Raw genomic sequence first — 1,153,433 nt, forward strand, 5'->3', positions numbered from 1 at the left:
CAACTGAGTGCACATTTGATTTATTTAACTTTAACACTGGAGCTAGATGCTGTGTTTCCGGTTTAGGAAACATGGATTTTCTTCTACATTTCCTAAATGAAAACAAAAGAGTATGACTAACTAACTGGAGAGGCACCTTTACATCTTCATTCATTCACCAGGCCCCATTTAGCCTAGTGTTAATGTTAAGTGTAGGCCATACATTGCTCATCTGTTCAAAGAAATTGTCATATTTTTTTCTTTGCGAGTGTATTCAGTTGCTCTGTGTGATATTGGGAAACATAGCTGTGAAAGTGATGTCTCGTGTCTGTCACAGGGAAGTGACAGAAGTCAAAGTTTTAACAGTCAGCAAAACCCTACACTTCATAGGCTTATACCTTCCCTTCCTTCCTCTGTCCTCTAGTTCTCAACCTGGGATATTAGTACCCCTGGGGATACCTGGCCTAACCACAGGGGCTACATGGGAATACTCATAAAGTCGAAGGATCAGTTGCACACGAGGGGGTACTTTGGGCAGAACAAAATGTGATTGGGGGTTCAGATATCAAAAGATGTGGCGAACCACTGCCCATTGAGTGTCCATTTGAAATAGTGCTCACTGAATCCTTCCGTAGACATGCCTATTCTCCCTCACAGTCCAAATACGCCAGCCATGATAGGCATGAGCCAGATTCACTGACATGGCCTTTCCTTTCACCAGACTTTGGGTCATACGGCTCCCAACTAAGCTGGAAAAAAAACATCCGCAGCTTTTCAAAGCTGTTTGCTTAGTGCCCCTCATGCTCTTGTGTGGATGATTGCATCACAATCCAGTCGACAGGATGTGGGAGTTAGAGCAACGGAAAAGCAATACCAGCTGTAGACTCCCCAGGAAATTAGTATTGTCTGAGTGTAACTAAGGAATAATGCACTTTCTCAGGCATATTGTGTCAAAATTAGGCTCTGTATAAAAATATGGCTTTCAAGAGAAAAATGGCTCATAGATACGTGGCTGTGACACATATACAGGAAGTTACTCACAATGTTATTCAGCTGTTATTACGACAATTACTAGTGTACTCATGAGTATATCAAGACCTGGGACTCCCCCTTGTGGCTGAAACATTACACCTCAGACCAACTGGACAGGATATTGAGCAGTAGCCTACTTTGACAAAGACGTAATTGAAAGGAGGCCACTATAGTCACCTGTGCAGTGATCATTTGGTTTGTAATCTCCTCATCCCAAAGCTATTCCACATGAGTTTGGAGGAAGTCTAGTGCAGAAATATTATCACTGACATTCCATCAGTACAGTGCCTTGGCAACATAGACTTCAGTGTTTTCAATTTTTTTCTCATAATGAGTACTTCAACACTAAGTCAATTTGTCAAGACCCAGAAAAGTGATGGTATCAAATTCAGTATGTGTGATCAATAAGTGGTCCCCTTCAGCTATATACAGCATCATTCATTCTATGAAGGACAAAGACGTTTCACAAAGACCATTCATTTCTCAAGTGTTCAAGATCTCTCAGATCTATACTACCATTCAAAAGTTTGGGGTCACTTAGAGATGTCCTTGTTTTTGAAATAAAAGCAAATTCTTTGTCCAAAATACCAAATTGATAAAAAAATACAGTATAGACATTGTTAATGTTGTAAATGACTATTGTAGCTGGAAACGGATGATTTTTAATGGAATATCTACATAGGCGTACAGAGGCCCATTATCAGCAACCATCACTCCTGTGTCCCAATGGCACGTGTTAGCTAGTTTGTCATTTTAAAAGACTAATTGATCATTAGAAAACCCTTTTGCAATTTTGTTAGCACAGCTGAAAACTATCGTTCTGATTAAAGAAGCAATAAAACTGGCTTTCTTTAGACTAGTTGAGTATCTGGAGCGTTTGCATTTGTGGGTTCAATTACAGGCTCAAAATGGCCAGAAACAAAGGCTATTCCATGCGAGAAATTGCAAAGAAACTGAAGATCTCGTACAACGCTGTGTACTACTCCCTTTACAGAAAAGCGCAAACTGTCTCTAACCAGAACAGAAAGAGTGGGAGGCCCCGGTGCACAACTGAGCAAGAGGACAAGTACATTAGTGTCTAGTTTGAGAAACAGACGCCTCACAAGTCCTCAACTGGCAGCTTCATTAAATAGTACCCGCAAAACACCAACGTCAACAGTGAAGAGGCGACTCTGGGATGCTGGCCTTCTAGACAGTTGCAAAGAACTGGCCAATAAAAAGAAAAGATGGGCAAAAGAACAGACACTGGGCAAAAGAACAGACACTGGACAGAGGAACTCTGCCTAGAAGGCCAGCATCCCGGAGTCACCTCTTCACTGTTGACGTTGGTGTTTCGCGGGTACTATTTAATGACGCTGCCAGTTGAGAACTTGTGAGGTGTCTGTTTCTCTGCTGTTCTGTGAAGGGAGTAGTACACAGTGTTGTACGAGATCCTCAATTTCTTTGCAATTTCTCGCATGGAATAGCCTTCATTTCTCAGAACAAGTATAAACTGACAGGTTTCAGAAGAAAGTTTTGTTTCTGGCCATTTTGAGCATGTAATCGAACCCATAAATGCCAATGCTCCAGATACTTAACTAGTATAAAGGAGGACAGTTTTATTGCTTCTTTAAAAATCAGCACAACTGTTTTCAGCTGTGCTAACAAATGCAGAATGATCAATTAGCCTTTTAAATGATAGCTAATCCAAGTTTAACATGCCATTGGAACACAGGAGTGCTGGTTGCTGATAATGGGCCTCAGTACACCTATGTAAGTTTCCCATTACAAATCAGCCGATTACAGTTACAATAGTAATGTACAACATTAACAATGTCTACACTATCTGATCAATATGTTATTTTAAATGGAAAAAACGTGCTTTTCTGTAAAAAAAAACAAAAAACGAGGACATTTCTAAGTGACCCCAAACATTTGAACGGTAGTGTATATTTACTCAGTTGTTCCTGGGACAGGAATTGGACAGAGGACACTACACAAAATGTCACAAATCACTGCATTACAGGCTGGTGAAATTCAACATTTATTTTGTCATTTTAAAAACCGTTGAGGATTCTCAAAATATAAATACATCTCTCCCATACACACAAAATAGGCTGTACACATGCGCTCACACACACACTTTCCCTCAACCCCACACACAACACAGGCCCCTGAATTGGATCTCAAAATGTGCAATCACAACAAAAGAACAATAAACTGCATCATCTGGTCTCCTTAAGTAGTCCTCTCAACGACGGTCAGAGAATCCATCAATCTGGGGTGTATTCACTAGGAACCAAACGAGACAAAACTGGGAGGGACATAAATTGATTAACAAATAAGACTTTCGTTTCAGTTGCAAAAAAGTTCTATAGCAAAACTTTTTGCACTAATGAATACACCCTTGAACACACATAAAAAAAACACATTCATCCTGCCCGGGTATCATATCATAGCAAATAATTATGTAAATGAAGGGTCCATGATTGATCGAAGAGATTCGAAATTAAAGGGATGGGATAAACATGTCCACAACAGTACGTTTAGGGTAGATGAGAATGGCAAAAAGGTATATACTGAACAAAAATAAGCTCAACATGTAAAGTGTTGGTCCCATGTTTCATGAGCTGAAATACAATATCCCAGAAATAAGCACAAAAAGCGTCACTCTCAAATTTAGTTTACATCACTGTTTGTGAGCATTTCTCCTTTGTCAAGATAATCCATCCACTTGACACGTGTGGCATATCAAGAAGCTGATTAAACAGCATGATCATTACACAGGTACAACTTGTGCTGGGGAAAATGAAAGGCCACTCTAAAAATGTGCAGTTTTGTTACATTATACAATACCACAGATCTCTCAAGTTGAGGGAGTGTGCAATTGGTATGCTGACTGCAGGAATGTCCACCAGAGAGGTTGCCAAATAATTTAATGTTCATGTATTAGAGAATTTGGCAGTGCATCCGACCGGCCTCGCAAACCACGTGTAGCCACACCAGCCCAGGACCTCCAGGTGGTGAAGGTAGGAAGGTAGGAAACAACATCTCCACCCTGCTGATCCTCAACACTGAGACCCAGCCACCCAGACAGCTGATGAAACTGTGGGTTTGCACAACCGAAGAATTTCTGCACACTGTCCAAAACCGTCTCAGGGATGCGCATCTGCATGCATGTCATCCTCACCAGGGTCTTGACCTGACTGCAGTTTGGTGTTGTAACTGACTTCAGTGGCCACTGGCACGCTGGAGAAGTGTGCTCTTCATGGATGAATCCCGACTTCAACTATACCGGGCAGGTGGCAGACAGCGTGTATGGCGCTATGTGGGTGAGTCATTTGCTGAGTGCCCCATGGTGGTGGTGGGGTTATGGTATAGGCAGGCATAAGCTACAGACAACACAACTGCATTTTAAAGCTCTGATGAAGACCTTGAGGCTGATACATAAAGCTTAATAAAGAGCAGTGATACTAGCAAGAACAGTGCGTAGGTTTCTTATTTTTTCTCACCGATGGCAAGTTGAATGTCATGACAAGATCCTGAGGTCCATTGTCATGCCATTCATCTCATGCTTCAGCATGATAATGCACAGCCCCATGTCACAAGGATCTGTACACAATTCCTGGATGCTGAACATGTCCCAGTTCTTCCATGGCCTGCACTCAGACATGTCACCTGTTGTGCATGTTTGGGATGCCCTGGATCAACATTTAAGACACCGTGTTCCAGTTCCTGCCAATATCCAGTAACTTTGCATAGCCATTGAAGAGTGAGAATGTTCCAGACTGCAATCAACAGCTTGATCAACTCTATGCGAAGGAGATGTCGCTCTGCATGAGGCAAATGGTGGTCACACCATATACTGACTGGTTTTCTGATCCACGCCCCTACCTTTTTTTAAGGTCTCTGACCAGATGCATATCAGTATTCCCAGTCATGTGAAATCCAGATTAGCGCCTAATGAATTTATTTCTATTAACTTTTTTCCTTATATGTACTGTAACTCAGTACAATCTTTGAAATTGTTCCATGTTGTGTTTATATTTATTACATGTATATGGGAACCAACTGTTAGATATACAATGTGCTAGGACTGGGGATGAATCAAATGTGATCAAAAACATCTGTTAAGTCCCTCTTCTGGCCAGTGAATCGATCTTTCAATCTTTGTATGGATAAGGGATGTAAAAACAAAAAAAACTAATGGGAGACTTAGCGGTCAAATGTCCTTTCCATATTGAGGGAGATTATTCTGATTTTTGATTATTGCCATGTTAGTTAGCGTCAGTTTGTAGTCACTTCCCTTTTACAGATAGGCCCTTCTGGAGGCTGATGAACAGTCTGGTTTGCTCTTGTGCCAAACACTCCACTAAGATGCCTTGCCCAGTTCAATCTTCTTCTGGATGGCTTTTGCCGAGTGGTATATCAATGAATCAATTAGTCCAGCCACTGGAGAAAAAAATACAAGATAAAGCAAATAACATGACTAATCTGACAAATATAGTAGCACCACTGTCCATATGGTTCATTCCAACAAACTGTACTACAATGCCTTGCAAAAGTATTTCACCCCCCTTGGCGTTTTTCCTATTTTGTTGCATTACAACCTGTAATTAAAATGTTTTTTTTTTTATTTAATTTTTTAAAATTTTTATTTCATGTAATGGACGTACACAAAATAGTCCAAATTGGTGAAGTAATTTTTTTATAAAAGAAAAGTGGTGTGTGCATATGTATTCACCCCCTTTGCTATGAAGCCCCTAAATAAGATCTGGTGCAACCAATTACCTTCAGAAGTCACATAATTAATTAAATAAAAATCCACCTGTGTGCAATAAATAAATAAAATTAAAAAACACACATTCTGAAAGGCCCCCCCCCCAGAGTCTGCAACACCACTAAGCAAGGGGCACCACCAAGCAAGCAGCACCATGAAGACCAAGGAGCTCTCCAAACAGGTCAGGGACAAAGTTGAAGTACAGATTGGGGTTGGGTTATAAAAAAAAAAATCTGAATGTTTGAACATCCAACAGAGCACCATTAAATCCATTATTAAAAAATTGAAAGAATACGGCACCACAACAAACCTGCCAAGAGAGGGCCTCCCACCAAAAGTCACGGACCAGGCAAGGACGGCGTTTATCAGAGGCAACAAACAGACCAAAGATATCTCCGCTGTGGAGCTTTGCAGCTCCTTCAGGGTTTGGAGTATCTGTCCATAGGACCACTAAGCCATACACTCCAGAGCTGGGCTTTATAGAAGAGTGGCCTGAAAAAAAACATTGCTAAAAGACAATAAATAAGAAAACACATTTGGTGTTTGCCAAAAGGCGTGTGGGAGACTCCCCAAACATTTGGAAGAAGGTACTCTGGTCAGATGAGACTACAATTGAGCTTTTTGGCCATCAAGGAAAAAGCTGTGTCTGGCGCAAACCCAACACCTCATCACCCCGAGAACACCATCCCCACAGGGAAGCATGGTGGCAGCATCATGCTGTGGGGATGTTTTTCCATCGGCTGGGACTGGGAAACTGGTCAGAATTGAAAGAATGATGGATAGTGCTAAATACAGGGAAATTCTTGAGGGAAACCTGTTTAGTCTTTCAGAGATTTGAGACTGGGAAGGAGGTTCACCTTCCAGCAAGACAATGACCCTAAGCATACTGTTAAAGCAACACTCGAGTGGTTTAAGGGGAAACATTTAAAAGTTGGAATGGCCTAGTCAAAGCCCAGACCTCAATCCAATTGAGAATCTGTGGTATGATTTAAAGATTGCTGTATACCAGCGGAACCCATCCAACTTGTAGGAACTAGAGCAGTTTTGCCTTGAATAATGGGCAAAAATCCCAGTGGCTAGATGTGCCAAGCTTATAGAGAGACATACCCCAAAAGACTTGCAGCTGTAATTGCTACAAAAGGTGGCTCACCCCCCCCCCCCCCCCCCCCCTAAGTGAATACTTGGGGGGGGGGGGGTAGTTATGCATGCCGAAGTTCAGTTTGTCTTATTTGTTTCACAAAAAAAAATATTTTGCATCTTCAAAGTAGTAGGCATGTTGTGTAAATCAAACGACACCCCCCCCTACCCCCCCCCCCCAAAAAAATAATATTTTAACTCCAGGTTATAAGGCAACAAAATAGGAAAAATGCCAAGGGGGGGGGTGAACACATTCGCACAGCACTGTACCTCCAGTACTGCATAGTATACACTACCTTCAAACTAAGATAGCCATCACTAATTAAAAGCAATATTACAATTCTATTAAAGATGTATTGAGTGACATGTTTGCCATGTGTGCTGCATTTGAAATATGGGATTGCAGAGATGCCCACCTGTAAATACACCTCCTACAATGGCACACACTCCTGTAAGAAAATGAGTGAATGACCTGAAAAAAAAGAGCAAAAAACATGTTTGATGTAACACAGCTTACCATTTACATTGGCTACACGGATTTTCCATTAGTGGTCATGCACGACCAAAATTATGTGGACACCAGCTCGATGAACATCTCATTCCAAAATCACAGGCATTAATATGGAGTTGGTCCACCCTTTGCTGCTATAACAGCCTTCTGGGAAGGCTTTCCACTAGGTGTTGGAACATTGATGCGGGGACTTGCTTCCATTCAGCCACAAGACCATTAGTGAGGTCCGCACTGATGTTGGGCGATTAGACCTGGATCGCAGTTGGCATTCCAATCCATCCCAAAGGTGCCCGATGGTGTTGAGGTCAGGCTGCTGTGCAGGCCAGTCAAGTTTTTCCACAATGATCGACAACCCATTTCTGTATGGACCCCACTTTGTGCATTGCCATGCTGAAACAGGAAAGGGCTTTCCCCCAAACTGTTGCCACAAAGTTGGAAGCACAGAATCGTCTAGAATGTCATTGTATGCTGTACAGTTAAGATTTTCCTTCACTGGAACTAAGGGGCCTAGCACGTGAAAAACAGCCCCAGACCATTATTCCTCCTCCACTAAACTTTACAGTTGGCACTATGCAGTCGGGCAGGTAGCGTTCTCCTGGCATCCGCCAAACCCAGAATCGTCGGACTGCCAGGTGGCGAAGTACGATTCATCACTCCAGAAAACGAGTTTCCACTGCTCCAGAGTCCAATGGCGGTGGGCTTTACACCACTCCAGCCAACGCTTGGCATTGCAAATGGTGATCTCAGGCTTGTGTGCGCAGCTGCTCGGCCATGGAAACCCATTTCACGAAGCTCCCGATGAACAGTTCTTCTGCTGACATTCCTTCCAGAGGCTCGGTATTGAGTGTTGCAACCGAAGACAAGACGATTTTTACACGCTACGTGCTTCAGCAATCGGCGGTCCCGTTCTGTGAGCTTGTGTGGCCTACCACTTCGCAGCTGAGCAGTTGTTGCTCCTAGACGTTTCCAGCTCTAGCAGGGCAGACATTTGACAAACTGACTTGTTGGCAAGGTGGCATCCTTTGACAGTGCTACATTGAAAGTCACTGAGCTCTTCAGTAAGGCCATTCTACTGCCAATGTTCGTCTACAGAGATTGTATGGTTGTGTGCTCGATTTTATACACCTGTCAGCAACGGGTGTGGCTGAAATAGCTGAATCCACAAATGTTACGGTGTCCACATACACTATATATACACAAAATAATGTTTGAAGCTACCTACCGCTGTTTCTCTGTGAACTTGACCATCATAGGGGAGAGTTCATATAATACAAACACACCAGGTAGGCCCTGGTCTCCGATCAGCCCATTGGCTACTTTCTCATGTCGCGTTACAGAGAATTGGTTTGTTTTAACCACCTGTAAGACAAGTAATACAACAATGTCCTTGTTTGATGCCCAAGTACATGTAAAAATACAGTCACGCAAAGGGAAATATTAAATTAACTTAATTAAATCTGATAGTGATAAGATTAACTCTGTGAAATACCTACATTTCACTGCTGTCATGTCCAACATATACTCACCTCTCCATCCCATTTCACGTAGATGGTTGGGACAATCTTCACAAAGTACTGATACATCATGGAAGCTGGAATAAAACAAATCGATTTTTCTATCATTTGCTGAGGCCGAGCACATGTAGTCTTGACAAATGCAACATTCCACTCTGCATGAACACAAGCAGGTGCTATAGCTTTAACATCACATAATTAGCTGGCTACACACCCCCTCAGCCAACTGTCGATTTCAAGTAATGGCTGCCTGCTAGAAAAGCATTTCAAGTATCATCGAAAAAGAAAAGGTTGTCTTCAAGTGACTGATACATAGGCACTATGCTGATAAAACCCACATTTCACTATAAACCATGTCAAAGACAATACAACTCTGTGGGTATGTCAAGTATTCTTAGCGTGGTCATTAATATATTAATGACCATGCGTAGACATTTCATTTGGAACAATAAGGCTATTTTGTATAGAAACAAGTCTATTTTAAGAACTGGTTTAATAATCATATCTTGCTGGTGAGTCAACTTTTTAATGCAGAAGGATTGTTACTCAATTATGAGAAGATACAGATATATCAACAACAAAAAATTCTCGTTACAATATCCCTGTTACACTTAGAGTTCGCCATAGTATGATACTATTCCATCTGTAACTCATGTTGTTTAGAGGTGTAACCAGACCTCGCCTTCTTGAGATAACTGGATTAAGCGAGGGTGACTCTACAAAAGTAAACATTTGTTTCTCCTTGCTCCCTCAGAACAACAGATCTATCTTTATTTCAAAGGGATTTTGTATCAATACCTTGTCACAACTTACTGGAATACATTTGTCAATAATATCTGTTGGGAAAAAAAGTCTGGTTATTGCCACACAAATACCTGCTTGTTAAAGTCAGAGGCCTCTCAGAATTATTACCTGAAGAAACTCCAAAAATACATTAACTGTACTTTGTGTTGAACATCCAGAAAGAGTTTAGCATTTATTTTGGCATTGTCTACATGTAAAGAAATTATGGAAAGATATTTATAGTTTTATAATTGTTAATATTCTTGATGACTTTTGTTTGTTATGGGAGAATGTGCTGCTCGGTTTCCTTAACTATAATAAGGAAAAAGAAAAACAATTATACATCTTAAATCTAAATTGTGCTAATGGCAAAATGTAATTCATAAATGTAAATCCACTAATTAATAATAAAAAAATTAAAAACTCTTCCATGTTTTCTCTAAGGAGTTCGAGCAGTACATTAAGACTGTTCTACTTCCCATCAGAAAGCTGTTAAAACAATCAATATTTGTGTCTTACGGGCTTCGTATAATCTGTAATTATGTTATATTAATTAAATATTAATGTTATCATTGTCTGTTTGTATACTTCTTGTATGTATGGCTCAGCGGTCTAAGGCACTGCATCTCAGTGCAAGAGGCCCCTGGTTCGAATCCAGGCTGTATCACATCCGGCCGTGATTGGGAGTCCCATTGGGCAGCGCACAATTGGCCCAGTGTCGTCCGGGTTTGGCAGTCATTTTAAATATGAATTTGTTCTTAAGACCTCCCTAGTTAAATAAAAAAATATATATGTTCCTGCAAAAAAATATACTAAATAAAATAATTGTACACACACACAGGTCTTCAAGGCCAGACCAAGGTGACATGCTAACCAGTTAGCCAGCCAAAACGCAGCTAGCTAGCAGCCGGGTAAACAGAGGCTTGAGATAAAAGGTGGACAAAGTTTTAAAAGTCTGCATGCAGCCATGCACAACAATTCGCAACACATTAGTTAGCTACATATCAAAATCTGTTTTCGGTGTCAGAGGTCTGTATTACTTGTGCAAATAACGTTGCTAGCTAACTCCGCTAGCTTAGTTTGTCGCTTAAACTTGTGTACCATAAAAGCAGATTATTACGATTCACATACCTAGCTGATAATCATGAAGTAAAATGTTTGATTTGTGTATATCTTGTTTCGTCTATTGTTGCCATTGTCCTGGCTGGAAGAAGGTTCAGTAAATGAGGAGGTCAAGCGTGAGGTAATACAGTAGGGGGAGAGAGTGCTTCTCAAATATAGTTATGTATTCTCCACACACTCGTCCTCACAAGAACGTACTCAAGAGAATGCACTCGGAGCATGAGAGTGTGGAGCACGGTAGTATGCATATTGAGAAACACCCATTGACTTCTCAAACCCCAAACCCCAGCCTGGTCTGTTTCGCAAACGTTCCCGGAAGTCTCTCGATGTTGCGCCTCTGGCTTTAGAAACTGTGGCTTTACTGAGACGTTTTAAATGGGATTCATGAAGGGCTTTGCAGTTGGGATGGCAGCTGGTGTCATGTTTGGAACATTTTCCTGTATAAGGTAAGCTAGCTAAGTTAACTACTTACCTTTCACAAGTTGGCCTACACTGAAATGGAAGACATGTCATAAGAATGTCATAGTCTGTACTTGGGCATCACCGATTTCTTTACTATATCAGTTTTGATAAGACTTTGTTGCAGCCATCCAAATTGCATATTGTAGTTTGTTCAATAGAACTCCATAGTGTTATGTGATTTTGTTCAAATGCTGTATTCTTTCTTCCCTCAGGGTTGGCATGAGAGGCAGAGAGCTGATGGGAGGAGTTGGGAAGATGATGCAGAGCGGAGGCACGTTTGGTACATTCATGTCCATTGGGATGGACATCTGCTGCAGAGACCACCTCTACGGCACTTACTTATAATTACACAACGGGACTTTTGTAATAACTTATTCCCATGTCACAATTTCTCCATAGTTCTTGGACAAAGTATGTCAATAACGGCTGTGATTTCAATTGCTGGTAGTAGGTCTAAGTCAAATGTTAGGTGTGGGGAATATGATCAATGGGATAATTACTAACCTTGTGGTGCTGCAACATCGGTGCCATCCAAAGGATTGACGATACCAGGGTAGTCCCTCCCAAAGGATAGATGCTTGATCAAGTGAGTCATGTTGATCTGTAGGACACAAGAAACACAAATAGCCACTTAAAGGGGTATAGATAACGCTGCCTTGGAAAGACACATTTATATAAAAAAAAAACAAAAAAAGTACTTACGTTGTCTAGTCCAAAGCTCTGCAGATCATGAACTGAAATGAAAATGAGACAATATGTCAGTAATGCTGTGATGCTCTGATAGAACATCAGTTACTGTATATGTTATTGTTGAGCACACAGCCCTCAAATGCGATGTGTTCTTGATTACTGCTTGTACCACCTCAATTAAAGATCAAACCAACAATCATATGCTGGTTATTCAAAAGGACAGTTTCAAATCAGTTAGAAGCAGCTTTGGTTGTCTTTAAGTAACCAGGTGAAATCTGACTGACAACCTCTTCAAATACAGGGTTTGATATTTGACTGGACAATTTAGAAGGCAGTGATGTGAGGGGGAAGTGGCCTGAGTGTCAGTCTGTCTGTGCCATCATGCCAATTCCTTGTAACTCATCGGCCATTCCTCATTTGAGCAGAAGTCCATCCTCTCTCCTCCGTGACCCGGAAACTGATGTGGTCGAGGAGTGTCAATTTGTTAGTAGATGAACGGAAGAATAATATGTATCTTACTTGAGTCCTTCGCCTGAAGAGTTTGGATATCTACCACACCCCCTTTGAAGCAGTTATTTTTTCGAAGGAGTAAAGCATGCAAACATTTAAAAACGATATGCTACTCATACCTTTGTACAAATAAAATGTCATGCACAACTAGTTAAATGTTTTATCACTTCACACATTTTGGGATTCAACCCCTGTAAACTTAATTTGCCTGATGACGCGTGAGAGAGTAATTTCATACAAGCTCATTTTTAATCCACGTTCCTTATCGATTTCCTTTGACTTTTTTCAAAAGGAGGCGAGAGAGGACGCAGGAGTTGAGCAAATCCAATTGAGAAAAGGCACAGTCATGCCAAACTTGGTCTTTGGCTGGACAAGGACAGCAATGGAGTAGGCAAGAACACAAAACAATCTGGGACCAGGCTAAGGGGGTGATGTTTACTACAAAAATAAAAGCTACAAAAAGATGGACTTACTTTCCACAGCGTGCACTGCAGAAAGAAGAGAGAAGAGTCACTATATGACGCATGTTGGGCTACACAGAAAAAGCCAGTCCTAAAAGGCAATAAGCCTGTGAAGGGGGTTCATCACATTTGGTATTTCATATATGGCCAAATTCTTATCACAAGGAGATTGTCTGCTTAAAGGCAAAAACCAGACAGAGTTGTACTAGTCTACCGAATAAAATAGAAAATTAAAGCAGCTTTAAGCTGGTGAAGCATTTGCTCCAAGCTTTCGATACACGTTGTTCATAATGACAAAGGACACCTTTCAATGCCTCGAAGCAAGTTGAGAGAGTAGTAATTAGGGTTTACAACTTCATCTGGTTATGTACCATGTTACTTTATCAGCAATTCTTGAGAAATTCTTAAGGTAAATCAAATGAAAACAGTACCTTCCATTTTTCTTCAATCACAAATATATACTTTTAAATGAATTTGGCCTGTATTCACAGTAACAAAGGTTACATCAGTGACATTGTAGTAACTTTTGTCAAGAAGCTCATCAAGATTACACCAATTGAATTTAAAAAATCCATTGGCAAACTGATTGCAAAAAATTAATTGCAAACAAATTTATACATTTCACATTATTTAATTTTCAAATAGAGAGTAAGTGTCAATGCAAAATAAGTATATTGGTGTTTTTAGTAGGCAACATTAATGATAAAGCAAGTGAGTCTATCAATCTACAATCAAAATGTTACATTTATATGTGGGGGAAAAAAATAGCTACTTAGTTTGACACCTTTCTTCACCTGTGCCACAAAGATATAAATGTCAGATGTTTTCATGAAATAAAAAAATAAGATACAATTAATGACTAATGATTGATCCGGAGGAGGAAAGAAGTCAAGAAAATGAAAGGTATTATGAAAGAGAAAAAGACCATTTACCAAATGTTTTACTACAGTGTTTTACTGGAAAGACTAGTAACGGATGCACTAGAAATGTCTTTACTGGTCTAGTGACTGGGGGCAAACTCTACACTACAAAAGGGTCTGTACCTAAATATGGTCTGAGACAGACTGGTCTTGTAGAAAGTATGCAATTTTAGAATTCCAACCCAAATCAGTGAACCTGTCATCTCTAAGCAATTCACAGGATTGACAGAAAGCACAGAACTTCTATTTTCCTTAGGTAGATAATTGATATCAGGTCTTACCATGAACATGGGACTGCTGGAAACTCTTTCCAGGGGCAAAGTGGAAATTTCCTGCCACCTAATAAAAAAAAGACAAATTGAAGAGTTCAGAAAAAAGTCTAACAATTAACATAATATTTGCAGATTGAAAGTGTATGAATGTATTAAAGCACCTCATAAAATATTAAATCACCTCATAAAATATTAAATCTCAGTGGCAGCACATTTCCATCCCTAATTTTATATAACCACATCTAGAATTCTGTTCCCAAAAAGTGATGATTCATTTCAAATCATGTTGTTTTCAACACCGTCTGACCATTTGAAAGCCAGGCAATTGAAAGTCGAAACATTGTCAGCCATTACCGTAAATTCCGGACTATAAGCCGCAACTTTTTCCCCAGCTTTGAACCTTGCGGCTTAAACAATGACGCGGCTAATATATGGATTTTTTCCGCTTTAAAAAAAACACATTCTGTGACGTGCTCAGTTTTTTGGCGGCATGAAGCTTTCATTAGACCAATGAAAATGCCGAACGGGTTAAGGTCAAACAACTTTTTTTGTTTACTGTTTAGATTAAATCGAGCGCTCTCAAACTTCATTCTGATTACGGTAGTCGTTTTGTCACCCTCATGGCAAAGACACGGAGAAATGCATATGATGCAGCTTTCAAGTTGAAGGCGATTGATCTGGCTGTTGGAAAAGGAAATAGAGCTGCTGCACGGGAGCTTGGTTTAATGAGTCGATAAGACGTTGGAAATAGCAGCGTGAGGAATTGACTCAGTGCAAAAAGACAACTAAAGCTTACTGCTAATTTTTCATTACAAGCCGTGTTTCGTTAAAGCCTATTTATTTTTGTTACAAGCCGTGTTTCGTTAAAGCCTGCGTAAAGTTCAGTTGTTTCAATGTACCGGTAGGCACCTGCAGCTTATAGACATGTGCGGCTTATTTATGTTCAAAATAATAGATTTTTTTTAATTCAGTGGGTGCGGCTTATATTCAGGTGCGCTTAGTAGTCCGGAAATTACGGTAAATAAAACGCATTCCTTTTATGAAGTGTTAATCAGTGTGTGAGTACTGACTATCCTTTCTGATTATGAATTTAGCCAAAGCATCAGACTAAGACTAGTTACCTTGTTGACCTCAAGAAAGCCATAGATCTGGCAACCCTCGTTCTTCTGCTCCTGCATCTTCTGGCTGAAGCCCTCCCTCTTGCACTGCTCGATGGTGTCAGGGTTCTTGAAGGCCCAGCCACGCCTGCGATAGGCTTCCCGTACGTCATCGCAGGTGTTACAGCACCTACAAAAAAGCAAAAGCATAAGCAATATGTCAATGTAACACATACTATCGCAATCCCATTTTGGACAAAAGATGAGCTAATGTGGTGATAGCATATGTTCTGTAAAAGAGTTTAGGGCTCAAATAAGTACAAGCTTTCATGGATTCTTTCTAACAAGTCCAATTTCACAGGCAAGGGATTTAAGCTCTGATATTGACAGGGAAACCTCATTGTCTGTCTTTGGTCATGGGAAGTATGATCTGTAAAGCCTGGGAAGGCATTCTGGAGGGCATTCCGGTCATGGGAACTCACTTCAAATCCTCTGTCTCTGCTCCATAGCAGCTTTCACACCGTTCAGGATCTAGCTTACTAGGGTCAAAAATTTCACCTTCCTCTTGTCCCAAATCTACATGAGAGATGACAAAACAATATCCATTACCCAGTGAAACCATGAACTATTCAATACAATTCATATCTTATTTTCCCCAAGAGGGAAAACCTATGCTGCATTCCATGGTGTAGAATGCTCTTCAAGTAATAGAACGGAATTACAAGCAAGCTATTAGCAATATTGTTACCATGCTTCTCTGCCTCTGTAGTGACAGGATTGCCATCCTTGTCAAGCCTTTGCTTGAACAGGTTGTGTTCCACATCCAACTGCTGCTCTCCAGCAACATCCATGGCATCAATGCTGAGATCTGAAGGTCACGGTGATGTTACAAATGTCATATACGTCAACTGTGAAATCACCATATTGCTTCATGCATAACCCCCAAAAAGATTACTTTAGATTTTACGGAGGCATTTTGTCTATTTATGCAACTGTTTTATAATATCACATAAACGAGCACATATAGGGGTTAATTGTGCAGGTGTAAGTTTGTCAAATGTGATGATGCATGCTAGCTTTTATCTGAAGTTACTTACAGGCACATGGCATGTTAGGAAATATCACATTAATGTTGATTTTCAGTTTGTCTCCTCGTGATGTGTCCACAAACAATTCAGGATGGACCTGTGATGGCAGAACAACATTCATATTTTGCAAGTCATAAAACAGTGGCATCCAAAGTGCTTACCAGGCCTCATAGATTAAGTAAACGTTATGATAGATGGCTAAATAATTATAACAGAACATAAAATGATAGTGATGTTCCAATTATCCTCAAACTGGCTAGCCAAAAGGATTCGACTCGTTATTTTCTCTCTCCAGTTGGAAAGGCCCTATGCCGGAATGTGGACAGCCTGAGGCCAGCGCAGTAACGTTAACGTTATATGGCTGGGAAAACATACCTCAAATCCCGAAATGATTAAAGGTGAATCGAGAAGATTGAAATAGTGCTAGTTTTTAAATAAATATCAGTTTTCGTCAGAATGCTAGGCCAGGTAATACTAAAGCAACAAACTGCATTCAACACTTCCGATAGTTACTCAACCAAATGCTAGGTGTACCATTTTAATGGAATCTACTGGGCTTTTATGGCATTAGCTAGCCTAGCATGCTGGCAAATGGGCAATTTAATTCAAATCTGGCAGTATTTCAATCTTCTCCAGTCACCTTTCATCATTTCGGGATGAATATGTACAACGACATATTCCATCCTGGATTGAGGTACATTATCCCAGACCTTTAACACGCTGAGCTCTGACTGTCTACATTCCGGTGTTGTGCCGAAAATGTCCCCCTGCCAGAATCCCCCCGCACACTTAATTCTTCATTCCTGCGACTTGCTTGCTAGTTGGGATTTCTGCTCTTCACTCCGTTGTCAGTTTAGCCTACATTTCACTGATCTTAGTAGCAGAAAGCATGTTTCATTTGTGTCCTTCAAGGCAGCTGTCAATGATCACGTTACGCTGCGTTTCATTTTAATTTTATGGCGGTTTGGTCGTGGGGAAGGCACTAGTAATGTCTGCAGTTTTCGGTTTGGCTATTTGTATCGGGTGTATTAGTCTATAAATAAATATTTGCCAAAATTCGTCATCTCTCCCATGTCTTATTCGATTAGTAGTTGTTCTGAAATGTTTGCCTGCCTGCATTTTACTCCCTCCGTTTAATATAACACACATACATGAATTATTAATTTCGGTTGCCTATCCTGATGAAGTTTGTTCTATAGAAAGTATTTGACTCTAGTGACAAAATTATAGAGGGGGGGGGGGGGGGGGATTTCGGCAAGGCCATTTTCTTGGTAAGTAAGAATAAGTAAGTAAGTAAGCAAGCAAGCAAGCAATAAACATTCCTGGCAGGGGGGAGATTTTCGGCACAACACCGGCATAGCACCAAGAGAAATTAACTTGAGTAGGATCCTTTTGGCTAGTCATTGCATTTCAGCACCATGCCCACCATTGGAATGTTGAGCATTCCCAGTTGCCCTGGTGGCAATTAACTGTACCTTTGACTACAAAAAAAAATTAATTGCAAAGGGATCAGCTGAAAAAGTTTGAATACCACTGTTATAGAGTATACAAACCACAATAATTGTGGCATGCAAAGTTGGCTAGGCTTTGTTGTAGTTCCTTGTTGTCATAGTTCTCCATTAGAATAGCCTTCCGTTTACAAGTGTGATCCTTACAGAGTTAGCTTCTTACCCACGTATTTAACCTACCTCCTTAGTGAGATAATACTGCAACTCTGAGAAGAACAGGATCAACATGATGAGACCACTTATGATGGTGACTTTAAAAAGGGGAAAGAAAAAGTCAGAATATCACCAAATCCCATAGAGTTTTTGCAAACTACATAGTAATATGTTCTGTTCTCTAGTCTGACAGATCTAGAATGCTAGCCCAAACACAGTGATCCTAGTCCTACTAGCTAGCTACTGGGGACAGAATGTGTTCTACAAGTAGCTAAGCGCTATCAAAAGTCCACCCAAAACCACTCACCCGTAGCTCCGCCGCATGTTTTAATTCGGAAATCCTCAAGAGTTTTCGGATAGGCGTCAAATTGTTTTAGTTTATGTAGTGTGTCCATCTTCTTTCACACCGTGGGCTGAAATAATTCCCAATACACATCAGTTCTCAACATTTACTTCCGGTACACAAGGCATACGTATTGAACCAATCATCGCCGACCACGTAACGGCCCGTGTGTACCACCAAAGACGTTCTATAATATTGACAAGATAGTCGAGTGGCCATTCTAACAATAGAGGAGTTGACGTACAACGCCTCCCGGCTGCCATGTTGGAAGACCACCGCATTAATTCTTCGACAACAACAGCAGAGTGGCTACGCCAAACTGCATGGTAACAGTGCCTAAAACTAGTTGATTCATCACCAAGGTCATTTTGAGTATTTGCCTGCTTTAACAAGGCAGGAAAGACAACGAAAAAACATGTTTACAGATTCCCCGCAATCATAAAACACCATTGGTGACACCAAGATAAGACTCAAGAACGTCACAAAAGCAAATAACCATTTTGCCCGTCAAGAGCTTTTTTTTTTAAATCCAGTGGTTATAATATATTCATTTATTCATATGATAACCCAATGATAATTTGTTTAAATTTATTCATAGGAGGAGGGAAAATGTATGGACATTACATAATACGACAAAAGTCTCAATGGGATAGGACAACCTGATGTGTTGACTATTGGTTGTTCAAGACAAACAATATATTCAATATTTATATGACACTAAAACACGTGAATGAATTAAACATAACCAAACAATTAAGAGCCCTGATGGTATAGGTGACCTGAAGCTTTTCACCAGCTGACCTCTATCAAGACACCCATGTCGACTGGATTCCCACTGTGAAGATGAGCAATGCTGCAGCAGCATCAGATTCTGCTTCTACTACTTTTTCCTTTTCGAGATATGAAAGGAGACATCCCTCAATTATACGAGATGCTTGTTATATGTGGTGCTTTGGTCAATCTGAACGATTCTGTTGTGCCATTTGAGTAGAGGACTTTCACCTTGTCGTCATGACAAAAGTGCCCCCTTAAACCATATTAATATATAAAATGCAATTTTGAACGTGTAAAAGACTACTGTTTATGATATTACGAAAAAGGTGAAAATCTTACACACTTGTTCTATAAATGTAAATCTTTGATAGATTTCTGGGAAAACCTTGCAGAATACTTATTTAGCTTTTTGAACCCTACCCATGTTTTTGACATGAAGGATATAATATGTTACTATTGCAATGATAACAAGACCATTGAAATGATTGTGAATGTTTTTATTCTTGTTGCCAAATACTTTAAACACAAACAGAAATTCCAGAATTCTATACCAAAATTACTAATATTTTGGATTGAATTTAATCATCTTGTTAAGACATTATCCATAGTTAATAACAAACAGAATAACATCTTCCTGAATCATTTTAATTAGAAATTTGTTTGTGCACTAAAATGTTGTAATATATATTTTTTGTGTATATTTAGTATTTTCTTATTTATACCTGTGTTTTGTTTTGTTTGACATGTTTGATGTAGGGATATAAGTTGTTGATCGCTGAGTATTTTGTAAAATAAATAAATACAAGTAGGCGAGATTGTGTGGGACCATTCTAGCCAATGAGATGGCAGAAACGCACATTAACAAATCAAATCTTGTCACATGCGCCGATGACAACTGGTATAGACTTTACCGTGAAATGCTTGCTTACCAGCACTTCCTAACAATGCAGCGTTTTAAAATAATAATACAAAATAAAATAGTAACACAAGAGGAATAAAATACACAAGGATGGAGCTATATACAGGGAGTTCCAGATCAATGTGGAGCTATATACAGGGAGTACCAGTACCAGATCAATGTGGAGCTATATACAGGGAGTACCAGATCAATGTGCAGAGGTACGAGGTGTTTGAGGTAGATATGTACATGAAGTTAGGTTAAAGACAGGACAGATAATAATAATACGAGTAAAATAACGAACAAAGTAGCAGCAGCAAGTTATGAGTGTAAAAGTGTGTGTGTGTGTGTGTAATGTGTATGATCTTGGAACAAGATGACGACCGAACAACATAGCTGACGTTTTTCGTTCTCCCAACTAAATGTGCTATTGTTTTTTTGTTGTTGAGTAACTTATTTTTTTACTTATTGTGTACATAATGTTGCTTATGACCGAAAATAACTTATGCACATCAGAAAAGCGATTACTCACCGCGGACCGGATAAAACCTTTTCCTTTAACGAGTCTGACTAGAAGGATATCCTGCTTTCACTGGAACAGGCCCAGATCCACGCCTTTTGTGTGAAGAAAAGATGCCGGAAAAGGGGCTGCAGATCGGGCAGCCTTCTGAGAATCCGTAGGCGAGTGAGTAAACTCCCACGGCCATCTGTTCTTCTTGCTAACGTGCAATATTTGGAAAATAAAATTGATGACCTACGATTAAGAATATCCTACCACGGGACATTAAAAACTGTAACATTTTATGTTTCACTGAGACGTGGCTGACCGCAGATACGGACAATATAGAGCTAGCGGGATTTTCCATGCACTGACAGAACAGAGACGCTACCTCTGGTAAGACGAGGAGTGGGGGTGTGTGTCTTTTTTTCAATAACAGCTGGTGCGCGATGTCTAATATTAAATAAGTCTTGAGGTATTGCTGACCTGGGTAGAGTACCTTATGATAAGCTGTAGACCACACTATCTACCAAGAGAGTTCTCATCTGTATTATTCGGAGCTGTCTTTTTACCACCACAGAACGAAGCAGGCACTAAGACCGCTCTCAACCAACTCTATAAGGCCATAAGCAAAGAAGAAAATGTTCACCCAGAAGCGGCGCTCCTAGTGGCCGGGGACTTTAATGCAGGCAAACTTAAATCAGTTTTACCAAATTTTTACCTGCATGTCACATGTGCAACCAGGCACAAAAAAATCCTAGACCACCTTTACTCCACACAAAGAGATGCATACAAAGCTCTCCCCCGCCCTCCATTTGGAAAATCTGTCCATAATTCTATCCTCCTGATTCCTGCTTACAAGCAAAAACTAAAGCAGGAAGTACCAGTGACTCGCTCAATACGGAAGTGGTCAGATGAAACGGATGCTACACTACAGGACTGTTTTGCTAGCACAGACTGGAATATGTTCCGGGATTCATCAGGAGTACACCACCTCAGTCATCGGCTACATCAATAAGTGCATCGCCGACGTTGTCCCCACAGTGACTGTACGTACATATCCCAACCAGAAGACATAGATTACAGGCAACATCTGCATCGAACTAAAGGCTAGCGCTGCCGCTTTCAAGGAGCGGGAGACTAATCCAGACGCTAATAAGAAATCCCGCTATGCCCTCAGACGAACCATCAAACAAGCCAAGCATCAATACAGGACTAAGATTGAATCCTACTACACCGACTGACGCTCGTCGGATGTGGAAGGGATTGAAAACTATTACGGACTACAAAGGGAAACCCAGACGCGAGCTGCCCAGTGATGCGAGCCTACCAGACGAGCTAAATGTATTTTATGACTGTGTGATAATGCTCTCGGTGGCCGATGTGAACAAAACCTTTAAACAGGTCAACATTCACAAAGCACCTGGGGCAAATGGATTACCGGGACGTGTACTCAAAGCATACGCGGACCAACTGTCAAGAGTCTTCACTGACATTTTCAACCTCTCCCTGACCGAGTTTGTAATACCTACATGTTTCAAGCAGACCACCCATAGTCCCTGTGCCCAAGGAAGTGAAGGTAACCTGCCTAAATGATTACCACCCTGTGGCACTCACGTCGGTAGCCATGAAGTGCTTTGAAAGGCTGGTCATGGCTCACATCAACAGCATCCTCCCGGACACCGTAGACCCACTCCAATTTGCATACCGTCTCAACAGATACACAGATGATGCAATCTCAATCGCACTCCACACTGCCCTTTCCCACCTGGACAAAAGGAACACCTATGTGAGAATGCTGTTCATTGACTACAGCTCAGCGTTCAACACCATAGGGCTCATGAAGCTCATCACTAAGCTAAGGACTCTGAGACTAAACACCTCCCTCTGCAACTGGATCCTGGACTTCCTGACGGGCTGCCCCCAAGTGGTAAGAGTAGGTAACAACACGTCTGCCATGCTGATCCTCAACACTGGGGCCCTTCGGGTGCATGCTCAGTCCCTTCCTGTACTCCCTGTTCACCCACGACTGCGTAGCCAAGCACGACCCCAACACCATCATTAAGTTTGCTGACGACACAACAGTGAAAGGCCCGATCACCGACATGACAGCCTATAGGGAGGAGGTCAGAGACCTGGCAGTGTGGTGCCAGGACAACAACCTCTCTGTCAATGTCAGCAAGACAAAGGAACTGATCGTGGACTATAGGAAAAGGAGGGCTGAACAAGCCCCCATTAACATCGACGGGACTGAAGTGGAGCTGGTCGAGAGTTTCATATTCCTTGGTGTCCACATCACCAACAAACTATCATAGTCCAAACACACCAAGATAGGTGTGAAGAGGGCACGACAACACCTTTCCCCCCTCAGGAGTCTGAAAAAGATTTGTCATGGGTCCCCAAATCCTCAAATAGTTATACAGCTGCACCATTGAGAGCATCCTGACTGGTTGCATCACCGCCTGTTATGGCATCTGACCATAAGGCACTACAGAGGGTAGTGCATACAGCCCAGTAAATCACTGGGGCCTTCCTGACATCCAGGACCTATATACTAGGCGGTGTCAGAAGAAGGCCCAGAAAATTGTTAAAGACTCCAGTCATAGGCTGTTCTCTCTGCTACCACACGGCAAGCGGTACTAGAGCAAAGTCTAGGTCCAAAAGGCTCCTTAACAGCTTCTACCCCCAAGCCATAAGACTGCTTAGCAGCTAAACTAATCAAATGGTCACCCAGACTATTTACATTGACCGCCTCCCACCCCCTTTGTTTTTACACTGCTGCTACTCGCTGTTCATTATCTATGCATAGTCACTTTACAAATGAGCTCGACTAACCTGTGCCCCCGTCCATTGACTTGGTACTGGTACCCCCTGTATATAGCCTTGTTATTGTAATGTACATTTCTTGTGTTACTTTTTGATTGATTTAAAAAACATTTTTGACTTTAGTTTATTTAGTAAATATTTTATTGAACTATTTCTTGAACTGCATTGTTGTTTAAGGGCTTGTAAGTAAACATATCACATAAGGTCTACACCTATTGTATTCGTCGCATGTGACGAACCTCAGAGGTGGAGCAAAGGTACAGGATGGCAGGCAGGCTCAGGAACGGGCAAAGGTCAAGCAGGGACAGGCAAAGGTCAAAAACCAGGAGGACAAGAAAAAGAGCGGCTGGGAAAAGACAGGCGCTGATAGGCCGCACACTAGTAAGCATGACAAACAAGACGAACTGGTGCAGACAGACAGAAAACACAGGTATAAATACCCAGAGGATAAGTGGGGAAGATGGGTGACACCTGGAGGGGGGTGGAGACAAGCACAAGGACAGGTGAAACAGATCAGGGTGTGACAGTACCCCATCCTCTCTAGGGATGCCACCCTGGTTGATCAGCTTTCATGCTCTAGTCATATTTACAAAGTTATTGTGAAGATGGGGAGAGGTGTCTGTTATAAAAACATGTTCTGCGTTTTTGACACAAAGATCAACTGTACTAGTTGTTCAGGCTCTGATCTTGTCCCATCTTGATTACAGTCCAGTAACATGGTCAGGATCAGCAAAGAAAGACCTAACAAAGCTGCAGCTTGCTCAAAAGAAAGCATCAAGCCTTGCTCTTAACTGCACCCACACAGAACTAACATCAACAACACGCATGATAGTCTGTCAGGGTTGTGGAGAAATTACCTCTCTTCTAGTCTTTTTAAGAAACATTTTTGTATTGAATATGCCTAACCACTCGTAGAATCAGTGCTTAATTTGAGCCCAGCACCTCTCAGATTTGACTTTGTTTGTTCTGGTACCTATTTGCCCAGATCCGGTACCTCTCGCGGCATGATTTTTTCATTATTTCACTGTTCGCACCGTAGACCTTCTAATAAAAGCGATCAGTATTAAATGAAGTTGCCTCCTCATTTTTTGCTCAATGTGTACCTCAGAGCCACCCGGATTCCCCCCCCCCCCCCCGGATCCCCCCCCTCACCCTCACTATGTGTTCCGGGACCTCACGATTTACAAATTAAGCACTGCGTATAATCTATTTGCATACACGTCGAACAGACATACTGTACATACCCCACGAGACATGCCACTATGGGTTTCTTCAGAGTACCCAAACCAAAAACAGATTTCATGTGTCGCTCAGTTATGTGTAGAGCCATGTCATCATGGAATGCTCTGCCACCAGAGGTTACTTAGGCAAAAAGCAAGTTTAGCTAAAAGAAAACTGATAAAAAACATATTGTATTACAGCCCCTCTCTTTGTAAAGATCTAACTTAACTGTACTATAAATAAGAATATGAATATATGAAGTGTGTAAATAGTATTTTTGTCGTCTCTTGGTGTCTTTCCTATATACACTGAACAAAAATATAAACGCAACATGTGAAATGTTGGTCCCATGTTTCTTGAGCTGAAATAAAAGATCCCTGAAATTTTCCATAAGCACCAAAAGCTAAATAATCATAACATTTAAAACTATATAAATATAAAAATATATACAAAAATAAGACTCATAAATATCAAAAAGTAACAAAGTCAAATAGAAACAAATTGTAGTATATAAATACAAATAAAAAAGATAATTTAATTATTACACTATTACCCTATTGCTAGTTAAAAAGGTTAAATAAAAAAATATATATTAATAATTACACTATTACCCTACCCTATTGCTAACAAAAAACACATAAATAAAACTAAATTGCACAAATCCTATATCACACAAATACACAAATAGAACCTGATTATTACACTTCAAACAAGAAACACAAACTGTCACACCCTGATCTGTTTCACCTGTCTTTGTGATTGTCTCCACCCCCCTCCAGTTGTCACCCATCTTCCCCATTATCCCCTGTGTATTTATACCTGTGTTCTCTGTTTGTCTGTTGCAAGTTTGTCTTGTTTGTCAAGCCAACCAGCGTTTGTGTGTCTCAGCTCCTGCTTTTCCCAGTCTCTCTTTTTCTCACCCTCCTGGTTTTGACCCATGCCTGTCCTGACTCTGAGCCCGCCTGCCTGACCACTCTGCCTACCCTGAGCCTGCCTGCCGCCCAGTACCGTTACCCCACCTCTGGTTTACTGACCCCCTACCTGCCTTGACCTGTCTTTTTCCTGCCCCTGTTGGATTATTAAACCATTGTTAATTTGACATTGTCTGCATCTGGGTCTTCCCTTCCTACCTGATACAAACTAAATTGCACAACTGCCATCTAAACCCTGACCTTTCTTGCCTTGATGCAAAGTCATCAATTACATCTTAAGAAATCTGCCCAGCAATTGCATGGTTAATACTGACGACAGTAAGGCCACTAAAGTGTTCCTGTGACATGGTGGACCTCAGGTTGGATTTGATGAGCTTCAGCTTTGAAAAGCTCCTCTCTGCTTCAGCTATGGTCACTGGAAGAGTAAGACAAATTCTGAGAGCAGTCCACAAATTTGGATACATTTCTGAGAGCTCCCTTTCATGTAATAATATCAGCAGCTCAAGTAAGGTCATGGTCTTCAATGGCAAGTCAAACAAGTTCTTCAGTTCCTGTGCAAGCTCTCTGCCATCTAAGTCTGAGTGTTATTTATAGTGTAGTGTCATACTAAGGGCCTCACATTGTTCTGTCAGCTCCTCATTGGAGAGACTTTGGAAGGTTGACAGCACTCAACTTCTCTCCCACATTTTTCAATGTGGAAAATCTTTCCTGAGGGGCTGAGGTTGCAGCATCAACAACCTCCAGATTCTTCAGGGCATCACTCAAAGGCTCATCAAATGATTCGTATGAAATATGCCGCTTTGTGGACCTCAATCTTTTTTTGTTGTAGAACGGCCTCTACATTCATATCCTCGCAAATATCCTTGGCTGACGTTTGTGTCGTCATAAAGCCTGTTACCCTGTAGTTGCTGAGACCTCTCTCTGTCTTTCTGCAAAGACTGACTGCAACATCCACATGCATACTGGGAGACGGCATCAGCTTGATCACATGTTGGATCTGGCTCAAGATGTCATACCACACCTGTACAGATGCTGAAGCGGTATGATCCCACCTCTGACAAGGACTGGGCCTCAAACTTTACCACAGGGTCTTTGGTTTGATCCCTCACCTCAATCAGTGCCTCTCTCACCGCTGCTGCCTGATACCTCAGTGGCTCGACACTTAACTTTACTCTCCCACCTTGTCTCAGTCTACATCTTCAAAGTAATGTTCACCTGTTTTTTCAGGATGGCCTATCACTAGGTGGAGGCTGAGAACATGGTGTACAGTTTGTGTAAGATGCCAAAGTAACCTGTAGCATCGACAGAACTTTTGGCAGCATCAGCCACAACCAGGTTCAATGTGTGAGCCCCACATGGCACAAATAGAGCTCTTGGATTCATTTCCAGAAGTCTGGCTTGGACATCTTTGTTTTTAGCCCCATTATCATAAGACTGTCCTCTGCAGTCCTCAAAAGGAATGTTTAGCTCCTCTAGTCTTTTGAGAATCAGGGATGCCAAATGTTGGACTCCATAAAATGTTCCTTTATGTGTGGCTCCTCCTTCAGTGACACAATTATAATCACAACTGACAACTGTTCAGTGTGGCAATCTAGAATGATAGAGAATAATTTTGCCAGCTTGATGTCCCTCACCATTATTGAAATGGTCTTGCTGCTCAACAAATTTGGTGGCCAAAGTAGCTGGTGGTGTGACTCGAGGTCCCTTTTTGGACACGGTTAAAACGCTCTTTGTGCCAGAATGACATGCTAGCTAGCAACAGATCTACTTGTAACTAGCTAGCTACATTACTAAGCTTGCTGTGTCCTAAGTTGGGAGTCATTTTACAGCTTGCGTTAATGGTGTCACGTTTCTATAACTAAATAGTGGATTACAAATAAGACTGATAGCAGTTTGTCAGATGTCACCAGCTGTCTACTACCTTAGATACGGATAACTGAGTGGAGCCGCAGGCTAAGGCATCTCAGTGCAAGAGGCATCACTATAGTCCCTGGTTCGATTCCAGTATGTGTCACATCTGGCTGTGATTGGGAGTCCCATAGGGCGGCGCACAATTGGCCCAGCGTCGTCCGGGTTTGGCCTTCATTGTAAATAAGAATTTGTTCTTAACTGACTTGCCTAGTTAAATAAAATAGTGATCAGCAGAGATTGTACACGTTTTGATTGGTTTACAGTTTAGTACTCTGGCGTTTGCCTGTCCCGCTAGCGACCAATTTTTAAAAAAAAAATGCAATAATTGACATGGCCAACAAACGGAAATGTGTTCAGAAGAAATATAAACCATTTAAAAACCAGCTTCTACCTCGACAGAGATTTATCATCTCAAAAACTAAAGCAGCACCAACATGTAAGTTGTGTAGAAAGTGTATGAACCACAGAAGAAAGCGTAGGTGCATTGCAGAATAACATTGTCACAGGTAGTATCGGATTAAAACATGGTTTATTCAGTACACCAGTGTTTATTAAATATTTACACACCAAAGTGTAGAGAACCTATAACGTGACAGATTCACAACAGCACAAGAAGGTTGCAGGAACATACAATAACTCCGGTTGAGAATCCCCTCAAAAGAACTGGTTAACCATGATTCAAGTGTTTCCCCCCAAAAAATGTGTGCCGTTGGGGTTACTGGAGTTGGGAAACACTAGACCACAACCTGGACACGTTTCTTTCGATTCCAGTACAAAACAAGTTTAGAGGTTGTGTTTACATCCTTCCCTGTTGGCAGAGAATAACTCGTTTTGAGAAGACCCCCATCAAGTGAATTAGGGCAACCGTATCTTAAATGCATGTGCGTTTTTTTTTAAAGATGGACAATTGCAAATCAGAGGGGTCAGAGTTCAAGCCGAGCAGTCACATGGGCAGGCAGAATGCAGCTGTCGAGGTCTTTACTTGGGGGGCCTGTAAGCAATCTTCCTGCTCTTCAGCACAGACCACCTGTGCCTCTTCATGTAATAGACCAGAGGGACCAAGATGGCGGAACCCATGAGCAGCTGGGGGAAGAAAGAGTTTGAGTGAATTGGATCCCTCAAGTCTTTTTAAATTATGTTAGATACAGTGAGGGAAAAAAGTATTTGATCCCCTGCTGATTTTGTACATTTGCCCACTGACAAAGAAATGATCAGTCTATAATTTTAAATGCAAATCAATTTATAACATTTTTGACATGCGTTTTTCTGGATTTTTTTGTTGTTATTCTGTCTCACTGTTCAACTAAACCTACCATTAAAATTATAGACTGATCATTTCTTTGTCAGTGGGCAAACATACAAAATCAGCAGGGGATCAAATACTTTTCCCCCCCCTCACTGCACATATGAAATTAAATGCAATGAATATATGAAAGCACTACTTGTCATGTATTAAAACAGTGGTCACCAACCCGTGATCTTAAAGGCATTCTTAGTCAATCAACAAACATTTCTGTAAAAAAAAACAATGATAAAGGCTTGCACTCCCATTTAGTTTTTTGTTTTTTTTCTCGTCTTGCGCTGTTGGCGGTAGGTGCACTTGATGCAGAAGCCCTACGCACCAGGTAGGCAAAATGTTCCCATTATATTTGTCTGAAGGGACAAACTCCGCCTGCCTGGCAGACCAGGAGAGCTGTGGCTAAATCATGTGTGCCTACTTTGCTGGGCAACTGGACAGCGCAAATCACGACCTAAGAGCAAAGTTTGATACTAGCCTAAGTGAGATTTCATAACCTTAAATTATCACCAGAAAGAATAAAGCAAAGAGCTGCTGTGTTTACGAGTTCATGTTTATTCAGCACTGTCATTATTTTATTAAACACTTTTTCTAAATATGAAAACACGCTTCTCCCTACTTCTACTCGCTCTGCAATTAATTATTTGCAGCTAGTCGTGTCCATTTGAATACACGAATAACATGAATTTGTGCATGAAGCAGCAAAAATAAATGCGTTGCGACTCGAGTTTCACCATCAGGTGGAAGGTGTCCCCTCTCTCTGGCCAGTCTCACATGAGGAAAGGAGAGAGCAAGGATCCTCTGCTGCGCTCTCCCTTCCTCTCTCGGCTGAGACGGACCATCAGATGCAAGTGTACCATCTGTCCAGTAAAATAAAAAAGCGAATTCTTTATGCTCAGCTGTGCCTCGCAAGTGATATTGCAACTGATCTATTTTGTCATCAAAGCTTGAGTTTTGAAATATAATATGGTCTAAGAAGAACAATATTGGCAGGCCAAGCATAAATATTATTTAACAATCTACATTTGACAAACCTGACTCCATTTGATATTATAGTAAAACCATTAAGTTAAAGTATTTACAAGAATTACAAGGCATGCCTCAAGAGTCCCTGGGGTGGAGAAAGCAAGACTCTCTCACCAGCACAGGTCAGGAACAAAGAAAAAAGGAAGACAATGAATCTAAGACCTGTTTATAAGCATCCAAGTTGTTTGGATTCAAAATCTGAATTGTTGACCAATAGGATACTGTAAAAGTCAACTTCCAATCAGATATCAGACTTAGAGGATGTAAAGACAACAGAACCTCTACAACCCAGAGGTATGACAAGAGGGGGTTGGTGAGATAATGCAGCATTCCTAAGACAGCACAAAGGAAATTCTGGCATACAGTGTAAAGCAGTCGTGTCAAACTCATTCCATGTAGGGCGTAGTGTCGGCAGATTTGTGGTATTTCCTTTCAATGAAGACCTGTACAACCAGTTGAGGGGAGTGATTGACTAACTGGTGACCTTAATTCGTCAATGAAGTACAAGGGAGGAATGAAGACCCGAAGACCCTCGGCCCTCCGTGGAATGAGTTTGACACCTGGTGTAAAGAGTCACTTCGGGGGAGGGGCCACCCTACAGCCAATATGCTGTGATAATGTAATGTAATAGACCTACTGCACAAACCTCATTCCTACAGAACTGTTTTTATTAGGTTAATGATGCATAGGCTTACATTTGTCATGTTTAAAACAAAGAAATCTGAGCGGTAGATCTCCGCTTGCTTCTGGTGACCACTATTAAAAACAATTGAAATAAGGCAAATAGCCTCTTTGGATTGCTTGACAGCAAGCAATGCCCCACATAGTCCTACCACTTCTCAAGAGCGCTAAGTGATTTGGTCATAAACAATGGAAAGAAACGTCTCAAATCAGAGGTGTATTTACTAAAAACCAAATGGAGGTAAATGGACCGAAATAAAGAGGGACTACCTGAATTTGAAAATAAACTTGTTTTCATTGCAAAACGTTCTGCTACGGTTTGCACTAATGAATACACCCCAGGTAGAGAATACATTTCTGATGCTAGTTCTATAACGCCAGAGGGCAGCGCCCCCTCCCAGCTTACCTTCAGGCCCATGCGTTTGCGCTGGTCGTGCTCAGGCTCGGCTGCCCACCGGAGGAAGGTGCACACGTCTTTGGCCACCTGGCTCATGGTGGCTGGGGTTCCTGTCACATGAAAATGGAAGGTTTTACTTGCAATGATTGTGATATGTGGTCGTCTTATCTACCTTAGTTGAATGCACTGACTGTAAGTTGCTCTTGTTGAGAGTGTCTGCTAAATGACCAATATGGAAAATGCCACTTTCACTATATCAAATCATTAGTCTAACTCTATACAGACACCAGAACCTAGACATTCAGCCTGTCATGTCAACAGTTAAAATGGAGTCCTAGGAGCACAATGTATAAAAATGACTTTATGAATTGATTTATCCATTATATTATTTCAAGTTAGTGATCTCAAGAAGGGGGAATCCTACTGACCGTCCTCGAATTCCAGGACCTCATTGTAGATAGGGGGAGCCATGCCGATGGCCTGGCCTGGAAAGTAGGGGTTGTAGTAGAGGCCCTCTCTCACCTCCACTCCAGCAGGGGGCTCACAGTAACCCGTCAGCAGGGAGAACACATAGTCTTCACCTCCATGTCTGGAGCAATGGAGAAAAACAACTTAGGACAAGGCACTTGCAAGGCAAGCTAAGGTATGATATCATTGTATGATTAATAGGAGTGGAGTGTCTTGCTGTGGATTCACGAAAGTATATTATCCTGCTCCATACACAGTAAAAGCGTATTTTGGGTAAGAAAAGGTTACAATATATTGTACATTTTTACATTACATTTTAGTCATTTAGCAGACGCTCTTATCCAGAGCGACTTACAGTAGTGAATGCATACATTTCATACATTTTTTTTCTCTGTACTGGTCCCCTGTGGGAATCAAACCCACAACCCTGGCGTTGCAAACACCATGCTCTACCAACTGAGCCACACGGGACCCATGTACCTTAAATCTAACGTTTAGTTTACTGTCGATATGATCCGTCACCAGATACTCTGGCGTTAGCAACAAAGTACCTGGCATTGACGATGTAGCTGAGATCTGGTGGCAAGGCTCCGCCGTTGGCCGCACGGGCAGCCTCTGGGTTGGGGTATGGCTTGGGGAAGTAGTCGGAGAGCTTTCCTGGTCGGGTAAACATCTCTCCCGACTCATCAGGGCCATCCACCACCTCAATCTGAGCGGAGAACACAGACGGTGGTCAGTGACTTGGAGAAGGACCAAGATGTCCCTAGAAACTGATAGGTTTGCATTTCCACTCATAATGGTTAATGTTAGGACAGGGAAAAACTGATCCTGGAACTGTGCCTAAGTGCAAGTTCTAGCCAGAGCAACTGATACATTCATCTATAAGGTCATGATCTAGTTTAATCTAATGGCCAAGGACACAGCCTTACCTCCTCAGCCAAAACCTTAACTTCAGCCTCTGTGTGCGACACTCCAACCAAGTTACGGAAGGCCAGGTACTCCATGCTGTGACACGCTGAACACACTTGCTTGTACACCTGATATCCACGACGGATGCTGCAATATAAAGAAAACAGTTACTATCCATTTCATCCAGTCCTCCTTGTCAGGCAAATATGATCTAGTATGTAATAACAAGATTCTGTAACACTACTTGACACCCAGCATCATAACATGTTATGACACGGTCATTACCATGTCATAACAGCTGACAACTTGTCATAACCGGTTATAATATGGTCCTAACACTGTCAACATATTTCTACCAGTTGTGACATCTTTTTTGTTGTTGTTGACCATATTAAATTATCATCGTAATTGAGCACACATCGATGTCAGACATGTACCAACACAATGCTCTGTTGCTGATGATAGATGAATGCAGGAGTGAATTTCAGGAGCAGGACAAGACACCCTCTTTTTGACTGATGACTGATATAAGGGCATGTACGTGATAGGCCTATCTGGCTTATATGATTATGATGGTCATAATGCTTTTTGACAGTGTCAAAGTTTATTTTCTATGTTACTTAAAATATTATGGGAAAAAAACATGAAATAATTCATTACAACAAAGGATTTAAGGAAAAAAACTTTCAAATGAAAGGAAACTTCTTGGCAGAAAAAAAACGTGGTTATGACACTCTAGTAGGTGTCATAACCAGCCATAAAATAAAACAATGTCACAACAGGTGTAAATATATGGTTCATGACAAGTGTTATGACCATATTATGAAAGGTTATGACAACTTACGCCAGCTGTTATGACATGGTTATGACAGTCATAACGTGTTATGACACTGGGTGTCAAGTATTACAGAACAATTCCTAAGAGAAATCATATTTCCCTAAAATGAACAGAAACAAAGTCTCAAATTAAATGTTTCATTGCAAGCACCGGAAAAAGCATGGGTGATAACATTACTGTTTGATGTTACACGCAATTACACAAGATAAGTAAAAGGTAATTGTGTGTCCTTCTTGGTTATGAGTTAGCTTGTACCTGCCGTGGTCAAGGGCTGACAACATGCCGTTGTGGGTCCAGGGGTAGTTGGGAGGGTGGAGCTCCAGGTCTGAGGCCTTAACAGACTGCTGTAACATCAGAGCAAGCCCGGCCCCACTGGTTGTCAACACACCAAACGCTGTCAGGGCCACCTTCTTTGACCTGGGTAGACTGGCAAACGACATGTTGACCTGTCAAGGAAGAGAGTTGACATAAGATGAATGTAGCTAGCTACCGACACACCGGGGTTGCATAATTTGCCATCCAAAACATCCATGTGAGGTATTCTTCACAATAACTTTTGATGTGACCAAAATTACTTTAATATTGTGGTCAATCTTTGTTGGTTCATGATGATATCACTGAATATGCATCTAATGTCAAGTCAAAGGCATACAGCCAAGTGGTTATGAAACTGCCCTTATACCCTGGGTCTCACAACAGATACCAAAGGAGTGAGACTTCAAGCATCACAAGTAGCAACATATACGCATAACTAGCTAGATAGCAGTGATTGAAGATGCATGCTAGCCATGAAGTCAGAGCGATATCGATGTCATATACTGGCTGGCAACAAATACCCTTCATAAGGCTAACGTTAATGATAACCACAAATGAACAAGTGTTGTCATGTAGTTAGGAAGACGTTTCCCAGTTTAGAGCCTCACCTATAGATAGTAGTGTATCTAGCCAGTCTCAAATCAATCGTTTTTATAAATAAAATCTAGCTAGCTAAGTTACGACTAGCTAGCTATGTCAATTCAAACTACACCTCTGGCACTGTAAACTAACGTTAGCCTGATACAATCACATTGCTGGATAGCTGGCTAACGTTAGCTGGGTTTTGCTTTCCAGCAAGCTTGTTACGAAGCTATCGTTAATGTTGTAATTAAACTGATGATGAAACAGGGCAAGAAAAGCAGACACCTAGCTAACTAGACTGTTAACGGAACCTGACATGGCATTATCCCCCATCAACTGGCGACGATGTATGTTCCAAGGCTAACAAACACACAATCCGATGTTCAATCAGCCATCGCTTCAAAATAGCAAGGGTAACATACTGGGTAGTGCCTTAATAATGTAGCAAGCTAGCTCACATTAACGTTAGCATTGCACGAGTGACCTTGCCTGTTAGCTACAGTACTAGCTAGCTAACGTTACCCGGCTAGCGGTCAGATTGGCTTTGAAAGTGTTCTCTTTCCTACAGAAAAAGCAGACAGAAGTGAACATAATCCCAATACAGCATTGAGAGGATAAACATATCATACCCGAGGAGCCTTGATCGTTTTTGGCGTGCATAGTAGGGCTCTTCCAGTCCCCGATAGCACGACCACTCGTAGCGCCGCCATCTTCCTGCCCTTTCCTGCCTCGAAAGACAGCGGAACGTAAACCTATGTGAAGCCACAATTACGTCAGAGATTCCGCCTGAACCTGATTCTGGGATGTCACTACTTACACACAGGCATGAAGTCATAAACCACGCCTATTTATACAATGTATCTTCTTTACATGTGATTTTAAACCTAACCTTAAATTAAGACCAAAATGTAAATGTATGACTTGGTGGCTATGGTAACTAGTTGAAACGCTGATTCCGTTTATGCCGCGTTCAAGACAACTGGGAACTCTGAAATCTCCGACCTCAGCGCTGTCAAGACACCTGGGAATTGGAAAAAACAAACTCCGAATAGGAAAAATATTTTGAATGGTCATCCAACTCGGAATTCCAAGTAGGAAACTCAAGAGTGCAAATTATACCATGACATTATATATTTTTTCTTCTCTATTTTTCCACGGACCTACTATGTAGGCTTACATTTGTTAATGGGCATAATAGTAAATGTGCATGTTCATCCACTCCAAAACAATTTAACTCGTGCCATTTGATGAATGGAAATAAATAAACATCTGTTACAAAACAGCAAAAAGTGTAATGACATTCGGCAATTGCCATTGGGTCTACACTCGTGTGAATTAAATGATGCGCCTTGCTACCTGAAAAGGGACTGAGATACGGGACCAGACAGAAGAGGAAGCGAGACACCCCACTCGCTGTTTTTCCCCCATTATTTTTGTATAAATCATGAATAATGATGATTGATAAAGTTACAGAGGCATAATTATCATACCCCCCAAAAAAATATATTGTAATGGTGAGAGGTTAGCATGTCTTGGGGGTAGCCTATGATATTTGTCCGTCTGTAACTTTGTCACTCATCATTATTCACAATTCAGTCATGTATCACAACTGTCAGGATATGACCCAGATACAGACACGAGCAGCGGATAGTATAGCTCTCAGATAATTTATTATAAATACGGGTCAAGCAAAGGGCAGGTCGAGGACAGGCAGAGGTTTGTGATGAGGTCAGAGTCAGGCAGGTACAGGAGGGCAGGCAGGCTCGGGGTCAGGGCAGGCAGAATGGTCTGAACCGGGAAAAACAGAACTTGAGCAACAGGAAGACGGGAATGCACGCTGGTAAGACCTGACAAGACAGGGGATAATGGGGCAGAGAGGCGACACCTGGATGGGGGTGGAGGCAAGCACAAAGACAGGTGAAACAGATCAGGGTGTGACATCATGATTATCCGTAATCATGGCTGCATCCACATTTATGTAGAATTCTTTAGAAACATATTTTATTCTTATTTACAATAAAAGTGACTCCAAAATTCCCTTATGATAAATGTCCATGGGATTCCCAATCGAAGTCATGGGATGTCAATGTTAGTTCATGGGACACTAATGAGTCACCATCAGAATTCCATGTAAACTCATGGGGCCACCATGGCAGACCTATGAGATGCTATGGGGTACCTATAGGAGATCATGGGATACACATGGGACCCACAGGAACAGTCATATAGCACCCATGAGCTTTATATATACACATTACCAGTCAAAAGTGAAGTAGCCTTATTCAACCTATTCAGCCCATCAGCAGGACGGTTGCAGCTAGTACTGTATATACAGTACCAGTCAAAAGTTTGGACACATCTACTCATTCCAGGGTTTTAATTTATTTTCACTATTATCTACATTCTATAATAATTGTGAAGACATCATGAAGTAACCAAAAAAGTGTTAATTTGAGATTCTTCAAAGTAGCCACCCTTTGCCTTCATGACAGCTTTGCATACGCGTGGCATTCTCTCAACCAGCTTCATGAGGTAGTTAGTCACCTGGAATGCATTTCAATTAACAGCTGTGCCTTGTTCAAAGGGTATACAGAAGATAGCCCTATTTGGTAAAAGACCAAGTGCATATTATGGCAAGAACAGCTCAAATAAATAAGCAAAGAGAAACGAAAAAGTACATCATTACTTTATGACATGACGGGTCAGTCAATGCAGAAAATGTCAAGAACTTTGAAAGTTTCTTCAAGTGCAGTCGCAAAAACCATCAAGCGCTATGATGAAACTGACTCTCATAAGGGCCGACATAGAAAAGGAAGACCCAGAGTTACCTCTGCTGCAGAGGATAAGTTCAGTAGAGTTAACTGAACCTCAGAAATTTCAGCCCAGAAAGATTCTTCACAGAGTTCAAGTAACAGACACATCTCAACATCAACTGTTCAGAGTAGACTGCGTGAATCAGACCTTCATGGTCGAAGCAAAGAAGAAACCACTACGAAAGGACAGCAAGAAGAAGAAGAAGACACTTGCTTGGGCCAAGAAACACGAGCAATGGACATTCGACCAGTGGAAATCTGTCCTTTGGTCTGGAGTCCAAATAGGAGATTTTTAGTTCCAACCGCCGTGTCTTTGTGAGATGCAGAGTAGGTGAATGGAGGATCTCTGTGTAACAGGGTTGGTTATGTTTCCACTTGCCTCTAAAGAAAGGTGTATTCAATGTTCAAGCATTCTTATTGGTGGTTCAACTCTGATGACAATAAGGCTGTTGTTGTGTTTGGCCCCGCATGCAGATAGGGGGAGATCGCGAACGTCAGGTCTCCCCAGTAGGAAAATGTGATGCAAGGGGTAGGTAACGTTCTGAATACTGTTTTCTATTTTACAATGTGTACAAGTTTGCTGTACATTACTGATTTATACATGTGTGGGTATATGGTACCTGTTAGGGATTAAGGGGCTTTCTGGGATGTGTTTTGGCATATGATTGCTGTAAATAAGTGTGTTAGCTAGCATACACCGATGTAATGGTCACATAAGCCCACTGCTAACACAGTTGTTTTCATGATACAGATTTTACCATTGACAGCCATCAACATCGTTAAGCCCTGCACAACTAACGTGCTGTTTCCTATTTAACATAAATAAATAATGCTCAACTGGAACCACTGGCTGGGGTGATTTATTTGGACAAAACAACGCAAGGAGAGTATGATTTACATCTGTTACATCCGCATGTGTGGTTCCCATCGTGAAGCATGGAGGAGGAGGTGTGATGGTGTGAGGGTACATTGCTGGTGACACTGTTGGTGATTTATTTAGAATTCAAGGCACAGTTAACCATCATGGCTACCACAGCATTCTGCAGCGATACGTCATCCCATCTGGTTTGCGCGTAGTGGGACTATAATTCGTTTTTCAACAGGACCATGACCCAAAACACACCTCTAGGCTTTGTAAAGGCTATTTGACCAAGCAGGAGAGTGATGGAGTGCTGCATCAGATGACCTGGCCTCCACAATCAACCCAATTGAGATGGTTTGGGATGAGTTGGACCGCAGAGTGAAGGAAAAGCAGCCAACAAGTGCTCAGCATATGTGTGAACTCCTTCAAGACTGTTGGTGATTTATTTACAGTTCAAGGCACAGTTAACCAGCATGGCTACCACAGCATTCTGCAGCGATACGCCATCCCATCTGATTTGCGCTTACTGGGACTATCATTTGTTCTCAAGCCCCAACTCAGTCCCACAGACACAGATGAGAGAGTACTCATCATGTCACGCCTGCTCCCACTCCCGCTCCCCCTCTCTGGCGCTCAAGGGCGCCAGGCTGCCCATCATTACGCAGACGTGTCACCATCACTACGCACATCAGCGCTCATTGGACACACCTTGACTCCTTCACTTTGTTGATTGCCCCTTCTATATCGGTCTGTTCCTCAGTTCGTTCCCCGTGTCAGCATTATTGTCATTGTGTTTTCCCCTGTCCAGACGCTGTCCTTGTTTGTTTCTGGTCTGTTGTTTTTTTAAATGTTCCCTCCCTGTACTTGCTTCTCTTCTCCCAGCGTCTGTCCTTACACATCATAGCTATTCAATGCATAAACAGTATTATAACAGGACAATGACAATGACCCAACAAACCTCCAGGCTGTGTAAGGGCTATTTTCCCAAGAAGGAGAGTGATGGAGTGCTGCATCAGATGATCTGGCCTCCACAATCACCCGACCTTGAGAGAATGCCAAGAGTATGCAAAGCTGTTATCAAGGCAAAGGGTGGCTACTTTGAAGAATCTATAATATAAAATATATTTTGATTTATTTAACAGTTTTTTTGGTTACTACATGATTCCATATGTGTTATTTAATAGTTTTGATGTCTTCACTATTATTCTACAATGTAGAAAATAGTGAAAATAAAGAAAAACCCTTGAATGAGTAATTGTGTCCAAACTTTTGACTGGTACTGTATAAACAGTACTAGCTGCAACCGTCCTGCTGACGGGCTAAATAGGCTGAATAAGGCTACTTCAAATTAATTATAAAGGTGTTCAGTTGTCAGGTTCATGTGAGTAACATGCCTGAGATATGAAGGCTTGTGTTATTTAGGTACTGGAATAACTCAAAACTTGTTATAAGTACAAATATCAGGCCTGTGGTTCTATCCATGCTTTTAATGCGCTTTCACCAGATAGACTGAAACATAAAGCTTCCCTCTCTTAACCCATCACAGTAGGCTACTGAGAGGAGGACGGCTCCTAAGAATGGCTGGAACGGAGCATATGGAATGGAAACCATGAGTTTGATGAGTTCGATACCATTCCATGCTGTTCTGTTCCAGCCATTACTATTTATTTTACATGTGACATCTGTGAGTGTCCAAGGGTGGAAACAAAAAATCCCTCTTAAGGATTGGACCCTTTTAAAAAAAATGTTTTGCCTAAAATGACATACCCAAATCTAAATGCCTGTATCTCAGAACCTGATGTAAGGGTATGCATATTCTTGATACCATTTGAAAGGAAACAATTTGAAGTTTGTGGAAATGTGAAATTAAAGTAGGAGAATATAACACATTAGATCTGGTAAAAGATAATACAAAGAAAAAACATGCGCTTTTTTGTATTTTTTGTACAATCATTTTGAAATGCAAGAGAAAGGCCATAATGTATTATTCCAGCCCAGGTGCAATTTCGACTTTGGCCACTAGATGGCAGCAGTGTATGTGCAAAGTTTTAGACTGATCCAATGAACTTCTGCATTCATGTTAAAAATGTTGTATCAAGACTGCCCAAATGTGCCTAATTGGTTTATTAATAACTTTTCAAGTTCATAACTGTGCACTCTCCTCAAACAATGGCATGGTATTATTTCACTGTAATAGCTACTGTAAATTGGACAGTGCAGATAGATTAACAAGAATTTAAGCTTTCTGCCAACATCAGATATGTCTATGTCCTCGGATATGTTCTTGTTACTTACAACCTCATGCTAATCGCATTAGCCAACGTTAGCTCAACCTTCCCGAGGGGGACCCACCAATCCTGTAGAGGTTTTAAAATGTGTTTATTTCACCTTAATTAAAAAATATGCCAAACCTCTTAATTCAAAATAAGGGGCACTTAATTTGCAAACTGGACCCTCTTCTCCTACATGTGATGTTTGTGGGTCATACGCTTGGACAAGGGCTGATAAGGAGTGTTTGATGCCTGGGCATCATTCACCTTAGGTCATAGACTATGTAATTAACTGTTGAAGAATCATGTTTCTGACCAGGTGACATACAATAAAAAGCATCAGGAGAAAGATTGTAAAAAAAGGATTTAACATTTGCAAAATAAAACTCTGGCCATTTGTAAAAATTAGCAATTCGATGAATTGGATCAAACTACGGTCAGTTGTATAGATTTCTCTTATTGTTCACACTTCTAATCAGTTGCCATGTTATTTGGTTGATCACAGCTGTACTTGTATCTAAAACATCGACCATTTACAAAAATACATGTCCTTTAAACATTTGAGGCTTTAAGTGCAACTACGTGGTTGTGTCTTGGAAATTCTTACTAAGTCAATCTTAAATTAATCATTGTTTGTCAGCGCGCTGGAGTGGTTCCAACCAACTCAATGCACCATAGTACACATGTCAATCAGGAGCTCTGCTTGGGCAGTCCCAGCAGTTGTCTTATATACGGCTATACACAGACAAGTTATATTTGTATGATTTAGCATAATTAGTCATTACCGTTTTATTTCATTCATGTGACCGACCAATACTGTTTCATAACAAGTGACAGACCAATAGCTTCTTCTCTAAACTGAGACCTTGAAACTGAGATATCTTTCCTTCTCGTTCGCAAACAAGGTCTGGACGTACCGCCAAATTGCAGCTACTGATAGTGAGGATTCGTTCAGTCAGCCATTTCATGAACACAGACATTACCGTTCTAAAGTTTTGGGTCACTTAGAAATGTCCTTGTTTTTGAAAGAAAAGCAAATGTCTTGTCCATTAAAATACAGTGTAGACATTGTTAATGTTGTAAATGACTATTGTAGCTGGAAACGTCTGATTTTCAATGGAATATCTACATAGGCGTACAGAAGCCCATTATCAGAAACCATCGCTCCTGTGTTCCAATATCACGTTGTGCTAGCTAATCCGATCATTAGAAAGCCTTTTTGCAATCATGTTAGCACACAGAGGTGACTCCGGGATGCTGGCCTTCTAGGCAGAGTTCCTCTGTCCAGTGTCTGTTCTTTTGCCCATCTTAATCTTTTCTTTTTATTGGCCAGTCTGAGATTCGGCTTTTTCTTTGCAACTCTGCCTAGAAGGCCAGCATCCCAGAGTCGCCTCTTCACTGTTGACGTTGAGATTGGTGTTTTGCGGGTACTATTTAATGAAGCTGCCAGTTGAGGACTTGTGAGGCATCTGTTTCTCAAACTAGACACTAATGTACTTGTCCTCTTGCTCAGTTGTGCACCGGGGCCTCCCACTCTTCTTTCTATTCTGGTTAGAGCCAGTTTGCGCTGTTCTGTGAAGGGAGTAGTACACAGCATTGTACGTGATCTTCAGTTTCTTGGCAATTTCTTGCATGGAATATCCGTCATTTCTCAGAACAAGAATATGTAGATATTCCATAAAATATCAGCTGTTTCCAGCTACAATAGTAATTTACAACATTAACAATGTCTACACTGTATTTCTGATCAATTTGATGTTATTTTAATGGATTAAAAAAAGCTTTTCTCTTACAAACAAGGATATTTCAAAGTGACCCCAAACTTTAGAATGGTAGTGTAGCGAGTCTCTGCTTTGGTGTTTGCAGAGAACGACAGGGTGTTGTCCAGGGTCATGTCAAGGTTCTTTACACTCTGTGGCGTACAGCAGGTCAGCCACCAGGGTGAGACTGAGACACAACTCGTAGGGCGACACTGGAGTTGTCAACAGTGATGGAGAGGTCTTTGAGCGGGCAGGCCTTCCCCGGGAAGAAAAATATCTGTCTTGTCGAGGTTGAGCTTGATTTTGTGGGCCGACATCCAAGTTGAGATATCTGCCAGGCACAGAGAGATGCGTGTCGCCAACTGGGTGTCAGAAGGGGAGGAGAAAAGTAGTTGAGTGTCATCCGCAAAGCAATGATAGGAGAACCATGTGTGGATATGACAGAGCCGAGTGTCTTGGTGAAGAGAGGGAAGAGGGCCTAGAACCAAGCCCCGGGGGACACCAGTAGTGAGAGTACGTGGTGCAGACACAGATCCTCTCCACGTCACCTGGTAGGAGCGGCCTGCCAGGTAGGATGAATCCAAGAGTGTGCAGAGCCTGTGACACCCAGCCCTGAGAGGGTAGAGAGGAGGATCTGATGGTTCATGGTGTCGAAGGCAGCAGATGATCTAGGAGGATGAGAACAGAGGAGAAAGTCAGCTTTGGCATGCGGAGAGCCTCAGTGACACAGAAAAGAGCAGTATCGGTTGAGTGACTTGTCTTGAAGCCTGACTGGTTAGAGTCAAGAAGATCATTCTGTGCGAGATGACGAATTAAGTTGATCAGAGACAGCACGCTCAAGTGTTTTGGAAAGAAAATTAAGGAATACAGGTCTATAGTTTTTGACGTCAATTGAGTCGAGTGTTGGTTTCCTGAGAAGGGGAGCAACTCGGGCCATTTTGAAATAAGGGGGGACATAGCCAGTTGTCAGGGATGAGTTGATGAGGGAAGTGAGGTCTCCAGAGATGGTCTGGAGAAGGGACGAGGGGATAGGGTTGAGCGGGCAGGTTGTCGGGCGGCCAGACCTCACTAGTCGCAGGATGTCATCTGGAGAGAGAGGGGAGAGAGGACAAGGCGTAGGGTAGTTCTGTGTGAGTGAGACCAGTAGACTCAATAGGCTGAGAGAATGAGTAGCGTATGTCGTCAACCATTTTTCCCCAAAGTGGTTGACAAAGTCGTCTGCAGAGAGGGAGGTGGGAGGGGTGGAGGATTAAGGAGGTAGAAGGTGGAAAAATAGTTTCCTAGGGTGAGCAGCAGAAGCATTACATTTAGAGTGGTAGAAAGTGGCTTTAGTAGTGGATACAGAGGAAGAGAATGTAGAGGGGAGGGAGTGAAAGGATAATAGGTCCTCCGGAAGTCTAGTTTTCCTCCATTTTAGCTTAGCTGCCCGGAGCCCTGTTCTGTAAGCTCGCAAAGATTCACTCAGCCACAGAGCAGGAGGGGAGGGCCGTGCCAGCGGTGAGGAAAGGGGACAGTGCGAGTCATAGGATGCAAAAGGGAGGAGGGTAGGGTCAACGAGGGAGAACCAGGAGACTGGAGGGAGAAGGATTTAGCAGCAGGGAGAGATAGGATGGAAGAGGAGAGTAGTGAGAGTGAAAGAAAGAAGATTGCGACAGCACATGACCATCTGGGTAAGGGCTGAGTGTTAATATACAGTAGATGATGTCGCCATAGTCTAGGGTCGACTGAATAATCTGCTTTCTACTATTGAGTGAGAGGCAGGATGTCATGACTCCTACCGAAGGTAGCTCCCCTTCCTGCTTGGGTGGTGCTCGGTGGTCGTCGTCACCGGCCTACTAGCTGCCACTGATTCCCTTTTTTCCCCTTTCTGTTTATTGGTTTCACCTGTTTTGTGTTAGGCTGATTACTCGGGTTATTTTAGCCAGTAGGCCCGCCTGCTCTGTGTGCGGGATTGTTTGACCTCATCTTTACTAGATGCTGTTTTTCTACTAATCTCACTGCAACTCCCCTCCAAGTCTCCGACCACTACCTTGTATCCTTTTACCTCTCACTCTCCTCCAACACTACTCACTCTGCCCCTACTCAGATTCTATTGCGCCGTCGCAACCTTCGCTCTCTCTCTCCTGCTACTCTCTCCTCTTCCATCCTATTATCTCTTCCCTCTGCTCAATCCTTCTCCAACCAATCTCCTGATTCTGCCTCCTCAACCCTCCTCTCCTCCCTTTCTGTATCCTTTGACTCTCGATGTCCCCTATCCTCCCGGCCGGCTCGGTCCACCCCTCCTGCTCCGTGGCTTGACGACTCATTGCGAGCTCACAGAACAGGGCTCCGGGCAGCCGAGCGGAAATGGAGGAAAACTAGCCTCCCTGCGGACCTGGCATCTTTTCACTCCCTCCTCTCTACATTTTCTTCCTCTGTTTCTGCTGCTAAAGCCACGTTCTACCACTCTAAATTCCAAGCATCTGCCTCTAACCCTAGGAAGCTCTTTGCCACCTTCTCCTCCCTCCTGAATCCTCCTCCCTCCCCCCCCCCCCCCTCCTCCCTCTCTGCGGATGACTTTGTCAACCATTTTGAAAAGAAGGTTGACGACATCCGATCCTCGTTTGTTAAGTCAAACGACACCGCTGGTCCTGCTCACATTGCCCTACCCTATGCTTTGACCTCTTTCTCCCCTCTCTCTCCAGATGAAATCTTGCGACTTGTGATGGCCGGCCGCCCGAACAACCTGCCCACTTGACCCTATCCCCTCCTCTCTTCTCCAGACCATTTCCGGAGACCTTCTCCCTTACCTCACCTCGCTCAACAACTCATCCTTGACCGCTGGCTACGTCTCTTCCGTCTTCAAGAGAGCGAGAGTTGCACCCCTTCTCAAAAAACCTACACTCGATCCCTCTGATGTCAACAACTACAGACCAGTATCCCTTCTTTCTTTTCTCTCCAAAACTCTTGAGTGTGCCGTCCTTGGCCAGCTCTCTTGCTATCTCTCTCAGAATGACTTTCTTGATCCAAATCAGTCAGCTTTCAAGACTGGTCATTCAACTGAGACTGCTTTTCTCTGTGTAACGGAGGCTCTCCGCACTGCTAAAGCTAACTCTCTCTCCTCTGCTCTCATCCTTCTAGACCTATCTGCTGCCTTTGACACTGTGAACCATCAGATCCTCCTCTCCACCCTCTCCGAGTTGGGCATCTCCGGCGTGGCTCACTCTTGGATTGCGTCCTACCAGACAGGTCGCTCCTACCAGGTGGCGTGGCGAGAATCTGTCTCCGCACCACGTGCTCTCACCACTGGTGTCCCCCAGGGCTCAGTTCTAGGCCCTCTCCTATTCTCGCTATACACCAAGTCACTTGACTCTGTCATATCCTCACATGGCCTCTCCTATCATTGCTACGCAGATGACACACAATTAATCTTCTCCTTTCCCCCTTCTGATAACCAGGTGGCGAATCGCGTCTCTGCATGTCTGGCAGACATATCAGTGTGGATGACGGATCACCACCTCAAGCTGAACCTCGGCAAGACGGAGCTGCTCTTCCTCCCGGGGAAGGACTGCCCATTCCATGATCTCGCCATCACGGTTGACAACTCCATTGTGTCCTCCTCCCAGAGTGCTAAGAGCCTTGGCGTGACCTTGGACAACACCCTGTCATTCTCCGCTAACATCAAGGCGGTGACCGGATCCTGTAGGTTCATGCTCTACAACATTCGCAGAGTACGACCCTGCCTTACACAGGAAGCGGCGCAGGTCCTAATCCAGGCACTTGTCATCTCCCGTCTGGATTACTGCAACTCGCTGTTGGCGGGGCTCCCTGCCTGGGCCATTAAACCCCTACAACTCATCCAGAATGTCGCAGCCCGTCTGGTGTTCAACCTTCCCAAGTTCTCTCACGTCACCTCGCTCCTCCGCACACTCCACTGGCTTCCAGTTGAAGCTCGCATCTGCTACAAGACCATGGTGCTTGCCTACGGAGCTGTGAGGGGAACGGCACCTCCGTACCTTCAGGCTCTGATCAGTCCCTACACCCAAAGAAGGGCACTGCGTTCATCCACCTCTGGCCTGCTCGCCTCCCTACCTCTGCGGAAGCACAGTTCCCGCTCAGCCCAGTCAAAACTGTTCGCTGCTGTGGCACCCCAATGATGGAACAAGCTCCCTCACAACGCCAGGACAGCGGAGTCAATCACCACCTTCCGGAGACACCTGAAACCCCACCTCTTTAAGGAATACCTGGAATAGGATAAAGTAATCCGTCTAACCCCCCGCCCCCCAAAAAAATATATAGATGTACTATTGTAAAGTGGTTGTTCCACTGGATATTATAAGGTGAATGCACCAATTTGTAAGTTGCTCTGGATAAGAGCGTCTGCTAAATGACGTAAATGTAAATGTTTGTGTGTTGCTACTGTGCACGCTTGTGTCTGACGTGTTTTCGGTCGTGGGTTTTCTCTGGACTGTTTCAGTCCCCAGTGTTTGGGGATTTTGTTTTGTGTGCACCCTGTATTTTCGTGGGGTGGCTTATGTTCGCCGTGTGTGCAAATAAAGCACGACCCTGTACTCTCTGCTTCTTGCGCCTGACTTCGCACCCACTACACCCAAAGCCTTACACAGGACCTATTTCTATAGAAGCCCATTTTATATTCTCAGCTGAAAACTATTCATCAATGTTTTTTAAAAGACAGCTTTTCATCTATCCAGATGCCCACATATGCTTAAATCATCAGAGATATTTTAATGTGTTCTAGAGAACAAGATATACTTGGTTAACCTGCATTCAATACAAATTTCAGGTCAATAAAGTTTTTCTGTAATAAAATGAAGGCAGACTGTAGTTCAGATAGAGCCTGGTCAACCTTGGGGGCAATAGCAAACACATCGGCATTCAAGTGCAGGTTACAAATCTTTACAGACAAGTCGATATTCTTAATGTAAACAGTAAAAAGTACCCAGGACCCAGAACCAACCCCACCTTTCGTAATATCCAGGAATCCTGATTTAACACCATCAGTAGATACCCATTGAGTTCTATCTGTCAAGTAATTTTTAAACCAGTTACATGCAGCCTGATCTAGGCCAAATGAGGATAGCCTGTGAATTAGCAGTGAGTGACCAACAGTATCAAAAGGCTTTGACAGCTCAATGTTGCCTTTTATCCATACAGTTAATCACATCATTTATCACTAGGGATAAAGCAGAGATAGTGCTCTGACCTTTGACTGATGTACATTTAAAATACATTTCAAAGATAAGAAAGATGTTAGCTGAGAATTAATCAAGGATTCTAATATCTTAGCTAGGCAAGCAAGTTTAGTAATAGGGAGATAATTATTTAGGTCACAGGGGACGCCTTCCAAACCTTGGGAATAGAACCAGATATAATTGTCAGGTAAAAAAAGATGTATTAATGATTCAAGCATATCAGCCTCAGTGGATTTTTTTTAACATAAACTCTTAAGCAAGGCATCTATCACTTCACAAATGTTAAATTGTTTAAATGAAAACCTGGAGGCTGGCAGAGGGAAGAGCTGTCGATTGACTGACTAGGGTCAATTAAACCACCGTTTCTCTCAAATAAAACGCCTGCCGTGATAAAAGCATCACTTCAAATCAAATCAAAGTGTATTTCTCACATGCTCCGAATACAACAGGTGTAGACATTACAGTGAAATGCTTACTTACAGGCTCTAACCAATAGTGCAAAAAAGCTATTAGGTGAACAATAGGTAAGTGAAGAAATAAAACAACAGTAAAAAGACAGGCTGTAAACAGTAGCGAGGCTATAAGTAGCGAGGCTACATACAGACACCAGTTAGTCAGGTTGATTGAGGTAGAAGGTAGGTAGGTAGAATGTACATGTAGATATGGTTAAAGTGACTATGCATATATGAACAGAGAGTAGCAGTAGCGTAAAAGAGGGGCTGGCGGGTGGTGGGTGGCGGGACACAATGCAGATAGCCCGGTTAGCCAATGTGCGGGAGCACTGGTTGGTCGGCGCAATTGAGGTAGTATGTACATGAATGTATAGTTAGTGACTATGCATATATGATTGACAGAGAGTAGCAGCAGCGTAAAAAGAGGGGTTGGGGGGGCACACAATGCAAATAGTCCACGTAGCCATTTGATTACCTGTTCAGGAGTCTTATGGCTTGGGGGTAAAAATTGTTGAGAAGCCTTTTTGTCATAGACTTGGCACTCCGGTACCACTTGCCATGCGGTAGTAGAGAGAACAGTCTATGACTGGGGTGGCTGGGGTCTTTGACAATTTTTAGGGCCTTCCTCTGACACCACCTGGTGTAGAGGTCCTGGATGGCAGGCAGCTTAACCCCAGTGATGTACTGGACCGTACACACTACCCTCTGTAGTGCCTTGCGGTCAGAGGCCGTGCAATTGCCGTACCAGGCAGCGATGCAACCAGTCAGGATACTCTCGATGTTGCAGCTGTAGAACCTTTTGAGGATCTCAGGACCCATGCCAAATCTTTTTAGTTTCCTGAGAATAGGCTTTGTTGTGCCCTCTTCATGACTGTCTTGGTGTGTTTGGACCATTCTAGTTTGTTGTTGATGTGGACACCAAGGAACTTGAAGCTCTCAACCTGCTCCACTACAGCCCCGTCGATGAGAATGGGGGCGTGATCAGTCCTCCTTTTCTTGTAGTCCACATTCATCTCCTTAGTCTTGGTTACGTTGAGGGATAGGTTTCTATTCTGGCACCACCCGGCCAGGTCTCTGACCTCCTCCCTATAGGCTGTCTTGTCGTTGTCGTTGTCGGTGATCAGGTGTTGTGTTGTCAGCAAACTTAATGATGGTGTTGGAGTCGTGCCTGGCCATGCAGTTGTGGGTGAACAGGGAGTACAGGAGGGGACTGAGCACGCACCCCTGGGGAGCTCCAGTGTTGAGGATCAGTGTGGCAGATGTGTTGCTACCTACCCTCACCACCTGGGGGCGGCCCATCAGGAAGTCCAGGATCCAGTTGCAGAGGGAGGTGTTTAGTCCCGGGATTCTTGGCTTAGTGATGAGCTTTGAGGGTACTATGGTGTTGAACGCTGAGCTGTAGTCAATGAATAGCATTCTCACATAAGTGTTCCTATTGTCCAGGTAGGAAAGGGCAGTGTGGAGTGCAATAGAGATTGCATCATCTGTGAATCTGTTTGGGCGTTATGCAAATTGGAGTGGGTCTACGGTTTCTGGGTAAATGGTGTTGATGTGAGCCATTACCAACCTTTCAAAGCACTTCATGGCTACGGACGTGAGTGCTACGGGTCTGTAGTCATTTAGGCAGGTTGCCTTTGTGTTCTTGGGCACAGGGGCTATGGTGGTCTGCTTGAAACATGTTGGTATGACACACTCAATCAGGGACATGTTGAAAATGTCAGTGAAGACACCTGGCAGTTGGTCTGCACATGCCCGGAGCACACGTCCTGGTAATCCGTCTGGCCCCGCAGCCTTGTGTATGTTGACCTGTTTAAAGGTCTTACTCATGTCGGATACGGATAACGTGATCACAGTCGTCCAGAACAGCTGATGCTCTCATGCATGCCTCAGTGTTGCTTGCCTCGAAGTGAGCATAGAAGTGATTTAGCTCGTCTGGTAGGCTCGTGTCACTGGGAAGCTCACGGCTGTGCTTCCCTTTGTAATCTGTAATAGTTTGCAAGCCCTGCCACATAAGACGAGCGTCAGAGCCGGTGTAGTATGATTCAATCTTAGCCCTGTATTGACGCTTTGCCTGTTTGATGGTTTGTCACAGGGCATAGCAGGATTTCTTGTAAGCTTCCGGGTTAGAGTCCCGCACCTTGAAAGCGGCAGCTCTACCCTTTAGCTCAGTGCAAATGTTGCCTGTAATCCATGGCTTCTGGTTGTACATACAGTCACTGTGGGGACGATGTCCTCGATGCACTTATTGATAAAGCCCCTTATCCCATTCTTCTCAGTTATGATGCCAGAGTCAGACATACCTTGCTTAGGCAGGGAAGAAGAGGAAGTTGTACGCTTCAATGCATTTACTGTTTTCCAAAATTTAGAAGGATCACCAGCAGAGTCAGAGATAGAGCTTAAAAAGTAGCTTGATTTAGCTTTCTTAATCAAGATAGTACATCTGTTTCTCAATTGTCTGAGAGATTGACAGTCTACTACAGAGTCAGTTTTCCTTGATTTGGCCCAGGCCTGATTTATCATTTGAATGAGCTCGGATAGCTCTGAAGAAAACCAGGGGTTAGATCTATCTTTGACTGAAATGTTTAAAAAGGGGTGTGTTTACCTGCCAGAGGAATAAATATCGAGGATAAACATTCTAGAGCCAACTCAGGGTCAGGAATAGAGGAGACTAAATCAGAGTAGAACATGTCATGTAAAAACCCATGAGGAGAAAACTTAAACGAGGATTAGTATTTTGCTGGTTCCTATCTCTAATATATAGTTTGGAACAATTAGATGGCTGCCGTTTTACAAGATGGCTGCCGTTTTACAATCCCCTAACCAATTCTGCATGTTTTTTTCGCATTATTTGTAACTTATTTTGTACATAATGTTTCTGCCACTGTGTCTTATAACCGAAAAGAGCTTCTAGATATCAGGACAGCAATTACTCACCCTGAACTGGAGAAATACTTTTTCTTTAACGAGTTGGACGGGAAGGATTTACTTCAGATGCCCGACAAGGCCCTCATCCCTGTCATTCGCAGGAGAAAGAGACCGAGATATCGGGGACGAAGGTCCGGGTGCCTTGTAAGGATCAGGTGAGCGAGCGGGGAAACTCACCATCGGTCCTATTAGCCAACGTACAATCAATGGAAAATAAAATAGACAAACTACGATCACGTGTATCCTACCAATGGGACTTTAAAAACTGCAATATCTTATGTTTCACCGAGTTGTGGCTGAACGACAACATGAATAACATACAGCTGGCGGGTTAAGCTTTTTTGGCAGGATATAACCGCGGACTCTGATAATACTATGTATATTTGTAAACAGCTGGTGCACGATATCTAAGGAAGTCTGCCTGAGGTAGAGTATCTCATGATAAGCTGTAGACCACACTATTTACCAAGAGAGTTTTCTATATTCTTCGTAACTGTCTATTTAGCACCACAAACTGATGCTGACATTAAGACCGCACGCAATGAGCTGTGTACGGCCATAAGCAAACACGAAAACGCTCATCCAGAGGCGGCGCTCCTAGTGGCCGGGGACTTTAACGCAGGGAAACTTAAATCCGTTTTACCTAATTTCTACCAGCATGATAAAAGTGCAACCAGCGGGAAAACAACTCTAGACCACCTTTACTCCCCACACAGACACGTACAAAGCTCTCCCTCGTCCTCCATTTGGCAAATCTGACCATAATTCTATCCTCCTGATTCCTGCTTACAAGCAAAAACTAAAGCAGGAAGCACCAGTGACTCCGTCAATAAGAAAGTGATCAGATGAAGGAGCAACCCAGGGATGTGTGTGCTTTGGGGACCTTTAACAGAATCATTAAGTTTGCCGATGACTCAACAGTGGTAGGCCTGATAGCCGACAACGACGAGACAGCCTACAGGGAGGAGGTCAGAGACCTGGTCGTGTGGTGCCAGGACAACAACCTCTCCCTCAACGTTATCAAGACAAAGGAGATGATTGTGGACTACAGGAAAAAGGAGGACATAGCATGCCCCCATTCTCATTGACCGGGCTGTAGAGGAGCAGGTTGAGAGCTTCAAGTTCCTTGGTGTCCACATCATCAACAAAGTAACATGGTCCAAGCACACCAAGACAGTTGTGACGAAGGCATGACAAAACCTATTCCCCCTCAGGAGAATGAAAATATTTGGCTTGTGTCCTCAGATCCTCAAAAGGTTTTACAGCTGCACCATCACGAGCATCCTGATTGCATCACTGCCTGGTATGGCAACTTCTCAGCCTCCGACCGCAAGGCACTACAGAGGGTAGTGCGTATGGCCCAGTACATCACTGGGCCAAGCTTCCTGCCATCCAGGACCTCTATACCAGGCGGTGTCAGAGGAAGGCCCTAAAAATACGATTATTCTTCCATTTACTTAGCTATGTCAACTGCAGTTATTCAATTCCCAGTTTCTCTTTGATTTCTACTTCTCAGATGAGGGTGTTGTTTAGGTAAGGGTGATAACTGTACCAAAACAAAATAGGCTCTTTTAAGAGTCACCCATATTGAAAAAATGTAGGACAATTAGACACCCTATAACCCACACATACACACTCGTGTATGAATCTGATTGATGGATTGTGTTGTGCAGTAAACAGGCTCAGGTATATTACTGTGGCTTCTTCCACCTTCAAAGAATAAGAGGACCAACCATGGAGAATAGTAAGACACTTCATTATTTCTATAACTACGCTATATCGTTTTTCCTTGTGTGTCTGTGCATGTTTTTAGTATAAAGTACTCTGCAGCCACTTAGTGTGGACACAATCTCTTTCACTTTATCCCTTTCCCCTGTCGGTGAACCCCTCCCGCATCGGAGCTGGCTACATAGAGGGCACAGCATGATCAGAGGTCACTTGGTCGGGTCAACGGGAAGTATTATTAACCTGTTGGGGGAAGGGGGCAGTATTGACACGGCCGGATAAAAAACGTACCCGATTTAATCTGGTTACTACTCCTGCCCAGTAACTAGAATATGCATATAATTATTGGCTTTGGATAGAAAACACCCTAAAGTTTCTAAAACTGTTTGAATGGTGTCTGTGAGTATAACAGAACTCATATGGCAGGCAAAAACCTGGGAAGATTCCTTACAGGAAGTGCCCTCTCTGACAAGATCTTGTTCTTCTTGTCTCTGTTTATTGAAGACTGAGGATCTTTGCTGTAACGTGACACTTCCTACGGCTCCCATAGGCTCTCAGAGCCTGGGAAAAAGCTGAATGATATCGAGGCAGTCCCAGGCTGAAACACATTTGCGCGTTTGGCAAGTGGCCGATCAGAGGACAATGGGCTTAGGCGCGTGCACGAGTCGACCCCATGCTTTATTTTCTTTCGTCTTTTTACCTAAACGCAGATTCCCGGTCGGAATATTATCGCTTTTTTACGAGAAAAATGGCATAAAAATTGATTTTAAACAGCGGTTGACATGCTTCGAAGTACGGTAATGGAATATTTAGAAATTTTCTGTCACGAAATGCGTCGTGCTCGTCACCCTTCTTTACCCTTTCGGATAGTGTCTTGAACGCACGAACAAAACGCCGCTGTTTAGATATAACTATGGATTATTTGGGACCAAACCAACATTTGTTATTGAAGTAGAAGTCCTGGGAGTGCATTCTGACGAAGAACACCAAAGGTAATAACATTTTTCTTATAGTAAATCTGACATACAGAACTCCTTTATGCAATCGCGGTGTCCGATTTTAAAATAGCTTTTCGGTGAAAGCACATTTTGCAATATTCTGAGTAGATAGCCCGGCCATCATGGCTAGCTATTTTGACACCCACCAAGTTTGGCCCTCATCAAACTCAGATTTACTATAAGAAAAATTGGATTACCTTTGCTGTTCTTCGTCAGAATGCACTCCCAGGACTTCTACTTCAATAACAAATGTTGGTTTGGTTCCAAATAATCCATAGTTATATCCAAATAGCGCAATCCAAGAATGAGCCGCGCCGGAGATACCCAAATCGGAGAGGGTGGAGAGGAGGATCTGATGGTTCACAGTATCAAAGGCAGCAGATAGGTCTAGAAGGATGAGAGCAGAGGAGAGAGAGTTAGCTTTAGCAGTGTGGAGAGCCTCCGTGACACAGAGAAGAGCAGTCTCAGTTGAATGACCAGCCTTGAAACCTGACTGATTTGGATCGAGAAGGTCATTCTGAGAGAGATAGCAGGAGAGCTGGCCAAGGTCGGGAGGATAGGGGACATAGAGAGTCAAAGGATGCAGAAAGGGAGGAGAGGAGGGTTGAGGAGGCAGAATCAGGAGATTGGTTGGAGAAGGATTGAGCAGAGGGAAGAGATGATAGGATGGAAGAGCAGAGAGTAGCAGGAGAGAGAGAGCGAAGGTTGCGACGGCGCAATACCATCTGAGTAGGGGCAGAGTGAGTAGTGTTGGAGGAGAGCGAGAGGGAAAAGGATACAAGGTAGTGATCGGAGACTTGGAGGGGAGTTGCAGTGAGATTAGTAGAAGAACAGCATCTAGTGAAGATGAGGTCAAGCGTATTGCCTGCCTTGTGAGTAGGGGGGGACGGTGAGAGGGTGAGTTCAAAAGAGGAGAGGAGTGGAAAGAAGGAGGCAGAGAGAAATGAGTCAAAGGTAGACGTAGGGAGGTTAAAGTCACCCAGAACTGTGAGGGGTGAGCCATCCTCAGGAAAGGAACTTATCAAGGCGTCAAGCTCATTGATGAACTCTCCAAGGGAACTTGGAGGGCGATAAATGATAAGGATGTTAACTCTTACATCTAGACGTTCCGCTAGCGGAACACCTGCTCCAATATCCAATGATAGGCATGGCGCGAAATACAAACTCCTCGAAAACCCGAAAACTTCCATTTTTCAAACATATGACTATTTTACACCATTTTAAAGACAAGACTCTCCTTTATCTAACCACACTGTCCGATTTCAAAAAGGCTTTACAGCGAAAGCAAAACATTAGATTATGTCAGCAGAGTACCCAGCCAGAAATAATCAGACACCCATTTTTCAAGCTAGCATATAATGTCACAAAAAACAAAACCACAGCTAAATGCAGCACTAACCTTTGATGATCTTCATCAGATGACACTCCTAGGACATTATGTTATACAATACATGCATGTTTTGTTCAATCAAGTTCATATTTATATCAAAAACCAGCTTTTTACATTAGCATGTGACGTTCAGAACTAGCATTCCCACCGAACACTTCCGGTGAAATTACTAAATTACTCACGATAAACGTTCACAAAAAACATAACAATTATTTTAAGAATTATAGATACAGAACTCCTTTATGCAATCGCGGTGTCCGATTTTAAAATAGCTTTTCGGTGAAAGCACATTTTGCAATATTCTGAGTAGATAGCCCGGCCATCATGGCTAGCTATTTTGACACCCACCAAGTTTGGTCCTCACCAAACTCAGATTTACTATAAGAAAAATTGGATTACCTTTGCTGTTCTTCGTCAGAATGCACTCCCAGGACTTCTACTTCAATAACAAATGTTGGTTTGGTTCCAAATAATCCATAGTTATATCCAAATAGCGGCATTTTGTTGTGCGTTCAAGACACTATCCGAAGGGTGACACGCGGACGCGTATCGTGACAAAAAAATTCAAAATATTCCATTACCATACTTTGAAGCATGTCAAACTCTGTTTAAAATCAATTTTTATGTGTTTTTTCTCGTAAAAAAGCAATAATATTCCGACCGGGAGACGTCCTTTCTGTTCAAAGACTCAAAATCTAAAATGGACTCATCACGTGCACACGCGCGCCCGTCTCATTGTTCTCAGATCGACCACTTACAAAATGCGCTACTGTTTATCAGCCATGGGCTGCAAAGTCATCATTCAACGTTCTGGCGCCTTCTGAGAGCCTATGGGAGCCTTAGAAAATGTCACGTTACTGCAGAGATCCTTTGTTTTGGATAGAGATGACAAAGAAGGCCAAGAAATGGTCAGACAGGGTACTTCCTGTACAGAATCTTCTCAGGTTTTGGCCTGCCATTTGAGTTCTGTTATACTCACAGACACCATTCAAACAGTTTTAGAAACTTTGGAGTGTTTTCTATCCAAAGCTACTGATTCTATGCATATTCTAGTTTCTGGGCGGGAGTAATAACCAGATTAAATCGGGTACGTTTTTTATCCGGCCGTGAAAATACTGCCCCCTATCCATAACAGGTTAAGCTTAAATGGGCTAGTGACTGTGACAGCATGGAATTCAAATGAGGAGATAGACAGATGGGTCAGGGGAGAAAGAGAGAATGTCCACTTGGGAGAGATTAGGATTCCAGTGCCACCATCCCGCTGACCAGATGCTCTCGGGATGTGCGAGAACACGTGGTCAGACGAGGAGAGAGCAGTAGGAGTAGCAGTGTTTTCTGTGGTAATCTATGTTTCCGTCAGCGCCAAGAAGTCGAGGGACTGGAGGGTAGCATAGGCTGAGATGAACTCTGCCTTGTTGGCCGCCGACCGGCGGGTCCAGAGGCTGCCAGAGACCTGGAACTCCACGTGGGTCATGCGCGCTGGGACCACCAGGTTAGAGTGGCAGCGGCCACGTGATGTGAAGCGTTTGTATGGCCTGTGCAGAGAGGAGAGAACAGGGATAGACAGACACATAGTTGATAGGCTATAGGAGAGGCTACGCTAATGCAAAGGAGAAAAATTAACTAAACAACTGGGGAAGCGAGAGAGCAGGGCCTCCCTCACTAACGATTCACTGAAACACTAAAACGCTAAAATATAACTTTTCTAGCTACCACTAGAAATTAAAATTGATGTAAACTACAGTGGTTCAATGTTTCCAGGAATATTCTCAAACTTAGTTTATTCCGCTAGATAACTTGGTACAGTATTCTTCCCTGAAAACCCCCCTAGTGCACCGTGTCCTATGACGCCGTAGCTAACTTGCTAACTAGCATGCTAGCATCCTATAACACACGGTTAGCACCAATACTTGGTAACAACAAGCTACCAATGGATCATTCGTGTCCATGTCTAGTTCATAACGCAGAAGTAATTAAACGTTGGCTAGCTAACACAAAGTCAGTCCTGCTAGCTACACAAGTGGACTACACATCTCGAATGTTCAGAAAGTTAAGCTTATGTTGCAAAAATCTTATTGACTAAAAATGATACAGCTAGCTGGTAGGGTTAGCTAGCTAGCAGTGGGCGCGTTGTTGACTATGTTAGAAAATGTAGCTGGCTAGCTAACCTCGATAGTTACTCTGTACTACGCCTTTATCTTGATACAAAGACAACTATGTAGCTAGCTAACATTACGCTAGTCAAATCGTTCCGTTGTAATGTATATAGTTTCTACAGTACTGCTAATTGGTAAAGTTGGCTAGCTAGCTGTGGTGTTATGGTGTTGACGCCGTTTCGAAAATGGCGCGAACAAACGAACAAATACAGCTGGCTAGCTAACCTTGCTAGTTCCTTCTTGTTAGTTCCTCAGAGCTACACCTTTATCCTTGATACAAAGACAGCAGATACAACTATGTAGCTAGCTAACAATACACTAATCAAATCGTTCCAATGTAATGTAATGTAATATTACCCGCGGAGCGAGGTGCAACACGACCACTCACTCCAGCATCCACGACCACTCTATCCAGCATCCGCAACAGCAACAGCAAATATGCCTGTAGCTCAGCACCTGAAGCAGGGATATACATATTCTTGATGCCATTTGAACGGAAACACTTTGCAGTTTGTGGAAATGTTAAATGAATGTCGGAGAATATAACACATTAGATCTGGTAAAAGATAATATAAAGAAAAAGACATACGTTTAAAAAAAAAATTCCATCATCTTTGAAATGCAAGAGGATGAAAGGCCACAACGTATTATTCCAGTTTAGGCGCAATTTCGAATTTGGCCACTAGATGGCAGCAGTGTATGTGCAAAGTTTTTAACTGATCCAATGAACCATTGCATTACTGTTCAAAATGTATCATGTCTGCCCAAATGTGCCTAATTGGTTTATTGATACATTTTCAAGTACATAACTGTGCACACTTCAAACAATAGCATGTTATTATTTTACTGTAATAGCTACTGTAAATTGAACAGTGCAGTTAGATTAACAAGAATTTAAGCTTTATGCCCATATCAGATATGCCTATGTCCTGGGAAATGTTCTTGCTATTTGAAACGTCATGCTAATCACATTAGCGCACGTTAGCTCAACCTTCCCACGGGGACGACACCGATCCTGTAGAGGTTTTAAGGATACTTCAGCAAGCATTGATGTTGGCAATTGAAGATACATGTATGCTGCCATTTGTTATGTTGAAAATTACAATCACAGACTTGTAAAACAGACAGGACATAGTATATGAGGCGTTATACAGTTGAAGTCAAAAGTTTACATACACTTAGGTTGGAGTCATTAAAACTCGTTTTTCAACTACTCCACAAATTTCTTGTTAACAAACTATAGTTTTGGCAAGTCGGTTAGGACATCTATTTTGTGCACGACACATATTTTTCCAACAATTGTTTAGAGACAGATTATTTCTCTTATAATTCACTGTATCAATTCCAGCACAATTCCCGTGGGTCAGAAGTTTATGTACACTAAGTTGACAGCCTGGAAAATTCCAGAAAATTATGTCATGGCTTTTGAAGCTTCTTATAGGTTAATTTACATAATTTGAGTCAATTGGAGGTGTACCTGTGGATGTATTTCAAGGCTGACCTTCAAACTCTGTCTCTTTGCTTGACATCATGGGACAATCAAAAGAAATCTGCCAAGACCTCAGATAAAAAATTGTAGACCTTCACAAGTCTGGTTCATCCTTGGGAGCAATTTCCAAATGCCTGAAGGTACCACGTTCATCTGTACAAACAATAGTATGCAAGTATAAACACCATGGGTCCACGCAGCCGTCATACTGCTCTGGAAGGAGACACGTTCTGTCTCCTAGAGATGAACGTACTTTGGTGCGAAAAGTGCAAATCAATCCCAGAACAACAGCAAAGGACCTTGTGAAGATGCTGGAGGAAACAAGTGCAAAAAATATCTATATCCACAGTAAAACGAGTCCTATATCAACATAACCTGAAAGGCTGCTCAGCAAGGAAGAAGCCACTGCTCCAAAACTGCCATAAAAATACCAGACTACGGTTTGCAACTGCACATGGGGACAAAGATCATACTTTTTGGAGAAATGTCATCATGTCTGATGAAACAAATATAGAACTGTTTGGCCATAAGGATCATCGTTATGTTTGGAGGAAAAAGGGGGATGCTTGCAAGCTGAAGAACACCATCCCAACCATGAAGCACGGGGGTGGCAGCATCATGTTGTGGGGGTGCTTTGCTGCAGGAGGGAATGGTGCACTTCACAACATAGATGGCATCATGAGGAAGAAAATTATATGGATATATTGAAGCAACATCTCAAGACATCAGTCAGGAAGTTCAAGCTTGGTTGCAAATGGGTCTTCCAAATGGACAATGACCCAAAGCATTCTCCCAAAGTTTTGGAAAAATGGCTTAAGGACAACAAAGTCAAGGTATTGGAGTGGCCATCACAAAGCCCTGACCTCAACCCTATAGAAAATTTGTGGGCAGAACTGAAAAAGCGTGTGAGCAAGGAGGTCTACAAACCTGACTCAGTTACACCAGCTCTGTCAGGAGAAATGGGCCAAAATTCACCCAACTTATTGTGGGAAGCTTGTGGAAGGCTACCTGAAACATTTGACCCAAGTTAAACAATGCTACCAAATACTAATTGAGTGTATGTAAACTTCTGACCCACTGGGAATGTGATGAAAGAAATAAAAGCTGAAATAAATTGCTCTACTATTATTCTGACATTTCACATTCTTAAAATAAAGTGGTGATCCTAACTGACCTAAGACAGGGAATTTTTACCAGGATTAAATGTCAGGAATTGTGAAAAACTGAGTTTAAATGTATTTGGCTAAGGTGTATGTAAACTTCCGACTTCAACTGTACGTGTCTATACCTCGATTGTAAAATGTAATATTCAACTAACAACTGATAAGGCAATTTCCGCAATAGAGTGATTGTTGACTTGGTGATGTGAGGTCTTATTTTTCAGGTTCAGCAAAAATGTGGCATGCAACCTTCGGTTGTGATGACAAAGAAACACTTTTCTCAAAGTTACACAGTTGGTTCTAAAATTCATAACTTACCCGGTTGAGTTAAGCAGTTTTATTTCCTTCTGTCTTCTCAGAATGTACTACAGTCAAAAGTTCCATGCAGGAAAATGTTCAATGTCTCACAAATATGAGGTGTGCAAAAATAATAAATTGAACATTAAGCAGATGCTTTTATCCAAAGCAACAGTTTGCATGCATTAATTTTCCGGTTGTGGTCCCGGGATTTCAAACCCACAGTCACAACGTTTTGAGCGTCATTATTTTTTCCATTGACTTTCATGGTCGTTATTTATTTCGCTATTTTAATAGGCTATAGCCTACATCTGTAACATTTGGATAGGCTATTGCAATAATTTAACATGCATGGTTGTAGGCTGCATCACTCCTTCAGCCTAAGTAGCAGATTATAATATAATACAATTATTCTACCTCCTAGACTACAACAACACACTGCAATGAGGAATTCATTATTGGTAGTACACAATTATTGTCTAAGCTGTAAACTACAGTGATTTAGGTTAATTTGAATAACCCTTCAAATGTCCTTTTGTGTTTCATGCCGAAATAAAGCCCTGATTATACAACTATTTGGATCAGTTATGGGTTTATTCTCGACTGTTTACAAGGTCCAGAAAATTACATTGGGCTGTATCAGCGTTTACAGATAGGTCTACCATAGAAAATAGGCTGTAGCCTATGACACTGAGATGTGCTGTCAGTCATGGATCATGTATCCCAAGTCGTCCTATAATTAACATGGCCAGCAACATATGCCTAAAAATCGCTAATGCCCTTATATTAAGCCAGGATTAGCCGAATGACAGAAATTAATAGAATTAGTGTGGGGTTCCCCAAAAAAATCTGTAGTAAAATCAAATTAATTTATAGCATAAATTCTCTAGGATCCTTCTCCATCTAATACCATAATAGGTAGGATTTTTGCTTGCAAATGACCTGGCAAATCTGAGGTGAAATTATTACCTTAATTTGTTTTTTCATTCTTCCATCAACTGCCGAATATAGCCTTACTTCTGAAAAAGTTAATCAGCCCAGATATGATGAAGTGGACTCGGCCCGAGTACCATTAGGCGGAACCCAGAGTAATATGATTATGCTGGACTCAGAAAGAGCTTGGCCCATATGAAGCCCCCCCGCCCGAGTCTGAGACGATGCCGGGTCCCACGAGTCTCAAATTGAATAGGCCCGAACCCACCGTGTTGTCTGGGAAGGGCATCAGTGAAATAACTGTGTGAAAACTGTGGCCTCCTAATGGCTATTAGAAATGTAACAGATGGCCGCCTCCCGAGTGGCACAGCCTGGGGTTCATCCCGGCTGTGACCGGGAGTCCCATAGTGCGGCGCACAATTGGCCTCTAGCAACTTCTTGTGGCGGATGCCTGCAAGCTGATTTCGGTCAATCGTCGAGCAGTGTTTCCTCCGACACATTGGTGCGGCTTGCTTCCGGGCAAAGTGAGCAGGGGAGGTGGGACGAAATTGTCCCACACTATTCAACAGCCAGTGACAAATCAGAGCGCCAAATTTAAAACCACAAAATGTCATAATTCAAAGTTCTCAAACATAGGACTATTTTACACCATTTTATAGATACACTTCTCCTGAATCGAGCCACGTTGTCCGATTTCCAAAAGGCTTTACAGCGAAAGCAAAACATTAGATTATTTTAGGAGAGTACATAGACACAAAAAAACACAGCCATTTCCAAGCAACTAGCATACATCACAAATACCCAAAACACAGCTAAATGCAGCACTAACCTTTGATGATCTTCATCAGATGACACTCATAGGACATTATGTTATACAATACATGCATGTTTTGTTCAATCAAGTTCATATTTATATCAAAAACCAGCTTTTTACATTAGCATGTGATGTTCAGAACTAGCATACCCACCGAAAACGTCCGGTGAATTTACTAAATTACTCATGATAAACGTTGACAAAATACATAACAATTATTTTAAGAATTATAGATACAGAACTCCTTTATGCAATCGCTATGTCCGATTTTAAAATAGCTTTTCGGCGAAAGCACATTTTGCAATATTCTGAGTACATAGCTCGGCCATCACGGCTAGCTAATTTGACACCCACCAAGTTTGGGACAACCTAAACTCAGAATTACTATTAGAAAAATTGGATTACCTTTGCTTTTCTTCGTCAGAATGCACTCCCAGGACTTCTAATTCAACAACAAATGTTGTTTTGGTTCCAAATAATCCATAGTTATATCCAAATGCCGCCGTTTTGTTCGTGCGTTCAGGTCACTATCCGAAGGGTAACGCGCGAGCGCATTTCGTGACAAAAAAATTCAAAATATTCCATTACCGTACTTAGAAGCATGTCAAACGCTGTTTAAAATAAATTTTTATGCTACTTTTCTCGTAAAATAGCAATAATATTCCAACCGGGCGACGTTGTATTCATTGAAAGACTGAAAGAAAAAAATTGAGAAGTCTCATGAACGTGCATCTCCAGTCTCACTGTCCCCAGGCTGACCACTTACAAACTCTGCTGCTGTACTTTGCCCAGAGACAGCAGACACCCCATTCCACTTTCTGGCAACTTTAGAGAGCCAATGGAAGCCTTAGAAAGTGTCACATTACAGCACAGATGCTGTAATGTCGATAGAGATGCAACAGAAGGACAACAAATTGTCAGACAGGGCACTTCCTGCATGGAATCTTCTCAGGTTTTGGCCGATACCACAACAGGTTAAGAAGCATCATGGCTTGGCGGGTAATGTTTCGGAGGACGCATGTCTCAACCTTCGCCTCTCCTGAGCCCGTTGGGGAGTTGCTGCGATGAGACAAGATCGTAACTACCAATTGGGGAGAAAAATTTACTGAATTACCCTGAAACATTAACACAGCTGGGCTTCTGGGGTATGAAATAGCCTCTAAGTAGTTCCCATACTGTTTACATTATACTATACACTGAACACAAATAAGTGCAACAATTTCAATGATTTAACTGATTTACAGTTCATATAAGGAAATCAGTCAATTGAAATACATTATTTAGGCCCCATGGACGCCATCTGCTCGGTACAGTTGAAACCGGGATTAATCCGTGACGAGCACACATCTCCAGCATGCCAGTGACCATCGAAGGTGAGCATTTGCCCACTGAAGTTGGTTACGACACCGAATTGCAGTCAGGTCAAGACCCTGGTGAGGACGATGAGCACGAATATGAGTTTCCCTGAGATGGTTTCTGACAGTTTGTGCAGAGATTCTTCGGTTGTGCAAAGCCACAGTTTCATCAGCTTTCCGGGTGGGTGGTCTCAGACGATCCCACAGGTGAAGAAGCCAGATGTGGAGGTCCTGGGCTGGCGTGGTTACACGTGGTCTGAGGTTGTGAGGCCTGTTGGACGTACTGCTAAATTCTCTGGAGGTGGCTTATTGTAGAGAAATGAACATTGAACAAGAACATTAAATTCTCTGGCAGCAGAGCATGCCAATTGCACGCTCCCTCAAAATTTGAGACATCTGTGGAATTGTGTTGTGTGACAAAACTGTACATTTTAGAGTGGCCTTTTACGGTCCCCAGCACAAGGTGTACCTGTGTAATGATCATGCTGTTTAATCAGTTTCTTGATATTTCACACCTGTCAGGTGGATGGATTATCTTGGAAAAGGAGGAATGCTCACTAAAAAGGGATGTAAACAAATTTGTGCAAAACATTTGAGAGAAATAAGCTTTTGTGCGTATGGAACATTTCTGGGATCTTTCTGGGATAAACACTTTACATGTTGCGTTTATTTTTTGGTTCGGTGTATTAATACCATCAGCGGGACTGCATTCCACATGGTATGCAAACCTGTTGCTAACTGAATGGTTAGAATATGCTGCCATCTGGTGGCACACACTGCAAATTACATTTGTGCAAAGCCAAGCACAAAGTGTTCCAATGTGAAGAATTCTTAAACTTTATTGTCCACATAATATGGAAGTGCCTCAATGCACAGCCAGTCTTGCCCAAGCTGTCCCCCATCTTGTTGCCCACATATTTTTTTTATTTAACCTTTATAACTAGGCAAGTCAGTTAAGCACACATTCTTATTTACAACGACAGCCTACCGGGAAACAGTGGGTTAACTGCCTTGTTCAGGGGCAGAACAACAGATTTTTACCTTGTCAGCTCGGGGATCCAGCAACCTTTCGGTTACTGGCACAATGCTTTAACCGCTAGGCTACCTGCCGTCCTATGATAGCAAGGACCACAATGGAAATAAGTCTGTAGTTGTACTCAATGAATGAGGCAACTTAATATCTATTAATATGTCCAATAAAATACATTATTTCATGAATTAATTAATTCAGTTCTAGTGGCATAGAAACCAGAAAACACAGGTTTGTTAAAACAGTGTAATACAAACGATACAAATTCTGTATATCAACATGGAAAAGAACACACAAGTACATTATAAAAACCTTATAGCCACCTGCATCAAACTGTCCATTCTTACTGCCCACGTGATAACGATGATGATAACTGTTTGGATGGCAATTTTCATAAAATAAACAAACGATCGATCCACAACCTCTCAGAATTTGGTAACAGTGGGGAGGAACGATTTACAGCAAATTCTGACAAAAATAAACTATTCAATTCTCTGAAAATATTGCATCTCGTCTTTTTTCTATTGATCTGTCAGTGTTCTGCTGATTTCAAAATGTTTGCACTGAGACCATGAATGAATGAAGAAAGACCATTTGATTTACATTTACTTTTGAAAAGTAATACAAATTATTAAAGGTTTAAAAGACACAAACCACTGGCATGGAAAAGACTGATGGAGCATTGGTCTTACTGCCTTGTTTAGCAAGTGCTAAGGAACCATAGCAAACCATCTACATTGTATTCTTGCATGACAGACTCATAGGGATGTCTTGAAAAAGACTATCAATGTTGCGCTGCTTTTAATGTATTTGTGATCTAGTTTCGCAACTATTTTTCTGGTTTAAACTCTTTCTGGTTGACATATTAATAGTCTCTTAAGGTGTCTGTTAATATATGGCCTCCACAACTTTACAACAAATAATTCAAAAGAACATTCTAGGCTTTCAGTAGTCTTTTTGTACACCTGTGGAGTAATATCATGGCCATGTTTCAAGCTTGAGGTGGCCACCAAGTGGTTTGTATGTGAAGTGCATGTACTGTACACTGTACATTTCCAGTTTGGTGATTATATAATGTGTCTTCAGGCACTGGCTTGTAATCAAATGCTGCTGAGGCAATAACAGAAGCTCAGGCTATACAAGGCTCCATTTGGGCAAACATGTACAAGAGAAAACATGGATAGCACAAAAATCCTCTGGATGACAAAAATAGTTTCCCCAAAGCTTAATAGCTGACAGTACACTTGGTCTCCACAACTCAGACCCACATCAGTGAGAACATAGCAATGGAATCTAGGTTTGATGGTCAATCTATATGTGAACAACATGAACCAAATTAAGCACTTTACGAGTGATGTGTGGGTCGGGGTTGTCAAGAGAATGAAAATACAACATTAGCTACATAGCTTTCAGGAAACTCACCCCAGATTGGTGAGAATGCAAGTCAATAATAGGCACATGGGTCTAAAAACATACACTACCGTTCAAAGGTTTGGGGCCACACAGAAATGTCCTTGTTTTTGAAAGAAAAGCAAACATTTTTGTCCATTAAAATAACATCAAATTGATCAGAAATACAGTGTAGACATTGTTAATGTTGTAAATGACTATTGTAGCTGGAAACGGCAGACTTTTTATGGAATATCCACATAGGCGTACAGAGGCCCATTATCAGCAACCATCACTCCTGTGTTCCAATGGCACGTTGTGTTAGCTAATCCAAGTTTATCATTTTAAAAGGCTAATTGATCATTAGAAAACCCTTTTGCAATTATTTTAGCACAGCTGAAAACTGTTGTGCTGATAAAAAGAAACAATAAAACTGGCCTTCTTAGACTAGTTGAGTACTGGAGCATTAGCATTTGAGGGTTCGATTACAGGCTCAAAATGGCCAGAAACAAAGAACTTTCTGCTGAAACTCATCAGTCTATTCTTGTTCTGAGAAATGATGGCTATTCCATGCGAGAAATTACCAAGAAACTGAAGATCTCGTACAACGCTGTGTACTACTCCCTTCACAAATGTCACGACTTCCACCGAAGGTGCCTCCTCTCCCTGTTCGGGCGGTGCTCGGCGGTCGTCGTCGCCGGCCTACTAGCTGCCACCGATCACATTTTCCTTTTCGTTTGTGTCTGTCTGTTTTTTCACACCTGTGTTCAGTTAGTTGATTTCGGTCGGTTTACCTACACCCCGCTGCATACTAGGCTTTGTGCGGGATTATTTGTGTGTATTGCATGTTAGGGGTGCGTGCCTGCACCACGGGGTTTCAATTTATTTTCGGTAAATGTTACCGTGTGTTTTCGAGACTTCGTTTTTGGAGTCAAGGTTTCTCCTCCGTGTGTGCGGTTAGTTTCCCTGTGGGTGGCGACTACGTTTGTGCATGTTTTTCCCACTTGTTTGTATTGTGAGTTCGGGACCGCCTTATTAAATGTTTTGTGCCACTGGAACTTCTTTGCTCTCCTGCTCCTGATTCCTACACCCCCCACTAGGAGGCATTGTTACAACAGAACAGCGCAAACTGTCTCTAACCAGAATATAATTTTTTATTTTACTTTTACCTAACTAGGCAAGTCAGTTAAGAACAAATTCTTATTTTCAATGACAAACTAGGAACAGTGGGTTAACTGCCTTGTTCAGAGGCAGAACGACAGATTTTGACCTTGTCAGATCAGGGATTCGATCTTGCAACCTTCACAGTTACTAGTCCAACACTCTAACCACTAGGCTATCTGCCGCCCCAGAAAGAGGAATGGGAGGCCTCGGTGCACAACTGAGCAAGAGGACAAGTACATTAGAGTGTCTAGTTTGAGAAACAGACACCTCACAAGTCCTCAACTGGCAGCTTCATTAAATAGTACCCGCAAAACACCAGTCACAACGTCAACAGTGAAGAGGCGACTCTGGGATGTTGGCCTTCTAGGCAGAGTTCCTCTGTCCAGTGTCTGTGTTCTTTTGCCCATCTAAATATTTTATTTTTATTGGCCAGTCTGAGATGGCTTTTTCTTTGCAACTCTGCTTAGAAGGCTAGCATCCCAGTGTCGCCTCTTCACTGTTGACTGGTGTTTTGCTGATACTAATTAATGAAGCTGTCATATTCAGGTAGCCTAGACAAATAATTAACATCCAATCACATTAACCGTTACTCTCTTCCACTAACGGTCCGTATGTAGCTAAACGTAGCTGCTGCTCATTCCGTTTGCTCGAAAATTGATAAATGGTTAAAAAAATGTAAAGCCCGCGTCCATAGAGAAACATACAAGTTTTACTGGTAGTACTGATACTACACCTGCACTTGTCGACGACACAAGTTGTTCTGCTTCCACGAGCACAACCAATGCTAGCATCAGTAATTCTATATTTGTTGTTAGCCCAGATAGCATGGACACTGACAGTTGTGAATCTGATGCAGCCGAAGAGCTACTGCCCCCTTAACCGGGAAAGCACCGAACAACAGACAGGGACATTGGACCATCGAAGAGGCGCAAATCTGATAAGAACTACATTGATTTGGGGTTCACTTATATGGGGAGTAGTGCCTTTCCTCAGCCACAGTGTGTTATATGTTCAAAAGTACTTTCTCACAACTAAACTAAACGTCCTCTCACTGTCAACTGCATTTATTTGGAGCAAACTTAACATGTGTAAATATTTCTATGAACATAACAAGATTCAACAACTGAGAAATAAACTGAACAAGTTACACAGACATGTGACTAACAGAAATGGAATAATGTGTTCCTGAACAAAGGGGGGGCCCAAAATCAAAAGTAATAGTCAGTATCTGGTGTGGCCACCAGCTGCATTAAGTACTGCAGTGCATCTCCTCCTCATGGACTGCACCAGATTTGCCAGTTCTTGCTGTGAGACGTTACCCCACTCTTACACCAAGGCACCTGCAAGTTCCCATACATTGGCCCTAGCCCCCCCCCCCCCCCCCAGATCCAACAGGTCCCAGATCCGGGCTCTTCGCTGGCCATGGCAGAACACTGACATTCCTGTCTTGCAGCAAATCACGCACAGAACGAGTAGTATGGCTGGTGGCATTGTCATGCTGGAGGGTCATGTCAGGATGAGCCTGCAGGAAGGGTACCACATGAGAGAGGGATGTCTTCCCTGTAATGCACAGCGTTGGGATTGCCTGCAATGACAACAAGCTCAGTCCGATGATGCTGTGACACACTGACCCAGACCATGACGGACCCTCCACCTTCAAATCAATCCCGCTCCAGAGTACAGGCCTTGGTGTAATGCTCATTCCTTCAACGATAAACACGAATACGACCATCACCTCTGGTGAGACAAAACCGCGACTCGTCAGTGAAGAGCACTTTTTGCCAGTCCTGTCTGGTCCAGCAACGGTGGGTTTGTGCCCATAGGCGATGTTGTTGCCGGTGATGTCTGGTGAGGACCTGCCTTACAATAGGCCTACAAGCCCTCAGTCCAGCCTCTCAGCCAATTGCGTACAGTCTGAGCACTGATGGAGAGATTGTGCGTTCCTGTTGTAACTCAGGCAGTTGTTGTTGCCATCCTGTACCTGTCCTGCAGGTGTGATGTTCAGATGTACCGATCCTGTGCAGGTGTTGTCACACGTGGTCTGCCACTGCGAGGACGATCAGTTGTCCGTCCTGTCTCCCTGTAGTGCTGTCTTAGGTGTCTCACAGTTCGGACAATGCAATATATTGCCCTGGCCACATCTGCAGTCCTCATGCCTCCTTGCAGCATGCCTAAGGCACGTTCACACAGGTGAGCAGGGACCCTGGGCATCTTTCTTTTGGTGTTTTTCAGAGTCAGTAGAACGGCCTCTTTAGTGTCCTAAGTTTTCATAACTGTGACCTTAATTGCCTACCGTCTGTAAGCTGTTGTGTCTTAACTTCTAGCGTCCCACCTTGCCAACATCTGGTGAAATTGCAGAGCGCGAAATTCAAAATTCGTAATATAAAAAATTCATGAAAATACAAGTGTCTTACATCATTTAAAAGCTTCACTTCTTGTTAATCAAGCCGCTTTGTCAGCTTTTAAAAAGGCTTTAGGGCGAAAGCATACCATGCGATTATCTGAGGACAGCGCCCCGCGTACAAAAGCATTACAAACATTTTCCAAACAAGCAGAGGCATCACAAAAGTCAGAAATAGCAATAAAATAAATCACTTACCTTTGAAGATCTTCCTCTGTTTGCAATACCAAGGGTCCCAGCTACATAACAAATGGTCGTTTTGTTCGATAAAGTCTTTCTTTATATCCCCAAAAACTCAGTTTAGTTGGCGTGCTTGATTCAGTAATCCACCGGTTTCCCTCGTTCAAAATGCATACAAATGAATCCCAAAAGTTACCAATAAACTTCATCCAAACAAGTCAAACAACGTTTCTAATCAATCCTCAGGTACCCTAATATGTAAATAAACGATAAAATTTAAGACGGAGAATAGTATGTTCAATACCGGAGATGAATAACGAAGTGTGCGCCCTCATCCATGCCCGCCACAATACTACAGCCAAAATGGGAGCCACCTAGAAAAACTACAAATTCTAGCTCATTTTTCAAAAAACAAGCCTTAAACTCTTTCTAAAAACTGTTGACATCTACTGGAAGCCCTAGGAACTGCAATCTGGGAGGTATTCCATTGATATTCCCATAGACAGCCATTTCAATGAGTGGTGAGCTCAAAAAATAAACATTCCGGATAGATTTTCCTCGGGTTTTAGCCTGCTATATCAGTTCTGTTATACTCACAGACATTATTTTAACAGTTTTGGAAACTTTAGTGTTTTCTATCCAATACTACCAATTATATGCATATCCTATATTCTGGGCCTGAGTTGGGGCTAGGGGGCCGTATTTGCACGGCCGGATAAAAAATGTACCCGATTTAATCTGGTTACTACTCCTGCCCAGTAACTAGAATATGCATTTAATTAGTAGATTTGGATAGAAAACACTCTAAAGTTTCTAAAACTGTTTGAATGGTGTCTGTGAGTATAACAGAACTCATATGGCAGGCAAAAACCTGAGAAGATTCCATGCAGGAAGTGGAAATCTGATTTGTGGAATCACCTTCAACACTTTGCCTATGAAACACACCGTGAGTTAGGATTCATTTAGCACTTCCTAAGGCGAGAGGCCTGGAAAGTTGGTCATAGGGGGAGGGCCATTACTACTATGACGCGGGCGCCCGTGGGTACCCTTTCATTCCGAAACGTTTAGTAAGACAATGCAATCGTCCGCCTTGAATATTATTGAAGCTCTGATTGAAAAAGGCCCTAAAGATTTATGTTATTCAACGTTTGACATGTTTGAATGAACGTGAATATATATTTTTTGCACATTCGTGATGACAAGTCCCGCATGCCTCAATACATTATGAGTAGCCTTCAGAACGCGCTAACAAGAAGGAGCTATTGGTACATAAATTATTAACTTTTTCGAACAAAACTACATTTGTTGTGGACCTGGGATTCCTGGAAGTGCCTTCTGATGAAGATAATCAAAGGTAAGGGAATATTTACAATAGTATATTTGATTTTAGATGGTTCCAAGATGGCGCTAACCTGTATCGTCTAGCCTATTTTTCTGAGCATAGCACCTCGTTTATTGCAAAGTGTGATTTCCTAGTAAAGTTATTTTTAAATCTGGCAATGCGGTTGCATTCACGAGATGTTAATCTATAATTCTTTGAATGACAATATTACATTTTAACAATGTTTTCGAATAGTAATTTTGTAAATTGTAGCGCTGATTCACCGGAAGCATTTGAGGGAAAATATTTTCTGAACGTCACGCGCCGATGTAAAATGCTGTTTTTATATATAAATATGAACTTTATCGAACAATCTGATGAAGATTGTCAAAGGTTAGTGCTGCATTTAGCTGTGTTTTGGGTATTTGTGATGCATGCTAGTTGGTTTGAAAATGGCAGTGTGATTTTTTTTGCCAGGGTACTCTCCTAACATAATCTAATGTTTTGCTTTTGCTGTAAAGCCTATTTGAAATCGGACAACGTGGTTCGATTCAGGAGAGGTGTATCTATAAAATGGTGTAAAATAGTCATATGTTTGAGAAATTGAAGTTATAGCATTTATGAGGTATTTGTATTTCGCGCAAAGCGATTCCACTGGCTGTTGACTAGGGTGGGACGCAAACGTCCCAGGTTCCCAGACAGGTTAATGTGTGTGAGCCAATCAGTTGTGTTGTGACAAGGTAGGGGTGGTGTGCAGTCGCAAAAACCATCAAGCACTATTTAGTAAAAGACCAGGGGCATATTATGGTAAAAACAGCTCAAATAAGCAAAGAGATACAACAGTCCATCATTACTTGAAGGTTAGTCAATACGGAACATTTTATGAACTTTGAAAGTTTCTTCAAGTGCAGTCGCAAAAACCATCAAACGCTATGATGAAACTGGCTCTCATGAGGACCGTTACAGGAAAGGAAGACCCAGAGTTACCTCTGCTGCAGAGAAGTTCATTAGAGTTACCAGCCTCAGAAATTGCAGCCCAAATAAATGCTTCACCGAGTTCAAGTAACAGACACATCTCAACATCAACTGTTCAGAGGAGATTGCTTGAATCATGCCTTCATGGTCGATTTGCTGCAAAGAAACACTTCTAAAGGAAACCAATAATAAGAGACTTGCTTGGGCCAAGAAACCCAAGCAATGGACACTAGACCGTTGGAAATCTGTCCTTTGGTCTGATTAGTCCAAATTAGAGATTTATGGCTCTAACCGCTGTGTCATGGTGAGACGTAGAGTAGGTGAACGGATGATCTCCGCATGTGTGAAGCATGGAGGAGGTGGTGTGATGGTGCTTTGCTTTACTGTATATGTATATATACATATACAGTACCAGTCAAAAGTTTGTTCACACTTCCTCATTCAAGGGTTTTTCTTATTTTTTACTATTTTCTTCACATGTGGGAACTCTGTGCAAAGCTGTCATCAAGGCAAAGGGTGGATACTTTAAATAATTTTTTGGTTACTATATGTGTAATTTCATAGTTTTGATGTATTCACTGTTATTCTACAAGGTAGAAAATAGTAAAAACAAACAAAGAAAAACCCTTGAATGAGTAAGTGTGTACAAACTTTTGACTGGTACTGTACATACATGTCACGTCCTGGCCAGTATATAAAGTTAATTGTTTTGTAGTTTGGTCAGGGCGTGGCAGAGGGTATTTGTTTTATGTGGTTCGGGGTGGTGTGTTTGTTAAAAGGGTGTTTGGTTTAGTATTTCCGGGTTTTGGTTTATGTCTAGGTAGTTCTATGTGGAGTCTAGTGAGTGTATGTCTATGTTTGGTTAATTGGGGTTGGGACTCTCAGTTGAAGGCAGGTGTTGTCTATCTGCCTTTGATTGAGAGTCCCATATATTAGGGTGTGTTTGTGTTTGTGATTTGTGGGTGATTGTTCTGTGTTGAGCCTATGCTAGCCAGACTGTTTGTAGTTGTTCGTTCGTTCTTTTTGTTTTGTGATTTTGTACGTTCATTTTTTGAAGTTAATAAATTCTCAAGATGAGCATACACGTACCTGCTGCGTATTGGTCCTCCTTCACCGACGACAACCGTGACAATACATAAACACATATATATATACACATATAAAAGCATACATATAAACATACATACAATTGAAGTCAGAAGTTTACATACACTTAGTCATTAACCTCTTGAGGATACCCTAGGATAGGGGGCGCCACAGCGCATTTTGAAAAAAAATCGTTCCCATTTTCAACGGCCTACTAATCAAACTCAGAAGATAGGGCATGCATATACTTATTATATATGGATAGAAAACACTCTAAAGTTTCTAAAACTGTTTGAATGGTGTCTGTGAGTATAACAGAACTCATTTGGCAGGCAAAACCCTGAGACATTTTCTGACAGGAAGTGGATACCTGATGTGTTGTATTGACTTTAAACCTATCCCATTGAAAAACACAGGGGTTTAGGAATATTTTGGCACTTCCTATTGCTTCCACTAGATGTCGCCAGTCCTTTCACAGTGGTTTGAGCCTTATAGAGTCAAAACTCAGTGAATGACAGGAGTTTGAAATTGGTCACAGGGGATGGGCCATCACCATTATGACGCCGGCGGCCATGTCTGCCCCCACCTTTGGAAACGGTTTTAAAGGCCATGACATCATCCCCCTCGAATCTTATTGGCTCTCTTGGTGTTAGAGGCCCGGAAGATTTATTTTATACAACGTTTGACATGTTTGAACGAACCTACATGCGCGAGGATTGCTTTCATTATGAACTTCAGAGCTGCGCTTGGAGAGAGCCATAGGACGCGCTACCAACATCAGGCTAATGGAACGTGAAGTATGGACTTTTTGACCGAAAATACATCTGTTGTGGACCTGGGATGCTTTCTGATGAAGACAACTAAAGGTAGGCGATTATTGACAATATTATAGAAGATGAGATGGTTCATACTGTTGCGTCCAAGATGGCGCCGAGCACTGTATATTAGCTGATTTTCTGAGTATCGCATCTCCTTTTATCGCAAAGTGTGATTACCCAGTAAAGTTAATTTAAAATCTGGTATGACGGGTGTTCTCAAGAGATATTCATCTATAAATGTTAGATTGACAATATACATTTAAAAAATCGTTATAGTATAGCAATTTATTGAAACGTAGCATTGTTTACCGGGACGCTTTTGAGGGGAAATTAGGTAGTCAACGTCAGACAGAGATGTAAAATGCTGTTTTTATATATAAATATGACCTTTATTGAACAAAAGAATGCATGCATTGTATAACATGATGTCCTAGGGGTGCCATCTGATGAAGTTTGTAAAAGGTTAGTGCTACATTTAGCTGTTTATTGATTATATGTGATGGAAGTGGTTGGTCGGAAAATGGCTATGAAGCTGCTTTTTACGATGGACTCATCTAATATAATCTAATGATTTGCTTTTCCTGTAAAACCTTTTTGAAATCGGACGACGTGGGTCGATTCAGGAGAGGTGTATCTATAAAAAAAAAATATATATATTTTTTATTTTTGTAAAAAATTATGATATTTTTTTAATGCTAATTGGCGATATGATTTTTCGCTGGATTTTGATCCCGCTAACGGGATCAGATGCTCAAGATTAAAACACATTTTTCAACCACACCACAAATTTCTTGTTAACAAACTATAGTTTTGGCAAGTCGGTTAGGACATCTACTTTGTGCATGACACAAGTAATTTTTCCAACAATTGTTTACAGACAGATTATTTCACTTACCACTGTATCACAATTCCAGTGGGTCAGAGGTTTACATACATTAAGTTGACTGTGGCTTTAAACAGCTTGGAAAATTCCAGAAAATTATGTCATAGTGTTAGAAGCTTCTGATAGGCTAATTGACATCATTTGAGTAAATTGGAGGTTTACCTGTGGATGTATTTCAAGGCCTACCTTCAAACTCAGTGCCTCTTTGCTTGACATCATGGAAAAATCAAAAGAATTCAGCCAAGACCTCAGAAAAAAAATTGTAGACCTTCACAAGTCTGGTTCATCCTAGGGAGCAATTTCCAAACGTCTGAAGGTACCACATTCATCTGCACAAACAATAGTATGCAAGTATAAACACCATGGGACCACGCAGCCGTCGTACCGCTCAGGAAGGAGACGTGTTCTGTCTCCTAGAGATGAACGTACTTTGGTGCGAAAAGTGCAAATCAATCCAAGAACAACAGCAAAGGACCTTGTGAAGATGCTGCAGGAAACAGGTACAAAAGTATCTATATCCACAGTAAAACGAGTCCTATATCGACATAACCTGAAAGGCCGCTCAGCAAGGAAGAAGCCACTGCTCCAAAACCGCCATTATAAAAAGACAGACTACGGTTTGCAACTGCACATGGGGACAAAGATCGTACTTTTTGGAGAAATGTCCTCTGGTCTGATGAAACAAAAATAGAACTGTTTGGCCATAATGACCATTGTTATGTTTGGAGGAAAAAGGGGGAGGCTTGCAAGCCAAAGAACATCATCCCAACCATGAAGCACGGGGGTGGCAGCATCATGTTTTGGGGGTGCTTTGCTGCAGGAGGGGTTGGTGTACTTCACAAAATAGATGGCATCATGAGGATGGAAACTTATGTGGATATATTAAAGCAACATCTCAAGACATCAGTCAGGAAGTTTAATCTTGGTCGCAAATGGGTCTTCCAAATGGACAATGACCCCAAGCATACTTCCAAAGTTGTGGCAAAATGGCTTAAGGACAACAAAGTCAAGGTATTGGAGTGGCCATCACAAAGCCCTGACCTCAATCCCATAGAACATTTTTGGGCAGAACTGAAAAAGCATGTGTGAGCAAGGAGGCCTACAAACCTGACTCAGTTACACCAGCTCTGTCAGGAGGAATGGGCCAAAATTCCCCAATTTATTGTGGGAAGCTTGTGGAAGACCCGAAACGTTTGCCACATGTTAAACAAAATAAAGGCAATGCTACCAAATACTAATTGAGTGTATGTAAACTTCTGACCCACTGGGAATGTGATAAAATAAATAAAAGCTGAACTAAATAATTCTCTACTATTATTCTGATATTTCACATTCTTAAAATAGACAGGGAATTTTTAATAAGGTTTAAATATAAGGAATTGTGCAAATCTGAGTTGAAATGTACTTGGCTAAGGTATATGTAAACTTCCGACTTCAACTGTACATATAAACACATATATTTTTTAATATATTTTCCTTTATTACTTTTTAACCCTCCCTCCCTCCCCTAATTGGAGTAAACTAGTGAACAACAACGCTTAGGCTTCTACTTTCAGCTTCTTCATACTATATACATTTCATGGACACAGTGTATTTTACAATAGTTCTATTTTGACTCTTGATGGCCCAACAAACTGCGGACCCAGGTTCCTGCAGGGCAGGCGGAGGGGCAGGTTTCGGGTCGAGAGCCAGACCCGATCCCCTGGTGTGAACACTGGGGCCTCACTGCGGTGGCATTCAGCGCTCATTTTCTGCCGGCCTTCAGCCCGTTTTAGGTGCCCCTGGACGGCTCCCAGGTCTCCCTTGAGCGCTTCACCCAATCCTCCACCACAGGAGCCTTGGTCTGGCTCGGATGCCATGGTACCAGGACCGGCTGATACCCCAACACGCACTGAAAGGGCGAAATGTTCGTTGAGGAGTGGCGAAGCGAGTTCTGGGCCATTTCTGCCCATGGAACGTACCTCACCCACTCCCCTGGCCGGTCCTGGCAATACGACCGCAGAAACCTACCCACATCCTGGTTTACTCTCTCCACCTGCCCATTACTCTCGGGGTGAAAACCAGAGGTCAGGCTGACTGAGACCCATGAACGCCCTCCAAACCAGGGACATGAACTGGGGACCCCGATCAGAAACTATGTCCTCAGGCACCCCGTAGTGCCGGAAGACGTGTGTAAACAGTGCCTCCGCAGTCTGTAGGGCCGTAGGGAGACCGGGCAAAGGGAGGAGACGACAGGACTTAGAAAACCAATCCACAACGACCAGGATTGTGGTGTTCCCCTGGGACGGAGGAAGATCGGTCAGGAAGTCTACCGATAGGTGTGACCAAGGCCGCTGTGGAACGGGGAGGGGTTGCAACTTCCCTCTGGGCAGGTGTCTAGGAGCCTTGTACTGAGCGCACACCGAACAGGAGGAGACGTAAACCCTCACATCCTTAGCTAAAGTGGGCCACCAGTACTTCCGCCTAAGGCTTCGCACCGTCCTATCAATACCCGGATGACCAGAGGAGGGTAACGTGTGCGCCCACCGAATCAATCTATCGCGGACACCAAGCGGGACGTACCTCCGTCCAGCAGGACACTGAGGCGGAGTAGGCTCCAATCGAGATGCGCGCTCGATGTCCGCGTCCACCTCCCACACCACCGGCGCCACCAGACAAGAGGCTGGAAGTATGGGGGACCGCTCCTCTGTATCATACAGACGGGGCAGTGCGTCTGCCTAGGTATTCTGGAACCTGGTCTATACGATATCGTAAATCTGAATCTGGTGAAAAACATGGCCCACCTTGCCTGGCAAGGGTTCAGTCTCCTCGCCGCCCGGATGTACTCCAGATTACGGTGGTCAGTCCAGATGAGGAAAGGATGTAGAGCCCCCTCAAGCCAATGTCTCCACACTTTCAGAGCCTTTACGACAGCCAGCAACTCCCGGTCCCCCACGTCATAGTTTCGCTCCGCCGGGCTGAGCTTCCTCGAAAAGAAAGTGCAGGGGCGGAGCTTCAGTGGCGCACCCGAGAGCACGGCTCCAATCCCAGCCTCGGATGCGTCCACCCCCACTATGAATGCCAAAGAGGGATCCGGATGAGCCAACACGGGAGCCTCGGTAAACAGAGTCTTCAAGCGACCAAAAGCTCTGTCCGCCTCAGCCGACCACCGCAGACGCACCGGCCCCCCCTTCAGCAGTGAGGTAATGGGAGCAGCCACCTGCCCAAAACCCCGGATAAACCTCCGGTAGTAATTGGCAAAACCTAAAAACCGCTGCACCTCCTTTACTGTGGTGGGAGTCGGCCAATTACGCACGGCTGCAATGCGGTCACACTCCATCACCACCCCTGATGTGGAAATGCGATACCCCAGGAAGGAGACGGACTGTTTGAAGAACACGCATTTCTCAGCCTTGACGTATAAGTCATGCTCCAACAGTCGACCAAGTACTCTGCGCACCAGAGACACATGCGCGGCGCGTGTAACGGAATATATCAGAATGTCATCAATATAAGCTACTACACCCTGCCCGTGCAGGTCCCTGAGAATCTCGTCTACCAAGGATTGGAAGACAGCTGGAGCATTCTTTAACCCATACGGCATGACGAGGCACTCATAATGGCCGGATGTGGTACTAAATGCTGTCTTCCACTCATCTCCCTCCTGGATACGCACCAAGTTATACGCGCTCCTGAGATCCAGTTTTGTGAATCAATCACATTTCAATCACATTTATTTTTCAAACCCTTTTTACATCAGCAGACGTCACAAAGTGCTATACAGAAACACAACCTAAAACCCCTAAACAGCAATCAATGCAGCACGATGCCTAAGAAAAACTCCCTAGAAAGGCAGGAACCTAGGAAGAAACCTAGAGAGGAACCAGGCTCTGAGGGGTGGAGATTATAAGAATACATAACAATTGTGATGTTCTTCAATCTGGCCTTTAGCAGACTAAAGATTTCTAAAAAAGGAAATGATAAACAAATAATTATTAAAATTATACATGCACCAACACTACAAACTTGATCAAGATATGTAAAATAAAGAATATCCATAAATATGCATGGAATTCTACTTTACAACAGTGATTTTGGTACCACCCACAGGTGGAAAAATAAATTACAACAAATTAAAAAAAATAAAAATAAATGTGGTTGATAATTACTATTTCTTAATAGGTTACAGTATGAACAAAAAGCTTCTGGTTGGTCTGTTAATTATTATAAAATAGAGAGAGGTTTGTACTTGACAGGTAAAATATACAGGTTACAATCACAGTGAATTGTCAAAAATAATAAGACTAAGAAGAAGCGTGCTCCGTGAAATAACTCAGTCGCCGTAGCGATGAGAGGTAGCGGGTAACTATACCCCACCGTAATCGAATTTAGACCTCTATAGTCAATGCACGGACGCAGACCTCCCTCCTTCTTCTTCACAAAAAATAAACTCGAGGAGGTGGGTGACGTGGAGGGCCGAATGTACCCCTGCCTCAGAGATTCAGAGACATATGTTTCCATAGCCAACGTCTCTTCCTGTGACAGGGGATACACGTGACTCTTGGGAAGTGCGGCATTTACCTGGAGGTTTATCGCACAATCCCCTCGTCGATGAGGTGGTAATTTGTCGCCCTCTTTTTACAGAAGGCGATAGCCAAATCGGTATATTCGGGGGGAATGCGCACAGTGGAGATATGGTCTGGACTCTCCACCGTCGTTTCACCGATGGAAACTCCCACACACCTACCTGAGCACTCCTCTGACCACCCCTTTAGAGCCCTCTGTTGCCACGAAATAGTGGGGTTGTGAAAGGCCAACCAGGGAATCCCCAGCACCACCGGAAACGCAGGAGAATCATTGAGGAAGAAACTAATTCTCTCCTCACGACCCCCCTGCATAACCATTTCCAGTGGAGCCGTGGCCTCCCTGACCACCCCTGACCCTAATGGTTGACTATCTAGGGAGTGCATGGAGAAGGGTGTGTCCATCTGAACCCAGGGAATCGCTAACCTATGCGCGAAACTGTGGTCCATGAAATTCCCTGCTGCGCCTGAATCTACTAGCGCCTTATGCTGGGAATGGGGGAAAAACTCAGGGAAAGAAATGAACACATACATGTGACCAACAGGGGGCTCTGGGTGATTCTGGTGCTGACTCACCTGGGGTGTCCGAACAGTGCTCGGCCTGCCGTCTCGACTCCCAGACGAGCTCATCCAGCACCGGTCGGCAGTGTGCCCTCTCCGACCACATCCAGTGCAGGAGGAGGCTCCTCCTCCAATCGCCCTCGCTGCAGCACCTCCTAACTCCATGGGGGTTGGAGCAGAGGCGCTGGGGGGTGGAACCAACAGGACCCGATCCGGACGCCCGCGCGTAGCGAGCAAGTTGTCCAACCTTATGGACATGTCCACTAGCTGGTCCAGGGTAAGGGTAGCGTCCCTGCATGCTAGCTCCCTGCGGACGTCCTCCCGTAAGCTGCACCTATAGTGGTCAATCAGGGCCCTGTCTTTCCACCCTGCGCCGGCGGCCAAGGTCCTGAACTCCAGAGCGAAGTCTTGGGCGCTCCTCGTCTCCTGTCGTAGATGGAACAGACACTCACCCGCTGCTCACCCCTCAGGGGGATGGTCGAACATGGCCCAGAAGCGGCGGGTGAACTCTGGGTAGTGGTCCCTCGCTGAGTCTGGTCCATCCCAGACCACGTTGGCCCGCTCCAGAGCTTTGCCTGACAGGCAGGAGACGAGGGCGTTCACGCTCTCACCTCCCGAAGGAGCCGGGTGAACGGTTGCCAGGTACAGCTCCAGCTGGAGCAGGAAACCCTTGCACCCGGCAGCCGTCCCATCATACTCCCTCGGGAGTGCGAGCCGAATACCGCTGGGGCCGGATGGCTCCGGAGAAGGTGGTGGTGCAGGTTGGGGTGTGGCTGGTGGAGGGGTAGGCAGGCCGCCTCTCTCCCATCTCTCCATCGTCGCCATCATTTGATCCATGGCGGTCCCGAGATGGTGGAGAACGGTGGTGTGGTGTGTTGTTGCACGCGCTCCTCCATGGAAGTGGAGAGCGCGTCCGCTCCTGCTGATTCCATTTTGTGGGGTGCGGGATTCTGTTACGTACCTCCTAGTAGGAGGGGGGTGCAGGAATCAGGAGCAGGAGAGCAAGGAAGTCCCAGTGGCACAATCGTTTACTCAAGGAGTCCCAAACAAACAACAACATGTGGGAAAACATGCTAAAACGAAGTCACCACACACAGGGAAGAAACGCAACGCAAGGAGGAGAAACTACTACTCCTAGACGAATAAATCAAGACAGTAACATTACCGTGAGCAAAGAATAGCCCGTGGTGCATACACGCACCCCTAACAAAGTAACACTGAGCAATCCCGCACAAAGACTAGCAGGCAGCAGGGTGTAAATAAACCCATCGAAATCAACTAAATGAACACAGGTGTGATAAAACAGACAGACACAAACGAAAAGGAAAAATGGATCGGTGGCAGCTAGTAGGCCGGCGACGACGACCGCCGAGCACCGCCCGAACAGGGAGAGGAGCCACCTTCGGTGAAAGACGTGACAGTTCTGAACCTTTCTATTCTCATTGTTGCTACAGATTGTAAATTGAAAATACTTTTTTTTGCTAAAAGTATTATATTCTTGATCGATTGACTATGACTTTTCAGATAACCCAGTAGTGCTATCTGCAGTTAGCACCAGGTAAATTCCTGGATTGGGACCAAGAACAAGCAGTTATTAGTATGGACATGTTTTGTAGCTTTTGTTTTGTCATGTTTCAGAAGTAAATTAACTTGGCAAGCTTTCACAAGTTGATGTACATTAGAGCCAGAGAGAGAGCTGGCCAAAAGTTGGCTTACATTAGCTATTATTTTTGCATCAATTAAACTAGACCCGAATCAAACGATGAAACCATCGGCCAAACGATTGAAGATTGATATTCTGACGTTTTTTTCAGTGCAATAAGAGTTTCATTTGTCAGTATGTCAATGTAACGTTATTGATCTGTCAGTTTCCCTAGCTAATTCCCAACTTTTCACACTGACACATGATTAAACAGCTCTAATGTTACAGATTTCACCGTCATGGTGCACAGTAGAGGTCTGCTCAGGACCGATGTCTTCATCCCGTTCCTGCCCGCACCCGCTGGCTTTCTGTCCGACTCCCACCCGTTACCGCAAGAACTGGTCCGAAACCCAACCGCAGTCCCGCAATGCTATTTTAGGCGTGACGCAGCTCACTTGCCAGCCATTTGGTGTCAGCAGTTTTGCGCTCTATAGGCAATATCAAATGCGGCAAAATAAATTAAGAAAGAAGTCACGTGGCCCTTATATTGTTTTTTACATTTTTTGGGGGGCCCTTATATTGTATTACTGGGTTATATCAGCCAATAGGCTACGCTAGATGTAGTTTGAAGAGAGCAGAGTTGGTAGCCTACCTTTTAGGAGTGGGAAGTTTTCAGACGGAGAAATATGGGTGATTAATATTTAGGCATATTTCTAGGCAATGTAGTAAACTATAGCCTAATCATAGGAATATTTAGGAAGTACATTTCCTTGAAAAAATAACTGTCCGGTGCTTTTCCGCCCAAGTATACATAGGCTATAGCCTACTCTATTTAATTGAGACCACACGTGCGCCTGATCTCGCAGGTATGGCTACTGAACTGGAGGCAGCAAGAATTATGACAGTGACACTTGCTATGTTTTGCATAGTCCTATAGGATATAGTCTACATTTTAGGAGACCGATTTGCAGGCAGAGACAAATAAATGGGTAATCCATACTTATTTCAAATGAAATGACTGAACGCTTGCTCACCATAGTAGCCTAACCTATGTGCGCATTATGCCTTTTCCGTTTCAATCATGATTACATTTTTGGATTGCACTTCGACTCACGTTGGTTGGGCGTTCTCCACTTCTTTTCATTATCAATATTTATTTACAGACACTGTAGTAAACTACAGTCTAATCATATTTAAGTTCATTTCATATTCAAGTTAACTGCCACGTGATCCGCCCATGTGTCAGTGTTGCCAACTTAGCAACTTTGTCGCTATATTTAACAAGTATTCAGACCTCTCTAGCGACACATTTTCAAAAAAGCGACTAGCGACAAATCTAGCGACTTTTTTTGGTGTTATTGGAGACTTTGGAGACTCTGACGTGAAAGCACGTATCGTTCTTACTCTTCTCAACGAGCAGCGGGTGCTGCCGTGGGCCCCACCCCCGTCCCAAAGCACTCACCGGCAAAAGTGGCCCAAAAGAGACACTGGCAGAGTTACTTATTTTTATTTATTTTTTTGTTTGTTTTTTTGTTTATTTTTTTACATTTACATCCTGCCCTGAATGTAAGCCAAGGCGGGAGGGGTGATGTCCTCGCGCAGAAGTCCCTCCCAGCTGCAGCCAGAGCAGGAGATGTTCACCCCTTCGCGTCCAGACTGCAAATGAATTGCACATGCGGGAAGCTGCTGCTGGCTGATCCCGCCCTGGCTTACATTCAGGGCAGGATGTAAATGTAAAAAACTAAACTAAAAACCTAAAAAATTAAAAAAATATGTAACTCTGCCAGAGTGTCTCTTTTGGGTCACTTTTGCCGGTCCCAAGCCCGGATAAAGGATGAGGGTAGGAATTGTGACATTTAAAAAAACAAGAATTGACAGAAGTTAATTTGTAGTTCTAAAGATATTTAGGGTGTTTTTTACTCACTTTTTGTCTCTCCCACGACAATATTCCTCTCTCCTACAGCGTCCATCACAATTACATGCACATTGCCAATTATGCAAATTAAAATGTTATTGTCTAAAATAAATCACTGCACAACATAAATCATTGCATTTGACTCACACAGCCTCAGTCACTCACCTTGTCCACTGTGTGTGTGCCTCTCTGTGACATAAGCTAAACATCTAGTTGGCTAGCTCATCATGTCTCAGTCTAAACTGTACACTCAAAAATACAGAAAGGAGTGGGAATCAAACCCTGAATTCAAAGGCTGGTTGAAGCCGTTTATTGGAGATGATACACGGGCATATTGCCTGTATTGTAAGGCTGATTTCTACGCCAAACTTAGTGATGTAAAAAAAACACATGACAGCTCAAAAACATACTCAAAGGGCAAAGCCTTATTACAGTTCCATCCAAAACAAGCTGCCATTTATGGTTAAAAAAAATTGACTCTGCAAAAAAGGCTGAGGCCACCATGGCATTAGCTATCGCTGAACACTGTTCCATGCTGGCATGTGATCACATTGGAGAAGCATGTAGAGCTGCTTTATCACTCCACTGCTGCTACCCACTTCAAAATGCACAGGACAAAGTACACGGAAATGATGAATGGTGTTCTAGCACCATACTTTCTGAAAAAGTTGGTCACAGATGTGGGTGACCAGCGTTTCAGCCTCCTCCTCGATCAGTCCACGGATGTAAGTGTTTCTAAGTACCTGGGGGTTGTGATAAGGTACTTTAGTGACACCAAGCAGACAATTGAATCAACATTTCTGGGGCTTGTTGAGTTGGAGGGAGGAGATACCAAATCTATAGCCGTGCTGTTGTGGCTTTCCTCGAGAAGTGTTGTCTTAAAAAAGAGATACTCCTGGGGATAGGGACTGACAATGCCTCTGTTATGATGGGGATTAACAATGGGGTCCATAAAGTGCTGAAGGAGGAGTATGGCCTCAAATATCTGGTTCTTATTCACTGTGTGTGCCACTCTCTGCAGCTTGCTGTAAGTCATGCTTCCAATGACACCATTCCCCGTAGTGTGGAGTACTTGGTACGAGAGACTTATAACTGGTTTTCAGTGTCTCCAAAGCGCAGGAGGCCTACGAGGCCATATATGAGACCATCAACTGTGGGGAGAAACCATTACAGATAACCAAGGTGTGTGCCACATGTTGGCTCTCCATTGAAAATGCGGTTTCACGCATTTTGGACCAGTGGGAGGAGCTTAGGCTGCATTTCACAGTCACCAAGTCCAGTGAACACTGCTATATGGCTGAGGTTTTATACTCCATGTACAGTGATCCTCAAAACATATTGTATCTGACTTTTTTGAAGTCAGTGCTGGGTGAGGTACAGTTGGCCATCAAGGCTTTTGAGGGAGAACAAGTAGATCATCTTAAGCTACTTGACAGCTTGGTTAGCCTGATCAAATCTGTGAGGAGCAAGGTGCTGAATCCACTGGCAAATGTTGATGTACTCAAAGGGCCAATAGATGGATACATCAGTCCCAAACCGTACCTTGGTTACCTTTTTGAGTCAAAGGCAGCTGAGACTGCTGGACAACATCGAAACATTGCAGTACATGTCAGTTTTCAATGTAGAGGAATCTCTAAAGCACAATATGAGCCCTGGAGAAATATAAAAAATAGCCAAGCTCCTTGGCTACTCCCCTGCAGAGATAGACAACATTGTCCAGCAATGGCGTGCCATCCATCTTAGTAAATGGAATGAGACAAAAAACTGGGCTTCTGGAGTGAGATTTGGAAGTTCAGGGACGCAGCTGATATCAACCTGTTTCAAGAACTTGCCATGGCTGCTGTGTCTGTGTTGTCCTTGCCACACTCGAATGCTGAAGTCGAGAGAGTATTCAGCCAGATGAGTGTGGTAAAAAGCAAACTTAGAAATCGGATGTCCTTGCAGACCCTTAACTCTATCGTGTACATTTGATATGGACTGAAGCTGTCTGGTGAGGCTTGCTATGAGCACCAGCTGCCTGATAATGTTTTGCAGCTTTTTGGCACATCAGCTGCTTACTCATTTAAGGCAGCTCCCTCAGTTGCTGAACCTGCCATAGAGAGCCTTGACCATGCACGCGATGACATCATTTAGCGTCTTTTAGGACAGCCTATAGCTACTTTCCTTACTGAGGAGTTGGCAACACTGACTAGGTGCACTTGAACTCTCACACCCAACTAGGTGGAGAAGCCCCTGACTGCTGCGTGCAGTGCAGTCAGAACAAAAGCGAATCTTAATCGAACCTAACCAACATGGATAAAAAATATAAACCATGGAAGTGAGACTGTCATTATGCATAATGTACTTTGTAATATTCATGTTGTACCAGTGCAGTGGTATATTTCTATATAACCAACTACCGCACCAATGTTAGCATAGCGTTAATTAGCACCCGTTTTCATGAGAGCTAGCTAATTAGCAATAGCACTCTTTTGCACTTGAGCTAGCTAATTGCATACAATGAGGGAATCTTATTTGGACAAATGTGCCTACTTGAGCAGTAAGCCTAGGTTTACATGTACTGTTATGTAATCGATTTGGTCATTGATTTTCTGTGTTTCTTCAATGTATGCCTTGTTGTGTTCTGTTGGCTCTAAATGTGTATCGTTGATCCCGATGGCCATTCCCTAAGTTACACATAGCGAGTCTACACAGCCTACACATTGAACAGCCTACACATTGAATATACAATAATGAAATGAAATGCCTATTGCTTATTTTAATGTGTTCTAATTATCATGCCTTTTATGTCTATGCTTATTTCCTTTGATGTTAGTGTGTTATTGTAGGGTGAGAGTCCCAAAATTTAAAAATGCAGCAGCAGTCAACTTCATCACTGCCCTTTCTGCACATATAAGGCAATATATGGTCAACAACCACATCAAAGGTCATGCTTCAGTGAGGCACAAAGGTACTATTTCTTTCTTAGTTTATTGAATATATTTGACGTTCACATTTTTTGATTTGCCCTATTTTTTCAGTTACATCAGTGTATTTAATTACATTTTATAACTTGTTACTTTACTGTTATTCCTCACTTTCAGAGTTAACAATCATAAAGTATGGCTTCAGTTGTAGAAACGCGACACACTTTCATTGTTGCTATTGCATGGCAGCAATAATCAACAGAGCCCAGTTTCTGAAGCACCTGACATACCATCAGCATCCATTGGCCCCTCAAGAGCATCCAGAGGCCCTTAAACAGTGTCCAGTGGCCCCTCAAGAGCACCCAGAGGCCCTTAAACAGCGTCCAGTGGCCCCTTAAGAACACCCAGAGGCCCTTAAACGGTCCCCAGAGGCCCCTCAAGAACACCCAGAGGCCCTTAAACAGTACCCAGGGGCCCCTCAAGTGCACCCTGAGGCCCTTAAACAGTCCCCAGAGGCCCCTCAAGAGCACCCAGAGGCCCTTAAACAGTCCCCAGGGGCCCCTCGAGCACTTTAAAAACTTAGGGGTAGGCGTCCCGTCAACGGGGCAGTTGTAAATCATGCAGCGCCGTGTGTCACGATCGCAGATTTAGAGAAACAACAAATGTCGGTACATATAAGCGTCTTATATCGGCTGAAAGCTTAAATTTGTGTTAATATAACTGCACTGTCCAATTTACAGTAGCTATTACTGCGAAAAAATGCCATGCTGTTGTTTGAGGAGAGCTCCTAACAACAAAACACTTTTTTCATTGCGATAGATTTGATAAATTCACCTCTGAAGGTGAAATGTGTACTTACAGTCTGAAATCTTGCTCTGATTTATCATCCAAAGGGTCCCAGAGATAACACGGAGTGTCGTTTTATTAGATAAAATCCTTTTTGCATATCCTAAAAAGGTCCATATAGCACGGTCGATTTTGTATTTCCACTCGTTCAATTTGCAAAGAAAGGAATCTGTGAAAATCTAACCCTAAACGTTGTTTCAACCAGTCAAATCATGTTCATATTTATTCTTCAGAGATCCTAGAACGTAAGCATACTTCACCATATCATAAGGGGTGTAGTATATCCTATAGGACACCAAATTTGGTCAGAGAGCGACGCCTCATCGCACGCCGATGACGGGGGTGGTCTTCACTTGATTGACTGTAACTTTGTCAAATAAGCACCAATCGGGGTTAAACAAAGCTAGCTAGATAGCCAATGAGCTGGGCTTTACGGGAGTATCGGAAACCCTGTATCTGTCACAAAATGTAGCTGCTAACCTTGTGCGACAATTGACTGTAACTTTGTCAAATAAGCACCAATCGGGGTCCAACAAAGCTAGCTAGATAGCCAATGAGCTGGGCTTTACGGGAGTATCGGAAACCCTGTATCTGTCACAAAATGTAGATGCTAACCTTGTGCGACAAGCCTTTTCCTTTTGGACAAAAATTATAAGAATATGGCGTTATGAAGTTATGAAAACTAGGTGTTTTGCAAATGTTGAACTTATAATATGGCTACTAATACTGGAAAAGCTGAATAAAAGTCCAAGTATACAGATTTGACGATATTCTTGCAGAAAAATGTAATGTGAATGTAAATGTCTGTAACGGCCGTCTGAAAGAGTAGACCAAGGCGCAGCGTGGTGAGTGCTCATCATTTAATACACACTGCTCAAAAAAATAAAGGGAACACTTAAACAACACAATGTAACTCCAAGTCAATCACACTTCTGTGAAATCAAACTGTCCACTTAGGAAGCAACACTGATTGACAATACATTTCACATGCTGTTGTGAAAATGGAATAGACAACAGGTGAAAATTATAGGCAATTAGCAAGACACCCCAATAAAGGAGTGGTTCTGCAGGTGGGGACCACAGACCACTTCTCAGTTCCTATGCTTCCTGGCTGATGTTTTGGTCACTTTTGAATGCTGGCGCTGCTTTCACTCTAGTGGTAGCATGAGACGGAGTCTACAACCCACACAAGTGGCTCAGGTAGTGCAGCTCATCCAGGATGGCACATCAATGCGAGCTGTGGCAAGAAGGTTTGCTGTGTCTGTCAGCGTAGTGTCCAGAGCATGGAGGCGCTACCAGGAGACAGGCCAGTACATCAGGAGACGTGGGGAGGCCGTAGGAGGGCAACAACCCAGCAGCAGGACCGCTACCGCCGCCTCTGTGCAAGGAGGAGCAGGAGGAGCACTGCCAGAGCCCTGCAAAATGACCTCCAGCAGGCCACAAATGTGCATGTGTCTGCTCAAACAGTCAGAAACAGACTCCATGAGGGTGGTATGAGGGCCCGACGTTCACAGGTGGGGGTTGTGCTTACAGCCCAACACCGTGCAGGACGTTTGGCATTTGCCAGAGAACACCAAGATTGGCAAATTCGCCACTGGCGCCCTGTGCTCTTCACAGATGAAAGCAGGTTCACACTGAGCACGTGACAGACGTGACAGAGGCTGGAGACGCCGTGGAGAACGCTCTGCTGCCTGCAACATCCTCCAGCATGACCGGTTTGGCAGTGGGTCAGTCATGGTGTGGGGTGGCATTTCTTTGGGGGGCCGCACAGCCCTCCATGTGCTCGCCAGAGGTAGCCTGACTGCCATTAGGTACCGAGATGAGATCCTCAGACCCCTTGTGAGACCATATGCTGGTGCGGTTGGCCCTGGGTTCCTCCTAATGCAAGACAATGCTAGACCTCCTGTGGCTGGAGTGTGTCAGCAGTTCCTGCAAGAGGAAGGCATTGATGCTATGGACTGGCCTGCCCGTTCCCCAGACCTGAATCCAATTGAGCACATTTGGGACATCATGTCTCGCTCCATCCACCAACGCCACGTTGCACCACAGACTGTCCAGGAGTTGGCGGATGCTTTTGTCCAGGTCTGGGAGGAGATCCCTCAGGAGACCATCCGCCACCTCATCAGAAGCATGCCCAGGCGTTGTAGGGAGGTCATACAGGCACGTGGAGGCCACACACACTACTAAGCCTCATTTTGACTTGTTTTAAGGACATTACATCAAAGTTGGATCAGTCTGTAGTGTGGTTTTCCACTTTAATTTTGAGTGTGACTCCAAATCCAGACCTCCATGGGTTGATAAATTGGATTTCCATTGATTATTTTTGTGTGATTTTGTTGTCATCACATTCAACTATTTAAAGAAAAAAGTATTTCATAAGATTATTTCAGTCATTCAGATCTAGGATGTGTTATTTTAGTGTTCCCTTTATTTTTTTGAGCAGTATATATTCTGAGAACACAATAAACAAAGAGAAAACGACAGCCAAACAGTTCTGTCAGGTCTACAAAACACTAAACAGAAATTAACCACCCACAAAACCCAAAGGAAAACAGGTTACCTAAGTATGGCTCCCAATCAGCGACAACGAAGTACAGCTGTCCCTGATTGAGAGCCATACCGGGCCAAAACAAAGAAATACAAAACATAGAGAAAAAGACATAGAATATATCCCCAAAACCACAAACACACAGAAAAACACCCCCTGCCACGCCCTGACCAAACTACAATAACAAATAACCCCTTTTACTGGTCAGGACGTGACAATATCTCCTTCACGATTTGCCCAAATGTACTTGGGTGACTTCAACCTAAATGTGATGTCGTTTTCTTTTACTTCAAGTTATCCGTCTGAAACTTTGCACATACACTGCTGCCATTTGGGACCTTTCTGTTGCATTTCAAAGATAGAGGTAGAAAAAAAGGTAGGTTTTTTCTTTGTATTTTCTTCTTCCAGATCTATTGTGTTATATTCTCCTACATTCAATTCACATTTCCACAAACGTCAACGTGTTTCCTTCCAAATGGTACCAAGAATATGCATATCCTTGCTTCAGGGCCTGAGCTAAAGGCAGTTTGATTTGGGTATGTCATTTTAGGAGAAAACTGAAAAAAGGGGGCTATCCCTAAGAAGTTTTAATTTTAAACAGTCCCCAGAGGGACTGTGTTATGTGTTATGTTATGTTGTTTAGTAAAGATGACGTAGAAATCACTCGAGTCTCTGATCTCTTTACTGGAGCTGGTATAACTTCATGTACAAAGCACATTCAGCTTGTCAGTATGTCTATATGGTATGGTCTGTCTCTATTCTCATGAGGAAAGTAAACAGCATTATAAATCAGGATAGGTAGTAACTGTATATACATGCTCAATGAAATAATATAATTACAAAGTTATAACATTTATCAACACAATTTTAACAGTACATGACATACATAACAAGTCTGTTGTACACTGCAACAATATCAGTAGCTTGTCTCAAATATAGCATGAAGCAAAAAGTGTTCCAACACGTGCTGGTACCACTTTATATAATATCTCTTACGATCTTCAAAAATGAAATACATTTGTATTCAACATGTGCCTTGCATAAACGTGTGTGTTTGTTTTCAGTATGTGACTGTCAAACCTCAGATGGACAAAAAAAAGTGGGCGGGGTCACACATGGGCGGAGTCAAACGTTTGACTCCGCCTACATTGAGCTCCGAATTGAACACTGCAGTCAGGGCTTCTCGCGACTGCTGGGCGATGACCAATCATATCGAGTGGTTCCCATGACGAATTTGACACTTTGTGACCCAAGGCTGGAGACTTTCTTCAGCAAAGAAAAATAAATATAATTAAAAAATATATATTCAGCAAAGATGGCAGACAAAAATACTAGGATGGAAGCAAATGTAAGTGATTATAATGTCATAACGAATAATGCAAAAAATGTACAGTTGACAGGAATATGTTAGTTAATATAGAGACAAACGATTATGCATATTGTTTTTATCATAAAGTTTATATATGAAAATCACGATTTAGCAAGCTAGCTGGCTAGCTTTATGGGTGTTGTGACATGAGTATGACATTGTAATTCTGGATGTTTAATGTTTTAGGGACTCCTGAAACAACCAACAAACCAGGCTGTCATCTTGTGAAACAGTGGATGTGAACAATCTAGCTAGCTAAAGCATTTACTGCGAATTGAATGTACTATTTTGTAAGCTTGCCTTGCTGATATTTATTAAATACATTTAACACAGAAAAACAAGAAATGCAGAAAACACGACAGGAGACAGTTTCGCAGGCTTTAACTAGCAGTGCAAAAGATAACTACCCACAAAATCCCCAGGTGAAAACAAGTATCTAATATATGACTCCCAATCAGGAACAACGACGTACAGCTGTTCCTGATCAGGAGCCACACAAACCACACAGAAATAGACAGACTAGAAAACCATAGAAAACCAACACTAGAACATATACTCAAACCCCAGACTACATAAACCAAACACCCCTTTAATAACACACACAACCCGAACCATACGAAACAAATAGCCTTCTGCCACGTCCTGACCAAACTACAATACAAATACTCCCTCTACTGGTCAGGACGTGACAATAACGTAGCTAGCTATGTTCTTGCTTATTGTGCAGTGGAGGATAAAAATACCTGTGTAGCTAGCTATATAGCCGATCTGTGTATGGACCCTAAAATGTTTGGTATAAATATTAGTTCAGAACCTAGCAATGAACCTCACCTATCATAGCCGGTTGTATCAACTTCAAAACAGTCTCAATGACATTAATGAAGCCTATGGATTGAGTAGAAAAAAATATAACTTTGTGCCAAGGATGCAAGTCGTATATCCTCTCCAGCGTCTCATCCCGTATGCGGGATCAAAATCCAGCGAAAACTCCTCGCGACATTAGCATAACGAAAATTAATATATATATTTTTTCAAATATAGGACTGTCTCATATCGTTTTATAGATACACCTCTCCTGAATCGACCCACGTCGTCCGATTTCAAAAAGGTTTTACAGGAAAAGCAAATCATTAGATTATGTTAGAGGAGTCCATCATAAAAGCAGCAACATAGCCATTTTCCGACCAACCACATGCATCACAAATAACCAAAAAACAGCTAAATGCAGCACTAACCTTTTACAAACTTCATCAGATGACACACCTAGGACATCATGTTACACAATGCATGCATTCTTTTGTTCAATAAAGTTCATATTTATATATGAAAACAGCATTTTACATCGGCGTCTGACGTTGACTAACTATTTTCCCGTCAAATGCAATCCGGGGAAACAGAGCTACAATTTACTGAATTACATTTACATTTACATTTAAGTCATTTAGCAGACGCTCTTATCCAGAGGGACTTACAAATTGGTGCATTCACCTTATGATATCCAGTGGAACAACCACTTTACAATAGTGCATCTAAATCTTTTAAGGGGGGGGGGGGGTTAGAAGGATTACTTTATCCTATCCTAGGTATTCCTTAAAGAGGTGGGGTTTCAGGTGTCTCCGGAAGGTGGTGATTGACTCCGCTGTCCTGGCGTCGTGAGGGAGCTTGTTCCACCATTGGGGTGCCAGAGCAGCGAACAGTTTTGACTGGGCTGAGCGGGAACTGTGCTTCCTCAGAGGTAGGGGCCAGAGGTGGATGAACGCAGTGCCCTTGTTTGGGTGTAGGGCCTGATCAGAGCCTGAAGGTATGGAGGTGCCGTTCCCTTCACAGCTCCGTAGGCAATCACCATGGTCTTGTAGCGGATGCGAGCTTCAACTGGAAGCCAGTGGAGAGAGCGGAGGAGCGGGGTGACGTGAGAGAACTTGGGAAGGTTGAACACCAGACGGGCTGCGGCGTTCTGGATGAGTTGTAGGGGTTTAATGGCACAGGCAGGGAGCCCAGCCAACAGCGAGTTGCAGTAATCCAGACGGGAGATGACAAGTGCCTGGATTAGGACCTGCGCCGCTTCCTGTGTGAGGCAGGGTCGTATTCTGCGAATGTTGTAGAGCATGAACCTACAGGATCGGGTCACCGCCATGATGTTAGTGGAGAACGACAGGGTGTTGTCCAGGATCAAGCCAAGGTTCTTAGCACTCTGGGAGGAGGACACAAGGGAGTTGTCAACCGTGATGGCGAGATCATGGAACGGGCAGTCCTTCCCCGGGAGGAAGAGCAGCTCCGTCTTGCCGAGGTTCAGCTTGAGGTGGTGATCCGTCATCCACACTGATACGTCTGTGTTATATAATTACTATTCGAAAACATTTTAAAAATGTAATATTGTCATTCTAAGATTTATAGATGAATATCTCTTGAAAGCACCTGTCATACCAGATTTAAAAATAACTTTACTGGGTAATCACACTTAGCGATAAAAGGGATGCGATACTCAGAAAATTAGCTAGTAATTCCAGCTCGGCGCCATCTTGGAACAATCGCATATCACATCTAATCTTGTATAATATTGTCAATAATCGCTTACCTTTAGTTGTCTTCATCAGAAAGCACTTCCAGGAATCCCAGGTCCACAACAGATGTATTTTCGGTCGAAAAAGTCCATCCTTTATGTTCCATTAGCTTGCTGTTGTTAGCGCGTCTGAATGCTGTATCCAAATGCTCTGCCGTGCGCGGGACAGCCGTTTCAAAATATATATTTTTTTTCCCATTTAGGTTCGTTCAAACATGTCAAACGTTGTATAACATAAATCTTCACGGCCTGTTTCAACAAGAGAGCCAATAAGATTCGAGGGGGACGATTGTATTGTGTTTCAAAACGTTTCCAAAGGTGGGGGTAGACAGGGCCGCCGGCGTCATAATGGTGATGGCCCTCCCCCTGTGACCAATTTCCAACGCGTCTCATTCACTGAGTTTCGACAGTAGAAGGCTCAAAACACTTTGTAAAGACTGGGGACATCTTGTGGAAGCAATAGGAAGTGCTCAATGAACGATAGCTCACGGTGTGAATAATAGGCAACGACGTGAAGTTGTGTCCACAATTCAGAATTCCACTTCCTGTTTCAATCGGTCTCGGGGTTTTGACTGCCATATGAGTTCTGTTATACTCACAGACACCATTCAAACAGTTTTAGAAACTTTAGGGTGTTTTCTATCCACAGGTATTAATTATATGCATATCCTAGCTTCTGAGTTTGATTAGTAGGCCGTTGAAAATGGGCACACATTTTTTCCAAAATGCGCTGTGGCGCCCCCTATCCTAGGGTAACGTCAAGAGGATATACATGTAGTTATTACCATGCATGAGATCCTTACATTGTAGCCTGTACATTTAATATGTTCACTGATCATGTACTCTACCTTGGCAAATAAAGGTGCAGTTCAGGTATGAATGTCTGTGAGACATTAGTTTTCAGTCATGTCCAATACCAGGAGTATCAAATTCCAGTCTTTGAATGATGCTGTGTCTGCGATGTATCACAATTATACACTTCAACAGTGTTTACCAATCTTGGTCCTGGGACATCAATGATCACACATTGTAACTATGCAATAGACTAGAAACATGATTTAACTAGTTAAAGGCTGATTTGTAATTCATATATACAGAAATATAATTTAAAAAACAGTACACTACACTTCCTATGCATCATGTAAATACTGAAACCGGTTCATCTCAATATCTAATTTCCTTCATCTGCATGGATCTGATAAACACAGGATAGGTGTAGTATTTCATCAAATGAGAGACTTAATTTCAACCAGTAGAGAATGTGAAACACTTTATTGAAATAAGTTAATTATCCAAGTGTTATAAATACATGCAATATAAATATTATAATTGTAATATTATAAATACAAGTTCAATCTGTAATTCAATGCACATCTGTTGTGCATTATAAAAACAGAGGAAGAACTGGAAGAAAGAGGTGGTGGCGAGAGAGGTGGAAAAGAAAGGGAAAGAGGTAAGAACATAGGTGCAGGGAAGGCAGCATATGATTAATGAATCACAGTGCTACCCTAATATTCTCTCAGTTCATCACAATTACATAATAGTTTCTCTAGTTGTGTCTCCTAACCAGCCTTGGGCTCCCAGTCGGCCTGAAGGTTATCATAAGAGCGGGTGAGGTGGCGATGATGGGACTGGGGGTTGGCATCCTCTCTCACATAAAAACATACCTGCAGATGAGAGACAGATGGAGAGAGAGAGAGATAGCATGTTTAAGCCGTGTGTTTTCTTTTATTCTAACGCTGTCAGTCATCATAATCATCAGGAGGTGAAATGCAAAACTGACCTTGGATCATTAACTCTGGGACTACTACATCTCTGTATTTCAATGTAAAGCATCTCTTTAATAATACTTCATGTTGACCTGCCCAAGTGACCTCTCACCTATGATCATGATGTTCCCTCTGTGTCAGCCAGTACAGATGCGGGAGGGCTTCACCAAAACAGCTGATTTAACCTAGAGGATTTAGGGAGAAGGGGGAGAGAGGGATGAAGTGAAGAAGAGAGACTGTTATTGAGAACGGAAGGTAGTTAAAGAGAGTGTTCAACAGGAATCTGTGTGTGTGGCCTCACCTGGTGTCCACACTAATTGGCTGCAGAGTACTTTATGCTGAAAAACATGAACGGACACACGAGGACAAACAATATAGCGTAGTTATATAAATAATGAAGTGTCTTACTATTCTCCATGGTTGGCCCTCTTGCCTATTCTTTGAAGGTGGAAGGAGCCACAGTTATACACCTAAGCCTGCTTACTGCACAACCCAATCCATCAATCAGATTAATACATGAATGTATAGGTGTGGGTTAAAGGGTGTCTAATTGTTCTACATTTTTTCAATATGGGTGACTTAAAATAGCCTGATTTGTTTTTTTACAGACTTCACACCCTTACCTAAACAACACCCTCACCCAGCTAAGTAAATGGAAGAATACTCTTATTGCAATGTGGATGGCTCTTAACTTGTTATGGATAGGGGGCAGTATTTTCACGGCCGGATAAAAAACGTACGTGATTTAATCTGGTTATTACTCCTGCCCAGAAACTAGAATATGCATATAATTAGTAGCTTTGGATAGAAAACACTCCAAAGTTTCTAAAACTGTTTGAATGGTGTCTGTGAGTATAACAGAACTCAAATGGCAGGCCAAAACCTGAGAAGATTCTGTACAGGAAGTACCCTGTCTGACCATTTCTTGGCCTTCTTTGTCATCTCTATTCAAAACAAAGGATCTCTGCTGTAACGTGACACTTTCTAAGGCTCCCATAGGCTCTCAGAAGGCGCCAGAACGTTGAATGATGACTTTGCAGTTACTGGCTGAAAAACAGTAGCGCATTTGGTAAGTGGTCGATCTGAGAACAATGAGATGGGCGCACACATGCACATGAAGAGTCCATTTTACTTTTTCAGTCTTTGAACGAAAACAACGACTCCCGGTCGGAATATTATCGCTATTTTACGAGAAAAATCGCATAAAAATTGATTTTAAACAGCGTTTGACATGCTTCGAAGTACGGTAATGGAATATTTTGCATTTTTTTGTCACGATACCCGTCCGCGCATCACCCTTCGTTACCCTTCGGATAGTGTCTTGAACGCACGAACAAAACGCCGCTATTTGGATATAACTATGGATTATTTGGAACCAAACCAACATTTGTTGTTGAAGTAGAAGTTCTGGGAGTGCATTCTGACGAAGAACAGCAAAGGTAATCCAATTTTTCTTATAGTAAATCTGAGTTTGGTGAGTACCAAACTTGGTGGGTGTCAAATTAGCTAGCCCGTGATGGCGAGCTATCTACTCAGAATATTGCAAAATGTGCTTTCACCGAAAAGCTATTTTAAAATCGGACACCGCGATTGCATAAAGGAGTTCTGTATCTATAATTCTTAAAATAATTGTTCTGTTTTTTGTGAACGTTTATCGTGAGTAATTTAGTAAATTCACCGGAAGTGTTCGGTGGGAATGCTAGTTCTGAACATCACATGCTAATGTAAAAAGCTGTTTTTTGATATAAATATGTACTTGATTGAACAAAACATGCATGTATTGTATAACATAATGTCCTAGGAGTGTCATCTGATGAAGATCATCAAAGGTTAGTGCTGCATTTAGCTGTGGTTTTGTTTTTTGTGACATTATATGCTAGCTTGAAAAATGGGTGTCTGATTATTTCTGGCTGGGTACTCTCCTGACATAATCTAATGTTTTGCTTTCGTTGTAAAGCCTTTTTGAAATCGGACAGTGTGGTTAGATAAAGGAGAGTCTTGTCTTTAAAATGCTGTAAAATAGTCAAATGTTTGAAAAATGGAAGTTTTCGGATTTTCGAGGAGTTTGTATTTCGCGCCACGCCCAATCATTGGATATTGGAGCGATGTTCCGCTAGCGGAACGTCTAGATGTAAGAGGTTAAAAGAGCCTTTGGTTGTGCATAGTGTAGTCTATGGTGTTGCCAGGGAACAGCACCCTCTTCAAAGAAGTAGAAGGTGAAGATCTCCGACCCCATCCTTGAAACATCCTGCAGAGCACCAGACTTATCCTCTGGCACACGCCGCAAAGCTGCAGATCCCCTCCTGGTCCTCGTGTCCATCCTCATGAAGTTCTGCTGGACACAGGTAGCCTTTCACATGCCTGGAGGCAGTCCCAGATGGCCCCGGTCACCCAACCTTGCAGTGCCCTACACGGTAACTGTAGGCAATAATTTTGTAGGAATCTCCAGTTACATGGTATCTGTAGGAATATGGAAGACAATGTAATTATTAGACTTTTACATCACCAGGTCATTGTGGATTACTAAAGTATAATATCCCTGATAACAAGTCATGATAACATTGGATTGATAGATGCACGGGCACACACGTGCATGTGTAGCATGTGACAATAACAGGATCATAACAAGGATAGTATCACAAATGAATACATAAATACCACTTGAAGCTTGATGATATGTCTTCATCTGTGGACAGACATTCATAGCTCTCTTTATCTGAGGACAGAAAACCTCACAAGAAACAGACTTCATTATACTCAAATTAGACAGCACTGAATATTATGTTACTGTTATCTCCGTCCTCACTTCTAGGGACTGGAACTACACAAAAGTACCTGCCCTATCCAGAATAGCCTACTCTCTCATTGACAGTTGCTATCCTTTCACCCTCCTCCATGGCTGTTAGCTAGCTACCTACAAATGCATCTGGATTTTTTTTTTTACAGTGATAAATACATCAAGATAGCTAGCTAATATGAAGTTAGGTAGCTGGTGATCTTTAATTCACTTAGCCAGCTATCTAAACAGTATGTAGAGTTGACAGCTCATTTGAGTTAGCCTGCACTGTAGCTAGTTAGCTAATAATACATAGTTTTTTACCGAGGTAAAGACATATTCAGGTTGGATATTCAACGGATATTCGCCTGTAGTTTTCCTCACGTCCATCAACAGCAGTTAGGGACCGTCAACATAGTGACAAATCACATTTTTAAATTTCAATAGCTCTTTAACCATTACTCCTAAAACTTTCAAAACTGGTTCTAGCTAACCCATTGGCAAAGACACACATTACACACATTTTTTTGGGGTCGATTTACATCTCGCACTATTTTAAATTATTTATTTAAATGTTTGAATTTCAATAGCTCCTTGGTCATGTGACCTACTGGACTCAAACAAGGTTCAGAATGTACAATAAGTGGGTCTACAAATCAAATGTATTTATAAAGCCCTTCTTACATCAGCTGATATCTCAAAGTGCTGTACAGAAACCCAGCCTAAAACCCCAAACAGCAAGCGATGCAGGTGTAGAAGCACGGTGGCTAGGAAAAACTCCCTAGAAAGGCCAGAACCTAGGAAGAAACCTAGAGAGGAACCAGGCTATGAGGGTTAGCCAGTCCTCTTCTGGCTGTGCCGGGTGGAGATTATAACAGAACATGGCCAAGATGTTCAAATGTTCATAAATGACTAGCTGGGTCAAATAATAATAATCATAGTGGTTGTCGAGGGTGCAACAGGTCAGTACCTCAAGAGTAAATGTCAGTTGGCTTTTCCTAGCCGATCATTCAGAGTATCTCTACCGCTCCTGCTGTCTCTAGATAATTGAAAACAGCAGGTCTGGGACAGGTAGCACGTCCGGTGAACAGGTCAGGGTTCCATAGCCGCAGGCAGAACAGTTGAAACTGGAGCAGCAGCACGGCCAGGTGGACTGGGGACAGCAAAGAGTCAACAGGACACCAGATAAGACAGGAGAAATACTCCAGATATAAGACTGACCCTAGCCCCCCGACACATAAACTACTGCAGCATAAATACTGGAGGCTGGAGATATGCCTCAGGAGGGGTCGGGAGACACTGTGGCCCCATCCGACGATACCCCCAGACAGGGCCAAACAGGCAAGATATAACCCCACCCACTTTGCCAAAGCACAGCCCCCACACCACTAGAGGGATATCTTCAACCACCAACTTACCATCCTGAGACAAGGCCGAGTATAGCCCACAAAGATCTCCGCCACGGCATCAACCCAGACAGGAAGATCACGTCAGTGACTCAACCCACTCAAGTGACGCACCCCTCCTAGGGACGGCATGGAAGGGCACCAGTAAGCCAGTGACTCAGCCCCTGTAATATGGTTAGAGGTAGAGAATCCCAGTGGAGAGAGGGGAACCGGCCAGGCAGAGACAGCAAGGGCGGTTCGTTGCTCCAGTGCCTTTCCATTCACCTTCACACTCCTGGGCCAGACTACACTCAATCATAGGACCTACTGAGAGATGAGTCTTCAATAAAGACTTAAAAGTTGAGACCGAGTCTGCGTCTCTCACATGGGTAGGCAGACCATTCCACATTGCACACCCTTTAGTTTGTCCATTTTCATCTCACACATTTTTACATTAATTTTTCAAACATTCAAATTTCAATAGCTCCTTGGTCCTGTGACCTACTGACTTCAAACAAGGTTCAGAATGTCCACTGACTACCCTTCTATATTGCACACCCTTTAGTTTGTCCATTTTCATCTCACTCGTTTTTACATACATTTTTTAAACTTTCAAATTTCAATAGATCATTCATCATGTGACCTACTGGACTCAAACAAGGTTCAGAATGTCCACTGAATACTGGACTCTGAGGGTGGTGACCCTGGTACAGATATGCTTATTCTGAGCCGGGGCACGGTTCAAAACATGCCCACGTCAGGGGAGATTTAGGCAATCCCTAGCTGCTGGGCTGCTCAGTCCTGGCCCTGGTGGTCTGCTGTACTTTTGTCACTCTAGCCTAAATCTGAGTGGGGTGTATTGGGTTGGGGCACTACAGGGCTAGTATTTAAGGCCCTCCCCCAACAGCCTTAAAGACCCGGCCAGGGTTAGTATTACATGTGGTATCAGTAATGATAAAAATAACCAGTTATTAGATTTTTATAGAGTGTAACAGTGCTTGTTGTCTCTTGTTTGTTTGTTTGTTATTAAAGTCCACTTGGTCGAGCATTTTTGGGGCAGCGATCGGTGCCCCCAGGCAAACTGCAGTCGACGGTGAAGAAGATCTTGGCCCCGAAGTCTGCAGTTCCAAGTAAGTGTCTACACACTGCAGCATTGTAATGAGATCCATTTTTTTTTTACAACCATTTATCTCCATACTCTGTTTTGTGTCGTAAAGGGCTGTCTGCTTCCCGAACAGCTCTGCGATCAGCTCTGCAATCCGCAGAGACTTCACATGCAGAGCTGGTCGTTATGGCCGTAGAAGTTGAAAAGTGTAAGTTAATAACTGCAATACTGATATTTTTAAATCAAGTTTTGGATTATGACGGACATAAACTTTCATGTAATGTAACCTCTTTTTTTTGTCGTTGTAATATTCATCAGACAAAGGAAGGTACATTGGGTAAGGTAGATTTGGGTGAGAAACTCCATATCAATGTATTTGCATGAATGCTTCTTACTGTAGCCGTCACCCATTCATCCTGCGGCTTGGCTGTAGAGTTCCTGCTGTCGTGGTGACGGTATCCCCCCATTAATCCTGCGGCTTGGCTGTAGAGTTCCTGCTGTCGTGCTGCCGGTATCCCCCCCCCCATTCATCCTGCGGCTTGGCTGTAGAGTTCCTGCTGTCGTGCTGCCGGTATCCCCCCCATTCATCCTGCGGCTTGGCTGTAGAGTTCCTGCTGTCGTGCTGCCGGTATCCCCCCTATTCATCCTGCGGCTTGGCTGTAGAGTTCCTGCTGTCGTGCTGCCGGTATCCCCCCCATTCATCCTGCGGCTTGGCTGTAGAATTCCTGCTGTCGTGCTGCCGGTATCCCCCCCATTCATCCTGCGGCTTGGCTGTAGAGTTCCTGCTGTCGTGCTGCCGGTATCCCCCCTATTCATCCTGCGGCTTGGCTGTAGAGTTCCTGCTGTCGTGCTGCCGGTATCCCCCCCATTCATCCTGCGGCTTGGCTGTAGAGTTCCTGCTGTCGTGGTGATGGTATCCCCCCCATTCATCCTGCGGCTTGGCTGTAGAGTTCCTGCTGTCGTGGGGCCGGTATCCCCCCCATTCATCCTGCGGCTTGGCTGTAGAGTTCCTGCTGTCATGGTGACGGTATCCCCCCATTCATCCTGCGGCTTGGCTGTAGAGTTCATTTACATTTAGCAGACGCTCTTATCCAGAGCGACTTACAAATTGGTGCATTCACCTTATGATATCCAGTGGAACAACCAGTTCCTGCTGTCATGGTGACGGTATCCCCCCATTAATCCTGCGGCTTGGCTGTAGAGTTCCTGCTGTCGTGGTGCCGGTATCCCCCCCATTCATCCTGCGGCTTGGCTGTAGAATTCCTGCTGTCATGGTGCCGTTATCTCCCCCATTCATCCTGCGGCTTGGCTGTAGAGTTCATGTCGTGGTGCCGGTATCCCCCCCCCATTCTTGATAACTTAAAAAAAGGCTTTGGACTGTGGCTGTGACCCATTCAGGCTGCCGCTTGGCTGTAGATTTCATGTCATGGTGCTGGTATCCCCCTCCATTATTTTCCAACTTTGAACCTAATATTATTTGTAGTTGGCACTTAGTATTGTCATGATGTTACTCTCACATTGTGAAAAAATATGGCATGTTATTTGTTTCTTCTTCTATAACATAGATTAAATTCCTGGGTCACCCTGCGCATCACTGCCAGTTTCCAGCGTTTCTGACCTACAGGTAAGTGTTGAAATGCATATTTCATTTTTACTGCTGTATTTTATTTTCAGTGTTCATATACGCAATTAGAATGAATTGTAGTAGTTTTTGTTCTTTGTTGTAGTAGTAGTACAGTACAATTGAGTACACTAAATGTCCCTCACCCTTTTCTCACTGCCCCTCTCTCCAGGTGTTCTTGTGACCTGGCGGTTGTGCGCACTTTGGGGAACAGCGTCACTCAGCTATGCACCAAGCTGTCTGAGGGCCACAGCGAAGCCTGGATGCGGTGGTCTAAACAGTACCTCGGCGAGTGCAAGCACTTCCTTGCCTCGTGCACCATCCGGCCACAGTTCCCACCAATACCAGAAATGCCGGTGGTGCCCTCACCCGTCTGGCTGCTGACAGTGTACAGCATGGATGTGCTGTTGTGGCTTGACGAGGTGAAGGCCAGTGTCACCTGTCTTTGGGTCCATCTTAAAGATGGACTCCACGAAGATGGTAACACTTCTCACACCATATTGAAAGTATACCATAATTTCATCCCTCTGCATCCCACTGACGCGGTCTCTCTTTACAGGTGACCAAGAAGCTCGCCCGTTACGCTTCGGACACGGGTGCTTGGGCCACAAATTGTGGGGAATGAACACAGGCATGTCCTCACTGCTGGTGAGGGCGAGGGCCTGCTAGCCATGGTGGCCGGCCTTATGAAGCGGTACCGACTCGCTGGGATACCAGCCCCCCAGCTCATGTACGTGGACCGGGACTGTTGCTCCAAGATGGTTGCCATGTTTGGGCTCCCGAGTGGAGCAGCAGTCTAAGGCACTGCATCTCAGTGCTAGAGGCATCATTACAGACACCCTGATTCGAATCTAGGCTGTATCACAACTGGCCGTAATTGGGAGTCCCATAGGGTGGCACACAATTGGCCCAGCGTCGTCTGGGTTTTGAGTCTCATAGCAAAGGGTCTGGATACTTATGTAAATGTGATATTTCATTTTTATTTTGAATATATTTGCAAAATAAAAAACTGTTTTTGCTTTGTCATTATGGGGTATTGTGTGTAGATTGATGAAAACTATTTAATCAATTTTAGAATAAGGCTGTGACGTAGCAAAATGTTGAAAAAGTCAAGGGGTCTGAATACTTTCCAAATGCACCGTTGTCACGTGTTGCTGACGAAACTGAGGGTGATTTCCAAAGAGTGGCGAGGGGATCAATAAACCCATCAACTTCAGAACCCACTCCTGACTTGAGTGATGCAATTCATGTTCCACTTATAAATAATAAAACGACAATGAAATTCAAATGAACAAATTCCCCATGCCCTTTTATAATTTAAACCTCAGTAACAGTTAAATGTTTTATTTGGGAGGTATTTCATCTGTTATGTGTCAAGTCACGAAATCAGACAAACAAATGCATGTAGAATATAATTAGGCACGCATCTCCATTATTTTGTAAGAAATTGTGCAAATTCAGGATATCCCTTCGCTCTGAAGCCTTGCTGGCTTGGTCTAAGTGGCTGATGGTCTAATTAACCCATAAACCCTTGAGAATTTTCACTCCCTCAGCTTTGGGACACTTGTGCAAATGGCGCAGGTGAGTGTGAAAGCGCAAGTGGAGAGCCAAGGGGCGAGGGGAAGATTTGGATTCAACCATAGACAAACATATTTAAATAAAAGAACAGAGGGTCTGGAACATTTCAGAAGGGAGGGCCTGCAGGGGCTAATGATTGGCCAGAAGGTCAGCTCTTAATTGATCAGCTGAAGTCACAAGGCTACATCTACTGCTATGGATTAAAATGGGTGATCCAGTAGGCTACTCCAGAACCGGAATAGGTTTCCAGTGTGCTACACATACCTACCTGTATGCTTCTAAACAACAACAAAAAACCTGTAATGTAGTCATCATTCATAGCCACTCATGCAGCAAATAGAACATGATCCGTTTTAAAATCACCCTGGTCTTTAATATCATGAAGAAAATAAATTACAGAAACATATCAAAACAACTAAAGTAGTCCTCCATTTAGAAAATTATAGAAGAAAAAAACGTTGAACAAAATTAGTGCTGTCAATTAAATACTGTATATGTACACAAACATGGCATACATGAACATTGCTTGTTGAATGTGATCCATCACGAGAGTTCAGATAGTGAGGAATCCAGATTATATCTCATTTTCACTGGGTACAGGGTTATCAGACTACATTTTTCTCAGATAAGATACTCCAGTAAACAGGCGTCTTATCCCGATATCTTTTTCCTATAGTATTGCAAATAGTGACAATGCAGTAGTTAGGCCCATCAGCTATCCATTGAGAGAAGAGTACCAACGTAGCAACATTTTGTACACAGTTATTGTAGGACAGTGTTAAGTGTATTAGTAAAACACAATATAAAGGGTTTTGTTCATTAGGCACTAAACAGAAGACAACATACTGGAACAGAGGTGGACTACTTGGACAATAAGAAATACACGTTTTAAATAATATTTTTTACACATTTTCAGTTGCACGCCCTAATGAACACGACCCAGATGTGGAGGCTGTTTCTTCCAGGTAACACTAGATTGACTGACAAGCCCCTGTGGTTTATGTTCAACCGACACCCTAAACAGCCTAAATGCAGAACTGTCTGGTTTCTGTGTGCTCCCAAGTACCCAAAGGCTCACATCTGCTCAAGTCATCTGCTTGTTTTCAATGAGTGACAGCAATTCCTAAAAGCATAAGAAAGGAAATCCAGGAAAAAAAAACTATGACCAAATGAAGCAAAAGAAAAGGACAAGCAACACCATCACCTACACCGCCACAACAAGATTTGTCGCCTACTCACTGGAGCGACAGAGCATGGAAAGAGCAAAAGGCACCCATCTTCCATCCCACCCTCTTCAACTCCATGTCTGCTCCATCCTTCATTTCTGTACCAGAAGGTACTTCAGAAACACTAAGGCTTTGGTCTATGGGGGAGCAGGGGGTTGGTTGGTTGGTGGGATGTTTGCTTAAAAGTAAGACCTCAAAGAACTCAAAGGGTGGGGTAATGTTCAGAGTCACTGTCAGTCAGGTATGGGTCTGTCACCCATGTCCCATCCCTGTCTGCGTGCGTGTGTGCGTGCAAGTGTGTGTGTGAGAGTTTGTGTCGTCTACTTGAGAACCAGAGTGGCCTCGCTGCCGTCTTTCCTCTTCAGGTACAAGCCATGGGTCAGGTGGTGCTCTCGCCGCAGGTACGCATAGAAGTAGTCCGACACCAGCAAGATCTGAGAAGAAACAAAGTAATATCCATCTGTGATTAGTTGAAATTCAACAGTTATAGGTACTGTGCTCCCATAAAACTGATTTCACAGCTACAAGCTATATACAGTCGTATGAAAAAGTTTGGGCACCCCTCTGAGGCTGCATAATAATTTACTCTGTCGTCACAGAAAATTATCACAGTGGCTGCCATTCATTTTCTAATAAAAGCTGAGTACTGGGGTATTGTCCAGACAAAGATTTTTAGTGTAGCAATATTAAGCTGTATGAAAGTAAATCAGATGTGAAAAATAGGCTATGCAAAAATTTGGGCACCCTTGTCATTCTGTTGATTTGAATACCTGTAACTACTTAGCACTGATTCATTGGAACACACAATTGGTTTGATGAGCTCATTAAGCCTTGAACTTCATAGACAAGTGCATCCAATCATGAGAAAAGGTATTTAAGGTGGCCAATTGCAAGTTGTTGTTCTCTTTGACTCTCCTCTGAAGAATGGCAACATGGGGGCGTCAAAAAAACTCTCAAATGACCTGAAAACAAAGATTGTTCAACATTATGGTTTAGAGGAAGGCTACAAAAAGCTATCGCAGAGATGTAAGCTGTCAGTGTCCACTGTGAGGAACATAGTGAGGAAATGGAAGACCACAGGCACAGTTCTTGTTAAGGCCAGAAGTGGCAGGCCAAGTAAAATATCGGAGAGGCAAAGGATGGTGAGAATGGTCAAAAACAGCCCACAGACCACCTCCAAAGATGCAGTGACACCATCTTGCTACAGATGGTGTCACTGTGCATCGTTCAACAATTCAGTGCACTTTGCACAAGCTGTATGGGAGAGTGATGCGGAAGAAGCCTTTTCTGCACACACGCCACAAACAGAGTTGCTTGAGGTATGCAAACACACATTTGGACAAGCCAGCTTCATTTTGGAATAAGGTGCTGTGGACTGATGAAACAAAGATTGAGTTATTTGGTCATAACAAGGGACGTTATGCATGGCGGCAAAAGAACACAGCGTTCCAAGAAAAACACTTGCTACCCACAGTAAAATTTGGTGGGGGTTAAATCATGCTGTGGGGCTGTGTGACCAGTGCCGGTACTGGGAATCTTGTTAAAAGTTGAGGGTCGCATGGATTCCACTCAATATCAGCAGATTCTTGGGAATAATGTTGAAGAATCAGTCACAAAGTTGAAGTTATGCCGGGGCTGGATATTTCAACAAGACAACGACCCAAAACACTGCTCAAAATCTACCCGGGCATTTATGCAGAGGAACAAGTACAATGTTCTGGAATGGCCATCCCAGTCCCCAGACCTGAATATCATTGAGAATCTGTGGGATGATTTGAAGCGGGCTGTCCATGCTCGGCAACCATCAAACCTAACTGGAGAAGTTTTGTAAGGAGGAATGGTCCAAAATACCTTCATCCAGACTCTCATTAGAGGCTATTGGAAGCGTCTAGAGGCTGTTATTTTAGCAAAATATTGATGTGATTTTTCTATTGGGGTGCCCAAATTTATGCATCTGTCTAATTTTGTTTTGATGCATATTGCACATTATCTGTTAATCCAATAAACCTCATTTCACTACTGAAATATTACTGTGTCCATCAGGTATTTGATAGATCTAAATGAAATTGCTGATCCAAACACCCAATTATTTATAAATGGAAATCATGGAAATTGTCAGGGGTGCCCAAACTTTTTCATACGACTGTAATATATTACATCTTATATAACCTGTACATTTTAAACATTGCTTCATAAAAATTCTGGGAGCATCTCCAAACCATGTGTGGAATGGTTAGGCCTTCTCCTTCCTTTTGAAATTATGTAATCTCAGGCAAAGTCAACCTGCATACTATCAGAGAAATGGGAAATGTGTCAGCCAAAGTGGTCAGCTAGCAAAACTGACCAGGTTAATCTCAGATTGTTTCTCTCAAAACTGACAGGCAGGTTTACCACAATCTCACACCGGTTATCTAAATACCATTCACAACTACGAAAACAACATATGTTAACAGATCAGTTTTTATAAATAGTCTGCTCAAGTGTATAATTGAGCAGACTGGGAAGTCTCTGAATAGGCTTCATCTGGGAATCCTTCCATAATAGTCCAAATGGCCTCAGTATCAGCTATAATGTATGCTATTATGTGCCCATAGTACTGTGTGAACCTAATAAGTGCCTTGTTTTGTTCGAACCAACACCGTCAAATTATGAATGACTCCCCAAGATGCCATTGTCATTTTCTGCTCTGGAGATGAAAATAGAGTGTTTGTTCAGTCTTTGCGGATCCTGCTTATGTCCTTAGCTGAGAAGACCAGGAAGAAAAGTCTCAATGGACAAAAATGTGCTATTTTATCCCAAAGCGTCTTACACCCAGTTTACCGGCCTCTCCATTAAACAGTGTTAGACAGTGATATCATAGTCATACTCTGACAGGTAACCCAAAACCTTGGTTTCCACGTCACACCATGAATTAGTGAAGGACATGGCCGAGGATAAACATTCCTGCATTCCGGTCCCCTCTGTAGTTAAGTCTTTGCTCTGTACTACGATGATTTCAACTCCAGACAAGGGATTTGTGAGTGTTAACTGACACTGAAGGAAACAGTATCTGCGGTTGTCAAATGCAAAATGGCTGTCGTTTATTTAGAATGTCTATCTGGGGGCTTAACAATGGGAAGGTCCCCGAATAAGTCTAACTTTTTTTACTGACTCCACTACTCATTATTGGTGACATTATAAGCCTCTTTTACATACAAACTTGACAAATTCTGGTCCATATCCAGACTCACTGTATCACTGATGTTGGTGAGATGCCCCAGGGGTGTCATTTGGGTATAGCAGGCTGTGGCAGTTAACATACCCTAGCTCAAGACCAACAATGTTAAATATGATACTACTAGCATTTCAATCCCAAGGAAAAAGACTTGGCCATACCCAAGGACAGGGTCCCCAACTGGTGGCCCGTGCGCCGAATTTGGCCCATGGGTGGTTTTATTTGGCCCCCAAAGATTTGAGCAAAAAAATATATAGTTTTATTGTTGGACATAAGACTTTAAAAACACCAGGAAATATTTTCATTTAAGAAATTTGTTTCCAACTATTCCCACACATAAGAGAGAGACACGTGATTGTATACAAATGTAAGCAAGGTTTGAAATGATTATGTTTTAGTCAAACATATCTGTTTGGGCTCCTTGCGGTCAATTTGCAGTCTACAAATTATTTGTAATTTTGTTTCAGCCCTCCGACCATCCGCTCAAGAAAAAAAATAAATGGCCTGCGGCTGAATCTAGTTGATGATCCCTGCACTAGGATTAGCTGAAAAATACACTGAAGTTGCCTGTTCCCATGCTAGCTTACCCAGCTTTTCTGCCTATGCCAGCCCACTCACCTGTGCCACATTGAAGAGCAGCGTGATGGCGTAGTAGAAGTTGGAGTTGGCGCTGCCAGCGTAGATCCAGAGGTGCCAGAGGACGGGGAACAAGGCGGAGCAAGCCAACAACACAACCGACACCAGAAATATATTTCTCAAGACTGGAAGACACAAGGAAAATAAAGACATCAAATAAATGAATATACACAGTGTACAAAACATTAAGAACACCTTCCTAATATTGAGTTGCACCCCCCCACGCACTCAGAACAGCCTCAAATCATCAGGGCATAGACTCTACAAGGTGTCGAACGTGTTCGACAGGGATGATGGCCCATTATGACACCAATGTTTCTCACAGTTGTGTCAAGTTGGCTGGATTTCCTTTGGGTTGTGAACCATTCTTGAGACACACAGGAAACTGTAGTGTGAAAAACCCAGGAGCTTTGCAGTTCTTGACACAAACTGGTGCACCTGACACCTACCACCATACCCTGTTCAAAGGCACTTAAATATTTTGTCTTGCCCATTCACCCTCTGAATAGCCCACATACACAATCCATGTCTCAATTGTCTCCAGGCTTAAAAAGCCTTCTTTAACCAGTCTCCTCTTCATCTTCACTGATTGAAGTGGATTTAACAAGTGACATCAATAAGGGACCATAGCTTTCACCTGGTCAGTCTCATGGGAAGTGCAGATGTTCTTAATGTTTTGTATACTCAGTGTACTATATTGAATGATGGTGCAATGCATTAGATTCATTAGATTGCATTAGATTCTTGATCAATCAATGTGTTAATGTCTTTATCGTACCAATAAATACATTATTGACATGACTCAGAATGAACTCCAGTTCATAAAAGGGTAAACCTGAAACAGTTAGCATTACTGACTCCTTACTATCAGTAACCACTCTTCACGGAGGCTCTCCGCACTGCCAAAGCTGACTCTCTGTTCTCATCCTCCTAGATCTATCCGCTGCCTTCAACACCGTGAACCATCAGATCTTCCTACCAGGTGGTGTGGAGAGGATCTGTGTTTGCACCATGTGATCTCACTACTGGTGTCCCCCAGGGCTCAGTTCTAGGCCCTTTCCTCTTCTCTTTATACACCAAGTCATTCAGCTCTGTCATATCATCACATGGTCTCTCCTATCATTGCTATGTGGATGACATTCTACTTTTTTCCTTCCCTCCCTTCTGACACCCAGGTGGCGACACGCATCTCTGCGTGCCTGGCTGATATCTCAACTTGGATGTCGGCCCACCACCCCAGCCTACCTCAAGCTTGCCTTGTTAAATAAAGGTTTACAAAAAAAGAAAAAAAAAGCTTAACAAGACAGAACTGCTCTTACTCCCGGGGAAGGCCTGCCCGCTCAAAGACATCTCCATCCCAGTTGACATATCCAGTGTCACCCTCCCAGATTGCAAAGAACCTTGGCATGACCTTGGACAACACCCTGTTGTTCTCTACAAACATCAAAGCAGTGACCCGCTCCTGCAGGCTCATGCTCTACAACATCCTTATAGTACGACTACCTCACACAGGAAGCGGTGCAGGTCCTAATCCAGGCACTTGTCCTCTCCTGTCTCGACTACTGCAACTCACTGTTGGCTGGGCTCTTAGCTTGTGCCATCAAGAGGAACTGCCCCTCCTTACCTTCAGACTATGCTCAAACCCTACACCCCAATCTGAGCATTCCGTTCTGCCACCTCCGGTCTCTTAGCCCTCAGCTACAGTTGAAGTCGGAAGTTTACATACACTTAGGTTGGAGTCATTAAAACTCATTTTTCAACCACCACAAATGTCTTGTTAACAAACTATAGTTTTGGCAAGTCGGTTAGGACATCTACTTTGTGCATGACAAGTAATTTTTCCAACAATTGTTTACAGACAGATTTCACTTATAATTCACAGTATCACAATTCCAGTGGGTCAGAAGTTTACATACAAAGTTGTCTGTGCTTTTAGAAGCTTCTGATAGGCTAATTGACATAATTTGAGTCAATTGGAGGTGTACCTGTGGATGTATTTCAAGGCAAACTCAGTGCCTCTTTGCTTGACATCATGGGAAAATGAAAAGAAATCAGCCAAGACCTCAGAAAACAATTGTAGACCTCCAAAAGTCTGGTTCATCCTTGGGAACAATTTCCAAACGCCTGAAGGTACCACGCTCATCTGTATAAACAATAGTACGCAAGTATAAACACCATGGGACCACGCAGCCGTCATACTGCTCAGGAAGGAGACGCATTCTGTCTTCTATAGATGAACGTACTTTGCTGCGAAAAGTGCAAATCAATCCGAGAATAACAGCAAAGCACCTTGTGAAGATACTGGGGGAAACGTGTACAAAAGTATCTATATCCACAGTAAAACTAGTCCTAATTCGACATAACCTGAAAGGCCACTCAGCAAGGAAGAAGCCACTGCTCCAAAATCGCCATAAAAAAGCCAGACTACAGTTTGCAACTGCACATGGGGACAAAGATGGTACCTTTTGGAGAAATGTCCTCTGGTCTGATGAAACAGAAATATAACAATGGTCATTATGGCCAAAAAGTTATGTTTGGAGGAAAAAGGGGGACGTTTGTAAGCCGAAGAACACCATCCCAACCGTGAAGCACTCGGGTGGCAGCATCATGTTGTGGGAGTGCTTTGCTGCAGGTGGGACTGGTGCACTTCACAAAATAGATGGCTACATGAGGATGGAATATTATATGGATATATTGAAGAAACATCTCAAGACATAAGTCAGGAAGTTAAAGCTTGGTTGTAAATTGGTCTTCCAAATGGACAAGGACCCCAAGCATACTTCCAAAGTTGTGGAAAAATGGCTTAAGGACAACAAAGTCAAGGTATTGGAGTGACCATCACAAAGCCCTGACCTCAATTATATAGAAAATGTGTCTGAAAAAGTGTGTGCGAGCAAGGAGGCGTACAAACCTGACTCAGTTACACCAGCTCTGTCAGGAGGAATTGATGAAGGCTACCCGAAACATTTCACCCAACAATTTAAAGGCAATGCTACCAAATACTAATTGAGTGTATGTAAACTTCTGACCCACTGGGAATGATGAAAGAAATGAAAGCTGAAATAAATCATTCTTGCGACTATTATACTGACATTTCACATTCTTAAAATAAAGCGGTGATCATAACTGACCTAAGACCGAGAATTTTTACTAGGATTAAATGTCAGGAATTGTGAAAACTGAGTTTAAATGCATTTGGCTAAGGTGTGTGTAAACTTCCGACTTCAACTGTACATTGAAGAAAAATGTGCTTTCTATGCCTGTGATATGTGGTCGTCCCACCTAGCCATCTTAAGATGAATGCACTAACTAAGTCGCTCTGGATAAGAGAGTCTGCTAAATGACTAAAATGTAATTTAGTGTTCCAAGAAGATTTAAAAGAAAATGTATTTTTTTTTCCTTTTTACACAATGGTGGTGGTCTAAACAAATTCCCAAAGGAACCCAGTAATTTTTCATCTTAGATACAAGGAGAAATCTGAAGTCTATCTATCCACTGATATAAATATATCCCCTGTCTGAGATCAAATCAAATTGTATTTGTCACATGCACCGAATACAACAGGTGTAGTCCTTACAGTGAAACCTTACTTACAAGCCCTTAAACAACAATGCAGTTAAGAAAAATAAGCGGTAAGTCAAAAAATATATTTTTGTTGTTGAAAAATAATTCATTAACCTCTTGGAGTTCCCCTAGGATAGGGGGCGCTACAGCGATTAAACGGCCTCCTACTCAAACTCAGACGCTAGGATATGCATATAATTAATACTTCTGGATAGAAAACACCCTAAAGTTTCTAAAACAGTTTGAATGGTGTCTGTGAGTATAACAGAACTCATATGGCAGTCAAAACCCCGAGACAGATGGAAACAGGAAGTGGAATTCTGAATTGCGAACTCAACTTCATCACGTTGCCTATTAATCACACCGTGAGCTATGGTTCATTGAGCACTTCCTATTGCTTCCACTAGATGTCCCCAGTCTTCACAAATTGGTTTGAGCCTTCTACTGTTAAAACTGAATGAATGAGACGCTGTGGAACGTGGTCACACGGAGAGGGCCATCACCATTATGACGCCGGCGCCCCTGGTTACCCTCCCCTTTCGAAACGTTTTGAAACACAATGCAATCGTCCCCCTTGAATCTTATTGGCTCTCTTGTTGAAAAACGCCCTGAAGATTTATGTTATACAACGTTTGAACAAACCTAAATGGGAAAAAAAATGCTTTATCTCGAAATGGCTGTCCCGTGGCCGACGAAGCATTTGGATCAGCCTTCAGACGCGCTAACAAGAACAAGCTGTTGGAACATAAAGGAGTCATTTTTTCGAACGAAAATACATTTGTTGTGGACCTGGGATTCCTGGAAGTGCTTTCTGATGAAGACAACCAAAGGTAAGGGATTATTGACAATAGTATACAAGATTAGATGTGATATGCGATTGTTCCAAGATGGAACTCTCCGAGTTGGGCATCTCCGGCGCGGCCCACGCTTGGATTGCGTCCTACCTGACAGGTCGCTCCTACCAGGTGGCGTGGCGAGAATCTGTCTCCGCACCATGCGCTCTCACCACTGGTGTCCCCCAGGGCTCTGTTCTAGGCCCTCTCCTATTCTCGCTATACACCAAGTCACTTGGCTCTGTCATATCCTCACATGGTCTCTCCTATCATTGCTATGCAGACGACACACAATTAATCTTCTCCTTTCCCCCTTCTGATAACCAGGCGGCGAATCGCATCTCTGCATGTCTGTCAGACATATCAGTGTGGATGACGGATCACCAGCTCAAGCTGAACCTCGGCAAGACGGAGCTGCTCTTCCTCCCGGGGAAGGACTGCCCGTTCCATGATCTCGCCATCACGGTTGACAACTCCCTTGTGTCCTCCTCCCAGAGTGCTAAGAACCTTGGCGTGATCCTGGACAACACCCTGTCGTTCTCCACTAACATCAAGGCGGTGACCCGATCCTGTAGGTTCATGCTCTACAACATTCGCAGAGTACGACCCTGCCTCACACAGGAAGCGGCGCAGGTCCTAATCCAGGCACTTGTCATCTCCCGTCTGGATTACTGCAACTCGCTGTTGGCCCTGCCTGTGCCATTAAACCCCTACAACTCATCCAGAACGCCGCAGCCCGTCTGGTGTTCAACCTTCCCAAGTTCTCTCACGTCACCCCGCTCCTCCACTCTCTCCACTGGCTTCCAGTTGAAGCTCGCATCCGCTACAAGACCATGGTGATTGCCTACGGAGCTGTGAAGGGAACGGCACCTCCATACCTTCAGGCTCTGATCAGGCCCTACACCCAAACAAGGGCACTGCGTTCATCCACCACTGGCCTGCTGGCCCCCCTACCTCTGAGGAAGCACAGTTCCCGCTCAGCCCAGTCAAAACTGTTCGCTGCTCTGGCACCCCAATGGTGGAACAAGCTCCCTCACGACGCCAGGACAGCGGAGTCAATCACCACCTTCCGGAGACACCTGAAACCCCACCTCTTTAAGGAATACCTAGGATAGGATAAAGTAATCCTTCTAACCCCCCCCCCCCCCCCCTTAAAAGATTTAGATGCACTATTGTAAAGTGGTTGTTCCACTGGATATCATAAGGTGAATGCACCATTTTGTAAGTCGCTCTGGATAAGAGCGTCTGCTAAATGACTTAAATGTAATGTAATGTAAATGTAATGGTGCTGACCTGTAACGTTAGCCTATTTTTCAGAGCATCGCATCCCCTTTCATCGCAAAGTATGATTACCCAGTAAAGTTAATTTTAAATCTGGCATTACAGGTGCTTTCAAGAGATATTCATCTATAAATCTTAGAATGACAATATTACATTTTAAAAATGTTTTCGAATAGTAATTTAGTAAATTGTAGCTCTGTTTCATCGGATGCATTTGAGGGAAAATAGTTAGTCAACGTTACGCACCGATGTAAAATGCTGTTTTTATATATAAATATGAACTTTATCGAACAAAAGAATGCATGTATTGTGTAACATGATGTCCTAGGTGTGTCATCTGATGAAGATTGTCAAAGGTTAGTGCTGCATTTAGCTGTTTTTTGGTTATTTGTGATGCATGTGGTTGGTCGGAAAATGGCTATGTGGCTACTTTTACGATATACTCCTCTAACATAATCTAATGTTTTTCTTTTGCTGTAAAGCCTTTTTGAAATCTGACAACGTGGTTCGATTCAGGAGAGGTGTATCTATAAAACGATATAATTTGAAGAAAAAAAATGAAAAAAAAAAATGATTACATTTTGTTATGCTAATTGCGATATGATTTTTCGCTGGATGTCGCACAGGGGTTAAAGAGTAGCAGTAAAATAACAGTAGTGAGGCTTTATACGGGGGGGGTGTACTGGTACAGAGTCAATGTGCGGGGGCACAGGTTAGTCGAGGTAATATGTACATATAGGTAAAGTAACTGTGCATAGATAATAAACAGAGAGTAGCAGCAGCAGAAATTAGGGAATGGGGGACAATGCAATGGGCTCCCGAGTGGCGCAGTGGTCTAAGGCGGCACTACAGACCCTGGTTCGATTCCAGGCTGTAAAACAACTGGCCGTGATTGGGAGTCCCATAGGGCGGCGCACAATTGGATCAGCATCGTCCTGTTTAGGGTTTGGCCGGGGTAGGCCGTCATTGTAAAGAAAATTGTTCTTAACCTGTTGGGGCTAGGGGGCAGTATTTAAAATGGTGTAAAATAGTCATATGTTTGAGAAATTGAGGCATTTGTATTTCGCGCCACACGATTCCACTGGCTGTTGACTAGGCAAACGTCCCACCTTGCCCAGGGAGGTTAACTGACTTGCATAGTTAAATAAAGGTTAAATAAAATGTAAATAAATAAAATATGCAAATAGTCCGAGTAGCCATTTGATTAGCTGTTCAGGAGTCTTATGGCTTGGGGGTAGAAGCTGTTAAGAAGCCTTTTGGACCAAGACTTGGCGCTTCGGTACAGGTACTCAATGGTGCAGCTATAGAACTTTCAGGATCTGAGGACCCATGCCAAATCTTTTCAGTCTCCTGAGGGAGAATAGGCTTTGTCGTGCCCTCTTCACAACTGTCTTGGTGTGTTTGGGCCATGAGAGTTTGTTGGTTATGTGGACAACAAGGAACTTGAAGCTCTCAACCTGCTCCACTATAGCCCCGTCACATGACGTCTCTTGACCACTTGAAACCAGTTGTGTCTGGTTTGGGTAGTGAGTCACTGTGACAAAATGGCTGAATGGATTTAAGCCTAACATCTTAAAATTACCAAATCAGGGCTGTTAAGTTATGGAGTTAGTTTTTTTGAATGACACAGACAGGTGAGGAAACTTCAAAACATCTTTTCCCCATTCACTCTTCCTATTATAAACGGTGAGCTAGATCAACGGCGCATGTGGAGGATGCATACAAGTTAATGTGAATGGAGAAGGAAATGCATTGCTTTACAACAACCCTGCATACTAAATGTTTGCACTTTTTGTGACCTACATTGAATACTCTATATGACCATAGGGCAATTTTTTCTTGAGCTGATGGTCAGGAACATAATTAAAAATAATTTGTAGACTGCCGAATTGACCATAAGAAACATTAAAATTGGTTTGATTTCCAAAAAGGACTACCTTTCAAACAATGTCACTTTCTATTTTCTGACAAAACATTTTTTTTGGGGGGGGAGGGGGGTAATCCCCAAACTCAACGACAGAGTTTAAAATGTTAATGGTTTAAGGGTATGTTAGTGCTAAGAGAAAAAAAAGTACAGCCAGAACCAAAATTGGGAAACACTGTCCTAGACCACTTTGGAGGTTTAACGATCTGTAAGAACCAGATAGGTGTAAGCTACAATGGCTAGCTTGCATTCAATGGTCACTCAATTTCTTTCCGTCAGTGAGCCAATTTCAGGTCTACTGAGCGCAAACTTGAATGCTGTGAAAATTCTGTGCAACTTCCAGTGCACATTTACTGTGAACACAGAGGCTGTACCCACTTTAAGTCACAGTTTTAACAGTGGCCAAGTAGGCTACAGTGGCTATTTGACCAAAATGTAGGCCTACCAGAGGGGCCTACCATCAAAAACATAGAAAATGCATCCAATAACATTTTAACATGGAAATAGCTATTCTATCATTTAGCCTACAGTAGCAGCCAATGTGTGGTGCTCAATGTAGGCCCACATCTAATGAGACTTTTGAAAAAAACATGCAGGGCTTGACATTGACCTGTTTATCCACATATCCTCCAGACAAGGAGGTGACTGAAAATGTTTGTGTTGTTTGATACAAGAAATCACTTAATGGAATAAAATGCATTACTTTCACCCAACCATTATTACAGAGAATTAGACAAATTATGCAACACTGACTATTGGCTACTTAGCTTATTCAAGCCGGGTTCAAAATACAACACTGCTCCTTTAAAACAAAAAAAGCTCTTTACCCAACTCACTTTTTCAAAGATGTCTAGAAATGTGCACGTTTTATGCTCTTGTAGGAAACAATCACTCCCCTATTGCTGACTACAAATGATCTATAACTGGGCTAATAACTCACTAACTAGCAAAGGATATGAACAAAATGTGCACACATGGCTACATGCAGCTCTTGCTTTGATCTCAAAACAAGCACATCTAAATCATGACCACAGCTGTAAACACAGTCCAGTTCAAAGTAAATGGCACAGATCCATATATGGCAATGGTCAATTTGCATATAGGCCTACTGCAGCTCTAATTAGTTATGCCGCACCGGTCTGTGTAGAATACGGCCGAGTCATGCCCAATAGACTCATACTCGGATGCGTTCTGCCTACAACAAAATCTCTTGCATAGTTCGCTTTGTTTCGGTATGTGGCATAGAAATTGGCCAATATTGCTTTGATTCAATCACAATTGCCACAGTAAAGGGAAACGTTGATAACAAACTAACAGACAGAAAACTCTAGAAAGTTGAGTGAAGTTCAATCTTGTGCTTCTCTCTGTGGGCTGATATTTCTTCTGCGCTCTGCGTGGCAGTGCCGGAGGAGCTGTGTGGCAGTCTCGGGCTACTGCGATCACACGCTCAGCTTAGAGGGAACATTGCTTGCAATCCAGTTCCTCTACATCAGAAAACAATGAAGGGGTCAGGGCCAAGCGTAGAACCTTCTCTGTACTTGGGTGTGTTGAGTGGAAACTGACTTAGTAAAGTCAACTGATCATCAACATCTTGATTAGATGAATCAGGTGTTACACTGCTCAGCTGGGACAAAACCTGCAGTACTGCGGTTGAGGCTTGAGGATTACTGCACTACAATATTAGGGACTCACAATGTTAACTTCTTTGGGATAGGTGGCAGTATTTTCACGGCCCGGATAAAAAAAACATACCCGATTTAATCTGGTTACTACTCCTGCCCAGAAACTAGAATATGCATATAATTAATAGATTTGGATAGAAAACACTAAAGTTTCTACAACTGTTTGAATGGTGTCTGAGTATAACAGAACTCATATGGCAGGCCAAAACCTGAGAAGATTCCACACAGGAAGTGCCCTGTCTGACAATTTGTTGTCCTTCTGTTGCATCTCTATTGAAAATACAGCGTCTGTGCTGTAACGTGACATTTTCTAAGGCTTCCATTGGCTCTCTAAAGCCTCCAGAAAGTGGAATGGGGTGTCTGCGGTCTCTGGGCGAAGAACAGCAGCAGAATTTGTAAGTGGTCAGCCTGGGGACAGTGAGACTGGAGATGCGCGTGCACGATACTACTCCATTTTTTTCTTTCAGCCTTTGAATGAATACAACGTTGCCCGGTTGGAATATTATCGCTATTTTACTAAAAAAATAGCATAAAAATAGATTTTAAACAGCGTTTGACATGCGTCGAAGTACGGTAATAGAATATTTAAAAAAAAAATGTCACGAAATGCGCTTGTGCGTCACCCTTCGGATAGTGACCTGAACGCACGAACAAAACTGAGCTATTTGAATACAACTATGGATTATTTGGAACCAAAACAACATTTGTTGTTGAAGTAGAAGTCCTGGGAGTGCATTCTGACGAAGAACAGCAAAGGTAATCCAATTTCTCTCATAGTAATTCTGAGTTTAGTGAGCCCCAAACTTGGTGGGTGTCAAAATAGCTAGCCGTGATGGCCGAGCTATGTACTCAGAATATTGCAAAATGTGCATTCGTCGAAAAGCTATTTTAAAATCTGACACCGCGATTGTATAAAGGAGTTCTGTATCTATAATTCTTAAAATAATTGTTATGTATTTTGTGAACGTTTATCATGAGCAATTTAGTAAATTCACAGGAAGTTTTCGGTGGGTATGCTAGTTCTGAACATCACATGCTAATGTCAAAAGCTGGTTTTTGATATAAATATGAACTTGATTGAACAAAACATGCATGTATTGTATAACATAATGTCCTAGGAGTGTCATCTGATGAAGATCAAAGGTTAGTGCTGCATTTAGCTGTGGTTTGGGTTTATGTGACATGTATGCTTGCTTGGAAAATGGCTGTGTGATTATTTGTGTCTATGTACTCTCCTAACATAATCTAATGTTATGCTTTCGCTGTAAAGCCTCTTTGAAATCGGACAATGTGGTTAGATTAACGAGAGTCTTGTCTTTAAAATGGTGTAAAATAGTTGATTGTTTGAGAAAATTGAATTGTGGTAATTTAGTTGGTTTTGTATTTCACGCCGTGCGATGCCATTGGCTGTTGGCTAGGGGTTCCGCAGGCGGAACGGGGTTCCGCTAGCGGAACGTCTGTCCTCAACAGGTTAAGGAGCACACACCATGTCCAACGTCATCTGTCGTGGCTGAACGACGACATGAACATCATACAGCTGGCGGGTTTTACACTGTATTGGCAGGATAGAACAGCAGCCGGAACTCTAACCCGGAAGCTTATAAGAAATCCCGCTATGCCCTCCGACGAACCATCAAACAGGCATAGCGTCAATACAGGACTAAGATCGAATCGTACAACACCGGCTCTGACGCTCGTTGGATGTGGCAGGGCTTGCAAACTATTAGACTACAAAGGGAAGCACAGCCGAGAGCTGCCCAGTGACACGAGCCTACCAGACGAGCTAAATTACTTCTATGCTCGCTTCGAGGCAAGTAAGACTGAAACATGCATGAGAGCATCAGCTGTTCCGGACGACTGTGTGATCACACTCTCCGCAGTCGATGTGAGTAAGACCTTTACACAGGTCAACATTCACAAGGCCACAGGGCCAGATGGATTACCAGGACGTGTACTCCGAGCATGCGCTCACTAACTGGGAAGTGTCTTCACTGACATTTTAACCTCTCCCTGTCAGTCTGTAATACCAACCAGTTTCTTTATTCACCTTTATTTAACCAGGTAGGCCAGTTGAGAACAAGTTCTCATTTACAACTGTGACCTGGCCAAGATAAAGCAAAGCAGTGTGACATAACACAGAGTTACACATGGAATAAACAAACATACAATCAGTAACACAATAGAAAAATCTTTGTACAGTGTGTGCAAATGTAGTAAGATTAGGGAGGTAAGGACATAGTGGCGAAAAAAATTACAATTTAGCATTAACACTGGAGTGAATAGATGTGGAAGTAGAGATACTGGGGTGCAAAAGAGCAACAACAAAAAAATAACATGGGGATGAGTTAATTGGTTGTGCTATTTACAGATTGGCTGTGTACAGGTACAGTGATCGGTAAGCTGCTCTGACAGCTGATGCTTAAAGTTAGTGAGGGAGATATAAGTCTCTAGCTTCAGTGATTTTTGCAATTCGTTCCAGTCATTGGCAGCAGAGAACTGGAAGGAAAGGCGGCCAAAAGAGATGTTGGCTTTGGGGATGACCAGTATACCTGCTGGAGCGCGTGCTACGGGTGAGTGTTGTTATCGTGACCAGTGAGCGGAGATAAGGCGGGGCTTTACCGAGGGTAGTGCGTACGGCCCAGTACATCACTGGGGACAAGCTTCCTGCCATCCAGGAACTCTATACCAGGCGGTGTCAGAGGAAGCCCCTAAAAATTCAAGACTCAAATCAAGGACTCCAGCCACCCTAGTCATAGACTGTTCTCTCTGCTACCACATGGCAAGCGGTACTGGAGCACCAAGTCTAGGTCCACGAGGCTTCTAAACAGCTTCTAACCCCAAGCCATAAGACTCCTGAACATTTAATCAAATGGCTACCCAGACTATTTGCATTGCCCCCCCCCCCCACCCTAGCCACTTTAATAACTCCACCTACATATTACCTCAACTAACCTGTGCCCCCTGTACATAGCCTCGCTATTGTTATTTTACTGCTGCCCTTTAATTATTTGTTACTCTTATTTTTTTTAAGGTCTTTTTTTAATTCTTTAAAAAACTGCATTGTTGGTTAGGGCATGGAAGTAAGCATTTCACTGTAAGGTGTCCACCGGTTGTTATTTGTCACGCCGAATACATTTGATTTGATCTAATAAACATGTTTACAAAACTCTCCTTGAGATCAGTAGGCACAAAACAGAAGAAAGAGCTTTGAAAAGTGGGGAGGTCCTATCTAAACTTGTCCAATAAGTAATGCTTTTGTTCATCTTCTGTTGCAAAACAGTTTGCTACGGTGTGCCCTATCGAACACAACCCAAGGGTCATGGGAAGGAACCATAGAGAATGATAGTGGCCATAGGCCATATTAGCATGGGCAGCTCCATTGAGGGCTTCCACCATTTTAATATAGTCAACTGGGTGGGACTTCCAACTTCATTGGCTGATCCCTCCTGGTGACTCTGTTGGAATCATGTCCAACCAGGTCATCAGGAGGGATCAACCAATCATGAAGAAGAAAATTGACTACTTTAAAATGCAGACGCCTCAATGACGCTGCCCATGCAGTCTCAGATGCTATAATGGCACAGATACAAAAATAAGTACTCTATATATCTCTATGGAAGGAACCTCTCACATCTGTATAGGTGGTTCCATGCGGGCAGGAAGGCCATGTAGAGGGCGATGTCGCCCACGGTGGGGTAGGACTTGAAGATGGAGATGATGGCAATCTGCATGAAGATCAAAAAGACCGGGTGCTCCCTGGGACAGAGAGAGAACAGCTGTTACTACTTTATGGCAGGAATTTTAAGACAAAATCATTTACAGGATGCATAGATGTCACTCGTTTAGATGGGATACATTATATATACACACACAGTACATGTGGTCTGTGTGGCACAGTAGAGCATTTACATTTAAGTCATTTAGCAGACGCTGTTATCCAGAGCGACTTACAAATTGGTGCATTCACCTTATGATATCCAGTGGAACAACCACTTTACAATAGTGCATCTAAATCTTTTAGGGGGGGGGGGGATTAGAAGGATTACTTTATCCTATCCTAGCTATTCCTTAAAGAGGTTGTAACACCAGAGTTGTGGGTTCGATTCCCGCTGGGGCCACCCATACCAAATGTATGCACGCACTACTCTAAGTCGCTTTAGATAACATTTTATGTGCATTAATATACGTTAATACATGATGTTAGGTTCTAAATTCTGGTTCAATAATCCAGACAAATACCAAAGAAAGCTCAGACTAGACCTATTCACCACAACTGGGTTACGCAGCTGCAAGAAAACCATACAAAGTCTCAAGCAACTGTGTTTATAACATCACACTTGGCCCCCCATCCCAACTAGACCCCCTTTTGTGTCTAGGATGAACAATCAATCTCTGTTGCAGGTGGTGCTATCATCCAAGCTTGAGTCCGGAACCTTCATACTCCTCAACGCCTCTCAAGTCTTCTTATCAGTCAGGAAAGGCCTGGAGTTATAGGGGAGTTCACATTCTTGCAGTCTACCGCAGTCCACTAGATAATTACTATACACAAAGAGCTTAAACCTAACACTACTTTCTATCCCTAAGAATAAAGTCAATTCCTATTAGGAGTATATAATGGTATAAAATAGTAATTACGATGTACCAGCTCTAACTCCAGACATATGGCTCCTATTCAACCCTAATGGAATTGTTCTTGCCCTCAGAGATAGGCTCCCTTTGTACTTTCCCTCTACCCAAATACAATGCACAGAGCATTCCATCTAACACATAACACTAGGCTAATTATAAAACAGGTTAAAACGGGCTGAAGTCCGTATCCCACAATAATAATATACATAAGATTCCCGGGAACATCAATGGCAATTATATCCACTGAAATGGAAATTAATGTATACTGAAAAAAATATATAAAACACAACATGTGAAGTGTTGGTCCCATGTTTCATAAGCTGAAAAAAAAAGATTCCAGAAATGTCCCATATGCATAAAAATCCTATTTCTCTAAAATGTTGTGCACAAATTTGTTTACATCCATATTAATGAGCATTTCTCCTTTACCAATATAATCCATCCACCTGACAGGTGTGGCATATCAAGAAGCTGATTAAACAGCATGATCATTACACAGGTGCACCTTGTGCTGGGGACAATAAAAGGCCACTCTAAAAAGTTGAGGGAGTGTGCAATTGGTATGCTGACTGCAGGAGCGTGCTCATCGTCCTCACGAGGGTCTTGACCTGATTGCAGTTTGGCGTCGTAACCGACTTTACTGGAGAAGTGTGCTCTTCATGGATGAATCCCGGTTTCAACTGTACCAGGCAGATGGTAGACAGCGTAGCGTGTACGGCGTCGTGTGGGCGAGCTGTTTGCTGATGTCAACGTTGTGAACAGAGTGCCCCATGGTGGCAGTGGGGTTATGGTATGGACAGACATAAGCTACTGGCAATGAACACAATTGCATTTTATCGATGGCAATTTGAATGCACAGAGATACCTTGACGAGATCCCAAAGCCCATTGTTGTGTCATTCTTCCGCCACCATCACCTCATGTTTCAACATGATAATGCATGGCCCCATGTCGCAGGGATCTGTACACAATTCTTGGAAGCTGAAAGTGTCCCAGTTCTTCCATGGCTTGCATACTCAGCAGACATGTCACCCATTGAGCATGTTTGCAATGTTCTGGATCGACGTGTAGGACAGCGTGTTCCAGTTCCTGCCAATATCCAGCAACTTGGCACAGCCACTGAAGGAACAACATTCCACAGGCCACAATCAACAGCCTGATCAACTCTATGCAAAGGAGATATTGCGGTGCATGAGGCAAATGGTGGTCACATCAGATACTAACTGGTTTTCTGATCCACGCCCCTACTTTTTTTTTTTTTACATTTCTGTGACCAACAGATGCTTATCTGTTTCCCAGTCATGTGAAATCCATATATTAGGGCCTCATTTATTTCAATTGAGTGATTTGCTTATATTAACTGTATAGTAAAATCTTTGAAATTGTTGCATGTTGTGTTTATATTTTAGTTCAGTATATTTTCTAGGTCTGATTTGACTGGTCAGAAATGTTTGGTTTGGTGAATAGAAGTTGTACCTCTGTTCTTACATGACAACAATCCAGGTGCAAGGTGATCACAATGTAGGCAAACATGATTACATAAAACAGCTTGAAGCTTATGCAACTGGAAAGATTTGCAAACAAACCCCAACTGTGTTAATCTTATAATAGGCCTCAAAACAGGTCTAACTGTGTAACCTTACATAACCATTGTAGACTGTGGGGCAGTGTTAGCTCAAATAAACTGTTTGTTAACAAACAGATACATACATTTGACATAAACCTGATTGTGGTCATTGCAATTAATAATTCTAAGTACCTCAATGGGTATCATCAACATTGTGGTTACTAATTCATTAACCTGACTATTAACTACCACACAAGTGGTAGTATAATATCCACTTCATAGAAAGGAGACCAAACACTTGGGTGACATTTTCATCCGTGCAAAAAAATACCATAAACCTAATTGCAATCTGGCCATGTGATTTAATTAAAAACTTTTCTTCAACAATGTGCATTATAAGGGGGCAATTATTTAACTAGTTTATTGAACTGAGCAATGCGCATACATTGAAGAAATCTTTTCAATTAAAATCAGGCTGCCATTTAATGAGGTTTACTGTATTTTCTCCCCACAGATCTGTGCTCTTTTTCACCACGAAAACAAATCCCTTATTCTCACTATAGTGTGAGTTGAAGAGAAGAGGGACTCACTTTAGCTTGATGGAGAGTGGAATGGTGTAGAAGAACACGTTGATCTGAAAGACACAGATGAAGAAGAGGCGGAAGTGCTCAAACATCTCGGCAAAGAAGTACCAGAAGAGGCCTATGTTGGGGGTGAGGTCTGGAACGGAGAGGCTGGGGGGGGATAGAGAGAACAGCATTCACACAGTCAGAGGGGAACACATAATGGCCCTTTCATAACACATTCCGTAGCATAGCGGTCTCTCTTCTTCCAAATATGTCTGCTAGGCGTAAATGCCATCCCCACAAAGAAAGACTAACTTTATTCATTAGGGAGAAAGTTGTAGGTTCTCTCAATCATATTCCGAAGACACCTATTCATAACAGATTTACACCAATTAGTGAATTCTCAATGCACAAATTAACAGCAATTGTATGCTAAGGTCTACAACATCAAGCTGAAAAAAACTCCCTTAGTAAGCGTTTCCATCAGGGTTGGGGTCAATCCCATTTAAATTCTGTCAATTCTTGAATTGAAATGACCCCAACCCTGGTATCACTCACATGAATCCGTAGACGGAAGACAGGAAGTCCCAGGAGCTGAGCAGGAAGAAGGACAGACAGACCATGACACATAGGCTGCCCAGGTACATGAAGGCGTACTGCGTTGTGAAGAGCCAGAAGCTGGATCTTTGCCAGTTCACTGGGATGTACAACCTCTGTGGGAAAGATTAGGGAGAGAATTAATGTTTCAAATGCTTAAAAATCATGGGCAGAATGTATCAAACAGCTCAGAGTAGGAGGGCTGATTTAGGATCAGTTTTTCCCTTTTATTTAGATCAGAATGCCTAAGGTAACATGGACACTGAAGACCTGATCGTAGACTCATGGTCTACTCTCCTTAATTTGCACTGATGTGGAAAAGACTTGAAAGGTGGAAGCTCATTATTAGGCTGCCTGTGACCTGTTCAGTTCTTACAGATCAGTACAATGAAGTAGACGGGATAAGGATAGGACAGATTTTTGTATGTTCACCAGGGGTGCATCTCAGTAGTCCAACTTGGCCTCCACTCTGTGACTCCTTCAAGTGCAATGAACTGAAAGCATAGACATCCACAATATGGGTTCTAGCCTATCAACCAGGACTTGGGCAGGTGAAAGTTTTCATGTCTATGCATATATAGGAAAGGCGACAAGGGGAGGAAGCCACTTTGGACTTTCGAGATTGACCACATATCACTGACCACGTTTCAATCCACAGGTCATAGTGTATTAAAAACAACAGCTGTGATGGAAACAGGAAGACTCGGTATAATTTCAGAAATGTCGACAGAATGTTATTTTTGTGTCGGTACAATTTATTATGCTACAAACTGAGGTGGAAACGATGTATTGAGCAATTGTTGATAGAATAACCTTGCCTGGCTAGCCAAACGGTACGCCACACCCATAGAACAGATTCTAACCGGTCTGACTGGTCCCAGAAAACGATGGGTTGGGCCATAGCCAAAACACCCATGAGTAAAGCAGTGTTTTAAAAATGCATCATTGGTTAGAGATGATCCAATCACTGATGACTTTATTTTGTACAAATCCCCTAATTTTGACGTCACCACAAACAACAAACGATGGCAGTCTCAAAGTGAAGTATGTAGCGAACATAGTGGCAGAAGAATTCAGTTTAGTCGTCAGGCAAAGATTAACCATCACATCGAGGTAAATTTGCAGTCACACGATGCTACACTACATGACCAAAAGTATGTGGACACCTGCTCGTCGAACATCTAATTCCAAAATCATGGGCAATGATACGGAGTTGGTCCCCCCTTTGCTGCTACAACAGCCTCCACTCTTCTGGGAAGGCTTTGCACTAGATGTTGGAACATTGCTGCGGGGACTTGCTTCCATTCAGCCACAAGAGCATTAGTGAGGTCGGCACTGATGTTGGTCGATTAGGCCTGGCTCGTAGTCAGCGTTCCAATTCATCCCAAAGGTGTTCGATGGGGTTGAGGTCAGGGCTCAAGTTATTCCACACCAATCTCAACAAACCATTTCTGTATGGACCTTGCTTTGTGCACGGGGGCATTTGGGGCGGCAGGTAGCCTAGTGGTTAGAGTGTTGGGCCAGTAACCGAAAGGTTGCTAGATCGAATCCCCGAGCTGACAAGTTAAAAAGCTGTTGTTCTGCAAATGAACAAGGCAGTTAACCCACTGTTCCTAGGACGTCATTGTAAATATAAATTTGTTCTTAACTGACTTGCCTAGTTAAATAAGGTTAAATCAACAACAACAAAAAACATTAAAAAATGGTCATGCTGAAACAGGAAAGGGCCTTCCACAAACTGTTGCCACAAAATTGGAAGCACAGAATCGTCCAGAAAGCCATTGTATGCTGTAGCGTTAAGATTTCCCTTCACTGGAACTAAGGAGCCTAGCCCGAACCAAGAAAAAACAGCCCCAGACCATTATTCCTCGTCCACCAAACTTTACAGTGGGGCAGGTATCATTCTCCTGGGGACCACTGATCCCTGTCGCAAATTGGATGGAAACCTTGTGAAAAGTGAGGCCAACTTGAGTCTTTCAGCTGAGTGATACGAACGTACCTGTAGTAGGTATAGCAGTGCTGGGGCAAATAGTGTGAGAGGGTAGATTGACTGGTATGTCGCCAAGGCCAAGAATATCGCACTCATCAAGGAACTTCCTTCAATATCAGAGAATAATTTAGTTATTCACACGACAAGCAAATACATGGTTTGGGTCACACCAAAATATTTTTTATTTTGTCATTTGTTGCTGTTCACATACCTTTTACTGTACAGAGAATGAAGAGTGCGATGACTGCATTGTTAAGCCCGCAGGTTGACTTTGCCACACAGGAGAGGATAGTGAAAGGGTTCAACAAGTAACTGCAGGGCGAGAGAGCGAAAACTAAAGGTCATCATTAAGTTGTAAACACTTTGTTTACCAAAACTGGCAGACACCCATAGGTGTAATTGAATGTTGACAGTGCTGTTCTTTAAGCTGACCATGTTGAGCCAGGTGGAATCGGGTGAAGTTAACCCTGGATTCTGATCTAGTCAGTTGTGTGTTTTCCCCTCTAATGGTTAAGGTTAGGACTGGGGAAAGTAAGCTGATCCTAGATCTGTGCCTTCTCTGGTACTTACAACATGGCCACTTTCAGAGGGATGTAGTACATCTCTTTGGGGGTGCGGATGAGCTCCAGGCAGTCCAGAGGATAGCGCTCAGCCTCCAGGGCGTACTTCTGTTTCCTGAACTGGAGCAGAAACATACACCCCACTAGCCGTGTCACTACACCAAGTCTGTGTTGTTCCTGAACCCATAATGCAACAGCAAAGTCAAAAGTCTCCGGGGTTCTTCAACATTGCAGTTGACTGCCGACTAACTGATCTACAAATCTCTTTGTATGATAAATAACTACTCACTATTATTTGTAGATCAGTCTGAGTCACAATTTACCAAACATGCATCACTGATTTGATGCTCTCGGACACCCAATCCCAGGGTATCTTGAAACATCAAAAAGACGCCACAACAACCACCGTGTTAACACTAGACAATGGCTGTGATGGAATACTCATGCCTCGTCCTATTTTAGTAAGTTTGTTTGATAAGTGAAAATATAATGTTTTGTAGTAGAAGACAAAATATAGCCAGGACGTGATACTCATTTCAGCTTTCCTGTAGTTTGAATTCACTGCACACTTGAGGAAGTGACTCGACTTATCAGACCCCCGTGTTTGTCACAACAGCTGACAACCAGATACGGGGGCGGCTAAACAAACATTTAGCCTATGTTCTAAAATAGAAGGCCTATGTAGCAAATAGGCACAGTAAATACTTTTAGTAAGCAGTATTTATTAGGTCACAAACCAAGGCTTGTTGTTCCTGTACCCATAATGCAAGTGAAATGTCTAACACCAAATCCCAAGGCACCTTGAAGCATATTTTTAAGTCATGCAGACATGCATAATATCCCATGGCACAGTACATCATCATGATCTGCATTATATTTATCTTGGCATTATTTGTCACTTACCACAGTCTTGTTGTAGTCCTTCACTGCTAGGTAGAGTGCCACCGCAGTGAGTGCATCTGCCATCTATGGGGCAGGTTGAGAGAAGAAAGATAACACAATTGATGGATGTATGGATGGATTTGACCTTTGGGAATCAAACTCAAATTATGGTCTCTCTGTAGCATCCATGTATGTTCCAGCTAATTGTCTATGAGCAAAACTAGCAGTCAAATTACATTGGACCCTCAATTTGATACAGGTTTCAAATTGTATAGTGACATAATAGACAGTGTTACTACTGAATAAGTATATTAAAGGTTGCACTCACCATAAACACAATCTCTGCATAATCAATAACAAAGTGAAAGAAGTATATAATGAGGGGAGTCTGAAAGAGATAAGATGACATCATGATTATACCACTTAGTGAATGTATTAATTGATGAAGCAACACATTGTGATACAATGTTACTCGTTTAATGGAATCGAGAGGGGACTAACCTCATGGAACACATCCCCTGCATATGGCGATACTCCCAGGTCCAGGAGAGCCAGGCCTTCCACAACTACAAATAACAAACCATAAAATATCATCAACCTATGGAACCAAAATAATGTATAGCCTGTTGTGTCCACATTGTTCTCAACCATGATAGCTGGGGCTAGTTCTTTTAAGTCCAAAAACTGGTCCTGAACATTTTACATTTTGAGTGCAATATCAAAATGAAAGCCAAATCTATATACGCTATCATAAGGCTTGACTTGCACTAGCTGACTCAACTCCACGACATAACTGTTATAGCTAACCTGCATCTCGTGGAATTGAGTCAACTAGACTTGCACAAGCTAATGTACTGTCTGATTAATAATTAATATACCGCCCTGTCATTCCGTTTCTTTACAGGATATTGAGGTTAAAGTCAATAGGTAGAGGGAACAGCAGCAAATTACACTGTAGCATGTATTAGAAAAATATTGCAAACATGCATGAAATCACTGTTGCAGCAGCTACCCATTCTTGCTTCCTTAGCTTTTTAGCTAGCCTTCCATTGATTGCCATTCCAGAAGGCATCAAAACAAATGTTATTGGCCACATAAACGTGTTTAGCAGATGTTATTGCGGGTGTAGCGAAATGCCTGTAACTGCAAATATCATGCATTGGCAGCTAACTAGCTTTGATTACTCTCTGACTTCCCATGTATATTACTATATTCCTTTGTGGAATCACTAAAACCAGCAATACTAGAACTCTCAATAACACTTTTAGTGGTGCTGTCCAACCACCCATCTAGGTTTGCATAGCAAGCTAGCCGGCCGGCCGACCGGGGTCATCATACTGACAAGCAAGCGCAAGACAGAACAGCAGCAATTCCCTACAAAGATAATCAATTAAGCGCCTACCTCTTTTCCAGGCATTTAGTGGAGATACTACCTCAACTCTTTCTGGTATAAGCTCAGCTAAACTTGATCTAAATAATACTGCTCTTATTGTTACAGCTACAATTAAAAGCAGGGTTAAAGGAGCTGCCATCTTTGTTGGGAGGAAGAAGCCATCAGCGTGTCGTCAGCAACACTAACAAAGTAAGTCCGGGTCACAGTATTTCGAACATTTTCTCAATAAAAGTCCCCCACGTAATAGTAGAAAAATATCAATAAACCTGTATTTATTCATGATATGAAACATAATTGTCTAAACATGAACAATGATTCATATTTAAGTGACATTTGGGTTTTAAAACTATTTTCCAAGGTCAAATAAATACCCCAATGCTGGTTTATAAAGCAAAAACTATTCTTAGATGCTGCAGTAAAAGTATTGTAGGGAATCCTCAGTAGGGTCTGTAATTGTAAACTGACTATACCAAACATTAGGAAGACCTTCCTAATATTGAGTTGAACACTTAATGTTGATTTAGTCGTTGGTGATGATGGTGATGATGAATGAGATGTTTTTCACATAGCTGGTTTCACATGCGCCTTATTTGTGATTGGCCAACATTTGCATATAGTTTACGCATTGTTATTTTACGTGTATTTTTTTTATTTTTTGACACACAAAGACCCAAACGGCGTTCCATAGCCTTTTGCCCTCAGACCAGCCTCAATTCGTCTGGGCATGGACTCTACAAGGCGTCAAAGGCATTCCACAGGGATGCTGGCCCATGTTGACTCCACTGCTTTCCACAGTTGTGTTAAGTTGGCTTGATGTCCTTTGGGTGGTGGACAATATTTTGGCTTTCCCATTCACCCTTTCCCATTCCCCGTCTGAATGGCACACATACACAATCCATGTCTCAATCCATGTCCCACTGATAGAAGTGGATTTAACAAGTGACAAGGGATCATATCTTTCACCTGGATTCACCTGGCCAGTCTGTGTCATGGAAAGAGCAGGTGTTCTTAACGTTTTGTACACTCAGTGTATATAGTTTCATTTCATGGTGCACTGGATAATACAAAGTGTTGCTGGCCTTTTACTCCACCCATTCCATTGGACACAATGTGAATAACTGTATATGGAATACATATTGGCTTATAGTGCAAAAACTATTGTAGGTGCCGCAGTAAAAGTCCCCCCCACGTAATACTCAGTAAGGTCTGTAGAATGTATACATTGCTGTGAATAAGTATGTATTTGGTGTGTTATTTGTTCACTCAGGTTCCCTGTATCTAATGTTAGGTGTTGGTTGAAGATCTGATAACATTCAGTATCAGAAATATGCAAAAATAGAGAAAATCGCAAAGGGGGCAAATATTTTTTCGCGGCACTGTATATGGTGTTATTTCATGGGGCTTTAAATAATATTGAGTGTTGCTGGACTTTTACTCTAACCGTTACATTGGCCACAATGCAAATCATGGGCTTACAGTAGAGTATATAGAAAAAACTATTCTTTGTGCCAATGTAGAAGTGGGGAATACTCAGTAGGGTCTGTAGAATGTATATACGGTGTCATTTCATGAGGCTCTGAATAATACAAAGTGTTGCTGGACTTTTACTGTGGTCAAAAACAGCTTACAGGACAAATGATTCTTTGTGCCGATGTTCAATTCTTAGGTTTTTCTTTCAGTAATTGCAGTGACTTGATTATCAGAATCCCAAAAGTTATTTGTGCGTTGTTCAGATTTTATATTTCTCAACACTGATGCATCTACTCTAACGCCACTCTGTTCTGAACAGCCAAACATCGGCGGTCGGCATTGGCTATTAATTCCCTGTGCACCTTATATGCAGCAGTTTTATGTAATGACAATGCAAGTTGCTCCCTTTCTGGTGTTTTTTTTCCTATCCTTTTCTGAGCGACTGAAAATGTATTACTTCGAAAATGTACTACACAGTAAGGATTGGACTTTTTAATCTTTCCTGCAAATAGGCTTACCCATGAGAACCTTTTGAAATACCTACCACTTCTCTCATGAATGGACCCTCTCCCATTCACCACGAGTCAATATAAACACACCATTACTTGGAGTGTTATGCTTGAACCCTCAAATTTGCCTCATCTGACAAAACACATTTCAGTGTATCCTTGCTTAATTTCATACTGCTTATCTGATTCAGTTTTCATAGAGCATACGATTTCCTGATCTGATATACCTCTACCACAACTTTTTATCTCTAAGTAGTAGTATTCATTCCCAATATCTTGGGTGTCAGATTTGAGCTGCACCACTGACACTTCCTCACGAGAACTCATAGCTACATAAGGATGAAAATCAGAAGCAAGTTCTTTATCCTCAAAAGTTGGTACATTTTGCATATTGTTGCATACTGTTGTTGACATTCCCTCATTTAATAGGTTTTGAACCTGAGCCTCATATACATTCTCTGTTTGTACCATTTTGTTTAATTTTATATTTTTGTCACTAACAATTGAATGTACAAATGTGTCACAGTCATACTGGTACGACAGACCATAATTGTAGCACTCTTAGAAGCAGTTGGCTTCTTAACTAATCTGCTAATAATCTGTATTTGGCAAGGCAAGAGTGCATGAAGGTTGTGTATGGAATGCCGTTTTATTTCACACTAGGGTAAGCAGTTTGTTTTTCTAACTGATATTCAACAAAAATAGTCGATTAATTTATTTTTTTGAAATTAATATAACATGCAGGATGAAATGTAGGCTGCTCGTCTATGAAAAGCCAACTGACATTTACTCCTGAGGTACTGACCGGTTGCACTCTCTACAACCACTGTGATTATTATTTGACCCTGCTGGTCATCTATGAACGTTTGAAGAACAATCTGGCCTTAAATGGCCATGTATTCTTATAATCGCCATCCGGCAGAGACAGAAGAGGACTGGCCACCCCTCAGAACCTGGTTCCTCTTGGTTTCTTCCTAGGTTCCTGCCTTTCTAAGGAGTTTTTCCAAGCCACCGTGCTTCTACGTCTACAATTCTGATCGCTGTACTTATTATATTGTCCTATGTTGTCATCTAGTGGCGAATTTGGGTACTGTAGCTTTTAATTGGCTAACTTTCGGTGCAGAGCTATTTCCTATCAGAACAACCCGAGTGAAAACAGACAGACAGACTATCTCAATTTTATAAGGCTGGTAACTACAATTAACTTACCCTCTGCAGCAGAGGTAACTTCCATTCCTGTGGCGGTCCTCATGAGATCCAGTTTCATCATAGCGCTTGATGGTTTTTGCGACTGCATTTGAAGAAACTTTCAAAGTTCTTGAAGTTTTCCGTATTGACTGACCTTCATGTCCTGAAGTAATGATGGACTGTCATTTCTATTTGCTTGTTTGAGCTGTTCTTGACCTAATATGGACTTTTACCAAATAGGGCTATCTTCTGTATACCACCCCTACCTTGTCACAACACAACTGATTGGCTCAAAAACATTAAGAAGGAAGGAAATTCAACAAATTAACTTTTAACAACTTTTAACAAATACATTCCAGGTGACTACCTCATGAAGCTGATTGAGAGAATGCCAAGAGTGTGCAAAGCTGTCATCAAGGCAAAGGGTGGCTATTTGAAGAATCTAAAATCTAAAATATATTTTGATTTGTTTAAGACCTTTTTTTGATTACTACATGATTCCATATGTGTTATTTCATAGTTGTGATGACTTCACTATTATTCTACAATGTAGAAAATAGTAAAAATACAGTAAAACCCTTTTATGAGTAGGTGTTCTAAAACTTTTGACCGGTAGTGTACTTTAAGTGTTCAGATATTTCTTGTGACAGAGCTAAAGCATAGTTATACACACAATCTAAGTGTACATATATGTTTAGTGGCACATTTCCTGTGATGTAAATTGTAATCATGTCTGCACGGTCATGTTGGCTAGCTAGGCTCGTTTTCTTGTTGCTAACTCAAATCAAAGTTTATTTGTCACATGCGCCGAATACAACAAGTGCAGACCTAACCATGAAATGCTTACTTACAAGCCCCTAACCAACAGTGCAGTTCAAGAAGAGTTAAGAAAATTTTACCAAATAAACGAAAGTAAAAAATGTCAATAAAGTATTATAAAAAGTAACACAATAACATAATAATGAGGCTATATACAGGGGGTACCGGCACCGAGTCAGTATGCGGGGGTACAGGTTAGTTGAGGTAATTTGCACATAGGTAGGGTTGAAGTGATTATGCATAGATAGTAAACAGTGAGTAGAAGCAGTGCATACACAAATGGGGGGGGGGGGTCAATGTAATAGTCCGGTGGCCATTTGAATAATTGATAAGCAGTGTTATGGCTTGGGGGTAGAAGCTGTTAAGGAGCCTTTTGGCCCTAGACTTGGCGCTCCGGTACCGCTTGCCGTGCGGTAGCAGAGAAAACAGTCTATGACTTGGGTGACTGGAGTCTCTGACAATTATTTGGGCTTTCTTCTGACACCGCCTATAATATAGGTCCTGGATGGCAGGAAGCTTGGCCTCAGTGATGTACTGGGCCGTACGCATTACCCTCTGTAGCGCCTTACGGTCAGATGCCATAACAGGCGGTGATGCAACCAGTCAGGATGCTCTCAATGGTGCAGCTGTTGAACAATTTGAGGATCTGGGGACCCATGTGAATCTTTTCAGTCTCCTGAGTGGGGAAAAGGTTTTGTCGTGCCCTCTTCACAACCATATTGATGTGTTTGGACCATGATAGTTTGTTGGTGATGTGGACACCAAGGACCTTGAAACTCTCGACCCGCTCCACTACAGCCCCATTGATGTTAATGGGGGCTTGTTCAGCCCTCCTTTTCCTGTAGTCCACGATCAGCTCCTTTGTCTTGCTCAAATTGAGGGAGAGGTTGCTGTCCTGGCACCACACTGCCAGTTCTCAGACCTCCTCCCTATAGGCTGTCTCATCGTTTTCGGAGTCGTCAGCAAACTTAATGATGGTGTTGGAGTCGTGTTCGGCCATGCAGTCATGGGTGAACAGGGAGTACAGAAGGGTACTCCCAGAAGTGCACACCCCTGAGGGGCCCCAGTGTTGAGGATCATGGCAGAAGGAGGTGTTTAGTCCCAGGGTCCTTAGCTTGGTGATGAGCTTTGTGGGCACTATGGTGTTGAACGCTGAGCTGTAGTCAATGAACAGCATTCACACATAGGTGTCTCTTTTGTCCAGGTGGGAAAGAGCAGTGTGGAGTGCAATTGAGATTGAGTCATCTGTGGATCTGTTGGGGAAGTATGTGAATTGGAGTGGGTTTACGGTATCCAGGAGGATGCTGTTGATGTGAGCCATGACCAGCCTTTCAAAGCACTTCATGGCTACCGATGTGAGTGCTACGGGGCGGTAATCATTTAGGCAGGTTACCTTCGCTTCCTTGGGCACAGGGACTATGGTGGTCTGCTTGAAAAAATGTAGGTATTACCGACTCAGTCAAGGAGAGGTTGAAAATGTCAGTGAAGACACTTGCCAGTTGGTCCGCGCATGAGTACATGTCCTGGTAATCCATCTGGCCCCGCGGCTTTGTGAATGATGACCTGTTTAAAGGTCTTGCCCAAATCAGCTACCGAGAGCGTTATCACACAGTCATCCAGAACAGCTGGTGCTCTCGTGCATGCTTCAATGTTTCTTGCCTCGAAGCAAGCATAAAAGGCATTTAGCTCGTCTGGTAGGCTCGCGTCACTGGGCAGCTCGCGTCTGGGTTTCCTTTTGTAGTCCGTAACAGTTTTCAACCACTGCCACATCCGACGAGCGTCAGAGCTGGTGTAGTGGGATTCAATCTTAATCCTGTATTGACACTTTGCTTGTTTGATGGTTCGTCTGAGGGCATAGTGGGATTTCTTATCAGCATCCGGATTAGTGTCCCACTCCTTGAAAGCGGCAGCTCTAGCCTTTAGCTCGACGCGGATGTTGCCAGTAATCCATGACTTCTGGTTGGGATATGTACGTACAGTCACTGTGGGGACGACGTCGTCAATGCACTTATTGATAAAGCCGATGACTGAGGTGGTATACTCCTCAATGCCCTTGGTTGAATCCCAGAACATATTCCACTCTGTGCTAGCAAAACAGTCCTGTAGCATAGCGTCGGTGTCATCTGACCACTTCCATACTGAGCGAGTCACTAGTACTTCCCGCTTTAACTTTTGCTTGTACGCAGGAAGCAGGAGGATAGAATTATGGTCAGATTTGCCAAATGGAGGGTGGGGGTGAGATTTGTATGCATCTCTGTGTGTGGAGTAAAGGTGGTCTAGAGTTTTTTTTTCTGGTAGCACATGTTACATGCTGGTAAAAATTTGGTACAACTGATTTAAGTTTGCCTGCATTAAAGTCCCCGGCCACTAGGAGCGCCGCTTCTGGATCAGCATTTTCTTGTTATAGAGTTGGTTGAGTGCAGTCTTAGTGCCAGCATCGGTCTGTGGTGGTAAATAGACGGCTACGAATAATATAGATGAGAACTCTTGCTAGATAGTGTGGTCTACAGCTTATCATAAGGTACTCTACCTCAGGTGAGCAATACCTCGAGACTTCTTTAATATTAGACATCACACACCAGCTGTTATTGACAAAAAGACACACACCCCCACTCCTCGTCTTACCAGACGTAGCATCTGTTCTGCATGGATAATCCCGCCAGCTCTATATTATCCGTGTCGTCGTTCAGCCACGACTCGGTGAAACATAAGATATTACAGTTCTTAATGTCCCATTGGTAGGATAATCATAATCGTAGGTCATCAATTTTATTTTCCAAAGATTGCATGTTAGCAAGTACAATGGAAGGCAGTGGGAGTTTACTCGCTCGCCTATGGATTCTCAGTAGTTAGCCCAATCTGCTTCCTCTTTTCCTCCGTCTTTCCTTCACGCAAATGACAGGGATTTCGGCCTGTTCCCGGGAGAGCAGTATATCCTTCTCGTCGGATTCGTTAAAGGAAAAAGCTTATTCCAGTTTGTGGTGAGTAATCGCTGTTCCGATGTCCAGAAGTTATTTTCTGTCATAAGACACAGTAGTAGCAACATTATGTACAAAATACGTTTTTTTTTTTAAAGTTACAAACTACTGAAAAGAAATAACAAAATAGTACAATTGGCCAGGAGCATGTAAAACATCAGCCATCCTTTTTGGCGTCATCTCGTGATAAAAATGCTGTTCTTTATTTGTATCCATTATTTGTATCCATGACCTTTTCTCATACATTTTCTCCTTTCTGTATCTTAGTTTTACATACAAAATATATTCTACTAAAGATTATTAACGGTACCAATACCTCCTGATTCTTTATTGGAAGAGTGTAAGCTGTCTGCCAAGCTTTGTAGCTTACACATTGTGAGGGCAGAAAAGTAAAAAGACTCACTACATGACGGGCCCAGCCACAGGAAGAGTGGATCCCTTCTTCACATTGCTATCCAGCCAGACTCTTCAGCCATCAGACATCACAGGGAGGTAACCCAAGCGCATCATGCAACAACCAAAGGATCAAGGTAACACCCCAGCCTTGCTTCAGCATCCAGATGTAGAGGGCAACACATACAACATGCTAGAGACTAGGTCACGGTGCTCAAGCTCTAGAGACTCTAGACAATCAAACCTGTCATCAGCTAGTGCTGCAGCCACCAAGGCTCATGCTAAAGCAGAGGCAGCACACGCACTGGCTTCATATGCTATATGTGAAGCGGATATCATTAGATAACAAGCCTGTATAGAAGAAGAGCAACAAAGGGTTACAACTGAAGCAGCTGCCCTGGCAGCTAGAAGGAAAGCAGAGGTAAAAGCACACTTGCATGTAGCCTAACCCTAGCTGAGGTTCTGGAAGCAGCTGCCAAAGATGAAAACATGGAGTCACACCATCTGATAGAAACACAGATGACACCTCTCAGCACAGCTCAACACATCAGTGAGTATGTACAATCACACACAACCATGCACACTGCTCCACCTCATCGTGACCCAAGGTCATTGGAATCAAAGGTCCATCCAACAGGAGTCAACATTGATACAGTCAGATACTACAAAACTGAACCAACCTCCGGTTTGACAAACAAAGTGGTCATGAGCACAAAGGTCTACCTGTCAGTCCTTCAGGTAGCCAGAAGAACTGCAACATATCCCCCTCTCTCCAGAACACCAGTAAAAGCTACAGAGAGATCATGTCTGTAGGAGAACAACCCCACAACATTGGGCGGTCCAACCAAGCTCACCTGCCGTCGTCTCAGCCACAACCACGGCCTGCAACTGCCTTCAGAAAAGATCCACCTGATACCATATTTAGTTACATCTGTAGCTTTTGATGTAAGTTGAAGTTTGAAGACCATCTAGAAAACTATTGGGCCTGGAAATCATCCTTTCTTAACATAAATAAAGACCTAAATCTGACAGCCAGAGAAGAGCTGGACCTACTCTCCAAATGGCTTGGACCCGAGTCATCAGAGCAGGCCAAGAGGATCAGTTTGGTGCAGCAGGGCTCACGATGATATGGTAGAAACTTGAAGACTATTACGGTTCACCTGTGATTGAAAACACACTTCTGAAGAAAGTGTAAGATTTTCCGAAGATCACAAACAAAGACAACAAGAAATTAAGAGAGCTTGGAGACATGCTTCTAGACCTGGAGGCAGCTAAAGCTGGTGGACACCTGCCAGGCCTCTTGTATCTGGACACATCCTGCTGTGTCAATACAATCATAGAGAAGCTCCCCTACAGCCTACAAGAAAGATGGGTCTCACAAGCGTCCAAAATACAAGGAAGATCTTCAGGTTGGATTCCCACCGTTCTCCTTCTTTGCCAATCGTATTGTCAACCAAGCAAGGACTCGCAACGACCAAAGCTTCCCCTTCCTAAACACAGGAGGTTCAAGCTCCACAAAGACTGAAAAACCACGAGAGAAGCACAACAGAGAACACAGAACTCCAGTGTCCGTATAGAAGACAGAATTTTCATCTCAGTCTGAAGCTAACCAGGCTCATCCCTCAGGAAAGGCAGTTGAGGACCCAAATAAACAGTGTCCATTACACAACAAGCCTTGCCCTCTGAGAAAAGTCTTACCTCAAGCACAACCACATCTGTTTGAGGCTGTGCTTCAACCAAACATCTCGCAAAAGACAAAGACAGCTGTGCAGTGCAAAGAATGCGACAGTGATAGACATCCATCTGCGTTACATCCAGGGCCAGCCCCATGGAGAACAGAGAACTCCGCAGCCAAGGAAGACCATGGTGGGGAGTAAAGGGAAAGTGCAACACCTGCAGTAACCTCAGAGTGCACTGAGATCTGTGAAGAGGAAATCAGCTCTAGATCATGTTCCAAGATATGCTTAGTCAAAGTGTATCCCGCAGGTCACAGAGAGAAAGTAGTCAGAATGTATGCCGTCTTAGATTAACAGAGCAACAGGTCGTTAGCCAGAACTGACTTCTTCTACCTCTTCCCTGTCAGAGTTTCAGCTCCTTACACTCACCGAAGATTCTGCCATATCCTGCCAACACGCCCACAAGCAAGCCACTCAGGCGGAGAATGACGCGTGGAATAGGCCGAGGAATGAGATGGGAGTAACAATCCAGGCTATTTGCTCTGATAGCGGCATAATAATGTAATGAAACAAGCAGGGAGCAGGTTTCAAACCTCAACATTCTTGCCCGAAGTCCAACACACTATCGACTGTGCCCAAATGTATTAATTGGGGTTGGGGCCGATTGTGGCTAAAAACACTATCAATTGGAATCTTTAACATGTGGAAAGGGGAAAAAGTATTATTATTTGTTTTTTTCACAAGCGTAGAAGGATGGGCTATTAGCTGAACAATAGACTATTCAACCTTTACTAAAGAATTGTCTAATAGCTGAGCTAGGTGTGAACCCCCCCTCCCCAACTTGATTTAGGTGTGAACCCCCCCCCTCCCCATCTTGCAACAAATCATTTGTATCTACCTTTCCACATCTACCGACACAGGTATCTACCTACACACGTTAATGTTCTGAAAAAAACAAATATTTATACATATATTGGTCATGGCTCCCGAGTGGCGCAGCGGTCTAAGGCACTGCATCTCAGTGCAAGAGGCATTAAAACAGCACCTGGTTCGGGGTAGGCAGTCATTGTAAAAAAATATTTGTTCTTACCTACCTTAATAAATAAAGGTTCAATTTAAAAACAACTAGTGGAAACTGCAGCGCAATCAATAGGAGGTGAACAGTGGCTGGTGCTGAAAATATAGCTAACTTGTTATGCAAGTGTTGCACACCAACAGATGGAGAAAACCTACACTAGTCGAGCAATTCATTTCAGCAATAATCTTCATTTTAATTTGACTTTACAAAACAACAAGAGGGCTTAATTGGAGTCAATTTCTTTGGAGCCTAGACCAATATAAAATAACTTAAATGGCTGAGGTAGTCTATGAAGCTTAACAGCCTAATAGAAGTAGGATTTTTTTTATTAGGCCTACTTACAATTGCAACTGGTCAAAAATGTAGCATCCTACATAAAACAATAATTTAAAGAAAAAAGTCTGCACGTTCAAACTAAAACAATGTAACTAATAATGACAGCGCACATTTGTAAATCCCAAACTAAAAGTAATTGGAAAGGTAGATACAAATTATTTGTGACATTGTGGTTACAATAAAGAATGTAAACAAGATGTAAACAAGATGCTGTGTCTTCACAGCTGTAACAGGTGTAGCCCATCATGCAAATGTTTCCTATTAGCAGGACAAAATACTTTCTATTGCCTGGCTACTGTTGTGAAAATCCCTCAACCTGCAATGTATTCAACGCTTAAGTACTCTAAAGTGTTACATTTCTAACTCAAAACAGCGGTACAGTATTTCAACATCTTAATTCGTTCGTTAATAAAATAACGAGAACTAAGACATTCCAATAAAAATGTTTATTTAAACTACATTTTAGTCGCACTTCCAACCAGCTCCACAACCACGGGTAAAACCTTGTTGAGATGATCAATGTATTTATTGCATTGTTGTATCGTCAATTTCTCTAGCCAAAACATCTTGATGGCCTTCACCAGTTCATCTTTGTTTGTTGGCTTGGCTGAGTTACAGATGAATGTTTTCAGTTGATGCCAAAAAAGTTTGATTTAAAATCAGGAGACCTACATGTAGAGATGAAAAAAATATTTTTTAGATATACTGTAGATCTACCGTAGGTGTTGTAGGCCTTTTATTTAATCTTTGTTTTACTACATAAAGGTCTACTTACTCTGCTGGCGTCTTGACCCAGTTTATTCCCTCATTTGCAATGCAAACCCGGGCGGCAGTGTGTTGTGTCATTGTCTGCATTTGGAGAATAAAAAAATACATTTAGCCTATGTCACGTCCTGACCATAGAAAGCTGTTATTTTCTATGGTAGAGTAGGTCAGGGCGTGACAGGGGGTTTTTCTAGTTTAGTTTTTCTATGTTGTTATGTTCTAGTTTTGTATTTCTATGTTGGGTTTTGTTTGAGATGATCTCCAATTAGAGGCAGCTGGTCATCGTTGTCTCTAATTGGAGATCATACTTAAGGTGTTTTTCCCACCTGGGTTTGTGGGAGATTGTTTTTGAGTTAGTGTATGTTTCACCGCTGTGTCACGGTTTGTTGTTTTTGGTTCTTTAGTTTATGTACTGCATAGTTTCACAGTTCAATAAAATATGTGGAACGATAATCACGCTGCATTTTGGTCCGCTTCATCATACGACAACCGTGACAGCCTAACAGCCAACATTAGGTACAATAATAGAAATATACATGTAAATAGGCCTAAACATAACAAAATATTGCTATAATCCTACCTTGAAAGAAATGTGGTCCTACAAACACCTCTCTGACATATGGTCCAGCATATCTCTTGATGATTTCTTCCTCAAAGAAATCTCGAGCCATGATACCTGAAAAAGGAAGCAAGAGTGAATTATTGTGGAACACATAAGTCAGTGTTGTGTAGGCTACAATATTTCATGTACCCTTTGCTTTGTAAATATTCAAATTTACCATCAAAAATAAAATATGGGTTGGTCCCTGGCGAGAAATTGCCAAAAAAATGACTAAATGACTAAATATATATATTCTCAGAACATTAACCGTGTGTTCGCTTGTTTTGTACTGTTCTGTAGTTTCGACACAATGATTCATCTGGCAAAGAATTTTGCGTCCTGCTTGAGCAATTTGCTCAAAGTTGCTACAGAAAAAAAAGGAAGAAGATCAAGCAAGATCAAGTCCTAAGCATCCGCCCAAACTCCATGTGTTGGCAGCAATTTCTCGCCAGGGACCAACCCATATTTTATTTTTGATGGTAAATTTGAATATTTACAAAGCAAAGGGTACATGAAATATTGTAGCCTACACAACACTGACTTATGTGTTCCACAATAATATATACTGCTCAAAAAAATAAAGGGAACACTTAAACAACACATCCTAGACCAGAATGAAAGAAATAATCTTATTAAATACTTTTTTCTTTACATAGTTGAATGTGCTGACAACAAAATCACACAAAAATAATCAATGGAAATCCAATTTATCAACCCATGGAGGTCTGGATTTGGAGTCATACTCAAAATTAAAGTGGAAAACCACACCACAGGCTGATCCAACTTAAATGTAATGTCCTTAAAACAAGTCAAAATGAGGCTCAGTAGTGTGTGTGGCCTCCACGTGCCTGTATGACCTCCCTACAACGCCTGGGCATGCTCCTGATGAGGTGGTGGATGGTCTCCTGAGGGATCTCCTCCCAGACCTGGACTAAAGCATCCGCCAACTCCTGGACAGTCTGTGGTGCAACGTGGCGTTGGTGGATGGAGCGAGACATGATGTCCCAGATGTGCTCAATTGGATTCAGGTCTGGGGAACGGGCGGGCCAGTCCATAGCATCAATGCCTTCCTCTTGCAGGAACTGCTGACACACTCCAGCCACATGAGGTCTAGCATTGTCTTGCATTAGGAGGAACCCAGGGCCAACCGCACCAGCATATGGTCTCACAAGGGGTCTGAGGATCTCATCTCGGTACCTAATGGCAGTCAGGCTACCTCTGGCGAGCACATGGAGGGCTATGCGGCCCCCCAAAGAAATGCCACCCCACACCATGACTGACCCACCGCCAAACCGGTCATGCTGGAGGATGTTGCAGGCAGCAGAACATTCTCCACGGCGTCTCCAGACTCTGTCACGTCTGTCACGTGCTTAGTGTGAACCTGCTTTCATCTGTGAAGAGCACAGGGCGCCAGTGGCGAATTTGCCAATCTTGGTGTTCTCTGGCAAATGCCAAACGTCCTGCACGGTGTTGGGCTGTAAGCACAACCCCCACCTGTGGACGTCGGGCCCTCATACCACCCTCATGGAGTCTGTTTCTGACCGTTTGAGCAGACACATGCACATTTGTAGCCTGCTGGAGGTCATTTTGCAGGGCTCTGGCAGTGCTTCTCCTGCTCCTCCTTGCACAAAGGCGGAGGTAGCGGTCCTGCTGCTGGGTTGTTGCCCTCCTACGGCCTCCTCCACGTCTCCTGATGTACTTGCCTGTCTCCTGGTAGCGCCTCCATGCTCTGGACACTACGCTGACAGACACAGCAAACCTTCTTGCCACAGCTCGCATTGATGTGCCATCCTGGATGAGCTGCACTACCTGAGCCACTTGTGTGGGTTGTAGACTCCATCTCATGCTACCACTAGAGTGAAAGCACCGCCAGCATTCAAAAGTGACCAAAACATCAGCCAGGAAGCATAGGAACTGATAAGTGGTCTGTGGTCCCCACCTGCAGAACCACTCCTTTATTGGGGGTGTCTTGCTAATTGCCTATAATTTCCACCTGTTGTCTATTCCATTTGCACAAAAGCATGTGAAATTTATTGTCAATCAGTGTTGCTTCCTAAGTGGACAGTTTGATTTCACAGAAGTGTGATTGACTTGGTGTTACATTGTGTTGTTTAAGTGTTCCCTTTATTTTTTTGAGCAGTGTATATATATAAAAACATATGTAAAACATTTCCTACCGAGCCTTTCCATAAGTCCACGCAAGTTTCTTCAACTGTCTTCTGACTGATTAGAGCGATGTTGATGTTGTGCCGTGATGCCAGCAGATTACAGACTGCCTTTGCCATTTTCATTCATCTGTGAGTCGATGGCCCAAAACTCCACCCTTAACACAGTTACCATTCAAAAATAAGCTGTTTATCTAAAAAAAAAAAAAAAGACATTGTGACCAAAGAGAACAGACAAAATGGACATCGTTTTCATCAAGCCAGCTTCTTTGTATTGTGCTACCCGTTCCACCAAAACTAAAGGTATTTTGGTTTCAGTGCATTTTAAAAAAAATATAAAAAAGGTGTATAGCCTATCAATGTGTAGGCATACTGTGTAATAAAATCGATAATTACAGTATCTCACAAAAGTGAGTACACCCCTCACATTTTTGTAAATATTTGAGTATATCTTTTCATGTGACAACACTGAAGAAATGACACTTTGCTACAATGTAAAGTAGTCAGTGTACAGCTTGTGTAAATTTGCTGTCCCCTCAAAATAACACAACACACAGCCATTAATGTCTAAACCGCTGGCAACAAAAGTGAGTACACCCCTAAGTGAAAATATCCAAATTGGGCCCAAAGTGTCAATATTTTGTGTGGCCACCATTATTTTCCAGCACTGCCTTAACCCTCTTGGGCATGGAGTTCACCAGAGCTTCACAGGTTGCCACTGGAGTCCTCTTCCACTCCTCCATGATGACATCACGGAGCTGGTGGATGTTAGACATTGCACTCCTCCACCTTCCGTTTGAGGATGCCCCACAGATGCTCAATAGGGTTTAGGTCTGGAGACATGCTTGGCCAGTCCATCACCTTTACCCTCAGCTTCTTTAGCAAGGCAGTGGTCGTCTTGGAGGTGTGTTTGGGGTTGTTATCATGTTGGAATACTGCCCTGCGGCCCAGTCTCTGAAGGAAGGGGATCATGCTCTGCTTCAGTATGTCACAGTACATGTTGGCATTCATGGTTCCCTCAATGAACTGTAGCTCCCCAGTGCCGGCAGCACTCATGCAGCCCCAGACCATGACACTCCCACCACCATGCTTGACTGTAGGCAAGACACACTTGTCTTTGTACTCCTCACCTGGTTGCCGCCACACACGCTTGACACCATCTGAACCAAATAAGTTTATCTTGGTCTCATCAGACCACAGGACATGGTTCCAGTAATCCATGTCCTTAGTCTGCTTGTCTTCAGCAAACTGTTTGCGGGCTTTCTTGTGCATCATCTTTAGAAGAGGCTTCCTTCTGGGACGACAGCCATGCAGACCAATTTGATGCAGTGTGCGGCGTATGGTCTGAGCACTGACAGGCTGACCCTCCACCCCTTCAACCTCTGCAGCAATGCTGGCAGCACTCAAACGTCTATTTCCCAAAGACAACCTCTGGATTTGACGCTGAGCACATGCACTCAACTTCTTTGGTCGACCATGGCGAGGCCTGTTCTGAGTGGAACCTGTCCTGTTAAACCGCTGTATGGTTTTGGCCACCGTGCTGCAGCTCAGTTTCAGGGTCTTGGCAATCTTCTTATAGCCCAGGCCATCTTTATGAAGAGCCACAATTCTTTTTTTCAGATCATCAGAGAGTTCTTTGCCATGAGGTGCCATGTTGAACTTCCAGTGACCAGTCAGTATGAGGGAGTGTGAGAGCGATGACAACAAATTTAACACACCTGCTCCCCATTCACACCTGGGACCTTGTAACACCAACGAGTCACATGACACCGAGGAGGGAAAATGGCTAATTGGGCCCAATTTGGACATTTTCACTTAGGGGTGTACTCACTTTTGTTGCCAGCAGTTTAGACATTAATGGCTGTGTGTTGTGTTATTTTGAGGGGACAGCAAATTTACACTGTTATACAAGCTGTACATTCACTACTTTACATTGTAGCAAAGTGTCATTTCTTCAGTGTTGTCACATGAAAAGATATACTCAAATATTTACAATAATGTGAGGGGGGTACTCACTTTTGAGAGATACTGTATGTACTAAAAATGTGAATGTGTTTTAGCAGAGCTTACAACCATGCCGACAACCATCTGTGGAGATCAGTGGACAAAGGGCTGGACAACGGGCCACACTGGAAAAATGCATGGTTGCCAAGAAAGTGGTTAGTTAAGCTAAATTATATAGTTATATATCGACTTCCTGCTGTGGATGTCTATTTCAGCACTGTTTCACGCTGCTCTGAGACAAGCATGGAGAAACGAAAATGTTCAATTATATTCCATGATATTCTTATGTTGACTGAATATAAGCAAGTGATGTCTGCTAAATAATCAAGTTAGGTTTCTCCAGAAATAAATAATTCTAAATAACAAACTGGCTTTATTTACAAATTACTGGCAATGTCTCTCCCTATGTTCAAGAATTGCCTTTTTCCTCGCTCACTCTAGGTTAAATGAAAACGAAATCTCCAAAATATTGTTGCTTTTTTAACAAAGCGATTATTATTTTTATTATTATTATTAATTAATTAAGAATTATATAAAAGCCCCTTAGACATTCTCAGATATTATCACAGATCCTAACGGAAAATGCCCCTTAGATATTAATTTAGAATCCTCCAATCCTCTAAATGTAACTATTGGTGGAGAGTCACGTCATTGAAAAAAATATTTTTAGATATACTGTAGGCCTACCGTAGACAACATGAGTCTCACTAGTGTTGAGTAATGTGCTGTTAAAAATGGTGTAGGTCTTATTTATTTAAAGAGCAAATTGAAAATAGAAGCAAAAGCCTATAACTATTTTAGCACCGTCTTGCGCTGCTCTGAGACAAGCATGGGGACTCGTCTTGATAAATCAATGAGATTTTTATTTTCACTCAATCGCCGTTTGGGTATTGGTTAGACTAGAATTCGAAAATTAGGGTGCAGAAATGTTATGCTCTTAGTGTAACCTTTATTGAACTCGGCAAGTCAGTTAAGAACAGATTCTTATTTACAAGGACAGCCTACTCCTTCTTCCCGTTGGGGAATTGAACCCCGGTCTCCCGCGTGCCCTGTCTGCACGACACAGGGATTCTTTAGCTAAATCGCCCAGTACTGTACTGCCGACTGTCACGTTGTCGGAAACCCAGAGGGTTTTTCATTTGTCTTGGAATAGAAACACCATAATATTAATCAAATTAATTAAGCAAGTAGCAGTCAAAAGTTTGGACACACCTACTCATTCCAGGATTTTTCTTATTTTTACTATTTTCTACATTGTAGAATAATAGTGAAGACATCACAACTATGAAATAACACATATGGAATCAGTTAAGTACACATTTATTTTATGTACAAGGACAGCCTACTCCTTCCTCCCCATCTGGGGAATCGAACCCCGGTCTCTCGCGCATCAAAATGCAGATGTAGATTTAGTTATTGATCCATAATGAATTACTATGGGAATAAATATCACTGACTTACAGAAATATTGGAACAAAGTTGTCATGACTTCCGCCGAAGTCGGTCCCTCTCCTTGTTCGGGCGGCGTTCGGCAGTCGAAGTCACTGGTCTTCTAGCCATCGCCGGTCCACCTTTCATTTTCCATTTGTTTTGTCTTGTTTTCCCGCACACCTGGTTCACATTCCCTCATCAGACTAAATGTATATTACCCTCTGTTTCCCCCATGTCTGTGTGTGGAGTTGTTCTTTGTGTAGGGTGTTACGCTACAGGCTGGCTTGCGCTAGGTTTGTTTCAAACCTAGGTTTGTTTGTTTTGTTCAATCCGGTTCATGTTACCGTAGTTGTGCTTTGTGCTGCCTCGCCTGTGCCTTTGGGCCATGGTGTATATTAAAGTTCCCCTGTTATCACCCATCTCTGCTCTCCTGCGCCTGACTTCCCGGCAACCAGTCACTCATCCCGTTACAAAAGTTGTCTAATGAAGGCAAACAATTTAGAATCCTCTTATGCTGTAGCCTACTCCCGACCGTCACATTGTACAGCGCCATATTTTTCATTCCATCCTAACGGAAACGCTGATAGGTAATATTAATCAAATGAATTAAGTCAAATTTCTTAAAATCAATCCCATGTACTATATTACAAAAAAGGTTTTAAATTCTCTGGTACTGCCAATAGACTATAAAATGCTTCTCAAAGATGACCTCTGGTGGTCAAACTAGCACTAACTTTCATTAACAGAAAAAATGGCTGACAATTAGATAATGTGCCACAGAATGCTGTAGCAGCCCGCAAGGTGTGCTGCAGTATGACGCAACTTTTAAAAGAGGAACCACTGTACATAGACATGGAATCGCTGGTCACTTTAACCTGTTATGGCTAGGGGGCAGTATTTTCACAGTCGGATAAAAAACGAACCCGATTTAATCTGATTATTACTCCTGCCCAGAAACTAGAATATGCATATAATTATTAGCTTCGGATAGAAAACACTCCAAAGTTTCTAAAACTGTTTGAATGGTGTCTGTGAGTATAACAGAACTCATTTGGCAGGCCAAAACCTGAGAAGATTCCATGCAGGAAGTGGCCTGTCTGACAATTTCTTGCCCTTCTTGATTATCTCTATCCATTACAGAGGATCTCTGCTGTTACGTGACACTTCCTACGGCTCCCATGGGCTCTCAGAAGGCGGCAAAAAGCTGAATCGTGGCTTTGCAGGCTCTGGCTGAAAAAAAGTAGCGCGTTTGGGTAGTGGCTGGTTACAGTACTGTGAGACTCAGGCGCGTGCCCGCGTCGACCCCATGCTATGTTTTCTTTCGTCTGTTTACCTAAACGCAGATTCCCGGTCGGAATATTATTGCTTTTTTACGAGAAAAATGGCATAAAAATTGATTTTACACAGCGGTTGACATGCTTCGAAGTACGGTAATGGAATATTTAGAAATCTTTTTTCATGAATTGCGCCATGCTCGTGACCCTTATTTACACTTCGGATAGTGTCTTGAACGCACGAACAAAACGCTGCTATTTGGATATAACGATGGATTATTTTGGACCAAACTAACATTTGTTATTGAAGTAGCAGTCCTGGGAGTGCATTCTGACGAAGACAACAAAGGTAATTCAACTTTTGTAATAGTAAATCGGAGTTTGGTCAGGGCTAAACTTGGTCGGTGTCTAAATAGCTAGCCGATCTACTGAGAATATTGCAAAATGTGCTTTCACCGAAAAGCTATTTTAAAATCGGACATATCGAGTGCATAGAGTAGTTCTGTATCTATAATTCTTAAAATAATTGTTATGTTTTTTGTGAACGTTTATCGTGAGTAATTTAGTAAATACACCGGATGTTTGCGGGGGGTATGCTAGTTCTGAACGTCACATGCTAATGCAAAAAAGCTGGTTTTTGATATAAATATGAACTTGATTGAACAAAACATGCATGCATTGTATAACATAATGTCCTAGGGTTGTCATCTGATGAAGATCATCAAAGGTTAGTGCTGCATTTAGCTGTGTTTTTTGTTGTTGGTGACATTATATGCTAGCTTGAAAAATGGGTGTCTGATTATTTCTGGTTGGGTACTCTGCTGACAATCTAATGTTTTGCTTTCGCTGTAAAGCCTTTTTGAAATCGGACAGTGTGGTTAGAAAAACGAGAGTCTTGTCTTTAAAATGCTGTAAAATAGTCATATGTTTGAAAAATGGAAGTTTTCGGATTTTAGAGGAGTTTGTATTTCGCGCCACGCCCATCATTGGATATTGGAGCAGGTGTTCCGCTAGCGGAACGTCTAGATGTAAGAGGTTAACCTCTCTGGGCTAGGCGGGACGAATTCGTCCCACCTACGCAACAGCCAGTTGAATCCCATGGCGCGATTTTCAAATACCTTAGAAATGCTATTACTTCAATTTCTCAAACATATGACTATTTTACAGCATTTTAAAGATGAGACTCTCCTTTATCTAACCACACTGTCCGATTTCAAAAAGGCTTTACAGCGAAAGCTAAACATTAGATTATGTCAGGAGAGTACCCAGACAGAAATAATCACACAGCCATTTTCAAAGCAAGCATATATGTCACAAAAACCAAAACCACAGCTAAATGCAGCACTAACCTTTGATGATCTTCATCAGATGACACTCCTAGGACATTATGTTATACAATACATGCATGTTTTGTTCAATCAAGTTCATATTTATATCAAAAACCAGCTTTTTACATTAGCATGTTTTGTTCAGAACTAGCATACCCACCAAAAACTTCCGGTGAATTTACTAAATTACTCACGATAAACGTTCACAAAAAACATAATTATTTTAAGAATGATAGATACAGAACTCCTTTATGCAATCGCGGTGTCCGATTTTAAAATAGCTTTTCGGTGAAAGCACATTTTGCAATATTCTGAGTAGATAGCCCGGCCATCCCGGCTAGCTATTTTGACACCCACCAAGTTTGGCACTCACCAAAGTCAGATTTACTATAAGAAAAATTGGATTACCTTTGCTGTTCTTCGTCAGAATGCACTCCCAGGACTTCTACTTCAACAACCAATGTTGTTTTGGTTACAAATAATCCATAGTTATATCCAAATAGCTCCGTTTTGTTCGTGCGTTCAAGTCACTATCCGAAGGGTGACGCGCCGGCGCATTTCTTGACAAAAAATTTCAAAATATTCCATTACCGTACTTCTTGCGATTTTTCTCGTAAAATAGCGATAATATTCCAACCGGGAGACGTTGTATCCGTTCAAACACTGAAAGTAAAACATGGAGTCCTCACATGCACGCGCGCACCAGTGTCATTGTCGTCAGAAGGGCCACTCACCAAAACCCCTGCTGTTTTTCGCCCAGAGACTGCAGAGCTATCATTCAACGTTCTGGCGCCTTCCTAGAGCCAATGAAAGCCTTAGAAAATGTCACGTTACAGCAGAGATCCTGTATTTTTGATAAAGAGGCTATAGAAGGACAGGGCACTTCCCATATAGCATCTTCTCAGGTTTTGGCCTGCCATATGAGTTCTGTTATACTCACAGACACCATTCAAACAGTTTTAGAAACTTTAGGGTGTTTTCTTGATTTGTATCCATTTGCATGAATGTATATAGTGACTTTTTCCTCATACATTTTCTAATTTCTGTATCTGTCACAGTTTTACAAACAAAATATCTTCTACTAAAGATTCTTAATGGTACCAATGCCTCCTGATTATTTATTGTAAGAGTATAAGCTGTACCAAGCTTTGTAGCTTACACATTGCTTGCTGTTAGGGGTTTTAGGCTGGGTTTCTATATAGCACTTTGTGACATCTGCTGATGTAAAAAGGCCTTTATAAATACATTTGACTGATTGATAGGCATTACAATAAAGTTTATTTGAGAAATATAGTAACGTTTTCTCTTTACCGGTGTGTGGTCTTGCAGTGACAAAATATGAAATCACATTAATGGCGCCGGAGGGGATCAAATCCAAATCAAATCAAATGTATTTATAAAGCCCTTCTTACATCAGCTGATATCTCAAAGTGCTGTACAGAAACCCAGCCTAAAACCCCAAACAGCAATCAATGCAGGTGTAGAAGCACGGTGGCTAGGAAAAACTCTGTAGAAAGGCCAGAACCTAGGAAGAAAGCTGGAGAGGAACCAGGCTATAAGGGGTGGCCAGTCCTCTTCTGGCTGTGCCGGGTGGAGATTATAACAGAACATGGCCAAGATGTTCAAATGTTCAAATGTTCATAGATAATATATTATCTGATATCATAGATAATAATAATCACAGTGGTTGTCGAGGGTGCAACAGGTCAGCACCTCAGGAGTAAATGTCAGTTGGCTTTTCATAGCCGATAATCAGAGTATCTCTACCGCTCCTGCTGACTCTAGAGAGTTGAAAACAACAGGTCTGGAACAGGTAGTACGTCCGGTAAACAGGTCAGGGTTCCATAGCCGCAGGTACAACAGTTGAAACTGGAGCAGCAGCACGGCCAGGTGGACTGGGGACAGCAAGGAGTCATCAGGCCAGGTAGTCCTGAGGCATGGTCCTAGGGCTCAGGTCCTCCGAGAGAGAGAAAGAAAGAAAGAAAGAGAGAAAGAGAGAAAGAAAGAGAGAAAAAGAGCGAAAAGGAGAAAGAGAGAGAGAATACTTAAATTCACACAGGACACCGGATAAGACAAGAGAAATACTCCATATATAACACACTGACCCTAGCCCCCCGACACAAACTACTGCAGCATAAATACTGGAGGCTGAGACGATACCCCCGGACAGGGCCAAACAGGCAGGATATAACCCCACCCACTTTGCCAAGCACAACCCCCACACCATTAGAGGGATATCTTCAATCACCAACTTACCATCCTGAGACAAGGCCGAGTATAGCCCACAAAGATCTCCGCCACGGCACAACCCAAGGTGGGCGCCAACCCAGACAGGAAGATCACGTCAGTGACTCAACCCACTCAAGTGACGCACCTCTCCTAGGGACTTCATGGAAGAGCACCAGTAAGCCAGTGACTCAGACCCTGTAATAGGGCTAGAGGCAGAGAATCCCAGTGGAGAGAGGGGAACCGGCCAGGCAGAGACAGCAAGGGCGGTTCGTTGCTCCAGTGCCTTTCCATTCAACTTCACACTCCTGGGCCAAACTACACTCAATCATATGACCTATTGAAGAGATGAGTCTTCAATAAAGACTTAAAGGTTGAGACCGAGTCTGCGTTTCTCACATAGGTAGGCAGACCATTTGATAAAAATGGAGCTCTATAGGAGAAAGCCCTGCCTCCAGCTGTTTGCTTAGAAATTCTAGTGACAGTTAGGAGGCCTGCGTCTTGTGACCATAGCGTACGTGTAGGTATGTACGGCAGGACCAAATTGGAAATATAGGTAGGAGCAAGCCCATGTAATGCTTTGTAGGTTAGTAGTAAAACCTTGAAATCAGCCCTTGCCTTAAAATATGTTGGGGATAGGGGCCGGATATTTGCACGGCCGGATAAAAAACGTACCCGATTTAATCTGGTTACTACTCCTGCCCAGTAACTAGAATATGCACATAATTGTTTGATTTGGATAGAAAACACCCTAAAGTTTCTAAAACTGTTTGAATGGTGTCTGTGAGTATAACAGAACTCATTTGGCAGGCCAAAACCTGAGAAGATTCCAAACAGGAAGCGCTCTCTCTGACCATTTCATGGCCTTCTTGATCATCTCTAACCAAAACAGGGGATCTCTGGCATAACGTGACATTTTCTAACGCTCCCATAGGCTCTCAGAAGGCTCCAGAAAGATGAATGGTGGCTTTGCAGGCCCTGGCTGAAAAACATTAGCGCATTTTGATAGTGGTCGATCTGAGGACAATGAGACTGGAGGCGCGTGCACGAGCCGACACGATGTTTACTTTCTCTCTCTTTGAACGAAAACAACGACTCCCGGTCGGAATATTATCGCTTTTTTACGAGAAAAATAGCATAAAAATTGATTTTACGGTAATGGAATATTTTGAATTTTTTTGTCACGAAACGCGTCGGGCGTGTCACCCTTCTTTACCCTTCGGATAGTGTCTTGAACGCACGAACAAAACGCCACTATTTGGATATAACTATGGATTATTTGGAACCAAACCAACATTTGTTATTGAAGTAGAAGTCCTGGGAGTGCATTCTGACGAAGAACAGCAAAGGTAATCAAACTTTTCTAATAGTAAATCGGAGTTTGGTGAGTACCACACTTGGTGGGTGTCAAAATAGCTAGCCTGTGATGGCCGGGCTATCTACTCAGAATATTGCAAAATGTGCTTTCACCGAAAAGCTATTTTAAAATCGGACATAGCGAGTGCATAAAGGAGTTCTGTATCTATAATTCTTAAAATAATTGTTATGTTTTTTGTGAACGTTTATCGTGAGTAATTTAGTAAATTCACCGGAAGTGTTCGGTGGGAATGCTAGTCACATGCTAGTCACATGCTAATGTAAAAAGCTGTTTTTTGATATAAATATGAACTTGATTGAACAAAACATGCATGTATTGTATAACATAATGTCCTAGGATTGTCATCTGATGAAGATCATCAAAGGTTAGTGCTGCATTTAGCTGTGGTTTGGGTTTATGTGACATTATATGCTACCTTGAAAAATGGGTGTCTGATTATTTCTGGCTGGGTACTCTGCTGACATAATCTAATGTTTTGCTTTCGTTGTAAAGCCTTTTTGAAATCGGACAGTGTGGTTAGATTAACGAGAGTCTTGTCTTTAAAATGGTGTAAAATAGTCATATGTTTGAGAAATTGAAGTAATAGCATTTCTAAGGTATTTGAATATCGCGCCACGGGATTACACTGGCTGTTGAGTAGGTGGCACCTAGCCCATAGAGGTTAACAGGAAGACAGTGTAGAGAAGCTAGCACTGGAGTAATATGATCACATTTTTTGGTTCTAGTCAAGATTCCAACAGCCGTGTTTAGCACTAACTGAAGTTTATTTAGTGCTTTATCCAGGCAGCCAGAAAGTAAAGCATTGCAGTAGTCTAACCTAGAAGTGACAAAAGCATGGATACATTTTTCTGCATCTTATTTGGACAGAAAGTTTCAGATTTTTGCAATGTTATGTAGATGGAAAAAAGCTGTCCTGATATGTCTTGATATGTCTCGTCAGAAGAGAAATCAGAATCCAGAGTAACACCGAGGGATCCGCGGACGAGTGGAAAATCTGCTCTTGCAATCGGTACTATTGGCCAATGTACAATAGCTGCATAATAAAATGGACGAACTAAAAGCATGCATATCCTACCAACGGGACTTTAAAAACTGTAATATCTTATTTTTCACAGAGTAGTGGTTGAACGACGCCATGAATAACATACAGCTGGCGGGTTATACACTGTAACGGCAGGATAGATCAGCAGCCTCTGGTAAGACAAGGGGTGACGGTAGAGTATCTCATGGTAAGCTGTAGACCACACTATCTACCGAGAGTTTTTATCTACATTCTTCGTAGCTGTCTATTTACCACCACAAACCGCTGCTGGCACTAAGACCGTGAGCTGTATACGGCCATAAGCAAACAGGAAAACACTCCTAGTGGCCGGGGACTTTAATGCAGTGAAACTTAAATCCATTTTACCTAACTTTTACCAGCATGTTAAATGTGCAACTAGAGGGAAAAAAACTGTAGACCACCTTTACTCCACACACAGATACGTGTACAAAGCGCTCCCTTGCCCTCCATTTGGCAAATCTGACCATAATTATACCCTCCTGATTCCTTCTTACATGCAAAAATTAAAGCAGGAAGCACCAGCAACTCCGACAATAAAAAAGTGGTCAGATGAAGCATATGCTAAGCTACAGGAATGTTTTGCTAGCACAGACGGAAATATGTTCCGGGATTCTTCCGATGGCATTGAGGAGTACACCACATCAGTCACTGGCTTCATCAATAAGTGCATCGATGACGTCGTCCCCACAGTGACTGTACGTACATACCCCAACCAGAAGCCATGGATTACTGGCAACATCCACACTGAGCTAAATGGTAGAGCTGCCGCATTCAAAGGAGCGGGACTCTAACCCGGAAGCTTATAAGAATTTCCACTATGCCCTCCGACGAACCATCAAAGTGTCAATACAGGACTAAGATCAAATCGTACTACACCGGCTACCAGGACGTGCACTCAGAGCATGCGCTAACCAACTGGCAAGTGTCTTCACTGACATTTTCAACCTCTCCCTGTTCAAGTCTGTAATACTGACATGCTTAAGCAGACCACCATAGTCCCTCTGCCCAAGAACACTAAGGTAACCTGCCTAAATGACTACCTACCCGTAGCACTCACGTCTGTAGCCATGAAGTGCTTTGAAAGGCTGGTCATGGCTCATATCAACATCATTATCCCAGAAACCCTAGACCCACTTACATTTGCATACCGCCCCAACAGATCCTCAGATGTTGCAATCTCTATTGCACTCCACACTGCCCTTTCACACCTGGACAAAAGGAACACCTATGTGAGAATGTTATTCATTGACTACAGCTCAGCGTTCATCACTATAGTGCCCTCAAAGCTCATCACTAAGCTAAGGACCCTGGGACTAAACACCTCCCTCTGCAACTGGATCCTGGACTTCCTGACAGGCCAGCCTCAGGTGGTGAGGGTAGGTAACAACACATCCGCCACATTGATCCTCAACTCGGGGGCCCCTCAGGGGTGCATGCTCAGTCCCCTCCTGTACTCCCTATTCACTCATGACTGCACGGCCAGGCACGACCGCAACACCATCATTAAGTTTGCCGATGACACAACAGTGGTAGGCCTGATCACTGACAAGACAGCCAATAGGGAGGAGGTCAGAGACCTGACCGTGTGGTGCAAGGACAACAACCTCTCCCTCAACGTGATTAAGACAAACGAGATGATTGTGGACTACAGGAAAAGGAGGACCAGGCACGCCCCCATTCTCATCGACGGGGCTGTAGTGGAGCAGGTTGAGAGCTTCAAGTTCCTTGGTGCCTACATCACCAACAAACTAACATGGTCCAAGCACACCAAGACAGCCATGAAGAGGGCAAAACCTATTCCCCCTCAAGAGACTTAAAAGATTTGGCATGGGTCCTCAGATCCTCAAAAGGTTCTACAGCTGCACCATCGACAGCATCCTGACAGGTTGCATCACTGCCTGGTATGGTAACTGCTCAGCCTCCGACCGCAAGGCACTACGGAGGGTAGTGCGTACAGCCCAGCACATCACTGGGGCCAAGCTTCTTGCCATCCAGGACCTCTATACCTGGCGGTGTCAGAGGAAGGCCCTAAAAACTGTCAAAGACTCCAGCCACCCTAGTCATAGACTATTCTCTCTGCTACCGCAAGGCAAGCGGTACCGGAGCGCAAAGTCTAGGTCCAAGAGGTTTCTAAACAGCTTCTACCCCCAAGCCATAAGACTCGTGAGCATCTAATCAAATAGCTACCCAGACTATTTGCATTGCCCCGTCCCCCCTCTTTTACTCTGCTGCTACTCTCTGTTATTATCTATGCATAGTCACTTTAATTAATAACTCTACCTATGTGTACATATTACCTAAATTACCTCGACTAACCGGTTTCCCCGCACATTGACTCTTGTACCGGTACCCCCTCTATATGGCCTCACTATTGTTCTTTTTCTGCTGCTCTTTAATTATTTCATTTTTTTAGGTATTTTTCTTAAAACTGCATTGTTGGTGAAGGGCTTGTAAGTAAGCATTTCACTGAAAGGTCTACACCTGTGTATTCGGCGCATGTGACAATTAAAATTGAATTTGATTAATATGCTTTTAAGCCACATATTTGCCACATATTTGGAGATTGCAGTGACAACATAACGTTCTACAATAGTATCTGTCCATGGTGCTGATATGTGTCTCTGTTCAAATGTCAACATAAAGCTTCCTTTGACCTAGCTTTTTGTTCAAACTCACTTGTTTAGTATTATAGGGATTCTAGTGAGTAGACTGGACCCTGGTTTTATGGACACACAATCTGACACACAGTGCTATATTTGTACCGTATAGTGTCCAAGCAACCCACTATAAGCTATTTGACCACAGTGAAAGTCCAGTAACACTCCATATTATTCAGACCCCCATAAAATGACCACATATATAGATTCTACAGACCCTTACTGAGTACTTCCCACCCCGCTTTTATATCGGCACAAATAATAGCTTTTTGCTCTATAAGCCAATATGTATTCCATATACAGTGATTTGTATTGTGGCCAATGAAATGGTTAGAGTAAAAGGCCAGCAACACTCTGTATTATTCAGTGTCCCATGAAATGACACCATATATACATTCTACAGACCTTACTGAGTATTCCCCACTTTTACATTGGCACAAATAATTGTTTTTCCTGTACAGTGATATATTTGTACCATATAGTGTGTATGCGCCCCATTTTAAGCTGTTTGACAACAGTAAAAGTCAGCAACACTTCCTATAACCTAGCATTTTGTTAAAACTCATCTGATTTGTATACTAGGGACATTAGGGAGTAGACTGGACCCTGGTTTTATGGACACACGATCAATCGCTTTTCCTGTACAGTGCAATTTGTTTGTGCAATACAACAAAATAGTGACTTTTCTTAAAAATTACATTTTAAAATTGCATCCTTGAACAATAGCACCAACAAATAAACAAGACTATTAAATCCAAAAAATGATTTGTAAAAAAAAAGTATTGTATATTTTTTTTACCAGTAGGCTATTATGTTCTTGACATTAATTTACTTAAGCTCCAACCATTTATCAATGTGCACCACCTTTTAATATTCTATATCTTATAATAATGTAACAGTTCTGTAACGACAGATGCTGGGAGACGAGAAGCAAGTGCAGGGTGTGGATTTAATAATAAGAAATGAAACAAAACAAAACCAGCGTCTGGACACGAGAAACATAACTTCAATGCTGACACGGGAATGAAATCGAGGAAGTGACAGTTATAGGGGAGTTAAAAGTCCAGGTGAGTCCCATAATTAAGGGCAGGTGCGTGTAACGATGGTGGCAGGTGTGTGTAATGATGAGTGAACTGGTGACCTCGAGCACCGGAAAGGGAGAGCGGGAGCAGACCCGACAATTAATTAGTAATTCTCTTTAGTTTAGATTTTTCTGTAGGTAGAATTTTTTTTCAACTATGCAAAACTGCAAAAAATATGTATTTTGTACTATACACACAGCATTTTACAGTTGACTTTTTTTTTAAGCCCTAATGTGGATGGGATCCAGATATGGTTTCTGCCATGACGCTAATGAAGAAGCCCTCTCACCCATTGCACAGATGCATCGTAGAACATGTAGTCATTTGGCATTATATGAATTTCATGAAACTACAAAAGCCACCTGTGACGATATCACTAACAGATTATTTCTTGGAATTTTAAAGTGTTATATTTTAAACAGGTATCAGTGTTTGTCCAGATTTGACAAAATACAAAGGATTGTAAAATTATGCCACTGCAATAATATAATTTGTTTTCAGTTCATTCCATGTGTTTGGAGAGTCAGATGCCCGGAAAACAGTTGAACTAAGCAGCTAAGCTCCTTAAAGCCCAACAGTGGACTTGTCATAATACTCATAAAACCAAACGGTCAAACAGGAAAATGGTTCCCATCGTTTTTCCCATAGGGGATTTTAGAAAAATTAAAATAAGGGCTGCGTTTAATGTAGTCTTACCCTGGCATGAGGTTTTGATAACCATGTAAATCTCTCTCGGAAAAGGTGACTTTTATCAATATATTCAGCTCTATTTACTCTCAGATTCAAAAATGCAAATTAGCATCAAAGTAGACATCATGCAAAACTATAAATCCCTGCAAGCTCCGACACGTCATCTCTAGCTAACACATTTGCTAACAGGTATCGTGTCAATTTAAAACTTGCACAAGACAATACATGGAACTCTCCATTTAAAGAAATGTAACCGATTTATTAATTACTACATTTATCTAACATTAGATGGTAAGAATCTCTGTAATAACTATTACCTCAATTCGATAGCCACATTAGCAGCTAATTAACGTTTCATTATTGGGGGGTAAATACAGGCAAATATATTGATAAATGTCACCTTGTCCTAGATTAACATGGTTATCAAAACGTCACGCCAGGGTAAGCCTACACGAAACACAGCCCTTATTTTAAGTGTTAACTATTTCCCTGTTTGACCGCTAGGTTTTATGGGTATTATGACTCATACTGTGGTACTCCATGCCTGGAAAAGAGGTAGGTGTTTATTGTTTCATTGTAGCAAACTGCTGCTGCTTGTCTCGTGCTTGCTTGCTCAGCATTGTCAGTGATAGCAGTTTTCAGTTTATTCATTGTGTTTTGGATAGTGTCAGATGGGGGTCCAAGTAGTAGGCTATAGCAACATCAACCTTTATCTGTGTACTTGGTCAGATTGAGGTCAAGTCTGAAAGCACCATTGCACTGTTGTGAGTGAACCATCCAACAGATGTAGAACTGAGAACGTCTTGTATACTCCAGCTTGTCAATGTTTTGTAAGGAAAACTCACACAGCAGGTTAGGAGAGGTTAAGGTTATGAAAAGGGTTAGCGAAAATCCTCTCCTAACCTACTACGAAAATCACTTTTTATAGAAGTGGCGTGAAGAGTGTGTCTCACTTCCAGACAGCATGAAACCTGATATTCCTCTTCATGACCAGTAGATGGCAAGATGGTATACAGTTGAAGTCGGAAGTTTACATATACTTAGGTTAGAGTCATTAAAACTCATTTTTCAACCACTCCACAAATATCTTGTTAACAAACTATAGTTTTGGTGAGTCGGTTAGGACATCTACTTTGTGCATGACACAAGTAATTTTTCCAACAATTGTTTACAGACAGATTATTTCACTTATAATTCACTGTATCACAATTCCAGTGGGTCAGAAGTTTACATACACTAAGATGACTGTGCCTTTAAACAGCTTGGAAGATTCCAGAAAATGATGTGGCTTTAGAAGCTTCTAATAGGCTAATTGACATCATTTGAGTCAATTGAGCCAACTGGAGGTGTACCTGTGGATGTATTTCAAGGGCTACCTTCAAACTCAGTGCCTCTTTGCTTGACATCATGGGAAAATCAAAAGAATTCAGCCAAGACCTCAGAAAAGAATTGTAGACCTCCACACTTCTGGTTCAACCTTGGGAGCAATTTCCAAACGCCTGAAGGTGCCACGTTCATCTGTACAAACAATAGTACGCAAGTATAAACACCATGGGACCACGCAGATGTCATACTGCTCAGAAAGGAGACGCGTTCTGTCTCCTAGAGATGAACGTACTTTGCTGCGAAAAGTGAAAATCAATCCCAGAACAACAGCAAAGGACTTTGTGAAGATGATAGAGGAAACAGGTGCAAAAGTATCTATATCGACATAACCTGAAAGGCCGCTCAGCAAGGAAGAAGCCACTGCTCCAAAACCGCCATAAAAAAGCCAGACTACGGTTTGCAACTGCACATGGGGATAAAGATTGTACTTTTTTGGAGAAATGTCCTCTGGTCTGATGAAACAAAAACAGAACTGTTTGGCCATAATGACCATTGTTATGTTTGGAGGAAAAAGGGGGAGGCTTGCAAGCTGAAGAACACCATCCCAACTGAGAAGCACGGGGTGGCAGCATCATGTTGTGGGGGTGCTTTGCTGCAGGAGGGCTGGTGCACTTCACAAAATAGATGGCCTCATGAGGAAGGAAAATTATGTGGATATATTGAAGCAACATCTCAAGACATCAGTCAGGAAGTTAAAGCTTGGTCACAAATGGATCTTCCAAATGGACAATGACCCCAAGCATACTTCCAAAGTTGTGGCAAAATGGCTTAAGGACAACAAAGTCAAGGTATTGGAGTGGCCATCACAAAGCCCTGACCTCAATCCTATCGAACATTTGCGGGCAGAACTGAAAAAGCGTGTGCGAGCAAGGAGGCCTATAAACCTGACTCAGTTACATCAGCTCTGTCAGGAGGAATGGGCCAAAATTCACCCAACTTATTGTGGGAAGCTTGTGGAAGGCTACCTGAAACATTTGACCCAAGTTAAACAATTTAAAGGCAATGCTACCAAATACTAATTGAGTGTATGTAAACTTCTGACTCACTGGGAATGTGATGAAAGAAATAAAATCGAAAATAAATCATTCTCTCTACTATTATTCTGACATTTCACATTCTTATAATAAAGTGGTGATCCTAACTGACCTAAGACAGGGAATTTTTACTAGAATTAAATGTCAGGAATTGTGAAAAACTGAGTTTAAATGTATTTGGCTAAGGTGTATGTAAACATCCAACTTCAACTGTATATATTTTCCATACTCTCCCATACAGATAGTGGCAACAGGTGGATACTTTCAGATCAGGGTTTGAGTCAATTCCTTTTTAATTAAATCAATTCCAATTTTCCTCAATGGTTCTCTATAATGTTTCCATCCACAGTTTTTATGCGAGTAAAGTCATGGCATATAAAACAAATTCACGACAGGTGTAATAAAAACATGATGTGTTGATACAAGTTCATGAATGTCGACAGACAATTCATTCTTTTGACATGGTGAGATCTTTCTGTCTAAAATTAATTATTCAACAATTACAGTGGAAACTATGTGTAAATATTGATATAATAAACCATCATGTTGAAGTAAACTTGGAGTCACGCGATGATATGCTATGTGGTACGACCACTACGATGTGGAAAAGCAATGAGTTTATAGGCAGATTAAATAAATTATGATAAACTTAATGGTGGTTAAGTGATAGACAGTGATCAGCTTGATGATAATTTCCAATACATTTTGAGGGTTTTATTTGAATGCTGGTGACATGATGATTGATGCTTGGCTATAAATTATCGACATCTCATCAAAACCTAGTCTGCCACTTTATCAGTGAACTGTTGTCTAGAGAGCTTGCACCAATACCAGATTGGGCAAGTTTGTGGCAAAACCATCAGTAGAGTTAAAAATGTGATGGATCGCATTGAACTTCTGCTCTTTATTCGGTCCCATGGAAACTAAAGCACAAAAAATATTTGTATGTGCACTACATCATCACTCACAGCATTTTATCGGCAACAAGTCAGTTTGATGGAAAATGGGAGCAACAGTGCCATAATGGCTTTAAAATGAACTAATTTATTTTTACTTTAATTTAAGTGATGCATGACTTCCATCATACATGCATCTTAGGGTGTTGCTTGTGACATAATCCATGTTTTTAACATGTGCAAAGGGTGTCAGTGCAGACAAGTGAGATCATTACATTGATTTGGCATGCAGTAGACACTGGATATTACACATGTAAATATCAAATCAACCAAATAACCAATCAATGATTGGTCTATGTATCTAAATATCTATTCTCTATATCATCCCAGGGATCTTGCAGTTTATTTTCACAATTCTTGTCAGTCCATTTTTGTTGTTTGGTACTCGGGTTACTATACCAACAGATCACAGAATAGGTCAAAATGAACTCAAGAATCTGTAAAAGAGTCATCAATATTAAAATAGGTCTGCTTATCAATGGTGTGAAATGTGTCAGCTCAAAACGTTATTGTAGAGAAAGTTATTGGAGAGAAAGAGAAAGTTACACAAAATAGGAGCCTATATCAAGAATGAGATGAGTAATGTCAGCAGCGATATGAATTTGTTCGGAGGCACCAGCAGGATAGCTTTCTCCTTGAGAGTAAGACATCAGCTAAACAGGCAATATAGTGGGATTACACCTGACACTCCGCTGGTGGGTCCTAATCACTTCCTTGTCTTCTCAGTAAGCAGATTATGAAGTTATTCCTCACTAATCATTTCACTTGTTTCTTTTCCACATATTTGAATGCTGTCCTCAGTGCAATTCCCCTGCACCCTATTGTGAGTGTGACTTAAACTGCACCAAGCTGCTGCATTAACGGTCTTTTACAGTCATTTTCCACATTGTCTTTGCTTTGTTTGGATTGTTATGACAGTGTGAAAGTCCACACCATTATCTAGACAGGAAAGGAAAGTCTGCTTTGCAGCAGGATCCAAATAAGTGCCAACAGCTTAGTATAATTATTAGACAACATTTGTGGGTATTGGAGCTAATATGTTTTCGAAATTAGGCAAGTTAAGAGGTTTTCAATGTGGTGTTGTGTATGATTTTGGTTTTAAGTGACAATCAAGTCCTTACAAATGCAATAGCTTGGGACTATTTAGAATATTTTGAATGTGAGCTTGCAGTTATCAATGGTAGAAAAAGTGTTTGAAGTGAGATTACATCGTCTTATGTACGCAAGTAGGCATCAGTCATGTGCGACAGTCAAATGTCACACTATCTAGCCGTGATGAGACTGGTGATGCAATATGCATTTATTCAAAGTGCACTTATCAGGAGCCAACTGTGTGTATGCATCACTAATTTAGTTACTCTACTCAAATATGTGTTTGATTGAGGCACATTGGGGTGTGAGGAATTAATTCAGCTGACCCATTCAGCAGCTCTGGCAGTTTTAATCAGAGAGGCAGTTCGCCGAACAAAATAAAAAATGAACAAAATTAACTTCTCAAGTAAGTACAACAGATCGGCCCCAGCCAAATCAATTAGCTATTGGCAGGAGTGTTTTGTCCCCTTCTCCCGGAAAGCCCGACAGAGGCACAGCTCCACAAATGGTATTTATATTTTCACTGCAATGTAGACAAATGGGGCACGTCTGTGTCACACTGAACAAAAACAGAGTTGGCGCTGTCAACTAATTACTCTAAATGAATTAGGCCTACTCATCAAAATAAAGTGGCAGAAAAGCTACCCCTTATTTGAAATTTTCTACCTGTATTTATCCATTTCTTATTGTACTATTGTTGTGCTCAGACATGATGCACTGCTTTGCCCATGGATTCTGTAACACGAGCAAGTAATGACTTACATTAATTGTGTGCTTCATTGGTTATCTGTCTCTGGAAAATGTACCACGTTTATAGTTAATTGGGAATCACATGAGGTGCAGACCATCCTTAATGTAGAGGCAAGTACAGGGGACAGAGAGCGTGTAAAGTAGAGCAGAACGTCTGGTCTGGCGACAAAAGTCAACCCAGCAGGTGTTCAAGGTTTGTGGAGAATCGAATCTTGGAAAGGGATGAGGACAGAAGCTGCATCCAAAAATGTGTCCTGACCATCCTTGTGTCCAAAATGTTGTCCGATAGAGATAAAAACTCAATTTGGCTGATGAGGAAAGCTTTGTTCTGGCTATTAGGGAGTATCTATTTCCTGTCAAAGGATTCTGACATTTTTTCTCATTTCTATAGCTCTCATCCTCACCAATAATTTGCATAGAAATTAGTTAGTAAATGAGATCATTCTGCATGATTAGGGGGGTGCATGGGATGTTTGAATATGCAGTATGGCAAACAAACAAACAAGACTGATCTTATAATCAGGTTACAACTAATCTACACTCACTTGCTTGTAGTGAGTGAGACCATGAGAATCTGATAACACAGAAAGAGGGCATTGCAGGACACAGAGACAGATTTTAAATTAACTTTGAGCTGCAGTCCGTTTCAAAAGACAGCACAATTATGAACATGAAACTGAAATTGAATTAAGGGATTAAAGCTTACTGTACTGCTAGATAAAATGAGCCCCTAGGACTGTGAATGATATAAAACCTACTTAATTGTTTCTCTCCAAATGAAATTATTATAAGGTTAATTTAGATTTTGTGCCAGTACAGTAACAACAGAGGACATAATTCCTGTGGAAGATTCTACCTTCTGTCCTCCTCATGTGGCTTATAGCTTATTATTTTGTGGAAATGTGATAATGGAGAGACCAAGAGAAACTGATAAAAAGAGCTCAATTTAAATAGCAGGCTCAAGCAGTCTTCTTGTCTTCTTTAGGCATCTCTGATTCTTTGGAAAAGAGGTGCACAAGTTCAATTCTCTGCACGCAGGCACAGAAAATGATTAAATTGAAAAAAGTTTTCACATTCAAGCTGAACAAGCAATTTGCTAACCACCTCATTGGCCACCAGAACAAATTGCCTTGTATTTGTCAGCCTGCAGTCAAAGGCGTCGAGAACAGCAGGTCGCGTTAGCTGGTATCTGACGCTTGTCTACTCAGACAACATTTTGGCAGATTTGCTGTGGTGGCTGTGCAGTGTTGTACGGCTTGAGGGGAGGGAAAAGCAATCGATAGAAATTGAAAGTCCAAATGAAGAGTTGATCACAAGCCGGGGCGCACCGTGGCTCTTCGTGGAGATTGACATTTCGCCACGGTGCCTGTCAGACAAGCCGAGGCCTGCTAGATTAAAAGCTTGTAACAAATTGACCAGACGCCACCTGTGTAGGAACGGCAAGCCTCTTGGAAATGATATATCAGCGAGGAGGGAGTCAGCTAATCGATAACCCCGCCGAGCCCACAGGTAGCCGCTGCTGTCGGGGTCGTTTTTCAGACCGCCCCACTTGCCACGGCATCTTCTTACTGGCATGCACTCATTGCATTATAGCATCAGCCATCCAAGCACTTTGAGTCTCGGGTTTAGAGCGGGATTAGGCGATAAAGATTCCCCAAATGTCAAGAGTGGGGTGGACGAGGAGAGGCTTTGGGGTGTCGTGGTTCTTGGTGAGGGGGTGTGAAAGTCGCTGACTCGCTCACTTCTGAGGGATTCCTGCTGGGGCTTTAAGCATGAGGAGGCCCCTTACTGGCAGGAGATCAGTCATGAAGCTGGGTCTGATTCAGCATGTAAGACAAACAAACACTTTAAATCCCTATATCTTAGTTTCCCCCCCATCAGTGGTTCAGACTGTCTGATGTGTTGGGCACTGAGAACAACTTACTTTCTTTTTTCATCCTCTTTGACGAGTTCAGCAACTCATAACTTCTCTTATTTTCACCTTTTCTCCATATTGATATTTGCCAAATAATTTAGCTACATCCACTTCTGTTTGCTTAGAAGATGGGACAATGATTTTTGTGTGTTTGTGACACAGACAATTTCAAGCACTTAGTCGGGAAATGCTATCCATGCTCTCACATTCCTCAAACACTTCCTGGTGGCAGATCCTCCATGATTTTTGCTCGCGGTAAGAGGCAGCCACACATTACCAGATGGCATCAAAAAACAGCCAGCAGCACCTAAACGAAAGGAGAGATGATGGGCATGTCCCAAATGGCACCCTGTTCCCTATATAGTGCACTAGGGCCCTGGCCAAAAGTAGTGCACTATGTAGGGAATAGGGTGCTATTTGGGACAGAGCCATGGAGATTGATGTGTTCCCTCAATGAGCCTCCTCCTGGACAGGGGCAGACCCATTTTCTGCTGTTCCTCAGGCCGTGATCTCTGAACCGTGCAGACACGCTAATGTGCTGTTTCACAGCTGTGTGTGTGTGTGTGGTGGGTGGCACTCCAGCTGAGTTTGTTTACCTCAAATGTGTTGATCTATCAGGGATTGAGACCTTTGCAGTCTTGAGCCACATATAGACCAAAACACACACACCCTGTCTAAATGCAGCCTCACCCTAACACTTAAAGACGTCCTCCAGTGATTTTTGAACTTTTCCTGTTGAAAAGCAATATCCCAAGTATAAATACAGTACACACGCTAAAGGGTAAAAAGAAAAATGTTTTGAGCAAAAGTGTTTTTTAGACACTGCAAACTTCAAGGAGTTGGTGTGATTGTAATTTTGTGATGTCATTGGCCTCCCCCATTGCTCAGGGAACAATGGAGGAGCAATTGAGTACCACAGTATGAGTCATAATACCCATAAAATCGTTTTTCCACCATACATTTTTCCATAGGGGATTTTAGAACTACTTCATATAAGGTCTGTTTTGTGTAGGCTTACCCTGACGTGATGTTTTAATAACCGCGCAAAACTCTCTCGGACAAGGTAACTTATACCAATATGTTCGCCTATAATTCCCCCCCAAAAATGACAAGCTAATTAGCCACGAATGTGGCTATCATACAGAACTACACAATCTGTCACAAGCATTGACGTCATAACTCAAGGCGCTGATTGGGAAAACCTCCACATTTCTTAATGCAAACTCGCATCGACAAGTAGCAAGTAGATATTATAGCCTTTTGTTTCTTGTGTAAATAATTGGTATTGTGTATTTCTCTTGTGTATTCTTGTTGAACCTTTTTAATTACTAGAATGTTTTGAATTAACCTAGCCTTCATAGCTAACTAGCTAACCTTAGGTCTCCCCGTCAATCAGAAGCAGGGATGGTTCTGTGCTATGTATTGTATTGTAACCACTACTCCGATAAGTACATGTGCATTTTATAATTTTCTGACCTCTAAGCGAGAGGCATCGCTGGAGCTGTGTGATGAGGTAAACCCTGTTTGCTAGCTGCTAATGTAACAGTGTAGGTTCCGTCCCTTTCTTTGCCCCAACCTGGGCTCGAACCAGGGACCCTTGCACACATTAACAACTGACTCCCCACGAAGCATTGTTACCCATTGCGCCACAAAAGCCACGGCCCTTGCAACGCAAGGGGAAACCCTACTTCAAGTCTCAGAGCGAGTGACGTCACCGATTGAAATGCTATTAGCGCACACCACCGCTAACTAACTAGCCATTTCACATCGTTTACACTCACCCCCCTTTTGACCTTTTCCGCAGCAACCAATGATCTGGGTCACGGCACCAATGTAACAGTGTAGGTTCCGTCCCTCTCTTTACCCCAACCCGGGCTCGAACCAGGGACCCTTGCACACATCAACAACTGACACCCACGAAGCATCGTTACCCATCGTGCCACAAAAGCCATGGCCCTTGCAACGCAAGGGGAAACCCTACTTCAAGTCTCAGAGCGAGTGACGTCACCGATTGAAACGCTATTAGCCATTTCACATCGGTTACACTAACTAACAAGCTTTTTTAGTTAGGTCAAAGATCTGTGGTTAGCTAGATGCTTATGAAAATTAGCTAGATAACCACTGACTGTAGTTGTGTACAACGCACGTTACCTTCCTTACAAGTAAAAATAAAACCAGCATAGGCTAGCATAATGACTTGTGACCTTTTGTTGTTGACAAGTCCTTGTGAGCTAGCCAGCTAGTTAACTCACAGTTTGTGTAGTCATACTTTTTCACGTGGTGACATGGTAGCTAATGTTAGCCCAGCAGGACAGGGATATAGCTAGCTAAATATTGCCTCGTGGGCTAGCTAGTTAGGCAGCTTGGTTGGCTACATTAGCTAGCTAACGTTGCACCGTATCTCACCGTGGTTTAGTCAGACGTTCCCGACAGGCAGTGACATGCTAGCAAATGTGCCTAACGTTAGCGCTAACATTAAATATTCCTGCCCTGGTGAACTAGCTAGAATGTCACCACCCGTGGGGTCTGGGGAAAGTCTGACTACACGAACGATGAGCTAATGTAACTAGCTAAACTTTAGCTGGCTAGCTAGCTCACAAAGGACTTGTTGGCTTAATGTTTTCCCATTAAAAAAAAACGGTTTTGTTCCTCGAGTGCATCTGTTGTACATGACTAATCGAATGACCTGTGAAGTCAGTTACATGTCAGCAGGGATAGAATTTAAGCTAGCATGAGCCTGTGTCTTTTCAGACTGGGCTAGTATACAATGTGCCAAACTAGCCTGACACAGTAGTGAAATGTTGCATTTACAAACATTGCATGCCACAGATTTAGGACCTAGAAGAAATTGTGGTCTGCCGGCCAATGTCCAAAATCCTTATGTTCCATCCCTGCATGTCAGTCCTTTTCAGACGAGCCCCCTATCACTACTGGTATTCTTCAGTGACCTCACGGCTGAGGGTTATAACTTTCCTCTTGAGAATTAAAACCAGAAGTATCGCAATACTTCTTTGTGCAGATAGTACCATAGACAGACTGTTCATCTAGTTGAGCATTCCAGATAAGTCGGCCATCCCAGCAGAAATGTCCCATCCGCATAGGACTTTAGATGTGCAGATTGGGCGTTGATCTGTTTATTTTACCATTACTATAGAGAAGTCTATGGGTTATGGTATTTTATTATAGATGTTACCATTTTAGTCATCAACTTAGCTAGCAAAAGTAACTTTTTCAGATGGGCGGACCGGAAACCCATTGACAATGCAGTTGCTATTTTCCGGATGGAATAATAAATGGTCATGTATTTACCCCCAAAAAAGGTAGCTCAACCACCATGGCAGAAGAGGAAGATCCAGACTGTTGATTGGGAAAAAAAGAACAAACATGAGTGTTGAGGGACCATGTAACGTAGACACATGGCGTTAGTAAGTTTAATAATAACGCCCATTGACCGATACAAACCAAGCACCTTGTCTGACAAGGACACAAACAATACTACCTGATGACTGATAACAAAAGAGTGCTATATAAAGGGTAGGTAATCAAGGGAGAAATGATGTTCAGGTGTGAATGATGATGAGACGCAGGTGTGCATAAAGATGGGCTACCAAGACTGGTAGTTAGTAGACCGGTGACGTCCAGTGTCAGGGGGGTGGGGGGTGGGGGGGATGTGTGACAGACAACTTGTCACATTGTCCAAGGTGTGTTTGTTACGATAAACAATGTGTTTTCTGTCCAGATAAAGATGGTGATACAGCATTGAAAAAGACCTACCACTGACCAAATGTCTCTTTGTTTTCCAGTCCATAGGAGTGCATTCTCGAGACCATCTGGTGCATGGACATACTGTGCCAGTGTGTTCCGAGCATGAACGTAATATTGTGGAGACTACAGCACATCGAGCCAGTATACAAATATACATTATTGTGTAAAACAACCCTTTTCCCAATGTTTTAGACATGAGGCATAACATGCGGAAAATCAGGCTTACGCCATGAGAAGCAGTCCATGATCAACACCACCCTCAGCAAGGAGATTTGCTGTAAGTGTATTCTCTGTATTCTCTGGGAGTAAGACATAATTTAGAAATCCCATATCAATTCCAACAGTGCTCAAGATAAAATGCAATGTGAATTGTGTGGTACTACTGAATGAAACTGTGAGGAGATGCAATCAGACCAGCATTTGTGATTGAACTTAGGTTAACTACATTACTTTAGTTAGCTGCTTTGAGCAAAACTTAAATGTAATATAAACTATTCGAGGAGCCTATTGCTTGTGTATGATCTTTATTCATTGTTCACTTGTTTTTCAACAATGTCAGGTATAGGCAGGGATGACTGGGGCCTACAGCAAGTAAGACACTGGGTAAGAAAGAATTTGAACATCACAGATATACATTCCCACCTTGCCCATGATAACGTTAACTATACTTAACAAAATATAAACGTTTAGCTGAAATAAAATATCTGACATTTTCCATATGCACAAAAAGCTTATTTCTCTGTTAGTGAGCATTTCTCCTTTGCCAAGATAATCCATCCACCTGACAGGTGTGGCATATCAAGAAGCTGATTAAACAGCATGATCATTACACCGGTGCACCTTGTGCTCGTCGTCCTTGCCAGAGTCTTGACCTGACTGTAGTTCGGCGTCGTAAACAACTTCAGTGGGAAAATGCACACCATCGATGGCCGCTGGCATGCTGGAGAAGTGTACTCTTCCCGAATGAATTCCGGTTTCAACTGTACATGGCAGACAGCGTGTATGGCTTCGTGTGGGCGAGCAGTTTTCTGATGTCAACGTTGTGAACAGAGTGCTTCATGGTGGCGGTGGGGTTATGGTATGGGCAGGTATAAGCTACAGACAACGAACACAATTGCATTTTATTGATGGCAATTTGAATGCACAGAGATACTGTGATGAGATCCTGAAGCCCACTGTTTGATTCATCTGCCGCCATCACCTCATGTTTCAGCATGATAATGCTCAGCACGATGTCGCAAGGATCTGTACATAATTCCCGGAAGTTGAAAATGTCCCATTTCTTCCATAGCTTGCATACTCACCAGACATTTCACCCATTGAGCATGTTTGAGATACTCTGCATCGACGTGTAAGACAGTGTGTTCTAGTTCCCGCCAATACCCAGCAACTTCGCACAGCCATTGAAGAGGAGTGGGTCTACATTCCACAGGCCATAATCAACAGCCTGATCAAATCTATGTGAAGGAGATGTGTTGTGCTGCTTGAGGCAAATGGTGATCACACCAGATATGGGTTTTCTGATCCATGCCCCTTTTTTTTAAGGTGTGCTTAGCTGTTTTCCCAGTCATGGGAAATCCATAGATTAGGGCCTAATGAATTCATTTCAATTGATCGATGTCCTTATACTGTATGAACTGTAACTCAGTAAAATCTTTGAAATTGTTGCATGTCGTGTTTATTTATCTTCAGTGTACATTACTTTAGTTGGCTGCTTTGAGCAAAATGTATATGTAATCTATTCTGGGAGCTGTGTGTGTGTGGAATATTTTTGGACCATTGGATTCCCTGAACAGGTACTGTCGAGGAGAAATATCAGTCTGTCAGAGGTCATCACGCTGGATGGGGATGGAGGCTTTGGTGGTCCACACGTTGAATGTAAATAAAGATTACAATAACATCTTACTGTATTCATGTTTTCACTGTGAATGGTAATGCCTGCTGGGGATTTTTTTTGGACCTTTCTGTAAATTAACGAATTTTACTGCCACTGCCAGCTAGCTACCAATTTTGAAATCTTCAAGAGAAGTGAAGGCATGGATTACTTAACGTTCTAGGCTATTTTTACAGTGATCAACAACCTATTAACAAAGGCATCAACGTCCAAGGTATGGATTTTTGCATGCTTTTATGTGAACGTAATGTACTGAATGTGTGCCGCTTGATTAGTCAATGTGAAAATATGCATTAACTTTAGCTGGCTGATGTGAGTGCTGATGCTCCAAATAGAAAATTGCCCGTGCAAGGTTGATCACTCTTTGGAATATAAAGTGAATACAAAACGAAAATAGGATTGCAACAAACCCCCTTCAAATATTGTTTTATTGCCGACACATTTCGAACAAGTTCCTTTGTCAGGACACAGTGACTTGGCAACAGTGGAGTTTTAACCATATTAATGATGATGGTAAAGCACAAAGGTGTGGACTCGAGTCACATGACTTGGACTCGAGTCACAAATATGATGACTTGCAACTCGACTGACTTTAACATCAATGACTTGTGACTTATCTTGGACTTGAGCCTTTTGACTCGAACTGACTTCATACCCTCCCCAAGCCCAAATATTTAAAAAGTGTGCAGCGCATCAACTCTTAATTTAACGGATTACAGTTTGAATCAGACAGAAGCCAATCAAATTATGCCAGCTGATTTTAAAAAGTTGCACGTGGCAGTGCAGAGGAACTTCAGCGAGTGAATTCAGATGGAGCCCTTGGAAAGATGATACCCAAAGTTATTTTTTCAGATATAAAGACTACGCTGTATCAACAAAAAACGGATTGCAACTTGCAAAACATGCGGGAAGAAAATGACAGACGGAGGTGCAACAACTTCCAACTTTGTTCGACATTTGAAGCTGCACAAAGAACGGTAAGTTGTGGCTAATATAGCCGACAGCTATATCATTCATAACTTTGCCAGTGTTTGCATGTTGGCTAAAGTAATGTTAAATCAATGAGCCTCCACACAGTCATTCAGTGCGGGAACGTGATCATTGCACCCAAGATTGAGCTACAACTGGCTAGGCAGTTGGTAGCCTAAATCCTGCCTGATGTTACTGCTGTTCCTAAAGCCATAGATATGTTAGCCTACTGTAACCACACACTGTGTGTGTGTGTTAAGGTTGGGCGATTTGTGTACAAGCCTACATTGCCCGATTGCGATCCTCGATAGTCGATCGCTATTGGGGGGTGGGGGGTTCTTATGGCTACCCATGTATTTCCATGGAAATATGTTTATTTGGAAATTAATAAATATATTTTTAAAAGCATTCATGAATTGCGTAAATGTAATATACTAACTATTACTCTTGTTAAAAATATGAAATGGTATTACATTTGGTGAAGAACACATTATGACTTGTTTAGGACTCAACTCAGTTTAGGACTTGATACTTGTCGATCTTGACTTGAGACTTGACTCAGACCTGCCTGTCTTGACTGGGGACTTGAGTGCTAAGACTTGAGACTTACTTGTGACTTGTAAAACAATGACTTGGTCCCACCTCTGGTAAAGCAGGTTTTGCCCAGTATGTAACTGCACAGCAGACATTTGCTGCACTTTTTAAAAGTGAGTCTGTGAGCAGCATGCTACAACACATACCCAACCCTCAATGGAGAATGATTTTCAGGATGTAAGGGATGGGGAGTTCAGGGGAATTCATTGTTTAAAACTGAGCCATCTTCCGTTGGTCCAATCCAATTGGTTCAGGATTATTTTAATTTTTGAGTTTACCTTACTCTGACAGATATTTTATCAAACAGATCCCCTATAGATAATATTTAGTTTTGTTCTCCTGTGTAGAGAGCAGGTTTATAAATATTTTTGCCTAGACAAAATATTTGACCCTCTCATCAAAGATCTGAAAGTTCTAGAGGAGAGTAGCATTAAGATACCGTAAGTCAGTGGTTTCCAACCGGTCGATCGCGATCAACTGGTCGATCTTCAAGGCATTCTTAGTCGATCACCAAATATTTCTGTAGAAAAGCCAATGAACGATAAAGGCTTGCACTCCTTTTTTTAAATCGTGTTGAGCTATTGCGGGTAGGTGCACTTGATTCAAAAGTCCTGTACACCAGGTAAGCAAAGTGTTCCCATGAGACAAACTCCGGCGGACTGGCAAATCTATGACTAAATCGAGTGCACCTACTGCAATGCCCAATCGGATTGCTCAAATCATGGTGGCTACAGAGCTTCCATGACCCTGGCCACAGCCAAAATTAATAGGCCTATGTAAGATTTAATAACTTTTAAAACCATGACCACAGAGAGACTGTCAACGAATACAACAAAGAGCTGCTGTTTTTATGAGTGAAATTAAGTTTATATTCAGCACTGTCACTGTTTTTATTCAACACTACTACAAAACGCGCTTCTCCGTACTTCTGCTCGGGCTGCAGCTGCAATGATTGACTAGCCAAGAATCGATAGCCCTGCATTTTATTATTATTAGCAGCTCGTCATGTCGAGTTTTAATATTAAGGAATATTTATCTTTCTCTGGTCAATTTGTGCCTGAGGCAGATGTGACTCGAGTTTCGCCATCAGGTGGAAGATGATGTTCCCTCTCTCTGGTCAGTCTCACCGGAGGAAAGGAAGGAGAGAGCAGGGACCGTGAGAAGCGGTTGGGAAAAATAGTTTTGAATGGTCATCCAAGTCGGAATTCCAAGTCGGAAACTAGGGCATCTTTCTAGAACTCCGAGTTTTCGACCTGAAGATCACCGACGTCGTGATTTGACCTCGTTGACCATCAGATGCAGGAACCATCAGTCCAGTAAAATAAAAATGATTTCAGTTCATGCTCCACAGTGCCTCACAAGTGCTAAACCAACTGATCTATTTGTTATTGAAACTTGAGTTTTTAAATATAATATGGTCTGATTAACAATCATATAGCCAATATGCTGTGATAATGTATTAAGCCTACTGCCCAAACCTCATTCCTACAAAAATGTTTGTGTGAGGTTAATGTAAAAAAAAAAAATAATAATAATTCTGAGCAGTAGATCTCAGCTTGCTTTTTGTCTGTGAAAGTGATCTTGACTCAGAAAAGGTTGGTGACCACTTCTGTAAGTGATAGGCGAGTTCTTAAAGGTAGTTTGTGTGCAGTTTCAGGAGACAATTAAGGATCTCATTGCGTTGGGTGGTTTCTGGAACACTTCCAAAATCATACATTTCTGTTGCTACTGTGATATTGATAGAAAAACCTTACAGAACTCACCACACTTGTGTGCCACAGCAAGAACCGTACAGTCATATCAAACCCATTTGCAGGATTTAGACGCACGTGTAACAAATTCGCCTTTCAAGCAGCTAACCTACAACCACGTTTGTCAGCCTGTCCTGCAACCATGTCTAGGGCATAACCTGTTCAAGGGCATTGTTTCCTATGATCTTGCTTTGTTTGTTGCTTGGTTAGTTCAGAAAATGTTTACTTATTTACAGTGCCTTGAAAAAGTATTCATCCCCCTTAGTGTTTTTCCTATTTTGTTGCATTACAACCTGTAATTTGAATATATTTTTATTTGGATTTCATGTAATGGACATACACAAAATAGTCCAAATTGGTGAAGTGACATGAAAAAAATAAATGGAAATGTGATGCGGGCATATGTATTTACCCCCTTTGCTATGAAGCCCCTAAATAAGATCTGGCACAACCAATTACCTTCAGAAGTCACATAATTAGTTAAACAAAGTCCACCTGTGTGCAATCTAAGTGTCACATGATCTATGTGTGTGTGTGTGTGTGTGTGTGTGTGTGTGTGTGTGTATGTATATATGTGTATGTATGTGTGTATGTATGTATATCTTATATCTGTTCTGAAAGGCCCCAGAGTCTGCAACACCACTAAGCGAGGGGCACCACCAAGCAAGCGGCAGCATGAAGACCTAGGAGCTCTCCAAACAGGTCAGGGACAAAGTTGTGGAGAAGTACAGATCAGGGTTGGGTTATAATTTTTTTTTTATCCGAAACATTGAACATCCCACGGAGCACCATTTAAATCCATTATAATTTTTTTTAAAGAATATGGCATCACAACAAACCTGCCAAGAGAGGGCCGCCCACCAAAACTCACAGACCAGTCAAGGAGGGCATTAACCAGAAAGGCAACAAAGAGACCAAAGATGACCCTGAAGGAGCAGCAAAACCCCAATCTCCGCTATGGAGCATCTGTCCATAGGGCCACCTTAAGCCATACACTCCACAGAGCTGGGCTTTATGGAAGAGTGTCATGAAAAAGCCATTGCTTATTCAAAAAAAAAAATTGGTGTTCGCCAAAAGGCATGTGGGAGACTCCCCAAACATATGGAAGAAGGTACTCTGGTCAGATGAGACTACAATTGAGCTTTTTGGCCATCAAGGAAAACACTGGTGGAAGCATCATGCCGTGGGGATGTTTTTCATCGGCAGGGACTGGGAAACTGATCAGAATTGAAGGAATGATGGACAGCGCTAAATACTATGAAATTCTTGAGGGAAACCTGTTCAGTCTTTCAGAGATTTGAGACTGGGAAGGAGGTTCACCTTCCAGCAAGACAATGACTAAGCATACTGCTAAAGCCACACTCGAGTGGTTTAAGGGGAAACATTTAAATGTCTTGGAATGGCCTAGTCAAAGCCCAGACCTCAATCCAATTGAGAATCAGTGGTATGACTTAAATATTGCTGTATACCAGAGGAACCCATCCAACTTGTAGGAGCTGGAGTAGTTTTGCCTTGAATAATGGGATAAAATCCCAGTGACTAGATGTGCCAAGCTTATAGAGACATACCCCAAGAGAATTCCAGCTGTAATAGCTGCAAAAGGTGGCTCTACAAAGTATTGACTTTGGGGTGGTCAATAGTTATGCACGCTCAAGTTCAGTTTTTTTGTCTTATTTCTTGTTGTGTAAATCAAATGATACAACAAGGCAACAAAATAGGGAAAATGCAAAGAGTGTTGAATACTTTCGCAAGCCACGGTACAACTCAACTGATGCAAAAATCAATTCAAATATCAGGGAAACGATGCCAACTGCAGATGACTCGCCTGGTGGTGAAAGGCTCAGTGGACATTCAGTGCAAAATAATTGGGTTCTCAGATTGTCACCTCTCCTGGTGTGGGATGTTTTACTGTTGAGGCAAATACTGGACATTGTCAGTACACCAGGTGTAGGTCAGGTGGCTTATCTCAGCTGTTACTTGTCAATTAGTAGTACATTCCCTGAAACATCACTACCTATGTCACTATCAAGAGCTCATTGCCCCACTTCGGTCCACTTATTTACCTTTGCACTTTAAGGTTTGAGAACAAGCATACTTTCTTCAAGCAATGTGCCAGAAAGTGTTTGATTTATAAAAGGTACTGTAGAGTCCTCTGCTTATTTTGGGGGTTTGTCTCAGTTGTTACAGTCCTTTAATATTTGCTATGTAAAGGAAGTCCGTTATTGGGATTGAGCATGTGATTGTGTTGTGCATAATTGTTTTTTTTTGCGGGGAGGGGGGTGTATATATTAAAAAGATGATCCCTTATCATAATGTTGATCTATTTCAGGAGAGATGTTAATGAAACAGATGCTTCTGATGCTGACAGAACATTTTTCAGCTTTATCGCTTATTTCCTGCAAATCAACATACTGTCATGGTGTGCAGATAACTTTTTGCTGTTTTTTAAAGCTCATTTTATTGCAATTCTATACATTTAACTATGTCTAATGTGTATTCATGTGATATGCACGCCTGAGATTGGAAGGTGGTCAGTTCAATCCCTGGCAGAGTCATACCAAAGACTGGTGGCTGGTGGCCACACCAGATACTGGCTAAGTACTGCAGTGCATCTCCTCCTCATGGATTGCCCCAGATTTGCCAGTTCTTGCTGTGAGATGTTACCCCACTCTTCCACCAAGGCACCTGCAAGTTCCCGGACATTTCTGGGGGGGAATGGCCCAAGCCCTCACCCTCCGATCCAACAGGTCCCAGACGTGCTCAATGGGATTGAGATCCGGGCTCTTCGCTTGCCATGGCAGAACACTGACATTCATGTCTTGCAGGAAATCACGCACAGAACGAGCAGTATGGCTGGTGGCATTGTCATGCTGGAGGGTCATGTCAGGATGAGCCTGCAGGAAGGGTACCACATAAGGGAGGAGGATGTCTTCCCTGTAACGCACAGCGTTGAGATTGCCTGCAATGACAACAAACTCAGTCCGATGATGCTGTGACACACCGCCCCAGACCATGACGGACCCTCCACCTCCAAATTGATCCCACTCCAGAGTACAGGCCTCGGTGTAACGCTCATTCATTTGACGATAAACGCGAATCTGACCATCACCCCTGGTGAGACAAAACCGCGACTCGTCAGTGAAGAGCACTTTTTGGCAGTCCTGTCTGGTCCAGCGACGATGGGTTTGTGCCCATAGGCGACGTTGTTGCCAGTGATGTCTGGTGAGGACCTGCCTTACAACAGGTCTACAAGCCCTCACTCCAGCCTCTCTCAGCCTATTGTGGACAGACTGAGCACTGATGGTGGGATTGTGCATTCCTGGTGTAACTCAGGCAGTTGTTGTTGCCATCCTGTACTTGTCCCGCAGGTGTGATGTTCGGATGTAACGATCCTGTGCAGGTATTGTTACCTGTGGTCTGCCACTGCGAGGACGATCAGCTGTTCATCCTGTCTCCCTGTAGACAGCTGTCTTAGGCGTCTCACAGTACGGACATTGCAATTTATTGCCCTGGCCACATCTGCAGTCCTCATGCCTTATTTAACATCATAGAAAGGGAAAAGAAGGCACATCCATATTCCAGAGAGTCTTAGCTTTCAGGAATGGGATAGTAATAGTTTTATAGCTGAAACCATTTGTAAGAAAGGACCATTTGTAATTTTTTTTAACATGCCACATTGGGTTCAGAAACCGGCAGTAGCTTCTGTTAACCACACTGACTAATTCTATCTGTTCTCCTGGCAAAGTATCAGGATGTTGTCTCTGGTTTTGAGTCTGAATTTAGAGAACTGAATTTGAATGCATCTGAGAAGTTGAATACATGAAACTTTAATCAACTTAAAAGATCATTTTTAAAATTGATACAGGCATTGAATGTATTATCTACCACAGTGGTTCTAAAACGTTTTCTAGTCCTGTACTCCTTCAAATATTCAACCTCCAGCTGCGTTCTCCCTCTAGCACCAGGGTCAGTGGGACGTAGAAGTTCGTCACTGGCCGTGGGCAGAATTTGGTACTTTAACACACATTCATCACTCCTCCCTGCTCCGTTATCAGATAAGTTAACTTATGTGTCGACCCACATTGTTAACTTCTCTATCTTAGTACATGCATTTCACACTTACGTCAGTAACCGGTTATGGTATAAAGAAATAAACAGACAAGTGTTCATATTTAATATAAGCTAATATTTATTATACTTAGATGTTATGGATGAGTGCGTTGTTTGTTTGTTCTGTTCCTCTCTCTCTGTAGTTTACGGGTATGCTGGATAAGGACCCGAGCTAAGGGAATTGGGTAGACTTTGTAGTGCCTGTGCCGAATGGCTCATTAATGTAAATGTGCATATTGAAAGACACTGTCAGTAATGATGTAATTTTGTAAATGTTATATTGTTTCATAAAAAATGTGTTGCAATGTATATACTTTAGTATGTTTAGTTAAATGGAAAATGTAGGTTTGAATAGGTAATTGCTTAATTAATTAGTGTTAATTGTTCTGAGGGGAGGGGCTACCCCTACAAAAGGAGCCTCTCTTTCAGTTCATCGAGAGGCATTTTGGATTGAGCTGTGGATGGGGCAGCATTTTTTATTTTATTTTATTTTTTAAAGCTGTCCCGTAAGGTATACGTTTGATGGCAGTACTGTTGTTTTTGTTCCGGAATCACTATGTAAATAAACACCCTTGCACAGAAGAACTTTTGCGGCTCTGCCATCTTTTTATTTTGATAGAGGTTTTCCAGTAGCCTTCTGGCCTACTCTACGTGACAGTCAGCACACTCTCAAATGTAGTTTTTTTGCCATCATTGTAAGCCTGCCACACACAATATGATACATTTATTAAACATAAGAATGAGTGTGAGTTTGTCACAACTCGGCTCGTGGGAAGTGACAAAGAGCTCTTATAGGACCAGGGCACAAATAATATAGTAATAATACATTTTGCTCTTTATTTAGCCATCTTACATATAAAACCTTATTTGTTCAACATAAATTGTGAATAACCCACCACAGGTTAATGAGAAGGGTGTGTGCTTGAAAGGATGCACATAACTCTGCAATGTTGGGTTGTATTGGAGAGATTCTCACTCTTAAATCATTTTCCACATATTTAGTGTTCATGCTAGTGAGGGCCGAGAATCCACTCTCACATAGGTACGTGGTTGCAAAGGGCATCAGTGTCTTAACAGCGCAATTTGCCAAGGCAGGAAACTCTGAGCGCAGCCCTATCCAGAAATCTGGCAGTGGCTTCTGATTTAAATTCAATTTTCACAGAACCGCTTGTTGCAATTTTGATGAGGCTCTCTTGTTCAGATATCGGTAAGTGGACTGGAGGCAGGGCATGAAAGGGATAATGAATCCAGTTGTTTGTGTCGTCCGTTTCGTGAAAGTACCTGTGTAATTGCGCACCCAACTCACGCAGGCATTTGACATTTTTAGTTCATTTGCACACAAAAAAATCATACAATGATGGAAAGAACTGTGTGTTGTCCTTGTTAATGCAGACAGAAAAGAGCTCCAACTTCTTAATCATAGCCTCAATTTTGTCTCGCACATTGAATATAGTTGCGGAGAGTCTCTGTAATCCTAGATTCAGATCTTTCAGGTGAGAAACAACATCACCAGTCGTGTGAGAAACTCGTCATCATGCAAGCGGTCAGACAAGTGAAAATGATGGTCAGTAAAGAAGACTTTAAGCTCGTCTCTCAATAAAAATAAAAAAACGTGTCAATACTTTGCCAGTTGATAACCAGCGTTACATGGTCTCTGTCCATATCATTGCATCATGCAGAAAATACACAAGAGGTCAGGGGCCTTGCTTTAACGAAGTTAACCATTTTCACTGGAGTGTCCAAAAGGTCTTTCAAGCTGCCAGGCATTCCCTTGGCAGCAAGAGCCTCTCGGTGGATGCTGCAGCCTACCCAAGTGGCATCGGGAGCAACTGCTTGTACGCGTGTTACCTGTCATGGCTTTTGCACCATCAGTGCAGATACCAACACATTTTGACCAAAGTCCATTTGATGTCACAAAGCTGTCCAGTACTTTAAAAAAATATCCTCTCATGTTGTCCTGGTTTCCAGGAGGGGGGGCGGGGGGCAGGAATATCACTCACATGTCACATGAATACACATTAGACACAGTAAAATGAATAGAATTGCAATAAAATGAGCTTTAAAACGGCAAAATCACCCAGTAAAATACTACTTGAGGAAAAGTCTAAAAGTATTTGGTTTTAAATATACTTAAGTGTCACGGCTGCTCCCTCTCCCCCTCTCTAGTGCTCGAGGGCGCCAGGCTGCCCATCGTTATGCACACCTGGATTGACCTGGACTCCTTCACGTTTTTTTGATTGCCTCCCCTATATTTGTCTATTCCTCCGTTTCATCCCTGTGTCAGCATTAATTTAATTTTGTTTCCCCTATCCGTTATGCTGTCCGTGTTCTGCTTCATGTCCGTTTATTTATGCCGTCCGTGTTCTGCTTCATGTACTTGCTTCTCGTCTCCCAGCGTCTGTCCTCACACTTAAGTATAAAAAGTAAATGTAATTGCTCAAATATACTTTATCAAATGTAAAAGTATAAATCATTTCAAATTCCTTATTAAGCAAACCAGAGAGGATGATTTTCTTGTTTTAAAAAAAGCCAGTGGCACACTTCAACACTCAGACATAATTTACAAACAAAGCATTTGTTAGTGAGTCTGCCACATCAGAGGCAGTAGGGATGACCAGGGATGTTTTCTTGATAGGTGCGTTAATTAGACACTTTTCCTGTCCTGCTAAGCATTCAAAATGTAACAAGTACTTTTCTCAGCGGCAGCTGTAAGCGGCGGTCGTGTCAGTAGCGGTTTTGTCGCAAAACTAAGACCGTCGCCGAAACAAAGACGGTTCTGCCGAGTTGTTCTGCAGAGTTATTCGAGGAAGGAAAGAGATGAGGGCTTCACACCACTCTCTCACTTAATCTGTAAATAACTAGGTAAGATACTTATATAAATTTGCTATTTTGTAGCTTCGTCAACTGTGTGTGTTTTCTATACCTGTTCACCTCTCCATGTATGCTTTACAGATGCTCCCCACCCCTTGGCTGCAACCCTTTTAATTTAGTGTACCCTGTACGCACAATCCATGTGGAATTCTGAGTCTCTTGCAGCATTTGGAACTGCCGATGTGCGGTCAAGAACGCTGAGTTCTTCTCAGCCTATGTTACCCATCAGTCCCTTGACTTTTTTGCCTGACGGAGACATGGATCACCCCACAGAACACTGCTACTCCAGCTGCTCTTTCTTCATCTGACTATGTTTTCTCTCATAGTCCGAGAGCATCTGCTTGTCGCGGTGGTGGCACAGGTCTACTCATTTCTCGTAAGTGGAGATGTTCTCTTTTCTCTCTCTCTCTCTCTCTCTCTCTCTCTCTCTCCTGTCCATCTCCTCATTTGAATTCCATGCTGTCAGACCTCCCGACGTCTGCCTCCGATTCATTTCTTTCCAACTTTCTCTTTCCCCTCCGTCCCTCTTGACCTCACCCTTTCCCAATCCCCTCCAACTCACAAGGCAGACTCATTGCGAGCTTATAGAACAGGGTTGCGGGCAGCTGAGCGAAAATGGATGAAAACTAAAAGGACCTATCATCCTTTCACTCCCTCCTCTACCTTCTCTTCAAATCAAATATTATTGGTCACATACACATGGTTAGGAGATGTTAATGCGAGTGTAGCGAAATGCTTGTGCTTCTAGTTCCGACTATGCAGTAAAATCTAACAAGTAATTTAACAAATTCACAACAACTACCTTATACACACAATGTAAAGGGATGAATATGTATATGTAAATATATGGATGAGCAATGGCATGCGGCATAGGCAAGATGCAGTAGATGGTGTAGAATTAAGTATATACATATGAGATGAGTAATGTAGGGTATGCAAACATTATTAAACTGCCGTTGTTTAAAGTGACTAATGATACCTTTATTAAGTCTATTTAAGTGGCCAGAGATTTGAGTCTGTATGTTGGCAGCAGCCTCTCTATGTTAGTGATGGCTGTTTAACAGTCTGATGGCCTTGAGATATAAGCTGTTTTTCAGTCTCTCGGTCCCAGCTTTGATGCATCTGTACAGGCAGTGGCTCAGGTGGTTGTTGTCCTTGGTGATCTTTTGGCCTTCCTTTGACATCGGGTGGTGTAGGTGTCCTGGAGGGCAGGTAGTTTGCCCCCGGTGATGCGTTGTGCAGACCTCACTACCCTCTGGAGAGCCTTGTGGTTGAGGGCGGTGCAATTGCCGTACCAGGCGGTGATACAGCCTGACAGGATGCTCTCGATTGTGCATCTGTAAGAGCTGGTGTGTTTTAGATGACAAGCCAAATTTCTTTAGTCTCCTGAGGTACGACACCAACACAGACACCGCCTGGTACGGCACTGTCTGTGTGGGTGGAACATTTCAGTTTGTCGTTGATGTGTGCGCAGAGGAACTTAAAACTTGCCACCTTCTCCACTACTGTCCCGTCGATGTGGATGGGGTGGGGGTGCTCCCTCTGCTGTTTCCTGAAGTCCACGATCACCTCCTTCGTTTTGTTGACGTTGAGTGAGAGGTTATTTTCCTGACACCACACTCCGAGGGCCGTCTCCTCCTCCCTGTAGGCTCTCTCATCGTTGTTGGTAATCAGGCCTACCACTGTAGTGTCGTCTGCAAACTTGATCATTGAGTTGGAAGCGTGCATGGCCACGCAGTCATGGGTGAACAGGGAGTACAGGAGAGGGCTGAGAATGCACCCTTGTGGGGCCCCAGTGTTGAGGATCAGCGGGGTGGAGATGTTGTTTCCTACCTTCACCACCTTGGGGCGGCCCGTCAAAGTCCAGGACCCAGTCGCACAGGGAGGGGTCGAGACCCAGGGTCTCGAGCTTAATGACGAGTTAGTAGGGTACTATGGTGTTAAATGCTGAGCTGTAGTCAATGAACAGCATTCTTACATAGGTATTCCTCTTGTCCAGATGGGATAGGGCAGTGTGCAGTGAGATAGTGATTGCATCGTCAGTGGACCTATTGCGGTGGTAAGCAAATTGGAGTAGGTCTAGGGTATCAGGTACGATGTATGTGATATGGCCCTTGACTAGTCTCTCAAAGCACTTCATGATGACAGAAGTGAGTGCAATGGGGCGGTAGTCATTTAGTTCAGTTGCCTTAGCTTTCTTGGGAACAGGAACAATCTTGAAGCATGTGGGGACAACAGACTGGGATAGGGATTGGTTGAATATGTCCGTAAACACACCAGCCAGCTGGTCTGCGCATGCTCTGAGGACGCGGCTAGGGATGCCGTTTGGGCCAGCAGCTTTGTGAGGGTTAACACATTTAAATGTTTTACTCACGTTGGCCACGGAGAAGGAGAGCCCACAGGCTTTGGTAGCGGGCCGTGTCAGTGGCACTGTATGTCCTCAAAGCGAGCAAAGAAGTTGTTTAATTTGTCTGGGAGCAAGACGTCGGTGTCTTCTACATTCAACTTTGTCTCTCTACTGACGCTTTGCTTGTGTGATTGCCTTGTGGAGGGAATAGCTGCACTGTTTGTATTCGGTCGTGTTCCCGGTTGCCTTCCCATGATAAAAAGTGGTGGTTAGCGCTTTCAGTTACATGCGAATGCTGCCATCAATCCACGATTTCTGGTTAGGGAAGGTTTTAATGGTCACAGAGGGTACGACATCTCCGATGCACTTGCTAATAAACTCGCTCACCGAGTTACCGTATACATCAATGTTATTGTATGAGGCTATCCGGAACATATCCCAGTCCATGTGATCGACGCAATCTTGAAGCGTGGATTGGTCAGACCAGCATTGTATTGACCTGAGCACGGGCTTTTCTTGTTTTAGTTTCTGTCTATAGGCTGGGAGCAACAAAATGGAGTCATGGTCAAATTTGTCGAAGGCAGGGCGGGGAGTGCTTTGTATGCAATGCAGAAGTTCAAGTAGCAATGATCCAGAAAGCTACCAGCTCTTGTTGTGCATTCGAAATGCTGATAGAATTTAGGAAGTATGGTTCTTAGGTTAGCTTTGTTAAAATCCCCAGGCACAATAAATGCAGCCTCAGGATCTATGGTTTCCAGTTTACATAGAGTCCAGTGAAGTTCTTTCAGGGCCAACGAGGGATCTGCTTGGGGGTGGGGGGTAACACACGGCTGTGACTATAATCGCAGAGAATTGTTTTGGAAGATAATGCGGTCGGCATTTGATTGTAAAGAATTCTAGGTCGGGTGAACAAGAGGACTTTAGTTCCTGTATGTTGTTGTGATTTCTCCACAAGTCGTTAATCATAAGGCATACACCCCCGCCATTCTTACCAGAGAGATGTTTGTTTCTGTCGGCGTGAAGAAACCTGGTGGCTGTACCGACTCTGACAACATATCCCGAGTGAGCCATGTTTCCGTGAAACAGAGAATGTTACAATCTCTGATGTCTCTCTGGAAGGCAACTCGTGCCCTAATTTTGCCTACCTTGTTATCTAGAGATTGGACATTGGCGAGTAATATGCTTGGAAGTGGTGGATGGTGTGCTCACCTTCTGAGCCTCTCCTGCAGCGACCAAGTTGTTTTGGGTCGGCCTCTGGGATAAGGTCGCATGTCCAGGGTGGAGGTCCTAACAAAGGATCCGCTTCGGGAAAGACGTATTCCTGGTCGTAATGATGGTAAGTTGACATCGCTTTTACATCCAGTACTTCTTCCCTGCTGTATGTAATAAAACTTGAGACCTTTCTGGGCTAACAATGTAAGAAATAATACATAGAAAACTATGCAGGGGCCTCCCACTCATCTTTCTATTCTGGTTATGCTCAAAAGTGTCCCTCTCATCTGACACTATGGAAGGAGCGAGGTGAGGGGTGATAAGCTGTCCTCGTGGCCCTTGTTCTTCTCCCCGGGCTAGCCCTGTGCAATTGTCGGGCTGTGAAAGTAGGCTCAGCTGCAACACCTCAGCTCAAACGGGATAATCGGCTAATCGTTTATCTGCTTAGGCACGGAGGTGGCTGCCTGTGTGTGTGATGGGCCCTTAATTAATGAGGATGGAGACTTTTGGCAGCGCAGGGCGACTGCAAGAGGAATTTTGGGCTGCAGGTTTCTCTTGCGCAGCAGCAGTGCCATTCCACCATGGCTGTGACCTTGTTGTATTGTGACACACCGGGTGACAAGTCTGGTGCCACCGCTCGTGTGATGCCATTGGTGTCACTCGGTGAGAACTGTTGGACGCGACAATAGTGGAAATAATATTAAGGTAATGCCTGCTCTTAAAAATGCTATTTGCCCTTCCATGATCTGTGCCTATTCAATGTTGAGCATCAGGGTGAGATGTCAATGCAACTTCATCAAAATCATGTCAAAATAACACCCGACAGTCGATTCAGACACATTCCCATATTCCCATCCCTTCCGGGCTGCGTCCTCCTCACCTTGCAGTCTGTGGGTCAGTGGCATAACCTTGGGCGATAGACAGATGGTGCGGGTGGCGGGCAATGTGCGTTGAGGAGCAAGAGCCTGGAGGTGCCGTGGGGAGAGAAGTGTCGGCATAGGAGGGGATTAGTATTAGAGAAAGGATTAGGCCATGGGTTGCTTCTAAGTGCTTGTTGTGTCCATCCTCAGCCATGGCATCGAAGCACTGTGCCAAGTGATGAAGAACCCTCTCTCTCTCATTGTCTCTCTCTCTCTCAGCAGAAGGTGTCTGAACTGACCAACCTCTTGGCACATGAATGGCTTGACCAAGCCACAAGATTATGTCTTAGGAGTGATGCCAACTCTCCTTTTAAACTCTTGCTCTGTTGTCCAACACCTAACAACCCAGAGCTAACCAGTCAACACAAGTTCCTCCATGTATGGCACTAAGCTGCTGTGATGAGTGTGTCTAGAGGAGATAGTTCAGAGAGCTAGGTTTGTGGGTAAGCACTGGAGACCCCAGAACTAACATCCAGGTTTTAGCTGCAACTGACAACCTGAGATCAAAACCAGGTTGGTTATATTGCCATGGCTGTGTTCACACAGATGAGTAGCTTCAGAGCTTGATGGAGGTTCAGTTGAAAACTCCATCTAAAGTTTCCCAAACAAACAGTTCCAATGAAAACCAAAAAGGGTATATTCTGTAAACCATGTCTTTGTGTACAGCTCAGTTGTAGTATACTATAGAAGATGTTATTGTGAAAATAAATGAGTGAGATCCAATACACTACAAATACAAGCAATGGAACAATCTATTCCATTCACTTCTGGGCTGCAGTAGTACAATAACACACAAAAGATTATCCACAAAATAGATACATGTGAAACAGTTGGAGAGCTGAAAAATGATTACTCAGTAGTTTTTTTCCACCACAAAGTGAAGCAATGAACAGCCCCCCGAATGTTATTACTTCGTATTACTTAAAGTGAAGTCGGGATGAAATCAGATTAAAATGCTATTTATTTTTCATCTTCTCTTTTCATATTGCACAGCCAGGCGTTCCTCTCTCTCTATCTCTGCCTGTGTGTGCGTTCGTTATTCTTTGTGGTAGCTAATGTTGCAGGCATAAAATGCTGACACAGAGGTCCACAAAACCTGTTCAGTGGGATCACACTATCAGATGTGGTTTCAGGTAGAGCAAAAGGATGGCCTAACAACATAGTGGGAGTTCCATAGGAAGTCTGAAGTTGGAGGGCAATGCCATACAAAGTATGTGTGCTCTGGGGTGACGTTTTCCCAGAAACAGATGTAGGATTAGTTTCCCCTCCCCTAAATCTAACCATAACCATTTTTATTAATTTTATTTAAAGATTCCCATTAGCTGACGCCATAATGTCAGCTAATCTTCCTAGGGTCCAACACAGAACTAAAAAGACATTACAAATAATTACATTTTACATTAAGACATTTAACAAGTAGATGTTAGAGAATTAAAATACCTGACAGGTAATACATTTAACATTCAGTGGGATTAGTATGATATAAATGGGATTAGTGTCCAGTCATACGGTTGATTGCATTAATGTTATTTTTATGGTTTTCTTGAAGGTGTATTTATATTTTGCCAGATAAATGTGATTTGGTAAAGAATTCCATTAAGTGTGATGTAGATTTGAGGAGATTCTTGGTCTGAGGGATGACCTGAACTTGCCTGTCTGGTGGAAACGTTTGTTGCCAGTGTGAGGTGGTAGAGACAATACTGTAAGTGTAGCCGATTCTACACCACCCTAGGTTTAACCCTATTCTCAACAGGCTGGTAGAGAATATTTTGACAGTGGATTTATAATCTGATATGAAAAAAATATTCAATTGAACTTGGTCAATTCCCTCAGCCCTTTTTTAATTGTTTTATGTTATTTTTTAAAAATTTATTTAAATTTCCAAGTCAATTATATGTGGAACTGACAGCATTTTAGCAAAATTAAATCTTATTAATATCTGTTCATATACACCCCCAGGAAAAATATGACACCTTTTTCTGACAAGCGAGTTCTTAGATATGGACATTTTCATAAATTCATAGAAAGTTTGGGAATGAAGGCATTTGTGAAAATTCAATAGCAATGAAGAGTGGGAAAGCGGTCATACGTTTGGACAATAAAAGTTGTACTATACAGAAATCGCTCCGCCATTTCCTGGTTGCTAAAACTCTAATAGTTCAGCTAATTTCAGTTTGTGACAAGATAAGCTATTATAGTGTAGATCATCATTGTACTGTGAAATATAATTTCCATAACCAAAAATATTGTTGTTTAAGCTGGTGTACAAAATGTAGATGGTGCCCATAGAACAGATCTACCGTTTCTTAGAATGATAGAGCTATAACTCACATTTCTATGTGAATTTGGTCGGGTTGCCCAAAAAGTTACATATTGCCACTTTAATCGTCACTGCAGTAATAAAACCTAATATAAACATAGTTGAAGTCGGAAGTCAATAAAACTCGTTTTTCAACCACCACAAATTTCTTGTTAACGAACTATAGTTTTGGGAAGTCAGTTAGGACATCTACTTTGTGCATGACACAAGTAATTATTCCAACAATTGTTTACAGACAGATTATTTCACTTATAATTCATGGGATCCCAATTCCAGTGGGTCAGAAGTGTACATACACTAAGTTGACTGTGCCTGTAAACAGCTTGGAAAATTCCAGAAAATGATGTCATGGCTTTAGAAGCTTCTGATAGGCTAATTGACATCATTTAAGTCAATTGGAGGTGGACCTGTGGATGTATTTTAAGGCCAACCTTCAAACTCAGTGACTCTTTGTTTGACATCATGGGAAAATCAAAAGAAATCAGCCAAGACCTCTGAAAAAGAATTGTAGACCTCCACAAGTCTGGTTCATCCTTGGTAGCAATTTCCAAATGATTTGAAGGTACCACATTCATCTGTACAAACAATAGTACACAAGTATAAACACCATGAGACCACGCAGCCGTCATACCGCTCAGGAAGGAAAAGCGTTCTGTCTCCTAGAGATGAACGTACTTTGGTGCAAAAAGTGCAAATCAATCCCAGAACAACAGCAAAAGACCTTGTGAAGATGCTGGAGGAAACGGGTACAAAAGTATCTATATCCATAGTAAAAACGAGTCCTATATCGACAAAACCTGAAAGGCCGCTCAGCAAGAAAGAAGCCACTGCTCCAAAACCGCCATAAAAAAGCCAGACTACGGTTTGCAACTGCACATGGGGACAAAGATCGTACTTTTTGGAGAAATGTCCTCTGGTCTGATGAAATAGAAATGTTTGGCCATAATGACCATCGTTATGTTTGGAGGAAAAAGGGGGAGGCTTGCAAGCCGAAGAACACCATCCCAACCGTGAAGCACGGGGGTGGCAGCATCATGTTGTGGGGGTGCTTTGCTGCAGGTGGGACTGGTGCACTTCACAAAATACATGGCATCCTGAGGAAGGACATTTATGTGGCTATATTGAAGCAACATCTCAAGACATCAGTCAGGAAGTTAAAGCTTGGTCGCAAATGGGTCTTCCAAATGGACAATGACCCCAAGCATGCTTCCGAAGTTTTGGAAAAATGGCTTAAGGACAACAAAGTCAAGGTATTGGAGTGGCCATCACAAAGCCCTGACCTCAATCCTATCGAACATTTGCGGGCAGAACTGAAAAAGCGTGTGCGAGCAAGGAGGCTTACAAACCTGACTCAGTTACACCAGCTCTGTCAGGAGGAATGGGCCAAAATACACCTAACTTATTGTGGGAAGCTTGTGGAAGGCTACCCGAAACGTTTGACACAAGTTAAAGATTTTATAGGCAACGCTACCAAATACTTATTGAGTGTATATAAACTTCTGACCCACTGGGAATGTGATGAAAGAAATAAAAGCTGAAATAAATCCTTCTCTCTATTATTCTGACATTTCACATTCTTAAAATAAAGTGGTGATCCTAACTGACCTAAAACAGGGAATTTTTACTAGGATTAAATGTCAGGAATTGTGAAAAACAGAGTCTAAATGTAGTTGGCTAAGGTGTATGTAAACTTCCGACTTCAACTGTATCTTGTCCAGGACCAGAGTCTACGCAGACAGGTGCGCCATAGCCAATCAGAAGTACATTAGGCCTTAATGCAAATAATCCATTTGCCACATGGCCCTGCCACCATTCACTTTGAACTGGATGGTGTTTTTACAGGCAGTAGCAACAGCACAATTTTAAAGCATTAGAACGCATTCGCCGAAACCCACAAAATACACCTGATTTGAATTTCTGCAAATATGTAAATACCACAGGAGTCCTCCTGAATTTGGTAACATTAGTCCTATTGATCAAACAACCATGAAAAGGTAGGCTCTCTCCTTCAGTTATGTACATCAACAACCACAAGATCTACAACAACAACAACTACTGCTAGCCAGAGCGAGATGGGCTAAAATCTAACGAGGGAACATTAGACAAATCCTCTTTCAGCTAGTTAGGTGTCAAAATTGCACTGATAAACGATGGGGAATAGTAAGTAGCCGGCTCTTCCTTCTGCAACTGGCCTGCCAATGCATGCTTGTCCCAACCCACATTTTGACAACTGAATGGGAACTTGCCTGCCCGTCCATTTGATCAACACCAACAGTTTGACAGAGTGCGCTCTGGGTCGTTAGTAAATTCAGTGTTGTCAAATGTTCTGTTTGTAAATTCAGAGCGTTTCGCTCTCTGAGCGTACACAGCACTATTGACACTAGATGCTCTGGCCGAGGCGTATGGTTGATCTAAGCGTTTCTCACAATTACAGTCAAGCACCCAAGTGAACTGGCTGAAGTTGGCTTTCTTGCTAGTTACTTCCAGACACAAATGCGAGAACACCTCACTGACAATTTTACTCGCCCTTATTCAGATGAGAGTGGTCTGATATCGGAGTAGATGGCCAGAGATAATATATGAAAGCAAGAGATATGCTAACTGTATAACAGTAATTCAAGTTCAGCATAGCTAGCTAGCTAGCAGAGCGATTGACATTTTTTGCTAGCAAACTAAATGAGATTTGCATTTCTAGCTGTAGCCACCAGAAAACGCTATGAGGGGTAAAAAGTCGGTCACTGACCCTCTCCTCCAATGACATGACATCCTCCCAACAGCTAGCTAGCTAGCTCACGTTAGGCTCAGTGTTTTTAGCTTGCTAAATAAATACCTACATAAATAGATACTAGTATAATAGCCATGTTATGACTGACTTGTGATCATTGCCCTAGCTTGTTTGATTGTATTGACATTCCCAGCCTTAGTTACATTCGTATGTTTTTGTCCAGAATATTGAGCCATTGAAACTGAAACCGTACATCCCAAATAGGTGGAGGCAGCAAACAATGCTGCACCGGGCAAGCTGTGATTTACAACCTGATATTAATAATTTATGTACTACCAAGACATGTATTGGTGAATTATATTAATCATGCAGTGAACTGCATCCATCTATTCTGCCAACAATGCCTTACTGTACATCATGGAATTTTGAGTCAAATAGAACCTATTTTTGAAACCTCTTATGAAGTTGGTTTTGTAGCATGAGCTGGGAATTCGATATTTTTCACTGATATTATGTTTGTCTGTTTCATACACTACATGACCAAAAGTATGTGGACACGTGCTCAACAAACATCTCTTTCCAAAATCGTGGGCATTAATATGGAGTCGGTCTCCCCTTTGCTGCTATAATGGTCTCCACTCTTCTGGGAAGGCTTTCCACTAGCTGTTGGACCATTGTTGCAGGGACTTGCTTCCATTCAGCCACAAGAGCATTAGTGAAGTCGGGCACTGATGTTGGGCGATTAGGCCTGGCTCGCATTCAGATTTCATCCCAAATGTGTTCGAAGTGGTTGAGGTAAGGGCTCTGTGCAGACCCAGTCAAGTTCTTCCATACTGATCTCGACCTTGCTTTGTGCACGGGGCATTGTCATGCTGAAACAGGAAAGGGCCTTCCCCAAACTGTTGCCACAAAGTTGGAAGCACATAATCATCTAGAATGTAATTGTATGCTGTAGCATTTAGATTTCCCTTTACTGGAACTAACGGGCCTAGCCCGAACCATGAAAAACAGCCACAGACCATTATTCCTCCTCCACCAAACTTTACAGTTGGCACTATGCATTGGGGCAGGTAGCGTTCTCCTGGCATCCACCAAACCCAGATTCGTTCATCGAACTGCCAGATGGTGAAGCGTGATTCATCACTCCAGAGAACGCGTTTCCACTGCTCCAGAGTCCAATGGTGGCGAGCTTTACAGCATTCCATCCGACACTTGGCATTGAGCATGATGATCTTAGGCTTGTGTGCGGCGGCTCGGCCATGGAAACCCATTTCATAAAGCTCCCGACGAACAGTTCTTGTGCTGACGTTGCTTCCAGAGGCAGTTTGGAACTCGGTAGGGAGTGTTGCAACCGAGGACAGACAATTTTTACGCACTACAAGCTTCAGCACTCGGCGGTCCCATTCTGTGAGCTATTGTTGCCTACCACTTCGCGGCTGGGACGTTGTTGCTCCTAGATGTTTCCACTTCACAATAACAGCACTTACAGTTGACCAGGGCAGAACTAGAAGGGAAGACATTTGACGAACTGACTTGTTGGAAAGCTGGTATCCTATGACGGTGCCACGTTGAAAGTCACTTTTCAGTAAGGCCATTCTACTGCCAATGTGTCTATGGAGATTACATGGCAGTGTGTTCGATTTTATACACCTGTCAGCAACGGGTGTGGCTGAAACAGCTTAATCCACTAGTTTGAAGTGGTGTCCACATACGTTTGTATATATAGTGCATCTGCAAATTAGTTAAAATGCTGTCAGCTCCACTTGAAGAACAAATTCTTATTTACAATGATGGCCTACCAAAAGACAAAATGCCTCTTGCGGGGACAGGAACTGGGCTAAAACATTTTAATGTAGAACAAAACGCACGTCACGACAAGAGACGCCACAACACTACATAAAGAGAAATCAGAAACACATGACAAAATGGCATGGTAGCAACACAACATGACAACAACATGGTAGCAACACAACATGGCAGCAGCACAACATGGTAGCGGCACAAACATGGTACAAACATTTAGGCACAGACAACAGCACGAACGGCAAAAAGGTAGACAACAATACAGTGAGGGGAAAAAAGTATTTGATCCCCTGCTGATTTTGTACGTTTGCCCACTGACAAAGAAATGATCAGTCTATAATTTTAATGGTAGGTTTATTTGAACAGTGAGAGACAGAATAACAACAAAAAAATCCAGAAAAAAACATGTCAAATGTTATAAATTGATTTGCATTTTAATGAGGGAAATAAGTATTTGACCCCTCTGCAAAACATGACTTAGTACTTGGTGGCAAAACCCTTGTTGGCAATCACAGAGGTCAGACGTTTCTTGTAGTTGGCCACCAGGTTTGCACACATCTCAGGAGGGATTTTGTCCCACTCCTCTTTGCAGATCTTCTCCAAGTCATTAAGGTTTCGAGGCTGACGTTTGGCAACTCGAACCTTCAGCTCCCTCCACAGATTTTCTATGGGATTAAGGTCTGGAGACTGGCTAGGCCACTCCAGGACCTTAATGTGCTTCTTCTTGAGCCACTCCTTTGTTGCCTTGGCCATGTGTTTTGGGTCATAGTCATGCTGGAATACCCATCCACGACCCATTTTCAATGCCCTGGCTGAGGGAAGGTGGTTCTCACCCACGATTTGATGGTACATGGCCCCGTCCATCGTCCCTTTGATGCGGTGAAGTTGTCCTGTCCCCTTAGCAGAAAAACACCCCCAAAGCATAATGTTTCCACCTCCATGTTTGACGGTGGGGATGGTGTTCTTGGGGTCATAGGCAGCATTCCTCCTCCTCCAAACACAGCGAGTTGAGTTGATGCCAAAGAGCTCCATTTTGGTCTCATCTGACCACAACACTTTCACCCAGTTGTCCTCTGAATCATTCAGATGTTCATTGGCAAACTTCAGACGGGCATGCATATGTGCTTTCTTGAGCAGGGGGACCTTGCGGGCGCTGCAGGATTTCAGTCCTTCACGGCGTAGTGTGTTAACAATTGTTTTCTTGGTGATTATGGTCCCGGCTGCCTTGAGATCATTGACAAGATCCTCCCATGTAGTTGTGGGCTGATTCCTCACTGTTCTCATGATCATTGCAACTCCACGAGGTGAGATCTTGCATGGAGCCCCAGGCCGAGGGAGATTGACAGTTCTTTTGTGTTTCTCCCATTTGCGAATAATTGCACCAACTGTTGTCACCTTCTCACCAAGCTGCTTGGCGATGGTCTTGTAGCCCATTTCAGCCTTGTGTAGGTCTACAATCTTGTCCCTGACATCCTTGGAGAGCTCTTTGGTCTTGGCCATGGTGGAGAGTTTGGAATCTGATTGATTGCTTCTGTGGACAGGTGTCTTCTATACAGGTAACAAGCTGAGATTAGGAGCACTCCCTTTAAGAGTGTGCTCCTAATCTAAGATCGTTACCTGTATTAAAAAACACCTGGGAGACAGAAATCTTTCTGATTGAGAGGGGGTCAAATACTTATTTCCCTCATTAAAATGCAAATCAATTTATAACATTTTTGACATGCGTTTTTCTGGATTTTTTTGTTGTTATTCTGTCTCTCACTGTTCATATAAACCTACCATTAAAATTATAGACTGATAATTTCTTTGTCAGTGGGCAAACATACAAAATCAGCAGGGGATCAAATACTTTTTTCCCTCACTGTACGTCACACTAAGCAGCCACAAGACAAGTGTCAGTAAGTGTTCATTATTGAGTTGTTGAATGTAGAAAATACAACTGTCCAGTTTGACTGTTTTTTGCAGCTCATTCCAGTCGTTAGCTGCAGCTAACGACTGGGGTGAAAGAGGAGCGATTAGGTAGAGGAAACCAAGTCTAGATTTAACCTTAGCCTGCAGCTTGGATATGTGCTGAGAGAAGGACAGTGTACCGTCTTCTTACCGAACCACATGCCCTTTGTTTTGGAGGTGTTCAGAACAAGGTTGTATTTAGACAGCCTTTCAAAAACAAGTTGTTTCATTATGTTTAGAATTTGATTAGAATTATTTGCTCTCTTTTTAAGCCTAATCAATAATGAATTTAATGTTCCTTATTGATGATGGTATATTGATGGTATATTGATGATATTTTTGTTCTATGGAGGGGTGATGCAAAACAGCTACAGGCGTTCCATGCTTTTCTTAACTCTTGTTCTGAGCATCTGAGATTTACTATGCAATCTGATACACATCAAATCAGTTTTCTTGTGTGAAGATAATGTTCTATACATTGATCTTTACAGGAAACCTACTGATCGTAACAGTTTGATGGCTGATAGTTGTCACCCACTTCCCTTGAAAAACAGTTTGCCTTACATCCAATTCTGTCGAATCAAAAGAATTTGTAAAAAAAACTATCAGATTTCGACAGAAATATGGCTGAGACGCAAAGAAAATTCAAGGAGAGGGGGTACAAAAATGGTCAAATACTGCCATTGAGAAAATTCAAAACAAAACATGACCTTTTTCAAGGTCAGTCTCGCAAAAAGAAGCATTCTTGCGTTCTAACTACCTGCTACTCAAAGTGCTCTTAACAAATTAAGGGAATTGTTCACAAACATTGGCACATTCTAAGATTCGATGATGGTCTGAAAACACATTACCGATACTTTCCCTTGGTCGTATTCTCGCGGGGCAGAAACCTCAGAGATCAATTGGTAAACTCTGATTTACCACCCCAAGATATCCCTGCACAACGTGTATTTGCGCCCCTACTGGATGGAAACTACAAGTGTCATGGCTGTGCTCAATGCAATGGAACTTATAAATGTAGATCCTTCAAACACCCCCAAACAGGGAAACAGATCCCAATCAAAGGTGTTATCACGTGCTCCACTAAGGCAGTTATTTATCTTATAACTTGTCCTTGTGGTAAAAATTATGTGAGTAGAACAAAGCGTGAATTAAAAGTACGTATCTCAGAGCATCGTTGCACCATTAGGTGCAAAAACTTGACTTACCCAGTTGCGGCCCACTTTTTGGAAGCAAACCACTCGATTTCGTCTCTACGTTATATTGGTATCAAACATGTCCCCCTCCCTAGGAGAGGGGGTGACCTCGACAATTTATTGTTAAAACGAGAGGCTGCCTGGATCTTTAATTTAAAGACCCTTGCTCCCTTCGGTCTCAACGTAGACTTTGATCTGAAGCCATTCTTGTGATTATTGTGATTTTGCTATTGTAAATGTTTGTAGGCTTATGTAGCCAAATTGTATCTATGATCGTACGGTATCCATTTATGTTTTTTGTATGCTATTTTAATATATGAGAATTAACCAATGATATCAGGCCAGACCCGGCCATGATTACAGACACCTGTGTGTGTCTTTTGACACTATATAAACGAGTCACCCCGCAGTGTTTGTCATTATATCCTGATGAAGACAGCTTGGCTGTCGAAACGTTGGACATCAATTCTTTTGCATCTGAGCTCCTAGTGTGCTCCTAGTGTGCTCAGATGCAAAATAAAGGAATGGCTTCCTTTATTTTTTTAAGTGTTCCACTCCGCTAGCCAGCACCTCGCCTAAATAGGTGTGCGTTTCTTTTGCCTATGGAAGCATTGGAGTCAACATGGGCCTACATCCCTGTGGAACACTTCCGACACCTTGTAGTGCCCGGACGAATTGAGGCTATTCTGAGGGCAAAATGGCGTGCAACTCAATATTCGGAAGGTTCCTAATATTTTGTATACTCAGTGCATATGTGTATGTGTTTGTTTTCCTTCATTATCAAGACAACAAGGTCTTAACAATTCATCTGAATGTCCTGAAAAGATACGGAAACAATAACTTTTTTGAAAAGTCTGGAATTTGTTCAAATGCTAATTAAAATTGAAGGGTTAGGTTCAGGGTTTTGGGTTAAGGTTAGGGTTTTGATGATTGAGTTGGAGGCATGCGTGGCCATGCAGTCATGGGTGAACACGGAGTACAGGAGGGGGCTGAGCATGCATCCTTGTGGGGCCCCAGTGTTGATGATCAACGAAGTGGAGGTGTTGTTTCCTACCTTCACCACCTGTGGGAGGCCCATCAGTAAGTCCACGATCCTGTTGCACAGAGCGGGGTTCACTTTTGACCCTCTCCAGTAGTCCACAATCAGCTCCTTAATTTTGCTAACGTTGAGGGTGAAGTTATTTTCCCGGGAGGAAGTCTTTGTTGTCAGTAATCAGGTCTACCATTGTTGTGTCATCAGCAACCTTGATGATTGAGTTGGAGACGTGCATAGCAACACAGTCAGGGGTGAACAGCGAGTACAGGAGGGGGCTGAGTATGCATCCCTGTGGGGCCCCTTGTCACGTCCTGACCAGTAAAAGGGGTTATTTGATATTATAGTTTGGTCAGGGTGTGGCAGGGGGTGTTTTTCTGTGTGTTTTGGGGTTATGTTCTTCTATTTCTATGTTTATGCTAGGGTATCTATTTCTATGTTGGATTTGTTTGGGGTTGGTCTCTAATTGGAGGCAGCTGAATCTCATTGTCAAAGGTTAGTGCTGCATTTAGCTGTTTTTTGGTTATTTGTGATGCATGTGGTTGGTCGGAAAATGGCTATGTGGCTACTTTTACGATATACTCCTCTAACATAATCTAATGTTTTGCTTTTGCTGTAAAGCCTTTTTGAAATCGGACAATGTGGTTCGATTCAGGAGAGGTGTATCTATAAAACGATATAACATAGTCCTATATTTGAAAAAAAAATATATAAATTTTTGTTATGCTAATGGCGATAGGATTTTTCGCTGGATGTCCGTCCCGCATATGGGACGGAGCCCGACCAGGGGTTAATCAGGAAAAGGTGACCGGAAACATGACTGAATACAAACAGTGTAGCTATTCCCTCCGCAAGGCAATCAAACAAGCTAAGCGTCAGTATAGAGACAAAGTAGAGTTGCAATTCAATGGCTCAGACACGAGAGGTATGTGGCAGGGTCTACAGTCAATCACGTACTACAAAAGAAAAGCCAGCCCCGTCACGGACCACGATGTCTTGCTCCCAGACAAACTAAACAACTTCTTTGCTCGCTTTGAGTACAATACAGTGCCAATGACACGGCCCGCTACCAAAACCTGTGGGCTCTCCTTCACTGCAGCCAACGTGAGTAAAACATTTAAACGTGTTAACCCTCGCAAGGCTGCAGGCCCAGATGGCATCCCCAGCCGCATCCTCAGAGCATGCGCAGACCAGCTGGCTGGTGCGTTTACGGACATATTCAATTTATCTTTATCCCAGTCTGCTGTTCCCACATGCTTCAAGAGGGCCACCATTGTTCCTGTTCCCAAGAAAGCTAAGGTAACTGAGCTAAATGACCACCGCCCCGTAGCACTCACTTCCATCAACATGAAGTGCTTTGAGAGACTAGTCAAGGACCATATCACCTCCACCCTACCTGACACCCTAGACCCACTCCAATTTGCTTACTGACCCAATAGGTCCAGAGACGACGCAATCACACTGCACACTGCCCTAACCCATCTGGACAAGAGGAATACCTATGTAAGAATGCTGTTCATCGACTACAGCTCAGCATTTAACACCATAGTACCCTCCAAACTCTGTGCGGGCTGGACTTCCTCTGACGGGCTGGACTTCCTGACGGGCTGCCCCCAGGTGGTGAGGGTAGGTAACAACTTCTCCACCACACTGATCCTCAACACTGGGGCCCCACAAGGGTGCGTTCTCAGCCCTCTCCTGTACTCTCTGTTCACCCATGACTGCGTGGCCATGCATGCCTACAACTGTAGTGGAGAGGGTGGAAAGTTTCAAGTTCCTCGGCGTACACATCACGGACAAACTGAAATGGTCCACCCACACAGACAGCGTGGTGAAAAAGGCTGAAAAAATGTGGCTTGTCACCAAAAACACTCAAACTTTTACAGATGTACAATCGAGAGCATCCTGTCCGGCTATATCACCGCCTGGTATGGCAACTGCTCCGCCCACAACCGTAAGGCTCTACAGAGGGTAGTGAGGTTTGCACAACGCATCACCGGGGGCAAACTGCCAGCCCTCCAGGACACCTATACCACCCGATGTCACAGGAAGGCCAAAAAGATCATCAAGGACAACAACCACCCGAGCCACTGCCTGTTCACCCCGCTATCACCTAGAAGGCGAGGTCAGTACAGGTGCATCAAAGCGGGGACCGAGAGACTGAAAAACAGCTTCTATCTCAAGGCCATCAGACTGTTAACCTCTTATGGCTAGGGGGCAGTATTTTCACGGCTGGATAAAAAAACGTACCCGATTTAATCTGGTTACTAATCCTACCCAGTAACTAGAATATGCATATACTTATTATATATGGATAGAAAACACCCTAAAGTTTCTAAAACTGTTTGAATGGTGTCTGTGAGTATAACAGAACTCAAATGGCAGGTCAAAACCTGAGAGATTCCTTTACAGGAAGTGGCCTGTCTGACCATTTCTGGAACTTCTTTGCCATCTCTATCTTTTACTAAGGATCTCTGCTCTAACGTGACACTTCCTACGTCGTCCATAGGCGCTCAGAGCCCAGGAAAAACCTGAATGTCGTCATCCCAGCCCCAGGCTGAAACACATTATCGCCTTTCTCAAGTGGCCGATCAAGGGACTGTGGGCTTAGGCGCGTGACCTGCCCGCCCCCGTCTTTGTGATTTTTTTCCTCTGTTTGCCTTAAAGGGGATTCCCGGTCGGAATATTATCGCTTTTCTACGAGAAAAATGGCATAAAAATTGATTTTAAACAGCGGTTGACATGCTTCGAAGTACGGTAATGGAATATTTAGAATTTTTTTGTCACGAATTGCGCCATGCGCGCGACCCTTCTTTACCATTTCGGATAGTGTCTGGAACGCACGAACAAAACGCCGCTATTCGGATATAACGATGGATTATTTTGGACCAAATCAACATTTGTTATTGAAGTAGCAGTCCTGGGAGTGCATTCTGACGAAGACAACAAAGGTAATGAAACTTTTGTAATAGTAAATCGGAGTTTGATCAGGGCTAAACTTGGTCGGTGTCTAAATGGCTAGCCGTGATGGCTGGGCTATCTACTGAGAATATTGCAAAATGTGCTTTCACCGAAAAGCTATTTTAAAATCGGACATATCGAGTGCATAGAGGAGTTCTGTATCTATAATTCTTAAAATAATTGTTGTTTTTTGTGAACGTTTATCGTGAGTAATTTAGTAAATTCACCGGATGTTTGCGGGGGGTATGCTAGTTCTGAATGTCACATGCTAATGTAAAAAGCTGGTTTTTGATATAAATATGAACTTGATTGAACAAAACATGCATGCATTGTATAACATAATGTCCTAGGGTTGTCATCTGATGAAGATCATTAAAGGTTAGTGCTGCATTTAGCTGTGGTTTTGTTTTTTGTGACATTATATGCTAGCTTGAAAAATGGGTGTCTGATTATTTCTGGCTTGGTACTCTGCTGACATAATCTAATGTTTTGCTTTCGCTGTAAAGCCTTTTTGAAATCGGACAGTGTGGTTAGATAAAGGAGAGTCTTGTCTTTAAAATGCTGTGAAATAGTCCTATGTTTGAAAAATTGAAGTTTTTGTATTTTTGAGGAATTTGTAATTCGCGCCACGCCTATCATTGGATATTGGAGCAGGTGTTCCGCTAGCGGAACGTCTAGATTAAGTTAGTTTAATCACGTAATAATAATTAGATAATTTTTGTTAAATTCAGTTTAATGATGCCAAAGACACGACAAAGGATACGAGAAAGTTGCTTCAAACCTGCTGGTCTATGTAAGGTATGAAAACAACTGAGATACATGAGGACTTTCTCTTTTGTAAATAGTTACCCACACTTTACTGCAGAGGCAATTTTTGACATTCTGAAGTTTCATAGTCTCAAATGGAATTGATTATTCAAAATGTGTGGCTGTGAGCACTGATGGTGCTTCTGCTATGATTGGTCGACACATTGGGGTTTCACACGTGTGAAAGCAGTGGCCCGCAAGCAACATCTGCAATGCATGATGCACAGGGAGGTCTTGGCGGCAAAGAAAATGCCTGCAGGTCTAAAGACTGTGTCTGTTTTTTGCACACCGAAGTACGACGGCTTTCATGGGGAAAGGTACTCACTTGTCTTTTCGAGTTACGATATGAAGTGTGAATCTTTTTCCTTGACTCAGTGTGAACTTTCAGATCCAAACTGGCATACTTGGCCGATTTTATCCTCAGTCACTTAAATGTTCTTAATCTCGGGCTCCAAGGAAAAGCAGTAAATGTTGTGCAGAGCAAGATAGAAGCCACCATTAAGAAATTGGAGATCTGGTCCAGATGACTTGATCAGTCAAGCTAGAACTTGTTTGAAAACCTATCAGAATTTCCAGTAATGGAAGAAATGCAGCTGCCCCCAACACCTTGACCAGCAACATCCGAGAACACCTGCAAGGTTTGAAAACACAGATGCGGGAATACTTTTCCGTACCTGATGTGTAATGCAACTGGATGGAGAACCCCTTCACCAGCCATGAAGATGAAGCCACGAGAAAGCAAGACAGCCTGATGGAACTGTCGTGTGACAGTGCTCCAACAGCTTTTTCCTCTGAACTAACTTTTGGCTTGATGTTGCCTTGGAGTATCCTGAACTGTCCGACAGATCACTGCTGTTTCTGATGCCTTGCCCAACAACCTACCTCTGTGAAACTGTTTTTTGGTGCTTCTGGTATTAAAGACCAAATAAAGGAATAGACTGGATGTTGAACCAGATCTCCGATTGCGACTGTCATGCCTGGAGGCCGACATCCAGCATTTGACAGATGAGAAACAACACCAGCACTCTCATTAGGTAAGTCCATTTTTATATGTTTTTAGTGGGTCTAGTTCTGCAGAAGCTAAAGTGTGATGTGTGTGAGACAAACGTATCACACAAGTCAGTTAAACTTAAACAATCTTTATTAGTGAGAGCTCTGCAATAGCGATGGCTGGTCGACGAACCACCCTCAGATGATTCGTTGAGAGCCCCGACACAAAGGATACAAAGTTATTTTATAGCAAAGATACACACCCGTAGTCTACATGACAAACAGATGTGTGGAATGGGTCACAAGGTGAGACTTGATAAATGAGAAAGGAGTATCACCCAGCCAGATAGCATTTCCTATGAAGACTGTTCTTATGAAGACTGCCCATAAAACAAGGCTCCGATCTCGTCCCTGGTACTTCATATTACAGAAATACCAACTCATTCTATGGCATAAATCAATTGTCAACTCCAGATACCCCTATCTCAAGTAAAACCCATGTCCTTGACCACACACCTAGATGAGCTCACTGAGGGGAGTGAGCCTCTAAGTTATATACTATCCCAGGATGGGTGCAATATCAGAGATGACGTACAAGGGTTCCAGACACTACCCCACACAACCTGTCTCAGACCTTATCTACCCCAAAGCCGAAGGAGGGAGTGACTGGGCACAGACATTGTGGAGACAAGTAATTGGTTCCCCATTAATAATAACTCCATCCCTTAATGTTCCCTCCTGTCCTCTTCTTTCTGATATTCTGCATAATAACAGGGACATGTGATAGACAAGCCTGACTTCTCCCCTCTCTGGACCCCAGGTGACTGAGTCCCATATTTTATTTTATTTTATTGAACCTTTATTTAACCATATGAGGGAGACAGTCTGAAGGGATATATTCTAATAACAAGAGTTCAACAGTTTTAATCATAAGCATATTAAGCAGATAAGACATGTTAATGATCTATGTTACCGAGCTAATTCTGATTCTCCCGCCACAGTGTGTCTGTCTGGTACTGAATGGGAAAGCTCGTCCACCCGTCGTCCGTTTGGCTTTCTTTCTTCTGGCACTTGTCTTTTGTTAGGTATCAATGAAACAGCAGCCTTTTTTCGAGGGGGAAGGTTTTACTTGACTGTCATATGTAGTTGTCTACCTTAGAAAAAATGCACTGACTAAGTCGTATAAAAGTGTATGTTAAATTGCCAAAAATGTAAATAACTACTCACTGTAATAACGCACTGTATGAAATGTAATAATGACGTACTGACAGTTGTTAATTTGACTCCCTGCTATGATTTTATCTAATTGCATGTTTCCAAACGACGTGTGTGTAGTGGTCTGCAAAAGTTATTGATGTTGATCAAGTGGTCCGTGGGATGGAAATGGTTGAGAACCGCATTAGTTTGTGTCCCTTACGATAGGCAGGTAGGCTTTGTTATTTTGTCTAGTCCTCCCTAGAAAATGAGCTGGTATTTTAGGCCAAATATTTGGGTTTGCATTTTTTCTTTACGTTAAATTGTTTGTCTACCTGTTTATTTTGTCCCCAATTCCCCAGGGACATCCACGGCTGGGTGTTCTTATGTGGGAAGTATTTAGTTAGCTTCCACATGCTAATTATTACAGACTGTGAATTGAATGTATCTAAAGTCTGCATGCTATTCTCTTAGAAGTGTTTTACATGCAAGGCATAAGTATTGAATACTTGCTATCAGAACTCAGGATAAGACCCAGATGCAGACAGCTAGAATCACACGTTTATTGACCCAAACAGGAGGCAAAATAACATTCAAAGGCAGGCAAAGGTCTGCAATCCAGGGCAGATTACGGGCAGAGGTTCGTAAATTGGTCAGAGTCGGGCAGGTACAGAACGGCACACATGCTCAGGGTCAGGGCAGGCAGAATGGTCAGTACCGGGGAAACTAGGAAACAGAACAAGAGAACAGGGAGACGGGAAAATACGCTGGTAAGACCTGAAGACAAGACGAACTGGCAACAAATAAACAGAACACAGGTATAAATACACTGGGGATAATGAGGAAGATGGGCAACACCTGGGGATGGTGGAGAGATGGAATTCGCATAGAACCTGTCGGACATGCAGCACATGTTCTTGGGCTGAGTGGGAGAAAACGATGATGTCATCGAGGTAGACGAAAACGAAACGGTTCAACATGTTGCGGAGGAAGTCATTAACCATTTTTACATTTTAGTCATTTAGCAGATGCGCTTATCCAGAGCGACTTACAGTAGTGAATACATACATTTCATTTTCATTTCATGCATTTTGTTTTGTTGTTGTTTTTGTACTGGCCCCCCGTGGGAATTGAACCCACAACCCTGGCGTTGCACACAACATGCTGGCATTGCAAACACCATGCTCTACCAACTGAGCCACAGGGACCAGGGCCTGGAACACAGTAAGGGAATACCCCCCTGAAATGGACAAAAAATAAATGGGATCTTATTGGCACCGTATGAAACATATACACGATGTACAATACCACTCAAATGGACGCCGTTTCATTCAAAACTTATTGCAAATGTCATATGGCAAATGCCAAGTGTCACACAGCAAAAATCCAATAAATGGCGAACGTGCTCCACGGTAAATTGTAATATTGCAAATGCACGTCAAGACCCGAGTCAAATTTTGAACATTTGAAAAAAATTATCTAAAACTAATCACCCCCTTAAAGTGCTTTATGGACCGTTTTTCGAAATTCTTTCAATATTTTGTTGTTGTCAATTATACATGTATAAGAACTGTGTGAACATACTTTTGTCATATTTTGTCTTTTTTTTTTACTTGTCCATGAGGCATATGTTTTGTCCATTTTGCAATATGATTTCATAGGAAGTCAAAAGTCGAAGTCAAAAGTCAGTGAACAATTGCCAAATGCCATAAGAAATGTCCAAATGCAATATGAAAGTATTGAAAGTGCCAAATCAGGATGTTATGTCCATTTGCCATGTACGATCAAAGGGGGTCGGTTTCCAAACCCAAAAGTCAGTGAACCATGTCCAAATGGCATTTATACTGCCCAAATGATATATAGCACTATGTTAAGCCATGAATCAACCTAGATGGTCTATTTGTCATGTATGATGAGGGAGAAGTGGGACTCTGTTTTTTAATGAAATGCAAAATTGACTGGCCCGATGAACTCGGGATGGCCGGGCAGTGCTAGTGGTTCCTCTCCATCACTCGATGGTGACATGAGAGAAGTGGGACTGTTCTTTAACAATTTTTTGAAAAACATCCAAAATGACCAGGGGTACCCCCTATTGGATGGGCACGGGTGAGGGGGTAGGGGGGGGGGGTGCTCCCTACCCAACCGTGGACCCCTTGCACCCCCCTAAAGGCATTCAAAAACATTTTAAAAATGTGCTCCTGGTAAACCGTTCCAATCACCAGGAGCCCGTCTGTCCATTTGCAATATGTTTCAATGGGCATTTACCATCACGGATTTGACATGCTCAAAAAAACTGCAGGAATGGGAAATTGACTGGCCCAATGAACTCGGGATGGCCATTGGTGTTGGTTTCAGAATGTCAATTTTATGGTGTCTAATCACTGTTTAAACATATTGCAAATGGACAAAAGTTAGCCACCAATCACCGTCCATCAGTCAATTAGATATCATTCTGACACCAAACTGATACAAACTGACACCACACCCACTTTTTCCAACTCGTTTAGAAGACAACTATCACATATTTCAGAGCAGGCCTAAAATTCACAGTGCCTTCTGTTTAGAACACCTGCTCCAATATCCAATGATGGGCGTGGCGCGAAATACAAACTCCTCGAAAATCCGAAAACTTCCATTTTTCAAACATATGACTATCTTTGCTGTAACGTGACACTTCCTACGGCTCCCATAGGCTCTCAGAGCCCGGGAAAAAGCTGAATGATATCGAGGCAGCCCCAGGCTGAAACACATTTGCGCTTTTGGCAAGTGGCCGATCAGAGGACAATGGGCTTAGGCGCGTGCACGAGTCAACCCCGTGCTTTATTTTCTTTCGTCTTTTTACCTAAACGCAGATTCCCGGTCGGAATATTATCGCTTTTTTACGAGAAAAATGGCATAAAAATTGATTTTAAACAGCGGTTGACATGCTTCGAAGTACTGTAATGGAATATTTAGAATTTTTTTGTCACGAAATGCGCCGTGCTCGTGACCCTGATTTACCCTTTTGGATAGTGTCTTGAATGCACGAACAAAACGCCGCTGTTTGGATATAACTATGGATTATTTGGGACCAAACCAACATTTGTTATTGAAGTAGAAGTCCTGGGAGTGCATTCTGACGAAGAACACCAAAGGTAATCAAACTTTTCTAATAGTAAATCGGAGTTTGGTGAAGGCTAAACTTGCTGGGTGTCTAAATAGCTAGCCCTGTGATGCCGGGCTATCACAAAAAACATAACAATTATTTTAAGAATTATAGATACAGAACTCCTTTATGCAATCGCTATGTCCGATTTTAAAATAGCTTTTCGGCAAAAGCACATTTTGCAATATTCTGAGTTGATAGCCCAGCCATCACGGGCTAGCTAATTTGACACCCAGCAAGTTTGGCCCTCACCAAACTCAGATTTACTATTAGAAAAATTTGATTACCTTTGCTGTTCTTCATCAGAATGCACTCCCAGGACTTCTACTTCAATAACAAATGTTGTTTTGGTTCAAAATAATCCATAGTTATGTTCAAATATCCTCTGTTTTGTTCGTGCGTTCAAGACACTATCCGAAGGGTGACGCGCCCGACGCGTTTCGTGACAAAATTCTAAATATTTCATTACCGTACTTCGAAGCATGTCAACCACTGTTTAAAATCAATTTTTATGCGATTTTTCTCCGAAAAAGGCGATAATGTTCCGACCGGGAAACCCTGTTTACGTTCAAAGATGGAAAAATAAAAACATGGTGTCGCCTCGTGCATGCGCCTCAGTTTCATTGTTCTCTGATCGACCATTATCCAAATGCGCTACTGTTTTTCAGCCAGGCCTGCAAAGACATCATTCAGCGTTTTTCCGCCTTCTGAGAGCCTATGGGAGCTGTAGGAAGTGTCACGTTACAGCAGAGATCCTCAGTTTTCAATAAAGAGAGTGTAGAAGCTCAAGAAATGGTCAGAGAGGGTGCTTCCTGTAAGGAATCTTCTCAGGTTTTTGCCTGGCATATGAGTTCTGTTATACTCACAGACACCATTCAAACAGTTTTAGAAACTTTAGGGTGTTTTCTATCCAAAGCCAATAATTATATGCATATTCTAGTTTCTGGGCAGTAGTAATAACCAGATTAAATAGGGTACGTTTTTTATCCGGCTGTGCAAATACTGCCCCCTACCCTAGAGAGGTTAAATTACGATAGATAAATGGCTGTTTCTTTTTTCCTGACACCGTAGGTACATGTACTTTGACGTGAAGCGGTCAAATTAGTGCTCTATTTTCATTTTGACCTTTAATCCTAGAAAAATGGCCTTAACTCAAAAAGTGTTTAGGCCTTGACGCCATCTTGTTTCTGAGCTAACTGCCCATTATGCCAAACCTATGCTCAACAAGTTTCATCTTCGAAGTCTTTTCCGTTTAGGAGAAATGGCCATGTCGTGATTGGTGATGTTTTGTACATTTGCAATAAGATTCCATTCGCCATTTGGTGGAATTTACCGGGACAGCGGAAAAATGACCAAAATGTGAACATTTTATAAAACGGAAACCGAATGTCCGAGAGACTTCGTTCGATGACTTCCCGCAAGATCTGGCCCCGGTGCACGGCCCCCGGCCGTCGGCGAATTTTAGAAACATTAGCAGATGTATAGTAAGGGACTGTACATTTGCAATATGGAGTTTCTCATCAATCATACAGCAAATGCCGAAAGTGCCCTTCATGTATGCAAGGAGCCAAATGGCATGACCAGGTTTTCATAGTGGCTGCTGGCCGTGTTGAAGGCAGTCTTCCACTCGCCCCCTTCCCATATCCACACCATATGGTAGGCGTTCCGCAGGTCTAACTTGGCAAAAACGGTGGACCCTTGGCGCGGCACGAAGGCTGAGGCAATGAGTGGTAGCGGTTATTCACCGTGATGTCATTGAGGCCCCAGTTGTCGATGCACGAACACGCAGGCGGAGGAGGCAGAAGGATGGATACACCCTGCAGCTAGGGAGTCCTCAATGTAGGTCTCTATAGCCTTGGTCTCCGGACCCAACAGAAAGTACAGTCATCCCCGGGGCGGTGTGGTGCCTGAGAGAAGGTCGATCTCGCAGTCATAGGGTTGGTGCGGAGGAAGTGAAGTGGCCGGGGCCTTACTGAAAACCTCCCGGATGTCCTGGTACTCCGCGGGAATGGCGGAGAGGTTCGGGGCAACTTCTTAGCCCACAGGAAGATGCCCCGGGGCAGGCTGCGCTGACTTCTGACAATGGCCATGGCCGAATAGGCTCCAGCCCATAATGGCACCAGCAATCCAGTCTATGATGGGATTGTGTCACTGGAGCCAAGAGAATCCCAATACCACAGGAACCTGAGGAGACTTAATAACCTCTCTAGGCTAGGCGGGACGAATTCGTCCCACCTACGTAACAGCCACTGCCAGCCTGTGGCGCGATTTTCAAAACCTTAAAAATCCTATTACTTCAATTTCTCAAACATATGACTATTTTACAGCCATTTAAAGATAAGACTCTCGTTAATCTAACCACACTGTCCGATTTCAAAAAGGCTTTACAACGAAAGCAAAACATTAGATTATGTCAGCAGAGTACCAAGCCAGAAATAATCAGACACCCATTTTTCAAGCCAGCATATAATGTCACCAAAACCCAGAAGACAGCTAAATGCAGCACTCACCTTTGATGATCTTCATCAGATGACAACCCTAGGACATTATGTTATACAATACATGCATGTTTTGTTCAATCAAGTTCATATTTATATCAAAAACCAGCTTTTTACATTAGCATGTGACGTTCAGAACTAGCATACCCCCCGCAAACTTCCGGGGAATTCGCTAACATTTTACTAAATTACTCACGATAAACGTTCACAAAAAGCATAACAATTATTTTAAGAATTATAGATACAGACCTCCTCTATGCACTCGATATGTCCGATTTTAAAATAGCTTTTTGGTGAAAGCACATTTTGCAATATTCTAAGTACATAGCCCAGGCATCACGGGCTCGCTATTTAGACACCCGGCAAGTTTAGCACTCACCATAATCATATTTACTATTATAAAAATGTCATTACCTTTTGTTGTCTTCGTCAGAATACACACCCAGGACAGCTACTTCAATAACAAATGTTGGTTTGGTCCAAAATAATCCATCGTTATATCCGAATAGCGGCGTTTTGTTCGTGCGTTCCAGACACTATCCGAAATAGTAAAGAAGTGTCGCGCGCTTGGCGCAATTCCTGACAATAAAATTCATTACCGTACGTCGAAGCATGTCAACCGCTGTTTAAAATCAATTTTTACGTCATTTTTCTCGTAGAAAAGCGATAATATTCCGACAGGGAATCTCCTTTTCGGCAAACAGAGGAAAAAATCCCAAAGGCGGGGGCGGTCGGGGTCACGCGCATAAGCTAGTGTCTCTTGATGGGCCACTTGAGAAAGGTGATAATGTGTTTCAGCCTGGGGCTGGAATGACGACATTCTGTTTTTTCCCGGGCTCTGAGAGCCTATGGAAGACGTGGGAAGTGTCACGTTAGAGCAGAGATCCTTAGTAAATGATAGAGATGGAAAAGAAGTTCAACAAATGGTCAGACAGGCCACTTCCTGTAAAGGAATCTCTCAGGTTTTGACCTGCCATTTGAGTTCTGTTATACTCACAGACACCATTCAAACAGTTTTAGAAAATTTAGGGTGTTTTCTATCCATATGTAATAAGTATATGCATATTCTAGTTACTGAGTAGGAGTGGTAACCAGATTAAATCGGGTATGTTTTTTATCCAGCCGTGTCAATGCTGCCCCCTAGCCCTAACAGGTTAATCAGCATAAATTGGATTGTCTCGATGTGGTTCCCTGACACTTGTAGGTTGATGGGAGTGGTATTGTGAGTGACCCAGCATATAGAGCACCTGTCCAGGGCTCTAACGTCCATGAAAATGGAGGGGGACTGAGTGGGGATGCCCAGCTCGGATACCAGGGTAGCGTCCAAAAAACTCTCATTGGCTCCAGAGTCAATGAGTAAACGAAGAGATTTCAACTGGTTCCCCCACAGCAAGATGGCATGGAAACGGGTGCGTATAAGGGGAGAGGAAAAGTTATCCATATGGCCCACCAGAGTTCTTGCCCCTTCTTGATGAGCCTGTGTTTTTAATGGGCAGGTAGCTACGAAATGTCCCCTAGCTCCACAATATTGACAGCTCTGCGTGTGGAGTCGGCGTAAGTGCTCAGCCGGAGTAAATTTAGCCCTGCCCAGGTGCATGGACTCCGAGGGAGGTGAGTCGGCAGCCCTCTGTGATTCCCAAGAGAACTCGGGTGACGTCGGGTTCACTCGGACATGTAGACTTCGGGGGTCTCCGGAGAATCATACACCTTCCAAACTTCCTCCAAGAACTCCTACAGACTGAAGCAGACAACGGACTGTTGCTCCTACACCGCCATAGTCCAGGCAACTGCCCTCCCGGACATCAGCATTATGATGTACGCTATCCTCGAGTGGTCCGAGGGGAACGAAGAAGGCTGCAGCTCAAAAATGAGGGGGCACTGGGAGAGAAAAGCCCAGGCAGGTTCCGGAATCTCCAGCGTAACGCTCCGGATGAGGTAAGCGGTTCTCGGGACACTGGGGTAGGCTGGGTGATCATGGGTGTGACCCACTGCCCAGCGGGGAATCCGTGGAATTGCTCCAGCAATGTATCGAACGCCTGGTCATTGCGTTCTGCCAGGGTATGGAGTCCCTCCATAAGACGTTGCAGTAACTCATTGTGTCTTACAATGGAGGCTCCTTGCAGGGACAGCATTGTGGAGCTGGTCTGAGTCTGTTGGGTCAGTCATGGCCAGCTATCAGAACTCAAGATAAGACCCAGATGCAGACAGCTAGAGTCACACATGTTTGACCCAAACAGGGTGCAGGAAAAAGACAGGCTTGGGGTCAGGGCAGACAGAATGGTCAGAACCGGGGAAACTAGGAAACAGAACTTGAGAAGGGAAAACACGCTGGTAAGACCTGACAAGATGACCTGGCAACAGACAAACCAGAGAACACAGGTATAAATACACTGGGGATAATGAGGAAGATGTGTGACACCTGGAGGGGGGTGGAGACGAGCACGAAGACAGTTGAAACTGATCAGTGTGTGACAACTTGCTATTATCTCTTGCCTTGCTGATAATTCATTGTGTGTGTGCCCTCTAAGCCGTAGTTCCAGCCAGTTATTCAAGTTGTGGTGACCTGTTTTATACATTTTATTTATTGCCTCTTATCTGTAATTAACCTTGGCGCTTTGGTACACTCGGTCATTTATTTGACAGACCTGTTTTTTACTTATTCAGAGGACCTTGCCACATGGAACAAAAAGGTGGCGTAGCACAGTTTACGTTCGTTTACAGTTAAATCTTCAGGAACGATAGCATATGCCACAAAGACATGAAACAATTCAAACAATAACTAAATCTAAAAACGTACACTCGCTCCGCTAGTCAAGAACACACACACAATACGCATTCTCCAGGAATTCTACCACCAGCTACTAGTAGGTTACTTCGGAAATTCTTGGACTCATCTTCTTCAATTTAATTTGCCTCAACACACACACAAAGTTTAGACAATCTCACCAGAATCCCTGGAGTCGACGGGCCATGTCGACTCCCGGTGAGTGTTGTGTTGCTCCTTGTGGAGTATACATTACGTGGCTGCCGTCTGCTTCTTTCCATCTCCTTCTATTTGTCTACTTCTCATCCACGCTTGCTTCGTTGCTGCTTCTGTTAGATTGGTAGCTAGCTGGCTGTGGCTGTTGTGCTAACGTAACATTTGGTTTTGGCGTAGCTATACCAGAGCATGGAGCTCTGACTGGTACCGAGTACGGGAGGAGAGAGGGAGAAAGGTGCATCGATCACTCATTAAAAGGGAAGCCAAGCAGGTGTGCCCGTTCAGGCAATTAGAAAACAACGTAACATGCTTTGGGCTCACACACACACACACACACACACACACACAAAGGGGCGGGTTATTGGCATAAGATTGACACATCGTATATGAATAACAACAACCCCCACTTTGCCACATATGACACTAGTATACACTTTTTGTTCTGGAAAAATGTGGTTTCTTGAAAAATATAACATCCCTAAATAAAATCTAAAGACTGGACAATAATTTGCTTTCAACGGGAAGCCATGAGAGATAATGATGCATTCAGTTGACATTCATACGGATAAAGCAATGAAGAGCTAATCTGACAGCTGTGTTTTGAGCAAGTTTTTTTAGATATTTATTTGCTGCAGATGACCATATGACTGCTCTAGGTGTGATAGAACCAAAGCTTGAATCACCTGATTCAGAATGCTAGATATATACTCAGAAAATGTTATTGATATAGTAATGACCTTACCAATTTTATTTACAATGTTATTTATATGTTCAGACAAGGATAAAGCACTCTAGGGGTTAAAGAAAACTTTTTGTTTTCTGGATAGATAGCATTCCATCCAGGATAGAGCAGCAGATACCATTAGTGGGAAAAATGCTAAAACTCACCCAAGATCAGCATCTATGGGCAATTGCACTCTACACCTGTATGTGCAGAGGCCATCAAATCCAGAATGTCTGCTCGTTTCCCTCTCTCTTTGCTAGGCTACTGATCAGTTGCTTTATATTGGCTCGCTAGAGAGTCCACATACCGTGTCTAATCAGCAACGGATTCCAAGTTCCAAATAAGTTGCTGGTAAAAAAGGTAGGAAGGAAACCAGTGGGTATTAATGGACTCATCAGGATCATGGAATCTGGGCTTAGTGACTTAACTCATCCAGTTTAGCAACCATGTAATGTTCAATACCATTGGATTATTTTCGTACCAAAAACTAATGTCAATGGTTGCATCCTAAATGACACTATATTCCCTATATAGTGCACTACTTTTGACCAGATCCATATGAGCCCTGGGCAATGTAGTGCGCACTATATAGGGAAAAGGGTGCCATTTGGGACACATCCAATGTCCCATGTTTAGCATGTCTACAAATAACTGCAAACCAATTTGTCAGGCAACAAAAGCTATTTAAGAGATGATTTGGGCAAGAAATGCCAAAGATGCTAAATGGGGGACAACTGACTTATATTGGGTTTTGGTCCAACGATGCTAATATAAGCAGTTGGTGGCATCGTCTAGTATGGGCTATGTGGGACGTCCCACCCGCGGTACAGCCAGTGAAATAGCAGGGCGGCAAATTCAAAACAACAAAAATCTCATAATTCAAATTTCTCAAACATACAAGTATTATACACCATTTTAAAGATAAGATTCTCCTTAATCTAACCACAGTGTCCGATTTCAAAAAGGCTTTACGGCGAAAGCAAAACATTAGATTATGTATAGGACATCACCTTGACAAGAAAAACCACACAGCCATTTTCCATGCAAGGACAGGCGTCACAAAAACCAGAAATACAGCTAAAATGAATCACTAACCTTTGATCTTCATCAGATGACACTCCCAGGACTCAATGTTACAAAATACATGTATGTTTTGTTCGATAAAGTTCATATTTATATCCATAAACCCCATTTTACATTGGCGCGTGATGTTCAGAAAATGTATTCCCACCAAAACGACCGGTGAATGAGCACATCAATTTACAAAAATACTCATCATAAACCTTGATAAACTTTACAACAGTTATTGAAAGAATTATAGATATACTACTCCTGAATGCAACCGCTGTGTCAGATTTTAAAATAGCTTTTCGGCAAAAGCACATTTTTCAATATTCTGAGTACAGAGCTCAGCCATCAAAGCAAGGTATACAGTTACCCGCCAAGTTCTGGAGTCAGCTAAACTTAGAATTAGTATTATAAATCTTCCCTTACCTTTGCTGATCTTCGTCGGAATGCACTCCCAGGACTCCCACTTCCACAAGAAATGTTCTTTCTGTTCGAAATACTCCATATTTATGTTCAAATACCTCCGTTTTGTTCGCGCGTTCAGGTCACTAATCCAAAGACATAACGCCAGAGCGCAGAACCAGAGACGAAAAGTCAAATAGTTCCATTACCATTCATAGAAACATGTCAGATGATGTTTACAATAAATCTTTAGGGTCTTTTTAACATAAAACGTCGATAATATTCCAACCGGACAATAGCGTATTCATTACAGAGGAAAAAGCAGGAGAGGTGCGCCAATGTGCCTGCGCAGTAAACAACTCACTGGTCCATGGCAGTCCACTGATTGACTGAGCTCCTATTCTCTGCCCAGTAACAGTAGACGGATGAAACAAGTTTCTAAAGGCTGTTGACAGCCAATGGAAGGCTTAGGAAGTGCAAAATGACCCCACAGACACTGTAGTTTGAATAGGGATTAGATAGAAGAACTACAAGTCACTTCCTGTTTTTTTTCTCATGTTTTTGCCTGCCATATGAGTTCTCTTATAATCACAGACATCATTCAAACAGTTCTAGAAACTTCAGAGTGTTTTCTATCCAAATCTACTAATAATATGCATATCCTACGTTCTGAGCCCGAGCAGTAGGCAGTTTAATTTGGGCACGTCATTCATCCGAATTTCCGAATACTGCCCCCTGTCACTAAAAAGATAAACAAAGTGCGGATTGCAGTCTCCTCACTGATGATTTGAAGAAAAGTCTGAAACAGATGCATTACTACTGATACTACAGTGGAAGTGCTGCTTTAACCTGTCTGAGAACCTGGGACGCTTGCGTCCCACCCTAGTCAACAGCCAGTGGAATCGCGTCGCGCGAAATACAAATACCTCATAAATGCTATAACTTCAATTTCTCAAACATATGACTATTTAACACCATTTTATAGATACACCTCTCCTGAATCGAACCACGTTGTCCGATTTCAAAAAGGCTTTACAGCAAAAGCAAAACATTAGATTATGTTAGGAGAGTACCCTGCCAAAAATAATCACACTGCCATTTTCAAAGCAACTAGCATGCATCACAAATACCCAAAACACAGCTAAATGCAGCACTAACCTTTGACAATCTTCATCTGATGACACTCCTAGGACATCATGTTACACAATACATGCATTTTTTTTGTTCGATAAAGTTCATATTTATATATAAAAACAGCATTTTACATCGGCGCGTGACGTTCAGAAAATATTTTCCCTCAAATGCTTCCGGTGAATCAGCGCTAAAATTTACAAAATTACTATTCGAAAACATTGTTAAAATTTAATATTGTCATTCAAAGAATTATAGATTAACATCTCGTGAATTCCAGGAATCCCAGGTCCACAACAAATCTAGTTTTGTTCGAAAAAGTTAATAATTTATGTCCCAATAGCTCCTTCTTGTTAGCGTGTTCCGAAGGCTACTCATAATGTACTGAAGCGCGCGGGACTTGTCGTCACGAATGTGCAAAAAATATATATTTACGTTCGTTCAAACATGTCAAACGTTGTATAACATAAAGCTTTAGGGCCTTTTTCAATCAGAGCTTCAATAATATTCAAGGCGGACGATTGCATTGTCTTACTAAATGTTTCGGAATGAAAGGGTACCCACGGCGCCCGCATCATAGTAGTAATGGCCCTCCCCCTATGACCAACTTTCCAGGCCTCTCGTTCGGTCAGTTTCTACCGGAGAAGACTCAAACCACTTTGTAAAGACTGTTGACATCTAGTGGAAGCCTTAGGAAGTGCTAAATGAATCCTAACTCACGGTGTGTTTCATAGGCAAAGTGTTGAATGTGATTCCACAAATCAGATTTCCACTTCCTGCATGGAATCTTCTCAGGTTTTGGCCTGCCATATCAGTTCTGTTATACTCACAGACACCATTCAAACAGTTTTAGAAACTTTAGAGTGTTTTCTATCCAAATCTACTAATTATATGCATATTCTAGTTACTGGGCAGGACTAGTAACCAGATTAAATCGGGTACGTTTTTTATCCGGCCGTGCAAATACTGCCCCCTAGCCCCAACAGGTTAAATAAATTATACAGATCGGAAACCATAATAGAAAAATCAGATGAATTTACATACGTGTAACAGAGTTCAGATTGTACCGTATACTCACGCCACAGCTTGAAATGTTGGTATCTTTTCTTTTGGCGCAACTGGTTTGTACGTTGTCAAGCAGGGTGGTCACATCTGTTGGCAAGCAGACGATCACTAGTTCGAGCCATGGTACGGACAGGGACAGTGACAATGAAAGATGTGATCCTGTTAGCAGCACAGTGACACCCGTTACATAAGGTCACAATAACAGATAGTGGCAGTGTAAGCTATGGGGGGGTGGGGGGTAATGTGCCAATCACAGCTGTGGATAGGAATCTCATTAGAAGAGAGACTTAGTGCTACTTACAGGATCATTTGGTGGATAGTATTACATGCATTCGAGGACATGGTCATGGAGTGGAGAACTCTGTCAGTCATGCCAATGCTTCACATAAGGCAGTCTTCTACCATATCGTTATTCAACTGCATAGATGATGCGTGAGTTTGAAAATAAAAATCATAATAATCACCATTACGATAAATTATTGCATGCGTCTATCATCATATTTGCATATTTAATGTAAGATGGCATTCTGTTCCTAATTTGATGAGTAGATTGGATAGTCATAAGTTATACAACTGACTCATTGTTTGCAAAAAATACCATTCTGCTTTTCTTCTTTCTTTATACACATCCGAATAAAATGTTATTGGTCACATACACATCGTTAGCAGATGTTATTGCGAGTGTAGCAGCCACAGCTAGAGGGACATTTTTATCCTGTTAGGGCTAGGGGGCAGTATTGACACGGCCGGATAAAAAACGTACCCGATTTAATCTGGTTACTACTCCTGCCCAGTAACGAGAATATGCATATAATTATTGGCTTTGGATAGAAAACACCGTAAAGTTTCTAAAACTGTTTGAATGGTGTCTGTGAGTATAACAGAACTCATATGGCAGGCAAAAACCTGAGAAGATTCCAAACAGGAAGCGCCCTCTCTGACAAGTTGTTGTTCATCTTGGCTCTTTTTATTGAAGACTGAGGATCTTTGCCGTAACGTGACATTTCCTACGGCTCCCATAGGCTCTCAGAACCCGGGAAAAAGCTGAATGATATCGAGGGAGCCTCTGGCTGAAACACATTATCGCGTTTGGATAGTGGCTGGTCAGAGTACTCTGAGACTCACGCTCGTGCACGAGGGCACGAGATGTATTTATTTTCTCTCTCTTTGTACATATACAGGCTTTCCCGGTCGGAATAGTATCACTTTTTTACGAGAAAAATGGCATAAAAATTGATTTGAAACAGCGGTTGACATGCTTCGAAGTACGGTAATGGAATATTTAGAATTTTTTTGTCACGAAATGCGCCATGCTCGCCACCCTTATTTACCCTTTCGGATAGTGTCTTGAACGCACGAACAAAACGCCGCTGTTTGGATATAACAATGGATTATTTGGGACCAAACCAACATTTGTTATTGAAGTAGCAGTCCTGGGAGTGCATTGTGACGAAGAACACCAAAGGTAATCAAACTTTTCTAATAGTAAATCGGACTTTGATGAGTGCTAAACCTGCTGGGTGTCTAAATAGCTAGCCCTGTGATGCCGGGCTATCTACTGAGAATATTGCAAAATGTGCTTTCACCGAAAAGCTATTTTAAAATCGGACATATCGAGTGCATAGAGGAGTTCTGTATCTATAATTCTTAAAATAATTGTTATGCTTTTTGTGAACGTTTATCGTGAGTAATTTAGTAAATTCACCGGCAGTGTTCGGTGGGAATGCTAGTCACATGCTAGTCACATGCTAATGTAAAAAGCTGGTTTTTGATATAAATATGAACTTGATTGAACAAAACATGCATGTATTGTATAACATAATGTCCTAGGGTTGTCATCTGATGAAGATCATCAAAGGTTAGTGCTGCATTTAGCTGTGGTTTTGGTTTATGTGACATTATATGCTAGCTTGAAAAATGGGTGTCTGATTATTTCTGGCTCGGTACTCTGCTGACATAATCTAATGTTTTGCTTTCGTTGTAAAGCCTTTTTGAAATCGGACAGTGTGGTTAGATTAACGAGAGTCTTATCTTTAAAATGGTGTAAAATAGTCATATTTTTTAAAAATTGAAGTAATATATCTAAGGTATTTGAATAACGCGCCACAGGATTCAACTGGCTGTTGAGTAGGTGGGACGCAAGCGTCCCACCTAGCCCATAGAGGTTAATGAATTAAGAAAATGAACACCAACTCTGCTGCATATTGGTCCACCTTTTCAGACGACGATTTCGCTATATCGTCCTCCGACGAAGAATCGGAGTGACAGAATCTCCGACCAAACCAGGACCAAGCAGCAGAGGAAGGAGCAGTGGAATTTTGAGTTGGACTATGGTGAGAGATGGACTTGGGAGGAGATCTTGAAGGGAGAAGGCTCCTACACTTGGGAGGAGATCCAAGCAGGAAAAGATCGCCTTCCATGGGGACAGGTGGTAAGAGAGAGAGAGGAAAGGCGAAAGGCTGGTATGGACCGGGAACGTTTCCGAGGAACACGACTGGCGTTGAAGCACGAGAGGCACCCCCAATAACAAATTTTGGGGGGGGCACACGGGTAGTTTGGCTAGGCATAGGAAGAGCCGGAAGCCAGCTACCCATGGTTATATGGAGGAGCGTATGAGGTGGAGAGCGCCATGTTTCGCTGAGGAGCGCACTCTCACCCATACGCACGCACAGTCCGGTGCGCGTTATTCCAGCCCCTCGCAGGTGCCGTGCTAGAGCGGGCATCCAGCCTGGTAGGAGGATGCCTGCGCAGCGCATCTGGTCGCCGGTACGCCTCCGAGGACCAGGCTACCCAACTCCTGGTCTACGCACGGCTACCATCAGGCCCCTGCACAGCCCGGTCTGCCCTGTACAAGCACCCCGCTCGTACAGGGCTACTAGTTCCATCCAGCCAAGACGGGTTGTGCAGGAGGTAAGATCAAGACCGACTGTGCGCCTCCATAGCCCTGGATTTCCAGCTCCTGTCTCTCGTGCGGACCCGGAAGTGCGTCAACCCAGTCCGACTCGTCCTGTTCCCGCTCCCCGCACTAGCCTGGAGGTGCGTGTTCACAATCTGGTACGTCCAGTACCAGCACCATGCACCAGGCTTCAAGTGCGTAAACCCAGCCTCGCCAGTCAACAGTCACCAGAGCTGCCCGCCAGTCAACAGTCACCGGAGCTGCCCGCCAGTCAACAGTCACCGGAGCTGCCCGCCAGTCAACAGTCACCGGAGCTGCCCGCCAGTCAACAGTCGTCAGAGCTGCCCGCCAGTCAACAGTCGTCAGAGCTGCCCGCCAGTCAACAGTCGTCAGAGCTGTCCGCCAGTCAGCAGTCGTCAGAGCTGCCCGCCAGTCAACAGTCGTCAGAGCTGCCCGCCAGTCAACAGTCGTCAGAGCTGCCCGCCAGTCAACAGTCGTCAGAGCTGCCCGCCAGTCAACAGTCGTCAGAGCTGCCCGCCAGTCAACAGTCGTCAGACCTGCCCGCCAGTCAACAGTCGCCAGAGTGGCCAGACTGCCCTGAACCGCCGGAGTGGCCAGACTGCCCTGAGCCGCCGGAGTGGCCAGACTGCCCTGAGCCACCGGAGTGGCCAGACTGCCCTGAGCCGCCGGAGTGGCCAGACTGCCCTGAGCCGCCGGAGTGGCCAGACTGCCCTGAGCCGCCGGAGTGGCCAGACTGCCCTGAGCCGCCGGAGTGGCCAGACTGCCCTGAGCCGCCGGAGTGGCCAGACTGCCCTGAGCCGCCGGAGTGGCCAGACTGCCCTGAACCGCCGGAGTGGCCAGACTGCCCTGAGCCGCCGGAGTGGCCAGACTGCCCTGAGCCGCCGGAGCTGCCAGACTGCCCTGAGCCGCCGGAGCTGCCAGACTGCCCTGAGCCGCCGGAGCTGCCAGACGGCCCAGACTGTCCCGAGCTGCCAGACTGCCCAGACTGTCCCGAGCTCCCAGACTGTCCCGAGCTGCCAGACTGCCCAGACTGTCCCGAGCTGCCAGACTGCCCAGACTGTCCCGAGCTGCCAGACTGCCCAGACTGCCCCGAACTGCCAGACTGGCCAGACTGCCCCGAGCTGCCAGACTGGCCCGACTGCTTGGAACGGCCAGAACCGGAGCCACCTCCTGACATAGGTGGGTTGGGGAGGGGGGGTGTAGCACAGTGCCGTCGTTGACGGCAGCCACCCTCCCTTCCCTCCCTTTTAGTAGACGGGAATTTTTGTTTTGTTGTTTGGGGTTGTGTTTTTTTTGTAAGTTTTTTTTTAACCTCTATGGGCTAGGTGGGACTATTTTACAGCTATTTAAAGACAAGACTCTCGTTAATCTAACCACACTGTCCGATTTCAAAAAGGCTTTACAACGAAAGCAAAACATTAGATTATGTCAGCAGAGTACCAAGCCAGAAATAATCAGACACCCATTTTTCAAGCCAGCATATAATGTCACCAAAACCCAGAAGACAGCTAAATGCAGCACTCACCTTTGATGATCTTCATCAGATGACAACACTAGGACATTATGTTATACAATACATGCATGTTTTGTTCAATCAAGTTCATATTTATATCAAAAAACAGCTTTTTACATTAGCATGTGACGTTCAGAACTAGCATACCCCCCGCAAACTTCCGGGGAATTCGCTAACATTTTACTAAATCACTCACGATAAACGTTCACAAAAAGCATAACAATTATTTTAAGAATTATAGATACAGACCTCCTCTATGCACTCGATATGTCCGATTTTAAAATAGCTTTTTGGTGAAAGCACATTTTGCAATATTCTAAGTACATAGCCCAGGCATCACGGGCTCGCTATTTAGACACCTGGCAAGTTTAGCACTCACCATAATCATATTTACTATTATAAAAGTTTGATTACCTTTTGTTGTCTTCGTCAGAATGCACACCCAGGACTGCTACTTCAATAACAAATGTTGGTTTGGTCCAAAATAATCCATCGTTATATCCGAATAGTGGCGTTTTGTTCGTGCGTTCCAGACACTATCCGAAATGGTAAAGAAGTGTCGCGCGCATGGCGCAATTTGTGACAATAAAATTCTAAATATTCCATTACCGTACTTCGAAGCATGTCAACCGCTGTTTAAAATCAATTTTTACGACACTTTTCTCGTAGAAAAGCGATAATATTCCGACAGGGAATCTCCTTTTCGGCAAACAGAGGAAAAAATCCCAAAGGCGGGGGCGGTCGGGGTCACGCGCATAAGCCCAGTGTCCCTTGATCGGCCACTTGAGAAAGGCGATAATGTGTTTCAGCCTGGGGCTGGAATGACGACATTCTGTTTTTTCCCGGGCTCTGAGCGCCTATGGACGACGTGGGAAGTGTCACGTTAGAGCAGAGATCCTTAGTAAATGATAGAGATGGAGAAGAAGTTCAACAAATGGTCAGACAGGCCACTTCCTGTAAAGGAATCTCTCAGGTTTTGACCTGCCATTTGAGTTCTGTTATACTCACAGACACCATTCAAACAGTTTTAGAAACTTTAGGGTGTTCTCTATCCATATGTAATAAGTATATGCATATTCTAGTTACTGGGTAGGAGTGGTAACCAGATTAAATCGGGTATGTTTTTTATCCAGCCGTGTCAATACTGCACCCTAGCCCTAACAGGTGTTAAGGTGCTTTCGGGGTTAGCACCTTTAAGGGGGGGGGGGGGGGGTACTGTCACGTCCTGGCCAGTATAAGGGTTAATTGTTATTGTAGTTTGATCAGGACGTGGCAGAGGGTATTTGTTTTATGTGGTTCAGGGTGGTGTGTTAGTTAGGAGGGCGTTTGATTTATTATTTCCGGGTTTTGAGTTATGGTCTATGTTTATGTATTTCTATGTGCAAGTCTAGTGAGTGTGTTTCTATGTTGAGTTAATTGGGGTGGACTTCCAATTGAAGGCAGCTGTTTGGTGTTGCCTTTGATTGGAAGTCCTATATTAGTTGGGTGTATTTGTGGGAGATTGTTTTTGCATTGCGTGTTTTTGTGAGTCTGCAAAACTGTCATTGGTCGTGTTTATTGTTTTCTTGTTTTTTCGTGTTTCACGTTCTTTAATAAATTAAGAAAATGAACACCAACTCTGCTGCATATTGGTCCACCTTTTCAGACGACGATTTCGCTATATCGTCCTCCGACGAAGAAAGCCGTGACAGGTTTACAAAGCACCCTGCCTATCCCCTCAGAGAATGTGTTTTAAACTGTTCCTTGATGAGGAATTTTTGGAAAGTGTGGTGCAGGAAACTAACTGGTTTGTGCATTACCATATTACAGAAAACCCAAGGCTCTCTTCAAATGTATCAAAATTCAGAATGCCTTTAGCCTACTAAATATGTGACCGACTGGCTCAAATCGGTCTTATGTAGCAAAATTTGAAATGGTGTTTTTACATTGGATAAAAGTGGAGACTCAGAGCTACAAAATGGTATATTATACACTAGAGTTGAGGAACAATGGGAAACTCATTCTGCTTTGAAAGTTGATAAACTTGTAAACGCACTTTTGAGAAAATGGTCTTTGAATGTTTTGGTACTTCTATTGGAGAGATCCAAACATTCTGACCTCACAATGGCAGTCAAGCACCCAAGCTAACTGGCTAACATTGGCTAGCTACTTCCAGACACATAATGCAAGAACACCCCACTCTGAACATTTTACTTGCCCTAGCAGAGCTGGTTAGGCTGTTTTCAAGTTATCCAGAGTGTTGGTGACTAACTGTGCTGCTGGAAACAATTTAATTACACTTTTTTGCCAACGTTTACTGTTGAGCGTTTGGAAATTCATCAGTTATTCTGCACTCTGGCACACTAAGCTGAGAGTATTTTGTTAAGACATGTAGCTGTCACACCCTGTTCTGTTTCACCTGTCCTCATTATTGTCTCCACCCCTTCCAGGTGTCACTTGTTTTCCCCAGTGTATTTATCCCTGTGTTTCCTGTCTCTCTGTGCCAGTTCGTCTTGTATGTCCAAACATACTAGCGTTTTACCCGTTTTCCTGCTTTGCCTTTTCTCCTTTTTCTAGTTCTCCCGGTTTTGACCCTTGCCTGTTCTGGACTCTGAACCCGCCTGCCTGTCCTTTCTGCCTGCCTTGACCACGAGCCTGCTTGCCACTCTGTACCTCCTGGACTCTGATCTGGTTATGACCTTTTGCCTGTCCACGAACATTCTCTTGCCTATTCCCTTTGGAATTATGAAACATCTTAAACTCCAACCATCTGCCTCCTGTGTCTGCATTTGGGTCTCGCCTAGTGTCATGATAGTAGCTAGCTAGGTAAACAATGAGCCATAATTCCAACTCATGACGTTACTACCCAGCATGAATCTGCAGGTAACTAACCAACCAGGCTATGAGATTACGAATTATAAGATCATACACGCAACGTTAGTTAGCGAGTCAGCCAGCTAATGTTAGCTAGCTAACAGTACACTAACTTGAAATGAAAATACCTTGTCAAAATTAGAAATGTGTAATATCTGAAAATATAGCTAGCTAGACTACCTTACCTATGGTTTGAAATCGGAGTAGATAGCCAGAGCGAATTTACCAGCTAGTAGGTCTATCAACAGTTGTTGCAGGGACATTCTATTGAAATGGATATTTGCATAGTGGAGTCTTTTGTTAAGACAAGTAGCTAGCTAAACAATGAACCATATCCCAACTCATGATGTTACTACCTTGCATGAATCTAAAGGTAGCTAACCAACCAGGTTCAATGTTAGCTTGCTAACATTAGGCTATAACTAGTCAAGCGAATGTGTCTGAGATACGAAGAATAAGATCATACACATAACGCTAGCTAGTGAGCCAGCCAGCTAGCTCACAGTGCACTAACTTGAAATTAAACCACTTTCTGTCAAAATTTAAAATGTGTAATATCTGAAAATGTAGCTAGCTAGACTATCTTACCTGTACATATCATGGTTGGATGCGTGTCCTTGTCGGATGACATGGTTGCCCTTAGTTTGAAGATGTTAGACAGGATTACCTAGACATACTGACCAACTGAAATAGACAGAAGCCTGCTATATGGCAGACCAATCCAAACTCTTCTCTCGGCATTTCTAGCCCACTCATTATCTTAGCCAATCATGGCTAGCGGGAAGGTTGCTAACTTTTTCTGTGGCTAAACCAACTAGGCTCGTAATTTAAAAATTGTATTTGTATTTACAGATGGCATACACGTTTGTTATTAAGACACATGAAAGTTCACATGTTCGAGAAGGCATTTCTGCAAAAAAATGCATTTTGATCAACAACAAAAAAGTTTACGTTCAAGCGGCTCTCCTGTGAAGTAGTGACCTGCGACATACACCTAGTTTCCTGAAACGGGTCACATATGCATATTTGTTTGCAGGTATGCTCATGAACTGAAAGAGAAGACTACTGTAGAAGGGAAAACGGAAAGCTCTCAAAATAATGTAAACCAATACCATCAGTGAAACGTATACCTTCCTGGTCATGGTCCTGCTGATGGGGCTAGTAAAGAAGTGCTATGTGAGGGACTGCTAGATCATTGACCCCATGCTGCAGACCCCTTTTCCCAACCCTTTTCTCCCAATACTGCTTCCTTGTCTTGCTGAGAGCGCTCCACTTTATCAACAATGCCATTGCCAACCTTGCTGACCCGATTCACACAATTATGAATATCCTGGGCAGCTTGACCAGGGCATTTGGTAGTGTTTGTGCCTCACAAGGACTTGTGCATTGATTAGTCTCTCATGGCTTGGAAAGGGAGGCTTGAATTCCGCCAATACTGTACATCCCATCAAAGCACCACAGATTTGGAGTCAAAGTCTTTGTTTTACGTGAGTGTCTGACAGAATATGTACAGGACCTGATCTTCTACACCGGCACCACCACAGATATAAGGCATGTTGAGGGTCTTGGCATATCTGGGTCAGTGGTGATCATCATGCTGCAGAAGGGGCACACTGTATTTGTAGACAACTGGTAGAGTAGCCCTACCCTTTTCCAGTACCATTTGAGGGAGAACACGGGCCTGTGGCACAAAGAGATCCATCAGGAAGTAGATGACTCTATTCAAAAAGAATAGTTCCAAACGGGCAGATAATGGCAGTGAAATGGCACGACAAACGCGATGTCCATGTTCTGTCCAATGTGTTATAAAAATAAATGTAATAGTAAAATGTATGACTTGTGTCAGCAGAGTAGGCTACCTTCAAATTTTTATCATATTAAAAAAGTTTTGCTAATGTCTCCAGTCATGTAAAGTGTAATAGAATTGCATGAATTGTGTTCATAAAGACCAAGAAACGTATCTGATATAGCCTAGGCCTACTCTACGCCACTACGCGCTCAGCGATTCATTCACAAACAGTGATTGAGTTATATTATTACCATAAATTATGACTATCCAATCTACTCATCACATTAGGAATTGTAGGCTATCTTACATACAGTAAGTCTGCAAATGCGATGATGTGTGGAATGCTTTACTATAAAGGTTAATTGTTATGGTGAAAATTAACTTCCCCAAATTTCTCCCCAAATTCACGTGCTGCCGATGGCTTAAGAAACACCGCCACCCAAACATTACAGTATGGCTGGTGCACACCTGAATTAAATGGTAACTACTCAAAAAAATCTACATTTCTCCGATTTTTCCCAGACATAAAAAAAATGGTCCCCAGATGTATTTTAAGCGTTTTTGTGAATTTACAACATTTAATGTTGTTGTTTTTCAGTAAAGAATGTGTGATGTTGACAGTGAAAATCTGATAAAACTGGGGGATATCACAGTCCTCCTCCCAGTTTTTTTTGCTGTGGTATCATTTTGGTATCAAGTATAGTTTTTTCAAATTCTGCCCTCTAGAGGATTTAGCAGAAAATAACACATGAAATCTGCAATAGACATTTTTCACTTTATTATAACTTCTTATGTATGGTGGCAGTATTGAGTAGCTTGGATGACTGACGTGCCCAGAGTAAACTGCCTGCTACTCACGCCCAGAAACTAAGATATGCGTATTATTAGTAGATTTGGATAGAAAACACTCTGAAGTTTCTAAAACTGTTTGAATGATGTCTGTGAGTATAACAGAACTCATATGGCAGGCAAAAACCTGAGAAAAAATCCAAACAGGAAGTGGTTTGTAGTTTTTCAAATTATTGCCTATCCAAACTACAGTGTCTATGGGGTCATTTTGCACTTCCTAGATGTCAACAGTCTTTAGAATCTTGTTTGAGGCTTCTACCGTGAAGTGGGGATGAATAAGAGCTCATTGAGTGAGAGGACTGCCAGCAGGGCATGAGCCTCAACCATCTGCGCTCACGTGAGAGGTAGCTCAGTTCCATTGCATTTCTGAAGACAAAGGATTTCTCCAGTTGAAACTTTATTGCAGATTTATGATAAAAACATCCTAAAGATTGATTCTATACATCGTTTGAGATGTTTCTACAAACTGTAATGGGATTTTTTGAGTTTTTGTTTGACCTGCGTGTCGTGAATTTGGATTTGTGAACTGAAGGCGCAATCAAAAAGGAGGTATTTGGACATAAAGGATGGACCACTATTGAACAGAACAAACATTTATTGTCGAACTGGGATTCCTGGGAGTGCATTCTGATGAAGATCATCAAAGGTAAGTGAATATTTATAATGCTATTTCTGACTATTGTTGACTCCAACATGGTGGATATATTGTATGGCATGTTTTTGTGTCTGAGCGCCGTACTCAGATTATTGCATGGTGTGCTTTTTCGGTAAAGCTTTTTTGAAATCTGACATAGCGGTTGCATTAAGGAGAAGTGTATCTATAATCCTATGCATAACACTTGTATTGTCATCAACATTTATGATGAGTATTTCTGTAAATTGATGTGGCTCTCTGCAAAATCACCGGATGTTTTGGAGGCAAAACATTACTGACCATAACGCGCCAATGTAAACTGAGATTTTTTTATATATATATGAACTTTATCGAACAAAACATACATGTATTGTGTAACATGAAGTCATATGAGTGTCATCTGATGAAGATCATCAAAGGTTAGTGATTCATTTTATCTCTATTTCTGCTTTTTTGTGACTCCTCGCTTTGGCTGGAAAATGAGTGTTTTTTTGTCTATAGGCGCTGACCTAACATAATCATATGGTTTGCTTTTGCCGTAAAGCCTTTTTGAAATCAGACACTGTGGCTGGATTACAAGAAGTAAAGCTTTAAAATGGTGTATAATACTTGTATGTTCGAGGAATTTTAATTATAAGATTTCTGTTGTTTTAAATGTCTGTCACTGGCTGTTGTCATATCGATCCCGCTAACGGAATTCTAGCCATAAGAAATCAAAGTTTATTTGTTACGTGCTCTGAATACAACCTTACAGTGAAATGCTTACTAACCAATATTGCAAAAAATGTATTAGGTGAACAATAGGTAGGTAAAGAAATAAAACAACAGTAAAAAGACAGGCTATATACAGTAGCGAGGCTATAAAAGTAGCAAGGCTACATACAGACACCGGTTAGTCAGGCTGATTTGAGGTAGTATGTGCATGTAGATATGGTTAAAGTGACTACGCATTTCTTTGCTGTAACAGTAAATCTTGCCAAATCAATGTAAGAACACAAGGGCATTCTAATTTAAAAGATGTCTAGTCATTATTAGCCTGGTTCTGTAAGGAATGCAGGCACATTATGGGAAACAGGCCAGGTAATTATCAATATTTTTTTTTAAGTATAAGAAAATTGGTGTGACCAAATCATGTGCTGGTGCCACCAACTGAAGAAGTTGGTAGCATCAGTGCTACCAAGTTAATGTAGAACCCTGCGATGATATTAAATATTTGCCAGATAATTCTTATTCCTTTCTTGGCCTTTCAATTCCTGTAACTCAACTATAGTCTAATTTTGCTAAATCATCTTTATGGAGTCAGATAAACATTTCAATAGGCAAATTGCTTAGTCTTGTCATGGGTCGCATGTGAGGAATAAATAATCGAAATATGAAATACTACCCCACTACAGTAAATTGTGACCCCAATATAATATATCATTAGGAATGTGTGGATTATATTGATAACTTTAGATGTCTGGTCCGGCGCGGGTGAGTTTGTTTTTTCTAATGTAGAGGATGGACATATCCTTCACTATTGTATACCCATCGGTCTGTAGAAAGTTTTGATTGATAATTCCATTTCATTGGGCAGCAGGTTGCCAAGCGATTAAAGAGCGACTGCCCCTAAAAACCAACTAGTCCCTTTGAAAATGGCGTATGTGGCAGCGATATGAGTCCGAAACATTTATTCTAGTGTCAAAATTGAAATATGAAAGTGCAAATATGATAATTTTGGTAATAAAGTCAGTCTCTAAAACAGAGTTTGGAACCTGAGTGCGAGTAAATTAAGTTTGGGTTCATTGAATGGGACTCCATTGTTTCATCGGCTCCAATGCATTCATAGGCTCATGGCCTGTTTGAGACTGAATCAATCAATCAATCAAATGTATTTATAAAGCCCTTTTTACGTCAGCAGTTGTCACAAAGTGCTTATACAGAAACCGAGCCTAAAACCTCAAAGAGCAAGCAATGCAGATGTAGAAGCATGGTGGCTAAGAGGCCAGATCGTTCTTCAAGATGTTAAAACGTTAATAGATGACCAGCAGGGTCAAATAACAATCACAGTGGTCATAGAGGATGCAACAGGTCAGCACCTCAGGAGTAAATGTCAGTTTGAGAGAGAGTTCACTCAGAACCAAAAAAGCACAACACAACAGCAAGCACCTGACACTAATTGAGGAGTCCATGAACACAGACAACTTTTGGCAAAATTGGAAACCCCCCCAAAAAAATCTAAACAAGAGTAATTAGCGATACAAAATGGTGACATATGGACAACCCATTTCAAACCACCCTACAACACCGTTCAAATTGATGCAAACGCAGAACAATGCCAAATTCACGAGAAGTTGAATGGATTAGAAAAAGCTATGAAGGACAATCAAAATCCACTGGACTCCCCAATTACTGACCAGAAGCTGTATATAAAACTTTAGGCCCTCAAATTTAAAAAAGCATTCGGATCTGATAGCATCCTAAACGAGATGCTCAAATTCACTATTGCAAAATGTCAATTAGCTATATTAAAACTGTTTAATTTTGCCCTCCCGAGTGGCTCAGAGGTCTAAGGCACTGCATCTCAGTGCTAGAGTTGTCAATACAGATCCTGGCTCGATTCCAGGCTGTATCACAACCGGCCGTGATGGGAGTCCCATAGGGCGGCGCACAATTGGCCCAGTGTCGTCCGGGTTTGGTCTGGGTAGGCCGTCATTGTAAATAATAATTTGTTCCTAACTGACTTACCTAGTTAAATAAAGGTTAGATTAAATAAATAATATAATTTGAGTGTACAGTAGGTTATTTCCCTGACATCTGGAATCAAGGACTCATAACACCAACCTTTAAGAATGGAGACAAATTTGACCCTAACAATTACAGAGGTATTTTTGTGAACAGTAACCTGGGGAAGGTTTTCTGTAGTATTATAAATGTAAGAGTTCTAAACTTTCTTAATAAGCACAATGTCTTGAGTAAAAGCCAAATTGGATTTATACCAAAACATTGCACAATCGATCATATTTACACCCTACAATACACACCCTGATAGATAAACATATACCAAAATAATACCAAAATGTACGTGTCACGGATTCCCCTGGTACTGCTGCTCATTCTGTGCACCAGTTCCGGAGGTCTATGTCACCGGCCTCTAGGCGTCACTGAACTGTTTCATTACGCACACCAGGTTCCCATTTCCCCTGATTAGTAATTGTATATATGTGCCCTCTGTTCACCATTGTCATGTCGGTTATTGTTCCTTAAATATTCTCACAGACCAGATTTGCCCTCACGAAAATCGCCCCTTAGATATTAATTTAGAATCCTCTAAATGCAATTATTGGCGGAGAGTCAGGCGGAGAGTGACCTGTTTAAAAAAATATTCAATTTTATTTGGAATGGCAAGCCAGACAAAATGAAAAGGGACTATTGTCTCACCCCATGTTCAAGAATGGCCTTTTTTCCCTTTATTCAGATTACAACAGCTCACTTTCGGTTATTTGAAAATGAAATAATCTCCAAAATATCGTTATTTTTTAAACAAGGACTTGAAAATGACGTTTCCAGTCTGAGAATGGTAAATGACTGTAATTAATAAATTCATTCAATACATTGAAATACAAAAGAAGCCATCCATCCACCCATTATGGGCTATTAGCAGGACAATAGACTATTGCCAAGAAGGAGGGTAGGAGGAGAATTGTATCATCAATTTCTCAAGCCAAAACGTCTTGATGGCCTTCACCAGTTCATCTTTGCTTGTTGGCTTGGCTGAGTTACAGATGAATGTTTTCAGTTGATGCCAAAAAAGTTTGATTTAAATCAGGAGACCTACATGTAGAGATGAAAAAAATATTTTTTAGGTATACTGTAGGCGTTGTACGCCTTTTATTTATTTTTATTTCATCTTTGTTTTACTACGTAAAGGTCTACTTACTCTGCTGGTGTCTTGACCCAGTTTATGCACTCATTTGCAATGCAAACCCAGGCGGCAGTGTGTTTTGGTCCGAGCAGACCCTTTCCCGGCTTACAGACATCGTTTTCATCAAGCCAGCTTTCTTCTATGGTGCTACCCGTTCCAGGCTTAGGACTGTAACCACCAGAGGAGTTGAAAATGAACCGGAGCTGAGAGGATCACCAAAACTAAAAGTATATTGGTTTCAGTGCATTTAAAAAAAAAACAATGTATATAGCCTATCAATGTGTAGGCATACTGTGTAGGCATATCGATAATTGTTTACTAAAAACGTGAATGTGTTTTTGCAGAACATACAACCATGCCGACAACCATCTGTTGAGATCAATGGACAAAGGGTTGGACAACGGGCCGCACCGAAAAAACGCATGGTTCCACAGAATACCAACTAGGATGGATCCCGAGGCAAATGTGGCTTACCATTGAACCTCTGGGTGTTCATCATTAATACTGTGTCTCAGAAGTTTCTGTCCATGACTGATGCAACCCGAAAAAGCATTAAAGACAGCGTTAATGAGTACTTGAGGTCACAGAGAAAGTCTGGTCATGGCCTGCTCTCCCTTATGTAAGGAATTAGGCACTTTACCATGTTTACTACAGTATGTACTGTAGGCTATGTTTACTTGTCACACTGCACAGTAGCCTAATAAACATATGCAGGCGGCTTCTATCTTCAATATGATTTAAATGCTTTATTATCCAAATGTTTAAAGTGTGTGTGGGCGACCTCATGCAACCGCAAAATGTCGGATAAAGCATATACTGTACAGTATTTCTTCATCAACATCTTTATGCTTTCGTTAATAAAATAATGATAAAAATGCTCTTTCAAAATGCAGATGTTTATTTCATTATGGATCCATAACAAATTACTATGGGAATAAATATCACTGAATGACAGGAATATGGAATAAAGTAGGCTAATGAAGGTAAACAAATTGTTGCTTACTGGAACTCCCAAAGTCATCCAATTGTTAAAATACGATATGAAGCAATAGCCTACCCATGTGTGGTTAACTATTTCAGCACCGTTTCACACTGCTCTGAGACCAGCATGGGGACTGGTCTTGATAAATCAATAAGATATATCACTTAGCTAAATAGTTGGGAAGAGATTTTCGATGTACCGATTCCATGGCACATGATTTATGAATTGACACACAATTTTCTGTTCCTCCTGAAAACCCTAATCTGCTCACTTAAATTAATAGAGTCATGGTGCTACAGTATGTTGTTACAGCATGATCAAAGTGATGATGGACTATTAGCAGGACAATAGACTCTTCAACCTTTATAAAAGGATAGCTCGACTAGGTGTAAAAAAACAAAATCCCCCCAATTTGCAATGTATTAAGTACTCTAAAGTTTAAAATTTTACCTCCAAACCTCATGCTACTGCAAAATGTCGGATAAAGCATATACTGTACAGTATTCATTCATCAACATCTTTATGCTTTCGTTAATAAAATAATAATAAAAATACTCTTTCAAAATTAATTGAAGAGGCAAGTGGAAGGGGGAAAAATGTTTTCAAACACTTGTTTTTCACAAGGGCTATTACCAGGACAATAGACACGATGTGGGCTCAAAAACACCTCTCTGACATATGCTGGACCCTATCTCTTGATGATGTCTTTGAATGTCTCGCCAGTTTTGATCCATATCTGGGTATCCAGCACGCAACGGTCTTTGTTTGTCAGACCAATCATTGGGTCGAAACTACAGAACAGTACAAAACAAGAGAACACACATGGTTAATGTTCTGAAAAATATATATATATATTGGTCATACTGGTCATGGCTCCCTAGTGGTGCAGCGGTCTAAGGCACTGCATCTCACTACAGACCCTGGTTTGAATCCAAGCTGTATCACATCTGGCTGTGAATGGGAGTCCCATAGGGCGGCACACAGTTAAATAAAGGTTAAATTAATATATATATATATATCTGTATCGGCTGGGAATGATGGCTTCTATGGTATTACGTAAAGGGTTGTTTATTCTACATTAACCTTTTACTACATTTGAAACTTATCAAAACACTTAGTTTAGAATATCTACATAAATTCAGCAATTGCATCCCATTGGACATGCACTGGTTGAATCAACATTGGAAACAACATGGAATAGACGTTGAATTGACGTTTGTGCCCAGTGGGATTCTTCTCATGTTACTCTGTAGGCTACTGACCCATTCAAAGCTTCCTCCGGCATCTCACCACACATCGTGTTCCGGAACTCCAATTTGAGCAGCAGCAGCTGAAAAATGAGCTCCTACAAATATTGAAATTTACATGGTTTTTAGAGTGAAGTACATCGGAAAAAAGCAAAAGAAAACTGCAAGACTGAATAGGAGAAAAAACAAGCAACAAACAAAGAAGACAGGCTTTTGAAAAATAACTATTTTTCATAAAATTGTAGTTATCTTAGCTAGCTGAATTGTTTACCAGTTGCTAAGCAGTTGCTAGGGACTCTTTTGGAAGAAGCTAGCTAGCTAACGAAGAACAACAAAGAATATCTAGTTAACAGAAGAAAAGAAAGAGAAAATCAGGACAGAAGAAAAAGGATATCAAAGTGAAACAGTTCTCTAAAGACACAGGAGACAATAATACAAGAAACAACACTTCTGTAGCTTGTCAACTATGTGTCTGTCTATCCCTGTTCTCTCCTCTCTGCACAGGCCATACAAACGCTTCACACCGCGTGGCCGCTGCCACTCCAACCTGGTGGTCCCAGCGCGCACGACCCACGTGGAGTTCCAGGTCTCCGGCAGCCTCTGGAACTGCCGGTCTGCAGCCAACAAGGCTGAGTTCATCTCAGCCTATGCTACCCTCCAGTCCCTAGACTTCCTGGCGCTGACGGAAACATGGATTACCACAGATAACACTGCTACTCCTACTGCTCTCTCTTCGTCTGCCCACGTGTTCTCGCATACCCCTAGAGCATCGAGCCAGCGGGGTGGTGGCACTGGAATCCTCATCTCTCCCAAGTGGACATTCTCTCTTTCTCCCCTGACCCATCTGTCTATCTCCTCATTTGAATTCCATGCTGTCACAGTTACCAGCCCTTTCAAGCTTAACATCCTTATCATTTATCGCCCTCCAGGTTCCCTTGGAGAGTTCATCAATGAGCTTGACGCCTTGATAAGTTCCTTTCCTGAGGATGGCTCACCTCTCACAGTTCTGGGTGACTTTAACCTCCCCACATCTACCTTTGACTCATTCCTCTCTGCCTCCTTCTTTCCACTCCTCTCCTCTTTTGACCTCACCCTCTCACCTTCCCCCCCTACTCACAAGGCAGGCAATACGCTTGACCTCATCTTTACTAGATGCTGTTCTTCCACTAATCTCATTGCAACTCCCCTCCAAATCTCCGACCACTACCTTGTATCCTTTTCCCTCTTGCTCTCATCCAACACTTCTCACTCTGCCCCTACTCGGATGGTATTGCGCCGTCCCAACCTTCGCTCTCTCTCTCCCGCTACTCTCTCCTCTTCCATCCTATCATCTCTTCCCTCTGCTCAAACCTTCTCCAACCTATCTCCTGATTCGGCCTCCTCAACCCTCCTCTCCTCCCTTTCTGCATCCTTTGATTTTCTCTGTCCCCTATCCTCCAGGCCGGCTCAGTCCTCCCCTCCTGCTCCGTGGCTCGACGACTCACTACGAGCTCACAGAACAGGGCTCCGGGCAGCCGAGCGGAAATGGAGGAAAACTCGCCTCCCTGCGGACCTGGCATCCTTTCACTCACTCCTCTCTACATTCTCCTCTTCTGTCTCTGCTGCTAAAGCCACTTTCTACCACTCTAAATTCCAAGCATCTGCCTCTAACCCTAGGAAGCTCTTTGCTACCTTCTCCTCCCTCCTGAATCATCCTCCCCCTCCCCCCCCCCCTCCCTCTCTGCGGATGACTTCGTCAACCATTTTGAAAAGAAGGTTGACGATATCCGATCCTCGTTTGCTAAGTCAAACGACACCGCTGGTCCTGCTCACACTGCCCTACCCTGTGCTTTGACCTCTTTCTCCCCTCTCTCTCCAGATGAAATCTCGCGTCTTGTGACGGCCGGCCGCCCAACAACCTGCCCACTTGACCCTATCCCCTCCTCTCTTCTCCAGACCATTTCCGGAGACCTTCTCCCCTTCCTCACCTCGCTCATCAACTCATCCTTGACCGCTGGCTACGTCCCTTCCGTCTTCAAGAGAGCGAGAGTTGCACCCCTTCTGAAAAAACCTACACTCGATCCCTCCGATGTCAACAACTACAGACCAGTATCCCTTCTTTCTTTTCTCTCCAAAACTCTTGAACGTGCCGTCCTTGGCCAGCTCTCCTGCTATCTCTCTCAGAATGACCTTCTTGATCCTAATCAGTCAGGTTTCAAGACTGGGCATTCAACTGAGACTGCTCTTCTCTGTATCACGGAGGCTCTCCGCACTGCTAAAGCTAACTCTCTCTCCTCTGCTCTCATACTTCTAGACCTATCTGCTGCCTTTGATACTGTGAACCATCAGATCCTCCTCTCCACCCTCTCCGAGTTGGGCATCTCCGGCACGGCCCACGCTTGGATTGCGTCCTACCTGACAGGTCGCTCCTACCAGGTGGCGTGGCGAGAATCTGTCTCCGCACCATGCGCTCTCACCACTGGTGTCCCCCAGGGCTCTGTTCTAGGCCCTCTCCTATTCTCGCTATACACCAAGTCACTTGGCTCTGTCATATCCTCACATGGTCTCTCCTATCATTGCTATGCAGACGACACACAATTAATCTTCTCCTTTCCCCCTTCTGATAACCAGGCGGCGAATCGCATCTCTGCATGTCTGTCAGACATATCAGTGTGGATGACGGATCACCAGCTCAAGCTGAACCTCGGCAAGACGGAGCTGCTCTTCCTCCCGGGGAAGGACTGCCCGTTCCATGATCTCGCCATCACGGTTGACAACTCCCTTGTGTCCTCCTCCCAGAGTGCTAAGAACCTTGGCGTGATCCTGGACAACACCCTGTCGTTCTCGACTAACATCAAGGCGGTGACCCGATCCTGTAGGTTCATGCTCTACAACATTCGCAGAGTACGACCCTGCCTCACACAGGAAGCTGCGCAGGTCCTAATCCAGGCACTTGTCATCTCCCGTCTGGATTACTGCAACTCGCTGTTGGCTGGGCTCCCTGCCTGTGCCATTAAACCCCTACAACTCATCCAGAACGCCGCAGCCCGTCTGGTGTTCAACCTTCCCAAGTTCTCTCACGTCACCCCGCTCCTCCGCTCTCTCCACTGGCTTCCAGTTGAAGCTCGCATCCGCTACAAGACCATGGTGATTGCCTACGGAGCTGTGAAGGGAACGGCACCTCCATACCTTCAGGCTCTGATCAGGCCCTACACCCAAACAAGGGCACTGCGTTCATCCACCACTGGCCTGCTGGCCCCCCTACCTCTGAGGAAGCACAGTTCCCGCTCAGCCCAGTCAAAACTGTTCGCTGCTCTGGCACCCCAATGGTGGAACAAGCTCCCTCACGACGCCAGGACAGCGGAGTCAATCACCACCTTCCGGAGACACCTGAAACTCCACCTCTTTAAGGAATACCTAGGATAGGATAAAGTAATCCTTCTAACCCCCCCCCCCCCCCTTAAAATATTTAGATGCACTATTGTAAAGTGGTTGTTCCACTGGATATCATAAGGTGAATGCACCATTTTGTAAGTCGCTCTGGATAAGAGCGTCTGCTAAATGACTTAAATGTAAATGTAAATCTGCCTGGAGTTATTGAACTCAACCTGCAGGAGGTTTGTTTGTTGTGATTGAGTAGGTAAACAGCTGCGGGCAAGGTTCTGACCAATGATTTATATATACATTAGATGACCAACAGGGGACGCTGTTTTGAAGCCACCGCACCTCCATTGTAAAAAATATTTTGGAAGCTATAGAAATGCATTTATAAATGTCTACATTTGTTTTTGCTATATGTATTCTTTTACAGACACCTTAAGGCATACTTTAAAATGATATCATGTGAGCTAAACATAACATTTTATTTACAAACATTTTGCTTAAAGTATAATTTTTTGGAAAGTACTAACGTTACTGTCCCCACAACAACAACAAAAATATTTAAAAACATGTAATTTTGTCCTTGAAACATTTAAATTAAATACTGTAGAATTTAATTAATTCCTGTGGAGGACTACTTTTCTGAGAAGGGCCAATATGGCCGACCGGTGACTTCAAAGCTTCTCATTTGACAATTTATAGCATCAGCGATCCAGGGTTTATATACATCATTGGTTCTGACAGATGGGTGTGTCTTGGTGGTGGCAAGGGGCGGATTCAATTATGCTGAGCTGCGGGGCACCGGTCTATGTCCCGTGATGTGACCAGGCAAAAGAGGTGAGGGAGGAGCGCCCTTCTCAAATTGAGCAGTAATCTGTGCTGCTCGGTCATGTTGTCAACAAGGCAGCGTGGTGCATCCTCCAGAAACATGCAACATTGCTTTTCCATAAAATATATGTTTGAATTTCCAAACTAGTTTTCATTGGGAAGGCAGATAAAGTGTTTTTTCTTATCCAAATCAATCACTTTTGCATGTGAAAACACAGAATCCTTCTCATTACTCATCGTGCTTAATTAAGTAACTTTTGTTCTGAGCCGACTTCGACGTGGGCTTTGAACGGGGCACCTGGTTCACACCTGGGAGGAAGCCCGGTTCCAAAATGGGCACCCAGGATTATCGAATCTCCTCAAGGACACCCAAGAAACACCATGTCAAACCGTACCCCCAAATCACATTTGGCTTATGTCATGGCCATCAGCATTGCAAGCTTATCATGATGTTTACCCTTACTCAGTTACTTGAGTTTGAGTTTATTTTATTTTTACAGGGACAGTGCACATTAATCAACGTTTCAGTAAAAGTGCCCGTTAGCCAGCCGGCTAATTTTCAACCGCAGTCCCTGGGTACTTGTCTTAACCAAACTATGTTTACTCCAATATCTGCATTGTTTTTAAAATGGCATGTAGACAAACAAATTGACACATCTTGAGTTTAGATTTTATTTTCAAATTCCACAAGTAATCCACAAGTAAAACTTACTCTTTTTTTTAAATATACACTACCGTTAAAAAGTTTGGGGTCACTTAGAAATGTCCTTGTTTTTGAAAGAAAAGCACATTTTTTTACCATTAAAATAACATAAATTGATCAGTAATACAGTGTAGACATTATTCATGTTGTAAATTACTGTTTTTAGCTGGAAACGGAAGATTTTTAATGGAATATCTACATAGGTATACAGAGGCCCATTATCAGCAACCATCACTCCTGTGTTCCAATGGCACATTGTGTTAGCTAATCCAAGTTTATCATTTTAACCTCTTGTCGTTCGCCTAGGATAGGGGGCGCTACTGCGATTTTTGAAAAAAAATTGTGCCCATTTTAAATGGCCTCCTACTCAAACTCAGAGGCTAGGATATGCATATAATTAATACTTGTGGATAGAAAACACCCTAAAGTTTCTAAAACTGTTTGAATGGTGTCTGTGAGTATAACAGAACTCATATGGCAGTCAAAACCCCGAGACCGATCGTAACAGGAAGTGGAATTCTGAATTGCGGACTCAACTTCATCAGTTTGCCTGTAAATCACACAGTGAGCAATGGTTCATTGAGCACTTCCTATTGCTTCCACTAGATGTCCCCAGTCTTTACAAAGTGATTTGACCCTTCTACTATGAAAACTGAATGAATGAGACGCAGTGGAACGTGGTCACACGGAGAGGGCCATCACCATTATGACGCCGGCGCCCCTGGCTACCCTCCCCTTTCGAAACATTTTGAAAGACAATGCAATCGTCCCCCTTGAATCTTATTGGAGCTCTGGTTGAAAAAGGCCCTAAAGATTTATGTTATACAACGTTTGACATGTTTGAACGAACCTACATTTTAAAAAAATGCATTTTTTCGAAAGTATTAGTCCCGCGCACGACGGAAGTTTTGGAGCAGCCTTCAGAACGCGCTAACAAGAACAAGCTATTGGAACATAAAGGATTAACTTTTTCGAACGAAAATACATTTGTTGTGGACCTGGGATTCCTAGAAGTGCTTTCTGATGAAGATAATCAAAGGTAAGGGATTATTGACAATAGTATACAAGACTAGATTTGATATGCGATTGTTCCAAGATGGCGCTGACCTGTAACGGTAGCCTATTTTTCTGAGTATCGCATCCCCTTTTATCGCAAAGTGTGATTACCCAGTAAAGTTGTTATTTTGAAATCTGGCATTACAGGTGCTTTCAAGAGATATTCATCTATAAATCTTAGAATGACAATATTACATTTTTAAAATGTTTTCGAGTAGTAATTTAGTAAATTGTAGCGCTGTTTCACCGGATGCATTTGAGGGAAAATAGTTAGTCAACGTTACGCGCCGATGTAAAATGCTGTTTTTATATATAAATATGAACTTTATCGAACAAAAGAATGCATGTATTGTGTAACATGATGTCCTAGGGGTGTCATCTGATGAAGATTGTCAAAGGTTAGTGCTGCATTTAGCTGTTTTTTGGTTATTTGTGATGCATATGGTTGGTCGGAAAATGGCTTTGTGGCTACTTTTACGATATACTCCTCTAACATAATCTAATGTTTTGCTTTTGCTGTAAAGCCTTTTTGAAATCGGACAACGTGGTTCGATTCAGGAGAGGTGTATCTATAAAACGATATAACATAGTCCTATATTTGAATTTTTTTTTAATTAAATTTCGTTATGCTAATGGCGATAGGATTTTTCGCTGGATGTCCGTCCCGCATACGGGACGGAGCCCGACCAAGGGTTAAAAGGCTAATTGATCATTTGAAAACCCTTTTGCAATTATGTTAGCACAGCTGAAAACTGTTGTGATGATTAAAGAAGCAATAAATGGCCTTCTTTAGACTAGTTGAGTATCTGGAGCATTAGCATTTCTGGATTTGATTGCAGGCTCAGAATGGCCAGAAACAAATAACTTTCTTCTGAAACTCGTCAGTCTATTCTTGTTCTGAGAAATGAAGGCTATTCCATGCGAGAAATTGCCAAGAAACTGAAGATCTCGTACAATGCTGTGTACTACTCCTCTCACAGAACAGTGCAAACTGGCGCTAACCAGAATAGAAAGAGGAGTGTGAGGCCCCGGAGCACAACTGAGCAAGGGGACAAGTACATTAGAGTGTCTAGTTTGAGAAACAGACGCCTCACAGCTTTATTAAATAGTACCCGCAAAACAGCAGTCTCAACATCAACAGTGAAGAGGCGATTCCGGGATGCTGGCCTTCTAGGCGGGTCCTGGCACGTCCAGCAGAGGGAGCCACCGGCCAGGACTAATTGGGGTTGATTGAGGCTGGTGAGGAGGAGACGTGGTTCTTTTCTTTTCTTTATTATTTTTAAATAAACACCCTTGAAACTGAAGTATCACACTTGTGTCCATGTCTGATCTGTGTAAATGTTTAGATCAAACCTCCTGTCTGCCAGGAGTTTTGGAGAATGCGGGCATTCTGACAACGTGGTCAGACCATGGTTGGCGTTTACGCAGTATCAGCACAGGGGCGAAAATCTGATATCAACTTTGGAGGGGACAATTACATGAAATTTTCTCAAGAGCAATTCCTGAGGGGGACACCAAAAGTAGTGCTGTAACACATAGCCTACATTGTAACATGGTAAATGTATATTGAGGAACCAAAGAAATAAGGTGTTTGCCATACTCCTAACTACCGGTACCCAAAACTACACAACTAATCACAACAGCAATACCATTGCCTTTAACAAATCTTAGTTCAGTCACCAGTTTAACTTGAGAGTGGGGGTATCCATGGCATTTTCCAATTATGTTCCTATTTTACAAGTAAAAAAAATGTAGAACCTTTCATAATGTTGCCAAACAAAGACTCAACAAACTTACCTGAGACTCCCTGTCTCTGCCAGTCTGTCCCTGCATATCTGTCCCCAACTCTGCTGTCTGTGTGCCATCTGTTGCCTGCTCTGCCTAATGACATCATTGTGAAACATTTCCATTAGAATTTCATTTCTTTCTTATGAACATTTTATCAACTAGTCTTTGAGATATTAGGCTACTAGGGTTCTTACTTTGCGTTTTGGTGTACTGAAAAATACTAATGTCCGTCTTTTATTTTTCTGCCATTTTTCTACCTGGCTGGCTGGCTGGCTGGCTACACACACACAGTGTGTAGGTTATTTACAGTAGGAGACGGGCTTCTATCATCTTATCTTTTATCATTCTATTTGGGCTTCGATATAAAAGGTACCTAGCAAATGTGAAATGGATTAAAATGACAAGAGTTGACTGCTGTATGAGTTCACCATTTACACAACATATGCTGCAACCTTTTGTAATTTTAATAGTTTGTTTCATATTGGCTGGCTTCCAACAATAGCTGAATTTGCAAAGCTAGCGAGCACCAATTCCGTTTCAGTGGTGTTTGCTATATTCTTTGCTACCCGAGTAAAATAAAGGTGAAATAAATAAAAGTTCCCTTGCGACAATTTAGCTTTTGCAACGAGACCATTAAATATATTTAAGACAATGGTAGAAGAGAGTGTAGTTCTGTTCAGTTTGGACTTCAGTTTATCGCTAACCTTATCACAGGGACTTTGAAGCACTAACTTACATCATCTGCATGCTGATCTTGGAATAAATTGACGATAGCAAAGATTCCATCTTTGACGAGGCCACATAAATGGAATAATTACTAGCTAGCTTAATAGTTAATATTTGCCCGCTAGCTCTGCATATTCAGCTAGTGTGTGTGTGCGATTGACTGGATTAACCTCACATCAGTTACGTTCATTGAGCGCCTTTCAGACAGTGGATACCACCCCTCTGTTACCTTGCCAACTAAGGAACAGTCGTCGCAATCTTTTGAAACTTAAAAACGCGCTATTAAGTGTCTATAATCAGCACAATTGCTTTCATTGCGTATTATTAATATTATTTAAATTACAGTTATTTTTCAGTGATATATTGGGGGGACAAATCATATTTTTCCCAGGATGGGGCTGGTCGTGTCCCCCCCGTCCCCCCCGGGATTTCCGCCCCTGTATCAGCATGGACGGGTTGATAGCTCAGTTCGTTCAGGCTCAACAAACGCAACAGGACATTCAGGAATAAAATCTGGAAGAACAGAGTCTACAGAAGGTCCGCCTTCTTGAGGAAGTCAGGAAGCTGCGAGGAGAAAAGCAGACCGAATTGCATCCCAATCAGTTTTTAGTCAAGCCAACAGAGGATGATGACATTGAGATCTACCTCTGCACGTTCGAACAGGCAGCCCTCCGGGAAGGATGGCCCAAGGCAATGTGGGCGAGTCTGCTGGCCCCGTTCCTGTCTGGAGACACACAAAAGGCGTATTATGACCTCAACACCAAACAGGCGGCTAACTACGACTGACTCGAGGGAGGTACTCAGCCGCTACGGGTACAGCCTGGCCCGTCAGGCCCAGCTGGCCCACAACTGGAGGTCCGTGGTCGAAGCTTCCCCCCGAGTCCAGATGAGCGACCTACTGCACATCACCAGAGCATGGCTCCTAACCAACGTAGACACCCTCCCCGTTATCGACAAAGTGGTGACGGATCGCTTCTCACGGGCGCTACCTCACGACATGAAGAGGACCTACATGCACCCCAGACCTTGGAGGACCTCTTAAGAGTGTGGAATCGCTCGTACAAGCGTGCCTGCTGGCCCATCCGACCGACCGTGGTGATGAGAAGTCTGTCTTCTATGTCCACGCAACACCAAGCAGAATTCGACCGGGCAGGCCACTATCGTGATGCCACAAGGGGGCTGTCAAATGGTGGTGGGTGCCGTACCTGAGTGTCCGGTACCCCTCCTCTTGGGACGAGATTGTCCGCTGTTCACGGCACTGTGGAGGCACGAGCTTAGTAAAAGAGTACGTGGCCCAAAAGCAAGCGGTTGGCAAGCCTGTGTCTACGGACCTAAAGTCAGGGTGTGAGGGGGTGCCGGAAACAACTGCACCTGGTGAACAACCGGAGGAGGAGCTCATGCACCCCCCCCCCCCCTCGATTTTGAGGGACCCGTCAAGACACCTGCCCTGAACCCCCTGAGGGACTGTTCTGGACCGCCCAGTGGGAGGATCCAAACTTGAAAGCCGGCTTCTTCCGGGGGTGAGTGACTGGTGATACCCCCAATTCCAAATAAAAAATAACCTTTTGTATCAGGTGTCACACGAACAGGGGGAACTTTGAGAGGTTTCTGCCCCGCCGGTACATTGGAACCGTTCTTCAGCTTGCCCACACTCATTTGTTGGGGGCACAGCTGGGACTGGAAAAGACCTGGGAACAGATCGCCGCCCGGTTCCCCGAGACCTTGCCGAACGACTCTCATTGAACACCACGTCCTCACACGGCCCGGAGAAACGCTACGAAAGAGGCCATACCGGATCCCAGAGGCTGGATAAGAGCGTCTATTAAATTAAAAAAAATTTAAATCTAAATTATTCCCTGATAAATTGTATATAAGCAACATCCTACATGATGGAGAATATGCAAGCATCCAATCTTTCTCATATTAAAACCCTTAAGAGTCTATTGACTCACCTGTGCATCAATCTAAGTAACATAATAAAACAATTCCCATCATAATCTGTCAGTTTAAGCTAGAGATATCGTTTTTTTTTTGCATGGGCTGCGTCTCAATCCACCGCATCAGGCTATTCAAGCCTTCTGCATCTGAGGTGGGAGGTGGCAGAGCTAGAGCAGTATTTGTCAGACCATGAGATGCACAAAAAAATCAGTCTTCTCATGAAAACGTCTTTAGCGTCCAAACTGACGCTGTCAGGCTGTGGGTAACTGGTGCATGGAATCAGGCGCAGGAGAGCAGAGATGAGTGTACAAGGTAATTTATTCCACGAACAGCACCAGTATAAAACAAATACTAAAGGTGCGTGAAATTACCAGTCACTCGTAAATAACGGGCGTAATAATGAACCCGGCAAACAATACCAGCCAACAAGTAACGACCTGAACATTATAAACAAACACACACACAAACATGGGGGAAACAGAGGGTTAAATAATGAACATGTAATTGGGGAATAGAAACCAGGTGTGTAGAAAACAAAGATAAAACAAATGAAAAATGGATCGGCGATGGCTAGAAAGGCGATGACGTTGACTGCCGAACGCCACCCGAACAAGGAGAAGGACCGACTTCGGCGGAAGTCGTGACAGACGCACAGCGAGATTTGTTAGAACATTGCACAAATATGCTCCAAAGTGACTTGTCTGACTTGGATACAGATAGCGGGATGGATGCACAGTCAGTCCTGTTTCAGGAAACTAGGCATTTGTCGCGGGTCACTACTTCAGAGGAGAACCATTTCAATGTAAACTTTTTTTTTGTTGGCAGAAATGCCTTCTCGAACATGTGCACTTTCATGTGCCTTAATAACAAACTTGTATGCCATCTGTAAATACTAATAACATTTTTAAATTACGAGCCTTGTTGGTTTAGCCAAAGAAAAAGTCAGCAACCTTCCAGCTAGCCATTATTGGCTGAGATAATGAGTGGGCTGGACATGCCGAGAGATGAGTTTGGATTGGTCTGCCATATAGCATGCTTCTGTCTATTTGAGCTGGTCAGTATTTCTAGGTAATCCTATTTTTTAAATGTATTGTGTATTAAAACTGCAAAAGTTTTGCTCCACTTTTTGGAGGACTGAGTTTTGAAATCAGTGGAATTCGAGTATGATAGCTAAGGAGATGGAGAAAGAAAACACCTGTCTCCGGATTACATCTTCAATCTAATGGGAACCATGGCATCCGACAGGAGACGCGTCCAACCATGAATGATATAACTTATACGGGTAAGATAGTCTAGCTAGCTACATTTTCAGATATTACACATTTCTAATTTTGACAGAAAGAGCCATTTGCTTGGCTAGCTATAGCCTAATGTTAGCTAGCTAACATTGAACCTGGTTGGTTAGCTACCTGCACATTCATGCAGGGTAGTAACGTCATGATTTGTGATTATGGTTTACCTGTCTAGCTAGCTAACTTTAGCTGGCTGGCTCACTAGCTAACGTTTTGTGTTTGACCTTATTATTCGTATCTCAGAGCTATTTGCTTGGCTAGCTATAGCCTAATGTTAGCTAGCTAACATTGAACCTGGTTGGTTAGCTACCTGCAGATTCATGCAGGGTAGTAACGTCATGAGTTGTCATTATGGTTCATTGTTTACCTAGCTAGCTAGCTAGCTAAAGTTATCTGGTTGGCTCGCTAGTTAACATTATGTGTATGAACATATTATTCATATCTCAGAGCCATTTTCTTAGCTAGCTATAGCCTAATGTTAGCTAGCTAACATTGAACTTGGTTGGTTAGCTACCTGCAGTTTCATGCAGGGTAGTAATGTCATGAGTTGTGATTATGGTTCATTGTTTACCTAGCTAGCTAGTTGTGACTGTTTTTTTTTTTAGCTAGCTAGTTAATGTTAGCTGGCTGTCTTGCTAGCTAATGTTGTGTGTATGATTTTATTATTCATATCTCAGAGTATTTTGCTTAGCTAGCTATACCCTAATGCTAGCTAACTAACGTTGATCCTGGTTGGTTTGCTACCTGCAGATTCATGCAGGGTAGTAACGTCATGAGTTGTGATTATGGTCCATTGTTTACCTAGCTAGCTAGCTACATGTCTTAACAAAAGTCTCCACTATGCAAGTAACCATTTTGGTTGCGTTCGTAAATTCCTTCTGGCCATTTACTCTGATTTCGTCTGCAAAAAGCTACATTTAATTGTTGCCAGCAGCATAGTTACAGTCACCAATGCTCTGGATAACATGAAAACAGTCTAACCAGCTCTGCTTGGGCAAGTAAAATGGTCAGAGTGGGGTGTTCTCTCATTATGTGTCTGGAAGTAGCTAGCAAGCTAGCCAATGTTAGCCAGTTAGCTTGGGAGCTTGACTGCCATTGTGAGGTCAGTACGTTCAGATCCGAAACACTCAGAATTTATGAACAGACAATCTGACAGCACAGTTACAGTCACCAATGCTGTGGATAACATAACAGCCTAACCAACTCTGCTAGGGCGAGTAATGTTCAGTGATCTGTTCTCTCTCACTTAGATGTCTGGAATTAGCTAGCAAGTTAGCTTGGGTGCTTGACTGCTGCTGTTAGTACGTTCAGATGAACCCTTAAAGAGATGGGTGGGGCTAAAGCTTAAGAGGGTGTGAACGATTCTGAATGGGTGTAGACAAAGAAGGGCTCTCCAATGGTGTACCAAAACATTCAAATGCCATTTTCTCAAAAGTGAGTTCACTTTCAAAGCAAAATTACAAAATTACTTTCCCATTGTTCCTCAGCTGTAGTGTGACATACCATTTTGTAGCTCTGAGTCTCTACTTTTATCCAATGTAGAAAACACAATTTCAAATTTTGCTACAAACGACCAATTTGAGCAGGTCAGTCACATATGGTCAGGCACTGTTGGAACGTAGGCAGAGGAAATCCTTCAGCACATTTCAGGCAGCCTGCCGGCCCACAGAGTAGGACCAACTATCCAGTTAGGTTATGCAACTGTTGTCACACAATGCAGAAATGTTGGGATATAGGGAGGGGCCGACATTCTAGTTGCAGCATAGGGCAGATTTGGAGATTTCTCTTAAAATGTGAATGTGTTGTTTTTTAGATATATATATATACAGATTGCTAGACAAAATGTAATGGTCCCTGTTAAGACGCAAATAATATTTTGTTTTCCCATGCATAAGCCCATATGAATTTATAGATATGTGTGTGTGCTATAAAGTCAATGCCTTGCTTCTCACAAAATGGCCTTAGAACTTTCAACATTGGTATGCTAATGTTGGGTGCTGTGAACTGAAATAATACACTTCATTTTCAAACTGCATGTGAAAACAGTTGATTTAAAGTTATTTATTTTATTTAAATTCAAGAATTGTTCCTGATTATTTCAAAATTCTGGTTATTTTCTTTATTTAAAAATGTTCAAGGCAAGTCCGAGTGTGCGGTATACTCCCTTAAAAGACCTTCGCTTGCAAAACTAGAAAAAAGCTTCAATAGTACTGTTTGTCCATTTTTAGATGCCATAGCCAAAATAGTCAGAATTAATCTAAGATAACTCAAGAAATCTGTCATTAATTTTTGCAGAACAGATCTTAGTCGGGCAATTTTACAGCCAACTAAGTTGTTTGGTACAGTATTTTTCTATGAAGAAATGTGCATTAAAACCAGTTGTCTCTCGTTGAATGACAACAAAGACTTTATTGAAGAATCCCAACCGTTGACCAATCCCAGACGAAGGGGCATAGAAAAATGTGTGCCCGAACCGCTGAAAAAACCCTCACCGAAGTCCAAAACGAACAAATAATGTCACAGAATTTAGTCATAATATTTGCACAAACTGCTTCCAGTCGTTACCCAATTAAGGAAGTGGTAGTCTACCACCGGTCGGTCGCCTGTGGTATTGAGCCATTTCATAGTGGAATGATCTGCCACCAGAGGTTACTCAGGCAAAAAGCAAGTTTAGCTTTAAAAAAATGATAAAAAACATATTGTATCATAGCGCCTCTCCTCTTTCTAAATACACTATATACACAAAAGTATGTTGACACCTGTCAGGTCTACTCCCACTCCTCCCCTCTGACTTTCGACATAGCCGGTTTACTAACCACCGGTCCTGGGGAACCATCATTACGCGCACCAGGCTTTCATCATTATACACACCTGCGCTTCATCATTAAGCAAGCCTGGACTCCATTACCTCACTTATTACCTCCCCTTTATTTGTCACTCCCATAGGTTCCTTCCCCAGGCAGTATTGTTTTTGTTTATGTCAACACACTACTCCTACGTTGTATCGCTCCATGTTATTTGTCGTATTAAACTTACCACCTGCTTCTCGACTCCCAGCGTCTACGTCAAATTAGTGGATTCGGCTATTTAAGCCACACCCATTGCTGTCAGGTGTATAAAATTGAGCACACAGCCATGCAATCTCCATAGACAAACATTGGCAGTATAATGGGCCATACTGAAGAGCTGAGTGACTTTCAACGTGGCACCGTCATAGGACGCCACCTTCCGACAAGTCAGTTCGTCAAATTTCTGCACTGTTAGAGCTGCCCTGATCATCTATAAGTGCTGTTATTGCGAAGTGGAAACGTCTTGGAGCAACAATGGCTCAGCTGCGAAGTGGTAGAACACAGAGACTCACAGAATGGGACCGCCGAGTGCTGAAGCAAGAAAAAAATGTGTCTGTCCTCGGTTGCAGCACTCACTACCAAGTTCCAAACTGCCTCTGGAAGAAATGTCAGCACAAGAACAGCTTCATGAAATGCATTTCCGTCACTATGCACAATGCCAAGCGTCCGCTGGAGTGGTGTAAACATCGCAGCCATTGGACTCTGGAGCAGTGAAAACACTTTCTCTTTAGTGATGAATCACGCTTCACCATCTGGCAGTCCGACGGACGAATCTGGGTTTGGTGGATGCCAGGACAACGCTACCTATCCCAACACATATTGCCAACTGTAAAGTTTGGAGGAGGAATAATGGTCTGGGGCTGTTTTTCATGGTTCGGTTTAGTCCCCTTAGTTCCAGTGAAGGGAAATCTTAACCCTACAGCATACAATGACATTCTAGATAATACTAGGTTTCAGCATGACAATGCCTCGTGCACAAAGCGAGGTCTGTACAGAAATGGTTTGTCGAGCTCGGTGTTGAAGAATTTGACTGGTCTGCACAGAGCCCTGACCTAAACCCCATTGAACACCTTCGGGATAAATTGGAACACCGACTGCGGGCCAGGCCTTATCACCCAACATCAGTTTGTGGCTGAATGGAAGCAAGTCCCCGCAGCAATGTTCCATCATCCAATGGAAAGCCTTCCCAGAAGCGTGGAGGCTGTTATTGCAGCAAAGGGGGGACCAACTCCATATTAATGCCCATGATTTTGGAATGAGATGTTCGACAAGCAGGTGTCCACATGCTGTATGTAATTTAACTGTTTTGTATATAATAATATAAATATATGAATAGTGTGTAAATAGTATTTTTGTTGTCTCTTGGTGTCTTTCCTATATATAATTCTGATTTTAGTTCCAGTCTATTACTGTTCTGTACTTTGTCACGTATTTGTACATTTTATGTGGACCCCAGGAAGAGTTTAATGGGGATCTAAAAAACTAAACCTATACTTTTAAACATCAGTTCTGAAGATCAGTAATGGATCCTCAATAAAGGATTTGAAGAATACTCGTTCCAATTTCAGGGACTCGAAAGAGTCCTGTATTGTTATTTTTCATCACTACCTCACCAAATTCATTTGTTGATGTCAACGTTGTGAACAGAGTGCCCCATGGTGGCAACTAATTACTGTCAATTTAAAGGGACAGCGATACTGTGACGAGATCCTGAGGCCCGTTGTCGTGCCATTCATCCACCGCAATCACCTCATGTTTCAGCATGATAATTAATGCACAGCCCCATGTCACAAGGATTTGTACACAATTCCTGGAAGCTGAAAATGTCCCAGTTCTTCCATGGCCTGCACACTCACCAGACATGATACCTATTGAGCATGTTTGGGATGCTCTGGATCGACGTGTACAACAGCGTGTTCCAGTTCCCACCAATATCCAGAAACTTCGCAAAGCCATTGAAGAGGAGTGGAACAACATTCCACAGGCCACAATTAACAACCTGATCAAATCTATGCGAAGGAGATGTGTCGCGCTGCATGAGGCAAATGGTGGTTATACCAGATACTGGCTGGTTTTCTCATCCCCAGCCCTACCTTTTTTTTGGTATCTGTGACCTAAAGATGTACATCTGTATTCCCAAGGATCTGAAATACATAGATTAGGGCCTAATGAATGTATTTCAATTGACTGATGTCCTTATATGAACTGTAACTCAGTAAAATCTTTATTGTTGCATGTTGCATTTATATTTTTGTTCAGTATAGTAGCCGTTTCTCAGGCTCCCTTTCCGGAATCGATTCATGATTCTCTATTATCCATGGTCACCATGGTAAGTACAGAAATTACCATTGAAAGTTAATAGGGCAGACATTCCAATGAGACACCAATGCCACAAAGGGTCACCAAAAGCGGCCGGGGCACTCAAGAGCACCCCGTATTGGTTTTGGGTAAGATGAATGCACATGTCCCCGAAGGTCAGGACTTGTTGGCATATCTTAGCTCTAAAATTGCCACAGTTATCCAAGTAACATTGGAGTGATCAAAGGAAACATAACTGATTTAATGAGCCATTCACAGTTTCACTGTACCGGCCGTGTGTACTGTACTAAGACTTGCATGGCTTAATCTTTGGGACAAGAATACGGCAGGATCAACCAGGTAGAGCACTGGGAACAGTCTCCAAAAGAAGCACGGCTGATGAGGGCCCTCCCAGGGTGGATCACGTTTGCTAATCAGTCAGAAGGAGTGAAACTGGTAGGACAGACAGAGAGGGACCAAGGGGATAGATAGTCTAATGCAGGGAATGAGAACCAGGAGTGGGAGCACCACAGCCAATCCCCAGTATCTGCCTGCACCATCACTAGGGCCAGGTAAAAGAACCAGTACCTCCCCACGTGGAAGAGACAGACCCAGAGGTCGCTGGAGGAATGATCATCTGCAGGGAGTGAGAACCAGGCGTGGGAGAATTAAAAGGATTGCACTCAATCACTTTAAAATATCAAAATTGCAACAGGATACAAATAGTTCTAATGCAAATATGTGTTATTTGATGAAAAATACATCTAAAAAGGTAATTATAGAAGTGTATTAATGGGTTATGTCTCCCGGAGTGACAGCTATTTCCTCTGGTGTGACACTTCACAAAAAAAGCTGTCACTCCATTGAAAACCTCAGGCTGTATGGTCCATTTTGGGCCTTATTGTTAACAGTAAGCCTTCCATATGATTTCACCACAACATCTTTTCATGGCTTTTTATAGTTTAATTATCAAAAAAGTTATTATTTTCATATATACATTCAAAATGCATCTCACCAAAGGACTAAGAAACTCACCCCTTTTATGGTAATGGAGAAAAGTGCAATATTTTTATAAATATTTCAGATAAAGAGTACAATCTGTTCAGGCCATATCCTCCAGCCATGTAGTCTGTACTTCCTCATTGCACGAGAACCCTCCCCAGGGCAATGGTGCCCAAATGTTGGCTCGTTGTTTAACCCCAGAATTGTGTAACACCAAGTGGACATTGCTTTCAGGGACAACAATTTATCAATCAGAACTATTTGGAAATATCATGAATAGAATTGGGGACTATTGTTTTTGGAAATAAACTTCTGTGTTATGACTAAAAGATTAGGTGAAAGGAATTGTATTCATTTTTTCATTAATACATTTTTTTTGTTCAAAGTTCCCCAACCTTATCTGGGGCAGTTACCATTGAACAGTTTGGTTCAACATGGTAAGAAAACAAGTTATACATTGCATGCATTTAGTCATGATCCAAGTTTAAAAAAAACAAAGCTTTTAGTATTATGTCACAATTTCAGCCAATTTAAGTTATATTTGTGTTTCCCATCATGGACAAAAAAAAATGGGTGTCACGTCAACTACCCATGAACTGCTGGTCTGAAGATTGTCTACAGTGACTTGAAACAATCAACACTTTCAAGCAATGTTCCATAACTTGCATGAATTTTGAAATTGCCAGCTGTGGAGTTTATTCTTTACCGTGTACCAAACATCAGGATACAGGACTTTGTTTGAGTTAAATCCAAATTATTTGCTAGAAACCTTTTTTGTATAGTTTTAAAATCATCTTGGAGAGTTGCTTGTATCTGGAAACACTATCGTCAGCGTATAGTGTATTCTGACAAATTAGAGGCAATTAATTTATGAAAATAGAGAATAGAAGGGGGGGCAATACTGAGCCTTTGGGGATACAACTCTATTGAGTCCAAGAATATGTGGTTTGTGTCCTATGAAAACACACTGTTTTCTATTGCTAAGACATGCATGGAAACAGTATAGTGATCTGTTAGTGAAAGCATTGTTTTAAAGTTTTCATTGTAAGATAGAATGGTCAACTAAAGCAAATGCTTTTGGTAAGTCAATAAAAATGGCACCAGCTAGTATGCCTTTGTCAGATGAACAACTTATATCATTAGTAAGCTTCACTAATGCTGTAGTGGTAGAAGGGTTGGGCCTAAAGCCAGATTGAAAGGTTAAAATTAAATGTACATTTCTCAAAGAATTTAGCTATTGAACAGATAACTGATCTAGGTCTATAGTTATTTATTTTTATTTATTTATTTTATTTATTTCACCTTTATTTAACCAGGTAGGCAAGTTGAGAACAAGTTCTCATTTACAATTGCGACCTGGCCAAGATAAAGCAAAGCAGTTCGACAACATACAAAAACACAGAGTTACACATGGAGTAAAACAACATACAATCAATGATGCAGTAGAAGAAAAAAAAATTGGGTCTAAGGAGTGTCCACCTTTACTCTGGAACATTTCCATACTAAAGGTATTTCACCAGTCATTAAAGACATGTAGACTAGATCTGCTAAAGCAAGGGTATTCAACTCTTATCCTACAAGCCTGCTGGTTTTCTACCTCATAATTAATTGCACCCACCTGATTGTCCCAGGTCTAAATCAGACCCTGATTAGAGAGGAACAATGAAAAAAAAACTGTGGAACTGGCTTCAAGGTCCAGAGTTGAGTTTGAGGGTGCTCGAGAATACATTATAACATTAACAGACAACTTCATACATTGCAGATTCCAGTCCATGAAGGCCAGCTCCTTTGTTTTTATTTATTTTGTTGAGGAGAGGCAGTATATCAGTTGGTTTCATCTTTCTAAAGTTAAATGTCTGATTTGGGGTGTTGATCTCTGTCACGACTTCTGCCGAAGTTGGTCCCTCTCCTTGTTCAGGTGGCGTTCGACAGTCGACGTCACCGACCTTCTAGCCATCGCCGATCCATTTTTCATTTTCCATTGGTTTTGTCTTGTCTTCCATCACACCTGGTTCCAATTCCATCAATTCCATGTTGTGTATTTAACCCTCTGTCCCCCCCATGTCCTTGTCCGTAATTGTTTTCTTGTAGTGCTTGTGCACGGTATGCTGGTATTTACCGGGTTTTGTTTGACCCATTTCATGTATTGTTCTGTTGACGGTGTTTTATGGTTATTAAACGACACCGTTGTAAATCAGTTTTCGCTCTCCTGCGCCTGACTTTTCTGCCGCCAGTACGCACCGCATTACAATCTCCTAGTTCCATGTACCGTATGGGTGAAATTTTTATTTGATAAAACACGAGGTAACAAATAAGACATGCTGATTCAAAACATCAGCTATATCTGCTTGCTCTTGAATGACGGTCATTTAGGGCTGTTTGCTGAATAGGTTAATTATTTGACTTATTTAAAAAGGTCATTTGTGTATTTATAGAACTGCTGTGGATTTTTTATATTCTTTGTAAGACTTTCCTTAAAGGAGACTTTCCTTAAAGGTTTTTCCGTTTCCAGTTTGTTTGACTGGCATTTCTTAATTTTCTATAGGATTCCCAATCAGCTGGTTGCTTCTACAGTACTTAGCCCAGGCTCTTCTCTCAACAGATGTATTAAGTCAGAGCTAACCCTGGGCAGGTGATGCCCTTAACTTTCACTGTTCTCCAAGGTGCATGTTTATCACATACCTTTGTGAATTAAGTGAGAATGTAATCCCATGCATTTTGGGCTGTTGAGATTAGTTGGAATCTTTGCCAGTTTATGGATATCAAGTCATCAAATAAATATTATATATTCACATTTACGTTCTTACCTAAATCACCACCCAAACTGATTAATCTATCTTAATTTTCCAAACACAGTAGATGATGGAATGATCACTTAAACAGTCTGGAAGAACACCTGAATTTATAATCCTCTCAAGGGCCAATACAGCAAAGTCCCATTATGAGTTTGTGGATTGACTCTCGTTGGTTCTTTAACTAATTGAGTAAAATACATATTTTCTATAGTTTTTCTATCCTTAGAAGAGGATTTATCTAGCCAATTATTATTAAAGTCACCTAAAATAATCCATTAATTTGACCAATGCATTGAATTAACAGTGGTGATAATATTGTTTAAAGAGTCTACTGGGGCATTGGGTGTTGTGTAAATGTTGCTAATCATCAATGACGTGTTCTCAAGTAGTCATTTTAACAAATAAATCTTCAAAATCTAAAGGGACAATCTCAGGTGAAATCTTCATAGACACTAATTTATCAAGGAAATAGGTGGCCACTCCCCTACCTTGACTATACCTTTCAATTCTATATGATATGTAACCGTGTATTTTTAACTCAGTGTCTGAAAGTTTGCTATTCAAACATGTCTCTGAAATTGTTAATATGTGAGGCTTATGAGTTTCTACCCATGCTCTGAGCATGTCTAGTTAGGGTAGCAGGCTACGAATGTTTACATGTACAGTTGAAGTCGGAAGTTTACATACACTTATGTTGGAGTCATTAAAACTTGTTTTTCAACCACTCTAACAAATTTCTTGTTAACAAGCTATAAATGTGGTAAGTCGGTTAGGACATCTACTTTGTGCATGACAAGTAATTTTTCCAACATTTGTTTACAGACAGATTATTTCACTTATAATTCACTGTATCACAATTCCAGTGGGTCAGAAGTTTACATAAATTAAGTTGACTGTGCCTTTAAACAGCTTGGAAAATTCCAGAAAATTATGTCATGGCTTTAGAAGCTTCTGATAGGCTAATTGACATAATTTGAGTCAATTGGAGGTGTACCTGTGGATGAATTCCAAGGCCTACCTTCAAACTCAGTGCTTCTTTGCTTGACATCATGGGAAAATCAAAAGAAATCAGCCAAGACCTCTGAATGTTTTTTGGACCTCAACAAGTCTAGTTCATCCTTGGGAGCAATTTCCAAATGCCTGAAGGTACCACGTTCATCTGTACAAACAATAGTACGCAAGTATAAACACCATGGGACTACACAGCCGTCATACCGCTCAGGAAGGAGATTAACGTACTTTGGTGCGAAAAGTGCAAATCAATCCCAGAACAACAGCAAAGGACCATGTGAAGATGCAGGAGGAAACAGGTACAAAAGTATCTATATCCACAGTAAAACGAGTCCTATATCGACATAACCAGAAAGGCCGCTCAGCAAGGAAGAAGCCACTGCGGTGTGCAACTGCACATGGGGACAAAGATCGTACTTTTTGGAGAAATGTCCTCTGGTTAGATGAAACAAAAATAGAACTGATAGAAAAATAATGACCATTGTTACTTTTGGAGGAAAAAGGGGGACGCTTGCAAGCCGAAGAACACCATCCCAACCGTGAAGCATGGGGGTGGCAGCATCATGTTGTGGGGGTGATTTGCTGCAGGTGGGACTGGTGCACTTCACAAAATAGATGGCGTCATGAGGAAACAAAATTATGTGGATATATTGAAGCAACATCTCAAGACATCAGTCAGGAAGTTAAAGCTTGGTCACAAATGGGTCTTCCAAATGGACAATGACCCCAAGCATACTTCCAAAGTTGTGGCAAAATGGCTTAAGGACAACAAAGTCAAGGTATTGAAGTGGCCATCACAAAGCCCTGACCTCAATCCTATAGAACATTTGTGGGCAGAACATAAAAAGTGTTTGCAAGCAAGGAGGCCTACAAACCTGACTCAGTTACACCAGCTCTGTCAGGAGGCATGGGCCAAAATTCACACAACCTATTGTGGGAAGCTTGTGGAAGGCTACCCAAAACATTTGCCCCAAGTTAAACAATTTAAAGGCAATGCTACACACAATTAGTATTTGGTATGTAAACTTCTGACCCACTGGAAATGTGATGAAAGAAATAAAAGCTGAAATAAATCCCTCTCTCTATTATTATTCTGACATTTCACATTCTTAAAATAAAGTGGTGATCGTAACTGACCTAAGACAGGGAATTTTTACGAGGATTAAATGTCAGGAATTGTGAAAAACTGAGTTTAAATGTATTTGGCTAAGGTGTATGTAAACTTCTGACTTCAACTGTATCATTTGTATGTCTTCAGAAGTGGAGGCTCCTCATAGGAGGAAGGGGAGGACCATCCTCCTCAGTGAATTTCTTAAAAATAAAAGATAAAACTATACTAAATATATTCATGTCACCAAATAATTGATTAAAACACAGTTTTGCAATGAAGGTCTACAGTAGCCTCAGCAGCACTCTGTAGGGTAGCCGGTGGACAGCTAGCTTCTCACCCCCTTCCATAGACTTACACAGTAATTATGACAACTTCCGGAGGACGTCCTCCAACCTATCAGAGCTCTTGCAGCATGAACTGATGTTTAACTTTAATGTTGTCCACCCAATCAAAGGATCAGAGAATGAATCTAGTACTGAAAGCATAAGCTACAGCAAAAAATAATTCACTTTGAGTTTCACTTACTTAGCCAGCAAATGCAGCTGGCTAGTTTAGTTACTCAAACACCCGGCTCAAACAGAGGGAGCTATGTTAGCTAGCTGACTATGACTATCCAACACAACACTGGAACTCTTCCAAGTCAAGGTAAGCTTTTGGTTTTATTAATTTATTGCCACCGGGGCCCGCCGGTGTAACTGCTTACTGACTATACACTGTACACGGCATGATTGTAGCAGGTTAACTAACACATTAGTTCTATGAGCTATGTTGACTAGGATGTTACTTTAGCTAATATGGGGACAAAGATGTAGGCTGTGTGTAGCGGTTATGACATGGTTTCTCTTGGAGAGTTTTTTTTTCGCCTGGTCACATACAGCTGATGTGTTGTTCATTGAAGTCCACAAACGAAGGGAAAAGGTGAGAGGAGGAGTGCTTAGAGGTGAGAATGAATACAACGTGGCTGCTATGAAGCTGAAGTGCGTTTATGCGTGATCAAGGGTGTATTCATTCCGCCAATTCTGTTGAAAAACATTTCTTAAACGGAAGCAAATGAAACAGGGATAAAAAATACCTGAATTTGTCTAATAGAAACTCTCGTTTGCAACTGTTGGACTAATAATTACATCCTAGATGAGCTAGATGCAGGCAAGAGTGTGCAAAGCGGTATTGAATGTGTCACTGTCTGTCCATTTGTCATTGTCTGTCATCTAAAAATGTTCGCTCGAACTGTATGCACCTACGTTGTAAACTTTCAGTCATAGGCTAGGTTGTAGCAACCTCATGACGGGTATAGGGAAAATTTGAGTATCATGTAATAGCCTAAACCTATCGACATTACATTGAATTGGGTGAAGGGAATTTGAATGTCAGTCATCCAACATGCTGTAATAGAAATGAGACCATGCTCATGAAGAAAAAAAAAAACTCCCTCATCATGAACGGCACTGACCGCCACTGGTCTTCAGTATCTGTTATTCTATCTGGAATAGAATAACAGATAACAATAAAATAAAACAAATGCATCACTTGACTGCAGATGATGTTTAAGAGATCTTATCTGATAAGTTCAGATGCTCCAGGTTTTGCAGGCCTGCGGGTTATCTCAGCATAGCTCTCTGGTTGAGCTCCTGGGATTCGCTCAGTTGACCGTTCTGGAGCTTATAGCTTATGGACATATAGATACATATAAATGGGGTTGTTCAATATATCTAAAATACTGAATGCAAACTATAGCCACTCATTAGCTACTGAAAACCTTGAGAAAATGTCTGATATTACAGTAGTTGGTGTGAGATCATTAGACCAAAGCTACGTGGCCCTGAAGGAATAAGGTTTCACATTTTGACAGTAGAGGATTTTTATTTTTTATGCAGGTGGTATAGGGGTTCTTATTCCTATTCCGAAATTAACGGAACATTTTCTGAATGTCTGAAATAGGAGTATGATTGAAGGTGATGTGCTGCTGTGCTCCCTACATGGTAGATGGCATCAGTGCCTGATTCATATATTTCGGTCAAGGTGTTTGAGACAGACTCGATGCAACCTGTGCTGAACGGAATACGTGTTGTCTCATTTGCATTAAAATAAGTTAATGATGTCTTGCAATGTGATGGGTTTGAACAGTCTGACTTGAACTCTAGGGGGCTACATCCAATGATTCTCAGATACAGGATACCTTTATGACGTCAACCTCCTTGAAATGGGCCAACAACAGAGCCCTATAACCAATGGTCTTTTAGCCTGTATTTACTGTATTAATAGATTGATTCATAATTACATTATTATCTCAGGTCAAAATGTCAGGTCAAGTCCACAGCCCAAGTGGAGAGTGTTATCCCTCAAAAGCATGAAGTAATACTTGAAGCACACAATTCTACAGTAATCCAGACAGTTTAATGATCAATATCTCTCTAAAATCATATTAATTATATCTCAATCAACACACAGGATTAGCCTATACTTTTGTGTCTTGACTAATCAACTGAATGATTAATCTATCCTTCAATAAGTATTTTGAAATCCACAATTTACTGTTTCTGGAGCCAATTGTCTACAGATGTCGATGTCTTCTCATGACTCCCCTTTATTCGGCAATATCTTGTCGAAAAGTCTTTGCAATCACGCATCTTGAAAAAGTATAACTGAAATTGAGGATTGAAGTCAGTAAATAGCCTAGTATAAGCAACAACTCACAGAGAGAGTGAGCCAGGGAGCAATAAATAGGCATATTTGTGCAATATTGAGGCAGTGAATTTTACGTCACAAAGAAATGGTAAATTGAACACAAAATCAATATTTTGCAATAGTCATCTCAGTCTCCGGACTGGAACCCCATTGAAAATGGGGCGGCAGGTAGCCTAGTGTTTAGAGCATTGGGCCAGTAACCGAAAGGTTGCTGGATCGAATCCCTGAGCTGACAAGGTAAAAATATTTCTCTCTGTCCCTGAACAAGGCAGTTTGTTCTTAACTGACTTGCCTAGTTAAATAAAAAATCCCCTGTGAATTGAAGAGGGCAGTCCATAAACGCAGGTGAAGGATATCAACGATCTGGAAAGATAATTTATGAATGGTTTAAGATCTCATAACATTTTTAGTAAAAGGCTCAGTGCTGTTATCCGTGCAAAGTGAGGTTTTGAAAACAGAGGTGCTAATAATTTTGACCCCTATGTTTTTTATATATTTCTTTATTACTTGTTAAACAAAATCTTGTTTTTTTTTCTATTGTATTAGTATAAAGTAATATAATTTCCCCCAAAAATATTAGCATACAATATGTATTTGCATTATTTATTTTATACAATCTTTTTTGCTTATCTTCATCAAGGGTGCCAATAAAATCTCACTTTTGACATAGCTAAAAGGTTATCCAAGTGCGGGAAGCTTTCATTGGGCGCACGACAGGCTGCTCTTTTTTAGGAAGCAGCCGCACTTTCGGCATCAGAAGTGAGTGTCAGCACTGGAGAAAGAATACCTCGCACACTGTCACGTCTTTCTTCTGCCCCAGCACAGCGGAATATAAGACTCCAACGCAGAGATAGAGGTTCAAACGTCGTGTCGGAGCGGCAGGTAGGCTATAGGGAACCGGGGGACATCGGAATCCTCTGCCACTCTCCTCGCTCTTCTCGGTCTGTTCTCAACTCCGCTTGCCATCAGTTACTGATTGAAGTCAAACAATCACGCCGGGATTGCTGTCTACTGCCTTTCAGTAGGTCTACTCCCTCACTGCAATACCAATGCGAGGATACTGTCAGTGTATACAGTCAGAGAGTAAACGGACGGGAGGCGCGCATGTAAAATAGTCACTGACAAAATGGACAAAGGGAACTACATAATTGCTTCGCTTCTTTTTCAACTGCTGGACTTAATATGTGGACAGTTCTTTCCAGGTAAGTGTATTCTTGTTTCTCGGAAGTGCTTAGAAGCCTATAGGCTACTTTCATCTCAGTAGAGTCTGTGCTTTGGATATGGCGATACGCAGGGACTGTGGGCAGGTGCATGCGTAGGAGTTAATGCTGCGTCTCCAACTTTTATTTTCGAATATTGTAGGCTACATACTTGAACCCACACGCACGCACGTACGCTCCCAACACACACACACACACACACACATACACACACACACACACACACACACACACACACGGTATCAAAATGCACGCCCTTCGAGCACTTGTTACTCAGAGAGCAATTTGGGGAGCTTTTGGTCAAGCTTTTTTTCACAAGTAGCCTGGGCTATAAAACATGACATTGACAGTCGAGAATATTGACGTGTATCTGTAATGCAGAATCGTTATCACACAGATAGGCTAAGCTATCCACCACATAACCATTACACAAAGTGGCAGTAATTTCTGAGTAGTTTATAACGTGATAATAAGTAATCTACGCATAACGTTGAATAGGCTATACGTGGACCAACTCGAATAAACTCTGCTTTTATTTTTTTTTTAAACAACATTTCACTATACACTAGGCTAATTCCTATAACCAGTCTAGGCTATGTACGGATTTTATCTACCTCCCATATTCATACTCGCGATTCGAAATGAGGTTTTGATTGGAAATAAGTGACAGACCCATTACTACATTGTGGCAAAAGTTTTCGTGGAAAATATATTTGTGCTGTAACCTATATTTAAACAGTTTAACATGACGGTAGTTGGACGAAATGTTAAAATAACTTGATATCACGGAACAGACTGCTGTCTCAGTCACGTTAGCTTTTTCTTGCTCTCAAACTGTAGTCTAGTTGAATATCTGATAGTAGGCCTAATGAACAAAACCATTAAATAAATGTAGGCCTTCTTCAAATTCACAGTTAATAAACAGAACAACTAATCTAAATAAGAAAATCAAATTAATAATCATGACATTTCTGAACGTGGTTGAAATCCGGAGACTAAAAGGCCGAATTTCAAATTAAAATGTTTGTTATTTGTTTCACCATTTTTATCATACTTTTTCAGTGCGATTGAATTTCTTATCTCGTGTATGAGCAAGGCTACAAAAAGTATTCATCAGAGACGGATGAGAAAGCGAGACACCCCACTGGCTGTTATTTTCTGGGGGGTTTTCTGGTTAAATGAAAGTCAATTAATTAAGTACACCAGAACCTGCTGCTATTGCCTTGGGTGTCTATGGGACACACACACAGTTAAGTTGACGGGAACTGACCATTTAAAAAAATATCAATGACCAGAGTGAATTATCTTCATTTATCCACCATCTTCGGTGTTCATGAGCTCGAAACGGTCTGCCTGCTGAGTTGTTCACCCGTAAGGTGGCGCTCTGGGCACATCATTATATTACGCTCACCCACACCAGAGGATCATGCGCGCAAGTGAACTTTACTAAACAGCCAAGGACAAAGATGGTTGTAAATCCGAGACCCTTGGAATACCCATTCTTCTTTTTTTTTTAAATTAAGGCAGTTTATTACTTACGTTTGTGGTTATCGTAGAAATGGATGATCACACTTTATGGATTGGTGTCCATTTTATTTATTTCCGATGCATAACTCCATATGGATTTTGGTGGTAGACTGATTCTTTTTTTTAAATCAAACTTAATTCTTGGACAAACGCATGGAAACATCTATTTTGTTGTTGGTTATGTGCATTAGTTACACAACTTTAATATATAATGTGCAGTAGGCCCTGCTGTAAATCAGGATATTCTGTGTAGATATTTATTTTATTTTTTATGAATTGATATATCATGCCAGTCAGTCATCTGCATTTCAGCACCACTCTCCCAAATAAGCTGAAGAACAGACAACCAACATTATTCATTTCAATGGGAAATAGTAGTGTTGAATGCAGCCCATGGTGTTTTTTTCACTGGCCATTGCCCCTTTGCCAAGGAAAGAAATCTAGTGAATAAATGTAGCTTCTCTGCATACATTACCAAGGGCTCCCCACTCTTTTGCATACATCATCCTGCAGCACCCTAACACCTGCATTGTAACAGGAGACAGCAGTCACTCTGTATGCTGGAGAGGACACTCGCTAGCCAAGTGCTGCCAGACTAATGGTAATTCCAGGCTGATGCAGTGTCAGTGTTCAAGGCCCCTCTCGCCAGCCCTTCCATTTTAGGGAGCAGGTTCGTGTTTTCGTCATAAATCTTGTTCTGGCAGCAGCTCTGCAAAGTGGTCACTAGCTGGCACAGCCACAAAGTCATCATATCTTAAGATTTTTAAACTAACCCTAACCCTAACATTAGGCATACTGCTAACCCTAATGCCTAACGCTGACCTTAAATTAAGACAAACGCCCATTTTTGTTTTCGTTTAAAAAAAAATATATATATAGCCAATTTTGACTTTGCAGCTGGCCTATCTAAGGGAAAATCACTTTTCTGCCTCCAGGACAAAACTCATGACATAAATGTCAACCTGCTGAAGGACACACACATTGGTGGCTTAGAGTGTGTGTGTGTGTGTGTGTGTGTGTGTGTGTGTGTGTGTGTGTGTGTGTGTGTGTGTGTGTGTGTTTACCATGAACTTCAGTTTGCTCCAGAGTATTTATACAACATTTCTGTTAGGTTTTGTTGATATTCCACTATGGCTGAAGCCAAAAAGGGAGGTATGTTATTTAGGATTGGTTTGACTTGGGATATTATTTACACTGAACACAAATATAAACGCAACGATTTCAAAGATGTTACTGAGTTACAGTTCATATAAGGAAATCAGTGAATTGAAATAAATTAATTAGACCTAATCTAAGGATTTCACATGACTGGGAACACAGATATGCATCTCTTGGTCACAGATACTGTACCTTAAAAAAAAAGTATGGGTGTGGATCAGAAAACCAGTCAGTATCTGGTGTGACCCCCATTTGCATCATGCCGCATGACGCATCTCCTTTGCATAGAGTTGATCAGGCTGTTGATTGTGGCCTGTGGAATGTTGTCCCATTCGTCTTCAATGGTTTTGCCAAATTGCTGGATATTGGCGGGAACTGGAACACATGTCGATCCAGAGCATCTCAAACATGCTCAATGGGTGAAAAAGCCGTATGTGGAGGTCCTGGGCTGGCGTGCTTAAACGGAGTCTGCAGCTGTGAGGTCGGTTAAACATACTGCCAAATTCTCTAAAACAACGTATGGTAGAGAAATGAACATTAAATTCTCTGGCAACAGCTCTGGTGGACATTCCTGCAGTCAGCATGCCAATTGTACACTTCCTCGAGACATCTGTAGCATTGAGTTGTGTGACAAAACTGCACATTTTAGAGTGGCCGTTTACTGTCCCCAGCACAAGGTGCACCTGTGTAACGATCATGCTGTTTAATCAGCTTCTTGATATGCCACACCTGTCAGGTGGCTAGATTATCTTGGCAAAGGAGAAATGCTCACTAACAAGGATGTAAACACATTTGTGCACCCAAGTTGAGAGAAATAAGCTTTTTGTGCGTATGGAACATTTCTGGGATCTTTTATTTCAGCTCATGAAACATGGGACCAACACTTTACATGTTGCGTTTATTTCTTTGTTCAGTTCAGTTATTTTTATTTGAGTACTGCTCTGTCACTATACTTCCATAATGGTGCTTTATTCCACAGGTAGACAAAACATACACTTTAACTTTTAATTTCAGGATGTGATTGAAGTAAAATTAATTTTGAATAACAGTTTCAAAGAGGTCTGAATATTGTAATAGAAGATGGTTAAAGAAACTGGATGTCATCCAAACAAGAAATTGTGGCAAGCAATTCAACTGTGATTTCCCCAGCAAATGTAACTGGGAGTCACTCAAGCACTGATAGGGGAAACGACTACACCTCCAGAACTTCAGAGGGGAAAAATGTACTTCAAGTGGTCGAGAAATGAAACACCTGAGAGCACAAATGGGGTTGGGAGGCTGTCGGAGAGTTAATGAATTTCACACGCATGCCTATCCTTTGGGCCTTTTAGAAAAAAAGGTTGAAAACAGTAAAAAAGGAGAAAAATATATCTGGAACATGATTTTTCCCAATCAGTCCATGAGAACCTGTCAGAAGCCTAATTGTTTCTTTCAACTCCCCGTTATCATCTGGCCCCTTGTGTTGCCGTGGCAGCAGCGGGGCAGCAGAGTGGCAGGAGCACTTTTTGACGAGCTGTCTGTCACTCACCGGTACTGTCTGTTTAGTATGCTCGACACCCGGTCACTTTCTCTCTTTTTTTCCAGAGAAGAGAGCTGCATTTGCTGTGTGAGTGGATGGAGCTGTATTTGCCAGTGGTCTGCTTATCTGCATGACTGTGTCACCCTAATCCACAGCACTTATTCTATTTGCCTGACTAAATGACAGCTTAATACAGGGGCAGGCCTGTGCCACAGGATGCTAAAGTGCAAGCCGCTGGAAGAATGTCTCTCTCTCTCTCGCTCTTTTTCAATGACATACTTAAAAGCTAGATATCATGTCTGAAAACCTTGTTGTGAAGCAGAGGAGGGATGCCTGGTTTTATTGCTGACCGAGGCTCATATTCTTTGAGGTGAAAGCCAGGGCCCATATTTAGAAAGTGTTTTAGAGTAAGAGTGCTGAACTATCTAGGATCAGTTTTGTCCTTTAAATCATAATGAATATTGACGGGGCGACCTGATCCTAGATCAGTTCTCTGAGACTTTTTGTGATACCGGACCTGACATTCTGTAGTTGCTCAAAGTTTAACCTGATATTTCAAGGCACGAAGCACATAATGACTCAGTAGAAAGAGGATGAGAGAGAGAGAGTGAGGGAGAGTGAGGGAGGGAGGATGAGGGAGAGGGGAAGATAGAGGGAGAGAGAAATGGAGAAAAAGAGAGTCGGTGCAGGGGTTTCCTGATAGCAGGGGTTTCCGAGGGTTTAAAAGGTGATACAATTTAATTGTGTTTTTCTCATTGTGCAGCGCTGGATTTACAGGTATTGCCCAATTTTTGAGAGATTCCTGAACGTACGGGGATAAATTGATCCGTTGTACTGTCACCTGGGAATTGACAGAGCAGGTCAAGACATAAACTGTAAGCAAACACCTCTCTCGCCATTGTTTGTGGTGTGAGAAAGGGACAAACAAATGATCATAGCCTGACTGGCGAAGAAGTGACACACAATAGGACTATTATCTAGGAAAAAATCACAAACATTGTTTTCCTCTATTTTCATGTGTTCTATTCCTACGCCATACAGTATGTGGACATTTTCTTATCAATTGATGGCGATTAGTATAGTTCTCACGTTAAAGAAACTGTTGGACTTGTGTTTGGATGTTATCAAGACTACACAGAAATACCAAATCATCCCTAAAAAAAGAACTCTAGTGTTGTAGCTAGCAATTAATCAGCGACATCCATCTCATGCTATCATCTTACACTATATTGTGTCTTGCCGGAATTCTATTCAGAGAGGGAAACTAAAGCTGAGGATTTTGAGACCATACACAGGAGGCCAATCTCCCCACACCTTGGGTGTTTTCCAAATGGCACCCTATTCCTTACATAGTGTACTACTTTTAACCAGAGTGTCTATTGGCTCTCGTCAAAATTAGTGCAACTAAATAGGAAATAGTGTGCTATTTGGGAAGCAGCTCTTCATTACACAGTAGCAGAAACTCTACTACTGAAATCAGAGTGGTGAGCTAAAGGGAGATAGAGAGGGAGGGGGAGAGCGCAGGAGAGTGTGGAGGCAAGATAGGGAGAGGGAAGAGTAAGAGGGGAAGGTTCAGGTTACATTGGAGGAAGAGAGTGTATGAGAGAGAATGGAGAATGAAAGGGATGGATAGACAGAAAGAGAGAGCTCCTCTGTGTAGACTCAAGAGACTGTGCCAGTATAAGGAAGGCCCCCTCGAGGCTGTGGAAGCTCCGCTCACGGTTTGCTCAACAATCCTCCAGCTCTCAAACAGGCGTCTTTCTATGTGATGTTTGCGAAGTGAGCCCTCAATTCTCCCAGGACTCACAGTACAGTAATCCAGCATCTGCCTCCTGTCTCCACTCTGCTCTCCCATCGTCTTTGACTGTTATCTTTCTTTCTCCATTGTCTCTCTTTCTCCTTATTTTTCTCTTTCTCCTTTGCTTTCTCTGTCCCACCCACCCTCACACCAACAAGCCCGCACCAACTAGCCAGATATCTTCATCGATAATGGCATGCACCGTCATTTCTCCATCTCTATTTCTCTCTCGCTCCTCCTCAGTGTGAGATGGATGGAGAAGTACATGCACATTCCCTTCCCCCGACGTAATTGTCAGGATCCATCAAAAATATTACCGTTAATTGGACAGAGAGGAAGAGGGGGTTAACATAAATTCAGACTTGATTAATAGATAATTACTTCTGTCATCAACGGAAATAATTACCGGCAAATTGCTGCTCAGATTGGAAGTCTCAAACAAAAATCTGCTGCACTGCCAGCCGTCTCTGCCTCTCCGTCAAACATTTATTTCAAATTTAGAGGGTAGCCATGGAAAACTGCTCCTCATATTAGATTTTACAGGTACAGTGCACCAAAAAGTTGGTGACCACTGTATTAGTCTACAGTGCATTAGGAAAGTATTCAGACCCCTTGACTTTTTCCATATTTTCTTACATTACAGAATTATTCTATAACGGATTAAATGAAAAATGTTCTTCATCAATCTACACACAATACCCTATAATGACAAAGCGAAAACAGGTTTTTAGGAATGTTTATTAAGTGTATTAAAATAAAAAACAGATACCTTATTTACATAAGTATTCAGACCCTTTGCTATGAGACTCTAAATTGAGCTCAGGTCCATCCTGTTTCTGTTGATAATCCTTGCGATGTTTCAACAACTTGATTGGAGTCCAAGTGTGGTAAATTTGATTGATTGAACATGATTTGGAAAGGAACACACCTGTCTAAAAAGATCCCACAGTTGACAGTGCATGTCAGAGCAAAAACCAAGCCATGAGGTCGAAGGAATCATTCGTACAGCTCCGAGACAGGATTGTGTCGAGGCACAGATCTGGGGAAGGGTACAAAAAAAATTCTGCAGCATTGAAGGTCCCCAAGAACACAGTGGCCTCCATCATTCTTAAATGGAAGAAGTATGGAACCACCAAGACTCTCCCTATAGCTTGCCGCCTGGCCAAACTAAACACTCGGTGGAGAAGGAACTTGGTCAGGGAGGTGACCAAGAACCCAATGGTCACTCTGAAAGAGGTCCAGAATTTATCTGTGGAGATGGGAGAACCATCCAGAAGAACAACCATCTCTGCAGCACTCCACCAATCAGGCCTTTATGGTAGAGTGGCCAGACGGAAGTAACTCCTCAGTAAAAGGCACATGCCAACCCTCTTGGAGTTTTCCAAAAGGCACCTAAAGGACTCAGACCATGAGAAACAAGATTCTCTGATCTGATGAAACAAAGATCGAACTCTTTGGCCTGAATGCAGAGCGTCACGTCTGGAGAAAACCTGGCACCATCACTACGGTGAGCCATGGTGGTGGCAGCATCATGCTGTGGGGATTTTTTTCAGCGGCAGGGACTGGGAGACTAGTCAGGATCGAGGGAAAGATGAATGGAGCAAAGTACAGAGAGATCCTTGATGAAAACCTGCTCCACAGCGCTCAAGACCTCAGACTGGGGCGATGTTTCAACTTCCATCAGGGCAACGACGCTAAGCACACAGCCAAGACAATGCAGGGGTGGCATTGGGACAAGTCTCTGAATGTCCTCGAGTGGCCCAGCCAGAGCCTGGACTTGAACCCATCATACCCAAGAAGACTTGAGGCTGTAATCGCTGCCAAAGGTGCTTCAACAAAATACTGAGTAAAGAGTCTGAATACTTATGTAAATGTGATATTTCCGTTTTTTATTTGTAAAAACTGTGCTAAAATTGATAACCTGTTTTTGCTTTGTCATTATGGGGTATTGTGTGTAGATTGATGAGGGGGAAAAACTATTGAATCCATTTTAGAATATGGCTGTAACGTAACAAAATGTGGAAAAAGTCAAGGGGTCTGAATACTTTCCGAATGCACTGTATATAGACTATGGCCTATTATGTTAACATATTGTTAGGCTTTAATTTCAGTTTCTTTTGATGGTGTTTTAATTTGTAGTGTGTGACCTAATCTACTTTGATTGGCCTCCGTGCCAGCGATTTAAACTAGAAAAGCAGTCTAATAAATACATTTCATATGCTGTTTACAGCAGCGGAATTGGAAATACCCCCAAAAAAACTTGAACGGTGTAGATTGCATTTGATAGCGAGGTTGTCAAAATTGGAAAAGGTGCCATATATATAGAGGTCATTACACTTGATAAGTCCATTCTTCTGCCACAGCCTGAAAGTTGAATCCAGTTTAGCTGGAAGAAAGAGGTGATTATGACATATGACATTGAATAAAGAAATCACAGAATTAAAAATGTTGATGGAGTTGAGTTCAATGTTTAAGAGTACTGTTAACAATTGGATTGGATGTGTAGTATTCCTGAGAGAGGAATACTGGAGGAGACTAAAGCTGGAAAAGATAAACAGGAGTTGGCTTCTGTTGACACTAGTCAGTTTCTGGAGTGTGACGCCAGTAAATAATGTGTTGTATATTTGCTGCTCAGTAATAATATACTGTACAAAGTTAGGAAGGGCTTGTCCTCCGTGTGTTCTATCTCTCTGGAGGAATACTTTACGTATTCTTGGATTCCCTCCACCCCATAAAAAGAAGATACAAGTTTAACCACTGAAATGAGAAAAGACATGGGTAGAAAAAGAGGGAGACATTGTAACATATACAGAAATCGGGGCAATACATTTATCTTGATACAATTCACTTTACCAGCTAAAGTAAGGTGGAGAATATTCCATCTCTGAAAGTCCAGAGATGTTAATAAGGGGAATTAAGTTGTCATCATGGAGGGAAGACAAGGTACAGGTGATATTGAGCCCTAAATATTTAAAGCTAGACATGGACATATGAAATGGAATGATATCCTGTGGAATTTGTAATGCTAATTCATTAATAGTAAAACATTCACTTTTCGAGAATTTCTATTCCTAACCTGAACAAACACACCAAACCTACTCAGTAGATCCACTATATCAGGGATACACACTTCAAGGTTTGATATATAAAAGCAAGTCATCTGCATACAAGGAAACTTTGTGTTCCAGTCCCCATCTGTAAATACCATGTATTGAGGGTGTGACCTTTAGCATAATAGAAAGGGGTTCTATTGCCAGGGCAAATAACAGAAGGGACATTAGACATCCTTGGCGTGTGGCCCTTGACAATGGGAAACACTGTGAACGCAGTTTGTTTATACTGATGCCTTGATTAATGAGTAAAACAATCAGATCCAGGAAATGAAGTTCACTCCAAAGCCACATTTTCCCAGTACAGAGAATAAATAGTCCCATTCTGTCAAATGCCTTCTCTGCATGTAAAGAGATTCATTACTTCAGGAACGTCTGAAGATGCAGGAGTGTATGACATTGAGCAGATACCAATTGTTAGAAAAGGAGTGGCAACCCTAAATAAACCCTGTCTGATCCATTGATATGAGGTCTGTCATAGTAGACTTTAATCGAGGATCGAGCCGCTAACATTTTAACGTCTGCATTCAAAAGCGAGAAAGGTCTTTATGAGCCACACTCATATGCATCTTCGCTGGGTTCTCCATCAGAGATTGTGGTACTCTGGCCCAGGCCATGTTTGAACATTTCAAGAAGGAGTGGTGCCAGTTTGGCAGAAAACTTATTGTAAAATTCGATTGGGTAGCCATCTGGGCCAGGGGATTTCCCTTGCAATTATTAATTTCAATGGGATTAACTGTATGAATATGTGTGGTACTGTACATTTTGGGAATCAGCTGTGAGGCAGATTTGCACTTGAGCTGTTGAGCTAGAAGTCGACTAGCCTTTTCTCCATGCTCATAAACAAAGCCACTTGCGCGGAGTAAATGCTGCTTAGTCTTATCTGTGGATAGTAAATTGTACTGAGTTTGAAGAAAATTAAACAACAAAACAGCTGATTAATGCTATTCTGGAATTAGACCAACAATAAGGCCTTTCTTTGTAACGTTCTGGTGATGGAAAGGAGTATTGTTAGTCTAGTTCCAGAATGGCATTAATTAGTTGTTGTTGCTGTTCAATTTTCTATTGTTTTTTGAGAATAGAGGAATAGGAAATGATTTTTTCCCAAACCGTAGATAGAGATCGAATGTGTTTTATTTATCTCAATAAAGACATCAATTGCATTTCTAAAAACCTGTTTTGATTTGCCATTATGGGGTATTGTGTGTAGATTGATGAGGGAAAAAACAATTTAATCCATTTTTGAATAAGGCTGTAATGAAACAAAATGTGGAAAAAGTGAAGGGTTCTGAATACTTTCCGAATGCACTGTATATTTGAATGAAACAAGCCTCTCTAGAAGTCGATGAAGTGACAATAGCAATCCAGCTCGGAGGACCGAATTGGCCATTATGTTGTCGAAATGGATGTCACAGCGCTCATTGCCTTTGATCCCAGATGGTTCCCAGGGACGGGTCCACCTCCTGGCCTCAGTCACATCCACGAGAGGACATTGTGTCATCGTGAGGGGCACATTCAAAGATGCCCATTTCTAACCTTTCCTGTTACCTCTTGTCATGCCTTGAGAGACTTCATAGCTTAATTTATTGGCTTCTGAGGACTTGACAGTGCCGTGTCAGAAAGAAATGGTCTATTCTGGAAGCTCGTCTCATGCGGCTGCTCCTTTAGCTTAGCCAGGTGGAGCTTTTTAGCCACCAGTGATTTGCACGTTGTGAAGGAGAACGGTGTCCATCCATGCTTTGACTTAGGTATGGTTAAAAGTGCACACTGTAGTTCACGTTGATCAGGGTGGTGTTTTTACTCATGGACTTTCTGGACCATGTCAATCTCCCTTGAACATGTTATCAGGCCCTATAACTGACATACTGTATAACCACCATCTTCAAATAACGGATCTCAATAAGACAACCAGTCAACCTTGTCTATGCGTCAGATCTTTGGCTAACAAAAGGGGATTTGAAAAAAACAGTCTTCTCCCTTTCTGAGGATTAAAGAAAGACAGCGGCAGACAAATAGGAGGGGAAAGTGAAAGTATTAAATTGCATTAAAGTCAATGTTAGCCCGGCAGAATGAAAGCTGGCAGTAATGAACTGGCTGAGCTCCTTCAAGACCTGGGGCTTTGTCAGAGAGATGCGTCTGGAAGGGTAACAAAGACCCCTTGTGCATTCTCTCCCTCCAGAGAGACCATTAACCTTTCCCCAGCATTCACACACACACTTCCCCCAGACACTTCCTCTACCGCCAATGGCCTGCTTTGTTTCTTCGCGGGAAGATTAAATGCCCCTAATTGGTTAGGCTAATGTCAATTTGTCGGAGTGTACTAATGCCTGCCACATTATTTAGTCCCTTGTGAAAAGGTCAGGCTTGGGCGCTTGTGTGCCCTGAGATATACTTCTACACTACACTACAGTAAGTCTCGACCTAGCCCTGTCACTGGGTAGAAAAAAACACACTTGAAGTGAGTGTCTTTGTGAGTTCTGCCAGGACGGTGATAAAGGTGACCAAAGCGTTGTTGTTGACACTGAAGCATGTGCAGGCTTTGGCTGGAGTTTTTTAAATCTTGTTCCATGTCATAAAGCCGTGAACACAAATGGGCGATAAGCGGCATAACTAATCATCGCCCTGTTCCAGGTTGGCGAGGCGTGATTTGCAGACAATTGCACAGTCTTGCATGAACTGGCACATTTTCTGGCTGGCGCTCGCATTGCCTTCATTGTTGTTTTCCTTACAAGTAATAACTTTGGACATGTGTGCGTTCCTATCAAATTAAGTGCCTTATTTTCTGTATATCGTGTTGTCATTTCTACTGTAGCATACAGTATATATGTTTTTATGTATGTATGGAGCATAATGTATTTACAGTTTTATTCACGTTTTCAAGTACTGGTGACAAATAATTATTGCATAGATTGTAAAATAATTTTTTGGAGGTTGTATTGATTATAATGAGCTAATGCTAAGCTATTTGCCAGCTATGTGTGGTGCAATGTATGTTGTACCTAACGTGGGTTTGTTATGGTTTTCTTTGAGCTAAGTTAGCATTAGCTAGCTAGCTAGTCATTCACCTCTCTCAAGACTATGTATTAATGCTACAATCTCAGGGTTTGACTCTGGTTAATTGAATGTTTTCATATGCTTTCTCGCAAGTGTAATGCCTTTAATTGTTTCAGTCTGTGTTTAGATAGGTATAGTTTGATTTAAGTTCTTGGTTGGCCACTGTTGTTGGGATATTTTTGTTGATATTTGGATATTTTTTTCTTTTGGTCGTGTTTGCAGGATCGTTCCCTGCTGTCTTTATTGCAGTCGCGCTTTGGTCGCACTGCACCTGAGTATCAGGTTTTACTCCCTGTAGTTATGCACGTAGATGTGCGGGGACAAGGCATGGAACATGCCCCTAACACAACCCATGGGCACCTGCTCTCCGTCGCTCATTAAGCTAGCTAGCTAACTGACTACCTCCACTGTTTCTTAGCGAGCTAGCACCTCGCCCTGTACAAGTTGATAAAGTTTTATCCTCGTCTCCAAAAAGATGTAGTACCTTGACAAGGAATGCCCACACACATTTCAATATTACTTTCCTTTACTTTCAACCCAATAACTAAAAGGTGTACAGCCTGGTACAAACGGTACAAAAATAGCAGAACTATATAGCCCACTCAACCGGTGGTAGAATCACATTGCACAGATCTGACTCTTAGTGATGACATCATCAAAGGGGAAAGGTCACAGTCAATGCCAATAATAACCATGTAATTATTTATATAGTGTCCACACTATAACACCTTCCTATACCATAACCCCACCGCCACCATGGAGCACTCTGTTCACAACGTTGACATCAGCAAACCGCTCAGCCCGACACCATACACGTGGTCTGCGGTTGTTAAGCCGGTTGGACGTACTGACAAATTCTCTAAGATAAATTAAAATTCTCTGGCAACAGCTTTGTTGGACATTGCTGCAGTCTGTACACTCCCTCAAAACTTGAGATATCTGTGGCATTGTGTTGTGTGACAAAACTTTGCATTTTAGAGTGGCCTTTTATTGTCGCAGCCCGTCTGGTGTTCAACCTTCCCAAGTTCTCTCACGTCACCCCGCTCCTCCGCACACTCCACTGGCTTCCAGTTGAAGCTCGCATCTGCTACAAGACCATGGTGCTTGCCTACGGAGCTGTGAGGGGAACGGCACCTCCATACCTTCAGGCTCTGATCAGTCCCTACACCCAAAGAAGGGCACTGCGTTCATCCACCTCTGGCCTGCTCGCCTCCCGACCACTGCGGAAGCACAGTTCCCGCTCAGCCAAGTCAAAACTGTTCGCTGCTCTGGCACCCCAATGGTGGAACAAGCTCCCTCACGACGCCAGGACAGCAGAGTCAATCACCACCTTCCGGAGACACCTGAAACCCCACCTCTTTAAGGAATACCTGGGATAGGATTAAGTAATCCTTCTAACCCTCCCCCCCAAAAAGATATAGATGTACTATTGTAAAGTGGTTGTTCCACTGGATATCATAAGGTGAATGCACCAATTTGTAAGTCGCTCTGGATAAGAGCGTCTGCTAAATTACGTAAATGTAAATGTAAAATTGTCCCCAGGTTTAATCAGCTTCTTGATATGCCACACCTGTCAGGTGGATGGATTATCTTGGTAAAGGAGAAATGCTCACTAATAGGGGTGTACATTTTTACACAACATTTTAGAGAAATAAGCTTTTTATGTGTAAAGAACATTTCGGTGATCTTTTATTTCAGCTCATGAAACATGGGACCAACACTTTACATGTTACATTTATATTTTTGTTCAGTGTATGTTGGTTGGTGATACGCGTTCGGACACGTCCTTGCACTTTGAAAGCGATACTGTCAAGCTGAGTGAACTAAGTAAACAGCAGATATGTTTGGTGTTTTTGATGTTTGATGCTGTGAAACTTGGGGAATACCTCTCAGATTAGCAAATCCTGTCATGATCACTTGGTTGGTACAGGTGAGCACATCAGCGGTGAAGCAGGAGCTCGAATGATTGCTCTCTGTGTCATGGAAATAGTTGCAGTGTTTTAGCTGTATATAGTCAGTTGGTTGTTTTGTCTTGTTTTAATCCATGTAATTCATATGGAAACGGCCCAAGCTGCTTGCTATAGCTAGCTAGCTAGATAGTCTGTCATGCAAGGAAAGTTGTGTGTGGCTGTAAATTTGGGCTGTGCTTGCAAAGTCTCAACCTCAGCTGTCACTATCACTAGCTGGCTATACTGACAACCAGCTAACTAGCCACCAAAATGGAGATTAGAGTACTTCGTGTTTATCTTAGGTCATGGTTTGTCATGTTTGCTAGGTACATATATTCATAGGCTATACATTGCCTCGTTTTCCTATTATTTGACAGGTTAGCTGTCATGTTAGGGTAGATGCCCGTGCACTGGAGCTTATATGATATTGAGTTGCAGTGATATTTGTTTACATACTGTAGCAGCTAACAAGTTGCTTGTTTTGTCCTGTTTCTACTGATGCAATTCATTTCTACCGCTGAAATTCACCCTACAAGGTGATTATTAGGAAGAGAGTATGTGTATGGTTTAGAAAAAGAGAGGAAGGAAGATGGACAGTGTGAGTGACAGAGAGAGAGATGATGTTCCTGACCACAATTGTATCCTATTTGTTGCTCTGTTCCTCTCTCTCTCTCCTCCTCCCCTCTCCCTCTGTTAGTCTGTTCCTCTAGGTCAGTGAAAGCGAGGGAAGTGATGTGGAGAGTCAGGGCTCAGCAGCAGAAGGCAGGGAGGAAGAGGAGTTAGAGATGATAGGAGGGATAGAGCTGTGGAGCGTGGAGGAAGAGGAGGCAGGATTGGAGCGAGAGGAGAGTGGAGGGAGAGAGGAAGAGGAGAGAGCGGAGACTGGAGGGAGAGGAACATGGACAGGAGGAGGAAGAGGGAGAGGAGGAAGCAGAGGAGGAGGGAGTGGAAGAGGGAGAGCACACCAGAGAGGGGAGCCTACATTTCCATGGAGTGACTCTGCCCCAAGTCCCACCATTCACCCTTGTACAATACAGCCTGGGCCCCTAAAGTGACAGTGACAGGGTTTTGGACTGATTTTTTTCTTCTTTCAGATGTGGTGTTTAATACCAACCTGTCCGCCACCACATCCAATTCACTGAATTGTTTTGAAACACTTTCTGAATATAATTATACTTATTACAAAAAAATTATAATCTAATTGCAAGTGTATTTAACTAACATTGTAAAATGAATGGATTCACATACAAGGTGTATAACTTAAGTTGCAACGCATTAACAAGCATTGCAAGGCATTATTCCAGGCATGATCAGAGAGGCCCTGGGGTGGAGAGACAAAGAAAGAGAGCGTATCTCACCACAGCAGGTCAGGAACAAAGAAGAGAAAGAACAATGAATCTAAGACCTTTCATAACCATTTGTTTAGGTAAAAAAATCTGAGTTGTTGACCAATAGAATACTGTTGAGTTAACCTCCAATCAGATATCAGACCTACAGGGTGTAAAGACAACTGAACGGGGGTTGTCAAGAGCAACACAGAGAAGGCTGAATTCCTGAGAAGACAATACATTTTTTTGCAGACTTTTGAGTCACTTTGGGGGCTTAAGATGACAATTCCAAATAACTACACTATATATACAAAAGTACTTGGACATCCCTTCAAATTAGTGGATTCGGCTATTTCAGTCACACCCGTTGCTGACAGATGTATAAAATCGAGTACACCGCCATGCAATCTCCATAGACAAACATTGGCAGTAGAATGACCCCACTGAAGAGCCCAGTGACCTTCAACGTGGCACCATCACAGGACCCCACCCTTCCAACAAGTCAGCCTGTCAAATTGTCTGAATATTGTCCTCTGGTCACATTTTTGATTCTTTTTTAAATAATATGAGTGAGTAATTTAGTCAAATTTACTACAATTTAAATACTCTAGAGTTTTTTGCGTGTTGAGTGTTAATACTTTTTTGATAATGAGTGACTGTCTTTAGACAATGGAAAACAAAATGAGTGTTATTCCTATTGACATGAATGTGACGTGGTGCTCTTTAAAACTAAGAGTGTGCCTGTTTGTTTGAAATGTGTGAAAAATGTGCTTTATCGTCAACATTTCAATAATCTCCAGCAGCATTCTAGAAATAAATTGGGTTCTGGACCTCATAATAACCCATGTTCGAGTAATTTACATAACTTACATTACAATTAAGCAGCAGACGCAGAGATGAACAGCGCATGGGTGCTGAAACTAGCCTAATTCCAGAAGGCCTAATTCATTTAAACAGTCCATTTTAATTTGACTTTAGGTTCCAGGTTGAATTTATGCATACCAAAGAAAATAAGTGAAAGACACAACAGTACAGATAAAAAAACTGGTAAAAATGGTATGCAGGTGAGGTTGGAAGCCCAAAAGCCCACCACAAATATAAATACAAAAAAATAAAAGTTTGTTCAATCAGTCAAACAAAGCATATTAATTAGAATTGTACATGATACTGTATACTCAGTATACAAGAAAAACCATTAGGCTACTAACAACAAGAGGGATTTGTGTTGGAGCCTATTTCTTCCTATTCAAGCAATAAGAGGTAGGCCAACTTGTTTGACAGACTAAATTATAGTCTGGTATCTATAGATTTTGTCAGCCAATTCCTTCAATCACCATGCACTCCTTAAATACTGTATCTCAGTGTCAGTGAAGAGCTTGGTGTGCTAAGTTAAAACCATGACTCGAATTGAGGGCATATGTGAGGGTATTGTGGATTTTGTTAAAGAAAATGACAAAAAGCAAAGGCCTACCCCTTGTTATGATAGACCTGGTTATATAAAGCGATCTATAAGGATGCGTTAGTCTGCAATACTAGAAACAAGCTGTAAAATTACTGGGAAAGACGTGACTCATATGCATATGGGATATCTTTGGTTTGTCTCTATGACATTCCGAGGCTATAGCCAATTAGAAAAACAATTTGCTACGTTAGACATTTCAACAAGCTATTAAACAACATACTAATTCTTAATCAGAAGGAACGAAAATGTATTCTTTAGGCTATATTATTGTTATTTCAATGCTATAGCCTGCCATTTAAGAAATCAATTGTGAAGCGTTTGACATGCTAAAGGCTGGCACAGCACTTCCTCAACACGCCTATACATTTCACATTTAGGCTGTATGAAATTAAATGTAAAAAAAAGATTGACTTAGAATTAAATAATAATGAAATGAAACATGCCTTATTAGGCTATACAGTCATTGTAAGCCTTTGAATTAGAAATACGAGTTTGGCCACTCTGGTTTGAGGATCATGCAGTGAGATATGCATGCCTAGTTTGTTAATATAACCTGACAGATGCTCTTATATTTCCATGCCATATTCACAGTCAACAGAAATCTATTTTCTGACAACAATATCATAGAATAAATTAGAAAATGATAGTTTCCCAAATTAAAAAAAGTGCATATAGGCCTACCTGATGATATGCGGCTGCTGTGGTAAACAACTAATGCTTTTTCTCGAATTCATTGATGATCAGATACTTCAGTTGAAAGTGATTCTGTTGCTCTCAACTTTTACAGTTGATAGACAACTTTAGCACTGTTACAAACTTAGACTATCCTTTTTTAACAATAGCCTGTATAGAAATCAAAATATTTCCGGTGCTGCAGCATGCGCTTATTCGTTGTCATGCTCTGTTGTTTATTAAAAAAGATTCTGCTTGTCTCCAGTCATGTAAAATGACATAGTATTGCATGAAATGCGTTTATAAAAGGAACATCTGATGATAGCTTTTATTATAATGAATATATTTTCCTCCCTACCCTTGTCAGGGTGGTTTGTGAATCCACAATCCACATTACATGGCTACTTTGCCATGTAATGCTTACAAAATGAAGAACAGTTTCTAAAACTGCATATCTAAAGCTCTGTGGTCTGACCTAAGAGTGAGGGTAAACGATAGGCATGTTCTCTGCTATCCACTATGTTTTAATTATTATTTTGAGTATAGGGGAGTTTTTTTCCCTAAGCATTCAGGGAGGGTTAAGTAAAAATATATTTTACTGAAGGGAGGGCCATCCAGGTCCAATTTTCTCCAGGTATCCCTCATTATAAATAAGGTACTGTCCCTTACTCATTGCTAGTCACCTGTCCTAAGGAACCACTGCACTCACTGGGAGTCAGGGCTACATCATGTTACCTACCCACTCATGCTGCACAGAAGTTAACACACTTGAATAATGCAACACGGCTTGTATAAATGTCGCAACTGTTACTGTTTGCAAAACAATGTCCATTACAGGCTAGAAAACTTTACAATGCAAGAAGATACCGGTAGCTTACAGCTTTGTCGGCTGACTTTCCTTGCTAGTTTATAGCTTAAGCTAACATGAATTCACTACTCTCGTACTTTGTTTGTGATAATACGCAAACCATAACACAAAATATGCTGATTTCAAAGCTGATTGTCACCAAAAACCGTACAGTCATTGCCAAAAACATTATTAATTCACTTCGTCTCCCTCACTTCATGTCTCTCCTGTCTCTTTCACTGTGTGTGTGTGTGTGTTTGTGTGAAAGACGTCACATTAGCTCTTACAGTGTCTTGCGAAAGTATTCACCCCCTTGGCATTTTTCCTATTTTGTTGCCTTACAACCTGGAATTAAAATAGATTTTTGGGGGGTTTGTATAATTTGACTTACACAACATGCCTACCACTTTGAAGATGCAAAATATTTCTTATTGTGAAACAAACAAGAAATAAGACAAAAAAACAGAACTTGAGCGTGCATAACTAGGCACCCCCCCCCCCCTCCTAAAGTCAATACTTTGTAGAACCACCTTTTGCAGCAATTACAGCTGGAAGTCTCTTGGGGTATGTCTCTATAAGCTTGGCACATCTAGACACAGCTTGGATTTTTGCCCATTCTTCAAGGCAAAACTGCTCCAGCTCTTTCAAGTTGGATGGGTTCCACTGGTGTACAGCAATCTTTAAGTCTTACCACAGATTCTCAATTGGATTGAGGTCAGGGCTTTGACTAGGCCATTTCAAGACATTTAAATGTTTCCCCTTAAACCACTCGAGTCTTGCTTTAGCAGTATGCTTAGGGTCATTGTCCTGCTGGAAGGTGATCCTCCGTCCCAGTCTCAAATCTCTGAAAGACTGAAACAGGTTTCCCTCAAGAATTTCCCTGTATTTAGCGCTATCCATCATTCCTTCAATTCTGACTAGTTGCCCAGTCCCAGCCGATGAAAAACATCCCCACAGCATGATGCTGCCACCACCATGCTTCACTGTGGGGATGGTGTTCTCAGGGTGATGAGAGGTGTTGGGTTTGTGCCACACATAGCTTTTTCCTTGATGGCCAAAAAGTTCAATTTGAGTCTCATCTGACCAGAGTACCTTCTTCCATATGTTTGGGAAGTCTCACACATGCCTTTTGGTGAACACCAATTTTTTTCTTTAAGCAATGGCTTTTCCACTCTTCCGTATAGCCCAGCTCTGTGGAGTGTACGGCATAAGGTGGTCCTATGGACAGACACTCCAATCTCTGCCTTGGAGCTTTGCAGCTCCTTCAGGGTTATCTTTGGTCTCTTTGTTGCCGCTCTGATTAATGCCCTCCTTGCCTTGTCCGTGAGTTTTGGTGGGTGGTCCTCTCTTGGCAGGTTTGTAGTGGTGCCATATTCTTTACATTTTTTAATAATGGATTTAATGGTGCTCCGTGGGATGTTGAAAGTTTCTGATATTTTTTATAACCCAACCCTGATCTGTACTTCTCCACAACTTTGTCCCTGACCTGTTTGGAGAGCTCCTTGGTCTTCATGGTGCCGCTTGCTTGGTGGTGCCCCTTGCTTAGTGGTGTTGCAGACTCTGGGGCCTTTCAGAACAGGTGTAGATATACTGAGATCATGTGACACTTAGATTGCACACAGGTGGACTTTATATAACTAATTATGTGACTTCTGAAGGTAATTGGTTGCACCAGATCTTATTTAGGGGCTTCATAGTGAAGGGGGTGAATACATGTACCACTTTTCCGTTTCAATTTTTTTTAAACAAGTTTTTTTTTCATTTCACTTCACCAATTTGGACTATTTTGTGTATGTCCATTACATGAAATCCAAATAGAAATCTATTTAAATTACAGATTGAAATGCAACAAAATAGGAAAAACTCCAAGGGGGGGGGGGGGGCTGTAAATAGACAGCGCACAGTATTTTAAAATAAGATATTTCTTCTTCAATGCACATTCTGTTGATCAGTACAATAAAGTAATTCCCAAATGGAAGGGAACCAGATTATTTTTAATCTGTAGCCTCATGAAATCATCTAAAACAAGCTCAATAACTGCACATCATGCACACGCTCCTATTGAATATGCATTCACCTGTATTGTGATATAGGCCTAGGCTACTGGATTTACCCAGTTAATCAATAGAGATTTACCATTCAAATAAATTATTACCATTATGTTGTTATATACACTGAACAAGAATATAAACGCAACATGTAAAATGTTTGACAATTTTACTGAGTTACAGTTCATAGAGATGGTTGTCCTTCTGGAAGGTTCTCCCATCTCCACAGAGGAACTCTGGAGCTCTGTCAGAGTGACCATCAGTTTCTTGGTCACCTTCCGGACCAAGGCCCTTCTCCCCCGATTGCTCAGTTTGGGCGGGCGGCCAGCTCTATGAAGAGTCTTGGTCGAGCCAAACTTCTTCCATTTAAGAATGATGGAGGCCACTATGTTCTTGGGGACCTTTTAATGCTGCAGAAATTCTCCAGATCTGTGCCTTGACACAATCCTGTCTCGGAGCTCTACGGACAATTCCTTCGACCTCATGGCTTGGTTTTTGTTCTGACATGCGCTGTGGGACCTTATATAGACAGGTGTGTGCATTTCCAAATCATGTTCAATCAATTGAATTTACCACAGGTAGACTCCAATGAAGTTGTAGAAACATCTTAAGGATGATAAATGGAAACAGGATGCACCTGAGCTCTCATAGCAAAGGGTCTGAATACGTATGTAAATAAGATATTTCTAAAAAACAGTTTTCGCTTTGTCATTATGGGGTATATTGATGAGAAAATATATTTTTTATCCATTTTAGAACAAGGCTGTAATGTAACAAAATGTGGAAAAAGTCAAGGGGTCTGAATACTTTCCCGAATGCACTGTATTTGGTCATTTTAGCATGAACAGGTTAATTTCATAAAGTACAGCAATCATTTTTGTCAGCTGCCCATGGTCGCATTCATTCATTGGTCAGAACAGGGAGAAGCTCTTGGTAAAATCCAAACCATTTGTTTTAAGAAGGGTGTAAAATCCAAAGCTACACTAAATTAATTTGCTAAATGCCATGCTGATTTCAGTTTTTAAATAGTACTTGCTCAAAACATGTTTAATCTGCAAAAATTACAAGTGGGTGTAGTTGATTTCAGATAAAAGCATAAATTGCCCCCACCCCTAATATGATAGTGGTGTGGTAGATGTAGTCTGCCCTATAGCTCAGCTCAGGTGGCTATACACACCATTGACATATACAGACACACACACACGCACACACACACACACACACACACACACACACACACACACACACACACACACACACACACACACTAACATAAAGCCTCTCAGATTATAGAAGTCACCTTAGATCCAGCTCAGAGAGGCCCAGCTCCTGAACTCCCATCAGCAGGAGATATTAATTAAAAATGTAAAATGTATGTGTTCCTGCCAAAAAAAACATGCATCAAATCAGACTGAACCTAAAAGCATAAATTCATTCCCCTAATCAAACCGAATTGCACAGATTAGTTTCAAACTAAAACTTTTCGTTCCTATCATATCGAAGCCAATGTATCTAGATGCGTATAGAATTGTTTATGAAAAGAGAGATGCACATCCCTATTAACCTGGTATCGGTATCGAAGTCAAAATTCTGGTATCATGACAACACTTAAGTATTTAAAAAATGACAGATACCTAATGCTATTGTATATTTGATGCATTTTTTGGAAAAATATGAATAACGGTTTGCATATGAAACCGGGCAGGTTTATACACATACTAATGTTTCCGGTTATTTCACATTCTAATGAAGACAGGCCTTCCCATGCTTGATATACTACTTCAAAGTGTACATTTATGTTGAGAAAAGTCTACCTCTGCCACTCAGAAGAGAGTTTTTGATCCTACTGAGATGAGTGACAGCTTCAATTGGACTGTGTTCACCTCCTTTTCATTGTCCATGACTTTTCATACGAGACTGAAGGCTATTAATTATACAAAACCAAAGTGCTGCGGGAGCACTGTCATTTTAAGTCACGCAGGTAAAACTTATTTAGCTTGAAAATTGTCAATTAGCATTTTGAGGTTGGGTTTTTGTGTGCATTTCTAATGAAGTAAATCAATTAATTCCATTGTCAGTCATACGCTAATGCTCAAAAGTAAGAACTCATTCTATACCCATGCCTCATTTAGGAGCAGCATCTGTGTTTTTCAAAGTGTCAGCTAGAGTCACAAATAAAGTTAATTGTCACGATAGCTGTGAAGTGTTTTCTGACATGAGCAAATGTGCCCCCTTCCTGTTACGTATTGTTATCAGTTTATTTTCATTGCTTTGAATTGAGCCTCGAGCAAGCTGCCCAGTATATTATACTGTCAAGCGCACTTCATGCCATAGAATAAACTCAAGACCCCTTTTGAGGTCTAAAAACTGACTGAGGAACTTTGATTTGAGGGGGTTACATTTTGTGGCCATATCATAGTGTTGCTATGTTCCTATTCCCTACACAAGAGCATGTAAAAACTTTCCACTGTATTTTCCCTGAGTCTAATGGTGGTTTGGAGGTGCACCTGCAGACAGGAAAGCAGATGGAGATGTCGGGCTCATTATCTCCCCATCAGAACAAGGATCCTCTTTGATTAATGTTGTTTGGGGGAATTGTCTCCTAAATCCCCTCTCTTTTGCATGGCAAAAACGTTGGCCGCTGGTGTGTCTCTGGGCTGCGTGCGTTTCTGACTGGCAGGGGCTGCCATCATACATCTAGGGAAGAGAACAGAGCATCTTGTAGACTTTAGTTTGACACTGATTCCACAGAGCACACGGCTACATTAAACAAGTTTGAGGACGTGAAGATCTGATAGGTTACGTAGTCAGAGTGAGAACAAAAACGGGAGAAGGAACCCCTGAATGTCATTGTGTGTTTAGTGCCATTGATGGCCTCATCTGTTGTATTCACACAGATGTCAGAAGTGGGATCTGACTTGAAAGCTGATTTGGACAAGCTCCTTTAAGCTATCCAGCTGGAGATCCAGTGGAATACCAAAGGCCTTAGGGTCTTGGCCTCTTGGCCTTTGTTGTATTCAGTTGTCTTGTAGCCTTATGCTAAGAAACCTACCTGTCGACATCAGGACAGGATATCAAAGGCTAGACATATCCTCCCGAGTGGCACAGCGGTATAAGTCACTGCATCGCAGTGCTAGAGGGGTCACTACAGACCCAGGTTTGATCCCGGTCTGTATCACAACTGGCCGTGATCAGGAGTCCCATAGGGCGGCACACAATTGGCCCAGCGTTGTCTGGGTTAGAGGAGGATTTGGCCGGGGGGCTTTGCAAGTAGGCCGTCATTGCAAATAAGAATTTGTTCTTAACTGACTTGCCTAGTTAAATAAATAAAAAAAATATCCTGTGCTAATACTGAACACTATGCAATTTTAAACCACCACAGACGTGGAAGCTGATGAAAACACCATTATGATAATCAAACCAATCAGACCTGTTCGAACAGATCTAATTTGTTTTCCCTTTAAGAACGCCTAATCTGCTTTTAAAGGTTTTATTTTTTATTCTATAAATATTTATGTTCGGCTGGGGTTGGTCTCCCAAGACCCGGCTCAATACAGCTGCCATTATTGCCTTTCCCAACAAACAATTTATTTGATGGAACTCGTTGTGTTATATAGCCCTGCCAGACCCTCCCATAATGAGCACCCTAACTCTACCTGCCATAAACATAGCTTAGCTTTATCTGGGTGAAGGAAGAGAGACCACAGGGGCCGTCTGGGTGTGAGGTGGGTTCCAATGGTACAATACCATTACCTCATCCGTTAACACAGTAAAGTAGCATTTCTAGCATGAACTGTCATGCCTTCCGCCATTCGTCTCCATCCTCTAATGGCTCTGTAATGCTGTTGAAGTGCCTCACATATCTGTCAATGGGACTAATTCTGAAGACACATTGACCAAGCCAACCATTTCTGGTTTTGCATGACTCGCAAGGGGATTCCTGTTGAATAAATGTGTGGTGCTAACATTTGTGATTTGGCGGATATAGGCGTTGTGTGAGTGTTAGGCATGGGGTACAGAATACCCTGACTTTGTGATAGCGTGCAATAAAACAATAACCCAATATTTATCCCCATGTTTTATGCACTGGTGGCTGAAAGTAAAACTGAATAATAAAGGGGAATGGGACGACTTCCCGGACAATAAAGGGGAGGGTTGGAGTGCTTCTGATAGGCTTCACTCCATCCACTGTGTCTGTGTTGGTGGCGTCGGCCATATGTAGCTCCTCTCTGTGCTTTAGAGAAATACCCAGCACAGACAAACTCCGGCAAGCACATACACACATATACAGGCAAATGTGCGCACACACATGCATGCACATACGCATGTAGGCCATCACACACTCACATAAACACACGCGCGCGAACACACAAACGCATACACACACAGCCCATGCCGTCAGTCTCCACACCCTCTCGCTCCCTCTATCCTCATCTCCTACTTAACAGCTCAGCCTTCAAAGTGGCTGCCACCTCTCATCGGCTAAGCCTAATAGGGTATGAATGAGCTTCGGCCCAGTGCAGAGTGACGCCAGTGCAGCGTGGCCCTGACAGATATCATCATCATCATCAGCCCCATCACCATGATCATCACCATAACCCTCCTGCCAATCAGTCATCACCACACCGCCCACAGAGAGAGAGAGAGAGCGAGAGAGCATCCCAGCCCTCCACTGTCACCTCACCTAATCTAAACCCCACTACCCCGCCTCAAGGCACTGAGTCTGTCAGTTTGAAATGGGATGCGTTTGCATAGTGGATCAACGTGGTCTCAAGGCAATTCATATTATTGTGTACACAAATCTGTGGCACTCCATTTAGTATGATATGTTCCGTTACATTATGAATTGAATAGTCGTACGATATCATACGAATTAGAGGACGTATGGTATCATACGTTATACCCGGTCGAACATTAGCATACGACTTGAATTAAGTAATTTAGGATACATCTGGAGGACGTATAGTATTATATGTCTTCTCTGAGACCAGGTTGCTTGTTGCATCATAACAACAAAAGAGAATTATGCTGAGAATTTATGTTGGTGGTTAGGTGAACTACATAGCAAGTTAGGTGAATTGGGTTAAGTTTAGAATAAGGGTTAGCTAAAACGCTACAGTTGACCCCGACGTGATTCGAACACATACCTTTGAATTGCTAGACGGTCGCGGATAACACCTACCCATCCTCCCTTATCAACCTCCCTACTTTTGCTGCCATCAAACCGTGGATTGATGGCAGCATTCGCGCAAAACTGAACGCGCGAACCACTGCTTTTAATCAGGAAAAGGTGACCGGAAACACTCCTTCACTGCAGCCAACGTGAGTAAAACATTTAAACGTGTTAACCCTCGCAAGGCTGCAGGCCCAGACGGCATCCCCAGCCGCATCCTCAGAGCATGCGCAGACCAGCTGGCTGGTGCGTTTACGGACATATTCAATTTATCTTTATCCCAGTCTGTTGTTCCCACATGCTTCAAGAGGGCCACCATTGTTCCTGTTCCCAAGAAAGCTAAGGTAACTGAGCTAAATGACCACCGCCCCGTAGCACTCACTTCCATCAACATGAAGTGCTTTGAGAGACTAGTCAAGGACCATATCACCTCCACCCTACCTGACACCCTAGACCCACTCCAATTTGCTTACTGACCCAATAGGTCCAGAGACGACGCAATCACACTGCACACTGCCCTAACCCATCTGGACAAGAGGAATACCTATGTAAGAATGCTGTTCATTGACTACAGCTCAGCATTTAATACCATAGTACCCTCCAAACTCTGTGCGGGCTGGACTTCCTCTGACGGGCTGGACTTCCTGACGGGCTGCCCCCAGGTGGTGAGGGTAGGTAACAACTTCTCCACCACACTGATCCTCAACACTGGGGCCCCACAAGGGTGCGTTCTCAGCCCTCCCCTGTACTCTCTGTTCACCCATGACTGCGTGGCCATGCATGCCTACAACTGTAGTGGAGAGGGTGGAAAGTTTCAAGTTCCTCGGCGTACACATCACGGACAAACTGAAATGGTCCACCCACACAGACAGCGTGGTGAAAAAGGCTGAAAAAATGTGGCTTGTCACCAAAAACACTCAAACTTTTACAGATGTACAATCGAGAGCATCCTGTCGGGCTGTATCACCGCCTGGTATGGCAACTGCTCCGCCCACAACCGTAAGGCTCTACAGAGGGTAGTGAGGTCTGCACAAAGCATCACCGGGGGCAAACTGCCAGCCCTCCAGGACACCTACACCACCCGATGTCACAGGAAGGCCAAAAAGATCATCAAGGACAACAACCACCCGAGCCACTGCCTGTTCAACCCGCTATCATCCAGAAGGCGAGGTCAGTACAGGTGCATCAAAGCGGGGACCGAGAGACTGAAAAACAGCTTCTATCTCAAGGCCATCAGACTGTTAAACAGCCATCACTAACATTGAGTGTCTGCTGCCAACATACTTACTCAACTCTAGCCACTAATAATTGAAAAAAAATGTAATAAATGTAACACTAGCCACTTTAAACAATGCCACTTTATATAATGTTTACATACCCTACATTACTCATCTCATATGTATATACTGTACTCTATACCATCTACTGTATCTTGCCTATGCCGTTCGGCCATCACTCATTCATATATTTTTATGTACATATTCTTATTCATTCCTTTACACTTGTATGTATAAGGTAGTTGTTGTGAAATTGTTATGTTAGATTACTTGTTAGATATTACTGCATGGTCGGAACTAGAAGCACAAGCATTTCGCTACACTCACATTAACATCTGCTAACCATGTGTATGTGACAAATAAAATTTGATGTGATTTGATAATTGCATTATTGTTTTTAAGTGAGTACAACATTCTACTCTAGGCTGCAGTGACCATGTAATTTGAGTAACTGCGGAAAAGCCCTGTGATTTGTAATGTTTCATTCCATTTGGATCAGTTGTAGGTCTACATTCTCCCAAATCGTCCTATATTAAATAATGTGGCCACATATGCTCCCAGCAGGCCCACTTAGTCAGGAAAGCTTAACGTGTGGTCTGCCTCTCCGACCCAAGCGACTATTCTTCGCGCAACCTAGAACCTAATGGAATAATTTCCCAAACATTGTATGACAAACACTGACCTAAAATGATATATCCCATAAAGGTATTTTTACAGTCAGGCAAACTGTGCAAGTAGGCTAATAGTAGGCTAATAGTAGCATTACTATGGAAATAGTTCAATTAGGATGTCAACTGAGTCAGAAATTCACAGCTCTCAGATTTTGCCCGTTCTTTTCTGGTCACACTATTGCCCATTCTCAAAGTCACTGTCACGCCCTGACCATAGAGAGCCCTCGGGGTTCTCTATGGTGTTTTAGGTTAGGGCGTGACTAGGGGGATTTCTAGTGAGTTTATTTCTATGATGGTGTATGTGCATGGTTCCCAATTAGAGGCAGCTGATAATCGTTACCTCTAATTGGGGATCATACTTAGTGTGTTCTTTTTCCCACCTGCGATGTGGGATATTGTTTTGTGTGAGTGCTTATGTGCGCTACGTTTGCACGATCGTTAGAGCTTTGTTGTTTTTTGAAGTTTCACAAGTAATAAAAGATGTGGAACTCTACTCACGCTGCGCTAGTTATTTAAACGACGATCGTGACAGTCACACTATTTTTATAGAAAACAAACACAATTGGTAATTGTCCAATTAAGTCCACAACAATACTTAAACCAATACTTTATGTAGCACACGAAATGATGTTTGCAAAACAAATGGCCACTGAATTCATGCAAATAATCATGATATCATTCTGCCAGGTAGGAATAGGCTTCTTTGAAGCTAGTTTACATTTAATTGAGAAGGTTTTTGAGAGCCTTTCCATCTACCAGAAGACAGTTAGGCCTATCATTAGCATCGTTATATTTTTCCTGTTCCTTAATTGTTTGAAACGTGGACGTTTTACTTCATATTATGAAGCACATCTTGTTTTATTTCAAAATATTTACTGTCCTGTTCAATTGGTTTTCAAATCAACTTACTTTCATTGTCTAGCAGCCAAAGTCATTATCCTAGTCACATTAGCAATCAATGATAGTTGTTATCTATCTCCCCTCTCTGTCCATGTGCAGTGTAAGTTTTAGAACAGTAAATTGCATTTTGGAACATTTGCATGTAGGCCTACCGCACATTGCTGCTCTAATAATGTGAAATAATAGTTTATCAACATTTTAAACATTCAGATACCTCACTACACTACTTTGATATGCATTGTGGGGATTAAGAAGTGAGAATACGCAATGACCACAAAAAAAGTGGATATACGGCGTATTCCTGTGTATACCCTTCACTACACCACTAAGTCTCATGTAGGCTACCTGTGCACATTCGTCTAAAATATAATTCCGCATCCAACGGTCATTTGATGAATGTTAAGAGACATCTAATACAAAACACCAAAAAGTTTAATGACATTCTGAGATTGTTAAGCCAAGCCTTCGGTTCTGGGTAGGCCTACAAGGTAGGGATGTATTTTTGTTTGTCGAGATTGACATAGTCTATTTGACTATGGTGTAGAAAATTAAAACACAAACCATGATATTGAAGTGCCCGAAGTTGGTATGCTTTGCTTGTTGGTTGTGTGGTGCATTGGCACAGAAACCTGTTGGTGAAAAATATATTGCATATATTTCATAGAATTATACAGTACCAGTCTAAAGTTTGGACACACCTACTCATTCCAAGGTTTTTCTTTATTTGGACTATTTTCTACATTGTAGAATAATAGTGAAGACATCAAAACTATGAAATAACATATATGGAATCATGTAGTAACCAAAACAAATCAAAATATATGTTATATTTGAGATTCTTCAAAGTAGCCACCCTTTGCCTTGATGACAGCTTTGCACACTCTTGGCATTCGCTCAACCAGCTTCATGAGGTCGTCACCTGCATTTAAATTAACAGGTGTGCCTTGTTCAAAGTTAATTTGTTAATGCGTTTGAGCCAATCAGTTGTGTTGTGACATGGTAGGGATGGTATACAGAAGAGAGCCCTATTTGGTAAAATACCAAGTCCATATTATGGCAAGAACAGCTCAAATAAGCAAGGAGAAACGACAGTCCATCATTACTTTAAGACATGAAGGCCAGTCATTCCGGAAAATTTCAAGAACTTTGAATGTCGCAAAAACCATCAAGCACTATGATGAAACTGGCTCATATTAAGACCGCCACAGGAAAGGAAGACACAGAGGATAAGTTCATGAGAGTTTACTGCACCTCAGATTGCAGCCCAAATAAATTATTCAAAGTTCAAGTAACAGACACATCTCAACATCAACTGTTCAGAGGAGACCACGTGAATCAGGCCTTCATGGTCGAATTGCTGCAAAGAAACCACTACTAAAGAACACCAATAAGAAGAGACTTGATTGGGCCAAGAAACATGAGCAATAGACATTAGACTGGTGAAAATCTCTCCTTTGGTCTGATGAGGCAAATTAGAGATTTTTGGTTCCAACCGCTGTGCATTTGTGAGACGCAGAGTAGGTAAACGGATGACGTCCGCATGTGTGGTTCCCACCGTGAAGCATGGAGGAGGAGGTATTATGGTGTGGGGGTGCTTTGCTGGTGACACTGATTTATTTAGAATTCAAAGCACACTAAACCAGCATGGCTACTACAGCATTCTGCAGCGATATACCATCCCATCTGGTTCGCTCTTAGTGGGAGCGAACCATTTGTCATTCAACAGGACAATGACCCAACACACCTCCAGGCTGTGTAAGGGCTATTTGACAAAGAAGGAGAGTGATGGAGTGATGCATCAGATGACCTGGCTTCCACAATCACCCGACCTCAATCCAATTGAGATGGTTTGGGATGAGTTGGTCCGGAGACTGAAGGATAAGCAGCCAACAAGCGCTCAGCATATGTGGGAACACTTTTTTGGTTACTACATGATTCCATATGTGTTATTTCATAGTTTTGATTTCTTCACTATTATTCTACAATGTAGAAAATAGTCAAAATAAAGAAAAAGCCTTGAATGAGTAGGTGTGTCCAAACTTTTGACTGGTGCTGTATGTGTATGTATGGCTAAGATCAGAGTGGGGGCTCTGTCATGCTAATGATGTATCAGGGCGATCACATGGAACACTGTGAAGCTCTAATGGTTTAGCACCACGCTCCCCACTGGCCCCGGTTTCATTTGCCTCTGTCTCACCCAGACCTGATGCATGCATATTCAACTCTGATTGGGCTCTCACTGCCCCCACTGTCGACATTCGACACATGAACGCACACACACACACACAGCTTGGCACTCCCCGCCTGCTTCTCTACAGGGGCTAAAATTTCTCTCTCTGCTATCCGCCCACCACACAAGACTAGACTAGCTCCAAGTAGAGCACCTGTATTATAAACAATAGTTTATGTTGTTGGAAGCATTGTTTGGGAGATAGTGGCTGATGAGGAGCGTTTCAAGGACAGTGGTGTGTTTGTGATAAATTCATTGGACATTTGACTCCTGAGGTGTTTGGTTCAGATCTGTAGTGGGGCTGCAGCCAGGGCAGCTGAGCTGGTTTATACAAGGTCATCTGCTCCCCCTCCGCTTTCAATGTCGAGGCCTCTGTGTGTGTGTGTGTGTGTGTGTGTGTGTGTGTGTGTGTGTGTGTGTATGTGTATGTGCGTGCGTACGTGTGTGATGTGAAAGCGTCTGTCTGTGCCAGTTGTATTTTTTCCTCTTCTAAGAAAAACGGCATGCTGTTCAAATCAGCTCAGTTTGTGTGCGGGCACACTGTCCGCTCTGTGTCTGTACGAGTGACCTGAGGGGAGAAAAGGAGCACAGGTAATACATCACACATCAGGTTGTGATGCTAGAATGCTGAAAGACACAAATTGCTTTGTGAATGTCACAGGGCTCCGGCTCCCAATGCTTTATTTCTTCCGTATGAATGTTGTTTAGCTCATTACTACGCAGAGGCAGTTGTTGTTGTTACTTATTCCCCATTATTAAAACAGAGCTGTTACTAGTGGTTGTACTGAATGATCCTCTAATGACACAAGTTGCTTTAGTTGTTGTTGTTGACATTGTGAATATATTGTTTACATTGTGAACAAAGTCAATGTAGCTAGCTATCTATAGTTTCTTCTAGTTAGTAGGTTCTTGACTTCATAAATCTTAGTACAATAACCAGTGGTGTATAGTCAAGGCTATATGCAACCAAAATCAACTTTATTTCTTAATATTTCAATTCACAAGATAGAATGAACACATGCGTCGGCCATCGAGAATTTAAGCTCTGTAATTCTTTAGCTTGTCATTGGACGTGACGCAACGCGAGCGCAACACAGGAAGTACAGCAGCTTTCATTGATTTCAAAGGAAGCATTTCTCGATGGAGAGAGAGAAAGCAAAAGAGAGAGTGAGAAAAAGCGAGAGAGATGGGGAATGAGGCGCTATTTGCATTCCAAACCTATTTGTTCTCATTACGCCCAGCCCCGCTTGGGAGGCCATCTTTGATTTGTCTGCCTGGCACCCGCAGGGCCCCCGCGCCATAAAACAAGGTCCCCGTCTCGCCTGGGCAATGCGGCTAAGCGCTTTAATTAATAAATTCATTAATAAAGCCTCTTAATGACTGCGAGCCCAACGGGCACGGCAAGGAAACAAAAGGTGGTGACAGATGACTTTGGCTCCCACCGCAGCAGCTCCCCGCTCTCTGGACCTGCTTGCTGTCGACAGGGATTCGCCTCTGCGTAGTGTGTGTGTTCCAGGAGTTTGCCAGAGGGTGTGCGAGTGAACTGTATGCACTCCAGAGGTCTTAGAGAAGGGATCATCAACTAGATTCAGCCGCGGGCAGATTTTTTACAGTCCTTTATGTCCAACAATAAAACATAAAAAAAGGTAATTGCTCAGAAAACTTGGGGGGCCACATAAAATCAGCGCCACTAGTTGGGGAACCCTGTCTTAGAGTGGCTCCTATAGCTGCGGCCTTCAAAGTTTAGAGGACTGGAGCTTCATCTAACCACGTATCTCTGTATGCTACAGTATCAGCCACCTGTGTATCTTTGCGTTTATCCAAGAAACTCTATCTACATTTCTATATATTTTAAGCGTGCATCTTTCATCTGTCTGTCTGTCTACTGGCAATCTTTCTGTCTGTCTTCATTTTTCTTTCCAACTCATTGGCTATTTCTAAGACAGCGCTTACTGAGCAACTCTCTTTACATAGTGAAAGACAGATGAAGCTCCATCTGCTGTAATTTCCACTGTCCACGGGAGAATGACAGTCTTAATTGGAATCTGCAATAAAAATAGATAACAGAGCCTGAAAACAATGCAGGATTACTAAAGCCAGGGCAAGTATCTGGCAGCACTGACTGCACAGGATACCAATGTCCTAAAGATACCTCCTGTTGTTGTTGGTTTGAACAGCAGCGGTGCCACAGTGGGGGGGGAGCACATTAGCAAAGAGACACATTCTCTTTATTCAACCTGTTTTGTATGTATATGAGGGTTGTGGGGGGCCATGTTGTGGGCTTTAGGGTCAAGCCATGTGTAACGGCGTTGGTAATCGTGGTGTTAGGAATGAGGCGCATGAAGCAACGAGCACAGGGAGTGTTGTTTTTTAATAACACTTTGAGAGAAAAAACAAAGTTCCCAAACACAGGGGAATAAATATAAGGTACGACAATGCCAAGCCGACACGAACTAGACAGTCGAATACAACAATTAATCCCGCACGACAAGGAGCGGGCCAGCTAAACTAAATAGCCCCTCTAATGGCTAATTGACCACAGGTGTCTAAAATAAAAAAAAAGGGAAAAGCAAAAAGGGAATCGGTGGCAGCTAATAGGCCAGTGACGACGACCGCCGAGCGCCACCCGAGCAGGAGGGGGCGCCACCGTCTGTGGGAATCGTGACACCATGTGAGATTCCTTCCTCTCTTTTTTTTCGTAAAGGGAGAGTTAGAAAGACTGCAGGCTACATGAACTGATGTCTCTGTCACAGGTCTTTTTTTTTTTTCAAAGTGGACACCAGTGATATAGGTGTCTGATTTGCATCGGATTGATGTTGTGTGTGCTATGGGTTAAGTGAACAAAGATTGTAGTTGGATGCGTTTTGTTTATAACTTACGTCCATCCATGTAATTCAGGCCTAATTCATGATATAACCTGTGAACCGTAGGTTGGCTGGCTCAGTTATGACCTGACTCTTAAATTATAACTATCCTGTAACACCATATCCCTTGTGCGTCTCTGAGCATGTGTAACCCACATTTCTCCAATATTAATTTGTCTACTAGCTATGTCCACTCAGTGAGTGGGTGATTCAGTGTGGTACCTAGGGTAGAGTGTGATGTCATGGTAGTGCTGAGCGATAAGTGCTTTTAAGGTTGTCTCTTTTATTTTGCAAAAAATGCATTGTGGGTTCAGTGCTGTAACGACACAGAATACAACAGTTGATGGTAGTGACAACACGTTACTAATTAGGCTCTAACCATAATTTATTTACATGACTACTTAAAATATTTTGGTTGTGTATTTCACATATTGTTTTTAGTATGAGGACTTTATTGTTTCATGTATAAAACCCCCATAATGGTAGTGATTATATCCTTTATTAATAAGCCATTCTTTATTCACATTGCTTTAATAAAATATTTCAGTTGTGTATAGTATATTTTTGTTGTTTGATGACATGTTATTTTATTCCAAGTCATTGTAATGAATACTCAGGAAGAAACAGGTGTAGATTCATGCGCAGAGCGCGTCAGGTGTTTATTTCGCCTTCACAGAAGGCAGGAATCGTGGTCACAGGCAGGCAATGGTCATACACAGGTAGGCAAACAGGCAGGCGAATCAAAACAAGGACTGAAGGCTCTAACTGGTTCTCACAAACGAGCTAGGAAAAGGCTTAGTAGAGCCAAAACGAACAATACCTCACAAAGGCACAAACAGAATGAACTGAACTAAATAAGGAGCTGATGAGACCAGGTGAGTAACTAACACAGGTGAAATCAATGAACAAAAATGAAAGACAGGGCTACGTTCAAGAACACAAAGAAACAGAACACAAGGTTGACTAAGAAAATAAATACAGACCCTTACAATCATCTCATCTCTGCTCCGGCAGTAGCAGCCATCCAGTTATCTATCTCTGTGCTCCCCAAAGAGTCATCCTAAGTTCAGGCTAAGAGGCTAGCCTCGCTGCCTACTGTCTGACGAAATCACTATTTCAGTAGTTCGTCAAAGTAGATAAGTCATACTTTTAAGACTGCTAAATAACAACTATCAATCAAATAAAATAAAATACAATTTTATTTGTCACATGCGCCGAGTACAAGTGTAGACTTTACCGTCATATGCTTACTTACGAGCCCTTTCCCAACAATGCAGTTAAAAAGTAAGAAAATTAACAAATACTGTAGATAAAAAGAAAACAGTAACACAATAAAATAACAATAGTGAGGCTATATGCAAGGAGTGCAGGTACCGAGTCAGTGTACTGGGATACGAGGTAGTTGGGGTGATTGATTGAGGTAATACAGTACATGACTAAATGTATGTGGACACCTGCTCGTCAAACTTCTCATGGGCATTACTATGGAGTTGGTCCCCCCTTTTCTGCTATAACAGCCTCCACTCTTCTGGAAAGGCTTTCCATTAGATGTTGGAACATTGCTGCGGGAACTTGCTTCCATTCAACCACAAGAGCATTAGTGAGGTCGGGTACTGATGTTGGGCGATTAGGCCTGGCTCGCAGTCTGCGTTCCAATTCATCCCAAAGGTGTTCGATGGGGCTGAGGTCTGTGCAGGCCAGTCAAATTCTTCCACACCGATCTGGACAAGCCAATTCTGTATGGACTTCGCTTTGTGCACGGGGGCTCCCGAGTGGCGCAGTGGTCTAAGGCACTGCATCTCAGTGTAAGAGGTGTCACTACAGTCCCTGGTTTGAATCCAGGCTGTATCACATCTGGCCATGATTTGGAGTCCCATGGGGCGGAGCACAATTGGCCCAGCGTCATCCAGGTTTGGCTGGGGTAGGCCGTCATTGTAAATAAGAATTTGTTTTAACTGTTTTGCCTAGTTAAATAAAAGCTTAAATAACAAAAAAAATTACAAATCCTGAAACAGAAAAGGACCTTCCCCAAACTGTCTCCACAAAGTTGGAAGCACAGAATCATTTAGAATGTCATTGTTTGCTGTAGCGTTAATATTTCCCTTCACTGTAACTAAGGGGCTTAGCCCGAACCATGAAAAACAGCCCCAGACCATTATTCCTCCTCCATCAAACTTTACAGTTGGCACTATGCATTGGAGCAGGTAGCGTTCTCCTGGTAGCCGCCAAACACAGATTAGTCCGTCAGACTGGTTATGGTGAAGCGTGATTCATCACTCCAGAGAACGTATTTCCACTGCTCCAGAGTCCAATAGTGGTGAGCTTTACACCACTCCAGCCGACGCTTGGCATTGCAAATGGTGATCTTAGGCTTGTGTGCAGCTGCCCGGCCATGTAAACCCATTTCATGAAGCTCCCGACGAACAGTTATTGTGCTGACCTTGCTTCTAGAGGCAGTTGGGAACTTGGTAGTGAGTGTTGCAACCGAGGACAGACGATTTTTACGCGCTCTGCGCTTCAGCACTCGGCCCCATTCAGCACTCGGCCCCATTCTGTGAGTTTGTGTGCCCTACCACTTCACACCTGAGCCGTTGTTGCTCCAGGAAATTTCCGCTTCACAATAAAAGCACTTAAAGTTGAACGGGGCAGCGCCAGCAGGGCAGAAATTTGACGAACTGACTTGTTGGAAAGGTGGCATACTATTACTGAGCCACGTTGAAAGTCACTAAGCTCTTCAGTAAGGTCATTCTACTGCCAATGTTTGTCTATGGAGATTACATGGCTGTGTGCTCGATTTTATACACTTGTCAATAGCCAAATCCACTAATTTGAAAGGGTGTCCAAATACTTTTGTATATATAGTGTATGGACAGTACATGTAGGTTTGTTTAGGTGATTGATTGAAGTACTATGTACATGTAGGTAGGGGGTGAAAAGCAGAAAGTCTTGGTAGCCTTCCTCTCCATGTCTGACTGCCAGCCCCACAGGCTTGCCCGGCAAGAACCAATGAGAACAGGCAGCTGTAGGCACAATGGATTCTGGTCATTGTAGTTAATTACCACATTTTCTGCGCTTAAGCATGATGAGTTGGGCAACATGTTCCATAGAGGAATCTCTCTAGAGAAACTGTACAAACGGTGGTTGAGCGCACAGAAGAGAGAAGAAAAAAAAGAGGTCATAGTCAGTCAATTAGTTATTTAAAAAAGCATTTGGTTAAACGTTTAGCACTATGTCATGGTTATTCTGTGTTTCTGATGCTGTCATTCTCAGTCATGCCCCACTCCCTTAGACCTACCCCTCTAAACCTCCCAAATCTCAGCCAGTTCATCAATTGTCTTATCCCTGTCCTTCTGTCTGTCATCATGCTCTCATCTCCTCCTTTTCTTCTTAATTTCTCTATTTTCTGTTCTCTAGCTTATTTTGGCCTCATTCTCCCTCTCCAACTTTCGTCTCCTCACCTATCTGCTCCTCCTCACACCCCTCTAATCTCCCACTGCCCCCCCCCCCCCCCCCCCCTATTCAGTCCCATGTCCTTAAAGGCTAAATATGCCCTTTTCCAGTGAACTGCTAATATTCTAATATTCAATTTCTCTCAATCATCCCTCTGTTCATTCATTCCTCACACTGCTTCCCAACGCTAGCTGAGCTAATTGCCTCAAAGCTCAATTTTAAAAGGGGCCTAGCAGATTGTTAGCAATTGTTAGCTTTGCGGAGCAGCGAAAAGGTTAGGATACATTAGCATTTAAATTAGCTAGAGAGGTGAAGTTAAAAAAAAAGGTTGCGAAACAAAAGTATGTCTGAAACTTTTGGTATGCTCTGATAGTAGAGTACAGTTCCTGCTCTCACCTCTGTGTGTTTGTTTGGTCGGTGTGTGTGTGAGAGAGTGTGTGTCTGTGCGTTCGTATGTGTGCAAGTGTTTTTTCTTTCTCAGCCATCCAGTATCTCTGCATTGAGCAAGTGTGTGCATCTGAACATGCGATAATGTATGCATCTTGCGGTGTCTGTGCTCGTGTGTTTTTGCTCCCGATTGTGTTATGTTGGTTATTGGCAGGACATAAAGCGTTCTATCCCTGCTCAGCTGCTCCAACTGTTCCTCCTCAGCTCTCACTGACTGCGTCCCAAAGGGCACCCTATTCTGGTCCAAAGTAGTACACTATAAAAGGAATATAAAGAGAAAGGCCATGTGAGATGCAGCCTTTATCCTGTGATGGAGGTGTTTGGTGTACACAGGAGGTCTGATCAAAGCAGACATCAGGCCCGTGACAGACCCACTGCCGCTGGGAGAGAACTGACACCCCGCCTCCAGCTACATCCATCATCGTAAAGTGTGGCAGTTGTTTGTCCGTGAGGAGGGAGATTTATATTATTAATCTCAAATCAAATCCTATTTGGCACATGCTTCATAATCAACAGGTGTAGACTAACAGTAAAACGCTTACTTACGGGCCCTTTTCCAACAATGCGGAGGTAAAGATAAAGATAAAAAATACAATTAAAAATAGCAATAGTGAGACGATCAATAAATACACAGTGAATAATAAATAACAATAACGAGTAAAAATAAAATGGCTAGATACTGGGAGTACCAGTACCAAGTGGATTATGCAGGTAGCTACAGTGCCTTCAGAAATTATTCACACCCCTTGACTTTTTCCATATTTTGTTGTGTTACAAGGTGGGATAAAAAAGTATTTAATTGTATTTTTTTGTAAATAATCGAATAAATCTTGATTAGATGAGTATTCAACACCCTTACATGTTAGAATTACCTTTGGCAGCGATTACAGCTGTTAGTTTTTCTGGGTAAATCTCTGAGCTTTGCACACCTGAATTGTACAATATTTGCACATTATTCTTTTAAAACAAATTCAAGCTCTGTCTAATTTGTTGTTGATCATTGCTAGACAGCCATTTTCAAGTCTTGCCATAGATTTTCAAGCCGATTTAAGTCAAAACTGTAACTAGGCCACTCAGGAACATTCAATGTCTTCTTGGTAAGCAACTCCAGTGTATATTTGGAATAGTGTTTTAGGTTATTGTCCTGCTGAAAGGTAAATGTGTCTCCCAGTGTCTGTTGGAAAACAGATTGAACCAAGTTTTCCTCTATGATTTTTGCCTGTGCTTAGCTCTATTCCGATCCTTTTTAGGTCCTTTTTATCAAAAAAAACTCCCTAGTCCTTGCCGATGACAAGCATATGACAAGCAACATGATGCAACCACCACCATGCTTGAAAATATGAAGAGTGGTACTCAGTGATGTGTTGTGTTGGATTTGACCCAAACATAACGTTATGTATTCAGAACATTAAGTAAAAAAAAAAATATTTTACATTTTTTTGAAGAACATTTATCTGCCAATTGTTGGATCCACGTTTTGGAATATTTTAATTCTGTTCAGGCTTCCTTCTTTTCACTTTCTCCTATCACAGCCATTAAACTCTGTAACTGTTTTTATGTCACCATTGGCCTCATGGTGTAATCCCTGAGCGATTTCTTTCCTCTCCGGCAACTGAGTTAGGAAGGACGCCTGTATCTTTTTAGTGACTGGGTATATTGATATACAATCCAAAGTGTAATTAATAACTTCACCATGCTCAAAAAGAGAAATTCAATGTCTGCTTTTTGTTTTACCTGCCTACTAGTAGAGTGCATTCGGAAAGTATTCAGACACGTTCCCTTTTTCACATTTTGTTAAGTTACAGTCTTATTTTAAAATGGATTCAAAACAAAATTCTCATCAATTTACACACAATACCCCATAATGAGAAAGCGAAAACAGGTTTTTAGAAATTTTTATAAAAGTATAAAAATGCATGTCAGAGCAAAAACCAAGCCATGAGGATGAATGAATTGTCCGTAGAGCTCTGATACAGAATTGTATCAAGGCACAGATCTGAAAAGATGTCTATAGGATTGAAGGTCCCCAAGAACACAGTGGCCTCCAACATTCTTAAATGGAAGAAGTTTGGAAACACCAAGAATCTTCCTACAGCTGGCCGCCTATCCAAACTGAGCAATCTGAGGAGAAGGGCCTTGGTCAGGGAGGTGACCAAGAACCCGATGGTCACTCTGACCAAGCTCCAGAGTTCTTTTGTGGAGATGGGAGAACCTTCCAGAAGGACAACCATCTCTGCAGCACTCCACCAATCAGGCCTTTATGGTAGAATGTCCAGACGAAAGCCACTCCTCAGTAAAATGCACATGACAGCCCGCTTGGAATTTGCCAAAAGGCACGTAAAGGACTCTGACCATGAGAAGAAACAAGATTCTCTGGTCTGATGAAACCAAGATTGAAGTCTTTGGCCTGAATGCGAAGCATCACATCTGGAGGAAACCTGGCACCATCCCTACGGTGAAGCATGGTGGTGGCAGCAACATGCTCTGGGGATGTTCAGCGGCAGGGACTGGGAGACTAGTCAGGATCCAGGGAAAGTACAGAGAGATCCTTGATGAAAACCTGCTCCAGAGCAGGTCACCTTCCAACAGAACAACAACCCTAACCACACAGCCAAGACAACACAGGAGTGGCTTGGGGCCAAGTCACTGAATGTCCTTGAATGGCCCAGCCATGGCCCGGACTTGAACCTGATCGAACATCTCTGGAGAGACCTGAAAATAACTGTGCAGTAACACTCCCCATCTAACCTGACAGAGCTTGAGAGGATCTGCAGAGAAGAATGGGAGAATTTCTCCAAATACAGGTGTACTAAGATTATAGCGCAATACTCAAGAAGACGCAAGGCTGTAATCGCTGCCAAAGGCGCTTCAACAAAGTACTGAGTAAAGGGTCAGAATACTAATGTAAATGTGATATTTCCGTTTTTACACATTTGCAAAACATTTCAAAAAACGTTTTGCTTTGTTGTTATGGGGTATTGTGTGCAGATTGATGAAGGAAAAAAATATTTAATCCACTTTAGAATAAGGCTGTAACGTAACAAAATGTGGAAAAAGTCAAGGGGTCTGAATACTTTCCGAATGCACTGTAGGTGCCCTTCTTTGCGAAGTATTGGAAAACCTAGTCTTTGTGGTTGAATCTTTGTTTAAAATTGACTGCTCAACTGAGGAAACCTTACAGATATTTGTATGTGTGGGGTACAGAGATGAGGTTGTCATTCGAAAATCATGTTAAACACCATTATTGCACACAGAGTGAGTTGTGACTTGTTAAGGACATTTTTACCCCATTTAGGCTAGACATAACAAAGAGGTTGAATACTTATTGACTCAAGATATTTCACCTTTTCATTTTAAATTATTTTGTAAAAAGATCTAAAAACATAATTCTACTTTGGCATTATGGTGTACTGTGTGAAGGCCAGTGACACAAAATCTCTATTTAATCCATTTAAAATTCAGGCTGAAAGACAACAAAATGTGGAAAAGGTCAAGGGGTGTGAATACTTTCTGAAGGCACTGCACTGCATGAACAGTTGAAGTCGGAAGTTTACGTACACTTAGGTTGGAGTCATTAAAAACTTGTTTTTCAACTACTCCACACATTTCTTGTTAACAAACTATAGTTTTGGCAAGTCGGTTAGGACATCTACTTTGTGCATGACACAAGTAATTTTTCCAATAATTGTTTACAGGCAGACATCACTTGAGTCAATTAGAGGTGTACCTGTGGATGTATTTCAAAACCTACCTTCAAACTCAGTGCCTCTTTGCTTGACATCATGGGAAAATCAAAAGAAATCAGCCAAGACCTCATAATAAAAATTGTAGACCTCCACAAGTTTGGTTCATCCTTGGGAGCAATTTCCAAAACCCTGAAGGTACCATGCTCATCTGTACAAACAATAGTACGCAAGTATAAACACCATGGCACCACACAGCTGTCATACCGCTCAGGAAGGACACGCGTTCTGTCTCTTAGAGATGAACGTACTTTGGTGCAAAAAGTGAAAATCAATCCCAGAACAACAGCAAAGGACCTTGTGAAGATGCTGGAGGAAACGGGTACAAAAGTATCTATATCCACAGTAAAACAAGTCCTATATCGACATAACCTGAAAGGCCGCTCAGCAAGGAAGAAGCCACTGGTCCAAAACTGCCATAAAAAAGCTAGACTACGGTTTGCAACTGCAAAGTACAAAGATAGTACTTTTTGGAGAAATGTCCTCTGGTCCGATGAAACAAAAATAGAACTGTTTGGTCATAAATACCATTGTTATGTTTGGAGGAAAAAGGGGGATGCTTGCAAGCTGAAGAACACCCTCCCAACCATGAAGCACTGGGGTGGCAGCATCATGTTGTGGGGGTGCTTTGCTGCAGGAGGGTTCTGGTGCACTTCACAAAATAGATGGCATCATGAGAAAGGAAAAGTATCTGGATATATTAAAGCAACATCTCAAGACATCAGTCAGGAAGTTAAAGTTTGGTCACAAATGGGTCTTCCAAATGGACAATCACCCCAAGCATACTTCCAAAGTTGTGGCAAAATGGCTTAAGGTCAACAAAGTCAAGGTGTTGGAGTGGCCAAAATTCACCCAACCTATTGTGGGAAGCTTGTGGAAGGCTACCCGAAACGTTTGACACAAGTTAAACAATTTAAAGGCAATGCTACCAAATACTAATTGAGTGTATGTAAACTTCTGACCCACTGGGCATGTGTTGAAAGAAATAAAAGCTGAAATAAATCATTCTCTCTACTATTATTCTGACATTTCACATTCTTAAAATAAATGGTGATCCTAACTGACCTAAGACAGGGAATTTTTACTAGGATTAAATGTCAGGAATTGTGAAAAACTTTGTTTAAATATATTTGGCTAAGGTTTATGTAAACTTCCAACTTCAACTGTACATATAGGTAGGGGTAAAGTGACTAGGCAACAGGATAGATAATAGACAGTAGCAACAGTGTATGTGGTGAGTGTGAGCGTGTGTGTTGATGTACACGTTTGTGGCGTCAGTATGCATGTATGCGCATGTTATGTGTGTGTGTGTGTGTGGGCTTACGTAGTGTGTGTATGTGTGTGTTGGGGTGTCAGTGTAAGTATTTGTGAGTGTGTGGGTAGAGTCCAGTGTGTGTGCATAGAGTCAGTGCAAGAGAGTTAGCGCAAAAAAGGTTCAATGCAGGTAGTCCGGGTAGCCATTTAGCAGTCTTGTTTATTTAGTCTTGTTGCAGTTTTATGGCTTGGGGGTAGAAGCTGTTCAGTGTCCTGTTGGGTCCAGACTGGTGCATGACTCCTTTTATACCACCTGGTATCACCACCTGGTGATGTACTGGGCTATACTCACCACCCTCTGTAGCGCCTTGTGGTCGGGTGCTGTAACAATCGTCGTCGGGTGATGAGGAGGCGGACCAAAACGCAGCTGGGAGCGAACACATGTTTATTCTTTACACTGAAAATAAACACGTACACAAAACCAAGACAAGGCCGATACGTTACTTGCTCAAACAACTAGCGACAGCTGTCTCTGATTGGGAATCGACAGAACCCAACATAGAAATAACCCACATAGAGCTAACACAAGGCTATAACGCAAACATAGAAAACAAACCAAGGAAAAATACCCAACATGACACACCTTGACCAAAATACCCGAGTTCACCTGGTCAGGGCGTGACAGGTGCCTTGCAGTTGCTGTACGAAGTGGTGATGCAGCCAGTCAAGATGCTCTCAAAGGTGCAGCTGAGGATGTGCCGGCTCATGCCAAATATTTTCAGCCTCTTTAGGGGGAAGAGGCGCTGTTGTGCCATCTTCACAACTGTTTGGGTGTGTGTGGACCATGTTAATTCCTTAGTGATGTGGACACCGAGGTACTTGAAGCTCTCATCCCGCTCCACTATAGACCCATCGATGGGGGCGTGCTCGCCAGTTCATTTCCTGTAGCCCACGATGAGCTCCTTTGTCTTGTTGACGCTGAGGTAGAGGTTGTTGTCCTGGTACCAGACTGCCAGGTCTCTGACCTCCTCCCTATAGTCTGCCTCATCGTTGTCGGTGTTCAGTCCTATCCCTGTGGTGTCGTCAGCAAACTTGATGATGCAGTTGGAGTCATGCGTTCACCCACACAGTCGTGGGTGAACAGGGAGTACAGGAGTGGACTAAGCACACAACCCCGAGGGGCCCCCGTGTTGATGTAGCATGCATGGTACATGTACACGGTCTGTGATGCAATATTTATTAGGATACTTGATGTGTTGGTAACTCAACACCTTGTGTTGAATCTAATATAATACTTAGCAGATGATTTTATCCAAATACAGCGAATGTATATGTTTTTAATATGGGATCACCGCAGGATTTTAACAGACAGCCACACAATTCCAACTGGGCACACACTGGTTGAATCAACGTTGTTTCCACATCAGAATAACTGACGAATTTACGAACGCTCAACACCCGTTGAATATGGCCAGTGTTAGTAAATGTCGGCAAAAAAGCATAATTACATAGTTGCCACCAGCTCTGGATTACAAAAACAGGAGCGGTACATACTGTTGTTGTCAAAGAAGCTCTTGGAACCGGCCACCTTACTATGGAACCGGCCACCTTACTATGGAACCGGCCACCTTACTATCGCACCGGCCACCTTACTATGGAACCAGCCACCTTTTGACGCACGCTCTGTGCCGTAGTTGTAAACGTCAATTTTTTTCTCTAAGGCTTGCTTTGTGGAGCTTCTGCTTCAGAGAGAGGGTCTGCCTCCCAAATGGCACTCTATTCCCTACATAGTGCACTACTTTTGACCAGAGCACTATGGGCCCTGGTCAAATGTACTGCACTATGTAGGGGATATAGGGTGCCATTTGGTACGCAGATAGTAGGTTCAAGTATAGGTTTATACGAGGAGCATAAAGAGGTGAGCTGTATAGAGTACTGCATTGTGAATCATAATACCCATAAAACCTAGCTGTCAAACACAGAAATTGTTCCAATAGTTTTTCCACCATTCATTTTTCCCATAGGGGATTTTAGAAACACTTAAAATAAAGACTGTGTTTTGTGTAGACTTACCCCGTCATGATGTTTTGATAACTCTCTCGGACAAGGTGACTTTTATCAATATATTCTCCTGTATTTACCCCCACAAATTTAAATGATAATTAGCTGCTGATGTGGCTATCATTCATAACTACAAATGCCTGTCTCAAGCTTCACATCACTCAGCAGGGCCATGATGATCTGGACGACTGCCAAATTGAGGCAAAGGTAAGAATATCTGGATTAACTATCTATCTAATGTTAGCAACTTTTTGTAATGAATTAAGTTGTTTAAATGGACAATTCTGTGAACTGTCTTGGGCAAGTTTTACATTTACACAGTACCTGTTATATAGCTAGCAAGCTCATGGTTATCTAGTTGGCAAAATTAGTCTGCCTAAATGACTACATTAGCCATCTATTGTCTAGCCATTTAAATGCATGAAAAATTCATAAAAACTAGATTAGCGTTCTTTGGCTTTTAAATGTAACGAGGTAGCTAACTTAAATGGTGAAGCTAGGGCTAGGCGTTCTTGATAATGTTAGCATGTGTGTGAGGTGTGGGTAGCCTACTTCAAGTACTACTTGAAGCTACACTAGCTAGCTGTATTATTTTTCTTCTGGCTTTTTGAATGGTTTGAAAGATGGACTGATTAGCATCCTCTCTTGAGTCAATAGTGTGCTTACTTTACTGCAGGAAGATATTGATCTGTTTGCTGTTACCCCTTGGACAGCAGATCATTAGTATAGCTAGTAGGCAAGGTAACATTATTTAGTCCTATCTGCAATGGTGGGTTTTAAATGAATTGGTATTCACACAAGTTTGTCTTTTAGGTAGAATTACTATCATATTATTGATGCCAAATTGCAAACCTTATTTGCACCTCTAATCCAGGCCAATGGGTGTGCCTGAGTCTTATCACTAAGCTGTTTCAACCTGGAACACTATTCTCCTGCTTTGGTCTGTGTGTCATTGCAGGAAGTCCTGAAGAGCAGGAGTGTGTGAAAGGTTTTGTCACAGCCTAGCTATTACACTTAACTTTAATAATCAATATAACAATTCCCAGCGATAGGCTATGATTTGTAATCAGGTATGAACTGGGCTGGAACAAACGCTTACACTCCTGACAGATCTGGAGCTGCCCACCCTTTTAGTTATTATTCTATACTATGGATACAACTGGAGCGCATGCTCCACTCTCAAGTTTAAGTTGAATTGTTGACTGATGCCAAGGTGGCGGCTGCTAAGAATAAGGGAGCAGCTGCAAACTGCAGCCAAGGCAATGCTGGACCACACCTGCCCTGTCTGTCAGGTTAGTAATATTGGTTGGTACTGTATGTGGCTTTAGGTTCCTCTCAATGTGTAGGCTATTGTACTGGCCCGTGTGATACAGTCTTTCATATGTGTAGTAGTTTGTTGCTTCGTATTGCTTAGTTTACATTTGTGTCAACTTTGAATTCAGTATTAGCCACAGATTGTTAACTTCCTTTATTATGTACTTGACCTTTATAGACGCAGGCCTGAAGACATTCAAGCAGGACTTTGAGAGCAAGCATCTCAAGAAATACTTTTTTTTTACGAGTTAGAAAATGGTATATAATACACTACAGTTGAGGAACAATAGGAAAGTAATTCTGCCTTGAAAGTTGATAAACTTGTAACCTCACTTTTGAGAAAATTACCCTTGAATGTTTTCGTAAACCTACTGGCAAGCTCTTCTTTGTCTACACCCATTCAGCACAGTTCACACCCTCTTAAGCCTTAGCCCCACTAATGGTTGGTTTATACTACGGGTGTATTCTGGAGTGCCAGAGTGCGCTCTGGGCGTTCGTAAACTCAAGAGCGTTGTCAGGTCGTCCATTCGTAAATTCAGAGTGTTTCACTCTCGGAGTGTTCAGAGTGCACACTGGACGCTCTGGCAGAAGAGTTGAGTTGATCTGAGCATTCTGACCTAACAATAGATGTCAAGCACCCAACGTAACTGGCTAACGTTGGCTAGCTTGCAAGCTATTTCCAGACACAAATGAGAGATCAGCTCACTCTGAACATTTTACTCTCCCTAGCAGAGCTGGTTAGGGTGTTTTTGTAATCCAGAGCTTTGGTGACTGTATCTGTGCTGCTGGCAAAAATTTAATTATGCTTTTTTTGCTGACATTTACTGACACCGGCCATATTCAATGGGTGTTGAGCGTTCGTAAATTTGTCAGTTATTCTGCGCTCTGGCACACTCAAAAGAGAGTGCTCTGAAATTAGAGTAGATAGCCATAGCGAATTTACGATGCTCCCTACATCTATCGACAGTTGTCGCAGTAACATCATGAACATTCTATTGAAATGGTTACTTGCATAGTGGAGTCTTTTGTTTAGACATGTAGCTAGCTAGCTAAACAATGAGCCATAATCCCAACTCATAATGTTACTACCCTTCATGAATCTCCAGGTAGCTAGCCAACCAGGTGCAATGTTAGCTATCTAGCTAACACTCGGCTATAACTAGCAGTGCAAATAGCTCTGAGATAATAATATTAACAAATAATATTACTACACAGATCCTACACGTAATGTTAGCTAGCTAGCGAGCCAGCCAGATAATGTTAGCTAGCTAGCTAACAGTACGCTTTAACTTGAAAACAACTTTCTGACAAAATTAGAAATGTGTAATATCTGAAAATGTAGCTAGCTAGACTATCTTACCCATATACATGGATGGACACTTCTCCCTCTCTGTCACGATGCCATGGTTGCCCTTAGTTTGAAGATGTAATCCGGAGATATTTGCAATAAAACGGCAGAATTTTCTACATCTCCTTACCTATCATACTCTAATACCACCGGGCATTACCTACACATACTGACCAGCTCATGTTCAGACAGAAGTGTGCTACATGGCAGACCAATCAGAACTCATCTCTCGGCATGTCCAGCCCATCCATTACCTCAGCCAATCATGGCTAGTGGGAAGGTTCCTCGCTTTTTCCATGTCCAAACCAACTAGGCTCGTAATCTAACCATTTTATTTGTATGTACAGATGGCATACAAGTTTGTTATTAAAGCACATGAAAGTTCATATATTTCAGAAGGCATTTCTGCCCAAAAATACATTTTTATTAAAAAAAAAGTTCAAATTCAAACGGCTCTCCTGTGAAGTAGAGATGCGTGACATATGGCTAGTTTCCTGAAACGAGTCACAAATGGACTACAGCTGGGGTAAGATTCTTCCATCATTCACACACGGTAGACATAGTGTAAACCACCATGTTGTCAACAAAACGCTATCCTCAATGCTTAAGTTGTGATGTGTGTGGCTCAATTTGTGGAAATGCTATGATCAGTCATCCTCTTTAATGTTGCGATTCACAGACACACCATGACCATGATTTGAATGCTGCAACTGAGACGGAATGTCGTCGAGGGACACACACAGAGACCCCGAGAATGACTGGACATGGGCTGGATATTTGTGACAACGACCTAAAAGGGGAGCAGAAGCACCCAATTTTAAGTGTATTTCATGGCCAACCATCTCTCTAGCTACCCATTATTCCACACTATGCCATTATGCCCTTTGGTCCCTCAATTTCGGACACTTTGGAACTCTCCATCTTATCTCTATAAACCCACCCTACCGTCACCCATTTTCCCTATGCTGCTTCCTCCACTTGTTCTTCTTGATTTGATAACGTCTAGACTCACCTGTGTAATGCTGTCCTCCTGCTTGATCTGGGGTTCAGACTGAATGCAGTGGTAAATGTGCTGCTCACAATTGACAGCAGCAACATGGACCTGTTAAATTGACAAGAAGGGTGTTGATATAGCTGCGTTTAGGCATGGCTTCCTTGTTCTGAGTCTGTTAAGTGTGTTTCTCATTGTGCTGGAGTTGAACTAGTATTTTATACAGGGGCGAAAATCTGACATCAACTTTGGAGGGGACAATTACATTACATTTTCTCAAGTCTTGAGGGGGACACCAAAAGTAGTGCTGTAACACATAGCCTACGTTGTAATATGTTAAATGTATATTGAGGAACCATAATTACTACTACTGGATAATTGATAGGTACAGTAGTTAACAGAAGGGTTGTCCCAACTTGTTCAAATGTTTAAATCATCATAATACTACTACTAATAATAGTTATAGCAGTGTTCCTTATCAGTCCAGTATGTCTGCAGGTATTTGTATTTACAACCAGCAATACCAAGAAAGGCCAGTAGGTGGCAATGGTACTGTACACTGTATGGGTGCAGTTTTCGTAAATACAATGAACATGGTGTGATCTCGTCTAAAATAATCTCCATTGAGTAACATCACAAAGTTGTTCTCCGTATTGAATTGACCTTTTAATTTGACTTTTTCTGATACATTTATAAAGTCATTAAATATGTGCCACTGGCCTGAGTCTACTACAACAGCTTTACAAGAACAAAAAGCTAAAAATAAGTACAGTTCTAAAAGCAAAATAACTACTTCAATGAATAACCCAAATAAATCAACCAAAATATCCTTCAGTCTGTGTCTCAACTCTTCAAACAGCAGCTATGGACAAGTATGTCACACAAAGTATGCAATTTTAAATAAAATAACATGAAATAAATAATTAGTAAGTGTACTGTCATGTACTAAAGCCTCCTGAGGACCTCTGCTGCCTCTCCACTGCTGCTACAGGGGTATTTGTTGTGAAAGAGAGGGATCTGCACTGAAAGAGAATCTATGTTCAGCTCTGGGTACTGATCTAGAGACTCATCCAACTCCCCCGTGAGAAGCGCTCTTTCCAACTTTTGCAGGACGTTTAGACTGTCCTGGTCAGAACGGTCGCCAAACTGAACCTCCACACCATCCAACACTTAAAAAAATTCTGCCCTATAGTGATCCACTGCTTTGCCAGCAAATCGTCTTGAGTGTGTCTCAATGGATTCAATAGAGTCAATCAATGTTGTTGCTTTCTCATACAGTGCAAGGTAGCTTTCGTCATTTCTCTTGCCCCTAAGAGATGACCGCACACACTCGACTGCAGCCTGCATACCAGAGACAGTCTGAGTTTTCTTCTGCAGTGAAATGTTTAGACATTCAAGCTCTCCAAGAACAGCAGAGGCAAGTGTGAGGCCCAACACAGTCTTGCCTTTGCTGAAGTGCTCGAATAAGCCACTGGCAGTTGAAGCTGTCTTGGATGCAGTTTTTGCCATCTCCTCTAGGCTGCTTAGTACCCGCTCATACTGCCCTAGCACAGCTCTAATAGCAGTATTCCGCACAGTCCACCTCGTTGGACATAGGGGTTTCAGGGTGGTCAGATTTGTATCTTTGGACGTGGCAATTGATTCAAACATGCTCTTAAACTTTCCTGACTGGCCATAGAGGACACCTAACTGATGCACCCAAGAAAGGGAATCCCGGATCAGTGGGGAGGCTGTGCAGCCAGCCTGTGTAATCAGATTTACACCGTGTGCTCCACAATGCACATAGAGGGCTAATGGCTGCCGCCTCCTCACAATTGCCTGTGCACCTGTGTATTTTCCTGCCATGTTTAGAGTCACCATCGTAGCTCTGCCCACGTAAGCCAGACATGGGCAAATTGAGCCTCAACAACACATCAGTTGCCACTTTTGCAATGCCCTCGCCTGTTGTCTCCGACACCCTGTATAGCCCAATAAACTCCTCGTGAGGGACAAGGTCATGGTCAACATAACGCAGGCAGACACTCTCCTGTTCAGCACCAGAGACATTTTGAGTACCATCAACAATTACTGAAAATTGTACAATCGGAAGAGACCTAATCTCAGCTGCAATGCCTTGAATGACTGTATTGGCCATGATGTTCAGAATTTCATTCTGTACTCCTAACTACCGGTACCCAAAACTACACAATTAATCAAAACAGCAATACCATTGCCTTAAACAAATCTTAGTTCAGTTTAAGTTGAGAGTGGGGGTATCTATGGCATTTTCCAATTATGTCCCTATTTTACAAGTTTAAAAAAATTAGAACCTTTCATAATGTTGCCAAACAAAGACTCAAACTTACCTGAGACTCCCTGTCTCTGCCAGTCTGTCCCTGCCTATCTGTCCCCAACTCTGCTGTCTGTGTGCCATCTGTTGCCTGCTCTGCCTAATGACATCAATGTGAAACATTTCCATTAGAATTTCATTTCTTTCTTATGAACATTTTATCAACTAGTCTTTGAGATATTAGGCTACTAGGGTTCTTACTTTGAATTTTGGTGTACTGAAAAATACTCTGATGTCCGTCTTTTTTCTTTTTTCTGCCATTTTTCTACCTGGCTGGCTGGCTGGCTACACACACACACAGTGTGTAGGTTATTTACAGTAGGAGATGGGCTTCTATCATCTTATCTTCTATCATTCTATATGGACTTTGATCTAAAAGGTAGCTAGCAAATGTGAAACGGATTAAAATGACAAGAGTTGACAGCTGTATGAGTTCACCATTTACACAACATATGCTGCAACCTTTTGTAATTTTAATCGTTTGTTTCATATTGGCTGGCTTCCAACAATAGCTGAATTTGCAAAGCTAGTGAGCACCAATTCCGTTTCAGTGGTGTTTGCTATAATCTTTGCTACCCGGGTTAAATAAAGTTGAAATAAAATAAATAAAAGTTCCCTTGCGACAATTTAGCTTTTGCAACGAGACCATTAAATATATTTAAGACCATTGTCTTAAATATATTTAATGGTCTCGTTGCAAAAGCTAAATTAGAAGAGAGTGTAGTTCTGTTCAGTTTGGATTTCAGTTTATCGCTAACCTTATCACAGGGACTTTGAAGCACTAACTTACATCATCTGCATGCTGATCTCGGAATAAATTGACGATAGCAAAGATTCCATCTTTGACGAGGCCACATAAATGGAATAGGTACTAGCTAGCTTAATAGTTCATATTTGCGCGCTAGCTCTGCATATTCAGCTAGTGTGTGTGCGCGATTGACTGGATTAACCTCACGTCAGTTACGTGCATTGAGTGCCTTTCAGACAGTAGATACGGCCTCTCTGTTACGGAGCAAGCTAAAAAACTGGCAGTGGATCAAACCATTGTGAGGCAAAGGGTGGGGGTGTCGCAATCTTTTGAAACTTAAAAACGCGCTATTAAGTGTCTATAATCAGCACAATTGCTTTCATTGCGTATTATTAATATTATTTAAATTACATAGTTATGTTTCAGTGATATATTGGGGGGGACAAATCATATTTTTCCCAGGATGGGGGGGGTCGTGTCCCCCCCGTCCCCCCCGGGGATTTCCGCCCCTGATTTTATATTAAACCTACCTTGTTTCTCCATTTGTAACCCACCCACCAAAATCACAATATGCTGCTTTACATGTTGTATTATTTGTGCTGGTCTAATTCCTAAAACGGGAAACATAGAAGAATCTGTTCGCTCTCAGATAGTAATAATAGTTCATATGGTGCTCTTCCATGTCCCAAGTGTGTGGCATTGATGAATAAATCATTTCATGTTTACTTCAAGTCAGATGCTTATATGTTATGCATATGTATGCATTGTTTGCTATTTAGATTTCTTTAAAACAATGAAATTGTTGGAGCTCAGGTGTTTGATGTGATTGATGGGTGACTAGGTGCATTCTTGTCAAACAAATATGCTTATTCATTTATGATTTAACAAGTTAGTTCTGAATTTCTTTAATACAGAAGAGCATTCTGACACCATGAATTGAAATAGAGTTCACTTCGTTCATATAGTTGGTAGAAATTATAAGGGATTAAATATAGACCTAAAGGAGAAGAGGATCTGGTAAAATAAGGGTAGTCACCTTGTCCAAGAGAGATTTACAGGGTTATCAAAAAATCTCAACAGGGAAAGCCTACATGAAACACAGACCTTGTTTGAAGTGGTTCTAAAATCCCCTATTGGAAAAATTATTGGTGAACGATTGGAACCATTTCCATGTTTGAACGCTAGGTTTTATGGATATTATGATGCGTCCATTGTGGGGCTCTATAGATCAGAGCAGACACTGTGTTTGCACAGGAATTACCATCTTCATATGGTCATGCATTATACACTATAAAGCAAATTAACCCATAAACAGGGAAAAGATTTCCGAAACAAACTTGTGCTTAGTATGCAAATAATGTGTGTTACTGTTTACACAACTCATATGTACATTTGTTTATTCTACTGAAGCAATTAGTTGTGTGGTCCCAGCAATGAGTCTGTTTCCAAATAATCTGTGGGACATTAAGATTAAGGGCTCAATTTTCGGCTGGCGTTAAGGCGGCACTAGTTTTAAAAGTATGTTTGTTTGCAATTTTGTCATGTAGAAACTGGCGCACTGGCATTTTGCAGCCCCAACGCCAGGTTTGGCAATTTACCTGTCTAACGCCAGCACACTTGCGCTCAGATGACATGATCCAAAGTGCTAATTTCAGGCAGCGCTGGTAGGGATTATTAAGACCAACGAAAAGCTGGTATTAGTGGTAACGCAGTTGTTTATTTCATTAATTTTGACAGCGGAAACCCACATGATGCACAGTTCCCATATGCGCATGAAACAAGAGTAGCCTAATGTGCTTTTGGTGCCTGTATACTTTGTATTTAAAAACATTAAAAAGTTATGTTTTTTTCCATTCCGTTTTATTTGGTTAAAAACCAAGCATAGCCTCCCCTCCTCTCAATTAAGGCTTTTTTTGTCCTGCCCAATGCAATCGCGAAGTAGTCAATAGTCTCGATAAAGGGTTTGGCTCTTGAGACTGCCTGAAAATAAGTCTTAATCACCAAAGCTTTATTAAAATAGAACATTTGAGAGAAGTAAAAGAGTGAGCTGTTGTTCCCTTTTTATCTATGCATTGTAGGCAGGCCCACATTATTTTATACATGCAGGTCCCATTTTGGACATGCTCTCTCTATGCCCTCTCTATGATGTAGGCTATGTGTCCATGCCCATCATGGAATGTGAGATGGTATAACCAATGAGGAGATGGCACGTGGGTATATGCTTCTAAAAGCCAATGAGGAGATGGGAGAGGCAGGACTTGCATTGCATTCTGCATTACAAATAGAAGCAACTTCTGTTTTAGCGCCTGACAATGCAGAGGCTTGTTGCTGCGCGTGAGCAGTGTGGGTGCAATGATTGAATAACATGTATGTGTACATTTATTTTGCAACGCCCGTGCACACGATGCGACTAGTGTGGTCAGCATGTTAGAATGATTCACCTTCCTGGTTTTATGTTTACAATATCCATGGCGCGCATCTAATGCAACTTCTGGAGATGTGTGAATGTGATGTGATCTGTAAGATGGTTCTGATTATCTTCATAAAACATAGGCCTATTTGGGAGCAGTATAACGGTGAGTGGACATTCTCCCTTTCTATTTATACTGAATCTTTGTCCAGCTACTGTGAAAAGTTTGGATTTGCATACAACCCTCCATAGTCTGCGTTGTTTTAATATTCTATGCCCACGGGGAGGAATGATGGTGCCTGTAAGTGTGATATAGCCTATTTAAAACAAGTTTTTTAAATGTTTTAATTTTAGACCTCAATAATAAATTTAATCTTGCTTATTGACAATGTTTGCCATAATGCAATTTACAGTAGGCTTAGCGCCTATATCAGTGTTAATGCTATTGAAGCCATGCAATTACATAGAATGTGGACTGCAAATGGGTTCAAGTGTCACGACTTCCGCCGAAGTTGGTGCCTCTCCTTGTTCGGGCGGCGTTCGGTGGTCGACGTCACCGTCTTTCTAGCCTCCACCGATCTACATTTCTTTTTCCATTTGTTTTGTCTGTATTGTACACACCTGGTTCCCATTTCATTTTAATTATTTCCCTATTTAACCCTCTGGAGCCATCATGGTTTTGTGCGTGTTTATTGTTGTCAGTTGTCTCGTTTATGTGATTCTGGATTTTCGTTCTCCTTGTTGGAGGATTATTTTTGAGTAAAGTTACTATTATTACTCATCTCTGTGTCCTGCGCCTGACTCCGCCTTACCCACATCACCTAGACTCTGACATCAAGTTATCATATTTACCATAGTTAGGTGTACATTTTATTATTTTGTTTATGTAAGCCATTTAACACACTATAAAGGACTAACATTGGAATTGGAGTTGATTCCAAGGCAATACATAAAATACTGTAAATACACAACTTGAAACAAACACATACAGTGCCTTCAGAAAGTATTCAGACCCCTTAACTTGTCCACATTTTGTTACGTTACAGCCTTTGTTCAAAAATGTATTAAAACACATTATTTCAGCAATCTACACACAATATCCCATAATGACAAAGCCAAAACGGGTTTTTAGAAATGTTAGCAAATTTGTTAAAAATAAAACACAGAAATATCTTATTTACATAAGTATTCAGACCCTTTGCTATGAGACTCGCAATTGCGGTCAGGTGCATCCTTTTTCCATTGATCACCCTTGAGTTGTAGAAACATCTTGATTGGAGTCTACCTGTGGTATATTTAATTGATTGAACATGATTTGAAAAGGCACACACCTGTATATATAAGGTCCCACAGTTGACAATGCATGTCAGAGCAAAAACCAAGCCATAAGATCGAAGGAATTGTCCGTAAAGGTCCGAGACAGGATTGTGTCGAGGCACAGATCTGGGGAACGGTACCAAAACATTTCTGCAGCATTGAAGGTCCCCAAGAACACATTGGCCTCCATCATTCTTAAATGGAAGAAGTATGGAACCACCAAGACCCTTTCTAGAGCTGGCTGCCCGGCCAAACTGAGCAATGGGGGAGAAAGGTCAAGGTGTCTGAATACTTTCCGAAGGCACTGTATTTCGCCATGGAGCACGTTCTGATTGGCCAGTGAGGGGCCAAGCCTCGACACACCTACTACTTGTTTATCCATCAAAACCTAGCCCTTTTACGCCATCGCCAGCAAGTGCGCCGATAATTGTGATAGTGAAAATGGCAAAAATATTTCTTACACACCCCTGAACCTATAGCGCTACCGCCTGCGTTTAGGTTACCATTTCGTTAGGTTTGTGAAAATACAGCCCATCTGACTGACCACTCCCGCCCACAGCATGGAAAATGCAGACCACGACTCTGTCGGAGCCCGCAGGTCCCACGGGAATGCTGCTCTCTATGCCGCTCTCTATGCCATGTATTTGCATTGTGAGCAGTGTGACTGTGGCATATTTCCTTTTCATTGGTTGGTTGGGATGAATTCATCATATTGTGATTGGGCCACCCTAGAATCCAATGCAATACACACCAGGGCTGTGTCCCAAATGGCACCCTATCTATTCCCTACATATTGCATACTATGGGTCCTCGTCAAAAGTAGTGCCACAAACACTGTCTCTCTCTGTTACCCTTCGCTGCCAAAGATGTGTGTGTCATCCATACTGAACATGTGGCCCCCTTACATTTCTCCACACATCCACTCCACAATTACACGTTAATGAGATACTGTTTAATTGCCAATTGTCCATTTACTTACCGTAAATTCCGGACTATAAGCCGCAACTTTTTTCCCAGGCTTTGAACCTCGCGGCTTAAACAATGACGCGGCTAATATATGGATTTTTCCCCCTTTCAATTTTTTTTCTTCCAAAAAAACACATTCTGTGACGTGCTCAGTTTTTTGTCGGCATGAAGCTTTCATTAGACCAATGAAATTGCCAAACGGGTTAAGGTCAAACAACTTTTTTGTTTACTGTTTAGATTAAATCGAGCCCTCTCAAACTTCATCATTCTGATTACGGTAGTCATTTTGTCACCCTCATGGCAAAGACACGGAGAAATGCATATGATGCAGCTTTCAAGTTGAAGGCGATTGATCTGGCTGTTGGAAAAGGAAATAGAGCTGCTGCACGGGAGCTTGGTCTTAATGAGTCGATGATAAGACGTTGGAAACAGCAGCGTGAGGAATTGACTCAGTGCAAAAAGACAACTAAAGCTTACTGCAATTTTTTTTCTTTGTTACAAGCCGTGTTTCGTTAAAGCCAATTTATTTTTGTTACAAGCCGTGTTTCGTGTAAAGTTCATTTGTTTCAATGTACCGGTAGGCACCTGCGGCTTATAGACATGTGCGGCTTATTTATGTTCAAAATATATATATTTTTTTATTCAGGCTTATATTCAGGTGCGCTTAATAGTCCGGAAATTACGGTACATGCCCTCCTTCATTAGAAGATCACAGTGATTGCACAGCGGTGTGCCAGTCACAGAAAGGTTAATTGCAATGAATGGGAACTGATACATCGGACCTGACTTATTGATTCACAACCGTCTGCTGCTGCTCTCTGCTCTCCGAGTTAGTTTTTGCTCTCTGAATATTTAATCCATTTTACTCAAGTTTCTGTTTAAGTTGGTTTAAAAGTTGTTTTACAGTGTAAAAGGTTCACTTTCAAAGGGGAAAAAGAGAGGGAAGGGAAATGTAATTATATATAACAAACTCACAAAGTGCTTATATGTTCTGAATCTCAATACTCACTTCTAAATGGAAACGAACTCTTATATTTTTATTTATTTTTTATTTCACCTTTATTTAACCACGTAGGCCAGTTGAGAACACATTCTCATTTACAACTGCGACCTGGCCAAGATAAAGCAAAGCAGTGTGACAAAAAACAACAACACAGAGTTACACATGGGTAAACAAAAGTACAGTCAATAACACAATAGAAAAATGTATATACAGTGTATGCAAATGAAGTAAGGAGGTAAGGCAATAAATAGGCCATAGTAGCGAAGTAATTACAATTTAGCAAATTAACAATGAAGTGATAGATGTGCAGATGATGATGTGCAAGTAGAAATACTGGTGTGCAAAAGAGCAAAAAAAGTAAATAAAAACAATATGGGGAAGAGGTAGGTAGTTGGATGGGCTATTTACAGATGGGCAGTGTACAGCTGCAGCGATCGGTAAGCTGCTCAGATAGCTGATGCTTAAAGTTAGTGAGGGGGATATGTCTCCAACTTCAGCGATTTTTGCAATTTGTTCCAGTCATTGGCAGCAGAGAACTGGAAGGAAAGGCCAAAGTAGGAGTTGGCTTTGGGGATGACCAGTGAGATATACCTGCTGGAGCGCATGCTACAGGTGGGTGTTGCTATGGTGACCAGTGAGCTGAGATAAGGCGGAACTTTACCTAGCAAAGACTTAGATGGTCTTTGGTCGCAGTGGTGGGTGGTATATGTCTTTGGTGACAAAACAGAGGGCACTGTGATAGACTGCATATAGTTTGCTGAGTAGAGTGTTGGAGGCTATTTTGTAAATGACATCGCCGAAGTTGAGGATCGGTAGGATAGTCCGTTTTACGAGGGTATGTTTGGCAGCATGAGTGAAGCGGGCTTTGTTGCGAAATAGGAAGCTGATTCTAGATTTAATTTTGGATTGGAGATGCTTAATATGAATCTGGAAGGAGAGGTTACAGTCTAGCCAGACACCTAGGTATTTGTAGTTGTCCACATATTCTAAGTCAAAACCGTCCGGAGTAGTGATGCTAGTCAGGTGGGTGGGTGCGGGCAGCGATCGGTTGAAGAGCATGCATTTAGTTTTACTATCATTTAGGAGCAGTTCAGGCCACGGAAGGAGTATTGTATGGCATTGAAGCTCGTTTGGAGGTTTGTTAACACAGTGTTCAAAGAAGGGCCAGATGTATACAGAATGGTGTCGTCTGTGTAGAGGTGGATCAAGGAATCACCTGCAGCAAGAGTGACATTGTTGATATATACAGAGAAAAGAGTCGGCCCGAGAATTGAACCCTGTGGTACCCCCATAGAGACTGGTAGAGGTCCGGACAACAGGCCCTCCGATTTGACACACTGAACTCTATCTGAGAAGTAGTTGGTGAACCAGGCGAGGCAGTCATTTGAGAAACCAAGGCTGTTGAGTCTGCCGATAAGAATACGGTGATTGACAGAGTCGAAAGCCTTGGCCAGGTCGATGAAGACGGCTGCACAGTACTGTGTTTTATCGATGGCGGTTATGATATCGTTTAGTACCTTCAGCGTGGCTGAGGTGCACCTGTGACCAGCTCGGAAACCGGATTGCACAGCGGAGAAGGTACGGTGGGATTCGAAATGGTCATTGATCTGTTTGTTAACTTGGCTTTCGAAGACTTTAGAAAGGCAGGGCAGGATGGATATAGGTCTGTAACAGTTTGGGTCTAGAGTGTCACTCCCTTTGAAGAGGGGGATTACCGTGGCACTTTCCAATCTTTAGGAATCTCGGACGATACGAAAGAGAGGTTGAACAGACTAGCAATAGGGGTTGCAACAATGGCGGCACATCATTTTTGAAAGAGAGGGTCCAGATTGTCTAGCCCAGCTGATTTGAACGGGTCCAGGTTTTGCAGCTCTTTCAGAACATCAGCTATCTAGATTTGAGTGAAGGAGAAGCTGGGGAGGCTTGGGCAAGTAGCTGCGGGGGGTGCGGAGCTGTTGGCCGGCGTTGGGGTAGCCAGTAGGAAAGCATGGCCAACTGTAGAGAAATGCTTATTGAAATGATCATGGATTTATCGGTGGTGACAGTGTTTTCTAGCCTCAGTGCAGTGGGCAGCTGGGGGGAGGTGCTCTTATTCTCCATGGACTTTGCAGTGTCCCTGAACTTTTTGGAGTTAGAGCTACACGATGCACATTTCTATCTGAAAAAGCTAGCCTTTGTTTTCCTAACTGACTGTGTGTATTGGTTCCTGACTTCCCTGAAATGTTGCATATCGCTGGGACTATTCGATGCTAGTGCAGTACGCCACAGGATGTTTTTGTGCTGGTGGAGGGCAGTCAGGTCTGGAGTGAACCAAGTGCTGTATCTGTTCTTAGTTTTACATTTTTTGAAAGGGGCATGCTTATTTAAGATGAGGGAATTACTTTTAAAGAACAACCAGGCATCCTCTACTGACGGGATGAGGTCAATATCCTTCCAGGATACCCGGGCCAGGTCGATTAGAAAGGCCTGCTCGCAGAAGTGTTTTTGGGAGCGTTTGACAGTGATAAGGGGTGGTCGTTTGACCGCGGACCCATTTCGGATGCAGGCAATGAAGCAGTGATTGCTGAGATCCTGATTGAAAACAGCAGAGGTGTTTGTGGAGGGCAGGTTTGTCAGGATAATACCGATGAGGGTGCCCATGTACCTGCTGTGTTCCTTGATAATTTGTGTGAGATTGAGGGCATCTAGCTTAGATTGTAGGACGGCCGGGGTGTTAAGCATATCCCAGTTTAGGTCACCTAACAGAGCGAACTCTGAAGATAGATGGGGGGCAATCAATTCACATATGGTGTCCAGGGCACAGCTGGGAGCTGAGGGGAGTCTTTAACAGGCGGCAACAGTGAGAGACTTGTTTCTGGAGAGGAATTGTTTTAATTAGAAGCTCTAACTGTTTGGGCACAGACCTGTAAAGTATGACAGAACATTGTAGGATATCTCTGCAGTAGATTGCAACTCCTCCCCCTTTGGCAGTTCTATCTTGATGGAAAATGTTGTAGTTGGGGATGGAAATCTCTGAATTTTTGGTGGCCTTCCTAAGCCAGGATTCAGACACGGCTAGGAAATCAGGGTTGGCAGTGTATGCTAAAGCAGTGACTAAAACACACTTAGGGAGGAGGCTTCTGATGTTAACATGCATGAAACCAAAGCTTTTACGGTTACAGAAGTCAACAAATGAGAGTGCTTGGGGACAGACAGGGCCTGGGTTAACCTCTACATCACCAGAGGAACAGAGGAGGAGTAGCATGAGGGTACGGCTAAAGGCTATCAGAATTGGTCGTCTAGTGCGTTGGGAACAGAGAATAAAAGGAGCAGATTTCTGGGAGTGGTAGGATAGATTCAGGGCATAATGTATAGACATGGGTATGGTAGCGTGCGGGTACAGTGGAGGTAAACCTAGGCATTGAGTGACGATAAGAGAGGTTGCATCTCTGGAGGCACTAGTTATGCTAGGTGACGTCACCGCATGTGTGGGAGGTGGGACAAAAGAGCTATCTGACTCGTGCTGAGTGGGACTAGGGGCTCCGCAGTAAAATAAAACAATGATAACTACCCTAAACGACAGTATACAAGGCATATTGACATTAGAGAGAGACATAAAGCGAGGCATAAAGCAATCACAGGTGTTGATTGGGAGAGCTAGCTAAGACAACAACAGCTAATCTGCTAAGACAACAACAGGTAAAATGGCGATGAATGGGCATAGAGGGTCAGTTAACTACACACAGGGCCTGAGTTCGAGGCTGGGGCCGACAGATAAATAAAATAAACAAAATGGAGTACCGTGAATAATGAACAGTCCAGCAGGCATCAGCTATGTAGCCAAGTGATCATAGGTTCTAGTGAACAGCAATAGATGAAACAGGGAAGCCGTGAGGTAGTTGTTACTTCGCTAGGCGAGCGGGAGACACGGTGTTCAATAAGTTAGCAGGTTGGGGCTAGCAGAAGCGTCTTCACCGACGTCCTGCAAAGGCCGGTTGAGGAAACATTGGATGGGATTACGTCGGCAGACCAGTCGTGATGGATCGGCGGGGCTCCGTGTCGACAAAGGGTCCAGGCCAATTAACAAAAGAGGTATTGTAGCTGGAGTAATATCGTTTGCTTGCCGGGAGATGCGCCTGGCTCGAGGCTAACTGGTGCTAGCTTATAGAAAGTGGCCTTGTCCCATACCGGACCCATACCGGGTCCTAAATAGTGGGCAGTTTGAGTACGCAACATTTCGAAAAGCAAGAATGGTTTAAATTCCACAATGTTTTACTCATTTCAGCTCTTCATCTAGTAGAATTTGATGCACACTTTTCCTCAGTGCATTGGAAGAGGTGGGTTGCAAGTAATAGGCCCTAGTTCTCTTCGAGTAGACAAACAACAAAACTAGATTGGGTGTTCTAATGTAAGTTGTTTTTGTTCTCCCCTACATCTTTGAAAACAGAAGTCATAAAATTGATTTCCTTTTTCTTACTGAAAAGTACTTATTGTTCTCTTCATCAGAGCTTTTAAACTACACTGAACAAAAATATGAATGCAATGCAACATGCAATAATTTCAAAGATCTTACTGAGGTACAGTTTATATACAGTACCAGTCAAAAGTTTGAAGATATACAAACTATGAAATAACACATATGGAATGATGTAATAATCAAAAAAGTGTTAAGCGATCAAAATATATTTGAGATTCTTCAAAGTAGCCACCCTTTGCCTTGATGACAGCTTTGCACACTCTTGGCATTCTCTCAACAAGTTTCACCTGGAATGTAACATGTGGACATTCCTACAGGCAGCAAGCCAAATGCACGCTCCCTTAAAACTTGAGACATCCGTGACATTGTGTTGTGTGACAAAAAGCTGCTATGGTGACCAGTGAGCTGAGATAAGGCAGGGCTTTACCTAGCAGAGACTTGTAGATGACCTGGAGCCAGTGGGTTTGGTGACGAGTATGAAGCGATGGCCATCCAACGAGAGCGTACAGGTCGCAGTGGTGGGTAATATATGGAGCTTTGGTGACAAAACGGATGGCACTGTGATAGACTGCATCCAATTTGTTGAGTACATGGATTCTTTTAGTCTTGTAGGCTAGGCTATCTATTTTATTATTTAATTTATGGATCAAGCCTTAACAGTCATTCTGATCAGTGGTTTAGATTATTGTGTTGATTATTGTGTTGCTTTCCAGCGGTTCTGAATTTGCGATGCACCTGACTGTTCACGTTTTTCTATGCAATTTCAACATGTGAAAGTGTTGGTGTGTGTACTAGGCTATTTGATTTAATGTATATATGTTACAGCACTTTGCTTTCATTTATAAATATGTTGTAAGGGTAACAAATGATCTGTTTCTGTCTTCAGACCTTTTTTAATAGGCTAGATGGGCTATATGGTCTACTACGGTACAGGTCGAATGTGAAGGTCTGTCTATAACCAGCCTGAGTAGGCCTGTAACTCAATTCCTATTCTATTCAGAGTATAGAGAAATTAATCAAACTGGAAATTAGCTATTTTCAGGCTTGTTAATGCGATGTTTGTCTGTTGAATTTGGAAAAGTCAATCCACACTCTGCCCCGCCCCACACACTCAGCCAATATGGAGCCGGTACAGAGCCTCCTCCCTAAGTTTGTTTTAGTCGCTGCTTTAGCACACTCAGCCAACCCTGATTTCCTAGCCGTGTCTGAATCCTGGCTTAAGAAGGCCACCAAAAATTCTGAAAATTCCATCCCCAACTACAACATTGTCCGCCAAGATAGAACTGCCAAAGGGGGTGGAGTTGCAATCTACTGCAGAGAGTTATGTCATGCCATCCAGGTCTGTGCCCAAACAGTTCGAGCTTCTACTTTTAAGATCCATCTTTCCAGAAATAAGTCTCTCACTGTTGCTGCTTGTTATAGACCCCCTCAGCCACCAGCTGTGCCCTGGACACAATATGTGAATTAATTTGACCCCCATTTATCGTCAGAGTTCGTTCTGTCAGGTGACCTAATCTGGGATATGCTTAATACCCCGGCAGTCATACAATCTAAGCTAGATGCCCTCAATCTCACACAAATAATCAGGGAACCTACCAGGTACAACCATTAATCCGTAAACACGGGCACTGTCATATATATCATCCTGACCAACCTGCCTTGTAAATACACCTCTGCTGTCTTCAACCAGGATCTCAGCGATCACTGCCTCATTGCCTGTGTCCATAATGGGTCCACGGTCAAACAACCACCCCTCATCACTGTCAAACGCTCTCTAAAACACTTCAGCGAGCAGGCCTTTCTAATCGACCTGGTCCGGGTATCCTGGAAGGATATTGACCTCATTCCGTCAGTAGAGGATGCCTGGTTATTCTTTGAAAGTGCTTTCCTCACCATCTTCATTAAGCATGCCCCATTCAAAAAATGTAGAACTAAAAACAGATACAGCCCTTGGTTCATTCCAGACTTGACTGCCCTTGACCAGCACAAAAACATCCTGTGGCGTACTGCATTAGCATCGAATAGCCCCCGTGATGTACAACTTTTCAGGGAAGTTATGAACCAATATTCACAGGCAGTTGGGAAAGCAAAGGCTAGCTTTTTCAAATAGAAATTTGCATCCTGTAGCACAAACTCAAAAAAGTTCAGGGACACTGTAAAGTCCATGGAGAATAAGAGCACCTCCACCCAGCTGCCCACTGCACTGAGGCTAGGAAACACTGTCACCACCGATAAGTATACGATAATCGAGAATTTCAATAAGCATTTTTCTACGACTGGCCATGCTTTCCACCTGGCTACCCCTACCCCGGTCAACAGCTCTGCACCCCCCACAGCAACTTGCCCAAGCCTCCCCCATTTCTCCATCACCCAAATTCAGATAGCTGATGTTTTGAAAGAGCTGCAAAATCTGGACACCTACAAATCAGCTGGGCTAGACAATCTTGACCCTCTCTTTCTAAAATAATCCGTCGCAATTTTTGCAAGCCCTACTCCTAGCCTGTTCAACGTCTCTTTTGTATCGTCCGAGATCCCTAAAGATCGGAAAGCTGCCGCGGTCATCCCCCTCTTCAAAGTGGGAGACATTGTAGACCCAAATTGTTACAGAGCTATATCTATCCTACCCTGCCTTGCTAAAGTCTATTTCACTGTTCGTCCCCAAAGCCAATTCCTCCTTTGGCTGCCTTTTCTTCCAGTTCTCTGCTGCCAATGACTGGAACAAATTGCAAAAATCACTGAAGCTGGAGTCTTATATCTCCCTCACTAACTTTAAGCATCAGCTGTCAGAGCAGGTTACCGATCATTGCAGCTGTACACAGCCCATCTGTAAATAGCCCACCCAACTACCTCATCCCCATATTGTTCTTAATTTTTTTGCTCCTTTGCACCCCAGTATCTCTACTTGCACATTCATCTTCTGCACATCTATCACTCCAGTGTTTAATTGCTAAATTGTAATTATTTCACCACTATGGCCTATTTATTGCCTTACTTCACTAATCTTTCTACATTTGCACAAACTGTATGTAGAATTTTCTTTTGTGTTATTGACTGTACGTTTGTTTATCCCATGTGTAACTCTGTGTTGGTTGTGTCGCACTGCTTTGCTTTATCTTGGCCAGCTCACAGTTGTAAATGAGAACTTGTTCTCAACTGGCCTACCTGGTTAAATAAAGGTGAAATAAAAAAATATATTAAATCATTTACTGGTAGATATCCTTAATTTGGAACATCTTTCCTACTCTTACCGCTGTAGGTATTCAGTAAACTGCTCCAGCTATTTGAGAGCTGCTCACTCTCTGCCGACAGATTATTTATAGGCTATGCAGTTGAAGTCGGAAGTTTACATACACATAGGTTGGAGTCATTTAAACACATTTTACAACTACTCCACAAATTTCTTGTTAACAAACTATAGTTTTGGCAAGTTGGTTAGGACATGTACATCTGCGTAGATGTCGTAGAAGTAATTTTTCCATACATTTTTTTAAAGATAGATTATTTTACTTATAATTCACTGTGTCACAATTCCAGTTGGTCAGAAGTTTACATACACTAAGTTGACTGTGCCTTTAAACAGCCTGGAAAATTCCAGAAAGCAATGTAATGGCTTTAGAAGCTTCTGATAGGCTAATTGACATAATTTGAGTCAATTGGAGGTGTACCTGTGGATGTATTTCAAGGCCTACCTTCAAACTCAGTGCCTCTTTGCTTGACATCATGGGAAAATCAAAAGAAATCATCCAAGACCTCAGAACGAAAATTGTAGACCTCCACAAGTCTGGTCTATCCTTGGGAGCAATTTACGAATGCCTGAAGGTACCACGTTCATCTGTACAAACAATAGTACACAAGTATAAACACCATGGGACCACACAGCCATCATACCGCTCAGGAAGGAGCTGCGTTCTGTCTCCTAGAGATGAACATATTTTGCTGCGAAAAGTGCAAATCAATCCCAGAACAACAAACAGTAAAGGACCTTGTGAAGATGCTGGAGGAACAGGTACAACAGTATCTATATCCACAGTTAAACGACTCCTAATTCGACATAACCTGAAAGGCCGCTCAGCAAGGAAGAAGCCACTGCTCCAAAACCACCATAAAAAAGCCAGACTACGGTTTGCAACTACACATGGGGACAAAGATAGTACTTTTTGGAGAAATGTCCTCTGATCTGATGAAACAAAAATATAACTATTTGGCCATAATGACCAGCGTTATGTTTGGAGGAAAATGGGGGAGGCTTGCAAGCCGACGAACACCATCCCAACCGTGAAGCACGGGGGTGGCAGCATCATGTTGTGGGGGTGCTTTGCTGCAGCGAGTGACTGGTGCACTTCACAAAATAGATGGCATCATGTGGAAGGAAAAGTATGTGGATATATTGAAGCAACATCTCAAGACATCAGTCAGGAAGTTAAAGCTTGGTCACAAATGGGTCTTCCAAATGGACAATGACCCCAAGCATACTTCCAAAGTTGTGGCAAAATGGCTTAAGGACAAGAGAGTCAAGGTATTGGAGTGGCCATCACAAAGCCCTGACCTCAATCCCATAGAAAATGTGTGGGCAGTTAAATTAAATAGCCTAGTGGGCCACTGACGGAGATGATCGACTGGCCCAGAGGGATTCGAAAACCTCCACAGGCCAGCGGGCAGCCCTGTAAGTCAAGCCCTGCTACCATGTGCCAACTACAAAATAAAGGAAGAGCAAGGTTTGCTTTGGTCAGTAGATTTTTTTTAAGCAGAGAGACAAAGTAGTGACTCCCCCTCACTTCTCAGTGAAGCATATATCCTCAACTGTCAATGTTAACTTGTAACTTGTGGAGTCATTTTCACAACTACAACAGTATCCCTAGCTGAATGGAAAATGCATGCGTTTTCAATTATACACCTTAATAATGTAAGTATGTCATGATGACTTTCAACAAGATAGGGAGAATACCTTTTCAATATGTGAATGGGACACATATTTCAAGGCCTTATTTTATAAGTGCTATCACCAGAGGGAATCAGACACAAAATGTAAAACAAAAGGTAAAGTTAAGATTTTAGAAAGTTAACAACGTAAGAAGACAATATCAAGGTTCAGTAAACAGGAGTAGAGAAATACATTTTTGAGTTTTTTTTCCATGTTGAAATAACAGGTGCAAATGGCACAGGTGCAAACACTTTGTGACAAAGCCTTTCTCTAACAGGGCCATCAAGAGGTATATTTTGTGCTGGGTGAACAAACACTGTTATTGATTTACCCTAGTTTTATAATTCATTACAATCCAGTCTGACATTTGATCCAATAGCATACTGTTATCGCTTAGGTCTTTGTGAGATAAAATCACAACCTCGGAGTTTGAGTTAACAAAACCCATTTGTTCACATAGGCTTAGCATTTTCTTCTTACTGAATTACCATCCTCATCAGGGTTGTCTACAATGCAGAAAAAAACATGTCCAGGATGACCCAAAACAGACCAATAAAAGAGAAAACACAAACAAAATGTCTGACTAAAAGAAACTACATTTCAGAAGGGTGGCGGTTTGATCAGACACAGTTTCACACTGTCTTTGTCTCTAAGAGGCTTATTTAATAATGTGGTTGACATGGAGACCCGCAAGATCTGATGTCAAACATGGATGTGGGGCCTCCACAGAGAAGCGCAGAACTCTTGACATAAATAGTATGTTGCATGTTAATGTGATGGCCCTCCTGATGCGGAGGGTGTAATGACTGTGAAATGCATCTGAAAGCCGGAGCCATTTTGCCTTGCCGCTTGATATAGCAGCTTAATGATACATCCTGACTCGCAGTCAACAAGCGCCGATGGAGGGGGGAGGTCAGGCCACAGCTGCCGAGATCCTCCCTCCCTCACAACCACCCTCACGCCAACTAGCCCCAATGAGATCTCTTTATTGATAATGGCACACACTGCCATCTCCATCTTGCCATATCTATTTTCTTTCACCCGTTATATCTCTCTGTCTCTCTTTCCCTCTCTATACTCCTTCCTATCTCCCGGGCCCAGTTGTCTATATGGATTTCGCTTATCGGATAGGATTAAATGCATAGAAATAAAATGAATAGAAAGGGAGTCCCCATTCAAGTCAATGATTCGTCCGTCATTCCAAAGACTTGAAGGAGATGGATTGGGGCTAAAGCCCTGCGTCAGACTAGCGCCCTGTCCATGGGGTTCACTTGTACATCAACCTGCCTCACGCTAGAGAAACAGGCTCATGCCCCTATGGGCCGTTCTGGCTTGGACAAGGCTTACTTGCCAAGGCCTACTTACTTTACTCAATATGTGGGTACTTTGGCAGAAATGCTGAAATATGTGACTCGTTTCAGGAAACTAGGTATAAGTCGCGGGTCACTACTTCACAAGAGAGACATTTGAACGTAAACAATTGTTTTAATCAAAATGAGTTTTTGGGCCAAAGTGCCTTCTGGAACATGTGAACTTGTATGCCATCTGTAAATACAAATAAAATGGTTAAATTACGAGCCTAGTTGGTTTAGCCACAGAAAAAGTGAGCAACCTTCCCACTAGCCATGATTGGCTGAGATAATGAGTGGGCTGAACATGCCGAGAGATGAGTTCGGATTGGTCTGCCATATAGCATGCTTCTGACTATTTGAGCTGGTCAGTATGTGTAGGTTATCCTGTCTAAAGCGGCTTTAAAAAAAAAGTTTTGCGTAGTAGAACTGCATAAGTGTTGCTCTCCACTTTCTGGGGGAACAAGTTTTGAAATCAGAGGAATTCGAGTATGATAGCTAAGGAGATGGAGAAAACACCTGTCTCCAGATTACATCTTCAAACTAAGGGCAACCATGGCATCGTGACAGAGAGGGAGAAGCGTCCATCCATGTATATGGGTAAGATAGTTTAGCTAGCTACATTTTCAGATATTACACGTTTCTAATTTTGACAGTCATTTTCATTTCAAGTTCAAGTGTACTGTTAGTTAGCTAGCTAACGTTATGTGTATGATCTTATTATTCTTATCTCAGAGCCATTTGCTTTGCTAATTATAGCCTAATGTTAGCTAGCTAACATTGAACCTGGTTGGTTAGCTACCTGCAGATTCATGCAGGGTAGTAACATCATGAGTTGGGATTATGGTTCATTGTTTACCTAGCTAGCTAGGTCCATGTCTTAACAAAAGACTCCACTATGCAAGTAATCATTTCAATAGAATGTTAATCATGTCACTGCGACAACTGTTGATAGATGTAGCTGGTAAATGTGCTCTGGCTATCTACTCTGATTTCAGAGCACTCTCATCTGAGTGTGCCAGAGCGCAGAATAACTGACACATTTACGAACGCTCAACACCCGTTGAATATGGCCGGTGTCAGTAAACATTGGCAAAAAAAGTAAATTGTTGCCAGCAGCACAGTTGCAGTCACCAAAGCTCTGGATAACATAAAAACAGCCTACCCAGCTCTGCTAGAGCGAGTAAAATGGTCAGTGAGCTGTTCTCTCATTTGTGTCTGGAAGTAGCTAGCAAGCTAGCCAACATTAGCCCGGATCAACCCTTAAAGAGATGGTTGCGGCTAAAGCTTAAGAGGGTGTGAACAATGCTGAATGGGTGTAGACAAAGAGGAGCTCTCCAGTAGGTACCAAAACACTCAAAGGCTTTAATCCAATGTAAAAAACACAATTTAAAATCTTTATACAAAAAAAAAAAAATCAAGGTGGTCGGTCACATATTGCAGTGTATACACCTTTGTTAATCTCTTGGAAAGGGATAGTTCAAATGTCAAAATTGCCATGAATATGCTATCAGTGATCCCTGTTTAATCTGGGGAACATTGTTTCTTTTGATTAGAAGAACTGATGCCTTTTTAAAGTATTTTTAAAGACCAGTGCCTAGGATGTAGCAACAGCACTCGACTACACTCAGACACACTTAAGATAAATGTAGGGGAACTTTCAAAATCTTCAAGACTTTGGAAGTTCTTTGCCTGTTATCATCAGAAACCCCAAGGATTTGCATTCCACTCTAATTAACACATTTGAACATCCAAATCTTACTTCCTTATACCGTGTCCGAACCCTTGAATTAAGAATTAGGCAATGAGAGACGTATAGCAAAACTGTCAAAAGAAATTAAAGTCTTTCATTTGAATATTGTGTCTGTTCTGAGAAGACTTTCTTGTTGTTTTCCTGTCTTCGCAAAAGTGTACAGTTTCAATCCTTTCATGTTGTCAGCTTTGACAAATACGGACCAATCTTAGACTTGATGACATAATGGTTCACAATCATTTGTCTGATGAACTTATCTGTCATGAGGTTTATGTTCCATCAAGTAGTTTCATTTCACCCATCACAATCAATACTGTCCATGATAGAAAAGGCCAACAACCACATCAAGTTTATATGGGTGGATGAGACTTCACACCACCTGGAGCAACTGACCATCATCAATACACTGTACTATAAAACAGTGGCACACCTTTCAGAAGGAACAAAATGTAATTCATTGTCTATGGCAAAATACCTTTATTTCAGTAACTGTGTGTCATATTGAGGCCAAGGGCTCTATTTTAACAAACCTAACGTAATGGTAAATCTAAGTGCAGGTGGTAGCGCTATAGGTTCAGGGGTGTGGCAGAACGTACTCACTGGCCAATCAGAATATGCTCCATGGCGAAATATTTGGTTGCTTCAAGTTGTGTATTTATTTTATGTATTGCCTTGCAATCAACTGCAATTCCAGTGTTCTTTGTTTCACGGAAACATGGCTCACTCGAGACTCGCTATCTGAGTCGGTACAGCCACCTGGTTTATTCACGCATCGCGCCGACAGAAACAAGCATCTCTCTGGTAAGAAGAAGTGTGGGGGTGTATGCCTTATGATTAACGAGACGTGCTGTGATCATAACAACATACAGGTACTCAAGTAATTTTGTTCACCTGACTTAGAATTCCTCACTATCAAATGCCGACCGCATTATCTACCAAGAGAATTCTCTTCGATTATAATCACAGCCGTGTATATCCCCCCCAAGCAGACACATTGACGGCCCTGAAATAACTTCATTGGACTCTATGTAAACTGGAAACCACATCTCCTGAGGCTGCATTTATTGTAGCCGGGGATTTTAACAAGGCTAATCTGAAAACAAGGCTCCCCAAATTCTATCAGCATATCGGTTGTGCTACCAGGGCAGGTAAAACCCTGGATCATTGTTATTCTAACTTCCGCGACGCATATAAGGCCCTCCCCCGACCTCCCTTCGGAAAAGCTGACCACGACCCCATTTTGTTGCTTCCAGCCTATAGACAGAAACTAAAACAGGAAGCTCCCGCCCTCAGGTCTGTTCAACGCTGGTCCGACCAATCGGATTCCACGCTTCAAGATTGCTTCGATCACGTGGACTGGGATATGTTCCGCATTGCTGCGAACAACAACATTGACGAATACGCTGACTCGGTGTGCGAGTTCATTAATAAGTGCATCGGTGATGTCGTACCAACAGCGTCTATTAAAACATTCCCCAACCAGAAAACGTGGATTGATGGCAGCATTCGCGCAAAACTGAAGCCGCGAACCACTGCTTTTAATCAGGGCAAAGTGACTGGAAACATGACCGAATACAAACAGTGTAGCTATTCCCTCCGCAAGGCAATCAAACAAGCTAAGCGTCAGTACAGAGACAAAGTGGAGTCGCAATTCAACGGCTCAGACATGAGAGGTATGTGGCAGGGTCTACAGTCAATAGCGGACTACAAAAGAAAAATCAGCCCCGTCGCGGATCACGATGCCTTGCTCCCAGACAGACTAAACAAGTTTTTTGCTCGCTTTGAGGACAATACATTTCCACTGACATGGCCCGCTACCAAAACCTGCTGGCTCTCCTTCACTGCAGCCAACGTGAGTAAAACATTTAAACGTGTTAACCCTCGCAAGGCTGCAGGCCCAGACGGCTCTGGCTGGTGTGTTTACAGACATATTCAATCAATCCTTATCCCAGTCTGCTGTCCCCACATGCTTCAAGAGGGCCACCATTGTTCCTGTTCCCAAGAAAGCTAAGGTAACTGAGCTAAATGACTACCGCCCTGTAGCACTCACTTCCGTCATCATGAAGTGCTTTGAGAGACTAGTCAAGGACCATATCACCTCCACCCTACCTGACCCACTCCAATTTGCTTACCGACCCAATAGGTCCACAGACGACGCAATCGCCATCACACTGCACACTGCCCTAACCCATCTGGACAAGAGGAATACCTATGTAAGAATGCTGTTCATCGATTACAGCTCAGCATTTAACACCATAGTACCCTCCAAACTCGTCATTAAGCTCGAGACCCTGGGTCTCCACCCCGCCCTGTGCAACTGGGTCCTGGACTTCCTGACGGGCCGCCCCCAGGTGGTGAGGGTAGGTAACAACATCTCCACCCCGCTGATCCTCAACACTGGGTCCCCACAAGGGTGCGTTCTCAGTCCTCTTCTGTACTCCCTGTTCACCCACGACTGCGTGGCCATGCACGCATCCAACTGAATCATCAAGTTTGCAGACGACACTACAGTGTTAGGCTTGATTACCAACAACGACGAGATGGCCTACAGGGAGGAGGTGAGGGCCCTCGGAATGTGTTGTCAGGAAAATAACCTCTCACTCAATGTCAACAAAACAAAATAGATGATCGTGGACTTCAGGAAACAGCAGAAGGAGCAGCCCTCTATCTACATTGATGGGACAGTAGTGGAGAGGGTGGAGAGTTTTAAGTTCCTCGGCATACACATCATGGACAAACTGAAATGGTCCACCCACACAGACAGCGTGGTGAAGAAGGCGCAGCTGCGCCTCTTCAACCTCAGGAGCCTGAAGAAATTTGGCTTGTCACCAAAAACACTCACAAACTTTTACAGATGCACAATCGAGAGCATCCTGTCAGGCTGTATCACCGCCTGGTACGGCAGCTGCTCCGCCCATAACCGGAAGGCTCTCCAGAGGGTAGTGCGGTCTGCACAACGCATCACTGGGTGCAAACTACCTGCCCTCCAGGACACCTACACCACCCGATGTCACAGGAAGGTCAAAAAGATCATCAAGGACAGCAACCACCCGAGCCACTGCCTGTTCACCCCGCTAACATCCAGAAGGCGAGGTCAGTACAGGTGCATCAAAGCTGGAACCGAGAGACTGAAAAACAGCTTCTATCTCAAGGCCATCATACTGTTAAACAGCCATCACTAAAATTGAGTGGCTGCTGCCAACATACTGACTCAACTCAAGCCACTTTAAAAATGGGAAAATTGATGTAATCAATTTATCACTTGCCACTTTATATTATTTATATTAGATAATGTTTACATAACCTACATTATTCATCTCATATGTATATACTGTACGCCATACCATCTACTGCATCTTGCCATCTTGATGTAGTTAGATGTATCACTAGCCACTTTAAACAATGCCACTTTATATAATGTTTTCATAACCTACATTACTCATCTCATATGTATATACTGTACTCCATACCATCTACTACATCTGGCCATCCTGATGTAATGTATCACTAGCCACCTTAAACAATGCTGCTTTATATGTTTTCATACCCTACAATACTAATCTCATATGTATATACTGTACTCCATACCATCTACTACATCTTGCCTATGCCGTTCGGCCATCACTCATTTATATATTTTTATGTACATATTCGTATTCATTCCTTTACACTTGTGTGTGCAAGGTAGTTGTTGTGGAATTGGTAGATTACTTGTTAGATATTACTGCATGGTCAGAACTAGAAGCACAAGCATTTCGCTACACTTGCATTAACACCTGCTAACCATGTGTATGTGACAAATACATTTGATTTGATTTGTTAGTTCGCCATAGTTTGTTAAATGGATAACAGCAACGAAATAACAAAATGTAGACTTATCTTTGATAAATATGTTAAATGTAGACCTACCTTTGCTGAGCAAGCACTTTGTGTCGAAGGAAACACCATACACCTGGTGACTGTGTCAGTGTGCATGCACCTAGCCCGCCACAGGAGTCACTTCTTCGCGTTAGGACAAGGACATCCCAGCCGGCCAAACCCTGCCCTACGTAACTTAGATGACGCTGGGCCAATTGTGCATCGCCTCTTGAGTCCCCTGGTCGCGGCTGGCACGGGTCTTGAACCAGCATCTGTAGAAATGCAGTTTTCACTGCGATGCAGTGTCTTAGACCGCTGCGCCACTCGGGAGGTTCCATCCGCAAAGTTTTTAATGCTTATCAATTGCCCTGCACAAAGTATCAAAATACTACACAGGACTCAAAGAATTTCATTTACATGTTAATTGTATTTTTTGATCACAGAAACAATGAGGAAAATATGGAAAAAATAAATAAATAATGAAATGTTAATTATATAAAGCAGCCCGTGTAATTCTGCCAGAGAGTAGCCCCAATCGGCCCGAGCCCCAAGTAATACATTTGGGCCAGATAACTCTCATCGGAATCGGCCCGAGCCCCATGTGATACATTTGGGCCAAAAAACTCACACCAGAATCGTCCCGAGCTCAATACTGCAACCTAGACATAAGTAATACTGCTGAAGGCGGCCCAGACTCGGGCCACATGATGTCGGCCGAGTGTGACGAAATTGCAAACTAACTTGTGTTTGACACAAGTGTCGCCTTAACGCCAGCTGAAAATAGATCCCAAAGTCTATTTTTCAAATGAGCCCTGCACAATACTAACACACAGATCAATACAAAACACAATAACAATACTAAATAACAAGACTTGATCATAAAAAACTAGCACAATCTTCACAGTCTTCCAAATTGCCTAAAGGGTACCAGGCCTTCAAGCCTGAGCCTCCTTTGCAACATATTCCACGTCTTTGGAGCATAAAAGAAGCCACCCTTGGAATACCTCTAGCACTATCCAATCTTGTGCTCTTGCACTGTATTTTATTGTTTTGACCGTTTGTGTGTGTTTGCATCTATCAGTTGCATCTATCAGTCACTCTTGGATCTTAAGTTAATAGTTAATGCAAACAAAACAAAATACATGCTATTTTCTAGTGACCTTGAAATTACTAGCCTGTACAGGACCAGTCAAAAGTTTGGACACACCTACTCATTCCAGGGTTTTTCTTTATTATTACTATTTTCTACATTGTAGAATAATAGTGAAGACATCAAAACTATGAAATAACACACATGGAATCATGTAGTAACCAAAAAATATATTTTAGATTTTAGATTCCTCAAAGTAGCCTCCCTTTGCCTTGATGAAAGCTTTGCACACTCTTGGCATTCTCTCAACCATCTTCATGAGGAATGCCTTTCCAACAGTCTTGAAGGAGTTCCAACATATGCTGAGCACTTGTTGGCTGCTTTTCATTCACTCTGCGGTCCAACTCATCATGAACCATCTCAATTGGATTGAGGTCGGGTGATTGTGGAGGCCAGGTCATCTGATGCAGCACTCCATCACTCTCCTTGGTCAAATAGCCCTTACACAGCCTGTAGTTGTGTTTTGGGACATTGTCCTGTTGAGAAACAAATGATAGTCCCACTAAGCGCAAAACAGATGGGATGGTGTATCGCTGCAAAATGCTGTCGTAGCCATGCTGGTTAAGTGTGCCTCGAATTCTAAGTAAATCACGACAGTGTCACCGTTAAAGCAACCCCACACCATCACACCTCCTCAATGCTTCACGGTGGGAACCACACATGCGGAGATAATCCGTTCACCTACTCTGCATCTCACAAAGACATGGCGGTTGGAACCAAAAACCTCAAATTTGGACTCATCAGACAAAAGGACAGATTTCCACCGGCCTAATGTCCATTGCTCGTGTTTCTTGGCCCAATCAAGTCTCTTCTTATTGGTGTCCTTCAGGAGTGGTTTCTTTGCAGCAATTCGACCATAAAGGCCTGATTCACGTGGTCTCCTCTGAACAGTTGATGTTGAGATGTGTTTGCTACTTGAACTCTTTGAAGAATGTATTTTGGCTGCAATCTGAGGTGCAGTTAACTCTAATGAACTTATCCTTTGCAGCAGAGGTAACTCTGTGTCTTCCTTTCCTGTGGCAGTCCTCCTGAGAGCCAGTTTCATCGTAGCGCTTGATGGTTTTTGTGACTGCACTTTTCCATATTGACTGACCTTCATGTCTTAAAGTAGTGATGTATTGTTATTTCTCTTTGCCTATTTGAGCTGTTCTTGCCATAATATGGACTTGGTATTTTACCAAATAGGGCCATCTTCTGTATACCACCCCTACCTTGTCACAACACAACTGATTGGCTCAAATGAATTACGAAGGAAAGAAATTCCACAAATTAACTTTTAACAAGGCACACCTGCTAATTGAAATGCATTCCAGGTGACTACCTCATGAAGCTGGTTGAGAGAATGTCAAGAGTGTGCAAAGCTGTCACCAAGGCAAATGGTGGCTACTTTGAAGAATCTAAATTGTAAAATATATTATTCTACAATGTAGAAAAGAGTAAAAATAAGAAAAACCCTTAAATGAGTAGGTGTATCTAAACTTTTGACTGGTACTATAGCTGCTCTGTCCTGCGATGCATGAAGAAGCCAGCCAGCTCTATATTATCTGTGTCGTTGTTCAGCCACGTCTCGGTGAAACATCAGATATTACAGTTTTTAATGTCCACTTTGTAGGATAGTCTTAATCGTAGATCGTCCAGTTTGTTTTCCAATGATTGCACGTTAGCCAATAATATGGAGGGTAGTGGGGGTTTACCTACAGTCGTTGCCAAAAGTTTTGAGAATGACGCAAATATTAATTTTCACAAAGTCTGCTGCCTCAGTTTGTATGATGGCAATTTGCATATACTCCAGAATGTTATGAAGAGTGGTCAGATGAATTGCAATTAATTGCAAAGTCCCTCTTTGCCATGCAAATGAACTGAATCCCAAAAAAGCATTTCCACTGCATTTCAGCCCTGCCACAAAAGGACCAGCTGACAACATGTCAATGATTCTCTCGTTAACACAGGTGTGAGTGTTGACGAGGAGAGGGCTGGAGATCACTGTCATGCTGATTGAGTTCGAATAACAGACTGGAAGCTTTAAAAGGAGGGTGGTGCTTGGAATCATTGTTTTTCCTCTGGCAGCCATGGTTACCTGCAAGGAAACACATGCCGTCATCATTGCTTTGCACAAAAAGGGCTTCACAGGCAAGAATATTGCTGCCAGTAAGATTTTACCTAAATCAACCATTTCTCTGATCATCAAGAACTTCAAGGAGAGCGGTTCAATTGTTGTGAAGAAGGCTTCGGGGTGCCCAAGAAAGTCCAGCAAGCACCAGGACCATCTCCTAAAGTTGATTCAGTTGCGGGATCGGGGCACCACCAGTACAGAGCTTGCTCAGGAATGGCAGCAGGCAGGTGTGAGTGCATCTGCACGCACAGTGAGGCGAAGACTTTTGATGGATGGCCTGGTGTCAAGAAGGGCAGCAAAGGAGACACTTCTCTCCAGGAAAAACATCAGGGACAGACTGATATTCTGCAAAAGGTACAGGGATTGGACTGCTGAGGCCTGGGGTAAAGTCATTTTCTCTGATGAATCCCCTTTCCGATTGTTTGGGGCATCTGGAAAAAAGCTTGTCCGGAGAAGACAAGGTGAGCGCTACCATCAGTCCTGTGTCATGCCAACAGTAAAGCATCCTGAGACCATTCATGCGTGGGGTTGCTTCTCAGCCAAGGGAGTGGACTCACTCACAATTTTGTCTAAGAACACAGCCATGAATAAAGAATGGTACCCACACATCCTCCAAGAGCAACTTCTCCCAACCATCCAGGAACAGTTTGGTGACAAACAATGCCTTTTCCAGCATGATGGAGCACCTTGCCATAAGGCAAAAGTGATAACTAAGTGGCTCGGGGAACAAAACATTGATATTTTGGGACCATGGCCAGGAAACTCCCCAGACCTTAATCCCATTGAGAACCTGTGGTCAATCCTCAAGAGGCGGGTGGACAAACAAAAATCCACAAATTCTGACAAACTCCAAGCATTGATTATGCAAGAATGGGCTGCCATCAGTCAGGATGTGGCCCAGAAATGAATTGACAGCATGCCAGGGAGGATGGACGAGGTCTTAAAAAAGAAGGGTCAACACTGCAAATATTGACTCTTTGCATCAACTTCATGTAATTGCCAATAAAAGCCTTTGACATTTATGAAATGCTTGTAATTATACTTCAGTATTTCATAGTAACATCTGACAAAAATATCTAAAGACACTGAAGCAGCAAACTTTGTGGAAATTAATATTTCTGTCATTCTCAAAACTTTTGGCCACGACTGTACTCGTCTGTGAATTCTTACAATTCACCCCACCCCACTCCTTCATTTTCTCTTACTTTTCTTCATGCGGATGACGGGGATTTGGGCCTTGTCTCGAAGAAGAAGTATATCCTTCGTGTCAGACTCATTAAAGAAAAAATCTTTGTTCAGTTTGTGAGTAATTGCAGTTCTGATGTCCAGAAGCTCTTTTCGGTCAAATCAGTTACAAATGATGCGAAAAAAAACGAACAAAATAGCAGTTTGTTAGGAGCCCGTAAACCGCTAGCCATCACCTCCGGCGACATTATATGCTATTATAGTATTGTATTGCTTTGGAATCGTGAAATTTTGTACTTTTGAGGAAAATAAGCACGTTTTTCGACATATACACTGACTTTGAGTAGGGATTGCGTGACGATTATCTTAACAATCGTGTGACGCAACATGACAATGTGAACGCAATTGGTCAACAGTCTGCTGGGTGGGGCGTTATATGTTACTTCATTAATTGTATTCCTATTAGAGGTCGACCAATTATGATTTTTCAACGCCTATACCGATACCGATTATTGGAGGACACAAAAAAGCCGATACCGATTAATCGGCCATTTAAAAAAAAAATGTTTGGTAATAATGACAATTAGAAGAATACTGAATGAACACTTATTTTAACTTGATATAATACATCGATAAAATCAATTTAGCCTCAAATAAATAATGAAACATGTTCAATTTGGTTTAAATAATGCAAAAACAAAGTGTTGGAGAATAAAGTAAAAGTGCAATATGTGCCATGTAAGAAAGCTAACGTTTAAGTGCCTTGCTCAGAACATGGGAACATATGAAAGCTGGTGGTTCCTTTTAACATGAGTCTTCAATATTCCCAGGTAAGAAGTTTTAGGTTGTAGTTATTATAGGAATTATAGGACTATTTCGCTCTATACGATCTGTATTTCATATACCTTTGACTATTGGATGTTCTTATAGGCACTTTAGTATTACCAGTGTAACAGTATAGCTTCCGTCCCTCTCCTCGCTCCTACCTGGGCTCGAACCAGGAACACATCGACAACAGCCACCCTCGAAGCAGCGTTCCCCATGTAGAGCAAGGGGAAAAACTTCTCCAAGTCTCAGAGCGAGTGACATTTGAAATGCTATTAGCGTGCACCCGCTAACTAGCTAGCCATTTCACATCGGTTACACCAGCCTAATCTTGGGAGTTGACAGGCTTGAAGTCATAAACTGCGCAATGCATTGCGAAAGCTGCTGGCAAAACGCAGTAAAGTGCTGTTTGAATGAATGCTTACAAGCCTGCTGGTGGCTACCACCGCTCAGTCAGACTGCTATCAAATCATAGATGTAATTATAATATAATAAACACACAGAAATACGAGCCTTAGGTCATTAATATGGTCGAATCCGGAAACTATCATCTCGAAAACAAAACGCTTTTTTCCTTCAGTAAAATACGGAACCGGTCCGTATTTTATCTAACGGGTGGCATCCTTAAGTCTAAATATTCCTGTTACATTGCACAACCTTCAATGGTATGTCATAATTACGTAAAATTCAGGCAAATTAGTTTGCAACGAGCCAGGCAATGAACGCAAGAGCAGTGACACAATTTCATGTTAGCAGGCAATAGTAACTAAATATGCAGGTTTAAAAATATATACTTGTGTATTGATTTTAAAGAAAGGCATTGATGTTTGGGTACATTGGTGCACCCGTTTGTCGAAGTAGGCTGTGATTCGATGAGAAATTAACAGGCACTGCATCGATTATATGCAACGCAGGACACGCTAGATAAACTAGTAATATCATCAACCATGTGTAGTTAACTAGTGATTATGTTAAGATTGATTGTTTTGACATTTTACATTTATCATTTAGCAGACGCTCTTATCCAGAATGCATACATTTGAAAAAAACTTTTTTTGTAGTGGCCCCCCGTGGGAATCGAACCCACAACCCTGGCATTGCAAACACCATGCTCTACCAACTGAGCTCTACCAACCAACTGAGACATAAGATAAGTTTAATGCTAGCTAGCAACTTACCTTGCCTTCTTGGTGCCCTCGCGTAACAGGTAGTCAGCCATGCAGGCTCCTCGTGGAGTGCAATGTAAGGCAGGTGGTTAGAGCGTTGGACTAGTAACCAGAAGGTTGCAAAAACGAACCCCCTAATCCCTCCTGAACAAGGCAGTTAACCCCCGTTCCTAGGCCGTCATTGAAAATAAGAATGTGTTCTTAATCTGACTTGCCTAGTTAAATAAAGGTGTAAAAAAATTTTTTAACATTTAATTAAAAATGTAATTTAAAAAAATAATAATCGGCAAATCGGTGGCCAAAAATACCGATTACCGATTGTTATGAAAACTTGAAATCGGCCCTAATTAATCGGTCATTCCGATTAATCGGTCGACCTCTAATTCCTATCTCCCTTCTATAATATTTCTGGCAATGGCAGAAATGCAATGCACCCTGGACTAAAGAGGCAGAGAAATAGGAAAAATGTGCTGGACTCTAAATTACACATGTCTCGAGGTAGAAATATTGCAAAAAATTTATCAATAGCTCATTCGAAGACATTCTCCTGAGTTATGACATTGGCCAGTAATGAAATCCAATGGTGGAAAAAGTACCCAATTGTCATACTTGAGTAATAGTAAAGATAACTTAATAGAAAATGACTCAAGTGAAAGTCACCCAGTAAAATCCTACTTGAGTAAAAGTCTAAAAGTATATGGTTTTAAATATACTTAAGTATCAAATGTAAATGCTAAAATATACACAAGTATCAAAAGTAAAAGTAAAAGTTTAAATCATTTCAAATACCTTATATTTGTCTCGCCTTTTGGGTGTCAGGGAAAATGTATAGAGTAAAAAGTGTATCATTTTCTTCAGGAATGTAGTGAAGTAAAAGTAAAAGTTGTCAGAAATATAAATAGTAAAGTACATATACCCCCAAGGACTACTTAAGTAGTACTTTCAAGTATTTTTACTTAAGTACTTTACACCACTGTTGAAAGCGTACATGTATGATAGACGTTTTTGCGATCTAAAAGTCATGTTAACTAACCTCCAGACGAGCTTCAATGCCATACAACTCTCCTTCCGTGGCCTCCAACTGCTCTTAAATGCAAGTAAAACTAAATGCATGCTCTTCAACCGATCACTGTCTGCACCTGCCCGCCCATCCAGCATCACTACTCTGGATGGTTCTGACTTAGAATATGTGGACAACTACAAATACCTAGGTGTCTGGCTAGACTGTAAACTCTCTTTCCAGACTCACATTAAGCATCTTTAATCCAAAGTTAAATCTAGAATCAGCTTCCTATTTCACAACAAAGCATCCTTCACTCATGCTGCCAAACATACCCTCGTAAAACTGACCATCCTACCGATTCTCGATTTCGGCGATGTCATTTACAAAATAGCCTCTAACACTCTACTCAACAAACTGTCATCACAGTGCCATCCGTTTTGTCACCAAAGCCCCATATACTACCCAACACTGCGACCTGTACGCTCTCGTTGGCTGGCCCTCTCTTCATACTCGTCGCCAAACCCCCTGGCTCCAGGTCCTCTACAAGTCTTTGCTCGGTAAAGCCCCGCCTTATCTCAGCTCACTGGTCACCATAGCAGCACCCACCCGTAGCATGCGCTCCAGCAGGTATATTTCACTGGTCACCCCCAAAGCCAATTCCTCCTTTGGCCGCCTTTCCTTCTAGTTCTCTGCTGCCAATGACTGGAACGAACTGCAAAAATCACTGAAGCTGGAGACTCATATATCCCTCATTAACTTTAAACACCAGCTGTCAGACCAGCTCACAGATCACTGCACCTGTACATAGCCCATCTGTAAATAGCCCATCCAACTACCTCATCCCCATACTGTATTTATTTATTTATCTTGCTCCTTTGCACCCCAGTATCTCTATTTGCACATTCATCTTTTGCACATCTATCACTCCAGTGTGGCTCAGTTGGTAGAGCATGGTGTTTGCAACACCAGGGTTGTGGGTTTGATTCCCACAGGGGACCAGTATGGAAAAAAATGTTTTATGAAATGTATGCATTCACTACTGTAAGTCACTCTGGATAAGAGCGTCAGCTAAATGACTAAAATGTAAAATGTATATTGTAATTACTTCGCCACCATGGCCTATTTATTGCCTTAACTCCCTTATCTTACCTCATTTGCACACACTGTATATAGATTTTTCTAATGTACTATTGATTGTATGTTTGTTTATTCCATGTGTAACTCTGTGTTGTTGTATGTGTCGAACTGCTTTGCTTTATCTTCGCCAGGTCGCAGTTGTAAATGAGAACTTGTTCTCAACCAGCCTACCTGGTTAAATAAAGGAGAGAAAAAAAATACAACTATACCTATTAACTTCCAGTGTAGTGAGAGCGAATTTATCAGTGAGCATATTTTTTCCTGCCCGCATTGCAAAAAAATATATATGTTTGCCGGGTTGTGTCCAGTCCGGGGGATGCTTTCACATCTATGGGAGAAAGGACGTCAATATTGCAGAGCAGCTGAAAGCCTTCTAAGTGAAAGCTCCTTGGCCACAATAACACCTGGCTCCAGACAATTAAATCTGTAAAGGAGGAAAGCAGACACAAATTGACAAGACATTAGAACCTTGGATACATTCAATAACATTCAATGAACCCAATAAGATCAAAGTACAAAGAGAAAATACCTGAAGTATTGTTTGTTCGCCATCGATCATCTCCTTGTACTGGTGCCGGAGTTTTTGTTGGAAGACAAATTACATAAAAATAGGTTAAAACATTAATTAATTAACGTCCTATAGCTTGTTATTGTCTGTTGACTGCTACAGCTGTACTAAAATGCCCTGTACACAACCTGCTTTTAGCCCAACAATGGCAATGCAAACACAAGATAACTAGCTAGATATTTATATGTATATATTAAAATGTATATATTCTTATTCCATTCCTTTACTTAGATTTGTGTGTATTAGGTCGTTGTTGTGGAATTGTTAGATATTGCTTCACTGTCTGAACTAGAAGCACAAGCATTTTGCTACACTCGCAAAAACATCTGCTAACCATGTGTATGCGACCAATAACATTTGATTTGATTTATATTTAGCAAACATTTAGCTTCGTAATTACCAGCTGGCTATAGTTAGGTATTCAGATAGCTAGCCAGCTAGTTGAACATGCAAAAAATTACTTTGAAAGTTAGCTAGCTATTCAGATATCATTTCATTGTGGCTAGTAAGCTAGCCAACTTAGCATGTGTCCCTATAACGTAAAATGGGGTTTGATTAACTTGCTAATCAATTAGCATTCACACCTCTATTTTCAGTAGCTAGCATGACAAACTGGCAAACATGAAAAATATTATTGTCATGCATGCCTTAGCACATCAGCAATCAACATTAACAGCAGAATGCAAATGGCCAGCTCAGCAGGCTAGCAGGCTTAATTTTGCTTTGTCCTGCAACGAGCCATCTGTAAATTGCAGCACAAAGCAAGCTATAACCACAGATAGAACAATGAGACAGATATTTCACTGGATGTATGAATGGGAAGCATCCGCTTGGCGTTTCCACTCACTACCAAATATGGTACTGAGAGGAAGCCCAGTGGCTGACAGTGGGAGAAGATGGAAAGAGGATTTTGGCCGACATTCTGCTAATTTTGTCATCAATGAAACATTTTATCTGAATTCAATTTGCTGTTCCCAAAACTAGAATACAGTTAATTCGGAAAGTATTCAGACCCCTTTTCCTTTTCCCCACATTTTGTTACGTTACAACCTTATTCTAAAATGTATTAAATAAAACATTTTACACATCAATCTACACACCATGCCCTATAATGACAATTTGAAAAACGTTTTTTAGAATTTTTGCAAATGTATATAAAAAAACGGAAATAACTTATTTACATAAGTATTCAGACCCTTTGTTATGAGACTCAAAATTGAGCTCAGGTGCGTCCTGTTTCCATCGATCATCTTTGTGATGTTTCTACAACTTGATTGGAGTCCACCTCTGGTAAATTCAATTCATTAGGCATGATTTGGAAAGGCACACACCTGTCTATTTAAGGTCCCACATTTGACAGTGCATATCAGAGCAAAACCCAAGCCATTTGGTCGAAGGAATTGTACGTACATATTTTTGCAAAACATTTCTAAAAACCTGTTTTTGATTTGTCATCATGGTGTATTGTGTGTAGATTGATGAGGAACAAGGCTGTAACGTAGCAAAATGTGGAAAAAGTCAAGGGTTCTGAATACTTTATGTTACGAACATAGTGGTCTAAGTTTTGTAGACTTAACCTTTGCCAAAGTTTTAAAAAATGGTGTTGTTTTAGAAGGAGTGCAAAGGCGAATTGAGTTATTGCACATGCTCAATTCACAGAGTAGACATTCCCTAATGGAAATATGCACATGTACTAGAACACACCAATAGGATCTTGCTAGCTCGTGCTTGTCTCTGACCACCTCCTTGCTTGTTCGGCCCACTATGACTCATTTGTTCCCCTTTATAAACGACGGGCTGTGGTCTTCTTGGTTTAGTTCTAAAAATCTTTGCTATAACGGTACCTGTATGTAACTGTTTAGCTAGCTAGCTTTATAGCTAACATAGCTAGCAATGAAAACAACTTTTTGTTACAGTTGAGAAAATTGGGTATGTACATGTAGCTATCTTGGCATTTTAACTATAGATGCTTAGCGTTTTATGGATTATGATGATTCACAGCAGACGGACCACTTTCAAAATAATCCTTCCCACTTGGCTTTAACCAGTCCAGACTGATTTAGTCACAGAAGACAGCTGTGTCGATACCAGCAGCTGTATTCAGGACAGCGCTGGTATTGAAAGCTGTAGCTACAATGTGCATGTTGTTCATGATGAAAACAAATCCAATGGATCTTTCAATTATCTGGCTAGGCAAGATTCTGTATTTTCTCCGTGTCTAAATAGCTTTGTGATTTCACATATTATTAATATTTACAGATTACAAACAAGTTTTTTTTATCAAGGAACATGAAAGTTCAAGAAGGCATTTCAGAAAAAATATACATTTTGCATCTCCTGTGAAGTAGTGACAGTCCGTCATACACCCAGCTTTCTGTAACGGGTCACATTTGTTTTGGCAGAGAAAGGGAAGTGCCACCTTTCAGAGATTTGACCGTTTTCCAGAACTTAGCTTACAGACTTGGCCTTTCTAATTACTATTACTCATCGTAATAATAGTGATTACTATGAGTTGCCTAAAAGATTGCCAAGGCCTAAGCAGCAGCTCTCTTGTGTATAACTTCAGATAAATCAGAAGTGAACGAAGCATAGAGCCCCACGTTGGAGTTGTCATAAAACCCATAAAACATTTTTTGTATTTCTGGCATTATGAGTTGGGATTATGGTTCATTGTTTAGCTAGCTAGCTACATGTCTAAAGATAAGACTCCACAATGCAAGTAACTAATACAATGGAATGTTTATGATGTCACTGCGACAACTGTTGATAGACTTAGCTGGTAAATTCGCTCTGGCTATCTACTCCGATTTCAGAGCACTCTCGTCTGAGTGTGCCAGAGTGCAGAATAACTGACAAATTTACGAACGCTCAACACCCATTGAATATGGCCGGTGTCACTAAACGTTAGCAAAAAAAGCGTAATTAAATTGTCGACAGCAGCACAGTTGCAGTCACCAACTCTCTGAATAAAATAAAAACAGCCTAACCAGCACTGCTAGTGCATGTAATATAGTCAGTGAACTGTTCTCTCATTTGTGTCTGGAAGTAGCTAGAATGCTAGCCAACGTTAGGCAGTTAGCTTGGGTGCTTAACTGCTGTTGTTAGGCCAGAACGCTCAGATGAACCCTACTTTCCGTCCAGAGTGTCTAGTGTGCGGTCCGAGTGCGAAACGCTCTTAATTTACGAACGGTCAATCTGACAACGCTGTGAATTTACGAACGCCCAGAGCACACTCTGGCACTCCAGATTAAATTCATGAACAAACCCGTAGTATAAACCAGCCTTTAGTCTTGAAATCTTTGGTTGTTTAGTACATGGCCTCACATGTGAATCCTTAAAGAGATGGGCGGGGCTGTGAATGGGTGAACAATGCTGAATGGGTTTAGACAAAGAAGACCTCACCAGAAGGTACAAATAATTCAAGGGCCATTTTCTCAAAAGTGAGATTACTGTCACGGGTGTCGTAGGAATGAGCGGACTAAAGTGCAGCGTGTGTTTCGTTCCACATTTTTATTTATACTGTGAAACTATGCAATATATAAATACACTGAAATGAAGAAAAAAAAAAAACATGAAGCAGAGATGAACACATACACAACTCAAAATTAATCTCCCACAAACCCAGGTGGGACAAACACCAAGTTAAATTTGACCTCCAATTAGAGACAACGATGACCAGCTGCCTCTAATTGGAGATCATCTCAAACAAAGCCCAACATAGAAATACAAAAACTAGAACAACCCAACATAGAAATACAAAACTAGAACTTAACAACATGGAAAAACTAAACTACAAAACCCCCCTGTCACGCCCTGACCTACTCTACCATAGAAAATAACAACTTACTATGGTCAGGACGTGACAGTTACAAGTTTATCAACTTTCAAAGCAGAATTACTTTTGTTCCTCAACTGTAGTGTATAATATACAATTTTCTAGCTCTGAGTCTCTACTTTTATCCAATGTAAAAAATACTAATAGTAATTTTGCTACATAGTACCGAATCAAGCCGCTCGGTCACAAATACATCTCCTGCAGTGCATGAAATGCTCTATTTTTCCTCTGAACAGGGAAGCCTCCATGAGAAGATACATAGTTTATCATTAGCAGCAGTGGGATTGTGGGATGTAGCGTGTGACGGATAGGTTGATATTCACAGTGTGCTTGTCCTCTCCACTCTACAAGCTAAGGTGGATGTGGGCATGCTAAGTTCGGGTGTCAGATAGGTGTCAGGTGCCTCTGTCTGGCGGGACTGGCTGTCCTGTGTGTTGTTGATACTGGTGGGCGTGTGTGTGTGAGCCTGTATGTTCGGTGTGTGTGTGTGTGTGTGTGTGTGTGTGTGTGTGTGTGTGTGTGTGTGTGTGTGTGTGTGTGTGTGTGTGTGTGTGTGTGTGTGTGAGCACGTGTGTATGTGAGTCAGGTAAGCAGCAGTGTGACGAGGCTGCTGCATGCTGTCAGCAGGCCCATGTCAGGCCAACATGCCAGTGATGGCTGTCATAGGGATACGGGGCCGTGGGCAGCCAGCTGAACCGGAGGCCTCTGCTCGGTTCCACTAGAGTGCCTGAGTCTGCAGCCCCGGCCGACCCAGCCATCAATCACTCCCATCCCATCCCACCACACACCACTGAGGCCCTGCTCTTCTGGGTGGGGGGGCATCCTCTCCCAAACAACCTCCCTCAAACAACCACAGGACGATTCCTATTTTTCATCTAGTACTACTGCTGCTCCTATCAGAACCTTTTGTGGGTTCAAAGTAAATTAGACTGTTTCTCTCTCTCTTTCTCGCTTAGCTATGACTCTTTGTCCTCTGCCTTTGAACAGTTCCAACCCTGAGTGCTAAGAGGAGAATTCGAAGACAAGTAGCCTGATTTCTTCCCCATTTTTTTCCCTTCCCAAGTCCAATTTGAAAACTTTTCCTGCAAAGCTCATCTCTTACACCCCACATAACCTCCTGATCAGTCTGGAAGAGCACACCGATTTTCTGGTGTGGAGTGATTACCGCGGCAGATTCTGCCAGATAATACGAAGAGATTAGAGAACATTAAACAGAGATAACAGTGGAGGTAATTCATATTGCCCTCGTGCCCAGTGACGAGAGAGAGGCATCTTCCCAGGTATTCTCTCATCTCTCAATCAAGACAGATATCTACCTGCCTAAGGAGAAAATTGCACATTCTTTCTTTCCCTTTTTGTCCCCCGTGGTGCAACTTCTTCTCCATTGTCTGTTTGTCATAGTTGTTCAACTGAACGTGATAGACTCAGGAGTTGGATATTGATTATATGCAGGCTTGGGCTGGAGAAGTACAAAAATTACCATCTTGAGGTAGATGTATACTAAGATAGTAGTCATAAGTTCAACTAAAAAAGAGGGACACCATTTTTGCCATTATCTATATAACAGGTAATCAACAATATTTTTGTCGGAATGGATGGTCGGAGGGCTGGAACATAATTAAAATAATTTGTAAACTGCAAATTGACCACAACTAAGACCCAAAATAAAATGTATTTGAAAATAACTATCATTTCATACCTTGATTACATTGAGACTAGATGTGGGAATAATTGGGAACAAGATTTCCTAAATTAAACGCATTTTTTGTTTCGTCTTTTTTTTACCCAAAACTAATATCCCAAAAAATCTTGGCCTTTTGCAGACCCCTGATCTATATCATTCATTCTATTAAAACTCAAACTGAGAAAAATTAGTTATCAAGTGCTAGTCTCTCAGAGTAAAGTTCCTTTCATTACGTTCTCTCATAGACAAAACAACAGAGCATCTTGAGAGGTCTGTACATGCACGCACACACACTGCCGAGACCCAGAGGAGGTGTACTAGCCTGCATACTAATCCGCACAGCTGGCCCCCTGTTGAGTCCCTCTCTGTCTCTGATATATCTGGGTATCTTAACTACCGTCCGTCTACTGGCCCTTGTGACAGCCGCATAATATAAATAACCAGCCGTCTGACTTGAGTAATGAGAGACATAATAAATACTTCAGGATCTGGATACAGATGAAAAAACAAGAGCAAGCCAAGTGATAGAGAGTAAAGCAATAACACAATAAAAGTCTATCTGTGAGGAAATAGCGGTTTCAATTTGTTTATTTTAAATGCACTTGAATCAGTCCCCGTGAAGCACATTGATTTGAGGGGAAGGCTGCCACTGTGTTGCGGTCCCAGGGAGACAGGAGATGCACTTCTTCCCCGGCTCCGTTTGGGAGTTGGGATGGACCGCTAATCGCTTACCCACCGTGCGGCTCCTTAGGTGTAGCTGTTAAATGGTTGAAGGAGGCTGACATGCTCTCCAGATATCAGCTACGACACAGAAATATCCAGCCCATTTAAGGCTTGGCTTGTTGTGCGTGAAGAATACGTTTCCTGGCTCTTCCTAGTGCTCTTCCTCCATTCCGAGATGTCACGCTGACTTCCCCAAAGTGGAATTGGAAATGTAGGTGTTAAGGGGAAATGCGAGAAAAATGGGCAAATCCAATAAGTGAATAAAGCACTCACAACATGCACACACATACACACACAAGGAATATAATGTTCCTAAATACAAACACACAAAGTTCTGGAGGTGAATTTTGTTTGAATACTCTGAGATGCATTCAGAGACTTCAAAGGTGAATGTACGGTAATAGATCACTTTTTAAAATGTAAAATTGTTAGATATTGTAGCGACATCAACAACAGATGTGCCAAACCTTTGCGATGTCTACTACAGAACCTACCTTTCATACAGGGGAACACAAACACAAAATGTTCTGGAGGCAATATTGTTTGAAAACCTTTAGATGCATTTAGAGACTACACGTGGGTTTTATGTCTATCTTTACCTAACTTCATCATCAGCAACAACAACAGATGTGTCAGACCTCTGCAATGGATAGTGCCGAAATGGCCTTTCATACATAAGTTCTGTGAGAACTTTCCTATTTCAACAACTTATAAAAGTATATATATATCATATAGTATATATCATATAGAGGTGTTTGTGTCACCTTAGCTCTCTAGATGGCATTGATAACATTAAGTAACTTTCCAGAGGGTTGTTGATTCAAATTGTCATGAATGTATCCTATTCTGCTATTTGCAAATAACTTAAACTGATGTCCATCTAGCTTTCTATTAAAGGAAGCTAGCTAGCTGTATTCACTGTGTAATAGCATGACTTAGTATGAGCGAGAGGAGAGCGATAGAGAGAAAGGGGGAAGAGAGAGAGAGGAGAGGGGGAGAGGGGAGGTAGAGAGAGGAAGTGGTCTGTGGAACAGAAAAGCGAGCGAGAGAGACTGAGACACAGATACAGTGAGAGATAGATAGAAAGAGAGAGACTGGAGTCTGTGAGTGAAGAGTGAAGGCTGGCCTCTGAACATTGAGTCAGCTGTCAGCCAGCGCTATTCCTGATTAGCATCTCCTCCTGAATATTCCATTTATCACCCGCCTTCAAGCCCCCACTAAAGCCTGCATTATGGATGACCATGGAACTGAGACTTAGTCATTCTCTAAGAGCAAGCCTTCGAGCACACCAAACCCCCTCGTCGATATTGTAGTGTCTCCCCCCTCTGTCTTGAGTTGTTTTCTTTTTCAAGCCATGCGTGTACACAAATGTTGCCCTGTCGGGAGTGTCGGCTAGCGTTACCTACAGCTCCAGCTTTGGCAGACCTGAGATGAGGCTTAAGCTCGGGTGTGAGATTAGGCTATTGATTTGTGTAACCTCAAACATAAAAGCTCTCCTTTACAACAACTCCACATTGCATTGTGCATAGGCCCTTAGCAGTTGTATACTGACCATATTTTTTATTTATTTAACTAGGCACGTCAGTTAAGAACAAATTCTTATTTACAATGACGGCCTACCCCGGCCAAACCCAGATGACGCTGGGCCAATTGTGCACCGCCCTATGGGACTCCCAATCACAGCTGGTTGTGAAACAGCCTGTAATCGAACCAGGGTCTGTAGTGATAGCCTCTAGCACTGAAATGCAGTGCCTTAGACTGCTGCACCACTCGGGAGCCCATATACCACACCACCTCAGGCCTTATTGCTTAAATATACAATGAGTGTTGAAAACATTAAGAACACCTACTCTTTCCATGGCATAGACCAGGCCTGGGTAAAGGCCGGCCTGGCGGCCCCGACCTGATTCAGTACAGCCCGCGGTATCATGCTCAGATCACATAAAGGATTTGCGATGGTAAAGTTTAGAAAAACGTATTTGTTATTCAAATTAAAAGCCCAATGAATGCTCGTCATTGTGGAATGATTTAACTCCCACTGTGGGACATTTATTTTGAAGGCACGTATAAGTAACAACTGCACAAGGACAGACAATGATTGACAGGCTGACACACATCACAGTTACAAATAGTAGCTAGCTAGGAAAAAAAATAGTTTTTCAAAGAAAAGTAAAGTAGACAATGAATGTAGGGTGTTCAAGCAAGAATGGACATCAAAATATTTCCCTATTGATGTACCAGGGAAAGCTGTGTGCAACGAGAGCATCACTGTCTTGAAAGACTACAATTTGTCCCGACACTTCCAGACGAAGCATGCAGAGAAATATAGGAATATGTCTTCTGTGCAGAGGGCAAGTGCATCAAAAGAGTTGCATTCTCAGTTGCAAAAGCAGCAAGGACTTTTCACAAAACTGCATTCAGCAAACAACGGAATTGTGAGAGCTACCTACTGTATGTACTGCCCCACAAAATTGTTCATCATAGCAAGCCATTCGCTGAGCGAATTCATTAAAGAATGTTTCATTGACACTGCAGCAATACTTTTCACCGACAAGAAAGAGCTGTTTGAAAATGTCCCTGTCAAGACGAACAGTGACACGGCATGTTGAGGACATCGCAGAGAATATGTAACAACAGTTGAAAGACAAGGTAAAGGATTTCACCTATTTCTCCTTGCCCCTGTATGAGAGCAGTGATGCACGTGACACGGCACAGTTGTTGATATTCTTACTAGGCATAACCCCAGACTTTGAAATTACAGAGGAGCTTGCTTCAGTGTAGTCAATGAGGAGCACAACCACAGGGAAAGATTTATTGGAGGAGGTTAATAAGTGTGTGGCAAAGCTGGGACTGAGTTTTGAAAAGTTATCCAGTGTGACCACCGATGGGTGCCCAAACTTGACAGGAAAAAACGTTGGCCTTTTGAAAAGGATACAAGATCAAGTAGCTGAGCTGAACCCACATCAGAATGTTTTTCCCTGCATTGCATTATTCATCAGGAGGTGCTCTGTAAATGGACCTGAAGTCGGAGATTGCTGAGTTTTTGCAAATGAAAGGAAAATATGTGGATTTCCCTCAACTGCAAGATAAAGAATGGTTGGCTGATTTTGCCTTCACCGTGGACATCATGGCCCTCATGAATGAACTGAATTCAAAAGGCCCTTCTCTTGTAGTTTGGATCATCAGATGTACATCCTTATCAAAGCCTTAAAGGGAAAATTACTCCTCCTGACCCGCCAAGTAGAAACCAACAATCTCACCCACCTTCCAACACTACTAGTCTGTTCCCTATCAGATGACCAGCGGGAGAAGTATACATCGCTGCTGCGTGCTTTGAATGGTAAGTTTTCTTGTCATTTAGAGGATTTCAAAGTGTTTGAAAATGACATGCTGTTGGTCTCCTCTCCTTTCACCTTCAATGTGGATAACACTCCCACTGACCTGCAACTTGAGCTTATCGATCTTCAGTCTGATGCAGTGATTGGAGAACTATTCAAAACAATGTCACTGACGAGGTTCTATGCATCTCTCGATGAACAAAACTTTCCAAAGATTAGGAGTCATGATCAGAAGATGTTTGTATTGTTTTGGTCAGCCTATGTATGTGAACAGACATTTTCAGTGATGAAATATAACAAGTCAAGGCACAGATAATCTCTTACTGACTCTCACCTCTCAGCAATCATGCATATAGCGACATCAGAAACTAAGTTCAGTGCTCTAGTCAATGCCCATCAGAGACTTCACTCCTCACACTGATTGAGTAGTTTAAATGTAATGTTGAGCTCTCTCGCTTGTGTTTTTGTGCATACCCGTTAACAAGAGTTCTGTCCATGGTGCTGAATGCACAGTGTACTTTTCCCTCCGTGTAGTTCATTGCATGTTTAATAATGAAAAGACCTATGAAAAGGAGAACATGGATGTGGTTTATTTCTGTGCATGTTAAAACAGTAAAATAAGTAGCATATCTGGATGTGATTTACAGTAGATATATCTGTCAACACATTATGTATAATTCTGTAATATGATTCTGGCCCGCGATGTCAAAGAAATATATTCTAATGTGGCCCTCCATGGAAAATAATTGCCCATACCTGGCATAGGTCTGGGTGAATCCAGGTAAAAGTTACCAGGTGAATCCAGGTAAAAGCTATGATCCCTTATTGATGTCACTTGTTAATTCCACTTCAATCTGTTTAGATTAAGGGGAGGAGACAATTGAGACATGGATTGTGTATGTGTGCCATTCAGAGGGTGAATGGGCAAGAGAAAAAATGTAAGTGCCTTTGAATGGGGTATGTTAGTTGATACACTGATTTGTCTCAACAACTGCAATGCTGCTGGGTTTTTCATGCTCAACAATTTCCCATGTGTTTCAAGAATGGTCCACCACCCAAAGGACATCCAGCCAATTTAACACAACTGTGGGAAGTCAACATGGGCCAGAATCCCTGTGGAACGTTTTCGACAACTTGCCACCATGCTCTGATGACTTTGTGCTGTTCTGAATGCAACTCAATATTAGGAAGGTGTTCTTCGTGTTTTGTATATTCAGTGTATCTACATGCTAGAATTACCTTTGGCACGATTACAGGTGTGAGTCTTTCTAGGCAAATCTCTAAGGGCTTTGCACACCTGAATTTTTAAATATTTGCACATTATTCTTAAAAAAATTATTCAAGCTCTGTCAAGTTGGTTGTTGATCATTCCTAGACAGACATTTTCCAGTGTTGCAATAGATTTTCAAGCCGATTTAAGTCAAAACTAACTAGGCCACTTGGGAAAATTCAATATTGTCTTGGTAAGCAACTCTTGGTAAGCCGTGTGTTTTAGGTTCTTGTCCTGCTGAAAGGTCATTTGTCTCCCAGTGTCTGGTGGAAAGCAGACTGAACCAGGGTTTTCCTATAGGATTTTGCCTGTGCTTAGCTCTATTGCATTACTTTTTATCCTTAAAATTGTTATTGTCCTCGCTGATGACAAACATACACATAGCGATGGAGCCACCACTATGCTTGAAAATATGATGAGTGGTACCCAGTAATGTGTTGTGTTGGATTTGCCCGTAACATAACGCTTTGTATACAGGACATATAGTTAATTTCTTTGGCACATTTTTTGCTGTTTCACTTTAGTGCCTTATTGCAAATAAGATGCATGCTTTGGAATATTTGTATTTTGTACAGGCTTCCTTTTTTTCACTCTGTCAATTATGTTAGTATTGTGGAGTAACTACACATTTCTTGATCCATCCTTAGGATAAAACTATCACAGCCATTAAACTCTTTAACTGTTTTAAAGGCACCATTGGCATCATGGTTTCCTTCATCTCTGGCAACTGAGTTAGGAATGACGCATGTATCTTTGTAGTGACTGAGTTTATTGATACACCATCCAATGTGTAAATAATAACCACCATGCTTAAAGGGATATTCAATGTATGATTTTTTTTATCTACTAATAGGTGTCATGCTTTGCGAGGCATTGAAAATCCTCACTGGTCTTTGTGATTGAATCTGTGTTTGAAATTCACTGCTCGACTATGTGTGGGGTACAGAAATTAGGTAGCCATTCAAAAATCATGTTGAACTCTATTAGTGCACGCAACTTATTATGTGACTTGTTAAGCACATTTTTACTCCCGAACATATTTAGGCTTGCCATAACAAAGGGGTTAGATACTTATTGACCCAAGACATTTCAGCTTTTCCTTTTTAATTCCACTTTGACATTATGGGATATTGTGTGTAGGCCAGTGACAAAAAAAATCGACATTTAATCAGTTTTAAATTCAGGCTGTAACACAATAACGTGGAAAAATTCAAGGAGTGTGAATACTTTCTGAAGGCCCTGTAGGTCTTATGTAGGTTAATAGGAAACTCTGGAGCCATAGGAGGGGTTGGAACTGACACAAATAAATCAGGGCAGTAATGCATGATTGCTGGGGGAGAGGTGCACCGGTCTAAACCCATAAACACTGGGTCTCATTGGTTCACTGGTGCCCAGAGGAACGCTTGCCCTTGTGTTCTTCTTGTGTTCCAGGCAAAACGCTGACCTGCTTTCACAACGTACTGCAGTCAACAGAATGACCCCAGGTGTGCCTCCCACACACACCTCTCCCCTCCCCCTTCTAACACACACACACACATAGAATCACATATGGACACCTATGCAGACACGGACACACACACACACACACACACACACACACACACACACACACACACACACACACACACACACACGTACACACGCACACACACACACACACACACACACACACACACACACACACACACACACACACACCACACACACACACACACACACACACACACACACACACACACACACACAGCCTGGAATTAATGCAAGTGCCCTTGCTGTCTGTTCAAGTCAGTACAACCTTCCCTGAACCTATTCTGTTCAATTACAGGCAAATCTGTCACTGCTTTTCGTCCCTCTGTCTCCCATACATGTTCTCGCATTAGGGAGGTTTCGTTCATTGCCCCTCTACAATGTTGCAAAGCCTAGGGGAGGCAAGATCTCAAGGGCCAACCCCCTGACAAATGTTCACCTGACGCTCATCTGATGCTTGACTGAGCTGTCCAATAGGACAGCGATCAATCATTGTCAGAGGAAAACTCTGAGGAAAGTGTGCTAGACCGTAGGGACTTGTGTTGCGTTTCCAATTCCGACCCGAGTCAGGGCGAATCGATACCCCAGCTGTGGGAATAGATAGCTAATCTCATTTTGATGAGAAGATAAGTCATGGATTAACTGGACTGTGAGGTTTATCCGCCTCAACAGGTGAGGTTAACCCGGTTCAATCAGGGCTACGAGAGAGTCTCTAGCGTAGATGGTGAAGAAGCATTGTTTTTGCGAAGTGGGCAAGCCAAACAAAAGTCAAGGCCTGGGCTGTGACAATGCTCACTTAGTGCTATGCTACGTTGAAGGAATTTCTTTTTTGTTGTTGTTTCAAAGCATGTACACTACAAGGCATTACATTGATTGACGCTACATTGATATTGGCACCGCTAATAGGCCGTTGTTTGTTTCTGTAACCGATGGAGCCTAATGACGGCCTGTAACCATAAATAACCCAGAACCGACCTGCAGCATCCCTCTCCATCTGTGGAGCTGCTGCTGCTGTTGCATATGAAGGCAAGGCTGTCACATACATGGGAGGAATATCAAGTCAGAGCTGTAGCCCCACGAGGTTCGGTGTACTCTCTACTACTCTCCTCTCTCTCCTCTCTCTCTCTCTCTCTCTCTCTCTCTCTCTCCTCTCTCTCTCTCTCTCTCTCTCTCTCTCTCTCTCTCTCTCGCTCTCCTGCCTTCCCTCTCTCAGTGCTGCATACTTTAGCTGGGGGTGGATGGAAGAGTGGGGGGGGGGAATTGTAACCTGAATTTTCTGTCTTGTTATTCATCGACAGAGTGAATAGAAAGTTAGTGCATTCACCTTAAGTGTGGGACAACCACATATCACAGTCATAGACAGACAGAAGTATACACACACACACACACACACACACACACACACACACACACACACACACACTCACACACGTTAAAGTAATGTTCTACTTGTGAATGTTCCAAACAGAACATTATCTGTTTTTTTAGCTAAACACAGTACTTGACTTGGGCAGGAGCTCACCGGAACTGAGTACCGGCACTTCAAATGTTCTCCTGCTTGAGTTCCTGCACCTCCTATAGAATATGTGATTCACCACCTGGATTTGGTCTTATGTAGCAAAATGTTTTTATATTGAATAAAAGTAGAGACTCAGAGCTAGAACATTGTACATCATACACTGCGGTTAAGGAACAATGGGAAAGTAATTCTGCTTTGAAAGTTGAGAAAATTACCCGTTAATATTTTGGTACACCTACTGGAGAGCTGTTCTTTGTCTACACACGTCCAGCATCATTGACACCCTCTTAAGCCTTAGTCCCACCCATCTCTTTAAGGATTCACATGTGAGGCCATCTAAACAGAGGGAATACGGTAGTGTAGTAAACAACTAAAGATTTCAAGACTAAAATGTTTGAATGTAGTAGGCAAAATACACTTTATCTAGTCCTTGGCCTATATCCCAAATCTGACTTTGATGCAGGTGTGACCTTCCTGGTCCCATCCCTCAAGTGAGTAAGTCAACACAGGAAGGAGCAATGGATGGAGAGTTCATTATTTCCAAAGCTGCAATGATGGGACACACACAGTATGGATGAATGGTCAGTAGCCAAAGATGCATTTTCGAATTAGCTAGCTCTCTTTAAAGTTTGGAGCTAACATAAAACCCACATGGACAACTGAGATTAGGCAAATAACATATCAAGAGTGGCTTATTTGATGCCAAACCAACAACAGCAGTTACTAATAACATACATTGCCAATGTACAATGTAAAAGGTGGATTTTATGATGTAATGTCAACTTTATACATTTCTATCCCGGGACCATTCAATTTTCAACTCATCCACAGAATTCTCCATAAATCTGCTGTGGATTACCCAGAATCCCATACCTTTATCACTGAGTGTATTAGACATTGTAAACACACAAATCTACCAGGAGGTGGCATAATACCCATTTTATTCTGGAAATTAACAACTTAATTTCACCGTTACAAAGGTCATGTTGTTCTCCACATTACTGTCTCTAGTAAAAACGCACTATATCAAATAAAATGTTTATTTGTCACATGCACAGGATACAGAAGGCGTAAACAGTACAGTGAAATGGTTACTTGCATAGTGGAGTCTTTTGTTTAGACATGTAGCTAGCTAGCTAAACAATGAATCATAATCCCAACTCATAACACCATGCAGGTATCTGCAGGTAGTTAAAGCTAAACAACTAGGTTCAATGGCAGCTAGCTAGCTAACATTAGGCTATAACTAGCAATGCAAATGGCTTCCTGAGATAAAAAATAATATTACTACACAGATCATGCACATAACGTTGGCTAGCGAGCCAGCCAGCTAACGTTAGCTGGCTGGCTCACTTTATTTTGTAATGAAAACGACTTTTTGACAAAATTAGAAATGTATGTCTGAAAATGTAGCTAGACTCTTACCTGTATACATGGATGAATGCTTCTCCCTCTGTCATGGATGCCATGGTTGCTCTTAGTTTGAAGATGTAATCCAGAGACATGTGTTTTATACAGCAGCCTCCTGTGTTCTCTTTTCGACTCTCACCGCATTTGTAAATAATCTCTCTGCTTCTACCGGGCTTCCCACTAATTTCAAAACTCTCATCTTCTTCTGTGACAACAACACTGTTAATCACCGTTTCTTCTGATGACAGTGAAGGTTGAAGACTCTACAATGTCTGGTTCAATGACAATGTTTTTACCTAAATCAGGGATTTCCTCATCATCTGATTAAGTTTCAGTCAGAGAGAGTCAGCATAGCAGAATCGTCCTCCAGAAAGTAGTCCATCATAACTTTTTCCCACTGATCTTTGTTGATAGCATTATTAACTTCAGGGCAGCAATGCAACACTTTTTCAGTTCTACATGATATCTTTCAAAAAAAGCTGTGGTAGAAAACATTATCCACACATACTGAGCAGCTCATGTTATAGACAGAAATATGCTACATGGCAGACCAATCAAACTCATCTCTCGGCATGTCCAGCCCATCAATTATCTCAGCCATGTAGCATACTTCTGTCTATAACATGAGCTGGGATGCTGGCCCGTGTTGACGCCAATGCTTCTCACAGTTGTGTCAAGTTGGCTGGATGTCCTTTGGGTGATGGACCATTCTTAATACACACAGGAAACTGTTGAGCATTGAAAAACCCAGCAATGTTGCAGTTCTTGAAAGACTCAAACCGGTGCGCCTGGCACCTACTACCATATCCTGTTCCAAGGCTCTTAACTTCTTACGGGCAGGTGGGACGGTAGCATCCCACCTGGCCAACATCCGGTGAAATTGCAGAGCGCGAAATTCAAAAACACTATACATTCGTAATATTAAACATTCATGAAGATACAAGTGTCTTACATCATTTAAAAGCTTAACTTCTTGTTAATCCAGCCACTTTGTCAGATTTCAAAAAGGCTTTACGGCGAAAGCATACCATGCGATTATCTGAGAACAGCGCCCCGCATACAAAAGCATTAAAAACATTTTCCAACCAAGCAGATGCATCGTGAAAGTCAGAAATAGCGATAAAATAAATCCCTTACCTTTGAAGATCTTTATCTTTTTGCAATCCCAAATGTCCCAGTTACACAATTAATTATTGTTTTGTTCGATAAAGTCCTTCTTTATATCCCAAAAATGTCCATTTATTTGGCGCGTTTGATTCAGAAATACACCTGTTCCAACATGCCCAGAAAGGAATCTAAAACGTTACCTGTAAACTTGGTCCAAGCATTTCAAACAACGTTTCTAATCCAACCTCAGGTACCCTAATATATAAATAATCAATCAAATTTAAGACGGAATTAACTGTTAACAATACCGGAGAAAAACAGCGAGGAGCGCACACTCATTCACACGCACCAAAAGACTAGAGTCCTTCAGAGTGAATCTTAGAAAGAATACAAATACTTCTTTATTTAAAAAAAAAAACATCGAACAATTTCTAAAGACTGTTGACATCTAGAGGAAGCTATAGGAACTGCAATCTGGGTCCTAATAATTAGGCATCCCCATAGAAAAGAATTGGAAAGTCCAATGACCTCAACAACAACAAAAATTCCTGGATGGATTGTCCTCGGGGTTTCGCCTGCCAAATCAGTTCTGTTATACTCACAGACATTATTTTAACAGTTTTAGAAACTTTAGAGTGTTTTCTATCCAATACTACCATGCATATGCATATCCTAGCTACTGGGCCTGACTAACAGGCCGTTTACATTGGGCACGTTTGTCATCCAAACTTCAAAATACTGCCCCCTACCCCAGAGGTTAAGTCTTTTGTCTTGCCCATTCACCGTCTGAATGGAACACATACACAATCCATGTCTCAATTGTCTCAAGGCTTAAAATATTTCTTTAACCTGTCTCCTACCCTTTGTCTACTCTGATTTGAAGTGGATTTAACAAGTGACATCAATAAGGTGTCACAGCTTTCACCTGGTTGCACCTGTTAACTTTTACCTGGATTCACCCAGACCTATGCCATGTTTTGTACAGTCAGTGTATATCAATCACTGATTGCATTGATCTAATCAAGGGCTTTAATGACCGTTTCAGTACATTCAGAGACAATTCTAAGGGGGATTTTGATAAAAATGATTAAGCTTACAGCTGATTTGATGGTCAAAAATGAAATCCACAACTGGGATGTGTGCGGTCATTTCCCGAAACATAACACTGACAGCAAGGTTTTGGGGACTTGCTTCTTACACCTACATTGGGGAAAGCAGCCCCCTTTAGGAGCAACTCGGATTTGTAGGCATTATGGAATGAGACATTAGACAGACAACCTATGGAACTCAACGGTCATTTTCAGAACAATTTATACGGGATAATGAAGGGCACAGTTGCCTGTCTGACAGAATCTAACTAATTTGTTCAAATGACAGCGATACATTATGGAATTTCTGTGGAGGATGCAGAACTAACTGTTTTTGTACAGCAGCTTAAACGAAAGGTACAAAATGGTCAGTTGCCCAGACAATCAGGCTAGCTATTTTTTTTTTTTTTGCCAATAATGCGATAGTTGAACCTGATTCAACTGCCCTGCATGCTGCGTAGGTGAAGTGTTGCCATTTTGAACCATTTTAGCTAACACGTTACTTGACACCCAGCCTCACAACACGTTATGACACGGTCATAACTTTGGCATAATGTGTCATAACATTTGATATAACGTGTCATAACTTGTTATAATATGGTCATAACCCTGTAATGACACATACTGTACATTTAGACCTGTTATGACATATTGCGTTATTTTATGACTGGTTATGACAACTACATTTGAGTATAAAACCCACAAAACCTACCACAGTAGTTATTCATGGCTGGTTATGACACCTACATAAGAGTGCCCAAACCTACCACGGTAGTTATTCATGGCTGGTTATGACACCTTCATAAAAGTGTAAAAACCCACAAAACCTACCACAGTAGTTATTCATGACTGGTTATGACACCTACATAAGAGCGCAAAAACCCACAAAACCTACCACAGTAGTTATTCATGACTGGTTATGACACCTACATAAGAGTGCCAAAACCCACAAAACCTACCACAGTAGTTATTCATGGCTGGTTATGACATCTACATAAGAGTGTAAAAACCCACAAAACCTACCACAGTAGTTATTCATAGCTGGTTATGACACCTACATAAGAGTGTAAAAACCCACAAACCTACCACACAAGGCAAAACATTCCATTACACCATAGCCTCCGTGTCAACAGTATGTTTATGTGATATATTTTTTTAATTTACAATATTAAATTAGCATTGTAATTGTGCACACATTGATGTCAGACATGCACCCACCTCAATGCTCTGTTGCTGATGACTGGGATGAATGCAGGAGCAGATTTCAGGAGCAGGACAAGGCACCCTTTTTTGACTGATGACTGATATAAGGGAATGCATGTGATAGGCCTATCTGGCTAATATCAATATGATGGTCATAATGCTTCTTGACAGTGTCATAAAGTGTATTTTCTTAGTCCAGGTAAAGTGACACAGGATGGTCATAATGCTTCTTGACAGTGTCATAAAGCATTTAGCCCATCTGGTAGACTTGCGTCACTGGGTAGCTCGCGGCTGGATTTCCCTTTGTAGTCGGTAATAGTTTGCAAGCCCTGCCCTGCCACATCCGACGATTCAATCTTAGTTCTGTATTGACGCTTTGCCTGTTTGATGGTTCGTCTGAATGTATAGCGGGATTTCTTATTGCGTCCAGATTGGTGTCCCGCTACTTGAAAGCGACAGCTCTAGCCTTTAGCTCGGTGCGGATGTTGCTGTTATCCATGGCTTCTGGTTGGGATATGTAGCATTTTCTTGTTTGCTTAAGGCCTCATAAAGCTTGTTGAGTGTGGTCTTAGTGTCAGCTTCGGTTTGTTGTGGTAAATAGATGGCTACGAAAAATATAGATGAAATCTCTCTAGGTAGATCGTGTGGTCTACAACTTATCATGACGTACTCTACCTCTGGCGAGCGTTACCTCGATACTTCCTTAATATTAGACATTGCTCACCAGCTGTTATTGACAATAGACACACATCACCACCCGTCATCTTGCCGCCGTAGCTGTTCTGTCCTGCCAATGCATGGAAAACCCAGCCAATTGTATATTATCTATGTCGTCGTTCAGCCACAACTCGGTGGAACATAACATATTACAGTTTTTAATGTCCCGTTTGTAGGATACCAGCAAATCTAAGAAGCGGTAGATCTGTTCTATATGTGCTATTTATATGCTTCCAGTTCTTAAGTTTTTTTTTACGTGTTTTACTTTCAGTTTTACACATTAGCTCAAACAGCTGAAACAACAATATTTTTGGTTATGGAAAATATATTTCACTGTGGTTTAGATGGTACAATGATTCTCTTCACTATACTAGCTTATTTTGTCACAAACTAAAATGAGGTGATGTCACGTCCTGACCAATATTTAGGTATTATTTGTATTATATTTTGGTCAGGACGTGGCAGAGGTATATTTGTTTTGTATTTTGGGGTGTTAGTTGTTGGTATAGGTTCTAGGTTTGTTTTTCTATGTATAGTTAATTGGGGTTGGACTCCCAATTGAAGGCAGGTGTGTTGAGTTGCCTTTGATTGGGAGTCCTATATAATAGGGTGTGTTTGTCTTTTTGTTTTGTGGGTAGTTGTCTTTTGCACTGCTAGTATTCATTTAGCCTGTAAAACTGTCCTCTGCCGTTCTTTGTTTTGTTGTTTTTTCGTGGTCTCTTTATTTAATAAATATAAAGATGAGCATCGACATTCCCGCTGCGTATTGGTCCTCCCTTCAACACAATGACAACTGTGACAGGTGAACTATTAAAGTTTTAACAACCAGGAAATGGCGGAGCGATTTCTGCATAGTGCAACTTTTAAGCTAATTTGCTGCAATTCTCCACATTTTGCCATGTCTTGTGTGTTTTCATGTGATATTTGAGTGACTCAAACAAAGACCAATGGGCTAAAAAACATTAGCTGGCATCGGCTAGTTGATCTGGACATTTCTGACAAGTTATAAAGAGCTCTCTAAGGTCTGCAATGGCTGACATAACAAGAGGAAAACAGCAAATACCACCCTGCATCCCACTTGCTGGCTTGCTTCTGAAGCTAAGCAGGGTTGGTCCTGGATGGGAGACCAGATGCTGCTGGAAGTGGTGTTGGAGGGCCAGTAGGAAGCACTCTTTCCTCTGGTCTAAAAAATATCCCAATTCCCCAAGGCAGTGATTGGGGACACTGCCCTGTGTAGGGTGCTGTCTTTCAGATGTGTCACGTTCTGACCAGTAAAGGGGTTATGTGTTATTGTAGTTTGGTCAGGACGTGGCAGGGGGGTATTTGTTTTATGTGGTTCGGGGTTTGTTAGTATATGTGTTTATGTAGAGGGGTGTTTGGTTAGAGTATTCTGGGGTTTTTGGGTTTTGTTTTTTATTTCGTATTTCTATGTTCTGTTTATATTGTGTATTTCTTTGTTGGCCTGGTATGGCTCTCAATCAGGAACAGCTGTACATCGTTGTTGCTGATTGAGAGTCATACTTAGGTAGCCTGTTTTCACCTGTCCCTTTGTGGGAAGTTGTGGTTGCATAGCTGTGTGTTTAGCCTGCAATCCTGTTCGTTCGATCGTTTTCTTGTTTTGTTTGTTACGTGTTCAATAAAGTCACTATGAGCACTCAACCCGCTGCGCCTTGGTCCACTACGTACGACAACCATTACAGAACTTCTCACCACAAATGGACCAAGCAGCGAGGTAAGGAGCAATGGAGGAATTATGTGGACTATGAGGAAACTTGGGCATGGGAGGAGATCCTGGACGGGGCTGGACCATGGCACCAGGCTGGGGAATATCGTCTCCCACCGGAGGAGATAGAGGCAGCCAAGGCGGAGCGGCGCCGGTATGAGGCTCTATACACACGGTTGGCATTTAAGCCTGAGAGGCAGCCCCAATAAAAAAAATTGTGGGGGCACATGGGTGGTTTGGCTGGGCCAGGGTTAAGCCCCAAGCCAACTCCCCGTGCTTATAAGAAGCAGCATGTTACTGGTCAGGCCCCGTGCTATGGGGTGATGCGCACGGTGTCGAGGCCCGAGCATTCACAGGCCGGTGTGCGCGGTGCCAGCGCCCCGCATTTGCCAGGGGGTAGCGGGCCTCCAGCCAGTAAGGGTGGTGCCAGTACTGCGCAGCCAAGGCGGAGCGGTGCCAGTGCGCCTTCATGGCCCAGTGTATCCTGTTCCCGCTCCTCGCACTAGCCCTGAGGTACGTGTTTCCAGTCTGGCACATCCAAAGCCAGCACCACGCACCAGGCCTCCAGTGCGTCAGCCCAGTCCAACTCGTCCTGTTCCTGCTCCTCGCACTAGCCTTGGGGTGCGTGTATCCAGTCTGGCATCTCCAGTACCAGCCCCACGCACCAGGCCTCCAGTGCGTCAGCCCAGTCCACCTCGTCCTGTTCCTGCTCCTCGCACTAGCCTTGGGGTGCGTGTCTCCAGTCTGGTACCTCCACTACCAGCCCCACGCATCAGGCTTTCAGTGCGCAGTCCCCGTCCAGAGCTTCCGACGACAGTACCCCGTCCAGAGCTTCCGACGACAGTGCCCGGCCCAGAGCTTCCGACGACAGTGTCCGGTCCAGAGCTTCCGACGACAGTGCCCCATCCAGAGCTTCTGATGACAGTGCCCCGTCCAGAGTGTTCGGTGACAGTGCCCCGTCTAGAGATGGCCCACAGTCCGGAAACAAGAGAGATGGGCCACAGTCCGGAACCGAGTGAGATGGCCTACAGTCCGGAACCAAGTGAGATGGCCTACAGTCCGGAACCGAGTGAGACGGCCTACAGTCCGGAGCTCCCAGAATCGTCCTTCTGCCCGAGGTCTACAGCGAAGTGCTTCAGCCCGAGGTCTACAGCGACGTGCCTCAGCCAGAGGTATTCAGTGGGGGTGGACAGGTTAGGTGGGGGACTAAAGCCAGAGCCTGAGCCACCTCAACAGTAGGAGGATTGGGGAGGGGGGGTGTAGCACGGGAACCGTCGGTGACGGCAGCCACCCTCCCTTCCCTCCCTTTAGTTTGGGGGGTTTATTTTTGTGTTTATTTTTTGTGTGAGGTGCATCTGGGGTCTGCACCTTTGGGGGGGGGGGGTCATACTTAGGTAGCCTGTTTTCACCTGTCCCTTTGTGGGAAGTTGTGGTTGCATAACTGTGTGTTTAGCCTGCAATCTGTTCGTTCAATCATTTTCTTGTTTTGTTTGTTACGTGCTCAATAAAGTCACTATGAGCACTCAACCCGCTGCGCCTTGGTCCACTACGTACGACGACCGTTACAGATGGGATGTTAAACGGGTGTCCTGACTCTCTGAGGTCATTAAACATCCCATGGTACTTATTGTAAGAGTAGGGGTGTTAACCCTGGTGTCCTGGCTAAATTCCAAAGCTGTCCCTCATACCATCATGGTCAGCTAATCATCCACAGGTTACAATTGGCTCATTCCTCCTCTCCCCTGTAACTAGACCCCTTGACTTTTTCCACATTTTGTTACGTTACAGCCTTATTCTAAAATATAGTTTTTTTATATCCTCTGCAATCTACAAAGATTATCCCATAACAACAAAGCATTGTTTACATTAAAAATAAAAAACAGATACCTTATTTACATAAATATTCAGACCCTTTTCTATGAGACTTGAAATTGAGGTCAGTTGCATCTTGTTTCCATTGATCATCCTTGAGATGTTTCTACGACTTGATTGGAGTCCACCTGTGGTAAATTCAATTGATTGGACATGATTTGGAAGGGCACACACCTGTCTATATAAGGCTCCACAGTAGACAGTGCATATCAGAGCAAAAACCAAGCCACAAGGTCGATGAATTTGTCCGTAGAACTCCGAGACAGGATTGTGTCGAGGCACAGACCTGAGGAAGGGTACCAAAACTTGTCTGCAGCATTGAAGGTCACCAAAAACACTGTGGCCTCCGTCATTCTTAAATGGAAGAAGTTTGTAACCATCAAGATTCTTCCTAGAGCTGGACCCCCGGCCAAACTGAGCTATCCGGGCAGGTGGCCAAGACCCGATGGTCACTCTGACAGCACTCTAGAGTTCCTCTGTGGAGATAGGAGAACCTTCCAGAAGGACAACCATCTCTGCATCACTCCACCAATCAGGCCTTTACGGTAGAGTGGCCAGACAGAAGCCACTCCTCAGTAAAATGCACATGACAGCACGCTTGGAGTTTTCCAAAAGGCACCTTAAGACTCTCAGACCATGAGAAACAAGATTCTCTGGTCTGATGAAACCAAGATTGAACTGTTTGGCCAACCGTCACGTCTGGAGGAAACCCGGCACCATCCCTAAGGTGAAGCATGGTAGTGGCAGCATCATGCTGTGGGGATGTTTTTCAAGGGCAGGGACTGGGAGACTAGTCAGGATCAAGGAAAAGATGAACGGAGCAAAGTACAGAGAGATCCTTGATGAAAACCTGCTCCAGAGCGCTCAGGACCTCAGACTGGGAAGTTTCACCTTCTAACAGGACAATGACCCTAAGCACACAGCCAAGACAATGCAGAAGAGGCATCGGGACAAGTCTCTGAATGTCTTTGACTGGCCCAGCCAGAGCCCGGACTTGAACTCGATCTAAAAATCTCTGTAGAGACATGAAAATAGCTGTCTAGCAACTCTCCCCATCCAACCTGACAGAGCTTGAGAGGATTTGCAGAGAAGTGTGCCAAGCTTGTACCGTCATACCCAAGAAGCCTCTGCTGTAATCACTGGCAAAGGTGTTTCAACAAAGTACTAAGTAAAGGGTCTGAATACTTATGTAAATGTCATATGGTGCATTCTGACATCACATGCATAAAACAACTCACGCTGGGGTGACCGTTAGAGATATTCACACACGTGTGAAAAGGTTGAAATATATTATTTTCCCCTAACCCTACTACCCCTCCCCTTATTGGAGTAAACTAATGGACAACAACACTTAGGCTTCTACTTCCAGCTTATACATACTATATATATTTCATGGACGCAATGTATTTTACAATAGATATAATTTTGTTTTTAATCCCAACCTTCAGCTCCTCTCAACCCCTCCCATCTATCTCTTAACACCATCCATTTTTTATTTCTATTTGCCATATATTTTTCAACTGTGCTGTGGTGTTTCACAAAAGTTCCGACCATTTCTATTCTCATAGTTTCTACAGATTGTAAATTAAAGATAAACATTTTTGCTAAAAGTATTATTATATTATTGATGAATTGACTATGATGTTTCAAATCACCTGGTAGTGCTATCTGCAGGCTTAGCTCCAGGTAAATGTTGCACTTATTCAACCATTCATGAACCTGCAACCAAAAACAAGCTCCATATGGACAGTAGCAAAACAAATGATCTAAAGATTCGGTGTCTTCACGGCAGAATCTGCAGAGCTGGGATTGTTGTATCCCCCATATATACACTGCTCAAAAAAATAAAGGGAACACTTAAACAACACAATGTAACTCCAAGTCAATCACACTTCTGTGAAATCAAACTGTCCACTTAGGAAGCAACACTGATTGACAATACATTTCACATGCTGTTGTGCAAATGGAATAGACAACAGGTGGAAATTATAGGCAATTAGCAAGACACCCCCAATAAAGGAGTGGTTCTGCAGGTGGTGACCACAGACCACTCTCAGTTCCTATGCTTCCTGGCTGATGTTTTGGTCACTTTTGAATGCTGGCGGTGCTTTCACTCTAGTGGTAGCATGAGACGGAGTCTACAACCCACACAAGTGGCTCAGGTAGTGCAGCTCATCCAGGATGGCACATCAATGCGAGCTGTGGCAAGAAGGTTTGTTGTGTCTGTCAGCGTAGTGTCCAGAGCATGGAGGTGCTACCAGGAGACAGGCCAGTACATCATGAGACGTGGATGAGGCCGTAGGAGGGCAACAACCCAGCAGCAGGACCGCTACCTCCGCCTTTGTGCAAGGAGGAGCAGAAGGAGCACTGCCAGAGCCCTGCAAAATGACCTCCAGCAGGCCACAAATGTGCATGTGTCTGCTCAAACGGTCAGAAACAGACTCCATGAGGGTGGTATGAGGGCCCGACGTCCACAGGTGGGGGTTGTGCTTACAGCCCAACACCGTGCATGACATTTGGCATTTGCCAGAGAACACCAAGATTGGCAAATTCGCCACTGGCGCCCTGTGCTCTTCACAGATGAAAGCAGGTTCACACTGAGCACGTGACAGACGTGACAGAGTCTGGAGACGCCGTGGAGAACGTTCTGCTGCCTGCAACATCCTCCAGCATGACCGGTTTGGCAGTGGGTCAGTCATGGTGTGGGGTGGCATTTCTTTGGGGGGCCGCACAGCCCTCCATGTGCTCACCAGAGGTAGCCTGACTGCCATTAGGTACCGAGATGAGATCCTCAGACCCCTTGTGAGACCATATGCTGGTGCGGTTGGCCCTGGGTTCCTCCTAATGCAAGACAATGCTAGACCTCATGTGGCTGGAGTGTGTCAGCAGTTCCTGCAAGAGGAAGGCATTTATGCTATGGACTGACCCGCCCGTTCCCCAGACCTGAATCCAATTGAGCACATCTGGGACATCATGTCTAGCTCCATCCACCAACGCCACGTTGCACCACAGACTGTCCAGGAGTTGGCGGATGCTTTAGTCCAGGTCTGGGAGGAGATCCCTCAGGAGACCATCCACCACCTCATCAGGAGCATGCCCAGGCATTGTCGGGAGGTCATACAGGCACGTGGAGGCCACACGCACTACTGAGCCTCATTTTGACTTGTTTTAAGGACATTACATCAAAGTTGGATCAGCCTGTAGTGTGGTTTTCCACTTTAATTTTGAGTGTGACTCCAAATCCAGACCTCCATGGGTTGATAAATTGGATTTCCATTGATTATTTTTGTGTGATTTTGTTGTCAGCACATTCAACTATATCAAGAAAAAAGTATTTAATATGATTATTTCTTTCATTCAGATTTAGGATGTGTTTAAGTGTTCCCTTTATTTTTTTGAGCAGTATATAACATTCTATTGGTTGCAAGAATTTTGTATTATTTAAATAGAAAAATTCTACGTTTTGAATCAGGCGTTGTTTTGCTATTTAAACTATTTAAAAATCTATATGGCACAGCTGTCATTTTTTTGGTCCTTAATTGAAACTGGTTAGTTCGTTGTAATTTTGGGTAGAGCAGAGATTTCCATATATTTTTGTTAGCTACATGTGTTACATAACTCCACCAGTCCTATTTATTATATCATTTATATAAATAATAATTTTTTTAAACATTTCTTCCAAAAAATATGGTTTGTTATCAATTCGTATTTTTGATTTTAAACACAATAATTGTTGTATTATTTGTTCTGTCTTTTCTGGTGGAGAAACTGACATTGCAGCCAACTTTCTATGGCTTTTTTTAATAATAGAGATTTTTTGGAGATTATTTCATTTTCAAATAACTGAAAGGGAGAGGTTGTAATCTGAATAAAGGGGAAAAGGCCATTCTTGAACATGGGGTGAGACATTCTTACTAATTTGCTAGAGAGCCCGTTTGGATTCAATGTAAGTATAACTTTTGTATGACTGACACCTTTAGTGAGAGGTCTAATAGTTTAATATTGAATCATTTCTGCCCTACGAATTCAAATGCAGTATATAAGTAGGCCTGTTTAATTTTGTCTGTCTGCTGTTCGAAATAAAATGTAATATTATTTGCTCATATAATTTAAAAAAACTGGTCGGTAGGTATAGGCAAGACCATAAGCAAATAGATAATCTGGGATATGACTAAAGAGTTAATCAGGAAGATTTTTCCACAAATATACACGATTTTGCTACCATGGAAACGAAAATATGTATCTAATTTGGCTAACTTTCTTTTAAAATGTATTGTATTGAGATAATTTCTTTCTATCGGGATATGTATACTGAGTATGTCCACATCACCGTCAGACCATTTTATTGGTTAACTACAAGGTAATGTAAAAGTTGTATTTTTTTGTAATCCAACACTTATCGTAATTTGGTTGTAATCCAGAGAGGTTAGAACAAGTATCTAGATCCTCTATGAGGCTGTGGAGGGATCCAAATTGTGGATATAAAAGAAAGCATGACTCATCAGCGTACAATGACACCTTTGTTTTCAATCCCTTGATTTCTAACTCCTTTGCATTATTGTTGGATCTGATTTTAATAGCTAACATTTCGATGGCCACAATAAATTGATATGCCAATAGTGGACAACCTTGTTTTACTCCTCTTGACAGTTTAATGTTTGTAAACTTACCATTAAAAAGTGCCTTAGTAGTTGAGTGTCCATATAGCTGTACCATGATATTTGCATTGCTACAAAGTAAACCTCCGATTGTTCTCCACTATTCCACCCACTAAACGTTTGGCACTCATTTCCCTGCCTGTGTCAATTCCAAGCTGCACTGCTCATCAGATTCTTCTTCATAAACAATTTAACAATTGATAATGTTCTCACCCATCAGACTATTGTCAATTTATTCTTGTCTTTAGGCTAACTCTATTATATGTGTGAAATTAGTATCGATATACTGTAGTTTAGGTGTAGTTTCAATTGGCCATCATCTGCTGTGCAGGCCTGATGGGCATAAAAAAATTAAACATGCCCTCTTAAAACAAATGTAGCCTTTATTGAACTAGGCCAGTCAGTTAAGAACAAATTCTTATTTACAATGACGGCCTACCAGGGAACAGTGGGTTAACTGCCTTGTTCAGGGGCAGAACGACAGATTTTTACCTAGTCAACTCAGGGATTTGATCCAGCAACCTTTCAGGTTACTGGCCCAACGCTCTAACCACTAGGCCCCTAATATTAAGATTCTAACAACGACAGTGTTAGATAGACTTTCGGAAAAGTTAAGGATGTAATTATTGACTTTAAATATGTCAGAGTAATTAAAAAAGTACATTTGTCTTGAGTCAATATGATGCTCTTGGCTCTCCTAGTGTAAAATGGGAGAGCCATTTGTGGCCACCCAGACTACTATCTCCTGGTTGCTGAGCCAGTGATCTGAGAGATTTCCAAGCCTATTGTGAGTATTACTGTCATATCAGGGCAGTAATACACAAATACACAGATTTCTGCCTATGCCACAAACACACACACACACACACACACACTACACTCTGTCACTACAGACACCCTGGTTCAAATCCAGGTTGTATCACAACTGGCCGTGTTTGGGAGTCCCATAGGGCGGCGCACAATTGGCCCAGCGTTGCCTGGGTTTGGCCGGTGTAGGCCGTCATTGTAAATAAGAATTTGTTCTTAACTGACTTGCCTAGTAAAATAATAAAAACACACACACCAATTTGTAGTATACTATGGTTTGAAGAGGTGAGTCAGAGTTCGTACTCTCCCCCTCTCTAAAAGTTGTTACAATGGAGCATATGGAACTTACATTGATGCCTTAGCAGCAGGTTTAATTGCTTTTATCCCAGCCAATGAAATGTAATTTCAGCACAGCTGGGTCAATGGTAAACAGTAAAGCTAAATGCTAAATATCTATTAGCCTGTTCCAGCGAGAGCGAGTGAGTGCTTGTTTATTCCACAGCTACATGACTAACACATGACACATCTGTCTCACGGCGAGATGGGCAACCTGAGTAGTAGGAGGATAATTAAGTGTTTGTAGACACGGTTCTACATGAAGGTCACACACACACAGACATGGAGAGGCATACTCACACACACACACACACACACACACACACACACACACACACACACACACACACACACACACACACACAGACATGCAGCGGCATACTAACACACACACACATACAAACACACACTCTGCCGAGACCCAGGGGAGGTGTACTAGCCTGCATACTAATCGCGCTGCTGGACCCCCATTGAGTCCCTCTCTGACCCTGATATATCTGGGTGTGTTAACTACTGTCCACTGGCCCTTGTGAAAGCCGCATAATATACAGTTGAAGTCGGAAGTTTACATACACCTTAGCCAAATACATTTAAACTCAGTTTTCACAATTCCTGACATTTAATCCTAGTAAAAGATTCCCTGTTTTAGGTCAGTTAGGATCACCACTTTATTTTAAGAATGTTAAATGTCAGAATAATAGTAGAGAATGATTTATTTCAGCTTTTATTTCTTTCATCATTCCCAGTGGGTCAGAAGTTTACATACACTCAATTAGTATTTGGTAGCATTGCCTTTAAATTGTTTAACTTGGGTCAAATGTTTTGTGTAGCCTTCCACAAGCTTCCCACAATAAGTTAGGTGAATTTTGGCCCATTCCTCCTGACAGAGCTGGTGTAACTGAGTCAGGTTTGTAGGCCTCCTTGCTCAAACAAGCTTTTTCAGTTCTGCCCACAAATTTTCTATAGGAATGAGGTCAGGGCTGTGTGATGGCCACTCCAATACCTTGACAATACCTTGACCATTTTGAAACAACTTTGGAAGTATGCTTGGGGTCGTTGTCTATTTGGAAGACCCATTTGCGACCAAGCTTTAACTTCCTGACTGATGTCTTGAGATGTTGCTTCAATATATCCACATAATTGTCCTGCCACATGTTGCCATCTATTTTGTGAAGTGCACCAGTCCCTCCTGCAGCAAAGCACCTGCACAACATGATGCTGCCACCCCCGTGCTTCATGGTTGGGATGGTGTTCTTCGACTTGCACGCCTCCCCCTTTTTTCTCCAAACATAATGATGGTCATTAAGGCCAAACAGTTCTATTTTTGTTTCATCAGACCAGAGGACATTTCTCTAAAAAGTACGATCTTTGTCCCCATGTGCAGTTGCATACCGCAGTCTGGCTTTTTTATGCCGGTTTTGGAGCAGTGGCTTCTTCCTTGCTGAGCGGCCTTTCAGGTTATGTCGAATTAGGACTCGTTTTACTGTGGATATAGATACTTTTGTACCTGTTTCCTCCAGCATCTTCACAAGGTCCTTTGCTGTTGTTCTGGGATTGATTTGCACTTTTCGCACCAAAGTACGTTCATCTCTAGGAGACAGAGCGCGTCTCCTTCCTGAGCGGCATGACGGCTGCATGGTCCCATGGTGTTTATACTTGCGTACTATTGTTTGTACAGTTGAACGTGGTACCTTCAGGTATTTGGAAATTGCTCCCAAGGATGAACCAGACTTGTGGAGGTCTACAATTTTTTTTCTGAGGTCTTGGTTGATTTCTTTAGATTTTCCCATGATGTCAAGCAAAGAGGCACTGAGTTTGAAGGTAGGCCTTGAAATACATTCGTAGGTACACCTCCAATTGACTCAAATGATGTAAATTAGCCTATCAGAAGCTTCTAAAGCCATGACATCATTTTCTGGAATTGTCCAAGCTGTTTAAAGGCACAGTCAATTTAGTGTATGTAAACTTCTGACCCACTGGAATTGTGATACAGTGATTTTTAAGTGAAATAATTTGTCTGTAAACAAATGTTGGAAAAATTACTTGTGTCATGCACAAAGTAGATGTCTTAACCAACTTGCCAAAACTAGTTTGTTAACAAGAAATTTGTGGAGTGGTTGAAAAATGAGTTTTAATGACTCCAACCTAAGTGAATGTAAACTTCCGACTTCAACTGTAAATACCCTATACACATATAAATGTACACACTCACAAACCTGCTTGCATACTATCACATACACATACACACTTTGAGCAGAGTAGCAGTGAGGGCAGAATTTGGAGTCAAGTGACACCAGCTGCCATATTGGAACACAACATCATCTGATTTAAGATTTTACACCAATCTTTTTGGGAGTCTCCCAGTTCATGGTCTTTCAAGCAAGCATTTGCAGAGGGTGACATTGAACATGACTATGAATAAGTGTGTGTGCGTGTGTGTTTGTTTTTGTGTAAGCACTGCTCCTTCCCCACCTGCCGTCGATCGTAGATAATAATTACATGGATCATTGTGCAGTTGCTGCAGAGAGAGGTGAAGGCCAAATTAACTGCTAACCATCTTTAAAGGGATACTTTGGGATTTTGGTAATGAAGCCCTTTATCTACTTTCCCTGAGTCAGATGAACTCATGGATACCAAGTATACTCAGAGCAGAATTTGAGCCAGTTTGCTACAGCAAGAAAATAATCCTGCAGCTACAGGAATTGTGAAATATTATGTGGATTATATTTCATGGGAAAAAAATGTTGCTACATTTTCTGTTCGGGAATATCAAGTCTGACATTTTAAAGGGGAAATTACATACGTTATAAGTCTTTTTAAACCTTGAATACACTACAAGTTTGCATTTCCTGCTGGGCAGGACAATTCTCAGCAACAAAAGAGTGATCAAATTAAAATCCTATATCTGTACAATAGTGTTGTTATGCAGACAGTATTTAAATATTACAAGTGCTCAGACATTGAGGATGAAAAGTGCAGAAAAATAAAAGAGAAGCAGATGAGGAAGTAGAGAAAGAGACTAAGAGTCAAGTAAAATAAAAAAAATCAATAAGGAAAAAAGAGAGGGAGGGAAAGAGAGATATTGACAAAAGAGAGGATACTGAGTAGGAGGGAGCGGAGAAAGATAGCAGGAGACAGATAATCACATTAGACCAGTGGAGAAGAGAGAGATAAAGAAAGACAGTGAGAGAGAAACAGTCCAAGAGGTGGCGAGAGAGAGAGAAAGATAGAGTGTGACAGCCAAGAAAGAATCCCATAGAAGAGGGGGTGTACCTGCTGCCTGCTCTAATGAGGACCTGAGAGCGTGGCCAGTCAAGGCTCTTCACCCTCCTCCCCAAGCCTCAGCTTGCACCGGGGTCAGCCGCCCAGGGCCAGTCCCTGTCAAGATCCTTCCAGCCTCAGCCCCACTACCTCCATCGGACTAGTTCACTTTGACTCTGTTTATTTAATTATTTAGTCCGTATAGAGTCCGTAAGTGGTAGAACGGCTACTTAGAGACCCAATTTTCACCGTAATCCCGCCAATCACAGGACGAATGGGGCATGAGGATCAAAATCAGCATACAGTACAATAACCTATCGTTTTGTGTCCTTATCCCAGTGTTTACCGTTTAGGAGTTGGAGTCTTATTTTTAAAAACAAGGGATTCCCAATTTCTACACCTTTCTAAGAGACACGTTCTGGACAGATTTGGGCTCCCGAGTGGCGAAGTGGTCTAAGGCACTGCATCTCAGTGCTAGAGGTGTCACTACACACCCTGGTTTGATTCCAGGCTGTATCACAACCGGCCGTGATTGGGAGTCCCATAGGGTGGCGCACAATTGGCCCTGCGTCGTCCGGGTTAGGGTTTGGCCTGTGTAGGCCGTCATTGTAAATTTGGACTTGCCTATTTAAATAAATGTAAAAAAAAAATGTTTTAAAAGATGCTAGGCAGTAGTGTCAGAGTAAAATGTGAAGATATTTAATGCTAGGGCTTCTGTGGCGGATGAATAGCATGACAATGGGCCTCAGGATTGCGTCACGATATGTCTGTGCATTCAAATATCTGGAAAACAACAACATAGGACACATGTGAGAACTAGAAATTACTGCTTGTTGTGTTGTGTAAGTTGCTAGCTATGACTACTACCCTGTTGGAAGTTGCTGACTTCAGTGCTGCTAATAGATAGCAACTATAAAATGCTGTGGACTTTTCAGGAGAGGACTCCTGCTTTAGTGCTGTGGAGTAAGATGCTATGCAGTAACTCCATCGCTAAAAGAGATGGATGTTTACATTCAATACCGCAGTGACCACACCAGTGCCATTCGTACCATATTAATCAGAAAACTGCGTCTCAGCGAGGTGATCCATGGCTGTTATTTACTATAACTCTCCTCTCCTGTACACTGAATACTGAATTATTTAGCTAATTGATTAGCAGGCCAACAAAGCTCAATTATTAAGGAGGTTGCTGAAACCAAGTCCTGCTTAGGGGCTGTAGCACCACTGACTGAACCCTAGCTGGACGTGTTCAAATACATACACACACACTAAAGACACACAAAAACACACACACACACACACACATCCTCTACCACCACTGACATTCTCCAGGTCCCTTTTTTATTTTCTCTTTAAGACTAAAGTTTCATCTTGGCAAAGAAAGAGCCATCGCTGCCGGATATTAAGGCGTTCAAATGTACATTAAAGGGGAAATCTGACAGCACGTTCCGAGGCTTAAACATGGCTTTTTTCAGACTGGTCGATCATAGCCACTCATAACTTCTAACTGAGCCATCTCTCTCTCTCTCTCTCTCTCGCTCAGCTAGTCCTTTCTCTCTCTCTCTTTTACTCTCTCTCTCCCTTTGTCCCACTCGCTCTCTCCCTCCCCCTAGTCTTGGTGAGTCTGAAAGGGGATTCGAGGGCCTGTCTTTGGAGACAGCAAGCTGATACGGTGGCAGGTTTTTCCTCCCACTGACACTGTAGAGCTGGAGACAGCTCAGGCAGTTTCAAGCGACCCCGAGACTGTGTGTGTGCTGCCAAGGAGCTGAGCTCTCATTCATATTCATCCGGATAGATCCCCAAGCGACTCTCCCTTTTCAGCTGCCTCCACAACCCCAGAGACGGATGAATGAGAGGGGGAGGGGGTAGCACAGGGGACATAGTGGACTACACTGGGCCGCAGCTTATTCCAGGGGTACCTTGGCTGTGCAGAGACATTTGAGAGTCACGCCTCGTCCTGCTAGAGACAAATAAGAGCTGGGCTATGGTGCTCAAAGAAGTCACCAAAAGGGAACTAGCCAGAAAATAATGAAAAGTTGAGGTAAGTCCTCCAAAAATCATCCACAGAGAAGGTGAAAAATGGATAAAACCTCCAGGGGCTCTCAAAGTTCATGGTAAAGTCAGCATACTTTCTTTAGAAGTTAATGAAACACAAATTCAAATCTAATGCTAATAAGTGGCTCTACTGCAGCGAAGCTGAGGCTGATACATTTTATTTAACCTTTATTTAACTAGGCAAGTCAGTTAAGAACAAATTCTTATTTACAATGACGGCCTACCCCGGCCAAACCCTAACGATGATGGGCCAATTGTGCGGCGTCCTATGGGATGTGATTCAGCCTGGAATCAAACCAGGGTCTGTAGTGATACCCTGAGCACTGAGATGCAATGCCTTAGACTGCTTCGCCACTCGGGAGCCCCTGCCACATTGCCCTAGCATTCAATATATTCACATTAGCGAGGGCCCTGGGTGAGGCAAGGTTAGTCACTCTGCTGTGCCGAAATCTTATTGACTGAGTGTGAGGTCTGTAATGAGCCCAGGGCTAACCCCTTCACCCGCTGGGGCTCTGAGCTCTTAAACAAGGCTTTAGCATCCCTCTGATGCCACCGCGCGTCTTCTTCAAGCTCGTGGGCGACAGGGTGGTGGCAGTGGGTAAAAGGAGGATGTGGGGGTATGGGGGGGTGGTGGTGATGGGGCTGTGAACAGAGTTATTTTTAAGTGGCTGAGGAGATATGGGCAGGCATGGTGTGACAGGCATTTGCTGCAGCTAATTTGCTGAGTGACAGCTCATCTCTGAGGGCGCAGGGTGAAGAGGAGTCAGACGCTAACATTTAGAGTGTGACAGAGACACTGTAGCTCATTACTGTAACAGAAGGTGGGCTTAAAGAATCAACATTGGTGCAATTTTTAAGGACTCATACTTGGAGGAGAAAATTTGGCTGAATAATATTTTTCATAGAATGTGCAAATTGTTGCATGGTGTATGTGTTTGCATAGTAGTGATGCACTACATGACCAAAAGTAAGTGGACACCTGTTCATTGAATATCTCCTTATTAAATCATGGGCATTAATGTGGAGTTGGTCCCAACTTTGCTGCTATAACAGCCTCCACTCTTCTGCGAAGGATTTCCCCTAGATGTTATAACATTGCTGCGGGGACTTGCTTCCATTCAGCCACAAGAGCATTAGTGAGGTCGGTCACTGATGTTGCGCCATTAGCCTGGCTTGCAGTCGGCATTTCAATTCATCCCAAAGGTGTTCGATGGGGTTTAGGTCAGGGCTCTGTGCAGGCCAGTCAAGTTATTCCACACCGATCTCGAAAAAACATTTTTGTAGGGACCTCGCTTTGTGCACGGGGCATTGTCATGCTAAAACAGGAAAGGGCCTTCCCCAAACTGTTGCCACAAATTTGGAAGCACAGAATTGTCTAGAATGTCATTCTATGACTGTAGCATTAAGATTTCCCTTCACTGGAACTAAAGGACCTAGCTTGAACCATGAAAAACAGCCCCTGTCCATTATTCCTCCTCCGAACGTTACAGTTGGCGCTATGCATTGGGGCAGGTAGTCAACTCCTGAAACCCATTTCATGAAGCTCCAGACGAATAGTTATTGTGCTGATGTTGCTTCCAGAGGCAGTTTTACACACGCTACACGCTTCAGCACTCGGTTGTCCTGTTCTGTGAGCTTGTGTGGCCTACCACTACTTTGAGGCTGAGCTGTTGTTGCTCCAAGACGTTTCCACTTCACAATAACAGCACTTACAGTTGACCGGGGCAGTTCTAGCAGGGCAGAAATTTGACGAGCTGACTTGTTGGAAAGATAGCATCCTAGGACAGTGCCACATTGAAAGTCACTGAGCTCTTCACTAAGGCCATTTTACTGCCAATGTTTGTCTATGGAAATTGCATGGCTGTGTGCTCGATTTTATACACCTGTCAGCAATGGGTGTGGCTGAAATAGCCAAATCGACTAAATTGAGGGTTGCCCACATACTGTTGTATTATATAGTGTATGTGTGACTACATTTATTTAAATCTATTACCCAATGAAAGCACAAGAAACAGACTTTTATAGTTACATACTAGAGTGTGCTTTACTACACGTAGGTAATCATTTTTCTAAGAGGAGAAAACGGCATGGGCATGCATTTTGTATAAACTCATTATTTGTATTCGTACATTTTATGATCTGGGGTGCTGTGGTAAAACATCTGTCAATTCTAACCAGCCTGAGCAAGGACAGACAGCCTTTATTGGGGGGGATCATTTCTGTTGAGTCTGACTAAACAGAAAGGAAAAGAGGGATACAAGTGAAAAAGGTGGAAAAGACACTGACAGAGTGAGAGAGTGTAACGGTCGTCGTATATAGTGGACCAAGGCGCAGCGGGTTGAGTGCTCATATTAACTTTTATTAGAACACTTACAAAAAAACAAACCAGGAACGAACAGTATTGCATGCTAACACAGCAGTGCAAAAACAACTTCCCACAAAACCCATTACAAAAACACCCCTCTATATAGGACCTTCAATCAGAGGCAACGAGGAACAGCTGCCTCCAATTGAAGGTCCATCCAATAACCCTAAACATAGAACTAAAAAGACTAGACCAGAACATAGAAATATACTAACATAGAACATAACCAAAAACCCCGGAACACTCTAAACAAACACCCCTCTACCTAAACACATAGCCCAACAAACCCCGAAACACTCTAAACAAATACCCCCTGCCACGTCCTGACCAAACTATAATAACAAATAACCCCTTTACTGGTCAGGACGTGACAGAGACAACATCTGCTTTTCCACATCCTTTAGCCTGTGCTCTGATTGGCTGTGGGTGAGTGACCTAGTGGGAAGCTCTCTGGCCCCTGTGCCTGTTCTTTCTGCTGGCTTGGCTCTATAAAACCCCCACTGTGTTTCGCAGAAGGCCCAATAACGAGCATCCAAGGACACACACTGTTCTTCTCCCCCCTACAAGTACAGCCTGACCCAAGGACAGTGGGGAAGAGTCATACAGGTACACACACAAACACACTATATCCATTTCTGCCTTCACATATTTTCCTTTGCCCGCCTGTGGCCCCGAAACATGGAAATTCATAGAAAAGCATAATACCTGTGCCTAGTGCTATGTAAGGGATTTCTTGTTTGAAAGAATGACGGGTTTCCTTGTTGTGTATTAAAGGCCGAAAGAAGCTTGCTTTTCAGGCAGATTTCTTGTGGTCTTCCGTATCGTCTGTTCTTCCAATCCCTGGAATTAGGGGATCAGGACTGGCCCCCTATGACGACACACCACCTGACTCACACAGGAGAGGAAAAGAGAGTCATTAATGCAAAGCTGCCATTTTAGTCGAGCAATTCTGAAGTGGGATTAGTATGCAAATACTAAAATCAGAGAAGGGATAAAAAAACGACTGACAACCTGCATAAGTCTTGGAGGAAGAGTATTTTTACTGGGCTTGTATGTTCTACACAACTTCTTAAACGGTTAGACATCGTGTAGTGTTTGTTACGTTAGTGAGTTTGGATCCCACTTCTGACACCAGTTGACTTTGTTAGTTGTATGGATGAGGCAGAGAGTCATGCTAACATATTTACTGAGAAGATAGTATCGCAACAGTACAGGTCATACATTCAGATCATTGAACTGGGTCAATACAGGATTAACCCTTTCCAGGATTGTGTTCACTAGCCATGTGGCCTGGAGGCCAGTTAAGCCAGGTTATGGTAAAGAAAGTGACAATTATTTATTGATACACTGTGAACTGAGATGTATCTCCAAAAGAGTATGTTTCATTCATATTAACCGTTATTGTCTTTGAAAAGGGAGTGTTAGAGCCTATTTAGACATATTTGTATAAAAGACAGAACATTCAGAGCTCCATGTATATTTGTGTAAATATGAATGTATATGATGAAATATTAGGTACGTACCTTTATGATTTATATTTACCTGTTTGAGATGTATTCATTTGTTGTTAGTGTAACTTAGTTTTGTCCCCCCCCTCTTGCCCATTCATTGTACTGCAGTAAGTGTGTTAAGATAAAAGCAGGAAGTTGGGCCTTTGGGGGGAGGAGTCCTTGCTAGACGCGGGAGCGGTATAGTTTTTTGACCATACAGACAGGTCATATTGTGTATTTTCCATATCAAGTAACCTATGTTTTAAGTTGATTGGATATTCATTTTCCTGTTAGATATAAGAAGAATAAACATTTTTGTTGCACCATATCCCTGGATCACATTGAATGTTTGGCCTTTTGGAAACCTTGAGTGTGGACTGTATGCGTACCAAACAACCCCGCTTCAGGCTTGGGCAGTGGCTATGGTAAAGAGGAAAGGAAGCCACTACAATCAAGTCAAAAAACTCAGTGAAGGATTGCTATCGGAAGGAAATCTCCGGTTTTGGACACACACTGGATATTATTCTATTTGTAATTGCATTCGTACCATAAGGACAGCTCGCTTGGAAGGACTTGAACTCCTAGAATTCGCCAGCCGTGAGTAACCACTGCGAATGAATGAGCTGCCCTGTTCAATGCGATCGTTTGATCATGCATATTATGGAAGCGCAAATGTGCTTATAATTGGAATGTTTGATAAACTTGGGAATGGAATTCAAAACACAGCGCTGTGAAAACAATTAAGATGTTTAAGTTTGGGAAACACTGAGATCCTATGCACAATGTAACCTAATCATATGTCTAATATTTGGCCTAACGTGGAAATGCAATGCATCCACGCAACGAATGATACTGCGTGTTCAAACTTCATTAAAGGGACAAAACGTATAAAGGGATGAAATGTTTAAAATGCAACTAAAATGCCGAACTTGCACATGTTCAATTCAAAATGGGTCAATATGCTGAAATGGATGACTGTGTTTTAAAGCATTAAAGGAGGTCTAAAGGGGCATTACGTTTAACAATCAAACCAACAACTGTGTCATTGTAAATTGAGTGAACTAAAAGTGAATGATGGAGGATGAAATCCCAAATAAGACTCCACTGGAGAGGGCAGAGGATCATTTAAATTCACTATATGCAGCCCGGAGAGGCAAACTTGGAGCGTGTACACGCAAAATGAATGAAATAAAAGTCCTTCTTGTTGATGGAGGAAACATTGAAACTGTGAATGAGAGTCTTGAAGCATTTGATGCTGTTCTCAATGACTTTAAGAATGCTCATGAATCTGTGCTAGAGCTGGTCACAGAGGAGGAACAAGAACAGGAGAGCATGAACTATTATCAACCAAGAATGAGAAGTTATGAACATTTCCTGAAAGAGGTGGAAATATGGAAAAAAGCTGAAGTTGAGCCACAAACGCTCATTGAACCACACGACAGCATTTCCAATGTGTCAAAAACATCAAGTAAAACAAAGTATTCTAAGACGGCTTCCTCAGTGTCGTCTGCACGCCTAAAAGCTGAGGCAGAACGAGCAGCTCTACTAGCTCGCCAAGCATCATTACAGGACAAGCATGCACTGGAACTGGAAAGAGCTCAACTGAATGTTAGGATGGAGAAAATGGCACTGGAAACGGACATAGCAGCATATAATGCCAAACTGAAGGTCCTGGAGAGTGTTGAGTCAACTTCTCAATCCCATGCTGTGGCAGCCCATTTACTAAGCCAAGAAGATGGAATGAACTCTTATTTTGAGAACCAGGTACCTGAGGTCTATGTGGAACCTGAAACATCACCTGTTGAGTTTGCTGCATTAGGTGCAGTTCCAAATACCCCACTACAAAGGGTTTTACAACAACCGACAACAAAGCCATCAAAACCTATTCAGAAAACAGTCATGAACCACACCCTTCAGCAGCCAACAGCAAGGTCTAGCAATCAACACAGAATCAACACTGCAGGTATCAGCGATAATGCCAGCCATGATAACCTCTCTACTGTCATGCAAAGGCAGAATGAAATTGCTGACCTCCTTGTACTACAGCACAAACAGGCCACACTCCCTGTTAGGAAGATACCTATGTTTGACGGTGATCCTCTAAACTTTAGGCCATTCATGCGTGCATTTGAACATGGTATAGAAGATAAGACGAGCAGTCACCAGGATAGGCTCTATTACCTGGAACAGTACACCACTGGTCAGCCCAAGGATCTGGTACGTAGTTGTCTGCATATGGAAGCCAGAAGAGGCTATGCAGAGGCTAAGAGGTTGTTAAAGGAACACTTTGGCAATGAAATCAAAGTCACCACTGCTTACATGGAAAAAGCTTGGAACTGGACAAACATCAAACCGGATGATGGAAAGGGACTGGGTGGCTATGCACTCTATCTTAGAGGTTGCTGTAATGCTATGCAAGACCTACAGAACATGGAAGAGCTTAATCTTCCCTCCAACATAAAGTTGATCATGTCAAAACTTCCCTACAAACTAAGGGAAAAATGGAGGTCTACGGCATGTGATATTTTAGAGAGAAGACACCTGAGGGCCCAGTTCAGTGACCTTGTGACGTTCATGGAAAAACAGGCCAAAATACTGCAGGATCCGTTGTATGGAGATATTCAAGATCCCCTGTTCAACAAAAAGTTTTTAAAAACCAGAACAGAAGCTGACTTTAAACAGCAGTTCAAGTCCAAGAGTAGGGGAAGCAGCTTTGCCGCTGTAGTGGCAGATTGTGACTCTGAAAAACCTCTAAAAGAACAAACATTAAAAGTAAGGAGACCAGGCACCTATCCTTCTGACGCTCCCAGTACCTCATGCGTATTTTGTGCTGGAGAGCATTTATTGGTCGACTGCCAACAGGTGGAGGCACAGCCACACGAATCCAAGGTTGAGTTTCTGAGATCAAAAGGCCTTTGTTTTGGCTGTTTGATGAGAGGACACTTAAGAAAAGAATGTAAAAGAAGGATGACCTGTCAGAGCTGTCAAAGAAAGCACCCCACTATCCTGCACATTGAAGGAAGAGAGAGATTTAGATCTCAAAAGGCAGATATGAGTGGTGTAGCAGTAAAGCGGGAGGAGACTGTCAGCAGTGCTCTTGTCTCACTGGAAGCTGGTGACGATACCGGGGCCGGTACAGATTGTGCACTTGCAATTGTGCCAGTTCAAGTAAAGGTGGCAAATGGAAGCAAGTCTGTGTTAACCTATGCGTTTCTCGATTCTGGTAGCTCGGCAACATTTTGTACGGAGAGACTCATGAGGCAGCTGAATGCTAAATGCAGTGAGACTGAAATTCTGCTACGCACAATGGGGCAGGAGAGTCCTACCAAGAGCTTTGAGATATCTGGATTAGAGATTGGCAACGTGGAAGGCAACACATTTCTTGCATTACTAAAGGTCTACACCCAAAATAAGATCCCAGTGACAAGAGAGAACATTCCCACTCAGAAAGATCTCAAAAGGTGGCCATACCTGAAAGGGGTTCAGTTGAAGGAAATTGATGCCGACGTCGAACTCCTGATTGGCGTAAATGCTCCAAAGGCAATGGAACCCTGGCAAATCATAAATAGCCAAGGCAACGGACCGTATGCAGTGAAAACCATCTTTGGATGGGTGATGAACGGTCCTCTTAACAATTGTACCATGGCAGAAGAATCTGGATGTCCTACGGTGATGGCCAATCGTATCTCAATGGCCGACCTGGGGGTTCTTCTTGTAAATCAATACAACCATGACTTCCCTGAGAGAGAGTATGAAGAGAAGAGTGAGATGTCAGCTGAGGATCGTAAGTTTATGGAGATAGTATCAAGCTCCATAACCCTCAAAGACCATCACTATTACTTACCGTTGCCCTTTCGCAACAAACAGGTAGTCCTGCCGAACAATCGTGACATGGCAAAGCAGCGGGCTCTAAATATCATAAGGAAGTTTAAGAAGGATGAAGGTTACGCTGCAGAGTACAAAGGCTTCATGGAAGAGATGATAACAAAAGGTTATGCCGAGAAGGTACCACAAGAACAGCTTCTCAGAGAGAAAGGCAAGGTATGGTACATACCACACCATGGCGTTCACCATAAGCGCAAAGGAACAATACGAGTGGTGTTTGACTGTTCATCATCCTATAAAGGTACATCTCTTAACAGTGAACTCCTTCAAGGCCCTGACCTGGCAAACACGCTTATAGGAGTCTTGCTAAGATTTCGGCAAGAGCACATTGCCATGATGGCAGACATCGAAGGAATGTTCCATCAAGTACGTGTCCACGAAGATGACTTGGACTTCCTGCGATTCCTATGGTGGCCGGATGGTGACACTAACAAAAGATTGGAGGAGTACAGAATGACAGTACATCTTTTCGGTGACGCAAGTGAGCAAGGTTATGGCACGGCAAGCTACCTTAGGTTCACAAACGGTATGGGAAAGGTCCACATTGCATTCATACTGGGGAAATCAAGGGTCACTCCACTCAAGCAGATGACGATCCCCAGGCTGGAACTTGCTGCAGCAACATTGGCAGTGAGAGTGGACAGGATGTTAAGGTTGGAGCTCCAGATTGAACTTGAGGAGTCAACTTTCTGGACAGACAGCCAGTCTGTGCTAAAATACATCCGCAACGATACCAAGAGATTCCATACCTTTGTGGCTAATAGGGTTGCTATGATCCGTGACCTATCGAAAGCAAAACAGTGGAGGTATTTGAACTCCAAACACAACCCAGCCGATGATGCTTCAAGAGGATTACATGTTGAAATTTTCCTGAACTCAAAGAGATGGCGCAAAGGACCAGAATTCCTGGAGAAAACAGAAACACAATGGCCAGAAGTCCCCGAGGAGCTTGGCTCCATCCCTTCAGATGATCCAGAGGTGAGAAAAGACGTCATCGTAAACAGTACATGTGTGGAAGAAAAGAGTCCGACCAGCAAACTGATCGAGTACTATTCAGCATGGAACAGCTTGAAGAAAGCAGTTGCCTGGATGCTGAAACTGAAGAGACTTCTTATACAGTTAAGCCAGAAAAGGAAAGTTCTCACACAAACTGATCCAGGTTCAGATCAGACTCTGACAAACTCACTGAAGGAACAAATTGACAAGTTCAAACTGACATTTGGAAAAGAAAGTCTGTCTGTGGATGACCTAGATGAAGCAGAAAAGGCCATCATTCGATTTGAGCAACTACAGCACTATAAACAAGAAATTGCACTAGTTGTGAAAGGAAAACAATGTGCCAAGAGAAATGGCTCAATCTGTAAGCTTCATCCAATTGTTGACAATGGCATTCTGAGAGTGGGAGGAAGGTTAAGCAAAGCTGCTATGCCTACGGAACTAAAGAATCCTATGATCCTACCCAAAGACTCCTACATCTCCAGACTGATCTTACTCCACATCCATGAGCAGGTTGGCCACTCTGGGAGAGGGCACATGCTTTCTAGACTTCGCCAGCGATATTGGATACCCTGTGCCAACTCCTTAGCAAGGAAGATCCTTAACCTGTTAGGGCTAGGGGGCAGCATTTGCACGTCTGGATAAAAAAAATGTACCCGATTTAATCTGGTTACTAATCCTACCCAGTAACTAGAATATGCATATACTTATTATATATGGATAGAAAACACTCTAAAGTTTCTAAAACTGTTTGAATGGTGTCTGTGAGTATAACAGAACTCATTTGGCAGGCAAAACCCTGAGACATTTTCTGACAGGAAGTGGATACCTGATGTGTTGTATTGACTTTAAACCTATCCCATTGAAAAACACAGGGGCTGAGGAATATTTTGGCACTTCCTATTGCTTCCACTAGATGTCACCAGCCTTTACAAAGTGTTTTGAGTCTTCTGGAGGGAGATCTGACCGAACAAGAGCCATGGAACGATGATGTCCCATTAGACACCTGGCGCGCGAGTTCATGTTGGGTACCCTCGTTCCAATACGTTATAAAAGAGTATACATTCGTCCACCTTGAATATTATTCATGTTCTGGTTAAAAAAGGCCCTAATGATTTATGCTATACAACGTTTGACATGTTTGAACGAACGGAAATATATTTTTTCCCCTCGTTCATGACGAGAAGTCCGGCTGGCTTAGATCATGTGCTAACAAGACGGAGATTTTTGGACATAAATGATGAGCTTTTTTGAACAAAACTACATTCGTTATGGACCTGTGATACCTGGAAGTGACATCTGATGAAGAGAATCAAAGGTAATGGATTATTTACATAGTATTTTCGATTTTAGATCTCCCCAACATGACGTCTAGTCTGTATCGCAACGCGTATTTTTCTGGGCGCAGTGCTCAGATTATTGCAAAGTGTGATTTCCCAGTAAGGTTATTTTTAAATCTGGCAAGTTGATTGCGTTCAAGAGATGTAAATCTATAATTCTTTAAATGACAATATAATATTTTACCAATGTTTTCTAATTTTAATTATTTAATTTGTGACGCTGACTTGACTGCCGGTTATTGGAGGGAAACGATTTCCTCAACATCAATGTCATAGTAAAACGCTGTTTTTGGATATAAATATGAACTTGATAGAACTAAAAATGCATGCATTGTCTAACATAATGTCCTAGGAGTGTCATCTGATGGAGATTGTAAAAGGTTAGTGCATCATTTTAGCTGGTTTTATGGTTTTGGTGACCCTGTCTTTGACTTGACAAAACATTACACACAACTCTTGTAAATGTACTGTCCTAACATACTCTAAATTTATGCTTTCGCCGTAAAACCTTTTTGAAATCGTAAAACGTGGTTAGATTAAGGAGATGTTTATCTTTCAAAGGGTGTAAAATAGTTGTATGTTTGAAAAATTTGAATTTTGACATTTATTTGGATTCAAATTTGCCGCTCTTGAAATGCACCTGCTGTTGATGGAGTGCACCACGGGTGGCACGCTAGCGTCCCACCTAGCCCATAGAGGTTAAGAGCTGTGTCTTCTGCAGGCGGATGCAAGCTAGAGCTGGAGAACAGAAGATGGCCGACCTTCCACAAGATCGGGTGTCACCTGATTTGCCGCCTTTCACCCATGTGGGCATAGATTACTTCGGCCCCATAGAGGTGAAGCGAGGCCGCGTTCATGTGAAGCGGTATGGTGTGATCTTTACTTGCCTTGTGAGTCGAGCTGTCCATCTAGAAGTTGCTAGTTATCTGGATACTGATTCCTGCATCAATGCCCTGCGCAGGTTCATCTGTCGAAGGGGCCCAGTCACAAGTATCAGAACAGACAATGGCACCAACTTTGTTGGAACACACAGAGAGCTCGGAGAAGCTCTGAAAGAGCTGGATCACAACAAGATTCAAAATGAATTACTGAAGGAAGGAGTGACATGGTCATTCAAACCTCCCTCTGGAGCCCACCATGGCGGGGTATGGGAGAGGTTGATCAGACTAGTAAAAAATATCCTCTATTCAGTCCTTAAAGAGCAAGTACTGGATGATGAGGCTTTGCAGACAGCCTTGTGTGAAGTTGAGGCAATCATGAACGACAGACCAATCACAACTGTAACAAATGACCCTAATGATCTAGAACCCCTGACTCTGAACCATCTGCTTCATCTGAAAGCAAAGCCAGTCCTGCCACCAGGACTATTCCAGAGAAGCGACCTATACTCACGAAGGAGATGGAAGCAAGTACAATATATTACTGACCTCTTCTGGAAGAGATGGATCAGGGAGTATCTTCCACTTATGCAGGAACGGAACAAGTGGAACAAAACTAAGAGAAACTTCAGTCCTGGTGACCTTGTGGTCATCGTCGACGACACCGCCCCTAGGAACTCTTGGCTAATGGGGCGTGTGGTGGAGGCTTTGCCAGGGGCCAAAGGTCTTGTCCGGAGCGTCTTGGTTAAGACCAAGACCAATATCTTACAGAGACCTATCAATAAACTCTGTCTGCTCCTGGAGGCAGCGTAGTGAGACACACACACACACACACACACACACACACACATACACAGTGCTCCATCTTTGAATCACGTGCACCTCTGATTCGTTGATGTTGTACTCTTACATTCTTTGATGTCGTAGTCATATATTTTTTGGACGTCATACTCTTGACATTTTTGGAAGTTGAACACCTGAACACTTCAACTCAGACTGAGATCTACGGACTATTTTCCTATATGGCACCTTGTATATTTGTATATAGCTATGAACTGTAATAGTGCTCTGGTATAGAATGTTTTGTGTATTGGCTCTACGTTTGAATATTAAGTAATTGTTGTCCATTCAGTGCAGTCAACAATTAGGGGCCGGTATGTTAGAGCCTATTTAGACATATTTGTATAAAAGACAGAACATTCAGAGCTCCATGTATATTTGTGTAAATATGAATGTATATGATGAAATATTAGGTACGTACCTTTATGATTTATATTTACCTGTTTGAGATGTATTCATTTGTTGTTAGTGTAACTTAGTTTTGTCCCCCCCCTCTTGCCCATTCATTGTACTGCAGTAAGTGTGTTAAGATAAAAGCAGGAAGTTGGGCCTTTGGGGGGAGGAGTCCTTGCTAGACGCGGGAGCGGTATAGTTTTTTGACCATACAGACATACAGACATACAGACAGGTCATATTGTGTATTTTCCATATCAAGTAACCTATGTTTTAAGTTGATTGGATATTCATTTTCCTGTTAGATATAAGAAGAATAAACATTTTTGTTGCACCATATCCCTGGATCACATTGAATGTTTGGCCTTTTGGAAACCTTGAGTGTGGACTGTATGCGTACCAAACAACCCCGCTTCAGGCTTGGGCAGTGGCTATGGTAAAGAGGAAAGGAAGCCACTACAGGGAGCCTTTCAAAGCCTGAAGAGAGACGTAAAACCAAGAAGCATTGTCTCATTAACAGTTCATTATGTTCTGTCAATATTGTATGTATGTATCCAGAGATTTACTTACTGTCCCTGAAGCCTGTCACTGACCGCTCATGAACCCAGCATGCTTATTGTAGAGCCGTTGACAGATTCCATTTCCAGGCAACTGTATCCTCTAGCATTTCTTATTGGACAAGTCCAGGTAGTTTCTCCCCATCTTCTTCCGTTTGGTGCATGAACACCGAACATGACCCAGCTCTGACCTGATTGAGCTTGGAGAGCCTCTGTCCGATGCCTGGTACCTATCCTACCTACAGCCTTTTTTTCCCCCTCTCCACAAGGTGATGGATGGGGATAGATTGGCTTGGGGAAATGGATTGTGTGGAGTGAGCTGCCAAGGTTAAAGTGTGTATGGAAAATGTAGAATTAGTAGGGGTTGAGGGGAGCATCTAAATTGAATGAGTCATGTGTGTTATTAGAAGCGCTCTGTGCCTTGTCATCTTTCTTCTCTCGTCTAATTCAGCGCTATTGGCGAAGCTGGATTTATTTCAAATGGGATGTGTGTGTGAGTGAAAGCGAGTCTGCCTATGTGTGTGTACAATATATGTATCTCACGCATTCAATCAGCCTGCTCCCTCTTGTGTTCTCAATCCTGTCCGAACGGATTGAATCCATTGACTTGTGTGTGTGTGTGTTTTCCTGAGCCATTCCAGGTACACAGTGAGAACTAGAGAGGGGCCATTGGCAAGTTGTTTGTTGTTTCCACTCAAGCGGAAAAAAAGACTACAAACATTGGTCCTATTGAGTCATGCATTCTCTAATGAAACTAAGAATATGGCTGCATGGCATTTGTTAGATCACATTTGTCCAAAATTGAGAGACACATTTTACATGACAAAACACTGTCCTGATATTCTGTATCTCAGTTTATTGCTAAATTAATGAAAGATTATATTTGGCTATTATGCATGCTTACTGGTGTGGAAATAATAGCTTTAGCATCTGAGCCGTATATTAGCCTGCCTAGCTTGGAAATGCCGCCAGGGAGGGAAAATACCGAAAAAATGCATATGTTAGTAAACACTGTAATTAAATCTTAGATGATGACAGTAAATTTAATGGGAGCTAACGAAGATCTTGTCTAAGTGAACAGAAAACAGACGCTTTAGCTGAGTTAGCCCCCCATTGGTGTATGACATGGTAGGTCCTGTCAGTTTGGATTACAGTGGTCTTAAATGTAAGGTTATAATGATCCAAAGGGTCCAATTGGGGCTCAGAAATGGATGAAAGACTGGAGTGTTTTAGAATTGGTAGAGGGTCTTGGGCCCTGAATTGGTTGAGTATGATCACAAGATGTATACAGAAAACACTTAACCAAATTAGCCCGGAAGAAAATCTGTCCAAAAAGAGATATGTAAAGGTTACAGTAAGAAATTCAACATTTGATCATCACTCACATTTAAATGTACAGTTGCCTACTTTTCATTTTCTTTACCTTTTCTACCACAAGAACATTTCAAAACAGATATTTCCAAAGACCTCTTTGCTGATCGTGTCATCATAAGCTAGCAACCTCACTACGTAACCTCCCAAAATTGCAAAAATATTCATTTAATTATTTACAGTACAATCGTAATCTGACAGCAATATTAATTGCAGCGCCATGATTCTCAAATCCTGAGGTGCGAACACATCTTTTCAGTCAATTTTTTGGGTGTAAACAATGTCCTCTTTGAATGTAGACTGTGAACACACTCTAACATGCCTCTCTGTTCATTAAAACCTTACTGATGAAAGTGCTACATGTGAAACTCAATTTTATAAACAACATCTCGACAGAGAGCCTAAAGAAACGCAGCTGCTGAAAAACTTTCCCATTACATCTCACTGTCTAATAGCCTTAGAGATGAAAAGCCCCCGTTTTTATGCTAGCTCCTCTCCTAGGAGCAGATGTGGGTGCAGGTTGTAGCAGGAGCTTTAACTGATCATCCAAACTGTTACTTATCTGTTGTGGGCAACTTATCAATAATGTATCAAATTGGTAGGCAACGTTAATTAGAGGAGATGAAGGGCTTGGCTTGTTTTTCTCGCCCCCTCTGTGTCAGAAAATATCAGTACCGAGAGAGACATGATACCGCGAGTGGTTGTTTGACACTTTTGATATGGAGAGTGAAAAGTTATTTGTTTTGTATGGTGTCCATATTAGGACAGCCTCAATCTCAGCAGTGAGACTTGGATTTATTGACCACAAAGAGCTCAATGTTTGGGACCTTCCAGAATGGAACAAAATAAAAAATGTGTCTAACAAAAGGCCACTGACACAAACTCCCCTCTCATTTTAATGGAATATGAACCTTTTTCTTGTGCTCTGATTTTCCCATTCAGTACACAGGCAAGTCATTAGCCGCCAATGAGTGTTTAGTACTTGGCTTATGCAATTTTACAAATTTGATTCAAATCTGAAAGCGAGCTTTGCATCAATCGATCCATGCATTAAAGCAGCTCAAAAACACAAAAAATGTGTGTAATTGACAAAATAGATAATGCACAAAACCCTCAAGAATTCCCTTTGAATCCTCTCATTGCAATTAAACCACGCATCTCAAAGAGTACATTTAATTAGACTGAGTTTTGTCTTGCTTTCTCAATCCATGGCTTCTGGCAAGCATAAAGCCTAATGCGCTGGAAAATAATTATTTAGCGGGGATGAAAAATTATGTGAGTATATGGCTTAATCGTGTTGACATATGCAACCCTACTCTTCTCTCTTCTCGTTGTGTCCTACAGGCAGCTGTTCATTTGAAGACCCCTACAGCAGCTGTGGCTACAGTGTGGCCCTCGGGACCAATGGCTTCGCTTGGGAGCAAGTCAACACTTGGGAGAGGCCCACCATGGACGCAGCTGTTCCCACAGGTACACAACGGGGCTTCCTTCTCTCTTTTTCCCCTATCTCATATCCTTTAGTGCTCTGTCACCCCTGTGTGTGTGGTGTGTGTGTGTGTGTGTGTGTGTGTGTGTGTGTGTGTGTATCGTGTGTGTAAAAATGGTGTATCATTAACTCGCTTTCGTCAGCTCATCTTTCTTTCTTGTTCTCTCACTTTTTACCTGAACGATTATATCTGTCTTTTCCTCTTTCACTCCCTTTCTTTCACTCCCTTTCTTTCACTCTACCCCCCCATCTTGTTCTCTTTCCCCACATATCCGTCGCTCAGCTCATGTCTGAGTAGACCGAGATGCATTGTGACACAATCTCAGCCACTCCAAAGTGATACTGTCAAACACAGATGGCAATCAGGCCGCCTGTCAGTCCGCCTCACTGATCACCTATGGTAGGGATGTCAGTGTCAGCTCCCTGGCTCCACGGGGTGCCAACTAGGGTTACGCCACTGACTGACATTAATCCAGTTAGGAGTTGAACATACTGCGGCTACGTCCCAAATGCCCCCCTATTCCCTACATAGTGCCCTACTTTTGACCCTAGCTGTGTGGTTCTCCCTATGGGCCCTGGTCAAAAGCTGTGCACTATTTAGGGACTAGGGTGCTTTTTGGGACTCAGGCTGCCAGTACTTTAGTAGAAGGTTGTTATATGTATCACTGTAAAGAAAGTATCTTGTTCTGTGCTGACTGCTGAGCAAAGCAAATTGCAGATTGCACACTAAAAGCATTTTTGAGCCTTTGGTGCAAATTCAGGTTGTGTAAAAATCAGAAGTGCAGAGAACAACATGATCAAAGTCTTGTGTTTTCAGCACGGTAAAACAGTAACCTCGTAGATCAGGATAGTTCGTACGAGACTAGCAAAACAGGACACTTCAGATATATATTTTTAAAGGGCGGTATGAATAAATCAACAAACAACAGGAAACGCCATCTGCCTTCTTATCCATGTCCATCAAGATAGGAGCGTCTAATCAAAGGAAATTGGGGCATCACTATGTGTGTGTCTGTGTGTGTGTGTGTGTGTGTGTGTGTGTGTGTCTGTGTGTGTGTGTCTGTGTGTGCATGTTTTCCAGAGGTGTGGACTTGAGTCACATGTCTTGAGACTCAACTTGAAATAAAATAACTTGAGACTTCAGGACTCGGGACTCGACTTGAGACTGATGACTAACTTTAACCTTGGGGTTAGTGTTAAGGTTACGGGTTAGGTTAGCTGAAATAGGATTTTATATGGGAATACATTTTTACTCCCCAAAAAGTCCAGAAAATTCATGAAAACAAAGCTGTGTGTGCGTGCAAGAGTGTGCGTATGTGTGAGTGTGCACGTGTGTTATTGCGTGCCATGTGTCTGTGCCCCTCTCTGTGTGTCAACCACAACAGCTGAGATGCAAGGGGGACAAGCATCTTCACTGATTGTGCATGGTATTTCATATAATGTCCTGTTGAACAATGCCGGACCCAGTGGGCTCTACAAAAAAAGGGAGAGAGAGAGAGCAGAGAGACTCAGAGACTCAGGAGGGGCTCAGGTGGAGTATGGAGGGATGTTAATACTTTCTCACAGGAGGCATAATGAAGGAGGAAAGTCTGCACTCATTCCTTTTTCCCTCCGCCGCTCATTGGTCATCCCCATCAGTGCGAGCCATCCTCCTTGTTACCAAAGCTCTTTCACCGCTTCAAAAGGGGTGCTATTCCGAGGGGATGGGGTTCAGCTGTGGATTTTTGTGTGTTTGTTTTCTTCTCCTTCCTTTTGTAATGTCACGGGGTTCTTCTCATGTTGGGCCCCAGGATATTAACTGGGATGGGAGATCTGTTGGTGGAGTTAAGAAGAGGCTGAGCAGTCACACAAAGTCTCTCAGACTGAACAAACTCCTCGGCATATTTCTTGAAAGCCACGGATGACACGCTGAGTATAAAAGCCTTATCAGGTCTAAGCCCTTCTCCCGTGGTTTTCAACTAAACTTTCCCACTACTACTCCAGCGCTGATGCATTTTATGGTCAGTTCTATTCTTGGAATAGAGGGGACCTGTAAACTCAAGGGGTTTCTGTCTTTTTAACTATTGAAAATGTAAGGGCCAGTTTGCTGTACAGATATTAAGCCTAGTCCTAGACAAAAAGAGCTTTCAATGGAAGTTCTCCATAGAGAATGCTTTTTAGAACTAGGCTTAATCTGTGTCTAGGAAACCAGCCCTATACAGTACAAGTGTCACAGGGGTCGTGGAATGGAGACCAAGGTGCAGCGTGGAATATGTTCATCTTGAGTTTAACTTTTTAAGGTATAGGGGGCAGTATTTTGGATTTCAGATGAAAAGCGTGCCCAGAGTAAACTGCCTAATACTCGGGCCCAGAGTCAAATATTTGCATATTATTAGTATCGGATAGAAAACACTCTGAAGTTTCTAAAACTGTTTGAATGATATCTGTGAGTATAACAGAACTCATATGGCGGGCAAAAACCTGAGAAAAATCCAACCAGGAAGTGGGAAATCTGATGCTTGTAGTCTTTTCAAGTCATTACCTATCTAACTTAGGGTTCATTTTGCACTTCCTAAGGCTTCCACTAGATGTCAACAGTCTTTAGAACCTTGTTTCAGGCTTTTTCAGTGAACAGAGAGCGAACAAGAAGGCCGGGAAGTTGGTGACTCAGAAAATGACATGAGTTCATTGGCGCTCTCTCACGTGATGAGGTAGCTGTGTTCCATAACGTTTTTCAAGACATTGGAATCGTCCGGTTGGAATATTATTGAAGTGTTATGTTAAAAAGGCCCTAAAGATTGATGCTATACAATGTTTGACATGTTTCTACGAACGTAAATATAACTTTTTTTGACTTTTCGTCGTGACATTTTCGGCGCGCTTCCTACATTTGGAGTAGCTTACTGAACGAGCAAACAACAAGGAGGTATTTGGACATAAATTATGGACTTTATCGAACAAAACATTTATTGTGGACTTGGGATTCCTGGAAGTGCCTTCTGATGAAGATCATCAAAGGTAAGTGAATATTTATAATGCTATTTATGATTTTAGATGACTCCAAATTGGCAGGTATTGCCTGATGTATTTTTCTGAGCGCCGTACTCAGATTATTGCAAAGTGTGCTTTCCCCGTGAAGCTTTTTTGAAATCTGTCACAGCGGTTGCATTAAGGAGATGTTTATCTATAATTCTTTGAATAACATTTACATTTCAGTCATTTAGCAGACGCTCTTATCCAGAGCGACTTACAGTAGTGAATGCATACATTTCATTTCATGCATTTATTACTTTTTGTTTTGTTTTGTACTGGCCCCCTGTGGGAATTGAACCCACAACCCTGGCATTGCACACACCATGCTGGAGTTGCAAACACCATGCTGTACCAACTGAGCCACAGGGAAGATTAACAGTTTAATATTTTGGGGGGGCATAATATTTGGTATTTTTGTAAATTGTTGTGCTGATTCACCGGCAGTTTTGGAGGCAAAATATACTGCTCAAAAAAATAAAGGGAACACTTAAACAACACAATGTAACTCCAAGTCAATCACACTTCTGTGAAATCAAACTGTCCACTTAGGAAGCAACACTGATTGACAATACATTTCACATGCTGTTGTGCAAATGGAATAGACAACAGGTGGAAATTATAGGCAATTAGCAAGACACCCCCAATAAAGGAGTGGTTCTGCAGGTGGTAACCACAGACCACTTCTCAGGTCCTATGCTTCCTGGCTGATATTTTGCTCACTTTTGAATGCTGGCGGTGCTTTCCCTCTAGTGGTAGCATGAGTCGGAGTCTACAACCCACACAAGTGGCTCAGGTAGTGCAGCTCATCCAGGATGGCACATCAATGCGAGCTGTGGCAAGAAGGTTTGCTGTGTCTGTCAGCGTAGTGTCCAGAGCATGGAGGCACTATCAGGAGACAGGCCAGTACATCAGGAGACGTGGAGGAGGCCGTAGGAGGGCAACAACCCAGCAGCAGGACCGCTACCTCCGCCTTTGTGCAAGGAGGAGCAGGAGGAGCACTGCCAGAGCCCTGCAAAATGACCTCCAGCAGGCCACAAATGTGCATGTGTCTGCTCAAACGGTCAGAAACAGACTCCATGATGGTGGTATGAGGGCTCGACGTCCACAGGTGGGGGTTGTGCTTACAGCCCAACACCGTGCAGGACGTTTGGCATTTGCCACAGAACACCAAGATTGGCAAATTCGCCACTGGCGCCCTGTGCTCTTCACAGATGAAAGCAGGTTCACACTGAGCACATGTGACAGACGTGACAGTCTGGAGACGCCGTGGAGAACGTTCTGCTGCCTGCAACATCCTCCAGCATGACCGGTTTGGCGGTGGGTCAGTCATGGTGTGGGGTGGCATTTCTTTGGGGGGCCGCACAGCCCTCCATGTGCTCGCCAGAGGTAGCCTGACTGCCATTAGGTACTGAGATGAGATCCTCAGACCCCTTGTGAGACCATATGCTGGTGCGGTTGGCCCTGGGTGTCACGACTGTCTTCGTCTTCTGACGATATTGCGAAATCGTCGTCTGAAAATGTAGACCAATACGCAGCGGATGTCGTGTTCATTTTTTAATTTAATTAATTGCTCACGTGAACACTATACAAAAAATAATAAACAATGACAGTGCAACAGTTTTGCAGGCTATCCTAACGCAGTGCAAAAACAATCTCCCACAACAGACAAACACACCCTCATATATGGAACTCTCAATCAAAGGCAAATAGACAACACCTGCCTTCAATTGAGAGTCCCAACCCCAATGAACCCAAACATAGAAACAGACACACTAGGCTCAACATAGAATTACATAAACATAGATCATAAACCAAATCCCGGAAATACTAAATCAAACGCCCTCTTACCAAAACACCACCCCGAACCACATAAAAGAAATACCCTCTGCCACGTCCTGACCAAACTACAATAACAATTAACCCTTATACTGGCCAGGACGTGACACTGGGTTCCTCCTAATGTAAGACAATGCTAGACTTCATGTGGCTGGAGTGTGTCAGCAGTTCCTGCAAGAGGAAGGCATTGATGCTATGGACTGGCCCACCCGTTCCCCAGACCTGAATCCAATTGAGCACATCTGGGACATCATGTCTCGCTCCATCCACCAATGCCAGGTTGCACCACAGACTGTCCAGGAGTTGGCGGATGCTTTAGTCATCAGGAGCATGCCCAGGCGTTGAAGGAGGTCATACAGGCACGTGGAGGCCACACACACTACTGAGCCTCATTTTGACTTGTTTTAAGGACATTACATCAAAGTTGGATCAGCCTGTAGTGTGGTTTTCCACTTTAATTTTGAGTGTGACTCCAAATCCAGACCTCCATAGTTTGATAAATTGGATTTCCATTGATTATTTTTGTGTGAGTTTGTTGTCAGCACATTCCACTATGTAAAGAAAAAAGTATTTAATAAGATTATTTCATTCATTCAGATCTAGGATGTGTTATTTTAGTGTTCCCTTTATTTTTTGGAGCAGTGTATTTTCTGAACATCACGCACAAATGTAAAATGGGGTTTTTGGATATAAATATGAACTTTATCGAACAAAACATACATGTATTGTGTAACATTGAGTCCTAGGAGTGTCATCTGATGAACATCGTCAAAGGTTAGTGCTTAATTTTAGCTGTATTTCTAGTTTTTGTGACCCCTCTCCTGCTTGGAAAATGGCTGTGTGGTTTTTCTTGTGTTGGCACTGTCCTAACATAATCTAACTTTATGCTTTCGCCGTAAAACCTTTTTGAAATCGGACAATGTGGTTGGATTAAGGAGAGGTGTATCTTTAAAATGGTGTAAAATAGTTGTATGTTTGAGAAATCTGAATTATGACTTTTTGTCGTTTTGAATTTGCCGCCCTGATATTTCACTGGCTGTGTCCCGCAGGTGGCTAGCGTCCCACATAGCCCATAGAAGTTAACCTCTCTAGGGTCGGCGGGACGAAATCGTCCCACCTACTCAACAGCCAGTTGAATCCAGTGGCGCGTTATTCAAATACCTTAGAAATGCTATTACTTCAATTTCTCAAACATATGACTATTTTACAACATTTTAAAGACAAGACTCTCGTTAATCTAACCACACTGTCCGATTTCAAAAAGGCTTTACAACGAAAGCAAAACATTAGATTATGTCAGCAGAGTACCCAGCCAGAAATAATCAGACACCCATTTTTCAAGCTAGCATATAATGTCACATAAACCCAAACCACAGCTAAATGCAGCACTAACCTTTGATGATCTTCATCAGATGACAACCCTAGGACATTATGTTATACAATACATGCATGTTTTGTTCAATCAAGTTCACATTTATATCAAAAAACAGCTTTTTACATTAGCATGTGACGTTCAGAACTAGCATACCCACCGCAAACTTCCGGTGAATTTACTAAATTACTCACGATAAACGTTCACAAAAAACATAACAATTATTTTAAGAATTATAGATACAGAACTCCTCTATGCACTCGCTATGTCCAATTTTAAAATAGCTTTTCGGTGAAAGCACATTTTGCAATATTCTCAGTAGATAGCCCGGCATCACAGGGCTAGCTATTTAGACACCCACCAAGTTTAGCACTCACCAAAGTCCGATTTACTATAAGAAAAATGTTATTACCTTTGCTGTTCTTCGTCAGAATGCACTCCCAGGACGTCTACTTCAATAACAAATGTTGGTTTGGTTCAAAATAATCCATAGTTATGTTCAAATATCCTCTGTTTTGTTCGTGCGTTCAAGACACTATCCGAATGGTAAAGAAGGCTGACGGGCACGATGCATTTCGTGACAAAAAATGTCTAAATATTCCATTACCGTACTTCGAAGCATGTCAACCGCTGTTTAAAATCAATTTTTATGCCATATTTCTCGTAAAAAAGCGATAATATTCCGACCGGGAATCTGTGTTTAGGTTCAAAGACGATAGAAAATAAAAACATGGGGTCGACTCTTGCACGCGCCTCAGCCCATTGTCCTCTGATAGAGCACTTGCCAAAAGCGCTAATGTTTTTCAGCCTGGGGCTGGAATTACATCATTCAGCTTTTTCCCGCCTTCTGAAAGCCTATGGGAACCGTAGGAAGTGTCACGTTACAGCAAAGATCCTCAGTCTTCAATAAACTGAGTCAAGAAGCTCAAGGAATGGTCAGAGAGGGCACTTCCTGTAAGGAATCTTCTCAGGTTTTTGCCTGCCATATGAGTTCTGTTATACTCAAACAGTTTTAGAAACTTTAGGGTGTTTTCTATCCAAAGCCAATGATTATATGCATATTCTAGTTTCTGGGCAGTAGTAATAACCAGATTAAATCGGGTACGTTTTTTATCCGGCCGTGTAAATACTGCCCCCTACCCCCAACAGGTTAATGAAAGAAATGAACACTTTACAAATTAAACAAAAATGACAGCAGACAGTTCCGTCAGGTATTGAAACAACTACCCACAAACCCCAAAGGAAAACAGGCTGCCTAAGTATGGCTTCCAATCAGAGACAACGAAAGACACCTGCCTCTGATTGGAAACCATACCCGGCCAAACATGGAAAAACAACACATAGAAATAGCAAACTAGAACACTCCCACATAGAAACAAAAAAACTAAAACCCACACAAAACAACCCCCTGCCACGCCCTGAACACTTTACTACTTTACTACTTTACTACGGCTCCTGTGCAACACCCAGACCTTCCGCCAATCCTCCAGCTACGGATGTGGCTCCGGCTCCGGGCGTAGCCCCCGTTCTGCCCGCAGATCTCTCTGCTTCTGGAACCCTGACCTGTGGATCGTTACCCGAGGCTCTGCACTGCCGACCACCGCTGAAGGCTCTGGGTTGCAGACCACCGCTGAAGGCTCTGGGTTGCAGACCACCGCTGAAGGCTCTGGGCTGCAGACCACCGCTGAAGGCTCTGGGCTGCAGACCACCACTGACGGCTCTGGGTTGCAGACCACCGCTGAAGGCTCTGAGTTGCAGACCACCGCTGAAGGCTCTGAGTTGCAGACCACCGCTGCAGGCTCTGGGCTGCAGACCACCGCAGAAGGCTCCGGATTGGGAGGGGTCGCCGGAGGCTCCGGACTGAGGAACGTCGCAGAGGCTCCGGGCTGAGAAGCGGAGGGCGCACTGGGGGACAAGTGCACGGAGCCGGCACCGGACGTACTGGGCCATGGAGGCTTACTGGAGGTCTGGTGCTTGCGGCTAGCACAACCCGTCCTGGCTCGATCCTGACGCTAGCCCGGCAAGGGCGGAGCGCCGGCACAGGACGAACTGGGCTGTGCTGGGGAATGCGGGTTACCGTGCGTGGAGCAGGCGTAGGATATACTGGTCCCTAGATTCTCACTGTAGGTCTGACGCTTACCGCTAGCACAACCCGTCCTGGCTCGATGCTGACTCCAGCCCGGCAAGGGCGAAGCGCTGGCACAGGACGAACTGGGCTGTGCTGAGGAATGCGGGGTATCGTGCGTGGAGCAGGCGTAGGATATCCTGGGCCGAGGAGCCACACTGGAGGCCAGATACGTTGAGCTGGCACACTTTTACCCTAGCTGCCGGCTAACTGTCGCACGATATCGTTGAGGAGCCTGTATCGACCGCACCGGGCCGTGAGTGCATATGGGCGACATAGTGCGCATTACTCCATACTGCATTGCTCGCCCCTCTGCGCGCCTGCTCCGTCGTGCCCTTTCCGCCAGTCCCTCTCTCCGGAATCTAGCGTCGTACTCCGCTCTTGATTCCTCTACTGGTTCTGGTTTCCATGGCTCTCTCCGAAATGCCCGGGAAGTTAGGTCAGGGCTCCCCCCTGACCTAGCCAAACTCCCCTTATGACCCCCCAAAATTGTTTTGGGGGCTGCCTCTTCACCTCCTCAATTGGAGGATACAACACCTCATTGTACCGTCTTTTCCTCTTTGCTTCTTCCAGTTCCTCCTTCGGGTGCTGGTACTCCCCAGCCTGGCTCCAGGGTCCCTTTCCATCTAGGATTTCCTCCTACGTCCATGACTCCAGGTACCTCCTCTCACGCTGCTTGGTCCTTTTATGGTGGGTAGTTCTTTCACAGCGGTCGTGGAAAGGAGACCAAGGCACAGCATGTAAAGTGCTCATTCTTTTCTTTAATGAATACCCTTGTCACGTCCTGACCAGCAGATGCAGCTGTTGTAGTAGTTTGGGGGTCAGGACGTGGCAGTCTTGTGTGTGTCTTGTGACTCCTGATCAGGAACAGCTGGGAATCGTTGTTCCTGATTGGGAGTCATATATGTAGGAGTTGTTTGTCACTGGGGTTTGTGGGTGGTTGTTTTTACACTGCATTGATAGCCTGTAAAACTGTCACTGTTGTGTTTATTGTTTTTTCAGTGGATGCTTTACTCCTTTTTTTGAAAATTAAAATATGAGTATCCCTATTCCCGCTGCGCCTTGGTCCTCCTTTCAACAGCACGATGGATTTTGTGACAGAACCACCCACCCCACAAGGACCAAGCAGCGGAAGAAGTTTGGCGAGGACTGGGGAACACGACGGGTAAGGGAGACCGAGAGGCACCCCCAAGATTTTTTTAGGGGGGGGGCACAAGGGCTGGTTGACGGGGCAAGACTGGAGTGCCAGTCAACAGTCACCAGAGCTGCCCGCCAGTCAACAGTCGTCAGAGCTGCCCGCCAGTCAACAGTCGTCAGAGCTGCCCGCCAGTCAACAGTCGTCAGAGCTGCCCGCCAGTCAACAGTCGTCAGAGCTGCCCGCCAGTCAACAGTCGTCGGAACTGCCGGAGTGGCCAGACTGCCCTGAACTGCCGGAGTGGCCAGACTGCCCTGAACTGCCGGAGTGGCCAGACTGCCCTGAACTGCCCAGACTGCCCAGACTGCCCCGAGCTGCCAGACTGCCCCGAGCTGCCAGACTGCCCCGACTGCCCCGAGCTGCCAGAGTGGCCCGACTGCCCGGAACGGCCTGCACCTGAGCCACCTCCAGGATAGGTGGGTTGGGGAGGGAGGGTGTAGCACAGGGCCGTCGTTGACGGCAGCCACCCTCCCTTCCCTCCCTTATTGTTTAGGGTTAGGGTTTATGGGTTTTGTTGGGGATTTTGTTTGTTGGTGGTTTTTTTTGTGGTTAGGTGCATTCCGGGGTCTGCACCTTGAGGGGGGGGGGGGGGGTACTGTCACGTCCTGACCAGCAGATGGAGCTGTTGTAGTAGTTTGGGGGTCAGGACATGGCAGTCTTGTGTGTGTCTTGTGACTCCTGATCAGGAACAGCTGGGAATCGTTGTTCCTGATTGGGAGTCATATATGTAGGAGTTGTTTGTCACTGGGGTTTGTGGGTGGTTGTTTTTACACTGCATTGATAGCCTGTAAAACTGTCACTGTTGTGTTTATTGTTTTTTCAGTGGATGCTTTACTCCTTTTTTTGAAAATTAAAATATGAGTATCCCTATTCCCGCTGCGCCTTGGTCCTGCTTTCAACAGCACGATGGATTTTGTGACAACCCTCAACAAAAAACAACAAACGACCGAGAACTTCTTATGGCTTGAATCCCGTTAGCGGGATCGATATGACGACAGCCAGTGAAAGTGCAGGGCGGCAAATTCAAAACAACAAAAATCTCATCATTAAAATTCTTCAGACATACAAGTATTATACACCATTTTAAAGCTTTACATCTTGTTAATCCAGCCACAGTGTCTGATTTCAAAAAGGCTTTACGGCGAAAAGCAAAACATATGATTATGTTAGGTCAGCGCCTAAACACACAAAAACACAGCCATTTTCCAACCAAAGAGAGGAGTCACAAAAAGCAGAAATAGAGAGAAAATTAATCACTAACCTTTGATGATCTTCATCAGATGACACTCATAGGACTTCATGTTACACAATACATGTATGTTTTGTTCGATAAAGTTCATATTTATATCCAAAAATCTCAGTTTACATTGGCGCGTTATGTTCAATAATCTTTTGCCTCCAAAATATCTGGTGATTTTGCAGAGAGCCACATCAATTTACAGAAATACTCATCATAAATGTTGATGACAATACAAGTGTTATACATGGAACTTTAGATAAACTTCTCCTTAATGCAACCACTGTGTCAGATTTCAAAAAAGCTTTCCTGAAAAAGCAATAATCTGAGTACTGCGCTCAGACACAAGAACATGCCAAGCAATATATCCGCCATGTTGGAGTCAACAATAGTCAGAAATAGCATTATAAATATTCACTTACCTTTGATGATCTTCATCAGAATGCACTCCCAGGAATCCCAGGTCCACAATAAATGTTTGTTTTGTTCGATAAAGTCCATCCTTTATGTCCAAATACCTCCTTTTTGTTCGCGCCTTCAGTTCACAAATCCAAATTCAGGACGCGCAGGTCAGACGAAAACTCAAAAATGTCCATTACAGTTCGTAGAAACATGTCAAACGATGTATAGAATTAATCTTTAGGATGTTTTTATCATAAATCCACAATAAAGTTTCAACCGGAGAAATCCTTTGTCTTCAAAAAATGCTATGGAACTGAGGTACCTCTCACGTGAGCGCGCATGCCTGAGGCTCATGCCCTGCTGGCAGTGTTCTGTCTCCAGTAGCTCTTATTCATTCCCACATCACAGTAGAAGCCTCAAACAAGGTTCTAAAGACTGTTGACATCTAGTGGAAGCCTTAGAAAGTGCAACATGACCCCACAGACACCGTATTTTGAATAGGGAATTAATTGAAGTCCTACAGACCACTTCCTGTTTGGATTTTTTCTCAGGTTTTTGCCTGCCATACGAGTTCTGTTATACTCACAGACATCATTCAAACAGTTTTAGAAACTTCAGAGTGTTTTCTATCCAAATCTACTAATTCTGGGAGTGAGTAGCAGGCTGTTTACTCTGGGCACGTCAGTCATCCAAGCTGCTCAATACTGCCACCATCCATAAGAAGATAACAGTCCCATCAGGTACACAAGACTAAAACAGAAAACAACTACCCACAAACCCCAAAGGAAAACAGGCTGCCTAAGTATGGCTTCCAATCAGAGACAATGAAAGACACCTGCCTCTGATTGGAAACCATACCCGGCCAAACATGGAAAAACAACATATAGAAAAAGCAAACTAGAACACTCCCACAGAAACAAAAAACCCAAAACCCACACAAAACAACCCCCTGCCACGCCCTGACCACTTTACTATGGCAAATGACCTCTTTACCTGGTCAGGACGTGACAACAAGTGCAGATTGAAGTTTGTGATGATTGATTGCTAATGCCTGAATTTCACGTGAACTGATGATTGTTGACTTCAGGGAACAGTCATGTTCTTGAGCTCCGTATGCTCTTCCCATCATTGAGTGTTAATTTTTCCTTAGTTGATGTTTCACAATCTGAACCCTTGAAATGGCGTGTTAAACTGGTGTTAGTGGTGGGATATGTCTCTTGGGGCAATGGGGAAGGTTTCTACTGTTTGCATGGGTGACGCTTCTCAAGAGATAGAGAAACCCGACCCTAGGCAACACAGTGACTAGGGTCTAGGGATGTGACAAATGGACCACTTTACATAACTTTTAAACATCTGTTTTCTGTTAAAATGATAAGAAACATCAATTTACAATGCAGAATAATGGTCCTATTACATATGACCGCTAGGGCCAGGCAATGAAGTTATATCTACCGCAACCCTTTACAGACATAGAACGCAGCTTCAGTAACATTTGACAGTAGAATTCTGCTCCGGTATAAAATGTTATCTATTTTTTCCCTAACAACAATTAACGTTGCTGATTGATGTGCTGCTGCGCAGAAGCTCAAGATTATTTATTGACAGTTCTGGTTGCCTAGTGATGGACGTTAGTCCCGTTTCAGAAACCTCATTCCTTTACAGTAAAATGCCTGTTCATATCTCCAGAGAAGGTTTCCTATCGGCATTTAAAAATCCGTAGTGTAGCCTACCCTAACAAACAAACATGCCGTAGCCAAGGCTCTTTTAAGGGGCCACATTCTTTTATGTCTGAAAAGGGTAATCGAGAAAGGATACCGGTAGCCTACCGTAATTTCATATTATGAGGCAAAAACAAAGAGTAGTACCCTGTGCTCGCAAGACTGGCCATAGATACCTCTGTATCCAGGCAACATCAGTGCCATGAATAGGCTAAGATATTCTCCTTGCAACAGACCGAAGACTGAACAGACAGGGCAGGCAGGCCAGCAAAAGGGAGAGAGAGGAGGGGCAGGCAGACACGTGCTCATATGTTTTGGTAATCTGCATCTCGCAATCTCTTGTCTTGCATGCCTTGCAAATTCACCAAATTAGCTTAAAGTTCTCTTCTTCCTCTGCTGCTATTTTTGAATTACACAACTTTCCCAGTCCTTTATAGCCTATTGACTATAACACAGAAAATAATATGTTTTTTGATAACTGCACTGTGATTTTAATTAAGTGGGGGAAAAAACTAAACAACACTGTTTTTTAGTTTGGAATCCCAACTTCACACCCATACTTTATCCACTTGAATATAATACAAAATAGTAGCTAGCAAGATCGAGATCATGGAGGTTATTTTTAATGAGTGCATTTCGTAAGTGGCTAGTTAGCATCAACTACCTTAACTAAAGTCACTGCAAAGGTTTTGCCTGCAAACTTAGGTTTTGAATCGGGATGTTTCGGCATTTCTGCCTCGTGATTTGTTGGGTGAGACCCCAGAATTTTCTTGTTATCAGCGAAGGCAGTGACCTAGTTCTTCTATGCCAAAATAGTCCTATAGTCACTGTGTTGCCTAGGGTCGTGTTTCCGAGACAACTCAAGGGAGGGGATATACTGTAACCAGTGTATGTGAGCGTTGTACTGCCTCTATCTGCTGGCCATCGCTTTTGGTAGAGTCCAATAGGCTCTCACCTCTGCACCGTAGCAGCTATGGTTAGACTCCTTTTTAAACATCTCTCTCCCTCCCGCTACAAAAGCAGTATCTAGTGTAAAAGGTACAGGTAAACACCACTGTGATGTGACATGCTGTTTTTGTCGCTGTTGTCAGAGATTGACTGTCGAGTGAGAGTGGACAGGGAGTTTCTGAACTGTTGCATTCTCCGCCCCTTTGCGCATCTCTTGGAAATCTGCTCCCAAATCTGTCTCCATTATTACGTCTTCAAATCGAGCTCTGGCTGAAAACAAATCAAAACCAATCACCAGAAGCATGGCTGAGGCCTGTCATTTTGATGTGACATATGTTTACTCCTTGGGGGAAACCGGAGTTTGAAGCCTTCTCTCCAATGCCAAAGGGCCCTGGGATTAGTAATGGACTTTTGAATTATAGGTTGTCAACAGCCCAGTTGCATTAATGCCATGTGTTATTGGTCTGTGCAAGGCTGATGAGGGTAAAGGGGTTAAATGGCTTGTCTATTTTTTTGTTCTTGGTGAAGATTTGAGTGCTCTTGTGTGGCTCGCAGACTTGATTGCATTTCTGATTTGAGCGTGGCAGGCGGGCTTGTGATGGAAGTGGAGAGGGGGCCGCATTGGTAAGAAATTGACAGGGAATGGAGCCCCAGGCACTCTCTCACTTCTCTCTCCTAGACAAAAGTGACCACTCCTTTTAAATGGAGGAAAAATGACTATTCACCTTCACTCACAGGTCTCAACCAGACACAGTAGTAATGCTGATCAGATAGGCAGGACAGTTCACAACTGATCCCTGCTTCTTTAACATAATGGAGGTAGAGTTACAGTCAAAGGTCAAATCGAATGGGTTGTTCATCACCACCAAAGTTGGGAAGCTGCAGATCCACGGGGCCTCATCCCAGCTGGATTAAGTGTCACTCTCCCCAACGAGCACCTTTTTTATGCAGATAAATGGATCATCACCTCCTGAGTAAATCCAGAGGTAGCTGTCATTGTAAGAGAGGGATGTACCTTCTGTCAGTTTCCTAGGCAGAGTCCTGGGATAATTCCCTCCGCCCCGTTTTTCTTTGAATGTCGGGTTTAGGTCACCTACATGAGAGAGCTCACACTCACCAAGCCTTTTGGGGTTTTATGTTTTTTGTTGTTGTCTGAGACCAATACCATTTTTTATTAGACACTGACTTTTGGGGATAAAGCAATGAAAACCATTTTATTTGGACACTGATTGATGACATTAAGACTCGACCTCTGCAAGTAAAAAGGCACAAACAAATTAGACTTGGGTGCCCTGGAACAGCTGATGCCGTTTGGTTTACTAATGAAAAAGAGGATTATAAATAAAAAAATCTTCCCAGGCCAGGTTAAATCCAAAGGTAATCTGATTGTGTAAGGCTTTCTTGGCTGTGACAGGGAAATGTTCTGTTACGCACATCCACACACACGCTGCAAACATGCACACTTTCAAGCATGCACATTGTGCACACACACATGCACGCACCAGTGGCAGTCGGTGCCATTTAAGAGGAGGGAGGACTATTCATTTATTTATGAACATGGCCTTATTTCTATTTACAGCATATTAGGTGACTGTCATTCATATTCCATTCACTCAGCTCAATGTAATATCGATAGGTTTAGGTTACTACGTGATACTAAAATGTTCCCTAAAGGCCTACGCATCATGAGGTTGCTACAACCTAGCCGATGAATTGAAGTTTACAATGTAGGTCCACAGACCGAGATACATGTTTTGGTAATCAAGGTGACGACAGTGACATATTCAATACCGCCTTGCACACTCTTACTTGCATCTAGCTGATCTAGGGTGTAATCATTAGTCCAACAATTGCAAACAATAGTTTCTATTGGACAAATTCAGGTATGTTTATCCCCGTTTAGTTCCGTTTGCATCCTTAAGAAACGTTTTTCAAAAGAATCGGTGGAATAAATACACCCCTGATCACACGCAAACAATCATGCAGTACAGTGTACAGTCAGCAAGCAATTTAGCAGTTACACCGGCTGGCCCCATGGCAATAAATTCATAAAACCAAAAGCTTACCTTGACTTGGAAGAGTTCCAGTGTTGGATAGCCATTTCCAGCTAGCTAACATAGCATCCCTCTCTGTTTGAGCTGGATGTTTGAGTAGGCTAAACTAGCTAGCTGCATTTGCTAGCTAACTAAGTGAAAGTTTAAAAAATGTAACTAAATATGTGATTCACCACCTGGATTCGGTCTTACGGACCAACATTTGAATTTCTGTTTTTACATTGGATAAAAGTAGACTCAGAGCTACACAATGGTATATCATACACTGCATTTGAGGAAACAATGGGAAAGTAATTATGCTTTGAAAGTTGATCAACTTATAAACTCACTTTTGAGAAAACCGTCTTTCAATGTTTTGGCACTACTATTGGAGAGCCCATCTGCATGAATCTGCATGCAGCTAACCACCCAGGGTCTATGGCTATAACTAGTCAAGCAAATGTTTCTGAGATACAAAGAATAAGATCATACACAACGTTAGATAGCGACTCAGCCAGCTAACGTTAGCTAGATAACAGTACACTTTAACTTGACATTAGGTTTATGCAGTTTTACTAGGCGATACATTTAAAAAAAATACTCACCAGCTCCAATAGACAGACGCGTGCTATATGGCTGACCAATACAAGCTCATCTCTCGGCATGTCCAGCCCACTCATTATCTCAGCCAATCATGACTAGCGGGAAGGTTGCTGACTTTTTCTGTGGCTAAACCAACTAGGCTCGCAGTTTAACAGTTTGATTCATATTTACAGATGGCATACAAGTTGATATTAAGTCACATGAAAGTTCACATGTTCGAGAAGGCATTTCTGCCAAGAAACGCATTTTGATAAAAAAATTATTTTTTAAGTTCAAACAACTCTCCTGTGAAGTGGTGACTTGTGACATACGCCTAGTTTCCTGAGTCGGGTCACAAATAGCTAGCTCTCTTTCTCTTTCTCTCTCTTGCTTCTTCTTCATTTTTGAGGAAATGTATTTGTTCAAAACTGTTTAACTATTATCTTTCTCTCTCTTTGAGTCAACTACTCACCACATTTTATGCACTGCTGTGCTATTTAGGTGTAGCTTATGCTTTCACTACTAGATTCGTTCTCTGATCCTTTGATTGGGTGGACAACATCAGTTCATGCTGCAAGAGCTCTGATATATTGGAGGACGTCCTCCGGAAGTTGACATAAGTCTATGGAAGGGGGTGAGAACCATGAGCCTCCTAGATTTTCTACTGAACTCAATGTATCCAGATGAGGACGGAAACTAGCTTCGGCTACAGCATGATGCTACCCTACACAGTGCTGTTGAGGCAACTGTAGACCATTGCAAAACAGTGTGTTTTAATCAATTGTTTGAAGACGTGAATATATTTAGTATAGTTTTATCTAAAAATATATATATTTGTAATATTTCAGTATTTATATTTTTATGAAATTCGACAGTGAGGAGGGAATCATAACATGCATCAGTGTTGTTTACACATTCCCAGGCACTACTAAAGCAAAGTGGGCCCATCCTCAGAGGATGGACTCACTGCCAAGTAGAACCCTGTGGAGAAACCTCTGTTTGCAGCAATCTGCTGCTGGGCTCAGAGCACTCATTTACTTTCCCCTTTCATGTCATCACTCTGGGGACCCCATACCTCAGAGAATCCCCCCTCCCTATAATTTCTCCATCTCTCTCCCCTTCCCTTTTTCCTCTCTCACTCCCGCTCTCTATCGCTTTCCTTCTCTCTCTTTCACTCTACCTCCCTACCCCCTCTCTATCTCTCTTTCTCTCTCTCCCTTCTCCACTCTCCCTTAGTTCATCACACTCGATGCTGACATGTGGTTTTCACTCGAGCATGATCAGTGTGTGACTCCTCAGCTGACGTACTTACTGTACTGTACACTAAGTTGGTTTATTTTACATGGCTTGACTAATGTGTAATTATGAGTGATGGACAACATTGATGTGTTAGCATCAGCTAGATGTCAGTCAATCGTTCCCGTCTCTTGTGGCAACACCTCCATTTCTAATTTAGTGAAGACCCTTTCTCCAGCCACGCGTGAGCTCTTGCCTCACTTCCTGAGGGTGTCAAGACAGAAGACTCAGTTATGAATCGAGAGCATGGGACACTATTCAGCTATATTGAAATGATTGCCTTTTCAATCTCTCCAAGTGGAGAAATGTGATACTTTAGCAACATTTGATGTATTACTTAACATATTACTTACACTTCGTCACAGCAAGCACACCCACAGTTCAGCCTGGTTGGAGGGATCGTGTTGAATATCTTGATCTAACATCTGCTCATAAGCAATCTATCTCTGACAGACTATGGTTATAATATTCAAGATGACAGTAAATACAGGTATCCATTTTTCCACATCATACCCCGGGAGATGAACTAATAGCTTGAACAACCCTCAATGTATTCATTCTGAGTTCCTTATTTCCACTGTCGACTTTGTGTTGTGAAGTGTGACCTGTAGTAGTGATTCAATTCATTGGAATTGCAGAGATGAGTTTCACAACAGATGAATTCCAGATGGATGTTGATGATGAGATTAGATTAAAAAAAATATATAATAATAATTTCCATTGGGTTGAAATACTAGTCAAAATAAGATAATGATAATGATATTTGGTCGATTTTGGGCCCTGTACTTTGTACTATCTCCATAAACAATATTGTTTCTTCTGTAAGAAATTCTAACCTCCACTTATGTTGTGTATTCTGTTGCCCCTTCTGTTAACAAGGCTATTTCAGAACAACAATCAGCATTTTTTTTGCTTTACAGAAAGCCTTTGTTCAACTGAAATTGGTACTTATGCAGGTAAAACTAAGTATATGTTATTTTACATAAAGCTTAAAATGTATCTGACACCGAGACAAGACCGAGACACTAAATATGTGGTCTTGAGTCCGGATTCGAGACCAGGACCGGTATCGGGTTTTACGACACTGATTATTAGCCTAACTTATGACTATTGAATCTACTCATCACAATAGGAATAGTAGGCTATCTTACATCAGTTTGCAAACGCGATGATGGATGCATGCAATACTTTATTATGAAGGTGATTTATTTGATGATTTTATTTTAGCTTCCCCTAACTTGAAACTCATGTGCCGCGTATCTCTAAAGTTGGATGTTTTGGTGTCGCTAGGGCAGTACTGAGGAATGTTTGTTTTTCATGATCGTGTTTTGTAAGTTACTTTTCTTAAATTGCTTGTAAATATTGTATGCTTTTATTGCATTGGAATTGTAAATATTGTGAATGTGTATGATTGTTTGCAAGGCTACCTTGTAAAAGAGGTCTTGGTGTCAGTAAACGCAATTAAACTCTCAAAGTATTTGAAAGCTAAACAAACACTATTTGAACCCATGTCTATCATTCTATGGTTGTAGTTATGGAATCATTGTTAGAAAATATTTCATTAATTAATGTAGGCTCACTTCTGATGTGTGATATTAAGCTGGTGTGGTCAATTGACAAAGCCCTTCTCATGACACAGAGAGATCCTGTCGTTTCCCCATCACCGTCAGCCCATTTTATCAGGCCTATATTAGGCTTTGCAACCACCAGACCCTGAGCACTACTTCAATGAGGGGCTCTAACTCAAAGCATGTCTACTCCCAGAGACGCTTCGGCTCTGCTGGGGACCTTAGGAGCTCACTGCATGACAAGCAATGAGATGCCACCATTAGTATGCACCTCGCTCCGACTGCCCCGCGGCTATATCCCAACATATCTCTTATTTGGCACGAGGCTAAAGAGCCTCGGCAATCTCAAGTTGCCTGGGAAGAATGGGCAGCATAACTTACTCGGCAACCATTGTTAGACTAACAAAACATTTAAAAGGCACCGCATATGGAAGTAATGGGCCACCAGCGAGAGTGTAATATGTTTTACGTTGAGGAAAGAATGTGACCAGACACCCTGAAAAAGCATATACGGATGTTTATCTATATGGGCTATCTAGATAGTGTTCCCCCATTGGTTTATAGAGGTAGAGTACTTGTATATTATACTGATGATATGTTTTCTATTATTAAATAACATAGTATTATGGGGCTATATAAAAAGAGCCATATCTCGAGGATTATTTTCTCCTTGCAGGAAGCCAATGGAAATATGGTTGAAAGAAATGACTCCTGTGGTGTAATGTATTCTGAGTTGTCCATCTCATTGCCTTAGATCGTCTTTCGTTGCTATCTACTTATACATATGTTGCAATAAACATTGAATATTTAGAGTGTCATCATCAGTGGTAGAACCCCAACCAAAGGATATGTGTAAATAGATTTTCTCATGGCCATTAGTTGGCCGCAACAATTGTTTTCATTTGACTTGGAAGCCAATCTGAACCAGCCATAGAGACACAGTCAAAATGGCAAAGCAGATACCCTACTTAGCCATCCCTACTTACATTAATACAAGTGTGTTCCCCATAGCCTGCGCTAACGCTAACCCACTGCATCAGAATAAGTGCCAAACGAGTTAGTAGTAGCAACCCTGAGTGATACAGTGCTAGCGTAAATGCTTGATAGCTCTAATTCTACATAATTACAGTTCTTGACGTTACAGCCCCACATTAAGTAATTAAACAGAAAAGTAATGAATGTTAGTAAGCAGGATTGATTTCTAGTTCTAGTTATGCTGTTATAGACAGATGGCTGTGCCTTAGCTGTCTCCATCACTGGCCTCTATGGAGAGTAGCGACTGTGCCAAATTCTGTGCTGTTCTAAGTAACTGACTGGCCATCTTGCAACGCCCTTGTTTTAAAGAGGTCTGCATCTCCCCCCAGGTGAACAAGCACACAATTGTTTAATTAATTTCAACACTTAATTTCTTAGTGTAGACCTTCAAACATACAGAAGCATGTACACACACACAAACACACACACTCGGCTTGGATTTACAGTATACTTCAGCCACTGTTTTGGGATGAACAGAATATGATTTATAACTGTGCAAATATGACGTTATATACATTCTAGTTGTTATTCACGCATGTCTTTGTTGAATAATATATTGTTATTATTAAACAAGCAATTTCTTTGATATACTGTATGGCGTAGGAAATGTGTCATTTGGTAATGAGAACAAACAGCTCATTGACGTCACTCAAACTGACACGTTGATTATGGATGACAGCGATCTTTTCATGTCATATGTCTCTTTAGAATCATTTATCTCCAACCCGAACCCATTTCACCAGACCACAATAGTACTAAGAAATGTGCTTTCACATTTTTTCCCGAGGTAGTCTCCCACCATGTATTTATTCATTTAATTTCTAGAGTAGAGCAGTAGCAGATGAAAACATATTTCAAGTCATATTTCAAGTGTTTCTCTGAATCAATCCAGGGTAGTGAAATAAATGCACAGTAACGTGTGGGACTTTAAGCGTGCTTAATGAAACAAGTGTTTGTAGCGCAGGCTATCGCTCTCTGCAATAAAGATGACGCTTCGGCACAGAGTTATTGAAGGGAGGTTCTCCGTTCGCTCCAGAAGATTAACATGACGGAGAGGAGGTGGTGGGTGGAGGATTCGGGAATAGTGTTGGGAAGTAGCCTATTTCTGTGAGAGGGAAATATTCCAGGCAATGCTAATGGGCACCAGGAGCTCACCACTTTATGCCTCTCCATGCCTCTCACTTTCAACTGTACCACAGTACTCCCTAAATTGTGCACTGTACCACAGGGACTACTGTTTCATCAGTCATCACCAAGACTCCATTGACACCATTGTGTGCCATCCCTCCATTCCCACAATATATAATTCCCACAATATAGCTGTTGAGCCAGTGGTGTGTTTTGGATGAATAAAGGGAAACCCATCAAAATAAAATGCTTGGCTGGCTCTCTTATGACTAAACATGGATCTAAAGTTCCAAACCTTATGGGCAACAGGACAGGCTTTTTTCTATTAAAATTGTCTAAACATTAATTTTTTAAATATTTAATTACTATAGATGCTCCCAGCTCCAAGATGTTACATAATAGACGAATTATCAGTAGATGCTATACTACATCAATACGTTAAGGGAGCCAACGAGATGCTCAAGTGCTCCTCTCTAATAATAATTGTGTGGCATAACGAAACGGAGGCTCTCAAACTTTTGTTCAGTTGTTTGCCTTTCCGCAGTCCACAGGGACCCGAGCTTATCTGCCGAAATAACATTGTGATTCCACCTGAGTGCTCTTTTGTCTGGCCTGTAATTCAAGCCATCGATGCCCTTTGCTGAATGTTAGCCTCTGTATGCATTTACCTTATGAGCCTTGGGGAACAATGACTAGCAGCTTATCTGAAAGCCCATTTGAGAGTTACCTTTTGCCTCAGATATTCTGTTGTTGGTCTAGGGCTGGAGCTGAGGCTTTGCTCTCTGTGTGGATGATATTGAATATGCCTCATGAAATTCAGTGACCTTTCTTAGCCAGTACACAGAAGGCAAGGTCTGTAGTTTTGGCCCCAATGCTACACCAGAATTCCTTATAATTCATATTTTATGTGTTCCTTGCATATTGAACTCGAGCTGGTGTCAAAACCCGAGTGGCGCAGCAGTCTAAGGCACTGTATCTCAGTGCTAGAGGGGTCACTACAGACCCTGGTTCGATTCCAGACTGTATCATAACCGGCCGTGATTGGGAGTCCCATAGGGCGGCACACAATTGGCCCGGCGTCATCCTGGTTAGGGTTTGGCCGGGGTAGGCCATCAAAGTTTACAAGTTTATCAACTTTCAAAGCAGAATTTCTTCCCCATTGTTCCTCAACTGCAGTGTATGATATACACTGCTCAAAAAAAAGGGAACACTTAAACAACACAATGTAACTCCAAGTCAATCACACTTCTGTGAAATCAAACTGTCAACTTAGGAAGCAACACTGATTGACAATAAATGTCACATGCTGTTGTGCAAATGGAATAGACAACAGGTGGAAATTATAGGCAATTAGCAAGACACCCCCAATAAAGGAGTGGTTCTGCAGGTGGTGACCACAGACTACTTCTCAGTTCCTATGCAACCTGGCTGATGTTTTGGTCACTTTTGAATGCTGGCGGTGCTTTCACTCTAGTGGTAGCATGAGACGGAGTCTACAACCCACACAAGTGTCTCAGGTAGTGCAGCTCATCCAGGATGGCACATCAATGCGAGCTGTGGCAAGAAGGTTTGCTGTGTCTGTCAGCGTAGTGTCCAGAGCATGGAGGCGCAACCAGGAGACAGGCCAGTACATCAGGAGACGTGGAGGAGGCCGTAGGAGGGCAACAACGCAGCAGCAGGACCACTACCTCCGCCTTTGTGCAAGGAGGAGCAGGAGGAGCACTGCCAGAGCCCTGCAAAATGACCTCCAGCAGGCCACAAATGTGCATGTGTCTGCTCAAACGGTCAGAAACAGACTCCATGAGGGTGGTATGAGGGCCTGACGTCCACAGGTGGGGGTTGTGCTTACAGCCCAACACCGTGCAAGACATTTGGCATTTGCCAGAGAACACCAAGATTGGCAAATTCGCCACTGGCGCCCTATGCTCTTCACAGATGAAAGCAGGTTCACACTGAGCACATATGACAGACGTGACAGAGTCTGGAGACGCCGTGGAGAATGTTCTGCTGCCTGCAACATCCTCCAGCATGATCGGTTTGGCGGTGGGTCAGTCATGGTGTGGGGTGGCATTTCTTTGGGGTGCCGCACAGCCCTCCATGTGCTCGCCAGAGGTAGCCTGACTGCCATTAGGTACCGGGATGACATCCTCAGACCCCTTGTGAGACCATATGCTGGTGTGGTTGGCCCTGGGTTCCTCCTAATGCAAGTCAATGCTAGACCTCATTTGGCTGGAGTGTGTCAGCAGTTCCTGCAAGTGGAAGGCATTGATGCTATGGACTGGACCTGAATCCAATTGAGCACATCTGGGACATCATGTCTCGCTCCATCCACCAACGCCATGTTGCACGACAGACTGTCCAGGAGTTGGCAAATGCTTTAGTCCAGGTCTGGGAGGAGATCCCTCAGGAGACCATCCGCCACCTCATCAGGAGCATGCCCAGGCGTTGTAGGGAGGTCATACAGGCACGTGGAGGCCACACACACTACTGAGCCTCATTTTGACTTGTTTTAAGGACATTACATCAAAGTTGGATCAGCCTGTATTGTGTTTTTTTCTTTAATTTTGAGTGACTACAAATCCAGACATCCATGGGTTGATAAATTGGATTTCCATTGATTATTTTTGTGTGATTTTGTTGTCAGCACATTCAACTATGTAAAGAAAAAAGTATTTAATAAGATTATTTCATTCATTCAGATCTAGGATGTGTTATTTTAGTGTTCCCTTTATTTTTTTGAGCAGTGTACTATTTGGTAGCTCTGAGTCTGTACTTTTAACCAATGTACAAAAACCCCATTTAAAATGTTGCTACATAAGACCGAATTGTGGTGGTGGGTCACATATTAGAAGAGATGTCAAACATCCATTAATTTGCACATGCTCAGCTGCTATCTGTTCCTGAATTTGTTTTCATTGCCAGTAAGTGACACATGTAGAGGACTGTTCAAATTGGACCGTTCAAAAAGCCTCTCTTTCCTCTGTTCTCTGCTGTTTGACAGTATGTGAAACACACACGGCGGCAGCGTAGCCTAGTGGTTAGCGTGTTGGACTTGTAACCAAAAGGTTGCAAGTTTGAATCCCCAAGCTGATATTAATGTGTTCATCAGATAAAGTCCAATTAGATATTAAGAAGCACCATTAACCACTGAGAAGTCATTTACATTTAAATGAGTAATACACAAATGTATATATCAGTCATTATATCCATTTTCGAGATAGAAAGTTCATGCTAGATAACGTCCATTATTTCCTACTCCACCTACAGCCCCACTCTGCTCGTACCATTGACAGAACTGAAAAATGAGATAGTTGGGGTTATTAATGCAATCGCAGCTAAATCGGAATGACGTAGGAGCGGCAGGTAGCCTAGTGGTTAGAGCGTTGGGCCAGTAACAGAAAGGTTGCTAGATTGAATCCCCGAGCTGACAAGGTAAAAATCTGTCGTTCTGCCCTTGAACAAGGCAGTTAACCCACTGTTCCTAGGCTGTCACTGTAAATAAGAATTTGTTCTTAACTGACTTGCCTAGTTAATTAAATAAAAAGTTGTGTGTTCTTTGGTTGTCCCCATAGGATAACCCTTTTGGGTTCCATGTAGAACCCTCTGTGGAAAGGGCTCTGAATGGACTTCAAAAGGGCTTTACCTGGAACCAAAAAGGGTTCTTCAAAGGGTTCTTCTATGGAGACAGTCGTATAACACTTTTAGGTTCTAGATAGCACCTTTTTTTCTAAGTGTGTAGACTTTATACTGCAATACCAAGGGATCCAATTCTTCCATCTTCTGACAAGCATGGGGGTAAGAAGCATTGCTGTCCCCTTCCCCTCTCCATCGGTCCAATCTCCCCACCAGCGCTAAAACGTGGGAGCCTGGCAAGGAGGTGCCATATCACTGCTCTGCATTCCAAAGTTAATCTTTGACAAGACAATTTCAGCGGGAGCTCAAGCGTTGCTTCCGGAATGATCCTCAGGACTGCTCAGTGCTTAAGTCCCGGGCTTTATTTTTCAGAATCGCACAGCGGCATGACTTAGGAAATGAGCCTCGAGGAGACAACTCTTCAAATGGTATTGATACGCAAACCCATTAAAAAGCCAATTACCCTGTACTTGTTTTATTACGCAGGGCTGCAGAAAGGGGAGCGTAATCGTAAAGAGTCAATATGAAAACAAAATAGCACCTCAGTTCTATCATTAATCAACGCCTGGCGTGTGTGAAAGCTAATGTTTAATTCACAGCGACATAAATCACCAATGTAAAAACAATATTAAGCTTTGTTATACTTTTATACTGAACAATAATATATACGCAACATGTGAAGTGTTGGTCCCATTTTTCATGAGCTGAAATAAAAGATGCCAGAAATTTTCCATATGCACAAAAAGCTTATTCCTCTAAAATGTTGTGCACAAATTTGTTTACATCCCTTTTAGTGAGAATTTCTAAATTTCCAAAATAATCCATCCACCTGACATGTATGGCATATCTAGAAGCTGATTAAACAGCATGACTATTACACAGGTGCGCCTTGTGCTGGGAAAATATAAGGCCACTAAAATGTGCAGTCATTTTAGAGAACTTGACATCCAGTGGGTGAGGTGGGGGGGGGGGGGGGGTGCTCAGGAGTATTTCTGTCTGTAATAGAGCCCTTTTGTGGGGAAAAACTAGTTCTGATTGGCTGGGCCTGGCTAATTCCAGTGGTTGGACCTGGCTCCCAAATGGGTGTGCCTATGCCTTCCAGGCCCACCCATGGCTGCGCCCCGACCAAGTCATGTGAAATCCATAGATTAGGGCCTAATTGATTTTTTTTTTATTGACTGATTTTCTTCTATGAACTGTAACTTTATAAAATCTTTGAGATTGTTGCATGTTGCGTTCACTATACCTTAATTTTACAGGGAGTGGTGATTGCACACAACACTTTCCATATCCTCACCTCTCCCCTGTGTCTCTGTGGCCCTGCCTTTATGGATATAAAGCATCGGCAAAAACATGTTTACATCGTTAGCCTCTTGTTATTATCTCTGTATATCCAGGAGAGCTGGCAGAGATGGCAACATCGCAACTACCTTTTAGGAAACTTTTGATGTACTATTTTTTACATGATTAGCTCAGGAATTGTTGTGTTATTACATACAGCCAGGAAGAACTAATGGATATTAGAGCGGCGGTAATTCACCAGAACTACCAGCATAACAACCAGGAATATGACTTCCCTGGAGCAGATCCTTTGTTCACTCTCCCCAGAGCAATTTAACTTATTCCAGAGGCCAACCCAAAACATTGCCGGCGAAGGAGAGGCACTCGAGGCAGCCTGCTGGTTCGACTCAGGAGGCGCACACACCACCCACCGCTTCCGAGTATATTACTCACTAATGTTCAGTCTTTGGATAACAAAGTTGATGAGCTTAGAGCAAGGATTTCTTTCCAGATAGACATCGGGGCCTGTAACATACTTTGTTTCACGGAAACATGGCTCTCGGAGTCGGTAAAGTCAGCAGGATTCTCAGTACATCGCACAGACAGGAATAAGTATCTCAGAAGTGCGGAGGGGTGTGTTTCATGATTAACGACTCATGGTGTAATTCTACGAACATAAAGTAACTCAAGTCCTTTTGTTCACCCGATCTAGAATACCTCACAATTAAATGCCGACCATTGTATCTCCCAAGAGATTTCTCCTCCGTCATTGCCACAGCCGTTTACATCCCACGTGAAGCCGATACCTCAACGGCCCTCAAAGAACTTCACTGGACTTTATGAAAACTGGAAACCACATATCCTGAGGCTGCATTTGCTGTAACTGGGAAGTACCCGTCCTTCGAACTATTCAACGCTGGTCTGACTAATCGGAATCCACGCTTCAGGATTGTTTTGATCACGTGGACTGGGATATGTTCTGGGCAACTTGGGAAAATAATCTAGGCGCATACAGAGACTGAGATAAACTGATAGAGATAAACTGGAGTCACAATTCAACGGCTCAGATACAAGACGTACGTGGCAGGGACTACAGATAATCACGGACTACAAAAGGAAAACCAGCCACGTCATCGTGACCGACGTCTTGCTTCTGGACAGGCTAAACACATTATAGCTTTGAGGATAACACAGTGCCACCGACGCGGCCCGCCACCAAGGACTGTGGGCTCTCCTTCTCCGTGGCCGACGTGAGTAAAACATTTAAACGTGTTAACCCTCGCAAGGCTGCCGGCCCAGACGGCATCCCTAGCCGTGTCCTCAGAGCATGCGCAGACCAGCTGGCTGGTGTGTTTCAGGGCATATTCAATCTCTCTCTATCCCAGTCTGCTGTCCCCACATGCTTCAAGAAGGCCACCATTGTTCCTGTACCCAAGAAGGCAAAGGTAACTGAACTTAATGACTATCGCCCCGTAGCACTCACCTCTGTCATCATGAAGTGCTTTGAGAGACTTGTCAAGGATAATATCACCTCTACCTTACCTGCCACCCTAGACCCACTTCAATTTGCTTACCGCCCCAATAGTTCCACAGACGATGCAATCGCCATCACTCTGCACACTGCTCCATCCCATCTGGACAAGACGAATACCTATGTAAGAATTCTGTTTATTCAACACCATAGTACCCTCCAAGCTCATCATTAAGCTCGAGGCCCTGGGACTGAACCCCACCCTGTGCAACTGGGTCCTGGACTTCCTGACGGAGCGCCCCCAGGTGGTGAAGGTAGGAAACATCACCTCCACTCCACTGATCCTCAACATTGGGGCCCCACAAGGGTGCGTGATCAGCCCCCTCCTGTACTCCCTGATCACCCATGGGACCGCAGTGGAGAAGGTGGAAAGCTTCAAGTTCTTTGCTGTACACATCGCTGACAAACTGAAATTAACCACCCACACAGGCAGTGTGGTGAAGAAGGCGCAATAGAGCCTCTTCAACCTCAGGAGTCTGAAGAAATATGGCCTGTCACCTAAAACCCTCACAAACCTTTACAGATGCACAATTGAAAGCAGCCTGTCAGGCTGTATCACCACCTGGTACGGTAACTGCACCGCCCGCAACCGCAAGGCTCTCCATTGAGTGGTGCAGTCTGCCTAACGCATTACCGGGGGCAAACTACCCGCCCTCCAGGACACCTACAGCACCCGATGTCACAGGAAGGTCAAAAAGATCAGCAAGGACATCAACCACCCGAGCCACTGCCTGTTCACCCCGCTTTCATCCAGAAGGCGAGGTCAGTACAGGTGCATCAAAGCTGGGACCGAGAGACTGAAAAACAGCTTCTATCTCAAGGCCGTCAAACTGTTAAACAACGGTCACTAGCACATTAGAGGCTGCTGTCTATAGGCATAGACTAGAAATTACTGGCCACTTTAAGGAATGGAACACTAGTCACTTTAATAATGTTTACATATCTGGCATTACTCATGTCATATGTATAGACTGTTTTATATAATATTCTATTGTATCTTAGTCACTTAATAATGTTTACATATCTTTCATTACTCATCTCATATGTGTACACTATATTCTATAGTATTCTACTGTATCTTAGTCACTTAATGTTTACATATCTGGCATTACTCATGTCATATGTATATATTGTTTTCTATACTATTCTACAGTATCTCATTAACTTAATAATGTTTACATATCTTGCATTACTCATCTCATATGTATACACTGTATTCTATACTATTCTACTGTATCTTAGTCCGTTCCACTCTGACATCGCTCATCCATATGTATATAGTCTTAATTTATTCCTACTTAGATTGGTGTGTATTGGGTATATGTTGTGTAATTTGTTAGATATTACTTGTTAGATATTACTGCACTGTCGGAGCTAGAAGCACAATAATTTTGCTACACCCACAATAACATTTGCTAATCACGTGTATGTGACCAATAAAATTTGATTTGATGAATACAGTATGGAGGTTTGAACTGATATTCTAAAGGTTGTATCAGACTATGGATGTGTCCCAAATGGCACCCTATTCCATATACAGTGCAGTACTTTTGACCAGAGTTCTATGGATCCTGGTCAAAAGTAGTGCACTATACTATACATTTAAAAAATATATACTGTACAAGGAATGGGATGCCATTTGGGACTCATCCTAGTAATGGTTGAGAGGAAAAAGAGATTGAGAGTACTGTAGTTAGTGGATGTGGACAGAGGGGGCCCTGTGTGTTCTGCTATCTGAGACCATCATCATGATGGCTGACCTCTGTGTTGGGATTGGAGCCAATGTCGCGCCACGGGCGTACCGCATCGCTCTTCAGCCATGGACTGGGAGCCACAAAGGTAATTTTCGCCTACCTGCGACTGTAATTCCCACTCCAGATAACAACGTGGAGGAGAATTTGTATTATCCCACTGACTGGGAAAAAGCACCAAGTCCTAAAACAGGATAAATGTATCTCAGCATCCCCTTCTTCCCACCAACTGGGATCGGGGTGATAAATGTTGCATTCAGACAGTATCACAAGATATTTTCATACCCAGTAGTGTTCAATGATAGATTGCTTTTGGCAAACAAATGTAAGGAAGAAACTTCTCAACCATTGTGTAGGTGCCATTGATACTTTGATTGGTCGTTGATCTCCTATAGTTCAAGCCTATTGGGTAAATAACATCGAAGCAGGTGCTATAGCAGGTGCTATTTTATAGGCGTGAGCCTTGGGGAGTTGTAGTCCCAGGCGTGGGTTGGGGATGTCTTTCTCTGTGGCTTAACCAGAAGATTATTGACGCTGCATTGGCTATCTGTCAATGAGGATGAAGTGTGTTCCTCTTGTCCCTACCAATATTGTTGTCAGAGTTTTCAGCCCCTTATTTTGACTGAGACTCAATTTCCTCATTGAGGTGTGACCAATGGATCTTTGTTGATGTTCTGTTTAGTAATGAGACCTGGTAATCATGAGACGGGAAGTCGCTGTCTGCTTCGCAGTGAGACAAAAACAGTAAAAGACTACAGAAACCGATTTCAAGAAACAATGATTTTAATATTTGGAGAATTTTGCATTTTTCAAACACCTGACACAGATTTTTCCTGCAATCTAGAGCCATAATCATTATGCTTAATTCTATGTAAAAAAAAATATATATATACACTACCGTTAAAAAGTTTGGGGTCACTTAGAAATGTCCTTGTTTTTGAAAGAAAAACACTTTTTTGTCTATTAAAATAACATCAAATTGATCAGAAATACAGTGTAGACATTGTTAATGTTGTAAATTACTATTGTAGGTGGAAACAGCTGATTCTTTATGGAATATATACATAGGCCCATTATCATCAACCATCACTCCTGTGTTCCAATGGCACGTTGTGTTAGCTAATCCAAGTTTATCATTTTAAAAGGCTAATTGATCATTAGAAAACCCTTTTGAAATTATGTTAGCACAGCTTTAAACTGTCGTGCTGATTAAAGAAGCAATAAAACTGTCCTTCTTTCGACTAGTTGAGTATCTGGAGCATCAGCATTTGTGGGTTTGATTACAGGCTCAAAATGGCCAGAAACAAAACTTTCTTCTGAAACTCATCAGTCTATTCTTGTTCTGAGAAATGAAGGCTATTCCATGCTAGAAATTGCCAAGAAACTGAAGATCTCGTACAACGCTGTGTACTACTCTCTTCACAGAAGAGCGCAAACTGTCTCTGACCAGAATAGAGCGAGGAGTGGGAGGCCCCGGTGCACAACTGAGCAAGAGGACAAGTACATTAGAGAGTTTAGTTTGAGAAACAGACACCTCACAAGTCTTCAACTGGCAGCTTCATTAAATAGTACCTGCAAAACACCAGTCTCAACGGCAACAGTGAAGAGGCGACTCCGGGATGCTGGCCTTCTAGGCAGAGTTGCAAAAAAAAGCCATATCTCAGACTGGCCAATAAAAAGAAAAGATTAAGATGGGCAAAAGAACACAGACACTGGACAGAGGAACTCTGCTTGGAAGGCCAGCATCCCGGAGTCACCTCTTCACTGTAAATGAGTGTAAATGACAACTTGTTCTCAATTGGCCTACCTATTTAAATAAAGGTGAAATTAAATTAAATTAAAAACATCGTTGTACGAGATCTTGGTTTGGACCACCAGATTGAAGGAAAAGCAGCCAACAAGTGCTCAGCATATGTGGGATCTTCTTCAAGGCTGTTGGAAAAGCATTCCAGGTGAAGCTGTTTGAGAGAATACCAAGAGTCTGCAAAATTGTCATCAAGGCAAAGGGTGACTATTTTGAAGAATCTAAATATATGTTTAACACCTTTTTGGTTACAACATGATTCCATATGTGTTATTTCATAGTGTTGATGTCTTCACTATTACTCTTCCATGTACAAAATAGTAAAAATAAAGAAAAACCCTGGAATGATTAGGTGTGTCCAAACTTCCAAACTACTGTATGTTCATTGTTCTGCATACCTAAGCATACCTCTGTCTGTATCCTCCTGACTGGTAGTTCTGTTTTTTTATGAACTAAATATTCTTCTCTGCAGCCTTGCTAAAATCTGGGTAAAATATTGAAAGGAATGTGAGTCTTATTCAGTACATTTAGTTATTGCTTGCTTCAAAAAATCTTACAACCTTGCCAGACATGTCAGCTTAGATAGTTAGCCAAGCTAACTACTCTAACTTGATTGATAGGCTGAAATGGTTTCTTGCTATCTAGTTATGAGGTTGGGAGATTGGAAACCTACTGTGCATTCGGAAAGTATTCAGACCCATTGACTTTATCCACATTGGGTTATGTTACAGCCTTATTCAAAAATTGATAAAATTGTTATTTTTTCCTCATCAATCTACACACAATACCCCATAAAGACAAAGCGAAAAACAGAAATACCTTATTTACATAATTACTCAGACCCTTTGCTATGAGACTCGAAATTGAGCTCAGGTGCATCCTGCTTCCATTGATCATCCTTGAGATGTTTCTGCAACTTGATTGGAGTCCACCTGTTGTATAATCAATTGATTGGACATGATTTGGAAAGGCACACACCTGTCTATATAATGTCCCACAGTTGCCAGTGCATGTTAGAGCAAAACCAAGCCATGAGGTCAAAGAAATTGTCCATCGAGCTCCAAGACAGGATTGTGTCGAGGCACAAATCTGGGGAAGGGTACCAACAACTGTCTGCAGCATTGAAGGTCCCTAAGAACACAGTGGCCTCCATCATTCTTAAATGGAAGAAGTTTGGAACCACCAAGACTCTTCCTAGTGCTGGCTGCCTGGCCAAACTGAGCAGTCGAGGGAGAAGGACCTTGGTCAGGGAGGTGACCAAAAAGTCAAGGGGTCTGAATAAATTCCAAAGGCACTGTATCTAACTACACACTTATAGGGTGTTCTGAGGCAGTCATTAAATAACAAGTGTTTTCAAGAACAACTTTAATAACAATGGTTTTGGGAAACAGCTCAGAGATTTATCGATGCACCTACGAAGGTTCTAAAAATGAACTTAAGTTCCAAGATGCTTTTGGTGAAACCTGGCTCAGGTCAGCGGAATGGAAACAATGGACAATGCCTCACACTTTTTTATTAATGGGCGAATGAACTCCAGGACGGCAGGATTATAAATTGATTGCATTTCATTGTTGAGACAGCTTTCATGTCAATTGTTAGCAGATGAGCTTTGCTTATAATTTATTTGAGGGTGTTATTAGTTTGCCTCTCCCTTTCACTCATTAGAGGCTGCTATGATCTTCCCTAGGGATTTGGCCGCTTTTAAATAAAAAAAACACACACACCTCTGAGCAGTGCTGTGCAGCAGGTTTGGTTGCGAAGTGTTCAATTTGCAGAAACCTGGCCCTGACTGGAGCAGTTGCCATCGAGGGAGGCCTCACCATCGAAGCGATTAAGGCTGTGCTTTGTTCCTGGAGAAAGAGAAAATAATACAGTCTCGGTGTGGTTTCAGAACCAAGATCTATTTTTCTTTTCTCAAACAGAGTGATAAAAACCTATTTCTATGCCGGCTGATATCAACAGGTAAAAATGTACTTTTTGACAAGCTTTCGCAAGCATTTAAAAAAAATAAACTGACAAGACCTTCTAAAGGAATTCTAGACTTGTATTTTATGAAAAAAATATGAAAAGAACATCAATAGGAATAAGTAACTATTTGAAAATAAACACTCACCCAAATTGAACTTGTGTATTTGCCTTTGTTTTGTGCAAATGTCTAGAAACTAAATTTTCAATGTAACAGAGCTAAGAGTTTAATTACATCTCTTAATGGAATTGGTGTCCATGACCATGCAGATCTAAAATCATTGTTGGAATTATTATCTATTTAAATATCCCATTAATGAAGGTAACCATTAACTGTCAACATTTGACATTAGTTGTAAACAAATACATTAATAGAACACATTGTACACACCTTCCAGAGAAATGTACAAAATATCAATACCCAGGGCCAAACAAAAGACCATGCCCCCCCCTTATTTATAATTAAGTGACTAAATGAATGACCTTTTATGCTTTAAAAGCTTTTCCTGCCAGTTGAACTGGAAGTCAATTCCTCTTTAGTACCAAAGTTGCTGTGTTTACAAGCAATAAATTACTGTATTAATCAAGAGGTATTTGAGGTTTGGAAACAGGCAGAGCTTAACTGCAAGAGGGAGGCACTGGTGTCGGCGACTCGATCAAGCTATTTGCATTCAGGCGCATTGCTGTACCAATTATTGATTTCCCACTTATCAGATTAGCCGAGGACCCCCGGGGTGTTGCTCCTCACCCCTGTCTAACAGCATCATAGTATCCAGCTTCCAATAACAGAAGATCAACGACGCTGGCTGGCGTGATATTGAAAAGGCCAAGTGAAATTCCTACACTAAGCCTATGGGCTTGTTGTCTCGCACCCTTCGTGTTCCTCCTGTTACTATGGGATATGTGTAAAACATAGTGGAGCGATGTCACTTTGATGCCCTATTGCTGTGATGAAGAAAGGAATGTAGTGACGAGCAGTGGGAAACTGTGAACGAACGTGTGTTGGCGTTGCCCCAGATGAAGCTGGATGGCAATAATTAGGGCATGGTGAGGCGAGAGGAAGCGAATCATGCAGGGGCCATTACACATCGAGGACAGGGAACATATGGGGTCCACGCCGCGTGGCTCTGTGGCGTCAGCCCACCACGGCTGCCTTTGCCGTGGAGGCGGAGTGTGAAGGGACCAGGGAATTGGGCATGTTAAATGTGTGAAATGGGCCGAGGCCCATTGGCATGGGCTGGGAATGCACACTCCTTTCCCTGGGACCCTGGACAGGCCCCTGAGTGGGGGTGTAGTCAGGGTGTAGTCGAGTAGTTCTACGGGAGAGTGGTCTGAAATCCTTTAAAACAGAAGTGGAGAAAGAGGAGGAGCTGCACTGTTTCAACCCCAGCTGCTCCACGGCTGGGCTGCTGGGAGGCAGCTGACTGTCCCCACTTGTCTCAGATTTACAGCTTCGCAGTTGAACAATTTTTTCTATGTTTCCAGTGCACTGGCCTTCCGAGGGACACTGCCGATTATTCAACTAATCTAGAACCATGGTAAATAGGAGGCTTTTATTGTCAGGATATTTTGTTGTTGTAATGTCCAGAAAACCAGATTTAACACCATCTGTAAATACACAATGTGTTCTGTCCGTTAAATAATTTTCTAACCAGCTACACGCAGCTGGTTCAGGCCAATTAAATAAATCCTCTGAATTAGTCATGAGTGATCCACAGTGTCAAAAGCCTTAGACAGGTTTCTTCCTATCCATACAATTAATAACATCATTTAAAACCATAGTAGCAGTAGAGGTGGTGCTATGACCATGTCTGAAACGTGAGTAATGATCATTTAGAATACATTTCATAGTTTAAAAAGATCTAAGTTAAGTATTTACCAAGGATTCTAAGATTTTAGCTAGGCAAGAGAGTTTGGAAATGGGGCGATAATTATTTAGGTCACACGGGTCACCACATTTATGAAGGGGATGTACAGTATATGGGCCACCTACCAGAACCTGGGGATGGATCCAGAAACCACCGTCAGGTAATAAATATGTGTTTGAGTTTCCACTATCAGTGGAACAACAAGCTGTAGCAAGAAAGGATCAAGCAAACCTGCCCCAGTGGACTTTTTTCCCCACATCAATCTTAAGAAAGGCATCTAGCACATCACAAATACATGAAAAATAAATATGAAAACAAAGATTCACTAGAAGTTGACTGAGCTTCCATTGAAGCAACTGGGGGGCTTGGAGAGAGAAGAGCAGTCGCCTGACTGACTACGGTCAATCACACCACTCTTTCTTTCAACTAAAAAGCCTGCCAAGATAAAATGTTGATTAAAAGCATAACTTGTAAAAAAAAATATTGATAATGATGCCAGAGTCTGACACAATTTGCTTAAGCAGGGAAGGAGAGGAATTTCCACGCTTCAGTGCATTTACTGTTTTCCAAAATATAGACGGATCAGCAGAGTCTGAGATATAACATAGAATGTAGCTTGATTTTAGCTTTCTTAATTGAGGAAGTGCATCTATTTCTCGATTGCCTAAAAGCTGCCAATCAGTTACCGAATCAGTTTTTCTAGCCTTGGTCCAGGCCTGATTTCTCATCATAATGACATCGGAAAATTTTACAGAGAACCAAGGATTAGTTATATTGTTAGCTCTATGGCGTGTTTGTCTGCCAGAGATATACAAATATCTAGAGCCAATTCAGGGTCAGGCATGCAGCTTATAGAGGAAATCATATCATGAAGGGGCGACTCCTGTGGAGAATAAAAATCAATAAAAATCCTAATTAAATGAGGATCAATGTTTTTCTGTTTTGTATCTCTAATACATGCATTTGGAAAGTGATAACTGATGTCATTAGCCAAAACACCACTCGATTAAGTAATTGTGGGGGCTATTTGTCAAAATTAGAGAGAAGTTTGACGGGTTTCTTACATTAATCTGTGTAGGTTTGGAGATTAGTTTAGCGAGAAGGAGGAGACTCCACCCAAATTGGGGTATATATATATCATCACTATTGGAAATGTGTTTTTGTCATTTCAGCTGTTTGATCCTTTGGGGTGAATAAACTCAGCTTTCATAGAGTCTGTCGACATCTTACTCAGGCTCTAAATATCAAACAGTTTAATCAGGTGTAAATTCGAGACAAATATTATTCAAATGATCAGAGGCTGCGGTAAACCAAACCAGGTTAAAGGTTCTAAATACTCTGAAATAGTATCAACAGCATCCGCCAGTACAGAAGGGGGGTGGTAAATCCCTGCTACAAACAAATGCATGTTTTGGCACAAGGCCACATATACAGTATAACCAAACACTAAAACTTTTTGGGGATAGTGACAGTTAGAGAACATGATTGCCACTCGGCCCACCTATGGCTATTGTCTTACCATCGCCAATTCTTATTCATTGTCTTTATATTGCGGCAAAAGGAGCATGGACATTGAGAAAGAAGCTGTTTAAACAGGCATGATGTTTGGTACTGTATTTCTGGGCTGGTGGTGGTTGTTACTGTAGTTGCTCGAGGGCCTCTCCACTTGCATAACCAGTGTGGAGCTGGTCAGGAGCGATTTTGCTCTTTTTACTCACCGGTTGATTGGCTTTATGGCTGCCCATATTACTATTGATCTGAGTACCCCGCGACCGATAGGCCTTTTATTTTTGCACATTTCTCCACAGTCTTAACAGCACACCTGGGGAATAAATATGTACTTTATTGCACTTATATCAGTGTGTATGGAGTAGGTGGGCCTCAAACCTACTATCAGAAATATATTCTATTATTTACAATAAAGTGAAACGGTTGACCTGATATGGATGAAAATACCCTCAAATTTAAGCTGACAGTCTGCACTTTAACCTCATAGTCATTGTATAATTTCAAATCCAAAGTGCTGGAGTACAGAGCCAAAACAACAACTAAGTTATCACTGTCCCAATACTTTTGGAGCTCACTGTACATGGGGTGCACGGAATAAAAGTCTAAAAGTTCAATTCATTATATTAGATCCAATTTCCATGAAAATCCCATAAAATGTATTTTAAACAATGTTCAGATCCCTGAAACTTGTTTACCTCTGGCCATGGTTTGCTAACATTTTCATGTCAACAAAATATTTCACTTTCATAGATTTTCATGTCTCTCATGTTCATTTTGAAAGTCTCTCCATATGACCCCATGTTTCTTCTACCATGTGAAACTTGTGAGGACCTTTAACACCCCAGTATTTCAGGTAGACACTTCTAGAGGTTAAAAGGTGCCCTGATTTACATTCATCACATTGGCTGTGTGTTGACGTTGGAGGGAGGCTGTGTTTTGTGTGTGTGCGTGTTTGTGTGAGTTTTGTGTTTCAAATTTCAAGTTTTATTAGTCATATGTACGGGATACACATGGTATACAGCGTCCAATGAAATGTTTACTTGCAGGTTCCTTTCACGACAATGCAATAGCAATAAGAAATAATCAAATATATGGACGTATGTGTGTGTACACTTGAGCCAGTGTGTGTGAATCTGTGAGTCAATTTGTGTGTATGTGTGTGTGTGAGTCAGTGTGTTGGCAAGATGGGGTTGGCGAGAGTGCTGATGTAAAACGGCGGTGGCTGAGGCGAATAAGACATTTTATCAGCCAAGATTACGGACCCAAGGTTGGGATGATTGATACTGTATCTCCTCTGTGCATAACCCATTGATGTGCTTCAGATCATTTCGGTGATGAATCGTCTGATTCCGCATGCCATCCTATGGCCCTAGCCACATTAGCAGACGCCATTTATCATTGGTGAGTTAAAAGGTTTCTGACAAAATTTGCCTAGAAAAAGGTTGTCGTTATTTCAACCCTCTCATTTGCTCTCCACTGACACATTTAAGTTCTCATTTGTGTCAGGGAATTCATTATGGTTTCAAGGGGAGCTGCCCTTGCTGCTCGTGTGCTAAAGTTCTAGTAATTATTATTATTATTACTATTATATACATTTTTTACCTTTCTTTAACTAGGCAAGTCAGTTAAGAACAAGTTCTTATTTACAATGACGGCCTACACCGACCAAACACGGACGACGCTGGGCCAATTGTGCGCCACCCTATGGGAGCCCCAATCACGGCCTGTTGTGATACAGCCTGGATTTGAATGGAAGCCAAGGGGCGACCCTTGATAAGTGTATCAGTTAGGATCAGGCAATCATCTGGGTCAAGTATTCAAGATAAATTACATAATTCCTTTCATGGAATGGTCTACCGAGTTAATCTATAGCGATTATGATTTGAAAGTGTCCGGAGACCATTTTTGTAATAACTCAACCTAATCATCTAATTGTCACACTTTGGAAGAAAAGTCTTTATGATTCAGGCCACATGCCTTATGCCAGAACTCTCCGAGCATTTTTTGCCCACTGTAGAATAGCCTACTGCCAAATGTGAGTCAAGCTATAAAACCACAAACGCTCGGTATGTATGTGGGTGTATGTAGTTTTACATCAGAGTAGTGTATATATTGGAAGGCACACAAGCCAGAATATTGCCAGGGTGGACATTTGCCTGGCTTGATGTTCAGTTATCAAAGCAATGTCCCTGAGAATATATGTCACCTCATTACATTCTTTGTTATTCCAGCAGCACGTCTTCTCACACCTATTCATCACTCTTCCTGTCTGAATCTCACCCATTTTACACTACTTTTTATCTCTCTGCTCTCTTGTTTTCTCTTTCTTCTCTCCCTGCAGATTTCAATAATATTTTACAGTGCAAGTACAATAGTTCACTGTAGCAGTAGTTGTTCTGCAGACATTCCTCATACTTCATGGGTCTGGGTTCAAATAGTGAGTTAAAATAGTGTGTGTTTTCTTTCAAATACTTTTGAGCATTTGATTGAGCCTGCCTATAGTGGCAGAGGGGTGGGGCTTTCACTTTGAGCTGCACTCTGTCAAGCGCAGCTCAAGTATTTGAAAGAATACAAATAATATTTGAACCCAGGTCTGGTAGACAACAAATCGGTCTGTTCTAGGCCAGAAATACTCCTCCTCGTCTCAGCTCAGGTCTTGGTTCTTTCTCGTCCCTGATAGGTTCTTTCATGGTGGTGAACGGCTCCGGCCGGGCGTCGGGACAGAAGGCCCACCTGCTCCTGCCTACCCTGAAGGAGAACGACACCCACTGCATCGACTTCCACTACTCTCTATCCAGCCGCGACGGCTCCAGTCCCGGGGCGCTCAATGTCTACATTAAGGTGAACGGCGGTGCCCAGGGAAACCCTGTGTGGAACGCCTCCGCCTCGGTGACCGAGGGCTGGGTCAAGACCGAGCTGGCCATCAGCACCTTCTGGCCCAACTCCTATCAGGTGAGGGGAGAGCTTCAGTGTTCACACATACATCTGTGAGGTGTTCATTAGGGGCCACAAAGGATTTAAAAAAAAATAAAGTCTGTATTCTTCCGTTTGATGTAACGCAATATGTTTAATATGTTCATGACACTGCGATCACACCAACTATAGGCATGCTCAATCCACTGTTCAGAACCAGTGTGTGGTAGGCCTATTGCTGGAAATTTGATTTCTAAATAATATTTTCGTTGTGATTGATATTGCCTGTCTTACCTGTGTGATGAGGTTCGACAACTCAGTTATTTCCTAATGTAACCCAATTAGTTTATTTGCAGTCTTCTTAGTTTGCCAATAGGGTTAAGAAACTGCTTAAACTTGACTATAAATCATTTTTGACTAACAGGAATACTCATGCCCTGCCATCTATTTCTCACCCTGAAAGTCCTCGCGTTCATTACTGCTTATTTGCCGACCTTTTTAAAACAGTTGTTCACTTCATGAACAAGATTGCGTCCCCAATGGCACCTTATTCCTTATTTAGTATACTTTTATATTTATTTAGTCTACTTTTGACCAGGGCCCATGGCATTGGAGACGCAATCCAAGTTTTAAAGGCAAAGCTGAAACATTGCAATGGTAATTAGTTCTCTCTCTAGAATATGAGCAGTATGCTAATTTTCATCTGCTGGAGCTTTACACGTAGAGGCAACCTTTGTGCACTGCAAATTTCATCCAATTTGACTTCATTCTATTTTCAGTCCTCAACTCTCGCTGAAATGGGACGCCAAAAATGACTTCAGTGGGGAGTTTAGTCACCCCAGCAACAATTATCTTGGCAAATCATCTCACTGCAAATGGCCAAGTTAAATAACCTTAGAGGGAAAATTATTTTAGGTCCCCACACACCTCTCTCTCTCTTACACAATCCACTTTCACAAACACTTTCTCTCTCCCTCTATCTCTTTCACTGTCTGACTCTCTCTTACTGTCTCTCTCTATCTCCCCTTCATCTCTTTCTCTTTCTCTGTGCAAATTAAATAAAATGTCAATAGATACATTTTTCAGTTAATGGAATTCAGTACTTTGATGTGGAAAGTAACCTTGTAGTTTTTGAATTTTGTAAGATTTTTGAATGGTCTTCAATGGGCAAAAACGTAGCGCAATGGTCTTCAGTGCAACAACTTAATGAAAGGCCTCTGGCAGAAGTAGAATTCATATCTTATATGACCACGCTTTTCATGAATTTGATGATATAATCATTAAGACCATTCAAAAGACCAGGGAAATGAACAGGGAAGTATGATGTAGGAACACGTCACTTGCACAGGGTATTGCATAACTTATTTACCTTGGTGAGGCGGAAAGACTAATATTGTGAATATTTGGTTTTAGCTATAATTAAATATTGACTTAGTCCGTAGGCTAAGGCAGGGATTTTCAAAGTTGGGTTCGCAGCGAGATACTGCAGGGGGTCCGCAATTAATTAATACAATTTCGGAAAGTACTTATAGGGATATTTTATGTGAATTCTTTTTTTATTTTTATGAACATCGCTAGCTACAACAGAATACCATCATGGATACCATGTTCATGTCTCTGTGTCCAGTATGAAGGAAGTTAGAAATAGTTTCACGAGCCAATGCTAACTAGCATTAGTGCAATGACTGGAAGTCAACAGGAACAGTTTGCATGCTAGCTGTTCCTGTTCATCTGACTCTGGGGAAGTAGATAAATGGCTTCATTGCCAAAAGCTCTAACTGTCCCTTTAATATGGAGAAAATGACAGTCATTCAAGCTAATTACATGATTCTGTCTGTATAGACAATTCTTAGGTGGGCCGTCTGTGGTAGTTTTCAAGATGGAAAAACTGTTTCAGTGTCTACTTAAATCACCAAAGCCAGATAGAAAGCATACAAAAAAGATATTGAACTACAGTATATATACAGTGCATAGAGTTGTAGGAAACTGCCAAGTTGTCTCTCAGCTCCATGCCAAACTGTGTAGAATTGCTGGAAATTACCTTACAAATAAAAAAAAGTTGTATCAATTCAATGGAAAATGTGTAGAATTATTACGTTTACAACAGAAACATGTTCTCTCCGCCGCCAAGATACCGTTCTGACTATTACGCTATGTTAGAGTTTACACTTCCTCTTCCCAATGAACTGTGGGGAGGTCAAAATAATGAAACTGTCTACCAAATCTATTCATTTTGATTAAGTATACCATTATCATTCACCTGATGCTAAGACAAGATGCAACTTATTTTTTTCTATCATATGATGGGGGTCCCTGTGTCGCCGGTTTGCCTGGGTGGGGGTCCCTGGGAAAGAAAAGTTTGAAAACCCCTAGGCTAAAGCACACATTAGGTGTGAAGGTAAATCAAATAACCTTTTCTGCTTTTCATATTTCATGACACTGCTTGAAAGAGTTGACCGTTTGTTCTTAGCTGTTTTAATGAACAGTCTTAAAATGGAGTTCATTGACTTTAATTGATTGCTTGTTAAATATTGGGCTTGGGTATGTCCTTAAGAATCTGACTGTGTGGTTTTAAAGGGACAGCTAAGACCACACTCTGTGTTTGATTAGACAAGTAGGTCCGGCACAAAAGATAAGTGGCACATTTTACACAAATTAATGTTTCCTTTTTGTTTTGCGCTCCCCTGCCCAAGTTATTTGAAGCACGATGGGACATTTAGAAAATTCTGTCTTAGCGTTTTAATAAGGAGGTATTTCAACAAAGCGCTGACAATATAATTGTTTCTATATAAACGTGATACGTAAACACACTGTGTGTGACATTGGAATTTCTCTCTGCATTTCACGCACGTTTTCTAATCCAGAAAATTGCCATCCAAGAAATCAAAAACCTCACTCGTCCTTTGTTCAAAGCCTCTCTGTCTGCTTTCCTCCCTCTAAAGCAGTTGGGGTGGTTGAGAATTCACACCATGTACCACTCCAATTCACACAGTGTGCCAATATGCTCTCCAAACGTTTTGTTTCTGCCACAAAAGAACCAGGCAAAAAATGCAATCATGTCACACGTTTATTTATAGCATTTATAAAATGGTCAGATATATATTTCTAATAATCAAAAATAAGTAAAAATGTACAAATTATCCAACGGATTATGATCATTTTTGGGTGAAAAACTATTTTATTTTAATTTGGTCCATGGCTCAGGCGGCCAAGTGGACGAAAGGCTGTTTGGCTCAGCTCAGTTGTGAACGCGAAGAGGAAGAACTTTGCAGCTGTTTCTGAATAATAAACAATTCCATGCTTGTGGATGGTAAAATTCAAATAAAACCCAGCCCTGAAACGAAGCGTAGGATTTCCCACTTCAAGGCTAAATATATCATACTTTGACAAAAATGATTACCTATTCATGTAAATCATTGTACAACATCATGGGTAAGCTCTGGTGCCCCCGCACATTGACTCTGTACTGGTACCTCGTGTAAATAGCCTCTTAATTGTTATTTTACTGCTGCTCTTTAAATATTTCATACTTTTGAGGTATTTGTCTTGAAACTGCATTGTTGGTTAAGGGCTTGTAAGTAATCATTTCACTGTAAGGTCTACACCGGTTGCATTCGGCGTATGTGACAAATAAAATGTGATGTGATTTGATTGCATTATTTTAGCCACAACTCGCTAAGAAAAGACAAACTAGCAGTTTGCGGGCAGTAAGATACACAAACTAATAGTGTAATTATAGAACGCTGGTGGATTTATATTAAGAAGCTAAGTGGAAGTCAACATTGTTGTCACCAAGTGAACGGCATGGCAAGCAGGAGGAGAGAGAGAGAGAGACCGGTGTTGGCAACTATTTTTCATTTGTCACTAGATTACATTTTGCCCCCTCTCCTGCCACACACCCTCTCCCTGTGTGCTTTTCTGCCTGTGTGTGTGCCGTTGCTTTGACTTCTGTTGCACAGACAACTTCTCCACTCTTGTTTGTGGCTGAATTGAGTGGGGAAAGTCACTAAATGCTATCAAAACCATAGAAACTCTTGCTGTCAAAACTCCCCAAAGCTGAATTTGTCACTAGCCTCTTACCAATAAAAGTCACTTGACGGGTCTGAAAACTTACTAAGTTTAGCGACAAAGTCTCTAAATTGGCAACAAGGAGAGAGATGACTCAAGTAGCAAACGGAGTAAACTATAAAAACAGACATACTTTGTTATTTGGCCATTGGCTCAGTTTTATTGCAAGGAATTCTAATTGGTCAACCACAGGCTAGGGCTGGGTTATTAAACGACATGCTGTCCCTTTGTTCAAAGTGGCGTATCATATTTACCAAACTAAGCAGTTGAAATACCGTTATACTACAAGGTAAAGTTAAAACCCCAACCTTGTCTGTGCATCCATATCGGTATATAGTAAAATACTGTATACCACCTAGCCCTAGTTGGTGGATATAAAGTCTAAGATCTTTTGATAGGCTAATTAAGCAATAAGGCACAAGGGGGAGTGTAGTATATGGCCAATATACAACGGCAAAAGGCTGTTCATATGCACGACCCATTGCTGAGTGCTTGGACACAGCCCTTAGCCGTGGTATATTGGCCATATACCACAAACCCCCGAGGTGCCTTATTGCTATTATAGACTGGTTACCAACGTAATTAGAGCAGTAAAAATAAATGTTCTGTCATACCCGTGGTATACGGTCTGATATACCACGGCTGTCAGCCAATCAGCATTCAGGGTTCAAACCACCCAGTTTATAATGAAGAATTTGTGCCAGGATATAATCAGTGCCACCTGTTGAGTTTAGCATAGGGCTAACGTCATGTTATCTGAAGGGACCAGCTACAATTTAGCGTTCTGTCAAATGCAAGTAAATAAAATATGTTAATTGGCTGATACGTATTTTGTGCCAGAGAACCTGTTTAAATTTAAATGGTTGTTTATGTTCGCAAGTATGGACCCAATGTTTTCACGTGTTGAAAGGAGACAAGACCCTGTCTTTCTGGTAGTAATAACAGCCTCAGCAGAAACCTTTGGATTAGGCTTGTCTGCCGCCCTGAATACATTCCCTTCGAAGCCTCCCATGAATCTAATGAAGAAGAGGCAAGATTACCATCCCTCCGCTTACACTTTTCCCAGTTTTCCACCCCAAATGTTGCTCCTTCCAGCCAGGTAGGGCTTCTCTATGTCAGATACGTCTCCACAATGTTTTTTCCGTGCAGCTGATTACAGTAATAAAGACAGGCTCCAGGCGGTGACACCCGGGCATCACCGTTGTCACCCTCCGTGACACTGTTGCACATGTCTGCTTTCTCTTAAACACTTAGGAGAATTATTAATTTTTTAACCTGAGATTTTGGAGTATAATGAAAATATTTTTAGCAAAGGGGGCATTGAGTTTTAAGTATTGGTTTGGCATATCAGGACATCATCTGCAAGCAAATATGTTTATTTTATATTGAAGTTTACCAATACTGATACCTGTTACATTTGAGGCCTGTCTGCACTGGCAATTGAACCAATTGCACAAAGAATTAAACAGGAGGGGAGAGAGAGGACATCCCTGTCTTGTGCCCCTTTCTAAAGAAATTTAATTAGATTATGTATTATTTGTGTATATTTTTGCTTTAGGATATTTATACAATATTTTTATTAACTGTATTATTGCAGCTAGATAGTTGAAAGCTTCCAAAGTTTTGAATAGAAAATGCCATTCAAGAAGATAAAAAGCCTTTTCGCATCAACAGCCATTATTGATAAATCTGTATCTTGTTTTTTTTGCGTATTGTATTAAATTGAAACATGTTTGTATTTGTTTCTTAGCCCTTTCACGCGTGAGTTCCAAATATCTCTAACGGTTGCCCCAGCATGAGTTTTTTTATATGCACGTGATGTTCGAACGTTCTCTCCATTCCAGAATGTGATTGTTCCATAAACAACAACACTGAATGGCTCAGAGTGGGAGTGAGAGGTTACCGTGATTTGTATCAATAAATCACTATCAGAAAATGTTTTGTGTGGTATTATTGATATATTTAGTATTTTATTCACGTTTTTCAATTACCCGTGATACATCATGCGTTCTGATTTTTGCATAAATTGTAATGGGCGCATAGTATGTGTGTAAAATAATGTTTTGAAGGTTCTACTGATTTTGATGAGCTAAGCTAATTCCAGCTATGTGTATGGAGCCATGTTTGTTGACATACAATGCATTCTGGGTTTCACGTAATCGTCTGTTTGACCAAAGATGTTATAACAAAATGAGGTGAGTAAGAGTTAAGTCATTTTTTGAGGACTTCCGGAAATGAATGGTGGGATGTGAACGACGGTAGATGACACACCCCTTCAACATGCATACATAAACAGACCAAACTCATCTTGTCTTCTCTTATCTTCTCTAGGGCCAGTGGGACGATTTCGTCCCACCTACTTAACAGCCAGTGGAATCCCGTGGCGCGTTATTCAAATACCTTAGAAATGCTATTACTTCAATTTCTCAAACATATGACTATTTTACACCATTTAAAAGACAAGACTCTCGTTAATCTAACCACACTGTCCGATTTCAAAAAGGCTTTTCCCACGAAAGCAAAACATTAGATTATGTCAGCAGAGTACCCAGCCAGAAATAATCAGACACCCATTTTTCAAGCTAGCATATAATGTCACATAAACCCAAACCACAGCTAAATGCAGCACTAACCTTTGATGATCTTCATCAGATGACAATCTTAGGACATTATGTTATACAATACATGCATGTTTTGTTCAATCAAGTTCATATTTATATCAAAAACCAGCTTTTTACATTAGCATGTGACGTTCAGAACTAGCATACCCCCCGCAAACTTCCGGTGAATTTACTAAATTACTCATGATAAACGTTCACAAAAAACATAACAATTATTTTAAAAATTATAGATGCAGAACTCCTCTATGCACTCGCTATGTCCGATTTTAAAATAGCTTTTCGGTGAAAGCACATTTTGCAATATTCTCAGTAGATAGCCCGGCATCACAGGGCTAGCTATTTAGACACCCACCAAGTTTAGCCCTCACCAAAGTCAGATTTATTATAAGAAAAATGTTATTACCTTTGCTGTTCTTCATCAGAATGCACTCCCAGGACTTCTACTTCAATAACAAATGTTGGTTTGGTTCAAAATAATCCATAGTTATTTTCAAATATCCTCTGTTTTGTTTGTGCGTTCAAGACACTATCCGAAGTGTAAAGAAGGGTGACACGCACAACGCGTTTCGTGACAAATAAATTCTAAATATTCCATTACCGTACTTCGAAGCATGTCAACCGCTTTTTAAAATCAATTTTTATGCCATTTTTCTCGTAAAAAAGCGATAATATTCCGACCGGGAAAGCGTGTTTACGTTCAAAGAGAGAGAAAATAAAAACATGGGGTCACCTCGTGCACGCGCCTCAGTCAGATTGTCCTCTGATAGACCACTTACCAAAGGCGCTAATGTTTTTCAGCCAGGGGCTGGAATTACATCATTCAGCTTTTTCCCGGGTTCTGAGAGCCTATGGGAGCCGTAGGAAGTGTCACGTTACAGCAAAGATCCTCAGTTTTCAATAAAGAGAGTCAAGAAGAACAAGAACTTGTCAGACAGGCCACTTCCTGTAAGGAATCTTCTCAGGTTTTTGCCTGCCATATGAGTTCTGTTATACTCACAGACACCATTCAAACAGTTTTAGAAACTTTAGGGTGTTTTCTATCCAAAGCCAATAATTATATGCATATTCTAGTTTCTGGGCAGTAGTAATAACCAGATTAAATCGGGTACGTTTTTTATCCGGCCGTGTAAATACTGCCCCCTAGCCCTAACAGGTTAATATCTTCGGTTTCTGTGAGGAAAAAATGCATGGCTGCGCACTGAAACTAATCGTCAGATAACTTTCGATTTCTAGAAAGTGTTTTACCTAATTATTTCGTTCAATGGTGAGCTCACCCGTGATGTGATTAATTATACATAGTAATTGCTATTAGCTAATTCATATTGTAGTTTACGTCAGCCGAGAGTTAGAAAATATGACTGCTTGTGTTGCGTCAATCTTTCCTCAGTTAGTGCTAGGACAAATGTAGCCTACATTTTTCCGGTTAGGATGATTGTGTTGTGCTATATATACTTCTGTGAATATCTGAACATTGCTTCCAAAAATAAACTGCTCACATTCTGGAGATAACTTTGTAAGGACTGTGTTTGTGTAAATAGTTTCTGAAAAAAGTGTGGCCAGCTCAAAAACTCGAAACTGGCCGTTCTAAATGAATGTTCTAATCACATGGGGTGTGATCGTACGCTTCAGGGACCACTGTAGAACGATCACACCCCGTGTGATGGTACGTGTGAAAGGGTTAGTGTGTATTTTTTATAAACCCTGTTAGATTGATATGTATCAAGTCTGCTAATATTTTTGCCATTCTATTGCTTTCAAGATTTGTTATTATTTTGTCACAATTTATTATACTTATGGATCTATAATCAGCAGGGGACTTTCCAGATTTTCCTGGTTTTAATATAACTTAAATAATGGTTTGAAACATTGAACTAGGAAGTACTGAATTAAGTGACGTGTGTTGTCATTTGTGTCAATAGGGGGGCTACTTTGTCCCAAAATGTTGAATATAATTCTATGGGAAAGCCATCCATTCCTGGTGCTTTTCTAATATTTATTCTTGGGCTATCTCTGTTTTTAATGATTATTTTTGTCTACTGATGGTTGCTTCAGAGTTGTTGAGTCTAAGAAGGCTACTGTTTAATTCAGATTTATATACAATTTCATAGACACTTTTACAATTGTATCTTTATGCTTTTGTATCATCTTTTAAAATTATAACTGGTTTAGCATGTATTTGTTTTGTGAGAGCTGCGAATCTGACAACTTAAAGCCAGAGAATGCTGAAAGGAGCAGACACAGAACTGAAAATGTAATGTCAGAGACTGCAGAAAGGAGCAGAGACAGGACTGAATACCTAATGTCAGAGAACACTGAGAAGGAGAAGAGAATGTGCTGAACACTTTTCTTGAAGGAAGAGAAGGCGGAATTTAAGTGAGTAAGTCATTTGGGGAATTATGACACCTTGAGTGAGAGCCGTGGCCTCCCTCTTACTGTGTGGCACAATGTTCCCCACAGTCACGGGAGCACGGCACTTGTCACAGGGCTAATGACCCCTCTGCACCCAGTGGTCTCCTGGGTCCAAAACTGCTTTTCTCTGGCAGCCAGCCTGGCAGAGGCAACCAGGCCAGACTGACAGAGAAAGAGGTGGAGGCGTGCAGGTCAGTTTGACAGAAGCAGTGGTAGAGGCTGAGGCAGCCAGGCCAGACCAGTGACAGCTGGACAGGTGTAGGAGAGGGAGGAGAGGACGGGGTTTGATAGAGAATGCAGCAGGCTGAGTGACTGATCAAATTACATCTGTAAAGGTCTGGTCATTTAGTTGTGAAGTTAGACATGCTCAGCATGTGAGAAAGAGTCATTATCCTAGGTTTGACTGAGTTGTAAACTCAGCAAAAAAAAATAGAAACGTCCCTTTTTCAGGACCCTGTCTTTCAAAGATAATTCTTAAAAATTCAAATAACTTCACAGATCTTGATTGTAAAGGCTTTAACTTCTTTGGGAGAGGGGGCGGTATTTTGACATCCGGATGAAAAGCGAGCCCAAAGTAAACTGCCTGCTACTCAGGCCCAGAAGCTAGGATATGCATATAAAAACACTTTAAAGTTTCTAAAACTGTTAAAATAATGTCTGTGAGTATAACAGAAGTGAAATGGCAGGCGAAACCCCGAGGACAAACCATAAAAAGAAAACAAATTCTGCATACCACTGATTTCAATGGCTGGCACTTTTATAATAAGGCGAAATCGTCCCGATTGCAGTTCCTAGGGCTTCCACTAGATGTCAACAGTCTTTAGAAAGAGTTTCAGGCTGGTTTTTGTAAAAATTAGGGAGAAGTTGTAGTTTTTCTAAATGGCTCCCATTTTGGCTGTAGTGTTTCCAAGCGCATGACCGAGAAAGCGCGTTCTTTTTGTTTATCTCCGGTAAAGACAATAATGATTCTCCGTCTTAAATGTTATTGTTTATTTGCATATTAGGGTATCTAAGGTTTGATTATAAACGTTGATTGACTTGTTTGGATAAGTTTATTGGTAACGTTTGGGATTCATTTTGTATGCATTTTGAAGGAGGGAAACCAGGTGGATTATTGACTGAAGCTCGCCAGCTAAACTGAGTTTTTATGGATATAAAGAAGAACTTTATCGAACAAAAGGACCATTTGTAATGTAACTGGGACCTTTTGGAGTGCCAACAGAAGAAGATCTTCAAAGGTAAGGCATATATTATATCGCTATTTCTGACTTTCGTGTCGCAACTCCCTGGTTGAAAATGATTTTTTATGCATTTGTGTGCTGGGCGCTGTCAGATAATCGCATGGTTTGCTTTCGCCATAAAGCTTTTTTGAAATCTGACACGGTGGCTGGATTAACAACAAGTTAAGCTTTATTTTGATGTATTGCACTTGTGATTTCATGAAAGTTAAATATTTAAAGAAATGTAATTTGAATTTCGCGCTCTGCAATTTCACCAGATGTTGGCCAGATGGGACGCTAGTGTCCCAATGATCCACAAGAAGTTTTAAGCACTGTTTCCCATGCTTGTTCAATGAACCCTAAACAATTAATGAACATGCACCTGTGGTACGGTCGTTAAGACACTAACAGCTTACAGACGGTAGGCAATTAAGGTCACAGATATGAAAACTTAGGACACTAATGAGGCCTTTCTACTAACTCGGAAAAACACCAAAAGAAAGATGCCCGGCGTTCCTGCTCATCTGCGTGAACATGCCTTAGGCATGCTGCAAGGATGCATGAGGACTGTAGATGTGGCCAGGGCAATAAATTGCAATGTCTGTACTGTGAGACGCCTAAGACAGCGCTACATGATGGACAGCTGATCATCCTCGCAGTGACAGACCACGTGTAACAACACCTGGACAGGATCGGTTCATCCGAACATCACACCTACGAGACAGGTACAGGATGGCAACAACAATTGCCCGAGTTACACCAGGAACGCACAATCCCGCCATCAGTTCTCAGACTGTCCGCAATAGGCTGAGAAAGGCTGGACTGAGGGCTTGTAGGCCTGTTGTAAAGCAGGTCCTCACCAGACATCACTGGCAACAACGTCGCCTATGGGCACAAACTCATCGCCGCTGAACCAGACAGGACTGGCAAAAAGTGCTGTTCACTGACGAGTCGCAGTTTTGTCTCACCAGGGGGCATGGTCGGATTCGTGTTTATCGTGGAAGGAATGAGTGTTACACCGAGGCCTGTACTCGGTACCGTCATGGTCTGGGGCGTTGTCACAGCATCATCGGACTGAGCTTGTTGTCATTGCAGGCAATCTCAACGCTCTGCATTACATCCTCCTCCCTCATTTGGTACCTTTCTTGCAGGCTCATCCTGACATGACCCTCCAGCTTGACAATGCCACCAGCCATACTGCTTGTTCTGTGCGTGATTTCCTGCAAGACAGGAATGTCAGTGTTCTGCCATGGCCAGCGAAGAGACCGTATCTCAATCCCATTGAGCACGTCTGGGACCTGTTGGATCGGAGGGTGAGGGCTAGGGCCATTCCCCCCAGAACTGTCCGGGAACTTGCAGGTGCCTTGGTGGAAGAGTGAGGTAACATCTCACAGCAAGAACTGGCAAATCTGGTGCAGTCCATGAGGAGGAGATGCACTGCAGTACTTAATGCAGCTGGTGGTCACACCAGATACTGACTGTTACTTTTGATTTTGACCTCCCCTTTGTTCAGGGACACATTCTTCCATTTCTGTGGAACTTGTTCAGTTTATTTCTCAGTTGTTGAATCTTGTTGTGTTCATACAAATATTTACACATGGTAAGTTTGCTGAAAATAAATGCAGTTGACAGTGAGGGGACGTTTCTCTGAGTTTAGTTTGACTCTCAGGTGCAATGGAGTGATCAGTCAGGTTTAGGTGTAATGTAGTTATCAGTCAGCTTTGGATGGACAGCTGGAGGCAAATTTGTGTGTTCACAAAAAATATGGCCATAGCCTACCTTCCCCAAGAATCCATCGAACATATCACATCTGTATCATACACGCAACAGATGTCATCGGTGTGCGCAACAGATCAGTGTACTGTCCACACTGTCTGTTGTTTTTATGAATACATTTTTAATCATGTTGACAACAACAAAATATTTAACCACTGGAAGTTCTGATAGCTAAGGGTTCCAGGTACATGTGTGGTGAGTCAGGCTGGCATGAGTCGAAGCACACCTCCTACCCCTGCCCAAGGCAGGCCCGTTCTGTTCCCCCTCTTCCTTCCCCATCGAATTCTATCATGACCACCATCGTCGTGGTCAGCTCGATGGTGAGAGATTTTGGCCTGCCTGCGGCCTGTGGGCAGACCAAGGTCCACTGTCACCCAGGCGCCCGTGTCCAACTCCTCCTGCCCACAGTTTTAGTCAACTACTCTAATATTGACACCATTTTCACTCACGTTGGATTTACCGACATTCATTTACAGGAAATTTGAGGAACTGAAGGAGGGCTACAACATTCGCTTGAACATCCTTGTTTGCACAGGGAAGAGAACAGTCATCCCTGGCCCCCTGCCATGCTATAGAAGGGGTTTGGAACGTTACAGCTGCCTTGCTGCCCTAAACAAGTTCTTGAAGAAACTCTGCAAAGACAGGAATGTCTCCTTTTGTGGCAATTTTGACTTGCTGTGAGAGCAACCAACACTCATTAAAATAGAAGGGATTCACCCTAACCGCAGGGGTTCCAGGATTATCTCCATCAACATACATTTTTTGGCACCCTTCCCCAGATCTGTGCCACGACACAATCCTGTCTCAGAGCTCTACGGACAATTCCTTCGACCTCATGGCTTGGTTTTTGCCCTGACATACACTGTAAACTGTGGGACCTTACATAGACAGGTGTACGCCTTTTCAAATCATGTCTAATCAATTGAATTTAACACAAGTGGACTCCAATAATGTTGTAGAAACATCTCAAGGATGATCAATGGAAACAGAATGCACCTGAGCTCAATTTTGAGTCTCATAGCAAAGGGTCTGAATACTTATGGGGAACAGTGGGTTAACTGCCTTGTTCAGGGGCAGAACAACACATTTTTACCTTGTCAGCTCGGGATTTAATCCAGCAACCTTTCAGTTACTGGCCCAACTCTCTAACCACTAGGCTACCTGCCGATGAGGGGGGGGGGGAAACTATTTAATCAATTTTAGAAAATTGCTGTAACGTAGCAAAAGTCAAGGGGTCTGAATAATTTCCGAAGGCACTGTAATGTGCAGTTTGTCCAGAACAAATCAGCACATATCACACTTAGATGTATACGGAGGGAAAGTGTCAGTATCATGCATGTCACACTCTTCTTGCTCAAAGTTGAGTAGAGATTGACTGCATCATTATTGGTCTTTTGTGTGAAGTATTGATGTGTTGAAGGTACCAAACTGTCTGTTCAAATAGTTTTCACACAGTTTGGACACTCATCTGTACAACACAAGACATGCAAGCAGTGGTCTCTTCACCGTCACCCTTGTCAAGAACAGAGGCTTGGAAATGCACAGTATTAAACAGAGCCATGACTACATGGAACTCTCTGCCACCCCATGTAAGTCAAGCTAGCAATAAAACCAGTTTAAAAAAACAAAAAGAACACCTTACTGCACAAAGGGGACTGTGAAGATACAGCCATTTTATATATTATGTTTAGTATTTTGCACTGTACTATGTACTAGACCAAGATATTGTGTGAATGTACTGATATGTAGGCTATGTGTGATATTTTATATGTCTGTATTTTAGTCCTTGACTAATAATGTTCTTTACTATGTCCAGGGTTGGGTAGGTTACTTTCTAAAATGTAATCCATTACATTTTAATAGTTAATTGTCCAAAATTATAATCAGTGACATAACATTTGGATTACCCAAACTCAGTAACGAAATCTGATTACATTCAGTTACTTTCAGATTACTTTCACCTTAAGAGGCATTAGAATAATACACACATGTATGTTACTAATTGAACAACATCTATTGCAGGATAAATCAATGATAAAGTTTACATAGCTGGCCATATATGGATGTCAAATTTTTCTTTATGGTTTGGTTATATAGGCTTCTACTAACCCATCACTTTCTACTACATATAATAATACGATTAAATTCTATCTTTACATTAAAACCAAAGTCAATCAGAATTTGAGTCATTCCATTAAATGTTATACCCCTTGATCTTCAAGAATAGGATTTGGAAATATGGAAGTATAGATTAGCTAAAACTAAGGACTTATTAGCCAGCCCCACTCTGTTGTTTATGCTTTTGTTGGCATGGAGGACTAATTGGGCTCATTGATTTGAGTTTAAAAATAAATGCTGCGCTCATGGAATGGAAGTGCTATTTACATGTGAAGAATTAATGCCATATGCTGAATTTTCTATAGGCCTATTGTTTACCATTTTGTTGGTGACACTTTGATATCTTGATAATATGCAGCTGTTTAAAAGGCAAATCCACAGATGAAACAATAACAAAACGGTCGCCACGCCTCTGTTTTGGCAAAAAGTTGAGGGATGGGCGTGGAGAAATGTTTCCACTCTTAGATTAATAGACAGCGCTAAGGATATCCATGATATAAAAATATTGTTTTAACCATGTTATGAGGCTATACATTGTTTGTTTACATTTAAGTAAAACAAGCTTATATTTTGGGTTCTCATGGAGTGTGACAGTTGAACTAACCTCATGAGGCATTTATAAGTTATATTCTTCAAGAATCAATGGATATATATATAATTTCAAAAATGGATGTAGTAACTACAGATAGACTTAAAGGGGCAATCAAAAGTGTGAAAGTTTGAGCATGTCCATTAGGACTATTGACTTTTTTGGATCCGCACTATGCAGCTGTTGCAAGAGCACATCTTTCACTGGCTGTCCACTGGTTTCAAAACAATGATTGATAGGCTGCTTAAATTTACTGAATTTAACCATTAGTGGGTTTAGATTTGTAAACAGCCATCCACAAAAACCACAATCCGTAAGGAGCCAATAGCGAAATGAGAACGCAGCAGTGTGGTTCACATCAATGGCCGATGTAGATATCAATAATAAGTGATATCCGTATGGCCGTAGACTACACCACTGCTGGCATCATTACATTTACATTACATTTACGTAATTTAGCAGACGCTTTTATCCAGAGCGACTTACAAATTGGTGCATTCACCTTACGATATCCAGTGGAACAACCACTTTACAATAGTACATCTATATCTTATTTTTTTTTTTTTTTTGGGGGGGGGGGGGGGTAGAAGGATTACTTAATCCTATCCCAGGTATTCCTTAAAGAGGTGGGGGTTCAGGTGTCTCCGGAAGGTGGTGATTGACTCCGCTGTCCTGGCGTCGTGAGGGAGCTGGTGAAAGAGAAAGCATTTCCTTGTTACTAAAGCCTACTTTAATGTATAGTTTCACCAGGTTATCTAACTGCAGGCATTTCAACAGTGGAACACACAGCAACAGGAAGCCAGGGAGTTAACCAAATCCCCTACTTTAATCTTTAAATATAACTAACTTTATTCTCAAAATGTTGACTTGATTCTCGAAATGTAATTGAGATAATTCTCGAAATATTGCCACTTTTTTTAAGTACTATCCATGCAAGAACAGAAACTCGAAGTACCACCACCCATCGACATGTATTTATTATTTCTGTTCACTTGGTGCTAATACTCTTCTGTACAACACCCCATAATGTCAGTGGAATTGGGTTTTTAGAAATTGTAATAAATTAATAGAAGAGTAAAAGCTGAAATGTCTTGATTCAATAAAGTACTTAACCCCTTTGATAGGGAAAGCCTAAAAAACTTCAGGAGTAAAGATTTGCTTAACAAGTCAGACATTAAGTTGCATGGACTAACTCAGTGTGCAATAATGGTGTTTAACACGATTTTTGAATGACTACCGCATCTCTGTACCCCACACATAAAATCATCTGTAAGGTGAAGTAATTAATTACACTTTGGATGGTGTATCAAGACACTCAGTCACTACAAAGATAAAGGTATCCTACCTAACTCAGTTGACGGAGAGGATTTCATCATGAGGCCAATGGGGATTTTAAACCAGTTACAGAGTTAAATGGCCGTGATAGGAGAAAACTGAGGATGGAGCAACAACATTTGAGTTATGCCACAATACTAAGCTAAATGAGTGAAAACAATGCATCCTGTTTGCAATAAGGAACTAAAGTAAAACTGCAAATAAAATGGCAAAGAAATTACTTTTTGGTCCTGAATACTGTACTAAGCATTATGGTTGGGGCAAATCCAACACAACACATCACTGAGTACCACTCTTCATATTTTCAAGCATGGTGGTGTCTGCATCATGTTATGGGTATGCTTGTCATTTGCAAGGACTAAATCATTTTTGGGGGGATAAAATATTAGGAATAGAACTAAGCACAGGCAAAGTCCTAGAGAAAAACCTGGTTCAGTCTGCTTTCCAACAGACACCAATACATCTTTCAGCAAAACAATAACATAAAATACAAGGCAAAATATACACTAGAGTTACTTACCAAGACAACGTGGAATAGTCCTGAGTGGCCTAGTTACAGTTTTGACTTAAATCGTCTTGAAAATATATGGCAAGACTTGAAAATAGCTGTCTAGCAATGATCTGCAACCAACTTGACAGGGCTTGAAGAATTTATTTAAGAATAATAGGCAAATATTGTATAATCCAGGTTTGCAAATCTCTTAGAGACTTACCCAGAAAGACACACAGCTGTAATCGCTGCCAAATGTGATTCTAACATGTATTGACTCAGGGGGTTATCTAATCAAATAATATTAATGTATTATTTTCCATTAATACAAAAATACATATACACTAGCGATCAAAAGTTTGGGGTCACTTAGAAATATCCTTGTTTTTTAAAGAAAAGCACATTTTTGTCCATTAAAATAACATCAAATTGATCATAAATACAGTGTAGACATTGTTAATGTTGTAAATGACTATTGTAGCTGGAAACGGCAGATTTTTTTAATGGAATATCTACATAGGCGTACAGAGGCCCATTATCAGCAACCATCACTCCTGTGTTCCAATGGCATGTTAGCTAATCTAAGTTTATCATTTTAAAAAGCTAATTGATCATTAGAAAACCCTTTTGCAATTATGTTAGCACAGCTGAAAACTGTTGTCCTGATTAAATAAGCAATAAAATGTGCCTTCTTTAGACTAGTTGAGTATCTGTAGCATCAGCATTTGTGGGTTTGATTACAGGCTCAAAATGGCCAGAAACAAAGAATTTCTTCTCAAACTCGTCGGTCTATTCTTGTTCTGAGAAATGAAGGCTATTCCATGCGAGAAATTGACAAGAAACTGAAGATCTCTAACAACACTACTCCCATCACAGAACAGCTCAAACTGGCTCTAACCAGAATAGAAAGAGGAGTGGGAGGCCCTGGTGCACAACTGAGCAAGAGGACAAGTACATTAGAGTGTCTAGTTTGAGAAACAGATGCCTCACAAGTCCTCAACTGGCAGCTTCATTAAATAGTACCCGCAAAACACCAGTCTCAACGGCAACAGTGAAGAGGCGACTCCAGGATGCTGGCCTTCTAGGCAGAGTCCCTCTGTCCAGTGTCTATTGGCCTGTCAGAGATATGGGTTTTCTTTGCAACACTGCCTAGAAGGCCAGCATCCTGGAGTCGCCTCTTCACTGTTGAGGTTGTGACTGGTGTTTAACATTCTGTATAAAAAGCTACCCATTTAGTTATTTCCCCCAAACCTAACTTATTATGAGCAAAGCAACAACCTTGGAGGCTTTTGCTATGACTAAAACACCTGACTATACCTGTGGAAGGAGGCTCCTCTCCGCCTCCAGCCCTCTCTCTTGTCCTTTGATTTGATTTATTTATTTAACCTTTATTTAACTAGGCAAGTAAGTTAAGAACAAATTCTTATTTACAATGACGGCCTAGGAACAGTGGGTTAACTTCCTTGCTCCCTTGTTGGGCAGAACGACAGATTTTTACCTTGTCAGCTCAGCTTGATGAGCGAGCTGAGCCAAGCCAAGCTGTACTGGGCTGGCCTGGTTACACATCAAACATAGTTGTAGGAACGTGCTGGAAAGGACAATATGAAAATAAAATATCAGATTCGGGTTCGGGTTGGCCCTATAATGTGAAATACGTATTTGTCTCTCTCTGCCCACAGAGACCTGAAGGCCTGAGTCACTTTTCCCAGTCTGGCAGCCTTCACCGAGAGCCCTGTGTGAGCCCCACATGTCCCGAGCACATGGCACTGCTCTACTGGCCTGCACATTCTGCCAGGCCCATATGTGAACAGCAGCAGCAATCCGCCTGTATTGTTTGTTAATTATGACGTGAAGATATTGCTGCAGCTGTCCCAATGGAAAGAGCTGCTGTCAATGTGGCGACAAGCTTGCATTTTGAAGGGTGTGTAGTTAGAGATGGAGAATGAGTAGTGTGTTGTTGACAGCATTGTGGATGCCGTTCTTACAGGGTGTCCAGTTGAGTTTTGCAGGGGTAACGAAAAATGCCTGTACAAATTGTGTTTCTCACTCTCTCCTCTCTCTCCCCACTCCCATCTCTCCATCTCTCTTCCTCTCCCCCTCTGCGGTAGGTGATATTCGAGTCTGTATCCGTACAGGGCCATCCAGGGTTCATCGCGGTGGACGAGGTCCGAGTGTTGGCCCACCCATGCCGTAAGTGACACTACCCCATGGAGCATCATCTGGTCTCACACTCCTGGCTAGCAGACTGTGTATGTGTGTTGGTGTGTGTGTGTGTTTGGTGTGTGTATGTGTGTGTATTTGGTGTGTGTGTGTTTGGGAATGGGGGACACACAGACTGAGGGGAATGGGGGGAGGACGAGGTAGATAGCGGAGCACAGAAGAAGGAACAAACTCAGGGCCTTCATCATTCAAAGCTGACAGAACGTCTTTGCCTCACATCTTTGGACTCCTCCAAGGCACTCAGTGTCCTAGATGTGTTCTCTTTCTTTCTTTCTCTTTCTGTACTTAGACTTAGAGCTTTGCCTAGGAATTAGGACAGAGCACTCAGTGCTGAATTCAAATAAGATTAGAAAGTTAAGGTAAATAAATTGCAGAGTAAAAGAATCCAGTCGGTTTTTTTCTTCAATGGGGGAAATTAACGTCAAGATAAATTCACATATTGAAATGATCAGTGAATACACTATTAGGCCTACATTTCTAGGCGCGGTGAAAATGAGATTAGGGGATGCCGTTTCAATGCCGTTTCAATGCCATACAGAGCAGCCTCGGTTAATTTGCTTTTCAGCTGGACATTAGTGTGCACTGAGCAGACCAGGGGAGACAATTCTACGGAAGGGAAGGAAAGGTGACCTGAAATCTTAAGTAACTTTAGATTTTAGAACGAAAAGAAAAAACAGACTGATCTACAAAACACTGTTTTGTTGGCAATTTAATGTTGTGTGTATTTGTTTTCTTTATTCCTCACATAACTCAGCTTTCTCAATTACTCAATGCATGTTAAACAGTTGATACAGTATGTGTTTGTGCTTATGCATGCCTAGTCATTGTATTGAGTGTGTTTCCCGCCCCTTTGCAGGGAAAGCACCTCACTTCCTGCGGCTGCAGAATGTGGAGGTGAATGTGGGCCAAAACGCCACCTTCCAGTGTACCGCCGGGGGGAAGTGGTCACAACACGACCAACTGTGGCTACAGGCGAGTTGCTTCCCTTCGGCCCACTATAGATGTCATCCATCTTATCCCTCTAACCTTAAAGCTGCAATCTTTAATTAGAAAAATAACAGATGGCAGCCGTGCCTGAGGGATGGGGCTGGAGAAGTAACCAATCTCAAATTCATAGATATAGCTGTGGATGCATCCACCTTTAGTGACTAGCTTCTGTAGCTTTTTCAATCATGTAGAGTACACAGGGCATTTTAGTTGATTTCTGTTGCAATGTTATGAACCCACCCTTGTGAATTGACACTTACAGCATGGTCCAGTTCCTTGCTGTACTTGCACAAACACTGTAATAGTATAAACTCTGTGGGGAAATCCATACAATCTGTGCCCTGAGTATAAAGTGTTGTTTTGATATGGACGACTGCCTCTCTATCAGCCACCAATGTACTGCACTAGCATGTTTTCATCTTATAGTAATGGAATTTGCAATGGAGTAGTATCCAGGGCAGAAAAAAGTATCAGGTACATGCTAGAATAAATTACTTTTGGGAGATTGTTATAGTCAAGTTGATATCGTAAGGAAAAAGTGCTGTGAAAAAGTTGCAGTTTCTGACAAACATTAACCATACTGCTGGTTTCTTTGGTTAACAGATTTCAATGTCCATATGTGGAGTTTGTCCTTTTTTTACCATACAAACGTGATAAATACTCTGTGTACAAGTGTTAGTAAGAAAGTGTCTGTCTGTCTCTCTCTCTACAGCAGTGGAATGGTAAAGACACAGCCCTCATGGTGACGCGGGTGGTGAACCACCGGCGTTTCTCTGCCACCGTCAGCGTCGGGGACACGTCTCAGAGAAGCACCAGCCGCTATCGCTGTGTCATCCGCTCCGATGGTGGCTCCGGGGTCTCCAACTACGCAGAGCTAATCGTCAAAGGTACGGCTAACGTACCAACAGGTTACCTGCTAAAAGCTAGCAGGTAAAAGCTAACGGCTAGGCTACCGGCTAGGCTACCCTAATCCCAGGCTATTACCAGTCACTCAGAACTCCGCTGAGTTCCTCCACAGTCATCTGAGCAGCAAACCCCTCATTATTTCAGCCTCCATCAGCAGTGTGCATTCCATTCCACTATTTCCCCCTTCTCCCATTTACTAATGCATACTAACTTCGCCTTGAACAAAAACAAAGAGAACATTTTGGTTAAGGGAGTGGAAAACAAGGGTTGCTTCACAGATAGCGTAGACTGCTGGGTAGTTGTTGGGTATTGTTTCTTCTGAGAAAGAGCTAATTAATTGACAGGGCACTGTAAATAATCTGAAATAGCCTATATATTTGTTCTATCACTTCTCCCCTCAGAAAAGGAGGACTTCTTGGTATATGGCTCAGAAAAACATGCCTTTACATGAGCTGATAAAACTTAGTTGCAAGCTTCTTTCGTAGCACGGTGTTGTAGAACGAGTGTCTCATGAAACACATTCCAGACACTGGTACATCTTGCTATCTTGGCATAACTGTGATGTGACAGAGAAATATCAGCTAGCTAGATAGGCTAGCCAGCTGCAGCTATTACCAAGCTAAGCTAGCTAGCTGCTGTCAGGTTGGTTAAACACAAGGTCAACACAGGCTTTAGCCAACACCTATAAATTAATTAGCAAATAAAGTCCTCCACTTCAAAATGTCTCTCCATAGCAAAGCTAACACTATTCTGTACCAGTACCCCCTGTACCGGTACCCCCTGTATATAGCCTCGTTACTGTTATTTTATTGTTTCTCTTTAATTGTCTTTTCTTTTTTCTATTTTTGCCTTTTTTATATATATAATTTTTTTATTTTCATACATCAGTTTATTTAGTAAATACTTTCTTAACACTTATTTTTCTTAAAACTGCATTGTTGGTTAAGGGCTTGTAAGTAAGCATTTCTCTGTAAGGTCTACCCTGTTTTATTCGGAACGTGACAAATGCCGATTTGATTTGACTTATTCATGATAACGGTTACATGGAGAAAATCGGACCTCTCTGAAATAAAAATGGATGTTCAGAGAAATATATTTCACCTAAACCCCCCATTAATGCACTTCTTTTTAGAAATGGTTCTTCATCCTGTAAGCATTAGCTGTCAACAAAATAATTTTTATAGTGCACAGAGCTGCGGGCCAAAAGGTTGTGGGTTCGCAGACCACCGTGGACAACAGTAGGGGTGGAAAAATGTCCTTTATACAAAAAGCATTGCATGAATCTATCATGGTGTTTGCAAGTCCGATAAAAAATGTGCCTTTTATAAACATTTCATGCAATTCTACGTAATTTTACATATATGCACAATCTTTTTTAATACCACACAGATTACCAAAATGACAGGCTAAGAATGGACAGAGATAGGCCAAGGTGTTTATCTTATCATATTTCTCTATTGCCAAATCAGTGTGTCTTGTTTGCAAAGGAACTGTCCCTGTTAGCAAATAATGAAATCTGAGACGTCATTAGGAATCTGAGCATGGTACTTTCAGAGTAGCCCTACCGACACAGCTTTAACTGCTGGCTACTCTTCTTCTGTTGCTTCACCCAATGAGAGAATGTCACAATTATTTCCCCAAAAGCTGTCTGGCTTTAAAATGTTCTATTGTACAGAAAGTAAATAACTTAATCAACTGATAGTGACAGAATTATTTTACTTATCAAGCAAAGTAAAAAAAAAAATCTCAGATATAGAAGGTTGTAGCTCAGCCTCTGAATGTCAAAGAAACGAAACAATATACACTGAACAAAAATATAAACGCAACATGCAACAATAGTTAATTTAAGGAAATCAGTCAAATGAAATAAATGCATTAGGCCCTAATCTAGGATTTCATATGACTAGGAAAACAGATATGCATCTGTTGGTCACAGATACCTTTAAAAAAAGGTAGGGGCGTGGATAAAAAAAACTGTCAGTATCTGGTGTGACCACCATTTGCCTCATGCAGCGCGACACATCTCCTTCGCAAAGAGTTGATCAGGCTCTTGATTGAGACCTGTGGAATGTTGTCCCACTCCTCTTCAACGGCTGTGTGAAGTTGATGGGTATTGGCAGGAACTGGAACACGCTGTTGTACATGTCGATCCAGAGCATCCCAAACAAGCTCAATGGGTGACATGTTTGGTGAGTATGCAGGCCACGGAAAAACTGGAACATTTTCAGCGCCCAGGAATTATGTACAGATCTTGCAACATGGGGCCGTATATTATCATGCTAAAACATGAGGGGATGGTGGCAGATGAATGGCACAAAAATGGGCCTCAGAATCTTGTCACTGTATCTCTGTGCATTCAAATTGTCATCGATAAAATGCAATTTTGTTTGTTTTCAATAGCTTATTCCTGCCCATACCATAACCAGATTGCCACCATAGGGCACTCTGTTCACCAAAATGCAGTCAGGTCAAAATCCTGGTGAGGACGAGAAGCACACAGATGAGCTTCCCTGAGACGGTTTCTGACAATTTATTCACTTTGGTTGTGCAAACCCACAGTTACATCAGCTGTTCGGGTAGCTGGTCTCAGACAATCCCGCATGTGAAGAAGCCAGATGTGGAGGTCCTGGGCTGGTGTGGTTACACGTGGTCTGTGGTTGTGAGGCCGTTTGGACGTACTGCTAAATTCTCTAAAACAACATTGGAGGTGGCTTATGGTAGAGAAATGAACATTCAATTATCTGGCAACAGCTCTGGTGGATATTCCTGATGTCAGCATGCCAATTTCACGCTCCCTCAATACTTGAGACATCTTTGGTATTGCATTGTGTGACAATACTGCACATTTTAGAATGGCATTTTATGGTGCTCAATACAAGCTGCACCTGTGTAACGATCACATGTTTTAATCAGCTTCTTGATATGCCACACCTGTCAAGTGGATGGATTATCTTGGCAACGGAGGAATTCTCACTAACAGGGATGTAAACAAATTCATGAAGAAAATGTGAGAAAATATTTTTGTGGGTATGGAAAATTTCGAGGATATTTTATTTCAGCTCATGAAACATGGGACCAACACTTTACATGTTGCGTTTATATTTTTGTTCGATGTACAGTACATTCGGAAAGTATTCACACCCCTTGACTTTTTCCACATTTTGTTACATAACAGCCTTATTCTAAAATGGATGAAATAGTTGTTTCCCCCCTCATCAATTTACACACAATAACCCATAATGACAAAGCAAAAACAGGTTTTAATTATTGTTTGCAAATTTATAAAAAATAAAATCCTGAAATATCACATTTACATAAGTATTCAGACCCTTTACTCAGTACTATGTTGAAGCACCTTTGACAACGATTACAGCCTCAAATCTTTTTTGGTTTGACGCTACAAGCTTGCCACACCTGTATTTTGGGAGTTTCTCTGATTCTTCGCTGCAGATCCTCTCAAGCTCTGTCAGGTTGGATGGGGAGTGTCGCTGCACAGCTACTTTCAGGTCTCTCCAGAGATGTTAGATCGGGTTCAAGTCTGGGCTCTGGCTGGGCCACTCAAGGAAATTCAGAGACTTGTCCTCAAGCCACTCCTGCATTAGTTTGTCTGTGTGCTTAGGGTCGTTATCCTGTTGGAAGGTGAACCTTTGCCCCAGTCTGAGGTCCTGAGCACTCTGGAGAAGGTTTTCATCAAGAATCTCTCTGTACTTTGCTCCATTCATCTTTTCCTCGATCCTGACTAGTCTCCCAGTCCCTGCCACTGAAAAACATCCCCACAGCATGATGCTGCCACCACCAGGTTTCCTCCAGATCTGACGCTTGGCATTCAGGCCAAAGAGTTCAATCTTGATTTCTTCAGACCAGAGAATTTTGTTTCTCATTGTCTGAGAGTCCTTTAGGTGCCTTTTGGCAAACTCCAAGCGGGCTGTCATGTGCCTTTTGCTGAGGAGTGGCATCCATCTGGCCACTCTACCATAAAGGCCTGATTGGTGAAGTGCTGTAGAGATGGTTGTCCTTCTGGAAGAGCTCTGTCAGAGTGATCATCGGGTTCTTGGCTCCCTAACCAAGGCCCTTCTCCCACGATTGCTCAGTTTGCCTGTGCGGTCAGCTCTAGGAAGAGTCTTGGTGGTTCCAAACATCTTCCATGTAAGAATGATGGAGGCCACTGTGTTCTTGGGCACCTTCAAAGCTGCAGACATTTGTTGGTGCCCTTCCCCAGATCTGTGCCTCGACACAATTCTGTCTGTGAGCTCTATGGACAATTCCTTCAACCATTGGTTTGGCTTGGTTTTTGCTCTGACATGCTGTGACGGCCCTGAATTTTTCTGAACCGTCTCAGTGCTTCTCCTTCCAATAGGGCACTTTCCCTTTAATTCTCAATTAAATAGTGCTTCTCCTTCCAATAGGGAGCATTCCCTTTATTTCCCAATTAAATAGCCAGCATCAGCTGCGCAAAAGTGGGGTTGTGATGGAGACATGAATGAGGATGTGTTCAACCCTCAGTTCTGAAGCGTCTCTCTTCCGTTTGTTGTGTTGCTTTAAAAGTGTGCTTTGTGTAGCCTAATAGCAAGTTTACCCAGGACCGGATCCACTCTTTGCGTCTGTGGACTACACCTCTCCATTGTTCTTCATGGCCTTTCTCCGCTGGAGATCTGTCGGCAGATTGGCTTGTCTGACTGACCGACTGACTACAACCTTTTTGTATACGGTATTTCATTTGTTTTGGTGTGATGTATATCGTGATGATTTATGTAGTTAGTTGTAGTTGAGGACTTATTAAGATGTGATACGCTTTATAGTTGTGTGGTAAAATATTAGTTATTTTGATTGTATGATTGACTCTGGGTTTACACTACACTGGTATGAACGGACAAACATTGCGTGACTAAGGTCACTTGAGTTCCCTGAACTTGTTTACCGGGCTGGACTCTTTTTTTTTTAGGCCCGAGGTACAGGACATTTCTGGAGGAACCAGAGCTCTTTAAAGCTCATTATTTGTTATATTGTTGTGTGTGTGTGTGATCCTTTATGTTGTTAATACAACCCACACAAAAGAATACAGTTGTTTTTGAAGTTCTTTCCAATGTTTTAAGGGTTTATGAAAAGTGTATTTCCATCCTGACTTTTACATGAGTCCTTTGTATTGGGGTAGACTTGACGGACCAGATGGGACTCATTCCCTCCCAAACCAAAAGGAGAAACCAATATTTTCTCTGGTCGGCACAACCTACCTGGCACCCCTATAAACGATAACCTCAAGTCAAAACCGTTACAATGAACAGTCAACTGTGGGACCTTAAATACCCAGGTGTGTGCCTTTCCAAATCATGTCCAATCAATTGAATTTACCACAGGTGGACTCCAATCAAGTTGTAGAAACATCTCAAGGATGATCAATGGAAACAGGATGTACCTGAGCTAGGGTCTGAATTATGTAAATAAGGTGTTTCTCTATTTTATTTGCAAAAATGTCTATAAACCTGTTTTCGATTTGTCTTTATGAAGTATTGTGTGTAGATTCATTAGGGAAAAATACAATTTAATCCATTTTAGAAAAAGGCTGTAACGTAACAAAATGTGGAAAAAGTCAAGGGGTCTGAATACCTCCAGAGTGCACTGTATATCCCCAAATACATTTGCGTCACATCTTTCCGGGTTATTTTACAGCTTGTTTCTAGCATATACCTTTGCAGACCAAAGCACTGTTATAGATCATTTTATGTAATCAGATCAATTTTATTTTCTTCTAAATCTTAAGCAATTTTAAAAGGTAGGCCAATGGCTTTTATCAGGAATCAAGGTAATACCCAGATTCAGACACGTCGAATTGACAATGATTTAATATTCTAACAGGGACAGGCAAGGGTCAGTAAACCAGAGGTGAGGCAATGGTACCGGACGGCCGGCAGGCTAAGGGTAGGCAGAGGTCAACAATCCAAAGGTGGGGCAAAGGTACAGGTCGGCAGGCAGGCTCAGGGTCAGGGGCAGGCAGCGTGATCAAGCAGGCGGGCTCAGAGTCAGGACAGGCAAGGGTCAAAAGCAGGAGAGAAAAAAAGAGTGGAAAAAGAGAGACTGGGAAAAGCAGGAGCTGAGAACAAAAACGCTGGTTGACTTGACAAACAAGACGAACTGGCCACAGACAAACAGAGAACACAGGTATAAATACACAGGGGATAATGGGGAAGATGGCGACACCTGGAGGGGGTGGGGACAATCACAAGGACAGGTGAAACAGATCAGGCTTTGACAGTTTTAACTTAGCCTACCTCCATGCCAATGATGGGCTGTTACTTAAAGTGTGCATGGTGGGAGGAGGAATTGACTGACAAATCTATGGATATACAGTGCCTTGAGAAAGCATTCATACCCCTTGACTTATTCCACATTTGTGACCAACTGCCTCGATTCGGTCTTATGTAGCGACATTTTAAATTGTGTTTTTCTTACATTGGATAAAAGTAGAGACTCAGAGCTAGAAAATGGTATATCATACACTAAACTTGTAACCCCACTTTTGGGCCCTTGAATGTTTTGGTAAAGCTACTGGAGAGTTCTTCTTTATCAACACCCATTCATCATTCACACCCTCTTAAGCCTTAGCCCCACCCATTTCTTTAAGTCCATTTGGTAAACACATGCTATATCAAATAACATCTATGTTCACAGAAGGTGTAAATGGTACAGTGAACTGGTTACTTGCATAGTAGCAATCTCAAAACAGCAAGTGTCCAGATCAAATTGTTTATAAATATTATATCATTATTAGATGACGCTTACATGACACATTTGTTTAAATTGATGTGTCATGTAAAGGAAACGCTATAACCACCCCCTAGCCACATCTAGCTAAGTGTATCGGTCACTATTGTCTAGACATGTACACATGTTCATGTACATATGTGCACATGTACACGTGCTTCTACACCTGCATTGCTTGCTGTTTGGGGTTTTAGGCTGGGTTTCCTCTCCTGTGAAGTAGTGACGTGCGACATACGCCTAGTTTCCTGAAACGAGCCATATTTTATTGTGTTACAGCCTGAATTGAAAATGGATTAAATATATATATATTTTTTGTCATCCATCTACACACAATACACAAAATTTTGCACATGTATTGAAAATGGAAGACAAATATCTAATTTACATAAGAATTGACACCCCTGAGTCAATACATGTTAGAATCACCTTTGGCAGCGATTAGAGCTAGGTAAGAGGTTTGCACACCTGGATTGTACAATAGTTGAACATCATTCTTTAAAAAATTATTCAAGCTGTGTCAAGTTGGTTGTTGATCATTGCTAGACAGCCATTTTCAAATCTTGCCATAGATTTCCAAGCCAATTTAAGTTAGGTCACTCAGGAACTGTCAATGTGTTCTTGGTGAGCAAATCTAGTGTATATTCTGCCTTGTGTTTTAGGTTATTGTCCTGCTGAAAGGGGAAATGTGTGCTTGAGATTACAAGCCCATATCTGCATTGCTCACTGAGGTAGAAATGGATGTTCATGACCAAAAGTACTCTGGAAAGACGGTGTAGTAAAGCACAAAATGAGCAGCTGGAATATGGAATACTTTACTGTATCTCTGACTCATTTTGGTATCTCACAGATCAATGGTAAAGTACTGCTTTGATTGGAATTTTGATCGCCCAAATAAGATCTGAGTTGTTTTATTCATATCGAAGTCTGATTTAATTAAACCTCTATCTGAAGGGATTGAGATCAAATGCGTTCAGACCCCTATGGGGCGCAATGTAAACCCATCAGACTGAATTAGCTTTAGGGGCTTGGGGAGGTCAGCCAAGGGGGAAATACTGGATGTATGGGAGCCATATGAGATCAGCCAAGGATAGGATTTAGGTTTGGTGGAAGATGCATCTGATGACTGGTAGCAAATCAAGTTCCTCCATGTTACAGTATACAGTAGCTTATCTGTTATTGACTTTGACCTGTTCTGTATGTTCATTAACACAGTACGTAATTTTGTTTATCTGTTGGCCCCAGCTTCATATTCAGGCCCTATGTGTAGCTAACTGACCCTCTCTGCCCATTCATCGCCATTTACCCGTTGTTGTTGTCTCACCCTTTGTTGTCTTAGCTCTCTCAATCAACACCTGTGATTTCTTTATGCCTCTCTCTAATGTCTATATATATACTGCTCCAAAAAATAAAGGGAACACTAAAATAACACATCCTAGATCTGAATTAATGAAATAATCTTATTAAATACTTTTTTGTTTACATAGTTGAATGTGCTGACAACAAAATCACACAAAAATAATCAATGGAAATCCAATTTATCAACCCATAGAGGTCTGGATTTGGAGTCACACTCAAAAAGTGGAAAACCACACTACAGGTTGATCCAACTTTGATGTAATGACCTTAACAAGTCAAAATGAGGCTCAGTAGTGTGTATGGCCTCCACATGCCTGTATTACCTACCTACAATGCCTGGGCATGCTCCTGATGAGGTGGCGGATGGTCTCCTGAGGGATCTCCTCCCAGACCTGGACTAAAGCATCCGCCAACTCCTGGACAGTCTGTGGTGCAATGTGGCATTGGTGGATGGAGCGAGACATGATGTCCCAGATGTGCTCAATTGGATTCAGGTCTGGGGAACGGGCGGGCCAGTCCATAGCATCAATGCCTTCCTCTTGCAGGAATTGCTGACACACTCCAGCCACATGAGGTCTAGCATTGTCTTGCATTAGGAGGAACCCAGGGCCAACCGCACCAGCATATGGTCTCACAAGGGGTCTGAGGATCTCATCTCGGTACCTAATGGCAGTCAGGCTACCTCTGGCGAGCACATGGAGGGCTGTGCGGCACCCCAAAGAAATGCCACCCCACACCATGACTGACCCACCGCCAAACCGGTCATGCTGGAGGATGTTGCAGGCAGCAGAACGTTCTCCACGGTGTCTCCAGACTGTCACGTCTGTCACATGTGCTCAGTGTGAACCTGCTTTCATCTGTGAAGAGCACAGGGCGCCGGTGGCGAATTTGCCAATCTTGGTGTTCTCTGGCAAATGCCAAACGTCCTGCACGGTGTTGGGCTGTAAGCACAACCCCCACCTGTGGATGTCGGGCACTCATACCACCCTCATGGAGTCTGTTTCTGACCGATTGAGCAGACACATGCACATTTGTGGCCTGCTGGAGGTCATTTTGCAGGGCTCTGGCAGTGCTCCTCCTGCTCCTCCTTGCACAAAGGCGGAGGTAGCGGTCCTGCTGCTGGGTTGTTGCCCTCCTACGGCCTCCTCCACGTCTCCTGATGTACTGGCCTGTCTCCTGGTAGCGCCTCCATGCTCTGGACACTACGCTGACAGACACAGCAAACCTTCTTGCCACAGCTCGCATTGATGTGCCATCCTGGATGAGCTGCACTACCTGAGCCACTTGTGTGGGTTGTAGACTCCGTCTCATGCTACCACTAGAGTGAAAGCACCGCCAGCATTCAAAAGTGACCAAAACATCAGCCAGGAAGCATAGGAACTGAGAAGTGGTCTGTGGTCCTCACCTGCAGAACCACTCCTTTATTGGGGTGTCTTGCTAATTGCCTATAATTTCCACCTGTTGTCTATTCCATTTGCACAACAGCATGTGAAATGTATTGTTAATCAGTGTTGCTTCCTAAGTGGACAGTTTGATTTCACAGAAGTGTGATTGACTTGGAGTTACATTGTGTTGTTTAAGTGTTCCCTTTATTTTTTTGAGCAGTGTATGTATATATATATATTGTTCTTAACTGACTTGCCTAGTTAAATAAAGGTAAAACAAATAAATATATATATTTACTTGTTTTACCTTTATTTAACTAGGCAAGTCAGTTAAGAACAAATTCTTATTTTCAATGACGCCCTAGGAACAGTGGGTTAACTGCCTTGTTCAGGGGCAGAACACCAGATTTCACCTTGTCAGATCAGGGATTCGATCTTGCAACCTTTCGGTTACTAGTCCAACGCTCTAACCACTAGTCTACCTGCCGCCCTAAATATGCCTGGTTGATCTTTTATATGTCTTGTATACTGTTGTTTAGGGCAGCTCTCATTGTTTTATTTTACTGCGGAGCCCCTAGTCCTGCTCAACATGCCTTGTCCCATCCCCCACACATGCAGAGACCGCACCTAGCGCCTTTAGTACACTTCGCCAACCCTGATGTCCTAGCCGTGTCTGAATCCTGGCTTAGGAAGGACACCAAAAATTGTGAGATTTCCATCCCCAACTTCAACATTTTCCATCAAGACAGAACTGCTAAAGGGGCGGAATTGCAATCTACTGTAGAGATAGCCTGCAGAGTTCTGTCATACTATACAGGTCTATGCCCAAACAGTTCGAGCTTCTACTTTTAAAGATCCATCTCTCCAGAAATAAGTACCTCACTGTTTCCGCTTGTTATAGACCCCCCGCAGCTCCCAGCTGTGCCCTGGACACCAAATGTGAATTATTGCCCACCATCTATCTTCAGAGCTCGTACTGTTAGGTGACCTAAACTGGGATATGCTTAACACCCCGGCCATCCTACAATCTAAGCTAGATGCCCTCCATCTCACACAAATTATCAAGGAACCTACCAGATACAACCCCAAATCCATAAACACGGGCACCCTCATAGATATCATCCTAACCAACATGCCCTCCAAATACACCTCTGCTGTTTTCAACCAGGATCTCAGCGATCACTGCCTCATTGCCTGCGTCAGTTATGGGTCCATGGTCAAACGACCACCCCTCATCACTGTCAAACGCTCCCTAAAACACTTCTGCGAGCCGACCTTTCTAATCGACCTGGCCCGGGTATCCTGGAAGGATATTGACCTCATCCCGTCAGTAGAGGATGCCTGGTTGTTCTTTAAAAGTGCTTTCCTCACCATCTTAAATAAGCATGCCCCATTCAAAAAATGTAGAACTAAGAACAGATATAGCCCTTGGTTCACTCCAGACTTGACTACCCTTGACCAGCACAACAGCCACCCTGTGGCGTACTGCACTAGCATCGAATAGTCCCCGCGATATGCAACTTTTCAGGGAAGTCAGGAACCAATACACACAGTGAGTTAGGAAAGCAAAGGCTAGCTTTTTCAAACAGAAGTTTGCATCCTGCCGGACTAATTCCAAAAGGTTTTGGGACACTGTAAAGTCCATGGAGAATAAGAGTACCTCCTCCCAGCTGCCCATTGCACTGAGACTAGGAAACACTGTCACCACTGATAAATGTACAATAATCGAGAATTTCAATAAGCATTTCTCTACGGCTGGCCATGCTTTTCACCTGGCTACCCCAACCCCGGCCAACAGCTCAGCAACCCCTGCAGCAACTGGCCCAAGCCCCCCCCGCACCCGCTTCTCCTTCATCCAAATCCAGACAGCTTATGTTCTGAAAAATCTGGATCCCTACAAATTAGCTGGGCTAGACAATCTGGACCCTCTCTTCCTAAAATAATAAAAGACAGTACTCTGCAGCCGTCTTCATCGACCTGGACAAGGCTTTCGACTCTGTCAATCACCATATTCTTATTGGCAGACTCAACAGATTGCTTTCTCTAATGACTGCCTCACCTGGTTCACTAACTACTTCTTAGATAGAGTTCAGTGTGTCAAATCGGAGGGCCTGTTGTCCGGACCTCCAGACCTGTTGTCTTTTACTCTCTATGGGGGTTCAATTCTCGGGCTGACTCTTATCTGTATATATCAATGATTCTTTGATCCACCTCTACGCAGACGATACCATTCTGTATACATCTGGCCCTTCTTTGGACACTGTGATAACAAACCTCCAACCAAGCTTCAACGCCATACAACACTCCTTCCGTGGCCTCCAACTGCTCTTAAATGCTAGTAAAATGAAATGCATGCTCTTCAACCGATCGCGCCCGCACCCGCCCGCCTGACAAGCATCACTACTCTGGACGGTTCTGACTTAGAATATGTGGACAACTACAGTTTAGCCAGAATCCTAGGTATTTGTAAACTCTCCCTCCAGACTCACATTAAGCATCTCCAATCCAAAGTTAAATCTAGTATCGGCTTCCTAATTCGCAGCAAAGCCTCCTTCTCTCATGCTGCCAAATGTACCCTCGTAAAACTGACTATCCTCCCGATCCTTGACTTCGGCGATTGTCATTTACAAAATAGCCTCCAACACTCTACTCAGCAAATTGGATGCAGTCTATCACAGGGCCATCCGTTTTGTCACCAAAGCACCATATACTACCCACCACTGCGACCTGTATGCTCTTGTTGGCTGGTCCTTGCTACATATTCGTCACCAAACCCACTGGCTCCAGGTCATCTATAAGTCTTTGCTAGGTAAAGCTCTGCCTTATCTCAGCTCACTGGTCACCATAGCAACACCCACCCGTAGCACGGGCTCCAGCAGGTATATCTCACTGGTCATCCCCAAAGCCAACACCTCCTTTGGCCGCCTTTCCTTCCAGTTCTCTGCTGCCAATGACTGGAATGAATTGCAAAAATCATTGAAGTTGGAGACTTAAGTCTCCCTCACTAACTTTAAGCATCAGCTGTCAGAGCAGCTTACCGATCGCTGCAGCTGTACACAGCCCATCTGTAAATAGCCCATCCAACCAACTACCTACCTCATCCCCATATTTGTTTTTGTTTTTCTGCTCTTTTGCACACCAGTATTTGTACTTGCACATCCTCATCTGCACATCTATCACTCCTGTGTAAATTGCTAAATTGTAATTACTTCGCCTCTATTGGCCTATTTATTGCCTTACCTCCTTACTTAATTTGCACACACTGAATACATATTTTTCTATTGTTATTGACTGTACGTTTGTTTATCCCATGTGTAACTCTGTTGTTTTTGTCGCACTGCTTTGCTTTATCTTGGCCAGGTCGCAGTTGTAAATGAGAGATTATTCTCAACTGGCCTACCTGGTTAAATAAAGGTATAAAAAAAATATATATAAAAAAAAGTGGGAATATTGAATTCACTCAGAAGTCTTTTTGACTATGTCGTCTGTAAAATGATAAAGGTAGATGGTGAAAGTCAAACTGGGCTCAGTGTTTGGGGTGGTGTTGGCTGTTTTTGATTGGATGTTGAGCTGAGAACAGGAGCCATCGGCACCATCTGTCTCTCCCCAGCATGCACTCCTCCTGGGCCCTTTTGTGCGTTTGTGTGAGTGTGTGTGTGTGCTTGCACGCGTGCATGTGTTTGGGTGCGTGCCAGGGAGTGGGTGTTTCTGTGCTGTCTGTGCTGGCAGCTCAGGTGTTCAATGAAACTGGCATCAGTCAAGGGAATTCTAGGGTGCCAACGCAACGCTGATGTACAACAAGAGAGACCTGCGCGTGTCCAAAAAGCGATGTAGGAGGGGCTGCCACGCAATATGCCGCATCGCTTAATGTGCTAAGTGGAACATGGATTAATTAATATATTGTGCAGCCAGTTGAGACGACAGGAAATCTGGACCTGTTATGATATTGCAAAGCTTTATTAGTCAGCTGTATTAGTTTATGTGTCCTGATTTTAATGATAACATGACAATCATGACACTGTGCTATGAGTCATAGGGTCGGGGCAGTTTGCAGTTTAAGGTAAACTGTTCATACTGTATGTTATTCTGAATTTCTGAGGTGATGAGAATCATTTTACAGCATAGATACATTGATTATGCAGAGTTATAGTGAACATATTAGTGCCTACATTTTATATATATATATATATATATATATATATATATACAGTTGAAGTCGGAAGGTTACATACATGAGGAAGGACACTTATGTGGATATATTGAAGCAACATCTCAAGACATCAGTCGGGACGTTAAAGCTTGGTCGCAAATGGGTCTTCCAAATGGACAATGACCCCAAGCATACTTCCAAAGTTGTGGCAAATTGGCTTAAAGACAACAAAGTCAAGGTATTGGAGTGGCCATCACAAAGCCCTGACCTCAATCCAATAGAACATTTGTGGGCAGAACTGAAAAAGCGTGTGCAAGCAAGGAGGCCTACAAACCTGACCCAGTTACACCAGCTCTGTCAGGAGGAATTAAATGTCAGGAATTGGGAAAAACAGAATTTAAATGTATTTAGCTAAAGTTTATGTAAACATCCGACTCCAACTGTATGTATATATACTGTATCTGTGTGGAAAAGCATTGAAGACCTGTTTATTGACTAATTGGTCGAACTAAAGCTAAGCCCTAGTGGAACTATGACTGAGCGACGAAACAGGGGCCTTTTGGGCAGGTGCCCTAACCTGCAACCTTATATGTTCAACAGTGCAATCTCAATTCCCCATCAACATGTCATTGGCTGGATCTACGTATCACTTAAGGCTGAGGAAAAGCAGGGAATTACCATAGAGATTAAAACAGTGAGGTTTATAAATGGGGCCCTCATTGCCAGAGTCCCGAGCCATTAACCTCTCTCTGTTCTCTCATCTTTTACAACTTTCTCCCATTTTGCCTTCTGTCCCTTTCTCCAATTCCTCCTGTCCCTCCTTCTCTTTCTCCACTTTCACACCCCAGACACTCCTCATAAATGGTAGTACTGTATTGTACACGAGGGGAGACAGAGAGCTGGTTTCAAGCACAGGGCGAAGCATTTGTTTATTGCAAAGGACCACAGGAGTAGGCAGGTAGCTGGGTCCAGGGGCAGGCGGAAGTTCATACACAAGGGTTCAAAAGGACAACAATACAGGCAGGGAAAAGGCTAGTAACGTAGTCCAGGAGATCAGGCAATAGGTAGATAACAGGAAATGCGATAGGCAGGGAATAGGCAAAAGGTGTCGTTAGTGAGGCAGGTAAAAACTATCATACACGGGAGGAGTAAATCACAAGAAACCCAGCCCTCTGAAAGACTTGTGTCACAAAACAAACAATACCTCACAGTGATGGGGTGCAAAGAACTGAACTAAATGGTGTGTGAACAGGTGATTAGAATTCAGGTGATTGGGATCTGGAGAGTGAGCCGCGTTCAGGGAATCTAGGTGTTTGACAGTGTGAGCTGGAAAGTGGGCTTGAAAGTGAGCTGCGTTCAGGGGATCTACGTGTTTGAGGGTGTGAGTTGGAAGCATACGTTACAAGTACATGCTATATAATATATACAATGACAGTTATTTGTCCTTTCACTCACATTTACATTTACATTTACATTTAAGTCATTTAGCAGACGCTCTTATCCAGAGCGACTTACAAATTGGTGCATTCACCTTATGATATCCAGTGGAACAACCACTTTACAATAGTGCATCTAAATCTTTTAAGGGGGGGGGGAGGTTAGAAGGATTACTTTATCCTATCCTAGGTATTCCTTAAAGAGGTGGGGTTTCAGGTGTCTCCGGAAGGTGGTGATTGACTCCGCTGTCCTGGCGTCGTGAGGGAGCTTGTTCCACCATTGGGGTGTCAGAGCAGCGAACAGTTTTGACTGGGCTGAGCGGGAACTGTGCTTCCTCAGAGGTAGGGGGGCCAGCAGGCCAGAGGTGGATGAACGCAGTGCCCTTGTTTGGGTGTAGGGCCTGATCAGAGCCTGAAGGTATGGAGGTGCCGTTCCCTTCACAGCTCTGAAGGCAATCACCATGGTCTTGTAGCGGATGCGAGCTTCAACTGGAAGCCAGTGGAGAGAGCGGAGGAGCGGGGTGACGTGAGAGAACTTGAGAAGGTTGAACACCAGACGGGCTGCGGCGTTCTGGATGAGTTGTAGGGGTTTAATGGCACAGGCAGGGAGCCCAGCCAACAGCGAGTTGCAGTAATCCAGACGGGAGATGACAAGTGCCTGGATTAGGACCTGCGCCGCTTCCTGTGTGAGGCAGGGTCGTACTCTGCGAATGTTGTAGAGCATGAACCTACAGGATCGGGTCACCGCCTTGATGTTAGTGGAGAACGACAGGGTGTTGTCCAGGATCACGCCAAGGTTCTTAGCACTCTGGGAGGAGGACACAAGGGAGTTGTCAACCGTGATGGCGAGATCATGGAACGGGCAGTCCTTCCCCGGGAGGAAGAGCAGCTCCGTCTTGCCGAGGTTCAGCTTGAGCTGGTGATCCGTCATCCACACTGATATGTCTGACAGACATGCAGAGATGCGATTCGCCGCCTGGTTATCAGAAGGGGGAAAGGAGAAGATTAATTGTGTGTCGTCTGCATAGCAATGATAGGAGAGACCATGTGAGGATATGACAGAGCCAAGTGACTTGGTGTATAGCGAGAATAGGAGAGGGCCTAGAACAGAGCCCTGGGGGACACCAGTGGTGAGAGCGCATGGTGCGGAGACAGATTCTCGCCACGCCACCTGGTAGAAGCGACCTGTCAGGTAGGACGCAATCCAAGCGTGGGCCGCGCCGGAGATGCCCAACTCGGAGAGGGTGGAGAGGAGGATCTGATGGTTCACAGTATCAAAGGCAGCAGATAGGTCTAGAAGGATGAGAGCAGAGGAGAGAGAGTTAGCTTTAGCAGTGCGGAGAGCCTCCGTGACACAGAGAAGAGCAGTCTCAGTTGAATGCCCAGTCTTGAAACCTGACTGATTAGGATCAAGAAGGTCATTCTGAGAGAGATAGCAGGAGAGCTGGCCAAGGACGGCACGTTCAAGAGTTTTGGAGAGAAAAGAAAGAAGGGATACTGGTCTGTAGTTGTTGACATCGGAGGGATCGAGTGTAGGTTTTTTCAGAAGGGGTGCAACTCTCGCTCTCTTGAAGACGGAAGGGACGTAGCCAGCGGTCAAGGATGAGTTGATGAGCGAGGTGAGGTAGGGGAGAAGGTCTCCGGAAATTGTCTGGAGAAGAGAGGAGGGGATAGGGTCAAGTGGGCAGGTTGTTGGGCGGCCGGCCGTCACAAGACGCGAGATTTCATCTGGAGAGAGAGGGGAGAAAGAGGTCAAAGCACAGGGTAGGGCAGTGTGAGCAGGACCAGTAGTGTCGTTTGACTTAGCAAACGAGGATCGGATATCGTCAACCTTCTTTTCAAAATGGTTGACGAAGTCATCCGCAGAGAGGGAGGAGGGGGGGGAGGGGGAGGAGGATTCAGGAGGGAGGAGAAGGTAGCAAAGAGCTTCCTAGGGTTAGAGGCAGATGCTTGGAATTTAGAGTGGTAGAAAGTGGCTTTAGCAGCAGAGACAGAAGAGGAGAATGTAGAGAGGAGGGAGTGAAAGGATGCCAGGTCCGCAGGGAGGCGAGTTTTCCTCCATTTCCGCTCGGCTGCCCGGAGCCCTGTTCTGTGAGCTCGTAGTGAGTCGTCGAGCCACGGAGCAGGAGGGGAGGACCGAGTCGGCCTGGAGGATAGGGGACAGAGAAAATCAAAGGATGCAGAAAGGGAGGAGAGGAGGGTTGAGGAGGCAGAATCAGGAGATAGGTTGGAGAAGGTTTGAGCAGAGGGAAGAGATGATAGGATGGAAGAGGAGAGAGTAGCGGGAGAGAGAGAGCAAAGGTTGGGACGGCGCAATACCATCCGAGTAGGGGCAGAGTGAGAAGTGTTGGATGAGAGCAAGAGGGAAAAGGATACAAGGTAGTAGTCGGAGATTTGGAGGGGAGTTGCAATGAGATTAGTGGAAGAACAGCATCTAGTAAAGATGAGGTCAAGCGTATTGCCTGCCTTGTGAGTAGGGGGGTATGTTGAGATGGTGAGGTCAAAAGAGGAGAGGAGTGGAAAGAAGGAGGGTCAGAGAGGAATGAGTCAAAGGTAGACGTGGGGAGGTTAAAGTCACCCAGAACTGTGAGAGGTGAGCCATCTTCAGGAAAGGAACTTATCAAGGCGTCAAGCTCATTGATGAACTCTCCAAGGGAACCTGGAGGGCGATAAATGATAAGGATGTTAAGCTTGAAAGGGCTGGTAACTGTGACAGCATGGAATTCAAATGAGGAGATAGACAGATGGGTCAGGGGAGAAAGAGAGAATGTCCACTTGGGAGAGATGAGGCTTCCAGTGCCACCACCCCGCTGGCTCGATGCTCTAGGGGTATGCGAGAACACGTGGGCAGACGAAGAGAGAGCAGTAGGAGTAGCAGTGTTATCTGTGGTAATCCATGTTTCCGTCAGCGCCAGGAAGTCTAGGGACTGGAGGGTAGCATAGGCTGAGATGAACTCAGCCTTGTTGGCTGCAGACCGGCAGTTCCAGAGGCTGCCGGAGACCTGTAACTCCACGTGGGTCGTGCGCGCTGGGACCACCAGGTTAGAGTGGCAGCGGCCACGCGGTGTGAAGCGTTTGTGTGGCCTGTGCAGAGGGGAGAGAACAGGGATAGACAGACACATAGTTGACAAGCTACAGAAGTGTTGTTTCTTGTATTATTGTCTCTTGTGTCTTTAGAGAACTGTTTCACTTTGATATCCTTTTTCTTCTGTCCTGATTTTCTCTTTCTTTTCTTCTGTTAACTAGATATTCTTTGTTGTTCTTCGTTAGCTAGCTAGCTTCTTCCAAAAGAGTCCCTAGCAACTGCTTAGCATTTGGTAAACAATTCAGCTAGCTAAGATAACTAAAATTTTATGAAAATAGTTATTTTTCAAAAGCCTATCTTCTTTGTTTGTTGCTTGTTTTTTCTCCTCTTCAGTCTTGCAGTTTTCTTTTGCTTTTTTCCGATGTACTTCACTCTAAAAACCATGTAAATTTCAATATTTGTAGGAGCTCATTTTTCAGCTGCTGCTGCTCAAATTGGAGTTCCGGAACATACACATGTTACACATGTAACGCCTTGCTTCTTAACCCACCTTAACCCATACACATTTGTCTCGAGATGGGTTACTGAGGTTTAACGCCCAAACCCACTCCTGTTTCCCAACATAAATAATTGCGAGAAGCCGGTAAATTATTTCTTTGAACAGCATGATGTGATCTGTTAAATGATATGCTATGTCTAATTCTGAGTTCTCTGTGGCCTTCTCTGCTCTGCTATGTGCATCAATCATCAACTCTGTGTTTGTGTGTGCATTGTTTACTTACAGTAGGCTACACAAAGTCACCATGAATTAAAATCGCACACCTTGTTTATCCTGAAACTGTAAACATGACCTTGAAATGCAGTTAGTAGCTACCGGTAGGATAGGCTTATAATTGTATTTATTCAAAAATGAATAAAAGCAGTCCAATTTCATATTGAGCCTTATCCCAAACCCTTCCTTCATGTTGCTTACCCCTGTAGCTTGTAATCACTGACCCCTGACTAGCAATCTACCTCATTTTCTCTACTGTGCTGCACAACTACCCTCTCAGCTTGTACTGGGTGTAGGCCTATGTTTCCTCATTCCCCATCTTCCTCTTCAGCATCAACACCAAGTTTGTGTAGCCAGAAGGCTCAAGTTTATTTTATTTTTTTACGCTGGCTATATTTGGATACGCTGTAGGATAGCCAATGTGTTTTGACTGATTTGTGAAAATCCTGATTTATTCTTGGCCTACTGTATGTCAGGTGTTGATTTATTTATCATAGCCTAGCATTCCTATGAATAGGCCTGCGTTAATAAAGAAGGCCCTACATTTGTTTTATGAAGTGTTTTGTTCATTTGAACCTGTTCTATTTTTCAAATCAAAGTTTATTTGTCAGGTGCGCCGACTACAACAGGACCCATTTCACCTTACAGTGAAATGCTTACTTACAGGCTCTAACCAATAGTGCGAAAAAAAGGTGTGTGTGTAAAGACATAAAACAACAGTAAAAAGACATTTGAAAATAACAGTAGCAAGGCTATATACAGACACCGGTTAGTCAGGCTTATTGAGGTAGTATGTACATGTAGGTATGGTTAAAGTGACTATGCATATATGATGAACAGAGAGTAGTAGTAGCGTAAAAAGAGTGGTTGGCGGGTGGTGGGACACAATTCAGATTGCCCGGTTAGCCAATGTGCCGGAGCACTGGTTGGTCGGGCCAATTGAGGTAGTATGTACATGAATGTATAGTTAAAGTGACTATGCATATATGATAAACAGAGAGTAGCAGCAGTGTAAAAGAGGGGTTGGGGGGACAAACAATGCAAATAGTCTGGGTAACCATTTGGTTACCTGTTCAGGAGTCTTATTGCTTGGGGGTAAAAACTGTTGAGAAGCCTTAATGTCCTAGACTTGGCACTCCGGTACCACTTGCCATGCGGTAGTAGAGAGAACAGTCTATGACTGGGGTGGCTGGGGTCTTTGACAATTTTTAGGGCCTTCCTCTGACACCGCCTGGTGTAGAGGTCCTGGATGGCAGGCAGCTTTGCCCCAGTGATGTACTGGGCCGTACGCACTACCCTCTGAAGTGCCTTGCGATCGGAGGCCGAGCAATTGCCGTACCAGGCAGTGGTGCAACCAGTCAGGATGCTCTCGATGTTGCAGCTGTAGAACCTTTTGAGGATCTCAGGACCCATGCCAAATCTTTTTAGTTTCCCTAGGGGGAATAGGCTTTGTCGTGCCCTCTTCACGACTGTCTTGGTGTGTTTGGACCATTCTAGTTTGTTGTTGATGTGGACACCAAGGAACTTGAAGCTCTCAACCTGCTCCACTACAGCCCCGTCGATGAGAATGGGTGCGTGCTCGGCGCTCCTTTTCCTGTTGTCCACAATCATCTCCTTAGTCTTGGTTACGTTGAGGGATAGGTTGTTATTCTGGCACCACCCGGCCAGGTCTTTGACCTCCTCCCTATAGGCTGTCTCGTCGTTGTCAGTGATCAGGCCTACCACTGTTGTGTCGTCTGCAAACTTAATGATGGTGTTGGAGTCATGCAGTCGTGGGTGAACAGGGAGTACAGGAGGGGACTGAGCATGCACCCCTGGGGAGCACCAGTGTTGAGGATCAGTGTGGCAGATGTGTTGCTACCTACCCTCACCCCCTGGGGGCTGCCCATCAGGATGTCCAGGATCCAGTTGCAGAGGGAGGTGTTTAGTCCCAGGTTCCTTAGCTTAGTGATGAGCTTTGAGGGTACTATGGTGTTGAACGCTGAGCTGTAGTCAATGAATAGCATTCTCACATACGTGTTCCTTTTATCCAAGTGGGAAAGGGCAGTATGGAGTGCAATAGAGATTGCATCATCTGTGGATCTGTTTGTCTGGTATTCAAATTGGAGTGGGTCAAGGGTTTCTGGGATAATGGTGTTGATGTGAGCCATTACCAGCCTTTCAAAGCACTTCATGGCTACAGATGTGAGGGCTACGGGTCTGTAGTCATTTAGGCAGGTTGCCTTTGTGTTCTTGGGCACAGGGACTATGGTGGTCTGCATGAAACATGTTGGTATTACAGACTCAATCAGGGACATGTTGAAAATATCAGTGAAGACACCTGCTAGTTGGTCAGCACATGCCCGGAGCACACGTCATGGTAATCCGTCTGGCCCCGCAGCCTTGTGTATGTTGACCTGTTTAAAGGTCTTACTCATGTCGGCTATAGAGAGCGTGATCACACAGTCGTCCGGAACAGCTGATGCTCTCATGCATGCCTCAGTGTTGCTTGCCTTGAAGCGAGCATAGAAGTGATTTAGCTCGTCTGGTAGGCTCGTGTCACTGGGTAGCTCGTGGCTGTGCTTCCCTTTGTAGTCTGTAATAGTTTGCAAGCCCTGCCACATCCGTCGAGCGTCGGAGCCGGTGTTGTATGATTCAATCTTAGCCCTGTATTGACGCTTTGCCTGTTTGATGGTTCGTCGCAGGGCATAGCGGGATTTCTTGTAAGCTTCCAGGTTAGAGTCCCGCACCTTGAAAGCGGCAGCTCAGTGCGAATGTTGCCTGTAATCCATGGCTTCTCGTTGGGGTATGTACTTACAGTCACTGTGGGGATGATGCACTTATTGATAAAGGCAGTGACTGATGTGGTGTATTCCTCAATGTCATTGGAAGAATCCTGGAACATGTTCCAGTCTGTGATAGCAAAACAGTCCTGTAGGTTAGCATCTGCTTCATCTGATCACTTTTTTATAGACCGAGTCACTGGTGCTTCCTGCTTTAATTTTTGCTTGTAAGCAGGAATCAGCAGGAATCAGGTTTCAAAACCCCAACGTCAAAAATAAACATTTAAAACAAGACCTAGCTTGAGAGATGATCATTGACTTTATTGCTTTAGAATAAGTATAGATTTTTAGGTTAATGAATGATAACGAATGCAATAAGAAATTGAAAGATTTTATATATAATACACCTTAGAACGGCACATGATTCTGTCCGATGGTTTTATATGCTTTAGAATGACCCTTCTGGTTTTTCCAGGAAATACTGGGTTAGCCGGGAGAGAAGTGATTTATTCTCGGATTGGAAAATATTAAACCCCAGTGTGAGTGGGGCAGATCATTTTTATTTTTTAAATTTTGGCGGGTTGGGTTTCCCCCAGTGGTCGGGAACCAATATAGCATATGAAAATGTCATAAGCCATGCATTTAAAAAAATGTATATATGACAGAACATTAGCTTTAAAACTGCCACTTTTTCTCTCAACCTCATGACAAATGTGTATAATAGCAGGGAATTTTTTCCAACGCAGCAACCTTTTCTCTCAGCCTTATGGCAAGCCCTAATATGTTCCGTTTTCATTCAAATGTGTTCGATTGTAACCTGAAAATGCATTTCAAACCAGCTTTTGAACCAGCACATACTTGGTTAAAATATGTTTAAATGACATTGCAACACAATGTAATGCAATACATGCATTTCAAATATTTTTTTTGCAGTATAAGCTACACCTTTCCATGGCTATACATGGAACTGTCACACTAAAAAACATTGTTAACATGTTAAAATATTGTATTTTAAAGTAAAAATGTATCCTCTGGGGCTTTACTATATAAAAGCTATTCAAGAGGGTTGAAAAAATACTTTTTTTTATCAATGGTGCAGCTGCAAGGGCTTTTTATCTGAGTCTTAAGAACCTGTCATCACATAGGAATAACATATTATCAGTCTTGAACTCATATGAACTGACAAACATGAATGACTTCTATGAAGTGTGAGACAGTGGTATCTATGATGCTAACGTTTACTTACTAGTAATGACAGCTACTGAGCCATTCTCTTGACAGATGCTGTCATAATATGGACACTGCAATTATGGGCTGTATGACAACCACTTGAAGTGCCGAGCTATCATCCTCCTCACACCAATCCTCAGCACAATCATAATGACCTGTGTGTGTCTTTGCACATCTGTGTGTGCCGTGTTTGCATGCACATGTGTGTGTATGTGTCGTTCTTTCATATGTGTGCGTGTGTGTGTGTCAGGCACTGTACGTGACACGCTCCACCTGTCTCTCAAACTATGTCCTCTGGGCTCCCCCAAGGCGCTCTCCTGTAGTTGAATATCCATCACCAGGTCAGTCAGTTAAGTCATCTTTCATGTGAAGAGGGCAGTGGAGGCATAAGAGAGAATAATTCAGTGGAGCCATGACTCATTTATTAATAGGTAGTGGGGAAGTCCCTATGGGCCCTCGTCAAAAGCAATGCACTTTAAAGGGAATAGGGTGCCATGTGGGACGCAGACAAGGAGAGGAAGAGAAGGGTTTGTTGCGGACCTTGACAGTTACCTCCCCCATCTGCAGAGAAGTGATGGTAGAGATCTACAGCATGTGATATATGTATAGTAGTATGTCAAGACACTATGACATCATAACCTTTCAGTACTCCAACCATAGAGATCCTATTACTGTACATTACTAATTATTACTATGAGTATTCTAATTCCTAATTCTATGACTCCAACATACTCCTCTTGTACACTAGAGACTTTTCAGGTGCTGCATTCCATAGTAGCTGTAGATATTTGTTTAAAATATGTGACTCACCACCTGCATATGGTCTTATGTAGCAAAATTTGAAATTGTGTTTTTTACATTGGATAAAAGTAGAGACTCAGAGCTACAAAATGGTATATCATACACTGCATTTTTGAGGAACAATGGGAAAGTAATTCTGCTTTGAAAGTTGATCAACTTGTAAAGTCACATTTGCGAAAATGGCCTTTGAATGTTTCGGTATCTAGTGAAGATCTCTTCTTTGTCTACACCCATTCAGCAGCGTTCACACCCTCTTAAAGCTTTAGCCCCACCCATCTCGTTTCGCTCTCGGAGAGTTCAGAGCGCACACCTGACGCTCTGGCCGATGATTTGTTTACCTCTGGATAACATGACAACAGCCTAACCAGCTCTGCTGGCAACAATTTCATTAGCTTTTTTTGCCGACGTTTACTGACTGTACACTTTTGCTTAACCAGGTAGGCCAGTTGGGAACAAGTTCTCATTTACAACTGCGACCTGGCCAAGATAAAGCAAAACAGTGCAACAAAAACAAAAAAGAGTTACACGTGGGATAAACAATCACACAGTCAATAACACAATAGAAACATCTGTATACAGTGTGTGTGCAAATTAAGTAAGGAGGTAAGGCAGTAAATAGATCAATAGTGCCGAAGTAATTACAATTTAGCAATTTACACTGGAGTGATAGATGTGCAGATGAGGATGTGCAAGTAGAAATACTGGTGTGCAAAAGAGAAGAAAAATAAAAACAAATATGGGGATGAGCTAGGTAGTTGGTTGGTTGGATGGGCTATTTACAGATGGACTGTGTACAGCTGCAGCGATCGGTAAGCTGCTCTGACAGCTGACGCCCTCTTACATCTAGACGTTCCGCTAGCGGAACACCTGCTCCAATATCCAATGATAGGCGTGGCGCGAATTACAAATTCCTCAAAAATACAAAAACTTCAATTTTTCAAACATATGACTATTTCACAGCATTTTAAAGACAAGACTCTCCTTTATCTAACCACACTGTCCGATTTCAAAAAGGCTTTACAGCGAAAGCAAAACATTAGATTATATCAGCAGAGTACCCAGCCAGAAATAATCAGACACCCATTTTTCAAGCCAGCATATAATGTCACCAAAACCCAGAAGACAGCTAAATGCAGCACTCACCTTTGATGATCTTCATCGGATGACAACCCTAGGACATTATGTTATACAATACATGCATGTTTTGTTCAATCAAGTTCATATTTATATCAAAAAACAGCTTTTTACATTAGCATGTGACGTTCAGAACTAGCATACCCCCCGCAAACTTCCGGGGAATTCGCTAACATTTTACTAAATTACTCACGATAAACGTTCACAAAAAGCATAACAATTATTTTAAGAATTATAGATACAGACCTCCTCTATGCACTCGATATGTCCGATTTTAAAATAGCTTTTTGGTGAAAGCACATTTTGCAATATTCTAAGTACATAGCCCAGGCATCACGGGCTCGCTATTTAGACACCCGGCAAGTTTAGCACTCACCAATATCAGATTTACTATTATAAAAGTTTGATTACCTTTTGTTGTCTTCGTCAGAATGCACACCCAGGACTGCTACTTCAATAACAAATGTTGGTTTGGTCCAAAATAATCCATCGTTATATCCGAATAGCGGCGTTTTGTTCGTGCGTTCCAGACACTATCCGAAATAGTAAAGAAGTGTCGCGCGCATGGCGCAATTCGTGACAATAAAATTCTAAATATTCCATTACCGTACTTCGAAGCATGTCAACCGCTGTTTAAAATCAATTTTTACGACATTTATCTCGTAAAAAAGCGATAATATTCCGACAGGGAATCTCCTTTTCGGCAAACAGAGGAAAAAATCCCAAAGGCGGGGGCGGTCGGGGTCACGCGCATAAGCCCAGTGTCCCTTGATCGGCCACTTGAGAAAGGCGATAATGTGTTTCAGCCTGGGGCTGGAATGACGACATTCAGGTTTTTCCCGGGCTCTGAGCGCCTATGGACGACGTGGGAAGTGTCACGTTAGAGCAGAGATCCTTAGTAAATGATAGAGATGGAAAAGAAGTTCAAGAAATGGTCAGACAGGCCACTTCCTGTAAAGGAATCTCTCAGGTTTTGACCTGCCATTTGAGTTCTGTTATACTCACAGACACCATTCAAACAGTTTTAGAAAATTTAGGGTGTTTTCTATCCATATGTAATAAGTATATGCATATTCTAGTTACTGGGTAGGAGTGGTAACCAGATTAAATCGGGTATGTTTTTTATCCAGCCGTGTCAATACTGCCCCCTAGCCCTAACAGGTTAACATCATACACGTAACATCATACACGTAACATTAGCTAGGGAGCCAGCCAGCTAACGTTAGCTAGCTAGCTAACAGTACACATTAGCTTAAGACATGTAGCTAACTAGCTAGGTAACAGTGAACCTAGCTAGGTAAACAACGTGTGAGATCACACACGTTACGTAAAGTTAGCTAACGAGCCAGCCTAAACAACAATGAACATAGTGCTAACGTTACCTAGGGAGCCAGCCAGCTAATGTCAGCTAGCTAGCTAACAGTACACTTTAGCTTGAAATGAAACCACTTTCTGTCAAAATTAGAAACGTGTAACATCTGAAAATGTAGCTAGCTAGACTATCTTACCTGTATGCATCATCATGCATGATGGACACATCTCCCTGTCACGGATGCCATGCCACGGTTGCCCTTAGTTTGAAGATGTGATCCGGAGACAGGTGTTTTCTCTCTCTCTTTAGCTATCATAATCTAATCCCACTGATTACAAATCTCGATCCTCCAGAAAGTGGAGAGCAACACTTATGCAGCTCTACTACACAATACTTTTTTTTTTAAAGCCGCGTTCGACAGGATTACCAACACTGACTGACCAGTTCAAATAGACAGAAGCCTTCTATATGGCAGACCAATCCGAACTCCTCTCTCGGCATGTACTGCCCACTCTTTATCTCATGGCTTGTGGGAAGGTTGCTGACTTTTTCTGTGGCTTAAATAACAAGGCTTGTAATTTAACAATTTGATTCGTTTTTTCAGATAGCATACAAGTTTGTTATTAAGGCACATGAAAGTTTACATGTCCCAGAAGGCATTTTGGCCCAAAAACACATTTTGCTTTAAAAAAATTAAACGTTCAAATGGCTCTCCTGTGAAGTTGTGACTTGTGACATACATCTAGTTTCCTGAAACGCATCACATATATCCACATTTCCAAGTATACATCCAAGTATACCATTTTTGAATTATACATCCCGGATACAAATCTTGATTAACCTCCCTGGGCAAGGTGGGACGCTTACACCATTTTAAAGACAAGACTCTCGTTAATCTAACCACATTGTCCGATTTCAGAAAGGCTTTACAGCGAAAGCAAAACATTAGATTATGTCAGGAGAGTACCCTCCCAAAAATAATCACACAGCCATTTTCAAAGCAAGCATATATGTCACAAAAACCAAAACCACAGCTAAATGCAGCACTAACCTTTGATGATCTTCATCAGATGACACTCCTAGGACATTATGTTATACAATACATGCATGTTTTGTTCAATCAAGTTCATATTTATATAAAAAAACAGCTTTTTACATTAGCATGTGATGTTCAGAACTAGCATACCCACTGCAAACTTCTGGTGAATTTACTAAATTACTAACAATTAACAAAATGCATAACAATTATTTTAAGAATTATAGATACAGAACTCCTTCATGCAATCGCGGTGTGTCAGATTTTAAAATAGCTTTTCGCCGAAACAACATTTTGCAATATTCTGATTAGATAGCCCGGCCATCACGGGTAGCTAATTTGACACCCACCAAGTTTGGTCCTCACCAAACTCAGATTTACTATAAGAAATGTTTGATTACCTTTGCTGTTCTTCATCAGAATGCACTCCCAGGACTTCTACTTCAACAACAAATGTTGTTTTGGTTCCAAATAATCCATAGTTATATCCAAATACCGCCATTTTGTTCATGCGTTCAGGTAACTATCCAAACGGTGACGCGCGAGCGCATTTCGTGACAATTTCTTTTTAAATATTCCATTACCGTACTTCGAAGCAGGTCAAACGCTGTTTAAAATAGATTTTTATGCTATTTTTCTCGTAAAATAGCGATAATATTCCAACCGGGCGACGTTGTATTCATTCAAAGGCTGAAAGAAACAATTGAGAATTCTCATGAAAGCGCATCTCCAATGTCACTGTCCCCAGCCTGACCAGTAACAAACAGAGCTGCTGTACTTCTCCCAGAGACTGCAGACACCTCATTCCACTTTCTGGCGCCTTCTGAGAGCCAATGGAAGCCTTAGAAAATGTCACGTTACAGCAGAGATGCTGTATTTTCGATAAAGATGCAACAGAAGGATAACAAATTGTCAGACAGGGCACTTTCTGTATGGAATCTTCTCAGGTTTTGGCCTGCCATATGAGTTCTGTTATACTCACAGACACCATTCAAACAGTTTTAGAAACTTTTGTGTTTTCTATCCAAATCTATTCTCATTTCTGGGCAAGAGTAGTAACCAGTTTAAATCGGGTACGTTATTTATCCGGCCGTGCAAATACTGCCCCCTAGCCCCAACAGGTTAATTATATTTTAATTTCCGTACTTGTTAGAGCAAGTCACAGAGATGATAGGCTGCTGAAACCGTTTATGTTGAGGAAGAGCTTGGTTCTTTCCAGGTAAATGTTGGTGCTCTACTTGTAACTGTAAGTGGTTTGCACATCTCCTTTCCACAAGCCATTTAAAGTTGCTTTAGTTGACTTTCAGCAAATATATAAATGGCATGAACCAAATTCACTTGGAACCTGGCTTGATGGGCGCTCATTTAGCTGACAGTAAGAAGCTCAGTAGATTCTCTATCCATCTCACTCTCTCACTCAGTGTCTCACACTTCCCCCCCCTTCTTGCTTTCTCTCTCTCTCTCTCTCTCTCTCTCCTCTCTCTCCTCTCTCTCTCTCTCTCTCTCTCTCTCTCTCTGACTCTCTCTCTCTCTCTCTCTCTCTCTCTGACTCTCTCTCTCTCTGACTCTCTGCAAGTAAGTACAAAACAGTCACATAGAATTCCTCCCTTGGTTCGTGCACTCAATACCTCCCTGTGAGTCCACAATTGCTTATCTGGTGCAGCTGACCAGATCATCAGTCTGTGAGTATATGGGAGCCCCTACAGAGAAGTAGAAGGCCACTAGAGGTGGGGCCAGAGGTGGTCCCCCACTATAACTGTGATGGTGGGGGGGCTAGGGAAGCGAAAGAGTGAAGCTGTCATGGTGTGATGGCGAAATGGGGAGGCCTACGTTATCTCCAAGGAGACAGCCCAGGAAGACCGCATTACCAGAGGATTTGGGGCTGTGCTGCGGCGCGCTGAGGCAGGAAGCAGCCTGTGAAGAGGCTGAGTTACAGAGATGGATTAGAGAGCCAAAATACTTCAGGGGAGATAAGCAGCCAGCCCAAGAGTTAGCACTTCAAACAGTTTGTGCCAGTTTATTTATTTGTTTGTGTGTGTGTGTGTGTATATATATGTGTGTGTGTGGGGGGGTGGTCTTTTCCCCCTGCAGCAGTACTGACCACACAGTAACTACTTCAAAACAGCTCATATATTTTTCAGCCTGTGCGTTTTCACCCCTGTGCCAAGAGGGAGTGGGTCTGTCTTATTTGTCTTCTGGGAGTAGAGAGTGACTGTGTGTGTGGATGTGTTTGGATGTGTGGACAGAGATGGATTTGGCATGTGTGGGAGTGTGCGTGTGTGTGTGCACGCATGTACCGCACATGAATAAATACTACACTGTAGTGTTTTTGCGGACATTGCTGTAGTATTTTGAGTTTGCTATAGTTTAAATACTGTAGTAAAAAAGTACTATATTCAAATAAAATGTTATTGGTCGCATACACAAATTTAGCAGATGTTATTACTGGTGTAGCGAAATACTTGTGAAAATTAGGAGCCAGGACCAAGCGACCATGTCTATCGGCAAAATCTTGTATTAAAAAGGATTAAAGGATTACATTTATTTTTATCGTCAATTGCACACAAGGTCCAACTGAAACACTTCTGCTTTTAATCCAACCCCTCTGAATCAGAGAGATACGGGGGGCTGCCACATTGGGCACCCGGGGAGCTGCTGTTGTGGGGGGTTAACTGCCATGCTCAAGGGCAGAGTGACAGATGTTTCACCTTGTCAGCTCAGGGATTCGAACTAGCAATCTTTCGGTTACCGGCCCAATGCTCTAACAGTTAGGCTACCTGCCAATAATTACTATACTATAGTAATTACAGTAGTGTTTTTGCGGACTGTAATACATTGTAGTATTCAGTGGAGAATAGTGACTATAGGACCTAGGCCTTTAGCGGGACCAAAAATCTTCCAATACGTTGTATCAAACAAAAAAATCAAGAAAATAACAGAAAACATAGCATCAGTTAATGTGCCCGACATTATATCCTCTGTATTCGGACCATTCTAGTTCTTTTGATGACATGAATGAATCAAACAGGCCTGGCCATGCTTCGGGCTGCCACACACACAGAGACAGAACCGGCATGGATACAACATGACAGACACACAGCATACAATATTGCACCGTTTACACAATTTATGGTAGCCAACACAACTATCACACTATCACCAATAGCAACAACAACAGTGTCACATCAAAGGTGACAGGCTCATGGTGCTGAAAGGACTGTGACTGTAATACCTGTGCACTCCATGGCGCTGAAGGAGAGAGAATTTTGGTCAAACACAGACACGGTTGATAGACAGGCGACAGCAGTCACACACAGCATCAAATAATGTTAAAGAATAAGCAGCACATTCACGCCAGTAGGCTCCATGAAATCATACCAATACAAAAGCACAACCATTTCGTGTCCAAAATGAAATTAACAAACCAGATATTACTTCCTAATGCAAATATACTTTATAATGTTCATCACACAAATCGTTGATCTAAAGTTGAAATGCAACAGTGTTTCACAGTCATTATTTTCAAAGAGATAGCAAAACGCTGCAACAAAAAACAGTGTCACTCACCAGATTATGATCATTTGTAAACAAAGTTTGAAAGTTAATCTTGAAAAGGGTAATGCTAACAAATTAGCAACATCATTCACCTTGAAGTTGAAAACAGCTGCTGCAACCGCCATCGCCATTGTCACATTACCTCAACACACGCTAGCTAACATTGCCACACTACTACAACACACGCTAGCTAACATTGCCACACTACTACAACACAAGCTAGCTAACATTGCTACACTACTACAACACAAGCTAGCTAACATTGCTACACTACTACAACACACGCTAGCTAACATTGCCACACTACTACAACACAAGCTAGCTAACATTGCTACACTACTACAACACACGTTAGCTAACGTTACTAGCGTTCACGTTGAAAACTACTGATTATTTCCTCTTCCGATATCTCTCTTTCTTCTTCTTCAAAGTTTTATGGAAGACTACAACCGATTAGTGTATTGCCACCACCTACTGTATTGGCTGTTTATCAGCTTTGTTATTCTGTGTTATGAATTCATTACCTCTTGCACTCTTCGAGAAGGCCTAGACCCATCACTTTTTTTTTAAATGGTCCCACCCATTGCAAGTCAAAAGGTGATTGGTTCATTCCGCTGTCACTCCAAAATTCTGCTCTAATACAGTTGAATGGCAGAAGCCTTCTGTCCAGCTTCTGAAGACCTAGCCATTGGCTGGCTGAGCTAGCTAGATTTTTCTAGTGGACACATTTTCCATAACCTGTGGGTGGTTAGGACTGGAATCTGAACAGATCCTCTACTGTTTTCTATAACCTGTAGGGAACACAATACTGCATACAGTGTATATTTGGCATGTAGATTTGTCACATGCGCTGAATACAAGTGTAGACCTTACCATGAAATGCTTACTTACAAGACCTTGCTTTAATCAAAAGGCAAGGCAACACGAAGGCCAGGGGGGGAAATATATTTGAGTGAGGTTATACAATGATATCATGAGAGAGGGAGGTAGAGAGACTGAATATTACTAAAGTTAAACTGTAGTGTTTTTGCGAACTGCAGTGTTTATGCAGACATTACAGTAGTATTTACTACAGTGTTTTTTTGTGGATAATACTGTAGTATTCTACAGTATACTACAAAATGTTATAGTAAATACTAAACATGATCAAGGGATACTACAGTGTGAATGTGAATCTGTGCGTGCACACGTGTGTGTTTGTGGAGTTGGGATTGCAGGTCAGGTGTCCACAGCGGTGTGTTTCCTTTGAGCAGTGGGAATGGAGGATTCATTCCCATGGTTCCTGTGGGGGAGACATCCCCCCCTGGGAAACGCATGTCATTGCCTCTTTACCTGGACCTCACTCCTTTTGAATGCACGTGGATGTTTTTTTCTCTACTTTCTCTTGCTCTCTCTCACTATATCATTGTACAACCTCACTCAGATATATTTTTCCACCTGGCCTTTGTGTTGCCTCCCTTTTGATTAAAGCATTCTTTGTGGGCATGCCCTGGAAAGGAACATCACAGGCAACAAATGCATTAGCCGAGGGGAGCATATACTGAATACAATACAATCCGTTCCCCCAAATACATATCCAATCACCTTATAATGCAGATAAGACTCCATGTTTCCTCCACAAAGGTCAAATCATAGCACTACCAATATAAATAACAATGTATATCCTATCTAATGCTGATTCCAGCACATTCAAAAAGTGGGGCTCAAGGTATACTACGATACCAATTCAGAACATGCTGCTATTAGAGAGATATACCAGAGATAGTATAATTCCTGGTGGCGTGTTGTTACACTACCTTAAATTACCCCCTCTCAGATCCTCAAGCTGTTATCAGCTCTCATTAAAGATGGAGGAAGACAGTCCCTGGAAAAATCATGAAATAAATTGATTTAATCAGCAGAGCACTCTGAGGGCCCACTCCTGGGTGGCGAGGCGCTCCCTTCAGTGCGCTGCACATGAAAGCAGTGGGGTCTATCAGTGTGCCTCCACAGAATTCAGAGAGCTGAAAACAGGCTTGTGGTGATAATGATACTGGGAAGCTGGTAGTCTAATGATGTTTCAGGGTGCGTCTCCTCAGTTTTCTTGATCACTCTCTTCTTTTTTTGCAAGTGCAAGGGGAAAAACTGATTTAGGTCATTGTTGTCTCACAGCTACCAATTCCCCTTTTCTGGTATATGTTTTCCTCCCCTTTTACCTCTATCTTCCTTCCTGTGCCAACTGGGGCTTGATCTGATACCGTGAGATTGTTAAAGCTTTACGGAATATCCCCAATTTACCAACTCAGTAACACTTTAACACCCATCGTCATAACACGTTATCTGGCTATGGATATATTATATTATGACAAGTTATAATATGGTGATAACACTGTCATGACACATATATATATATATATATATATATATATATATAGACCTGTTGTGACATAATTGTTTTCTTTTATGGCTGGTTATGACACCTACATAAGAGTGCCAAAACCTACCACAGTAGTTATTCATGGCTGGTTATGACACCTACATAAGAGTGCCAAAACCCACAAAACCTACCACAGTAGTTATTCATGGCTGGTTATGACACCTACATAAGAGTGCCAAAACCCACAAAACCTACCACAGTAGTTATTCATGGCTGGTTATGACATCTACATAAGAGTGCCAAAACCCACAAAACCTACCACAGTAGTTATTCATGGCTGGTTATGACATCTACATAAGAGTGCAAAAACCCACAAAACCTACCACAGTAGTTATTCATGGCTGGTTATGACACCTACATAAGAGTGCCAAAACCCACAAAACCTACCACAGTAGTTATTCATGGCTGGTTATGACATCTACATAAGAGTGCAAAAACCCACAAAACCTACCACAGTAGTTATTCATGGCTGGTTATGACACCTACATAAGAGTGCCAAAACCCACAAAACCTACCACAGTAGTTATTCATGGCTGGTTATGACACCTACATAAGAGTGTAAAAACCTACCACACAAGGCAAAACATTCCATTACACCATAACCTCCGTGTCAACAGTATGTTTATGTAATATACTTTTCATTACAACAAAACAAAGGTTTTAAGAGACAACATTTCAAACAAAAAGGAAACTTCTTGGCGGGGAAAAAACGATGTCATAACCAGCTTTAAAATAATGCAATATATGTCACAACAGGTGTAAATATATGGGTCATGACAGTGTTATGACCGTATTATGACAGGTTATGACAAGTTATGTCAGCTTTTATTATTATGACATGTTTATGACCGTGTTACCAAAAAGTCCCCGCAGAGTGCCAGGTGATAAAGACAAGGGCAAACAGGGCCCTGGTCTCCCCTGCTTTTTCCCCTGAATGCACCCAAAACACACACTGATAGCCGTTGTGGGGTTTGCCCATGCTGCAAAAATATCAAAACCAGAAAATGGAAGTTAAACCCATTTAGCGGAGAGCTTTCAATAAGGGCCACAGTTGGCCGGATACCTCCCAGAGAGGATGCAAGGATGCAACACCGGACAACAGTGGTGGTAGACGACAACAGTCACTTGGCCCTTTCCTCTCTCTTGTCCTCTTAAGTGGGAATTTTTGCCTTTTATTCATGTACCTATCTGGCTACTTTTATCACACCAGATACATTCGCCATGCACAACCAATGCAAAACGACACAGTGTGCAATCTTTGCTCTCACCAACACTGTAAACATTGCATCACCTGTTCCTTGTTAGCACGTGTTCACTACCATTTGTAATGATGACTTACCTGCACATTTTCATAATTGCCCCCTGTGCCAGAAATCACTCAGACTCAAACATCTGTGCATCTCTCTGTTGGGTGGTGCCGCGGCACAGTTCAAATGGCCCCAGCCAATGAGGAGTGGCGGTGAGAACATGCTGCTGATAGGTTGTGCTGACACAGGCCTTTGCACGTTCCAAAATAAATGAAGTAGTGCGCTTTTATTAATGGAAGGGAGGAAAAGCAATGCTTTATGATCATTCTGCACCTTCCCGAGATACCATGTCCCTGAGATGAATAGGAGCCCAATGATAGATGAGGCATTTACTCCCAAGAATGCAAGCACAATGCATATTGTAATGGCCCTCCGAAAAAGTTTGAGAGACAATACTTTGCTTTAGAGAGCAGACCATTATTCTTCCATAAGGAACTGGCAAAGATTGACAAAATACTTTCCCCCAAAACTTTATGATGGATTAGAACAGCAGATTTAAACCCCATGATGATAGCATACTTAGGACGTTTGAATGCTCTCAATGTCACCCTACCGGTGGTATTAACGTTCATTTCATCATTATAACTTGGGCCCAGTTTTCCCCCAGGGTCACATAGTCAGGGCAAAATTCCTGGCCTTTGTTCTAAACCGTTACGTGGACTTTCTTAACCTGCAGTACTACGGTGTCCATATTAGGACAGCCTTAGCAACTCCTTCTGAGACTGGCCTAATATGGACACCATACAAGTCAACTATTACCTAATTTCTCTTTAGTCATAGAGTAAACTCTCCCTGAGTATGACCTCAAGGCATCTGTAGCTTCTTCAGTTTCTGTCTACAGTCTGCAGTCTTTCCAACCATGGAGGAGCTAAATGTGGCCTGGTAATCTGGCTTAGTTGATTACATGGGAACACACACTGAGCAACACCCTCTAATGGGGGACTGGGTCCGCTGCTGCTACGCATGGCTGGGTACCTTCACGGGTGGTCTCCCATGCTCAGACGAGGATTACTACCCACTCCTCTGCTTTACTCCTCTTCTGTCTGTCTGTCTGTCTGTCTGTCTGTCTGTCTGTCTGTCTGTCTGTCTGTCTGTCTGTCTGTCTGTCTGTCTGTCTGTCTGTCTGTCTGTCTGTCTGTCTGTCTGTCTGTCTTTCTTATCTCGTTCCCCTCTGTCGAGAGGAAGGAAGGAGAGATACGGAGCCGTTCAATGCACTGGAAGCCCTGTGCTGTCTCTTGTGGATAATGTCACATGGTATCAAGGCTGCGCTGGTTGAGTGGAGAGCAGGGTAGCATGCAGCGAAGGGGAATATGGGAAAGAGTGAGGCACTTCACCTCATTAGATGCGATGCTCCCGCAGGCATTCAGTTTAGTTACAATACAATTTACCTCTGGCAGAGTGTTACCACTCAAGTCTGCTTGGTTTTGATTTCACTTTGTGAAAGTGAAAGTGTTTGATAACAACTAGTTTACATACATTGTTATGACACAGTTCACATGCTCCATGGCACTCATTCATAACTGTCCAAATCATGCTACCAATTCATGCTCCCTTAAACCACCATTATCTATCACAGGGGTTCCCATAATTGTTCTCACACACAATCCCAAATTAACATCAGGAAATTCCAGTGACTTCAATCATTTAGCCACATACATTTGGGAACCACTGACCTAAGCCTATATTCTAATCTCCATTGTCCTCTCTCTCTCTGCCCCCTCAGCTCCCCCCACACCCATTGCCCCTCCGGAGCTCTTGGCGGTGGGGGCCACCTACCTGTGGATCAAGCCCAACGCCAACTCCATCATCGGGGACGGCCCTATCATCCTGAAGGAGGTGGAGTACCGCACCACCACGGGCAACTGGGCCGAGACCCACATCGTGGACGCCCCCACCTACAAGCTTTGGCATTTGGACCCCGACGTGGAGTACGAGATCAAGGTTCTGCTGACCCGGCCAGGCGAGGGAGGCACGGGACCCCCGGGACCTCCACTCATCACCCGGACCAAGTGTGCTGGTGAGTGGAACAATGTGGTTTCTTTGTCTGTGTTGTGTTTCTGTCGGTGTTCTATTATGTCGATGTGCTCATCTTTATTTAGGTCCCCATTAGCTGGCGCCTTAGCGACTTCCTGGGTTCCTTCTGACTAGAAAATAATTAACAATCTGTAGATAGGCTATACTCCTAGTTTGTGGGATAGTGTGTGGATTTCTACTGCTCATCTTTCAGTGCTGTATACATTGGGCTCCTATTACCAGCTATTTCCACTTTGATGATGGGAGCTATATTCCCATTATCTAAATGAAGGTTATCGAATTCATCACAAGTGAGAACAGTCACTTTTTCCAAAATGTGGAAAACGAGAACCAAATTGATTTTTCCTTGCAACAGTGAATCAATGAGTTCACTGTGCACCACCTGACTCCATAAGGTCCACCCCACCATCTTCTATTGCCCATTTGGCTTCTGAAGTTCACACTTCCTGATTCATCCGAGACTCTCCGTTTGCATCCCAAATGGCACCCTATTCCCTTTATAGTGCACTACTTTTGACCAGGGCGCATAGGGTAGGTGGGAGACATTTTTGTTGTTGTAATTATTGGCCCAGTGGGTAGCGTATGGAGCTTGCAGAAGAAAGACACACTTCATTTAATAAAGTGACTGCTAATCACATCAACCCCGTGCGTGTGTGTGTATGAGAGAGACTGTGTGTGTGTGTGTCTGTGTGTGTCTCTGTGTGTTTGTGTGTGTGCAACTGTGTCTGTATGTGACTGTTTGCTTGTGCATGTGTGTGTGCGTGCAATGGCTCCTGTGGGGCTCTGATGGGGAGTGGTAATTGAGGTGAGCAGATGAGCAGCCGTGGGAAGTCTCTGTTCTCCAGGTGAGAGACATGATGAAGGAGCTGCATGTGGCAGCGCCAACACAGTGGGGAAGCACCAATGATCTGGAGAAAATGAAACACTGTTAGTGTCCCCTCACTCTTTTTCCCTTTTCTTTCTCTTTCTCCTCTCTCTTTTTCCCTTATCTTTCTCTTTCTTCTGTTCTTTCGCTCTTTCTTCTTTTTCTGTTGAATTCTCTCGCCTTCAATTTAGTCTCTATTCCTTTCTGGCAGGTTTTTTTCTCTGTATTTCTATAATCCTTCTCTCTCTCTTATTCTCTTTCTCTACTTTTCTTTGAATTCTCTATCTCTCCATTGAGTCTGTATTTCTTAATCTCTCTCTCTCTCTTATCTATTTCCCCCTGTTTTTTCCCTCTCATTACCTACTGCTTTACTCAACATCTCATTCTTGTTCTCCGTCTGGAAAACTGATTGGATATAAGGGCAGAAGGCAAGACCCAGATGCAGACAAAGGAGGCAGATGGTTAGAGTCTTTGTAGTTTAATATAATCCAAAAGGAGTAGGCAAGAGAATGGTCATGGACAGGCAAAGGTCAAAACCAGATTCTGAGTCCAAGAGGTAAAGAGTGGCAGACAGGCTCGATGTCAGGGCAGGCAGAAGGGTCAGGCAGGCGGGTACCGAGTCCAGAAAAAACAAGCATGCGTCAAAACTGGGAAGACTAGAAAAAGAGAATAGAGAACAGGAGCACGGGAAAAACACGCTGGTTGACTTGAAAACATACAAGACGAACTGGCACAGAGAGATAGGAAACACAGGGATAAATACACTGGGAAAAATAAGTGACACCTGGAGGAGGTGGAGACAATCACAAGGACAGGTGAAACAGATCAGGGTGTGACGTTGGACTTGCAAAAACTCATCAATGTAAGGGAATTTCTTTTTTTTCACACAACGTTTAATCTTTATTCAATGACAGGGTGATATTTTTGGGTTGATTCCACGTTGAATTCCCATTAGTTGACAACTCAACCAAATGTAAATCAAAACTTGATGTTGAACTGACGTCTGTGTCCAGTGGGACAGTTGCTGCCTTCTCAAACCTTTTGAAGTTTATGCAGGGTGAATATGTCTGGGAGTGTGTCTGAAGTGTGAATCTGCCAATGAATGTCTGTCTCCAATCTTCGGCCTTTGTCTTTTTGTATGTTGGTGCTGTGACTGTGTTCAAGCTTGTTTGTGCTACTCTAAGTGCCTCTGTGTGTGTGCGTGTGTGTTTATGTGCTCACATTTGTGTGCACGTGTCTTTGTGTGGTCCGTTGGCAGCCACCATCGCTCTCTGTACCAGTAAACAATTTAGCTAGGTGAAAATGATGTGCTATAGTGGTTCCATGCCACCGGCTCTGCAGGTATCCACCACACCCCCACCGCCCCCCACACACACACACTCCTGGGTCCCCTGCCTCAGAAGCCCCACTCCCTCTCAGCAGGCTTCCACAGCACTTCTTGCCTGATGAAATGCACCCAATTCCAGCTGACAGACACTATCTGATATGCGCCACAGCCAGCCGCAGCCGTTCACATTATGCTAATCCAGTCCCATGTAAAAAGCGCTTTCTCGCTAATGTACAGCTACGGGTGGTGGCATTCACTGTGACATTCATCAGGCATGTGTGGAGAAGACGCTGCACCACACATTATCACTGTCAAAGGCAAAGTCAATGAACAGAGCTCCCCTGGAGGAAACTGTGGAAGATGTCAGCTCCGAATGGAGCCGGAATGGAGGCTGAACGGAACACGCAGGAATCGATACGGTCCGCATGAAGAGGAGTTTGTAATACATCCCCAAACAGGCAAAAAAAACAAGAAGAGGACGTTTCTTGGGTTGTGAGCCGACCGCTCTCGGACCAGTTACAGATTGCCCCGTCACTTTGGATTGGGCTGTGGAAGCTGACCTGAGAACAGTGTTGACAAGGGGTAGATCTTTCTGTACAGTAAGCTACACAGTGCTGTATCTCAACTCGGTTCAGGCTCTGTTATTAATGCAACACAGAATGTGTTCCATCCAGAAGGTGTTGGTCCTCAGCCTAAGTTACATGAATCAGAACAAACCCCGCTTGACATGTTCGAACTACCACACAATTGTGGTGTGTTTCATGTGAGCTGAAGATCGAACACTGTTCGAGATGTCCGAGTGCACGGAGACGAGAGTCAGAACCAATAGAAAATTACGCTGCTTGGGCATTTGCGTTTGTGCACGTGTGTGTGTGTGTGTGTGTGTGTGTGTGTGTGTGTGTATGTGTCTACCTGTGGCCCAGATCGATGTGGAAGAGGCTGCCTGTTTTCATCATATCAGAGGCAACCAGGAGGGAGAGAGAGAGGATGAAGAAGGAAGGGTGAGGAAGGAGGGAGGGGAGACAGCGGGGGCAGAGTGGAGGTGATGTGGAACAAAGGTTCTGCTGGCCGCGGCTCAATAGCTCTGTACTGTAACTCCTCTGTGTACTGGGCTAGCTGGGCTGTGTGAAGTGGCCGCGGCTCAATAGCTCTGTACTGTAACTCCTCTGTGTACTGGGCTAGCTGGGCTGTGTGAAGTGGCCGCGGCTCAATAGCTCTGTACTGTAACTCCTCTGTGTACTGGGCTAGCTGGGCTGTGTGAAGTGGCCGCGGCTCAATAGCTCTGTACTGTAACTCCTCTGTGTACTGGGCTAGCTGGACTGTGTGAAGTGGCCGCGGCTCAATAGCTCTGTACTGTAACTCCTCTGTGTACTGGGCTAGCTGGGCTGTGTGAAGTGGCCGCGGCTCAATAGCTCTGTACTGTAACTCCTCTGTGTACTGGGCTAGCTGGGCTGTGTGAAGTGGCCGCGGCTCAATAGCTCTGTACTGTAACTCCTCTGTGTACTGGGCTAGCTGGGCTGTGTGAAGTGGCCGCGCCTCAGTAGCTCTGTACTGTAACTCCTCTGTGTACTGGGCTAGCTGGGCTGTGTGAAGTGCAGCAGAAAGAAACATATGTTTTCTGAAGTGTCGGCCGCCGTGTTTACCTGTCAGAGATCTCGTGCCGGGGTGGGGGGGTGTAGAGAGGAGAAGGGCCTCAGAAATGGGTCAGAGAAGGGCCTCATAAATGCTCAGGGGCCCGCTCGCTTGTCTGCCTGGCTGATTTGAGTGTTGGCAGCCTGCAGCGCTTGAGTGGGCTCTGTCGTGGCACACCAGGGCCGAGGGGGAAATCCAAAGCACACATTGCTTTTCACATCTACATCCTCCAACACCTGGGTGTATGACCATTACAGTGGATGTACTGTTATCTTATTAAATTCAGGTCAAATTTAAGACCCATTACTATTCTCCGCCAGGCAGTTGCGGAGTAAGTACCACATTTTATGTGTTAATAGAAAATGACTCAAGTAAAAGTGAGTCACCCTGTAAAATATTACTTGAGTAAAAGTAGTCTAAAAGTATTTGGTTTTAAATGCACTTACGTTTTAAAAGTAAATGTAATTTCTAAAATATTTATATACAATATAATTGGATCAGTTTCCTGTCCTGCTGAGCATTCAAAATGTAATGAGTACTTTTTGGTGTCACGAAAATGTATGGAGTAAAAATTACATTATTTTCTTTAGGAATGTAGTGGAGTAAAAGTAAAAGTTGTCCAAAATATAAATAGTAAAGTACAGATAGCCCAAAAAACGACTTAAGGACTTTACACCACTGCCACCAGGTGACAATGAGGGACGTGACATCTTTGGCTCCCAGCATGTCGCTTCATCTCATGTGTCATCCCTCCGACGGGCACACATTCTTCCACCAGGCCCTAACTCCCACAGTGGCGAGGTGCATTCGACTCGTTAGGAGGTGGACTGAAGATGCCTTTAATCCATTTTGCGCTGAGCGTGAATGATCTATAGACCAAACAGGATTTATTGTTATTATCTTTCCCCTCACATTACGATAAATCTCCCCCCTGTGCGTTGGAAGATGAAGGTGATAATGTGCTTGTGAGAGCTGTGGCGGCAAGAGTTCATCCTACTCCTCCTGCAGTCTCTCTCTCCCTCTTTCTCTCTCTCTGTCCTTGGCTGGTTGCCCCGAAAATACCCACCTACACATTTTCCCCCCTCCTGGAAGATAAAATGGACACTCTCCAATATCCTGATTTGCTGTTTTATTAGGTAAATCCCATCCATGAATAAGTTTTGGAAAATGTTCAAATTTACATTGGATAATTTTGAATATTCTGATTAAAAAGGGGCCTTTTTAAAACATCTCATAGCTTCCTAAACTCTAGTGTTAAGTTTGAAGTTTCTGGGTTTCTTAGAGTTCAGGCACATTTAATGATTTATATGGCTCTCTCTTTAGACTGCCATGCTTTAGTGCTTTCTATTACCATTGCCCTTCATCAGCTTTTCATAGATGATGGGCAGTGGACCGTTGTCTAGCCTAGAATTCATGCCAAGCCCAAATGCATGGTTTTAAAGGACAACGCTACTGTTAATTTGTTCGCATTATTTCTGGGCAAGGAGAAGATGGCTTTGTTCGACCTCCATGGCTGGTCTCCTGGGCCAACGTTAATCTCTCCGCTCGCCATGATCTGAGAGGAGGACTTTGCAATATAACATTTATCTCCAACAGTTCTTTCTCTCCAAAGTCGCCGCTGCTACTGCTGCGGAGGGGCTGTCCTGCCACACATGCACAAACAGACATGCGCATGCTCGCACATACACAGACACACTTTCTTCACTCTCACACAGGTCACTCATCTCCCTTCAGGGAGTAGTGAGGAAGACATGGAGGAACGCTCTGATGATCTGGGGGACGCAGCCTCTCCTGGATTGATCACACTTTAAAACACCTTCCCTCCTCTGTTAACTGACTGAATATTTATGAGGCAGGATCTAATGTGTCTCCTGGCTTATGTCCTCACACTATTAAGAGATGGGTATTTGATTTACCAGCAGGATATATGACTTTCCTTTACTTCCTTGCCAACTGCAGCTTTTTGATTTAAAAGACTCCAGCTTTAAAAACAACCTTTTGTACCGGGGAAGGGAAAAAACTATAAAATGTTTGAATCAAAATGAGTTAACATACTGCAATTCCCATCAAATTGTGATGAGGACAAGGGGACAATGTGCTGTTGTAGTGAAAGAAACATGAAATAAAGCTACTCACACAGCATGGAGTCTTTTCACCAATGACATCTTGTTTTATGTCTAACCTAGCACTCAAGATGTGCTTGTGGGCCTTGTCAAGAACTTCAAGACTATCAAAAGCCATTTCAAATATCCTTATAACGCAACAAAGACAATAAGCCAAGTGTCTTCAACGACTCGACCAGGGAGGCCCATTGAGAACAGCTAATCCTTGCTTTTTCTTCTTAACATGGAACGTTAAGGGATTTAAGGCACCATATAAACAACATAGGCTTTTTTTAAAACACTGACGCACCAGTCAACACTGATCGGCCACTCAAACTCGGCCCAAATTAATCAGAAAGGCTCTTCACGTGCTGAAAGACCTCTATTTCTACTCTCACCTTCCCCTCCGCTCTCCCCTCTCTCTCTATGGGGCTTATAATGACAGGCCAGAGGATAAACCCCACTGGTGCAGCTTGGTAATAAAGGCTGTGTTTGTGTGTGTGTGTCTGTACGTGTGTGCGTGTGGTAATGAAGATAGTAAGGGAAAGCTCTTCAGAGAGAGCTGAGGCCTGACAAAGCATGTTTCACATTTCCTTTCACAGCACGTCTCACAGACACACACACAGCACGCCAATATGTTGAAATACGCACAGAGATCATGTATGTAGTGGCACCTTTGGAAAACACACCATTTCCAAGGTGTTTGTGTGTGGTTAATGTGTGCATGTATGCAATGTGTATGTGTGATTGTGATGATGGTACAGGGGGAATTGGGGGATGCTCATGTCTGTATGCATGAGCATGTACAGTACCAGTCAAAAATTTGGACACACCTACTCATTCAAGTTTTTTTTCTTCTACATGGTAGAATAGTAGTAAAGACATCAATACTATGAAATTACACATACGTAATAATGTAGTAACCAAAATAGTGTTAAACAAAATATATTTTATATTTAGATTATTCAAAGTAGCCACCCATTGCCTTGATGACAGATTTGCACACTCTTGGCATTATCTCAACCAGCTTCATGACGTAGTCACCTGGAATGCATTTCAATTAACAGGTGTACCTTATTAAAAGTTCATTTGTGGAATTTCCTTCCTTCTTAACCTGTTGGGGCTAGGGGGCAGTATTTGCACGGCTGGATAAAAAAATGTACCCGATTTAATCTGGTTACTAATCCTACCCAGTAACTAGAATATGCATATACTTATTATATATGGATAGAAAACACCCTAAAGTTTCTAAAACTGTTTGAATGGTGTCTGTGAGTATAACAGAACTCATTTGGCAGGCAAAACCCTGAGACATTTTCTGACAGGAAGTGGATACCTGATGTGTTGTATTACCTTTAAACCTATGCCATTGAAAAACACAGGGGCTGAGGAATATTTTGGCACTTCCTATTGCTTCCACTAGATGTCACCAGCCTTTACAAAGTGTTTTGAGTCTTCTGGAGGGAGATCTGACCGAACAAGAGCCATGGAACGATGATGGCCCATTAGACACCTGGCGCGCGAGTTCATGTTGGGTACCCTCGTTCCAATACGTTATAAAAGAGAATGCATTCGTCCACCTTGAATATTATTCATGTTCTGGTTAAAAAAGGCCCTAATGATTTATGCTATACAACGTTTGACATGTTTGAACGAACGTAAATATATTTTTTCCCCTCGTTCATGAAGTGAAGTCCGGCGGGCTTAGATCATGTGCTAACAAGACGGAGATTTTTGGACATAAATGATGAGCTTTTTTGAACAAAACTACATTCGTTATGGACCTGTGATACCTGGAAGTGACATCTGATGAAGAGAATCAAAGGTAATGGATTATTTACATAGTATTTTCGATTTTAGATCTCCCCAACATGGCGGCTAGTCTGTATCGCAACGCGTATTTTTCTGGGCGCAGTGCTCAGATTATTGCAAAGTGTGATTTCCCAGTAAGGTTATTTTTAAATCTGGCAAGTTGATTGCGTTCAAGAGATGTAAATCTATAATTCTTTAAATGACAATATAATATTTTACCAATGTTTTCTAATTTTAATTATTTAATTTGTGGTGCTGACTTGAATGCCGGTTATTGGAGGGAAACGATTTCCTGAACATCAACGCCACAGTAAAACGCTGTTTTTGGATATAAATATGAACTTGATAGAACTAAAAATGCATGCAATGTCTAACACAATGTCCTAGGAGTGTCATCTGTTGGAGATTGTAAAAGGTTAGTGCATAATTTTAGCTGATTTTATGGTTTTGGTGACGCCTGTCTTTGAATTGGCACAACATTACACACAACTCTTGTAAATGTACTGTCCTAACATACTCTAAATTTACGCAAGCGTCCCCCCTAGCCCATAGAGGTTAACCTCTTACATCTAGACGTTCCGCTAGCGGAACACCTGCTCCAATATCCAATGATAGGCTTGGCGCGAATTACAAATTACTCAAAAATACAAAAACTTCAATTTTTCAAACATATGACTATTTCACAGCATTTTAAAGACAAGACTCTCCTTTATCTAACCACACTGTCCGATTTCAAAAAGGCTTTACAGCGAAAGCAAAACATTAGATTATGTCAGCAGAGTACCAAGCCAGAAATAATCAGACACCCATTTTTCAAGCTAGCATATAATGTCACAAAAACCCAGAAGACAGCTAAATGCAGCACTAACCTTTGATGATCTTCATCAGATGACACACCTAGGACATTATGTTATACAATACATGCATGTTTTGTTCAATCAAGTTCATATTTATATAAAAAAAACAGCTTTTTACATTAGCATGTGACGTTCAGAACTAGCATACCCCCCGCAAACTTCCGGAGGAATTTGCTAACAATTTACTAAATTACTCACGATAAACGTTCACAAAAAGCATAACAATTATTTTAAGAATTATAGATACAGAACTCCTCTATGCACTCGATATGTCCGATTTTAAAATAGCTTTTTAGTGAAAGCACATTTTGCAATATTCTAAGTACATAGCCCAGGCATCACGGGCTAGCTATTTAGACACCCGGCAAGTTTAGCACTCACCAATATCAGATTTACTATTATAAAAGTTTGATTACCTTTTGTTGTCTTCGTCAGAATGCACTCCCAGGACTGCTACTTCAAAAACAAATGTTGGTTTGGTCCAAAATAATCCATCGTTATATCCGAATAGCGGTGTTTTGTTCGTGCGTCCCAGACACTATCCGAATGGTAAAGAAGGGTCGTGCGCATTGCGCAAGTCGAGACAAAAAAAATCTAAAATTCCATTACCGTACTTTGAAGCATGTCAACCGCTGTTTAAAATCCATTTTTATGCCATTTTTCTCGTAAAAAAGCGATAATATTCCGACCGGGAATGTCCATTTAGCTAAACAGAGGAAAGTAAACAAAGCTTTCGGTCGACGCGGGCACGAGCCTGAGTCTCACAGTACTGTAACCAGCCACTACCCAAACGCGCTACTTTTTTTCAGACAGAGCCTGCAAAGCCACGATTCAGCTTTTTACCGCCTTCTGAGACCCTATGGCAGCCGTAGGAAGTGTCACGGGACAGCTAAGATCCTCACTCTTCAATAAACAGTGACAAGAAGAATGACACCTTGTCAGACAGGCCACTTCCTGCATGAAATCTTCTCAGGTTTTTGCCTGCCATATGAGTTCTGTTATACTCACAGACACCATTCAAACAGTTTTAGAAACTTTAGGGTGTTTTCTATCCAAAGCCAATAATTATATGCATATTCTAGTTACTGGGCAGGAGTAGTAACCAGATTAAATCGGGTACGTTTTTTATCCAGCCGTGAAAATACTGCCCCCTAGCCATAACAGGTTAACCCATCTGAACAATACAGTTCCCTTGTGACTGTTGAAATTGTATAGTGCCAAACACTACGCTACTGTTCTGGCCCTGCTACCTTCTCTTTATTTTCAACTCTCCATTTTGCAGCTTTCCTCTTGTTGAAATATACTCCAATATTGTCCTTTTCACCTCATTGGATTGATGTAAACTTTTTCTGCACAAGTTCCCAAAAGCATTTGGCAATTGCGTGTATTTGGCACTTGTAGAGTTAGGCCCTAAAGCTTAGACTTGACATATGCACGAATGCCAGATAAAAAGAATGAAAGAAAAATCTCAAAGTAGCCACTTTAGACACGCACAATAATTATACATTTATACATTTTTTATGTATTGTTTTGTCTTTATTCAACCTGCCCATCACCCTTCATCCACCTAAACCTGATCGCCCTGTGGATATAACCGTGGGGACTGTGGATTATGAGTCAACCTGCGCATCAGTAGCGTACAGTACATACATAACATCCCATTTTTCAGGACCCTGTCTTTCAAAGATAATCCGTAAAAATCCAAATAACTTCACAGATCTTCATTGTAAAGGGTTTGAACACTGTTTCCCATGCAATTAATTAAACATGCACCTGTGGAACGGTCATTAAGACACTAACAGTTTACAGACGGTAGGCAATTAAGGTCACAGTTATGAAAACGTAGGACAATAAAGAGGCCTTTCTGCTGACTCTGAAAAACACCAAAAGAAAGATGCCCAGGGTCCCTGCTCATCTGCATGAACGTGCCTTAGGCATGCTGCAAGGAGGCATGAGGACTGCAGATGTGGCCAGGGCAATAAATTGCAATGTCCTTACTATGAGACGCCTAAGACAGGCAGACAGAACGGACAGCTGATCGTCCTCGCAGTGGCAGACCATGTGTAACAACACCTGCACAGGATTGGTACATCCGGACATCACACCTGCGGGACAGGTACAGGATGGCAACAACAACTACACGAGTTACACCAGGAACGCACAATCCCTCCATCAGTGCTCAGACTGTCCGCAATAGGCTGAGAGAGGCTGGACTGAGGGCTTGTAGGCCTGTTGTAAGGCAGGTCCTCACCAGACATCACCAGCAACAACGTCGCCTATGGGCACAAACCCACCACCGCTGGACCAGACACGATAGGCAAAAAGTACTCTTCACTGACAAGTCGCGGTTTTGTCTCACCAGGGGCGATGGTTGGATTCGCGTTTATCGTGGAAGGAATGAGCTTTACACCAAAGCCTGTACTCTGGAGCAGGATCGATTTGGAGGTGGAGGGTCCATCATGGTCTGGGGCGTTGTCACAGCATCATCGGACTGAGCTTGTTGTCATTGCAGGCAATCTCAACGCTGTGCGTTACAGGGAAGACATCCTCCTCCCTCATGTGATACCCTTTCTGCAGGCATGACATGACCCTCCAGCATGACAATGCCACCAGCCATACTTATCGTGTTCTGCCATGGCCAGCAAAGAGCCCGGATCTCAATCCCATTGAGCACATCTGGGACCTGTTGGATCGGAGGGTGAGGGCTAGGGCCATTTCCCCCCAAAAATGTCTGGGAACTAGCAGGTACCTTGGTGGAAGAGTGGGGTAACATCTCACAGCAAGAACTGGCAAATCTGGTGCAGTCAATGAACTTATCCTTTTCTGCAGTGGTATCTCTGGGTCTTCCTTTCCTGTGGTGGTCCTCATGAAAGCCAGTTTCATCATAGCGCTTGATGGTTTTTGAGACTACACTTGAAGAAACTTTGAAAGTTCTTGAAATTTTCCGGATTGACCGACCTTCTTGTCTTTAACAATGTCTTCACTGTATTTCATGTTATTTTACTGGACAAAAAAAATAGCTTTTCTTTCAAAAACAAGGACATTTATAAGTGACCCCAAACTTTTGAACGGTAGTGTATACTTAATTAAAATGTGTGAAATTTGTTTTGATTTAGACTTCACAATTATCATGCACCTTTCTTGGAACAGGGGCAGAGGGATAAATACTGTACATGTCATCTATGTACTTTAATATTGAATGGAGGACACTTTTCCCGTAGTTAATTTTCATGTCAACCAGATAGGCTATACTTCTGTTGTAAAGCGAAGCAATGTGTTTAATATTAGGAAAGTTGAGAAATAAATATAGTAGGCCTAGTCTATAGAAAGCTGATGGGACCCTCCTCTTTTTAATAGAGGCCATCAAAACTATGTTTTCTCACGCAATTGCATAGCCTATAGAAATGTTGCTCAACATGAGCTCATGGGTTCTCATAAAGTGTTTGATTTGATTTTCGATTACATTTGCATTGATATCTGAGTGATTAGAGGAACAATAGAGTGCTGAGTACCAGGCAGTTAGCAAGTTTGGTAGGCTACTAATGACCATCAGTAGCATCAGAGCTTGGAGAAGCCTAATTACTGTGACTAAACAGTCACGTGGAATTTGACTGCAGTCATGAGTCGTGACTACCAGTTTGGCGGTAATACTGTACCCTAACCAAAATATACAGTATATCCCAATCTCTAATCTCTTTAAAATGTATGTCTTACATCCTGGACATTTTATCTTAGATTTGACATTGGCTGATTGAATTTGATGTCAACAATTGAGACGCAGAGATTAAGTTGATCTGAAACTAAGCTCTTCAGAAGCAGCAAGGGCAGTCACATTTCCTCTATGACACATACGTTTCATTGATTCATTTTGGAAGAATTACAATCATAGCTTGGCACAGTTTTTTTGGCGTTGTCATTGACTCACCCAAATAGAGATGAATGTCATTGAGAATAAGTTTTGAGTGCAATCTGAGACTAAGATAAAGTGCAAAAAGTAATACTCCTATATTTATTCTGAAGACTAATTAAATGTCCAATCAGATGGTCTGTCTGTACAATCCATTTCCTTTGAACGCCTTTTGTATCCTGTTCCTTTTTATTGAACATAAACACCTTTTTCAAATGAATTTATATCTCATGGGGGGTCAATGTTGTAATCTGGGTCTATAGGTTATGCAGTTGTTTTGTGTGCTAACAGGGCTTATAAATCAAACATTATGAATAGAACAAATCAATATGTTAACCACTACAGACAAATCCAAAGCTTTTTAACTGAAATACAACCATCTGTCCCTGTGTAAGAACCTTTATTAAAATGAATAACGCTTAGGATTACAGCTCCTGCAATGCAATTGTCCTTAAAATTGCATTAAAAAGAGGGGCAAATCTCTGTTTTTTAGACCGATTTGCCTCATGATACATGCACACTGAGTGTACAAAACAGGAACACCTGCTTTTTCCATGACATAGACTGACCGGGTGAATCCAGGTGAACGCTATGATCCCTTATTGATGTCACTTGTTAACCCTCCTGCTGTGTTCCGGTCGAATTGGACCGATTTACAAGTTTTCTCTCTAAAAAATGTACTTCATTTAATCTGATTGTCATAAGGTACCTTTGATTTTGTCCACATAGGGCATCTGAACACACAAAATAAATGTTGATGATTTTCATAAAATGTTGTACACTTGTAGTGTTCCCGGTCAAAAATGACCAGTCATTAGAAATGAATGGGTGAGACTATAATTAGTGTATAAAATTGAGTTCAGGCACATCATCAGATGGACACACTTCCTCTCCCAGACCCCCACATGCATGTTTGAGAACACACATACACACACACACACCTCACTCCCCTTCTCGGCTTCCATGGCAACCCCCACGGGAACCTTTCCCCAATAGAATCTTTCCCCCACCTGTTGGCATTCTCACAAACAATCGCTACATTGTTTCAATAATATATAGAACTTTTCTCACATCTCTGGTATATAAATCTTTTTTGAGGCCTTGTTCACAATTCATTCTGTGGCAGCACAATGACCATACGATATACTGTATGTAAGGCTCTTGATCATATCTTTGATCATGACACTGGTGAGGTGGAGAGAGGCCAGGAAACTGACAGTGAAGATGCATTAGAGGAGGAAATGTCAGAAGTTGAAGACAACACAGAATATGATCCAGACCAAGAGACAACCAATGTGGAACAATGCAGTGATGAGGAAGAGGGCCCTGCTGAGGTTGTTGTTACATTCCGGTCAAAGAATGGGAATTTATCCTAGTCTTCATCCCCACCTGAGAGGAGAGGTCAGCTGAAAATGTTATCAGGATGACCCCAGGGCCAACGAGATATGCCATATCCTGGGTTGATGACAAAATCCTGCCACTATTTAAACACTTGAAATGGTTTCAAAACAAATGTCCTTGTTAAAAGTTGACACAAAGTAGTCTGTGATAAATGGCACAATATGTTTAATCTGAGTATTTGTTATAGTCAAAATAATCCATACATTATGCTTTTTGAATGAGTTGAATGAGCTCAGGTCAATGAGGCCTACAGGCCATAAATAGCAAATAGAAGTTCAAAACTTGTAATCTTCACAAGAACCTAAGCTGATAAAAAGATCTAACACAACCTTAGGTGATAATATATGTATTATTATGGATTTATAATCAGCTATAATAGAGCGGTCATTTTGGACCGGGAACACGGAATTAATTAACATGAAACGAACACAACAGGAGGGTTAAATCTACTTCAATCAGTGTATATGAAGGGGAGGAGACATGTAAAAGAAGGATTTTTAAGCCTGTCCTCCGGCTAAACCAGAAAAGAGGTTGTCAATGACGGGAGCAGAAACTAACGTGGGCATTGTTTAATGTGTTTCACAGGCCAAAACATTCCAAGCATTTCAATTTACATAAGCACGGGGGTGTACAGGTGCCCTAACAAGAAAAACTAGAATATCAGTATACTAGAATTTCTGGGAGTGTGGTGCCAGGAAAATAACCTCTCACTCAAGGTCAACAAAACAAAGGAGATGATCGTGGACTTCAGGAAATAGCAGAGGGCGCACCCCCCTATCCACATCAACGGGACCGCAGTGGAGAAGATGGAAAGCTTCAAGTTCCTCGGCGTACCCATCACTAACAAACTGAAATTGTCCACCCACACAGACCGTGTGGCGAAGAAGGTGCAACAGCGCCTCTTCAACCTCAGGAGGATGAAGAAATTTGGCATGGCACCTAAAACCCTCACAAATGTTTACAGATACACACTTGAGAGCATCCTGTTGGGCTGTATCACCACCTGGTATGGCAACTGCACCACTGCAACCACAAAGCTCTGCAGAGGGTGGTGTGGTCTGTCCAACGCATCACCAGGGGGAAACTACCTGCCCTCCAGGACATCTACAGCACCCAATGTCACAGGAATGGACAACAACCACCTGAGCCACTGCCTGTTCACACTGCTATTGTCCAGAAGGCAAGGTCAGTACAAGTGCATCAAAGCTGGGACCGAGAGACTGAAAAACAGCTTCTATCTCAATACCATCAGACTGTTAACCTCTTGACGGTCGCCTAGGATAGGGGGCGCTACAGCGATTTTTGAAAAAAATGTGTGCCCATTTTAAACGGCCTCCTACTCAAATTCAGAAGCTAGGATATGCATATAATAAATACTTGTGGATAGAAAACACCCTAAGGTTTTTAAAACTGTTTGAATGGTGTCTGAGTATAACAGAACTCATATGGCAGTCAAAACCCCGAGACTGATCATAACAAGATGTGGAATTCTGAATTGCGGACTCAACTTCATCACTTTGCCTATAAATCACACAGTGAGCAATGGTTCATTGAGCACTTCCTATTGCTTCCACTAGATGTCCCCAGTCTTTACAAAGTGGTTTAAGTCTCCTACTGTGAAAACTGACTGAATGAGACGCTGTGGAAAGTGGTCACATGAGGAGGGCCATCACCATTATGACACCGGCGCCCCTGGCTACCCTCCGCTTTCGAAATGTTTTGAAAGACAATGCAATCGTCCCCCTTGAATCTTATTGGAGCTCTGGTTGAAAAAGGCCCTAAAGATTTGTTATACAACGTTTGACATGTTTGAACGAATTTACATTTAAAAGATATGCATTTTATTGAAAGAGGAGTCCCGCAGCCGACGGAAGTTTTGGAGCAGCCTTCAGAACGCGCTAACAAGAACAAGCTATTGGGACGTAAAGGATTAACTTTTTCGAAAGAAAATACATTTGTTGTGGACCTGGGATTCCTGGAAGTGCTTTCTGATGAAGATAATCAAAGGTAAGGGATTATTGACAATAGTATACAAGAGTAGATTTGATATGCGATTGTTCCAAGATGGCGCTGACCTGTAACGGTAGCCTATTTTTCTCAGTATCGCATCCCCTTTTATCGCAGTGTGATTACCCAGTAAAGTTGTTATTTTGAAATCTGGCATTACAGGTGCTTTCAAGAGATATTCATCTATAAATCTTCGAATGACAATATTACATTTTAAAAATGTTTTCGAATAGTAATTTAGTAAATTGTAGCGCTGTTTCACCGGATGCATTTGAGGGAAAATAGTTAGTCAACGTCACGCGCCGATGTAAAATGCTGTTTTATATATAAATATGAACTTTATCGAACAAAAGAATGCATGTATTGTGTAACATGATGTCCTAGGAGTGTTATCTGATGAAGATTGTCAAAGGTTAGTGCTGCATTTAGCTGTTTTTTGATTATTTGTGATGAATGTGGTTGGTCGGAAAATGGCTATGTGGCTACTTTTACGATATACTCCTCTAACATAATCTAATGTTTTGCTTTTGCTGTAAAGGCTTTTTGAAATCGGACAACGTGGTTCGATTCAGGAGAGGTGTATCTATAAAACGATATAACATAGTCCTATATTTGAAAAAATATATATTAAATTTCGTTATGCTAATGGCGATAGGATTTTTCGCTGGATGTCGGGACGGAGCCCGACCAGGGGTTAAATAGCCATAAATAGCACATTAGAGGCTGCTGCCTATATACATAGACTTGAATTCACAGGCCACTTTAATAAATGGAACACTAGTCACTTTAATAATGTTTACATATTTTGCATTACTCATCTCATATATATATATATATATATATATATATATATATATATATATATATATATACTGTATTCTATTCTACTGTATCTTAGTCTATGCCGCTCTGACATTGCTCGTCCATATATTTATATATTCTTCATTCCATTCCTTTTCTTAGATTTGTGTGTATTTGGTATATGTTGTGAAATGGTTAGATATTACTTGTTAGATTTTACAGAGCTAGAAACACAAGCATTTTGCTACACCTACAATAATATCTGCTAAACACGTGTATGTGACCAATACAATTTGATTTGACAACATTTTGAGTCAACATGGACCAGCATCCCTGTGGAATATTTTCGACACCTTGTAGAGTCCATGCCCCGACGAATTGAAGCTGTTCTGAAGGCAAAACGGGGTGTATCTCAATATTAGGAAGGTGTAACTAATGGTTTGTACACTCACTGTACTGTACCATGAATGGTCCTCCTAATATTGCGAATCCGTCTGTCTCTTATTTGGCCTGGGCTATTGTTTGCATTCAAGACAAGGTCGTTTTTTTATTGCTCTCAATTTGTTACTGTCAGAGTAGCCACTCATTTTGGTCATTTCTGTGGTATTACAAAATATTCTGTTAATGTCTGCTATCATGTAAATTACGTAGAATTACATGAAATGCGTCTAGAAAAAAAACGATCTAAAAACGCCTCTGCTCATCTGCACAAATGTGATTATAGATGCATGCAAGGCTTTATTATATAGGGGATTTCCCTCTCCTCTTAAGTACTGCATTTGTCTCAACCCTCAACTGTATACACAAGGCGAAGCCTAGTAAGGAGCATCTCTGATAATGATGAAGATACGATGAGAAAGCTTTTACAATGACACAGTGCCAACGGCACCAACAAAGAAATAGGTTTTTATTAGAGAGCATTTTATAAAATGTTGGTCACATATGTCATCCTGCTCTGGTTCTTTGTTCTGAAACTAACAATTTCTAGTTCATTAGAGACCTGAATTGACCAGCGAAGGCACTGTGTTTCGTCTGAGGCTGAGGGCTCGCCATGCTAAATGGTCTCATTTCCCCCTGAAATCAGCAACATCAATAACACAATGTAATAGCTCTTTCCTTTTCTCAGTCCCTTCAACTGAGACATTACGATGCCCCTGTTAGACACAATAGGTAACTCTGCATTGAAAATTCATCATTCACACATATTTGGGCATATCTAAGAAATAGGGAATCCATATTGTGTCTTTCGCATCTGGACACCCTTTTCTTTTTTCCATCACGGACAAGATTAGTGATCTTTTCTCTTTTTTGTTGTGCACTCTACCTTGTTTGATGTCTCTGCGGTCTATCAAAACAAGCTGCTAGTGAATAGGGTCCATCAGAATGAGATCAGTTCTGTATACAAAACAGCGCTAGCACCCAGCAGGGCACTGCTTTAATAAGTTTAATGTAGCCATGGCGCGGCGTTTTGGGCAGTAAGAATTGCCCATCAAACACGGGGGCCCGCATTAACCTCTATGGGCTAGGTGGGACGCTAGCGTGCCACCCGTGGTGCACTCCATCAACAGCAGGTGCATTTCAAGAGCGGCAAATTTGAATCCAAATAAATGTCAAAATTCAAATTTTTCAAACATACAACTATTTTACACCCTTTGAAAGATAAACATCTCCTTAATCTAACCACGTTTTACGATTTCAAAAAGGTTTTACGGCGAAAGCATAAATTTAGAGTATGTTAGGACAGTACATTTACAAGAGTTGTGTGTAATGTTTTGTCAAGTCAAAGACAGGGTCACCAAAACCATAAAACCAGCTAAAATGATGCACTAACCTTTTACAATCTCCATCAGATGACACTCCTAGGACATTATGTTAGACAATGCATGCATTTTTAGTTCTATCAAGTTCATATTTATATCCAAAAACAGCGTTTTACTATGGCATTGATGTTGAGGAAATCGTTTCCCTCCAATAACCGGCAGTCAAGTCAGCGTCACAAATTAAATAATTAAAATTAGAAAACATTGGTAAAATATTATATTGTCATTTAAAGAATTATAGATTTACATCTCTTGAACGCAATCAACTTGCCAGATTTAAAAATAACCTTACTGGGAAATCACACTTTGCAATAATCTGAGCACTGCGCCCAGAAAAATACGCGTTGCGATACAGACTAGACGTCATGTTGGGGAGATCTAAAATCGAAAATACTATGTAAATAATCCATTACCTTTGATTCTCTTCATCAGATGTCACTTTCAGGTATCACAGGTCCATAACGAATGTAGTTTTGTTCAAAAAAGCTCATCATTTATGTCCAAAAATCAAACATGTCAAACGTTGTATAGCATAAATCATTAGGGCCTTTTTTAACCAGAACATGAATAATATTCAAGGTGGACGAATGCATACTCTTTTATAACGTATTGGAACGAGGGTACCCAACATGAACTCGCGCGCCAGGTGTCTAATGGGACATCATCGTTCCATGGCTCTTGTTCGGTCAGATCTCCCTCCAGAAGACTCAAAACACTTTGTAAAGGCTGGTGACATCTAGTGGAAGCAATAGGAAGTGCCAAAATATTCCTCAGCCCCTGTGTTTTTCAATGGGATAGGTTTAAAGGTAATACAACACATCAGGTATCCACTTCCTGTCAGAAAATGTCTCAGGGTTTTGCCTGCCAAATGAGTTCTGTTATACTCACAGACACCATTCAAACAGTTTTAGAAACTTTAGAGTGTTTTCTATCCATATATAATAAGTATATGCATATTCTAGTTACTGGGTAGGATTAGTAACCAGATTAAATCGGGTACATTTTTTTTATCCAGACGTGCAAATGCTGCCCCCTAGCCCTAACAGGTTAAGGCAATAACTTGTACATAATTGCCATATCTCGTAATTGCCCTGGGTGAATTGTTCCTAAGCAACATCCTTTCAACATCATCATCTCAATTTGAGCTCAGAGAGGAGAGAACTTTGACCTAAATGATGGACAGAAAATAAATGGGGTTTGAAAGAAAAGATGAGTGGCGCCTGTCAATCAGAAAATGTCATTCATGAGCTTTTTTTGTTATACTAAAAATATTTAGTTATGATTTTTAGATAAATAAAATTAAATACAATTGCAAAACCGTGTGTTTTAATCAATTATTTGGTGACAAGTGAATATATTTAGGATAGTGTTATTTAACCCTTATTTAACTAGGCAAGCCAGTTAAGAACACATTTTTATTTACAATGACGGCCTACCAAAAGGCAAAAGGCCTCCTGCGGGGTTGGGGGCTGGGATAAAAAAAATGTAGGACAAGACACAAATCACGACAAGAGAGACACCACAACAATACATAAAGATAGACCTAAGACAACAACACAGCATGGCAACAACGCATGACAACACAGCATGGTAGCAACACAACATGACAACAACACGGTTGCAACAAAACATGGCAGCAGCACAAAACATGGTACAAACATTATTGGGCACAGACAACAGCACAAAGGGCAAAAAGGTAGAGACAACAATACATCCCAAGAAGCAGCTACAAGTGTCAGTAAGAGTGTCCATGATTGATTCTTTCAATGAAGATATGGAGATAAAACTGTCCGGTTTTTTTGCAGCTCGTTCCAGTTGCTAGCTGCAGCGAACTGAAAAAAGGAGCGAACCATGGATATGTGTGCTTTGGGGACCATTAACAGAATGTGACTGGCAGAAGGGGTGTTGTATGTGGAGGATGAGGGCTGCAGTAGATATCTCAGATAGGGGGGAGTGTAATGGCTGTCTGAAGAAGTAGACCAAGGCGCAGCGTGTTGAGTGCTCATATTTAATTCTACTCGAGACACTTTCAACAAAACAAGAAAATGACAGCCAAACAGTTCTGTCAGGTATAACAAAACACTAAACAGAAATTAACTACCCACAAACCCCAAAGGAAAACAGGCTGCCTAAGTATGACACCCAATCAGCGACAACGATGTACAGCTGTCCCTGATTGAGCCATACCAGGCCAAAACAAAGAAATACAAAGCATAGAAAAAAAGACATAGAATGCCCACCCAAATCACACCCTGACCAAACCTAAATAGAGACATAAAAAAGGCTCTCTCCGGTCAGGGCGTGACAGGGAGTGAGGCCTAAGAGTTTTTTTCATAAATAATCATAAACCAGTGGTTCTTGCATCGGGTATACAGAGATGACCAGTTTAACCTCTACATAATCGGTGACCCTATACCGGGACAGTTAATGCTAACGTGCGCTAACGTGCGCTATTGTAACTAGAATGATGTTGTAAATAACAACTTTCCAGGACATAGACATGTCTTATATACAGTTGAAGTCGGATACACCCAATTAGTATTTGGTAGCATTGCCTTTAAATTGTTTAACTTGGGTCAAACATTTCGGGTAGCATTCCACAAGCTTCCCACAATAAGTTGGGTGAATTTTGACCCATTCCTCCTGACAGAGCTGGTGTAACTGAGTCAGAGCTGGTGTAACTGCTCGCACACACTTTTTCAGTTCTGCCCACAAATGTTCTATAGGATTGAGGTCAGGGCTTTGTGATGGCCACTCCAATACCTTGACTTTGTTGTCCTTAAGCCATTTTGCCACAACTTTGGAAGTATGCTTGGGGTCATTGTCCATTTGGAAGACCCATTTGCGACCAAGCTTTAACTTCCTGACTGATGTCTTGAGATGTTGCTTCAATATAACCACACAATTTTCCCACCTCATGATGCCATCTATTTTGTGAAGTGCACCAGTCCCTCCTGCAGCAAAGCACCCCCACAACATGATGCTGCCACCCCCGTGCTTCACGGTTGGGATGGTGTTCTTTGGCTTGCAAGCCTCCCCCTTTTTCCTCTAAACATAATGATGGTCGTTATGGCCAAACAGTTCTATTATTGTTTCATCAGACCAGAGGACATTTCTCCAAAAAGTATGATCTTTGTCCCCATGTGCAGTTGCAGACCGTATCCTGGCTTTTTTTATGGCGGTTTTGGAGCAGTGGCTTCTTCCTTGCTGAGCGGCCTTTCAGGTTATGTCAATATAGGACTCGTTTTACTGTGGATATAGATACTTTTGTACCTGTTTCCTCCAGCATCTTCACAAGGTCTTTTGCTGTTGTTCTGAGATTGATTTGCACTTTTCGCACCAGAGTACGTTCATCTCTAGGAGACAGAAGGCATCTCCTTCCTGAGCGGTATGACAGCTGTGTGGTCCCATGGTGTTTATACTTGCGTACTATTGTTTGTACAGATGAACGTGGTACCTTCAGGCGTTCAGAAATGTTTCCAAAGGATGAACCAGACTTGTGGTCTACAATTTTTTTCTCTGAGGTTTTGGCTGATTGCTTTTGATTTTCCCATGATGTCAAGCAAAGAGGCACTGAGTTTGAAGGTAGACCTTGAAATACATCCACAGGTACACCTCCAATTGACTCAAATGATGTCAATTAGCCTATCAGAAGCTTCTAAAGCCATGACATAATTTTCTGGAATTTTTCAAGCTGTTTGAAGGCACAGTAAACTCAGTGTATGTAAACTTCTGACCCACTGGAATTGTGATACAGTGAATTATAAGTAAATCTGTCTGTAAACAATTGTTGGAAAAATTACTTGTGTCATGCACAAAGTAGATGTCCTAACCGACTTGCCAAAACTATAGTTTATTAACAAGAAATTTGTGGAGTGGTTGAAAAACTAGTACAACCTAAGTGTATGTAAACTTCCGACTTCAACTGTAGGCAGAAATCTTACATTCTTGGTCCTATTTACAGTAGCTCTTACACTGAAAAAATACCATGCTATTGTTTGAGGAGAGTGCACAACAACAAAAAACTTTTATCACAGCATCTGGTTTGATACATTCACCTCTGAAGGTAAGTACTTGTATGAAATGCATTCACTACTGTAAGTCACTCTGGATAAGAGCGTCTGCTAAATGACTAAAATGCAAAAAATGCAAATACTTTACTTGCATTCAGTAATCTTCCTCTGATTGTGTCATCCTGAGGACCCCAGAGATAAAATCTAGCATATTTTTGTTTGATTAAATCCATTTTTATATTCAAATGTAGGAACTGGGTTCTACAGTTTGAACCCCTGCTGTCTATGGCTCCACACCCACCCCGCCCGGCCATCTAGATGTGTGGAAGTTAATGTATAAGCTAATGATCCATCATGTATGACATTCCTGGGATTATGTAAACTTAAATGTTACCATATAATTTTTGTATGTTCTCTAAAGTTATGTACTTGAATATGTATCAATTGACCAATTTGGCGCATTTGGGCAGACTTGATGCAAAATACTGTGCTGTATTGCAATGCTGTATTGCAATGCTTCACTGGATCAATCTGAAACTTTGCTGCCATCTAGTGGCCAACATCGAAATTGCGCCTACACTGCAATATTATGTTATGGCCTTTCCCTTGTATTTCAAAGATGATTAATTTTTTCTTTTTGATAACGCATGTTTTTTGTTTTATTATCTTCTACCAGATGTAATGTGTTATATTCTTCTACATTACTATCACATTTCCAAAAACGTCAAAGTGTTTCATTTCAAATGGTATCAATAATATTAATATCCTTGCTTCAGGTCCTGAGCTACATTCAGTTACATTTGGGTATGTCATTTTAAGCGAAATTTGAAAAAAGGGTCCGATCCTTATTAAAGAGGAGTATAGAGTGCAGTGATGTGACTTATTTGTGGCATTGGTGGCACATCTAATGGCCGAATGAAAAATAACATCTAGCTGCTCGAGAGTACCCTTACCTGCCGGTCTATAAATTATGTCTCCGTAATCTAGCTTGGGTAGGATGGTCATCTGAATCAGGGTTCGTTTGGCAGCTACGGTGAAAGAGGAGCAATTACAATAGAGGAAACCAAGTCTAGATTTAACCTTAGACTGCAGCTTGGATATGTGCTGAGAGAAGGACAGCTTTCTTGTAGAGCTTGTAAAACAAAATCCTGGGAGTTGCCAGCTAAGGAGTATTGGTGGCTCTGAGGGGTCTTTGACCTGGTTTTCTAACTATCTCGACTGTATTATCTGCATATTGATGGATGAGAGAGCTTTCTACTTTCTGGGCTATGTTGTTGATGTAAATTGAGAAGAGCGTGGGGCCTAGGATCTAGCCTTGTGTTACTCCCTTGGTGAAAGGCAGTGGCTGAGACAGGAGATGTTCTGACTTTTTGCACTGCATTCTTTGAGCGAGATAGTTAGCAAACCAGGTCAAAGACCCCTCAGAGCCACCAATACTCCTTAGCGGCCCAGAAGAATGGAATGGTCTACTGTAACAAAATCTTTGGCTAAGTCAATAAAAATAGCAACACAACATTGCTTAGCATCAAGGGCAATGGTGACATTATTTAGAACCTTTAAGGTTGCAGAAGATATCCCCGATGTGAGCGGAAACCAGATTGCATACCAGAGAGAATACTATATACATGAAGTAAGCCAGTCAGTTCTTCTAACACTTTTGATAAACAGGGCAAAATAGCAATTGGCCTTTAACATTTAGGATCAGTTTGATCTCCCCCTTTAAATTAAGGACACACTGTGGCTGCCTTCCAAGCAATGGGAACCTCCCCAGAGAGGAGAGACAAGTTATAAATGTTAGAGAAAGGCTTAGCAATGATAGGGGCAGCAACCTTATTAAAGAAGAAAGGATCTAAACCATCTGACCCAGATGTTTTGTTGGGGTCAAGTTTCAGGAGCTCCTTTGGCACCTCAGACTCAGTGACCACCTGCAGGGAGAAACTTTGTAGCGTGCCAGGGGAAAAAGAGGGAGGAGCATTGGGGCTAGTCGCAATAGAATGACTGGGAGATTAGGAAATGTTGGATGGGCAAGGAGGCATGTCTGAGTCAAATAGGAATCCTAAGATCTCAGCCATGCACTCCTTGTCAGTAACAATAACATCATCAACATTAAGGGACATGGGAGCTGTGAGAAGGAGGGTTTATTCTCCAGGTCTTGAACCGTTTTCCAGAACTTCTTGGTGTTAGACACACAGAGCGAGCTGCTCCTTAAAGTAACTAACTTTAATCTTCCGGATAACCTGAGTGCACTTATTATTAATTTGCCTGAACGAGAGCTAGTCAGCCTGAGTATGCGTGTACTGAGTCATTCGCCAAATTGAATACTTGAGTAACTGTGTCAGATCACAGTCGAACCAGGGGATGAACAATTTTTTTTGTCATTTTCTTCATGGGGGTGTGTTTGTTAACAATACCACTGAAAATATCAAAAAAGAAGGTCCAAGAGTCTTCAAAAGAGGGGATTAAGCTGATTCTATACCATTTTACAGTGACCAAACCATGAAGGAAGGCTTGCTCATTAAAGTTTTTAGCAAGCGTCTATGACAAATCAGGACAGGTTGTTAAACTGAGCAGCCATTATGATCACAGGCTGTAAAACAGTGATCACTAAGGGCATTACAGAAAACACCAGGATTATTTGTGAGGATAACATCAAGGAGAGAATCCTTTTCTGGGTGTTTGGAGTCATACCTTGTGGAATTGGTAATAATCTGAAAAAGATTTAGGGAGTCTTTAGGACTTTGTCAGGTGGTTTAAGAATGTCCCAGTTTAGGTCACCTAGCAGGACAATTTCAGACTTAGTGTAAGGGGACAGGAGAAAGCTTAGGGCAGGTAGGGTACAGGCTGGTGCTGGTGGTGGACGATAACACACAGCAACAGTCAACAAATACCTATTTGAAAGCTTATTAATGCTTAAAACCAACAAATACAATTTTTGGAGAAAGACTTGGTGGAGACAACCGAGCACTGAAAGTGTTCCTTGGTAAAGATTGCCACTCCACCACCTTTGGAAGATCTGTCTTGCTGAAAAAGGTTATAACCAGAAAGGTTAACATCAATGTTCAAAACACTCTTTCTTAACCATGTCTCAGTAATGACCAACACATCTGAATTGGAGCTGTGAACCCACGCTTTCAATCGATACATTTTAGGTAATAAGCTTCTAGTGTTAACGTGCAGAAAACCCAGGCTTTTATGAGAGCAGAAATCAGTAAAGCAGAAATCATAGCACAAATCAGAATTGGGGCTAGCAACAGTAGATGGGTCAGGGTGTACATGCACATTTCCAGATCAGCAGTAATTCAATCGGGGAAAAGCAATTTCATCAGGTAACATGAATACAAAGCCGGCGAGAGGTGGTTAGAATAGAATGGGAGGCCAAGAGTATGTGTAACCAATAGAGAGTCAGAGTTTCGAGTGTGGGAACAAACATTGTCTTTCCCATGGTTGGGTGACAAGTAAGTTCACAGTCAACAAAGCACGTACAGTGCCTTGCGAAAGTATTCGGCCCCCTTGAACTTTTTGACCTTTTGCCACATTTCAGGCTTCAAACATAAAGATATAAAACTGTAATTTTTTGTGAAGAATCAACAACAAGTGGACACAATTATGAAGTGGAACGAAATTTATTGGATATTTCAAACTTTTTTAACAAATACAAAACTGATAAATTGGCCGTGCAAAATTATTCAGCCCCTTTACTTTCAGTGCAGCAAACTCTCTCCAGAAGTTCAGTGAGGATCTCTGAATGATCCAATGTTGACCTAAATGACTAATGATGATAAATAGAATCCACCTGTGTGTAATCAAGTCTCCGTATAAATGCACCTGCTCTGTGATAGTCTCAGAGGTCCGTTTAAAGCGCAGAGAGCATCATGAAGAACAAGGAACACACCAGGCAGGTCCGAGATACTGTTGTGGAGAAGTTTAAAGCCGGATTTGGATACAAAAAGATTTCCCAAGCTTTAAACATCCCAAGGAGCACTGTGCAAGCGATAATATTGAAATGGAAGGAGTATCAGACCACTGCAAATCTACGAAGACCCGGCCGTCCCTCTAAACTTTCAGCTCATACAAGGAGAAGACTGATCAGAGATGCAGCCAAGAGGCCCATGATCACTCTGGATGAACTGCAGAGATCTACAGCTGAGGTGGGAGACTCTGTCCATAGGACAACAATCAGTCGTATACTGCACAAATCTGGCCTTTATGGAAGAGTGGCAAGAAGAAAGCCATTTCTTAAAGATATCCATAAAAAGTGTCGTTTAAAGTTTGCCACTAGCCACCTGGGAGACACACCAAACATGCGGAAGAAGGTGCTCTGGTCAGATGAAACCAAAATCAAACTTTTTGGCAACAATGCAAAACGTTATGTTTGGCGTAAAGCAACACAGCTCATCACCCTGAACACACCATCCCCACTGTCAAACATGGTGGTGGCAGCATCATGGTTTGGGCCTGCTTTTCTTCAGCAGGGGCAGGGAAGATGGTTCAAATTGATGGGAAGATGGATGGAGCCAAATACAGGACCATTCTGGAAGAAAACCTGATGGAGTCTGCAAAAGACCTGAGACTGGGACGGAGATTTGTCTTCCAACAAGACAATGATCCAAAACATAAAGCAAAATCTACAATGGAATGGTTCACAAATAAACATATCCAGGTGTTAGAATGGCCAAGTCAAAGTATAGACCTGAATCCAATCGAGAATCTGTGGAAAGAACGGGAAACTGCTGTTCACAAATGCTCTCCATCCAACCTCACTGAGCTCGAGCTGTTTTGCAAGGAGGAATGGGCAAAAATTTCAGTCTCTCGATGTGCAAAACTGATAGAGACATACCCCAAGCGACTTACAGCTGTAATCGCAGCAAAAGGTGGTGCTACAAAGTATTAACTTAAGGGGGCTGAATAATTTTGCACGCCCAATTTTTCAGTTTTTTATTTGTTAAAAAAGTTTGAAATATCCAATAAATTTCGTTCCACTTCATGATTGTCTCCCACTTGTTGTTGATTCTTCACAAAAAATTACAGTTTTATATCTTTATGTTTGAAGCCTGAAATGTGGCAAAAGTTCAAGGGGCCGAATACTTTCGCAAGGCACTGTAGGAGTCATGAGGAAAATAGCATAAAGCCCAGAATGTTTTTTGTGTTATTACGTACAGCCAGAAATAACTTTTGGATATCAGAGTTGTGGTAACTCACAAGCATTATGACCAGGAATACGACTTTCCCGAATTGGATCCTTTGTTTATATCCCCCAGGGCAAAGGAACTTATCCCAGAGGGTGCTCCATGACACCGCCGACGGAGAAAAGGTATTCGGTGTGGACTTCTAGTCCGACTCGGGAGGCATGCACAGCATCCACCGCTTCCGAGTATATTACTGGCTAATGTTCAGTCTCTGGACAATAAAGTAGACGAGCTCAGGGCGAAGATCTCCTTCCAGAGAGACATCAGGGACTGTAACATACTCTGTTTCACGGAATCATGGCTGACTTGAGATATATTGTTCCCGTCCATACAGCCAGCTGGGTTTTCAGTTCATAGCGCAGAAATGAATAAATAACTCTCCGGGAAGAAGAAAGGTGGTGGTGTATGTTTCATGATTAACTACTCATGGTGTGATTGTGATAACATACAGAAACTCAAGTCCTTTTGTTCACCCGACCTAGAATATCTCACAATCAAATGCCGACAGTATTACCTCCCCAGAGAAGCCTCTTTGGTTATAGTCACAGCCGTGTATATTCCCCCTCAAGCCGATACCACGATGGCCCTCAGGGAACTACACTGGACTTTATGCAAACTGGAAACAACATATCCTGAGGCCTTATTTATTGTAGCTGGGGATTTTAGCAAAGCAAATTTGAGGAAAACGCTACCGAAGTTCTATCAACACATTGACTGTAGTACTCGCTCTTGAAAAACACTAGACCACTGCTACTCACCCTTTCAAGATGCCTACAAGGCACACTCCTATTGGCAAATCAGATCACGATTCCAGTTTGCTTCTCCCTTCCTATAGGCAGAAACTCAAACAGGAAGTAGCCATGCTAAGCTCTATTCAACGCTGGTCTGACCAATCGGAATCCATGCTTCAAGATTGTTTTGATCTCGCAGACTGGAATATGTTCCGGGTAGCCTCTGAGAATAACATTGATTTATACATGGACACAGTGACTGAGTTCATCAGGAAGTGTATAGGGGATGTTGTTCCCACTGTGACTATTGAAACCTACCCAAAATGGAAACCGTGGATAGATTGCAGCATTTGCGCAAAACTGAAAACGCGAACCACCACATTTAACCATGGCAAGGTGACAGGGAATATGGTAAAATACAAAGAGTGTAGTTATTCCCTCCGTAAGGCAATCAAACGGATAAAACGTCAGTACAGAGACAAAGTGGAGTCGCATTTCAATGGCTCAGACACGAGACGAATGTGGAAGGGTCTACAGACAATCACGGATTACAAAGGTAAAACCAGCCACATCGCGGACACCAGCATCTTGCTCTCAGACAAGCTAAATACCTTCGCCCGCTTGGAGGATAACACAGTGCCACAGCCGTGACTGCTTGGCCACACTCGCCTTCAACTCAATCATCAAGTTTGCAGATGAGCAGTGCAGCAAGCAACGGGAGTAGGTGTCACACCCGCTTGAGAGAAGCTTTTTTTGGGAGGCTGAGTAGGAGAGTTGGCGTTCACATTTCCAGACAGTTGCTCGGTAGAGCAGATAAAAACGTCTGAGGCGAAAAGCTTGCTGATAAACCGTGATAAAGTTAGCTTGAGTTTTGATATTCACCAGACATCAAACATCAATAGCAATAAGTCTACATTATCCTCAACAGCACTCTGTAGGGTAGCACCATGGTGTAGCTGGAGGACAGCTAGTTTCAGTCCTCCTCTGGGTACAATTACTTCAATACAAAACCTTGGAGGCTCATGGTTCTCACCCCTTTTCATAGACTTACACAGTAATTATGACAGCTTCCGGAGGATGTGCTCCAACCTATCAGAGCTCTTGCAGCATGAACTGACATGTTGTCCACCCAATCAAAGGATCAGAGAATGAAACTAGTACTGAAAGCTACAACTAGCTAGCAGTGCATAAAATGTAGTGAGTAGTTTACTGAAAGAGAGAGAAAGACAATAGTTGAACAGTTTTCAACAACAACAAAAAAATCGCCAAAACTGAAGGAGAAGCTAGAGAGCTAGCAATATTTAATTGTGATTTTTTTTTCACTTTCACCTTCAGTTACTTAGCTAGCAAAAGCAGCTAGCTACTTCAGCCTACTCAGACACCCGGCTCAAACAGAGTGGAATGCCATTTTAGCTAGCTGGCTATGGCTACCCAACACTGGAACTTTTCCAAGTCAACGTAAGTTTTTGGTTTTATTAATTTATTGCCACTGGGGCCTGCCGGTGTAACTGCTAAACTATTTGCTGACTGTAAACTGTACAGCATGATTGTAGCGGGTTTACTAACACCTCAGTTCTATCTACTAGCTATGTTGACTATGACATTAGCAGATATGGTGACAAGAATGTATGCTGTGTTTAGTGGTTAGAGGTTATGATATGAAGATTTGGCTTGGAAAGGTTTTTTTCGCCTGGTCACAGACAGCTGATGTGTTGTGCAATGAAGTCCACAAGGGAACGGAAAAGGTGAGAGGAGGAGAGCGTGTAGATGCGAGAAGGAATTAACGAGCAAAGTGATCATGATGTTTGTATGTGGCTGCTATGAAAGTGAACTGTATTTGCATGTGATTAGGTGTGTATTCATTCCACCGATTCTGTTGAAAACTTTTCTTAAACGGAAGCCGGGGATAAACGAAACGGGGATAAACAAACCTGAATTTGTCCAATATAAACTCTCGTTTGCAGCTGTTGGACAAATAATTACACCCTAGATCAGCTAGATGCAGTCAAGAGTCTGCAAGGTGGTATAGAATGTGTCATTGTCTGTCACCTTAATTACTAAAAATATTATCTCGACCTGTGCACCTACGTTGTAAACTTTTATTCATAGGCTAGGTTGTAGCAACCTCATGATGACACATTTTGAGTATCATGTACTGTAGTAACCTAAACCTATCGATGTTACATTGAGCTGAGTTAATGGAATATGAATGACAGTCATCCAACATGCTGTAATAGAAATAAGGCCATGCTCATTAGAAAAATAACCGTCCTCCCTAATTTTAAACGGCACAGTCCGCCACTGATTTGTACCATATGTTTTACTCATGTAACAATGCCTCTCGATGGAGGGGGGTGTGTGGAATCAGGAGAAGGAGAGCAGATGGGTTCCAGGGAAAATCAACAGTTCATTAGGCGGTTCCGAAGGCGCAACACAGACACAAAGGAAAACCGCACAAATGTCGTATCCACTCACAGGGAGGGAACGATACACACAGAGGAGAAATCTCAACTCCGCTAGCTACAAGCAATATGTCCACGGAAAACACATACCGTACTTAAAACATAACAAAGCCCGTGGTGCAGGCACGCACCCCTTACAAGTACCATACAGCAATAATCCCGCACACAGCCTAACCTGCAGCGGGGAAATATAAACCCACCGAAATCAGAAAAACTAGACACAGGTGTGTAAAACCAGACAGAGCTAAATGAAAAGGAAAATGGGATTGGTGGCAGCTAGTAGGCCGGCGACGACGACCGCCGAGCACCACCCGAACAGGGAGAGGAGCCACCTTCAGTGGATGTCGTGACAACTCATTAATTAGCATATAGCTTGTAGGGAGCTCGATGGAAGTGGCAACAAATCCCAGTCCAGATCCGACAAGTACTGTACTTTATTTTCTCCCGGTAATTTGCATGCGTCAAAGCACAGCCTGTTCTTGACCAATGATGTATATAAACCCTGAACTTCTGGTGCTATGTATTGGCCACTGAGAGGAAGGGTCAGGCATATTTTCACTCCTCACTAGCAGCATTCCTCCATAGGAATTAATGGAATTCTACATTAATTCAATAAAATGTTAAGGACAAAATAACATGTATTTAAGTATTTTGTTGTTGTAGTCGGGACAGTAACATTAGCTCACATAATATGTATAATTAAAAAGTATGGGGACAATGGAGGAGGAGTACCAAGGGTTTATACACAGCACTGTTCTCGACCCATCTAGCCAGCACTCAGAGTAGGCAGCCAGCTACAGCACATGGTCATTGAAAAGCACTTTGAAGCCCAGAATATTTTTTTCCACCAACGGTGTCACTTCTCTCTATTTATGACTCTAAAGTTAAAAGGTTGGTCAGAAATGGCTGACATGTAGATGCCCCTTTCATTGTGTGATCAAAGTCCAATCCAGCGTGCAGTCCATTCCTGACACCTTCCAACGTGTCTCTAGTTCTTGAGAGGAGAACAGACAATAGGGCACTTCTCAACCAAAGCGTAGGATTAGCCTCTCTTGGAATGATGTGACAGACACCTATTGTTGGGTGGAAATATACTTTTCTCCATATCTGACCAATATTTCCTCGAGTTAAAGGTTGGAAAAACATTGGCTACTTGGCGTGTTCCTCCAATGTTATTCACAAAAGGGTGAAATGAAGTGACCTTACCATGTTGACCTGACGCTGCTTGTGCTCCCTCCATCCTCTCGATTTGGGGGCATCCACGAACCCTTCAAACAAGCTCCACATTTTCAACATTGTGGAACTCATTCTAGTATGTGAGGTATTATTTTAAACAACTGAATAATGCTGTTTTTGGATAATTATGTTGCTTCGAGTCCAATTTGTTAGCACTTCCACAAATAACTTTGAAAATAATGGCAGAGATTCGCAGCGGAGGACAAAGTAATGACCGTTGCCATGGCAACGTCAAATGCGGACTACTTTCTGATTAGCACATAATAAGAGACCCTTGGCCTTTGTGTTGAGGTCACTGGGTAAAGAAAGGACTACTGAAATTCTGTGGGGGAGGAATAACAATATGGTAACCTTTGCAGCATTTTATTAAAACGTCAATTAAAATGTATGTTGGTGCCACGCACTGCCAGGAGGCAGCCCCCCCCCCAAAAAAAAAATCATTAAAAGTCATGTCACTCCCCCATACTGTTTTGTCAGCACTTTCCACTGTCCTCCACTCTCAGTTAGACCATCTCATTAGCAGAGAAATGTAAAATTACAATGAACATGATGCAGTCATGGTTTAGAAAGGATACTTTGTCCTGAAATGGTGTTATCCATGATTCTGTGTTGGGGGTTGTGTGATAAACTGCAAGTTATTATAGGTATCTTGACAAGCTTGAGAGTGTGTGGTACTAAATCTCAAACCAAATGTACTTTTTTGTGAAGAGATGAGCCTAATGTAATTGACATGCATGCATGCCTACACCCACACACTAACGGACCCTCACACGCACGCACACGCACACACACACACCAAAATTGCAAGAAATTCCTGTTTAAACCAGAAAAGCTATTTAAAAGCATATAATACCCCTGAAAAAAAAATCTGACACTTTAAATGGAGAAAATAAGCACAAATCTAATGTTTTATTTTTGTGTTTTGCAATTTATTAAACTCAAAGTTCTCAGTCACCACACTATTTTGTTGATGTAGCCTAGTTTTAAGGTAGCCTAGGCCTATGAAACTGGCCGACTGGTAAAATATTAAGAGGTCTAGTGAAAATTTGATTTGTTTTAGCCTACCTTCTACCGGAAGATGTCAGGCAGCTTGTTGGCCCTTTTCTCTCACTTGGCCTAGGTTTGATCAATTGCCAGCAAATCCGACCAGCAGCCCACCGTGCTCTGCTTTTGTTGTTGTAACATCATAAAACAATGTTGCAAATGTCTATTTCCTCGACCGATTTTGTGGACACAGTGTATCAGACATTTTGTGATTAACACAGTTTATATTTGAGCCTCTGTCCGTGCTAAACGTTAGTGGAGATTTGAATGTGAGGTGGACATTGAGATCAGACATTGTCTACGGTAATTGCGTCGAGAGGTTGCGTGTTGTGGCGATAGGTAGCCTAGTGGTCAGAGCGGTCGAATAACCGAGCTGACAAGGTGAAATATCTGTCAGTGTAGGATTGAGTAAGGCACTTAACCCTAATTTGCTCCAGGGGCGCTGTACATACTATGGCTGACCCTGTAAAACAACACATTTCCCTGCACCTATCTGGTGAATGTGGCAATAAAACACATTTTAACTTGCACATATAGTAAGAAATTGCATTTATAGAAGCCATGCATGTAGGCTAAGGGATGTTCTCTATTGGGGACTTTATGTTGAGGAAATATGGTAGGCTGCTAGCGTTGTGTATGGTCTAATGTATGAATAATGCCAAAAAGTTGATATGTCGCACATGCATATTTAGTATTTTTGCATCTCGGTTAATTGACCCTTCTCTTTATCCATTCGCCAGTTGTGATATGTTTGAGGGATGCTTGGGGAGAGTAGGCTATGGCCTTCTTTTAGCGCTGATCTGTATAACCTACATGCCTCTACTTGCTGTTTGCAACGGCATGGTAGGAGAACCCGTCGCATGCAGTGCTTTGAATTTATGACGACTTTGTAACTAGATGTTCTTTATCATTTGGCCATCAGATTTGCCACCAATGCTCCTTATAGGACACATCACTGCACTCTATACTTCTCTGTAAACTGGTCATCTCTGTGTACCCGTCGCAAGATCCACTGGTTTATACTCATTTATAAAATCGTCTTTGGCCTCACTCCCGTCTGAGATACCTACTGCAGCTCCACATACAACACCTGTTCTGCCAGTCACATTCTGTTAAAGGTCCCCAAAGCACACACATCCCTGGGACGCCCATCTTTTGTATTGCTGTCTCAAACTTCTTGTCCTTTGTGATGTTGTCTGTAACCAATAATGTTTGTACCATGTTTTGTGCTGCTACCATGTTGTTGTTATGTTGCTGCCTTGCTATGTTGTTGTCTTAGTTCTCTCTTTATGAAGTGTTGTCTCTCCTGTCATGATGTGTGTTTTGTCCAATATTCATTCATTCATTCATTCATCTCAGCTAGCGACTGGAACGAGCTGCAACAAACACTCAAACTGGACAGTTTTTTCTCAATCTCTTCATTCAAGACTCAATCATGGACACTTACTGACAGTTGTGGCTTCTTCACATTATGTATTGTTGTCTCTACCTTCTTGCCCTTTGTGCTGTTGTCTGTGCCCAATAATGTTTGAACCATGATTTGTGCTGCTACCATGTTGTGCTGCTATGTTGTGTTGCTACCATGTTGTTGTCATGTTGTGTTGCTACCATGCTGTGTTTTCATGTGTTGCTGCCATGTTATGTTGTTGTCTTAGGTCTCTCTTTATGTAGTGTTGTTGTGTCTTGTTGTGATGTGTGTTTTGTCCTATATTTTTACGGGCCTTTTTCCTTCCGGTAGGCCATCATTGTAAATAAGAATTTGTTCTTAACTGTCTTGCCTAGTTAAATAAAGGTTATATAAAAATGTAAAAAAGGCCTATGGTAGGCTACAACAGCACACACATTCACACATACACACTGAGCATTGATGATTGATCATGCAGATAGCAGAGCAGGTCGCAGAGAAACCAGATTTAGACATTGCATATATTTGAACAGTTCCATTTCACGTGACGCTGTTCATAGAAATAATGTATTCTAATTTACAGGTTTCTCAACATTATTTATCCTGGGAAATGAGAATGGGTTTTGGCAGGAAATCTCGGAAACTCGGTTCCCACTATTAAACCCTAATGTGAACACACATATTTGCCTCCAGCTGTCCATCTCCCCCCTCCCCCCACACACTCACACACTGTCTCCTAGTGGTTAGATTAACAGATTCCCTCTGCCATTTGACCGCTTCTCTCTCAGACAACACCTGATGGATTAGAGTCGTAGCATATAGCCTTGACCACCTCATTAGAGAGAGTTACCTAGCCCCTAAATGACAGATCACATAGTCAGTGATTGGCTTGTGTTATGACAAGTAGCAAGATAGAATGGCAGATAAAAGTCAGTCCATATTTTCTCAATTGCCTGTAGTGTGTCTTGTTTGAGCTTTGAAATAAGTTTAGACGAAGGTTCAGATGTAACACAACACAGGCCACGGGTCCGCTCCACAGTGGCGATTTTAGCATGTAAATCTTGGTGGGACAAACTCGCTCCCCCCAAAAAAAGCCACTTCACAACACTAAACAATACATTAATTGCATTATAACGGTGACAATCGGTGCCCATAAACTGTTAAAGCCTACATAAAGCTGTCCCAACGCCAGAGCTTTCTTTTCATCATCATGGAGTGATTATTATTTTTTATTATTATAATTTCTTTACCTTTATATAGCTAGGCAAGTCAGTTAAGAACAAATTCTTATTTTCAACAACAGCCTAGGAACAGTGGGTTAACTGCCTTGTTCAGGGGAAGAACGACAGATTTTTATCTTGTCAGCTCGGGGATTCGATCTTGCAACCTTTCGGTTAGTAGTCCTTACCACCACTACACCTGGCTATCAGTGGAGCCTTGTCTGGCAGCGAAACAGTTATTTCAGCCTTTTAAAAAACATAGCTGAAATGGCTGACTTGCTTAAACAAATGTGGTTTCTACTGACAATTCAGATGTACAAACTATGGAATAAGGGGGCGATGAGCAGATAAGAGGCAATCCGTAATTTTGATTAAGACGTTAATGAGCGAGCTGGGACGGATGTAGTCAATATAACTATTTGTTCAGCACTTTTGAAATGTACAGCGACATAATTCAGAACATGGGTCGTTCTTACAGTATAAGCAGACAGTGAAAGCTCTTACAATATTTGATTATTATATTTCTCTAAAACAGGCAAGTCAGTCGGCTAAACAGTATGCTAAATTAAGATGGGAAAATATACCAAATTATTAAGGTGAGGCACATGGGCTACTAACAGCTTACTACACGACATACACTTAGTATTACTTTCTTAGCTACAGTATACATATCTCCCTGCTATATTACATCATTTATGCAGCAGCATACAATACGTTTTTGGACTTGTTGTGCTGTGCTCACTTGAACAGGAAAGTGGAGCGGTGATCCTCGAGGGCAAATTTTGTCATCAAAGTCTGGCATACTCTGGAAGTATGGTGCTTTCAAGACAGCTGGGAACTCAGAAAAAAAACAATGTAGAATCATGACGTCAGTGATCTTCAGGTCGGAGCTCTAGAAAGAGGCCTGAGTTCCCGACTTGCAATTCCGAGTTGGATGACCATTCAAAATAAAATAAAACATTTAGTTCCCAGTTGTCTTGAACTCACTGAAGTCTGAGATTTCCCAGTTCCGAGTTTCCAGTTGTTCTGAACGTGGAAGCCGTCATGCTGGATTGACTGCATAAATGTTTGTCCTTTTAAGCTTGGAAAAGAGACCCTTAAACCCAGATTTGGACCACACACCCACTCCATTAAATAGCAGGCTAGTGATTGCTTTGCAATGCTTGCAGTTGGCTTCTGATTCCTTCCTAACCACTCATTGTTGAATTTGCAATTTCCAACTTGTTGTGTGATGTTTATGTCCATGAGCACCGATACGTTTTATCTATCATTTTTCTTCATATGTCAAGGATGGAAAAGGATTTGCCAGTAGATTGTTGATGTAATTCATGATGATGACTGCTTGTCTAGCTTGCTAGCTAAGATTATTAAAGTATAATGTTGACATGATTATTCAAATCAAAGCTATGGTAAATATAACGTGATTTGACTTCATTTTATCTATGGCCAATGACCTCGAGCCTTCTTGGATGGGCACTTCTAATGTAACTCTATGGCAGCACCCAAGGAGCTTGAATTTTCAAGATCTCCCCGTAGATTTTGCAGCAACGTAGTGTCCTCATGAGTGACAGAACACTGAGCCAATCATGGCACAACTAGAGAACATTACTAACTCATCCAGAACGCTGCAGCCCGTCTGGTGTTCAACCTTCCCAAGTTTTCTCACGTCACCCCGCTCCTCCGCACACTCCATTGGCTTCCAGTTGAAGCTCGCATCTGCTACAAGACCATTGTGCTTGCCTACGGAGCTGTGAGGGGAACGGCACCTCCATACTTTCAGGCTCTGATCAGTCCCTACACCCAAAGAAGGGCACTGCGTTCATCCACCTCTGGCCTGCTCGCCTCCCTACCTCTGCGGAAGCACAGTTCCCGCTCAGCTCAGTCAAAACTGTTCGCTGCTCTGGCACCCCAATGGTGGAACAAGCTCCCTCACGACGCCAGGACAGTGGAGTCAATCACCACCTTCCGGAGACACCTGAAACCCCACCTCTTTAAGGAATACCTGGGATAGGATAAAGTAATCCTTCTAACCCCCCCCAATACATATGTATTATTGTAAAGTGGTTGTTCCACTGGATATCATAAGGTGATTGCACCAATTTGTAAGTCGCTCTGGATAAGAGCGTCTGCTAAATGACGTTAATGTAAATGTAAATGTAACCCCTACGCTCCCTATTTTCCGCTGGCTTCCCCACCACAGGAAGCATTGAGCTAGACTGAAACACCTGCATTTTGGAGCTGCCTTGCTGCTTTATTAACTACATTTTTTTTAAACTGTATTTGCAAACTGATATGTGACACGTATTAATGCCAACATAACATGCAAAACAGGCACACAAAAAAAAGCTCTGCCCCACCTGCCCTGAATGAGGGGTTGCCGCTAATGCTCCATCTCTTTGAACCAGTGTTTTCACCACATTACCGAAATAAAGACTACTTCTACAGAGCCTCACCATCAAGCACCCAGCATCCACTTCTTCTGATAACATATTAGCTTACAAGAGCCCACAGGGTATACTAATGTACAAACTCTTCCCAGGTTCATACATACAATATACACATTTGTTTGTTCCCCCACACTCTAACTGAGAGAGTAAGGGTACCTGAGAATCTATCTGTGGACATTTGATGTATCATGATCTTCATTGTGAGAAGTCATTACTGGGGGAAGCAGCAAGTGAAGTGTTGTTTTCCTCCAGCAAGGCTAAATTATTGGAAAGAGTGCCAGTTTGATTGATTCTGAGGGGAAGGGGGATTGCTTTCTCAGCTCGCCTACTCTACTGGAGGGAAAGTGTAATAATATCCAGAAGGATCTCTCAATACAGACCCTTTTGGGGAAGGGTTGGGCAGAAGGAAGGCAGCAGCAGTGCTGGTGGAGGTAAGGTGATACAATGCTAGCTGTGTAGTCTCTGTCCCATCAGTCTATACTCTGCTTCCACCCCAATTTAGATTGCCTCTCTCTATCTCCCCCCCACCACCACCATTCTTTTGTTTTCAAGTCATTCATTTTTGAAGAAGAATGCACAACGTTTCAAATTTTTTGTTATATTATCGTCCTCTTCCGCCGTGTTTCGGTTGTCCCCCTGAAAAAAATCCTTGTTTCCACATCTCTCTTTTCTACCAAATGGAGTTGGTGCTGCACACTTGGGCTCTGAGCCCATGAGCTGTATGGATCTGATAAAAAAGAGAGCAATTGAGGGTTATTGAGCAGCCACTGAATAGAGCGGTGCACTTTTAATTATGCGAAACCAACTTTTTTCATTAGGACCTCACAGCTGTTTCTAAACGCTGTAGCAATGCTTAACGGAGAAATCCAGCCCTGAGAATGATATTGCCAATATATGGTATAAAAGGAGCACAAAGAACTTGAATACTATCTAGTCCTCACCTTCAATATTTAATTATCTTGGAATCTCAATAAAACGGCACTTTTGATGTGTGTCAGTCAAATTTTAACAATCTTATCTCTACACAAGTACAGTTCATTTGGAAAGTATTCAGAACCCTTGACTTTTTTGAAATTGTGTTAAGCTACAGCCTTATTCTAAAATTGATTCAATTGTTGTCTTTTTCTTCATAAATCTACACACGATACCCCATAATGACAAAGCAAAAACAGGTTTTTAGACAGTTTTGTAGGTTTATGAACAAAAAAAATGAAATATCACATTTACCTAAATATTCAGACCCTTTACTCAGTACTTTGTTGAAGCACCTTTGGCAACGATTACAGCCTTGAGTCTTCTTGGATATGACACTACAAACTTGGGAGAGAGAGTTCAAGGGAGAGATTTCAAGGGAGATGGGGAGAGAGAGACAGCTGCATGTGAGCTCTCACATTTTTCAATGTGTTTAAAAAAAAGGATACATTTGGAGTTAGATCAACTTGGATTTTTCGGCAGGGACTTATGCAGGATGCTACCCTCCACAGGATGGCCTTCGCTCCAGATCAAAACTTAAAAAACCTACAACATAATTTTGGACAAAATTACTTGGAGGGATTACTGCGACCAAGGACTCCTTTTTCCAAGATATACAGAGGGTGCTCTGGCAAACAAACATCAGAGACCTGAGGACACCATCCAACCTTGAACTAAGTGAGTAGTGTTTGGTCTGATGCTATTTTGAAAGCTAAAAAGAAGAATACAAAATGAAATAAATGAAAAATAAAGTATATTACAATGATGTATTTTGCTGAGTTAAAGGCTGCCAGGCTTGCTAGGACAGACCAGATCCAACTTCAATTAGCACTGAGGTGTGAAGTGAGAGGCATCAAGGCCTTTGGGCCCAACAAGTGGCAGGAGTCTCTCGCAGCCTGCCCCACCCAAATCCAGAGGCCTTTGAAGCCCCCTCCCACTGTTCAGAGACCATCTACTGGCATATTCTACAAGAAATAAAAGCTTCTCCCAAGTGGGTGTGACACCTACTCCCATTGCCTGCTGCACTGCTGCTTGGATTCCACCTGGCGATCTGTTCACCGTCTTCCCTGGCCTGTCTCCCCGTCTGGTACAGGTACCGACCCCACACTCCCCCTTCTCTCCCGAGATTCTCTTGCCTCCAGCACACATGCACTGTTGGGGCGAGTGACTCTGAACTTACAATGGCTAGCCCCAATTTTATTTTTTTCTTGTGCATTTTGCTATTTGCCTCATGACTCTTGCATGCTTTGTTGACAATGAACTTTCTTGTTTACCCAACCGTGGGACAAACTATGTTTGTTCCCACACTCGGGACTCTGACTCTCTATTGGTTACACAGCCTTTTGGCTTCCCATCCTATTCTAACCACCTCTCGACGGCTTTGTATTCATGTTACCTGATGAAATTGCTCTACAATATGATCTTGTTGCCATCTAATGCACATTCAGATGTCATAAATCAACACTGCAGAGCTCTCTCTGTCCTCTGCCGTGCCTTGATTGTATTACTGCTGATGATATCTGGAAATGTGCATGTACATCCTGGCCCATCTACTGTTGCTAGCCCCAAATCTGATTTGTGCTCTGACATCTGCTTCACCGATTTCTACTCTCGTAAAAGCCTGGGTTTTCTGCACGTTAACACTAGAAGCTTATTACCGAAAATGGAGCAATTGAAAGTGTGGGTTCACAGCTCCCATCTAGATGTGTTGTTCATTACTGAGACGTGGTTAAGGAAGAGTGTTTTGAACATTGATGTTAACCTTTCTGGTTATAATCTTTTTCAGCAAGTCAGATCTTCCAAAGGTGGGGGAGTGGCAATCTTTACCAAGGATCACCTACAGTGTTCGGTTGTCTCCACCAAGTATGTCACCAAACAATTTGATTTGCTGGTTTTAAGCATTAACCTTTCAAATAGCTCTTTGTTGACTGTTGCTGGGTGCTATCGTCCTCTATCAACACCGGCCTGTACCCTACCTGCCCTAAGCTCTCTCCTGCCCTCTTACACTGAGTCTGAATTTGTCCCGCTAGGTGACCTAAACTGGGACATTCTTAAACCACCTGACCAAGTCCTAAAGAAATGGGACTCCCTAAATCTTTCTCCGATTACTATCAATCCCACAAGGTATGACTCCAAACACCCAGAAAAGGAATCCTGTTATCCTCACAAATAATCTTGAGAGGTATCAGTCTGGTGTTTTCTGTAATGACCTTAGTCACTTTTATAGCCTGTGTTGGTAATGGCTGCTCAGTGAAACGACATATCCTGATTTGTCATAGACGCTTGCAAAAAACTTAATGAACTGGCCTCTGTAAAATGGTATAGAATCAGCTGAATCCCCTCTGTCGATGGCACTTGGACCTTGTTTTTTTATATCTTCAGTGGTATTGTTAACAAACACGTCCCCATAAAGAAAATGATAATTAAAATCAGGTTCAGCCCCTGGTTCGACTGTGATCTTGCAGAGTTACTCCACCTCAAGAATTGCATTTTGCGAAAGACTCGGCACAAGTATACTCAGGCTGACTGGCTCTCGTTCAGGCAAATGAGAAATAAGTGCACTCAGGCTATCCGGAATGCCAAAGTTAATTACTTTAAGGAAAAGTTATCTCTCTGTGGGTCTAACCCTAAGAAGTTCTGGAAAACGTTTAAAGACCTGGAGAATAAACCCTCCTCACAGCTTCCCATGTCCCTTAATGTTGATGATGTGGTTGTTACTGACAAGAAGCACATGGCTGAGCTCTTTAATCACCACTTCATTAAGTCAGGATTTCTATTTGACTCAGCCATGCCTCCTTGCCCGTCCAACATTTCCTCAACTCCCACCCCTTCTATTGTGACTAGCCCCGATGATCTTCCCTCTTTTTCCCCTGCCCCGCTACAAAGTTTCTCCCTGCAGGCGGACACTGAGTCCAAGGTGCTAAAGGAGCTCCTTAAACTTGACCCCAAAGTAAACATCTGAGTCAGATGGTTTAGACCCTTTCTTCTTTAATAAGGTTGCTGCCCCTATCATCGCCAAGCCTATCTCTGACCATTTTAACCTGTCTCTCCTCTCTTGAGAGGTTCCCATTGCTTGGAAGGCAATTTTCCAAGCAATGGAAAATGTATTTAAAGGGGGAGATCAAGCTGATCGTAACTGTTATTTCTATTTTGCCCAAACAAAAGTGTTGGATAAACTTATCAATAATCAGCTGACTAGCTTACTTAATGTCTATAGTATACAAAATCAGCAGGGGATCAAATACTTTTTTTCCCTCACTGTACTTTTTTTATTTGTTTTTTGACAGACATGTTAGAGTCAAAAATTATTCCTAGGTATTTAAAATGTAACACTTTGTCCCTTAACAGTTACCTCAGGCTCATGGGTCTCACTGCAGACAGTTTTTTAACTGTATTTATGTCTGTGTCACAACCTGGTTCCAAACTAGTCTCACAGCAATGAAGCAACTTCAAAAACTCAATAAGCCAGCTCTGAATGTGCTGGACAAAAAACCAAACACCTATCACCACTGCAATATCATAAAAAAATACAACCTACTGAGCTTTGACAGCTTCTTATACCTTGCTGACATCGCTCCACTGTTTAAGATCACTCATGACCTTGCCACACCACCTCTTAACCTCTATGGGCTAGGTGGGACGCTTGCCAGCCTGTGGCGCGATTTTCAAAACCTTAAAAATCCTATTACTTCAATTTCTCAAACATATGACTATTTTACAGCCATTTAAAGACAAGACTCTCGTTAATCTAACCACACTGTCCGATTTCAAAAAGGCTTTACAACGAAAGCAAAACATTAGATTATGTCAGCAGAGTACCAAGCCAGAAATAATCAGACACCCATTTTTCAAGCCAGCATATAATGTCACCAAAACCCAGAAGACAGCTAAATGCAGCACTCACCTTTGATGATCTTCATCAGATGACAACCCTAGGACATTATGTTATACAATACATGCATGTTTTGTTCAATCAAGTTCATATTTATATCAAAAACCAGATTTTTACATTAGCATGTGACGTTCAGAACTAGCATACCCCCCGCAAACTTCCGGGGAATTCGCTAACATTTTACTAAATTACTCACGATAAACGTTCACAAAAAGCATAACAATTATTTTAAGAATTATAGATACAGACCTCCTCTATGCACTCGATATGTCCGATTTTAAAATAGCTTTTTGGTGAAAGCACATTTTGCAATATTGTAAGTACATAGCCCAGGCATCACGGGCTCGCTATTTAGACACCCGGCAAGTTTAGCACTCACCATAATCATATTTACTATTATAAAAGTTTGATTACCTTTTGTTGTCTTCGTCAGAATGCACACCCAGGACTGCTACTTCAATAACAAATGTTGGTTTGGTCCAAAATAATCCATCGTTATATCCGAATAGCGGCGTTTTGTTCGTGCGTTCCAGACACTATCCGAAATAGTAAAGAAGTGTCGCGCGCATGGCGCAATTCGTGACAATAAAATTCTAAATATTCCATTACCGTACTTCGAAGCATGTCAACCGCTGTTTAAAATCAATTTTTACGACATTTTTCTCGTAGAAAAGCGATAATATTCCGACAGGGAATCTCCTTTTCGGCAAACAGAGGAAAAAATCCCAAAGGCGGGGGCGGTCGGGGTCACGCGCATAAGCCCAGTGTCCCTTGATCGGCCACTTGAGAAAGGCGATAATGTGTTTCAGCCTGGGGCTGGAATGACGACATTCTGTTTTTTCCCGGGCTCTGAGCGCCTATGGACGACGTGGGAAGTGTCACGTTAGAGCAGAGATCCTTAGTAAATGATAGAGATGGAAAAGAAGTTCAAGAAATGGTCAGACAGGCCACTTTCTGTAAAGGAATCTCTCAGGTTTTGACCTGCCATTTGAGTTCTGTTATACTCACAGACACCATTCAAACAGTTTTAGAAACTTTAGGGTGTTTTCTATCCATATGTAATAAGTATATGCATATTCTAGTTACTGGGTAGGAGTGGTAACCAGATTAAATCGGGTATGTTTTTTATCCAGCCGTGTCAATACTGCCCCCTAGCCCTAACAGGTTAAGCAACTTGTTACATATTTCAAGGACAATACCAGGATGACAAGAGCTTTAACAAGAGGGGACCACTCATCTCAGTTTAGAACCACTAAATTTGTCCAGACAGCTTTTTCAATCAGAGCATCTGGATTATGGAACACCCTGCCAGTCAGTGTGAGAGAGTGCAGTACCTTTGCTACCAGTCATGTGAACAATAAGATATTCTAACTCTTAATATGTCAGATATTGTTGGACCAAGGGACATTTAAACTCTGGTGCAATATTATCTTTATATTGTCTGTTGTTTTAGATTTAGATTTTTTTTTATATAGAGATAGATAGAGAGTGTTATATTGTAGCATTGTAATGATGTATTGATGTTGATTGTTTTCTGCACAGGGACTACAGATCAAAATGAGCTATCTAGCTAAATCTGATACAATGCATTTGGACATGGTCTCTGACAAATAAATAAATAAACCGCCAGTTCAGGCAAATTAATCAATGGCTCTATTGATTGGCAGGGCTCTGAAAGGAGTCTGCTGGAGTAGTGAAAGAGTGGCAGGGAGCCACCAGGGTAGAGCCCAGCAGGTAATTAAGGTAAAATGTATGCTCCTCTCCACTACTCTGCCTCCCTAATTGTTCTCTACTCTAAAGGGTGACCTGTGGCCGAGAAATGGACAGTCCAGCCAACACCGTCACTTTAGCAGTCAGGAAGTGCACATAATTTTTTGACAGATGCCCGCCAGCCTCTCCAGCCCTAACAAACCACCAGGAGGTTGTGTGTGTGTGTGTGTGTGTGTGTGTGTGTGTGTGTGTGTGTGTGTGTGTGTGTGTGTGTGTGTGTGCGTGCATGTGTGCGTGCATGTCAGTGTGATGTATGTGTGTGTGTGTGTATGCTTACGCATGTGTGTTTGTTAGAGTTGCACTCATATACTCTCATTAAACTGAGATAGCAAACTTCAAATGATGGGGGTTTAGCATGTGGATGGAGGCTTTTTGCCATGGGGTGGAAGTGCTGGGCTATTGTAATAAAGGTCGAAAAACTAATTTGTGATTCCTCAAATAAGTGGTGCTGGGTTTTTCCTGCATGCTATGTGCACTCATGCATAGACCCACGCAATGCAATATTAGCTTTCCATAAAGGCTTGATGAAAGTGTAGGCTACAGAGATCTATTGAGTTGTTCAGAGCATGTACTGTAGCCTAGTCTATAACGTGAGTCAATGGGACTCAAACAAATGTAGCTTCCATGCTCCACTGGAAAACACAGTGCACTTGTGTGTTCTTGTATTGCACCAAGGTTACAACCCTTGTCAATACCTCTCACTCAACACGACACAAAAACATTGGATTCCATCGGCCGTGTGCTTTCATCGGTCCTTACATGTAAACGCCATTCGACCTTGTCCTGAGTGTATCCTCAGTTATAATTAGCTAGCAGGCATCAATCTCTCGGTTTCTCAAACAAAGATGGACAAAGTCCCACCACCACATACATTTTGTTGTTCGACAATTGGTTTTAAGTGAGGGGGAATTGTTGAACATTGCAGTACCTGCTGGGGTACAATAGCTGTCATGAAGAAATAAAGAGGGGAATTCTCGAGGCATTGAAGGGATGATAGACAGTGAGGGATTCAATGAAATTGTGTCAACATCCTTTTTCACCATTCTATAGACCAGGCACCCCTCGATTACATTTGACATTTTAGTCATTTTAGCAGACACTCTTATCCAGAGCGACTTACAGTAGTGAATGCATACATTTCATGCATTTTTTTTGTACTGGGAATCAAACCCACAACCCTGGCGTTGCACACACCATGCTGGCATTGCAAACACCATGCTCTACCAACTGAGCCACAGGGAAGATATGATGAAGATAGAGGTCATTAATGAACATAACGCCCTATCCAATCACAAAAGAGCAGCAGGTAGTTCTGGGGCTGTGTCAATCTAAACCCATGTTGTGACATTTTGGAAGTTTTCATTCAAACAAATTCCCTTTCTTAAGTTTTGTCCCAAATTGATCCTTAACTTTCTGTATTGACCTCTACTGCAATATCCAACTTTGATGTCCTATATAGGTTAGGTATCAAAACATTTGTGAATCTCTGCATATTCTTTTTCAGTGTGAAGGAAAATGGAGGCAAGTTTCTAGCCTATTACCAGTGTTCCTTTTATAATATCAACATTTGTATGAGTAGAGACCACATTGTCAGCACACCACTTGCTTTAGTCCTCCACTGCCAGAGTCCCACTGTCCACAGTTCAGCGAGAGTGTCTCTCTTCCAGACAGTTTGTCATTGTCCTCCCATTCTCTTACCTCTGCTCGAGGTACTTAACCTATGGGCAACCTCGAGGCCAAGGCTCAATTGTCTCCATTTAACATCACTTTAAACCTCTCCCCGTAAATGGGCATGACAAGAATCGTAAACCGCCCGTCGGTAATTCTATTAATAAAGCTGGTTTTGAATTTTAATCATTTTTTACTCTAGTTCCAAAAGTCCCCACAGATCTAGGCAGCTGAAATGCAGGCGTCGTCGAGTCTCTCACGCATGTATAATGTTGCTAAATTAAAACGTGTAGTTTTCCTTCCAACTTTGGAGTCGCTTTTAAAAAATGGCTGGCAAATTATCAACTACATTCACTGGGGAGTAATTAAAAACCAGTAAAAAAGAATCGCTGGAACATCTGCTTGTAGTCGTGTTAATCCAATTGTTTAAGTCACGTACAGTGCATTCAGAAAGAATTCAGACGACACCTTGACTTTTTCCACATTTTGTTAAATTACAGCCTAAATCTAAAATGGATTAAACACATTTTTAAACACATCAATCTACACACAATACCCCATGATCATGATGCAAATGTTTAAAAAATAAAAAACAGAAATACCTTACGTACATAAGTATTCAGACCCTTTGTAATGAGACTCGAAATTGAGCTCAGGTGCATCCTGTTTCCATTGATCATCATTGAGATGTTTCTACGACTTGATTGGAGTCCACCTGTGGTAAATTCAATTGATTAGACATGATTTGGAAAGGCAAACACCTGTCTATATAAGGTCAAACCGTTGACCGTGCATGTCAGAGCAAAAACCAAGCCATGAGGTCAAAGGAATTGTCTGTAGCGCTCCACGACAGGATTGTGTCGAGGCACAGATCTGGCGAAGGGTACCAACAAATGTCTGCAGCATTTAAAGTCCCCAAGAACACAGTAGGCTCCATCATTTTTAAATTGAAGAAGTTTGGAACCACTAAGACTTTTCCTAGAGCTAACCGCCCGGCCAACCTGAGCAATCGGAGGAGAAGGGCCTTGGTCAGGAACCCGATGGTCAAGCTGACAGATCTCCAGAGTTCCTCTGTGGAGATGGGAGAACCTTCCAGAAGCACAACCATCTGTGCAGCACTTCACCAATCAGGCCTTTATGGTACAGTGGCCAGACTGAAGCCACTCCCCAGTAAAAGACACATGACAGCATGCTTGAAGTTTGCCAAAAGTCACCTAATGGACTCTCAGAACATGAGAAACAAGATTCTCTGGTTTGATGAAACCAAGATTGAACACTTTGGCCTGAATGCTCAGCGTCACGTCTGGAGGAAACCTGGCACCATCCCTACGTTGAAGCATGGTGGTGGCTACATGCTGTGGCGATGTGTTTTAGCGGCAGGGACTGGGAGACTAGTCAGGATTGAGAGAAAGATGAACGGAGCAAAGTATAGAGAGGTCCTTGATGAAAACCTGCTCCAGGGCGCTTCCAGCAGGACAACGGCCCTAAGCACACAGCCAAGACAAAGCAGGAGTGGCTTCAGGACAAGTCTTTGAATGTCCTTGAGTGGTCCAGCCAGAGCCCGCACTTGAATCTCTGGAGAGACCTTAAAATAGCTGTGCAGCGATGCTCCCCATCCAACCTGACAAGATCTGCAGAGAAGAATGGGAGAAACTCCTCCCCCCAAATTTTATTTAACCTTTATTTAACCAAATACAGGTGTGCCAACCTTGTAACGTCATACCCAAGAAGACTCGAGGCTGTAAACGCTGCCAATGCTGCTTCAACAAAGTACTGAGTAAAGGGTCTGAATACTTACAGTTGAAGTCGGAAGTTTACATACAGTTAGGTTGGAGTCATTAAAACTCATTTTTCAACCACTCCACAAATTCCTTGTTAACAAACTTTAGTTTTGGCAAGTCGGTTAGGACATCTACTGTGTGCATGACACAAGTAATTTTTCCAGCAATTGTTTACAGACAGATTATTTCACTTATCTGTATCACAATTCCAGTGGGTCAGAAGTTTAAATACACTAAGTTGACTGTGCCTTTAAACATCTTGGAAAATTCTAGAAAATTATGTAATGGCTTTAGAAGCTTCTAATAGGCTAATTGACATAATTTGAGTCAATTGGAGGTGTACCTGTGGCTGTATTTCAAGGCCTACCTTCAAACTCAGTGCCTCTTTGCTTGACATCATGGGAAAATCAAAAGAAATCAGCCAAGATCTCAGAAAAAAAAGGTAGACCTCCAAAAGTCTGGTTCATTCTTGGGAGCAATTTCCAAACGCCTGAAGGTACCATGTTCATCTGTACAAACAATAGTACGCAAGTATAAACACCATGGGACCACGCAGCTCTCATACCGCTCAGGAAGGAGACACGTTCTGTCTCTTAGAGATGAATGTACTTTGGTGCGAAAAGTGCAAATCAATCCCAGAACAGCAGCAAAGGGCCTTGTGAAGATGCTGGAGGAAACAGGTACAAAAGTATCTATACCCACAGTAAAACAAGTCCTACATCGACATAACCTGAAAGGCCGCTCAGCAAGGAAGAAGCCACTGCTCCAAAACCGCCATAAAAAAAGCCAGACTACGGTTTGCAACTGCACATGGGGACAAAGATCATACTTTTCGGAGAAATGTCCTCTGGTCTGATGAAACAAAAATAGAACTGTTTGGCCATAATGACCGTTGTTATGTTTGGAGGAAAAAGGGGGAGGCCTGCAAGTCGAAGAACACCATCCCAACCGTGAATCACCGTGGTGGCAGCATCATGTTGTGGGGGTGCTTTGCTGCAGGAGGGACTGGTGCACTTCACAAAGTAGATGGCTTCATGAGGAATGTCAATTATGTGGATATATTGAAGCAACATCTCAAGACATCAGTCAGGAGGTTAAAGCTTGGTCGCAAATGGGTCTTCCAAATGGACAATGACCCCAAGCATACTTCCAAAGTTGTGGCAAAATGGCTTAAGGACAACAAAGTCAAGGTATTGGAGTGGCCATCACAAAGCCCTGACCTCAATCCTATGGAAAATGTGTGGACAGAACTAAATAAACATGTGCGAGGAAGGAGGCCTACAAACCTGACTCAGTTACACCAGCTCTGTCAGGAGGAATTGGCCAAAATTCACCCAACTCATTGTGGGAAGCTTGTGGAAGGCTACCCGAAACGTTTGACCCAAGTTAAACAATTTAAAGGCAATGCTACCAAATACTAATTGGGTGTATGTAAACTTCTGACCCACTGGGAATGTGAGGATAAAAAGCTGAAATAAAACATTTGCTCTACTATTATTGTCAGGAATTGTCAGGAATTGTGAAAAACTAAATTTAAATGTACAGTTGAAGTTGGAAGTTTACATACGCCTCAGCCAAATACATTTTAACTCCGTTTTTCATAGTTCCTGACATTTAAATATTCCCTGTCTTAGGTCAGTTAGGATCACCACTTTATTTTAAGAATGTGAAATGTCAGAATAATAGTAGAGAGAATGATCTATTTCAGCTTTTATTTCTTTCATCACATTCCCAGTGAAAAACTAGTTTTAATTACTTCAACCTAAGTGTATGTAAACGTCCGACTTCAACTGTATTTGTCTAAAATGTATGTAAACTTCTGACTTCAACTGTATGTAAATGTGATATTTCAATTTTAAATTGGAATACATTTGCAAACAATTCTAAAAACCTATTTTTGCTTTGTTTTAATGGGGTATTGTGTTTAGATTGATTAGGGGAAAAAACTATTTTATCCATTTTAGAATAAGGCTGTAACGTAACAAATGTAGGGAAAGTCAAGGGGTCTGAATCCTTTCCGAATGCACTGTATCTGTTGGGGGCTGATCTTGTCTTTAGGATGCTTTTGCTACTGAATATTGGGGGCACTGCGGCCATTATGGAGCATTCACATTCCCTTCATAATCATTACGTTAATAATTTAATTCGAGTGCACTGTTATACGTTAGACTGTAGATATTGAATAATCACAATTTTTTTAGTTTTTGGTTCGGGGGCATTTCCGACCGTAAGCTATTTCAAATACAGCGACATCAGATAACATTTCCATCTTCCATTTTTGTCTTGGGGTTGTGATGATTTGTTGTTGATCCAGGGCTGTGGATTAAAAGAGCTACCTCTGCAAAATGACTGTGGTCATAGTGTTAAGGTGGTGGAAAACGGCTTTAGAGTCCAGAAGCACTTTTGGGCCTACTACTTCACTGCTGTGCTTTGTGGGTTGCATTTGACCCTCCAGTCCCTAAGGATAAAAGCCAGTGGTATCCTAGCCAATGACACTGACTTATCATATTTTTATGTTTCTGTCTTTTTTCTCTCCTTGCGCTGTTTAAAATACCCACACATTTGGCTATTGTGGGCACCCATTGATATGTTTATTGTTAGCAATTTCCACTTTGCTCTTTTGAGGAGCGGCCGGATGACGAATGTGGCGGCGTGTCAGCAGGGCGAACCAGGGCCAGCATTAAGATTGATTTCCATCCCCCCCTTTTCTTCTTGACGGAGCTCCCCAACGTCTGCGATTAATAATCCCCCGCTCATCGATCACCGGTGCTGCTACCCTGAGCCCCGCACCCCTATCTGTGGTGGAGTCGGCCCACCCATGGCATAGCAAACCTCCCCGGTGCCCCTTCTCAGTGTGTGCCAACCACTGCGACTGCCATGTACCCTGATTAATGAGATTTGAGTCATGTATAATGCTAGCTGCCTTCTCTCCATCCCTCCCTCCCTCCTTCGCTCAGATTGGGGTAGATAGCTGAGAAGAGCTGGAGGAGGAAGATGGAAGAGAGGGAGGAAGATAATAAATAAAAATGATCCATTACTTGTCAAAATCAAGAGCAACTCAGGAGATGACTTCATTGACTTAATTAACGACAAAAGCAAAGTTATAACTCAGTTATAACTTTGCCGATTTGGGAAGTTCCCCCTATTGGATTTTCCAGTCCGAAATTAGCAATGTTCTTAGAGCTGCTTTCCGAAATGAATCCAGATTAGCCTTAGATTAGCCTTAATCTGGGTTTTTGTTGTTCAGCATTATTCTCTATCACAGGGCTGTCCCTAGCCTTTTGGTGGCCCTAAGCAAGATTTGGTTGGGGGGCCCACCCACCTCGCAGCCCCCCCAAAATTTGGACCCCTTCTTGATGTCAAAGAGAAACGTTTAATTTCCTGCAATTCTGCACATTTTGCCATGGGCCAGAGAGGAAGATTAGCAATTTTATTACACATTTCATGCAATTGTATTAATTTTGCCATGGGACAGAGATAATATTTTTTCTGTTTTACAACTAATTTCCTTTAATTCTACCCATTTTGTCATGGGTAAAGATTTTTTTTTTCTTCAGTTTTAAAGCAAATTTCCTGCAATTCAACACATTTTACCATAACTTATGCCATGTTAATATATCAGAGTGAGAATGACTAATACAATCAATGGGGCTCCCCTGGAGGTCAGGGCCCCTGGGTGAGTTTGATCACTTCAAATTTAGAGAGCTGGTTAGACTAGCTACCAATCTAAAAATTGTTAACTGACATGACTAATTGAGTGACTTCAGTGACTGACATAACAAGAGAAAAACTGCTAATGCACAACCAAATGTCAAAATTGCTTACTCTCGATAGTAAATTGAGACACCCACTTATGCCTGGGGCCGGCCCTGCTCTATCAGTTCCAGAAATTGGGCTATAGCCCATTGTAAATCTACTGTGAGGCCTTGTTATAAGCATGCATAATACTATTTCAAGGGCTTTGTTAGCATGAGAAAGCCGTCTAGTACTGTGTTTTGTTTTTTGAGTTCTGTGTAGAACAGCATTATGTTATGCATGAAAAAGTAAATTTACCGGTAGTTATTTTGATTGCTGTCTTAGTTTACCACAACTGCAATGCATGGAGCCTGTGGTTCTCCTTTCTTCAGACTCCATCAAAAAGTAGGCGTCTTTAAACATTGTATTGGATCACAAAACAATAAGCTGTTGCATAGTTTATGCATAGTTGCTTCTTTGGATGATGCCATTGATAAGATTCAAGGGGTTTTTAACCCTAAGCCCTGTCTAAGCCGGGGGAGGGCGTGTCTACTAAGCTATTTGGAAATGTTTTAAGAAGGTCATACAAAGGACCATTTTTGCTATTTGATTTTGAATTTTAAGACCCCTTCAAGTATCCAAAAAAGAAAAAAATTATAATATTTGATGAATTACTTACTGCTATTAGACCATACAAACGCATTGAATATAGTAGCCCCCCCCAAAAAAAAAATCTAAATGAAGTTTGTTCTGAAGTGTCTGTCCTATATCTGAGTGACATAAGAAAACACATATATCTAGCTTAAACTGACAGATGTTTATTTATTTATTATGCTGATTAGATTTCCACAGGGGCTCTGACATCGATTTGAATGGTTTTTAAACAACCACTTCAAAAGGTTCAAGTGCTCAGCAGCCAAATGCCATTTGTTTGTGCACTTAGCTTTGGCTTGTCCAGATTAAATGACCAGCTTTCATCTTGTAAAATTAAACAAAGCCTTTAAATTTCAACTCCCACCCAGACGCACCGAAACAGAACCCAAATGGAAGGGCAGACTCGTCTCCCACCATCTTATGTGATTTAGCCATTGTTATTAGCCAATCTAGGGGAATTAGACTGACCTTGAGGCTAAAGAGCTTTATCATGCTTTCAGGCATGATGTACAGTATCGACTTAACCATGATACTCGCAACATATGGATGATTCTGCTGTGATAGCCCAACGATCATCCATGGTGGGGGGTTAGTGGTTAGTGGAGATTTACGGAAGGCAGACAACTTGAACAAAGTGTATGTATCTGTTTCTGATCATCGCTGCTAAACAACTAACACTATAATACATCAATAGCAGTTCAAGTTTTTTTCTTCATGTGACTCAATGCTGCCCAACATCGGCTCATCATGTGAAATCCATGTGTCAAGTCTTGAATTTCCTGTTCAATCAGTTACAGGATCCCAAGAATACTAAGACAAATACTAATACCATTACTAAGGCAGTTCCTCTTCATTTGCCAATGGTTGGATTCACAAACTCTAACCCCTGTTCCTCTCTTCTTCTCCCTTCAGACCCAGTCAACGGGCCTCAGAATGTCAATGTGGTGGACATCCGGGCCCGCCAGCTCACCCTGCAGTGGGAGACGTTTGGCTATGCCGTGACACGCTGCCACAGCTACAACCTGACCGTGCAGTACCAGTACGTGTTTAACCAGCAGGAGTTTGCGGCCGAGGAACTGATCCAGACGTCGTCCCACTATACCCTGCGGGGCCTGAGGCCCTTTGTCACCGTTCGCCTTCGCCTGGTCCTTGCCAACCCCGAGGGCAGCAAGGAGAGCGAGGAGATCGTCAAGCAGACGGAGGAGGATGGTGAGTGTCAGTGTTTCTGTCTTTACCGTGGTATTGTCTTGGTTCCACTGTCTTGTCCTGTTCCTAGTTCAAATACATGCATGGGGTGTACTGTAGACATGCTGCCTATACACATAGGGATGGAAATTACACTAGTCTGCTAGCCCAAGGATAGTACTTTTTTGACCAAGCTAGTTAAAAATGTGCCAGGCCACTGAAATCATATCATATTTCACAGATTGTTGACGCAAATGTTACTTGGGCTAGTAGTATAAATTGAGGTCTACTAGCCTGGCTAGCCAGCGCCCAAATTCCATCCCTGCACATGCCAAAAATATGACACTTTTCATTCCAGTAAACTGTCATCCTGTTCTGAGCAAGGCCAAAATGTCAAAATAAATGCATTTTTTAACTAGGCTAGATCATGAGATGGCTTAAAATAGCTGCCATATTGCTGTTGTTCCATACATTTACATGTATTGAAACAGACAATACTTTGCAGTAAAGGCACTAGCCTGATAGATCCGCAAGCTAATGGAAACATAGTAAGACCTTAATTGTTCCACTAATTAATACCACAATTATGATTGGTTACACTTGTAATAACTGTATAATGAGCGCTGATTATAGCCCTGTTATCAAACTATTAAAACAGCATGAATTAATGAGCACAAATGAATACATTGTATGTGTATGACTGGATGTAATGTATAAACTACAAATCAGCAGACCTTGCCATTATCGATGCACTATGATATCCTCATTCCATAAAGACTTTGGTATCTTTTCATTTATCATTGAGGGTGCATTATGTTTTTTAATCAAAACAGCCCCAATCTCCCACGACGTCCCAAACTAGTTAAGAGTAGCAACACTGTGTTCATTGTTTTTTAGCTAATAATATTTAATCTCTGGGTTGTAATTTTTGTTCTTAGCGGTGCTAATTGCACTTCTATGGAAATGACTTTAGTTTTATAGAGCTATGCACCGTCTCACAAATATGACTTCAATTTTAAAAGGCCCAATGCAGCTGTTTTTATCTCAATATCAAATAATTTCTGGGTAACAATTAAGTACCTTACTGTAATTATTTCCACTCAAAATGTTCAAAAATGTTCAAAAATAGCTTCTTAGCAAGAGCAATGTCTCAAGCAAGTATTTTGCTAGGACTGTCTGGGAGTGGTCTGGGTGGGGAGGGGAAAACTGAAAACTAGCTGTTATTGGCAGAGATGGTTTAGATCTCTTTCTTATTGGTCTATCAACATATTTACTGCCTGCTGATGTCACCATCCATTCCAAAACTCCATCCCACCAAAACAGGCTGATATTTCAGGTGTTCTTTTCAAACAGCACTTACACTAAAAGGGCATTATTCTAATTTCCACAGTGTCACAGTATTATTCCAACCTCATAATGTGGAAATATATATACTGAACAAAAATATAAATAGAACAGGTAAAGTGTTGGTCCCATGTTTCAAGAGCTGAAATAAAATATCCCAGAAATTGTCCATGTGCACAAAAAGCTTATTTCTCTCAAATTTAGAGCACACATTTCTTTACAAAATTTGTTAGAAAGCATTAAAAAAAGATAATCCATCCACCTGACAGGTGTGGCATATCAAGAAGCTGATTAAAAAGCAGTATCATTACACAGGTGCACCTTGTGCTGGGGACAATAAAAGTCCACTCTAAAATGTGCCGTTTTGTCACACAACACAATACCACAGATGTCTCAATTTGAGGGAGCGTGCAATTGGCATGCTGACAGCAGGAATGTCCACCAGAGCTATTGGCAGAGAATTTAACGTTCATTGCTCTACCATAAGCCGCCTCCAACGGAGTTTTAGAGAATTTGACAGCATGTCCAACTGGCCTCACAACCGCAGACCATATGTAACCATGCCAGCCCAGGACCTCCGAATTTGGATCTTCATCTGAGGGGGTGCTGAGGTGTATTTCTGTGTGTATTAAAGCCTTTTTTGTGGGGAAAAACTCATTCTGATTGGCTGGGCGGGGCGGGGAGGCCCACCCATGGCTGCACCCTTGCCCGCACCCTTGCCCGCACCCTTGCCCAGTCATGTGACATCCATAGATTAAGGCCTAATACATGTATTTATATTGACTGATTTCCTTATATGAACTCTAACTCAGTCAAATCTTTTAAATTGTTGCATGTTGCGTTTATATTTTTGTTCATTATATAAAACACAGGAAAATCCCGTTCGACTGTACTGGGCCTTTTAAAAGGTTCCTCTTTCCCGTCGCTGATGAAACTGAAGTACACTACATGCCCAAAAGTATGTGGAAACGCCTTCAAATTTGTGGATTCTGCTATTTCAGCCACACCCGTAGATGAGAATGGAGCCGGAGGGGATGGCTGCCGTTCTCTGGGCTCCTAACCAATTGAACTATTTTGTGTGTTTTTTCGCATTGTTTGTAACTTATTTTGTACATAATGTTGATGCTACCGTCTCTTATGACCGAAAAGAGCTTCTGGATATCAGAACAGCGATTACTCACCTCGAACTGGATGAAGATTTTTTCTTTAATGAGTCTGACGCAAAGGATATAATCTTGCTCCCAGACAAGGCCCAAATCCCCATCATTCGCATGAAGAAAAGAAGGAAATACAGGGGGCGCAGCTCAGGGTGCCTTGTGAGAATATGTCGGCGAGTGGGTAACCCGCCTCTACCATCCGTTCTATTGGCCAACGTCAAAATCACTGGCGAATAAACTGGTTGAGCTCCGTTGGAGACTAATCTACCAACGGGACATTAAAAACTGTAAAATCTTACGTTTCACGAGTCATGGCTGAACAACGACACGGATAATAAACAGTTGGCTGGGTTTTCCGTGCAACGGCAGGACAAAACAGCTACGTCCGGTAAGACGGGGGTTGGGAGTCTGTGTCTATTTGTCAATAAAAGCTGGTGCGCAATGTCCTCTTGGGGCTAGGGGGCAGTATTTTCACGGCCGGATGAAAAACGTACCCAAATTAAACAGGTTACTACTCTGGCCCAGAAAATAGAATATGCATAGTATTAGTAGATTTGGATAGAAAACACTCTGAAGTTTCTAAAACTGTTTGAATGGTGTCTGTGTGTATAACAGAACTCATATGGCAGGCAAAAACCTGAGAAAAATTGAATCAGGAAGTGGAAGAAATGAGAAATGTAGTTCTTATTTTGAATCCCTTGAGAAACTACAGTGACATAGGGTTTACGTTGCACCTCCTAAGGCTTCCATTGGCTGTCCACAATCTTTAGAAACTGGTTTCATCCGTCACCTGTTACCGGGCAGACAATTGTGGCTCAAGTCAATCAGTGGCCAGTCTGAGGACAGGTGTCTCGTGACGCGCGTGCACGCGAGTTCGCTGTTCATTATTTTTCTTCTGGGATGAATACCTATTGTCCGGTTGGAAGATGATCGCAATTTTACGTTAAAAAATACCCTAAAGGATTGATTGTAAACATCGTTTGACATGTTTCTACAAACGGTAATGGAACTTTTTAACTTTTCATCTATGGATTTGCGTCCACGCCTCATGGCATTGTAAAGTGTTCTGGATGGGTCAACAAAACGGAGGTATTTGGACATAAATGATGGACTTTGCAGAACAAATGAACATTTCTTGTGGAAGTGGGAGCCCTTCCGAATGCATTCCACCGAAGATCAGCAAAGGTAAGAAAATATTTCAGAGATTTTGTCGACGCCGTGGTTGTAGGCTAACTGTATAGCTTAGCATTGAAGGCTAAGTTCTGTACTCAGAATATTGAACAATATGCTTTCTCCGTAAAGTTATTTTGAAATCTGACAATGCTGTTGCATAAAGGAGTAGATTATCTCTAATTCTTTAAATAATTGTTATACATTTTGTCAATGTTTATGAGTACTTCTGTAAATTGATGTGCACATTCACCGAAGGTTATGGGGAGAAAACATTTTCTGAACGTCACGCGCCAATGTAAAATGGGTTTTTTGGATATAAATATGAACTTGATCGAACAAAAAACGCATGTATTGTCTAACATGATGTCCTAGGATTGTCATCTGATGAAGATTGTCAAAGGTTAGTGCTTCATTTTAGCTGTATATCTGGTTTTGTGACGGCTATCCGTGCTTGGAAAATGGCTGTTATTTATTTTTTTGCTAAGATGCTATCCTAAAATAATCGAATGTTTTGCTTTCACCGTAAAGCCTTTTTGAAATCGGACAATGTGGTTGGATTAAGGAGTAGAGTATCTTTAAAATGCCGTGTAATGCTTGAATTTTAATTTTGAAATTATTCTTTTTAGAATTTTTGGGGAATTTCGCGCCGTGCTATCTCACTGGTTGTTGTCCAACCAATCCCGGTAACGGGATTTTATCTCGAAGGGGTCCTCAAGAGGTTTGGTAGTCTTGAGGAATTGCCACCACAAACGAACACTGGCGCTAAGACTGCACTCAACGAGCTGTATAAGGCCGTAAGCAAACAAGAACATGTTCATCCAGAAGTGGTACGCCTAGTGCCCGGAGACTTTAATGCAGGCAAACTTAAATCCGTTTTACCTCATTTCTACCAGCATGTCAGATGGGAATACAACTCTAGACCACCTTTACTCCACACACAGAGATGTGTATAAGATCTCCCTCACCCTCCATTTGGCAAATCTGACCGTAATTCTATCGTACTGATTCCTGCTTACAAGCAAAAACGAAAGCAGTAAGTACCAGTGACTATAATTCTATCCTACTGATTCCTGCTTACAAGAAAAAGCTAAAGCAGAAAGTACCAGTGACTCGCTCAATACAGAAGTGGTCAGATGAGGCGGATGCTACTGTACAGGACTGTTTTGCTAGCACAGACTGAAATATGTTCCGGGATTCATCCAATGGCATTAATGTACATATCCCGAACGGAAGCCATGGATTACAGGTAACATCCGAACCGAGCTAAAGCTGCCACTTTCAAGGAGCAGGACACTAATGACGATGCTTATAAGAAATCCCGCTATGCCCTCAGACGCACCATCAAACAAACAGGCAAAGCGTCAATTCAGGATTAAGATTGAATCCTACTACACCGGCTCTGACTCTTGTCGGATGTGGCAGGGCTTGCAAACTGTTACGGACTACAAAGGGAAACCCAGTCGCGAGCTGCCCAGTGACACGAGCCTACCAGACGATCTAAAGGCATTTTATGCTCGCTTTGAGGCAAGCAACACTGAAACATGCATGAGAGCACCAGCTGTTCCGGACCACTGTGTGATCACGCTCTCCGTAACCAATGTGAGCAAGACCTTTAAACAGGTCAACATTCACAAGGCCGCAGGGCCAGATGGATTACCTGGGCGTGTACTCAGATCATGCTTGGACCAACTGTCAAGTGTCTTCACTGACATTTTCAACCTCTCCCTGACTGAGTCTGTAATACCTACATGTTTCAAGCAGACCACCATAGTCTCTGTGCCCAAAGAATGACTACCTGCCTAATTGACTCCCGCCCTATAGCACTCATGTCGGTAGCCATGAAGTGCTTTGAAAGGCTGGTTATGGCTCACATCAACACCATCATCCCATAAACTCTAGACCCACGCCACTTCGCATACTGCCCCAACAGATCCACAGATGACGCAATCTCAATCGCACTCCACACTGCCCTTTCTCACCTGGACAAAAGGAGCACCTACGTGAGAATGCGGTTAATTGACTACAGCTCAGCATTCAACACCATAGTGCCCACAAATCTCATCACTAAGCTAAGGACCCTGGGACTAAACACCTCCCTCTGCAACTGGATCCTGGACTTCCTGACGGACCGCCCCCAGGTGGTAAGGGTAGGCAATAACATCTGCCACGCTGATCCTCAACACGGGGGCCCCTCAGGGGTGTGTGCTCCCTATTCACCAACAACTGCATGGCCAAGCATGACTCCAACACCATCATTAAGTTTGCTAATGACACAACGGTGGTAGACCTGATCACCAACAATAATAAGATAGCCTATAGGGAGGAGGTCAGAGACCTGGCAGTGTGGTTCCAGGACAACAACCTCTCCCTCAACGTGAGCAAGACAAAGGAGATGATCATGGACTAAAGGTAAATAGGGCCGAACACAGCCCCATTCACATCGACGGGGCTGTAGTGGAGCGGGTTGAAAGTTTCAAGTTCCTTGGTATCCATATCACTGTCGTGACATTGTTATTGTTAACCTGTTAGGGCTAGGGGGCAGCATTTGCACGTCTGGATAAAAAAAATGTACCCGATTTAATCTGGTTACTAATCCTACCCAGTAACTAGAATATGCATATACTTATTATATATGGATAGAAAACACTCTAAAGTTTCTAAAACTGTTTGAATGGTGTCTGTGAGTATAACAGAACTCATTTGGCAGGCAAAACCCTGAGACATTTTCTGACAGGAAGTGGATACCTGATGTGTTGTATTGACTTTAAACCTATCCCATTGAAAAACACAGGGGTTTAGGAATATTTTGGCACTTCCTATTGCTTCCACTAGATGTCACCAGCCTTTACAAAGTGTTTTGAGTCTTCTGGAGGGAGATCTGACCGAACAAGAGCCATGGAACGATGATGTCCCATTAGACACCTGGCGCGCGAGTTCATGTTGGGTACCCTCGTTCCAATACGTTATAAAAGAGTATGCATTCGTCCACCTTGAATATTATTCATGTTCTGGTTAAAAAAGGCCCTAATGATTTATGCTATACAACGTTTGACATGTTTGAACGAACGGAAATATATTTTTTCCCCTCGTTCATGACGAGAAGTCCGGCTGGCTTAGATCATGTGCTAACAAGACGGAGATTTTTGGACATAAATGATGAGCTTTTTTGAACAAAACTACATTCGTTATGGACCTGTGATACCTGGAAGTGACATCTGATGAAGAGAATCAAAGGTAATGGATTATTTACATAGTATTTTCGATTTTAGATCTCCCCAACATGACGTCTAGTCTGTATCGCAACGCGTATTTTTCTGGGCGCAGTGCTCAGATTATTGCAAAGTGTGATTTCCCAGTAAGGTTATTTTTAAATCTGGCAAGTTGATTGCGTTCAAGAGATGTAAATCTATAATTCTTTAAATGACAATATAATATTTTACCAATGTTTTCTAATTTTAATTATTTAATTTGTGACGCTGACTTGACTGCCGGTTATTGGAGGGAAACGATTTCCTCAACATCAATGCCATAGTAAAACGCTGTTTTTGGATATAAATATGAACTTGATAGAACTAAAAATGCATGCATTGTCTAACATAATGTCCTTGGAGTGTCATCTGATGGAGATTGTAAAAGGTTAGTGCATCATTTTAGCTGGTTTTATGGTTTTGGTGACCCTGTCTTTGACTTGACAAAACATTACACACAACTCTTGTAAATGTACTGTCCTAACATACTCTAAATTTATGCTTTCGCCGTAAAACCTTTTTGAAATCGTAAAACGTGGTTAGATTAAGGAGATGTTTATCTTTCAAAGGGTGTAAAATAGTTGTATGTTTGAAAAATTTAAATTTTGACATTTATTTGGATTCAAATTTGCCGCTCTTGAAATGCACCTGCTGTTGATGGAGTGCACCACGGGTGGCACGCTAGCGTCCCACCTAGCCCATAGAGGTTAATGTGATGACATGCTATTTATCGAATAATTAACTATGTTTATACGTAATTAAATTAATCCTGTAACCATTAACTCAATAACCTGGGGCACCATGGGAAAGTTTGTTTAATGAGTTACCGTTTCCCAAATTCACTCAAATAATATCAGAATATTGATTTCATAGCAGTCACTAATTAATTCATTTCCTCATCAGTCTCATTCTGAATGTCGCATAATTCGTAAATCTTCACTACCCATGTCTCACTAATCATTCCGTACCACACAAAATGAGTTAATTATTTATTTACTAACAAGCTAAATGATAACATAAGATACACATACACAAACATTCTAGGTTACTGGTTAGAACATCATACAATGACAACAGGTCCCTAGCGGACTAACACAATATGACACGTGTTACACAAGATGGAGATTTACAGAGAGAGAGAGAGAGAAAGTACAATAGAGAAATTCAACACTTGGATACATTTGTAAACTACGCCTAGTTTCAGCTCTAACACCTTGCCCCGAACTGCCGCTCTTATGGGTAAAAAGTGTAATGCATGTATTTACGTGTTGAAGGTCTCCGTTGGGTATCTTGTCGTGGGCCGAGTTCTGCTTAGTGGGAAAGGTTTGGCTGACGCCTTGTTCTTTCATCTTCAGGTGTAAGTCTCTGATTGTGACATCGTGTTGACAATGTCCTTTCGCTTAGTTGTATGTTTCCTTGCACTCGTTCTGTGAGTGAGCTTCTGAGTAGGCTAATCAGCCATGTCGATGATCCCAGCATGGGTAGGAGGGCCGTGTAGACAATCGATGACTTGAAAAGATAGGCTGGAGGGTCCTGTTTAAATTCACCTTCCTAGATACAGTACTTAGAAGAGCTACTCAACCATGAACCTGATTGTTCAGAGATTTTCTTTGTCTTCAACCTCGTGTTGCGATTTGGGGTCGTGACAAATTGTGGACCTTGGCTGCAGCGCGGTCCTCTAGTCAAGTATGTAAATTCTTAACTCACATGTTTTATACCCCAGAGTAGAAAGGGTGTTTCCGTCTTTATGACACCCTGGGGCGTAGCTATTTACAAGGCAAGGTATTAGTATTTACTATGATCTCTTATGGACAACTAAAATCACAGTCTTATCGTCATCAAAACATTCTCTTTCATCTGGATATTCTCTAAATCAAAATCAAATCAAATGTATTTATATAGCCCTTCTTACATCAGCTGATATCTCAAAGTGCTGTACAGAAACCCAGCCTAAAACCCCAAACAGCAAGCAATGCAGGTGTAGAAGCAAGGTGGCTCGGAAAAACTCCCTAGAAAGGCCAAAACCTAGGAAGAAACCTAGAGAGGAAACAGGCTATGAGGGGTGGCCAGTCCTCTTCTGGCTGTGCCGGGTGGAGATTATAACAGAACATGGCCAAGATGTTCAAATGTTCATAAATGACCAGCATGGTCAAATAATAGTAATCACAGTGGTTGTCGAGGGTTATTGTCCCCAGCATAAGGTGCACCTGTGTAATGATCATGCTGTTTAATCAGCTTCTTGACATGCCATATCTGTCAGGTGGATGGATTATCTTGGCAAATGAGAAATGCTCACTAACAAGAATGTAAACAAGTGTGTGCTCACCATTTGAGAGAAATACACTTTTTGTGTGTATGGAAAATTTCTGGGATCTTTTATTTCAGCTCATGAAACATGGGACCAATACTTTACATGTTATGTTTATATTTTAGTTCAGTTTATGTTTTGAGGTTGGACTTTATTACGTATAGCTCGTTAGCACTTAGGGCACACCGATTGGTGTCAGCCTTGTAAGGTGTTAATTTCCCTTTTTATCAGGCATTAAAACAGGAAACAATTAATCAGATGGATCTTGTATATTTCAGAGACCCTAGAGGGTAGAATATCCAATTAAAGTTTGCATTCAATCATACCCTGATCTGTAAAAAACCCGATATTTTGTTAGGGTGGACAAGCAATAATGTTAAATTGGATTTAGTTTAACTAAAATACAGCAAATGGGATTTTAAGATTAAAAGGAGATTACTATTTTTGTTATTTTGTTCCAGGGCTTGTTTTTCACTTTATGTTTGTTGTTAACAAAATGTGTCATTTTATGCTTACATTGTGTGTAATCAAAATGTTCAGATGAATTTCTTGACGTGTTTGACCTTGGTTGCCTATTGTTTACAGTAACCCAGTTTTAGCTACCACGGGTAAATTGGAATGCTATTTAAGTCCATTGTAGCAAGTCTACAAACAGAAATCAACAATACCTCAATACCTATTTGTTTGATAGTTATTTTTTTAAGATAGCAGCTATAAAAAAAGACTCAAATTAAAGCTCTCTCTCTAAAGTAAGATAAATCGCAAGTAAAATAATGATTTAATCATGACTGTTTTAAATCTACTCAAGGACCCAATTGATTTTCTAATAATAGATTATTTAACCATCCAGGGTACACGCCAAGACAATATGTCAAATGTGGAAATAATATATTGAGAGCTATCCTCCCTCTTCTGTTTTTGAAGAATTAGAGCTAACAAAGATTTCCAACATGTCAAGAAATTGTACCTGGACAGTATCAGTGTTACGGTAAAAATGTCTCTTTGGTGGAATCACCATGGTTATTTGGTTGTGTGTGGGTTGGGATGCTGACTGGACATGACAAATATCTTTCAGCCAAGTACATTCGATGCATCGTTGACAACACAATACTAAGCCCTGGCGTTGCTTCTGTCTAATCTGGTTAGAAATGGCACGATCAGTGGACAGCAAGTGGACACAAACAGAACCAACCACTGTCACTAATAACCCCCATGCCCCCAAGGTCTAAAGGTCTAACCCGGTGAAGTGTCCTTACTGGCCAAACAAAGAGGTGGATGCTTATGACCCTTACACTATCCATTAACAAAGGGTTAACATGGCAGTCTAGGCAATTATGACTAAATGGAATATTACAAAACAAACTAGTAAGCACTGTATTGCATGAATAATCCTATATTGATCTAAGACTAAGATCAACACCTTGATCATTGTCGACAACAATAGACCAAAAAAACATTACAGTAAAATACATTTGGCTAAGTGTACATGTGTGATCTAAAGTAAATGGAAACAATTAGCATGAACCGGGTGACTCAAATCTTACCACTAAACTCCCAAATCTAATATGCTTCTTGTTAGCAGGGAGTATAAGATAATGAGATTTACTGTTCTTTCTACCTTAAAGCTTGGCAATGTGCAAAAATAGTCCAGTTCCCGTATCTCTCCATCCCTCTATCCCTCCATCTGCCCTGTTGAGGGAGCTAATGCCAATACTATTCAAGAGCAGCTGTAACGTTTGCTTCCAACTCACACTCTCAAACATGTAGATCTCCTGAACGTAGCTTACTTTCCAGCCCACTTTCCAGCTCACACTCTCAAACACATAGATCCCCTGAACGCAGCTCACTCTCCAGATCCCAATCACCTGAATTCTGATCACCTGTTCACACACCTGTATGTCATTATCACACACTATTTAGTTCACTTCTTTGCACCCTATCATTGTGAGGTATTGTTTGTTCTGGGACACACATCTTTCAGAGCAGTTAGCTGCCTATTGCCTGATCTCCCGGATGACGTTACTAGCCTTTTCCCTGCCTGTACTGTTGCCTTTATGGACTCCCTGTGTATGACCTTCTGCCTTCCCCTGGTCCCAGCTATCTGCCTCCTCCTGTGGTCCTTTACAATAAACACCTGCTGCGCCCTGCGCTTGAAACCAGCTCTGTTTCCCATCGTGTACATTACACCTGCCACATTCTTCTCGTCTGCCATGCCAATTATTAAGGAGTGGTAGTGTGAAGTTGGACTAAATGGCCTTTTAACAAAGGTATTATCAGAACTTTCGTCCAATCATCAGACTGCATAAATTAATATCAAATCAAAGAGTCAGGATTGAGCACTGCGGAGGTTTCCCTTGACTTCAGCTGCTCACTCCATCAGCCCTGGGGTTAAGCTACCAGCACTGTCTTCCTACTTCCCCCATTAAGATGAGTTAACACTTTAAAAGTAATTGTAATATATCAAATCAAATTTGTTTATCACATACAAGTGTTTAGCAGATGTTATTGTGGGTGTAGCAAAATGCTTGTGCTTCTAGCTCTGACAGTGCCGTAATATCTAACAAGTAATGTCTAACAGTTTCAAAACATGTACCCAAAATAAATGTAAATCTAAGTAAGGAATGGATTAAGAATATATATACATACTGTATATTTAGTACCGTTCAAACATTTGGGGTCACTTAGAAATGTCCTTGTTTTCCATGAAACATACATGAAATGAGTTGCAAAATTAATAGGAAATATAGTCAAGACGTTGACAAGTTTAGGAATAATGATTTTTAATTTAAATAATAATTGTGTCCTTCAAACTTTGCTTTAGTCAAAGAATCCTCAGTTTGCAGCAATTACAGACTTGTAGACCTTTGGCTTTCTAGTTGTCATTTTGTTGAGGTAATCAGAGATTTCACCCCATGCTTCCTGAAACACCGCCCACAAGTTGGATTGGCTTGATGGGCACTTCTTACGTACCATACGGTCAAGCTGCTCCCACAACAGCTCAATATGGTTGAGATCCGGTGACTGTGCTGGCCACTCCATTATAGACAGAATACCAGCTGACTGCTTCTTCCCTAAATATACTGCTCCAAAAAATAAAGGGAACACTTAAACAACACATCCTAGATCTGAATGAAATAAATAATCTTATTAAATACTTTTTTCTTTACATAGTTGAATTTGCTGACAACAAAATCACACAAAAATAATCAATGGAAATCCAATTTATCAACCCATGGAGGTCTGGATTTGGCGTCACATTCAAAATTAAAGTGGAAAACCACACTACAGGCTGATCCAACTTTGATGTAATGTCCTTAAAACAAGTCAAAATGAGGCTCAGTAGTGTGTGTGGCCTCCACGTGCCTGTATGACCTCCCTACAATGCCTGGGCATGCTCCTGATGAGGTGGCGGATGGTCTCCTGAGGGATCTCCTCCCAGACCTGGACTAAAGCATCCGCCAACTCCTGGACAGTCTGTGGTGCAATGTGGCGTTGGTGGATGGAGCGAGACATGATGTCCCAGATGTGCTCAATTGGATTCAAGTCTGGGGAACGGGCGGGCCAGTCCATAGCATCAATGCCTTCCTCTTGCAGGAACTGCTGACACACTCCGGCCACATGAGGTCTAGCATTGTCTTGCATTTAGGAGGAACCCAGGGCCAACCGCACCAGCATATGGTCTCACAAGGGGTCTGAGGATCTCATCTCGGTACCTAATGGCAGTCAGGCTACCTCTGGCGAGCACATGAAGGGCTGTGCGGCCCCCCAAAGAAATGCCACTCCACACCATGACTGACCCACCGCCAAACCGGTCATGCTGGAGGATGTTGCAGGCAGCAGAACGTTCTCCACGGCGTCTCCAGACTCTGTCATGTCTGTCACGTGCTCAGTGTGAACCTGCTTTCATCTGTGAAGAGCACAGGGCGCCAGTGGCGAATTTGCCAATCTTGGTGTTCTCTGGCAAATGCCAAACGTCCTGCATGGTGTTGGGCTGTAAGCACAACCCCCACCTCATACCACCCTCATGGAGTCTGTTTCTGACCGTTTGAGCAGACACATGCACATTTGTGGCCTGCTGGAGGTCATTTTGCAGGGCTCTGGCAGTGCTCCTTCTGCTCCTCCTTGCACAAAGGCGGAGGTAGCGGTCCTGCTGCTGGGTTGTTGCCCTCCTACGGCCTCCTGCACGTCTCCTGATGTACTGGCCTGTCTCCTGGTAGCGCCTCCATGCTCTGGACACTACGCTGACAGACACAGCAAACCTTCTTGCCACAGCTCGCATTGATGTGCCATCCTGGATGAGCTGCACTACCTGAGCCACTTGTGTGGGTTGTAGACTCCGTCTCATGCTACCACTAGAGTGAAAGCACCGCCAGCATTCAAAAGTGACCAAAACATCAGCCAGGAAGCATAGGAACTGAGAAGTGGTCTGTGGTCCCCACCTGCAGAACCACTCCTTTATTGGGGGTGTCTTGCTAATTGCCTATAATTTCCACCTGCTGTCTATTCCATTTGCACAACAGCATGTGAAATGTATTGTCAATCAGTGTTGCTTCCTAAGTGGACAGTTTGATTTTACAGAATTGTGATTGACTTGGAGTTACATTGTGTTGTTTAAGTGTTCCCTTAATTTTTTTGAGCAGTGTAGTTATTGCAAAGTTTGGAGCTTTGCTTTTGGTCATTGTCCTGTTGTAGGAGGGAATTGTCTCCAATTAAGCGCTGTCCACAGGGTATGGCATGGCGTTGCAAAATGGAGTGATAGCCTTCCTTTTTCAAGATCCCTTTTACCCTGTACAAATCTCCCACTTTACCACCACCAAAGCACCCCGAGACCATCACATTGCCTCCAACATGCTTGACAGATGGCGTCAAGCACTCATCTAGCATCTTTTCATTTTTTCTGCGTCTCATGAATGTTCTTCTTTGTGATCCAAACTCCTCAAATTGAGATTTGTCAGTCCAAAACACTTTTTTCCAATCATCCTCTGTCCAGTGTCTGTTATTTTGCCCATATTAATATTTTCTTTTTATTAGGCCAGTCTGAGATATAGCTTTTTCTTTGCAACTCTGCCTAGAAGGCCAGCATCCCGGACTCGCCTCTTCACTGTTGACGTTGAGACTGGTGTTTTGCGGGTACTATTTAATGAAGCTGCCATTTGAGGACTTGTGAGGCATCTGTTTCTCAAACTAGACACTCTAATGTACTTGTCCTCTTACTCAGTTGTGCACCGGGGCCTCCCACTCCTCTTTCTATTATGGTTAGAGCCAGTTTGTGCTGTTCTGTGAAGGGAGTAGTACACAGCGTTGCATGAGATCTTCAGTTCCTTGGCAGTTTCTCGCATGGAATAGCCTTCATTTCTCAGAACAAGAATAGACTGATGAGTTTCAGAAGAAAGTTATTTGTTTCTGGCCATTTTGAGCCTGTGATCGAACCCACAAATGTTGATGCTCCAGATACTCAACTAGTCTAAAGAAGGCCAGTTGTATTGCTTCTTTAATGAGCACAACGTTTAAAGCTGTGCTAACATTATTGCAAAATAGTTTTCTAATGATCAATTAGCCTTTTAAAATGATAAACTTGGATTAGCTAACACAACGTGCCATTGGAACACAGGAGTGATGGTTGCTTATAATGGGCCTCTGTACGCCCAAGTAGATTCTCCATAAAGAATCTGCCATTTCCAGCTACAATAGTAATTTACAACATTAACAACATCTACACTGTATTTCTGATCAATTTGATGTAATTTTATTGGACAAAATATTTGCTTTTCTTTCAAAAACAAGTGACCTCAAACTTTTGAATGGTTGTTTATTGCAGAGCGGCATTGAACTAAGATAGTGGCATGGCATAGAGTACAGTTTACACATATGAGATGATTAATGCAAGATATGGATACATTATTAAAGTGGCTAGTTTTTCATTTACTTAAAGTGGCCAGTGATTCCTAATCTATGTCTATAGGCAGCAGCCTCTGATGTGCTGGATATGGCTGTTTAACAGTCAGTGGTGTAGTATAGAATACAATACAGTATATACGTACATATGATATAGGTGATGCCTATATGTAAGCACAATTTAAATTTGACTAAGATACCTTAGAATAGTGTGGAGTGCAGTTCATACAAACAGTATGAGATGATACGGAACATTATTAATGTGGCTAGTGATCCATTTCTAAAAGTGGCCAGTGATTCCTAATCTATGTCTGTAGGCAGCCGTCTCTGATGTGGTAATGATGGCTGTTTAGCAGTCTGATGGCCTGAGATAGAAGCTGTTTTTCAGTCTCTCGGTCCCAGCTTTGATGGACCTGTACTGACTTCGCCTTCTGGATGATAGTGGGGTGAACAGGCAGTAGCTTGGATGGTTGATGTGCTTGATGATCTTTTTAGCCTTCCTATGGAATCGGGTGCTGTAGGTTTCCAGGGGGGCGGGAAGTTTGCCCCCAGAATTGCGTTGGGCAGACCGCACCACCCTCTGGAGAGCTTTACGGTTGTGGGCGGTGCAGTTGCCGTACCAGGCGGTGATACAGCCTGACAGGATGCTCTCAATTGTGCATCTGTAAAAGTTTGTGAGGGTTTTAGGTGTTAAGCCAAATTTCTTTAGCCTCCTGAGGTTGAAGAGGCACTGTTGCACCTTCTTCACCACACTGTCTGTCTGTGTGTGTGGACCATTTCAGTTTGTCAGTGATGTGTACGCTTACAGTGAAATGCTTACGAACAGGTACAGGGACAATGGTGGCCATCTTGAAGCATGTGGGGACAACAGACTGGGATAGGGAGAGATTGAATATATCTGTGAACACACCAGCCAGCTGGTCTGTGCATTCTCTGAGGACGCGGCTAGGAATACCATCTGGGCCGGCAGCCTTGTGAGGGTTAACACGCTTAAATGTCTTAATCATGTTGGCCACGGAGAAGGAGAGCCCACAGTCCTTGATATCGGGCTGCGTTGGTGGCACTGTATTATCTTCAAAGCGAGCGAAGAAAGTGTTCAGCCTGTCCGGAAGCAAGACGTCGGTCTCCGCGACGTGGCTGGTTTTCCTTTTATAATCCGTGATTGTCTGTAGACCCAGCCACATACGTCTCGTGTCTGAGTCATTGAACTGGGACTCAACTTTGTCCCTATACCGATGTTTAGCCTGCTTGATTGCTTTGCGGAGGGAATAACTACACTCTTTGTATTCTTCCATATTCCCAGTCACCTTGCCCTGGTTAAATGTGGTGGTTTGCACTTTCAGTATGGCACGAATGCTCCCATCTATCCACGGTTTCTGGTTGGGGTAGGTTTTAATGGTCACAATGGGTACAACATCTCCTATGCACTTCCTGATAAACTCATTCACTGTATCAGTATATGTGTCGATATATGTATAATATGTACAGTTATCATAAGTGTGATTGAGAAGGAACAAAGTGTTGATATTTGCTTTGGATGATGATTTTGAGTGTGCCGTTGTGTGCCGTTGTGTGCTGTAATGTCTCAGATACTACGTTGTTGAATGGTTCAATTGTTCTCAATCAGACTGTGGCGTTGTGAAACTGTACTGGCTAATCAATGTGTGTGTTCTTTAGTGCTCAAACCTGCTTGCATGCTTTTGCTTGAACATGCCGTCACTCCTTTGTGTGTCTTTACATTTCTCCAGTTCCCGGCTCTGTTCCAATGGAGTCCACCCAGACCGGACCATACGAGGAGAAGATCTTCATGCAGTGGAAGGCACCTAACGAGACCAATGGTGTCATCACGCTATACGAGGTGAGTGACATCAACACAGCTGCTAACAGAGTTATTTTCTCACTTCCTCAGCACACAAAAATGAGACTCAACCTTGTGTAGCAAAATTTGAAAAGGTGTTTTTACATTGGATAAAAGTAGCGACTCAGAGCTACAAAATGGTCTATCAGACACTGCATTTGAGGAACAATGTGAAAGTATTTCTGCTTTGAAAGTTGATCAACTTGTAATCTCACTTTTGAGAAAATGGCCTTTGAATGTTTTGGTATCTCGTGAAGAGCTCTTCTTTGTGTACACCCATTCAGCATCGTTCACACCCTCTTAAGCTTTAGCCCCGCTCTCAGGGCGCACACCTGATACTCTGGCCGATGATTTGTTTACCTCTGGATAACATGAAAACAGCCTAACCAGCTCTGCTGGCAACAATTTCAGTACTCTTTTTTGCAGACGTTTACTGACACTGACCATATTCAACGGGTATTGTACACACGTCACGTAATGTTAGCTAACTAGCCAGCCAGCTAATGTTAGCTAGTTAAGCAACAATGAACAAAGTGCCAACAAAGCCATAGTGCTGGGAAATACCCAACCAGGTTCAATGTCAGCTAGCTAACATTAGGCTCTAATTAGAACAGCAAACGGCTGGATCACTAGCTGACGTTGTTATTCGTATCCCAGAGCCTAGCTAGCTAACAGTACACTTCAGCTTAAGGCATATAGCTTGCTAGCTAGGTAAACAATGAACCTAGCTAGGTTAACCTGTTAGGGCTAGGGGGCAGTATTGACACGGCCGGAAAAAATACGTACCCGATTTAATCTGGTTACTACTCCTGCCCAGTAACTAGAATATACATATAATTATTGGCTTTGGATAGAAAACACCCTAAAGTTTCTAAAACTGTTTGAATGGTGTCTGTGAGTATAACAGAACTCATATGGCAGGCCAAAACCTGAGAAGATTCCATGCAGGAAGTGGCCTGTCTGACAAGTTGTTGTTCATCTTGGCTCTTTTTATTGAAGACTGAGGATCTTTGCTATAACGTGACACTTCCTATGGCTCCCATAGGCTCTCAGAGCCCGGGAAAAAGCGGAATGATATCGAGGCAGCCTCTGGCTGAAACACATTATCACGTTTGGCAAGTGGCCGATCAGAGTACTATGGGTTTAGGCGCGTGCCCGAGTCGACCCCATGCTTTATTTTCTTTCGTCTGTTTACCTAAACGCAGATTCCCGGTCGGAATATTATCGCATTTTTACGAGAAAAATGGCATAAAAATTGATTTTAAACAGCAGTTGACATGCTTCGAAGTACGGTAATGGAATATTTCGAATTTTTTTGTCACGAAATGCGCCATGCTCGTCACCCTTATTTACCCTTTCGGATAGTGTCTTGAACGCACGAACAAAACGCCGCTATTTGGATATAACAATGGATTATTTGGGACCAAACCAACATTTGTTATTGAAGTAGAAGTCCTGGGAGTGCATTCTGACGAAGAACAGCAAAGGTAATAACATTTTTCTTATAGTAAATCTGACTTTGGTGAGTGCTAAACTTGCTGGGTGTCTAAATAGCTAGCCCTGTGATGCCGTGCTATCTACTGAGAATATTGCAAAATGTGCTTTCACCGAAAAGCTATTTTAAGACCTTCATAAACACAACCAAATTATTATTTGTTGAGATAATATGTTGATGTCCTAAATAATCGTCACTAGCTCAAAGGCGGTTCCCTCGATGCCATGTGCTTCTAGTGTTAACATCCAATCCTAAAGACGGCATCCTACATCCCTGTGAAATTGGGATCTCCTTAGACCAGTCAAGGCAATGACTTGAAAAAACTACAACCACAGATTTTCCACTTCCTGGTTGGATTCTTCTCAGGTTTTTCCCTGCCATATGAGTTCTGTTATACTCACCGACATCATTCAAACAGTTTTAGAAACTTCAGAGTGTTTTCTATCAAAATCTACTAATAATATGCATATCCTACCTCCAATGCCCGAGTAGGAGGCAGTTTAATTTGGGTACGTTTTTCATCCGGCCGTGAAAATACTGCCCCCTATCCCTAAGAGGCTAGCTAGCTAACGTTAGTAGTTATACATCAAACTTGCCAGTACATTAGCCTATAGTTATCTAACCCCCCAACGTGTATTGACTTGATTATTCTCGTCATTCTTAGTTTAGCTAAATGGTATAGTCATTGTGCTTTCTGAATGGACATTCGGGTGCTTTCGTAAATTCGCTCTGGCTATCTATAGGCTGGACAATAGAACAATTCAAAATTCACCCAAGGCTGAAAAACGGATTAAGAATGTTGGCTAAACCGGAACTAGCGCGAGTCCATAGCAAATGAATGGAATCGAACGTTCGCAGAGCCTGTTTTGACTGGAGTGATGCTCCATGAAAAATGTATCCCTTTTCATTTTACCACTACAATCTGTTCGTCGGACAAAACTGGAAAAAAACAACTTGTGTAGAAAGCACCTCGATGGTGTCAACTGTGCTTAGGTCTGCGTAAGGAAAAAGTAGGGAAAAAATAAAAACTGCTGACTATTTCTGGTCTAGCGATCGATGACAAACAAGCTCACTGCCCAGACTTGCATGATTACAAAGAGGAGATTCTCCTGATTAAAATGGTGCCGTGTAACAGTTTTGCTTCCGTCTCTCTCCTCGCCCCTACCTGGACTCGAACCAGGGACCCTCTGAATGGAAACACCGTAATATTAATCAAATTAATTTTGCCAAATTTCTTACATCTAGACGTTCCGCTAGCGGAACACCTGCTCCAATATCCAATGATAGGGCGTGGCGCGAATTACAAATTCCTCAAAAATACAAAAACTTCCATTTTTCAAACATATGACTATTTCACAGCATTTTAAAGACAAGACTCTCCTTTATCTAACCACACTGTCCGATTTCAAAAAGGCTTTACAGCGAAAGCAAAACATTAGATTATGTCAGCAGAGTATCCAGCCAGAAATAATCAGACACCCATTTTTCAAGCTAGCATATAATGTCACAAAAAACAAAACCACAGCTAAATGCAGCACTAACCTTTGATGATCTTCATCAGATGACACACCTAGGACATTATGTTATACAATACATGCATGTTTTGTTCAATCAAGTTCATATTTATATCAAAAACCAGCTTCTTACATTAGCATGTGACGTTCAGAACTAGCATACCCCCGCAAACCTCCGGTGAATTTACTAAATTACTCACGATAAACGTTCACAAAAAACATAACAATTATTTTAAGAATTATAGATACAGAACTCCTTTTTGCAATCGAGGTGTCCGATTTTAAAATAGCTTTTCGGTGAAAGCACATTTTGCAATATTCTGAGTAGATAGCCCAGCCATCACGGCTAGCTATTTAGACACCCACCAAGTTTAGCCCTGACCAAAGTCAGATTTACTATTAGAAAAGTTTGATTACCTTTGGTGTTCTTCGTCAGAATGCACTCCCAGGACTGCTACTTCAATATCAAATGTTGGTTTGGTTCAAAATAATCCATAGTTATATCCAAACAGCGGCGTTTTGTTCGTGCGTTCAAGACACTATCCAAAGTGTAAATAAGGGTCACGAGCATGGCGCATTTCGTGACAAAAGATTTCTAAATATTCCATTACCGCATGTCAACCGCTGTTTAAAATCAATTTTTATGCCATTTTTCTCGTAAAAAAGCGATAATATTCCGACCGGGAATCTGCGTTTAGGTAAACAGACGAAAGAAAACAAAGCATGGGGTCGACTCGGGCACGCGCCTGAGTCTCACAGTACTGTGACCAGCCACTATCCAAACGCGCTACTTTTTTCAACCAGAGCCTGCAAAGCCACGATTCAGCTTTTTGCCGTCTTCTGAGAGCCCATGGGAGCCGTAGGAAGTGTCACCTAACAGCAGAGATCCCCTGTATTGGGTAGAGATAATCAAGAAGGCCAAGAAATTGTCAGACAGGGCACTTCCTGCATAGAATCTTCTCAGGTTTTGGCCTGCCAAATGAGTTCTGTTATACTCACAGACACCATTCAAACAGTTTTAGAAACTTTGGAGTGTTTTCTATCCAAAGCTAATAATTATATGCATATTCTAGTTTCTGGGCAGGAGTAATAATCAGATTAAATCGGGTACGTTTATTATCCGGCTGTGAAAATACTGCCCCCTAGCCATAACAGGTTCAATTCTCTGGTACTGCCAATCCGGGAATACTATCAAATGCTTCTCAAAGATGCCCTCTGGTGGTCAAACTAACAATAACTTGCACTAACAGAAGAAATGGCTGAGAATTAAATGATGTGCCACAGAAAGCTGCAGCAGCACGCAGGGTGTGCCGCAGTATGACGTAACTTTTAAAGAAGGAACCACTGTATATGGCAGACCAATCCGAACTAATTTCTCGGCATGTCCAGCCCACTCATTATCTCAGCCAATCATGGATTGTGGGAAGGTTGCTCACTTTTTCCAACAAGGCTCGTAATTTAACAGTTTTATTCGTATTTACAGATGGCATAAAACATTGTATTGTGCACAAGAAAGTTCACATGTTTGAGAAGGCATTTCTGCCCAAAAACTCATTTTCATGAACATTTTTTTATATTAAGTTCCAACGGCTATCCTGTGAAGTCGTGACTTGCGACATACACCTAGTTTCCTGAATCGGGTCACAAATACGCTCACAATTCCATCCTCACCCCCCACGACACTATAGGTTTTACTCATATTTCACACTACTTACTTACTCATAGTTGCCAGCTCTCAATTCAATTCATGAATTTCACAAATTCACAGCTAAGTGTAACAAGGGTATTTATAGTCCAACCTTATCTGCAGCATACCACCCTGCATCCAACTGCTGGGTTACATCTGATTCTAAGCAGGGTCGGTCCTGGATTGTAGACCATGCTGCTGGAAGGGGTGTTGAAAGACCAGAAGATGGCACTTCCCAATTTCACAGGGATGTAGGATGCCGTCTTTAGGATTGGATGTTAACACGAAGCACATGGCATCGAGGGAACCACCTTTGAGCCAGTAACGATTATTTTGGACATCAACATGCTATCTCAACAAATAATCATTTGGTTGTGTTTATGAAGGTCTTAAGTAACATTGGAATACAAAAGAAAATGTATTTCAAAGAACAAAATAGCATTTTAAGAATTATAGATACAATTCTCCTTTATGCAACCGCTGTGTCAGATTTTAAAATAGCTTTACAGAGAAAGCACATTTTTCAATATTCTGAGTACATAGCTCGCCATCACAGCGAGCTATACAGACACCCGCCAAGTTTGGGGCAACCTAAACTCAGAATTAGTATTAAAAATATGCTCTTACCTTTGCTGATCTTCGCAGAATGCACTCCCAGGACTGCTACTTCCACAAGAAATTTTGTTTTTGTTCGAAATAATCCATATTTATGTCCACATACCTCCGTTTTGTTCGTGCGTTCAGGTCACTGTCCAAAGGCTAACGCGCGAGCGCAATTCGAGACACAAAAAGTCAAAATGTTCCATTACCGTACTTAGAAGCATGTCAAATGCTGTTTAAAATCAATCTTTATGGTATTTTTTACGTAAAATTGCGATAATATTCCAACCGGACAATAGCGTATTCATTCAAGGAGAAAAAGAAGGAACAGCGTGCTCGCGGGACCGCACATATCCAATCTCTTTGTCCCCAGGCAGTCCACTCAGCAACTGAGCTATACTCTGCCCAGTGACAGGAGAAGGCTCAAACAACTTTCTGAAGGCTTTTGACAGCCAATGGAAGCCTTAGGAAGTGCAACGTGACCCCACAAATACTGTAGTTTCGAAATGGGCTAGAAAGAAGAACTACAATTCTCAGATCCTCCACTTCCTGGTTAAATATTTCTCAGGCTTTTGCCTGCCATATGAGTTCTGTTATACTCACAGACACCATTCAAACAGTTTTAGAAACTTCAGAGAGTTTTCTATCTAAATCTACTAATAATATACATATTCTAGTTTCTGGGAAAGGGTAGTAACCAGTTTATTTTGGGTACGCTTTTTCATCCGGCCATGAAAATACTGCCCCCTATCCTCAACAGGTTAAAATAATTGTTATGTATTTTGTCAACGTTTATGATGAGTATTCTTGTAAATTCACCGGAAGTTTTTGGTGGGAATACATTTTCTGAACATCACTCGCCAATGTAAAATGCTGTTTTTGGATATAAATATGAAATTGATCGAACAAAACACACATGTATTGTGTAACATGATGTCCTAGGAGTGTCATCTGATGAAGATCGTCAAAGGTTAGTGCTTCATTTAGCTGTGTTTTGGGTTTTTGTGACATATCCTTGCTTGGAAAATGGCTGTGTGGTTATTTTGGTCTATGTACTCTCCTAACATAATGTAATGTTTTGCTTTCGCTGTAAAGCCTTTTTGAAATCTGACAATGTGGTTGGATTAAGGAGAAGTGTATCTTTAAAATGGTGTAAAATAGTCCTATGTTTGAAAAATTTAAATTATTGGATTTTTTGAGGTTTTGTATTTCACACCATGCTGTTCTATTGGATATTAGCTAGGCGTTCCTCAACAGGTTTTTAATGTGAGTCTGGAAGGAGAGTTTACAGTCTAAGCAGACACCCAGGTATTGTAGTTGTCCATGTATTCTAAGTCAGAGCCGTCTAGAAAAGTGATGCTGGATGGGCGAGCAGGTGCGGGCAGTGATCGATTGAATAGCATGCATTTAGTTTTACTTGCGTTTAACAGCAGTTGGAGGCCACGGAAGGAGAGTTGTATGGCATTGAAGCTCATCTGGAGGTTAGTTAACACAGTGTCCAAAGAGGGGCCAGAAGTATACAGAATGGTGTCATCTGCGTAGAGGTGGATCAGAGAATCACCAGTAGCAAGAGCAACATCATTGATTAATACAGAGAAGAGAGTAGACCCGAGAATTGAACCCTGTGGCACACCCATAGAGACTGCCAGAGGTCCGGACAACAGGCCCTCCGATTTGACACACTGAACTCTATCAGAGAAGTAGTTGGTAAACCAGGCGAGGCAATCATTTGAGAAACCAAGGCTGTCGAGCCTGCCAATAAGAATGTTGTGATTTACAGAGTCGAAAGCCTTGGCCAGGTCGATGAATACGGCTGCACAGTAATGTCTCTTATCGATGGCGGTTATGATGTAGTTTAGAACCTTGACCGTGGCTGAGGTGCACCCATGACCAGCTCTGAAACCCGATTGCATAGCGGAGAAGGTACGGGGGGATTCAAAATGGTCGGTAATCTGTTTGTTAACTTGGCTTTCGAAGACCTTAGAAAGACAGGGTAGGATAGACATAGGTCTGTAGCAGTTTGGGTCTAGAGTGTCACCCCCTTTGAAGAGGGGGATGACCGCGGCAGCTTTCCAATCTTTGGGAATCTCGGACAATACAAAAGAGGTTGAACAGGCTAGTAATAGGGGCTGCAACAATTTCGGCAGATCATTTTAGAAAGAGAGGGTCCAGATTGTCTAGCCCGGCTGATTTGTATGGGTCCAGATTTTGCAGCTCTTTCAGAACATCAGTTATCTGGATTTGGGTGAAGGAGAAATGGTGGGGGCATTGGCGGGTTGCTGTGGAGGGTGCCGGGCAGTTGACCGGGGTAGGGGTAGCCAGGTGGAAAGCATGGCCAGCCGTAGGGAAATGCTTATTGAAATTCTCAATTATAGTGGATTTATCGGTGGTAACAGTGTTTCCTAGCCTCAGAGCAGTGGGCAGCTGGGAGTAGGTGCTCTTATTCTCCATGGACTTTACAGTGTCCCAGAACTTTTTTGAGTTAGTACTAAAGGATGCAAATTTCTGTTTGAAAAAGCTAGCCTTAGCTTTTCTAACTGCCTGTGAATATTTGTTCCTAACTTCACTGAAAAGTTGCTTATCACGGGGGCTATTCGATGCTAATGTAGAACGCCACAGGATGTTTTTGTGCTGGTCAAGGGCAGACAGGTCTGGAGTGAACCAAGGACTATATCTATTCCTAGTTCTACATTTTTTGAGTGGGGCATGCTTATTTAAGATGGTGAGGAAGGCACTTTTAAAGAATAGCCGGGCATCATCTACTGACGGGATGAGGTCAATGTCTTTCCAGGATACCCTGGCCAGGTCGATTAGAAAGGCCTGCTCGCAGAAGTGTTTTAGGGAGCGTTTGACAGTGATGAGGGGTGGTCATTTGGTCGCAGACCCATTACGGATGCAGGCAATGAGGCAGGGATCGCTGAGATCTTGATTGAAAACAGCAGATGTGTATTTGGAGGGCGAGTTAGTTAGGATGACATCTATGATGGTGCCCGTGTTTACGGATTTGGGGTTGTACCTGGTAGGTTCATTGATAGTTTGTGTGAAATTGCGGGCATCAAGCTTAGATTGTAGGATGGCCTGGGTGTTAAGCATGTCCCAGTTTAGGTCACCTAGTAGCACGAGTTCAGAAGATAGATGGTGGGCAATCAATTCACATATGGTATCGAGGGCACAGCTGGGGGCAGAGGGAGGTCTATAGCAAGGGGCAACAGTGAGAGACTTGTTTCTGGAAAGGTGAATTTTTAGAAGTAGAAGCTTGAATTGTTTGGGTACAGACTTGGATAGTAATACAGAACTCTGCAGGCTATCTTTGCAGTAGATTGCAACACCGCCCCCTTTGGCAGTTCTATCTTGGCGGAAAATGTTATAGTTAGCGATGGAGATTTCAGGGTTTTTGGTGGTTTTCCTAAGCCAGGATTTAGACACGGCTAAGGCATCCGGGTTGGCAGAGTGTGCTAAAGCAGTGAGTAAAACAAACTTAGGGAGTAGGCTTCTAATGTTAACATGCATGAAACCAAGGCTTTTACGGTTACAGAAGTCAACAAATGAGAGCACCTGGGGAGTGGGAGTGGAGCTAGGCACTGCAGGACCTGGATTAACCTCCACATCACCAGAGGAACAGAGGAGAAGTAGGATAAGAGTACGGCTAAAGGCTATACAAACTGGCCATCTAGCATGTTCGGAACAGAGAGTAAAAGGAGGAGGTTTCTGGGCACGATAGCATAGATTCAAGGCATAGTGTACAGACAAAGGTAAGGTAGGATGTGAGTACATTGGAGGTAAACCTAGGTATTGAGTAATGATGAGAGAGATATGGTCTCTAGAGACGTTTAAACCAGGTGATGTCATCGCATATGTAGGAGGTGGAACAACATGGTTGGTTAAGGCATATTCAGCACGGCTAGTGGCTCTACAGTGAAATAAGACAGTAATCACTAACCAGGACAGTAATGGACGAGGCATATTGATATTAGAGAGAGGCATGCATAGCCAAGTGAACATATGGGTCCAGTGAGTGGTTGGGCTGACTGGGGACACGGCAATTCAGACAGTTAGCAGGCCGATGCTAACAGTTAGTTGGCCGGGGCTAAAAAAGCTAGCAGTTTGCAGACCGGGGCTGGCAAGCTAGCAGTTAGCAGACCGGGTTAGCAAGTAAGCAGTTGGCAGACTGGGGCTAGCAGATAGCAGACCGGGGCAGGCAAGCTAGCAGTTAGCAGACCGGGGCAAGCAAGCTAGCAGTTAACAGACCGGGGCTAGCAAGTTAGCCTTTGGGGGACGTCGCGATGGGGCTAAGTCTGTTTTTTCCTCTTCGTGCGGTGACGTCGATAGACCAGTCGTGGAATTAGTAGGGTTCCAAGTAGCTCTAGGTAGCTAGTAGGCCGCGGTTAGCAGAATGGGCCTTCAGTGGACGTCGCACCTGAGGGGCCTGTTGGAATCCTCAGGCAGATTATGTCGGTATTCCAGTCGTTGAGGTTCCGTGCCCTGTATCAGCAGTAGAAGGTGTCCGGATATTGTAGCCCAGGAATGGGCTCCGGTGGTAGCACAGGAGCCCTGGCCGGGCTAGCTTCAGGCTAATTGGTGCTTTCTCTGGGCTGGAAACGCTAGCCAGGAGTAGTCACCCGAGATTGCGGTTAGCTAGTTGCAAAGATCCAGATGAAAATGTTCAGAGTTTGCGGTAGGAATCCGGGGATATGGGGGAAAAATAAATAAATAATAATAATAGGTCCGTTATGCTCTGGTTTGAGTCACGTTGTCCGAACTGGTGAGAGCTTTCCGAGCTAAAGGTTAGCTGATGACCGCTAGCAATGGTTTGCTGACTGATAGCTGGTAGGTAGTTAGCTGGCTAGCTTCAGTTCAGGGATTCCAGATCCGAAGTAAATAGAAATACTTTAGAAAAAAAAACTGATCCACGCCACATTGGGTGAGGCGGGTTGCAGGAGAATATTTAGAAGTTGAGGTTTAGGAAAATATTTTAAAAAGATGTAAAAAGACATATACAAGGGACACGACAGGACAAAGACGTCTGACTGCTACGCCATCTTGGATTCAAGAAAATGCATGTTTGTGTGGGTGAAGCAGAAAAGGACAAACAAAAGGCCCGTTCTACCTTTTATTCAGTGGGTCTGAATTTGGGGCCGACTTTCAATTTACAGGTAGCTTTTGTTACCGAGCCGACATCATTAATATGAAATTAGTCTCTCGCCATCTCATCCATAACAGGATTTATAGAATTTGTTAAACACATTGAGTCTAGTACAATGCGTTCCCATTTGCTGTAATTGCCTATAATTACCCCTATTGATTGGATTAAAAGCCTCCGACGGCATCATCTGGGAGATCTGAGGATCCAGAAGACTCTTCTCTCGCTTTCAGGCCTTGGGCAAATTAGACTAGGGACAATATACTAGAAAATGGGAGAATAGAGAAGCCAGTGAGGGGCGGGGGAGGATGTTGATAGGTGGGCGAGGGGCGGAGGGCGCAGGTGAGGAACCCTTTGGTGATGGTAAACACACTAATATGCATAGAGATGTTACACTGTTCAGAGAGGCCTGTACTGTAGCAGTCTAATATGAACCAACAGACAGGCTTCACACGATTCCGCAACGTTCACGACAACCCAAAGTTCTTAAAGGTTATTATCACAGACAACAGTAACTATACTAAACTGTGCACAAAACAAAAGACTACTCATGGAAGTCCACAATGGTTGGATATTGACATTGATAAAGATGTGAAAAGTACTCAAGACTCACCGACACTGCTCCTGTAAGCCCATGGCCTTCTAATATTGACAGGTAATAAAGACTACTGAAGGGAGGTTTACAGACCTGACACTGATCGTACCCTTGTCAGTCCCTTACTAATTGACTAATAAAACGCATGTCGCTATATCAATCTCCAGCAGTATTAGCCCCGCTCCTTCAAATCACATTTTATTTGTCACATGCGCCGAATACAACAGGTTAACCAACAATGTGGTTTTAAGAAAAAAAGATTTAAGAAAGTATTTACTAAATAAATAAAAAAGAGCAACAATAAAATAACAATAACGAGGCTATATACAGGGAGTACCGGTACCGAGGCAATGTGCAGGGCTACAGGTTAGTCGAGGTAATTGAGGTAATATGTACATTTAGGTAGGGGTAAAGTGACTATGCATACTGTAGATAATAAACAGTGAGTAGCAGCAGTGTAAAAAAGTGTGCGTGGGGGGGTCAATGCAAATAATCCAGGGAGCATTTGATAAACTGTTCAGCAGACCCTTCTGGTCATCAATGAACATTTGAACATCTTGGCCATGTTCTGTTATAATCTCCACCCGGCACAGCCAGAAGAGGACTGGCCACTCCTCATAGCCTGGTTCCTCTCTAGGTTTCTTCCTAGGTTCCGGCCATTCTAGGGAGTTTTTCCTAGCCACCGTGCTTCTACACCTGCATTGCTTGCTGTTTGGGGTTTTAGGCTGGGTTTCTGTACAGCACTTTGTGACATCAGCTTATCCTCTCTAGGGTATGTGGGACGAAATCGTCCCAACTAGTCAACAGCCAGTGGAATCGAGTGGCGCGATATTCAAATACCTTAGAAATGCTATTACTTACATTTCTCAAACATATTACTATTTTACACCATTTTAAAGACAAGACTCTCGTTAATCTAACCACATTGTCCGATTTCAAAAAGGCTTTACAACGAAAGCAAAACATTAGATTATGTCAGGAGAGTACCCAGCCAGAAATAATCACACACCCATTTTTCAAGCTAGCATATAATGTCACAAAAACCAAAACCACAGCTAAATGCAGCACTAACCTTTGATGATCTTCATCAGATGACACTCCTAGGACATTATGTTATACAATACATGCATGTTTTGTTCAATCAAGTTCATATTTATATCAAAAACCAGATTTTTACATTAGCATGTGACGTTCAGAACTAGCAAACATACTGAAAACTTCCGGTGAATTTACTAAATTACTCATGATAAACGTTCACAAAAAACATAACAATTATTTTAAGAATTATAGATACAGAACTCCTTTATGCAATCGCGGTGTCAGATTTTAAAATAGCTTTTCGGCAAAAGCACATTTTGCAATATTCTGAGTAGATAGCTCGCCATCAAGGGCTAGCTAATTTGACACCCACCAAGTTTGGTGGGTGTCAGAATTACTATAAGAAAAATTGGACTACCTTTGCTGTTCTTTGTCAGAATGCACTCCCAGGACTTCTACTTCATCCACAAATGTTGTTTTTTTGTTCAAAATAATCCATTGTTATGTTCAAATATCCTCTGTTTTGTTCTTGCGTTCAAGACACTATCTGAATGGTGAGGCGCGGACACATATCGTGACAAAAAAATTCAAAATATTCCATTATCGTACTTCGAAGCATGTCAAACGCTGATTTTTCTCGTAAAATAGCGATAATATTCCGACCGGGAGACGTCTTTTTCGTTCAAAGACTGACAATGTAAAATGGCCTCTTCACGTGCATGCGCACGCCCGTCTCCTTGTTCTCAGATCGACCACTATCCAAATGCGCTACTGTTTTTCAGGCAGGGGCTGCAAAGTCATCATTCAATGTTCTGGCGCCTTCTGAGAGCCTTTGGGAGCCTTAGAAAGTGTCACGTTACAGCAGAGATCCTCTGTTTTCGATAAAGAGAGTATAGAAGGCCAAGAAATGGTCAGAGAGGGCACTTCCTGTACAGAATCTTCTCAGGTTTTGGCCTGCCATATGAGTTCTGTTATACTCACAGACACCATTCAAACAGTTTTAGAAACTTTAGGGTGTTTTCTATCCAAATCAAACAATGATATGCATATTCTAGTTTCTGGGCAGTAGTAATAACCAGATTAAATCGGGGATGTTTTTTATCCGGATGTGAAAATACTGCCCCCTACCCTAGAGCGGTTTAGTAAGAATGGCTTTATCAATACATTTGATTTATTGATTGATGTTATGTCTTGGGGGTAGAAGCTGTTAAGAAGCCTTTTGAACCTAGAGCTCCGGTATTACTTGCTGTGCGGTAGCAGAGAGAACAGTCTGTGACTAGAGTGTCTGGAGTCTTTGCCAATTTTAAGGGCCTTTCTCTGAAACCTGGATGGCAGGAAGTTAGGCCTCAGTGATTTACTGGGTCGTACGCATCACCATCTGTAGCGCCTTACGGTCGGAGGCAGAGCAGTTGCCGTAACAGGTGGTGATGCAACCAGTCAGCATGCTCTCAATGGTGCAATTGTAGACCTTTTGAGGATCTGAGGACCCATGCCAAATATTTTCAGTCTCCTGAGGGGCAATAGGTGTTGTCATGCCCTCTTCACTACTGTCTTGGTTTGTTTTGGCAATGATAGTTTGTTGGTGATGTGGACACCAATGAACTTGAAGCTCTCAACCTGCTCCACTACAGCCCTGTTGATGAGAATAAGGGTGTGCTCAGCCCTCCTTTTCGTGTAGTCCACAATCAGCTCCTTTGTCTTGATCATGTTGAGGGAGAGGTTGTTTTCCTGGCACCACACTGCCAGGTCTCTGACCTCCTCCCTACAGGCTGTCTCATCGTTGTCGGTCTCACTGTTGTCATTGGCAAACTTAATGATGGTGTTGGAGTTTTGCTTGGCCATGCAGTCATCAGTGAACAGGGAGTACAGGGGGGACTAAGCAAGCACCCCTTGAGGGGCCCCCTGTTGAGGATCAGGGTGGCAGATGTGTTGTTCCCTACCCTTACCACCTAGGAGCGCCGCCTCTGGATGAGCATTTTCTTGTATGCTTATGGCCTTATACAGCTCATTGAGTGCTGTCTTAGTGCTAGCATCGGTTTGTCGTGTTAAATAGACAAATACAAAAAATATAGATGAAAACACTCTTGCTAAATAGTGTGGTCTACAGCTTGTTATGAGATAATCTACCTCAGGCGAGCAAAACCTTGAGACTTCCTTGATATTAGATTTCGCTCACCAGCTGTTATTGACAAATAGACACAGGCCTCCAACCCTTGTCTTACCGGAGGCAGCTGTTCTATCTTGCCGATGCACAAAAAACCCAGCCAACTGTTTATTATCCATGTCGTCGCTCAGCCCCGACTCGGTGAAACATAAGATATTACAGTTTTTAATGTCTCGTTGGTAGGATAGTCTTGAACGGAGCTCATCCAGTTTTTTATCCAATGACTGCACGTTGGCCAATAGGACGGATGGTAGAGGCGGGTTACCCACTCGCCGACAAATTCTCACAAGGCAACCGGACCTGCATCCCCTGTATTGGCGTATTTTCTTCATGATGGGATTTGGGCCTGGTACGGTATGTACAGTAAATCCTTTGCATCCGACTCAATAACATTTATTTTTTCGTCAAGTAAGAGGTGTTCTGATATCCAGAAGCTATATTTGGTCATAAGAGATGTTGGCAGAAACATTATGTACAAAATGCGTTACAAGCAATGTGAAAAAACACACAAAATAGCACAAATGGCAGCCGTCTCCTCCGGCGCCATTGTCTCTTGCTCTGATTCCTGCTCACTAGACATATCTTCTGACCTAATCAAAGCACATCAGCCACACAGAGAGGTCACAACACGTTTATAATCCATACTAGTACCAGGTTTGTGTTCAGTAGGCACAAAACTGGAACAAATGCTATGAAAGTGGGTAAAACAGGGAGGTGCTATCTCAACTCATTCAATTAGCAATGTTTTTTTTTTCTTTTACCCCGTTTGATAACACTTTACTTGATGCCCATGGTCATATGGTCATATGAGCTGACATAACTTGTCATAACCTGCCTTAAAATGGCCATAACACTGTCATGACACATATATTTAGACCTGTTGTGACATACACTTCATGACCAAAAGTATGTGGACACCTGCTCGTCGAACATCTCATTCTAAAATTGGTCCCCCCTTTTCTGCAGTAACAGCCTCCACTCTTCTGGGAAGGTGTTAAACTAGATATTGGAACATTGCTGCAGGAACTTGCTTCCATTCAGTAACACGAGCAATAGTGAGGTCCGGCACTGATGTTGGGCTATTAGGCCTGGCTCACAGTTGGCGATCCAGTTCATCCCAAAGGTGTTCGATGGGTTTGAGGTCAGGGCTCTGTGCAGTCCAGTCAAGTTCTTCCACACCGATCTCGACAAACCATTTCTGTATGAACCTCACTTTGTGCATGGGGGAATTATCATGCTGAAACAGGAAAGGGCCTTCCTCAAACTGTTGCCACAAAGTTGTAAGCACAGAATATCGTTGTATGCTGTAGAGTTAAGATTTCCCTTAACTGGAACTGAGGGGCCTAGCCCGAACCATGAAAAACAGCCCTAGACCATTATTTCTCCTCCACCAAACTTTAGAGTTGGCACTATGCATTCGGTCAGGTAGCATTCTCCTGGCGCTGCCAAATCCAGCGGACTGCCAGATGGTGAAACGTGATTCATCACTCCAGAAAATGTGTTTCCACTGCTCCAGAGTCGAATGGTGTCGAGCTTTACAGCACTCCAAATGTGCTCTAAAGCCTCTTGGCATTTCGCATGCTGATCTTAGGCTTGTGTGTGACTGCTCGTCCATAGAAACCAATTTCCTGAAGCTCCCGTCAAACAGTTATTGTGCTGACGTTACTTCCAGAGGCAGTTTGGAACTCGGTATGGAGTGTTGTAACCGTCAACAGAAAATTTGTATGCGTTTCAGCACTCGCCAGTCCCATTCTGTGAGCTTGTGTGGCCTACCACTTCGCAGCTGAGATGTTTTTCTTCCTAGATATTTGCACTTACAGTTGACTGGGGCAGCTCTATCAGGGCAGAAATCTGACACACTGACTTGTTGGAAATGTGGCATCCTATGACGGTACCATGTTGAAAGTCACTGAGGTCTTCAGTAAAGCCATTCTACTGCCAATGTTTGTCTATGGAGATTGCATGGCTGTGTGCTCAATTTTTTTTTCAGCAACGGGTGTGGCTGATTGTTCAGTTTACAAACACACCGCCTGACTTTTCGCAGCAAGGAGGGATCTATTGTTAGCCAGCTAGCTGACATGCTCACCATGGTTAGTAGTCAAACAGATACAAACAGCACCATGACTAAAACCTCATTAGTTCCTGTGACCTCTGTTGACTTCTAAGCTACGCTAATGGTAGAACAGCAGCGGTGTGACGACGGGTTCAAGCAAAGTGTGATGGCAAGGTTCAAGCTCTGAATTACACACACAAACACACCTGCGCATACGCACACACAGACACACACTCACGTGCATACACGCACACACACACGGACACACACAGATTAATGTGTGAGTATGTAAACACGACCCCCCGCTGAGAGGACCGTCCCCGGATGTCAGGTTGAGGATGTGTTCAGCATGAGGATGCAGCCTTTTGATCTCACACACACACACACACACACACACACACACACACACACACTCACTCACAGGAACAGACTTCTCAATCACAGCTCCTCTCTTGTACTATCGAGTCATCAAGGGTTTTCAGAAATGAATTGCCTTCGCTGACAAAAAAGAGAAAGGGAAGATATGAAAGATGCACTGAGGGGAAACAAAGAAGACGTAATAACTTTGCATTAATCAAGAGTCTGTTTGGGGTGGCTTTCTTTCTGTAGTATACCCCCTTACATTTTCCTAATATTATCTGTATGCAAATGCAGGATTTGTAAATACTTGAGCACTTGAATGCTTTGTGTAAGTCATTGATCTTTGTTTTGTTGAATTTGTAGCACGCACTGTTGAAATGTTTTGATGATACTGTTCCCACTCCTCGTCAGTCTTTTGGGTGTCTGAGGGGATTTGACGAAGCAGAAATCGTTTTTGTGTGAATAGAACTATTTTTCTTACCTTTGACAACCAGGGACCAAAGTTACAGCCTGTATTCAGAGGCAGAGAATGTGGCTTTGCTCTAATGCTTGAAGCCCAAAGTTGTTTTCCCATTCAGATGAATAGGAGAACATACTCTCCCCTCCATATATATTTGGACAGTGAAGCAACATTTTTTAATTTGTCTCTCTACTCCAACATTTTGGATTTGTGGTCAAATGTTTCACCTTTTATTTGAGGGTATGTTCATAGATATCTGTTTTACCATTTAGAAACAAAAGCACTTTATGTATCTAGTCCCCCCCATGTAACGAAGGACAAATTCACTTATAGGGTATTAAAGTAGTCAAAAGTTTAGTATTTAGTCCGATATTCCTTGGTTGCAATGACTACATCAAGCTTATTACTCTAGAAAACTCATTGGATGCATTTGCAGTTTACTTTGGTTGTGTTTTGGGTTAGGTTTTACCCAATAGTAACTGAATGGTGAATGATAACTGAAGAAATTTTCTTTATAAGTGGATAATATGTTTCTGAACACTTATTAAATAATTAATATAAATCCTGAATGATTAATGAATAATGATGAGTGAGAAAGTTAGAGGCTACAACAATACTTGGTAACTTCTCAACATTACTATTAACAGGGGAAGTAAAAAAAAAAAATTGGGGGGGTATGATCTTTGTGCCTCTGTAACCTTCCCATTCATCATTAATTCAGGATTATCAATAATCATGGAAGAATCCACATGAATGTACTGTAGAAGTGTTCAGAAACATTTTGTATTCTTACTTACAATACAAGTGACTCCAAAGTGGCACAACACATTATTCACCATTCAATTCCTATTGTGCAAAACATGATCCAAAACACAATTTTAAAAAAAACGCAATCAGAATAATTATGAGTGATAAGGTTACAGAGTCACAAAGATCATACCCCCCCCCCCCCCCCCCCCCCCCCCCCCAAATGCTAACCTCCCCTGATTTTGTTAGCATGTTTGGTTGTAGCCTCTAACTTTCTCACTAATCATAATTCCGTATTCATTTAGGATATTTCTTAGTCATTGCATTGTCAGTATTATTTTAGAAATGTTCAGAAACATCTTATCTACTCACTTAGAAAGAAAATTACTGCAGTCATTATAATATGAAACATTCTATCTGAAATCTAAAATGCTGGAGTATAAAAACACATTTAAAATGTTAGCTTCACTGTCCAAATACATATGAAGGTGAGTATACCTTTCCATTTCCATGAAAACATACATGAAATGAGTTGCAAAATTAATAGAAAATATAGTCAAGACATTGACAAGGTTATAAATAATGATTTTTAATTGAAATAATAATTGTGTCCTTCAAACTTTGCTTTCGTCAAAAAAATCTTCAATTTGCAGCAATTACAGCCTTGCAGACCTTTGGTATTCTAGTTGTCAATTTGTTGAAGTAATCTGAAGAGATTTCACCCCATGCTTCCTGAAGCACCTCCCACAAGTTGGATTGGCTTGATGGGCACTTCTTACATACCATACAGTCAAGCACAACAGCTCAATAGGGTTGAGATACGGTGACTGTGCTGGCCACTCCATTATAGACAGAATACCAGCTGACTGCTTCTTCCCTAAATAGTTATTGCATAGTTTGGAGCTGTGGTTTGGGTCATTGTCCTGTTGTAGGAGGAAATTGGCTCCAATTAAGCACTGTCCACAGGGTATGGCATGGATTTGCAAAATGGAGTGATAGCCTTCCTTCTTCAAGATTCCATTTACCCTGTACATATCTCCCACTTTACCACCACCAAAGCACCCCCAGACCATCACATTTCCTCCAGCATGCTTGACAGATGGCGTCAAGCACTCCTCCAGCATCTTTTCATTTTTTCTGCGTCTCACGAATGTTCTTCTTTGTGATCCAAACTCCTTAAATTTAGATTTGTCAGTCAATAACAATTTTTTCCAATCTTGCTCTGTCCAGTGTCTGTGTTATTTTGCCCATATTAATCTTTTCTTTTTATTAGGCCAGTCTGAGATATGGCTTTTTCTTTGCAACTCTGCCTAGAAGGCCAGCATCCCTGAGTCGCCTCTTCACTTTTGATGTCGAGACTGGTGTTTTGCGCGTACTATTTAATGAAGCTGCCAGATGAGGACTTGTGAGGCATCTGTTTCTCAAACTAGACACTCTAATGTACTTGTCCTCTTGCTCAGTTGTTCACCGGGGCCTCCCACTCCTCTTTCTATTCTGGTTAGAGTCAGTATGCGCTGTTCTGTGAAGGGAGTAGTACACAGCGTTGTATGAGATTTTCAGTTTCTTGGCAATTTCTTGCATGGAATAGCCTTCATTTCTCAGAACAAGAATAGATTGATGAGTTTCAGAAGAAAGTTATTTGTTTCTGGATATTTTGAGCCTGTAATCGAACCCACAAATGCTGATGCTCCAGATACTTCTTTAATCAGCACAACAGTTTTCAGCTGTGCTAACATAATTGCAAAATCGTTTTCTAATGATCTATTAACCTTTTAAAGTGATAAACTTGGATTAGCTAACACAACGTGCCATTTGAACACAGGAGTAATGGTTGCTGATAATGGGCCTCTGTACACCTTTGTAGATATTCCATAAAAAATCAGCCGTTTCCAGCTACAATAGTAATTTACAACATTAACTATATCTACACTCTATTTCTGATCAATTTGATGTTATTTTAATGGACTAAAATGTGCTTTTCTTTCAAAAACAAGTACATTTCTAAGTGACCCCAAACTTTTGAATGGTAGTGTATATTGGGGTGGAGCACATTTTTACAACAGTACTGTAAATTTACCCCTGGCAAGCCTATATCAGGGGTATTCAAATCTGAGCCTGGAGGTCCAGAGTACTGCTGGTTTTCTGTTCTATTTGATATTGAATTGCACCCACCTTTTTATTCGATTTTTTTTTATTTCACCTTTATTTAACCAGGTAGGCTAGCTGAGAACAAGTTCTCATTTACAACTGCGACCATGCCAAGATAATGCAAAGCAGTGTGACACAGACAACAACACAGAGTTACACATGGAATAAACAATAAACAAGCCAATAACACAATAAACAAGTCACTGACACAGTAGAAAAAAAGAAAGTCTATATACAGTGTGTGCAAAAGGCATGAGGAGGTAAGCAATAAATAGGCCATAGTAGCGAAGAATTACAATTTAGCAGAATAACATTGGAGTGATAAATGACCAGATGATGATGTGCAAGTAGAGATACTGGTGTGCAAAAGACCATAAAAGTAAATAAAAACAGTATGGTGATGAGGTAGGTAGATTGGGTGGGCTATTTACAGATGGACTATGTACAGCTGCAGCGATCGGTTAGCTGCTCAGATAGCTGATGTTTAAAGTTGGTGAGGGATATAAAAGTCTCCAGCTTCAGCGATCTTTGCAATTCGTTCCAGTTACTGGCAGCAGAGAACTGGAAGGAAAGGCAGCCAAATGAGGTGTTGGCTTTGGGGATGATCAGTGAGATATACCTGCTGGAACGTGTGCTACGGGTGGGTGTTGTTATCGTGACCAGTGAACTGAGATAAGGCGGAGCTTTACCTAGCATAGACTTATAGATAACCTGGAGCCAGTGGATCTGGCGACTAATATGTAGCGAGGGCCAGCCAAATAGAGCATACAGGTCGCAGTGGTGGGTGGTACAAGGTGATTTGGTAAAAAAACGGATGGCACTGTGATAGACTGCATCCAGTTTGCTGAGTATTGGAAGCTATTTTGTAGATGACATCGCCGAAGTCGAGGATCGGCAGGATAGTCAGTTTTACTAGGGTAAGTTTGGCGGCGTGAGTGAGTGAGGGAGGCTTTGTTGCGAAATAGAAAGCCGATTCTAGATTTGATTTTGGATTGGAGATGTTTATTATGAGTCTGGAAGGCGAGTTTACAGTCTAGCCAGACACCTAGGTATTTATAGTTATCCACATATTCAAGTTCAGAACCGTCCAGGGTGGTGATGCTAGTCGGGCGGGCGGGTGCGGGCAGCAAACGGTTGAAAAGCATGCATTTGGTTTTACTAGCATTTAAGAGCAGTTGGAGGCCACGGAAGGAGTGTTGTATGGCATTGAAGCTCGTTTGGAGGTTAGTTAGCACAGTGTCCAAGGAAGGGACAGATGTATATAGAATGGTGTTGCCTGCATAGAGGTGGATAAGGGAATCACTTGCTGCAAGAGCGAAATCATTGATATATACAGAGAAAAGAGTCGGCCCGAGAATTGAACCCAGAGGTCCGGACAACATGCCCTCCGATTCGACACACTGAACTCTGTCTGAGAAGTAGTTGGTGAACCAGGCGAGGCAGTCATTAGAGAAACAAAGGCTATTGAGTCTGCCGATAAGAATACGGTGATTGACAGAGTCGAAAGCCTTGGCCAGGTCGATGAAGACGGCTGCACAGTACTGTCTCTTATCGATGGCGGTTATGATAGCGTTTAGTACCTTGAGCGTGGTTGAGGTGCACCCGTGACCTGCTCGTAAACCTGATTGCATAGCGCAGAAGGTACGGTGGGATTCAAAATGGCCAGTGACCTGTTTATTAACTTTGCTTTCGAAGACTTTAGAGAGGCAGGGCAGGATAGATATAGGTCTAGAGCAGTTTGGGTCTAGATTGTCACCCCCTTTGAAGAGGGGGATTACCGCGGCAGCTTTCCAATCTTTAGGGATCTTGGACGATACGAAAGAGAGGTTGAACAGGCTGGTAATAGGGGTTGCAACAATGGCGGCGGATAGTTTTAGAAAGAGAGGGTCCAGATTGTCTAGCCCAGCTGATTTGTACAGGTCCAGGTTTTGCAGCTCTTTCAGAACATCAGCTATCTGGATTTGGGTGAAGGAGAAGCTGGGGAGGCTTGGGTGAGTAGCTGCGGGGGGGCAGAGCTGTTGGCCGGCGTTGGAGTAGCCAGGAGGAAGGCATGGCCAGTTGTAGAGAAATGCTTATTGACATTTTCGATTATCATGGATTTATCGGTGGTGACCGTGTTACCTAGCCTCAGTGCAGTGGGCAGCTGGGAGGAGGTGCTCTTGTTCTCCATGGACTTTACAGTGTCCCAAATCTTTTTGAACTTAGAGCTACAGGATGCAAATTTCTGCTTGAAAAAGCTAGCCTTTGCTTTCCTGACTGACTTCGTGTATTGGTTCCTGACTTCCCTGAACAGATGTATATCGCGGGGACTATTCGATGCTATTGCAGTCCGGCACAGGCTGTTTTTGTGCTGGTCAAGGGCAGACAGGTCTGGAGTGAACCAAGGGCTATATCTGTTCTTAGTTCTGTATTTTTTGAAAGGGGCATGCTTACCTAAGATGGTGAGGAAATTACTTTTAAAGAACGACCAGGCATCCTCGACTGACGGGATGAGGTCAATATTGTTCCAGGATACCCGAGCCAGGTCGATTAGAAAAGCCTGCTCGCAGAAGTGTTTTAGGGAGCGTTTGACAGTGATGCGGGGTGGTCGTTTGACCGCGGATCCATAGTGAATACAGGCAATGAGGCAGTGATTGCTGAGATCCTGATTGAAAAAAGCAGAGGTGTATTTGGAGGGCAAGTTGGTCAGGATAATGTCTATGAAGGTGCCCATGTTTACGAATTTAGGGTTGAACCTGTTGGGTTCCTTGATGAGTTGTGTGAGATTGAGGGCATATAGCTTAGATTGTAGGACTTCCGGTGTGTTAAGCATATCCCGGTTTAGGTCACCTAACAGAACGAACCATTCACCAGATGAACCATTCACATATGGTTTCCAGGGCACAGCTGGGAGCGGAGGGTGGTTGGTAACAGGCGGCAACAGTGAGAGACTTATTTCTGGAGAGATTCATTTTTAAAATTAGAAGTTCGATCTGTTTGGGTATAGACCTGGAAAGTATGACAGAACTTTGCAGGATATCTCTACAGTAGATTGCAACTCCTCCCACTTTGGCAGTTCTATCTTGATGGAAAATGTTGTAGTTGGGAATTTTTGGTGGCCTTCCTAAGCCAGGATTCAGACACGGCAAGGACATCAGGGTTGGCGGAGTGTGCTAAAGCAGTGAGTAAAACAAACTTAGGGAGGAGACTTCTGATGTTAACATGCATGAAACCAAGGGTTTTTCAATCACAGATGTCAACCAATGAGGGTGCCTGAGGATATGCAGGGTGTCGTGGACGAATCAGAATTAGTTGGGTAACATAGATAATTAAGATGTTTTATTAGTATAATATGCTTATTTGAGGTACTTGTCATTAGAAAGTGTCCATTGGACTCTGGTGTCTTTTCAGTTGCACGTCTACCTTAGCTGGGGCTCAGACACTTGGGGCCCAGAGAGGGGAGAGGTCAGATTTGTTGTCATGGGAATGTGTCTTTACTTATTCTTAAACCATGTGAAGGGATGGTGTGATTAATGGGGAACCAATGACTTGTCTCCACAATGTCTGTGAGCAAGTCACTCCCTCCTTTTCTTTATTGTGGGGAGGATTATGGCAGTAAATGGACCCTTGTATGTCCTCTCTTAGATCTCGCACTTATCCTGTGATAATATATGGCCTAGAGGCTCACTCCCCAGTGAGCCTGTCCAGGAGTAGGATCAAGAGGGGGTTTGCTTGAGATGGGAGTATCTAGAGTTGACAATTGATATATGCCATTGGATGAAATTGTGTTTTTGTTCTATACCGTACCAGGGAGGGACGGTTATAAGGAGACCAGATACTGGGCTATTCAATGAACCAGGTTGACATAGCAGTTACTGTCTGCTGTGTTTGATGGATATCTGTCATACTAAACTTAACCTTTGTGAACTGTTACTAAGTATCTGTGGTTTGTAATGTATGTAGAGAGGGGTGGACCATGGGTATAAAAGCTCTTTGTATTGAAGGTGTTGTCACCTTCCTGGTTCATTCGAGATAGTGCATTATTGAAGGTCAAGTGCTTTTGCAAAAGTATTACATTTACATTTACATTTAAGTCATTTAGCAGACGCTCTTATCCAGAGCGACTTACAAATTGGTGCATTCACCTTATAATATCCAGTGGAACAACCACTTTACAATAGTGCATCTAAATCTTTTAAGGGGGGGTTAGAAGGATTACTTTATCCTATCCCAGGTATTCCTTAAAGAGGTGGGGAATACCTGGGATAGGATAAAGTAATCCTTCTAATTAAGTATTAAAGATGTAGTTTTAACTCGGAATGGTGTGTTTGTAACTCTCCTCATTTGGTAATGCAGAAATTAGCCACCACAAGGGCCTGGGTTTACCTCCACATCACCTGAGGAACAGAGGAGGAGTAGGATGAAGGTATGGCTAAAGGCTATCAAAACTGGTCGTCTAGAGCATTGGGGACAAAGAATAAAAGGAGCAGATTTCTGGGCGTGGTAGAATAGATTCAGGGCATAATGTGCAGAGAGGGGTATGGCGGAGGTAAGCCCAGGCACTGAGTGATGATAAGAGATGTTGCATCTCTGGACATTTACATTTTTTTACATTTTAGTAGATACTCTTATCCAGAGCGACTTACAGTAGTGAGTGCATACATTTTATACGTTTCAAGCATTTTTATTTAATTGTAATTTTTTTTGTACTGGCCCCCCGTGGGAATCGAACCCACAACCCTGGCGTTGCACACACCATGCTGGCGTTGCAAATACCATGCTCTACCAACTGAGCCACAGGGAAGACCATGCTGGTTATAATGCGTGAGGTCACCGCATGTGTGGGAGGTGGGACAAAGGAGGTATCAGAGGTATGATGAGTGGGACTAGGGGCTCCATTGTAAACTAAAACAATGATAACTAACCTAAACAATAGTATACAAGGCATATTGACATTTGAGAGAGACATAAAGCAAGGCATAAAGCAATCACAGGTGTTGATTGGGAGAGCTAGCTAAGACCACAACGGGTAAGACAACAACAGCTAATCAGCTAAAACAACAACAGGTAAAATGGCAATGAATGGGCAGAGAGGGTCGGTTAATTACACACAAAGCCTGAGTACCGTGATTAATGGGAAGTCCAGCAGGCATCAGCTATGTAGCCAAGTGATTATAGGGTCCAGGGGACAGCAATAGATGGAACAGGGAAGCCGTGGAGTATTCGCTACTACGCTAGAACGCGGGAGACACGGCGTTTAACGTTAGCAGCCAGGGGCTAGTAGAATCGTCTGCTCTGACGTCCGACGGAGGCCGGTTGAAGGCACAGCGGTTGGAGTATTCGTCGGCAGACCAGTCGTGGTGGTGCGGCGGGGCGCCGTGTCGACAAAGGATCCAAGCCAGATGGCGAAAGATTTATTGTAGTTGTAGTAATTTAGTTTGCTAGCCGGGAGATGCGCCTGGCTCACGGCTATCTGGTGCTAGCTTCGGAGCAGGGGGGTTAGCCACTATAGCCACTCGGTAGCAGCGGTGATCCGGTGCCAAGGTCCAGAGCTTACGGGAAAGGATCAGGTGGAGTGGTGGATTCTATCCGTGTTTGGGTGGAGTCCTGGTGAACAACTGAGTAGGCCGGGAGGTGGGCCTCAGGGATAGCTTCGGTACTGGGTCACTCGGTGGCAGCTAGCTAGCTGTGAAGATCAGGAGTAATGGTCCAGGGTTTATGGCAGGAATCCGGCGTTGTAGTGGAGAAACAGTCCGATACTGGTAGGCTGGCGAGTATTATCCAGGCAAAAAAAAGGGCAGGTATCTGTGCAGAAGGTAAAGGCAGCTAGCAATGGCTAACAATGACTAAATAGCTTATAGCTAATTAGCTGGTTATTTGCTGATGGCTGGGTGTTTCTGGCTATAAGGTCTAAAAAATGCCAAAAATAATAACGGTTCCGTATCACATTGGGTTGAGGCAGGTTACCGGAAGGTATAATTGAATTAAAATGATAAAGAGATTGAAATATATACAAAATAAGGACGAAAAATACAAAAGTACACGAGAGGACGAACATAACACATTTACATTTAGATTTTAGTAATTTAGCAGACGCTCTTATCCAGAGCGACTTACAGTTTCATACATTTCATTTTCATTTCATGCATTTTTTTTTGTACACGTCTGCACTGCTACGCCATCTTGGATTCAAGGTGTCCATGGTCTAAATCCTTCCCTGAATAGAGGGGTAGAATGAAAATCACCAGTGGGAATGGCTTCAATGTCCAGATTAGAATTTTTCTGGTCTTTGTGGTCTTAAAAAAAAAGAAAATGGCACCGACAGAGAGGGCTGCCTCGCTTGTAGTTCTTAGGAAACTTTGCAGTATTTTTTTTTTTAATGTTTTATTTCTTACATTGTTAGCCCAGAAAATGTTATGTGTTATTACATACAGCCAGGAAGAACTATTGCATATCAGAGCGGCGGTAACTCACCGAGACTACCAGCATTACGAGCAGGAATATGACTTTCCCGAAGCGCATCCTTTGTACGCACCACTCAGTGCAATTGAACTTATTCCAGAGGCCGACCCAAAACAACTCCGGTGAAGTAGAGGGATTCTGAGCGGTCTTCAGGTTAGACTTAGAAGGCGCGCACACCAACCACTGCATCCGAGTATATTATTCGCTAATTTTCAGTCCCTTGATAACAAAGTTGGCGAGATCAGGGCAATGGTTTCTTTCCAGAGAGACATCAGGAATTGTAACATACTCTGTTTCACGGAAACATGACTCACTCGGGATATACCTGTCGGAGTCGGGCCAGCCATCTGGATTCTCAGTTCATCGCGCCGACAGGAATAAACATCTCTCCGGGAAGAAGAAGGGTGGGTTGTGTATATTTCATGATTAACGACTCATGGTGTAATTGTAATAACATACAGGAACTCAAGTTCTTTTGTTCACCCGACCTAAAATACCTCACAATCAAATGCCGACCGTATTATCTCCCAAGAGAAGTACAGTGCCTTGCGAAAGTATTCGGCCCCCTTGAACTTTGACCTTTTGCCACATTTCAGGCTTCAAACATAAAGATATAAAACTGTAATTTGTTGTGAAGAATCAACAACAAGTGGGACACAATCATGAAGTGGAACGAAATTTATTGGATATTTCAAACTTTTTTAACAAATAAAAAACTGAAAAATTGGCCGTGCATTTAACCTGTTCATTGACTGTAGCTCAGCATTCAACACCATAGTACCCTCCAAGCTCATCATTAAGCTCGAGGCCCTGGGTCTGAACCCCGCCCTGTGCAATTGGGTCCTGGACTTTCTGGCCGCCCCCAGGTGGTGAAGGTAGGAAACAGCATCTCCACTTCGCTGATCCTGAACACTGGGGCCCCACAAGGGTGCATGCTCAGCCCCCTCCTGTACTCCCTGTTCACCCATCACTGCGTGGCCATGCACGCCTCCAACTCAATCATCAAGTTTGGAGACGACACAACAGTAGTAGGCTTGATTACCAACAACGATGAGACAGCCTACAGGGAGGAGGTGAGGGCTCTGGGAGTGTGGTGTCCGGAAAATAACCTCTCACTCAACATCAACAAAACAAAAGAGATTATCGTGGACTTCAGGAAACAGCAGAGGGAGCACCCCCCTATCTACATCGATGGGACCGCAGTGGAGAAGGTGGATGTTTTAAGTTCCTCGGCGTACACATCACTGACAAATTGAAATGGTTTACCCACACAGACAGTGTGGTGAAGAAGGCGCAACAGCCCTCCAGGACACCTACAGCACCCAATGTCACAGGAAGGCCAAAAAGATCATCAAGGACAACAACCACCCGAGCCACTGCCTGTTCACCCCGCTATGATCCAGAAGGTGAGGTCAGTACAGGTGCATCAAAGCTGGGACCGAGAGACTGAAAAACAGCTTCTATCTCAAGGCCATCATACTGTTAAACATTCATCACTAGCACAGAGAGGCTGCTACCTACTTGAAATCATTGGCCACTTTAATAAATGGAACACTAGTCACATTAACAATGTAACTTTAATAATGTTTACATATCTTGCATTACTCATCTCATATGTATATACTGTATTCTATACTATCTACTGTATCTTAGTTTATGCCGCTCTGACGTTGCTCGTCCATATATTTATATATTCTTAATTCCAATCCTTTACATAGATTTGTGTGTATTAGGTATTTGTCGGGAAATTGTTGGATATTGCTGCACTGTCAGAACTAGAAGCACAAGCATTTCGCTACACACGCAATAACCTCTGCTAAACACGTGTATGTGACCAATAAGATTTGATTTGATTATCGCTGCCATCTCAGTGACATAACCAACGAATAAAACTGTTGATTGTGCATTGCAAGTTCTACCCTTCTATTCTAAGCTAAATGTGTACGTAGCAGTCGTCAAATGACAGCTCTTCTCTTGTCTCTCAATATGCAGCGCTGTACATACAAATAAAATCAATCTGTGTCCAAATCCACACAGAATCTTCCTTTGTCGTCTCGCATCACTTTGTGACAGTTCTCTGGCATCAATACTTTCCCTCCCTTTGCATCTTTCCCTAGACGCACAGTACTGTAAATGTGTGCAAGCTTCCCTAGCCAATCCTGTAAGGACCACAGTTACATCCAAGTCTCTTCCGTAAGACTTTGGAGCTGTATCCAGTTGTACTCTCATGGGATGTCGTTTGTAACATGCTATATGTTATGTAACAGATGCTACAAAATGTAAACATTTTGTGCCTCGTAATTAATCTGTTTCACAACAAATGGCATGCTACAAATGGCACCCCATTTGTCCCTGATTCCCGGGGACAACGGAGAGATGGATGGACAAGCGGAGCAACTTTTCACTTGCTCCACTCAATTACAGGCCTGCCTTTTAACTGTTCGCTAATGGCCTGAGTGGAGTGGATTTGCTACCTTGCCCTGAGCTGGTAGCCATATAGCAGCTGTGTCATCTGCCCCTACTGCAGCCAGGCAGCCACCTCAACTCCAATGATAATGTGCCCAGGCAGACAATGTGGTTCTGCGTGGTTGGTTAGACCATGGTGCTGGTAACGCCAAGGTCGTAGGTTTAATTCCTGCAGGGATCACATACACATCCTAAAAATGTATGCACTCATGTATTGTGAGTCTGGATAAATGTGTCTTTTAAATGGTATATTTTATTATTTGTATATTATAGAGACCTATCATTTCCTCCCCACATTGTAGCCTCTATTTCGCCAAACGCATCAGCATCATTCCCTCTTGATTTGTATCTAGTGTGACACTGAAAAGGCTTCCTATACAAGATAACTGAATGGACATGAATGAATAATGGAGGCCATTGATTGCCTTGTAGCTTTTGAAACTGTCCTCTCCTTTGTCCCCGAGGTGGAAACATTTATTGATTGATATAGCAATTGAGGCCATTGTTACTATGGCATTTTGTAGACTTTTCATTGATTGCGGAGGTTTTGAAGCAAATATATTAATGTCCCAACAATTGAAGCCAATATCCTATTCTTGAATGTCCTTATTTCTAATAAAAAATGTAAAATAATATTTATTTGGTTTAACCCATTTCAATTTGAAGGGCATACTGTATTATATAGATGTTTTATTCAGACCAAACTTGTCACTGACAAAAGTTCAAGTTGAGTAAGGAACTATGAACCAATTGAAAACTCAAACCTCAAAACAACAGCAGTAACTGCAACTTTCCCCGAACTCTCCCCTTAAACAAAAAGACACATTGCCCTGTGTCTGTTGCTTTTATTTATGTGTGCTGCTGTTTGGTACAGCGTCCTTATTTATTGGCATCCATCTCTCGTATCGGCGACAAGTTATTCCACAGACGTAGTCTCTCCATTATCCACAGTGCAGTGCCTTGGTGGGTGTCTGCTGTTTCATAGGGCAGTAAACTACCTCTGCTTTATTACGCCTCCCTGCTGAGTATATCAACCAAGGAGAAGGAGAGCCAGAGGAATACGCATTCACACCCAAACTAAAGAAAAAAATATTTGGGGATAATATTTTACAAGTCTGAGTAAGAGTCTCCATGAATAAATATTGATTTCAGGTATTTATTATGAGCAACGCAATCTCACTGCAGCCCTGGCGGGTATAAAATGGAAGGGTGTTGATGGTAGTAGGACTTCCTGAGTCAATGTGTTGTGTTGCTGCCTACAGAACTGAAATTCCACTATAAATATATCACAAATATACATTTTTCACTGACGTTTGTATCCAATGTAAGGACTGGTGACAGAAGATAGAACCTCGATGGCAATGGGACAGTCTATTGAAGCACAACAACAAGGAAAGATTTATTGCTGCCATGCATTCAATAGTGGATGTTGTCAACTCAAACGGATGCCTTGCGAAGATAAATATTTAAACAATTGGTGAACACAATATTAAAGTGTTGTGAACCAGTTAACCTAAACTTTATTGCATAAATTATAGCTAGGAAAGGAATTAGGAAACCATGTCTACAGGAAGGCTCCATTTGTTTCAGTTTCAGTTCCTTTACGACTCTTTATCGAGCTTGGAAAACCTGCAAGCCATTAGTGGCTTGATGAGGACTTAAACTAATCAGTCTAGATTAGCCAGCAGCCTTTAAAACACCCCCATGATGTCTGACAGCTGCTGAAGTCTGACTCACCCTAGCCCACTGTCTCACACAGCCAAGGACCACCAATCACACACCCAAAGTCTATACGGCTCCAGACCCATATTCATATTACATCATTTTGGCCCAGCTTTGTCTGGAGGTCCACAATGACAGGTTTCAAAAAGGCTTATATAGGACCCAACTCTGGATGACCCCCCACACACACACTCTCCTTATCTTTTGTTTTTTTTCTTTCTGGGTTTGTCTTGCCCCAACTGCTTATTTGCCTGTGGTCAGTGCAATACGGTCTCGGGACAACGCCGGATCGAGCACTTACCATGAAAGCTTTTCAAGCAACGACTGTCCTAGCTGCCAGCAGGCACTGAGCTGTCAATTGGTTTGATTTGAATTTTATAATGGAGTTGTGATCTGTGAAACATCAGTCTAAAATGTTTTTATTGCCCGTAACCCTGTAGACATCAATTTACACAAACATCAATCTCCAACGGTAAAAAAATGAAATACAGGCCATGTGTTTGGATGTTTGTGGTTATGGAAGTGCTGCTTGATTGTTTTGACGCCGTCAATATTTCTGTTGTAATGTATTGCCAGTATTTCATTGCCGTGGCACACAGGACTGTGGAGATGGAAACTCACTGGTAGGACCAATAGAACTGACATTGCCATTATATTCTCCTTCACTATTGGAAAACAATGCATATGCCCAAAAATGACAATATTGTGTGCTGTTGATAGAAATAATTCCTTAAATCACATACTATTTTGGGGATTGGTACCAATTAGGCAACCACCGTGTTTACAACCAACACATCAGTATAGCAATATGTTTACCTTTCTATCCTGCATTTCTGCTCTTCCTTTCTATTTACAGTAGGACAGCTAGTCACTAGGAACTATTAAACCAAATAAGGTAACGATTGCTGTTTGCAATGTTGGTCATCCTGAATGACGGTGTATCAGAAAGCACTGGAAAAAGAGACTTGCAGGCCCACATATGTGACTGACTGGCTCAAATCGGTCTTATGTAGCAAAATTTGAAATTGGGTTTTTTACATTGATAACAAGTAAAGAGCTACAAAATTGTATATCATACACTGCATTTGAGGAACAATGGTAAAGTAATTCTGCTTTGAAAGTTGATAAACTCACTTTTCAGAAAAGGGCCTTTGAATGTTTTGGTACCTACTGGAGAGCTCTTCGTCTACACCCATTCAGCATTGAGATCGTGCGCACTTCCGCATACACCGGCGCTCTGTTCACCACACACTCCCCATAATAAGCACGGGGAGTTGGCTTAGGGCTTACCCTTGGCCCAGCCAAACTACCCGTGTGCCCCCCCCCCCCCCCCAAAGAATTTCTTGGGGGTGCCTCTCTGGCTTCCTTGCCAGCCGTGTTCCCCTGTGGCATCCCGGTCCTCTTCAGCCTCTCTCCATGGTCCCTCTCCGGCTAATATCTCCTCCCAAGTCCAAAACTCCCGATAGTACACCTGCTGCTCCTTTCCCCGCTGCTTGGTCCGTTTGTGGTGGGAAGTTCTGTAATGGTCATCGTAGTAAGTGGACCAAAGCGCAGCGGGTTGAGTGCTCATTATATATTTATTTAGAACACTTAATAAGAAAACAAAACAAGAAAAACATACGAACGACCATGATTACAGGCTATACACAGCTATGCAATCACAACTTCCCACAAAACCCAAACAAAACACACCCCTCTATATAGGACCTTCAATCAGAGGCAATGAGGAACAGCTGCCTCCAATTGAAGGCCAAATCAATAAACTAAACATAGAATTAAAAAGACTAGAATAGAACATAGAAATATACTAACATAGAACATAGCCCAAAAACCCCGGAAAACACTAACCAAACACCCCTCTACATAAACACACACCCCAAACCATATAAAACAAATACCCCCCTGCCACGTCCTGACCAAACTACAATAACAAATAACCCCTTTACTGGTCAGAACGTGACAACTTTCTTAAGCCAGCCCCACCCATCTCTTTAAGGATTCAAAATATTTTATAAATATTAGATGACGCTTACCCAGACACACTTGTCTAAATTGATGGGTCATCTGAAGAAATGCTATAACCCCCAGCCACATCCAGTGATGGAAAAGTACTAATTTGTCATACTTGAGTAAATGTAAAGATACCTTAATAGAACATGACTCAAGTAAAAGTCACCCAGTAAAATACTACTTGAGTAAAAGTCAAAAGGTATTTGGTTTTAAAAATACTTAAGTATCAAAAGTAAATGGAATTGCTGATATGTACTTAACCTCTATGGGCTAGGTGGGACGCTAGCGTGCCACCCGTGGTGCACTCCATCAACAGCAGGTGCATTTCAAGAGCGGCAAATTTGAATCCAAATAAATGTCAAAATTCAAATTTTTCAAACATACAACTATTTTACACCCTTTGAAAGATAAACATCTCCTTAATCTAACCACGTTTTACGATTTCAAAAAGGTTTTACGGCGAAAGCATAAATTTAGAGTATGTTAGGACAGTACATTTACAAGAGTTGTGTGTAATGTTTTGTCAAGTCAAAGACAGGGTCACCAAAACCATAAAACCAGCTAAAATGATGCACTAACCTTTTACAATCTCCATCAGATGACACTCCTAGGACATTATGTTAGACAATGCATGCATTTTTAGTTCTATCAAGTTCATATTTATATCCAAAAACAGCGTTTTACTATGGCATTGATGTTGAGGAAATCGTTTCCCACCAATAACCGGCAGTCAAGTCAGCGTCACAAATTAAATAATTAAAATTAGAAAACATTGGTAAAATATTATATTGTCATTTAAAGAATTATAGATTTACATCTCTTGAACGCAATCAACTTGCCAGATTTAAAAATAACCTTACTGGGAAATCACACTTTGCAATAACCTGAGCACTGCGCCCAGAAAAATACGCGTTGCGATACAGACTAGACGTCATGTTGGGGAGATCTAAAATCGAAAATACTATGTAAATAATCCATTACCTTTGATTCTCTTCATCAGATGTCACTTCCAGGTATCACAGGTCCATAACGAATGTAGTTTTGTTCAAAAAAGCTCATCATTTATGTCCAAAAATCTCCGTCTTGTTAGCACATGATCTAAGCCAGCCGGACTTCTCGTCATGAACGAGGGGAAAAAATATATTTCCGTTCGTTCAAACATGTCAAACGTTGTATAGCATAAATCATTAGGGCCTTTTTTAACCAGAACATGAATAATATTCAAGGTGGACGAATGCATACTCTTTTATAACGTATTGGAACGAGGGTACCCAACATGAACTCGCGCGCCAGGTGTCTAATGGGACATCATCGTTCCATGGCTCTTGTTCGGTCAGATCTCCCTCCAGAAGACTCAAAACACTTTGTAAAGGCTGGTGACATCTAGTGGAAGCAATAGGAAGTGCCAAAATATTCCTCAGCCCCTGTGTTTTTCAATGGGATAGGTTTAAAGTCAATACAACACATCAGGTATCCACTTCCTGTCAGAAAATGTCTCAGGGTTTTGCCTGCCAAATGAGTTCTGTTATACTCACAGACACCATTCAAACAGTTTTAGAAACTTTAGAGTGTTTTCTATCCATATATAATAAGTATATGCATATTCTAGTTACTGGGTAGGATTAGTAACCAGATTAAATCGGGTACATTTTTTTTATCCAGACGTGCAAATGCTGCCCCCTAGCCCTAACAGGTTAAGTATCAAAAGTAAACGTATAAATCATTTCAAATTCCTTATATTAAACCAGACGGACCAATTTTTATTTTTATTTTTTATTGACGAATAGCCAGGGGCACACTCCAACACTCAGACATAATTTAAAAACTAAGCATTTGTGTTTAGTGAGTCTGCCAGATCAAATGTAGTAGGGATGACCAGGGATGTTCTCCTGATAAGTGTGTGAATTTGACAATTTTCCTGTCAAAGTGTAACGAGTACATTTGGGTGTCAGGGAAAACAAATTAAGTAAAAAGTAATTTATTTTCTTTCGGCATGTAGTGAAGTAAAAGTAAACAAAAATATAAATAGTCATGTACAGATACCGATTGTCATTGCTAGCTAAAGTTAACCAAATAGGTTCAATGTTAGCTAGAAAGCCAGCCATCTAACGTCAGCTGGCTAGCTAATAGCAAGCTTTAACTAGCAATTCAAACCGATTGTCATAGCTAGCTAAAGTTAACCAAATATGTTCAATGTTAGCTAGTTAGAATTCTGAGAAAACATCACTAACATTACACACACGTAAGTTAATCTACAATGTCTTCTTAAATGAAAATGTTTTTACCTAAATCAGGGATTTCCTCATCGTCTGATTCATTTTCAGAGTCAGAGAGAGTCATCCTCCAGAAAATAGTCCATCACAACTTTTTCTCACTGACCTTTGTCGATAGTGCCTGATAAATTTGGGGCAGCAATGTTATTGAGGCAGTAGCAACATATTTGCAGTTCTCCATGGCTAACATTATATCTTTTGAAAAAACTGCAGTAGAAAGGATTATCTTATAGCATAACGAGAAGCTCATTTTATAGGCACAAGATGCTACACCGCAGACAAATCTGAAACTCATCTCTCGCTTGTTCAGCCCACTCATTATCTCAGCCAATCATTGCTAGCGGGAAGGTACCTCGCTTTTGCTTTGGCTAAACTAAATAGGCTCGTAATTTAACAATTTGATTCATATTTACAGATGGCATAAAAGTTTGTTATTAAGGCATATGAAAGTTCACATGTTCGAGAAGGCATTTCTGTTCAAAACGTATATCCTGTGAAGTCATGACTTGCGACATACGCCTAGTTTCCTGAATTGTGTAACATTTGTGACCGTCCTCCGCGATTCGGTCTAATGGAGCAAAATCTGAAATTGTGATTTTTATATGGGATAAAAGTAGAGACTCAGAGCTACAAAATGGTATATCATACACCGCTGTTGAGGAACAATGGGAAAGTAATTCTGCTTTAAAAGTTGATAAACTTGTAACCCCACTTTTGAGAAAATAGCCCTTGAATGTTTTTGGTACACCTACTGGAGAGCTCTTGTTTGTCTACACCTATTCAGCATCGTTCACAACCTCTTAAACCTTATCCCCACCCATCTATTTAAGGATTCACATGTCAGGCCATGTGCTAAACAGAGTGAGTAAAGTAGTGTAGTAAACAACCAAAGATTTCAAGACTAAAAGTGGGAGAAGTAATAGCCTACTATATGGAAAAACTGCAGGTAAAAATACACTTAATCTAGTCCTTGGCCAAAATCCTAATCTGACATCGATCTAGGTCATGTTGTTGTTCACTTTATCATCTCTGGTAAAACCACACCATGTCAAATAAAATCTAAGTTTATTTGTCACATGCACATGATACAGAAGGTGTAAACGGTACAGTGAAATGGTTACTTGCATATTTGCATAGTAGCAATATCAAAAATAAGAATGTGTCCAGATAAAAATATTAATGAAATATCTTATAATTATTAGATGATGCTTACCCAGACACACTTGTCTAAAAGTAATGTGAAAGAAATGCTATAGCCACCCCCTAGCCACATTTAGCAAAGTGGATGGGTTACTATTGCTTACAATAGATGGCCATTATCACCCCCAGACACATCTGGCTAACTTGATGGGTCATGTAATCATCTGACAAAGTGGAGTATTTTGTTTAGACATGTAGCTAGCCAGCTAAACAATGAACAATAATCCCAACCCATAGCTACATTACAAACTGATTGTCATGTAGTATGAATATGCAAGTAGCTAAAGCTAACCAATTAGGTTCAATGTTAGCTAGCTAGATCACATTAGGCTATAACTAGCAATGCAAATGGGTTTCTGAGATATGAATAATACTACTACACAAATCATACACATAACGTTAGCTAGCGAGCCAGCAAGCTAATGTTCGCTAGCTAGCGAACAGTAGACTTTAACTTGCAATGAAAATTAATTTGACAAAATTAGAAATATATAATATCTAAACATTTTGCTAGACTCTTACCCATACACATGGGTGAATGCTTCATGGCAGCATGTCTTTTCCATTGTTTGTAGCTACAGCTTGTTTGGCCCGTTGTTTCAAGTCACTCTGGTTCACACTGACCATGTGTATAAAGTAGTCCATCACAACTATTTCACACTGATTCTTGTCAATAGAGCCAGATAAATTCAAGGTAGCAATGTTGTTGAGAACAGTAGCAACACTTTTGTAGTTCTTCATGGCCAAAGTTATATCTTTCAAAAAAGCCACGGTAGCAAGGATTATCTACACATACTGAGCAGCTCATGTTATAGACAAAAGCATGGTACATGGCCGACCAATCTGAACTCATCTCTCGGCATGTCCAGCCCATCCATTATCTCAGCCAATCATGGCTAGCGGGAAGGTTCCTGTTTTTTTCCGTGGCTAAACCAACTAGGCTCGAACTTTAACAATTTTATTCGCATTTACAGATGGAATACAAGTTTGTTATTAAGGCACATGAAAGTTCACATGCTCCAGAAGGCATTTCTGACCAAAAAATGCATTTTGATAAAAAACTATAAACAATAAGTTAAAACGTCTTTCCTTTTTGTGACATGCAACATACGCCTAGCTTCTTGAAACATTTATGTAAAACTAGGGACTTTGGTATGAACCAACTGTGTTTAATGCCTTTGAAGGCTATTATTGCAATGGTCTGTTATTAGTGCTTATAGGATGTTTTATAATGCACTATACTGCATGATAGAATGCAATTTAAATACATGTTGTTCATATGATATAGAGTGGGTTGCACCAACATGGTTTAAATTAATCTAGGATTAGAGCTCATCTAGGTTTTGTAAATGTAAGTTTATAATTAATCAGAGATGTGTTGCACCACTTAATTTTGAATCTGGATCAGTAAATCTATGATTTTCAGTTTTAAACTATGATTAGTGACATGTTACACCAATATATGAGATATTTCATGAGTTGAAATGAAGTAGCTAGCCTACTTGACAAATGAGGCCACAAAGTTGCTGTTCGTTGATAAAATAATAACAATGTAGCACTGCTGCAACTCCATTGTGAAAGGCTCTTATGGGTAGGCTGATTTGAAATAAAAATCTGTTATTTGCCAGTAGTAGACAGAAAACTCGTTCTTTAGCTAACGTTAGCTACTGTAGCTAGCTAGTTTATAAACCAAGCTAGTTAGCATAAAATATCATGTATTATTGTCATTACTTAACCTCTATGGGCTAGGTGGGACGCTTGACCTACTCAACAGCCAGTTGAATCCTGTGGCGCGTTATTCAAATACCTTAGATATGCTATTACTTAAATTTTTCAAAAATATGACTATTTTACACCATTTTAAAGATAAGACTCTCGTTAATCTAACCACACTGTCCGATTTCAAAAAGACTTTACAACGAAAGCAAAACATTAGATTATGTCAGCAGAGTACCCAGCCAGAAATAATCCGACACCCATTTTTCAAGCTAGCATATAATGTCACATAAACCCAAACCACAGCTAAATGTAGCACTAACCTTTGATGATCTTAACAGATGACAACCCTAGGACATTATGTTATACAATACATGCATGTTTTGTTCAATCAAGTTCATATTTATATCAAAAACCAGCTTTTTACATTAGCATGTGACTAGCATGTGACTAGCATTCCCACCGAACACTGCCGGTGAATTTACTAAATTACTCACGATAAACATTCACAAAAAGCATAACAATTATTTTAAGAATTATAGATACAGAACTCCTCTATGCACTCGATATGTCCGATTTTAAAATAGCTTTTCGGTGAAAGCACATTTTGCAATATTCTCAGTAGATAGCCCGGCATCACAGGGCTAGCTATTTAGACACAAAGCAAGTTTAGCACTCATCAACGTCAGATTTACTATAAGAAAAATGTTATTACCTTTGTTGTCTTCGTCAGAATGCACTCCCAGGACTTCTACTTCAATAACAAATGTTGGTTTGGTCCAAAATAATCCATCGTTATATCCAAATAGCGGCGTTTTGTTCGTGCGTTCTAGACACTATCCTAAAGGGTAAGTAAGGGTGGCGAGCATGGCGCAATTCGTGACAAAAAAATTCTAAATATTCCTTTACCGTACTTCGAAGCATGTCAACCGCTGTTTAAAATCAATTTTTATGCCATTTTTCTCATAAAAAAGCGATAATATTCCGACCGGGAATCTGCTCTTAGTTAACCTCTATGGGCTAGGTGGGACGCTAGCGTGCCACCCGTGGTGCACTCCATCAACAGCAGGTGCATTTCAAGAGCGGCAAATTTGAATCCAAATAAATGTCAAAATTCAAATTTTTCAAACATACAACTATTTTACACCCTTTGAAAGATAAACATCTCCTTAATCTAACCACGTTTTACGATTTCAAAAAGGTTTTACGGCGAAAGCATAAATTTAGAGTATGTTAGGACAGTACATTTACAAGAGTTGTGTGTAATGTTTTGTCAATTCAAAGACAGGGTAACCAAAACCATAAAACCAGCTAAAATGATGCACTAACCTTTTACAATCTCCATCAGATGACACTCCTAGGACATTATGTTAGACAATGCATGCATTTTTAGTTCTATCAAGTTCATATTTATATCCAAAAACAGCGTTTTACTATGGCATTGATGTTGAGGAAATCGTTTCCCTCCAATAACCGGCAGTCAAGTCAGCGTCACAAATTAAATAATTAAAATTAGAAAACATTGGTAAAATATTATATTGTCATTTAAAGAATTATAGATTTACATCTCTTGAACGCAATCAACTTGCCAGATTTAAAAATAACCTTACTGGGAAATCACACTTTGCAATAATCTGAGCACTGCGCCCAGAAAAATACGCGTTGCGATACAGACTAGATGTCATGTTGGGGAGATCTAAAATCGAAAATACTATGTAAATAATCCATTACCTTTGATTCTCTTCATCAGATGTCACTTCCAGGTATCACAGGTCCATAACGAATGTAGTTTTGTTCAAAAAAGCTCATCATTTATGTCCAAAAATCTCCGTCTTGTTAGCACATGATCTAAGCCAGCCGGACTTCTCGTCATGAACGAGGGGAAAAAATATATTTACGTTCGTTCAAACATGTCAAACGTTGTATAGCATAAATCATTAGGGCCTTTTTTAACCAGAACATGAATAATATTCAAGGTGGACGAATGCATACTCTTTTATAACGTATTGGAACGAGGGTACCCAACATGAACTCGCCAGCCAGGTGTCTAATGGGACATCATCGTTCCATGGCTCTTGTTCGGTCAGATCTCCCTCCAGAAGACTCAAAACACTTTGTAAAGGCTGGTGACATCTAGTGGAAGCAATAGGAAGTGCCAAAATATTCCTCAGCCCCTGTGTTTTTCAATGGGATAGGTTTAAAGGTAATACAACACATCAGGTATCCACTTCCTGTCAGAAAATGTCTCAGGGTTTTGCCTGCCAAATGAGTTCTGTTATACTCACAGACACCATTCAAACAGTTTTAGAAACTTTAGAGTGTTTTCTATCCATATATAATAAGTATATGCATATTCTAGTTACTGGGTAGGATTAGTAACCAGATTAAATCGGGTACATTTTTTTTATCCAGACGTGCAAATGCTGCCCCCTAGCCCTAACAGGTTAAACAGACAAAGGAAAAGAAAGCATTCGGTCGAAGCGGGCACGCGCCTAAGCCCATAGTACTCTGAGTGGCCACTTGCCAAAAGCGATAAAGTGTTTCAGCCAGAGCCTGCCTCGATATCGTTCAACTTTTTCCCGTGCTCTGAGACCCTATGGAAGCCGTAGGAAGTGTCACGTTATTGCACAGATCCTGAGTCTTCAATAAAAAGAGCCAAGATGAAACACTACTTCTCAGACAGGCCACTTCCTGCTTGAAATCTTCTCAGGTTTTGGCCTTCCATATGAGTTCTGTTATACTCACAGACACCATTCAAACAGTTTTAGAAACTTTAGGGTGTTTTCTATCCAAAGCCAATAATTATATGCATATTCTAGTTACTGGGCAGGAGTAGTAACCAGATTAAATCGGGTACGTTTTTTATCCAGCCGTGTCAATACTGCCCCCTAGCCCTAACAGGTTAACGTTATTTAGCCCTTTATTATTTGTTCGCTAGCCACCTGATCATTGCATGTCGAAGAAGTTCAAATTTTTCTGCTTATGAAAAAAAACTCTTGTCGGAGCTGATGGAGGAATTTACTAAGATAGAGGATAAAAAGACTCAACACGACTGTCAAAAAGAAGGAAGACCCCATGGCCGTATTATGCAACAGATTTAATGGGTTGACACAGATTTAAGAGAAGAGGGACCGAAATCGGATAAAGGAGTGCTGGAAAATGTTCAAAGAGAAAGCCAAAAAGGATGTGGCAGAGGAGAGGTGGGCAGTCTATTGCCCCTAGTACACCTAAGAATCTAGTTCTCCTATAAAATCCAGCAACTGTTTCCTCTGTAGGATTCAACCTTATGTACTGATTCTTCAGACCGGCAATAGCACTGGACACTCTAACTACAATCCTGCAGACGTTTGACTTGTGGAGTCCAAAAAGATCCCCATCCACCATCTGGAAACATCCAGTTGCGTAGAACTGTAGGGCCACCAGGAGCTGAGGTAGTGGGGGTACAGCCACATTCCTATCACGCCAAAGCTTATTGGTTTGTGCAACCATTCTTCCCAGTTGCATTACAGAGTCTTTGGAGAAGTGGTATCTCCTTGAAAACTCATCATTATCATAAAACTTAGGATTCATCCTGTCTCTAATTATTCTGTGAGGAACTGTAGTTTTGGTCTCTCCGCAGTAGATATGCTGCCATCTATCAGTTAAACCACCTCAAATGGCAGTTCAGAATAAACCTCCAATCTAAGTTTATATATATATATATATATATATATATATATATATATATATATATATATATATTAAAAAAAGAGCAACAGGCTTAATTTATCGAGGTTTAAAGTGAAAACTAAACTTAGATTAAAGTATTTTTCTTAAGTACTTTACACCTCTGATTAAATCCATCTTCTAATCTAAATGAAGTGTTTCTTTGGGGTATCTGTACTTTACTATTTATATTTTGGACTACTTTTACTTCACTACAGTACATTCCTGAAGAAAATGATGTGCTTTTTACTCCATACATTTTCCCTGACACCCAAAAGTGCTCGTTACATTTTGCATGCTTAGCAGGACAGAAAATGGTCTAATTCACACACTTAAAGAGAACATCCCTGGTCATCCCTACTGCCTCTGATCTGGAGGACTCACTAAACACAAATGCTTTGTTTTTAAATTGTGTCTGAGTGTTGGAGTGTGACCCTGGCTATCCGTAAAAAAATAAATAATTGTGCCGTCTGGTTTGCTTAATTATTTTTAAATGATTTGTACTTTTACGTTTACTTTTAATACTTTTAGACTTCTTGTCACGTCCTGACCAGTATAAGGGGTTATTGTTTATTGTAGTTTGGTCAGGACGTGGCAGGGGGTATTTGTCAATAAAATTCACTATGAACACTCAACCCGCTGCGCCTTGGTCCACTACGTACGACGACCGTTACACTTCTACTTAAGTAGTATTTTACTGGGTGACTCACTTTTACTTGAATAATTTTCTATTAAGGTATCTTTACTTTTACTCAAGTATGAAAATTGAGTACTTTTTCCGCCACAATTTAATTTAACTAGGATTAATTTAAAACTAGGTTTAACATTTGGTGCAACAATATTAATATAAACCCTTGATTTAACCCAGTTTAAGAGTTAATCCATGTTGCTGGTCCCGTGTGGCTCAGTTGGTAGAGCATGGTGTTTGCAACGCCAGGGTTGTGGGTTCGATTCCCATGGGGGACCAGTATGGAGAATTTTTTTAAATAAATGTATGAAATGTATGAAATCACTACTGTAAGTCGCTCTGGATAAGAGCGTCTGCTAAATGACTAAAATGTAAATGCAAAATGTTGCTGTAACCCACCCATAGTGTTACTTTTTTCTCTCTGCTCTTACAGATCACCTATAAGGCTCTGAGCTCCTTGGACCCCAGTGCAGACCTGACCACCCAGCGCGGCAGGGTGTTCAAGCTACGCAACGAGACCCACCACTTGTTTGTGGGGCTCTACCCGGGCACCACCTACTTCTTCACCCTCAAAGCCAGTACCAACAAAGGTTTTGGACCCCCTGTTACCACCCGCATCGCCACCAAGATAGCAGGTGAGTGAGACTTGTTCAGAGCAGATAGTCTTAATAGTGGTGTTACGTTGGTATCAGAAGTTCACATACATACAACAGCAAGCACTACTGTAACGATGTACGCTGAGAGTCGGGAAGCAAGTTCAGGGAGTGAGTGTTTTAATAAATAAACGCAACTAAATACAAAACAAGAAACACAAACACACAGACATGACACTGGAACAAAAACAGGAACAATGATGACTCAGGAGGAAACAAAAGGGAGTGACATAAAGGGCAGGTAATCAAGGAGGTGATGGAGTCCAGTTGATTGTCATTATGCGCAAATGTGCATAACGTTGGTGACAGGTGTGCGCCATAAACGAACAACCTGGTGACCTAGAGGCCGGAGAGGGAGCACACGTGACAGTACCCTCTCACCGATGTGCGGCTCCAGCTGCAGGACGCCGACCAAGATGACGATCCCAGGGATCAGGAGTGGACCGGTCACCTCTGCTAAGGCATGGGAACCTGTCGATCCGGCTAAGTCGCGGGAGCATGACGACCTAGAGTGCCGGAGAGAGGGCATGCATGACAGTACCCCCTTCCCGGCGTGTTCGGCTCCAGCCGCAGGACGCCAACCACAGGGACGATTCCGGGGATCCGCAGCGGACCGGTCTCCTCCGCTGAGGGGCAGAAACCTGATAAACCGGCTGAGGAGTAAGAGCCTGATGAGCTGGCTGAGACCTCCCCGGTTGCATCGGCTGAGGCACGGGAAACTGTTCATCCAGCTTAGGCATGGGAGCCTATCCAACCCGCTGAGGCCTCCCAGGTAGCTCCGCTCCAACACCCGGACCCGACATCACCCCCAACACAAAAACAAAAAAACTCCCTGATGCTTCCCTTTGCCGAGTCGTCATTCTGTAACGATGTACGCTGAGAGTCGGGAAGTAAGTTCAGGTAGTGAGTGTTTTTAATAAATAAACGCAACTAAATACAAAACAAGAAACACGAACAACGCACAGACATGACACTAGAAGAGGAACAATGACAGCTCGGGAAGGAACAAAAGGGAGTGACATATAAATAGCAGGTAATCAAGGAGGTGATGGAGTCCAGGTGAGTGTCATTATGCACAAATGTGCGTAATGCTGGTGACAGGTGTGCGCCATAAACGAACAGCCTGGTGACCTAGAGGCCGGAGAGGGAGCACAAATGACAACTGACAGAAATTACATGCACCATTGTACCATAGCAGTTTTTTTCTCCTTTTTCCTTTTGTATGTTATATGAAAGTAAAAAACAAACACTGTGACATTGTAAAATGCTAAGTTTTCTAAAAATACCTTTTAGAACAAGGCTCAAACACCTGACTAAGACTTGTAAGGCCAGTATATTATTGTTCATTCTTAAAATTGATTATATATATTTTTTAAATGGACACACCTCAGTAAAACAGTGACCTCTCAAATGTCTATAAAGGGATTACATGCTGGGAATGATTAATGAAGTAGCGTGAGTCTCACTGTAGAAATTAAGCTAGAGTAGAATAATATATTTATACCCTGAGATCAAACAAAGTAGGGGATGAAGAAAATCATGTGACTGGCACGTTATTGGCACCAATTTAATGCTGTTGCTGACAGTCAAAATATCACTGGAATGACAACGTAATCCACATACACTACACAGAATGTAGCAATCAAACATTGTTCATCATTGTGCACCATTCATTTGAACCATGTCATTCCTGACATTCATAGATAGAAATGGTGTAACACAAGCATGAAGGATTTGTCGTCTTATCTCTGAAAGTAAACATTCCCTGTCTCAGTTGTCAGTCATCCAATAGACTAGAGCCTTGATGGCCTGGAGCATCAACACCTTTCTCTTTGATTCCTGAACGAATTGGCATTTCTAATTCCAGCCTTGGTTTATCTAATCAAGGTTGTCCAATGAATGTTTTGGAGATAATGAAGACGTGACATTTTAAAGAGATGGCACTATCGTGACATGCATAGGGCAAGGTTTTCACACCAACATGATTGTGTTAGGATACATCTTTAAAAAGTTCAATCTTTAGCAATGGCTTTATGGACAATACTGACTTAAGCCTATTCCATAGTCTATTTACTGTTACTGTATGCCATACTCCATTCTGGATTAGCTTCAGCAATCACAGGGCTAAATCCATTATTGCCATGATGTGAGGGGACCAAGTGTGTTTTACAGGTAGGAATTCAACAGGGTTTTGTTCATTAAGAAACAAAACTAAAACAGACTCAATCATATTAGTCTTTTGTGGCATAACATTTAAAAAGTGTTCCGTGGCGTGCCCTAATGAACACTTGATCTCATCCCCTCTGAATCTTTCCCCACCAGCCCCATCGATGCCGGAGTACGAGACAGACACGCCCCCTCTGAACGAGACGGACACTACCATCACAGTTCTGCTGAAGCCTGCCCAGTCCAGAGGAGCTCCCGTCAGGTACCACACTATGACATCACTTCCTGTCAAAAGTTACATGTCTCTATTTTGGAAGTGTAAACGTCATTTTAGTCTGCTTCAAATGTGAAAACTCTGGCATAAAGCCTAACTCACACATTTTTTAGCATGGCATTATGGAGGTGTCAGATTCGCAAAATAATGGTGTGTGGAAAGAATTTATATTAAATTATATATATTGATTGTTTTACCTGCTTATCTGCACACTAAGAAATTAATTTGTTCATACACAACACATGACAGTGCAGTTAACGCTTAGGCCTAATTGCACAGGTTTTTACTGAAGTGTTACCTTTTTCTTTCTCAAAAAAGATAAGCACAGCATCCAATTCATATTTATCCCGACCTTGAAATGGTTCACCGAAGTCCACAGAATCTCCTAAATTAAAAACGGAATTATTGTTCTTCCTGTGAGTGTTGAGGTATTAGAAGCATTCATTCATATAGGTGCAATTTGTATGCAAAATACATTAAGGGGATCAAGTTCAATTTGTATTGTAGTTGGCAGAGCAACACAGTTCTTTTAAAAGTTTCATCACATTTAGTTCCAGTTTTGAAAACATAGCCTTGACTAAACAGACACGACATACTCACTTATGCCAATTCAACACTACTGGCCGTTGGCTTGGAACAACAGCTTAACCGCTTTAGGAACATCAATCGCAAGCAGTTTGTTGACATTCATAAAAATATGGATGGTGTGTGCATATTGAAATAGGATTTTTTTGGCTCAAATACTTATTTCCCTCATTAAAATGCAAATCAATTTATAACATTTTTGACATGCGTTTTCCTGGATATTTTTGTTGTTATTCTGTCTCTCACTGTTCAAATAAACCTACCATTAAAATTATAGACTGATCATTTCTTTGTCAGTGGGCAAATGTACAAGATCAGCAGGGGATCAAATACTTTTTTCCCCCACTGTATGAGGTATTTGAGGTAGATATGTACATGAAGGCTGGGTATAGTGACAAGGCATCAGGATAGATAATAATAAGCTATTTGAGGTAGATATGTACATGATGGCAGGTTAAAGTCACTAGGCATCTGGATAGATAATAATAAGGTATTTGAGGTAGATATGTACATGAAGGCTGGGTAAAGTGACTAGGCATCAGGATAGATCATAATACGCTTTTTGAGGTAGATATGTACATGAACGCAGGGTAAAGTGACTCGGCATCAGGATAGATAATAATAAGGTATTTGAGGAAGATATGTACATGAAGGCAGGGTAAAGTGACTTGGCATCAGGATAGATAATAATAAGAGTATGTGTGTGTGTATGTATTGTCTTGTGAGTGTGCAGAGTCAGTGCAAGATAGGGTTAGTGCAGATAGTCTGTTTTATGTTGAAAACAAGTCATTACTTTGTAAATAACGATAGCCTACATTTCACATACTGTACAGATAATGCTTTAAAAAGTATAATGGTCTCTAGAACATAAAAGCTCTGCTTTAATGAAAATGTTTACCAAAAAAGCTCATGGCAAGATCAGCCGGGCTGTTGTTACATCCATCCTGCACATACGGATGCAACCAAGCCATTTTTCCAATGCTCTTGTTTGGTCTCTGAAAGCCATTAGTTTGAAATGTATATTTGCTGTCAGAGAAAAGTGCACGCTCCTTTGGTCATCAGCAATTATCCCATATGAAAGATGCCAAATTAGAGGCTAGGATAATTTGCCCTAGTCCTTCACAGAAACATACATTTCCCTAATTGCATATAATTGTGAAGTGTGTGTTCTTGGCATAGATGGACGTAATTGCGGACAACCACTATAGCGCCCCAGGGCTCAAAAGAAGTCCTTATCCATTCATGAACCCCAGAGCAGAAACAAACCCTCCACTCATTATCTTCCTCTCCATTGACAGGGCCTTTCAAAAAAGGCCAGTTTAAAGACCGCTCCCACTGGCTCCTCACTTCTAATTAGGGGTAGATTTCCCTCTACTGGTCCCTCACAGAAATGACTGCCCAATAGAAGTGCTCCCCCCAGACAAGTCTGTATTTATGTTAGTTTCTATTCTAAATAACATGTGATTTTCCACAGAGTTACCATTATTTTCCAAAAGGTCACCAAACATGATATATTTTTTGGTTAAAAGTCCATCTTCAGCAGGTGATGTAATTCACGCTGGAGATATGAACGTACTAATCGCAAAGCAAATTGAAAGTTCCAAAACAGTCATGTGGTCAATTTGGAGTGGTATGAATAGTTGATTGGAGGTTAAGAGAGAGCAGCAATAAGACTCCTCTCTCTGCTCAGATAAACTTTGTATATAGTTTTAAACTGACCCGACACAGACTACAAACCCATTCTGTATGTAAAACACTATGTATATATTCAGACATTAGGTAGTTCCTTATTAAATTCAATTGTTTTTATTAATTAATTTTTAAATCAATATTTAACCCATTTCTTATGGAACTTGGGGTTGAGTTTAGGGCCGTATGTATCAATCGTCTTAGGGTAGGAGTGCTAACACAGAATCAGGTACCCCATGTCCATGTAGTCTTATTCATTGTGATCTAAAAGACCAAACTGATCCTAGATCACCACTACTACTCTGAGACGCTTCATACAGTGCCTTCAGAAAGTATCCACCACCCTTGACTTTTTCTACATTTTGTTGTGTTACAGTCTGAATTTAAAATGTATTAAATTGAGATTTTGTGTCACACACACACAATACCCTTCAATGTCAAATTGGAATTGTGTTTTTTGTAACTTTTACAAATTAATTAAAAATGAAAAGATTAAATGTCGAGTCAATAAGTATTCAACCCTTTTGTTATTGCGAGCCTTGCTAAGTTGAATGGTGCACTGTGTGCAATAAGTGTTTAAGAAGATGTTTTAATGACTCATCTCTGTACCCCACACATACAATTATCTGTAAGGTCCCGCACTCGAGCAGTGAATTTTAAACACAGATTCAACAACAAAAACCAGGGAGGTTTTCCAATGCCTCACAAAGATAGGTGAAAATGTTAAAAGCAGACATTGAATATCCTTTTGAGCATGGTGAAGTTATTACACTTTGGATGGTGTATCAATACACCCAGTCACTACAAAGCTACAAGCGTCCTTCCTAACTCAGATGCCGGAGAGGAAGGAAACCGCTCAGGGTTTTCACCCTTAATTACACTTTGGATGGTGTATCAATACACCCAGTTACTATAAAGTTACAAGCGTCCTTCCTAACTCAGTTGCTGGAGAGGAAGGAAACCGCTCAGTGTCCTGAATACAAAGTGTTATATTTGGGGCAAATCCAACACCACATATCACTGAGTACAACTCTTCATATTTTCAAGCATGGTTGTGATTGCATCATGTTGGTATGCTCGTCATGGGCAAGGACTCGTTTTTTTTAGGATAAAAAGAAACGGAATAGAGCTAACCATAGGCAAAATCCCAGAAAACCTGGTTCAGTTTGCTTTCCAACAGACACTGGGAGAGAAATTCCCCTTTAAACAGGACAATAACCTGAAACACAAGGCCAAATATACACTGGAGTTGCATACCAAGACGACATTGAATGTTCCTGAGTGGCCTAGTTACAGTTTTGTAAAATTAAATGTCTTGAAAATCCACGGCAATACTTGAAAATGGCTGAATAATGTGCAAATATTGTCCATTCAGGTGTGCAAAGCTCTAATAGACTTCCCCCAAAAAGTCTCACAGCTGTAATCGCTGCCAAAGGTGATTCTAACATGTATTGACTAAAGAGGTTAAATACCTATGTAAACAAGATATTAGTTTTTTTTATTACATTTTTCCAAATGTTAGAATTTCTCTTCCACTGTCACATTAGAGAATTTTGTGTAGATCGTTGTCAAAAAATGACAATTAAATAAATGTTAATCCCACCATGTAACACAACAAAATGTGGAAAAAGTCAAGCGGCGTAAATACTTTCTGAAGGCACTGGTCAGACATCTGATGATGATCCTTGGCCTTTGCCCTATACTTTCTCCCCAGTGTCTACCAGCTGGTGGTGAAAGAGGAACGCAAGCAGAAGGTGCGGCGGGCAGCCGACGCGCAGGAGTGCTTCCCCGTCCCCGTCAGCTTCAAGAATGCCTCCATCTTGGATTCGCCCCACTACTTTGCGGCGGAGCTCCCGCCCACCTACCTGACTGTGGTTCAGCCCTTCACCGTAGGTGACAACAAGACCTACAATGGCTACTGGAACCCCCCGCTCTCTTCGTCCAAGAGCTACAGCATTTACTTCCAAGCCCTGAGCAAAGCCAATGGGGTGAGCTGTCATACCTCCTTTTAAGATCCATCACTGTTCAATGTCCATCGCTGTCGTATGTTGTCTAGATACAGATTACGGTTGTCACGCTACCAGTATCACCATACTCAGAAGTATCATGACAAGCAAACAAAACATGAAGCAGACTTAATTTTGAGAAGAAAACAGTCCTTTTGGAAACAAACAGCCTTACAGTCATTTGGAGTCATTTTCCAAGCTATAAGACATTTATATAAAGCAGGTTTTCAAAAGAGTTTAGTCTGCTTTGTGTTATCCTCTTTGCCATAACAAATTTAGTATTGTAGTATCATGATAATGGTATTGGGACAACCCTAATACAGATGGGATTTTCAATGGAATGTCTTTGTTCAGCCTTTTAGTGAATAATGAAAGACCATATTTTTCCCACGCCACCTTGAATCACATCAGTTTTTGAAGGTGTAATTTACTACGGGGTGCATGCTCCTCTTATTTCTGGTTGGAAGTACAACTAAGTTGATGATCTAGTAATACTTACCTATCAGCCAATTGAATGTACAGTAAAATTGCAAAAGGGATGTGTCACATGCAATGACGCTGGAGAGACGAAGCAGGTACGGGGAGTCAAACATTTAATAAAGAACGGTCATGGAACGAGACAGGAACAGCGTCAAACTAGTAAACACAGACAAAAAAAAAACAATCAATGCAGTAGCAGGGAAGGAGAGCAAGGGAACTGACAAATATAGGGGAGGAAATAAACAGGTGATGAATGAGTTCAGGTGAGTCCAATATCGCTGATGCGTGTGACAAGGGAAGTCAGGTGTGCGTAATAGATGGCAGAAGTGTGTGATGTCTGGCGCCCTCAAGCACCAAGGGGGGGAGCGTGATCAGACGTGACAGCACCCTCCCCTCTAGGGGCACCACGCGGCGTCCCACCTGGGCGAACCGGCCGAGACATGGGCGCTGGGCAAGCCGGTTGGGGGGTGGAAGCACAACGAACCGACAGGACCGTGGGAGCCTGGCGAGCCGGCTAAGGGATGGAAGCCCGACGATCCGGCTGAGGTAAGATGCCCGTTGATCCCGCTGCAGAGAAGGAGCCCGAAGAGTGTGACGTGGAATGGAAACCCACTGAGCCAACTGAGGCGAGGAAACCTCTCGAACCAGCCAGGGTAATGGAAACCCGACGGGCTGGCTTAGGCACCCTCGGTTCCATCGGTGGCGGAATCCACCCCGACGTCACCAACAAAAATAAAAATACATTTAAATCCTGGACCGGCTGGGCGAACAAGAACTGACGATCCAGCTGGGATGGGCGCCATCCGAGCCAACCGGGACAAGGAAACCTCGAGCCAGCTAGGGCGTGGAAGCCCGACGAGCTGACTAGGCACCCCCGGTTCCATCAGCGGCGACCCAGAGCCGATGTCACCACCAACCGGAACACCAGTACTCCCCGATGCTTCGTAGAGTGGTGGCTGCTGCATTCTGTCACATGGAATGACGCTGGAGAGATGAAGCAGGTACGGGGAGTCAAACATTTAATAAAGAACGGACAAGGAACGAGACAGGAACAGTGTGCGTCACGGTGGTCGTAAGGAGAAGCGGACCAAAGTGCGGCGTGTGTGTCATTCCACATTTTATTAACACTGAAACTATGCAATACATAAACCATAAACTGAACTAACAAAAACAACAAACCGCGACACAGAGGTGAAACATACACTACTCAAAAACAATCTCCCACAAACCCAGGTGGAAAAAACACCTATTTAACCTGTCTGGGCCAGTGGGACGCTTGTGTCCCACCCTAATCAACAGCCAGTGGAATCGCGTCGCGCTAAACGCAAAACCTCATAAATGCTATAACTTCAATTTCTCAAACATATGACTATTTTACACCGTTTTATAGATACACCTCTCCTGAATCGAACCGCGTTGTCCGATTTCAAAAAGGCTTTACAGCAAAAGCAAAACATTAGATTATGTCAGCAGAGTACCCAGCCAGAAATAATCACACAGCCATTTTCAAAGCAACTAGCATGCATCACAAATACCCAAAACACAGCTAAATGCAGCACTAACCTGTGACAACCTTCATCAGATGACACTCCTAGGACATCATGTTACACAACACATGCATTTTTTGTTCGATAAAGTTCATATGTATAAAAACAGCATTTTACATCGGCACATAACGTTCAGAAAATCTTTTCCCTCAAATGCTTCCGATGATCAGCGCTACAATTTACAAAATTACTTTTCGAAAACATTGTTAAAATGTAATATTGTCATTCAAAGACATAGATTAACATGTCTTGAATGCCATCTTTGCCAGATTTAAAAATAACTTTACTGGGAAATCACACTTTGCAATAAACGACGTGGTATGCCCAGAAAAGAAGTCTGTTGGAGCCATCTTGGAACGATCAACCATCAAAAATACTATTGTAAATAATCCCTTAGCTTTGATTATCTTTATCAGAAGGCACTTCTAGGAATCCCAGGTCCATAACAAATGTAGTTTTGTTCAAAAAAGTTAATAATTTATGTCCCAATAGTGTTAGCGCGCTCCGAAGGCTAGTAAAAATGTACCGTGTGCGTCTGACTTGTCGCCAGGAATGAGCAAAAAATATATATTTAAGTTCGTTCAAACATGTCAAACGTTGTATAACATAAATCTTTAGGGGCTTTTTCAACCAGGGCTTCAATAATATTCCATTGGGACGGTTGCATTGTCTTTCAAAACGTTTCGAAAATGGAGAGTACCCATGGGCGCCGACGTCACAATGGTAATGGCCCATCCCCTGTGACCAAGGTAAACATCCTCTCTTTCAGTCAATTTTGATGGTAGGAGGCTCAAACCACTTTGTAAAGACTGGGGACATCTAGTGGAAGCCATAGGAAGTGCTAAATGAATTGCAAGCCCCTGTGTGTTTCAATGGCAAATGTTTGAAGTGATATCCACACATCAGATTTCAGTTTCCTGTCAGGATTTGTCTCAGGGTTTTGACTGCCATATGAGTTCTGTTATACACAGACACCATTCAAACAGTTTTAGAAACTTTAGAGTGTTTTCTATCCAAATCAAACAATTATATGCATATTCTAGTTACTGGGCAGGAGTAGTAACCAGATTAAAATCGGGTACGTTTTTTTTATCCGGCTGTGCAAATACTGCCCCCTAGCCCTAACAGGTTATTAAGTATGATCTCCAATTAGAGACAACGAGGACCAGCTACCTCTAATTGGAGATCATCCCAAACAAAACCAACATAGAAATTCAAAAATAGAACATGAACATAGAAATACAAAACATAGAAAAACACCCCCTGTCACACCCTGCCCTGCTCTACCATAGAAAATAACATCTTACTATGGTCAGGACGTGACAGTGTCAGCAAACTAGTAAACACAGACGAAAAACAATCAATGCAGCAGCAGGGAACAGAGCAAGGGAACAGACAAATATAGGGGAGGAAATAAACAGGTGATGATTGAGTCTAGGTGAGTCCAATATCGCTGATGCGCGTGACGAGGGAACGCAGGTGTGCGTAATAGATGGCAGGAGTACGTGATGCAGGGCAGCCTGGCCCCCTCAAGCGCCAGGGAGAGCGGGAGCAGACGTGACAGGATGTCCAATAGCATTTGCCTGTTCTTCTTTGTTTGCCAAATTGTAAACAGCATGCAAATGTATGGCACTCTAGCTCTTCTTATTCGTAAAAGGTTAGACTATAAAATATATTTTTAGAAATTGCTTAAAACCACAGGGTGTTCCATAATTTTCCACCTCTGTAACTTTGTTTGGTGTTGGCACCGGCTGCCGGTATAAGCAGCGCCTTCCCAATGTTCAAGTTTTCCCATGATGTGTGTTACGAATCCCTTTGGCCCAGCAGTCTAGGGGGGATGGCAACGAGACCGTAACATAAATCATGCAAATTATAATAGTGATAAGAAACAGTGAGAACCAATAACCACAGACAACTACAATCTACCGTCAAACTCAAAAGGTTTATTTTAAACACACGGCAATGGGGTGTGAGAAAAGGGGCTGAGCTGGACCCAAGCAAAGAAACAATAATCAAAAACACCCCTAAGCTAGACTAGCCTATTTCCACAACAGCTAGCTAACTAACCAAAAATACAGAGGGTGGTCCGCCCAGTTCTAACTAGGGTACTTAGACACAGTATTCCTACGGGTAATGTATGCCCATGGGCGAATTGTCTTGGTACCCCCTTTTCCCACCAAACAAACAACCAAACAACAAAACAATACTCACAGGATTACCGGACAAATGTGACATGTAGTTGCAAAAACAAAAGAGAGATCAATACAGAAATAGAGCTTGGAACATAGAGCGAGATTGAGAGAGAATGAGCACAAAGATTGATCACAGAGTGAGAATGAGCTAGCGAGAGATTGCAACTGACTGGGGTTTTAAACCAAGGGAAAGGGACTGTGATAGGTTGAGGGAAAAGGAACAGGTGTCTTCTGATTGGGGACTGCTTGATGACTGATTGGGGAGTGATGATTGTCACCTGTGAGAGGAGAAGGAGAGAAAAGAAATACACAGGATACACACTTGTATCCGTAACAATGTGGTTCAGTGTGCCTGAGCGGTGGTCACATCGACTTCATGATTTCATTGGATCTCAGTTAATTCAATCTGAGTTTTAGGCTCAGTGAGAATCTTTTTGATAAAGTTATTGCATAAAATATGGATTTTTCTTGGTAGTTTAGATCTGCCATCAAGAATAAGGCATTTATTTCACCTCTCTCGTTCCTTAATCTGTTTATCTTTCACTTAAATTTTCCCCCATTACATTCAGGTTAGTCTCCTGAAATGTAAATTCAAGTGCGGCTTAACTGTTTCTCCGTGGCTTTAAAGTATGCCAGCCCATCATTATTATTTAATCTAATGGTTTTTCCATTTAGCTATTGTCACATATGTAAATGCTCAGTGTAAACTGCTGCTACTCACTTATACTCCATCTTTCAGTAGACTACATAGTGTACGCACTGACGGTACTGTGCATATTCCCTTACCCGCTACTACAGCATGAAATACCCATGTGATTTGAGTTGTGCATGATGGCAGCACAGCTTGGATCCCTAGTTTGCTCATCAAGTCTCCTTTCACGGGTGGCATCCCTAAGATGCCATTCTTTCATTGTGCCAATTAGAAAGCATGCACATCAAATGAGCCCGAGCAGGCTTTTCCAAAGCTATGCGATGCCACCCAAGCCCCCCGACATAAAAGACAAGAAAATACATTGCCTAGGGGTGGAGAGTTTAAGTCTGGAAAGAGAAATAGGGAGGGGGGGAGAGATAGTGAGAGAAAAGAGTGTCGAGGGAGGCTTTTCCTCCCAATACAGACGAGCTGTCTGCTGATTCCTCAGCCAGGGCGGGTGCCAACTACAGTCGCCAACTCTCCTGGCACTGCCAATTGCGCTCGAAACAACCCCTTCTCTGGCCTCTCAAGTCCCCCAGGCTTCTTTCTTGAGTACAGGCTGCTTGTCCTACACAGTAGTGGCTAGGAGGGCGACAATATTGACTGACTGGTCATATTTGCGTCAGGATTTGCTCCCCCAGGATATGATGTTAAGGCTTGACAATTAAGACACAACACACCCTCTCAATTTCCTGTAGTACCAACCAGACGGGAGCAAATTAACCTCTTGACGGTCGCCTAGGATAGGGGGCGCTACAGCAATTTTAAAAAAAAATGTGTGTCCATTTTAAACGGCCTCCTACTCAAACTCAGAAGCTAGGATATGCATATAAGTAATACTTGTGGATAGAAAACACCCTAAAGTTTCTAAAACTGTTTGAATGGTGTCTGTGAGTATAACAGAACTCATATGGCAGTCAAAACCCTGAGACCGATCGTAACAGGATGTGGAATTCTGAATTGCGGACTCAACTTCATCACTTTGCCTATAAATCACACCGTGAGCAATGGTTCATTGAGCACTTCCTATTGCTTCCACTAGATGTCCCCAGTCTTTAAAGTGGTTTGAGTCTCCTACTGTGAAAACTGACTGAATGAGACGCTGTGGAAAGTGGTCACATGAGGAGGGCCATCACCATTATGACGCCGGCGCCCCTGGCTACCCTCACCTTTCGAAACGTTTTGAAAGACAATGCAATCGTCCCCCTTGAATCTTATTGGAGCTCTGGTTGAAAAAGGCACTAAAGATTTATGTTATACAACGTTTGACATGTTTGAACGAACCTAAATTTAAAAAAAATGAATTTTATTGAAAGAGGAGTCCCGCAGCCGACGGAAGTTTTGGAGCAGCCTTCAGAACGCGCTAACAAGAACAAGTTATTGGGACGTAAAGGATTAACTTTTTCGAACGAAAATACATTTGTTGTGGACCTGGAATTCCTGGAAGTGCTTTCTGATGAAGATAATCAAAGGTAAGGGATTATTGACAATAGTATACAAGAGTAGATTTGATATGCGATTGTTCCAATATGGCGCTGACCTGTAACGGTAGCCTATTTTTCTGAGTATCGCATCCCCTTTTATCACAAAGTATGATTACCCAGTAAAGTTATTTTGAAATCTGGCATTACAGGTGCTTTCAAGAGATATTCATCTATAAATCTTAGAATGATAATGTTACATTTTAAAAATGTTTTCGAATAGTAACTTAGTAAATTGTAGCGCTGTTTCACCGGATGCATTTGAGGGAAAATAGTTAGTCAACGTCACGCGCCGATGTAAAATGCTGTTTTTATATATAAATATGAACTTTATCGAACAAAAGAATGCATGTATTGTGTAACATGATGTCCTAGGAGTGTAATCCGATGAAGATTGTCAAAGGTTAGTGCTGCATTTAGCTGTTTTTTGGTTATATGTGATGCATGTGGTTGGTCGGAAAATGGCTATGTGGCTACTTTTACGATATACTCCTCTAACATAATCTAATGTTTTGCTTTTGCTGTAAACCCTTTTTAAAATCGGACAACGTGGTTCGATTCAGGAGAGGTGTATCTATAAAACGATATAACATAGTCCTATATTTGAAAAAAATGAATATTACATTTTGTTATGCTAATGGCGATAGGATTTTTCGCTGGATTTTTCGCTGAAGCCCGACCAGGGGTTAACCTCTTAGGGCTAGGGGGCAGTATTTACACCGCCGGATAAAAAAACGTACCCGATTTAATCTGGTTACTACTCCTACCCAGTAACTAGAATATGCATATACTTATTAGATATGGATAGAAAACACCCTAAAGTTTCTAAAACTGTTTGAATGGTGTCTGTGAGTATAACAGAACTCATATGGCAGGCAAAAACATGAGAGATTCCTTTACAGGAAGTAGCCTGTCTGACCATTTATTGGCTTTCTTGATTATCTCTACCCAATAGGCTCTCAGAGCCCGGGAAAAAGCTGAATGTCGTCATTCCAGCCCCAGGCTGAAACACATTATCGCCTTTCTCAAGTGGCCGATCAGGGGACAGTGGGCTTAGGCGCGTGCACTGGCCGCCCCCGTCTTTCTGTTTTTTCCTCTGTTTACCGAAACGCAGATTCCCGGTCGGAATATTATCGCTTTTTTACGAGACAAATTGCATAAAAATTTATTTTAAACAGCGGTTGACATGCTTCGAAGTACGGTAATGGAATATTTAGAATTTTTTTGTCACGAATTGCGCCATGCTCGTAACCCTGATTTACCATTTCGGATAGTGTCTAGAACGCACGAACAAAACGCCGCTATTTGGATATAACGATGGATTATTTTGGACCAAACCAACATTTGTTATTGAAGTAGAAGTCCTGGGAGTGCATTCTGACGAAGAACACCAAAGGTAATAACATTTTTGTTATAGTAAATCTGATTTTGGTGAAGGCTAAACTTGCTGGGTGTCTAAATAGCTAGCCCGTGATGGCTGGGCTATGTACTTAGAATATTGCAAAATGTGCTTTCACCAAAAAGCTATTTTAAAATCAGACATATCGAGTGCATAGAGGAGTTCTGTATCTATAATTCTTAAAATAATTGTTATGCTTTTTGTGAACGTTTATCGTGAGTAATTTAGTAAATTGTTAGTAAATTCCCCGGAAGTTTGCGGGGGGTATGCTAGTTCTGAACGTCACATGCTAATGTAAAAAGCAGTTTTTTGATATAAATATGAACTTGATTGAACAAAACATGCATGTATTGTATAACATAATGTCCTAGGGTTGTCATCTGATGAAGATCATCAAAGGTTAGTGCTGCATTTAGCTGTGGTTTGGGTTTATGTGACATTATATGCTAGCTTGAAAAATGGGTGTCTGATTATTTCTGGCTGGGTACTCTGCTGACATAATCTAATGTTTTGCTTTCGTTGTAAAGCCTTTTTGAAATCGGACAGTGTGGTTAGATTAACGAGAGTCTTGTCTTTAAATAGCTGTAAAATAGTCATATGTTTGAGAAATTGAAGTAATAGCATTTCTAAGGTATTTGAAAATCGCGCCACATGATTCAACTGGCTGTTACGTAGGTGGGAGGATTTTGTGCCACCTAGCCCAGAGAGGTTAAGAACATTTTCGTGTGCTTTTGCCCAACATCTAGAATTTTGAACATGGTGAGGTACAGAGAGAAACTAAATGTTTACGCAGCAGTATTCAGGTGCTTTCAAAGTGGCACAAAGCAAAGAGCTGAACCTGAACAGTGACACAGGAAGATGGGAGAGAAATGGAACAAAGCAGGTGGCACTTTGATAAAATGGCCTCCAAATTCAGCCTTCCCCTTGACAGGTAAAAAGGCTCACATCGGCCATGCAGCCTCGAATTAACCACAGTTCACCCAAAGTGGAGGGCAGGAGTTGTTTTTCGTATGACAGTGGGTGTCAATCAGATTTGATTCCCCTGTACTCGGCACACAACGGGAAGAGCATCCAACAGAAGGAGCACTCCCTGTAAAAACCAGAGTGCCTTGTCCCGTGGCAGACAGACAGACTGCGTCTGAGACTACCCAGACTCTCACTCAGTAATGATGTCAATGCTTTGGCCCGTCACCAAAGGTAGTTAGTGAGTCAAAATTAAATGTGCTCATCTCACCTTGCCCCCTCTTTAACACTTACTTATTGGGCTGTTTCAGTTCTGACTGTATCTGAAGATAATCACCTTCAAGCCTATCATAGATCCTGTTACAAATTGTTCGGTCACGTACGGTTCCTTTCAGGTCAGGCACAAGTTGTCTCTTGCTATGTGAACATGTCTGCTTGTTTGTTTATTTATTTAGTAATGAGATATTCTGAGTCATAGCGTTTTGGGGGGATGGAGAAGGCGTTTGCTTTTATTCTGTCTTTTACTTGTTTTTGTTCAGTTTATAAGGGGCATAATTATCATGTCATTTCAGAACAACAAAAGTACCAGATTTTGCTTCGCTGCTTATCTTTTGTGTTAGTTCCTGGAAAGTCACATGACATGTCAGACCACAGTTTAGACTGGTGATGTGAGCGTGTTAGGACTCTGGGGCTGTCTGTGTCTTCTACAGTGGTTCCACCAGCTGCACCACAGGGACTTGGTATTCAGCTCAGGCTAGCGCTGTTAGCCACAAGATGTGTACCAACTGCCAACTAGAGACCGGCATCTGCAACTCAGCCAAGCAGCATTAATAAATCCTCTTAAGGATCGGACCCTTTTTTAACATTTTTGCCTAAAATGACATACCCAAATCTAACTGCCTGTAGCTCAGAACCTGCAGCAAGGATATGCATACTTTTATTTGATTTATTTATTTCACCTTTATTTAACCAGGTAGGCAAGTTGAGAACAAGTTCTCATTTACAATTGCGACCTGGTGTCACGTCCTGGCCAGTATAACCTCTTACATCTAGACGTTCCGCTAGCGGAACACCTGCTCCAATATCCAATGATGGGCGTGGCGCGAAATACAAATTCCTCTAAAATCCGAAAACTTCCATTTTTCAAACATATGACTATTTTACAGCATTTTAAAGACAAGACTCTCGTTAATCTAACCACACTGTCCGATTTCAAAAAGGCTTTACAGCGAAAGCAAAACATTAGATTATGTCAGCAGAGTACCCAGCCAGAAATAATCAGACTACCCATTTTTCAAGCTAGCATATAATGTCACAAAAAACAAAACCACAGCTAAATGCAGCACTAACCTTTGATGATCTTCATCAGATGACAACCCTAGGACATTATGTTATACAATGCATGCATGTTTTGTTCAATCAAGTTCATATTTATATCAAAAACCAGCTTTTTTACATTAGCATGTGACGTTCAGAACTAGCATACCCCCCGCAAACCTCCGGTGAATTTACTAAATTACTCACGATAAACGTTCACAAAAAACACAACAATTATTTTAAGATTTATAGATACAGAACTCCTCTATGCACTCTATGTCCGATTTTAAAATAGCTTTTCGGTGAAAGCACATTTTACAATATTCTCAGTAGATAGCCCAGCCATCACGGCTAGCTATTTAGACACCGACCAAGTTTAGCCCTGACCAAAGTCAGATTTACTTTTACAAAAGTTTCATTACCTTTGTTGTCTTCGTCATTTCATGAGAAAAGATTTCTAAATATTTCATTACCGTACTTCGAAGCATGTCAACCGCTGTTTAAAATCAATTTTTATGCAATTTTTCTCGTAAAAAAGCGATAATATTCCGACCGGGAATCTGAGTTTTGGTAAATAGAGGGAAAAACAGAAAGACAGGGGCGGCCAGTGCACGCGCCTAAGCCCACTGTCCCCTGATCGGCCACTTGACAAACGCGATAATGTGTTTCAGCCAGGGCTTTGAATTACATCATTCAGCTTTTTCCCGGGCTCTGAGAGCCCATTGGAGCCGTGGGAAGTGTCACGTAACAGCAGAGATCCTTTGTAATGGATAGAGATGATAAAGAAGGCCAAGAAATGGTCAGACAGGGTACTTCCTGTACAGAATCTTCTCAGGTTTTGGCCTGCCAAATGAGTTCTGTTATACTCCCAGACACCATTCAAACAGTTTTAGAAACTTTGGAGTGTTTTCTATCCAAAGCTAATAATTATATGCATATTCTAGTTTCTGGGCAGGAGTAATAATCAGATTAAATCGGGTACGTTTCTTATCCAGCCGTGAAAATACTGCCCCCTAGCCATAACAGGTTAATTGTTATTGTAGTTTGGTCAGGACGTGGCAGAGGGTATTTGTTTTATGTGGTTCGGGGTGGTGTGTTTGTTGAAGGGCGTTTGAATTATTATTTCCGGGTTTTGGTTTATGTTCTATGTTTAGGTATTTCTATGTTTAGTCGAGTGAGTTTATTTCTATGTTAGGTTAATGGGGGGGGTTGGGACTCTCAATTGGAGGCAGGTGCTTCCTCGTTGCCTCTGATTGAGAGTCCTATATATGGGTAATTGTTTGGTGTAGGTTTTGTGGGAGATTGTTTCTTGTCTAGCGTGTATGAGCCTGAGAAGACTGTTCATTGATCGTGAGTTCGTTTTGTTATTTTGGTGTCCATTTTGAGTCTAATAAAAGTTCAAGATGAGAAACCACATACCTGCTGCATTTTGGTCCTCCTTTCCCAACGACAACCGTGACACCTGGCCAAGATAAAGCAAGCAGTTTGACACATACAACAACACAGAGTTACACATGGAGTAAAACAAACATACAGTCAATAATATAGTAAAAAAGACAAGTCTATATACAAAGTGAGCAAATGAGGTGATATAAGGGAGGTAAAAGTCAAAAAAGGCCATGGTGGCGAAGTAAATACAATATAGCAAGTAAAACACTGGAATGGTAGATTTGCAGTGGAAGAAGGTGCAAAGTAGAAATAGAAATAATGGGGTGCAAATGAGCTAAATAAATAAATACAGTAGGGGAAGAGGTAGTTGTTTGAGATGTGAAATTAATGTGTGAGAATATAACACATAAAATCTGGTAAAAGATAATACAAACAATAAAACATGCGTTTTCTATTTTGTTTTTGTTTCATAATTTTTTTAATGGAAGAGAAAGGCCATAATATAATATTACAGTTTAGGCGCAATTTAGATGTTGGCCACTATATGGAAACAGTGTGTGTGCAAAGTTTCAGATTGATCCAGTGAAGCATTGCAATACCGGACAATATGTGCCGAATTGGTCAATTGATACATTTTCAAGTACATAACTACAGAGAACATACAAAAATGATATGGTAATACAACATTTCATTTACACACTCCCAGGATTGTCATACAGGATGGATCATTAGCTTATACACTAACTTTCACACATCTAGATGGCCGGGTGGGGTGGGTGTGGAGCCAGAGACCCAGTTCCTACATTTGAATATAAAAATTTATTTTATCAAACAAAACTATGCTGCATTTTATCTCTGGGACCCTCAGGATGACATAATGACATGATTTACCTTCAGAGATGAATGTATCAAACCAGTTGCCGTGAAATGTTTTTTGTTGTTGTGCACTCTCCTCAAACAATAGCATGGTATTTTTTCACTGTAATATCTACTGTAAATTGGACAGTGCAGTTAGATTAACAAGAATTTTAAGCTTTCTGCCTATAGAAGACATGTCTATGTCCTGGAAAGTTTGCTGTTACTTACAACGTCATGCTAATCATATTAGCGCACGTTAGCTCAGCCGTCCCGGTATAGGGACGTAGAGGTTTTAAACAACAATCCATAAATAACTTTCCAGTATCGGAAAGACTATAAATTGACTCTACATTTATTAAGTCTACTGCTCATACTCTTGAGGCTTGCTCATTACCATCTTGTTGTAAAATCTTTTGCAAATGGCCACCTCCTTTCAGGTCGAGCCCATGCATAAGCAGAGTGTTGTGAAACAGATGAGCGGTGGTAAATGGGGAATTCTCTTTGGGCTTTCACAAGTTTTTTCAATGGAATACCAGGTGCTTTGAAGTGGAGGTCATGTGTATCAACAATGAACACAGTTGACATCAGTGATGCTTTGTTTGCATTCGTCAAGCTCCTAGTTATCATGTTCCTTGGCCAACTAGCCCTCTCTCTAGGCAGGTGGTTAATAAAAACTTTTATGAGCACTTATTAGCCACTGTAAATTAGAGAGGGGAAAAAACACAGCAAGAAGATACCAGAATCAATGTAGATGTATATGGAGAGTCATAGTAAAAAGAGAAAAACGTGCCCCGTCTCTCTGTTAAATATTCACTTAGGGTAGGAATAAGTTACAGAAGAAAGAGACAAGCACCTTTCATTTCTTTGAGGATGATAGTGTTCCATAAACACCTGCCAACTTTACTCTATAGACATTACAGTAGTGCCATGACTACTTGCCTCTCGATTGAAGTTAGTCGATCCATATGATCCTTGTTTCCTCCTCTTCCACACCTCCTCAATACTCTCCAATCCCTATTTAAGAAGTTAATCTCACAGGGATTCTTACACAGGCCATATCAGGAGCTCTATCTCAGGATCATCTAAGAGATGCTTTTAGACCCTCAAATCCTAGATTGTTCCAAATGTACTCTCTCTTTCTCTCTGTACCCTCTCCCTCATCACGTACAGGTCATAGAAATGGAACAAGAGTACTAATAACTCAATGATTTAGGCAAGCTCTATTATTATTTCCCCCTATTTTACATGTTTTTATCAGCTCTTGGCCTTTTTTCCATCTCTATCACCTTTATTTTATAAGCTGGCCTGATGCTGAGGTGCAGTTTCAATTCTCCCAAGTTCAGTGGATGTGTCTGGGTTATGATATGCTGGAAGTGTATATGCCTGTGCCTTGTGTGTGGAGTGCGGATCTCTTTGGACCTCAGCAAAGAAAGTCATTATTACACTCAGACGTCTGTCACTGACTAACTTGACTTAGTCCTTTTGGTTTCTTTTGGAGTATAGAGCGTTCACCATAGCTCTTCACCTCACCCTTCTCTGGGCAAGGACTTTTACTCCATTCAATTCTTAGAGTGGACCATCTCCAGTTGGTTTTTTGTCTTCCCTGCTTTCTATTTCGTTGTGAGTTGTAGTCTTTTGCCTGTCTTGTTACGTTAATTGTGTTTTTGAGTGTCCAATTCACCTCCATTTCCTTCTCCTGATCAGTCTGTCACAGTATGTTTTTAGTATTATTTTATAGGCTCAAAATCTAGGGTATTTACAGTAGTTAATTGTGTTTGGCACCAATATTGACCAGTTTCATTCCCTTTATTGACAAGTTTAGCATGTAGTGTATCTGTGTTTAACATCTGTTTCATTCCCTTTATGTGCTCAGATAATACCAGATGTTAGCTCTTTAAACGTTGTAACAGATGGATGGGGGAAAAAAAACTGAGACTTGGCTATCCAACGTATTTTGAATAACCCCTCACTCTGACTGAGGTAATTTTGACCCTAGAGACATATTTCTGATCATAGCCCAAAGGTGGTTCATTCAATTCTTCAAATGTGTCATGACATTGTCAATCAACTTCTCAATACATTTTAATCATTGTTTCGTTTTTCTGTATCAAAATGCACTTTAAAAAAAATTCAAGTTCTTTGAGGTAATATGGATCCCAGCCAAAAACACCTAATTCCACCTAGGGTAATTTAATAAATAGGACCTTTATTTGAATCAAGGTTTCTCTGGAGACATACTAACAAGTTACCAGAGGGTGGAGGGGGACCTGTACCAGTGATTTTGAACAGATAGACAGATCACCTACAGAGATATAGCTCTCCATGTACTCGCCTAAGATTGTACTTTTCTATATCACGTATCGTATGACTATGTACAAAACCAAAATTACCCTATTTTCGTGCATTTTAAAATCTGCCAAGGGTATAAATACTTGATAAAACTGCAATACAGAACTCAGGTATGCACAGAAAGCTGTGTTTGAGTATTCCTCAAAAAAGTAGTTATTCTAGGGAAAATCTAAAAAATGATTTATTTGAATCCAGGTTTCTCTGGAGACATAATATTAATTTAGAGGGTGCAGGGGGAACTGCATTAGATTGACCAGATAGACAGATCAACTTCAGAGAGAGGTATAACTGTGTACAAAATCACCTTACGTACTGTATTTGCTTGGTTGCAGTCAAAACAGCTCATAAGTATGTCAGTGGTATGACCACTTGTGTTACGCACACCTCTTGGTGGAGGGAATACAACACCCCGCTACAACTCAACTCCCTGTGGAGTGAAAGAGGTATGGCATTGTAGGTGCTGGTAAGGATGACAGAGGCAGAGAATTTGACCGTTAACAGGGAATTTATTTCCTTCACACGGTAACGTGGGGAAAAGGGGCAGGACGCAACCATAGCAAAGAAAGTAAAAGTTAGAGACCCCTCTCCTACCTACTCTTAGCGCCACCTGGCATGCTAACCAAAATACAGGGGGTGTAACGCCCAGGTCTTACCTAGTGTGCATAGAGAGGGTACGTACTACGGGTATATGTATGCCCGCAGGCCTCTTGCGTAAGCACTCCCAAGGTGCCTTCCCCTTCCCCCCTGGGAACAAAAACAGTATAATACAAACTTAAAGTGATCAATTTCAATCATCAAAACACAATCCTATTTGCACACACATACCTCAGAAATAGCGGCTACAAAATACTTTACAACAAAACTGTCTCTGAGCAACAACCAACACAGGACATCCAAGAAGCTCTCCCTTCTAACAAAGGAACACTGGCTTTTATCCAGCTGGAGAAGGAGTTTGTAATTGCAGGCAGCTGTATCTCCTGACGAGAGGGCGGGGTCAGAGCTCCAATCTGAAATGGGGCCGACCAATCAGCTGCTTTGGACTTCAGGAAGCCATTTCCTGAAATACACACATTCAAACATACAAACCCATAACACAGAAACTGGGGAACATAACACGCCCACCCCAAAACCTGCAAACTTCCAGTTTTCAATAACAAAAACCATCACGCATCCCCAGTTACTAGACCCGTGATAGAGCGTCGGCAACCACATTCGCCGACCCTTCTAATAGTTCATTTGTACATTGTATCCTTGTACAATCAGAGCCCATCGCATAAATTGGCAGTTCTGATTGTACATCTGCTTTAGAAACACTAAATAATTATGGTCCGTGAAGAACAGTACAGGCAAGGCACTGGAGCCCACACATACCTAAAAAAACTGTAAGGCTACCAATAAAGCCAGCGTCTCTTGTTCAATGGTGGAGTACCTTGACTGACACGAGTTGAACTTACGGGAGAAGAGATTGACAGGCCGATCCACTCCCTCTTCATCTTCCTGCAAAATAACCACACCCACCCCCTCTATACTAGCGTCTACCTCCAACTTAAAAGGGTTTTCAAAGTTGGGGGCGGCAAGCACTGGGGCACTACAAAGTAGCGCTTTGACGGACCCAAAAGTATAGTTACATTCCTATTCCTGGGACCACTTAACCTCTCTTGGGTAGGAGGCAGTATTTTCACGGCCGGATAAAAAACGTACCAAATTAAACTGCCTACTACTCGGGCCCAGAAACTAGAATATGCATATTATTAGTAGATTTGGATAGAAAACACTCTGAAGTTTCTAAAACTGTTTGAATGATGCCTGTGAGTATAACAGAACTCATATGGCAGGCAAAAACCTGAGAAAAATCAAACCAGGAAGTGGGAAATCTGAGGCTGTAGTTTTTTCAAGTGATTGCCTATCTAACACACAGTGACTTAGGGTTCATTTTGCACTTCCTAAGGCTTCCACTAGATGTCAACAGTCTTTAGAAAGTTGTTTGAGGCTTCTATGGTGAATTTTGAGGGAATAACAGCCGGTTCAAGCAGTGGACTGTCTGAGGTCATGTAGTTACTTAATGCGCGTTCACGCATGGCTAGCATTTTTTATTTTACTTCTGTAATGAATACGCTATTGTCCGGTTGGAATATTAACGATTATTTTTGTTAAAAACTCCCTAAGGATTGATTGTAAACATCGTTTGACATGTTTCTACAAACGGTAATGGAACGTTTGAGCTTTTCGTCTATTGATTTGTGCTCCCGCATCGTGCCTTTGGAATAATGGTCTGGACACGCCAACAAAACGGAGGTATTTGGACATAAATGATGGACTTTATCGAACAAATTAACATTTCTTGTGGGAGTCCTGCGAGTGCATTCCGCCGAGGATCAGCAAAGGTAAGGAAAGATTCATAACACTAATTTAGAGTTTTGTCGATGCAAGAACTTGGCGGATAACTGTATAGCTTGCATTGATGGCTGAGCTCTGTACTCAGAATATTGAACAATGTGCTTTCTCCGTAAAGTTATTTTGAAATATGACACAGCGTTTGCATTAAGAACTAGTGTATCTATAATTCTTTAAATAATTGTTATATATTTTGTCAACGTTTATGATGAGTATTTCTATAAATTAATGTGCACATTCACCGGATGTTTTGGGAGGCAAACATTTTCTGAACATCACGCGCCAATGTAAAATGCTGTTTTTGGAAATAAATATGAACTTGATCGAGTGGCCAATGCAGCGCAACAACGGTGTGGAAGCAACTTGAGTTGGCCGATAGTCGTTGCCACATTAGCGCGGAAGCAACTTGAGTTGGCCGTTGGCCGTTGCCACGCGCAAATGTGGCCGTTGCCACGCGCAAATGTTGAAGCAACTTGAGTTGCTCCAACATTTGGTTTGAATTGACTTTGAGGAATTATGCATGCTTTTTGAAGCATCCTGCTATAGGCCCTACCACTCTCACTATTCCACTAGCAGCGATACTAATGCTGGCTTTGGGGTAAGTAAATAAAGAAAACTAAGCCATTTTTTGGGGTCATTGTCTCTCAAGATCAATGGATGAATCACTTTCTGTCAATACAATTAGGTATATTTCACATTTTGGTGTACCGCCCCTTTAAATGGTAGTTATTTTTACCACATAAATATGTTAAAATTTGTATTTACTTAAAAATTCTAAAAACGGCATGCAGGAGTGGCACAGTGGTCTGGAAGGTTCTCCCATTTCCACCTCCCTGACCAAGGCGACTGCTCAGTTTGTCTGGGCGGCCAGCACTGTCAACTGTGGGACCTTTTATAGACAGGTGTGTGCCACAGGTGAACTCCAATCAAGTTGTAGAAATATCTCAAGGATGAGCAATGGAAACAGGATGCACTTAAGCTCAATTTTGAGTCTCATAGCAAAGGGTCTGAATACTTATGTAAAAAAATCCTGTTTTTGCTTTGTCATTATGTGGTATTGTTTGTAGATTGATGAGGAAAACAATTACATGTTTTCCTCATCAATCTACACACAAAAAAATCTGTCGTTCTGCCCCTTGTCAAGGCAGTTAACCCACTGTTCCTAGGCCGTCATTGAAAAAAATAATTTGTTCTTAACTGACATATCTAGTTAAGTAAAGGTTAAAAAAATTGCATGAAGAAAAGACGGAGGTACGGGCCGGAAATCGGGGTAGTAGAATGGTCCCACTTCAGTTCGCTTTTCTAGATACTTTTCTAAGGACAGCTAATCAGCCGTACCAGTGATTGTCCGGGTGAGCTTCTCGTCTTTACCTCGTGTTGAGATTTCAGAATTCAAACCACTTTGGACATGAGCTGTAGCTACACGCCTTTCTGGTCTGATATGTAAATTCTTAACACACCGTTTTATATAGCTCATTCAAAAGGGACAGCTCTCTGACCTCACTCAAGGGGCAGTGACTTCTCACTTGTACAAAGTTATAGAAACAATTTTCTCTTATAGTATCTAAAATCACATGCCTCTCCACAAAATCACTTTCATCATTTCTCATATTTCATACACAACGTAGAGGATGGAGATGTCGTACATGTAGTATACATATTTTTCAAGTTACAGTATTTCCTTTATAACATTTTTAATGACATCACGAAATAACAACCAAAATGACATTATTTAGATCGACTCTAACCATTCCTCATGTACTATGTTAGAAACATTGTTCCAGTATTCGCTTTAGAATGTGTTAGAGTTTTGGCAGGAGAACGTCTGTGAAACAAAGGCACATTCCTGTGTGAATTTAGAGAGGGAGATAGCTGAAAGTTCTAATCTTTGATTTACAACACGTTGTGAACTGTCAAACCCCAACCCTCTGTGGGTGAGAGAGGGTCTGATCCGACCCATCTGGATCCTCACAGGACAGTCTTTACAATGACAAGAGTGTGCAAAGCTGTCATCAAGGCAGATTTTATATATATATATATATATATATATATATATATATATATATATATATATACTGCTCAAAAAAATAAAGGGAACACTTAAACAACACATCCTAGATCTGAATGAAATAAATAATCTTATTAAATACTTTTTTCTTTACATAGTTGAATGTGCTGACAACAAAATCACACAAAAATAATCAATGGAAATCCAATTTATCAACCCATGGAGATCTGGATTTGGAGTCACACTCAAAATTAAAGTGGATAACCACACTACAGGCTGATCCAACTTTGATGTAATGTCCTTAAAACAAGTCAAAATTAGGCCCAGTAGTGTGTGTGGCCTCCACGTGCCTGTATGACCTCCCTACAACGCCTGGGCATGCTCCTGATGAGGTGGCGGATGGTCTCCTGAGGGATCTCCTCCCAGACCTGGAATAAAGCATCCGCCAACTCCTGGACAGTCTGTGGTGCAACGTGGCGTTGGTGGATGGAGCGAGACATGATGTGCTCAAAGTGGATTCAGGTCTGGGGAACGGGCGGGACAGTCCATAGCATCAATGCCTTCTTCTTGCAGGAACTGCTGACACAGTCCAACCACATGAGGTCTAGCATTGTCGTGCATTAGGAGGAACCCAGGGCCAACCGCACCAGCATATGGTCTCACAAGGGGTCTGAGGATCTCATCTCGGTACCTAATGGCAATCAGGCTACCTCTGGCGAGCACATGGAGGGCTGTGCGGCCCCCCCAAAGAAATGCCACCCCACACCATGACTGACCCACCGCCAAACCGGTCATGCTGGAGGATGTTGCAGGCAGCAGAACGTTCTCCACGGCGTCTCCAGACTCTATCACGTCTGTCACGTGCTCAGTGTGAACCTGCTTTCATCTGTAAAGAGCACAGGGCTCCAGTGGCGAATTTGCCAATCTTGGTGTTCTCTGGCAAATGCCAAACGTCTTGCACGGTGTTGGGCTGTAAGCACAACCCCCACCTGTGGAGGTCGGGCCCTCATACCACCCTCATGGAGTCTGTTTCTGACCGTTTGAGCAGACACATGCACATTTGTGGCCTGCTGGAGGTCATTTTGCAGGGCTCTGGCAGTGCTCCTCCTGCTCCTCCTTGCACAAAGTTTGTTTAAGTGTTCCCTTTATTTTTTTTGAGCAGTGTATATTATACTCCGGACTTCGACATTGCTTGTCCTAATATTGCTAAATTTCTTAATTCCATTAATTTACTTTTTGCATTTCTGTGTATTGTTAGATATTACTGCACTGTTGGAGCTAGGAACACAAGCTTTTCACTAGACCCACAATAACAGAGCTGAGAAAATATTTACGAAATAAAATACAATTTAAAATAAAATAACAATAAAATATCAAAACGATAACGAGGCTATATACATGGGGTACTGGTACCGAGTCAATGTGCAGAGGTACAGGTTAGTTGAGATAATTAGTACATGTACAGTAGGTAGAGGTAAAGTGACTTTGCATAGATAATAAATAGCGAGTAGCAGCAGGGAACAAACAAGGGGGGGGGGATCAATGTACAGTGAGGGGAAAAAAGTATTCGATCCCCTGCGGATTTTGTACGTTTGCCCACTGACAAAGAAATGATCAGTCTATAATTTTAATGGTAGGTTTATTTGAACAGTGAGAGACAGAATAACTACAAAAAAAATCAGAAAAACGCATGCCAAAAATGTTATAAATTGATTTGCATTTTAATGAGGGAAATAAGTATTTGACCCCCTCTCAATCAGAAAGATTTCTGGCTCCCAGGTGACTTTTATACAGGTAACGAGCTGAGATTAGGAGCACACTCTTAAAGGGAGTTCTCCTAATCTCAGTTTGTTACCTGTATAAAAGACACCTGTCCACAGAAGCAATCAATCAGATTCCAAACTCTCCACCATGGCCAAGACCAAAGAGCTCTCCAAGGATGTCAGGGACAAGATTGTAGACCTACACAAGGCTGGAATGGGCTACAAGACCATCGCCAAGCAGCTTGGTGAGAAGGTGACAACAGTTGGTGCGATTTTTCGCAAATGGAAGAAACACAAAAGAACTGTCAATCTCCCTCGGCCTGGGGCTCCATGCAAGCTCTCACCTCGTGGAGTTGCAATAATCATGAGAACGGTGAGGAATCAGCCCAGAACTACATGGGAGGATCTTGTCAATGATCTCAAGGCAGCTGGGACCATAGTCACCAAGAAAACAATTGGTAACACACCACGCCGTGAAGGACTGAAATCCTGTAGCGCCCGCAAGGTCCCCCTGCTCAAGAAAGCACATATACATGCCCGTCTGAAGTTTGCCAATGAACATCTGAATGATTCAGAGGACAACTGGGTGAAAGTGTTGTGGTCAGATGAGACCAAAATGGAGCCCTTTGGCATCAACTCAACTCGCTGTGTTTGGAGGAGGCGGAATGCTGCCTATGACCCCAAGAACACCATCCCCACCGTCAAACATGGATGTGGAAACATGCTTTCGGGGTGTTTTTCTGATAAGGGGACAGGACAACTTCACCGCATCAAAGGGACGATGGACAGGGCCATGTACCATCAAATCTTGGGTGAGAACCTCCTTCCCTCAGCCAGGGCATTGAAAATGGGTTGTGGATGGGTATTCCAGCATGACAATGACCCAAAACACACGGCCAAGGCAACAAAGGAGTGGCTCAAGAAGAAGCACATTAAGGTCCTGGAGTGGCCTAGCCAGTCTCCAGACCTTAATCCAATAGAAAATCTGTGGAGGGAGCTGAAGGTTCGAGTTTCCAAAACCTCAGCCATGAAACCTTAATGACTTGGAGAAGATCTGCAAAGAGGAGTGGGACAAAATCCCTCCTGAGATGTGTGCAAACCTGGTGGCCAACTACAAGAAACGTCTGACCTCTGTGATTGCCAACAAGGGTTTTGCCACCAAGTACTAAGTCATGTTTTGCAAAGGGGTCAAAAACGTATTCCCCTCATTATAATGCAAATAATTTTATAACATTTTTGACATGCGTTTTTCTGGATTTTTTGTTGTTGTTATTCTGTCTCTCACTATTCAAATAAACCTACTATTAAAATTATAGACTGATCATTTCTTTGTAAGTGGGCAAACGTACAAAATCAGCAGGGGATCAAATACTTTTTTCCCTCACTGTAAATAGTCCGGGTGGCATTTTGATTAGTTGTTCAGCAGTCTTATGGCTTGGAAGCGTATGACAAAAGGTTTTCCTAATAATTATTTGCCTCCTTTTGAAATGTTACTATGTTTCCAAGCCAAAGCTAAGATGCATTGAGGTAGCCAACTAACGTTAACTAGGTAGCTAGCTAACTTCAGCTAGCCTGCTTCACTAGCATTATAGTGATAATGATTTGCTATCAAAATATACATAACCAGATACATATCCAGCAGTCTCTAGCTATACTCACCACCACTGGTCGCGGGTATGACCGTTGTCAGCCAGCAGAAGTGGTAGCGTCGGATGCCATCTGACCATCTAGCAAGATTGTGGGAACTGCATTGGCAGTTAGCGTCATCTTGGTATGGAAGCACATCTCCACAAGGTTGAAGTTGTGAGACAGCTAACAAAGCTAGCGTTACTTGTGCAGACTCAGGGACCAACAAATTCCAATCACCTATTGCATATGGTAGGGTTCTTGCAAACCATGGATAGCTGTTGGTCCTCGCATGCATTTGTGAACCGAAGGCATGGTCACGGTAACACTGCCAACTACTACTGCTACTACTGCTACTGCTGCTACTACTACTACTACTACTACTATACTACTACTACTATTACTACTACTACTACTACTACACTAACGCCAATAATAATCTAACTCAAATCTAGTGGATACTATGCCACTACTTAAACAATACTGAATACGCTAATTCATGGAAAATCTGAAAAAGGCTATTCGCTCGGTCTCAAAGAGGATGATTTGCACATGGAGCTTGGCCTTTATACCGTGTTTGGGCAAAGATGGTTGACATATTTGTAATTCAAACCCAAACCCAACCTTAATTTACTCATTGTGATGCACTGAGGTACCAAAATGATCATATGTACACTTTAGTCAATTGACACATTAGAATAAATGTTTTCAAAGGGATTAGTAGGTTTGACATACATTTTTATTTAACTGTAATTAACTGTAATTTTGCTAAAATAAGTCTTTCTTTTTTTTCCCGATAACATTATTTAAATGTCTTATGATGTTTTGATGAGAATTAAATTAATATTTTGCTATGATTGTTGCTTTTTCCAATAGTTTTACAATTACCCCAGTTGGTGATCCATGCATGTAAAATATGTTGGTAGTATGAGGGATAACTAAGTCTTTTCAATTCACACATAATTTTATAAATCCTCCAACTCCACATAGCCTTAGCTGACTGATAAAATGTGAAAACAAGATGTAATACTCACAGGATTTTTTTAAATCAATGTGATTATTTGAAAAAGCAAATAGTCTAATGCCTGTCTTATTTGGTTTAATAATTTGTCCTAATCCAGCGGAAGGCTTGTCACTCAAACTCAGTGAATCGGTCAAATAATGGATTGGACTGCCTGGAGTGACATATTTTTTCCTCCTCTGCTAGCCCGGAATCATCCTAAAAAAGTGCTTGACAGTTTGTCACTGCCTTATTGGACTAGAGGGGCAAAAGGCAAAGCTCAGCTGTCACTTTGTTTAAGTGATGTACTCCTGTTATTTAAGCCTTGTCAGCTTGCCTGACAAAGCTTGGAGTATATATATAGCCTTGCACTGGTATATAGCCTTGCACTGGTCACCTCCCCTCTCTTCTGTCTGTCTGCTCATTTATCCAAGACTCTGTTCAATCTGAGTTTTCTTTGCAGCGCAAGAAAATGAGAAAAACAGGTAAAAAATTGAAAATGAGCTGTGGAAGAGTTAGTTCAGTAGTGTTATTGTTATGATTGACAGTCTGACGTTGGGTCTGTCTTGTCCTGGGACACTCAGTCAGTGTCATGATCCCCTGGAGGTTTTGTCTGGTTCCCGGTTTGTCCCAGGGACTCCCCCAAGGACTTCTTTAGGAAGTTAGTTGGACGTTGCGTCATGATCCCCTGAATCTCACCAGATTGTCCCAGGACCCAAACCATTATAAATAAAGTACTGAAATGGTATCGGGGTTTTAAGGTAAGTAGTACACTGTTCAGCTAAAATAGTGTAAAAATCTCTAAACAATGACAATGATATTTGACATGATCACTTAGTACACATTTTTCAACATGACCCCTCCTGGTATTTGAAAGTACAACCTCTGGATTTGAGGTATAATTTCAAATTCCTTATATTAAGTCTTACGGATCAAATTTCTTTCTGCTGTGCCACAAAGTCTGCAGAATTTCAGAAGTCCACTACACATTCATTACCTATAATACATATTTGCACTTAACAAAAGAGTGCCATCTGCACTAAATCTGCAGAAATGATCAGTTAATCTGACTATTCTCTCATTGATTTCATTTACTTATTTCAGCTGTTTGAGTTTGGGTTTTTAGTGTAGTTGTTTAATGTTGGTGGGGCATATTATTCTGTTTTCATGTTACTGCTGAATCACTATGATAAATATAATAGTTATTCCTGAGTGTATTTTTAGCAGAGGTGAGAATTACTTTGAAGTGCCAAGTGTAGGAATAGGCCTACAGGTGAAATCAGTCATTGATACAGAAATGGTGGTGTATCAGGAAAATTGGAATCTCATGAACCAAGAGGTTGTGGGTTCAAATCCCAGAACGTCAGAGGCATAACTTCATGCTGAAACCCTTAAGGGACCTAAATGGAAAGTTGCCGAATGTCCTCAGGACGTCCCGTTTGTTGGGATGATTTCCTCAAAGGTTATTCAACATGGCCATTTGCAGTGAAATATGATTTGCCAATATAATTGTTGCTGGGGTAACTAAACTTCTCACTCTTAAATTAAATAATAATTACTGTATGAATAAAGATATGTCAAATTGTCAGTGGTGGAAAAAATACCCAATTGTCATACTTCAGTAAAAGTGAAATTCACCCAGTCAAATATTGAAAGTAAATTTAATTGCTAAAATATACTTAAGTATCAAAAGTAAAAGTATGAATAATTTCAAATTCCTTATATTAAGTCTTACGGATCAAATCCCTTTAGCGGGATCGATTTGACAACAGCCAGTGAAAGTGCAGGCCGCCAAATTCAAAACAGCAACAATCTCAAAATTAAAATTCCTCAAACATACAAGTATTATACACCATTTTAAAGATAAGATTCTCGTTAATCCAACCACAGTGTCCGATTTCAAAAAGGCTTTAAGGCGAAAGCATAGCATTAGATTATGTTAGGACAGCACCTAGACAAGAAAAACCACACAGCCATTTTCCAAGCAAGGAGAGGCGTCACAAAAAACAGCTAAAATGAATCACTAACCTTTGATGATCTTCATCAGATGGCACTCATAGGACTTCATGTTACACAATACATGTATGTTTTGTTCGATAAAGTTCATATTTATATCCAAAAATCTCAGTTTACATTGGCGCGTTATGTTCAGTAATGTTTTGCCTCCAAAACCCCTGGTGACTTTGCAGAGAGCCACATCAATTTACAGAAATACTTGTCATAAACTTTGATAAAATATACAAGTGTTATGCACAGAATTAAAGATACACTTCTCCTTAATGCAACCGCTGTGTCAGATTTAAAAAAAGCTTCACGGCGAAGCACACTTTGCAATAATCTGAGTACAGCGCTCAGACATCAAAACAAGCCATACAGATACCCGCCATTTTGGAGTCAACAGAAATCAGAAATAACATTATAAATATTCACATACCTTTGATCTTCATCAGAATGCACTCCCAGGAATCCCAGTTCCACAGTAAATGTTTGTTTTGTTCAATAAAGTTCATCTTTATGTCCAAATACCTTAATTTTGTTCGCGTTAGGTTCACTATTCCAAATGCAAGGGGCGCGCTTACTAAGTCCAGACAAAAAGTAAAACAAGTTATACTACAGTTTGTAGAAACATGTCAAACGATGTATATAATCAATCTTTAGGATGTTTTTTTATCATAAATCTTCAATAAAATTCCAACCGGACAATTCCTTTTTCTTTAGGAATGAAGATGAACTCAGCTCGCTCCCAAGGCTGTGCGCGTGACTGAGCTCGTGCCTTTTTTTCAGATACCTAGTTCCATCAGCTCTTATTCTCTCCCCATTCACAGTAGAAGCCTGAAACAATGTTCTAAAGACTGTTGACATCTAGTGGAAGCCTTAGGAAGTGCAATATGACCCCACAGACACTGTATATTGGATATGGAATCACTTGAAAAACTACAAGCCTCAGATTTCCAACTTCCTGGTTGGATTTGTCTCAGGTTTTCGCCTGACATATGAGTTCTGTAATACTCACAGACATCATTCAAGCAGTTTTAGAAACTTTAGGGTGTTTTCTATCCAAATATACTAATAATATGCATATCCTAGCTTCTGGCCCTGAATAGCAGGCAGTTTACTCTGGGCACGCTTTTCATCCTGATGTGAAAATACTGCCCTCTATCCATAATTAATCAAACCAGATGGCACCGTTCATTAAAAAAATTAAAAAAAATAATGGATAGCAGCACTCAGGCATCATTTACAAACGAAGCATGTGTGTTTAGTGAGTCCGCCAGATCAGAGGTAGTAGGGATGACCGGGAATGTTCTCTTGATAAGTATGTGAATTGGATAATTTTCATGTCCTGCTAAGGATTAAAAATGTAATGAGTACTTTTGGGTATCAGGGAAAATGTATGGAGTAAAAAGTACATTATATTCTTTAGGAATGTAGTGAAGTAAAAGTAGTAAAAAATATAAATTGTAAAGTACAGATAACCAAAAAATTACTGAAGTAGTACTTTAAATTATGTTTACTTAAGTGTTTTACACCACTGCAAATTGTGTCAAATATGTAAATTGAAAACATTGTTAAAAGCTCTGCTTGTTTGTGTGGGTGTCCCTACAGTGGTTTGTACTTTAAATGTTGCAGCCTACTGCAGCACAGCTTACGTGGTGCCGCAGGATTCTATGGCACGTTATTTAAGTGCCAACCTCTGGTACCATGCTAGTTAGTGCTGGTTTGACCACAAAAGGGTATCTTTGAGAAGCATTTGATAACCTTCAATAGTGGTTGTACTAGAGAATTTAAAACCTTTTTTTGTAAGAACATAGTATATGGGCTTGATTTTAAGAAATGTTGCTTAATTAATTTGATTAATATTATGGTGTTTCTATTCCATGAAAAACCCTCTGGATTTCGTTCGGTTGGAACGGAAAATATGGCGCTGTACAACATGACGGTCGGGAGTACAGGGTTCAATTCCCCGATGGGGAGGAAGGAGTAGGCTGTCCTTGTAAATGAGAATTTGTTCTTATCTAACTTGCCTAGTTAACCTCTCTAGGGGAGGTGGGACGAAATCGTCCCACACTATTCAACAGCCAGTGAAAAATCAGAGCGCCAAATTTAAAACCACAAAATGTCATAATTCAAAGTTCTCAAACATAGGACTATTTTACACCATTTTATAGATACACTTCTCCTGAATCGAACCACGTTGTCAGATTTCCAAAAGGCTTCACAGCGAAAGCAAAACATTAGATTATATTAGGAGAGTACATAGACACAAATAATCACACAGCCATTTTCTAAGCAACCATATATGTCACATAAACCCAAACCACAGCTAAATGCAGCACTAACCTTTGATCTTCATCAGATGACACTCCTAGGACATTATGTTATACAATACATGCATGTTTTGTTCAATCAAGTTCATATTTATATAAAAAACAGCTTTTTACATTAGCATGTGATGTTCAGAACAAGCATACCCACCGAAAACTTCCGGTGAATTTACTAAATTACTCATGATAAATGTTGACAAAATACATAACAATTATTTTAAGAATTATAGATAGAGAACTCCTTTATGCAATCGCTATGTCCGATTTTAAAATAGCTTTTCGGTGAAAGCACATTTTGCAATATTCTGAGTACATAGCTCGGCCATCACAGCTAGCTATTTTGACATCCGCCAACTTCGGGGTCACCTAAACTCAGAATTACTATTAGAAAAATTGGATTACCTTTGCTATTCTTCGTCAGAATGCACTCCCAGGACTTCTACTTCAACAACAAATGTTGTTTTGGTTCCAAATAATCCATAGTTATATCCAAATACCTCCGTTTTGTTCGTGCGTTCAGGTCACTATCCGAAAGGTAACGTGCTATGCAGTACAACGTGACCAGTCGGGAGTGGGCTACACTACTGCAGTAAGAGCAAAATAATCCTAACAAAATAAAATACAAAAAACCTTAGTGTAGCAACAGTTTTAGTAAGTAATACTGAATTCATGCACAATTATCAGTTTCTATTTAGGTTTATGCTACCCACTTATTGTCAGTTAGAGACACAGTTGGACCCAAAAGCATAATCAGTGCTCTAACTCCCTCTGAGCTGGTCTGGAGCAATGAAGTGTTGATGCAGGGTAACGTACTAAACCACAAAGTACCGCAGCATAATCGCAAAACTTTTAGTGGAGCAACCACTGTACCATTACCAAAAGACAAAGAGCTGTGAATTGATCATTGGTTCACCAATCAGGGCCTTGATGGACCACGTGCCTTGGGGAGAACGTTTCTTTGAGACCATCAGCTGACGTCCCCGGGACAAACTGGGAACTAGACAAAAACTTCCAGGGTCCCCTTGAGATCGTTCCCAGAGGGACCATCACATGACGTCCTGTGAACTAGTAAAATGAAAGTCCTGGAATGTCCTAAAAAGGTCCTGACATGATCCTCAGTGACGTCCTGGGAACTTACAGGGAACTAGACAAGGTCCCCTAGAGAACGTTCCTTTGGGACCGTTATGGGACGTTCTCGGAATGTCAGAGGGATAACGTCATGTGAAAACCCTCAAGGGACCTAATGGGAACGTCGCCGAATGTCCTCAGGACATCCCTGTCTGCTGGGATGGTTTCCTCAAAGTTTATTTAACATGGCCATTTGCGGTGAAAAATTATTTGCCAAGATTATTGTTGCCAGGGTAACTAATCTCCTCACTCTGAGATCCATTTGGGGACCTATTTTAGAGGTGGCCGAGGACTGGAAATAAAGGGATGGGGGGATATTGAGATAGGGGGAATTAAAGAGAGAAAGAGACAGAGGAAGAGAAGCAGAGAGGGTGATGAACGATGGTAGCATCTGTGTGACAGGCCCTGAGCTGCCATGTTGGCTCTGTATAGATCCTTTTACAGACCCTTTCGCTAATAACAGACTGACAGCCAGCCCTGAGCGCAGCACACACAGATATGACAATTATGTCTCTCAATGATAGTTGGCGTTTCAGTGGTTGGTTTAGTGTTTCGCTAATAGCTTTTCTCCACACGAAGTCTGGGACGTCGAGCCATCCACCTAGATATAGGGCTAGGTTTTCCTAACTTCATGTGAAATCCGAGTTTAAAGTTGATGGAGAGAAATAGCTTTATTCAATCAAATGCTATAGTGGTGCTATAAGAACATACAGTAGGACTACTGGTAAAATGCACATGAGGGGGTACTTACAGGGTATGGTAACCAAAAAAGGTTGAGACCCACAACTGATCTTGTGGATGCCATTTGGAGCACAAATGCCCTTACTGCTTTCGGGGTCAGCAGTTTTTAAGTGTACACATTACTATGACTGAAATGTCTGTATTTCTGAACCCTTTCCCCATTCCCATTCTTCTCTTGTGCCATCTTTTTATATTTCAGCCCCAAGTCCAGTGGAACGTGACAAGAGTAATGGACATCACTGTGTTGGGACAATATAATTGAACAACTATGTCTGTCTCTGTCTTCTCAGGAAACCAAAATCAACTGTGTGAGACTGGCTACTAAAGGTATGAGAACTCTTCTTATATTTTCCATGCGTAGGAAGTAAATTACTTGATGCAATGAAATCAGAGATATACATGTTTAACAACGACTTGGCCCAATGAATGCTAATTGTTTTGAGAGTGGTATACGTACACCTGCATAGAGGTAGACTTTCCCTATTTTAAAGGCATACGTGACCACAAGCCCCACAATCTTTTCAGTGTTGAACCTGCATGGTTTCGGTCTATACAGTCCAAGATTCTGTGCAGCTTTTCCTTTACTCTCCATTCCATTCCACTTCTTTTCTTTTTTTTTCTCCGAACCATCTTTATAAAAGAACACATTAATGATCAGTAGAATCGTAGGACAACCTCCATTAATGTGATGGATGGTGACAAAAACTAAAAATGGTTCACCCATTTCATACTATTTAATTATTCTGTTTGATTTCCTCCCATTTTCTTTTTAAGTTGCTGCTTATCTTTTTAGACATACATACATTTGTGCATTGACGATAATCTTCTTATTTAGTTGTTCATTTTCCTGTTTTCTTTTGTCTGTGTCAAACATTTATCCTCATCAGTGGGCTCTTTCCTTTCTTTTCTCTTACCATCCTTATGTTATGAATTTAGCTCTTTACAGTGATTGGAATCTATACTTGTAGACACACTGATTATGTGTCTGCTTTGGAAAATACATGCATTTTAAACCTTGTGACCCTTCATCTGTTCAAGTACAAATGCACGGCTTGATTATTTCAATATGAATGGATTTTATAGTTTTATACTGTATATAATCGAATAATAATAATTGTTAACATGGGATTCTTGAGCTTCTTGTTCGCTAAACCAAGGAAATGTTGCTGAGATTGAGGCTGTCCTAATATGGACACCATAAAAGTTGAGGTCCAATTTTGGATCGAAACTGCCACAAGGTTCAAACATATTTTGTGTTCTTTTCCATTTTTTACTCCATCTCCTTTTATCCTTCTTCCAGTCAGAATCAACGGTTAATACCAATGTTTGCATTCCAATGTCCCATTCACATGCACTGAGAATCAAACCTCTAAAATATTCCTCTGAAGTAGATTTTTAGATCCAAGATGCTATTAGAAGCACTTCTACTACTTGGCCTTTTTCCTTTAATGGAAGCTATCAGACACTTGTTGAAATTAGTACACTGCTCAAAAAAATAAAGGGAACACTTAAACAACACAATGTAACTCCAAGTCAATCACACTTCTGTGAAATCAAACTGTCCACTTAGGAAGCAACACTGATTGACAATACATTTCACATGCTGTTGTGCAAATGGAATAGGTGGAAATTATAGGCAATTAGCAAGACACCCCCAATAAAGGAGTGGTTCTGCAGGTGGGGACCACAGACCACTTCTCAGTTCCTATGCTTCCTGGCTGATGTTTTGGTCACTTTTGAATGCTGGCGGTGCTTTCACTCTAGTGGTAGCATGAGACGGAGTCTACAACCCACACAAGTGGCTCAGGTAGTGCAGCTCATCCAGGATGGCACATCAATGCGAGCTGTGGCAAGAAGGTTTGCTGTGTCTGTCAGCGTAGTGTCCAGAGCATGGAGGCGCTACCAGGAGACAGGCCAGTACATCAGGAGACGTGGAGGAGGCCGTAGGAGGGCAACAACCCAGCAGCAGGACCGCTACCTCCGCCTTTGTGCAAGGAGGAGCAGGAGGAGCACTGCCAGAGCCCTGCAAAATGACCTCCAGCAGGCCACAAATGTGCATGTGTCTGCTCAAACGGTCAGAAACAGACTCCATGAGGGTGGTATGAGGGCCCGACGTCCACAGGTGGGGGTTGTGCTTACAGCCCAACACCGTGCAGGACGTTTGGCATTTGCCAGAGAACACCAAGATTGGCAAATTCGCCACTGGCGCCCTGTGCTCTTCACAGATGAAAGCAGGTTCACACTGAGCACGTGACAGACGTGACAGAGTCTAGAGACGCCGTGGAGAACGTTCTGCTGCCTGCAGCATCCTCCAGCATGACCGGTTTGGCGGTGGGTCAGTCATGGTGTGGGGTGGCATTTCTTTGGGGAGCCGCACAGCCCTCCATGTGCTCGCCAGAGGTAGCCTGACTGCCATTAGGTACCGAGATGAGATCCTCAGACCCCTTGTGAGGCCATATGCTGGTGCGGTTGGCCCTGGGTTCCTCCTAATGCAAGACAATGCTAGACCTCATGTGGCTGGAGTGTGTCAGCAGTTCCTGCAAGAGGAAGGCATTGATGCTATGGACTGGCCCGCCCGTTCCCCAGACCTGAATCCAATTGAGCACATCTGGGACATCATGTCTCGCTCCATCCACCAACGTCACGTTGCACCACAGACTGTCCAGGAGTTGGAGCATCCCCAGGCGTTGTAGGGAGGTCATACAGGCACGTGGAGGCCACACACACTACTGAGCCTCATTTTGACTTGTTTTAAGGACATTACAACAAAGTTGGATCAGCCTGTAGTGTGGTTTTCCACTTTAATTTTGAGTGTGACTCCAAATCCAGACCTCCTTGGGTTGATAAATTGGATTTCCATTGATTATTTTTGTGTGATTTTGTTGTCAGCACATTCAACTATGTAAACAAAAAAGTATTTAATAAGATGATTTCTTTCATTCAGATCTAGGATGTGTTGTTTAAGTGTTCCCTTTATTTTTTGGAGCAGTATATATTCAACCATCTATATATACTGTATAATCATACTGCCCATAGTTTTCTTCAAGGTGTTTTAGCAATAGTACTTGATTTTTTTCCTACTACTGTGCTAAATGTGAAATTGAAACGATGAAGGCAACTTTTTTAGAAACATTTTCTTTGTTTCTTTTTTCTCTCATGCATGCTGACCGGGAATTATAAACCTTTTTCTTAGTGGTAATAGGTAGGGGACAAAATACCACGCCGTACATACTTGTCATCCCCAGTGAAGGTGATTATTGCTCGATAGACAGATTTCTTTCTTCTGTTATTTTATATACATTACTTTGGTTGTTTCCTCCTACTTCTTCTGTTTGTATTTTTATTTTCTCTCTTTCCTCATCTTAATGTATTTGTTTGCATGTCTGGTCCACAAAAGTGTAGCTGGCTGTCATTGATTCCATTGAGACTACTGTAGCTTGGTGCCCTAAGTATGTATGGTTATCATCCCTCTTATTATTGTCATTGTTTGTTTATTTAAAAAACCCTGACATTCGTTTGACCGATAGTTGTCTTGTAGTTTTGCTCATGGACTTATTAATCTTTTAGGCTGTATTGAATATGTATCTATTTTTCCATTATACATTTGGTAGAAAAACAGATATCGACATGGCTTAAACACAAATATCTGACAAATATTTGGTTATTTGCATCTACCACGATCTCTTTATGATTGTCATTTTTCTTTTCTTGAGGCAAGAACATTATTTTGTACTTTTTATCATCCAAGTGCCATATGCAAAAATTGTTCACTATAACTGTAAAGCAAGACCGTAAATTAAGTTATTCAGTTATCATGCCAAATACTGCAATGTCTGAACTTTATTTTCAAATATTTAGGTCTGACTTACAACAAGGAACGCATACAGTGTAATTATTGCGTTACAATAGGGATGAGTCAAGATAAGCTCTAATATGTCTCTGAGCAAAACATCCAAAAGCTTGACACATTATGTCAACCCCCTCCCTTCCTTTCCAAATTGAGTCTGCATTTACTCACCCAAGCATCCTCCATACAACTGTTGTGCAACCTGCCTATGCTCCACCCTCACTGTTTGTCACCGGTGCGCTAACCCACTGAATGGAACATCATACCAGTTAGAGGTGGCTACTCTCCTGTCTGGCTAGATAGAGACCAATGACCTGTGGTTGTAATGTCTATATACCCCATTTCTACACATCTATGCCATATTCCACAAGGAATCATGTTCTAACCTTGTTCATCCATATATTGTCTGTGAATGTCAATTACCATTTAGATGTACCATACAGATTTACACATTTAACATACAGATTGTGTATGTAGAGTTTTTGCTTCTTGTGTCATGCTGTGTTGTGAGGAAATATGAGTTGCTTGCCATGTGTGTGTGCACTTCAAAAGGATGAGGTACAATACCTCCTTCCCCACCTCTCCCCTCTCCATAACTCCAAACCTTATCACAGAGTACAGCTTGCTTGCTCTTGATTCAGAGGAAATGCTGTTTTCTCCAATGGGGCAGGTGCCCATTTATATATGTGTTGCTTTGTGGCACTGTGTTTGGTGTTGCTTTCCTTAGCATTGGAGCTTTGCCTTGGTACATGGAGATCTGACTGCATACACTGCATATAGTGTATGCAGACAGCCCAACCTGGTATCTAGTCGGTATTGTCTTATGTTAAGTTTGCCCTTATACACCTCGATGAATTTCCATCTACCTTGATGTGTAGTGACAAACTGTTCAATGGCCCTGACTTAAATCGGAAAACGGTTGCTGGAAGTCACTTTCTGGTGTCTAGGGAAAAGAACATCTAGGTTAGATGAACAAGTTGACAATAAAGACAATGTGGCGAATGAACAGACAATTTTAATTGTAGAGAATGCATTTTATTGACATCTATTTGGTATTTACCTTTGAGCACACCCAGTAAACAGGGTCATCCTAAGGACATTCGGCAACGTTCTCATTAGGTCCCTTTAAGGGTTTCGGCGAGACGTTATCCCACTGACATTCTAAGAATGTTCTAGGAAAATGACATTATCCTAGGGACCATATCAGTACGTTCAGCACAGGTCCCAGTTGGTTGCAGTATAACATTATAATAAGGTATTTTGATGTCGATTAGGGAATGTTATGAACGATTCCTATTTGGTTCTGATAAGATGTGGGACATCCATGGGACATTCAATGACCACAAGGGACGTTTCATGATGGTCAAGGGGAGGTCGCATGATGCTCCCAAGGGAAAGTTCTCGGAGGACCATTGGCTAGTTCGCTGTAAGTTACCAGGACATCATGTCAGGACCTGTTTAGGACGTTCTCAGGACTTTCATTTTACTAGTCATTAGTATTTTATTAGGATCCCTATTAGCTACTGCTAAAGCAGCAGCTACTCTTCCTGGGGTCCACACAAAACATAAAGCATGACATAATACAGTGCCTTGCGAAAGTATTCAGCCCCCTTGAACTTTTCGACCTTTTGCCACATTTCAGGCTTCAAACATAAAGATATAAAACTGTAATTTTTTGTGAAGAATCAACAACAAGTGGGACACAATTATGGGACACATTTTTAACAAATAAAAAACTGAAAAATTGGCCGTGCAAAATTATTCAGCCCCTTTACTTTCAGTGCAGCAAACTCTCTCCAGAAGTTCAGTGAGGATCTCTGAATGATCCAATGTTGACCTAAATGACTAATGATGATAAATAGAATCCACCTGTGTGTAATCAAGTCTCCGTATAAATGCACCTGCTCTGTGATAGTCTCAGAGGTCCGTTTAAAGCGCAGAGAGCATCATGAAGAACAAGGAACACACCAGGCAGGTCCGAGATACTGTTGTGGAGAAGTTTAAAGCCGGATTTGGATACAAAAAGATTTCCCAAGCTTTAAACATCCCAAGGAGCACTGTGCAAGCGATAATATTGAAATGGAAGGAGTATCAGACCACTGCAAATCTACGAAGACCCGGGCCGTCCCTCTAAACTTTCAGCTCATACAAGGAGAAGACTGATCAGAGATGCTGCCAAGAGGCCCATGATCACTCTGGATGAACAGCAGAGATCTACAGCTGAGGTGGGAGACTCTGTCCATAGGACAACAATCAGTCATATACTGCACAAATCTGGCCTTTATGGAAGAGTGGCAAGAAGAAAGCCATTTCTTAAAGATATCCATAAAAAGTGGCGTTTAAAGTTTGCCACTAGCCACCTGGGAGACACACCAAACATGTGGAAGAAGGTGCTCTGGTCAGATGAAACCAAAATCAAACTTTTTGGCAACAATGCAAAACGTTATGTTTGACGTAAAAGCAACACAGCTCATCACCCTGAACACCATCCCCACTGTCAAACATGGTGGTGGCAGCATCATGGTTTGGGCCTGCTTTTCTTCAGCAGGGGCAGGGAAGATGGTTAAAATTGATGGGAAGATGGATGGAGCCAAATACAGGACCATTCTGGAAGAAAACCTGATGGAGTCTGCAAAAGACCTGAGACTGGGACGGAGATTTGTCTTCCAACAAGACAATGATCCAAAACATAAAGCAAAATCTACAATGGAATGGTTCACAAATAAACATATCCAGGTGTTAGAATGGCCAAGTCAAAGTCCAGACCTGAATCCAATCGAGAATCTGTGGAAAGAACTGAAAACTGCTGTTCACAAACGCTCTCCATCCAACCTCACTGACCTCGAGCTGTTTTGCAAGGAGGAATGGGCAAAAATTTCAGTCTCTCGATGTGCAAAACTGATAGAGACATACCCCAAGCGACTTACAGCTGTAATCGCAGCAAAAGGTGGAGCTACAAAGTATTAACTTAAGGGGGCTGAATAATTTTGCACGCCCAATTTTTCAGTTTTTTATTTGTTAAAAATGTTTGAAATATCCAATAAATTTCGTTCCACTTCATGATTGTGTACCACTTGTTGTTGATTCTTCACAAAAAATTACAGTTTTATATCTTTATGTTTGAAGCCTGAAATGTGGCAAAAGGTCGAAAAGTTCAAGGGGGCCGAATACTTTCGCAAGGCACTGTACATAACATTAATAGACAAGTACAGCACACGGACGTAACTACATACAGTTGAAGTCGGAAGATTACATACAGTTAGGTCGGAGTCATTAAATCTAGTTTTTCAACCACTCCACACATTTCTTGTTAACAAACTATAGTTTTGGCATGTCGGTAAGGACATTTACTTTGTGCATGACACAAGTCATTTTTCCAACAATTATTTATAGACAGATTATTTCACTTATAATTCACAGTAAATTTACATACACTAAGTTGACTGTGCCTTTAAACAGCTTGGAAAATTCCAGAAAATGATGTCATGGCTTTAGAAGATTCTGATAGGCTAATTGACATAATTTGAGTCAATTGGAAGTGTTCCTGTGGATGTATTTCAAGGCCTACCTTCAAACTCAGTGTCTCTTTGCTTGACATCATGGGAAAATCAGAAAAGAAATCAGCCAAGACCTCTGAAAAAATTGTAGACCTCCACAAGTCTGGTTCATCCTTGGGAGCAATTTCTAAACGCCTGACGGTACCACGTTCATCTGTACAAACAATAGTACGCAAGTATAAACACCATGGGACCACGCAGCTGTCATACCGCTCAGGATGGAGACGCGTTCTGTCTCCTAGAGATGAACGTACTTTGGTGCGAACAGTGCAAATCAATCCCAGAACAACAGCAAAGGACCTTGTGAAGATGCTGGTGGAAACAGGTACAAATGTATCTATATCTACAGTAAATCGAGCCCTATATTGACATAAACTGAAAGGCCGCTCAGCAAGGAAGAAGCCACTGCTCCAGAACCGCCATAAAAAAAGACAGACTACAGTTTGCAAAACACATGGGGGAAAAGATCGTACTTTTTGGAGAAATGTCCTCTGGTCTGATGAAACATAAATAGAACTGTTTGGCCATAATGACCATCGTTATGTTTGGAGGAAAAGGGGGAGGCTTGCAAGCCAAAGAACACCATCCCCAACCGTGAATCACAGGGGTGGCAGCATCATGTTGTGGGGGTGCTTTGCTGCAGGAGGGACTGGTAAACTAAACAAAATAGATGGCATCATGAGGCAGGACAATTATGTGGAAATATTGAAGCAACATCTCAAGACATCAGTCAGGAAGTTAAAGCTTGGTTGCAAATGGGTCTTCCAAAAGGACAATGACCCCAAGCATACTTACAAAGTTGTTTCAAAATGGCTTAAGGAGAACAAAGTCAAGGTATTGGAGTGGCCATCACAAAGTCCTGACCTCAATCCTATAGAAAATTTGTGATCAGAACTGAAAAAGCGTGTGCGAGCAAGGCGGCCTACAAACCTGAATCAGTTACACCAGCTCTGTCAGGAGGAATGGGCCAAAATTCACCCAATTTATTGTGGGGATCTTGTGGAAGGCTACCTGAAATGTTTGACCCAAGTTAAACAAATGCTAATTGAGTGTATGTAAAATTCTGACCCACTGGGAATGTGATGAAATAAATAAAAGCTGAAATAAATCATTCTCTCTTCTATTATTCTGACATTTCAAATTCTTAAAATAAAGTGGTGATCCTAAATGACCTAAGACAGGGAATTCTTACTAGGATTAAATGTCAGGATTGTGAAAAACTGAGTTTAAATGTATTTGGCTAAGGTGTATGTAAACTTCCGACTTCAACTGTAAATGTAAAATAAGAATACACACTTTAAAACATTTATGACTACGCCTTCCATGCATCATGTACTCAGCGTAATGTCAATACTGCAGACATTCATTTTACCATATATTTCATCCTTTGCTCTACTGTTACAATTGCTTTGTCTAAGGAGGTACTGATATCCTAATCTCATAGCAACCATGAATTCAAAGATCCAATATTAGGATCAGTTGATCCCAAGGGTACGATCTCTGGGGGAGCTATGTGAAATAAAATAAAATGTTACTTGTCACATGCTTCATATACAACAGGTGTAGATTTACAGTGAAATAATACAGAGAAAAATAATAGATACAAATAATAACAGGACGAATAAATACACAATGAGTAAAGATAACTAGGCTATATACAGTGGGGGAAAAAAGTATTTGATCCCCTGCTGATTTTCTACGTTTGCCCACTTACAAAGAAATGATCAGTCTATCATTTTAATGGTAGTTTTATTTGAACAGTGAGAGACAGAATAACAACAAAAAAGTCCAGAAAAACACATGTCAAAAATGTTATAAAATGATTTGCATTTTGATGAGGGAAATAAGTATTTGACCCCTCTGCAAAACATGACTTGGTACTTGGTGGCAAAACCCTTGTTGGCAATCAGAGGTCAGACGTTTCTTGTAGTTGGCCACCAGGTTTGCACACATCTCAGGAGGGATTTTGTCCCACTCCTCTTTGCAGATCTTCTCCAAGTCATTAAGGTTTCGAGGCTGACGTTTGGCAACTCGAACCTTGAGCTCCCTCAACATATTTTCTATGGGATTAAGGTCTGGAGACTGGCTAGGCCACTCCAGGACCTTAATGTGCTTCTTCTTGAGCCACTCCTTTGTTGCCTTGGCCGTGTGTTTTGGGTCACTGTCATGCTGGAATACCCATCCACGACCCATTTTCAATGCCCTGGCTGAGGGAAGGAGGTTCTCACCCAAATGATGCGGAGGTTCTCACCCAAATGATGCGGAGGTTCTCACCTAAATGATGCGGTGAAGTTGTCCTGTCCCCTTAGCAGAAAAACACCCCCAAAGCATAATGCTTCCACCTCCATGTTTGACAGTGTTCTTGGGGTCATAGGCAGCATTCCTTCTCCTCCAAACACGGCGAGTTGAGTTGATGCCAAAGAGCTCCATTTTGGTCTTATCTGACCACAACACTTTCACCCAGTTGTCCTCTGAGTCATTCAGATGTTCATTGGCAAACTTCAGACGGGCATGTATATGTATTCTTGAGCAGGGGGACCTTGCGGGCGCTGCAGGATTTCAGTCCTTCACGGCGTAGTGTGTTACCAATTATTTTCTTGGTGACTATGGTCCCAGCTGCCTTGAGATCATTGTGTTTCTTCCATTTGCGAATAATCGCACCAACTGTTGTCACCTTCTCACCAAGCTGCTTGGCGATGGTCTTGTAGCCCATTCCAGCCTTGTGTAGATCTACAGTCTTGTCCCTGACATCCTTGGAGAGCTCTTTGGTTTTGGCCATGGTGGAGAGTTTGGAATCTGATTGATTGATTGCTTCTGTGGACAGGTGTCTTTTTTTTACAGGTAACAAGCTGCGGTCAGCTCGTTACCTGTATAAAATACACCTGGGAGCCAGAAATCTTTCTGATTGAGAGGGGGTCAAATACTTATTTCCCTCATCAAAATGCAAATCAATTTATAACATTTTTGACATGCGTTTTTCTCAATATTTTTGTTGTTATTCTGTCTCTCACTGTTCAAATAAACCTACCATTAAAATTATAGACTGATCCTTTCTTTATCAGTGGGCAAATGTACAAAATCAGCAGGGGATCAAATACTTTTTTCCCCCACTGTACACTGGATACCAGTTGATGTGCAGGGGTACGAGGTAATTGAGGTAGATATGTACATATAGGTGTAGGGGTGAATTGACTAGGCAACTTTGTGAACGAATCAAAATTCTAACCAAATTGTATTTGTTTTGTAAACATTAAGTGTAGCCTAACAGTGAAATGCTTACAGTACTTACAGGCTCTTTCCGATAATGTAAAGAAAAATAATAAATAAACAATAATAAATTCATATATGTATACATTATCAGTCCAAAGTTTAGACACACGTTCTCATTCAAGGGTTTTTCTTTATTTTTACTGTTTTCTACATTGTAGAATAATAGGGAAGACATCAAAACTACGAGAAAACACATATGGAGTCATGTAGTAACAAAAAAAGTGTTAAACAAATCGAAATATATTTCTTTAAAGTAGCCACACTTTGCCTTGATGACAGCTTTGCACACTCTTGGCATTCTCTCAACCAGCTCCCCTTGGAATGCTTGAAGGAGTTCCCACATATGCTGAGCATTTTTTTGGCTGCTTTTCCGTCATTGCGGTCCAACTCATTCTAAACCATCTCAATTGGGTTGAGGTCGGGTGATTGTGGAGGCCAGGTCATCTAATGCAGCACTCCATCACTCTCCTTCTTGATCAAATAGCCCTTACACAGCCTGGAGGTGTGTTGGGACATTGTCCTGTTGAAAACAAATTATAGTCCCACTAAGCGCAAACCAGATGGGATGGCGTATCGCTGCAGATTGCTGTGGTAGCCATATTGGTTAAGTGTGCATTGAATTCTAAATAAATCACAGACAGTGTCACCAGCAAAGCACCCCCACACCATAACACTTCTTCCTCCATGCTTTACGGTGGGAAATACACATGCGGAGATCATCCGTTAACCCACACAGCGTCTCACAAAGACACGGCAGTTGGAACCAAAAATGTCAAATTTGGAACCAGACCAAAGGACAAATTTCCACTGGTCTAATGTCCATTGCTCGTGTTTCTTGGCCCAAGCAAGTCTCTTATTATTATTAGTGTCCTTTAGTATTGGTTTCTTTGCAGCGACTTGATCATTAGCATAGCAGGTAGCCTAGTGGTTAGATCGGTGGGCCAGTAACAGGAAGGTTGCTGGATCAAATCCCTGAGCTGACAAGGTAAAAAAAAAAAATCGACCCCTGAACAAGGCATTTAACACTGTTTGCTGGTAGGCCGTCATTGTAAATAAGAATTTTTGTTCTTAACTGACTTGCTTTGTTAAATAAAGGTTAAATAAATAAAAAATGAAGGCATGATTCACAGTCTCCGCTAAACAGGAGATGTGTTTGTCACTTTAACTCTGTATAATTTATTTGGGCTGCAATTTTTGTGGCTGGTAACTGTAATGAACTTATCCTCTGCAGCAGAGGTAACTCTGGGTCTTCCATTCCTGTGGCGGACCTCATGAGAGCCAGTTTCATCATAGTGCTTGATGGTTTTAGTTCTTGAAATGTTTCATATTGACTGGCCTTCATGTCTTAAAGTAATGATGGAATATTGTTTCTCTGCTTATTTGAGCTGTTCTTGCCATAATATGGACTTCTTTTTTTAAACAAATCTTTTGTATACCTTGTCACAACACTGATTGGCTCAAACGCATTAACCTGTTATGGCTAGGGGGCAGTATTTTCACGGCCGGATAAAAAACGTACCCGATTTAATCTGATTATTACTCCTGCCCAGAAACTAGAATATGCATATAATTATTAGCTTTGGATAGAAAACATTCCAAAGTTTCTAAAACTGTTTGAATGGTGTCTGTGAGTATAACAGAACTCATTTGGCAGGCCAAAACCTGAGAAGATTCCATGCAGGAAGTGCCCTGTCTGACAATTTCTTGGCCTTCTTGATTATCTCTATCCATTACAGGGGATCTCTGCTGTTACGTGACACTTCCTACGGCTCCCATGGGCTCTCAGAAGGCGGCAAAAAGCTGAATCGTGGCTTTGCAGGCTCTGGCTGAAAAAAAGTAGCGCGTTTGGATAGTGGCTGGTCACAGTATTGTGAGACTCAGGCTCGTGCCCGAGTCGACCCCATGCTTTATTTTCTTTCGTCTTTTTACCTAAACGCAGATTCCCGGTCGGAATATTATCGCTTTTTTACGAGAAAAATGGCATAAAAATTTATTTTAAACAGCGGTTGACGTGCTTCGAAGTACGGTAATGGAATATTTAGAAATCTTTTGTCACGAAATGCACCATGCTCGTGACCCTTATTTACACTTCGGATAGTGTCTTGAACGCACGAACAAAACGCCGCTATTTGGATATAACAATGGATTATTTTGAACCAAACCAACATTTGTTATTGAAGTAGCAGTCCTGGGAGTGCATTCTGATGAAGAACACCAAAGGTAATCAAACTTTTCTAATAGTAAATCGGAGTTTGGTCAGGGCTAAACTTGGTGGGTGTCTAAATAGCTAGCCGTGATGGCTGGGCTATCTACTCAGAATATTGCAAAATGTGCTTTCACCGAAAAGCTATTTTAAAATCGGACACCTCGATTGCACAAAGGAGTTCTGTATCTATAATTCTTACAATAATTGTTATGTTTTTTGTGAACGTTTATCGTGAGTAATTTAGTAAATTCACCGAGGTTTGTGGGGGGTATGCTAGTTCTGAACGTCACATGCTAATGTAAAAAGCTGGTTTTTGATATAAATATGAACTTGATTGAACAAAACATGCATGCATTGTATAACATAATGTCCTAGGGTTGTCATCTGATGAAGATCATTAAAGGTTAGTGCTGCATTTAGCTGTGGTTTTGTTTTTTGTGACATTATATGCTAGCTTGAAAAATGGGTGTCTGATTATTTCTGGCTGGGTACTCTGCTGACATAATCTAATGTTTTGCTTTCGCTGTGAAATCGGACAGTGTGGTTAGATAAAGGAGAGTCTTGTCTTTAAAATGCTGTGAAATAGTCATATGTTTGAAAAATTGAAGTTTTTGTATTTTTGAGGAATTTGTAATTCGCGCCACGCCTATCATTGGATATTGGAGCAGGTGTTCCGCTAGCGGAACGTCTAGATGTAAGAGGTTAAGGAGGCCAGGAGGCCGCATTAAGAAATTACACAAATTTACTTTTAAGAAGGCACTCCTATTAATTGAAACGCATTCCAGGTGATTACCTCATGAAGCTGGTTGAGAGAATACCAAGAGTGTGCAAAGCTGTCATCAGGGCAAAGAGTGGCTATTTGAAGAATCTCAAATATACCATTTTTATTTGTTTAACATTTTTCATAGTTTTGATGTCTTCACCATAATTCTACAATGTAGAAAATAGTAAAAATAAAGATAAACCCTTGAATGAGTGGGTGTTCTAAAACTTTTGACCGGTACTGTGTGTATATATTTATATATATATAAAAGAAAATGTGAATCACATTTCTATTTGGCGTACCCCCGACGGCATCCCCAGTTTGGGAATACCTGTTCTAGAAGGACAACCATCTTTGCAGCACTCCACCAATCAGGCCTTTATGGTAGAGTGGTTGCAGCATCATGCTGTGGGGATGCTTTTCAGCGGCGGGGACTGGGAGACTAGTGAGGATCGGGGGAAAGATGAACAGAGCAAATTACAGAGAGAACCTTGATGAAAACCTTCAAACTGGACAACAACCCTAAGCACACAAGACAACGAAGGAGTGGCTTCGTGACAAGTCTCTGAATGTCCTTGCGTGGCCCAGCCAGAGCCCTTGACTTGAACCCGATCCAACATCTCTGAAGAGACCTGAAAATAGCTGTGCAGCGACGCCCCCATCCAACCTGACAGAGCTTGAGAGGATCTGCAGAGAAAAATGGGAAGAACTCCCCAAATACAGGTGTCATACCCAAGAAGACTCAAGGGTGTAATCGCTGCCAAAGGTGCTTCAACAAAGTACTGAGTGAAAGGTCTTAATAAAAATAATAATAGATTGTAAACAGTAGCAGTAGCAATGTGATGCAGCCAGTCAAGATGTTCTCAATGGTGCAGCTGTAGAACCTTTTTGAGGATCTGATAGCCTATGCCTGTTACAATAATGCTAGTTCAAACTCAGACTCAGGTGCAGAGAAACACAGAAAAAACAAAGCAATAGCACATGAGCACACTAATCAAAACATTAGACCTTAGCAAAGATCCCTGCCCACAGAGGAACCTAAATAGCCAGGCAACAGGTGAACCGAGAGGGCAATCAACCACAAGTGAACCCAATAATAACAATCAGGAGATCCTGGACACTAAAACCAAAGTACAAACCTAAGGGAGCACACTCAAAAATGAAACATAACTGTGACAAGACCCCCCCCCCCCCCATGGAATGGCTCCTGACGTTCCACCAGGGGTGGCTGAACATCGTATGTAAGTCCCGAATGGGTCCGAGGTACAGATTGTCTCGAGCCGGATCATTCCTCAGGACCGTAACCCTCCCAGTCCACGAGATACTGAGTCCCACGCTGGAACTGACGACCTGAGAGGATGCGTCGTACCGTGTAGGCTGGCCGATATCATGTGAGGCGGAGGTGGAGGCCGAGTGGCCGGAACCAGAGGACTGAATACCACAGGCTTGAGTCTGGAGATGTGGAAGGTGGGATAAACCCTCATGGACCGGGGAAGACGATAGTCCACTGGATTGATCCGCCTTAGCCAACTTCCTAGATTCCACGCGTAGAGGCAGATCCCTTGTAGACAACCAGACCATCTGGCCTGGATGCAGGAGGAGACTCGCGCAGCAATGACGGTTGGCCTGTCATTGAACCCGAGCTGAGGACCTCAGGAGCGCTGACCAAGCCAGGTCCGGCTGCAATGAGAGATGGTGTTGAGTGGAAGGGACCGCCACTTCAATCTCCTGATCTGGAAACAGGGGGGAGCTGATAACCGTACAACACCTGGAATGGTGACAGGCCGGTGGAGGAACACTGGAGAGTGTTGTGTGCGTACTCCACCCAGGGAAGATGCTGACTCCAAGTGGCGGAGTTGGCGGACACACAGCACCGTAAGGCGGTCTCCAGATCCTGGTTCACCCGCTCCATTTGACCGTTGGACTGAGGGTGATATCCCAAGGACAGACTGGCTGATGACCCCAGAAAGAGTACAGAATGCCCTCCAGAATCTGGAGGCAAACTGGGGGTCCCGGTCGGAGACTATGTCCAGAGGAAGTCCGTGAAGGCGGAAAACATGCTGAATGACTAGCTGAGCAGTCTCACGAGCAGATGGAAGCTTAGGCAGTGTAATGAAATGTGCCGCCTTGGAAAAGCGGTCCACAACGACCAGGATAACCATGTGGTCCTCTGAGGATGGAAGGCCCATGATGAAAGCCGTAGAGAGATGAGACCAGGTTCAAGAAGGTGTTGGCAGCGGATGAAGAAGCCCCAGAGGCTGCTGACGAGGAGTCTTGTTCCGGGCACAGGTCAGACAAGCAGCCACGAAGGTCCAAGTGTCCGCCTCTGCCAAGGGCCACCAAAACCTCCTCCTCAAAAACTCTAGCGTTCGCTGCCCTCCCGGATGAGAGGTGAGAAGTGACGAGTGAGCCCACTGAAGTACCGTGCCCCAATAGGGACAAAAAGTATGTTAGGTGGACAGCTGTCTGGAACTGTCTCCCTACCATGCGCCTCCCTCACTACAATCTCTATACCCCAGGACACCGGCGTGAGGATGAGCGACCTGGGCATGATGGATTCAAGTGGCCGATCCTCACTGGAGCTGGGATACTGGCGAGAGAGGGCATCCGGCTTCACGTTCACGGACGGTAAGATAACGTGGATCTGAACCGAGTGAAGAAGAGAGCCCAACGAGCCTGCTGGGTACTGAGGTGTTTAGACTCCTGGATGTAGGCTAGGTTCTTGTGGTCAGTCCAAACCGTAAAGGGGTGTTCCGAACCCTCCAACCAGTGCAGCCACTCCTCCAAAGGCAATTTGACCGCAAGAAGCTCCCGATTTCCGATATCATAGTTCCTCTCCGCTGGAAAGAGACGCCTGGAGAAGAAGGCACATGGATGAAGCTTTTGGTCTTTAGCTGAGCGCTGAGACATAACCGCCCCCACACCAACGTCAGAGGCATCCACCTCTACCACGAAGGGAAGAGAAGAATCCGCATGAAAAAGAATGGGTGCAGAAGAAAACCAACGTTTTAGGTCCTGGAACGCCTTCTCAGCAGCAGAGGTCCAGCATACATGCCCAGCCAAGCCCTTGGTGAGCCGCAGTCAATGACAGTGCTGGGCCGCGACCAGTTGACCACCGCTTCTACCTTTTGGGAGTCCATCCTTACACATCCTTGAGACACGATGTACCTCCGGAAAGATATCTGAGGAACGTGAAACTCATACTAAGTGTTGAGAGAGGAGTCTTTGAAGGACCTGGCGAACATGTTGGACGTGTTTAACAACGGACCTGGAGAAGATGAGGATGTCATCCAGGTACACAAACACGAACTGGTGAAGGAAGTCACACAGCACATCATTAACCTCTATGGGACCGGCGGGACGAATTCGTCCCACCTACGTAACAGCCACTTGCAGCCTGTGGCGCGATTTTCAAAATCTTAAAAATCCTATTACTTCAATTTCTCAAACATATGACTATTTTACAGCCATTTAAAGATAAGACTCTCGTTAATCTAACCACACTGTCCGATTTCAAAAAGGCTTTACAACGAAAGCAAAACATTAGATTATGTCAGCAGAGTACCAAGCCAGAAATAATCAGACACCCATTTTTCAAGCCAGCATATAATGTCACCAAAACCCAGAAGACAGCTAAATGCAGCACTCACCTTTGATGATCTTCATCAGATGACAACCCTAGGACATTATGTTATACAATACATGCATGTTTTGTTCAATCAAGTTCATATTTATATCAAAAACCAGCTTTTTACATTAGCATGTGACGTTCAGAACTAGCATACCCCTGGCGCTGCAAACTTCCGGGGAATTCGCTAACATTTTACTAAATTACTCACGATAAACGTTCACAAAAAGCATAACAATTATTTTAAGAATTATAGATACAGACCTCCTCTATGCACTCGATATGTCCGATTTTAAAATAGCTTTTTGGTGAAAGCACATTTTGCAATATTCTAAGTACATAGCCCAGGCATCACGGCTCGCTATTTAGACACCCGGCAAGTTTAGCACTCACCATAATCATATTTACTATTATAAAAATGTCATTACCTTTTGTTGTCTTCGTCAGAATGCACACCCAGGACAGCTACTTCAATAACAAATGTTGGTTTGGTCCAAAATAATCCATCGTTATATCCGAATAGCGGCGTTTTGTTCGTGCGTTCCAGACACTATCCGAAATAGTAAAGAAGTGTCGCGCGCTTGGCGCAATTCCTGACAATAAAATTCAAAGTATTCCATTGCCGTACGTCGAAGCATGTCAACCGCTGTTTAAAATCAATTTTTACGTCATTTTTCTCGTAGAAAAGCGATAATATTCCGACAGGGAATCTCCTTTTCGGCAAACAGAGGAAAAAATCCCAAAGGCGGGGGCGGTCGGGGTCACGCGCATAAGCTAGTGTCTCTTGATGGGCCACTTGAGAAAGGCGATAATGTGTTTCAGCCTGGGGCTGGAATGACGACATTCTGTTTTTTCCCGGGCTATGAGAGCCTATGGAAGACGTGAGAAGTGTCACGTTAGAGCAGAGATCCTTAGTAAATGATAGAGATGGCAAAGAAGTTCCAGAAATGGTCAGACAGGCCACTTCCTGTAAAGGAATCTCTCAGGTTTTGACCTGCCATTTGAGTTCTGTTATACTCACAGACACCATTCAAACAGTTTTAGAAAATTTAGGGTGTTTTCTATCCATATGTAATAAGTATATGCATATTCTAGTTACTGGGTAGGAGTGGTAACCAGATTAAATCGGGTATGTTTTTTATCCAGCCGTGTCAATACTGCCCCCTAGCCCTAACAGGTTAAGATAATGGTTCATGGCTGCAGTCTCTGGACCTGAGAGAGAAGGTTGATGGCACAATCGTAGAGCCTGTGAGGAGGCAGTTCGCTGGCCCTTTGTTTGCTGAAGACCTGACCCAAATCCCAGTAATCCCGAGGTACACAAGAAAGATCAGGCTTGTCATCCCCAGTCGGAGGAACAGGAGAGTCCGACGCCTCCAGATGAGCAGGGCCGGAAAGGGGTGGAGAGTTGCTGGCAGGTGAACTGGCATGAAGGATTCCATCCCAGAACTCTTCCCGAGGGGATTCCACCAGATGTAACTAGTTAAGCTCCACATGGTAATCCAGAACTCATGGCTGAATAGGCATGGTGAATTGCTTCACCTTCCCAGACCCTAGGGGTTGACCATTGTTAAAGGAATTCCTGCTTGAGTGTAAATTATTAAATAATTCTACCCTGAATTTAGGGATATGGTCTATATAGCCTTTAGAATAAGTAACTAAAGGGTTGAGCATAAGTCTCATGAGATTGACTAGGATAGGAGAGGAATGGGTGTCTGTGTGTTTAAGTAAACATCAAGAACTGTTAAACTGTGGTTGACCTGACCTAGCTTGAACCCTCTAGGTTTCCCTAATCTCAGAGATATGAAACTGTCGGCTGGGTAAGAATTTACGGTGTGAGAGTTCTGGGGAAGAACAATTAAATTCCCTTAGTGTTAGTGTGTAATGTGTGTGTGTAAATGAGGAGCCTGGTATATAATAGATGTTTTGTGTATGAACTGTAAAGCGCTCTCCTGAATAAACAATTCTGATTCTTGTAAGCTGGTCCTCTGTCTGTGTTATTAAATCAGAATCTTACACATTCTGGATGGCAGACTGAGTATTTTAATTGAAGTTAACATTGAGAACATAATTCTCTTACCACCATCCAGCGCAGTGACCAACAATGGAATGTCCAGCTTAGTGAGAGGCAGCCCCTGTTGGCGAGCTAATGTGCAATCTAGAAAACAGCCAGTAGCCCCAGAGTCTATGAAAGCAGGTATGTCCAACTGCCCATTGTCCCACCACAGGTTGGCCGGAAGCAAGGTGCGTACCACGTCGGCAGCTGGAGACTGTATCTGACTCGCCAGTATTCTCCCATCTACTGATGAATCACCCCGTTTCCCGTCAGCTCGGGACAGGAGGCACAGAAATGTTCAGACTGTCCACAGTAAAGACAAATTTTCTCGTTAATCCTGCGCCTTCACTCCAGAGCAGACAGTCTTGTGCGTCCCAATTGCATCGACGACTCTGAAGTATATGAAATTGAGAACCCCGACAGGGTACAGAACAAGCATGCGCAGCATAAGGCGTTGGAACCAATGAAGAATCGACTCCCTCGGCAGAACCCGAAACACTGGAACCAACACGGAACTCCTCCGTCCTCTCCCGACGACATTCCCGAAGCCGGTTGTCAATCCGAATGGCCAGAACGATAAACTCATCCAGAGTGTCAGGGTTGTCCCAGGAAGTCAGTTCAGCCTTGAGAACCTCGCTGAGTCTGTTCAGAAAGGCTGAGTGATGTGCCTCAGTAGTCCAACCGCTCTCAGCGGCGAGCGTCCGAAAGTCAATGGCGTAATCAGCTACACTCCGGCTGCCCTGCCGAAGCGCAATGAGTCTTTGGGCAGCATTCCTGCCACTGATGGGGTGATCAAAAACACTGTTCATCTCCTGGCTGAAGCTTTGCCAATTAAAATAAATATATGATTGTTGGTCCCATATGGCCGTGGCCCAGGCCAGAGCCCGTCCTGAGAGCAAGGAGGTGACATACAAACTTCTGACTTCAACTGTATGTATGTATGTATGTATGTATGTATGTATGTATGTATGTATGTATGTATGTATGTATGTATGTATGTATGTATGTATGTATGTACATTGTAAACAAAGCAGATAAATGTAGGGCATGTTCTTTTTATCCAGACTGGAAAAGAAATATGCCAGATAATGGCTTTTAAAGCCTTTAAAGTACTGTGTGTCCTTCTGACCTAAACATTAGTGATGACATTTTGTTTCCCGACGCCTAGTCTTGGTACCAATAGCATTGTGCATTGTTTACAGTGCCGATAAATCACATTAATCTGAGTTCATCTGACACAACGCTGCAGTGCTCAGATTGTAATCCCGTTAGAGGCACTCAGCATTGCTGCTCTAATCTCACAGGGCTGCCGCATGTTCTGCCAGACAATAGCCCCCCATGCAGCGCTGTTTCCTCTGAAATCCCACCGCTGCCACCGGTGTCACTCATCTCTGCCGCCCTTACGTAATCCATCAACCCACAGATGCGCTGTTAATAAAGTTTGACATGCTCTTTCCATTTTGATACATTACAGGGGATCTCACGAAATGTGAGCAATTACTGTGGCAGGCTGTGGAATCAATCTATCCCTCTATGGATGAGCTTAAGTTTTAATATCATGGTTTTAGTCATAATTCCTATTTGACACTTAATTTTTACCTCAGCCCAAAGTAAAAAGCTTTACATATTTATTTTTAGCCAAACATCCAAGTCTGTGGGCGTGCAGGAATGCACAGGGAGAATTTAATCAGGGAAAGATTACAAGTTTGATGATGATGGATCAAGGGGTTCTGTATTTGGTACCAAATGACTCAAGTCTTATGGGAACCCTGCAATTAAAAAGTCAGTTTTGCAATATTCTTTAGAACAACAGATATCCTCATAAAATACAACTCAAGATGTGTATCAAAAGGGCTTCATTGTAGATTGTGATAATTTTCATTGCATCCCTTGTTTTGTCCGTGGGAACTGCAGGCATAATGGGCCTAGATATACTGTATATTGTTTAAATTGTTTATATTGTTCATGTGAAAACATACAAACTATGTCTATGACATAATATTCCCATGAGTATAGGGGAGATGATTGGTCGGTCAGGGCCCTGTAAGTACGTCTGATTTTTGGACAGCTCTGGTGGTATCAAATCAGAAAATGGGCTAGAACAGGGCACTCTATTGTTACATTATGAACTTTTGAACCCAATCAGATTTTGGCAGGTTGACGGCGAATCAGGTTGCAGAGTAATATGACAGAGACACATAGGCCATTTTAACAGAATCACTTGAGGAAGGACGCATACCATATGCCATTAAGCTCTTCGATACACACAAATATAGTCGTCTTTATTGTATACGGTAAACTGAATTGTGTGTTTTTCCCATTTTTAGGTTAAGTCTATGTAGTTTACATTCAAAGTAATTTAAAACGTATGTTAGTAAGTGTACCCCTTATGCACAACTTAGCCACTTAAGTGACTCTCCTGAGTTTAAGGTTCACCGGCTGTAAATATATTTGTCTGGAAAGGTAATGCTACAGTAGGGCTTAGAGAGTCCACACAGATGGTTTATGGCATTGAGTAATGTTATGGCCTAGCACTGAGAGAACGGTCAGATAAGGATGCTCAACCTCTGTGACGCCTGATCCGAGTTTGGGGGATATAATGAGGGCTCAGACCTTGAGTCTTTGGTGAGTGTTACTCTATGGACTCTTTGGAGAACATTGCTGTCTACACCTGTGTGTGCACAATGTCTTTAATAAACATTCAAAATACAGTCGTGGTTGGCTTTATCCTTTGAATCCAGCATTTCCACACCTGAACAACCGAAATTCCTAACACCAGATCCTGCAAAGTTAAGGGTTTATGTGAGCTACAGTAAGTCATTGATCTTAGGATAGTACAATGTTCAGTATAGCTGTGTGTAGAAATAAAGAAAGATGGAAAGATATACCTCAAACTGTTTAAACCTTATGTGTCAAAAGGAAATTTTTTCAATCAATAGTTCAGTAAATTGAAGTCCAAGACATGCCAAGGTTATATTCTTAATCTGTTGGTTCAAAGGATATTTTGTACAAAGGGATATGTAAAAGAGAGGCTAGAAATATGACACCCACAAATTATAATGAGTCTATTGCTGTGCTTTAATTGTTTATTTGTTTATTAAGGTTGCAAATTTATTTCGGCATGTGTACAAAAGCCTTTCAAATCAAATAAAATTGTATTAGTTACATGCGCCGAATACAACAGGTTACAGACCTTACAGTGAAATGCTTACCTACGAGCCCCTAACCAACAATGTACTTAAAATATATATACACTGCTCAAAAAAATAAAGGGAACACTTAAACAACACAATGTAACTCTAAGTCAATCACACTTCTGTGAAATCAAACTGCCCACTTAGGAAGCAACACTGATTGACAATACATTTCACATGCTGTTGTGCAAATGGAATAGACAACAGGTGGAAATTATAGGCAGTTAGCAAGACACCCCCAATAAAGGAGTGGTTCTGCAGGTGGGGACCACAGACCATTTCTCAGTTCCTATGCTTCCTGGCTGATGTTTTGGTCACTTTTGAATGCTGGCAGTGCTTTCACTCTAGTGGTAGCATGAGACTGAGTCTACAGCCCACACAAGTGGCTCAGGTAGTGCAGCTCATCCAGGATGGCACATCAATGCGAGCTGTGGCAAGAAGGTTTGCTGTGTCTGTCAGCGTAGTGTCCAGAGCATGGAGGCGCTACCAGGAGACAGGCCAGTACATCAGGAGACGTGGACGAGGCGATAGGAGGGCAACAACCCAGCAGCAGGACCGCTACCTCCGCCTTTGTGCAAGGAGGAGCAGGAGAAGCACTGCCAGAGCCCTGCAAAATGACCTCCAGCAAGCCACAAATGTGCATGTGTCTGCTCAAACGGTCAGAAACAGACTCCATGAGGGTGGTATGAGGGCCCGACGTCCACAGGTGGGGGTTGTGCTTACAGCGCAACACCGTGCAGGACGTTTGGCATTTGCCAGAGAACACCAAGATTGGCAAATTCGCCACTGGTGCCCTGTGCTCTTCACAGATGAAAGCAGGTTCACACTGAGCACATGTGACAGACGTGACAGAGTCTGGAGACGCTGTGGAGAACGTTCTGCTGCCTGCAACATCCTCCAGCATGACCGGTTTGGCGGTGGGTCAGTCATGGTGTGGGGTGGCATTTCTCTGGAGGGCCGCACAGCCCTCCATGTGCTCGCCAGAGGTAGCCTGACTGCCATTAAGTACTGAGGTGAGATCCTCAGACCCCTTGTGAGACCATATGCTGGTGCGGTTGGCCCTGGGTTCCTCCTAATGCAAGACAATGCTAGACCTCATGTGGCTGGAGTGTGTCAGCAGTTCCTGCAAGAGGAAGGCATTGATGCTATGGACTGGCCCGCCCGTTCCCCAGACCTGAATCCAATTGAGCACATCTGGGACATCATGTCTCGCTCCATCCACCAACGCCACGTTGCACCACAGACTGTCCAGGAGTTGGCGAATGCTTTAGTCCAGGTCTGGGAGGAGATCCCTCAGGAGACCATCCGCCACCTCATCAGGAGCATGCCCAGGCGTTGTAGGGAGGTCATACAGGCACGTGGAGGCCACACACACTACTGAGCCTCATTTTGACTTGTTTTAAGGACATTACATCAAAGTTGGATCAGCCTGTAGTCTGGTTTTCCACTTTAATTTTGAGTGTGACTCCAAATCCAGACCTCCATGGGTTGATAAATTGGATTTCCATTGATTATTTTTGTGTGATTTTGTTGTCAGCACATTCAACTATGTAAAGAAAAAAGTATTTAATAAGATTATTTCTTTCATTCAGATCTAGGATATGTTGTTTAAGTGTTCCCTTTATTTTTTGAGCAGTATATATATATATATATATATATATATATATATATATGAATAGAATGAGAAATAAAAGTAACAAGTAATTAAAGAGCAGTAGTAAAATAACTATAATGAGACTATATACAGGGGGGTACCGGTACAGAGTCAATGTGTGGGGGCACTGGTTAGTCGAGGTAATTGAGGTAATAGGTACATGTAGGTAGAGTTATTAAAGTGACTATGCATAGATGATATCAACAGAGAGTAGCAGCGGTGTAAAAGGGGGGGGGCAATGCAAATAGTCTGGGTAGCCATTTGATTAGATGTTCTGGAGTCTTTTGGCTTGGGAGTAGAAGCTGTTTAGAAGCCTCTTGGACCTAAACTTGGCGCTCTGGTACCACTTACAGTGCAGTAGCAGAGAGAAGAAGTCTATGACTAGGGTGGCTGAAGTCTTGGATTTGAGTCTTGAATTTTTAGGGCCTTCCTGTGACACCACCTGGTATAGAGGTCCTGGATGGCAGGAAGCTTGGCCCCAGTGATGTACTGGGCCGTACGCATATGTGCAGTCATGAGTGAACAGGGAGTACAGGAGGGGACTGAGCACGCACCCCTGAGGGGCCCCTGTGTTGAGGATCAGCGTGGTGGATCTGTTGTTACCTACCCTTACCACCTGGGGGCGGCCCACCAGGACGTCCACGATCCAGTTGCAGAGGGAGGTGTTCAGTCCCAGGGTCCTTAGCTTAGTGATGAGCTTTGAGGGAACTATGGTGTTGAACACTGAGCTGTAGTCAATGAATAGCAATCTTCAATAGGTATTCCTTTTGTCCAGGTGGGAAAGGGCAGTGTGATCTGGGATATTGACAGTTCTTTTGTGTTTCTTCCATTTGCGAATAATCGCACCAAATGTTGTCAACTTCTCACCAAGCTGCTTGGCGATGGTCTTGTAGCCCATTCCAGCCTTGTGTAGGTGTACAACCTTGTCCCTGACATCCTTGGAGAGCTCTTTGGTCTTGGCCATGGTGGAGAGTTTGGAATCTGATTGATTGATTGCTTCTGTGGACAGGTGTCTTTTTTACAGGTAACAAGCTGCGGTTAGGAGCACTCCCTTTAACCTCTTAAGGATACCCTAGGATAGGGGGCGCCACAGCGCATTTTGAAAAAAAATCGTTCCCATTTTCAACGGCCTACTAATCAAACTCAGAAGCTAGGACATGCATATACTTATTATATATGGATAGAAAACACCCTAAAGTTTCTAAAACTGTTTGAATGGTGTCTGTGAGTATAACAGAACTCATATGGCAGTCAAAACCCCGAGACCGATTGAAACAGGAAGTGGAATTCTGAATTGTGGACTCGACTTCATCACTTTGCCTATTAATCACACCGTGAGCAATGGTTCACTGAGCACTTCCTATTGCTTCCACTAGATGTCCCCAGTCTTTTCACAGTGGTTTGAGCCTTATACAGTCGAAACTCAGTGAATGAGACGCATTGGAAATTGGTCACAGGGGATGGGCCATCACCATTATGACGTCGGCGGCCCAGTCTACCCCCACCTTTGGAAACGTTTTAAAACACTCTGCAACCGTCCCCGTTGAATCTTATTGGCTCTCTTGGTGTTACAGGCCCTGAAGATTAATGTTTTACAACGTTTGACATGTTTGAACGAACCTAGAGGAGGGAAAAAGTACATTTTCCGAAACTACTGTCCCGCGCACGTCGGAGCATTTGGAGACAGCCCTAGGACACGCTACCAACAGCAGGCTAATGGAACATGAAGGATGGAATTTTTCGACCGAAAATACATCTGTTGTGGACCTGGGATTCCTGGAAGTGCTTTCTGATGAAGACAACTAAAGGTAGGCGATTATTGACAATATTATACAAGATGAGATGTGACATGCGATTGTTCCAAGATGGCGCCGAGCTCGGTTTATTAGCTCATTTTCTGAATATCGCATCTCCTTTTCTCGCAAAGTGTGATTACCCAGTAAAGTTAATTTAAAATCTTGGTATGACAGGTGTTCTCAAGAGATATTCATCTATAAATGTTAGATTGACAATATAAATTTAAAAAATTGTTTTCGAATAGAAATGTAGGGAATTGTAGCACTGTTTCCTGGGACGCATTTGAGGGGAAAATAGTTAGTCAACGTCAGACGCCGATGTAAAATGCTGTTTTTATATATAAATATGACCTTTATTGAACAAAAGAATGCATGCATTGTGTAACATGATGTCCTAGGTGTGTCATCTGATGAAGTTTGTAAAAGGTTAGTGCTGCATTTAGCTGTTTTTTGGTTATTTGTGATGCAAGTGGTTGGTCGGAAAATGGCTATGTTGCTGCTTTTTACGATGGACTCATCTAACATAATCTAATGATTTGCTTTTCCTGTAAAACCTTTTTGAAATCGGATGACGTGGGTCGATTCAGGAGAGGTGTATCTATAAAACAAACAAAAAAAATATTACATTTTTTTTCTTCATATTTTTAATATTTTGTTATGCTAATTGGCGATATGATTTTTCGCTGGATTTTGATCCCGCTAACGGGATGAGACGCTGAAGTTAAGAGTGTGCTCCTAATCTCAGCTCGTAACCTGTATAAAAGACACCTGGGAGCCAGAAATCTTTCTGATTGAGAGGGGGTTAAATACTTATTTCCCTTATGAAAATGCAAATCATTTTATAACATTTTTGACATGCGTTTTTCTGGATTTTTGTTGTTGTTATTCTGTCTCTCACTGTTCAAATAAACCTTCCATTCAAATTATAGACTGATCATTTCTTTGTAAGTGGGCAAACGTACAAAATCAGTAGGGGATCAAATACTTTTTTCCCCCACTCTATAACCAGCCAGTTGTATGATGATAATGTTGTCGTTCAGCCACGACTCCATGAAGCCTAAGATATTAGAGTTTTGAATGTCCTGTTGGTAGTTTAATCTTCCTCGTAGGTCATCGATTTTATTTTCCAAAGATTACACGTTTGCTAGCAGAATGGAGAGAATTGGGGGTTTATTCGATCACCTACGAATTTTCAGAATACAGCCCACTCTCTGGCCCCATTTTCTCTGCCTTCTCTTCACGCAAATGACGGGGATCTGGGCCTGTTCCCGGGAAAGCAGTATGTCATTCACAGTTTTGAAGGAAAAAATTGATTTTGCCAGTTCGTGGTGAGTAAACACAGTTCTGATGTCCAGAAGTTATTTTCGGTCATAAGATATGGTAGCAGGAACATTATGTACAAAATAAGTAAAAAATTAAGTTACAAACGCAAAGAAACAAACAAAAAAAACATAATTGTTAGGAACAAGTAAAACGTCAGCCTTCTTCTCCGGCACCATCTTACATAAAACATGGGGAATAGCTTCAGTGGAATAGCTCAAATGTTCCAGGAAGAGTTCTTTCATTGGATTTGAAAGGTTCTCTTTTCGTTATGTGACATTGGAAGTTTGCATTTATCAAATTGGAAAGTGCTTTGTGACTGTTTTTTCAAATATATTTTCCCCTTTATGCTTTATTTCTGAGCACCCTTCACAATTAAGATTGAACTTCAATATAGTCAATATTAAAGCAATTGTACATGATAGGGTGTGTTAAACTTATTTTTTAGCACTGCTGTGCTGATCTACTGTACTCGGTGTTCCACGTACCTACTACCGCAGCACAGCCGTGCTAAAAAAGTAATCCTGTCATGTACAATTGCTTTAATATTGGCTATGTTGAAGTTCAAAACAATTATGGTTCTTAATTGTGAAGGGTGCTCAGAAATAAAGCATAAAAGAGAAAATAGGTTTAAAAACAATGTCACATAACACAAAGAGAACCTTTCAAATCCAATGAAAGGACTCTTCCGGGAACATTTGAGCTATTCCACTGAAAAGCTTTTAATAGATGTACACATGCCAAAATTAATGAGCAACTTTGATAAACAATTAAAGCATGGTAATAGACTAAGTGATGTCCTAGTAACTTAGAGGGAACTAGACAATGAACGTTCCCTTGAGACTATCACGTGACATCCTAAGGACTAGTAAAAGTCCTGAGAATGTCCTAAAAAAGTCCTGACATGGTCCTCAGTGACGTCCTGGAAACTTACACAGGACCAGACAATGGTCCCCCAGAGATCTTTCCCTTGGGACCATCATGTGATGTCCTCTTGACCATTATAAAATGTCCGCTTGTGGTCATTGACTGGCCCATGGATAACGTCCTATCAGAACCAAATTGGAACATTTATCAAAATACCTTATTATAATGTTATACTGTGAGGAAACTGTGACCTGTACTGAACGTCCTCTATTGGTCCTTAAGTTAACATCACGTTTTAATGTTCCTGTTTGTTTGCTGGAGTTTTACTTGTTTTTCTATTGAAATTTCTTTGAATATATACATAAACATATTGTTGATGCATGATTTCGCCAGTATCAGAAAATCTGTCGGTCTCATCCTGATAGAAATTTTCATTTTCTTAGTCTATTTTATGGGACAGAGATCGCAACTCAAAATGAAACAATGGTGCAACGGTCGGAGAGGCAGACAAGAATGTTTGTAGAAACCCCCATTGTTGCAAATCAAATGTTAGGCTAGAAGCGAGAGGATGTCTTTGTGAGACACAGAGTAGGCGAACGGATGATCTCTGCATGTGTGGTTCCCACCATGAAACATGGAGGAGGAGGTGTGACTGTGTGGAGGTGCTTTGCTGGTGACACTGTCAGTGATTTATTTAGAATTCAAGGCACACTTAACCAGCATGGCTACCACAGCATTCTGCAGCGATACGCCATCCCATCTGGTTTGCGCTTAGTGGGACTATCATTACTTTTTCAACAGGACAATGACTCTTAACACACCTCCAGGCTGTGTAAGGCTATTTGACCAAGCAGAGTGATAGAGTGCTGCATCAGATGACCTGGGCTCCACCATCACCTGACCTCAATCCAATTGAGATGGTTTGGCATGAGTTGGACCGCAGAGTGAAGGAAAAGCAGCCAACAAGTGCTCAGCATATGTGGGAACTCCTTCAAGAGTGTTGAAAAAGCATTCCTCATCAAAATCAAATCAAGTCAAATTGTATTGGTCACATACACATGGTTAGCAGATGTTAATGCGAGTGTAGCGAAATGCTTGTGCTTCTAGTTCCGACCGTGCAGTAATATCTAACAAGTAACCTAACAATTTCACAACAACTACCTTATACACACAAGTGTAAAGGAATTAATAAGAATATGTACATATAAATATATGGATGAGCGATGGCCGTGCGGCATAGGCAAGATGCAGTAGATGGTATAGAGTACAGTATATACATATGAGATGAGTAATGTAGGGTATGTAAACATTATATAAAGTGGCATTGTTTAAAGTGACTAGTGATACATTTATTACATCCAATTTTTTATTATTAAAGTGGCTAGAGATTTGAGTCAGTATGTTATCAGCAGCCACTCAATGTTAGTGATGGCTGTTTAACAGTCTGATGGCCTTGAGATAGAAGCTGTTTTTCAGTCTCTCGGTCCCAGCTTTGATGCACCTGTACTGACCTCACCTTCTAGATGATAGTGGGGTGAACAGGCAGTGGCTCGGGTGGTTGTTGTCCTTGATGATCTTTTTGGCCTTCCTGTGACATTGGGTGGTGTAGGTGTCCTGGAGGGCAGGTAGTAGTTTTTCCCCTGTGAGGCATTGTGCAGACCTCACTACCCTCTGGAGAGCCTTACGGTTTTGGGCGGAGCAGTTGCCGTACCCGGTGGTGATACAGCCCGACAGGATGTTCTCGATTGTGCATCTGTAAAAGTTTGTGAGTGTTTTCGGTGACAAGTCAAATTTTTTCAGCCTCCTGAGGTTGAAGAGGCGTCACCACGCTGTCTGTGGGTGGACCATTTCAGTTTATCTGTGATGTGTACGCCGAGGAACTTAAAACTTTCCACCTTCTCCACTACTGTCCCGTTGATGTGGATGGGGGGTGCTCCCTCTGCTGTTTCCTGAAGTCCACAATCATCTCCTTTGTTTTGTTGACCTTGAGTGTGAGGTTATTTTCCTGACACCACACTCCGAGAGCCCTCACCTCCTCCCTGTAGGCCATCTCGTCGTTGTTGGTAAGCTGGTTGAGAGAATGCCAAGAGTGTGCAAAGCTGTCATCAAGGCAAAGGTTGGCTACTTTGAAGAATCTAAAATATATTTAGAATTGTTTAACACTTGGTTACTACATGATTCCATGTGTTATTTCATAGTTTTGATGTCTTCAATATTATTCTACAATGTAGAAAATAGTAAATATAAAGAAAAACACTTGAATGAGTAGGTGTGTCCAAACTTTTGACTGGTACTGTATAGGTCTACTTAACATTCATTTCTGGTGTTTGTTTGTTAAAAAAATATCTAATAAATGTATTTATATCAGACCTCAATGCACCTCCTGAAAAGACTACCTTGAGTAAAAGTAACATCTATAGAGGTTGAACATACAGTAGAAGCAGCATGTTGTGTTACCCAATGTCTCCAAACAGACAGCAATATTAGGGTGTACTTCCTGCAGTCTTTCTATTATTCAAAGGAAGCATTTTCAGTTGTGGTTACTTTTGTAAGCTATGGAAGAAGCTGGGAGTAGCTAGCGGTACTATAAACTCGCTCAACCTATCCATTCTCTCCCTCACTGTTGTTCACTGTATGTCCAAGCTTCTTCAACAACCCATGCTAACATTTTCCTGCATGTCTTTCTCAAATCATTGGTTGTTCAACATTAGTGCACTGTATGTCCTCTGTGTTTTAGTGTGGTTCAACTGCTCTGTAAGATGAAAAGCCTGTTGATAATAACAACTCATACGTATTAACTCAACCACAAATCCTTTGATGCAAGAGAACATGACCTTACTCTAACATGTGTATTCCCAGACGTTGATTTTCACCATTCATCTGTCCTGTGTGAGAAGCACCCTATCACAAGTTTACTAAATCTTAATTGAACTTTATCTTGTAATCATTTGGAGTTTATCGATCAGGATATAGCTAACATTTCCGCCAATACCCGTAACAGCAACACTATACCTAATCATCTTTTCACTTTTCACCAAAATTAATGTCTCCCTTGCATTAGTATTAATGACCCTGCCATTTCTTTGCATGACTTTGTGATCTTGTATTTAAACAAAAGAAAGGTTCTCTCTTTACTGTGAATGTTTGTTTGTATGTGTTTGCATCTATTTGTCCGTCTGTATGTATGAGCGTGTGTGCGTGTACTCGCATAAGTGTTTTTGTGTGAATAGGTTTGTGTGCACATATACGTGTATGTGAGTGTGTAAGTGTGTGGTTAGAGTGTGTGTGTGTGCACTGTCTACAACGTGTGCAAATGTGTGTGTGCAGATGTGTGTATACTTGCATATGTGTGTGTATTATTGCGTATGTGTGTGTGAGTGCGTTTTGTGTATGTGTTTGTGTGTGTATGGAGGATGGTTGCCCCAGGGTAAACTCCCTCCTCCTCTCTGTGATGTGTCTGTGCCTGTTTGTAGGCGCGTCCACCCAGGACTCGGACGCTGTGGAGCCCGAAAAGCAGGTGGACAGCAACGTCAAGATGGCTGGTGTCATCGCAGGCATCCTCATGTTCGTCATCATCCTACTAGGAGTGGTTCTCACCTTCAAACGCAGGTAAAGGGTGGTCGAGAAACTCCTAGTGTGTCCCCGATGCTGCAAGTGGAAATATGTCAGCTACTATAGTACTAGCAGCCTCACACCAGAGTGTGACCCAATGTCCCATCCGCAATATGACTAGAATACTTCTAAGGCCTCTGTTGAGCTGAAATACCATTGGGACTAACTCATAAGGACGAAGGTATGTTTTAGGGGGTCTACGGACACACACAGCTTTCTATGTCTTGTTAACATGCACACTGGCTTACTTCCATCACATCTCTGTCTCCTTCCTCTGTCTCTTGCTTTCCTAAACTACCCTAATCACATACTGCCCATGCCATTTTGCTATGCTAGGACCCACAGTTTAAAAAAAATCTATACTTTCAAAATGTGTCGCCTAATTACTCCACATATACAGAGAGGAATTAAACTTTGAAATATCTTACTACTGTACTTCATGACCATTCATTTGTGTCATATGCTATGCTGTTGAGACAAAATTGCATGTCACAATCACCACTGTTCTTGAAAATAAACAGGGTAGAAATGTATGATCATTTCATGAATTCAAATTAATAAACTATTTATCAACTATTAATACATGTAATCATAAATAAATCATATTTTAATATTTGTTAACATTTATAAACAAGGCATATATTAATTGGCAACCAATCTGGAGACAAAACTGTGGGTGTTACAGGTTAACTATGCTAACTATGCTAAATGGACAACTGGAAACCAATACTCGCATAAATAGTTAAGACTGATAGGCAGCCATGCCACCCGTGGAGGATATAGATTGGAGAGGGAGAAGAAGTGCTTAGGCTTCGATATCCTAAGACGCCTGGCATGCTGGCTCATCTATATTTCATTCTTGCAACCTAGATAGTTCGGGGGCAATGTTTTTTAAATTGCAGTGTTTTACATGGCTTTTAGCCACTATCAATTATTTGTGGTGAAAACCTGTTGGAAGGGAGTACACTGTCCATTTAATCTTTCAAAGTAGTGTTACACATGTTTTAGAGATTTCCAAATGGACTTAGTTTTTTGTACTAATAACATACGAATGAATTGAATGGACAGGCAAATACTTAATGGTGATTTTATGTTTTCCTGCCCTGTAGCTTAAGCCCTTAGGACTCTTACAGCGCTGTCAAATGTGCTTTTCAAAAAGTCCAAGATAAAAACCCTTAAATAATTAATGGTAAACTCACAAAATTGTAGCATTTTGTATCTGTGCTGAGAATACGACTTGCAAGGTAGTGGGGGAGTCACTGTCTATTTTAATTGTTATCAAGTCTACTGTTTCTGTAACAAGATTGGAGCTGTAGAACTCCACAGTGCTTCTCAACAGTTTTTCAGAGAATTATGGAAACTGAAAGCTTTTTCTCTTGGCATTTATTGCGGGGTTTTTTTGCTCCAAAGCTTTTTTCTTGAGGAACATCAGGCATTTAGGATTATAAAGTAGAGGTTTATTAGACTAATGGATCACAACATACACCATCAAACCAGCACATTGCAGTGGTGTGATGGTGTATGCTCACATATACAGATACCCTTCATGTGCAATCAGTGATTGAGAGCCAGACCAACCCCTGCTAGAGCACAATCCTAATCTCCGTTTGGACAGGTGCACGTGTTGACCCAGGACATTTTTGCCAAAAACCTGTCAGCCTCTGCCAGGTTGCTAAAACTTTGCTTCAAGTGGATCGTTCAACAAGACAATAACCCCAAGCACATATCAAAATTGACAAAGAAATGGTTAATTAGCCACAAAATAAACATTTTGCAATGACCATCTCAGTCTCCGGACTGTGGTTTGAATTGAAGAGGGAATCCATAAGTGCAGACTAAGGATATCAAGGATATCAGTAATTTTTTGCTCATCTTTATCAAGGGTGTCAATAATTTCCGACACCACTGAATGTTCGTATAACACATTTTCTTAAAATAATCTGTGCCAGTAGTCTACATGTTCACATCCATCACTGTTGTCTGCCCTTTTTTCTAATACTAGTCTCACGCCCATGTCTCTTATCTTCTTCCTCTTCCTCTTTTGGCCTGCGCCTGCTAGAGAGATACACACATGGAGAACTCTGAGTGTGGGGTATTGTATGTTTATTTTTAGCTACGCATCTTAAGATCGTGCCTCACCATTGTTTTTTTACCCATCTGTGATCAGATATGTAATTCATTTCCGACACATGCACGAAAATTCACGAGGCCATTACTTTTCGATACTCTGACCGTCACTGTCGGTTGCACCATTTGGGATTTCTATATTTTGTCTGCGTTACTATGATTGTACAAAATACCACTTAATGTCAGTCTTATTCGTTGATTTATTTGTATCTTGCCTCATGCATTGTCAGTTGAGTATTAGATACATTATCTGCAATGAGATATTCCATAAAAGGATCAAATTGACCAGCCATAGGATGAACTTAGAGCATTGCATTATCATATTAAATGTTAATTATCAGAGTGAATTGTATGCCTTGCATTGTAAGTACACCTTTCAATAAGGTTTTTATTGTTTGATTTACATAAATCCCCCTGGCGCAACAATGAACCACTCTTGCAGCTACTCTTTACCTGCACTTACCCACCAAGTGGAGGGCATAAAACTCAGTTCCATGTCAAATTAGTAATTCTTTTCCACAAAAAATGCAACTACCTCTTTTGAGTGGTGCACTAATTCAGATTCATTAAGCATTCACCGTCACAGCACGTTTGTTTGCTGATTGGGTTGTGTTCATTACTGTAAGCTATACACAAACACACGCTATTCACATAACTATGGTCTGTGTCTTTGTGGTTCAACTAGAAGCTCTATGGTACAGTGAGTCTATGCTCTAATAATCTAAAGCTATCAATTGAATCATGACAAAAAAGTAAATGATACACAGATATACAGCATTTGCAATGGCTGCCAAATCACAGAAGTAAGAAAATGCTCCTTACTGTAATATCTCTCAATAAACAAAATGTATCTTAAAATAGCCCCATGCCAACTCATTTCCAAAACAAACTTCAGCAGCCACGTTTCCTTTAGCAGATCTCATCGCTTTACTATTAATCATTTGTTCCGATTTCGAATTCTCTTTTAATACCACTTCAGTTCAGACAATGTACCTTTCAGAGCATTAAGACGGGGTAACCAAAGACAATTAGTAATTTATTGGTGCCCGGGTGCAGCAAAGGCTGTTAACATGATGAACTCCCCGCAAGTCCATCCAGTCTTGGGCTGAGTGAGTTAAGTGTCCATTCAGTTGCAGCCAGTCCCAGTCCATTAGCCACTCATTGCCCATTCATGCAGTGTTCTTGTAGCAGCAGCGAACCTCGCCCTTGTCTACTGATGCAAGGTTGAGCCCCTTCCTGAGTTGTGACATGTGGACCCCTTTATAAATAATTGACTGGCAGAAGGGTAAACATCTGATGATGGTCCACACATGGCTGTGGTGTCAGCTAATGGTTTTCAGTGGGGACATGAACACACACACACAGACAGACATACACAAACATGTATGACACACACACTGTCTGCCTTCAAGCCAAGCAGCTGTTATCTTCCAGGGGTCTCAACAGCCTTATCTCCGTGTGTGTGTGTGTGCGTGTGTGTGTATGTGCATGCATTTGTGTGTGTGTGTGAGCGCATTTGTGTGTGTGTGTGTGTGTATGTGTGTGTGTGTGTACGTGCGTGTAATGTGTTCCTGACCATTGCTCCTCAGTCTGTGTGCTGGGATGGCCATGCAGGAGAATGACATTCCCACACACAAACGTGAGAGCTGGAGTGTTTGCACAAACGGATGGTGGGGTGATGGGGGAGGATAATGGACCACAGTGGACATAGCTGACAGAGGTCATTGAAATCCCTAATGTTAGACTACCAATGCATCATAGCCAATGGTCGATCTAATATCTATACAAAGTATCAGTGTAGATGAAAGACATGAAATAAGATCATGCAGTATGCTGTAAATATACAGGATGTACAGAGAGAGGTATTTGGTACAACGCCATATTAAATATAAGAGTTTAGTCTTTTACTGAGATTTATTCTGTGTTCAGTGAAAGATTGTTAATCTGGTTTATGCTTTTGTCATTGGATTTTGCTCATCCATCTGAATGTGTCTGTGCATGCCTTTAATTTACATGAATGTGTTTGCATGTGTACATATAACGTATGTGTGTGTGGTATAATGAAACATGTTTACAATTAATATGGATGCGTAGTGTGTGTATGTGTGTGCGTGTTTGCTTGTGTGCGTGTGTTTATTCAGCAATTGTATTTGAGTGTCATGTTTACATAGTATAACCTTTAAAGTTGTTACTCCTATTTGACAGCAACCACCGTTCATAATGGATTACCAGGGATACGCCAGATACAGTAATTTGTTCACGTTAACCTTTAAAGCGGAGTTTTTTTGCGTGAATTTACACCGAGAATACAAAACATTAAGAACACCTACACTTTCCATGACATAGACTGACCAGGTGAATCCAGGTGAAAGATATGATCCGTTATTGATGCCACTTGTTAAATCCACTTCAATCAATGTAGGTGAAGGGGGGAAGACAATTGAGACATATTATGTATGTGTGCCAGAGGGTGAATTGGCAAGACAAAATTATTAAGTGCCTTTGAACGGGGTATGGTAGTAGGTGCAAGGCACACCGGTTTGTGTCAAGAACTGCAACGCTGCTGAGTTTTCACAACAGTTTCTCATGTGTATCAAGAATGGTGCACCACCCAAAGGACATCCAGCCAACTTGACACAACTGTGGAAAGCATTGGAGTCAACATGTTGTTCAGTCAATGCCCCAATGGATTATGGCTGTTCTGAGGGAAAAGGGGGGGTGCAGCTCAATATTATGAAGGTGTTCCTAATGTTTAGTATACCCAGTGTACTGTATACCGTCACTCTCTATAGGTGGGTAAGGGTTAAATCAATGTCATTGTAGATATTGTATTCCTCAACATATACACAGAATACATTTCATAACAAATTTATAATCAGGTATTTGGAGCCCAAAATAATTGAGATGCATTGTGTAGTTTTACGACAATAATATTTATTGCTACCTTTGACTGCCACAGCTCTAGCTCTCACTTCTCTTTATTAATATCATAAGAACAATGTCAGCAGCTCTTTTAAAAGGCCATTGAAATAAGATAGCAGGAGGGGTAGATGGTGGCTGGCAGTATTGACTGTTCCCAAAGTAGAAGATTGACACAGCTCTATAAGGAAGCCCTCTTATTAAATTGCCTTTTTACAACCATCACATCCAATTCAGACAGCTGCTATCTGTATTTTTAATTTAAAACAAGAGTTTGGGAAGAACACAACTTAAAAGGTGTTATCTTCTCACTCTTTCTAGATAGAAGTGTTGTTTCCTCTTACAGTTAATCAATTACATCTGAGATGGTTTAGGCCTGTAATGGTTGAGTCTGCCTTCACACCATTTGGCTCAGGTTTTTCGATTAGATAGACACTCACAAGTTAAGATTGTTTTGAGGAAAAAGGAGGAAAAACCCTAAGTTCTCTGGTCCAGACATACAGGATCTGCATACCAGACACAGGATCTGCATACCAGACATATCATGTGTCCTGTGTAGTGGATTAAAATGTTGGAGATATCTGTAATCTAATTCCACCACTACTTCTCATATTGTACGAGGTCTTAAATCCCGCCTCACATGAGCTCATAGTGAAAACATCAGTAAACCATTTACAGCAGTGGGCTAAATCATGGTTACACAGTGTTTCTTGACACCTGTACCATGTCAGATATAGAGTTGAAATGTATTAAATGTTTAGTTTGCGTCCCAATATTACACTTTATATACATCCCGGAAGACTGAAATATACTGCTCAAAAAAATAAAGGGAACACTTAAACAACACATCCTAGATCTGAATGAAATAAATAATCTTATTGAATACTTTATTCTTTACAAAGTTGAATGTGCTGACAACAAAATCACACAAAAATAATCAATGGAAATCCAATTTATCAACCCATGGAGGTCTGGATTTGGAGTCACACTCAAAATTAAAGTGGAAAACCACACTACAGGCAGATCCAACTTTGATGTAATGTCCTTAAAACAAGTCAAAATGAGGCTCAGTAGTGTGTGTGGCCTCCACGTGCCTGTATGACCTCCCTACAACGCCTGGGCATGCTCCTGATGAGGTGGCGGATGGTCTCTTGAGGGATCTCCTCCCAGACCTGGACTAAAGCATCCGCCAACTCCTGGACAGTCTGTGGTACAATGTGGCGTTGGTGGATGGAGCGAGACATGATGTCCCAGATGTGCTCAATTGGATTCAGGTCTGGGGAACGGGTGGGCCAGTCCATAGCATCAATGCCTTCCTCATGCAGGAACTGCTGACACACTCCAGCCACATGAGGTCTAGCATTGTCTTGCATTAGGAGGAACCCAGGGCCAACCGCAGCAGCATATGGTCTCACAAGGGGTCTGAGGATCTCATCTCAGTACCTAATGGCAGTCAGGCTACCTCTGGCGAGCACATGGAGGGCTGTGCGGCCCTCCAAATAAATGCCACCCCACACCATGACTGACCCACCGCCAAACCGGTCATGCTGGAGGATGTTGCAGGCAGCAGAACGTTCTCCACTGCGTCTCCAGACTCTGTCACGTCTGTCACTTGCTCAGTGTGAACCTGCTTTCATCTGTGAAGTGCGCAGGGCGCCAGTGGCGAATTTGCCAATCTTGGTGTTCTCTGGCAAATGCCAAACGTCCTGCACGGTGTTGGGCTGTAAGCACAACCCCCACCTGTGGACGTCGGGCCCTCATACCACCCTCATGGAGTCTGTTTCTGACAGTTTGAGCAGACACATGCACATTTGTGGCCTGCTGGAGGTCATTTTGCAGGGCTCTGGCAGTGCTTCTCCTGCTCCTCCTTGCACAAAGGTGGAGGTATCGGTCCTGCTGCTGTGTTGTTGCCCTCCTACGGCCTCCTCCACGTCTCCTGATGTACTGGCCTGTCTCCTGGTAGCGCCTCCATGCTCTGGACACTACGCTGACAGACACAGCAAACCTTCTTGCCACAGCTCGCATTGATGTGCCATCCTGGATGAGCTGCACTACCTGAGCCACTTGTGTGGGCTGTAGACTCAGTCTCATGCTACCACTAGAGTGAAAGCACTGCCAGCATTCAAAAGTGACCAAAACATCAGCCAGGAAGCATAGGAACTGAGAAATGGTCTGTGGTCCCCACCTGCAGAACCACTCCTTTATTGGGGGTGTCTTGCTAACTGCCTATAATTTCCACCTGTTGTCTATTCCATTTGCACAACAGCATGTGAAATTTATTGTCAATCAGTGTTGCTTCCTAAGTGGACAGTTTGATTTCACAGAAGTGTGATTGACTTGGAGTTACATTGTGTTGTTTAAGTGTTCCCTTTATTTTTTTGAGCAGTGTATAACAAAACCGTTTGACATAGGAACACTGGATAGTCTGATGTTTTTATTCATTTTTTATTAATTATGAAATTATGAAACATATTAATAACATTCCACCCATGAGGCCACCAGGCACTTTGACTGCAGGAATGGGCTTCCAGGACTATCAAACAGAGGACAGGATTGAAGAGAAATGTTCCATTGAATCCAATATTATATCTGACTGCAGCACATAGTGTAGGTGTATAATGTTGATTCCATTAAGACATCTTGGATATCTACATGGCTTAATCCTTGTTTCTTCATAGTGATAGGGGCAATCATGCAATTGTCAAAATGCCATGGCCAAATCAACTCAATATTTGGTTTAATGTTACTTAAAGGTGATTTGGCCATTTTAAAAATGGTACATTTGTAAGTCGCTCTGGATAAGAGCGTCTGCTAAATGACTTAAATGTAATGTAAAAAAATTTCACAATTCCCCCTATGACTTCCATTGATTGTTAGCTAGTTTAGCGTTGGATAAAGTTAGCTGACGTTTATGCCTGTCTAAAGAAAACCGAACCATAGATTACAATTTCTCCTAGCCCATAGACTACATTTTAAATTGAGGAACCATCTAATATCAAGTTGTACAATCCTGAAAATCCCCCTTTAGTGTAGTAAGTGGGTATCAATTGTACCAAAAAAGACTACGCTAAACACATCACTGCTTATCATGAACAGACTAGTGAAGAGTTGTTTTCAATGCTGTAGGTATTTGTCACACACATTTACTCATTTTGATATTTTCAATGTCAACATGTTTAGGAACTACAAACCCTTAAAAGAAACAACAGATACCATCTGCTTTTCAGTCACAAATCTCTGCTTGCCAATTCCTTCAACGCTCTCTGCATGTAATTTGTGAATGGTCTACCTCTCAAAAGACACTCACACACCACACATACTCTAATTTCCACGCTCAGGTTTGATATCGTTCCTATAGTAGTCAAGGTGTCAACGATAGCATTGCTTTTTCTCTCCATCTCACTAAACAGAATGGCAGAACAGTATGTCATTAAAACATCCCCTCCCCCTCTTTTACTCTCACTGCTCCTTCCATCCCCACTCTCCTATTTCTCTGTTCTCCCAGACTCTCATTGTCTATTCAGACAATTCCATCTCTCTCAAGGAGTTTCAATTTGATGGGGAGCCAGATGTGCTATTTATTCTTTAAATTCGGGTGAATTATTAATGAATTATTTAAATATGTATTGTTTTGGGTATATTTATTTATAAAATGGCAGCAGGAGTTTGAGTAGAGTACTGTTGCAACTATATAGGAGCACCAGTCCAGCCTTTACTATAGACAGGTGGTCCGTAGGCACTTGCAGAGCTCAATGGGAGTGTTGGTTTAACTGTACTGTAGACAGACAGACCCAGGCCAGCAGCACATCAATGTCTTTAACCCATTCTTGACATTTTCTCCATCAGCTCTCCTAGACGTGGGTATTAAAGAACTAACTAATGCAATCTGTTTGTCCTTTTTTGGGTGCTAAATTTTGTCCCACTGGTCTACCTTCATGCTTCAGAAGAAATGCATATTCCTACTCTTATTACCTGTAAGTAGCATTAAGGAAAGACCCTTTTCCAATGTGATGTTTCTCTTTTTTTATTATCCTCACTTATTTTGTTTCTTGTTTCTCATGTTCTTGTATTACTAAACCACTGAAAACCTATTTTAATTAAGCCCTATAGACATGCAATTGTCCAGTTACTGTTTATGAAACAATTGAATACAGCAAACTCTACAACTAGAGAATTAGGTTTAGAGTATTTAACTGTAAGGGCTTTTTCATGGTCAGTTGTGCTGCAAGAAAAAGTATTATTTCAATACCAAGTATTTTCTCAATCAGACATGCCATGATGGACAAAGCATCTCAACACCTACAAAAATAGCATTCATGCATAGCCCCAATAAAATATTTTTCCGTGGTTATGTATTCACCCATGTCTAATGTTAATGTAAACCTATTGTAACTTCTTGTCCCCATTTCGCAAAGCCTTATATAAGTTTAGACCTGGTTGCTGGAAAGGCTACTTTCCTATCTTCAGTGAAAATGCTAGACTGCATTAGACAGATCTAAATGTTCAGTTCCTAACATAGCAGAACAGGCATCATGAAGACTTAAAACTGCCCGAGATCTTTGACCTCAAAGAAATTACTTCTTTAATCTTAATCTATGCAATTCAATTGATGGCTATTACAATGTATTTCACACTGGATGAATTGTTTAATTTGCTTAGTACCGAGTGTGCAGAAGCGTGGCTCTGGGATGTTTACCAGGAATGTAAAGGATTTAAAGTGTTTCAGAATCCACAGTTCTGCTTCTGCAGCTGTATGTATTTTTCCCTTTTCCTCAAAACTCTTGAACTTTAGATGAAAGTTGGTTGTTGACTCCCAGTGGTCATTGCCTGGAGCTTACTCTTGAGCAGCTGTCATGCAGGTTGAGTAGAAGACCCACAGGCTAGTACAGGGCACAATACAGATACACTACCCGGGTGTGTAGTTCAAACAACATTTCCCTACTCACATTACCTATATGAGGATGCACTGTAGGCCACTTGTTTCTTTTCATCCCCTGTTAATATTGTTTCAATGTCAGTGCAATTAAGGCTTTCGCTAATTTGAGTCTTATCTTTGGGGTCCTACAGCGTTTCGCAGAAGCAACCACACTAGCCTCAATCTCTACTCTAATCTTAATTAAATAATCTATTATTTTGCTTGAAAACAGCAAAAACTTTTGAATCACCAAGTCAGTCTTACTATCCAATGCCATGAGATAAGCTACAACACAAGAAAACTGAGGACTTAATTCACACACTAACTCTTTCCGAAAGGCATTCCTTCAGACCTGTCCCCCTCTCCTTTTGTGTGTGTGTGTGTGTGTGTGTGGGGGTGTATGTGTGTGTGTGTGTGTGGGTGGCTAAGTGAGTGTTGCATGTTGACCATGCTGTAACATACCCATCCTGCTAAAGCGCATGCTGACACTCACCTCACCCACACGGCTGGCTGCTTACTCACTGTCTCGCAAAGGACTTTTGTAATGAACATTTGCAAAACCGAGCTTGATATGTTTCTTGGTGAGCATTCGTTGTGTCCTCTGTATGCATGATGAGACAAAGGTAATAACGTAACCGCTTTCCCATGATATAACGGAAAGTTATCGATGTGAATCAACAGGATTCACATCGTTAGCATGATGTGGCAGATGTCAGAAGCAGATAAGATTGGATATTCGTGTATGAGCAATGATATAACAGTGTCATGTAGCCTACTACCACATGCTTTAACATGTGGGATAGACATGATTAGCTTAATTGCCTGACCTTTATCACAGGTGTCACAAAGTTAGATCATCCATTCAAACTCTGGCTACCACTTGACTGCTTATGACAACTGTTTAAATCAGGGATTGGTAACTCCAGTCCTCAGTGGCCTGATTAGTGTCACAGTTTTGCCCCAGCTAACACACCTGACTCCAATAATCACCTGATCATGATCTTCAGTTTAGAATACAATTTGATTAGTCAGCTGTGTTTGCTAGGGATGGACACAAAGTGGTACACCAATCAGGTCCACTAGGACTGGAATTCCCCGTCCCTGATTTGTCATAAGCAGTCAAGTGGAAGCCATAGTTCGAATGGATGGTCTAACTTTGTAGCTCCACTACAGACATTTTATTGGGCTAGTACAATATTTCAAGATTAGATACAAATATTGTACTAGCCTAATAAAATGTGGCGGAGCAGTCATTTGTGGAGACAATGGAAGGCCAGACAGACAGTGCAGAGATAAGTTAAGTGGATATATAAACAGAGGAAAAATTGGTATGTCACACTAGAGAGAAGGGCATACTGTATTAAAGCTGATATGTGGCTTTACTGACGGCTTTCTTTTTCTCCCTTCTCACTACACGTTCTATTCCCTCTCTACTTGACTCCCTACATAAAACTAGCATCTCCCTCTCCCCCTATCTGTCAGCCTTTTAGACTATGTACAGAAAATCTTTCTTCCTTCCGCCTCTGTCATTCACTCTCTCTTTTATAGTAGAACCCCATGTCCAAATCTCTCCTACTCTTCTTTCTGCCCCACCACTAACATTCTTCCTCTGCCCACTTTCAAAGTAAGAATAGCAAAGTAGCCACTATAGCCACCAATCCAATACTTGAAATTTGAAGCACAGCTGTACAAGTACATTGTAGATTGTAGGAAAGGTCTGCCTGAAATGATGATAGCAAAATGATTACAGAATAAATATTTCAGAGGGCTCCCTCTGTGACATCAAAGTAAAAACATCACATGTCCACCACCATTCACACACACCCACACTTACTTCACATACAAACACCCACACTCATGCTCGCTCGCACACTCATGCACATTCAGACACAGCTCCATATTGCCACTATATTAAGACCTGGAAACGTATGTGGGGAAAAAAGGTGCCTACAGATATGACCATCCTGTTATTGCTTCTTGACTCTGAGGTTTTGCTGATGCAGCGTTTGCCTCTGTCCTTAACCCCAGCTGCTGAGGAAGCGAAGGATCGCATTTGTTTGCAAATGGAAACTGTACTGACTGTCATGCTTCCATATTCCACAAGGCCTGTCCTGTTTAAAGACAGCTCATAAATGACTGAATTTCCTAAAGGAATTCTGTTGAATGCCTTTATCTGCAAGAGCTAAAGTGTCCTTACAACTGATTTTCATGGGATATTTATTTATGCAACACTCATCAACAGGCCTTATAGAGACCTAAACCTTTGTAATAATACAAGCCTTGTCTGTCTGTTCAACTTCGGAAGCAAATCGAGGAGTATTAAACTACACTGCAGTTATTAGTCAATCCCACCACCGTGGAGTCTGAAGGTCATTATAGAGGTAACAATGATTATATACTGTAGTCTCAACTCATCTTTGAAGCAGACTAACAGTGAAGTATTTGTTAGAATTTAGCCCTTTGAGCTCAAGTAAAATGGTAGGCTACTGTTGTTTTTTATTCCTTTAGAACAGTCCAATTAAGTGCCTGATTTGCTTTGTTCCACATGGCAAGCTTCTGACTTTGAAATCCACAAGTTTCTTCATAATATCATTGAGACATCGGAAAACTAATATTTTTCATCCAAACGAATGATTGGCCAAATCTGCTTTCAGTCACTATGACTATGAGGCCTGCAATGGTCAGGAAGGGTTCTATTCCACAATCACAGGCCAGTAAATAGTGATTTCACCTCATGGAATAAATCATTGCAGATTATGGAACAGAACACACATTTTTCCTTAAATGCATCAAATAGCCCAAATTATTTAGCTACAAAATACTAGATACTCAACAGTGCATAACATGGCCACTCTTGACTTTTTACTCCTTTACCATTATGTAGTAGTACAAGTTTGTTGTATGATTTCTGTGTAGTTCTACTACACCATTGTCTGGTCTCTGAGTGACACTGTTTGTTTTGGATGGCGGCTTAAGGAAACTGGCCAAAAAACAGAAGGAGACAGCCAACAGCAGCACCCAGCGGGAGATGGGACCGGTGGGCACGGCTGACAAGAGCACCACCAAAGTCAGCACTCTGCACAAGGACGACCCTTTCTCCACCAGCAGCCAGGACCTCAATGGTTTCAGTGAGTCAAGCAGGACCTACTAATAAGATTGCAAAATTCCCAAAGTTCCTCAGAAGATCTTTCAGAAATCCCAGTCAGTAATTCCTGTTAGTCCTAGCCTGTTTTCTCTCTGGTCTCTCTTCCCTCTGTTCCACTCCTATTACCCTAATTTACATGCATGGTGTTACCATTGTCTGGAGTTTAATTTGCACTTAATCTCACATTTTTGTGTGCTGTTCTGTTTTCTTTAAAGGTTATCTCCTTTAAAGTCTGCTTTGTGTCCTCCTTTGGTCCCCACATAATAATTAGCCAGGCAGCTATTGGTTTAACAGCTGGTTTGTCATTCTCACTGTCTTTACAATACTGGATGACCATATTCATGTAAAGTGCAACATATCGACAAATACTTCAGCATAAAACCATAGTGCACTTAAGAGTCACATCTAAGAATACAACATTAGAGGTGGGTTGCAAACACTTCAATTCAGTGTAATCTGAATCCACCAACGTATTATGGCTCTGTTTACAAGGTTGTTAGACACCCACCCAGATACAGCAGTAATGACCCTGAGTGGATGCCAATTGCTCTTCTCCAAATGGATTCCATTTTAGCTCCAAATCAAATTGCTGTAAATAATTTTCAAAAACACACTTCAGCGAAAGGTGAATAAGGTTTGGCCATTTTCTCCGAGCTGTAAGTGTGGTCCAGCCTGCTGTGTGGCAGTAGTAATTATGAGGGTCCTCTCAGAAGCTTTTTCTGGAGAAAATGTCACATTGGCCTCTGGGAAGAGATTCATTTGAAAGTTCAGGTCAGCTGGAGAGAAAAAATGTCTAAACTAATATGTACAGTAATTGCCTTCATCACACTGTCCATACTTCAGCTCTGCATCTAACCTAACTATGAAAATTCCCTATTAGCATTTAAAACTTCAGAAGAAAAGGAGAATGTGCCATGTATGTTATTTCTGTAACGATTCTGTGAGAAAACAAGTCCATCGTTAACTGAATTGTACTATTTTGGTCGTCATGTATTGTGTCAGTTCCCAAATCCCCTGAACGTCCAATTTCTCTTTTCGTTTTTTGATATAATTAGGTGTTTACCTTCACATGGTCAAAACTCAAGCATAGATTTGTAACTTTTTTCTAGTATGGCACACATAAAGAGGCCATGAGTAACTTGGTAAAAAAAATGCCGTCGACTGGGATATAGGTGGCACTGTTATAAGCAGTATCACTTAAACAGTCATATCCACCGCCACATTTGACCTAGAGATTGAATGTAGGCGTCTTTCTCCATGCTGAACAAATTTGCCTCTAGGATCCATAAGGTCCATCAGGATAGATTTTCCTCCATCTTGGAAATTTTTGAAAACTTTTGAAAAATGTATGTCGAAATAAAACCAAATTCTGTATGTAGGCCCATGGTACATATTATAACTTAGTGTGAGAGAAGCTTTGGTTACGATTGCTGAGTTACTGATAACTCAGAAGATCAGATATTACGTGTCCATTTAAATCCACTTCACAACGGTTTATCAACTTAACTTTTTAGGGTCATCAAAGACATTGCCCTGATGAACCATGTTAAGTTTGACATTAACATCTTAAAAAATAAGGAAACTATTAACAGTTCACTTTAACTATGTAATGCTAATGTTTAAAAAAATATTCTCATGGACTAAAAATCAGATTCCCTTCAAATTTGGTATTATCACAATAGTCCCTAAAGAGTTTGAGAAAATAACATTGATGCATTCAAAGATGGCCACACTATACCAGTAGATACATATTAGCACATGCGCTAATATGCTAAACATACAGTGCCTTGGTAAAGTATTAAAACCACTTGACTTTTTCCACATATTGTTACGTTACAGCCTTATTGTAAAGTGTTTTTTTTTTTATCTCAATCTACACAGAATACCCCATAATGACAAAGTAAAAACAGGTTTTACAATTTTTTAGCAAATGTATAAAAAATAAAAACTGAAATGTCAGATTTACATAAGTATTCAGTCCCTTTACTCAGTACTTTGTTGAAGCACCTTTTGCAGCGATTACAGCCTTGTGTCTTCTTGGGTATGAAGCTGCAAGCTTGGCACACCTGTATTTGGGGAGTTTCTCCCATTCTTCTCTGCAGATCCTCTCATGCTCTGTCAGGTTGGATGGGGAGCGTTGCTGCACAGTTATTTTCAGGTCTCTCAAGCGATATTGGATCGGGTTCAAGTCCGGGCTCTGGCTGGGCCACTCAAGGACATTCAAAGAATGGTCCCAAAGCCACTCCTGCGTTCTCTTGGCTCTGTGCTTAGAGTCATTGTCCTGTCTCCCAGTCGTTGCCGCTGAAAAACATCCCCACTGCATTATGCTATCACCACAATGCTTCACTGTAGGGATGGTGCTAGGTTTCCTCCAGACGTGACGCTTGGTATTCAGGCCAAAGAGTTCAATATTGGTTTCATCAGACCAGAGAATCTTGTTTCTCATGGTCTGAGTGTTGTTGGGTGGCTTTTGGCAAACTCATAGCAGGCTGTCATGTGCCTTTTACTGAGGAGTGGCTTCCGTCTGGCCACTACCATAAAGGTCTAATTGGTGGAGTGCTGCAGAGATGGTTGTCCTTCTGGAAGGTTCTCCCTTCTCCACGGAGGAACTGCAGAGCTCTGTCAGAGTGACCATTGGGTTCTTGGTCATCTCCCTGACCAAGGCCCTTCTCCGATTGCTCAGTTTGGTTGGGTGGACAGCTCTGGGAAGAGTTCCAAACTTCTTTCATTTAATAATGATGGAGGCCACTGTGTTCTTTGGGACCTTGAATGCTGCAGAAATGTTTTGGTATCCTGCCCCAGATCTGTGCCTCGGAGCTCTATGGACAATTCCTTCGACCTCATGGCTTGGTTTTTGCTTTGACATGCACTGTCAACTGTGGGACCTTGAATAGGCAGGAGCGTGCTTTTTCAAATCATGTCCAATCAATTGAATTTATCACAGTTGGAGTCCAATAAAGTTGTAGAAACATCTCAAGGATGATCAATGGAAACACGATGTACCTGAGCTCAATTTCAAGTCTCATAGCAAAGGGTCTGAACCTGTTTTGCTTTGTCATTATGGGCTATTGTGTGTAGATTGCTGATGGAATCGTTTTATTTAATACATTTTAGAATAATGCTGTAACGAAACAAAATGTGTAAAAAGTCCAGGGGTCTGAATACTTTGTTTTTGGGATGGGACATTTCTGTTTCTGGGAGATGCTGGGATAACGCAAATATCCTTTCGTAGGTTATATTGAGGCAAATTCATTGCCGACAGTGCAGGCTTATGGGGTCAATTTGAATTCAAAATAAAATGTATTGTAAACATGAAATATTAAGTTTAAAAACGTTAAAATCGGGGAAAAAATTAATAGAATTGTAAGCAAAAAGAATGATATCAAAATCAAAACAAACAAACTGGCAAGCAAGTTATTTTAGAGAGAGCAAAACTAATTTAAAAGCAAGAACAAATGATTTGAAAAAAGAGGTACACATCTCAAAAATGTATTTGTATTTTTATTTAGGCAAGTCAATTAAGAACAAATTATTTACAATGATGGCCTAGACCAGCCAAACCCAGATGACGCTGGGCCAATTTTGCACCGCCCAATGACAGCCAGTTGTGATACAGCCTGGATTCGAACCAGGGTGTCTGTATTGATGCCTGTAATTCTGAGATGCAGTACCTTAGACCACTGTGCCACTCGTGAGCCCCAACAACCAACCCTATTAAATCCCTTTCACCTATGCTCTTGCCTGCAGTTACTACATGTAATAGCTAAGCTTCCAAATACTAAAGGGCCACTTCTATAAACGTGTAAATACAGATTTGGTTCCTTACGCATTTCCATAGATAAAACGAGAGTTGCTGATGTAGTTCAAATGTATTTAATACTTACAAGTTAATTGTCCATTGTTTGTCACACAGATTCCAGGTTGGTAAGTAGTGAAAGAAAGCATTGTAATCCAGATGAGGTTAAACAGCTTTCAAGTGATTTGAATGGCAAAAGGTAAAATCCCAAAGTACAAAATATAAGTAGCAACATGCAAATTAAATCCAAAAGAAATGGTAGCAGTATCCAAATTAAATCCAAACAAAAGAAACAGTAGAAAACTGAAGCTCTACTAGGCGTCTTTCATCAGGTGCAATCACCTGTCCTAATGAGTTACTGACAACATCTTTACCCTTAACTCCTTCATTCTGTATTTTACAGGTAAACTATAGGTGTCACAATAGCATCCATAAAAGGCTTCTAATATACAAATTTAACATAATGAACAGTTTACATACATTCCTGTACAATAATAAGCATTTTCTATACATTTATAAATCTTTCATAAATCAACCATAATAAGTTCAATACATTTTCTTTCTAACACTAACTTTGGTTAGGTCCGCTAGTTTTGGAGTGGAGGTTCATCCTAACCCAACCACTTGAGACACACTTTTTGCCTTGTCTCCATCCGTCCACATGGTTGCTGACTGCGCTTTGCTACCACTGAAAACAATTGTGAAGATTGGCCTTTCGTTTTTGTAATAACCCCAAAAATGGATACCATGGGAGAACCTATTCATGTAAGTAAATACATTTTGAAAATGTAAAAAAAAAAATTATGTACTGTTAGCTAAATAGATAGCTAGCTACCTACAGTAGGCCACTTTGTAGGCTAACTCCACTAAGCTGCTAGCTAGCTAACTTTACACACTGTTTAGTGAATTGTCATCCACTAGCTAACTTCCTATTAGCTAGCTATCTTGATGTAATCATTGTTAATTAAAAACACAGGCTACAAATGCATTTATAGATGACAGTGAAATTGTAGCTCCAGATGTCAGTAAAGAGACAGTTTAGGCTAGTACTGGATGGGGCAGGTCATTTTGTGGAGGACATTAGGAAAAGATTCTCCAGTTCCAGTCCCTAGAGGGGAAAACTAGAGATAGCAACATAGTATTCAGTGCTGTCTTATTTGAGTATAATGAAAGCCTGTTTCTTTGTTTTGTTTTCTGTCCTCAGATATTGAAAGCTGTGAAAGCCTGTTTGCAGATTAAGAGAGATCGGTTCCAATGAATGTCTCAAGAGACCAAGGGTATATACTATATCCCATGGACTATACGTATGCAGTGGTGTAAAGTACTTATGTAAAAAATACTTAAGTAGTTTTTTGGGGTATCTGTACTTTACTATTTATATTTATGTCAACTTTTACTCCACTACATTCCTAAAGAAAATAAAGTACTTTCCACTCCATATATTTTCCCTAACACGCAAAAGTACTTGTTACATTTTGAATGCTTAGCAGGATAGGAAAATGGTCTAATTCACACACTGAAAGAGAAAATCCATGGTCACCCCTCCTGCATCTGATATGGCAGACTCACTAAACATAAATGCTTTGTTTGTAAATTATGTCTGTGTTGGAGTGTGCCCCTGGCTATCTGTAAATTTAAAAAACAAGAAAATCGTGCCGTCTGGTTTGCTTAATATAAGGAATTTGAAATGATTTTTTACTTTTGATACTTAAGTATATTTTAGCAATTACATTAACTTTTAAGTATATTTAAAACCAAATACTTTTTTACTTTTACTCAAGTAGGATTTTACTGGGTGACTCACTTTTACTTGAGTCATTTTGAACTAGTGTCAATATTGATTAATCACAATCCTGCAATCCTGCAATGTTTGTGTCGTATTCTCAATTGAACATTTCCTTTTTGTTTAGTTGTAAGATCGCCAATCTTTTTTATTCGATTGTTTGTCTCTCTCAGTATATCAGCCATGTGAATGCATTTTTCATCTTATCATATGGCATGCATCGCCAATGCAGCCATAGGCCTACATGACATTACTGACTTTTTGGGCAGGTGCAATGCACCCCTTGTCATCTGAAGCAGAGAATAGCTAAACACACATATTGTTTATATGTTGAGCTATATGTTCTCAATTTAAAATGATACCAGAAGACAATGTATGTGGCAAACCATACTCCAGATTTTATACATGCCTTTTAAATGCTGACATATGCTGTGACGTGGTAAGGTTGGACCCAGGTGCAGAGAAGAGACCAGATGAGGAATCAGTGGTTAAGGATAAACATAATGTTTTACTGTGAAACGGTAGCCGCAGGATCGGAGTACACTTGAAAAGAATAAACACTAAGAGACACACACACACACACACACACACACACACACACACACACACACACACAACACACACACAGACACACAGACACAGACACAACACACACACACACACACACACACACACACACACACACACACACACACACACACACACACACACACACACACACACACACACACACACACACACACACACACACGCTTCTGCAAAGGACCGCAGAAAACACACCTCTTTTAACAGGGACACAATCATGAAATAATAACACACACCTGAGTCCAATAATAGTCTCTAGGGCGGTCTCTGTCGCCCTCTGGTGCCAGGAGGAACCATGACATATACAATTGTTTAGTACGAATCCAACCCTTGTAATTTGGGTACAGTATGAAAACAAGGAGATAACAATTAGGCTGCAGGAGATGAACATTACAGGTAATATATTATGAGGTTAATTTTATTTTATTCATTTTAGCAACCTTGCTTGCAAAAAGATTGCAGCTGTGTTCGTAGATAGAACAACCATAAACTATGTATCACTGATCCTGGATAAGCTAGAGACTGGGCTAACATAGCTAGCGTTTTAGGTAAATAATATGCTGTTTTATCCACATTTTTTAAATGACTGTGAAAACCAGCATGCTGCAGCACATTTCAATGGGTAAATAGCATTCTAAAATGTTGTTTGTTATCAGTTCTTGTTTTGCTTACATTTTTAGGGCTTGTGATGTCATCACTTTACCTCTGTGTATCCTGCTTTTTGATTGGTTTAGAATGAACCTTCACTCCAAAACTGGTGGACCTAACCAAAGGTGGTAGCTGCAGGCAAATGTGCCAAAATTCGCAATCGAATAAACTGGCTCTGAAAACAAAGAAACAGATGGTGAAAACAAAGTACTGAGTAACCTAGCGAAAGTCAGTAACAGCAGGCTTGAGCGTAGGCGAAATGGATTGAATAGGTTTTGTTGTTGGAAAGGTTTAACTGAACACTATTAAATAACTGTTTCTTGAGTTTTTCTTTCGCTTTAAAATGATTTTCTTGCAGGTATTTTTTTTTAGTTGCTTTTGATATAATTTTGGGGGTTTAGAATTCTATAAATGTTGCTTTCTATTTTTTATCTCAACATTCATTATTTCACTTTTCCCAAAAAATATAATTGTTACATTTTCAACTTCAATTTATTTTATTTTGAAGTAGTAACTACCAACTTCAATGACCTTTAACTTCAAATGAAAAGACTTGTCTAACATACCCGCTTGCTAGCTAGCTACAGTGTTTGAGTCATGTCAGGATACTATAGCAGTAACTATTGATCAAGTGGATTTTGTTTCATGCAAATGATTGTTAGATTTATTATATGTAGACAAACATTGTGAAGTATTGTGATTAGTATATCTGTATAATCAGATATTGTTGCTCTATTATGTGGTCTGAGCATAGTGAAAAGTGGATATTTTAATCTGCAAAATTAGAAACCAGAAATGTATTACAACTGTGAGAGTGTATTTTTTGGAATGCTAAAGTGGAGTGTGACAAATGAGATTTAAATATACATGGCAATGTTTGACTGATTGCACATAAAGGAAGATAGTTCCTACATGATTAGAGTGCTTGCTGGGTTATCCAACTGATCTAATTTGGTCATATATCAATGAAGAAAAGTTTCTTGAGACGTGACAAAAAATCCTTGCTCCATCACATACAGATGTTGGATCTTAATATGACCCATTTCATCGAGGAGGATAATGAATCGTGCAGCAGGAGGATTTGAAAGGATATTTAATATTTAGAATCACCACCAGGGGCAGCTGGAAGCAGTGTTTGTAGGCTATACAATAACTTAGATTGCAGGTCTACTGGGCGTCAGTTCAAGTTGCCTATGTAAACTACGCGCAGACTACAGCACGTCTCATGTGATTATGTGGATTATGTGGATTATAATTAATTGACAATATTTGTAGTGAGTAGATGTATTTTTTGTTAGGGAAAATGTGTTTCTTAGATAAATTGTTTTATTATATGTTCAAGGCAAGCATTAGGCAAAATAAATGTATGTTTATTTCAGACGCCTGTGTGGTCCAGCGGGTACAGCAGCTGACAAGGGCACATATATGGGTTCAAATCTGGCCCACTACTGACCTTTGAATTTTTGGAGGAACTAGTAATTTCTAAACTGAACAAAAATATAAACACAACATGCAACAATTTCAAACATTTTACTGAGTTACAGTTCATATAAGGACATTTGAACCCTCAGACAATTCCACAGGTGAAGAAGCCGGATGTGGAAGTGCTGGGCGGTAGTGGTTACACGTGGTATGCGGTTGTGATGCCAGTTGGACGCCCTACCAAATTCTCTAAAATGACGTTGGAGGCAGCTTATGGTTGAGAAAATAAAATAAAATTATCTGGCAACAGCTCTGTTGGACATTTCCTGCAGTTAGCATGCAATGGCATGCTCCCTCAAACCTTAAGACATCTGTGGCATTGTGTTGCATGTCAAAACTGCACATTATAAAGTAGCCTTCTTGTCCCCAGCACAAGGGGCGCTTGTGTCATGGTCAAATCAAATCAAATTGTATTTGTCACATGCGCTGAATACAACAGGTGAAATGCTTACTTACAAGCCTTTAACCAACAAAGCAGTTTTAAGAAAATAGCCCCCCCCCCCCAAAAAAGTAAGATAAAAATAACAAATAATTAAAGAACAGCAGTAAATAACAATAGCAGGGCTATATACAGGGGGTACCGGTACAGAGTCAATGTCAATGTGCGGGGGCACCGGTGTCGAGGTAATTGAGGTAATTAAGTACACGTACGTAGAGTTATTAAAGTGACTATGCATAGATAATAACAAAGAATAGCAGCAGCATTGGGGGGGGGGGGGCAGTGCAAATAGTCTGTGCAGCCATTTGATTAGCTGTTCTGGAGTCTTATGGCTTGGGGTAGAATCTATTTAGGAGCCTCTTGGACCTAGACTTGGTGCTCCCGTACCGCTTACCATGTGGTAGCAGAGAGAACAGTCTATGACTAGGGTTTCTGGAGTCTTTGACCATTTTTAGGGCCTTCCTCTGACACCGCCTGGTATAGAGGTCCTGGATGGCAGGAAGCTTGACCCGGTGATGTACTAGGCCGTACGCACTACCCTCTGCAGTGCCTTGCGGTCGGAGGCCAAACAGTTGCCATACCAGGCAGTGATGCAACCCGTCAGGATGCTCTTGGTGGTGCAGCTGTAAAACCTTTTGAGGATCTAAGGACCCATGCCAAATATTTTCAGTCTCCTGAGGGGGAATATGTTTTGTCATGCCCTCTTCACGACTGTCTTGGTGTGCTTTGACCATGTTAGTTTGTGGTGATGTGGACGCCAAGGAACTAGAAGCTCTCAACTTGCTCCAACACAGCCCCGTTGATGAGAATGGGGGCGTGCTCGGTCCTCATTTTCCTGTAGTCCATAATCATCTCCTTTGTCTTGATCACTTTGAGGGAGAGATTGTTGTCCTTGCACCACATGATCAGGTCTCTGACCTCCTCCCTATAGGCTTTCTCATCGTTGTCGGTGATCAGGCCTACCACTGTTGTGTCATCAGCAAACGTAATGATGGTGTTGGAGTCGTGCCTGACCGTGCAGTCATGAGTGAACAGGGAGTACAGGAGGGGACTGAGCATGCACCCCTGGGGGGCCCCCATGTTGAGGATCAGCGTGGCAGATGTGTTGTTAGCTACCCTTACCACCAGGATCCAGTTGCAGAGGGAGATCTTTAGTCCCAGGTTCCTTAGCTTAGTGATAAGCTTTGAAGGCACTATGGTGTTGAATGCTGAGCTCTAGTCAATGAATAGCATTCTCACATAGGTGTTCCTTTTGTCCAGGTGTGAAAGAGCAGTGTGGAGTGCAATAGAGATTGCATCATCTGTGGATCTGTTGGTGCGGTATTCAAATTGGAGTGAGTCTAGAGTTTCTGGGATGATGTTGTTGTGGTGAGCCATGACCAGCCTTTCAAAGCATCTCATGGCTACAGATGTGAGTGAGATGTGAGTGCTACAGGTCGGTAGTCATTTAAGCAGGTTACCTTAGTGTTCTTGGGCACAGGGACTATGGTGGTCTGCTTGAAACATGTTGGTATTACAGACTCAGACAGGGAGAGGCGACTCGCTTCGACTTGCGTCGAAGTGAGCATAGAAGTGATGTAGCTCGTCTGGTAGGCTCATGTCACTGGGCAGCCCTCGGCTGTGTTACCCTTTGTAGTCTGTAATAGTTTGCAAGTCTTGCCACATCCGACGAGCGTCAGAGCCAGTGTAGTATGATTTGATCTTAGTCCTGTGTTGACGCTTTGCCTGTTTGATGGTTTGTCGGAGGGCATAGAGGGATTTGTTATAAACTTCCGGGTTAGAGTCTCGCTCCTTGAAAGCGGCAGCTCTACCCTTTAGCTCAGTGCAAATGTTGCCTTTAATCCATGGCTTCTGGTTGGGGTGTATACGCACAGTCACTGTGGGGATGACATCCTCGATGGACTTATTGATAAAGCCAGTGACTGATGTGGTGTACGCCTCAATGCCATCGGAAGAATCCCGGAACATATGCCAGTCTGTGCTAGCAAAACAATCCTGAAGTTTAGCATCTCCTTCGTCACACCACTTTTTTATAGACCGAGTCACTGGTGTTTCCTGCTTTAATTTTTGCTTGTAAGCAGGAATCAGGAGGATAGAATTATGGTCAGATTTGCCAAATGGAGGGCGTGGGAGAGCTTTGTACATCTCTTTGTGTGGAGTAAAGGTGGTCCAGAATTGTTTTCCTCTGGTTGCACGTTTAACATGCTGATTTAAGTTTCCCTGCGTTAAAGTCCCCGGCCACTAGGAGCACCACCTCTGGATGAGCATTTTCCTGTTTGCTTATGGCGGTATACAGCTCATTGAGCGCGGTTTTAGTGCCAGCATCGGTCTGTGGTGGTTTGTAGACAGCTAAGAAAAATACAGATGAAAACTCTGTAGGTAGATAGTGTGGTCTACAGCTTATCATGAGATAGTCTACCTCAGGTGAGCAAAACCTTGAGACTTCCTTAGATATCGTACACCAGCTGTTGTTCACATATATGCATAGGCCCCCGTCCCATGTCTTACCAGATGCTGACATCATGCTGTTTAATCAGCTTCTTGATATGCTTCACCTGTCAGGTGGATGGATTATATTGGCAAAAGAGAAATGCTCACTAACAGGGATGTAAAGATATTTGTGCACAACATTTGAGAGAAATAAGCTTTTTGTGCATATGGAAAATTTCTGGGATTTTTTATTTCCGTTTATGAAACATGGGACCAACACTTCACATGCTGTGTTTATATGTTTGTTCAGTGTATATAAAACGACGGTTGCTAACGTGTATGGCTGCATTTCAGATACGTTATTGTACATTTGAATGTTGCAGTAATATGACTTAAGTCTATAGCTTTGAGCGAGTGAGAAAACATTATTTTACGATAACTGACCCTCATGGAGAGAAAGAGAACTGCTCCTTTTTTGCCAATCTCCGCAACAAAAGAGTGATAAAGTTAAGATCTGATATCTGTACATATAAGTATGCAAAGCCTCCAACACAGAATATTCTCCCTCTCATATCAGTATTCTTCCTGTACACCATCTTATTCATTATTCCTTCCTATCATTATTTATGGCGTGTAATGTGGCCAACAGAATAGCATAGTGCCAGGGGTGTTGGGCACAGGTTGTACCTAATGAGGCAGAGAAAAATGCCAACGCAGCATGGGGGTCTAATATTTACAGGGACGCAGGTAAATAACATTTTCTCTTATTGCATTCTCGTGAAACATCTTTTGCTGGTATCTAGTCTACATTGCTGCGAAAGCACTTTTCACGTGCAGTTAGTAGTGTAAAGTTTAGCATCTTAGCTACATTAGCATACAGTATGCATAAATCCATGGGATTTTATCTTTGAGTAGAAGAGATACTGTTGCGCATTAGCATGTAAAGCACATCCTCAGAGTGAGATGAAGGAGCTAGTCTGTGGATAAATGGTTTGCATAGCAGTATGTAATATCACATGTCGCTTATTGTAAAAACTCCATGTGTCAGAATCCCATTTGTCCGCATTTCGTGTTTGATAGGCTTGTAGTGTGAGTTGTTGAAGGTGAGAACTTATCTCTTTCACCATATGGTGGCGTTTTCTGAACCCATCCTGGTTTGCTCACTTGTGGTACATACATTTGCTCTTTCTCACTGTATGTCTCCTTTGGGATAGTTGGTTAATGTACTGTAGACTCACCTTATTCTAGAGACTTACCTGCATGTCTGTCTTACCTGCATGTCTGTCTAATTAACCTTTATTTATCCAGGAAAATACCCGTTGAGTTTTGAAACCTCTTTTGCGAGGTGGACCTGGCCAAGAGGTCAGCAGGAAGTAGTCCGCATGTAGATAGAAAGAGCACAATACAATACATTAAAAACAATCACAATGGTCAACAACATTTTCCCCAATCAGAGCTTTAAAATCAACAAGCGATACTCTCTCCTACAGTAGAGAGAGTGCATTGTGTCTGGATATTGCATCCTGTTTGCTGTGTCTTCGAGGTCTTTATCATCTCCCCCTTGTGTGTTTCCCCTCAGCATCCCCCTCTCCCTGCTCCTTCTCTGTGCAAGGCAAAACTCTGCAAAGCAAATCCCTTTTGAATTCCTACTACTCAGGTACAGTCATACCACTCTGAAGACGCCTGCGTTGTAATGTATCTACCTAAGGCAATGCCATATTGCTCTTTCTGGTCTCTTCAAAGTAGAACATGTTGAGAAATCAAACTGTAGATTGTAACATTTTCTAGGGTGTATATTTTTGTTGCTTGGAGATCAATATTCACTGTGTATTCTTCTTTTCCTGTGTCGTGACCGTCTGTAGTGTCAAAGGAGGCTGTTGCAGTCCCTGCAACAGCATCAATCGGTAAGAATTTTCTCTCCATCTATTCTTGCATCTTCTTCCATTATCTTGCTTTCACTTTTCATAGGTGTTGTTTAGATATCTGGTAATGGATTTAACATACAGAAATTCAATCCACACATTTTTTTCACTCATATCACATTGAAGACCATTTGCCATGACCACTGAAATAAATCAAACCAAACAGCATGTTAACAAGATACTACAACAATACATAATGTAGTATTACTACTTATGCAAAACAGACAGCACTCCCAGTGTCAGGCCATGGCCATGCTGCTGGCCCAGGGCAGGCTGGCATAGGTCTAAAAGGAGATCTGCTGCCACTGCCCATAATTACATACACAGGAGTGTGATGAGATCAGATCTAGTGTGTTGCAGCCGGTTGAATACTAATGGACCGGATGTTTCCCCTTCAGTTTACACACGGCCAGATTGAAATGTCAAATCCATTTCTGAGTCTTTTTCACTCTCTCCCTTGCAACTCCACCTCTTTCTCGAGGCAGATTGACCACCTCTTTGCCAAGTAGATTTGCTGAAAGCTGAAAATATGCTTTTTAGTGCTTTGGTAGAGAGGTAGCTCCACTCTCAGCTGTTTCTCCACCGCCTCCTCCTCAAGTTAACTGGCAGCATCTCTCTCCAATTCATTGGTTTATGTGCTCCAATTCTAGAAGGTTGTTGACGGTATCCCCACCTGCAATTGGTCACCGCCTGGTGCATGCTCTGCATACATGTCATATACCCACGGTTCCCCACGGTTGACCCGCAAAAAAATCAGCTGGCGGGTGGAATGAAAACATTCTTTCAAACAGTGGGTTGGCTCGCATTTCAAAACAATTATATTGTGGGTCGGAATTTTTTTAAATCAAAATAATATTTGTTTTACAAACCCAGGAGCTTGTTGTGTTGCATTGTGTTGCGAATTCCATTCTGTGAGCAGTGAGGCAGACATATAGGCTACAAGCCACGCACGCAGTGGATCATGGAACTGTCCATTAGTTGTGTGATGCTGAAACATATGTTTAATCCCCCACGTGAGAATATGTTGCCAAATGTACTTTCTCTGGCTAGCCTAGCTCACGCGAAAATGGCTAACGTAGGTCTAATCGGAAGAAATATAAAGAAAGGTTATGAAATACAACATCCTGGAAACAGGTGCTGTGCGAGTGAAATCCCTGGTTTGATTTGGAAGGATTTTGGAGTCATTGTGGACAAGGACAACAACATGGTAGATAGCAAAAAGTGAAAGCAGAAAGTGAAAGCAGGTTTTTGTTATGATAGGATAAATCAGTTTATTATCCATTCATTCATTTAGTCCATACGCAGGCCATATCAAGTTTAAACCGGTGCACTGGTATACATTTGAGTAGCCTAGACTATAGTCTACTAAATAAATGTATTTTTGCAGCCTATATTCGATTCTGGGAATTTTTTATTTAAGTTTCAATTAAACTATTTAATTATCTTAACAGTATTGACTGTAAAGGTCTTGTTTTGTTATGTCAGCAATAGGTTTTCATTAGCTAAGAAGGCTAATTAGAAGGCCCTTTTTTCAGAGCGATTTGAGTTGTTAATGTGCCACATCTCATTGTAAAAAAATGTATATATCGTTCTTAAGTCATGGCATGGTTTCTTTCTATACAAATGTTGAATAAACATGCAGACAAATTAATTCATGCAGGGAGGGGAATAATAGCCTACTACTCTGGAGTCATAAAAAGTAAATACATTTGTTATTTGGACGGTCACTGATCATCTCTCGGAAAACAATTATATGTGGGTGGGTCGGGTTGAGGAGAAAAATCTGTCCTGATGTTGGATATCAGGTGGGGCTCGGAATTTATGTGGCCCGGCGTGGGGCGGTTGCGGCTCCAGAAAACGGACCCGTGCAGGACTACTTTGTGGTATATCTTTTGTTTGGTCTAAGTCAAGTTTTTGTTGGTGACTTTTGTTTAACGGAGCAGATGTTTTGTTTTGTCTGCCCCCCCGGGTACTGTAAGGTACTGTAAACACACGGTTTGATCTCAAGGCTGTCTGTAAAATAGACTTTCTACTGACCTGTGGATCAAAGGGAAGGAGTGGTGATCAGCTGGGTCCTGAAGGTTTTAGATGTTCAGTATTACATTTACATTTACGTAATTTAGAAGACGCTCTTATCCAGAGCGACTTACAAATTGGTGCATTCACCATATGCTATCCAGTGGAACAACCACTTTACAATAGTACATCTATATATTTTTTTGGGGGGAGGGTAGAAAGGGGGAGGGTTAGAAGGATTACTTAATCCTATCCCAGGTATTCCTTAAAGAGGTGGGGTTTCAGGTGTCTCCGGAATGTGGTGATTGACTCCGCTGTCCTGGCGTCGTGAGGGAGCTTGTTCCACCATTGGGGTGCCAGAGCAGCGAACAGTTTTGACTGGGCTGAGCGGGAACTGTGCTTCCACAGAGGTAGGGAGGCGAGCAGGCCAGAGGTGGATGAACGCAGTGCCCTTCTTTGGGTATAGGGACTGATCAGAGCCTGAAGGTATGGAGGTGCCGTTCCCCTCACAGCTCCGTAGGCAAGCACCATGGTCTTGTAGCAGATGCAAGCTTCAACTGGAAGCCAGTGGAGTGTGCGGAGGAGCGGGGTGACATGAGAGAACTTGGGAAGGTTGAACACCAGACGGGCTGCGGCGTTCTGGATGAGTTGTAGGGGTTTAATGGCACAGGCAGGGAGCCCCGCCAATAGCGAGTTGCAGTAATCCAGACGGGAGATGACAAGTGCCTGGATTAGGACCTGCGCCGCTTCCTGTGTGAGGCAGGGTCGCACTCTGCGAATGTTGTAGAGCAGGTACCTACAGGATCGGGTCACCGCCTTGATGTTAGCGGAGAACGACAGAGTGTTGTCCAGGGTCACGCCAAGGCTCTTAGCACTCTGGGAGGAGGACACAATGGAGTTGTCAACCGTGATGGTGAGATCATGGAATGGGCAGTCCTTCCCCGGGAGGAAGAGCAGCTCCGTCTTGCCGAGGTTCAGCTTGAGGTGGTGATCCGTCATCCACACTGATATGTCTGCCAGACATGCAGAGATGTGATGCGCCACCTGGTTATCAGAAGGGGGAAAGGAGAAGATTAATTGTGTGTCGTCTGCATAGCAATAATAGGAGAGACCATGTGAGGATATGACAGAGCCAAGTGACTTGGTGTATAGCGAGAATAGGAGAGGGCCTAGAACTGAGCCCTGGGGGACACCAGTGGTGAGAGCACATGGTGCGGAGACGGATTCTCGCCACGCCACCTGGTAGGAGCGACCTGTCAGGTAGGACGCAATCCAAGAGTGAGCCGCACCGGAGATGCCCAACTCGGAGAGGGTGGAGAGGAGGATCTGATGGTTCACAGTATCAAAGGCAGCAGATAGGTCTAGAAGGATGAGAGCAGAGGAGAGAGAGTTAGCTTTAGCAGTGCGGAGAGCCTCCGTGACACAGAGAAGAGTAGTCTCAGTTGAATGACAAGTCTTGAAACCTGACTGATTTGGATCAAGAAGGTAATTCTGAGAGAGATAGCAAGAGAGCTGGCTAAGGACGGCACGCTCAAGAGTTTTGGAGAGAAAAGAAAGAAGGGATACTGGTCTGTAGTTGTTGACATCGGAGGGATCAAGTGTAGGTTTTTTGAGAAGGGATGCAACTCTCGCTTTCTTGAAGACGGAAGGGACGTAGCCAGTGGTCAAGGATGAGTTCATGAGCGAGGTGAGGTAAGGGAGAAGGTCTCCAGAAATGGTCTGGAGAAGAGAGGAGGGGATAGGGTCAAGCGGGCAGGTTGTTGGGCGGCCGGCCGTCACAAGGCGCAAGATTTCATATGGAGAGAGAGAGGGGAGAAAGAGGTCAAAGCATGGGGTAGGGCAATGTGAGCAGGACCAGCGGTGTTGTTTGACTTAACCTCTCTAGGGCAGGCGGGACGAATTCGTCCCACCTACGTAACAGCCAGTTGAATCCTGTGGCGCGATTTTCAAATACCTTAAAAATCCTATTACTTCAATTTCTCAAACATATGACTATTTTACAGCTATTTAAAGACAACACTCTCGTTAATCTAACCAGACTGTCTGATTTCAAAAAGGCTTTACAACGAAAACAAAACATTAGATTATGTCAGCAGAGTACCCAGCCAGAAATAATCAGACACCCATTTTTCAAGCTAGCATATAATGTCACAAAAACCCAGAAGACAGCTAAATGCAGCACTAACCTTTGATGATCTTCATCAGATGACACACCTAGGACATTATGTTATACAATACATGCATGTTTTGTTCAATCAAGTTCATATTTATATCTAAAAACAGCTTTTTACATTAGCATGTGACGTTCAGAACTAGCATACCCCCCGCAAACCTCCGGGGAATTTACTAACAATTTACTAAATTACTCACGATAAACGTTCACAAAAAGCATAACAATTATTTTAAGAATTATAGATACAGAACTCCTCTATGCACTCGATATGTCCGATTTTAAAATAGCTTTTTGGTGAAAGCACATTTTGCAATATTCTAAGTACATAGCCCAGCCATCACAGGCTAGCTATTTAGACACCCGGCAAGTTTAGCCTTCACCAAAATCAGATTTACTATAACAAAAATGTTATTACCTTTGTTGTCTTCGTCAGAATGCACTCCCAGGACTTCTACTTCAATAACAAATGTTGGTTTGGTCCCAAATAATCCATCGTTATATCCAAATAGCGGCGTTTTGTTCGTGCGTTCCAGAAACTATCCGAAATGGTAAATCAGGGTTGCGCGCATGGCGCAATTCGTGACAAAAAAATTCTAAATATTCCATTACCGTACTTCGAAGCATGTCAACTGCTGTTTAAAATAAATTTTTATGCAATTTATCTCGTAAAAAAGCGATAATATTCCGACCGGGAATCTCCTTTTCGGTAAACAGAGGAAAAATCACAAAGACGGGGGCGGCCAGTGCACGCGCCTAAGCCCACAGTCCCTTGATCGGCCACTTGAGAAAGGCGATAATGTGTTTCAGCCTGGGGCTGGAATGACGACATTCAGGTTTTTTCCCGGGCTCTGAGAGCCTATTGGAGCCGTGGGAAGTGTCACGTTACCGCAGAGATCCTTTGTAATGGAATGAGATGTCAAAGAAAGACAATAAATGGTCAGACAGGCCACTTCCTGTAAAGGAATCTCTCAGGTTTTGACCTGCCATTTGAGTTCTGTTATACTCACAGACACCATTCAAACAGTTTTAGAACCTTTGGAGTGTTTTCTATCCAAAGCCAATAATTATCTGCATATTCTAGTTACTGGGCAGGAGTAGTAACCAGATTAAATCGGGTACGTTTTTTATCCAGCCGTGTCAATACTGCCCCCTAGCCCTAACAGGTTAACAAACGTGGATCGGATGTCGTCAACCTTCTTTCAAAATGGTTGACAAAGTAATCCGCAGAGAGGGAGGATGGGGGGGGGGGGGAGGATTCAGGAGGGAGGAGAAGGTGGCAAAGAGCTTCCTAGGGTTAGAGGCAGATGCTTGGAATTTAGAGTGGTAGAAAGTGGCTTTAGCAGCAGAAACAGAGGAAGAAAATGTGGAGAGGAGGGATTGAAAAGATGACAGGTCTGCAGGGAGGCTAGTTTTCCTCCATTTCTGCTCGTCTGCCCGGAGCCCTGTTCTGTGAGCTCGCAATGAGTCGTCAAGCCACGGAGCAGGAGGGGAGGACCAAGCCGGCCAGGAGGATGGGGACATAGAGAGTCAAAGGATTTAGAAAGGGAGGAGAGGAGGGTTGAGGAGGCAGAATCAGGAGATTGGTTGGAGAAGGATTGAGCAGAGGGAAGAGACGATAGGATGGAAGAGGAGAGAGTAGCAGGAGAGAGAGAGCGAAGGTTGCAACGGCGCAATACCATCTGAGTAGGGTCAGAGTGAGTACTGTTGGAGGAGAGCGAGAGGGAAAAGGATACAAGGTAGTGGTCGGAGACTTGGAGGGGAGTTGCAGTGAGATTAGTAGAAGAACAGCATCTAGTAAAGATGAGGTCAAGCGTATTGCCTGCCTTGTGAGTAGGGGGGGACGGTGAGAGGGTGAGGTCAAAAGAAGAGTGGAAAGGAGGCAGAGAGAAATGAGTCAAAGGTAGACGTAGGGAGGTTAAAGTCACCCAGAATTGTGAGGGGTGAGCCATCCTCAGGAAAGGAACTTATCAAGGCGTCAAGCTCATTGATGAACTCTCCAAGGGAACCTGGAGGGCGATAAATGATAAGGATGTTTATCTTGAATGGGCTAGTGACTGTGACAGCATGGAATTCAAAGGAGGAGATAGACAGATGGGTCAGGGGAGAAAGAGAGAATGTCCACTTGGGAGAGATGAGGATTCCAGTGCCACCACCCTGCTGACCAGATGCTCTCGGGGTATGCGAGAATACGTGGTCAGACGACGAGAGAGCAATAGGAGTAGCAGTGTTTTCTTTGGTAATCCATGTTTCCGTCAGCGCCAAGAAGTCGAGGGACTGGAGGGTAGCATAGGCTGAGATGAACTCTGCCTTGTTGGCCGCAGACCGGCAGTTCCAGAGGCTGCCGGAGACCTGGAACTCCACGTGGGTCGTGCGCGCTGGGACCACCAGGTTAAAGTGGCAGCGGCCATGCGGTGTGAAGCGTTTGTGCGGCCTGTGCAGAGAGGAGAGAACAGGTATAGACAGACACATAGTTGACAGGCTACAGGAGAGGTTACGCTAATGCAAAGGAGATTGGAATGAAAATTAACTAAACAACTGGGGAAGCGAGAGAGCAGGGCCTCCCTCACTAACCATTCACTGAAACACTCAAATATAACTTTTCCAACTTCCACTTTAGAAATTATAATTGATGTAAACTACAGTGGTTCAATGTTTCCAGGAATAGGCTCAAACTTAGTTTATTCAGCTAGATAACTTGGTACAGTGTTCTTCCGTGAAACCCACCCAGTGCACCGTGTCCTATGACGCCGTAGCTAACTAGCATGCTAGCAGCCAATAACACACGGTTAGCACCAATACGCAATGTTAGCACCAATACTTGGTTACAACAAACTACCAATGGATCATTCGTGTCCGTGTCTAGTTCCTTTCACAACGCAGAAGTAATTAAACGTTGGCTAGCTAACACAAAGTCAGTCCTGCTAGCTACACAAGTGGACTACACAACTCGAAAGTTCAGAAAGTTAAGCTTATGTTGCAAAAATCTCATTCACAAAAAATTATACAGTACTGCTAGCTGTAGAGTTGGCTAGCTAGCGATAGCTGCGTTTACCTTTATCTTTTATCTTTGATACAGAGACAACTATGTAGCTAGCTAACATTACACTAATCAAATCGTTCCATTGTAATGTATTTTGTTTGTACAGTACTGCTAGTTGGTAAAGTTGGCTAGCTAGCAGTGGCTGTGGTGTTGTGGTGTTGACACCGTTTGGAAAACGGCACGAACGAACAAATACAGCTGGCTAGCTAACCTTGTTAGTTTCTCAAAGTTCGTTTCTCAAAGCTACACCTACACCTTTAGCTACACCTTTATCCTTGATGCAACGACAACTATGTAGCTAGCTAGCTAACATTACACTATTCAAATCGTTCCGTTGTAATGTAATGTAATGTAATGAAATGTAATATTACCCGCGGAGCGAAGTACAGCACGACTACTCACTCCAGCATCCACTAGTTAGCAACTTCCTTCAAACTAGAAGCAGAGACATAACAGTTGTATCCACGAGTTCATCTGACTCATCGGCGATAGGTGGCACCTGAGATATTGAATTGTATTGTTATTCCCACTTTAGAAGTATCCCTCAGAGCCTCAATCTCACAACCATGTATTTTACACATTCACTATTGTTACTCCTGCTTTAAAAGTAGTCCCCTGAGGCCCGCATTCTCAAAATATTGCACTGAATATTCTAAATGGTATCCCCTAAGACTCCTAGAGAGTCTTTGTTCACCCAATTCATATCCACCAAGTGGGACTACCTGTACTTTGATTGTGATTTTAATGTATTCAAGTGTTTATATTAAAGTTATAACTCAAGTAAGGGACAGTGAAGGTCTGAGCCTACCATATATCCTCTTCTCGGTAACTGGTGGGAGTCAAAGGGTACCTTCCTCAAGCACTGTTGTTGACAGAGAAAATCACAGTAATGGCCGACAGACCCCCTTCTTCACTGGACGGGGAGAGAAAGCCAGCTCTCAGCAAACAGAGCCAAGCCGGGGGGAAAATAACCTTGTCAAACATTACAGCAGGCAGGGTATGACAGGCAAGCAAGCAAGTCCAAAGTGAAGACAGCATTTATTGATTTCAGCAATACATTTGTACTGCGAGACATCTGTAAATTACCCATAGTACAGTACATTCCATAATCATCTAGTTTCACAGTCAATAATTTAGCTTTTAGTCGGACACTGTTCTGCTAACGTCAAGCAAAAAGGAAAATAAATAGAGATGAGAGGGAGAAGCAAGAGGTCTTAGTGTGGAGGAAGGAGCTTTGAAAAATCCATACTCTCATGTAAAGCTTGGCTTAATTTAGCTCTCTTTGTATATCAGTCTTTGGGTTTCGATGGCTCAGGTGTTTCTTTTGCGATGCAAATAGACATAATTTTGTGAACATTACATTCCAATCATTGACACAGTTTCCTTAACTGTTTTGGCGAAAGCATGAGACCACAGCTGTCCAATGTGCATGCTTGCATGCTTAGCTAGTAGTGGTGGTGTGACCTTGAGTCAATTCACTGTATATTGATCATGGGCCAGTTTATAAAGTGTCATGTAATATTGTTTGCTGCCACTGCAGGCAGTCTATTAGATATGACTGATGATGCTGTACATTTCCATTTTTCCATTTTAGTCGCTCTGCATGTGGGCTGTGTCTTTAGATGTGACTTGTTATCAACACCAAGTAATCAATGCTTCACCAGAGACCAAAGAAGACAGACAGCGAGAAGGAGAGGCTGGAGAGGGTCTGTATCCAGTCAGCTGTGTTCTGTCTGTGGGCTGGGCTGTGGGGTGTCAGGCATTTAAATTCTATATGAGCATGGCCTTATTTCTATTACAGCATGTTGGATGACTCTCATTCATTTTCCATTCACCCAGCTCAATGTAACATTGATAGGTTTAGGCTACTTCATTATTTTGCCCTATACCCATCATGAGGTTGCTACAACGAGTCTACAAATGAACGTTTTTAATTAACGTAGGTGCACAGGTTGAGAGACAAATAGGAGTAATCAAGGTGACAGACAGTGACACATTTAACACCTTCTTGTACGGTCTTGCCTGCATCTAGCCGATCTGGAGTGCCTAAGCATTAGTCCAAACAGTTGCAAAGCATTCCATTTTGCAACTAATGCAAAAGGTTCTATTGGACAAATTCAAGTAGGTCCTTCCCCATTTTGTTTCATTTGTTTCCGTTTAAGCAACATTTTGCAATAGAATCAGCAGAATGAATACACCCCTGATCACCCGCACACACAGTTCACTTTCATAGCAGCCACATACAGCATCATCAGTTTGCTGGTTGTATGATTCCTTCTTGTACGGTCTTGCCTGCATCTAGCCGATCTGGAGTGCCTAAGCATTAGTCCAAACAGTTGCAAAGCATTCCATTTTGCAACTAATGCAAAAGGTTCTATTGGACAAATTCAAGTAGGTCCTTCCCCATTTTGTTTCATTTGTTTCCGTTTAAGCAACATTTTGCAATAGAATCAGCAGAATGAATACACCCCTGATCACCCGCACACACAGTTCACTTTCATAGCAGCCACATACAGCATCATCAGTTTGCTGGTTGTATGATTCCTTCTCACATCTACACGCTCTCCTCCTCTCACCTTCAGTGCACAACACAACAGCTGTTTGTGACCAGGCACAAATACCTCTCCAAGCCTAACCTTCATACCATGACCGCTAACCGCTACACAGCCTACATCGTTGTTACCATATTAACGTTATAGTAAAAAAAACTGGAACTAACGCATTAGTAAACCCACAATCCAGTCCATGTGTACATCACACAGTACAGTGTACAGAAAGCAGTTTAGGAGTTACACCGGCGGGCCCCGGTGTAAATTAATAAATGAATAAAACCGAAAGCTTACCTTGACTTGGAAGAGTTGCCGTGTTGGATAGCCTTAGCCAGCTAGCTAACATACATAGCATTCCTCTCTGTTTGTCAGGTTGTTGAGTAGGCAAAATTAGCTACATTAGCTAAGTAAGTGAAAGGTAAACTAAAAAGGGGAAAAAAAATACACAGAAATATAGCTAGCTCTCTCTGTCTCTTTCTCTTTCTCTCTCTCTCTCTCTCTCTGAATCTTCTTAATTTTTTAAGAAATTAATTTGTTTGAAACTTGATCAACTATTGTCTTTTTCTCTCTGTGAGTCAACTACTCATCAGACTTTACGCACTGCATTGCTGGCTAGTGCATTCGGAAAGTATTCAGACCCGTTGACTTTTTTCACATTTTGTTACGTTACAGCCTTATTCTAAAATTGATTAAATCATTTTTTCCCCTCATCAATATACACACAATACCCTATAATGACAAAGCAAAAGCAGCTTTTTAGAAATGTTTGCAAATGTATACAAAACTAAACAAAAAAATATCACATTTACATAAGTATTCAGAGCCTTTGTATTAAGACTCAAAATTGAGCTCAGGTGCATCCTGTTTCCATTGATCATCCTTGAGTTATTTCTACACTTGATTGGAGTCCACCTGTGGTAAATTCAATTGATTGGACTCACCTGTCTATATAAGGTCCCACAGTGGATGTCAGAGCAAAAACCAAGCCATGAGGTCGAAGGAATTGTCCGTAGAGCTCCGAGACAGGATTGAAAATGTAGTTAATCCATTTTAGAATAAGGCTGTAATGTAGCAACACGTGGAAAAGGGAAGGGGTCTGAATATTTTCTGAATGCTTTCAGGACTAGATTAATTATGTGATCCTTTGATGTCAGTTCATGCTGCAAGAGCTCTGATAGGTTGGAGGACCTCCTCCGGAAGTTGTCATAGTTACTATGGAAGTCTATAGAAGGGGGTAAGAACGATGTTTTGTATTGAGGTCAAAGTATCCAGAGGACAGAAAATAGCTGTCCTCTGGCTACACCATGGTGCTACCCTAGAGGGTGCTGTTGAGGCTACTGTAGTTAATTGGTGACGTGAATATATTTAGTATAGTTTAATTTAAAAATTATAACTTTTTTAATTTCACAATTTTATTTTTATGAAATGCACTGAGTAGGATGGTCCTCCCCTTCCTCCTCTGAGGAGGCTCAAGTGCTGCTGAAGTGAGGGCTTCAGTTTCACAGGCAGTGGAGAACTTTCATAGGGCTGGAAGGAAGATCCCACTCTGGGACTAGCCCAAATCTGCTGTTTATCTACCACCAGCAGCAGATCTAGCGTTAAGAATACTGTTACATTTGGGTGTGTTGAATGAAATCCATAGCTAATTTTGTATTAGCATATACAAAATGGTGTTGATGTGATATCCAGCAGCAGAGTAGATGCATATGCTTCCAGTAGACATGAGTTGGTTTAGAATGAATCTATCCACTACATCATTAACATTCTGTCATTCATAGCTCTACATGCAGAACATGGCTATCATGTCTGACAAAACCAGAGGAAGCTAAAGTTCTTCATATGCATTGGCTTAACAAAAATTCCATGTTTGAACGTTTGTCAGCAAAAGACCTGTTCTTGAGGATGGAACCTGGTTCATGTTAAAAGAAGGGCCTAGGTATGTTTGGTTCCTAGTAAGCTTGATATTCCTAAGGGCTTTAGAGAATGATTCAATTCTACAGTTGAAATATCATTGCAAATTATTTAAAATCTTCTCCAGACATATTTATTCTTTAGAATGAATGTACATTTTAGGTAATTTCAAACGGCATTATCTTGTCCCTGCTCAAAGAGCTGTCCAATATATTTTGTTATGGATGGTAATTATTGCTAATGGTCTGGAGCAGCGTTGTAGCGATAATGTTGCATTGCCGATAATTGAGCTTAATGTGATTTCGACACTAACCATTAGTCTGCACCTCAGGGAAGAACTGCACACTAAAATTCTGAAATGAATTCAAAAGCAATGGCCTTTATCAGAACAACTTCTGCAAAACAGGATGTTCATTTTGAGACATTGTAATTTTAACTATGCTCCCATAGTATCTCTGAGCATCATATTGTACTCATGGTGTTATATTATACTCAATGTAATTTTTGCTTGGAAATAATATTTTTCAGTATGGCGTGTTATAAGCCCTGCACCCTCATAACCTGAGCTAAGCTTTCCTGCCTTTCTTCACAACAGAACAATATTCACAACAGAACAACCTGCTCTCTGTGAAACCTCTTTTATTTCTGATACAACTTTTCTACCATGTTTGGCATTCAGATTACTGTAGAAGGAAGGAAAGTCACCCTAGTCATAGACTGTTCTCTCTGCTACCGCCCGGCAAGTGGTACCGGAGCGCTAAGTCTAGGACCAAAAGGCTCTTTAACAGCTTCTACTCCCAAGCCATAAGACTGAACAATTAATCAAATGGCCTTCCGGACTATTTACACTGACCCCCACCCCCCTTTATTTTTTACACTGCTGCTACTCACTGTTTATTATCTATGCGTAGTAGTTTAATCCTTCGAACATGTACAAATTACCTTGACTAACCTGTACCTCTGCACATTGACTCAGTACCGGTACCCCCTATATATAGCCTCATTATTGTTATTTGATTGTGTTACTTTTTATTACATTTTTACTTTAATTTATTTAGTAAAAACTCTATTTCTTGAACTGCATTGTTGGTTAAGGGCTTGTAAGTAAGCATCTTACGGTAAGGTCTACCTGTTGTACTCGGCGCATGTGACAAATACAATTTGATTTGAAGAAAGAACAGAAATTTCCTGAAAGGTGATTGACTTTCACCTGACTCTGTCTAACATGCCAATGTGTGTGTGTAAGTCCTGTGTTTCTCACTTACCCAATGCATGTGATCACATGGAGCCAGGATCAGTGCTCATGCATCTGTGAGCCATGATAATGAAGTCATGAAAAGCACATTTTCTCAAGCAACAAAAACTTCCCTCTGAGGTCAATAAATGAAATTATTAGCATGAAGATATCGTAATCTAAGTTACAGGCAAGAAGACACATTGTGAATACATTTCATGGCTGACTAAATGCATATTTGACCTTCAACGCAGCCCCAAGCATTAGCTGCTCGATATGTCAGTAGCTTTTGACGGGATTGAGTCTGTTTATTGGTAATGTTTACAACATAATATACCCTCTGGGCTGCCACTTTAAGATATGTTCTTATTGTGGAGACAAAAACAAATGAATAATGAATTAGGTATGGTCTGAATAGGCTGTAGAGGGCGCACTTTGGGTAGGATTAAGTGGACCTCTACCGTCTCCACTGTAAAGTCAGTACCTGCTCCCTGTCCTATGGCTAGGCCTCTCTCCTCACCCACCTCCGTGTAAGCAGATGCCAAAGCTAAAACAACGTAACCACATTACATGCCGGTGTTGATCTCCATCTCCCATCAGTAATAATTATGGAGAAATGGAGCGATGGGAAATGGAGATGTGTGAGTAATGAGCAGAAATGTAAACACAGCCCAGATAGAACATTACCACGAAACAACATTCATTAGAGTGATGAGACTGTGCTCCGGTTGCCAATCAGAACATGCTCCATGGCTAAACACACTGAGTATACAAAACATTGCTCTTTCCATGACACAGACTGGCCAGGTGAATCCAGGCGAAGGCTATGATCCCTTATTGATGTCACTTGTTAAATCCACTTCAATCAGTGTAGATGAAGGGGAGGAGAAGGGTTAAACAAAGGTTGTTAAGCCTTGAAACAATTGAGATATGGATTGTGTATGTGTGCCATTCAGAGGGCAAATGGGCATAACAAAATATTTAAGTGCCTTTGAACGGGGTATGGGTGCAAATGCCAGGCACAAGGATTGGGGCCAGAACTGCAATGCTGCTAAGTTTTTCACACTCAACAGTTTCCCATGTGTATCAAGAATGGTCCACCACTCAAAGGACATCCAGCCAACTTGACACAACTGTGGGAAGTATTGGAGTCAACATTGGCCAGAATCCCTGTGAAACGCTTTCGACACCTTGTAGTGTCCATGCCCTGATGAATTGAGGCTGTTGTGAGGGTAAAAGGGGGGGTGCAACTCAATATTAGGAAGGTGTTCTTAAAGTTTTATATACTCTGTGTATGTAGTTGCTTCAAGTTGTGTATTTACGATATTTTATGTATTATATTGTCATCAACTACAATTTGAATGTAAGTCCATTATAGCCTAGTTCGTAAAATAGCCTACCCTATATTTGCTAAATATGTTGAACATGTTTGCAGTCCACATTATTCTAATTGCATTACTTTAATATTGAAATACGGCACATTGTTAAACGTAGGCTATAGCATTCACATTGATAAAGTGACTTCTGAAAGTATTCCCCTCCCCTTGACTTATTACACATTTTGTTGTGTTACAACCTGTTACACACAATACCCCATAATGACGAAGTGAAAATATGTTTTTAGGAAATGAAATACAGAGTTATATCATTTACATAAGTATTCACACCCCTGAATCAGTACTTTGTAGAAGCACCTTTGGAGGCGATTAGAGCTTTGAGTGGTCTTGGGTATGTATTGGGACACCAAATAAGGTTTTGTTCTTAACTGACTTGCCTAATTAAATAAAATACAAATAAATAAAAAAAAATGTGTCTATCAGCTTTCCACATCTGGATTTGGGAATTTTCTCCCTTTCTTTCTTTCAGATTTTCTCAAGCTCTGTTAAGTTAGATGAGGAGCGGCCGTGAACAGCAATCTTCAAGTCTTTCCACAATTTCCTTTGATCATCCTTGAGATGTCACCTAAACTTGATTGAAGTCCACCTGTGGTCAATTCAATTGTTTGGACATGATTTCGAAAGAAACACACCTGTCTATATAAGGTCCCACAATTGAGAGTGCATGTCAGAGCAGAAACTATACAATGAAGTCCAAGTAATTGTTCGTAGATTTTCAAGATAAAATTGTGATAAGACATATATCTGGGGAAGGGTATAAAACAAATATTCCTAGATTGTTGAAAGTTTCAAAAAGCCCAGTGGTCTCCATCATTGGGAAATAGAAAAAATATGGAACTACTCGGACTCTGCCAAGAGCTGGCCGTACGACCAAACTGAGCAACCGGGCAAGAAGGACCTTGGTCAGGGAGGTGACCAAGAACCCAATGACCACTCTGACAGAACTACAGAGTTCCTTGACTAAGATGGGAACCTGCCAGAAGGACAACAGTCTCTACAGTACTTCACCAATCTGGGCTTTATGAGAGAGTGGACAGACGGAAGCCGCTCCTTAGAAAAAGGCACATGACAGTATGCCTGGAGTCTGACTCTGAGCGCATAAGGCAAAATATTATGTGGTCTAATGAGACAAAAAAGTAACTATTTGGACTGAATGCAAAGCGCTATGTCTGGAGAAAACCAGCCACAGCTCATCACACGTCCAACACCATCCCTACAGTGAAGCATGGTTATGGTAGCATCATGCTGTGAGGACTGGAGTAAGGATAGAGGGAACAATGAATGGGGCCAAATCAAATACAGGCAAATCCTTGATGAGAACCTGCTTCAGAGTGCACACGACCTTAGACTGGTGGCAAATATTTACGTTCCAACTTGACATTGACCCCGAGCATACAGACAAAGCAATGCTGGAATGGCTTCAGAACAATAATGTGAAATTCTTTGAGTGGCTCAGCCAAAGCCCAGACTTGAATCCCATTGAAAAACACTGGAAACACTTAAAGGTTGCTGTTCATCGTCACCATCTTTTTTAACAGAGCTTGAGAAAATCTACATGGACGAATGGGAGAAAATCCCAAAATCCAGATGTGCAAAGCTGATACAGACATACCCAAGACGCCTCAAAGCTCTAATCGCCACCAAAGGTGCTTCTACAAAGTATTGACTAAGGGGTGTGAATACTAATGCAAATTAGATGTTTCCATATTTAATTTTCAATTAATTTGCTAACATTTATAAAAACAGGTTTCTTTGTATTGGGCTAATGTGTGTAGCTGGGTGAGAAAAACAATCTATGTAATACATTTTGAATTCAGTCTGTAACGCAACAAAATGTGGAATAAGTCAAGGGGTGACTAGAATTTCTGAGGGTACTGTATAAGGGCTAGGCCTATACTGTAAATCGCAGTCCGGATGTGCCAAATGTAGTCAATAAGCAATATTAAATTCACTACGCTATTGATAAGGCTTAAAAATACTGTATAATTCTAATCAAATTCTAATAAAAACAAAACAACTTATTTTAAATAGGCTATAAATACATTTACAAGCATCATTATTTCTCCCGGTGGGTGTATAATACAGACAAGACAACTTAGACTATGGAGGGTTTTACGAACATCCAAACTTTTCACAGGAGCTGGAAAAAGATCCAGACTATGGAAGGTTATGTGACCGACCGTCTCGATTCGGTCTTATGTAGCAACATTTGAAATTGTGTTTTTTACATGGGATAAAAGTAGAGACTGTAGTGAATGAAATGGTATAACATACTACAGTTGAGGAACAATGGGAAAGTAATTCTGCTTTGAAAGTTGATAAACTTGTAACCTCACTTTTGAGAAAATGGCCCTTGAATGTTTTGGTACACCTACTGGAGAGCTCTTCTTTGTCTACCCATTCAGCATCATTTGCACCCTCTTAACCTCTTACATCTAGACGTTCCGCTAGCGGAACACCTGCTCCAATATCCAATGATAGGCGTGGCGCGAATTACAAATTCCTCAAAAATACAAAAACTTCAATTTTTCAAACATATGACTATTTCACAGCATTTTAAAGACAAGACTCTCCTTTATCTAACCACACTGTCCGATTTCAAAAAGGCTTTACAGCGAAAGCAAAACATTAGATTATGTCAGCAGAGTACCAAGCCAGAAATAATCAGACACCCATTTTTCAAGCTAGCATATAATGTCACCAAAACCCAGAAGACACCTAAATGCAGCACTAACCTTTGATGATCTTCATCAGATGACACACCTAGGACATTATGTTATACAATACATGCATGTTTTGTTCAATCAAGTTCATATTTATATCAAAAAACAGCTTTTTACATTAGCATGTGACGTTCAGAACTAGTATACCCCCCGCAAACTTCCGGGGAATTTGCTAACAATTTACTAAATTACTCACGATAAACGTTCACAAAAAGCATAACAATTATTTTAAGAATTATAGATACAGAACTCCTCTATGCACTCGATATGTCCAATTTTAAAATAGCTTTTTGGTGAAAGCACATTTTGCAATATTCTAAGTACATAGCCCAGCCATCACGGGCTAGCTATTTAGACACCCGGCAAGTTTAGCCTTCACCAATATCAGATTTACTATTATAAAAGTTTGATTACCTTTTGTTGTCTTCGTCAGAATGCACTCCCAGGACTGCTACTTCATTAACAAATGTTGGTTTGGTCCAAAATAATCCATCGTTATATCCGAATAGCGGCGTTTTGTTCGTGCGTTCCAGACACTATCCGAAATGGTAAAGAAGGGTCGTGCGCATGGCGCAATTCGTGACAAAAATTTCTAAATATTCCATTACCGTACTTCGAAGCATGTCAACCGCTGTTTAAAATCAATTTTTATGCAATTTATCTCGTAAAAAAGCGATAATATTCCGACCGGGAATCTCCTTTTCGGCAAACAGAGGAAAAATCAAAGACGGGGGCGGCCAGGGCACGTGCCTAAGCCCACAGTCCCTTGATCGGCCACTTGAGAAAGGCGATAATGTGTTTCAGCCTGGGGCTGGGATGACGACATTCAGGTTTTTCCCGGGCTCTGAGCGCCCATGGAAGACGTAGGAAGTGTCACGTTAGAGCAGAGATCCTTTGTAAAAGATAGAGATGGCAAAAAAGTTCAAGAAATGGTCAGACAGGCCACTTCCTGTAAAGGAATCTCTCAGGTTTTGACCTGCCATTGAGTTCTGTTATACTCACAGACACCATTCAAACAGTTTTAGAAACTTTGGAGTGTTTTCTATCCAAAGCCAATAATTATATGCATATTCTAGTTACTGGGCAGGAGTAGTAACCAGATTAAATCGGGTACGTTTTTTATCCAGCCGTGAAAATACTGCCCCCTAGCCATAACAGGTTAAGCCTTAGCCCCACCCATCTATTTAAGGATTCACATCTGAGGCCATGTGCTAAACAACCAAAGATTTCAAGACTAAAGGCTAGTTTATACTACGGGTATATTTGTAAATTCAGTCTGGAGAGCCAGATTGCGCTCTGGACATTCGTAAACTAAGAGCATTGTCAGATTGTCTGTATGTAAATTCTGAGCGTTTTGCTCTTGGAGCGTTCAGAGAGCACACTGGACGCTCTGGCTGAGGAGTAGGGTTGATTCGAGCGTTCTGACCTAAAAACAGCATTCAAGCACTCAAGTTAACTGGCTAACGTTGGCTAGCTTGCTAGCTACTTCCAGACACAAATGAGAGAACAGCTCACTCTGACCATTTTACTCACCCTAGCAGAGGTAGTTAGGCTGTAACTGTGCAAGTTATTCTGCGCTCTGGCACACTCAGACGAGAGTGCTCTGAAATCGGAGTAGATAGCCAGATCGAATTTACCAGCTATGTCTATCGACAGTTGCTGCAGTGACATCATGAGCATTCTATTGAAGTGGTTACTTTCATAGTGAAGTATTTTGTTTAGACATGCACTCATAATGTTACTACCCTGCATGAATCTGCAGGTAACTAACCAACCAGATTCAATGTTAGCTAGCTAACTTTAGGTTATAACTAGCAATGCAAATGGCTCAGAGATCTGAATAATATTATGAGACAGATCATTCACGTAACATTAGCTAGTGAGCCAGCCAGTTTATGTTAGCTAGCTACCAAACAGTACACTCTAACTTGAAATGAAAACGACTTTCTGACAGAATTACCCGTATACATGGATGGACGCTTCTCCCACTCTGTCACTGATGCCATAGTTGCCTTTAGTTTGAAGATGTAATCCGGAGACAGGTGTTTTATACAACAGCCTTCTGTGTGTTCTCTTTTTGACTCCCTCTGCATATTTGCAATCAAACCCCAGAATTGTTTTCCATCTCCTTAGCTATCATTCTCTAATTCCACCGGGCATTCCACTGATTTCAAAACTTGGTCTTCCAGAAAGTGGAGAGCAACACTTTTGCAGTTCTACTATGTGATATTTTTCCAAAAAAGTTGTTTAGAAAGGATTACCTAAACATACTGACCAGCTCATGTTATAGACAGAAGTGTGCTATATGGCAGACCAATCCGAACTCATCTCTCGGCATGTCCAGTCCATCCATTATCTCTAGCCAATCATGGCTAGTGGGAAGGTTCCTCGCTTTTTCCATGGCTAAACCAACTAGGCTTGTAATTTAACCATTTATTTGTATTTACAGATGGCATACAAGTTTGTTATTAAGGCACATGAAAGTTTACATGTTCCAGGAGGCATTTCTGCCAAAAACCAATTTTGATTTAAAAAAATGTTTACGTTCAAATGGCTCCCCTGTGAAGTAGTGACGTGCGACATGTGCTTAGTTTCCTTAAATGAGTCACATATGCACATCCAAACTTTTCACAGGAGCCGGATAAAGATCCAATATAAAGAGAAAGGGGGAATATCCACTTACTATTATACTGCTTTCAAAATGTAATGTTTAATAAACATCATGGAACCATCTTACAGATCACATTAACACTTCTCCAGAAATAGCTGAATAAATTGCATTGCATTCAACCCATGTACGTTCTCGTCATAAACACTTGGACGGTGAATATTTCTAATAAGTTTGGTTTTTTAATCAAATGAAATGAAAAATAATGAATCTGTTTTTTAAACCAGCAACAATATAGATAGGACCAAGTCAGCAGCATGATATCATAAATCGCATCTCTCGTTTCATTGCACTGTTGGCACAGTGCACACACAGGCCTAAATGTAGGCTTAAATGGAACGAGAATGAAATGAGTCACATTTGAATGAAAGAAAAGAGATTTAATTGAAACTACCAAATGTCGGTCTTTAACCATATACATATTTTATACAATATTCTGCCCATATTTATATTTTTGAAGGAGTTGTATAAACTGATTTTGTAGGTACAGGCCTACATAGGCTACTGTAAAATAGAAACACCCTAATATTAATACATGCCATTATTTAGTGAAAATATCAGCAAAATAATGGTAAATAATAAAGACCAGGATCAGCTCCTTTTCATCAAGAAAAGGTCATGCATAATCTCAAAATGCAGTGGTCAAAGGATGTAGTAGCTGTGCTCAAAGATGCCCTCTGGTGGTTAAATTGATCATTAAGGGAAAGTACTGTAAAGCTCTGAACCCTACCACAGCATACCACGCTATACTGAAACTTTTAAATGAGGAACCACTGTATGCGCAAGGCAGATTCTCTCACATTACAGGAAGACTGAATCGTTTGGAGAAGTATGTCTTTGGTAATTGGACAAGGGGTGCTCTTTGATAATGGGGATGGATAGCCTACTTAAACAAGCAAAATGCAGGTACTATATGTGAATTGTGAATAATGAAAAAGAGTGAGGGCAAAGCACTCTCAGTACACCATTAAAACCCTTTATTCATAGGCTACTTTTGATTTATGGCCAGGATAAAAAGACGCACATATGCGATGCTTCTAAACCAGCCTTGATCAAGGGGAGGGTAGGATATGCTTGGTTTTTAATAGTTTTTTATGTTTCTTTCGGGATGGCAGGTAGCCTAGTGGTTAGAGCGTTGGGCCAGTAACTGAATGGTTGCTAGATCGAATCCCCAAGCTGACAAGGTAAAAATCTGTCCTTCTGCCCCTGAACAAGAATTTGTTCTTAAAACTGACTGGTTAAATAAAGGTTCAAATACATTTAAATGTAAATAATCTCATTATGAAATTCACCGGTACGAAAGGCACATCTCTCCTTCCATGGGCAATGTGCGCCATGGCTGAATAGGCTGCGCTTCCACTCTCAAAATCCAAGCCATTATCAACTGCGTTACTTTTAAGACCTGCTTTTTGTGGGTCTTAAAACTTACCAAAAGTGCTGCATGAAATTGTCACTTTTGCGCTTGTTTTTAAGGACACACCTCAATTATTGCCACCCCTCCCACCTCAGTGCAAGCAAGCTGATGTTAGACAGGTAAATCTGGCATTAGGGATGCCAGTGTGCCAGTTTTGACATGGCGAAATTGAAAACTAACGTGAATTTGACACTTGCGCCTCCTTAGAGCCAGTCGAAAATAGAGCTCTAAGTGTGTAATTAAGATGCAAATAGCCATATTAATAAAACACAGGGTGATATTAGCCTACCACATTTGCAATGGTACTTTAGGTATTTAATGCTTGTAATATGGAGAATTTCTCTGCCACTCATCTCCCAATTCCTCTTCTTAATGGACTCATTAGAAGCAATGTACTACTTCAATCTCACCCATCCTAATCTTAGGAAGACTCAATTACAATAATGTATTTCAAGAAGTAAAGCAAAGTGTCTCTTGGATTATCCATTTAACTTTGAATATCATCATTAATGACTGAGTAGCAGCGAGATAGAGATAAAGGAAGGCTGTTGTCTAGAAACAGGGTCTGTGGAGAGTCAACTGTAAGAGTTTGAAGATCTCATGCTTTTAAAGTTTTTCAAGATCTGCAGAGATCTAGAAAGGTCTCCACTGAAAGAAATCAAATCGAATTGTATTGGTCACATAAACCTGTTTAGCAGAAGTTATTGTGGGTGTAGCGAAATGCTTGTGCTTCTAGCTACGACAGTGCAGTAATATGTAACAATTACACAACATATACCCAAGTAAAAGTAAAGTAAAGGAATGGAATGGAAAGTAAAGGAATGGATTTAAGAATATATACATATATGGACGAGCAATGTCAGAGTGGCATAGAATAAGATACAGTAGAATAGTATGGGATACAGTATATACATATGAGATGGGTAATGCAAGGTATGTAGACATTATTAAAGTGACTAGTGTTCCATTTATTAAACTGGCCAGTGATTTTAAGACTATGTATATACTGTAGGCAGCAGCCTCTATGCGCTTCTGGATGATAGCGGGTTGAACAGGCAGTGGCTCGGGTGGTTGTTGTCCTTGATGATCTTTTTGGCCTTCCTATGACATCGGGTGCTGTAGGTGTCCTGGAGGGCAGGTAGTTTGCCCCCGGTGATGCGTTGGGCAGACCGCACCACCCTCTGGAGAGCCCTGTGGTTGCGGGCGGGGCCTCGAGCTTAATGGTGAGCTTGGAGGGTACTATGGTGTTGAATGCTGAGCTATAGTCAATGAACAACATTCTTACATATGTATTCCTCTTGTCTATATGGGATAGGGCAGTATGCAGTGTGATGGCGATTGCATAATCTGTGGATCTATTGGGGCGGTAAGCAAATTGAAGTGGGTCTAGGGTGACAGGTAAGGTAGAGGTGATATGATCCTTGACTAGTCTCTCAAGGCACTTAATGATGACAGGAGTGCTACGGGGCAATAGTAATTTAGTTCAGTTACCTTTGCTTTCTTGGGTACAGGAACAATGGTGGCCATCTTGAAGCATGTGGGGACAGCAGACTGGGATAGGGAGAGATTGAATATGTCCGTAAACACACCAGCCAGCTGGTCTGTGCATGCTCTAAGGACGCGGCTAGGGATGCCGTCTGGGCCGGCAGCCTTGAGAGGGTTAACACGCTGAAATGTCTTACTCACATCGGCCACAGAGAAGGAGAGGCCACTGTCATTGGTCTCGGGCCGCGTCGGTGGCATTGTGTTATCCTCAAAGCGGGCAAAGAAGGTGTTTAGCTTGTCCGGAAGCAAGATGTCGGTGTCCGTGACGTGGCTGGTTTTTCTTTTGTAGTCGGTGATTGTCTGTAGACCCTGCCACATATGTCTCATGTCTGAGCCGTTGAATTGTGACTCCACTTTGTCTCTATACTGATGTCTTTCCTGTTTGATTGCCTTGCGGAGGGAATAACTACACTGTTTGTATTCTGCCGTATTCCCAGTCACCTTGCCATGGTTAAATGCGGTGGTTCGCGCTTTCAGTTTTGAGTGAATGCTACCATCTATCCACGGTTTCTGTTTAGGGTAGGTTTTAATAGCCACAGTGGGTTCAACATCGCCTATACACTTCCTGATGAACTTACTGAAACAGTGTATTCGTCAATATTATTCTCGGAAGCTACCCGGAACATATCCCAGTCCGCGTGATTAAAACAATCTTGAAGCGTGGATTCCGATTGGTCAGACCTGCATTGAATAGTCCTTTTTACGGGTACTTCCTATTTGAGTTTCTGCCCATAGGAAGGGAGAAGCAAAATGGAGTCATGGTCAGATTTGCCGAAAGGAGGGCGGGGGAGGGCCTTCTAGGCATCCCGGAAGTTGGAGTAACAGTGGTCAAGTGTTTCGGCAGTGCGAGTACTACAGTCAATATATTTGGGAGAACAACATTTCATGAAAACAAGAGATTTCATTACATTAAAATGAGTTCCATTGAATCATTCTTACACAGACTGACCGCTATGTGGTTCAATGCTAACCCAAATGTCACAGAGTAAGTGGATACTGAATGTGTTCTCCTTGTTCCACAGATAGCAGCCATAGTGAGTTGGCTCAGCCATCGTTGACCATCCAGACATACCCATACGGGGGCTGTGAGTCAGTTGAGATGTCCTACCAAGCAGGCCAGTTCCAGCCAGCCATCCGTGTAGCCGACCTCCTCCAGCACATCACCCAGATGAAGTGTGGCCAGGGCTACGGCTTCAAGGAAGAGTATGAGGTAAGAATGGTTAGTACGGTTTTATCAACGTTGCAGGGAATTCTAAGTGTGGTTTTTGACATGAGGTCGCATCATTGTGGCCAGGCACTGTCCAATATCGTCAGTTTGCACTTTCCCTCTTTAGAATAAGGGAAACACATCAAATATTTATTGAAAATCATATTTAAAACCGTCATTAGTATTCTCTGAAATATTAAACAGACTTCCACCCAATCCTATTGATCAATGTTCGACTCATTTACATTTTACATTTAAGTCATTTAGCAGACGCTCTTATCCAGAGCGACGTACAAATTGGTGCATTCACCTTATGATATCCAGTGGAACAACCACTTTACAATAGTGCTTCTAAATCTTTTAAGGGGGGGGGGTTAGAAGGATTACTTTATCCTATCCTAGGTATTCCTTAAAGAGGTGGGGTTTCAGGTGTCTCCGGAAGGTGGTGATTGACTCCGCTGTCCTGGCGTCGTGAGGGAGCTTGTTCCACCATTGGGGTGCCAGAGCAGCGAACAGTTTTGACTGGGCTGAGCGGGAACTGTGCTTCCTCAGAGGTAGGGGGGCCAGCAGGCCAGAGGTGGATGAACGCAGTGCCCTTGTTTGGGTGTAGGGCCTGATCAGAGCCTGAAGGTATGGAGGTGCTGTTCCCTTCACAGCTCCGTAGGCAATCACCATGGTCTTGTAGCGGATGCGAGCTTCAACTGGAAGCCAGTGGAGAGAGCGGAGGAGCGGGGTGACGTGAGAGAACTTGGGAAGGTTGAACACCAGACGGGCTGCGGTGTTCTAGATGAGTTGTAGGGGTTTAATGGCACAGGCAGGACTCCTCTTGGAATATGATTTTTTATTACTCGGCATTGCATCTTAAGTCCAGTAAAGTATTTAAATTTGAAGGTGGCACAAAAGTGACACATAAGTTAAGTTATGTAGCATAATACAATTAAATATGCCCACAGTCATATTCCTAATGCCAAATCACTCCTCCAATTATGTTTCATTTTCTCCTGAGAGTGAAAAGCATGGAACTATCAATATTACTGCAGACATACCTATTTACCTATACATAGCTGGTTCAGTCTTTTTCTAACTACGATAAGTTGCTCTGGATAAGAGTGCCTGCTAAATGACTCAGATGTGAATGTAAAATTAACTCAAAAGGGTCTCTAGCATAGATGGGACCAAGTCACAAGGTCCAAGTCTCAAGTCGAGTCCCAAAAAAATTGGGTCGAGTCTTGAGTCAAGCCCAAGTCGTGCATTCTACAGTAAGAGCAAGTCAAGTTAAGTCGAGTCAAAAGCTTTTTCAAGTCTCAAGTCAAGTAAAATAAATCTATACAGGTAATGACTTTTTCAACTACTACTAATCTTTGTCTATTTATTGAGGCTACAAGACAGCCCTTTTCATTATTTTCTCTACAACACCAAAAAATGTAATAATTAATGTTGACAACAAATAACAAATGCAAGTAAATGATACATTTCAAGCAATTTTGACATGCTAAAAGACCTATGATAATACTTGTTGCTTGATGCCCCATTGCTGGTGAGCTTGCAAAGTAAATGGTTAATTTTCTTGATCACCCAAAAGTAGTTTTTTTTATATTCATTTATAGCAATCGTCTCTCACTCCAAGTTGACGTTTGTGCTGCACCCGATCCTATAGCTGTACAGCAAATCAGCAATCTGTTTGCCAGCTCACTGATTTTCAATCTTTTTTTGGGACCCCCAAAAAGGAATGTTTCAAAGTTTGCGACCCCCACACACGCACATACGCACAAACACTGCGCAAATGTCATTACAGCCATAAACAGTGATGCAATTTAAAAACACAAGATACATAAATAAATGTGTTTTACACCTGCATTTTGATCTGAAAGTCATTCATGTTAGAGTAGGGATATCATGTCGTGTTACCACTCCTCTGGATTCCAGAGCAAGCAGGATCGTATGGCCTAACTGTAAGCAGCGGGGGGTGGAGGGTGCAGGATCGTATGGCCTAACTGTAAGCAGCGGGGGTGGAGGGTGCAGGATCGTATGGCCTAACTGTAAGCAGCGGGGGTGGAGGGTGCAGGATCGTATGGCCTAACTGTAAGCAGCGGGGGTGGAGGGTGCAGGATCGTATGGCCTAACTGTAAGCAGCGGGGGGTGGAGGGTGCAGGATCGTATGGCCTAACTGTAAGCAGCGGGGGTGGAGGGTGCAGGATCGGATGGGAAACATGATCCGTCTGTAGCCTTTTTCTTCCTCAGAAATATCATAATTAATTCGCCAGAATATGTTACATCTTCATTCCCTAAGTATTGAGGTAGTGCAATGTTACAGCTATCTTTAAACATATTGCCAGTACCACCACTGAGGTATATAATTATAACCCAACCACACTAGGCCTATCTGAAATATGAAAATGATCAATGAAATAACCAGATAGCATCCATAGCAGATTGCTAAACAGTACTTTCTATGGATAATATTAACGTACTGTAAGTAGGCTACTCTGATTTTGCCAGACAAAATCTGAGAAAATGAAACAAGCGCTTTCTGGTCACTAATCTGAATATGTGCGCCTGCCTTTGCGCGCTAATGATGATGACTGGTCATTGGTCAACAGTCAAGACACACAACTTTTTGGTTCTGAAGCACAGATTCAGTGTTTTTTAAACAAGAATGTGCTGCAAAGGCATAGGCATATGTTAGTGACCAGATCGAATAAGCAAAGGTATAAATACAAAATACAAATGATAGGCTATATATGAAAAATATTTTTCCCATTCAGTTTCATGAGTTCTTCTTCTTCTTCCTATTCATTTCATATCCTGAGATTTTAGCGTATTCTGAAAATATTGTATATTTTATAAAATATTATATAGGCCTAATTCAATTGGTGCTAATTCACCACCTGAGGAAGTGGAAACTCAAAACACATAAACTAGGTCGCTACCTCTAAAGTGAAGACCTACTGCTAGTAGCCATGTATTAATCTAATGTACGATGGCAGATTTCACACGCTCTGTATTTCAAAGCCATATCAGATAACTTGATTGTAGAGCAGTGTGCTTTGAGCTCAATAATGATTGTTGAGAAATACATTATATTATACATACAGAAAGCGGAGACCCTCCTCTCTTTATTGTGGATAATTTTTCCCCCCACAATTTGTGTTTTTTTCCCCGCAATTGAATTTTGAAATGTTATACAATCATGATGGGCACATGAGGGGGAGAGAGAGTGTGAGAAGCTCGCTCATTATAGCAGCCCCAGGCAGGCACAGTGGCAGTGCAGACACTTTTATTACAGGAATATTGAGGATAATACACCCTCCTCTCTGTTTAACTAATTCATGATTTTTTCCGCACCAAAAATGGGACAATTGGATTGAGGTGACCAGATAGAATGTGTAGCTTGCACCAGTGCGACCAATTCAAAATGTAACTCGCACAGCCAAGTTAAAGGGTCGCAAAATGCGACTAAATAGTCTGGAGCCCTGATAGTTGTCTAGTCCCACTTGTATTAACTTTCCCTTTCATTAAAAAAGTCAGCCTTCCGGCAACACTATGCTGTGGGTAGTCAATTATTGTGTCTACATCTATAGACAGGTCTTCTAGAAAAAGCCATTTCTAAGGCTCAGTAATACAATACTTTACTGATACTCTTACTGTTATGGTAATTAAGTCAATTAAGTGTTTCTTCCTCTTCTTGGTACATAAGGGCCAAAAGTCATAGTGTAGAAAAGGAAGAATCTTAGAGCTTTGTTAATGTTAAGGTTGTGAAGGTTCTATTCAACTTCTTTGCTGTATGACTCCAGTAGCTTCCCTTTTCCTGTCTTTAACATGAGATGCATTGCCTTTTTCCCTCACTCACTGTGCCTGCACTGATAAAGCCAGCAATTGAGCCTCTTATTTAAAGGGTCATCCATCACCGGGGATATTTTATAACGCCTTTTTGTTATTGCTTCCGCCTCTAACCTGATTTGCCTCACAATTTCAGCACCTATCCCATTGCAAATTAAGTTGGCACTCTTTTGGCACTTATATTTTACTCGCTGCCTGTGTGTCCATGCTTGCTTATAAAATATAAAGGTCGTATTTTTTCATACAGTCGATGGGGAAAGTCAATAAATTGGCATGCATTCCCGAACATGACTTGTGTCTAGTGGATCGTGACTGCGGGCGGAGAATATCTTAAGAGATATACATTCAGTGCTTTCTATTATGGTGAAGAAGACCCCAACTCATTTCAAATGGTGCCACACACAAACAAATGTTTTCATTTGTGTTCTGTCATTATGTGCTTCGGTATCGTTTATGACTTGTTCAACGGTTGTGTGGGGGTTGTGAACCTGCGTGTGTGTGTTGTGTGTGTGTGTGTGTGCGCAGGCATGCATTTGTATGTGGTGTGTGTGTGTGTGTGTGTGTGTGTGTGTGTGTGTGTGTGTGTGTGTGTGTGTGTGTGTGTGTGTGTGTGTGTGTGTGTGTGTGTGTGTGTGTGTGTGAAATAGATACCATGTGAAATAGATAGCATGAGAAAGAGACAGGACTAAAGAGAGGCAGAGAAAGAGAGAGAGAGAGAGGAAGGGAGGGAGGGAAAGATAGATATCTGGGGACTGATTAAAGGTGATAGCGGCCACCTGTGTGTGTTTGTCAGCATAATCGGCCTATTACTCACATCCTGACAGATGCACTGAGAGAGGGAGACAGCCCTCACTGGCACAAACCACATACACACACAAATACACACATGGATGGGCCCACATAAACAAATAGGGGAACGGATCACTTAACATGGACATCTAGAGACACATAAAGAACAAGGAGAGGACTAATTGAATCAAAGTCAAAAGCATTTGGACATTTGGTCGCCGTCATAAAGGGACCCGACCTCAATCGCTAGCACATTGGTTTGAGAAAGAGCCCTCTACCCACTTCTCTGTGTGTGACATTGTATGCTAACAATGGATGCAACCCAAATGGCACCGTATTCCCCTTATAGTGCACTACTTTTAAAGAGGAATGGAAACACTATGATTTAGAACGCCAGCTAGCTGTACCTGTAAATCACCATATTGACATTGTTGCGTCACTGGCAGGAGAGTACATTTTGGAACTCTTAAAAGATGGCTGAATTTACGGAGTAGCTCCGAGTCAGAGAATGAGTTTATTACAGAGAATGAAATAATATTAGTTAGGGAGCCACTAAACCTACTGAAGCCATTCATGTTTGAGCCGATCGTTGCCCCAGATCTCGTAGCAGTAACAACAGATATGTCGCCTGAAACACCTCAGCTAGAGGGTCGGCTTAGACGAACACAAACTAGTGTGAGTGGGGATGCTGCCAAATAATGGCTAGAGTAGGAGTGTGTGTATTGTAGAGAGATGGTGGCGATACAGCACAAAATCCCAGAGGATGGTGGCAGTCAGAGGTTCCTGTCAGTCTGACTGGATGGGGACGTATTTATTGGACGTGTCACTAATCCTTATGAAGGACTTCCTGGCAGAAGAGGTTGCTCGACCAGTCAGCAGCCGATATGCCAGTTAAATAATTGGTGAAACATTGCTTGATTATACATTGTTTAAGATTAATATCAGTAGTGGCTCAATATATATAATCAGTATCCTATAACGATGTTATTCACCAGCGCTGTTTGGCACAATGGAAACACATTTACCTTTTTGATTAAACGACCGGAGTTTGAACCGCAGACAGCATTATGATTCATGAAATCTCATTCTAACCAATAATGGGGCCTGCTCATTATAAATACATTGTGATTTAGTTTCGGTATCAGACTAACTTTTCTTATTTTGTTTGCAGCGCGTACAGGCTGGCAGTTTATCGGCAGTTTACCCTATGGGCACATGGGAGAATTGGACAAGGTGTACGGCGTCTCATTCCTGCGTTTGTCATTTCTTCCATAAGGCGCGCATAGCCAGAAGCAAAGGAAATTAAGAAACGTTTGAATAAAACCAGTTAATTTAGTAAATCTAGCCTAGCCTAAGACATAGACCAAATGCCTGCGCCTTATGTAAAAATAGTATTAGTGAGCTTGTCCACTTTAACAGGTTCAAGCATAACCAGATAAACTACTTTCAGTGCGAACTAATCCCATGTCCCTGACGCTAGAGTAGTGACTTCAACTAGCCTTGGCTGCCATCTATTGGATGGCAGCCACACTGGGCAGCCAATGGTAACTACACTGGGCAGCTAGTTGTCAAAGTAGACTTTAATAATATATACCATTTAGCAGACACCTTTATCCAAAGCGAACTGGGTACATGGTATTGGAAACAGATCATAGAGACAGAATTACAATTTTGATATCATTGATGGTCAGTCTTTGCATCTATAGCTCTGTCTGTGAATTTGAGAGTGGTTACATTTCTCCAGCCCCATCCCTCAGCTTTTTACCAAAAAAGGAGCAGGGGGACACTTTGTTATTTTAGATTAAAGACACACCAAAATATGTTACAGATACTATAAAAATGTTCCATCACTCAGACAGTTAGTGAATACACAGCATCCAGCACAGCAAACAATCAATCAATCAATTGTATTTTACAAAAGTCCTTTTTACATCAAAATAATAACTACAGTGGTTATAGAGGGTGCAACAATTCAACACCTCAGGAGCAAATGTCAGTTGGCTTTTCATAGCTGAGCATTAATAGGTTGAGAGAGAGAGTCGAAACAGCTGGACCGGGACAAGGTAGCACATCCATTGAAAAGGGTAAAACATTTTTCTTTTTTAATCGATGGTTAAACATTTCCACTTCGATTCCCTTTATGGATGGGTGTATCTTTGAATTCGCTGTTGAATGGCCTGCTCCTTCTCCATTTTCGGAGCACCATCCCGCTCCCCCAAAGTGATCGATAGTATATCTTGGTTCGCACTGTGATGATTGTAATTCTGAGCTCTCAGCGAGTTCTGGCCTTCACTGATCTCATTCTCCGTCAGCTCCATCTGTGGCGTAGAGGGGCAGGACTCGGTTGTATACTGATGGTCGTGAGCACAATCTAGCTGGGCCCCGAGCTCTTTAGTAATCGTCCCGGTGGACCTCTTCTCCACCGCAGCACATGAACACTGTGGCACCAAGGGTTCAGTTTGGCATGCTGTACTAACCGTTCTTCCCAGTTGGTATTCAAAAATACACTTGAAATAAGCAATAGCCTTAGAAATAACATGGATTTGCATCTACCACCTCTTCCTCCAGTACAGTTTCCTCCAGGATGAAAACATTTTAAGGGATGAAGATGTCATCCTGAAAACAAACAAACATTTTGTTAAGACAACTGAACGCAAATATATCAGTTGGCATCAACAAGCTACCTGTCATGTAGAGGCTTTGTCAACACATACACAGCAAATACAGGTACATTTATTTTTTAGCAAACATTAGCTATGTCAACTTCAGTCTAGCTAAATGAGGTGGAGCTAAAAAAACATTACAAAAACAAAATCTGTCAACAAGATGTATTACAGTAAGTTATTTGAGGTGGAAGCTAGCTACAGTAACTAACATCACCTAATAACAGGGGTACACGTATAAACTATGTGGCAATTTTAGTTGCAGTTGAGTTGCTTGCTAACATTATTTGCTGGGGGTGTTACACAAAACACTTCAGACGCAATTAGCTAGTTACCTTCAACTAGAATTGCAACAAAGTTGTCCAGTGTCTAACACTAGCCTAGTCAACAACAGTCATGACCGGTTAACGTTACCTCAGGCTCCATTGCATTGACTCGCGTCGCCTCCTCCGTTTAGTCGCTTTTGCTTGACTCCAAAGTTAGTGAACACCAGCCTGTGTATCACCAGTGTATCACCGCCTAGTATGGCAACTAAACGCCCACAACCGCAGGGCTCTCCAGAGGGTGGTGCCACAGGAAGGCCAAAAAGATCATCAAGGACAACAACCACCTGAGCCACTGCCTGTACATCCCGATATCATCCAGCAGGCGAGGTCAGTTCAGGTGCATCAAAGCTGGGACCGAGAGACTGAAAAACAGCTTCTATTTCAAGGCCATCAGACTGTTAAACAGCCATCACTAACACAGAGAGGCTGCTGCCTACATACAAACTTGAAATAATTGGCCCCTTTTAATAAATGGATCACTAGTCACTTTAATAATGTTTACATGTCTTGCATTACTCATCTCATAAGTATATACTGTATTCTATTCTATTTATTGCATCTTGCCCTATGCCGCTCTGTCATTGCTCATCCATATATTTATATTTATGTATTCTTATTCCATTCCTTTACTTAGATTTGTGTGTATTAGGTATCTGTTGTGGAATTGTTAGATATTACTTGTTAGATATTGCTGCACTGTCAGAACTAGAAGCGCAAGCATTTCACTACACTCGCAATAACATCTGCTAACCATGTGTATGTGACCAATAACATTTGATTTGATTTGATGATGGTCGGTCGGTAACGCCTACACCATAACCCTTGACATTTCAAATGGAGGCGAAAGCAGTGGGCTTCAACATAGGCCAATGACTCCTTTCCATTCAGAAACTCACAGTTGCCACATCGAAAGTGCCCTTCATCGCGAAGTCTGCCTCTGCGAAGTGCTGTCTGCAGATCCCGCTAGCTTCCTCTTCAGGACATGGAGCCACTTTTTCAAAAGTTGTGGGTCCTTGGGCAGCTGATGGTAGTTTACTGAGGATTTGTTTTGGAGCCAATTCATACAGCCTGGCGCTGTACAGTTCATGTTTGAATTACTACTTGTTGTTGCCTTCTTTGTTGTCCGCACCTAACACTCTCTTCGATTCACTCTCCGCGTGAAAACTCAATACCACAGACGATTTGCTGATTCCTGCGAGTGACACACTGGCGTCACTCGTTACTATGGCAATTTAAAATGGCGCTGACCATATCTCAAATAAACCTTGTCGACGATCAAAATACAGAGATGTTTTTATGTTAACCTGTTGTGGTATAGGGGGCAGTATTTTCACGGCTGGATAAAAAACGTACCCGATTTAATCTGGTTACTACTCCTGCCCAGAATATGCATATAATTAGTAGATTTGGATAGAAAACACTAACGTTTCTAAAACTGTTTGAATGGTGTCTGTGAGTATAACAGAACTCATATGGCAGGCCAAAACCTGAGAAGATTCCATGCAGGAAGTGCCCTGTCTGACAATTTGTTGTCCTTCTGTTGCATCTCTATAAACATTACAGCATCTGTGCTGTAACATGACACTTTCTAAGGCTTCCATTGGCTCTCTAAAGCCACCTGAAAGTGGACTGGGTTGTCTGCTGTCTCTGGGCAAAGTACAGCAGCAGAGTTTGTAAGTGGTCAGCCTGGGGACAGTGAGACTGGAGATGCGCGTTCATGAGATTTCAGTTTTTTTTTTCTTTCAGTCTTTGAATGAATACAACGTTGCCCGGTTGGAATATTATCGCTATTTTGTGAGAAAAGTAGCATAAAAATTGATTTTTAAACAGCGTTTGACATGCTTCTAAGTACGGTAATGGAATATTTGGAAATTTTTTGTCACAAAATGCGCTCGCGCGTTACCCTTCGGATAGTGACCTGAACGCACAAACAAAGCGGAGGTATTTGGATATAACTATGGATTATTTGGAACCAAAACAACATTTTTTGTTGAAGTAGAAGTCCTGGGAGTGCATTCTGACAAAGAACAGCAAAGGTAATCCAATTTTTCTAATAGTAATTCTGAGTTTAGGTGACCCCGAAGTTGGCGGATGTCAAAATAGCTAGCCGTGATGGCCGAGCTATGTACTCAGAATATTGCAAAATGTGCATTTGCCGAAAAGCTATTTTAAAATCGGACATAGCAATTGCATAAAGGAGTTCTGTATCTATAATTCTTAAAATAATTGTTATGTATTTTGTCAACGTTTATCATGAGTAATTTAGTAAATTCACTGGAAGTTTTCGGTATGCTAGTTCTGAACATCACATGCTAATGTAAAAAGCTGGTTTTTGATATAAATATGAACTTGATTGAACAAAACATGCATGTATTGTATAACATAATGTCCTAGGAGTGTCATCTGATGAAGATCAAAGGTTAGTGCTGCATTTAGCTGTGGTTTGGGTTTATGTGACATATATGCTTGCTTGGAAAATGGCTGTGTGATTATTTGTGTCTATGTACTCTCCTGACATAATCTAATGTTTTTCTTTCGCTGTAAAGCCTTTTGGAAATCGGACAACGTGGTTCGATTCAGGAGAAGTGTATCTATAAAATGGTGTAAAATAGTTGATTGTTTGAGAACTTTGAATTATGACATTTTGTGGTTTTAAATTTGGCGCTCTGATTTTTCACTGGCTGTTGAATAGTGTGGGACGATTTCGTCCCACCTCCCCTAGAGAGGTTAAATGCTCATTTAGTGTTAGTGGATTGAATACATGTCTTTGCTTAGATTTACTTCTTAAGGTGTTCCCATTCCCCATTAACCAGGGCCCTTAGAACGCTGGTAAAAAGTAGTGCACTATAAAGGGAATATGGTGAAATTTGGGACGCAGTGAACAGCTCGCATAAGGCAGCGCTGCCCCTTCTGTTGTGTTAGAATTTCAATGCAGTTTGTTATCAGTTAAGTTTTGGGAGAAAATATGTAAAAAGACAAGGCAACCTCATCCCAGCTTGTGTCTCAAATGGCAACCTATTCCCTATAGAGTGCAGGACCAATAGGGCTTTGGTCAAAAGTAGTACACTATATAGAGAATAGGGTGCCCATTTGGGTTGCTGGCCAAAACTAGGGCTGGTTAACCTCTATGGGCTAGGTAACAGCCACCTACGTAACAGCCAGTGTAATCCCGTGGCGCGTTATTCAAATTCCTCAAAAATGCAAAAACTTCAATTTTTCAAACATATGACTATTTTACACCATTTTAAAGACAAGACTCTCGTTAATCTAACCACACTGTCCGATTTCAAAAAGGCTTTACAACGAAAGCAAAACATTAGATTATGTCAGCAGAGTACCCAGCCAGAAATAATCAGACACCCATTTTTCAAGCTAGCATATAATGTCACATAAACCCAAACCACAGCTAAATGTAGCACTAACCTTTGATGATCTTCATCAGATGACAACCCTAGGACATTATGTGATACAATACATGCATGTTTTGTTCAATCAAGTTCATATTTATATCAAAAACCAGCTTTTTACATTAGCATGTGACTAGCATGTAACTAGCATTCCCACCGAACACTGCCGGTGAATTTACTAAATTACTCACGATAAACGTTCACAAAAAGCATAACAATAATTTTAAGAATTATAGATACAGAACTCCTCTATGCACTCGATATGTCCGATTTTAAAATAGCTTTTCGGTGAAAGCACATTTTGCAATATTCTCAGTAGATAGCCCGGCATCAAAGGGCTAGCTATTTAGACACCCAGCAAGTTTAGCACTCACCAAAGTCAGATTTACTATAAGAAAAATGTTATTAACTTTGCTGTCTTCGTCAGAATGCACTCCCAGGACTTCTACTTCTATAACAAATGTTGGTTTGGTCCAAATAATCCATTGTTATATCCAAATAGCGGCGTTTTGTTCGTGCGTTCAAGACACTATCCGAATGGGTAAATAAGGGTGACGAGCATGGCGCAATTCGTGACAAAAAATTTCTAAATATTCCATTACCGTACTTCGAAGCATGTCAACCGCTGTTTAAAATCAATTTTTATGCCATTTTTCTCATAAAAAAGCAATAATATTCCGACCGGGAATCTGCGTTTAGGTAAACAGACGAAAGAAAATAAAGCATGGGGTCGACTCGGGCACGCTCCTAAGCCCATAGTACTCTGATCGGCCACTTGCCAAAAGCGATAATGTGTTTCAGCCAGAGGCTGCCTCGATATCGTTCAGCTTTTCCCGGGCTCTGAGAGCCTATGGGAGCCGTAGGAAGTGTCACGTTATAGCAAAGATCCTCAGTCTTCAACAAAAAGAGCCAAGATGAAACACAACTTGTCAGACAGGCCACTTCCTGCATGGAATCTTCTCAGGTTTTGGCCTGCCATATGAGTTCTGTTATACTCACAGACACCATTCAAACAGTTTTAGAAACGTTAGGGTGTTTTCTATCCAAAGCCAATAATTATATGCATATTCTAGTTACTGGGCAGGAGTAGTAACCAGATTAAATCGGGTACGTTTTTTATCCGGCCGTGTCAATACTGCCCCCTAGCCCTAACAGGTTAATGGCCCCACAGTAAAATGTATCTGTTGATTAACAAAAGGTCATAGAGCACCCATGGAGTACCCACCCACAGGAACTTCATAAATGCACTAGCATCCAGGAGCACTCACAACCAGCATCTGTCTTTCAATGTACATTTTCAAAGGTTTAGTTGAAGAGTTGTTTTTGCAAGTATGTACTGTATGTGAGCATGTCTGTCTGTGTCTGTATTGCTCTGAAAATGAGCCTCTGTCTGTGTTCGTTTGGGTGTGTATGCGTGTGTGTATGTTTGTGCATGCGTGTGTTGTCTGTGTATGTCCACACGCTAGCGTGTGTGTTTATGCATTCGTCCATGTGTCTTTATGCGTGTGTCCTTGCACGTGTGTGTGTGATGATGAGGCTGTGGGGGAGGCAATGTTTCCTCTGCCCTATGGGTTTTCATTTCTCTGCGTACAGGGACCCTCTCTCCCTCCCACACCCCTGCCGCTATCTTATCACATCGCATCACCACCGTCTACCAGGGGATGAGAGTGTGGGAGTTCTCCCTCTTCACTTTCTCTTTTTCTTTTTCAAGAATATTAATATTCGTCAAAAAATACAGATTGGAGATGAGAGGGATTGCATTAAGGGCATTTTCTTTTTCTTAAAAAATAAATAAATAACAGCAATCCCCTGACCGCAAAGGAAAAGGGAAGTTGAACGTTTCGCCGCAGGCGTGCAATTATTCACCTCACTCCCACTTGCTCTCATTATCGGACAGGAAACGATGGATAGATAAACACTAGCCAGAGTGAGCCATCGGACTGCAACACACTGGCATACAGGCCTGGGTCGTGTTCATTAAGTCATGCAGCAGAAACACAAGCATTACTGAAGTCCAGGTAGGGAGGGGCCCTGTTTAGGTCTGCTTTCTTTGGTGCCTGATGAACATGACACTAAAATCTTTGTTTCTAAACTCTCAAACACAGGTGTTGCCAGAATTACCCATTATTACATGAGTCACGGATTTGGGGTTGATTGATTGATTTTATTGTTTTTATTTGACAAATGCATATACACACAGTTCATACATTTTAAAAACTTGACAGGGATAACACAAAGTTAATTACTTATTTTCATTGCGGTACAGACAGATGTATTACATAGATACAGATATGAAAATGTTTCAATGGTTCAGTCATCAGTCAGCTTTTGACATTGTTTATAAAATAAGTTCTGGTCAGTATAGCTTTAAGTTGTTGTTTTAGTTTGTTCCACTCATCTGCGCTTGTCACGTCCTGACCCTAGTAAGATGTCATTTTCTATAGTACAGTAGGTCAGGGCATGACAGGGGGTGTTTTGTTTTTCTGTTTTGTATTTCTATGTTAATGTTCTAGGTTTCTATTTCTATGTTGTTTTTTGGGGGGTTGATCTCCAATTGGAGGCAGCTGGTCCTCGTTGTCTCTGATTGGAGATCATATTTAAGTAGGGGTTTTTCTTCCTGGGTTTTTGTGGGTTATTATATTTTGAGTAGTGTTTGTTTCTCTCTGCGTCACGGTTTGTTTTGTTAATTCAGTTATTTATGTATTGCAAGGTTTCACGGATTTAATAAAATGTGGAACTACAACCACACTGCACTTTGGTCCGCTCCTTTTGACAGCCGTGACAGAATAACCCACCACAACTGGATCAAGCAGCGTGCTCGGGAGGAGATGGATACCTGGTCTCTGAAGGGGAGGCTAGAGAGGGTTAACTGGACTTGGGGCCAAGTAATAGACAGATATAGAAGCCTACCAGGGAGGCACGAGAGGCTACAGAAACCCTAAGAAATTTTTTTGGGGGGCAGATGGAGCAGTCGGCAGAGCCGTGGAGTAAACCAGAGACAATCCAGGAGAAGAAAGAAAATTTGGAGAAGGGAGAAATGGGAGAGTTATTGAGTTGGTGGAAGACGCACGTGTTTTTCCCAAAGGAACGTGTCGTCAGTTTGATGCCACCTGAGTCAGCTCCCCGTACTCATCCTGAGAAGTGTGTGGAAGTTCCAGAACAAGTGATACCGGCTATACACACCAGGTCTCCAGTAAGTCTCAACAGCCCGGTACGTTCTGTGCCTTCTCCTCGCACTCTCCCTCCAGTACACTTCCACAGCCCAGTACGTCCTGTGCTGCCTCTCCACACTCGCCTTGAGGTGCGTGTCATCAGCCCGGTGCCACCTGTACCGGTCCCACGCATCAGGCCTCCGGTGCGCCTCCACAGCCCAGTATGTCCTGTGCCTGCTCCTCTCACTCTCCCTCCAGTGCGCTTCCACAGCCCAGTACGTCCTGTGCCTCCTCCCCGCACTCGACCTGAGGTGCGTGTTACCAGTCTGGTGCTACCTATGCCAGTCCCACGCATCAGACCTCCAGTGCGCATCTCCAGCCCGGAGCCTCCAGCGACGCTCCCCAGCCCGGAGCCTCCAGCGACGCTCCCCAGCGGCGGCCTGCAGCCCAGAACCTCCAGCAATGATCTACAGTCCGGTTCCTCTGACGACGATCCACCGTCCAGTGGTACTAAAGCAGAAGGATCAGCGGGTGGAGCGGGGATTACGCCCCGAACTGGAGCCACCTCCTCTGCTGGAGGTTATGTGAACTGCATTTGAGCCGCCATAGACAATTATCACCCTCCCTACCCTCCCTTTTGTTTGTGGTTTCTTTTGTTGTTTATGTTGCATTCGGAGTCTGCACCTTTGGGGGAGGGGTACTGTCACGTCCTGACCCTAGTAAGATGTAATTTTCTATAGTAGAGTAGGTCAGGACGTGACAGGGGGTGTTTTGTGTTTCTCTATGTTTTGTATTTCTAGGTTTCTATTTCTATGTTGTTTTTGGGGGTTGATCTCCAATTGGAGGCAGATGGTCCTCGTTGTCTCTGATTGGAGATCATATTTAAGTAGGGGTTTTTCTTCCTGGGTTTTTGTGGGTTATTATATTTTGAGTAGTGTTTGTTTCTCTCTGCGTCACGGTTTGTTTTGTTATTTATGTATTGCAAAGTTTCACGGATTTAATAAAATGTGGAACTACAACCACACTGCACTTTGGTCCGCTCCTTTCGACAGCCGTGACAGCGCTGGTATATAGAAAGGTGTTCTTACCTGATAGACTCTTAAATTTGAAACAGTCAATATCAGTCTTAAATAATTGGATAGGTACCTGGGGCTGAGGCAGTAAAAATTCTGTGGACAAGAACAAGTTGAAAGATAGCAGCAATGCCGGGGTTCAGCTGTGGGCCTACTGTGCCACCATCATGACAAATTGGACACATTGCCCTAGGATGAGCTACTATTGTACTGTTTACCACACTTGCCAAATATCAGAACTCAAAATCAAACTGACCATGAAATATGCGTTTGATGTATCTTTGACATTTTTTTAATGATGTTCACTAAATTAAATGGCGTCTTTTCCAGAATCACTGGACTGATCAGCACCAAATTTGTTATATAGCATCTATGGATACACATATTCAAACCAAATATATTTCAAGACTAGCTGAAACAATATGGCCGTCAACTAACTTGCATGAATGTTTTTTTCCGTCCAACAGTGCCACCATGCAGCCACACTGAACCACACTTTACAGGATAGCTAGACTCATATCCCTGAGCATGTGTGCCAACTTTCATCACTGAAAAGAGATATAAACTGATCAAGAGATATAAACATGTGCCTATTGTAGCACCACCATGTGGTCAATCTGAATGTCCTTGCATATGTTGAGTCTTGACAGTGTTATATATCCGAATACGAATATCTGTGTCAGATTTATGTTATGTGCCAGACCATGACCACGTGAATGTTTGTTGTTTGACATACTGCCCTGGAAAATAATACCTTGAGAGACTTTAGTCCATAGATGTATTGATGCCATGTATCAAGGTTTGTACAGATCGGTCATTCAGTACCAAAGTAGTGTTTTAAGTCTTTATAGAAAATTCTAAGTGGCGGAAAATCCATAATGGCGGACTTCATGGTTCCTTCAGGGAAATGTGTTCCTTGTAAGGAGAGGGACCTATGTACCAAATTTCACGACACAGGGTGAGGGGTGTGAGCTTTCAACGTTTGCTTGCTAAAGCACCAGCATGTGGCCAATTGGCGTGGCATCGCATGAGAGGGTGTGACCCAAGCAAGGTTGCACCCACCTAGGACTTACCATCTCACAGGAATTTACATATTTTCACAAACTTTTTGCGGAACTGGAATAATAATAATAACGCCAACAAATACATTAGGGTTTCTCCAGCTTCACTGCTGAACCCCTAATTAATACAACCCTTTACTCTGCAGCCTAGCTGTAAAGGAATCTGAACTCTGAGTATTTAGCTATATTTGTTTTTATACATTCTTGCCTTATTAATTTATTATTTACACGTTTCCTAATTAGGGTTGACTCCTGAACCCATAGCTAACATGGGCTAAGAAATGATAGCATATAGCTTGTATATATACACACCAGACTGGAACTACTGAACTACTCTGCACATAGTAAGAACTTAAATGAAAGGAAAAATTTGACTGGCTGAACTTTCTTGAGCAAGCATCCGCCTCTTTGTATTATCGTCAGTTTTGAACACAGAGGGAATCACAAAAGCCAAGCTGTAACCTGGGGCACTCTCTCCTCCAAGAGTGGCAAAGCAACATGTTTTAATCATGTTTCATGAGGACCGTTTTCTCTTTCCCTCTTTTCTCTCTTGCACTGTCTGTGTCTTGAAGGCTGCAATACTGAGCCATTCATTTGTATCTTGAACTTCTTACATTCTCTGCCTTTGATCCCAGTGTTTGTGAGCTCTCGTCTGGCTTCCGCTGTGAATGCTGTTATCTGTCAAGGGAGTATCTCGTCAAATCAGCCTCTAAAGTCCATTGCGCATGAGATGGCACTGTCGAGCAAGATGAAACATCATTGAGAAAGCAAACACTGAGTCGAGAGCGCAGAGGATGGGTCACGCGAACAGAGGATGGGTGCCGCGAGCGCACAGACCAGTTGAGAACAAAGAAATTTGGTTGAGAGAACAGAGGCGAGCGGACTGTGTGACTTTGGGCGAGCAGAATATTATTGCTGCAGATCAAAAATTAATTCATGAATACAAAAATATAGATCTGTATGCAAGGAAACATGGTTGAAATGTGTAAAACCATTTAAAATCATCATTGTCAACCAACAACAGTCACTTGTCTTGACACCTTTGGGTTTCAATTTATATTTTTTCTGGATTGGATTTCAGGCTAGCGGGGAGGGGGCATCGAGGTGGGTGCGTGTCTAGAAACATTAGTTTGGTCACTTTCACTGGTGTTATGGATGAACTAACAAATGCTTGCCCTTGGCCAGTCCAGTGTTGTCGTGTGGTTGGTTGAGTCTTCTTGGGTACATGACATCACAGATGCACTTCAGAGCTGTCTGTTTAGCTTGCTAGCCAGCTTGAAAAGTAAGCACCAAACGACTTGGTAAAACCAGCTTCAACTTGATATATAAGCAAAAGTAATTGGGAAATAAATGAAATAGCTATTTTATACCTTGAGTGGAATCTACTTACTAAAGTTAGCTGGGTCTAGCTAATACAACGTGCCACTGGAACACAGGAGTGATGGTTGCTGATAATGGGCCTCTGTACGCCTATGTAGATATTCCATTAAAAATCTACCGTTTCCAGCTACAATAGTCATTCACAACATTAACAATGTCTACACTGTATTTCTGATCAATTTGATGCTATTTTAATGGACCAAAAAATTGCTTTTCTTTCAAAAACAAGGACATTTCTAAGTGACCCCAAACTTTTGAACGGTAGTGTATGTACTGAGTTGTGTAAGGCACAAGATGAGTTTGGGAACACCCATGACCCCAAAACCGTTGGAAGAACATTACGTCAAGACTACTGGTGACTCACAGGTCCTAACTTGGTATCCCCCGCCTTGTAGGTATATTGGTCCAGGGCGATGAAGTAGAAGCCTGAATCCACCTTGTCAGACATATTTTCTCTACACACATACTGACCCGTCTCCTGAGAACAACTGCAGTGAGAGAGAGAGTAAAAATGCGATGTCAGGAAATGTCATATGCAGAATTCAATTGGAGTTGAAAAGTTTGTTTTGTATTCAAGGTTACAGTAAATTTTAAGACTGCTGCTGTATCAAATGAGGCAACTAGTGATAACATACTATGTGGGACTGAGCCGAGCTATACCAATCCATGCCACCCGTCAGTCAGGATGGCTCTGTATTGAACAATGCCTCCATACAACGTCAAAGCAATTAGAGGAACTCTCAGTAACCACTTAACCACTAATTATTAAGTTATGGGCAGGGGTCTAATGCTGCTGGAACACAGAGGTGTGCCGCTCCCTCACTTTTTTCCAATTTGAAAATACACGGAGCTGGTAAAAATATTTCTGGAAAATTCATTCTGATACTTTCTACATAAATTGTATTTAATTACCCTGTATTCTCTCTGATGGTGGCGAGATTGATGAAGAACTGTAGGCTAAGTGTGTGTGCACTGCGGAGGCCCGTCGGAGGCTTGATCACTTTGGCCAATTAGAATGATGAGAAAATTAAAATATTCACTCTGTGTCTGCCTTGATGTTCATAGAACTCCATGGACCAGCTCTTGCGCAGTGTAACCCAGAACGACATGTGACCAGGCGACACCGTTCTGCTGAGGACGCCCAAACCAGAGTGGCTGTAGCCCTGCTTGGGATATTTAGTCTACATTGGGTATTAGTTTGGACGCAGGCCCCATTCTAGCTTGGTGTCATGCCTGCTCCCGCTCTCCCTCCCTGGTGCTCGAGGGCGCCAGGCTGCCCAGCACTACGCACTCCTGCCACCATCATTATGCACACCTGATCCCCTTTATGCACACCTGATCCCACTTTCCCAGTAATGCTGGTCTTCCAAGTCCTCCTTCTCTACTAACCCCTCATTAAAATAGCAAGCTAGCTACAATGCTCTTGGTTAAACCAAAGATACTGATCATTTTTATGTGGTTAAACATTAGCTAGCTAACCTAGCCTGCCTAATCAATAGCCTGCTTTAATAACAGAAGACCAAATAACTATACTTTGACCCTGTAAAACACCATTTCACTGACCCTATTTGGTGTATGTGGCAATAAAACATTTTCAATATTGAAATCATAGTTGATCAACTTAGTTGCTTGGTTAAGTTCTCTACTGAAAAATAATTAATTTAAGGTAAGGGTTAGGGACGGATTGATATTTACATAATGGTGACCTGCAGGAACATGGGGTAGGGTCACTGCCCCTATTTGGTCTATGTGGCAATAAAACATCTTCAATATTGAAATCATAGTTGATCAACTTAGTTGGTTGGTTAAGTTCTCTACTGAAAAATTATGAATTTAAGGTAAGGGTTAGGGACGGATTGATATTTACATAATGGTTACCTGCAGGAACATGGGGTAGGGCCATGCCTTTTCATTTTCAGTCAAGGGGAGTGTTTAGTATTTTTTTTAATCTAGTCCAGGGGAGGTTGATGAAATTTCAATATTTCTCAGTGTCTGAGAATGAGTTGCTTATTAGGCTACACAGTGCATTCGGAAAGTATTCAGACCCCTTCACTTTTTCCACATGTTGTTACGTTAGAGCCTTATTCTAAAATAGTTTTTTTTTAAGTCCTCATCAATCTACACACACTATCCAATAAGGACAAAGCAAAAACAGGATTTTAGAAACGTTTGCAAATGTATTAACATTTAAAATGAGAAATAACATATTTATATAAGTATTCAGACTCTTTGCTACAGTATGAGACGTAAAATTGAGCTCAGGTGCATCTTGTTTCCATTGATCAGCCTTGAGATGTTTCTACAACTTGATTGGAGTCCACCTGTGGTGAATTCAATTGATTGGACATGATTTGGGAAGAAACACACCTGTCTATATAAGGTCCCACAATTGAGAGTGCATGTCAGAGCAGAAACTCTACCATGAAGTCCAAGTAATTGTTCATAGATGTTCAAGATAAAATTGTGATAAGGCATATATCTGGGGAAGGGTATAAAATAAATATTCCTAGATTGTTGAAACTTTCAAAAAGCCTAGTGGTCTCCATTACCTGTCTATACAAGGTCTCACAGTTAACAATGAGTCATAGTTAAAAACAAGCCTTATGGTCGAAGGAATTGTCCGTAGAGCTCGAGACAGGATTTGGTCGAGGCACAGATCTGGGGAAGGGTGCCAAACAATTTCTGCAGCATTGAAGGTCCCCAATAACACACTGGCCTCCATCATTCTTAAATGGTGTTTGGAACCACCAAGACTCTTCTTAGAACTCGCCACCCGGCCAAACTGAGCAATCGGGGAAAAAGGGCCTTGGTCAGGGAGGTGACCAAGAACCCGATGGTCACTCTGACAGAGCTCCAGATTTCCTCTGTGGAGATGGGAGAACCTTCCAGAATGACAACCATCTCTGCAGCACTTCACCAATCAGGCCTTTATGCTGGAGTGGGCAGACGGAAGCCACCCCCCAGTAAAAGACACGTCAGCCCGCTTGGAGTTTACCAAAAGGCACCTCCTAAAGGACTCAGACCATGAAAAACAAGATTCTCTGTTCTGATGAAACCAAGAACTCTTTGGCCTAAATCCTAATCATCACGTCTGGAGGAAACCTGGCAGCGTCCCTACGGTGAAGCATGGTGGTGGCAGCATCATGCCTTGGGGATGTTTTTCAGCAGCAGGGACTGGAAGACTAGTCAGGATCGAGGGAAAGATGAACGAACCAAAGTACAGAGAGATCTTTGATGAAAACCTGCTCCAGAGTGCTCAGGACCTCAGACTGGGGTGAAGGTTCACCTTCCAACAGGACAACGACCCTAAGCACACAGCCAAGACAATACAGGAGTGGCTTCGGGACAAGTCTCTGAATGTCCTTGAGTGGCCCAGTCAGAGCCCGGACTTGAACCCAATCGAACATCTCTGGAGAGATCGGAAAATAGATGTGCAGCAATGCTCCCCATTCAACCTGACAGAGCCGGAGAGGATCTGCAGAGAAGAATGGGAGAAACTCCCCAAATACAGGTGTGCCAAGCTTGTAGCGTCATACCCAAGAACACTCAAGGCTGTAATCTCTGCCAAAGGTGCTTCTGCAAAGTACTTTTTAAAGGTTCTGAATACTTATGTAAATGTCATATTTCTGTTTAAAAAAACACATTTTGCTTTGTCATTATGGGGTATTGTGTGTAGTTTGATGAAAAAAGTAAAACAAAAAGGCTGTAACGTAACAAAATGTGGAGAAAGTCAAGGGGTCTGAATAGTTCCCAAATGCACTGTATATTGATGCCACCCCTCATCTCTGATTCTCCGCTGTGCATGAAATATCAATTGCACCTATAAGCTACTTAGTATGATCTCTATCAAATGATCCATAGCCTACAGGCTATATGCTACCAAGTGCATATTCAGAGAAGCACAGATCAAGTTATATTCCTAAAATAGCTGTCGGGATGGTGTAAATAAAACTAGACTGCATTACACACCGCATTGGATATTCCAACCCTGAGCCCGGCATGCTCTGGTCTTGCTGCAAAGTTTTTGGTGGTGTGCTTCTTAACCAATTGCTGTGCTGGGTAGGGCTACGGGGTTAGTTCAGGAGGAGAGTCAAAAGTTTCTTCAGAATTTCTTGTTGTCGATTAGACCTAGTCCCAAATCTTGCGTGTGGACTAGCCTATAGCCTATATTCTATTCAGTCTGAGAAGGAGACCGCAAAAATGAGAAGCTTGCTTATACTATAATTTAATTTATTAAAAACAATATGTTTCCTGCCCATGATGTATTTATCTGATTTAATTATTTGCAAACAGGGACAGTTTCGTTGCAAACAAGAGACACTGATTTGGCATTAGAGAAATATATGATGAGATGGACAAATACGCTTATCTCTCTGTCCATTCTTAGCCCCTAATTCCGGTAATTTGTTTGCGCTAATATGTAAAATTACAGAGTTGCATAAAATGTTTATTAAAAAATTTCTTGGACCTGCAAATATGATGATGGATTCATGCCATGCTTTTACTAAACTCAGCAAAAAAAGAAACGTCCCGTTTTCAGGACCCTGTCTTTCAAAGATAATCCGTAAAATCCAAATAACTTCAGATCTTCATTGTAAAGGGTTTAAACACTGTTTCTTTCCCATGCTTGTTCAATGAACCACTAACAATTAATGAACATGCACCTGTCGAACGGTCGTTAAGACACTAACAGCTTACAGACGGTAGGCAATGAAGGTCACAGTTATGAAAACTTAGGACACCAAAAAGGCCTTTCTACTGACTCTGAAAAACACCGAAAGAAAGATGCCCAGGGTCCCTGCTCATCTGCGTGAACGTGCCTTAGGCATGGTGCAAGGAGACATGAGGACTGCAGATGTGGCCAGGGCAATAAATTGCAATGTCTGTACTGTGAGACGCCTAAGACGGCGCTACAGGGAGACAGAACGGACAGCTGATCATCCTCGCAGTGGCAGACCACGTGTAACAACAACTGCACAGGATCGGTACATCTGAACACCACACCTGTGGGACAGGTACAGGATGGCAACAACAACTGGCCGAATTACACCAGGAACGCACAATCCCTTTATCAGTGCTCAGACTGTCCGCAATAGGCTGAGAGAGGCTGGACTGAGGGCTTGTAGGCCTGTTGTAAGGCAGGTCCTCACCAGACATCACCGGCAACAACGTCGCCTATGGGCACAAACCACTGTCGCTGGACCAGACAGGACTGGCAAAAAGTGCTCTTCACTGACGATTCGCGGTTTTGTCTCACCAGGGGTGATGGTCGGATTCGCGTTTATCGTCAAAAGAATGAGCGTTACACCAAGGCCTGTATTCTGGAGTGGGATCGATTTGGAGGTGGAGGGTCCGTCATGGTCTGGGGCGGTGTGTGACAGCATCATCGGACTGAGCTTGTTGTCATTGCAGGCAATCTCAACGCTGTGCGTTACAGGGAAGACATCCTCCTCCCTCATGTGGTACCCTTCCTGCAGGCTCATCCTGACATGACCCTGGCATGACACTGCCACCAACCATACTGCTCGTTCTGTGCATAATTTCCTGCAAGACAGGAATGTTAGTGTTCTGCCATGGCCAGCGAAGAGCACGGCTCTCAATCCCATTGAGCACGTCTTGGACCTGTTGGATTGGAGGGTGAGGGCTAGGGCCATTTCCCCCAGAAATGTCTGGGAACTTGCAGGTGCCTTGGTGGAAGAGTGGGGTAACATCTCACAGCAAGAACTGGCAAAGCTGGTGCAGTCCATGAGGAGGAGATGCACTGCAGTACTTAATGCAGCTGGTGGCCACACCAGATACTGACTGTTACTTTTGATTTTGATCCCCCCTTTGTTCAGGGACACATTATTAAATTTCTGTTTGTCACATGTCTGTGGAACTTGTTCAGTTTGTATCTCAGTTGTTGAATATTGTTATGTTCATACAAATATTTACACATGTTAAGTTTGCTGAAAATAAACGCAGTTGACAGTGAGAGGACGTTTCTTTTTTTGCTGAGTTTATAATGGAGAACTTTCCACCCCTACTGTTGTCCATGGTGTTCTGCAAACCCACAACCTTCTGGCCCGCAGCCTTGTGCACTATCAAAATTCCTGTGTTGCCATGCAATGATGACAGGACAAAGAACACATTCTAAAACTGCATATCTAAGGCTCTGGTCTGTCCAAGAAGTGAGGGTAAACGGTAGTCATGTTCTATACTATCCACTTTGTTTTAACTATTATTTTGGGTATACTGTAGGGGAAGGTCACTTGTTTTTTTTCAATCGTTCAGGGAGGGCTTAGGTAAAATATATTTTTCTGAAGGGAGGGCCATCCATTTTCACTTCAGAGAGGTCCAATTTTCTCTCTGTAACCCTTATTTTAAATAACGTTCAGTCCCTTAGGCATAATGTAAGCAATGTGGTTAAGGTTAGGGTTAGGTTTAAAATATTTTAAGATAAATGTTGAAATAGGTGGGGTTTAGCCATAATAATGATCTCTTTGTGGCTGTGTTAACTAGTGATGATTATACAGAAGTAAAATATTGCCATTCGGAGAGCAAGATTTTTGGGTGCAAGAGGAGAAATCCATGTGGGAATGCAGTTTATTTGTGAGAGTAACTTCTGAGTCTTGTAGTAAGTATATCTGCAAAACAAAACAAAAATCTCTGCTCTCTAATTAATATTTTGGTGCAACAATGATGTTCAGAGGCTGATTTTACAGCTTAAGAGATGCCCCTGTAAATTTGGCCTTGCTTTGTTCCGGCTGTGTCCTGGCTGTTTCTTTCAGGGGGTGCTTGCCGTCAGCCTGCCAACACACAAACTAACTGCTTTATTCCATTGTGGACACCTGCTTATCGAACATCTCATTCCAAAATTATGGGCATTAATATGGAGTTGGTCCCCCCTTTGCTGCTATAACAGCCTCCACTCTTCTGGGAAGGGTTTCCACTAGATGTTGGAACATTGCTGCGGGGACTAGCTTCCATTCAGCTACAAGAGCATTAGTGAGGTCGGGCACTGATGTTGGTCTGACTCGGAGTCGGCGTTCCAATTCATCCCAAAAGGTGTTTGATGGGGTTGAGGTCAGGGCTCTGTGCAGGCCAGTCAAGTTCTTCCACACCAATCTCGACAAACTATTTAATGCTATTTAATTTGTAATGCTGAAACAGGAAAGGGCGTTCCCCAAACCATACCCTGTTCAAACTCACTTAATCACAGAATCGTTTAGAATGTCTTTGTATGCTGTAGCTTTAAGATTATTATTCACTGGAACTAAGGAGCCTAGAAAACCATGAAAAACAGCCAAAGAACATTTTTCCTCCTCCACCAAACTTTACAGTTGGCACTATGCATTGGGGCAGGTAGTGTTTTCCTGGCATCCGCCATAAACCCAGGTTCTTCCGTCGGACTGCCAGATGGTGAAGCGTGATTCATCACTCCAGAGAATGCATTTCCACTGTGACCTTAAGCTTGTGTGCGCCTTCTTGGCCATGGAAACCCATTTCATGAAGCTCCCGACAAACAGTTCCGGCGGTTCCGTTTTGTGATCTTGTGTTGCCTACCACTTCGTGGCTGAGCCGTTGTTGCTCCTAGACATTTCCACCTCACAATAACAGCTCTTACAGTTGACCGGGCCAGCTCTAGCAGGGCAGAAATTTGACGAACTGACTTGTTGGAAAGGTGGCATCCTATGACGGCGGCACATTGAATGTCACTGAACTCTTCAGTACAGGCCATTCTTCTGCCAATGTTTGTCTATGAAGATTGCCTGGCTGTGTGCTCAATTTTATACACCTGTCAGCAACGGGTATGGCTGAAATAGCTGAATCCACTAATTTGAAGGGGGGGTCTACAATTTATATAGAGAAACAGAATGTACCCATCAATCACCCTGAGTGTGTCTTGCTGTACGGTATATCTGTCAGTGCAGTTTCTGAGTGGTGTGGACCTGAGCCAGTGTTGGCGAGTAGCTCTATTTCACGCTCAGTAAGAAGACAGATGTGCCATGATGGAGTAGAATTCTCAGGGTCTTTACTCTCACGGCTGCCAGCGTTATTACAGAGGGCAGAGAGAGAGCCATTTATGCCACGGCCAATCACGACAGAGATGGGCAACAGGATATTACAGCTCTAACAGGAAGTAATCGGGGGAAGTGGATTACAGACTTCCCTCTGAAAGCATTCACCTTTGACCTTAATAATAAACTCCCTGTTTGGGGGCTAGACGTTAAATCCATTTTTCAGTGGACTGGGCGATGAGGAATCAACGTCTGGAAAATGGGTCAAACGGTATGTTGTTGTCTGCAAGTGAAGCTGTGCAAGAGACAGCTTGTTGTATCGGCGGTTTAGCATAGATATCCTTTAATGGATGCTAAAGGACAATTCTGCATTAATTGGGCGGCGGTGACAGATTTGCCCCTATGTTTTTTATACAGGAATGCAAAAATAGCACACAGTCCATATGGCCTCCCTTGAGCAAGCAGCCTGTTAACCACACAAACACTCTCTTTTTAGCCAATTTCAGCCGTCAAGCGTGCCACTTTACATTCTCTGTACAGTTGAGATTATCCAGCGAAGGACAAACAACTCCATTTTAGTTGCATTGCACTTTATGTTCTCTGTACATTTGAGTGTATCTAGAGAAGGACATAACTACATTTTTGTGAAATTGCATAGGATATCATTAGGCCCCTATAAAATCGGAGAACATTGCCAGATTCACGGAATCCAGAATTTAAAACGTAATTCAATAATATTCAAATATGTATTGAACTTAGTAGAACATTCATGAATTTGCCAAACATTATCATAAGACATTAACCCCTGTGCGGCCTCGGGACGGACATCCAGCGAAAAATCATATCGCCATTAGCATAACAAAATGTAATAATAAAAAAAATATATATATTCAAATTATATATCGTTTTATAGATACACCTCTCCTGAATCGAACCACGTTGTCCGATTTAAAAAAGGCTTTACAGCAAAAGCAAAACATTAGATTATGTTAGAGGAGTATATCGTAAAAGTAGCCACATAGCCATTTTCCGACCAACCACATGAATCACAAATAACCACAAAACAGCTAAATGCAGCACTAACCTTTGACAATCTTCATCAGATGACACACCTAGGACATCATGTTACACAATACATGCATTCTTTTGTTCGATAAAGTTCATATTTATATATAAAAACAGCATTTTACATCGGTGCATAACGTTGACTAACTATTTTCCCCTCAAATGCATCCGATGAAACAGAGCTACAATTTACTAAATTACTATTCGAAAACATTTTTCAAATGTAATATTGTCATTCTAAGATTTATAGACGAATATCTCTTGAAAGCACCTGTAATGCCAGATTTAAAATTAACTTTATTGGATAATCATACTTTGCGATGAAAGGGGATGCGATACTCTGAAAAATAGGCTAACGTTACAGGTCAGCGCCATCTTGGAACAATCGCATATCACATCTAGTCTTGTATACTATTGTCAATAATCCCTTACCTTTGGTTGTCTTCATCAGAAAGCACTTCCAGAAATCCCAGGTCCACAACAAATGTATTTTCGTTCGAAAAAAATACTCCTTTATGTTCCAAGAGCTTGTTCTTGTTAGCGCGTCTGAAGGCTGCTCCAAAACTTCCGTCGGCCACGGGACAGCCATTTCGAGAAAATGCATTTTTTTCCCATTTAGGTTCGTTCAAACATGTCAAACGTTGTATAACATAAATCTTCAGGACGTTTTTCAACAAGAGAGCCAATAAGATTCGAGGGGGACGATTGCATTGTGTTTCAAAACGTTTCGAAAGGGGAGGGTAACCAGGGGCGTCGGCGTCATAATGGTGATGGCCCTCTCCGTGTGACCACGTTCCACAGCGTCTCATTCATTCAGTTTTAACAGTAGGAGACTCAAACCACTTTGTAAAGACTGGGGACATCTAGTGGAAGCAATAGGAAGTGCTCAATGAACTCACGGTGTGATTAATAGGCAACGTGATGAAGTTCCACTTCCTGTTTCGATCTGTCTCGGGGTTTTGACTGCCATATGAGTTTTGTTATACTCACAGACACCATTCAAACAGTTTTAGAAACGTTAGGGTGTTTTCTATCCACAAGTATTAATTATATGCATATCCTAGCTTCTGAGTTTGAGTAGGAGGCCGTTTAAAATGGGCACGAATTTTTTTCAAAAATCGCTTTAGCGCCCCCTATCCTAGGGGAACGCCAAGAGGTTAACAAAATGCATCAGTGACTCAGTGAAACATTTTGTTCTCCCCCTGAACAAGGCAGTTAAACCCACTGTTCCCCGGTAGGATGTCATTGTAAATAAGAATTTGTTCTTAACTGATTTGCCTAGTTAATTAAGCAAATGTAAACAGGAAGGCCCCTGTCTGTTTGTCTACCACCTTGTGTAGCCATTAGCATTGATGCTAATGTAATGACAACCATCTTCCAGTAAATGGAAAGGCTTTCCCAAAAACCTTCTCAATTTTGGCAGAATGATATCATGATTATTTGCACCAATCCAGTGGCCATTTGTTTTGCAAACTTTGCAATCACATGAGCGCTACAGAAACATTGCTAACCAAACAACGGTCCCTGGCTGGTGCACTCTTGCAATTAAAGGGTAACTACAGACAAAAATCTAAATGTAAAAGATTTTACTTACAACATCCAATTTTGTGATTTTGAGAACGAAAACCTAAAAAAAACTAAAAAAAACGTGAACCTGGATGAACAAAACAGAGAACTAAATACAAAAAAATGATATATAATGTCAGCTCATATTTATTGCAGTGCTTCTGACAAACTGTATATTTGAATCTTCATCCTTCTCAATGTCTCAGTCATAAACATCTACTAAAAGCCATCTTCTTTTTGTTGAGTAGTACATCCATCAAATGACTGACGCGGTAGTACACTGACAATCAAAACAAGTGTTTTAAAAGCGTTACAGTGGGCATACAGAAGACGAACGAGCTGATCACTGACTACAGGAAATGGAGAGCCGAGAGCGGGTTGAGAGCTTCAAGTTCCTCGGTGCCAATATCACTAAGGATCTATCAAGGTCATAACACACCAATACAGTCGTGAAGAGGGCACGACAATGCCTCTTCCCCCTCAGGCTGAAAAGATTTGTCATGGGCCTTCAGATCCTCAAAAAGTTCTACAGCTGCACCATTGAGAGCATCTTGACTGTCTGCATCACTGCTTGGTATCTGACTGAGGGTAATGTGCTACAGAGGGTAGTGCGGAAGGCCCAGTACATCACAGGGCCCATGCTCCCTACCATCCAGGACCTCTATACCAGGCGATGTCTGTGGAAGGCCCTAAAAATTGTCAAAGATTCCAGCCACCCAAGTCAAAAACTGTTCCCTTTGATACCGATGCACGAAGTCTAGAACCAACAGGACCCTAAACAGATTCTACCTCCAAGCCATAAGACTGCTAAATAGTTAGGTAAATAGTTAACCAAATAGCTACCAGGACTATCTGCATTGAACCTTTTTGCACTAACCTTTTTGACTCATCATACACGCTTCTGCCACGGTTTACTATCTGTCACTTTATTCCTAGTTCTATGTACATACAGTTGAAGTCGGAAGTTTACATACACCTTAGCCAAATATATTTAAACTCAGTTTTAAACAATTCCTGACATTTAATCCTAGTACATTCCCTGTCTTAGGTCAGTTAGGATCACCACTTTATTTAATAATGTGAAATGTCAGAATAATAGTTGAGAGAATGATTTATTTCAGCTTTTATTTCTTTCATCACATTCCCAGTGTGTCAGAAGTTTACATACACTCACTTAGTATTTGGTAGCATTGCCTTTAAATTGTTTAACTTGGGTCAAATGTTTCGGGTAGCCTTCTACAAGCTTTCCACAATAAGTTGGGTAATTTGGCCCATTCCTCCTGACAGAGCTGATGTAACTGAGACAGGTTTGTAGGCCTCCTTGCTCGCACACACTTTTTTAGTTCTGCCCACAAATTTGCTAAAGGATTGAGGTCAGGGCTTTGTGATGGCCACTCCAATATCTTGACTTTGTTGTCCTTAGGCCATTTTGCCACAACTTTGGAGGTATGCTTGGGGTCATTGTCCATTTGGAAGACCCATTTGTGACCAAGCTTTAACTTCCTGACTGATGTCTTGAGATGTTGCTTCAATATATCCACATAATTTTTCTGCCTCATGATGCCATCTATTTTGTGAAGTGCACCTGTCCCTCCTTCAGCAAAGCACCTCCACAACATGATGCTGCCAACCCCGTGCTTCACGGTTGGAATGGTGGTCTTCGGCTTGCAAGACTCCCCCTTTTTCCTCCAAACATAACAATGGTCATTATGGCCAAACAGTTCTATTTTTGTTTCATCAGACAGGAGGACATTTCTCCATTTCCCCATGTGCAGTTGCAAACCGTAGTCTGGCTTTTTTATGGTGGTTTTGGAGCAGTGGCTTCTTCCTTGTTAAGCGGCCTTTCAGGTTATGTCGATATAGGGCCCTGTTTTACTGTGGATATAGATACTTTTGTACCTGTTTCCTCCAGCATCTTCACAAGGTCCTTTGCTGTTGTTCTGGGATTGATTTGCGCTTTTCACACCAAAGTAGGTTCATCTCTAGGAAACAGAACGCGTCTCCTGCCTGAGTGCCTGACGGCTGCATGGTCCCATGGTGTTTACTTGCGTACTATTGTTTGTACAGATGAACGTGGAACCTTCAGGCGTTTGGAAATTGCTCCCAAGTATAAACCAGACTTTTTTCAACAAAAATTCTGAGGTCTTGGCTGATTTCTTTTGATTTTCTCATGATGTCAAGCAAAGAGGTACTGAGTTTGAAAGTAGACCTTGAAATACATCCACAGGTACACCTCCAATTTACTCAAATGATGTCAATTAGCCTATCAGAAGCTTCTAAAGCCATGACGTCATTTTCTGGAGTTTTCCAAGCTGTTTAAAGGCACAGTCAACTTAGTGTATGTAAACTTCTGACCCACAGGAACTGTGATACTGTGAATTATAAATGAAATAATCTGTCTGTAAACAATTGTTGGACAACTTACTTGTGTCATGCACAAAGTAGATGTCCTAACTGACTTGCCAAAACTATAGTTTGTTAACAATAAATGTGTGGAGTGGTTGAAAAACGAGTTTTAATGACTCCAACCTATGTGTATGTAAACTTCCGACTTCAACTGTATCTACCTCAATTACCTTGTACCTTGGTCTGAGAGTCCTTTAGGTGCCTTTTGGCAAACTCCAAGCAGGCTGTCATGTGTCTTTTACTGATGAGTGGCTTCCTTCTGTCCACTTGTCACATTCGTTGTTGGAATGAGACCAAGGCGCAGCGTACTTAGAGTTCCACATGTTTAATAAATATGAAACTCACCAAAACAATACAGATGAAAACGAAGCATGACGTTCTGGGCTGCTCACAGGCAGCTACACAAACACAAGATCCCACAAAGCACAGGCGGGAAAAGGATGCCTAAGTATGATTCCTAATCAGAGACAACGATAGACAGCTGCCTCTGATTAGGAACCATACTCGGCCCAAAACAAAGAAATACAAAAACATAGAAAAAGGAACATAGAACGCCCACCCCAGTCACACCTTGGCCTAACCAAAATAGAGAACAAACCCTCTATGGCCAGGGTGTGACACCACTCTACCATAAAGGCCTGATTGGTGGAGTGCTGCGGAGATGGTTGTCCTTCTGGAAGGTTCTCCCATCTCCACAGAAGAACTCTGGAGCTCTGTTAGAGTGACCATTGGGTTCTTGGTCACCTCCCTGATCATAGCCCTTTCCCCCCCCGATTGCTCAGTTTGGCCAGGCGGCTATCTCTCCGAAGAGCCTTTGGTGGTTCTAAAGTTCTTCCATTTAAGAATTATGGAGCCCACTGTGTTCTTGGTTACCTTCAATGCTGCAGATATTTTTTGGTACCCTTCCCCAGATCTGTGCCTCAACATAATCCTGTCTCAGTGCTCTACGGCCAATTCCTTTAACCTCATGGCTTTGTTTTTGCTCTGCCAAGCACTGTCAATTGTGTGACCTTATATAGACAGTTTTGTGCCTTTCCATATCATGTCCAATTAATTAAATTTACCACAGGTGGACTCCAATCAAGTTGTAGAAACATCTCAAGGATGATCAATGGAAACAGGATGCACCTGACCTCAATTTTCAGTCTCATAGCAAAGAGTCTGAATACTTATGTAAATAAGGTATCTGTTTTTAATTTTTTTATTATGAATTTGCTAAAAATTCTAAAAACCTGTTTTCGCTTTGTCATTATGGGGTATTGTGTGTAGATTGATGAGGGAAAACAATATTTAATCAATTTTGAATAATACTGTAACGTAACAAAATGTGGAAAAAGTCAAGGGGTCTGAGTACTTTCTGAATGCACTGTATTCCATTCCAGCCATTACAATGAGCCTGTCTTCCTACAGCTCCTCCCACCAGCCTCCTATGATATACTGATATGCCTAGTCATGAGGTATTCAATATACAGTATATGGTTAGCAGGCCAGTCCTAACAGGGTCCATTAGTGAAAAGTGAGCAAGACTCTTTTCATCTACAAGTTCTTTGAGTCAACAAATCAAAACATTTCAAACAGAGAGAGTTTGTGGCTGAAGGAATGGCACCTTTCAAGTAGTATTGACTTTTTTTTATTGACTGTTTTTTAACACTTAACACTTTCATCTTGTTATGCTACAATTCACTGTATCATAACAAAGTTATGTCAGTAATCATTGTTTTACATCTTACAACCCTTTTGCTTACTGGTTCCTCCAATGTTAGCGGTTGTATACTATAGAATGGTTTTACTGTATGTTCTCAAGTAAGTTGTTATTTTGACAGCAAGGTTGTTATTTTCACTGTGTGTGTGCGTGTGTGTGTGCAGGTTTGTGTGCACACTCTGGCCTGCAGCAATGTTTGATAGTGTGTGATGTGATTTCAGGGTCTGACGGAAGGACAGGCGGCCCCATGGGAGACTGCCAAGAAGGATGAGAACCGCAACAAGAACCGATATGGCAACATCATCGCTTGTGAGTACTGAAGTGACACTGATACTGAGCTGGACAAGGGTGTTTGGTGTATTTGCCAAGCCTTTTCAGAGCTCAGGAGTCTCCTGTTCTCATGGTAGACTTGCTTGACCTGAGGCCGCCTTTGACATCACCAGACTGGAGGGTATGTGGGTTCATAGGCACCAAAACCACACTTAGCAAAGTTGGCTACATCACCCTCACCATTGATTGACACCATTGTCTCTCCCTCCCCCTACACACGCAACCTTGCCCCCATTCTGGACTCCACCCTATCCTTTGACCACCACATCCAACAAACTGTTCATAATTGCAATTATTCCACCATAGTGAATAGGTGCTGGGGATGATACTGAACCACTCATGCTCACTGAGAAACGTCTGCCACATAAATATGACCTGAACCAGTCAGATATGACCTGAACCAGCCAGATATTCCCACCCACCTCTCCAGCCAGTCAACAAGGATAATATGATCAATAGTGTCAAACTGAGATCCCAAAAAACTAGAATCGAGCATTCAAAGCCAACAGAAGGTCATTACTGACTTTCAATAAAGCGCTTTCCGTGCTGTGAAGTGAGTATGAACAACTTTAAATAAGTTGCTCATAGTCAAATAAGCCACATAACATCTTTCAGTAGTCTAGTAGGGACCACGTCCAAGGGGCAGGCGGAGGTCTTCATGTGAGCAATAGTATCAAGGAGGGACTAACATGATATTTGCTGAAAGGGAAAAAAGGAAGTAGTAGACGGTCTCAGAGTAGTTGCCTCAAGTCTCTCCTGACCAGAAATGCTAGTATGGTGCCAGCCACTGTCATTCTGGGATCTAATCATTTCTATATTTTCTGTAAATAATTGTAAAAACAGTTAGCAGAGATCAGGGGATGCGAGCCTGTCACTGTTAAGCGTGGGGCACTAACAACATGCTCAATTGTCTCAAACTGAATTTTCGAGTTGTGGGAATCCTCAGAGATCAGGGTAGAGAAGTAATTTACTCTTGCATTTTTAACAGTAACATTGACATTTCTCATCAGATCCTTCATTATCTCATAAAAGCCTAGTGGTTAGAGCATTGGGCCAGTAACCGAAAGGTTGCTGGATCGAATCCCTGAGCTGACAAGGTAAAAATCTGTCGTTCTGCCCCTCAACAAAGCAGTTAACCCACTGTTCCCCTGTAGGCCGTCATTAGAAAAAATAAGAATTTGTTCTTAACTGACTTGCCTAGTTAAATAAAGGTTAAAATTAAAAGGTTTGCAGGTCTTCCATTTACATTTAGCCTTTCTAAGTTAACTTTTTAAAGCACAAGTGTGGTAATTTAACCAGGTTGAGACACTGACAGACAATTTATTATTGGTTTTAACTGGTACCACTGAGTCTAAAGTAGCCTGACATATATAATTTAAACCATTCACCAAATCTTTGTTGTGAAGACAACTAACAGGATCAGTGGTGGGGATAGAAAAGCATTTGTAAATCTACTAGCAGTTGTGGAGCTAATGATGCGAGTGGGGACAGACACATTTTTAGGAGGAGGAGAAAGCATTTTAAAAACAATGAAGATGGTCAGAGACGCACATCAATAGTTTCGAAGTTATTACTATTCAGACCATAGAACAGTACAAGATCAAGGGTACGGCCTTTGTTGTGTGTAGGCCCTGTGGCATGTAGCACAAAGTTAAAGGATTCTAACACGTTAAGAAACTCCCCTGCTAGTGCATTGCTTGGGCAACCCACAGATCTCCAAGAATAATAACCCTGCCATATTTCGGCGTAACCAAAGAAAGCAGAGAATTCTGCAATGAAAAAATAGTAGGTTTAGAAGGGCTCTACACCAAAATATACAAGATGGGCTGTTTCTTGTTCAAGCAAAAGATATGGCTCTCAAATTAGGAAAATGTGACACATGACACAGGGCAACATATACATCTGTCTCTATGAATGATGGCTATCCCACCACCACTGTAGATAAGAAAAGTCTGGAGGGGTAGTTTCATTAAGAGAACTAAAATCCTCAGGTTTAAGCCAAGTCTTAGTTAGCATGAAAATATCAATGCCGTTGTAAATAATAAAATCATTGCATATGAACAACTTATTATTTAGAGATCAATGAACAACTTATTATTTAGAGATGATGACAAGGTATTACAGAGTTATTGATGGGAGTTAGAAGGAAAATAAATTAGGTTACTTACAGTAGCCCTAACCTGTAGTCAAAAAAACAAATCGCCCTCTAGTGGCCTCATGGGTGGAGTGTTATTAATATTTTTCATAATGAATAAACCTTCTGTCAAGAAAACAGCCGAAATTCTGGTGTTTCAATGTCAAACAGTTTTGTTATATTTCAGTGCTCCACAATGTATATAACGTGTAATATTGGGATGCAAACTCAAAACTTGCATACATTTAAACTCTATATCTGACATGGTAAAGGTGTCTTCTTATTTAAGCCCTTAACCATGTGTGTGAGGTGTATACTTTGTTTCAAATTTGATTTGTTTAAGACAACCAAGAAACACTCTGTCTGACCCTGATTTAGCCCACTGCAGCAAAATGTTAACTGTACTACGGGACATAAAATGCTCTCCATGTCCTCTGTTGCTAATTATGACAGGGAGGACTGGAGCACTACCAGACCCAAATAAATCCTAGAACCCCTGTGGTTAGTGTGAATCTCGTCTCTCTTAAAAAGTGCTGGTTGCTCCCACATCAAATCTACATTTTCACAAAACGAGGCATTCCTGTTGGCAAGTTTCTTCAGGTACGTGTTTAGGGCAACAAGGCGGCTGAAACGTTTTGCACCCCTTTGAAAGCACGGGAAGGGGCCAGAAATAATTATTCTATTCCCTGTAATAGCAAAAATAATTTTGTAGTCCTCCCTCCATTCCTCAGATTGCATAACGCGGAGGTCGTTAAAACCTATTTGAGTTACGAAGTTGTTAATATTAAAGTAGTTGGCCAGAACCTTGGGCAGGAGGGAGTGTCGGACACGGGTTTCCGGGTGACAGTGGACCTTGGTTGGTCAACAGACTTGGCTGTAGGAGGCACTCAAGACAGATGCAATTTGTCTGCGTTACCGCCAGGTCCTGCTGTTGCCGCAGCTGAAAAAGTAACCGGAGAATCTCTTCCCAAAGCTGCTTGATGGTGATGCATTTAGGCCAGACAAACTCATGTCCATTGATCAGTTTCACCTTTTCTTCCTCCTCTTGTGTGGAGATCATATCGCACCTAGCGCATTTGTGTCCAGACATGGATAGAAGCACCAGTGGGCTTGCACTGCTAGCCTGCTCGATTAGCATGATGACTAGAAGCTAACAATTCGCTAAGCTTTTATTTTTTGTTTTTACTATTATTATTAATCCATCTTCTTCGGAGGACACATACTGTAGCAAAGGGTCTGAATACTTGTAAAAATAAGGTATTTCTCTTTTTAAATTTTAATACATTTGCTAACATTTCTAAAATCCTGTTTTTGCTTTGTCATTATTGGATAGTGTGTGTAGATTGATGAGGACTTTAAAAAAAACTATTTTAGAATAAGGCTCTAACGTAACAACATGTGGAAAAAGTGAAGGGGTCTGAATACTTTCCGAATGCACTGTGTAGCCTAATAAGCAACTCATTCTCAGACACTGAGAAATATTGAAATGTCATTATGTAAATATCAATCCGTCCCTAACCTTAAATGAAGTTTTTCAGTTGAGAACTTATCCTGTTGGGGATAGGGGGCAGTATTTGCACGGCCGGATAAAAAACGTACCCGATTTAATCTGGTTACTACTCCTGCCCAGTAACTAGAATATGCATATAATTATTGGCTTTGGATAGAAAATACCCTAAAGTTTCTAAAACTGTTTGAATGGTGTCTGTGAGTATAACAGAACTCATATGGCAGGCAAAAACCTGAGAAGATTCCTTACAGGAAGTGGCCTGTCTTACAAGTTCTTGTTCTTCTTGGCTCTGTTTATTGAAAACTGAGGATCTTTGCTGTAACGTGACACTTCCTACGGCTCCCATAGGCTCTCAGAACCCGGGAAAAAGCTGAATGATGTAATTCCAGCCCTTGGCTGAAAAACATTAGCGCGTTTGGATAGTGGCCGGACAGAGTACCATCAGACTGAGGCTCGTGCACGAGGGGATCCCATGTTTTTATTTTCTCTCTCTTTGAACGTAAACACGCTTTCCCGGTCGGAATATTATCGCTTTTTTTACGAGAAAAATTGCATAAAAATGGATTTTAAACAGCGGTTGACATGCTTCGAAGTACGGTAATGGAATATTTAGAATATTTTTGTCACGAAACGCGTCGTGCGCATCACCCTTCTTTACACTTCGGATAGTGTCTTGAACGCACGAACAAAACAGAGGATGTTTGAACTTAACTATGGATTATTTTGAACCAAACCAACATTTGTTATTGAAGTAGAAGTCCTGGGAGTGCATTCTGACGAAGAACAGCAAAGGTAATAACATTTTTCTTATAGTAAATCTGACTTTGGTGAGGGCTAAACTTGCTGGGTGTCTAAATAGCTAGCCCTGTGATCCCGGGCTATCTACTTAGAATATTGCAAAATGTGCTTTCACCGAAAAGCTATTTGAAAATCGGACATAGCGAGTGCATAGAGGAGTTCTGTATCTATAATTCTTAAAATAATTGTTATGTTTTTTGTGAACGTTTATCGTGAGTAATTTAGTAAATTCACCGGAAGTTTGCGGGGGGTATGCTAGTTCTGAACGTCACATGCTAATGTAAAAAGCTGGTTTTTGATATAAATATGAACTTGATTGAACAAAACATGCATGTATTGTATAACATAATGTCCTAGGTGTGTCATCTGATGAAGATCATCAAAGGTTAGTGCTGCATTTAGCTGTGGTTTGGGTTTGTGTGACATTATATGCTAGCTTGAAAAATGGGTGTCTGATTATTTCTGGCTGGGTACACTGCTGACATAATCTAATGTTTTGGTTTCGTTGTAAAGCCTTTTTGAAATCGGACAGTGTGGTTAGATTAACGAGAGTCTTGTCTTTAAAATGGTGTAAAATAGTCATATGTTTGAGAAATTGAAGTAATAGCATTTCTAAGGCATTTGAATAACGCGCCACAGGATTCCACTGGCTGTTACGTAGGTGGGACGAAATCATCCCACTGGCCCTAGAGAAGTTAACCAAGCAACTAAGTTGATCAACTATGACTTCAATATTGAAGAAGATGTTTTATTGCCACATACACCAGATAGGGGCAGTGAAATGGTGTTTTACAGGGTCAAAGTATAGTTATTTGGTCTTCTGTTATTAAAGCAGGCTATTGATTAGGCAGACTAGGTTAGCTAGCTAATGTTTAACCACATAAAAATGATCAGTATCTTTGGTTTAACCAAGAACATTGTAGCTAGCTTGCTATTTTAATGAGGGGTTAGTAGAGAAGACCAGCATTACTGGGAAAGTGTGGCAGGGGAGGGAGAGGCAGGGTGAGAAGAACAGACAGGAAAGGCTCTCACTGTGAAAAAAAAGCTAAAATAAATAATTCTCTCTACTATTATTCTGACATTTCACATTCTTAAAATAAAGTGGTGATCCTAACTGACCTAAGACAGGGAATGTTTACTAGGTTTAAATGTCAGGAATTGTGAAAAACTGAGTTTAAATGTGTTTGGCTAAGGTGTATGTAAACTTCCGACTTCAACTGTATCTGTTTTGGTTTTTACCACTTTTCTGTTACATACACTGTACCATTCAAAAATTTGGACACACCGACTCATTCAAGGGTTTTTCTTTATTTTTACTATTTTCAACATTGTAGAATAATAGTGAAGACTTCAAAACAATTAAATAACACATATAGAATCATGTAGTAACCAAAAAAGTGTTAAACAAATCAAAATATAGTTTATATTTTAGATTCTTCAAAGTAGCCTCCCTTTGCCTTCATGACAGCTTTGCATACACTTGGCATTCTCTCAACCAGCTTCATGAGGAATGCTTTTCTAACAGTCTTGAAGGAGTTCCTAAATATGCTGAGCACTTGTTGGCTCATCCGTTCACCAACTCTGCGTCTCACAAAGACACAGCGGTATGAAAAAAAAATCTAAAATTTGGACTCATTAGACCAAAGGACAGATTTCCACCGGTCTAATGTCCATTGCTCGTGTTTCTTGGCCCAAGCAAGTCTGTTCTATTTATTGGTGTGCTTTAGTAGTGGTTACTTTCCAGCAATTTGACCATGAAGGCCTGATTCACACAGTCTCCTCTGAACAGTTGATGTTGAGATGTGTCTGTTACTTGAACTCTGAAGCATTTATTTGGGCTGCAATCTGAGGTGCAGTTGACTCGAATTAACTTATCCTCTGCAGCAGAGATAACTCTGGGTCTTTCTTTCCTGTGGAGGTCATCATGAGAGCCAGTTTCATCATAGTGCTTGATGGTTTTTGCGACTGCACTTGAAGAAACTTTGAAAGTTCTTTAAATTTTCCGGATTGACTGACCTTCATGTTTTAAAGTAATGATGGATTGCCATTTCTCTTTGCTTATTTGAGCTGTTATTGCCATAATATGGACTTGGTATTTTACCAAATAGGGCTATCTTCTGTAAACCACTACTACCTTGTCACAACACAACTGATTGTCTCAAATGCATTCACAAGGAAAGAAATTCCACAAATGTACTTTTAACAAGGCACGCCTGTTAATTGCAATGCATTCCAGGTGACTACCTCATGAATCTGGTTGAGAGAATGCCAAGAGTATGCAAAGCTGTCATCAAGGCAAAGGGTGGCTACTTTGAAAAATCTCAAATATAAAATATATTTTGATTTGTATAACACTTTTTTGGTTACTACATGATTGCATATGTGTTATTTCATAGTTTTGATGTCTTCGCTGTTATTCTACAATGTAGAAAATAGTAAAAATAAAGGAAAACCCTTGAATGAGTAAGTGTCCAAACTTTTGATGGGTACTGTACATACATTTTGAGCTAAAGATGAAAACCTTTCCTACGAGTATTATTATATAATTTATTGACAGACTATGGCTTTCCAAATCGCCCAACACTGCTATTTGTGAGGTACATTTTAAGTGAATGTTGTGATTTTTAACCATTCCTGAACCTGTGACCAGAAACAAGCTACATAGGGGCAATACCAGAAGAGATGATCTAGTGATTCTGTCTCTAGTGATTAGCAAAGCTTTTCAATGGGATACTGGGACACAAACTTGCGGTACAAAATATCCACGTCATGGAATCCGTAGCTAGACATGACACAGTTGACAGCTTGTGCATCTGGTTGCAGGAAACACTGCAGGGAGAGGAAATGGCGACTGCTTGAATCTGAAAGTGCAGCAAGTGAAGTGTGTGACAATGAATGGAAAATAGTGAAATCAAAGAATGGAAAAAAACGAGCAAAAGTTGTACTAGAAGAGAAGGACCGATACAATAATGCATTTCTTATTGGACTGTGTTTTTAGGACAAGGAGATTCATTTGGGAAATCCATTTGTAATATCGAGGACTGTGAAAAAACCAGTGGGAAAGGTGGATTCGATCGAAGTGACTAGAAGCGGCCTTCTTTTGGTTAATTCTTTTGACGAAGAACAGAAGTGTGCACTGGATCTGGCAAAATTGTCCATGCCAGAAGTAACATGTTTTGATCATCGGAGCAGGGCGCCAGCCAAAGGACTTATACAGTGCATTCCAAAGTATTCAGACTTTTGGAATTTTTTCACATTTTGTTACATTACAGCCTTATTCTAAAATTGATTAAATTGTTTTTTCCCCTCATCAATCTACACACAATACTCTATAATGACAAAGCATAAAGAAGTTTTAGAAATGTTTGCATATTTATTAAAATAAAAAGAACTGAAATATGACATTTACATAACTATTCAGACCCTTTACTCAGTACTTTTTTGAAGCACCTTTGGCAGCGATTACAGCCTTGGGTATGACGCTACAAGCTTGGCACATCTGTATTTGGGGATTTCTCCCATTCTTCTCTGCAGATCCTCTCAAGCTCTATCAGGTTGGATAGGGAGCGTTGCTGCACAGCTATTTTCAGGTCTCTCAAGAGACGTTCGATCGGGTTCAAGTCCGGGCTCTGGCTGGACCACTCAAGGACATTCAGAGAATTGTCCCAAAGCCACTCTTGCATTGTCTTGGCTGTGTGCCTAGGGCCACTGTGCTGTTGGAAGGTGAACCTTCGCCCCAGTCTGACGTCCTGAGCGCTCTGGAGCAGGTTTTCATCACGGATCTCTCTGTACGTTGCTGTAACGTAACAAAATGTGGAAAAAGGGAAGGGGTCTGAATACTTTCCGAATGCACCGTAGCTGGAGTCTTGCTGGATATAGATGACCAGCACCTTAATCAGAAAATCCCAGGAGTAGTCAGTGCACGTCGCCAGACCCAGATGGTAAATGCAAAAAAGGAGAAAAGCCTATTGATATTATTGTTGTTTGAGGAGACTCTACCTGAATATGTGAAACTTTTACATGTGAGGTATGCGGTGAGAGCATTTGTGTCCAAACCATTACAGTGTGGGAATTGTAAATGATCATTTGGTCACGTTTCAAATGTTTGCAGATGAGAGAATTATAGTATTGAAGAATCTATCAATGGAAAATGTTGCAATTGTGGTGGGGATCATACTCCGGACTTCCTTGAGTGCCTTGTTAGGGTGAAAGATGTCGAGGTGTCAAGGATCTGGGCTGTGCAGCTGATTTCCTATGTGGAGGCGGTGAATAGAGTCGAAGGGGCAAGAGGCAACAGTTTTGAAGATCTGGCGGGAGATGCATTGTGTTTCAAGTCAATCGGGTGATCTAGACACACTCATTGTGAAGAAAATGGATTTTGTCGCATTTATAGCCACAGTGATTATTTGTACAGCACAAGTGTCTAAGAAGTCCAAGAAGCTGGACATCAACTCAGGAAGCTGGGCCTCCCGAGTGGCGCAGCAGTCTAAGGCATTGCATCTCAGGGCTAGAGGTGTCACTACAGACCCTGGTTCTATTCCAGGCTGTATCACAACTAGCCATGATTGGGAGTTTATTTCATTTTTATTTTTTTATTTCTCCTTTATTTAACCAGGTAGGCTAGTTGAGAACAAGTTCTCATTTACAACTGCGACCTGGCCAAGATAAAGCAAAGCAGTGCGACACAAACAACAACACAGAATTACACATGGGAGTCCCATAGGGCGCAACACAATTGGCCCAGTGTCGTCCGGGTTAGTGTTTGGTAGGCTGTCATTGTAAACAATCATTTGTTCTTAACTGACTTGCCTAGTTAAATAAAGGTTAAATAAAATAAATAAATACAATTATATCTGCAGCAGAGAAGTTTTTGGGGCTCCAAGACTTCACGGCAGAAGCACTGCAAGGACTATTTCTGATAGGACATGTACCGCCCTCATAGGAGTCTTTTGAACCGGTGTAGGGACCTGATTAGAAGTTGTTTTTCACAGAAAAGCAGGTTGATTTTGTTTAGTTTATTTATTTTTTGATAGTTTGTTTGATATTTGATTTATTTTTACCCACATTATTTCCTTTTGTGGGATCTTTATTATTCACCCACACAGTAGGTGGCTGAATGCACATCACATTGTTGCCAACGCCATTATACCATAGAAGAAGAAGAAGATGAATCCATAGCTATAAAATGTCAACTTTGATTTAGATCTGTTTCTTAATCCTCTTGGGGCTAGGTGGGACGCTAGCGTGCCACCCGTGGTGCACTCCATCAACAGCAGGTGCATTTCAAGAGCGGCAAATTTGAATCCAAATAAATGTCAAAATTCAAATTTTTCAAAAATACAACTATGTTACACCATTTGAAAGATAAACATCTCCTTAATCTAACCACGTTTTACGATTTCAAAAAGGTTTTACGGCGAAAGCATAAATTTAGAGTATGTTAGGACAGTACATTTACAAGAGTTGTGTGTAATGTTTTGTCAAGTCAAAGACAGGGTCACCAAAACCATAAAACCAGCTAAAATGATACACTAACCTTTTACAATCTCCATCAGATGACACTCCTAGGACATTATGTTAGACAATGCATGCATTTTTAGTTCTATCAAGTTGATATTTATATCCAAAAACAGCGTTTTACTATGGCATTGATGTTGAGGAAATCGTTTCCCTCCAATAACCGGCAGTCAAGTCAGCGTCACAAATTAAATAATTAAAATTAGAAAACATTGGTAAAATATTATATTGTCATTTAAAGAATTATAGATTTACATCTTTTGAACGCAATCAACTTGCCAGATTTAAAAATAACCTTACTGGGAAATCACACTTTGCAATAATCTGAGCACTGCGCCCAGAAAAATACGCGTTGCGATACAGACTAGACGTCATGTTGGGGAGATCTAAAATCGAAAATACTATGTAAATAATCCATTACCTTTGATTCTCTTCATCAGATGTCACTTCCAGGTATCACAGGTCCATAACGAATGTAGTTTTGTTCAAAAAAGCTCATCATTTATGTCCAAAAATCTCCGTCTCGTTAGCACATGATGTAAGCCAGCCGGACTTCTCGTCATGAACGAGGGGAAAAAATATATTTCCGTTCGTTCAAACATGTCAAACGTTGTATAGCATAAATCATTAGGGCCTTTTTTAACCAGAACATGAATAATATTCAAGGTGGACGAATGCATACTCTTTTATAACGTATTGGAACGAGGGTACCCAACATCAACTCGCGCGCAAGGTGTCTAATGGGCCATCATCGTTCCATGGCTCTTGTTCGGTCAGATCTCCCTCCAGAAGACTCAAAACACTTTGTAAAGGCTGGTGACATCTAGTGGAAGCAATAGGAAGTGCCAAAATATTCCTAAACCCCTGTGTTTTTCAATGGGATAGGTTTAAAGTCAATACAACACATCAGGTATCCACTTCCTGTCAGAAAATGTCTCAGGGTTTTGCCTGCCAAATGAGTTCTGTTATACTCACAGACACCATTCAAACAGTTTTGGAAACTTTAGAGTGTTTTCTATCCATATATAATAAGTATATGCATATTGTAGTTACTGGGTAGGATTAGTAACCAGATTAAATCGGGTACATTTTTTTTATCCAGACGTGCAAATGCTGCCCCCTAGACCCAACAGGTTAAAAAACGTGTTTAACCTCTCTAGGGCCGGCGGGACGAAATCGTCCCACCTACGTAACAGCCAGTGGAATCCTGTGGCGCGTTATTCAAATACCTTAGAAATGCTATTACTTCAATTTCTCAAACATATGACTATTTTACACCATTTTAAAGACAAGACTCTCGTTAATCTAACCACACTGTCCGATTTCAAAAAGGCTTTACAACGAAAGCAAAACATTAGATTATGTCAGCAGAGTACCCAGCCAGAAATAATCAGACACCCATTTTTCAAGCTAGCATATAATGTCACAAAAACCCAGAAGACAGCTAAATGCAGCACTAACCTTTGATGATCTTCATCAGATGACACACCTAGGACATTATGTTATACAATACATGCATGTTTTGTTCAATCAAGTTCATATTTATATCAAAAACCAGCTTTTTACATTAGCATGTGACGTTCAGAACTAGCATACCCCCCGCAAACTTCCGGTGAATTTACAAAAAATGTACTAAATTACTCACGATAAACGTTCACAAAAAGCATAACAATTATTTTAAGAATTAGAGATACAGAACTCCTCTATGCACTCGATATGTCCGATTTTAAAATAGCTTTTCGGTGAAAGCACATTTTGCAATATTCACAGTAGATAGCCCGGCATCACAGGGCTAGCTATTTAGACACCCAGCAAGTTTAGCACTCACCAAAGTCAGATTTATTATAAGAAAAATGTTATTACCTTTGGTGTTCTTCGTCAGAATGCACTCCCACGACTTCTACTTCAATAACAAATGTTGGTTTGGTCCCAAATAATCCATTGTTATATCCAAACAGCGGCGTTTTGTTTGTGCGTTCAAGACACTATCCGAAAGGGTAAAGAAGGGTGACGAGCACGGCGCATTTCGTGACAAAAAAATTCTAAATATTCCATTACCGTACTTCGAAGCATGTCAACCGCTGTTTAAAATCAATTTTTATGCCATTTTTCTCGTAAAAAAGCGATAATATTCCGACCCGGAATCTGCGTTTAGGTAAAAAGAGGAAAGAAAATAAAGCACGGGGTCGACTCGTGCACGCGCCTAAGCCCATTGTCCTCTGATCGGCCACTTGCCAAAAGCGTAAATGTGTTTCAGCCTGGGGCTGCCTCGATATCATTCAGCTTTTTCCCGGGCTCTGAGAGCCTATGGGAGCCGTAGGAAGTGTCACGTTACAGCAAAGATCCTCAGTCTTCAATAAAAAGAGCCAAGATGAACAACAACTTGTCAGACAGGCCACTTCCTGTTCAGAATCTTCTCAGGTTTTTGCCTGCCATATGAGTTACATTTTACATTTTAGTCATTTAGCAGGCGCTCTTATCCAGAGCGATTTACAGTAGTGAATGCATACATTTCATTTCATGTATTTTTTTTTTTGTACTGGCCCCCTGTGGGAATCGAACCCATAACCCTGGTATTGCACACACCATGCTCTACCAACTGATCCACAGGGATGACCGTTATGTTCTGTTATACTCACAGACACCATTCAAACAGTTTTAGAAACTTTAGGGTGTTTTCTATCCAAAGCCAATAATTATATGCATATTCTAGTTACTGGGCAGGAGTAGTAACCAGATTAAATCGGGTACGTTTTTTATCCGGCCGTGTCAATACTGCCCCCTACCCCCAACAGGTTAATAAAAACAACAAACCGGGTGTAGCTAACATTCACCACTTTGATGACGTCTTTAAGCCTTCTCTTTGTTTCATTTTTTTAGTTTTTCCCCGCTGATTGTCTTGTGTTGTCTTGTTTGATCTCTGTTTTTTATTTAGTTTCTACAATTGTAAAGCGACTTTGGGTCATTGAAAAGTGCTATAGAAGTCCCATGTATTATTATTATTCAACATTCTCTACTCCTTTGCAAACAAAAGGTCTCGCAGTTGATACTGGCTTATACTCTGAAATTATCAACGTTTTTCCCATAAGAGAATTACATTTTCAACCCTCTGACAAGTTGTTTTAATTATACCACAGTCTTTGAAAACAATGCTGTCTACAGTATTATGTCATATTGTTAGAGAACCCAAGGCTCCTAATGCGATACAAGAGTAGCATATTGCCCCAATAACATGAATACTTTTTTATGAAGGGTTTAGATGTTGCTGGCGAGACACTTCTTACAAGTGAAGGCTTTTAAATGAAAACTTGCTCTAAAATGAAATAGCCTGTCATATGCTGATAGCCAACAGGAATTATGATACATTTTCTATTAGTAAAAGTGTTTTAATTACATGAGCTTGTAATGGAAACTGTCCATCTTACTGCATGCTTGTACAAATGCTTCATATCTCATTACATTTTTTGAAAAACCACTGAGAAAGTACGGTAGGTATCTTCATTTCACATGATAAGTCTGCCAAGAGCGATCCACAGTTAATTGTTGGACCCAAAATATGCTTTTTGGAAAGTTTCACTCTGCAAACTTGAACAGTCACTCTGTGTAAGAGATTGTCATCTTCTCTGGAAAATTCAGAATTTATTCTATTTCCCCTCCTCGCCTCTTATTTTGAGACATTTAAAAGGATAATTTGAGTAGAAGTTTTGATGGAAAGATGCTTTTCCTCCAACCCGTGCCAACCAGGCTTCTACTCAAACGTCCACACAGTATCTAACTAAATGTTAATCAATACTAAAGCTCTCCCTCCCAGCCACTCACGCTGCCCGATTACCTATGACCATTTATGGAACTGCGAAAAGAACGGAGAACACATTCGATTATAGACAGCTGTTCCATTCCATTTCTTCTGTGTCTTTCCCCCCCACACTGTGTAAACATAAAGCCTCCCATATGGTCATTTAGAATTCAGCAGACTCGGCTACCAAAATAAGAAGTGTTATTGGCAAACATTTACATATCAGAGAGACTGGAGGAATCGGCGGCAAACCTGTGAATCAGAACTGCCTACAGGAACCTCTGAAACAAATCTTTTCAGATTCCTTTCTGTTTTATATTCCTCTTGTCCAGAATAGTCCCTTGCTGTAAGTTACAAAAATGTTGCTTATTGTAGTGGTCTGGGTGTAGCTGGTGCAGAGGAGTCAGGTGCAGGACAGCAGAGATGAGTAACACAAGTAACTTTACTCAAATATTCCAATAACATGTCGTAATACCGAGCCCACAATAACAGACCGAACATACATAAAACAATCACGCACAAAAACCATGGGGAAACAGAGGGTTAAATAATGAACATGTAATTGGGGAATTGAAACCAGGTGTGTAAAACAAAGACAAAACAAATGGAAAATGAAAAGTGGATTGGCGATGGCTAGAAGGCCGGTGACGTTGACCGCCGAACACCGCCCGAACAAGGAGAGGGACCGACTACGGCGGAAGTTGTGACAGTACCCCCCCTTGACGTGCGGCTCCAGCAGCACGTCGACACCGACCTCGGGGACGACCCGGAGGACGAGGCACAGGGCGATCCGGATGGAGACGGTGGGACTCCCGCAGCAACGAAGGGTCCAAAACATCCTCCAACGTCACCCAGCATCTCTTCTCCGGACCGTACCCCTCCCACTCCACGAGGTACTGAAGGCCCCTCGCCCGACGCCTCAAGTCCAGTATGGCTCGAACAGCATACGCCGGGGCCCCCTCGATGTCCAGAGGGGGCGGAGGAACCACCCGCACCTCAGACTCCTGGAGTGGACCAGCAACCACCGGCCTGAGGAGAGACATGGAACGAGGGGTTAATACGGTAATCGGGGGGAAGCTGTAACCTGTAGCAAACCTCGTTCAGTCTCCTCAGGACTTTGAATGGCCCCACAAACCGTGGGCCCAGCTTCCGGCAGGGCAGGCGGAGGGGCAGGTTTCGGGTCAAGAGCCAGACCCGAACCCCCAGGGCCTCACTGCGGTGGCGGTCGGCGCTCGCCTTCTGACACCTCACGGCCCATTGCAGGTGCACATGAGCGGCGTCCCAGGTCTCCTCCGAGCGCTTAAACCATTCGTCCATCGCAGGAGCCTCGATCTGGCTCTGATGCCAAGGTGCCAGAACAAGCTGATACCCCAGTATGCACTGGAAGGGGGAGAGGTTAGTGGAGGAGTGGTGGAGCGAGTTTTGGGCCATCTCTGCCCAGGGGATGAACGCCGCCCACTCCCCCGGCCGGTCCTGGCAATGAGACCGCAGAAACCTACCCAAATCCTGGTTTACTATCTCCACCTGCCTGTTACTCTCGGGGTGGAAACCCGAGACCAAGACCCCCAGACGTTCCATGAACGCCCTCCAGACCCTTGACGTGAACTGGGGACCTCGATCAGACACTATATTCTCAGGCACCCCATAGTGCCGGAAGACGTGTGTAAACAGGGCCTCCTCAGTCTATAGGGGCGTAGGGAGACCGGGCAAAGGAAGGAGATGGCAGGACTTAGAGAACCGATCCACAACGACCAGGATCATGGTGTTACCCTGTGAGGGAGGAAGATCCGTGAGGAAGTCCACCGATAGGTGCGACCACGGCCGTTGTGGAACGGGTAAGGGCTGTAACTTCCCTCTGGGCAGGTGTCTAGGGGCCTTACACTCGGCGCACACCGAGCAGGAGGAAACATAAACCCTCACGTCCTTGGCCAAGGTGGACCACCAGTACTTCCCACTAAGACAGCACACTGTCCGACCGATGCCAGGATGACCAGAGGAGGGTGACATGTGGGCCCAATAGATCAAACGGTCGTGGAAAGCAGACGGAACGTACAGACGCCCAGCTGGACACTGGAGGGGAGTGGGCTCTGTACGTAACGCCCGCTCGATGTCCGCGTCCAGCTCCCACACCACTGGTGCTACCAGGCAAGAGGCCGGAAGTATGGGAGTGTGATCTATGGACCGCTCCTCTGTGACATACATCCGGGACAGTGCATCTGCCTTAGTGTTCTGGGAACCTGGTCTGTAGGACAGGGTGAAAACAAAATGGGTAAAGAACATGGCCCACCTTGCCTGGCGAGGGTTCAGTGTCCTCACCGCCCGGATGTACTCCAGATTGCGGTGGTCAGTCCAGATGAGAAAAGGGTGTTTAGCCCCCTCAAGCCAATGTCTCCATGCCTTCAGAGCCTTGACAACAGCCAACAGCTCCTGGTCCCCCACATCATAGTTTCGCTCCGCCGGGCTGAGCTTCTTCGAAAAGAAAGCACAGGGGCGGAGCTTTGGTGGCGTACCCGAGCGCTAAGAGAGCACGGCTCCTATCCCAGCCTCGGAAGTGTCCACCTCCACTATGAACGCCAAAGAGGGATCCGGATGAGCCAGCACAGGAGCCGAGGTAAACAGAGCCCTCAGATGACCAAAAGCCCTACCCGCCTCAGCCGACCACTGCAGTCGCACCGGTCCCCCCTTCAGCAGTGAGGTAACGGGAGACGCTACCTGACCAAAGCCCCGGATAAACCCCCGGATAAACCCTAGAAACCGCTGCACTTCCTTTACCGTGGTGGGTCGGCCAATTACGCACAACTGAAATGCGGTAACTCTCCATCTCCACCCCTGAAGTGGAAATGCGGTACCCTAGGAAGGAGACAGACTGTTGGAAGAACAGACATTTCTCAGCCTTGACATACAGGTCATGCTCCAACAGTTGACCAAGCACCCTGCGCACCAGGGACACATGCTCGGCGTGTGTAGCGGAGTATATCAGAATGTCGTCGATATACACCACTACACCCTGCCTGTGCAGGTCCCGGATGATCTTGTCTACAAAGGCCTGGAAGACTGATGGCGCATTCATCAACCTGTGTAGCATGACAAGGTACTCATAGTGTCCTGAGGTGGTACTAAATGCTGTCTTCCACTCATCCTCCTCCCGGATACGCACCAGGTTGTAAGCGCTCCTGAGATCCAATTTTGTGAAGAAGCGCGCCCCGTGAATTGACTATAGCACTGGCTATGAGAGGCAGCGGGTAGCTGTACCTCACAGTGATTTGGTTGATACCTCGATAGTCAATGTACGGGCGCCGACCTCCATCCTTCTTCTTCACAAAAAAGAAACTCGAGGAGGCAGGTGAAGTGGAGGGCTGAATGACCCCTGCCCCAGGGATTCGGAGACATATGTTTCCATAGCCGCCGTCTCCTCCTGTGACAGGGGATACACGTGACTCCTGGGAAGTGCTGCATCTACCAGGAGATTTATCGCACATTCCCCCCGTCGATGGGGTGGTAATTTAGTCGCCCTCTTCTTACAGAAGGCGAGAGCCAAATCGGCATATTATGAGGGGATGCGCACGGCGGAGACCTGGTCTGGACTTTCCACCGTAGTAGCACCGACGGAAACCCCTACACACCTCCCCGAGCACTTTCGTGACCCCCCCTTGAGAGCCCTCTGTTGCCACGAAATAGAGGGGTCATGACAGGCCAACCATGGTAGGCCCAGCACCACGGGAAATGCAGGAGAATCAATAAGGAAAAGACTAACGCTCTCCTTGTGACCTTCCTGTGTAACCATGCCCAGTGGAGCGGTGGCCTCCCTAATTAGCCCTCACCCTATTTGTCGACTATCTAGGGCATGGGCAGGGAAGGGCATATGCACAGAAACAATGGGGATCCCTAAACTATGGGTAAATGCTCTGTCAATAAAATTCCCAGCTCCGCCTGAATCTACGAGCGCCTTATGCTGATAATGCGGGGAAAACTCAGGAAATGAAATAAACACATACATGTGAGCAACAGTGGGCTCTGGGTGAGCCTGGTGCTGACTCACCTGGGGTGACACGAGAGTGCCCTGCCTGCTGCCTTGACTCCCAGAGGAATCTCCCCAGCACCGACCAGCTGTGTGCCCTCTGCGGCCACAGATGGTACAGGGAACGGCCCCTCCTCCGGTCGCCCTAAGTGCAGCTCCTCCCAGCTCCATGGGCGTTGGAGCGGTGGTGCTGGGGGATGGAATTGACAGGCTCCGATCCGGACGTCCACGGGTAGCCAGCAGGTTATCCAGCCGGATGGACAAGTCCACCAGCTGGTCCAATGTGAGAGTGGTGTCCCTGCAGGCCAACTCCCGACGGACGTCCTCACGCAGACTGCACCGGTAGTGATCGATCAGGGCCCTGTCGTTCCATCCCGTGGTGGCGGCCAGGGTCCGGAAGTCCAAGGTAAACTCTTGTGCGCTCCTCGTCCCCTGCCTCAGGTGTAACAGACGTTACAGACGAAAACTGCCCGAAAGCAGCGGGTGAACTCCGCGTAATGGTCCAGCACCACTTCTCCTTCCCCCATACGGCGTTGGCCCACTCCAGGGCTTTGCCTGAGAGACAGGAGACGAGGGCGGACATGCTCTCACGTCCCGAAGAGGCCGGGTAGACGGTCGGCAGGTAGAGTTCCAGCTGGAGTAGGAACCCCTGGCATCCGGCAGCCGTACCATCATACTCCCTCGGGAGCGCGAGCCGAATCCCACTGGGACCGGGTGAAGGAGGGGTGAACAGTGGTGCCTGTTGTAGTGGTGCCGGTGGAGGCGCTGGAAGAACTCCTCGTCTCTCCCATCGGTCTATCGTCTGCAGCACACGATCCATGGTGGTGCCGGGACGTTGCATCATGGTCGCATGCTGCTGGACGCGCTCCTCGACCGCCAAAGGGGGGTTGTCTGCTCCTGCTGACTCCATTTTTGGGTGCGTGATTCTGTAATGGTCTGGGTGTAGCTGGTGCAGAGGAGTCAGGCACAGGACAGCAGAGATGAGTAACACAAGTAACTTTACTCAAATATTCCAATAACATGTCGTAATACCGAGCCCACAATAACGGACCGAACATACATAAAACAATCACTCACAAAAACCATGGGGAAAACAGGAAGTTGAATAATGAACATGTAATTGGGGAATTGAAGCCAGGTGTGTAAAACAAGGACAAAACAAATGGAAAATGAAAAGTGGATCGGCCATGGCTAGACCGCCGAACGCCGCCCGAACAGGAGAGGGACCGACTTCGGCGTGACACTTATTTATTGGGAACAAAGCACATTTGATACATCCCTGGAGGAATTTCACAGATGCTTGCTGACCGAATGGTTTATATTTAATTGCAATGGAGTGCTGTGGTTGTTATTGATAGTAGGTTTTCAAAGTGGACCGCAGCTCCCATGTTGCCGTTGGGTCAATGTTAGGGACACCTTGAAATGATGGTGAAGGAACCTTACTTCACAAGGTCAGACAGACCGTTTTCATCATATACGGTAGGCCTGTAATTCAGGCTTAATCATTTTTTATTTCTCAAATAAATAGCAAGGTGTTTGACATACTGTATATGTTGTACAAGAAACCAGAGACGGAGCAAAGATGTTTTGCTATCAAAAAGTAAAAGGGCAATGAATCAAGATAATTTGATATTCATTGTCATTACAATTATATCCTCTCTCTCCAGGAAAAGCAATCGAGAGGGCTTTACCTGATGCAACCTGCTTCAGACATGAACCAATACCGCACTATTGCCCAATGACTGACTGGGTCAACAACACAACCTCAACTGAGTTATATGATTGTAGAGCATTTTATTACACAAACTGTCACTCACTAGAGTGTGTTTTGGATCATGTGTAACACTGTCAGAAGGTGCCTTGCAAAGAAGTGCTCTCCGAATAATAATTGTCGCAGTTTTTAATTTCCATTAAAAAGAACACAGATGTAACCACCACTCTGATGGCTCGCCGATAGTCGATTCCCTTCAAGTTGGGCTTCATGTTTGTGTGCACGTCTGTCAAAGCGTAGGCTCTTTGCAAGTCACACATATAACTGGCATTCATTCCTGGCACGTAACATTGAAGTATCTTCAGAGGTTGCCTTGAAGTCGCTGCCTTAGAAATTCTCTGATGTATTGACCGAATACTGACGATTAGAATTCCCTTGACTCACTTCTCCAATGTTTATTGGGTGCTTTTTTGCACCTGGCATCAATGTAAAAAATAATAAAACTCTTAGGAAGCATTGCTAAAATATCCATAGCACACAGTAAATAGGACCCAATTGAGTGAGGTTATTAAACTCTTGGTATTAACAACTGTATGATGTAACTGGGGTATAATTACAAGATATTATGATTAATAGCTTGTAATTTATGTTTATTTTTATTTTATTTCTATTTCACCTTTATTTAACTAGGCAGGCCAGTTGAGAACAAGTTCTCATTTACAATTGCGACCTGGCCAAGATAAAGCAAAGCAGTGCAACAAAAAACAACACAGAGTTACACATGGGATAAGCAAAATTACAGTCAATAACGCAATAGAAAAGTCTATATACAGTGTGTGCAAATGGAGTAAGGAGCTAAGGCAATAAATAGGCCAATAGTAGCAAAGTAATTACAATTTAGCGAATTAACACTGGAAAGATAGATGTGCAGATGATGATGTGCAAGAAGAAATACTGGTGTGCAAAAGAGCAAAAAAAGTAAATAAAAACAATACGGGGATGAGGTAGGTAGTTGGATGGGCTATTTACAGATGGGCTGTGTATAGCTGCAGCGATCAGTAAGCTGCTCAGATTGCTGATGCTTAAAGTTAGTGAGGGAGATATAATTCTCCAACTTCAGCGATTTTTGCAATTCGTTCCAGTCATTGGCAGCAGAGAACTGGAAGGATAGGCGGCCCAAGGAGGTGTTGGCTTTGGGGATGACTAGTGAGATATCGTTGAAGTCAGAAGTTTATATACACTTAGGTTGGAGTCATTAAAACTAGTTTTTCAACCACTCCACACATTTCTTGTTAACAAATTATAATTTTGGCAAATCGGTTAGGACATCTACTTTGTGCATGATACAAGTCATTTTTCCAACAATTGTTTACAGACAGATTATTTCACTTAAAATTCACTGTATCACAATTCCAATGGGTCAGACGTTACATACACTAAGTTGACTGTGACTTTAAACAGCTTGGAAAATTCCAAAAAATTATGTCATGGCTTTAGAAGCTTCTGGTAGGCTAATTGACATTTGTCACGTCCTGACCCTAGTAAGATGTCATTTTCTATAGTAGAGTAGGTCAGGGCGTGACAGGGGGTGTTTTTCTATGTTTTCTATTTCTGTGTTTAAGTTCTAGTTTTATATTTCTATGTTGGGGAAGATTGGGTTAATCTCCAATTGGAGGCAGCTGATCCTTGTTGCCTCTGATTGGAGATCATATTTAAGTAGGGGTTTTTCTCTTCCTGTTTTGTGAGTTATCTTTTGAGTAGGGTTTGTTTCTCTCTGCGTCACGGTTTGTTGTTTTTGTATATTCAGTTATTTAGTGTATTGCATTACGTTTCACGAATAAATAATAATGTGGAACTACAAACACGCTGCGTTTTGGTCCGATCCTTCAGACAGCCGTGACAACATTATTTGAGTCAATTAGAAGTGTACCTGTGAATGTATTTCAAGGCCTACCTACATACTCAGTGCCCCTTTGCTTGACATCATGGGAAAATCAAAAGAAATCAGCCAAGACCTCAGAAAAAAATTGTAGACCTCCACAAGTCCGGTTCATTCTTGGGAGCAATTTCCAAATGCCTGAAGGTACCACATCCATCTGTACAAATAATAGTACACAAGTATAAACACCATGGGACCACGCAGCCGTCATACCGCTCAGTAAGGAGACGTGTTCTGTCTCCTAGAGATGAACGTACTTTTGGTGCGAAAAGTGCAAATCAATCCCAGAACAACAGCGAAGGACCTTGTGAAGATGCTAGAGGAAACAGATGCAAAAGTATCTATATCCACAGTAAAACGAGTCCTATATCGACATAACCTGAAAGGCCACTCAGCAAGGAAGATGCCACTGCTCCAAAACCGCCATAAAAAAGCCAGACTACAGTTTGCAACTGCACATGGGGACAAAAATCGTACTTTTTGGAGAAATGTCCTCTGGTCTGATGAAACAAAAATAGAACTGTTTGGCCATAATGACCATCGTTATCTTTGGAGGAAAAAGGGGGAAGCTTGCAAGCCGAAGAACACCTTCCGAACTGTGAAGCATGGGGGTGGCAGCATCATGTTGTGTGGGTGCTTTGCTGCAGGAGGGACTGGTGCACTTCACAAAATAGATGGCATGATGAGGCAGGAAAATTATGTCGATATATTCAAGCAACATCTCAACATCTCAGTCAGGAAGTTAAAGCTTGGTCGCAAATGGGTCTTCCAAAGGGACAATGTGGCACACCCTGACCTGAGAGAGACAGTATATTTCTCTATGTTGTTAGGTCAGGGTGTGGGGTGGGCATTCTTATGGTTTCTATTTCTAGGTTTTGGCCAGGTATGGTTTCCAATCAGAGGCAGCTGCCTATTGTTGTCTCTGATTGGGAACCATACTTAGGCAGCCCTTTTCCTTCCTTGAGTTGTGGGATCTTATTTTTCTACTGGTTGTAAAGCCTGCAAGACGTGACGGTCGTTATCATTGTTCATTATTTTGTTTTTAGTGTTCTGATTTAAAATAAATATAAAGATGAACACTTACCACGCTGCACCTTGGTCTACTCCTTTTGACGATCGTTACACAATGACCCCAAGCATACTTCCAAAGTTGTGGCAAAATGGCTTAAGGACAAAAAAGTAAAGGTATTGGAGTGGCCATCACAAAGCCCTGACCTCAATCCCATAGAAAATGTTTTGGCAGAACTGAAAAGCGTGTGCAAGCAAGGAGGCCTACAAACCTGACTCAGTTACACCAGCTCTGTCAGGAGGAATGGGCCAAAATTCACCCAACTTATTGCAGGAAGCTTGTGGAAGGCTACCCGAAAAGTTTGACCCAAGATAAATAATTTAAAAGCAATGCTATCAAATACTAATTGAGTGTATGTAAACTTCTGACCCACTGGGAATGTGATGAAAGAAATAAAATCTGAAATAAATCATTCTCTCTACTATTATTCTGACATTTCACATTCTTAAAATAAAGTGGTGATCCTAACTGACCTAAGACAGGGAATTGTTTCTAGGATTAAATTACAGGAATTGTGTAAACTGAGTTTAAATGTATTTGGCTAAGGTGTATGTAAACTTCCGACTTTAACTGTATACCTGCTGGAGCACGTGCTATGGGTGGGTGTTGTTATGGTGACCAGTAAGCTGAGATACGGCGGAGATTTACCTAGCAAAGACTTATAGATGACCTGGAGCCAGTGGGTCTGGCAACGAATAGCCAGAGGGCCAGCCGACGAGAGCATACAGGTCGCAGTGGTGGGTGGTATATGGGGCTTTGGTGACAAAATGGATGGAACTGTGATAGACTGCATTTAGTTTGCTGAGTGGAGTGTTGGAGGCTAATTTGTAAATGACGTCGCCAAAGTCGAGGATTGGTAGGATAGTCAGTTTTACTAGGGTATGTTTGGCAGCGTGAGTGAAGGAGGCTTTGTTGCGAAATAGGAAGCCGATTCTATATTTAATTTTGGATTCGAGATGTTTAATATCAGTCTGGAAGGAGAGTTTACAGTCTAGCCAGACACCTAGGTATTTGTAGTTGTCCACATATTCTAAATCAGAACCGTCCAGAGTAGTGATGCTAGTCGGGCGGGCAGGTGCGGGCAGCAATCGGTTGAAGAGCATGTATTTAGTTTTACTAGCGTTTAAGAGCAGTTGGAGGCCACGGAAGGAGTGTTGTATGGCATTGAAGCTCGTTTGGAGGTTTGTTGTCCAAAGAAGGGCCAGATGTATACAGAATGGTGTCGTCTGCGTAGAGATGGATAAAGGAATCACCCGCAGCAAGAGTGACATCATTGAAATATACAGAGAAAAGAGTCGGCCCGAGAATTGAACCCTGTGGTACCAACACAGAAACTGCCAGAGGTCCGGACAACAGGCCCTCCAATTTGACACACTGAACTCTATCTGAGAAATAGTTGGTGAACCAGGCGAGGCAGTTTTTGAGAATCCAAGGATGTTGATTCTGCTTATAAGAATACGCTGATTGACAGAGTCGAAAGCCTTGGCCAGGTCGATGAAGACAGTTGCACAGTACTGTCTTTTATCGATGGCGGTTATGATATCGTTTAGAACCTTGAGCGTGGCTGAGGTGCACCCGTGACCAGAAACCGGATTGCACAGCGGAGAAGGTATGGTGGGATTCGAAATGGTCATTGATCTGTTTGTTAACTTGGCCTTCGAAAACTTTTGAAAGGTAGGGCAGGATGGATTTAGGTCTATAACAGTTTGGGTCTAGAGTGTCACCCCCTTTGAAGAGGGGGATGACCGCGGCAGCTTTCCAATCTTTAGGAATCTCGGACGATACGAAAGAGAGGTTGAACAGACTAGTAATAGGATGCAACAATGGCGGAAGATACATTTTGAAAGAGTGGGTCCAGATTGTCGAGCCCAGCTGATTTGTACGGGTCCAGGTTTTGCAGCTCTTTCAGAACATCTGCTATCTGGATTTGGGTGAAGGAGAAGCTGGGGAGGCTTGGGGAAGTCGCTGTGTGGGGTGCGGAGCTGTTGGCCGGGGTTGGGGTAGCCAGGAGGAAAGCATGGCCAGCAGTAGATAAATGCTTATTGAAATTCTCGATTATTGTGGATTTATTGGTGGTGACAGTGTTTCCTAGCCTCAGTGCAGTGGGCAGCTGGGAGGAGGTGATCTTTTTCTCCATGGACTTTACAGTGTCCCAGAACTTTTGAGAGTTAGAGCTACAGGATGCAAATTTCTGTTAGGAAAGCAAAGGTTAGCTTTTTCAAACTGACTGTGTGTATTGGTTCCTGACCTCCCTGAAAAGTTTCATATTGCGGGGACTATTCGATGCTAGTGCAGTATGCCACAGGATGTTTTTGTGCTGGTCAAGGGCAGTCAGGTCTGGAGTGAACCAAGGGCTATATCTGTTCTTAGTTCTACATTTTTTTAAATGGGCATGCTTATTTAATATGGTGAGGAAATTACTTTTAAAGAACAACCAGGTGTCCTCTACTGACGGGATGAGGTCAATATCCTTCCAGGCTACCTGGGCCAGGTCGATTGGAAAGGTCTGCTCGCAGAAGTGTTTTAGGGAGCGTTTGACAGTGATGCGGGGTGGTCGTATGACCGCAGACCCATAACGGATGCAGGCAATGAAGCAGTGATCGCTGAGATCCTGATTGAAAACCGCAGAGGTGTATTTGGAGGGCAAGTTGGTCAGGATAATATCTATGATGATGCCCATGTTTACAGATTTAGGGTTGCACCTGGTGGGTTCCTTGATAATTTGTGTGAGATTGAGGGCATCTTGTTTAGATTGTAGGACGGCCGGGGTGTTAAGCATATCCCAGTTTAGGTCACCTAACAGAACGAACTCTGAAGATATATGGGGGGCAATCAATTCACATATGGTGTCCAGGGCACAGCTGGGAGCTGAGGGGGGTCTATAACAGACGGCAACAGTGAGAGACTTATTTCTGGAGAGATTAATTTTTAAAATTAGAAGCTCGAACTGTTTGAGCATGGACCTGGAAAGTACGACAGAACATTGTAGGCTATCTCTGCAGTAGATTGCAACTCCTCCCCCTTTGGCAGTTCTATCTTGACGGAAAATGTTGTTGTTGGGGATTTAAATCTCAGAATTTTTGGTGGCCTTCCTAAGCCGCAATTCAGACACGGCAAGGACATCAGGGTTGGCAGAGTGTTCTAAAGCAGTGAGTAGAACAAACTTAGGGAGGAGGCTTCTGATGTTAACATGCATGAAACCAAGGCTTTTACAGTTACAGAAGTCAACAAATGAGAGTGCCTGGTGACACACAGGGCCTGGGTTAACCTCTACATCACCCGAGGAACAGAGGAGGAATAGGATGAGGGTACGGCTAAAGGCTATCAAAACTGGTCATCTAGTGCGTTGGGGGCAGAGAGTAAAAGGAGTTGATTTCTGGAAGTGGTAGAATAGATTCAGGGCATAATGTACAGACAGGGGTATGGTAGGGTGCGGGTACAGTGGAGGTAAACCCAGGCATTGAGTGACGATAAGAGAGGTTGCATCTCTGGAGGCACTACTTATGCTAGGTGAGGTCATCGCATGTGTGGGAGGTGGGACAAAAAAGATATCTGAGGCATGTTGAGTGGGGCTAGGTGCTCCGCAGTAAAATAAAAGAATGATAACAACCTTAAACAAAAGTATACAAGGCATATTGACATTTGAGAGAGACATAAAGAGAGTCATAAACCAATCACAGGTGTTGATTTGGAGAGCTAGCTAAGACAACAATGGGTAAGACAACAACAGCTAATCAGCTAAGACAACAAGAACAGGTAAAATGGCAATGAATGGGTAGAGAGGGTCAGGGCCTGAGTTCGAGGCTGGGGCCGACGGATAAACAAAATAAACAAAAATGGAGTACCGTGATTAATGAACAGTCCACCAGGCATCAGCTATGTAACCAGGTTATCATAGGGTCCAGTGAACAGCAAAAGATTAAACAGGGAAGCCGTTAGGTAGTCGTTACTGCCCCAGAAAGCGGGGGACACGGCGTTCCTAAAGTTAGCAGGCCGGGGCTAGCAGAAGCGTCTTCACCGACATCCGACAAAGGCCGGTTGAGAGCACATCGGACGGAATTACGTCGGCAGACCAGTCGTGATGGATCGGCGGGGCTCCGTGTCGACAAAGGGTCCAGGCCAATTGGCAAAAGAGGTATTGTAGCTGGAGTAATTTTGTTTGCTAGCCAGGTGATACGCCTGACTCGAGGCTAACTGGTGCTAGTGTCCGGATAAGGGCGTTAGTCACTATAGCCACTCGGTAGCAGCTAGTTAGCTGCAATGATCCGAGGCAAAGGTCCAGAGCTCATGGCAGGAATCCGGTGATGTAATGGCTTCTAGTCGTGCTAAGAGCTACAATGTGTGATTGACAACTACTAACTTATTAGAGAAAATAGTTTGTATTTATTTAAAGGAACCCACTGATCCTTAGACTGTCTAGTTTACAAAAGAGTCTGATATAACCTACAGTATATTTTAACAGTACATTTCAATATTCCCTGTTGGGCAAAGACCTCCCTTCTCCTCTCCTTGTTATATATTCTTCCTCCACTGTTAACCACTCCCGATCTGGATGACACTTGACCAAGCATGGGCTTCTCGTTGAACAGGGTCAAAGTAAACAGTTAGCGTTGTTGATGAAACCCTCAGCATCTCTCAGGTACACCGCGAGGCAGAGTCTAATCTCTGAGCTGCTGAACAGGATTAAATCGGATCAGTCGACTACCAGCATGCTTTGCGGGACAATCAGCTTAGAAACAGCATTCTGCCTGTTTGACAGCGGAACCTCCAGGGGGGCTGACTTTAACAGGCTATTAAAGTCCATAATGCGTTCAGCCACATTGACAGTTTAGTGGCAATGTATAAACTCTCTGGCGACAACATAGGCTTTAGTGATTAATGGAGCTGTGACATACCACGTGTTACACAGAGAAGCCAGGTCCCCTCAATCAGCAATTCATGTTGACGCTGCTGTGTTTTTAAACATGCCTACCTTTTCACTGTAGTCCTAGACCAGGCATGGACAACTGGCGGCCCATGCCCTTGGATGAATTTGTTTGTGCATCAACAGTTTTTTTCTTGTTAAGTCAGTCACTGATAGTCACTCAATTAGCCCATGTCAGTAAAATGTTTGTAGATTGGTCTAGTAGCCAGCTATCTAAAACTTGTAGTAGGCCTTATCATGGGGGTCCCCCACTGATTTTGTCACTCTCACTCAGATTTCATGTTAAAAACTGCTAACATTTCCCTCTACTCTATGGCAAAATATGAAGATTTTCAGGAAATTAGCTGTAAAACTGCACATTTTCCTCCCTGCCCCATTGCAAAATGTGTCGAATTGCAGCAATCATGCCTTAAAAGGGCAACATTTTCTCTATGCTCCATGGCAAAATGTGTAGAATTGCACAATGTTAACTTTTCCCTGATTTAGAATGTGAAATGGTGATTGTGATATTCTGTTGGTGTCAGAGACAGAATTTTATAGACAGCAGACAAAGACAATAGAAATGTAGTATACAAAATCAGATATGCCTTCTACTCAAGTTCATATGGACCAAGCTGCTCCCCAGAATTCCAGTTCTTGTAAAGTCCAAAGTAAACAAACCCCTGCAACAAACTTTTCCAAGAAACAGTAAAAAAAAAGACGACAGAGCAGCAAAAAAGAATCAATAGTTCAGCCGAGGAGTCAGTAGCATGAATCAGTAATGAGTTCAGGACCCCTCTGTATGAGGAATGGGCTTCATTGGGAGTGTGCTTGAGGCGTATGGTGCTCAAGGCATATGAGTGTTATAGCCTGGAGGCTTGTACAGTGAAACCTTGTGTGAGCAGGGTACTCTGTGGCACCAAGAACGTCCTGCCTCCTTTTTACCCTTCACACAACCCCCTGCCAGCCGTCATCCAGGATCCTGGCTCGGGTGCGTCAGGGCTGGAATGAAAGACCCAGTAATCCTGCTCAATAATCCTGATGGAGGAGATGATGAATATTTTACCACAGGTAAGATGCTGTTACAGATGGTCAAACTATCAACAAACTATATGTTGATAAGCAACTGCTTGCTATGGTTACGGTTAGGTTTAGAATAAGGGTAAGGGTTTTAAGGTTAGAGTTAGGACTAGGGTTAGGGTTAATTTTAGGGTTAGGGATAGTTAATTTACATTTTATTTATAGTCTGTAAATAGTCTGTGGATCATCAACAGATTAGGGTTGAATATTTTCCCGGTATTTTGCAAATGTTCCATACCGAGAATAAATCACTTTTCTCCAGGGTAACCCGGTATTTCCCGCCAAAACTGGAAGTGTCATTCTAAGCATATAAAGCAGAAAAATATGTCTGGATTTGAATAGAGCTAGACAAAAACAATACAAATTTATTTTACAAAATCATAAATGCCATCTACTCAAGACCAAACTGCTCCCCAGAATTCCAGTTCTTGAAAAGTCCAAAGTAAACAAGCCCTTGCACCAAACTTTTACAAGAAACAGTCAAAAAGATGACAGAGCAGCAAAAGAGAATCAATAGTTCAGCCGAGGAGTCAGTAGCATGAATCAGTAATGAGTTCAGGACCCCTCTGTATGAGGAATGGGCTTTATTGGGAGTGTGCTTGAGGCGTATGGTGCTCAAGGCATATGAGTGTTCTATCGGCATGACAATTCAAACCATATACCACCTGAGCCTGATGAGCCATACATTAAAGCCCAAATGATTATGTCGTTATCCAATACAGCATATATAATATACTGTATATGCTACCGCATATGACACATGACAGAAAAACATAAAATCCCATAGGTGTAGCTACAGTATGCTCTCTTGGGTAAATAAATTAAAAGCTCCAGTAGGCTAATATTTTTGAGTGTGACTGTATTACTGTACTTTATTATATTATACTATATTATAATGACTGGAATTACGCACCTCATTCAAACCAGGAAGCTGGGAGAGAACATGGGATACTAGTCCAGGAAATGTGTCCTACAAAGTTACAATTATAGGCTAGTAAATGTGATTTTAATTTTGAAAAATAATAGGGCCTATTTAAATGTTTTATAATTAGTAATCTGATGCATATATAGGCTACCTTTCATAATTTTCCCCTAATATTGTGCGAAGTGCGCATTAGCCAATCTCTTTCTCTCTCTATTGTTGCTTAATTCCTTCCTTGCTTTTTACAGTTAAATTAAATAAGTGTTGTTGTCCTTGATCTTCATCATTGTAATGGCATATAGTAGTAGAATAAGATGTAGATGGCTTTCACGTCTCTTCACGAAGATTGAGTGGTTATGGGTGATAGTCTGATTAAAAAACTGCTATAGCCTGCCGCCATCGCGCATTCTCTCTTTATTGAAACTCCCAGTGAGTTCAATTGGGCTGCTGTATTTAACATTCAGAAAACAAGAGCTTGCATCTCTTCGAAAAATCTATTAGTATAAGAAATGCAAAAAATTATAATTCCAGCAAGCTATTCTTGTCACAAAATAAGTCGTACTATTCGTGGAAAATGTCATACATGAGAGAGAAGGACCAAGGCGCAGCGGAAGTGTGGACACTCATGTTTCTTTAATTAACAAAACAAGTAAAGTATCCACTGGAAAACCAAAAACAGTACTCACGACAGCCAACAGTTTTGCAGGCTCACAAAGCAAGTGCAAAAACAATTCCCCACAACCCCAAAGACAAACACACACACCTATATAGGACTTCCAATCAAAGGCAACTATACACACCTGCCTTCAATTGGAAGTCCCAATCATCAACCCAACATTTAACAAACACAAACCCCCTGCCACATCCTGACCTAGACTAAGCAATACGCCCTCTGCTGGTCAGGACGTGACAGTACCCCCCCTCAAGGTGCAGACTCCAGGATGCACCTAAAAAAGAAAAACAAGAAAATCCCCAATACCCCAACAAAAAACCAACAAACAATAACCCCTAAACCATAAGGGAGGGAAGGGAGGGTGGCTGCCGTCAACAACGGCACTGTGCTACACCCTCCCTCCCCAACCCACCTATCCTGGAGGTGGCTCAGGTGCAGGCCGTTCCAGGCAGTCGGGCCACTCTGGCAGCTTGGGGCAGTCTGGCGGCTCGGGGCAGTCCGGCGGCTCCGGCAGTTCAGGGCAGTCCGGCCACTCCGGCAGTTCAGGGCGGTCCGGCCACTCCGGCAGTTCAGGGCAGTCCGGCCACTCCGGCAGTTCAGGGCAGTCCGGCCACTCCGGCAGTTCAGGGCAGTCCGGCCACTCCGGCAGTTCAGGGCAGTCCGGCCACTCCGGCAGTTCAGGGCAGTCCGGCCACTCCGGCAGTTCAGGGCAGTCCGGCCACTCCGGCAGTTCAGGGCAGTCCGGCCACTCCGGCAGTTCAGGGCAGTCCGGCCACTCCGGCAGTTCAGGGCAGTCCGGCCACTCCGGCAGTTCAGGGCAGTCCAGCCACTCCGGCAGTTCAGGGCAGTCCAGCCACTCCGGCAGTTCAGGGCAGTCCGGCCACTCCGGCAGTTCAGGGCAGTCCGGCCACTCCGGCAGTTCAGGGCAGTCCGGCCACTCCGGCAGTTCAGGGCAGTCCGGCCACTCCGGCAGTTCAGGGCAGTCCGGCCACTCCGGCAGTTCAGGGCAGTCTGGCCTCTCTGGCGACTGTTGACTGGCGGGCAGCTCTGACGACTGTTGACTGGCGGGCAGCTCTGACGACTGTTGACTGGCGGGCAGCTCTGGTGACTGTTGACTGGCGGGCAGCTCTGGTGACTGTTGACTGGCGGGCAGCTCTGGTGACTGTTGACTGGCGGGCAGCTCTGGCGACTGTTGACTGGCGGGCAGCTCTTGCCCCGTCAAACAGCCCTTGTGCCCCCCCTAAAAAATTATTGGGGGTGCCTCTCGGTCTCCCTTACCCGTCGTGTCTCCCAGTCCTCGCCAGCCTTCTTCCGCTGCTTGGTCCTGGTTTGGTGGTGGGGAATTCTGTCACAAAATAAGTCGTACTCTTCGTTGAAAATGTCATACATGAGAGAGAAGGACCAAGGCGCAGCGGAAGTGTGGACACTCATGTTTCTTTAATTAACAAAACAAGTAAAGTATCCACTGGAAAACCAAAAACAGTACTCACGACAGCCAACAGTTTTGCAGGCTCACAAAGCAAGTGCAAAAACAATTCCCCACAACCCCAAAGACAAACACACACACCTATATAGGACTTCCAATCAAAGGCAACTATACACACCTGCCTTCAATTGGAAGTCCCAATCATCAACCCAACATTTAACAAACACAAACCCCCTGCCACATCCTGACCTAGACTAAGCAATACGCCCTCTGCTGGTCAGGACGTGACAATTCTAGTCTAGATTTTCCTGGGACTCCAAGTGCTAAGGAGCGTTTTTTTTAAGGCGAGGCCAACGGAGCGCAGGTGTATATTGCGCAAGAGACAGAGGCTATAAGTTAAAAGCTTATGCATAACCCATCATTCATTAGCTAAATATACAGTGCCTTCAGAAAGTATTCACACCCGTAGACTTTTTCCACATTTTATTGTGTTACAGCCTGAATTTCTAATGGATTCAATTGAGATGTTGTGTCTCTGGCCTACACACAATACCCCATAATTTTTTAAGTGGAATTATTATCATTTTTACAAATTAATAAAGAATGAAATGAGTTAACAATGAAAATGAAATTAGTCTTGAGTCAATAAGTATTCAACCCCTTTGTTATGGCAAGCCTAAATAAATTCAGCAGTAAAAAATATCTTAAGTCACATATTTACTTGGATCAACACACTCTGTGTGCAATAATAGACTTCAACAAGATTTTTGAATGACTACCTCATATCTGAACCCCACATATACAATTAGCTGTAAGGTCCCTCAGTCGAGCAGTGAATTTGAAACACAGATTCAACTACAAAGACCAGGGAGGTTTTACAACGCCTCGCAAAGAAGGGCACCTATTGGTAGATTGGTTAAAAAAAGAAAAGCAGACATTGAATATGCCTTTGAGCATGGTGAAGTTCTTAATTACACTTTGGATGGTGTATCAATACACCCAGTCACTACAAAGATACAGGCGTCCTTCCTAACTCAGTTGCAGGAGAGGAAGGAAACCGCTCAGGGATTTCAGCAGGAGACCAATGGCGACATTAAAATAGTTACAGAGTTATTGGCTGTGTTAGGAGAAAACAGGATGCATCAACAACATTGTAGTTACTCTACAATACTAACTTAATTGACTGAGTGAAAAGAAGTAAGCTTGTACAGAATAAAACATGCATCCTGTTTGCAACAAGGCACTAAAGCAATTCACTTTTTGTCCTGAATACAAAGTGTTATGTTTGTGGCAAATCCAATACATCACATTACTGAGTACCACTCTCCATATTTTCAATCATAGTGGTGGCTGTAATATGTTATGGGTATGCGTGTAATCGTTAAGGTTTGAGGTGTTTTTCAAAATAAACGGATTGGAGCTAAGCACAGGCAAAATCCTAGAGGAAACCCTTGTTTAGTCTGCTTTCCACCAGACACTGGGAGATGAATTCACCTAAAACACAAGGCCAGATCTACGCTGGTGTTAGAAGACACTGAATGTTCCTGAGAGGCTGAGTTACAATTTTGACTTAAATCTGCTTGAACATCTATGGCAAGACTTGAAAATGGTTGTCTAGCAATGATCAACACCCAATTTGACAAGGCTTGAAGAAATATATAAAGAATAATGGACAAATAATGTACAATCCAGGTGTGCAAAGCTCTTAGAGGCTTACCCAGAAGGACTCACAGCTGTAATCGTTGCTAAAGGTAATTCTATCATGTATTGACTCAGGGGTGTGCATACTTATGTAATTTAGACATTTCTGTATTTAATGTTCAATAAATTTGCCAACATATCTAAAAATCTATCTTTAACAGGATTATCTATTTTGGATGCAATTTGAATGAAATTGATGGAGAGAGAAAGATTGCGAGAGTGTCACATCCTGACCAGCAGAGGGCGTAATTGTGTTAGTCTTGGTCAGGATGTGGCAGGGGGTTTGTGTTTGTTAAATGTTGTGTGGGTGATTGGACTCCCAATTGAAGGCAGGTGTGCTGAGTTGCCTTTGATTGGGAGTCCTATATAGGAGTGTGTGTTTTTCTTTGGGGTTGTGGGTAGTTGTTTTTGCACTGCGTTTGTATAGCCTGTAAAACTGTTGCTGTCTTGCTTATTGTTTTTCACCGTGGATGCTTTACTCTTTTTTGAATTAAACTATGAGTATCCACATTCCCGCTGCGCCTTGGTCCATTCCTGAAGACAGCTGTTACAGAACTACCCACCACAAAAGGACCAAGCAGCGGAAGAGGAAGGAGCCACAGGAGTACAACGTGATGGACCAATGGACGTGGGAACAAATCCTGGACGGAGAGGGACCATGGACTCAGGCTGGGGATTATCACCTCCCGCAGTGGGAGATTGAAGCGGCGAGAGCGGAGAGGCGATTCTATGAGGAGAGAGAGCACAACGAACAGGTGGAGGCAGCCAGGAGAGCGGAGGCAGCAGGTAAAGGGAGTGAACGTTATGCTGGAACACGGCTGGCGAGGAAGCCGGAGAGGCACCCCCAAGACATTTTTTGGGGGGGCACACGGGTAGTTTGGCCAGGCCAAGGAAGAGCCGTAAGCCAGCTACCCGTGATTACAGGGAGGTGCGTATGAGGTGGAGGGCGCCATGTTACGCTGAGGTACGCACCATCTCGCCTATACGGACGCACAGGCCAGTCCGCCCTGTACCAGCGCCCCGCATGTGCCAGGGTGAGGTGAGCATCGAGCCGGAAGGGGTGATGCCAACCCTGCGCTCAAGACCGCCAGTGCGCCTCGACGGTGCGGTGTTTCCCGCTATACGCACTAGCATGGAGGTGCGTGTCTCCAGGCTGGCACGTAAAGTACCAGCCCCACGCATCAGGTGTCTAGTGCGTCAGCCCAGCCCCGCCAGTCAAGAGTCGCCAGAGCTGCCCGCCCGTCAAGAGTCGCCAAAGCTGCCCGCCAGTCAAGAGTCGCCAGAGCTGCCCGCCAGTCAAGAGTCGCCAGAGCTGCCCGCCAGTCAAGAGTCGCCAGAGCTGCCCGCCAGTCAAGAGTCGCCAGAGCTCTTATTATGCTGATGAAAATGTAGGCCTACCAGTCACAAGAAAATAAGTTACTATTATGCGATGCATTGTGAACTGCGCTCCCTGTTGATGATTGATCACGCAGATAGCAGAGAGAAGGCCATAGAGAAGCCAGATTTCGTTATCACATATAATTTAACAGTTCCATTTCATGTCATACTGTTGATATAAATAATGTTTCATAATTTACCGGTTTCTCACAGTTATTTATCCCTGGAAAAGTGAGTGGGTTTGGGGGGTAAATCTCGGTAACCCGTTTCCGGGATTCAACCTTACTACAGATGGACTATCCAAATAAAGTGTTACCCTGGCCAGTCCCATCCCCAGCCAGCATCCACACCGGAGCCTCCAGTCCTTGCCCAATTATATGCACCGCTCTGGGCACGGATTGAGGAGAGGCCCCCCTTAGGCAGGCTTTTGTTGTGACAGCTGACACAGTCTTGTTTAGTTACCTCTGACTCTCTGCATGCCATGTATCTGTGGAAGGGAGGAGGGCAGGGTGCATGCAGATGGTCTCCTGGCTTAAGGGGGTTATGTGAGAGGAGAGGTAGAAAGGGGAAAGAGGAGAGGAGAGTCGCTCGGCCGACCAACGGAATTTTGGTTTTTAACCATCGTTGCCCAGTAAAGAGAGATCAGAAAGAAGAGAACCCTGGATTATAGGCCAATATCTATGATAAGTGCAGATATGAATCTATCCTCGTCGGTATATGCCTTGCTGACTGGCTGGCTGCTGGGCCTTTCAACCAGGAGCATCAAATCATTCATGAGACATGCTGCGGTGCCAGTACATTTGCATTTCTCACAGATCAAAGTGAGGCGAAAGCAGTGTGTTACCCATCCACCCATCACCATCAGGTCCTTTCCTCCTCCTCTAACAGACCCCGCCACCACTGCCATCAACATCACTCACTTCATTGCCAAGAGGAAGCCCTATAGAGTCACACTGAAGATTTTACATGTCAAAATTACAGTAATGGGTCATGTGTTTGTGGAGAGGTAGATTTTGCGGTTGAAGTAACTAATTCAGTCATGCAGTGAGATTAGTCATGTTCTCTGTGTAAGGACCTAGTGGTGCTTTTGGCAGTTTCGAGATGGAAATTGTTTCGCTGACAAAGAGGAAGAAACATGTCTCTGTAATCGGTACCATGGGTTTAATATACTACACAGAGTGACTGATGCTTATACGGTGCCTACAAATGGGTATTTTGCCATTAAAATACTACAAATCAGTCTCTCTCCCTAGGGTGTGTTTTGCATATAATCTGTGGTAGCAGCATCTGTGTACTAAATGGCACCCTTTTCACTATTTAATGCACTACATTTGACCAGGGCCCATAGAGCTCTGGTCAACAATAGTGCACTATGTAAGGAAATAAGGTATAGGGTGCCATTTGGAGCACAGGTGTAGTCCTCAGACATGGTGTTCAGGTGTTGTTGTGTGAACCTTAAATGGGTAAATGTAACTTTAGGCTTGCTCTTTGTGAATATTTGACCCCACAGATGACCACACTCGTGTCAGACTGCAACTGCTAGATGGAGACCCCCACTCGGACTACATGAATGCCAACTACATAGACGTAAGTATGAGGCAGCGGAGACGTGAAGGGAATGGACTGCTACTTTTTATCATAATGTCTTATTTTCACTCCAGATCTTTACTAAGATACAATCAAATATTGCACAGAGCATAATGGGTACTGTAGTAGATCATGCTGCTACTATGTGCCTCTATTATATTTTTTATTTAGCCTTTATTTAACTAGGCAAGTCAGTTAAGAACAAATTCTCATTTACAATGATGGCTAAAACCCTAACCTGGACGACGCTGGGCCAATTGTGCGCCACCCTATGGGACTCCCAATCACAGCCGGTTGTGATGCAGTCTGGAATTGATCCAGGGTCTGTAGTGACGCCTCTAGCACTGAGATGCAGTGCCTTAGTTGACATATTATTATCTGCTACAAACACAGCGCTTCTGAGCATGTATTTGCTGTTCTTTGGATGAAAGCATCATGCAATGACGATAATGACAATGTCCATATGATTGTCTCTATTATGCTTAGGGGCTGTGAATGCCCTGAACTTCGAGAAACGGCATCAGTATAAGTCGGCATTACAGCTGTATCTATAATCATGTCATCAAGACCCATTTCCTCTAATAAAACAATGACTGGGTCAATTGTGCCAGGATCCGCTGGTAAAATTGACTGTTATACCTGGCTCTAGCCCTAGGAGCCTCAACTGTGTTGATTGTTAATTTATCTAACAGTGGTTGCAATAGTAATGAATTTGAAAATGTGTTTGTTTCACGCACGTTCCCACTTGATATGGTAAATGACAATGTCGTATTAATGATATGAAATTGATATATTCATTTGAACAAGGCAATTTGTCTCGATGGAACAATATGACAGAATTGCCTATTATTTTGTCGGATAGGAAAATGAAGAGGCTCGGATTTGATCTGATTTGGAAAGGACCTTGCGCTGTTACAGTACACCTTAGGGTTTTCTCTTTTCTTTCTCACAGGGGTATCATAGACCAAGACATTACATCGCCACACAAGGTAATTACATTGGATGGAGGGGAGGTCTGTAAAGACAGTAGACAGCTGGAAAAGTGTTCCCAGACGTAGGGGAGGTAATTACTTGGACGCCCTAAAAAAAAAAAAAAAAAAAAAATTTAAGACACCATTCCTTTAGTTCCATAACAAATCGGGCCTTATCTTAAATGGATCGTGGGCATGGTTGTGCAGTGGATAAGTTGCTCTCCTTCTGGGATCAGATAATGAAGGATGAGACGGTGATGTCATGAATCTCAAGATTCTTCAGAAAGTATAACTGCATTGGGAAGCCAATGAAAAGCTCCAGTCAATGGTTGTGCACTTTATGGGGATAGAAGGTGCCATTCTCAGGCATAGGGTACCATTTGGAATGCAGCCATAATGACACAATTCGAACACTTGGCTCCTATGTGTACTTCCTGGTTCCTGTTATGATCATCTCTGTCCAATACTTCTTGATATTATCCTTGCTTTCTTTTCTCCTTCCAGGCAGTGGTGGAAAAAGTACCCAATTGTCATACTTGAGTAAAAATATAGATACCTTAATAGGAAATTACTGAAGTAAAAGACACCCAGTAAAATACTACTTGAGTAAAAGTCTAAAAGTATTTGGTTGTAAATATACTTAAGTATCAAAAGTAAAAGTATAAATCATTTTAAATTCCTTATATTGAGCAAAGCAGACGGCATCATTTTATTTTTTATTATTTTATTTACGGATAGCCAGGGGCACACTCCAACACTCATTTACAAAATATGCATTTGTATTAGTGAGTCTACCAGATCAGAGCCAGTTGGGATGACCATGTATTCTCTTGAAAAGTGCATGAATTGGATCATTTTCCTGTCCTGCTAGGCATTCAACATGTAATGAGTACTTTTGGGTGTCTGGGAAAATGTATGGAGTAAAAAGTACATTATTTTCATTAGGAGTGAAGAAAAAGTTGTCAAAAATATAAATAGTAAAGTAGAGATACCCCCAAAATGACTTAAGTACTACTTTAAAGTATTTTTTACTTAACACCACTGCTTCCAGGCCCCATGCAGGAGACGGTGAGAGATTTCTGGAGGATGATCTGGCAAGAGAATTCTGGCAGTATCGTCATGGTTACGAACCTGGTGGAAGTGGGTAGGGTGAGTTCATCATTGCGGATTTGAAAGGTGTTAGAGGAGTACTACTCTGGGGACACTGCCATGTGGCTAAGAACGTGTGACGTTATTGCAGAACAATCAACGTTCTTATGCTGAATGGATTTCTGTGCTGTTTCTTTCCCCACTGCTCGAAAAACACTTGGTGAAAAGCCAGTTGTTTAGTAGGTTAGGTTGTGTCAATCATAGCTCATATTCCCCTTCCCTACACCTCATACCATTACTGTTCACAACAACAAATAGTTCACAACAAATGTCATGTTCACAATAACTCAATGCCTATCAATTAGGCCTCTTTGTATATTATGAATATACTATCAACCACAGAAATAGAATTAAATGATTGGTCCTGTGTAATATTTTTTCTGTCCATTTCAGGAGCAGGACCATTTTGCACTCCAGAGGCAAAAGTCCCATACAGCCTCTTTAAGAGACAAGGATTTGACCATGTATGTTTCTCTTCCCAGGTGAAGTGCGTGAGGTACTGGCCTGACGAGACTGATGTGTACGGAGATATCAAGGTGACACTGATCGAGACAGAGCCACTGGCCGAGTACGTCATTCGCACCTTCACAGTCCAGAAGGTAAACCGACTAAGTCAATAACCATGCTCTCTTGTTTTGTTTTCATTCATTCCAACCAAACGGATTTACATTTGTGGTTGACTGCAAGGTGAAGCTATGTTGTTCAACTGGGAAATAAGAGTATAATTGAACACTAGTAATCAGTAAGGATTTGCATTGAAAGAAGCACAATATAATTGGGATGCAGGATTCAGAATTCGACGCCATTGTTCTGTTAGCTCCCTTTGAAAGGGAAACATCAGAGGAACAGTCACAAAACTAACAAGCTTTGATAGTCTTGAAATTCATCTTTTGTGGCTCTGTAAAAGCCTCTTAAGCAGACAACACAACAGCTTGTAGTCAACAAATTTGGCATGCAATTAATCCATCAGTTTTGCAAGAAAGCAAAAGTTATTTTTAACCTTCTCACACTCCCCATTTGAAAGGGAAACAGGACTTTGTCATTACAGAACTCCACTATCACACCACGACCTTAATTCCCGGGCCTTAAAAAGCAGTGCACAGTGATGGGTTCACGCTTCTTATGCTTTCAAATATAACGTATTAAATCATTTTAATTGCGTCAAATAATGAGCTCTGAAATTATGAAAAGCATTATTAAGGACGAATCCAAAGGGATTATTTTACTGCACCACACAGATAGATAGATTTTAAATCCCGTACACACACACAGACTTCAATCTGTTGAAAATAAAATAAAACAGAGCCAATTGGATTGGCAAACTTAGACATAGTTTACCCCCGATTTACACCGTTACCACCTTCAATACTGCACCTGTCGACCCAAGTGTCCATATACTTCAAACAGGCGAAATATTTTAACTGCAGTGTTGAAGTATTATGTGGGCTTTGCCGGCATATCAGCGCTGGCATGCAGTGATTAAACAGTTAACCAACTCAAATGGCAATTAAGCACTTAGCATTAGCGCAGAGAGTTTAGTTTATTAGGAGCCCCATTAGCTACTGTACATGCAGCAGCTACTCTTCCTGGGGTCCACATAAAACATACAAATACATGACAATGTACAGAACAGTAAAATACTAGAACAACATAAGATAATACATTACATTTCAAATAAAAAAATACAATTAATAAGAGTTATATATAGGAAAGACACCAAGAGATAACAAAAATACTATTTACACACTATTCATGTATACATATTCTTATATACAGTACAGTTAAATGGGAGTTAAAAGGGAGTGGAGGTGTGAAGCCTGTGATCATTATTACTACTGTAGCCCAGTGTTATACTATACTCTAAATGTCCACTTTCCAGTTTCCGCACATCCACACCCATTATGTGCTGCTGCCTTGGCTGATATCCTTATTGGTGGGTTCTATTTAAAATATATCGTTTCGATATCTCACTTTATGTGAATTCACTCTAGCAGATTCTCAAAAGCCTTGTTCACATTGGAAGTTTGAAGTGACTCAAATCCTATTTATTTGCCTATCTGATTCTAATCTTTTTTTTTCTCCTGCAGTCTGAACAGCCAAAAATCACATGGAATCAGTTATTTCAAACCACATTTCAAACCACCTTCAAATCTGATTGCTGGCCATGTGACTTGTGTATGAATGGTTAAATCTGATGAATTTGACCTCAAGTGGTTTTAGACTGTTATTCAGCATATCTTGTTGCTCGCTAGCTACTCTGTTGACAGTTTGACAAGAACATGTGTTAGGTAACTAGCTTGTTAATTGTTTACAAAGAAATGAGTGAATGTGCTAGAAAGCTAAACAGCTGCCAAGCTAGCTAATTGACTTCTGTGGCTAGCCAAAAATGACCTGTTTTTAAAGGACTCGTTTGGAAAGCTGGACCATGTCATCCTATGAGGCTTTAAAGGTGTTCTTACCCTATGATTTTGAACATTCAAAGCAACTGGGAAGCATCCATGGCAGGCATTGTTGTCACTTTAGCTTGTACATAACTTCTAAGTGATAGGAAGCACAAGCGCCACCACCAATCAGCCTACAACACTGCACACATACCCGTCGTTACTATGACAACTAGAGTAGACTGGTCAGCAAATGAATCTTAACGCTACAGCATTCTAAACGATTCTGTGACTTCAACTTTGTGTCAACAGTTTGTGGAAGGCCCTTTCCGGTTTCAGCTTGATAATGCCCCCATGCACAAAGCGAGGTCCAAACATAAATGGTTTGTCGAGATCGGTGTGGGAGAACTTCACCTTTATGCATAGAGCCCTGACCTTAACCCCATTCAAACAACTTTGGGATGAATTGGAACACTGACTGCGAGCCTAATCGCCCAACATCAGTGCACAACCTCACTTACATGCTGACCACACCGCTCGCGTCGCGTGTGAAATAAATTTACACATACATGATATTCGATCATTGCACCCACACTGCTCGCGTGCATCAACGAGTGTCTGCGTGGCCACACGCTTAAATTGAAATTGGTTCTATTTGTAATGCTCAACGCTCTGCAAGTCTGGCCTCTCCCATCTCCTCATTGGATTTTAGGAGCGTATACCTACGTGCCATCTCCTCATTGGTTTTTAGGAGCATATAACCACGTGGGTGATTTGAAAGATTAGCTGAGGTCCTCACTCCAGTCGGTTGTAGTAATGCACCGTAAAGTTGGTTGCCAACCCGTCATATAAAGTCCAAAGAAGAAAAAGAAGCCCGAAGGAAGGAGGAGAGATTTACATTTACATTTAAGTCATTTAGCAGACGCTCTTACCCAGAGCGACTTACAAAATGGTGCATTCACCTTATGATATCCAGTGGAACAACCACTTTACAATAGTGCATCTAAATCTTTTAAGGGGGGGGGAGGGGGGGTTAGAAGGATTACTTTATCCTATCCTAGGTATTCCTTAAAGAGGTGGGGTTTCAGGTGTCTCCGGAAGGTGGTGATTGACTCCGCTGTCCTGGCGTCGTGAGGGAGCTTGTTCCACCATTGGGGTGCCAGAGCAGCGAACAGTTTTGACTGGGCTGAGCGGGAACTGTGCTTCCTCAGAGGTAGGGGGGCCAGCAGGCCAGTGGTGGATGAACGCAGTGCCCTTGTTTGGGTGTAGGGCCTGATCAGAGCCTGAAGGTATGGAGGTGCCGTTCCCTTCACAGCTCCGTAGGCAATCACCATGGTCTTGTAGCGGATGCGAGCTTTAACTGGAAGCCAGTGGAGAGAGCGGAGGAGCGGGGTGACGTGAGAGAACTTGGGAAGGTTGAACACCAGACGGGCTGCGGCGTTCTGGATGAGTTGTAGGGGTTTAATGGCACAGGCAGGGAGCCCAGCCAACAGCGAGTTGCAGTAATCCAGACGGGAGATGACAAGTGCCTGGATTAGGACCTGCGCCGCTTCCTGTGTGAGGCAGGGTCGTACTCTGCGAATGTTGTAGAGCATGAACCTACAGGATCGGGTCACCGCCTTGATGTTAGTGGAGAACGACAGGGTGTTGTCCAGGATCACGCCAAGGTTCTTAGCACTCTGGGAGGAGGACACAAGGGAGTTGTCAACCGTGATGGCGAGATCATGGAACGGGCAGTCCTTCCCCGGGAGGAAGAGCAGCTCCGTCTTGCCGAGGTTCAGCTTGAGCTGGTGATCCGTCATCCACACTGATATGTCTGACAGACATGCAGAGATGCGATTCACAGCCTGGTTATCAGAAGGGGGAAAGGAGAAGATTAATTGTGTGTCGTCTGCATAGCAATGATAGGAGAGACCATGTGAGGATATGACAGAGCCAAGTGACTTGGTGTATAGCGAGAATAGGAGAGGGCCTAGAACAGAGCCCTGGGGGACACCAGTGGTGAGAGCGCATGGTGCGGAGACAGATTCTCGCCACGCCACCTGGTAGGAGCGACCTGTCAGGTAGGACGCAATCCAAGCGTGGGCCGCGCCGGAGATGCCCAACTCGGAGAGGGTGGAGAGGAGGATCTGATGGTTCACAGTATCAAAGGCAGCAGATAGGTCTAGAAGGATGAGAGCAGAGGAGAGAGAGTTAGCTTTAGCAGTGCGGAGAGCCTCCGTGACACAGAGAAGAGCAGTCTCAGTTGAATGCCCAGTCTTGAAAGTTATAGAGATGATGAGAAACTAAATTTGGTTTACCGTTTTATCTGTGGATTAATTGTCGGAGTAGTGGACCTTGTGTATTTCAGGTAAAAAGGTGCACACGGACGTAGGCATGCGCAATGGTGCACGCGTCCGGTTTGGTCAGCATGTTATGCTCTTGTTGCCGAATGGAAGCAAGTCCCCACAGCAATGTTCCGATATCTAGTGGAAAGGCTTACCAGAAAAGTGGAGGCTGCTATAGAAGCAAAAGGGGCACGAACTCCATATTAATGCACATGATTTTGAAATGAGATGTTCGATTAACAGATGTCCACATACTTTTGGTCATGTAGTGTATTTCAAAGAAATAGATTTGATATCTCACTGTACGGGGATGTGGACTTCCCTCATAATGCAGACATGTTCTCTGAAGCCAGACTAGTCCCAAAAATATCATCCCTCAGCTCACAGTCTCTGTGCAGGCCAGTCAAGTTCAGTCAAGACCTCACGTTGTGCACAGGGGCATTGTCATGCTGAAACAGGAAAGGACCTTCCCCAAACTGTTGCCACAAAGTTGGAAGCACAGAATCGTCTAGAATGTCAATGTCAATGTATGCTGTAGCGTTAAGATTTCCTTTCAATAGAACTAAGGGGCCTAGTCCGAACCATGAAAAACATCCCCAGACTATTATTCCTCCTCCATCAAAGATTGTGAGGAAGGTAGGTAGTGCATGGCTCGTGTTTGCCATGGCAACATGAACAGAGTAGAAGGTGAGTGGTTCTCACTCTGCTAGGCCTTCCCTGTAGCTCAGTTGGTAGAGCATGGTGTTTGCAATGCCAGGGTTGTGGGTTCGATTCCCATGGGGGGCCAGCACAGAAATGAAATGTATGCATTCACTACTGTAAGTCGCTCTGGATAAGAGCGTCTGCTAAATGACTAAAATGAAATGTAAATGTACTTGGCACTATGCATTCGTGCAGCTAGCGTTCTACTGGCAACTGCCAAACCCAGATTTGTCCATTGGACTGCCAGATGGTGAGGCGTGATTCATTATAGAATGTGTTTCTACTGCTCCTGAGTCCAATGGAGGTGAGCTTTACACCACTCCAGCTGCTGCTTGGCATTGCGCATGGTGATCTTAGGCTTGTGTGTGGCTGCTCGGCCATGGAAACCCATTTCATGAAGCTCCCGACAAACAGTTATTGTGCTGACGTTGCTTCCAGAGGCAGTTTGGAACTCAGTAGGGAGTGTTGCAACCCTGGACAGACGATTTGAGCTCGCTTCAGCACTCAGCGGTCCCGTTCTGTGAGCTTGTGTGGCCTACCCCTTCGCGGCTGAGCCAGTTGACCGGAGCATCTCTAGCAGGGCAGAAATTTGATAATGACTTGTTGGAAGGTGGCATTCTATGATGTTGCCACGTTGAAAGTCACAGAGCTCTTCAGTTCGGGCCATTCTACTGCCAATGCTTGTCTAAATTTTAGTATCATGCCACGTGCCTAGCAGAGTGAGAACCACTCACCTTCTACTCTGCTGAGTTCATGTTGCCATGGCAAACACGAGCCATGCACTACCTACCTTCCTCGCAATCTTTGATTTACTACACATTGTGGCTTTGTTGTGTCACATCTTAGATCTTTACTCGTTATCTACACATATTTATTTCGTAATGTAATTTGAACATCCAGAGGAAAGGAAATCAATAGTCTCCCAGCTGTCAAATCCCCTTTGTTTTGTTCCCTCAGTAGTTACCCATACACACAAGTTGTCATAATGCACTTTTTTTAAAGAAACCAATCAGTAGCTATATTTATTCAGTTATTGAGCCGTAATGGGAGCCCGTTTGCCCTACAGTTTCGAAGAAGTTCACTGTAAACCTACATGGCGCTGGAATGTATAGCAGCTATTTTACGGGCTCCTGACCAATTCTGTTATTTTGTGTTTTTTGTGCTGATCTTAACTTGTTTTGTACATAATGTTTCCAACATCGTTTTCTATGACCGAAAATAGCTTCTGGATATCAGAACAGCAACCACTAGCTTCAATTTGGATAAAGATTTCTACTTCAAAGAGTCAGTGGCACAGAACATACTGCTTACGCCAGACCAGGCCCTAATCCCCGACAATCGGAAGAGAAAGAGACAACGATATAGAGGCCAACATGCGGGTACACTGATGAAAGTACAGAGGCGAGTAAATAATCCACCTGTACATTGTATTCAATTGGTGAATCATTGGAGAACAAACTGGATGAGCTCCGTTCGAGACTATCCTATCAACGGGACCTGAAGAACTGTAATATCCGATTTTTCTCAGAAACTTGGCTGAACAAGGACATGGATAATATATCTAGCTGTTTTTTCTATACGTCAGCAGGAAAGTAACGGCAGCATCGGGCAAGCTCAAGGGGGATGGTGTGGGTCTCTTTGTTAGCAACAGCATTTGTGCGATCTCTAATATTAAGGAAGTCTCGAGGTTCTGCTCACCTGTAAGAATACCTCATGATAAGCTGTGGACCATGCTATTTACCAAGAGAGTTTTCATCCATATTTTTCGAAGCTGTTTGTTTACCACTAAGCCCACACTCAATGATGTGTATAGGGCCATAAGCAAACAAGAAAATACTAATCTAAAGGCCGCGCTCCCTAGTGGCCACTGATTTTAATGCAGGAAAAAATGAAATCCATCATACCTAATTTCTATAATTTCTGTCACCTGTGCAACTAGAGGTGATAAAGCTCTACATAACCTTTACTCCACACACAGAGAGGCATACAAAGCTCTCCCACGCCATTTGGCCAATCTGAACATACAATTAAAGTCGGAAGTTTACATACACTTAGGTTGGAGTCATTAAAACTCGTTTTTCAACCACTCCACACATTTCTTGTTAACAAACTATAGTTTTTGCAAGTCGGTTAGGACATCTACTTTGTACATGACAAAAGTAATTTTTCCAACAATTGTTTACAGACAGATTATTTCATTTATAATTCACTGTATCACAATTCCAATGGGTCAGAAGTTTACATACACTAAGTTGATTGTGTCTTTAAACAGCTTGGAAATTCCAGAAAATTATGTCATGGCTTTAGAAGTTTCTGATGGGCTATTTGACATCATTTGAGTCAATTGGAGGTGTACCTATGGATGTGTTTCAAGCCTACCTTCGAACTCAGTGCCTCTTTGCTTGACATCATGGGAAAATCAAAAGAAATCAGCCAAGACATCGGAAAAAAATTGTAGACTTCCACATGTCTGGTTCATCCTTGGGAGCAATTTCCAAATGCCTGTATAAAACCCAATGGGACCACCCAGCCGTCTTACCGCTCAGGAAGGAGACACGTTCTCTCTCCTAAAGATGAATGTACTTTGGTGCGAAAAGTGCAAATCAATCCCAGAAACACAGCAAAGGACCTTGTGAAGATGCTGGAGGAAACAGGTGCAGAAGTATCTATATCCACAGTAAAATGAGTCCTATATCGACATAACCTGAAAGGCCACTCAGCAAGGAAGATGCCACTGCTACAAAACCACCATAAAAAAGCCAGACTACGGTTTGCAGCTGCACATGGGGACAAAGATCATACTTTGGTCTGATGAAACAAAAATAGAACTGTTTGGCCATAATGACCATCATTACGTTAGGAGGAAAAAGGGGGAGGCTTGCAAGCCGTAGGACACCTTCCCAACCATGAAGCACAGGGGTGGCAGCATCATGTTGTGGGGGTGCTTTGCTGCAGGAGGGCTGGTGCACTTCACAAAATAGATGGCATTATGATATAGGACAATGATGTGGATATATTGAAACAACATCTCAAGACATCAGTCAAGAAGTTAAAGCTTGGTTGCAAATGGGTCTTCCAAATGGACAATGACCCCATGCATACTTCCAAAGTTGTGGCAAAATGGCTTAAGGACAACAAAGTCAAAGTATTGGAGTGGCCATCACAAAGCCCTGTCCTCAATCCTATAGACAATGTGTAGGCAGAACTGAAAAGCGTGTGCGAGCAAGGATGCCTACAAACCTGACTCAGTTACACCAGCTCTGTCAGGAGGAATGGGCCAAAATTCACCCAACTTATTGTGGGAAGCTTGTGGAAGGCTACCCGAAATGTTTGACCCAAGTTAAACAATTTAAAGGAGGGAATTTTAGGGAATTTTTAAATGTCAGGAATTGTGAAAACTGAGTTTAAATGTATTTGGCTAAGGTGTATGTAAACTTCCGACTTCAACTGTAACTCTATCCTCCTGATTCCTGCTTACTACAAGCAAAAACTCAAACAAGAAGTACCAGTGACACGCTCAATACGGAAGTGGTCTGATGAAGCAGATGATAACCTACAGTACAGTTTCTCTAGCACAGACTGGAATATGTTCCGGGACATACCCGATGGCATTGAATATACCCACCTTTCCTTCCAGTTCTGACTGGAACAAACTGCAAAAATCACTGAAGCTGAAGACTCATATCTCCCTCACTAGCTTTAAGCACCAGCTGTCAGAGCAGCTCACAGATAACTGCACCTGTACATAGCCCATCTGTAAATAGCCCATCCAACTACCTCACCCCCATAATGTATTTATTATCTTGCTCCTTTGCACCCCAGTATCTCCACTTGCACATTCATCTTCTGCACATCTACCATTCCAGTGTTTAAATGCTATAATGCTATTGTAATTACTTCGCCACCATGGCCTATTTATTGCCTTACCTCCCTTATCCTACCTCATTTGCACACACTGTATATAGACTTTTTCTACTGTATTATTGACTGTATGTTTTGTTTATTCCATGTGTAACTCTGTTGTTGTATGTGTCGAACTGCTTTGCTTTATCTTGGCCAGGTCGCAGTTGTAAATGAGAAATTGTTCTCAACTAGCCTACCTGGTTAAATAAAGGTGAAAATAAATAGATAAAATTGTAGAGTTTACAACAGTCACCGTCTTCAATAATAAGTGTATCGACAACGTTGTCCCCACAGTGACCATATGTACATATCCAAACCAGAAGCCATGGACAACATCTGCACTGAGCTAAAGGCTAGAGCTGCGGCTTTCAAGGACACATAAGAAATCCCGTTACACCCTCCAATGAACCATCAAACAGGCAAAGCATCAATGCAGGACTAAGATCGAATCCTACTACACCAGCTCTGACTCTCGTCGAATGTGGCACGGCTTGCAAACTATCAGGGATTACAAACGGAAACCCAGCCATGAGCTGCCCAGTGACACAAGCCTACCAGATAAGCTAAATACCTTCTATGCTTGCTTCGAGGCAAGCAACACTGAACCATGCGTGAGAGCACTAGTTGTTCCGGACGATCACGGTCTCTGTAGATCATGTAAGGCACTTTAAACAGGTTAACATTTACAAGGCAGTAGGGACAGACGGATTACCAGGACATGTACTCAGAGCATGTGCCAACCAGCTGGCAAGTGTCTTCACTGACATGTTAAAACTCTCCCTGACCCAGTCTTTAATACTTACATGTTTCAAGCAGACAACCAGAGTTGTTTCAAACATTGGGCTCCCGAGTGGCGCAGCGGTCTAAGGCACTGCATCTCAGTGCTAGAGGTGCCACTACAGAAACCCTGATTTGAGTCCAGGCTGTATCACAATTGATACAGCACAATTGGCCCAGCGACGTTTGTGTTTGGCTGGTGTAAGCCATCATTGTAAATAGGAATTTGTTCTTAACTGACTTAACTGACAGACCCTTTACTCAGTACTTTGTTGAAGCACCTTTGGGAGTGGTTACAGCCCCATATCTTCTTGGGTATGACTCTACAAGCTTGGCACACCTATATTTGGGGAGTTTCTCCCATTGTTTTCTGCAGATCCTCTCAAGCTCTGTCATGTTGGATGGGAAGTGTTGCTGCACAGCTATTTTCAGGTCTTTCCAGAGATGGGGTTCAAGTCCGGGCTCTGGCTGGGCCACTCAAGGACATTCAGAGACTTGTCCTTAAGCAACTCCTGTGTTGGGGTCGTTGTCCTGTTGGAAGGTAAACCTTCAACCCAGTCTGAGGTGCTGAGCGCTCTGGAGCAGGTTTTCATCAAGGATCTCTCTGTACTTTGCTCTGTTCATCTTTCCCTCGATCCTGACTAGTCTCCCAGTCCCTGCCGCTGAAAAACATCCCCACAGCATGATGCTGCCACCACCATGCTTCACTGTAGGGATGGTGCCAGGTTACCTCGAGATGTGGCACTTGGCATTCAGGCCAAAGAGAGAATCTTGTTTTCGTCAGACCAGAAAATCTTGTTTCTCATGGTCTGAGAATCCTTTAGGTGCCTTTTGGCAAACTCCAAGTGGGCTGTCATGTGCCTTTTACTGAGGAGTGGCTTCTGTCTGGCCACTCCACCATAAACGGGTGATTGGTTGAGTGCTGCAGAGATGGTTGTCATTCTGGAAGGTTCTCCCATCTCCAAAGAGGAACTGTAGCTCTGTCAGGGTGACCATCGGGTTCTTGGTCACCTCCCTGGCCAAGGCTCTTCTCCCTCGATCTCTCAGTTTGGCCGGGCGGCCAGCTCTAGGAAGAGTGTTGGTGGTTCTAAACTTCTTCCATTTAAGAATGATGGAGGCCACTGTGTTCTTGGGGACCTTAAATGCTGCAGAAATGTTTTGGTACTCTTCCCCAAACCTCTGCCTCGACGCAATCCTGTCTCGGAGCTCTACGGACAATTCCTTCAACCTCATGGCTTGTTTTTTGTTCTGACATGCACTGTCAACTGTGGGACCTTCTAAAGACAAATGACCTTTCCAAATGATGTCCAATCAATTGAATTTACCACAGGTGCACTTCAATCAAGATGAAGAAACATCTCAAGGATGATCAATGGAAACAGGATGCACCTCAACTCAATTTAGAATTTGAGTACTTGTCTAAAAAAATTCAAAAACCTGTTTTCGCTTTGTCATTATGGGGTATTGTGTGTAGATGGAGCTAATTAAAATTAATTTAAAACATTTTAGTATAAAGCTGTCATGTAAAAAAAATAGGAAAAAGTCCAGAGGTCTGAATTCTTTCCGAATGCACTGTACGTGAGAATGCTACTCATTGACTACAGCTCAGCTTTCATCACCATACTGCCCTCCAAGCTCATCACTAAGCTAAGGACCCTGGGACTAAACACCTCCCTCTGCAACTGGATCCTGGACTTACAGACGGGACACCCCAAGGTGGTGAGGGTAGGGAACAACACATCTGTCACACTGACCCACAACACAGGGACCCCTCAGTGTGTGTGATTCGTCCCCTCCTGTACTCCCTCTTCCTCCGTGACTGCACGACTCCAACACCATCATTAAGTTTGCTGACAACAAAACGGTGGTAGGCCTGATCACCAATGACGATGAGACAGCCTGTAGGGAAGAGGTTAGAGACTTGCCAGGACAACAACCTCTCCTTCAACGTCAGCAAAACTAAGGAGCTGAGCATGGACTACAGGAAACGGAGGGCCGAGCATGCCCCCATTCACATTGATGGGGCGGTAGTGGAGTGGGTTGAGAGCTTCAAGTTCCTCGTTGCCCATATCACTAAGGATCAATCATGGTCCAAACACTTACACAGTCGTGAAGAGGGCCTCTTCCCCCTCAGGAGGCTGAAACAATTTGGTATGGGCCCTCAGATCCTCAATAAGTTCTACAGTTGCACCCTTAAGAGCATCTTGACTGTTTGAATCACTGCTTGTTATGGCAACTGCTTGGCATCTGACTGCAAGGCGCTACAGAGAGTAGTGGGGACGGCCTAGTACATCACTGGGGCCAAGCTTCCTGCAATCCAGGACCTCTATACCAGGCGGTGTCAGAGGAAGACCCTAACAATTGTCAAAGACTCCAGCCACCCAAGTCATTGGCTGTTCTCTCTGCTACCGCATGGCAAGCAGTACCGATGCACCAAGTCTGGAACCAACAGAACCCTGAACAGCTTCTACCCCCAATCCATAAGACTGCTAAATAGTTAGTTAAATAGTTAAAGAAATAGCTACCAGGACTATCTGTATTGACCCTTTTTGCACTAACCTTTTTGACTCATCACATACACTGCTGCTACTGTTTATTAACTGTCACTTTGGCAGTATCACATCCGGCCATGATTGGGAGTCCCATAGGGCGCCGCACAATTGGCTCAGCGTTGTCCGGATTTGGCCGTCATTGTAAATAATAATTTGTTCTTAACTGACTTGCCTAGTTAAATAAAGGTTAAATAAAAAATACAAAAAATCCTGTTCATATCTACCGCAATTACCTTGTACCCCTGCACATCGACTCGGTACTGGTACCCCTTGTGTATAGCCACGTTATCGTTACATGTTTTACTTTTCTATTATTTCTCTATTTTCTTTCTCGCTGCGATGTTGGGAAGCATTTCACTCGTAGTCCACAACTGTTGTTTACAAAACATGTGATGAATACAATTTGATTTAATGCCTACATTTGAGCCTCCATTTTGTTGTCAGCCCACAGTTTATAAAATAGTATATGCCATTTAGCAGACGTTATCCAAAGCGACATACGGTCATGCATACATACATTTTTCATAGGAATCGACTGATCCAAATGTTTTCAGGAAGTCCACTGTTTGTCTCTATTTGAGCCTCCAATTTGTTTTCTTTCAGAAGGGCCACCACGAGATTCGGGAGATCCGTCAATTCCACTTCACTAGCTGGCCTGACCACGGGGTGCCCTGCTACGCCACTGGCCTCCTAGGCTTCGTCCGCCAGGTCAAGTTCCTCAACCCTCCCGATGCCGGCCCCATCGTGGCCCACTGCAGGTATATACTGACCATGCTGAGGGTGGGTCAAATAACGCAGGATGACTGGGATGACATATTTATCACTCATGGCTTTCGAATATGTATTTATTTATTCCTTTTTCATCAGATAAGTTGACTCAAGTTGAACATATTCATTCAGTATGTCAACAGCCTGTACGCTACAAGACTATTAGCCTGCTGAGCTAAAGCCTACGCATTAGCTCAAGGCTCTAACTCAAGTCTTCAGGTCTCAGACGCGTTTCCCCGTCACAGTAATGGGTTTCGAACAGCCTCCATTACATGACTGCTTAGTAACTTGCTGTGGAATCAGACAGCAGAGTTAATTCCCGAACTATAGGGCAAGAAAAAATAAGGGGGCTGATTAATGGAACTATACTCTCGGATTCAGGTAACTCCCAAATACCTGCACACTCTCTTTGACTACCACCTCCTACTACCCCACAGGCCCATGCACTCCCCAGATCCCCACAGAAATAACCACCACAGTAGCTGGGAGCCGTCACTTTCATCTTTAGTGAATGAGCGAGAGCGATGGGAGACTAAGGCCTCTCTCTCTCGCTCTCTCTCTTTCACCCTTCCGCAGCCCACTCAAACATCCACCCCTTGAGACCGAGGCATTTAGCTCAGACAGGCAAAGGGGGCTAGGTGGAGGGAGGTGAGGGGGAGTGGGGGAGAGGGATGGATGGGGGGAGTGCATGTACACAATGAGATGTGACATGGAGAGGCTGCTAAATAGCACAATGCAATTTCACTTTTGGCTCGGGACTCTCAAAACAAAGCAGATGTGACTAAGACTTTTTCAGAGTGGATTAACTCAAGTGCCAGGCGTTGTGCTTTCTGCTCCCATGAAGCACGGGGCACCTTTCTCCCTCTAATACATCCAAGGACGAGAATGGAAGAGACTATAGCAAATGTTATACTGCCACTTTATCCCCTGCCCCTTCTTATCTTCGCACTCTCATACATTGGATTGATGACATTAACCTTTAAGAATTGCCTGGGTAAAAAGGAGGGTTCACACCTGTTGCGGGAGAGTGACATCCACCATATAATCTCTGATATCCCGACCTTGGAGAAACGTAAGGCTTAGCAGCGCTTAGCAGCAGGGGAGAACAACTGGCAGTCGCCCTGGAATGAGGCGAGGAACACCATGTCCTCATTGTAATTATGGCACATAAATCATCAAATACATTTTATAAATGGTATAACAACCCATCTATACTAAAAGGAGGGACAAATTACACGACTGCAACTTGTAAAACGTTACTGTCTGGTAGCTAGAAACTTGTGCTAGCTAGCTACCTAGCATTTGTCAGCTTATAGTAATTTAGACATCCAGTTAGCTAACCAGTTAATACTAGCTTTAACTTGCTCACTAGCCATTAATAATCTACCAGCTAATCAAACATATGTTTTTGTTATAAATTAACTCTACTACAGGCTAAACATTTTCCTTACCTTTACTGAGGTAATTATGTTTCTTCTTGGGTGCCCTCTGTTGACAAACACCAATGTCAATCACAAATGTATTCTACTGTAGCTAGATACTGTACTACCCATGCTCACTGGCAAGTTTCTTTCCTGCCCCCCAATTTTGACAATGCTTTAAGTAGTCATTGATTAGTTAGGAACTCCTCTCACCTGGTTGTCTACGTCTTAATTGGACACAAATTGAAAGGAAATAACCAAAACCAGCAGACACGTGCCCCTCCAGGAATCAAAGATCGATTCAGTTAAACCTGTGGATCCAGGTGTTTGGGCAGTCAGTACCATAAATAAATAAAGTAATTTCTAGAGAAAAGCCATCTCTCTCTCTCTTACCCTGTCTTATCCTTTGGGACTTTGTAGAACCCTTCAGTTGAGTGCATTTATGGCACAACTCATGTGTGAGTGGGGGCCGGCTGACTTGGCTCTCTTTGAGCACTTTCGTTGTCTGTCGTCATCCATATCACCAGGGATGTAGATGAGCTGTCATAGTACCATATTGATTGCTGCCTCTTCATCTTCTCTGCTCCTACAGCGGAAGATAATAGAGAGAAAGAGAGGGGGAGATTAGAATTTACAGGCTGTGCCAAGGGCCATGATGCACGTGCTGAAGGGCAAGTGAGGGGGCATCACCATGGCACCTCCAGTGGCCTCTGCTGCCGTTAGATATGACAATAACCAATGGGTGGGAGTGTAGCAAAGGTAAGCTGGTAGTAGTATGAAAATATTGAATAGCTAGTTTTCTCTGTCTGTAACGTCACTTGGGGCGAGTAAGTTGCTAGTGTTGCGTGTGTGTGTGTGAGAGAGAGAGAGAGAAAGAGAGCCAGCCAGCTGGCCTCTGTGTATAGTGCTGCAGGAGTCTCTTAGTTTGAGTCAGGTAGGTTTTAACACATACCTAGAATGGAAAAGGCTAGATGGAGAGGGGTGCTAGGGTTTTGCATAGGTGTTTTTTCAAGGTGTTCGTAAAATTATACAAAACTGTAAATGGTAGACAACCCTGTCACTGATTAGTTTTAAATACTATTTGTGTTAAAACTACTCTTCACAAAAGCCTTTATTCTGTCTCATCTAAAGATGCTTGTAACCCCCATAGCAAGACTACTATAACCATGTCTATGTGCAAATTAGCTATAACCATAGACATAGATAAGATATCTATTGGCTTTGCTAGTGAGCTAGCTAGCTATACAAATAGATAGCTACCCAATGGGCACAGACGTCAGTTCAACGTCTAGTTTTGATTTACATTTGGTTAAGTTGTCAACTAACGTGAATTTAATGTGAAATCAAAATAGAATGTCACCCTTTCATTGGATTTAGGTTAAACGTTTTTGGGGAAAAAATACTAAATTCCCTTACATTGACTTTTCCATGTTGATTCAACATCATCACATATAATTTTTGGGTTGAAATGACGTGGAAACAACATTTACTGAACCAGTTTGTTTCCAGTGGGTACTGCTGTGAGTAGCTAACTTCAATGCAAATGTATTTAGTGAGCATTGAATAAGATAAACAACAGGAAGCTAGCTAGTTAACCATCTGTAGGAACAGGACGTTTATTTTACTAGCAAGCAAATAAGCATTTGTGGTCAGCACTGACCTACTAGGTAATCGTAACAGCTAGAACAGAAATGGGAGAGCTCTCATCGGCTTCATATCCATTGCACAGCAACACAGTCAAGCGTTTTTCCAGCTGAATCCTCATTTTCAAGTATATCTGAGTTTGCTAGCAAGTTCAATAGCTAGCTAGCTAAATAGCAAAGTCCTGTCTGTAGATGGCCACCCGCTAGGTAGGTAATGTTTATTAGTTGTCAAATTAACTGGTGTCGCAACATAATAAATACAAATACAACAATAGAAACCGTCAGTTAGCCATAACGCCATGTGAAAGTAGCTGATGCAAACTAGCCACTTGTGAAATGCAGTCCTTAAAAACATCCTCCATCTTGCTAGGTCCTGTGTAGCTCAGTTGGTAGAGCATGGCTCTTGAAAAACCAGGGTTATGGGTTTGTTTCCCAAGGGGGACCAGTAAGAAAATGTATGCATTTACTACTGAAAGTTGCTCTGGATAAGAGCATCTGCTAAATGTAAAACATTTAACTAGTTTGTGTCCTGGGATTGTTTACGCTAGGGCAATAGGCAGAAAAGGCATTGACATCAAAAAGCTCAAACTTTTTGCATGTGTCCCATTTAGGGGAAAGGGAAATACCTAGTCAGTTGTACAACTGAATGCCTTCAACTGAAATGTGTCTTCTGCATTTAACCCAACCCCTCTGAATCAGAGAGGTGCTGGGGGCTGCCTTAATTGACATCCACATCTTCGGCACCCGGGGAACAGATTTTTACCTTGTCAGCTCTGGGATTTGATCCAGCAACCTTTCGGTTACTGGACCATTGCTCTAACCTCTATGCTACCTGCCGACCCATACTTCCGACTAGAGACTAGTCTCCGTAACGGCCCACTATATTTAACGTACCTCTCATTCCTTACTCCATCGCTTTTCCACGATCCAAAGCGTTGCCGATTCAAGTTCTCCTAAAAAGGTCAGCCTAGCTTTTGAAATACAATGCTCCAATCACTCCCCCACCGAATTCCCTCGTTGAGCGCTGACAACGACTGTCCAATGGAGCTACATGGAGGTTGGCAGCCATTCCCCCACTTAACTAAAATATAGATGGGATGCAGATGAAGGCCAACAGGATGAACTTTGGCCCACAGAGCGTAGGCCCCCATTGACAGACTGTGGAGTAATTTCACATTTCCTGGGGCACTCCTTGGCTGTTATCCCCCTGCCAGGAACCAGTTGTTTGCCGCTCTCACCATTAATCACCGGCAGCTGACAGGCTATCTGACAGGTTGCCGAGTTACTGAGTGGCCCCCAGCTCCTGAGATCCGGAGCTGGGACCTGTCAGGATGCTGCCGAGTGAATGATGGCTAAGGAGGCCCCTCTCCTACCTCTCCTCTACCTCTTCTCCACCACTATCTCCCTTCCATCACAACTCCTTCCCTCCCACCCTCACAGCCCGTTCTGCTGGGTGTGTTTCCTTAACTCCTAACACCGGGGTAAGGGGAAATAGCTCTAACCCCTACCTGTCACTAGAAGGGGCTGATGGAGTGCGCTGTTTGTCAGCACCATAAGGCAGTCCTGCCTCTTTTGGCTAACTGTGGCAGCGCAGTGCAGTTCAAAATATGTTTATCATAGGGCATGTGTCTTCATGTGTCACTGCCACCGCTAACTGTGGCAGGTCAATTACAGAGCATAGATTAGGAGCTGCACACTCCAAAAGGATTCTTTGGCTGTCCCCATAGGAGAAGCCTTTTTGGTTCCAGGTTGAACCCTTTTGGGTTCCAGGTAGAACCCTCTGTAGAAAGGGTTCTTAATGGAACACAAAAGGGTACTACCTGATACGAAAAAGGGCTCTTCAAAGGGTTCTCCTATGGGGACAGCCGAAGAACCCTTTTAGGTTCTAGATAACAAAAAAATGTAAGCATGTACTGTAAAAAAAAGGCCTTACTGGAGACATTGATTACATAAAAACATATATATATTTCACCTTTATTTAACCAGGTAGGCCAGTTGAGAACAAGTTCTCATTTACAACTGCGACCTGGCCAAGATAAAGCAAAGCAGTGCGACACAAACAACAACAGAGTTACACATGGAATAAACAAACGCACAGTCAATAACACAATAGAAAGTCTATATACAGTGTGTGCAAATGGCGTAAGAAGGTAAGGCAATATATAGGCCATAGTAGCAAAGTAATTACAATTTAGCAGATTAACACTGGAGTGATAGATGTGCAGATGATGATGAGCAAGTAGAAATACTGGTGTGCAAAAGAGCAAAAAAGTAAATGAAAACAATATGGGGATGAGGTAGGTAGTTGGATGGGCTATTTACAGATGGGCTGTGTACAGCTGCAGCGATCGGTAAGCTGCTCAGATAGCTGATGCTTAAAATTAGTGCGGGAGATATAAGTCTCCAACAGCGATTTTTGCAATTCGTTCCAGTCATTGGCAGCAGAGAACTGGAAGGAAAGGCGGCCAAAGCAGGAGTTGGCTTTGGGGATGACCAGTGAGATATTCCTGCTGGAGCGCGTGCTACGGGTGGGTGTTGTTATTGTGACCAGTGAGCTGAGATACGGCGGAGCAAAGACTTATAGATGACCTGGAGCCAGTGGGTCTGGCGACGAATAGCCTGAGGGCCAGCCGACGAGAGCATACAGGTCGCAGTAGTGGGTGGTATATGGGGCTTTGGTGACAAAATGGATGGAACTGTGATAGACTGCATCTAATTTGGCAGCGTGAGTGAAGGAGGCTTTGTTGCGAAATAGGAAGCCGATTCTAGATTTAATTTTGGATTGGAGATGTTTAATATCAGTCTGGAAGGAGAGTTTACAGTCTAGCCAGACACCTAGGTATTTGTAGTTGTCCACATATTCTAAGTCAGAATCGTCCAGAGTAGTGATGCTAGTCGGGTGGGCAGGTGCAGGCAGCAATCGGTTGAAGAGCATGCATTTAGTTTTACTAGCGTTTAAGAGCAGTTGGATGCCACGGAAGGAGTGTTGTATGACATTGAAGCTCGTTTGGAGGTTTGTTAACACAGTGTCCAAAGAAGGGCCAGATGTATACAGAATGGTGTCGTCTGCGTAGAGATGGATAAAGGAATCACCCGCTGCAAGAGCGACATCATTGATATATACAGAGAAAAGAGTCGGCCCGAGAAGCGAACCCTGTGGTACCAACACAGAGACTGCCAGAGGTCCGGACAACAGGCCCTCCGATTTGACACACTGAACTCTATCTGAGTAGTTGGTGAACCAGGCGAGGCAGTCATTTGAGAAATACTTTCTCTCTCTCTCTTTCTCTCTCTCCCCCCTCTCTCTCTCCAGTGCCGGGGCTGGAAGGACAGGCTGTTTCATAGCTGTGGACATTATGCTGGATATGGCCGAGAACGAGGGTGTGGTGGACATCTTCAACTGCATCCGCGAACTACGCTCACAAAGGGTTAACATGGTGCAAACCGAGGTTGGTGAAGTAATGTACTGATTAGCTTGTGTGTGGACAGTGGGTAAAGAAGAGAACAGTACTGTATCATAGTTTAAGTATTAGTCATTACAGTGCCCTGATATATAATGGCACATAATGGTTGTGGTGGCTAATTTCTGCAGTACCAAATGAGGAGAGTTACAAACTTCACACACCAGTCAGAGTTATACTTAAACTACATCTTTAACCTGTTAGGGCTAGGGGGCAGTATTGACACAGCCGGATAAAAAACGTACCCGATTTAATCTGGTTACTACTCCTGCCCAGTAACTAGAATATGCATATAATTATTGGCTTTGGATAGAAAACACCCTAAAGTTTCTAAAACTGTTTGAATGTTGTCTGTGAGTATAACAGAACTCATATGGCAGGCCAAAACCTGAGAAGATTTCATGCAGGAAGTGGCCTGTCTGAGAAGTAGTGTTTCATCTTGGCTCTTTTTATTGAAGACTGAGGATCTGTGCAATAACGTGCCACTTCCTACGGCTCCCATAGGCTCTCAGAGCCCGGGAAAAAGCTGAACGATATCGAGGCAGGCTCTGGTTGAAACACTTTATCGCTTTTGGCAAGTGGCCGCTCAGAGTACTATGGGCTTAGGCGCGTGCCCGAGTCGACCGAATGCTTTCTTTTCTTTTGTCTGTTTACCTAAACGCAGATTCCCGGTCGGAATATTATCGCTTTTTTTATGAGAAAAATGGCATAAAAATTGATTTTAAACAGCGGTTGACATGCTTCGAAGTACGGTAATGGAATATTTAGAATTTTTTGGTCACGAATTGCGCCATGCTCGCCACCCTTATTTACCCTTTCGGATAGTGTCTTGAACGTACAAACAAAACGCCGCTATTTGGATATAACAATGGATTATTTTGGACCAAACCAACATTTGTTATTGAAGTAGAAGTCCTGGGAGTGCATTCTGATGAAGACAGCAAAGGTAATACAATTTTTCTTATAGTAAATCTGACTTTGATGAGTGCTAAACTTGCTGGGTGTCTAAATAGCTAGCCCTGTGATGCCAGGCTATCTACTGAGAATATTGCAAAATGTGCTTTCACCGAAAAGCTATTTTAAAATCGGACATATCGAGTGCATAGAGGAGTTCTGTATCTATAATTCTTAAAATAATTGTTATGCTTTTTGTGAACGTTTATCGTGAGTAATTTAGTACATTCACCGGCAGTGTTCGGTGGGAATGCTAGTCACATGCTAATGTAAAAAGCTGGTTTTTGATATCAATATGAACTTGATTGAACAAAACATGCATGTATTGTATAACATAATGTCCTAGGGTTGTCATCTGATTAAGATCATCAAAGGTTAGTGCTACATTTAGCTGTGGTTTGGGTTTATGTGACATTATATGCTAGCTTGAAAAATGGGTGTCTGATTATTTCTGGCTGGGTACTCTGCTGACATAATCTAATGTTTTGCTTTCGTTGTAAAGCCTTTTTGAAATCGGACAGTGTGGTTAGATTAAAGAGAGTCTTATCTTTAAAATGGTGTAAATTAGTCATATTTTTGAAAAATTGAAGGTTTTGCATTTCTAAGGTATTTGAATAACGCGCCACGGGATTACACTGGCTGTTGAGTAGGTGGGACGCAAGCGTCCCACCTAGCCCATAGAGGTTAATAAGAAGAGCTTTGCAAAAGCACTTGACTTTCAATGATGCACTATCTCTAATGAACCATTGAAAGTGACAACACAAAAGTACAAAGATCTTTTATAGCCAAGATACACCCCTCTCAACCTACATGACGAACAACAGATACATAGAATGGTCACAAGGTTAAGATTTGTATGAAAGATATCTATAAAACATAGCAGACAGCAACTGCTGTGTCAACAGTTTTCATTGTATAGACCAGTGTCTGGGCCTCCTACTCCAAACTGGAACCGTCTCTCCCTGGTACGGTATAGAACAGAACCATTAGCTCATGTTATCTGGAATGCTCTTTAGGCTTTATTACCCAAAGACATCGTAAATCTCCTCTGTCAGTGCTATCTCATAGAGGCCCATCCTCAGTAAAACACACACACAATAGTTAACAGAATACTCTATTCTGTCGAAATAAAACAACCATTATAATCCAATACAAGCATTATAACATAATCTTGCAATTTTCCACGACATGGTACATAAAAAAATTGTGCGGTGTTTAAAAGTGCAGTTAGCCAATTATCATAGCATTATCCATCCTTATACCTAGCGTTAACATGGTATTTTTAGGTTAGCCTTAGCATTAGCCATTCACATGTTATTTTGTTCAATGGTACTGATAGTAATTACTAGCAGTTACACAGTTAGCATTAGCCATCCTCATACCAAGTGTAAAGGGAGTGCAACCAAAGTTCAAAGTCATAGCAAGTCTGTTAGCGTAGCATTTTCCATCACCATGACAAAGGGTTAAGAAGGCTCAAATAGTAGCCTGCTATGGCTACTCTTTCCCAGACAATCACCAGACTGATCCTATGTCGTAACGCACTGCCCACAGTTAGATGTTCTGCATGAAATATTCAGCAGGGATATTTTAAAGTGCGTCCTATGGAGGGACACTGTAAAACATAGAAATAGGATATTGTAAAGCTTAGACATGATAATGTAAAGTGAGTCATATGCAGGGAGAGTCTAAAGCGTAGAAATGTTATCTGGGAAAAGCCCCCCAGACCTTGAAACCAGATTCTATGGTCTATAAGCCTGGGCCTTATCTGCCAGACAGGCCATTCCAGGCTATTAGGGTTACATTTTCCAGTGGATCACGCAGTCAGTGATGAAAGTTGTTCTTAGTGGAGAAACAGCACCTGTGAGATAATGTGTGTGTTTGAGATCAACTACATTTCAGCTGGGCCAAACAGAATCACTGATCTACAAATCACCTTGCATCCCAACTAACTACTGATTATTTTATAAAGATGAACAATTCTGTGATTCTCATCTTTCTCAAACTACTCCCCTCAAATACTCTGAGTGCTACTTCAATGTCAATAGTGAGAACAACAAAAGGGCTAATAGTAAATACGCATCAGTATTCTCCATAACTACTACTGTTTCATTAACTTATGTGTACCCACTAGACTGATATACCTTGTATATTCTCAACAACTCTGCGACTAGCAACCATTCGTACAAACCATCAGCAAGCGTGATATCACTTCTGATCAAATGTGTGTGGTGTCTCCTCTGATATATTTCCCAAGCCAGGCGAGCCTAGCTACCTCTGGAGAGTTCTCAGTCATGCATCTTCCATCCCAATGATCCTATTAATATTAAATACATGCTGAATAATAGATAACTTAGTTCGCACACATTTTTATTCTGTGAATGAGTTTGCAAGTGTATTTGCTAAGTGAGGGTTACGACCGTGGGAGTTTCCAGTCACCCTTAAATAACGGTAATACAACAGCAAACTCATGTTGTTCTCCACATTACCTTCTCTGGTAAACACACACTATATCAAATACAATCTACGTTTATTTGTTTCATGCACAGGATACAGAAGGTGTAAATCATACAGTGAAGTGGTTACTTGCATATTTGCATCGTAGAAATATAAAAAACAGAAAGTGTCCAGATTATAAATATTTTATAATTATTAGATGACACTTACCCAGACACACTTGTCTAAATTGATGGGTCATGTGAAAAAAATGCTATATCCACCCCCAGCCACAACTAGCTAAGTGGATGGGTCACAATTTTGTTTAGACATGTAGCTAGCTAACTAGCTAGCTAGACAATGAACTGATGTAATAACAACTCATACTACTACCAATACAAATTGATTGTCATAGCTGTAGTATGAATCTACAGGTAGCTAATGCTAACCAACTAGGTTCAATGTTAGCTAGCTAACATTAGGCTATAACTAGCAATGCAAATGGATTTCTGATTTGAATAATATTACTAGAGATCATACACGTAACGTTAGCTAGTGAGACAGCATGCTAACGTCTGCTAGCTAGCCAACAGTAAGCTTTAACTTGCAATGAAAATGACTTTCTGACAAAATTAAAAACATGTATAATATCTGAGAATGTAGCTAAACTCTTACCTGTATACATGGATGAATGCTTCTTCACGGTAGACTGTAACCATTTAACTCTGTTTTGTTTTTCACCAATTCTCTTTTGGGTCGTGTCAAGTCATTCCGGTTCACACTGACTGTGGCATGTGTGGAAAGTAGCACGTCACAACTTCTTCCAACTGATCTGTCAATAGCATCTGCTAAATTTAGGGCGTCCATGTTGTTGAGAAAAGTAGCACAACTTTTTAAGTTCTCAATGGCTAACGTTATATATTTAAAAAAAGATGCGGTAGAAAGGATTATCAACGCATACTGAGCAGCTCACATTGTAGTAAGAAGCATGCTACCTGGCAGACCAATCCAAACTCATCTCCCGCCATGTCCATAACATCCATTATCTCAGCCAATCATGGCTAGTGGGAATGTTCCTGCCTTTTCCGTGGCTAAACCAACTAGGCTCGTAATTGAACAATTTTATTTGTAGTTACAGATGGAATACAAGTTTGTTATTAAGGCACATGAAACTTCACATGTTCCAGGACTTTCTGCAAAACAAAACGCATTTTGATGAAAAAAATGCCTCTCCTGTAAACGGTTAACATATATCAATGGAGGCTCTTCAGAGAAGGAAGGGGAATACCATCCTACTCTGTGAATTTCATAAAAATAAAAATAGTGAAACATAAAAAAAATATATATCCTTTTTAGATGAAACTATAATACATATACAGTGGGGGAAAAAAGTATTTGATCCCCTGCTGATTTTGTACGTTTGCCCACTTGCAAAGAAATGATCAGTCTATCATTTTTATAGTAGGTTTATTTGAACAGTGAGAGACAGAATAACAACATAAAAATCCAGAAAAACGCATGTCAAAAATGTTATAAAATGATTTGCATTTTAATGAGGGAAATAAGTATTTGACCCCTCTGCAAAACATGACTTAGTACTTGGTGGCAAAACCCTAGTTGGCAATCACAGAGGTCAGACGTTTCTTGTAGTTGGCCACCAGGTTTGCACACATCTGAGGAGGGATTTTGTCCCACTCCTCTTTGCAGATCTTCTCCAAGTCATTAAGGTTTCGAGGCTGACGTTTGGCAACTCGAACCTTCAGCTCCCTCCACAGATTTTCTATGGGATTAAGGTCTGGAGACTGGCTAGGCCACTCCAGGACCTTAATGTGCTTCTTCTTGAGCCACTCCTTTGTTGCCTTGGCCGTGTGTTTTGGGTCATTGTCATGCTGGAATATCCAGCCACGAACCATTTTCAATGCCCTGGCTGAGGGAAGGAGGTTCTCACCCAAGATTTGACGGTGTCACGTCCTGACTAGTAAAGGGGTATTTTGTTATTATAGTTTGGTCAGGACGTGGCAGGGGGTGTTTGTTTTATGTGGTTCGGTGTTTGTTGGTATTTGTGTTTTGTAGAGGGGTGTTTGTTTAGATTAGTCCAGGGTTTTTGGTTAGGTTCTATGTTGTGTATTTCTATGTTAGATCTAGGGTGTTTACTTCTATGTTTAGTTAATTGGGATTGGGCCTTCAATTGGAGGCAGCTGTTCCTCGTTGCCTCTGATTGAAGGTCCTATGTATAGGGGTGTGTTTGTTATGGGAATTGTGGGAGGTTGATTTTGCATTGCTGTGTGTTAGCCTGCATTACTGTTTGTCGTCCATTCGGTTTCTTGTTTTTGTTTAAGTGTTCAATAAATGTTAAAAATGAGCACTCAACCCACTGCGCCTTGGTCCACTTCCTACAACGACAGTTAGACGGTACATGGCCCCGTCCATCGTCCCTTTGATGCGGTGAAGTTGTCCTGTCCCCTTAGCAGAAAAACACACCCAAAGCATAATGTTTCCACCTCCACGTTTGACGGTGGAGATGGTGTTCTTGGGGTCATAGGCAGCATTCCTCCTCCTCCAAACACGGCGAGTTGAGTTGATGTCAAAGAGCTCCATTTTGGTCTCATCTGACCACAACACTTTCAACAGTTGTCCTCTGAGTCATTCAGATGTTCATTGGCAAACTTCAGACGGGCATGTATATGTGCTTTCTTGAGCAGGGTGACCTTGCGGGCGCTGCAGGATTTCAGTCCTTCACGGCGTAGTGTGTTACCAATTGTTTTCTTAGTGACTATGGTCCCAGCTGCCTTGAGATCATAGACAAGATCCTCCCGTGTATTTCTGGGCTGATTCCTCACCGTTCTCATGATCATTGCAACTCCACGAGGTGAGATCTTGCATGGAGCCCCATGCCGAGGGATATTGACAGTTCTTTTGTGTTACTTCCATTTGCGAATAATCGCACCAAATGTTGTCACCTTCTCACCAAGCTGCTTGGCGATGGTCTTGTAGCCCATTCCAGCCTTGTGTAGGTCTACAATCTTGTCCCTGACATCCTTGGAGAGCACTTTGTTCTTGGCCATGGTGGAGAGTTTGGAATCTGATTGATTGATTGCTTCTGTGGACAGGTGTCTTTTTTTATAGGTAACAAGCTGCGGTTAGGAGCACTCCCTTTAAGTGTGCTCCTAATCTCATCTCGTTACCTGTATAAAACACACCTGGGAGCCAGAAATCTTTCTGATTGAGAGGGGGTCAAATACTTATTTCCCTCATTAAAATGCAAATCAATTTATAACATTTTTGACATGTGTTTTTCTGGATTTTTTTGTTGTTATTCTGTCTCTCACTGTTCAAATAAACCTACCATTAAAATTACAGACTGATCCTTTCTTTGTCAGTGGAAAAGCGTACAAAATCAGCAGGGGATCAAATACTTTTCCCCCCACTGTATTCACGTCATCAAATAACTGATTAAAACATTGTTTTGCAATGAAGGTCTACAGTAACCTCAACCACACTGTCTGGGGTAGCACCATGGTGTAGCCTGAGGACTGCCATTTTCTGTCCTCTGTGTACATTGACTTCAATACAAAACCTAGCAGGCCCATGGTTTTAACCCCTTCCATAGACTTAGAGAGAGAGAGACTGTGTATAGCGCTGCTGGAGTATCTTAATTTGAGTCAGGTAGATTTTATTTCGTCTCACGTTCACTTACTTAGCTAGCTAATGCAGCTAGCTACTGTAATTTTGCCTATTTAAACACCCGGTTCAAACAGAGAGGAATGCTATTTATGTTAGTTAGCTGGCTAAGGCTATCCAACACTGGAACTCTTCCAAGTCAAAGTAAGCCTTTGGTTTTATTAATTTATTGCCACTGGGGCTAAACTTCTAAACTGCTTGCTGTACATTGTACAGTGTGATTGTAGCGGGTTTACTAACGTGTTAGTTCTAGTAGCTATGTTGAGTATAACGTTAGCTAATATGGTAACAACGATGTAAACTGTGTGTAGCGGTTAGCAATTATGGTTTGAAGGTTTGAGTTGGAAAGTTTTTTATGCCTGGTGTCAGACAGCTGTTGTGTTGTGCACTAAAGTCATAAAGTGAAGGGAAAAGGTTAGAGGAGGAGTGCACGTAGATGCGAAAAGGAATTATATAACAAGCAAAGTGATGACGGTGTTTTTATGTGGCTGCTATGAAAGTGATCTGTTGAAAAACCTTTCTTAATGGAAGCAAACGGAACGAAACAGGGATAAACCCACCTGAGTTTTCCTAATAGAAAGTCTCGTTTGCAACTATTTGGACTAATACTCATAACAAAAATTGTCCCCTAATCTTAAACAGCATCGACCGCCACTGATATACATTTTTTTACTCAAACCTTCTCTAGGCCGGATTGAATGGTTTCGTGGGCCCACGGGCCGGATGTTACCCACCCCTGTTCTAATGCCACTGAAATGTTGTATAGTTGAGTGAAAATATGCACAATGCTATTCATGCTATTCAATGGCTGGGATTTTGGAGAGGCTTTAATATCTCTGGCCACTTGATGAACTTAATGCAACCACTGTTGAGCCACAAACAGCCTCTTGAACTTCTTATATGGCTGCCTTTTTTTCTGCGGTTCACTTTCTTCTCCATAAGAGATTTCTTTACATGCTTCAAACTGGAAATTTATGCAATGTGCTTTTCAGGCTATGAAACCGTTTCATCACAGAGCATGAGGTTATGTGTTTAAAATGTTTTGTTCTGCCTAAGGAGAACTGTGTTAGATTATACGTATTGATGTTCATCCACTTGCTGTAGGTTATTCCACATGTGTAATTACTCATGTTATCACATATTTTCTTGCTCCACTATGTAATTCATATTTTGTAATTACATGTCTTAGAGTCACCTGTGAATTAACATATTAATTAGGGATAGGGGGCAGTATTTTCACGTCCGGATGAAAAGCATACCCAAAGTGAACTGCCTGTTACTCAGGCCCAGAAGCTAGGATATGCATATGATTAGTAGATTTGGATAGAAAACACTCTGAAGTTTCTAAAACTGTTAGAATAATGTCTGTGAGTATAACAGAACGGATTTGGCAGGCAAAACCTTGAGCACAATCCATCCAGGGAATTCTTTTTTTGAGGTCATTGTGTTTTCCAATGTGTTTCTATGGGAAACCTGATTTATTAGGGCCCAGATTGCAGTTCCTATGGCTTCCACTAGATGTCAACAGTCTCTAAAAATTGTTCAATGTTTTTCTTTTGAGAAATTAAGAAGTAGTCCTCTTCTTTTCATGTGTCACTCAGAAGGTCTCAAGTCTTTCGTTGCGCGTGAACAGGACCGCTCTCCGTGTTATTTTTCTTCGGTATTGGAAACTGTTTATCCCGTCTTAAATTGTATCAATTATTTACATTTTAGGATACCTGAGGTTGGATTAGGAACGTTGTTTGAAATGTTTGGACCAAGTTTACAGGTAACTTATTAGATACTTTGTAGTCATTGGAACCGATGTATTTCTGAATCAAACGCGCCAAATAAATGGACATTTTGGGGATATAAATAAGGAATTTATCGAACAAAACGACCATTCATCGTTTCACTGAGACATTTGAGATTGCAAAAAGATGAAGATCTTCAAAGTTAAGGCATTTATTAAATAGCTATTTCTGACTTTCGTGTTGCACCTGCCTGGTTGAAAGTGGTTTTCATGTTTTTGTATGCGGGCGCTGTCCTCAGATAATTGCATGGTATGCTTTCGCCGTAAAGCCTTTTTGAAATCTGACACAGCGGCTGGAATAACAAGAAGTTAAGCTTTATTTTGATGTATTACACTTATATTTTCATGAATGTTGAATATTTATATTTCTGTAGTTTGAATTTGGCGCTCTGCAATTTCACTGGATGTTGTCAAATCTATCCCGCTAACGGGATTCGAGCGGGATTCGAGCTTAAGGGATCCCTAAGAGGTTTTAATAACTTCAAACAAAATCTGACCTTGTTACATGTACCAACAAGGTGCCAATACCATCAAATCCACATGTAAAATCAGGGTTGATAAATAGGCTAGGACTGGTAACAATAATTGTAACAAGAACACAGTGGGTTCCATCATTCTTACATGGAAGAAGTTTCGAACCACCAAAACTGTGTGTGCCCCCTGTCATTAACTACCAGTAATTTTCTATTTGTATATTTCTATGACCTGGCTTAAAGGCCCAGTGCAGTTAAAAATGTGATTTCCCTGTGTTTTGTATGTACAATGACTTCAGAAAGTATTCAGATCCCTTTACTTTTTCCACATTTTGATACATTACAGCCTTATTCAAAAATTATTATTTTTTTAAATCCCTCATCAATCTACACACAATAACCCATAATGACAAAGTAAAAACAGTACGTTGTTGAAGCACATTTGGCAGTGATTACAGCATTGATACTTCTTGGCTATGACACTACAAGCTTGGCACACCTGTATTTGGGGAGTTTCTCCCATTCTTCTCTGCAGATGATCTCAAGCTCTGTCAGGATGGATGGGGAGCGTTGCTGCACAGCTATTTTCAGGTCTTTACAGAGATGTTTGATTGGGCTCAAGTCCGGGCTCTCGCTGGGCCACTCAAGGACATTCAGAGACTTGTCCACTCCTGCGTTGTCTTGGCTGTGTGCTTAGGGTTGTTTCCTTTTGGAAGGTGAACCTTCGCCCCAGTCTGAGGACCTGAGCACTATGGAGCAGGTTTTCATGAAGGATCTCTCTGTACTTTGCTCCGTTCATCTTTGCCTCGATCCTGGCTAGTCTCACAGTCCCTGCCGCTGAAAAACGTCACCACAGCATGATGCTGCCACCACCATGCTTCACCGTATGGATGGTGCCAAGGTTCATCCAGACATGAAGCTTGGCATTCAGGCCAAAGAGTTCAATCTTGGTTTCATCAGACCAGAGAATCTTGTTTCTCATGGTCTGAGAGTCTTTAGGTGCATTTTTGCAAACTCCAAGCCTTTTACTGAGGAGTGTCTTCCATCTTGCCACTCTACCATAAAGGCCTGATTGGTGGAGTGCTGCAGAGATGGTTGTCTTCTGGGAGGTTCTCCCATCTTCATAGAGGAACTCTAGAGCTCTGTCAGAGTGACCATCTTGTATTTGATCACCTATCTGACCGAGGCCCTTCTCCCCCATCAATGAGCTTGACGCCTTGATAAGTTCCTTTCCTGAGGATGGCTCACCCCTCACAATTCTGGGTGACTTTAACCTCCCTACGTCTACCTTTGACTCATTTCTCTCTGCCTCCTTCTTTCCACTCCTCTCCTCTTTTGGCCTCACCCTCTCACCGTCCCCCCCTACTCACAAGGCAGGCAATACGCTTGACCTCATCTTTACTAGATGCTGTTCTTCTACTAATCTCACTGCAACTCCCCTCCATGTCTCCGACCACTACCTTGTATCCTTTTCCCTCTCGCTCTCCTCCAACACTACTCACTCTGCCCCTACTCAGATGGTATTGCGCCATCGCAACCTTCGCTCTCTCTCTCCTGCTACTCTCTCCTCTTCCATCCTATCGTCTCTTCCCTCTGCTCAAACCTTCTCCAACCAATCTCCTGATTCTGCCTCCTCAACCCTCCTCTCCTCCCTTTCTGCATCCTTTGACTCTCTATGTCCCCTATCCTCCCGGCCGGCTCGGTCCTCCCCTCCTGCTCCGTGGCTTGACGACTCATTGCGAGCTCACAGAACAGGGCTCCGGGCAGCCGAGCAGAAATGGAGGAAAACTACCGGGCATCTTTTCACTCCCTCCTCTCCACATTTTCTTCCTCTGTTTCTGCTGCTAAAGCCACTTTCTACCACTCTAAATTCCAAGCATCTGCCTCTAACACTAGGAAGCTCTTTGCCACCTTCTCCACCCTCCTGAATCCTCCTCCCCCTCCCCCCCCTCCTCCCTCTCTGCGGACGACTTTGTCAACCATTTTGAAAAGAAGGTTGACGACATCCGATCCTCGTTTGCTAAGTCAAATGACACCGCTGGTCCTGCTCACATTGCCCTACCCTATGCTTTGACCTCTTTCTCCCCTCTCGCTCCAGATGAAATCTTGCGACTTGTGACGGCCGGCCGCCCAACAACCTGCCCGCTTGACCCTATCCCCTCCTCTCTTCTCCAGACCATTTCCGGAGACCTTCTCCCTTACCTCACCTCGCTCATCAACTCATCCTTGACTGCTGGCTACATCCCTTCCATCTTCAAGAGAGCGAGAGTTGCACCCCTTCTCAAAAAACCTACACTCGATCCCTCTGATGTCAACAACTACAGACCAGTATCCCTTCTTTCTTTCCTCTCCAAAACTCTTGAGCGTGCTGTCCTTGGCCTGCTCTCTTGCTATCTCTCTCAGAATGACCTTCTTGATCCAAATCAGTCAGGTTTCAAGACTGGTCATTCAACTGAGACTGCTCTTCTCTGTGTCACGTAGGCTCTCCGCACTGCTAAAGCTAACTCTCTCTCCTCTGCTCTCATCCTTCTAGACCTATCTGCTGCCTTTGATACTGTGAACCATCAGATCCTCCTCTCCACCCTCTCCGAGTTGGGCATCTCCGGCGCGGCTCACTCTTGGTCCTACCTGACAGGTCGCTCCTACCAGATGGCATGGCGAGAATCCGTCTCCGCACCACGTGCTCTCACCACTGGTGTGCCCCAGGGCTCAGTTCTAGGCCCTCTCCTATTCTCGCTATACACCAAGTCACTTGGCTCTGTCATATCCTCACATGGTCTTTCCTATCATTGCTACGCAGACGACACACAATTCATCTTCTCCTTTCCCCCTTCTGTTAACCAGGTGGCGAATCGCGTCTCTGCATGTCTGGCAGACATATCAGTGTGGATGACGGATCATCACCTCAAGCTGAACCTCGGCAAGACGGAGCTGCTCTTCCTCCCGGGGAAGGACTGCCCGTTCCATGATCTCGGCATCACGGTTGACAACTCCATTGTGTCCTCCTCCCAGAGTGCTAAGAGCCTTGGCGTGACCCTGGACAACACCCTGTCATTCTCCGCTAACATCAAGGCGGTGACCCGATCCTGTAGGTTCATGCTCTACAACATTCGCAGAGTACGACCCTGCCTCACACAGGAAGCGGCGCAGGTCCTAATCCAGGCACTTGTCATCTCCCGTCTGGATTACTGCAACTCGCTGTTGGCGGGGCTCCCTGCCTGTGCCATCAAACCCCTACAACTCATCCAGAGCGCCGCAGCCCGTCTGGTATTCAACCTTCCCAAGTTGTCTCACGTCACCCTGCTCCTCCGCACACTCCACTGGCTTCCAGTTGAAGCTCGCATCTGCTACAAGACCATGGTGCTTGCCTACGGAGCTGTGAGGGGAACGGCACCTCCTTACCTTCAGGCTCTGATCAGTCCCTACACCCAAAGAAGGGCACTGCGTTCATCCACCTCTGGCCTGCTCGCCTCCCTACCTCTGCGGAAGCACAGTTCCCGCTCAGCCCAGTCAAAATTGTTCGCTGCTCTGGCACCCCAATGGTGGAACAAGCTCCCTCACGATGCCAGGACAGCGGAGTCAATCACCACCTTCCGGGGACACCTGAAACCCCACCTCTTTGAGGAATACCTGGAATAGGATTAAGTAATCCTTCTACCCCCCCCCCCCCACCCTCCCCCCCCAAAAAATATATAGATGTACTATTGTAAAGTGGTTGTTCTACTGGATATCATAAGGTGAATGCACCAATTTGTAAGTCGCTCTGGATAAGAGTGTCTGCTAAATGACGTAAATGTAAATGTAATGCTCAGTTTGGCCAGGCGGCCAGCTCTAGGAAGAGTTTTGGTGGTTCTAAACTTCTTCCATGTAAGAATGATGGAGTCCACTGTGTTCTTGGGAACTCCAATGCTGCATCAATTTTTTGGTACCCTTCCCCAGATCTGTGCCTCGACACGATGCTGTCTCGGAGCTCTACGGACAATTCCTTAGACCTCATGGCTTGGTTTTTGCTCTGACATGCACTGTCAAATGTGGGACCTTATATAGACAGGTGCCTTTCCAAATCATGTCCAATCAATTGAATTTACCACAGGTGGACTCCAATGAAGTTGTAGATACAGCTCAAGGATGATCATTTGAAACAGGATGAATCTCGTAGCAAAGGGTATGAATACTTATGTAAATAAGGTATTTCTGGTTTTTATTTTTAATACATTTTCAGATAAAAACCTGTTTTTGCTTTGTCATTATGGTGTATTGTGTGTAGTTTCCTGATTTAAAAAAAAATGTATTTAATACATTTTAGAATAAGGCTGTAACGTAACAAAATGTGAAAAAAGTCAAGGGGTCTGAATACTTTCCGAAGGCACCGTACGACACCCCCTCGGACCTTACTGCTTAATTAAGTATATCCTATGTAACTACATTGTTGTTACTTGACACTTGATTCAGTATACCCTTTGAGCCAGGTAATAACACAGAAATGAACTCATCTAAAATAACCAGTAGTTAATCACAGGGTGTGTTTCCAGGTCCTAGCCTATTTACATCATCAGAGCAACCCGGTATTACTGGTGGATTTGATGGTAATGGCACCATGTAGTTACATGTAACTATGTCAGATTTTGGTTTGCGTTATTAACATGGTAATTCACAGGTGACTATCAAACATGTAATTACAAAACATTAAACACAAGAAAATGTGTAACATCAGTAATTACATATGTGGAATAACCTTCAGCAAGTGGATGTGTAATTACTTACTCATCCAATTGTGTTCTAACTAATACCGCTACAACCCTATTACATAGTAATACCTATTTAACTACTATGTTGATGATATAGTTATTACTGTGTAGTTGCATAGTAATAGTGGTAACTTAATGTAAAGTGTTGCAGACAACTAATTATGGTTTTGTATATCAGTGTACAAACAGTCAGAGTTGGACTTGTTACCTGTATGTTCTGCTCTGTTCTCAAAACATTTCAACAGTACATGTGGATTGAGTCTAATGAATAGAGTCCAACTAGTGGTTGAAGTGCTGTAAATAAAGTGGCATTTTGTGTGTTGGTGTTGACCTAAAGGGTAGAAATACATTAACCTCTTTTGACATCGCATGTCATCTCACCTGTTATGTATTATGTCCTACCCCAGGAGCAGTATGTCTTTGTCCACGATGCCATCCTGGAAGCCTGCCTATGTGGAAACACAGCCATCCCAGTCTGTGAATTCAGAGCCATATACTACAACATTATCAGACTGGACCCACAGACCAACTCTAGCCAAATTAAGGACGAGTTTCAGGTTAGCACTCTCCACTTCTGTGTCCGTCTGTCCGTCCGTCTGTCTGTCCGTCCGCCCTTCTCTTTTCCTCCTAAGAGGTATGACATTTGCCTTCTCCAAGAACAAGGCTTTGTAGCTACCGTCAGGATACAGTATGAACTCGGCAGCTAAGCACTTGTGCTCCGTATTCTCTCTGAGATTAATATCCCATCACTATATCAAGCACAGGTCTCAGATCTGTGATCTGTCTCATAATGTATGATACATATCTCTCTATCGCTCTCCCAATCTCAATATCTCTCATTCTCCCTCATACATAAGTGATCTGCAGCCTTCGCTTTAGTGAAGTATTTGCACTTGTTGAAGGCACTGACTACCAGTAATGCTGTTATGTTTGAATATGGAAATCAAAGAAAATAGGGGCAGATTATTTGTTTTCGTGGGCTTATTTACTCACCAATTCATTCTCCACTACTAGTCTGGGCAGTCGATTCAGGGCTATGTCATTGTGAGTGTTGCAGAGGTGGTGGTTTGGTGAATAACGCTAGCGGAGGGAGAAACCTTGCCTGAGACCTGAATATTTGTGTTAGTTCCCAGAGACTAATGTACTAGACTAATGTTATGTATATGATTTAGCTTAGAAGAATACTGTATTGTGTCTTGAACATCTCGGGTTGGAAGTTAATACCCAGTAGGTTACAAAAAGTTCACGTGTCGAAGATGAAAATAGTCAGCATGTCACAGTATCCAACGAAGGTGGCGCCCCTCCTCGGTCGGGCGGCGCTCGGCGGTCGTCGTCGCCGGCCTATTAGCTGCCACCGATTTATGTTTCTGTGTCTTTTGGTTTTGTCTGTCTATCCCGCACCTGTTTTGTGTCTGTCATTAGTGGGGGGTTATTTAGTGTGTATTTTCAGTTTGGGTTCTCGTGCGGGATTGTTTTATGTCAACTCAGGACAGTTGTGAGTGCTGCGCTCGTTGCTAATTATATTTACCGGGCTGCGCCCCGTGCGTCTTTTGTTTTGGGAACGTGTTTTCCCGAGTTGAATTTATGTGCGCCCTGTGCCTTTCGGCTTCTTGTGTTGTTCCCGGATTTTTCTATTAAAACCCACTATTACTCCGGACCTCTGTCTCCTGCACCTGACTCTGCCTCTCTACTGATCCTGGTAATCGTGACCCAGAAACTCTTGTTAAGACAATGTAGGTTTTCAAAAAAAAAAAAAAACTTGTTACGACCTGACAAATAATTGTAAAAATAATGTCTTCGCTCTCCAGACTCTGAACATCGTGACTCCCCGGGTGAGGCCTGAAGACTGTAGCGTGGGACTGCTCCCCCGGAACCATGACAAGAACCGCAGCATGGACGTCCTGTCTGTGGATCGCTGCCTGCCTTTCCTCATCTCTGTTGATGGAGAGTCCAGTAACTACATCAACGCTGCCCTCATGGATGTAAGTTAATCTCTCTCTCTCTTTCGCTCTCTCTCTCTCTCTCTCTCTCTCTCTCAACCACTGGTATTGTCCCAAGGTGCCAACCCTGCCAATCTGGCACTCTATAGCCAGACTCAAACAAACGCTCAAAGATTTAAAATACTATTTGCAGACTTCCAAGTAGGGTTTAACCATTGGCTTTAGCTTGGCTGAAGATGTCATCCAAACTGGCAGACAGATCAGTTAGTTTGAGATATGCTTTCGTACTGTTGTGTTATGACTTAGTACAGGGATTTTATGTTTATTACATTTGTTGTGGGGATATGTGGAGGCAGAAACTGTGTTTAACAATTAAATGTCATAGTGCAACAGCAATACAAAAGATAACAAACATCATTTTAACAACTGATCATTATCCAACACACCATTAAGCCATAGCACTGTGATAAATGATGACTGTGAGGCAGCCTCATAGGCTCTCAAAGCAGATATATACACACAGATCAGTGCCATTTAAGATGAGGGAGGATGATATTTTTTTTCATTAAATATACAACCAAATATAGCTAATTCTCTCTCTCTTGTGTCTTAATAATTTTGGAAGAAATACATTTATTCAAAACTGTTCAACTGTTGTCTATCTCTCTCTTTGAGTCAACTACTCACCACATGTTATGCACTGCAGTGCTAGCTAGCTCTAGCTTATGCTTTCAGTAGTAGATTCATTCTCTAAACCTTTTATTGAGTGGACAACTGGTCAGTTCATGCTACAAGAGCTCTGATAGATAGGAGGACATCCTCCAGAAGTTGTCATAATTACTGTGTAAGTCTATGGAAGGGGGTGAGAACCATGAGCCTCCTAGGTTTGTATTGAAGTCAATGTACCCAGAGGAGGACAGAAGTTAGTTGTCCTCTGGCTACGCCATGGTGCTACTCTACAGAGTTCTGCTGAGGCTACTTCATTGCAAAACAGTGTGTTTTAGTCAATTATTTGGTGTCATGTGAATATATTTACTATAGTTTTATCTAAAAAGGATCATTTGTTTAAATGTTTCTAGAAAAAAAAAATTGCGAGGAGGATGGTCCTACTCTTCCTCCTCTGCGGAGCCTCCTCTGACATAGATCCTGATAAGCTACACAGAGCTGATAAGACAACAACGGCAGACAATAACAAGCACAGAGGTGGAGTTAAATAAAGCCAGCGGTGTCTTTCCCAGACCCGGCCTGCCTGGCAGCAGCGTAATGATCTGTAGCTGGATTTCTCTTGTCAATGCATTACGGCGCAAGGTTAACACTGTCCGTGGGAGTCCGCCTGCTTTGGCTCTTTGTCCTTCGCCACGAGTTGATCAGGTATTGGAGTCCCTCTCTCTTTCTGTCTCTCTCTCCTTCTCTACTGAGGGCTGAAGTACTGTGTTATTGATTTTTTTTCCAGAGCCATAAACAGCCAGCAGCCTTCATCGTAACCCAGCACCCGCTGCCCAACACGGCCGCCGACTTCTGGAGGCTGGTCTTCGACTACAACTGCTCCTCGATAGTCATGCTCAACGAGATGGATGCAGCACAGGTGTGTATTGTTCACCCTCTGGGTTCGCATACACACAGGCATGTGCGCACACACATATATGTGCACGTAAACATACGCATGCACACACAGTGACTTTTCTTATCTCTTTGACTATCGGTCTGCTGTGGAGGTCTTACACATGCTCTATTGCTCTCTGTTCATTCTATTATTATTTATTATTATTATTCATCTATCCCTCCATTGTCATCTCCTCCTCCGGGTCTCACATACACACAGTTTTATAGGGCAGGACTAGCTGCTCTTTTCTCTGCCAGGGGTTTAACTATCCGACATAGCTTCCAGAACCCTCAGACAGACACCTAGATTGAAGCCCAGCAAAGGCCTATTGACGTGAGGGTGAACTCGTTTTAAGAGGTTGGAACCTTTCAAAAGTACTAGACTGGAGGATTGCTCATCATGGCCCTTAGCTGTAGGTGTACCGTGCAGAGGCCAATATGGTCAAAGCTTTTCCTGTGTGTGCACATGACCTTCCATTGATTCCACCCAGCATGTTAGCAATGTTTTTCTTTTCTCGTACTTGTATGACCTTGCATATGAAATCAATAATGGTGAGTTGGAGATGGTTTTGTTCAAATGGCCAAAGCAATGTGTAGTTAATTTAATGTTTTCAGTGCTTTCCAATGGGTAGAATACTATATGTCAACAACAGTGTCCACAACAGCATGTGATGTAGCAAGGCTCACGCCATATAAATAGAATTACTAGAACGGACATTCCCAGTCAAGTACATTTTCTGTGATGGGTGCACCGGCGGCCATGTTAAATGTAGAAATAATTATACTTCTATGGCTAACTCCCTCTTTTCTCCCTAGCTTTGCATGCAGTACTGGCCCGAGAAGAGCTCCTGCTGCTACGGCCCCGTCCAGGTGGAGTTCATCTCAGCTGACATCGATGAAGACATCATCAATCGCATCTTCAGGATCTGCAACATGGCCAGGGTCTGTATCACAATAAAGTACAGTGTCAAAACCAGGTTTTAAAATGAATAGGGAACACTGTATAGGTGACTTATTATTATCACAGTCATAGAAACTAGAATCTATGGCTGTAGGACTTTATATAGCTCTGCTCGTTTTCTCTCATAGGTCACAAACTGTATTACATCCCATAGGTCACAGACCAGCATAAAAAAGAAACAGATGCTCAAATGCCGGATATACATTTGTCTTGCCTCCACTTCTACAACACTCCACGACGATATAACACTAGGACACTGTCTTGTCACTTAGACTCCTTCAAATGTCAACCTAATTGCTTGTGCCATGCACACCACATACCCATGTCAGACCTGGGTTAAGATACTATTCTAAATCATTTCTAATACTCCAGCTGTGTTTGAATGAGCTTGCTTGGGAAAATGGAGCAAATAGAATAGTCCCAAAAGTGAAAACAATATCCATTTGGCACTCCAGGCAGGCTAAAGAAAATGCTCAAAGCATGTGAAAGATTTCCAATAGTATCTGAACCCGGGTCTGATACATGGGCACAATCGTCCCGTAAACATTTAGACTCTGCTTTGAGCCCTGCCAATGGGGATGGCGCTAACAGACAGGCCAAGCCTGGCAGTGCAATGGCTGGTTCAGACTGGTTCCATATGAGGGGGCTTTATTTTACACTAATACTCATTAGACACCATTAAATCACTGCCACATGAATCCCTGTGTTCGTTGCACTCGGTTACTCCTTTCTCTCTCCTCTCCTTCTTGCTTGCTCATGGCCCCCCACTTTAACCAGCAGAGACGGCAGGCTTCGCCAGCCAGCTAATCAACACTTAGCTCCATGATGGTGCAAAAAGCCGCAGCGGTGGCTTCTCCAATTTACCATGAAATGGTTCCATCGCCACCGCGAGAAGCAAATGACACGGCTCCTGTACGACAAAATGAGTCTCTCCCTTGTTCCCAGCTTGGGCATGGAGCCAGATGACGTCTTTGTTGTGGTTGCCAGGAGTAGGCTTGTTGGCTCTGCTCTGGCTAAGAGAAGCAAAGATGAGTCCCAAATACACTGGGAATAGATGTGCTTCTGATGAGGTGCTCCGTGCGTCAGCAGTTAATTAATGACTTGAGTGGCTGAGTGGTTTATATTTGCAGTGGACACAGAGGTAAACTTGATCCCCCTTCAAATTGGCGAAGTCCCTCTACCAATTTTGATGATGGTTATAATGAGGAGGAAGATTACCTTGCTAGTGGTTGATGATTGTGCTAAGCATGATGAGGATACTATCTGTGATGTTGTCCATGATGATGATGTTGACCACAACAACAATGATGATGATGTTGATAACGGCATTCATTTATGATTCTTTGGCAGCCCCAGGATGGCTACCGTTTGGTGCAGCATTTCCAGTTCATCGGCTGGCCGGCCTATCGGGACACGCCCCTGTCCAAGCGCTCCATCTTGCAGCTGGTGAGACGTCTGGCCAAGTGGCAGGAGCAGTACGACGGGGGAGACGGACGCACCGTGGTCCACTGCCTGTGAGTAGCTGAGGGTCTGGCTCAAAGGAAGTTCAGTCTTTGTATTATGGTGTCGATATCAGATTCACACATCCATGGAAGTTGTATACTCATACGGTTGTCCATACTAGAACAGTCAAGTCCATGGCATTTGTATGCTGATATGGTGTCCATATTAGGACATTTCACACTTCCATGGAAGTTGTATTTCCATACAGTGTCCATATATCAGAACACAGTTCTTTACTAATACAGTGTCCATACGTGGATAGTCACGTGCCCATGGAATTTATATACAGGGACATTGTATACGAGGACGTTTAAACCAGACATGATGTGGAGGGGTAGAAATGATTAAAAATCAAATGCTGGAATTAATTCAAATTCTGCTGCTAAATGAGTGAAGTTAGTGGTCGAAAAAATTCCCTGTATATTCTGTCTGGCCCTACTCATATACAACACTATACTCTCAGACAGGAAGACAATAGGGAATGTGCTTTATGAATGTATTTATCACTGCTCGCTTCCACAGTGATGTTTCCTTTTAGAGCAGGGGTATTTGAGAAGGTCTGGTCACACATATTTCCGAGATGGCAAAGGTTATCGGCATAGTAACAAACCTCGACCAATGTGACCCCAAACTGTTCAAACTGTTCCAACCACTCTTGTTGGCGGAGAGAAAATGTTGCCGTTTTAAAGCTCATTCCCTGCAATTCTACACATTTTACCATCGGGCGGAGAGAAAATGGAGCAATTTTAAAGCAAATTTCCTAAAATTCTACACACTTTGTCATCAGGCAGAGAGAAAATGGAGCCGTTTTAAAGCTAAGTTCCTGCAATTTTACACATTTTCCCATGTCTTATGTGTGTATTGATACCTTAGTGACTCAACAAAATCAATGGGTGCCCCCTGGGGATCGAAGCCCCTGGGAACCTAATCTGGCCAACTACAATATTTAGATAGCTAGTTAGCCTAATTTACCCATCTAGCTAACATGGCCAGTAGTTAATCAACTGGACATTTCTCGCAGGTTAAGAATAGCTCTCTAAGGTCTGTCAGTTAAGGACATTGCGAGAGGAAAACTGCCCATGCACTACCAAGTTTCAAAATTGTACATTGTGTGTTCAACTATTATAACTCCCAGCAGCATTAAGTTAAAAACCTGACTGAATCCCACGGACAAAAGTTTTTTTAAGTCGGGAGCTCGGATTAAGACCACGGTCCGCCAGTTGAGTATGGCTGTTCTAGAGTATATACAGAGGATGGAAAGTCCTTTGAGACTTTTGTATGACCTCAACCACACTATTTCTGTTGTGGTGAGAAATTGCTTTTAAAAGTCACATGGAAATAATAGATATTGACAACAGAAAAGACAAATCCATGAGGTGCATGGTCTGTCGCACGTGAGAGAGATGAGATGTACTTGAACTGATGAAGTGATAAGAGTCAGTGACAAAAAGAAGTTAGAGAATCATCACTCCAGGTTATATTTCAGTTTGTGCCACTCGCCATGACAAAGGGTTTATCAAGCCCCACAGATATCTAATTAAATGAATGGCCTCAGCTCAAATTCACCGCTCTGTTATCAGTGTCTACTGATGTAAAACTTTGTGGAGCCATTTAATTGTATGGAACTGTGTGGGCCTTTTTTAGATAAGCACCACTGTATGTAGCATCAATAAGTGCATCGACGACGTCATCCCCACAGTGACCACACGTACTTACTCCAACCAGAAGCCATGGATTACAGGCAACATCCACACTGAGCTAAAGGGTAGAGCTGGCGCTTTCATGGAGCAGGACTCTAACCCGGGTATTTATAAGAAATCCCTTTATGCCTACTGACGAACCGTCAAACAGACAAAGTGTCAATACAGGACTAAGATTGAATCCTACTAAAACAGCTCCGATGCTCATCGGATGTGGCAGGGCTTGCAAACGATTACGGACTACAAAGGAAACCCAGCTGTGAGCTGCCCAGTGACACGCGCCAACCAGACAAGCTAAATGACTTCAATGCTCGCTACGAGGCAAGCAACACTGAAGCATTGCATGAGAGCACCAGCTGTTTCGGACGACTGTGTGATCACGCTCCCTGTAGCCGATGTGAATAAGACCTTAACCTGTTGGGTCTAGGGGGCAGCATTTGCACGTCTGGATAAAAAAAATGTACCCGATTTAATCTGGTTACTAATCCTACCCAGTAACTAGAATATGCATATACTTATTATATATGGATAGAAAACACTCTAAAGTTTCCAAAACTGTTTGAATGGTGTCTGTGAGTATAACAGAACTCATTTGGCAGGCAAAACCCTGAGACATTTTCTGACAGGAAGTGGATACCTGATGTGTTGTATTGACTTTAAACCTATCCCATTGAAAAACACAGGGGTTTAGGAATATTTTGGCACTTCCTATTGCTTCCACTAGATGTCACCAGCCTTTACAAAGTGTTTTGAGTCTTCTGGAGGGAGATCTGACCGAACAAGAGCCATGGAACGGTGATGTCCCATTAGACACCTGGCGCGCTACTTCATGTTGGGTACCCTCGTTCCAATACGTTATAAAAGAGTATGCATTCGTCCACCTTGAATATTATTCATGTTCTGGTTAAAAAAGGCCCTAATGATTTATGCTATACAACGTTTGACATGTTTGAACGAACGGAAATATATTTTTTCCCCTCGTTCATGACGAGAAGTCCGGCTGGCTTACATCATGTGCTAACGAGACGGAGATTTTTGGACATAAATGATGAGCTTTTTTGAACAAAACTACATTCGTTATGGACCTGTGATACCTGGAAGTGACATCTGATGAAGAGAATCAAAGGTAATGGATTATTTACATAGTATTTTCGATTTTAGATCTCCCCAACATGACGTCTAGTCTGTATCGCAACGCGTATTTTTCTGGGCACAGTGCTCAGATTATTGCAAAGTGTGATTTCCCAGTAAGGTTATTTTTAAATCTGGCAAGTTGATTGCGTTCAAAAGATGTAAATCTATAATTCTTTAAATGACAATATAATATTTTACCAATGTTTTCTAATTTTAATTATTTAATTTGTGACGCTGACTTGACTGCCGGTTATTGGAGGGAAACGATTTCCTCAACATCAATGCCATAGTAAAACGCTGTTTTTGGATATAAATATCAACTTGATAGAACTAAAAATGCATGCATTGTCTAACATAATGTCCTAGGAGTGTCATCTGATGGAGATTGTAAAAGGTTAGTGTATCATTTTAGCTGGTTTTATGGTTTTGGTGACCCTGTCTTTGACTTGACAAAACATTACACACAACTCTTGTAAATGTACTGTCCTAACATACTCTAAATTTATGCTTTCGCCGTAAAACCTTTTTGAAATCGTAAAACGTGGTTAGATTAAGGAGATGTTTATCTTTCAAATGGTGTAACATAGTTGTATTTTTGAAAAATTTGAATTTTGACATTTATTTGGATTCAAATTTGCCGCTCTTGAAATGCACCTGCTGTTGATGGAGTGCACCACGGGTGGCACGCTAGCGTCCCACCTAGCCCCAAGAGGTTAAACAGATCAACATTCACAAGGCCGCAGGGCCAGAAGGATTACCAGGACGTGTACTCTGAGCATGTAATACCTACATGTTTCAAGCATACAACCATAGTCCCTGTGCCCAAGAATACCAAGGTAACTTGCCTAAATGACTACCGACCCATAGCACTCACGTCTGTAGCCATGAAATGCTTTGAAAGACTGGTCATGGCTCACATCAACACCATCATCCCAGAGGCCCTAGACCCACCCTAATTTGCATACCGCCCCAACAGATTTACAGATGATGCAATCTCTATCACTCCACACTACCCTTTCTCACCTGGACAAAAGGAAAACATTTGTGAGAAGGCTATTCATTGACTACAGCTCAGCATTCAACATCACTAAGCTAAGGACCCTGGGACTAAACACCTCCCTCTGCAACTCCTGCTATACGAACTGGCCGTCTAGCATGTTTGCAACAGAGAGTTAAAGGAGCAAGTTTCTGGGCACGATAGCATAGATTCAAGGCATAGTGTACAGACAAAGGTAAGGTAGGATGTGAGTACATTGGAGGTAAACCTAGGCATTGAGTAATGATGAGAGAGATATAGTCTCTAGAGACGTTTAAACCAGATGATGTCATCGCACATGTAGGAGGTGGAACAACATGGCTGGTTAAGACATATTGAGCAGGGCTAGAGGCTCTACAGTGAAATAAGACAGTAATCACTAACCAGGACAGTAACGGACAAGGCATATTGATATTAGAGAGAGGCATGCGTAGCCAAGTGAACATATGGGTCCAGTAAGTGGTTGGGCTGACTGGGGACACGGCAATTCAGACAGTTAGCAGGCCAATGCTAACAGTTAGTAGGCTGGGGCTTAACAAGCTAGCAGTTAGCAGACCGGGGCTGGCAAGCTAGCAGTTAGCAGACCGGGTTAGCAAGCAAGCAGTTACCAGACCGGGGCTAGCAGTTAGCAGACCGGGGCATGCAAGCTAGCAGTTAGCAGACCGGGGCTAGCAAGTTAGCCTTTGGGGGGCGTCGCGATTGGGATAAGTCTGTTTTTGCCTCTTCATGCGGTGACGTCAATAGACCAGTAGTGGGATTAGTAGTGTTCCAAGTAGCTCTAGGTAGCTAGCAGGCTGCGGTTAGCAGAATGGGCCTTCAGCGGACGTTGCGCCTGAGGGGCCTGTTGGAATCCTCGGGCAGATTATGTCGGTATTCCAGTCGTAGAGGATCGGCGGGGTTCCGTGCCCCTTACCGGCAGTAGAAGGGGTACGGATATTGTAGCCCAGGAGTGGGCTTCGGTGGTAGCACAGAAGCCCTGGCCGGGCTAGCTTCAGACTAATTGGTGCTTGCTCCGGGATGGAAACGCTAGCCAGGAGTAGTCACCCGGGATTGCGGTTAGCGAGTTGCGAAGATCCAGATGAAAATGTTCAGAGTTTGCGGTAGGAATCCAGGAATATGGAGAGAAATTTTAAAAATAAAATGGGTCCATTATGCTCTGGTTTGAGTCATGTTGTTCAAACTGGCTAGAGCTTTCCGAGCTAAAGGTTAGCTGGCAATGGTTTGCTGACTGATAGCTGGTAGGTAGTTAGCTGGCTAGCTTCAGTTGAAGGACTCCAGATCTGAAGTAAATAGAAATACTTTAGGAAAAAAAACAGATCCACGCCACATTGGGTGAGGCAGGTTGCAGGAGAATATTTAGAAGTTGAGGTTTAGGAAAATATTTTTAAAAGATATGCGAAGAAAAAGATGTAAAAAGATATATACAAGGGACACGACAGGACAAAGATAAAAGACATCTGACTGCTACGCCATCTTGGATTCAGCCATCTTGGATGTAAACTGTGCCCAGGTGAGAAACACATCTCCACTGCTAGAAACACAGCATCCAATCTCTTGAAGCATCTGCAAAAGTAACACGCTTGTCTACCTCATCCAAACAACCAAGGCTTGATTTCAATCATTCAGGAGGACAGGCTGTAACCCAGGGAGATCTGAACAAGCTTGTTGCTGGGTATGTAGTAGAGAAAATGCTGCCCTTATCCACTGGTGTATAGGCCTACCTAACGTAACGTTGACATTGAGTAAGGATGCGCAATGTTTTGGGGTTTAACACAAAAGTAATATAACAAAAGTAATATTAGTGTAACTCATTGCTTTTCCCAGGTAGTCATAAATAAAGTAGTAAAGAAAAAACGAGTAATAGGTAATATATAACAATTTTTTTTGTAACGACCCCAACACTGGTGCTAATATGGACACTGTAATTATGACTTGTCTCATAGCCAGAGGCATTAGAGCATTTTAGGTGCCCCAGGAAAGAAAAAAAAAGTTTGAGGGAACCAATCAAAGCTCAACACATTCAGGATCACATTTCTGTGCAAGTACTGTTTTTACAACGGCCTCCTATCCAAACCAGTGTGTCAGCTCTCCCTCGCCGACTACTTGAATCTCGTCAGCCAGACTAGCGCAGACCCTAATTCCGCCGCCTCTGATAATCATAATGGTAGTAGGGTAGTTTCTCTCATTTAGCAATCATAATGTGTATTACCTTGAACATGTTGAAGGAAATACTTCAGCCTCAATGAGTCCCTTCAAGACCCTTCAATACTACTTTTCAGAGATTGTGCAGAGTTTGATTTTGGTTAAGTGGTCAACCATTCCTCATCTTTTCCAAATGCCCCTCATCCTCTCTCTAATGTGTTATGTTTTATGTATCACACGGGTTCTAGTTGAAACCAAATGGTTAGAGAATTGTTAGAGTATTTTCATCATTAATGGTCCGACTGTTTGAATGGTAAGTCATGCAGAATATTGTATGCAGGGGATACAAGGGCTTGATGCTGCCCTAATATGGATTTTGTAATACACATATGGGCTTAAGCTCAGTCTATGTGGATTGGATAGGAGATGGGCTACGGTAGTTTTGCTGCTGGGTTAGATTCGTGGGTTTTCCTCCATGTTTTAATGAATGCCCCAGGTACAATTTGTTACTTAAGTACAGTCCCACGTCCTGCTATACTGTACATGGTACACCTCTCACATTAATGAAATATATTCAACAAAGTAATACAGCTTATAGATTGGCTCAGAGATATTTTAAATGGGCTGTTACAACAGTTTTTTTGACCATATATCAAAACTTTGTGCATCCCAATTAGAGGTCGACCGATTATGATTTTTCAACGCCGATTCCGATTATTGGAGGACCCAAAAAGCCGATGCCGAATAATCGGCCGTTTTTTTTTTTTTTTTTGTTATTTATTTGTAATAATGACAATTACAACAATTCTGAATGAATACTTATTTTAACTTAATATAATACATAAATAAAATAAATTTAGCCTCAAATAATGAAACATGTTCAATTTGGTTTAAATAATGCAAAAACAAAGTGTTGGAGAAGAAAGTAAAAGTGCAATATGTGCCATGTAAGAAAGCTAACGTTTAAATTCCTTGCTCAGAACATGAGAACATATGAATGCTGGTGGTTCCTTTTATCATGAGTCTTCAATATTCCCAGGTAAGAAGTTTTAGGTTGTAGTTATTATAGGAATTATAGGACTATTTCTCTCTATACGATTTATATTTCATATACCTTTGAATATTGGATGGTCTTATAGGCACTTTAGTATTGCCAGTGTAACAGTATAGCTTCCGTCCCTCTCCTCGCTCCTACCTGGGCTCGAACCAGGAACACATCGACAACAGCCACCCTCGAAGCAGCGTTCCCCATGTAGAGCAAGGGGAACAACTACTCCAAGTCTCAGAGCGAGTGACGTTTGAAACGCTATTAGCGCGCACCCCGCTAACTAGCTAGCCATTTCACATCGTTTACACCAGCCTAATCTTGGGAGTTGATAGGCTTGAAGCTCCCACTAACACGCTGCTGCTGGTAAAACGCACGAAAGTGCTGTTTGAATTTACATTTTAGTCATTTTAGCAGACGCTCTTATCCAGAGCGACTTACAGTAGTGAATGCATACATTTCATAAATGTTTTCTCCGTACTGGTCCCCCATGGGAATCGAACCCACAATCTTGGTGTTGCAAACACCATGCTCTACCAACTGAGCCACATGGCTTACAAGCCTGCTGGTGCCTACCATCGCTCAGTCAGACTGCTCTATCAAATCATAGACTTAATTATAACATAACACACAGAAATACGAGCCTTAGGTCATTAATATGTTCGAATCCGGAAACTATCATCTCGAAAACAAAACGTTTATTCTTTCAGTTAGATAGAATACGGAACCGTTCCGTATTCTATCTAACGGGTGGCATCCATAAGTCTAAGTATTCCTGTTACATTGCACAACCTTCAATGTTATGTCATAATTACGTAAAATTCTGGAAAATTAATTCGCAACGAGCCAGGCGGCCCAAGCTGTTGCAAATACCCTGACTCTGCGTGCAATGAACGCAAGAGAAGTGACACAATTTCACCTGGTTAATATTACCTGCTAACCTGGATTTCTTTTAGCTAAATATGAAGGTTTAAAAATATATACTTCTGTGTATTGATTTTAAGAAAGGCATTGATGTTTATGGTTAGGTACAGTCGTGCAACGATTGTGCTTTTTTCACAAATGCGCTTTTGTTAAATCATCCCCCGTTTGGCAAAGTTGGCTGTCTTTGTTAGGAAGAAAGTGTTCACACAGTTCGCAACGAGCTAGGTGGCCCAAACTGCTGCATATACCCTGACTCTGTTGCAAGAGAAGTGACAATTTTACTAGTTAAAAGAAATTCATGTTAGCAGGCAATATTAACTAAATATGCAGGTTTAAAAATATATACTTGTGTATTGACTTTAACCTCTTGGGGCTAGGTGGGACGCTAGCGTGCCACCTGTGGTGCACTCCATCAACAGCAGGTGCATTTCAAGAGCGGCAAATTTGAATCCAAATAAATGTCAAAATTCAAATTTTTCAAAAATACAACTATGTTACACCATTTGAAAGATAAACATCTCCTTAATCTAACCACGTTTTACGATTTCAAAAAGGTTTTACGGCGAAAGCATAAATTTAGAGTATGTTAGGACAGTACATTTACAAGAGTTGTGTGTAATGTTTTGTCAAGTCAAAGACAGGGTCACCAAAACCATAAAACCAGCTAAAATGATACACTAACCTTTTACAATCTCCATCAGATGACACTCCTAGGACATTATGTTAGACAATGCATGCATTTTTAGTTCTATCAAGTTCATATTTATATACAAAAACAGCGTTTTACTATGGCATTGATGTTGAGGAAATCGTTTCCCTCCAATAACCGGCAGTCAAGTCAGCGTCAGAAATTAAATAATTAAAATTAGAAAACATTGGTAAAATATTATATTGTCATTTAAAGAATTATAGATTTACATCTTTTGAACGCAATCAACTTGCCAGATTTAAAAATAACCTTACTGGGAAATCACACTTTGCAATAATCTGAGCACTGTGCCCAGAAAAATACGCGTTGCGATACAGACTAGACGTCATGTTGGGGAGATCTAAAATCGAAAATACTATGTAAATAATCCATTACCTTTGATTCTCTTCATCAGATGTCACTTCCAGGTATCACAGGTCCATAACGAATGTAGTTTTGTTCAAAAAAGCTCATCATTTATGTCCAAAAATCTCCGTCTCGTTAGCACATGATGTAAGCCAGCCGGACTTCTCGTCATGAACGAGGGGAAAAAATATATTTCCGTTCGTTCAAACATGTCAAACGTTGTATAGCATAAATCATTAGGGCCTTTTTTAACCAGAACATGAATAATATTCAAGGTGGACGAATGCATAGCCTTTTATAACGTATTGGAACGAGGGTACCCAACATGAAGTAGCGCGCCAGGTGTCTAATGGGACATCACCGTTCCATGGCTCTTGTTCGGTCAGATCTCCCTCCAGAAGACTCAAAACACTTTGTAAAGGCTGGTGACATCTAGTGGAAGCAATAGGAAGTGCCAAAATATTCCTAAACCCCTGTGTTTTTCAATGGGAGAGGTTTAAACTCAATACAACACATCAGGTATCCACTTCCTGTCAGAAAATGTCTCAGGGTTTTGCCTGCCAAATGAGTTCTGTTATACTCACAGACACCATTCAAACAGTTTTGGAAACTTTAGAGTGTTTTCTATCCATATATAATAAGTATATGCATATTCTAGTTACTGGGTAGGATTAGTAACCAGATTAAATCGGGTACATTTTTTTTATCCAGACGTGCAAATGCTGCCCCCTAGACCCAACAGGTTAAGAAAGGCATTGATGTTTATGGTTAGGTACACGTTGGAGCAACGACAGTCCTTTTTCGCGAATGCGCACCGCATCGATTAAAGGCAACGTAGGACACGCTAGATAAACTAGTAATATCATCAACCATGTGTAGTTAACTAGTGATTATGATTGATTGAATGATTGTTTTTTCTAAGATAAGATTAATGCTAGCTAGCAACTTACCTTGGCTTCTTACTGCATTCGCGTAACAGGCAGGCTCCTCGTGGAGTGCAATGTAAGGCAGGTGGTTAGAGCGTTGGACTAGTTAACTGTAAGGTTGCAAGATTGAATCCCCGAGCAGACAAGGTAAAAATCTGTCGTTCTGTCCCTGAACAAGGCAGTTAACCCACCGTTCCTAGGTGTCATTGAAAATAAGAATGTGTTAACTGACTTGCCTAGTTAAATAAAGGTGTAAAAATCAATTTAAAATCTGCCGAATCGGTGTCCAAAAATACCGATGTCCGATTGTTATGAAAACCTGAAATCGGCCCTAATTAATCGGCCATTCCGATGAATCGGTCGACCTCTAATCCCAATGGACGATTCTGATCGACTCTCTTTTACCTTCTCTCCTTCTTTCTTTACTCTCTCCTTTTTTCTTTACTCTCTCCCTCTTTACTCTCTCCCTCTTTATTTACCTCTCTCTCTCCTTTTTTACCTCTCCCTCTTTCTTTACTCTCTCCCTCTTTCTTTACTCTCTCTCTCCTTTTTTACCTCTCTCCCTCTTTCTTTACTCTCTCCCTCTTTCTTTACTCTCTCCCTCTTTCTTTACCTCTCTCCCTCTTTCTTTACCTCTCTCCCTCTTTCTTTACCTCTCTCCCTCTTTCTTTACTCTCTCCCTCTTTCTTTACTCTCTCCCTCTTTCTTTACTCTCTCCCTCTTTCTTTACTCTCTCCCTCTTTCTTTACCTCTCTCCCTCTTTCTTTACCTCTCTCCCTCTTTCTTTACCTCTCTCCCTCTTTCTTTACCTCTCTCCCTCTTTCTTTACCTCTCTCCCTCTTTCTTTACTCTCTCCCTCTTTCTTTACTCTCTCCCTCTTTCTTTACCTCTCTCCCTCTTTCTTTACTCTCTTTGCCTCTGTCTTAACAATTATGTCCTCCTAAAGGTTTCCGCATTCTTTGGTTGGCTGGCGCCTAGCCTAGAACCGAACGAGTGTTCGCATACCTTTGACCTTTGCTTGAAAAGACATAATCCTAGTATAGCAACTGCTTGGCCTCCGACCACAAGGCACTACAGAGGGTAGTGCATACAGCCCAGTACATCACCGGGGCCAAGCTTCCTGCCATCCAGGACCTCTATACCAGGCGGTGTCAGTGGAAGGCCCTAAAAATCGTCAAAGACTCCAGCCATCCTAGTCATAGACTGTTGTCTCTGCTACTGCACAGCAAGTGGTACCGGAGCGCCAAGTCTAGGTCCAAGAGGCTTCTAAACAGTTTCTACTCCCAAGCCATGAGACTACTGAACGGCTAATCAAATGTCTACCCAGAATATTTGCAACCCCCCACTACGCTGCTGCTACTCTCTGTTATTATCTATGCATAGCCATTTTAACAACCTGCATGTACATAATTTTAACTACCTGCATGTACATAATTAGCTCAATTACCTCGACACCGGTGCCCCCACACATTGACACATTGACTCTGTACCGGTACCCTCCATATATAGGCCCGCTATTGTTATTTACTGCTGCTCTTTAATTATCAGTTTTTCTTATCTCTTGCTTTTTTCAAACTTTTTTTATAGTTATTTTCTCAAAACTGCATCATTGGTTAAGGCCTTGTAATTATGCATTTCACTGTAAGGTCTACACCTGTTGTATTCGGCGCATGTGACAAATAAAATGTGATTTGATTTGACATTCGCTTGAAAAATGAGAAATAGTACTGTTTGTCCATCTTGAGACGCAATAGCCAGTATACACTTCCTCAAAATAGTTTGAATTAATCTAAGATAACTCAATGAATCTGTCATTAATTTCAACATTTTTGCTAAGGAGATCTTAGTCACGCAATTGTACATCTAACTATGATGTTTGGCGCAGTATTTATCACCTGAAAATGTGTCCCACGTTCTCAACTGAAAACGGAAATGAGTCAGCTATCGTTGAATGACAACAAATACTTAATTGAAGAATCTCTACTGTTGACCAATCACCGACAAAGGGGCATAGACTTTAGTTTCTGAAATTCGGCTTGCATCTAGAAAAAAATGTGTGTGCACGAACAGCCAGAAAATCCTTGCTGAAGGCCAAAACGGACAAAAACGTCACATAACGTCGTCATAATATATGCACAAACTGTTTCCGAACTGTTTCTGATGGGAAGCATGAGGAAGCCTGTATTCTCATCCCCCTCTCTGTCTTAATTATTCCCTCTTTCTGTCCCTTACCCTGCCCCTCCATCACTCTCCCTCTTCATCTCTCTCCCTCTTCATTTACCTCTCTCCCTTGTTCTCGGTCTCATTCTCTCCATCTTCCTTTGGCCTTTTCTACCTTTGTCCCTCTTCCTCGCTCTCTCTGCCCCTTTCTCATCCCTCTCTTTACATCTCTTTTAACTGTTCTCTCTATCCCATTTATTCACCTTTCCTTACCTATCTTTTAACCTCTCTCTCCAACAGGATGGGTGGTGGACGTAGCGGTACCTTCTGTGCCATCTGCAGCATCAGTGAGATGATCCAACAACAGAACATTGTAGATGTGTTCCACACCGTCAAGACCCTGAGGAACAACAAATCCAACATGGTGGAGACTGTGGTACGTTCCACTGACCACTACAGGTGATGTGGTACTGTATAGGTGGCTTGAGGAGGGTTTATTAGTACCTATCAGCAATATCAGACACATTCAGGACACACAGTTGTGGCTGTATTGGACAGGTTCGAGACCATACACAGACGGGTTGACACAGCCACAGAGACACACGCATGTACGCACACACATTCTCAGGCTGATGACTTGCTATTGCAGGTGTTGTGTTAACAGATGTCTCTACGCCTTCTCATATAGCCTCAGAAACCAGATGCTTCATTTGACAGATCCATCTCAGGATGGGCAGGGCTGTTCTCTTAGAATTAAAGTAGATTTTGGGGCAAAAGACAACTACTGTAATAAAAAAGTTATTGGTGACTTTGAAGATACCGTCATAATACTCCATGAAATTTCGATGAAAGACGATTTTGTTCTCTTTATTTTTCATCTAGTGTTATACCACAGCATTGTTTAATACGCTTTTCTGATTGGCTAGAAGGGCATTCTAGAATGAACATTAAAACCAGATAACGGGACAGTTGGAAAAGATATAGGGACACCTTGCAATCATGACGCAATATGCCCCTACACATGCAGATCGTACTTGCTATAAAGTTACAGAAAGTTAAACCAACAACTACACAAACTGAAATTGGATACATTGTAAATACAGGTCCAACAAGGAAAAAACGTAGCTAGCTAGCTAGCTAGTATTGATTTGTTTTTGCAGAAACATCTTCTTGGAGCATTTGATGACCTAACGTGGTGAGTGATGAACATGAATTTCTCCTGTCCCCTCTGCATCTAAAGTTGTCAAATCCTCCAACATGTTTCTAGTTAGATCTGTTAGTGAAGTAAGCTTGTCTGTTTGTCTGAAGCCTTGATGGTTTTTGCGACTGCACTTGAAGAAACTTGAAAAGTTCTTGAAATTTTCCGTATTGACTGACCTTTTTGTCTTAAAGAAATGACAGACTGCTGTTCGTGCCATAATATGGACTTGGTCTTTTACCAAATAGGGCTGTCTTCTGTATAACACCCCTACCTTGTCACAAAACAACTTATTGGCTCAAACGCATTAAGAAGGAAAGAAATTCCACAAATGTGCTTTTAACAAGGCACACCCCTTAATTGAAATGCATTCCAGGTGACTACCTCATTAAGCTGGTTGAGAGAATGCCAAGAGTATGCAAAGCTGTCAAGGCAAAGGGTGGCTACTTTGAAGATTTATAAATATAAAATATATTTTGATGGAACACTTTTTTTGGTTACTACATGATTCCATATGTGTTACTTCATAGTTTTGATGTCTTCACTATTATTCTACAATGTAGAAAATAGTAAAAATAAAGAGAAACCCTGGAGTAGCTGTCTCCAAACTTTTGACTGGCACTGTATATATAGTGCATTCGGAAAGTATTCAGACTTATTCTAAAATGGATTTAAAAAAAAAATCCTCATCAATCTACACACAATACCCCATAATGACAAAGCGAAAACAGGTTTTAAAAATTTTCCGAATGTATACAATAAATAAAACAGGAATATGACATTAACATAGTTATTCAGACCTTTTACTCAGTGCTTTGTTGAAGCACCTTTGGAAGCAATTACAGCCTTGAGTCTTCTTGAGTATGACGCTGCAAGGTTGGCACACCTGTATTTGGGGAGTTTTTCCCATTCTTCTCTGCAGATCCTTTCAATCTTTGTCAGGTTGGATGGGGAGCGTCACTGCACAGCTATTTTCAGGTCTCTCCAGAGATGTTCGATCAGGTTCAGGTCCAGGTCCAGGCTCTGGCTGGGCCACTCAAGGACATTCAGAGACTTGTCCCGAAGCCATTCCTGCGTTGTCTTGGCTGTGTGCTCAGAATCGTCTTGTTGGAAGGTGAAACTTCGCCCCGGTCTGAGGTTAAACGCTGGTCATGACTCAGATCAACACCATCATCCCAAAAACCCTAGACCCACTCCAATTGGCATACCACCCCAACAGATCCACAGATGACGCTATCTCTATTGGACTTCACACTACCCTTTCCCAACTGGAAAAAAGGAACACCTATGTGAGAATTCTATTCATTGACGACAGCTCAGCGTTCAACACCATAGTACCCTCAAAGCTTATCACTAAACACTTCCCTCTGCAACTGGATCCTGGACTTCCTGACGGGCAGCCCCAGGTGGTAAGGGTAGGTAACAACACATCTGACATACTGATCCTCAGTACGGGGGCCCCTCAGGGATGTGTCAATAGTCCCCATCTGTACTCCCTGTTCACCCATGACTGTGTGGCCAAGCATGACTCCAACACCATCATTAAGTTTGAAGATGACACAACAGTGGTAGGCCTGATCACCAACAACAATGAGACAGCCTATAGGGAGGATGTCAGAGACCTGGCAGTCTGGTGCAGGATAACAACCTCTTGCTCAACATGATTAAGACAAAGGAGATGATCGTGGACTATAGGAAAAGGAGGGCTGAGCACGCCCCCATTCTCATCAATGGGGCAGTAGTGGAGCAGGTTGAGAGCTTCAAGACCCATGGTATCCACATCACAAACAAATGAACATGGTCCAAACACACCAAGACAGTCTTGAAGAGGGCATGACAATGCCTATTCCCCTTCAGGAGACTGAAAAGATTTGTCATGGGTCCTCAGATCCTTACAAAGTTCTACAGTTGCACCATCGAGAGCATCCAGACTAGTTGCATCACCGCCTGGTATGGCAACTGCTCGGCCTCTGACCTCGAGGCACTACAGAAGCTAGAGCGTAATGCCCTGTACATCACTGGGACTAAGCTTCCTGCCATCCAGGACCTCTATACCAGGCGTTGTCAGAGGAAGGCCCTAAAAATTCCCAAAGACTCCTCAAGCCATAAGACTGCTGAACAGCTAATCAAATGGCTACCCGGAATATTTGCATTTTTTTTATGCTGCTGCTACTCACTGTTTATTACCTAAGCATAGTCACTTTACCCCTACCTACATGTACATATTACTTTGACTAATCTGTACCACCACACATTGACTTGGTACCGGTATCCCCTGTATATAGCCTTGTTATTGTTATTTTATTATTGGCCGTTTATTTTTGTAACTTTAGTTTATTTAGTAAATATTTTCTTAACTATTTTTTTTCTTCAAACTGCATTGTTGGTTAAGCACTTATAAGTAAGCATTTCACGATAAGGTTTACACCTGTTGTAATTAGCCCATGTGACAAATAAAATTGTATTTGATTTGAGGTTCTGAGCGCTATGGAGCAGGTTTTCATCAAGGATCTCTCTTGACTCCGTTCATCTTTCCTTTGATCCTGACTAGTCTCACAGTCCCTGCCACTGAAAAACATCCCCACAGCATGATGCTGCCACCACCATGCTTCACATTAAGAATGGTGCCAGGTTTCCTCCAGACGTGACGCTTGGCTTTCAGGCCAAAGAGTTGAATCTTGGTTTCATCACACTAGAGAATGTTGTTGAAATGTATGCACTCACTACTGTAAGTTGCTCTGGATAAGAGCGTCTGCTAAATTACTAAAATGTAAATGTTTCTCATGGTCTGAGAGGCCTTTAGGTGCCTTTTGACAAACTCCAAGTGAGCTGTCATGTGCCTTTTATTGTGCTTCCGTCTGGCCACTTTACCATAAAGGCCTGATTGGTGGAGTGCTTTAGAGATGGTTGTCTTTCTTGAAGGTTCTCCCATCTCCACAGAGGAACTCTCGAGCTCTGTCAGAGCGACCATCGGGTTTTTGATCATCTCCCTGACCAAGGCCATTCTCCCCCGATTTCTCAGTTTTGTGGCCAGCTGTAGGAAAAGTGGCCAGCTGTAGGAAGAGTCTTGGTGCTTCAAAACTTATTCCATTTAAGAATGATGGAGGCCACTGTGTTCTTGGGGACCTTCAATGCTGCAGACATTTTTTGGTACCCTTCCCCAGATCTGTGCCTCGACACAATCCTGTCTATGCACAATTCCTTCAACCTCATGGCTTGGATTTTGCTCTGATATGCATTGTCAGCTGTGGGACCTTATATAGACAGATGTGTGCCTTTCCAAATCATGTCCAGTCAATTGAATTTATCACAGGTGGACTCCAATCAGGTTGTCGAAACATCTCAAGGATGATCGATGGAAAAAAGATGCACTTTAACTCAATTTTGAGTCTCATAGCAAAGGGTCTGACTGCTTATGTAAATAAGTTGTTTCTGTTTTTTATTTGTAATACATTTGGAAAAAAATCTATAAACCTGTTTTCGCTTTGTCATTATTGGGTATTGTGTGTAGATTAATGAAGAAAATGTTTGATTTAATCAATTTTAGAATAAGGCTGTAACATTATAAAGGGAAGTGGTCTGAATACTTTCTGAATGCACTGTATACATTTCTACCGGTAATTGTTTGCTTTGTATTGTTTTCTTTGGCAACAGTGGTATAAGCAGGATAAACAGCTTAAACAAATGCAATGGAATAAACGTTGCTGTTATTCTGGCTGCAGACTGTGAAGCCATTGCTAGTTGGTTAGCAGCAAGCAGCAAGCAAGGCATAAGAACGTTGCCACTGTGCATGGCAACGGAAAATAAAGAACGAACGACTAGTTTGTATCCATAAATATCAAACTAATCTCAGCTTGTGTTTCTTTTTTAATAATGATAAAAAATGAGTCATATTTCTGACAGATTGGTAATATGACAATCGTGCCAATGACTGACTAGTGCTCTGTCTTTATTTCCCTGTTCTAGGAACAGTACAAGTTCTGCTATGAAGTTGCTCTGGAGGCCCTTAGCTCATTCTGAGAGAGCAACGCTGCCTCTCGTGTCTGTGGGACACAGTGCTGACACTGCAGAGACACCAACCCATATGAGGCAGTGGATTTGTGTGTGACCACACACACGTGAAACTCTATATGAAAAAAAAAACGCCCTCCACACTGGGGTTATGTGTGCGCTTTTGCAAGACTGGGACCCCTTTCGCTTGTATAAAGAAAAAATGGAATGAAAACCTTTAAACACAGCTTTCCTTCTCTTTCTTCAATGTCCATCTCGGACTGTGATGTGATCTTGTACAGTAATTTCCTTTTTAGATATATGCCTTGAATTGTATTCCCTCAGTGTAAAAATACAAACCAAGAAAATAAACTGACATGGCTTCAGCTGATGGGGATTAGAAAAACACACACACAAAAACAACACAATCAGATTAACAAACAACTGATACCACCGTACAGACGAAGACAAATGCAAGATGCAAAGATTTGAACTCTACCTGGCTTTGCACCTCTTTTCAAAGAATATTAATAACGACTGTATAATATATTTCCCCCCTGTTTTAACAGACACAAAATGGCAGATATTTTTTGTAATTCTTTGGATTTTGTGGTTCCTGCAACTCCTTTACATCCATGTGCACACGTTGATTTTCTCACATGGTTTGCTGCAATGAAAATGAGAGAAGTGCCAGTCAACACTTTAGCATTCTATGCTGGCTCTACACAGTATTCATCAAAACTTATTTTACATTCATGTGTTTTGTCATTTGCACTGTATTTTGCACTGCTTTACCTTCAATCCCATTTTAAAATGGTGTCGTGTAGGGGAGACTAGGGGCAATCGTAACAGGGAGCAATTGTAACACATTCCATTTCTCCAAACAGAAACAAGCTAGAGTGATGAAACACACAGTACATTTAGGTTATGTCCCTGCTTGAAAAGTTACAGCCAGATATCTCACTATATTCAAATGTTTGTTTTTCAGGGATGAAAGTAGTTTTTTCCACCGGTTGTATTTTTATTATACTGCCCTTAGCATTAGTGTCCAATAACTCAAACTATCATAATTTTCATCACTATATGTTGACTATACATTGACATGAATGACATGTCACTATTGTTGTCTCTTACTAGACACATGAGGTTTTGTCATGGCTGCTGGTTTGGGGGCAATTGCCAATTGTAATTCAGTGTCAAAATGACCCTGAGCCAAGCAGCCAAATTATGAAAACAATTGATTTTAACTAAGATTGTATGAATTATACATGAATTATACAAATAACTTTAAATAGCCGTGGTGTCCTGCAGAGTGCCACAGAAATTGTAAACAGATATAATCTGGAAACCATCATATTGTTCAGATATTTTGAGAGGAACCAAATGGCCATGCACAAACATGGGTTTACTGTAATTATTGTTTACATACCAAAAAATATTCATATTTATTGAAAAATCATTACTTACGTCTATGATAATATGATAACTTAAAAAACATTCATGTTTATGAATTAAGTGAATTTATTCTGTAAATTTTTTAGGTGTTACATTTGAACACAGCTACTGTTACAATTGCCCTTGACACAGGGCAAATGTAATGTCCGGACCTTTTGGATTACAATCAATATTGTGATCTGACAGTCATATGTACATACATATAAATGGTATGAAGGATTAGGAGACAGATGTAAGTTTCTTATATAAAAAAAATATTGGCCTAGTTCGAGTGGTCTCTGAGCAAAAGAGTTAGATGATTGGCCTAGTTCGAGTGGTCTCTGAGCAAAAGAGTTAGATGATTGACCTAGTTCGAGTGGTCTCTGAGCAAAAGAGTTAGATGATTGACCTAGTTCGAGTGGTCTCTGAGCAAAAGAGTTAGATGATTGACCTAGATTGAGTGGTCTCTGAGCAAAAGAGTTAGATGATTGACCTAGTTCGAGTGGTCTCTGAGCAAAAGAGTTAAATGATTGGCCTAGTTCGAGAGGTCTCTGAGCAAAAGAGTTAAATGATTGGCCTAGTTCGAGAGGTCTCTGAGCAAAAGAGTTAGATGATTGGCCTAGTTCGAGTGGTCTCTGAGCAAAGGAGTTAGATGATTGGCATAGTTCAAGAGGTCTCTGAGCAAAAGAGTTAAACGCAAACATTTTTACAATTGCCCCAGTCTCCCCTAATTTGGTCGATAGTGCCATACTCACATCTTTAAAAATATACAATTTTAACCAAATTGTGAAGAAACATATCAGCCTAGGGATAGAGTGGCATAACATTGTATTAATGTCCACCTCAAGCTTGTCAAGCACCGTAGCAGCCCCCACCCTACTGCTTCCCAGTCTCAGGATTTGGATAAGAAGACTACTTTGTTTTTCATCCCTGTCCATTCTGCGCTCATATTCTACTTTATAAGAGCAATTTGGCTTATTGTGATGCTGTCCTAATATGGACACCGTAACCTTGTCCTGCCATTACTCTCCGCCCATGCATCTCATGCATACTGTTTGGAGAACTTTGGATTGTCTTCATCCTCACTAGACATGGAAACAGAATCCAGATGAGATTGTGAATCCAACTCTTGACTGAGGGCGGGATTTAATTAGAGTGCTCTAGTCGACAATGCTGCTTTTGAAGGCAGCGTTTGCAGCATTTGCAGAAATCGCATTCAAGGCAAATGCTGCAGATGGCTCAATTGGAAACTACCTTTAAATGTCAAGCTTGCTATAGAGAGTTTCGGATTGAATCCCGGCCTGGGAATTGTGCACGCTAACAGTGTTTTGACTGGGTTTTCTGTCCATTGAACAGTTTTAGTATAGTATTGTACAGGGCTTTGTCAGAAGAATGTTTTGCTGAACATGGACAGTGACTTTCAGTATGAGGTGTAGAAGAAGTATTGTGTCAACACACAGCATAGTTGTATTATTAACATGCAGCCTTTTGGTGACTCGAACAAAAAGAGAAACAGTGTTGGAATTATAATGAAGAGAGGTCAATGCAAGTTGTTTGTTTTGCTTTTCATATTTCCACTGTCTATTATATTTCGTTTTCCTAATTTTTCTCTTGAATTTGTTAAAAAAAAAATGTTGTCTAGCAAAGTGATATTTAGATCTGGTGATGAAATTGCCATGGATGTTTTGTTGTTTAAAAATGTGGTTACATCAAATAAAGGGACCAAAATGTTGATCAAATTATTTTAATATTATTTTTTCAACACATTTTATCAACCAATTTACAACTATTGATATTATCTATAGTAAATGTCAAGCCTACATTACAGTAGGATTGTGAAGGTGAAAGGTCAATCTCAGGAAAGGTCAAACAAAATACTGATGAATCAAGATCCGAACCTCCTCCCATTTTAACTATTTATTCCCAGACAGCACATTCATATATATGAATACATTTGCATATGCATCAATGACAGAGATGCACTTTGGCATTATCCTTATCAATCACAGCTAACTGAGTCCTAAGAGAGCCTCTCTGCTTGTCATTTTAGCTCCCATCATATATATGTGTGTTACACAGTAAGACATACACGGACAAATGCAAATTAACTAATTAATTCTAGTCTCATCCATTGAACGTTATAAATGTTGCGTACGCACAAAATATGCCACAACATGCATGCACCAGTTTTCAGTAAATGTTCACATTTAAAAAATGAATGTGCTTATCCTCCCGCAAACTTTAGACCACGGGTGCGCACAGTTTCTAGTGGTTGAAGTCTTGCATTGCAAGAAAGTAAAAGTAGTCTAGAAGTAGCCTTGTGCAAATGGGGAATATATGATGACACTCTTATTTATAACAAAAGAACAGGTAGGCCTAGCTAAATATCAAGATATAACAATATGCAATAATTTGCCTTCAGTGAGAAGAGCAAAAATCAATGTATATTTTATTCTATAATAATTAGAAATAGGCATATATTTCCCTATAAGTTTTTTTTATTTACATGATCATTCCTCAGCTTTTCTGACTGTGATGGTTTCATAGGCTACTCGCGAAATAGCCTATAGTCCTACAGCATTTAGGATAGGCTACCATTCATCCTCTCTCTCATTTAATTGGACTCTACAAGGTGTTGAAAGCACTCCACAGGGATGCTGCCCCATGTTGATCCCAATGCTTCCCACAGTTGTGTCAAGTTGGCTGGACGTCCTTTGGTTGGTTGACCATTCTTGATACAGTGCCTTGCAAAAGTATTCACCCCCCTTGCCGTTTTTCCTATTTTGTTGCATTACAACCTGCAATGTAAATAGATTTGTATTTGGATTTCATGCAATGGACATACACAAATAGTCCAAATTGGTGAAGAGAAATGAAAAAAGTAACTTGTTTAAAAAAATTCTAAAAAATATAAAACGGAAAAGTGGTGCGTATTAATCAGAGAGGCAACAAAGAGACCAAAGATAACCATGAAGAAGCTGCAAAGCTCCACAGCAGAGATTGGAGTATCTGTCCACAGGACCACTTTAAGCCGTACACTCCACAGAGCTGGGCTTTACAGAAGAGTGGCCAGAAAGAAATTAGCAAACCTTTTTGGTGTTCGCCTTTTTGGAGACTCCCAAAACATATGGAAGAAGGTACCTTGGTCAGATGAGACTAAAATTGTGCTTTTTGACCATCAAGGAAAAAGCTATGTCTGGCGCAAACTCAACACCTCTTATCACCCCGAGAACACCATGGCGGCAGCATCATGTTGTGGGGATGTTTTTCATCGGCAGGGATTGGGAAACTGGTCAGAATTGAAGGAATGATGGATGGCGCTAAATACAGGGAAATTCTTGAGGGAAACCTGTTTCAGTCTTCCAAAGATTTGAGACTGGGACGGAGGTTCACCTTCCAGCAGGACAATGACCCTAAGCATACTGCTAAAGCAACACGAGTGGTTTAATGGGAAACATTTAAATGTCTTGGAATGGCCTAGTCAAAGCCCAGACCTCAATCCAATTGAGAATCTGTGGTATGACTTAAAGATTGCGGTACACAAGCGGAACCCATCCAACTTGAAGGAGCTGGAGCAGTTTTGCCTTGAAGAATGGCCATAAATCCCAGTGACTGGATGTGCCAAGCTTATAGAGACATTCCCCAAGAGATTTGCAGCTGTAATTGCTGCAAAAGGTGGCTCTACAAAGTATTGACCTGGGGGGAGGGGGAGAGTGAATAGTAATGCACGCTCAACTTTTCCGTTTTTTTTTCTTATTTCTTGTTTGTTTCACAATAAAAAATATTTTGCATCTTCAAAGTGGTAGGCATGTTGTGTAAATGAAATGATACATACCCCCCAAAAATCAATTTTAATTACAGGTTGTAAGGCAACAAAATAGGAAAAATGCCAAGGCGGGTGAATACTTTCACAAGCAACTGTACACACAGAAAACTGTTGAGCGTGAAAAACCCAGCAGCGTTGCAGTTCTTGACACAAACCGATGCGCCTGGCACCTACTACCATACCTCGTCTAAAGGCACTTAAATCTTTCACCCTCTGAATGGCACACATACACAATCCATGTCTAAATTGTCTCAAGACTTAAAAATCTTTCTTTAACCTGTCTCCTCCTCTTCATCTACACTGATTACATTAATAAGGGATCATAGCATTCATCTGGATTAACCTGATCAGTCTATGTCATGGAAAGAGTAGGTGTTTTAATGTTTTATATACTCAGTGTATATCATAACCATTGCAGAATATATTCCTCACCATTTCTGGCCATGGAGAGTGGAGATTCTCGAAGTAGCCATACAACAAATTACCATGCACACCTCTCATTTATTTGGGCCTATTATATAGGCTATTGTAATTTCAAGATTTTGCTCTATGCAGATGACAGGGTGTGTGGTTTATAACATACAGTAGAACAGACAGTTCATGTTTTGCATTGAAGTGTGTAGGCAACCACTATAAATAGGGCTACTGTAGTTTATTTTTTCCAATTGGACAATATTTCAGTATTCAGTGCAGCATATTTAGGTTTTCGATAACGTAAATGGTAAATATTATTGCATTCGAACAATCTGTTTACAGGTCCACACCTTTTTTTCCAGATACAGCAAATGTCATTGCAAAATAACATTTTCAGGCAGAGTTATAATGCTCGTTCACACGCAAACTGTTTTACGACAGGTCTGATTTATAACGGGCGTGCGCCAAGTTTACAAATCTCAATATTTTGGTGTGTGTGAAGTCTTTCCAGAAATGGCACATGCAGATATTTATTGTTACATTTACGCAATGGTTATAAATGAGGACCCTGATGTGGCTACATTTGACGATTGGGATGCAAGGGCTTATCCTGTTAGGGCTAGGGGGCAGTATTTGCACGGCCGGATAAAAAAATGTACCCGATTTAATCTGGTTACTACTCCTGCCCAGTAACTAGAATATGCATATAATTGTTTGATTTGGATAGAAAACACCCTAAAGTTTCTAAAACTGTTTGAATGGTGTCTGTGAGTATAACAGAACTCATATGGCAGTCAAAACCCTGAGACAAATCCTGACAGGAAACTGAAATCTGATGTGTGGATATCACTTCAAACATTTGCCATTGAAACACACAGGGGCTTGCAATTCATTTAGCACTTCCTATGGCTTCCACTAGATGTCCCCAGTCTTTACAAAGTGGTTTGAGCCTCCAACCATCAAAATTGACTGAAAGAGAGGATGTTTACCTTGGTCACAGGGGATGGGCCATTACCATTGTGACGTCGGCGCCCATGGGTACTCTCCCTTTTCGAAACGTTTTGAAAGACAATGCAACCGTCCCAATGGAATATTATTGAAGCCCTGGTTGAAAAAGCCCCTAAAGATTTATGTTATACAACGTTTGACATGTTTGAACGAACTTAAATATATTTCTTTTGCTCATTCCTGACGACAAGTCAGACGCACACGGTACATTTTTACTAGCCTTCGGAGCGCGCTAACACTATTGGGACATAAATTATTAACTTTTTTGAACAAAACTACATTTGTTATGGACCTGGGAATTCCTAGAAGTGCCTTCTGATAAAGATAATCTAAGGTAAGGGATTATTTACAATAGTATTTTTGATGGTTGATCGTTCCAAGATGGCTCCAACATAGACTTCTTTTCTGGGCATACCACGTCGTTTATTGCAAAGTGTGATTTCCCAGTAAAGTTATTTTAAAATCTGGCAAAGAGATGGCATTCAAGACATGTTAATCTATAAGTCTTTGAATGACAATATTACATTTTAACAATGTTTTCGAATAGTAATTTTGTAAATTGTAGCGCTGTTCATCGGAAGCATTTGAGGGAAAAGATTTTCTGAACGTCATGCGCCGATGTAAAATGCTGTTTTTATACATAAATATGAACTTTATCGAACAAAAAATGCATGTGTTGTGTAACATGATGTCCTAGGAGTGTCATCTGATGAAGGTTGTCAAAGGTTAGTGCTGCATTTAGCTGTGTTTTGGGTATTTGTGATGCATGCTAGTTGCTTTGAAAATGGCTGTGTGATTATTTCTGGCTGGGTACTCTGCTGACATAATCTAATGTTTTGCTTTTGCTGTAAAGCCTTTTTGAAATCGGACAACGTGGTTCGATTCAGGAGAGGTGTATCTATAAAACGGTGTAAAGTAGTCATATGTTTGCGAAATTGAAGTTATAGCATTTATGAGGTTTTGCATTTAGCGCGACGCGATTCCACTGGCTGTTGATTAGGGTGGGACGCAACCTTGCCCAGACAGGTTATCTGGCATTTTTTTGTATGTATAAAACTGCCATTGGGTGATTTTTATCCATTTACCCCCCCTTCAACAAGCCTCAAATAATGTCAAAGCTCATCCATTTAATTTCACATGTATTCTTGTCTTTGGAAATGACTTTGTAATTACTCCGAAAATTGGCCCATTTCATTTGCTTGCACTGAAATGTCATTCTTTAGGGGGCATCGAATATATCTTCCGCTTTAACACATAAAACAAGGGTATTAGTTGCCTGGGTGAGAGTAATGCATCTTCATTGCTAGGGATGGTGCTGGTAACTCATGTGTGGTCATAACACCAGCAACTGAAGAAGAACGGCTCAATTCAATCTGTAAAGCTGAAGCGTTACAGATTACGCAATATAAATGTAAAGGTAATTTCCGAATGAGCCAACATAAGCAACATTTGCCGTGAATGCAGCCTCCACTAAAGCGGGAACATTACCTTTATCACAGTTTTGGAGGTGTTGGAGGTGTAACTGCAATATGAGCTGACAAATATGTGCCCGACCGGCTCAATTCGGTCTTATATAGCAAAATTTGAAATTGTGTTTTTTACATTGCATACAATTAGAGACACAGAGCTTCACTACAGTTGTTTTTGTATTTATTTTTTATTTTACCTTTATTTAACTAGGCAAGTCAGTTAAGAACAAATTATTTTTTTCAATGACAGCCTAGGAACAGTGGGTTAACATCTCTGGGCTAGGACGAAATCGTCCCACCTACGCAACAGCCAGTGTAATCCCGTGGCGCGATATTCAAATACCTTAGAAATGCTATTACTTCAATTTCTCAAACATATGACTATTTTACACCATTTTAAAGACAAGACTCTCGTTAATCTAACCACACTGTCCGATTTCAAAAAGGCTTTACAACGAAAGCAAAACATTAGATTATGTCAGCAGAATACCCAGCCAGAAATAATCAGACACCCATTTTTCAAGCTAGCATATAATGTCACATAAACCCAAACCACAGCTAAATGCAGCACTAACCTTTAATGATCTTCATCAGATGACAATCCTAGGACATTATGTTATACAATACATGCATGTTTTGTTCAATCAAGTTCATATTTATATCAAAAACCAGCTTTTTACATTAGCATGTGACGTTCAGAACTAGCATACCCCCCGCAAACCTCCGGTGAATTTACTAAATTACTCACGATAATCGTTCACAAAAAAACATAACAATTATTTTAAGAATTATTCATACAGAACTCCTTTATGCACTCGCTATGTCCGATTTTAAAATAGCTTTTCAGTGAAAGCACATTTTGCAATATTCTGAGTAGATAGCCCGGCATCACAGGGCTAGCTATTTAGACACCCACCAAGTTTAGCCCTCACCAAAGTCAGATTTACTATAAGAAAAATGTTATTACCTTTGCTGTTCTTCGTCAGAATGCACTCCCAGGACTTCTACTTCAATAACAAATGTTGGTTTGGTTCAAAATAATCCATAGTTATATCCAAATAGCGGCGTTTTGTTCGTGTGTTCAAGACACTATCCGAAAGGGTAAAGAAGGGTGACGCGCCCAACCCGTTTCGTGACAAAAAAATTCTAAATATTCCATTACCGTACTTCGAAGCATGTCAATGGCTGTTTAAAATCCATTTTTATGCCATTTTTCTCGTAAAAAAGCGATAATATTCCGACCGGGAAACCGTGTTTTAGTTTAAAGAGAGAGAAAATAAAAACATGAGCTTGCCTCGTGCACGCGCCTCAGTCTCATTGTCCTCTGATAGACCACTTACCAAAGGCGCTAATGTTTTTCAGCCAGGGGCTGCCTCGACATCATTCAGCTTTTTCCCGGGTTCTGAGAGCCTATAGGAGCCGTAGGAAGTGTCATGTTACAGCAAAGATCCTACATTTTCAATAAAGAGAGTCAAGAAGCCCAAGGAATTGTCAGAGAGGGCACTTCCTGTACAGAATCTTCTCAGGTTTTTGCCTGCCATATGAGTTCTGTTATACTCACAGACACCATTCAAACAGTTTTAGAAACTTTAGGGTGTTTTCTATCCAAAGCCAATAATTATATGCATATTCTAGTTTCTGGGCAGTAGTAATAACCAGATTAAATCGGTGACGTTTTTTATCCGGCCGTGTAAATACTGCCCCCTAGCCTTAACAGGTTAACTGCCTTGTTCAGGGGCAGAACGACAGATTTTTACCTTGTCAGCTCAGGGATTCAATCTTGCAACCTTTTGGTTACTAGTCCAACGCTCTAACCACTCCGTTCCTTTGACGGTCCTCATGAGAGCCAGTTTTATCATAGCGCTTGATGGTTTTTCCAACTGCACTTGAAGAAACTTTAAAAGTTGTTGAAATTTTCCGTATTGAGTGATCTTCATGTCTTAAAGTAATGATGGTCTGTCATTTATTTTTGCTTATTTTAGCTGTCCTTGCCATAATATGGACTTGGTCTTTTACCAAATAGGGCTATCTTCTGTATACCACCCCTTACTTTGTCACAACACAACTGATCGGCTGAAACTCATTCAGAAGGAAAGAAATTCCAAATTAACTTTTAAGAAGGCACACCTGTTAATTGAAATGCATTCCAGGTGAAGCTGGTTGAGAGAATGCCAAGAGTGTGCAAAGCTGTCATCAAGGGTGGCTACTTTGAACAATCTCAAATATAAAATATATTTTGATTTGTTTAACACTTTTTTGGTTACTACATGATTCCATAAGTGTTATTTCATAGATTTGATGTCTTCACTATTATTCTACAATGTAGAAAATAGTAAAAAATAAAGAAAAACCCTTGAATGAATAGGTGTTCTAAAACTTTTGACCGGTAGTGTACACTCATTCAGCATCATTCACACCCTCTTAAGCTTTAGACCCACCCATCTATTTAAGGATTCACGTGAGGCCATGAACTAAACAATCAAAGATTTGAAGACTAAAGGCTGGTTAATACCACGGGTGTGTCGTACATTCAATCTGGAGTGGCAGAGTTCTGGGCATTCAGAAACTCAGAGCGTTGTCAGATTGTCTGTTCATAAATTCAGAGCGTTTCGCTCTCAGAGCATTCAGAGCATACAGTTGATCTGAGCAATCTGACATCACAACAGCAGTTAAGCACCCAAGCTAACTGGATAACTTGCTAGCTACTTCCAGACCGAAATGAGAGAACAGCTCTCTCTGATCATTTTACTCCCCCTAGCAGAGCTCGTTAGGCTGTTTTTATGTTATCCAGAGCGTTGGTCACTGTAACTGTGCTGCTGGTAACAATTTAATTACGCTTTTTTGCCAATGTTTACTGACACCAGCCATATTCAATGGGTGTTGTGGGTTCGAAAATTCATTGCTCTGAAATTGGAGTAGATAGCCAGAGCGATTTTACCAGCTATGTCTATCGACAGTTGTCGCAGTGACATCATGAACATTCTATTGAAATGGTTACTTGTATCTAGCTAGCTAGCTAAACAATGAACCATAATCCCAACTCATAACGTTACTACTCTGCATGAATCTGCAGGTAACTAACCAACCAGGTTCAATGTTAGCTAGCTAGCTAACATTTGGCTATAACTAGCAATGCAAATGGCTCTGAGATACGTATGATATTACTACACGTAATGTTAGCTAGCGAGCCAGCCAGCTAATGGTACGCTTAAACTTGAAATGAAAATTACTTTCTGATAAAATAGAAATGTGTAATATCTGAAAATGTTGCTAGCTAGACTATCTTACCCGTATACATGGATAGATGCTTCTCCCTCTCTGTCACTGATGCCATGGTTCCCCTTAGCTTGAAGATGTAATCCGGAGACGAGTGTTTTATACAACAGCCTTCTGTGTGTTTTCTTTTCTCAATTTTCAATCAAACGCCAGACTTTTCTTAATCTCCTTAGCTATCATACTCTAATTCCACTGATTTCAAAACTTGATCGTCCAGAAATTGGAGAGCAACACTTTTGCAGTTATATTATGTGATATCTCTATAAAATCCGCTTTAGAAGGGATTACCTATACATATTAACCACCTCATGGTATAGACAGAAGCGTGCTACATAGCAGACCAATCCAAACTCATCTCTCGGCATGTCCAGTCCAACCATTATCTCAGCCAATCTGTCTTTTCCGTGGCTAAACCAACTAGGTTTGTAATTGAACAATTGTATTCATATTTACAGATGGCATACAAGTGTGTTATTAAGGCACCTGAAAGTTCACATGTTCCAAAAGGCATTTCTGCCCAAAAAACGCATTAAGTTTACGTTCAAATGGCTCTCCTGTGAAGTAGAGACACACCTATTTTCCTGAAACGAGTCACATATGTGAGTGGCTGATCTGGTGTGATAAACCATTCCTTTCCTTATTATCCCTACCGTGTTAGAAGTTCTAAATGGCGATAGAAAGTGTAGGCTAATACATGTTTTTATGTTCAGTTGGATGAAGGGATTTATAGCCTATCAGTATAATTGAGATGTAGAGAATAGAATATCACGCAGTGTTTGAACTTCTAATGGGGCTGCATTAACTTCTGCATGGGATTTGTCGGGTTATAAAGTTGGGAGGTTTCGTTGCCTCCAATGGCAGTGTCCGAGATAAGCTAACACAAGTAGGCGCTTGTGTATTTGACAGCTAGCCCAGATCTGAAAGAATCTATCCCTAAGGCCTACATTCAATTAGTTTCAGCACTAACCTGCAATAGCCGACAACTTCATTGTTTTTGTTTAGGCTATGTCGGAGGTGTAACAATTTTGGAGCTGTCAAATCGGTGAGTGACTGTTCTTGTCGTCATTGTCTCGCATTAGAAGTTCAGAACCAGAAAGTGTAGGCTGTATAAAAATAATGACATTCACATTGAAAAACGCCAGGCTACAGTAAGGATTTAGTATCAGCCTAATTGAGGTGTAGATTACATCACACCTTCCAGTGTCCGAATTTGTAACATGGGTGTATTGGATGTCTACTAATGTGAATCAGTGCATCCAATGGCAATGTCCATGATAGGTATAACTCCGGGAGCAGCTTGTGGATTTGACAGCTCCAACACAGTTACACCGACATCACCTCAACAAAAGCAATGATATACTATGCAGTTGTCGGTTATCACGGATTAGCGATGAATTGATTGAATCTAGGTCTAATTTACCTAGCAATCGAAAAAGTAGCTGACACAGGCTAATTGAGTGACTGTCAGTGACTGACATAAAAATATGAAATCTGCTAATGCACTACCAAATTTAGAAGTTGCACCTTGTGTATTCAATTATTGTAACTCTCAACAGTAAGTTGAGAGCCCTTACCGGCCGGCACTGGGAAGAACATTACATTATGATCTTGCAGTGGGTGTTTGATACAAGGTAGGGGAACATGTGAGCATTGTAAACAACTCTACCGCTCCAATTTTACCCTCAAATGTCTACCTAACTAGAGAATTCAATTGAATGATACAACATCCTCTGGATGTCTCCCTGTAACTATCTGGCACTTGGAGTGAAAGGACATGGTTGCTAAATTGTCATAATGAAGCTAATGATAGCTCCAAGTGACTCCATTTTGGAGACTTGCATAATTCTTTACTTTTTGTGTTGCATCAAATGATTACAGAAGTTGAATATGAGAGAGGAAAAGGGGAGTTGGTTGTTGAATAAATTGCTTGCCCCCTGTCAGTGAGCCCTTGTTAAACCAATGCTGAGTCTGTGTCCCTAATGGCACCCTATCAGCCCTGGTCAAAAGTAGTGCACTATATAAGGAATAGGCTGCCATTTGGAATGCAACCTGAATTATGACAGGTTGGCTGAAAGGAGCTTCATGGGAGATAATTAATTCCTGCTGCAATCAAGGCCTTGACTTCATTAGAATTTAAAACAGTGCTGTCCCATTAATAATCCACCATCTCAATCCTGCTGTTTTATATGAAGTGGAGAGAGCAGTATAATTCCACGAAGAGTGGGTCAAAAACAAGTTTACACTCATTTGACAAGTCTGATCATTGCCCTAACGCTTCCTGGTTTGCACCAATTGGAGGAGTGAATACACACCCATAATTACTTGGATGTAATTTACAGTGCCTTCAGAAAGTATTAATACCGCTTGACTTTTCCCACATTTTGTTGTTACAGGCGAAATTTTAATTGGTTTAAATTGAGATTTTGTGACACTGGCTTATACACAATACCCCATAATGTCAAAGTGGAATTATGTTTTTAGACATTTTTACAAATTAGTTTAAAATGAAAAGCTGAAATGTCTTGAGTCAATAAGTATTTAAAACAAGTTTTATATCTGTGATAGGAGAAAACTGAGGATAGATCAAAAACATTGTAGTAACTTCACAATACTATCATAAATGACAGAGTGAAAAGAAGGAAGCCTGTACAAAACAAAAATAAACCAAAACAAGCACCCTGTATTCCATAAGGCACTAAAGTAAACATGCAAAACATTTGGCAAAGAAATAAAGGTTATGTCCTGACTACAGAGTGTTATGTTTGGGGCAAATTCAACACACATCAATGAGTACCACTTTTCATATTTTCATGCATGGTTGTGGCTGCATCATGTTATGGGTATGCTTGTCATTGGCAAGGACTAGGGAGTTGTTTAGGATTTAAAAAAACGGAATAGAGCTAAGCACAGGCAAAATCCTAGAGGAAGAACTGGTTCAGTCTGCTTTCCAATAGACACTGGGAGACAAATTCACATTTCAACATGACAATAACCTAAAACACAAGGCAAAATGTACACTGGAGCTGCATAGCAAGACGACGTTGAATGTTCCTGAGTCGCCTAGTTACAGTTTTGACTTAAATTGGCTTGAAAATCTTTGACAAGACTTGAACATTGCTGTCTAGCAATGATCAACAACCACATTTTTTTAAGAATAATGTGAAAATATTGTACAATCTAGGTGTTCAAAGCCTGTAGAGACTTACACAGAAAGACTCACAAATGTAATCGCTGCCAAAGGTGATTCTAACATGTATTTTTTATTTTATTAATTTAACCTTTATTTAATTATAGACATTATAAAGCTGCAATATGTTTAAGGTATAGTCCAGTTACACATCAAGGTTTCTATCGAATAGAAAGTATTCATACCCCTTGACTTATTCCACCTTTTGTTGTGTTACAGCCTGAATTCAAAATGGATTAAACAGATTTTCTTTCTCACTCATCTACACAGAATACTCCATAATGATAAAGTGAAAACATGTTTTTAGAAATATCTCATTTACATAAGTATTCACAATGCATGCATTTCATTTTCAATAAATTTGCAACGATTTCTAAAAACATGTTTTCACTTTGTCATTATCAATTTCTAAATCAATTTCATCAATTTTGAAATCAGGCTGTAACACAACAAAATGTGGAATAAGTCAAGGGGTATGAATACTTTCTATTCGGTAGAAACCTTGATGTGCAACTGGACTATACCTTAAACATATTGCAGCTTTATAATGTCTATAATTAAATAAAGGTTAAATTAATAAAATAAAACTTAAACATATTGCAGCTTTATATTGTATTTTGTTTGTGGCCCATGGTATATCAAAACGTATGTTAGACTTTACCATTTTCACTAGGCAACCTTAGGATAACATTTCTAAGAAGTTGTAAGAATTCTCCAGTTGTACCTTGAATCTAATGAGGGAAGGGTAAGGAATAAGTATAGCCTACCAACTGAATATTCTCTTCTCAGTCTCAAGAGCTGAAGATCCGCCTGAGGTTTTTGTTAATTTCTTATGCGTACATTTTTACCAACCTGTGATCACTAAAAGTGTGAATTGTGAAGTTTAATATATTTTTTGGGGGGCTAAAAAGCTTACTGCTAGCTCAGGTTCAATTTCATTACTCTGTCTCTCAATGGCAAAAGTAATTTTGCTGCAGGTAAGGACAGTCCACTGCCACGATGTATCAATCTGGTCTGTCTTACAAACTATAGAGAATGGACCTTTAAAGTTTTATGCTGCCTAGGTATTATTTATTAGAGATACAATGCCTTCAAAAAGTATTCACACCCCTTGACTTTCACAGATTTTGTTGTGTTACAAGGTGGGATTAAAATGGATTTATTTGTCATTTTTTGTCAACGAGCTACAAAAAATACTCTGTAATGTGGAAGAATTATTGTTATTATTTTTTATAAATGGAAAATAAAAAGGACATATTTTCATTAGATAAGTAAGTGTTCAACACATTATTCAATAGCAAAACACCAGTCTCAACGTCAACAGTGAAGAGGCAACTCCGGGATGCTGGCCTTCTAGGCAGAGTTTCTCTGTCCAGTGTCTGTGTTCTTTTGACCATCTTAATCTTTTCTTTTATTGGCCAGTTTGAGACATGGCTTTTTCTTTGCAACTCTGCCTAGAAGGCCAGCATCCCAGAGTTGCCTCTTAACTGTTGACATTGAGACTGGTGTTTTGCGGGTACTATTTATTGAAGCTACCAGTTGAGGACTTGTGAGGCGTCTGTTTCTCAAACTAGACACTCTAATGTACTTGTCCTCTTGCTCAGTTGTGCACCGGGGCCTCCCACTCCTCGTTCTATTCTGGTTAGAGACAGTTTGCGCTGTTCTGTGAAGGGAGTAGTACACAGCGTTGTACGAGGTCTTCAGTTTCTTGTCAATTTCTCACATGGAATAGCCTTAATTTCTCAGAACAAGAATAGACTGACGAGTTTCAGAAGAAAGTACTTTGTTTCTAGCCATTTTGAGCCTATAATCGAACCCACAAATGCTGATGCTGCAGATACTCAACTAGCGTAAAGAAGACCAGTTGTATTGCTTCTTTAATCAGAAAAACAGTTTTCAGCTATGCTAACATAATTGAAAAGGGGTTTTCTAATGATCAATTAGCCTTTTAAAATGATAAACTTGGATTAGCTAACACAACTTGCCATTGGAACACAGGAGTGATGGTTGCTGATAATGGTCCTCTGTACATCTATGTAGATATTCCATAAAAAGAATCAGCCTTTTCCAGGTACAATAGTCATTTACAACATTAACAATCTCTACACTGTATTTCTGATCAATTTGCTGTTATTTTAATGGACAATAAAAATAGTTTTTCTTTCAAAAACAAGGACATTTCTAAGTGACCCCAAATTTTGGAATGGTAGTGTATATATTTTTTATTCCATTCCTTTACTTAGATTTGTGTGTATTAGGTAGTTGTTGTGGAATTGTTAGATTACTTGTTATATATTGCTGCACTATCGGAACTAGAAGCACAAGCATTTCACTACACTCGCAATAACATCCCCTAACCATGTGTATGTGACCAATACAATTTGATTTGATTTGATTAGTTAAACTAAGAGCTTTGCAAACCTGGATTGTACAGTGAGTTATGTCTTGGAACCGTCTTGCATCAGATGGTTTTTAGATCATACAATGGTTCTTTAAACTTTTTTAGCTCAAGACTCAAATCAGAAATGTACTCAAAATATTCCTCCTGTAGCTCAGTTGGTAGAGCATGGTGTTTGCAACGCCAGGGTTGTGGGTTCGTTTCCCACGGGGGGCCAGTACGGGGAAGAAAAAAAATAAAAATAAAAATCAATAAAAAATAAATGTATGAAATTAAATGAAATGTATGCATTCACTACTGTAAGTCGCTCTGGATAAGAGCGTCTGCTAAATGACTAAAATGTAAAAAATACAGTATTTGCCGACTATTCTTATTAAAATTCTTCAAGGTCTGTCAAGTAGGTTGTTGATCATTGTTATACAGCCATTTCCAAGTCTTGCCATAGATTTTCAAGCCAATTTAAATCAAAACGTTAACTCAGCCACTCAGAAACATTCACTGTCTTCTTGGTAAGCAACTGCTTGTGCAACTCTTTGGCTTAGTTTTTTAGGTTATTGTCCTGCTGAAAGGTCAATTCATCTCAAAGTGTCTGGTGGAAAGCAGAATGCACCAGGTTTTCCTCTAGGGTTGTGCCGGTGTTTAGCTCCATTACGTTTCTTTTTTAACAGACAACTGGTCTGGGAAAAATAGTTTTGAACAGTCATCCAACTCGGAATTGTGTTTGACCAGATACAATGCTGTTCCACAGTAAACAAATTAGCAAAAGACTTTCAGCACGCTTACAGGGAAGGCCACTCAACATGTACAGCAATTACACAAATGACTGGCTGAAATACATTTTAAATAAGAATATTGTGGGAGCTGTTTTGTTAGACTTCAATGCAGGTTTAGACATTATCAATCATAGTCTGCTGCTAAAAAACGTATTTGTTATGGCTTTACATCCTCTGCTATATTGTGGATTGGGTGTTACCTGTCTAATAGAACACAGAAGGTTCTTTAATGGAAGCCTCTCCAACATAATTCAGGTAGAGTCGGGCATACCCCTGGGAAGCTATCTAGGCCCCTTACTTTTGTAACGAACCCGGGTCTGTATTGACGCCTCAAGCACCGCTACGCCACTCAGAAGGCCCAAACACAGCAATTTCTGCCCACACCTCTTCTCCTATGAGTGAAGGGAATGTGTACTGTCCTGTAAAATCTAATCAAGTTTTGGGAGGATGAGTTTTGTTTTGTGTACAAGCAGGTAGCTGATTGTTGGTCAATACCATTTATCCTTCCTGCCATCTTAAATCAGGCACTGAAGTTTGACTTATCAGACCTGTAATGAATACTCAGGGAGAAAAAGGTGTAGATTCACGTGCAGAGCGTGGCAGGTGTGTATTTCGCCTTCGCAGAAGGCAGGAATTGTGGTCAAACAGGCAGGTGAATCAAAACTAGGACTGAAGGCTATAACTGGTTCTCACAAACGAGCTAGGAAAAGGCTTAGTAGAGTCAAAACGAACAATACCTCACAAAGGCACAAACAGAATGAACTGAACTAAATAAGGAGCTGATGAGACCAGGTGAGTAACTAACACAGGTGAAATCAATGAACAAAAATGAAAGACAGGGCTACGTTCAGAAACACAATGAAACAGAACACAAGGTTGACTAAGAAAATAAATACAGTACCTTACAAGACCAAAGTACACTCTGCAGATTTGTAAAATATCTGTAGAATACAGCAATCAACATTAAAATGGTTCAGTTTGTGTAGAAAAAATATAATTTGTTGTAGTTTCTTTGTCTATGCAATGGTACAGTCATTGAATTTCAGTTTCTCTATCTCGATTCCCAGGTATTTATATGTGGTCAAAATATCGACTGATTCCCTGTTGATATTTGCGGTGGGTAGTGCGGTTTTATGCCTTCTAAAGTCAATTTACATCTCTTTTGTTTTCTTAACATTTTTTAAGGAAGTTATCTGTACACCACTGGATGAATGTACCTTAAAAAAAGTTAGGGGTGATGACCAGAAAACCAGTCAGTAAATGGTGTGACCACAATTTGCCTCATGCAGAGCGACACATCTTCTTCATATGGAGTTTATCAGGCTATTGATTGTGGCCTGTGGAATGTTGTCCCGCTCCTCTTCAATGGCTGTGCGCAGTTGCTGGATATTGGTGGGAACTGGAAAACACTGTCATACATGTCGATTCAGAGTATCCCAAACATGCTCAATGGGTGACATGTCTGGTGAGTATGCAGGCCATGAAAGAACTGGGACATTTTCAGCTTCCAGAAATTGTGTACAGATCCTTGTGACATGGGGCCGTGCATTATCATGCTGAAACATGAGGTGATGGCGGTGGATGACTGGCATGACAATGTGCCTCAGGATCTCGTCACGGTAGCTCTGTACATTGAAATTGCCATCGATAAAATGTTAGTGATTGTTGTCCGTTGCTTATGCCTGCCCATACCATAACCCCACCACCACCATGGGGCACTCTGTTCACAACGTTGACATCAGCAAACCGCTTGCCGACATGATGCCATACACTTGATCTGCGGTTGTGAGGCCGGTTGGACGTACTGCCAAATTCTCTAAAATGAGGTTGGAGGCAGCATAAGGTAGAGAAATGAACATTCAATTATCTGGCAACAGCTCTAGTGGACATCCCTGCAGTCAGCATGTCACTTGCACGCCCCCTCAAAACTTGAGACATCTGTGGCATTGTGTTATGTGACAAAATTGCACATTTTAGTGTCCTTTTATTGTCCCCAGCACAAGGTTCGCCTGTGTAATGATCATGCTGTTTAATAAGCTTCTTGATATGCCACACCTGTCAGGTGGATGGATTATTTTGGCAAAGGAGAAATGCTCACTAACAGGTATATAAGCTTTTTGTGTGTGTGAAACATTTCTGGGATCTTTTATTTCAGCTCATGAAACATGGGACCAACACTTTACTTGTTGTGTTTATATTTTTGTTCAGCGTATAATATTTGATTAAAAAGTGTACATTTTTTGCAAGAAGATAGATTTCCCTAATATCCCTGTTTACATGGACATGTGATAATCAGGCTACCTGATGAGAATTTGAAAAATTAAGAAGATCGGCAATCAACATAAACTTTATATTATAGCGACCATATTATTTTTGGGAAGCCTAGGTCATGTAAAGTTTGTATGTGAAAAGCAGTTTCTAATATGCATCCTTTAACTCACTTCCCTTGCGCCAAAGAGGGAGGCTAGTACTGCTCGTGATAACACATGCGCAGATCAAATACACTGCAGGAACTATGATTAACCTGTTGGGGATAGGGGGCAGTATTTGCACGGCCGGATAAAAAACATACCCGATTTAATCTGGTTATTACTACTGCCCAGAAACTAGAATATGCATATAATTATTGGCTTTGGATATAAAACACCCTAAAGGTTCTAAAACTGTTTGAATGGTGTCTGTGAGTATAACAGAACTCATATGGCAGGCAAAAACCTGAGAAGATTCCTTACAGGAAGTGCCGTCTCTGACCATTTCTGGGGCTTCTACACTCTCTTTATTGAAAACTGAGGATCTCTGCTGTAATGTGACACTTCATACGGCTCCCATAGGCTCTCAGAAGGCGACAAACCGGTGAATGATGCCTTTGGAGCCCCTGGCTGAAAAACAGTAGCGCATTTGGATAATGGTCGATCAGAGAACAATGAGACTGAGGCGCGTGCACGAGGCGACACCATGTTTTTATTTTTTCGTCTTTGAACGTAAACAGGGTTTCCCGGTCGGAATATTATCGCTTTTTTACGAGAAAAATCGCATAAAAATTGATTTTAAACAGCGGTTGACATGCTTCGAAGTACGGTAATGTAATATTTAGAATTTTTTTGTCACGAAACGCGTCGGGCGCGTCACCCTTCGGATAGTGTCTTGAACGCACGAACAAAACAGAGGATATTTGAACATAACTATGGATTATTTTGAACCAAACCAACATTTGTTATTGAAGTAGAAGTCATGGGAGTGCATTCTGACGAAGAACAGCAAAGGTAATCAAATTTTTCTAATAGTAAATCGGAGTTTGGTGAGGGCCAAACTTGGTGGGTGTCAAATTAGCTAGCCCGTGATGGCTGGGCTATCTACTCAGAATATTGCAAAATGTGCTTTTGCCGAAAAGCTATTTTAAAATCGGACAAAGCGATTGCATAAAGGAGTTCTGTACCTATAATTCTTAAAATAATTGTTATGTTTTTTGTGAACGTTTATCGTGAGTAATTTAGTAAATTCACCGGAAGTTTGCGGTGGGTATGTTAGTTCTGAACGTCACATGCTAATGTAAAAAGCTGGTTTTTGATATAAATATGAACTTGATTGAACAAAACATGCATGTATTGTATAACATAATGTCCTAGAAGTGTCATCTGATGAAGATCATCAAAGGTTAGTGCTGCATTTAGCTGTGGTTTGGGTTTATGTGACATTATATGCTAGCTTGAAAAATGGGTGTCTGATTATTTCTGGCTGGGTACTCTGCTGACATAATCTAATGTTTTGCTTTCGTTGTAAAGCCTTTTTGAAATCGGACAGTGTGGTTAGATTAACGAGAGTCTTGTCTTTAAAATGGTGTAAAATAGTCATATGTTTGAGAAATTGAAGTAATAGCATTTCTAAGGTATTTGAATAACGCGCCACAGGATTCCACTGGCTGTTACGTAGGTGGGACGATTTCGTCCCACATACCCTAGAGAGGTGTTTACATGTCCTATTAAGTGAAAAGATTTCTAAAAAATCTAGGTGTTTTCATCTGCGTATGCTTACTTCGATTATGAACTTAAGCTGATTGAGGTCATGCCATACTCGTTCTATTGCCATAATCAGTTTCATATGAAATTATCTGTGTAGATGTAAACATACTGATTATTTATGTGGATCTTTCCTTCTAGAATGTTGACAGCTTTTTATGCCAATAAGTGTGAGAGCATATTCTATTGCTAAAATGCTCTAATTGTCACATCCTGACCATAGAAAGCTTTTATTTTCCATGGTAGAGTAGGTCAGCGCGTGACAGAGGGTTTTGTCTATCTTATTTATGTCTGTTGGTTCTAGTTTATTTTTTCTATGTTGGGGTTTTTGTCTAGTTTATGTATTTCTATGTGGGGTTCTAGTTTCTGTATTTCTATGTTTTTTGGGGGGGATGATCTCCAATTAGAGGCAGCTGGTCATCGTTGGCTCTAATTGGGGATCATATTTAAGTTGTTGTTTTTCCCACTAGGTTTTGTGGGAGATTATTTTGTGTAAGTAAGTGTATGTTGCACCTCTTCGACACGGTTTGTTGTTTTGTTTATTTATATGTCTTGCATAGTTTCACAGTTTTAATAAAATGTGGAACGATACACACTCTGCACCTTGGTCCCATTCTTCAGGCAGCCGTGACACTCATTTTACTTAATAGCTACACTCACCAGCATAGGGTAAACGTTATCCTTCATGCTGGCCCTGACCAATGCGACAAGTTTTCCCTCACTATAGCTGCACTCCTCCACATGCCCAGACCTATAGTGGTTTTCTCCCCATACAATACCTTTAGCTTGTCCTTGACAAAGGATATCAGGTCTGATATAGACACCACAGTCAACAACTACTGTAGCTAACAAACAAGTAATTAAAACCAAAATACGTTGGACTATATTGGTCTGCTAAAACTAGCTAAACTAACTAGCTAACTACTAGCTAGTATTCAGTGTCTAGCAAAGACAGAGAGAAAGAGGACGGAATGTTTTTTGTCATTATATTGAATAATTAGCCTATGCAAATTGCATTGGGTTGACAGAACGCCTCTGATCGTGTGGATAGTTGCTGACAGTGTCGGCTACAGATGATGTGTAGGAGCTCCCAGCAGGGATTTATAGTCTTGCTTGATGTCTACTCTCTTTTGAGAGTAAATAGAGGTAAATACATTGATAAGGGTCACCTTGTTCGAAAGAGATTCATACAGTTATCAAAATATCATGCTACACGAAACACAGACCTTATTTCATCTGGTTTCGAAAATTACCCTATGGGCAAAATGAATGGGAAAAAGCTAATGGAACCAGAGGGGGACAACAATTAGTCTGTTGTTTTCATCCACCCAGTCTTTCCAGAGAGAGAACTGCTAATTTTCCGAACAGAGTCCAGCCTTTTAGTTGTGGATATATACTGTCAGGTCCAAAATTATCCAAACTCATCCTCCCATCCTTGTATAAAATAAATAATACAAATACTGAGCTATCTACATTAAAAAAATATATTTTATCCTAATACAATCCTAATACAATTGCTCAGAGAAAGAGATTTTCTTTTAACAAGTGATATATTTTTTATATTCAATACCTTTCAAAACCTCACCATGTGAGTATAATGGGGCTGAACCTTTTTCTAACATGTTTTAAGAGATTGGAGAACACATTGGGAGGGATCTTAGAGGTTAAAGCAACAAAAAAATCCCATAGGCCCCCCGAGTGACGCAGCGGTCTAAGGCACTGCATCACAGTGCTTGAGGCGTCACTAAAGACCCGGGTTTGATCCGAGGCTGTCACAATCGGCCGTGACCGGGAGTCCCATAGGGCGGCGCACAATTGGCCCAGCGTCGTCCGGGTTAGGGGAGGGTTTGGCTGGGTGGGCTTTCCTTGGCTGGGGACCCGTGCCTATGGGACCCGGGCCTATAGATCCTTTTTTTAACGTTAAACCCACCACTGTTGTGCGTGGCCAAAGACCACTATTTGCTTTTTTGCTCATCTTTATCAAGGGTGCCAATCATTTTGGACCTGACTAAAGCTCATCAAGCCCTTGTACACATTCTCTATGATCTAATATAAACACCTTTGCCTGGGTACATTTTACTTAACTCAGAAAACTTCACTCAGACTTGGACATCAACAAAGCTTACCACTGGTGCTAATTAGCAAAACTCAAGAGGGGGATTTGAGAGTAGCTCAACTCAGGGCCTTGAAAGTGACTCCTACAGCACTCAGCACAGACAGAGAGAGAGAGAGAGAGAGGAGACTCAGGGCTGGAGTAAATCCGCATCACAAAAGATCTGTGTTCAAATGTAAAGGTAATTAACAATTGAGCCGACATATGCAGCCTTTAATGTAAATGCAGTCAACACAAAGCAGGATGTAAATTTCATTCAAACTATAAGTCATATCTTCATCGATACTTTTACGATATTGATTGAATCCAGCCCTTAGGCAAGAGAGGCAGACTCACTGGCAACACGAATCACTGCTTTTCTAGGACATCCCACTCCTGTCTCTTTCTTCCTTTGATCTGGTGTAACTACTTCAAAACAAGAGATCTCTCCTCAGTTTTTAGAGCAAAGCCCGCAGCTATCTAGTTGTGCCGCAAATATAACATCTGTTGTAATACATCACAGCGCATTTTTTCTAGGTTGAAGCTGCACTTATTAAACACCAATTGAACATGTCTATATAATAGGCGGTGTCAGAGGAAACCCCATAAAATTGTCAGAGACTCCAGTCACCCAAGTCATAGACTGTTTTCTCTGCTACCGCACGGCAAGCGATAGCAGAGAGTCTAGGACCAAAAGGCTTCTTAACAGATTCTACCCCCAAGCCATAAGACTGCTGAACAATTAATCAAATGGCCACCGGACTATTACATTAACCCCCCCTCATTTGTTTTGTACACCGCTGCTACTCGCTGTTTGTTTATTATCTATGTATAGTAACTTCACCCCTACCTACATGTACAAATTACCTTGACTAACCTGTTCCCCCGTACATTGACTCGGTACCGGTACCCCCTGTATATAGCCTTGTTATTGTTATTTTGTTACTTTTTATTATTTTTAACTTTAGTTTATTTGGTAAATATTTTCTTAACTCTTCTTGAACTGCACTGTTGGTTAAGGGCTTGTAAGTAAGCATTTCACAGTCAGGTCTACCTGTTGTATTCGGCACATGTAACAAATAAAGTTTGATTTGATTTGATATCTCTAAATGTCTCAGTGCTGTTTAGATGTTTGCACTGAAGTTTTAATATGATTTTGTTTTAATATTGCAGAACTTTGACATAATTTGTTCATGCTTTCAACTTTGCAGACTGAAAATAACAGACATTTTAAGATGAAGACTGCACTTCCAACAAGGAACCGTTGACTGTTGCAGCCATAATAAGCAGCGCTCCTCAAATCATCCAAGAAGGGCCAGTGCTTTGTTCAAGCAGAACTTAATGACTATGACAAACATAGGAAGCCAATTGCATTCACTTGACTATAGGAAACAAAGTTAACACACACACACAGGCAAATTATTAACCCTCAAATCACTCAAATCGCGCCGTATTCAGTATAAACCCATGACAATGTATGATTGTTTCGAAATATCAGCTCTACTTTTAAATAAATGTCCTCATTTACAATCTGACTGCCGGTTGCCCAGCAGATCTTTAAAATACAGGTTCAGTCATTACCTGCCTGACATGATCATAAAAATGCATATCGGAGGAAGAAATAATTTTCCTCTTCAATATAGATTAAGAAGCTGAGGCGGGCAAGGTAATTGACAGCATTAAGGATTTAAGTGAACCGAGGCCATTTTCAAGGCTCTGTGACTTATCATTTCATAGGAAATTATCACTGTGGCTCTTCTCCACCTCAGTTTGTCTACACTGTTGAACGTTGTTAAGGCAGCACTGTCTGTACTGCCACAATCTATTTGACAGCCTCGATAGCAAGGAGTCAAGATAGGCAGAAGAGCCTACAGGGCTGAAGTCCAAACTAACAAATCATTTATCTCTTCTCTCCTTCACCAATGGCAAGGCCAATGCAACGGCTCAAGGGTTATGAAATATACTGAACAAAAATGTAAACGCAACATGTAAAGTGTTGGTCCCATGTTTCATGAGCTACAATAAAAGATCCCAGAAATGTTCCATATGCACAAAAAATTATGTATTTCTCTCAAATGTTGTGCAAAAATGTGTTTACTTTCGTTAGTGAGCATTTCTCCTTTGCCAAGATACTCAGGTATGGCATATCAAGAAGCTTATTAAACAGCATGATCATTACACAGGTGCACCTTGTGCTGGGGACAATAAAAAGCCATTCTAAAATGTGCAGTTTTGTCACACAACACAATGCCACAGATGTCTCAAGTTTTGAAGGAGCGTGCATTTGGCATGCTGACTGCAAGAATGTCCACCAGAGCTGTTGCCAGAGAATGTAATATTAATTTCTCTACCATAGATATTATTTTAGAAAAGTTGGCAGTACGTCCAATTGGCCTCACAACCGTAGGCCATGTGTAACAACGGAAGCTGAGGACCTCCACATCCGGCTTCATCATCTGAGACCAGCACCCGGACAGCTGTTGAAACTGTGTGAATTTCTCCACAAACTGTTAGAAACCGTCCCATGGAAGCTCATCTGCTTGGTCGTCGTCCTTACCAGGGTCTTGACGTGACTGCAGTTCGGCGTCGTAACCGACATCAGTGGGCAAATGCTCACCTTCGATGGCCACTGCCACGCTGGAGAAGTGTGCTCTTCACGGATGAATCCCAGTTTCAACTGTACCGGGCAGATGGCATTGTGTGGGCGAGCGGTTTGCGGATGTCAACATTGTAAACAGAGTGCCCCGTGGTGGTGGGGTTATGGTATGGGCAGGCATAAGCTACAGACAACAAACACAATTGCATTGTATCAATGGAAATTTGAATGCACAGATATACCGTGATGAGATCCTAAGGCCCATTTTCGTACCACTACCCTATGTTTCAGCATGATAATGCAGGGCCCCATGTCGCAAGGATCTGTACACAATTCCTGGAAGTTGAAAATGTCCCATTTCTTCCATGGCCTGCATACTCAGCAGACATGTCACCCATTGAACATGTTTGGGATGCTCTGGATCGACGTATACGACAGTGTGTTCCAGTTCCTGCCAATATCCAGCAACTTCGCATAGTCATTGAAGAGGAGTGGGTAGGGTTGTGGTGTTCACAACATTTTGTCAGCCTGTGATTGTCAAGCAAATAGCTGCAGGTCTCATGGTAATTGGCCATTAATTAACATTAACATAAAGACATTTAGCAGCTCTTACTTTCTACACTGATGCAGACCTTTGGAACATCTACATTTTAAAAAGTATAATAAATCCATGTAATATAACCTACACCTTCACAATAAATCCATTATTTATTTTAGAGAGGTCTAAAGAAACATGCTATCAAGAAAATGTAGTCAATTTCAGAGGAACAGAATAGCATACTCTGAGTTGTCCTTACGTTAGGACTCAGGGGTGGGCAATTCCAGTTCTAGAGTTTTGCCCCAGCCCCAGCTAACACACCTGACTCCAATAATCAACTAATCATGATCTTCAGTTTAGAATGCAATTTGATTAATCAGCTGTGTTTGCTATGGATGGACAAAAAGCGTGACACCAATCAGGCCCACGAGGACTGGAGTTTCCCACCCCAGTTAGATCCTCTTCTGGTTATGCATATGGCTGTGGGCTACACTAGTTCATTTAACAGACAGGGGACCTGGTACCACTGGCCTGAGCAGGGAAACATGAAAGGAAGGTGAGATCCGGTAGTTTGTGGGGAGTTTGAGACAATAGGTTACATTGTTGACCCTCTAGAGGACCTTGAAATACCTCACAAACTGGGACCTCAACTAGATGCGATCACCAGGATGAAATACTGGAGACTCACTTCAGTGGTGGTCCACCTTATCCTTCCAATGGCAAACAACTCACTGGAACCTCACGTGGGCGGCATTCCACACTTCTTCTGAGCGCCAGAACCATTAATCTACTGTAGGGCCCTCGGTCTGGCTCGGAGTCTACGGAGCCAGGGCCAGCTGATATCCCAGGACGCATTGGAAGGGTGGCAGCCTGGTGGAGGAGTGTCGAAGTGAGTTCTGGTCATATTCCGCACAGGTAATCCTTTCTAACGCGGCTTTTTAAAAGATATCACATAGTAGAACTGCAAAAGTGTTTTGAAAATCAGTGGAAATCAGTGGGATGCCGGGCGGAATTAGAGTATGAAAGCTAAGGAGATGGAGAAAATTCTGCCGTTTGATTGCAAATATGCAGAGGGTGTCGAAAAGAGAACATGGCTGTTGTATAAAACACCTGTCTCTGGATTACATCTTCAAATTTGGAGCAACCATGACATCCGTGACAGAGTGTCTATCCATGTGTATGGTTGAGATAGTCTAGCTATCTACATTTTCAGATATTACACTTTTCAAATTTTGTCAGAAAATTGTTTTCATTTCAAGTTAAAGTGTACTGTTAGCTATTTAGCTAATGTTAGCTGGCTGGCTCGCTAGCTAACGTTATGTGTAGGATCTGTGTAGTAATATTATTTGTATCTCAGAGTCATTTGCATTGCTAATTATAGCTAACATAATGACGTTGATGCGCGATTTCGCTAGGCTCAGAAAAAGTGGAGTTTCGTCTGGACAGCTCTCACAGAGCTCACAGCTCTCTGTAGTAGGCTCCAGGGGAGTTCACATTTCAAAAGTGAAACAAATCTTCAGAGGTCAGACAGACAAACAGCTTATATTAACCCCCGCTGTACCAATCTAAATGCTAGGCTAGAAGCTAGGGTAAATAATGTGCAAGTTGAGAAATACAATGGATGATTTGGACAGCAATGTGAACATGATAAAAGTATTATGGTGGCACAGTAATAATAATTCAGATAGAAGTGTTAGCAGGTGTCATGACGTGGCCCTCTTTGGATATAGCAAGCACCAACTCTCTCTCTCACCACCTCTCTCTTCCCCCAACACCCAGGCTCTGTTATCTCAGGTCGTAAATTCCTGGAGGAGACTCTCTCCCTCATGCAGTATAGAGAGAGAAAGGTTCACAGTAGAACAAAGGAACTTCTTCTACCTCACAGAGCTTGAGAACTGAACAATATCCATGTTTTGGAGAATGTGTAAACGGTTGGTGGAGAATCCAGCTACGACCGGTCCATTTTGTCTAATGTTCGTGACCTCATGTGAGACAATACAGCCACATTACCATAACTTTGTTTGAACATGAGTCTCCGTTATGAGATTTGCATCTAATTATTGTATAAAATGAATGAGTAAAGATTAAACTATTTGTGAAATTATGTAATGTGATTTTAAACTGTTTAATGAAAGAGAATCCAATTCCCTTTAAAATGTAACTAAGTCATTGGCCCGGCCCATGAGCACAGACATTGATCTGGCGTCATGGGACAGCCCTTTCTGCTGTTCCCGAATATAAACCCCACCTGGAGAAGCCCACTACAGACCAAGCGTACCTCGATTACCGAGAGGACCAAGGTTTGAGTAGAGACCATGCATTCCTCGGTTTTTGAATTCCTAACCAAACCACGTGGAGCATTGGCTATACTGGTGGAAATGGTTAAACTCTGAGACTATCGATACCGACAGAATAAGAGCAAATCTTCGATACTAATTACTAGTCTGCAGCTAGAATTTATGTTGACTGAATGCGAAGACCGACAACCCCCGAAACATCTATCCTATAAGAACATTTCTGAATGGGACTCTGAAGTATCCATTCTAACCACGAAAGACTCCAGGGACGCAAAGAGAAGTTCAGATGAACATTCCAACAGAGATCATGATGACACACTGAGCGTAAATATATATATTGATTGCAATTATTCCCGAATGAGTGAGCGTTCATGTGCAAAGGAGTAGCATTTCAATTAATATAATTGTCAACTGTGTAGTGTCTTGTCTTTCGCACCCTTCTCAGTCCCTTTGTCTACCAAGCTGTGATGCCGGTTTAGCCCACTAGGGCACACCCCCTATAATTTCCTTGTAACCATATATATTGTTGTTTGTTTAAGCATTTCTGTGATTATTTAGTTAGTAAATAATTGATTAAGACAATTGATGTATGGATGATTTATAGTAAAGACTGGGTTTGTGCAGATAACCAACGATTTACGATGTTCGGAATGAGACTAATGTGAGGTAAAGAATGATTCCTTAATTAGAAGACTAATTGATCAGATATTAAAATATCTGAAAAGTTATATTAGGAAAATTATAACTTTGTAATCTGAAGATTTTCCTTGGTGTCCCGACTTCCTAGTTAATTACATTTACACGATTAGTTTAATCACGTAATAAGAATTACAGAGAATTGATTTGATAAAATAAGTCTTCACTTTAATGATGCCAAAGACACGACACAGGCATAGGGTGCCTCTGATGGCCAATACAGCACAGCTTGGAACACTGCTCGTCCAATCAGAATACAGGATTCAAACCACCAGTTTATTTTATTTAAATTTAAATTTTACAATTTAAATTTTCTTTTTAGGGGGTGCTTTTTTAAATATTATTTGGGAGATTCAAAATGTATTTCAGTCAAGTGATATTATTTTATCTGATTAATCAGACAAATAATTGTCCTAGCATGTGTTTTACAGTGTCATATGCAGCATATGCCTGTGTTTGTGTGTGAATGTAAGTTTATGCTTGTGTGTGTGTAGTGGTAGAGGACTAAAGACGCTGCAGGCTCCACAGATGGTGGCTGAGATTGATACTCATGGAGGTCAGCCAATGGAGTTAAAAACAGACTCTGGTCAGATGCCACCAGAGAGGGAGGAAGTTGGCCTCTACGACCCATTCCATAGAACACCACTCATCATCGATTCTGGAGAGTGAACTGACTGGCTGATTGGCTCAACCCTGGCCAGAGTCTGGCTCTTTCACACATAAACTAACAGCTTGAATGAGGACAATGACAGCTCAGGCTGGCCTCCTCCTTGCCACTCTGGTTTAGAGGTCATAAAAGGCCAGGACAGTGACTGTGTTTTCCATACAGCTCCCCATTCTCATTGGCAGCTTATGACTCACACCTGGGTGACCCCTTAGAGTGGAGTTGTGAACTGTGTCTGGGAAATGGTGCAATGGGCTTGACATTTGGACAGTGAGTCATTTGCTGGAGGATAAGTGTGGCAATCTACCCTAGCTCAGGGGACGCTACGCTATCTGTGGTGCTTGGGGTAGTAGAACAACGTGGCCCAGATCCGGGCTAATTGAACCATTTCACAGAACATTGCTGCCATTATTTGCCACTCTTCCAATGATAATAATCACGGTGACAATATGAAGAAAAAAACAGTTCTGTAATTGGCTGAGATTGCTGTTTGTCACAGGTTTACTGATGTCAAGCTAGACTGTCATCGGCTGCCTGGTAAAGATGGACAGGCAACGCATTGTATTGCTTTGACTCTAATTGCCTACATTACGACCATTGCTTTCAGGTGTGCTGTATTGGCCATTAACACTTGGTTTAAAGGTTGTATACTTGAAGAAGATGATTGGCTGTAAGTTGTTTTTAAGATTATTAGTTATAATAGCTCATTTTGCTCTGAACCTGAAGGTCCTTACTTAAAGGGGCAATCAGCAGTTGCTACAACTATTTTTGGATTTATAAATTAAAGTACCCATTAAAGAATAGAACTTATGCCTCATGAGCTTAGTTCAACTGTCGTACCCCATCAGAACTCAATATATAAGTTGTTTTTACTCCAATGTTTGTAAACAAAGTAAATGTAAACAAACACTGTATAGCCTAAAAACATGGTTAAAACTATACTTTTGATATCATGGATGGCCAGTCCTTGCATCCATAGTCTTTGAATTTGAGAGTGGCTACATTTCTCCAGCCCCATTCCCTCTCTTTTTACCGAAACAATCTTATTTACAAGGCTCTATGTCCCTCAATGTAGTTAGGAGGGACATGATTTTGTATATTACATGGTAAGACGTTCCCACCGGACAAAAATATGTTGAATCAATGTCATACTTCATATTTTTTTCCACTACTTATTTCTAATTTTAACCCAAATTCACATTGGTTGACAACTCAATTAAACATCCACAAAAATGTCATTTTGAAATGATTATACATCAGCTTTTGTGGTAGGTTATTTTCTCTCTATGCAGTGTGAATTCACTACATCTCAAAAAAAATTATGACAGATACTCTTCCTTCCACAGATCCAGTTACCTGGAACACAGAGGCAGTTATATTACACAGGTGAAAGGTTTATGATGGGCTATCTGTGACATGAGAATGAAGGCACTCTGCAAAACAGGAAATAAAAGGCCTGGCGAATCCACTGCCTTCTAGGTGAAAAGGTGCTTCCCGCATCCCGCCACCAGGCCGGCATCCACCGCTCTGGTGTCATTACTATGCAAGGGCAGTCTCCTGGTTGGGTTTCATTGCACTGCTATTGGGTTAGCCCCATTGGGGTGGCAGGTAGCCTTGTGGTTAGAGCGTTGGACTTGTAACCCAAAGGTTGCAAGATGAAATCCCCGAGCTGACAAGGTAAAAATCTGTCGTTCTGCCCCTGAAGAAGGCACTGTTCCTAAGCTGTCATTGAAAATAAGAATTTGTTCTTAACTGACTTGCCTAGTTAAATAAAGGTAAAATAAATACCCACCCTCTCCTTGGCTGTGGTGCCATCTAAACCAGGGCGGTTACTGAGAGCCATTCCTCTCGGCAACGACCCAGGCTCCCCAGTGGTATGGGTGATGGGAAAATAATAATGAGACTGGAATCAACAGCTCTCCCCTCAGTATCCATTATTGTTTCTTTGGGAGAGTATTAGGAAGCTATAAATATAGATGGGATTGCAACGTTACCTCATGCCCGACAGTGGGGCTCAGAAGTGAATTGGGGGAGGGGAAGTACTTCAAACAGAGAACAAGAAAAAGCAGTTTGATTTTACGGTGTGGTTGTGGAAAAGAGAGGTGAAATTGGAATGAGGGTCCCTGAAGAGTACGGTGTGTGGTTGTATGCATTTTGCAGAAATGTGAATAGGGTTTGAATATAAATGAGCTGTATGTCTTTCCTGACTTTATGAAATTCAATTTTCAGGAAGTAAATTACGTTTTGTGGAATTGCATGCACAACATGTACAGTATGTAGTCCTACAGTACATGCATGCAGGTTCCGGGAAGCTGTTGCATTAGTGTTCAGCTATTACAATAGTGTTGTTTTCAAATAGGTCACCTTGGGTGCAGGTTTAATTTGAGTTAACATCTGATCATCACAGTATACAAATGTATAAAGCCAAATGCCATCCACATGCTCACACAACTAGTATTTCTTATCTATATGATATCTAGCTGTTATTCCATTCATTGGTATTCTACACAGTGCCCTCTGGCTTATGATTACATGGATCTATGAGTGCAGTTTTCACACACCGTTGTTATTCTGATGCAATTCCAGGTTTTTTTTCTGGATGAAAATGGGGCTTAGGTGGTGGATGTGCCCAGGTGTGGCCATGGGAGTGGCCAATGGTGAGGCTCTTCTGTTGACTGCAGTGACAAACTTTAGCTGTTTTAAAGCACATGTCCTGCAATCCTACACATCTTGCCACGAAGCTTAGAGAACAAATGGCAGTTTTAAAGCTAATTTCTTGCAATTCTACAAATCTTGCCATTAAGCTTAGAGAACAAATGGCAGTTTTAAAGCTAATTTCCTGAAATTCTACACATTTTGCAATGGCTTATGTTATCTGAGAGACTCAAACAGTATTCAAAAAAATCAATGGGGCCGCATGCCATGACAAAAAAACTCCTGAAAGCATAATTTTTTTGAATTTTAGATTCTCCCTGACTGTCTAGCCTTTATTTTGGTGATTGTTAGTGCTCAAAGATGATTTTATTAAAAAATTATATAGGTCAATTTGCTTTTATACATACTTTACATCTGGTTTAAGTTTACATAGAAAAGGCTTTTTCCAATTCGAAAAAATAAAATGTACATTTTAATGATTTTTTTATTCTCTTTTTTATTGTTTGTTCATAGGCGGCCCAAAACAACACTTATGCGGCCCATCCAAGATTGTTCTTTGCAGAAAAAAACGTAATTCACTCATTGATGGAGTGATAGTGAGATTTAACTCAAAGTGACCTGAATCAAATATAGCGTTGAAGTCGGAAGTTAGCTAAATACATTTAAACTCAGTTTTTCACAATTCCAGACATTTAATCCTGGTAAAAATTCTCTGTCTATTGTCAGTTAGAATCACCACTTTATTTTAAGAATGTGAAGTGTCTATAATAATAGTAGAGAAAATGATTTATTTCAGCTTTTATATCTTTCATCACATTCCCAGTGGGTCAGAAGTTTACATACACTCAATTAGTATTTGGTAGCATTGCCTTTAAATTGTTTATTTTGGGTCAAACGTTTCGGGTAGCCTTCCACAAGCTTCCCACAATAAGTTGGGTGAATTTTGGCCCATTCCTCCTGACAGAGCTGGTGTAACTGAGTCAGGTTTGTAGGCCTCCTTGCTCGCACATGCTTTTTCAGTTCTGCCCACAAATTCTCTATGGGATTGAGGTCAGGGCTTTGTGATAGCCACTCCAATACCTTGAATTTTTTGTCCTTAAGCCATTTTGCCACAACTTTGGAAGTATGCTTGGGGTCATTGTCCATTTGGAAGACCCATTTGCGACCAAGCTTTAACTTCTTGACTGATGTCTTGAGATGTTGCTTCAATATATCCACATAATTGTCCTTCCTCATGATGCCATATATTTTGTGAAGTGCACCAGTCCCTCCTGCAGCAAAGCACCCCCACAACATGATGGGGCCACCCCGTGCTTCACAGTTGGGATGGTGTTCTATGACTTGCAAGCATCCCCCTTTTTCCTCCAAACATAACAATGGTCATTATGGCCAAACAGTTCTATTTTAGTTTCATAAGACCAGAGGACATTTATCCAAAAGTACGATCTTTGTCCCCATGTGCAGTTGCAAACCGTAGTCTGGCTTTTTTTATGGCGGTTTTGGAGCAGTGGCTTCTTCCTTACTGAGCGGCCTTTTAGGTTATGTCAATATAGGACTCGTTTTACAGTGGATATAGATACTTTTGTACCTGTTTCCTCCAGCATCTTCACAAGGTCTTTTGCTGTTGTTCTGGGATTGATTTGCACTTTTCACACCAAAGTACGTTCATCTATTGGAGACAAAACACGTCTCCTTCCTGAGCGGTATGAAAGCTGCGTGGTCCCATGGTGTTTATACATGCATACTATTATTTGTACAGATGAACGTGGTACTTTCAGGCATTTGGAGAAAAATAATTCTGAGGTCTTGGCTGATTTCTTTTGATTTTCCCATTATGTCAAGCAAAGAGTCACTGAGTTTGATGGTAGGCCTTGAAATACATCCACAGGTACACCTCCAATTGACTCAAATTACGTCAATTAGCCTATCAGAAGCTTCTAAAGCCATGACATCATTTTCTGGAATTTTCCAAGCTGTTTAAAGGCACAGTTAACTTAGTGTATGTAAACTTCTGACCCACTGGAATTGTGATACAGTGAATTATAAGTGAAATAATTTGTCTGTAAACAATTGTTGGAAAAATTACTTATGTCATGCACAAAGTAGATGTCCTAACCAATTTGCCAAAACTATAGTTTGTTCTCAAGAAATGTTTGCAGTGGTTGAAAAACGACTTTTAATGACTCCAACCTAAGTGTATGTAAACTTCCGACTTCAACTGTAAGTGGAAAAATGACCAGGCTGAAAATGACTGCAATCAGCTGTATAGCCGACAGCCGGCGCTAGTGGAAAACACTGAGACAGGCCTATGCGTGTCTAGGGCTCTTTCAAGGTTTTCCACACAATGGAGTACTTTCAAACAATACACCACAATACGGTGCCTGAAAAGTCTGATTACTGCACTTCAGATCATTACGGAGGGTAATGCAGCTTTAAATACATGGTGGAATTAAGGTATGTGGCTAAATACATGGTGGAATCTTTCACAGAATACACTAATATGTGTTATTATCTTGTTGGTTTATGTCACAATAATGCCTGTTCAGATGAACATGCATGGTACTGTTTGGTGAGATCACAAACGTGCAAGAATCTTCCATATCCTTGTAATTCATGAATAGAAAATGAAAATGTGAAAAATGTCACACAGAAATAGGCTGTAGAAATTACTGCATTAATAGCTTGTGAATAGCATCCTTGCTGCTTCAAGGATTGTTTTCCATAACAACAACACATGCAAAACCAAATAACTCCTCACTCAGTCTCCGCTTAACTCCGGGTATCTCGACACCACCCAGTCATTGTTGTTGTCAAGTCCCAGTCCATAAATCTCGCAGTGCCAGTAATGGAGGGAGATTTATGAGCGGAGGAGGTGTCAGGTGGAAGATTACCTCACACACCGGAGATGTCCTGTGAGTTATAGTCAAGCAGTAGTCAAGCTATCTCCTCTTCCTTACTGTTTGTCCTTGTCTGTCCCACTCAAACACCGCCGTCTATCATTCCAGCCGCCTTCACACGTCAACACCGTCACACCAGCCCCAGTCAGCTCCTTCACCACACTTAACTCAGATACTATTACCTGGAAAGATATGCAATCTTTTACATACAGGTCTGATAGGTCACATGGAATGCATGTGTCAACACCATCACATAGTCTCAATCAATCTCCATCACCACACCTTAACTCATTTACTACCAGAATGGTCTGATGGGTCAGATGAGACAAGGAGAACTAGACAAACAACAAGTGGTAGGATTGTTGATTGCTAGTGTGCATAGATAGTTTTTCCACCACTGCTTGCTCTACATTTTCAGGCTAGGAATTTGGCAAATTAAAACAGCTGTGTTTTGACTGGCTCAAACGTATGTGTAGTGGCATAGTGTTGGTCATGAAAATGAACCGGATTAAAATGTGTGATGTTTTGCAAATGCCAAAGGTGTAAAGTGTATATTCATGTCTGGGATGTGAGGCAGGTGCAATGAAAGGAAAATGCAAAAAACAAATCATAGATTTCAGACAATGAGCAGCTGTGTGATGTTTTCAAGTCTAGTCCCTACAGAATTGGTTTCCCTCTCATATTATGTTCCCTCATATTATGAGGCTGTTACTCAATCAGTAACAAATTGCTCATCTCAATGTCAAGCTTGATGGCTGAGCGCATTTGATGTTTTCACAATAAGTACAACGAGATCAGAATTTCAGTGCTTCCCTTCAACCAATATGTGTGGCAGCACTTGACAAAGTACACATTCATTTTAATCTATGTGTGAGGACAGACGCTGGGAGACGAGAAGCATGTACAGGGAGTGAATATTTAATAAATAACAGACATGAAACAATACACAGACCGCGTCTGGACAAGGGAAAATTAATGACATTAATGCTGACATGGATCAAACTGAGGAATAGACAGATATAGAGGAGGCAATTAATAAAGTGATGGAGTCTAGCTGAGTCCAATGAAGCGCTGATGCGCGTAACGATGGTGACAGGTGTGCGTAATGATGGGCAGTCTGGTGCCCTCGAGCGACAGAGAGGGGGAGCGGGAGCAGGTGTAACACTATGTCCTTATCCTTATCTCACCATTTTTTATAAATGCGATGACATGCTTTTGCACTTAGTATGTCTATAATAAAGATATTGTAATGCTATTTTGTGGGTTCCCACTATCCTTCCTTTTTACTTACTTTCATACGGATAATATCAGAAAATGTAGCTATAATTTAATTTGAACTGAATTGAATGCCTTGATGATCAAAAGACACTGTAAGAACTAGTTCTCCATTCTGAGTCCTAGCTCTCTATAATCCTATTGTCAGGAGCAGTGCAGTGCCTGATGAGTGAGATGTGTGTGTGTGTGTGTGACAGGCGTGGGACAGTGTGAGGCTCAGGTGGCCCCACAGTATTGTGTTTACACCACAGTTGCAATCTGGCCTGAGCCCAGTGCTATACAGGTGGGCCTGTGTGCCAGACGTTACCCCCCCCACACACACACTCCCAGATGACCTTGAGATACACTGACACTGTCATAGAGTAAACCCTGTGTGCCTGGATGCAGTGGCTGGGCACAGGCTGACAATATCGGTGCAAGACCAGAGGACAGAACATTATCATTAACATTGTATTAGACTCTTTGAAAGTGAATGGAAATGGTGTCTTTGTAGTGCTAAACTCTTATGGAGGAATAAATACACAAAATCATTATTGGACATAATTATTGGGACATAAATATGAAATATTGCTTTCTATACGGTGACATCATGGCTATTTAGCCCTATGTGCTTTATGATGTAACGTGTACAAATGTTTGCGATTCTACCAGACTCCCCTTTGATTTTAGGACTCCCCTTTGATTTTAATTATAATGTATTATCCATGCCATGATTGTTGTTGCTACATCATCTTCTATAACCTATGTCGTTGGTACTTTGGGATGATCTCACTGAATCTGAAATGAATTGTGCCTCACCTATCCAAGGTTTATGATGTCAGCCGTTCCACAAGGAAAAGCCAGATTTTGTATGGCTGCTGTCCATGGTTGTGAATAAGATATAGACAGCAGTAACAACAGCAAGGCAAAGAGACCCTTCCTCACATCTTGCGTGTGGTGTATGGTGTCCATATTAGGAGTCACAGGGAGTTTTTGTCAGAATCACTCGACTTGTCACTGTCCCAAGGCTGTCCTAATAAGTACACTATCGTGGAGGTAGCTTTCATCATATTATTGGGCAATCCCCCACACTGGTCTATCTTAAACCCTTGAACCAAAGCCACCACTTTATAACCAGTTTTTATGTTGTTAGCACTACTGTAAGATGTGATACACATTTTGATGTTTTATAGTTTTTTTTTAGTTATACTACAGGATTCCTAGTTTTTGTCATTCTTTAAGCTTCTGCATCGCCCTCATCTACAGTATACTGCAATTCCGCGGTTGCATTTCATCTCCCATGATACAATGCTCTGCCTAGTTATCCTGCAGTTAGCTTAGCTGGCTAGCCAACACGAAGCTTATGTCATAAGTTATGAGTGCATTTCACATTACTTTTGGGTTGTAGTCATATTAAAATGTTTGCATGAATATTAGGCTGGAATATACAGCTATGTTCATGTCATTGTCACGAATTAACTGCATTACAGTCAAGAATTATTTAAAATTAGATGATAATGAACTACTGTGTCTGATGCTGGTTAGCTAGCATGTTTGCAGCAATAACAGATGAGTTTAATCTTAGCGACAGTCTTAAAAAACAGTCAAAACAACATGTAGGCCTATTAGAACATCATTTATTATTACATTTAAGACAAATCACTACGGAATTGTATTTTCTCATGGTTGAAGCCTGCTGTATCTTTGGTGCTAACATTAGCAAGTTGCTAACCCTGCTGCTTCTGTGTGTTTTCAAAAAGAGTAAAAGAAAAGTGCTTTGACAAATAACAGCCAAATAAAGCCTTAGTGACTGTCCAAGCAACCATCCAATAACACTGTAGGCCTATTGGAACTAATAAAAAGTACTACGTTTACAAGTAATTACGAAAATACTAAAATATAGTCTATTTGGAAATGGTGAAATGACTGCCAGAGCTGCAACAGTGATGGTGGGAGTGGTTTTACCAAATGGAATAATGTGAGTTTGATCCTTGAAATACAGAAAAATATTGGAGTAAGCTGACTATAAATATCATTCTATAGGTGTTTGAGCATCTATTTAAAATATTTGCAGATGTTATTAGACGAAAACAACCAGAGCAACATATAGAAAGGTGTTCCAATATGATCAGAAAACTACAGACACGTTATGTAGATAGCTGAAAATGACTGTCCATCACTTATTTGATTAGTCATCTCAGGGATCCTACTTGAAAATGTCACAGAGAAGCAATTTCCAGCTTTACTCATCACTAATAGACAGGAAATCATGAAATTACACAAACTGTGTGGGACATCACCAAATACCTCATAATGCCAAAACCAATGTTAAAAGTGGAAGAGTTGCCCTTTAAGCTGCAGACAGCCAACAATAACAGACTATACAAGACACTCAAGTAAACAAGGCAAAACATGCTTTGCAGGTGATTGTGAGAAATGCGTTTGGATGGAAAATGTACTGTATGTATGTTTAGTAAGAACTGAAATGTGAACTGCATGGTCCAACCATAGCGCTTACCTTGACAGTAATTTGGAAGGACGATGAGGACTTTGACTCAGGATGTGGTGTGACAAAGGGAAATATTTTGGCTCACACTTTATTTGGATAGTCCGTATTGTCCATCTGTAGATGCTCTAAACTCAGCAAAAAAAGAAAGGTCCTCTCACTGTCAACTGCGATTATTTTCAGCAAACTTCACCTGTTAGGGCTAGGGGGCAGTATTGACACGGCCGGATAAAAAACGTACCCGATTTAATCTGGTTACTACTCCTGCCCAGTAACTAGAATATGCATATAATTATTGGCTTTGGATAGAAAACACCCTAAATTTTCTAAAACTGTTTGAATGGTGTCTGTGAGTATAACAGAACTCATATGGCAGGCAAAAACCTGAGAAGATTCTGAACAGGAAGTGGCCTGTCTGACAAGTTGTTGTTCATCTTGGCTCTTTTTATTGAAGACTGAGGATCTTTGCTGTAACGTGACACTTCCTACGGCTCCCATAGGCTCTCAGAGCCCGGGAAAAAGCTGAATGATATCGAGGCAGCCCCAGGCTGAAACACTTTATCGCGTTTGGATAGTGGCCGGTCAGAGTACTCTGAGACTCAGGCTCGTGCAAGAGGGCACGAGATGTTTTTATTTTCTCTCTCTTTGTACGTATACACACTTTCCTGGTCGGAATATTATTGCTTTTTTACGAGAAAAATTGCATAAAAATTGATTTTAAACAGCGGTTGACATGCTTCAAAGTACGGTAATGGAATATTTAGAAATTTATTGTCACGAAATGCGCCATGCTCGTCACCCTTATTCACCCTTTCGGACAGTGTCTTGAACGCACGAACAAAACACCGCTATTTGGATATAACAATGGATTATTTGGGACCAAACCAACATTTGTTATTGAAGTAGAAGTCCTGGGAGTGCATTCTGACGAAGAACAGCAAAGGTAATAACATTTTTCTTATAGTAAATCTGACTTTGGTGAGTGCTAAACTTGCTGGGTGTCTAAATAGCTAGCCCTGTGATGCCGGGCTATCTACTTAGAATATTGCAAAAATGTGCTTTCACCGAAAAGCTATTTTAAAATCGTACATATCGAGTGCATAGAGGAGTTCTGTATCTATAATTCTTAAAATAATTGTTATGTTTTTTGTGAACGTTTATCGTGAGTAATTTAATAAATTCACCGGCAGTGTTCGGTCGGAATGCTAGTCACATGCTAGTCACATGCTAATGTAAAAAAGCTGGTTTTTGATATAAATATGAACTTGATTGAACAAAACATGCATGTATTGTATAACATAATGTCCTAGGGTTGTCATCTGATGAAGATCATCAAAGGTTAGTGCTGCATTTAGCTGTGGTTTGGGTTTATGTGACATTATATGCTAGCTTGAAAAATGGGTGTCTGATTATTTCTGGCTGGGTACTCTGCTGACATAATCTAATGTTTTGCTTTCGTTGTAAAGCCTTTTTGAAATCGGACCGAGTGGTTAGATTAACGAGAGTCTTGTCTTTAAAATGGTGTAAAATAGTCATATGTTTGAAAAATTGAAGTTTTTGCATTTTGAAGTTTTTGCATTTTTGAGGTATTTGAATATCGCGCCACGGGATTACACTGGCTGTTGAGTAGGCGTCCCACCTAGCCCATAGAGGTTAACATGTGTAAATATTTGTATGAACATAAGATTCAACAACAGACATAAACTGAACAAGTTCCACAGAAATTGAATAATGTGTCCCTGAACAAAGGGGGGGGGTGTCAAAATCAAAAGTAACAGTCAGTATCTGGTGTGGCCACCAGCTGCATTAAGTACTGCAGTGCATCTCCTCCTCATGGACTGCACCAGCTTTGCCAGTTCTTGCTGTGAGATGTTACCCCACTCTTCCACCAAGGCACTTGGAAGTTCCAGGACATTTCTGGGGGGAACGGCCCTAGCCCTCACCCTCCGATCAAACATGTCCCAGACGTGCTCAATGGGAATGAGATCCGGGCTCTTTGCTGGCCATGGCAGAACACTGACATTCTTGTCTTGCAGGAAATCACGCACAGAATGAGCAGTATGGCTCGTGGCATTGTCATGCTGGAGGGTCATGTCAGGATGAGCCTGCAGGAAGGGTACCACATGAGGGAGGAGGATGTCTTCCCTGTAACGCACAGCGTTGAAATTGCCTGCAATGACAACAAGCTCAGTCCGATGATGCTGTGACACACCGCCCCAGAACATGACGGACCCTCCACCTCCAAATCAATCCCGCTCCAGAGTACAGGCCTCGATGTAATGCTCATTCCTTCGACGATAAACGCGAATCCAACCATAAACGCAAATTCGACCATCACCCCTGGTGAGACAAAACCGCGACTCATCAGTGACGAGCACTTCTTGCCAGTCCTGTCTGGTCCAGCGACGGTGGGTTTGTTGTTGCCAGTGGTCTCCAACCTATCTCCTGATTCTGCCTCCTCAACCCTCCTCTCCTCCCTTTCTGCATCCTTTGACTCTCTATGTCCCCTATCCTCCAGGCCGGCTCGGTCCTCCCCTCCAGCTCCGTGGCTCGACGACTCATTGCGAGCTCACAGAACAGGGCTCTGGGCAGCCGAGCGGAAATGGAGGAAAACTCGCCTCCCTGCGGACCTGGCATCCTTTCACTCCCTCCTCTCTACATTTTCCTCTTCTGTCTCTGCTGCGAAAGCCACTTCATACCACTCTAAATTCCAAGCATCTGCCTCTAACCCGAGGAAGCTCTTTGCCACCTTCTCCTCCCTCCTGAATCCTCCTCCCCCTCCCCCCCCTCCTCCCTCTCTGCAGATGACTTCATCAACCATTTTGAAAAGAAGGTCGACGACATCCGATCCTTGTTTGCTAAGTCAAACGACACCGCTGGTCCCGCTCACACTGCCCTACCCTGTGCTTTGACCTCTTTCTCCCCTCTCTCCCCAGATGAAATCTCGCGTCTTGTGACGGCCGGCCGCCCAACAACCTGCCCGCTTGACCCTATCCCCTCCTCTCTTCTCCAGACCATTTCCGGAGAACTTCTCCCTTACCTCACCTCGCTCATCAACTCATCCTTGACCGCTGGCTACGTCCCTTCCATCTTCAAGAGAGCGAGAGTTGCACCCCTTCTGAAAAAACCTACACTCGATCCCTCCGATGTCAACAACTACAGACCAGTATCCCTTCTTTCTTTTCTCTCCAAAACTCTTGAACGTGCCGTCCTTGGCCTGCTCTCCTGCTATCTCTCTCAGAATGACCTTCTTGATCCAAATCATTCAGATTTCAAGACTGGTCATTCAACTGAGACTGCTCTTCTCTGCGTCACGGAGGCTCTCCGCACTGCTAAAGCTAACTCTCTCTCCTCTGCTCTCATCCTTCTAGACCTATCAAGGTGGTGACCCGATCCTGTAGGTTCATGCTCTACAACATTCGCAGAGTACGACCCTGCCTCACACAGGAAGCGTCGCAGGTCCTAATCCAGGCACTTGTCATCTCCCGTCTGGATTACTGCAACTTGCTGTTGGCTGTGCTCCCTGCCTGTGCCATTAATCCCCTACAACTCATCCAGAACACCGCAGCCCGTCTGGTGTTCAACCTTCCCAAGTTCTCTCACGTCACCCAGCTCCTCCGCTCTCTCCACTGGCTTCCAGTTGAAGCTCGCATCCGTTACAAGACCATGGTGCTTGCCTACGGAGCTGTGAGGGGAACGGCACCTCCGTACCTTCAGGCTCTGATCAGGCCCTACACCCAAACAAGGGCACTGCGTTCATCCACCTCTGGCCTGCTCGCCTCCCTACCTCTGAGGAAGCACAGTTCCCGCTCAGCCCAGTCAAAGCTGTTCGCTGCTCTGGCACCCCAATGGTAGAACAAGCTCCCTCACGACACCAGGACAGCGGAGTCAATCACCACCTTCCGGAGACACCTGAAACCCCACCTCTTCAAGGAATACCTAGGATAGCATAAAGTAATCCTTCTAACCCCCCCCCCCCTAAAAGATTTAGATGCACTATTGTAAAGTGGTTGTTCCACTGGATATCATAAGGTGAATGCACCAATTTGTAAGTCGCTCTGGATAAGAGCGTCTGCTAAATGACTTAAATGTAAATGATAAACATTTCAGTCATTTTACATTTCAGTCATTTAGCAGACACTCTTATCCATTGCGACTTACAGTAGTGAATGTATACATTTTCTTTTTTTTTCTCCGTACTGGTCCCCCGTGGGAATCGAACCCACAACCCTGGCATTGCAAACACCATGCTCTACCAACTGAGCCACACAGGACCTGCTTGCTTAGATTATGGTTAGGTTTAGAATAAGGGTTAGGATAAGGGTTAACCTCTATGGGATCGGTGTCCCCCCCGCGGGATGTTTGAGCTAACGTAAACTAATGTGATTAGCATGAGGTTATAAATAACAAGAACATTATCCAGGACATAGACATATCTGATATGGGCAGAAAACTTAAATTCTTCTTAATCTAACTGCACTGTCCAATTTACAGTAGTTATTATAGTGAAATAATACCATGCCATTGTTTGAGGAGAGTGCACAGTTATGAACTTGAAAATGTATCAATAAACTAATTAGGCACATTTGGGCAGACTTGATACAACATTTTGAACAGAAATTTAGTGGTTCATTGGATCAGTCTAAAACTTTGCATTTACACTGCTGCCATCTTGTGGCCAAAATCTAAATTGTACCTAACCTAGAATAATACATTATGGCCTTTCTGTTGCATTTCAAAGATGATGGAAATAAAAAAATATATATTTGTATTATATTTTACCAGATCTAATGTGTTATATTCACCATTATTAATTTCACATTTCCACAAACTTCAAAGTGTTTCCTTTCAAATGTTTTCAAGCATATGCATATCCTTGCTTCAGGTCCTGAGCTACAGGCAGTTAGATGTGGGTATGTCATTTTAGGCAAATATTGAATAAAAGGGTCAGATCCTTAATTAAGGGGTTTGGTTAGGGCTAGGATTAGTACATAGCTAGTTGAAATGTTATTGATAGTCTGTAGATGAGCTATCCAAATAAAGTGTGAAAATGCTGAGCCATAAGCTTGCTCAGTAAATATGTCCGACTGCTGGGTACATACAGTGCATTCGGAAAGTATTAGACCTCATGACTTTTTCCACATTTTGTTACGTTACAGAATTATTCTAATATGCATTAAAATATTTTTTTTCCCCCGTCATCAGTCTACACACACTACCCCATAATGACAAAGCAAAACCAGGTTTTTAGAAATATTACGTTTACATAAGTATTCAGACCCTTTACTCAGTACTTTGTTGAAGCACCTTTGACAATGATTACAGCCTCAAATCTTTTTTGGTTTGACGCTACAAGCTTTCCACACCTGCATTTGGGGAGTTTCTCCAATTCTTCTCTGCAGATTCTCTCAAGCTCTGTCAGGTTGGATGGGGAGCGTCGCTGCACAGCTATTTTCAGGTCTCTCCAGAGATGTTTGATCGGAGATGTTTGATCGGGACACTCAAGGACATTCAGAGACTTGTCCTGAAGCCACTCCTGCATTGTCTTGGTTGTGTGCTTAGGGCCATTGACTGTTTGGAAGGTGAACCTTCACCCCAGTCTAAGGTCCTGCGCGCTCTGGAGCAGGTTTTCATCAAGGAACTCTCTGTCTCCCAGTCCATGCCGCTAAAAAAGGCACCTGGATGGTGCCAGGTTTCCTCGAGACGTGATGCTTGGCATTCAGACCAAAGAGTTTGATCTTGGGCCTCCCGAGTGGTGCAGCAGTCTAATGCACTGCATTGCAGATGCTAGAGGTGTCACTAAAGACCCAGGTTCGATCCCGGGCCGTGATCGTAAGTCCCATAGGGCGACACAAAATTGGCCCAGCATCGTCTGGGTTAGGGGAGGGTTTGGCCGGGGGGGCTTTACTTGGTTCATGATGCTCTAGTGTCTCCTTATGGGCCGGGTGCTTGCAGGCTGACCTCGGTTGTCAGTTGAATGATGTTTACTCTGACACAGTGGTGCGGTTGGCTTCTGGGTTAAGCGCGGTTTGACAAGCCATGTTTTGGGGGACGCATGACAACCTTTGCCTCCCGAGCCTGTTGGGGAGTTGCATGAGACAAGATCAAAATTGGGGAGAAAAAAAGGGGGTACATTTAAAAAAGAATAACAATAGTTAAGTCTTGGTTTCATCAGACCAACGAATGTTGTTTGTCATGGTCTGAGAGTCTTTAGGTTCCTTTTGGAAAACTCCAAGTGGGCTGTCGTGCCTTTTCCTGAGAAGTGGCTTCCATCTGGCTACTCTCCCATTGTCCTGAATGGCAGGACAATGGGCCTCAGGATCTCATCACGGTATCTCTGTGCATTCAAATTGCCATCAATAAAATGCAATTGCATTTGTTGTCCGTAGCTTATGCCTGCCCATACCATAACCCCACCGCCACCATGGGGCACTCTGCACATTTAGAGTGGTCTTTTATTGTCCCCAGCACAAGGTGCACCTGTGTAATGATCATGCAGTTTAATGAGCTTCTTGATATCCCACACCTATCTTGGCGAAGGAGAAATGCTCACAAACAGGAATGTAAACAAATATGTGCAGAAATAAGCTTTTTGTGGCAATGGAAATATTTTATGGTATCTTTATTTTCAGCTCATGAAACATGGGACCAACACTACATATCACTTTTATATTTTTGTTCAGTGTGTAAACACTGAGTGTACAAAACATTATGAACACCTGCTCTTTCCAAGACATAGACTGACCAGGTGAATCCAATATTAGGAAGGTGTTCTTAATGTTTTGTACACTCTGTGTATATCCATTCACAGCCATGGACTTTGCATCAGTGGAACATATTCATAACTGTCTTTGAGTCTCATGTCCTTGTGACAGCTCATTGAGTTTACTCTCTCTCTCTCTGGCATCTCAGTTATAGAGTCAGCGCAGGCATCCTTTGGGTTCCATGCATCTTCTTCCTTGGCTAGCTAGTATATGTCAAATCAGGGGAACTGACAAACAACAAGCCTGTGGGCTCACCTGCACTTCCCCTGCAATCAGAATCAGGGAAATGCAGAGAAAAACATATGGGATTTGCATCCCAAATGGCACACTATTCCCTGCATAGTGCACAACTTCTAACCAAACCTATGGGCCCTAGAGCACTAGATATTTTCCATTTGGCCGTCTTACAGGCTCTGATACTGCGGGGATTGTGTTGACAATGTTTTGTGGGGCACTGTGGTGTCGAATGAGATTGAGAGGCTGCCCATATGGGCCTCAGGTTTGAAGTTCCTATCTCCTCTTTCCAGCTGTAAGACAGGTCGCAGGGATTCGACTCAGCCTATAAATACAGTAAATGGCAATCCTGTGCACGGCTCTGCCAAACCTGATTAAATGAGAAATAAATCACTTTCACATGGGCACACACACAAAACGAAACGGGAACAGCCACACGTTTTCTTCACTTGTGTGTGATCTCTCTGCAGGTTTCAGAGTTTAGTGGTAACTGACAGCTTTACTCGTGCTGATACCTCAGCGATACATTTGGAAGTGTTAGTTGAGTTATGCAGCAACACTTTTTTGCATACTTAATTAAAAAAAATTGCAGTTCATCGTTTGAATTTGTTTGAGATTTTAAAGTTAAGTGTCATTGGGGTCAGGCGTGAGATATTACTGAACAGTTGAGTTCAGTGAGTGTAAATGCGTTCTATCTATCATGCCTTTCAGATTAGTTTTAACAATGCGTTAGGTAAAAATAATACAAAGACAGGTACGTAACAAGTGGTTGAGTATAGTTAGTATTATATTGCAGTTACACTCAACAGAACACTCAGCATGACAATATATGCATTAGAATCCTCAACAAAGGAAACAAGAATTCTGATCGTTATCTCTTCACATTTAAATAATACAGCACATCTTTGTTTCAAAATAAAAGGTCAGGAATTAGTCCATAGCCTCACGTCACATTTGGTTGCTCATCACTTTCCCAAGTGCACGCTGTTGTCGGAAACAGTAATTCCTCTAATAGTATTCCTCATCAACAAATCCAGTGTGAACCTACTGTGAGTATCGAAAAGCTGCTTGCTGTGAGTAATCATGCCATGGTGTGATAAGCCATGCAACTCCAGATTGTAAAATACCCATTGAAGATGTAATTGCTGTTTTCCCTCCTTAGGAAATATAGTATATCTGTTAGTTGACGCATGTCATGCATGGTTGTTTGAGATTAAGCCTTTTTTCCTTGGAAAATTTCTCACAAATGGTTGTTTTGGATAAATAATGAATGATAATATAAATCTTGCAATATAAAGACTATTTTTTACAAATTGTAAGACTGATTAGGCCTACGGAGGAAAGATCTCCCATTCCTGTGCTGTCACGACTTCCGCCGAAGTCGGTTCCTCTCCTTGTTCGGGCGGTGTTCGGCGGTCGACGTCACAGACCTTATAGCCATCACTGATCCATTTTTCATTTTACATTGGTTTTGTCTTGTCTTACATCACACCTGGTTCCAATCTCATCAATTACATGTTTTGTATTTAACCCTCTGTTTCCCCTCATGTCCTTTTCGGTGATTGTTTGTTTGTATGTGATGTGCAAGTTATGTTCTGGTGCGCGACGGGTTTTGTACCCACTTTTATTATTTTGTATATTTTGGTTTTCGGAGTTTTGTGAGCACTTATTAAACGACTCCGTTTATACCCAGTTCGTTCTCCTGCGCCTGACTTCCCTGCCACCAGCACGCACCCATTACATGTGCAGTCTGCTAAAGAGCAGACAACACATCACAATTCCTTACTCAACAATTGCTGATGCCTTTGTCTTAGTTTAGGAAAGTGACCCAAGATGAATTCACAAATATCAACTTTCACAAAATCTGTGGCGCAGCCAACTAGTGCATTTCAAGGCATCTAATATGAACATTTATATTTCAGCGATTTCTGAGTCTCCTTAAGGTTTTCCAGGTTCCCAAGTTATAACTACCTTAATACATAGGAATTAGGGACACTGGGAGCAGGCCGCTCCTCTCCTGGTCCGCTTCATCTGGGGCCACCGACGGGGAGCCAAGAGGAAAATACATTTCCTTTCGTAGGATAGTCATTAGTATTCATGAGTTATGTCAGGTGATTCGTTGACCCTTCTTGGGTGTGTGGACCCTTGGAAGCCCCACAGAAGACGCGTCATAACACCCATAAAACCTAGCAGTCAAACACGGAAATGGTTCCAATAATTTTTTTCACCATACATTTTCCCCATAGAAGATTTTAGAACCCCTTCAAACAAGGTCTCTGTTTAGATAACCGTGTAAATCTCTCTCGGATGTGACTTCTATCAATATATTCGGTTCCATTTACTATCAGATTCTAAAATGCAAATATGCATCAATGTAGACATAATGCAAACAACACATCCCTGCACGTCACCTCTAGCTGACACATTTTGCTGTCAGCTAGCTAGCTACATTGATCCAAAATGAAATATATATTAAACATTTTCATTTACTGGGATATTTTTTTTAAACTAATATTGGTTGGCTTACTTATGTGTTTGGTCTTGTGTCATGTACAGAATACTATCCTAGTAGCAGTCAGATATTTACAATGTGCCATGAATCCTAGCTTAGTTTTTTGCAAAGAAGCTAGCAAGCTAGCTAGCTAGCTACCTTCATGATATTAGCAAGCTTATTTTACCAGATCCTCATCTCCTTCACCCGGTAGGGGTCTATATGTAATCCTTTATCATTTCTGCCAACAATATCAACGAGGTAAAGTCTATTTCAATTCACGGTGTCGGAATGTCAGAACTAAATTGTTGACATGTCTGTTGCAGATGCTATGCCGGATTAACTCATTGCAGAATGTGTCCATAATCACGAATGAATAAGCATATTTACAGTGCCTTCAGTAAGTATTCACAGCACTTGACATTTTCCACATTTTGTTGTGTTACAACGTGGGATTAAAATGTATTTAATTGTAATTTCTGGTCAACGATCTACACAAAATACTCCTTAATATCAAAGTGGAAGAAAAATTATAAAAAATTATGTTTTCATGGAAAATAAAACAATATGTCTTGATTAGATGAGTATTCAACCCCCTGAGTAAATACATGTTAGAATCACCTTTGGCACTGATTAGAGTTGTAAGTCTTTCTGGGTAAGTCTCTAAGAGCTTTGCACACCTGGATTGTACAATATTTGCACATTATTCTTTATAACATTCTTCAAGCTCTGTCAAGTTGGTTGTTGACCATTGCTAGACAACCATTTTCAAGTATTGCCATAGAATTTTTCAAGCCGATTTAAGTCAAAACAGTAACTAGGCCACTCAGGAACATGCAATGTCATATTGGTAAGCAACTCCAGTGTATTTTTAGCTTTGTGTTTTAGGTAATTGTCCTGCTGAAAGGTGAATCTGTCTCCAAGTGTCTGTTGGAACGCAGACTGAACCAAGTTTTCCTCTAGGATTTTGACAGTGATTAGCTCTATTCCATTTATTTGAATCCTAAAAAACTCCCTAGTCCTTGCCGACGACAAGCATACACATAAAATGATCTAGCCACCACCATGCTTGAAAATATGAAGTGTTACTCAGTGATGTGTTGTGTTGGATTTTACCCCAAACATAACACTTTTTAATCAGGACCAAATGTTATTTTCTTTACCGCAGTTTTTGCGGTATTACTTTAGTGCTTTATTGCAAACAGAATGCATGTTTAGGAATATTTTTACCCTGTCAGGCTTCCTTCTTTTTACTCTGTAATTTATGTTATTACTGTGGAGTAATTACAATGTTGTTGATCCATTAGGTATTAGGTTCTTAACTCACAGACACTAGAGAAGCTTAACCAAGTTTAATTCTTCCCAAAGGGTCGACACAGCTGTATTCAGACAAAAAAAACATGTTCTCACCATCACAGGTATATACAGTTAAAGTCGGAAGTTTACATACACTTAGGTTGGAGTCATTAAAACTTGTGTCTTGAGAACAAACTATAGTTTTGGCAAGTCGGTTAGGACATCTACTTTGTGCATGACACAAGTCAATTTCCAACAATTGTTTACAGACAGATTATTTCACTTATAATTCACTGTATCACAATTCCAGTGGGTCAGAAGTTTACATACACTAAGTTGACTGTGCTTTTAAACAGCTTGGAAAATTCTTGAAAATGATGTCATGGCTTTAGAAGCTTCTGATAGGCTAATTGACATCATTTGAGTCAATTGGAGGTGTACCTGTGGATTCAAGGCCTACCTTCAAACTCAATGCCTCTTTGCTTGACATCATGGGAAAATCAAAAGAAATCAGCCAAGACATCAGAAAAAAAATTGTAAACCTCCATAAGCAATTTCAAAACGCCTGAAGGTACCACGTTCATCTGTACAAACAATAGTAAGCAAGTATAAACACCATGAGACCACGAAGCCGTCATACCACTCAGGAAGAAGACCCGTTCTGTGTCCTAGAGATGAACGTACTTTGGTGCGAAAAGTGCAAATCAATCCCAGAACAACAACAAAGGACCTTGTGAAGATGCTGGAGGAAACAGGTACAAAAGTATCTGTATCCACAGTAAAACGAGTCCTATATCGACATAACCTGAAAGGCCGCTCAGCAAGGAAGAAATCACTGCTTCAAAACTGCCATAAAACAGCCAGACTACGGTTTGCAACTGCACGTGGGGACAAAGATTGTACTTTTTGGAGAAATGTCCTCTGGTCTGATGACACAAAAATATAACTGTTTGGCCATAATGACCATTGTTATGTTTGGAGGAAAAAGGGGGAGGCTTGCAAGCCGAAGAACACCATCCCAACTGTGAAGCACGGGGTTGGCAGCATCATGTTGTGGGGGTGCTTTGTTGCAGGAGAGACTGGTGCACTTCACAAAATAGATGGCATCATCAGGTAGGAAATGTATGTGGATATATTGAAGCAACATCTCATCTCAAGAGGCGAAGCCCTGACCTCAATCCCATAGAAAATGTGTGGGCAGAACTGAAAAAGTATGTGCGAGCAAGGAGGCCTACACACCTGACTCAGTTACACCAGCTCTGTCAGGAGGAATAGGCCAAAATTCACCCAACTTATTGCGGGAAGCTTGTGGAAGGCTACCCGAAACGTTTCACCCAAGTTAAACAATTTAAAGGCAACGCTACCAAATACTAATTGAGTGTATGTAAACTTCTGATCCACTGGGAATGTGATGAAAGAAATTAAAGCTGAAATAAATCATTCTCTCTACTATTATTCTGACATTTCACATTCTTAAAATAAAGTGGTGATCCCAACTGACCTAAGACAGGGCATTATTCCTAGGATTAAATGTCAGGAATTGTGAAAAACTGACTTTAAATGTATTTGGCTAAGGTGTATGTAAACTTTCGACTTCAACTGTAAATTATACCTTCAACTACTTGTTGGCATTACACCGGGATCTCAATAATGAAGAATTAAACTATACCACATATACAGAAAGGTGTTACCCTTTTCTCACAGCAATCATTTTCCTTTGTACGTGCTGTTACTGACATATAGAACCATTGTGCACTATGGTAGCCTACTGCCTCTGACTTAATCAGAAATTTCCCATAATGGTATGCTAAATGCATTTGTACTGTATAATAACCAAAAAACATCCCTTGACCTAGGTGGGTTTTCTCTAGTCTTTTTACCCACTGCTTTACTCAATGTCTTGTTTGTACACAACGGCCAACTATTTGTGCTCTCCTCTTCCTAGGTCACCAGGCACTGAATGTATAGTGTCTTTAGTTCAAAAGGTCATCAGGCACGAAACGTATGGTGTCTCTGATTCAAAAGGTCAAGGACAAGGTATTCACACTTTTGAAGCAGTCTTTGAGAATACTCAAGTCTATTTAATTGGCCAAGGTCTCCAATCAGAGTTCATTGATATGTCTTTGGCTGACGTTGCGCAAGAGTTTCAAAAGTTAGAGTCTCTGGCTGTCTCCAATCTCTTTTGGATACCATGACCTGTGTTCTACCATCTTTAGGTGTCCATTTTCAGGTTCAGGGTCCTCTGCTGTATCCTGACTCTCATCCATGTTTCCTGTGGCCAGCACCCTTTCCGCTCCTTCTCCAACTGAGTTCGACTCATGTTCCTCTTCAGCCATTTGTGGCAACTGACACCTCTCTTGTACTTCAGGTGTGCTCTGAGGATGGAACATGTGCTGTGGGGTTCAGTGTGGGTGGACATGGTGGCTCAGTTGATGACCAGGTAAGTAGTCCTGTCTGGAACTCATCAGACTCTTCCTTGCTGTTTCTGTGTCACATGGGGCCTCTGTTTTGTTCTGTCACTATCTTATTTTTACTCTGTCTTTGCTCTAAGGTTGTTCTGGGATTTCAGCTACATGTAGGAAGTCACATGGCAACAACAGGTTTTGATGGAGTAGTCTTATCCTACCTCTCCCACCCTTGGGCTGGGCCTTCAACACTTGAATGTCTTTATCTTAGCAGGCCGGGATGACATATACTTCATCTTCCCAGTAGGAGCGGATCTTTCCTGGCCTTCCCATTTCTCTCATGTTCCTTACAAGGACCCTGCTGCCTTCCTGAAACTCTGACCCATAGGTTATCTTGTCGTACTGCTTATTTCCCCTGTAAACTGATTTGGCTATATTTTTGGATGCTATCACTTCTCCACATAGTCCTGGTAGGAGCCTGGATTTTCCTCTCTATCTATCCTGAACAGGAGATTGATGGCGCAGATGCTAAGCTGCAAGACTGTTTTGCTAGCACAGATGGAATATGTTCCTGGATTCTTCAAATGGCATTGAGGAGTACACCACATCAGTCACTGGCTTCATCAATATGTGCATCGATGACGTCGTCCCCACAGTGACCGTACGTACATACCCCAACCAGAAGCCATGAATTACAGGCAACATCAGCACTGAGCTTAAGGGGAGAGCTGCCGCTTTCAAGGAGTGGGACTCTAACCTGGACACTTACAAAAAATACCGCTATGCCCTCAGACGAATCATCAAACAGGTACAGTGTCAATACAGGACTTGAATCGTACTTGAATTGTACTACAAAGTGTCAATACAGGACTTGAATGCTAAGATTGATTCGTACTACAATGGCTCCGACGCTCATCGGATGTGGCAGGGCTTGCAAACTATTACAGACAACAAAGGGAAGCACAGCCGTGAGCTGCCCAGTGACCACAAGCCTACCAGACGAGATAAATTACTTCTATTCGCTCTTCGAGGCAAGCAACACTGAAGCATGCATGAGAGCATCAGCTGTTCTGGGTGACTGTGTGATCACGCTCTCTGTAGCTGATGTGAGTAAGATCTTTAAACAGGTCAACATTCACAGACGGATTACCAGGACGTGTACTCCGAGCATGTGCTGACCGACTGGCAAGTGTCTTCACTGACATTTTCAACCTGTCCCTGACTGAGTCTGTAATACCAACATGTTTCAAGCAGACCACCATAGTCCCTATGCATTTTGGGCCAGTAGAAACGTTCTCTAATTCAACTCAATGTCCTTTCTGTGCCCAGATGTCCAATTTCCTGGTGCAGTTCTTTGTGGATGAGAGGATGGTGGAGCTTAGGAAGAACGAGTTGACATCTGGAATGACTTCTCCTGTTCAGTGTCCCATCTGGTTCATCTCTAGTTTTCCCCATTCTCTTAGCAAAGCTCTCACTTCACTGTCCTCTTTGGGAATGACATTTGCACTTGGTCTCTGTTTTCTAATCTTAAACTGTTCCAATCACTGGATCTTTCGGTTGAGCCTCCCATATCTCATCTCTGGAGATTGCCTGTACTCTGCTAAGTAGTCTCCAATTATCTGCTTGCTCTGGCAATGCTTGTTCTTGGATGGCGTTAAATGTGATGGAGCTGAACAGTGGAGTAGGTTCTTTCTGCTGCAAGAGGATACCCTGCTTTGTGGTACTGATAGTGTCCCTCTGTACACACATGAACATCTCCATATCTATTGACATCCTTGATAGGCCATCTGCGTCTCTGTTTGCCACTCCAGGTCTGTAATTTATGGTCAAGTTGAAGTCAGCCAATTCAGAAACCCACCTTTGTGCCGTTGCACTCAACTTAGTGGTGTTGAGCACTTACGAGTGGGGGTTGTTGTCCATATACACCACAACGGAAGGAGCGTGGAATAGGTGGTCTCTGAAACGCTAACAAATAGCCCACTTCAGTGCTAGGAACTCTGGCTTGCCCGAATGCAGGTGGTAGTTATTCTCTGAGAGTGAGTGTTCTGGACCCATACTCTCAACTTACCCTCTCGCTGCTGGCACAGCACTGCTCCAAGTCCTTCTTGTGATGAGACAGTGTGTAGGACAAAAAGCTGGTTGAAGTATGGGTAGGCTAACACTGGAGGGTTGGACAAGGTTGTTTAACCTGTTAGGGCTAGGGGGCAGTATTGACACGGCTGGATAAAAAACGTACCCGATTTAATCTGGTTACTACTCCTGCCCAGTAACTAGAATATGCATATAATTATTGGCTTTGGATAGAAAACACTCCAAAGTTTCTAAAACTGTTTGAATGGTGTCTGTGAGTATAACAGAACTCAAATGGCAGGTCAAAACCTGAGAAGATTCTGTACAGGAAGTACCCTGTCTGACCATTACTTGGCCTTCTTTGCCATCTCTATCCATTACAAAGGATCTCTGCTGTTACGTGACACTTCCTACGGCTGCCATAGGCTCTCAGAAGGCGGCAAAAAGCTGAATCGTGGCTTTGCAGGCTCTGGTTGAAAAAAAGTAGCGCGTTTGGGTAGTGGCTGGTTACAGTACTGTGAGACTCAGGCTCGTGCCCGCGTCGACCGAAAGCTTTGTTTTCTTTACTCTGTTTACCTAAACGGAGATTCCCGGTCGGAATATTATCGCTTTTTTATGAGAAAAATGGCATAAAAATGGATTTTAAACAGTGGTTGACATGCTTCGAAGTACGGTAATGGAATATTTCGATTTTTTTTGTCACGAATTGCGCCATGCTCGTAACCCTGATTTACCATTTCGGATAGTGTCTGGAACGCACGAACAAAACGCCGCTATTTGGATATAACAATGGATTATTTTGGACCAAACCAACATTTGTTATTGAAGTAGCAGTCCTGGGAGTGCATTCTGACGAAGACAACAAAGGTAATCAAACTTTTGTAATAGTAAATCTGACTTTGGTCAGGGCTAAACTTGGTCGGTGTCTAAATGGCTAGCCGTGATGGCTGGGCTATCTACTGAGAATATTGCAAAATGTGCTTTCACCGAAAAGCTATTTTAAAATCGGACACCTCGATTGCACAAAGGAGTTCTGTATCTATAATTCTTAAAATAATTGTTATGTTTTTTGTGAACGTTTATCGTGAGTAATTTAGTAAATTGTTAGTAAAGTTTGCGGGGGGTATGCTAGTTCTGAACGTCACATGCTAATGTAAAAAGCTGGTTTTTGATATAAATATGAACTTGATTGAACAAAACATGCATGTATTGTATAACATAATGTCCTAGGTGTGTCATCTGATGAAGATCATCAAAGGTTAGTGCTGCATTTAGCTGTCTTTTGGGTTTATGTGACATTATATGCTAGCTTGAAAAATGGGTGTCCCGCCTAGCCCAGAGAGGTTAACACTTCCTGGTGCTCGTCTGTCCATTGAATGGGGGTTGCACTCCGCAGCTGACCTGCTTTTCCTGCTGTTCCTATTTTCCGTGCTTTTGCCCTAGCTTTGAAGCCTTTTGTTTTAGGCAGAGGTGGGGAGTTAGTGGGAGGAACGGCGAGCAGTTTGTATAACGGCTTTGCTATGAGTGAAAAGTCCTGTATATACAACCTGTAGTAGGATAAGAACCACCTAACTGATTGTCAAGCAAATAACTGTCGGTCTCACTGCAATTGACCATTAATTCACATAAACACATTTAGCATCTCCTGGCTTCCACAAGCTATTTGGCCACTTTAGTTGTGATAAAAACCTTATTTAAACATATACAGTTGAAGTCGGAAGTTTACATACACCTTAGCCAAATACATTTAAACTACATTTTTCACAATTTCTGACATTTAATCCGAGTAAAAAGTCCCTGTCTTACGTCAGTTAGGATCACTACTTTATTTTAAGAATGTGAAATCTCAGAATAATAGTAGAGCGAATGATTTATTTCAGCTTTTATTTATTTCATCACATTCCCAGTGGGTCGGAAGTTTACATACATTAGTATTTGGTAGCATTGCCTTTAAATTGTTTAACTTGGCTCAAATGTTTCGGGTAGCCTTCCACAAGCTTCCCACAATAAGTTGGATGAATTGTAGCCCATTCCTCCTGACAGAGCTGGTGTAACTGACTCAGGTTTGTAGGCCTCCTTGGTCACACACACTTTTTCAGTTCAGCCCACAAATTCTCTATAGGCTTGAGGTCAGGGCTTTGTGATGGCCGCTCCAATAACTTGACTTTGTTGTCCTTAAGCCATTTTGCCACAACTTTAGAAGTATGCTTGGGGTCATTGTCCATTTGGAAGACCCATTTGTGACCAAGCTTTAACTTCCTGACTGATGTCTTGAGATGTTGCTTCAATATATCCACATCATTTTCCTACCTCATGATGCCATCTATTTTGTGAAGTGCACCAGTCCCTCCTGCAGCAAAGCACCCCCACAACATGATGCTGCCACCCCTGTGCTTCACGGTTTGGATGGTGTTCTTTGGCTTGCAAGCATCCCCCTTTTTCCTCCATACATAATGATGGTCATTACGGCCAAACAGTCAAAAAAAAAATATCAGACCAGAGGACATTTCTCCAAAAAGTACGATCTTTGTCCCCATGTGCAGTTGCAAACCGTATTCTGGCTTTTTTATAGCGGTTTTGGAGCAGTGGCTTCTTCCCTGCTGAGCGGCCTTTCAGGTTATGTCGACATAGGATTCATTTTGCTGTGGATATAGACACTGTTGTACCTGTTTCCTCCAGCATCTTCACAAGGTCCTTTGCTGGTGTTATTTGATTGATTTGCACTTTTCGCACCAAAGTACGTTCATCTCAAGGAGACAGAATGCGTCTCCTTCCTGAGCGGTATGAAAGCTGCGTGGTCCCATGGTGTTTATACTTGCGTACTATTGTTTGTACAGATGAACTTGGTACCTTCAGGCGTTTGGAAATTGGTCCCAAGGATGAATCAGACTTGTGGAGGTTTACCATTTTTTTCTGAGGTCTTGGCTGATTTCTTTTGATTTTCCCATGATGTCAAGCAAAGAGTCACTGAGTTTGGAGGTAGGCCTTGAAATACATCCACAGGTACACCTCCATTTGACTCAAATTATGTAAATTAGCCTATCAGAAGCTTCTAAAGCCATGACATCATTTTCTGCAATAATCCAAGCTGTTTAAAGGCACAGTAAACTCCGTGTATGTAAACTTCTGACCCACTGGAATTGTGATACAGTGAATTATAAGTGAAATAATCTGTCTGTAAACAATTGTTGGAAAAATTACTTGTTTCATGCACAAAGTAGATGTCCTAACCGACTTGCCAAAACTATAGTTTGTTGACAAGAAATTTGTGGAGTGGTTGAAAAACGAGTTTTAGTGACTACAACCTAAGTGTATGTAAACTTCCGACTTCAACTGTAGGCCTATCGGCTAGGCTACATGAGGTGTGCGACTATGATTCGAAAAAGTCACAAAAATCAGGCATTGTGTCTTATGCTGGTAATCATTCACAAGTAATAATAATATCCTTCACTAGTGATAGGCTAATATTGTCAACCATCAGACTATTCTTGATTTAATATTGTCCTATCCTCTGGATGTGTTCCAAACTCACTAAAAGTGGCAGTATTATAGCCTCTCTTGAAAAAGCCAAACCTTGACCCTGAAAATGTAAAAAAAACTATCGGCCTATATCGCATCTCCAATTCCTCTAAATTTTTTTGAAAAACCTGTTGCTCAGCAACTCACTGCCTTCCTGAAGACAAATAATGTAAACGAAAAGCTTCAATCTAGTTTTAGACCCCTTCATAGCACCGAGACTGCACTCTTGAATGTGGTAAATTAACTTGTAATGGCATCTGACCGAGGCTCTGCATCTATCCTTGTGCTCTGCATCTAGACCTTAGTGCTGCTTTTGACATCATCGATCACCACATTCTTTTGGAGAGATTTGAAACCCAAATTGGTCTACACGGACAAGTTCTTGCCTGGTTTAGATCTTATCTGTCGGAAATATATCAGTTTGTCTCTGTGGGTGGTTTGTCCTCTGACAAATCAATTGTACATTTCGGTGTTCGTCAAGGTTCCATTTTAGGATCACTATTGTTTTCACTATATATTCTACATCTTGGTGATGTGATTCGGAAACACAATGTCAACTTTCACAGCTATGTGGATAACACAAAGCGGTACATTTCAATGAAACATGGCGAAGCTCCCAAAATTGCCTAACCTGAAAGCCTGTGTTTCAGACATAAGGAAGTGGATGGCGCCAACTTTTTTCAACTTCATTTAGTGCTTAACACGGCTGCTAGAATCTTGACTGGAACCCACAAATTTGATCATATTACTCCAGTGCTAGCCTGGTTGTATTTACTGGCTTCCTGTTAAGGCTAGGGCTGATTTCAAGGTTTTACTGCTAACCTACAAAGCATTACATGGGCTTGCTCCTACCTATCTTTCCGATTTGGTCCTGCCGTACATACCTGCACGTACGTTATGGACAATCCTCCTTATTATTTCTAAGCAAACACCTGGAAGCAGGGCTTCCTCCAATAGAGCAAAATTTGTATGGAATGGTCTGCATATCCATGTGAGAGACGCAGACTTTAAGTCTTTAGTGAAGACTAATTTCTTCAGTAGCTCCTATGATTGAGTGTAGTCTGGCCCAGGGGTGCGAAGGTGAACAGTATCCCCCGACCACTCCCCCGTCTCAGCCTTGAGTATCTATGCTGCAATAATCTATGTGCCGGGGTGCTAGGGTGAGTCGGTTAACCTGTTGGGTCTAGGGGGCAGCATTTGCACGTCTGGATAAAAAAAATGTACCCGATTTAATCTGGTTACTAATCCTACCCAGTAACTAGAATATGCATATACTTATTATATATGGATAGAAAACACTCTAAAGTTTCCAAAACTGTTTGAATGGTGTCTGTGAGTATAACAGAACTCATTTGGCAGGCAAAACCCTGAGACATTTTCTGACAGGAAGTGGATACCTGATGTGTTGTATTGACTTTAAACCTATCCCATTGAAAAACACAGGGGTTTAGGAATATTTTGGCACTTCCTATTGCTTCCACTAGATGTCACCAGCCTTTACAAAGTGTTTTGAGTCTTCTGGAGGGAGATCTGACCGAACAAGAGCCATGGAACGGTGATGTCCCATTAGACACCTGGCGCGCTACTTCATGTTGGGTACCCTCGTTCCAATACGTTATAAAAGAGTATGCATTCGTCCACCTTGAATATTATTCATGTTCTGGTTAAAAAAGGCCCTAATGATTTATGCTATACAACGTTTGACATGTTTGAACGAACGGAAATATATTTTTTCCCCTCGTTCATGACGAGAAGTCCGGCTGGCTTACATCATGTGCTAACGAGACGGAGATTTTTGGACATAAATGATGAGCTTTTTTGAACAAAACTACATTCGTTATGGACCTGTGATACCTGGAAGTGACATCTGATGAAGAGAATCAAAGGTAATGGATTATTTACATAGTATTTTCGATTTTAGATCTCCCCAACATGACGTCTAGTCTGTATCGCAACGCGTATTTTTCTGGGCACAGTGCTCAGATTATTGCAAAGTGTGATTTCCCAGTAAGGTTATTTTTAAATCTGGCAAGTTGATTGCGTTCAAAAGATGTAAATCTATAATTCTTTAAATGACAATATAATATTTTACCAATGTTTTCTAATTTTAATTATTTAATTTGTGACGCTGACTTGACTGCCGGTTATTGGAGGGAAACGATTTCCTCAACATCAATGCCATAGTAAAACGCTGTTTTTGGATATAAATATCAACTTGATAGAACTAAAAATGCATGCATTGTCTAACATAATGTCCTAGGAGTGTCATCTGATGGAGATTGTAAAAGGTTAGTGCATCATTTTAGCTGGTTTTATGGTTTTGGTGACCCTGTCTTTGACTTGACAAAACATTACACACAACTCTTGTAAATGTACTGTCCTAACATACTCTAAATTTATGCTTTCGCCGTAAAACCTTTTTGAAATCGTAAAACGTGGTTAGATTAAGGAGATGTTTATCTTTCAAATGGTGTAACATAGTTGTATTTTTGAAAAATTTGAATTTTGACATTTATTTGGATTCAAATTTGCCGCTCTTGAAATGCACCTGCTGTTGATGGAGTGCACCACGGGTGGCACGCTAGCGTCCCACCTAGCCCCAAGAGGTTAAATCTGGTTTAATTCTCCTGTCTTATCTGGTGTCCTGTGTGAATTTAAGTATGCTACATCTAATTCTCTCCCTCTCTCCCTCCTCTCCCAGAGGACCTGAACCCTAGGACCATGCCTCAGGACTACCTGGCCTTATGACTTCTGGCTGTCCCCAGTCCACCTGACCTGTTCACCAGACGTGCTACCTTGTCCCGACCTGCTGTTTTTGACTCTCTCTCTCTACCGAACCTGCTGTCTCAACCTCTGAATGCTTGGCTATGAAAAGCCAACTGAAATTGACTCCTGAGGTGCTGACCTGTTGCACCCTCTACCACCACTGTGATTAGTAATTGACCTTGCTGGTTATCTATGAACGTTTGAACATCTTGAAGAACAATTTGGCTTTAAATGGCCATGTACTCTTATAATCTTCACCTGGCACAGCCAGAAGAGAACTGGCCACCCCTCAGAACCTGCTTCTTCTCTAGGTTTCTTCCTAGGTTCCTGCCTGTCTAGGGGGTTTTTCCTAGCCACGGTGCTTCTCCATCTGCATTGCTTGTTGTTTGGGGTTTTAGGCTGGGTTTCTGTATAGCACTTTTTGACATCTGCTGATATAAAAAGGGCTTTATAAAAAAATGAATTGATTGATTGATAACACTTGCCTGACTTCCCCTGCTGTAGCTGGACATTTCTCCTTAAAGGCCTGGACAGGAGCCAACTCTGCGGGTCTATGGTGTAACTGTCTTTTGACACCAATCTGCCTAGGAACCTCGCCATTCTTCCTAGGAACAGTTCAAATGTCTCATCAGTGAGCTTGATGCCATACTCTTGGTATTGACGTAGGACTGTTTGGATGTGCCTGATATGTTCATCAAAGGACTGGCTGTGAACTAGATTGTCGTCTAGATGTGGCTGACCAATGTCATCTTTCAGACACTTCTTGGCCGGGGCAGAGCTCAAGCCGAAGGGAATCCTCACCCACTGATATAAGCCCCAGGGTGTGATGAAGGCGGTGAGAGGGTGGCTTTCTTCATCGAGGAACTCCTGTTGATAAGCTTTGCCCTCGTCTAACACTGAGAACCATGACCTGCCACTGAGGCTGTCTCTAGCATGTCCTGTATTCTAGGGATTGGGTGTCTGTCTGGTACAGATTTTTGGTTCAGTTCTCTGTAGTTACAGCACAGTCTTAACTGAATAGTAGGTTGACTTTGATTTTGTGATCCAGCCCCTGTTGATTAGATCCTGGTGCACCTCCTGGTGCACTGGCTTTGGAAAAGAGATGTAAGTCTTTTGTACAGGGGTCGGGTCTCTCAATGTGATGGAATTCAGCATATATCATCCTCATTCCTTGAAAAATCATTACACTCCTCTCTGAGCATTCTCTTGGCAGTGGCCTGTTGTTCACTAGCCAGGTGATCTAATGCTAATGTAGGGTCTCATGTTTTGCTGTCTGGAGTAGAGCTAGGCTCTTTGGTTGTGGCTGTGTTATCTTCCTGTACTGACTTACATCTGTAATTTCTTTTTTTTAACAGCTGCCCAATCAGTTTGCAGCCTCTTTTTTAGAAAACTGATGAAGAAAATTGTGTTTGAAGTTAACTACTGACTTTCAGCATACAGATAGGGAAGGGCACTCAACTTGTACTGCACTGAATCAGATGACTGATGATTGACTAATGAAATTGATAATAAGATGATAGTTGGAGTTGTATTGTTAGATTTCAGTGCATCCTTTGATGTTATTGATCATAACTTTTTTTATTGAAAAAACTCACTTGTTATGGATTTACACCACATGCAATCACATGGTTAGAAAGTTACTTATCCAATAGAACTTAGAGTATTCTTCAATGGAAGCTTCTCTAACACCAGATATGCACAGTCAAACAATCAATCAAATGGATTTATAAAGCCCTTCTTACATCAGCTGATGTCACAAAGTGCTGTACAGAAACCCAGCCTAAAACCCCAAACAGCAAGCAATGCAGGTGTAGAAGCACGGTGGCTAGGAAAAACTCCCTAGAAAGGCCAGAACCTAGGAAGAAACCTAGAGAGGAACCAGGCTATGAGGGGTGGCCAGTCCTCGTCTGGCTGTGCCAGGTGGAGATTATAACAGAACATGGCCAAGATGTTCAAATGTTCATAGATTACACAGTGGTTGTCGAGGGTGCAACAGGTCAGCACCTCAGGAGTAAATGTCAGTTGGCATTTCATAGCCGATCATTGAGAGTATCTCTACCACTCCTGCTGTCTATAGAGAGTTGAAAACAGCAGGTCTGGGACAGGTAGCACGTCCGGTGCTAGGCTAGGTCAGGGTTCCATAGCCGCAGGCAGAACAGTTGAAACTGGAGCAGCAGCACGGCCAGGTGGACTGGGGACAGCAAGGAGTCATCAGGCCAGGTAGTCCTGAGGCATGGTCCTAGGGCTCAGGTCCTCCAAGAGAAAGAAAGAGAGAAAGAGAGAAAGAGAGAAAGAGAGAGAGAGAGAGAAAGAGAAAACGAGAGAAAGAGAGAGAAAATTAGAGAGAGCTGTCACGTCCTGACCATGGTAAGAGGTTATTTTCTATGGTAGAGTAGGTCAGGGCATGACAGAGGGTGTTTTGTGTTTTTCTATGTTTTCTACTTCTATGTATTAGTTCTAGTTTTTCTATTTCTATGTTGTTGTTTTTTGGGTTGATCTCCAATTGGAGGCAGCTGGTCCTTGTTACCTCTGATTGGAGATCATAGTTAAGTAGGGATTTTTCTTCCTGGGTTTTGTGGGTGATTACATTTTGAGTAGTGTTTGTTTCTCTCTGCGTCACGGTTTGTTGTTTTGTCTTTTCAGTTATTTATGTATTGCAAAGTTTCACGGATTAAATAAAAATGTGGAACTACAACCACGCTGCACTTTGGTCCGATCCTTTCGACAACCGTGACAGAATCACCCACCAAAAAAGGACCAAGCAGCGTGCCCTGGAGGAGCAGTGATCCTGGGCTCGGGAGAAGAGGGAATGGAGGATGTCCTGGACCTGGGAGGAGGTAATGGCAGGGGACAAGACCCTGCCATGGTAGCAGGTGGAAACGGAGCAAGCGGAACAGCGATGCTATGAGGAGCTAGCCCAACGACGGAAGCCCGAGAGGCCCCCCCGCCTAAAATACTTTTTTTTGGGGGGGGGGCACACAGGGAGTTTGGCAGAGTCAAGGTGGAGACCTGAGCCAACTCCCCGTGCTTACTGTGGGGAGCAAGTGACGGGGCAAGCACCGTGTTATTCGGTGATGCGCACTGTGTCGTCAGGGCGCACTCGCAGGCCGGTGCGATCTGTGCCCGCACCTTGCACTTGTCAAGCTGGGTTGAGCATCCAGCAAAGATGGGTTGTGCCAGCCATAAGCTCCAGACCTCCAGTGCGCCTCCACGGCCCAGTATATCCTGTGCCTCCTCTCCACACTCGCCCTGAGGTGCATGTCAGCAGCCCGGTGCCACCTGTACCGGTCCCACGCATCAGGCCTCCAGTGCGCCTCCACAGCCCAGTACGTCCTGTGCCTCCTCCCCGCACTCAACCTGAGGTGCGTGTTACCAGTCTGGTGCCACCTATGCCAGTCCCACGCGTCACACCTCCAGTGCGCATCTCCAGTCCGGAGCCTCCAGCGACGCTCCCCAGTCCGGAGCCTCCAGCGACGGCCTACAGTCCGGAACCTCCTGAGACGGCCTAAAGTCCGGAACCTCCTGAGACGGCCTACAGTCCGGAACCTCCTGAGAAGTTCCCCAGCCCGGAGTCTTCAGCAGCGGCCTGCAGCCCGGAGTCTTCAGCGGCGGCCTGCAGCCCAGAACCTCCAGCAATGATCTACAGTCCGGTTCGTCTGACGACGATCCACATTCCGATAGTACTACAGTGGAGGGATCAGCGGGTGGAGCGGGGATTACGCCCCGAACCGGAGCCGCCTCCTCTGCTGGAGGTTGTGGACTGCATTTGAGCTGCCATAGACAATTATCACCCTCCCTACCCTCCCTTTTGTTTTGTTTATGTTGTGTTCGGAGCCTGCACCTTTGTAAGGGGTTATTTTCTATGGTAGAGTAGGTCAGGGGGTGTTTTGTGTTTTTCTATGTTTTAGTTTTTCTATTTCTATGTTGGGGTTCTTTGGGTTGATCTCCAATTGGAGGCAGCTGGTCCTCGTTACCTCTGATTGGAGATCATATTTAAGTAGAGGTTTTTCTTCCTGGGTTTTGTGGGTGATTATATTTTGAGTAGTGTTTGTTTCTCTCTGCATCACGGTTTGTTGTTTTGTCATTTCAGTTATTTATGTATTGCAAAGTTTCACGGATTAAATAAAAATGTGGAACTACAACCATGCTGCACTTTGGTCCGATCCTTTTGACAACCGTGACAAGAGCATATTTAAATTCACACAGGACACCGGATAAGACAGGAGAAATACTCCAGATATAACAGACTGACCCTAGCCCCACGACACATAAACTACTACAGCATAAATACTGGAGGCTGAGACAGGAGGGGTCGGGAGACACTGCAGGATATAACCCCACCCACTTTGCCAAAGCACAGCCCCCACACCACTAGAGGGATATCTTCAACCACCAACTTACCATCCTGAGACAAGGCCGAGTATAGCCCACAAAGATCTCCGCCACGGCACAACCTGCGGGGGGGTCAACCCGGACAGGAAGATCACATCAATGACTCAACCCACTCAAGTGACGTACCCCTCCTAGGGACGGCATGAAAGTGCGCCAGTGACTCAGCCCCTGTAATAGGGTTAGAGGCAGAGAATCCCAGTGGAGAGAAGGGAACCGGTCAGGCAGAGACAGTAAGGGCAGTTCGTTGCTCCAGTGCCTTTCCGTTCACCTTCACACTCCTGGGCCAGACTACACTCAATCATAGGACCTACTGAAGAGATGAGTCACCAATAAAGACTTAAAGGTTGAGACCGAGTCTGCGTCTCTCACATGAATAGCCAGATCATTTCATAAAAATGTTTCTCTATAGGAGAAAGCCCTGCCTCCAGCTGTTTGCTTAGAAATTCTAGGGACGGTAAGGAGGCCTGCGTCTTGTGATCGTAGCGTATGTGTAGGTATGTACAGCCGGACCAAATCGGAAAGATAGGTAGGAGCAAGCCCATGTAACGCTTTGGAGGTTAGCAGTTAAACCTTGAAATCAGCCCTTGCCTTAACAGGAAGCCAGTGTAGAGAGGCTAGCACTGGAGTAATATGATCACATTTTTTGGTTCTAGTCAAGATTCTAGCAGCCGTGTTTAGCACTAACTGAAGTTTATTTAGTGCTTTATCCGGGTAGCCGGAAAGTAGAGCATTGCAGCAGACTAACGTAGAAGTGGCAAAAGCATGGATACATTTTTCTGCATCATTTTTGCACAGTAAGTTTCCGATTTTTGCAATGTTACGTAGATGGAAAAAAGCTGTCGGTGCAGTATCCCTCAGGGCAGCTGCCTTGGGCCGTTACTTTTCTCTATTTTTACAAATTATTTGCCATTTATCTTACAAGAAGCTAAAATGACTATGTATGCTGATGATTACACACTCTCACTGCAATTGTATAAATTACCTTAATTTTGCTGGACCCCAGGAAGAGTAGCTGCTACTTTGGCAGCAGCTAATGGGGATCCATAATAAATAAAAATAAAAATACACATCAGCACCAACAGCCAGTGAGCTCACTGAGACTCTTTGCAAGGATTTACAGTCATTGTCAGAATTGGTAATTATAGGGTAGGTAGCATAAAGGTAACCACGTGTAACATATGGATTTGCATTAGTATACGCATCAGAAGTCCCAATGCAAAGTTACCGATCAGAATTCCCAAAGAATGCCGAAGTCATGTTGGAAATTATTTTCTGAGGTGTGATTTAAAATAGAGGACCTGGAAAGCCAGCCTACTCCCTATCATGTAAACTACAACAGAAATAACTTAAAATGTATACGTTTAAATTAAACCAAATGATTTGAACTCATGACTGCTGGTTTCAATAAAATGTTCAGCATACTTACAAGCAAATATTTCATGAATGTATTGTTACAAATCAACTTGCAAGGTTGCTAACCAACTAGCCTGTTAACGTTTGCACTACTAGCCTTCTAAAGTTAGCCCTACCAGCCTGCTAACGATACGTTAGCACAGGATGAGCACTGATACAGCTATATTAATATTAGATCGTCTCCAAGCTTTACAGGAATGTGGTTCTGAATATAAACCGCAACACGGCCTTCGTTGGCATTTCTGTCTTTTCGGTAGATGTTATGACCATGTATTGCTACCACTGTATCATCAAAGGTAAGTGAGTTTCAGAGATTTTCAGAATATGAATGTCATCTGTTAAAAGCAAGTTATTCACTTCATGGACCTTGTTTCTTAGGCTACATATGTTAATATGAGCTATTCTTAGCAATTTTCTGGGTTGCTTGATTGTTTTTAATGCTTTACTGGGAAGATAATCAGAGGTAGACTTACTAATGTTATTTACATTGGAGCTGATAGTGCAGGGTGAGCTGCATAAAGTGGTCTTCCTACTATTGCGCACCGCCTCAGTGCTAACAGTGTATCTCTGGTTTATAGGCTCATGATTACTGCTTACAATAGCTGTAAGATAAACAGATGTATTCGGTGCAATTAGGGGTACATACATTAAATTACTTACATTGTATTTGCCCCAAAGATCATGTACATTTGATGCAGCATTATGACGACTCGTTGTCACAATGGCATGGATTAACTGAGCTGGTCTTGGATCATTTACCAGTCATTGTTTCAACGCAGGAGCCAATATGATTTGGATGGACTCCGTCATTCCTGTAGAGTATCTTCTGTTTCCAGAAGGTGTCAAAGTTATAAATAAAAGTGACTCCAGCAGAGCTACAGTAATTTTTTTGCCAGATGTGTAATGCCAGCAGTCTGCTGCAACTTTCACACCCAAGGCCCAACGATGGACCTGAAATCATTGGCCATTTTTTTGGAGTCTTTTAATGCTAAAATCAGTTCTTTAAAATTAATTTTCAAATGTTCAGAGCTAGCCCTCCTGATGTCGTTTGACCCCACACAGACTATGACAGTGTCAGCTCCCGGCATCTGTGGTAGAACAGTCAGAACCAGCCTTGTTATGTCCTGTACACATGCTCCTGGGTAGCACAGGGTTTTTGCTTAGGGGACCGAGATGTTTCTCACCATAGAGCTGCCTATGATGACAGCGTGTGATGTTGAATGGGCCGATCTCTCAGGCAGCCTCATGGTCTGGTGAGGCTGGGAGCTCAGAGGAGCTAAACCCAAGGTAGAAGCCACAGGAGAGGGAGACAGAGCCAATGACGAAGACGCAGGAACCTCCGGATCCGACTTGATTTGGAAGCCACCAAGGACGAAGGCGCCAGAATCTCTAGATCCAGGGCGACAAAGCTGTTTCTGGTCTGTGTCAGCTCTGGGCTCAACATCTCCATGGAGAACCCCGTTGCCAGAGGACGCCTTCTTCAACTTCCACGGCGAGTGACGTACCTCCATGGCTCATTGGTTGGGTCGAGATCAGCTCCGTTCTCCAGGGAACCTAGCACCGGCCAGTCGGCTGTGGTGAGCGACACAGTGGCAAAACCAGACCAGCACTTCATGGCTACAGACGTGAGTGCTACGAGTCGGTAGTCATTTAGGCAGGTTACCTTAGTGTTCTTGGGCACAGGGACTATGGTGGTCTGCTTAAAATATGTTGGTATTAAAGACTCGGACAGGGAGAGGTTGAAAATGTCAATGAAGACACCTGCCAGTTCGCAGTACACATCCTGGTAATCCGTCTGGCCCTGCGGCCTTGTGAATGTTGACCTGTTTAACCTGTTAGGGCTAGGGGGCAGTATTGACATGGCCGGATAAAAAACGTACCCGATTTAATCTGGTTACTACTCCTGCCCAGTAACTAGAATATGCATATAATTATTGGCTTTGGATAGAAAACACCCTAAAGTTTCTAAAACTGTTTGAATGGTGTCTGTGAGTATAACAGAACTCATATGGCAGGCCAAAACCTGAGAAGATTCCATGCAGGAAGTGGCCTGTCTGACAAGTTGTGTTTCATCTTGGCTCTTTTTATTGAAGACTGAGGATCTTTGCTATAACGTGACACTTCCTATGGCTCCCATAGGCTCTCAGAGCCCGGGAAAAAGCTGAACGATATCGAGGCAGCCTCTGGCTGAAACACTTTATCGCGTTTGGCAAGTGGCCGATCAGAGTACTATGGGCTTAGGCGCGTGCCCGAGTCGACCCCATGCTTTATTTTCTTTCGTCTGTTTACCTAAACGCAGATTCCCGGTCGGAATATTATCGCTTTTTTATGAGAAAAATGGCATAAAAATTAATTTTAAACAGCGGGAGACATGCTTCGAAGTACGGTAATGGAATATTTAGAAATTTGTTGTCACGAATTGCGCCATGCTCGTCACCCTTATTTACCCTTTCGGATAGTGTCTTGAACGCACGAACAAAACGCCGCTTTTTGGATATAACAATGGATTATTTTGAACCAAACCAACATTTGTTATTGAAGTAGAAGTCCTGGGAGTGCATTCTGACGAAGACAGCAAAGGTAATAACATTTTTCTTGTATTGTATTGTATAACATAATGTCCTAGGGTTGTCATCTGATGAAGATCATCAAAGGTTAGTGCTACATTTAGCTGTGGTTTGGGTTTATGTGACATTATATGCTAGCTTGAAAAATGGGTGTCTGATTATTTCTGGCTGGGTACTCTGCTGACATAATCTAATGTTTTGCTTTCGTTGTAAAGCGTTTTTGAAATCGGACAGTGTGGTTAGATTAAGGAGAGTCTTGTCTTTAAAATGATGTAAAATAGTCATATGTTTGAAAAATTGAAGTTTTTGCATTTTTGAGGAATTTGAATAACGCGCCACGGGATTACACTGGCTGTTGAGTAGGTGGGATGCAAGCGTCCCACCTAGCCCATAGAGGTTAAAGGTCTTACTCACATCGGCTGCAGAGAGCGTGATCACCCAGTCTTCCAGGACAGCTGTCGCTCTCATGCATGTTTCAGCGTTATTTGTCTCGAAGTGAGCATAGAAGTAGTTTATCTCGTCTGGTAGGCTCGTGTCACTGGGCAGCTCTCGGCTGTGATTCCCTTTGTAGTCTGTAATGGTTTGCAAGCCCTGCCACATCCGACAATCGTCAGAGCCAGTGTAGTACGATTCGATAGTCGATTAGTCCTGTATTGACGCTTTGCCTATTTGATGGTTCGTCGGAGGGCATAGCAGGATTTCTTATAAGCTTCCAGGTTAGAGTCCCGCTCTTTGAAAGCGGCAGCTCTAGCCTTTAGCTCAGTGCGATGCTGCCTGTAAATCAATGGCTTCTGGTAGGGATATGTACATACAGTCACTGTGGGGACGACGTCATCGATGCACTTATTGATGAAGCCAATGACTGATGTGGTGTAGTCCTCAATGCCATCGGAGGAATCCCGGAACATATTCCAGTCTGTGCTAGCAAAATAGTATTGCAGCTTAGCATCTGCTTCCTCTGACCACTTTTTTATTGATCTAGTCACTGGTGCTTCCTGCTTAAAGTTTTTGCTTGTAAGCAGGAATCAGGAGTATAGAATTATGGTCAGATTTGCCAAATGGAGGGTAAGGGAGAACTTTGTATGCGTCTCTGTGTGAGGAGTATAAGTGGTCCAGAGTTATTTTTCCTCTGGTTGCACATTTAACATGCTGATAGAAATTTGGTTAAAAGGATTTAAAGAATTATAGATTTACATCTCTTGAACGCAATCAACTTGCCAGATTTAAAAATAACCTTACTGGGAAATCACACTTTGCAATAATCTGAGCACTGCGCCCAGAAAAATACGCGTTGCGATACAGACTAGTCGTCATGTTGGGGAGATCTAAAATCGAAAATACTATGTAAATAATCCATTACCTTTGATTCTCTTCATCAGATGTCACTTCCAGGTATCACAGGTCCATAACGAATGTAGTTTTGTTCAAAAAAGCTCATAATTTATGTCCAAAAATCTCCGTCTTGTTAGCACATGATCTAAGCCCGCCGGACTTCACTTCATGAACGATGGGAAAAAATATATTTACGTTTGTTCAAACATGTCAAACGTTGTATAGCATAAATCATTAGGGCCTTTTTTAACCAGAACATGAATAATATTCAAGGTGGACGAATGCATTCTCTTTTATAACGTATTGGAACGAGGGTACCCAACATGAAGTCGCGCGCCAGGTGTCTAATGGGACATCATCGTTCCATGGCTCTTGTTCGGTCAGATCTCCCTCCAGAAGACTCAAAACACTTTGTAAAGGCTGGTGACATCTAGTGGAAGCAATAGGAAGTGCCAAAATATTCCTCAGCCCCTGTGTTTTTCAATGGCATAGGTTTAAAGGTAATACAACCCATCAGGTATCCACTTCCTGTCAGAAAATGTCTCAGGGTTTTGCCTGCCAAATGAGTTCTGTTATACTCAGACACCATTCAAACAGTTTTAGAAACTTTAGAGTGTTTTCTATCCATATATAATAAGTATATGCATATTCTAGTTACTGGGTAGGATTAGTAACCAGATTAAATCGGGTACATTTTTTTTATCCAGCCGTGCAAATACTGCCCCCTAGCCCTAACAGGTTTTAACACACATCCATTAAGAAAATTACTGTAAAACTGTTAAATCCCCTTGGATTGGTGAGGAATTGAAAAATTGTATGGTTGAGAAGGATGAGACAAAAGGTATGGCAATTAAGTCTGGCAGCCCAACTGATTGGCAAACATGGTGCCAAATTAAGAAATCATGTGACTAAAATAATTAAGAAGAGAAAGAAACTACTCTCTGAAACAAAGATAAATTATATAAAAAATTATAGTACGAAGCTTTGGGGCACCTTAAATGACATTTTGGGGAAAAAAGCCAACGGCTCCTTCATTCATTGAATCAGATGGCTCACTCATCACAAAGCCCACTGATATTGCAAACTACTAGACGTTTTCATCGGCAAGATAAGCAAGCTTAGGGATGCCACCTACAAACGCTGACACTACACATCCAAATTATGAAAGACGAGAATTGTATTCCGTAAAGTCAGTGTGGAAGAGGTGAAAAAATTATTGTTGTCTATCAACAATGACAAGCCATCGGGGTCTGACAATCTGGATGGAAAATTACTGAGGATAAGAGCAGACAATATTGCCACTCCTATTTGCCACATCTTCAATTTAAGCCTACTAGAGAGTGTGTACCCTCAGGCCTGGAGGGAAGCTAAAGTCATTCCGCTACCCAAAATAGGTAAAACCCCCTTTACTGGCTCAAATAGCTGACCAATAAGCCTGTTACCAACCCTTAGTAAACTTCTGAAAAAAATTGTGTTTGACCAGATACAATGCTATTTCACAGTAAACAAATTGACAACAGAATTTCAGCATGCTTATAGGGAAGGACACTTAACAAGCACGGCACTTACACAAATGACTGACGATTGGCTGAGAGAACTTGATGATAAAATGATTGTGGGGGCTGTCTTAGACTTCAGTGCAGCTTTTGACATTTTCAATCATAGTCTGCTGCTGGAAAAAGTTGTGTGTTATGGCTTTACACCCCCAGCTATAATGTGGATACAAAGTTACTTGTCTATCAGAACACATAGAGGGTGTTCTTTAATGGAAGCTTCTCAAATATAATCCCGTTAGAATCAGGAATTCCCCAGGGCAGCTGTTTAGGCCCCTTGTTTTTTCAATTTTTACTAAAGACATGCCACTGACTTTGAGTAAAGCCAGAGTTTCTATGTATGCGGATGACTCAACACTATACAAGTCAGCTACTACAGCAACTGAAATTACTGCAATACTCAACAAAGAGCTGCAGTTAGTTTCAGAGTGGGTGGCAAGGAATAAGTTAGCCTAAATATTTCTTAACCTCTATGGGCTAGGTGGGACGCTAGCGTGCCACCCGTGGTGCACTCCATCAACAGCAGGTGCATTTCAAGAGCGGCAAATTTGAATCCAAATAAATGTCAAAATTCAAATTTTTCAAAAATACAACTATTTTACACCATTTGAAAGATAAACATCTCCTTAATCTAACCACGTTTTACGATTTCAAAAAGGTTTTACGGCGAAAGCATAATTTTAGAGTATGTTAGGACAGTACATTTACAAGAGTTGTGTGTAATGTTTTGTCAAGTCAAAGACAGGGTCACCAAAACCATAAAACCAGCTAAAATGATGCACTAACCTTTTACAATCTCCATCAGATGACACTCCTAGGACATTATGTTAGACAATGCATGCATTTTTAGTTCTATCAAGTTCATATTTATATCCAAAAACAGCGTTTTACTATGGCATTGATGTTGAGGAAATCGTTTCCCTCCAATAACCGGCAGTCAAGTCAGCGTCACAAATTAAATAATTAAAATTAGAAAATATTGGTAAAATATTATATTGTCATTTAAAGAATTATAGATTTACATCTCTTGAACGCAAGCAACTTGCCAGATTTAAAAATAACCTTACTGGGAAATCACACTTTGCAATAATCTGAGCACTGCGCCCAGAAAAATACGCGTTGCGATACAGACTAGACGTCATGTTGGGGAGATCTAAAATCGAAAATACTATGTAAATAATCCATTACCTTTGATTCTCTTCATCAGATGTCACTTCCAGGTATCACAGGTCCATAACGAATGTAGTTTTGTTCAAAAAAGCTCATCATTTATGTCCAAAAATCTCCGTCTTGTTAGCACATGATCTAAGCCAGCCGGACTTCTCGTCATGAACGAGGGGAAAAAATATATTTACGTTCGTTCAAACATGTCAAACGTTGTATAGCATAAATCATTAGGGCCTTTTTTAACCAGAACATGAATAATATTCAAGGTGGACGAATGCATACTCTTTTATAACGTATTGGAACGAGGGTACCCAACATGAACTCGCGCTCCAGGTGTCTAATGGGACATCATCGTTCCATGGCTCTTGTTCGATCAGATCTCCCTCCAGAAGACTCAAAACACTTTGTAAAGGCTGGTGACATCTAGTGGAAGCAATAGGAAGTGCCAAAATATTCCTCAGCCCCTGTGTTTTTCAATGGGATAGGTTTAAAGTCAATACAACACATCAGGTATCCACTTCCTGTCAGAAAATGTCTCAGGGTTTTGCCTGCCAAATGAGTTCTGTTATACTCACAGACACCATTCAAACAGTTTTAGAAACTTTAGAGTGTTTTCTATCCATATATAATAAGTATATGCATATTCTAGTTACTGGGTAGGATTAGTAACCAGATTAAATCGGGTAAAAAATTTTTATCCAGACGTGCAAATGCTGCCCCCTAGCCCTAACAGGTTAAACTAAAGCATTGTATTTGGAACAAAACCCTCACTAAACCCTAAATCTCAACTAAATGTTATAATAAATAATGTGGAATTTGAACAAGTTGAGATGACTAAACTGTTTGGAGTAACCCTAGACTGTAAACTGTCATGGTCAAAACATATGATGCAGTAGTAGCTAAGATAGGGAGAAGTCTGTCTTTAATAAAGCGATGCTCTGCCTTCTTAACACTATCAACAAGGCAGGTCCTACAGGCCCTGGTTTTGTCGCACCTTGGCTGCTGTTCAATCGTGTGGACTTCACAGCAAGCGGTACCAGAACGCCAAGACTAGGTCCAAGAGTCTTCTAAACAGCTTCTACCCCCAAGCCATAAGACTCCTGAACAACTAGTCAAATGGCTAGCCAAATGGCTACCCAGACTATTTGACCACACTGTGTTCTTACTTTGGTGAGTAAAACTCATGCTACCTACCCTTTAACAATAAACTGGTCTTAAATACATCTAAAACAAAAGCACTGTATTTGGTTCAAAGTATTCTCTTAGACCCAAACCTCAAATGGAGTTGTGTATAAAGGGTGTGACCATTAAACAAGATGAAGAAGCTGAACTCCTAGGAGTAACATATCATGGTCAAGTCATATTGACAATGTTGTAGTGAAGATGGGGAGAGTTATGTCTGTTATAAAAAGATATTCTGCATTTTTGATACAAAGATCAACTACAGTAGTTGTTCAGGCTCTGGTCTTTTCCCATCTTGATTACTGTCCGGTAATATGGTCAGGTGCCGAAAAGAAAGACCTTGCAAAGCTGCAGTTTGCTCAAAGGAAAGCAGCACACCTTGCCCTTAACTACACACACAGAACTAACATCAACAGCATGCATGAACCCATGAATGTCATTTACTGCACTACAGGAAAACCAATGAGAACTACGACGTCATCAGAACGCAACGTATGTTGAATGCTGAACGAGAGAGCTCGGTTTTTGTTTTTGGAAAGTTGTGACAGTGTTTCCTTGTAAAGTTTGACTTCATATACTCTTTGATTTTGGATCCCGCAGATCAGTTGGGCTCAGTTGCTCCACAGCCGACTGGTTACTCACGATAAACGTTCACAAAAAGCATAACAATTATTTTAAGAATTATAGATACAGAACTCCTCTATGCACTCGATATGTCCGATTTTAAAATAGCTTTTCGGTGAAAGCACATTTTGCAATATTCTCAGTAGATAGCCCGGCATCACAGGGCTAGCTATTTAGACACCCAGCAGGTTTAGCACTCATCAAAGTCAGATTTACTATAAGAAAAATGTTATTACCTTTGTTGTCTTCGTCAGAATGCACTCCCAGGACTTCTACTTCAATAACAAATGTTGGTTTGGTCCAAAATAATCCATCGTTATATCCAAACAGCGGAGTTTTGTTCGTGCGTTCAAGACACTATCCTAAAGGCTAAATAAGGGTGACGAGCATGGCGCAATTCGTGACAAAAGAATTCTAAATATTCCATTACCGTACTTCGAAGCATGTCAACCGCTGTTTAAAATCAATTTTTATGCCATTTTTCTCATAAGAAAGCGGTAATATTCCAACCGGGAATCTGCGTTTAGATAAACAGACAAAGGAAAACAAAGCATTCGGTCGAAGCGGGCGCGCGCCTAAGCCCATAGTACTCTGAGTGGCCACTTGCCAAAAGCGATAAAGTGTTTCAGCCAGAGCCTGCCTCGATATCGTTCAACGTTTTCCCGGGCTCTGAAACCCTATGGAAGACTTAGGAAGTGTCACGTTATTGCACTGATCCTGATTCTTCAATAAAGAGCCAAGATGAAACACTACTTCTCAGACAGGCCACTTCCTGCTTGAAATCTTCTCAGGTTTTGGCCTGCCATAGGAGTTCTGTTATACTCACAGACACCATTCAAACAGTTTTAGAAACTTTAGGGTGTTTTCTATCCAAAGCCAATAATTATATGCATATTCTAGTTACTGGGCAGGAGTAGTAACCAGATTAAATCGGGTACGTGTTTTATCCAGCCGTGTCAATACTGCCCCCTAGCCCTAACAGGTTAAAATAAAGTAAGATGAACCCAACTCACGCTGCGCCTTGGTCTTCCTTTAACGACGGATGTTACAGAACTTCCCACCAAAAGAAGACCAAGCAGCGGGGTAAGGAGCTATCTCGAGTCATGGACTTGGGAGGAGATTTTGGACGGACAGGGACCCTGGAGACAAGCTGGGCGATATGAGGCAAGGCAACAAAGCAGGCATGAGAGGCAGCCCCCCAAAAAATCTTTGGGGGGGCCCACGGGGAGATTGGCGGAGTCAGGCGCTGGACCTGAACCAACTCCCCGTGGTTAGCGGAGGCAGCGTGGTACTGGTCAGGCACCGTGTTAAGCGGTAAAGCGCACGGGGTCTCCAGTACACGCTCATAGCCCGGTATATTACATCCCAGCCCCCCCGCAAGTGCCATGCGAGAGTGGGCATCCAGTCAGGGCGGAGTGTGCCAGCCCAGCGCGTCTAGTCTCCAGCACGCCGTTTCGGCCCAGGGTATCCTGCGCCGGCTCTGCGTGCTGTGTCTCCGGGTCGCTGGGAGGGCTCAGTTTGGCCTATGCCTGCGCTCCTCCCGTGCCGGGCGAAAGTGGGCATTCAGCCTGGAAGAGTGGTGGCAAGCCTACGCACCAGATCTCCAGTGCTCCCCCACAGCCCGTTCTATCCTGTGCCTCCTCCACAGACCAGCCCTCCAGTATGTCCTGTTCCTGCTCTCCTCACTAGCCTGGGGGTGCGTGTTACTAGTCTGGTGCCTCCAAAGCCAGTCCCACGCATCAGGCCTCCAGTGCGCCTGTCCAGTCCAGTACGTCCTGTTCCTGCTCCTCACACTAGCTCTGTGGTGCGTGTTACTAGTCTGGCGCCTCCAAAGTCAGCCCCACGCATCAGGCTTCCAGTGCACATTCCCCGTCCAGAGCTTCCAGCGACAGTTCCCCGTCCAGAGCTTCCGGTGACAGTTCCCCGTCCAGAGCTTCCGGTGACAGTTCCCCGTCCAGAGCTTCCGGTGACAGTTCCACGTCCAGAGCTTCCGGCGACAGTTTACAGTCCAGAACCGACAGAGACGGCCTACAGTCCGGAACCGACAGAGACGGCCTACAGTCCGGAACCGACAGAGACGGCCTACAGTCCGGAACCGACAGAGACGGCCTACAGTCGGGAACCGACAGAGACGGCCTAGAGTCTGGAACCGACAGAGACGGCCTAGAGTCTGGAACCGACAGAGATGGCCTAGAGTCCGGAACCGACAGAGACGGCCTAGAGTCCGGAACCGACAGAGACGGCCTAGAGTCCGGAACCGACAGAGACGCCCTCCAGTCCGGAGCCCCAGAGTCGCCGTCCAGTCCGGAGCCCCCAGAGTCGCCCTCCAGTCCGGAGCCCCCAGAGTCGCCCTCCACTCCGGAGCCCCCAGAGTCGCCCTCCACTCCGGAGCCCCCAGAGTCGCCCTCCAGTCCGGAGCTCCCAGAGTCGCCCTCCAGTCCGGAGCTCCCAGAGTCGCCCTCCAGTCCGGAGCTCCCAGAGTCGCCCTCCAGTCCGGAGCTCCCAGAGTCGCCCTCCAGTCCGGAGCTCCCAGAGTCGCCCTCCAGTCCGGAGCTCCCAGAGTCGCCCTCCAGTCCCGAGCTCCCAGAGTCGCCCTCCAGTCCGGAGCTCCCAGAGTCGCTCTCCAGTCTGGGGCCCGCTGCGAGGGTCCCCAGTCCGGGGTCAGTGGCGAGGGACCCCGCTCTAGAGGCGCCACCAAAGTGGGGTGAGCCAGTGGTGGAGCGGGGTCTGCGTACCGCCCCTGAGCCGCCACCGCGGATAGATGCCCACTAGGACCCTCCCCTATAGGTTTAGGTTTTGGGGCCGTAGTCCGCACTTTTGGGGGGGGGGGGGTACTGTCACGCCCTGACCTTAGAGTTCCTTTTTATGTCTCTATTTTGGTTTGTCAGGGCGTGAGTTGGGGTGGGCATTCTATGTTCCCTATCTATGTTTTGGATTTCTTTGGTTTTTGCCTGGTATGGTTCTCAATCAGGGACAGCTGTCTATCATTGTCTCTGATTGGGAGCCATACTTAGGTAGCCCTTTTTCCATCTGTCTTTTGTGAGAAGTTGTCTTTGCGTTGCATGTGTTTGCACGCATAGCTTTTCGTTCGTTGTATCGTTTATTGTTTTGCTGGTTCACGTTTAAAATAAAGTAAGATGAACTCACGCTGCGCCTTGGTCTCCCTTTAACGACGGACGTTACAACTGTATCATCAAAGGTATTATCTAAGTGAATTTCAGAGATTGTCAGAATTTGAATGTCTTGTTACAAGCAAGTTATTGACTTCATGAAACTTCTTTCTTAGGGTAGATACGTTAATATGGGCATTTTTTGCACTTTTCTGGGTTGCTTGATTGTTTTTAATGCTTTACTGGGAAGCTTATCTGAAGAAATGTTATTTATATTGGAGCTGCACACAGTGGACTTTCTTCTAGGGCACACTGCCTCAGTGTTAAACACGGTTGACAAAATTTTACGAACTGACTTGTTGGAAAGGTGGCATCCTATGACGGTGCCACGTTGAAAGTCACAGCTCTTCAGTAAGGCCATTCTACTGCCAATGTTTGTCTATGAAGATTTCATGGCTGTGTGCTCTATTTTATATAACTGTTAGCAACTGGTGTGGCTGAAATAGCCGAATCTACACATTTGAAGGGGTGTCCACATACACTATATATACAAAAGTATCTAAAACCGCTTTGGCCGTATAGCATCAAACTCATTCAAGTCTCGAAGAGCATAAAAAAAACGTCCATATACTGCATTTACTTAGCATGTATCTAGAACATGTACATGATTGATTAGAACCTTAGTTAACCCATTCAGACTTATTATCCCTTTGAGCAATCAGGATTTACTATTGACTTTATGGCAAGGCTTTGTGAGAACTCGGCATGTATCCTATAGTATAATGAGCACTCTATGAACGGTGAACCAATACTACAGGACCATCAGTAACATTTGCGCTGGGTCCACTATCTATCTGATAGAATGAGTCAATTGTGCTGGAAAAGTCATATAATTTACTAATACATTTATACTAATTTATTAATAAAATATAATTTACTTTCTTCCTGTCAAATGGGCTCAAATGAAGAGGCCTGTGAGGAGAGAGCTAACCTGAAGAGTGGTGATAGGTGTGTTCTTCTAACCCATCTATTTTGCATTAAATTGATTATAGGGCTCAATAAAGAGCCCTATAAGGAGTTCCCACATATGCTGAGCACTTGTTGGCTGCTTTTCATTCACTCTGCGGTCCAACTCATCCCAAACCATCTCAATTGGGTTGAGGTCGGGTGATTGTGGAGGCCAGATCACAGTCTAGAGGTGTGTTTTGGGTCATTGTCCTGTTCAAAAACAAATGATAGTCCCACTAAGCGCAAACCAGATGGGATGGCGTATCGCTGCAGAATGCTGTTGTAGCCATGCTGGTTAAGTGGGCCTTGAATTCTAAATAAATCACTGACAGTGTCACCAGCAATGCACCCCACACCATAACACATCCTCCTCCATGCTTCACGGTGGGAACCACACATGCAGAGATCACAGTTGTGTTCTGTGGGTGTCACTTAAGTAGACTTATACACCATTTCATTGCTCCACATTGCAACACTCTAACCTTGTTTAACATGATCTAGTCTAAATATGGCATGATTCCACCAATTGTAACCTTCTGCATCACTTTCAAAGATGGAAGGTGAAACTCAAATTCCATTATTGTGGCTAATCCTTATTGTGGTTAGCTTTAAAACACATAACCCGGTCCGGTCAAGCCATACTAGCCAGATGAAGCTAACTGGCTGCTTATATCATTATAATGTGGGAAACATGGTTAAGTAGCTGGCTAGCTAGTTATTTCAACAGGAAATGAAAATGACTGCAGTTTCTACTGGTAACTGTTTTCAGGCTGGTTGCATTGGTGCTAGCTAAAGCTAGCTAGATACTGATGTTATTAGCAATTTCTGGGTATCAAAGATATTTGCAAACATTTTTAATCCTGCTCGTTTGATCCTGATCTAATTTCAAATACTCACACCGACGTTTTCCCATTCGGTTAAGCAAATAATGCTTTATTACCAACGCAGTATTATACAGCTTTGACCATGATCGTAATAGTGGCGCTTGGCTTGCACATGCAAATTCAGCACATACAACATTCTATAATGGAATTGTGTTATTTGATGTGTCAATGAAAAGCTTATTTGACGCATCAAATACTGTTATTTGACGTTTATCTTTTTTGACACGCAAAGACCCAAATGGCGTTCCATTGTTTTGTGTGTTGGCCTGTGACGAAAAATATAAATTTTATCAATTTTAAATTTAGGCTGTAACACAACAAAATGTGGAAAAAGTCAAGATGTGTGAATACTTTCTGAAGGCACTGTAATTGCTGGATGTGGCGTCTTTCAAGAGTGACATGTTTATTGAGATGCTAAAAATAAAAAGTGGTGGTAGTTAGTTCATGCTTTCAGTCGAACTGGCAGTGCTGAGAGTACAGTACTTCATAGAAAAATATGCTTATACCAGACCTAGGCAGAAAATATTTATATTTTGTAGTTTATTTGAAAATGCCAACTTTTCAATTACTCGAGGTAGTCGAAAATAGTTTATATATAGTTTAAACTAAAAGGTAACTATTTTCTTTGATATTCAAATACAGGTCTCAGAAAACCAATTAATTTGTGCAAGTTATTTGTAAACAAAAAAACACTTATTTGATTACTGCCAAATATTGGATGAAGAACCAAAAAATTAAACAGTTAGTTGAATTAGTCAAAATATTTGGACATAAGCACATGGTCTGGAGGGCTCTTTCATATGAATCTTAATATAGCATATAGACTACAATGAAATTATACATGCGTACACTCTGTGATTATTACAATAGCAACATTGTTGTTACATAGGACATAGGAAATTGCTTTGAAATTGCATAATTGAATTATTACATAAGTAGATTAAGGAACAGTCGCAACAGTAGCTCATTGCTACGCAATTAAAATGTAATTACCAAAGTATTATGTAAACACATGCTAATAAAATGTTGCTCCAAATGTATTTACAGTTTTATTACACAGGCACAAGAAAAGTTCGATGTTAATTGTTACTGAGAATGCTAAAAGTAACAAAACTTTGTCACTTCTTGAGCTCTAAATTCAAATACACTGCTCAAAAAAATAAAGGGAACACTTAAACAACACAATGTAACTCCAAGTCAATCACACTTCTATGAAATCAAACTGTCCACTTAGGAAGCAACACTGATTGACAAAACATTTCACATGCTGTTGAGCAAATGGAATAGACAACAGGTGGAAATTATAGGCAATTAGCAAGACACCCCCAATAAAGGAGTGGTTCTGCAGGTGGTGACCACAGACCACTTCTCAGTTCCTATGCTTCCTGGCTGATGTTTTGGTCACTTTTGAATGCTGGCTGTGCTTTCACTCTACTGCTAGCATGAGACAGAGTCTACAACCCACACAAGTGGCTCAGGTAGTGCAGCTCATCCAGGATGGAACATCAATGCGAGCTGTGGCAAGAAGGTTTGCTGTGTCTGTCAGCATAGTGTCCAGAGCATGGAGGCGCTACCAGGAGACAGGCCAGTACATCAGGCCAACCCAGCAGCAGGACCGCTACCTCCGCTTTTGTGCAAGCAGGAGCAGGAGGAGCACTGCCAGAGCCCTGCAAAATGACCTCCAGCAGGCCATAAATGTGCATGTGTCTGCTCAAACGGTCAGAAACAGACTCCATGAGGGTGGGGGTTGTGCTTACAACCCAACACCGTGCAGGACGTTTGGCATTTGCCAGAGAACACCAAGATTGGCAAATTTGCCACTGGCGCCCTGTGCTCTTCACAGATGAAAGCAGGTTCACACTGAGCACATGTGACAGACGTGACAGAGTCTGGAGACGCCGTGGAGAACGTTCTGCTGCCTGCAACATCCTCCAGCATGACCGGTTTGGCGGTGGGTCAGTCATGGTGTGGGGTGGCATTTCTTTGGGGGGCCGCACAGCCCTCCATGTGCTCGCCAGAGTTAGCCTGACTGCTATTAGGTACCGAGATGAGATCCTCAGAGACCATATGCTGGTGCAGTTGGCCCTGGGTTCCTCCTAATGCAAGACAATGCTAGACCTCATGTGGCTGGAGTGTGTCAGCAGTTCCTGCAAGAGGAAGGCATTGATGCTATGGACTGGCCCGCCCGTTCCCCAGACCTGAATCCAATTGAGCACATCTGGGACATCATGTCTCGCTCCATCCACCAACGCCACGTTGCACCACAGACTGTCCAGGAGTTGGCGGATTCTTTAGTCCAGGTCTGGGAGGAGATCCCTCAGGAGATCATCCGCCACCTCATCAGGAGCATACCCAGGCATTGTAGGGAGGTCATACAGGCACGTGGAGGCCACACACACTACTGAGCCTCATTTTGACTTGTTTTAAGGACATTACATCAAAGTTGGATCAGCCTGTAGTGTGGTTTTCCACTTTAATTTTGAGTGTGACTCCAAATCCAGACCTCCATGGGTTGATAAATTGGATTTCTATTGATTATTTTTGTGTGATTTTGTTGTCAGCACATTCAACTATGTAAAGAAAAAAGTATTTAATAAGATTATTTCTTTCATTCAGATCTAGGATATGTTGTTTTAGTGTTCCCTTTATTTTTTTGAGCAGTGTATATTTTTTAAGTAATTGCTCTCTCCTATCTGTATTCAAATATATTTTAAAAAGTAGTACTTTTTGGGGATCTGTATTCAAATAGTGGTAGACACCTCCAAAGTAACTATTTGTTCCCCCTCCAAAAATAGTTATTTTCCACAATGCATAGTTAAAACCATAGTTATCCTAGGTCTGGCTCATACAAAATATGACATTAAGTCCCCATACATCCATGTTAACAACAGAAATACTGACCACATCACATAAAGTGTCACGTCCTGACCAGTATAAGGGGTTATTTGTTATTGTAGTTTGGTCAGGGCGTGGCAGGGGTGTGTTTGGTTTGTGTTGTTGGGATTTTGGGGTTAGTTGTATGGTCCTTATTTTTATATTTCTACGTTCCCTTCTAGGTGTTGTATTTCTTTGTTTTGGCCTGGTATGGCTCTCAATCAGGGACAGCTGTACATCGTTGTCACTGATTGGGAGTCATACTTAGGTAGCCCTTTTTCCACTGTGTTTGTGGGAAGTTGCTTTTGCACTGCTGTGTGTAGCCTGCAAGACTGTTTAGCTGTCGTGCGGTTTTCTTGTTTTGTGTTCTCTTGAATAAAGTTTAAGATGTTCACGAGACCCGCTGCGCCTTGGTCCACTACCTTTGATGACGGCCGTTATAAAGTGGTGGGAAATATGGCAAAAAAAGTGCAGAGACATGGAACTATGATCACATGAAAGTTTGGCAGAATCCTCTAAGCACCTAAGCCAAACCGTTTCATCTCTGTAAATATTTGCTATTTTAGGTGCGTCATTTGAATATCAGTATTCAAGCGTGAATGTGCCGTGTACATGGCTTAAAGGAATAGTTTGGGATTTTGGCAATGAAGCCCTTTTATCTGACTCTTGGGAAGTAGATAATCCTGAACTATCCCTTTAAGAAGATTGATATCCACAGAGTATAATGCTGATCACCTGACACTCTCTGGCTGTGTGGTTGTGAAGGAATTTAATGTCTTGTTGTCTTGTGACTCAGCTGTGTTTACATCATCACTCTGTTTCTTATCACTGTTGTGGTGATAAAACGGGGTCCAAACCCCCTTGTACTGTAGAGCGGTTTGACAGTGAGAGATTTATGTGAAACTTTTCCTCTAATCTCCACTGTATTAAGTGCTTTGTGAGTTGGTTAACTTTTGTTGTTATGCTAAATTGGACAAGGGAAATCAAACCAGGATATTTTTCTAGGTGGTTATTCTTACCATATGTACCACCTGTGGATGATTTGTTTCTGGAAAGTGCTTTTTAGAGCAAGTAGAAGTGTATTTTTAAAACAGTCCTTGAATTTGTCTGGGTTATCACTCCCTCTCATTATGGCATAATTGTTCAATCTACAAAGGTAACTATGCAGACTGACTTGTAATTGACTTACATTAATTTAGATGACTGGTCCTAAAGATATTCACGTCCCACTACAAACACTGTATCTGCACTTGGAACCCCCATGGGCTTCCAGTAGACTACCATCAGCATCTCAAACAAGGTTCTTTGAAGTCTTAGCACACATATGCTAACGCATAATGCTCAGATCTAAGTATCTAGCATCATAGCAGACCTTTTAAGATCATTATCTAACACAGTGTATCAACGTTAGCCTTTGCTTTGTGGGCAGAATATGAGCTTGGTTGTGGGGCATCAACTGCACTTACCACTGAGTGCTAATTAAGCTAGCTAGCTCTCCCCAATAACACACCTTCAAAATTGTTCTGCAGCAGCGATAGCAATGTGAATTATTGAATGGCTAGCTCAACCCAAATTACGGTATCTAGGAGTGAAGAATGACATTAAAATATGTTTATATGATGTCGATTTATCTCCCCAGTATCATAAAGTTTTTAATTGCATTTTTCGTGAAGTATGTTTTCATTTTGCTTACATGTTTTGAAATTATACAATTTCTTTAGGAGCTGGGATAGGATTCAAGGTTAGGGTTCTGGGTATTCCATATCACAGCATATGCAGAATTCCTATACCATTCCCCATCCACAATATTTGATTTGAGTAGATGCTGACGTTTTATCTACATCTTCTCCTATCCTCCTTTCTGCTAGGGGAGTGGTCTAAGGTGTGGAAAAGGAGCACTCTTGTGGACCACCACAATTTTAATAATGCCATTTGGGGCCATCATTCCAGTAGTGGGGGTGGGGAACCACAAACAACTGAAATACAATCTCATTAAGAAATTCTCAATCTCTCTCACACACGCATGTGTGTTCCCCTGTAGATTGGCTCTGTATTGTTAACGACTGGGTCTGAAAATGATTAATCTTCTTGTTCACTTTTAATTATCGCACCATCAAATCCTTTCTACTCCCACTATTAATCTGTCATTGGAATTGAGTTATGGATCTTGGAATAATTGTATGTGCTCTATGCTGACAGATAAGTAAACTAATTTCTTCTCAACAGCTACTTTTCCCCCCTTTTGAACTGAATATCGCAAGTTGAGATGTCATTGTGAGAAATCGCAAAACAAAATTGATGAAAGGATTTAAACAATACCTGTTCAAATCTATTTATGTATTGTTTCTGCTGTACAATATGCAATTAATGTTGATAGGTAATTTTCTGCAAGAGACGTTTCTGCAAGAAAAGTTGTTTCTTATTAGCCAACTAATGAATACTTTCTTTATGTGTCGAGATAGTCCTCTGCAATACAGTCGGTGGCAGTGCAGTTGAAACTCCATGTAACTACAAGACCCCTGGGATATGTAAAACAGGGAAAGTTAGTCCTCTCCCAATTTGGTATTTTATTAGGATCCCCATTAGCTACTACTAAAGGAGCAGCTAATCTTCCTGGGGTCCATACAAAATATAAAACATGACATAATACAGAACATTAATAGACAAGAACAGCTCAAGGACATTATTACATACATTTTAAATAAGAATACACGCATTCATGCACTTATGCCTTAACATTCCATGCATTATCATCTGAAATACTCATAATCAACTGCAATACTGCAGTGTGTCCTTGGTCTTTCCTTCTGACGTCAATACTATGCATAATCAAGTGGAGTTCCACCAAGGTCGTTGACTTCTTGTCACGGCTGTCTGAAGAATGGGACCAAAGCGCAGCGTGTGTATTGTTCCACATTTTATTATAACTGTGAAACTATGCAAGACATACAAATAAACTAATGAACAAAACAGCAAACCGTGATGAAGAGGTGCAACATACACTTACTCAAAATAATCTCCCACATAACCAAGTGGGAAAACCAACAACTTAAATATGATCCCCAATTAGAGACAACGATGACCAGCTGCCTCTAATTGGAGATCATCCCCCCCAAAAAAACATAGAAATACAGAAACTAGAACCCCACATAGAAATACAGAAACTAGACAAAACCCCCAACATAGAAAAAATAAACTAGAACTAACATAGCAATAAATAAACTAGACAAAACCCCCTGTCACGCCCTGACCTACTCTACCATAGAATATAATAGCTTTCTATGGTCAGAACGTGACACTTCTGCTCAGTTCCCCTGATGTGAACAGAGCCACATATCATCAATCATACAATAACATGCAAACAATTTCACTATTCTGCTTTTATGAAGAAAAAAAAAAATGTCATATGGAGCTTCACCAAGGGTCCTTCACTCCCATTCAGTTCATAAAATGAACAGAATCATTCATCGTATGGGGCTTCACTGGAGTCCTTCACCCCCTGCTCATAAAATGAGCTAAATAGGACTATCTACTATACACACTCCTCTAGCTAACGATTCCCCTCAGCAACCGTGGATTCAGAGCTTTACGTTCCCACTAAGTTCCCCTGATCAGTAAATATACAGTTGAAGTCGGAAGTTTACATACACCTTAGCCAAATACATTTAAACTCAGTTTTTCACAATTCCTGACATTTAATCCTAGTAAAAATTCCCTGTCTTAGGTCAGTTAGGATCACCACTTTAAGATTGTGAAATGTCAGAATAATAGTAGAGAGAATGATTTATTTCAGCTTTTATTTCTTTCATCACATTCCCAGTGGGTCAGAAGTTTACATACACTCAATTAGTATTTGGTAGCATTGCCTTAAATTGTTTAACTTGGGTGAAACGTTTCGGGTAGCCTTCCACAAGCTTCCCACAATAAGGTGGGTGAATTTTGGCCCATTCCTCCTGACAGAGCTGGTGTAACTGAGTCAGGTTTGTAGGACTCCTTGCTCGCACACACTTTTTCAGTTCTACCAACAAATCTTTCTATAGGATTGAGGTCAGGGCTTTGTTACGGCCACTCCAATACCTTGACTTTGTTGTCCTGAAGCCATTTTGCCACAACTATTCCACCTAACCGAGGAACTCAATTTAACCTTGTGCAATACCCTAGATGCAGTTGCACCCCTAAAAACTAAAAATATTTGTCATAAGAAACTAGTTCCCTGGTGTACAGAAAATACACGAGCTCTGAAGCAAGCTTCCAGAAAATTGGAACGGAAATGGCGCCACACCAAACTGGAAGTCTTCCGACTAGCTTGGAAAGACAGAACCGTGCAGTATCGAAGAGCCCTTACTGCTGCTCGATCATCCTATTTTTCCAACTTAAAAAGCAGCATTCCCCAAGAGAGGATGGCTCTCACTTCAGCAGTGATGAATTCATGAACTTCTTTGAGGAAAAGATCCTGATCATTAGAAAGCAAATTACGGACTCCTCTTTAAATCTGCGTAGTCCTCCAAAGCTCCATTGTCCTGAGTCTGCACAACCCTGCCAGGACCTAGGATCAAGGGAGACACTAAAGTGTTTTAGTACTATATCTCTTGACACAATGATGAAAATAATCATGGCCTCTAAACCTTCAAGCTGCATACTGGACCCTATTCCAACTAAACTACTGAAAGAGCTGCTTTCTGTGCTTGGCCCTCCTATGTTGAACATAATAAACGGCTCTCTATCCACCGGATGTGTACCAAACTCACTAAAAGTGGCAGTAATGAAACCTCTCTTGAAAAAGCCAAATCTTGACCAAGAAATTATAAAAAACTATCGGCCTATATCGAATCTTCCACTCCTCTCAACATTTTTTGAAAAAGCTGTTGCGCAGCAACTCACTGCCTTCCTGAAGACAAACAATGTATACGAAACGCTTCAGTCTGGTTTTAGACCCCATAATAGCACTGAGACTGCACTTGTGAAGGTGGTAAATTACCTTTTAACCTGTTAGGGCTAGGGGGCAGTATTGACACGGCCGGATAAATAACGTACCCGATTTAATCTGGTTACTACTCCTGCCCAGTAACTAGAATATGCATATAATTATTGGCTTTGGATAGAAAACACCCTAAAGTTTCTAAAACTGTTTGAATGTTGTCTGTGAGTATAACAGAACTCCTATGGCAGGCCAAAACCTGAGAAGATTTCAAACAGGAAGTGGCCTGTCTGAGAAGTTGTGTTTCATCTTGGCTCTTTTTATTGAAGACTCAGGATCTGTGCAATAACGTGACACTTTCTACGGCTTCCATAGGGTCTCAGAGCCCGGGAAAAAGTTGAACGATATCGAGGCAGGCTCTGGCTGAAACACTTTATCGCTTTTGGCAAGTGGCCACTCAGAGTACTATGGGCTTAGGCGCATGCCCGCTTCGACCGAATGCTTTATTTTCTTTCGAAGTACGGTAATGGAATATTTAGAATTTTTTTGTCACGAATTGCGCCATGCTCGTCACCCTTATTTACCCTTTCGGATAGTGTCTTGAACGCACGAACAAAACGCCGCTGTTTGGATATAACTATGGATTATTTTGAACCAAACCAACATTTGTTATTGAAGTAGAAGTCCTGGGAGTGCATTCTGACGAAGACAGCAAAGGTAATAACATTTTTCTTATAGTAAATCTGACTTTGGTGAGTGCTAAACTTGCTAGGTGTCTAAATAGCTAGCCCTGTGATGCCGGGCTATCTACTGAGAATATTGCAAAATGTGCTTTCACCGAAAAGCTATTTTAAAATCGGACATATCGAGTGCATAGAGGAGTTCTGTATCTATAATTCTTAAAATAATTGTTATGCTTTTTGTGAACGTTTATCGTGAGTAATTTAGTAAATTCACCGGCAGTGTTCGGTGGGAATGCTAGTCACATGCTAGTCACATGCTAATGTAAAAAGCTGGTTTTTGATATAAATATGAACTTGATTGAACAAAACATGCATGTATTGTATAACATAATGTCCTAGGGTTGTCATCTGATGAAGATCATCAAAGGTGAGTGCTGCATTTAGCTGTCTTCTGGGTTTTGGTGACATTATATGCTGACTTGAAAAATGGGTGTCTGATTATTTCTGGCTTGGTACTCTGCTGACATAATCTAATGTTTTGCTTTCGTTGTAAAGCCTTTTTGAAATCGGACAGTGTGGTTAGATTAACGAGAGTATTGTCTTTAAATGGCTGTAAAATAGTCATATGTTTGAGAAATTGAAGTAATAGGATTTTTAAGGTTTTGAAAATCGCGCCACAAGCGTCCCACCTAGCCCATAGAGGTTAAGTCTTTACTGAAGACACATCTCTTCCGTAGGTCCTATAATTAAGTGTAGTCTGGCCCAGGGGTGTGAAGGTGAATGGAAATGCTGGAGCAACGAACCGCCCTTGCTGTCTCTGCCTGGTCTGTTTCCCCTCTTTCCACTGGGATTCTCTGCCTCTACCCCTATTACGGGGGCTGAGTCACTGGCTTACTGGTGTTCTTCCATGCCGTCCCTGGGAGGGGTGCGTCACTTGAGTGGGTTGAGTCACTGACGTGGTCTTCCTGTCTGGGTTGGCGCCCCCCCTTGGGCTGTGCCGTGGCGGAGATCTTTGTGGGCTATACTCAGCCTTGTCCCGGGATGGTATGTTGGTGGTTGGAGATATCTCTCCAGTGGTGTGGAGGCTGTGCTTTGCAAAGTGGGTGGGGTTATATCCTACCTGTTTGGCCCTGTCCGGGGGTTTCATCGGATGGGGCCACAGTGTCTCCTGACCCCTCCTGTCTCAGCCTCCAGTATTTATGCTGCAGTAGTTTATGTGTCGGGGGGCTAGGGTCAGTCTGTCACATCTGGAGTATTTCTCTTGTCTCTTCCAGTGTCCTGTGTGAATTTAAATATGCTCTCTCTAATTCTCTCTTTCTCTCGGAGGATCTGAGCCCTAGGACCATGCCTCAGGACTACCTGGCTCGATGACTCCTTGCTGTCCCCAGTTCACCTGGCCGTGCTGCTGCTCCAGTTCCAACTGTTCTGCCTGCAGCTATGGAACCCTGACCTATTCACTGGACGTACTACCTGTCCCAGACCTGCTGTTTTCAACTCTCTAGAGACAGCAGGAGCGGTAGAGATACTCTCAAAGATCGGCTATGAAAAAGCCAACTGACGCTTACTCTTGTGTTACTGACTTGTTGCACCCTCGACAACTACTATGATTATTATTATTTGACCATGCTGGTCATTTATGAACATTTGAACATCTAGGCCATGTGCTGTTATAATCTCCACCCGGCACAGCCAGAAGAGGACTGGCCACCCCTCATAGCCTGGTTCCTCTCTAAGTTTCTTCCTAGGTTTTGGCCTTTCTAGGAAGTTTTCCTAGCCACCGTGCTTCTACACCTGCATTGCTTGCTGTTTGGGGTTTTAGGCTGGGTTTCTGTACAGCACTTTGAGATATCAGCTGATGTAATAAGGGCTATATAAATACATTCGATTTGATTTATTGTCTTGAGATGTTGCTTCGATATATCCACATAATCTACCATCCTCATGATGCCATCTATTTTGTGAAGTGCACCAGTCCCTCCTGTAGCAAAGCACCCCCACAACATGATGCTGCCACCCCCATGCTTCACGGTTGGGATGGAGTTCTTCGGCTTGCAAGCCTCACCCTTTTTCCTCCATGTCGATATAGGACTTGTTTTACTATGGATACAGATACGTTTGTACCTGTTTCCTTCAGCATATTCACAAGGTCCTTTGCTGTTGTTCTGGGATTGATTTGCACTTTTCACACCAAAGTACGTTCATCTCTAGGAGACAGAACACGTCTCCTTCCTGAGTGGTATGATGGCTTCGTGGTCCCATGGTGTTTATACTTGCGTACTATTGTTTGTACAGCTGAACATGGTATCTTCAGCCATTTGGAAATTGCTCCCAAAGAAGAACCAGACTTGTGGAGGTCTACAATTTTGTTTCTGAGGTCTTGGTTGATTTCATTTGATTTTCCCATGATGACAAGCAAAGAGGCACTGAGTTTGAAGGTAGGCCTTGAAATACATCCACAGGCACACCTCCAATTGAATCAAATGATATCAATTAGCCTATCAGAAGATTCTAAAGCCATGACATCATTTTCTGGAATTTTCCAAGCTTTTTAAAGGCACAATCAACTTAGTGTATGTAAACTTCTGACCCACTGGAATTGTGATACAGTAAGCAAAATAATCTGTCTGTAACCAATTGTTGGAAACATTACTTGTGTCATCCACCATGTAGATGTCCTAACAGACTTGCAAAAACTATAGTTTGTTAACAAGAAATATGTGGAGTGGTTGAAAAATGAGTTTTAATGAGTCCAACCTAACTGTATGTAAATGTCCGACTTCAACTGTACATACTGAACTTGCCAAAAGTTTGGACACACCTTCGTTGTAAAGCCTTTTTTAAATCGGACAGTGTGGTTAGATTAACGAGAGTCTTATCTTTAAAATGGTGTAAAATAGTCATATTTTTGAAAAATTGAAGTAATATCATATCTAAGGTATTTGAATAACGCGCCACAGGATTCAACTGGCTGTTGAGTACGTGGGACGCAAGCGTCCCACCTAGCCCATAGAGGTTAACCTGTTGATAAACAAATGATAGTCCCACTAAGCGCAAACCAGATGCGATGGTGTATCGCTGTAGAATGCTGTTGTAGCCATGCTGGTTAAGTGTGCCTTGAATTCTAAAAAAATTACAGACAGTATCACCAGCAAAGCACCCCCACAACATCACAGCTCCTCCATGCTTCACGGTGGGAACCACACATGCGGAGATGATCCGTTCACCTAATCTGTATCTCACAAAGACATTTGTCATAGATATTTGTCACATTTGTCACAACGACATTTGTCATTGTTGGAACCAAAAATCTTAAATTTGGACTCATCAGACCAAAGGACAGATTTCCACTGGTCTAACGTCCATTGCTCTAATTTCTTGGCCCAAGCAAGTCTCTTCTTCTTATTGGTGTCCTTTAGTAGTGGTTTCTTTGCAACAATTTGACCATGAAGGCCTGATTCACGCAGTCTCCTCTGAACAGTTGATGTTGAGATGTTTCTGTTACTTGAAATCCGTGAAGCATTTATTTGGGCTGCAATCTGAGGTGCAGTTAACTCGATTTAACTTATCCTCTGCAGCACAGGTAACTCTGGGTCTTCTTTTCCTGTGGCGGTCCTCATGAGAGCCACTTTCATCATAGTAACATACAATAATAATAATAATTGTATTGTTTTTTTTAACTGCACTTGAAGATCTTGACATTTTCCGGATTGTCTGAAGTTCATGTCTTAATGTAATGATGGACTGTCGTTTGTCTTTGCTTATTTGAGCTGTTGTTACTATAATATGGACTTGGTCTTTTGCCAAATTAGGCTATCTTCTGTATACCAACCCTAGCTTGTCACGACAAAACTGATTGGCTCAAATGCATTAAGAAGGATTCCACAAATTAGCTTTTAACAAGGCACACCTGTTAATTGAGATGATGTCTTCACTATTATTCTACAATGTAGGAAATAGGAAAATAAAGAAAAAGGTGTGTCCAAACTTTTGACTGGTACTTTATATTTGCGCCGAGTGAACTAATCCATTGTGGAGGCCTAGTCTAAAAGCCAATTTATGCTTTCAGTTAACCTCTTACATCTAGACGTTCCGCTAGCGGAACACCTGCTCCAATATCCAATGATGGGCGTGGCGCGAAATACAAATTCCTCTAAAATCCGAAAACTTCCATTTTTCAAACATATGACTATTTTACAGCATTTTAAAGACAAGACTCTCGTTAATCTAACCACACTGTCTGATTTCAAAAAGGCTTTACAACGAAAGCAAAACATTAGATTATGTCAGCAGAGTACCCAGCCAGAAATAATCAGACACCCATTTTTCAAGCTAGCATATAATGTCACAAAAAACAAAACCACAGCTAAATGCAGCACTAACCTTTGATGATCTTCATCAGATGACAACCCAAGGACATTATGTTATACAATGCATGCATGTTTTGTTCAATCAAGTTCATATTTATATAAAAAACCAGCTTTTTTACATTAGCATGTGACGTTCAGAACTAGCATACCCCCCGCAAACATCCGGTGAATTTACTAAATTACTCACGATAAACGTTCACAAAAAACATAACAATTATTTTAAGAATTATAGATACAGAACTCCTCTATGCACTCGATATGTCCGATTTTAAAATAGCTTTTCGGTGAAAGCACATTTTGCAATATTCTCAGTAGATAGCCCAGCCATCACGGCTAGCCATTTAGACACCGACCAAGTTTAGCCCTGATCAAACTCCGATTTACTATTAAAAAAGTTTCATTACCTTTGTTGTCTTCGTCAGAATGCACTCCCAGGACTGCTACTTCAATAACAAATGTTGGTTTGGTCCAAAATAATCCATCGTTATATCCAAATTGCGGCGTTTTGTTTGTGCGTTCCAAGACACTATCCGAAATGGTAAATCAGGGTCACGAGCATGGCGCAATTCGTGACAAAAGATTTCTAAATATTCCATTACCGTACTTCGAAGCATGTCAACCGCTGTTTAAAATCCATTTTTATGCCATTTTTCTCGTAAAAAAGCGATAATATTCCGACTGGGAATCTCCGTTTAGCTAAACAGAGGAAAGAAAACAAAGCTTTCGGTCGACGCGGGCACGAGCCTGAGTCTCACAGTACTGTAACCAGCCACTATCCAAACGCGCTACTTTGTTTCAGCCAGAGCCTGCAAAGCCACGATTCAGCATTTTGCCGCCTTCTGAGAGTCCATGTGAGCCGTAGAAAGTGTCACATAAGAGCAGAGATCCCCTGTAATAGATAGAAATAATCAACATGGCCAAGAAATGGTCAGAGAGGGTACTTCCTGTACAGAATCTTCTCAGGTTTTGGCCTGCCAAATGAGTTCTGTTATACTCACAGACACCATTCAAACAGTTTTAGAAACTTTGGAGTGTTTTCTATCCAAAGCTAATAATTATATGCATATTCTAGTTTCTGGGCAGGAGTACTAATCAGATTAAATCGGGTACGTTTTTTATCTGTCCGTGAAAATACTGCCCCCTAGCCATAACAGGTTAATGTGGTAGGAGGTGTGACGCAACTGTGTAGCATCCAGATGCATGCAAAGGCCAAATTGAGCTCTGCACAGCATCGCCATGCGCCTCACAAATTTTGTAACATTGAGGAGGGCTCGGTATAGATCCGCATTCCCATGATCGGTTGACGGTAGGTGGGGGCGGTATATCCTTTATAAACACAAACTCACTTCCTTGATGACAGCTCTGCACTGCTCCATGAAGCGCAAGAAGAATGAATGCCCTGACTTCTGCTGTGTTTGATTGTTAGTGTATATCAATTCCCCATTACATATATCACCAGTATTACATTTACCGTTAATTCCTAATCAACAATGTTAATTCCTTTGGTTATGGTAATTAATTATAATGCATTCAATAGTATTATTCCAGTCTTCCCGTTCTCATTGTCCAAGTGGACCCATTGTTTACAGAGTGCACAAGCTATGCTATATTTGTGAGAAACAAGTTTTGGTTTATTTCATTCCATTTACGAGTTTTGTCAATTTAGTCTTTGTCTTTTTTTATTTGGAGCGCTTCTGTCAATGTCAAGTAAGGATGCGCACGCATAGAAGTAGTGGTCAGATGATTCGGATGCTACACTACAGGACTGTTTTGCTAGCAAAGACTGGAATATGTTCCGGGACTCATCCATTTGCATTGAGGACTATACCACCTGAGTCACCGGCTTCATCAATAAGTGCATCGACGACGTCATCCCCACAGTGACCGTACGTACATATCAAAACCAGAAGCCATGGATTACAGGCAACATCCGCTTATAAAAATCCCGTTATGCCATCAGACAGGCAAAGACGCCGATACAGGACTAATATTGTATCTGACGCGCGTCGGATGTGGCAGGGCTTGCAAACTACTACGGACTACAAAGGGAAACCCAGCCGTGAGCTGCCCTTTGACGCGAGCCTGCCAGAAAGGCTAAATGCCTTTTATGCTCGCTTTGAGGCAGGCAACAATGAAGCATGCATGAGAGCGCCAGATGTTCCGGACGATTGTGTGATCATGCTCTCAGTAGCCGATGTGAGCAAGACCTTTTAACCTCTCTAGGCTAGGCGGGACGAATTCGTCCCACCTACGTAACAGCCACGGCTATCCTGTGGCGCGATTTTCAAAACCTTAAAAATCCTATTACTTCAATTTCTCAAACATATGACTATTTTACAGCCATTTAAAGATAAGACTCTCGTTAATCTAACCACACTGTCCGATTTCAAAAAGGCTTTACAACGAAAGCAAAACATTAGATTATGTCAGCAGAGTACCAAGCCAGAAATAATCAGACACCCATTTTTCAAGCCAGCATATAATGTCACCAAAACCCAGAAGACAGCTAAATGCAGCACTCACCTTTGATGATCTTCATCAGATGACAACCCTAGGACATTATGTTATACAATACATGCATGTTTTGTTCAATCAAGTTCATATTTATATCAAAAACCAGCTTTTTACATTAGCATGTGACGTTCAGAACTAGCATACCCCCCGCAAACTTCCGGGGAATTCGCTAACATTTTACTAAATTACTCACGATAAACGTTCACAAAAAGCATAACAATTATTTTAAGAATTATAGATACAGACCTCCTCTATGCACTCGATATGTCCGATTTTAAAATAGCTTTTTGGTGAAAGCACATTTTGCAATATTCTAAGTACATAGCCCAGGCATCACGGGCTCGCTATTTAGACACCCGGCAAGTTTAGCACTCACCATAATCATATTTACTGTTATAAAAATGTCATTACCTTTTGTTGTCTTCGTCAGAATACACACCCAGGACAGCTACTTCAATAACAAATGTTGGTTTGGTCCAAAATAATCCATCGTTATATCCGAATAGCGGCGTTTTGTTCGTGCGTTCCAGACACTATCCGAAATAGTAAAGAAGTGTCGTGCGCATGGCGCAATTCGTGACAATAAAATTCTAAGTATTCCATTACCGTACGTCGAAGCATGTCAACCGCTGTTTAAAATCAATTTTTACGACATTTTTCTCGTAGAAAAGCGATAATATTCCGACAGGGAATCTCCTTCTCGGCAAACAGAGGAAAAAATCCCAAAGGCGGGGGCGGTCGGGGTCACGCGCATAAGCTAGTGTCTCTTGATGGGCCACTTGAGAAAGGCGATAATGTGTTTCAGCCTGGGGCTGGAATGACGACATTCTGTTTTTTCCCGGGCTCTGAGAGCCTATGGAAGACGTGGGAAGTGTCACGTTAGAGCAGAGATCCTTAGTAAATGATAGAGATGGAAAAGAAGTTCAACAAATGGTCAGACAGGCCACTTCCTGTAAAGGAATCTCTCAGGTTTTGACCTGCCATTTGAGTTCTGTTATACTCACAGACACCATTCAAACAGTTTTAGAAAATTTAGGGTGTTTTCTATCCATATGTAATAAGTATATGCATATTCTAGTTACTGAGTAGGAGTGGTAACCAGATTAAATCGGGTATGTTTTTTATCCAGCCGTGTCAATGCTGCCCCCTAGCCCTAACAGGTTAACAGGTCAACATTCACAAGGCCGCAGGCCAGACGGATTACCAGGACGTGTATTCAGAGCATGTGCAGATCGACTGGAAAGTGTCTTCACTCACATTTTCAACCTCTCCCTGACTGAGTCTGTAATACCTACATGTTTCAAGAAGACCACCATATTACCTGTGCCCAAGAAAGCAAAGGTAACCTGCCTAAATGACTACCGCCAGTAGCACTCACGTTGGTAGCCATGAAGTGCTTTGAAAGGCTGGCTCAAATCAACACCATCATCCCGTAAACCCTAGACCGATTCCAATTCGCATACCGTCCCAATAGATTCACAGATGACGCAATCTCTATCGCACTCCACACTGCCCTTTCCCACTTGGACAAAAGACACACCTATGTGAGAATGCTGTTCATTGACTACAGCTCAGTGTTCAACACCATAGTATCCACAAAGCTCATCACTAAGTCAAGGACCCTGGGATTAAATACCTCCTTCTGCAACTGGATCCTGGACTTCCTGACAGGCTGCCCCCAGGTGGTAAGGGTAGGCAACAACACATCTGCCACTCTGATCTTCAATACTGGGGTCCCTCAGGGGTACGTGCTTAGTCCCCTCCTGTACTCCCTGTTCACCCATGACTGTTTGGCCAGGCATGACTCCAACACCATCATTAAGTTTGCTGATGACACAACCGTGATAGATCTAATCACCGACAATGACGAGACCTGGCCGTGTGGTGCCAGGACAAAAACCTCTCACTCAACATGAGCAAGACAAAGGAGCTGATCGTGGACTACAGGAAAAGACGGGCTGTACATGCCCCCATTCACATTGACAGGGCTGTAGTGGAGCGGGTCGAGATTTTCAAGTTCCTTGGTATCCACATCACCAACAAACTATCATGGTCCAAACACACCACGAAAGTCATTCAGAGGGCACGACAACACCTTTTCCCCCTCTGGAGACTGAAAAGATTTGTCATGGGTCTCCAGATCCTCAAAATGTTCTACAGCTGCACCATCGAGAGCATCCTGACCGGTTGCATCACCGCCTGGTATGGCAACTGCTTGCATCCGACCACAAGGCGCTACAGAGGGTAGTGCGTACAGCCCAGTAGATCACTGGGGCCACGCTTCCTGCAATCCATGACCTATATACTAGGCGGTGTCAGAGGAAGGCACCACAAATTGTCAAAGACTCCAGTCACACTGTTCTCTCTGCTAACACACGGCAAGTGGTACCGGAGTGCCATTTCTAGGTCCAAAAGGCTTCTTAACCTCTATGGGCTAGTACTCAACAGCCAGTGTAATCCCGTGGCGCGATATTCAAATACCTCAAAAATGCAAAAACTTCAATTTTTCAAACATATGACTATTTTACACCATTTTAAAGACAAGACTCTCGTTAGTCTAACCACACTGTCCGATTTCAAAAAGGCTTTACAACGAAAGCAAAACATTAGATTATGTCAGCAGAGTACCCAGCCAGAAATAATCAGACACCCATTTTTCAAGCTAGCATATAATGTCACATAAACCCAAACCACAGCTAAATGCAGCACTAACCTTTGATGATCTTCATCAGATGACAACCCTAGGACATTATGTTATACAATACATGCATGTTTTTTTCAATCAAGTTCATATTTATATCAAAAAACAGCTTTTTACATTAGCATGTGACTAGCATGTGACTAGCATTCCCACCGAACACTGCCGGTGAATTTACTAAATTACTCACGATAAACGTTCACAAAAAACACAACAATTATTTTAAGAATTATAGATACAGAACTCCTCTATGCACTCGCTATGTCCGATTTTAAAATAGCTTTTCGGTGAAAGCACATTTTGCAATATTCTCAGTAGATAGCCCGGCATCACAGGGCTAGCTATTTAGACACCCAGCAAGTTTAGCACTCACCAAAGTCAGATTTACTATAAGAAAAATGTTATTACCTTGGTGTTCTTCGTCAGAATGCAATCCCAGGACTTCTACTTCAATAACAAATGTTGGTTTGGTCCCAAATAATCCATTGTTATATCCAAATAGCGGCGTTTTGTTCGTGCGTTCAAGACACTATCCGAAAGGGTAAATAAGGGTGACGAGCATGGCGCATTTCGTGACAAAAAAATGGTAAATATTCCATTACCGTACTTCGAAGCATGTCAACCGCTGTTTAAAATCCATTTTTATGCAATTTTTCTCGTAAAAAAGCGATAATATTCCGACCGGGAAAACGTGTATACGTACAAAGAGAGAGAAAATAAAAACATCTCATGCCCTCGTGCACGAGCCTGAGTCTCAGAGTACTCTGACCGGCCACTATCCAAACGCGATAATGTGTTTCAGCCTGGGGCTGCCTCGATATCATTCAGCTTTTTCCCGGGCTCTGAGAGCCTATGGGAGCCTTAGGAAGTGTCACGTTACAGCAAAGATCCTCAGTCTTCAATAAAAAGAGCCAAGATGAACAACAACTTGTCAGACAGGCCACTTCCTGTTCAGTATCTTCTCAGGTGAGTTCTGTTATACTCACAGACACCATTCAAACAGTTTTAGAAACTTTAGGGTGTTTTCTATCCAAAGCCAATAATTATATGCATATTCTAGTTACTGGGCAGGAGTAGTAACCAGATTAAATCGGGTACGTTTTTTTATCCGTCCATGTCAATACTGCCCCCTAGCCCTAACAGGTTAACAGCTTCTACCCCCAAGCCAAATGTTGAACAACTATTTACATTGACCCCCCCCCCCCCTTTTTTTACACTGCTGCTACTCACTGTTTATTTATGCATAGCCGCTTTAACCATAGCTATTTGTACAAATTACCTCGACCTAACTGTACCCTGCACATTGACTCGGTACCGGTACCTCCTGTAAATAGCCTTGTTATTGTTATTTTATTGTGTTACTTTTTATTTTAGTTTATTTTGTAAAAAATGTCTTACCTATTTCTTGAACTTCATTGTTGGTTAAGGGCTTGTAAGTAAGCATTTCACGGTAAGGTCTACACCTGTTGTATTGGGCGCATGTGACAAATCAAATTTGATTTGAAATGATAGGCTACCTGGCCTGCGCGCAAATGTAGGCATATAAATGTGCCATTTGGTGATCTGATAGTATTTCTGTATTTCTGATTGTCTTAATGCACCACCACTAATGACCTGTGGAGCTCCTCAAAGTAATGTTTTCTTCACCTCAAACAGCAAGCAAGCTAAATCTGTTTTTACATCCATAGAGAATTAGTTCCTCAATGTATTTGAAAAATCTTTCCCGCTCTATCCCTTTCGATAACCACTCAGCATGAAACCGAAAAATGTCATGCTCTGATTGAGTGGAAATGTCATAAAATAGGCCTACCTGATTACTTGTTATCAGTGCTTAACTTGGACTGAAATAGGTTCCGGTCCTCATTTTGGGTGTTGGTACTGTTTATATTTAGGTGCAGGAGCTCCACAATACTTTTGAGTGAACATTCTATAAGAGCAACAGGAGCTCAAGCTCAAGCTCCTGCCCAAGTCAAGCACTGCTTCTTATCCCTTGCACAAATAGCCTACAGCTGTCTGTCCCGAGCCCAGAGTATTTTATGCAATGTTGCAATTTCGCTAGCACAAGCTTCGGGCTGGACCCACAATGTTTCATGTTTGTTGCAGACAGACCATGTGCAGCCAATGTGATTTATAGGATATTCATTTTTATCAGGATATTTTCTACCTGCAGGCTGTAATGTTTTTATTTGTTGTCTTTATGTAGGCTATTTTTACATAGTTGGCAATGGCAATAGAAGTTACTTTTTAGGTTTGTATCATTTTCATTTAGAATTGGATAGAATTTTGATTAACCTCCACATGACATTTGAGATATGAAGACGTTATTATAAATTAAATTAAACTGTCACGAATTCCCCTGGTACTGCTGCTCATTCCGTTCCCCAGCTCCGGAGGACCAGCCTTCTAGGTGTCACTGAATTGGATCATTACCGCCAACCCCGGACTGTCTTGTCTCATCACGCACACCTGGTTCACATTCCCCCTCATTAGTATGTGTATATACGTGCCCTCATTGTCCTTGTTGTTTATTATTCCATGTCCTTTGGTCTTGTGCTCTGTTGTATCGGCTTGCATGTTACCGTGTTAGTGTGCACTTGTTATTACGGGTCTCGTCCCGTGTATTTATTAAAGGTTTACACCTCCCTCTTGGTTTGGGTTACAGCCCTGTGTTTATATATATATATATATATATATATATATATATATATATATGGGGTGGTAATTGAGGAGAGAGATCTTGCAGGTCGCTGGCTCCACCCCCAAGCCTTATATGGACTTCCTGCCCCAACAAGGCAAGACAGTGACTCGTTAAGCCAGGGAGTGTTTGGCACAAGGAGCATTATATTTGTGCTACTAGTGCCTGTTTTGTTATTGAACTTGGTGACGTGGAAACCCCACACCTTTGATCTAGCTACTATATATGTATATATGTACATATGTGTATGCAGTTGAAGTCAATTTTACATACACCTTAGCCAAATAAAGCTAAACTCAGTTTTTCACAATTCCTGACATTTAATCCTAGTAAAAATTCCCTGTCTTACGTCAGTTAGGATCACCACTTAATTTTAAGAATGTGAAATGTCAGAATAATAGTAGAGAGAATTATTTATTTCAGCTTTTATTTATTTCATCAAATTTCCAGTGGGTCATAAGTTTACATACACTCAATTAGTATTTGGTAGCATTGCCTTTAAATTGTTTAAATTTGTTCAAACATTTTGGGTAGCCTTCCACAAGCTTCCCACAATAAGTTGGGTGAAATGTGGCCCATTCCTCCTGACAGAGCTGATGTAACTAAGTCAGGTTTGTAGGCCTCCTTGACCGCACAAGCTTTTTCAGTTCTGCCCACAAATGTTTCTATAGGATTGAGGTCAGGGCTTTGTGATGGCCACTCCAATATCTTGACTTTGTTGTCCTGAAGCCATTTTGCCACAACTTTGGAAGTATGCTTGGGGTCATTGTCCATTTGGAAGACCCATTTGCGACCAAGCTTTAACTTCCTGACTGATGTCTTGAGATGTTGCTTCAATATATCCACATAATTGTCCTTCCTCATGATGCCATCTATTTTGTGAAGTGCACCTGTCACTCCTGGAGCAAAGCACCCCCACAACATGATGCTGCCACCCCATGCTTCACGGTTGGGATGTATTCTTCAGCTTGCAAGCCTCCCCCTTAAGGCATTTGTCTCATTTAATCAAACCTCAAGCTTAAGCATCAGACAAGCTCAATGCAAATAGACTATTCTATTAAAACACGTAGGGTGTGTCTATATATGGAAAAATACACATTTCAAATCTATTGGTTGAAAGAGCTGACGACTTTCGGTCGAGCAAGAGCCCTAGTGCAGTGTGCACTCTGAATGCTCTGAATTTACTAACATACAATCTGACAACGCTCTGAATTTACGAATGACCCAGAGCGCACTCTGACACACTGGAGGCAATTTACAAAGGCACCCATAGTTGTCAATCAAATGTACTTGGCATCGATCGAAGGAGCGGGAGGGCAGGCAAGTTCCCATTCAGTTGTCAAAATGAGGTAGGACAAGCATGCATTGGCAGGCAAGCCACGGAAGGACGAGCAGGCTACTATTCTCCATCATTTATCAATGCAATTTTAATGGCCAACTAGAAAAAGTTTGAGGGGTTATCTAATGTTCTCTCGTTAGATTTTAGCTCATCTCCCTCTGGCTAGCATCAGTTATTGATCTTGTTGATGTTGATCTGCATAACTGAGGGAGAGAGAGCCTACATTTTCATGGTGGTTTGATCAATAGGACTGTAAAGTTCCCAAATGTAAGAGGATTCCTGTGGTATTTACATCAACTCAGCAAAAAAATAAACGTCCTCTCACTGTCAACTGCGTTTTTTTCGGAAAACTTAACATGTTATGTTCATAGAAATATTTACGCAAGATTCAACAACTGAGACATAAACTGAAGTTCCACAGACATGTGACTAACAGAAATTTAATAATGTGTCCCTGAACAAAGGGGGGGGGGGGGAGGGGGTCAAAATCAAAATTAACTGTCAGTATCTGGTGTGGCCACCAGCTGCATGAAGTATTGCAGTGCCTCATGGACTGCACCAGATTTGCCATTTCTTGCTGTGAGATGTTATCCCACTCTTCCACCAAGGCACCTGCAAGTTCCCAGACATTTCTAGGGGGGAATGGCCCTAGCCCTCACCCTCCGATCCAACAAGTCCCAGACATGCTCAATGGGATTGAGATCCAGGCTCTTCGCTGGCCAAGGCAGAACACTGACATTCCTGTCTTGCAGGAAATCACATACACAGAATGATCAGTATGGCTGGTGGCATTGTCATGTTGGAGGGTCATGTCAGGATGAGCCTGCTGGAAGGGTACCACATGAGGGAGGAGGATGTCATCCCTGTAATGCACAGCACTGAGATTGCCTGCAATGATGACAAGCTCAGTCCGATGATGCTGTGACACACCGCCCCAGACCATGACGTACTCGCCACCTCCAAATCGATCCCGCTCCAGAGTACAGGCCTCGGTGTAACGCTCATTACTTTGACTATAAACCCGAATCCGACCATCACCCCTGGTTGTTTCCGGTGATGTCTGGTGAGGACCTGCCATTCAACAGGCCTACAAGCCCTCAGTCCAGCCTCTCTCAGCCTATTGTGGACAGTCTGAGCACTGATGGAGGGATTGTGCATTTCTGGTGTAACTCGGGCAGTTGTTGTTGCCATCCTGTACCTGTCCCGCAGGTGTGATGTTCGGATGTACCGATCCTGTGCAGGTGTTACACGTGGTGTGCCACTGCAAGGACGATCAGCTGTCCATCCTGTCTCCCTGTAGCGCTGTCTTAGGCATTTCACATTACAGACATTGCAATTTATTGACCTGGCCACATCTGCAGTCCTCATGCCTCCTTGCAGCATGCCTAAGGCACGTTCACGCAGATGACCAGGGACCCTGGGCATATTTCTTTTGGTGTTTCTTCAGAGTCCGTAGAAAGGCCTCTTTAGTGTCATACGTTTTCATAACTGTGACCTTAATTGCCTACCATCTGTAAGCTGTTAGTGTCTTAACGACAATTCCACAGGTGCATGTTCATTAATCTTTTATAGTTCATTTAATAAGCATGGGAAAGTGTTTAAACCGTCTACATTGAAGATCTGTGAAGTTAATTTGTAAAAATCCAAATATCTTTGGAAGACTGAGTTTATTTGCAGAAATCATTCAGGTGTATTTTATTGGCTTTTGGCAAATGCATTCTAATCTAAAGTCACGCTGTTGTTATTGCTTGAACTCACTGTCCAGTTCAAAGTGAATGATGGCAGGCCTGTGTGGCAAATGGTTTAATTGCATATAGGCCTACTGTAGCTCTGATTGGCTATGGTGCACCGGTCTGCGTTTTTTTAATTAGGTTTTATTTAATGCAGTGTCTGTTAATTATCCAAATGCACGGCCGCTTCCCACTGTATATTGCCATAGAATTTTCACGTCTTACTCTACGTCATTCCCAAACATTCTATGAAAACGATCATATATATCTAAGTGCTCACTTGTCAGAAAATGTAAAAAAAGTTCATATTCTTCCTTGGGCTGTATGAACCGATTTCATGTTACTAAAATGCTGTCAGTTCCACTTTAAGGCTAGTGATAGATCATTAGTAAAAAATAAAAAACAGTAAAAGGCTACATTGCGGAATACCACACTTTACATGTTTTTTGTTAGAAAAGCTTTTTTTCTAAGAGTGTATCTAGAACCTAAACGGGTTCTTTAGCTGTCCCCATAGGAGAACCCTTTGAAGAATAACCCTTTTTGGTTCCAGGTAGATCCCTTCTACAGATAGGTCTACATAGAACTCAAAAGTGTTCTACCTGTAACCATAAGAAAATCTACCTTGAACCAAAAAGGGTTATACTATGGTGAGAGTGTAGATAGCTTTCAATCCACAATATGTAAAGTAAAAACACATTTTTCCAATAACAGATCATGGTCAATAATATCAAAGGTTGCATTGAAGTCTACCAATACTGCTCCCACAATTGTCTTATCAATTTCTTTCAGCCAATCATCAGTCAACGCGGCAGGTAGCCTAGCGGTTAGAACGTTGGGCCAGTATCCGAAAGGTTACTAGATTGAATCCCTGAGCTGACAAGGTAAAAATGTGTCATTCTGCCCCTGAACAAGGCAGTTAACCCACTGTTCCTAGGCCATCATTGTAAATAAGAATTTGTTCTTAACTAACTTGTCTAGTTAAATAAAGGTTAAATAATATTTTTTTAAATAAAAGCCTCTCCCCTATCTAGACCTAGATAGTTTGTATTGATATGTAAGATACGTGTGCCTTTAAAAAAAAATATTATGTAGTTCTGTTCTTGAGCTGTTCTTGTCTATTAATGTTCTGTATTATGTCATGTTTTGTGTGGACCCCAGGAAGAGTAGCTGCTGTTTTATCAACAGCTGATGGGGATCCTAATAAAATAACATATACGACAAATACCAATAAGACATAGGAGTGGCAACAGTCCGCTACCATCCTCAGTAGTTTTCCATCTAAGTTGTCATTACAGGTGGTTTCTCATTATTGTCACAGTCATCGTAGTAATTGGACCAAGGTGCAGCGGGTTGAGTGCTCATTTTCACTTTTATTTAGAACACTTAAATAAACAAAACAATAACGAACTAACAGTCTTGCAGGCTAAACACAGCAGTGCAAAGAACAACCTCCCACAATTCCCATAACAAACATACTCCTAAATATAGGACCTTCAATCAGAGGCAACGATAAACAGCTGCCTCCAATTGAAGGCCCCAATCCCAATACCTAAACATAGATCTAAACACCCTAGCACAGACATAGAACTATACAACATAGAACCAAAAAACCCCGGACTAATAAATAAAACACCCCTCTACATAAACACACACCCCGAACCACATAAAACAAATACCCCCTGCCACGTCCTGACCAAACTATAATAACAAATAACCCCTTTACTGGTCAGGACGTGACAATTATTGATGGAAAGCAATACATTTTGCACCTCTCCCATGAACTTTAACATTTATAGTGCTTTTCTTTCATAATTAGGTATTTTATGCATTATGATGGCTCAGTTTGTTTTTGGCATTTCATGCATGAATTTGCCCACTTTTCATAATTGGCACCGTCAAAGGTTTTGTGAATTAGTCTTTCTGCCCATAGTTTAATTTAAAGTACTCCAAAGCTTTTTTCCATACTTATACAATTTCTTAGTTTCATAATACAATTTCTTATTTTTGTTCAGTTTAGTCACATAATTTCTCAAGTTTGCCAATCAGATGTGCATCCAGACTTATTAGCCACTCCTTTTGCTTCATCTCGATCAACCATAGTTTTTTTATCAACCCATGGAGCCTTAACAATTCTGTCAGTTTCTTAATAGGTGCATGTTTATCAATAACTGGAATAAACAAATTAATAAGTGCAGAATCTGGATGCTCCTCAGTACACACATCAGACCAACAAATATTTTTTTTTCATCTTCAACATAGGAATCACTACAGAACGTTTTGTATGATCTGTTGTACTGCTTTCACATAGGATTCGGTATGTTGCCTATAAAAACAATTGGACAATGTTTCTTTTAAACAGCCTGTAGTGGGGTAATATTTATCATATGTATATTTTATATTTATCATATGTATATATATATATATATATATATATATATATGCAACCCATAATAAGACTATGTAATTAATATTACAAGTCCATGAAGATTTAGCAATGTGTCAACAGGACCATACCGGACATACAGCAATAGGCTATCAAGAAAGGTCTGAGAATTGTCTATCAAAGGAAAATAGATGTAATTACATTGTAAAATGAACAATTCACATACAAGGCATGAAGCTTAAGTTAAAGTGTTAACAATCTAGGCATGATCAGAGAGGGAGAGAAGTCAAAGCCTAAAATGTCACGCCCCAAGAGTCCCTGGGGAGGAGAGAGGAAAAGAGTGTATCGCACCACGGCAGGTCAGGAACAAAAGAAAAAGACACAATGAATCTGATACCCTTTTATAACATCTGACTTATTTGGATTCTAAATCTGAGTTGACCAATTGCATTACTGTAAAAGTGAATTTCCAATCAGATATCAGACCTACAGGATGTTATCACAACAGAACCTCTGCTTCATAGAGGTGTGACCGAATGGGGGTTGCAGAGAGCAACAGGCTGATATCCTGAGAAGACAATAAAACATTTTGCATAGTGTTGATAAAGTGAGGTCGGGGTTTGGACCAGCCTACAAGCCCTATTTTTTACCTCTTTCTTGTCGGAATTCACTTTTACATTGCTATTGCTTTTGCCGGGATGGAGCTAGAAACATTCAACTTTGACCCTGTTGTTGCGACAATTGTCATAGTAACCTGACAGATGAATGTTCTAAATTCCTTAGCTTAAATTCAGACCACTGCTTTAATTTATTCACATTCACAACAGTAAAAGTTAGCAGCTTGCCATAGCTTACTTGTAAATAATGACCATATTTTCCTTTTATGGTGAATAAAAAGTTGCCTACTCAAGAAATGTTCAGATATGTTCTGGAAATTATATGAGCTGGTTAGACAAAGACATCACTTTTTTATTTGTTTATGAAGGTCAGACTAATACAATTTATTTTCAAAATAATACAATATTTTGAGTTTAATTATGTTACTGGTCTGTGCACCATGCAAATGAAATCAATAGTTCTTATTTTATTAATTCAACAGACAAGACACACTTAGCCTACATTCCCCTGCCTTGATCACAGTCACACACAGGGCCTGTGTTTTATAGTAAGAATGAATACTGTATAATGGAATGTAACAGAAATATATAAATAATACTTTCCCACACAACTTGAGTCACAAACGTGTGGAACCGCTGTCATATAACAAAAAAGTTGTATTTTGAAACAGAGCCCATGTCCTCATTTTTGAGCCAATGTCCTCATTTGTTTTGCTATACTGTTGAATCATTAGAATCTGCTCTTTCCGATCATGTAAAGAAATAAAAAATCTGCACATTGCTTTTTTAATCCATGATGGACACCCCAAAGGCTTTTTTGACTGAAGACAGCTTACTAGTGATTTGTAGTTTCTAAGTTAAACTTATGCCTATTGACCCATCATTTATTAGCTAAATATAAGGGCCTTTAAATATTTTCCTGTCAAAGTCAAGAAAAAAATACGAAATGGCAGTGTGTATTCCCCCAGGCTAAATGCCAGGCTAAATGCCAAAGCATTTCTGTGACAATAGACAAGAACAGCTCAAGGACAGAACTACATACATTTTAAATTAAGAGAATAAAAGTATTTCTATGAAGCTTTGTGATTGACAAGGACAAGTTTTATGTTGGACAATAATAGAATGTTCATGATTTAATGCGTGCCAAAGACGGTAAGATGAAAGGCGACATTTATACTGAGGGGTTGGCGGGACGTTTCAATACATTATGTCAATCATGATGAGGTTGTTTGGCGGAAATAAAAGTACAGGCTTTGTTGCCGGCAATACCTTTCAGATATAAATAAAAAGTGGCAAACAGTTGGCGTAAAAATGTCTTGGTATGAAAGGTATATCATACTCCATTTTTTGAAGCCCAGCCTTTTGAACGTTGGCTTTTCTGGATACAAACACTATTGTGGTCACTACATCCAATGGGTGTAGATACACCTTTAGAACAAAGTCCCAGAGCATTAGTAAAAATATGAAAAATACACGTGGATGATATAGTTTGTGTACTGTTAACACCCTGGCAAATTGATTAATAACCTGCACCAGATTACAGTGAGCAGTTTCCTCTTGAGCAGATAAGACTTTCATCAAGCTATCATCACATACACTATCAAGCATTTCACACAATTTTAACGATTTTTTTTTTCTCCACATTTTGTTACATGACAGCCATATATGAAAATTGATTCAATAGTTTTTTTTCCTTTATCAATCTACACACAATACCCCATAACGACAAAGAAAAAACAGGTTAAGACATTTGTGCAAATTTATAATAAAAAACAGCCCCTTTACTCAGTACTTTGTTGAAGCACCTTTGGAAGCGTCTACAGCCTAGAGTATTCTTGGGTATTATGCTACAAGCTTGGCACATGTATTTGGGGAGATTCTCTCATTCTTCTCTGCAGATCCTCAAGCTTTGTCAGGTTGAATGGGGAACTTCAATGCACAGCTATTTTCAGGTCTCTCCAGAGATGTTCGATCGTGTTCAAGTCCGAGACTTGTCCCGAAGCCACTCCTTCGTCATCTTGGCTGTGTGGTTAGGGTTGTTGTCCTGTTGGAAGGTGAACCTTCGCCCCAGTCTGAGGTCCTGAGCAACTTTTCATCAAGGATCTCTCTGTACTTTGCTCCGTTCATTTTTGCCTTCATTCTGACTAGTCTCACAGTCCCTGCCGCTGAAAAATATCCCCACAACATGATGCTGCCACCACCATGCTTCACCGTAGGGATGGTGCCAGGTTTCCCCCAGACGTGACGCTTGGCATTCAGGCTAAAGTGTTCAATCTTGGTTTCATCAGACCAGAGTGCTCAGTTGATGATGTGCAGACAGGAATAAAGGTTTTTGATCACCTCCCTGACCAAGGCCATTCTCATTCTCCCCCGATTGCTCAGTTTGGCCGGGCGGCCAGCTGTAGGAAAAGTATTGTGGTTCTCAGCTTCTTCCATTCAAGAATGATGGAGGCCACTTCAATGCTGCAGAAATGTTTTGTTACCCTTCCCCAGATCTGTACCTCGACACAATCCTGTCTCAGAGATCTACAGATAATTCCTTCGACTTCATGGCTTGGTTTTTGCTCTGCCATGCACTTCAAACTGTGGGACCTTACATAGACAGGTGTGTGCCTTTCCAAATCATGTCCAATCATTTGAATTTATCACAGGTGGGCTTCAATCAAGTTGTAGCAACATCTCAAGGATGATCAATGAAAACAGGATGCACCTGAACTACATTTTGAGACTTATAGCAAAGGGTCTGAATACTTATATAAATAAGGTATTAGTTATTTTTATTCAATTTGCTAAACTTTATTTTATTTAATCCATTTTAGAATAAGGCTGTGATGTGGAAAAGGGCAAGGGGTCTGAATGCACTATATACAATGCTTAACATTCTCTGGTCGGATGAAACCAAGGTTAAACTCTTTGGCCTAAATGCCAAGCGTCACGTCTGGAGGAAACCTGGCACCATCCCTATGGTGAGGTTTCCTCTGAACGTGATGCTTGGCATTCAGGCAAAATAGTTCAATCTTGGTTTCATCCGACCAGAGAATCTTGTTTCTCATGTTCTGAGTCCTTTAGGTGCCTTTTGGAAAACTCCAAGCGGGCTGTCATGTGCCTTTTTTTGAGGAGTGGCTTCAGACTGGCCACTACCATAAAGTGCTGATTGGTGGAATACTGCGGAGTAGGTGGTCCTTTTGGAAGGTTCTCCCATCTCCACAGAGGAACTCTGGAGCTCTGTCAGTGACCATAAGATTCTTGGTCACCTCCCTGACCCTTCCCCCCTGATTGCTCAGTTTGGCCTGGCGGCCAGCTCTAGGACAAATCTTTGTGGTTCCAAACTTCTTCCATTTTAAGAATAATGGAGGCCACTGTGTTCCTGGGGATCTTCAATGCTGCAGACATTTATTGGTACCCTTCCCCAAATCTGTGCCTCGACAGAATCCTGTCTCGGCGCTCTACGGACAATTCCTTCGACCTCATGGCTTGGTTTTTGCTCTGACATACACTGTCAACTGTAGGACCTCACATGTGACTTGTTTCAGGAAAGTAGGTGTTTGTCGCAAGTCACGACTTCACAGCAGAGGCATTTGAATGTTATTTTATTTCGGGGGGCATAAATGCCTTCTGGAACATTTGAACTTTCATGTGCCTTAATAACAAACTTGCATGCCATCTGTAAATACTAATAAGGTTAATTTATGAGCCTAGTTGGTTTAGCCACAGAAAAACACAAGAACCTTCCCGCTAGCCATGAGTGCCTGAGATAATGAATTCGCTGGACATGCCGAGAGATGAGTTTCGGATTTGTCTGCAGTGTAGCATCTTGTGTCTATAATATTAGCTGCTCGTTATGTGTAGATAATCCTTTCTACTGCAGTTTTTTTTAAAGACATAACATTCGCCTTGGAAAACTGCAAATGTGTTGCTACTGCTCTCAACCAGAGTGATATGACACAACGGGCCAAGCAATCTGTACTAAGAAAATGTAAACGACATAGGATGTCTTATTTAATGAAAGGGGTTGCAGTCTACCATGAAGTGTTCATCCATGTATATGGGTAAGAGTCTAGCTACAGTTTAAGATATGTACGTTTCAAATTTTGGCAGAAAGTTGTTTTCATTGAAAGTTAAAGCTTAAACTAGCTAGCTGATGTTAGGTGTATGATCTGTGTAGTAATATCTCAAAGCCATTTGCATTGCTCGTTATAAGCGAATGTTAGCTAGCTAACTGGCTAACATTGAACCTATTTGGTTAACTTTAGCTAGCAATGACAATCGTTTTGCATTGCTAGTACTCTATGGATTAGGATTATCTTTCATTGTTTAGCTAGCCAATGTCAAGAGTGTGAGAAGCTGTCATCAAGGCAAAGGGTGGCTACTTTGAAGAATCTCAAATATAAAATATATTTTTATTTGTTACTACATGATTCCATATGTTATTTCATAGTTGTGATGTCTTCACTTTTATTCTACAATGTAGAAAATAGCAAAAATAAAAACCCTGGAATGATTAGGTGTGTCCAAACCTTTGACTGGTACTGTATTTAAATATGGGAAGCAGGCAAATGCCTTTCACTGAGCTGTGTAAAGACTGACAGGGGTGAGACAATTCATTTAAATTTAATTTGAATGAATCTTATTTTGTTGTTTGCAGGGGCACCATCCTTCTGAACCTATGCAGCCAGGTCCCTTCTATTTTTTAACTTCTCAAGTGTGGCTTGTTTGGTGTCTTCTGTGAAGGAATACCACGACAAGTCAACTACTTGATTGATGAAGGGATGTCAACAAGCAAAGGCAGGAGCGCAGTTGGGGAAATACGTGTGGACCTAAATTGTGATAACTGCAGTGGCCAGAACAAGTTTGTGCTCTGGTATTGTGCCTGGTGGATCATGCACAAGCTCCACCACAATCTTGACCTTCACTTCCTGCTCCCATGCCACACCAAGTTCACCACCGACTGGTGCTTCGACCTCATCAAGCAGCGCTTCAGGAGGACCAGAGTGAACACTTTGTCCGAGATTGCTGGTGTTGTGAAGGACAGCACTGTGACGGGTCAACATCCCACAGCTGGAGGATGGTACGATGCTGGTGGAAAGCTATGGCTGGCAACAATACCTGACTCCGTACTTCAGGCCGCTGCCACAGTTAACCTGTTGGGGTGTAGGGGGCAGTATTTTCAAGGCCGGATGAAAAACATACCCAATTTAAACAGGTTACTACTCTGGCCCAGAAACTAGAATATGCATATTATTAGTAGATTTTATTTGAAAACACTCCAAAGTTTCTAAAACTGTTTGAATGGTGTCTGTGAGTATAACAGAACTCATTTGGCAGGCCAAACCCTGAGAAGATTCCATGCAGGAAGTGCCCTGTCTGACAATTTCTTGCCCTTCTTGATTATCTCTATCCATTACAGGGGATCTCTGCTGTTACGTGACGCTTCCTACGGCTCCCATGGGCTCTCAGAAGGCGTCAAAAAGCTGAATCATGGCTTTGCAGGCTCTGCTGAAAAAAAGTAGCGCGTTTGGATAGTGGCCGGTAACAGTACTGTGAGACTCAGGCGCGTGCACGAGTGGACTCCATGTTTTATCTTTGAACGAAAACCACCGCTCCCGGTCGGAATATTATCGCTTTTTTACAAGAAAAATGGCATAAAAATTGATTTTAAACAGCGGTTGACATGCTTCGAAGTACGGTAATGGAATATTTAGAATTTTTTTGTCACGAAATGCGTCATGCGCGTGACCCTTATTTACACTTCGGATAGTGTCTTGAACGCACGAACAAAACGCCGCTATTTGGATATAACTATGGATTATTTTGAACCAAACCAACATTTGTTATTGAAGTAGCAGTCCTGGGAGTGAATTCTGATGAAGAACACCAAAGGTAATCAAACTTTTCTAATAGTAAATCTGACTTTGGTGAAGGCTAAACTTGCTGGGTGTCTAAATAGCTAGCCCGTGAGAATATTAAATAGCTATGTACTCAGAATATTGCAAAATGTGCTTTCACCGAAAAGCTATTTTAAAATCGGACACCTCGATTGCACAAAGGAGTTCTGTATCTATAATTCTTAAAATAATTGTTATGTTTTTTGTGAACGTTTATCGTGAGTAATTTAGTAAATTCACCGGAAGTGTTCGGTGGGAATGCTAGTTCTGAACGTCACATGCTAATGTAAAAAGCTGGTTTTTGATATAAATATGACCTTGATTGAACAAAACATGCATGTATTGTATAACATAATGTCCGAGGGTTGTCATCTGATGAAGATCATCAAAGGTTAGTGCTGCATTTAGCTGTGGTTTTGTTTTTTGTGACATTATATGCTAGCTTGAAAAATGGGTGTCTGATTATTTCTGGCTGGGTACTCTGCTGACATAATCTAATGTTTTGCTTTCGCTGTAAAGCCTTTTTGAAATCGGACAGTGTGGTTAGATAAAGGAGAGTCTTGTCTTTAAAATGCTGTGAAATAGTCATATGTTTGAAAAATTGAAGTTTTTGTATTTTTGAGGAATTTGTCATTCGCGCCACGCCTATCATTGGATATTGGAGCAGGTGTTCCGCTAGCGGAACGTCTAGATGTATTAACATCTCGTGAATGCAACCGCATTGCCAGATTTAAAAGAACTTTACTGGGAAAACACATTTTGCAATAAATGAGGTGCTATGCTCAGAAAAATAGGCTAGGCGATACAGGTTAGCGCCATCTTGGAACCATCTAAAATCAAATATGCTATTGTAAATATAGAGATGTGTCAACAGTCTTTAAACCAGAACCACAGCTAAATGCAGCACTAACCTTTGATGATCTTCATCAGATGACTATTTTACACCATTTTAAAGACAAGACTCTCGTTAATCTAACCACACTGTCCGATTTCAAAAAGGCTTTACAACGAAAGCAAAACATTAGATTATGTCAGCAGAGTACCCAGCCAGAAATAATCAAACACCCATTTTTCAAGCTAGCATATAATGTCACATAAACCCAAACCACAGCTAAATGCAGCACTAACCTTTGATGATCTTCATCAGATGACAACCCTAGGACATTATGTTATACAATACATGCATGTTTTGTTCAATCAAGTTCATATTTATATCAAAAACCAGCTCAGATTTACTATATGAAAAATTGGATTACCTTTGCTGTTATTCGTCAGAATGCACTCCCAGGACTTCTACTTCAGCAACAAATGTTGGTTTGGTTCCAAATAATCCATAGTTATATCCAAATAGCGGCGTTTTGTTCGTGCGTTCAAGACACTATCCGAAGGGTAACGAAGAGTGACGCGCGGACGCGTACCGTGACAAAAAAATTATAAATATTCCATTACCGTACTTCGAAGCATGTCAAACGCTGTTTAAAATAAACGTTTATTTTTATGCAAATTTTCTCGTGAAATAGCGATAATTTTCTAACCGGGAGTTGTTGTTTTCATTCAAAGACTGATAATCTAAAATGGACTCTTCACGTGCACGCGTGCGCCCGTCTCATTGTTCTCAGATCGACCACTTACCAAATGCGCTACTGTTTTTCAGCCATGGGCTGCAAAGTCATCATTCAACGTTCTGGCGCCTTCTGAGAGCCTATGGGAGCCTTAGAAAGTGTCACGTTACAGCAGAGATCCTTTGTTTTGGATAGAGATGACAAAGAAGGCCAAGAAATGGTCAGACAGGGTAATTCCTGTACAGAATCTTCTCAGGTTTTGGCCTGCCATTTGAGTTCTGTTATACTCACAGACACCATTCAAACAGTTTTAGAAACTTTGGAGTGTTTTCTATTCAAAGCTACTAATTATATGCATATTCTAGTTTCTGGACAGGAGTAATAACCACATTAAATCGGGTATGTTTTTTATCCGGCCGTGAAAATCCTGCCCCCATCCATAACAAGTTAAGACTTGCTTTCAATGAGAATGACTGATCCATAACACACATTTCTATTTGAATTTGGTCAGGTCGCCCAAAAAGTTACATATTGCAGCTTAAATCTCTCAAATCTGTTCCTTTTCAGTTGGTTACTTGACATAGCATACTGTACTATGGGACAGTCAACGACCAATCATATTCAACTGAAATCACGCCCAACTGGCCAATTGATGCTGATCCCGCCTTCAGAAGCCCCACCTTCCTGGCTACAATACCGGGGCTCGCATTCATTAACTAAATAGTTCTCTCTTCACCTCGCAATTTACAAATTGTTCAAGTACACGAAGACTACGAGATTCGCCTCCGATTTAGGAGTCTGTTAGTGGGGAGAGAGTACTCGATCCTCTAGAGTTGTGTTTCTTGCTATTGGTTTTTGTGCTTGCTTAAAGCTAACCACTTTCTGTTCTGCTTATGTAGCTAATACTTCCTTGCTTTGGTAGGATTTGTGTTTGTTAAAAATCCACTACTTTCTACACTGCTAGTGAAGCCAGTGCTTCCTTACTTGAGTAAGATGGCAAGTGGTAAGAGTAAGTTCAAAAAGGCTAACCAGCCGAGTTTGAACCTCCAACCATGCCCTAGGGCATGTGGTTTCTCAATGAAAATTAAAGATACTCACTAGTGCTGTCCTGTTTGCCTGGGGTGGATCGGAGTTGATAGGTGTGAGATTCCGGGGAGAGTCCGGATTCCGGGGATGGTATACTACCCCTGGTCAGCTTTAGAGTGTGAATCGGATGACATCAGTTTGGGGCAGCCTAAAGCTTTGGATTCTGTGGGGGAGAGTGAACAATTGGTGGTTAATGCACTTTTGATGGAGCTGTGTCATAGGGCAGCAGGTCACCTGGGGTGGATTGGCCATTTTCTCCCCTGCAGGAGAGTTCCTCCAGGTTTGGGGAAAGGTATTTACCTGCTGTCCCTGGATCTGTGCAGCATCGTTAACCCCTGTTTAAAGATTTTGCCAATAAGCTAAAGGCAACCTAGCCTCCTACGTATCATCCTGATCGCGTGAGCTTACATTCTGTTTCTCTACACGGCTACAGTCTGTTCACAACCAGGTTCAATCCGTTTTAGCCCCTCCCTTCCATCCACCATATGGTCGGACCAATCAGCGTCCTCTGATAATTTGTGGGGGGGGGGTTAAGTTCATACCGACAACGAGAAGTGCCTTTAGTCAAAGTTTGAAAATCATAACAACAATGGCTGCTCTTGAGGAGGTTGGTGTAGATGCTGCTATAGCAGCAGTTATATCAGAACTGGAGGGCATTAACTTCATTGAAAGAACAGCAAATAACTGCTTTGAAGGCTTTTCACTGGGGACAATATGTTTTTGCTCTTCTCCCTACTGAGGTTCGCCAAGAGCTTGATTTAACAGCTAGCTCTGTTGTTACTCAAGAAAATGGAACCGATCGAGTGTCACGTCTGGTCACCATCCTAGTGCTTCACATCACATGCACAGTGCCTTCGGAAATATTCAGATCCCTTGACTTTTTCCACATTTTGTTATGTTACAGCCTTATTCTAACATGGATTATATAAAAATAAATCCTCAGTATTCTACACACAGTACTCCATAATGACAAAGTGAAAACAGGTTTTTAGACTTCTTTGCAAATGTATAAAAAATATAAAACAGAAAATACCTTATTTACATAAGAATTCAGGCCCTTTGCTATGAGACTTGAAATTGAGATCAGGTGCATCCTGTTTTCATTGATCATCCTTTATACATTTTTACAACTTGATTGGAGTCCACCTGTGGTAAATTAAATGAATTGGACATGATTTGGAAAGGCACACACCTGTCTATATAAGTTGACAGTGAATGTCAGAGAATGTCACAGTTGACAGTGAATGTCAGAGGAAAAACCAAGCCATGAGGTCAAAGGAATTTCCGTAGAGCTCCGAGACAGGATTGTGTCGAGGCACAGATCTGGCGAAGGGTACCAAAACATTTCTGCAGCATGAAAGGTGCCCAAGAACATTCTTAAATGAAAGAAGTTTGGAACCACCAAGACTCTTCCTAGAGTTGGCTGCCCGGCCAAACTGAGCAATCGGGGGAGAAAGGACTTGGTCAGAGAGGTGACCAATAACCCGATGGTCACTCTGACAGAGCTCTAGAGTTCCTCTGTTGTGATGGGAGAAACTTCCAGAAGGACAACCATTTCTGCAGCACTCCACCAATCAGGTCTTTATGGTAAAAGGCACATGTAAAAGGCACATGACAGCCCGCTTGGAGTTTGACAAAAGGCACCTAAAGACTCTCAGACCATGAGCAACAGGATTTTCTGGTCTGATGATGGCCTGAATGCAAAGCGTCACATCTGGAGGAAACCTGGCACCGTCCCTACGATGAAGCACGGTGGTGGCAGTATCATGCTGTGGGGATGTTCCCCAGCGGCAGGGACTTGGAGACTAGTCAGCATCGAGGTAAAGATGAACGGAGCAAAGTACAGAGAGCTCCTTGATGAAAATCTGCTCCAGAGTGCTCAGAACCTCAGACTGGGGCGAAGGTTCACCTTCCAACAGGAAAATGACCCTAAGCACACAGCCAAGACATTGCAGGAGTGGCCCAGCCAAAGCACAGACCTGAACCCGATCAAACATCGCTGGTAAGAACAGAAAATAGCTGTGCAGCAACACACCCCATCCAACTGGACAGAATTTGAGAGGATCTGCAGAGAAGAATGGGAGAAACTCTCCAAATACAGGTGTGCCAGGCTTGTCGCGTCATACCCAAGAAGACTTGAGACTGTAATCGCTGCCAAAGGTGCTTTTGCTTTGTCATTATGGGGTATTGGGTGTAGATTGAGTCAAAGGGTCTGAATACTTTCTGAATGCACTGTATGTTTTTTTCTACCTGATACAAATTGTTATACAGTCATAATATTAGAGGTGCTTGTGTATATATATTATTGTTTTTGTGTTGCCCCTTACAGCGTAAATAGGTACAGACCGCCCTAATTGGTGCTTGTCTTAGGTCTAAATATGGGTGTGGTACACTTCCGGTGAAATGACCTGACGAAAATCCTTGCAGTATCGACACGTTGTGTGTTTATTAATGAAGCTATGTTGTGGCACTTATGAGTGTGCGGGTTCTTTCTTTTATATTAGGATGACCAACAGCGACACAACAACAATAATTGGGTTCTTGTTTCTTGACTACCAATGAGGCTAGCTGGTAAATTATGCTCTTGGCGAACCCAGTATTTGCTGTTCATTCAAAGTTCTACCCTCCAGTTCTCATATAACTGCTGCTACAGCAGCATCAACACCAACCCCTTCAAGAGCAGCCATTGTTGTTATCATTTTCGACTTTGACTACAGGATATTGTCTTTGTTGTCATGAAATTAACCACCCTCACAGATTATCAGAAAATGCTGATTGGTCCGGCCATACGGTGGAGGGAAGGGAGGGGCTCAAATGGTTTGAATCTGGTCATGGCCAGACTGTATCCGTGTAGCGAAACAAAATGTAAGCTTGCGAGATCAGGATGGTTCGTATGAGGTTCAAGGCGACCTGAGATTCCCCACATTCAGTTAGGCTGCTGCTACCAGGTTACGGCGAGTTCAAGTTGGCAGGTAGCCTATTCGTTAAGAGCGTTGGGCAAGTAAAAGGTTGCTGGTTCGACATCCCCAAGTTGACTTCATGAAAAATCTGTTGAATGTGCCCTTGAGCAAGGCACTTGACCCTAATTGCTCCTGTATCCTCTGGATAAGAGCGTCTGATAAATGACAAACATTTATTTTTAAATGTTAAGAATGGAGGGGGCGGGGTTCATTTGTACACTGTCGATGGCAGGACAGCTGGCGAGATACTTAGCTCCAGAGGAAAACAAGAAGGCTAATCCTAGCTTGGTGCTTGCGAATAAACAGTGGCAGGGTACCAGGGTGTGATGCCCGTTCGTTAAATGTGGTCACAATGCTGCAGATCAGAGGAGGCTGGTGAGAGATGCTATAGGAAGACAGGCTCTTTGTAATGGCTTGAATGGAATGATTGACTCTGTTACAATGTGGTTTCCATATGTTTGATACCGTTCTATTTGTTCCATTCCAACCATTATAATGAGCCCGTCTTCCTATAGCTCCTCCCACCAGCTGCAAGTGTATCTTATCGATTTGCTGCAGGAGCTGAATAACAGGCTGACTACACCGCTCGCATCATGTGCGCGAGCGTTGCAAAATAAATGTAGAAATCTATATTATTAAATTATTGCACCCACACTGCGCGTGTACGCCATCGAGGGTCTCCATTGCCAAGGGCTAAAATAGAAGTCCGTTCTATTTGTGAGGCAGATCGCGCTGCAAGTCCTGCCTCTCCCATCTCCCATCTCCTCATTGGTTTATAGAAGCAGGTACCCACGTGCCAGTCCCCCGCAAGTGCCATGCGAGTGCAGGCATCGAGCCAGGGCGGATGGTGCCAGCTCAGCGTGTCTGGTCTCCAGTGTGCCTCTTCGGTCCAGGTTATCCTGCGCCGGTGCTGCGCACTGTGTCTCCAGAGCGCTGGGAGGGTCCAGTTTGCCCAATGCCTGCGCTTCGCCTGTGCCGGGCCAAAGTGGGCATTCAGCCTGGAGTGTGGGTAAAGAGCGTCCATACTAGAACTCCAGTGCTCCCCCACAGCCCGGTTTATCCTGTGCCTCCTACTCGGACCAGGCCTCCAGTGGGTCTCCCCATCCTGGTCCGTCCTGTGCCACCTCCCAGGACTAGGCCTCCAGTGGGTCTCCCCATCCTGGTTAAGGCTGTGCCTCCTCCTCGGACCAGGCCTCCAGTGGGTCTCCCCATCCTGGTCCGTCTTGTGCCGCCTCCTAGGACTAGGCCTCCAGAGGGTCTCGCCAGTCAGGAGCCGCCAGAGCCGCCCGCCTGTCCGGAGCCGCCAGAGCCGCCCCCTGTCCGGAGCCGCCAGAGCCGCCCGCCTGTCCGGAGCCACCAGAGCCGCCCGCCTGTCCGGAGCCGCCAGAGCTGCCCTCCTGTCCGGAGCAGTCAGAGCCGCCCGCAAGCCTGGGGAGGCCTGTGCCTAGGGCCAGGCCTCTTACATGTCTCCTCAGCCTGGTGAATCCTGGGTCAGTGCCGCCAGGGACGCCCGCCAGCTGGGCACAGCCAGGGACACCCGCCAGCCGGGCGCAGTCATCGCCGCCCGCCAGCCGGCGCGGCCAGGTGCACCACCTAAGAGGGCGACGGCCCACCCGGACCCTCCCCTTCAGTGTCAGGTTTTGCGGCCGGAGTCCGCACCTTGGTGGGGGGGGGGGGGTACTGTAACGCCCTGGCCATAGAGAGGGTTTTTTTGTTCTTTATTTTGGTTAGGCCAGGGTGTTACATTGGGTGGGCGTTCTATGTTCGTTTTCTAGTTATTTTGTATTTCTTTGTTTTGGGCCGTGTGTGGCTCCCAATCAGGCACAGCTGAAGTTCGTTGTTGCTGATTGGGAGTCACACATAAGGAGCATGTTTTTCCTTTTGGTTTTGTGGGTAATTGTTTCTGTTGAGTGTATTGCACCTGACAGGACTGTTTGGCTGTCAGTTTTCTCGTTTTGTTTTGTGTAGTGTTCTTTATTAAATTATAATCATGATGAACACTAACTCCGCTGCGCCTTGGTCTACTCTCTCTCCCGACAGCCGTTACAGGAGTAGAGGACCTTGTACATTTCGGGTAAAATAACAACTCAATGTTTATATCCCAGGACAAATTAGCTAGTAACAGCAAGCTAGCTAAATAGGACAAATTAGCTAGCAAGGGGCTAGGGGGCAGTATTGAGAATTTTGAAAGAAATATGTGCCCATTTTTAACTGCCTCCTACACCAACTCAGAAGCTAGGATATGCATATTATTACCAGATTTGGATAGAAAACACTCTGAATTTTCTAAAACTGTTTGAATGGTGTCTGTAAGTATAACAAAACTCATATGGCAGGCAAAAACCTGAGAAAAAAAAATAATTTTGTGGCTGTACTATTTTTTTTGAGTCATTGATAATAGATAACACAGTGAAAAAGGATTCATTTCGCACTTCCTACGGCTTCCACTAGATGTCAACGATCTTTATAAAGTTGTTTGAAGTGTCTATGATGAACAGAGACCGGATGACAAGGAAGAGAAGTTGACCTCCCTGGGATGTCGTCACTTCATTATTGGCTGCACCTGCGCAATCATGTGATGCGAGACATTTTTCAAAAACGTTTTTCAAGACACAGGAGAGGTCGGGTTGAAACATTACTGATGTTTCACGTTAAAAATGGCTCTAAAGATTGATGCTAAACAACGTTTGACATGTTTGAACGAACATAAATAGATTATTTTTTTTACTTTTCGCCGTGACTTCCCCCCCCCCGCGCTACTTTTTAGTAGCCTACCGAAGCGCTAACAACTTGGAGTTATTTGGACATCAATTATGAACTTTGTTGAAAGAAACCACATTTGTTGTGGACATGGGATTCCTGGAAGTGCCAATGGATGAAGATAATCAAAGGTAAGGGATTATTGACAATAGTAATTTTGATATTACATGGTTACAAGATGGTGCTAACCGGTTTATTGCAAATTGTGATTTCCCAGTAAAGTTATTTTGAAATCTGGCAATGCAGTAGCATTTACGAAATGTTAAACTATAAATATTTGAATGACAATATTATAATTTACCAATGTTTTCGAATAGTAATTTTGTAAATTGTAACGTTGTTCACCGGAAGCATTTGAGAGAAAAAAAATCTGAATTTCACCGCTACTGTAAAATGCTGTTTTTGGATATAAATAAGAACTTGATAGAACAAAAAAATGCATGTATTGTATAACATAATGTCCTAGGAGTGTCATCTGAGGAAGATTGTCAAAGGTTAGTGCATAATTCTAGCTGGTTATCCGCTTTTGGTGACGCCTGTCTTTGAATTGACAAAACATTACACACAGCTATTTTCAATGTTCTCTCCTAACATAACCTAACTTTATGCTTTCGCCGTAAAGTCTCTTTGAAATCAGACAATGTGGTTGGATTTAGGAGATGTTTATCTTTCAAATTGTGAGAAATAGTTGATTGTTTGAGAAATTGAAATTATTAGATTCTTGCAGTTTTGAATTTCCCGCCATGGTCTCTTGACAATGAATCCCTATACCGGGCATGGATCCCCAAGAGGTTTTAATGCTTTTCGACCTGTCCCCAAATTAATGTAATTGGTTCAGAGTTTATTTTTATATTTTAACCTGCGTGTCGTGATCGCGTTTGGTGTGGGGGGACAAAATAAATTGATGCACGATGGCGCATGATGGCGCATGATGGCGCACAATGGCGCACGCGCACAGGTTAGTGAGGGAGGCCCTGCACTCTCGCTTCCCCAGTTGTTTAGTTAATTTTCATTCAAATCTCCTTTGCATTAGCGTAGCCTCTCCTGTAGCCTGTCAACTATGTGTCTGTCTATCCCTATTCTCTCCTCTCTGCACGCTTCACACCGTTTGACCGCTGCCACTCTAACCTGGTGGTCCCAGCGTGCACGACCCACGTGGAGTTCCAGGTCTCCGGCAGCCTCTGGAACTGCCGGTCTGCGGCCAACAAGGCAGAGTTCATCTCAGCCTATGCTACCCTCCAGTCCCTCGACTTCTTGGCACTGACGGAAACATGGATTACCACAGAAAACACTGCTACTCCTACTGCTCTCTCTTCATCTGACCACGTGTTCTCGCATACCCCGAGAGCATCTGGTCAGCAGGGTGGTGGCACTGGAATCCGCATCTCTCCCAAGTGGACATTCTCTCTTTCTCCCCTGACCCATCTGTCTATCTCCTCCTTTGAATTCCATGCTGTGACAGTCACTAGCCCATTCAAGCTTAGCATCCTTATCATTTATCGCCCTCCAGGTTCCCTTGGAGAGTTCATCAATGAGCTTGACGCCTTGATAAGTTCCTTTCCTGAGGATGGCTCACCTCTCACAGTTCTGGGTGACTTTAACCTCCCCACGACTACCTTTAACTCATTCCTCTCTGCCTCCTTCTTTCCACTCCTCTCCTCTTTTGACCTTACCCTCTCACCGTCCCCCCCCCTACTCACAAGGCAGGCAATACGCTTGACCTAATCTTTACTAGATGCTGTTCTTCTACTAATCTCACTGCAACTCCCCTCCAAGTCTCCGACCACTACCTTGTATCCTTTTCCCTCTCGCTCTCCTCCAACACTACTCACTCTGTCCCTACTCAGATGGTATTGCGCCGTCGCAACCTTCGCTCTCTCTCTCCTGCTCCTCTTCCATCCTATCATCTCTTCCCTCTGCTCAATCCTTCTCCAACCAATCTCCTGATTCTGCCTTCTCAACCCTCCTCTCCTCCCTTTCTGCATCCTTTGACTCTCTATGTCCCGTATCCTACTGGCCGGCTCGGTCCTCCCCTCCTGCTCCGTGGCTTGACGACTCATTGCGAGCTCACAGAACAGGGCTCCGGGCAGCCGAGTGGAAATGGAGGAAAACTCGCCTCCCTGTGGACCTGGCATCTTTTCGCTCCCTCCTCTCTACATTTTCTTCCTCTGTTTCTGCTGCTAAAGCCACTTTTAATCTGATACCCGATTTAATCTGGTTACCACTCCTACCCAGTAACTAGAATATGCATATACTTATTACATATGGATAGAAAACACCCTAAAGTTTCTAAAACTGTTTGAATGGTGTCTGTGAGTATAACAGAACTCAAATGGCAGGTCAAAACCTGAGATTCCTTTACAGGAAGTGGCCTGTCTGACCATTTCTTGAACTTCTTTTCCATCTCTATCTTTTACTAAGGATCTCTGCTCTAACGTGACACTTCCCACGTCTTCCATAGGCGCTCAGAGCCCGGGAAAAAACAGAATGTCGTCATTCCAGCCCCAGGCTGAAACACATTATCGCCTTTCTCAAGTGGCCGATCAAGGGACTCTGGGCTTATGCGCGTGACCCGACCGCCCCCGCCTTTGTGATTTTTTCCTCTGTTTGCCGAAAAGGAGATTCCCTGTCGGAATATTATCGCTTTTCTACGAGAAAAATGGCGTAAAAATTGATTTTAAACAGCGGTTGACACGCTTCGAAGTACGGTAATGGAATATTTAGAATTTTATTGTCACGAATTGCGCCATGCGTGCGACACTTCTTTACCATTTCGGATAGTGTCTGGAACGCACGAACAAAACGCCGCTATTCGGATATAACGATGGATTATTTTGGACCAAACCAACATTTGTTATTGAAGTAGCAGACCTGGGAGTGCATTCTGACGAAGACAACAAAAGGTAATCAAACTTTTATAATAGTAAATATGATTATGGTGAGTGCTAAACTTGCCGGGTGTCTAAATAGCGAGCCCGTGATGCCTGGGCTATGTACTTAGAATATTGCAAAATGTGCTTTCACCAAAAAGCTATTTTAAAATCGGACATATCGAGTACATAGAGGAGGTCTGTATCTATAATTCTTAAAATAATTGTTATGCTTTTTGTGAACGTTTATCGTGAGTAATTTAGTAAAATGTTAGCGAATTCCCCGGAAGTTTGCGGGGGGTATGCTAGTTCTGAACGTCACATGCTAATGTAAAAAGCTGGTTTTTGATATAAATATGAACTTGATTGAACAAAACATGCATGTATTGTATAACATAATGTCCTAGGTGTGTCATCTGATGAAGATCATCAAAGGTGAGTGCTGCATTTAGCTGTCTTCTGGGTTTTTGTGACATTATATGCTGGCTTGAAAAATGGGTGTCTGATTATTTCTGGCTTGGTACTCTGCTGACATAATCTAATGTTTTGCTTTCGATGTAAAGCCTTTTTGAAATCGGACAGTGTGGTTAGATTAACGAGAGTCTTATCTTTAAATAGCTGTAAAATAGTCATATGCTTGAGAAATTGAAGTAATAGGATTTTTAAGGTTTTGAAAATCGCGCCACAGGCTGCAAGTGGCTGCAAGCGTCCCACCTAGCCCATAGAGGTTAAAAACTGTAATATCTTATGCTTCACGGAGTCGTGGCTGAATGACGACATTATCAACATACAGCTGGCTGGTTATACGCTGTATCGGCAGGATAGAACAGCGGCGTCTGGTAAGACAAGGGGGACCATGTACATTTATAAACAACAGCTGGTGCACGATATCCAAGGAAGTCTCAAGGTTTTGCTCGCCTGAGGTAGAGTATCTCATGATAAGCTGTATCATTATCTACCTAGAGAGTTTTTTCATCTGTATTTTTCGTAGCTGTCTTCATACCACCACAGACCGATGCTGGCACTAAGACCGCACTCAACGAGCTGTATTCCGCCATAAGCAAACAGGATAACGTTTATCCGGAGGCGGTGCTCCAAGTGGCCGGGGATATTAATGCAGGGAAACTTAAATCCGTTTCACCAAATTTCTATCAGCATGTTAAATGTGCAACCAGAGCAAAAAAAACTCTAGACCACCTTTACTCCACACACAAAGATGCGTACAAAGCTCTCCCTCGCCCTCCATTTGACAAATCTGTCTATAATTCTATCCTCCTGATTCCTGCATACAAGTAAAAATGAAAGCCGGAAGCACCAGTGACTAGATCAATAAAAAAGTGGTCATTGAAGCAGATGCTAAGCTCCAGGACTGTTTTGCGAGCACAGACTGGAACATGTTCTGGGATTCTTCCGATGGCATTGAAGAGTACACCACATCAGTCACTGGCTTCATCAATAAGTACATCGATGATGTCGTCCACACAGTGACCGTACATACATACCCCAACCAGAAGCCATGGAATACAGGCAACATCAGCACTGAGCTAAAGGCAAGAGCTGCCGCTTTCAAGGAGCCGGACTCTAACCCGGAAGCTTATAAGAAATCCTGTTATGCCCTCAGACGAACCGTCAAACAGGCAAAGCATTAATACAGGACTCAGATCGAATCGTACTACACCGGCTCTGATGCTCGTTGGATGTGGCAGGGCTTGCAAACCATTACAGACTACAAAGGGAAGCACAGCCGAGAGCTGCCTAGTGACACGAGCCTGCCAGACGAGCTAAAATACTTCTTAGCTTGCTTTGAGGCAAATAACACTGAAACATGCATGAGATCAACAGCTGTTCCGGACGACTGGGTGATCACGCTCTCCGCATCCGATGTGAGTAAGACATTTAAACATGTCAACATTCACAAGGCCGCAGGGACAGATGGATTACCAGGATGTGTACTGCGAGCATGCGCTGACCAACTGGCAAGTGTCGTCACTGACATTTCAACCTCTCCCTGTTCCAGTCTGTAATACCAACATGTTTTAAACAGGCCACCATAGTCCCTGTGTCCAAGAACACTAAAGTAACCTGCCTAAATGACTACCGACTCGTAGCACTCACATTTGTAGCCATGAAGTGCTTTGAAAGGCTGGTAATGGCTCACATCAACACCATTATCCCAGAAACCCTAGACCCACTCCAATTTGCATACCGCTCTAACAGATCTACAGATGATGCAATCTCCATTGCACTCCTCACTGCCCTTTCCCACCTGGACAAAATGAACACCTATTTGAGAATGCTATTCATTCACTACAGCTCAGCGTTCAACACCATAGTGCCCTCAAAGCTCATTAACCTGTTGGGTCTAGGGGGCAGCATTTGCACGTCTGGATAAAAAAAATGTACCCGATTTAATCTGGTTACTAATCCTACCCAGTAACTAGAATATGCATATACTTATTATATATGGATAGAAAACACTCTAAAGTTTCTAAAACTGTTTGAATGGTGTCTGTGAGTATAACAGAACTCATTTGGCAGGCAAAACCCTGAGACATTTTCTGACAGGAAGTGGATACCTGATGTGTTGTATTGACTTTAAACCTATCCCATTGAAAAACACAGGGGCTGAGGAATATTTTGGCACTTCCTATTGCTTCCACTAGATGTCACCAGCCTTTACAAAGTGTTTTGAGTCTTCTGGAGGGAGATCTGATCGAACAAGAGCCATGGAACGATGATGTCCCATTAGACACCTGGCGCGCGAGTTCATGTTGGGTACCCTCGTTCCAATACGTTATAAAAGAGTATGCATTCGTCCACCTTGAATATTATTCATGTTCTGGTTAAAAAAGGCCCTAATGATTTATGCTATACAACGTTTGACATGTTTGAACGAACGGAAATATATTTTTTCCCCTCGTTCGTGACGAGAAGTCCGGCTGGCTTACATCATGTGCTAACGAGACGGAGATTTTTGGACATAAATGATGAGCTTTTTTGAACAAAACTACATTCGTTATGGACCTGTGATACCTGGAAGTGACATCTGATGAAGAGAATCAAAGGTAATGAATTATTTACATAGTATTTTCGATTTTAGATCTCCCCAACATGACGTCTAGTCTGTATCGCAACGCGTATTTTTCTGGGCGCAGTGCTCAGATTATTGCAAAGTGTGATTTCCCAGTAAGGTTATTTTTAAATCTGGCAAGTTGATTGAGTTCAAGAGATGTAAATCTATAATTCTTTAAATGACAATATAATATTTTACCAATGTTTTCTAATTTTAATTATTTAATTTGTGACGCTGACTTGACTGCCGGTTATTGGAGGGAAACGATTTCCTCAACATCAATGCCATAGTAAAACACTGTTTTTGGATATAAATATGAACTTGATAGAACTAAAAATGCATGCATTGTCTAACATAATGTCCTAGGAGTGTCATCTGATGGAGATTGTAAAAGGTTAGTGCATCATTTTAGCTGGTTTTATGGTTTTGGTGACCCTGTCTTTGACTTGACAAAACTTTACACACAACTCTTGTAAATGTACTGTCCTAACATACTCTAAATTTATGCTTTCGCCGTAAAACCTTTTTGAAATCGTAAAACGTGGTTAGATTAAGGAGATGTTTATCTTTCAAATGGTGTAAAATAGTTGTATTTTTGAAAAATTTGAATTTTGACATTTATTTGGATTCAAATTTGCCGCTGTTGATGGAGTGCACCACGGGTGGCACGCTAGCGTCCCACCTAGCCCCAAGAGGTTAATAACCTAAGGACCTTGGGACTAAACACCTCCCTCTACATCTGGATCCTGGACTTCCTGACGGGCCACCCGTAGGTGGTAAGGGGAGGTAAAAACACATCCGTCACGCTGATCCACAACACAGGTGCCCCTCACGGGTGCGTCCTCCGTCCCCTCCTGTACTCCTTGTTAACTCATGACTTCACGGCCAGGCATGACTCCAACACCCTCATTAAGTTTGCCGATGACACAACAGTGGCAGGCCTGATCAACGACGAGACAGCCTATAGGGTTGTCAGAGACCTGGCCGTGTGGTGCCAGAACAACAACCACTCCCTCAGCGGGATCAAGACAAAGGAGATGATTGTGGACTACAGGAAAAGGAGGACCGAGCACGGCCCTTTTCTCATCGAGGCTGTAGTGGAGCTGGTTGAGCGCTTCAAATTCCTTAGTGTCCACATCACCAACAAACTAACATGGTCCAAGCACACCAAGACAGTCATGAAGAGGGCACGACAAAACCTATTCCCCCTCAGGAGACTGAAAAGATTTGGCATGGGTCCTCAGATCCTCAAAAGGTTCTACAGCAGCACCATCGAGAGCTTCCTGTCTGGTTGCTTCACTGCCTGGTATGGCAACTGCTCGGCCTCCAACTGCAAGAGACTACAGAGGGCAGTGCGTACGGCCCAGTACATCACTGGGGCCAAGCTTCCTGCCATCCAGGACCTCTATACAAGGCAGTGTTAGAGGAAGACCCTAAACATTGTCAGACTCCAGCCACCCTAGTCATAGACTGTTCTCTCTGCTTCCACATGGTAAGCGGTACCGGAGCACCAATTCTAGTGCCAAGAGGCTTCTAAACAGCTTCTACCCCCGAGCCATAAGACTCCTGAACATCTAATCAAAAGGCTACCCAGACCATTTGCATTGACTGCCCCCCCCCCCCCACCATATGACTAACCGGTGCCCCCGCACATTGACTCTGTACCGGTACCCCCTGAATTTAGTCTCGCTATTGTTATTTTACTGCTGCTCTTTAATGAGTTGTTACTTTTATTTCTTCTTCGTATTTTTTAAACTGCATTGCTGGTTAGTGGCTTGTAAGTAAGCATTTTACTGTAAAGGCTACACCTGTCGTATTCGGCGCATGTGACCAGTAAAATTTGATTTGAACCATATATTTCCTCTTATGTAATCATATAAAGTGTGCATGTTAAAGATTGCATTCATAGGTCATCGCAGGTCTGTGGAGAACTTCACACTTGCTTTAATGTTGAGGACACGTGTTCCGCTAGCGAAACGCCTAGCCAACATCCAATGGAACAGCACGGCGCGAAATACAAAACCTCTAAAATAATTTCAATTTCTCAAACATACGACTATTTTACACCATTTTAAAGACACACTTCACCTTAATCCAACCACATTGTCCGATTTCAAAAAGGCTTTACAGCGAAAGCAAAACATTAGATTATGTTAGGAGAGTACATAGACAAAAATAACCACACAGCCATTTTCCAAGCAAGGATATATGACACAAAAACCCAAAACACAGCTAAATGAAGCACTAACCTTTGACGATCTTCATCAGATGACACTCCTAGGACATCATGTTACACAATACATGTATGTTTTGTTCGATAAAGTTCATATTTATATCCAAAAACAGCATTTTACATTGGCGTGTGAATTTACAAAAATACTCATCATAAACGTTGACAAAATACATAACAATTATTTTAAGAATTATAGATACAGTACTCCTTTATGTAACCGCTGTGTCAGATTTTAAAATAGCTTTACAGAGAAAGCACATTGTTCAATATTCTGAGTACTGAGCACCATGCTATTCAGTTCTGAGTACATAGCTCGCCATCACAGCAAGCTATACAGACACCCGCAAAGTTTGGGGTCACCTAAACTCAGAATTAGTATTATAAATATTCTCTTACCTTTGCTGATCTTCGTCAGAATGCACTCCCAGGACTGCTACTTCCACAAGAAATTTTGTTTTTTTCAAAATAATCCATATTTATGTCCAAATACCTCCGTTTTGTTCATGCGTACAGAGCACTATCCAAAGGCATAACGTGCGAGCGCGTTACCAGAGACGAAAAGTCAAAATGTTCCATTACCATTCTTAGAAGCATTCAAACTCTGTTTAAAATCAATCTTTATGGTATTTTTAACGTAAAAATGTGATAATATTCCAACCGGACAATAGCATATTCATTCAAGAAGGAAAAGAAGGAATGGCGCGCTAGCGGGACCGCCCATATCCAATCCCTTTTTTCCCAGGCAGTCCACTCAGTGACTGAGCTACTATACTCTGCCCAGTGACAGGAGAATCCTGAAAGAACTTTCTGAAGGCTGTTGACAGCCAATGGAAGCCTTAGGAAGTGCAACGTGACCCCACAGACACTGTAGTTTCGATAGAGATTCAACAGAAGAACTACAATTCTCAGACTTTCCACTTCCTGGTTGGATTTTTCTCAGGTTTTTGCCTGCCATATGAGTTCTGTTATACTCACAGACACCATTCAAACAGTTTTAGAAACTTCAGAGTGTTTTCTATCCAAATCTACTAATATGCATATTCTAGTTTCTGGGCAAGAGTAGTAATCAGTTTAATTTGGGTATGTTTTTCATCCGGCCATGAAAATACTGCCCCCTATCCTCAACAGGTTTAATGTGTGCAGTCTTGAACGGCAATGATCACTTGCACCATATACTTTTAATGTAATCTCAACTGCAATCCAGGTCATTTGGTTCTGCTATTAGATTAAAACATCTACGGAATCGGTGTCCCTAAACCGGGACAGTTGTTTCTCAATATGAGATAATGTGAATAAAATTACATTATAAATAACAGCCAACTTTCCAGGACATAGACATGTCTTATATGGGCAGAAAGCTTAAATGATTGTTAATCTAACTGCAGTGTCCAATTTACAGTAGCTATTACAGTGAAAAAATGCCATGATATTGTTTGAGGATAGTGCAGAACAACAAAGTACTTCTATCACGGCAACTGGTTTGATACATTCGCCTCTGAAGGTAAATCATGTAATCTTACTCTGATTTGTCATCCTGAGGGTCCCAGAGTTAAAATGTTGTGTAGTTTTGTTTGATAAAATCATTTTGTATATTCAAATGTATGAACTGAGTTCTACAGTTTTACTCCACTGCTATTTCTTGCTCCACACCCACCCCGCCTGGCCATCAAGATCTGTGAAGGTTAGCATCTTTTCTGTAGGGAAGCTAATGATCCATCATCTATGACAAGTGTGTAAACTTCAATGTTTTACCACCATAGCATTTTTGTATGTTCTCTATAGTTATGTACTTGAAAATGTATAAATTGACCCATTTGGGAAAACTCCTGGCAGACTTGATACAAAATATCGTGTAGTGATGTATTTCTTCACTGGATCAGTTTGAAACTTTGCACACTGCTACCATCTTGTGGACAACGTCTAAATTACACCAAGAATCCTACATCACTGTATGGCCTTTCACTTGTATTTCAAAGATGATGCAAAAAAAAAAAAAAAAAAAAAAACATTTTGGTTTGGATTATCTTTTACCAAATCTAAAGTATTATATTCTCCTACATTAATTTTCACATTTCCACAAACTTCAGTGTTTCTTTTCAAATGGTATCAAGAATATGCATATCCTTGCTTCAGGTCCTGAGCTACAGGCAGTTAGATTTGGGTATGTCATTTTAGGTGGAAATTGAAAAAAAGGGTGAGATCCTTTTAAGCACAGTGATAACACCAAAAATATCTGACATTGTATTCCCATTTGTACTTTGCTTTTAAATGGTTGAAAGTGCAGTTAAAGACATTTGGGTGACAACTAAACCAAAAAATCAGACACTGTTTTTCCATAGGAATTTGGTTGTGCTTTAGATCATTGAAAGCATAGTGATAACAATTTGGAAATTCAACTAACCTTTGGCTGTCTTTTTGAGTGAGTTGTAATCTCACTGATCAACGTCTTAACCAAATATTACCCAATTATGGGTGTTGTATGTTTTTATTGAGTTAAAATGTAAATATTGTAAATTGGTATGATTGTGAAAATGCAGGGCTCCCTCATAAAATAGGCATTGGCCTCAATGGGATTTCCCTGTTTAAATAAAGTTAAATAAAAAAGATGTATAGAAATAATAAACTAGAAAGCCAGGGTTATGAATTAGATTCCTTTTAACCTGTTGGGTCTAGGGGGCAGCATTTGCACGTCTGGATAAAAAAAATGTACCCGATTTAATCTGGTTACTAATCCTACCCAGTAACTAGAATATGCATATACTTATTATATATGGATAGAAAACACTCTAAAGTTTCCAAAACTGTTTGAATGGTGTCTGTGAGTATAACAGAACTCATTTGGCAGGCAAAACCCTGAGACATTTTCTGACAGGAAGTGGATACCTGATGTGTTGTATTGACTTTAAACCTATCCCATTGAAAAACACAGGGGTTTAGGAATATTTTGGCACTTCCTATTGCTTCCACTAGATGTCACCAGCCTTTACAAAGTGTTTTGAGTCTTCTGGAGGGAGATCTGACCGAACAAGAGCCATGGAACGATGATGTCCCATTAGACACCTGGCGCGCTACTTCATGTTGGGTACCCTCGTTCCAATACGTTATAAAAGAGTATGCATTCGTCCACCTTGAATATTATTCATGTTCTGGTTAAAAAAGGCCCTAATGATTTATGCTATACAACATTTGACATGTTTGAACGAACGGAAATATATTTTTTCCCCTCGTTCATGACGAGAAGTCCGGCTGGCTTACATCATGTGCTAACGAGACGGAGATTTTTGGACATAAATGATGAGCTTTTTTGAACAAAACTACATTCGTTATGGACCTGTGATACCTGGAAGTGACATCTGATGAAGAGAATCAAAGGTAATGGATTATTTACATAGTATTTTCGATTTTAGATCTCCCCAACATGACGTCTAGTCTGTATCGCAACGCGTATTTTTCTGGGCACAGTGCTCAGATTATTGCAAAGTGTGATTTCCCAGTAAGGTTATTTTTAAATCTGGCAAGTTGATTGCGTTCAAAAGATGTAAATCTATAATTCTTTAAATGACAATATAATATTTTACCAATGTTTTCTAATTTTAATTATTTAATTTGTGACGCTGACTTGACTGCCGGTTATTGGAGGGAAACGATTTCCTCAACATCAATGCCATAGTAAAACGCTGTTTTTGGATATAAATATCAACTTGATAGAACTAAAAATGCATGCATTGTCTAACATAATGTCCTAGGAGTGTCATCTGATGGAGATTGTAAAAGGTTAGTGTATCATTTTAGCTGGTTTTATGGTTTTGGTGACCCTGTCTTTGACTTGACAAAACATTACACACAACTCTTGTAAATGTACTGTCCTAACATACTCTAAATTTATGCTTTCGCCGTAAAACCTTTTTGAAATCGTAAAACGTGGTTAGATTAAGGAGATGTTTATCTTTCAAATGGTGTAACATAGTTGTATTTTTGAAAAATTTGAATTTTGACATTTATTTAGATTCAAATTTGCCGCTCTTGAAATGCACCTGCTGTTGATGGAGTGCACCACGGGTGGCACGCTAGCGTCCCACCTAGCCCCAAGAGGTTAAATCAAGAAGGGAAAAGTCCAGTGTCTCATGAGGATACAAAATCTAAGACAAGCGGGAGGAAGATCGATCATAAATATTAGTAAAGCTTTTCGCACTTTTGATTTTGGCCATCAATAGAAAAGGGTGAAAGGGGTGGAGCGTCATTTGGGTTAGGGGATGGTTTGGCCGGGGGGGCTTTATTTGGCTCATCGTGCTCTAGCGACTCCTTGTGGCAGGCCGGGCACCTGCAGGCTGACTTCGGTAGTCAGTTGAAAAGTGTTTCCTCCGACACATTGGTGCAGCTGGCTTCCGGGTTAAGCGAGCAGGTGTTAAGAAGAGAAGTTTGGCGGGTCATATTTCAGAGGACACATTATACAAATAAAGAAATAGAGCTAGAGAACATTCTCAGTCATATGGCAGCAGGACTGAGGCTATTTGAAGAATGCAGTGTATGTCTGTGAGAGTGGAAAAGGGAAGGATTTCACCACAGATGAAAGTGGAAACATGGGGTAAAAACTTTAAGCATCCGGTTGGAACTTCCACTCACCAGCAAAAATATGGTGATGAGTGGAAGTCCAGTGGCGAGCAGTGGGAGAAGATGGAGCTTGATGAAACTTGGTCAACATAATTTTCTCATCGATGAAACATTAGATCTATAATTTTCTGTTCCCAAAACTAAAATTTGTTACAAACAGAGTGCACTAAGTTTTGTAGACTTCACAGAGTTGGCATTCCCTAACGGAAATATGCAAAGACATGCTCAAACGCTTTCAGAATCTTTTGATTTGACAACTTGATGTTAGATGGTTCCTCACCCTGAATGTAGTATATGGGCCAGGGAAACGGTAGTTTTAGCCATGTTTTGAGGCAATACAGTGTTTAAAAGCTTATGTTTAGGATTCTGATGGAGTATGACAGTTGAACTAAGCTCATAAGGCATTCAATAAGTTATATTCTTCAAGACTCAATACGTAGCTTATATATCATTTAATCTATAAATCCAGAAATTGATATAGCAACTTCAGAATGCCACTCCACATGGCCATAACATTTTGACAATTTGGCCATAACATTTTGACAATTGCTCACATGCCACCATTTCGCTCCTATAGATTTTTAGCTTGCGGTGGCTAATGTTAGCTGAAGTTTGTATTGGATGTTTAGAGAAAACCAAATGCAGGATTACAGTTTCTCTTGGCCCATAGACTACTTTTAGTGTGAGGAACCATCAAGTTGTAAAATCCTGAACTTCCCCTTTAGCGGAGGAGAAATAAAAAAGGGAGTGAGTAGCACAAAGGCATCGGTGTTTGGCCTTATGCCAGAGCTAGACTGGGTGGATATCGAAAACAGTAGTAGTACCCGCTAAGGACAAGCATCCACCTCGAGCTCTAAGTCAACATTGAGAGAATAATACTAGATTGAACTCAATAGATAACTCACCCATCCCTCCTATATTTACTGAAGGCTTTTTTCCCTCTCTCTCCACCTTATTTACCTCATGTTCAACATTACATTCAAGGATGGATAAGGAATTATGGGGCGAGGGTGAGCTTGATGTCACATTAAACAAGACAGAAAAACACTCTTACCTAAATCCCATCATTAGAGCAGTTTTATAAGAGACATAACAAAGATCTAATAATTGGGTTTAATGCTTTTAAGTGGAGGGAAATGGATGCTGCCACTGTTTGGGCGATTAAAGATTCCCTATGTAACTGTGGCAGTTTGTCCGTGGTGGACGAAGAGAAATATATGAACTGTTAGTTTTAGAATGTCAAACACATCAGCTAGTAGCAACTATCAATGTTATCAAACATAGAACAGACATACTGTACGAAGTTGAAAGCATGTATAGTCAAATCAAGCAAGCATAGTCATGAAATCAAATAGGGCCAATTCCTAATCACTTTGCCTAAATCATGCATTGATGTCAATGGGAGACTCCAGTTCACACACGGGAAGGGCTACATGTATGCAGTGCATATCAACAAAATTGCGAACTAAACCTTTGAGTTTCATGCAATCACACTGAAATAAGTTGTAATGATTTTCCTTTGCTACAGTACCATCCTGAGCATATGCAGAATCAGCCTCATCCCCGACTTCTTCTTAACACCTTACTTGTTATCCATTGCCTGTGTGACAGAAAAACTATTAGAAAAGTAAACTATCTTGTGTGTAGTAGGTGCAAGCGAATATCCCTTTATTTGAAGTACAAATACATCAGTAATAGCTTTAAGGATTAGTGCTGGGGATAATAATGTAATTGGGATAATGATCATTTGCAGCCCCAGTAAATGGTAAACCCAGTGACCCAATGAAGATTAGAAGTTTCACTGTGTAGTTTCATTTGCAAACACAGCTCACCATAAGACATATTGCACAGCATGTGAGATCTCTCAAATTATAGGAAAAAAATGTAATAATCTTGGATTGATGTCTTACTCTCATAGAAAATAATTGTTTCAAAAGCATTCTTCGGCTGTCCTCATTGAGGAACCCTTTTTGGTTCAAGACCCAAAAGGTTTATATCTGGAACCAAAAGGCTTCTTATATTTCTCATAGTCTAAAACAACCACAGCACCCCACTTGTCTGCAGGTTTAATAACCAACGATGAATCTTTCATTAATTCATTAAGTGCCTTTACTTCTGTTCTAGTGAGAATTTTCTGAATGTGTTTTTTTTGTCTCGTATACACTGACATACAAATCATTAAATCCAGACAGAAAATATTTACACAAGAAACAACCTATTATCACACAGTCAAACTCTTATTTCATTTAGTAAGTTCACCATTCTGCCGTTCTCACTGTTAAACATCACACAGTGTTCAACACAACGGCTCTTTATCTACGGGGACAGCCGAATAATCTTTTAAGGTTCTAGATAGATACCACCTTTTTCTAAGAGCGCAAAGGTCTGGGAATAACAATTACGGGCTTTTGTGCGCTATGTTGACTATTAAAAAGTATTTATAGAGCCATCCTAATAGTTCCAATACATCTGTTTTATTCGCAATTATGGTCGTTCATGTGAAAGAATTTCAAAAGTATTCTACAAACCTATCCATCACCAGCCACTTCAACAGTGGCGTGTATAAGTAGAACTCAATGTGTCATGGTGGCTTCGCTGCTCTTATTTGGATCTTTCCTCTATGCTGGTGAGTTGTTATTATATATTTCATTTGTTTTTGCATCTGTCTGTGCCAGCCAGCCCATTGTCTCTGGCGGAAGGTTGTTTTAGCGAGGGCTCTCCTCATTAGTAACCTTAGTAGCGGAGAGGAGAGGCCTGGCTTTATGGGATCTAATTACCTCGTCTCTTCCCCTCAGACTCCACATTGACACCTTTGAGCTCCCCTTTAGTCTTTTAACACAATCAGATCTTCCAGTCTTGGATGACTTCCCTTGGATAAGGAGTCAGCCAATCTGCCTAAATTAATCCACCGGTTCAAGGTTGCAAGTGGTCCCTGATGACAGAACTAGAAAGCATTACTCGGATCTAGCTGACTTTCTAAATAAAATAACATTGTTTGCTGAACTGTTGAGGAAAAACAAAGAGATGATATCCTCATGATAATTGTCAAATGCCTTGAGATAATAAGTATTCAACCCCTTTGTTATGGCAAGTCTAAATAGGTTTGGGAGTTAGAATGTGCTTAACAAGTCACATAATACATTTCATGCACTCACTCTGTGTGCAATAATAGTGTTTAACATTTTGGAACCTCATCTCTGTACCCCACACATACAATTATCTGTAAGGTCTCTCAGTCGAGCAGTGAATTTCAAACACAAAGACCAGGGAGGTTTTACAATGACTTGCAAAGAAGTCATAAAAAAAGCTGACATTGAATATCCCTTTGTGCATGTTGAAGTTATTAAGTACCCATTTTTTGTAAAATATTTTCTCTTTACCACTTTTTTCTCCTCAATTGATAGTTAGTCTTGTCCCATCGCTGCAACTCCCGTGGGGACTCGGGGGAGACAAAGGTTGAGAGTCATGAGTCCTCCGAAACACGACCCTTTCAAGCCACATTGCTTGCTTAACCCGGAAGCCAGCTACACCAATGCGTCGGAGGCAACACCGTACAGCTGGTGACCGAAGTCAGCGTGCATGCACCCAGCCACCACAAATACCCGCTTGAGAGCTACGGGACAATGACATCCCAGCCGGCCAAACCCTCACCTAACCAGGACGACGCAGGGCCAATTGTGTGCTGCCTCATGGGTATCCCGGTCAAGGCCGCTGTGACACAGGATCGAACCCGGATCTGTGGTGACGCCTCTAGCACTGATCAGTGCCTTAGATCGCTGCGCCACTCGGGAGGCCATTAATTACATGTTTGATGATGTATCAATACACCCAGTCACTGGCTGTTTAATGGCTGTGATAGGAGAAAACAACATAGTTACTCCACAATAATAACCTAAATGACAGAGTGAAAAAGGAAGACTGTATACAATAAAAAATATTCCAAAACATACATCCTGTTTGCAATAAGGCACTAAAGTAAAACTGCAAAGAAATGACAAAGAACATTTTTTTTTCCCTGTATAAAAAGCATTGTGTTGGATTTCCCTCAAACATATCACTGAGTAACACTCTTCATATTTTCAAGCATGGTGGTGGTTGCATCATGTTATGGGTATGCTTGTCATCAGCATGGACTTTTGGATAAAAATATATAAATGTAAGCACATGAAAAATCCTAAAGGAGACCTGGTTCTGTCTGCTTTCCAACAGACACTGGGAGACAAATTCCCCTTTCAGCACGACAATAATCTAAAACACAAGGTAAAATATACACTGGAGTTGCTTACCAAGATGACGATGAATGTTCCTGAGAGGCCTAGTTACAGTTTTGACTTAAATCGGCTTGAACATCTAGAGCAAGTCATGAAAATGGCTGTCTAGCAATGATCAACAACCAACTTGACAGAGCTTTAATTATTTTTTTAAGAATAATGTGTCTTACGTTCTCCCCTCGGGTGTAGCTCGTCTGAGGAGGAGACGTAAATGCCTGGGCCTAAACACACCAGGTAACACGGATGAAAGGGGAAGAAATGTGGGGTGCAATGAGCGATAAATAAATCAGACCACAACCAGAACTCAATTTTAACCCTCAGGGGATGTTTAGTGAATGAGTTAAATAAATAATATAACACACCCATAAATAATCAGTAAGAAACAAAACAACCACAACAAGGCAAGGTAAGAGAAGGGAATGTTTGGGATCGGGGTCCAAGTAATGAAAATAAACAAAAGGTCCCTCCTCTTCTACACACCTAATCCTTCCTAACACACTCTAAAACCTAACCCACTGTCCTACCTGGTTCCAAGAAAAATACAAGGGTGACACCCGCCCGGCTAACCTAGTGTATAAAACAATGGGTTAGCTACGTGGGAATGTACACCCATGGGCAGATCTACCTTTTCCCTTCTCCAGGACCTAGGTAGGGTGGAGCGCCTCAGGAGGACAGGCTGAAACACAAACAAAGAAATTAACACCAATAATCAAACAAAAAAACAAGAGTCCTCTCTCTCTCCCCCCCTCTCCTCTTCTCACACGGCAAACAGATATCCTCTCTGTAATCAGCTACAGCCACGCTCACCATCGTTAGCCGCAACTCGGTACACCTGTAATGCTCAGGACACAAACACACTAACAGGGGAAAATGGGGAACAAGAAAAACGTAACAATGTGCAAATATTGACATTCCAGGTCTGCAAAGCTCTTAGAGATTTACCCAGAAAGATTCATTGCTTTAATCACTGCCAAAGGTGACTCTAACATGTATTGACTCAGGGGTGTGAATACAAATCACTCAGGCTGAGGTACACATCTCTAGAAGACAACATTATAGCCCTGCAGGAAACGGTGGTTTCGGTGATCACGGTGGTCTTATATTCTGGCTCACTCCTGGTATTTTGTTTGGTTCTTTGTTAAATGGTGAACACAATATAATGTGTATATATAAGGCGTACACAGTCCGGGCAATCCTGGACTCCCGGCGTCGGGTAGGGGGCTTGCAGTACCTCGTGGACTGGGAGGGGTACGGCCTGGAGGAGAGGTGCTGGGTCCCGGTGGGGGACATTCTAGATCTAGCTCAGCTGCAGGAATTCCACCGCCTCCGTCTGGATCGACCGGCGCCTCGCCCTCCGGGTCGTCCCCAAGGCCGGTGTCGGCGCGCTGCTGGGGCCGCGCATCGGGGGGGGGTACTGTCACAGTATCCACAGAAGGTGGCGCCCCTCCCCGCGCGGGCGGCGGTCGTCGTCGCCGGCCTACTAGCTGCCACCGATCTATGTTTCTGTGTTGTTTGGTTTTGTCTGTCTAGGTCTGCACCTGTTCCTTGTTTGTAATTAGTGTGGGGGTATTTAGTTTGTCTTTTTTGTTCAGGTATTCGTGCGGGATTGTTTTGTGTCAGTACGAAGGGCTGTTTGTAATTACGCTGCTTGTTTGTTCAGCATTTTGGTGGAGCTGTCGATTTATCATTGGCGGGTTGCGCCCCGTTCACTTTATTGTTTTGGAGCTGTGCTCCTGTCGGGTGTTTAGGCGCACCCAGTATTACGACTGCCTATTTTTCCCATACGGTGTTAATAAACATCTGTGTTTTTGGACCTCTGTCTCCTGCCCTTGACTCTGCCCCTTCTTGCTACACCGATAGCCGTGACAGTAATCACTCTAAAGGGACTCTTTGATTGTCTGTGGGACTGTGAGAAAATTCTAGATTTTTGGAAGGAGGTATCACATATGATAACCCAAATATTATCAGTAAAATTGTCTCTGCATCCCAAAGTGTTTATCCTGGGGTTGTACCCAATCAATCCTCATCTAAAGAACCAAATAAAAACACCTATAGATATGTGCTTGTTGCAAGCAAAACGCTTGATAGCTCTTGCCTCGACAAGTGTGAATAGGCCTAGTGTTGCCCAATGGCTTAGGGTAATGTTGTATTGCCTAACAATGGAAAAGATAACATATACGGTTAAGGGTAAACAAGACACTTTTGAAGAGGTTTGGGGACCATTTTTGGATTTTGTTGAGCAGAGTGATGTGGGTGAAATATTGGCTAATGAAGGCAACTCTGGGTAGTGTACTATACTTTGTGTGCATGTGGGGTGGTGGTGAAATATATCCGATTGGCTTGTGTTTCATCTGAAACTTGTCCCAATTATGATCTATCCTATTGGATCAGACCACTGTAAAATGTAATTTGTGGTTTTATGCTTCTGTAACACTTTTGTTTTGTCTTAGTTGTTTCATCATTTATTTATTTAAAGTTTATGTTGCCGTTAACTTTTGATGTGGTTTTTGCAGTTATTTTTTTATGTAATATTTCTGCTTATATATGTCTTGTTAAAGAAAAATCGATAAACTTATTGTTAAAAAAAATGTTGGTTGATAGATCTGTATTTCATTTTCAATAAATTTGCTAACATTTCTAAAAACATGTTTTGACTGTGTCATTATGGGATACTTTGTGTAGATTTAATTGATTTGAATTCAGGTTGTAACATAACAAAATGTGAAAAGATTCAAGGGGTATGAATACTTTCTGAAGGCACTGTAGGTGAATCCCTATGAAATTGTGAGTTGTCCAAATAATCAGTGGCTTGAAACCGGAACAACTATTCCTCGTTATTCGTTGCGTCTCACAGTCCTAGGACATTTTTATGTCTGTCAATGAGATATTAATGATGGTTTAACTTTCCCTGAGTTTATCATACCAATGAGTAGGTTTATCAATCTGAATGAGAAACAAATCATGCTGGAGTGACTGCATGCAGTCTTTAAAAATATATATTTGTTCTTTCTGTACCTGTACCTTTCTCAGTAGTAGCATCCTGACTGTCACTGTGGGGACGACGTTATCGATGCACTTATGATGAAGCCAGTGACTGATGTGGTGTACTCCTCAACAACCTCTCCCTTAAAGGAGATGATTGTGGACTACAGGAAAAGGAGGACAGAGCACGCCCCCATTCTCATTGACGGGGCTGTAGTGGAGCAGGTTGAGAGCTTCAAGTTCCTTGGTGTCCACATCAACAAACTAACATGTTCCAAGCATGACAAAACCTATTCCCCCTCAGAAAAGATTTGGCATGGGTCCTCAGATCCTCAAAAGGTTTTACAGTTGCACCATCGAGAGCATCCTGACTTGTTGCATCACTGCCTGATATGGTAACTGCTCGGCCTTCGACCGCAAGGCACTACAGAGGATAGTGTGTATGGCCCAGTACATCACTGGGGCCAAGCTTCTTGTCATCCAGGACCTCTATACGAGGCGGTGTCAGAGGAAGGCCCTAAAAATTGTCAAAGACTCCAGGCACCCTAGTCACAGACTGTTCTCTCTGCTACCGCATGGCAAGCGGTACCGGAGCGCCAATTCTAGGTCCAAGAGGCTTCTAAACGGCTTCTACCCCGAAGCCATTAGACACCTGAACATCTAACATCTAAAGGCTACCCAGACCATTTGCATTGCCCCCCCACCCCCTTTTCACTGCTGCTGCTCTCTGTTATCTATGCATAGCATCGTGGAAATATTGAATCAAACATTTCTCAGATACCGGAGCTTGTGAACTCAAATAGCCTTTATTACAAAAAGTAACAAAGCCAAGTGATTCCATGGAACAACTGCCTTCTCTTTTTAAAGACCTCAGGCTTTATTGGTTTCCACTTTCAGATAACACACATGGTCACTCCCCTGTAGTTGATTAACACCTCTTGGCCTCTTGCCACCATTATCTTTCTGTCTCAATTCTTGCTTGTTTTCAGATTCTATTGGTGGCGTATCCATAGCAATGTTACAAAAAATAAGACACACATAATCCAGGTGTCTGTCCAATGATACTCATAGGACTACACAATGGCTCTCCCCAAGCCTGTAATGGCACAGACATACATATACAATACAATCACATATCTCAATGCTAGTCACAGGACCAGGTAATGACTTCCCTCAGGCCTATAACAGCACAGGCATACATTTTCTGCTTTCGTTCTGTTTTTACATGTCTAGTGATTAACTCCATGTTGACCCAGCTCTGTTCATTCACCTGAGCTCAGCCTTTATTCTGCTTGCACATGTCTATTAATTAACCTTATGTTGATTCTGCTTACCTACTACTTACTACTAGTCTAGATATTGGAAAATCACCCATAGTCATGAATTTTCTCCTGCAATAGTAACTTTAATAACTCTACCTACATGTACATATTACCTCAATTACCTCGACTAACCGGTGCCCCCGCACATTGACTCTGTATCGGTACCCCATATATATATATATATATATAGCCTCGTTATTGTTATTTTTACTGCTGCTCTCTAATTATCTGTTACTTTTATTTATTTGTAGGTATTTTTATTCATTGAAAAAAAAAATAACTGCATGTCACGCCCTGACCAGGTGAACTCGGGTATTTTGGGTCAGGGTGTGTCATGTTGGGTATTTTTCCTTGGTTTGGTTTCTATGTTAGCGTTATAGCCTTGTGTTAGCTCTATGTGGTTTATTTCTATGTTGGGTTCTGTCGATTCCCAATCAGAGACAGCTGTCGCTAGTTGTCTCTGATTGGGATCACATTTAAGTTCCTTCCCCCCCCCCCCCCACGCTGTTTGTGGGGTGTCGTCTCTTTGTTTTGAGCAGTTAACGTATCGGCATTTTCTTGGTTTTGTGTACGTGTTTATTTCAGTGTTAAGAATAAACATGTGTTCGCTCCCAGCTGCGCTTTGGTCCTATTCCTCAGCACCCGACGACGAACGTTACACTGCATTGTTGGTTAGGGCTACACCTGTTGATTTTTCGCATTTGACAAATTAAATGGGGGTGCCACAGGGTTCAATTCTTGGGCCAACTCTTTTCTCTGTATACATCAATGATGTCGCTCTTGCTGCTGGTGAGTCTGATCCACCTCTACGCAGACGACACCATTCTGTATACTTCTGGCCCTTCTTTGGACACTGTGTTAACCTGTTGGGGGTAGGGGGCAGTATATACACGGCCGGATAAAAAACTTACCCAATTTAATCTGGTTATTACTACTGCCCAGAAACTAGAATATGCATATAATTATTGGCTTTGGATAGAAAACACCCTAAAGTGTCTAAAACTGTTTGAATGGTGTCTGTGAGTATAACCTGTTGTGGCTAGGGGGCAGTATTTTCACGGCTGGATAAAAAAACGTACCCGATTTAATCTGGTTACTACTCCTGCCCAGTAATTAGAATATGCATATAATTATTGGTTTTGGATAGAAAACTCTCCAAAGTTTCTAAAACTGTTTGAATGGTGTCTGTGAGTATAACAGGACTCATATGGCAGGCAAAAACCTGAGAAGATTTCATGCAGGAAGTGGCCTGTCTGACAAGGTGTCGTTCTTCTTGTCTCTGTTTATTGAAGATTGAGGATCTTAGCTGTCCCGTGACACTTCCTACGGCTGCCATAGGCTCTCAGAAGGAGGCAAAATGCTGAATCGTGGCTTTGCAGGCTCTGGCTGAAAAAAAGTAGCGCGTTTGGGTAGTGGCTGGTTACAGTACTGTGAGACTCAGGCTCGTGCCCGCGTCGACCGAAAGCTTTGTTTTCTTTCCTCTGTTTAGCTAAATGGACATTCCCGGTCAGAATATTATCGCTTTTTTACGAGAAAAATTGCATAAAAATGGATTTTAAACAGCGGTTGACATGCTTCGAAGTACGGTAATGGAATATTTAGATTTTTTTTGTCACGAATTGCGCCATGCGCGCGACCCTGATTTACCATTTCGGATAGTGTCTGGGACGCACGAACAAAACGGCGCTATTCGGATATAACGATGGATTATTTTGGACCAAACCAACATTTGTTATTGAAGTAGCAGTCCTGAGAGTGCATTCTGACGAAGACAACAAAAGGTAATCAAACTTTTATAATAGTAAATCTGATATTGGTGAGTGCTAAACTTGCCGGGTGTCTAAATAGCTAGCCCGTGATGGCTGGGCTATGTACTTAGAATATTGCAAAATGTGCTTTCACCAAAAAGCTATTTTAAAATCGGACATATCGAGTGCATAGAGGAGTTCTGTATCTATAATTCTTAAAATAATTGTTATGCTTTTTGTGAACGTTTATCGTGAGTAATTTAGTAAATTGTTAGCAAATTCCCCGGAAGTTTGCGGGGGGTATGCTAGTTCTGAACGTCACATGCTAATGTAAAAAGCTGGTTTTTGATATAAATATGAACTTGATTGAACAAAACATGAATGTATTGTATAACATAATGTCCTAGGTGTGTCATCTGATGAAGATCATCAAAGGTTAGTGCTGCATTTAGCTGTCTTCTGGGTTTTTGTGACATAATATGCTAGCTTGAAAAATGGGTGTCTGATTATTTCTGGCTTGGTACTCTGCTGACATAATCTAATGTTTTGCTTTCGCTGTAAAGCCTTTTTGAAATCGGACAGTGTGGTTAGATAAAGGAGAGTCTTGTCTTTAACCTGTTGGGGCTAGGGGGCAGTATTTTCACGGCTGGATAAAAAAACGTACCCGATTTAATCTGGTTACTAATCCTACCCAGTAACTAGAATATGCATATACTTATTATATATGGATAGAAAACACCCTAAAGTTTCTAAAACTGTTTGAATGGTGTCTGTGAGTATAACAGAACTCATTTAACAGGCAAAACCCTGAGACATTTTCTGACAGGAAGTGGATACCTGATGTGTTGAATTACCTTTAAGCCTATGCCATTGAAACACACAGGGGTTGATTAATGTTTTGGCACTTCCTATTGCTTCCACTAGATGTCACCAGCCTTTACAAAGTGTTTTGAGTCTTTTACTGTGAGATCTGACCGAACAAGAGCCTTGGAACGGTGATGGCCGATTAGACTCTGGCGCGCGAGTTCATGTTGGGTACCCTCGTTCCAATACGTTATAAAAGAGAATGCATTCGTCCACCTTGAATATTATTCATGTTCTGGTTAAAAAAGGCACTAATGATTTATGCTATACAACGTTTGACATGTTTGAACGAACGTAAATATATTTTTTCCCCTCGTTCATGACGAGAAGTCCGGCTGGCTTAGATCATGTGCTAACAACACGGAGCTTTTTTTACATAAATGATGAGCTTTTTTGAACAAAACTACATTCGTTATGGACCTGGGATTCCTGGAAGTGACATCTGATGAAGAGAATCAAAGGTAATGGATTATTTACATAGTATTTTCGATTTTAGATCTCTCCAACATGGCCGTTTGTCTGTATAGCAAAGCGTATTTTTCTGGGCGCAGTGCTCAGATTATTGCAAAGTGTGATTTCCCAGTAAGGTTATTTTTAAATCTGGCAAGTTGATTGCGTTCAAGAGATGTAAATCTATAATTCTTTAAATGACAATATAATATTTTACCAATGTTTTCTAATTTTAATTATTTAATTTGTGGTGCTGACTTGACTGCCGGTTATTGGAGGGAAACGATTTCCTGGACATCAACGCCATAGTAAACCGCTGTTTTTGGATATAAATATGAACTTGATAGAACTAAAAATGCATTTATTGTCTAACATAATGTCCTAGGAGTGTCATCTGATGGAGATTGTAAAAGGTTCTTTTAGGGGGGGGGTAGAAGGATTACTTTATCCTATCCTAGGTATTCCTTAAAGAGGTGGGGTTTCAGGTGTCTCTGGAAGGTGGTGATTGACTCCGCTGTCCTGGCGTCGTGAGGGAGCTTGTTCCACCATAGGGGTGCCAGAGCAGCGAACAGTTTTGACTGGGCTGAGCGGGAACTGTGCTTCCTCAGAGGTAGGGGGGCCAGCAGGCCAGAGGTGGATGAGCGCATTGCCCTCGTTTGGGTGTAGGGACTGATCAGAGCCTGAAGGTACGGATGATTACAATGATAATTTAATATGATACTGTATATTTCAGAAAATATTTTATAACATAAACATACTTTCGACAAGTAGGCTATGGTGTAATTGAATGTTTCGCCTTGTGTGGTAGGTTTTGTGGGTTTTGACAGTGTAGATGTTCTAACAGTCATAAAGTAACTACCATGGTATGTTTTGACGCTGTTATGTAGCCATAAAGTAACACAATATAGGTCTAGATATGCAGTATCTGTCATGACAGTGTTATGACAAGTTATGTCAGCTGTTATGACAAATTATGACATAGTTATGAACGTGTCATAACGTACTATGATGCTGGGTGTCAAGTAAAGTGTTACAGTTTTTTATTAAGTTCAACATGTTCTCGTCTTGACATGAATGTTAAAATTAGGTGACATAAAACACCAAGTTACACTAACCAAGAGGGACTCATTTCGTGGAACGACCCATCTAGCTTTGATGCAGTGCTGGATAGGTCACCAATCAATGCGCCATATGGAATGCTGTTCAGAAGATACACCCACGAGGGGAGATTTAGGCGATTCCTTACTACAGGGGTAGTTTCTGGTGTAACCAGATTTAAGCCAGTGTTTGAAGTAATACATACATGAAAACTTCAGTGTGTGCAAAGATATGTTCCTGCACATCAATATGGTATGAACATTTACTGTAAAGGACAAGTTGTTACCTCCATGATTCCCATTTCAGTTCTACAAAACCACCAAACAATTTTAAACATAAACGGATTTAATCGGAACCAAAACATTACTTTACCTCCCAAAGACTGAAGTCTTGAAGCAGTCAATGCTCTTCCACCTTTTATGACCTCAAGAGGGATTTTAGGGAAAGTGTACATACCTCTCCCCAAATGAGTTGGTCAGTTCTGAGATACTGGAGTTATCCAGTAATCCTGTCCAGGGGTCTCAGCAGTGCTACCCACAGAATATAAGAGAGCTTTCACAGAGGTCTAATATCTCACTCCACAAACAGATCAACGGCTTACACAACAAATGAAAAAGGGAGAAACCACTCCATAACTTACTGAACTTTAACTACATTAAATGTGCACAACCCATTGTGACTGAAGAACCAAGACTTACTGAACCACTCACAAACATCACCTTCAAATTCATGATTGTTATTTCACATGAACACTTTTCATGAGCTTTGTTTATGTTGTGACTGTTTATTATAGAGATGACTTCATGTATATACATCCAGCAGCTTTATTTATTTAGAATTGTCCTCAATAGAGGTTATTTGTGTGTTGTCACTTTGCTACTCCAGAATCATATTTCTCACAAAACATTATGAAACTCTGCTCTTTCCATGCTATAGACCGGGGGGGCAATTCCAGTTCTTGAAGGCCTGATTGATGTCACAGTTTTTCAGTTTATAATTGAATACCTTTCCACACCAGTTCAATTACAATGTACAATGTCCCTTTCTGACATAAAAAACTATTGATCACCAAAGCCCCCTGACTATCATTCAAGCTTGGGCAAATAATGTGATTATTGTGTCAAACTTCACAGCCATGGTGGTTCATGGGGATTATTCTCATTGGTTGGCAACTTTATCATATTGAATTAATAATGTATAAACCCATAAACATACCACAATGCATTCCCCTGCTTGCTTGCCTATGAAGCTAAGCAGGGTTAGTCCTTGTTGGTCCCTGGATGGGAGACCAGATGCTGCTGCAAGTGTTGTAGGAGGCACTCTTTAGTCTGGTCTAAAATTTTAAAGAATATCCCAATACCCCAGGACATTGCCCTGTGCAGGGTGCTGTTTTTTGGATGGGACATTAAATTATGTCCTGACTCTCTGTGGTCACTAAAGATCCAATGGGACTTATTGTAACAGTAGGGGTTTTGACCCCACTGTCCTGGCTAAATTCCCAATCTGGCCCGTGTACCATCATGGCCACCTAATCATCCCCAGCTTCCAATTGGCTTATTCATCCCCCCTCTGTAACTATTCCCCAGGTTGTTGCTGTAAAACGAATGTGTTCTCAGTCAACTTACCTGGTAAAATAAAAATGCATACAAAAAAAACATGGGTTGGTGGAATCCATTCTAAAAATTAAATTATTAAAATGATGGTTAATTATTTTATCAATTCAAATTACTATATTATTAATATGATAAATTATCTATCCAAATTATTTACACTGAATGTACAGGTAACTACCAAAATAAAGGAAACACCATCATGAAGTGCCGTAATTGTCACGGTTGTCGTAGTGTAGGGATGACCAAGGCGCAGCGAGTTGCGTGCTCAACATCATATTTATTTAAATAATGAGAACACGGAAAAAACTAAAAAACAACGAAGGACAAACCGACAGTTTTACAGGCTATATAACAGCAGTGCAAAATCAACTACCCACCAAAACCCCAGGTGAAAACACTCAGGACGTGACATTACCCCCCCCCCCCCCCAAAGGTGCATACCCTGAATGCACCTAAATAACAAAAAACAACCAAAAAATTAACCCCTAACTAAAGGAAGGGAGGGTGGCTGCCATCAACGACGACACCTGTGCTACACCCCTCCTCCCCAACCCACCTATACTGGAGGTGGCTCAGGTTCTGGTCTACAGCCACCCCCTGACCAGTCCACCCCTGCAGAAAGTTCAGGGCTGTAGAACGTCTCTGGGGCCTCCGGACTGTGGGCCGACTCTAGAAGGTCCAGACTGTAGGCAGACTCACTCTGTTCCGGACCGTAGGCAGACTCGCTCGGTTCTGGACCGTAGGCAGACTCCTCCGGTTCCGAGCAGTAGGCAGACTCACACAGTTCTGAGTTATAGGCAAACTCACTTGGTTCCGGACCATAGGTAGACTCACTTGGTTCTGGACCGTAGGCAGACTCACTCGGTTCTGAGCTGAAGGCAGACTCATTCGGTTCCAGGCTGTAGGCCTTCTCGTTAGGTTCCGGACTGTAGGCAGTCTCACTTGGTTCCGAACTGTAGGCCATCTTGCTCGGTTCCGAACTGTAGACCCATTCACACCTCTCCGAACTGGGGCCCGTCTCACTCGGTTCTGCACAGTGGGCCGTCTCCCTTGGTTTCCGAACTGTAGGCCGTCTCACTCGGTTCCGGGCTTGACACTCTTACCGGATACTCAGGACGGGGTACTGTTGTCGGATACTCTGGACGGGGCACTGTCTCCGGACACTCTGGACGGGGCACTGTTGTCGGACACTCTGGACGGGGCACTGTTGTCGGACACTCTGGACGGGGCACTGTTGTCGGACACTCTGGACGGGGCACTGTCATCGGAAGCTCGAGGCTGGGCTGATGCACTGGAAGCCTGATGCGTGGAGCTGGTAGTGGAAGTACCAGCCTGGGGACACGCACCTCAGGGCTAGTGCGGGGAGTAGGAATCGGCCGAGTAGTACTGGGATTACGCACTGGAAGCCTGATGCGTGGTGATGGTACTGGAAGTGCTAGTTTGGGGACACGCACCTCAGGGCTAGTGCGAGGAGCGGGAACAGGCTGAGTAGGACTGGGCTGACTCCCTGGAAGCTTGATACGTGGTGCTGATACTGGACGTGCCAGACTAGGGGTTCGCACCTCAAGGTCAGCACGAGAAGCAGGAACAGGAAACACCGGGCCATGGAGGCTCACAGGCGGTCTTGATCGCACCTTCTGCACAACCCGTCCTGGCTGGATGGAACTAGTAGCCCTGTACGAGCGGAGTGCTGGTACAGGGCGAACTGGGCTGTGCAGGGGCCTGATGGTTGCTGTGCTTAGAGCAGGCGTAGGGTAGCCTGGTCCTAGGAGGCGCACCGGTGACCAGACACGCTGCACAGGCATCCTCCTACCAGGCTGGATGCCCACTCTAGCACGACATCTGCGAGGGGCTGGGATCACTCGCACTGGACTGTGCGTGCGTATGGGCGAGATCGTGCGCACTTCTGCAAAACTCGGCGCCCTCCACTCCATACGATCCTCCATATAAGCACGGGGAGCTGGCTTAGGGCTCACCCTTGGCCCAGCCAAACTACCCGTGTGCCCCCCCAAAAAATGTATTGGGGGTGCCTCTCGTGCTTCTCCCTCAGCGCGTACATAGCCTCGTACCGACACCTCTCCGCCTTAGCTGCCTCTATTTCCTTTCATGGGGGACGGGATTTTCCCCAGCCTGGTGCCAAGGTCCAGCCCCGTCCAGAATTTCTTCCCATGTCCATTTCTCCCGATAGTCCATATAGAATTCCTCTTGCTCCTTACCCCGCTGCTTGGTCCTTTTTTGGTGGGTAGTTCTGTCACGGTTGTCGTAGTGTAGGGATGACCAAGGCGCAGCGGGTTGCATGCTCAACATCATATTTATTTAAATAATGAGAACACGGAAAAACAAGAAAACAACGAAGGACAAACCGACAGTTTTACAGGCTATATCACAGCAGTGCAAAATCAACTACCCACCAAAACCCCAGGTGAAAAAAAGCTCCTTATATAGGACTCTCAATCAGGAACAACGAAGTACATCTGTTCCTGATCGAGAGCCACACAGACAACAAAGAAAAACACAAACCAGAAAACCCTAGAAAACCAAAAACCAGAACATACACCCAAACCCCGGAACACATAAATATAACACCCCTCTACACTACACATAACCCCCAGGCCACATAAAACAAATACCCTCTGTCACGTCCTGACCAAACTACAATAACAAATACTCCCTCTACTGGTCAGGACGTGACAGTAATAGGGTTTTATGCCACCACGAGTAAGAACAGCTTCAATGCACCTTGCGAAAGATTCTAACAAGTGTCTGGAACTATATTGGAGGGATGTGACACGATTCTTCCATGAGAAATTCCATCATTTTGTGTTTTGTTGAAGGTGGTGGAAAGGCGCCGCTCCCTGAACTCCCATAAGTGTTCAATTGGGTTGAGATCTGGTGACTGAGAATGCCATGGCATATGGTTTACATGCTCATCAAACCATTTAGTGACCACTCGTGCTCTATGGATGGTGTCATCCCATGGGTGTGTAGCCATGTGTTACGCACGACTCTAGAAAGAGGGAACGCAACACCCTGCTACAACTCAACTCTCCTTGTTGTGAATAAGGTAGGGAAGTGTAGGTGTGAACAAGTATGACGAATAGGCAGAGAATACCGTTAACAGGGAATTTATTCCTTCACGTGATAAGGTTTGGGAAAAAGGGGCTGGACGGAACCAAAGCAAAGAAAGTAAATATCAAAGCCCCCTCTCCTACCTTACCTGACTACCCACTACTTACCTTTCTAGCACCACCTGGTGCACTAACCAAAATACAGGGGATGGTCCGCCCAGGTCTTTCCTAGTGTGCATAGACAGCAAACTACTACGGGTATATGTATGCCCGCGGGCCTCTTGCCTAAACACTCCCTAGGTGCCTTCCCCTTCCCCCCTGGGAACAAATGAAACAGAATTACACAAATGTAAGTCAATAATCAAAACACTGCATCCTATTGACACACACAACCAATCAGCTCCCTCAGCAACAACGGACACAGTACATACCAAAATTCTTGGAAACAACCAACATGCTATAACCCTCAGCCATTAGCCTTGTCTCTCAGCAATCATCTCCCTTCTGAGCAACAGAACTGGGGCTTATATAGCTTCAGAAGAAGTTAGTAATTGGAGACAGCTGCGTCCTGATGAGGGGGCGGGGTCAGCTCTCCAAACAATCAATGTTGATTGACCAATCAGCTGCTCGTTGAGAACTTCAGGAATCCATCTCCTGAAATACATACATGATAATACACAAACCACAACAGAAACTGGGGAACGTAACACGGCCAACACAAAAAATGCAAACATACAGTTTGCAATAACAAAAATCAACGCTTCCCCAGTTACTAAACTCGTGATAGAGCGTCGGCAACCACATTTGCCGAGCCCTTCACATAGGCTATCTGTACATTATATCCTTGTACAATCAGAGCCCACCGCATAAGGCGGCGGTTTTGATTGTACATTTGCTTTAAGAACACCAAAGGATTATGGTCCGTGAAGACCATTACAGGCAAGGCACTGGAACCCACATATACCTCAAAGAACTGTAATGCTAGCAATAAAGCCAGCGTTTCCTGTTCAATTGTGGAGTACCTTGACTGACACGAGTTGAACTTATGGGAGAAGAAACTGACGGGTCGATCCACTCCATCTTCATCTTCCTGCAAGAGAAACGCACCCACCCCCACTATACTAGCGTCTACCTCCAACTTAAAAGGTTTGTCAAAGTTGGGGGCGGCAAGCACTGGGGCACTACAAAGTAGCGCTTTAGCGGACTCAAAAGCATAGTTACAGTCCTGGGACCACTTAAATGGTACCTTCGGACTAAGCAGAGATGAAAGGGGAGCTACTACCGTCGAGAAATTCTTACAGAAAGTACGATAGTAACCTACCATCCCCAGGAATCTGCGCAACTGGCGGCGAGTCATGGGAGCAGGAAAAGCAACAATTGCTTCCACTTTGCCAGTTACTGGGCGCACTTGACCTCGTCCCACTTGTTTCCCTAAGTAAGTCACTGTAGCCTTCCCAAACTCACACTTGGCCAAATTGAGGGTTAAAGAAGCATTCGCCAACCGCTGAAACACACTTTTCAAGGTGGCGAAATGATCAGACCAAGTAGACGAATGTATTACCACATCGTCAAGATAAGCAGTACAATTTGGTACATCAGCAAAAACAATGTTAACTAACCGCTGAAAAGTAGCAGGTGCATTACACATTCCAAAGGGCATCACAGAATATTGTACGAAGTTATCTGGCGTAACGAAAGCCGAGATGTCAGAAGCTCGAGAGGTCAAAGGCACCTGCCAATAACCTTTTAGCAAATCTAATTTACTAACGTAAGCAGCAGAGCCAATTCTATCAATGCAGTCATCTAAGCGAGGTAGAGGAAAAGAATCAGACTTTGTAACGGCATTTACTCGACGATAGTCCGTACATAAGCGAGACGTACCGTCAGGCTTAGGAACAAGAATACACGGGGAACTCCAGGAGCTGTTACTGGGTTTTGCCATGTCATTCTGTAATAAATAAGCTACCTCACTTTTCATTACCTCCCTTTTCTTTGCATTAACCCGGTACGGATGCTGACTTATAGGAACAGCGTCCCCCACATCCACGTCATGTTCCAAGATGGACGTGCGACTTGGAACATCCTGAAACACAGTGAGAAAACTGTTTATCAATAAGATAAGATCCTTAGTTTGGTCTTTATCCAAATGTTCCATTTGAGATGGTAACTTTTTCAGCATCTCTGAATTACATAAGCGTTCACACTGCTGTAACGTATGGCGTAACTCCAACCCATCCTCCTTATCCTCCTCTAGATACCAGCCAGGCTTCAGCACCACCGCAGCCACACTGGAAACGGCGGGCTGGACAGGCTTTCTTGAGGAGCTGTTGGGAGAATCACGCATATAATATGCTTTCAGCATGTTAACATGACACATTCGGGAAGAACGCCTCCGATCTGGGGTCTTTATCACATAATTGGTGTCACTGAGTTTCTTTTCCACAAGATATGGTCCAGAAAAACGTGCTGACAGAGATGAGCCAGGGATTGGCAACAAAACTAAAACTTGATCACCTGGTGCAAAAGAACGGCCAACAGCCTTTTTGTCATAATGCAACTTCATGCGTTTTTGAGTAGAGGAGAGAGACTTTTGGGCTAATGCACCTGCAGCGTGCAGTCTCTCCCGCATCTTACTGACATAATCCAACACATTTTTAGGGGCGCTACTGGCTGTAGGAGATAAGATATGCTCCTTCAAAACCTTTAGCGGACCCCGTGGGGTGTGTCCAAACACAAGGTCAGCAGGGCTGAACCCTAAGGACTCTTGTATTGTTTCCCTAATAGCAAATAAGACAAAGGGCACCCCCTCATCCCAATCAGTACTGGTATCCATGCAATACTTGCGTAGCATTGCCTTCAGCGTCTGATGCCAGCGTTCGAGAGCCCCTTGACTCTCTGGATGATACGGACTGGAGACCTGATGGGAAATACACAGCGTCTTTAACCTGTTAGGGCTAGGGGGCAGCATTGACACGGCTGGATAAAAAACATACCCGATTTAATCTGGTTACCACTCCTACTCAGTAACTAGAATATGCATATACTTATTACATATGGATAGAAAACACCCTAAATTTTCTAAAACTGTTTGAATGGTGTCTGTGAGTATAACAGAACTCAAATGGCAGGTCAAAACCTGAGAGATTCCTTTACAGGAAGTGGCCTGTCTGACCATTTCTGGAACTTCTTTGCCATCTCTATCATTTACTAAGGATCTCTGCTCTAACGTGACACTTCCCACGTCGTCCATAGGCTCTCATAGCCCGGGAAAAAAGAGAATGTCGTCATTCCAGCCCCAGGCTGAAACACATTATCGCCTTTCTCAAGTGGCCCATCAAGAGACACTAGCTTATGCGCGTGACCCCGACCGCCCCCGCCTTTGGGATTTTTTCCTCTGTTTGCCGAAAAGGAGATTCCCTGTCGGAATTTTACCGCTTTTCTACGAGAAAAATGACGTAAAAATTGATTTTAAACAGCGGTTGACATGCTTCGACGTACGGCAATTGAATACTTTGAATTTTATTGTCAGGAATTGCGCCAAGCGCGCGACACTTCTTTACTATTTCGGATAGTGTCTGGAACGCACGAACAAAACGCCGCTATTCGGATATAACGATGGATTATTTTGGACCAAACCAACATTTGTTATTGAAGTAGACGTCCTGGGTGTGCATTCTGACGAAGACAACAAAAGGTAATGACATTTTTATAATAGTAAATATGATTATGGTGAGTGCTAAACTTGCCGGGTGTCTAAATAGCGAGCCCGTGATGCCTGGGCTATATACTTAGAATATTGCAAAATGTGCTTTCACCAAAAAGCTATTTTAAAATCGGACATATCGAGTGCATAGAGGAGGTCTGTATCTATAATTCTTAAAATAATTGTTATGCTTTTTGTGAACGTTTATCGTGAGTAATTTAGTAAAATGTTAGCGAATTCCCCGTAAGTTTGCGGGGGGTATGCTAGTTCTGAACGTCACATGCTAATGTAAAAAGCTGGTTTTTGATATAAATATGAACTTGATTGAACAAAACATGCATGTATTGTATAACATAATGTCCTAGGGTTGTCATCTGATGAAGATCATCAAAGGTGAGTGCTGCATTTAGCTGTCTTCTGGGTTTTGGTGACATTATATGCTGGCTTGAAAAATGGGTGTCTGATTATTTCTGGCTTGGTACTCTGCTGACATAATCTAATGTTTTGCTTTCGTTGTAAAGCCTTTTTGAAATCGGACAGTGTGGTTAGATTAACGAGAGTCTTATCTTTAAATGGCTGTAAAATAGTCATATGTTTGAGAAATTGAAGTAATAGGATTTTGAAGATTTTGAAAATCGCGCCACAGGCTGGCAGTGGATGTTACGTAGGTGGGACGAATTCGTCCCGCCGGTCCCATAGAGGTTAACACACTAGAGAACAGCTTTGACATAAAGTTGGATCCCTGGTCAGTTTGGATTACTTTAGGGAGTCCAAACGTAGAGAAGAACTTCACTAATGCCTTCACCACAGTCTTAGCCGTTATTGTCCGTAGAGGAATAGCCTCTGGGTATCGAGTAGCACTGCACATTATTGTTAGTAAGAACTGGTTACCTGACCTGGTTTTCGGCAATGGACCTACACAATCAATTATCACTTTTTCAAACGGTTCCCCCACCACAGGAATCGGGCAGAGCGGCGCACGTGGAACTGTTTGATTCGCTTTCCCAGTGAGTTGACATACGTGGCATGTCTTACAGAATTGGACAACGTCAGACTTCAAACCTGGCCCAAAAAAATGTCGAAGGACTCGGTTATAAGTCTTCGTGATCCCTAAGTGTCCGGACCACGCCTGGTCATGGGCGAGTGACAGCACCTGCTGTCGGAATGGTGTAGGAACAACCACTTGACACACTTCACTCCAGTCACTAACGGTGTCATGAGCTGCCCATTTACGCATCAAAACTCCTGCTTCCATAAAGTAGGCAGTCTCTTTAGTTTTAGCTTCCTCAATGGAAGTTACCGAAGCAAAACACTTGCGAAGACTGATGTCTCCCTTTTGACATTCAATCACCTTCTCGGGGGTGACAGTCAAAAGAATGTCATGTAATTGGGGCGCGATTTCACTTCCCCTGGGCTGTTTGTCAGAGGTGATCAGCTTCTTAGAGGTAGTACACAACCCATCCTCTTGATCAACTTCTTTAAACAAAACAGTTTTTGACAAATCTATCACGTCACCCATTTGTCTTGCCTGAGCACGAGTGACAGCACAAGCGGGGAACACATGGGGATAACTCTGTGCCAACTCATTGGAGAGAGAGTGGTCACTTTTATCCAACACTTCCAATACGGGTACTACCTTTCCTCCAGCAATATCGTTACCCATTATAAAGGTCACACCTTTTACTGGCAACTTAGGACGTACCCCTATTCTGAATATTCCACTGATTAACTCAGAGTGTACATTCACAAAGTGCAACGGCACTGGGACAAAACCCATTTCAATACCCTGAACTAACACACTGGAACCACAGTATGTATTGTCGGATAAGGGCAACACATCAAACAATATAAATGACTGCGCCGCCCCTGTATCTCTAAGGATTTTAACAGGACGCTGAGATGCTTCGTCATTCGCTATGGACACAAACCCCTCAAAAATGAACGGTTCGTAACTGCGGTCGGGTACTGAGACTTTCAAACTACATTTACTCTGAGGCACCTGTTTTGTTTCAGACCTCACAACAGTACGAATTAGCCCAACACCTGTTGGCGGCTTGGCACGAAAAGGCATCCCTTGTTTGCGTTTTAGTAGGAAGCAATCATTAATCACATGTCCCACTTTATGACAATAGAAACAGGGACGCTCATTTTTCTGGCGTGCTTGATATACTGTGGGCCGACTGGGACTAAAAGTAGGCAACTCAGTAGCTCTACTCTCAGTATGAGCCGAAAACACACTCTTGTGCGTCAACACAAACTCGTCTGCCAACACAGACGCTTCTGACAGGGAGGATACTTTCTGTTCATTTAGGTATACTACAATGCGTTCGGGTAAGCAATTTTTAAACTCTTCCAACAAAATTAACTCCCGGAGAGAGTTGAAATCAGTTACCTTACTAGCAGCATGCCATTTATCAAACAGATTTCCCTTGTCTCTAGCAAATTCCACATAAGTCTTACTAGGAGACTTTCTATGAGACCTAAATCTCTGTCGGTATGCCTCAGGCACAAGCTCATAAGCACGAAGAACGGTAGCTTTGACCACTTCATAGTTCAAACTATCTTCCAAAGGTAGCGCTGATAAAACCTCTTGGGCTTTTCCAGTTAATTTACACTGAAGTAATAAGCACCATACTTCTTCAGGCCATTTCAAGGCTACGGCTATACGTTCAAACACACAAAAATAGGAGTCAACCTCTGATTCTCTAAACAAAGGTCCTAAGGCAATCTGCCTACTAATGTCAAACGTGTTGGAAGCTCCAGCTGGTGAGGACGACTCACTAACAGGCACAGTAGGAACAAAGGCTAGCCTCGCTGTCTCTGCCTCCAATTCCATTTGGCGCATTTTGAAATCCATCTGCCGCTGTTCTCTTTCTGCCTCTATTTTACAGATTTCCAACTGCCGCTGTTCTCTTTCTTTTTCAGCCTCTATTTTACAGATTTCTAACTGGAGATTTTCTCGCCTAATTTGGGCTCTCTCTTCCGCTTCCAGTTGAAACTGTATAGAACGGACATCCCTTCTGGCATCACCAGTTGACAGTGGGGAGAGCGGATCAAAACGGGGCAATGTGGCTGGAGCTTTAGCCTCGCCTTCGGTCTCAGAAACCGACGGGCTTACAGGAGCAGCAACATCCCCTACAGGGGTAGTAGGTTCAGCTAGCGGTAACACAAGCACCTCCTCTTCTAACAATACATTTAACACTAGTTTCTTAACCTCCGCCTTAACTAAATTGTGCGAAATAGACAATGAATAATGGTCAGCCAAGGTCATTAAATCACTTTTACGACACTTATTAAACACCTCCCACGACGGGTTATCCAAAAAGGATTGTACATCAAAAGTAGCCATTGTAAACTACTACACCAAACACAAGAGCCAACAAATAGCTAATGCTATGACGCTCAACACTGAACTAACCACAAACTAAACTAGTCACCCTTTACTCACAAATCACAGAAAACTCAGTGCAGCAGGGTCCGGGGGGGTTTAATGGTATCCCGGATGAGTCCCCATTATGTTAGGGGTATGATTCTCGCTTGGGGTGCGAGAGGTCCCGGGTTCAAATCCCGGATGAGCCCCCATTATGTTACGCACGCCTCTAGAAAGAGGGAACGCAACACCCTGCTACAACTCAACTCTCCTTGTTGTGAATAAGGTAGGGAAGTGTAGGTGTGAACAAGTATGACGAATAGGCAGAGAATACCGTTAACAGGGAATTTATTCCTTCACGTGATAAGGTTTGGGAAAAAGGGGCTGGACGGAACCAAAGCAAAGAAAGTAAATATCAAAGCCCCCTCTCCTACCTTACCTGACTACCCACTACTTACCTATCTAGCACCACCTGGTGCACTAACCAAAATACAGGGGATGGTCCGCCCAGGTCTTTCCTAGTGTGCATAGACAGCAAACTACTACGGGTATATGTATGCCCGCGGGCCTCTTGCCTAAACACTCCCTAGGTGCCTTCCCCTTCCCCCCTGGGAACAAATGAAACAGAATTACACAAATGTAAGTCAATAATCAAAACACTGCATCCTATTGACACACACAACCAATCAGCTCCCTCAGCAACAACGGACACAGTACATACCAAAATTCTTGGAAACAACCAACATGCTATAACCCTCAGCCATTAGCCTTGTCTCTCAGCAATCATCTCCCTTCTGAGCAACAGAACTGGGGCTTATATAGCTTCAGAAGAAGTTAGTAATTGGAGACAGCTGCGTCCTGATGAGGGGGCGGGGTCAGCTCTCCAAACAATCAATGTTGATTGACCAATCAGCTGCTCGTTGAGAACTTCAGGAATCCATCTCCTGAAATACATACATGATAATACACAAACCACAACAGAAACTGGGGAACGTAACACCATGGTAGCCAAAATAATGGCCTGCCCATCATTTTTATACATGACCCTAAGCCCTTGCTTAATTAACTCAGGAACCACACTTGTGTGGAAGCACTTGCTTTCAATATACTTTGTATCCCTCATTTACTCAAGTGTTTCCATTATTTTGGCAGTTGTCTGTAGCTCACAGTAATAACTTTTAATGTGTAGGATAATTACTGTGGTAAATTTATAATTTTGATTAGCAAAGCTATCTGAGTGCACGGTGCCAGCTTCATTAGCTAGCTCATCAGAATGTTTGATCTGTGAAAGTTATTGGAAGTGAATGTTGTCTGTCTTAACAATGGTCGTAATGGTTCTAAGATAGCCTACTAGAAATATCATCCATTTAGGCACATATCCTTTGTAGTTATGTAGACACTCATGCATACTAATGACTATTTCAACATTCCAGAGATAGGTATTTTGGGAGATTTAGGAACTCCTTTGTCCCCCCATAAGCACTGCCCACTGAACACTTCAAAATGACAGGAGAAAATATCACTCAGCCATACAGAACTCAGAGCATTTGTCATTGAATGTTGAAGCCTTTTCTGAAACTATTTGGGTGGCCTATTTTGAGCATGATCTTTGACATTGTGCAGGGAAATTTACTTTTGAAGATAAACTATTTCACAGACGATGTAAACAAAAGTTAACTTGACAAAAAATTGCTAGTGTGTTTTTTAGTTGTAAAATTTCCCTTATATTATTTTGTATTTACTTATTTTTATGAAATTAAATTCAAATAACTTTATTGTGGTTTTATTCAACAAAACAGTACAAACACAATTTGATTATAAGCATCCGTAGGCGTGACTCTCTGACAATAACATCATAAGTGTCAACAAACATCAGACTTATTTTACTAATACATATCAAACTCAAATCCACTGTTGGAGGCTTTATGCCCAATGGGGCATAGCAATCTCTCACCAATTCCATAGGGACAGACCACACTCTAGCCATGACAGTAGGCTGTGTCATGTCTTTGGCATCATTAAACTGAAGAATGTTAGTTTACCAAATCAATTCTCTGTAATTATTATTACGTGATTAACTAATCAGGTAAATGTAATTAACTAGGAAGTCGGGGCACCAAGGAAAATATTCAGATTACAAAGTTATAATTTTCCTAATATAACTTTCAGATATTTTAATATCTGATCAATAAGTCATCTAATGAATGAGTTATTCTTTACCTCACAATAGTCTCATTCCAAACGTCGTAAATTGTTGGTTATCTGCAAGAACCCTGTCTTTACTATGAGTCATCCATACATCAATTGTCTCAATCATTTATTTATTAACGAACTAAATAATCACAGAAATGCACACACAATAAAACAAAGTAGATATGGTTACAAGGAAATGATAGGGGATGTGCCCTAGTGGGCTAAACCGGCATCGCGGCTTGGTAGACAAAGGGACTGAGAAGGGCGCGAAAGATAAAAGACACTACACAGTTGATAATTCGAACAATTGAAATGCTAATCCTTTGCACATGAATGCTCATTCGGGAATAATTGCAATAAATATATATATATATGTATATTTACGCTCAGTGTGTCGTCGTGATCTCTGTTGGAAAGTTTGTTTCTGTTGGAGAGCTTGCCCGCACTCTCTCTCTCTTCAGTGGTTAGAATGGATAGTTCAGAGTCTCATTCAGAAATGTTGTTATACAATAAATGTTTCGGCGGTTGTCGGTCCTCGTATTCACAGGTACATAATTTCTAGCTGCAGACTAGTAATTAGTATCGAAGAGTGGCTCTTATTCTGTCGGATCGATAGTCTCAGTGTTTAACCACGCAGTATGGTTAAAGGATTCAGCAATCTACTCAAACCTTAGCCCTCTCGTGGTAATCGAGGTAAGCTGGTCTCTACTCAAACCTTAGCCCTCTTGTAATCGAGGTAAGCTTGGGCTGAAGAGGATTTTCGTAGGTGGGGGTTATATTCGTAACAGTAGAAAGGAGCTGTCCCATGATGCCAGATCAATGTCTGTGCTCATGGGGCGGGCCTATGACCTAGTTAAACTCCAAAGGGAATTGGAGTTTCCTTCATTAAACAGTTTATAATCACATTACATAAATTCACAAATAGTTTCATCTTTACTCATTCATTCTATACAACAATCAGATGCAAGCCTCACAACTAAGACTCTTGTTTAACCTCTTAACGCACGTTAAGGATAGGGGGCGCTACAGCGAATTTGGAAAAAAATATGTGCCCATTTTAAACGGCCTCCTACTCAAACTCAGAAGCTAGGATATGCATATAATTAGTAGATTTGGATAGAAAACACTCTAAAGTTTCTAAAACTGTTTGAATGGTGTCTGTGAGTATAACAGAACTCATATGGCAGGCCAAAACCTGAGAAGATTCTATACAGGAAGTGCCCTGTCTGACAATTTGTTCTCCTACTAGGGCATCTCTATCAAAAATACAGCATCTCTGCTGTAACGTGACATTTTCTAAGGCTTCCATTGGCTCTAGGAAGGCGCCAGAAAGTGGAATGAGAGCTCTCCAGTCTCTGGGCAAAAAACAGCAGGGGTTTTTGTGAGTGGTCCTTCTGAGAACAATGACACTGGAGCGCGCATGCACGAGACGACTCCATGTTTTACTTTCAGTGTTTGAATGAATACAACATCGCCCGGTTGGAATATTATCGCTATTTTACGAGAAAAATCGCATAAACGTTTATTTTAAACAGCGATTGACATGCTTCGAAGTACGGTAATGGAATATTTACAATTTTTTTGTCACGAAACGCGCCGGCGCGTCACCCTTCGGATAGTTACCTGAACGCATGAACAAAAACGGAGCTATTTCAATATAACTATGGATTATTTCGAACCAAAACAACATTTGTTGTTGAAGTAGAAGTCCTGGGAGTGCATTCTGACGAAGAACAGCAAAGGTAATCAAATTTTTCTTATAGTAAATCTGAGTTTGGTGAGGGCCAAACTTGGTGGGTGTCAAAATAGCTAGCCGTGATGGCCGGGCTATGTACTCAGAATATTGCAAATTGTGCTTTCACCGAAAAGCTATTTTAAAATCGGACACCGCGATTGCATAAAGGAGTTCTGTATCTATAATTCTTAAAATAATTGTTATGTATTTTGTGAACGTTAATCGTGAGTAATTTAGTAAATTCACCGGAAGTTTGTTGCTAGTTCTGAGCATCACATGCTAATGTAAAAAGCTGTTTTTTGATATAAATATGAACTTGATTGAACAAAACATGCATGTATTGTATAACATAATGTCCTAGGAGTGTCATCTGATGAAGATCATCAAAGGTTAGTGCTGCATGTAGCTGTGGTTTTGGTTTTTGTGACATATATGCTTGCTTTGAAAATGGCTGTGTGATTATTTTTGGGAGGGTACTCTCTTGACATAATCTAATGTTTTGCTTTCGCTGTAAAGCCTTTTTGAAATCGGACAGTGTGGTTAGATTAACGAGAGTCTCGTCTTTAAAATGGTGTAAAATAGTCATATGTTTGAGAAATTGAAGTTATAGCATTTTTGAGGAATTTGTAACTCGCGCCACGCCCATCATTGGATATTGGAGCAGGTGTTCCGCTAGCGGAACGTCTAGATGTAAGAGGTTAACGAGAGTCTTGTCTTTAAAATGGTGAAAAATTGAAGTTTTTGCATTTTTGAGGTTTTTGAATAACGCGCCACGGGATTACACTGGCTGTTACGTAGGTGGGACGATTTGGTCCCACCTACCCTAGAGAGGTTAACACAGGTGTGAGTGTTGATGAGGACAATGCTGGAGATCACTCTGTCATGCTGATTTGAGTTCGAATAACAGTCTGGAAGTTTCAAAAGGAGGGTGGTGCTTGGAATCATTGTTCATCCTCTGTCAACCATGGTTACCTGCAAGGAACCACGTGTCATTATCATTGCTTTGCACAAAAAGGGCTTCACAGGCAAGGATATTGCTGCCAGTAAGACTGCACCTAAATCAACCATTTATCGGATCATCAAGAACTTCAAGGAGAGCAGTTCAATTGTTGTGAAGAAGGCTTCAGGGCACCCAAGAATGTCCAGCAAGCACCAGGACCGTCTCCTAAAGTTGATTCAGCTGCGGGATCGGGGCACCACCAGTACAGCGCTTGCTCAGGAATGGCAGCAGGCAGGTGTGAGTGCATCTGCACGCACAGTGAGGCAAAGACTTGTGGAGGATGGCCTGGTGTCATGAAGGGCAGCAAAGAAGCCACTTCTCTCCAGGAAAAACATCAGGGACAGACTGATATTCTGCAAAAGGTACAGGGATTGGACTGCTGAGGACTGGGGTAAAGTCATTTTCTCTGATGAATCCCCTTTCCGATTGTTTGGGGCATTCGGAAAAATGTTGCTAACTTTTCTGGTTAGCAACAGAGGTGTATTGGCTGTTTAGATGTGTAAGGAGGGGCTCAGCATAGGAGAAAGGGTTTAAATATCAGTGCTTGTGTGAATATGTTTGTATGTGCAGCTCTATGACCCAGTGGGTGAATAAACTCGGTTTGAGCTTTACTAATCTTCTGAAATTTTATAAGGTTAATTTAGAACCTAACACAGGGAAGACGTATTTAGGCCTTCAGACATATTGAGGCCTTTTTTCTTCAAATGCACTCTGTATGACAAAATAAATATGCACATTACACACACACACGGTAAGCACAAATAAAAAAAAATGACGAAAAAAAAGTTACATTCCTCCACAAACAAGTCCCCAATCAATACTTTAAATTGCCTGAACGGCACCAGAACATCAAGATTAAATATATTTGGTTTCAGCAATACAGTGCATTAAAACTAAAAGCAGATTTACCTAGATCGGTGGAGACTAGAGATGCACAATATATCGGTGAGAATATCGGAATCGGCCGATATTAGCCAAAAATGCTAACATCAGCCCGATATCTAGTTTAACGCTGTTGTGCAAAATCGATGTCAAAGCTGACGTGCATACCTATGTAACGTAGGTAGGTGATGTAATGATGCCACAAAAAATACAGAGCTATACAGCATTCCTAACCTAGCCCACAATGTCTGCGGTGTGGATCTATTTTGAAGTTTCAAAGAAAGATAAAGACTATAAGCAACGTTTGTGCTGCTATTATTAAGTATTTTAATACTAAACCTAATTACTCATTTGAAAGTGCATCACCCCCAGACGTTCAGCGACTACTTAGAACAAAAGCAGAAAAAAACTAAGTGCAAACTTCCAACAACTAAACAAGTTCAAGTCAAGCAGTCACTTGAAAGAGTAAGAAAATTACAGCGAGGCAACTCAAAGGCGAAATCCATTAATGCCAAGATAATGGAATTCATTGCCCTTGACAATCAACCGTTCTCTGTTGTGGATGATGTTTGCTTTCGCCGACTGGTGGAGCACCGGTACACACTACCAAGTAGCCACTATTTTTCAGATGTTGCCCTATCGAAGTTACACAGTATTGTTGAATCTCACATCCATAAGCAACTTGCTATGGGTGTCACTGCTATTAGCTTCATGACTGACATTTGCACCAGTGACGTCAGCTCCATGAGCATGCTAAGCCTGACAGCACAGTGGGTCAACAAGGATTTCGTACTGAGGAAAGCCATATTGCATGCTCAAGAATGTGCTGGTTCTCATATCGCTGCTGCTATTTCAATGGCCTTTGAGAACATGTTTGAAACTTGGAAAAGCCCCAAGAACTAAGTACATGCTGGGCTACGTGATAATGCACGTAATGTGACAAAGGCTTTGGAAGAATGCGGAGTCGCCAGTTTGCCATGCATGGCACACACGCTGCAACTGGCTGTGAACGAAGGTGTTTTGGCCCAACACAGCATATCTGACACAGTGGCAACAGGTAGGAAGATAGAGGGTCATTTTAAACACTCACAGCTAGCATACAGCCGCCTGCAAGCAATACAGGAGCAGCTTGGCGTGAAAACAAAAAGGCTTAACTTTTTAGTGACAGGGGGCAGTATTCGGAAATTCGGATGAATGACATGCCCAAATTAAACTGCCTACTACTCGGGCTCAGAACGTAGGATATGCATATTATTAGTAGATTTGGATAGAAAACACTCAGATGTTTCTAAAACTGTTTGAATGATGTCTGTGAGTATAACAGAACTCATATGGCAGGCAAAAACCTGAGAAAAAATCCAACCAGGAAGTGGTTTGTAGTTTTTCAAGACTGGGCCTATTCAGTATACAGTGACTTAGTGTTAATATTGCACTTCCTAAGGCTTCCACTAGATGTCAACAGTCTTTAGAACATTGTTTCAGGCTTTTGCAGTGAACAGAGAGCGAACAAGACCTCCAGGAGTCTGATGACTGAGAGAATGACATGGCCTCAATTGTGCTCATTCACATGAGAGGTAGCTGTGTTCCATTACATTTTTGAAGACATTTGAATCATCTGGTTGGAATATTCTTGAACTTTTATGTTAAAAGGCCCTAAAGATTGATGCTATACATCGTTTGACATGTTTCTACGAACGTAAATATAACTTTTTTAGACTTTTCATCGTGAAATTTTTGGCGCGCTTCCTACATTTGGAGTAGCTTACTGAACGCGCTAACAAAGAGGACATCAATTATGGATTTTATCGAACAAAACAACATTTATTGAGGACATGGGATTCCTAGGAGCGCATTCTGATGAAGATCATCAAAGGTAAGTGAATATTTATAATGCTATTTATGATTTTAGATGACTCCGAAATGGCGGGTATCTGTTTTGCCTGATGTTGTTTTTTGAGCGCGGTACTCAGATTATTGCAAAGTGTGTTTTCCCCGTGAAGCTTTTTTGAAATCTGTCACAGTGGTTACATTAAGGAGATGTTTATCTATAATTATTTGAATAAGAGTTTAATATTTTATCAACGTTTATGATGAGTATTTCTTTAAATTGATGTGCTCATACACAAGTTTTCGGAGGAAAAGCATTTCTGAACATTACGGGCCAATGTAAAATGGGGTTTTTGGATATAAATATGAACTTTATCGAGCAAAACATACTTGTATTGTGTAACATGAAGTCCTATGAGTGCCATCTGATGAAGATCATCAAAGGTTAGCGCTTAATTTTAGCTGTATTTCTGTTTTTTGTGACGCCTGTCCTTGCTTGTAAAATGGCTGTGTGGCTTTTATTTTTTAGGCACTGTCCTAACATAATCTAATGTTTTGCTTTCGCCGTAAAGCCTTTTTGAAATTGGACAACGTGGTTGGATTAAGGAGAGTGTATCTTTAAAATGGTATAAAATAGTAGTATGTTTGAGAAATTTGAATTATGAGATTTTTGCTGTTTTGAATTTGCCGCCCCGCTATTTCACTGGCTAAATGTCCCGCAGGTGGGACGCTAGCATCCCACATACCCCAGAGAGGTTTAAGCAAGACTTGTCCACCAGATAGAACAGTAGTTTTTACATGGAGAGCCTGCTGGAACAAAAACGAGTGCTTGGCGTGTAGGCAGCTGACTATGGGTTACCTGCAACAATCAGTACAAACCAGTGAACTCTCATTGAAAACACGAACTCACTCCTAGCTCCATTCGAACAACTGACTCGAGAAATAAGCTCATCAACTGCATCTGCAGCAGACATGATACCCTCTGTCATGGCATTGAAATGCCTGCTGAACAAAACCTCAGACAGACCGTGGGGTTAAAACTTGCAAAAGTACTCTACTAGATGCTGTGAACATGCGAGTCGGTGGCATTCTCTTTGAGCCTCTTTATTGTGTCGCCACCATGCTAGATGCTAGGTATAAGGACCGCTACTTCGATGCAGACAAGAAGCAGGGTTTACGTGAAATGTTACAGATACAGCTGGACAAGATGGAAATGGATACAGTGACAGTGCGCACAGAAGAAGAGAGTCCACGACAGAAGAGGCCATGGGCAGACAAAGCTGATGTTAAATGTTAAAATTGTAAATGGCCAGTCATATTGTAACCCAGCCATCTAGAGTCACTGGAACATTTTTTACTAAGCCCAATGGCTTTTCTGTTGTTCATTCACTGCACTGAGGCTAGGAAACACTGTCACTACCGATAAATCCACAATAATTAAGAATTTCGATAAGCATTTTTCTACGGCTGGCCATGCTTTCCATCTGGCAACCCCTACCCTGGTCAATAGCCCTACGCTCCCCACAGCAACCCAAACCTCCCCACTTCTCCTTCATTCAAATCAAGATAGCTGATGTTCTGAAAGAGCTGCAAAATCTGGACCCCTACAAATCAGCCGGGCTAGACAATCTGGACCCTCTTTTCTAAAATTATCTGCCGAAATTATTGCAACCCCTATTACTAGCCTGTCGTCTGAGATTCCCATAGATTGGAAAGCTGCCGCGGTCATCCCCCTCTTCAAAGTGGGAGACACTCTAGACCCAAACTGCTACAGACCTATATCTATTCTACCCTGCCTTTCTAAGGTCTTTGAAAGCCAAGCTAACAAACAGATTACCGACCATTTCGAATCTCACTGTACCTTCTCTGCTATGCAATCTGGTTTCAGAGCTGGTCATGGGTGCACCTCAGCCACGCTCAAGGTCCTAAGCGATATCATAACCGCCATTGATAAGAGACATTACTGTGCAGCCGTATTCATCGACCTGGCTAAGGCTTTCGACTCTGTCAATCACAACATTCTTTTTGGCAGACTCAGCAGCCTTGGTTTCTCAAATGATTGCCTCGCTTGGTTCACCAACTACTTCTCCGATAGAACTTAGTATGTCAAAACGGAGGGCCTGTTGTCCGGACCTATGGGGGTGCCACAGGGTTCAATTCTCAGGCCGCCTCTCTTCTCTGTATACATCAATGATGTCGCTCTCGCTGCTGGTGATTCTTTGATCCACCTCTACGCAGACGACACCATTCTGTATACCTCTGGCCCTTTGTTGGACACTGTTACCTAACCTCCAGATGAGCTTCAATGCCATACAACTCTCCTTCTGTGGCCTCCAACTGCTCTTAAACGCAAGTAAAACTAAATGCATGCTCTTCAACCGATCGCTGCCCGCACCTGCCCGCCGTCCAGCATCACTACTCTGGACGGTTCTGACTTAGAATATGTGGACAACTATAAATACCTAGGTGTCTGGTTAGACTGTAAACTCTCCTTCCAGACTCACATTAAACATCTCCAATCCAAAATTAAATCTAGAATCGGCTTCCTATTTCGCAACAAAGCATCCTTCACTCATGCTGCCAAAACATACCCTCGTAAAACTGACCATCCTACCGATCCTCGACTTCGGCGATGTCATTTACAAAATAGCCTCCAACACTCTACTCAACAAATTGGATGCAGTCTATCACAGTGCCATCCGTTTTGTTACCAAAGCCCCATATACTACCCACCACTGCATTCTGTATGATCTCGTTGGTTGGCCCTCGGTTCATACTCGTCGCCAAACCCACTGGCTTCAGGTCATCTACAAGTCTCTGCTAGGTAATGCCCCGCCTTATCTTATCTCAGCTCAGTGGTCACCATAGATAGCAGCACCCACCCGTAGCACGCGCTCCAGCAGGTATATCTCACTGGTCAACCCCAAAGCCAATTCTTCCTTTGGCCGCCTCTCCTTCCAGTTCTCTGCTGCCAATGACTGGAACGAACTGCAAACATCTCTGAAGCTGGAGACTCTTACCTCCCTCACTAGCTTTAAGCACCAGCTGTTAGAGCAGCTCATAGATCACTGCACCTGTACATAGCGTGCCAGGGTGGATTGCAGAGGTCTTGAAAAAGAAAGGTCAATACTGCAAATGTGTACATTTTACTCCAGCCATCAACTTCATGTATTTGTCAATAAAAGCCTTTGACGCTTATCTTCTCTAGGGCCAGTTTCGGCCCACCTACGTAACAGCCAGTGGAATCCTGTGGCGCGTTATTCAAATACCTTAGAAATGCTATTACTTCAATTTATCAAACATATGACTATTTTACACCATTTTAAAGACAAGACTCTCGTTAATCTAACCACACTGTCCGATTTCAAAAAGGCTTTACAACGAAAGCAAAACATTAGATTATGTCAGCAGAGTACCCAGCCAGAAATAATCAGACACCCATTTTTCAAGCTAGCATATAATGTCACATAAACCCAAACCACAGCTAAATGCAGCACTAACCTTTGATGATCTTCATCAGATGACAATCTTAGGACATTATGTTATACAATACATGCATTTTTGTTCAATCAAGTTCATATTTATATCAAAAACCAGCTTTTTACATTAGCATGTGACGTTCAGAACTAGCATACCCCCCGCAAACCTCCGGTGAATTTACTAAATTACTCACGATAAACGTTCCCAAAAAACAAAACAATTATTTTAAGAATTATAGATACAGAACTCCTCTATGCACTCGATATGTCTGATTTTAAAATAGCTTTTCCGTGAAAGCACATTTTGCAATATTCTAAGTAGATAGCCCGGCATCACAGGGCTAGCTATTTAGACACCCAGCAAGTTTAGCCCTCACCAAAGTCCGATTTACTATAAGAAAAATGTTATTACGTTTGCTGTTCTTCGTCAGAATGCACTCCCAGGACTTCTACTTCAATAACAAATGTTGGTTTGGTCCCAAATAATCCATAGTTATATCCAAATAGCGGCGTTTTGTTCGTGCATTCAAGACACTATCCGAAAGGGTAAATAAGGGTTACGCGCCCGACGCGTTTCGTGACAAAAAAATTCTAAATATTCCATTACCGTACTTCGAAGCATGTCAACGCTGTTTAAAATCAATTTTTATGCAATTTTTCTCGTAAAAAAGCGATAATATTCCGACCGGGAAAGCGTGTTTACGTTCAAAGAGAGAGAAAATAAAAACATGGGATCCCCTCGTGCACGAGCCTCAGTCTGATGGTCCTCTGATCGGCCACTATCCAAACGCGCTAATGTGTTTCAGCCAGCGGCTGGAATTACATCATTCAGCTTTTTCCCGGGTTCTGAGAGCCTATGGGAGCCGTAGGAAGTGTCACGTTACAGCAAAGATCCTACATTTTCAATAAACAGAGCGAAGAAGCCCAAGGAATGGTAAGAGAGGGTACTTCCTGTACAGAATCTTCTCAGGTTTTTGCCTGCCATATGAGTTCTGTTATACTCACAGACACCATTCAAACAGTTTTAGAAACGTTAGGATGTTGTCTATCCAAAGCCAATAATTATATGCATATTCTAGTTTCTGGGCAGTAGTAATAACCAGATTAAATCGGGTACGTTTTTTATTCCGCCGTGTAAATACAAAAAAAAAAAAAAAGAAGCCACTCAGGTGGAGAATGACGCATGGAAGAGGGCGAGGAAGGAGATGGGAGTAACAATCCAGGCTATTTGCTCTTAGACTGGCATAATAATTTAATGAAACAAGCAGGGAGCAGGTTTCAAACCCCCAACATTCTAGCCCGAAGTCCAGCACCCTATCAACTGTGCCCAAATGTATTAATTGGGGTTGGGGTTGATTGTGGCTAAAAATATTTTTTCAATTGGAATCTTTAACAATTTGAATTGGGGAGTCCTATATAGAGGTGTGTGTTTGGTTTGGTATTTTGTGGGTATTTGTCTTTAGCACTGCTGTTAACCTGTTATGGCTAGGGGGCAGTATTTTCACGGCTGGATAAAAAACGTACCCGATTTAATCTGGTTACTACTCCTGCCCAGTAACTAAAATATGCATATAATTATTGGCTTTGTATAGAAAACACTCCAAAGTTTCTAAAACTGTTTGAATGGTGTCTGTGAGTATAACAGAACTCAAATGGCAGGTCAAAACCTGAGAGATTCCTTTACAGGAAGTGGCCTGTCTGACCATTTCTTGAACTTCTTCGCCATCTCATTCAATTACAAAGGATCTCTGCTCTAACGTGACACTTCCTACGTCTTCCATAGGCTCTCAGAGCCCGGGAAAAAACAGAATGTCGTCATCCCAGCCCCAGGCTGAAACACATTATCGCCTTTCTCAAGTGGCCGATCAAGGGACTGTGGGCTTAGGCGCGTGCCCTGGCCGCCCCCGTCTTTGTGATTTTTCCTCTGATTGCCGAAAAGGAGATTCCCGGTCGGAATATTATCGCTTTTTTACGAGAAAAATTGCATAAAAATTGATTTTAAACAGCGGTTGACATGCTTCGAAGTACGGTAATGGAATATTTAGATTTTTTTTGTCACGAATTGCGCCATGCGCGCGACCCTGATTTACCATTTCGGATAGTTTCTGGAACGCACGAACAAAACGCCGCTATTCGGATATAACGATGGATTATTTTGGACCAAACCAACATTTGTTATTGAAGTAGACGTCCTGGGAGTGCATTCTGACGAAGACAACAAAGGTAATAACATTTTTGTAATAGTAAATCTGATTTTGGTGAAGGCTAATCTTGCCGGGTGTCTAAATAGCTAGCCCGTGATGGCTGGGCTATGTACTTAGAATATTGCAAAATGTGCTTTCACCAAAAAGCTATTTTAAAATCGGACATATCGAGTGCATAGAGGAGTTCTGTATCTATAATTCTTAAAATAATTGTTATGCTTTTTGTGAACGTTTATCGTGAATAATTTAGTAAATTGTTAGTAAATTCCCCGGAAGTTTGCGGGGGGTATGCTAGTTCTGAACGTCACATGCTAATGTAAAAAGCAGTTTTTTGATATAAATATGAACTTGATTGAACAAAACATGCATGTATTGTATAACATAATGTCCTAGGTGTGTCATCTGATGAAGATCATCAAAGGTTAGTGCTGCATTTAGCTGTGGTTTTGTTTTTTGTGACATATGCTAGCTTGAAAAATGGGTGTCTGATTATTTCTGGCTGGGTACTCTGCTGACAAAATCTAATGTTTTGCTTTCGCTGTGAAGCCTTTTTGAAATCGGACAGTGTGGTTAGATAAAGGAGAGTCTTGTCTTTAAAATGCTGTGAAATAGTCATATGTTTGAAAAATTGAAGTTTTTGTATTTTTGAGGAATTTGTAATTCACGCCACGCCTATCATTGGATATTGGAGCAGGTGTTCCGCTAGCGGAACGTCTAGATGTAAGAGGTTAAGTGTATAGCCTGTTAAACTGTCGGTCTGTCGTTCTTCGTTTTGTTGTTTTGGTGTTCACTTTATTTAAAATAAATATTCAAAATGAGCATCCACATTCCTGCTGCGTTTTGGTCCTCTCTACCCGAAGACAGCCGTTACAGAACTTCCCACCACAAAAGGACCAAGCAGCGGAGTAAGGAGCAATTGGATTTCGATATGGACTGGTGGGAGAAATGGACCTGGGAGGAGATTCCGGACGGGGCAGGACCTTGGCACCAGGCTGAGGAATACCGTCGCCCAAGGGAAGAGATAGAGGAGGCCAAGGCAGAGAGGCGTCGATATGAGGCCATGTACGCGCTGAGGGAGAAGCACGAGAGGCACCCCCAATAATTTCTTTTGGGGGGGGGCACACGGGTAGTTTGGCTAGGCCAAGGAAGAGCCATAAGCCAGCTACCCGTGCTTACAGGGAGCAACGTATGGAGTGGAGGGTGCCGTGTTTTGAAGAAGTGCGCACGATCTCGCCCATACGCACGCACAGTCCAGTGCGAGTTATTCCAGCCCCTCGCAGATGCCGTGCTAGAGTGGGCATCCAGCCTGGTAGGAGGATGCCTGCGCAGCGCGTCTGGTCACCGGTACGCCTCCTAGGACCAGGCTACCCTACTCCCGCTCTACGCACGGTAACCATTAGGCCCCTGCACAGCCCAGTTCGCCCTGTACCAGCACTCCGCTCGTACAGGGCTGCTAGTTCCATCCAGCCAGGACGGGTTGTGCAGGAGGTGCGATCAAGGCCACCTGTCCAGCCCCATGGTCCAGTCGTTCCAGTTCCCGTCTCTCGTGCTGACCCGGAAGTGCGTACCTCCAGTCTGGCACGACCAGTACCAGCACCACGCTTCAAGCTTCCAATAAGTCAGCCTAGTCCTACTCAGCCTGTTCCCGCTCCTCGCACTAGCCCTGAGGTGCGTGTCCCCAGGCTGGTACCTCCACTACCAGCCCCATGCATCAGGCTTCCAGTGCGTCAGACCAGGCCAGAGTGTCCGGCAACAGTGCCTCGTCCAGAGTGTCCGGCAACAGTGCCTCGTCCAGAGTGTCCGGCAACAGTGCCTCGTCCAGAGTGTCCGGCAACAGTGCCTCGTCCAGAGTGTCTGGCAACAGTGCCTTGTCCAGAGTGTCCGGCAACAGTGCCTCGTCCAGAGTGTCCGGCAACAGTGCCTCGTCCAGAGTGTCCGGCAACAGTGCCTCGTCCAGAGTGTCCGGAACCAGGGGAGACGGCCCACTGTCCAGAACCAGGGGAGACGGCCCACTGTCTGGAACCGGTTGAGTCTGCCTGCGACGCGGAACCGGTTGAGTCTGCCTGCGACCCGGAACTGAATAAGTGTGTAATTAACAGTGAACTAAATGAGTCTGCCTACAGCGTGAAACGGAGTGAGTCTGCCTACGACCTGGAACTGAAAGAGTCTGCCTACGGTCCGGAGCCGAGCAAGTCTGTCTACAGTCTGGAGGACAGTAGGCCGGAGCCAAAGCAGTATAGGTGGGTTGGGGAGGGGGGGGTGTTGCACAGGTGCCATCGTTGACGGCAGCCAACCTCCCTTCCCTCCCTTTAGTTTAGGGGGATATTTTTGTTGTTTGGGGGTTTTTGTGTTTTCTTTTGAGGTGCATTTGGGGTCTGCACCTTTAGGGGGGGTACTGTCACGTCCTGACCAGCAGAGGGAGTAATTGTATTAGTTTCGGTCAGGACGTGGCAGAGGGTTTGTGTTTTGTATGTATTTATACGTTCTGTCTAGTTTAGGATTGGGTGTTGGACTCTCAATTGGAGGCAGGTGTTTCTAGTTGCCTCTGATTGAGAGTCCTATATAGAGGTGTGTGTTTGGTTTGGTATTTTGTTGGTAGTTGTCTTTAGCACTGCTGTTAAGTGTATAGCCTGTTAAACTGTCGGTCTGTCGTTCTTCATTTCGGTGTTCACTTTATTTAAAATAAATATTCAAAATGAGCATCCACATTTCTGCTGCGTTTTGGTCCTCTCTACCCGAAGACAGCCGTTACAGTACTGTTAGACTGTAGCAGGTGTAGCCCATCATGCAAATGTTTCCTATTAGCAGGACAAAATACTTTCTATTGCCCGGCTACTGTAGTGAAAATCCCTCAACTTACAATGCATTCGATGCTTAAGTACTCTAAAGTGTAACATTTCTAACTCAAAACAGCAGTAGAGTATTTCTTCAACATCTTTATGCTTTCGTTAATAAAATAATTATAAAAATACCCTTTCAAAATGATGTTTATTTAGTTATGGATCCATAACGAATTTCTATGGGAATAAATATCACTGAATTACAGAAATATTAGAAAAAAGTTGTCTAATGAAGGTAAACAAATTGTTGCTGACTGGAAAATACTCTTTCAAACACACGGTCACGTTGTACAGCGCCATTATGGCTATTAGCAGGGCTATATTTTGGCCTTTATTCAGATTACAATTGCTCACTGTAATTTATTTTTAAAAATAAATAATCTCCAAAATATTGCTATATATAGCCTTCCCACTGTGGACATCTATTTCAGCACAATTTTGCGCTATTCTGAGACAAGCATTGAGAAATGAAAATGTTCAATTATATTCCATATATTCTTAAGATATATGTGTTGACTGAATATAAGCTAGTGATGTCTGCTAAATCAAGTTAGGTTTCTCCAGAAATAAATACTTTTAAATAACAAACTGGATTTATTTACAAATTAGTGAGAATGTCTCACCCCATGTTCAAGAATTTTATATTTCTCGCTCACTCTAGGTTAAATGAAAACTAAATCTCCAAAATATCGTTACTTTTTAACCTCTCTAGGGTAGGGACAGTATTTGCACGGCCGGATAAAAAACGTACCCGATTTAATCTGGTTATTACTACTGCCCAGAAACTAGAATATGCATATAATTGTTTGATTTGGATAGAAAATACCCTGAAGTTTCTAAAACTGTTTGAATGGTGTCTGTGAGTATAACAGAACTCATATGGCAGGCAAAAACCTGAGAAGATTCCTTACAGGAAGTGCCCTCTCTGACCATTTCTTGGCCTTCTACACTCTCTTTATTGAAAACTGAGGATCTCTGCTGTAACGTGACACTTCCTACGGCTCCCATAGGCTCTCAGAAGGAGGCAGAACGGGGAATGATGCCTTTGCAGGCCCAGGTTGAAAAACAGTAGCGCATTTGGATAGTGGTCGATCAGAGAACAATGAGACTGGGGACGCGTGCACGAGCCGACACCATGTTTTTATTTTTTCGTCTTTGAACGAAAACAGGATTTCCCGGTCGGAATATTATCGCTTTTTTACGAGAAAAATAGCATAAAAATTGATTTTAAACAGCGGTTGACATGCTTCGAAGTACGGTAATGGAATATATAGAATTTTTTTGTCACGAAACACGTCAGGCGCGTAACCCTTCGTCACCCTTCGGATAGTGTCTTGAACGCACGAACAAAACAGAGGATATTTGAACATAACTATGGATTATTTTGAACCAAACCAACATTTGTTATTGAAGTAGAAGTCCTGGGAGTGCATTCTGACGAAGAACAGCAAAGGTAATCCAATTTTTCTTATAGTAAATCGGAGTTTGGTGAGGGCCAAACTTGGTGGGTGTCAAAATAGCTAGCCCGTGATGGCGAGCTATCTACTCAGAATATTGCAAAATGTGCTTTTGCCGAAAAGCTATTTTATAATCGGACATAGCGATTGCATAAAGGAGTTCTGTATCTATAATTCTTAAAATAATTGTTATGTTTTTTGTGAACGTTTATCGTGAGTAATTTAGTAAATTCACCGGCAGTGTTCTAGAATGCTAGTCACATGCTAATGTAAAAAGCTGGTTTTTGATATAAATATGAACTTGATTGAACAAAACATGCATGTATTGTATAACATATTGTCCTAGGGTTGTCATCTGATGAAGATCATCAAAGGTTAGTGCTACATTTAGCTGTGGTTTGGGTTTATGTGACATTATATGCTAGCTTGAAAAATGGGTGTCTGATTATTTCTGGCTTGGTACTCTGCTGACATAATCTAATGTTTTGCTTTCGTTGTAAAGCCTTTTTGAAATCGGACAGTGTGGTTAGATTAACGAGAGTCTTGTCTTTAAAATGGTGTAAAATAGTTATATTTTTTAAAAATTGAAGTAATATCATATCTAAGGTATTTGAATAACGCGCCACAGGATTCAACTGGCTGTTACGTAGGTGGGACGAATTCGCAAGCGTCCCACCTAGCCCATAGAGGTTAACAATTACAAAGCGACTCCCCACCACTGTTTTGGTAAAAAGCTGAGGGATGGGGCTGGAGAAATTTAACCACTCTCAAATTCGTAGACAGAGCTATAGCTGTAAGGACTGACCATCCACAATATAAAAATTATAGTTTTAACCATGTTTTGAAACTTGTTTGTTTACATGTACTTTGTTTACAAACATGGAGTAAAACAAGCTTATATTTTGGGTTCTGATGGGGTTCGACAGTTGAACTAAGTTAATGAGGCATTTATAAGATATATTTTTCAAGAATCAATGGGTACATACTTAATTTGTAAGTCCAAAAATTGCTGTAGCAAGTTCAGAGTGCCCCTTGCAGTAAAACCATGAGCAATCAAGTATTATGCATTTAGCTGACTAAGGTCAAAACATGGTAATGAGAAGCGAATGCAAAACTTAAGTACAATTTAATAACTTGAAAATAATTCACATACAAGGCATAAACTTAAGTTACAAGGCAATACAGGATTTACAAGCCATTATTAATCTAAACATGATCAGAGAGGGAGAGAGAGAAATAAGTCATAGCCAAAAGGCCATGCCCCAAAGCTCATGGTAGAGTAGAGAGAAAAAGAGAGTGGATCTTAGCATAGCAGGTCAGGAACAAAAAGAGAAAGACAATGGAATCGACAACCCTTTTATAACCATTTGACCATGTTCAGATTCAAAGCCTGAGTTTTAACCAATACCATTACTGTTTAGTTAACTTCCAATCACATATCAGACCTACAGGACGTAAAGACAACTGGAGGGGGAGGGGGAGTAGAGCAACACAGAGAAGGCTGAATTTCTGAGAAGATTTTTTTTTTGCATAGTGTTAATAAAAATGAGGTCGGGGCTGGGCCACCACTGTAGTACAGTTGAATTGACTTGAACATTAAACAGGTTGGATGAGGTTAGCTGATGTCTTTTCTTTCTGTCAGTAACACCAAGGTGCTGCATTTTGCAAACTGAAAATAACCATGCTTCGAGATCTCCATGTTGACTATACTCCAACAGTAATGTTGCATATCTATGCAGATGTCAAGAAGAGTGGAGTGTACCTGACTACACAAGCGGCAGTGAGTAAACACAAAACAAAATACTTTTCAGATGTTTTTAGTGACTGTGGCGTTTTAGTCCACAAGCCGTTCAGGTAAGAGGGTGGTTCATCCAGAGGTGGCACTCCTAGTGGCCGGGGACTTTAATGCAGGGAAACTTAAATCAGTTTTACCTAATTTATATCAGCATGTTAAATGTGCAACCAGAGGGAAAAAAATTCTAGACCTCCTTTACTGCACACACAGAGACGCGTACAAAGCTTTCCCTCGCCCTCCATTTGGCAACCTGACCATAACTCTATCCTCCTGTTCCTGCTTACAAGCAAAAATTAAAGCAGGAAGCACCAGTGACTTGGTCTATAAAAAGTGGTTAGATGAAGCAGATGCTAAACTACAGGACTGTTTTGCTAGCACAGGCTGGAATATGTATGTATGTTGTGTGCAACGCCAGGGTTGTGAGTTCGATTCAGGGGGGCCAGTACAAAAAAATGCCTGAAATGAAAATGAAATGTATGTATTCACTACTGTAAGTTGCTCTGGATAAGAGCGTCTGCAAAATGACTAAACTGTAACTGCATCGAGGACGTCGTCCCCACAGTGACCGTACGTATATACCCTAACCAGAAGCCATGGATAACAGGCAACATTCACACTGAGCTAAAGGATAGACCTGCTGCTTTCAAGGTGCAGGAATCTAACCTGGAAGCTTATATGAAATCCCGCTATGCCCCCCGATGTACCATCAAACAGGCAAAGCATCAATATAGGACTAAGATTGAATCCTACTACACCGGATGTGGCAGGGCTTGCAGACTATTACAGACTACAAAGCCGAGAGCTGCCCAGTGACACGAGGTAAGTAACTTTGAGGTAAGGTAAGTAACACTGAAACATGCATGAGATAATCAACTGTTCCGGACAACTGTGTGATCACGCTCTCCGCAGCCGATTTGAGTAACACCTTTTAAACCTGTTATGGCTAGGCGTTCCGCTAACAATACAGAACGTGAAACACAAATTCAATTATTATAACTATTTTAACTTTCATAAAATCACAAGTGCAATACACCAAATTAAAGCTAAACCTCTTGGTAATCTAGCCAGAGTGTCATATTTAAAAAATGCTTTACTGCAAAAACAAACAATGCGATTATCGCTCAGTAGACAAAACATTACGTACAGTTACTAACGAAGTATATTAGTCACAAAAGTAACAAATACCAATGAAATTCATGAATTACCTTTGAAAATCTTCTTCTTTGGCAATACAGAAGGTCATGACGAAACAATAAATGGTTGTTTTGTTTGATAAAATCTATTTTTATAGCCTAACACGAAACATTTTGTAAAGGGCTTCCGTCATGAATTCAGTGTCCTTCAACTTTTGGACGTAATTACTCACTCAATGTAGGTTTATCGAGTCATGGTTAGTATCATTGCAATCCTCTGTTTGTTAGTAGCACAGCCAAACATGATTGTTCTTTTCCCGGGACATATTGACCGAAAGGAACTGATTTGAACACACCAACCTCTGACCTCATTGCGCGCCTATGATATGGCCAGTGCTTCGTTGATTGACTGTATTTCGGCCCAATGACCACTGATCGTCTTGAAATCTAGCTTGACAGATAGCCAATGAGCTGAGGAAAACGGCAATCTTTGATGGTTCTAACCAGGAAGATGATCCTATGTTTAAAACTCACGCGTAAAAGCAACCATTCGCCATTGAAATTTCAACCAGAGCAGCCACGTTTATTACGCGACGCAGTTTTGTGCATGAGTATTGTTTTTACCTGAATTATGGCAGCCAAATCAGGAAAATCTAAGGCTAAATTGAATTATAGAGATGTTGGTGAGATTATAGATGAAATTGATAAGGAAAGTGATAGCGAGTTAGTTATTTGTGAATCTGATAGTGAAAATTCTTATGATTCTTTGGCGGAGGACATGTTCATCCATGGAGAAGATGCTCTATTAGATTGGTAAGCACGGTTGTTTGAAATTAGTAATATAAAATATTCATTTGAGTTGTATATGTATATATTAGATACTTTTTACATTGTATTTTATCTAAACATGGAATGAAACAGCATCTGACCATAGTGAATGGTTCCCTACTCCTATATAGAATTGGTGTCTGTGTGTCTGTATATGTTAGATACTTTTTATTTACATTGTATTTTATCTAAACATGGAATGAAACAGCATCTGACCATAGTGAATGGTTCCCTACTCCTATATAGAATCTGTGTCTGTGTGTCTGTATATGTTAGATACTTTTTATTTACATTGTATTTTATCTAAACATGGAATGAAACAGCGTCTGACCATAGTGAATGGTTCCCTACTCCTATATAGAATCTGTGTCTGTGTGTCTGTATATATTAGATACTTTTTACATTGTATTTTATCGAAACATGGAATGAAACAGCATCTGACCATAGTGAATGGTTCTGTGTGTGTCATTATTTCACAGTGATAGCGACTCCGACTGGGAGCCCCCAGTGCCAAGGTGCCCATCCCCCACCGAAGCTGGTTCTTCCAGGAGGACCCCTGCAGTTTCTGGCACCACACCTACCCCCGCCTGGCAATCTAGAGGTGTGAAGTCCGGGACAAAGAAGCGGAGGAAGGATAGTGTGGAACCTGCTGGCAGAGAGGAGGAGGGGCAATGGCACTCTGTGCTGGATGGGGATGTGGCCCCACCTCCTCCATTGTTCAGACCAAAAAGGCCACCAGGACCTCAGCTGGACATGACCTCAAAGTACAGCCCCATGCAACTCTTCCAGCTTTTTTTCACCACCGCAGTTATTGATTCCCTGATCTTGAACACAAATAGGTATGGCGCAAGAAAGAGGCATGGAAGCCCGTTTCCGTGGCAGATATTTTCAGCTTCTTTTCTATGGTAATTTACATGGGTATTGTAAAGCTGAAGACCCTCAAAGACTACTGGAAAACTGCACCCCTCTATAACCTGCCTTTCCCCACCATGGTAATATCATGCAAAAGGTTTCTGACCATCTCACGGGCGCTTCATATCAGTGACCCTGAAGTTGATGAGGAGAACGAGAAGAAGCGAGGCACAGCAGGGTTTGATAGGCTCTGCAAAATAAAACCTCTCTACCACAGTGTGGTTGAGGCCTGCAAGACCTATTTTCAGCCCGCCCAGAACCTGTCCATTGATGAGAGGATGGTAGCCTCAAAGGCCAGAATTGGACTAAAGCAATACGTGCGTAACAAGCCGACAAAATGGGGTTACAAACTGTTTGTTTTAGCCGATTCTGCGTGTGCGTACACGTGCAATTTTTTTGTCTATGAGGGGAAGAGCAGTTGTGCGACCAGTAAGGGGCTTAGCTATGACTCTGTCATGGAGTTGTTAGATTTTCAGCTCCTGGGGAAGGGCTACAAATTGTTTGTGGACAATTTTTACAAAAGCCCTACCCTATTTGCAGACCTTAGGAAGCTGGAGGTGTGGGCCTGTGGCACCATCCGGTCCAATCGAGTGGGATTCCCCAAGACAAAGGTCAATGACATGCCTAAGCGGGCTGATCGGGGTACCATGAGATGGATTCGCCAGGATGGACTACTATTTGTGAAGGGGATGGACACCAGAGGTGGTCATGTGCTCCAGTATCCACAAGTTCTTCAGTGGTGATCACGTCGTCCGGCGTGTGAAGGACGCTACTGGGGCATGGACCACCAATAATTTCCCCATTCCTGCAGCAATAAAGGACTACAATAAGAGCATGGGGGGTGTAGACCTATCAGATGCACTGATAGGCTACTACAATGTCCTCCATAAGACCAAGAAATGGTATAAGACATTGTTTTACCATTTCATAGACATTGCTGTAGTGAATGGATTCATCCTCCACAAGGAAATGGGCAAGAGCTGTGGACAGCTGCCCATCTCACAGCTGGCTTTCAGAGAGCTGCTCATCCAGGAGCTTGCTAGCTACAGGAAGTCCGCTGCGGCAGCTTCTGTCCCCTCTACCTCTGTACCTTCTGCTCCTTCAACCGGTAGCCTTCATATGCCAAAGTTCATCATTGCAGGCAGGGATGTGCCTCAGGGCAAGAAGGGGAGGCTTCGTTGTGCTCTTTGCCACAAGAAGTCCCCTGTGAACTGTACAACTTGCTCAGTGACCCTCTGTTTCACACCGGAAAGAGACTGCTATGGGCTTTGGCATCAGCAGCAGGATATTGTGTAGAGGACTGAGGGTCTGCACAACATTGTATATTGACACTGTAAATAGTTCCCATGTTATTTGAAATGTTTAGAAATTTTCCAAAAAAAATTCTAAAAATATATATTTTTAACCTGTTAGGGCTAGGGGGCAGTATTGACACGGCTGGATAAACAACGTACCGGATTTAATCTGGTTACTACTCCTGCCCAGTAACTAGAATATGCATATAGTTATTGGCTTTGGATAGAAAACACTCCAAAGTTTCTAAAACTGTTTGAATGGTGTCTGTGAGTATAACAGAACTCAAATGGCAGGTCAAAACCTGAGAAGATTGTGTACAGGAAGTACCCTGTCTGACCATTTCTTGGCCTTCTTTGCCATCTCTATCCATTACAAAGGATCTCTGCTGTTACGTGACACTTCCTACGGCTCACATGGTCTCTCAGAAGGCGGCAAAAAGCTGAATCGTGGCTTTGCAGGCTCTGGTTGAAACAAAGTAGCGCGTTTGGGTAGTGGCTGGTTACAGTACTGTGAGACTCAGGGTTGTGCCCGCGTCGACCGAATGCTTTGTTTTCTTTCCTCTGTTTACCTAAACGGAGATTCCCGGTCGGAATATTATCGCTTTTTTATGAGAAAAATGGCATAAAAATTGATTTTAAACAGCGGTTGACATGCTTCGAAGTACGGTAATGGAATATTTAGATTTTTTTTGTCACGAATTCCGCCATGCTCGTAACCCTGATTTACCATTTCGGATAGTGTCTGGAACGCACGAACAAAACGCCGCTATTTGGATATAACGATGGATTATTTTGGACCAAACAAACATTTGTTATTGAAGTAGCAGTCCTGGGAGTGCATTCTGACAAAGACAACAAAGGTAATCAAACTTTTGTAATAGTAAATCTGACTTTGGTCAGGGCTAAACTTGGTGGGTGTCTAAATGGCTAGCCGTGATGGCTGGGCTATCTACTGAGAATATTGCAAAATGTGCTTTCACCGAAAAGCTATTTTAAAATCGGACACCTCGATTGCACAAAGGAGTTCTGTATCTATAATTCTTAAAATAATTGTTATGTTTTTTGTGAACGTTTATCGTGAGTAATTTAGTAAATTGTTAGTAAATTCCCCGGAAGAGTGCGGGAGGTATGCTAGTTCTGAACGTCACATGCTAATGTAAAAAGCTGTTTTTTGATATAAATATGAACTTGATTGAACAAAACATGCATGTATTGTATAACATAATGTCCTAGGTGTGTCATCTGATGAAGATCATCAAAGGTTAGTGCTGCATTTAGCTGTCTTCTGGGTTTTTGTGACATTATATGCTAGCTTGAAAAATGGGTGTCTGATTATTTCTGGCTTGGTACTCTGCTGACATAATCTAATGTTTTGCTTTCGTTGTAAAGCCTTTTTGAAATCGGACAGTGTGGTTAGATAAAGGAGAGTCTTGTCTTTAAAATGCTGTAAAATAGTCATATGTTTGAAAAATGGAAGTTTTTGTATTTTTGAGGAATTTGTAATTCGCGCCACGCCTATCATTGGATATTGGAGCAGGTGTTCCGCTAGCGGAACGTCTAGATGTAAGAGGCTAAAGCTTTGCGTGACGTTCACAGTGGTCAATGCAGACGTTTTGATCAAGAGAGACCTGCACATTTTCTCTAACACTGTATGTACAAATATGTCTTATACAGTTATAAGGAAGGTGAAATCTTAGAGTTAGTGGTTTTACAATTTAGAAAACATATAAGACATTTCAAGCCTAATTCATACAGTTTTGTTAAATAGGAAATATGTCATAAAATATGCTAGATTTATATTTCATATTTGTACAGTGTACTTGAGCTTGTGTTCTCAAAAGTGAGTACACCTCAGCAATTTACAAAACAATTACCAGAAAAGTGAGATTTTAATTATTAGTTAGTTATTGTTTGAGGTCCTCTCATGGTAAATCATTACTTTTGAGGATTACGTGGATTACATTTTAGATGACATAGTTACATTTCAATTGGTTGGACAAATTTGACGCAATTGCAATGCATGATCTTTGTAACATTAGGTACTGTGCAATGCCGTTTCTGAAACAATACTGTTTTAAAGTGCTTCATAACATATCACACATCACACAGCTTAGGTTTGTCAGCTACTGTCATAAGCTTTGCCCTCTTATGATTGGCTTTTCCTTATTACAGCTCATGAAGACATTCAAGTTTACCCTCGTAAAGGCCTGAATTTCACTCCGATCAGTCATGGGATTGTTAGAATGCGATCTAGGTCTTAATCACTCCTGTTATTGAATAATCTGGGAGAAGAGGGCCAAATGAATGTAATTATTCACCCCATCCCATGAGCACTTGGAGGGCCCAACCTAGAGCTGAGGAATGATTCATCACGTGTCTCACTGTTGAACGTCCATCTGCTCTGCTGCAGCAGCCAAACATTTATCATCTTGGGCGAAGCCTCCTTGAGTCAAATCAAGATTACAATGTAACACAACTCATTCTGTGACAAGGATGGCACAGTCTCAGCCAAGGGGAAAAAACTGGTTTAGGTAAAGCTATGTGTCTTCACGTTGAGACAGTAAGCCAATAGGTCTACAAGATGCCGAAAAGGGCATTATGTCGAACCTTACATCTGAATTGAAGCTAGCTAACAGATTTGCTAAGCTTAAAACTAAATCAATGTCAGCTAATTGATTAATCACTTGAAAGTGATTTGGATTTAGAACTCAATCAAACGTATCAACACTACAGTCCAACAGATGTCCCGTGTAGTATCTCCACTTGCTGTAGTTGTAGTAGGGCTAGGAGAAGCACAGAAAAGGCCGCAATATTTATTAATCTTCTGTGGTTAAAACTCCCTCCATTGCAGTTTGACTCGCAGAACAGTCAAGGACCATATCACATCCACCTTACCCTAGACCCACTACAATTTGCATACCATCCCAACAGATCCACGGACGGCGCAATCGTTGTTGCAGTGCACACTGCCCTATTCCACTTGGACAAGAGGAATACCAACAGGGCGAAGGTGAACCATCGCCCCAGTCTGAGATCCGGAGCGCTCTGGGGCAGGTTTTAATCAAGGATCTCTCTGTATTTTGCTCCTCGATCCTGACTATTTTCCCTGATGCTGAAAAACATCCCCACATCATGATGCTGCCACCACCATGCTTCACCGTAGTGATGGTGCTAGGTTTCTTCCAGACACGACGCTTGGCATTCAGGCCAAACAGTTCAATCTTGGTTTCATCAGACCAGAGAATCTTGTTTCTCGTGGTCTGAGTCCTTTAGGTGCCTATTGGAAAACTCCCCTGTCATGTGCCTTTTACTGAGGAGTGGCTTCTGTCTGGCCACTCTACTATAAAGGCCTGATTGGGGGAGTGCTGCAGAGATGGTTGTCCTTCTGGAAGGTTCTCCAATCTCCACAGAGGAAGTCTGGAGCTCTGTCAGCGGCCAGCTTTAAGAAGAGTCTTCGTGGTTCCCAAACTTCTTCCATTTAAGAATGATGGAGGCCACTGTGTTCCTGGGGACCTTCAAAGCTGCATAAATGTTTTGGTACCCTTCCCCAGATCTGTGCCCCAACACAATCCTGTCTCAGATCTCTACGGACAATACCTTTGACCTCATGGCTTGGTTTTTGCTCTGACTTGCATTGTCAACTGTGGGACCTTATATAGATAGGTGTATGCCTTTCCAAATAATGTCCAATCAATTGAATTTACCACAGTTGGACTCCAATCAAGTTGTAGAAACATCTGAAGGATGATCAATGGAAACATGCACCTGAGCTCTGTTTTGAATCTCAAAGAAAAGGGTCTGAATATTTATGTATTAAGATATATATATATATATATATATATATATATATATATATATATATATATTTTAAATTTTGCCAAAAAATCTAAAAACCTGTTTTTGCTTTGTCATTATGGGGTATTTTGTGTCGATTGATGAATAACACATTTATTTTATCAATTTTAAAATGAGGCTGTAACGTAACAAATTCTGGAAAAGGGGATGGGGTCTGAATACTTTCCGAATGCACTGTATGTGAGAACGCTGTTCATCGACTACAGCTCTGCTTTCAACATCCGAGTGGCCTCCAAAGCTTGTCACTAAGCTCAGGGCCCTGCATCTCCCTGTGCAACTGGGTCCTAGCATAGGCAACAAATCCTCCGCCACGCTGATCCACAACACGGTGGCCCCCCAAGGATGTGTGCTCAACCCCCTTCTGTACTCCCTGTTTACCCATGACTGCGTGACTATGCACGACTCCAACTCAATCATCAAGCTTTCCGACACCGTGGTGAAGAAAGCATAACAGTGCCTCTACAACCTCAGGCAGCTGAAAGAATGTGTCATGGCCCCTAAGACCCTCACAAACTTGCACAGATGCACCATTGAGAGCATTCTGTCGGGCTGCATCACCACCTGGTACGGCACCTGCACAGCCCTCAACCGCATGGCTCTCCAGAGGGTGGTGCAGTAAGCCCAACGCATTACTGGGGTGCATGCTGCCTGTCCTCCAGGACATTTACAGCACTCTGTGTCAAAGGAAGGCCAAGAACGTCCGTCAAGGACCTCAGTCACCTGAGCTATGATCTGTTCTCTCTGCCACCATCTAGCAGACAGAGCCATCAGACTGTTGAACAGCCATCACTAGCCGGCTACCTGCCTGGTACTCTGCCCTGCACCTAGAGACTAATGCCCTATGTATATAGTCATTGAATGCTTGTCACCTCATATTCTGTGTATATATACACATTTGTTTACTCACTGTATACTATATTCTTGATATTGCTTATCCTAATGTACCTACTACTGTATATAACATTTTCTTTCCAAATTATATACTGTCTATACAGACCATGTATTCTGACACATGCTCACTCTAATATATCTACTCTGGATTGTTAATTGGACTCTGTTATTTCAAGATTTTTTTGTTAAGTTTAGTTTGATTGTATTTGCAAGACATTTTACTGCACTTCTGGAGTTAGTAAACCAAGCATTTTGCTGCACCAGCTGTACTACCTGCAAATCTGTGTATGCAACCAATAAACTTTGATTTGAAATATGCTGGACTAGTTCAATATATCTGCCTTTTTTCCAGTGCATGGAAATTCAAGGTCCCTCCCCTCTGCTTGAAAATGACAGCACGTCATATGAGTCAAAATCTCAGGACCAGGATACAAAACTCCTGCCAAAAGAGACAGGGAAACATAGCCACTGTCAGCTACCTAATGAGGACATTGAGTCCAGTCTGTCAGTCAGATGTTTGGGTCTGCTGACTCCACTGTCCCACAGCTCCCAGCTCTCTACTGTTTCTACAGCACAGGCATGTCTGCACCAATGTTTAAAGTCAGTAAAGTAATGCAAAGGTGCATCCAGTGCAGGTAACTTGAGTCAATTGCAATCTATATTGTTAAAATAATCAAGACAATCTAGTGCTTATTTGTTTAAATTACTATACAGTAATAATAGTATGCAGGTACGAGTTACAAAATGTTAAAAGTTACCATACAGTAAATGTTGAATTTAAGGTAGTCGAGTGTCCAGTGGCATCATTGTGTGGGTCCACTCTCTACCTTTGAAGTACACATTTGTTGTGTGTGTGTGTGTCATTTTGGGTCGGCTCAGAGCCTTGGTGAATAAGTCAAAGACAGTACAGTACGAAGATTGGCAGATACTGCTTCTCCAATAAAAATCCTGATCACACTTGCAGGCGATGTCATGACAATGTTGGCTAGCTATGCTCATGCGTAGAAACACATCATCGGGTCGTCTCGCACTGAACTGCGCGTGTGCAGGCCGTCAAATCAAAGTAACTCCTTCAATATAAAGTTGTTTTTGACAAAAATGAAAACATGTCAGTTTGTCACTTTTATAAAAAAAAAAAAAAAATGTAACCTTTATTTAACTTGGCAAGTCGCGATGTTGGAGAAATAACATGTTCAACTACTTAAGACATTGGCTCTAATCTAGTTTGTGCCTTTAGATTTAGAGAAAATTAACAACTATTAACAACTCTGATTCACTTCTCAAACCCCAAACCCCAGCCTGGTCTGCCTGGTCATTCCCCGGAAGTCTCGCGATGTTGCACCTCTGGGTTTAGAAACTTTTTTGATCGCCCCCTTTTGAAATCCAAACAATACCAAAAACGGAATGTGACCTTGAGACCTTGTGTGAAACAGGACAAATACAAGCACCCCCAATTTGACCTTTTGAGTAATGCATTGTAACGCAAGTCTAATTTCCAATGGTCAACCGGAATACAAACTGGCACTAAGGGAGGTGGGCTACGGCTATGTCCTTGTTATCTTTAAGCTTGAGCTGAGCCAAGCAGAGAACACAGGGTTAACAGTTTCCAGCTGCTTATTGTGTTGATACAAATAATGGGCAGTAAACCTTAAAGACCATTGAGGATTCTGTAATCTCCCCTTCTGATTCCGAAAGGGCCAGATTGAGATGTTAATTTCTCCTCTTTCCCAGAATATTTTTACCCCTCACTGAGAGAGGTGAGCAGGAGGCCTCCGCGTCCTCAATCTCCAGAGAAATAATGACTGGAGCTTGCCAAGACATAGAGAGAGAGAGAGAGGGACAGAGATGAGAAGAGAGAAAGAGAGAGAGAAAGAGGACGGCTGTTTGTGTTTTCTTCTTTATTTACTTCAAATTATTACTTTGAGCCGAAGAGAGGGTTGACAGGAGTCTCTGGGATCAGGCTTGTCATAAATTCCTCTCGAAGTTGAAGGGAAACGGCAGAGTTGGGTTCGGTGCTAGGGTTTAGGGACTTTAATTAGGATTTGTCAGATTACCGGGGCTAATGCTTCTCTCTCATTTGAGCAGAGGCTCAGTCTGTCTGTCTGTGCTGTGCAGTGAGGGGAGAGAAGAGGACCAGGCACAGAAGGACCCTTCTCTGACAGACGGGCCATGCAGAGCGGTTCATACAGATATTAAATCTCAATACTCTCCTGACTTAGTCTCTCAGTCTGCAGTCCATGCATTTTAATACACTCGCTGAACAGGTGAGATGCAGAATGGTTTAAAACTGTGTTTAACTTGCATTAAATTAGTCCACTGAGAAAATAGGGAAGGCATTATTTTATCATTCAAGCCCAAATGTTAATATCAGTTTGTCCCTCACCCATGTGTTTGGGAGCTGTTGGCATTTTTTTACAGTATGGGATTTCAACTCTGCAAGCAGGTGAGCAAAGTTTTGTTAGTATCAAATTGTCTCCCCCTGCTGGAGGTTAATGGAAACAAGGCTTGAAAATTCTAAAATCTGTTATTCCTCAATTTGGCTGGAGCTAATAAAAAAAGCATGAATCATTTTGTGAATCTAATCTAATTCATTGTCTTTATTGATGACATTTTAGTTAGAATTAAGAAGTTGTTTTAACTGTTTTGCCAATAATCAAGAGTCTATTATTAATCATTTTTAAACACAAAAAAATATTCAAAAATCCAGTCAAATGTTTGGCAAAATTAATAGATCTGGGAGTACCTAGTCTTTGTTATCCATATTCCCATGTTGAAAAAACCTGGAATCAAGGCTAGAAAGTATCAAGTACAGTAAGATAACAGACTCTGTAACCTTAAGACTCAGTAATCACTAATTGCTATACAATTGAATTACAAACAGTCAAGAACTCATTCAGTAGTCAGTTGAATAACAAGTAGTGTGTTGTGGTATTCGCTAAAACTTGCACTGCTTTGGCTCTCCATTACTTAGTCATTCATCGGGTACATTTTGAACCACACATTTCTCAAAGTGAGGCAAATCTGATCAAAGTGCAAGTCCCTTCTCCTCACTAGATCGCTGATCACATGGTGTTTACAGTATGTGCCATTTTCCTCATCTAAAGCTGAATGAATTCCATCTCAAAAAAACACTTTCCAAATCCATGAACAGTCTCTCTCTCTCTCGTGGTTTCTGTAATTTGTGCATTTTTGTGAAAATACGACTGAAATCTTGCACAGAGAACAAAGTGCATGAGAATTAAAATTCATAATAAGGCATTCCTCAAAACAGAGATGGGTGGTCATCAAATATTAACTGGCAAAATCAAAGGGCTAGGTCTTTGTGCCCTCCTTTACATGTCCAGACGTGTAGGAAGCTTGAGCAATTACATCACAGGTGTGTCAGTGAAATGTGGCTCTTTTTCAGCTTGAGCTCTCATCTGACAGGGTGCACGCTAACCGTAACCCTGTGTGCACCTCAAGGTGTTTCAAACTCTCTTTTCAGGGAGGTTGTCATCTACAGTCTTCATGCTCAGAATTTGCATTGAACTTTCTTTTAATCTTCTCCAAAGTTGATGGCATAAGCATATTGCTGCGCTCCATGCATGGCTGTAGAAAAGAGAGAGTGAACAAGAGAGAGGGAGAGAGAGAGAGAGAGATAAAGGGAGAGAGAGCACAGACAGACAGGACCAGTGAACAAACAGGCAGAAGGAGACAGAAATGCAAGCAAGCTCTGTTGCCCCAGCTTTGTAATCACATCTTTCCTCCTTTTTCAATCTTTACTCACAGCCACAGGAGATAATCTCACAAAGCTGTTTTCAAAGCCATACTCTCCTCTTTCAAAAGAGCCACAAACACATAGACATTATCCCCCCCCCCCCACACACACACACTTCAAAAACGACTGGAGAGTTGTTTTAGAAGTGTTAGCATTGTGTGTATAGCGTAGATGAAAATACACAGCCAGCACTTTCACTCATAAATGTGAAATATTGAGTACAAATGGGTGCGCACTAGAAATGTAAAGGTAATTTCCAATTGAGCCAACAAATTACAAAATACAAAACACCATAAAGATCAATGTATCAAAATAAAATACTAAATACTTGCATTTTGTAACGTGTTTAAATAAAATACAAAAATATATTTGCAAGTAGGAGTGCCGAACAACAACAACACTCTAAGTAACGGTTACAAAACCTTTTTTGTTGCTATGACTGTGATATGTTGTTGTTTATCTACCTTAGCTGAGCAAGTTACTCTGGATAAGAGCATCTGCTAAATGACCAAAATATAAATGTGAAAATGAACTGCAAAGCACACTGGGTATTATTATTATTGGCCTTATATTTGGGGAGGAGTTTATTAGAATAATACTCAGCATGCTTTGCAATTGTGGTAGGAATAGTCTAATTTCTCTGAATGTCACTAGTGTGCTTCTCTTCTGTGAATTTCCCTACTCCATTCTTTACTACCCAATTTTCAATAGGTCTACACGTTGCTGAGGAATTAATCCTTATCCCATCAGTACTAGACAGTAGATGGTAGTGATTATAACATGCTGGCAACATTGTCTCTTTATAAACCATTGTTAACTTTCATGCCTGGAATTTATCCATTTGCACAGACTATAAAAGCTCACATACTGTTGAAGCAACAAGTCTTTCTATCTAAATATTTGAAATTGGACCTATTCCACCAGATAGGGAAATCATAAATCAGATGGTCACTGATAAGATTACAGCAAAATTAGCTACCTGCCGTTAGCTTGTTAGCTATCAGACATCATGATGCTGCCACAAATGAATGTTCATGTTCATTCTAGTAATCTAATAGAGAGCAATAGTAATGGTGTCTTTTGTTGAAGTCTTTTTGTAGACACTAACTCCGCCATGGTTCGTTGAGCAAAGCCTAGGGGAATTTGTTGTTGTTGTTGGGATAAATGCTGAAAATAACGTCTGTAGTAAATACAAGTTTAGAAGATCTTATACATTTGATTCTATGAGATAATCTTCATCAGCTAACTTCACTTTGTGAATTTTTAAGCATTTATGTACCATTTCTTAAGTATAACGCACATAAAGGCATAATTAATAAAGATCATGTTAACTGACTGATATTATCTCATAGAACAAAACATATAAGATCTCATAAGCATGTGTTAACCTCAGAACATATTTACAGCATTTATCCCAAAACCCTGTTGTTTCCCAATTGAGTTTGTTAGTAGTAATGGCTGAACAAACCAGAGGTAACTCAATTCCGGGTTTTAGGACTACAAGCTGGCGGTCTCTATTGCTAATTCATTCTATAAAGACCGTCTTTTTTCAACTAACCGAACACAACATGAGTCACGTGGAGTAGCTAATAGCTAGGTTGGCTAGCTAGCTATCTAACTAGCTAAATTGGTTATTGAAATGTTGCACTGTCTAAGCTTCCATCAGACAGGCTAATGAAATGTCGATAACATTATTATTATCTATTAACATCCCTCTAACGACTTAAAATGTGTTAATTTGTTACTAACTAACATTAGCGTGCTATCCACGACCTGTTCATTGTAGCTAGTTCGATAGCTAGCTAGCTACATAGCCAACGTTATCCTGTAGCTACCTACTGTAGCTAGATACATACCATATGTGAAAATACTGCTACAAATACCAACAAACCCTTTTTGATTGAGATCTTCACTTTGAACACAAACATGTTATTCTGGCACAACTTTCACATGTTTACTTTAATACACACGTTGCTCACAGACAAACAGGCAAATGTTAATTTGTTGAATATAGCCGACATTTACAAATAGAAAAACTGTAGGTTGAACTTTTTCTCATTGTGATAACAATGCACAAGTAAATTTATATACTGAAATCCCGTGGCGCGTTATTCAAATACCTTAGAAATGCTATTACTTCAATTTCTCAAACATATGACTATTTTACACCATTTTAAAGACAAGACTCTCGTTAATCTAACCACACTGTCCGATTTCAAAAAGGCTTTACAACGAAAGCAAAACATTAGATTATGTCAGCAGAGTACCCAGCCAGAAATAATCAGACACCCATTTTTCAAGCTAGCATATAATGTCACATAAACCCAAACCACAGCTAAATGCAGCACTAACCTTTGATGATCTTCATCAGATGACAACCCTAGGACATTATGTTATACAATACATGCATGTTTTGTTCAATCAAGTTCATATTTATATCAAAAACCAGCTTTTTACATTAGCATGTGACATTCAGAACTAGCATACCCCCCGCAAACTTCCGGTGAATTTACTAAATTACTCACGATAAACGTTAACAAAAAACATAACAATTATTTTAAGAATTATAGATACAGAACTCCTCTATGCACTCGCTATGTCCGATTATTGTCAGTAGATAGCCCGGCATCACAGGGCTAGCTATTTAGACACCCACCAAGTTTAGCACTCACCAAAATCAGATTTACTATAAGAAAAATGTTATTACCTTTGCTGTCTTCATCAGAATGCACTCCCAGGACTTCTACTTCAATAACAAATGTTGGTTTGGTTCAAAATAATCCATAGTTATGTTCAAATATCCTCTGTTTTGTTTGTGCGTTCAAGACACTATCCGAATGGTAAAGAAGGGTGACGCGCACGACGCATTTCGTGACAAAAAAATTCGAAATATTCCATTACCGTACTTCGAAGCATGTCAACCGCTGTTTAAAATCAATTTTTATGCCATTTTTTCGTAAAAAAGCGATAATATTCCGACCGGGAATCTGCGTTTCGGTAAATAGAGGAAAAAAAAGAAAGACGGGGGCGACCAATGCACGCGCCTAAGCCCACTGTCCCCTGATCGGCCACTTGACAAAGGTGATAATGTGTTTCAGCCTGGGGCTGGAATGACGACATTCAGCTTTTTCCCGGGCTCTGAGAGCCTATGGGAGCCGTGGGAAGTGTCACGTTACCGCAGAGATCCTTTGTTTTGGAAAGAGATGTCAAAGAAAGCCAATAAATGGTCAGACAGGCCACTTCCTGTAAAGGAATCTCTCAGGTTTTTGCCTGCCATATGAGTTCTGTTATACTCACAGACACCATTCAAACAGTTTTAGAAACTTTAGGGTGTTTTCTATCCATATCTAATACGTATATGCATATTCTAGTTACTGGGTAGGAGTAGTAACCAGATTAAATCGGGTACGTTTTTTATCCGGCGGTGTAAATACTAATACTAATAAATACTAATAATCTAGGTTCCTCTGCCCCCTCTGGACATCGAGGGGGCCCCGGCGTATGCTGTTCGAGCCCTCCTGGACTCGAGGCATCGGGCGAAGGGCCTTCAGTACCTCGTGGAGTGGGAGGGGTACGGTCCGGAAGAGAGATGCTGGGTGCCGGTGGAGGACGTCGTGGACCCTTCGTTGCTGCGGGATTCCACCATCTCCATCCGGATCGCCCTGCGCCTCATCCTCCGAGTTGTCCCCGAGGTCGGTGTCAGCAAGGGGGGGTACTGTCACGACTTCTGCCGAAGTCGGTCCCCCTCCTTGTTTCGGGCGGCATCACCGGCTTCGTAGCCACCCCCGATCCACTTTTCATTTCCCTTTTGCTCTGTCTTTGTCTTACACACCTGGCTTCACTCAACCAATTATTTGTTTATTATTTAACCCTCCGTTTCCCATGTTGTGTTTGTGAGTGATTGCTTATTGTAATTCGGTCCGTCTTTGTGGGCTCGTTATGTTACGTTGTATATTTGTCTTTTTGAGTAAAAAACATTGATTACTCATATCTGTTGTCCTGCGCCTGACTATCTACACCAGCTCCACACAGGACCCTTACAGATGTAGTTAAACTCTCCAAAAGTAAGACATGCTTTGTGAGGTCAGAAGTTACAATTACAATCTCCAGTCATGCGAGGGCTGAGGATGAGGTCCTCTGGAGAGAGGCAGGGGACTGGGGGCAGCAGAAGTTTGTGCTCTCCAAGCTCAGCATGGAATGTAGACATCCCAGACTGTATGCAGAACACCTTACAAAGCTGCAAATTAGAGACTATTGCTACTTTGAAAAAACACTTGAATAAGGTTAAATATTATGGCAGACAGGCAGGCAGACAAAGTCAGTTGTCTTAACCATAAAGCTTCAACACTAACTTTGGTTGATGCCCTAGCACACCATTCTAACCCTGAATGTCAACCCCCATCTCTTACTCCTAAGACACTTGTGGATATCTGATAGGCCAGTTGTAATTATTTCCATTATCTTTATACCTAAGATTATTTATGAAAAGCCACCTAAATCCCACAGGACTATGTCGTGACGTTGTATTAGTTAATGTGACGACTGTTGCTCATCGAATGATTAACGGTTCATAATTGCGTGATTAAATGAATTAAGCAATGAATCAAGCAATTATTAACTCATCAACCTGGGGCACCATGGGAACAGTATTTTGATTGAGTTTCTATTTCCCAAATTAACTCAAAGGATATCAGAATATCGATTTTACAACAGTCGCTAAATTAATCAATTTCCTCTACAGTCTCATTCTGAACGTCGCATAATCCGGGAATCTGCACGGACCCGGGCTTCACCAATGAGTTTACCACACCAATCTTAGTTGATTATTTATTTACTAGCAAGCTAAAATGATGATAAAAATACACATACACAAAACACAGTATAGCTATTGATTAGGACTTAGTATAACGGGCCAACACACTATGGCACGTGTTACCCAAGATGCGGATTTAGAAGAGAGAGAAACCAAGAAAGTACACGAGAGAAATATACATTTGGGTTCATTTGTCAGCCATGCTTATTTAAACCTAGCCTTGCCCCGAACTGCCGCTCTTATGGGTCAGAATATAATGATGTAATTACGTGTTGGAGGTCTCAGGTGGGAAGCTCCGCGTGTGTCGTTTAGGCTTCTCAATGACGCACTTCTCCGGCGCAACTCTCTGGTTGTCCTCACGATGTCAGTGTCCTTCTTGGCTAAGTGGTCTGATCCCTCGCCCTTGATCTGAAAGGGGTCTTCTGAGGACAGACAGCTCTGTAGCTCAGAGCTCACAGCTTCGGACTCGAACGGTGTATATACCACGATTCAATGGAGAGTGGAGGCTGGGTGGTTCGGCTTGAATTCACCCGCTTAGACACAGCTACTCGTCCGTAGCTCTTGTAGAAAAAGATTTTTGTCTTCAACATTGTGTTTTGTTTTGGGGTTCGTTGACTTTGTTAGACCTTCGCTGCAGCTTGGGGTCAATTAGTCTACTATGTTAATTCTTCACTCTCCTGTCTTATACCCTTGGGTCAGAAGTGGGCGTAACCGCCTTTAGGGCAATTCTCTGGGCGGACCAAGTTAAGGGGCAAGGCCTAGATTTGACTAAAATCCTATTTTAGACACTACCTTCACATCTCATCTTTACCAAAACATTCTCTTTGATTTGGATATTTTCCACACAACGTACAATGTATAAACATCAGGCATATACTGGGAAAACTCTTAAAGGTACAATGTTTTCATAATAACATCATCTCTTAACCTTTAATAACAATTCAAAAGTTACATACATTTTCATATTCCACCTCTCGTCATGACCACCGTTGTGGCTGACGGAAACCATTGTTCCAAAGTCCCTTTATTGCATGTTTAATGTTCTGAGGCCAGAATTCCATTGTGAGGACAAAGGAATTTCTCTGTGGCCTAAGGTTTATTATGGCGTGAGGGGTCATAAAACCCCCACATCTTCAGACCCCTAGATCTCTCCTCCTCTTTTGGGGTTTTGGGAGATAATCTGTAGGGTGGTGGTCTCCTGTACCCTGACCTGATCAGGACAGTCATGACAACTACTTTCATATGTTAATGCTTTATTAACTCCCCGTCTGTGTTGCTTTGTTCTGAACACCTCCTTTCATTAAAACCAGGGCTCGCTTTCCTCTCCGGCAACTGAGTTGCCACCACTAAAATTAGAGGTGTAATTTGGCCTGAAATTATTGTTTGTCATTGCTGTGGAATTGACACCCACATGAAAAGTAATACAACATTCACAAAAGTAGAAGTGAGCTCATTTGTCCTGGACTACCCATTGCCCTTGTTGGTATCTGTGGCATTATTGATTTACTAAAAAGCTGTGGGCTTCTATTCATAAAGGGAAGCTTATTCATTGTGTAATCACATAGTGCCACATGTTCTAGTCTAACCCATTTATTAAGCCAGAGGAGTGATTTAACTTCTTTAACTGCCTCTTAGAACCTCTTCTCTGGTTTTAAACAGCCTATGTGGCATCGATATGAGTCAGAAACATTAATTATTGTGTCAACATTGACTACAAAGTGTAAATAATGGTAATTTTGGTCATAAAGTCAGTCTCATCCAAAACAGTTTTGTAAATGAGTTTGTCACAATTTACTGGAGGGTTGTGTATGGATTACTTATGTGCTCTTTTGCCAATGATGCCCAGAGACAACACGCCGTGGTCCTCCCCCAGCTGCCATGTGGACATTTGTTGTCAAGTATGTATTTGGGTGCAACGCAAGCACCTTCAGCTCGGCAAGTAGGACAATACATGCGACACGGTCACTTCTGCTTCCTGTCTATCGTCAAACCACTGGTGTTGGTGAGTACGTTAGCCAAGTAGATAGCTGTTACTTTTGGTTATACAACATTATTTGATAATGCTAGCGAGCCAGGTTAGCTATAATACCACAGATGAAAGGGGAATGATACTAGTGTAGCATGTCATAGGAAGCTGTGCATAGCTCATGTTAACTAGCTACCTTGCTAACAACAGCTAACTGTAACCCATTGGCATTTAGGGTCGATATAGGGCAGGCACTTGGATACTAGCTTGCTAGCTAATCATAAGATGTAGCCAGCTTGCTTTCAATAATGTTTAAACTCGAACTGGCTAGCTACCGTTAACTAGCTATTGTTAGCTAATGCACTTCTATTCATCGTGCTGTAACGTGCAATTGACCTTATTTTAGCGCCCAAAAAACATAATACTTCCAGGTCAACTGTAATATGAATACCACTGTAAAGCACAATTTCTCCACCTTTCCAGCAAAATCAATGACAAGACCTTCATGATGCCCGCCTCTGCATGATTGAAGAAGGCAATGAGGTCTGTCGGGTCTTTTTTTTCAATTGCGGGTGGGGATAGGGGTGCGTGGTAGGTAAAGGGGGAGATAAGCCATGTGGGTAAACTGCTTTTTTTCACCCGATCTGTCCAACTGATCACCTCTAAAATGTAAATAACACACTATAAAGAGTTTACAATATGTGTCATTACATACCTATTTGAAGGCTTGTGTCGAATTTGTATCGGGTTTTTAGGGCACCGCTAAAGTTATCTTCAGAAGTAAATAGCAGCTGTCGCGGCTTTTGAGAGTCATGATGGCTTGCAGTGATGACGCAAAAAATGAATGCATTCAGTTGTACAATTGATTAGGTATCCCCCCTTACCCTGTCCCTTTCTTGATTTTAATCTGCGAGAGAAGCACTACACCTGGTGGAGAGAGGCTGTACGACACAGAATTAGTTGCATTATGCATGCTGTACGTTATGTCATGACACGACACAATTTAACGTACAGCATCGGAGGGGTCGGTTTTCTCCAATAATATCGAGCCATTACCATGTCAATAAACGCTTGAATAGAAACGTAGTTCACACCCCAGATTTTGATGCTAACACAGTCGCTACAGTCCCATTCGTTTTTATAGCAGCCTCATTTGAATGCCGCGGGGGCGCAAATTTGTACGGAATGGGGCTAGTCAACAGTAAGCAACTAATTTCAACTCGGACAAAGATATTATAACTAACCTGGATTTGCAAGTTAGGAAGCTAGCTAGCTAGTATTCAGGGGCTTCATCTGCTAACCCAAAACAACATGCCTCTTTTCATAAAAGTTTATTCTAGGGCAAAAATAAATAAAGGATGGTACTTGTCTACTTCAAATATAGCTATGGCTCATATCAGCAAGCATTCTTATCTGCACTATCTGCTATAGATTCTAAGAAATCATTAGGTGCTGACAATCGTGATCCATATTTACTCAAGTGTGCGGCACCTATTATCGCTAGTGCAGTGACACAGCTTTAATCAAACATTAGTTGTAGGAAAGATTCCTAAAGCTTGGAAAACAGCTTTTCTTTTACCACTCCTCAAGGGAAGTGATGGTAGTGAATTGGATAATTATTGGCCCATTTCTAAGCTCTCCTGTTTGACTAAAATTCTACAGTCATTGGTGAATAGGCAACTACAATCATTTTTAACTGTTAACAATACTCTTTCTAGCAATCAATCTGGCTTCACTAGGGCTACTGTACCTGTTGTAAATTATATTACTAATGCCCTAGATAATAGAAAGTACTGTGCCGCCTTGTTCATAGATTTGTCTAAAGCCTTTGACACTGAAGACCATGCGATACTTTTGGGTAAGCTGTCTTACTGGGATTGGATGCCTGTCGTTGGTTTCACGACTATCTAAAGGATATAAGTCAGGCTGTTAGAGTTGACGGCCGGAACCATTGGTTGGCTCTCAAATGAATCAGGTCTCTGCATATAAATACTTAGGGGGTTTCTTGGATGATAAACTGTCTTTAAAATGCATAGTGACGAACTTTGTAAACGGCTAAAAATTAAGCTAGGCTTCATCTATAGAAACAGGACATGTTTGTCCTCTACAAATAGAAGAAAAATTGTGCAAGCTACTTTTATTTCTGTTATAGATTATGGGGATATTATCTACATGCATGCTACGGCATCAACACATACCGCTGGATGCTACTTATCATTGCGCACTTAAGTTAATTACGGGTGTTAGCTACAGAACTCACCACTATGTTTTATATCAAAATGTGGGTTGGACTTCGCTGTCCATGAGATGAGAACAACATGCTCTCGTGTTTGTCTATAAAGCACTTCTGAATAAACTACCTTCTTATTTATCATCACTCATCAACATTATAATTCCTAAAACCAGGTCTCAAGCATGGATTACACTTGAAGCCCATGCGATCTCCACAGTCTTGGGTATGTCTGCCTTTTCCTGTTACGCTCCTTGCTTATGGAATAGTCTGCAGACTACACTTAAACTTGAGACTCTTGTCCCCCTTGCCCATTTTAAACATTTATTGGAGGATTTTTATTTTGGTATTGCTTGTAACTGCTTCGGGTAATGCAAGTTCTTGTGCTGTTAGGGAAATAACCTGTGTGTAAATGTAACAATCTGCTGCTGTATTTCTTTGTGTTATCTGTGATCGTTTTGTTTGTCTTGTGTAGTTTCTTAATCATTGTACCTAAACTGTATGTGTAAACATGTATACATAGGGCCCAGCTGTAAAAGAGACCTTGGTCTCAGTCTGTGTTCCTTGTTGAAATAAAGGTATAATAATTCAGCAAGGTACACAGCTGGTTGCATAGTAACGGCGTCAGCGTCACTGGCCTGAATCTATTCTGTAGTTACTATCCCTCTATTAGCATATAAATTACTTCCAAACCAGAGAAAGTCATTTTTCTCTATATATGTTTGAGTGATTTATATTTCATTTCATTCACATGCAACGTACATAATCTGGTGGATTTTTTGTTCAGCAGCATTGTGGGAACCCCCTACCATATCAGGAGCTGTTACAGAGGGCTGAGGCAGTGGCCAGACACCCCACTTCAGATTAATGGAGGACACTTGAATCAGGTTGGTCACATTTGATCTGGTCAATGGTCAACATACTATTTGTCCTGGAATTCATCTAACCACCATTGACAATGTAATCAGAGGATTCAATGTATTTATTTTCCTCACCAATCTACACACAATACCCATTATGACAGAGTGAAAACGTGTGTAGAGGTTTTTGCTAATTTTTTGAAAAATATATACAGAATGATCTAATTTACATAAGTATTCACCACACCCCTGAGTCAATACATTGTAGAAACACCTTTGGCAGTGATTACAGAAGTGAGTCTTTCTAGATAAGTCTCTATGAGCTTTCCGCACCTGGATTGTGCAACATTTGCCCATTATTCTTTTCAAAATTCTTCAAGCTCTGTCAAATTGATTGTTGATCATTGCGAGACAACTATTTGCAGGTCTTGCCATAGGTTTCCAAGTAGATTTAAGTGAAAACTGTAACTCAGCAAATCAGGAACATTCACTGTCTTCTTGTTAACCTCCCTGGGCAAGGTGGGAAGTTTGCGTCCCACCTAGTCAACAACCAGTGGAATCGTGTGGCGCGACATACAAATACCTAATAAATGCTATAACTTCAATTTCTCAAACATATGACTATTTTACACCATTTTAAAGACAAGACTCTCGTTAATCTAACCACACTGTCCGATTTCAAAAAGGCTTTACAGCGAAAGCAAAACATTAGATTATGTCAGGAGAGTACCCTGCCAAAAATAATCACACAGCCATTTTCAAAGCATGCATATATGTCACAAAAACCAAAACCACAGCTAAATGCAGCACTAACCTTTGATGATCTTCATCAGATGACACTCCTAGGACATTATGTTATACAATACATGCATGTTTTGTTCAATCAAGTTCATATTTATATCAAAAACCAGCTTTTTACATTAGCATGTGATGTTCAGAACTAGCATTCCCACCGAACACGTCGGGGGAATTTACTAAATTACTCACGATAAACGTTAACAAAATACACACACAACAATTATTTTAACCTCTTACATCTAGACGTTCCGCTAGCGGAACACCTGCTCCAATATCCAATGATAGGCGTGGCGCGAATTACAAATTCCTCAAAAATACAAAAACTTCAATTTTTCAAACATATGACTATTTCACAGCATTTTAACCTCTCTAGGCTAGGCGGGACGAATTCGTCCCACCTACGTAACAGCCACTGCTATCCTGTGGCGCGATTTTCAAAACCTTAAAAATCCTATTTCTTCAATTTCTCAAACATATGACTATTTTACAGCCATTTAAAGACAAGACTCTCGTTAATCTAACCACACTGTCCGATTTCAAAAAGGCTTTACAACGAAAGCAAAACATTAGATTATGTCAGCAGAGTACCAAGCCAGAAATAATCAGACACCCATTTTTCAAGCTAGCATATAATGTCACAAAAACACAGAAGACAGCTAAATGCAGCACTAACCTTTGATGATCTTCATCAGATGACACACCTAGGACATTATGTTATACAATACATGCATGTTTTGTTCAATCAAGTTCATATTTATATCAAAAAACTGCTTTTTACATTAGCATGTGACGTTCAGAACTAGCATACCCCCCGCAAACTTCCGGGGAATTTACTAACAATTTACTAAATTATTCACGATAAACGTTCACAAAAAGCATAACAATTATTTTAAGAATTATAGATACAGAACTCCTCTATGCACTCGATATGTCCGATTTTAAAATAGCTTTTTGGTGAAAGCACATTTTGCAATATTCTAAGTACATAGCCCAGCCATCACGGGCTAGCTATTTAGACACCCGGCAAGTTTAGCACTCACCAATATCAGATGTACTATTATAAAAGTTTGATTACCTTTTGTTGTCTTCGTCAGAATGCACTCCCAGGACTGCCACTTCAATAACAAATGTTGGGTTGGTCCAAAATAATCCATCGTTATATCCGAATAGCGACGTTTTGTTCGTGCGTCCCAGACACTATCCGAATCGTAAAGAAGGGTCGTGCGCATGGCGCAATTCGTGACAAAAAATTCTAAATATTCCATTACCGTACTTCGAAGCATGTCAACCGCTGTTTAAAATAAATTTTTATGCAATTTTTCTCGTAGAAAAGCGATAATATTCCGACCGGGAATCTCCTTTTCGGCAAACAGAGGAAAAAAATCACAAAGACGGGGGCGGCCAGGTCACGCGCCTAAGCCCACAGTCCCTTGATCGGCCACTTGAGAAAGGCGATAAAGTGTTTCAGCCTGGGGCTGGGATGACGACATTCAGGTTTTTCCCGGGCTCTGAGCGCCTATGGAAGACGTAGGAAGTGTCACGTTAGAGCAGAGATCCTTTGTAAAAGATAGAGATGGCAAAGAAGTTCCAGAAATGGTCAGACAGGCCACTTCCTGTAAAGGAATCTCTCAGGTTTTGACCTGCCATTTGAGTTCTGTTATACTCACAGACACCATTCAAACAGTTTTAGAAACTTTAGGGTGTTTTCTATCCATATATAATAAGTATATGCATATTCTAGTTACTGGGTAGGATTAGTAACCAGATTAAATCGGGTACGTTTTTTATCCAGCCGTGAAAATACTGCCCCCTAGCCATAAGAGGTTAACCAGAGCGTTGGTGACTGTAAATGTGCTGCTGGAAACAATTTAACTATGCTTTTTTTCCGACGTTTACTGACACCGGCCATATTCAACGGGTGTTGAGCACTCGTAAATTCATTATTTTGCTGTCTGGTACACTCAGACAAGAGTGCTCTGAAATCCGTGTAGATAGTAGGCTGGACACATGACATTTTTAACAACGTTCTTTTCTGACAACTAGTTCATTACATCCGCCGTGGAGCCCAGGTTCATAATATGACCATATTTCCCAGCTGCTTGCTGTCATTTTGAATTAATTGCGGAAAAACAGGCCTTATTTTAGTGCATTTTTCACCCTGCCAGCTCCTATTACTTCTATTGAGCACTGTTGCACCAACTCACCTTCCGAACGTTCTGTTCTTAGCTTATTGTTCAATGTCACAATGCCTGCTTCGCTATTGTTGGCAATGAGACCTGCTCGCATTGTTTTATAGTTAAAATGTAAACAACAAAAATGTAAACAGCAAAAATAATTTTGGAACTCTGCGGTCTTCCCATTGTTTCCTATGGGGGAAATATAGGCATGTCTGTCTATTATCTCAATTATCTCGCAATGTGTATATTTCGATTTTTTTCAAAGTCGGGTGTAACCGGTGTGAAATGGCTAGCTAGTTAGCAGGGTGCACGCTAATAGCGTTTCAATTGGTGACGTCACTCGCTCTGAGACCTTGAAGTCTTTGTTCCCCTTGCTCTGCAAGGCCTGTGGCGTTTTTGGAGCGATGGGTAACGATGTTGTCTATGTCTGCAGAGGGTCCCTGGTTTGAGCCCAGGTAGGGGCGAGGAGAGGGACGGAAGCAAAACTGTTACACGGGCACCATTTTAATCAGGAGAATCTTACATTTACATTTTAGTCATTTAGCAGACACTCTTATCCAGAGCGACTTACAGTAGTGAATGCATACATTTCACACATTTATTATTATTATTATAATTTTTTGTACTGGCCCCGGGGAATCGAACCCACAACCCTGGCGTTGCACACACCATGCTGGCGTTGCAAACACCATGCTCTACCAACTGAGCCACAGGGAAGACTCTTTTAATTATGTAAGTCTGGGCAGTGAGCTTGTTTGTCATTGATCGCTAGACCAGAAATATTCAGAAGTTTAAATTTTTCCCCTACATTCTCATTGCACAGACATAAGCACAGTTGACACCATCGAGGTGCGGATGTTTACTTTCTACACAAGTAGTTTTTTTCCAGTTTCGTCCGACGAACAGATTGTAGAGGTAAAATAAAAAGGGATACATTTTTTATGGAATTCTAAGCATCACTCTAGTCAAAACAGGCTCTGCGAACATTTGATTCCATCAATTTACTATGGACTCGCGCTAGTGTTACGGTTTAGCCAACATTCTTAAGCCGTTTTTCAGCCTTGGGTGAATTTTGACTCGTTCTATTGTCCAGCCTATAGATGGCTAGAGCGAATTTACGAAAGCACCCAAATGTCCATTGAGAAAGCACAACGACTATACCATTTAGCTAAGCTAAGAATGACGAGAATAATCAAGTCAATAAACGTTGGGTAGTTAGATAGCCTGTAGTTAATATACTGGCAAGTTTGATGTATAACTGCTAATGTTAGGTAGCTAGCTAACATACCGGTACATACTGCTGTAATGATATGCTATGTGGTTTGTAAGGACAGCGTAGCTAACAAATTGTCAGCCAACATAATGTGTAAGGTAACTTATTTGAAAAGTAATTACTTTATTACAATGAGTAGCAAGCTACACCCTGGTCGTTAGGGCAAATCTGATCTGTGATAGGAGTGGGGGTTTTCACACCGAGCTCGGCTATTAGACTATTCTTTAGTAAAGTTGAATAGTCTATTGTTCAGCTATTAGCCCTCCTCCCCAACTTGCAACAAATTGCTGTTCCCATCTCATTCCTTTCCCTCTTCCACGCATCATCATTCTTCTCCTGAGTGTCTCGCTTGTGGGCGTGCTAGCAGGATATGGCAGCATCTTCGGTTGTACGTCAAGAATTCTGCATACAGTAGCACATTTGTATGAAGGTGTGGTTATTCATAGGCAAATTGTCACATGCTATGGAGGTACATTTGTGTCTTTTTGTCGAGAGCAAAACCTTTTTTATTTTCAATCAAAAATAATTGTTCGGAAGCAACTTTTTTCTGACATAAAGGAAGTCAAAGTGGACACCTACGAAGATGACATCTCAGGTAAGCGGCACTGGGCTGTATTGACGTATCCTAAAAATGACATCTGCTGCTTTAGATTGAACGGTCATATCTCAGTTATTGTTTTCATATCTATAAAAAATAAGCTGTTTTCTTTACTTTTAGAGAGCGAGCTGACCAAGGGGTCGAAAATGTAGATATTGCCAGATGTTCACTGTCTGAGGAACAGGCCGTGGAAGCTTTATTGCTGGCAAAAGTGTCCATAACCAGAGGTAATTAACCTCTTGACGGTCGCCTAGGATAGGGGGCGCCACAGCGCATTTTGAAAAAAATTCGTGGCCATTTTAAATGGCCTACTACTCAAACTCAGAAGCTAGGATATGCATATAATTAATACTTGTGGATAGAAAACACCCTAAAGTTTCTAAAACTGTTTGAATGGTGTCTGTGAGTATAACAGAACTCATATGGCAGTCAAAACCCCGAGACAGATGGAAACAGGAAGTCGAATTCTGAATTGCAAACTCAACTTCATCACGTTGCCTATTAATCACACCGTGAGCTATGGTTCATTGAGCACTTCCTATTGCTTCCACTAGATGTCCCCAGTCTTTACAAAGTGATTTGAGACTCCTACTGTGAAAACTGAATGAATGAGACGCAGTGGAACGTGGTCACACGGAGAGTGCCATCACCATTATGACGCCGGCGCCCCTGGTTACCCTCCCCTTTCGAAACGTTTTGAAACACAATGCAATCGTCCCCCTCGAATCTTATTGGCTCTCTTGTTGAAAAACGCCCTGAAGATTTATGTTATACAACGTTTGACACGTTTGAACGAACCTTAATGGGAAAAAAATGCATTTTCTCGAAATGGCTGTCCCGTGGCCGACGGAGCATTTGGATCAGCTTTCAGACGCGCTAACAAGAACAAGCTCTTGGAACATAAAGGAGTAATTTTTTCGAACGAAAATACATTTGTTGTGGACCTGGGAATCCTGGAAGTGCTTTCTGATGAAGACAACCAAAGGTAAGGGATTATTGACAATAGTATACAAGACTAGATGTGATATGCGATTGTTCCAAGATGGCGCTGACCTGTAATGTTAGCCTATTTTTCAGAGTATCGCATCACCTTTCATCGCAAAGTATGATTACCCAGTAAAGTTAATTTTAAATCTGGCATTACAGGTGCTTTCAAGAGATATTCATCTATAAATCTTAGAATGACAATATTACATTTTAAAAATGTTTTCGAATAGGAATTTAGTAAATTGTAGCTCTGTTTCATCAGATGCATTTGAGGGAAAATAGTTAGTCAACGTTAAGCACCGATGTAAAATGCTGTTTTTATATATAAATATTAACTTTATCGAACAAAAGAATGCATGTATTGTGTAACATGATGTCCTAGGTGTGTCATCTGATGAAGATTGTCAAAGGTTAGTGCTGCATTTAGCTGTTTTTTGGTTATTTGTGATGCATGTGGTTGGTCGGAAAATGGCTATGTGGCTACTTTTACGATATACTCCTCTAACATAATCTAATGTTTTGCTTTTGCTGTAAAGCCTTTTTGAAATCGGACAACGTGGTTCGATTCAGGAGAGGTGTATCTATAATACGATATAATTTGAAAAAAAAAATTTGAAAAAAAATTATTACATTTTGTTATGCTAATGGCGATATGATTTTTCGCTAGATGTGGGACGGAGGCCGCACAGGGGTTAACTTCTTTGGGCTAGGGGGCAGTATTTTCACATCCGGATAAAAAACGTACCCGATTTAATCTGGTTACGACTCCTGCCCAGTAACTAGAATATGCATATAATTATTGGCTTTGGATAGAAAACACCCTAAAGTTTCTAAAACTGTTTGAATGGTGTCTGTGAGTATAACAGAACTCCTATGGCAGGCAAAAACCTGAGAAGGTTACATGCAGGAAGTGGCCTGTCTGACAAGGTGTCGTTCTTCTTGTCTGTTGTTGTTCTTGCTTCTGTGTATTGAAGAGTCAGGATCTTAGCTGTAACGTGACATTTCCTAAGGCTCCAATAGGCTCTCAGAGCCCGGGAAAAACCTGAACGATGACGAGGCAGCCTCAGGCTGAAACACATTATCGCCTTTTCCAAGTGGCCCATCAGAGGACAATGGAATTAGGCGCGTGCCCGATTCGACCCCGTGCAGTATTTTCCTTCGGCTGTTTAGCTAATTGCAGATTCCCGGTCGGAATATTATCGCTTTTTTACGAGAATAATGGCATAAAAATTGATTTTAAACAGCGGTTGACATGCTTCGAAGTACGGTAATGGAGTATTTAGACATTTTTTGTCACGAAATGCGCCATGCGCACGACCGTTATTTACCATTTCGGAGAGTGTCTGGGACGCACGAACAAAACGCCGCTATTCGGATATAACGATGGATTATTTTGGACCAAACCAACATTTGTTATTGAAGTAGCAGTCCTGGGAGTGCATTCTGACGAAGAACAGGAAAGGTAAGACCATTTTTGTTATAGTAAATGGGATTTTGGTGAAGGCTAAACTTGCCGGGTGTCTAAATAGCTAGCCCTGTGATGCCGGGCTATCTACTCAGAATATTGCAAAATGTGCTTCATCCGAAAAGCTATTTTAAAATCGGACATATCGAGTGCATAGAGGAGTAATGTATCTATAATTCTTAAAATAATTGTTATGCTTTTTGTGAACGTTTATCGTGAGTAATTTAGTAAATTGTTAGTGAATTCCCCGGAAGTTTGCGGGGGGTATGCTTTTTCTGAACGTCACATGCTAATCTAAAAAGATGGTTTTTGATATAAATATGAACTTGATTGAACAAAACATGCATGTATTGTATAACATAATGTCCTAGGGTTGTCATCTGATGAAGATCATCAAAGGTTAGTGCTGCATTTAGCTGTCTTCTGGTTTTTTGTGACATTATATGCTAGCTTGAAAAATGGGTGTCTGATTATTTCTGGCTTGGTACTCTGCTGACATAATCTAATGTTTTGCTTTCGTTGTAAAGCCTTTTTGAAATCGGACAGTGTGGTTAGATTAACGAGAGTCTTGTCTTTATATAGCTGTAAAATAGTCATATGTTTTGAGAAACTGAAGTAATAGCATTTCAAAGGTTTTGAAAATCGCGCCAAAGGATTCAACTGGCTGTTACGTAGGTGGGACGAATTCGTCCCGCTGGTCCCATAGAGGTTAAACTGTTCTGTGTTCATTTTCTCCATTTCTGCCTGTCTTGTTGTACATGGAACCTGTCTTACGTGCATTAATTAAAAAACTATTAAGGTGTCAGCTGCTAATTTTCAGATTTACACCACATAAACACAGCCATTTTCACTGGACTATCTGTTGCTTCCAAGTCATGATTTCCCTGGGGGTTAGCCTTGCAATAACCAAGTGAAGAGACACATAGCCCTCTGTATTTAAATGTTTCAGGTACACTCCGATAGGTGTCTGCGTCACATACAGTATCTTCTGTTGACATTATCTTCTATTGTTTGTCCTCATGTGTCTGTTTTTCAACACAAGGCACTCTGTATCCACTTAGTGTGGACACTAGGTGAGACCACACACACACACAATAACAGTCGCTCTTCTTCACTTCATCCCTCTCCCCCTTCTCCCTAAATCTTCTAGGTTATATCAACTGTTTTGGTGAACCCCTCCCGCATCTGAACTGGCTGACACAGAGGGCACAGCATGATCATAGATGAGATGTTACTTGGTCAGGTCAACAGGAAGTTGCTTTACATTGAAATACAGACAGAGATGTAGTAGTCCCAGAGTTAATGATCCAAGGTCAGTTTTGCATTTCACCTCCTGATTTAAGATGACTGACCGTGTAAAAAAACTTAATCATGCTCTCTCGTCTGCAGGTATGTCATCGCCACCTCACCCGCTCTTAAGATAACCTTCGGGCCAGCTGGGGGCCCAAGACTGGTTAGGAGACACCGCAATTGTGATGAACTGAGAGAATATTAGGGTAGCACTGTAAATTCATCAGTTATTCTCAGTCACACTCTGACGAGAGTGCTCTGAAATCGGAGTAGATAGCCAGACTGAATTTACGAACGCACCAGAAATTGTTCCTTGTATAGTGGAGACTTTTGTTAAGACATGTAGCTAGCTAAACAACGAACCATAATCACAACTCATGACGTTACTACCCTGCATGAATCTGCAGGTAGCTAACCTGCAGATTCTACTAAAGGACATCAATGTTAGCCAGCCAAGCAAATGGCTCTGAGATAATAAGATCAGACAAATGACGTTAATTAGTAAGCCAGCCAGCTAATGTTAGCTAGCTAACAGTACACTTTAACATGAAATTAAACCACTTTCTTACCCATATACATCATAGATGGGCGCGTCTCCTGACAGGGATGCCATGGTTGCCCTTAGTTAGAAGATGTAATCCGGAGACAAGTGTTTTCTGCATCTCCTTAGCTATCTGTGGCGTACAGCAGGTCAGCCACCAGGGGGAGACTCCAGATGGAGCCATCACGATGCGATGGCTCCATCTGCTGGACGTGCCAGGTCTCGACAGGCTCTCCAGCCAGGACTAATTGGGATCAAGGGCGGATTGCTCACCAGCTGTGCAAGGCCCATAAAGCTGCCAGAAGGGCAGCACACAGGAGGAATGGGGGAAGAAAGGACTGCCATGGAATTGTTGACGGTTGCAGAGGTAAGAAGAGGGAGTTCAGTTTTGTGCCAGACCCGGAATACCAGAAGACGGCATCCCGGAGAGGGTCTCATAGGGGAGACCTATCCGTTTCTTTTTGATCTATTATTTAAATAAACACCCTTGAAACTGAGCTAATCCTTCTCTGTCCGTGTCTGATATGGTTAAACGTTATGACCAAACCCCCTGGTCTGCCACATAACATACCCAAACTCCACTGAACTCGGTCCTCCAGTAAGTGGAGAGCAACACTTTTGCAGTTTTACTACGTGATACAGGATTACCAATACATTCAGACCAGCTCAAATAGACAGAAACGTGCTATATGGCAGACCAATCCAAACTCATCCCTTGGCATGTCCAGCCCAATTATTATCTCAACCAATCATGGCTAACGGGAAGGTTGCTGGCTTTTTCTGTGGCTAAACCAACTAGGCTCTTAATTTAACAATTGTATTCGTATTTACAGATTGCATACACATTTGTTATTAAGGCAAATGAAAGTTCACATGTTCGAGAAGGCATTTCTGCCAAAAAACACATTTTGATAAAAACAAAGGTTACGTTCAAACGGCTCTGCTGTGAAGTAGTGACCGGCGAATACGCCTAGTTTCCTGAAGCGGGTCACATATGGAATCATGTAGTTACCAAAAAAAGTGTTAAACAAATCAAAATATATTTTATATATATTTATATTTGAGATAATTCACAGTAGCCACCCTTAGATGACAGCTTTACAAACTCTTGGATTTCATGAGGTAGTCACCTGGAATGCATTTAAATTAACAGGTGTGCCTTGTAAAAAGTTAAATTGTGGAATTTCTTTCCTTCTTAATGCGTTTGAGCCAATCAGTTGTGTTGTTACAAGGTAGGGGTGGTATACAAAAGATAGCCCTATTTGGTAAAAGACCAAGTCATATTTTGGCAAGATCACCTCAAATAAGCAAAGAGAAACAACAGTCCGTCATTATTTTAAGACATGAAGGTCAGTCAATACGGAAAATTTCAAGCACTTTTCAAGTTTCTTCAAGTGCAGTCGCAAAAACCATCAAGGCTTCAGACAAACAGACAAGCTTACTTCACTAACAAATCTATCTGGAAAATGTCAAGAACTTTGCAAGTTTCTTCATGTGAAGTCATAAAAACCAACAAGCGCTATGATTAAACTGGCTCTCATGAGGCATGCCACAGGAAAGGAAGACCCATAGTTACCTCTGCTGCAGACGATAAGTTCATTAGAGTTACCAGCCTCAGAAATTGCAGCCCAATAAATGCATCATAGAGTTCAAGTAACAGACACATTTCAACATCAACTGTTCAGAGGAGACTGCATAAATCAGGCCTTCATGGTCGATTTGCTGCAAAGAAACCACTACTAAAGGACACCAATATGAAGAAGAGACTGGCTTGGGCCAAAATACACGAGCAATGGACATTAGACCGGTGGCAATCTGTCCTTTGGTCTGGAGTCCAAATTAGAGATTTTTGGTTCCAACATCCGTGTCTTTGTGAGATGCAGAGTAGGTGAACGGATGATCTCCGCATGTGTGGTTCCCACCGTGAAGTATGGAGGAGAAGGTATGATGGTGTAGAGGTGCTTTGTTCATGACAATGTCTGTGATTTATTTAGAATTCAAGGCACACTTAACCGGCATGGCCCCCACAGCATTCTGCAGCAATACACCATCCCATCTGGTTTGAGCTTAGTGGGACTATCGTTTGTTTTTGAACAGGACAATGACCCAACACACCTCCAGGCTGTGTAAGGGCTATTTGACCAAGAAGGAGAGTGATGGAGTGCTGCATCAGATGACTTGGCCTCCACAATCACCCGACCTCAACCCAATTGATATGGTTTGGGATGAGGTGGACCACAGAGGGAAGATGCTCAGCATATGTGGGAACTCCTTTATGACTGATGGAAAAAACAATCCAGGTGAAGCTAGTTGAGAGAATGCCAAAAGTGTTCAATGCTGTCTTTAAGGCAAAGGGTGGCTACTTTGAAGAATCTCAAAATTATTTGATTTGTTTAACACTTTATTGGTTAGTGCATGACTCTATATGTGTTTTTTCATAGTGTTGATGTCTTCACTATTATTCTACAATGTAGCAAATAGTAAAAAATAAAATAAAAACCCTTCAATGAGTAGGTGTGTCCAAACTTTTGACTGGTACTGTATGTGAAGTATGGTTAATTCTACATGGAACTGTTACATTTGAAAGTTATCAAAACACTTTGTTTAGAAAAGCTACATGTTCAGCAATTACACTCCTCTCATATTACTCTGTAGGCTACTCAATCAAATTTATTTATAAAGATTATTATCAATAATAAGCACAGCGGTTGTCGAGGGTGCAACAGGTCAGCACCTCAGGAGTAAATGTCAGTTGGCTTTTCATAGCCGATCATTCAGAGTATCTCTACCGCTCCTGCTGTCTCTAGAGAGTTGAAAACAGCAGGTCTGGGACAGGTAGCACGTCCGTTGAACAGGTCAGGATTCCATAGCCGCAGGCAGAACAGTTGAAACTGGAGCAGCAGCACGGCCAGGTGGACTGGGGACAGCAAGGAGTCATCAGGGCAGGTAGTCCTGAGGCATGGTCCTAGGGCTCAGGTCCTCCGAAAGAGAAAGAAAGAAAGAAAGAAAGAAAGAAAGAAAGAAAGAAAGAAAGAAAGAAAGAAAGAAAGAAAGAAAGAAAGAAAGAAAGAAAGAAAGAAAGAAAGAAAGAAAAGAGAGACAGAGAATTAGAGAGAGCATACTTAAATCCACACAGGACACCGGATAAGACAGGAGAAATACTCCAGATATAACAGACTGACCCTAGCCCCATGACACAAACTACTGCAGCATAAATACTAGAGGCTGAGACAGGAGGGGTCGGGAGACACCGTCCGACGATACCCCCAAACAGGGCCAAACAGGCAGGATATAACTGACAGATGCAGTAGTCTACAGAGTGGTATGAGAAGAGTAACATCCTCCTGCATATTACATCTGTTTGTAGTTATTGCCTGCTGGACCCATAGGTTGAGGCTAGCCTCATCAAGAATCAGGCTTCCCCTAGAGCCGGTGGAAGTTCATGGCCGAAAAGTAGCTAAATAGGGGTGGAGACCCGGTGTAAATCAATGGCTGCTTACAACACGTTAACCTCTCTGGGCTAGGCGGGACGAATTCGTCACACCTACGCAACAGCCAGTTGAATCCCGTGGCGCGATTTTCAAATAACTTAGAAATGCTATTACTTCAATTTCTCAAACATATGACTATTTTACAGCATTTTAAAGACAAGACTCTCCTTTATCTAACCACACTGTCCGATTTCAAAAAGGCTTTACAACGAAAGCAAAACATTAGATTATGTCAGCAGAGTACCCAGCCAGAAATAATCAGACACCCATTTTTCAAGCTAGCATATAATGTCACATAAACCCAAACCACAGCTAAATGCAGCACTAACCTTTGATGATCTTCATCAGATGACAACCCTAGGACATTATGGAATGATGACATTCAGCTTTTTCCCGGGCTCTGAGAGCCTATGGGAGCCGTGGGAAGTGTCACGTTACCGCAGAGATCCTTTGTTTTGGAAAGAGATGTCAAAGAAAGCCAATAAATGGTCAGACAGGCCACTTCCTGTAAAGGAATCTCTCAGGTTTTTGCCTGCCATATGAGTTCTGTTATACTCACAGACACCATTCAAACAGTTTTAGAAACTTTAGGGTGTTTTCTATCCATATCTAATACGTATATGCATATTCTAGTTACTGGGTAGGAGTAGTAACCAGATTAAATCGGGTACGTTTTTTATCCGGCGGTGTAAATACTGCCCCCTAGCCCTAAGAGGTTAATCGCCACAGGGGAACAACATCGTCTATGCAAGTCCTAATGAACCCAGTCACTGAGTCAGTGTATACATTAACACAATCACACCAGACACTGCTAATAGTACATCCTCCAAAAAGAGGGCAAAGACTATAATCGAGGTGGCCTCTGAGGTGATGGCGAAAACATTTCCAGCCCGCATGGAGTCCATGGACCAGGCCTACCGGAAAAGCTACAGGAGAAGGCTCTGATGGCAAAAAAAGAGGCCCAGGCAGATAATCGCACCTGGCAGAGGGCATTGCAAGCCTCACAGGAGAGAATGTTCCACGACCTTGTCAACCAAATGTGGCAGCAGCCTTTTGTACAGCCAGCCTACAGCAGTTGGCACAATTACCACGGACGGTAAGCTAGTTCTGAACATCACATGCTAATGTAAAAAGCTGGTTTTTGATATAAATATGAACTTGATTGAACAAAACATGCATGTATTGTATAACATAATGTCCTAGGGTTGTCATCTGATGAAGATCATCAAAGGTTAGTGCTGCATTTAGCTGTCTTCTGTGTTTTTGTAACATTATATGCTAGCTTGAAAAATGGGTGTCTGATTATTTCTGGCTTGGTACTCTGCTGACATAATCTAATGTTTTGCTTTCGTTGTAAAGCCTTTTTGAAATCGGACAGTGTGGTTAGATTAACGAGAGTCTTGTTTTTAAATAGCTGTAAAATAGTCATATGTTTGAGAAATTGAAGTAATAGCATTTCAAAGGTTTTGAAAATCGCGCCACAGGATTCAACTGGCTGTTACGTAGGTGGGACAAATTCGTCCCGCCTGCCCCAGAGAGGTTAAAATAAAATCTTAGAAACCAGATATTTTCAGTCTTACTGCAATAAAGGGTAATGTCGTACCAAAGGGAAATACATACAATAGAAGTTTTAGATTAGAATTTTACAGAATGGTACAGCCTATGTGAACATGACATGAAAAGATACAGATCACCAGTAATATGCGAGAGAACTTAACCATTAAAAAGATATATTTTGGGGTCCTGTTAGAATAAGACGGTTGTACTCGGCTCGAGGTATGTATTGGTACTAATTCTTAATCTATGGGTATACACAGTAATTGACATGAACCTCGACAAGCAAATGTCACACCATATTCATTGTTAAAAGATGTGTATAAAAAAACATCAAATAACCATCAATCATAATTAGTTTAATCTATGTAAGGGAAAATGTATCAGGGAACAGCTCACCCTCAATATACAAAGTTGACAAGATGGCTGCACACACTGCATGTGCATCATCATTTTTCGCCTCATCATTGTCAGCCACCCGATCAGCGTCTGCTACTAATTGACGTTGAACTCCTCACTCTGGCAGGAACTGCCCTTTGTTCAGCTCACACACATTATGCAGGATGCAGCAGGCCACAAAAATGTCAGACATAATGTGAATGTCCACATCATTACGCTTCATCAGGCATCTCCAGCATCCCTTGAGACGTCCAAAGCCATTCTCCACCACCACGTGTGTGGAACTCAAACATTTGTTGAAATGTTTTTGTTCATCAGTTGGGTCATGATGGTTGGTGAATCCTTTCAGCAGCCACATCTTCAGGGGGTATGCAGGGTCTCCAATAAGGTGGACTAGAACCTATACTCCATTCACAATCCTTGATTTCTATGGAATAATAAAAGGTAATCAATAAAAGGTTTCACATTAACCTCTTGGGGCTAGGTGGGACGCTAGCGTGCCACCTGTGGTGCACTCCATCAACAGCAGGTGCATTTCAAGAGCGGCAAATTTGAATCCAAATAAATGTCAAAATTCAAATTTTTCAAAAATACAACTATGTTACACCATTTGAAAGATAAACATCTCCTTAATCTAACCACGTTTTACGATTTCAAAAAGGTTTTACGGCGAAAGCATAAATTTAGAGTATGTTAGGACAGTACATTTACAAGAGTTGTGTGTAATGTTTTGTCAAGTCAAAGACAGGGTCACCAAAACCATAAAACCAGCTAAAATGATACACTAACCTTTTACAATCTCCATCAGATGACACTCCTAGGACATTATGTTAGACAATGCATGCATTTTTAGTTCTATCAAGTTCATATTTATATACAAAAACAGCGTTTTACTATGGCATTGATGTTGAGGAAATCGTTTCCCTCCAATAACCGGCAGTCAAGTCAGCGTCACAAATTAAATAATTAAAATTAGAAAACATTGGTAAAATATTATATTGTCATTTAAAGAATTATAGATTTACATCTTTTGAACGCAATCAACTTGCCAGATTTAAAAATAACCTTACTGGGAAATCACACTTTGCAATAATCTGAGCACTGTGCCCAGAAAAATACGCGTTGCGATACAGACTAGACGTCATGTTGGGGAGATCTAAAATCGAAAATACTATGTAAATAATCCATTACCTTTGATTCTCTTCATCAGATGTCACTTCCAGGTATCACAGGTCCATAACGAATGTAGTTTTGTTCAAAAAAGCTCATCATTTATGTCCAAAAATCTCCGTCTCGTTAGCACATGATGTAAGCCAGCCGGACTTCTCGTCATGAACGAGGGGAAAAAATATATTTCCGTTCGTTCAAACATGTCAAACGTTGTATAGCATAAATCATTAGGGCCTTTTTTAACCAGAACATGAATAATATTCAAGGTGGACGAATGCATAGCCTTTTATAACGTATTGGAACGAGGGTACCCAACATGAAGTAGCGCGCCAGGTGTCTAATGGGACATCACCGTTCCATGGCTCTTGTTCGGTCAGATCTCCCTCCAGAAGACTCAAAACACTTTGTAAAGGCTGGTGACATCTAGTGGAAGCAATAGGAAGTGCCAAAATATTCCTAAACCCCTGTGTTTTTCAATGGGATAGGTTTAAAGTCAATACAACACATCAGGTATCCACTTCCTGTCAGAAAATGTCTCAGGGTTTTGCCTGCCAAATGAGTTCTGTTATACTCACAGACACCATTCAAACAGTTTTGGAAACTTTAGAGTGTTTTCTATCCATATATAATAAGTATATGCATATTCTAGTTACTGGGTAGGATTAGTAACCAGATTAAATCGGGTACATTTTTTTTATCCAGACGTGCAAATGCTGCCCCCTAGACCCAACAGGTTAAAACAGTGAGGTATGTCTCGTACTGTCGTCAATTCAGTCACTAGAGTAGTAATACCTCTAGGGAAAAGGTAGCAGCCACCTCTGCCTTTGGCCGACCGGTAGATATCAGAGTTGGCCAATACTCTTGCATCATATGCACGGCCAGGCCAACGCACGTAGATGTCTGTAAAGCTGATGCTTTACAGGATCAAACAAAACAACAAATAGCATAAACATTGAGCCACATATGACACACATTGAATTTGAATTCACATTGGCAGAGCAATCATGATACACAATATATACAAAATTGTAGACACCCCTTCTGTCATGGTTCCACCTGTCACCAGAGTGCAGCAGAGACCGTCCTAGAGACATTGCTTCTACTGTGGAGGTCTCTGCCATCTCCGTGCTACATGCCCAGAGCTTACGGGAAACAACAGGGCTTGCCAGGACAAGCGGAGACCCTGACGAGCTGTGTAGTTACCCCCTGGCTACCCAGTCACCGTCTGTTACTACCTGCAACCCTCCACTGGGACAACCGCCAGCACCAGATTCAAGCCTTCGTGGAATCCAGGGCCGCAGATAATTTAATTGCTGAAGACTTCGCCAGAGAATTACAAATCCCCTGTGTGAAATGTCTCATCCCTCTGCAGATTCAAGCCCTCGATGGCTCCAGCCAGGTGGAATATCAGACCAAGACCATTCTACTGCAGGTTGGGGTGAATCACTCAGAGACTCTTAGTTTCTTTTGGTCACGGCTCCCAAGAACCCCCTTATACTAGGGTACCCACTACTCTCCTGGTCCACGGGACACATACTAGACTGGGGTAAGAACTGCCAGACTAAATGTCTAAGACCCCCACCTAGAGCCTCGCCGCGTCCCCCTGCTTCCATTGAATACCAAGACTTATCTGCTCTCCCTCATGAATAATTCAACCTCCGGGAGGCCTTCAGTAAGAGGCATCGTCCATACGACTGTGCCATAGAACTCCTACCCGGCTCCACCCCTCCCCAGGGGTGTCTTTACTCTCTCTCGATTCCTGAAGCTGCAATCATGGACAATTACATTTGGGAGTCACTGGAGGCAGGTTTAATTTGCTCCTCAACATCCCCAGCCGGTGCAGGTTCCTCTTCATGAGAAAGAAGGATGGAGATCTACGTCACTGCATCGACTACCAAGGGCTGAACAGGATCACGATAAAGAACCATTACTCCCTACCCCTGATGTCCGCCGCCTTGGAGCTGGCCCAGTGGGCCCAATTCTTCACCAAACTGGACCTCCACAATGCTTACAATCTGATGAGAATCAGGGAATGAGATGAATGGAAAGTATTTACTCATGCCATTCGGATTATCAAACTCACCGGCAGTCTTCTAAGCATTAGTCAATGACACTCTTAGAGATATGTTGAATTGGTTAGTCTTTGTTTACCTCGACCACATCCTGATCTTCTCCAAGACCTTTCCGGAACACATCCTGCACATCCGCCAAGTCCTGAGATGACTCCTGCAGAGTCAACTCTACGTCAAGATTGAGAAGTGTATCCCAAGTCTCTTTCCTGGGCCACATTATCTCTACCGCCGGCATCCAAATTGACCCTGTTAAGGTTAGGGCGGTCTTTGAATGACCCTGTCCCGCCTCACTCAAACAAGTCCAACGGTACCTCGGGTTTGCCAATTTTTACAGGTGTTTTATATGGAACTTTGGTGCGGCGGCAGCGCCTCTCACGGCCCTAACCCGCAAGTCCCAGACCCGTTTTGGCTGGACCCCTTAGGCTGACAGGGCATTCATGGAGCTCATGGGACATTTCACTGCTGGACCCATCCTCGTTCATCCCAATCCTACTCGTCTCTTTGTGGTCTGGATACCGGAGCAGGGGCAGTCCTTTCACAGTAGAACGAGGGGGACAAGAGAATGCACCCATGTGCCTTTCTTTCCAAGCGGTTCTTGCCAGCGGAACGTAACTACGATGTAGGTAGCCGGAAATTCTTGGCAGTCAAGTGGGCCCTTGAGGGGTGGAGACACTGGTTGGAGGAGGCACCTCATCCTTTCGTGATCTGGACGGACCATAAGAACTTGGTCTCCATTCAAGAAGCCAGGAGGTTGAACACTTGCCAGGCTAGGTGGGCTCTGTTTTTTAACAGGTTCAACTTCACTCTAGTCTATCGCCCCCGGTATCCAAGAATCAGAAAGCAGATGCCCTGTCCCGCCAACACGGTATCTAATGAGGAGATGGAGTCCGAGCCCATCATCCCCAGCTCCCGCATTGTGGCTCCTATGTTATGGAGTATAGAGACCACGGTACGACAAGCCCAGACCCAAGAACCTGGAGTCCCACCAACTGACTTTATGTTCCGGGATCAGCACATTCTCGAGTGCTACAATGGGGACACTCAAATTAACTGGGTATCCAGGGACACGAGTTCCTGAGGCGGAAATTCTGCTGGCCCAACATGATTGAGGATGTGAGATCCTTTGTTGCGGCCTGGTCCAACTGTGCCCAAAGCAAGTCCCCACAACAGTGACCGGCTGGGTTGCTTCAACCTCTGCCATCCCCAGCCGGCCCTGGTCCCACCTGTCCATAGACTTTATCACATGGTTACCTCCATCCCAAGGGCTTACCACTATCCTAGTGGTCATTGATCGGTTCTCCAAGGCAGCCCATTTCCTTTGCCTTACCCAAGTTGCCCTCAGGAAAGGAGACCGTTGATTCCTGATTACCCATGTCTTTCGACTACACAGACTTCCCCAGGACATTGTCTCGGATCGTGGGCCCCAGTTTGTCGCACGGTATTGAAAAGCCTTCTGCTCCCTGTTGGGGGCATCGGTGAGTCTCTCCTTGGGGTTCCAGCCACAGTCGAAGGGGCAACCGGAGCGGGCCAACAAGGAGCTGGAGAAGTTCCTCTGCTGTTTCGTCTCCACCCAGGCCAGCAACTGGAGCAAATTTTGGGTTCCCCCCTTCCTGTTTCCTGAACAACAAACCAAAGTGGGGGTGCCATCTGCCGAGGCATTCATTCAACGATGTCGCCGCACCTGGTTTCAGAGCACGATCTTCCTTGCTCCACTCATCTGCCCGACACCAACACCAGGCAAACCAGCACCGAAGGCCTCTTCGGCTTCTCTGACCGGGTCAACGAGTGTGGCTTTCCAATTGACTCGGACCATTCAAGATCCTGAGTCATATCAACCTGGTCACCTATCATCTCCAGCTTCACAGGTCTATGAGGGTCTGTCCATCCTTCCATGTCTCCCATCTCAAGCTGGTAAGGACCAATCCCTTCTCTTCGCCCCCTCAACTAATCGATGGTTGCCCAGCCTACAATGTCAGGCATCTGTTGGAGGCTTGTCGGGTCCAAGGCACCCGCAGTACGTGAGGGACTGGGAGGGCTATGGCCCAAGGAGCGAGCGTGGGTGCCTGTCCGGTACATCCTGTGTCTGGAACTCATTCGGGACTTCAACCAACTACGTGGTGGTCACCCTGGCTCCGCGGCTGGAGCCGCTCCTTAAAGGGGAGGGTACTGTCATGGTTCCACCTGTCACCAGAGGGCAGAAAAGACCATCCTAGAGACATTAACAACACTCAGGTGTGTCCGATTTACTCATTATGATTTCCCTTTTAACCTCTCTGGGCTAGGCGGGATGAATTCGTCCCACCTATGCAACAGCCAGTCTAATCCAGTGGCGCGATTTTCAAATACCTTAGAAATGCTATTACTTCAATTTCTCAAACATATGACTATTTTACAGCTATTTAAAGACAAGACTCTCGTTAATCTAACCACACTGTTCGATTTCAAAAAGGCTTTACATCGAAAGCAAAACATTAGATTATGTCAGCAGAGTCCCCAGCCAGAAATAATCAGACACCCATTTTTCAAGCTAGCATATAATGTCACAAAAACCCAAACCACAGCTAAATGCAGCACTAACCTTTGATGATCTTCATCAGATGACAACCCTAGGACATTATGTTATACAATACATGCATGTTTTGTTCAATCAAGTTCATATTTATATCAAAAACCAGCTTTTTACATTGGCATGTGACGTTCAGAACTAGCATACCCCCCGCAAACTTCCGGGGAATTTACTAACAATTTACTAAATTACTCACGATAAACGTTCACAAAAAGCATAACAATTATTTTAAGAATTATAGATACAGAACTCCTCTATGCACTCGATATGTCCGATTTTAAAATAGCTTTTTGGTGAAAGCACATTTTGCAATATTCTAAATACATAGCCCAGCCATCACGGGCTAGCTATTTAGACACCCGGCAAGTTTAGCCTTCACCAAAATCAGATTTACTATTACAAAAGTTTGATTACCTTTTGTTGTCTTCGTCAGAATGCACTCCCAGGACTGCTACTTCAATAACAAATGTTGGTTTGGTCCAAAATAATCCATCGTTATATCCGAATAGCGGCGTTTTGTTTGTGCGTTCCAGACACTATCCGAATGGCAAATAAGGGTCGTGCGCATGGCGCAATTCGTGACAAAAAAAATCTAAATATTCGATTACCGTATTTCGAAGCATGTCAACCGCTGTTTAAAATCAATTTTTATGCCATTTTTCTCGTAAAAAAGCGATAATATTCCGACCGGGAATATCCTTTTAGGTAAACAGACAAAGGAAAAGAAAGCTTTCGGTCGACGCGGGCACGAGCCTGAGTCTCACAGTACTGTAACCAGCCACTACCCAAACGCGCTACTGTGTTTCAGCCAGAGCCTGCAAAGACACGATTCAGCTTTTTGCCGCCTTCTGAGAGACCATGTGAGCCGTAGGAAGTGTCACGTTATAGCAGAGATCCTTTGTAATGGATAGAGATGGCAAAGAAGTTCAAGAAATGGTCAGACAGGGTACTTCCTGTACAGAATCTTCTCAGGTTTTGACCTGCCATTTGAGTTATTTTATACTCACAGACACCATTCAAACAGTTTTAGAAACTTTAGGGTGTTTTCTATCCAAAGCCAATAATTATATGCATATTCTAGTTACTGGGCAGGAGTAGTAACCAGATTAAATCGGGTACGTTTTTTATCCAGCCGTGTCAATACTGCCCCCTAGCCCTAACAGGTTAAAAGAGGTGTGTTTTCTGAAGCTTGAATTGTGTGCTGTGTGCGTTTGTCTCCTGAGTGAGTTTGAGACTTAGTGTTTGTTGTTTTTCCAGCATTACTGTGATCCCTCCGTTACCGTTTCTCAGTAATATATTATGTTTATCCTTAACCACTGATTCCTCGTCTGGTCTCTTCTCTGCACCTGGGTCCAAACTCACCATGTCACACCTAAAATTAGTGGATTCGGCTATTTCAGCCACACCCATTGCTGACAGGTGTATACAATCGAGCACACAGGCATGAAATCTCCATAGACAAATATTGGCAGTAGAATTGTCTTACTGAAGAGTTCAGTGGCTTTTAACGTGCTACCGTAATAGGATGCCACCTTTCCAACAAGTCAGTTCATCAAATTTCTGCCCTGCTAGAGCTGCCACTGTAAGTGCTGTTATTGTGAAGTGGAAATGTCTAGGAGCAACAATGGCTCAGCCGCAAGCTCTCAGAACGGGATCTCCGAGTGCTGAAGCACGTAGTGCGTAAATATTGTGTGTCCTTGATTGCAACACTCACTACCGAGTTCCAAACTCCCTCTGGAAGCAATGTCAGCACAATAACTATTTGTCGGGAGCTTCATGAAATGGGTTTCCATGGCCGAGCAGCCACACACAAGCCGAAGATCAACATGCGCAATGGCAAGCGTCGGCTGGAGTTCTGTAAAGCTTGCTACCATTGGACTCTGGAGCAGTGAAAACGCATTCTCTGGAGTGATGAATCATGCTTCACTATCTGGCAGTCCGACAGACAAGTCTGGGTTTGGCAGATGCCAGGAGAAACGCTACTAGCCCCAATGCATAGTTTCTAATGCAAAGTTTGATGGAGGAGGAATAATGTCTGGGGCTGTTTTTTATGGTTCGGGCTAGGCCCCTTAGTTTCCAGTGAAGGGAAATCTTAACGCTACAGCATACAATGACATTCTAGACAATTCTGTGCTTCCAACTTTGTGGCATCAGTTTGGGGAAGGCCCTTTCCTGTTCCAGCATGACAATGTGCCCTTGCATAAAGCAAGGTCTTGCCTGCACAGAGCCCTGACCTCAACCCCATCAAACACCTTTGGGATGAATTGGAATGCCAACTGTGAGCAAGGCCTAATCGCCTAACATCAGTGCCCGACCTCACTAATGCTCTTGTGGTTGAATGGTAGCAAGTCCACGCAGAAATGTTCCAACATCTAGTGGAAAGCCTTCCCAGAAGAGTGGAGGCTATTATAGAAGAAAAGGGGGACTAACTCGACAAGCAGGTGTCCATATAATTTTTGTCATGTAGTGTAAATAGAGATTGACAAAAATGACTAACCTATAATTGTGCTTGACGACTGCCTCCAGAACAATGGAATGATACCCTTTGCGATTGTAGTAGGTGGCCAGCTGCACGCGGGGTGCGATCATGGGAGTGTGGCTCCCATCAATAGCTCCAGGACATTGTGGCCACGCTTGTTTCTCAAACAGAAACATTGTCTCTTGCAAACTGTCTCTGCCTGGAAGGGAAATTAAACGCTGATACAATGTGCTCTTCAGTGCTGAAGTCACCTGATGCATCAACATGCAAACAGTAGATATTTCAAGTTCAAAAATACAAGAGATAGTACATTATTCACCAGGAGTAGCATACCACCACAAAGCAATTGCCAGTCTCATGCGTTCTAATAATCTGCCCCAGTTAGTCGTTTGTTTTTTGAGGGCTGGTCTCAACTTCCACCAAGTAGTCAAAAGTTGTGTGAAATATTCTGAAATATGTTCGCCATTGTTTGTCATCAAAGTTTTTCACCACACAAAATTGCTCAAAACACTTGACTGTGTCTTCGGTCCTGAGCTCACATTCTGCAGTTGGTAAGGGTTCCCTGGGTCTCAACACCAGCCATGAATGAGAACACAGCTGTAGCCCTTATGCCATATCAGCTTTGTATTGTCGCATATTTCTCCTCAAATCCACCTCGTACTTGATTTGAATGACCTGTTCAGTGTCCTCTATTCGACGTAATGAGAGTGATTTCTGGGCCACAAATAGCCAATAAAAAAGTAAGAACTGATTGAAAACAACATTTGCTCCTCGCCCGCCATCTTTGCAGGAAATGCGAGAACAAACTAACGTTGCGCCAGGAAGTGATACACACCATCTGACACATAATTTACATGCAATATCCGTTTCCAACCCCTCCCACTGTTCAGAGTTCCCAGCAAAAACACTGGGTGTATAAATGGCAAATGCCGACAAGAAAGATACAAAATGGGCTACGTATGAAATGGGATCATATACACATTGCTCTATTGTTTTTACAGGCATAATGCCTCAAAAACAGTACAAGAGAACAACGGGAGTCTACCACACCCTCACTGCATCCCCTCATTGGCAGTACCACTGCTTCTCTTAGTGTCATCCACTTGTATTGATCATATCTTCACCAATGCTGAAGAGCTGTACTCCAAAGCAATATCAGTTCCCATTGGCTCTAGTGGTCATTATATTGTGACAATAACAAGGAAAGCCAAAGAATCAATGGCAGGGCCTAAAGTTATTTATAAGAGATCACACAAAATATTTTTTGTTGAAGATGTAAAACATGCATGTTTGTGTGATGTGTATGAGGATAATCAAGATACAGCACTTGGAGTGTTTGTAAAATTATTCTTGCCAATTGTTGACAAACATGCACCTCTTACGAAATGAACTGTGAGAACTGTTAGAGCCCCCTGGTTTGATGATGAATTGAAAAAAATGTATGGCTCTAAGAAATGATGCAAAAAAGGTGGCAAACAAGTCAGGCTGCTCATCTGATTGGTTGACAAATGTTGTGACTAAACTTAAATAAAAAAATTAAACAATGGAAAAAGACCTTGGAGCACCTTAAACTTCTTACATCTAGGGGTTCTGCTAGCGGAACGCCTCGCCAGTATCCAATGGCAGATCATTTCTCCAATCATTTCTCCAATCAGATTTCCAAGAAAAGCTCACACACACACACAGCAAGGACAGAGTGACACAGTGTGGGGCTTAGAGACACTCAAAGCCTGCAATATTTACCTTTGTTAGAACTATCAAAGAACCGTCAGAACTAGAGCTCTGAAACTTTTGAAACCTGTTCTAGAGCTCAAGTCGATAGTGCACGGTGAGTTATGTGGCTCTAGAAGGTTCTCAGACCGAGAAACAGCCTCGTACATTTGCAATAAGGTCAATTCATTTTGACTGTCACGAAAATGACGACATTTAGAAAAGTCCCAGATTCGCAAGACGAGGTGCATTGAAACCGCCTCGGCCAATAGAGACGGACCCTAAAGTTTCTGCTCATTCAAGGACCCTGTAGCAATGCCCGGAAAATGTGGATTTTCAGCACCAATTAAGGTCGCTGCTCGGGCTCCAAATGACCTACACATAATGTCAGAACTGGACCCGCAGCTAGAACGTAACTACGTGTTTTATGTTTTTATTATGGTTTAAACAGAAGGCGCTGTGAATTTTGGGCCTGCTCTGAAATATGTGATAGTTGGCTTCTAAACGAGTTTGAAAAAATGGGTGTGGTGTCAGTTTGTATCAGTTTGGTGTCAGAATGATATCTAATTGACTGATGGTCAGTGACTTGGTGGCTGACTTTGTCCATTTGTCGTGCGTCCCAGACACTATCTGAAATGGTAAATCAGGGTCGTGCGCATGGCGCAATTCGTGACAAAAAAAATCTAAATATTCCATTACCGTACTTCGAAGCATGTCAACCGCTGTTTAAAATCCATTTTTATGCCATTTTTCTCGTAAAAAAGCGATAATATTCCGACCGGGAATCTCCTTTTAGCTAAACAGAGGAAAGTAAACAAAGCTTTCGGTCGACGCGGGCACGAGCCTGAGTCTCACAGTACTGTAACCAGCCACTACCCAAACGCGCTACTTTTTTTCAGCCAGAGCCTGCAAAGCCACGATTCAGCTTTTTACCGCCTTCTGAGACCCTATGGCAGCCGTAGGAAGTGTCACGGGACAGCTAAGATCCTCACTCTTCAATAAACAGAGACAAGAAGAACGACACCTTGTCAGACAGGCCACTTCCTGCCTGAAACCTTGTCAGGTTTTTGCCTGCCAAATGAGTTCTGTTATACTCACAGACACCATTCAAACAGTTTTAGAAACTTTAGGGTGTTTTCTATCCATATGTAATAAGTATATGCATATTCTAGTTACTGGGTAGGAGTGGTAACCAGATTAAATCGGGTGCGTTTTTTATCCAGCCGTGAAAATACTGCCCCCTAGCCATAACAGGTTAAACAGTGATAGACCATCGCCAAATTGACATTCTGAAATCAATACCAACGAGCGATGGAGAGGAACCAGAATCACTGCCTGGCCATCCCAAGTTCATCAGGCCAGTCAATTTTGCATTGCTGCAGTATTTTTGAGCATGTCAAATTCATGATGGTAAATGCCCATTGAAACATATTTCAAATGGACAGTACATTTGCAATAAGATTCAACAGTGACAAAAACATCACCAAATGGACATGATGAAATCAACACAACAAGCGATGGAGAGGAACCACTATCACTGCCCGGCCATCCCGAGTTCATCGGGCCAGTCAATTTTGCATTTCTGCAGTATTTTTAAGCATGTCAAATTCGTGATGCTAAATGCCTATTGAAACTTATTGCAAATGGACAGCCGTGCGCCTGGTGATTGGAATGCGTTACCAGGAGCAATTTTTTTAAATGTTTTTTAATGCCTTTAGGGGGTGCAAGGGGTCTACGGTTGGGTAGGGAGCACCCCCCCACCCGTGCCCATCCCATAGGGGGCACCCCTGGTCATTTTGGAAATTTTTCAAAAAATGGTTAAAAAACAACAGTCCGACATCTCCCTCATCATACATGACAAATAGACATTTGGGCAGTATAAATGCCATTTTGACATGATTCACTGACTTTTGGGTTTGGAAACCAACTTCCTATGATCGTACATGGCAAATGGATATAACATCCTGATTTGGCACTTTCAATACTTTCATATTGCATTTGGCTAAAAAAAGAAAAAAAGTGACTTTTGACTTCCTATGATATCATATTGCAAATGGACAAAACATCCTGATTTGGCACATTCAATACTTTCATATTGCATTTGGACCTTTCTTATGGCATTTGGCAATGGTTCACTGAATTTTGACTTCCTATGAAATCATATTGCAAATGGACAAACCTATGCCTTATGGACAAGTAAAAAATAAAATACAAATTATGACAATAAAATATGACAAAAGTATGTTCATACAGTTCTTAAACATGTATAATTGACCAAATAATCTAAAGAATTTCGAAAAACTGTCCAGAAAGCACTTTAACCCCTGGTCGGGCTCCATCCCGTATGCGGGACGGACATCCAGCGAAAAATCCTATCACCATTAGCATAACAATTTTTTTTATTTTTTTTTAAATATATAGGACTATGTTATATCGTTTTATAGATACACCTCTCCTGAATCGAACCACGTTGTCCGATTTCAAAAAGGCTTTACAGCAAAAGCAAAACATTAGATTATGTTAGAGGAGTATATCGTAAAAGTAGCCACATAGCCATTTTCCGACCAACCACATGCATCACAAATAACCAAAAAACAGCTAAATGCAGCACTAACCTTTGACAATCTTCATCAGATGACACTCCTAGGACATCATGTTACACAATACATGCATTCTTTTGTTCGATAAAGTTCATATTTATATATAAAAACAGCATTTTACATCGGCGCGTAACGTTGACTAACTATTTTCCCTCAAATGCGTCCGGTGAAACAGCGCTACAATTTACTAAATTACTATTCGAAAACATTTTTAAAATGTAATATTGTCATTCTAAGATGTATAAATTAGCATCTCTTGAAAGCACCTGCAATGCCAGATTTAAAAATAACTTTACTGGGTAATCACACTTTGTGATAAAAGGGGATGCGATACTCAGAAAAATAGGCTACCGTTACAGGTCAGCGCCATCTTGGAACAATCGCATATCAAATCTACTCTTGTATACTATTGTCAATAATCCCTTACCATTGATTATCTTCATCAGAAATCACTTCCAGTAATCCCAGGTCCACAACAAATGTATTTTCGTTCGAAAAAGTTAATCCTTTACGTCCCAATAGCTTGTTCTTGTTAGCGCGTTCTAAAGGCTGCACCAAAAGTTTCGTCGGCCGCGGGACTTCTCTTTCAATAAAATGACTTTTTTTTTTTTAGGTTCGTTCAAACATGACAAACGTTGTATAACATAAATCTTTAGGGCCTTTTTCAAACAGAGCTCCAATAAGATTCAAGGGGGACGATTGCATTGTCTTTCGAAAGGGGAGGGTAGCCAGGGGCGCCGGCGTCATAATGTTGATGGCCCTCCTCATGTGACCACTTTCCACAGCGTCTCATTCAGTCAGTTTTCACAGTAGGAGACTCAAACCACTTTGTAAAGACTGGGGACATCTAGTGGAAGCAATAGGAAGTGCTCAATGAACCATTGCTCACGGTGTGAGTTATAGGCAAAGTGATGAAGTTGAGTCCGCAATTCAGAATTCCACATCCTGTTACGATCGGTTTCGGGGTTTTGACTGCCATATGAGTTCTGTTATACTCACAGACACCATTCAAACAGTTTTAGAAACTTCAGGGTGTTTTCTATCCACAAGTATTAATTAATTATATGCATATCCTAGCTTCTGAGTTTGAGTAGTAGGCCTTTTAAAATGGGCACACATTTTTTTCAAAAATCGCTGTAGCACCCCCTATCCTAGGCGACCGTCAAGAGGTTAAGGGGGTGATAAGATTTTGATTTTCTTTTTCAAATTTTCAAAATTTTACTCTTGGTTCTTGACTCGTGTTACATTTGCAATAAGAACATTTACGGTGGAGCATGCTCGCCCTCTATTGGATTTTTCTATGTAACACTTGGCATTTGCAATATGGCATTTGCAATCAGTTTTGCATGAAACTACGTCCATTTGAGTGGTATTGTACATCGTGTATATGTTTCGTACAGTGCCAATAAGATCCCATTCATTTTTGTCCATTTCAGGGGGGTGTTCCCTTACTTAGACTATGGGCAGAGAACCCAATTAATTTCCATCTTTCATTCAGAGAGGACTGGGACATTCACGAGAAAGAGAGTCCATTCTGTCACTCAAGGGGTCTCTGTCAAATGGCACATCCTGCTCTCTGCTATCGTGAATACTTGAAAGAGCCATTGGATTTACTTATTTTCATCATGGACTACATGCAATGTGTAGCTACAGCTTTCAATAGCAGTGTTGTCCTGACTACATCTGCTGGTATCGACACAGCTCTGTCTTCTGTGGCTAAAGCAGTCTGTACTGTTTGAAGCTGAGTGGGAAGGATTATTTTGAAGTGTTTCAGTCTGCTGTGAAACATTATAATCCATAAACCGGTAAGAGCCTACAGTTAAAATGCCAATATAGCAATATGTACATATGTTATTGTCTCAACTGTACCAAAAAGTTGTTTTCATTGCTAGCTAGTAAGACAGTTGTATACAGGTACCTTTAAAGCTTGTTTTTACAAATGGTTCATTGTGGGACAAAGCAAAGTTAAGTCAGCTAGCTGAGCTGGCCAGTTGCATTCTGCTGTTAATGTTTACATTTACATTTACATTTTAGCAGACGCTCTTATCCAGAGCGACTTACAGTAGTGAATGCATACATTTCATACATTTTTTTTCTGTGCTGGCCCCCCGTGGGAATCAAACCCACAACCCTGGCGTTGCAAACACCATGCTCTACCAACTGAGCTATAGGGAAGGCTAATGTTGATTGCTGATGTGCTAAGGCATGGATGACATGATGATAATCTTTTTCATGTTTGCCAGTTTGTCATGTTTAACTAGCTAGCTACCGATAACAGCCACTGTGGTGTGAATGCTAATTGATTAGCAAGCAAATCAAACACCATGTTATATTATAGGGACACATGCTAAGTTGGCTAGCTAGGTAGCCATGATGAAATGAGGCTAAATAGCTAGATTTCGCATGTTCAACTAGCTGGCTAGACAGACAAATCTAATTTACATCTAGCTAGCTGGTAATTATGAAGCTGAACTTTTGCTAAATCTAGCTAGTTATCTTGTGTCTGCATTGCCATTGTTGGGCTGGAAGCAGGTTAAGTGTGTACAGGTCATTTTATTAAATCTATATCAGTTAATGGTCAAGCTATAGTTATCCTATTTTTGTGTAATTTGTCTTTCTGCATGAACCAGCTCTCCGCCACCAGTACAAGGAGATGATTGAGGGTGAACAAGGAACCCTTCAGGTATTTTAAGTTCATTGCTAGAACTTGGGGGTCAATTAATGTTATTGCTGGCATACAGTGAATTCGGAAAGTATTCAGACCCCTTGATTTTTTTCCCACTTTTTGTTATGTTACAACCTTAATCTAAAATGTATATAAAAAATAAATCCCTAATCAATCTACACAATCTACCCCATAATGACAAATCAAAAAGAGGTTTTTAGACATTTTTGCAAATGTATTAAAAATCATAAATATCACATTTACATAAGCCCTCAGACCATTTACTCTGTACTTTGTTGGAGCACCTTTGGCAGTGATTACAGCCTTGAGTCTTCTTGTGTATGACGCTACAAGCTTATCACACCTGTATTTGGGTAATATACATTCTTCTCTGCAGATCATCTCAAGCTCTGTCAGGTTGGATGGGGAGCGTCGCTGCACAGCTATTTTCAGGGTTCGATTGGGTTCAAGTCTGGGATCTGGCTGGGCCACTCAAGGACATTCAGAGACTTGTCCAGAAACCACTCCTGCATTGTCTTGGCTATGTGCTTAGTGTCCTTGTCCTGTTGGAAGGTGAACCTTCGCCCCAGTCTGACGTCCTGAGTGCTCTGGAGCAGATTTTCATCAAGGATCTCTCTGTACTTTACTCTGTTCATCTTCTCTCGATCCTGACTAGTCTCCCAGTCCCTGCCGCTGAACGAATCCCTACATTATGATGCTGCCACCACCATGCTTCACCGTAGGGATGGTGCCAGGTTTCCTCCAGACGTGACACGGCATTCAGGCCAAGGAGTTCAATCTTGGTTTCATCAGACCAGAGAATCTTGTTTCCTTTTGGCAAATTCCAAGTGGGATATCGTGTGTCTTTTTCTGAGGAGTGGCTTCCGTCTGGCCACTCTACCATAAATGCTTGATTGGTGGAGTGCTGCAGAGATGGTTGTCCTTCTGAAAGATTCTCCCATCTCCACAGAGGAGCTCTGGAACTCTGTCAAAGTGACCATCAGGTTCTTGGTCACCTCCCTGACCAAGGCCCTTCTCCCCCGATTCCTTAGTTTGGCCGGGCAGCCAGCTCTAGGAAGAGTCTTGGTGGTTCCAAACTTCTTCCATTTAAGAATGATGGAGGCCACTGTGTTCTTGGGGACTTTCAATGCTGCAGAGATGTTTGGGTCCCCTTCCGCAGTTCTGTGCCTCGACATAATCCTGTCTCTGAGCTCTATGGAAAATTCCTTTTAACTCATGGCTTGGTTTTTGCTCTAACATGCACTGTCAACTGTGGGACATTATATAGACTGTTGTGTGCCGTTCCAAATCATGTCCAATCAATTGAATTTACCACAGGTGGACTCCAATCAAGTTGTAGAAACATCTCAAGGATGATCACTGGGAACAGGATGCACCTGAACTCAATTTCGAGTTTCATAGCAAAGGGTCTGAAAACGTGTGTAAATGTAATGTTTCCGGAGTTTTTTCTCATAAATTTGCAAAATTAAAAAAAAAAATGTTTTCGCTTTGTCATTATGTGTCACGTTCATCGTAGGAAGGAGACCAAAGCGCAGCGTGCGTATCGTTCCACATCTTTATTAATATGTGAAACTATGCAAGACATACAACAAACCGTGACGACAGAGGTGCAACATGCACTAACTCAAAATAATCTCCGACAAACACAAGTGGGAAAAACAACTACTTAAATATGATCCCCAATTAGAGACAACGATGACCAGCTGCCTCTAATTGTGAATCATACCAAATCCCCAACATAGAAAAAAGAAACTAGAACACAACATAGAAAAATGTAACTAGACAAAACCCCCCAGTCACACCCTGACCTACTCTCTATGGTCAGGACATGACAGTACCCCCCCAAAGGTGCGGACTCCGGCCGCAAAACCTGAAACCAAAAGGGAGGGTTGGGGGGGTGTCTATTGTTGGTGGCGGCTCAGGTGCAGGACGAAGAACCTTCTCATCCTGCGGATCCTCCCGCATCGGAGGCAGTTCTGGTGCAGGACGAAGAACCCTCTCATCCTGCGGATCCACCAGCATAGGAGGCGGCTCTCGTGCACGACGATGAACCCTCTCATCCTGTGAATCCACCATCATCGCTGGAGGCTCCGGACCGCCGACCGTCGCTGGTGGCTCCGGACCGCCGACCGTCGCTGGTGGCTCCGGACCGCCGACCTTCGCTGGAGGCTCCGGACCGCCGACCGTCGCTGGAGGCTCCGGACCGCCGACCGTCGCTGGAGGCTCCGGACCGCCGACCGTCGCTGGAGGCACCGGACTGCCGACCGTCGCTGGAGGCGCCGGACCGCCGACCGTCTCAGGAGGTGCCGGACCGCGGGCCGTCTCAGGAGGCTCCGGTGCGCGGGCCGTCGTTGGAGGTTCCGGGCCGCGGACCGTCGTTGGAGATTCCGGACTGTGGAGCGTCGTAGGAGGTTCCGGACTGTGAAACGTTGCCGGAAGCTCTGGACTGGGAATTGTCACCGGAAGCTCTGGACTAGGAACATCAACTTGCATCAACTTTTTAAAAAGCAGCATGAATTCCCCATGCTTCCTCTAACTATAGTGTATGATATGCCATTTTGAAGCTCTGAGTCTGTACTTTTATCCAACATAGAAAACACCATTTAACATTTTGGAACATAAGAGATAGTGGGTCACATCTGTGTATTGAAGCTCTAATAAGCACCTCCAATTTTGGACACCTCCACATACCGGTCGTAACGTTTATGCAGCAGAGGACTCTCTGACTCTGTAGTATGAACCAAAGGAATTACTTTGTTCACAGACCTTTGCCATCCAAAAACTCTAACATCCAAAAAGTGAACTTCTGAACAATATTTCTAACATCCAAATGTGGGAAATGGTTAGATGTGGAAAACTGATGTCATATTGCTTTTCATTTTGTTATTAAAAACTGTATGAACCAAATACTGTAAATTAGGAAGGATACCCCCTTTATCTGTCAAGTTTCCATCCAATACGTTGTCTATGTGATATGAAAATGGTTGAAATGATTTTTGTTATGATAGGAATTTATGATAACTTCTAATCATATCCTTTGCACATTTAGTAGCCATGCCACGAGTGAAGTCAGAAGAGCATGTCAGACGGACGGAGCCGTCCCTTACAGCCAGAGTGCTTAAAAGGACTGGCTAAGAATTAACATATCAGACCAGAAAGACGTGAGACCGTGGTCCACACGTTGAAATGGTTAGAAACTCTCAACACGAGGTGAAGAAAATTAACTTACCAGACCAGAACATTACCGGTTGCTGCTGGCGTGTAAGGTGGTCGGGAGCTGAACCCTGAATAATCAACCTTTAGACCAGAGAGACGAAGAGCTGCAGCTCATGTCCATCATGCTATGAATCCTGAATACCAACACGAGGAGGAAGAGAGGAGAAGCTCACCTCAGTCAATCACTGGTACAGTTGATTAGTTGTCTTAACCTGTTAGGGCTAGGGGGCAGCATTGACACGGCTGGATAAAAAACATACCCGATTTAATCTGGTTACCACTCCTACTCAGTAACTAGAATATGCATATACTTATTACATATGGATAGAAAACACCCTAAATTTTCTAAAACTGTTTGAATGGTGTCTGTGAGTATAACAGAACTCAAATGGCAGGTCAAAACCTGAGAGATTCCTTTACAGGAAGTGGCCTGTCTGACCATTTCTGGAACTTCTTTGCCATCTCTATCATTTACTAAGGATCTCTGCTCTAACGTGACACTTCCCACGTCGTCCATAGGCTCTCAGAGCCCGGGAAAAAAGAGAATGTCGTCATTCCAGCCCCAGGCTGAAACACATTATCGCCTTTCTCAAGTGGCCCATCAAGAGACACTAGCTTATGCGCGTGACCCCGACCGCCCCCGCCTTTGGGATTTTTTCCTCTGTTTGCCGAAAAGGAGATTCCCTGTCGGAATTTTATCGCTTTTCTACGAGAAAAATGACGTAAAAATTGATTTTAAACAGCGGTTGACATGCTTCGACGTACGGCAATTGAATACTTTGAATTTTATTGTCAGGAATTGCGCCAAGCGCGCGACACTTCTTTACTATTTCGGATAGTGTCTGGAACGCACGAACAAAACGCCGCTATTCGGATATAACGATGGATTATTTTGGACCAAACCAACATTTGTTATTGAAGTAGACGTCCTGGGTGTGCATTCTGACGAAGACAACAAAAGGTAATGACATTTTTATAATAGTAAATATGATTATGGTGAGTGCTAAACTTGCCGGGTGTCTAAATAGCGAGCCCGTGATGCCTGGGCTATGTACTTAGAATATTGCAAAATGTGCTTTCACCAAAAAGCTATTTTAAAATCGGACATATCGAGTGCATAGAGGAGGTCTGTATCTATAATTCTTAAAATAATTGTTATGCTTTTTGTGAACGTTTATCGTGAGTAATTTAGTAAAATGTTAGCGAATTCCCCGTAAGTTTGCGGGGGGTATGCTAGTTCTGAACGTCACATGCTAATGTAAAAAGCTGGTTTTTGATATAAATATGAACTTGATTGAACAAAACATGCATGTATTGTATAACATAATGTCCTAGGGTTGTCATCTGATGAAGATCATCAAAGGTGAGTGCTGCATTTAGCTGTCTTCTGGGTTTTGGTGACATTATATGCTGGCTTGAAAAATGGGTGTCTGATTATTTCTGGCTTGGTACTCTGCTGACATAATCTAATGTTTTGCTTTCGTTGTAAAGCCTTTTTGAAATCGGACAGTGTGGTTAGATTAACGAGAGTCTTATCTTTAAATGGCTGTAAAATAGTCATATGTTTGAGAAATTGAAGTAATATGATTTTGAAGATTTTGAAAATCGCGCCACAGGATGGCAGTGGCTGTTACGTAGGTGGGACGAATTCGTCCCGCCGGTCCCATAGAGGTTAAGTCAGATATCGAGAAAAGCAAATCTAAGTGAGATTATCCCACTAAACTCCTCACCAATGTGAATCATTAATGCTACAGACAACTAAGAAGAAGGATGTTGTGACCTCTGGTGGACAATCAGAGCCTTACACCCACGGGAGAGCCCACCCAAACAACTTCTGAGAGGTCTTGGTTCTGACCGAGATAGACGACGAACGAAGGCATTGAACACGTAAACACATTCATTATTTTCTTACCCCAAATGGCCGGTGGTTCATGTGTAAGGTATATGATTAATGTGAGAATGTATCCACGATAAATGGGTATTTTTCTCTTTCTATTTTCCCCACCTTCTCCATATCTGTGTAATAAGCCACCTTCTCTTGTCAGTCTACAAGGGACCTTTATCTCATGTAAGTGTGTATGTGTATTCTGTGTTATTGTTTAGTTAGTTAGTAAATAAAACATTAACCTCTCTAGGGTCGGCGGGACGAAATCATCCCACCTACTCAACAGCCAGTTGAATCCTGTGGCGCGTTATTCAAATACCTTAGAAATGCTATTACTTCAATTTCTCAAACATATGACTATTTTACACCATTTTAAAGACAAGACTCTCGTTAATCTAACCACACTGTCCGATTTCAAAAAGGCTTTACAACGAAAGCAAAACATTAGATTATGTCAGCAGAGTACCCAGCCAGAAATAATCAGACACCCATTTTTCAAGCTAGCATATAATGTCACATAAACCCAAACCACAGCTAAATGCAGCACTAACCTTTGATGATCTTCATCAGATGACAACCCTAGGACATTATGTTATACAATACATGCATGTTTTGTTCAATCAAGTTCATATTTATATCAAAAACCAGCTTTTTACATTAGCATGTGACGTTCAGAACTAGCATACCCCCCGCAAACTTCCGGTGAATTTACTAAATTACTCACGATAAACGTTAACAAAAAACATAACAATTATTTTAAGAATTATAGATACAGAACTCCTCTATGCACTCGCTATGTCCGATTATTGTCAGTAGATAGCCCGGCATCACAGGGCTAGCTATTTAGACACCCACCAAGTTTAGCACTCACCAAAATCAGATTTACTATAAGAAAAATGTTATTACCTTTGCTGTCTTCATCAGAATGCACTCCCAGGACTTCTACTTCAATAACAAATGTTGGTTTGGTTCAAAATAATCCATAGTTATGTTCAAATATCCTCTGTTTTGTTTGTGCGTTCAAGACACTATCCGAATGGTAAAGAAGGGTGACGCGCACGACGCATTTCGTGACAAAAAAAATTCGAAATATTCCATTACCGTACTTCGAAGCATGTCAACCGCTGTTTAAAATCAATTTTTATGCAATTTTTTCGTAAAAAAGCGATAATATTCCGACCGGGAATGTGTGTTTAGGTTTAGAAAATAAAAACATGGGGTCGACTCGTGCACGCGCCTCAGCCCATTGTCCTCTGATCGGCCACTTGCCAAAAGCGCTAATGTTTTTCAGCCAGTGGCTGGAATTACATCATTCAGCTTTTTCCCGCCTTCTGAGAGCCTATGGGAGCCGTAGGAAGTGTCACGTTACAGCAAAGATCCTCAGTCTTCAATAAACAGAGTCAAGAAGCTCAAGGAATGGTCAGAGAGGGCACTTCCTGCATGGAATCTTCTCAGGTTTTTGCCTGCCATATGAGTTCTGTTATACTCACAGACACCATTCAAACAGTTTTAGAAACTTTAGGGTGTTTTCTATCCAAAGCCAATAATTATATGCATATTCTAGTTTCTGGGCAGTAGTAATAACCAGATTAAATCGGGTACGTTTTTTATCCAGCCGTGTAAATACTGCCCCCTACCCCCAACAGGTTAACCAATTTGTGTAGTACTGAATAAGGCTCAAGGTTGGGGTTCTTGCAGATCCAAGAAAGTTACGACTGTTCAGAATGAGACTGATATGAGGAAGTGATTAATAAGTGACTGTTATCGATATAAAACATGTATCGTCTGGAGTTTAGTTCGGGAGATGGCAACTCTTCTTCCGTGGTGCCCCAAATCCTAATGAGTTAATTGTTACATGATTAATTTAATCAAGTAACAATTAACCATACACTACCGTTCAAAAACTTTAGAACACCCTTTCATTCAACGGTTTTTCTTTATTTTTTACTATTTTCTACATTGTAGGTTAATAGTGAAGACATCAAAACTATGAAATAACACATATGGAATCATATAGTAACCAGAAAAGTTACAAACAAATCAAAATATATTTTATAGTTGAGATAATTCATATACCCACTCTTTGCCTTGATGACAGCTTTGCACACACTTGGCATTCTCTCAACCAGCTTCACGAGCTAGCTGGGAAGTAGAAAGAACATTTTTTCTGTCCTAATTTTTTTCAGAGGCTTACTTTTTAAATATTATTTTATTTCTTGTAATTATTCAGGTTGTCGACCAACAATAAGGAGCATTGCACAATCATTATCACAGGAAATCGTTCAATCAAAACATGTTTTTTGACAGTCATTTCCATTTGAGGATCATGCAAATCAGAATCATGTTTTTGCCATTCCACAATACCCCCAGGTTCATCACAAACTGGTGGTGGATATTCTGGATTTTCCATCTGTATATGCTCTAAAGATAGCCATACAATCAACAAACTACACTACATGACCAAAAGAATGTGGACATCTGCTCGTCGAACATCTCATTCCAAAATCATGGGCATTAATATTGAGTTGGTCCCCCCTTTGCTGCTATAACACTCTTCTGGGATGTTTTTCCACTCAATGTTTGAACATTGCTGTGGGGACTTGCTTTCATTCAGCCACAAGAGCATTAGTGAGGTCGGGCACTGATGTTGGGTGATTAGGCCTGGCTCGCAGTCTGCATTCCAATTCATCCCGAAGGTGTTTGATGGGGTTGAGGTCAGGGCTCTGTGCAGGCCAGTCAAGTTCTTCCACACAAACCATTTCTGTATGAACCTCGCTTTGTGCACGGGGGCATTGTCATGCTGAATCAGGAAAAGGCCTTCCCCAAATTGTTGCCACAAAGTTAGAAGCACAGAATTGTCTTGAATGTCATTGTATGCTGTTGCGTTAAGATTTCCCATCACTGGAAAATCTGGAAAACCATGAAAAACAGCCCCAGATCAGTATTCCTCCTCCCACCAAACTTTATAGTTAGCACTATGCATTCGGGAAGGTAACGTTCTCCTGGCATCCGCCAAACCCAAATTAGTCCGTCAGACTGCCAGATGGTGAAGCGTGATTCATCACTCCAGAGAACGCGTTTCTACTGCTCCAGAGTCCAATGGCGGCGAGCTTCACACAACTCCAGCCGACACTTGGCATTGCGCATGGTGATATTAGGCTTGTGTGTGGCTGCTTGGCCATGGAAACCCATTTCATGAAGCTCCCGATGAACAGTTCTTGTGCTGACGTTGCTTAATGGGGCAGTTTGGAACTCTGTAGTGAGTGTTGCAACCGAGGACAGATGATTTTTATGCACTACGCGCATCAGCTCCCAGCAGTCCCATTCTCTGAGTTACTGTGCCCTACCACTTTGCGGCTGAGTCGTTGTTGCTCCTAGACATTTCCACTTCACAATAACAGCACTTACAGTTGACCGGGGCAGCTCTAGCAGCGCAGAAATGTGACAAACTGACTTGTTATAAAGTTGGCATCATATGATGGTGCCACGTTGAAAGTCACTGAGCTCTTCAGTAAGGGGTTTCCACATACAATATATATACAAAGGTATCTGTTGATATGCAACCATCTGCTAGGATTAGGGTTAGAATAAGGGTTAGGTTTAAGTTTAGGGTTATAGCAGTGTGTTATTCTGTTACTTCATTGTAATATTGTTTTTTTGCTATATCCTGATATTGTATTCTAATTTACTAATAATTCCTCTTTATTCTGTACTTTCAGAAACCACACACAAACATTTTATTGTGTTATAGCCTGAATTTAAAATGAGTTTATTTTACATGTTGTGTCACTGGCCTACACACAATACCCCATAATGTCAAAGTGGTATTATCCTTTTAAAAATATTAACAAATTAATTAAACATGAAAAGCTAAAATGTCTTGATTCAATAAGTATTCAACCCCTTTGTTATGGCAAGCCTAAATAAGTTCAGGAATAAAATTTGTACATGATTTTTCAATGACTACCTCATCTCTGCACCCCACACATACAATTAGCTGTAAGGTCCCTCAGTCGAGCAGTGCACTTCAAACATAGATTCAACCACAACGTCCAGGGAGGTTTTCCAATACGTCGCAAAGAAGGGCACCAAAGCAGACATTGAATATCCCTTTGAGCATGTTATTAATTTTGACTGACCGGCTCAATTCGGTCTTATGTAGAAAAACTTGAAATTGTGTTTTTTACATTGGATAAAAGTAGAGACTCAGAGATACAAAATGGTATATCATACACTTTAGTTGGGGAACAATGGGTAAGTCATTTTGCTTTGAAAGTTGATAAACTTGTAACCTCAATTTTGAAAAAATGGTCCTTGAATGTTTTGGTACCTACTGGAGAGCTCTTCTTTGTCTACACCCATTCAGCATCGTTCACACCCTCTTAAGCTTTAGCCCCACCCATCTCTTTAAGGATTCACATGTGAGGCTATGTACTAAACAAACAAAGATGTCAAGGCTGGCTGTACTACGGGTGTGTTTGTAAAAACTTTCTGTCAGTGCCATAGTGTGCTCTGGGCCTTCGTAAAGATTGTCCGTTTGTAAATTCAGAGGGTTTTGCTCTCGGAGCTTTCAGAGTGCACACTGGATGCTCTGGCCATGTAGTAGGGTTGATCTGAGCGTTCTAACCTAACAACAGCAGTCAAGCACCCAGGCTAACTGGCTAACATTGGCTAGATTGCTAGCTTTTTATTTATTCAACCTTCATTTAACTATGCAAGTCAGTTAAGAACAAATTCATATTTACAATGACGGCCTACCACAGCCAACCCCTAACCCAGACGACGCTGGGCCAATTGTGTGCCGCCGTATGGGACTCCCAATCACAGCCGGTTTTGATACAGCCTGGAATCGAAGCAGGGTCCGTAGTGACGCCTCTAGCACTGAGATACAGTGTCTTAGACCGCTGCGCCACTCGGGAGTCTAGTTTTCTGAAATGAGTCACAATTGCACTTTGGATGGTGTATCAATACACTCAGTCACTACAAAGATACAGGCATCCTTCCTAACTCAGTTGCCAGAGAGGAAAGAAACCACTCAGGATCTGTTTTAAAGCCAATGGTGACTTTAAAACAGTTACTGGGGATAATGGCTGTGACAGGAAAAAACTGAGGATGGATCAACAACATTGTTGTTAATCCACAATACTAGCTTAAATGACAGAGTGAAAATACGGGAGCCTGTACAGAAGAAAAAATATTCCAATTCATGCATCGGTTTGCAATAAGGCACTAAAGTAAAACGTAAAAAAATGTTGGAAAGAAATAAACTTTATATTCTGAATACAAAGCGTTATGTTTGGGGCAAGTCCAACACAACACATCACTGAGTACCACTGTCCATATGTTCTATCATGGTGGTGGCTGCATCATATTTTGGGTATGCTTATCATCGGCAAGGACTACGGAGTTTTAAGGGGGATAAAAATAAACGGAATAGAGCTATGCACAGGCAATATCCTAGAGCAAAACCTGGTTCAGTCTGCTTTACAACAGATGATAGGAGACAAATTCAGCAGGACAATTACCTAAAACACAAGGCCAATTATACACTGGAGTTGCTTACCGAGATGACACAGAATGTTCCTGAGTGGCATAGCTACAGCTTTGACTTAAATCATCTTGAACATCTATGGCAAAACTTGAAAATGGCTGTCTAGCAATGATAAACAACCAACTTGACAGAGCTTGAAGACATTTTTTAAGAATAATGGGCAAATATTGCACAATCCAGGTGTGCAAAGCTCCTAGAAACGTACCCAGAAAGACTCACAGCTGTAATTGCTGACAATGGTGATTCTAACATGTATTGACTCAGGGGGCTGAATACTTACCTATTCAAGATATATGTGTTTTATTTCCATTAATAAAGCAAAAGTTAGATTTTTTCTTACACTTTGACATTACTGAGTATTTTGTGTAGATCGTTGACAAAAATGACAATTAAATCCATTTCATTCCCACTTTGTAGCACACAAAAAAAGGTCAAGGGGTGTTAATACTTTCTGAAGGTACAGTACATATTGAGGTCCCAAATTATTCACACCCTTGATTAAGATAAGCAATAATGACTGTATTAAAATTAATAATTAAAATACTGAGCTGTAGTGTATGCTCCAACAAATTGGGAATTTTATATTAACAAAGATATTCCTCTGGTGGATTTTACTGGAGGGGGAAAAAGAGTCCCCCTTTTCCTGTAACCTACAATAGGGTGCGAACTGTCAAACTGGCTCAGTTCCCTCCTCACCTCTTCTGTGGCTGAGAGAAGGTATGGTTATTGTCAACCATTGCCAAGCTGATCTGACCCATTGTGATCCTCACAGGACAGGCATGACACTATTAACATCACCAATTAGCTTGGTTAGCTCGGACTCATCAACCATAATAGTTGTTGCCTATTTAGGCCTATTAGATATTTATTGAATCTTTATTTTTTGAGGTTGTTGTCTCTCATCCTCATTGGATCTTTGCTAGCTAACTACAAGGCAATGATTTGATTAGCATAACAATATCGAATGAGTAGGGTCAAAACATGAGATTTTTTTTAATGAAAGGCCATCTTGGGTAGCAACTTCAGAATGTAAAAACAAGTGCAAAATACAATTGTTTATGAAAACATGTCATTGATATTTGTAGAAATATGTTGGCAACCATTTTATGAAAGCAATAATGCCATCGAACCCGGAAATGATCGTGTGACAACTCCTTCCGAGGGCTCTATCCTTAGAACAGCCGTTGTCGGGAGTTGTCACACGATAATTCCCGGGTTCGAGGGCAGTATTGCTTAAGCATAGCAGACTTAATGAATTAATGAAAAAATTACGCTCACACACACTACACATCTAGACATGGAATTTGGCAAATCATAATACTATTCTTAACATATTGAATGACTCCACAAAGTATTTAGCTCAGAACAGTCGTAATTAATTCATGGCTTATTCTAAATGCTTTACTACTGTATTGTCATATACTATTTTCCAACATTACATAATTAAAAATGACATTTGAATCCTATAAGATATCCTTGAAAATTAAATCCACAACAGTGGCATTGCACAAATCAGCGGCATTATTACATGATAGGGGGGGGGGGAGATATCTTTCTTGTTGTTTTCGTGGGAGGCAGTAGGGGGCGTTTTGGCTTGTGGCAGACATTGGGCCTATAGTTGGAGTCGGTAGCCAAGTTTCTGTCTCTGTCAGGAGTCTTTCTTATCCACGAGAGATTAACCCCAAACACTGGACTGACACAACACATTTGTCTGCACAACAAGGTTACATAGAACCACCAGGACAATGGAGACAGATGAGCTAGCTGGCTGGATCCAGATGGAAAAGTAAATAAAGCATCAACATGATCCCTTAGAACAGATTCGTTTTTAGGGTATATACTGGTGTCCTTTAAGGTCGGACTGTCACTCAAGGTCGGATGTCTGTGGCCAAAACAGGTTTTCTATTATGTCCCATAATAGATTCCATACTCACTGTTTGTTCACTTCATTCCTCACTACATCAAAAAATGAATTCTGGCTGTGTGGGTTTGGTCTCATAAGGGACCTCTGAATGGCTGGTATGATGACTTTTCTTCACAAAGTTGATGGCTACAGTGAAGTGGTTCACTTTAATAGACTTTCAATTGGATTGAAACCAATCACACTATTTATGCTGCAATAGTTTACGTGTCGGGGGCTAGGGTCAGTCTGTTATATCTGGAGTATTTCTCCGGTCTTATCTGGTGTCCTGTGTGAATTTAAGTATTATTGCCTACGGAGCTGTTAAGGGAACGGCACCTCCATACCTTCAGGCTCTGATCAGGCCCTACACCCAAACAAGGGCACTGCGTTCATCCACCTCTGGCCTGCTGGCCCCCCTACCTCTGAGGAAGCACAGTTCCCGCTCAGCCCAGTCAAAACTGTTCGCTGCTCTGGCACCCCAATGGTGGAACAAGCTCCCTCACGACGCCAGGACAGCGGAGTCAATCACCACCTTCCGGAGACACCTGAAACCCCACCTCTTTAAGGAATACCTAGGATAGGATAAAGTAATCCTTCTAACCCCCCCCCCCCCCCTTAAAAGATTTAGATGCACTATTGTAAAGTGGTTGTTCCACTTGATATCATAAGGTGAATGCACCAATTTGTAAGTCGCTCTGGATAAGAGCGTCTGCTAAATGACTTAAATGTAAATGTAAATGTAATTTGCTTAATTGTAATTACTTCGCTACTATGGCCTATTTATTGCCTCATCTCCTTACTCCATTTGCACACACTGTATATAGATTTTTCTATTGTGTTATTGACTGTACTTTTGTTTATCCTATGTGTAACTCTGTGTTGTTTTTTGTCGCACTGCTTTGCTTTATCTTGGCCAGGTCGCAGTTGTAAATGAGAACTTGTTCTCAACTGGCCTACCTGGTTAAATAAAGGTGAAATAAAATGAAAAATAAAAAGTGTGCTCCCTCTAATTCTCTCTCTCTCCCTCCCCTCCATGAGGTCCTGAGCCCTGGGACCATACCTCAGGACTACCTGGCTTGATGACTCCTTGCTGTCCCCAGTCCACCTGGTCGTGCTGCTGCTCCAGTTTAAACTGTTCTGTCTGCGGCTACCTTGTCCCGGACCTGCTGTTTGACTCTCTCTTTCTACCGCACCTGCTGTGTCTCTAACTCTGAATGCTCGGCTATGAAAAGCCAACTGACATTTATTCATGAGGTGCTGACCTGTTGCACCATCTACACAACCACTGTGATTATTATTGTTATTTAACCCTTCTGATCATCTATGAACCTTTGAACATCTTGGCCATGTACTGTTATAATCTCAACCTGGCACAGCCAAAGGAGGACTGGCCACCCCTCAGAGCCTGGTTCCTCTCTAGGTTTCATCCTAGGTTCCTGCCTTTTGTCACAGTTGTCGTCGGTGAATGAGGACCAAAACGCAGCAGGTACGTGAATGCTCATCTTGATTTTTAATTATCTTCAAAAATGAACATACAAAATAACAAAAACGAAAAACGAACAACTAACAAACAGTCTGGCAAAGCAAAGCTCAACACAGAACAATCTCCCACAAATCACACACACAAACACACCCTAATATATGGGACTCTCAATCAAAGGCAGATAGACAACACCTGCCTTCAACTGAGAGTCCCAACCCCAATTAACCAAACATAGAAACACACACACCAGACTAACCATAGAATACAAACACATAGACCATCAACCAAAAACCCGGAAATACTAAATCAAACACCCTTTACACAAACACACCACCCCGAACCACATAAAACAAATACCCTCTGCCACATCCTGACCAAACTACAAAAACAATTAACCTTATACTGGCCAGGACGTGACAGTACCCCCCCCCCTTAAAGGTGCTACCCCAGAAGCACCTTAACAAAAAATAACCCCAAGCAACACCCAAAAAAATTCCCCTTTTCTAAAGGGAGGGAAGGGAGGGTGGCTGCCGTCAACGACGGCACTGTGCTACACCCCCCCTCCCCAACCCACCTATTTCTGGAGGTGGCTCCGGCTCAGGCCGTTCCAAGCTGTCGGGGCAGTCTGGCAGCTCGGGACAGTCTGGCAACTCGGGGCAGTCTGGCAACTCGGGGCAGTCTGGGCAGTCTGGCAACTCGGGACAGTCTGGGCAGTCTGGCAACTCGGGACAGTCTGGGCAGTCTGGCAACTCGGGACAGTCTGGGCAGTCTGGCAACTCGGGACAGTCTGGGCAGTCTGGCAACTCGGGACAGTCTGGGCAGTCTGGCAACTCGGGACAGTCTGGGCAGTCTGGCAACTCGGGACAGTCTGGGCAGTCTGGCCACTCGGGACAGTCTGGGCAGTCTGGCCACTCGGGACAGTCTGGGCAGTCTGGCCACTCGGGACAGTCTGGGCAGTCTGGCCACTCGGGACAGTCTGGGCAGTCTGGCCACTCGGGACAGTCTGGGCAGTCTGGCCACTCGGGACAGTCTGGGCAGTCTGGCCACTCCGGCAGTTCAGCGCAGTCTGGCCACTCCGGCAGTTCAGCGCAGTCTGGCCACTCCGGCAGTTCAGCGCAGTCTGGCCACTCCGGCAGTTCAGCGCAGTCTGGCCACTCCGGCAGTTCAGCGCAGTCTGGCCACTCCGGCAGTTCAGCGCAGTCTGGCCACTCCGGCAGTTCAGCGCAGTCTGGCCACTCCGGCAGTTCAGCGCAGTCTGACCTCTCTGACGACTGTTGACTGGCGGGCAGCTGTGATGACGACTGTTGACTGGCGGGCAGCTCTGATGACGACTGTTGACTGGCGGGCAGCTCTGATGACGACTGTTGACTGGCGGGCAGCTCTGATGACGACTGTTGACTGGCGGGCAGCTCTGATGACGACTGTTGACTGGCGGGCAGCTCTGATGACGACTGTTGACTGGCGGGCAGCTCTGATGACGACTGTTGACTGGCGGGCAGCTCTGATGACGACTGTTGACTGGCGTGGCTGGGTTGACGCACTTCCGGGTCCGCACGAGAGACAGGAGCTGGAAACCCAGGGCTATGGAGGCGCACAGTCAGTCTCGATCTTACCTCCTGCACAACCCGTCTTGGCTGGATGGAACTAGTAGCCCTGTACGAGCGGGGTGCTCGTACAGGGCAGACTGGGCTGTGCAGGGGCCTGATGGTAGCCGTGCGTAGAGCGGGAGTTGGGTAGCCTGGTCCTCGGAGGCGTACCGGCGACCAGATGCGCTGCGCAGGCATCCTCCTACCAGGCTGGATGCCCGCTCTAGCACGGCACCTGCGAGGGGCTGGAATAACGCGCACCGGACTGTGCGTGCGTATGGGTGAAATAGTGCGCTCCTCAGCGAAACATAGCGCTCTCCACCCCATACGCTCCTCCATATAACCACGGGTAGCTGGCTTCCGGCTCTTCTTACGCCTAGCCAAACTACCCGTGTGCCCCCCCAAAAAAATTATTGGGGGTGCCTCTCGTGCTTCTCCCTCAGCGCGTACTTGGCCTCGTACCTCCGCCTCTCTGCCTTGGCTGCCTCAATTTCCCACTGCGGGCGGCGATAATCCTCAGCCTGGTGCCAAGGTCCGGCACTGTCCAGAACTTCCTCCCAGGTCCACTTCTCCCGCCAGTCCAACTCGAATTCCCTCTGCTCCTTCTTCTGCTGCTTGGTCCTTGAGTGGTGGGTGATTCTGTCACAGTTGTCGTCGGTGAATGAGGACCAAAATGCAGCAGGTACGTGAATGCTCCTCTTTATTTTTAATTATCTTCAAAAATGAACATACAAAATAACAAAAACGAAAAACGAACAACTAACAAACAGTCTGGCAAAGCAAAGCTCAACACAGAACAATCACCCACAAATCACACACACAAACACACCCTAATATATGGGACTCTCAATCAAAGGCAGATAGACAACACCTGCCTTCAACTGAGAGTCCCAACCCCAATTAACCAAACATAGAAACACACACACCAGACTAACCATAGAATACAAACACATAGACCATCAACCAAAAACCCGGAAATACTAAATCAAACACCCTTTACACAAACACACCACCCCGAACCACATAAAACAAATACCCTCTGCCACGTCCTGACCAAACTACAAAAACAATTAACCTTATACTGGCCAGGACGTGACACCTTTCTAGGGAGTTTTTCCTAGCCACCGTGCTTCTACATCTGCATTGCTTGCTGTTTGGAGTTTTAGGCTGGGTTTATGTATACCACTTTGTGACATCGGCTGACGTAAAAAGGGCATTATAAATACATTTATTTGACTGGTAATGGAAGATTTTTCTGCTGTTGAGACAGCTACCAAAGCGATGTATGTTTCTATTTCACACAGCTATTCTTAACCTGCCATTTAGAGAACTGTGTTGTCATTAGCCTGGGGATAACTGGGGAATAAGGTCTGTTTGATAAATGCCCTTTCAGCTATTACATGAGAACAATTGTTCGATTGTCTCTCAGAGTCCAATGGCATACCGAGCAATGTATTACACGGAAAAGACACTGCACTTAACAATGTTTCTGATGTACCTGGTTAGTACAGTGCTGAGTATTGATCTTTAATGGCGTTTCAAAAGTGTACTCACACATACAAGTCACCAAGTATTGGATGCGTCGATGATTGATAGGTTATAGACTCATGCCATGTACTTATCTGTACTTAACAATCAATTATCTTTGTACATAATAACCGTTGAAAATGTGGTTCTCATATTATTTAAGCTAAAAAACAAGACTTCAAGTTGATGTCATCAAATTCTGTCTTAATCAAGGACGGTGCTTCAGTAGGCATATTTAATAAGGTGTAAAGTATTTTCCTTATTCGTGGTGAGCCAGCTGTCATCGAAAGCTGTGAGTGACAAGGGTCAAGGAAGTGGGGAACTGAGATAGAGGACACGAGCCCATTGTCATTGCATGGGAAAAGACAAGGTCCTTTATGACGCCGGCACCAATGACTCAAAGCAAATTCATATAACAAACCGTCCGAACAAATGAGACTGCATCACATGATATTGTAACAACTTTAGCTAAAAACAGTGTTATTGTAAACAGTCTGCATTTCAATATGGGACATAGGGGAAACTGGTCACACAGTACAAAGTCACCCTACATGAACTATTCATATGAAACCATGTAAAGCGGGGTAGTTTTATACTGGTTACCAAAGTAGTTGAGTAACTCGTAGCACAAGGGCAACATAAATGTTGCCCCCCAAAAAAACTTTACATGTGTTTGTTCATAAATAATATATTTACGTTTTTATTACCATAGGCAAACTATTTACAAGATAGGCTCAACTGTATAACTATATATTCAATGAAGTTTCTTGCTAATGAGGAACTAAGTATGCTGAGTGATGGTCAGTGATAAATTATTAATCAACTGTAGATTCTGACTGTAAAGGTCTGTTTAGTGCCTAAATTAATATTATCATATTAAATATTTAATCTCATAAAGATCCAAAGTGCTTCACTCCACTCTCCAGTGAAATTGGGCAGAATCCTAGGCCCTAGCCTCATCGCTACATTTTGGTCCATCTTGAGTGGAATTGGCTTATCTATTTTTAATGAGCACCTAATACAGCATTCAAAATCTGTTTGCGCAAACCCTAAATATGTTTTACAAATGCTCATCCTTCTAGCAACATGCAGTAAAATGTTCTGATATTTTGGTAAAGCCTTGGAGTGGGCTAACGCCGTGTGGGTAGAAGGAGATGCGGTGCTGGACCACTTCGAGGAGTTCACCCGCCGCTTCCGGGCTGTCTTCGACCACCCGCCCGATGGTAGAGCGGCGGGTGAACGTCTCTTCCACCTGAGGCAGGGAACGAGGAGTGCCCAGGATTTTGCCCTGGACATTCGGACCCTGGCCGCCAGAGCGGGATGGAACGACAGGGCCCTTATCGACCACTATCGCTGCAGCCTGTGTGAGGATGTTCGTCGGTAGTTGGCCTGCAGGGATACCACCCTCACCTTCGATCAGCTGGTGGACCTGACCATTCAGCTGGATAAACTGCTGGCCACCCGCGGACGTTCAGAGAGGGCTCTGTCGGTTCCCTCTCTCAGCACCACCGCTCCAGTGCCTATGGAGCTGGGAGGGGCTGCGCTCAGGGAGGCCGGAGGAGGGGCCTTCATGTGCACCATCTGTGGCTGCAGAGGTCACACTGCCGGTCGGTGTTGGGTTGGTTCCTCTGGGGGTCGAGGCAGCAGGCAGGGCACTCTGGCGTCACCCCAGGTGAGCCTGCACCATTCTCATCCAGAGCCTTCTGTTGTACACCTGTTTTTGCATGTTAACTTTCCTGAATTTTCCCCGCATTCCCAGTATAAGGCACTCGTTGATTCAGGCGCGGCTGGGAATTTTATCGGCAGAGCATTCACCCATAGTTTAGGGATTCCTATTGTTCCAGTGGTTAGGCCCTTCCCAGTTCATGCTCTGGACAGTCGACCATTAGGGTCCGGGTTGATTAGGGAGGCCACCACTCCCCTGGGCATGGTGACGCAGGGGGATCACGAGGAGAGAATCAGTCTCTTCCTCATTGACTCTCCTGCGTTTCCCATGGTGCTAGGCCTTCCCTGGTTAGCTTGTCATGACCCCACTATTTCATGGCAACAGAGGGCTCTCACGGGGTGGTTGCGAGAGTGCTCGGGGAGGTGTTTAGGGGTTTCCCTTGGTGCTACTATGGTGGAAAGTCCAGACCAGGTCTCCACCGTGCGCACTCCACCCGAGTATTCCGATTTGGCTCTCGCCTTCTCTAAGAAGAGGGCGACTCAATTACCACCCCATCGTCGGGGGGATTGTGCGATAAACCTCCAGGTAGACGCTGCACTTCCCAGGGGTCACGTGTATCCCCTGTCACAGGCAGAGACAGCAGCTATGGAAACATATGTCTCCGAATCCCTGCGTCAGGGGTACGTTCGGTCCTCCACTTCACCCGCCTCCTTGAGTTTATTTTTTGTGAAGAAGAAGGAGGGAGGTCTGCGCCCGTGTATTGAATATCAAGCCCTAAACCAGATCACTGTGAAGTACAGTTACCCGCTACCTCTCATAGCCACAGCGATTGAGTCAATGCACGGGGCATGCTTCTTCACCAAACTAGATCTCAGGAGTGCTTGCAACCTGGTGTGTATCCGGGAGGGAGACAAGTGGAAGACGGCATTCAGTACTACCTCAGGGCATTATGAGTACCTTATGCTGTACGGGTTGATGAATGCTCCATCAGCGTTCCAAGCCTTTGTATACGTGATTTTTAGGGACCTGCACGGGCACGGTGTAGTGGTGTATATTGATGATATTCTGATATACTCCGCTGCACTCGCCGAGCATGTGTCCCTGGTGCGCAGGGTGCTTGGTCGACTGTTGGAGCATGACCTGTACATCAAGGCTGAGAAAAGCCTGTTCTTCCAGCAGTCCGTCTCCTTCCTAGGGTATCACATTTCCACATCAGGGGTGGAGAGTGACTGCATTTCAGCCGTGCGTAATTTGCCGACTCCCACCACGGTAAAGGAGGTGCAGTGGTTTCTAGGGTTTGCCAATTACTACTGGAGGTTTATCCGGGGTTTTGGTCAGGTAGCAGCTCCCATTACCTCACTGCTGAAGGGGGACACAGTACGTTTGCAGTGGTTGGCTGAGGCGGACAGGGCTTTTGGTCACCTAAGGGCTCTGCTTATTTCGGCTCCCGTGCTGGTGCATCCAGATCCCTCTTTGGCGTTCACAGTGGAGGTAGACGGGTCCAAGGCTGGGATAGGATGTTTTTTACCCGTTTTGTTTTCACCCTTTCCTACAGACCAGGTTCCCAGAATGTGAAGGCAGTGTCCCGGCTGTATGACAAAGAGGAGCGGCCCATGGATCCTACCCCCGTACTCCCGGCCTCCTGCCTGGTGGCGCCGGTAATATGGGAGCTGGACGCAGACATTGAGCAGGTGTTACGTGCAGAGCCCGCTCCCCTCCCGTAGGTTCTGTCTGCTGTCCGTGACCGGTGATCTATTGGGTCCACACGTCACCCTCCTCTGGTCATCCAGGCATCAGTCAGACGGTGCGCTGTCTGAGTGGGAAGAACCGGTGGCCTACCTTGTACAAGGACATGAGGGTTTGTGTTTCCTCCTGCTCGGTGTGCGCCCAGTGTAAGGCTCCTAGCCACCTGCCCAGAGGTAAGCTACACCCCTTACCTGTTCCGCAACGGCCATGGTTGCACATGTTGGTCGATTTCATCACCGATCTCCCCTCCTCACAGGGAAACACCATGATCCTGGTCGATTTGGATTGTTTCTCTAAGTCCTGCCGTCTCCTCCCTCTGCCCAGTCTCCCTACAGCCCTACAGACTGCGGAGGCCTTGTTTATGCACGTCTTCTGGCACTACGGGGTGCCTGAGGATATAGTGTCTGATTGGGCACTCCAGTTCACGTCGAGAGTCTGGAGGGCATTCATGGAACGTCTGGGGGTCTCGATCAGCGGGATTTCGGGTTTTCACCCCGAGAGTAATGGGCAGGTGGAGAGCGTGAACGAGGACGTGGGTAGGTTTCTGCGGTCTTATTGCCAGGACCGGCCAGGGGACTGGGCGGCATTCGTGCCCTGGGCAGAGATGGCTCAGAACTCGCTCCTCCACTCCTCCACTAACCTCTCCCCCTTCCAGTGCGTACTGGGGTACCAGCCGGTTCTGGCGCCGTGGCATTAGAGTCAGATCGAGGCTCCTTCAGTGGATGACTGGATGACTGGTTCAGGCGCGCGGAGGAGACATGGGACGCCGCCCATGTTCACTTCCAGTGGGCCGTGCTGTGCCAGAAAGCCAAGGCAGACCTTCACCGCAGTGAGGCCCAGGTGTTCGCACCGGGGGACCAGGTCTGGCTCTCAACCCGAAACCTGCCCCTTCGCCTGCCCTGCCGGAAGCTGGGGCCGTGGTTTGTGGGGCCATTTAACCTGTTGGGGGTAGGGGGCAGTATTGACATGGCCGTATAAAAAAACGTACCCGATTTAATCTGGTTACTACTCCAGCCCAGTAACTAGAATACGCATATAATTATTGGCTTTGGATAGAAAACATCATAAAGTTTCTAAAACTGTTTGAATGGTGTCTTTGAGTATAACAGAACTCATATGGCAGGCAAAAACCTGAGAAGATTCCTTACAGGAAGTGCCCTCTCTGACAAGATCTTGTTCTTCTTGTCTCTGTTTATTGAAGACTGAGGATCTTTGCTGTAACGTGACACTTCCTACGGCTCCCATAGGCTCTCAGAGCCCGGGAAAAAGCTGAATGATATCGAGGCAGCCCCAGGCTGAAGCACATTTACGCTTTTGGCAAGTGGCCGATCAGAGGACAATGGGCTTAGGCGTGTGCACGAGTCGACCCCGTGCTTTATTTTCTTTCCTCTTTTTACCTAAACGCAGATTCCCGGTCGGAATATTATCGCTTTTTTACGAGAAAAATGGCATAAAAAATGATTTTAAACAGCGGTTGACATGCTTCGAATTACGGTAATGGAATATTTCGAATTTTTTTGTCATGAAATGCGCCGTGCTCGTCACCCTTCTTTACCCTTTCGGATAGGACGTTTCGCATTTGCCAGAGAACACCAAGATTGGCAAATTTGCCACTGGCGCCCTGTGCGCTTCACAGATGAAAGCAGGTTCACACTGAGCACGTGACAGACGTGACAGAGTCTGGAGACGCCGTGGAGAACGTTCTGCTGCCTGCAACATCCTCCAGCATGACCGGTTTGGCGGTGGGTCAGTCATGGTCTGGGGTGGCATTTCTTTGGGGGGCCGCACAGCCCTCCATGTGCTCGCCAGAGGTAGCCTGACTGTACCGAGATGAGATCCTCAGACCCCTTGTGAGACCATATGCTGGTGCGGTTGGCCCTGGGTTCCTCCTAATGCAAGACAATGCTAGACCTCATGTGGCTGGAGTGTGTCAGCAGTTCTTGCAAGAGGAAGGCATTGATGCTATGGACTGGCCCGCCCGTTCCCTAGACCTGAATCCAATTGAGCACATCTGGGACATCATGTCTCGCTCCATCCACCAACGCCACGTTGCACCACAGACTGTCCAGGAGTTGGCGGATGCTTTAGTCCAGGTCTGGGAGGAGATCCCTCAGGAGACCATCCGCCACCTCATCAGGAGCATGCCCAGGCGTTGTAGGGAGGTCATACAGGCACGTGGAGGCCACACACACTACTGAGCCTCATTTTGACTTGTTTTAAGGACATTACATCAAAGTTGGATCAGCCTGTAGTGTGGTTTTCCACTTTAATTTTGAGTGTGACTCCAAATCCAGACCTCCATGGGTTGATAAATTGGATTTCCATTGATTATTTTTGTGTGATTTTGTTGTCAGCACATTCAACTATGTAAAGAAAAAAGTATTTAATAAGATTATTTCATTCATTCAGATCTAGGATGTGTTATTTTAGTGTTCCCTTTATTTTTTTGAGCAGTATATATATATATATATATATATATATATATATATATATATATATATATATATATATATATATATATAAATATATATATATTTTTATATATTTTTTCTAACAGGACAGATCTGAGAGGGCACGTGGCCCTGTGCCCCCTATGGGCATGAAGCCTCTGCGCCAGAGGGTTTACTGTGGGAAAGAGGGCTAGCAAAAGTTCTTGAGAGGCCCTTCAAGAAATCTGGCCATGCTCCGAGGAAAAACAAGCTTTCAATTGAAGAACTTAAGTAGCCTTTGTAAACAGAAACATTAAATAATCTCTGCACAGTATGCATGCATTTCTCTCTCTCTGTGTGTGTGTGTGTGTGTGTGTGTGTGTGTGTGTGTGTGTGTGTGTGTGTGTGTGTGTCTGTGTGTCGTGTGTGTGTGTGTGCTGTGTGTGTGTGTGTCCGTGTATTTGTTTGTTTGTGTATAATCTATAAATGGCTTATATTTCAATGGTCTTAATAATAAACCCATAGGTGTACCTTGAGGATTAATCTGGATATAATATTATATAATTATACATTGCAAATGAGAGGTGGGAGGGAAATAATCAGGTGTTATAGGGGCTTAGAGACTCCCACCTTCCATGATTTTCATTTGAAAGCAAACACTTGTGTCAAATCTCCAAGGACAGCGGGCAGATCTTGAAAGGTTTTGTTATGAGCATGCATTTCATCACACTGACAGAATGCCTCACATCAACCGACATCAACCGTGTCCTTGCATTAGTACTTAGCAGGAGGACAGGGGCAGAAAAATGCAGCATGATTCATAGGCTCATATGTAAAAATTCTATTAAATGTCCTCTTAAATTAGTACCTTGAGCCTTCCTGATATGCTGAATGAGAGTGCTAAGTTTAAGGGGGGAATTCTTTGTGTTTTTATAGCATTTTGGCTTAATTTTGAAAGTTTTTTAGCGGATAGAGGGCCACCCAGTTTCATGTTATGCCCTAAACAAATTAATTAATATACTTTTCCTAACTGAACCAATTTCGCTCATTTTAAATCAGATGCCAATTTTTGGGACATTAAAAAAAGCTGGCCTAAGTCACAGAGGGACTGTTAAAGACACAACTATACCAGATGGAAAACAATCAGTGAGCTTTAAAATGAGAAGAGTGCATGGCGTTTGTCCTGAAGAGATGACTTCATGGCTCCAAGGGAAAGGCAAGGTTTTAAAATGAGAAGAGTGCATGGCGTTGGTCCTGAAGAGATGACTTGATGGCTCTAAGGGAAAGTCAAGGTTTGCCAGATGATTACTTTTCTATCACTTTTCAGTGACAAATTTGCGTCCTACTTTACATTCCAGCTAGCTAATAACCAGGTAATAAGATGTAAATAACTATATATTTACGTAGTAATTCGGTAGTAATTGCCATTAGTTACAAGTAAAAGTTACCATGTTGTTTTCTCCCAATCTTTTCCTGACATCCCAACTAGCCCATTATTTGTTACCTGGAAACAAAGATGATAGAAACTATGTAATAATGCTGGAAAATGTGTGCTGGAAAATGCATCATTATCTTTAGTTATACACTTACGTATATCCTTTAAATATCCCAACTTGTCCATGGTTTGTTACCTGGAAACAGTTTGTATGTAATAATGTGTAATCAGGGCTGAAAACATGTCAAATAATTTTGAAGATAATCAATAAATAAAAATGTATAACCCAAAAACACTCAGACAGTATTCCATAACTACTAGAATGGCCATGATTGTCATTCTGACCGTTGATATTACAATTGTATAAGTACTCCATAATAAATAATACATTTGCTAAATTACTGTATTTGTTATGTTAAAATAGGTAATGAGAAACCTCAAAGCACCAAATGCAAATTGTAATCAGTGAGAAAATGTATTGATTGATCCAGAAGCGCATAGACTGTAAATACACGGTCCTGTGTGGCTCAGTTGGTAGAGCATGGTGTTTGCAACGCCAGGGTTGTGGGTTCGATTCCCACGGGGGACCAGTACGGAGAAAAAAATGTATGAAATGTATGCATTCACTACTGTAAGTTGCTCTGCTAAAATCCCCAAATATCCCATTTTAAAAATGGGAATCTTTGTTTGTAAATCAAGTTAAAAAAAAAATCCCCCAACGTTTTTACATACCATGACATCTAACTAGCTAATGTTAACCCTGTGTTTTACCCCTTTCATCTATGACTAAGTATTTTCAGGTCTACTACATAAGACCTCTGTATTGTCTTGTAGGGTTGAGCTCTCAGTCCCACACTCCAGAGTGTGTGACTGACCACCTTTATTATTGCAATTCTTAATAGAAAATGAAGATTGATTGTTTGAATAAATAACAAAAGTCTCTCTTACTTAATAAAGGATTTTCCATGAAAAGTCTTTTTACAATTTTTTGGGCCTTCCTCTGACACCGCCTAGTATATAGGTTCTGGATGGCAGGAAGCTTGGCCGCAGTAATGTATTGGGACGTACGCACTACCCTCTGTAGCACCTTACGGTCAGATGCCGAGCAGTTGCCATACCAGGTGGTGATGCAACTGGTCAGGATGCTCTTGATAGTGCAGCTGTAGAACTTTTTGAGGATCTGGGGACCCATGCCAAATCTCCTGGGGGGGGGAAGCTGTTGTCATGCCATCTTCGCGACTGTCTTGGTGTGTTTGGACCATGATAGTTTGTTGGTGGTGTGGACTCCAAGGAACTTGAAATTCTCAACCAACTCCACTACAGCCCTGTAGATGTTAATGGGGGCCTCTTCAGCCCTCCTTTTCCTGTAGACCACAATCATCTCCTTTGTCTTGCTCACATTGAGCTTGTCGTGGAAAATTATTAAGTGAGAGAGACTTTGATATTTCTTCAAACAATCAGTCGGTCACACACTCTAAAGTGTGGGACTGAGAGCTCAACTGTGGCAGACCAAGGGGTTGGGTCAAAACGTTTACACAGATCAGACACGGACAGAGTAGGATTAGCTCAGTTTCAAAGGTATTTATTAAAATAATAGTCCAAAAGAAAGGAATAAGACCCTCTCCGCGATACCGTCTTCTGGGCTCCGGGTCTTGTTCCCTCCTGTTACCTCTGATACCATCCCCAACTATACAGAAGTCCTTTCCTTCTCCCCAATCTCTCTCCTGTGTGCTGCCCTTCTGGCAGCTTTATGGGACTTGTACAGCTGGTGAGCAATCAGCCCTTGATTACTCACCAATCCCCAATCAGCCCCAATTAATCTTGGCCGGAGAGCCCGTCGAGACCTGCCACGTCCAGCAGATGGAGCCATCGCCTCGTGATGTATACTCCATCTGTCACCAGGCCTCGAAGAGTCTCCCCCTGGTGGCTGACATGCTGTACGCCACACAACCTTACAAGACAATACAGAGTTCTTATAAAGTAGACTGAAAATACTTTTGTGACGACCCTCCCACTCTGTCTGCCGAATTCTTTCTCTTTGCTCTTGTTTTCCTTGATAGGATGTCGGTGGGCGGGGCTGGGAGGGTCGTCCGCGAAATGGGACACACCTGGGCTCAGGTGTGTCCCAGGATAAATGCACCTCTTCCCCATTCATTGAGGAGACTCTCTCCATGCAGACACAGACAGATTTTGGTTGTGGCATTTTTGTGGCTATTTGGTTTGTTTGCGTTGGCACTTTCAACACCCCTCATTATCACATGTATACACGCGACCACTCACTTACACTACTGACTAAACACACACCATTGTTAATTGTATTTACTTTACTTCAGTTAATAAATATATTTTGTTATTCTTTATCTCCACGTTGTCTCCCTTTTTGTTACAGGCTTCGAGCCGGCTCGTGACAACTTAGTCATAGTTGGTTCCACCCCTCCCCTGCAGCTCGGGGTATCACAAGCGATCTTGGGTTCATCTTGAGTTATGTGCTCCTCAAGACTATCTCTATCTCGGGTCACAAACACCAACTCATTCTATGGAATGCAAACTTGTTGGATGCCTTCACTGTTTATTTTGGTTGTTTTTCAGATTATTTTGTGCCCAATAGAAATGAATGGTAAATAATATATTGTGATATTTTTGAGTCACTTTTTGTAAATAAGAATATAATATGTTTCTAAACACTTCCACATAATTGAGGATGCTACCTTTTTCACTCATCATTATTCAGGACTATCTGTAATCATAGAAGCATCCACATGAATGTAGAAATATTTAGAAACATTCTTATGTGCAATAAGGGACTCCAAAATGACAGTACATTATTTACCACTCATTTCAGTAGAGCTCCAAAACAACAACAAAAATGTGTCACTGTCCCAATACTTTTGGAGCTCATTGAGAGCGCAGCGATGCTATGTAGCCTAGATATCAATGATAGGTGATATCCGTATCACCCGTAGGCTACACCAATGCTGTCATCCTTACCTCCAAGCATTTATTTGAGTTGGATAATCTTTATTTTCTTATTTATCTGTTATTTTACCAGGTAAATTGACTGAGAACACATTCTCATTTGCAGCAACAACCTGGGGAATAGTTACAGGAGAGAGGAGGGGGATGAATGAGCCAATTGGAAACTGGGGATTATTAGGTGACCATGATGGTTTCAGGGCCAGATTGGGAATTTAGCCAGGACACCAGGGTTAACACCCCTACTCTTATGATAAGTGACATGGGATCTTTAATGACCTCAGAGAGTCAGGACACCCGTTTAACATCCCATCCGAAAGACGGCACCCTACACAGGGCAATGTCCCCAATCACTGCCCTGGGGCATTGGGATATTTGATGTTTTAGACCAGAGGAAAGAGTGCCTCCTACTGGCCCTCCAACACCACTTCCAGCAGCATCTGGTCTCCCATCCAGGGACTGACCAGGACCAACCCTGCTTAGCTTCAGAGCATGCCAGTAGTGGGATGCAGGGTGGTATGCTGCTGGCTAAATGCCGACAGTAGTCACACCATTGGAAGACCATTAGAAGACCAAACTTGGTAGCATACAAAAGCCTATTCCTGGTCTTTTCCCGTGATCCATTAAACAGATTTGGTGTGTCATCACAGTGGTGTCGGACTTGTGGTCAGACTCGCTCAGGGTAGCAAACATAAACTTGCTTATTTTTTCAATGCTGATCTGAATATCATTGAGAAAACAACCTTTCTGAATGTAAAAGTAATCCTATAAATAATCATCTAGTTTTTGAAATGTATATGTAATCTGATTGCAATATTTTATCTGGTAACATAATGGATTACAGTTACAGTTTTTTTGTCATCCGTTACATATAACGGATTACATATAATTCGTTACTCCCCAACCCTGCTAACTTAAACTGGGTAACTGACATATGGTGTCAGCTAGCTAGTCAAGCTTACCGGTACCTTGACAGTGCTAGCTGTAGTATGGCTAAATTGAATTAGACTCAAAAGAGATAGCTAGCTAGCTAATATTAGCATGCTTTTCACAGTAGGTAGCTAACGTTACTTGGCTAGCTAGCTAGCTAACTTCCTGAGTACAACCAACCCTTTCATCTATGGACTAATGGTAGCTACTTGACTTCCCGAAAAAAGGTAGTATATTTTGCATAACTACAGTAAGTATCTTCAACAACCATTAGTGAACTGGTAGTTAGGGTAGTTAGCAAATAGAAGAGGCGCTAGCATGAGACATATTGGTCAGCACTTTCAGACATTTTCTTCTTTGATTACTAAATAAAGAAATACAATTAAACATTCAACAGAAATCTTTTACAAGAAATCCCCAACTTATTATATCGCTAGCAATCTTATGAAATTGTCTTACCACTGCTGTAAGCTATAACACTCTTGAAGCTTGCACCTGTCACTGTGACTTTTCTATCTTTGGTTATATTACCGTAACGTTTGCTTTTGTTGCCTGTTTTTGAGGTTGCACATTTTTTCCACATTCATGCCGTGTGGGCAGGGTTTAGAGACAGGCGGATATAATGCGTCTCCATTGGTCAACCGGTTGTGACAGTTCACCCTCATCTAATGATCAAGTTTGTTTACATCTTCTCCGAAGGCCCTACAGTGCATTCTGAAAGTATTCAGATCCCTTCCCTTTTTACATATTTTGTTATGTTACAGCCTTATTCTAAAATGGACAACAACAAAAAAATCATTGTCAATCTGCACACAATACACCATAATGGCAAAGTGAAAACAGGTTTTATAAATGTTGTATTACAAATAAAAAACAGACCCTTTGCTATGAGACTCGAAATTAAGCTCAGGTGCATCCTGTTTCCATTGATCATCCTTGAGATGTTTCTACAACTTGATTGGAGTCCCCCTGTAGTAAATCCAATTGAATGGACATGATTTGGAAAGGCACCTGTCTATATAAGGTCCCGCAGTTGACAGTACATGTCAGAGCAAAAACCAAGCCATGAGGTCAAAGGAATTGTCCGCAAAGCTCCGAGACAGGATTGTGTCGAGGCACAGATCTGGGGAAGGGTACCAAAATATTTCTGCAGGTTTGAAGGTCCCCAATAACACATTGGCCCCCATCATTCTTAAATAGAAGAAGTTAGGAACCACCAAGACTCATCCTGCTGTATATGAAATAACCATGTATGTCAAATTTGTATGTAAAATGTATGTGTAACAGAAAAGCTGTAAAACCCCAAAAAGATATGTGTCCTCCGAAGAGGGGGAGGTGGTGGATGGGTTAATAAAACAATTCTTAAAAAAAGACCCTTCCTTGTGTAGATTGATTAGGAAACATCTTTTTAAATACATTTTTGAATAAGGCTGTAATGTAACAAAATGTGGAAAAAGTCAAGGTGTCTGAATACTTCCGAATGCACTGTACATGTGAGCACTGCATTGACGGAGAGCACCATAGGTATAACATGACTCTTTGAGGCCTCAGGTATGATAGAAACATCTACACACAATACCCCATAATGACAAAGCAAAAAGGGTTTTAGAATTGTTTGCAAATGTATTAAATATAAAAAACTGATATTGCATTTACATAAGTATTCATACCCTTTACTCAGTACTTTGTTGATCACCTTTGGCAGTGATTACAGCCTCGAGTCTTCTTGGGTATGATGCTACAAACACACTTTTAAGAGTGTAATGTTTTTTGTATTAATATACATTTTACACTTATGACAGGACAAGATTTGATGATAGCTAGTGTGCAAGCTGGCCAGGATAATTAAGAACTAGCTAAGGCTAGTATGAGCCATAAGAGAGAGAGTGTGTGTGTGTGTGTGTGTGTGTGTGTGTGTGTGTGTGTGTGTGTGTGTGTGTGTGTGTGTGTGTGTGTGTGTGTGTGTGTGTGTGTGTGTGTGTGTGTGTGTGTGTGTGTGTGTGTGTGTGTGTGTGTTGTGTGTGTGTGTGTGTGTGTGTGTGTGTGCATACGTGAAAGAGAGAGAGAGCCAGAGACAGAGAGATCAAACATTCCATGACAATAACATTCTAGCTATTTTTTTTTATTATTTCAGTGTTCATAGAAATCTTTGTGCCTACTTAGCGCCCATGAAAACACTCAGCAATGTTCTCTCCTGCAGGGACAAATAAGACAACAGCTATTGGAGAGAATGAGAACAAGGCTGAGCACTGTAGTCAAGAACGAGCCAGTGGACCTTGAGTACTTGCATTTTGTTTGTTCGCAAGAACTTACATTGGCAAGAGCAGCTACAGACCATGTCGACATTCCTTTGGAATTTATTTCTGGCCTACAGATGATAGGAAATCCTCCACATCCTTCAGAAGCTGTCAGTCATTTGGGGTCATCATGGGCGGCCACGCCTCGAAAGGGACCATGACAGAGTTTTCTAGGCACATCACTGCCCATAAGATGTCTATCCTAGCTCCAAGGAGTTTCAAGGAGAACACTTTACAGACAAATGGAAGAACACAACCTCTCTGTCTGATCACTCCATTCACAAATATCAGATGAGGTGCTTGATCAGCGTGTGAGGTCCATCAAAGCCAGGATGCCCTATGCTGGGTACAGATTGGTGAATAGTCCATATTCTATCAATGGGTCACCCTGTGTAATGCCATCGAGTGAAATCATCCATGCATCGGGAGGATGGAGATGGAATTTTTGTCAAGGATGATCCACCTCGGTTGTGTTGCTCGCAGAACTTATTCTAATTGGTCTTTTGACCAATCAGATTAACACTGAAAAAAATCTGACGTGAAAAGATCTGATGGGATTGGACAAAAGGCCAATTAGTGGAAAAACGCTGCCATAGACACCAACCATAAAGGCATGAGTTGAGGCCCCCCTCAACTCTCATTTCACCCCTCACAGATTCACCATAGGCTAAATCTTGTTTCTCAACTTAAACTTGTATTAGCTTTTTCTCTCCTTAGATTCAACAGTGTTATATTCGGGGGAATCAATGGTTTCTCTAGGAGGGTGAGTATAAGTAATCTGTTGTCAACCAAACCTAATTGCTTCTTTTTGTCTAGGTCCTGTATCTCAACACTGCTGCCAACAACAACACTGCAACTGCATTTTATTTTTTATTGGAGGGAGTCACCAGATCTGGATGGCTATCAAGGTAAAGAATGATTTTCGTAGGGTGGCCAACAATAAAATCCTATATTTCCCATATGGAACGCTTTATCTGGGTTTGTGATTTTATTATCTGCTACCCAGCCCCTGCTCTGTCTCTCAACTAGAGCTTATATTTTAAAAACGTTGTACCAGCAGTCCAGGATTGCAAGAATGTATTGATAAACTTTATTAAGTTTTGGTATCCAAGTATATTGGATATGATACATTTTTGTCCAAATAATTAAATTGAAGGATGCTTAAAACATGCTTAAAACAGGTAACTGATTACTGTCTGTGTCACAGTACGCGGTGACCAAAGAGTGGAGAACGTGGACATTGCTCATTGCATGCTTGCTGTACAAGGAACTGGTAGTGTCAGCGTCATTGCAGGTAAAAAATGTCCATAAGCAGAGGTATTTGTAATTTTATTTTCATCAATGTGCTAAATGTCCACTAGCATACCGGTACGCCAATGACAATAATCAATCAACCCCACCATGTTGTCCACATCGTTTGGCCGTGATGTCTACATGCAGACACTCAAACTGACACAAAGATTGTGAGCGCTGGGTAGCTAAGCTGTACTACAGTAGTATGATGATAACGTCAAGCTACATCCATCATTCATCTTTGCAAGCTACATCCATCATTCATCTTATCTGATTTAGCTTGTCATAGCACCACCATATGTGACTGTAGGGTATGAATTAGACTGGCAGTAGACGTCAATTGGCAAGCGTCAATTAGGTGACAATGGCTGTGTTTACACAGGCAGCCTAATTCTGATCTTTTTTCCATTAATTGTCCTTTTGACCAGTCACATCAGAATGTTGCACATCAGATTGTTTTAAAGAGCTAACCTGATTGGTCAAAAGCCCAATTGGGCAGAATTGGGCTGCCTGTCTAAACACACCCAAATTAGTAATCCGTTTTAGAGTCAAACATTTAAAAGAGCCCAGACGTGCTCTGATAAATGTAATGTATGATGCTAAACAGGGCTCTACGCTGACCTTTTTTACAAGGAGCACGTCTGGGCCTATGTTGAAAAATGTAGGCGCACACAAATTTAGGAGCACAATTAAAATACTTAAGAGCAGTTGGAGGCCACGAAAGGAGTGTTGTATGGCATCGAAGCTCGTTTGGAGGTTTGTTAACACAGTGTCCAAAGAAGGGCCAGATGTATACAGAATGGTGTCGTCTGCGTAGAGGTGGATCAAAGAATCACCCGCAGCAAGAGCGACATCATTGATATATACAGAGAAAAGAGTCGGCCCAAGAATTGAACCCTGTGTCACCCCCATAGAGACTGCCAGAGTTCCAGACAACAGGCCCTCCGATTTGACACACTGAACTCTGAGAAGTAGTTAGTGAACCAGGCGAGGCAGTCATTAGAGAAACCAAGGCTGTTGCGTCTGCCGATAAGAATACGGTGATTGACAGAGTCGAAAGCCTTGGCCAGGTCGATGAAGACGGCTGCACAGTACTGTTTATCGATGGTGGTTATGATATCGTTTAGGACCTTGAGCGTGGCTGAGGTACACCTGTGACCAGCTCGGAAATCGGATTGCATAGCGGAGAAGGTACGGTGGGATTCGAGATGGTCGGTGATCTGTTTGTTCACTTGGCTTTCGAAGACTTTAGAAAGGCAGGGCAAGATGGATATAGGTCTAACAGTTTGGGTCTAGAGTGTCTCCCCCTTTGAAGAGGGGGATGGAGACAAAATGGCTACCAACATGCCGCTGCCTCCCGTTACAGCCACTGTGCATAACAATGATGCCAACAAAAAGCTATTCCGGTCAGTGAGACCAGAGGGCAACCCACGTCCTGCTTCAAAGTTCAGAAAGCAGGTTTTAATGAAACACGTTCAGTTCAAGACTCAGATCCTAACTGTACAGCATTTGCTGCCATGCCCTGATGAGTTGGAATGGGATGTCTTCTACTCGGAGGCTGACCAGAATATCTGAAGGCCAAGCTTATTAGTTTCACCCAGGAACTGAACCTGATGAAGAGTGGGGCCAAGATAGACACTCAGGCTTTGGAGTAGAAGACAGCAAAGGAACATTCAGAGAAAAGGTGGAGAAGTACATCCAGGAGATCTGCCTGATGAAGGGAGATGATAAGAGATAATGAAGGATGAAAGACGTGCTGAAAAACCGAAGAGAACAGGCAGGGTTTTTTCTGTACCAAAAAGGGGCTTAGGTGGTTGGCGTGGCAGGGGACATGGAAATGAGCGTGGTCGGCCCATCGGAGTGGCTACATTTGAGAGAACATTTTAGATGCCCCCACCTTGGGGGTTGGAGACATATTATCATTTTTAAGCCAATCTCCTCCTATCACTACCGAGTTCCAAACTGCCTCTGGAAACAAGGTCAGCACAAGAACTGTTCGTCGGAAGCTTCATGAAACGGGTTTCTATGGCCGAGCAGCCACACACAAGCCTAAGATCATCATGCGCAATGCCAAGCGTCAGCTGGAGTGGTGTAAAGCTCACCGCCATTGGACTCTAGAGCAGTGGAAACATGTTCTCTGGAGTGATGAATCATGCTTCACCATCCAATGGACAAATCTGGGTTTGACTGGCCTGCACAGAGCCCTGACCTCAACATCATCCAACACCTTTGAAATGAATTGGAACGCCAGCCAAGGCTAATCGCCCAACATCAGTGCCCGACCTCACTAAGCTTGTGGCTGAATGTAAGCAAGTTCCCACAGCAATGTTCCAACATCTAGTGGAAAGCCTTCCCAGAAGAGTGGAAAGTGTTACGGCAGAAAAAGGGGGACCAACTCCATATTAATGCCCATGATTTTGGAATAAAATGATCGACGAGCAGGTGTCCACATACACTACATGACCAAAAGTATAAACAGTGCCTTCATAAAGTATTCACACCCTTTGACTTTTTCCAGAATTTGTTTGTTTACAGCCTGAATTTAAAATGGATTAAATTGACATTTTTTTGTCACTGACCTAGACAAATCAAATCGAATTGTATTAGTCACATGCGCTGAATACAACCATATACAACCTCGCAGTGAAATGCTTTCTTACGAGCCCCTAACCAACAATGCAGTTAAAAAACAAATTCAGATAAGAATAAGAGATAAAAGTAACAATCCCCATTTCATGAAGCTCCTGACGAACAGGTATTGTGCTGACGTTGCTTCCAGAGGCAGTTTGGAACTCGGTAGTGAGTGTTGTAACCGAGGACAGACATTTTTTAAACGCTACGTGCTTAGCACTCACCGGTCCCATTCTGTGGGTTTGTGTGGCCTACCACTTCGACGCTGAGCAGTTGTTGCTCCTATATGTTTCCACTTCACAATAACAGCACTTACAATTGACCAGGGCAACTTAAGCAGGGCAGAAATGTGACGAACTGACTTGTTTGAAAAGTGGCATCCTACGACGGTGCCACTTTGAAAGTCACTGAGCTCTTCAGTAAGGTCATTCTAATGCCAATGCTAGTCTATGGAGATTGCATGGCTGTGTGCTCGATTTTATACACCTGCCAGCAAAGGGTGTGGCTGAAATAGCTGAAAGGCCAGCATCCCGGAGTCGCCGCTTCACTGTTGACGTTGAGACTGGAAGCTGCCAGTTGAGGATTTGAGAGGCTTCTGTTTCTCAAACTGGACACTAATGTACTTGTCCTCTTGCTCAGATGTGCACCGGGGCTTCCCACTCCTCTTTCTATTCTGGTTAGAGCCAGTTTACTCTGTTCTGTGAAGGGAGTAGTACAGAGTGTTGTACGAGATCTTCAGTTTCTTGGCAATTTCTTGCATGGAATAGCCTTCATTTCTCAGAACAAGAATAGACTGACGAGTTTCAGAAGAAAGCAATTTGTTTTTGGCCATTTTGAGCCTGCAATCGAACCCACAAATGCTGATGCTCCAGATACTCAACTAGTCTAAAGAAGGCCAGTTTTATTGCTTCTTTATTCAGAACAACAGTTTTCAGCTGTGCTAACATTATTGCAAAAGGGTTTTCTAATGATCAATTAGCCTTTTAAAATTATAAACTTTGATTAGCTAACACAACGTGCCATTGGAACACGGGAATGATGGTTGCTGATAATGGGCCTCTGCACCAACAGTCTTGAAGGAGTTCCCATATATGGTGAGCGCATGTTGGCTGCTTTTCCTTCACTCTGCAGTCCGACTCATCCCAAACCATCTCAACTTTGTTGACGTTGGGGGATTGTGGAGGCCAGGTCATCTGATGCAGCACTCCAGCACTCTCCTTTTTGGTAAAATAGCCCTTACACAGCCTGGAGATGTGTTGGGTCATTGTCCTGTTGAAAACAAATGATTGTCCCACTAAGCACAAACCAGATGGGATGGCGTACCGCTGCAGAATGCTGTGGTAGCCATGCGGGTTAAGTGTGCCTTGAATTCTAAATAAATCACACACAGTGTCACCAGCAAAGCCCCCCCACACCATAACACCTCCTCCTCCATGCTTTACGGTGTTAAATACACATGTGGAGATCATCCGTTCACCCATACCTCGTCTCACAAAGACACGGTGGTTGAAACCAAAAATCTCCAATTTGGACTCTAAACCAAAGGACAAATTTCCACCGGTCTAATGTCCATTGCTCGTGTTTCTTGGCCCAAGCAAGTCTCTTCTTGTCATTGGTGTCCTTTAGGACTGGTTTCTTTCCAGCAATTTGACCATGAAGGCCTGATTCACACAGTCTCCTCTGAACAGTTGATGTTGAGATGTGTCTGTTACTTAAAGTCTGTGAAGCATATATTTGGGCTGAAATTTCTGAGGCTGGTAACTCTAATGAGCTTATCCTCTGCAGCAGAGGTAACTCTGGGTCTCTCATTCCTGTGGTGGTCCTCATGAGAGCCAGTTTCATCATAGTAGTTGATGGATTTTGCGACTTCACTTGAAGAAACTTTAAAAGTTCTTGAAATGTTCCATATTGACTGATCTTCATGTCGTAAAGTAATGATGGTCTGTTGTTTCTCTTTGCTTATTTGAGCTGTTCTTGCCATAATATGGACTTGGTATTTTACCAAGTAGGGCTATCTTATGTATAGGGCCATCTATCTTCTACCTTGTCACAACACAACTGATTGGCTCAAATGCATTAAGAAGGAAAGAAATTCCACAAATTAACTTTTAAGAAGGCACACCTGTTAATTGAAATGCATTCCAGGTGACTACCTTATGAAGCTGGTTGAGAGAATTCCAAGAGTTTGCAAAGCTGTCAAAGGGTGGCTATTTGAAGAATCTCAAATGTAAAATATATTTTGATTTGTTTGACACTTTTTGGTTACTACATGATTCCATATGTGTTATTTCATGGTTTTGATGTCTTCACTATTATTCTACAATGTATAAAATAGTTAAAAGTTAAGAAACACCCTTGAATGAGTAGGTGTTCTAAAACTTTTGACCAATAATGTATATATAGAGAGAGATATAGAGAAAGATATATACATGTTTATCTATAGAGAGAGAAAGATCGAGAATGTATCTCAGCGGGCTGAAGATGTCCAATGCACCAAGGAAACAACTCCAAGAGTGAAATATTTGAATTATTTGTAGCAGCTAGTGATGAGCATATGCTGCAACATTATTCATAATTTGTGTTAAATATATATTTTTTAAAAGGCCCCTTTAGATAATGACCGTCTGCTGTGATCTAACTGTGGTTACATCCCAAATGCCACTCTAATCCCTATATAGTACACTACTTTTAACCAGGGCTCATATGGGCCCACAATTTTGTTTTAGCCCTGAACTAGCTAACCTGACTCACCATATATAAAAAAATAGGGTGGCGTTTGGGACACAAACTGTGTGTGTCCTCCTCTGTCTCACCTTCCTGAAGAACAGGACCAAGGAGCCTGTGTGTCGGGCCGGCTTTCTTGGGGGTCTGGCTGGGCCTGGTTGGGTGGGCTAGGCCGGCTGGGGGAGGCTGTCAGGAGGACTTGGGCTGTAATTGGGCTCCCAGGTTCTCGTGTTGCACGTGGATCAGTGTGATGCCTCCTATATCATTCTTCATACCTGGGGGTCATACGTATAATTTGTACTCGGAACACGCAGGGACGACTGGTTTATCGAGGGCGTTGCACAATTTTATATCAATGAAATGACCAACATTTTGTTCTGTGTTTGATTGTACTAAATGGACCAGTCAGGTTTCAAGAAGGATCACTCAACCAAGACTGCTCTTCTCTGTGTCACAGAGTCTATCTGCACTGCCAAAGCTGATGCTCTCTCCTCTGTTCTCATCCTCCATAGATCTATCCTCTGCCTTCGACACCGTGAACTATCCGATTTTCCTCTCCACCCTCCATCTTAGGGCTGGGCGTCTCAGGCTCTGCACACTCTTGGGTTGCATTCTACCTGGTAGGCTGCTCGTACCAGGTGACATGGAGAGGATCTGTGTCTGCAGCACAGGGCTTGGTTCATAGCCCTCTCCCTCTTCTCTCTATACAACAAGTCACTCGGCTCCGTCAAATCCTTATATGGTTTCTCCTATCATTGCTCTGCGGATGACACTCAACTACTGATGTTCCCCCCTTCTGACACCCAAGTGGCAATTCCCATCTCTGTGTGCTTGGCAGATAGCTCAGCTTGGATGTTGGCCCACCACCTCAAGCTGAACCTCGACAAGACGGAGATGCCCTTCCTCACAGTTGACAACTCCATGGTGTCCCCCTCCCAGACCCTCTACAACACCCTGTCATTCTCTGCAAACATCAAAGCAGTGACTCACTCTTGCAGGTTCATGTTCTAGAACATCCGTAGAGTACGACCCTCACACCGGAAATCTAGGCACTTGTCATCTCCCGTCAGGACTATTGCAATTGCCTGTTGGCTGGACTTTTCGTTTGTGCTGTCAAACCCCCGCAACTTATCCACAACGCTGCAGCCCACCTGGTGTTCAATCTTCCCAAGTTCTCCCATGTCACCCCACTCCTCCGCATACTCCACTGGCTTCCAGTCAAAGGTAGCATCCACTACAAGACCATGGTACTTGCCTACGGAGCAGCCAGAGGAACTGCCCCCCCCCCCTACATTCAAGCTATGCTCAAACCCTACACCCCAACCCGAGAACTCCGTTCTGCCACCTCTGGTCTCTTGGCCCTCCCACCCCTACACCCAGTCAAAGCTCTTCTCTGTCCTGGCACCCCAATGGTGGAACAGAGTCCCTGCCCATCTTCCAAAAACATCTGAAACCCTACATCTTAAAATAGTATCTTAAATAATCCCACAATGCCTTCGTGAACTAACCCTCGCACTTCACTTTTTTCCTCCTTATTAGCTCTGACTTTGCTGATAGATACTTTATTGAAGAAAAATATACTTCCTATGACATGTGGTTGTCCCACCTAGCCATCTTAAGATGAATGCACTGATGAACTATAAGTCACTCTGGATAAGAGTGTCTGCTAAATTACTAAAATGAAAATGAACAAAAGAAAAAGAAATGCTGACATATTAACTCTTTCTCAATTAATCTTTTCTCCATTCCTTGCATCCTCATTACTCGCCTCCTGAAGACATATTTGAGAACAAAGTCAGAGGGGAGGGACCTTGTACTTTCTCCTCCAATACGTTTAAGAAGGTGGCGAGGAGATCGGATGCGAGGAATTGTGGTAAGACTAATTGAGATAAAGCCTTACCTTTGCGTGTGCTGCCCAGGCCTGTCCTAAACTCCCGGATGCGGGGATGGATGATGGGGGAGAGGGCAACCAAGGGGAGGTGGGAGGGACCGCCGCTGCTGTTGTTCCCCGTGTCAAAACTACTGGGGAAATTCACCTGGATACCATAGAGGGGAGGGGGAGGACCAGTTAGGAAGAGTTAACCATTTAACAAATATAGCAAGTCTTAACTGTGACCCCCGCCTTGCAGAAATTCACTTTGGTCCATGTTAGCTAGGACATGCACTTTTACTATTATATGACTTGCGTTATTGTGATTTGTAGGGTTTAAGTGCAAAAATGCACTAGGCACAGTTGCCCACAAACAAAAACTATGTCAGATAAATACTTGGCGAGGCACGCTCTAGCTCAACACATTCCAAAGCAACGCATTCATTATTATATATTCTATTATCACTTATTCACCACGCTAACACAACAGTATAAAACGTATTTTCTGATGTACAGTAGATTCCCATGTGCTGTTTATTGTTGTAATGTTTCTGGGTGCTCACCTCCTCCACAGTGGGGGCCTTGTTGTGTGCCTGCTCGAGGTCCTCCGACAGCACAAAGTCTGCCGGCACACCAGCACCTGCTCCTCGATGGAGTTCAGGTGCTTCACCATGTCCCGTGGACAGACCCTCCTCCGAGCGAATGAACACTTCAATCACCTGCAGGAGACGCAGGGGGTCAGACTGTGTGTGTAGACATGTACACATTGTAGGTCGACGTCAGGTTGTGTGTGTACCAGTAGGCATCTTTGTGTAGGGGTTGACATGACCATTTCAATCTACTTTGAGTAAATGAGTGGGTGAGTTTTTGTGTGCGAGTTCAGCAATGGAGCAGCCACTTGCCTTGAAGAAGTAGAATGGTCGTAGTTTAAAGATGGTGATAATCCAAGGGTAGGTGCGCTGGGAGCTGTAGGCAAACAACACTTCCTTCAGACAGCAGGCCACCAAGGAGCAGTGGTATATGACCTGCTGCAACAGCACCTAAATGCATAGGATACATTTTATTTAGATTTCAATCATTGACACAATGCACCATCACAACTTATTTTACACTAATCACAACTTAGCTTTATTGTAGGAGTTAGTTACCATATGGATATGTGCCGTAGCACGAATCAGAAGAAAACGGTCTGAAACGTGGAGGTACTGTACCATCTGACCTTTTTCAGTTTTTCATTTCATCTGCAATGTGCCCTAATGAACACAACCCAATGCAACTTACAGCCATGTCTTTGCCATGTAGCCTCCTCGTCTCCTGGGCCATGACACTCTTGAGGATGTTGTGATACAGGTTTTCAGCTAGGTTTATCCTGTTCTCTGCAAAATCTGAGAAAAGGAAGAACATTAGGAAGAACATACCAGCTTTCATTGACCCATTATTTTAATTTAATAGTGGTATAGTATCTATTTTGCGTCTTTTTAAAAGCAAAAGTGGAACACGCACAACAGATAAAATGTAAACAACTGGAAACACCTTGTCATTTCTGGAGGCATGTTTTTGACAACACTTACAGTAAATAGTATCTACATGTACATACTACCTCAATCAGCCTGACTAACCGGTGTCTGTATGTAGCCTCGCTACTTTTATAGCCTCGCTACTGAATATAGCCTGTCTTTTTACTGTTGTTTTATTTCTTTACTTACCTATTGTTCACCTAATACCTTTTTTGCACTATTGATACCCTCTCTCAAGCGTATTCAATTCCTATTTCTGCATGCTTAATGTATTCCATCTGTATGTGTTTCTGGTGTGTCACCCATGTGTGATCCAGGCAGCTCCTGTGGTGGCTAATTTCTGCATTACCAAATGAGGAGAGTTACAAACTTCACACAAAAGTCAGTTATACTTAAAACTATATCTTTAATAATTAAGATGCTTTTGCAAAAGCATTTGACCTTCAATGATGCCATTGAAAAGTGATTACACAAAAGTACAAAGATCTTTTATACCCAAGACCCACCCCTCTCAACGTACATGACGAACAACAGATCTTAGGAACAGTTCACAAAGGTTAAGTTCTGTATGAAAGATATCTATAAAACATAGCAGACAGCAACTGCTGTATCAACAGTGTTCATTGTATAGACCAGTATCTGGTCCTCCTACCCCAAACTGGAACCGTCTCTCCCTGGTACGGTATAGAACAGAACCATTAGCTCATCCAATGGCATAAATCAATTGACAACTCTAGATACTCCCATCTCAAGTAACCCCCCGCTTGACTCCACTCCTGGACAAGCTCACTGAGGGGAGTGAGCCTCTAGGTCATACACTATCCCAGGATAAGTGCAATATCTAGAGAGAGGACATACAATGGTCCCAGACACTACCATACACCTCCTCACAACATAGAAAAGGAGGGAGTGACTTGCGCACAGACATTGTGGAGACAAGTAATTGGTTCCCCATTAATCACGCCATCCCTTCACATGGTTTAAGAATAGGTAAAGACACATTCACATATGAAGACAATGTTTCATTTTTGACTTCTCCCCTCTCTGGGCCCCAAGTGACTGAGCCCTAGCTAAGGGAAAAGTACAACTGTCAACACCAGAGTCCAAAGGGCACGACATCCTAATGACAAGTATCTCACATAAGCATATTATGCTAATAAAACATCTTAATTATCTATGTTACCCAACTAATTCTGATTCATCCGCCACACTCCTCAGAGTCCTTTGTGTAACGCTGCTTGAATGTCTCTCCAAGAGTTTTCACTCTGCTCAGAATGGCTTTGGTGGGGTCCCGCAAACATGACCTACAGGTGAAAAAGTCACAGGGCCAAAACAGTTCAAGTCACAGTGGCCTCTATGTTTCTCTTCTCGCTGGGACTTGATTGATCAACCAATCACGGAATGTGTTTCTTCTGGAATGTGTTGAGCTAGAGCATGCCTTAAACTGGGCTAATTAAATTTCAATGGGAAAATTAGAATATCTGTTTACTTCCTGAATTGTTTGAATTGTAATGAAATTGACCCCAAGCCGGATGAACATGCCCAGTTTAACAAACTATTTGACATGTAGGGACGGTTTCTCAGACCCCAGTTAAAAGCCCAAATCCGGGCTAAAACACACTTTTAATGGAGAGTCGCCATAGAGAGTGATTTTTAATCCAGATCTGGGTCCGTGAAAATGGCCCCATACATGAATGGACATTTGAGGCAGTTGATGTGAGCTCACCTTAATATTTTCATGAGGGCCTCACTGGGGGCTCTGCGCAGGCCTGAAACCATGCTCTGGAGTCAGCTGACACTTTGTCTGGCCAAGGACATGGGGGTCATCAGCAGCTCCTTCTCCTTCAGGTAGTGCCTCCCAGGCAGAGGAGTGGAGGGGGTTAGGGAGTGCTTCCGTACACACACACACACACACACACACACACACACACACACACACACACACACACACACACACACACACACACACACACACACACACACACACACACACACACACACACCAGAACAAGGTTTTATTTCCTTTGGAAGTCATAAGAGTCGCATGTCAGGGTCGGCAGGTAGCCTAGCGGTTAAGAGTGTTGGGCCAGTAACCGAAAGGTAGTCGGTTCAAATCCCCGAGCCGGCAAGGTGGAACAATCTGCCATTCTGCCGTGAGCAAGGCAGTTAACCCCCAACGACAACTGCTCCCCAGGTGGCAATGACGTGGACGTCGATTAAGGCAGCTGATTCAGAGGGGTTGGGTTAAATGTGTTAAAACACATTACGGTTGAATGCATTCAGTTGTGCAAATGACTAGGTAACACCTTTCCCTCTGTTTAAGCTACTTAAAGTGATAGGGGATTTTGATTAGCGAATTAAATGTGGATGGTAAACAGCCTGAGAGTGGAATAGCTATTTTTTACAAAAAGATTAGTTAGTGAGTTGACATTAGCAAAGGTGCAGCCAACACAGACAAGGAAATTAGCAAACTTTGTAATTTAACCTGTTATGGCTAGGGGGCAGTATTTTCACAGCCGGATAAAAAACGTACCCGATTTAATCTGATTATTACTCCTGCCCAGAAACTAGAATATGCATATAATTATTAGCTTTGGATAGAAAACACTCCAAAGTTTCTAAAACTGTTTGAATGGTGTCTGTGAGTATAACAGAACTCATTTGGCAGGCCAAAACCTGAGAAGATTCCATTCAGGAAGTGCCCAGTCTGACAATTTCTTGCCCTTCTTGATTATCTCTATCCATTACAGAGGATCTCTGCTGTTACGTGACACTTCCTACGGCTCCCATGGGCTCTCAGAAGGCGGCAAAAAGCTGAATCGTGGCTTTGCAGGCTCTGGCTGAAAACAAGTAGCGCGTTTGGGTAGTGGCTGGTTACAGTACTGTGAGACTCATGCTCGTGCCCGCGTCGACCGAATGCTTTGTTTTCTTTCGTATGTTTACCGAAACGCAGATTCCTGGTCGGAATATTATCGCTTTTTTACGAGAAAAATTGCATAAAAATGTATTTTAAACAGCGGTTGACATGCTTCGAAGTACGGTAATGGAATATTTAGAAATCTTTTGTCACGAATTGCGCCATGCTCGTGACCCTTATTTACACTTCGGATAGTGTATTGAATGCACGAACAAAACGCCGCTGTTTGGATATAACTATGGATTATTTTGAACCAAACCAACATTTTTTATTGAAGTAGCAGTCCTGGGAGTGCATTCTGACGAAGAACATCAAAGGTAATCAAACTTTTGTAATAGTAAATCGGAGTTTGGTCAGGGCTAAACTTGGTCGGTGTCTAAATGGCTAGCCGTGATGGCTGGGCTATCTACTGAGAATATTGCAAAATGTGCTTTCACCGAAAAGCTATTTTAAAATCAGACATATCGAGTGCATAGAGGAGTTCTGTATCTATAATTCTAAAAATAATTGTTATGTTTTTTGTGAACGTTTATCGTGAGTAATTTAGTAAATTCACCGGATGTTTGCGGGGGGTATGTTAGTTCTGAACGTCACATGCTAATGTAAAAAAGCTGGTTTTTGATATAAATATGAACTTGATTGAACAAAACATGCATGCATTGTATAACATAATGTCCTAGGGTTGTCATCTGATGAAGATCATCAAAGGTTAGTGCTGCATTTAGCTGTGGTTTTGTTTTTTGTGACATTATATGCTAGCTTGAAAAATGGGTGTCTGATTATTTCTGGCTGGGTACTCTGCTGACATAATCTAATGTTTTGCTTTCGCTGTAAAGCCTTTTTGAAATCGGACAGTGTGGTTAGATTAACGAGAGTCTCGTCTTTAAAATGCTGTAAAATAGTCATATGTTTGAAAAATTGAAGTTTTCGGATTTTAGAGGAGTTTGTATTTCGCGCCACACCCATCATTGGATATTGGAGCAGGTGTTCCGCTAGCGGAACGTCTAGATGTAATTAAGTGAGAAAAATTTGCATTTCATGAATAATCAAGGAAAAAACATCTGTTCAGTTAGTTTGCTGAGATGGTGAGATACAGTGCCTTCAAAAAGTATTCACACTCCTTGACTTTTCCCACATACATTTTTTTTAAATTCTTTGAACCTTTATTTAACTAGGCAAGTCAGTTAAGAACAATTTGTTATTTACAATGACGGCCTACAGCCTGAAAAAATATCTATATTAAATTTAGATGTTATTGTCACTGGCCTACACACAATATCCCTTGATGTCAAAGTGGAATTTAGTTTTTCAACATTTGTACAAATTAAAAATGAAAAGCTGAAATGTCTTGAGTCAATAAGTATTCAACCCATTTGTTATGACAAATCTAAATATGTTCAGGTGTAAAAATGTGCTTAGAAAGTCACATAAGTTGCATGGACTCAATATGTGTGCAATAATAGTGTTCAACATGTTTTTTAAGCACATGTCAACAAAATGAAGGAGCTGATCGTGGACTTCAAGAGACAGCAGAGGGAGCACGCTCCTATCCACATTGACGGGAACGCAGTGGAGAGGGTGAAAAGCTTCAAGTTCCTCAGAGTACACATCACTGACAATCTGAAATGGTCCAACCACACAGACATTGTGGTGAAGAAGGCGCAACAGCGCCTCTTCAACCTCAGGAGGCTGAAGAAATTTGTCTTGGCCCCTAAGACCCTCACCAAATTTTACAGACGCATAATTGAAAGCATCCCTGTCGGGCTGTATCACCACCTGGTACGGCAACTGAACCGCCCGCAACCGCAGGGCTCTCCAGAGGGTGGTGCGGTCTGTAGAACTCATCACCGGGGGCACACTGTCTGTCCCCCAGGACACCTACATCACCAGATGTCACAGGAAGGCCAAAAAGATCATCAAGGACATCAACAACCCAAGCCACGGCCTGTTCACCCCGCTATCATCTAGAAGGCGAGGTCAGTACAGGTGCATCAAAGCTGTGACCGAGAGACTGAAAAACAACTTCCATCTCAAGGCCATCATACTGTTAAATAGCCATCACTAGCCGGCTACCACCCGGTTACTGAACCCTGCACCGTAGAGGCTGCTGCCCCATGTACATAGACATGGAATCACTGGTGACTTAATTCCATTCTTTTACTTTTAGATGTGTGTATTGTTGTGAATTGTTAGATACTTCTGCACTGATGGAGCTAGGAACACAAGCATTTCACTACACATGCAATATCATCTGCTAAATATGTGTATGTGACCAATACAATTTGATTTGAATAACTACCTCATCTCTGTATCCCACACTTATAATTATCTGTAAGGTCCCTCAGTTGAGCAGTGAATTTCAAACACAGATTCAACCACAAAGACAAGGGTATCAGGTATCATGGTAAGACCCAGATGCAGACCGTGTTGAAGTAACAATGTTTATTACAGCAACAGGGGCAAAGGTACAGGACTGCAGACAGGCTCGGGGTCAGGTCAGGCAGAGGTCGGTAATCCAGAGGCGGGGCAAAGGTACAGGACAGCAGGCAGGCTCAGGGTCAGGGGCAGGCAGAGTGGTCAGTCGGGTGGGTACAGGGTCAGGACAGGCAAGGGTCAAAAACCAGGAGGACGAGAAAAGAGAGACTGGGGGAAAGCAGTAGTTGACACAAAGCCACTGGTTGACTTGACAAAGAAGACGAACTGGCAACAGACAAACAGAGAACACAGGTATAAATAAACACGGGATAATGGGGAAGATGGGCGATACCTGGAGGGGGGTGGAGACAATCACAAAGATAGGTGAAAACAGATCAGGGTGAGACACAGGGAAGAAAAGAAAAGCAAAGAAGGGAACCTATTGGTCGATCACTTTTTTTCTTTTAAGCAGATTAATTACACTTTGGATGATATAGCAATACACTCAATCACTACAAAGATACAGGTGTCCTTCCTAACCCTGTTGCCGGAGGAAGTAAACCGCTCAAAGATTTCACCATGAGGTCAATGGTGACTATAAAAGCGTTACAGAGTTTAATGGCTGTGATAGGAGAAAACTGAGGATGGATCAACATTATAGCTACTCCACAATACTAACCTAATTGACAGAGTGAAAAGAAGAAAGCAGAATAAGCATTTAATGTTGATATTAATGCAGAATAAGCTTTTTTTAAATGCCTCCTGTTTGTAACAAGGCACTAAAGTAATATGGCAAAAAAAAGTGGCAAAGCAATTCACTTTTTGTCCTGAATACAAAGTGTTATGTTTGGGGCAAATTCAATACAACTGTTAGGATATGAACAAAAATAGTAAAAACTCGGACGACTGGAAAAAGCTCAAACCAAGTTTATTCACCCACTGGGTCAAACAGCTGCAAAGACAAAGTACGATTACACAAGCACATATATTTATACTCTCCTATTAGGCAGAATTAATTCCTTGCACATCTAGACAACCAATACATCTATGTTGCTAGTCAGGAACTCCATTGGTTCCTCTCACTGGTGTAGTCACAGCCCTGCCTGATGCTAGAACCTTTGTAGGCGTGAAGTATATGTGTATGAAATAGGACTGTTTCTTCTCACTTCAACTGACCTGACCTCAGACCGAATTCCTCGCTCCTCTCTAATCTGTGACTTTCCTACCTTATCAGTGACTGAAAGCAGTCCGTTTTCCTTTGCCTCCCTCCTTAGGAGCCTTGAATGTAAACTTGCTGCACTCCCCTTTGTCTCTCAGTAACTTTCCATACACCACGTTACTATCCACCCTTCATTGACCCCAACATAGCCTTATATGTGTAAAGTAATCAAGAAGTTCTAGTATTGTAACTTGAATAAGTATATTTCAAGCTGGAATCCAACACAACACATTAAATATTTTCAAGCATAGTTTTGGCTGCATCATGTTCTGGGTATGCTTGTAATTGTTAAGGACTGGGGAGTTTTTCAGGATAAAAAAGAAACGGAATGGAGCTAGCACAGGCAAACTCCTAGAGGAAAACCTGGTTAAGTCTGCTTTCCACCAGACATTGCGATATGAATTTACCTTTCAGCAGGACAATAACCTAAAAGGCCAAGTTATAGTTCTGACTTAAATCTAATTGAAAATCTATGGTAAGACCTGATAATGGTTGTCTAGCAATGATCAACAACCAATTTGACAGAGCTTGAAGAACTTTGAAAATAATAAAATGGACAAATGTTGCACAATCCAGGTGTGGAAAGCTCTTAAGCCTTGTTCACACTGCAAGCCTTAATGCTCAAATCCGTTTTGAACAACTGACTGTCCAAATCGGATGTGTGTGTTCAGAAAACAGCCATTTAATGACAAGGCTATGCTAGTTGTCATAGTAACGACGTGTGTGTGTGCAGTGATGTAGGCTGATTGGTGGTGGTTCCTATCACTCTGAAGTTATGTAGCAAGGTGACAATGCCAGCCATGGACTTTTCCCAGTTGCTTTGAATGTTCAAAATCATAGGGAAAGAACACCTTTAAAGTCTCAAAGTACAAGATGATCCAACTTTCAATTAACAAGCTACCACATGTTCTTTTAAAAGTAGCTAGCAAGCAACAAGATGTGTCAAATAACTATAAAAACCACTTGAGGGCAAATAAATCTGATTTGACTGTTCAGACACAAGTCACATGGCCAGGAATCAGATACAAATCTGATTCCTGGCCATGTGACTTGTGTCTGAACAGACTTCAAACTGTCAATGTGAACACAGCTTTATAGATTTACCCAGAAAGAATTACAGCTGTAATCGCTGGCAAAGGAGCTTCTACAAAGTATTGACTCAGGGGTGTGAATACTTATGTAAATGAGATATCTTTTTATTTAAGATTTTTAGTTTCAATACATTTGCTAAAATGTCTAAAAACATGTTTTCACTTTGTCATTATGGGGTTATGTGGTTCCGTGTGTAGATGGGTGAGGATTTTTTTTATCAATTTAAAGCCATATGGTTTATAAATGTAACTATCTACAGTGCATTCGGAAAGTATTCAGATCCATTCCCTTTTTTCAAAATTTTGTTACATTACAGCCTTGTTCAAAATTGATTTGAATAAATAAAAATCCTCATCACACAATACCCCCAAAATGACAATGCGAAAACAGGTTGTTGGAAAATGCAAATGTATTAAATATAAAAAACTGAAGGTACCCAAGAACACATACAGTGGCCTGCGAAAGTACTCACCCCCTTGGCATTTTTCCTATTTTGTTGCCTTAAAACCTCGAATTAAAATTGATTTTCAGGGGGTTTGTATCATTTGATTTACACAATATGCCTACCACTTTGAAGATGCAAAATATATTTTTGGGAGAAACAAAACAAACAAACAAAAAAAAGTCAATGCTTTGTAGAGCCACCTTTTGAAGCAATTACAGCTGCAAGTCTCTTGGGGTATTTTTCTATAAGCTTGGCACATCTAGCCACTGGGATTTTTGTCCATTCTTCAAGGCAATACTGCTCCAGCTCCTTCAAGTTGGATGGGTTCCGCTGGTGTACAGCAATCTTTAAGTCATACCACAGATTCTCAATTGGATTGAGGTCTGGGCTTTGACTAGGCCATTTCAAGAAATTTAAATGTTTCCCCTTAAACCACTTGAGTGTTGCTTTAGCAGTATGCGTAGGGTCATTGTCCTGCTGGAAGGTGAACCTCCGTCCTAGTCTCAAATCTCTGGAAGACTGAAACAGGTTTCCCTCAAGAATTTCCCTGTATTTAGCGCCATCCATCATTCCTTCAATTCTGACCAGTTTCCCAGTCCCTGTCGATGAAAAACATCCCCACAGCATGATTCTGCCACCACCATGCTTCACTGTGGGGATAGGGTTCTCTTGAAAAATGGGTGTCTGATTATTTCTGGCTTGGTACTCTGCTGACATAATCTAATGTTTTGCTTTCGCTGTAAAGCCTTTTTGAAATCGGACAGTGTGGTTAGATAAAGGAGAGTCTTGTCTTTAAAATGCTGTGAAATAGTCATATGTTTGAAAAATTGAAGTTTTTGTATTTTTGAGGAATTTGTAATTCGCGCCACGCCTATCATTGGATATTGGAGCAGGTGTTCCGCTAGCGGAATGTCTAGATGTAAGAGGTTAAAATGCTGTAAAATAGTCAGATGTTTGAAAAATTGAAGTTTTCGGATTTTAAAGGAGTTTGTATTTCGCGCCACGCCCATCATTGGATATTGGAGCAGGACGTCTAGATGTAAGAGTTAACAACCCGGCCATCCCACAATCTAAGCCTACCAGGTACAACCCTATATCTATAAACACGGGCACCCTCATAGATATCACCCTAACCAACTTGCCCTCCAAATACACCTCTGCTGTTTTCAACCAAGATCTCAGCGATCACTGCCTGCATCCGTAATGGGTCCACGGTCAAACGACCACTCCTCACCACTGTCAAACGCTCCCTAAAACACTTCAGCGAGCAGGCCTTTCTAATCGAACTGGTCCGGGTATCCTGGAAGGATATTGACCTCATCCCGTCAGTAGAGGATGCCTGGTCATTCTTTAAAAGTGCCTTCCTCACCATCTTAATGTTACCATGAATTGTGAATTTCTCTGAATGTTGCGCCTCTTGTCGAGATCAGTGGTGTCTTCATAGTACTTTGCCTGGTTGGAAAGATAAAAGAAAATCTCCTCGAGGGATGCCATTGAAGTGCAAACTACATACAAACAGAAACCTGCAATAACAGTTACAGTAGCTTGCTTGCTAGCTAAGGTTAGCTATCTATAAAAACAGCTTAAACTATTTATTCCTATTTAAGAATATGTACTTAACACTTTCTTTACCATGTATTTGTCTTATCTTTCCAGTATTTTTGGTCCTCTGAAACAGCATGCTGTCACCGTCAAAAACACCGTCCTTGGAGAGCAATTCTGAGGTAATAATATTGCACGGACTGAGCGAGCGTTTACGTGGTGAAATAGAACTAGAATTGCCCTCATCTCCCTCCAAGGTAAAAAAGAGCCAAGCAACCAGCATAGCAACGGACGCTTTGGTTCATTACGTAATCAGGTTAGCAAATTCTAGCAACAGCCCTAGCAACAGAAGCTAGAACTCATCTAATCCCATTGCGACGTAGAGGGAGACACTATTTGGCCGCGGACACTATTTGGCCTGACAGGGCCCTAAACGAGATTTGGTTGAGGGTCCCCCCCACCTCGCGGCAAAACATTTGAGTGGCCCCTCTCTTGATGTCAGAGAGAAAAAAATTAAGATTTGAAGTTAATTTCCTGCAATTCTACACATTTTGCAATGGGGCGAAGAGAAAATTGAGTAATTTTATAATACATTTTATGCAATTCTACTCATTTTGCCATGGGGCTGAGAGAACAAAATATGCCCATGATATATTTGGTCTAAGGATTATTATGGTTACGGTTATCGGTCAATGGGTTACTTTGCATCATTTAGTGGAATTAAATTGGCGTGTGTATTTTCATTAGAGACTGACTGTTTTTTTGGTTGACTGATATCACCGATATTAGCCTTTTATGGATGTATTTGTATCTGTGTTTAATCCACTCAAAACAGGCCTAGGCAAAGGCCGGCCCAGGGGCCGTATGCAGCCCCCGACCTGATTCAGTACAGCCCGCGGAATCATGCTCAGATCACATAAAGAATTTGTGATGGTAAAGTTTAGAAAAACGTATTTGTTATTCAAATTAAAAGCCCAATGAATGCTCGTCATTGTGGAATGATTTAATTCCCACTGTGGGACATTTATTTTGAAGGCACGTATAAGTAACAACTGCACGAGGACAGACAATGACTGACAGGCTGACACACGTCACAGTTACAAATAGTAGCTAGCTAGGGAAAAAAAGAGTGTTTCAAAGAAAAGTAAAGTAGACAATGAATGTAGTGTGTTCAAGCAAGAATGGACATCAAAATATTTCCCTATTGATGTATCAGGGAAAGCTGTGTGCAAAGAGAGCATCACTGTCTTGAAAGACTACAATTTGTCCCGACACTTACATTTTAGTCATTTAGCAGACACTCTTATCCAGAGCGACTTACAGTAGTGAATGCATACATTTCATACTTTTTATTTTTTATTTTTTCCCCCGTACTGGCACCCTGTGGGAATCGAACCCACAACCCTGGCGTTGCAAACACCATGCTCTACCAACTGAGCCACCATGCTCTACCAACTGAGCCAGTTCCAGACGAAGCATGCAGAGAAATATAGGAATATGTCTTCTGTGCAGAGGGCAAGTGCATCGAAATAGTTGCTTTCTCAGTTGCAAAAGCAGCAAGGACTTTTCACAAAACTGCATTCAGCAAACAACGGAATTGTGAGAGCTAGCTACTGTATGTACTGCCCCACAACATTGTTCATCATAGCAAGCCATTCGCTGAGGGCGAATTCATTAAATAATGTTTGACTCTGCAGCAATACTTTTCACCGACAAGAAAGAGCTGTTTGAAAATGTCCCTGTCAAGACGAACAGTGACACGGCATGTTGAGGATATCGCAGAGAATATGTAACAACAGTTGAAAGACAAGGTAAAGGATTTCACCTATTTCTCCTTGCCCCTGTATGAGAGCAGTGATGCACGTGACACGGCACAGTTGTTGATATTCTTACGAGGCATAACCCCAGACTTTGAAATTACAGAGGAGCTTTCTTCAGTGAAGTCAATGAAGGGCACAACCACAAGGAAGTATTAATTGAAGGAGGTTAAAAAGTGTGAGGCAAAGCTGGGACTGAGTTTTGAAAAGTTATCCAGTGTGACCACTGATGGGTGCCCAAACTTGACAGGAAAAAAGGTTTCCCAGATCGGATTTTTTCCCTGAATTGCATTAATCATCAGGAGGTGCTCTGTAAATGTGTTCTGAAAATGAGCCATGTTCTGGATACAGTCACTAAAGTGGTAAACTTCATAAGAACAAAATCTTTAAACCACAGGCAGTTTGTCTCACTGTTGGATGAGACAGAGTCGGGTGATGCAGATCTCCCCTACCACACAAACGTGAGATGGCGGAGTTTGGGGAAGGTGTTTAAAAGGGTGTGGGACCTGAAGTCAGAGATTGCTGTGTTTTTGCAAATTAAAGGCAAATAATGGTTGGCTGATTTTGCCTTCACCGTGGACATCATGGCCCTCATGAATGAACTGAATTCCAAACTACAAGGGAAGGGCCTTTTTTCACATCAGATGTACATCCTTGTCAAAGCCTTCAAGGGAAAATTACTCCTCCTGACCAGCCAAGTAGAAACAAACAATCTCACCCACCTTCCGACACTACTAGTCTGTTCCCTATCAGATGACCAGCGGGAGAAGTATACATCGCTGCTGCGTGCTTTGAATGGTGAGTTTTCTTGTCGTTTAGAGGATTTCAAAGTGTTTGAAAATGACATGCTGTTGGTCTCCTCTCCTTTCACCTTCAATGTGGATAACACTCCCACTGACCTGCAACTTGAGCTTATCGATCTTCAGTCTGATGCAGTGATTGGAGAATTATTCAAAACAATGTCACTGACGAGGTTCTATGCATCTCTTGATGAACAAAACTTCCAAAGATTAGGAGTCATGCTCAGAAGATGTTTGTACTGTTTGGGTCAATTTATGTATGTGAACAGACATTTTCAGTGATGAAATATAACAAGTCAAGGCACAGATCATCTCTTACTGACTCTCACCTATCAGCAATCCTGCGTATAGCGACGTCAGAAACTATACCTGACTTCACTGCTCTAGTCAATGCCCATCAGAGACTTCACTCCTCACACTGATTGAGTAGTTTAAATGTAATGTTGAGCTCTCTCGCTTGTGTTTTTGTGCATACCCGTTAACAAGAGTTCTGTCCGTGGTGCTGAATGCACAGTGTACTTTTCCCTCGGTGTAGTTCATTGCATGTTTAATAATGAAAATACCTACCAAAAGAGAACATGGATGTGGTTTATTTCTGTGCATGTTAAAAAAGTAAAATAAGTAGCATATCTGGATGTTTACTGTAGATATGTCTCTCAACACAGTCATACACATGATGTATATTCCTGTAATATGATTCTGGCCCGCAATGGCAAAATTATATTCTAATGTGGCCCTCCATGGACAATAATTTTCCAGGCCTTACCGAAAAGGACCAATTAGAATAGATGGATAGAATTCTACTTTTTTTGCATTTCATTATTTGTCCTGAAGAGGGCGGTGCTTACATGGCTATAAGCCTATTTTGCTTTGTTGTGCTACAGCAACACTGGACATTATATCACCTAATGCAACTACACCAGTTGGAGAAAATAGTGAATTCTGTGACCTGTTACTGCTTCTAAGGAGTAGATACAAGCTTGCCAGGTCAATAATGTGCCAAACATTGAGCACTGGCCATATACTGTTACGTGAAGTGTCATGATTGGGTGTCGTGACAAACAATGGATGCTACGTTCAACTCTTTGGTAACGTTACAGTTACAGCCCTTTAGTGAAGCCTGCGAATCTGGTGTGTAATGGTGAAGGGTATTCTTCAAGCGCAGTCATTCAAATGTTTACAAAGACACTGAAAAGACATAGCAGGTTACAAAGTAGCGCTTTATAGCTACGTTTTGATGTATTGGTTGTCACTTGTTAGGGACAGGTCCAAATTCACGTTTTGCTACACCCATTTCCATGTGTGAGAGTACTTGACGTCGTTCACTCAGGGTTAGTGCTATCCGGGATGCTTGGGACATCCCTATGTTTAACCCTACCCTAAACATAACCCTTACCTATGACCAGAAACAAGCTACATAGGAGCAATACCAAAATACACTACATTGCCAAAGGTATGTGGACACCTCTTCAAATTAGTGGGTTCGGCTATTTCAGCCACACCCGTTGCTGACAGCTGTATATAATCGTCGAGCACACAGCCGTCCAATCTCCACAGACAAACATTGGCAGTAGAATGGCCTTACTGAAGAGCTCAGTGACTTTCAACCTGGCACCGTCATAGGATGCCACCTTTACAAAAAGTTTGTTTGTCAAATTTCTGCCCTGCTAGAGCTGCCCCAGTCAACTGTAAGTGCTGTTATTGTGAAGTGGAAACGTCTAGGAACAACAACGGTTCAGCCGCGAAGTGGTAGGCCACAGAAGGTCACAGAACAGGACTGCCGAGTGCTGAAGCACGTAGCTCGTAAAAATAGTCTGTCCTCAGTTGCAACACTCACTGCCGAGATCCAAACTGTCTAGGCCCCTTTGTTCCAGTGAACGGAAATCTTAACGTTACAGAATACAATGACATTGTAAACGATTCAGTGCTTCCAACTTTGTGGTAACAGTTTGGGGAAGGCCCTTTCCTGTTCCAGCGTGACAATGCCACTGTGCACAAAGCGAGGTAAATACAGAAATGGTTTGTCAAGATCGGTGTGGAATAATTTGACTGGCCTGCACAGAGCCCTGACTTCAACCCCATCGACCACCTTTGGGATGAATTGGAACGTCGACTGCAAGCCAGGCCTAATCGCCCAACATCAGTGCCCGACCTCACTAATACATTTTTGCTGAATGGGAGCAAGTCCCCACAGCAATGTTCTAACATCTAGTGGAAAGCATTCCCAGAAGAGTGCAGGCTGTTATAGCAGCAAAGGGGGGACCAACTCCATATTAATGCCCATGCTTTTGGAATGAGATGTTGCTAGCAAGATCCAACATACTTTTGGCCATGTAAGTGATCTAATGCTTCTGTCTGTCTCTTTGTAGGAAAATATGCAGAGCTGAGGTAGTTGTATGCCCCATATACATCATATTCTGTTTATTGCAAGAATTCTGTAATTTGCATTGCTTGATTCAAAACTTACATTTTCAATTTAAATTATTAGACAGAATTCTTGCAATAAACAGAATGTTATGTATATGGGGCATACAACTACCTCAGCTCTGCATATTTTCCTACAAAGAGACAGAAGCATTAGATCACTTACATGGCCAAAAGTGTGGTTGGATCTTGCATATCATTTCATAAAACGTGCCACGGAATCGGCACAACGAAAATATCTTTCCAACTATTTTGGAACCTGAACTGTATGGCGCCTGATAGAGCAAACATTTCCATATTTCTGTTAACTGCACGTGACATTCCTATTCTTAACGTAATTAACAAAGATAAACCATAAAAATAAAAATCCATGAAGAAGATATTTTTTTATCAATTAGTATATTTGAATTTAACCATAATATTTGTTGTGTCTTTTCTGGAGGTTGAATCTGGATTTGCAACCAGCTTTGTATTGCTTGTTTCAGTAAGGGCGATATTTTGAAAACGGTTGAATAAAGGGTGATTTTTCGACAAGGGGTGAGCCATTCTTACTAATCTAATGCAGAACCAGTTGTAGTTTAAGTATAACTTTTGTATGACTGATGCTTTTAGTAAGAGGTTTAATGCTTTAATATTTAATAATTTAGCCCCCCGCACTCATATTCATTATATAAAAATAACTTTTAATTTTGTCATAGTTCGGTTGTAATCCAGAGAGGTTAGAAAAATGATCTAGATCCTCTGAGGCTGTGCAGGGATACAGATTGGGAATATAAGAGGAAACTTGAGTCATCAGTGTACAATGACACCTTTGTTTTTAAGCCCTGGATTTCTAGCCCCTCTATATTATTGTTGGATCTGATTTTAATAGCGAACATTTCGATGGCCATAATAAATAGATATGCCGATTGTTTTACTCCTCTTGACAGTTTATTATGTTCTGAGAAGTAGCCCTTGTTAATTTTTTTACACCTGGGGGTTACTATACATAACTTTAACCCATTGTATAAGAGATTCTCCAAAATGTATATATTCCAGGCATTTATATATAAATTCTAGTCATACTTCATCAAAAGCCTTTTCAAAATCTGCAATGAATACCAGACTTGGTTTCCTAGATTTTTCATGGTGTTCTATTGTTTCAAGTACTTGTCTTAGAGACAATATAATGTATCATCCATGAAAAAAACCTGTTTGGTCAGGATTAATACTATCCAACAATTTTTTTTTATGCCAATGCATTTTGCTAGGGTTTTTGCATCACAATACTGAAGTGTAAGGGGCCTCCAGTCTTCATACTTACTTAATGGGTCCTGTTTCAGTAATAGTGAAATCAGACCTTCTTGGGGTGTACCTGATAGTTTCTTTGTAGGAGTGTTTAAAACACTCTTTGGGTAGATCAAAAAAGGTTTCATATACCTAGCATGCCATCCTGCCGTAGAGTTTTCCCTTGTATCAAGAAGTTCCTCCCCTGCAATTTGGCCTTTTTGTATAGCTGTTAATTTTACACAATTATTAGGAAAACATTCCTTATAGTTATCTTCAGTTAGTGTAAATGTAGGAGACTGAAAAGAGAACATATGCTTAAAGTATTTTGCATCCTCTTTCAAAATATAATTTGATGATTCATGGATGAATCAGTCATTTGGACCAAGTTTCTGTACATTCTTTTTGGTAGCATTTCTATGTTTGTTTGTTTGGTGCATTTTTCAAAATTGTCCAGCCAATTGGATAAAAAAAAAATATATATATTATACTTGATTGTTCCTCCATTTATTTTTGTTTTTCCTCTAACTTATTACAGGGCCTTGCAAAAGTATTCACCCCCTTGGCGTTTTTTCCTATTTTGTTGTATTACAACCTGCAATTTAAATTGATTTTTATTTGGATTTCATGTAATGGACATACACAATAGTTCAAATTGGTGAAGTGAAATTTCAATTTTTTGTTAAACAATTAAAAAAACCTGGAAAAGTGGTGCGTGCATATGTATTCACCCCCTTTGCTATGAAGCCCCTAAATAAGATCTGGTGCAACCAATTACCTTCAGAAGTCCATAATTAGTTAAATAAAGTCCACCTGTGCGCAATCTAAGTGTCACAGGATCTCAATATATATACACCTGTTCTGAAAGACCCCAGAGTCTGCAACACCACTAAGCAAGGGGCACCACCAAGCAAGCGGCACTATGAAGACCACGGAGCTCTCCAAACAGGTCAGGGATAAAGTTGTGGAGAAGTACAGATCAGGGTTGGGTTATAAAAAATATCTGAAACTTTGAACATCCCACGGAGCACCATTAAATCCATTATTAAAAAATGGAAAGAATATGGCACCACAACAAACCTGCCAAGAGAGGGCCGCCCACCAAAACTCACCGACCAGGCAAGGAGGCCATTAATCAGAGAGGCCACAAAGTGACCAAAGAAAACCCTGAAGGAGCTGCAAAGCACCACAGCGGAGATTGGAGCATCTGTCCATAGGACCACTTTAAGCTGTACACTCCACAGAGCTGGGCTTTACGGAAAAGTAGCCAGAAAAAAATAAGCAAACATGTTTGGTGTTCGCCAAAAGGCATGTGGGAGACTACCCAAACATATGGAAGAAGGTACTCTGGTCAGATGAGACTAATATTTTGCTTTTGGCCATCAAGGAAAACACTATGTCTGGCGCAAACCCAACACCTAGTAGGTACTCTGGTCAGATGAGACTAATATTTTGCTTTTGGCCATCAAGGAAAACACTATGTCTGGCGCAAACCCAACACCTAGTATATAATGTCACAAAAACCCAGAAGACAGCTAAATGCAGCACTAACCTTTGATGATCTTCATCAGATGACACACTTAGGACATTATGTTATACAATACATGCATGTTTTGTTCAATCAAGTTCATATTTATATCAAAAAACAGCTTTTTACATTAGCATGTGACGTTCAGAACTAGCATACCCCCCGCAAACTTCCGGGGAATTTGCTAACAATTTACTAAATTACTCACGATAAACGTTCACAAAAAGCATAACAATTATTTAAAGAATTATAGATACAGAACTCCTTTATGCAATCGCTACATCCGATTTTAAAATAGCTTTTCGGCGAAAGTACATTTTGCAATATTCTGAGTACATAGCTCGGCCATCACGGCTAGCTAATTTGACACCCACCAAGTTTGGGACAACCTAAACTCAGAATTACTATTAGAAAAATTGGATTACCTTTGCTGTTCTTCATCAGAATGCACTCACAGGACTTCTACAACAAATGTTGTTTTGGTTCCAAATACACCAATAGTTATATCAAAATACCGCCGTTTTGTTCATGCGTTCAGGTAACTATCCAAACGGTGACGCGCAAGCGCATTTCGTGACCATAAATTCAAAATATTCCATTACCGTACTTAAAAGCATGTCAAATGCTGTTTAAAATCAATTTTTATGCAACTTTTCTCGTAAAATAGCGATAATATTCCAACCGGGCAACGTTGTATTAATTCAAAGGCTGAAAGAAAAAAATTTAGAAGTCTCGTGAACGCGCATCTCAGTCTCACTGTCCCCAGGCTGACCACTCACAAACAGAGCTGCTGTACTTTGCCCAGAGACAGCAGACACCCCATTCCACTTTCTGGCGGCGTTAGAGAGCCAATGGAAGCCTTAGAAATGTCATGTTACAGCACAGATGCTGTATTTTCGATAGAGATGCAACAGAAGGACAACAAAGTGTCAGACAGGGCAGTTCCTGTATGGAATCTTCTCAGGTTTTGGCCTGCCATATGAGTTCTGTTATACTCACAGACACCATTCAAACAGTTTTAGAAACTTTAGAGTGTTTTCTATCCAAATCTACTAATTATATGCATATTCTAGTTTCTGGGCAGGAGTAGTAACCAGATTAAATCGGGTACGTTTTTTATCCGGCCGTGAAAATACTGCCCCCTATACCACAACAGGTTAACTAACCTCCAGACGAGCTTCACTGCCATACAACTCTCCTTCCGTGGCTTCTAACTGCTCTTAAATGCAAGTAAAACGAAATGCATGCTCTTCAACCGATCACTGCCCGCACCTGCTCACCCGTCCAGCATCACTACTCTGGATGGCTCTGACTTAGAATATGTGGATAACTACAAATACCTAAGTGTCTGGTTAGACTATAAACTCTCCTTCCAGACTCACATTAAGCATCTCCAATCCAAAATGAAATCTAGAATCGGCTTCCAACTTCACAACAAAGCATCTTTCACTCATGCTGCCAAACATCCCCTCGTAAAACTGACCATCCTGGCAGTGTCATTTACAAAATTGCCTCCAACACTTTGCTCACCAAATTGGATGCAGTCTATCACAGTGCCATTCGTTTTGTCACCAAAGCCCCACATACTACCAACCACTGCGACCTGTTCGTTCTCGTTGGCCAGCCCTCGCTTCACTCTCGTCGCCAAACCGACTGGCTCCAGGTCATCTACAAGTCTCTGCTAGGTAAAGCCCCGCCTTATCTCAGCTGACTGGTCACCACAGCAGCACCCACTCGTAGCACGCGCTCCAGCAGGTACAGTGAGAGAAAAAAGTATTTGATGCCGTGCTGATTTTGTATGTTTGCCCACTGACAAAGAAATGATCAGTCTATAATTTTAATGGTAGGTTTATTTGAACAGTGAGAGACAGAATAACAACAAAAAAATCCAGAAAAACGCATGTCAAAAATATTATAAATTGATTTGCATTTTAATGAGGGAAATAAGTATTTGACCCCTCTGCAAAACATGACTTAGTACTTTGTGGCAAAACCCTTTGTTGGCAATCATAGAGGTCAGACGTTTCTTGTAGTTGGCCACCAGGTTTGCACACATCTCAGGAGGGATTTTGTCCCACTCCTCTTTGCAGATCTTCTCCAAGTCATTAAGGTTTTGAGGCTGACGTTTGGCAACTCGAACCTTCAGCTCCCTCCACAGATTTTCTATGGGATTAAGGTCTGGAGACTGGCTAGGCCACTCCAGGACCTTAATGTGCTTCTTCTTGAGCCACTCCTTTGTTGCCTTGGCCATGTGTTTTGGGTCATTGTCATGCTGGTATACCCATCCTCGACCCATTTTCAATGCCCTGGCTAAGGGAAGGTTCTCACCCAAGATTTGACGGTACATGGCCCCGTCCATCATCCCTTTGATGCGGTGAAGTTGTCCTGTCCCCTTAGCAGAAAAACACCACCAAAGCATAATGTATCCACCTCCATGTTTGACAGTGGGGATGGTGTTCTTGGGGTCATAGGCAGCATTCCTCCTCCTCCAAACACGGTGAGTTGAGTTGATGCCAAAGAGCTCCATTTTGGTCTCATCTGACCACAACACTGTCACCCAGTTGTCCTCTGAATCATTCAGATGTTCATTGGCAAACTTCAGACGGGCATGTATATGTGCTTTCTTGAGCATGGGGACCTTGCGGGCGCTGCAGGATTGCAGTCCTTCATGGCGTAGTGTGTTACCAATTGTTTTCTTGGTGACTATGATCCCAGCTGCCTTGAGATCATTCACAAGATCCTCCTGTGTAGTTCAGGGCTGATTCCTCACCATTCTCATGATCATTGCAACTCCACGAGGTGAGATCTTGCATGGAGCACCAGGCCGAGGGAGATTGACAGTTCTTTTGTGTTTCTTCCATTTGCGAATAGTCGCACCAACTGTTGTCACCTTCTCACCAAGCTGCTTGGCAATGGTCTTGTAGCCCATTCCAGCCTTGTGTAGGTCTACAATCTTGTCCCTGACATCCTTGGAGAGCTCTTTCGTCTTGGCCATTGTGGAGAGTTTGGAATCTGATTGATTGATTGCTTCTGTGGACAGGTGTCTTTTAAACAGGTAACAAACTGAGGTTAGGAGCACTCCCTTTCAGAGTGTGCTCCTAATCTCAGCTCGTTACCTGTATAAAAGACACCTGGGAGCCAAATATCTTTCTGATTGAGAGGGGGCCAAATACTTATTTCCCTCGTTAAAATGCAAATCAATTTCTAAATTTTTTGACATGCGTTTTTCTGGATTTTTTTGTTGTTGTTCTGTCTCTCACTGTTTAAATAAACTTACCATTAAAATTATAGACTGATCATTTCTTTGTCAGTGGGCAAACGTACAAAATCAGCAGGGCATCAAATACGTGTTTCCCCTCACTATATATCTCACTGGTCACCCCCAAAGCCAATTCATCCTTTGGTCGCCTTTCCTTCCAGTTCTCTGCTGCCAATGACTGGAAGGAACTGCACAAATCACTTAAGCTGGAGACTCATATGTCCCTCACTAGCTTTAAACACCAGCTGTCAGAGCAGCTCACAGATCACTGCACCTGTACATAGCCAATCTGTAAACATCCCATCCAAATACCTCATCCCCATACTGTATTTATTTATTTATCTTGCTCCTTTGCACTCCAGTATCTCTACTTGCACATTCATCTTCTGCACATCTACCATTCCAGTGTGTAATTGCTATATTGTATTTACTTCACCACCATGGCCTATTTATTGCCTTAACTCAGTTATCCTACCTCATTTGAACTTACTGTTTAACCTGTTAGGGCTAGGGGGCAGCATTGACACGGCTGGATAAAAAACATACCCGATTTAATCTGGTTACCACTCCTACTCAGTAACTAGAATATGCATATACTTATTACATATGGATAGAAAACACCCTAAATTTTCTAAAACTGTTTGAATGGTGTCTGTGAGTATAACAGAACTCAAATGGCAGGTCAAAACCTGAGAGATTCCTTTACAGGAAGTGGCCTGTCTGACCATTTCTGGAACTTCTTTGCCATCTCTATCATTTACTAAGGATCTCTGCTCTAACGTGACACTTCCCACGTCGTCCATAGGCTCTCAGAGCCCGGGAAAAAAGAGAATGTCGTCATTCCAGCCCCAGGCTGAAACACATTATCGCCTTTCTCAAGTGGCCCATCAAGAGACACTAGCTTATGCGCGTGACCCCGACCGCCCCCGCCTTTGGGATTTTTTCCTCTGTTTGCCGAAAAGGAGATTCCCTGTCGGAATTTTATCGCTTTTCTACGAGAAAAATGACGTAAAAATTGATTTTAAACAGCGGTTGACATGCTTCGACGTACGGCAATTGAATACTTTGAATTTTATTGTCAGGAATTGCGCCAAGCGCGCGACACTTCTTTACTATTTCGGATAGTGTCTGGAACGCACGAACAAAACGCCGCTATTCGGATATAACGATGGATTATTTTGGACCAAACCAACATTTGTTATTGAAGTAGACGTCCTGGGTGTGCATTCTGACGAAGACAACAAAAGGTAATGACATTTTTATAATAGTAAATATGATTATGGTGAGTGCTAAACTTGCCGGGTGTCTAAATAGCGAGCCCGTGATGCCTGGGTTATGTACTTAGAATATTGCAAAATGTGCTTTCACCAAAAAGCTATTTTAAAATCGGACATATCGAGTGCATAGAGGAGGTCTGTATCTATAATTCTTAAAATAATTGTTATGCTTTTTGTGAACGTTTATCGTGAGTAATTTAGTAAAATGTTAGCGAATTCCCCGTAAGTTTGCGGGGGGTATGCTAGTTCTGAACGTCACATGCTAATGTAAAAAGCTGGTTTTTGATATAAATATGAACTTGATTGAACAAAACATGCATGTATTGTATAACATAATGTCCTAGGGTTGTCATCTGATGAAGATCATCAAAGGTGAGTGCTGCATTTAGCTGTCTTCTGGGTTTTGGTGACATTATATGCTGGCTTGAAAAATGGGTGTCTGATTATTTCTGGCTTGGTACTCTGCTGACATAATCTAATGTTTTGCTTTCGTTGTAAAGCCTTTTTGAAATCGGACAGTGTGGTTAGATTAACGAGAGTCTTATCTTTAAATGGCTGTAAAATAGTCATATGTTTGAGAAATTGAAGTAATATGATTTTGAAGATTTTGAAAATCGCGCCACAGGATGGCAGTGGCTGTTACGTAGGTGGGACGAATTCGTCCCGCCGGTCCCATAGAGGATATAGACTTCATTTTCTATTTTTTGTACTGTATTATTGACTGTATTTTTTGTTTATTCCATGTGTAACTTTGTTGTTGTATATGTCGAACTGCTATGCTTTATGTTGGCCAGGTCGCAGTTGCAAATGAGAACTTGTTCTCAACTATTCTACCTGGTTAAATAAAGGTGAAATAAAATGAATAAAACATTCTGACATTTCACATTTTTTAAATAAAGTAAAATCTAAAATAAAATAATAAAATACATATACAGTTGAAGTCAGAAGTTTACATACACCTTAGCTTCGCTAGGGTAGGTGGGACGAAATCGTCCCACCTACTCAACAGCCAGTGGAATCCCGTAGCGCGTTATTCAAATACCTTAGAAATGCTATTACTTCAATTTCTCAAACATATGACTATTTTACACCATATTAAAGACAAGACTCTCGTTAATCTAACCACACTGTCGGATTTCAAAAAGTCTTTACAACGAAAGCAAAACATTAGATTATGTCAGCAGAGTACCAAGCCAGAAATAATCAGACACCCATTTTTCAAGCTAGCATATAATGTCACATAAACCCAAACCACAGCTAAATGCAGCACTAACCTTTGATGATCTTCATCAGATGACAATCCTAGGACATTATGTTATACAATACATGCATGTTTTGTTCAATCAAGTTCATATTTATATCAAAAAACAGCTTTTTACATTAGCATGTGACTAGCATGTGACTAGCATTCCCACCGAACACTGCCGGTGAATTTACTAAATTACTCACGATAAACGTTCACAAAAAGCATAACAATTATTTTAAGAATTATAGATACAGAACTCCTCTATGCACTCGATATGTCCGATTTTAAAATAGCTTTTCGGTGAAAGCACATTTTGCAATATTCTCAGTAGATAGCCCGGCATCACAGGGCTAGCTATTTAGAAACCCAGCAAGTTTAGCACTCACCAAAGTCTGATTTACTATAAGGAAAATGTTATTACCTTTGCTGTCTTCGTCAGAATGCACTCCCAGGACTTCTACTTCAATAACAAATGTTGGTTTGGTTCAAAATAATCCATAGTTATATCCAAACAGCGGCGTTTTGTTCGTGCGTTCAAGACACTATCCGAAAGGGTAAATAAGGGTGACGAGCATGGCGCAATTCGTGACAAAAAAATTCTAAATATTCCATTACCGTACTTCGAAGCATGTCAACCGCTGTTGAAAATCAATTTTTATGCCATTTTTCTCGTAAAAAAGCGATAATATTCTGAACGGGAATCTGCATTTAGGTAAACAGACGAAAGAAAATAAAGCATTCGGTCGACGCGGGCACGCGCCTAAGCCCATAGTACTCTGATCGGCCACTTGCCAAAAGCGATAATTTGTTTCAGCCAGAGGCTGCCTCGATATCGTTCAGCTTTTTCCCGGGCTCTGAGAGCCTATGGGAGCCGTAGGAAGTGTCACGTTAGAGCAAAGATCCTCAGTCTTCAATAAAAAGAGCCAAGATGAAACACAACTTGTCAGACAGGCCACTTCCTGCATGGAATCTTCTCAGGTTTTGGCCTGCCATTTGAGTTCTGTTATACTCACAGACACCATTCAAACAGTTTTAGAAACTTTAGGGTTTTTTCTATCCAAAGCCAATAATTATATGCCTATTCTAGTTACTGGGCAGGAGTAGTAACCAGATTAAATCGGGTACGTTTTTTATCCGGCCGTGTCAATACTGCCCCCTAGCCCTAACAGGTTAATGTGAGTGAGTATAAAAAATACCCAACGGATCTGTAGATACAGAGATGAATAAATCTCTCAATGTTAACCATTGTTTCCATATTTCTTACCACACTTGGCCTATGTTTTCACTAACTGCCCCTGGGACATCCAGATAGTCAAAATATAACACCAAGTTGTTTAACTTACTCATCAGCTCAGTGTTCCACATAATGTAAACAGGTTAATGGTTTAGATTACCTTACCCTCAACTTGTTAAAGGAAAACAAAAGGGGAAATGGGAGCTCATCCGAAGTTGGCATTTAACTGTTTCACCATCCTCTGGAGGAGTAGGAAATAAGATAGCCACTGAAATCTCATCAGCCAGAGAGGCACTTCGCCATAAAGCATGTTAATAACATTTCACAGGGAAGAGATAGAGAACACATGTTATAATAGTTTCACACCAAACTTGCTAAGAATGAGATTGTTTCAAGGTTAGCCCCAGCTAAAATCCAGTGTCTCTCCTCATGTTTTTAGGGCACATCTCTGTCTCAAGAAGCCTTGCCTTTCCAAATCATAATTATAATTATTGAAAATGATCCATCCAAATTTAAAATGACAGCTCTTAGTGCTTCACGTTGGTTCTAAAAATTTAATTTAAGACTCTCACGTTTCTCATCATTTGTGGTAATGACAGATTGGCATCTCAATGCATTAGTATAAATTACTAAAGTTTACAGTGTGCAGACCTCCACAATCAACCTGATTCTGCAAATAAACAATTTTGGACAAGCCTGAATAAATTACGAGCACGGTTCACCGCCCTACTTCACGGCACTCATTCTTCCTCCTGGCGTCTCATGTTCTTCTTCAGATAGTGTTTCAGTTTGTCCTTTTAATGGCTCATGTTCAATGTGGATGGCCCTTAATAATGTCGCTCACCTGAGCCGCCACTGTCCTTTACAGTCATTACGTTTTTGTCCATTTTCCTACCAGTACACCAGCAGTATGAGAGAAGTTTGGACTGGATCTCCATGCGAAAAACAACACACAGTTGAGACCCCCCCCCCCAAATTGGCTTATACTACCCTATCGTCTTGGCAATCTCACTGTGGCGTTACAGGTCAGGGAGTCAGAGGGCTAATCCAGCAGACCCAATCAGGTGAGATTTGTTATTGGAGCAGGACAAAAACAATGAAAAGAAAACAACAACAGCAATACAACTCTATCACTCGAGTTGGGGAAAACTTCAATTCATTTGAAGTAACTGTCATCCATTACCAACATCTATTTTTCTCTTTTACAGGCAGTCATGAGAATAAAAAATTTGCATATTTACCAGGGGACCGGGAATTCCCCTTTGGACACATGACTCACAAAAAAACAACACTGTCTGTTAAAATAAAATAAACAAATTAGAATAAATAAAATCAAATTCTCTTGATAACTCTGTAAGGAAATAATTGTATCCCATAAGGTACTGGTAAAATAGACTAGAGACAGCTCTCTCTCTCTGTCCTTCTCGTGGTCCGAATCACACATAGGACTATTGATAAACTCTAAGCTACATTTTTAAATTTTACATAGACAATAACAATCTACGTCTCCTGTCTTCCTAGTAAGGGTGATCAGGCCTCACCAGGAAGTCAGAACAGAGGTCAGTCTACCCTATTAAGTGAGTGTTTGTTTTCCTGTACCTCAGACATAAAGATATTTCAAACATTTCAAACATTTTGTGTATCAGGTTTACATTGGGTTTTTCAGTATATTTCTTCTAATCAAGAGACTGTACATGTGCACAACTAAAACTCTGACAATAGAAACTTTCATTTGTGTACAGCATAATTTCTAACCTGTGAAAAACCAAATAAATATACCCCACACTTCTAAATCAAACAGAGTATTAACCACTAACAAATATTCATTAACCCTTTCACACGTGAGTTCCAAATATCTCTAACGGTCGCCTCAGCATGAGTTTTTTTATGCACGTGATGTTCGAACGTTCTCTCCATTCCAGGATGTGATTGTTACATAAACAACAACACTGAATGGCTCAGAGTGGGAGTGAGAGGTTACCGTGATTGACTGCCTGCACGCACCATTTGTATCAATAAATCACTATCAGAAAATGTTTTGTGTGGTATTATTGATATATTTAGTATTTTATTGACGTTTTTCAATTACCCGTGATAAATCATGCATTCCGATTTTTGCATAAATTGTAATGGGCGCATAGTATGTGTGTAAAATAATGTTTTGAAGGTTGTACTGATTATGATGAGCTAAGCTAATTCCAGCTATGTGTATGGAGCCATGTTTGTTGACATACAATGCATTCTGGGTTTCACGTAATCATCCGTTTGACCAAAGATTTTATAACAAAATGAGGTGAGTAAGAGTTCACTCATTTTTTGAGGACTTCTGCAAATTAATGGTGGGATGTGAACGACAGTAGATGACACACCCCTTCAACATGCATACTGTAAACAGACCAAACTCATCTTGTCTTCTCTTATTATCTTCGGTTTCTGTGAGGAAAAAATGCATGGCTGCGCGCTGAAACTAATCGACGGATTACTTTCAATTTCTAGAAAGTGTTTGACCTAATTATTTCGATCAATAGTGAGCTCACTCGTGATGTGATTAATTATACATAGTAATTGCTATTAGCTAATTCATGGTATAGTTTACGTCAGCCGAGAGTTAGAAAATATGACCGCTTGTGTTGCGTCAATCTTTCCTCAGTTAGCGCTAGGACAAATGTAGCCTACATTTTTCCAGTTAGGATGATTGTGTTATGCTATAGATACTTCTGTGAATATCTGAACATTGCATCCAAAAATAAACTGCTCACATTCTGGACATAACTTTGTAAGGACTGTTTGTGTAAATAGTTTCTGAAAAAAGTGTGGCCAGCTCAAATGCTGATTGTTGCGTCATTCGAAACTGGCCGTTCTAAAAGAGCGTTCTAAATGAGTGTTCTAATCACACGGGGTGTGATCGTACGCTTCAGGGACCACTGTAGAATGATCACACCCCGTGTGATGGTACGTGTGAAAGGGTTAACAGGTGGGTTGTGTGTGGGTGCTGGCATGTGTGTGGAAAAAATTGTAGGTAAACACAAACAAAATGGCCAGGCCTTGCTTAATTTTGGAGGTCCCTTAACAGCTGGATCGGGGCACTTTTAACTGCCCTCCCATGGTACCTGCCTCAGGAAGCCCTTTGAAAGGGGGAGATACAGAATCATTTTTTTTTAGGGGTGGATCAGCTTAATATTGCGGAAAGAATGTTGCTTCCATCAATGTAATTGTCTGCATCATTTCCAATCCCCCATATATTTTTTGGGTAAATATATATATATATCCATATACATACACTCATGCATACATGTACACATATATACATACACATACCTATATAGACATACATACTTTTTTTAGAATATACCTTTATTATTCCCCGCAAACCCTACCACCCTTCCCCCAATTGGAGTAAACTAATAAACAACAACACTTAGGCTTCTACCTTCAGTTTATATATCTTATACACATTTTACAGACACAACCTATTGTACAATAGTTATATTTTGTTTGTTTTTAGTCCTTCCTCTATTTCTGATGTCCAGCCCATTTGATTTATATTTGTAACTGTGCTATTTCACAAAGGTTCTGAACCTATATACATTTTACAGACCCCGTATGTTTTACATTGGTTATCTTGTTATTAGTCCCACCCTTCAGCTCCATTCAACCCCTCCCATCCATCTCTCAACATCATCCATTTTGGATTTCTGTTTGCCATATATTTTTCAACCGTGCAGTGATGCTTCACAAAAGTATTGAACCTTTCTATTCTCATAGCTTCTACAGATTGTAAATAAAAAATACATTTGTTTGCTAAAATAATTATTATATTATTGATTGATTGACTATGGCTTTTTAAATCACCCAGTATTGCTATCTGCAGCATTAGTTCTAGGCAAATGTTGCAATTCTTCAGCCATTCCTGGACCTGTGACCAAAAACGAGCTGCATATGGACAATACCAAAATTAATTATCTAATGACTCTGCCTCCTCACAGCAGAATCTACAGAGCTGGGAAGATTGTATCCCCCATATAGATAACATTCTATTGGTTGCAAGAATTTTGTACTGTAATTTAAATAGAAAAATTAGAAGTTATGAATCCGGCGTTGTCTTGCGTATCAATTCATAAACCATGTGCCATGGAATGTGTACATCGGAAATCTCTTCCCAACTCTTTTGCAATTTATATGGCACAGCTGTCAGTTTTTTGTTCCTTAAATGAAATGGGTATATTAATTGGTTGTAATTTTGGGTAGAGCAGACATTTCCATATGTCAGTGTTAGCTGCATGTGTGACATAACTCCACCAGTCCTATTTATGATATCATTCACAAAAATTATCGCTTTTTAAAAAATGTCTTCGACAAATACGCATTTTTTTTAATCAATTTGTATATTTGAGTTTAACCACAATATTTCTTGTATTATTTGTTCTGTCTTTTCGGGTGGATTAAGCTGAAATTGCAACCAACTTTCTAAGGCTTGTTTACAAAATAAAATATTTTGGAGATTATTTAAACCGAAAGTGAACAGGTGTAATCTGAATAAAGGGAAAAAGGCCCTTCTTGAACATAGAATGAGACATTCTTACCAATTTACTAGAGAACCAGTTTGGATTTAAGTATAACTTTTGTATGACTGATGCCTTTAGTGAGAGGTCTAATGCTTTAATATTTAATAATTTCTGCCCTCCGAATTCATATTTGTTATATAAATAGGCCCTATTAATTTTGTCTGGCTTGCCGTTCCAAATAAATTTCAATATTTTTTGTTCATATAATTTAAAAAGCAGGTCACTAGGTGTAGGCAAAACCATAAGCAAATAGGTAAACTGTGATATGACTAAAGAGTTAATCAGGGTGATTTTTCCACAAATAGACAGGTCTTTTCCTTTCCATGGTAGCAAGATCTGATCTGTTTTTGCTTTCTAACTTTCTAAAAAATTTATTGGAGTGAGATAATTTCTTTCTTTTGGGATTTGTATACCGAGTATGTCCACATCTCCGTCAGACCATTTAATTGGTAAACTACATGGTTGGTAAAATGAGCATTTTTTTGTGATCCAATATGTTATATAGTACACTTATCCTAATTTGGTTTTAATCCAGAGAGGATAGTAAATGTATCTAGATCCTCTATGAGGCCGTGTAGAGATTCTAATTGTGGTTTTAAAGAAAACATGAATTTATCAGCGTACAGTGACACCTTAGGTTTTAAGCCACGGATTTCTAATCCCTTAATATTATTGTTTGATCTAATTTTAACAGCTAACATTTTGATGGCAATAATAAATAGATATGCCGATAGTGGACAACCTTGTTTTACTTCTCTAGATAGTTTAAAACTTTCTGAGATGTAGCCATTATTTACTATTTTACACCTAGAATTATTATACATAATTTTAATGCATTTTGTAAGAGATTCCCCAAAATTAAAATACTCTAGGCGTTTATATATAAACCCCAGTCGTACTTTATCAAAAGCCTTTCAAAATCAGCTATGAAAACCAGGCCTGGTGTCCCCGATATTTTATAGTATTCTATTGTTTCCAGTACTTATATTATCTCCAATGTATCATCCATGTAAAAAAAACCTGTCTGATTAGGATGAATAATATCTGACAATACTTTTTTAATTCTATGTGCCAAGCATTTTGCTAGGATTTTTGCATCACAACACTGAAGTGTAAGAGGACTCCAATTTTTTTATGGACTGGATCTTTATATATACTATTTGGGTCCTGTTTCAGTAATAATGATATCAGACCTTCTTGTTGCGTGTCTGATAATCTACCATTTATATATTAGTGGATAAAACATGCTAATAATGATCCTGTATACTTCCAATGGTATGCCATCCAGCCCTGGAGTTTTCCCACCCTTAAAGGTCCCAATTGCATCAAGAAGTTCCTCCTCTGTAATTTGGCCTTCACATGAGTCTTTCTGTAGAGATGTTAATTTTACATTAGTATTAGGAAAAAAATCCATACAATTAGTTTCAGTTAGTGGAGATGGAGGAGACTGAAACGAAAACATATTCTTGAAGTACTTTACTTCCTCTTTCAAAATATCATTTGGTGAATCATGCGTGACTCCATCATTTGTAACAAGTTTTAATACATTTTTTTGGGTAGCATTTCTAAATTGAAGATTGAAAAAAAAAATGGTGCATTTTTCCCCATATTCCATCCAGTTAGCTTTATTTTTATAATATATTACACTGGAGCTTTCTTGAATAATTTCCTCCATTTCTTTTTGTTTTTCCTCTAACTTATTCTGTGCCTCTATGGTACAGTTTTTATTGCTATCTAACTGTACTGTTAGTCCTTCAATTTCCTTTATTAATATGGACTCTCTTGATCTAAATTGCTTTTGTTTTATAGATGAGCACTGAATTGCATGGCCTCTAAAAGCACTCTTAAAAGTGTCCCATACAATAAGGGGATCTGCTGTATCTATGTTATGTCTGAAAAAGTCCGTTATAAATTCTTCTGCCCCAGTTCTAAACGATTTATCATCTAGTAGGCTTTGATTACATTTCCAATATCCTCGCCCACGTGGAAATTCTGTAAGAGTAATATATATGCCAATTATGTGATGATCCTTCTGCATTCTGTCCCGTATCAACACTTTTTAAACTTTTGGTGCCCGAGACAACGGCATAAGAAAGTAGTCAAGACGACTAGCTTGATTAAGCCTCCGCCATGTACAGTGGATTTAAAAAGTCTACACACCCCTGTTAAAATGCTAGGTTTTTGTGATGTAAAATAATGAGACAAAGATAAATCATGTCAGAACTTTTTCCACCTTTAATGTGACCTATAACGTGAACAATTCAATTGAAAAACAAACTGAAATCTTTGAGGGGGAAAAATAAAAAAATAAAAACTCACAATAACCTGGTTGCATAAGTGTGCACACCCTTAAACTAATACTTTGTTGAAGCACCTTTTGATTTTATTACAGCACTCAGTCTTTTGGGGTAGGAGTCTATTAGCGTGGCATATCTTGATGTGGCAATATTTGCCCACTCTTCTTTGCAAAAGCGCTCCAAATCTGTCAGATTGCAAAGACATCTCCTCTGCACAGCCCTCTTCAGATCACCCCTGAGATGTTCAATTGGATTCAGGTCTGGGCTCTGGCTGGGCCATTCCAAAACGTTCATTTTCTTCTGGTGAAGCCATGCTTTCGTGGATTTGGATGTGTGCTTTGGTTCGTTGTCGTGCTGAGAGGTGAACTTCCTCTTTATCTTCAGCTTTCTAACGGACGCCTGAAGGTTTTGTGGCAAAATTGCCTGGTATTTGGAACTGTTCATAATTCCCTCCACCCTGACTAAGGCCCCGGTTCCAGCTGAAGAAAAACAGTCCCAAAGCATGATGCTGCCACCACCGTGCTTCACTGTGGGTATGGTGTTCTTGGGTGATGTGCAGTGTTGTTTTTGCGCCAAACATACCTTTTGGATTTATGGCCAAAAAGTTCAACCTTGGTTTCATCAGACCATAACACATTTTCGCACGTGCTTTTGGGGGACTTGATGTTTGTTTTTACTTCAGCCGCGCTTGGATGTTTTTCATTGTAAGAAAAGGCTTCCGTCTTGCCACCCTACCCCATTGCCCATTCATATGAAGAATACGGGAGATTGTTGTCACATGTAGCACACAGCCAGTACTTGCCAGAAATTCCTGCTGTTCCTTTAATGTTGCTGTAGACCTCTTGGAAGCCTCCCTGACCAGTTTTCTTCTCGTCTTTTCATAAATTTTGTAGGGACGTCCAGTTCTTGGTAATGTCTCTGTGGTGCCATATTTACTCCACTTGATGATGACTGTCTTCACTGTGTTCCATGGTATATGTAATGCTTTGGAAATTCTTTTGTACCCTTCTCCTGACTGATATCTTTGAACAATGAGATCCCTCTGATGCTTTGGAAGCTCTCTGCGGACCATGGCTTTTGCTCTGAGATGCAACTAAGAAAATGTCAGGAAAATCCTACTAGAACAGTCACTTGTGTGGCTCAGTTGGTAGAGCATGGTGTTTGCAATGCCAGGGTTGTGGGTTCAATTCCCACGGGGGACCAGTACGAGAAAAAAAAATGTATGAAATGTATGCATTCACTACGGTAAGTCACTCTGGATAAGAGCGTCTGCTAAATTACTAAAAATGGTTTTTTTTAAATGTAAATGATGGCAGGTGTGTAATGACTTCTATTTAACATGAGTTTGAATGCTAAATGACTTAAATATAAATGTATGCAACCAGGTTATTGTAAGGTTTTTATTTTTCATTTTTCCCCCTCAAAGATTTCAGTTTGTTTTTCAATTGAATTGTTCACATTATAGGTCACATTAACAGTAGAAAAAGTTTGGACATGATTTATCTTTGTCTCATTCTTTTACATCACAAAAACCTGG

General features: G+C 42.2%; 4 protein-coding genes across 10 annotated transcripts; 1 reads left to right on the forward strand and 3 right to left on the reverse strand.

Annotated features, from left to right (window-relative positions):
- Positions 1-3,013: 3,013 nt before the first annotated feature.
- On the reverse strand, positions 3,014-18,461 carry ergi3 (Endoplasmic reticulum-Golgi intermediate compartment protein 3). 4 transcript variants are annotated; one of them, XM_082967326.1, is made up of 15 exons: positions 18,306-18,461; positions 18,026-18,096; positions 16,347-16,434; positions 15,998-16,117; positions 15,732-15,825; positions 15,274-15,439; positions 14,162-14,219; positions 12,973-12,987; positions 12,002-12,033; positions 11,804-11,900; positions 8,945-9,009; positions 8,641-8,777; positions 7,324-7,379; positions 6,081-6,262; positions 5,150-5,442 (listed from the first exon to the last, which is right to left on the reverse strand). In XM_082967326.1, exons 1-15 carry the CDS (start codon positions 18,391-18,393, stop codon positions 5,431-5,433), a joined length of 1,281 nt encoding a protein of 426 aa, XP_082823452.1. In that variant the 5' UTR covers positions 18,394-18,461; the 3' UTR covers positions 5,150-5,430.
- Positions 18,462-27,914: 9,453 nt separating this feature from the next.
- Positions 27,915-34,819, reverse strand: LOC106582630 (cytochrome c1, heme protein, mitochondrial). The gene is made up of 7 exons (XM_014165858.3): positions 34,545-34,819; positions 33,274-33,464; positions 32,201-32,327; positions 31,823-31,980; positions 31,232-31,392; positions 30,813-30,913; positions 27,915-28,485 (listed from the first exon to the last, which is right to left on the reverse strand). Exons 1-7 carry the CDS (start codon positions 34,623-34,625, stop codon positions 28,381-28,383), a joined length of 924 nt encoding a protein of 307 aa, XP_014021333.1. The 5' UTR covers positions 34,626-34,819; the 3' UTR covers positions 27,915-28,380.
- A 68,428-nt stretch (positions 34,820-103,247) lies between these two features.
- LOC100380631 (GPI-anchor transamidase component PIGU) lies at positions 103,248-129,627 on the reverse strand. Its single transcript, XM_014165859.3, has 12 exons — positions 129,449-129,627; positions 128,548-128,612; positions 128,375-128,434; positions 128,068-128,130; positions 127,175-127,284; positions 126,816-126,916; positions 126,614-126,711; positions 124,576-124,730; positions 124,042-124,185; positions 120,888-121,012; positions 107,955-108,097; positions 103,248-104,556 (listed from the first exon to the last, which is right to left on the reverse strand). The coding sequence occupies exons 1-12, from the start codon at positions 129,576-129,578 to the stop codon at positions 104,443-104,445; spliced, it is 1,308 nt and encodes a 435-aa protein (XP_014021334.1). The 5' UTR covers positions 129,579-129,627; the 3' UTR covers positions 103,248-104,442.
- Positions 129,628-258,977: 129,350 nt separating this feature from the next.
- On the forward strand, positions 258,978-852,139 carry LOC106582631 (receptor-type tyrosine-protein phosphatase T). 4 transcript variants are annotated; one of them, XM_082967335.1, is made up of 33 exons: positions 258,978-259,440; positions 391,503-391,628; positions 431,154-431,425; positions 450,121-450,202; positions 451,089-451,204; positions 451,932-452,106; positions 488,285-488,578; positions 542,255-542,551; positions 559,401-559,510; positions 602,166-602,367; positions 604,708-604,813; positions 608,814-609,087; positions 639,047-639,083; positions 670,385-670,520; positions 679,514-679,543; positions 683,461-683,612; positions 696,372-696,449; positions 696,655-696,696; positions 720,407-720,594; positions 753,243-753,330; positions 789,436-789,512; positions 790,465-790,501; positions 791,535-791,632; positions 792,115-792,231; positions 804,878-805,032; positions 811,420-811,555; positions 826,056-826,205; positions 827,457-827,630; positions 829,042-829,173; positions 830,007-830,132; positions 831,502-831,665; positions 844,076-844,211; positions 848,940-852,139. In XM_082967335.1, the coding sequence occupies exons 1-33, from the start codon at positions 259,365-259,367 to the stop codon at positions 848,991-848,993; spliced, it is 4,437 nt and encodes a 1,478-aa protein (XP_082823461.1). In that variant the 5' UTR covers positions 258,978-259,364; the 3' UTR covers positions 848,994-852,139. The 4 variants fall into 4 exon arrangements, with proteins under 4 accessions (XP_082823461.1, XP_045561202.2, XP_082823459.1 ...); XM_045705246.2 differs by lacking the exons at positions 258,978-259,440; positions 391,503-391,628; positions 431,154-431,425; ... (1 more) ...; positions 451,089-451,204; positions 679,514-679,543 and adding exons at positions 641,950-642,006; positions 672,583-672,615 and having other exon boundaries at positions 451,907-452,106; XM_082967333.1 differs by lacking the exons at positions 258,978-259,440; positions 391,503-391,628; positions 431,154-431,425; positions 450,121-450,202; positions 451,089-451,204 and adding an exon at positions 641,950-642,006 and having other exon boundaries at positions 451,907-452,106.
- Positions 852,140-1,153,433: the final 301,294 nt, after the last annotated feature.

The sequence above is a fragment of the Salmo salar genome, chromosome 22, assembly GCF_965601325.2.
Source record: "Salmo salar chromosome 22, fSalSal1, whole genome shotgun sequence".
NCBI classification, from domain to species: domain Eukaryota; kingdom Metazoa; phylum Chordata; class Actinopteri; order Salmoniformes; family Salmonidae; genus Salmo; species Salmo salar.

Excerpts from the sequence above, each read along its gene's own strand:
- LOC106582630 (XM_014165858.3), bottom strand. The coding sequence starts at position 34,625 with ATGGCGGCGCTACGAGTGGTCGTGCTATCGGGGACTGGAAGAGCCCTA. Across the intron at positions 32,328-33,273 it reads TCAGCCCTTGACCACGGCAG|CATCCGTCGTGGATATCAGG; the intron begins GTACAAGCTAAC and ends TTTATATTGCAG. Across the intron at positions 28,486-30,812 it reads GCAAACGCATGGGCCTGAAG|CTGCTCATGGGTTCCGCCAT; the intron begins GTAAGCTGGGAG and ends TTCTTCCCCCAG.
- LOC100380631 (XM_014165859.3), bottom strand. The coding sequence starts at position 129,578 with ATGGCAGCTCCTTTAACCCTGCTTTTAATTGTAGCTGTAACAATAAGA. Across the intron at positions 126,712-126,815 it reads CATTCTCTGTACAGTAAAAG|GAAGTTCCTTGATGAGTGCG; the intron begins GTATGTGAACAG and ends CTGATATTGAAG. Across the intron at positions 108,098-120,887 it reads ATGGAACCACCTATACAGAT|TCTTGAGAAATATATTTCTG; the intron begins GTGAGAGGTTCC and ends TGTGTCTTCCAG.
- LOC106582631 (XM_082967335.1), top strand. The coding sequence starts at position 259,365 with ATGGACAAAGGGAACTACATAATTGCTTCGCTTCTTTTTCAACTGCTG. Across the intron at positions 450,203-451,088 it reads AGTGTTGGCCCACCCATGCC|GGAAAGCACCTCACTTCCTG; the intron begins GTAAGTGACACT and ends GCCCCTTTGCAG. Across the intron at positions 829,174-830,006 it reads ACGAGATGGATGCAGCACAG|CTTTGCATGCAGTACTGGCC; the intron begins GTGTGTATTGTT and ends TTTTCTCCCTAG.
- ergi3 (XM_082967326.1), bottom strand. The coding sequence starts at position 18,393 with ATGGACACACTACATAAACTAAAACAATTTGACGCCTATCCGAAAACT. Across the intron at positions 16,435-18,025 it reads AGTATTATCTCACTAAGGAG|GTCCATCCTGAATTGTTTGT; the intron begins GTAGGTTAAATA and ends CTGCCATCACAG. Across the intron at positions 7,380-8,640 it reads AAGTTCACAGAGAAACAGCG|GTCATTCACTCATTTTCTTA; the intron begins GTAGGTAGCTTC and ends CTTTTTTTTCAG.